Here is a 1153433-nt window from a genome sequence, read left to right on the forward strand (position 1 = left end):
TTGAGACCCTGAGGTCCCCAGCTTGAGCGCGGGCTCATCTGGTTTGAGCAAAAGCCCACCAGCTTGAACCCAAGGTCACTGGCCCAAGCAAGGGGTTACTCGGTCTGCTGAAAGCCCGCGGTCAAGGCACATATGAGAAGGAAATCAATGAACAACTAAGGTGTTGCAAAGCGCAATGAAAAACTAATGATTGATGCTTCTCATCTCTCTCCATTCCTGCCTTTCTGTCCCTGTCTATCCCTCTCTCTGACTCACGTCTCTGTAAAAAAAAAAAAAAAAAAAAAAAAAAAAAAAAAGAAGGAAATCTTGTCATTTACAACAATAGGCATGAACCTGGAGAGCATTATGCTAAGTGAAAATAAGTCAGACAGAGGAAGACTCATGTGGAATCTTAAAAGGGGGGAGGGTTGAAATCATAGAAACAGAGTATAAATGTGGTTGCCAGAGAGTGGAGGAAACAGGGAGATTGGTAAGAAGAGCACAAAGTTTAGCTACAGGATGAATATGGTCTGGGAATGCAATGTACAGTATAGTGAATAAAATTGATAACACTTGTTGCATAAATGAAATTCTCTAAGAGAGGAGAACTAAATGTTCTCACCCCCCCACACACACCCCAAAACTGGTAAATATGTAAGGTGAGAAATGTGCTAATTACCTTGATGGGGGAATCCTTTCACAATGTATACATATATCAAATCATCATGTTGTACACTTACAGTATCAACAATTTGTCAAGTCTGCCTTAATAAAGCTGGGGCAGTGGGGGAGAGGCCAGAAACCAGTAGATCAACATCTCTAAAGTATTAAAAGTATAATCTTTCAATCCAGAATTCTATATCTAGCAAACATATCCCTCAAAATTAAAGGTAAAATAAAAATATTTCCAGATAAATGAAAACTTTAAAAATTCACCATTAGAAGATCTTCACTACAAAAAAATAAATGTATAATGGAAGTTCTTAGGCTGAAGGGACATAGTTCAAGAGGGAAATTTAAATCATTGGAAACAAAGAGCATGGGAAATGGGAAATAAGTAGGCAAATACCAAACCAAATTCCTCATTTACACTCTGCTCCACCCAAACCGGCTTTTCCCGTCACTTTGCTTATCTCAGGGATGGAAACCTTCTTCGCAGCTCCCTGGGCACAGACCAGGGCATTAGCACCTTCTCTCACTCCCCAGCTGGTACTATCGGCTCTACCTTCAAATTATATATATATATATTCAGAATCTGACTGTTCTTTCTACCTACATTTGCCGCCTTCCTGGCCCACGCCACTATCACCTTGTGCCTGGATTATTTCAATATCCTACTATTCAACCTCCTTGTTTCTTCCCTTCCTACCCTGCCATCAATGATAGGACACAGCAGCCAAAGTGATCCTTTCAAAACTTATGTCAGTTCTTTCACCCTTCTGCTCAACACTCTCCACTGGCTCCCCACCTCACTTAAGAAAGGAAAGTGTCCTTACCACAGTCTACAAAGGCCCCACGTGATGCAGCCCCTCCCACTTCTCTGCTCATCCTCCCTTCCTCTCTTGCTCACTCTGGTCTGGCCATCTTGGCCTCCTTGCTGTTCCCCAAACACACTATCAAATTCCTGCCTTGGGGACTTTGTTCTAGGCCCAGTCATCTTGCATGGTACCTCCAAGGCTCACTCCCTCAGTTCTCTGTGTAAATAGCGACTTACCAGTGTGATCGTTCCTAACACATCCTAAATAAACTAGCAATGCAACTCACATTCTCTTCCTCCCTTATCTCGCTTTAGTTTTCATTATAACACTTATTGCCTTCAGGTTTAATTAAAGTTTTGTTGAATGGATGAATGAATAGAAACTACCTGACTCAAGGCTGAAGTGCTGATAAAGGTCTGTGATGAAAGAGAGCTCAAAGGAAGAAAACTGTTCTTTATGGAGCATCCTCAATGGTTTAGCCCTGTTGGTTATAACATTTAATCTTCATTACCATCCTGTGAAATCGTTCATTGCCATTGATTTACGAGAGATGCTGAGGCCCAGGGAGGTTAAGTGTTTGCCAAGGTCAAAATGCATAGTAAATGATGGCAGAATTCAAGCCTAGGTCTTTATAATTCCACCTATGCATCCATTATTACATCACACCACAATGAAACCCTGTCTGGCTAGGTGAGAAAAGATGGAGTGTCTGGAAAGGCTTTCTGGAGGAGGTGGCACTTTAGGTCCTGTGAGGTAATAGGAAAAATATATACATATTGGTCTCTGTCCCTGGTTCTTGGCCCAGAACTCCTAAAAAAGACCCTTGAAATTTCCTAAGTGTTAAGAGCACAAGGAACATCTTTTGTTCTACTACTTGGTCTTTGACCCCAGTTCCTGACACAGAGTTCCTAAATCCTTGGAATTTCCTGGGTGATAGTAGTGTCTTTTGTTCTGATGAGGGGACTCTTGGTGGGTGTTGGGCGGATAAAATGTATTATGCTCACTTTGTTAAAGATTACACGAGGAGGCAGTCGCCCAGGTGATATTAATGTGTGTTGGGGTGGGCTAGGGGCAAGCAGAATCCTTGTAGCCTTGGTTTTGGGATTAAGCCTGTCCCACCCTTTTTGGTGTGAGGCGGTACAATCCTATCATGCCTCAGAGAAGTGACTTTGTATTAGAGACTTCCCTGTTATGTATATTGGATTAAGGGTTTGGATTTCTACACTATAAAATGGGGACGGAACAAGAGTTTGCGCTCTTGGTTCCTGAGGTTAGCATGAGAGAGCGGAGAGAGTAGAGCCAGCAGCTAAAGGAGGCCACGTGGAGGAGGCCAGGAGAAGCAGCCAAGATGGCGGAGTGCTGAGTGAGATGCCAGTTTGTGTAGAGTTTGTATCTGGGATAAGGAAGGAGATGGGGAACTGAGGAGAAGAAGGCTGGTGAGCTAGAAACCTTTGATTCTAGGAAACTCGGATAAGTCAGTGGCTTTGTGAGCACTGAGTGTGACTGGGTTTTGGAGCCCAGTGTGTATTTTTACTTGCCCGCTGGGTGCAAGGTAGGATTAAAGGCTATGGCCCATCAGTTTTTGGCTCCGCTGTTTCTTTACCGACTGTCCGAATCCAATGCGAACCTGCATGGGCCAGAAGGCTGCTGTGATGGTGGCCCTGGCCATGGATTCTGGCTTTACAGTGGGTTCTTGGGTGGAAGCCGATCACCAGAAAGATAAAGCCATGATTAAAGCTTGAAATTTTCAGACCCACCTTCCCTCCTCTAGAAAGAAGAGGCTGAAAGTGGCGTTAATGAGCCACCATGCCTAGGTGATTAGGCCTGCATAAAGTCCCCCAAATACAGAGTTTGGAGAGCTTCCCAGTTGGTGCTCAGAGAGGGCGTGGACCCTCCTCATCCCTTCCTACATACCTTGTCCTACACATCTCTGGATGTTCCTAAGTTATGTCATTTTATAATAAACTGGTAAACAGTAAGTAAATTGATTTCCTGAGTTCTGTAAGCCACTCTAGCAAATTAATTAAACCCAAGGAGGGGGGTATGGGAACCTCTGATTTATATCCAACCAGTCAGCAGCACAGGTGACAACCTGCCTTGTGAGACTGAGCCCTTAACCTGTGGGATCTGACACTACCTCCGGGTAGACAATGTCAGAATTGAGTTGATTTGTAGGATACCCAGCTAGGGTCGCAGAATTGCTTTGTGGTGGTGGGAGTAGGGGTGGGGAATAGCAATGTGAGAATGAAGGAGACACACAGGAGAAGCGGGGTTTTCCTAACATAGTTGCCAAGGAATATGATCTGGGCAGGAGGTTAGCATCGTAATGGTCACAAGAGGTTGCGATGGAATATAAAATTGCTACAAGGAGATAGACATTCTAAGACATATTTAGAGGTGAGGTGATACCAATGGCTACCTTTGTTTCCTTCCAATTCTGCCTGAACTTTCCAACAATTAGAGCTGTCCTCAAATGGAGCCAGTGACCCACAGAGACAATAAGGATGGTAATGCTAACAATTCCTTATCTCCTATGTCACTTCACTGACCCTGTGACAGTTCTGTAATGTAGCATAGGGCAAGAATTATTCCCATTTTACATGTGAGGAAGCTGAAGCTTAGCTATTTAACACTAACACAGATCTTGCCACTTGAGGTTCAATTTTCTTTGAAGGTATTGAGATGTCCACCCTTGAAATGTTGGGTGGAAGCCACATCACTCAGGTCAGATTGTTGTAGATTGTGAACAGCCAGGAAAAAGCAAGACGGGCTCTGTGGACTTTATGATCCTGAATCAATCAACTTTTTTAAGAAAAAGTTTTTATGGTAATAAAATATATATAACATAAAATTTACCATTTTAACCATTTTTAAGTGCATAGTTCACTGGCATTAAATACATTCACATGTTGTACAACTATTACCACTATCCATCTCCAGAACTTTCTTTCATCTTCCCAAACTGAAGCTTTTTCCTCATCAAACACGAACTCCCCATTCCCCTCCGTTCAACCCTGGCAATCAGCATCCTGCTTCTGTCTTGTAAATGTAACTATCCCAGGGACCTCATAGATGTGGAGTCATACACTGCTTGTCCTTTGGTCACTGGCTTATTTCACTTGGCACAATGTTTTCAAGGTGCATCCATTTTGTAGCATGCCTCAGAGTTTCACACCTTTTTAAGGCAGAATAATATTCCATTGCAGGAATACACATTTTGTGTATCTATTCACTGTTTCTGTATCTCAGTCTTGCTGACAAAAGGCAGCAGCCTCCTTCGGCAGAAATATTTTTCCTTCTAGGCTGCTAGTTCCAAGAGCACAATACAGGGGGTCCTCGGGTGACGACAGTCTTTATATACAACATTTTGAATTTGACACTCACTCCCATAAAAACTGAAAAAAATTGAGACATGTTTTGGCTTTTGCCGTTAGCATTGTATTTATGGATTACGTGGGTGAACTAGTTTGGCAGCACATGGCAGAAGAATACATAGGAACACGACATATGAGTGAGGGAGTTGGTGTCCCCCAGTATGCTTAGCTACACCATTTTGGACTATTAAAAAGTGCAAGTGCTCCGTTTGCTAGGGTGTGTTTCACCTTACACTGAAATTCAGGTTATGTCAAAGCCTCAACTGTCGCAGGAATAGAACTATGTCCTAACCAGCACCCTCTCTCCTTAACCCAGGAGGCTATTCACATGTAAATGGAGCTTTTTGCACAGGGAACTACCTACTTGGGGTCAGATACCATTGTGAGAACCAGATTTCTTGGAAGTCTCCAGGCTTCTAGAAGACTGTGTGAGGGTCAGGCACTAGAACTTCTCTCTCCTTGAAAAACAGAAATGGTAAAATGTTCTAGGCTCTCTCCCTTCCCCAGACCATGTAGCTCAGCTGCCCAAGTTGCCTGGGGAGGAGAGAGGAGTGGCCCACGAGGAACAGCCATTGTTTCCCTTATACCAGGGGTTCGGGAACCCATGGCTCGCGAGCCAGATGTGGTCTTTTGATGGCTGCATCTGGCTCGCAGACAAATCTTTAATAAAAAAATAATAACGTTAAAAATATAAAACATTCTCATGTATTACAACCCATTCATTTCCTACCGCTCATGTTCATGGTTATAGGTGGCTGGAGCCAATCACAGCTGTCCTCCGGGACAACACCAAATTTTTATTGGATAATGCGTAACATACACGGGTTGTTGTATGGCTCTCACAGAATTACATTTCAAAATATGTGGCGTTCATGGCTCTCTCAGCCAAAAAGGTTCCCAACCCCTGCCTTATACCCTAGCATGATCTCTTAAGAATTCCCTGTTCTATACAGTCATTGCCAGCTAGAAGCTGGCCATAACAGGGAGGTGTGGCCACCTATTGGGCACCAGGGGTAGTGCAGTCTTGGGGCCCAGAGAGGTCACATCTTTCACAGCTAGGCCAGCTGCAAGCAGTATGACACATCCCTGCCCCTCTCCATCACTGGGGAATGAAAGCACTTGCTGGCTGAAATCAATGTTGGAAAAGCTAGGTTAAAGTAAAAAACAAAAAACAAAACAACCCCCAAAAACAGCAGCCCTGGCTAGATGGCTCAGTTGGTTAGAGTACCGTCCCAAAGCATAGAGGTTATGGGTTTGATCCCTGGTCAGGGCACACACAGAAACAGACTGATGTTCCTGTCTCTCTCTCCATTCCTCCCTCCCTCACTAAAATCAATAAATAAAAATTAAAAAATAAACGAAAAAATCGACTTGGTATCAATTCTGATACTCCAAGTTTGCAAGTTTAATCCCTACTCAGAGCACATACAAGAATCGACCAATGAGTGCATGGATAAGTGGAACAACAAATTGATGTTTCTCTCTCTCTAAAAAATCAGCAAAGAATAAAAGATTTTTTAAAATTATAATTTAAAAATAAAACTAAACAAAAGCAGCCCCTATATCCAGATAATGGAATTGTATTCAGTGCTAAAAAGAAATGAGCTATCAAGTCATTGAAAAGACATGGAGGAAACAAACGCAAAGTACTGAGCAAAAAAGAAGCTGATGTGAAAAGGCTACAGGCTATATTACTTCAACGATAGGACATTCTAGGCCAGTGGTCGGCAAACTCATTAGTCAACAGAGCCAAATGTCAACAGTACAACGATTGAAATTTCTTTTGAGCGCCAAATTTCTTAAACTTAAACGATATAGGTAGGTACATTCCTTATCGAGGTAGCACCCACACGTGGTATTTTGTGGAAGAGCCACACACGAGGGGCCAAAGAGCCGCATGTGGCTCGCGAGCTGCAGTTCGCCAACCAGGGTTCTAGGCAAAGCAAAACTTTGAAGACAGCACAAAGATCAGGGATTAGGAGAGAGGGCTGAATGGAGGAAGGGAGGACAGGGCATTTCTGGGGCAGTGAAACGACTATGTAAGATACTATGATGGTGGATACAGGTCATTCTACATTTGTCAAAACCTATAGAATGGACAACAGCAAGAGTGAGCCCTAACGGAAACCATGGCCTCTGAGTAATAGTGACGTGTCAATGCAGGTTCATGGAAGCGTAACACGGCTCTGGGGAGGGAGGGGGATGGAGGGGGAGACTGTACATGTGTGGGACAGCGGGTGTGGGGGGCATGGGGTATATGGGAACTCTCTGTTCTTTCTGCTCAATTTTGCTGTGAACATAAAACTGCTCTAAAAAATAAAGTCTACTGTATTTTTTTAAAAAGCCACCCAGATACCCTGAGCTCTGTGTAATAAGGACAGCCCCTTCTCCTCACTCTAGTTACCCAGCTCTAGGCTCAGACAGCCTTGCTTTCCGGGGGGGGGGGGAGCTTATAGCCCCCTTCTCTCTCTGATGTTTCTTTTTCCCCAGCTGGGCAGGGATGGAGAGGAACTGCTTTGCCCCATAAGTGTAGGGCAGGGTTCTTTGGAGTCCTTCAAGTCCTCTGCTCTGTTTCTCAGCTGAAATACCCGCTCCTCACAAGGCCTCCCGGGACCACCCTAACCCCAGTCACTCCCCTCCCATTATCGTGTCTGGTTTTCTGCTCAGCACTCGGCACTAACTGAAATTAGCTTACTTGCTTACTTATTTCTTTTAGTCACCTCCTAACAGAATGTAGGCCCCACCAGGGTGGGACTTGTCCCTAGTACCCAGAATAGTGAATGACACAGAGTAGGAGCTCAATATACATGTTTGTTGATTGAATGACCAATTGTGTTACTGACCAGTTGCATAACCTAGGGCAAGGCAGTTACCTTTTCTGGACCTCAATTTCCTTATCTGGAAAATGGGCAATTAGACTTAATGACTGTGCTCTCTTGGCCACAACCCTCTGAGTGTTCTAGCAAGTATCAGACTGACCTTGTTTTTCCACTCGAGGGCTTCTGCCAGGCCATCAGGTGACTAGGAGGTACTTAAGAAGAGCATTCCTAGCGGCCTGGTGTTGCCTGAACTTTCAGGCTAGGTTTGTAGATGTAGGAGAGAGAGAGGTCAAAGTATGTGCCTAGAACAGTGCCTAGCACACAGCAGATTCCATAGTCACCAAATGAGTAAAGGAGCAGTACCAGGCACTGAAGCAGCACTCGGCTCCTGCATGTCCGCTCTTGGAGGGGGGGGGGTGTCTGTTTGGGTCGTGTGTGTGTGCGCGTGTGTGTGAGTGAGTGTGTGTGTGTGTGTGTGTGTGTGAGAGAGAGAGAGAGAGAGAGAGAGAGAACTGCAAAAACAATTTCTTCTATTGGCGGAAACTTTTGCAAAGTGTTTGCACATGCATCATCTCACCTGAGCTTCATGACAACCCCATGAGATAAGGACCATTAAGTGTTATTATCCTCAGTTTACGAATGAGATAACTATGGCTCAAAGAGTTGGACCTGCCCAAGGCCACATAGCTGGTAAATGGCAGAGCCTGATCTCAAACCCAAGGTTTTCTGCTCCGGACCCATGCCTGTGTGTGTGTGTGTGTGCGCGCACGCGTGCGCGTGCACTGCTGGTCATGCCAAGCAGCAGGAGTAGAGAGCCTTATGTAAGAGCCAGGGCCCCGAGGAGAGAAAAGATGGAGCAGAGACAGATGCCCGGCCCGGATCCGCATGGGCCTGAGCCCACAGCCCGCACCTGTGCACTATGACTGCCCGCCTGGGGTGAGGTGGGGTGGGGGGCTGAGTGAGGAGCCGGAGGACATTCCTTTGCCTTTTAAGTGTAGTGTAGCCGCAAAGTTCAACCCTCCCTCCACTCCAACAGTGGCTGATGACCCCGCGGCAGCTACGGAGACCGCTGGCCTCACGTAGGCACCGCGGCCCCTCAGGCCCAGACATGCACGGCTCCAAACAGGTCGTTCACAGGGCACAGATGCCAAGGATGTGGGCAAACTGGTTTGAGGAACACCAAAACCAACTCAAATCTTTCTTCCCTTTCCCACACAAGGTACCAAACCTGCCCTGTCATCCCTATGCCAAGAACTCTCAAAATGACATCTGCCCAGCACCCAAATCTCCCCGACTTGGCCAAAGTCACTGTGTCTCTCTGAATCATACCTACACAGGCACACACAGTGCCGCCCTAGATTTCTCCCCAGTGAGCCCCAAGCTGAGCCCTTTCTTCCCATCCTACATCTACCTTGGGTTTCCCTCTTCTGTACTCCAGAGCCTGCTTTGGTCCCCCTGCCCTGGCTCTGATCCCGGGGCTTCCATGATATTTATGTGTAGGTGTGACCGCTTGCCTGCTCCCTGAGGGAAAGACTGGGTCCCCTGGCTGGGCCCTGCCTGGCCTGGTGCTGGGGTCACAGATGCCTGCCACCTTGCCTCAGCCCCTGAGAGCCCTGGGGAGTCAGCAGTTATCACATCTCCCCGAGGCCTTGTCCCCAGAAGCCAGGAGGCAGCGATGAGGAAATGGCGGGGGTAGGGGGAGTAGAGGCTGGGACAGGTGTCAGCCCACACTTCCCTGGGTTAGTCACCAAGGGAGCATGGCAGAGCAGAGGTCATCTCTAAAGCTGACGCAAGGGGCAGGGGTGAGGAGAGAGGGGGCTCATCTGCAAAACCAGTACGGAAAGGCACCATGTCAAAATATCCTTCTCTTGCTTTTTTTGGGGGGCGGGGGTACTCTGGACTCCCCAGAAAAGCTCAAAATCACAAGAGGAAGGATGTCTTGGGTTCATTCTGTCAGAGACAGTGAGCTGAGTCCAACAGCTGGCTCTCCTGTGGTACCCGACCCTGGAGCTTAGAATCCTTCCTGGGCCACAAGGGGTTCCCCTGTGTACAGCGGGAACAGATAGCTACTACTACCACATGTAGCCAATGTTGTTCATTGATCACCTGCTCTCCTTGGCCTCGTGCTTGGGGCTTCACACATGTTATCTCGTTTCCTTAAGGGGGCAGCTCCCAGAGAGGGTTCTGGTGGTGATGGTGGGGAGGGGAGCTTCTGACTTGAATGGGGTGACCGGATGCCCAAGTTGCCTGGGACAGTCCTATTCTATGTCAGTTGTCTCAGTATCATTATCAATAGATTCCTCACTATCCCCATTCTAGAAGTGTCCTGGTTTGGAAAAGAAGTGGTAGGTTTGAGGGACTGTCCACAGAGCCTGACTCAGGGGAGTTGTGTGTGATGTACCTAGAGGGGCAAGTGGGCCATGAGAGGCAGGCACTAGAGGGCGCCAGTTAGCTGTGCTTGGCGGGCAGTCTCAAAGATGGTGCTTAGCTGGCAGCCAGGAGACCTGCAAGCAGAAGCCAGCAGGTGGAGGACGAGCTTGGATAAGGCCCAGCAAAGCCCTAGCTGAGCCTTTTCCTGGCCCGGGCCCACCTCCTCTCATGTCCCAATCCACCCAGAGGGACTCAGCAGGGGTCCCCTCACCTCAGGGGCCTGGGAAGCTTGAGAGGGAGGAGAGGTCCCAGCAGGGCTTCCCCCTCCTCACTTTAGCCAGGCCAGGCACCTGATTCACCCCGAGCTGGAGACTGCAGATCTTTGGGCCTGTTCTCCTGATGGGCTGGAACTGTTCCACAGATGGCCTTTCTGGAAAAATGGCCAGATATCAAAAAAGTTTCATGGCCCTCCAAGGGGTGGGTATGGGAGCAGGAAGGGCAGGAGGCAGAAGGCAGATGGAGCATTTGGTTAGGAGTCCGGATTTCCTTTCTCCTCCTTAATCCATCCTCACTATTCGTGGGGACCCAGGCACAGTGATTAAGTCTCAGTCCTTACCCATGGGGAGGTTGGAGGGCTGGTGATCATAAGGAGCTCACTTCTTACCTTCCTGGCCTGGCCACTGTGTCATCCAGGAGACTGCCCTGCAATCAGACATAGGATTGGCCTGGGGGGGGCAAACTCTCTATTCCCATTTGCACAGTGCCCTGGCCCCAGCCCATGACTCCTCTCCAGCCAATCAACGTAAGATTCTGGGGCACAGAGTGGGGGCACATAGGCCTGCTCTTTTAAGTGGGACACCCCAGGGCTCTGTTTGAAGTTCTCTCACTGGGAGAAGGTCACACAAAAGCAGAGTTGGGGACTATTAAAACCACACACTTTAGCCTGGCCTGTGGTGGTGCAGTGGGTTAAAGCATCGATCTGGAAAACTGAGGTCGCTGGTTTGAAACCCTGGGCTTGCCTGGTCAAGGCACATATGGGAGTTGATGCTTCCTGCTCCTCCCCCCCTCTTTCTCTCTCCCTCTTTCCCCCTCTCTCACTTTCTCTCTCCTCTCTGAAAATTGAATAAAGTCTTAAAAAACAAAACAAAAAACACACCACATACTTTGGCCGTGGCCTGATAGCTCAATTGGTTAGAGTGTCATCCCGAAGTACAAAGGTTGCCGGTTCTATCCTCGGTCACATAGGAGAAGATCAATGTTCCTATCTCTCTCTCTCTCTCCCTTCCTCCTTCTCTAAAATTAATAAACAAAAATTAAACACACACACACAGTCACACAAACTTTGGGGTCCAGCTGCCTTCGGCACAGGTTACAGTTCTGATATTGGTAGTTGTTTGACGTTGGGCACATTATTTAACTTCTGTAAGCCTCAATTGACTCACCTGCAAAAGGTAACAATAGTAGCTATTTTGCAAGCCTGGTGTGAGGATTATATGCAATAAGGAACAGTTAAGTGCCTAGCTCAGTGCCTGGCTCCCCAGCGAGCAGTGTGCACAGTGGAGGACACTCTGAGCAGTGCCAGCAGGACTCGGTCTCAGCCCAGCCTTTCCTTCTGTGGTGGGAGTCCTCAAATGCAAAAGGGGAATAAAGATGGACTTTAAGAAGCAGTGTGTACCCAAGGGAATTTTCTCTTTGACAGTAGCATCAACAGATGGAGAAGATCATGGGTCTCTCAGTGCGGACAGCCTCAATCTTTTTTGACGCTGTTGAATCATTCATTCATTGTCCATTCAGTCATCATTCATTCATTCATTAGTCCCAGATTACAACTGTTGTCCTGACATCATTATGAATAGTCTTCTTTCACTCTTAAGGTGTTCCATTTTGGATGATAAATGACACGATCAGCCTCCCTACTGTGCCGGGTCCTGTGCAGACACTGGGGATGGAGACAGAGATGATAGACACAGCCCCTGTTCCCCAGGGCTCGCTGTCCAGTGAGGAGAGAGATCAGGGGACGACTGGGATGCACAGGGAGAAGGTGGGGCCAGACAGGCTGCCGGGTGGCCAACTAGCACCTCTCTGTCCCTAAAGAACCTGCCGAGAAACACCCTTTGATTTCTCTACTTTCCTTGGTTTATTTACTTTTGCTTCTTTGCAAACAAACTTTTTGGGGTTAATTCATGCCATACATTTCCCACCAAATAGATACATGAGCTAACAATCCTTTTATTCATATAATGTTATCTTCTCCAGCCCCCGCAGCTGACTTCTATTCAGATATGTGTGGTATTTTTTAAGCGTCACAGATATCACCTCTGTTCTCTTCATGATCCCATAGACATCAACTCTCCAGACACAGGGTCCTGATTTATTTTTTATTCTCATGGACAAGCACACAATACGACAATGACAATGATCCAGAGGCAGGCTCCGAATGGCCAGTTCCTCATAACTTATGCCAGAAACACCTCCATGACATTAAATGAAATGAGAGGAGTCTTAGGGAAAAGGAAAGAAGAAGCAAAAGGAGAGAAAATGAGATGAAAATAGTAGTGATGTCCCTTGGGGTTGGCCCGGGGCTCCAGACCGGAGCAGTCACCTTTGGGCTCTTGTCTGAGCCTCTGAGTTGGGTTGGGGGAGGATGACACCCCTTGCCAAGGGACCGTAGGCAGCCAGGAGTGAGTTGTACGGGTGAGGGTGGCGTCCCCTTCCCATCCGTGCCAGAACCAGGGATGTCTTGGAATGTGGAGGCTTTGAGAGGCCAAACCTTTCTGCCAGGTTCCCACACCCCATGCCCATTCTCTTTGGCCCAGGCCTTCTCAGTGAGACACCCACCTCCTTCCCCCGCCTACGTCCTCCCAGGTCCCTACACAGCTAGTTCAGAGCATCAGGGTCCCACACGGGCAGCAGTCTCCGTGTCAGTCCAACTCCAGACATCCCACTGGAATCTTATCTGTTCCACCTTCCTATCTGTCATGGGGATCGAGCTCATGACTCTATCTCACCATCACCCGAGGGTCATAACTGGGTGAAAATTGTGACAGTACGCCGCCGGGAGGGGGGGCAGGAGAGAACGTTGCCTTATTTAGACGTGCCACCCCCAGCGGAGGAAGAAAGGAAGGAGGGGGAGGGGGTTGAGAAGCAGATAGGAGCAAAAGGAGAAGAAAGAAGAAGGCATGGGTGATTCTGAGAATTAAGGGTAACTCAGGACGTCATCATGGGGAGTGTTGCACCCAGGTCAGTGGGTGGGGGCATGGCACGGTGACTCGGGCCCTGTGACTCACTTGTGAGAGTGGCCCCCATATCCAGGAGAAGTCATTTATTTAGTAAGTCATTCGTTCTCTCAACACACGTTTTTTGAGTTGTACATTTCAGATAGTAGACTAGGTACGGGGGAGGTGAGAGAGAACCGACAAGACCCGGAATAGAATGGCCCAAAAGGGAAAGAGTTCCGCTGCGGAGGGTAGGTGCGCAGGGTCAGGCGGAGATGTGACTGCGGACACGCTCGGCTCAGAGGGTGTGGCCGGGGAAACAGCCCCCAGGAGGGAAGGCTGGGTGGATGGGGATGTCTGGGATACGTGGTGTGGGAGGAGTAGGCAGGAGCCAGACAAGGGAGGGGAAGGGAGTTTCAGGCGGAGGAAGGAAGGAACATCGTGCGTGAAGGCACGGAGGTTGGGGGGTGGGGGCGGGGAGGTTTGGGGAACTGTAAGTAGTTCCCGAGAGGGTGAAGCAAGAGGTGTTGAGAAATGAGACTCTGGAGGTAAAGGAAGCCGGACCCTAAAACAGCTGAGTGGGTGTCCTCCCAGCAGTGAGGCCCCCGGAAGGGGTCGGAAGGTGTGTACCCGGGAAAGCGTGGTCAGATGCCCTCCTAGGAGAGGAGCCTCTCCATGCAGAGCCAGCAAGTGACTGATAGCTTGGTGACTGGCTTCGCTCAGGAGACAGGACCAGCTTCAGTTACAGAGCTCGTACAGGGGTCTGGCCTGTGCTGGAGGTCTCATCACACATTATCACCCTCCAGTGACCGTTGGAGGCAGACCCAGTTTCCCCCTGGCGGATGGATGAAACGGACCTTGCCCAGGCCACTCAGCCAGCAAACGGCCGAGCCCAAATCAGAAGCCAGGGCCATCTGAGCTCTTTGCCGCTTCCACCCTCAGCCACCACCGGGTCTCCCGAGGACCTCCTGCTCGGACTCACTGTCCACGATTTTTACAGCTCCCCCTTGGCCAGTTCCACCGGATGTCCTTAAACACAGCTGGGCTTCCCTGTGATGTGTCGCCCACTCGGCCTCTACCTTCTCACCGGTGTGCCGATTCCATCACAGGACCAAGGGCCCTTGCTCCCGGACTCAGGGTCTGGGGGGCTCCCAGCTGCGCACTCTGTCATCTCAAAGTGCCCTGTGTCTGGGGGAGCTTCCAGGGCTCCCTCCTGGGGGAACCGGCGCTCCTCCAGGCCACAGCCCACCAAGATGACGGGGGTTCCCAGGAGCAACCCTCACCCCCGAACTCTTTTTTCCAAATAGGAGACCCCTGCAAGAGCCATGAGGATGGGCCTTGGATACCCATCTGAGCTTCCATCTGAGCGACGAGTGTTGGCCAGGCCCACCGTGGCCCCTCTTCACGCAGGAAGAAGGAACACCACCTCCACGTGGCTGAGGGCGCCAACCTTGCCAGTATTTCCTTGCTGGCATTGAGTTCCCAAACACATCTTTGCTTCTCATTCTAACATACAACCTCAAGTATATTTCAAGGGAAACGCCACTCTGCCGGCTTCTGATTCATACCTGCTGAGCTCATCAAAACCAGAATTATTTGGTAATAGCGGCTGGGTTTACTGGATGTCCCCCAGGATGGGTAAAAATCTCTGTTCCTCAGAAACAGGAAGTGTCAACAGGCAGGCAGAGGCTGGTTGCAAAAATCAAAGTCTGAATCCTCTCTGCCTATTGGTGAGGCATGGTGTCCGTGTCACTTTTTCAGCTTGTCAACAAACACAGGTTCAGTGCCCGCTGTGTGCAGGGGCTGGAGACACAGAGATGGTTTGTAGAACGGGCCCTGAATTAACTCGCTAGGGCTGCCACCACCAAGTAGCACAGCCTGGGCAGCTTAAACACAGAAATTTATCTTCTCACAGTTCTAGAGGCAAGAAGTCCGAGATCAAGAGGTCTGCAGGGCTCGTTTCTTTTGAAGCCTCTCTCCCTGGTTTACCACAGGCCGCCTTCTCCCCGCGTTTTCACATGGCCTTCCCTCTGAATCTGTGTTCTAATCTCTTTTTATCAAAGGACACCAGCCACGCTGACTTAGGGCCCTTGTGATCTCATTTTAACTTAATTCCCTCTTTAAAGACCCTATCTCCAAATTCACTTGCAGTAGAACCTGGAAATTTTGGAGTGGGGGGGCCACAGTTCAGCGGATAATAGGCTCTGACCTCCCAAAGTTATTCTCTCACGACATCATCCCTCTCTTTGATCTTGATCTGAGGTTAGTCTGAGAAGAGGTGGTTTAGGGTCCATTTCCCGCGTGGTGGCAGACTCTCTAAGGCAGGATGATTCAGTAGAATGAGCACTGAGCTGTCAGATCAGCATTCAAATTCTGCCTCTCTCACTTACAAGTTGGTGATGTAGCCCAAATTACATAACCTCGGAAGCCTCAGTTTTCTCATCAGTGTAGTGAGGATAATACTATCTATCTACCTCACGGGGAATTTTTGTGAAGATCCAAGAAGATAATACACTAAAACAGCACAATGTCTGGGAACGGAGTAGATGCTCACACAATGGGAGTTCCTTTTCCAGGTTTTTCCTGCAGGATTCCCTCTTGCAGGAAATGAAGGATGCATTCCAACCATTCTCTGGGGAGGAGTGTGCCGGGAACAGCAGAAACTCAAGCGCAGGGGGGTAAGATGCCAGGTTTCTTAGCCAATCCATAGCTGAAATGCCTGACTGCTGTACTTCTCTCCTCGGGCTCAGGCCAGAAGGACCTTTGGTCACCTCTCACAGTATTGGCTGACCGGCTCACCAACTCTCCATTTTACATGTGATCTCCTGGCTCTCACGCTTATTAATGCCTTGGGAAAGGTTCTACCCTGAAGGTAACTAAGCCCCAGAGCAGGAGGAGGGGAAAATGACCTGGAATTAAACCTCACCAGGAGCACCCACTGCTGAGACCTCTGCTGCACGGTGTAGGAAAGCATGGGACAACTGTCAGGTCCAGGCTGAGTCCCGCTGTGGAAAGCTGGTCTCGAAGTAAAACAAATCCAAAGGTGGGCGAAGCTCTGTGGTCAGAGGATGCCCTCACAGTCCAGAGGTGTAGATGCTGGACTAGGCAGGAGACAGAGACCTGAGTTCTAATCCCAGCTCTGCTATTTCGCAGGTTAGAACATTAGCAACTCACGTGACCTCACTGACTTTCAGTTCCCCTCGCAGGGACAAATAGGATAATGTATTAGAGAAATGTGAGTTTATATTGTATTAATAAGTATGAAGGTACCCTACAAGCATCCCTCCTCTGGGCTACCACACTTTCTCAACTCCCTAGGAACGAAGAAAGAAGTTAGTTGCTCTGGTTTCCCATTTCCTTAATCGGCCACCATTCTGCACATAGACGTACTTTGGAGCAGATTAAGGATACATCCCTTCTCAAATAGAGTAGCATTTCCAGCTTTGGAGTAAGAGGAGTGAGGACTCATTCTGGGACACACTGCCTCTTCAACATCATCCCACCCCCACCCTGGAGTCCTCACCCTTCCCCCAACCTCCCGAATTACTCATACTCCTGGAAACATGACTGATGACTTCAGGATGAGTAAGAGGCCCATGCGCGTCACGGCCCGACTGCTGGGAGGGTGAATGAGTTCAGTGCTCCCTTGAGCAGAGCCTTCAGACATGTGCCAGGGGTCCTTGCTAGGGGAAGGGGCCACAGGACCCTATAGAGAAGCTCAGCTTTATTTAGCAATAAGCTTGAAGTCCTGTGACCCATTCCCCCTGCTCCCCACCCCTGAGTGAGGATGGCCTTCGCAGTGGGGACGGGGATGGGTGTCACACCTCTGCGCTGCCTGAGCGGTGGGGACGGGATGGGTGTCACACCTCTGCGCTGCCTGAGCGGTGGGGACGGGATGGGTGTCACACCTCTGCGCTGCCTGAGCGGTGGGGACGGGATGGGTGTCACACCTCTGCGCTGCCTGAGCAGTGGGGACGGGGATGTGTGTCACACCTCTGCGCTGCCTGAGCGGTGGGGACAGGGATGTGTGTCACACCTCTGCGCTGCCTGAGCAGTGGGGACGGGATGGGTGTCACACCTCTGCGCTGCCTGAGCGGTGGGGACGGGGATGTGTGTCACACCTCTGCGCTGCCTGAGCAGTGGGGACGGGGATGTGTGTCACACCTCTGCGCTGCCTGAGCAGTGGGGACGGGGATGTGTGTCACACCTCTGCGCTGCCTGAGCAGTGGGGACGGGGATGGGTGTCACACCTCTGCGCTGCCTGAGCGGTGGGGACGGGATGGGTGTCACACCTCTGCGCTGCCTGAGCGGTGGGGACGGGATGGGTGTCACACCTCTGCGCTGCCGGAGCGGTGGGGACGGGATGGGTGTCACACCTCTGCGCTGCCTGAGCAGTGGGTGCAGGGGCTCTCGCTGAGCTCCGGAACACGGCGTTTCTCAGACCCAAGCAGCCCCGGCCTCAGCCCGGCCCCGCCAGGCCCAGGGCAATCCTAAACTTGGCAGCTCAGCCTTGGCTGCTTTGAAAGGGCCCTAATCCAGGACCCAGCCTGTAGGGCGTGTGTGTGCAGTGGCTGTGGGTTCACACTCTCCTGTATACCCTCCTCCGGTCAAGAAAATATTTTTGGTCTATTTTTCACTTTCCGTGTTCCTCATTTCTGAGTGGTTAGTGGGAGCAGGATCACAGTAAAGAAATGTATTCATTTAAGGCATTTTGAAATGGCTGTTTTACATTCTTGGAGTTCAGGTGCGAGCCGAACCTGCTAATATAAGCAAAATAACATGCAATCTAGCCTCCTGGCACTTAACAAACAGGGCTGAAGCATCAGTTTCCCCATGCCTAGAATGGGTGTAGTCAGGACATAGATGGAATGGAAAATAATGTTAGGACTGTCAGGCACGAGGCAGCCCCACCTTCATGTTCCCTGCCACCAAAACAGACTGTGTCCTCACTCTGAGCCTCAGCTCCTCAGACAGTCACCCCCAACTTCGTCCCATGAGGACATCAGAGGTATTCCTTGGGACCCACTGTAGTGTTCTTTGAATTGATCAGAACAAGAGTGGTCATTAAATAGAAAGACATCATTAAGACGTTCCAGGACAGAGGAGCTAGAACTCGGAAGAACGTGAGGATGAATCCTAAACGCAGGGACAGGAACAGAAGTGAGGAAGACGAACTGGGGGTGGGGGTGAGGAGCCCCTGCTTCTTCTCTGCCGTCTCCTCACTCATCAAAGAGGAGGGGTCCTCTCCCCATCACCACTCTCACTCATCACTCTTTATTAACATTAGGTAAGCTCATTCAAATGTCACTTGTTGAAAGCTCCATATAAAACCTGAATAAATGTTAAGCAATACAATCAGGTGTTCAAGAGAGATTATTTTCTTCCTTTCCTATAACGCAGCTGAGACTCCCTGCCACCAGAGGGGGGGAATATTAATCCCAGTCAATCCCAGAGCCCCCTGCCCCCTATTCTTAGCATCAGGACTGATTTTCTGGGAGGTTTACAGAGAGTCAGAGCGCTGGGCGACTATCCTCAGGGCCTCCTGTCTATACCTCTGCTGGGATGACCATTATTCTGACCCCATGGTCCCTTCAGGGCACAGCTCTCCCCAGAGCCATGAGGGTCTAGGATTTATGTTACTGCTCCAGACCACAGGACACAGGGGAGGCTCTACGAGGCTGCCCCATGTCCCCTGAGGTCTCAATGGCTGCTGAGTCTAGGCGCAGGGGTGCAGAGTCCCTCTGTCCAATTCCTTCCACTCAGCCCAGGGGATTTTCTCTAGTCTCAGCAGGGCTGTTGACCGGCAGTGGGAGAAGTGGTGCCTGAAGGGAGCTGCTGGCTATCATGCTGCTCTCCCCAAATGTTATGACTTCGTTCCCCTAAGGACCTGTTCTTAGCCTGGAAGGCCCCTTGTTCTATGCCCTGCATCTTGGGACTGTGCTCACTTCCCCCTGGCATTCAGTACAGAACTGCTTGAGGGTCAACAGGGCCAAGGACAAATACTGGGGGGAGATGAGTTAGTATTTAAAAACATGCTCCCCAATGGAGGATTTTCACTACCTGATTTAGGACTTATTATAAACCTATAATAATCAGACAATGGGATCAGGGGAACAGAACCACACAGGTGTGGTTAACTAAGTATAAACAAAGGCACCAAGGTAATTTGGTGGTGGCAGGAGAGTCTTTTCAATTGTACATGGTGCTAGAGCAACTGGATATTCATATATAAAAAGAGGAGCATGACCCTTACCTCACATCATACACAAAAATGATTTTGGGATAGATTATAAATCTAAACGTACAACCTAAAACTTCTAAAAGAGAACAGAGGAGAAAATTTTTGTAACCTTGCAGGTCATAAAAAGAAGAAACCATTTTTTTGAAAAAAGATTGATAAATTGCACTTTATTAAAGTGTTTTTTGTTTTTTTGTGTGTTTCTTTGTTGTTTTTTTACAGGGTCAGAGAGAGTCAGAGAGAGGGATAGATATGGACAGACTGACAGGAACGAAGCGAGATGAGAAGCATCAATCATCAGTTTTTCATTACGACACCTTAGTTGTTCATTGATTGCTTTCTCATATGTGCCTTGACCGTGGGCCTTCAGCAGACTGAGTAACCCCTTACTCAAGCCAGTGACCTTGGGTCCAAGCTGGTGAGCTTTGCTCAAACCAGATGAGCCTGCGCTCAAGCTGGTGACCTCGGGGTCTCGAACCTGGGTCCTCTGCATCCCAGTCCAACGCTCTATCTACTGCACCACTGCCTGGTCAGGTTATTAAAGTGTTTTTAAAAACAGAAGATATTATCAATAGGCAAACCAGTGCACAAATATTCACAAAATATGTATCTGATAAAGTTCTGATATCCTGAATATATAAAGAATACCAACAGATCAATAATAAAAAACAAAAAAATCCCCACAAATAAATAAAAAAGAACAAAAGACTTGACCAGACATGTCATAAAAGATTACAAATAACCAATAAACAAATGAGGAAATTGCTCAACATCATTGTGTTAATCAGAAGATGAAAATTAAAACCACAGTGCAATAACATTTCACACCCACTGGAATAGCTAAACTTACCAGACCAACAACACCAAATATTGGTGAGGACCTGGAGTAATGGAGCTCAGACATGGTGGGTGGGGGGCGTAAAATGGTACAACTATTGTGGTAAAGTATTTGGTAGTTTCTTATGAAGTTAAACATAGATCTACCCTATGATTCATCAATTCCATTCCCAACTATTTCCCCAAGAGAAATAAAAACATATATTCACACATACACACACACACACACACACACACACACACACACACACACACACACCCCTTGGCCAAAATGTATACAACAGTTATATTCACAATAACAAAAACTGGAAACAACCCAAACATCCATCTAGATGTGGATGAATGAACAAACGGGGGTATCTTCATACATACTCAGCAACAGAAATGACCTAACTGCTGACAGAAGCTACATGGATGAATGTCAACAAAGTTATGCTAAAAGAAGTCAGCACAAAAGAGTACATATGGTATAATGTTATTTAAATGAAGTCCTAGAACAGGCAAAACTAATCTATGATGATAGAAATCAGAACATTGGTTGCCTCGGGGTAGGGGGTGGGGATCAACAGAAGAGTTCTGAGAATCTAATGCACATCATGGTGATTATGATTATAATTAATAATACTTTTTTAAAAAAGAAACAGGGAATAAGGCAAGTTTGTGATGGAAATATGCTATATCTTAATTGGAGGCACAATTACATTGGTGCATGCATCTGTCACAACTTATCAAATTTTGCACTTAAAACCTATGCACCCCATAGTATGTAGCACATACCTCAATAAAAAACAGTTTCCAGGGCTGGAGAGAGGGGGAATAGGGAGTTGTGTTTAATCGGTATAGTTTCAGTTTTGCAAGATGGAGAAATTCTGGAGACAGGTTGCAACATCGCAAATATACCTAACACGATGGAACTGCACACACAGAAACGGTTCAAGTGGTAGATTTTACGTTATGTGTATTTGGCCACAATTTTAAAAACAAGTAAAATGCTACCACATACAACCAAACAAACCTTATTTTTGAAGATTCAAACACAAACTACTTAATTCCATAATGTAAGTTTATGTAGTTTCTTGAAGTAGAAGAGTCAAGGTAAGTCGTATGTTATATATTTTATCACAATATAATACACTATAGGATAAAACATGCAGGTGTGTCCACGGTCCTGCTCTTGGGGCATCCGGACTCTGGCTCTGGCAGACTGTCAGCAGTTAAAGGGTCCCAGCAGGGTCACGACTTTCTCTCTGGCAGGCACTACAATGGGTTTTGAAGGGGAGAATGCTGATTGGCTTACACTACTAGGGGAAAAAAGTTTCAGAAGGACTTCCTGATGAATTCTATTCTGAAAAGTCTGGTTTTTTGTGTTTCCACCTCTATTCCAACCTCTCTCTCTGGACCCAGATACTAGCTTATATGGTCAATGACAGCTGGTCATGGTGACTGGGCCCCTCCTATATCCTGCCCTCTGGGCCCTGCAAGCCTGGTCAGTGAAGGGGCTGGCTGGGTGGATCTTGGGCCCTGCACCCTTTGGACTGTGCCAGCCATGCGAGCCTCTCTGACAAGGACACAGCTCTGGCCCATCCTCCTCTGTCCCCAGCAGAGAACAAAGTCATTCTGAAGGTCTGGCTGCAATGCCCAACATCTTGCTCTCTCTGCATAAAGTGGAGTTGAGTAGGAGTCTTGGATTCTCCAGAGGTGGACCTTACTCTCTATCTACTTCAATGGTGGCACACAGCCGGGGTCTCCTTCACTGACCACAGCGTCCTGGTGGTGATGCATTGAGCACCGGGCGTGGGAGGTACTGAGGAGCACACACGAGAGCACCGAGGTGCCTGTGCTGGCCTCTGCACGGTGCCTGTCTCTAGGGCTGAGAAACATCGGGACCATCTACACTTCAGACCCTGCCTACTCAGGCTCCCCAGGGGACAGAGGGTCAGAGCTGGAAGGTTCTGGAGACCGCTCCCATGAACCCACTTCTGACAGCCTGGCCCCACAAGCCCAGCCAACCCCAGGGGTTAGCAACACAAGGAGGAGAGAGCCATGTCTCAGGCGTGTTCTTTGCCGTGGCGCTGAAGGGAGGAAACAGGTGAGCGAGCTCGATGAACCCTGGCCCTGGGAGGCCCCAGTCTGCTAGCCTGGATCCCACCAATAACACCCTTCATGGCCCTTGCCAAGTCCTGTATCTTTAAATAAAAAGTGGGGTGGGGGACTAGCTCAGGGCTTTCTACACTGAGTTTCTCAGCACTGCTAGTCCAGGAGCCAGACTGGGGCTGGGAAGCTGGGGACCCAGGAGGCTGAGGACAGCCAATCCCTCCTCCACGTGAGTCTGACTTCTGGGCCCACTGTGTGGCTGAAGGGTGACGTGGATGTGGACTAGGGCTGCTGCAGGTGGGAGGAAGGCAAACAAGGGTACTGTTAATAAGCAGTGAATCATGAATCACGCTGATCATGAACTCAGGCTCAAAGAGACAGGCGTGATGGCCAGGGTGATGGGCAATGCGTTTACACCTGGCTTCCCCAGCCCCCATCTCCCCTGCTGATGAGACCCCCTGCCTCCTCATGGTCCTAGGAGTGCCCTGGGGGGAGGAACTGCTGTGGTGGTGCTTGCTGGCTCTGCCGGCCTCCGCAGTGCAGAGGACTGCGGCCTTGTGGGAAAGGAGAGAGAACTGGCATTTGTTAATCACCTCTTGTGGGTCAGGTCCGCATTAAAGCTTTTGTGAGGGTTATATCATCCGGTCCTCACAATACCCAATTTGTAGGTGGGTAATTGAGGCTCAGGATGACTTGGCCAAGTTCCCCCACTGAATTAGGCGTAGCCTCTGCCCCCTTTCCTCACTCCCGTCATCACAGTCTATAACTGTTTCACTTGCAAAACTGAAGCTACTTCTGGCTTTTCTACTCCGACCCCTCACTGTGGTTGTTCTCTGCCCTAACAAATAACCTCTTTCCAACAACCCCTTCCCTTGCTGGAGGTGGAAATTCCCTCCACTCAGATTTTAAGGGTTTGGCTGAAGAATGCTTCCCAGAAGAGGGAAAGTAGGATTTTAATTTTTCTGAAATACATTGGGAAAACAGAGGTAAAAATAGCAATTCTAGTGTGCTGCAAAGGTAGATGGAGGAATGAGATTAGCGTGTCCTAGAGTCTGAAGGGGTCATTATATATGGAGCACAGGGACAGAGGAGGGGATGATGACAGGGACAATGTTTGCATTTAATTCCCAGAGTTTTGGGCAGAGATAGTCTTTGGTATTGCAAAGACTTCATGAGAGGTCGTATCTTGGGCAGCTGACAGGTGGGGTCTGGGGCTCAAGCCAGGGCTAGAGGTACATCAGAAATCGTGTTGACAAGAGCTCTCCCAAGGTTCACTTGGTCTTTCGGGATCTCCGGAGCCTGCCACAGTGAACTGCAAAGCTGTTTGATGAAGGAAATGACTGGGCGTTAGTAGACGCTTCACTGTGGCCAAGGCACTTAGGATACTGAAAAGATTCTAGACTAGAGGAACAGCCTGGTTCTGGGCCCCACCCCACGCAGGAGTCTGGTGTTTCCACGTTCTCACTCCAGGTTGTAGACCCGGTAGCATCCACCTGAGGGGCAGGAACACATTTCCCGTCACAGTTTTCTTCTCAGGCCCACCAGTGTTCCAGACGAGGCCTCTGATTCCAGTTTCTAAACGAGACACCTCCCAGCTAACAGCAGGACCTGGAGCTCAGGGCTCCAAGTGCACAGCCAGGCACCCCAGCGATGGTTCTCGACAGACCCATTGTCACGTCCCAAACAATCTCACTTCCGCTCTCAGGCGGGAGGCCACCTCTCTCAGAGATGCGGTTCCCTAAAGACACACAGTGGGAAGGGGACAGCGCCTGGAGTTCACTTAGTCATTACTTGGAACACTGATTGGGTCCAAAACTCCGTGGGCTATCAGGGATCATCGGTGACAGCCCCAGGCCCGAAAGCCAGGCAGCCCAGCCACCCTCCTGCCAACAGTCTTCAACCCAGGAGAGGACGACAGGAGGCTGAGTGACAGTTCTGTTTGCCCAGAGCTGGTCCTGGAAGCTGGTCCTGTCCGAGTCATGGTGGATGGCTGGGGTGTGGCACCCCCCTGCCCGACATGTCCCAGTGATCACAAAAGTCTCTTCCTTTGGAAAACCAGGGGGAAGGGGTTCGCTGAGGGAGCCTAGAAGCCAGTTAATGTTTTGGCCTTCTACCCTCTTTGTAACCAATAGGAACCCTACAAGCTTGCGTCCACGTTCCTAATACAATAGATTGAGGGATTTAAAGTGTTAGCATGGTGTCTTTTTAAATATTTGGAAATACTCCCCACCCCCACCACCAAAGTTGAGTATTTGTTTTTTAAAAATAAACACTAGGCAAGGATGCCAAGCTGCGCCCCTAGCATAGGTGACTGTTGTGTAAGCTGGTCCGCCCATCGGCCGTGGGTGGGGACCTACCCACAGCTGTCACCCTGCTCCTAACAACTCCTGGGGACACACCCTGCTCATTAGGCCCTGGCCACACCCAGCCGCCCAGACTCCTGGTTGAACCAGAATGCCAGGAGTGGGTGGCGGCTCCTTGAACCCTGAACAATGGCTGCCAGGAGTTGATCGGGGCCCAGGGCCTCAGGCCCCAGAGAGCCCGGCCGTGCCTGTGGGACCTGCAGACTGTCTCTGTGGGGGCTGAGGATAGCAGGGGCCCCAGAAGGAGCCAGGCAGAGCTCTAGGCAGTAAAAACAGACGTGTGTTCAGAGGCTGCCTCTCTCAGTCGAGTGCTGAGCGGTGCAGACGTGATCTCACTCCTGCTCAATGTCCCCCCCAGGCAGGTAAGGGATGGGACTTGTTTCTGCTTTACAGCTGGGGAGCCCCAGCCGAGAGGATGGGTGGGCAGGGAGAGGGTGCCACTGGCTCTGCTCAGCGTCTGCCCGAGCCTGAGCACCACTGGGCAAACGTCCCTGCCAGCCCCTGCTGCTGCCCGCCAGGGTGGGGATGGCCCCTCTGAGACAGACTGCCTGGCCCCCAGCCCCACCACAGCTCACACCCTCCCCGAAATAACTCAACGTTGCTCCTCTTCCTCCAGGCCCCCCCTAGTTTGCAGTGCTGTTCCCTTCGGGCCCCATGCGGCATGCGGAAGGATGGGTGCCCGCTGTGCCCCGCCTGGGAAGTACATCCCTCAGGAGCCTCTGCTAACGCAGGATAAACCAGACTGGGGTTCGGCGGGTGGCGACATGCTGCTGTTTGTGGAGGCCTCTGGCCTTTCTGCTCCCGTGACACCAGGAGGGTGAGGGCAGCAGCCATGTCCGCCCAGTCATGCGACCCAGGCCTGCCAGTGAGCGAGGATCGTGTCACAGGTGACAGGCTGGAGGCACAGAGTCTTCAGAGGGGCAGCACACTGCCAGGGAAGAGCCCCAGCTTGGGACATGGGAGAGCCCAAAGCAGCAAGCTCAGGCCGGCCACCACCATGCCGGGGCTCGTCTGTCCGGTGAAGGGGTTGGATTAGATGCGAGCCTCACTTCACAAGTCTTCCACTGTCATTAGGCTGGGTGTCCTGACTTCCAGGCCCTCCACTGCTTCCCTCAATAAAACCCATTCTAATTGGGGGATTAGAATGAACCTCTGTCTAAATTAAAGGCTGGGCAGGGAGCGATGGCAGCTGCGGTGCTGTCTGTGCAGGTGCAGCTCTGGGCAGGAAGCCCTGGGGCCTCCTGAGAGAGGAGGACCCGTGGAGAGCCAGGGAACCCCACCCAGAGCCTCCCACCTGGCTCCCACTCCAAACCCAGGCCCGTGAGACTCACCCCTCTCTCCAGGTCTCCAAACCCAGGCAGGCTGGGGAGCTGTGAGCCCCACAGTGTGGACCCCTCGCGGTGCCAAGGACCAGCCACAGGGTCTAAAATCCCTTTAAAGGTCGTCTGCTACAGACATCCACTTATTTGCTCTTACTACTAGGAAGCGCCCCCTCCCACCCCAAGCTTCACCACCACTTGAATTGGTTAATTATTTGTAGAGATTGTTTTGATTAACAAAGCATTTTTTCATAAGTAATATCATTTGATCCGCATAACAATAAAATAAGGTATTTTCTCATTTTAGAGAGAGGAGAAAACAAAGGCTCAGAAAGTTTAAGTAATTTGTTTAAAGGATCCCAACCAGGAAGTGATAAAATCAAACCTGGGATTTTAGTGGTCAGATTCCAAGGACAGTGTGTGCTCTAGGTCACTGTGACCCTCTCTCTGGGCCCTAGGGACCCAGAAAGGCTCCACAGTGTGTGGAGGCCTCCCAGTTAGGAAGGCTACGTATCTGCTATCTCTGTGGCCTGGAGAGCTACCATATTGTTGCCCTCGGCCCATGTATGGGCTTCTTTCTTCCTGCTAAATCCTGTGATGTTCTCTGTTAGAAAAAGAGACCCTCTAACTATCTTCAAGTCTCTGAAGGCCATGAGGAGCTGTAGGGACCATGGATGGAAGAAGCAGGAAGCAGATGGGACACAGTGTAGGGAAGGACCAGCGTAAGGAAGAGCTCTCCGTCCTGGAGAACTGCCTGGAACAGCTTTGTAAAATGGTAAGCTGCCTGTAACTGGAGGCATCAGGTAACCATTCTGCCCCGGAAATGTTATCGAGGAAATTCAGACCCAGGAACTAGGAGAATGTGGAAAGAATGGGATATATGATACACACACTTCCTCACACCAAGGGCCTATGATGAAATGGGAGCTATTTCAGATTCCATTCAGACCCTGGCTTCCCTGCTGAGTGCCATATTGGATCAAAATAGAGTTGTTACTGAGTGTCTCTACCCCTTGCAGTTACACAGTGGGATAGAGTTGGGGGGAGGGGTCAAGAGGCTTGAGTGTGGGGTGTGTGGTAGCCCAGGGCCACAGCAAGCTAAGAGTCTGACAAGGGAAGGTTCTTCTGGATCTCCACGCACTGAGGCCTGAGCCCTCTGAGGCCATCATTACCTGCCTTCCCTCAGAAGTAACTGGGGCATTCCCATTGATTTGGGTGGCCAGCCACAGGCCTGCCTTTGGCCTCATGAGCAGATGTCCCCTTTGCCACAGTGACCAAGTTGAGTTGTCAGGCTGGGTCAAGGTAAGCCTTGTGTCAGCCGTGAGTGTTGACCAGCCACCTGCATCCAGCAGCTAGCTGGCTGAGTCCCAGCCATCCCTCCTTTGTAAATGGCCTAGATCTTTCTTAGGGCTTCTGACCACCTGGAATCCAGAATCTAGATTTGCAGGTAGAAGGATTTGATACCAGCATCCCAACACTGTCCATGGGACACCCCAAGCTATAAACTGTCTGCCATAGTTCCCTGAAGGTTAGGGGAAACCAGACCAACAATTGTGCTCCATTGGTGAATAGAGGGGTACCCTCCCTCTCCCACCACAACCTCCTGGCCACTTCCTGCTTAGGATTTGGTTTTCCCCTGGAGGCATTCACTGGGGGAGAGGGCACATCCAGACTTCAGGCCTGGCCCAGCCTGGCCCATGTTCTTCTAGGAGCCCTGGAGCTGCTCCCACTCATACCTTCCATCAAATAATACTGACCGAGCGCCTATGCACCCTGCAAGTCAAAAAAATTAACTATCTCATAAAAAAAAATGTGCAAAGGATATGAATAGGCAATTCCCTGACCTAGCTTGGCCACTTACTTGCTGTGTAAATTTGGGCAAATAACTTAACAACTCTGTGCCTGTTTGCATAAATTGATGGCAGACTTGGGAAATAGTAGCAGCCTGTGGTTTTCTAATTCCATTGTCAAATGGGGGTAGGGGTAGCTGATTAAGGTATGACATGCAGGCTATCAACCCAGCTGATCAGGGAGGGATTCTCAGGAAAGATCTGACCAAGCAGGGGTGGCAATGATTGCACAGGAAGCTCAGACCCACCCCGAGCTAGCTGTGTGGCCCTGAGTGGGTTGCCTGCACTCTCTGGGTCCTACTTCCCCCATGGTGTAATAAGGGAGGATGGCTGCGGAAGGATGGCATTAGTCACTGTGAGTGCTTACTATGTTTGAGTCACCTGAGCTACATTGTCCCACGTGAGCCCCACAACAACCCGATGGAGTAGGTATTTGTATCCTCATTTGGCAGATGAGAAATATAAAAAGTTAAGGGCAGTTAAGTGATTTGTCCCAGGGAGTTTAGCTAATGATTGAGGACTTAAAGGCTTGAGTGGCTGACTAACCCCCCCCCCACCCCCCAGTACCTGCGTCTGAGAAGTTGTGATGCTCCCACACAGTGCCCAGGTACACACAGGGACAAGGGGCCTGGCATTCTGAGCTTACCTGTTCCTAGAGAAGAACCAAGTGGCTCTGGGAGGCCCTTTCTCCTGTTAAAGCAGGGTCCAAGACGTCACTGTGACTTTGGAACTGACAGAGGGAAAGAAAAGACCCCACACTCTCCCCCAACTCCAGCTCGAAGTCCTTCCTCCCTCCTTCCTTTCCCTTCTTCACTCCCTCCCTTCCTTATTGAGATGAAATTCATATAACAAAATTAACTACTTTAAAAGTAGACAATTCAGTGGCATTTATGATGTTGCGCAACCACCACCTCTATCTAGTTCTAAAACATTTTCATCACCCCAAAAGAAAAACCCACACCTATCAACCTGTCACTCCCCATTCCCCCCTCTTCCTAGCCTCGAGCAATCACCGACTGGCTTTCTGACTCTTTGGGTTTACCTATTCCAGTAATGGAAGAGACAGAACCATACAGCACATGACCTTTTGTGTCCGGCTGTGGGCACACTTCTCGGCCCACACTTTCTGCATCTCCCTGAGGAAGGAGGAGCAGGGGTCTCTGCTCCCTGGCCCACACTGCCCTGGGGTCTCTGCTCCCTGGCCCACACTGCCCTGGGGTCTCTGCTCCCTGGCCCACACTGCCCTGGGGTCTCTGCTCCCTGGCCCACACTGCCCTGGGGTCTCTGCTCCCTGGCCCACACTGCCCTGGGGTCTCTGCTCCCTGGCCCACACTGCCCTGGGGTCTCTGCTCCCTGGCCCACACTGCCCTGGGGTCTCTGCTCCCTGGCCCACACTGCCCTGGGGTCTCTGCTCCCTGGCCCACACTGCCCTGTGTCCCTGTCCACGGCCTCTTATGGCCCAGCTCAGCCATTCTCTGCCATTTCCTATTTCTTAGAACTACCCTGAGCAAAGGACTTAGATGGCTCATAAATTAATTTAGCAAATAGCTCATGGGCAAGCAGGGCAGACAGACAAGTAAACAATCACTCCAGCAGGGTGCTACGGCACCAGCAGGGGTTTTTCAAAGAGTAGACTAGCCGGGAAGAGAGGCCTGTATCCCAGCCTGGGGGTGAGAGTGCTCAGAAAAGATAGCAGGAGGAGACTAGGGTCTCAGTCTGTCTTGTTCACGTGGTTTCCTCAGCACTTAGCACAGTTCCGGGCACCTAGATCAGCATAAATAAACTGTTCAGTTCAATTATTCCATCCATCCATCAATCAATCAAAGATTGCAGCTCTCAGCTAAGAGCTGAAGGGTGAATGAGAGTTGTTTCCACCGGAAATAGCATATCTGAAGACTTGTAGGCAAAAGGTTCAGCCCTGTAGTACACTGGAAGCTGTCTCAGTCTTGATCAACGTGGAGGGATGGGAGAGGCAGATGGGACGAGAAGGGGCCAGATCAGCAGGGCCGTGGGTGCCCCATAAAGGAGCTTGACTTTCACCTGAGTGACAAGAGGAACCACCAAAGGGCTTCAAGCAGATTTGCATTTTAGAAACTTTTTTTTTTTAACCTAGATGAGAGATTATGATGACCTAAGGATGTGCCGGGCAAACAGAACAGACATTGTCCTTGGCCTCCTGCAGCTGTGTTGCAATGGGGAGCAGAGGCGCTTAATACATTATTAAAATAATAAACAATCACAAGGGTGTAGGGTGCTCGAAGGGATGCTATGGGTCAGGGAAATCCTCCCCAATACAATAACCTTTATATAAATCAAAGCCTGAATATGAACAGGAGTTTGTCAATTAAGCAGAAAGACCAAGAGCTTTCCAGATGACACTAACGCTTTTAGGAAGGTCCTGAGCAAGATGTGTTGAAGGAACTGAAAAGAGTCGAGTGTGGTTGTTGTGAAAGCGTGAGGCTGGGGAGATAAGCAGGGGTCAAGCCCCAAAAAACCCTCTTACACATTTTGGACTTACCCTCAGTAAAATAGGAAGTCTTTAATGATATAAGATTGGCTTTCTCTTTTGTATTTCTGTGCATGTGACCTTCCTCCTGGTCAGTGCGATCACCCACTTGCCTTGAAAGTGGAATTCTGATTATCACAGAAATGCACGCAGAGAGGAGATAGGAACACGTAGCCTCTGACACCCTCAAATAAGATTTTACCGCCAGACAACAGTCTTGAAAGACAGTCTTTGTTCAGGAAAAGGGTATTCTGGATATCTTTAGCTTCCTCTTTAAGACATCAGGAGGCAAGCCTGACAGGACTGACTGTAGAGCTTTAGCTAAAGAAGAAGACAGGCTAGAAAGCCCTGCCCTTTGCTCTGGGGGATACTGGGGAGGAGATGAGGGAGGAAGCAGGGATGGGAGGAAGTCAGGTGCGCATCCTGAGTATTGGTCTTCCTGTTGAAGTCCCAGAGAGAGAAGGTGTCTTCTTGAGGGAGGGCGGGGTGGGCCTTCTCGGGCCCTGGGAGCAGATGTCCTCATATATCTATCTAGAAGCCTTCGCATCAGAGTAAACCTGGAGGTTTGGTGCTGCTCGGCACAGGGAAGGTTGGAATTTCTCCTTCTCAAGCCACCCTGGGTTTCCACATGGGGTTCCAATCATGGTGGCACGAGGTTTTGAGCTGTGGGTTTAATATAAGAAATGAACCAGAAGCAGATAAGTTGAAAGCCTGCTAAGCGTTTTTTGTTTTGGTTTTCTTTTTCATTATTTCGACTTTTAGTTCAGGCAGAGCTTATGCTCTTGTTGGCCGAGTGCACGCAGCACTGTTTCTCTAACGTTGCTGATAAAAGTTACAAGGCCCAATCTTGACGTGGCTTCTTTATGTCCTTAAGTCATGGGGCTTCTTGTTCAGCTGGTCTTCAGGCGGTTCTCAAAGATGGCTTCGTAATTTACTTGTAATTTTGATGTGGTCGTGGAAGGAGGTGAACACAGGGTTCTCTCATTCCCCTTTGTGACCGAAGTCCTGCTAAGCTTCTAAGGAAAATGCACTGAACAACAAAAGGCATCGGCCAGGAACTGTCACAGTCTGAACCATTAATCCCTGATGAATGCTCGGGCCCCAGCACCTGCAGCGGCAGATAAAGTGGGAACACACAAAACCAGAGTGGTGCTGGGGCTGCAGAGTGAGCACTGGAGGTGGCTGTAGCCCATCAGGTGAGGGAAGCCGGGGAATCGTGTGAGGACAGTGACGGCGGGAACTAGATCTGAAACACATTTAGGAGGTGAGACAGGACCTGGTGGTGGTGAGGGAGCCAGGAGAGTCGGGAACAGGATGGGGAGAGCCGAAGAAACAGGCGTTTCAAGTAAGGGGCCGTCAGCGGTGCGGGCAGTGTGCGCGGTCAAGAAGACGCAGGCTGAGACGTGTCTGCAGGATTTGGTCACAAGGAAGTAGTCTCAGGACAGTGGGGGTGGGAACAGACTTGAGTGGGTTGAGGGAAGAGTGGGGGGTGAGGAAGTGGTTCAGCAAGAAAGATAACTCCTCAGACTCTCGCCTGGGAGGCTAAGATTGGGGGGGGGGGTCAAAGGAGGGTTCATGTCATTTTTTTCTTTTTTAAAAGATTTTACTTATTGATTTTAGAGAAAGAGAGAGAGAAAGCTAGAGAGAGAGAGAAGGGAGGAGGTGGCAGGCGAGAAGCAGAAAGCATCAACTCATAGTTGCTTCTTGTAGGTGCCTTGACCAGGCAAGTCCGGTGTTTCATACTAGTGACCTCAGCGTTCCAGGTGGACGCTTTATCCACTGCGCCACCACAGGTGAGGCTCTTGCCATTTTTAAGATTGGCGGCACTGGACCTCATTTAATGCTGCTGAGAAGGGGCTCTTGGAGAGGCAGAGTTCAGTGGCAGAAGGAGAGGAAACAGCTGAACAGGGATCCCTGAGAAGGAAAGTGTCGGGGCCCACAGCTAGGTGGAAGAATGAGCCCGGGAGCCCAGAGGGACCCTTCTCTGTTTAAACAGGTGAGGGAAGGACAGCAGGAGACAAGCTGGTAGATCTGAGGATTTAGCAACGGCCAGTGGAGGAGATCCCCGTCTGATGGCCTCCGTTTTCTGTGAAGTGGGAGGTGACCTCATCTGTGGAAAGCGAGGGGGTTGGGGGAAGTTTTGAGAGAGAGGAAGCAGTCTGAGCACCCCTTCTGGGGAACAAGAGAGACAACTAGCCAGGAAAACAAAGAGCTGAGGCCCAAGCCAAGTCAGAAACATAAACTGATGGTGGCATCTGCAAAGGTCTGTGATTTTCTTCAGAAGGAAATTCCTAACTGACTCTCCCCTCCTGCCCATGCTCCAAGCTCCAGGCTAGCCGTTGCACTGCAGTGGGACGCACACACCTGCCAATCCAGCACATTCTTCAGAGTGCCTGAAGCTGAACTCAGCTCCTCCTCTGCCTCCAATTCTGTTCCTGGAAGCAGACATCTTGGACTCCCAGGAGCACCCTCTTGCCCTCCTGATGCCGCTGCCAGCTTTGCACCTGCCCTGGGCTAGCAGAACCCCCGCAGTCCCCCTGCCCCTGGTCTCCTCCCTCCCCACTTCACGCCTCATCCTGCATGAGTCTTCCGAGAGTGTGACTGTGGCCCTGTCACACCACCCCCACCCCTGCTTCCATAACCCCTCTGCAGCTCCCAATACCTCAAAATAAATCTCCCCACTTTAGGAAAAGTCTCACTGCTACCTGCACCAATAACACTGCTGACGTAAGAAAGATCCAAACATTTAGAGAATTTTTATGAGGGTTTCTTTGTGCCAAACTGATGACATATGCCAGGGAGCAAGCTCTCAAATGCTCCTGAGAATAACAGTTGTGCGGCTTTTTCTATGCATTTGAGATTAAGGAGGGACAGAAGAAGGAGGTAGTTAACAAGATTATGTGCTCTCTTGAGGGTTAATACCCCCTTCGGCAGGGGTGGGGGTTCTCCTGGTATTTCAAAGGTGTGTTAACCTAGATCAGGGGTCCCCAAACTTTTTACACAGGGGGCCAGTTCACTGTCCCTCAGACCGTTGGAGGGCTGGACTATAAAAAAACTATGAACAAATCCCTATGCACACTGCACATACCTTATTTTAAAGTAAAAAAACAAAACGGAAACAAATACAATATTTAAAATAAATAACAAGTAAATTTAAATCAACAAACTGACCAGTATTTCAATGGGAACTATGCTCCTCTCACTGACCACCAATGAAAGAGGTGCCCCTTCCGGAAGTGTGGTGGGGGCCGGATAAATGGCCTCAGGGGAACGTAGTTTGGGGACCCCTGACCTAGATGCACAAGAATGACAAGACTTGCTTAAAGCAAAGATAAACCTTTTACTACAAAAGTTATAGGCCTGAGGCATGACTACTACCCACCATGACCTGGCCAGTTAGGAATTTATGATCAGATCACCCTGTGAGGTTACTTTCTTTAGAACCCCTTTGTTTTCATTCACAACTCCTTACACATCTTCTTTGAGAGACTCAACTCACTTGTCATTACTTGATCCTGCCCCCATTAGCCAATGGCAGGTGTGCGTGCATGCATCTCTATTACCTCTCTCTCCACAGTACGGAAGACAGTGCCTCGCACAACAGGCACTACGCTGGGCTCGCTGACCATCTGATGGAAAGATTCAAGCCTCTCATTAGGCCTTCAAAATCTCACATTAGCTTGGCCTGTGTTGGCACAGTGGATAGAGGACCAACCTGGAACATTGAGGTCACTGGTTCTAAACCCTGGGCTTGTCCGGTCATGGCCCATATAACAAGCAACAAGCAAGCAATGAACAGCTAAAGTGAAGCGACTATGAGTCGATACTTCTTGCTCCCCTCCCCCTCCTCTCCCTGTAAAATCAAAACAAAACAAAACAAAACCCCTCTGATTAAATTTCTATCATCCCCTCCTAAAATTAGCAAATTAGCCCATGTTCCAGATATTGGGGATACCTCTCCAGTTCCCAAAGCTGCCCCACACTCTCCTTTTCCACCGGGCCTTTGCACAGACGGTCCGTTTGCCAGGCATGCCCACTCTCCGCTCCATCTTGTACAGACAGCCACTCTTCTTCCAGCCTGGGGCCCCTTCCACTGTGGAATCTTCCCTGAAATGCCCCGCTTGCCACAGGCCAAACCACATAACACCTTCTACCATAAATGTCTATCTTCCCTATCCTTCCACTCCTATCAGATTGTAACCTCCTTGAGGGAAGCCTCTGGTATGTTCTTACTTGATATTTCAAATGAAAACATCTGACTGTGAAGCAGAGACGCCTTACATAAATAACACTTGTATGGTGTCTTATACAGCGGTGTCCCCCATAATGCCTTTCATGTTGTGATGTATTTAGCCGGGACACAAAAACATTTTTTGCATGAATGAGATATATTTTTCCCCCTCAAACCTGTAAGAAAGTGATGGTGACAGTCTCCATCTACACATTCATTTTTAAAATTAACTTAAATGCGGTTTTCCCATGTTTACAACGTGAAAAAGGTGTCTGTTTTCATCAGTGAACAAAGTCTGTCCTTTCAGGGTTATTCCATCTTTATTTGAGAGACAAATGCATGCCTTATGCAGCGGGTTGAGGTAGGGACTGGGTTTGCCAGTGTCCCAGACACACCACTGCGTAAGGGAAAAGGAATTTCTCCCGGAGCTGATAATTGCCAACATGTTCAGCAACGTTTGTCTCTTGGGCTTCTGAACAAGACCACAAATGTGAAGGCGTGTGAAATCTGTGAAGCACTAAAAAATGAGGAGCAAACTACATTGCTATTCATAGCCATTAGTCTATTTCCCATGCTAATGTCTCATGATTGCCTTTAGTTCAGTAAAAGAGAGTCACTGGGATCCTCAAAAATACTACCCAAGTGTTCATCCACAGAGACAGAGAAAGGACTGGTGGTTGCCAGGGACTTGGGGGGCAGGGAGGGAACGGGGAGCGGCTGCTTAAAGGGTCAGGGTCTCCTTTTGGGGCGATAAAAATATTTTAGAACTAGATAGAGGTGGTGGTTGTACAACATTGTGAATCTAGTACTAAAAGTCACTAAAATTTTCACTTTAAAATGGTTATTTTTATGTCATGTGACTTTCACCTCAATAAAACAATTTATATATCACTCAAATAACTCCAAACACTTTCTAAGTGCCCCACAGGACAAGGCGGTGCTGTGTTCTACAAGAGCCCGATTTAAGGTCCCACGGCACCGTAATCTTTGCCTTTGGAAAAGGAACGGGGCCCCCCATGTGTCAGTAGAGCCATGGTCTCAAAGTGCCCTCAGAGGACTCCGCCGACCGCCGTGGCAGAGCAGGCCGAGCACCGCCGAGTGCGTGTGTGTTGGTTTGCTCCTCCTCCGGCTGGCACAAGGGTGTGGGAAGGTGTTCAGTCCGATCAAGGACTTTCTGGTTCCAGAGGTGGAGCCTGAAGCAGGTTTTTATTATTTTTCCTTTAAACAAGTGGAAGTTTCCAGAGACAACTCACAGACTGTGGAGAGAGCCACAGAGCTTCACTGGGCACCTGCCCACCGGGGCCCAGGGGAGAGGAAGGGGGGTTCTGCCCGAAGGGCAGAGTCATGGCCACAGCTCCTTTCCACACCGGCAGAGTCTGCAAAGGCAAAGGCTGACAGCCTGTAAAAAAAGGGGGAGTGGACTTGTCCCAACAGCGCACCGCTTCTCAGGAAGCAGTCCTTTTGTTGTCTTGTCAGGGGAGGAACAGATTCTGTCAGCACAAGCAGGTGTAAGAGCAGCGTCCAGATCGGGCGAGTGGCCGGCCTGGAGCAGGAGCCATCAGCCCTCCTCATCTCTGGGGCCTGCCGCCTGTGGGCCTGGTGGGGCCCTGGGTCAGCAGGGGGCTGGGCTGCCCCCGTACAAGTACCCCATCCATCCTTTAAGCGCGTAGAGCCCAAAGGGAAATCACACCCTACCATTTCAAATGTGGTTCTGCAGCCCAGAGCCCAGTGGTTGTATAGAATCGAGTTGCACCAGTCAAGTTTATAACCGAGGTCAGTGGGTTGAACCACTCAAGCTTCCTCCTTAGTTCCTGAGCACCTCGCCCCTTTCCTCATGCCTTCATATGTGTTGTCTCACGCAGTCGCCCAAGGGACAAATGTGGCTGAATGTCTTAGAAAACACCGGCTCTGGGAGAATTCCCTTTTCCCTTACGTGGCGGCAGGCCAATGAGCAAAGGCAGTCAGATGACAAAGTGGTACTCACTTGGGGGACACTAGGTCCAGCAAAAAGGGATAGTCCTAGGAATTCCTTACCAAGACTTCTTTCCCAAGGGAGTGGACTCTACTTCATCCCTAAAACTCCCAACTTTGTTGGAAATGTAATCAGTAAAGTTTGCCACCAACCCAGGTCTCTGAACAGGTTTGGGCCGAGATAGCCCGGACTGAGAGGTGACTGTAAAATTCCCTGACAAAAACTGCTAGGTTTGGGAACCCAACAAAAGTGGCCCCTTGTTGTTTTTCTCAAGAAAACAAAGACTGAGCACTTACGACATCACGGAGAAGGACTGCTCTGTCTCCATCTAACAGGCGCTGGCGACTGTCAACCTCTCATTGCAGTGGGGGTGAAGAGGCGGAAATTTTAACAGACAAAGCAGATTTCGAAGTGTTACTGGAGGGTGAGAAATGTTATGGAAGCACCTGGGCCTGAGAGGCCAGCATAGCCACACAAACACTGGCTTCTCCGGCCAGCATAGTCCGCAAGGATCACGGAAGCTGATGAACATCACGAGCACCTGCCTTTCAGACACTTACATCACAGGGAGACATGTGGGTTGTTGCTCAGGAAAACAAAGGTACCATAGAGATGCCCCAGACTCTTTCTGCGTTGTCTTCTCAGGCAGAACCAGTCACGAGGAGGCCTCTGGCTAAGACTTCTGAGTGCCCCATCCCCAAATACCCCAGGCCCTCTCAAAGGGGAAAGGAGATATTGGAACCCTTCTGATGTGGGTGCCCATGATACCATCGTTACCCTCTCCCTTTACAGATGAGAAAACTAAGTCTCAGAGAAGTTAAATGGCTTTCTCCCAACCTCAACAGCCAACGAGGAGTGGGGGCGGCCTAGCAGTCAGGGCCCCTCTGACTCAGAATCCAGTGCTCCCGGGTCCCCCAGAGGACGAGGCCCGCACACCAAGCTTGTCTGAGCAGATCTGAAGCAAGTGGTGTCACGTGGAGGTCTAATTCTCAGGCAGCTGCTGACCACTATGAGCATTAGCTAATGACAGGTGTGCCTCCCTACCATTTCCACCACAAGGACCAAGCACTCAGAACAACACCCCCCATGCACCTCGGGTTTCCTGGTCCCAGGACAATGGCGGTCTGGCTGATGTTTCTGCATGTTCCACACATAACAACCCGTGTCTTTTGAAAAGGAAATCTGGAGATGCGATTGTTGCACTTATTTGTGTGCCTCAGCTGTTTGCAGGGCCCTTTCCTGTGCATGATCTCATTTGACCACGTGGACCATCTGAGCGAAACCTTTGAAGATTCTTGGGTTTCCAGAGACAACCTGTTCAAACAAAATACTCTCAGGAAGGGACAGAACCTTGACCTTTTATTGGCTCACACCTTGGTGGTAGTTGGCAGCTGGCTGAGAACCAGGCTCTGAGAAGTAGGGAGCAGGACTGGGAGGGTCAAGAGGACAAAACAGCACTAGAAAGGAGGTGGGGGAGCTCCAAGTCCCTCCCAGGAGCCCACCTCACAGCTTCGCAGAAGGAAATTCCAGACCAGCCATTCCCTGCTCCCTCGCCCACCAGGGACACCAACTCTCCACACCAAGCCAAAAGGAGGAAAGGCTAGAAGGAAAAGAGAAGTGACAGGAGAGAAGAGACGAAAAGATGGAATAAACCAACCATAACAGACTCTTCAATCTTAATTCATTTTATTCTACAAAATGCTACTCAATGGAAAGTGTTAAAGCTAATCAAAAATAAAAATAAAAGCAAAGGGAAAAAAAAAGGTCTCAATATGTTCTTTCTACCATAGCAGCTAGCTTTTCTAGCAAGCTTTTCTTTAGTGCAAATACTGTAGGCTTGTGTTACAGTAAAATAACAAAATAGGAATTAAAAAAAAAAAAAAGACAAGAGCAGAGATACTCCTCAATTTTCAAAACTATACAAAGAATTTTCAGTTCACAGTCCTGCCTGGGGAGGCTTATAAGCCTTTCCAATGAGACCATTTCACCAATACTCAAAAAAGAAAAGAAAGAAAGAAGAAAAAGGATGCTCAGGAAGGTAATGAAATTCCTCATCGGGCTATAGGAATGTTGTACAAGCTGTTTGCTTCCAGGATCTTAGAGCAGACTTCACTCCACATCATTGACACATCTCAAACACAGACGCACAAAGCTCATCACTGTCCACTATAAACCGATACACTAGATATGCATCCCCTCCCACAGAAGACACCCTGATACTTACTCTTTATACAAAAGTGAATATTTTCTTCTTTGACAGCAAGTAACCACAAACTAAAATAACTGGAATAAACTTTTAATCATACAGAGAAAATAATTTTTAAGGGACAGGGCAGGATCTTTTGTTGTATTCTTTAACAATGTAGACTTCTTGGGGACCACTGTCCCCAGAGGAATGACAATTCATCTTTAAAAACAGAACTTTTTTATACAGTTTATACAGCACAAGTCACAAATCGTTTTAGAAACGAACAAACAAAAAAAGCATCATTAGCCTAAATTTGAAAAAAGTAATAAGGAAGAGAGGGAGAGAGGAACTGAGTACTTTAATGCTATCTGTTTCTATTCAGGCATGGTACAACACAAAGATGTAAACATTTAAAATAAATAATAAAATAAATGTCAATTTCTTCTCCCCCTCCCCTTCCCATGCCCTCCTCAAAATTTGACCCAGCCCCTCCTGAATATGTCAGCACTGGAAAATTAAAATCTTTTGTTGATGTACAGCCAAAACACTAGAAGCATGAGAAGATGTCAAATTAGTGGTGGGATGACTGGGTTTCCTTTGTAAAAGCTGCAGGAGGACGTGGGCACACCTGGAAATGTACACACAAACACACACACACACACACACACATACACACACACACACATACCCCAACCTGTCAATAAATAGTGAGATGCTGGCTTTTAAGACAAATGCCAAAGACTCAACAAGCAGAAAGTAGCAAGACGCCTTTACTTACATTTTTAAAAAAGAAAGTTATACCTACCATATATCCTATTGGTCCACGAATTCTATAAGGACTCAGGTTACCCCTCCAACCATCTAAGGGGTGCAAATGAGCACATCACAGGGTAGAGAGAAAAGAAGAAACTTAGAGGTGGAAGGATATCTAGGGGACCGGTCCTTGAGAACAAGCCTCCGACTGAAGACAACCTTGCCTTGGCTATTTTAAGAAAGACTTTCTCATCTCCAAGTTTTTGTTTATCCATTTCTTAGGGGCCTTTAATAAGGGATGCCTTCATCCTTTAGTCTCATCCTAAAGAGGGCATATATAAAAGTGCCTAACACAGTGCCTGGCACATAGTAGGTGCTAATTCTTTTTCTTCTTAAAGGGGCCACACGGATATCTGATCAGGAAGAAAATCAACCTGAAAGTTAAATGGTGAGATTACAAGGAGCACTATTGGTCCACCAAGGACAGGGTAGAAAAGACCCAGTGCACCCTGAGGTGAGCCCACTCCTACACTGGGAGCCAAGCGGAAGCAGAGAGGAAACTCCTTTCTCCAAAGCCCGAGAAAGGAAAGCAGCAGTCTCTGATGGCCCTTGGCTTACAGATGCCTGTACGACTGGCCACAGTGGACACACCTGGCCTTCTGCACAGGCGGAACAATGGTTTCTTTCTGAAAACCTCCCCAGTGAATTCTCTGCTTAGCACTGGCTCCAGCAATTTTCTAAGCTTCACCTGGGACCTCCTCTCTTTCCTGTGTCAGCAGCTGACCCCATACACCCAGCCAGGAAGAGGGCTGTTCCCAGAGAGGCCAGCCAGGTGGCCAAGATGACTGTGTTTCACACTAGTTTGTCAAGGAGTGCCTGCCCTGTGCTGTCCCAGAGCTGCCTGCAGCCCAACTGGAGTCCACACCAGCTGCCTCGTGGCTGGGGGACACAGGGGAAGCACAGCGGTTCCCAGCCCAAGCGCACAGCTGCCCACGGCAGCTGTCCCCTTAGCTGGAGTCGCGGAGGAGGAAGCAGCAGGCCTGGTGTCTGGTGATTCTGGAGCAAGGGGGTGTGTGCACACGGACCTGGAGAACAAGCCAGAGGAAGTAACTGAGGATATGCTCACGGCTTAGGCGGACCAGTCAGCCTTCCCCATAGAACCTCCACACCACCTCCCAGAACAAAGCCGGAGGGTCCTGAATGGAACGCAGCTTGGAGGCCACGGAAGTCCCGTGAAGTGATTGGGTTTCCACCTTCTGCTGGTCCCAAAGCCAACACAGCTTGAAATCTGAACTAAAGCCAAACTCCGTCTTAGGAAGGTTCAGCCTGGCCCCAAGTCACAGATTGTGACCTGCCTTGGGATCAGTGCTGTGCAAACTAGGGCATAAAGGGACTTTTAGAAATGAAACACCAGAAAGCAGCTTCATTTAAGAGAGAGGAGATAGATATATAGATATATAAATATATATATATCTATTATCATATATATATATTTGAGCAAATAGTTCCCACTTAGACACAAATACCACTTGAGATGATTGAGCTCTTCAGAGCTGAGAGCACCCAGTTTTCTCTGCCCGCCTCCTGCTACCCCTGGCTGACTCCTGCTTCTCAGATTAATCTGAAGCCAGAAACCCAACGGCCCATGCTGATTAGGTCCAACTGTCCCAGAACTTCTGGAAATCGGGAGGGCAGCATCACAGCCAAGAAACATAGGAAATAACATTTTAAAAGTATTTTTGAACAAAATCTTTTTTCTTTTCATCTTGTCTCCTTCCCCATGTCACTTCGTCCCAGTGGGCCCTGTATCTAAGTGCGCGCCCTTCCATCTGCGTCTAGTGTGTGGTAAGTCGGTAACGGACATCAAACAAGGACCAGCACAGAGGCCTGGGTGTGCGAAAGAACAGGTGAGCTCTAAGTGTCGCTGCTCTCTCCTTGAACCCCCACTGGGTTTGATTTAAATAACAGCTACATAGTTTTAAGTTATCATACAATAATCTTCAGAGCTGAATCACAACAGCAGGGCGGTGGGAGGGGGCTTCTCTCCCAGAGCACTAGCCACAGAGGCCAACTCCGGAAGGTCAGAGGAGCTATGCATGGGGGAGATCAGAAGGGCGGGAGGCAGGGGCCTCTGAGCTGTGCTTATTCAGGGCCAGGAGGAGCCCATCCCCCTCTCTACCTGTGGGCAGGGGGCAGCTCTCCAGCAGAGAGAAACATCACCTCTTATCTCCCCCTTCAGCAGTCCCCAGGAATGGCGCATAAACCACAAGTCATAGCAACAGCTCTGGGCCAGCTGTTGGACGCGAAGAGCACACTGGGGTGAGGGGTTTGGGGGTGGGGGGTATAAAAGAAAGCACTTGACCCATCAGACAGCAATGGGCACATCAGAGACATGAGCAGCCAGGCCGGGGCAAGCCAGGTACCAGGGCTGGTTTGAGGTGAATCCCGCCTCCCTTCTCTGCCTTCCCATCCACAGCAAAGGTGCCTTTGAGGCTTGGGGAGGGGCCACCTGGCAGCAATCTGGGGAGGGTCCACGCTCATTAAATCTCTGTGGGTGGCGTCACCCTGACAGCCAGGGTGGGGGAGGGTGGAGCCAGCAGGAGTGATGTGTGGTTCCTAGGGAGGGACACCTCCCTGGTCTGAGAGAAGGGTCCGGGGCAGAACGGCGAGGCAGTAATTACAGGAGATGTCCTGCTCAAGACACTAGTGAAGGGAAGCCGGCTAGAACACCGTGTGGCTTCTTGGCACTATTCCTGGCCTGTTAATTAGGCGTTTGGCAAACGCAACCTGTGGCCCGGCTGTCTCACTCACACCCTGTCTTCTGGCCAAGCTGCTCCTCCAAGAGCCATTTCCGAGGATGGGGAGGAAGGGTCCTGCGAGCCTCCCAGTGACGGCAGCATCTCGAGAGCTCAGAGAGCTGTGCCGGTGGCGCTGGAGATGGACCGGGGAGTGTCAGGGGAGGGAAGTTTCTGTATTGCACATTGACTGTCCCCTTCTGGACAAGTCACCCCCAGCAGAAGAGTCGCCTGCTGCCCCATCTCCAGAAATGAAGAGTTTTAATATTCAGACCACCCAGATGAAATGTCATGGCAAATTTGATAAAAACCAAGAGGAAGTAAAATTGACACTGGGGGATGGAAGGGGCAAACAGATGGAAGGTGAAACCAAAAGGCACCGAGCATGCTTGGTGGGGCGGGAAAGGACACCATCACTCCAGAGACATGTCATGACAGAGGGACAGGAATGGTCCACACCAGCTTCAGGCTCCTCAGAAACCAGAGAGATGCTCGAGTCCAAGCAACTAAGTTCTCAAGGCTTTTCAAGAAACAGGATTTGATTTGCAAGGTGAATGAGGGAGGAGGTTCCGTGACTTCCAAGTGATCATCCAAGTCCTCCAGCGCCTCATTGCCAAATCCCACCTAGGTCTCCCCAGAGCCAGGAAGCTCTGTGCAGAATCCCCTTCGTGCCCTCTCAGCCCTGGAGCGCTCGCTGCTGGTCCCTGGGAAGGAGGCAGTGATGAGGACCCCCAGGCAGCTGGGTTACAGAGCCAGAAGAGTGGGGGAGTTCAAGGAGTCCGACGACTGGTCCCCACTGCTACTGCTTCTGCGGTGAGCCTTGGAGCAGGACTCGGAGGGCGACGCGGGAGACTCCTGCTCCAGGACGCTGGGATAGGTGAAGACAAGGTTCGAGGTGCCCGGAGTGATGGCGGGTGTGGAGGTCACCACGATGGGGGTGTGCAGGGGCTCCTCCCCATAGAAGCCCCCAGCGATGCTGATGGGCTTGATGACAGAGCGCTGGGCCTTGTCCAGCCCTGCCGACGAGGACGAGGGGCTATCCTCTTCCAGGGGCTCCTGTTTCACCACGACAGCGCCTACTCCACCACCTCCACTGCGCAGGGGCTGCAGCCCGGAGGCCGGGGGCGATCGGCGCTCCTCGGGGCTGATCTTGCACACGGGCCCGTGAGCCACCAACATGAATTCCAGCTTCTCCTTCTCCTTCTGCAGCTCGGCGATCTCTTTCTGCAGGCCTGACTTTTCCTCCTCCAGTTCCTCCGTCTCCTACAGGAAAAAGAGAGGGATGTAAGGGACAGCAGCCTGCCAGGGACCTTTTTGGGGTGGGTGGTGGTGGTGAGGGTTCAAATCCAGGCAAGCACGGGAAATCCAGCAATGTCTTCAGAAGACCAAATGTGAAAGCAGCCGGCTCACACCTGGCCGTAGTCCCCACTGGTTGCGAGTCACCTAGATTCCTTTTCTTTCCTAAGCTCCAGATTGAGAAAGGAGGTGAGGTGGCACAGAGGAAAGGTAAACTATTACCTGGAGTTGCCATGACCGAGGGCTTCCTTTGGGCCAGGCACTGTGTTAGCATTTTACAGGCCTTATCTCACTCAATCCTCTGGCAGTTCTTTGAGGCAGGTACTATCATCAACCCACTTTGCAGGTATGGAAACAGATTCAGAGAGGTGTGTCAATTTGCCCAAAGTCACAGAGCCAACAGGTGGGTAGCCCAGATTTGACCCCAAGGTGTCTGACTCCAGAGTCCAGAGCCCATCTGCAGATGCGTACACACTAAACTCCAAGCTGTCTGACTTGGAGTTTAGCAGGGGAGACTGTCTGGACACACAAGCCCAGCACACTGCCTGGCTTGTAGGAAGCGTTCAGTCAGCCCTGGTCAGCTCATCACAGCCCCTCTGCCCTTCTCTGCTGATTTCAGAAGCATGCGTCCCAGGACTCAGAGAACCCTGCTCAGCATTCAGTTCAGCCCTGCGCTTAACGGATGAGGAACCTGGCAGAGCGGGCCTGTGAGGACGCAGGGTCCAACTGCAAGGGCCTCAGCCCCTCCTCTCACACAAAGCCAGAGCAGCAGCACGTGGACGTGGAGGGGTAGTCGTGGAAGATGAGAAGGTGTGTGTCACCCGCCTCCTCCCCACTTTTCCCTTAACATGGGTTCCCGTTCAAGAACGAGATGACACGGGGCCAGAGGTTCACTAACTGGAGTACAGCACATGCTGGAGTAAGAAAAAAAGTTTCCATCTGTCTCAAGGGTCTGATGAACGTCATGAGCTTGTGAGAGGTTTCCTGTGGAGGATGTGGCTCAGGGGCCTGGGCGGCTGGGCTGGGGCAGCGGGGGAGTGGCTGGCTGGTGTGAGGCTCCTGGGGCAGGGAGGGGAGGGAGGCAGAGGGCGGCAGGGGCGGGGCTGCTCTGGGGCTGGCGGCCAGGGGCACCCCAGGTAAACCCGGAGGGCCTGGCTCCTTGGAAAGTTGGCAGAGCAGAGGGCTCTCCTGGGGGTGGGGGTGGGGTCTCCCCACGAGTGCTGATCACTCACAGATCCACCTCAGCTGGCAACAGAGAACACCCACTCATCCTCCCCAACTTGAACTAACACGTCCACGGGACATTAGTACAGGCATCACAGAATTCACGCCGAACACATGCGTATCCCCACGCGAGGGCTGCAGGCTAGGCAAAAGGCAGCTGAAGTAGGTGAAGGGCACCTGGGGGGATGAAATAAAGTGATGGGATGGACAGACAATGTGTGATTTCCAAAGCCTTGTCCTGGCTTGTCACTGTAAGGACCACCAACAGTCTCCCTCATCTCCTCCTCACTTTGAGAACTTCCTACCCAGAAGAGTCAGTCCTAGCTTCGGGCTTCCCCCACACAGCAGACAGCCCTTCCTCTAGAATGAGGCTCTGGAGGGAGTTAGGTTGAAAGTCTGATCTGACGTTGGTCACATCAAACTTTCAGGCAGAGCCATGGGCCCCCAGGTGTGGGCAATTAGGCAGCAGGGGAGTGTGACTTACAAGGCAGAGTGAGGTACCAAGGGCCCAGTGTCAGGCTCAGAGAAGAGGTGGAGAATCCACCTGCTGGTGAAGGAGGAGAAAGCCCCAAGATAGTACAAACTCAGCCAACAGGTGACCTATTTTTGACACCCAGAGGCATCAAGACCCCCGCAGAGATGCAGGAGGCCTGACAGTAGCCCCCCCTGCCCTGCCCAAACCGGGCCACTTAAGCCAGGCTGGGCCACTCCTGCTGGTGGCAGGGACAGGCCGGCTGGAACCTGGGGAGCAGCCCTGTAGGGGCAGGTCTAGGCTTGCCTTGGCTCCCGGCGGCACCGGGCAATCCCGACATCACCTGCCATCTGTCACCCGGGAGCCACAGAGGATCTGAGAGCAAAGAATGCTCAGGCCCTGGGTGAGAAAGAACCCTCGGCCCAATGAGGATGTCCAGTTCTTCTCTCTCTGGGCCCTGGCTGGTGCCAAAGGCCAGCTCCCTCTATCTCTTTCTTTTCTTTGGTCAGGCCAATGCTACCCTGTGTGCATCTCCACTGACTCAGCTGCAGGCCACTAGCAGTCAAGGAGAGAGTGGGAGGGCCAGGAGCCCTGGGTGCCCACGCCAGGCAGAGCTCCTCACCGCCTGCAGCTTCTCCGTCAGCTCCCGGCGGCGGTTCCGGCACTTGGCTGCAGCCAGCTTGTTCCTTTCCCTGCGGATTCGACGCTTCTCCTCCTCTTCAGGGGACAGCTGCAGGCCAAGGCAGAGGATCGTGGTTAGGTTCAGTAAATGGTTCACCAGCTTTTTGTTTCCTAAACTGCATTTTAAGTAGGGCAGGAAGCCCCTCTGGGACTGGGGGAGGGAGGGGAGGGGAGGGAAGAAGGCTAGAGAAGTGTGGCCAGGCTCAGAGGGCCCTGAGCCTGCAGCTCATTATTGTCTGGCCACCTAGGAGAAAACTTAGAGCTGAGCCCACCCTGCAGGTGAGGCCCTGTCTGAAGGGAGGTCGGGCAGCAGTGGGTCTGGGACGCACTGGCCCAGGCACGATGGCAGCAGCATTTGTCCCGTCACCCCCGATTCAGTGCCGAGGCCACAGAGGAGCCGGGACCGCTTCCCCCAGAGAGTCCCCTCACATCAGCCAGGCTTGGCCCCACCCACTAGAGCAGCTTCTTCCAAACCCAGCTAATTACTCCTCCCATTGCTCTGCCTGCTTTGCAAGCCTCATTATCCTCATTTTGTTAAGTAGCTGGGCCCAGAGTAAGAACCACCTAGGGGGTTGTGGGGGGTTGTTCTGTTGCTAGAGGGACCGTCAAGGATGCTACCCCACTCCCAACTTCCTCTGCAGTGCCAGCTGCTCACAGTTCAACCCCGAGGACCCAGCCGTGTCCTGACACAGCGCTAGGCTGGACAGGATGGGCGAGAGGAGGAAGAGCCCTCAGGCGCAGTGACTTCTGCTGCCCACCACATCCGCTCATTAAACAAGCAAGCACCTCCCATGTGCCAGGCATGGTTTGAGGGGTTTGAGATTTATCAGAGAAACAGATGAACAGAAAATCCCCCGAGGAGCTCATAGTCTAGCTTTTTACAAGTAGGCTGGTTAGGGGCCTGTGACTCATGCCACAGGGCAAGAACTCTGCTCCATTCAGCAGTGTGCTGAAGCTCTGTTTACATAGAGCCCTCCCAAGGTTATGACCTAATGCCCCTTGCAGGCAGAGGGGACACAAGGAGATGGCTGTGGACCAAGGCAGAAGGCAATTCAAAAGGAAAGACCACCCCATTCATTATCAGACACTGACGGCACACCTGTGTGCCAAGCATAGCAGTGGAGGCTTAGAGGATTCCTGGGGAAGAGGACCTGGGTCCTACACTCTAGGACAGGGGTGCGGGAACCTTTTTGGCTGAGAGAGCCATGAACGCCACATGTTTTAAAATGCAATTCCATGAGAGCCATACAATGACCCATGTACCTTACATATTATCCAATAAAAATTTGGTGTTGTCCCAGAGGACAGCCGTGATTGGCTCCAGCCACCCGCAACCATGAACATGAGTGGTAGGAAATGAATGGATTGTAATACATAAGAATGTTTTATATTTTTAACATTATTATTTTTTTTTATTAAAGATTTGTCTGCCAGCCAGATGCAGCCATCAAAAGAGCCCATCTGGCTCGCGTGCCATAGGTTCCCGACCTCTGCTCTAGGACATTGGGCAGGTAAGTCAAAGCTACTTTTAGAGGGGCCGAGAGAAGCTACCCCACTGAGGGATGCCCCTGGCCACCCTATGAGGGGGAGCCATGCCCTGAGCAGGGCCCATGCAGAGTCCCTGGGGTGCTCCCTGCAGGTCTGCTGCTGTGAGGTCCTGTCAGCCAAGCAGAGCACAGCAGCATCGGAGAGGACAAACCCCTCCCCATCTACACTAAGGTGGCCCTGTGGCCCCACGGAGCCAGAGCTCTGTATCTCAAATCTCCAAACTTTGGCACAAAACCGTGCCAGTCCACCGCTCAGATGAAGTCTGAAGTCTCTGAGGCCATGTGGGCACAGACAAGCTCGTCACACCTTCTCAGCTTTCAAACCCTCCCCAGCAGCTAGAGTGCAGGGCCCCGAGGGAGATGGGAAGCCCTGCAGGCTGGGGAGACTTCCAGGGCCTCCCGGTGCTCCGCTGGGCCGTGTGCCCACCTCTCTGTGTCTGCCCTGGGACGGCCCTCACCCCCAGGACACTCCTTCACCTCCTTGGCTGCCCCACCCCCCTGGGAGGCAGAGCCAGGACCAGCTTCTCTCTCACTGTGACCGTCACTCCTGCAGCGGCCTCCAGGTGGGATGCACCGTGCAGTCCAGCAGGTGACATCCCTGTGCGTCCTCAGGCCTCTTCCAAAGACCTGGTCCCACAGTCGAGCCCTGACTCCACTTTTGCCCCTTCAAGCCCCGGCCTCAGTTCCAGCCTCTGAAATCCTGTTTAGCCCAGAGAACCAAGGGCTCCACATTCTACCTTCTGACAGGTATCCGGCCAACTGGGAGCGAAACACAGAAACAGCATTTCCGGACGGCCCTGGACATATCACCAAACCTCGAGCCTCAGGTGTCCCACGTATAAAATGGGATTCCCAGGACCTGCCCTGCCTGCCACGTGTCTGTGATGATCAGATGTGATGCAGCAAGAGCCCTCTCTACACTAGAAAGTGCTAGAAAGATGATGCAATGCAGAGGTCTCCTCTCTGGTGCTTTTTCTGAATCCTGAAAGAGTCTAAGTGGACTAGAGACCCAGAGTCCACAGACTTGCTGCCTGGCTGACGTCACGAGGCCGCTTGGCTGAGGCCCTGAATTCTGGCTGCTCCTAAACCCGTCTCAACCCAAGCCCTACAGAGCCACTGAGAGAGTCCGACGGCCCCACTGCAGTCCTGGTTCAGGGCTCCCCTTGAGGCCCAGCCAGTGCCCTCATCGGAAGGCTGGCCGTGGTCCACTCTGGCCTTCCTTCCCCCTTGGCTGCTTCTGGACAACTCTTGGCCTCCTGATTGGCCTAGACACCTCTTCCCTCTCTGGTGAGGTCTGGGGCACCTTGTGGGAGCTGTCGGCATAGGAAGTGTTCAGGGTGGTGACATCAGCACGGTTACAGCTTGAGTGTGTCAGCACCACGGTGTACCCACCCACAAGCCACACACACACCCTCCCCTCCCGGCCTCCTCAGTCACAGCCACTGGCCTCAGAGGGAGCCTTGGGGACGTTCTGGAGCAGGGCAGAGACCAGGCTGGCTCCTGGCGACAGTCCCCTGCCCCTGGGGGTGGGGGTCAGGAAGGCAGAAGCGAGCTCCAGGGAAAAGACCCTAGGTCAAGAAACCACAGAGCCTGGTGCTAGGATGCTACCGCCCAGGCTTCCTCCAAGCTGCCGGATGACTGTCTGAACTCTTAATTGACAATGACGCTAAATAAAATGCCCCTGGCTCGCTCCCTCCCTCCCTCTCTCTTGAAAAAGGAAGGAAATTTTCCAGACAGATTGTCTTAACGCACGCCTAGCTGGTGTAGTGGGAAAACCACAGGGCTGGAGGTCAGAGGAGGTGGATTCCAGTGCTGGCCCTGCTCTAACTTGTGTGTGACCCTGGTCAGGGGGGCCCTTCTCCTGTCTGGGTCTTCGTTGCCTCATCTGTAAAATGGGTACAGATGGAAAAATTTAAAAGCTGGTCTCCAAAATCCCTTCCAGATATAGACTTCTCAATTTGGCGTGAGCTAGGTCCAGCAAACAAAGCGTGTGTTCGGCACACCCTGCTTTGTTGACCTCATAGCCCCGGAGTCCCTCTCACAAACCTGGCTGTCCCTCAGGAGTCACCCACGGGGAGAATCCAGCTCACCAGTGACTGTAGAGCTCGGCACCTGGGGCCCCCTGCAGGAAGCACTTATAAAGGACATTTCCAATCACTGCTACTGCAATATTTACAACTGCAATTATGGACAGCAACAGTGGGGGGACTTTTGGCCACTGGCTCCAGGAGCAGAAGCGCAACAGCAACTGAATGCTGCGTCTATTACAGCATCTCTTAAACACACCGTCCCATGTCGCCCTGCGCGGGTCCTGCTGTCAACAGAACAAACCACCATGCAGTGAATACAGGGCCCAGCTTTGCCCTCAGAGGAACAGGGCCCCTGCGAAAGCTGCCAGCTCCCTGGAGAGTGACCTTGAAATTCTAAATATCTTGGGTGCTGTTGGCACTGGATCCACGATTATCCACCGGGGACCGTGCTTGTCTCGGAATACTGTGGAGACGAGGATCCCCGAGTGGAGGGGTGCCTACGCTGTACTGGAGTTCTCCAGGTTAACACGTCATCTGAAAAAGGGGTTCCACCGCTGACGCGTGTTCTCTTCCCTGGACTCAGGGTGGCATGGCGCTGTAGGGAGAACGCCACGCAGGGAGTCCAGGGACCCGGGTTCTAGTCCAGCTTCCCACTCAGGCTGAGGGGCCCCAGGCAGGTATGTCTGGGCTTGGGTTGTGTTGTCTGTAAAGGGGGAAGAGATGGGGCGCTTTGACAGCTCCTTCCCTCCTTTCTAGCATTATGCATGATTCTGAAGGCTCTTTCAGAGTCAGGGGGCCGTCACCATCCTGGCTCACTGCTGATGCTGACAGTGGACCTTTTGAGGGTTGGGTGGATGCCACCGAGAGAGCCCCCCACTTTCTGGAGTCCCTCCCAGCCAGGCTCAAAGCGGAGCCCCGTGAGGAAAACAAGGCTGATGTCTGACCTCTCAGCCTTACCCCTGGTCAGCTGAAGCGGCTGCACAGGCTCCAGGTACCCCAGTCCCTGCACTTCCGGAACAGGCATTCCATGCACTTGAAATGGGCTCCTGATTCGAGGGGAGGCCTGGGACACCGAGGAGGAATGTGAAGGAAGTACTGGCTAGAGTGTGGCCCTTTAGGTCTGCAGGGGTCAGGTGGAGGGGGGATTGTCTGCACCAGATACTGGAAGACAGTTGAAGGTTAATCCCAAAAAGCTCCTGGCCAGGGTTCACTGACTATTTGTCCTGTGGCCACTCCGCCAAGGATCAGAGAAGGACACTGCTGTAGGCAGATCCTAACAGCCCTTCCCACTTGCTGACACCACACCACTTACAATGTGCGTTCCCACACACGACCGCATTTGAGTGGCAACAAGTCTTGGCTGGCAGACCCCAGAATCCTCATTCTGCAGCTGAGGAGACAGACTCAGAGATTCTCAGGGACACGAGTGAAACGACAGAGCAGGACCTGACCCTCAGGTCTCCAGCTCTGCCTGCAGTGATGACTGTCATGGGCTCCTGGCCCCAGTTCCCTCTTCTCTCCAGTGATCCCAGAACACTGACCCTGCTCCCCACCAGTCTGCAGAAAAACACCCTGGGTAACAGGCCTGAAACCACCGACGTGGCTTTTCTAAGGCTGATCTGAGCTGTACCTGCTCATCTCTCCTCCTGCGACCCACGGTGGTCCCGATAGTCTTGATGACACCAGGTCTTGGGAGGGCCATGTGCCCAGGGACAGAGGCCAGGCCCGGCAGGGGGCTGTAGGGGTGTGAGCGGGGGTACGGGTTGGACATGGAGGTGATCACTGTGGGCTGCACCATCCACTGCAGGTCCTGGCTGGTAGTGATGGCGTTGATGGTGGGGATGAAGGCACTGCCCGAGCCAGGCATATCTACCCGAAATTTCTGAAACAAACAGAAAAACAGATTGAGCCAAGAAATACTGAACAAAACAGAACAAGCAGAGACAGAGGCAAAAACCAGCAGAAAGCAGGGTCAGAGCTTGAGGGACCGAGGTCAGAACACCAGTGGGCTTCCACGGACAAGTCCTATACAACCAAGAATTAGGGGAGTCTATTCCTGGGGCCCTGTGTCTGGTTGATGCCCTTAATGAAGTTCTGGAAATTCCATTCCTAGTGGTCATATCCCAAACGACTCCTAGGAGAGATGAGGTCCCTAGCCGCTGACAAACAGCAGGTCTCCTCTGCGTCTCTCCAGGGTAGCATGTCCACTACCTGCAGGAGGGCAGGCCTCCCACCTGAGCCTCTGGGTCACCTGCCAATCATCCCCCAGGGTAGCCACCCAGGACCCCTGGAGGAAATTTGCATACCAACAGCTTTGGAGCAACAACAATCACCAGGAAGCTTATTGTGCCTGCTTTTGCTACTTTACAGACAAGATCAGAATGGGGCGGTGACCCCAGCAGGGTGTGCTCAGGTCCTTGGAAAGGTGTCCTCCCTTTGCTGCCAGACTTCCCCTCGCTGTTCTCAACCTCCTCCTTGCAATGTTCACTACCCACCTTGCTTGGGATAGACATGCTGTGCCTCTACCTATCTACGTATCTGCCTGTGTTCACAGATGCACCTGTGGGTAACTCTGATGCTGCTAACTCAGACTTTGCTCTCTTAATTTATGCCCAGACCACGCTGCAGAGCTCTCTGGAACATGCTGCAGGAAGCATTCTGTTTAAAATATAAGATGATGACAGAGTACATAAGCTAAACTGGGCCCTACTCCTCAGCAGCCGGGCTTGACCTTTCTTCAGGGCAGCTACTAGAAAGTGAGAGAAGGAGGGAGAAAGGAAGGACACCTCCCACCTGCTGCTACAGCTTTCAAGGAAAAGGTCCCCTAATGGAACCCTCATCCTCAGAAGATTCCTGTTTCCTCAAAAAGATTGTGTAAATCCCTTCTTCCCTAATCTGGTGGGTAAAATGATGACAATAATAATAACTAACATATACTGAGCATTTACTAAATGACAGGCACCACGGTAGTGTTTCACCCAGATTACTCATTCACGCTCCCTCACAAGGTAAGAACTGCCATTATCTCCATTTCAGAGGCAGAAATTTGGGCGTAAAGGGATTAACCTATTCCAGGCCACCCTGTTAATAAGCAGTGGGGTGAGATTCAAACCCAGTTCAGCCCGACAGGGCCCAGTGCTCTTACACGCCGTGCTGCAAACTTCTGTAGCATAACTTCTTCCTTCCTCCAAACCCAGCCAAAGTGCTGGTATCCACCCCTACTGCCTCGGCCAGAGCACCAGGTCCTCACAGCCAAGGGTCTCAGACAGGCAGACATTCCCTCACCCCTGGAGGCCCACAGGTCTGTCTGTCCCCAGATGAAATGGCGCTATCATCGGCATGCATGCTATAGCACTGCCTCCCTCCCCACCCCCAACCCCCTTCTGGCCCAATCACACCAACCAGGATTAGAAGTATCAGCAGCAATGGCAGCTGCCACCCTCACTGCCTCTGCCCTTGGTGATGACACCCTAGGCTCCTGCTGTGTAAATGAAGTCAAGCCTGGCGAACCTCACTGGACCTGAGAGAGCTGAGGACCCTTCCTTGCTCCCCTTCCAGGGGCCGTACCCCAGTCTGGGTGGCTGAGTGTGGCTGCCTCACTGCCCAGAAGGCCTCGGGGCCCCAGGCCAAAGGCCTTCAGTGACGAGTGGCCAGCACAAGGGATTCAGGGCTTCCATGAGGAAGGCTACCCAGTGCAGGGAATTCTGGGATTCTGTGAGGGGAGCTGCCCGTTACAAGGGGTTCTGTGTCACCTCGGAAGGCAAGGCCAACTGGGTGTTTTATCAGGAGCCGACTGAAAAGAAGGTGTATGTGGGTAGAAGTGTGTGTGTGGGTGTGTGCGCGCGCGCGTGCGCGTGTGTGAGCGTGTGTGAGTGTGTGTGTGTGTGAGCGTGTATGTGAGTGTGTGTGTATGTGTGTGTGTGAGCGGGTGTGTGAGTGTGTGTGTGTATGTGTGAGTGTGTGAGTGTGTGTGAGTGTGAGTGTGTGAGTGTGTGTGAGTGTGTGTGAGTGTGTGTGTGAGTGTGTGTGAATGTGTGTGTGTGTGAGTGTGTGTGTGTGTGAGTGTGAGTGTGTGAGAGTGTGTGTGAAGGAGGGAAGGATTCCACTGGGAAATGAGGAGGAGGACTTCGAGGAGGCAGAGGACTGAGAACATGTGCAGAAGCACGAGGCCTGGAGAGCTGTGTTCTTCCTGGGCCGTGGGACGCAGGGTGGGGGCAGGAGTCAGCACTGCCCTGGGAGTCCGCAGGCCTGGGTCTGAGGCCTTGGAAAATCACCGAGGACTCAGTTTCCCTGCCTGTAAGTGGAAATCCTAACACCAAACTGGCTGCACTGTCCTGAGGATTAGATTAGTAGCTACTTGTAATCACAGGCTATAAAAGCACCCCAGTGGCTCTCAGCCCTGCCCGCACATTACAATAGTCTGAGGAGCTTCTTAAACACCAATGCTGGAGCCAGCCTCCCCATTACAATTCTAAAATAACTGGTTTGGGGTGGGGTTCTGATAAGGTATTTAAAAAAAAACACCCGAGGCGATTCTAATGTGCAGCCAGGGTTGAGAAATGCAGCTCCCAAAGACTGGAAGGCAAGGCAGCAGCATCGTGTCACCGTCTGTCGCCACCACCAGCACCATCACGTCACTGGGTATCACCACGGTGTCTGTGCACCCTGCACAGGCGGCTCCAGGGAGAACTGCCAGCTCCCCACTCCCGGGAAGCACCCAGCATTTTTACTCCATTTCCCTTCCCAAGCCGGGCTCCGGGTGCGAAAAGCACCCGAGGCATCCAGCACGTGATTCAGTGTGACCCTCCACCTCTGCAGGGACCTGTCAACTTTCCTCGGGAAAAGCACCCAAGAAATTCACTCCCCATTCCAACCAACAAAACAGCTCCCGTTTCAGTCTCGGCGGGGCAAGCAAAAAACCTGAAGCTAAGCTTGGACAGTGAGCTCCCTGGGAATAGTGGGTGACTCTCCATGCCTTGTGGGGCCCCCTAGTCCGCTCACTCCGTGATGGCAGGCCACAGAATGTGCTCCCTGCCACCAGCCTGACTCCTTGCAGCAAAGGCTTGGTCTAGACAAAACAAGAAAGCAATAAAAGCAAGACAGTGGGTAATGACTACCTCCAAATGCATGTACAACTTGTTTGAGAGGGAGGCAAAGCCATTTGGGTAGCACACTGGCTCTCCATGGCAAGGAAGAGTGTCCCACCGCGGAGACAGGGGCTCGGATAAGACGGCTGTTTGTCCCCCAGAGGAGCCTCTCGGACACACAGGTTTCAGTGACATCTGGCAGATGTGTCTTGTCTCATTTCAGAAAGTATTATTCAGAGAGCGACACATGGGTAGGAGAGAAAAGGTGACGCTAGGAGTTTGTGGTCCCAAAAGTCAGCCCAGTATTCGTCTGTACCAACAGACCCACGAGTCCGTCAGAGGTCACACTGCAGATGAATCGTGGTTTCCTATGAATGGGCTGACACTGAACAGAAACTAAGACAAGGTTTCCCAGGTGCAGGCAGTAGGGGGGTTTGAGCCCTGCTGCAGCGCCAGCCGTGTGCTGGGGGGACGAAGAGCTGTGTTCTTCCTGGGCCGCCGGACGCGGGGTGGGGGCAGGAGTCAGCGCTGCCCTGGGAGTCCGCAGGCCGGGGTCTGAGGCCTTGGAAAATCACTGAGGACTCAGTTTCCCTGCCTGTAAGTAGAAATCCTTACACCAAACTGGCTGCACTGTCCTGAGGATTAGATTAGTAGCTACTTGTAATCACAGGCTATAAAAGGGGGGGGGGGGACCAAGGAGGTAAGCCAGGACCTCACCTGACTCTCCTGGGGCTCTCCAGCCCCCCTGGAAGCTCCATTTCTAGGGACAGAATCGAAGATGCTGGATGCCTGTGCGGCATTCCAACCTGGCAGAGCCTCCAGATGCCATATTTAACTGTGCCGTCCTGTCCATTTCTGGGTGGGCAAGAATGGGACAAACTGGACCCCACTGACCTCTTAGAGAGCTTGGCATACTTTTGCTTTAAAAGGCCAGAGAGTGAATATTTTAGGCTTTGTGGGCCATACTGTCTCTGTCACAACCACTCGAGTCTGCCACTGTAGTGTGAAAGCAGCCACAGACAATGTGTCAACAAACAGGCAGCCTGAGTGCCATTAAACCTTATTTATAAAAACGCTTGGGCCATGGTTTGGGGACTCCAGTTCTGGAGGACCATCTTCATCTATGCTTGAGTTTGGGGGGAAAGAACAAAGAGAGGAAACAGAAGCAGAAAGCCAGACCTGAGGTATTCCTCCAACCCAGGGAGACACGGGAGGGGCTCTCGCCAGACCCGAGGTATTCCTCCAACCCAGGGAGACACGGGAGGGGCTCTTGCCAGACCTGAGGTATTCCTCCAACCCAGGGAGACACGGGAGGGGCTCTCGCCAGACCTGAGGTATTCCTCCAACCCAGGGAGACACGGGAGGGGCTCTCGCCAGACCCGAGGTATTCCTCCAACCCAGGGAGACACGGGAGGGGCTCTTGCCAGACCCGAGGTATTCCTCCAACCCAGGGAGACACGGGAGGGCCTCTCGCTCATCAACTTGCTCTCCAGACCCGGAAGCTGAAGTCTGGACCCTTACACGCCTTGTTGTGAGTCTTTGGCATCAGCACCTCCTTTCCCCTGCAGCACCCTGGATTTACGGGCACTGTGGGCTACGCAGTAAGGAAGTACATGTGTCCTTGTCCCACGGCCGGAAAGGACAGCTTGGAACAGAGAGCCACCCAGCTTCACCAGATCAGAGAGGTCTCTGCAGCCCAGATTTGGGAAGATGACCCTTCTGAACTTTACACAAGGGCCCTGGATTCAGAAGTGAGGGTTAGCCCCACAGCCTCCTGCAGAACTAGGGTGTGGGCTCCCATTCCCTGCAGCCATGGATGGGGCAGGGCTCCGCCAGCAACTCCTGAGCTGAGCAGAAATGGCACTGAGATGAAGCTGGGGCTGGTGTTCTGGGCCCGTTCTCCTGGCCAGACATTTCTCCGTCAGATTGTTTCTAGACTGAGCCACCAGCATTCAAGCCATGAACCCCATGAATGCCTGTGACCTCTCCCCACGAGCAGGCAGGTATGATTGTACCTGTCTGGGAAGGGATGGGGTTCTTTCTCTTTAGATAGAACCCCCCTTTTTTGTTTCGATTCCCAGCACAGGAAAAGGAAAATTCCAACATCCCAGGCGTCTGGCTCAGGGGAAGAGGAGAAGGTAAGCACAAATGCTCCCTCATACAACGCTGGGTCGCCCTGATGAGGCCCACCTAGTCTGACTCAAATGTCCTCTATTTTTATTGAACTCAGGTTGTTCCCCAAAGCTTTCTATATGGAATTCAACCGATCTTCACAGATCCAGCATTGAATACCACTTTGACCTCTCATTCCTATCTGAGGAAAGCTACTTATGTCACCATGGAAATAGTTGCTAATAACTCATAGTTTCCCCAAATTTTACAGTAGAAAAACACTATCTCGGGTAAACTGCCTCCTCTCAACTTCCTGTTTTTGGCAGGTTCACTTGAAAGAACCACGCTATCCTTTTTTACCTGTCAGCCAGGATAAAAAAAAAAAAAAATCAGGGAAGAAAAGGAAAAGCAAGGAACTGAAGTAAGAGGCAGATACAGTTATTCTGCCAGGTTCCCGTGTCTTTCCTCCCAGGACCATTCTGGCCAGAAAACCCACTCCAAAATATAGGGAATTCTCTCCACTGTCCTGTGGACACCTTTTGTGCCTCCAGCAATCCTCAGACATATCTTCACTCTATGGGAAGGGCATGCCATCTCCCCTATAACCACAGCAGGGTGAGCTTGGCCAAGTCACTGCCATGTGACAGGGTGAGACAGTGCTGGGCCAGAGGACTCTTGTATCTTCCCTCTCCAGCCCAGTGAGGTGCAGAGGGATTGAGTTACTAAGTGGGGTTTGGGACAGATATATTTGCCTCAATAGGGGCAGCTGCCATCATTTCGAAATGGTGTGGCCAACAAAAATACTATATAGAACATGAATGAGACACAGCCACAAAGTAACAATGTCTTTTTCTTTCTTGCAACAAATAGATCAGAAAGTTAGCTTCCTGAATTCTCAAAACCAGTATTTTTATTCCTGTTTGAGAGAGAGAGAGAGAGAGAGAGAGAGAGGGAGAGAGAGAGAGAGAGAGAAGCAAACAAAAGCCCTAAGGTATAGACGGCACAGGCGCCTGCTTTGGTATGCCTCGTCCTGGTGACTGCTCTCCCAGGCAGCCCGACACCAAGACCAACAGGATTTGGGGTCACACTCTGCTTTGAACACAGCCGGACCACCCAGACCTTATATGTCAGAGGTGGTTCCTTATATATCAAATCCCTTGATAATTTCCAACTATCAAACTTACCCTCAAAGGACAAAGATTTGTTAGCAGGAAGGATTTCCAAAAGAATTTGCTGAAGGCAATTCCAAAAGAGGGGCGTTGTAAAACCCTTCTGAGTCTGACTAATAGCCCCAGCATTCAAATAAGTATTTAGTCTCCTCCAGGAGCAATTATGAAAGGACAACAGGGTATAAGTTCTGGTGTGTTTGCATTAAGCTAGAAAAGAAAACAAACGAGGCACCTAACTTTACACTCACCTTGAATAATAAGGCAGAAATAAAGTAATGGAAATGCCACGCAGGGGTCGGGAAAGGAAGATTCACTGCCACTCACACAATACATGACTGCTGTTTCACCCCATTCCCTCTGATGAAAAAGTGACGCTGACTTCCACCATCAAGAATCAGCAGAACAGACAAATTCTTGGGATAACATTTTGTTTGATCCTAATCTACAATAGACATCTGTAAGCTCAAGGCAAAAAAAAAACAAAACAACAAACAAACAAAACAAAAAACATACCTCCCATCTTCCCACCAATTCTGAAGACCACCCCCCCACCACCACCAAAACAATTCTCACACAAACAATTCAAGAAAACAAGCCTTGGGGATTTGAAGACACTGTGCCCACACAGGAATGAACAGACATCAAAACAGGGAAAGAAAAATAGCACTCCTTTTCAACCAGGTTTTATTTTAAACAAACAAACAAAAAAAGTATTTTTTTAAAACTGCATCTCAAAGTCAAGCAGTTCCTTGTTAACCGCTGTTAAATGTATGCCATTTATTTGCCCTGAACTAAAAAGAAAAAAAATCCTAAGAATTTTGAAAACTCACCAAGTTAACTCTCTGGAGCTGGAAAAATACATTTCCCCAGATGGTTCTTCTAAGAATGTCCGGTAGGGGGCACTAGAGAGGTATGATTAGGGCTGACTTGGGAATCACAGTCATTTCTGGTAAAAGTTCTTTGATGTGAGGAATGTCCCAGCCTGGTACAGTTGGCAAAAGTTCACTCCGGGAAATTCTGTGTGTGTGTGTGTCTGTCTGTGTCTTGGGAAAGGGTGGTTGCTGAAGATGAGAGGTAGTCTGGTATTCCTTGATTCCAAAAAAGAACTGTCCCCTGTGATTCATTTTCACAAGTTATCTAAGGAACAAATGCAGCCTTGGAAAAGTTCTGGGTCTTGTTTTTGTTTTGTGTGTGTGCGTATGTGGCTTTTTTTTGTTGTTGTTGTTCATTAAAAGGGGGCCCAGCTGATGAAAACAAGTTATGAAATGACCTATGTTTGTGTAACTGGCTGGGTTGCGTAATGCTCAGGCACTGAAACCGTAATAGTCGAGCAGCCAGGCAGGGCTTATATCTGGTAGGTGTTTTCCTAGGAAAGTCAGGAGAGAGAAAACAACAACAACACAAAGAAAAAGCCAGGAGGGGGAGGTGTGTGCAACTATTACTGACAAAACAAAATCACCAATGACCAACGTCTGAGATTAAAACTATAACTGGAACAGGAAATATTTCTCATGCTTCAAGTTCCTGTCATATTCAAGAATAGAGGTTTTAACAAAAAGTTATCTTCCTCCCAACCCTCCCAGTCACTAGAACTCATGACCCTGTTAAGATCAAGCTTTATGAAGCTTGAGAGGAGAAGAAAGTTCTGGGTTGAGTAAACAGCAACAAACATCAGGAATATTAGACCCCACAAACAAAGAGATCAGGAAAAAATAATTTTCACTTGCCCAAGGAAAAACCAGAGAACAGTGGTTTACAGTGATTGGTCCATTGAGACGCCATAGAGGAGGAAGGCCCATCTTTAACTGCCAGCAGTCTCCCCGTAAAGGAAGCTGAGAGAAATAAAGTGATTATAGGTTTTATCTAGTATGTAATAAAGTTACCTCGAGATTGGGTGGGGTCATAGACTGTTAAGTAACCAAAGCCTCTTATAGTGAGTCCTTAGGACCATAGAACAGCTTTGCTCAAAGGCAGAGAGATGATGGATGGAAAGACCCTCCCCCCACTCCACCCACCCCCTCCCCACCACAGTGGACAGGTTGGGAAACTTGTCTGAAGTGGCATTACCTTGCCAATCCCTCTCGTTTGAAAGGTATCCCACCCAAGCTGCTGGGCCAAGGAACAGGCATATATTCAAGAACCCCATGCACTAGTTATTACTAATTGCAAAATCCTCATGTGTTACAGCATGCTAGGAATTAGCCAACAGCTGCTTTTTGCTTTGGTAATGAGGCCCCATTACACTCTGCTGGACTGAGTTCTCTTCCTTCTTCCTAGCACTGGTTTCCTGTCTGATTTTCTTCCAAAACAGGGAATTGCCTCCGCTCATATCCTGGGCTCAAAGCCCTAGTGACACAGATTATTCAATCGGGGCACTGGTGTCCGGTCTGACTTCCTATCCAGGCCCTAGGGTTAGAGCAAAGCCAGGCGGCAAGATTGTCATATTTCAATGATGACTGTCACAGGAACGGCAGCCAAAGAACAGGCAAGAAATCAAAAGATTCCTTCCTGATTCAGGAAGGAGAGGGACGTTAGGGGATTCGCTGAATTGGAGGGAATGGGTATAATGACTAAAACCCCTTGCCTAATGATATTTGGATTCAATACAAACCACCAACGGGGCTGGAAAGCAAACAGTATCACTTTTACGATAAGACTTTAAACTCATTGCCTTGGTGCTCATTATTAAGGGTAGACTAACTGCAACCTCCGTGCACAGACTAGGCTCTCTACAGTGGGTGCTTATGGGGAAACTAGGAGAGGTAGAGGGAAGACACAGAAAAGCCATTTTGGGGACTCATCATGTGTGGGTAATCACTTTGGAACAAGGTGATTCAGATCCCAAAGAGAACCTTGTTTCCATTTTATTCTCCCACAGAGTCCATCTCTCCCTGGAAGCCCACCCCAGCCCCTCCTGGCTGGCTGGCTTCTACAGACCACTGCCACACCAAAGCAATGCTTGCTGCAGCCAACTTGGCTAGAGACTCTGCAGATCCTGACCAGTGGGCTTTAGTTTATGGTGTGGTGGCTTTGTTAAGCCAGCTCTCTCACAAGTCTGGGGGGTTGGGGGGCACCCCACCAACATCCCCCCCCCTGCACCTTTCTGGTATTTATAGACACACAGATCACAAGCACAATCCCTCCAGTGCAAACCAGTCCGGCTGCTTTAGAAACAAGTTGTTTTTCTATTTCCAGAACCACCCAGGAGCTTAAGCGAGGTCTCCTTCCCCTCCACCTCTCTCTGTAGGCATCCTTGCCCAGGTACCTCCACTTCTTCAAGGCACCCCTTCTGATGCCAGTGCAGGCTACTGCTCTGACCCTACCAGGAGATGGATGGGCACGGAGCACACAGGCGCCACCCGGAGCCAATCAAGGCTGACCTACTCATTCCTGACCTTCGCACCTGATTCCCAGAGCAGCAACCCTCACCCTCATTCCGGGTTACTTGAAGGAGCCCAACCATGTTTCCAACTTCCCAAGCTCTTTCGGAAATTAACTAAGACTGGTGGAGAGAAGAAGAGGGCTTTCCCGTAGGAACAGGGTCCCGAATGTCTGGAGGAGGGTGCGAAGATTTTTTTTTTCCCCACCAAGGAGAGAGAGGGAAAAGGGGTGGAGGATTCTTGGGAGAGGAGGTAACAGGCTTGGTGCTCAAGGAGCTTGTCTGAATAAGATGTAGTATGAAGGAAAGGGTTTGTTGGTTTTCAAGTCCGCTCCTTGCTCCAGTTTTTAAAAAAGAAAAGTGATGGAGACGAGCAGGACAAAATGAAAACTCAGAACTTACAATGGTGGCCCGTAGGAATTTTCTCGCCAAGCCAAGTAAGAGAAAATTAAGCAAAATAGGCAATTGCAGCGAGCAGAAGGCAGGTGGTCCACCCGCGCCGCCAGGTGCACCCGGGTCCCGCACCTACCTGCTGGCCGCCGCCGCCGCTGGAGTAGGACTCAGCGTGCGCAGGAGAGCCGCTGCTGCCCCGGGACGAGGTGTCAAAGTTCCCGGGATAATCCTGGTACATGATCCGCGGTGGGGGCCCGAGAGGAAACAGGGTGGTTTTCTTTCCCCGCCCTCGCCGCGGCCACGCACCGGGTGCTGCGCGCTCGCTTCCTGCGGGCCGCGCCGGGGCTCTAGTCGGTGCGCCCGGGCTTCTCCCTTACAGCGGCGGGCGCGGGCCGGGAGGCGGCGACACCCCGGTACAGTGGCCCCTGAGCGCGGGTCGCTGCTCTTCTCTCTCGCTCTACGAGCGCCGCGGGACCGGTTGTCCACCCAGTCCCTCCCTCTAAAAAGTCAGCGCGTCCCTCGGTCCCTCCCCTGCGCGCGCCTCCCGCCCCCGCGCGCAGCCGGAGCCCAGCCGGGACCGCCGGCTCAATCAAAATTTGGAAATTCAAAAAGAATGGGAGCCAGCAAGTGACGCCTGCCGGGGCTGCGGATCCCCGATCTCGGGCAGAAAAAAAAAGATGAAAAGAAAGGGTTCCCGCTTGGAGAAACTTCTATTTCCTCCTTTAGAAAAGGAGCTGAAAATAAACTTCCTGTGGCCGCCGGAGTTTCGGAGCGGCTCGGACACTTGACTAGGAGAAGGCAGCCTGCGCCCGTCCCGCAGCCTGTGGGGTTCAAGCTGAGAGGGACGTAGTCCGGTTCCCTGCGCCGCGGCTCTGGCGCCCGGACTTGCACCCCTTCTCCGGCGCCCGCTCCTGGACCGGCCCGCCTCGCTCGTCAGCGTCTCTCTCTGTCTCCCCCTCTGTCCCCGCCGAGCGCCGCTCGCTTGCTTGCTGGTTCGCTCCGAGCCCCTGCGCTCTGCCCGAGATGAGTCACTACAATGGCACGAGTTCAACTCCACACTCTTTATTCTCCAGCCCCTGTACCATGTGGATACACTCAACGTCAACCCGACTCCACCTTGCAGGGAGGCGGGGGGAGGAGAAGGAGGAGGAGGAGGAGGAAGAGGCGCGGGAGGGGGCGGGCGCAGCGCTCCCCGCCCTGCCCGGGCTCCCGGCCGCGCTGACGCCAGCAGCACACCCCGCGCGAGGAAGGAAGGTGGTGGCGAGGAGGGGGGAGCAGCTGGCCGGCGCGGTTTGAGGGAGCAGAGGCAGCCCTAGCTCTGGCCCGCCCCCGCCCACCCCCCGGGGCCCAGCGCCCATGGTCTGTTCCGTTGGCGCACGTTGCCAAAGATGGTCATTTGCGTTAGAGGACGCAAGTGCGGGTTCCCTAGCTTTTGGGTGACGTGGAGTGAGAGGGATTCCCTTGCCGACTCCTAAGCGCGCCCGCAGCCGCCCCCCCCCCGTCCTCCCACATCCTGTGAAGGGGCGCGGGGTGCGGCCCCCGAGAGCGGCCGTGCGGGCCTCGGCGCCGGGTTATAGAGAATAATCACAGTCTTGAGGAGCGAGACGGGCGGTTCAGTGCGGCGCCACCGCGAGGCCGAGAGCTGGGCGCGCAGAGCCGCTGGCAGGGAGGGCGCGGCCGCGCGTGGTAGTCGGCGCCCTCCGCGGCGCCGCCGGGTGCAGTGGGAGCCCTGGGTGCGCGGTGTACCCGCGCCGCCCTGCGGCTGGGCCTTGGCGAGGCGAGGCGCGGCGCCACCGGGCGGGGCCAGCCTGCCTATTTTTCTTTCAGTGACTGGCTGTCCACTGCTTACCCCCACCTCTCTCTCTTTCTCCCTCTCTCTATTTCTTTTTTTTCGGCCCTACAATTAATTTCTTAGGAGAAGACGAAATTAACCAGTCAAGACATTCCGGCCGCCCTCTATGCCGGGCAATTAGGACGCATCTAATAGGAGGAATCCTATTAGCAAACTCCAGACTGTTACGAATTAAACACACACACATACACGTATACACACACGCGAGGAAGGAGGGAAGCCCGGGAGAGTGTGTGACCCAACATTGTCTTCTGCTGTTTTAGAGAGAAGTTCAAGGAGCAAGTAGTCCGGACTCCTAGGTTTTCCCACCTCACTGAGCTGGGCCGGGCGAGGTACAGGGTAAAGAGCACAGGCCTTGGAGTACCAACGCCAGGCTGTGCTATATTTAGGAGCTGTGAGACTTTAAGGAGACTCTCTTAACCTCTCTGGGCCTCAGGTTCTCTCTATAAAACAAAGGGGTTGGGGCAGGTAACCTAAGGCCCTTGTCAGTTCTGGAACTTAATTCTTTCTGCAGATGTGATCAGGAGGAGCACTATACCAGGAGTCAAGCAACTTGGATTCTGGTCCAGGCTCTGCCTTAATCTCAGTTTACCCAACTGATAAATGGGGCCATGTGAGGACCCAACGGGTAGAAGCGTTTAGACCGTGATGCGTTGCGCACTATAACACATCAGTTCCGGTCCTCAGTTTCCTCATCTGTAAAGTGGAGGTGTTGCTAGGAAAGAAAAATAGAGCCGGGAACTCAAAGCTTTCCCGGGTCTCTATATAAAGCGCTGGCGTTTCCGGGACGGCTGGCTGCATCTGGCCGCCCCAATGGCCCCAAGATACGGTAATCCCAAACAATACTCGGGGTCATTGTTTACAGTTATAAAACACATTCTGTCCCGAGCTCCATCCCCAAGGACACGTGCGGCAGGGTGAGGCTGGCTAGACTCCTCAAACCTCCGTCGCCGCCCGCTGGGCAGAGTCCCCAGCTCTGTGAGCCTGGGCGAGAGGTGTGGAGACAGGCCGGTGCATACTCTAGCTGCGGGGCTTAGGGGGGTGGTGTGTGTGTGTGTGTGTGTGTGTGTGTGTGTGTGTGTGTGTGTGTGTGAGAGAGAGAGAGAGAGAGAGAGAGAGAGAGAGAGAGAGAGAGGCTCTTAAAATCTGAGTCTTGTCTGCCCGGGTGTTTACGTGCCTATCCCAGCAGGACTGAGTAAATGCAGTCCTTTGACGCAAAACCAATCAGCCCTTTCCCCAGCGGCAGCGGCTAAACCCAGAAAACTGGGGGTGGGGAACGAGTGGGAGGGAGTTAAGGGGAAGAAATCGTGACATTTTCTCATTCTCCTCTCTGTCCTTTCCCGCGCCTCTCGGGCCCCGGCCGTACTAGCGAAGTCTTGGGGGGACGCGGGCAAAGGAAGGCGTGATCCTGGCGTCCAGGGGTCTCCCTAGAGCAGCAGCCGCCTGTCGAAGAGGCGCGAACAAGATGCACTTTTGGTTTTCCTTTGAGCAGCTGCGGATGCCCAGCCCTCCTCCACCCCTCGCTCGAAAATCCGGGTGCTTCTGGGTCTCTCCCACACAGTCCTTCCAGTAATATGGGGAAAGAAGGAGGGGAAAAGGGAGCGGGAGCGTCCTGCGCGGCCTCCGCCATCTCGGGCGCGCCCAAGCCGGGGCAGGCGCCGCCGGGAGCGCGCGGGCGGGAGAGAGCACCGTCGCGCCCTCGCCCGCCCCCGCCCTGCCTGCTCCCCAGCCCTTTCCTTTCTTGTGGGTTCCCGTAAAGCCCAGCAGCCCCTAGACGTCTGCAGAGCATCACGGAATCTGTGCTGATGCAAGTCGCTAGCCTCCCTTTGGTGCGCCCCGGCCTGCCTCGGAGCGCTTTGATCCCCGCCTTTCCCTGCTCCAGAACTTGTGCTGCCTTCAGTTGCCTGCCCTCACCTTTCTGTCCTCATAGTGCCAGACACATAGAGCTGCGCTCTAGTGCTACGGTGAATGACCCGCTGGTCCAGCTGTTGCCTCGGCCAGCCGAACAGTGCCTGCCAAATCGAGAGTTCAGCCTCTAAGCCCGGTTCACTGCTCCTTCCGTGAGGAATCATTCCAGGATCACCCATTTAGAAAGGGTCTTCAGGCTCCCTGGAATAACATACTAAGAGGAGCAGAGGGCAGCCTTTATGGAGTGGTTACGAAGTCAGGCACCAGGCTGAACACTTCACAGGGATTGTCTCATGCAGTCCTCTCATCAGACCTTTGAGATGAGTTTTATTCCCTGGTCAAAGATCAAGAGACTGAGATTAAGGAATTTATCCAGGAGAATTGGTTAGTGGGATAATGATCCAGTTGGAAATGCAGCTGGCCTCTGGTACCAGGCTCCTTCTTTTACTCAAAGCACTGCATGACCTGCTTCCTACTGGAATATCTTTGCTGCTCTTACTGGTCTCCAGAAAGCATGGACTTGATCTGGTCCATGGCTTTGTCACACACCTAGGGGTGCTCCCTAATTCTCTGCTGAATACACAGCCTAGCACCATCACTCAACCTAAGGAAAGGTCACATCAAGTGAGGAAAGGGTAAGGGCTATCATAAGCTGGGCTGGGGAGAAAAGTGAGTATGAGCTGTCTTCTCATTTTTGTCTCTGGGTCTCTGGGACTTCCCTGCCCTGCATTTGCCAGTTTCCTCCTTTGTCCCATCAGCCCAATGTTAGGCTCCTGTCTTGGCTCCCACAATGGCTGCCTCCTCTGGGCTGCATTGGCCCACAGGTCCCAGAGCTGGACAGTTCATGAAGCCCTTTTCACATATGTGGCCTCACTTGTCCTCACACACAACACCCTGGCCAGGATGTGATGGCAAGTGGCATGACTCTGGATTGCCAAAGAGGAGGCCCAGGAACAGTGGCAAGGGAGCCTACTCAAGATTTCCCAGCCTATAGGTGTCAGAGCCTGAACTTAGACCCATCTCACCTGACTTTACGCCTGGAGCTCAGCCCTGGTTACCCATGCTCCCAGCCTTGACAGGTTAGAAGCAAACTCCTTGTTACTGATACAGTTCTCTACCGTCACACCTAAGCAAATCTGCCATCATTTCTCTATAGTAAGCCATACATTTTGGTGTTGTTTTAACATTTCTGAAAGCTGGGTATGCCTTATACTCAATGACTGTTTAATATGGAAGTGTTTCTGTTTGCCCAGAAATCTCTGGATCAATCAAGTGTCCATCAGGAAACAGACTTCAACCCCATGGTTCAAAGGGAGAGGCTTTGGTGGAGAATCTCCATATAGAGGTGTGGACAGGACTAACAACACAAAGATCTGATGACACCCAGAACCTAGTAACCACTGGAAACTGTGACCACCTCTGGGGTTGAAAAGGGGAGCAAATAGTGATTTGAGAGCCAAGTGTGCCCCGGGGCCATGGAAGAAGGCCAGGCAGCAGGAGGGAAAGACTCAACCTACTGCCAGAGAGCTGTTGAAGGGGCAGTGGGGAGGAATACCAGAACCATCTCTCCCACCTCCAACTCCTATCTCTGGCCAAAGACAGTCCACTGAAGTCAGCCTCTCAGGGTACAGAGAATGGCAAGGAAGGGTGTGGACAGTGGGTCGGATGAAGGTGGGGAAGGCACTCACTCAGCAAATGGGGAATAACCAGAGTGGATGTTATTAAACCTCAAGGTTTCTTCCCCAGGTGGCACATCAGGATGGCAGAAATACAGTCAATCAGTGAGTGTCTCACCTCACTCCGAATGGGGGTGAACAACAAAATAACCTGCACAGCTTTCTCACACTGCACCTCCCCTCCCTTCACACGTCACCCACACACTGAGCCGCTAATCTGGAGGTGATGGGCTGTACTCCTCAGGTGTGGGAGCAGAGAAAAGGCTGGGAGGCTCTGGTTGGGCAGCTCAGTTGGATAGAGTGTTTGTTGTCCTGATATGCCAAGGCTATGGGTTCAACCACTTATCAAAAGAGATGAACATCTGGGGAAAACAGCTGGGTGAATAAGCAATGCTCACTCCCTCCCCTGTGGCCTTACTCAGCCTCCTTAAATTCCAAGGGGGACCTTCCCAACTTAACTATTCTGAGATGTAACACATACCTTTGCTCACCATGATTCCCATTTCGTGTATGGGATATACACCAATGCGAAGAAATGAAAACAGGGAAGTCAAGATACTATTGCTCTAGAGACAATCATAATAGTTAACATTAAAACAGAATGGTCTGCATCCAGCTGGTGGTTACACAAAAAGTTCATCAAGCTCAACCCTAAGATGAGGGCATTTAATTTACTTGACTGTATGTTGCCTTCAATTAAAAAACAATAAGCAAACAACAACAAAAATCATTTTGTTCCCTTAGACCACATTCAGAATTATATTGAAGTTTATGCAAGACTTCTCAGAAAGCATATGTAAATGAGACCTTTCTGGCCACCAGCTTATAGCCCTGCAGACTCTGAGTAGTCACAGCCCTAGAGAGACTCAAGCAGGAACAGGGTACTTGCCCAGTTGTTGTTGTTGTTGTTGTTGTTGTGTGTGTGTGTGTATTTGTGTGTGTGTGTGTGTGTGTGTGTGTTTAAACTGGACACATTCCAGAGATAAAGTGACTAGTGCTATTATTCAGAAATATCTTTATGAGTCAGAACAGAAGTTACCCCTGGTAGGAATGTTTGTTGGGTCTGGAGAGGAGGAACAGGACAACTTCCCTCGTTTCCCCTTTTGGGTTTAAGATTAGGCTTCAAGTTGGACAAGAGAGGTCCAAGGATGACCCTGCCCTGTCTGGCTGTGTGACCTGGGCTATATCTTTTGACATCTCCAGAACTCTGCTTCTTCATCTGCCACCAAGAGGATGGACTGAACCTAGGACCTGTCACAGGTAAGGGAGACACACAAATCCCAAGGGGGAGAAACTTTTCCTACTGCTGCTCCATTTAGGGCGGGCCTCCTGCCAGCCACCTTCATGTCCCAGTTGGAAACACTTCTCTCTCACCATCCTATTCTGAGGATCTGAAAGTCCAGAGGGAAGGGCTATTCAGGCTCTAGAGTGAGCTCTCCTTCTCCTTCTCCATGCCTAGCCAGAAGCTCCAGGCAGGCTCTCTCCACTTCTAATCTGGTCACAGCCATCCATCAGCCTAGCCCCGAGATTTTTCTAAGCACTACTGGGGAAGAGAGAGCATAAAAGAAGCCTGAAGCCTGAATGGGCCCTACCCTCAGGAACCTTACAATCTTGCTAAGAAGAATAAAGAGTAACACATAAAATAGTGGGGGGCATGAAGCAATTGACAATAGGGACACCTATAAAAGCCTTTTATAGGGCTTCCCTTACACTAGACAGTGTTTTAATTGAGTCATACATATTAACTCAGTTAATATTCACAACAACTTTATGAGGTAGTTACAATTATTACCCCCATTCAATAGATGAGGAGAACTGAAGTCAACCGGTGTAACTTCTCCCAAGTAGCACAGCAAAAGAAACAAAACTGGGATTTGAACATGCGCATTCAGGCTCCAGACTCTTGGTACAGAGAGAGCTAACAAAACCTCTATTAGCATGATGTTGAACCATTACAAACCATGTCTACACACACAGACGCATCACCTGCACTGGGGTTCATCTGATCCTTCGAACAGCCTATGCAGTGGCCAGGATTCCCATGAGTGGCTCTATTTTCCAGATAAAGAAACTAAGATTCAGGTTGGGTAAGCCATGGCCTCCAGGTCACACCGACCTTGCATACAGAGCAGGGTGTCCTCGGATCTCCTGACTCCCAAACCTTTTGATTTTCTTCTCTGCTGAATCTCTGTCTTTTGGCAGGCCCATCATCACCCATTTCCCCTTCCTCTGGTGAAAGCATCTTAATTTTGTTTTGGGGAACCTCCACTTTCCCATTCCATGTGCCATGGGTTGACCTTACCCTTAAGCTCTAGAGATAGAAATGAGAACACATGATCCAGTGCTGGCCAGGACACCCCACTCCCCTCACTGCTCTTACTGATTGGCTCAGGATTGTACAGATGGCCCAAAACTGGCCTTGGAGAGTCAGACCTAAGGCTTTGACTGAGATTCTTGGGAAAGAAGCACTGTCTTTTCAAATGAGAGACTACGTCTTGGCTACTATTTGGGAAGAGGCTATGAGGAAGACAGCCAACCCAGAAGGACCAGGGCCCAGTGAGGGAGAGCAAGAAGTTTCTAAGGACACTGATTACCAGAATCCCATGGTGTGTAAAGTAATCGTGCTCTGGAACTTTCCATCATATGGCAAGAAATTCCCTTTTGTTTTCAAGCCAGTTTGAGTTGCGTATTAGTCACTTACAACTAAAAGAGTTTTGACCAATGCACCAGTGAGCACATAAAGAACACCTACTGTTAGCACTTACTTTTTGCTTGACGTTTCAAGAAACAGAAAGATAGGTAGGAGGTGTCTGTCTTTAAAGAATTTGGAATCTGGTGAAGGATGAAAAGATTCTCAAATAGCTTTAAAACAAGTCAGAACACAATAAATGCCACAAGGCAGCTACCAGTGTTCTCTGGTTAATACAGCGGGTGAGAGCATTCCAGATGGAAGACATCAGAAAAGGCCTCGTAAATGTGGTGGCAGTGACATTGACCTCAGGAGTCTGATGGGATGTTGACAAGCAAAGGCAGGGGAGGTGGAAGAGCAGACAGCATTAGGAAGTGTCCAGGTTTAGGAAAAGTATGCACAGGCAGGAGAAAGAATAAATGGACGAGACTGACTGAGAGCAGGGGAATGGTCTCAAATTTATAGTCTAGGAGGCTGGGAGGGAAGTGAGCAGAGGATGGTCCTGAGCTGTCTCCAGATCTCTGAAGGAAAAAATCACTTTGGGAAAGGATGAGGTTTGGTTGGTCTGGCCCCAAAGGACAAGGCGAAGGGTGGATGCTGGTGTTGAGGGAGGTAGAGTTTACCTCAGCCTGAAGAGACGTATAAATACTGCCAGAAAATATCATGGACAGTTTGGGGGAGATGTTCAAAAGAGGCTGTGACTTGGTGGGCATTGTAAGGAGGCCTCTGAAACCAGATGGGAGTCGGAATCAGCTGATCCAGACAATTCTGTGAGTTGGCACCAGACGTGGAAATGACTGGGCCTGCCTTAGAGGGGTTTGGATTTCATTCCAAAGGCAATGCTAATTAATACATATCATCCTGAGGACTGAGGAAAGGAGGCAGGAACAGTGATGGGGGGCAGAGCTTCACCTGTGTCTGCGAATTTCTTTTCTAAATACACAATTTGGAAATATTGAATATGGACTGAATAGTAGATAACACTGAGGAATTTTGTTAGGTGGAATAATGCTGTTCATCGTGGATATGGATACATAAGATAATATCCATAATTTTTAGATGCATACTGCAAAGCATAGGGATGAAATGATACTATGTTTGGCCCTGGCAGGTTGGCTCAGTGGTAGAGCGTCGACCTGGCATGCATGAATCCCGGGTTCGATTCCCGGCCAGGGCACACAGGAGAAGCGCCCATCTGCTTCTCCACCCCCCCCCCCCCTCTGTCTCTCTCTTCCCCTCCCGCAGCCGAGGCTCCATTGGAGCAAAGATGGCCCGGGCGCTGGGGATGGCTCTGTGGCCTCTGCCTCAGGCGCTAGAGTGGCTCTGGTCGCGACAGAGCGACACCCCGGATGGGCAGAGCATCGCCCCCTGGTGGGTGTGCCGGGTGGATCCCGATCGGGCACATGCAGGAGTCTGTCTGACTGCCTCCTGGTTTCCAGCTTCAGAAAAATTAAAAAAAAAATACAATGTTTGAGTTTTTATTTCAAATATTTCAGCAAGGGGAAGAAATTACATTTTTTTCACACACTTATGTGTATGTATACACAAATATATGTATATACACATACATATATATGTGTGTTGTGTATATATGTGTGTGTGTGTGTGTGTCTATGAGAGGGAGCAAGATCTGAGTTGTGATACCTATATGAGAAGGAAAGCAATTAAAGCAAATATGACTCGGCCCTGGCCGGTTGGCTCAGCGGTAGAGCGTCGGCCTGGCGTGTGGGGGACCCGGGTTTGATTCCCGGCCAGGGCACATAGGAGAAGCGCCCATTTGCTTCTCCACCTCCCCCTCCTTCCTCTCTGTCTCTCTCTTCCCCTCCCGCAGCCAATGCTCCATTGGAGCAAAGATGGCCTGGGCGCTGAGGATGGCTCCTTGGCCTTTGCCCCAGGCGCTAGAGTGGCTCTGGTCGCGGCAGAGCGATGCCCCAGAGGGGCAGAGCATCGCCCCCTAGTGGGCAGAGCGTCGCCCCTGGTGGGCGTGCTGGGTGGATCCCGGTCGGGCGCATGTGGGAGTCTGTCTGACTGTCTCTCCCTGTTTCCAGCTTCAGAAAAATAAAATAAATAAATAAATAAATAAATAAATAAATAAAGCAAATATGACTCCTCCATTGATGCTTTCTTGAGAAGATAAAGAAGACATGATCTGAACTATGTTCATAAGCCCGAGTTTTCCAAATGATTTTGAATGCTATCCTTGGGGGAAGATTTTTTTTTATGACTCCAGGGACTATATATTGGGCTTCAGCCTGAATTTGAAAAATCTAGCTTTAAGCTGATCACCCTGATGGGAGGGTAAAGGATGAAAAGGAGCAGGGAGAGCCCAGAGTAGAGACTGAGAGGAGAGGGGTAGGGAGGGAACTCAGCTGGCCAGGGCTGAGAAGAGTTCAAGTTCGATGTCTGTGCCTGGGCAGTTCCCAGCTGCCTGCGGTATATTCAGATGGAAAGGGCAGACCTGCACAGCCTCAGCCAGACACCCCAAGAATAAGACATCCGGAGTGGGGCCAAGTGCTAGCAGCATCCTAACTGAGCACCCCCTAGGTGTCAGCGCACCCCACCCTGGCACCCAATGGATCGGCTGCTGTAGGTCACTGGGCACATGGGCTGCCACATGGAACCTTCACCCTCCCCCCTGCCCCCAATGACTTTAAAGACACAGAGAGTCTGGGAGTCATGTCTCTGTTATCTGCACAAATGAGCATATCATGCAATTTCCTGCCTGGGATACAGAAGCACTTAGAGTTCCTGGAGAGAAGTAAGCATGGAAGGAAGGAAAGAAGAAAGGAAGGAAGGAGGTAGGGAGGGAGGGACTCCATTTGTCTTTTGAGGCAGCTGTGATGTTTTCAGAAATAGCCCTAAGTTTGTAGGCAAAAGATGGGATTTGATCCCTGGGTCTGCCAATCTGAGCTGCAAAATCTTGACAAAGTCACTTCATCTCTATACACTTCACTCATTCATTCATTTGCAAAGTGGAGTGAAGAATGCTGATTTGGGCATAACTCAATGCACAGAAATGGCCATGGGCTAGATCAGTGGTTTCCAAACGTTTTACACTCGGGGACTGGTGAAAATAGAATTATGGCAGGACTGCTAGGGCAGAAATCACCCTAAGCATAAGCGAATTTAACTAAAATCACTGAGATTAAATTGTCATACAACATCAGGGTAGTTAACTCTTTCGTGGACTGGCACGGATTTCTGGCGGACTGGTCTGCAGACCGGCAGTTGAAAAACACCGGGCTAGATCAGAGAGGACTAGGTCCAGTCCTGGGTCTGCTGCCTCAGAGCCTAGGGACCCTGGGTCATCACTGAATCCCTCTGCACCTCATGTTCCTGCCTTGTGAGGCTATGAGGAGGATTATGCAGGTCTGCACTTATCTAAATAGCCGAGCAGCATCTATTCATTTGTATGCTGCCCTATGCCCAAGAGGATTTCTGTAGCTGTGGGGAAGGTTCAATGTAACAACATGGGAAGGGTCAGGCCTGCGGTTCCTGCTGAATGCAGTGCACTCCATTCCTTGCCTGACTCCCAAATGAGAAAATGTTTCTGAAAATGGCTCACAAACTGGAAAATCCTATTTGCATGAGAACTAAAGAAAGTGGAGAAAAAGGGAAAGGTATGGGAAGCTGAGGCAGGAACGGGCGTCCAGCCACCTCCCAGAGTAAAGCATGGGTTCTTGGAGCTCTGAGACCTGCCACCCACTGGCGAGGGGTCCGTATACTTGAAGCATAACGCAGCTATGTGAGGAGCTGTGGCTACAGGGTCCTGTCTTGTCAGAGCTGGAAGGAACACGAGAGAGCATTTATTTCAACCCCCCATTATATAGGTGTGAAACTGAGGCTCAGAGATGGACATAGGCTTGCCTTGGTCAAACCACGGCAGCACAGGCAGAGCTGAGCCAGACTCCAGTTTCCTGATGCCAAGTGTGGGCGCCATTTCCATGGCCCCGTGAACCCCAGAACCTGGCACATTTCCCTTAAACTGGTCTGGGACATCCTGAGACAGGTCTGTAAGAACCTCACTTCCCAGGGTGAATTCTGGGAGCTTAAGGCAGGAAGGCTTGCCTTTCTCCCCAGTAATGTGCCTGGGGCCCCACCCCATGACGTGCCTAGGGGCTCCTGAGCACTGACTATAGCCAATAAATATAACCCACAGCTGAGAGCAAACACAGAGCCCTATTGTTAGGGACACTGATTACTGCACTGGGTTGGGCATTTATTTATTATCACATCTATTTCTTTTCATTAACAGCGGGCAAACATTCCCCACCCCAGTTACTGGAAGGCTACTACCTGTACTAGAGGATGGATGATGTCTCTTGAGGCTGGGTGGGAGCAGATCCAACCAACTTCCATGGTCCTTCCTTCATACTGAGGGTAGGAGAGCCCCAGGTCGGACGTGAGGGAGAACAGCACACACCGTCAGGACCCAGGGCTGCGTGCGTTACTGAGTAATGGTGAAAGCTTGGGGTGGGGTTGGGAGCCAGATAGAGCTCATACTGCTCCTTGCTTGGCTTCTTAACTTTTGGGAAGATCCTTAACTTCCCTGAGTGTTCACCAGTAAAAAGTTAGAGGTTGTGAGGGTTCAATCATGTAAGTGTGAATGCAGGTAGCACGGTGCCTGATACACAAGCACTTTATAATGGTGCCTGGAAGCTGTGTCTGAGACCCAGTGAACCTGTGTCCGCCAATGAACTGTCCAGTAACGAGCTCCGGGAAAGGTGGATCTGGGCAGGGTGCCCTTCTGGGGGCCTTAAAGACAGGAGAGGGTACTAGCCCAGGGATAACCGCACTTGGGGACAGGGAAATAAACTTGATGGTCCCTCCTGTTCACTCTATTTTCTTTATTTACTGTTCATTTCAAGGTTTCAGTCTTTCTCCAGCATGGTCTTCTCCTTAGGAGGTCCAGGTATTCTTCTCAATCCCATTTCATGAGATTCCAACTTCTGTGAGGTTTGTTGTTTTGTTTTTGTTTTGTTTTTTTTCATAAGGACCAGCTTCTATGAGACCCCCACCCACCCAGCAAAGGTAGGAACCATCAGCAAAACTTCTGGAAGGGCCAGTTTCAGAGTCAGTGTTACCTAACGAGGGAGGACTGATCAGGTGGAGTCTGAGGTCAGGTGAGCTCTGGATCCCAGTGTGTCCCATGGGGCAGAGCAGCAGCAATGCTCCTTGCTCCCCTGGCTTCCTCCCACGGGCATGTCTCTGCAGTGCCAGGCAGGGGCCAGGGAGGCCCGGGCCCCTGGGAGGAGGCCAGAGCCCACAACCACGCCCCCAGCTGTCTGCGGCTGAGGGGAGGGGCTTCTCATTTTCCAGATTTTTGGTTCTCATCCTGTAATGGATTATTTGTTACCTCCAGCAGAATGCTTAGCAACAACTGGGGCTGGGAACCAAACACTCTGAAATCCACCATTTGGTTTGATCTCAACAGATTGTGAAAGCTGGAAAAGACCCCATCCGTTACGGAGACCACATTTTCCAAAGCAGCACAGACTAGACTGTAAGGGTGAGAAAAAGAGATGATAGCCAATGGAAGGACAGTGTTTTCATTGTTTGGAAAATACTAACTTGGGTAGGTCTCTTTGCTCAGGACTTCTCAGAGCTTTCAATACGCTAATGCAAACTGAATATTCAGGATGCATTTCCCAGGAGCCCCCCATGGAAACAATGATTCAGCCAGCCCTCTGGCTTTCTGGTGAGGAAACTGAGGCACAAGGTCCTAGGAACAGAGAACCAGAGAATCAAGGTCTCCTGACCCCAGGGCCTGTGCACTGTCCTGATATCAGAAGTAAACTGGCTCATCCTTTTTCTGGTTTTGTAATTGAGGGCAGAGGGTAGTGGGAATAGAGAGTTTATTTATTTAGATGCATTTTATGGGCTCTGCAGGCCAGAATGAGGGCCAGTGGGTAGAGGTTCCTTCTGAGTAGAATTTCAACTCCACCCAAGTAAGAACTTTAAAATAATTAGACCTGTCTGGACGTGAACTGAGCCAGCTGATGACATCGCGAGCTTCCCACCACGGGAGGTGTCCCAGCCCCAGCTGCCTGACCACTGGTGCAGGCTGTTGAGTGGTGGGCCTGGAAGAGATATGTCTACATCCAAATCCCTCTGGATCCAGCGAATGTGATCTTATTTGAAAAAAAAAAAAAAAAAAAAAAAAAAGATTATTTGCAGATCTAATGAAGTTAAAGATCTCAACATGAGGTCATCCTAGGTTATCTGGGGGGGGGGGCTAATTTTCTTGACAAGTGCTCTTAGAGGAGTGAGGCAGAGAAGATGGCCCCCCCAGAGGGCACCCCCAGGGGAGAAGGCCACATGAAGGCAGAGGCAGAGGTTGCAGTGAAATGGCTAAGAAACGTCACAGCCACCAGAAACGGGGAGGCCCTGCCGGCACATCTGGACATGGGACTTCGGGCCTCAGAACTGTGAAACAGTGCACTTCCGTTGTTTCAGACCGCCACGTGCTGGTCTTGTGTTTCGGCAGCTGCAGGAAATGGACAGAGGTAGGGATGCTGTGGAGAGGAGATACACACGGATGGATGAGGGGCCCCTCCTGACCCTCGGCCTACCTAACGGTCATCACGTCTTGGTGACACCTTGGATTCAGTATTGGGAAAGCTGGGCCAGGCTTCCCAACTGTCCCAGGGAGGGAGTCATCGAGGTATAAGACCTGAGGGAGGGAAAGCAAACGGAGTTAGTTCAGTGTCTGTGCTTCCGAGGGCCACCGGAAAAAGCACCCCCTCCCATCCTTTGACCTCGTCAGCAGAGTGTCCTTAAAGCCAAAGAACCTACAGCAGCTTCTGGCCATCCGTGGGCCAGGCCAGCTTGTTCCCTCAAAGCTGCACGCGTGCACTTTGACACGCACTCAGGGGCTCTGTTGCGACAGCCTCACTGCCCTGAGACAAGCGATAACACGCCCGCCTGCCCGTCTCTCCTTGCCTCTCGTCCCTGGCAAAGTAAGAGCAAACCCAAGTTGCAGGGCAGAGGAGGCCCGATTGCCAGGTGAAGGCGGAGGCTGTGGTTTGACTCTCGGTAGCAATCTGGGGAGACCTCGGGACAGGAAAGAGGGGTTGAAGTCAGTGCCCCCTCAAAGCTGCCAACTGCCCAAATGTCCGCAGCCATTCGTAAAGCAAGCTGCAGCTGTTCGGTCCCTAAAGCCGGGTGCCCAGACAGGCAGGCACTTTGGAGCTCGCTGCCTTCCTCCTTGGGGTGCCGAGTGAGCTTTGCCCACTTGGGCAAGCCAAGCTGGGTGCTGGGCAGGAGCCCCAGCCCTGGCACAGCTGTGTCTGAAGTCTGACTGGCTCACCCAGATCCCACCTGGCTCTCAGGGGAGGGGAGGGTTCCCACCACCCAGCTCACTCCCAGCAAGGCCCCACCTAGCCCCCAGAGACACCGGGTCATCTCAGACGTGGTCTGTCTTGACTTCTTGGTTCCTTCTTTCCATTTTCCAAACTCTCCATGGACCCCAATACCCACCCAAACACAAGTTCAGGGGAAGGGAACATGGCATTCTCTCCTTTCTAGGTCAGAAATGTTTTGTAACCAAGCCCTCAGGCTCTGTAAATGTTTGCTTGCAGGGTGTTTGGCTCGGCTGGGGCAGGGCTGGGCTGAAGCCCCTCTGTCCTCGATTGCCTTCTCCCCCTCCCTTCACTACCCTAATTTTAGGCTCAACTGTGTGCGTTTAGGGCTTAATTAAACTCTTGTCTTGCTTTCAGAAGAGACATTTTCTGCCCCAGGGAGTTGCTACTGTGCTTTGTGAGGAGGACAGGTCTGAGCAGGCTCCCAGGTGAAGATCTGCAGGAGGGAGAAAGAACATCGCCTCCTGGAAGCTGCCCAGGGGTGGCCAAAGGGCAGCCAGCAGGGCAGGAGGCCGGGCCCCCAGCTTCTGCGGGGCAGCCCCCAGGCATGGGGGGCCTCCCCGCCACTGCCACCTCTGCGCCCGCGCTCATTATTGAAGGTCAGGCTGTGCAGGTCACGCTGTTCCTGGTGCCCGCCCTGCCCCACCCGGCCCCGCCAGCTGCAGCCTCCAGCACCTCCCGCCCACTGCTGGCAACACCCTGGACTCACCACCCAAGATTCCTTCCAAAGGCCCAGGCCCCCACCGCAAGAGGCCTTGGACCGAGGAAAAGGGCCCAGGGAGTGGACTCTGTGATCCAGGCCCTCAGTCCTTAGGACAGACCTGCCTCGCACTGGTTCGAGGGGAACTTTCTAAAGAAATGTGTCCCAGAGAGCGATTTGGGTTGGAGGCTTGGGCCTGCCCCTTACACCTACGTGTCCTTGAGCAGATTATTTAATCTTTCTGAGTCTCAGTTTTCTCATCTGTAAATTGGGAGTGCTAATCTACCTCTGCCACGGGTATGCAGAGGCATTCAAAGAGACAGCATAGGAGAGAGCATTTTGCTAACTTAGGTAAAAGGCTATACAAATATTAGATAGTATTTCTACCAAGATTAAGGCGGTGAACAAAGCCACTAACAGAGCTTTTAGCATTCCCCCCCCCCCCCCGCCAAAGATCAGTCCCCTCCGTTCCCTACCCCCCGCACCATTTTAGTCTGTGAGCACCGAGTTCTCTGCACACTGTCCTCCTCACCACGACGGACACTGGTCTTGCCATCCACCTCCTGCATTTCTTCCCTTGGGCTGTGAAAGCCCCCTCAGGAGTGTCTCCATCGGTATTCCCCACTGCTATTTCTATCAACAGGAAACTGAGGCGAGGAGAAGGAAGGCCCTTGTCCGACCACACAGCTTGTCTGGAAGGGTCAGAGGCAGGGGCCAGGTCTTCTACATGCCACCCTGCTCAACCCGAGATCCCACCACTGTCATCGGGATAAATCTGCTTTCTAATGAATCCTTTGAGCTCATGCAAGGGCAGTCATTAGAAGCAGACAGGGTACTGGGGAGTGTGGCTCTGAGTCAGGGTATTGGGGTATCGGGGACCGTCAGAGTTAGAAGGGACCCCAGAGGTCACCTTGGTGACCCCTTGGAGAAGGGGGTCAGCACGGAGGCATAGCTGCCCCAGCTGCAAACCCCACCTGCTCTGTACCAGCAGAGAGGAGTTCCGCTCAGCCCTCGTCCCGGGAAGCACGGTCCTCCCTAGAGAGACCTCCCAGGCAGGACATGGGAGGCCAGCCCAGAGGCCTGGAGGGGAGACCACAGGCTGCTGACTCCAGCGATCCCCGGTCAGCCCAGGTGACCCCACTGTTTCCGTTCTTCTGGGAACTTCCTGCGGGATGACACAGAGCCCAGGACAGGAGGCTTTCGTCTTCCCCTGGGATGACCTGGGCCACTGCCTCGAGCACTTCAAAGTCCTTCCTGACATGATCTCATTCAGCCTCACCTGCCCGCTGGGGTTGACAGGAAGACAAGGCTGGGGGGCTTCCGGGGACTTGAGGGGTGGGGAGAGGGAGGGGTTATTGAAGAGCACAGCTTGTCCAAGGGCAGCACACACTTGAGTAGGTCACTTTTCGTCAGTGTGCCTCAGTTTCCCATCTCTAAAACGATGGTTAATAACACCCAGTGCTGCCTGGTTGGCTTGTGCAGTGTATTAGTGACCATGAAGGCAAGGCAAGTTGCTTGGTCCACAGTAGGTAAGACTAAGTGGTGGCTTCTTCAAGCCAGTTTCCTCACAAGTAGGGTGAGACCAATAACATACAGGATCCCCGTCCAGGGGCTGGCACATACCAGACACCCTATTAATGTTACTTTTCTTCCCAAGTCACTAGGTCAAGACAGCAGAACCCAGGTCTATGGGTCTCCTCCCATTTTCCCAAGTCTCCCCAGAGCTCAGTGGCCCAGGCTCCCTCGGCAGCCACTCAGGGGCCCCGGTGGGCTGGGAGGCTCTGCTGTTCCCCATCAGCCTCCTTGCCCACTGCCGGGCTGGGCAGCAGCCCACGTTGTCTGGGCCTCTCCAGGGGCCAGGCGCTGGGCGTTCTAATACTCGCGGGGCTGCCAACTTATTGTGTGGCCTCAAGCCAATCTCCTGGCTTCTCTCAGTTTCCCCACCAGTAAAATAGGGCTAATGACCATCGGCCTCCTATACTGGGGTGTTGTGAGAATTAATTAAGGTTTGTAAAAGGCTTTGAGATCCATGGATGAAAGGCCCCAGAGAAGGACAGAGTGTTATTATCCATTATTAGTACTGTTATATTCCATCCAAAGATCTCAAAGTCTCCTACAGACAGTAATTAGTACCTTGCAGAGGTGTTTTGAGGGTGATTAGTTCCATTTCACACATGGGAAAACCAAAGTGCAGAGAGAAGTTAAGTCAGAGCAGGGCAGACGGGGCAAAAGCTGGCCCACTACTCCTAGAATCTATTGCCACCCTCCCTGGGCCTCGCAATCCCCACACCCAGGGTACACCTGGGCACTTTCCTTTGGACCAGTCAGCCAGGGTCCATAAGAGGCTGCGGAGGGGCTCCGAGGTGACGCTTCCTCCCCTGTTCCCCTGGTTCTTCCTTCCACATTGCACTGTCCCCAGAGAGTAGACCCAGGGAAGCCCCTCTTCAATCCGGCTGAGCAGCAGGAAATGGAAGCAGGAAATGGAGCGGTGGGGAAACCCTGGGCACAGTCTCTCCCTTTCTCTCTTAGCTCACCAAATGCCTCTTTCACCTTGGGGGTGAGATCTCGTTCAGGCCCAGGTGAACCAAGTCCAGCCCAACCTTCCATGCTCTCTGCGGGAACACGCGAGAGGGAGAAGGAAGCAGAGGCACCGAGACAGAGGGGCGGGTGGTGCCAGGCTGCCACCCCATTGAGGGGCACCGAGACACAGGGGCGGGTGGTGCCAGGCTGCCGCACCATCGAGAGGCCCCGAGACAGAGGGGCAGGTGGTGCCAGGCTGCCGCCCCATCGAGGGCTCAGTGGACAGAGGGGCGGGTGGTGCCAGGATGCCGCCCCATCGAGAGGCACCAAGACACAGGGGCGGGTGGTGCCAGGCTGCCGCCCCATCGAGGGCTCAGTGGACAGAAGAGTCCCCAGTCTGCCTTTTCTGGAAAATCCCACTGGCTTCCTACAAACCATCAGGAGGGAGCCTGGTGCGTGTGCTGGCATCCTGCTGTGCGGATACAGTGATTGTATTTCTAAAAAGTGTCCCAAAGCTAGTGCTTTGAAGACAGGTTGCACTTATTTGAATACCAAGCCATGATCCCAAGTACATAAATAAAATCAACTTGCTGGTGCGTCAAGCTGCAGAGGTTGTGGACAGCGAAGCCAGACGCAGCGCACTAACCCCCATCGGGGAGCCACAGAGCACAACGCCAGGCCTCGCCCTGGTCAGCCCCACTTTCCAGGCCCGAGCACTGAACGAGCCACAACGATCTTCAGTGTGTGCTGGTAAATGTTTAATAATAAGCTCTGAAAACAAACAAAACAAAAAAATCTCTAATGTGTAGTGCTTGCTAATTTCCACGATGTACATACTTTTACCATGGCTGTCTTCAGACTACCAATGTGACATTAACCAGCTCTCCAAATTCTTGAAACTCTGACAGTTGACTCTCTTAAGCTGGTTCAAGTCAGCTCCTGCACACCGTTCTCCCCTGAGACTTGTGTCCTCAAGGAGAGGAGTTTATCTGGTACCACATGGAGGGAACCGGGAGGTCCCTCTCACACAAAGTAGTTCTTTCATTGCCCTTTCTCAGTCCTCTCAAACCCTTGTTTCCAGCAGAGCCCTGCCACAGACAGAGGGGTGAAGGACTGAGGTTCCTGCTCCCAGGACTGTGTTCCCTAGATGTTTCCCTGAGAAGTGGGGCAGGTTACTAAGGAAATGAGCATGAGATGGGTAGGTTTTGATGAAGGGAAGGGAATGAAAGGGTACAGGGAACTGTCAAAGAGAGAGATCTTACACTGGAAGTCTGAAGCATGGCTAAACAGACTATTAAAGATATTAAGGGAGCACAAGAAGACTTTTAAAAATGACCTATAGCCCTAACTGAGTAGCTCAGCTGTTTGGAGTGTTGTCCCGATCTGGCAAGATGCAGGTTTGATCCCCGGTCAGGGCACATTCGAGAATCAACCAATGAATGCATAAATAAGTGGAACAACAAGTCGATGTTGCTCTTTCTCTCTCACCCTTTCTCTCTCTAAACTCAATAAATAAAAATTTAAAAAATGAGTAAATAAAATGACCTATTCCGAAATGAGAGGAGCTACTGCATCCATGACATAAGAACAAGATGACCCATTTAAAAAGGTGCCATTGGAAAACAAAAACCTCTTTGCAATTAATGTGATAGAAAAACTTTAAAAGTCCAATAGAAAAGTTGGAAGATAAAGTTGAGAAACTTGCCCAGAAAATCAGTCAAAAATATTAAAAGAGGAACAATAAACAGATAAGAAAACTAGAGAATGGATCCAAGAGTTCTAATATCTGCCTGCAAACAATTCCAGAAAAAGGCAATGGAGACATTGGAGGGGAGAAATAGTCAAAGAAATAAAAAGAACACAAGAAAAATTTCCCAAGGCTAATGACACGGTGACCAATATTAAAGAACCCACCAAGTGTTTAACAGTAAATTAAGAGAGATGTATACCAAGGAACATCTTTGTAAAATTTCAGAATGGAGAGAAAGTGAGAACGTAAAGACTCCAGAGTGGAAGACAGCTGGCCCACATGCAAAGGACCAGGAATCCGCATGTAAGCAGATTTCTCAACAGCAGTGTTGATAGCAAGAAAATGGAACTGCATTTTTTTTTTTTTTTTTTTTGTATTTTTCTGAAGCTGGAAACGGGGAGAGACAGTCAGACAGACTCCTGCATGCGCCCGACCGGGACCCACCCGGCTCGCCCACCAGGGGCGACGCTCCGCCCACCAGGGGGCGATGCTCTGCCCCTCCGGGGGGGTCACTCTGTTGCGACCAGAGCCACTCTAGCGCCTGGGGCAGAAGCCAAGGAGCCATCCCCAGCGCCCGGGCCATCTTTGCTCCAATGGAGCCTCGCTGCGGGAGGGGAAGAGAGAGACAGAGAGGAAGGAGAGGGGGAGGGGTGGAGAAGCAGATGGGCGCTTCTCCTGTGTGCCTTGGTCAGAAATCGAACCCCGGACTTCTGCACGCCAGGCCGACGCTCTACCACTGAGCCAACCGGCCAGGGCCGGAACTGCATTTTTAAATTATGAAGGACAATGATCAACCTATAGTTAGTCAAACCGATAACTGTCAGAGTGATATATATATATATAAATACACACACACAGAGTATATAAAACCTTAATATGTAAAATCTTCTGCTATGCAAAATCTCCAAAAAGTTTGCCTTCTATGAATCCTTTCCCTGCGAGCTGTTATTGGATGTACTTTCCCCAAAATAAGGAGGGTCAGGGGATGATCTAGGAAACGGGACTCTAAACGGTGCATAGTGAAGAGAAGTCTCAGCTGACAGCTGTGTCAGTCATAAGAGCCTCCTATCCAGACTGCAGCCACAGGATGGAGGCCTCCAGCAGTGACGCCTCCGCAGGTGACGAAGTCACAGACTTGACCGGTGACCCGGTGCGCCCCAGGGAGGAGAGGTTTGTGCCCTGCTCCAGTTAGGTGAACCACATGGCGGTGTGTGGAGAATAAATGCTAAGGATGAATGTAGAAATAACTCAGGGGAATTTCGGGAGACCCTCAGATGGGCTCCACAGGGTAGGGCAATGGGATGTTTACAGTTGTTCGTATGAAAAATAATACAATAATTAATATTGATAAATAATAATACAAGAATAAACTCTGTGTTTTATGTACTCAGAACACTATACCTACTTTTGCCCCACCTGTATTTTCTCTGAAAAATGGGTTAGGTCATCTAACAAAAGGGGAGGGAGGAAGACGGACGGGGACCCAGGTTTGGAACTTCTGTCTCAGGAATGAAAGGGGCAGTAAAACCGGAAGTCAAAGAACTCCTGAGCACTGGGCACCACACATTTGCAGTGGCACCTGTTGGCAGAGCGGTGTGGGAGCTATCTGCAGAGTAATTGGGGTGTTAGGTTTATTCACTAATAATTTATTTTGAAAGATATCCAAACTTACGGAAACATTGCAAGAACAGTGCCAAAGAACTTCTATATCCTGTTCACCCAGATTCAGTTACTATTTTCTCACACCTGTGCCATCTCTCTGTCTCCCTCATATGTATACATAGACATGCCTCTTTCTTCCCTGAGCCATCTGAGAACAAGTTGTGGACAGTATGTTCCCCTATCCCTAAATGCTCCAGTTTGTACTTCTCTAAAACAACACCCTCTCCTCATTATTAAAACTACTTATTACATTGCTATTACTATTACTATCATTTAACCCTCAAGATGAGGGAATTGGCCGTGGCTGGATAGGCTCCATTGGTTAGCATCAGCCCAAAGTGCAGAGGTTGCCGGTTTGATCCTCGGTCAGGGCACATACAGGAACGGATCAATGTTCCTCTTTTTCTCTCCCTTCCTCTCTAAAATCAATAAATAAATTAAAAAAATAGATTAGGGAATCAAAATTAGTTTAATGTCACATTTAAATTTCCAAAACTGTCCCCAAAACGCCTCATTTGCCGTTCTGGTCCAGGATCCAAGTCAGGATTGGAAGTTGCATTAGTTGTCATGCCTCATTTAGTTTTCTTCAATCTGAAACAGGTCCTCGGTCTTTCCCTGTCTTTACGTCCTTGATAGCCTTAAAGAGTACAGGCCATTCATTCTGTAGGATGTCCCTGCCCCCCAACCTGAACCTCCCCAACATCTCCTGTGTCCACTCTCAGGCTCTGCATTCTTGGCAAGCAAAGCACAGAAAGGATGCTGTGTTCTTGTTCAGAGCATCACATCCGGGCAAGCATTGCTGACCTGTCCACCAACAGTGATGTGAACCTTGATCAGCACCAGACTAGGTTGGTCCCTGCCAGCTTTCTTCACTAAGAACTCCCCATATTTCCCTTTGTCTTTGATAAGTATGCGATGGGGAGATACTCCAAGACTTCAGCAATCTCCTGCTCTTCATCAAAGCCTCACCCATCACCTGCTCTGCTCATTCTTGATGGCTCCAGCCTTATTCATCCACAACTATGATGGATGCCAAATGGTGAATATCTATTTCCATCATTTGTTCTACATTTATGAGTTGATATTCTACTATAATGAAGAGTTCTCCTTTCTCTGTCATTCATTCATTCATTCATTCATTTATACAAATATGGACTCATGGATTCTTATTCTAATCAAGGAGTTGTAATCTATTGCCATAACTATTTACATTGATGCTCAAGATGTCCCCGATATATTTAGCCTTCAGGCAGGCCTCTGTGTTACTTTGACATGCCCCCATCATTTGACTATCTAATTTTTGGCACAAAAGATGTTTTAATCTCATCTTGTGTTTTCCCTATCATAGCCCTAGAATCCACCATTAGCTCTAATTCCTTTGAATGAAAAATGGCATTTTGAAACTAAGATCTGGGCTCTTGATGGCTTATTGCTAGAGGGGTATCAATGCCCCTTAGCTATTGCCTCTAATCAATAGTTTTGGTTGTTCGTTTCAGAATATGTTAAATAACATGGGCAAATGCTGGCACCCTCTTCTTGTGTGTGACTTCCATAGAAGCATCCCTCGTGTTTCAGCATCACACATGGTTCACTCTCTTGGATTGATATAAATATTTTAAAGCTACATTAAAGAAGGATCCTCCTATGTCAGTTTTACTAAGAGTTGTTTTTTTTTTTAAGCAGGTGTGGATTTTGAGTTTTATAAATACATTCCTGGCATCTATCTATCTGAATGGCCAAGTTGATTTTCTTCTTTTGATGTGTTAATATGAGTTATAGTATAAAAGTTAACAGTATTAAACCATATCCCTTTCCCTGAATAAACTCTATTTAGTCAGGTTGTACCTTTTACAATATAAAGCTTGACTTAGGTTGAATATACTTGATTTATACTTGAATATAAAGCTTCAATATACTAATATTTCGCTTAGAAATTGTATATCAATATTCAAAAGTGAGAAGAGCCTGGCATTCCCTAGTTTTGGCTGCCTGCTGGCAGAACAGGTGGGAACAGAGCAGGTGAGTGCGCAGCTGTGAGGGGTCCTAGAGCACAGAGTGGAGGAAGGGGAAGGGGAGAAGAGGAGGCGGAGGGAGCCCCACAGGCCTGGGGGGCCGGGATGCATGGAAGCTGTAGTCTGAAGAGAGATTTTAAAGAAGAGAGCCCTCCCAGTTAGGGTCAAGGCTCAGATTTTGGCCAGCTTGGTAGCCTGCTGAAGAAAAGTCATAGGGTTGGAGAGGTCACAAAACTGTGTAGGAAGGATCTGGGTAGACTGACCACCTGGGTGTCACAATCTCCCCAGGTTGAGTCCCAGAAGCTGGTAAAGAGCCAGTGCCCAGGTGACTGGGGTCATGCCCTGGGGGCCAGTGGGAATTGCGGCAGCGGAGAGAGGAGACAGTGGCCTGGCTGGCTGAGAAGATCTCCAAGGTGGGATGTGACCTCTTTTTAAATGAGGGTGACGTAGTCTGATACAGAACCAGCAGTTGGGGGAGGGCTGCTCGATCCTCTCCCGGCTCAGGTAGGAGGGGCTGGGCCTGCAGCGAGGGAGTGGCCAGGCTGTCGCTAAGGGAGTGGTTTTTTAAGCTCAAGCCTAGGGCCAATCCATTTTACTGAGTTAACAGATGTGCCTGACACAAAGTAAGCCCAATAGAAGCATTATTATTATTATTATTATTATTATTTGTACTAATATTTTTCAAGTGATGCTAAAAGACATTTACAGGCACTGCCCAAGAAATGTGATTGACATAATCTGCTTGTGAGTGGAACTGGATATTTCTTCCTCCTTTCTCCCTGGACCTCTCTCGTTTCCAGATCCTCCAGGTAGCCTTTGGCATCAGCCAGGCCTGGACTCACACCCCAGCAGCCCACTGACAAGCTGCATGGATTTGGGCAAACGTGGGCCTCCTTGTAAAATGGGTAACGACGCTTCCTGGAATTGGAGGAGGGTCTCAGAGGGAGGACCACGGGCCACCCGAATCCTGCCAGTAACCTGAGCCCAGGACCACCTTGCACAGCAGGGCTGGCGGCCGCTCAGAGCAGATAACAGGGAAGAAGAAGGAAGAGAGAGCCAGGGCCTGGATTCCTGCAGCCCAGACAGAGGGGCCAGAAGGCAAAGGGGACCCGGAGCGAGTGTTTCAGTCCATACAGGTGGCAACCCATCATTCCTAAGATCCACGAGCATGATCCCGACACCGGGAACTTGGGGACAGAAGAGCACAGAAAGGCACGGGTCCTCCGCCTGAGGTTAGGTAGGGGGTCTCCGCGGTTCCCCATCTAAGCTGGGAACCAAGCAGCCAGCCGCCACCACATTCCTCCATCCGGCCACTTCCGGCCACGGTTCTCATCCCACAGGCTCCTCCTGGAGCCTCGTGTGGTCACAGGTCCTTCCCGGGGGCCCTGCCAGGCTGCCCCTCCCATGGGGAGGACCCTAACTCCTCAAAGGACAGGATGTGCAAGAAAAGCTGGGGTGAACTTAAAAGCACATTATCACAGAGCCAGGGAGGGAAAAGAAAGGGCAGGAAGGGTGTGACTCCCTCAGCAGGAGAAGTCCTTCCCAGGGGAGGGCCGTGCTGGGCTCTCGTTACACACACACACACACACACACACACACACACACACACAATGTGACAGTATTCATACTCATTCAGCATTTAGCAGGTACCTTTATAAGAACCCTCCTTCTACCAGTAAGAAAATGAGATCAGGGAGCATGGTTTAGCTACAGAAACAAAGTTTAGTGTCAGAGCAAGATTTGAATGCAAATCTGTGGAGCTTTGGTCCCCTGACAGTATTTAGTGAGCCCCGGGGTGAACCCCATAGTCGGCTGGGATTGGGGTGGGGGCAGGCAGAGCAGCTGAGCCACAGTGCAGCGGGACTCTGGGGGCACGGACTGGACTCTCAATCCTAATTTGAGCCCAAACTGCTGGGAGTCTCATGTGAGTTACTTAACCTCTCTGGGCCCCCTTGTGCCTCTGGTGAAAAATGAGGGTAATAATAGTTCTCACAAAGAAATGTGGAAAAGAGCACATCAGAAAATGGAGGTGTAACCCAGCATGAGCTGGGGTTTCCCTGCTCCTCGAGGTCTGTGCAAGATCAGTGTGCAGCCACACAGCAGGCTCTGGGGGATCAAGGGACCCCCCGGTTTCTGCAGGTCCCTCAGAGTGGGGCTGAGTTACCACCCTCTGGTATCGGGCATGGCCTCTATCCCTTCCTCCGTTTCCATCAGAAGCTCTCTCCCACTCTTGGAGGGCTGGAGGCTGTAGAGGTCTTGACTGCCGAATGGATGGGGAGGACAGAAAGACAAACAGCTTCCAACTGAACAGAGCACACTCAGTTCTTCCAAAGCCCTCTGGTAGCATCACTGTTGGGAGACTTCACCTGCCCGTCCCCCTGCACGATCTCAGCGTCCCAGCCCTGAGCTTCACCCAGACCCGCACCCCCTCCACCCTCCCTGCTCTCCCCCACACCCTTTCCCTCCCCAGATGACTTCTCCAGAGCCTCCTCCTTCCCTGAGGAGGCCACTCAACTTCCCCATCTCCTCCTGCCTGACTTCCTTGAGACCATTCTCTGAACATCCAAGTCAGCCAGGTGCTCACAGAACACAATGATCTTCAGCCACTGGCCAGCAGTCCGGGTTATGGAGGAGCAGGGGCTGGAGAGGGACAGAGAGGCGGCTTCCTTCCCAGGACAGCCTCCTTCCCTGCTGGCTCCCCGCTCCCCGACAAGAAGTCTCTGGTCTAGTTGGTGTAATAAAACCAATTCTTGTGTTGTTCTCTGTCAAGACCATTTGGAAGTAAGAGAAAATGAAACAGAGCTAAGGGCTTAATGTAAACCCAGAGATGGAAATGATTTTAGGGAAAACAGGATAACCAGCCTGGGCTCTAACCCCACTAACAAGTCACCTGTGTGGCCTCAGGAAGGTCTCGCCTGAGGGACCTCGACGCTCCCGTCACCCGTGATAAAGGGCAGGGACAGGACAGTGACCTCAGAGGGCCCTTGGCCGCGGCTCCACTTCCTGGAGAAGCCCCAGGAGGGTGGCTGTGCTGACCTCCGCTGCTGTGCCAACAAGCAGCCCTGTGCACAGAGCAGCTGCAGGCAGAGGGCCAGGACCCGTTCAACGGCGGACTATGGCTTGAGCTGTGGTTTGCAGTGCACACGAGGAAGAATGAGGAGGGAGAAGTGGGTCCCGTTTCCTGGTGCAACCACTGACTGTTACTTTGAACAACCAGCTTCCTCTCTCCGAGCCCTGGTTTCTCATCTGAGAGGGAGTTGCTTGGCTTCTCAGGAGGGGCAGAGCCAGGGGCCAGCACAGAACTCGAGGCCCTGGGTCTGGGAGCAGGCGCACAGGCCCCGACTAGGGGCTGGGATGAGCAGGATACCACAGCTGTAGGAGCGGCCTGGGGAGGCAGAAGAGATTCAAGAAAGGAGGCTTTAAAGGTTTAACCAGCCTCCAGGCTCCACTCTGTACACGAAAAAGTCAGCCCGAGAAAGGAAGAGACATTTTATAGCCCGAGGAGCCAAAAGACAGGCAATGGAAGTGGTTGCCCACAGCATCCTGACCATTTATTTACCACTGACTTGGTCCTACTCAGTGCCTGCCATTGGGCAAGACCACACCACCAGTCCCCATCACAGCCAACCTGACCCCATCCTGCCAGCCCCACCGTGGTGTTTCCATCATGTGCTGATCCAACCCCAACTACCACTGGGACCCCCTCCTGAAGGACTCCATCAACTCAGACCCTGGGCCACCTGACTTTGCTTCGCCAACCTTCGGTTTTGAATGAATGAATGTTTTCAACAATGAATAGATTACTGGGTGCCAAGTTACATCCCGAGTATGGTGGGCGCTGCGATGGCTCACTCAGGTCTCCTTTGGTGAGGGACTTGTTGTCCCAATTGCTGGGAAGTTCCGGTCGCTGTCTGCCCCTTTGGTGATGGCCTCAGCCACAGGGAGCCACCTCTCCCAAGATCTCACCATTTCCTGGGCTGCCCAGAGCCAGTGACGAATGGATCAGAGAGTGTAGAGGTCCAATGTGGACGATGCCCATGGGGTTGGTAGAGGCTGTCATTGGGCATCCCTGCTGGGTTTCTCTCTGCCTGGTCCTGTGTCATTGACATCTTGATTTGAAGACCACTCCCTAAGAAATGTGCTGCCTGCAAACTCTGTCTCAGCGCCTGTTTTGGGGGGCCTAGCCTGCAACAGACAAAGAGAGTAGCCCTTGTCCTTGAGAGTGCTCAGTCTAGCTGGGAGCAGAAACAGCCGCATCAATAACAACTGCACAGTGTTTCTTATTGGATGGACACCGTGTCACGTGTTCTACACCTGTTCTCTAGGTCCGAGTCAGGTCTCTCTCAGCTGGAGGAGACACAGATTCCACTGAGATGGCTTAAGTCGAGCCGAGACTGTGTCGGCTTATGCAACGAAGGCGACCTCTTGCTTCAGCCGCTTCTGGACCCAAGTGTTGTCGTGGTGCCAAGAGTTCCCATCTGTGGCCCTGATTTCCAGAGCGTTGGCTTCAGTCTCAGGCACAGTCTCTCACTTTGGTGGCCGCATGAGTTTCCTGTGACTGCTGTGACAAATTGCCACAGACTTGGGTGACTTCACACGACTGAAACACATTCCCTCACAGTCACAGAGGCCAAAGTCTGAAGTCACAGTGTTGGCACAGCCAGTTCCTTCTGGGGGCCCCGAGGGAGAAATGGTCCAGCCCCTCTCTCCTCACTCCTGGTGGTTCCTGGCAATCCTTGGTGCGCCTGGGCTGGTAGAGGCGTCACTCCCATCTCTGCCTCTGTCATCATGTGGCCTGTTCCCAGCGTGTCTGTGTCCAAATTTCCGTCCATTTAATAAGTCACCAGTCACTGGATTAGGGGCTATCCTAATCCAATATAGCTTTATCTTAACTCACTTGCATCTACAAATACCCTGTTATTAAATACAATCACGCCCTGGCCGGTTGGCTCAGCGGTAGAGCGTCGGCCTAGCGTGCGGAGGACCCGGGTTCTATTCCCGGCCAGGGCACACAGGAGAAGCGCCCATTTGCTTCTCCACCTCCCCTCCTTCCTCTCTGTCTCTCTCTTCCCCTCCCGCAGCCAAGGCTCCATTGGAGCAAAGATGGCCCGGGCGCTGGGGATGGCTCCTTGGCCTCTGCCTCAGGCGCTAGAGTGGCTCTGGTCGCAACATGGCGATGCCCAGGATGGGCAGAGCATCGCCCCCTGGTGGGCAGAGCATCGCCCCATGGTGGGCGTGCCGGGTGGATCCCGGTCAGGCGCATGTGGGAGTCTGTCTGACTGTCTCTCCCTGTTTCCAGCTTCAGAAAAATGAAAAAAAAACGAAAATAAATAAATAAATAAATAAATACAATCACATTCGAAGGGGGTTAGGAGTTGAACATATCTTTGGGGGGGGGGCACAATTCAATTCCCTGTAGCTTTTCTTCTAGTACCTCTGATAGAAAGAAAGTCTCAGTAACGAGCTGAAGTCCCAGGTATGATTCCCACTGGCCTGGTTGGAGGCACCTGCCCATCCTTTGACTCTGTGGAATATTGTCATTGGCCTGGCCTCACATGGACATCAGAAAATGAAGTCAGCCCCAGCTAGACCACATATCCAACAGAAACTACAGGTGATGTCATCACAAAAAAGAAGACTGGACACTGGGAAGGCCACTCACAGATGTCATCAGCCGCCAGCACCCCAGGAACCCTGCGGGGCGGCTTACTCCCAGGTATAGGGCGGGAGAGGGAAGCTCAGAGGGTGACTTGCAGCTACTATAGTAATTGTAATTAGAACTGAGCTGAGACACCAACCCAGACCTATCTGGCTCCAAAACTGGGCTCTTCCCCCCCCAAAAAATGAATGCCAAGTGTTCAGAGAGTGTTCTCGGTTGTGATAGGACAGTCAGGCCTGTGGAGAAGGTGGGATTTGAGCTGTGTCTTGAGGGGAAGTGGAGGCCTGGAGCCAGAAGAGCCCAAAGACTTTGTGGTTAAGGCAGAGGGTTCTCTCCGGCAGGGGGCAGGCGGGGGATGGCGGTGTGGCCGAGGCCAACTGCATGGCCGTGAGAGTCTTCTGTGTCTCACTGGCAATGGGGAGCCAGTGAAGACAGAGGAGCCAGAGAGACCTCGGTTCTTGGTCAGCTCACAGGGCATAGTCTAAGCAATCCTTCAGGAAGCAACGCAGTGAAGGTGAGAGGCTTGATTAGGAGGGTAAGGCCTGGGCAGAGGACCCTGGGCAGGGGGGCCTGGGCAGGGGGGCCTGGGCAGAGGACCCTGGGCAGAGGACCGTGGGCAGGGGGCCTGGGCAGAGGACCCTGGGCAGAGGCCTGGGCAGAGGACCCTGGGCAGGGGGCCTGGGCAGAGGACCCTGGGCAGAGGCCTGGGCAGAGGTCCCTGGGCAGGGGGGCCTGGGCAGGGGGGCCTGGGCAGAGGCCTGGGCAGGGGGGCCTGGGCAGAGGACCCTGGGCAGGGGAGCCTGGGCAGAGGTCCCTGGGCAGAGGCCTGGGCAAGGGGGCCTGGGCAGGGGGGCCTGGGCAGGGGAGCCTGGGCAGAGGTCCCTGGGCAGAGGCCTGGGCAAGGGGGCCTGGGCAGGGGGGCCTGAGCAGGGGGGCCTGGGCAGAGGACCCTGGGCAGGGGGGCCTGGGCAGGGGGGCCTGGGCAGAGGCCTGGGCAGGGGGGCCTGGGCAGAGGACCCTGGGCAGGGGGGCCTGGGCAGAGGCCTGGGCAGGGGGGCCTGGGCAGAGGACCCTGGGCAGAGGACCCTGGGCAGAGGCCTGGGTAGAGGACCCTGGGCAGAGGACCGTGGGCAGGGGAGTCTGGGCAGGGGGCCCTGGGCCGGGGGGCCTGTGAGGCAGCTATTGCCATAGTGCAGGTAAAAGGTGATCAGGATGGAGTGGGGCTGGAGAGGAGGGACCAGCAACAAATCCAACCCTGTCCTAACTCAGCCTTGCTGCCCATTACTGCTGGCCTGGTGATAACAGCTTCACAGGATGATCCAAAGGCTGGCTGGGACTTCTCTCACTCTCATGCCTGGCATCGGCTCTCAAAAACCCCTCTGGGCAAACTGTTCGATGACCAGCGCATGGGCAGACCTCTATGTGGGTGAATCACCATGCCCTGGCTGGTTGGCTCCCTTCTGCCACCAAAGGCATTCCCAGCCAAGCAGAAGGGCTCTGAGGCCAGGTGCCGTAGCTGCTCTGCCTCCTGCAGCTGGCGGAGGGGCAGGGACGGAGGGCAGAGGGGGCGCTCCCCAGGGCCGCAGTGCATGGCGGCCCCAGCAGTGGGTGCACATCACAGTGACTGCTCTCTGCAGTGAGGAACACAAGCAGGTTCCTCCTACTGCACACAGGCTGCAGATAAGGATGGAAGCCTCTAGGCTGCTGGGAAAACATCTGGTGATGCTAGATTAGGAAGGGGAGTGAGGGGTCACTCAGGTGGAATCCTCAAATTAAAAGGTAGATGAGACTTGGGGACTCAGCAAGTCTTTTGAAAATGAGGCAGAATTTCACAGGACAACAAAGAGATTCCCACTGTCCCCTGAGCTGGGCAGTGGTGTGTGTGTACGTGTGTGCATGTGTGTGTACCCACATGGGCTGTGGGAGTGGGGGCAAGGGAGGGGGACAATGTGGGGGCAATGAAGCCACAAGGCTTCATTCTCTGGTCGACCTAAGTCTGTGGAGATCGTCTCAGGCCATATCTAGAAGCGCACTTCCTGTCCGGGGTCCTGGGGAACACAAATGAGACCCTCCTCCGTAAGGTCCCCCAATCTTCCTAGTGACTCAGCACAGAGCGCCTTGCTCACCTTTTCCCGGCCTGCCACAGGAATCCTCCTGGCAATTGAGGGAAGGGGAAGTGTGTGGCCACTCTGGGGTTTCTCAGTGACAGGCTGCAGGTCCCCTCCTGGGTGTGACTGCTTGGAAGGGCCGACTCCGCATCAATGGGAAGGCCCACTGCGGCTCAGTGGCTTGGCTTTCCCAGCACTCCCACTAGTGCTGGAAGCTGCCAGCTCCGCCCCCGCCCCCAGCACCTCCTCCTGGGACGGCTGAGGGTGCTGCTTTGGGGTTGGGCTGGTTCCCCAGTGCCCCAGTCCTCTAGAGGTGGGCGCAGAGAAGGAGGAAGAGGGGACCCTGAGTTTCTCAGGGGTTGGTTAAAAAGGATGAAAGTGGGTAGGTGAGGGGGAGGCTCCTGCCATTGCATTGTTTCATGTCATTGAAACAGCTTGAACCAGAAAATCTATTGACCTGGAAGCTGGTATGCTTCCTTTTAGCAGAAAAGGAGAGCTTGACACCAACGGCATTACCTTCTGGACATGCCGGCCAGGAAGTGGTGTTCAGACACAATAGCTCGCTCAGCCCAAGGTTCTGGGACAACTGTCTCCTCCTCAATCCTACCTTGTGTTCTTTTAACCTTATTTTAAAGGCCTATCATATTTGTGTTTTCCATCAACTCAAATCTTTTTGGAAATGGGCAGGATAGAATGAATGAGTGAATAAATAAATAAATAATAGCATTTACTGAGTATTCATTATGTGCCAGGCTCCGCTCTAAGCACGTACAGTATCTATCTTCTTATTTAACCCTCCCAACAACCTTGTGAGAAGACAGCATTAGCATACCCATCCCACAGCCCAGGGACCACAGTGGAGTGAGAATGGACGCCTACCCGCCACGCAGGCTGCCCGGCTGCGGCATCCTCCTCTGTGCCCGCAGTACGCTGCCCCGAGGAGGGGGCATGGGCAAAGCTGGCTAACCCTGAGGACCAGAATGACGGAGCTGATGCTGATAACGGTAGAGACCACAGAGCCGGGCCCTGGGGAGCCCCTCCCGCCCAGCTCCCATGAGAGGGTTCCCTCAGGCCCGCACAGGAGGTGGCTGAGTGATGGGGACGGTCCTGGTCCCTGGCTTCCCTGCAGTCCTGCTCCTTGTCCTCTCTTGGCCTCACTCTGCTCATTTGGGAAACAGCAGGATTCAGGGATTCAGGAGGCCTTCGTTTAGACACATGTGGCTCTTCTTTCTGACTGAGCCAAAGCAGAGAGGGTGAGCTCCGAGGGTCAGGGTCGCAGGTCGGGCAGCCTGGCCCCAGGGAGACCCTGAGGGCAGGGCGAGAGGAGGCAGGGTGGGAGGACGCTAAGCTCTGGCAGTTCCTGGGGCTGGAAGAGGGCACAGGCCTCAAGCCCAAGCCACGCAGTCCTCCCTGAAGACAGCTGAGGCAGAACCTGCTTCTCCGAGCTGGGAGGAAACCCAGAGACCATCTGATCTGACCTTTTATTGATGCCGGGGAGGGGCAGAGAACTCCCAGCCCTCCAGACACCCAGCCCGACTAACCCCGGCTCGTGCAGGGCTGGAGCCGGCTTCCTGTCCCACTGCCCACAGCTCACGTTTGTCAAGTCCCGGCCGGCAGGCAAGACAGACCCCAGAGCGTTTGGTGGGGCCAGCGGGGTCTCCCCCTGGTCCCTTAGGGCTTGTGTGTCCTGGGCCATGAGTCAGAAGTGTATCACTATGACACCAACTCAGTGAACTATGACTTTTGGGGTCAAGCATTTGCCTATGACTAATCCTCACACACAAGGTGCTGAGTGTGCCCTGGGAAAGTGATAAACGAGGTGAAATCTCTTCTTGCAGCTGACCCTGGACCCCTGGGGCCCTCCCTCAGCTGCACACCTACCCACCAATGCCCCTCAACCCCAAGCTTGTCCTCTGCTTGCAGCTGGTGGCATCTTGGAAACAACAGCTGCGATGACATTGTGAGACAGAGGACAACTGGGTTCTGGCTCGTGCACTGCCACCAGCTAATTGTGTGGTCGCGACGAATCCCTTCCCCTCTCTGGTCTCAGGTTCAGTGTGTATGGCCAGTCTTGGCCATAGGTTCAGGTATCTCACCCACCCCCGTGGGCATCACACCTACCCCTACACTCCCACGCAGACATTCCCACATACACTGAGAACTTCCTTTGGGCACCAACCCCCACTCATGAAACTGTGTGGTGGGGGTGTGGAGGCCCTGAGAGAAGGGTGGCCCCTCGTGGACTCCCCAGACAGCTCTGTCCTCACCAAGCTGCCCATTGGTCCCCACTGCACTGCGACACTCCCACCCTACCCGCCAGTCCACCAGGGACAATGCCCAGCCCTGCTCTTTGAAGCCAGTTTCTCCGGAGAGACCTGCTCAAGGCATTGACAAAGGAAAGAATGATATTAAAGAATAGGGTTCATTTTATGAAATCTTTTATCTATGAGGCAGATAGAGAAAGCAGGCTCAGAGGGTAACACACCAGGGTTAAGGCTTGAACCTGGGAGCCCTCTACTGAGGCCTTGGGGCGACAGACACCCCGCCTGCCGGCAGGTGAGCTGTGTAGCCGTGAGGTTGAAGGCACAGGCTGAGGTCCCCCCGGCCACTCTCCCTCGTCTGCGCCTGGGAACCATGCCTACCTCGTGGGCACCACTGACAAGCTGACAGGACTCATGTGAATGCTACCTGTTGTCAGTATGATGATGGGCGCTCACTATACCGACCACAGTAAACACCATGCTCAGCACCGCAGGCACCAAGGCGGGGACCTTGTGAGCGTCCAGTGTAAGCTGCCCCACCCGGAGGGCAACCTCCCTACAGCCCCCAGGAAGCCGCCCTGCTGGCCTCTGACGTTCGTCCTCTCCGGGTGCCTCTCCTTTCTTGTGGTTCCATGTGTGGAAAATCTCCCTGTCTTCCCTGCCACCCTCTGACCAGAATGTCTCCGGCTCTCTGCCCCTCCGTGCACATGAGTGACTATTGCTGAAAAGCAAACATCACTGGGACACCCAGCCTCGCGGTTTCAGGCTGTGTGGTTTACCTCATGACGTCATTTTCCTTCCTCCCGATAACCCAGAAGAGACTCTACTGCTTCAAGTTTCGGCTGGTCGTGGGGAAAGGGAGCCTGCACTGACTCCCCGTTTGAAGGTTCAGAGAGGGCGGCCAGGCTGTGGGATGGCCAGGGGGAGTGTCCCTGGGCTTGGCCGAGGGCCAGGCTGACCTAGGATGGCTGATGGTTGCCTCTACCCCTGGGGACTCAGGGCAGCACAGGCTCAGCCAGGGCTCTCTAAATAAGAAATCAAGCATAGACCAGGGGCTCAGGCCTCCTCTGGGCGTCCCTCCCCTGGGCTGACCTCCTGGGCCCCAGGTGACACAGTGCTGGGTCCTGAGCCACCATCCATGCAGAACAGGGAGACAGCATTAGCCTGAGCTCAGAAGACCGCCCCTTCCTCAGACCAGGGCTCGCCCCCTCCCCATGCTCCTTTGCTGCCAACCAGACAAGGGATGGGGTATGCTTGGGAAGGGACAGCCTACATCTGTTAAATACCCATCTTGCCCCAGGCTCTATTATTATCTCATTTAATGTTCCAACAACTCTTTGAAGTAGATAATTTATAGAGTGCTTAGTTGACAGATGACAGACCCAAGGCTCAGAGAGGTTTAGGGCTTGCCCAAGGCCCCAGTTAGCAATGGGCCTGGAACGTAGACACAGTCAGTGTTCAGGAATGTTAGTTGCATAGCAAGAAGTCAAGGTGCTACCTTTCTTCAGAGAAGCAGAGGTCTCCAGGGCCCACAGGGCAAGACCATTTTTCTTCCGAGTGCAACTGGACCTACAGGGCCCTGACTGATCCGAGGCCTCCTCAGAAGGAGCGTGGATGTCAGGCTGGAGTTGGGGGTGGCCAGAGTAACACGTAGTGCCCCGATTCAGACCTGTTGGCTGCTGGGGGACACGGTGCCCTGCCTGCCTGCCCTAGCACAGCCCCACTTCCTTCCACTTGACCCAAATTCTCATTGGGCCTGTAACTGGTGCCAGTCACGCTCACTCTGCAGGGCGCTGTGGAAACACGGATGAAAAGACATGGCTCTCATCCTCAGGAAACCTACCCTCTTTTCAAGGATAATGACAGGAACAATGGCCATTGCCACCACCACCACAGTATTCATGGCCATCGTATTTCCCCAGCATTACTGTGCACCGAGTCCCATGCAAAGCATGTTACATCTATGTCTGACTTAATTCCTGTTAAAAAGCAACCTGTGAAGTGGCCATTATTCCCATTTTATAAATGAGACAACTGAGCGTCAGTCTCTTGCCCAAGGTCACTCAGGTAGAAAGTGGCAGAGCTGGGATTTGAATCTGGGGCCATCAGACTGTAGCGTCATGGTCCTGACCAGCGCACCAATAACTTGGACCTGAAGCAGAAGGACCCATGTCCCAGAAAGAGGTGTTGAGTGTGCACAGGAGGGGATGCAAGGCCATCGGAACCATGAAGGGCAGGAAGACTTAAACTGGTACATATGAGGCAAAGGCACTCCCAAACGGGGACCAGTGGGAGCCGGGGCCCACAGTGCAGGCGTGAGGAGCAGCAGAGTTCTGTTGGGACAGAGCCAGGGCTGGGAGGGGAGTGCTGTTAGAAGAAGAGACCAAGGGAAAGTGGGTGCTGGGTGACGGCCCCCAGCTTGGTTCAGGCCTGGGCTCCTTTCAGAAGGCTGTGTCCTCAAGGTCAAAGGCCAGTCTCGGCAGGAGCTCATCTAGCAGCATGCCACCCTCCTTTGCTCTGCTGCAGCCTTCGAATCCCTCCCTGTGGTCCAGATGCCTTCTCGGGCAGCTGTGGGGACTGAGCAGTCCCAGAGAAGAAGGCCAGCAGCTCAGAGAGGCTGGGTTTGTGGGCTGAGCCAGAGATCTGGAGACTAAGACTAATCCGAGCTGATAGAACCCACGTGGGTGGTCTCCAGAGAGCCTGGGAGGGGACCAGGTGTGGGGGGGGGCACAGCTCTGTCCCTGGCCTGGGCTTCCCAGAGTTCAGCTGGAGCAGGAGTGCTGTCCACTCCTGGAGGCTGGGCGGGCTGCAAAGCCTGCAGACACCCCTGCCACTGTCTCCAAAGTCATCGCTAGTTACCAGGAGTCACTGCAAGGCGGCCACAGTTGCTTGGGGGCCTACTCTGCCGGTGGCTCCCAGGAGAAGCGGGGCTGGGGAGACCTTCCCCGCACTCCTGGGGTCCATCCCACAGCCAGAGCCCCGGGCTTCTCCTCTGCGCCCCTTGCACTCAGCCACACGTCCCCTCCTCCTTCATTCTCAGGAGTTGGGCCTCAGCTAAGTGGCTCTTTGCAGCCCCAGAGCAGAGGCAGGCAAGACCCTGAGAGCTGGACGGCAGGTCCAAAGGCAACTGGAGGTGGGGAAGGAGCTGGACCAAAGGCAGCAAGCCCTGACAGAGACAGTGTCTGAGCCACCGCTCCCCCTGCTCACACTCCTGGCGGGAGGCCCGGGCTCGGAGCTGGCCTCACAGGCAGATTCGTGACTGAGAAACTGCCTCCCGGGCCGGCTCGGGGTAGACAGAGCCTGGGAAAGTCAAGGCGCTGGGCCTCCTTAGCCCTGTGGGTCCTGCCCAGGCTGTGGGTGGCGGCTAGGGAGACCGGGGAGCCGTTTTCTTCATTAAGCATCTGGGTGGAGATGGAGGGATCTGCAGAAATGCTTTCCCAGTTGTCCAGACTTGGGCTGGCCGCCGGGCCCAGGGGAAGCGGCTCTGCCCGCTGCGGCCCTTGAGCCCCTCCTCGCTCTCCTCCTGCCACAGTCAGGAACTGCGACTGCGTGGGGGGGGGGGGGGTGGCACGTTTGCACACCGCCCTGCCGCCCAGCTGCCCAGCTCAGCCCTTGACTCCGGGACCCAGGAGGAGAAGGCCCCGAGGAGACAGTGGCCATCCCCACAGTGGGCTGCGTGAGGCCCACTCACAGGCCAGGCTTGGCGACACGGGCCGATGACCAGCCTCTCGGCTTCCCGGGAAGCCACCCGGCCCAGTGCTCTGCATCTTGGCAGGACTGCTGCTCCAGATCTGCTCCCCAAGAGCACGGTGCCCAGGTGGGCCCCACCCCTGGGCACGGCCCTCTGCTTCAGTGTCCCGTCTCCCGTCCTGGTGGCCCCGGAGGCTGGGGCTTCGTCTGTTCACCTCATCAGCCTCCAGGGTGTGCCACCCCACAGTCGGGCTAAGTGTCTATTTGCTGACCTACTGTCCCCACTTGCTGTGTGGCCTGGGAGGGGCTGGGGCGGAGTGGACAGTGCAAGGAGCGATGGGGCAGGAGGGTGACTCGGGAGTCCACACCCGGGCTGCTGTAGGCAGGCTGAGGATGATGGGGACTGGCCGGGGGCAGAGAGGGTGGGGCTGCTGGGTGGGTGTGGGGAGGACTTTGGAGGTAGAATAAATAGGACCAGTGACTGGTGGGATATAGTGATTTGCGAGAGGGAAGTTGGGGTGCCCTAATCTCCCAACTCCAGAGGGTCCCAATCCTGTCTACTTCTTGTGTGGGAGAGTGAGGTAACTTAGAAAAAAGCCCAAACACATCAAAAGAAGAAAAAAGGGGTATCATGACCCCCAGGTCAGGTTGGCTTAGCAATTTCTTCCTAAAAGCCTTAGCCCTGTGTCAGGGGCCAGTCTACATAGGTGACAGGGACAGGCTCTGCCCCAGAGGACAATGGCATGGAAATTGCTGTGGTCACTTCTATGTGGCCATTGCCATGAGAGGAGTCTTCCCAGACCAGCCTGACTCCAGGAAGACATGAAATCCTCTCCTGCACCCCCAGAATCAACTCAGTGGGGCTGGGTGGCCCTTTAACAGGGGCCCATGTCTACCTCAAGCCCCCTGTCACCATGTACCCTGTACACCAACCTGCTGGAGTGACCAGACCTGTCCTCTGGTCCAAAATGTCCCTTCTTGCTCCCTTCAGGGTCCTTCATATAACTTCCTCTGTGCAGCCCTCCCTGACCAGCTTGGGGTCAGCCCTGCGTCTCCAGCCCCAGCTCTGTGGTGGTGACTGCTCAGGGTGTCTGGGGCTTTCCCAAGGGCAGGACTGTGTCTGTTTTGTCAGCCATCGCTCCACATCGGGGATGGTCTGTGTGTTGGCTGTACCTGTGGGCGCAAACAACGGAGTGAATTCACAGAAAGACAAGTCAGGGGAGGACAAGCGGGGGGAGGAGTGGGGAGACGACCGGGAACCTGTGGGAATGGGGAAAGGCTCTCCCAGAGTCCTCCATCCTACCCTAGAAACTAAACACAGATGGAATCAGCCACAGTGTTGGGGATGCTCCGCGCCTAACAGGGAAGAGGGTCTCCAGCCCCTCCCCACGAGCAGGGCCCGTCCTGTCCAGTGTCCCGTGCTGCTGGCCTCCCTGAACCCCCAGGGCACTTTCCCTCCCCGGAGCAGGCCCAGCCTCTGCGTCTGCTGCTGGGGTCTGTTTGCACAGGTCATCTGGTTTCAATCCAGTGAAATCTTAAAACTTTCCATGGGAACATCTTCTATTTTAAATGCCTCTCAAATGGACTGGACAAGTTCAGCCAGGACTGGGAGCTCCTGGTGGCCACTGGGGGACTTCCCGCTCTGCAGCCCGAAATAGCAGGAACAGACATGGCCGGTGGGCTCTAGGACCCAGGCCCAGCCCCACTGTGCATTCGCTGGAGGTCCTGAGAAAGTCCCCTCTCCCTCCTGGCTCTCAGTCTCCTCATCTGTACAGTGGAGGGTTAAGAACAGGGAGCCAGGCTGTCTGGGTTCAAATCTAGACACCACCCTTTAGTTCACTCTGTGACTTTGGCAAAGTTACTAAACCTCCCAGGCTTTTAATTTCTTCATCTATGAGGTGAAAATAAGCTGAATTGTTGAGATTACAGTTGGCCTTCTGTATCTGCAGTTTTTACATCTGGGGATTCAATCAATGGCAAATTAAAAAAATATATTTTCCCAGAAAGTTCCATAATGCAAAACTTGAATTTGCCAAGTACTGAGCACTATGATGAACCTACACAAAGTGATGCATAAGCATACCCTGCTGGAGCCTATATGCAAATATAGGTTATATGCAAATGCTATGCCGTTTTACAGAAGGGACTCGAGCATCTGCAGATTTTGGTGTCTGCTGGGTTCCAGGAACGCACCCCACGCGGATTCTGAGGGACAGCTGGACATGACTCAACACCTGTGACGCGCTAAGCAGAGGGTCTGGAATATAGCGAGGCCTCTGCTAAGCGCTGGTTATCACAGATCCATCATTCCTCATCTGAAACGTTTGGCCATCTGTGCTGCAGTTTATACTGTTGCTTTCTTAGAAAGGTAATATTGCACATATCCCAATTTCACATGTAACCCAGTGAGGTCCGGGCAGCATCCCTGCAATCAAACACATTCGTATTCCCTCATTAACACCTATGACTATTCCCCCCAGGTGGGAAAAATAAAGGTTAAAGGCAGCTTCATATTTGATGAAGCCAGGTTTGCTGCCAAAATTATATATATATATAAAACTTTGGGTTTCCAGAGCTTTGGGGGTTTTGGAACTTCAGATACAGGGTGGGGGTGCCTGCTCCTGAAAGGCTCCCCATCGCTCTGGGGTGGTGTGGTCAGAAGAGGGTGTGGGGAGCAGGGGAAGGGCTCCCGGCCTTTCCCCATGGCCTGGGGCTCCTCAGTCCCCGGGAGTTCCCTCAGAAGGGCCTCTTTACTGGGGGACACTGTGGCCCTTCCAGAGCGGACCCCGCCCTGGGCTGTGTGGGTGTGGCCTCTGCACTCAGACCCCAGCGCCTCACGCGCCTGGCCTCAATGCTCGGGGCTGCCCGACTGAGTCCCAGTCCTGTTGTGAACTATGTGGTCATTCTTTGGGGACTGTCGACTCTTGTCTGTAAAATGGGGATAAAAATTTTGACCTTTTAGGGTTGTTGTGGAGGTAACGGATGATGTGAGTCAGGGTCTTGGACTTGGGGCTGCACCAGCTAGGATGCTCAGCAGCTGGGAACTATCACCACCACCCTGCCACAGGGTCATGTGCAATCCTGCCAGTCGGCCTGGCCAGTCCTGCCAGAGCCCTCGCAGTAGACAAGTGCCACCTCTCCGCAGTTATGTTTTCTGATCCCCTAGCTGGACTCTATATCAAGAGCTCTTTTTAGCTTCACCATAGACTCTTCCCCTTCCAGAACATCCTTGGAGTGTAGTTGCTTCTCTACATGGGCCCTGGAGGCAGCCAGGTCTGCTGCCTCTTAGAGGCGGGTTCTCAGTGTCCAGCCTGGCACAGAGCCTGGCACACAGAGGGTATTCTAGAAGAGAATGCTCAACACAGAAGCCTTTGGCTGGGGCCTGCACAGGGGAAGCTCAGGAAATCTCGGGCATGTGCTGGGCGTGTGGATGGTGCCCTGGCCCTGGGTGAGCCAGGCCTGCAGCCTCGCAGGCTGGTCAGCTGTGCCTGGGCTGCTGCTGCTGCTTTTTTTAAGAGAGAGACAGAAATAGAAAGAGATGAGAAGCATCAACTCATAGTTGTGGCACTTTAGTTGTTCATTGATTGCTTCTCATACATGTCCTAACCAGGGGTGCTCCAGCCAAGTGAGTGACCCCTTCCTCAAGCCAGCAACCTTGGGCTTCAAGCCAACAATCTTTGGGCTCAAACCAGTGTCCGTGTGCTCAAGCTGGTGAGCCTGCGCTCAAGCCAGATGATTCCCCACTCAAGCTGGTGACCTTGGGGTTTCAAACTTGGGACCTCAGCATCCCAGATTGATGATATATTCACTGCACCACCACCAATCCGGCTAGACTTTTTAATAATAGTAATAATAGCTCCCATCCACTGTCTCCTTATTACATCCATTATCTTGCCCAAAAAAGCACAATGCCAGCCTGCTAGGTATGAGCTATTTTTGTCCCATTTTATAGACAAAGAAACTGAGGTTTAGAGAGGTGAAGGTCAGGTAGCCTGTGACTGGCTTAGTGAGGACTTTCATCTCTTTGGCTCCAGACCTGGGCTCATAAACTCTGACTGTTTCCTGCCTTCCCTCCAGCCTGGGGGTCTGGGTTCAGGCCAAGTCCTCTGTGCCTCCCATCAGCCCTGGCTGGCAAGAGGCTGGTAGCGGGGGGCATCCCCACCATTCTCTGAGGCCACAAGGCCTTCCCTTCGGCCTCAGAGCTCCTCCCGCCTGTTGAGAGCCAGGTTTGGGGCCTACTCACATCACATGCCAGCCCTCCACTGCTTCTGTCCCAGGGGCTTGCAACCAGGTGGGCACGGGCTCCCTGCTCTCCACTATGTGCTCTTGGTGGGCATGTGGCCTGCGTGTCAACACCTTTGCTCGCTCAGCCCAAGCTCAGCCCACTGGTCTCCAAGCTTGAGGAAGTGTCTTCAAACGTTTTCTCACTTCCATTTCTTCCTGTTCACTTCCTTCTTGTACCTTCTCCTGCTCAGCCCCCCCCCCCAAGCTGTGATTCCCTCAGAAGTTGGTGGCCTAGCCTCCCTCTACCCTTTGCTGTCTGACCTCAGCCATCACATGGAGCAGCTTTCCTTAGACATCACTTGTAGCCCGTCCTTGCCCTGCTCACAAGCCCTCGGGGCTCCCCGTTTCCTCTGCAGCGGCCAGATGCACGCTGTCCTGAGAAGGCCTTCGTCGGCTGACATTTTCACTTCTCCTTACTCCCCACCCTCGGCTCAGCCTGGAGGTGTGACACCCTCTCACGGTCTCACCAAAGCCACCTACCTACCTCGGTGTTTCCCCTGCCACCCGGCCAAATATTCTAGCATATTCTCCCATTTCCCCTGCTCTGAAGTCTTTGAGGCATGAGTGAACACTGCCCACGCACTCATCTTCCCTGTTGTTTGCTAAATGACCACCTTGTGTCAGTCTGGCTCAAGTGCCTTACAGTAGGTTATAAGAAATTATGGGATATGTTTGTAATAGGGAAAATCAAGAAATAATTCAAATGAATGAAATTTGACTACAGTTTGTCCCCCTGCACAAAAGCTAATTCAAAAACCTAAATATAAGATCTGAAACAATACATTACATAGAAGAAATCATGGACCTTGGCCGTAGAGAACAGTTTATGAATTTGACCCCAAAGGCAAAGGAAGCAATAGCAAAAATAAATGAATGGGACTATATCAAACTAAAAAGCTTCTGCACAGCAAAAGAAACTGACAACAAAACATAGGCAACCAACTAAATGCGAGATGATACTTGCAAACGACAGCTCTGATAAGGGGTTAATATCCAAAATATATAAAGAACTCACAAAGCTCAGCAACAAACAAGCAAATAATCCAGTTCAAGGGGAGAGGACCTGAACAGACACTTCTCCTAAGAGGATATACAAATGGACAACAGATATATGAAAAGATGCTCATTGGTCCTGGCAGTTTGGCTCAGTGGTAGAATGTCAGGCTGGCATGTGGAAGTCCCAGGTTCGATTCCCAGTCCTGGAACACAGGAGAAGTGATAATCTGCTTCTTTACACCTCCTCTCCCTTCCCCTCCCACAGCCATGGCTCAAACAGTTTGAGCAAATTGGCCCTGAGCACTGAGGATGGCTCGGTGGCCTCGCCTCAGGTGCTAAAATAGCTCAGTTACCAAACAACGGAACAGCGGCCCCAGATGAGCAGAACATTGCCAGGTAGGGGGCTTGCCAGGTAAATCCTGGTTGAGGCACATGTGGGAGTCTGTCTCTGCCTCCCCACCTCTTCCTTAATAATAAAAATAAATGCTCATCTTCACTAGCTATTCAAGAAATATAAATCAAAACTACAATGAGATACCACTTTATATCTGTTAAATTGACTATTACCAACAAGACAGGTAATAACAAGTGTTGGAGAGGCTGTGGAGAAAAAGGAACCCTCATTCACTGCTGGTGGGAATGCAAATTAGTACAATCATTATGGAAGACAGTACGGTGGGTCCTCAAAAAATTAAGAATAGAATTACCATATGACCCAGCAATCCCTCTACTGGGTATCTTTCCCAAAAACTCAAAAACATTGGTATGCAAAGACACATGTACCCCCATGTTCATTGCAGCATTATTCACAGTGGCCAAAACATGGGAAAAACCAAAATGTCCCTTGCTAGAGGACTGGATAAAGACGTGGTACATATATAAATAGAAGACTACTCAGCCATAAGAAATGATGACATATTGCCATTTACAACAACATGGATGAACCTTGAGAACACTATACTGAATAAGTAAACCAGAAAAAGGTAAGAACTGTGTGATTTCACACATAGGTGGGATATAAAACCGAGACTCGTAGATATAGATAAAAGTGAAGTGCTTACCAGGGGGAGGGGGTTGGGGGAGGGGTTGGAGGGTAGGGAGTAAAGAGGGACAACTATATGGTGGTGACAGATAATGATTTGACTTTGGGTGATGGTTATACAACATTATCAACAGTTCAAATGCTATAGAAATGTTCACCAGAAACCTCTGTACTTATTGATCAATGTCACCCTGTTAAATTAAATTTTCTAAATAAATTTTTTTTTAAAAGGAAATAATTTAAATGGCCAAATATAAGGGAAGTGGTGCATGAACAATGAAGAAATGAAAGGTGGATCTAAAGATTGTAGAGACTGTAGCATGATGACAAACACTAATGGAATAATGTCCAGTGAAATGTGTTAGGAAGACGCGTTGGGGGGATTTCTGTTTGCTGCTCCTTCCACAGTGGGAAGGAGCCATCACGACTAACAGTGCTGATGGGGGTGATGTGGGAGGATGGGCAACCTGTTCTGGTTGTTGAATTGTCCAGGTGCCTACTTTCCAGGTCATCTTCTTCCCCCTTGGGCTAATCCAGGCCCCCCAAAACAGAGCGTTTAGGCAGGACCCATTGTGGGCCCTTCGCAGGCACCGTGCTGGCCCACTTCAGGTCCTCTGGGGAAGTGTTTTTCAACCAGTGTGCCGCGGCACACTAGTGTGCTGTGACACACGGTCAGGTGTGCCATGGGGAAATTAAACATGGGTCCCCAAACTACGGCCCGCATGCTGGATACGGCCCGTGGAGGCTATTTATCCGGCCCGCCACCAGCCGCCTCCATCCGAACATAAACATTCCCCTCACAATCCCTCCAGCTATCAGCGACAGGAAGAGTGGAGGCACAGGGAACGCTCACTGACCAATCACCTTCTAGGATTCATCCCGACCACTAGCAATGAACCAATAGTAGGCCGCCTCTCATCCCCCAGGAAGGTCCCCACTTGGGCTGCCACGCACTTGTCATTGTGTGGCCGCGGAGAGTAGTTGAAGCTGCTACTCCTCCCCATGGTCCCGATTTCTAATCCTGGTCAGGACTGGAGGTAAATGTTGCCACCACTAGATGAAGCCTCAGCTTCAGCTGGTTATGTCTGTCCTGATGGTGTATATAGATATTTGACCTTTTTCTTTTTAAAAGAGGCTCCCACAGAGGGTGATATACAATGCATCACAATGTTATCTAACTTTAAAGCTAAAGTTTGCTGATCTTCCTTTGGACAGTTTTTGATTATCTGTTGCCAAGGAGTATCCCATTCTGGCCAACAAAGCTATTTTGACATTGCTCCCATTTTCAACCACATATCTATGTGAGCTGAACTTCTCAAGCTTGACTGCGATAAAAACTAAAAGCAGAGAGAGACAGAGAACTGTTGAAGAAAAGCTTCATGTGTGTCTTTCTACCATTCCTGCCAGGATATCCCTTTTGTGTTTATCGAAATAGGCCCAGGTTTCACACTAAGTAAATACATTTAGAAACTATATTATTAACTATATGTATAATATGTACTGTGTTAGAGTGTCATTTTTGTGTCATTTTGGTAGGTGGTGTGCCCCAGGATTTTGTAAATGTAAAAAATGTGCCGCGGCTCAAAAAAGGTTGAAAATCACTGCTTCATTGCTCTAGGGCTCCTGGGAGGAGATGGCCACCACAGGCACACCTGCTCCCTGTTCTCCCTTCTACCTGAGGTCTGTGCCGGGCAGTGCCAGGGCCAGGCAGGGCTGGGAGTGCAGGCACGGTGGGCGTCAGCACCCACATTTTCTTTGGAGTTCATGGTACTGTCACCTCATCCTCAGGGCACCTCCCCCAGGCACCTGCCCCAGCCTGCAGGGACTCTGTTAAGTGGTGGCAGTGGCAATTTGCTTACATAGCTGTGACTTTTAGGTTCCCAGAGTATCCCCAAGCCTGATCCGCCTTATTTTCACAACCAGCCTGTGAAGAGGGCTCCCTACAGATGAGGGACCTGCATGAGGCTCAGGGACATGCACATGTGTGGTCAGCGAGCAGGCAGCCAGGACCCAGCCCCGTCTCCCTGCTTCGCCGCCCTCAGTCTGCCACCTCTGAATGTTCTGGATTCAGGGACTGTCTCCCCTGGGTGGCTTCCTGGGAGAGGGGATCCTGGGGAAGGAGGCAAGTCCACACTGGGGCCTGGGAATGGGGCAGGTTGGGGAGGGGAGGAAGGGAGCCATGCTCTGCCCCTTCCCCTTGCCTCCTCAAGTCTTGGTTCAAATTTTCCTCCTCCACGGGGCCTTCCCTGATCACCCTGTGCACTCTCACCCCATCCTGCTTTGTTGTTCTCCACTCACCTTCTAAGGCACCATCAACCTACTCTGTCTCTTGTCCTGCTCTCTCTCCCCTGATGGGAATGGAAGCCCCCTGAGGGCAGGGATTGCTATACTGTATTCACTGCTGTTATCTCCAGGGTCTAGAACAGTGCCTGGCACCAAATAAATGCCCGATAAATGATGGAAACATGTGAACTAGGCATCACGTGCTCCTCAGCCCAGTTGGAGAGCCCATCAGGAAGCCAAACCACCACAGTGAAGGGGATAAAATATGGGTGGGGCCAAGAGGTTGAATCTGTGCTCTGCTAGCCACTCCTCCAGGAAGCCCACCTTAATCCCCTGGGCTGGATCTAAGCCCTGTGGATCTATTGCTCTTCCACACGCTGGTCACTGCATCCCCTGTTAGACGGGTGTGTATTCACCTCATCTCCTGGCTCCTCAGGGGCAGGGCTGACCAAACATCTGTACACCCCCAGTGCCAGGGCCCGAGGGGCACTCTCTCTGTCAAATGTGCAAATGGGATTCAAGCAGCTCCTACCTCCGAGCACATAGGAAGTGCTCAGTAAACACGCATGGGCTGCGGGAAGGCGTGCCTGGCTGGCACTGCTTTTCTCGTCTTTACACTAGTCTAGTCTGTCCTAACCTGTCCACACCCGGACTTGTGGGCTCACCTGTGTCCTACTCGCACTGGGCCCACCTCGTCAAGGTCGTCTCTGGCAGGATGGCCCAGTACCTACTCCTACCACGTCTGCAGGCCTGGCCCCCCTTCCATGGGTATCCTCCAGATTTTGGGTGATGCTCCCTTCTTCAGCCCTGGAAACCTGCTTCTCTCTCTCTCTCTCTGCTGGTCACGGTCACAACCAGGGCGGCTCACATGGGGGGGGGCACAGGGGATGCTAGAGAGGGGCTTTCACTCTGACAGCAGTGGTGGGCTCGCTCCGTTGACCTGCGTCTCCTCTCAGACCTGGGCCTGGCCTCGGCAGACCAGGCTCTCCAACCCGAGAACGAAGGCAGTACAGTAAAGGGGTCCCTGACTGGCAGTTCAAGGAAGGCTAATGTTTTCTGCATGTTTACCAGAGAGAGGGAACCCCTGGCTAATGAAGTGTTCTAGTTTTGACAAGAAACATGCCCACTCGGGGAGCTAACTTCCAGTCTTAAGCGCTCTTTGGAATCCCTAGCGAGCAAGCGACATGTAAGTCATTGCTGAAAAGGGGAGAAAGAAATAGTTATTTACTACATACAGTTCGATCGCCCCAACTTTTGAACAAGGGGTCCTAGCTGTGCGATGGACGTGAAGTGGCGAGAACCCAGGTCCAGCTGTCAGGACAGGCTCGCTGAGGGCCCGGTGCAGGGAGTGGTGTCATGGACATTCGAGGAGGGACGGGCGTCCAAGGTCTTGTTTGGGTCCGTTGAAGCATAAGGGCAGGGCTATGAAAGGTAAGGAAGGAGTAAAAGGAGGCAAGGGGTGACCTGTGCCAAACCCAAGAAACTTAAGGAGACAAGGCGCCTTTTCCGAATACTTACTGTGCATTTCAGCTCCGAGCCCTCCCGCCCACAGACAGTAAGTAGTCCCGTGTAGGAGGAGGAAACGGGGCAGGTGAGGCGCGGAGCTCCGCCCACAGTGAGGCAGGGTTTGATTAGGGCCAGGGCTCCAAGGGCCTCAGCCCTCACAACAAACCAATCAGCCGAGGGCTGTTTGCACCGGAGAGAGGCTCCAGCCCCCGCCTTGTTCTATGACGGGGCTGATCCCCAGTGGAAGCCAACTAACGGAAGGTGGTGTGGGGGATGTTGGGGCCCCCCGAGGCCTGGCTGGCCAGGACAACAGCAGGCGAGGCAGAGGAGGCGCCCTGGAAGGCAGCCCGGGTGTCACTGCCGGTGGAAGAAGGCAGGGGAGACAGGGAGAGCGGCCGGCTGGGTTGTGGAACCCAGAAGCCCACGCAGGCCTCGAGAGCCCCAGTGTGGAGCTGCATGAGGAGTCCTCCCCATCCCTGGGCCTGTGCTGGAGTCCCGGGAGTAGGCACAGAGGCAGGGCAAGGGGCATCAGTCACCTAAAGCCCAGTTGGGTGACAGTGTGGGTGTGGTGCCCTCAGGAAAGGCGTGAGCCTTTGAGGAGCCCCCCACCCAGGGCAACCTGGCCATGGTAGGCTGACCCCTCCCTGTCCCAGACTTCATGTCCCCAGCCATGACACCAGCTCCCAGCTGGGTCACGAAGTAAGTCCATGATTAAAACCCCTCCACAGACCTACTTGAACTTATGCACCCAAATGATTATTGACCCCTTCAGAATTGTCCTCTGGGGAGGTGATGCTCTTATTTTGCGGACAGTATCTTTCTCAAGTGGTTTTTGGCCTGCCCAGAAATGCCGTCACAGTCCTGACACCCTCCTTTGGCTCTCACAGAGGTGGCCTGTCCAGTTCTCTGAAGGGTCAGAGGACCAAGAAGGCAATGGCTGCAAACGACTCAGCAGGGACTGCAATGTCCTGCACTGTGCTCGGGAGGGCAGCTGTCACTAGTAACACCCACCCACCACCGTATTTCTAGAGGGCACCTGGTACTCCCTGGCTTCTCTCCTCCCGGCACCTGTTCAAACAGCCAAAGGTCGTTGTGAGCCAGGGAGTTAGTTGTTTTGCGGCGCAAGTGTGATCCCGGAGTTGAAAGGGATGGATTTTCTTGGGTGGTCTCTAAACTGTCTCAAAGGGCACGTTCCAAAGAGAAATCTCCGGAATGAGACTTCTGGGGAGGGACTCTGCTCCGTCGGGGATTGGAGGAGAGGGGCGGGGGCTCTCTTCTGGAGGAGCGAGTGTCTGCCACACTCTCCACATGCCGTCTGGCTTCTCCCAAGCGGTGCAGAGGCAGCTGGCCCTCAGCAGGGAGGGCCATTCTGGTCATTCCTGCGTTGTTTGTAGGCTACTTTTATTGCCATGATTAGTCATAATTTCTCATGACCCCAAGCGTGATCTCTCAGGCTCGTAAAGTGTGGTTCTTCCAAAGGACTCAGAGAACAGGGAAGGCTTGAATGTGGGAATCCTGAAGGGCATCGTGAGCTGAGTTAGGAAATAACCCTGGGAGCTATTTCATATTTAACCTGGAACCAGTTCCTGGGTCCTGCTCTTTGGTAATACCTTGGTACTTTAATAATTGCAGCAACTATTTTCATCATGTTTTCCTCAGTTACTAAGCCATTATTTCAACCAAGTGTGATCTGGACTTTAACCTGAAAATACAACACAAGCTTTGAAGTCAGACTGTTTCCAACTGTGGGCTGGTCCTGGCTCAACCATCTGAAAATCAGTTGGTATTTATATATATTTACATAGCCATAGAGTAGACCTGTCTGCATATACACAGACGGCTTCAAAGTTTGTCTTAGCTGGGTACAGACAGACACACAGAAGCCCCTGTGGTGAAGTCTGGCCAGGGCCCAGCACACCTGGGCCTGCCTCCTGCTTCCACCTGATCTCAGCCAGCCCCACCCATTCCAAGCCCCTCTCATCCTGTGGAAAATTACAGAAACAAGGATCTGAATGTCTTATACAGGGCCCTGTGCACTGGAGATGCTCAGTGACTGTCCCTTCATTTGGGGAAGGTGGATAAGTAGAAAGAAACAGGAGGAGCTGGCTTCACTTCCTTTATGTAATAAAGATGGAAAAGGAGAGAAGGAAGAAGGGAAGGAAGGAGGAAGACAAAGAAAGGAGAGAGAGAGGAAGTGGAGAAGTTGAATAATATACCAGCTTCCTGTCCTTGGGTAAGTTATCTAACCTCCTTTTTTTTTCCTTAAAGATTTTATTTACTGATTTTACACAGAGAGGAGAGAGAAGGGGGAGCGAGAAGTATCAACTCATAGTTGCTTCACTGTAAGCTGCTCATTGGTTGCTTCTCATATGTGCCTTGACCAGCAGGCCCAGGATTTCAAAACGGCAACTTCAGCGTTCCAGGTTGCCGCTTTATCCTCTGCGCCACCACAGGTCAGTTTATCTATAATAATACCTACCCCCATTCAGTTGTTTTGACGACTAAGAAAGAAAACATATGAAAAGTAATGAGTATGAACATCATTCAAATCTCAACAAGAGCAGCTATCACTACCACTCACCCACCACCCTGTTTCTACCTGACATCTGGTCTACTCTCCCAACTCTTAGTCTGTTGGCCTGTACGTAAGCATAAACAAAAGGTGATGTTTCTTGCTTTCATTTTAAAGAGCACCAATGAATTAATTATGGTGCCATTAATAGAATTCAATGCCATCTTATCATGAGATGCCATTCTTAACATTCATGTTAAGAACTGTGGGATGAGCCAGTCCTTATGAACTGGGGCAGGTTTGGGGCTAGTTCTATTTATAGGCCCATGCAAGAGGCAAACCCACTGTGGTTGTTTCTCTGGCAAGGCTGTGACCCTAAAACAAGAGTGTGTAGCCATCGGGAACTGAAACTGAGTCAGAAGCAAAAGTGACCTGCACTCTGATTTTCCTGCCTGTGGGAAAGCACAGGCTGAGTGAATAAGCAGGTCAGTGGGTTGTTTGTTCTCAAGTCCTGCTGAGAGCTAGAGTGTGTATGTGTGTGTGTGTGTGGGGGGGGGGGAGCTGGGAACTCCCACAGATACATCTAATCTCTCATTTGTTAAAATCAAGATGACTCATCATTATTCCTTCCTAGTAATCCAGACAGGGTCACTCTTCTAAAGGCCACATTCACTGGCAGGACTTTTTAACAGGGGCATTCTGACTTTTTAGAAGAAGGCCAAAGTCAACATCAGAAATCCTTTTTCTGGTCTGCAGTAACAAGCACTACTCTTCAACAAACGTTGCTGCATGCCACACACCCTACTTGGTGCTTTGTGTACTGCTCACCACCCTGGGAGGCAGATATGGTTTGTTCCCATTTTATTGATAAGGAAAACAAAATTCAGAAAGATTCAGCGAAGACCCCCCCTATTTGGAGCCCCCTTACCCAGCAAGGCTCCTACCATAACCACCCTCCCTGCTCTTCCCCGGTCTCTGTCAGTGCCCTCACATTTGGGGCCTGAAATCGGTCACGGTGGGAGTATTTACACTCTGGAAATTGGCAAACAGTGCACAATGGGGCCCCTCCTCTTTTAAACTGCTGAAGAACTGCTTGTTAAATATTTACCAGACACTAATTCAAATATAAGTCTCTCTCTTCCTCAGGCGCGTACTCCTTCCAGGTCACCCAGAGGAAAATGGGCTCTCACTCCCGGAGCACCACCTGCCTGTAGGTGGTGGGTCCCAGGAGACTGGCCGAGCAGCAGGAAGCAGGCAGAACACTGGTTGCCCGGGTTCCTTGTGCCCCCGCCCCCCCCCACCATGTCTGGTATTATTAGTAAACATATCTGAGTCCTTTGCCTTGTCTGCGCTGAGCTGATGGCTCACTGAAGCTACAGGGCTGAGTAAACTGGAGGCAGGATTAAGAGAGAATAACGTGGTACTTTTCATCCTCAAAGCCTTGTAGAGCCATTTGCTAATTAGTCCTGGGCTGCACTTCATGTACACAGTACAATGCTTGATGACAGGCTGAGCTAGAAAGAGGTGTTTAAAAATATACAGGTGACTGTCACCCATTTACAAGCACCACTTGCTTCTGGTGCTGTCAGGGGTAGAGATAAAATCTCACAAATGCTGGTTTCAAATCCCCGGCATTTGAAATATGAAATTGCTATTATCACCTTCTGTTGTTTGGCTCCCCCTATGAAAATCAGTCCAAACCCTGCACCTGTGCTGAGGGGCTGAAAGTCTTTTTAAAACTCCTATGATCTCCACACTCACAAGCTTATACACTGTACATCATCCTTTACTGGGAAGGATGAACTAAGCCTCAGTTTATGAGAGTCATGAACAAACATGGAAAATGGCTTTGGATCTCAGGCCAGAAGCCTGGGTTGAGTCCTCACATGGTGCTGGCTGGCTGGTGTGGGTAACTCACTCAACCTCTCTGATCTTGTTTCTTCATCTGAGGAACAGGGCGACCCTACTCACTTGCTACTTCACAGGCCTGCTGTAGAGATGTGCTGAGACTGAGCGTGACAACACTTCCGAGTTGGACTGCGCGTGCTCTGCAGACGTTGGGCGTATCATCGGTGCTCTGGCTAGCCTGCGCATATGTGGACCCCTAGAGCAGCAGTTCTCAACCTGTGGGGTCGCGACCCCGGCGGGGGTCGAATGACCAAAACACAGAGGTCGCCTAAAGCCATCGGCAGGGGCTGGGCCACTCCCAGATCACACTGCCCACTAGTGACTGGCTATTTGAAATGCCCAGGATCTAGACTACATGACCTCACCCCATCCCGCAATTGCCTCTGCTAGAACTGGAGCTGGAAGCCCCTACTGGGTCCGAAGTTCACCCGGACTCAGTCAGCTCTGGGCTCTGTAGGCAGCGAGCCCAATCCATGCCCTTCCCTGGGGGAGGGTAGCCACAGCAGTCCTAAATGACAGTGTTATGGAGCAAAAAGTAGAGCTTGGCACACAGATGCCCTGAGGTAAAGAAGCAGTCAGCTGGCTGAGGGGGTCATGACTACTTACTCAGCAGTCACCTGGGGAGTGTTACGGAAACCCGGATGCCTCAGCCCCGGCCAGCGAGCTCTGCTCCAGCAGGCCTGCGGGGGCCCAGAGCAGTAGTTCCTGAGAAAGCTCCTGGCGATTCCGATGAGCTGAGTCCATGTGCAACAGACAGAAGGGAGTTACTCAAGGTCACCTAACCACTTAATAGTGGAGCTGGGGTGTGGACCCAAGACACTGGACTATGTCATGGGAATTCCCAAGGTTTCAGGGAAAAGGGTCAAAGTACCCACACAGAGAAAGATCCGAGTTGGGCAGCCGCCCAGCTGGTAGCCAAGCTGAGCTTTGCTCTGGCCTCCTGGGGGCAGAGAATACAGGAATGAGAGATATTCCTCGCCAGTCACTGAGCTGGTTCCCTTCTAGGCTCACCTGGTAAAACTGGGCTCCAAGAGCCACAAGGGGAACTCTGGGAACAGTGAGAGGCCAGGCTAAACCTTGCGCAGCCCCGAGGGCCAGGCCGTGCACGCTCCCAGCAGGCTGTGCGGCACTCCCCTCCAGCAGGCCGTGCGCGCTCCCAGCAGGCTGTGCGGCACTCCCCTCCAGCAGGCCGTGCGCGCTCCCAGCAGGCTGTGCGGCACTCCCCTCCAGCAGGCCGTGCTGCCTTACAGCAGGTGGGGCCTGGGCTTCACCTCCAATGGGGAAGGCAGGTGGGTCTGAGGAACAGCACAGGCAATGCAGGTCAGCTGCTCGTGTCCCTCCCCTCTGTGCAGGCCCCACTTCCTTTGGGTGGAACGATGCTAAAGGAAACTGTAAACCTGTAGAGCCGCCCAGGCGGCTGCAGCCAGCCGCTGTGAGCTAAGGGCAGCATGTGTACAGGAGGCCTGGCTTCCAACTCCCTGTTTTCTCCTAATGTGCTGGGAGGGTTTGTGTGGCTCCTGGGCCTTAATTTTCTCCTTGTACACTAGGGAGTAGCAGGGAGGAGGTGCTAGGGGTGGAAATAAGATGACTTCTGAGATCCTGCTCCAATAATCCACACATTTAGGGAAAATGTATGGATGGTATCTTCCTCAGCTCTGCTCCTGGGTGGCTGAGAGCTGCGGGCCCTCAGCCCAGATGTCACATTCATGTCAGTGATTACCCAGGGAACCCCGCCTGTGTGTCTCGGGGGTCATTCCCACAGTGCTGCAATGTCCCAACAGCTCTCCCATCAGCCTGGGGGGGCTGGGGAGAGAGGGATGGATTCATTGACGCATTCAGCAAGCTTTAACGACAGCCTTCTGGGTCAGGACAGGCTGTGCACATGGTGCACAAGGAGGTGGGAGAGGAGGGGGAGGGAGAGGGGAGGGGGAGGGGGGGTGTGCTGGTGCTGCAACCCAGTTCTTCCTGAGCTCCAGCCTGGGTCTGGCTGAGAAGATGGCTGGAACCATGCAGGTTGGTCAGTCTCATTCAGACAGGGCCTTTTCCAATGGAGGACTGCCCCAAATGGGGTGTGGATAACACACACGTACACACACACGCACGCAGGCACGCACACACGCGCACACAAGGAAGATGATAGTTTTAGGAGAAAAAGCAAGGGAAGGTTTAATCTTAAAACTGGTCTTAGAGACAAAGAATAAGGGTGTGTGCATTTATTACGTCTTACTTTCCCTGGAAAAACATTGCATCATGGTTTTTGTAACTTTATTTCTTCCAACTAAGAAATATACTGAGGGAAACAAAGAGGGAGCAACCTGAGGTGGGGGGCTCGAAGACGGGGTGCTGCCAGCCAGCTCAAATTTGGGCTCCAGACGGGGCTCGCAAAGCTGCTGTGTGAGCAAAACTTTGCCATAAAGACTTTCCAAGTGGCTTCCAGGAAGCGGCCATATGTGCTGACACACATGTGGACAGAGCAGTCTGTCTGGCCAGCTCTCAAGCCTGGTGTTTCCTAGAGCTTTCCATTGGCAAACGCTGCCTCCTGGAACTGAGGGACAAAGGTTTTGAAATAAGCCCTGGTGGGAAAAAGAGGGAGAAAAAAAATTGTGGTTAGCACAAACAACTTGAAAAAAAAGTACAACTCAGAGCTTTCAATCTAACTCAGAACAGTTGTTATTTATTGTTCATGCATCTTGGGTTGGATTTTCCTTCCTGTTGATGCAAAGCCTTCTGGATTTTTCCAAGGGAGGTACGCACACTATTGTGCTATCTCACACGAATATTTAAAGAGCCTGCACATAGACCTTTCTGGCTGCCAATTCCTATTAGACATCCGTACTCAGGTTCTGTCTGCTGTTTCCCAGGCCAGAGACAAGGGCCTGTCCAAGGTACAAGCCAGAGACTGATCAAGCCAACTACCCAGTCGCTTTTGTGATCTGAAATATCAAGAGGGTTGCACTTTTCACTCAATTAGATCTTCAACTTCATGTAGACAAAGAGGGCCTAGTAAAAATGATTTCTAAGTAATCCATCGTTTCCATTTATTTCCAAATATATATGTAGTTTGGTTTCCAGGAAAGAAAGCCAGGATGGGTATCGAGAGAACCTTCCCTGTCAGTAAGACTCCTGACGGGAGCAGGGTGGACCGTTCTGCCGTTCGGCCTTCCTGGCACCCAGACTGGGGAAGCGGGCCCTGCACTGCACATCAGGACACGGGCACGTGCTGGGCCCGCTGTGGGCCGGCACTGTAGGAGGTGCTGGGGTGTTGCGAGATGACACAGACGTGGCACCTGCCACACGGGAGATCTCAGTTTAGACGAGGAGACGCGTGTGTGACACCAGCTGAGGTTGTAGAGGCCCTTGTGGAGGTGCCAGCTGGGAACCAAACATAGTAAGCGCAGGGAGACGAAGCTGTACAGACGTGCCCCCTGCTTCTCCCTCCTCTGACCCTGATCTTGTAAGAGCAGAGAAGTCACACCTTACTTATCCAGAAGTGGCTCACCCAGAGCTGTGACATGACCTAGGAAGGACCACCGAGAAGACTTGTCACCAGTACTGCAAAGGCCTCATGCACCTCACCCAAGGGTGCCACCCACAGTCCTGCTTATTCAGGTAATAAGCTTGGCGCTCCAGGCTGCCAGGAGATTAGAAGCACCAAACAGAGGAGTGGAGAAGCTAACCTGAAGGCAGGAGGGGGCTGCCTTTCCAGAGCAGTGAGAGGAGAACAGAGGTGCTCAGAGTCATGAAAACGCACACAGGGCCTGACCTGTGGTGGCGCAGTGGATAAAGGGTCAACCTGGAAATGCTGAGGTCGCCAGTTCGAAACCCTGGGCTTGCCTGGTCAAGGCACATATGGGAGTTGATGCTTCCAGCTCCTCCCCCCTTCTCTCTCTCTGTCTCTCCTCTCTCTCTCTCTCTCTTCCTCTCTCTCTCTCTTCCTCTCCTCTCTAAAATGAAAAAAAAAAAACAAAACAGAACAAAAAAAAAACCGCACACAGATCCTTCAGCGTAGGGCAAGTAGCCCCACTTAACCCAGCGGGCCCCGGGGCAACTCCAGGTTGTAGCACAATGCAGTTATGGAGGGTACCTGACTGCCTCCCGCCCCCAACACCAAGTCAACTGAAACCCTCTCTTGAAGTTCACATTGCTGGCTTCCTCAGTCCTAGCCTCCGCGGCCTCTCTGCAGCACTTTAACAATGGCTGTTCCCTCTGGACGCCCTTTTTCTATGTGACATTACACATCGCAGGTCTCCTGCCCCACTCCCAGATAAGCTCTCCCCTCGGTCTCTGCGTCCTGTCCTGCTTCCTGCTCCTGCCCCACCTCCCCACCCCCAACTCAGCATGGCACTCTTGGGCTTCTGCCACGCTCAGCAGAGAATCGCCCAAGCTGGGTCTCCAGCCCTCATTTCTCTCCCAAACTTCCAGTCCCTGTGACCTCGCTGTCTCTCCATCCTTTGAATCCGTGCGTTTGTTCCCACTGAAGTGTTCCTCAATATTCAGCATTGGGAAGTGCTTTGGCCCACTTGTACTTCTGCAACAAGACCCTGCTCCCACTTCTCTCTAAAACCCTGCAGTGGACCCATCTTGTAGGTCCTTCCTCTTCCTCCCAACGGCCGGCCCCCTCCCCTTCCGGACGAGCTCGGTACCTTTAAACAGAACTGCTGCAGAGGCCCGTTCCTGGCCTGGACTCAGGCTTACTTTGCTTTCAGCCAGACAGACCCTCTCTGAGTGCGGTCTCTGTCACCACCCCAGTTAGCAAACTTCATGTTCCCCAGACTCGCGGCCTGGCTCTCAATGATTTTCACTCTCCTAGTGAAATGTTCCCCTTGTCTTCTAGTTTGGGAGAGAAATGAGGGCTGGAGACCCAGCTTGGGCGGTTCTCTGCTGAGCGTGGCAGAAGCCCTAGAGTGACCGTGCTGAGTTGGGGGTGGGGAGGTGGGGGCAGGAGCAGGAAGCAGGACAGGACGCAGAGACCGAGGGGAGAGCATATCTGGGAGTGGGGCAGGAGACCTGCGATGTGTAATGTCACATAGAAAAAGGGCGTCCAGAGGGAACAGCCATTGTTTAAGTGCTGCAGAGAGGCCGCGGAGGCTAGGACTGAGGAAGCCAGCAAAGTGAACTTCAAGAGAGGGTTTTTGGGGTCGTGTATCCCACACCCCCACTCTAAGAAGCTAAGAAAGGTAAGGAGCCTCTCCCAGAAAAGCTGCAGGTAAGACTCCCCACTGTGATGTTACCTGCAGTTGGGGGCTATCACAGACCCCCTGAAGCCCATGCATGGTCCAGGATGTGACCCCCGCCTCTCTCCACTGACCACTTGCTCTTCTCTCACACATGTCATTTTCCACCCCTGGGCCTTATTCATGCTCGGGCCAAATGCCTGTGTTCTCATCACGCCTGCCCCGGTCCCCAGACGGTCTGTCCCTGCAGCTGGACACTGCTTCTTCCGGGGCATCTGTCATACGTGTGCACGTCTTACTCACTGGGCTGCCTGCCACTCCTGGAAAGCAGAGAACATGTCCTTTCTCAGTGACCCCACAGGCCTGCCCACAGGGAGCACTCAATTAAGTAATTAAGGAAACTAGCGATGACCACCGGTATGCAGGAGGCAGTTAAGGCATGTCTATTACATGCTGTTCAAGAAAGCAAGAGACAGCAAGCCCAGGAAGCAGACAAATGTAACATTTAGGTACTGAAGAAGAAAATGAATCCACTCTCAAACTTTAAACTATGCCAACAATTAGAAAGAAAAAGCCCACTCCTTCATCCACACCTTGCTCAATATGGTCCAAGCCAGCTGAACTGTCACCTTCTCTGAGACTTAAGACCCCGAAGCCCTGCCCCACCCGCTGCCCCGTGCCACAACGGTCCTCATGGACAGGGGGACTGTGATGATGTAGAGAGCACCCTAGACCTAGGGTGAGACGCCCTGAGCTGTTCCCATGGTGGTGGTGGGGAGATAGGCTCACCCTGATGTGACCCTTGCAGGAAACATGAAGGAGGAAAGAACAGCTTAGTTTTTCCTTGGAAACTTCTGGGGGAAGGGGCTGCCACAGTGCAAGCTCCTTAGACCAAAAGGTCTTGGCAATAGGGAGCATGTCTCACAGCAAGCTTTCCTCCTTCAGAAAGTTCTGAAGTTTCCTGGTCTGTCCTGGGCTTCCCCTGCCAGGGCAGTGCGTGACCCCGAGGGGAAGCAGCGTGGAGAAGGGCCGTTCACAGGCATGATGCCGCCACTGTTGTCAGTGCGCCTCGCCTCTCCTGTTCCTCATGAAGCCAGGTAAGGGAGAGGAAGAGATGGAAAGGAAAAATGACAATGGGCTCCCACCCATTATAGATATTTTTTAAAGTGCTATTTTCATTTAGTTCACTTTTTTATTGGAGGAAGTAGAGAGCTGCCCAGTGTAAACCTTGCTATCAGCACTAGTTATCTGTCACCTTTTAAAAAGTGTGTGGCAAGCTTTAAAGGTGTGTGCTACAGGGTGTGGAGGGCAGGCCTCCTCACCTCCTCTCTAACTGGCCCAGAGGAGCAGCAGCAGGGCCCGAGGCGGTAGGCCTGCAGCCCTCTCCCACCGGGCCAGAGGGAGTTTACAGGCGACTGGAGCTCAACATGCCTGAGGACCAAGTGAGCGTCTGCCCCCTTCTTTGACTTCAGTCCCTTTGCTCCCGGTTTTATAAAATCACAACTCAGTCAATCCCAGGGCCTCAGGTTAGGAGAACAAAACTGAAAGAAGGAATCCCAGGCCAAGACCCGCGAGGTCTTCCGTGAACTTGGGGCAGGACTGGCCCCAGGCCCAGGCCTCAGCTCACAGGCACAGCAGGGGGCAGAGCGGACAGACTCCTGGAAGCAGGGCCCGGAGCACTGAGGTGCTCAGAGGGTTACTCTTCTGAATCTTGGGCCCAGGGGTCTCTTCTCTTCTCTGGGCTCATCTACCAAGCAGGGAGCCGAGCCTGACCCCCCTGGCCTGCAGGCGGTCGGCCGCAAAGGACAGGGAGTGTGGTGTGGGCTCTGGAGCCGGCCCGCCCGGGCCCAGGGCTGGGCCCTGCTCCTCACTGGCGCTAGCACTTGGGCAAGTGACTCACGTCTTCAGTTTTAGTTTCATCAACTATAATGGGGAATAATAACGCCTACCTTAAAGGGTAATCTTCATGAGGATTAAAGGAGATGGTCCAAGTAAGCACTTGGCCTGGTGCCTGTCATAATAGATGATCAATAGATGTCAACTGTTACCAACAGACTAAGCTGGGTCTGAGAGGGAGGGGACAGACGGACCCTGTATGGAAAGAGAGGTCCAGGGTCGCTGCCCTCGGTTCATTCTTTCCCCTGGGCCTTCTTGGATCCCTTTCCACTTCTCATATTCAGCTAGCAGTCGGAGGTACAGAGACGGCCAGCTCAGGGGTGAACATCCGGCCAAAGTCGCTGGGACACTGTGCATCTCTTGAAAACCAGTCCAGAGCTGCTAGTGGCATACTTGTGGCATCGTAGGTGGGCTCGGAAGTGAGAGGCACCTGCATGCCCTGCTGTCTTCTGGTGGTGGGCTCCTGTGTGCACTCTGGTCAAAGGCTCGGTCAGGAAGAGGCTGATGCTGTGAACTGGAGGAACGTTTAAGAATCATGGGGTTCTGACTGCCCGTGAGGGGGTACTGAAGTTGGTCTGTTCAGGAGAACATGTACCCTAAAGGGGACAGTGGGGAAGTGGGAAGAGCATTGGACCACGAGGCAGACGACAGGGGCTCTGGCCCCGACCCTGGCCTGTTCTGCCATCAGAAACCGGAACTCAGTTTCTTCACCTGAAACAAGAAGATTTATACTTGATCTCTACATGTCACCCAGTTATGGTTCTAAGATATCCGTGTTACCTTGAGTAAGCCACCTGACCTCACTGTGTCTTCATTCTCCATCTGTTAAATTAGAGCACTAGCCAAGCCCAGGTCCAACGGGTCATAAGAGGTGGTGTGGTGCGTGGTGTGGTGCGGTGCGGGGCAATAGTCGTTGTTGTTAACTGGGACTTGCTCACAAAGGGGACAGGGCGTGATGAGCACCGCAGTGCTCTGAGCAGGTGTTTAGTGGCAGCACAGGCAGTTCTTGGGGGGGGGGGGGATGGCGGGCCTGTTCTTCTTGGCCGTCCCCTGCCCTCCCACCACGAGCAGGTCTGGGGTCATAGTAAGTTGTCAGGGGAAACAACATAATCCCTGTGTTCTGGGGAAGGGGCTCTGGGGAAGAGAGTTAAGATGGGGAGCCAAGGGGAGCAGCCCAGGGACCTTGGGGGAAGGCAGTTAGAGATCTCTGTTCAACAAGGTCTCATAGGCCGAGTTTTCCCTACTGCAATTATAGCTTTTAATTTATTAAACGGAGCTTTTCAAAAGAATAAAAATCCATGAAATAAACACCTAAAAACCTGAATCTTTACAGCTTTAAGAAAGTGAAAATAAAAACAGGCTCTCAAGCCCAAGGGGGCTGGGGGCTGGGGACCTGCCGGGGACGGGAGGAGCCTCACCGGCAGGCTCAGCACGCCCCGTGGCCCTACGCCGGTTCCTTCTGTCCACGCTCCCATGTTGCCAGTGGGAACACCAGCTTAGTGAGTGCAACTAAGATCCCTGTCCAGTGTCATTCTGAGCCCAGTGCCACTGGAGCACATCCTCCCACGTGGAGGGGACCCTGTGGTCTTGCTGCCTTTAGCCTTGTTTACTTAGGACTTTTTATTTTGCAAGAGCCTAAACAATTGCCTTCTTCCAAAACAGGACCAGAAGTAGACTCTTTCTGGAATCCAAAAATACTTTTCTCTGGGCAATCATAAGATGAACCTTATGATGTCTGCTCGAGTCAGGCCAACGTGGTGGAGGAGCAGGGTGGGGGGAGAAGCGGTTTGGGGACACGACCCTCATTGTCAGGAAACCAAGAACATTTGAATCAAGTCAGAATTCCTTCTGGCAAATAAAGGCAAGTTTCAGAACATCTAAGGCTCATTTCTTTTTCCAGTTTTCTTCTGCAGCAATGACTTCAACTGGCACATGTTTCCAATCAGTCGTATGAAAACCGATTGTGGCCTGAAAATCAAAGCAGTCCTGTAAATAGAGTAAGACAAGTCGCACTAATCATTCCTGTGGCCTGCCTTGTCCTCACTGTCCCGAATGGCCACTGTAACTACTGACGACTCATTTGGGGTTACTCTCCCCGTGTCAAAGGTCATCCTTATAATAGGCTCTCTACAAAGAGATCGGTTCTACTCCAGTGCCCTTTACTCCAAACCCTGCAAAGGGCCCCGGGAAGGCTGCCCATGCAACTCTGGGCGCCTTGGTGAGCCATTGCCTGGCATGATGGGAGCTTATTCTGTAGCTGTGCCCCGGGCGATGTCAGCCTGGCTCCCTAGTGTGGGCTTTAGGAACAAACAAGTGGTTGTAACTGGTTTACATACACAGTCTCCCTAAATGCTCCAAACCCTGAGCAGGCCTGGTTCATTTTAAGGGGGTCCTAATTTGCAAAACAAGAAATTAACCCACTTGCAATACAAAGGCTTGATATCATACTGAGAACAAAATACCCCAAGTTCAGTGTGAGGTGGTGGCCCTGTCCTCAGCTGGAATCACTCTCCCTCTGCGGGATTCCATGGCACTTGGGGCCTCCAACCTCAGGCCCGGCCACGAGTCTGATGCTGAGACTGGTGTCTAGACTATGTCTTACATGGCTCGGGCTCCTCGCCTGTGATATGGCTGAGACTTGTCTCAGTATGTGTTGAATTAAGTCAAAAACTGTTTAGGAGGACTTCAACAACCAACCAACTGGGATCCATTTCTAGACATCAAAGTATCGGGATGAAATTTGGCTCCTTCGAAATCACAGGGTATTTTTAAATGCTTTTCTAAAATAATCAAAATTACCTAGTAGCTCCCTCTCCTTCTGAGGCACTCCAGGGAGGCCCTCTGGTGCCCGGCCAGCCCCCCCCCCCCCCGCGGGAAGAGCCTGCAGCCAGCGCTACAGCTGCTGGGCCAGGCCTGCTCCCGGGGCTACCGCGTCTCTGGTCCCGGGGCACCCCCGTGCAGCACAGGGGACGAGGCAGGGGCAGGAGAGGACCACCGGCCAAGTGAGAGGAAGGGACAGGGTAGTCCTCGTAGGCTCCCGAGCCTCCCCCAGCCACAGAGCTCCCCCCCACCTCCGGGCTCGCTCCCTGGGCACACGTCCATCACATCCCAGCCATTGTCCACACCCCGGGAGCTCCTTGGTGGCAAGATGCACTGTCGCATTCACCCGTCCCCACACCCTGGCTCCGTGTACACTACCCAGCACGCAGCAGCTCAATATATATTTCTCAAGTGAATGCAAACATTTGGCTTATTTAAAAATTAACTTGAGAATTACAGAATTTTATAACAGAAAGAAACCTCAGAGTTCACACAATCATTACAGAGAAGGAAAAACTGAAGGTCATAGAAGTTGATGGTCCCTCTAACATGGCATATAATAATGTCAGCTTTAACACAGTCTTCTCTGTGAGCTCCTGAGGGCAGAATTTGTGGATGGTTCACCCTTAGTGCCCCAGGGTGCTCAAATTCCTTAGGGCTTCCCAGCAGGTGAATTTCAATTTGGTGCATAAATGAACAAGTGCCCCAAGGGACTGGCCGAAGGCCCCAGAGCTATAGGCAGAGTCTGAGCCAGTCTTGTCTCCTTACTCTCAGACTGATGCTCTTCCCGTCATGAACCTACCAGATGACAGACTGGGGGTGTGTGTGACACTGTGGCCACCGAGAAAGGCTGGGTCCTGAGGTGGGGTCAGCTAAGATGGTGGTGTGCGCCTGGCTAGGCTGAGGCCAGATGGGTGTAGCCTGGAGCCTGGGACCCCAGGCCAGAGCCATCTCGGTGCCCAATGTCTCTCCCATCTGCGACTGTTAGGTGTGCTTCAAGTGGCAGGGACCTTGTCAGCAGGCACCTCGAGTCCACCACTCACTCTGCCCAGCGCTGCGCAAGCAGGAGCTCAGCACAGGTTCCTGCTGATGCCATGAAGACGCCCCTGGAGGGGGCTGGGGTCTCTCCACGGGCCCAGCCAGGGGAGAGCTGCTCACCAGCCCACCTGCGCGGGGCTGCTAAGGAGAAGCTGTCGTCTGAGGGTAGTGAGTCACCTCCACGGTCACAAATAACCCTCTCCTTCTTAGTCAGCAAAAGGGGAAAAAACCAAAGGACAGACCTCAAAGAGGAAGTGCCCAGGGTCCCAGCAGAGCTGACCGTGCGGAGCGTGGGTCCGGCCCCCACACTGTCTGCTGGACATGCCTCAAGGCTTATGCTCGACATTGCCAGACATCAGCCTCCGCAGGAAGGTGCCAGACCCCCAAAGGACTGACAGAACACTTAGAAGATTGACTCTTCGGGGCATAGAACCATCCTCCACTTCCAGAGAGTCCTCTGGGGCTTCTGAGTGTTGTTTGCCTGGCTGGAAGTTTGGTTTCTCCCAGTGGACTCTCAGCATCTACAGGCTGCAGCCAATGCCACTCACAGCTGCTTGGGCCCCTGCCCGCCATCTTCCGGTTGGTCATTCCGGCACTCTGGGTGTTCGCCCTCCTAGCTGGGTGCCCACAAACACCCCTTAAGAACTAGGGGAGGGGTAGTAAGGAAGGCCATGGTCCCTCTTCTTTCCACTCTACCCCCCTCCCAGTGGCTGAAATAATCTCCCCAGATGCCTGGCTCTCTGGGCTTATAGGTGGAAAAGCAGCAATTCCAAATAAAGAAACTCTTCCATGGAAGACGATGCCAGGGGCCGGCCCCTCCCTGCTGGGGTGCGAGGCCTTTGGTGGGAACCGGGCTGGGGCCTGGGGAAGCTCCGTGGCAGCCTAGCAGGAGGCAGAACTCAGGGCAGGTGGAGGGCCTTAAGGGTCTTCTTGATCATGCTGAGGTGCTCTGCAGAGGGTGCAGGGTACACAGGAGGAGGAGCCCACTGCCTGGCTGGTCTGCGGAGCTCATCCCGCCCTGCAAAGCCCAGGGCCCCACGCCGGCCGCCCACAGGTAGCTCTGTAGCCATGTGCCCGTTACAAAGAGGGAGGGTAGTCGGAAAGGACAGAAAGGACAGGAGGAACATACATCCAGTGTGGATAAGTGATATCCGCCCAGGTATCAAATAGGCTTGTTCAAATGATGAGTGTAATTCACTAGTGTTGTGAAATCAATTTAGTGGGTCCTGGACAGCATTAAAGTAAAATTAAATAAAAGCAGAGTACATCAAATGTGGCAAGAAGGAATACTTTTTTTGTGAAACCCTTGTTTCCGTTATATATACTGGATTAAGCTATAAAATAAACGTCTTCCTGTGGACTGTGGTAGAAGTCGGGAAGCCAGGGGTATAAAGGGAGGGCCCACTACATGCCAGACATCACACGGTTTGTTTCTATCTGTATTATTCGACACTTACTCCTCCTGATGGGTCTCCTAGTTAGGTATTATTCCCTTCCTTCTTGCCAATGAGAAATCTACGATCCAGAGATGCAAAGTAACTTTTTGAAGATCACGCATCTAGTGGGCGGCAATGCTACTCAGGATCCAGAGCTGGCGGGCTGCACAGTGTGCGTGGTTTCCGCCTGGCCCTGACTGCGGGGTAAGGGCACTGGGAGGGAGCGGGGAGCCCGGTCTCAGCCTCTCCTCCGCGCACGATGCTGAGTCACTCCTCCGTGTCCTCATCTCCACAGTGAAGGAGAGAGATGACATCAAAATTTTTCTTTAATGTGGTGATCCTCCCCTTCCCAAACATCATCTTAGCTATTTTCTAGTTTCCTCGAGAACTTCAAGAGCTACTTACTGCCAACTCCCGTTAACTACATTTGCTCTTACAAACCCTTCTAAATGGTCCTCTGTCTTCTAGGGTTGTGTCCAGAAGTGTTGGCTGGTATCTTTCTCCCTCTCTAGGGACCAGCACTGGGGGGGCCTTTCAGTAGAATTATGACGTGACAACAATGGACAAAAGGGATGAACTTGACTTTCCTCGTGCTTGTCCATGTGGTTCTGACAGTACTCACACCCCTGAGAAGACCGGGCCTGCTCTGAGAGTCTGAAAGAAGGAAAGAAGGGCAACACACCAGGAGCACATGGGCAGCAGGAGTGTTCTCTAAACAATTACCCCCAGAAGGTTCCTGTAACATAAATTCATTTGGCATCTTAAAACTCCCCGGGGTTGTTGAGAAGCACTGCATCTGCAAAGGACTCTAAAATGGTGGGCACTGTTATCCCAACATAACTGATTGATGGACTAGAAATGGGGAGGCCTGAGTGGCGATGCCCCTCGCCTTACTTGCTATGCAACCTTGGATGCACACTTGACCTCTCTGTGTCCCAGAGGCCATCTGTAAAGTGAAGGAGTGGCTTCCTAGTTCACTTCCCGGTCTAATATATGATTGTCCATTATTCTTATTATTGCTTTGGTATCAATCCAACCACTTTAGCCAGAGACTGTTTCATAAGTAGAAGCAACTCTCCCCTGTGCTTTACTACAGGGGTTCCCTCAAAAGCCTTAACAAGCATCGTCAAAGGCATTATACATGTGAGGTTTCTATATGTCTCCCCTTTATCTCCAGATAGGACCCCAAGAATGGATGGCCAACATCCATCCTGGCCATCTTCCTTCCATCCTTCAGACCAGCAGACAACCCCAAACTCACTCACTCATGGTTAGCTCCTGTGCTATCAAGGGTTGGTTGGTCCCTGCTGGGCCAAGGAATGAACCTGAGCAGGGCCCCAGCCCGCCGAGGACACCGACGCCAGACTCCCAAGCTGGGAGCTCACACTGACCCTGGCTGGCAGTCGGTGGCTTGGCTCTCACAGTAGTGGGCAGGCCCTCCATGGCCAGCTCCTTCTTCCTGCCCCTGTCCTGGAACAGCCAAAGCAAACTTACTGCCTGGGTTCCCTTTCTTCTCTGCTCAGAGCTAAACCAAGGCACCATCCAGCAGGCTAGACGTCTAGCACCGTTAATGACAGTAATAATAATTTGCATTTCTACAAGCTCTTTCATTGAGGGACCTTAGAGTGTATCACAAACAATAATTAATTCCTTTTGCAACTCCAGAGCCAGCTAAGTAGGAGTCCCTTTACTTTGCAGGTAAAGGGTACTTTCCTGAACCATGCACCATGTTGGGGGTCTCCCTCTCTACCCAAACCTCACCCACCCTCAAGCCCTGACATGAGCAGCAGGCCCTGCACAGAGCCTGCTGCTGCCAGCGCAGCCCACAGTCATCTGTCCTGTCTCAGCCTCCACAGCAGGAACTACTGGGCTACTCATTTGGTCCTAATCAGAGACACGCGCGGTTGGAATGGGTCTTAGGATCTTGTCCAGGACAGGACTGGCCCTCACAGCACTTCTGAGGGGTGCTCTTCTGACCTCTGACTGCGTATCTTTTGTGAGGGACAGCTCATTACTTAGAGGCATTTTCTAAGCTACAGTGTTCTTCCTTCTCCAGAACTGCATTCTGTCCCCTGGAAACCCCCACCCATGGCTCTTACTTTTGCCTTCTTGAACCAAACAATCCTTCCTACATTGTCTGCAGCTGCTGGTTGGTTTCTCCCATATACACACTGATTACTTCTGTAGTCAGCTGGAGTGGAGCTTGGTGGTTCACACTAGCTGAGGTTTAGTGGGGCCTTGTGAACCGAATGGGGGTCAGCTGGAGCCACTGTCACATGCTCTGGGCGCCAAGGCCAGGCTGCCACCTGAGCGCGGTGGGCAGGAGCTCCCCGGTGCCACTGGCTCTGGAGCCCTGCGGGGGCCGGCTTTAAGTGAAGCTCTTTAAGTCCCTCCCCTTCTGGTGTAGACACCAGAGGCTTCTGTACTCATTTTCGGGGGCGGCACCTCAGTGACACAGAAACACCCTAATTTTCTGCTGAATGATTGACTAAATGAATAAATATCCTTCTTTCTTTCCTAAATCTATTCTTAAGTCTAGGCAATGACTTCCAATCGCAGGGACTGGTTTTGGAGATCAAGCCAGATAATAACTTCTTTAGTTCTTTTTATTTTTTTACCCTTCTTTTGTTAGAGTAAATAATTAGTGCTAAACTTTAGAAAAGGATGCATGGATGCTGAGCTGAGAACCAACACGAGGACAAGGGCTCCAGGACGACCCTCTTCTCCAGGGAGTTAGAGACGAGGGAGGCCCGAGGACCAGCGCAGGGGCAGAGGGGCAAATGAAATCCTCTACAATTTTATTTCAAAAAACTAAATCTTCTGGGAAAACCAACAACTCCCTTGAATGATTCGGGGTCCTTGCTAGTAGCTTTATGCCTGAAAGATATCCGCGCTCCCTCTGCCAAGAGCATATTGTTTGGGTGAGATTTCCTCGCAGTGGTTTACCATGGAAGGAATTTTGAGCGTGCATCAAAGGCTGTTGTTTGGCTTATGATGATGGAGCCTCACTCTGCTTTGATTTCACATGATTCCCACTTTCTGGCCTACACTCAGGGGTAATCATTTCTGGTGTGGATTTGGTCTGGGTCATTGATCTGGGAGAAAAATTGGAGTAGGGCGGGGACCTGCTAGGGTCATTCTGTGGCAAGAAGCACATCTTGCAACCATTCCTACTCAATTCAGAAACGGTGCTGTCACCTACTACCTGTGTCTTGGGATGTTACCCCCGAGTCTCCCTGTATTCTCTCTTATGACCCACAGGACTCACAGGCCTGTTGTGAGGCAACAGTGCCAGGCATGTGGTAAGAACTCAAACCATGTTAGTTTCCTTCCCTGCCATCCTCCACTTCCATCTCACAGCAACATAAACACACTCTGAAGAACTCCTATGTCACATCAATTCAACAAACATTTACAGAATAGTTTCGATTTATGAGGGAGGCTGGGACACCTGAGACCACTGCCTGTACCTACCGCCTATACCTAGTAAGCAGTCAATAGTTGTTGAATGAGTAAATCAACTAACTTCATACTTGGTATTTGATACTATGCTTTCAAAATTACCTCATTTTAATTCAAGCAACAATATGTCTATAAAATAGAGGCACATGTTGAGGGCAGAATGGGATCTGGATGTGAGTTGAGAGGTGGAAATCAGCACTGCCATCACTGGAGGATCTTCTGTGCCTTCTGTGCCACAGGCTTAGAGAAGGAAGAGCATGGCTCTGGGCACCCACGTCCCACTGGAAGGGCTCTGGGCACCCCTGTCCCACTGGAAGGGCTCTGGGCACCCCTGTCCCACTAGAAGGGCTCTGGGCACCCACGTCCCACTGGAAGGGCTCTGGGCACCCCTGTCCCACTGGAAGGGCTCTGGGCACCCACGTCCCACTAGAAGGGCTCTGGGCACCCCTGTCCCACTGGAAGGGCTCTGGGCACCCCTGTCCCACTAGAAGGGCTCTGGGCACCCACGTCCCACTGGAAGGGCTCTGGGCACCCACGTCCTACTGGAAGGGCTCTGGGTACCCCTGTCCTACTGGAAGGGCTCTGGGCACCCCTGTCCCACTGGAAGGGCTCTGGGTACCCACATCCCACTGGAAGGGCTCTGGGCACCCCTGTCCCACTGGAAGGGCTCTGGGCACCCCTGTCCCACTGGAAGGGCTCTGGGCACCCACATCCCACTGGAAGGGCTCTGGGCACCCCTGTCCCACTGGAAGGGCTCTGGGCACCCACATCTCACTGGAAGGGCTCTGGGCACCCACGTCCCACTGGAAGGGCTCTGGGCACCCCTGTCCCACTGGAAGGGCTCTGGGCACCCACGTCCCACTGGAAGGGCTCTGGGCACCCACATCCCACTGGAAGGGCTCTGGGCACCCACGTCCCACTGGAAGGGCTCTGGGCACCCCTGTCCCACTGGAAGGGTTCTGGGCACCCCTGTCCCACTGGAAGGGCTCTGGGCACCCCTGTCCCACTGGAAGGGTTCTGGGCACCCCTGTCCCACTGGAAGGGCTCTGGGCACCCACGTCCCACTGGAAGGGCTCTGGGCACCCCTGTCCCACTGGAAGGGCTCTGGGCACCCACGTCCCACTGGAAGGGCTCTGGGCACCCACGTCCCACTGGAAGGGCTCTGGGCACCCCTGTCCCACTGGAAGGGCTCTGGGCACCCCTGTCCCACTGGAAGGGCTCTGGGCACCCCTGTCCCACTGGAAGGGCTCTGGGCACCCACGTCCCACTAGAAGGGTTCTGGGGCACCCACGTTCTACTAGAAGAACCCTGCTGAGTGCTATTCCCAACCCCAAGTCTGGCCACAGCATCTGTAGCTAAAAGTGAAAAACATTATCATGAGCTTGGGGATTTTGAATAGTAAGTTTTTAAAATCGAACACATTGCTAACTGGGAGATTTCTTTCCCTCAGGCCCTTGGCCCTCTGGTGCCACGCCAGCGCTCAGGGCTACTCCCCAATGTGAACTCCACTGGCTCACATCAGCTCCCCCACAGGGTCCTGCTGCACCGACGCCCTCGCAGGCCCTTGAGGGCAGAGGGCTCTTGTCCACAGGACTCTGACGGTTCCCTAGCATGACACACTACACATTTCAGGGGCTCAAAACCATGACACTTTTCCTTTTGTTCCCAGACACCTTTCAGAACCAAGAAAGGGGACAGGAAGTAATGTTGAGTTCTCAGCTACCATGGGCCCCCAGTCTCTCTTTCTTCCCAACCCTCTAGCCTCTGAGCTGCTGGGAACCGCTGATAGAGGCAGAATGGAAAGGGTGGGTTAGGAATCTTTCAAAATTTGCCCACATGGCTGGCCCAAACACAAGTTCCAATGTGAGTTGAGAGGTGGAAATCAGATCTGACCACAAAGCTGTCTCACCCACGGAGAGTTCATAACAGCCTCTCAAAACCGCTCTGACAACACTCCCTGCAGAGGAGGGTGTCCGGCAGAATGTCGTCACTGCACACACCAGGCAACATGTAGCCCAATGCTCGGGAGTGAGGTCAGTCCTACCAAGGCGAGCTTGTCTACTCTGGACCTCTTAAAACACATTTCTCTGTGCTGTTAGCATGTCGCCTTTGAGGTCGAGTTGTGTGGAAAATCACATGAATTCCTTCACTGAGCCAGTTGTAGGTCTGAAGTTGGTAGAGAAGCCGAGACCTAAACTCGACCAGGGCCTACGGTGCCTGCTGGGAGAGGACCAAGTCTTTGTGCTCCCAGCCATGGGCACCCAGCTTCCAGCCCTGAGACTCGGAGCCAACCACACACTGCAGCACTGCAGAGGGGGGCCAGCCCAGGCCACTGTGGTCCCCCAAATCAAGGCCAAGCAGAGGTAACAGGCTGTTGCCGGCAAGGAGTCTTGTGAGAGGACCCCACAGACTGCCAGGATCCCGGGTACCAGGAGTGGCTGCCACATCTGGGAGTGCAGTTTCTGCCCTGCACAGAGGTGTCTGGCCCAGGGGGCAAGGGGGCTGAAATGCAGCCCCGGCTCTACTCGCTAAGCTGTGTGCTCTAGACACCCAGGGAAAGGGACAGACTTTTTCTACCTGAACCTATTAGCTGAACTCTGCACCAACCCAAAGACGGCTTTATCTAGTGTGCATGAAGTTCTTCATAGGTCAGGGGCCTTAGATGAGGACTGCTCAATCCTGGGCTTCGGCTTCCCCGGAATGCATGCCACTGGGATGCAAATTTCATAAATTAGAAGATTAAAAAGATTTGTTCTCTCCTCGTCTTTGTATTTTTAAGTTATCTTCAGGCCCCACTCTGGTTTTCATCACCACAGTCATCCACCTACCCTGCTGCTCTGAGCTATTCCTACCCTACCCCACTGCTCAGACTTGGAGACTAAGGCCAACACAGACAGGCGTGCAGTGGGTTTGGGCAGCCACACAGGTTCTCAGGCAGCATCTGGCTCCCTTTCCTGTCATGGTCATCAAGCAACCCGATCAGCGTTTGCTTCCATGTAGATACAAATGGGTGTCTCACCTTCACAGTGCCACTGAATGCAGTCAGACCTACACAGCTGTGGTGTGTTTTTTTTAAGTGACAGACACCATGGATACAGAGCCATCAGACCACTAAACAAATACCGACATGCAGCAAAATAAGCCCCTGCCCTTTATATATTTCAACAATCTGAAAGCATGCTGGGATTGTAGCAGCTACAAGGAAGAGAGAGGCCCCCTTCTGGTTAGCCCTTTATTCGTTACTTCAGGAGCTCTGCTATGAAACGTCATAGAAACTTGGATTTGAGAACCCTAAAGACCCTGACCGAGTAGGTGCAGTTGGTTAGAGCACTGTCCCAATACGCCAAGGTGTGGATTCAATCCCTGGTCAGGGCACATACAAGAATCAACCAAGCATAAGTGGAACAACAAATCTATGTTTCTCTCTCACTTCCTTTCTCTCTAAAATCAATCAGTAAATAAAAATTAAAACAAAACAAAACAAAACCCCTGAATACTCTAGTCCAGGGATCAGCAAACTTTTTCTATAAAGGACCAGATCACAGGTATTTTCAGCTTAGCAGGCATATACTGTGTCTCTACAATTCTGCCCTTGTGGTGACAGCAACCGTGCTCGATATATAAGTGAATGGGGGTGGCTGTGTTCCAATAAAACTTTATTTATAAAAACAGGCAGCTGGCTAAATGTACCCTTAGGCTGTTGTCTGCCAATTCTATCTAGTCCAACCCTCCATTTTCAGAGGAGGTTGGGAGTGATTCCTTCACAGTCTTAGACCCACCCAAGACCAAGAGCAGTGTGGCCTGGCAGGGGGAACAGAGATGGCTAGTTTGGCTACCCACTGGGCTAACTGCAAGTAGAGAACTGCAGGTTAAACCCAAAAGGATTGGAAAAGACACCCACAGAGATGTAACCATCGCTTATTTCCTCATAAGTAGATGTTGCTAACGTTCATTCATCAGTTAGACTCAGGCACAGTCTGAAAGTGTCCCTGGGGAAGGCTGGACAAAAGGGGAACAGGGACCAAGAAAGCCACTGGCACCTGCCTGTGAACAATATGAGAAGAAAACAGTGAATTCATTTTTTCCAGGCAGCAGCTAGTCAAACTTCTAACAGTGCATAAGTGGTCAGAGAGGACAAATGCTCTCATCCAGGGCTGAGAACAGGTTGTTTTGGCTGTCAAGCATTTTCAAAACAAGTTTTCTTGGTCTCATGACAGGCTGTGGCAAGAACAAGAAAATAAAAAGAGTGGAAGATCCCATGATCGCTGCTCCGGGCTTCCACGTGGGCTGGCCTGCCTGCACGGTCAGGCTTGCTTCAGAGTGTGCAGATCAAGCTGGTCTTAGGGCGAATACCTCCTTGCCAGTGATACCATTAATAAAGTGATTCCCCTAAGAACTCTCTGGCAGCGGTTAATCATTCTAGTCTGGGACGAATAGGTCAAAGTCACTCTTAAGCCCAAGGGCGCTCTTCTGTTCAAACCTATGCCCTGCTTTGTTTTAATTTTCACCTCATGTTACGTGGGCCAATTATTTCTCTGGGACTGAGGGTAAAAGCCATCTGCTCTTAGGTGGATTTTTCCATCTCAACCGCAGAACACTTGGTCAGGGTGGGGCAGAGATTGATGGAGAGGGCTGAGATCAAGCTGGTCTTAGAAAGCGCCATGAGCTCCCCCAGCAGTGACCTCACTCTTGGGGGGGTTAACAGACTCCGCCCGGAGGAGCGGGTGAGTCAAGCACAAAGCCGCACGTAGCAGCGCTGAAGGACACGCAGGCAAGTAGAGATCTGGAGACCACTGTTGTCAAGTACCCAGAGAAAAGGTTCAGACAACAGCTGGACAAGGGTGCCGGGAAGTTTGAGATGCACTAAGTTATTATGGAAAAACCCAAAGGAGTAGATCCAGACTTCAGTTCAGACTCAAATTCTAAATAGCCGTGTGACTGTGGGCATCACACTTTCCTTCTTAGGGTCTTCTTTGTTTCACTTCCAAAGCGAGGTGGCTGGACTGCCCTTCCGGCTCCAAGCCTGTGATCCTCAGACGCGCCAGAGCAGGGAGCCTCTGGTCAGTTACCATCATGCCTACTGCGGCCGTCGCAAGTCACTCACAAGGGACAGTTAGTTAGTTCCTGGACGAAACTCTGTGAAAGACGGCTTGCTCTTATTCCATGACATAAGTTATCAGACCACAAAGGCTTTCTCCATTCGGCCAACTGTCCGAATGTTCTGAAGAAAGCGGGCAAGGGCCGCATGAGGACTGGTATGAGACATCCTACTCCACTTCCTCCCGGCCCCCCGACACACACAGTGGGACCCATCAGTGTTCAGTGCCTCTACCCAGGAGGTGATCTGAAGACACTGCCACACTGCTGTGCTGGGACTCTGTTACCTCAGAGAGAAGACTAGAAATAAATGAGTCTCCCTTCCCCGAATAGACAGATTGTCCTCACTGATTCTTGAGCTGTCCCTCCATACCAGATGCCCCCCTAAATTTAAACTTCAGATAAACAACAGAGAATGAGAATGTTTTAGTATAAGTATGTTCTAAACACTGCACGGGATATACTTATACTACATTATTTGTTGTTTACCTGAAAATCAAATATAACTGGGCATCTTTTATTTTCAATTGCTAAAACTAGCAATTGCTAACTCTGGAGAACAAGAGTCCTCAAAGCCCTGGACACTGAGTTGGCAAATAGGGTTGAAAGGGCCCAAGACAGACTTTCCTTGACCGTGTTCCACAAGCGTGACCACAGAACTCAGTTTTTACTCCAAGACCAAGAGTACCTATAACAATTCACATATCTCCACTGAGACAGAACGTTGTATCAATACATAATTTTTTTGATTTAAGAAAAACCTTATTGCCTACATAAAAAAGATCAAACATCAGTGTGGCAGTTAATAACAATAGTTCCCATTAACTGGGCACCAACATTATGCCAGGCAATTTTGCCATCGTTTTCACATTTAACACAGTCCCCTGTGAGAGAGGACTGTTTACCCTCCTGAACAGATGAGAACACTGTCTACAGAGATAACAAAATACTACTAGACAGTGGGAGGGCCAGGGTGTGAATTCTGGCTGGTTTGATTCCGGAGCCCCTTCCCTTTACTCTGCAGAAGGGCTCACCTGCCTCTTTGTTTTCTGTGCTGCCTCGTCTATTCCTGCTCTCTTCAGTGCATCCTGGCCTGGGACCCCATGCTTCCTGGCCTCAGGACACTGTTCCCTCTGGCGGGGTCTCCTCCCTGCATCTCTGCACATCATATCCTACCCATCCCCCAGTGTCAGCTTCCTTGACCTCGGGAAACAGACACTATCTCCTTTCCGCAGGACTCCTACTGTGTTTCACCTGCAGTCTGCACATATTGCTGCCTTAATAAAGAAAGTTATTTATACAGAATTTTCATCCCACCTCTAGTTCTGTGAAAGCAGGGACTATGTCTGAGACATCACTTAACATAATGCTTCAAAGCCATTTTAAATTCAATAAACGTGCTTAATGAAAGAATGAATGAATGGAAAAAATGCTGGTGATCTGGGCAGAATCTAATCAAAATGTCTGTTACTCCACATCCACACTGGGTTCGCCAAACCTGAGCGTCAACCAAGGCAGAAAGCCTCAAACTCCAGCTACAAAGAGCTAAACTCAGTTGTCTGGCGAATTTGGGATAATTCAGGCCATTAATCTGAGGAAGGGAGCAGAATATCAGTCTAAAAATTAGGAAACCCAATGTATATTCTCAGTTCCTGAGCTAAGTTACTCTGTGACCGGGACAAGTCACTTCCCTGGGGAAGGGCTGGGGGAAGGCTCAGCTTCACAATATAAAAGAGGTGTAGTGTAGAACCCATTCATAGGGATGTTATGAGAATTACAGGAGGTAAAGTGTGTAAAGCCTTTCTGGTTGTGCTGGTGTGCTGTAAGTACTCAACTCATGTTTATTATTATTACATCCCGAAGATGATCAGGAGGGACTGGATGATCCATTATCATTAATTTTGAGAAAAACCACCTAATCTGGCCTTTACACATAAGTTCCCATATATTTCATTATTCTAGACAACTGGAAAAATGAGTTTAAGGATTATCTGATCCCTAAAACGATCAATAATGGCAAATTTGGTTTTCTAAATTTTGATTTCAATTTTTAGAAGAGCTATAGAGCTTCCTGCTTTGCAATTCTGACTTATACTGAGTGGGCTGAGTAGTTAATGCCACAGATGGCCCCAATGTCAGAATGGACTCTCAAGCACTGATGGACCATTCCAAACATCAACCAACAGGCTGTGTAGTTGGGGCTCTTCAAAATGGGCAGATGAGTTTTAACACATGGAAGGCAGCAACCTTGTGTGTGTGTGTGTGTGTGTGTGTGTGTGTGTGTGTGTGTGTGTGTGTGTACTGTGGTCCCTAGTGCTTTGCACATACTCTGTATATAGGGTCTATCACTCTACAACGCTTCCAGGATGAGTTACTAGCAATAACACAACTGCGAAACCACTGTTCCACTTGATTCCCATCATCTCAGCTGCTCTAAAGCCTGTTCACCCTACGGCCATGGCATCTCCACCTGGCAACTCGGCCCTGACCATCCAGGGCACACAAGGGGGCAAATCACTTCTCTCCTCGGAAGTGACTTTGGATTGATGACTACCCAAGCTCACTGTGGCCTCACTTCTGCTTTTTTGGCTTCCATTTTCCATGAGGCATGACTAAGCGCCAGAGGTCCTGCCTGTCTGGGAAGACAGCAGTCACTGGAATTTTCGTCCCTTCTCAGTGTGCAGCCTGGGAAGCAGTGTCCTTCTTTCGGCCCGTTCCAGTACAATGCTCCTTTTCTTCTTTTGAACAGATTCTAGTAATAAGTTCGGCCACAGACATGTTTACCTTCCCTTATAGGTACTCAGTGCCAGGTCTTTATGCTCTCAGGAGGGCTCTTTCTGTTCAGGAATACTCCGTGCTTTCCCCATGGCCACAGCAGCCTCCTGCTGAGCCACTAGGAGGAGGTCCCCAGGCCAGGCCACTCCCTGGGGAGGGGGATGGGTACATGCATGCAGAAATGCTGACCCCAGCCCTTGGCTTCACTGCGCTGTGCCTGTGAGCAGCAGAGTAGGATACAGGCGTAGTTAATAAAGGTGGGACGTCGGAGGCAGCCTAAGCTGGGCCCTGGACAGTGAGCAGGGAACAGGCTTCTAATCTTGGTACTGGCTGTATGGCCTTGGACAAGTTCTTCCAGGAAATGAGAACGATGAACTGAGTGTCAAGTCTATGCCAATCACTGCATTAAGGGTTTTATACTAATTATTTCATTTAATTGGCACCGCAGTGGTTAATGCTTACCATACTCAAGCCTGGCTGTCCTAGATGATCTCCATGCACCCTTCAAGTTCCATGTCCTGAGACTGGCCCCCCAAGGTCACACTTACCTTCCTAGCTGCGTGCCTGCTGATTTTGCAGGTCACTGGAGTAGTGGTTAACTACTCCAAAATCTGCTCCTGCTTTTGCTCACCTCTATAAAGCTTCTATTTTAAAAAGTCATGACTTAAGTTCATTTTCACAGGTGGTCCGAGTTAAATGATCTGACAACAGATGAGACAGAATCTCATTTCTGCAGAAGCAAGACCTCTGCCTGTCATTAATGCTGTGTACAGAATGGATGGTCCTGATCATTCTTTGATGCTTCCTTTTCTTCCCCCCTCTAGAATTCATGCCTTAATGAGAAGTGATAGAAATAAACACTCGGCCCTCCTGCCTTGGCTGGACTCCACATCACACATGACAGCCCTGAGCAGCCCTGGCGGCACCTGTCAGAACCCAACATGCACATCTGAACAGTCAAGCCTAATTCCCAAGAAGCTGTTTTAACTTGACATCTGAAAATGTATTACATCTAGAATTATTTCACTGGGTGTGTGTTTAGGGCATATGTGTGCACGTTCCGCGACTGAAGTGTTCTATAAATACCAGATACGGGCTGTACAAAAAAGCATCACGTACAGAGTGTACTTAATTCCATTTAGTAATGTTTTCAATTTGCGTCTGACCTCTGGCAATGGAGATGGAATTTTCTCAACATGAATAAAAAAGTATGCTAAGCTACCTTGAACACAATTTTCCCTTAAAATGCCCAAAATAAATTAGAATTTAGTGATCATCTGCTTTTACATGAGGGTACTGAGTCCCAAGAAGGCCAACTATCTTTCCCAAGATCACACAGGAAATTGATAATGGTGCCCAGATGAGACCCAGGGCTCCCAACTTAGCATTTTATTTACTATATATTTCTTCTTCCAACGGTTCAAAGGCAACTCTGATTCCATTAATAAGTACATGTTTCTACTTTGGTAAACTATAAAAACCCCAAATCAACCCTCTACCCTTTCCTTTCTGACTCTCTAAGACATCTATTTTTCCAAGAAAGAAAATATATGACCATAACTCACAACCAAGGAAGTAGCTGTACTTGGTTATCACGAACATTTTCCAATGACTGAGGGAAAACTAGACCCCAAGCCTGAGTATTCAGTAACTCTCACAGTGGCACAAGTGACTCAATTTCCCTGGCAAAGATGTGTTGCCCTTCCTGATGTTCTTCCCACGTGCAGCTTCGGGCTTCCATGGCTGTGACCAGATGGAAACCTTAGCCCTGCTTTTCACTGAGAAAGCAGGATGGACAGCGGATGGGTGAGGTTCAGTCCTTGAAAGAGCCCTCAGAGGGGCCAAAGGGTGCCAGGAGCAGAGACGGAGGCCGGGAAAGGTCCGAGGGTCCCGCCGAGGGGAGTGCTGAGTGGGGCTGTGACGCCCTGTGCCTGGTACTGCCTGAGAGCACTGAGCCCAGCCAGGGATGAGGGCTGTATTAGTGATAATTGATGGCCATGCTTTTTAATGGAGCTTATCATTTCACAGCAGCAGATGTCAGGATCTAATAAATAACACGTTCTCTCTGACCTACGCAGTTTGGAGCGGATGCTTGGATGTCAGGCAGATCTGAGTGCCTCCCCAGCACTACTGCTCCCTTCTGAAAGCAAAAACAAACCAAATCCCTTGAAGAGACTTTTCAAAATGACTCTCTTTGTGAATTCAAGGATCCCCAAATGCCACAATATTAATTTGCTTTATTTTTCTCTTCACTGCATCTGTACTTCTCAATGCTGGGAGAGAAGGGGAGCTTGCCCTCGCAGGAGCCCAGGGCATGCAGGTGAGGGGAAGGCTTCGGCGACCTTGACCTTCCTCAGACTGGGTAGGCTCACCCCACTGGCTCCTCTCCTGTCCTCTCAGGGTACTCCCAGGCACCCAAGCTCTGCTGGCCTGGGCCCGGAAAGTTCCCTCTTCTCTCCAGAGGGGAGTTCAGCAAAGATGAAGTTGGGATTTTTTTATAAAGGGAAATTCAAGGCAAAACAAAATAAAAAAGAAACCCCGTGAATCATAGCAGCAGCTGCGCTTGGAGCTGCTGTCTCTAAGGTCTGACCCCGATGGCCCTTGTGGCAGAGCTTCCTGGGAGCCCAGCCAGGTTGCTCTGGGTCGCTCAGCGCGGTCCCTGCTGCCGGCTCCCCTTCCTGCCCACAGGGGCTCAGATCTGCAGCTGCCCCCACCCCGCAGAGGGGTCATAGCAGGCAGCACTGGCCACAGTTCTTATCTCCCTGGTCATTCCCCTACCTTTGGTGCCTGAAATCCAGATATAAAGGGAGAGATGGGGGGCAGGGAGGCAGCAGTCCAGGAGAGGGGGAGGGTGGTCGCAGAGTCCCCCACCAGGGTGTTCTCTAGCTCCGAGTGGAGTCTGGATGCCAGGTTCCACAGCTGGTTCACTGGGCTCCCTCTGGCCAGCTTACCAAGCACAGGGAACGCCTGACTTGGCGACTAAATCTCAGCAGAAACAAAGCGTAATTTGAGCTGCCTTAAGGAGCTACGATGAAGGATCCATTTCTAGAGAAACAAACACATACCTAGGCTCACATTATAACCACTTACACTTCACCAACACCTCTCCCCAGACCAAACCTCGTCCCCAGAGAATCCGCAGGCCTCAGGGCTCGTGTGACCCCACTGTGACGCACCCTCCTAGAACTGATTCCCACACTGTGCTCCCTGGCACCCTAGGGGTCCAGAGGGGCCTCGGAGGCCACACACAGTAAGGGGTGCGGATGGGTTGCAAACCGAGTGCGGAGATCTACCCCATTCTCCTGAGTCAAGGAGAAGTCAATTTTTATCTGTTTTATTCAGAGGACTGGATTGAAGCATTTGGTAGTTAATGAGAAGTCTGGAAAAAATAGTACCTTTGAGAATGCTAAGGTATCAACAATGAAAAATAACTGAAATATTCCAGAATGTACTATTTAAAAAAATTATTGAAAGAGAGAGTTATTCTGCAAAGAGAACTGGATGACAATGAATGGGAGCCCTCACGGTGAAGAGCAGCCCCCGGGACATGCGGCCTGCCCTGGCGGCACGTGGCGTTTCTCAACAGGAGAGCATCTTCCTGACCCTGGGCAAGGAGGGAGACCACACAGGACTTTAGGAGGTTCGTGGTGAATGACTCTCAGGTGTTGACGGAGAACATTTTTTTTTCCAAATATTCTTCAGTCATTCCATTTAGATCATGAATTTAATGTGACAAGCCACTGCAATAGGCGGTTTCCCCAAATGAAGTTAAGTTCTATTCTATGAATCTACTTAGGTCTTTAGGATCAACCTGCACTTAGTACAATAAAATTCATGGAAAAGTCACTTCATGTATTCATAGATTTATCAGACTAGAAAGAATTACAAAAATAATCACTTGATTCATTCTTCTAGACATTCTAAGTTAGCAAGTAGGTAATTGGTGGGTTCAGGTTTCTTTTATTTGTTTTTTGATAGTTGGGTTTATGTGGATCAAATAACTGAAGAATAGACCCCCCCCCCCGACTTTCCAAACTGGTTGTGCCGGCACCAGGTAGACACTCCCACAGGGGACAGCAGCCATGGATGAAGCAGCTGCAGCTGAAGAACTGTGCACCTGAAGCTTGTATAATTTTATTAATCAGTTACCCCAATACATTCAATTAAAAAATAATCTCTGGCCAAATCACTGATGTTGGGGGAATATTAATGTGGTGCATGTGAAGAAAGCAATGTTCATTCTATCTTTAAAAAAATCTCTTTTCTTCCTCCAGGGATGATGGTGCTGAGAGCTAACATTTACAGAATGCTCACCACATGCCAGACCCTACGCTGGACGATTCGCCCACCCATTACCACGTGGCAGGCAGACTTCTAAGACAGCCTCCAAGATTCTGCACCTTGGCTTATACTCCCTGTATGATCCCCAGGACTGTGAAAATGATGGATTTCATTCCTGTTATTGGGGTATGTTACCTGGAACAGCTGTCTTTAAGAAAGGTAGACTAACTGGTAGGCTTGACCTTATCAAATGAACCCCTTAAATCTGGGACTGGAGGTCTGCAACAGGGAAGTCAGAGATGAGAAACAGGAGAGAGATCTGATGTACCGCTGCTGCTTTGACAATGGAGGGGTCACGTGGCAGGCAACGGCCTCCCACTGACAGCCAGCAAGAAAACAGGGACTGCAGTCCTATAATCACAAGAAATGGAACTGTGCCAACCACCTGAATGAGCTGGGAAGAAGCCCTCGGCCGCAGTGAGACAGCAGCCCTACTTAACACCTTGATTTTAGTCATCTGGGACCCTGGACAAGGAACCCAGGCACACAGTCCTGGGCTTCTGATCCACAGAAAGTGTGAGATAATAAATTGTGCTGTTTTAAGCTGTCACATTTGTGGCAATTTATTAACCAACAATAGAAATTACCCCATTTGATTCTCATAATAACCCTCTAAACTAGCTTCACTGTTTTATAGATAAGCAGATAGTCTCAAGGAAATTATGAATTTGTCCCAAGTCTTATTTGCTGGGTAGTGAGGGGCAGAGACAGGTTTAAACCTGGTTCTGTCTTGACCAGGGCCAGTGCTCTTAATTGGCACACAAATTACCTACCCATATTTATGATACTCGAGTGCCAGGACTTGGAGGAGGGAGGCTTGGACACGTGGCAAAAAGAATGGGGAACTCCATCTGTCTGCCTAGGTGTGGATGTGCAGTAAGGTCAGAGGCCCTGTGTTGAGCCAACTCCACTAGAAGTTAGCTGTGTGCCCTTGGGTAAATCATTTAATCATTCTGAACGTCAGTATGTTTATCTGCAGGAAGGGCAGTGAGAAATTCTGCACTGTACCCCTCACAGGGCTTCAGTGATAACCCCATGAAAGTGTGTTAGGGTGCACTGGAATGGATGTAGTCCGCAGGGAAGACAGAGGTGCCTGGATGTCGTGTAGGTATAGTGTGCTTTTCTGATGGTGGTGAGTCTCAGTGTCCTCTTGTATGTAGATTAGATTTAGTCTCTTTGATGGCTTGCTTCAAGGAAGGCATTTAAAAATTAGTGGGGTTTTTGTTTGTTTGTTTGTTTTTGCAGGGGGGAGAAAACAGGGATGATTCTCCATTATCTTTATTTAGAAATTACAAAATAAGACAGGATGTAATTTCTCTCTCTTTTCTTAAATTCTTTATAATTTAACCAAATATTAAAAGCCAAAGTAATAACAATTTATTGTGGGATTCATAAAATGTGTGGCAGTGAAACATACAAGAGCACAGAGGACAGGTATAGCAAGTACAGAGAGGATTACACTATTTTAGGTTTTTACATTATACTTAAAGTGTTATATTAATTTATGCTATACTATATGTTAAGGAAGCATTGTAGTATATTAATAACTAAAATATGATGCAAAGTTATAGCTGAGAAGCTAATAGAAGAGTGAACAGTATATTAAAAAGTATTCAAATAAAAGGAAGATTTTGAAGGGAAGAATAAAGAAATAAATAATAAACAAACAAATGAAATTAAACAATAAATAGTAAGATGTAAGACTTATACTCAATCAGCTCATTAATTATATGAAATGTAAATAAACCAAATACTTGAATTAAAATGCAAATATTAGACTAGATTTAAAAACAATATACAAAAGGTTTCTTTGAAATATAAAGATATACATAGGATGAAAAAAAATAAAATAAAAAAGGATATAAGAAGCTAACTTCTTATGCAAAAAATAAATATAAGAAAGCAAAAGCATCTATATTAATATCAGACAAAGATTTCAGGTCAAGAAGTATTACCAGAAATAGAATAATTTCATAATGATGGAAAGACCAATTGCCAAGAAGACATAACAATTCTAAACATGTATGTACCTAAATAGATGTAATAATAAATACAAAGAAAACAACAGTAATGATATAGATGATTTCAATAACACTAACAATTTGGCTAAATATGTATACATAATACTATACCTCAAAACTGCAGGACACACAATTCTTTTCAATTTCACAGGGACTAATTACCAAGACAGACTATATGTTGAGCCATAAAACATATCTCAACAGATTTCAAAGGATTAAAATCTTATAGATTATGATCTCTGGCCAAAACAGAATTCAATCAAAAATCAATACGACATCTAGAACAATCCTCAAACACTTGAAATTCAAGCAGCACAATTATAAATAATCCATAAATCAAAAAAGAAATCATAAAAGAAATTAGAAAATATTTCTAACATAATGATAACGAAAAATAACATATCAAAATTTGTGGATGCACTTGACCAGGTGGTGGCGCAGTGGATAGAGCATCGGACTGGGATGCAGAAAGACCCAGGTTCGAGACCCCGAGGTCGCCAGTTTGAGCGCGGGCTCATCTGGTTCGAGCAAAAGCTCACCAGCATAGACCCAAGCTCGCTAGCTCGAGCAAGGGGTCACTTGATCTGCTGAAGGCCCACAGTCGAGGCACATATGAGAAAGCAATCAATGAACAACGAAGGTGTCGCAACGAAAAACTGATGATTGATGCTTCTCATCTCTCTCTGTTCCTGTCTGTCTGTCCCTATCTATCCCTCTATCCCTCTCTCTGACTCTCTCTGTCTCTGTAAAAAAAAAAATTTGTGGATGCAGCTAAAGCAAACCTTAGACAGCTTTAAATCTTAAAGGCTTATATTAAAAAAGAAGAACAGATTAAAATCAATGAGCTAAGCTTCCATTCTAAGAAGCTTGGAAAACATCAAATTAAACTGAAAATAAAGAAAGGGGAATGAACCCCACAAAACCCAAACATATAAATAATCTGAAAATAAGTAGAAGAAAATAATAAAGATAAAAGCATAAATTAATAAAATAGATAATATCAGCAATGTCAACTTCTTTGAAAAATAAACCCCTACCCAGACTGTTTTTTTTTTTTTAAAAAAAAAGAGATAAAAAATTACAAATTTTCACTGTAAGGAACAACAGAGGTTATATCACTGTAGCTCTTATAGATAGTAAAAGAAAAATGAGGAACTATTATAAACAGTTATGGAAAAACTTAAGACATGATGGATAAATTCCCTAAACAACGCTCACAAAACTTGCTAAAATTAACACAAGAAGAAATGAAAAAAACTGAATATCTCTGTATTTAATAAAGACATTACATTTTTTCCCACAAATAAAACTCAAACACTTAGAAAAAAAATAGCACCAAACCCACACAAACTGTTTCTGAGAACAGAGGAGGAAGAAAAACTTGCCAATTCATTTTCTGAAACCAGCTTGTGCTGTTATCAATATCTAACAAGGACAACAGAAAAAAAATTTCAGATCATTAATGAACATAGACATAAAAATCTTAACACAATTTTATCAAGTTTAAATCTAGTAATATAAAAAAGGATATAATATCATGACTGAGAAATGTTTGTTTAATCTTGGAATGCAAGGTTGGTCTAACATTCAAAAATTAATTAATGCAGTTTATCACTTTAATAGCATAAAGAAAAACCATGATCATGTCAAAAGAAGTAGGAAAAGCATTCTACAGAATTCAACACCCATTCATGATAAATACTTAGCCAAGTAGAAATATAAGGAAATTTCTTCAATGCGATAGACATCTATGTAAAATCTATTGCTAACATCAACCTTAATGTGTAAATATAAGGCCAGATGTTTGCTCTCACCATTTGTGTACAACATCGCATTGGAGGCCCCAGTTGGTACACATAAGAAAAAGAAATTTAAAAAACATAAAGAGCATAAAGATTGGAAAGAAAGAAGTAAAGCTCTTAGATGATAGGACTGCCTATGTAAAAGAAAAAGTGCTAAGAAGGGGGCAATAGCTAACTCCACGTTAGCATGGATGGGAAAACCGTAAGGAAGAAGGTTGAATGAGTAGATTTGAAGGGGCAGAAAGAGGGTGGGAGGAAAGGAGTGAACAAAGGCAAGGTGGGACCGAGCAGAAGCTAAACCCAAGGGTCCTTCATAGGTCCACTCACTGACTGACCCTTCTATCAAGCCCATCCAATAGGGAGGAGTACAGACTTGTTTTCTAGGATGAAGTTCAACAGGTTAATAGCCCTGCCTACAGCCACAGAGCATACAGGATTAGACCTTATGGTAGAAACTGGGGCATGTGGGGCATGCATGACCCCAAAGCCTGTGCTCACTCAGTAAAGAGTATTTCATATGTGAGGACAGAATTTGCTGGGCCACCACGAGCAAGAAGCATATGTCACAGGAAAAGTGCTTGTCAGTGCCAGCAAGTATCCTTTCTGAGTTCACGTGTTTAGGACTTTGCTCTACAGGAGGGAATAAACAGCTGACTCCACTCACAGGGGCTCTACTGCTGTTTATAAACCATGAGAGTATTTATGTCACGGGCAGAGCTCTTGAAAATTATAGCCTTTTACGCACTGTGTGCATACAATATTTTCACTGGACAAAGGAACAGGGTGTGTAAGGTGTGCTGCAGTTGACCTTTATTCTGTCTTTTCCCTCCAACCTTCTCCATCAACCTCAGGTCTGTACTGCAAGATAGTCGCCTGGCTGTGTTTATCCCTTACCTAGCCTTCTGACAGGGCCCAGAAAAGTCACTTATTCCCTTTAAGAAGGCAGCTTTTAAATTATTTCTTCTTCCCAGCATGAGCTGCTGGCATTTTCTTTTATTACATCTAAAATGGATCCTCTTACTACAGCAGAAAGCTGAATTTTTTTCAATGTTGCTTCAGATGTTTTCTTTAGACTGGTGTTAACATAGAGCAAAATGTCTCTTGCAACTCTGAACCAATCTGTTAAGATAAACAAGCTTCATTTACAATATTCCCATACTGAAATCAGAGGCTGTGGTCTGCAACTCCTTAAAGATTCAATTCATACATGCTACAATGTCTACTTCACACACACACACACACACACACACACACACACACCAAGATATCTTTGCCATGGAAACCACAAAGACACATCTGGCTCAGACTCCACAGCACACAACACAAATAACAATCCATCTTCTGGGGCAGATCCTATGTATACCCAGGGAAAGGCCGGAGAATTAAATAATGGCAATACCTCAAACATAAAACTTACTTATCCCTTTTTTCAAGACCGTTTCAAGGCATACAAGTCTTGATCATTGTTATTAGTTACATTTGCATATGCTTGTTCTTATTCCTTAAATAGATTTTCAGATGTGGGTATCACGGCTAAAAAGAGCAAACAGAGGGAGAAAGGGCATACTGAAGTTTCAGATAACAGCATTCCACAGATAAATCTGGGGAGGCCCGCATTTCTAGAGGAAGCCACTCTGTCATTATCTAATAGAGTCCCGATCCTGCTATAAGCGAAGGTTTTGTGCTGCAGAAGGTATAGGTGGTGCTAACAGGTATGCTGGGAGGGAGAGAGGTCTCAGGGAAGGGAGGCAAGAGCAAGACGTCCTGCTAATCAACAGCATTTCAGGTCTGGAAGGCCAGGTTTCACTAGTAGGTACTTTTCAAACTGTTGGAAGTTTGATATGATGAAGGCTTGGTATCTCCTGCCAGGCTACAGATTTCATGAACACATGGACAATTTCTAATTTGCTTATCATTGTAACCCCAGCATATAGCATACAGCCTGGAACATGGTAGATGCTCAATAAATACTGGATGAGCAAATAAAGAGGATGCTTAACAGATAAGTCTTCATTTGTGTGACTCTTTGGATCTGATCATCCTTCAGTTGGGATCATAGGTGTGAGCATATGGCTGTTTAGAGTGATAAAGTAATAACCACCTGCTACTGTAACTATGATTTATATTTAGAAACTATGATTTTGATCCACTGTTGCTTCAATCTAGGGGGCCACCATTCACGAAGACTGGTGTTCCACATACTAAAGTCTTACACATAAAAAATACTTAGCTTGTTTCTACATTTACCTATTCCTTCAGACCGGTGAAAGCTCTCCACAGAGGTTTGTGTGCAATAGCTGTAACTCTAATCTCCAAACTCTAGCTGACTTCATCTTCTATCAAATTCCCAAGCTACTTCCATAGGGATTTTATAGTTGTAAGCTCTTTGTGCAGCCACTTAATCAAGGAAAACGCAGGCCCTACTGTAGGCAATGGCTGTAGAGATGCAATGAGGTATGTAATTCACTGTTTCTCCAAAGACGTTATAGTTTCATATGAAAAACAGGTATTGGATTCACGTATTCACTACTAAGCAAAAACTCAATTTGTTTACCTTCTGCTGAAATGTTCTATTTAAAAAACAACAACATGAAAGCAGCTGCCAACATTTCTATCATCGACACCATTTATCACAACTCTAATTCTCATTTAGTGCTTAAAGTATAAAAGAGGCTCAGGATTCTGAATACTTCGTGTGAAATAAAAGGATTCTGTATATAATATCTCTACAGATCATTAATAAGAAAATCAAGTATGTCAATTTTTATATATTTTACAGTGATAATATTTTTGTTATTCTAAGTTAAAACATATTAAAATTAATTTCACCTCTTAAAAAAAATAATTCCCACTTAGTACGTCTCAAGAGAGGTGGATCTCTGATAAATCCTGTCACCTATTAACAACAGCACAGTCTACCTGATGAGGCTAGATAAGGGGTTGGCAAGCTTTTTCTGTAAAGGACCAAACAGCAAATATTTTTGGCTTTGCAGGCCATATGTTCTCTGCTGTAATGACACACTCTACCACGGTAGCAAGAAACTAGCCACAGAAATAAGACATGGGCGTGGCTGTTTCAATAAATATTTATTTACCAAAAACAGGCACAGGCCTGTGGGTAATAGCTTGCCAACCCCTGAACTAGATAAAATGGTCCTACCTGTAGGAAATAACAAAGGAGTCACTTACTTTGCTCTTTTGGCCATTTCATTTCCATCCCATCTGGGGCTGTAGGGATAATTTTTTTGGGCTTGGGAATAAAGCTGTCCGCTATTGGTAAAGTGATAGATGGACTGAAATGTGAGAGTCGGCTGGTCTCGAGGGAAAAACAGGGGCAGGTCAACTGCAAACACAGAAGAAAAGGAAGAGAAAGTTAGGGTTTAAGAGCATCTTAATATAATTCTTTGGCTAAAGCTGAATGTTGGGTACAAGACTCTCTTTAAACCACAAATACCAGTTGGGGCTTAGGTAAAGGTGTGGAGAGAGTTCACAATCTAGATAGAGAGGTAAATCACACACAGTGCGCGTTTAACCGATCTGAGGCACGATGTGTAGGGGCGGTGGGAATGCCATCTGCACTTCTATGGCTCTTCCCTTGCCCAGTGCTCTGCAGTGGAGGTAGCTGTCTACCTGGTTTCCATCTCTATTATCCCACGAACTCCTCAAAGACTGGCCAGTGTCTTCCTCACCCATCACCTGATGGCAGAAGTGGGGTGGAGGCTGTCCTTCAACAGTGAATTCAGAATGGGGATCATCAAGAGGGCAGTGGGTAATCTTTCTATTTTATAGGACATGGCAACTGGACCCCCAGAAAAAATAAAGTTATCACTTCCAATCAAGCAGTGAATTTTGATACTCAGCAGTTTCAAGGTTTTCCACATGTTCTATCTCCTAGCCTGGGGGAGCACTTAATGGACTGCAACGGGAACAGGTCTGAGCTACACGTGTCTACTGTTACGGTACGGAATGATGCTAATCTTCAGTGTTAGCAACTATCATGTGTTTTTGCTGTTCAGCTGGGGTTCTTTAACTCTGTTTTAAAAAAGAAAATGACACTCTTTTTAGTTGAGGCAAAACACCATTAAAAACACAGGTTGTTTCCATATGCACATTCCTCATAATGTATTTTTGTGTGAATGTTATCCACTTCTAGGACAAAGAACAGGCACATTAATTTATCAAATATAATAACAAGAAAAATGTGTACACAGTTTTCTAGCTTTACAGAGTAGTTCTACATACTTCATCTAATTTAATAGTTATAACTCTGTGAAGCAGACACTATTTTTACCATCTGCATTCAATAGATGATCAAACTTGAGATTCCTAGAGGTTTATTAACTTGCTCATGACACAGCCAGGTAGGGGCAGGACTCAAATCTAGACTCCTGACTTGGATCCTAAGCTCCTTCTATGGGGCCATGTTGCCTTCGCTCTTACAGATACTGGTAAAACCTGCTCACCACACACTCTGTCATAATTACAATTCAGTAAGTTCAAGTGTTTACTGTGAAGGAGGTACAAGGTTCATTTTTTTGATGACATGAGACCAATATATGAAAAAAGAAACCCCACAACTAGATCGTTATGCCAGGTTAGGGTCACGTTTGACTTGGACTAGGTCCCTTGGGCACCCTATGATTCCTTGAAGAAAAAGTAAGGTTTGTAGCAAACTGAAAGCAAGCAAACAAACAAACAAACCAAGAAATAAAAAGTTGTCCAGTCAGTAGGGCCTCTTAGACCTCTGAGTGTATCTGGCTCTGACTCAGTGCTGCTGGGGGTTTCTGCATATGAATCACACCACAACCAAAGAACAGTGGCCAGAGTGTGAATGTCCACTCTTTAGTCATTTTCTGCCCCAATGCAGTCTCCATGTCTATTTCTGCCAAAGCAGAGATTTAGTAATATGTAAGAACAATACAAAATATGAAAAACAGACTAATTCAAATTATAAATAATTCAATTCAGAAAACCCTTTTGAGTCCCTGATAGTACAAAGCATGGTTTGTAGCATCTTTATCATTTTGAATAAATACTGCTTTCTAAAGTTTATATCTTTCCTGATTACTCATTTTATTTTTCTAATTAATTTTAGGGGAAAAAATGCGTATTCACATGTACTATTATGTAAACATTATTAAATTATGTTTACATTCTGTTTAAGTTTCCAAACATAAAATAAGATTCAGATTAACCCTGAAAACAATCACCAATAGCATAGGTGAAAAGTATGTAACATGTAAAGCTTCCATTCAAAAACGCATCCATTAAAAAATGTTTCTTCCATTGATCTGAGAGAGAGAGAAAGAGAGAGAAAAGCATCAACTTGTTTCACCAAGTTGTTGTTCCATTTAGATGTGTACTCATTGAGTGCTTCTTGTACATGCCCTGACCGGGGTCAAATCCATGACCTCTAGCACGCCAGGCTGACGCTCTATCCACTGACACACCCAGCCAGGGCCACAACCATTTTAAACAATAAAACTCAATGGCAATAACTGACTAAGTTAAAGCAAGCATAGTTACCATTCAGTATCAAAGAAACACAGATAATACCACAGGCTTCACGATTCTTTGGAAAGTAGCCTATTTTTTGTCCCTATTGTTTTGTTTTTTTGAAAAGGAGTTGCTGCCTGACCAGGCGGTGGCGCAGTGGACAGAGTGTCGGACTAGGATGCAGAGGACCCAGGTTCGAGACCCCGAGGTCACCAGCTTGAGCGCCAGCTCATCTGGTTTGAGCAAAAGCTCAGCAGCTTGGACCCAAGGTCGCTGGCTCGAGCAAGGGGTTACTCGGTCTACTGAAGGCCCATGGTCAAGGCACATATGAGAAAGCAATCAATGAACAACTAAGGTGTCTCAACAAAAAACTAATGATTGATGCTTCTCATCTCTCTCCGTTCCTGTCTGTCTGTCCCTATCTATCCCTCTCTCTGACTCTGTAAAAAAAAAAAAAGAAAGAAAGAAAGAAAGAAAGGAAACGAGTTGCTGGTATTTTGATATGCTGAAAAATGATTTTCCCAACTAGTTCTGAAGCATCCACTCTGTTCTCCTAAATGCCCAATAAGCATCAGGAATAATTCAAGATGTGAATTCAAATTTATTTACCTAGGCAAGTGAGTTGTTCTGATTAAAAAAAGAATTTTGCCAGCCAGCTATATGCTGATAGGTACCATGATACCACAAAAGGATTGATTACATGGTTATTTCTCCATAGTGATTTTTTCTGAGAAAGTATGGTTGAAGCCAGTATTAAAATCTGAACACAATGGCTGGATTATAAGGGGAGCAGGAATGGTTGAGTATTTCAGAGATATAATCAGTAATCCACATACTAATTCACATATGAGAACAGTAGAAAAGTATCTGGCTCAACTTAACTCAGTTGCATCTTGTCTAAGTCAGCAGTCAATAAACGAATGGCTTCTTTTAAAATGTTCTAGGCATAAGAAGTTAATGAAAATATTTAAGAGAAATACTTTGCATTTTTCTTGTAGGAATGATTTGAATGGTACAAATTAGTCAAAACTGAAGAAAAACAAACCCTGTTTTCCTTATCCCCAATGTTTCTGTCACTTAACATTTACCTATAAGCGAACTCATGATTTTCTGATGCACAGTAAATAATGACTTAAGGCAGTCAAGCAGCTGACTTGCTCTGAAGGAATCCCAGGTTCTAAGCAGCTTGGGCTCATAGTTGCAGCTACATTGAAATTAAACCTTTTAACCATTTGCTTCCTGAGAGAACCCAACCTACTCACTGGCTCATGTTTGATTCCCAGAGCAGAATCATTCCATTTGGGTCAGTTGCTTACTGTCAGTATTATTTTGACAACTGCTTTCTATTTCCTTCTTCCTGTATACAGAGACTGAGTTTGGGTCAGCTCTCTATCCACAGAAGGGATGGTCCTCACTTGTCCAGTATAATCTCAATAGCCATTTTCAAAGTGTTACTTTCTTCAAGAACTTGTCAAAACAAGTCACACCCAAACACTTCGAATTCTGCACAACCTGGGCGTGCACAGGACACCTGCACAGGACTCTGATGCCCTGGCAGAAGGCAGGAATAGTTCAGTCCTCCACGACTTTGCCTCATGCTGGACCATCGCAACAGTGACAGTCCCACTACTCACAGTCCCAGAGCTGGTGGCGCTCGTCTGGCAACCAGCCATGCAGCCTTGAGAAGGAGCCAACGGCTGCCTATCCCTACCACGCTGGGGCTCAGGGGACAGATGCAGCTTCACCTTCTCCAGTAAACAAGTTTAACTGCCCCCAAATGCTCCTCCTCTCACCGTGGGAAGACTTCACTACAGCCATATCGGCGTTCACAAGGCTCTGTAGAAACCTCACTTCTCTAAAACCTTGACAGTGGAGAAATGACCCTGAACGGCCAGAAGATAGGCACCACTACGTATCTGATCCACAGGACATCTGTCAGACAGAACATTTCCGACACAGTTCTCACAAGTCTGATGATATGATTTTCCAGAAAATAACCTAATTATGGCAAGATGAGGGCAAGGCTCACTAATAGCACATAGTGATAACTAGCAGTCTGACGCAAAGGAAGGAGAGAGAATAATGAATAAAAGCAGGCTTAGAAAATCAGAAAGAACTCTAGTCTGGGACCATTTAGTGTAGAAACAAAAAGCTATCCTCCACCAGGTTATGGCCACACAGTAAGTGATATTCACCCCCAGTCCTGGAAGCCACGGCGGACACACTCCTGGTTGCCCACCCCAAAGCCATTCTCCACCTTTCCTTTTATGGGCAGAGCCCCCTCCCACTCCAGAGTCCGAGAGTGCCGGGTACCCACTCGCTCAGCCGTCCGAAGAGCCAAGGCTTGGAAATGTGATTCAGTCCTACCAATGGGGCGTGAGGGGAAGTCGGCTGGGGTCTTCTGAGAAATATTTTCCTCTCTGATTAAAGATACGTGTGAGAAGAAGCCCCATTCCATTCTTGCCTTAGATCTGATCATGTGAGATCTCGAAGCCAGGAGCTGAGCACCGGTCCTGTGACCACAAGGGCCCAGTCAGCCTGATAGCACCAAGATGCCGGACCCGTCACCCCGGAACAGCCCAGTTCTGGGTTCCTTCTTATGTGCGGCAATTGTGAGTCCTAACCATTTAAACTTCTCTTAATCAGGTCTCCTCAGACTTGCAATCAAAGGCATCAGAGGAAATGTTATTTCTTGCAGCTTCTGTTCAAGAAGACAGGATAATTGTATAATCTATTTCAGAACTATTTCCACCAAGCACGGTTAAAAAACATTCAAGGCACATAAATAGGAAAGTTTTAGCTGTCTGGAAAATTCAGTTATGTGGGGCTGTTCAATCCTTGAAAATACCAAACAAATGAGGGGTTAACCATAATTGCTTCCCTGGGAGTCACATCATCAAATACTTTCATCATTATTCACAAGTCAGCTATTATTTCATTTCTCCAATCCTTCCAAACTATACATCTCGTGCTTTCTCCCCTGCGCTCCTGGTTAGTAGTGGAGATACAGATTCGCTTTGTGGTGGCGATGGTTACATTCCCCTTTCCAGGTCTCTGCAGAGGCTCCTTAGGAGATCGTTTTAACCCCCCATGGACTTGCTGTAAAGCCCCGCCCCCAACAACGATTCCATTTGAGTCTTCCAAAGAGCAGTGTGTGCAATGCTCACTCCCAGGCCACCCACAGGGGCACACAACCTATTAGGGAAGTTGGCCATCTATGTACTAACCACCCTAGTCTCTCTAACTGCACACTAAACCTTCGAGACACATGGGTTCTAATCGCTAGAAAGTTAATCACCACATATCCAAAATACTTGCCTACAAGAAATATAAAAATTTTCCAGTTCAGAAATATCCCTAATCAAGGCACCAAAAATTTCCTTTTATTAACATCATTGCCTTTCATTTCAGTGACAGGGAGACTAAACATTAACCAGATTTTGTTAAAACTGGTTTCAAATTTTCACTATTTTTTTGTGTGATTTGATCATGTAAAAAGGTTACCTTTGGGGTTTTAATATTACCAAACTAAAGCTTGAACCCACGCCCCACTGTCTATTAATGGTGAGACCATAGGCAGCATACTTCATCTCTTTGAATTCTGATTTTTCTCACTTTCAAAATGAGGGTAAGAACCCTTATCTCATTGTGCTGCTGAAAGGACTGAACAAAAACTGAGCAGGTACAAATAAATACGCTCTCCCTTTCTCTACTCTCCCTTTTCCTTATTTCTTTCTTAATTGGCTTTATAATCTGTTTCATATATGTGAAACTTATGAAAACGAGTGCACACGCCTTCATGGGGCTTAAATTATAGCTATTTTGATGGAAATCTTTCTAAACTTTGTACATACCTGCACAGCTCAGTAAATATTCTGAAAATAATTGAGCCTTTTCTTGATAATAGAGAACAATGAAAAACTCATGATGAGTGACAGCCTTGAGTGCCAAGGAAGCCTTAGCTTGCTTGCTCTCTCTTAAATGTCTACTTAGGAGCCACAGTCCCAGACTGTCCGCTGTTAAGAGCTGATGCACCTTGAGTGTGGTACAGAGGTCCCCAGGGCTATTGGGGTGTGACACGCTGTTTTCCCCTGACTAAAAACTTTCTCTACTTGATTTCTGTTTCTTTCTCTACCCAGCTTCTTTTTCCTTTGCCACTTCTCATCAAAGCCAGCTGTCTCAGTATTGTCTCTCTTTCTTGCTTCTCTTCTCTTTCGTCTGCATCATCCCATGTATGTCTTAGCTTCTGAAGCCAGGCAGAGTGCTGGCTGTCCATTCCTAGACCAGAGCCTGGCACGGAGCCAGGGCTGCACTGATGTGAAGGGATGCAGCGTGGGCTCTGGGCTGCTGTCCTCAGTCCAGTGACCACCACCTCCACCTCCTCCTCCTCCCTCTACCCCCCCCCTCCTCCTCCTCCCTCTACCCCTCCTCCTCCTCCTCCTCCTCCTCCCTCTACCCTCCTCCTCCTCCTCCTCCTCCTCCTCCTCCTCCCCTCCTCCTCCTCCTCCTCTTCCTCCTCCTCCTCCTCTTCCTCCTCCTCCTTCTCTTCCTCCTCCTCCTCCTCTTCCTCCTCCTCCTCCTCTTCCTCCTCCTCCTCCTCCTCTTCTTCCTCCTCCTCCTCCTCCTCCCTCTACCCCTCCTCCTACTCTTGCCATCTGTTGTTTCTGTCCAGGTTTATGGCTGTCCCAGAGAGTTGAGATTATGGGAAACCTGGCTGGCCTCTGCTTATATTACATTTAGCAGTTGCTTTGCGGGTACTTTATAGATACAAATCAATCATTCCAACACTCAATGAGCCATTCACATAAAATGCAAGACCCTCAAGATGAAAGGGATGCCATCGAGTTGGGCAGGGAAGAACCCCAGTCTCTCATCCTGCCCCATAAACGAACCCAACCTGAATCAGCTGGGCTCGTCCACGAGATCAACGTTCTCAACTGGAAGTGAGTATCAGCATCACCATGGAATTAACAGTGCAGATGCTGGGGCCCCACTTCAGACCTCTGGCTTCTGGAAAAGCACCTCCAGTGGTTCTGACATGCCTCTCCAGGCAGGAATCGCTGCCAAGACCATAAGCTCCGAAGGGCAGGGACCACACATCAGCTGTGTCAGCATGTCTAGTACTTATAGAACAGCACATGACACAGGACACAAGGGAAATACTCAGTAAATACTTGTTGCACTAAATAAAGGAGAATTTAAGGGAAATGCAAATTAAAACCTCAATGAGATTCCATTTCATAACCATTAGATTGAAAAACACTTTAAACCCTGTAATACTCGTACTGTCAAGGCTGTGGGACACGGGATTCTCATTCACTGGTGACAATCTAATTCCTATAACCTCTTGTACACTAAGAGTGAAGATGTACATACATCATATGTAACTTAGAAATTTCTTTTTTTTTTTTTTTTTTTTAGCGGCAGAGACAGAGAGAGAGACAGACAGAGACAGACAGGCAGGAAGGAAGAGAGATGAGATGCATCAATTCTTTGTTGTGGCACCTTCATTGTTCATTGATTGCTTTCCCCTATGTGCCTTGACCAGGGGGCTGCAGCTGAGCCAGTGACCCCTTGCTCAAGCCAGTGACTTTGGGCTCAAGCCAGCGACCTCGGGGTTTTGAACCTGGATCTTCTCTGTCCCAGACCAATGCTCTATCCACTGCGCCATTGCCTGGTCAGGCTCAGCTATTTTATTCTTAAAATACTGTTACATTTTGATGCAGAAGATAGGTAGGATAAAATTTGCTAGAAGCATTGTTGTGATAACAAAAATAGGAAACATCTTAGATGTCTATCAATAGCAGACTGGATAAAAGCATAGTGTTCAGTGAAAAAGGCAAGTTACAGATGAAGACTATTCAATACATACTCACAAACTATAATACAAAAACATGCATACATTATCACACACTGTTTATAAATGTCTGCGTAGTAAAAGTATACTTAGGAATGATAACACCAAGTTAAGGATAGCAGTTAGGGAAGGAGAGAGGGACAGGAATGCGTCAGGGAGGGGCAGTCATAGGCTTTCAACCAAACTGATAATGTGCTGTTTTAAAAAAAAAACCCAAAGCCCCAAAAGCAAAAGTATTAAGATTTGAGTAAGTTGGATACATGGGTATTTGCTTTTGGACTCTATAGATTTGTGTAAGCTTTAAATAGTTATTATTTATTTGTTTTGTAAAAAAAAGAGAGAGAGAGAAAGTAGGGGAGATACAGAGACAGACTCCTGCACGTGTCCCAATCAGGACCCACTTAGTAACCTTGCATGGGACTGATGCTCTGCCCGTCTGGGGTCGCTCACAACCATGCTCTTTTTAGTGCCTGAGGTGCAGGCTGGACGGAGCCATCCTCAGCACCTGGGGGCTGATGTTCTCAAATCAGTCGATCCATGGCTGCGGGAGAGGAAGAGAGAGAGAAAGAGAGAGAGAGAGAAAGGGGAAGGAAAGGGGTGGAGAAGCAGATGGTTGCTTCTCCTGTGTGCCCTGACTGGGAATGAAACCCAGGACTTCCACACACCAGGCTGATGCTCTACCACTGAGCCAACAGGCCAGGGCTTAAATATTTTTCATTTAACAAAAAGAGGATATTGATATGGCAACATAACACAATTTATATGATTCCATTTATATTGATATAAAGTTAAAAATCAGAAAAAATTAATGATATATTGTTAATGCATCTATATAGTAAGTATAAAGCTATTAAGAAAATCAAAGGTACAACTAACAAAGTTTAGGATACTGGTTACTTCTGGAAGGGACATGCATGGCGCTTCTAAGATCCTGGCACTATGTCTAATTTCTGAAATCAGGTGGTGTTTTATCAGTGTTTAGAATCCACAGATATGTTTTATATGATCTTTGTGTGTATACATATATATAGATATGGAGATGTATGTGTGTATTTTTTCAAATAAATATTACTTGAAAAAAAAGAGAGCATTTATAAAACTAAGAGGGTCAGGAAAGCTGAATGGTCTTCACGGAAAATAAAATACCAAAGTTGTGATGAAAAATGAAAACCACAGAATAAAAAGGTACATAAAAACTGGAATGCAGCTTACAGATGTAACCAAGAAGAGGTTCATTCTCTCATGGTAATATTCAGTTTGGCTGTCAGCTGGTCAGATGGGCCCCTGTCTGTCCCTTCTTTTCCTCCGAGGTTTACTAACTGGGAGAGACTGCTGAGAATGAAGGTGTCCATGTCCTCAGGCTCTGGGGCTGGCAAAGGACCCCGGGAAAGGTACATGAGCTCACAGCTCAGCACCTCCCTGTGAGGGAGGAACCTCGGACACGGTGACATGGTGTCACACAGGGGAAGGGGGAACCCTGCCTGAAGCAAAAGCTCTGTGGAGTGGATGAACTTTGAGATGGTTCTAGAAGGTTAAAAGTAGAATCAGAATTGAAGTCTGGGGAGTATTCCATAGAGAGGGAAGAAGTCAATAATGCTTCATACTGTGTGGACATAAAAATCTTCTACTTTCTTGGTTTTCTTGGTATCATACATATTGTACTCAGAAAAGCCACAGCCTGCCTTATTTCACCAATCTCCCCTTTCCCCCCCTCTCCCCTCTCCTTTGCAATGGGGGACGAAGAGAAGGACGGTGATGCTGGCCCTGGGAAGCTCATGGCCAAGCGGCTCTCCCCACCCGGAGGGCCTTCCTTCCTTCTCTGGGTCTCTCTCATCAAGACTCAGTTCATAGGGAATGCCTCCTTCCCAGAACTCTGCCTGCCTCCAACCTGTACTCCTGAACAAGGCCCCCAGGGCTGGTCCTCCCCAGGACCAAAGCAGAATACTAGTGGCTGAGGCTGGACTGCAGGGAACCATTCCTCGCCTCAGTGCTTCTGTCTGCTCCCGTGGTTCCTTCTTCCCTCATCCTCGTTCAGGGAGCGCATGCCATGCTGCAGGTGCCCGCTGGAACCGAGGGCCCACATTTCCTGGAAGCAGACGGTGTGTGGCCGCCTGCACTTCCTGCCGCGCAACGGTTTGTGCCTTCCCGGTGTTCATCCCATTTGGGTCCTGGTGCTTCCTCAGGCCTGGCTCTGTGTTCAGTCCCTTCAACCTGCTCTGGTTTCTGTGACACAGTCCAAGTCCCCCCTTCTACCAGGAAGCCTCTCTGGCCTGCTCTGCCATTCAGTGGCTTCCCCACCCTCCAGGTCCACATAAGCCAGTCTTGGCTGGATAGCTAACAAGTATTCTTGTTATTTTATATCCTCCACCTGGATAACAATGGACCAGACATACAGTAGGTGGTTGACACACATCTAGTGACTGACTGGCATAGATCACAAAAGTGAGGAAATGCTGACTGCAATAGACATGTTAAAAAGAAAATATGTTTTTATGAGGTGCGGACAGAAATGTAGCAGGAGAAAATACCAAAAATAGCATTTAAGTGTTTCAACTTCAATCTTTAAAAGAATTTAGTCACAATAAATAAACTCCTGGCTTGGGGGAATAAAAAAGAAATCTGGCTAAATTGGGGAAGAATTTGATTAAAAGAAGCCTTAAAAAACTAAAGTATAGTCAAATGCAAAAATTTTGGCACATAAAGACTGGGCAAAGTCTTTAAAGAGTCATAAGCTTTTAATTAAACAAATACACAGACAATGTACCAAATGCAGATGATTAGAAGGGCAAGTTTAAAGTCACTGAAGTAGGGGGGCCGACACTGGTCAGTTTAAGCTTCAGTCTTGAGAGATTAGAACATCTTGCCAGGTATAAATCTGCAAATATTCTGACTCCTTCAAAGTAAAGACTGACTAATGTGGTTGTATGAAGAAAAGAAGTTCTGTAACTAATCTAGTTTTTGTCATTGCTGTGTTAAAGGATCTACTGATGAGGTTCAGAGTGTAAGAAATCAGCACCAGTCTGACCTGTGGTGGTGCAGTGGATAAAGCGTCGACCTGGAAATGCTGAAGTCACCGGTTCAAAACCCTGGGCTTGCCTGGTCAAGGCACATATGGGAGTTGATGCTTCCAGCTCCTCCCCCTTCTCTCTCTCTGTCTCTCTCTCCTCTCTCTCCCTCTCTGTCTCTCTCTCCTCTCTAAAAATGAATAAAATAAAAAAATAATATGAAGAAATCAGCACCAAATACCCAATCCGACAAGCCTTCGAGGAGCCTGCTACGGGCCGAGCCGGCTGACCAAAGCCCGGCCCTCCTCCTGACCTTGCCAGCACGTGCTTGGCCATCACTGCTCTCAGGAAGGAAGATGATGGTGAAGGTTATAACAGAGGTAGTAACCACTGGGGTGTGGAGTGGAAAAGTAAGCTGCTATAAGGGCTTTTAAAAGGCTTATTACATCAGCAGGTTCTTGAAATACACAAGGATTTTGACAAGCAGTTACAAGCGGAGGATTACGGCTGGGAAGAGAGGGTAGTGGTGAGGGAATTCAGACAGAGGGAACAGTACTGAGTAGCCACATCAGAGAGAGTGGGGACGACAGAGCGGTCAGGGTGAAGGGAACACAGGCCACGAGAACAGGGCGCTGGTGCAGAGGGGCTCTGGATAAAGATGTCGAACTGTGGAGAGTTGTGAACACAAAGCAAAGGAGTGGGCACATTCTTCTATAAGCAGTGTGACCTTTGGACATTTCTGGGGGAAATATCCCTTTCCACACACCCCAGTGGGCCAGATATTTTCCCCACAATTTAAAAATCCTCAGCATAGTATAAATTCTCCAGAATGGAGAATTTTTAGAAAGTGCGATGCACTCTCTGTGTTTAGAAATAATGATCAACGATAAGTTATATATTATTAAAGGAGGGCAGTCATTCACTTCTCGGTATGGAAACTGATTCTTCTTTACAAAGCATCTCAATACTTACTCGTGCATTCCGCATAGTCAAGACAGGCTCTGAGTGGAAAGCCTTACAATGGGCTGTTAGCAGTGTACAGGTGTCCTCCATTTTCTCCCAAAACGCTCTAACTTCCTGTGTGGACAAGCCACAAAGCAAGGTCTGAGATTTGGGTCTGGCCATGAGATTGGGGAGGGACACAGTTTAAGTCTAATACCTGGCGGTGTTTGGAAACCATACCCCTCCAGAGGCAAAAGACAGGGTTGGAAGCCCTAGTCACCATGTCATTCCCAATGCAGAAATCTTTATTTTGTATTTCTGTATTATACTTTCCAAGCATTCTCTATTTCAGATTCATACTGTTCTTGGGTGTTAAAATTATAGGAGTCTCTGACTCACTAGATTAAGTGGTGTGGGATAGTTTTCTTAGAGATGTTAAAAAAAAAAAAGCTACTCCATTCTTTGGTTACTTTGGGTTAAGTCCCATCACGCGAGATGTGCAGGGACTAGCTGATCTTGTGATGCTGAATGCTTAAGTGGACAAGGTGTGTGATCGGGAGATGGCAACCTAGGATCCACTTAGTAGTTGCATAACTGTGCTGGATTAATTGACCTCTCTGAGCCTCTTTTCTTATCCATAAAGTGGAAAGACTCTAACCTCTAGGCTGAAAATAATGCATAGGGTACAGTGTCTGGCACATTGAAAGTGTTTGATAAATACAGGCAAAAGCCTGCAGAAATTAAGAACAGGATGGCATGTGGAAGGAATATGATCCTTGGAATTTGACAGATCTGGGCATGATTCCTACTCTGCCAGTTACTACCTGAGTGACCTCAGGCAATTTACTAAACCCTCTGAGTCCAAATTTTCTCATCTTTAAAATGGGATAATACCTACCTTGCAAGGCTGTTGAGAGGCTTACATGCTATAATGAATATATGTAACTACTTGGCACATAACAGATATCCATAAGGATACCTATTATTACTTGCTTTTCTCTTAGAAGCAATTAAACAAATAAGCCAGAGGCTATATTGCTTCTTTTTCCAACCTGACTTCCAGCTCAGAAAATACAGCCCACAGGTTAAAAGCAGCCATGTTCTTTTTTTTAAGCTTCCAACTTAGCTTTGCCCATTTTTCACTTTTAATTCTACAATCTTCTTCCTTAAAAAACAACAACATAGGTCTGGAGAATTCAAGGTCAAATGAGGTTTTGTGGCAAAAGTTGACCACAGACCAGAAAACATTTGAACAAAGAAAACTGATGAAAACTCAGACAATTTTCTTTTGTGCTTGGGTAACACAAGTCTCCCCGTGCTCACAGGATTTTCCTTTAAGGCAAAGGCTTTTACTTTTTTTTTGCTAAACTGTTTACTTATGAGTGATTTTGTTCTTTGAAAAGAGAAGACCAGAACTGTAATCGATCTTCATATATTTAAGGATTACCTATTTGGTCTGTGAGCTCCCCATGCTTTTGTTTAGTTGTTCTTGTTTTCTTTGGCCAGCGCCTTGGTCACTGTTTCTTCTATGGGAATTGATGGGAGATATAGTTGGGAAATGTACATGAATTCATGTTCTTCTTTGATAGCAATTCCAATTAGAAATTTCATTTGACATGAAGGTAGGCTTGCTCTCTGAAATTATGTTTTTAAACTGTCATATTCTCACATCTAACTCGAAGTAAAGAGAATAAACTGTGTAAACATAGGTGGTCATGTTGAGGCAAACCTTTGACTTAAATGAGCTGCTTGATTTATTTGTATATCCAAATTCAAAGCTGTAAGATCACTTCCAAGCAAAGGTATTAGATCCGTGTTACTAAGAAAGCATATTCTCTCATAATAACTGAGAATTTATTCTGGGAAGCTCCAAAACTTTTTAAAATTGTTTTGATATAAATCTTTCTAAATTGGACTTCATATTTACTTCTAAATGACTCAAAGTCAAAATTATAAACATTAATTCTTATTAGAGTGGGTCATAGGGTCATGACATCAGCGAGGCGCAGCAGTCTCTAACTGTCTAGCACCCACGGTCTGTCGTTTCTTGCTTCCCTTGACCCCTAACCCCCAGCCCAGGCTCTCCGGTTAGTACACCTCTATACCTCAGACCTTCACTGGGCAGTCGAGCTGCTCAGGACTTGGGAGCCAGTGCACCAAGCTATTAGAAGGTGTCCGAGTCAGGTCAGACTCTGTGACCCCTCTTTAATCAACTCCCTTCCGTTTGGCAGGTATGCTTAGAGGGCTGGGCTGAACCGCAGATATGTGAAATATTTTCTTAAAAATCATGTCTTGTCACAACAGAGGACACATTCCTAAACCACAGTTCGGAAAGGGGCCTTGGAAACCATCTATCCACTTGGTGACTGCGGAGCCGGAGGCACACAGTGGAACTGCTTGGGCAGTCTCACAGAGCGCCCAGGGTGTTGACCCCACAGCCAGTGAGCCACTGTACCATGACACTGGGACCCGGTGAGTCTCCCTGCAGAAGCAGTCACTGTGGCTACCACAGCCACTTGTATAGTATGACTTCGGGTTCTTAACTAACCCATCTCTGAAAAACCTTACTACAGGTAACAGAGAGGCCTGTTTGTTTTGTATTTCATTCTAAAAATTGTTTTTAAATGCTACGAAAAAGGAAAGAAATCCACATTTACCCAATACCTACAACATGCTGGCTGCTTTCTTTCTTACCCCTTTTTATTAGGGAACAAGCCTTCCCCGGGGCAAGCCTGAGAACTTGCTTGCAGCCTCGAAGAGGTTAATCCTGGCCCATTAGGGTCCGGAGCCCATGTTGTTGGTTTTTCCCCACAAGTGCTACAAATTAGATTTATTATTTGTTTCTGACATTCTGGAAGGAGTCCTTTCTCAGGGGCATTTTGGCTTGTCTACCATCTCAGCCCCGGGTTGCTACCAGCAAGCAAGTTGTCTGGCCATTGATCAGGAAGTACAGAAAAGTCTGACACTGACAAGTACAATCATAACAGACCAGGAAGAGGAATACAATGTGTTTGTCTTTCAGACCTTGTAAGTTACACTCAAGGGTACAATGATCCCAGACTTTTAAGAATTTTTATTTCTGTTTCAATTTCCTTGTTTTCTTTCTTTTGATTTAGAAAGTATTTTATGGTCATAGATGGGGTTTTAAAGGCACTTGACACTTTTGCTCACTTCTGTTCTCCCTTAGTTTCTATAACACTATCGATCTACTACTTCCTTTTCCTTTAAAATGTTTACTGTCTTCCTTCCTCTACCTGCTTAAAAGCCCCTCTCTCAACGCTCAGCTGAGGGACTTATTAACCCTGAAGCTTGGCACTCAGCTTTCCTCCTTTAGAAAGTGCCATCTATTAATACCCTCTGATGACTTCAAAGTCTCCACAGTCCTCCCTGACTACTTATCTGGCTTCAGTCTGATAATTCCAGAGCCCGGTGAATGTCATTAACATAAGTTTTATGGCTAAAATATGTTTTCAAATACATTGTTTCCTCTGTAATTTTTAAGGCGGGCATATTACCCCGTTTATAGGTAAGAACAATGAAACTCTAGAACAGAAAGTAGCTATTTAGATTTACAGTTATATGACAGAGCTGGACCTTTGAATTCAGGTCTTCAAGTTTGAACCAAGTTGTTTGATACACTAGGATGTTCTGCTATTGTCTGGGAACGAATCATACCACATGACTGAAATAAAAGCTGGTCTGCTCCCCATTCACCCACAAACAGATTGGGGCTACTACTCTGTCAGGCTAGCGCCTGTGAGTCAGCCCTGACTCTTCATTCTGCTGTCTCCATCTCTGGAAAGGCTCACTGTTGACAGCACCTCCCGGTGAGGACGGTCCGTAGGCACTGTCCTATTGGAGGGTACTGCTGGGGCTGGGAGCTGCATTTACTTCTGCTGCAGATAAACGCAAGTGGGAATTTACATATTTAAAAACAACAACCCACTTTACACAGCTGAATATACTTCTGTTTATAAGAACTGCGCCAGGCTTCCCATGCCCACCATTTCGGGTCACCTCTAGATGCTCATCAATTTACACCTGAAGTAATTCCATAAGCTTTCTCTGCCTCCAGGAACTGCTTTTCTCTCTGTCCTACACACTGAAGCCAGCTTAATTACCTTAATTCCGTCCCTTGTTCTAGCTCATAGGGACTAACTAAGGTCTCCTGGGTAAAAAACATAATTCTCAAATGCTGGTGGGACAGCTCAGAGAAGGCCTATCCAGCTTTTCCTTCTAAAGAAGGTGTAGAAGTGCCGTCAGTCTCCAGTTAAAAGACTAAGATTTGAATACCGAAGTCCAAGTTGGTATACAGAGTGCATTCAAGGACAGATGCAAACAATCAGATTAGGAATAAGAAAGAGAAGAAAGTTCCAAAGGGCTTTAAAATAAAGCACCTTCAACCTGGTCACACCTCAGCAGAGTTTGATGTGGGCTCAACACTTAACCCCTTCTCAGTCAGCCCGCATGCTGCCCTTCCAATAAAACAGCTGTTCTCGCTGCTCCGCCTTCTTCATCAACTGCCAGGACTCTCTGTGATTGATGAAAACTTCTTTGTTTCTATAAGCTAGATAGCTCACTATAGGTGTATTATTAACTGGTTCCATGGAAAAACAGGTTTGATTCTTTCAACGTTCAACTTGCTAAGTCATCATTCAACCCTGGCTCATGGAAAAATTAAACTGAAATCTGTAAAGGAGTGTGTGTGCAGGCACCCATATGGGTCCAAAGGAGAGGTGTGGGAACCCCAGGTCTAGAGAAATGTTTTATCAAGAGGTGCCATATTTTATATGCACACACATTCCTCTGTCTAAATATACATATCCGTATATGTGTATGCATTTGGTTTAAGGAACAAGAAAGTTTAAGACCTGTACAAAAAGAGAAGAGAGAACTACCTGTCTGAAACTCAAAGAAGGGACCATGAGTGTACCTAACCATGGGACTCTTGGCCAGTGGTGGTTAAGGCATCTTTGAGCATAGCATAGAATGGCCTATGGGTTCTGCCTATTTATGGGAAGAAAATTTTATGTTTTTGTATTTTTCTGAACTGAGAAGTGGGGAGGCAGAGAGACAGACTCCCGCATGCTCCCGATCCGGATCCACCCGACATGCCCACCAGGGGGTGATGTTTGGTCCCTCTGGGGCATTACTCCGCTGTAATTGGAGCCATTCTAGCTCTTGAGGTGGAGGCCATGGAGCCATCCTTAGCGCCCAGGCCAACTTTGCTCCAGTGGAGCCTCAGCTGCGAGAGGGGAAGAGAGAGATACAGAGAGAAAGGAGAGGGGAAGGGTGGAGAAGCAGATGAGTGCTTCTCCTGTGTGTCCTGACCGGGAATTGAACCCAGGACTTCCACACGCCAGGCCAACACTCTGCTGCTGAGCCAACTGGCCAGGGCTGAGTTTTGCCTATTTAACGTTGGTTACAATTTGCTCTGAGAGTAGGGTCAAATGCATTATATAAGTCAAATGAAAAAAAAAAAGAGTATATATATGAGTTTGTACATCATCTTCTGAGTTGCCCATGTGCACTAACCCCATGCTAAGGGCAGGGGATTTTGAGATGAAGCAAAAATGAACTCTGCCCTAAAGGGCTCATCACTGGGGAAGGTCAATGAACAAAATAATCACAATACAGTGTGAGAAGTCCTGAAGTAGCAGGATGCATTACTCAGACTGGATTCAGAGGCAGAGAGCCTGGCTAATTACCATGCAGGCTCGGTTTTCTTTTTCTTTGTTTCATGATGTGCTATTTTTCTTTAGTAGATAATAAAAAGCAGATAGTAAGCTCAATGACCTTGCTTTGCTGCTGAACTGTCCCGAGATGTCTGGCTGACTAAGCCTTGGGTTCAGGACAACTCCACTCTGCCACACAAGCTGCCTGTCCGCCTGGTGGTGGCACGCACAGTGCACACGCCACAGGGGCCCCGAGGGGTCGCTTGGGGCAGGCCAGTCAGGGACACTAGCTGAGAGTTTCACTCTCTTCTGCGTTTTTCTCATGAGGGGCTGAACTCTATGGCCAAGCAATACTGGGCTGGATAGGCTGTGACAGTCGCAGGGGCCTCAGGACCAGAGCAGGTGACAGGCCGCTGGGCCTGCATGAGCAGTAGGTGTTTCTACGACAAGGGCTCAGGTGGAAGTGGAAACGCAGCAGGGTGCAGGCTGTGGGTGAAGGGCCAGTTCTGTTCTGTGTTATGTCCAACCTGCGCAGCCTTATACAATAAAGCTTAATGACCAAACCCCACTTATGTGCTTAGATGTCACAGCAATGTCAACCTGCTATGACAATTTCCACATGTTTACTCTCACTTTCTGTATGTGTCTCCTCACCGTCAGGTGGCGAGCGGCAGTGTGCAGCCCGCAGCCCGGGGAGCCCCGAGGGCAGGACCCGATCCGGGCTCTGTGAGTCGTGCCTGTTGCGCTCTGGGCGGGGCCGTGCAGGCGTCCAGGCCACTGGAGCTGGGACCATCCGGGACTCTGGAGCTGGGACCGTCTGGGTCCCCTGGAGCTGGGGCTGTCCAGGCTTCCGGAGTGGCTCTCCCAGAACGTGTGTGCTGCAGAGGTACCTAATGGGCAACCTGGCCACCGGGCTAACTGGCTTTCTGAGAGTCTGGAGAGTTCCGGACACTGGCAAGTTTTCCACCACGACACTGTGCTGCCAGGGCTGCCTTCTCCCCAGAGCCCCTGTGCAGACCTTCAATACCGCCTCTCTCACCCGCCTCCTCCCTCATCAGTCTCTCCTGGTCAGGGAAGTTCACCTTCCATCTCTGTATAAATATGGACTCCACCTGCTGTCCTCTGTCACTCGGGATCCTCAGGACAGACACCCGGTACCACATCCTGGTCACCTTTCCTTCTACTCCAGGAGTCACTTTCTCCCGTCCTTCTCAGAATGTTCCTCCTTGTCTCAGGGGAAACATGGCCACCCCATGAGCAGAAACCCCTTACTTTCCCAGAGCTGCCTATACCCTCGGACATACCCCTGCAAAGTAGCATCCCTTCTGAAACTCATACCATTTGGCTAGGTCACCTCTGTTGGTCCTCTTTGCTGTCACCCGCTCAGTCTGCTGGTTACACACTAACGTTCCTGAGAACATCTACACCTGCTTCAAGTCTTCCCCTCCATTCTAACTCCTGTAATTATCTGATGTAAATTTGCATTTCTGGTGTAACTCTGCGGCCACATCCTGACCTTCTCATCATCTATTCATGCTCTGGCTGGAAAATACTAGCTTCTAAAACCCTATTCTCTGACCATAATTTAGAAATCCACTGCTTCAGAGACAATTCTGAGTGCTGACTACACTCCAGGCACCGTTAGGTGCTGGTAACACAGAGATAAATTAACTCCTATTTTGTTGTGCTGGCTCTAAAGACTATTCCAAAACTTCCCATCTCTTTAAAAATCCTAATCCCGTCCCTGACACCTTCACTCGGGAGACAATCCTGCTTCTAACTTCCTAAAGAATATGGGCAATCAGTGCAAATATCTGCGTTTCTTGGCCCACCCTCCCCACACCGCTTCCGTGTCAGTACCTGTCGATATCCTCTCTGTTTCCGAGGAGACAGAGTTCCTTCCAGTCCAAAGCCTCTTCCTTGACCTGCATCCCAGGTTCCACCCTCTTGAGCCACCTCTAGGATCTTGCTCTCTATTCTCTCTTTTCCCTCTAAATTTCATCCCTAACCGGTTCCTTCTCATCATGCCGAAGGTCCTCTTATCCCTCAAAGTACCCCTCCTGACCACCACCTCTACTAGCTACTGATCATTCACTCTTCCTTTAACCCCCCAAACTCTTGAAAGAGGATTTTCTCCTCCTCTGTCAATTCACACTGTAACCATGAACACCTGGCTTCCACCTACCCGAACACATGGATGCTTCTTTTATGACTCCAACGCTGTGCAGTGGCCGTTAACTACCAACACAAATGCTTTCCATTTCCACCTCGCTTGCCACTTCGCCTTCCTTCTGGTGCTCCTCTCTCTGGTTCTCATCTTACCTCTGTTGCTGATCAGCCTCCAGCCAGGACTCCAGGTGCCTCCGGAACTTGTTTTCCAGGCTCTCGTGTTACAGGTAAGCCTGTGCTATTCCACCCATCCCGTGCTATGTGCTGCGTGGACCACAAATCTGTACCCATCAGAATGGTCGTTCTAGACCTCAGTCTCACAGCTCTGGCTACTTACTGAATACCTCCACTGGCTTATCACACACACTCCTCATACTCAAAATAGTCAGACTCATTATCTTACTCCCCCACCAATTCCAGTCTGCTTCTTAAATTTCCACTCTACTCAGATATCTCAGTAATCTGCAGTTCCCTCTCCAGTGTTCACTACGGCCTGCTGATTCTACCTGCAGGACTTCTGGACTCTGTCTTTTCCCTCCATTCCTCCTCTCACTGTTTTAACACTGTAATGCCAGTGGTCAAGGCAGGTTGGCATCAGAGCTGGGCAGACAGTAGAGGAACTGTGGAGCCGGAAAGTGGTGGGCCAGGCCTGTTTACTGGATTCTAGTAACAGCGGATGACCAAACAGGTTGGGAAAACCTCTTTTCGCAGCGGCAGGAGAGCAAACAGGAAAACTGCCCCTCGCAGTGGCGGACAAGCAATCTGTACCTAGGGAAAGTACCCATAGCCTTTTATAGGCTACACACACACACACACTAATTACGCACAAGCAAGCAAGCCTAACACAGCTGTTTGCCCTACTATAAGCACCTTATATTATTTTGCCTGGATCAGTTACCCCAAATGGTTTTCCTACCCCTGACTTCTTCCCTCTTGAATTCATCCTCCACTCTGCCATCAGACATATAACATAACTGAGATAATGTCACATCCCTGTTTAAAACCTTTCCAAGGCTTTCCATCAGTAATAAGGACATACTTTAAACTCCTTACACATAAGACTCTTTATGCCTGACTAGGCGGCAGCACAGTGAATAGAGCATTGAACTGGAACACCGAGGACCCAGGTTCAAAACCCCAAGGTCGCTGGCTTGAGCAAGGGGTCACTTGCTCTGATGTAGCCCAGGTCAAGGCACATGAGAAAGCAATCAATGAACAACTAAGGTGCCGCAAACAAAGAACTGATGTTTATCTCTCTCTCCTTTCCTGTTGGTTCGTCCCTGTCTCTCTCACAAAAAAAGAAAAATAAAGCACTCCTTTATAACCAGGCACATTTCTTTTCTGCCTCATCTCCTATCACAGTAAGCCCCAAAGTTATAAACATCTGACTTACATACAACTTGCACTTATAATCGGAGTGCCATAAGGGCTACTGGTGATCAACTGCAGCTGGACATCAGTGAAAATGATATCATAGAGTCACTCAACTCCCATTGCAAGGAACTAACCAATGAAGACCTTATGAGCCCTGGCCGGTTGGCTTAGCAGTAGAGCGTCGGCCTGGCGTGTGGGGGACCCGGGTTCGATTCCCGGCCAGGGCACATAGGAGAAGCGCCCATTTGCTTCTCCACCCCCCCTCCTTCCTCTCTGTCTCTCTCTTCCCCTCCCGCAGCCAAGGCTCCATTGGAGCAAAGATGGCCCGGGCGCTGGGGATGGCTCCTTGGCCTCTGCCCCAGGAGCTAGAGTGGCTCTGGTCGCGGCAGAGCGATGCCCCGGAGGGGCAGAGCATCGCCCCTGGTGGGCGTGCCGGGTGGATCCCGGTCGGGCGCATGCGAGAGTCTGTCTGTCTCTCCCCGTTTCCAGCTTCAGAAAAATACAAAAAAAAAAAAAAAAGACCTTATGGAACTAGAGTAGCGGATGACAGAATTTAGGGAAGAAAACAGGGACCTAAAAACTCCAGAACCTAAAAAGTTTCTACAAAAGAGTTAGCTGATGCTTTTCATCTCTCATTGAAGCAGGGATGGCAAAGTTAGAGGAGCAAGATCCTGACACAGAGAGGTTCACCAAAGTTTACTGTACAGTTACCTGAGATGTTCCAGGGACATCTATAATGAGGAAAAGAAAAGCTCTGTCCAAACCATCCTTGATGCCTACTTCAAGAAACTGACCCCAACCAAACACCAGTCCCAGCCTCTCCAACAGGTCCACCATCTTCTGTAGCATCCAAGATTGCTTAAGGTTGTATTTGAAAATGGTTAAATATTCATATGCACAGAGAGGTAAATATAAATACTATGTTAAGACAAACATCTGTCTAAGTTGCATTTAATAGGTAAATGTACCTGTTCCAATTTATATACAAATTCTATTTAAGAACAAACCTACAGAACCTGTGTCATTTTTAACCAGGGGATGGCCTGTACTCCCTTAACTCACATATCCTAAAAATGCAATTTTATGAATTATTCCCAATCTCCTGAGTGCACTACATCAGTTCATAAGCATACTGTTCTCTCTGTCTGGGACATCCTTTCCTTTTTTTTTTTTTTTTGTATTTTTCTGAAGCTGGAAACAGGGAGAGACAGTCAGACAGACTCCCGCATGCGCCCAACTGGGATCCACCCGGCATGCCCACCAGGGGCGATGCTCTGCCACCAGGGGGCGATGCTCTGCCCCTCCAGGGCCTCGCTCTGCCACGACCAGAGCCACTCCAGCGCCTGGGGCAGAGGCCAAGGAGCCATCCCCAGCGCCCGGGCCATCTTTGCTCCAATGGAGCCTTGGCTGCGGGAGGGGAAGAGAGAGACAGAGAGGAAGAAGGGGCGGGGGTGGAGAAGCAAATGGGCGCTTCTCCTATGTGCCCTGGCTGGGAATAGAACCCAGGTCCCCCGCATGCCAGGCTGACGCTCCACCGCTGAGCCAACCGGCCAGGGCCGGGACATCCTTTCCTTGTTATCTACATAGTAAATTTCCATTTGCACTTAAAGACCCAGCACTATGACATTTCTGTAAAACCCCACTGGTGATTTAACACAACTTATTCACCTGTATTATAGCAGTTTCCACACAGTAGTTGTAGTAATGTATCTGCATATCTGCCTCCCCACCTGACTGCAAACTCCTTAGAGCACCTACCATTCCCACAACCACAGGGCCTGGCACAGGGCTCTGTCCGCAGCAGGTACTCAAATGCCTGCTGGGTTGACTTGAGCATGCACAGCCTTTTCTCTTAGACGGCAGAACCAAGTGGTTATGGTTAGCCTTTGCACATCCTGACCTTCTCAGTAATGGAGCCGCAGACCCAGCAGGTGAGAAATACAACAGTATCAGAGACATGCCAGTTAACAGAGTAGTTAAAAGTGACTGTCACTGAGCAGGCATGGGGCAGAGTACTTATGTTTTTCATATTTCTTTCTGGAATATTTGCTTTTGTAACCATGTTCATGTTTCCTTGATAAAAATAATATAAAATTCCAACCCTGGCCAGGTAGCTCATTTGTTCGGAGCATCGTTCAAATATACAAAGATTGCGGGTTCAATCCCTGGTCAAGGCATGTACAAGAAACAACCAATGAATGCATAAGTAAGGAGAACAATAAATAAATGGTTTTCTTTCTCTCTCCCTTCCTCTCTTTCTCTAAAATCAATCAATAAATAAAAATGTTTTAATTAAAAATATTCCTTGTTGGTTATGAATTATCTGTTGATATATCTACAAACTGCAAAGGGCCATTTTCTGTGTGTCTGAAAGGACAGGTCGTGTTCTGAGGGCTGAACTCTGAACAGGCTGCACAATCAGTGTGTGCCGAGGACGAGGGGCGGGCCTCGCACGAGACTCCACCTCGAGGGTCACGTGGCGGCACAGCCCTGCACCAGAGAACAGGCGCAGCCCTGTAGAGACAACCACACATCTGCTTTGACAAGTCGGCTTACATATAGTGATGTTCTTATCAATGTATGTACATTAAAAAGGCTTTCTAAACAACAAGAATATATTTTACAAAAATTATTATTTTATTTCTTCTCATCTCTGACCTGGACACAGTGTGGAGAAGAGTTGTCTTTGAAAGCTCTGCCTAAAACTAGAATTTTAAAATTTCAGGCTGAAGATTTTCTCTCTCTCACACACACACACACACACACACACACGGTTAAAGGAAGTGGGCCTGAGTGTTGAATATCTGAATGCAGAAAGGGGGAGGCTGAGATTGGGACTGAGGACAGTTGGGCGCTGGGGTCAAAGGCCCAAACATGAGCAGGCGGCCCTGTAACAGCCAGCAGCAGACTAAATGGGCATGGCAGACAGCGTGGATCACAAACAGATTCTTTCAAAGGCCAGAGATGAGGATAACTCCGTCCTTGCTAAAAACATCTGATGGCTGTGTGGTACAAAGACATATTTTGCTTTAGACGTAATTTCCTCAGTACTTAACTACAGAAGCATATCAGAATTGAATTCTAGTGTTCTTTCTAAATGGGAGCTGAGTCACAGGTACCTCAATGCTGTGTCTGCAATCTAAAGTGGGTGACTCACGTCTGTAAAATTCTGAGAGAAAGTACCAACCAACCCACTGCTTAGTCATCTTTTGCATGGATGCTGGGTTCATGAGCTCTGTAAACTATAATGAGCTATCTAGCCTTTTACCATCTCTTTATTCTTTTCTGAACAGTACAAATTACATCTCTAAAAATAACTTCATCTATGCAAGTGAGTCATTTCGACCTGACAAGCTTCCACAAGTACCAGCTAAATTGTAATACTTACTTGTGAAGGTACGACTCTTATTGTCATATTAGCCCCATTTCTTTTTTTTGAGATCAAAATTTGGTAGACTTAGGAAAGGAAGAAAAGTTTCATCAACTGTTTTAATAAAAATATGATTTACTCCTAAACTTTGACATGGGCAGAGGTTTGGAATGGAGATGAGGGAAGAAATTCTTTGAAAGCTATTTCTAAGAGCTTATAAAAACTAGAATTTTAATATTTCAGCTTCAAGATTAATGAAGAACTCTGTACTTTTTTTTTGGTGAAGGATGCTTACTAGATGTTGAAAGAGAAATATTGGTAATCTTATTTACTTTAAAACCCTGAACTGTGAAGTTACGAAATTTTTGACAAAAGCCCAACCATGCTAATAAATGCACATGTATTAAACATTAATCTCTACCCTCCCAGTAGCTGATTCCCTCGCCACACCCGGGATTCTTTAGCCAAACAACTAGGCTTTGGTACTCCACCTGTTTGCTGGGTAGCGGTCCGCCCTCAGGCCTGCCTGCCTTCCTGGGCCTGGAGCTGCCAGCTCCCATCGGCCTCACCCCAGGCCTGTCCCAGTTAGGCAATATGTACAATGAATTCATCCGGGGGCAGGAGCAGGTTATCTGCAAGGAGCTCATACCTTCATAAACCAGGCAGTGATACTGAAACTTCAAAGCACTGTTGATCTACAGTCTGGCTGAAGTCAGGGAAGAACAAGAGTCTCTCATCACTGTTTGGTCTGAAATGAAATTACTGATACCTCTAGCCTAGAGAGTGTCCACTGCCGTTCAGGCTTCTCCTTTGAGAGATCAGACCACTTGGCCGCAATTGGCTGGTCACATGAACTCTCTCTCTCAGGGCACGGGGCGCTTCAGAACAGAAAGATAAAATCACTGGTCCATTTGAAAATTCCCCAGGAAATGGCTTGCAAGGCCCACTGCCTGGCTCCAGGGAGGGGAGAGGGTGAATCACCGACATCCCTCCTGACACCTGTTCACTTGACTTGTCCCCAGCAGGCCCGCTGGAGTTCCCTGGACGCTGCCCTCCACCCTGGTAAGCACCCACCTGCCTGCCATGGCGCCTACTGCGGCACGATGGGCCGGGCTGCTTCTGCCAGGTCTTCACTTCAGCCTCAGCCCTGAGCCGGCTCGGCCTGCGCACTGCCTGCACTTCCACACCCCACCAGTGGGCCAGGCCACACTCGGCTCCTCCAGGACACAGTGTCCATCTCCCTTTCATTCCTACAAGTGTGATGTTCCTTAGCCTCTCCAAGCCTCCCTTTCCTCATTTCCTCCTCTCAGGACTGTGACAGGGAAAAGATACCCCATCCACGGAGTGCTTCACAGACAGCAAGTGTGCACTGACACCACCCCCCCTGCGCCCCTGCCAGCACGTGCCCGGTGAACCCCTGCTAGTGCCTAACACTGTGCCGGGCACTGTGCATGACAATATCGTAACTGAAAATATCCCTTGGATGTTGTCTTGGACCTTGGCAAATTAAACCAGAATGATCAAGCAAATACTCATGACAATGAAAGAATCATCCCAGATAATATGTTAGTCTCATAATAATGTTCCTTAGGTCAAGTACTATGAGATGCAGGTGATCAAATGAGAAAGAAAGCTGGAAATAAGTTACAAGAAATGGTGAGATAGGTAGGTCCAGGAAAGAAGGGAAGGCAACAAAGAGGCCAAGGCCATGTGGGAGAGAAGGCCTCCGGGCAGGGTGAGCCTGCTGCTGAGACCACTGGGCACTTCCGCACAGTAAAGAAAGAAAACGAAAAGTGGTGTTCCCACACGAGTAATCTGGTGGCAGGGCACAGGGGCGACAGATAAACCAGCGGGCCAGTGAAATAATCCTGGAGTGAGGGAGGGCTTATAAACTAGGGTGAAGGCACGAGAGTGGTCAACATAGAGATAAATTACACCTTCTATTTCTACAGCACATGATGGTTTCTGCGCTGCTGTCACGTGACTTAATCCTCCTAAAACTGTGCAGGAGGCACGATCCACATCAATCCTATTTCACGGATGAGAAAAGTCAGTCCGTGATGATGCTGGGAGGCCCAGGTGTTCTGACCTCGAGGTGAGTGCTTCTCCTCCTGTCTGTGCAGTTCTCAAGATGAGCATGCATCAGACTTACCGAGGCTGCTGTCTTTAAAATATGCAAGTTAGTTCAGCAACCACCACGGCCCACCCCCAGTTCTGATATAGGAATGGAGGGGTTATGGGGAGAGGAGAAAGGCAGGGAGGTATTAAGGCATCAGAAGGCTTTAAGGGGTCGGGTGTAAGCTGGGAGTATGAATATACTATGCTGTACCATGTGGGGCCCAAACAGGCAAAGGGGGTGAACACCATTTCAAGAAACGGAACACCATTTCAAGGTTTGGAGCCTCGGTTCACGAGGGCTGATCCTGCAATTGCAATCTGGATGGAGCAGATGTTCAGTCCAGGGAATCCGGTAGAACCTGTCTCCCAGACCAGGATGTTATATCAGCTCCAGGTGCCTGGATTCACTCCTATCTTTTTTATCTTCACCGGCCGGAGTTAAAAAAAAAAAAGAAGAAAGAAAAAGTTTGGCAGCAGTCCAGAAGACTGGCTGAGCGCGGTGGCTGTGAAGACGACTTCCTGTGAAGGGGGTTGCACGTCCCCAACTGGGAGGATGATGCAGCCAGGCCCCTCTGTCTCCTCATCTCCATGGCTCTCTCGCTGCTCATCCGTCTCCGTTCAAGTTGTCGTAGGAAGCCTCCTCCAGCTTCCTCAGAATCTTCTTCAGTTCCACAAAACTCTGAAGTCCCTACCCCACTGTGGGCATTCTCGGTCTCGGACTCTCCTGTAGACAGTGAGTAACTTGAGGGCAGGCACCGCCGCGTGTGGTCTTGTACCTGACATGAGAGAGGCTCAGAAACTGTTTCCTCTGTGCGGTGCCATTGAGCCTGAACCAAACTGAAAGAACGTTGGTCCGATTTCCAGCTTTAGGCTTCACCCTTATAACTTCTGGAACAAATGTCGCCTTCCATCAAACACAACTTCATTTGACTGTTATGACAACACTCGATATGAACCATGTTGACCTCCCCCTGCCCCCAATCTTTGGGTCTTTGCCTGAGCAATAGGTTGGCCCTTTTATTATGTGGGCTTCATCTTCTACTCTATTTCCCTCCCCAAATCTAGAAGTTTTAAAAGGTTTTGCCCTAAAGGCCATTTTTTCTAGGAGATATCCACATTACTAAACCAAGCTGACTCAATTCTAAACCAAGCAAGAAAAAAAAAAAGAAACCTTGATATTTCATAGCTTATACAACTTTCTCATGGATAAGTGTCTGATTAATATTAGGCTTTTTGAATTACAGCTCTGAACATGGTTCTGTCATGGACCTCCATTGTTATGTTTGTGAATAGCAAACTGGTCTAAATATTAGACAGAGTCTCTTGTCTCCTATTTATCACACCTTATCCTCCCTTCGAAGTAGAATCTTAAAACCTCTTGGATTCATTCTCAGAAGAATTTTCCTAATTCAATACCAGCGAACATAACTCTCCCTCCTCCTCCCCACGTAGAATGCATTTGGGTCCACTGCACCTGTCCTCTCTTTCTCTCCACACACGTTAACTGGGAGTGCCATTGACAGCAGGAACCGCCTATGAGCCCAGAACTAGATGAGTGATCATCTCAAATTATTATGTGTTACTGATTAGCATAAATGTCATATGCTAGCAGTAGTTACCAAACTTGAGTACACATTTGTGAAACTTGAAAATCACCTTAAACCTGCCATTTTCCAGCTGACAGGCAGAGTCTTCCAATATTAAATCTTATAACTAACCTGTACAGCTGCCCCTGTTCCTTATGAATGACTCCATTAAGGATGAATTTGGGGTGATACACACTCTCTGTATTTACCTAAGATCCTTTCTGATACCATGGGATGGTCTCAGTTTCTATGTCAATGGAACACTTGCTGAAAAGAGCAGTCATTTACCATACTACCCAAAGTGATCTACAGAGTCAATGCAATTCCCATCAAAATCCCAACATCATTCTTTACAGGTATTTTTTTAATCCTAAAATTCCTATGAAACCACAAAAGACACTGAATAGTCAAAGCAATTTTGAACAAGAAGAACAGAGCTGGAGACATCACACTTCCTGATATCAAAATATGTTAAAATGTTACAGCAATCTAATCAGTATGATATTGGCATTAAAAACAGACATACAGACTGATGCAACAGAAGAGAAACCCAGAAATAAATCCATGCATTTATGGTCAACTGATCTTTGACAAGGTTATCAAGGACACACATGGAGGAAGAATTGTTTCTCACTGAAGGTTTTGAGAAAAGTAGATATCCAAATGCAGAATAAAACTAAATCCTTATCTCACACCATATACAAAATTCAACTCAAAATGCACTAAAGACTTGAATGTAAGGCTTGAAACTATATATTTACTAGAAGAAAATATAGAAAAAAATCTTCTTGATATTGGTCTAGATCAGTGGTAGTCAACCTGGTCCCTACTGCCCACTAGTGGGCGTTCCAGCTTCATGGTGGGCGGTAGCGGAGCAACCAAAGTATAAATAAAAAGATAGATTTAACTATAGAAAGTTGTTTTATAAAGATTTATTCTGCCAAACTTAGCAAAAATCTGACATAAAGTACTTGGTAAGTAATTATTATTATATGCTTTAACTTGCTGTAACTCTGCTTTATAAATTTTATAAAGTTACTTCCCTACTTTATAAATCACCATTACTGTGGAACTGGTGGGTGGTTAGAAAATTTTACTACTAACAGAGATACAAAAGTGGGCAGTAGGTATAAAAAGGTTGACTACCCCTGCTCTAGATAATAACTTTTTTGGATATGACATCTAAACCACAGGTAACAAAAGCAACAACAGATAAAAGCTGCACAGGAAAGGAAGCAATCAACAGAGTGAAAAGGCAACCTATGAGAGAAAATATTTGCAAACCATGTATCTGATAAGGGGTTAATAACATAAGGAACTCACACACTCAACAGCCAAAAACCAAACAACCCAATTAAAAAATGGCTAAGGACCTGAATAGACATTTCTCCAAAGAAGACATACAAATGGCCAACAGGTACATGAAAAGATATTCAACATGACTAATTGTCAGGGAAATGCAAATCGAAACTACAATGAGATACGACCTCACCCCAATGAAGATGACTATCATCACGAAGACAAGACATAAGCAGTGTTGACAAGGATGTGGAGAAAAGGGAACCCTCGTGCACTATTGGTGGGAATGTAAATTGGTACAGCCACTATGGAAAACAGTAAGGAGGTTCCTCAAAAATATTAAAAATAGAACTACCAGGTGATCTAACAATCCCACTTCTGGGTATATATCAGAAGGAAATGAAATCATTATCTTGAAGAGATAACTGTGTTTCTATGTTCATTGTAGCATTATTCACAATAGCCACAATATGGAAACAATCTAAGTGTCTATCAATGGATAAATGAATCAAGAAAATGCGGCATGTATATACAAAGGAATATTATTCTGCCTTTAAATAGAAGGAAATCCTGGCATGTTACAAAATGGATGAACATGGAGGACATTCTGCTAAGTGAATTAAGCCAGACACAAAAAGACAAATACTGCATTATCTTAACGTATATGTGGAATCTAAAACAGTCAAACTCATGGAGGCAGAAAGGAGAAGGGTGGCTGCCAGAGTCTGGGGAGAGGGAGAGGTTAAATAAAAACATACAAAGTTTCAGTTATACAAGATGATAAGTTCTGGAAACCTAATATACAGCATGGTGAAGACAGTCAACAATACTACATTATCTACTTGAAATTTGCTAAAAGGTTAGATCTTAAGTGTTCTCACCACACACACACACACACACACACAGAAAAAATGGTAGCTATGTGAGGTGATAGATATGTTATTTAGCTTGACTGGGATCATTTCACAGTGCATATGTATATCAAAACATCAAGTTGTATACCTTCAATATATATAACTTTTATTTGTAAATTATACCCTTAATAAAGCTGAAAAAAAGGGCATGAACATTTAAGAGGCTATTTCCTTCAGAATGTGTTGACAGACTGATCTTCCAAAACTTCTTTCTTTGAAGAAGAAACCCAGAAACTATTTGTAGACTGTGTCTGAGTCACGTCGCTGCAGTTGGAAGCACGTCTCCGTGAGGGCCCATGTCACGAGGAGAGGAGGTCAGTTGGTTTGCTACCTGGACAGGTGAGACCTTGAAGGAACAATCTCCCTTATACAGCAGGGAGTGGCCCTGGTGGCAGGTGGTGGCTCTGGTCCAGCTTGGGGCCCAACCAAATGAAACACACCCAACCACCTTGCATTTACAAAAACCTCCTCTATCTGGATGAGGAGTGAGAAACTCTCAGCCCCCAGGCTGTGTTCTGAAGAATGCCATACACTTGAAGCAGCTGCCTCCTTTTACCTCCCACACTGCCACACAGCTAAAAATGCCACTCAGATCTAGCTCTGTCTTCCTGGATGACCACCTTCTAAACTGGGAAAACCAAGTAAGATGTTCCACATCCTTCTTTACATCCAAGGTTCTGGAACTCATCCTGCCCGTGTCAACTCGGTGCCCATGTACCCCTGTGTAACTGACTCCTGAACCCCCGGGAAACAGGGCAGGATCATCTCACTGTAAGAATCAAGAAACAACAGCATTACATGGTTGTGCGAGCGAGATAAAGCAAGGCAGGGCAGCAAGGGTTCAGCGTCCGGTTTGGACATTTGGGACCTGACTTAAATCGTTCTGCAGTTACCACCTGTGGATTCTTAGGCAAGTTACTAAATCTCTCTGCTTTCTATCTTTCCACTGGTAGAAGAGCGATTGTGATTTTCATCTTGCAGGACTACTGTAAGGATTACAGGACATAATGCACACAGGGCATTCAGCAGTTACTGTTTTATGGTAAATGTGCCACACAAACATCTATTAGAGTGCTTTGGACTAAAGGCTGAGACACTCACTCTTCCAGGGAAACAGCAGAAGATATCAACAGACAGGGATGACCTGCCATCTGGGTGAACAGCAGACTGGCTCTTGGTCCAGGTGTGAGAAGATGAAGGCAGTGTCTGGTTTAGGTATAACCGAATGTATGACCAACAGCAGCAGTGGCCAAACCCTCACAAAGTGGGGCTGTAGGTGCCCGACACCACCACAGAGAAAGCTTTTCCATAGACCTGGCCCTTTCTTAAGAAAGAGTGGTAATATTATTTTTTGGAATAGTAGGCTGTGATGATTTTCTAATTTTAAGTTCCATAAAGGAGGGACCATAACTTATTCATGTATCTGATACAGTCAGTGCCTGGCCTAGAACAGGGGTTCAATAAACAATTTTTAACTGAATTATAATAATGGTCCAAACCCTGTTTTCCAGGGAAGAGTAATAGAAAATAGCACCTATGCCATAAATAATACCAAGGCCACATTCCTTCCACCATTTTCATAACTGGCCAAGTACTGCTAAGGACTATAGTCAAGTACTGTTAGAGCCTCTGATATAATCTTCATGGCGAAAAAAGACAAGAACAAACTCCCAAATCGCTAAAGATTATTCCTATTGAACAGCATGGGTTTGTTTTTAATCTTTCCACGAACCATGTTCACATCTGTGGCCTCTCTTTTATGGGCTCTGGAGCCATAAATCTAAAAGAAGACAGATAAGATAGAAACCTTGTTAAACAAAATCCCCACCAAAATGACAAACATTCAAACAGGAGTGGCCGCCTTTATCTCCTCACCACCCAGTTTTGACGAAGCCTGTTTCCCTTTTACAAAGGGTTTGCTGTCTGAGAAATGAACATTCTGCCCAGGAGACCAAAGTCACTCCCCAGCTAGGTATTTCCCAAAGGAGCTACCCTGCACGTTCCAGAGCGAGGCTGCTGAACTGACTGGCTGGGTGGCTATAAAATGCCTTGATTTTTATCTTTGGTTGGACAGATTGGGTTTTTTGATAACTTTAGTCCATTTTCCTGGAAATGCGGGGATGTAGCCACATGCTGACTCATTCCGGGTGCGGAGAGCACAGAATGCCCTACACAGGGTGGAGACTGCCAGGGCTCAGACTTGGGATCAAGAGAAGGGGGAGGGGGGGAAGGAGAAATGACATCCCAGAGACTGCTCTGGATTGAATATTTACAGTTTGCCGGCAGCCAGATAAGAGATGGAGCTCAGTTGCCAACCATTACCATGGAGCTTCCTTTAGGTCTTTCACTTTAAGATCAAGAAGATTTGACTTGTTTATGAAGTAATTTGGTTGCCCTGGAAGTTGAGCACGTACTCATGGTGATAACTAAACAGTAATTGCTCCTGTTTGTTACAAGCCTCAGCTTTTGTTTGCTGAAATGTTGGATGTGGTTCCATCTTTCTAGGTATGAGATACTTTTAAAGGGACAGTATTAGTAAATTTAGATATATAAAACTTGCCTTTCATTGGCAAATGTCACAATATAACTTTGCAGGGTTTTTCTGCTGGGAATAATTCCCCAGTAGACTTCAAGTACTACTCCCTAAAAGTATGAAGATGACTACGTCACTGGATGAGGGTAACCAACTGATTTAATGGAAATGCAGAGGAAATTTAGGAAAAGTGCAGAGAACCAGAGAGGATTCTGACCAGGGCCCTGGGGCTGATCCAAACAATGGGAGCCAGCAATATCTGTGACCTTACAGAGACCCAGCCCCAAAGTGGGTCACTTTCACAGCACTGGTAACACCAATTAATGAGTCACCTTTTCGAGTGCTGGGTCAGTTCTTGTCACATTTTTATAACTAATAAAGATTTCTTTTTACTATTACTAATTATAGTATTCCAGTATATTCTTTTAAAAATTACTATGCAAAGTTTGATACATATCAAAGAATACTTGACCCTGGCCAGTTAGCTCAGTTGGTTAGAGTGTTGTCCCAATACACCAAGGTTGTGGGTTCGATCCCAATCAGAGCATATACAAGAATCAACCAATAAATGCATAAATAAGTGGAACAACAAATTGATGTTTCTCTCTCTCTCTCTTTCTCTCTCTCTCTCTCCCCCTTCCTTTCTCTTTAGAATCAATAAAATTAAAATTAATTTTAAAAAGAAGAATACTTGTAACACACACTTAAGTTCTTTAACTTGAGCCTGAGCAGGTGGTGGCGCAGTAGATAGAGTGTTGGACTGGGATGCAGAGGACCCAGGTTTGAGACCCCGAGGTCGCCAGCTTGAGCGTGGGCTCATCTGGTTTGAGCAAAGCTCACCAGCTTGGACCCAAGGTCGCTGGCTCGAGCAAGGGGTTACTCGGTCTGCTCAAGGCCCGCGGTCAAGGCACATATGAGAAAGCAATCAATGAACAACTAAGGTGTCGCAACAAAAACTAATGATAGATGCTTCTCATCTCTCTCTGTTCCTGTCTATCTGTCCCTATCTCTGATTCTGTCTCTGTAAAAAAAAAAAAAAGTTCTTTAACTTGATGAAAAACCAGAACACGCATGAATGTACACTCCCTCTCAGAACAGATGTCACCCCAGGCTGAAGCCACCTATGTGCTCCCTCTCTCTACTCAGTCTTCCTCTTCTCTCCGCAGAGAGAATCAGTCTTCTCAAATGGCAATTCCAGTTTTTATTATTTATTTATTTATATAGTAAAAGACAGTGAGAGAGAGAGATATGAAGGGAGAAAGGGAGGAAAGAGAGATGAGAAGCGTTAATTCATAACTGCATCACTGTATTTGTTCACTGACTGCTTCTCATATGTGCCTTGACCGGGGGCTGGGGAGGGCTCAAGCTGAGCCAGTGACCCCTTGCTCAAGCCACAGACTTTGGGCTCAAGCCAGCGACCATGGGGCCATGTCTATGATTCCACACTCAAGCTGGTGACCCCGTGCACAAGCTGGTAACCTCATGCTTAAGCTGGATGAGCCCGGGCTTACCCTCAGGGTTTTGAACCTGGGACCTCAGTGTCCCAGGTTGACACTCTATCTACTGTGCCACCGCCTGGTCAGGATATCATTTGTTTTTTTAAAAAACATGGTTTTAATACCTGTTTCTGAATCCCTAAATAATATATTGCCTTGTTCTGTTTGCTTTTGAACTTTTTATATAAAAATTCTCCTGTGATTTGCTTTTTCTAATCAACATTAGGTTTTTTTAAGATTTCATCTTTATTATTTTTAGATATATTTTTGTCATTTTCACAATTGTATAATATTTCATGAGGAGAGTTTAACACTTTATCCATTCCTTCATCAGTAAGGATTTGGATTTTTTTCTCTAGTTTTTACCACAACTAACAACACTACTGTGACACTAGTCACAGTGTTATGTGCCCCTCAGGTGTTTTGCCCCTGGGAATAGCCAAACCCATTTCTCAGCTTCCCTGCAGTGAGGTGGAGCCAAACGACTGTACTCTGACCCACGGACTATAGATGGGAGGAATAAATGTGTCTTCTAGACCTGGCCCTTACCTGTCCCTCTCCCCCCTACCTGCTGGCCGGGGCAGAAGGTGCAGGGGAGGCTACTGAGCCATGGGGGGTGGGGTGGGGGTGGAGACAGAAGCAGCCAGGTCCTAGAAGGCCTGCATGAAGTAGAGACTCCCCCGACTAATGACCACTACGACGGATACCACAAGACAAACCTTTGTTGTGTGAGCTCCCGAGGTCGGGCTGCTTGTTACAGCAATGTGTCAACGTTAATACTGTGTTGTTGATACTGTACTAGTGTTCACGGTCACCACTGAAGGGAGGAAAGTCAGTAAAGAGTATACAGGATCTCTCACCATTATCTTTTACTCTTACATGTGAATCTACAATGATCTCCAAATAAAAAGGTTTCAAAAACTTTGAAAGACTGGGCCCTGGCCGGTTGGCTCAGCGGTAGAGCATCGGCCTGGCATGCAGGGGACCCGGGTTCGATTCCCGGCCAGGGCACACAGGAGAAGCGCCCATTTGCTTCTCCACCCCCCCCCCTTCCTCTCTGTCTCTCTCTTCCCCTCCCGCAGCCAAGGCTCCATTGGAGCAAAGATGGCCCAGACGCTGGGGATGGCTCCTTGGCCTCTGCCCCAGGCGCTAGAGTGGCTCTGGTCACGGCAGAGCGACGCCCCAGAGGGGCAGAGCATCGCCCCCTGGTGGGCAGAGCGTCCCCCCCTGGTGGGCGTGCCAGGTAGATCCTGGTCAGGCGCATGCGGGAGTCTGTCTGACTGTCTCTCCCCGTTTCCAGCTTCAGAAAAATACAAAAATACAAAAAAAAACAACAAAACCCCCCCCCCAAAACTTTGAAAGACTGTATGGTAAATACGGAGAAATATTAACAGAAGTAAAAAGGCGGTTTCTCTATTTCTGGAAAACAAAAGTAAAGGGGCATTCGGTACAGAGGACGGTCCTTAGACCCAGATGTGTGGCCCAATGCAAACCCTTTTCCCTTGATTTCCTCACTGTAAAAACAAGGGCAATACCTGTCCTCCGCCTTCATGGGAGTCTTGGAGATTCAAATTAAATGGGATGGTAAGTGGGAAAGTACTTTGAAATACTGGAAAGTCTGATACAGGATATTGAAGAAACATTTCTAATAACAACTTGGGAATGACAAAAGCATGATATAATCCCACCTCAGTTACTAAGAGCTGGAGAGCTGCAGGGGCTGAGCCTCGGTGCTGACTCAGTAACCAAGATCACGGAGGGGGGACTGCACGTCTGCCGTAACAAGACATCAGAAATACTTGCTCCAGGTACTGTCAGGGCGTGTAATATGCTACTTTTCAAGTAATAAATTAGAACATTAGGAATATACACTTGTATTAAGTTTAAACACATAAAGAAACTGCTGCTGAATTTAAACAACTAATAAAAGTGACAGGAAGAGGAATAGGGTAGACGGAGCAGAGCTGAGCGTGAGACTTTTTCACAGTGTGTATTTTTTTAACTAGATGAATGTATTGCCTAGTCAAACAATAAAATAAAAACATATTAATGGAACATTCTTAGGGAGGGTCCCTATATATTTTTTCGTGTAGGGGAGGGATAGTACTCTTTGTTTTCCTCAAAGCCTTGGTTCCAGTAGCAGTAAGCTGGGTGTTATCACTGGGGGTGTGCGTGTGTGTGCGTGTGTGAAAGAACAAACCCGCAAATGCTGGAGAATTTTGGCCAAGCCCTACCTCCTTCTTGTTCCCTCCAAGTTGGAAATAACCAGAGTCATGGGGGTGGGGGGTCTGTAGCAGCTACCCCTGCTTTTCAATTTTCTGTCCCTTAGTTTACTTTGTTTAAGAACATTTATAGATATAATTATATCATTACCTTATATGGGAAAACTGAGACTGACCTAACTCACTTGACAGGACAAACTGAGATCAGAAGTAGAAGCTGAGGTCTTCACTTCCACTTCTGTATTAAACCGCCAGTTAGTATCTCTCTGGGTTAGAGGGAGCTTAAAAAAGGAATGCTCTTAGGGTAGCTTCAAAGACTTTCTAGTTATTAAAAGAATCGAACTTGAAAAGCTGAAATCAAGAAGCGATTCTGATTGTTGTCGGTTTTCTGTAGCCCCATGATCTCTGGAATAGAGAAAACAATGCATGATGTTGGAGTAAACTGTCTTTGAACATGAGAGTGTATAGTCTCTTTCTGTTTACCCACTGTGGAGTTCACTCACTGAGCCTGCAGTCTTGGGCTGTTCACCTCCCAGAAGGATGGGCCTTTTAAATTATTCTGTCCTCTTGGTTAGAGGCCAACTAAACATGTTTTCATCTTCCTGTATACACAGTGTTCAGGCACTGTCCCATGACATGGCTCTGCTTTCTCACTGACTGACTGTGGTGGGACAGTGTGAACGACGGGTTTCAGCCCATTCCATTCTCCCAACATAAAACAAAAGCGATGCCATTTGGAGATGCTTTCTCGAGACCACAATTCATTTCTGAGGTCTCAATCAAACAATTGCGTAAGGATAAACTTTGAAATTCTTTTAATTTGTCTGATACAGGAGGCAGTTTACAATTTATATGAGGTTTCCAAGCTACAGCCAAATAAAAAATAAGAAATATTAGCATAAGCCAAAGGGATTAAAAAAAAAAAAGACAGCATTCACTGGTAAAAGCCTCAGGGAATCTGAGTATAATACACATATACTGCGAGTTTCTTTGGAAAAGGAACATGTCCCATTCAGCCCTGTATCTTCAGCATTCAGAATGGTGCCTGCACAAAGGGCATGCTTAAATGTTCATGGAGTTAAATTCAGAGGTGACCTGAAAGTACATAAAAAGGTAAAACCCAGCTCTACAAATGTTTAGCCTCTGAAGCTAAATAAGACTCCATGCCTAATTCGAAAGACTATGGAAAAGTACATGAAACTAAATGTGTATCTTTATTGGGGAACAGACTGAGTGGAGACAATGGTTTTGGTCAGAGATTGCTGGGTGGTTGGTATTTAAAATGTGAATGTAATCGCTAGTTCCCTGGCCTCAATCACACCGACAGACCTTTTTGCAATCACCTGCATGCAAAATTTGCTGATCAGTGGAGGGTACTATGGTTTCCCTGGAGACAGGGAATCCTTAATCCACCTTTTCAACACTAGGGAGAGTTCAAAAGACTCACAGTACAAAGAAACAGAGTCACAGTTGGGGCCATCAGAAGTAACACTGGGGAATCCTGTAGTACCTCATTTGCAGAAAGGAACTAGGAATTAGGACCCTTACCCACCATGTGTACCAGGGCTGGGATTCTCCTGACCATATACATACCTAGGGTCTTCTAATTGTTATTGTCAGAAGAGACAATATAGTGTTGTACTGCGCTCCTCTGCCTCTTTCAAATCATGGCGTGTACTCAGAAAAAATGGTGTGATTTTATGGCAATTGGGAAAAAACATGCAAAGTTAGCAGACACTACTGACCATGAGGTCCAGCTCTGCCAGGCACTGAAGTGACAAGGAGCCTGTCTGTACCCTACCCCCACCCCAGTGGTGTGCCTGGCACATGGACTGGTGAACTGCTGGGAGTAAGAGTTCTGGAATCAAAGCATCTTAGTTCAAACGCTCTTTCCTTTAACTACTAGCTGTGGGACTTCTGGCAATTACTCTACTGCTAAGTGCTCTAGTTTCCGCAAATGTAAAGCAGGGTAAGGAGCCAGCCAGCTATAGGACTTCTGAGAGAATGATACGAAATTATGAGTGTAAAGTACTTAACACAGTACTTTGCACATAGTGAGCACTCAATAAATGACATTATTTATATAAAACAATGATATTACTATTATTATCATCACTAAAAGTCACTTATCTCAGTGACCTTTGATTGAAAATAGGTTAGAGAAAAAATACCAGTGTGACCAAGACTGAACAAAGGTTGCCAATAAAATAACTGCTTACTAATGAATATATTTTTAATTTGTTCATTTCTAAAGTTAGGGTAAAATATGCAAAATATAGGACCATTTTAAGTGGCATTAAGCATATCCATCACCATCCCTTTCCAGAACATTCTTCAGCATCCCAAATTGAAGCTACCTGTTAACAATTCCCCAGTCCCTGCCTCCCCACTCCCTGGGAACCTCCATTCTACTTTGTCTCTATGAATTTGACTACTCTAGGGACCTCATATAAGTGGAATCATATAGGATTTGTTCTTTTATGTTATGAATTGTTTTGATTTCATTCGCCCTTAAGCTGCCTGAAGGCAAGGGTTTAAATTTAGCCAAGGGTCATTCTCAGTCCAGAAGTCACTCCTCAAAGACTCGGCCAGGCCATCTCAAGAGTTTGAACCACTTCATTGGGAGAAACATTATCAACAAGGTTTCAAGTTCCAAACTAGATCCTATACAGTGGGAAGTATGACTAAATCCTTTCGTTAAGGGTTTGTTTAGTTAGGCCAAATTGTTGTGAATCATCCAAACAGGGGATGACCAGGGGTTTCTAGGTTGGAATGAACTCCAGGTTAAGCTGCTGAGAGTCTCCACCTTACATTTGTTTTATGTGAATGTTCACGCATTCATTTTTCACCATTGGACATCCAGTGCCTTATATAAAACCCAACATATCCCATACTGGGTGCAATGTTTCTACATCTGCTCCTCATAATATAATTCCTGCTTCAAATACTGGCATCATCAGCTACCTAGATGCCAAAATAAGAAACATGTGAATCATCCTCAATTCTTCTTAGTCCTTCACCTTCTTGTGATTAATCACTAAATTCTGCTGGCTTTGCTTCCAAAATATTCCTTGAAACATTTTCTTCCCCCATTCCTAGTATGGCTACTCTAGTTCAGGGTAATCATCTTTTTAGGTTTCCTGGTTCCCATTCCAAATCATCTTCTATGTAATAACAAGTAGTCACTTTTTTAAAAAGCAAATATATATACCACTTCTTTAAAAGAGTTACTTTCTTTCATTGAGTTAGATGCCTTGCTGGTTTGCAATTTATTGATTTCAAAGCAGCTGCATAAACCTTTAAATTAAAATCACTGCATTTTCATGACTTTCTTTGATCGGATAAACTCACTTTAGCAATTACTTTATAATTACAGCTGCAAGAATCATACAACATAGATAAAAGGTACAGATGGAAGTCATCACAAGAAGTCCTATCAGGTCATTAAAAAGATGTCACACAAACCCAAGGTATTAGAATGAAGAGAATATTTCCAATGAAGATTAATGAAATAAATTCTCAAATCAGTACCAGAAACAACAAAAAATGATTTCTGGAAATAAACTATAAAGACAAAATGCAAGTTTCCATCTGAATCAAAACAGTGGCAGTGGTCACTGAAGGACTGGAGTTACCCGCCCTGTGAACGGTGCACATGGTCTGCTTGTGTGTGTGTGATCAAAGACAAACATCGCTTTGCCTAGCAGAGCTAACCACTTCCAAGGAAGTCCAGGATAAAAATTAACCAGAATGTTCAAGCATCTAAAGGACCCAATAGGTCTCATAATCAAAGCAAAAGGCATTTAGAAAGTAAATTTTCTTTTATCTTTTTCCATATCCTCTTATCGTTTTGAACAATTACAGAGAACCAGATGGTTTCACTTTTTGTTCATAATCAATTTTACTTCTGACTGCTTTGATAGCTATTATTACTACTAGAAAAACACAATTAAACCACAAATCTTTATATATGCCTAATCTGAGGCAAACACATTAATTCTAAAATAATATTACACTTTTTACGGATTTGGTTTGAAATAAATTCTAATACGTAACATTATGGTTTCTAATTTTAGTCACTTTACTGACACTAACCTGTGCTTCAAATCTATTGATATAAACATACGATTTGTATCCCAAAAGTATGCAAGTTTTGAGAAACCTCATAGTTTTGGTTCTCCTGGATTATCTAGCAGCCATCCTGTGTGTTGCTGCTAACTACCTTACCTGTCATTGCTTCTGTGGCACTGCTTGGCTCAGGAACTGAGCGGTGACTACTATGTAGCTTTGCCTTTGAGTGGGGAGGCGACAGTGGTACATCAATGCAAATAATTCCCGTGGTTATACTGGCAATCACAGAGCCTGACAAAACAGAGCTTGGTGGGAACATTTGGAGCAATAAACAGAAGCTTCTGATTTTTACTTAGAATTTCAAAAGCCATCCTAATTTCAAACTTATTGGCCTTTATTATGGGCCTATAAGAAAATAATTATTTAAATGACCAGAAGAATTAGCCTGAAGTTGTCAATATCCTCTCGTTTGAGAGAGAGGAGGAGTCTTATCAGAAACTGAGCTCTCTTGAAAAACAAAATAACTGTTTTCTGAACTTATTCTAAGCCTAAAACTAATGAACAAATGAATGAATGAATGAATGATAAAGACAAATACCAAAAGAAGAATATTAAGGTATCTGTGTGAAATTTAAAATAAAGAAAAAAAATCAGAGTAAGAAACTCATCATCCACTACCAAATAAACCCTGCCTCCTCCCTCTGTGGCCACCACAACAACTGTGCAATGGGGGAACGGAGCCGCCGAAGTCCTGGGTTCTAAGACAGCCATTCCAAAGACACACTGGAAATAGAGCAAAATACAGAGAGAATTTTTTATTCTTTTAATTTACTTGGAAAATATAAAATTATTTATAGTAATAATAGCAAAAGCTGTATTGTTGTGTTTACATTATAACATGTAGACGTAATACATGATAATAAGAGCACAAAGAAGGGGGTGAAGGGACAAAGTTGTTGTTTTACCAGAATTAAGTCACTACTAATCTGAAGTAGATTGTGTTAAATTAAAGATGCATATTGCAATCTCTAAACATACCACTAAAGAAAATAATTCAAAAAGTAGCTAAAGCCTGACCTGGCAGTGGCACAGTGGATACAGCGTTGGACTGGGATGTGGAGGATCCCGGTTCAAGACTCCGAGGTCACCAGCTTGAGCAAGGACTCATCTGGTTTGAGCAAAAAGCTCACCAGCTTGGACCCAAGGTCGCTGGCTTGAGCAAGGGGTTACTCAGTCTGCTGTAGCCCCACGGTCAAGGCACATATGATGAGAAAGCAATCAATGAACAACTAAAGTGCCACAACGAAAAACTGATGATTGATGCTTCTCATCTCTCTCCGTTCCTGTCTGTCTGTCCCTATCAATCCCTCTCTCTGACTCTCTCTCTGTCTCTGTAAAAAAATAAAATAAAATAAAATTTAAAAGAAAAAAAGTAGCCAAAAATATCAATAGAAGAATTAAAGTGGTACATTAAAAACATTTTTCTGAATTGAAATAAGGTGATAAAAGAGAAACAAAAATGGAACGAGACAAATAGAAAACAAATATCAAAATGGCAGAGCTAAATCTAACTATACCAATAATTACATTAAATGTCAATGCATTAAACTCTCCAATAAACAGAAGAGATCGTTAAAATGTCTGCAAAAGCAAAACCCAATCATATGCTACATACAAGAGACGCACTTTAGCCCAAAGACCTCCCCAGTCCCCAAAAAAGGTTGAAAGCAGTGGGTGAAAAAGATATACCAAGTAAACAATAAACATAGAACTGGGATGAGTATATCAATACCAGATGAAATTGATTTTAAGAGAATATCACGAGACAAAGAGGGACATTCCATAATGATAAAGAGGTCAATACATCAAAAAGATATAACAATTATAAATGTACATGTACCTAACAACAAAACCAATAGAACTGAAAGGAGAGAGGGCCCTTCGAGCAGCTACAGTTATAGCTCTTTCCAGCTTCTGATAACCATGCTTTCCTCTTGCCCATGAAGGCCTAGGGAAGGTAATGACTCACTGCTGCTGCTAACCATCCCTTCTGGTTTTCTTTAACCCCATCCATACCTTTGAACACAGTCCTTCCATTGAATTCTCCTTAGTTACCTGTGTGATGTGTCATCAGTTTCCAGATAGGACCTTAACCTAGACAAAATCCAAACTTTTCATCATAGTTTGAAAGAGACTAGTAGTTGCTTATTAAATATCCATTCTCTCTCACTCAAAAAACTTTGATTTTTAGTTGGGCATTTACTGCTCAAGCTAAAGAACTACACTTCCCAGCCTGCCTTAGCTCACATGCTGAGGCCACATGAACTAAGTTCTGGAACAATGAGATGTAAGGGGAAGTGGTGCAATTTTTGGAAGCGACAATAAATAAGGTTTGTACCCGTCTTCTATCTTTTTCCTATTCTGTTACTTACTGTGTGAATGGGATGGCTGGAGCTCCAACAGCTTTCCTGGGCTATAGAAAAGAAAGCCACACCCAGGGGATGGGGGAGTAAAAAGCCTGAAGGAACCTGGGATCTGTCACTCCAGCCCTAGCCTGCCTACCATGAGTAAAAAATAAATTTCCATCTTTTTGTTATTTTTCAAGTGTTTATTACTACTTAATCCTGGTACACAGGGCCCATGAGGCACCAGCTGATCTGGGACTTTCTAACCTTGTACAACTCTCTCTGTGCTCACTGTACTCCAGCCACACTTGCTCACGCAAACTCTGCTGCCTTGAGCAGCTCTTTGCACAGCAGGCTTCATTCCCTGGAATCTCTTTCCTTGACTCTTTAATTTTTTTTAATTTTTTTTTTTAATTTTTTTTTCTTTCTTTCATTTTTCTGAAGCTGGAAACAGGGAGAGACAGTCAGACAGACTCCCGCATGCGCCCGACCGGGATCCACCCGGCACGCCCACCAGGAGCGAAGCTCTGCCCACCAGGGGGCGATGCTCTGCCCATCCTGGACGTCGCCATGTTGCGACCAGAGCCACTCTAGCGCCTGGGGCAGAGGCCACAGAGCCATCCCCAGCGCCCGGGCCATCTTTGCTCCGATGGAGCCTTGGCTGCAGGAGGGGAAGAGAGAGACAGAGAGGAAGGAGGGGGGGTGGGGTGGAGAAGCAAATGGGCGCTTCTCCTGTGTGCCCTGTCCGGGAATCGAACCCAGGTCCTCCGCACGCTAGGCCGACGCTCTACCGCTGAGCCAACCGGCCAGGGTGTCCTTGACTCTTTAAATGGCTGCTCATTAAGGTCTCAGCTGCAACGTCACCTCTTATGGGCGCTCTTCCCTGACCATCCTAACAATGGCTCCCCTCCTTAGCCTCGTTCTTTCATAGCACTCTGCTTTGTTCCATTAGGGGATTGGTCATTTGAAATCTATATAGGTGTTAGCTTACTTCTTTATTATCTGTGTCTCAATAGACTTCATTAAGAAGAGTCTCTCTCTCTCTCTCTCTCTCACTCTTCTGTGTGTGTATCATATAAAGTTCTCTCTGGCATATCACTTTGTGCCTTTGCTTACAATAGGCAACCTCACAAAATATTTGCTTTAAAAAATACCACTGTACTTTAATCCTAACTCTTTTTTCAACAATTAAACCAGGGTTTGGCAAGCTTTTTTTGTATAAAGGATCAAAGAGAAAATATTTTAGCTGTTACCATCTCTGTTACATAGTTTCTGTCTTTGTATTTTTTTCCTAACAACACTTTAAAAGCATAAAACCCACCTTAGCTTGAGGGACACATAAGAACAGACTGAGGATGAGATTTGGTCCACAGGCTATAGTCTGCCAACCCTTGTGCCAAACTAAGTATCTTAAGATCAAGCCTGAGTTATTAACTTCTATCCCCTGGCACCCTGGCACAGTACTGAGCACAGAGTAGGCTCTAAATAAACTCTGATAAATTAGTTAGATTAGGAGCAGAGAAGAGAAAAAATGTTCAGATAGGTATTTTACCAGGGAAACATGGCCTACGGTCCAGGTTGGATGACTCAAAGGGTCAGGCACCAAGAATTTACAGGTAATAGGAAAAGTCAGTTTCTCATTCACCCACCGACCCTCTCTTGCCTTGCAAGTCACAGATCTCAACAGCCTGTGCTTCTAAGCAGAACCCGTTGCCTTAGCCAGCTGCCTCGTGGCCAGGCAGCTGACAGAGACCCATGAGAAAGAGCCGGTGTTCTACCCGGTGGCTGTTTTTGTTCTGTGTCTCTGGGTTTCTGTGCCTTGCTATCCAGTTCTCTTGTCACCCAGCATTCTGAAAAGCTCTAGCTTACAGAAAATATCTACCTCTAGAGGTAAAAACAGCTTGGCAAATACAGAATTACTACATAACCACTATACATAATTGTAACATGATGGCCAGGAAACCTTCCTGAAAACCATTTCTGGACGACAGCAAGTCCCTGATCCTACTGTGATTCCAAGTCTTGCGATCCATGGATAATGGATGAAGAAAGGAAAAAAGAAATAAGTGGATAAAAAAGGCCCATGGCCATAATCACAGCCACAGTCCCCACTCCTGGCATCACTAGGATGCCAGGAAGTGGGAGATCTCCTGAGAGATCCCAGAACAGGTGCATTTTCCCCCCAGGGCATGACTGCTTCCCACTCGCTGGCAGCCTGAGGTCAGAGCCTTCCATCTCCAGAGAGGAGAGCCTCTGTCCCCTACATCCAAGATGCTCAGAGTTACTGCCAGCACCTGCCCTCCTGGCAGCCCCCTGCCCAGGCCTGGGCAGAATGGGGGAGGGGAGCGGGGATGTTATCTGGGCTCCTTCCAGGTCTCCCACCTCATGGAGCAGTGGAGCCGGCCACAGGAGAGGCTCCATCTCTCTGTACCCCTTGCTTCCTTTTCACGTTCTTGAGATCTGAGAATAATCCACTGCAATGTTCTATCACTGAGTCTCTGCCACACCATATTCACACCCCCATCTTCATGGGAAAAAGGGGGAACAAGTGGTCCCTTAGGTGCTGTAACCAAACAAGCAGATGCTTCCAAAGGAAGGTAAATGTCAGAGGCATGACTGCATAAAATACATGATCTAACCAAGCTTCATTCTGGTGCAGCAAGTCCTAGATGTAAGAAAGAAGCAAAAATGTGGAAGCATTTATTTAAAGACAGGCTGTGAGTTAATAATGGAGCAGGAAACAGCATCAAAGTCCCCTGACTCAGTGACGAGGTCTCATCTGCCAGAAGAGCCCAACGTGGGCAGTGACGCTCAGAGACAAGAAGCGAACAGGCAGGGGCGGAAAGGCACCACAGCCTGAGGAAACACTTTGGTGAAAGTACATTAAACAAATCCCAAGGTCCCTGTAGCTGTTCCAATGAGTGCCTGGGAGTTCTATGTTCTGAGTAAGCTAATCAATACTAAGTGAAAATAGGATTTGGGGACTTGACTTTGCATAGACGTCTGACTTGGAAAAGCTAAGACAGGAAGGTGGAGGAAGGTGGAGACGTAAGAAATACTGGCCACATGGTGCCACAGAGAACATATTCTGGGGAACAAGCTTCCGAAGGGAAAGAACTGAGCTGGTCCTGGAGGCACAGAGAAGAAAGCTGACAGGAGGTGAGAGGTCAGTGTTCTCTCAACCCTGGACATCACTCTTGCTAGCCTCCACTGAGTTGCATGTAAAAAACACAGGTTAGAATGAGCCAAGAATATCCTTTTCCCCCTTAGATCTGATATAATTTGGCATGAGTTGTTTGTTTTTTGTTTGTTTTTAAGCAGACACATAGTGAGGAACCAAAGTTTCAGGGAAGAGTTGAGATTTCATGCCACTTTGGGATAGAGAAACTAGTTGAAGCATTCGTCTCATTTAATGTTTACAAGTGTCTTCTGTGTCCTTCCCTCTGTGTCCTTCTCCATAGCCACTCTGGGAGGGCTCTGAGTGTTGCTACCACCACGTGAGGCAGGGCACAGGCCCCTCTTGCTGAGCTGAGCTAGGGGACTCACAGCAGACTCATCACCCAGGCACCTGTCCAGGGTCATGAGAGACAAACCAAGGATGCAGTCAGGATTCGGGGTTGGGTTCACAGGCTAAAACAGGGTCACAGGGATCAGGATGGTAGGGCGACGTGGATATGGCACATAGGAAATGAGGTCTCTCAAGGGAATTACGACTCAGAATGGAAAACCAAAGCAGCGACACAAAATCAGAATCAAAAGTGGTGACTGGAAGTACCAGTCAGGCCACAGAAGATGGAGAGCAAAGAGCCCCTGACCCAGCCGAACTCTCCCACCTGGCCCTGTGCTGTAGGTTATACTTTATACGCCGATGTCTCCTCTGGACTTAAATAGATCCCTGTGTACATATGAGAAAACTAAAGTAGGGGAGGCTTGTCCTAGTAATTTGAACAAAGTCATTTAATTATAGTTGGAAGTACACCCAAGATTAAACTCTTCACCGCCCCAACTCTGTTTCCCCCACCAAATTCCTCTGCCTCCCCCCCACCCAAATCATGACAATAAAAAATGTTTACCTGTGACCATGATTAATATTATACAAATGATATTCTTTCATTTTTCAGAGGCATTTGAAAAGATGGTCCCAATGTATGACTAGCTATAGAGTAGGGGCTCAATACAAAGCATGCATAAGGTAGCTCCTTGGGAAACACCTAGAGGGCAGGGAGAGCCAACTTCTCACAAGTATCGCCACCCCTCAGTTATCTCTATGGAGCTAGGGTAAGGGTTTGAGTAGAGGTTTCTTCCCTCTGCCACGACGGCCGTTTTAGTGTTTCTTCCCTTACTATCCATTGGTACGAAATCAGGAAAGACAAACTTATTTTAGAACTATTTTAGCCTAAGCAAACCACAACCAAGAAGGTCAATCTGCTGGGGAAGAGAAATCTCCTCAAATCAATATCTTTACACCATCTGTTGGCTTGGCTAAACATGGCCAAAGCTCCGCTTCCTGTAATAGTTTATTAAGGTCTAGGGTAGTTCTAGCTACCAGGTGAACTCAACCCAAACCCACTGCTTTTCTGTAACTTGACTTGAAAGAGCTGAAACTTCTTTGACTTCAGCTTGAAGATGGCATTTTGCATACCAAATCAATAAAGAATAAAGGTCTTGGTTACTCACAACTTGAAGCTGGCAGCATGGGTCACTGGTTCTTATAAAACAAAGAAATAAACAAAAAGGACTCTAAGTCAGTGGTTTTCCACCCGCAGTCCTGAACACGGTGGTTAACTTTATGCGGACTGGCATGAAATTTTTGGCAGACTGGCACCACCAGTCTCTGGACTAGTGGCTGAAAGCCACTGATCTAAATTATCTGTTAAGAGAAAGCTGCACCAGAGTTTCTCACCTGAGTGATTAACGGAACACAGCAAACATTTAAATACACCTACTCTGTGGGATAAAACTGAAAAGTAATGTTGGGAATACATAATAGTGTTTCCCCTTTAAAATACAGATTATCAAAGTTGTAGACTTTTAACTTAATTAGAATGATAACCAAATGATCCAAAGCAAGTGTGTTTTGAGTAATCTTGAAAGTTTTGAGACCTGGTACTGGAAAGATTCTTTGAAACAGAAATCTGTCTTGGGAAGAGTTTTTAAAATTCAGCACTACTGATATTTTGCACACAATGACTGTTTTTTGGTTTGATTTTGGGGGAGTGGGGGGCCTATCCTGTGCATTGTAGGATGTTTAGCAACATCCTGGACCTCTATCAACTAATTCCTCTGCCTCTCCCCATCCAAATCATGACAATAAAAATGTCTTCAGACATTACCAAATGTCCTCTGAGGGGAAAATTACACCTGGTTGAGAACCACTGGTCTAAAGATATTTCTCTTCAGAACCGCACAGTAAATATACTAAAGTGAAAGAAACCAAGTCAGGACTCTAAAGGTTCTCCCAACTCCTTATTACATGTGGTTTTTAGTACATTTTCCAATGTATGCTGTCATGTTAGTGGCAGAAGTTTACTCACTGTGCACAAGAAAACAAAAATCTTTCCACATCAGCAGCAGAGTGAGTTTCGTAAAGCCTTCTGCATCATATTCCACGACACCTCTAAGAAATAAAAACATACACACACACATGCACACACACATACACACACACATGCACACACACACAAACAACTCATAAATATAAGGTATAAAAGACACAGAACCAAGTAAAGAATCTATTTGTTGGTCAGGTCACTGCTCAGACGCAGGTAAGGCAAGGGAGTGTACCACAGGAAGGACGTGGACTGGGGAGGGCCCTGTCTAGGCTGAAGCTCTAGCGTCGCCATTCACTATCTATTATGATCTCGGGCAAATCACTTAACCTTTGGAGCCTTAGTTTCCTCATCTGTCAAACAGCCATAGTGATGTTTCCAAACTTCATTGCTGGGTTGTGAAAAACAAATAAGATAAATCATAAAATGCTATGCGAATGTTAGTCACCAGTCATGAGAAAAAGGACAAATTGAGAAACCAGGTCAGCAATGACACTACTGTCTGTATAGTGACTGTAAGTCTCACTTTCACAGAGGCACTAAACAGTAATAAGTACTGACAATATTACTAAGTTTAGGGTTATATATTATTTTCTTCCAAAGTAGTTGAAATCCTTTCTCTTGTGTCCCCCTGTCCTCCCCACCAGGTGCAGGACTAAGTGGGAATGTTAGCTGGGTAGGCACCGGGTTCAGGCGGATGTGCACACTCCTGTGTGCAGGGAGAACAGCTCCCGACTGCGGAAGGCGCTGGGCAGGATTCTGGGAGGCTCACCTTCCCCATTTTCTTCGAGAGCTGAGTGCTGGGGGGGGGGGGGACGTCACCATAATGCAACAACACTAACTGCACCCTGAGGACACGATTAATGTTCTCTCTCATCCATACAAGCCAGTCTTTGCTGTCCTTAGAAGATGCCTTCTCCCTGGCTGAGTCATGCCAGTCAGACCATTAATACTGATGGCCTCACATTCAAGTTCATAAATAAATAAACTGTTGCACTGGTTGTACAGGTAAAGGAGCTAAGACACCAAAGGCTAAGTGATTTGCTCAAAGACTGCTTGTATGTCATCCAGATCTTCTGCATTAAGTCAACAATTTATTCACCAGTTAATACCGCCTTTCTTGAATTTATAGCTAACTCAGTACTTTACAACACTGATACCTAAACTTTTTAGCTCCTGCATCTTGTAAGCAAAAACAAGCACAGAATCCTTTTCATCATGTATATGTATAGTACAGTAATACAGTAGTCTTTGTATAGAATGTAGTTGTACATAGGTATTACTGTATTTTATGCATAATAAAACACATACAAAAATGTGCATAAAAATGAGATTTAGAAATAAATGTAATGCAACTTTCATGTTTTTCTTGTACGACAATGGGGTGAGGTGGGACACTAGCTCCTTTGATATGTGTACCATCTTTAGTGCTGGCTCCCTCATTTTCAATTATATATACTAAACACAGTCTTACTCAAAACTGAAAAATACTAAAGCTCATATTACTCATAAATGGTGTCACTTATTAACCATGGTTTGTTTGTATCATAAATACTTTCTCAACATGTTCATAAATAAAGCTGAAAAATATCTTACATATACAAGACTCACATGAGAGAGTCTGTTTAGATATTGACAGTTCTGTTTTGGAGGCATAAAAAATTCCACTGTGGATAATGAGAAAATTTCTTGAAAATGTTTTGAGGAGTCAGAGCTTTCGCTTATAATTATGCCCTAGCTTATAAAATCCTATACTGGGGGATGGCTAACCTTAGTTTTCATTTCATTTTCTCTTTCCTATTCCCACTTTCCTTTTGTCTCCATTTCTTCATTTACTTGTTTAAATTTTTAATTTTGTGTGATGGTATCTATCTTCATATATTATAAACCTTCTCTGGACTCTGGTGGGCTGTGACCAGACCACTGAAACCCTCGCTTCTTCCCACCCAATGGGTAGAATGACCCATCTTCAAAGCAGCCAGTGAGGAAAAGGTACCCCCCCACCTGAGCTGGCCCTGAGGAGGAGCTGGGTACGGCCTCTGCTGTCACATGTGGGGACAGAGCTGCACAGCAGCAATCTGACGGAAGGAGCCACAGGGGCCAGCAGCAAGAGGAGATGTCCACGCTGTCCCTGTAGTGACACGCTGCCCTTTTCCCTTGCAGTGTCTTCTCCAGCCCCCGACCCCAAGTAGGCGTCATCGGTGCAGCATTATCGGGAGTGGGGTCCTATCAGGAGACCCGGATCCTGAGAACTGGGGCTCCCACCCTGGCTCCGTCTCTTCCAGGTGTGCGACCTCCGTTGGGGCATGACACTTCTCAAGCTTTTGGGGTTTTCTCAGTAAGACCTGCCTGGTTTGCCTCATGATGCCTGGGAGCTGAGGGAGGTGACAGTGTCGTGCACACTGTGAAGGGCTCTCTAACTAGCAGGCATGGCGACTATTGTTCCTGCTGGGCTTGGAGATGGTCACACTCCTGCCTCAGGGAAGACAGTTCATATACCAGAACAGAATCAAACAGGTAAAATGCATGCTGTCAGGTTCTGAACAACGCCTTTCTAATAATTGTATGTGGGTCAATTTCAACTGAAAATGGAATCTTCATGAAAGTTCTGGGAACTATTTCTGGATCAGCGTTGCGCCTTATCTCTTAGGTCAATGGATTATGACTGCATCCCACATTAGGGTCATCAGGAAGTGAGGGCATTGCTGACATATGGTTCAAGCGAAGAACTTACGTGCCAAAGTGACTGAGGAAAGCAGCAATGTACTCTCTTCGTTTGTGATATCCTTGAATCACATACTGCACCTAGAATAGAAACCCGAAGCTGAGAAATTTTTAAATGCTTTATTATGAAAAGTTTCAAAGATTCAGACAAGTAGAAGTAATAGTAAAATGAACAGCCGTATTCCCGCCATCTATATTCAGTAACTGTGAATGTTTTGTCTAGTTGCTGCATCTAGCCAGCTACCTACCTAGCAATCTATCAATCAATCTTGCTGAAACATTTCAAAGGAAATTAGAGACAGTGTGATAGTTCACCCTAAATACTTCAACACGCATCTCCAAAAAACAAGACATTTTCCTGCATAATCACAGTTTCATTATTGTATCCAAGAAATTCAGCAATCATTCTTTGAATTTATCTAATATCTTGTCCATCATCAAAATAAAAAAAAATTTTTTTTAAAGCAGGGTATACTCAGTCAGGGTTCAGGAGATTTAATCTAGAAAGTCTTTTAATCTAGAATAACAGTACCCAGTAGGGTGGTGTCCGCGTGTCTATGTGTGTGCCTGCACATCCATAAATCACACTGACTTTTCAAAGAGATCAGGCAAGTTATATCTTGTAGAATGTTCTGCATTTTAGATTCACTGATTCTTTCCTTTTTCCACTACCATCTGTATTTCCTATGAACTGAAAGAGTTAATGGTGTAATTAATTAGATCCAGGTTAAATATTTTTGGCAAGAAAATTTTATAGCGAGTACTGGGTTTGATCATTGGTTAAGGTGATGACAGCCAGATCATCCATTGTAAAGGGATGTTTCCCCGTTGCTGTAGTGAGTAGTAATCCATGAGTGTACATCTCAAAGCATGTGAAGACCTAGTTCCCATTACCTTTCACCTAATGGTTTTAGTATCTATTGGAAATCCTTGTCTGAATCAATTATTTCATTAGGGCCTGGAAAAAAAAAGGGTGACTTTTAAATTCTGTCATTTCTTCTACATTTATCAAATGGAATTCTCTGTAAAGAGCTTCCTCTCATCAAACAGGACTATTTGGTTATCCTAAGCTACAACCCCTATTGAAAACTCAGGATAAGCGCTGGCTGGGTAGCTCAGTTGGTTAGAGGGTCATCCCAAAATGCCAGGGTTGCGGGTTTGATGTCCAGTCAGGGCATGTACAAAAACTAATCAATGAATGCATAAATAAGCAGCACAATAAATCGATGTTTCTCTTTCTCTCTCTCTCTGCTTCCTCTCTTTCTCTGCTTCCTCTCTTTCTCTAAAATCAATACATTTTTTAAAAAACAAAATAATGCTTAATTCTTTCTTTTTAAATTCCTAATATTCAAAATAAGGAGGGTTACAATAGGAGATTTTATTTTGCCTTTTTATTTTTCCTTGTTATCACCAAATGACAGTTTCTATTAAAAAAATGTGGCCCTGGCCGGTTGGTTCAGTGGTAGAGCATCGGCCCAGCATGTGAAAGTCCCGGGTTCAATTCCCAGTTAGGGCACACAGGAGAAGCAACTGCCTGCTTCTCCATCCTTTCCCTATCTCAATCTTTCTCTCTCTTCCCTCCTCAAATGGTTCAGCAAAACTGGTCTTAAGCACTGAGGATAGCTTCATGGCCTCGCCTCAGGCACTAAACTAGCTTGGTTGCTGAACAATGGAACAGCAGCACAGAGAGCCAGAGCATTGCCTGGTAGGGGGCTTGTAGAGTGGATCCTGGTCAGGGCACAGGCGGGAGTCTGTCTCTGCCTCTCCGCCTCTCACTTAATAATTAAAAAAATAATAAAAATAAAACAAAATTGTGAACTCAGTAAGTTAGGCATCCATATGAAAGATAGTTATTGACTCATCAGCTTCTAAGATAAAAGTACATTTTTTATAATGTCTTTATAATGGCTGCAAGAAACAGTGGGAGAAAGAGACCACCCCCCACAAATTGTTTATACTGGATATAGTCACAATGAGTTTCCACTGCGAACAAAAGCTCAAGATAAATTACTTGAAATAACCTTGACACAATTAGTACTGATAGCCATGTTGTACCCTTTAAAAGTAAAACAATTCTATTTATATAATAGGGGTTTATGTCAATTTATAAAAACAGTACTAACTTCACAGGCTTGGTGCAGGATCAGAAATGTTATTTTGGAAAAATAAAAACAGATGATAAATTTGCTTAAGTGGCTTTGTTTAAAAAGGGGATGAAAACAGTTCTGTATACTTGATTTTAAAAACAGAAAACCATTTTAACAGAAACCCACAACAAAACTGGCTATAAAGATAGATTCCAATGTAATTATGGAAATTCATTTGAAGAGATTGTTTCTAAAAGCAACCATACTGTCCTCGTTTGTAGCAAGCAGAAGAACATCAATTTTAAAAGACAAGTAAAATTAATGAAAGGGAACCAGATAAGAAAAACAAACTGATTCTTGTATTTCTGGGGAAATGGTAATTTTTTTGAGAAAAATGTATGACGAGAAATTAATCTCAATTGGAGAGCTTTAAAAAGGCTTTTCTACTCAGTTCTCAAAGACCAAATTTGCATTTTTCTCCATAATATTGGGACACAGATTTGAAGACAGTGCACAGTCCCACGATGTAAATAAGAATTCTGTCCTCTGCTCAGTTTTGTAGGAGGGCAGAGGCTGGGGCATGCGATCCAATGAGAAGCAGCCACTCTGTGAGAGTGAAATACCCCGGAATCTGTGCCAAGCCCACAGGCTGCAGAGTGGCCAGATTTTAGTTTCTCTGACATTCAAAAAATAATATTGAAACCTTTGAAATATAAGTGTACTTTTAAGATATTTTCTATGTAGAAATGAGCTGTCTCTTTTTTATTTGTTTTGAGATAAGCTATCTTTTGAATGAAAGAGACAAACAAAATATTTATTTTCCAAGGCAATCTGAACAAATCAATAGGAACAAAGAAAACAGCCCTTTGGGAATTAGCAAACTGAGTCAGTCCATGGAGGAGAAGAAAGTCAGTGTTGCTTGGGGATTAATTTCTCCAGTTTTTAGCTAAATACACTGGCTGAACACACTTTTAAAAAAAATATCTGACAACAACCATTAATGCAAACTCAGCTACTTGCCAATGTGACGGCTCATTAATGCAGCTAACAGTACGCTCTAGATAATCTGATGTGCTGGGCCATGAGACCAGCTGACCTAACACCTCCACCCTAGAAGCAAACTGCTCCAAGACATGACAGCTAGAATCAAGAATTGACTATTAAAAAATGGGTATGGAAAAGCACCAGGAGATGAAGAAAGCTCTAGAGAATTACTCTTAATATTAACTAGTTAATGACAAACACACATACAAATACACATACCTGCATGCAGGCACGGGCTATTAAAAAAGAAAGGAGTTCAAAAATTTTAAGCCATGAGAAGGTGTAAGATCTAGCAAATAACTAGGGTATAATGGGAATTCAAGAAAGGAGAGATACAAATTTAAAAGCTAAAGATGAGATGGAACAGGCTCCGTAGAAAAGGAAGAAGGGCAAAGGAATAGGGAGAGACACCAGAGCATGTAATTCCAAGTAGGAAAGGCGGATGTTAGATGGAGACTGAAACTAAGACACAGGGTGAAAAGGATGTGCTTGCAAGACGATGCTGGAGCGGAGCTACAGTGGGGTGGAGCCTCGCCAGGCTGGGGCGTTACTTTTACCTTGTTGGTGAGCAGGTGGCATACTTGTGGAACGTAATCAATGAGACATCCTCCTCCTGGGAAAGGTGGAATATGAAGAGCTGAGGAGCCCCCAAGTGCACTGAAAGGACAAGAGTACAATGGACACTTTTCTTAGGGCTCAAGCAATTTAAGTGATACCCCCAAACAGGTTGGCTTCTCTTACTAAAGTCTACCTACCAACTTCTTGAATTAATGATGGTAGGAATATGAGCTTTGCTTCATGATTACATTTGTGTATTTCAACCCATTCTGTTAACTCAGCATGTTCATGTTACACATGACTAATAACTAATCATTAATAACTAATGATCCTATCATACAACAGAAAAAATTAGCAAATTTGAATTGACATGAACAAATGTCTTACCAATGTTAATGAGTTGTGCCTGTAACTGAAACATAGACTTTTATACTCTTCCTTATGCCCAATTCAGTGATGGGCAAAGATAAGTCATTCATTAAACACCGTTACGGAACTTAACTGGACTGATGCAACATCAGGACACTGCACTGAAGGCGCTAGCTCCACAGCTTCCCAGCCTTGTTGCCTTGGGCAACTTCAGCTGGGCTTTACTTCCTCATTTTTAGTGTGAGCCAGGTGGTCGAGGGCCGGCATTGCCAACTCCAGGCTCCACCCAGCCCAGGGAGGTGGTATAAATGAGGAAGAGAATTCCACATTTATGCACAGCAGAGAGGGCTCTCCACTGCTCAGCTCCAGCTCAGCTCTGACATGTAGGAACATGAGCCTGGTTATACGGTACCCTAATTTTTCAAGCAACACCAGAAATCCAGATTATTTAATCTCTCAATTTTTAAATAGTGGCAACTAATTAAACACTTTCTGAAATACTGTGCTCCTGGTACCATGTCTGTGGGCCACTAGGGGTAGGAACTCTGCAACTAGTCCAAATAAACATTGATATTCAATACATCTAAACAAGAAGGCACAGCCCCAAATCACTGACCTAAGAACTAAGACCCAACATTGATCCAGTAAAGTTCCCAGAACTTTCATGGAAATCACCCTTTTAGTTTAAGTTAACCAGCATAAGATTATTAAAAGAAATTGTTCAGAACTTCACAGCATGCATTTCATATATCCTTCACCTTGACTTCATCTTCTTTCCTACTCTTACTTTCCTTTGGTCCCAATTTGTTTTTCTTAAATCCCTTAATGCTGTGATTATTCATTATCTAGGTCCCATGGCGACAAGATTGTGAATGGAAGCAAACGTTTCCCAGTAACAATCCAGAAGACCCTCACTACATAGTTCGGAGCAGACAGACGCAGTCTAGAGCTGGCGGACAGGAAACGATATATGTAACTACTGAAAGGTCTCCAGACCCAGCCTGTCTCTCTGTTGACTACCAACTTCTGAAATTAATTTTTCTGGTAAAAATGAATATTATCTTTATTTATAGGAATGAAAAACCCACAAGCAAAATCCCAGGTGATATGAGGAAGTCAACATGGAATAGAAATAGTCATCAGAGACTTTTTCCACTCAGATGACACCTAAACAGCACAACTCTGACAACTGAAGACATTATCCCAGCATCTGACTCAGTATGACACTCATGAATCATCTGCACTCCACAAATGCACAGAATGAGAAGGAACATCACTTCCATTTGCTACTCTCGGAGGACACACTGGATCCGATTTAGCCTACCAAACAGGACCAGGAAAATTCCGATGACTTCTTGTAAACTGGAGGAAGCCTTGTGTCCCCTCTTTTGCATTAAAAAAAGTACACAGAGGGCACACATCTAACCAGAGGTTCCAATGGTACCATTACGATGAAAAACTCATTAAGAAGAAAATTTCACAGTACAAGAAAAATAAGTCCAATATTTATATCCTGTAGTTACTGGTGAAATATCTGTATAACGTTAGAGAATACCAAGGCCCAGGCTTCTCATAGCTTACTCGGCAACAATCCTTAGCATAATGAAATTCAAAAAAATAAAATCATTTGGACAACTTCCTGGAATTGATTGTAATGGGTTCTGACCTGCATGAAATATTATAGGATAAGTTATTAATCATTCATTAAATTGAATACAAGGAATGAACCTAGTCTGTGGATAATCCTTGTAACTGGAGACTCTCTGCTTCTGAAATACAGCCATTAAACAGGAGTTACCTACAATGGTGGGACAAAGCAGAGGTGTGGAGAAATCCAAGACCAGCTGCTGGCTGCCATGCCCACCTCTCTGCATTCTGCTTTTGTGATTACAGAGAATTAACTAACACTTGCTGCTAGGTGCTTCCTCATTATCTAATTTAACCCTCCGCACCATCCAGTGGGGTAGGAATTTTCACTGTAGTTTTTCAGGTAAAGGAATAGAGGCTCAGAGAGCAGAAGAAATGCCCCTGGGTTCACACAACTAGAAAGTCAGCCTCCCGGCTGACAGTGGCCATGCTGTTACTGCTGAGCAATGTGCCTCTCTGAGAGCAAGGGGTTTCCTCCTGAAAGCACTACAAGGATGGAAGGAAACAGTCGACCGGCTGCTCGTGAGCTGGGCTGGGATTCCCACGAGGCTAAGGGGCTTCTGGTAGCACTCCAACCGCCACTAACGCAAGCGCTGTGATGTGCATCCTCTCTCTACAATGTGCCACAGAGCACGCATTCCTCTCAGCTTTGCTCCTATCTCATCCTCTCCCACCTCAACCATCAAACAACCAGATTCACTGAATCTTGGATGTAAGGGACGCCCACTCCGTCAGGTCGAATGTGAGCGACTCTGATAGCTGAACAGGCTAAGCCTCGATGTGTGAAGCTCTTCAGCTACTGTAAGGGCTATTTTAAATGAGAGTTTATTTTGAAAGGTCACTCACTGCTCCTTTATTTAACTAGGTACAGTAGTTTCTTAGTTTGTGAGGGTACTGAGCCTGACTCCAAGTGTCACACACTGGGAGCTCTGCTGATACGTGTATAAATATCTGCCTCTTGGGTAAATATTTAATAGCCTGCTATAGCCTGAATGCTGAATCAACAAGGTTAAGTGCCATAAAATAAAAGAGCTATTATGTTTTTAAAGGGTACAAAATGGAGGTAAGACCTTGTGACCTCTAATTATTTAATATTCACGAATCAAAATACGCGGGGCTAAAAAAAAAATACGTGGGACTGCGCATGAACAACAGAAAAGTCACTCTATGCAAAGATTCCGGGGCTCACTCAGCTATCCCCAGGAACGCAGGGCTGGCTGGAGAGAAGGCAGAGCCTGACCAGCCCAGAGTGGCTGCGCTGGGGATGCGGAAGGGCAGGCGGAGATGGAAGGGACCACTGGCTGTTGGTTCTTCTGATCTCTAGAAGCAGGCGGCGAGAAAGCAGGAAAAATCAACTGGTGTGGCAGAGTCCCAGGCTGAACCTGCGAGGTGAAAGCGGTGAAAAGAGCTGTTCTAAGACAGTACTTTCTATCTCTTTAAGAACTGAAATGAAACAGGAAGTTCGCTGATAATTCTTAGAACTGAAACTGTAGATATAAATTAGAAGGACAAGGCCAGAGTTGAGAAGCCTTTCCAACAATGGGGTTAAACAGACCAAAAGGTAACCAGAAAAGCATTTCCTGTCTCATTAGCTCTAAAAGTCAAATAGAAAAACTGTCTGTCTTAAATGTATTAATTCTATTGTTTTCCATGCAAAACTGCTCATAGAGCCCTTTGTGAACCTTGCTTTGTTTGCAAATATTCAGAGAATCTCTAATTTTGAAGACTTGCCTTGGTGACAGTGTGACACAGAAAGGAATAGTTTTGAGCATTTTGACATGAAGAAATGCAGGGAGTCACCCTGTCTGAAAGTTTGACTTGGGACCATGGGGTATTGATTGTGACCCACACAGAACAGCAATCTCCTCCTCCCGTGCGGGGTTCTCCCTAACTGGCCAAATGAAACGAGCAGACCAGAAGGGCCAGTGACTCTGTTCTTGCTTCTGCTAGGTTTGCTCTTTGGTTCTACTCAGCTTTCTCATCAGGGAGGTGGGGATAACACTACTCTTAAAAAAAGACCCATCTCTTTCAGGGGTTAAAAGGGTAGAGTAACAATTAGAGTTACATTAATATTCAAATAGCACCAAGGCCTCCAAGTGAGATTATTTTAAAATGCCTCTGTTCTGGGTGTTCCATGTCCAAGGGTTAGCTGAAGGCGCTGTCAGAGACACTGATCAGCCTCAGTGTCCTGCTTTGCCTGTGAATCGGGTTCTGAGGGAGAGGAAGCTGAGCCAGTTGCCTCCTTCACAGTGTGATTCTGGGGATGTTGGAGGTTGAAGCACAGGAATGGGGAACTTCCAGGTGGTAGATAGGCACAGCTTTCCACTAGCCCCAAGTTAAAAGAAATCCTAAGGAAAGGTGAGCCTTCAATTCAAAAATCACAAATCAGAGATAGGCCTAATTCTGTTTAAGGTCTTGAGTTTCGCATTCCGAATATGTGACTAGGGCCCCACAGTTAATTCCCCTCAAGGCAGAGGAATGCCAGGGACCTCAAGAATCTGGGCACAGTATAACGGCAGAGTGCTTCCTGGTGGTCTGCCAGGAGAGCCATTACAATAAAACAGAAGTCACTGCTATTTATTGAGTATCCACTTTTGCCAGGTGCTCTAATAGGTATTTCATTATCTCTAAACCTCTCGACCTTGCCGAACAGACTTAATTAGCCCAATTTACAGATGAAGAAACTGAGGTTCTAAAGGTCTAAGTATCTTGTCCAAGATTACTCAGCAAGTAGGCTGCAGGGATGGGCTTGACTCCCAGTCTTTCTGGTTTCTAAAGCCTCCACCATTTTTTACTTGAAATTCTGTCATAGAAAGATGGTGTGAAGTTTTAAAAATCTAACCACCCTAAATACTGATGCAATGGTATAAGTGGCTGAAATTACCCTTAAAAAAGCTTTTATCCATAAAATTCATCATTTTGTCATCTCACTTTTTCTTATCTTAAGATAAATGTCACAACAAGTTAACTTGGTAGGATAAAATAATCATATATAAGTTCTGCAAACCCAGCAGTATATAGATACTACATTAAGGAGACTCTTTTTTGTTTTGTTTTTTGTAAACTGGATTTTCTTTTTCCTAGTAAAACATTTTCTAAAGCTGTTGTTAGCCTGCATCTCTTTCTACAGATTCAACTTTGACCCATCTCAAGAGTCTCTGGATCACTCAGTTAAACAAATCAAGGTGTAATTCAAAATGGAAAAATCTCAATGAGTCAAACAGGAGGTGAAAAGAAACGATCAGAATGACAAGTTTACAAGTAGGAGAAAATGTGGGGAGCACCACTGGATGCGAGGTTCACTGAAGCACCGATGTAGGCCTGGCCATATTACATCTGTGACTGTCTGATGTTTCCCCCAAGCACGCTTCCCAGCATAAAGCAGGTCGTGATTGAGAGCAGTCTACTACCAGGCCTGCTTACGGCAGAGTGCTGTACTCTATTTCTTGTTTTCCATTTTTAGAGGGACATATAAATATGGAATTGTTCTGAGACAACAATAAATATGATTAAACACTCAGAAAATGCTCCTCTGGAACAAAGTCTAAAGAAGTTGAAATTGCTATGTTAAATTACTTAGAAGGTTAGGGAATTATTAAATGGAATAATTTTAAAATGGGAATGTGTACCATATGAATAATTTAAATCAGCTGTCTTTTGCTTAGGCACAGTATGCATGAAGAGAGTTTAAAAGGCAACACGAGGAATTCAGTTGGAAAATGAATTCTCCACAGAACAGAGTAGTGAATAATAGCTCTATTTATGAAACACTATGTATCAGGCATTATGCTGGGTGCTTCTGCTATACAATACCATCTTGTCTTCACACTCATCCACAAGAAAGGTGTCCCATTTCACAGATGGGAAGACTGAAGCTTAGAGAAACAACACCACCTTTCAGAGGTCATATACGTGGTAAGTGGCAGAGAGGCCTCTGAATCCTGGTCTCTCTTCACTTATCACTTTTGTGACTTCTGAATCCTTGTCAGGACCTGCCACCTGGTCCCACATGTGTCAGAGTCATCAGGCTCCTTCTGGCTTGGGTGTTTCAGGCAGATACTTGGGTTGACTGGGTCCCTGAGGCTGTTTCCAGGAACAGTTATTAAACTTATTTAGGTGCCTGAACTGAATGATTGGGACCTTTGTCATTCTAGGCAGATGGACCCCTGGAAACTGGGAAGAACTCTGAGGGCAGAGGACTTGATGGGCACTTTCTGCAAAGAGGAAGTAGAATGAATGCAAGCAAGGGGCTTTACGTGTAAATCAACACCAATGAAGGGAATACTGTAATATGTCCAATGACGTGAACACTAACCAAGTTTTTGTTCAGAAATGTATATTTTAAATTTGTTAACATCTCAAAAAAAGCCTATAAGAGGAAGTTATCTTAACAGATGTACACTATCAGGATTTTGTTAGCATGTGGAAAAGCATTTAAAGTAAGCTCCCTAAAACAACAATGGTCCTAGCAGATGTTCTATTAAGGTTTGGTATGAACTATTTATAATAATGCTCGGCCACGCAAGACAAACAGGCCTTTTTCCTCTTGTTGCGTTTTGATCCCTGGCCTATTACTTGAATTTGATTCCATCACAATTTCTTTAAGAAGTGGAACTATTTTCAAATACCAGTCCAGTCAGGAACGAGTGAATTTACTGTGAGTTTGTTATATATTTACAACTACGAGACTCCAATGAATAGCTTTACTGCCTGCTCTGCTATTAACAGGTAGGGATTCATTTTCTTATGAATTATCTTTAAAACATATTTACTGGGGGAAAAAATCAACACATACATATATCAAATCATCATGTACATTTTAAATATCCTATAATTTTGTATAATATCAATTATACTTCAATAAAGCTGGAAAAAATCAATGCACACAATAGTTACCCTAGACTAAAACCACAAGCACTTGTCCAACTCCCTCTCCCTCACTGCACACAAGTTTTAATGGTGGTCAAAGAAAGATGCAGAGAATTGTGGGAAAACCCTCGCCTGACCAGGACAGAGAAGGGTATCCGCCTGATTCCTGCTTACTGCTTTTGCTGAAAGCTCCGGCACCTAAGCAGCATTAGGCAACTTCATGAACACATTACTGGTCCCTGTGCTTAAAGAGCTAATATATAAGGAGCTGGAGCTTGGCGCACACATGTTTGCGCACGTGCACACACACACACACACACACGAAAAGATACCAGAGGATGAGATAACCCAGGGTACTGGTACAGAGGACTTTACAATTCATTTCCAAAGTGCTACTCAGTTGGTTTTTTATAATAGCCTTACAAAGTAGGTAGCAGGTGTCAATATACTCCTCGTAGAGGTGAGAAGACTAAGGCTTGAAATGGACGACTTCCCCAAGGTCTTAAAACTGGAAACAGTAAAACTGGGACTGTAATCTTTCCCATGTACTAGTAGGTTTCACAACTGCATAAGATTAATCTTATGATGAGTTTGTTCAAGACTCAGGTACCAGGTGCTGCCGGAAATCCACATTTTAACAGGTTCCAGAGTGGATGCAGGTATAGGTGGTCCTCACATCCCTGCTCTGTACCCCACTCTGCTAGCACAACAGGGACCAGAAATGGGGGAGAGTTTGGTAAAAGCAAACATTTTCCATCCCAAAGACATTAGGTCACTGACTATTTGAAAGGGTCTCTGGACAACAGGGAGGTAAAGAAAGCATAGACATGTTTTTCAGGAGCTTAAGGCCTACTGTGGGACATTTATGGAAACAACCAGAAAAAAAGGTCATCAGTGCTAAGAGTAAACAGGACGAAAAGGAAGAACTTAGTTTCATGCAGGCAACCGGAAGACAAGGCAAAGGGCCAGTCAAATCACGATTGGGACTGGAAGTTGGGGGGATACAGAGACTATTTAGCAAAGCAAGGCACTGGATCAAATGCTAGGAACTCTATGAACAGCAGACCATGGGTTCTGGACCACAGTGAGCAGCTTTCACCCAATGATGAAAGCAGGTTTCATACTTCAGGCTGTCCAAGATATCTGCTGGTCAAAGGGCACCTGCCTGGAGGTATGACGGTGGGTCCTGATGTGTGCTAACAGTGAAATGCTCAGGAAAGAAAATCTGAGGTTAAAAAAGTTGCTGTTTAGTCATAGAGTGAGAGACGTCCTGGAGATTAAAAAAAACATCTGGAGTTTGAGACTGAATCTCGGCCAGTCTCGTTGCTTTACGTATCTCTTTTACACTGACAACTTCCAAATTTATACTCTAGCTCAGACCTGCCTTTAGCCTGAGACTCGTATAGCCAACTGCTTACACAACCCCTCCCCTTGGTGCCTACACAACACCTCCCCTTGGATGCCTACACAACACTTCCCCTTGAAAGCCTACACAACACTTCCATTTGGATGACTACACTACACCTCCACTTGGATGTCTAAAATGCACCTCCAACTTAACCTGCTCACAAGCAAGCCCCGCTGTGAAACCTACTGCTCTTGCGCTCAGTCCATTTCAGTCAGTGGCATCTCCAACTTACTGGGTTTTCAGACCAAAAACCTCAGTCATCCTCAACTCACACTCAATTAGCTGGGTCCTGTCCACCAAAACTCATCTGAATTACTGCTTCCGTGGATAAGCTGGGGCTGCTCCCCACTCAGGGCGCCAACCCTGTTCTGCAGTCCCCTCTACCTGGATCTCTCTGCCCAGCCATCTGCAGGGCTTGCTTCTCACCTGTTTCAGGTCTTACTCAGACATCGCCTTCTCAGCAAGGCTTCCTGAACAACCTACTTAAAATAACAGCTCCATCTCTAGCGTCCCCTCTCCTTTGTTTTACTTTTTTTTATACCTCCATAAGACAGTCTGTTTTTTGTTGTTGTTGTTGTTGTTGTTTTGTATTTTTCTAAAGTGAGAAGCAGGGAAGCAGAGAGACAGACTCCCACATGCGCCTGATCAGGATCCACCTGGCATGCCCTCTAGGAGGTGATGCTCTGAACATCTGGGCTGTTGCTTCATTGCAACCAGAGCCATTCTAGCACCTAAGGCGAAGCCATGGAGCTGTCCTCAGCGCCCAGGCCAACTTTGCTCCAATGGAGCCTTGGCTGCGGGAGGGGAAGAGAGAGACAGAGAGAAAGGAAAGAGAAGAAGATGGGTGCTTCTTCTGTGGGCCCTGGCTGGGAATAGAACCCAGGATATCCACACGCCAGGCCAACGCTCAACCACTGAACCAACCAGCCAGGACCAAGACACTCTGCGTATTGTATTATTTCCCCTATCACTCATCAACAGAATATATACTCCTACACAATGGCATCTTTGTTTCACTCCCTGCTGCAACACCAGAAACAAGGAGAATGCCAAGTTCATAGTAGGCACTGAGTAAATATCTGTGATATTAAAGTTGAATGAATATAGGGAAAAATATGGGAGTCAAATTTCCAAAAGCATATTAAAGTCAGTAGATGTATAATTATCTTTTCTAAATAGACACTGTGAAAAGGATGGTTTTAAGGGTGTAGGACAGGGGCTGGTAAGCTTTTTCAGTGAAGAGCCAGATCGTCCTGTTGGCTTTGTAGCTTTAAGGTCTGTCGCCACAACTCAACTCTGATGCTGCAGCACAAAATCAGCCATAGACAGTATGTAAACAAATGAGCACATCTGTGTCCAGTAAAATTTTATTACGGACACTGCAATGTGAATTTCACATAATTTTTACAAGTCACAAAATGTTATTCTTTACATGTTTCTCTAATTGCTGAAAAACAGATGGAAAAATCATTCTTAGCTTGCAGGCCATACAAAGTGAACTGCAGGCTGAATTTGGCTACTGGGCTGTAGTTTGCTGACTCTGGATCTAGGATTATTGGATCACCTAACAGTTCTACAGATGCTAAAGGGAGGGAAAAATATCCAGGGAGAAACACAGGCAAAAAGACCTACATTAGTTAACAAAAATGAAAAGCAGGTAAAACCATAAGCATTAGCCTTTTCCAGGCAACGGTGAGGTGAACATTAGGCAACTCGTGGTCTGACTGTGGGAGTTTCATAATGACGCTGGATTGAAACTGTGCAAGAAAGAGCTATTTATATGACTTCGAATGAAGCTGGAGGCCTATTCTGGTGCTTCATACTTCTATGCTAGGTGAAAAAGCTGCCTACAAAAGTCTTCCTCCCACCCAAAATACTAGCTATTACTTGGTGACTGATCCTCAGAAATATTAAGATGAATCATATATGCTCTTTTCACAGTGCAACAAAGATAATTTTAAAACTCAGAAAATGTCACTTTGGGTAGTCACAAACCACACACACAATAGGAAAGCTGGCCAGCCTGAAAATTGTAAATAAATAAAATCCTGTCCTTGCATGGAAATCTTTTCCCTCATTTAGGTTCCAATGCTTATTTTAAGACTTGCCTCTAAGGTTGGCTGGGGTTAAAACGTGTGGGGTTCCATAATCTGATGACGGAGGCAGCCCTTGCTCTCCACCCCCTTCCCCAGGGCCCTCCTTGGTTAACCCCACTGTTCTTGGTAACACTCCGCACTCAACCTTGACTTTCTCAAGTTGCTGCTCGAGTCACCTACAGGCAGCCTGTGGCCTCCCTGTTGACTGAGCTCTGCCAGGGTCGGCCTGGAAGGCACCCGCTGACAGCAGGCGCAGTCTTCACTCGGGCACGGGGAGAGGAGCCCCGTGTTTCTTTCTTCTTCCTGCTTGGAGAACAGGTATTTTTGTCTTTGATCCTTAAGCTCTGTTTTCTCTCCTGTTACTAAACAGTTCACTCCCTATGTCCCCCTGGCCCCTCCCTCACCCTTTTTTGCAACTTCATCATTTTTCCACATTGCACCGTTTGGCACAGGAGAAGGAGGGAACCACATCAAATAAAGGAATGTAACCACAAAAGCTGCCTTGAGAAGCAAGGCCCCAAGATTTTCTTTTTTTTTTTTTTTTGGTCAATTTACTGTTTTCAGACTTGCTCTCCCATAATCAAATCCTCCCTATCGTGTTAACAATGTGGTCGTGCGTCAATACATTGGAATTCTGCTTCAGTCAGCAACCCAGAGCTTAATAGGAAAATGAAGCAACAAAATGTTGGTCTTACTGTTAACCTTGAGCTAGGCCTGTACTTGGGATGCGGATGTTGGCTTTTTGATGGTTCACGGGCCAAAGCTTCCGAGTGTCAGGAGAGCTCGGGGCTGTCAGCAGAGGCCTAAGACAGATAGATCTCCAGCATCATTTAGGTGAGCTTCTGCCACTGCGAGAGGGACAATCGCGGTGCGTCCCACAGACCGAAGTACCCCAAAGTTCAGTAAGCCAGAGAAAGTTTGGATAGAATTCGCTTGCATAAATTTAAAAGACATATTTACCCTACTGGCAGCAACCCCCAGGTTTGGCTCTGTGATGTCTGTAGTTATCACAAAAGGGCTGTGTAAAGTTAAAATGGGGTTTTAAAAAACAAACAAACAAACAAACAAACATGTGTCCAACAGATACATCATTCAGGGACAACAATAAGATGCCCCAATTCCAAATGTTTGGAAATCACTACTCCATGTCCTCAGGATATGTGTTATAGTTAATATTTAACAACAGCTGGCTAACACTCATCACAGACAAAAACAATGGTTAGAGGGTGAGGCCTTTTGATGTAATGATTTTATCTTTTATGACTAACTTACAAGTATTTTTGTTTTTGTTTGGGTTTAGTTCACATGGAATAGTCACTTGCCCTTCTGGTTAATGATGGAATTAGCCTAATTCTGAACATCATCTAGAGCCGATACACATACACTACACGCAGTCAATGCACAGCCCAAGGCAGAGGTTCCCACTTTCTTCCATCCAGCACACCCAAGTTATGTGTTATCTCTCCCAAGAGTCTCAGGCAAAAGGGGGCAGGGGGCTGAGGAAGAAAGATCTGTTTTCCTATCCCTGTTCTAAGGAAGCATGTTATAATCTCAAGGTAGAGAAATGTGCAACTTGAAAAAATAAAAATAACCCCCCCCAAACCCTATAGCTGGTTCTGATATGAACTGATAGATTTTTCAAATGCCTCTACCCCAGCACTGAGAATCACTGTGAAACATACAGAAGGAGGAGTCTCTTTTCCTAGAAATTAAACTCCTTCTGGACTAATAGGTGAAACTGCTGTCAGTTTTGGCAATATTCAGCCTGGCCCAAGCTCTACCTTGAAGAGCATTGCTATGCTGCTGCAGTTGCCCCCTGATATTCCTGCCCCTTCCCAACCCCCCAACCCCCCAACCCCCCCCCCCCCCCCCCCCCCCCCCCCGCCACATCACCACAGCAGCACAACGCAACAGAATGGGAGAAAGCCAAGGTAGTGGACAGTGAAGGGATGTGGGGACTAGAGGCAGGCGCTGACTTAGAAGCGCCCCTCTCCACACTCTGCTTGCTGGTACAGCAGAGACGCTGCCCTGGTGCAGCGTCCCCCTGGGAAATGCCCACATGTGCGCACAGGACACCGGCATGGACGGGGGCGGAGCTCCCTCCACAAACCACGCCCCCCGCGTAGTACGCCAAAACCCACCTGGAAAGTAGGAGGAGCCTTTTCTGGAGCACACCAGGGGTAGAATTGGGGTAAAAGGATGTACGGGAATCTGAAGAAGTGAGGGACAGAGAAGGCTATTGCACATCATCAGAATTTTAACAAAAATAACATATTCAGTAGATCTTTATCATTTAAAAAACATTTTGTCTCACTAGTTTACTTACTAATGGAAAGTGGCAGTTCAGTTCTGTTAATGTCTGTCTGTGGGAAATTGAGAGCCTATTTCTGAACAGCATAAATTTACGTACCTGTATCTTTTACTTTAAAAAAATCCATAGGTTTAAGTACTATTTTTATCAAATCCTCTAAAATAGATGACTCAGAACAGCCATAACAGTAGGCAGGGCCTACACACCCCCAGACAGTCCTGAGAAGATGCAGAGATGCCCAAGGGGAGCGTAAGGCAGCTCAGGGATATCTGTATTTGCGGGAATTTGATAATCCAGAAGGCAGATGTGTTTGCTTTCTTTAACTCTGTGGCACAGATGCAACAGAAGAAGAAAGGTTTAGTAAGGAAGGGGCTGGACTCTGGTAACTGTAGCCGGGACAAGGCCAGTTAGTTTGGCTAAATATAATTGAGGTTGACTTAAAAACATACTTTCTTGGCTGTTTCAGAATTTTGATTTTCTAAAGCTTTCAAAACTAAAACACTCAAAATTTATTAACACAGCAATGTGAATAGCATAGAGAGGAATGTAAACACAATCTACTAAAAAAAGTCATATGGCTGCTGAGTCCCAACTCTGCAGAATGAATGTATTGATACTGCGTCGTGGCATCATGGATGTGACATGGCTTCACCCACACGCACACAGAAGAGTGTGCTGAATGGACCTTTTGGTGGTAAAAATTCAGTTCAAGACCCTCTGAACTCTCAAAAATCTGGGTACTCTTCCAAAATAACAATCCCATAGAAGTCTATGTGGATATTTCTAGTCTCAAGGAGAAAGGCAGGAGGGACCCACAATTTCTGGACCACCTAACAAACACTGAGCATCTAAGTTTACAGGGCTCAGGTTCCATAGAACTTCCAGCCACTCAGAAGGGCCCCAGGCCCCTATCAGTACCTTTCTTTCCCAATCAACCAAGACTGCTTCTCAATATGGACTGCAGCGAACTCAGGACAACTCACTTTTCTGGATGCTTACTCACTTCTCTAAGAACTAACCTGGGATCAGGGTTACTTCAGAGCAAGGGGAGCCCATAAGCTCACTTATATCACATCCTCAAACTATTAAGCTGCAGCCATGCTAACAGCCTGAGCAATAACCATACCAAGTGACCCCTAGATGGACCAGGCATATTCTACAAGAAGGGAACCTCCTCAGAAGAAGGAAGACCAACCTCAACTGCTAGAAAGAGAAAAGGACCAGTTCATATGGGTAGGACCAGATCACAAACGTAAACAACAAATTTCAAATAACTACAATGTCTGTCAATTGAGGAGCTGAATACATGAAAGCAAAATCTTCCAATGGAGTACCATGTAGCCGCTAGAAAAAAATGAGAGTGACCTATAGTCCTGTTTTAGAATAATAGCCATGATACTTTGTTAAAGACAAAAAAGAAAATTGTAGAATAGTTTGTAATAGTATAGCATACCATTTTTATGGCCAAATTAAAGCAACAATAACAAAAAACCAAACTGGATGGACAGGGAAAACATCATGAAAATACTAAGTCTACATACCTGGCATTTCCCAGTCAATCATACTTCCTCTCTGCCTTGTCACTAAGATGAAGACTCGGGTCTTATAGTGCTGAGGAAGAGGGAGGCAGCCCCCAGGGCAGAGAGGCCTCCAGCACAGGGAAGAAGAAGGATAAGCACTGATGAGCATATCCCAACAGGAATGGAAAGAAAGTGGCAGAAGGGGGAGAGATTGAGAGAGAACAGGGTCTGCCTGGGTATCTCAGAGACCTTGTGGGGCCTCAGTGGATGGAAGGCCAAGGAGACAGATACAGTAGTGGTGAAAAGACAGTTCTAGATTAACTGAGGGAAATCTAAAAGAAGAGGGTTTTAGTTCCACTTCCCATTTGGGGATGAGGAGATCATGTTGTATGTAGACTAACATCTAGAGCAGGTGTCCCCAAACTACGGCCCGCGGGCCGCATGGGGCCCCCTGAGGCCATTTAATCGGCCCCCGCTGCACGGAAGGGGTACCTCTTTCATTGGTGGTCAGTGAGAGGAGCACTGTATGTGGCAGCCCTCCAACGGTCTGAGGGACAGTGAACTGGCCCCCTGTGTAAAAAGTTTGGGGAACCCTGGTCTAGAGTAAAAGGGAGAGACAGTAACACAAAGTGATGACATTTTACCTTGTATACTTTGTTCTTTGGTGGTACTAGAATTAGGATTGGTGGTTACAATCAGCATATATTACTCTTGTAGGAGAGAAAGAAAGAGAGAGAGACAAACACCAAGATATAACATAAGTGTATGCAAAGAATAGAAGGTGTTGAACTTGACAAGTAAAGGAGTAATAAGAAAGGCAATGACCAAATGAATGAAGTGCCCGAGAGGGTGCAGAATAATAGTTCATAGTTTGGTTTGGTTCTGGGTGGGGAACTGGAAATTCCCAAGGGCTTTGGGATTTTGTATTACTGATCTGACTTCTACTATGCAGAAGAACAGCAATCACAGCTAACACTTCCCATGATACTGAACACTTCCCACGAGCCAGGCATTGTATTATTAAAAGCTTTCATTTATTAGCTTTATTCAGTCCTTACAAAAGCTCTGTGAGGTTGATATATTTTACAGATAAATAGTAAGGCTTGGCAGGTGAAATAACAGACTCAATGAACTCATCCAGTACATGATGGACACTGGGTTGAAGGAGGCCATTCAATCCCTGAAGTCATATACTGTATTTCACCATGACTCCACATGCTGACTCCCCCCACATAACATCTGGCTGTGTGGGCTTTACCTACCACTTAGCTTTTTTGGTGTCTAGTCTTCTGACATGCACAATGAGGATGGCACCAAGTAACTCTCAAATATCTCTTAGATCCATCATTCTACTCTGGCCTAATGCAGTAGTGTAGAATGGAAGGTAGCTATTTGTATTCAGAAAGGACTAGGCTCTGGAAAGAGGGAAGGTACTAAACATGGGAAACAGGAACATAGCCCTGACGGTCCAAGAGTGATTTTTCTCACCAGCCTTGGGTGCACTGAAGCCCCTGCAGCCAGTAGCAACATAGTTTCATTTTGCAACAGGGACACTTGGACATTAAGTCCTACATGCTTGCTTGGCTCCTCAACAGGTTGCTCAGCCTTTCAAGCACTGTCATTAAAGTCCTGTTACTACTGCATATTCTTCTCAGCCCCACTCTTGACTACAAGCCTATTCTTTTGAGCTAAACATGAAACCATCTCTCACTGAATGGTTTTCTTTGCTTGTAATCCACTGCCTGGCATTTTATTAAATAAAAATAAGCTTCTAGCACAAGCCTTGAGCAAAGACAGGAGTTTGTGATGGGCAGAATCACGGCTCTGCCAGATGGCCAAGCTCGAATCTCCAGAACCTGTAAATATGTGACCTCACATGGCGAAGAGACTTTGTGGATGGAATAAAGGTTAAGGACCTTGACATATCCTGGATTATCTGGGTGGGCCCAATCTAATCACATGAGAGTAGAAGATGAAAACAGAAGAGTAGGTAAGAGACATGTGACAACAGAAGAATAGAGAGAAAAGATGGGAAGCGGGGGAGGGACAGGCCCTGCTATTGCTGGCTTTGAAGATGGAGGAAGAGGGCCAGAGCCAAGAGATGGACACAACCTCTAAAAGCTGGACAAGGCCCTCAGCTGATCACCAGAAAGTATGTGGATCTTATCCAGTTCTATGACTGCAAAGAACTGGATTCTTCCAACAACCTATGTGAGCAAAGACTTTTCCCCTACTTTCCTTGAAGGCATGCAGTCGGCTGATGCCTTGATTCTACCCCAGCGAGACCTGTACTGGACTTTTGACCTACAGAACTGTAAGATAATAAACCTGGGTTGTTTTTAGCTACTAAATTTGTGGTGGTTTGTTACAGCAGCAATAGAAATCTAATACAGCACTCAAAATATTTATACAACTGTTCCTTAAAGGAAACATGATGAGTTATCTTTACACAATAAAATAATCACATGTATCCCAATGAATAAAATCACGTATGTCCCGCTGAATCACGTACGTCCCACTGAATCACATATGTCCCACTGAATAAGAGAGAATAAGTATTTCCTGATACAAATAGATAAATGGATAAGTAAATAAATGAGGAAAGCACTTCTTTACAGTAGAAAGCCAACTAATAAATGCAGAAGGAAAGGTGAAGCTAGAAAATCATCAATGGATGTCAAAACTAGTGGTTGAAAGTCTAAGGAGGATATTTATAGTCTCGACACATCTGTCTACAAATTTCTTAGTAAGTTTGAAGATAAAATTAGTATTGTCAGAGTCAAGAAACCTTGTGGACATCAGCAAAACCAAGAGATCCCGTTAGCATCATCAATCCTGGGACAAACTGACATCATGTGCCTCTTGGTCTGACACCTTCGGGACACACAGCTTGTCTGCGGCACTGCTGCCCAAATTTCATAACCTGTATCTAAGCACAAGGAAGCAGCAAATGGACCCAAACTAAGGAACAAAATAATTAGAATCTTCACAACTGGCAAGGTCAAAAAAGATAAAGACTGAGAAACTGTTCCAAACTGAAAAAATAAAATTAAGAGACATGATTACCAAAGACAATGTGTTATCCTGGATTGGATCCTGGACCAGGGTAAAAAATAGCTAAAAGGGTATTATTGGAACAATTGGCAGAGTTAGAAATTGACAGACTGTGGATTAGACACTAGAACTGTGCCGATGATGTGTTCCTGATTTGATAACTTCATGTCGCTATGTGAGAGAATGTCCGTGTTCTTAGGAAATCTATTCTGAAGCACTTAGGGTAAAGGGCATCATGTCCCCAACTCAAATGGCTGAGTTAAAAGATAATCATAATATATAAACACAAATACACAAAATGAGAAGGTCAGTGGGGCAAATGTAAACAACAGGTAAAACTGGGTAAAAGATATAAGGCAGCTAGCTCCTCATTCTCTTCTTATAGCTTTTTCTCTTAAGTTTAAACATCAACAGATAAAAATCATCCAAAAAAGCTATAATTACTCTTTCAATTCTTATGCATATATTATTTATATATGTTATAAAACATAAGTTCAATGAGTTTAAGTTTTTCAAATGTATATAACTGGCTAGGTGATTTTTCTACTCATGTCAACATGTGATATATCTTGAATATATATAGTAGGTAAGCGTAAGTATCTGTGGACTAAGCGTCAGGTAATTTATTTCTAGAAGGTAGGTCAACACCCCAAATAAAAGCACAAAGATACTTTACATTATATGAAATAACTTTTAAAAAAAAGCTTGGCCTGACCTGTGGTGGCGCAGTGGATAAAACGTCAACCTGGAAATGCTGAGGTCGCCGGTTCGAAACTCTGGGCTTGCCTGGTCAAGGCACATATGGGAGTTGATGCTTCCAGCTCCTCCCCCCTTCTCTCTCTCTGTCTCTCTCTCTCCCTCTCTCTGTCCTCTCTAAAAATGAATAAATAAATAATTTTAAAAAAAAAGCTTAAAGTATAAATGAGCCGTAAAAATTAGGTGGTTAAGAGCCCTTGATCTGGAATCAAATGAGCCAAGAGGATTTGGATCCAATTTGGCCATGTAATGTATTGACCATGGAGCAAGTTGTTAAAAACTTCCCCAAGCCTCAGTTTGTTGAGCTGGGAGATGGGGATGAATAAAGCTCACAGGGCTATGATGAAAAGTGAGTTAAAGATCCATAGAAAGTATTTAATGGGTGCCTCACACATAGCTTTAAATGTTATTATTATTATTGAGTTCTAATACTTATGAATTTGTTTAATAATTGTTTCTTTTATAATAAAAGATAATCATCATTCAAACCAGAGTAAAAAATGAATTCATTTAGCGGGTATCTACTGTCAAGTGCTTGAAATAAAATCACACTTTTAATGAACTTAAAACAATTTGCTCTAGAGGAAAATCAGTTACAGGGTTCTTTTTAAACTTTCTACGTCACTAGTCTTAGGGCCCCTCTTTTTCCCTCCCCCATCCTAAGACTCTATAACATTAGACATGTTCTTCAAATGCAGAATTGCTTAAGCGTCAAGCTTTCCTCTTTCCCTAGTGCACGCACGCCCTCTCTTTATTTTCTTGAATCTAGGATGCACTCTTGTATCTTTCTGGTCAAACTTGAACCGTTTCTTTAAAATTCTTTTTTTTTTTTTTTTAAATTGATTTTAGAGATGGGAGAGAGAGAAAGGTGGGTAAGGGAGGAGTGGGAAGCATCAAATCGCAGTTGCTTGTTGTAGGTGCCATGACCCAGAAAGCCCGGGGTTTCACACTGGCGACCTCAGCATTTCAGATTGATGCTTTATTCACTGTGCCATCACAGATCAAGCTGTTTCTTTAAAATTCTAAATTCCATCTATCCAGCTTCCATCACACTTACTCTCCAAGTGGCTGGTCCCTTCACCACAGTTCACCTGGGCACTGAAAAATCCTCTTATTGAACAAAGGATTATTGATCTCCACACAGCACTTATGAATATAGATAATTCCTCACAAATAAAGTGCATCTGGCCATTCCTTCTGCCCAACTATATCCATCATCGTTTCAAAAACACTTAAATGAGTGCAAACCCATGAAGCCTTTCTTTTCTCCTCATTTTAATCAATTTATTATTTTTTAATTTTTCAGTAATACATTTATATTGGCCTTATTAAAGAACTGTACAATAAGAAAGTGATTCACTATTAATCTGTTATAAATAGATAAGAATAATTGAAAAGAAGTTATGATATTCCAATTTTTGAGCATCAAAACTGATCTGAAGCCTTTCTTGACCCCCATAAAATGTATCACTCTACTCTTCATTCATTCAGGAAATGTTTATAGACATGGTAGAGAACAAGATAAATACAATTCTTGTTCTCATTGAATTTGCATTCTAACGAGACAATACAATAATAAAATAATACTAAAATAACTGAAGAGAACAGAAAGCACAAAGAAGGAAATGAAATATCATGTCGAAGAGCCTAACTATACTGGCGGGAAGGTAGTAAGAGGCAACTCTAGGGCAATCAGGGAAAGACTCTCAGGAAATCAATTTAAACAGACCAAACAAGTAGACATGTGGGGGAAAAGAGTCTTTCTGGCTGCGGGAACAGCACGTGCAGAAGCCCGACGATAGCAATGAGCCCGGAGAAGTAGAAGGCTCCAGGGGAGCGCCAGCGGAGACAGTCAAATGTGCCGCAGGGGCTGGACTGTAAAGGTGATGGTAGGGTGAGAGGGCTTTACGTGCTTCTTTCTTCTTACAGTCGATAGTTTATGTGTTTATATAAGCTCTCCAAGTAACAGGTTCTTAATAAATGCTTGTTAGGGGCATAAATTAGAAAAGAAGCCAGGTGAGGAATGGAGCCCATGCTCTAAGATCCTGTATGATGGTTTCTGTTACCAAAATGTAAATGTGCTGCATCAACCTTAACTTGAGGTCAATAGGTCTGTTATCCTGCATGAAAACAGAGTTCTCATGGCAACTCTAATTAGATGGTTTTCTTTCCAAGGAGGATGAACCAAATACTGCACTTACAGGCTGGTTTGGTTCTCTAAAATACCCGAAAGGACTGCAATCCTCTACAAGTCGGAACATTTAGTACAGGGAGTGCCCCACTTACCAACAACATGGGTTCCCAAAGTTGGCTTAGCTGTGAGGAGTTTAGGGCATGCTTTTCCTTTAGAAATAAGGTTGTAAGGGAAGCTGGACCCTTAGGCCAGTCCACTACAGCTTTTAAAAATTCACAAAGTGGCTGACATACTGTAAATCTGTGTTGAGAAAATAACAGAAATAAATTCTTTTGCAATGTAGCAATTAAACAAAAATTAAGTTGGTGCTTTTAATTTATCTTGATGATGTTGTTTGAGGAAATGAGGGTTTAATTAGAATAAGATGAGGAAAGAAGTAGAAAATTTAGTGGAGATTCTATTTAGGAATTCTGGGCACCATCAAGGCTTTTAGAGTTTAATGTCACTAATTTTTTTATTATTATAATTTTCAATTCAGGTGCCTCTCAGAGAGCTCAATCATGATCATAATCATTTTGGGCTCATAAGTAGTTGACTACATCATGAGAAGGGTTATTCTGAGGTTGCTGGGCTGTCCTAAGGTTCTCTATGGAAATTGAAGAGATTAAAAAGAAAGCTGGCCTAAAATATAAGTAGGAAAACTATGAGAACCTGAAAAAGTAAAATGAGGAAGAAAGAGGAAGAGGAAATTGATACAAGAAGAGGCAAGACTGGAGGGACAGAAACTGGTTCACTTAGGAAACTGAATGGTTACCAAAAATCTGGGAGGTGAGGAGAAGAGAGAAAAGGAAGGAAAGAGAATGAGAGGACAGGTACAAAGGAAAGAGAGAGGAATTAAGGACCAAAGACTGAATGGTTTTGGATGGGTAGAAGAAAGTTTTCATTCATTTATTCAAACATATGGGGTGTCTGAAAATTAAGTGGTTGCATTCGTCTAAGACTGAATCTATGCTTCATATAACTCTGTCTCATCCCAAATGCCCAGCACAATGCTTAAAATGTAAGAGTTTAATAATTTACTGTGAAATATGTGAATGCTGCAACAGCAGCTAACACTTACTAAATGCCCATTATTCATTAAGCATTACCTACATTATCTCATTTAATCCTCACAACATAAGAGAGTTATTAGCCCCATTTTATAGATGAAGAAACTGAGGCTTGGATAAGTTAAGTAGTTTGCTTAAAATCACACATACAATAGTTAGAAAATGATAAAGGCCATATTAGAACAAAATCTGATTCCAAAATACATGCTCTGAACCTCTTTACCTCAAAGGTCAGATCTTCAACAAGTATCTGATCAAGTCCTCTTAAAATATATATATCAATGTAAGTAACATGAATTCATGTCTCAAATTGCTTTCTCTGGAATCTTCCTCTCTTTTAGGTTATCATATTTGACCACGAGCAATATGAAGCCTGCAATGAGTACCTGGAGAAGGCAGCAGTTTCAGGATAGATTTCATTTGTCAAATTTTATAAGCATATCAATACATGCAGAAAAAAACATTTGACAAACTCCAACAACGATTCATGATAAAAATGCCCAGAAAACTAGGAATAAGTAAGTTCCATAAATTGATAAAGAACATCTACAAAAATCCTACAGCAAACATCATATTTAATGGTAAAAAGCCTGAATGCTTCCCCACCTAGGACCAGAAAGAAGAAAAAAATATCTGCTTGCACCACTCTTATTCAACAAAGTACTGGAAGTCCCAGCCAATGCAATAAGGCAAGAAAATAAAATGAAAAAGGCATGCAGCCCAGAAAGGAAAAAGTAAAACTGTCCTATTTGCAGATGACATGACTGTCTATGTAGAAAATCTGAAGAAATTGGCAAAAAGCTCATAGAACTAAGACACAAAGTGACCAGGTTGTAGGATACAAGATTACCACACAAAAATTAATCATATTACTATATACTAGTAATGAATATGGAAATTAAAACTAAAAGCACAATACCACTTATAGTTGCTCTCCAAAATTAAACAAACAAACAAGTAAATAAATACCTAAGTATAATGCTAATACAAAAAGGGCACAAGAGTTCTTTGGTGGTGATGTAACACTTCTGGGTCATGACTGTCAAAATGATTACATAAAACTGTATACCAGATAAAGTTGCATGGAGCTACACATATGTGTGCATATAGACACACAAAAGAAAGCAGATTAAAACGATGATAAAGAGAGGATGGAGAAAGTGTGGCAAAATGGTAAGTATGGAGGATGATTATCTGGAATCCATTATACTGTGTTATCTGGTTTTGTGTATGCTAGAAAACTTACTTTAAATTTTTTTTTTTTTTTGTATTTTTCTGAAGCTGGAAACGGGGAGAGACAGTCAGACAGACTCCCGCATGCGCCCGACCAGGATCCACTCGGCACGCCCACCAGGGGCGATGCTCTGCCCACCAGGGGGCGATGCTCTGCCCCTCCGGGGCGTCGCTCTGCCACGACCAGAGCCACTCTAGCGCCTGGGGCAGAGGCCAAGGAGCCATCCCCAGCGCCCGGGCCATCTTTGCTCCAATGGAGCCTTGGCTGCGGGAGGGGAAGAGAGAGACAGAGAGGAAGGAGGGGGGGGGTGGAGAAGCAAATGGGCGCTTCTCCTATGTGCCCTGGCCGGGAATCGAACCCGGGTCCCCCGCACGCCAGGCCGATGCTCTACCGCTGAGCCAACCGGCCAGGGCCTTAAAAATTATTTTTAAGTTCCAACCAAATTCAACATAAAGACAGCAGCTATCTTTTGAAATTCCCCAAACCAACTACTACTCTCTTTTTTGGTGACCAGAAAAAATTCAGACAACATTGGAATAAAATTCTGCAGTACCCTCTGAAGGTTTGGCTACTATTTGCTCAGGAAATACAAACTCTTTTTATTATCAATCCAAGGAAAGTCTGATACACTTGGAGAACCAAATCAATATATAGACTGCATTCCAAAAACAGATTTAAAAATCTGTTAAAATATTTGAATTGTCTTTAACACTATCCTTCATTTGCATAATAAATTAAGGGTTAATACTGAGATGAAATCACTTTATATCTCTGTTTCAAAACCTCTAAGTGTTCTGCTTAAATGTTTAAAATGTTTTGTTGAGGAGAAATATAATCATTTTAAGAAATCTGCTCTGAGGAAGTACTTTTTTTAATCCATCCTTTTGGAGATTCATTTTTAAGGGAGTGGTCCAAAGTATGTCATGACTAAGCTCTGCTACTGTACTTCAGTTTCATGGAACACCTAATCCAGGAGCTTCTACTGACACCCTTAGGAGCAGGGACACTTGCTTGCCCTTCCTTTTTTCCCTTTCTCTCACATTTTATAAGACTCTAAGGGTAAAAACAGAAAATCCTTTTTTTATTGAAAAAAGTCACCAGAGCACATGCATTTGGCATCTTTCTCTTTTCTTAAGCTGTAAAGGTGAAAAACTATCTTCTGCTACCACCTGTGCCACCTGAGAAACTCCAAGGCCTTCTTTAACACTTAGCTCAACCATCATTGTACCTCGGTGAAACCACTACTCCCACACCTTTCTGACACTTACTAGCACTCTCTCCTTTTTAAAAAGTTTAAAAATGGCCCTAGTCAGTTGGCTCAGTGGATAGAATGTCATCCCGGTGTGCTGAAGTTGCAGGTTTGATTCCCAGTCAGGGCACACAGGAGAAGCGACAACCTGCTTCTCTCTCTCTCCACCCCTCCTCCTCTCCCTCTTTCCCTCTCATCAGTGGCTCAACTGGCTTGGGTGTTGGCGCCAGGCCCTGAGCATAGCTCGGTTGCTCCAAGCATTGGCCCCAGGTGCTAAGGATAGCGTGATTGATTCAAGCATTAGCCCCAGACAGGGGTTGCCAGGTGGATCCGGTTGGGGCATGTGCATGAATTTGTCTATCTCCCCTCCTCTCATTTAAAAAAAAATTAAAATTTTTTTCAATTACAGCTGATATACAATATTATATTAACTGCATGGCAATATAGTGATTAGACATTTAACTTATGAAGTGATTACCCCAATAATTCTATACCATAACTCAAACACAGCACTTTCTACAGTGTAGCATAATTTATTATTTCATATGGTGTTCTCCGCTCCTTAATCATATCTCAATGGGTTTTATTTTGCCTTTCTCTTTATATCAATTACTTTTAAATATAGCTATCCAGCCTTACAGTTCAAAGTTATTTTATGAAATAATTTCATTTCTAAAAAGGAAAATCATTTCAGAATCTCTATCTCAGGTAAACCAGGCTTATATTTTTATCCCTGGGTTAGCTGGATTATGTAGAATGATAAAAAAAAACCCACCACCTCCTAATGGCAGGAAACCTTAACTGCAGGACAAATGTTTAAGAAGAAAACAAGCAGTCCTCAGTAGTGGCCCTGAGGACTACAGAGCCCTCAGTGGCTGGACAAGTATGTGATACATGGCTGCTCCGTGAATGTATGCTGAATGAATGAGTAATGTGACAACAATAACAACACAATTACAGCACATACATCACCTTCCACTCATCTGGCAGGCCTTCCCTCCTCTCGCAGTTGGCAGTGCTTATAATTCAGTGGCTAGAAACTTGAAACTTATTACTATTTCTTATCAAGGCAACCCTTTTCCCCCAGGCCACACCTTCTACAGGGAATCTGAAGATCAGGCTGAAGTCCAAAGTTTCTATTATTAATAAAGTCCCCACCCCCAACGTGGGATGCCAATCCTAGCAGATTGCTAATAGCTAATCAGAACCTTCTCCACCCAGTGCCACCACTTACGGAAAACAACTCTGCCTCTGAGATAAAGTAATCGTCACCCCAACTCCACCTCCACTCTGAGGAAAAATCATCCAGGGTACGCACACTTTGCCAAGTAGAGGACTGCTGAGCTGTGGAAATGAGGTGTGACAGCAATTAGGAGCAACTCGGCTGGCTGTAAATATCAAAACTTAGTATTGCAAATAACCCATTAGGGACCCTCAGACCTAATATAGCATCATTGTGAATTTCAGGAAACCACCCAGACATATTAAGTGACTTGCCTGAGAACACAGAGCTGGAGAAGGCAGAGTTGTGACTAGAATCACTGCCCCATGCTGCCAAAGAGCACAGAAGAAAGGACAGTGAAGCCTATAACCAGCTCACAGGGAACTGATATAGCTAGACACCTTGTTTGAGGTTGCTATCCCATCACCCCCCTGTCAACTCCTGAACCCCTGCTCGCCTGCGTAGAACTGCCAAATCCTTTGCAAACACTTCAAGGATAAAGCTGTTATAAAAGATATTAATTATTTAGGAACTTGCAAAATGGTCTGAAGAATAGGAAAAAAGGGTGAGCACACAAGCACATACGTCAAAAATAAAAAAGGGATGGAGGGAGGGAGGGAGGAAGTAAGTCCAAATTTGTATAAAAGATACAATAAGAATCTATCTAGCCCTGGACAGATAACCTGGCTAGTTAGAGCGTTGGCCTGCTAGGCAAATATGTAGGGCCTAAAAGAAATTCAAGAAAGGGGAGATACAAATTTAAAAGATGAAGATGAGACTGGAACAGGCTCCCTAGAAAAGGAAGGAGGGCAAAGGAATAGGGAGAGAAACCAGTGCATGTAATTCAAAGTAGGAAAGGCGGATCTCAGGTGGAAGCTGAAACTAAGAAGACGAGTGGAGAGGACAGGGCTTACCAAGGTGCTGGGGAGGAGCTACACTGGAGGTCATTATTCACCAGCTCTGTAGGGCTGCCTCCCTGCCAGGTGCGTCCTGCACAATGCTCTGTCTCAGAAATCAGGCTGGGTCTTGAATTCTCTAAGGTCTTGGCCTAAACGCCTTTCTTTTCATACCATCTACTGCCAATCCTAACTCAATGCAAATACAAAATGTATTTTTCCCAGAAAGCTACAAAAATTTAAGTAGAATAAATACGGATTTTCATTGAAGGGTGGATATAACAAAGTGAACAGAGAGGTAACTTACAAGGAGAAGATAATGGCAAAGACTAAAACAAGGCATTCCTATCTAATAAAATGTTCAAGGACAAGAAATAATATAAAAACGGGCAAAAATATGAATAGGCGTTTCACCTCAGGAAACCTAGATGGGTAAGGCAAATACAGTGACCAACCTACTAGTAATCAGAGAAATAAAAAATTTAAAGCAAGATGCCACAAAGAATGACAAAACTTGTAAATTATAAATTCACAGACTACGTAGTGTTGGCAAGGGTGTGGGAATGGAGCGTCCTCCAGCACCGCTGATGTGCTATCCGAGCACAGCCTCGGGCAGGGCAGTCGGGAGGACAGGCATGCTGAGACACCTGAGACACCGAGGGAGTTATCCCCCAGGGAATGAACAGAACATGTGGTGGACGCCTGCTATGGCAAGGCATCCGGGACCGGTGGTCCTGACAGTACTAATTAACAAGTGTGACAATTCAACTCTCTACCCCAGGTTCCACCAATACACTCACACGCAAAAGCAGAAAATCGTTGGTAGGAATAAGTTGATATTTATCCATAAAGTTCTGCCTGAAATTACTGACAGATGCAGGAACATAAATGGAATACAATAGGCTATGGGACGATGAGGATCTGAATAGAAAAGACATTAATGCAAATAAAAAATTATGATGTTGTGATTTGCTCTCTAACTGCTACGGTAGGGCACAATTGTTCCACAGCAGCCTTTAAAAGTGAGCCCTTTTCTTTTGCTAAATGTTTTGAAGTGAGAAACCCAGATCCTAAAATATAAGGCAGCCCTAGTGGAACATTGTCAAAGGCTTAAAGTAATAAATAAAGTGAACTCATTACAAAGGTCAAAGTTCAACCTGTCACCTTAGCTCACTCTGACACTTCATTTTGCCTGTCCTAATTCTGGGATGTGTTAATTTTGGTACATCATTAGCCTATCTAAGAGTCAGGAAGTGTCCACAATGATTCACCTGTAAGAATGTATTCTCTCTGTGGGGGTGTGTAAGGACACAGGTGAGGCTAAGGTACAAAACACATGCTGATACTCTGCCATCATCACTTGGACTAAACATTGGGAGGAAGTTTTTCTTCTTGTTTGAAGCACTAAAGGCATAGAATTGTGTTGTGTTACAGGCTTGACTTCGCATTACCTGTTGAAGATTTTTATTACATTTCTCTTTTTTTCTTTTATTTTCTCTCCCTCCTTCCTTCCCTCAGTCTTTCGTTACATCTAAAAGAAGATTAAAATTCTGACTCTTTATACTTACAGATTCAATTTTGGGGCATATTTAAAGATAATGTGATAGACAAGTTATATAATGCTACGTCCTACTCTTCCCTCAGCTGCATGCATTCAGTGAACAAAAGCCCCAAACCAAATGTTCAGGTCTCACAGAGCAGAGAAACATTACTCAGTCCAGATCCAGCAAATCCTACTCACCCTGCTACCTGAGAAGCAACAGATGCTGGAATTCAAGGAGCATTTTCTATCCTTTGAGGAACTGCTTACTCAATATGGTAAGAACATAAGCAGTCCTTTATAAAGTTACTTCTTACAACAGAAGAGATGTATGAAGGAGAAAGGAGAGGGGCAGGGAGGGGAAAGAAGAAGAGGACGGGGACAAAATGGGAAAGGAAAGAGGGAAGGGAGGCCTCAGGAGGCAGGGAAAAGGGGATGAGTGAGGAGACAGGGATGGGGCAGGAAGGTCAAAGTTGAGGCCGACTGACAGAGCAAAGCTCAAGGAGTCCAACGTGAGGAACACAGTCAGTGTCCTGGTCACGAATTGTACTCCATAAAGTAGTACTTAACCGAGTCTTTCTGGTATCTTCCTCAGGATTTATTTTCATTCTCTGACCCGGAAGTGCTTTTCCAGCGGGTCTCACACTGCTCACCAAAGTGGGGGTGTGAACTGCATCCAGAGATGTTCTGACCTCTGAGCTCCCTCGGTTCTAAGAGCTTTCAGCTTCCTCGAGCCTGCTGTTCTCAACCGTTCCCCTGGCCACTGGGCTGGTGGCTCACCCTGCAGGACTCCCGAAACGCAGGGACGTCCCAGCTCTGCATCTGTGCGGTGACCTTGCAGCACTCAGGCCGCAGCCCCATGGTGTGGCCTGGCCTCCATCAACTCTCCATGTCTTGCCAGAGGCTTTGTCTTCGTTTTGCAACCTGTTCCTGCTGATGCGCAGCCGTTTCTTGCCAGCATCTCTGTATAAAGACTTAAGAAATCCCTGGCAAGAAACTGTGGAAGATTAACTGGGGCTACAGAATGGAGATGAAACTCCTGATAGAGCCAAATCTTAAGAGTTTGGCCACACTTGTTTTCTTTTTCTTTTTGCCTTCCCTTCATATTAAAAACCTGCCTAAACACAACAGAAGAGCTTTTAAGCAAAATTCACAGTGTTCTCTTGGTGACAACTAAAGTCATGAACCAAAGGCTGCTCCTTACGCCCACAGAGATGCGGAACACCTAGGCCAACAATGACATCCTCTTTGAGTGGGCACTGGCTTCCTCAAGAAATATCATCTCTCTTGGCATCCTACTGAAGCTCCATATATAAAAAAAGAAATATAAATGAAAATGTGCCGAAAGGCAGCAAACAAATGCTGAGGAGATTGGGTCCATGTTAGCCATATGGTATTTTCGGGTAAAAACAACCATTATGTGATATTAGAACCAGAAAATATGAAATTCAAATTCATCTCTAAAATCTGTCCTCCTGTTTATTTCTGCTATCATGTTGTATACGAGGAGTTCTTTCCTTATAGTTAAACCCTCAAAAACAACAACAGAAGACACCATGGTACAGAACAGCATACTGCTTTTATATTATTTATTTTTATGGAACATAGGACATTGCTCCTTGGTTATTACTGAAATTTACTGCCCCCCCCCCACCATGAAAAAAAACACACAAAAACTTGGTAAACTTATAAATAGCCTAGAGTTTTTAACAGCAAAAGATAAAGCTAATAGGTTTGGTCTATTTTTGGAAAGGTCAATGATGCTATCTATTCTTTGAGTTTGATTGGTTGTCCAGTCAAGTGAACAAGAAGAGGAAGTTATTTAAACTATTATTTATAGATGATGAGGCTGATTAATTGCTTCGGCAAACTCCCAGCTGCCTACTCATATGCACTTGACCCCTCTGGCTAATTGAGTGTGTGCATAGTATGGTTACAAATGGATAGTTTATGACCCTTTCTTCCATCCGAAAACGATACACTGCTTTTATTAACAGGGAGTGAAGAAGAGGGTTAATATCTATAGATAACATTATATTTCATTCACTTCTCTAACAAATTAGCCTTTTTAGCCTTCCATTAGCAGAAGGTAATAAGGTACAAACTTATTCAACAGAAAGACACTTGGACTTCGTAAAAGGCAAATGGCAAATGATGATCCATGAAAAATGAATACAGAAGACTCAGCAATGACTAATGAGGGTAAAGAATGTAGTGAAAAGATCCAAACTCTTGTCTTGCCATCTCCTAGTGTTGTTCACTGTCAGTAGCCTCATGACTAGGAGAGGTTGTTTGGAAAGTAGATTCTAAATCAACTATGAATTGTGTTCCCTGAAAAGGCACATTTCACATATTTAGTAAAGAAGAAACTAGTACTAACTGTGATTAGCAATTCACTTTTATTAACACATACAGAATGAACAGGAGTTTCCTAATATTTATTTTACAAAACAGCAGGGTGTTAAGAACTGCCCAGCCCTACCCATACTCTGCTTTAGTGTCAACCCTAGAAGAGGAATGCTTATTTAGGTCATATTATCCAGGGTATTTTTTTCTATAGTGGCTGGCAATGGCTCCCAAATTTTGACCAGACATCATCAGCCTGTAGGCACTTCAACTGTTGTATACTTCCGCCTTCCTGGAACCCAGTCTGCTGACCCTGACCCAGCACACTAGTTGGTTCTCTATTCCTTACCTACTTTACTGTCAACTAAAGTGACAACACAACTCACAACACCTGAAGTCTTCAGCCTTGGCTTGGGACACTGGTACCCAGCCAATCATATCTTCTTGGGCTACCACCTAGTCTCAGTTTTATCTTCTGGCTTTTAACTGCAGCCTATACAAAATAATAATTTATTCAAAAAATGTACTGAGTGTTTACTGTTTGCCAAGTAGAATTCCAGGAGTTGGGTGTATAGAACTAATAAACAAAGTCACTTGTGACTTTTCAGAATTTTGAAACAAAGACTAATCTGCTAGACAACCCACAGCCACCAAACAGCAAATACAGGCTGGGAACCGGAGGAGCTGGATGGCTCTTACCTGTACCAGCCGAGCCAAGAATGTGTACGTAAAACACTCAACTTGCTACAAGCGCGTAATGAAAGAGCAGAGGTTGTGTGTTGGCCAAAAAGTCAATTCAGCATGTAATGTAACACATGCCACCTTGCTTCTGGGATTACACCAACTGGCACAATACTTCTAAAATCCATTGTTTGCCTCAGTGCTGACCCAGCAAAGGGATTAGCACTGCACTATAAAAGCACAAATCCAAGAAGCACAGAAACAAGGAGGCACTATAAGATGTGCCGGGACAGAACCATGGAAACAGGCATACAAATTCGAGCCAACAAACCCCAAATTCTACCCTTTAGTAACCTTCCCTCAACAGTGGGTATCCCTGGGCCTGTATTCTCAGGGTAAAGTGGAGCCCTGGGGAACCCTCAACCCCAGTCACTTACTTTCTCCTCCTTGGGCTGCCCTTGGGGTCTCACTCTGGTCAGAATGCTCCCCTCTCTGTCCTGTTGCCAAAATTATCATGCTCTTTTTTTGTTTGTTTGTTTTCATTTTAATTTACTGTGTTTACACAGATTCTAGTGTTCCCTCGAATGCACCCCCCGTTTCCCACAACATCCCCCTTTCCCCCCTCCCCGCAACGCCCTCCCCTTTCCCTCCAGAATTAGCTTTTCTGCTCTCTATAACATTGTGTTGTGTGTGTATAATTTCACCAATCTCTTTCCCTTCTCTGATCCCATCCTCTCATCCCCTTTCCCTCTGTCCGCTTTCCCTCTGGACCCATTGATCCCGCCTCTGTCTCTAATAGAGGGTTCCTCAAATGAGTGAGGTCACAGATATTTTTCTTTCTCTGCCTGGCTTATTTCACTTAACATAATAGTTTCCAGATAAATTATCACACTCTTAATCCATACCCCTGGTCTCGATCTCTAAAGCTCCCAAATGGTCCACTTTAGGGTTGGTTTTGGGGGGGCTGTTACTGTTATAAATGATATTTAATATAGTTAGGGCATTAAAAAAGCTCTCTTTACCTCTTTCTCTCTCTCTCTCCCACTTGTATCCTTCAGGTCAAAACCAAAGATTGTAAACACCACAGTAGTTCTCTGCTTAACTAAAGGACCCAAATGAGACTGATATTAAGAATATTTCAGCCAACCATAAACTCTAATATCTGAAGGTGAAAAGAAGACCCAGTCTCATGTTTTCCTGGTATTTAGTCATTGGAGCTAAAGGCGAAGCAGGTGAGAAGGGGCAGGCGCTTTGGATGTAGAGCGGGAGGGCAGCCTGGGTACCAACAATCCAAAACAATGTAAAAGAAAGTTTTGGTTAAAGGTTTTCAGACCCTCTGCAGTGTGAATGCGGGCTGCAGATTTGTTTGAAGGCTGCTTATGGTTCTCAGGAGAGAAATTCTCTCCCTCCACCAAAGCCAAGGTCAAAGCAAGCATGTTTCCTCGCTGTCCTCTTCTGCAGTGCAGACCCCTTTCTCGTTCTTCCTTACATGGAGGGTACTATACACTTTGGAGTCCCATTTTTATATGGACTCCTCACCTTAAGCAAAACTTCGGATTTGGCTCTTGTCTTCTACATTAGTGAGTTATCAGAATCTTAGCCCGAGGACATCACTGCTGGGTAGATGTCTTTGGGCTGGAAGCTGACTAGCGCTAACCTCACTGGACTCCTGCTTAAACATCGTTTCTGGCCTTTGAGGTCGGGTCACTTTCAGTTTTTATTTTATCCTATTGCATTCCCAGAGATTTTAGTCAGAGAGTTGCTCAGGTACTTAATCTTACATACTAAGAGAAATAAAAATTAGAACATTTATTTTTCATCATTAAGCTCCCCAAATGATACTGTGGGGGAATCAGGTTTGGTTACTAATGCACAACAATGGACGCAGGAGACGTGATATCCTGATCTCTTCTAGTAAAACAGCAGCCATTAGCTAGTTAACCTCTCGTAACCCATCCTCACCTGTCATCTAGGTTCAAGGGTAGGACGTGTAAATTGTAAAGAGAAAACACTCTAATATAAAAGGAGAGAAGCACATTCTTCTTTGTGCTTTTTCTTTTCCTTTTTCAACATAGTAAACTAAGTGTTACTAGCTGTATTTTTACAGATAAAGGGATAAGGTCAGCGTGGCTAACTAAACTGGCCATGGACATTCATGCACTGAAGCTGTGCTTTGAACCAAGAGTCAGTGTGACTTAAAAGCACATCTCCCCTACTCACAGAAGTTTGTTTCCCAGAAGTGTAAAATATATCATCTCATGTCCTCCTGCAACTCACATTGTCATTGGTAAACTGGTGTATCAATTCAGAGGTGAAGAAACTGAGGTTTAAAAAAAAAGTCAGTGACAAGCTCACAGACTCAGGTCAGGTAAAGGGCAGAGTGAGCATTGGTAGCCTTAAAAAATTTTTAAAAGAAATATATGTGTGAAAAGTCTTCACTTTGGGTCAACCCTGTACTAATGAGAGAAGCACAAGGCTCACCGTGGTAGAAGCTGACACCTGCCCAGAAGTATGGCGGTCACAGTGCACCGTCTTCCAGCGGGCCAGCACCCACCCCAGCAGTACCTTTGGGACACAGCATGGGACACTTTTTTACTTGCTTACACTAATATTTATGTGCGCTTGACACTTGCCCAGAGCTACTTCCATATTAGATAGACTTGAATTTTCAACTATTTTGTGTGAAAAATGTATTATGTTCAACTGGGCACTCTTGTTTCTGCTAGTAAGTTGACCCAAGTGGCCTGTGTCAAATATGCTTACTGAGATCTTATGTCCAAGGACAGTCACTTTTACACAGATAGGCTCTGGTCACATCTGAACTCTACTATGTATGTATACACACTCTATATGTATATGTACAGGGTGGGGCAGAAGTAGATTTACAGTTGTGAGTACATGAAACAGAGTTTATTCTTGTATTCTTATTTATTAATTATTGTACTATTCTCCATACGGACAACTGCAAACTTACTTTTGCCCCTCCCTGTATATGTGTGTGTCTAGACATACACATGTCTCAAACAGACACCAATACTTTGTCAACAATGATTCACTGGTGTATCTGAAGACCCTGACCTTCTTGACAGGCTCCACCTCCCACCTCAAAAGGATGGAAACTGTTCACACAGCTGCTAAGAGGGCCCACATTCAGAATTCTCATATCACAGGAATATTTTCCCAGATAGAAATTTGAATATTAAAAACAAATAGACAATAAACTATTCTAACCCCTGGGGAAAATTCCGTAAAGGGTATATATTGTTATTGTTGGTATCTCTAAGAGAGACCAAGGAATCTGAAAAGTATAGTATGAAACCCCTTCCAAAGAAGCCTAAAGCCATAGAAGGGAAAGCTGAAACGATGATGACCAGCACAAGGAGAAATCAGCAAAAACTGCACATGCATGCTTAATAATATCCTTGGGGCCTGCAAATGCGCTAAGCTCGTTTCCCAGGGTGTTTTAAAACGTCAGTGTGACATCTAGGAAAAGGGAAACAAATGAATTATCCTACTGTTTTAAAAAATATCTCATAGCATTTGACCTCAGAGAGCTTTCCCCTGTATTTAAATCTTCCTCGGTCTTCCCTGCTAGAGCTCCATTTTCTCTCTGCTGTGAGATTCCCAATTAAAATGTCTATGTGGCGGCCATAGAACAAATTGTGAGGGAAACACTGAAAAGTATGGTTAGACTAAATAGCCTAAGTGATACTGTTATTTGGAGAGGTTTCTGTTTTCTTGGCAGAAAACCAATGTAAACAAAGTCCGTTTGGTCACCATAAGCTAAGTTCTGTCGAAGAAAACCTCGCCTAGACAGAGGTTGTCAACTTTCTGAATCTGAGGACCACCAACAGTACTTCACGAGGAACTTAGGGAGTTGTGAGCAGGAAGTCTACTGCAGGGACAGAGAGCTGGCAAACTGATCCCCGTGTGGCTCTCTGCGGCTACATCTTACGGCATCCAAGGCCCCCACATGATCTCTTCCCAGAAAACGCCCCATCCACTTCCCTCCCACTGGCCTTCCCACGCCCATCTCCAGCCTCACCACCCCTTGCACATGCGGCTCCTTTTCGGTGGAATATTCTTTCCTCTTCTTTGCATGGCCAAGCCTTACTTACGCTCTGGTCTCAGTTTAGAACTCTCCTTCCCGACTCCCAAAGTGAGCTCTGGGTCCTCCCAGTACTCCAGAGCACCCCAATTTCCCTTCCCCTAGCACTGATCAAACTGCACCACAACCCCCCACCGGAATGTCAGCGTCTCACAGGCAGTGACTCATGTGTTTTCCTCCCTGATTTATTTCAATTGCCTACAGGACCAGACACCTGGCAGGTGCTTAGCAAACATCTATTGACTAAATGAATGAAACAAAATGAGGAAGTAGAAGAGGGGGTAAAATGGGGAGAGAGAACTGCTTTTGAAGGAGCAGGGTGGAGTGTCCATGGCAATAGTATCATACGTTTAGTGACATCATCTGTTTCCGAATAGATGTTAAATCATGACGTAGCCTTCTTGTAAATTGCAAAGATGACATACCTTTGTTTTTCTTGAGCAGTAGATAAGCACACAATGAGATCCCAGACAAGATAAAAACAGAAGTAACACTAACCTCTTGCATTTTTATGCTACAATACAGCTATTAAAGTGTTTATATGACTCTCATATCAATTCTGGGAAGCAGGCAGGACAGGTATTATTACTCTCATTTTACACTTGAGGAAACTGGGGCTCTGTGACACATGACTTGCCAATGTCATGGGTTATTAAGTGGCAAAGCCACAGTCAGAGACTGGGCCTTCAGACTCCTCCTTCAAGGCTGACTTGGGTCCACTTAGAACAACGTATATTTCCAGCATCTTGCCTAACACCTGAGGAACAGGGGCTCAAGAGTGCAGAATTATTAGCATCTATATAGAACAAATTAAAATCGGATCAAAATGTAATTTTATAATGTGCCTAATTTATTCTCCATAGGTACTGAAAACAGAACAATTTGTTTAAGAGAAGTTTCTTTGCAATAAATGCAAACACAAGCTAAAAGCAGGAAGAAACCCAGTCAAGTTAACAAAGTCCTACAAATTGTGATTGCTTTAGCTTTATCTGGCTTAATGTATAATCCCCTGCCAACACCAATGGAACACTGAGCTCCTGTTAATATCTTTTGACTGATGTCAAATGGAAATGACCATATTAAGCTATCAATTACCTTTTTTTTTTACAGCTTTGAGGGATAACTGGCATACAATAAACTGTGTATTTTCAAAATTGACAATGTTAATGACTTTTGACATATCCATACACCCAAGAAATCATCACCACAATCAAGATAATAAACATATCCATCATACCCAAAGTTTCCTCTTATACTTTGTAATCTTTCCCTCCCCCAAGTACACCACTCCTATCCCCAGGCAAACAATGGTCTGCTTTCTGTCATTATAGATTAGTTTGCATTCTCCAGGATTTTATATAAATGGGATCATACTGTATGTACTCTCCTTTGTCTAGTTTCTTTCACTCAGCATGATTATTTGGAGATTCATCCACTGTTGTATGTATCAATAGTACACTCATTTTTATCACTGAGTAGCATTCCACAGTAGCTATAAACCACAATTTATCCAATCACCTGCCATTTGGGTTGTTTCTACCTTTTGGCTATTATAAAGCTGCTATGAAAATTCATCTGCAAAGTTTGTGTGGACATATATTTTCATTTCCTTTGGCTAAGTACCTGGGAGTAGAATGATGGGGTTATATGACAGGTGTGTGTTTAAGTTAGTAAGAAGCTGCTAAACCGCTTTTTCAAAATAAATGCACCATTTCATATTCCCATGAAAGTTCCAGTTCCTCTATATCCTTGCTAGCACTTGGTTGGGTCAGTCTTTTTAATTTTAGCCATCATAGTGGGTGGATAGTGTTATCTCATTGTAATTGTAAACTTGTATTTCCCTAATGACTACATTATCTGTTTTTTCCTGAGCTGTTTGTCTCCTCCTTCTTATGTTGTAAGAGTTCCTTGTATACATGAATACAAGTTCTTTGTCAGACACATATTTTAAATTTTCTCTCCAGTCTGTTGGCTTGCCATTTTGTTTTTGTAACTATGCCTCTGAAGAGCAAACATTTTTATTACAATGAAGTCCAATGTATTGATTTTTTCCTTTATATTTCATGCTCTTTTGTGTACCATACTTAAGAAATCTTTGCCAAACCCAATGTCACTAAGATTTTTTTCCTTATTTTTTTTTAGATGTTCTAGCTATAGTTTTAGCTCTTACATTTAGGTCTAGAATCCACTTTGAATCCATAATTTTATATATGGAATGGGGAAAAAACTGAGATTCATCTTTTTGCTTATGACTATCCAATTGTTCCAGCACTGTTTGTTAAAATTATTTTTGTTGCATTACCTTAGCACCTTTGTAAAAAAAAAAATCAATTGTCTATATATGTTTGGATCTATTTCTGAACTGACCGTTCTGTTTCATTTAGCTATTTTTATCTCTTTATGTCAATACCACATTATCTTGATTATTATAACATTATAGAAAGTCTTGAAATCAGGTAGTGTCAGGCCCTGGCCAGTTGGCTCAGCGATAAAGAGTTTTGGCCTGGCGTGTGGATGCCTCAGGGTCGATTCCTGGTCAGGGCACACAGGAGAAGCAACCATCTGCTTCTCCACCCTTCCCCCTCTCCCTTCTTTCTATTTCTCTCTGCTCCTCCCGCAGCCATGGCTCATTTGGAGCAAGTTGGCCCCGGGCTCTGAGGAGGGCTCTATGGCCTCATCCCAGGTGCTAAAGTAGCTCAGTTGCTGAGCAACAGAGCAACATCCCCAGATGGGCAAAGCACCCCCCACATAGGGGGCTTGCCAGGTGTATCCCAGTCAAGGTACTTGTGGGAGTCTGTCTTTCTGTCTCCCCACTTCTCACTTAAGAAAAATTTTTAAAAAAAAGAAAAGAAAGAAATCAGATACTATAAGTCCTTCCTCCAACTATGCTCTTCATTTTAAAAATTGTAATGGCTGTTCTTGATCCTCTGCATTCACCTATGTATTTCAGAAACAGCTCATCAATTCCTACAAAAAATCTCTACTGAGATTTTTGACTGGGGTTGCCTTGAATCCACACATCAATTTGGGAAGAACTAATTCTTTAATACTGAACCTTCTGTCTAGGGACAATATATTTTCCACTATTTAGGTCTTAAGTTCTCTTTTACATTTTTTAGCATATAGGTTTTGTACCTCTTGTGTCAAATTTATCCCTTAGTATTTCCTATTTCTGATGCTAGTGTAAAAAGTATTGAACAAAAACAATACTTTTACAAATGAAAGAGATAAACTTGGCCTTCTATTCTGCCTATCTCTAATTTCCTGTCCTCTTCTTCGACCAGTATTTTCTGTATAGCCACCATGAACCATGATTTGAAGACTCTGGCCCATGCCGACCTCTCCCCCTTTGCTTTCACGGCCTATAATATTAATACTTAATCAGTACGCTTACTCTGCTGCATCACGCAACTTAACATTGTCATCCATGCTGCTGTGCTCTTTAATTGTTTCTTGTATGTGTCTTATCTGCCCAATGAAATCACAAGCTCCTTAGAAGTAAAACCTGTAATTTATACTTATTTGTAAATGCACAATGCCTGGAATATATTGACTGGCAAACAGGAAGTCAATTCCTTTTTTAATGAGGGTATTCACAAAGTTCAGCAAACAAAACTTGTCTAAAACTCTAGTCTATTTTATTCAGTACTAACTTATAATAAAACAGATAAAACCCCCAATATTTCATATGTATTTGTTGTGTTCAACTGTAGCCTTAGGACTAAGGGGTTCAAGAAAGTGTGGATTTGCTTCCTTGTCCTCAGGGAGCCCACAAGGAGGAGAGCACTGCAGAGACATCCCTCCACATCTGGGTGGCAGTTCTCAAAGGAACCCAGGCCTGCTCTCAGGGAAAGCCAGTGCTATGATGGCTTCTCTCCACTTCCCATTTCAGCCTCTGGTACGTGCAATTCTGACAAAGAGCTGTTAGCATCTGACTAAATTTGTTTACACGATACAGGCAGCTGTTTACAAGACATGGGCCAAGTTCTATCCTTCAATATCCAAGAATTATTTTCAGTGATTTCAGGCCCAATATTGGATTCTGGATTCTGGCCCTAACTATTTCTCAATATAATTTAAGATTGCAACCAACTTGTTTTCAAGCCCATGAACTGTAAGGTTTCTCCTCTCCCCCAATATTAAATCAGTTTCAAGCTTATTCACTACAAAGAATATGAGACAGTTTAAGGAAGTCATCAACAGAGGTTGTTAAGAGGCACACCAGTCAGATGGGTGGGACGTTTTGCCAGTGTCACACAGATGAATGTGTGGGTAGACTGGAGAAGGACATATATGCCTGGAAATGGCAGCGTGAGAGGATCAGGAGCAAACAGATGAGGCAGCCATTGTTGTAGAATATATTATACAATCACATATGTCTCAGGGTTTTCCTAGGTCAGGGATGAAAACATCAAAACTGCAAACAAGATACTTTAGGATCTAGTCTATGTTTACAATTTATTGTTTTAGCAAGTTCAACTTTTCTGAGTTTCTCCATGTCGACCATCTCAATCCACATGATAAACTGTAGTAACAGAGACCGTGTAAGCAGATGGCTTTGGCGGTCACAGGCAACACGCAACACTGTATCTGACAGCTGCTTAACCCAGACACATTATAGTGAGTGCTAGGGGTATCCTATCCCGTACTCTCTTAAAAATGAAAACAGAAACAGTGACAGACACCTGTACATGGGAAAAATAAACAGTGTCACAATGGCACAGTGAATTAACAAAAGTTAATTCAAAATCCACTATACCTCATTATAAAATTGCTGTTATTTATGGACCCAACAACATGGTTTGGGGTTCTACTTTATTTTTGATACCAAGCAACCCTCAGGTTCAATCCCAAAGAATTCATTCATCTCTATTGTATAGACTAGGGGCAGGAGTAGGGGAAGCATGTCTTTTTGAATTACAAATGTAGTCAAGAAGCATCTTCTAAAAATCCCAATGGTAAGATCATGGAAGAATAAAATAACCATATTAGGTGAGTGTGTTCAATTCTGTTGGCAAAAGCCAGCAGTCATTATCAAGAACTTTTTTTAGATTTCAGACAAACAGATAAACAGATAGGATAGATAAGTTTTTACACTAAAAGGCTTAAGCACAAAGAAACCCATGAACTGTTCCCGTAACTCCGCTTTACCTTTAAAGCAACGTGTTGGAAACTATGTGAAAGGGGTTCTCTAATTCTTCCTCCACTTGCTCAAGGGAGAGTGCCACAGATAGAAGAGTTCATTCACTCCACAAATATTTACCAGGCACTGTAGAAGCCACCACAGTACTGTACAGAACAGCCCCAGCTCCTGCCCTCAAACTGCCCAGTTAGCGGCCACTCTACAGGTCTCTAGGAGGGGAATCAGTTGCTACTGCCACTTGACTAGGCAAAACTCTGAGTCACAGAGGTGCTCGTGAGAGATAAGTGCACTTGACAGAAAAAGGTCAGCAATTAAGGCTCACATGCCGGAGCCAGTGACACGCATCATCAAAAGCTTGTTCTTCATCATTAAAAATGTTGAATTCCTTATGACCCACAACTTTCCAATAAACAGTACAAAATACTAGGCTGGCCGCCACCGCCCTCCGGGCTCTTCTCACCTTTCCCCTCTCCCTCTCTTCTCCTGTAGACCACGCTTCTCATCGCCGCCCTCTTGCTCTCTATGTGTAACACAGGAATGGTAGTGTCCTCTAAAATGTCCCCATAAAGACAAACGTTCTTACCCATGTTTTTGTTTTTGTTTCCAAATAATCCAGTGTGCAGTGGGGGACGGGGGGCTGGGAAGTAAGTGAGGTGCAAGATGGACCCCAGATAAAAGCAGGCTGCTGAGTACCTGAGGTTCATTATATTATTCTACTTTTGTATATTTTTGAAATTAGCCATAAAAAAGGTTAAAATTAAAAAAATAATAAAATAAAATTAAAAAACACACACACCTCACCATGTCAACATTTTCCCATACGGTGGATGGTAGGCTAAGGTAGGAATTAACCACAGATTTGCAGACATGATAGAAATGCATTAAATTTGCATTCGTGAGTCAGTGTCTTTCAAAATGAAGAGCCCTACCTTCAGCCCTCTCTCCTTCGCTCCTCTTCACCATTTCCCACATTAAAGCCTCTCTCAGGGGATCTGCCAGCTTTTTAAAGAAAGAAATCAGTGATACAATACTTTAGACCAGCTCTCTTAGCTGGCACTTTAAACTGTCACATTTTAAAATAAATTTCATGAAAAAGGTTTGTTTAAAAAGGCAAATAAAACCCTTCAAACACGGAAATAAATATTGAAAATTAAAAAAATGTGGCAATCCAGGCAATTTGCTTCACTTTGGCCCTCTCTTCCCTTATAATAACTGCAAAGACCTCACGCACTGACCCATCTGGGGATTACTTGTATACCAATACGCGTCAGACAAAAGTCTCAGGTATAAGACTGGAACTCGAGATCTAATATATTTTCAACATAATTAAAGTTTAATATGACAGGAGTTCAAGTCAGTTCCAAAACTGTGCCCAACTATGTTTCTGGCAGACGTGCACTTGGGATCACTCATGAAGCTATTTAAAATTGCTTGACAGGTAACCACGACAGATTTCAAAGATCAAAACACAGGTGTGATCAGTGTTGCACAATTCTGCAGTAAGGGCAGAACATGAGATCATTCCACCTAGAAACAGACCCAAACACAAACACCCACCTGGGGCTCAGGTGTACAGCTCTGTCGGCAGACAGATGAATTTATCTCTGGAGTTTTGTTCTAGTATAATTACGTTCTGATAAGAAATGAGGTTTTGCTATATTAATATTACTCTAAACTGGGTGGGTCTTTTTAGCTGGCAAGCATCTTATACACCTGCCTTTATGTTCTTTTTAACCTATTCAAAAACCCATTTCTCAATCTAAGTAAATTATGGTCTCTCACAATTTAAATAGCCGTTTTTATTCTTTCTAGCCTTAATGAACTTTTTTCTTTCTTCTTTTCTAAGTGAGAGGAGGGGAGATAGATAGACTCCTGCATGTGCCCCGGCAACCCCCATCTGGGGCCAATGCTCTGCCCTTCTGGAGCCATCCTCAGCACCCGGGCCGATGCTTCTGAACCAATCGAGCCATGGCTGCAGGAGGAGAGAGAGAGAGAAAGAGAAGGGGGAGGGGTGGAGAAATAGATGGTCACTTCTCCTGTGTGTCCTGACCAATAATCAAACCCAGAACATCCACTTGCCAGGCCGACGCTCTACCACTGAACCATCAGGCCAGGGCCTTAAAGCATTCTTTATTTACTTATTTTTTTAAGATTCTATTTATTGATTTTAGAAAGGAAGAAGAGTGCAAAGGAGTGGGAAGCATCAACTTCTAGTAGTTAGTTGTTGCATACGCCTTGACGGGGCAAACCTAGGATTTCAAACTGGTGACCTCAGCATTCCTGGTTGACACTTTATCCACTGTGCCACCACAGGTCAGCCTCAGTAAATTTCAGTAGCACAAAAGTTTCAAACAGTAGAAGGCATAAATCTTTTCCATCTCACTATAACCAAGGAAGAAAATTATCAAGATAAAGTCAAGAAAATAAGTAACAATTATAGCCACCTCACAAGGCAGTGTGTGCACTTCATCCAATGACTCATTTAATATTATATATGCCCTATATGTAAGGCATTACACGCCAATTGTTTCATGCGTTGTTGTGTTTTTTTATTTTGTTTTTGTTGTTTTATATTTGAGAGGGAGAAAGAGACAGGAACATGGAGCTGCTCCTGCATGTTCCCTGACCAGGGAATCAAACCAGCAACCTCCGCACTCTAGGATGACAGAGCTATCCAGGCAGGGCTTAATTTTTTTTATTTTTATTTTTTAAAGACAGAGAGAGGAAGGGTGAAAGAGGGGAGGGCGGAGGGAAGCATTCATTTGTTGTTCCACTCAGTCGTGCACATTCACTGGTTGCTTCCTATGTGTGCCCTGACCGGGGATCCGACCTGCAACCTTGTTGTTTCTGGACGTCGCTCTTAACTGACTGAGCTAACTGGCCAGGGCCTGTTTCATGGGTTTGAAAATTACTTGGGTGGGGCAAGAGAAAATCCTGGATCTTTGGTTAAGGTTCACAGTAAGCCAGAGATTTACTTCATGTGCAAAAGAAAACTAACAACAGAAAAGGAGTTACTGATCCTACTGAACAAGTGTACACCATCTCCTGTGCCCAAATGCAAAGTGTACTGCTCAGTAGTCCAGGAGTTAAACTTTGTGTGAATAAGAAAATGAAGGAAAGAGTCATGTGTGCATCTCTGGGAACAAATAACTATGCTGTTCCCCTGACATTAGGCTTTGCAAAGAGAAATAAATCTTTTTCCAAAAAAACCCAACAAAATGTAGGGAACAGAAAAACACAAACATGAACAAGAGATGCATTTTGTACACCACCACCATTTGGTTAACAGATGTTGGCATCTGCCCTCGGCTCTCACAAACAAACCAATGTACTTCATTTTTGTGCAGCATTTCTATCCACAAGTACCGTAAAAGCTGTGCGGCTGGTTTGTTGGTGTGTCTGCAGAGTCTGTGTAAGAATTATAACGGAGCGAACACCTGCCGGGCCTGTTCAGATGCCATCTCCGCCAGTGATGGCCTCCGTGATAAGGCGGCTGCCATGCTGGGGAAATGTTCAGTCTTCTCTAACGTGAACCCAGGCACCATCATCTACCACAATGGGCTACCTATCTACCGCTCGCTGACTTCACGCCTCATCAGTATACGACTTTTCCTTATATTGAGGAGAGAAAAATACCTGGTGAATTTTCCTGAATCTTAGGGATGTTGTGCATTAATGAGAACCATAAATGACAAACTTTTAAAAACAATACTCACTTCCAGATCCAGTAGAGCCAGGATCTAGTTCTTACTCTATTACTGACAAATCTCCCTAGTTTTTGGTGCCCTAGCTTGTAAAGTGCACCGAAGGGCTAGACTAGGTTTGTGTTTCCAACCTTTTCAGGAGTGAGGGATGTTTTAACATATCAAACCCATTCTTAGACTAATCTAATGACAGCAGTTATGCTTTAAGAATCTGTGCAGTTAGAAAATATATAATGATAAAAAGATACTTGTAGTTGATGCAACTACAACTGGACATAAAATTCTAATTTATTAATTGCTGCAGAGTCTGCGCTCATGTTTAAAGTAACGGCATGCAGATGTTGGACATTATTTAGTCTGCATAGAGCACTGGTTTATATAGGAATTTGCAGTCTTTGCAGTAACTCCACAGCAGATCTTCCCACCCCAATGATGTCTTCTGTTTCAATGCGGGGAACCCTAAATCCAGACACTCTATGACATGGACCCTCCATGATTCCAGTCCTACCACCACCATTTACTAGGCCACGTCACTCAGAACATGGTCATCAGCTCTGATACGTTGCCATCCATCCCATACATTCCATCTCACTCCCCCAAAAAGACAAAGAGAGAGATTCTGGGGGGACAATCTCTTTGCATGTGAAACAAGCCCTAGGGACACCTACTTGCCTTTCTCCAGAAAACCTGTACTGTGGGTAAAACAAAAAAACTGAATGGAGGATGGGGAGGCTGTTATACACCCCAGCACAGGTTTACAATGGTTCTTTCTCCAACAGTTCAGAGGAGGTTCTTAAGTTCCCACCATCACTAAACTATTTAACGTCCTAAAATAATGAGGTCAAAAGTGGAAGCCCAGATCAACCCACAGGGTCTTCATAGTTCTTGAGAACTTCATTACTAGCATCAGTTTATCTAGATAACGTCCATGTATACATACTTATTGCCGAGGCAAGCACTATACAATGATAAATTCAGTTATGTTGGAGCCATCCTAATGGACTGATTTCTCAAAAATAACAACAGACAAAGCTGCATAAAGGGTCTCCTTTTTTTTTTTTTTTTTTTTTTTTTTGTATTTTTCTGAAGCTGGAAACGGGGAGAGACAGTCAGACAGACTCCCGCATGCGCCCGACCGGGATCCACCTGGCATGCCCACCAGGGGCGATGCTCTGCCCACCAGGGGGCGATGCTCTGCCCCTCTGGGGCATCACTCTGCCGCGACCAGAGGCACTCTAGCGCCTGGGGCAGAGGCCAAGGAGCCATCCCCAGCGCCCGGGCCATCTTTGCTCCAATGGAGCCTTGGCTGCGGGAGGGGAAGAGAGAGACAGAGAGGAAGGAGGGGGTGAGTGGAGAAGCAAATGGGCGCTTCTCCTATGTGTCCTGGCCGGGAATCGAACCCAGTCCCCCACACGCCAGGCCGATGCTCTACCGCTGAGCCAACCGGCCAGGGCCAAGAGACTCTATTTTTGAAGGATAAAAATTCCGATCTTTGCCTTCGGTAAACTTTCACTACTCAACTTCTGTTACTATTACTCAAAATTCTTTAGATGGTTATAAGGTTCTCCCATATAACCATCAGTTATATGGGAGACAGTGACAATTCTTTGGAAGCACTTTCCTAATCTTGCCCACTAAATCAACCAACCAACCAACCAACCAACCAACAGAAAATTACAAACAACTCAAGAAAAAATAGACCAAAGACCTTAACAGACACCTCACCAAAGAAGATATGCAGGTAGCAAAAAAGCATATGAAAAGATGTTCCAAATCATATGTCATCAGAGAAAGAGATACCCTATTAGAAAGAGATGCACACCTACAACAATACCCCAAATCTAGAAAACTGATAATATCAAATGCTGATGAAGATGTGGAGTAGCAAAAACTCCCATTCCTTGCTGGTGGGAATGCAAAATGGCACAGACATTTTGCAAGGCAGGCTGGTGTTTTTTATAAAGCTAAACACCATTACCATACATCCCAGCCATTGTGCTCCTTTGTATTTAACCGAAAGAGTTGAACACTATGCCCACACAAAACCCTGCACATGGATGTTTATAGTAGCTTTATTCAAAATTGCTGACACTTGAAAACAACCAAGATGTCCTTCAATAGGTGACAAATAAGTCAGTTCTAAAAAAGATGACTTATCATGTAATGGAAAGATATGAATGCACATCACCTTACCTTACCTTAAATAAATATTGTATACATTACCTGAATATATACTCTTAAGTGAACAGATAATTAACAGCAATGATCAGAAAGAGAATCCAATGCCAGGTATTTGTGCCTTTGCCTCCAAACTACAAAATGCACACAAGCTACCCCCAAATTGTAGAAGTAACCTTAAAAAACAAAGTTAAAAGGAAACGACCATCTTTCTAAATAGTAATCCCATGAACTATCTTGACTAAAATACTTAACAATCTTTACCACCAAAAAGCTATTACCGACTTCCAGTCAAGATGGCAGTGTTGGTAAATGTGGTACTTGAATCCTCCCATAAACACATCAAAATTACAACTAAACTACCAAATATCCATTGCTCAGAACCACCTGAAATCTAGCTGAATGGAAGTCCTACAACTAGGGCTCTAAAGAAGCCCCATAGGGACTGGTAGGAGGTGTGGGGATGCTGAAAGGCCTGGTCCCACACTCACATGTAACAGATAAGAATGATTGAGGGGAAGACGGGGGAGGGAGGATGCAATTGGGGTGACACTAGAATCTATGTAAACACAATAAATTAAATAAAAAAATAATTGCCATAAGGGCAGAGATTTAAAAAATAATAATCAGGAGAGATATCTTGGCTGCAGAGGTGCCCCCCAAGGACCGAGGGGTCCCAGACCCACAGCAGGCCTCCCAGCCCAGGCTTCCAGGGCCAAGAAGAGAAATCCCTGTAACTTCTGGCTGTGAAAACCAGTGGAGATTGTGGCCGAGTGAGACGCAGGGCTGCATAGTCTCAGGTAGTTCTTTTAAAGGGCCTGTACACGGACTTACTCAGACTCACTCCCTCTGAGCTCCAGCACTGGGGCAGCAGCTTGAAAGGCACCAGGGACATATGAGGAAGAACTGAATTGTCTGGAATCAGAGTGGAAGTGGAGGGTAGGGGAATGGGTCCCTTTTTTACCAGGCAAAAGTGCTGGCAGAGGCCATTGTTCCTTGTCTCCACAAAGCCTACAGGTGGGCACCATGTCTGAGTCTCCATCAACCTAGCTTACATTGTTCACTCCATGCTGGTGATTCCCTAAGATCCCCCTACTCATGCCATTTCTATAGCTTCTTTTGCCTCATGCTTCAGATATGACCCTGCGTACCCTGTACCTAGTGCTAACTGGCCCCAGGTACAGCACTAGCAGCAGCCAGCCTTGGCATCTCTAAGCTCAGTATGAGTAGCATCCATCTGCAGACTGCCCTGTAGCTCGTGCCAGATGGCCCCAGGCAGGGCACAGGTAATGGCTGACATTGCACTTCCTGGGAGTCTCCAGAGCCAGTGCACCCAGAGGACAGCTTCAGACCATGCCAAATTATAACCCTACCACCTCCATAAGTGACACACTCAAGGGGCAGATGCAGTGAGCACCGAAGCCCTACCAAGTAAGTCCTGCACCATACGGTCAACTCCTGCATAGCAGCAACTCTGCTGTAGTCACAGCTGGTCCTCAAAGCTGTTCAGTGTGGGGATCAATCCCTTCCAGTAATGCCAACAGCAATCAAGGCTCAACTACAACAGGACAGTGCACACAGTTCACACAAGGGTGCACCTGGAACACCCAGCTCAGGTGATTGGGGCCCCTGTGCCCATTGGGCCCTACAGAATACCTGCTACACAAGTTCAGTCTACCAAGTCAAGGAGATATAACAGCTCCACATAATACATAGAAACAAACATAGGAAGCAGCCAAATGCAGAGACAAAAAAACATGACCTAGATGAAAGAACAGGAGAAATCTTCAGAAAAAGAACTAAACAAAATGGAGGCAAGCAAACTACCAGATACAGAGTTCAAAACAATGGTTATAAGGATGCTCAAGGAACTTAGAGAGAATTTCAACAGCATGATAAAAAACATTAAAACCATAAAAAAAGGACCAGACAGAAATGAAGGATACACTAACAGAAATGAAGACTAATTTACTAGGAATCAATAGGAGAGTAGATGAAGCTGAGCGTCAAATCAGTGATTTTGAATAAAAGGAAACAAAAATACCAATCAGAACAGAAAAGAAAAAAGAATTAAAAAATATGAGAACAGTATAAGGAGCCTCTGGGATAACTTCACGCATATCAACATTTGTGTCATGGGGGTGCCTGAGGGAGGAGAGAGAGAGCAAGAAATTGACAACCTATTTGAAAAACTGACAGAAAACTTCCCTAAGCTGGTGAATGAAACAGACATGCAATAGCAGGAAGTGCACAGACTCCCAAACAAGTTGAACACAAAGAGGCCCACACCAAAACACATCATAATTAAAATGCAAAAGGTTAAAGGAAAAGGGCAAGAGAAAAGCAGTTAGTTACCTATAAGGAAGCTCCCATAAGACTGTCAGCTGATTTCTCAACAGAAACTCTGCAGGCCAGAAGGGAGTGGCAACAAATATTCAAAGTGATGAAAAGCAAGGACCTACAACCAAGATTACTCTACTCAGCAAAGTCATCATTTAGAAACCAAGGACATATATAGAGGCTCCCCAGATAAGGAAGCTAAAAAAGTCCATCACCACCAAAGCAGTATTATATGAAATGTTAAAGGCTCTTCTTTAAGAAGAATTAGAAAAAAAAAAAGATTAAACATATGAACAATAAAACGGCGATTGTATTTACACAATTGAATCTAAAAAAAACAACAACACAAAATAAAGCAGAACAGAAACAGACGCATAGACACAGAGAACATTCTGATGTTGCCAGTGGAGAGGGGGTTGGGAGGATGCGTGAAAACGGTGAAGCGATTAAGAAGTACAAACTGGTTGTTACAGAACAGTCATGAGGATGTCAAGTACAGCATAGGGAATATAGTCAATAATATTCTAATAACTGTGTAGGTGTCACACGGGTGCAAGATTTATCAGGATGATCAGCTAGTAAATTATATAATGTCAAATCATTAGAGTGTACACTTGAAACTAATATACTATTGTATGTCAAATATCATTGAAAAAAAATTATTTAAAGAAAGTTGTTCCTTTCTTTACAGATACACAACACAAATCCCTCCTGCTACAAATCTGCCTCTTTTTCTGTAATTGACCTCTGTTGATTACACATCTTCACATCTCCAGTAATTCTTATGTAATTCTCCTCATCTAACTAAAATAATAAGGCACCAAACTTAAAGTAAAATCTTGAAATTAGAACTTCTCTGGCGAGATCAGGCCAAACTAATTTAATAAAGTATAACATGCAAGCCTGGCTCTATCACACTGTGGCTATCTAATCAAAAGGGATTCCTGGAAGAAAAGAAAGTCCTACGGTCTAAGAAAGAGAGGAAAGCAGGAAAAGTCTTGGCATAAAGACAAGTGCGGGGACGCAGCAGAGACAACATATTATGGCTCATGGGCTGAATCCAGCTTGCTGCTTGTTTTTGTGAAGTTTTACTGGACACAGCCCTGCTTATTAGTTTATATTCTGTCCATGGTTGCTTTTGCACCCCACTGGCAGAGATGAATAGTTGGCGCACAAAGCATAAACTATTTACTATATGGCCCTTTACGCAAAAAGTGTGCTGAGCCCTAACTTAGACATTCATCTTTGCCCCAGAATGGTTCATGTTAGAGCTCCAGGGTTCAAACTAGGTCTTCTCTTTTCCAACTTACTCTTGCTTGCTATATGAGCTTATCTTGTTTCAAGACTTTAAATGCCACCTACCCACCAACAACTCCTTAATATTTATCTCTAGGCCAGACCTCTCCCCTGAGCTCCAGGTTCACATATCCAACTGTCTAATGGACATATTTCCTTGAAGAGCTAAAAGACATCTAAAGCTTAATGCATTCAAAACCTAATTCCCCATCTCCCACCCCTTATTTATCCACAGCGTTTTTTATTACAGTTGAGGGCAACTTCATTTTTCTGGCTGAACCAATAAAAACCAAGCAAACAAAAATCCTGGAATCATCCTAATTCCACTTTCACTCTACAACTATGGGCAAATCCTAAATATGTTCAGAAACATACCACTCGTCACTTCTGTTGCTATCACTCTGCTCAAAGCTACCATCACTTCTCACCTGGGTTCTTGCAGAAGCCTCTTAACTGGTCTTCTGGCTTCTGCCCACGTCCCTTTCATCTATTCCCATGACAGTAGTCAGAGCGATCTTGATAAAATGATAGCCGGATCACATCATTCACCTTCCCCCCTGCCCTGCCCCCACTCTGCCCAGCCACAGCAGGATCCTCGCTGGTCCTCGCCCACTCTCGGTGAGCTGCAACCCTGCGCCCATTCTCAGTGAGCTGCCACCCTGCGCCCACTCTCGGTGAGCTGCCACCCTGCACCGAGGTGCCTGCTGACTCCCCTCCCTGGAGCATGCCGCCTGACATGTGCATGGCTCACTCTTGTACTTACTTCTGCTCCAATGTCACTATCTCTGAGGGGCTTTCCCTGACCACTGGGTCCAAAACAACAACTCTGTCCTACAACCCCACCCCCCCTCTTAACTTGCCCCTCTTCCCTGTTTTCTTTTGCTCCGTTTTTCTTGTTTATTTTGTTGTCTATCTCCACCAGCTAGCATGCAATCTCCATAAAGTCAGGAATTTTTTTGTGTGTTCTATTCACTGCTATAATCTCAGTGCCTAAAACGGTGCCTGGTACACAGTAAGTGTCCAATAAATATTTGTTTAATGAATAAATGAATGAACGAATGAATGAATGAATGGGTGTATGGGCCTTCCCTAAGGTCTAGAACACAGTCCTGTGGAAAACAACATCTCTGATCTTGTGATGAAGATTAATGGGAAAACTAAAACTCCTCAGTGAAATGTGCTTCACAGACAAACTGGCTGGAAGGTGCCATTCTACTCTGAAGCCAGGGAGCCTGCTCCTCAATTCTTTTGTTTGTTTCTCACTTGAATACCTGTATACTAAAGGAGTTATGGTTCATCTTTACCTTTCTTTTCACCTTTCTAATTCTCTGAACCTTTATAAATCCGATTTCTCAATCTTGTCTTCGTTTTTTGTTTTCTCCTGGATTATCTCCAAGGCCTGCAAACCCCAAGGTCGCGTACCAACCTGCACCACAGAATGCTTCAAGCTGCTGTGTTGATTTCTTGGCAGTACATTGCCAAATGATGCACTGATAAGTCAAACAGAAATGACAGTATCACGTCAGTCTAAAAACTACACCTGACTGAGTTAAAAATCTAAAAACAGCAAGAGAAGATCAGAGACGCTGTGGTCCCAGCATGAAGTCTGTCTGTCTGCACACATTAGAGACATGCACAGCGGCTGCAGAAGCCTCGCCCGTGCTCGATCACTGAGCTGTCCTGGGTCACTGGAGTGGCTTTCTTTTTCCTTTTTAATTTTAGAGAGAAAAGAAGGAAGGCAGAGAGAGGAAGAGGGAGATAAAGAGGAACATCAATCTGTCCCTGTACATGCCCTGACTAGGGATAGAACCAGCAACCTCTGCACTCCAACCACCCGAAGCTTTGATCACCTGAGCTATCCGGTCAGGGCACTACAGCTGCTTTAGTGACTTTAAGTACACCCTCCCAGGGCTCCGAGCCCTAGGAGATCCCAGATAACTAATATTAGAAATACTTTCCTTACCCTTCCTGGAGCTGTTTGGATCCTGGGGATCTGGCACACTACCTGGTCCTTATCTGATGTCTTATGAGACCTAGAGGTTTGGACTACATAGTGAATTGTACAAACCAAAGGGGAAAAAGTAAATAGAGTCAATTACTTACATATCATTAGTCAGTTTTTGCTCAGTTAGGGTCTTGTTGAAAGTAAATGGTAACCTGTACCAGGGCAACCCCCACTAAGCCAACTCAAGCAAGAACTGAATGTTTATGTCCCCCTCAAATCCGTATGCTAAAGCTCTAATTCTCAATATGCTGGTATTTGGAGAAGGGGCCTTTGGGAGGTAATTAGGGTGAAATGAAGTCATGAAGGTAAGGCCCTGGTCCAGTGGAATTAGTACCTTTATAAGAAGAGCCGTGGAGAGACTGCTCTCTCTGCCATGTGAGGACACAGCAAAAGAAAGCCTTCAGGACACGAGGGCCAGACTGGCTGCCTGGAACTGGGACAGCCCAGCCTCCAGAACTGTGAGAAATAAATTTCCGTTGTTAAGCCACCCAGTCTATGGTATTTTGTTATGGCAGCCTGAGCTGGCTAGTACATAAGGTTTTAGGTTTTTAAAATTGCTTTAAATTATCAAGTCCCAGAAAGCCAATTTGGAATGCTCTGTTGACGACATCCTAGACTTGGTTTCTTCTTCTGCTGAACAAGAAAGTACAGGACCGCTGTTCATCCTCATCTCTCTCTCTCTCTCTCTCTCTCTCTCTCTCTCTCTCACACACACACACACACACACACACACACACACACACACACACACACACACACACACATAGTACTCTGAGAACAGCCACACCTTGCTGAGACAAGGTTTTCTCTTTCTTTGTAGGGAAGTATAAGCTGATAGAAAGAGCAGCTGGATGTCCTGGGGGGAAAAGACATGTCAGGGAAATCCCACAGCCCTGGACTTCTGGCCCAGTCCCCTCCCAGTATTCTTCTTGTCCAAAGGGGCCACTGATCAGAAAGAGGAGACGGACATGCAGGGTGATACGTTGGGGCTAAATGTGGTGGGTAAGGGCATAAAACACAGCTATATCCTCCCTGCTTTGGAACCATTCAGAAGAGATCCTTCATACTCTTATAAGAACCTCTTCTTGTCTTTTTAATGACAAAAATGAACACAATATAATATCGAACGACTAGAAACAGGGAGAACAAACCTATGTATATTACCATAGACAATGTTCTCCAGAGCCCTGAACAAATACACTCATCTCATGATGGTATTGGAAGCCAGAGAAAAAGAAATGATCAATTGATAGCATGCTGGATAATATAAACACACACACACACACACACACACACACACACACACACACACACACACACACCCCTCTCAAAACAAACTAAAATATAACATACCAGAGGTAGGTCATCTTTAGCAGAGTTACATTTCCTGAGTTCCTCTGACTTCTCAGTTTCCTTTTTGATCACATTCTTGAACTAAAAACTCTGAGTAGGTATAACACATTAAGAAAGTTCTTTGTTCTAAAATTAACACACAAAGAAATCAAGTTGGCCCTGGCCAGTTGGCTCAGTGGTAGAGCTTTGGCCTGGCATTTGAATGTTCCTGGTTATATTCCCAGTCAGGGCACACAGGAGATGCACCCATCTGCTTTTCCACCTCCATCCCTACCCCTCTCACTTCTCTCTCTCTCTCTCTTCCCCTCCTGCAGCCACGGCTCGATTGGAGCAAGTTGGCCCCAGGTGCTGAGGATGGCTTCATGTCCTCCGCCTCAGGCACTAAGAAGAGCTCAGTTGCTGAGCAATGGAGCAACGCCCCAGAAGGGCATAGCATCACCCGCTAGTGGGTTTGCTGGGTGGATCCCAGTCAGGGTGCATGCGGAGTCTGTCTCTCTGCCTCCCTATCTCTCACTGAATCAAATTAAAAAAAAATCAAGTAGTCATTTTTTCCAAGTTAACTGAAGAGAAGAAAATACAATTTATCTTAAAATATAAAAATGAAGTCTTAATTTATGAGCTTCTTTGACATACCACTCTTAAAAATCAGTAAACGTTCCACATGCTACACATACCGTAGGAAATCCAGCTCTGGTATTAATGACATAACCTATAAATGAACATAAAATTGTGAGATGCCCCAAGCAAGGGGTAAATGAAATTCTCAACCACAATCATCCAATTAAAAAAATGTGCATAGGGCACCAAAGATAAAAAACAATTCGAATACATGAGATTTCCCTCCTTTTTGCCCATCTGCAGTTATCATTAGTAAGAAAAAACATTCTCTAAAAAATACTTTTATTATGGGAAGACCTATTGGATAAGAAAGCAAAAATGGGCTGCTTCACCTCCCACTCCCTAAGCCAGATGCAACCCCAACCAGTAAATGAATGATCCTCTATGCTTCGTAAATGCACCCAAAGGCTGACCACTCCAGTAGTGAAGAACTAACCATTTCTGAAGGCAAAACACATGAGGCAAACAAGGTCACGTACTGGGAAAACTGACCATCCGACCACCATCTCTGATCGTTGAATAGATGTGACTGTTACAACAGTCCTCCTCAGCATATCTATAAAGATATTGTTAGTGATGACAAGGGACTGAAAAAAAAATCTCATGTCATTCTACAAGGATTTGATTAAATGAATTACCAATCACTCAGTGGACCTATCTGGCTTAATATGGAACAATCTCCACAACACAAGTTAAAAAGAAAAGAAGGCTGCAGTATACAGAGCATGGTATGACACCAGAGAAGTGACAGGAAGGACACTTGGCAGACTCGTGAAGGGCATACAGACTTATAATTGGCTATCTTTGGGGAGAATAACTGGAAGTCTAGAGGCCCTGGGGCTCTGGGAAAAGTACTTTGCATTGCATGTCCTTTTATATCACTTTCTTCACTGAAAATTAAAATTAAAATTTTTATATCTTTTTTATGGATATACTAAGTTTTCTTTAAATACGTTTTAAAATGTGAGGGAGTAATGAATTTCTGGCAAAGTTAAATTCTTTTTCTTTATGTCTATGAGTCTATTTAATAATCTCTTAGAACCATAAAATACAAAACAATAGTAATAACAAATCCTCTAATCAATCCCCCTTTGACAGTTACATGATTCTCTTGTAGCTCAAAACATCTAAAAATAACTTTTTAAAAATGTGATGCTATCAATCAACCATAAAGATATGAAGAAAGGCTTTAGTTATTTTAGGGAGGGATATTTCTTACATTTTAATTGTTCTATATTTTCATCAATAATAGCTAAGTTAATTACTTTAATGGAAATTAGTGAGTAGAGTTAATATTCCTAGCTTTTTAAAATACTAATTGTGATACTTTGGTTATCAGAGAAGTCAAAATATTGGCTCAATTATTTAAAGTATTCAAATAACATTTTTCTTAATAGAAAGTAATGCATGTTTCTTGTAGAAAACTTAAAAAATAGAGAAAAGCACAGAGGAAAATTAAAACAATTCATTATCCTACCACTCCAGAGAAAACCATTATTAATTCTGATGTATAGCCTTCCTTTTTTATTTCCAATGCATGCAAGTATATTTTTTTACATAACTGAAGTCAAACTGCACCTTTTGTTTTGAAAGTCTGCTTTAATTAATTATCACCCTACTTATCTTGTTTTATAACTTTTGTGCTTAAGATGGTAAAATATACATGTGTAAAATTTCAAAGATAAATTTTTAATTTTTTTGTTTTAGTCTCTCTGATAAATGTTAGCTGAAAAAAATTATTCAAAATTCAAATAGAAATAAGTATAAAAGAAATTTAAGTAATTAGAAGTTGTTGTTTTTTTTTTTATTATTTGTTTTTTTTTTCATTTCTGAAGCTGGAAACCGGGAGAGACAGTCAGACAGACTCCCGCATGCGCCCGACCGGGATCCACCCGGCACGCCCACCAGGGGCGATGCTCTGCCCATCCTGGGCGTCGCCATATTGCGACCAGAGCCACTCTAGCGCCTGAGGCAGAGGCCAAGGAGCCATCCCCAGCGCCCGGGCCATCTTTGCTCCAATGGAGCCTTGGCTGCGGAAGGGGAAGAGAGAGACAGAGAGGAAAGCGCGGCGGAGGGGTGGAGAAGCAAATGGGCGCTTCTCCTGTGTGCCCTGGCCGGGAATCAAACCCGGGTCCTCCGCACGCTAGGCCGACGCTCTACCGCTGAGCCAACCGGCCAGGGCCTAATTAGAAGTTTTAAATATTTTTTTTTTCAAAATCTGAGCATTTATTTATACTTCTGAAGTTATTAAAGTTTAAAACTGAACTAAGACATTTGGAATGTCCTGTATTATAAATATATTCCCACGCCATTACTTATTTTCATTTGTAATGAAATAAGTTTATTTGTTTATTTATTGTTGAATTTATTGGGGTGGTATTATTAAAATTATACAGGTTTTATGTGTAAATTCTATATTACATCATCTGTATATCGTATTGTGTGTTCACCACCCCAAGTCAAATCTCCTTCCACCACCATTTATCCCCCTGTGCCCTCATCCACCCCCTTTCCCTCTGGTAATCACCATATTGTTGTCTGAGTCTATGAGCTACTTTTCCCTTAATCCCTTCACCTTTTTAACCCAGCTCCACAAGTCTCTTCCCGTCTGACAACTGTCAGTCTATTCTCCATGAGTCTATTTTGTTTGTTAGTTTATTTTGTTCTTTCAATTCCACATATGAGTGAAATCATATGGTATTTGTTTTTCTCTAACTAGCTTGATTTACTTAGCATAATACCCTTCAGATCAATCCATGCTGTCACAAAGGGTAAGATTTCCTTTTCTATGAGCAAGTAGTATTCCACTGTATAAATATGCCATGGCTTTTTTATTTACTCATCTACTGATGGGCACTTGGGCTGCTTCCAAATCTTGGCTATTATAAATAATGATGCAATGAAATAGGGTACATATATTCTTTCAAATTAGTGTTTTCAGTTTCTTCAGATATATTCCCAGAAGTGAAAGTACTGGGTCATAAGGCAATTGCATTTTTAATTTTTTGAGGTAACTCCATACTGCTTTCCACAACAGTTACACCAATCTGCATTCCACCAAAGTGCATGAGGGTTCCATTTTCTCCACATCCTTGCCAACACTTGTTGTTTGTTGATTTATTGATGAGCGCCATTCTGACAGGAGTGAAGTGGAATCTCGTGGTTTTAATTTGCAGTTCTCTGATGATTAGTGATGTTGAGCATCTTTTCACATATCCGTTGGCCAGCTATATGTCCTCTTTGGAGAAGTGTCTATTCAGGTCCTTTGCCCATTTTTTAATTGGATTGTTTGGGGTTTTTTGGTGTTGCATTTTAGTTTTTATAAATTTCGGATATTAACCCCTTATCAGATATGTCACTGGTGAATATGTTCTTGCATTCAGTGGGTTGTCTTTTCATTTTGTTGATGGTTTTCTTTGCTGTGCAAAAACTTTTTATTTTATATATTTTTTCTTTTGTTTCCCTTGCCCCATTAGTTATTTTTTAAAATGGCTAATGGAATTCTGTTATACTGATAATATCATAATATACTAATATAACCCTTTATCACTAGATAGATTGTTTCTTTGAAGAGGTCACAGAGGTCACATAGAACATAAAGCTAGGTATATACATGCTTATAAGTGTCAAAGGCCCCACTCAGGTAAAATTATATTAATATATTGAAATCCTAGAATAATAGGCATGTACCTTGAATAAATGTTTAATAATATTGTCAAGTTATCTTCCAGAATGGGTAACAAGCAACAAAGTCATCAATATTGGGTGTACTCAGAGTAAAATAAAAATGTCTCTTAAAATGTAAGTGGTTCTCCCACCCTTAACCAGACACCTACCTATAAAAATAATTAAAGTAATATGTTTCAGGCTTACTTTGTTACCACAGCTTGAAATAAAATTTCAATATATGGCTTAAGGGCTCTTAAAACCTGACCCACAATCCTTACTAGGGTTTACAAAGAAGTAAAATTTTAAATAAACCCATAAAAAATATAGTTAGCCAGGTCTTCAATGCGAGTAGTAAAATAAGAACCCCTGATACTGGAGCTCGGCTATATTTTTCATCAGTTTTCTCAGAGCCCCACCCCAGCATAAGAGGTCATGTCAAACCAATAAATGACTGAGTAATAAGACTAAACTTTTACCTATAACGCTGCTGTATTTCTGAACGTTTGGTTGTGAATTTACTGATTTGGGGAGCAGGAGTGCAAGGAACTATCTTGGACCATAGGGGAAGTTGCTAGTTCTGTGCCCAGATAGGACACAAAGAAAAAAAAATGTGAGTATACTAATCCATTTAAAATACAAGTTACAGAGATTAGAAACTTGCTCAGAACTAAGCTTCTTGTCTTCTGAGAATTAGAAATATGATAACTTTTAAGAGTGCACTGGACAAAAAAGGAAATGTGGACTTTGGGCCATAAACCATTTCCTTTTTGCATGCTCCCACCTTTCAAAACCTCAAAAGGGTGGGCATGCATTTGGAATAAATAACAGAAAAATATCCGTAGCCACTAGGAGTGATCATCGCCTGCACAAAGCAGACTGGTCAACTCCCATGATACCACACCAAGCCACATGCACTCTCCCAGGGGCGGCAGGCCACGCTTTTAAACGTTGCCAATGTACTCTGACAGCACACACGAGCCTGTAAGCAATGGCCTTCCAAGGAAATCAGACTCTGGCTAAACTGTTTAATTTGGTACAAAGGATACAACTGTTACGCTAGCCAAAGATAGAAAGGATGTATTTCATCTCTCCTACAAGGCAGTTCTGGCCCTTTGTGATAAAGTGGTTCGGCTCTGTACTGGACCTTCCCTAAAGGTAGCTTCTGAGTTTGGAGCACAGAAACACGGACAAAGTGCGGTCATGACATCGGGTCCTTGAGTGCTTCTGTAACAAAAAGGCCTTGGACAGGCTCCAAGAAAGTCTTTCCAAGCATTATTGAAAACCCTCATTGGTTCAGATAAATACAAGAATTTGGCTCTGACATCTACTAGTTGTGTGGTCTTGGGGGGAAATTATTAACTTCTCTAGGTCTGTTTCATCATCAGTAACAGGATATTAATGGTACCCACCTCAAGGGGTAGAAATGCAGATTAAATAAGTCACTTTAGGAAAAACACTTAGTATCTGAACATTATTATTATCTTGATTTTATAGGTACTATAGGTTAACTACTTTGGATATATAAAGTGACTGAATCCCTGCCAATAAAGTGTCGGCCACCAAAGGGACTTAGCAAACTGCTTTAATAGATAAAAATGACCTGTCACTAGCGATTACTTACAGATAAATGTATCCCTGAAATTCTTAAGGATATTTAAAAATGTTTTCCTTTATTAATCTACTTAAACATTCTCTGAAACTTTTTTACCAGTTACTGACTTAAACAACAGAACTGTATTTTCTCACAGTTCTGGAAGCTTGAAGTCTAAGATCAAGGCATTGTTGACAAACTTTTTTTTCTTGGCCTCTCTCCTTGGCTTGTAGATAGATGACCTTTTCCCTGTGTTTTCACGTGGTCTTCCCTCTGTCTATGTCTGTGTCCAAATTTCCTCTTTTTATTGGATTAGGACCCACCCTAATGACCTCATTTTAACCTAATTACCTTTTTTTTTTTTTTTTTTTTTTTGTATTTTTCTGAAGCTGGAAACGGGGAGAGACAGTCAGACAGACTCCCGCATGCGCCCCGACCGAGACCCACCCGGCACGCCCACCAGGGGCGATGCTCTGCCCCTCCGAGGCGTCGCTCTGCCGAGACCAGAGCCACTCCAGCGCCTGGGGCAGAGGCCAAGGAGCCATCCCCAGCGCCCGGGCCATCTTTGCTCCAATGGAGCCTTGGCTGCGGGAGGGGAAGAGAGAGACAGAGAGGAAGGGGGGTGGTGGAGAAACAAATGGGCGCTTCTCCTATGTGCCCTGGCCGGTAATCGAACTCGGGTCCCCACACGCCAGGCCGACGCTCTACCACCGAGCCAACCGGCCAGGGCCAATTACCTCTTTTAAAGCCTCATTTCTAGATACAGTCACATTCTGACATACTGGAGGTTCAAACTTCAACATATGAATTTGCGGGGATGCAATCAGCTCATACAATGAGTCTATATTTTCTCTGCAGAAGAGCCTTGCATTCCCTCCCCTTTCCATAAGAGACACTCTAGATTTTTAACCATGGCTGCAAAGTGATCCAACCTGGCTCCCATCTTGCTTTGCCAGCTCCAGCCCCCATATCTCCCATTTTTGGTCCCTAGACACTGACCTCACAGAAGCCATTATCATTTCTATGCATACTCTTTTATATTCCCTTGTCTCTGGATATGCTGTTCTGTCCAGAATGCTTTCACATGCTAGGTACTCTGTGAAGTTATTTTTGATGCCTGAGGCAGAGCCAATTATACCCTCCTCGCTCCTCAAAGAGCCATGAACACCCTACTATTACTGCATGTATCACCCTGAATTGCAATTAACTCCTTACATGTCTTTCCCCCCACTATACTGGGAATTCCTTGAAGGCAAGGACCACGTCTGCTTTTGCTCATTACTGATTGCTCTGCACTTGGAACAGGTCTGGTACACAGTAAGAGCTAAAAAGAAATAGTTGTTGAATGAAGGAAATGAATAAATAAAGTATGAATAAACCAATGAATGAGAAAAGGGTTTAATTTCTCTTTAATGCCGAGTACAGATGTATGATTTTCACCAAACTTAGTATGCACTTACTATGTGACTGCTGAATAAAACACTAACTAAACCACAGGAGAAAACCCGAAACGGTGAAGGGGTCTAAAGTCATTTACTTGAAAAAAGTTTGTGGAGGCTGATCATCTTTGGGGTAAAAAGAAAATGGATTTTAAAAAGTCTACAAACTTCAGGGAAGAAACATCAGTACACGTGACAAGGCAATCTGAGCTGCACTCCAATCCAAGAACAAAGGGTTCCTGGTTTAAGCTATGGAAGGGTCTGTTCCAGAAAGCAGCTGGGCAGAATTTCCTCACATGCAGTTTTTAATGTATGGGAAAAAGAAAAGAGCAAAACAAAACAAGCAACGACAGCAAAAGGGAATAATTAGTATAAACAGTTTTTTTTTAAGTGCATTGGATAAACCCCAAGAAGAAAAATGTTGTGGGATAAACATCTGTTCGTTCAGAACACGACAGAGTCCCCGACAAGCTCTGTGGCCTGCATGTGTCCTTATATGCCCGAGGTTTAGATTTGTGCCCCCACTGCTCTGACAGCCCAGACGCTGGCCCAGAAAGAGGCCTATTCCAGGCCGGGACACACTCCACTAACTTCACTTGGGGCTGTGGGCGGGTAACTCTCACTCAGTGGTGTTTGACATGACAAAAACCACATCGAAGGGAAGAGCAAATACCAGCCATATGTACGTGCAGAACTGGCTTGGTCTATTTGTACAGGTTTCCAACAACATTGTACTTTTACTGCTTGCATCAAAGTGACCTGCCGTGTCACAGTGAGAGGGATTAGCATCTGTTTTCCATCCCTATGATCCCTGCTATCAAGACAGTGAGCACAAGATGTTAAGAGAGTCTGTTTCCTTGTGCCAGATGTGCCTGTTGAAATCAGTCGTGGAGTCTAGGAGTTTCTGTTGAGATCTCCAGGGGAAAATTCTTCTCCGGTCTCCAGTATCACCTGCTTGTGTCTGCCTCCCAGCTAAGCAGATGTGGGTAGGGTAGCTGTGGGACTAGAGATTAAGCTAGATGGGCAATCTAGCAATTTTCTTTTTTTTTTTTTTTTTTTTTTTGTATTTTTCTGAAGCTGGAAACGGGGAGAGACAGTCAGACAGACTCCCGCATGCGCCCGACCGGGATCCACCCAGCACAGTGGGCAACGCTCTGCCCCTCCGGGGCGTCGCTCTGCTGCGACTAGAGCCACTCTAGGCGCCTGGGGCAGAGGCCAAGGAGCCATCCCCAGCGCCCAAGCCATCTTTGCTCCAATGGAGCCTTGGCTGCGGGAGGGGAAGAGAGAGACAGAGAGGAAGGAGGGGGTGGGGGTGGAGAAGCAGATGGGTGCTTCTCCTATGTGCCCTGACCGGGATCGAACCCGAGTCCCCCGCACGCCAGGCTGACGCTCTACCGCTGAGCCAACTGGCCAGGGCCAATCTAGCAATTTTCAATGGGCAATACCCAGAGGGTGGGTGTCCTCACTTCCCTTCTCATGACACTAGCTCACCTCACCTTAGCAGTAGGCCGCATGGGTCCACTTCTGAGCCCTGTGGCCCAGGGCCATCAGTCCAGCCCATATTACACGTTTTACTCTTTAGAGAACACTGGGCGAAGATAGAGACAGACTTTGCCTCACCCTCACCCTCCTTTCTGGCTGTATGAAGACCTCTGGCTCTATAGTGCAGATTACTTCCCTTCTCTCTAAGGCCCAGTGATCTCGGTTTCTCATTATTCTCATGGCATTAACGTCTCAATCTGGCACTTTATTAAACACCAGGCAGCTGTGATTGTCTTATGCTTCTGTCCCACACCTCGGTTTCTCGCTCCATGTCATCTATACCAGGAGTTAAGCTCATGATAACCCTGATGCCCTGATCACTGAAGCCATGTTTTGAGTTTGTTTTTTTCAGATGCACATTTTCTGTGACCTGCCTTAAGTCCAGAAAAATGTCTTTTCCCCTCTATCACATATAGCTCTCTACATATCTAAAGCCTCCTGGGATAGCCAGCTACTGACTGACCCTATGTAACATAAGCATATATTTAACAGAATTATTTTGAGAGTGGCCAATGGGGTTGTTAGAAAACTAATTACACGTATTCTGGTCCACTGACTGGGATGGTTGGAAGGGCTGCCAGCACTCAGAGCTCACATTCAGAAGAAGGTCACAGATAAAGCAGGGTAGCTGTAGGCTGGCAGGCGTGTAGGGAAGAGCAAGGATCTCACCAGGGAAAATGCCAGACGCTGGCCCCACGGCACGATTCCAGTCCCTTTCTCTGGGGCAGCCTGCTCTATCTGCCTACATAGTCCCAATAAAAGTGTTTATAAAGATATTTGGTACCGGTTTTGATTTTCTACAGAATTGTGATTGAAAAAAACAATTCATTCTTATGGATTAGATGGTTATTTCAGTTTAATTTTATCTGAAGGGAGGAAAAGAAAGCTGATAATGAGCAGTCAAACAAGTCTTTGTCACCAGAGGCCTGTGACACAAATCTCAATGAAATTTTACAGAACATGTATAGCCTTTCTTCATTTGTGGCTATAATTGCTGCTGGAGGAGCCCCAACATGTAAAGGTTGATGCTTCGGAATGTGCTGAAAGATGCTGGAACTAAACCATGCAATGACAGCCATCAAAATGTCACCAATGCAGTGTCATATTCAGTTAAGATGCTTGGAAATTGAAATGTTTGACTAACGCTGTTCTAGCCATGGAAGGAAGAGGATTACCTGGCTGCTGGCGGGGAAGGTGAAATGAGGCAACGAGCAGACGAGCACGTAGGAAGGAGCCGGGCACGGCCGGCCACCGTGTTTGGTCTCTGGGTGCTTCTTACAGGTAGCAGTTAGTGTCTGCCTGGCACGCCGCTCAGTGCTGTACATGTTTTAATGCCACTAACCCTTATGCTCAGTACCCAGACAACAAATTCATGCACAGAGAGGTTAAGAAACTTGCCCAGTATTACCCAGCTAGTAAGTATTGAATTCAAACACAGGTCTTGCCTGACTCTGGGGTCTACATATTAAACATCAGGCAAGTTCTTGTTTCTCACAAGCATCCTCCTGCAGAAAGTGGAATACATCTCAAGTGCCTTTTACCTTGACTGCCCAGGGGCGAGTCAGGCACTCAAAGTCCAACGACAGTCCTTTCTTCATTCTGGTCTAAACACCTAGTGGAGGGAGCATTAAAAGAACAAAAGTACATTTCAAATTTCTAAATAATTTCTGTTTAAACTGTTGCAACTCCTAGTTACTCGACCATAAATTCAAAAGGCTTCATCTGAAACCACTGGCATTCACTTTAGGAATCAGTGACTTGTCTGAAGAGATGGTTGCAACAGCTACAATTTAAACTTCTGCTGATCAAGGGTACAGGAAATAGTATAGGAGGTGAATTATGTTTGAAATTGAGAGCAAACAAAAGGATGTCCAAATATTTGGTCCTAGATCTATCAGAGGAAATTTCTGACTTTAAATCAAATAATTAAAGATCTCATTCCTCAGTTTACCCCAATGGCAAAAATGGAACAAGTACCTCACTCAACAGGAGCTGTTAAATCAGCTGCAGTTGTACCGCATGGCATTGTGTAACCGCTGTGCAAGTCTCTGACCGCAAAGGAACATGCTGGAGGGGCCAAGTGCCAAAAGGACACACCCACTGTGTTCCCTTTTATACTATGAAGGCAGGGCTCAGCACCGCTCAAGGGGTTCGGGATAAGATCTGGGACAGGTCTGCCACACAGCTCTGGCTAGCCCTTACATGAAAAGTAGAAGAGAGTTTGGGTTCTAAGGAGTTCCAGAATAAAACGAAGAAGGGCCTTTGAGACACTTTGGGAGGTTGGAGTAAATCAGAGACTCTTAGAAAATGGGGGAGATAAATTGGCATATCCTTACCTAATCTACATCAAATACCTGCTTTCCACCTATGCCCCACCCAACTCTTGTCCCCAGCCCCACGCCCAAGCTCTGCAGTCACTTGCACTAGAACCCTGCTCATGCCTGAGTGGGTCCCTACCTTTCTCCAGCACCGGCCTCAACCCCCTGAGCCACTCCAAGAATCCCAGGCATCACTGAGCAGCCCTGGGGTTCAGGCAACTCAAAACAAGAATGTGCCAACTACTCTCCCTCCGCACAAAAGGGCAATGGTTAGACATGTGCTCTTTGCTCTACAACAGCATTTTTCAAATGTTTTATAAGCCACTAAAAAAGAAAACTGCCTACCCATAATTCCCTGAAGATGTCTGGCTGGTTTAAATAATTCCTCAGTTACGAGGCTTTCCTCCAAGGGGAATCTGTTAAAAAGCTGGCTCTTCACAATTAGAAAACTTGGGCCCTGGCTGGTTGGTTCAGTGGTAGAGCATTGGCCTGGCGTGTGGAAGTCCCAGGTTCGAATCCTGGTCAGGGCAAACAGGAGAAGCAACCATCTGCTTCTCCATCCCACCCCCTCCCCTCTTTCTCGCTTCCCTTCCCACAGTCATGACTTCAAGCAAGTTGGCCCCAGGTGCTGAGGATGGCTCCCTAGCCTCTACCTCAGGCACTGAAATGGCTCAGTTACTGAGCAAAAGAGCAGTGGCCCCAGATGGGCAGAGCATCGCCCTGTAGGAGATTGTCAGGTGGATCTTTGTGTGCATGCGGGAGTCTGTCTCTCTGCCTTCCTGCTTCCTGCTTCCCCTCCTCCCCACCTCTCACTTCGTAAAAGTAAAAGAAAACTCGAGATCATCACAATTTTAAACCACCATTAATAAATCCACAGAGAACCACACCTAATAGTTTTAACTTTGCAGTAGTCTCCAAAATTTTGACTAAGTACTATTAAATTAAAAGGAAAAAAAAGCATGAACAGTAGAAATGTTTCATGTACCAGGTTCTGACAACTCTCAGACCACAAGTTCCTGTATTTCCCAAACTCTCCTCCTCATCACTTCCTAAAATCCACCAACTCATGGCCTTTGTTCATTTGCCCACACTCACTATTTCATTACGATGTCCCACATACCTAGTCTGTTTTTAAAAAACTATCGTGTCCCTCTTTGTGTTGACTTCGTTCAGTTCTCTGGATAAATGTATATGTAATATTTGTATGTGCTAGATATTAGTGCTGGTGCCCCTTTACCCCTCCATCCCCGCCTCAAAAGCCACCAAATACTATTTAGAAAGTATTCCCAGGCACTCAATTTTTTTTATTAAGAATAATGGAAGGGAATACAAACAAACATATTTATGTGACTGCGTGGTGATTATGCGTGTAGGCACAGCTGTGGGCTCCTCTAAACTCTGCCTCTCAGCCCCACACTATGGCCGAGTGAATGGGAACACGCTGTCAATGCAGCATGCGAAGGCGCTGAGGGGCCCGCGGGGCACTGGCTGCTGCCCACACACAGTAAGCTCTGTGAACAGGGCCCGGCAGAAAAAGAGCATACTAACCACCAATACTTGTCCGAGTGTTTTTGTTCGTTTGCTTTTGTTTCTGAGGATGTGAAGCCCCTTGAGGATTGTTACCATTCACCTAACTGAGTCCTGGCACAGGGCTGGGTCACAGCCATGGTCACTCGTGATTACTCATCCATACTGGTCTACTCACAGTGCCAGAAAGGCCAGGCACTCCTGCCTCTGGGTCCAGTTCATGTGTCCTGTCTGTCTGGAATGCCCATCCTCTCTTCCACCTCCTGGAAAAGCTTCAGTTTTCCTTCCGTGTCCCGGTCAGAAGCCGCCCTTCTGTAGGGCCTCAGACCCTCAAGCAGACCGAGTTCACAGCTCCATAGGCTAGCTGTGTGTCACCTCCAGCACAGAACTCATCACACTGCTCCGGCAAGTCACCTGTGTGCCAGTCTCCACAAGCGGGTCGCATTCTTCCTGAGGGCTGGCCATCTTCACCCTTACTCTACACCCTGATGCAGTGTTAGCAGAGCGCCTGGTATGTGAAAGGCACTCAAAAATGGTGTTTGAGCCCTGGTCGGAGAGCTCAATTGGTTAAGGGCGTCGTCCCGGAGCACAGAGGTTGCCGGTTCAATTCCCGGTCGGGGCACATACAGGATGTTAACTCCTCATTTGTGGTGGATACCTTTCCAGTTTTCTGTTTGTTTTCATGATATTTCTGACATGGAAGAAAATCTCAGCTTAAATGGTTGGGTAAATTATTCATGAGTATATCATTATATCTGAAAGCAGAAGCCACGCCTGTCTGATCCCAGAGTTCGTGTCCTTAAATAATTTGCCAAACAGAATTATGATTTTGATACAAATTCTATTAATGATGTAGAGCCATCACTGGGGATGTCAGTAATATATTGTATTTTCATTTTTTTCTCCTTTTTATTGTTTTTTTTCTGCTATCAAAGCATGTCTATCCATAACAGCCTACCTACTCTTAATCTGTTGTTTCAAACAAGTTAACTAAATTTACCAGGTCAGCTTAAAATAAAATAGCTGCGTGCATTTATTAAACAGGTTCTTTAGCTACACAGATTCCCTTCTTTGAGCTCAAGAATCAAGGTTCTTGCCAGGAGTCTCACCTTTGGATAAGTGGGGTTTTTCCAAGGGACTGGGAATATGACCTTCCAGAGCAGGCACTTGATAAATCTTTGTTAAAGATGATGAAATACTTTTCTTTAGCTTTCTAAATTGCCTAGGAAAAACTTTTCCAGTCGAGATTAGAGAAATGGAAATTTTCCGTACACTGGGAAATTATTGGGATGTCATTTTTATATGTGGGGGGAGTCTTTTAATTTTCTTTAAGTTAAAGTGCTTATTATTTTCATTGTCTCAGAAGCCTAAAAATTGTAGACAATACATTTGTTTTCTAAAGAGAAATACATCATTCACTTTAAAGAAAAGTTGGGGAAGAAAAAGATTTCTATCAATTGGATTGAATGGAGTGAATCATATTTTCCCATTAAATTCCACTTTAAAATTTATAATATAGCTTCAAATTTGGCCTAATACTCAAAGATGTGCCTAGACAACTTAAAATTAATTTAAACAAAAGATCTCTATATTTTTTCAATTAAAGTAATAAGTAAATGCATTTCAAAATAAGCCATAAAAATAATATTCCAAATAAATCTTAGAATTCCGTATGTGTGCTGTTCTGGAGTCTAGAGAAAGATAAGATAAGCCTCATGTACTGCATGGTCCTTGGAACTAATCCTCTAACCCTTTCCCTGTTAAGATAAATACTTCTTTCTAAAAGTCTTCTAAAATCACTTATTTTGTAAACTGACTCCTGATAGCTTATTTATAATCTTGGGGGAAGACTGCTCAGTTACTCACTTAATGCTCTTTAAATCGTCTATGAAAAACTGTGATTCACAAATATTTAAGAGTTGTTTCTTCTGTGAGTGCTTGGTTCTGTACTCAGCAGTGAGGTATAGAAATGTAAATAATATACAGTTTCAAGAATCTTCCAATTAGTGGCAGAGATAGGCAGGTAATATAATAATAATTCAATGAGATAAGAACTATGACAGAGAATAAGCAGATACATAAGTATAGAAAAAAAGAGCATTCTTAACTCTGGGTGCCAAGAAAGGTTTTGGAGAGAAAGTGATATTTGAGCTGAATCTTGAAGTAGTAGAAATTAACCAGGAAGGCAAGATTACAAGTAGAGAAAATACTAAATAACTTTTCTTATGCTCTCTCTTAAATCTGGGTACATATATTCAGAAGAACATATCTGTACCTGCCCCAAAATAAATTTGTAAGCATCGGAAAGCTAACAATAATTAGCATTGTTTCATAAACAAAACTAATCAAATTATTCTCATTTCCTTCTCAGATAGAAGGGGTAAAAACAGTAAAGAGACCTATAGATCACAGGTAAAATATTTTGCCTAACAAACAGGTACCTCGTGTTATAAATTATCCATATATAAAAAATAAATTTCACACTTCTTCCACCCCTACTGTCCAATAGGAAACCAGAGGAACAGAACTGAGCTGCCTATGGCTGACAGCCCCACCTGGTGGTTAGAATAGGGAACTATGGTTAGTAGAATCTGTCCCTCTACTTTCCTCTTCCCTACAGGGAAGAGTGAACATACTAGGTTCCCCTACTGTTTGGACCTTTCTCCTATAGCTCAGTATCTCCAGTGCCTAGTCCTTAGTACACAAATACTTGTTTTTCAGATTCACAATAAAATGTTTATAGAACCAAACTGTTTAAAATAAGAAATCGCCGTAACAAGGATTTTATACGACTCTTTCCATTTTTCCCAAGCATTTTTACATTTACTGAGTACCTTTAGATCAGCCATCTTCCTACAAAGATGAAAAACAATATTGCATAAATCACCAGGATCCTCATCAGCTTGCATTAAAATAAAATTTAAAAATATAGAGTATACTCTTTAAGATATCCCTCTCTATCAATCGATTATTTGATGAATAAATGAATGAATTTCTTATTCTCTTCAAGTCCTTAATCTGCTATCTTAAGGAACTGTTCATTTGTAAGGCAAAAGTCATCATAAACCAACCATAAGAGTAATGCTAGTTATGCATACACCTGCAGCTGGACCAACAGAAGCTAAAGACTGTGATAATAAAGAATTATCTATTTCTACAGCTGTTGAAGTGCTTTAAAAAAAACTAGATATTCTGTAAGTCTCCCAGTACTTTTTCTTTTTTCTTTATCTTTTAAGTCTGCTTTTTCTAACATGTTGATCTTCAGGATTTTGAAAAGCTTATTCAATTTTATATTTCTGGGATATTTAATTACATTGCAACAGTATTAGTTCATAAAAGCAAAAGAGAGAGAAGGCAGATGATAGGAAGAATATGTCAAAAGCAAATAGAAAATTTAAGGTAGTAATAGCAAGAAAATAGCATAGGATCAAAAGTTATAGTGAAAGAAAGAAAATTGGGATGAAAAAATGCTGATAATTAAATAGGATCTCTGAAAGACCTGAACTGATTTTTCACCTCAGTTTACTATTCCTTGAATACATAATCCAACTCATCTGAGAAAAGATGTATAAGAAAACACACACAAATATAAGAACTCATAGAAACAGAGTAGAAAAGTGGTCACCAGGCAGTGGGGGAAACAGGGTAAGTTGGTAAAACGGTACAAGCGTGCTGTAAGATGAGTAAGTTCTTTCTGAGCATCTATAACATGGTGACTGTAGTTGATTACACTGAACTGAAGAAATGAGATTTGCTAATAGAGTGAACTTCTTATCTCCCATACTCAAACTTTCTGGGTCTTTTTTTTTTCTTTTTAATTGAATTTATTGGGGTGCCACTGGTTAGCATAATTATACAGGTTTCAGGTGCCCAATTATACACCACAACTCTGTACACCATACTGTGTGTTCACCCTTGGGCCTTCTGGGTGAGTCTGTAACCTCTTCTAGTCTAAAGTATCTTGTTCCATAAAACAAGGGGCCTGGTGATATGATCTTTAAGGTCCTTTCTGGAAGGTTCTTTTCCTTTTTTCCTTTTCTTTTTTTATTCCAACATCCTCTCACTTTATAAATAATTAAAAAATAAAGAAGGCAAGGGAAAGGCAGAGGTAAAAGCCAGAAGGAGCACGGGACCTATAGCGCAGAAATGCCAATGAGAAATGATGGCACTTTCCAGCTAAGCCCTAGTCATTATAGGCGCTAATTAAAGTGACAAAAAGGGTTGTTTGCACTCAGGATAGACCCTGAAATGCCAAAATAGCTACCACCCTACCACCACCATTAACCCTTTCCCCACCAAAATCATAAATATTTTCTTTGAAATATTCCCATTTCTCCAAGGTGAATGTGTCATTTTCCAAGAGAAGTGTCTAAGATAAACTTCCGTCATCAGCTTTCGGTTTTCAATCCAGGAAATGAGGAACTTCACACTGACCTCTCACCAGGTTGCTGCATACAATGTTTAATAAGGCACTTTAAGGCTTTTGGTTTAAAGACACTTGAGAAACACAAAGTATCATTATGTTAATTACTATTATTATAAGGCTCCAGAGCTTAGACTGGCTATAGTTCAATGTCTAATGTACTAAGTAGTCGTCCATGAGCCAGGAAGGTGACTTCCAAGCCTCATCTGTAGGTCTACCACCCTATCTACTTCCAAAGTATCTCACACAATAGGTCTAGGGTCCAGTCACTTGGGCTTTGGTAACATTGTTGGGGTCTGATCTCTGAAACCCTTGAGTACCAGGGAAAGTATGACTGAACACATTCCTAGGAATATTCTGCACAGAATTCAAATAAGAGATAGACCAAAGAAAGGCCAAAACCCAATCATGTATACCCTGGAAAAAAATGGGTAATAAATCCCAAATAAATCAGTGCTGAGCCAACTTTTAGGCAGAGATTCTCAAACTTTGTGTACATATAACCACACATGAAGCTTTTAAAAATCCAGATTTCTGAGATTTTGATGGATTCAAGGAAATTATACTATTAAGTTCCAAGGCTGGTGCAGGTGACCTGCTGACCATAGTACTTTTGAGAAGCACTGCTTTGGGGTTCCAGAGAGTCATGTAAGAAAACAGCAAGATGCTGATTCAACATACTCAGCAAAGATTTAGAGGCGTCATAGACAGCAACACAAAGTGAAGCATATTAATTACTTCTTAGTTTCAATTAAACAGCAACTTAAGTGGCTAAGATTTAGATTACTCATTCAATCAAGAAATAAAATAAAATAGCTGAATTGAGAAACTTTCAAAAATTCAATACCAAAAAAATCCACTGTACACTAACAGAATAAAGCAGAAGATAAGCCTTTGACATAGCAAAAGTGATTGTTACACACTGTATTTTCAAATGCACAAAACAGCAGCTCAGAGAACAGGTGCAACAAACAACAGCTCAATTTAATGCCCATTAAAAGAAAAAGTATAAGCAAAGAAACCATTTGTGAATAAGCTTCTGTAAGGAAGAGCATCCAAGAAACAGGTTCCAAAATCCTAATGTGTCTACATTCTTAAATGCTAAAGTCATGGGGGAGAGAAGAAACAACTCCAAGTGAAATGTTATGAGGTGTTAATGCATCAAAGTGTTAACCACTAAGAATAACACACAAAACTGCTCAAGTGATTACTGGAGCTTTTATTACAAAGCCAAGTAGAGGTGGAAGCGATGTGGCTGCACAGAGCAGAGAAGGGCTCCGCAGAACAGCAGAGCATCTCCACACTCCCGTCCTCCGATGGCGACACTACACACTGAACCACTGACAAGGAATAAATAGCGTATAAACTTTGTGTAAAACTCCTCGTGTAGCCAAATCAGCTGGATCCGTAATTAGAGCTCAAGTCCTAGTGGCTGGTGACTGTACTTTAAGACTGCTCAAATGGCACCTTTTCTGTGAAGCCGTCCCTTCCTTATCCCAGTGAGAGAAACTTACTAGTGATTACAATACAGGTTTCTGGTATCCTGGTCTCATACTATTTTTACAAACCCAAATCCCGCTATTTCTGTTAGTGTAACAGCATGATTTCAGAGTGGGTGAACAGCTTTGTTCATCCTGGCCTCTCTCCAATAGCTGGTTCTCTCCGATTCTTCCCCGCCCCCATTCCTGCCCCCTCAGCCACTCGCCCCAGACACCTTTACTAGCAGACGAAGCCTCCCAGTTCCTGCAGGGCCCCCTCCCCACACCCCAAGCCCAAGGAGGCCCAGGCCAGACTTAGAGAAGAGGGAAGATCCCCTGAGTTGAAGGACCGCTTCACTGGGGAAGGGCTGGCCTGGAGAGAAGTCAAAGCTGGTATGGAGGCCAACGACCAGGACTGAGAACCGCCCGATGTACTGGGGGCGGGGTGGCAGCAGCAGGGTTGGTCCTGAAAGCTCCACTCCAAGAAGCATTGAAAGGTGGCAAGGAAGTTCCAATGCTCTGTGGCATGTGACCTGTCAGTTCCAGGATGACAGGGCACAGGGGCCGGGGTCAAAGCCCTTAGGGTCCATGGATCTTCATTCTAAATTCTAAAAACATGAGTTGTAAAGCTTTAAGAGGTAGGTTGCTAAATAAGAAGCGTGGCTATTTTGAGTGTGCAGGGGAGTGATGCGACGGGCAGTCTGTTACAGCTAAAAGGACTCGGAAAAGCATACTTCGTGGGAAAGTTTACTCATGTTCTAACATGACAGAGTAATTTGGATTGCTCCTTCTAAAATCATGCTTTGTAAATAAAACAGCCTCTGGAAGGAATAGGTTCACCACTTATTTACAGTGCTATGTGAATAATCTGGTGGCCAGCCCAGGCCGACCTGCCCACTCTCTGCTGAGGTGCTCCGTGCCCACGACAGTGAGGGAATCTGAGTGTGAAGACCACTGATGCCGAAGGCGGCAGCGTCCCAACAAAGGCCTAGGAGCGCTCCTTTTCAAAGAAAGATGTGCACTAAATTTTCTACTTAGGGAAATCCAGTGGCAGAGTAAGTCACAAATGTTAAAAATTTTAGGTTCTTGCCTGACTAGTGGTGGCATAGTGGATAAAGTGTCGACCTGGTCATCAGCTTGAAACCCTGGGCTTGCTTAGTCAAGGCACATACGCAAAGCACTGTGAGTTGATGTTTCCTGCACCTCCCCACTCCCTCAAATCAATAAATAAAATCTTTTTTAAAAAAGTTAGGTTTTGGGGGGGGGGTTTGACAGAGATAGAGTCAGAGAGAGGGACAGATAGGGACAGGCAGGAAGGGAGAGAGATGAGGAGCATCAATTCTTCGTTGTGGCTCCTGAGTTGTTCTTTGATTGCTTTTTCATACGTGCCTTGACTGGTGGGGCTACAGCAGAGCGAGTGACCCCTTGTTCAAGCCAGTGATGTTGGGCTTCAAGCCAGCAACCTTTGGGCTCAAGCCAGTGATCATGGGGTCATGTTCATGATCCCACACTCAAGCCAGCAACCCCGCGCTCAAGCTGGTGAGCTTGCACTCAAGACGGATAAGCCTATGCTCAAACCGGTGACCTCAGCGTTTCAAACTTGGGTCCTCTGCATCCCAGTCCGACACTCTATCCACTGTGCCACCTCCTAGTCAGACAAAAAAGTTAGTTTCTTAAGGGAGGGATCAAATTCTATCAAAGTACTTTGAAATATCTTAAGTTATAGTTTTTCTCATGTGTAACATGAATACTAGTTGTTGTGAGTTTTAGCTCATGTAGAACAATACGAATACACTAGCACAATCCCGTGCCTAGAGCAGCTGACTTGCCCAGAGCATGTAGGTATAAACAAGTCATCTGGTGTCAGTGACAGGAGATGCAGACAGTGTCCAAGAGAAATGTCAAAAACCTCCTATGTTTACTTTAGATTCAAGAAAGTAAAACCAAAACTCACAGGTACCTTTAAAGACCCTCAACACTACTCAGCAATCATTCACCAAACAAGGACTGTTTTACCCACAAATCTGATTAGAATACTACCTTCTGTGGCCCCTGTTTTCTTTAAGAGTCAGACCTCTAGAAGCTGTGAACATCAGGTTCCCTTTCAAAAACTTTTAACTGGCAAGGTTATTATGTAGCAAGATGTTTTTCATCATTCTCAAGGTGTTATTTTCTAAAGATTTTTTTCCTGCTAACATGCTAAAAAAATTTCTATGGATGATAATAAAACTGCAGTCACTGTGAGGGTCACCCAGTTCCCAGGTTTCACAGGTGGGGGAACTGACCCAGAGAGGTGAGATGACTTACCAACCCAAGGTCACATGCCTAGAGCCAGAAACAGAGCCAGAGCACAGTTCCTGCCTGCTGGGCTGGTTCCCTTTCCCGGGTCTCACTGCCTTCCCAAGAGAGAACTGCTCTTTCCAAGAAGCTATATAACTGCTCAGCGTGGGCGATGTCTACGCATAGGCCTTCCCTTCACAGCCACTGGAACACACACTGCTCCCAGTTAGTTTACCTTAGTTCAACCAAGTTACAATTTCAAATTTACATCAGAGCATTTGTCAACAGATCCATAGAAAGAAAAGGGAGTGAGGGAGCCACTTTCTGGTGGCTGTCCGGAAGAACGCTGTACTCCACCTCCCTACTTCCCACTGGGTCGCTATGTGTCCAAGGCATTCTTTGTTTCTACTCTAAGCCCTGAAAATTACACCCTTTGCATGAGAGGAAGGTATGCAGGAAAGCAGATAGAATGTGAGCCTTGGAGTAAGAGGCAGCTAGATTTCAATATTCCCTCTACCTTACTTGCAATGTAAGCTATTTAGCTTGTCTGAACTACTGTTTACTCACGTGTAAAATATAACATCGTCTACTACGTAGGGTTTTTGCAAGGATAAAGTAAGATCATATATTTAAAGCATCTAGCAGAGTTTGGTTCATATAAGCTCCTCAAAGAAATCAGTTCCTTCTCCTTTCTTCTGCTATTATTATTGAGATTTCAGACAAGGAATTTAATTAGTTAACCTCCTCTATGTAATAGAAGATAATATATGCTTCTGATGAAACGACACTATATAAAAATGATTATTAATCATCAAGATGAATACCTGAAGGCATTAATTCACTTTGAAAAGTATACAAAGGTGCCACTCCACTGATAAATATACTATGGCAGGAGCTTGTCCTAAGGTGCCAATTTGCTGAAATAAGAGGGATGCTCGGGCCAAAGGGCCAAGAACGCTGACTAGAGCAGCCAGTGAGGGATGCCAAGTTCTCTATTAGAGATGTTTAGCACTGAAGTAAAAATCCGAAGACAGCTAACAGCAAAGACTAAGCAGAGCTAAAGGCAGAAGCTACAAGGCAGCATGTTGCAGTGGAGACAGCAGGAGCAGGCGGAGCTCTAGGGCCCGGTCCCAGCTCCGGACCTGCGGGGGAGGCCGTGAGAGTCAGGCAAGTCCTTCAAATACTGACTTTAACTCTGGCAAACGGGATGACAATACCTGTCCTATCTAGCTTGCAAGGACAATAGTGGAAGATGCACCTTTAAAGTAGGAAGTGCAATATAACCATAAAATTAAATTATTGTTACCTATCCAGCATACAAAAATAGGAACCAAATAAGGAAGCCCTGAAGGGTGACGACTAGACAGGAGGCTAGAAGCCATCACCCTAACTAGGAGGACACAGTGGAGATTCCCAGGAATTATCACAGAAGGGCTCAGGACTCCATACCCAGTGCTCAGCAGATCGAGTATAACTTTCCACACCCAGGGACAGGGCAGGTGATAAACAGGCACAATCAACATTCAAGCTATACTCAACTTAATTTCTAAAAGGAATATAAAAACACAAGACCAGTATGCTGTTACCATTTCTGTCTTTGAACAGTACACTGGGCCTAGCATTCTCAATTGTTTAACACAAGAACCTTAGCTTGTGGGGTAATCAGACTTTGTGGACAGGCCCCATGTCCAGTTTGAGTTGGCTGTCTCTCTCTGGGTGACACAAGGTGCACACAGACAACTTACAGAGAGGACCAGTCCTTGCAAGGGCACTTGGTAACGTAAGAAATACAGAAAAGTGCTCCATCAGCTCTGCGCTCACTCTGGCTCCAGTTCCGCCTCTGGGACATGGCGTGGCTTTCAGGGGCAGGCGGGGAAATTTGCTCAGCACAGCTCCAAATGACAATCCAGAACTGAGAGACCGCTCAGCTGTTGTTTGCCTGCCCTTCTACTTTGTACAGAGAATATGCCTGGGCTTGGGGGGGCCTCTTGGTCTATGGACATCTGTTGGGTGAACTGAGCCTGCCCCGTCTGCTGCGACTGGATCACTGTGGGCTCCCTGACATCCCCCAACAAAGCAAGCTGTACAACCAACAGCCAATGAGGGAGAAGAGAAAGGCTTGGGTTCTGTTCCTCCAAATGTGGTGACATATATGGCAGGCACTATGACTGGATGGAACCCTTCAGTACATCCAGTTTCCTTGGTAACCTAACTATGTACTGAATTGTTTCCATGGCAAAACATATCCCAAAGTCCAAACAATCAACATACGCACACAATTTGAAATGTAACTTATTAGTGGGGAGCTGTTCACACTTGAAAAAAATTAGTAGCTTAAAAACCAGTCCCAATAACCTTATTGTGGCACCAAAGCAGCTATATTGGTAAAGCCTGATTCCCAAGGCACTGGACCAGGAAAGGGTCAAAGAAAGGGAAAGTCAACCTGATGTGTGCCAGCCTCAGCTCTGTAACACTGTTTCCACAGTATCCCATGCTCCAAGACACAAGATCCTGATCTGAAACAGGCCAGACAAACACGAGAAACAAATGAAGTAGTTCTGGGACTCCTAGAAATCTAAGAATAGGAATAAGAGTCTCAAATACACAACCAAACTCAAAGGAAAACAATTATTTTCTTCTCAAACTGGGGTGACAGCACTCCCTTAGGGGGTGCACAGAAATGTATGGGGACATAGGAAGTGGTCTCAATTATGGAAAGGTTCTTCATGTAGCAGGAGCCAAGGATGCTAATGTCCTGCACTGCACAGGATGGGGCCACACAACAAAATGAGTATAAAATGTGTCATATTATCAAAAAAATTCCTAATGGGAACAATGATCAATTTTTTATGTATTTCTTGCCATTTTTTTCTTTCTTCTTTAAAAACAAAAGATAAAAAGGGAGGGGGATAAAAATATCTAAGTAATATTTTTAAAGTTCTTAATCTATTTAATAAGGGTGTTATATCACAGAAGTGTAAACTTAAGCATATGACATAAAAGAAAGTTAAAAATGATTTGTTAAAATGAAAAAGGAAGCAACTCTCATTTCTAAGAAAGGACAGTGCTCCAAAAACAGGAGTAGAGACTCCACACCAGCTCAGGGCCAATCTGCACAGGGCCTACTGTAACCTTTGTGTTCGGAACCCATTGGCCCAAGGTCAGGGTCCATACAGGCCTTCTTTTCACCCTGCAACTAACTGATTCACTAGTAGTCTTGCATGAGAGCAGTGAGAGGACAGTTACTCAGTGCAAAGTCTCTCCTTTGGATCTCCAGAAAGTCTGCAAATGCTTAGGTCTCAGATGAGCAGATCCCCCTATCCTAGTCTGCTGCTAGTCCAATTTCGGGTCCACCACCACCTGAAGACTTCCTTAGTTCAGGGCTCTTCTTGAGAGTCCTGAATGCCTTTAAATTTGGACTAAATTAAAAGCTCCTATTGGCTTCTCTTAAAATTCATAAAAATGCTGGGAATTTAATCCATGTAAGAATTCTTAAAATTAGGATTCAAGCCTAGGAACAGAATGGATTCACTAGGAAGTTGAAGACTTCCCAGGCCTTCTAGTTCTGATCAAAAGCCCGGTTCAGCCTTACGATCTCAGAGGCTGAGCAGTATCCAGTCACTCAATAGTCCCAAACGCTCAAGAGTCCACAGTAGCCCACTGGCAGGACACCAGTTCGTATTCTGTTAGTCATTTATGTTTCCTTGTTGGTGAAATGCCTGTTCATGGTTTTTGTCCATTTTTCTATAAGAAATTTTTGCCACTTATTAATTGTAAGGAGTTCTTATTCTGCATATGAATCTATATCAGTTATTTTAGGTTTGTCACTTATATATTTAAACTAAGAAATGTCAATTTGGATCTTCAATCAAAGACACAAATGATCTAATGTAGAAAATGTTAACTAGACACATAGGCAGACTTTAGAATATGATTTCAGTAGGAAGCAGAGAAAAATACTAGCCAGAGGAACTTCCACCACTGGCCGACTTCAAAAGACCACCATCAAGAAAGTGAAAAGACAACCCACAGAATGGGAAAAAAATATTTGCAAATCATGTATCTGATAGGGATCTAGTTTCCAAAATATATAAAGAACTCTTAAAAATAACCCAATTTTAAAATGGGCAAAAGATCTAAGTAGATATTCCTCCAACGGATTTGAAACCACACAAAAACTTGTAAGATAAATGTTCGTAGCAGCATTATTCATAATAGACAAAAACGGAAAACAATCCAGATGTCCATTCACTGGTGAAGGGATAAATAAGATGTGACATATTCATATAATGGAGTATTACTCATCAATAAAAAGAGATGAAGTTCTGGAATACAATAAAACATGAATGAACCTTGAAAATATTATGCTAAGTGAAAGAAGTCAGTCTTAAAAGACCACATATGACTCCATTTATGTAAAATGTCCAAATAGGTAAATACAAAAACACAGAAAATAGATTAGTGTTTGCTGGGGACTAGGGGGAAATGGGGAGAGATTGTTCATGGGTATCGAATTTCTTTTGGGGGCGACAGTGTGCTAAAATTGTGGTGAAGGTTGCACAGCTCTGTAAACAAACTCAAAAACACTGAGTTGTATACATTATAGGCGAACTGTATAGTATATAAATTATAGCTCAAAAAGATAAAAGAATAGTAGGCTAAGGCAAAGGAGTGAACAAGAGGGAAAGAATGACAGAATGCCCTAAAATCAGGGCAACAATTTGTTTTCAGATACAGTACATTTTTCTGTGGGCCTAAGCAGGGTAAGTCATCAAAAAGTTGGCAGAAAACACAACTTGCAAGAGGCCGTGAAAGTCAAGAAGAGAAAGCCAGGGTTCCAGAAAGGGAAAGGCTGGACCAAATTAGCTGAAAAGTGTAAGGTCCAGATTACAAACAGCAAGGGCTAAGATGAAGCAAGAACAGTACTATGTATTTAAAGATGTGAGCATGCGCAGGGGTACACTCTCAGTTCTTGCCTGGCTCTTCGTCTTTCTCCTCCGTTTCTGTCCAACTCTCTATAAACCATATCACATTAGAATGACCAGTGGCCCTCAAAATCTTCGTGAGCAAAAGAATCACCAGCTATTTGTTAAAAGCACAGGTCCCCGAACCTACTCCCAGACCTTAGATTCAGAATGTCTCTCTGGGCTCAGGAATCCAATTTTGACTAAACCCCAATTTGCAGGTGTTCCAGACATGGACATGCTCTGGGACAGACCTCTGCCCTCAGGGGTCTGGGCCCCACCCCTCCAGTGAAGCATTAGGTAGTATCAAAGAGGAAAGGCTTTGGAAGATAATGGACCTAGGTATGAATCCCATTGATGCCACATACTCATTGTTGACCTTTGACAGTTAACCCCTCTGTGCCTCAATATCCCCATATGTAACTGAGAGCCAGTGATTCATGTTGTGCAGATTGAATAAAATAGCATTTGAACATGCTCCACACAAGTGCTCAGTGGCTGTTGGATTGCTCTTGTCTGTGACATTTGTCCTTGGCCAACTTATCCACTGCGGTGGCCAGTGGACATCTCACTGGTCTCAATAAGAAATTGTGGAGAAGGGGTTCTTAATTTAGAGTCAGCAGATCCCTAACAGGCCTGGGCTTAGATATAAGAAAGTCTGTGAATCTTATGATGAATATACCAAGTTATCTGGGAGTAGAAGAAGCTATGGGTTGTAATAGTTATCATTAGATTCTCAAGTTTGAAATAAGATTGGGATACAAAAAAGGTCAAGAGTTGCTCCCTTAGAGAAATCTTTAGTTCATTTCTGTCCCTCCCTTCAGATTTCTGTTCTGACATCTCCCCCCACTAGCTTACCCTAAATGGATTTGGATGACTGATCCTACCTAAGGTCTTGGTGCATAGCATCTGTAGTGGACCTTTCAAAAATTGGAGTCCATGAACATTTCAAGAGCAGGAGGAAGATGAGGAAGATGTTGATTGAGATGACAATAAAAATAACAGCAACTTACTACATCTCAGGTGTTTGTGATGTGCCAGGCACTATGCTAAAATAAACTTTATACACTGTCTCTCATTCAATCCTGACAAAAATCTAGGAGGATCACAGATGAAGAAACTGCGTTATAGAGGTGAGGTAACTTACACTAGTTCACACCACCAGGAGTGGCAGTCAGGCCTCAGTCCCTAATCTATCGACTGCAAAGCAGGTTCTTTTTTTTTTTTCTTTTTTTCATTTTTTCGAAGCTGGAAACAGGGAGGCAGTCAGACAGACTCCCGCATGCGCCCGACCAGGATCCATCTGGCATGCCCACCAGGGGGCGATGCTCTGCCCATCTGGGGCATGAGGCCACAGAGCCATCCCCAGCGCCCAGGCCATCTTTGCTCCAATGGAGCCTCGGCTGTGGGAGGGGAAGAGAGAGACAGGGAGGAAGGAGAGGGAGAGGGGTGGAGAAGCAGATGGGCGCTTCTCCTGTGTGCCCTGGCCGGGAATCGAACCCGGGACTCCTGCACGCCAGGCCAACGCTCTACCACTGAGCCAACCGGCCAGGGCTGCAAAGCAGGTTCTTAACCAGTGCCCGCCTTTGCATCTCACTAGAGACTCAATCACGAAGAAAGGGTGGGTGGGCCAGGACAGAGGGTAAAGGGGCTGTAGAGAGCAGACTGGCTGAACAACATTTATCTCCCAAGAACTGAGAGTTTTGGCAAAGGGCAGAATTGGGCTTTGTGGCCTGTTAACCTTTGGGAGATGTTAATCTTTAGAACTAAAATGTTGAGGGACCTTTCCAATATGGCTATAAAAATTAAAATGTAAATATGCAAAACTGCTCAGATCAATGAAGTCTGTGAGGAAACTGAGGACTAGGAAATATTTGTCTGCAGAGGGAAAGTAGGAAAAAGATCTAAGATACAAATGGAGAAACACACTTTAAATATGGCACCAAGTGTAGAGCTGAGGACCTCCTTCCTGAGATTCAGGGAGGAGAGGAAGTAGATAGTGAGTTGCACGGGCTCTAAAAGCAAGCTGGCTGTACAGCACACACGGCATATGCAAATACTGGGGCTTGGAGTTTGGGGGTAAGACAGGAACAGGGTAACAACCGGAAAGCAACTGGTCCAAAATTTTGTTTCAAATTCTAATTGCTGTGCATGACCTAGGCATGACAATCTTTATGGATACTAAAGAAAAACAGTTCAATGGTATGAATTCAAGATACTTCTAAAATCTAGCACAGGTATATAAATAGGCTCTTGAAGGGTTATAAAGGACAATGAGAGTAAATGGGTGGTTCTCCACTGGGAATGATTCTATGACACACACACACACACACACACACACACACACACACACACCCACCCATCCTTTGCCCAGGAGACACCACAGACATTGATGATTATCATGACTAGAGTATAGAGGTCAGAGATGCTGCTAAACATCTTTAAAGGAACAGGAGCACTTCTTCCGCCCACTGAAAAAAAATTATCCATCCCTAAATGCTAATAGTGCCAAGACGGAGAAACCCTGCAACAGATGAAAGGGATTATAGCATAATACTTCAGACAACTGTCAAATGTTCAAAGCCCCACTAAAAATAGCATTTAATATATACAGCAAACAGGTTTCACCAAAAAGTACGTTCAGTCATCAAATATCCATTAAATTTATTCCAATATGTCCCTTTTTAATTTTTTATAAATTAATTTTAATTTCATAATGAAAACAAATAGACCCACCCTGAAAAAAATTAAATCATTACCAATAGGCTAAAGCTCTCTTTGCTCTCTCCCTCAATTCTGTTAAAGTCAAACTGCCTAGATCCAAATGGTGGTACCACCACCTGGCTAGGTGTATGGCTCAGGCAAGCATCTGACCTTCCTGAATTGCAGTTTCATCATCTGTAAAATGAGGACAATAGTAGTACCAATCTTACAGGGTTGCTGTGAGGACTGAATGAGTTAATGGGTATAGACAGAGTACTTAAAACACATGACATCCGTGCTCATGAAGTGTCAGCTATTATTGGTATCCAGTATACACATACACACCCACATATAAACATACCCTTGTACAAAATATATATTATGGTTTGGACGTTGAACTTTTTAACATAAAATTATATGATTCTACTCATTTTTCTAATATTTGCTCTTTTTCTTAAACTCGGAAATCTTTCTCTGGGAGCACATAGAAACCTAGCTTGTTCTTTATGGCTTCATTCTATGCCAAAGTATTTTACGTCATTTCCCTACTAATGACCATTTCAGTTATTTCTATCATTTAGACTCTTAACACCAACTTCTGTACTTACTGAGACCAAACAGGGCCAAGTTTATCTGTATTTTTAAGAAAAAGTTTACAAAAAGTAAACAGTCAGTCGGTCATTGGTGAATAATTTTACCAGAGTGGAAATAATAGCCAAAACAAATATTATCTACAATAAATATTTTGAAGGATTTTCTTATTGTATGAGCAGAAAAATCTAAAATTTAAAAATAATATGTTCTACAATCTGTTTTCTAAGGAATCATATATGATATTGTAGTTAGTGAATCTTTAAAAGCTTCTAAAGTAATTTTCACAGATTAAATTGGTTATGTTAAACTCAACAAAGCTGAAGTTAGGAAAACCATACTAGGTCAGAAGAGAATATGAAAGTATTATCATCCTTTAGTCATAAACTCTTTCTCAGAGAAACATGGCTATAAAAATCTGTTCCAGGATGAAAACTTGGCACAAAACAACCCAATCTTACATCATACTTTTTAAAATTGGGGTGGAGTAGGAAGGGAGGGAGGGATTACAAAGTGGGAGGGGAAAGCTCTTGCTTGTAGAGGGGCGGAAAAGGTGGTCAGTAAAATAAATTTTCCATTGATGTATACCTTCTTCAACTTCATGGTTTGGTTTAGCTGAAATTTGGCAAGGTAGCAGATTGTTGTCTTTTTTAGAAGACCTGCTCTGGCCAGTTAGCTCAGTTGGTTAGAACATTGTCCTGAAACACTAAGGTAACAGGTTGGATCCCTGGTCAGGGCACATACAAGAAGTGACTGATGAATGCACAACTTAAGTAGAACAACAAATGAGAGATTTTCTCTCTCTCCCTCTCTTTCTTCCTTCCTCCTTCCTTTCTCTGTCTCTCTAAACGCAATCAATAATAATAATAATAATAAAAGAATAATAAAAAAAGAATGATGTGTATTTTGTTGAAGTCTGTCACAGACAGACTGGATGCTCATTCCCTGTTATGGTCCCATTTAGAATATTGTGCTAACTCATCATTTGTTTGTTTTAAAACTAACTTCTCCATTCATTAAAGTCATTAATGTTTCTAGTGTGAGATAGTGTGTCTGAATTTTAACAAGTAAAGAAAACTCCAATATAATTATTAGCCCTATATTTTGGGAATCAAAATCTGACATACCAGACTCAAATTATGTGCTCTTTAATAAAAGTTCACACAGTAAGATCTGACAACATTGGTGTTAGCCCTTTCCTCCAATGACAGTGTCAGGGGGTTCCACTTCATGCAGTGGGAGCCTTAGTCATTACCTCCTTACACCACACACTGTAATCAAGAACCATGCCATTACTTTGGTACTAAATAATTACCTCTTGAAATCATGTTGAGGACATAACAAACCATATACGTTTTTAGGGAGAAGATGAGGTAGAATGACTATATTTTTAAAACCCAACCAACATATTTTCCTATCCACACCCACATTCTGCTCTGAAAACTAAGTAAAAGATATTATATTAATGTAATAGGCCAATTCACAGGTCTCTGTGTAGATAGAAACATATAGAGAGACATGAGAAAACAGTGGAACATCTGCGAGCCAGAAGCCCTGGAAAAGGAGGTGCTGTGAACCACAGGAGCTTCCTGGGGGTCAAGGCCCAAACACAAGGGGAAAGCTCCGAGGTAAGTGTTAATTTCAGTCCACTGGATCCCTGCTCTGTCTGGAGTTGCTCTGTCCCCACCGCTGGCTATATTAAGAAACCCAGGTGTTTCTGTTGGGCAGAGAGGAGTCCACGTGGCAGCATTCCTCACAGATCTGTCATTCCAATCTGAGACAAAACAATAAGGTTAAAATTGCTTCCTAACTTGAGAACTATGTTAGCTATTTTGAGAGTATGAAAGTTAAAATGTACTCTTATTTAAGCAAATATCAATAAACATAAACAACAGAATTCTTGGGGAAATAGTCATTCATTATATTTCCCTTATATCAAATGTTCCCAATCTGTTGGCTTCATGGCAATAGGGGCCTTAGACCTGATATACCAGGTATACTAATTTATTAGACATCAAGCATCTGAAGACCAAATAAGTGTTGTGTGTGATATCACATAAATAAAACAGGTGTAGTATGCACATACACATACATGCAGGCACATATCTACATGTATATATACATATCCACATATGTACAGCACACAAAAATGTATATATATTTATCCATTTTTCAAATATATACACACACTTGTAATTGATAAAAATATAAGTTCATTTAAAAAGCATTTAAATAATTATTCATTATCAAGAAATGTTAAAATGTATTACTTCTACCTGTTTTGGCCTGTGAAATACCATATTTCCCCATATATAAGATGAACCTTAATTTGGGGGCCCAAAATTTGAAAAAAATGTATTACATAAAGTTATTGAACTCAGGCCTGATCAGGTGGTGGCGCAGTGGACAGAGCATCGGACTGGGACATAGAGGACCCAGGTTTGAAACCCTGAGGTCGCCAGCTTGAGCACAGGCTCATTAGGTTTAAGCGCAGGCTCACCAGCTTGAGTCCTGGGTTGCTGGCTTGAGCCCAAAGGTCGCTGGCTTGAAGCCCAAGGTTGCTGGCTTGAGCCCAACGTCGCTGGCTTGAGCAAGGGGTCACTTGCTCTGCTGTAGCCCCCAACCCCCATCAAGGCACATATGAAAAAGCAATCAATGAACAACTAAGGAGATGCAATGAAGAATTGATGCTTCTCATCTCTCTCCCTTCCTGCCTATCTGTCCCTCTGTCTCTCCCTCTGTCTCTGTCACACACACACACACAAAAAAACATTATCGAACTCAAGTTTTATTCATCATAAAATGCATACAACTCCTCATCACTGTCAAAACTCCCATCCATTAGCTTGTCCTCATCTGTGTCTGATGACAAATCACTGTCTTCATGTATTGCCTCGTCCTTAGTTCCATCCATGGCATTTGAAATGCCACAACCACTCTAATAAGATGCACCCAGTTTTTAGACCCCAAATTTTTCAAAAAAGGATGCATCTTATACATGGGGAAATATGGTATTTTTAAAACTTATTTTTTACCCTCAGTAAAATTCACTTTGTGATGTGCAGCTCTAAGGGTTTGAACAACTGTGAAAAGTTGTATATCCACCAGCACCATCATGATACAGAACATATTATCCTGAAAAATTTCTCCGTGTGCAGTCTCTTCGTAGGCAACCCTCCTTCCACCCTCATGTAAAAGATTCTGACATTAAAAATAAGTCCTCACACTTGAAGGGGGATAGGAATAACTGCCTTATCATGTTGACAACCATCTCTTTCATAATATAATCTCATGCCACCATTTTTACACATTACTTCCCATTTCCATCCAGCGTTTGACAAAAAGGATTAAAGGGGAAGGACCTGAAACTATAGGATAGGAGGAAATAAAGACTTGGAGGAATTCAGACTTAAGACAATATGAGGAAAAATATGCTAGGACTTGGTAATAAACCAGATATAGATAGTTTTAAAAATATGCTGGGGAGAAAAAGCTCTGAGATGGATAAAGCTGATGAGTGATCATTTATGAGGAAAGATAATGAACTTTGCTTCTAAGCAAGACAATGATGAGATCAGAGATGTCTTAGAAAGGCCACTCTGCCCACATGCGGCAACTAGACGGAAGTGGGGAAAGAGTGGATGCCGAGACCGGCCAGAGCATTTCAATGGTCCAGCTGAGAGATGACAGTAGCTCAGATACGTTATCTCAAAGAACAGAGGTTTACTGAAAACTACAAGAGGAAGAACAGAAAAGAGTTTCAATCGCTACACAGCAAACTATCACTAGAACATCATTCAGAGCACATCTACATCACAGTTGGTCTCTGCAGAATACTGGAACAAGCCACAGTGCAAAAGAACATCTCGAGGTATGGTCAACCAGATAATCTAGAGTACTGCTACTACAAAACACCTAATAATAGTGGACAAAACATTTAAAACAAATAGAGCTATAATTCTAAAACAATTAAGAAAATTTCCCTGATTCTACCACCTGTGGTTCCGGTGTCTGGGACACAAGTGCACAGTTGGGGTGTGAGTGTGGTGGGCACTGAGGTTCCTCAAACAGGACAGCATGACATGCATTTTACTTGCCTGTCCAGTAGAGCAAGGGAGTAACATGGACTCAGCTCTGCTTTCCTCAGAGTAACTTGGCAAAGAATAAAATACACAGAGGCTTGAAACAGGGCTGGGGGAAGAGTGAGGAGCTGAAGCAGAGATACCGTGGAGAAAAACTCCACTGGCCATTGTCAGGATGTGGGAAACAGGGCAAGAGGAAGGTCAAAACTAGGATACTCAGGTTTCATGGCTGGAATACCTAGGATGGTAAAGTAATAAAAATAAAGAACAATGGAGAAGAACATATTTTGGGAAAGGGGAGATGGGCAGTGTTGGATGATAATTTTCACTTTAGATACTAAAGTTGAAGCTTCAGGGGTTGTTATTCTAGCATGAGATATTTGAGAAGGCTAAAATTCAGGACTGAAATCTAGAACAAGGAGCCTTAAATGCAGAATTGGCTTCTAGTGAAGGTGTGTTACTCTCAAAACTGTATATAAACTTTTGCTGTCTGTACATTTTTGGGGGGTAAAGTTCATGTCTCTCATCATATTTTCAAAGAGGTCTGTCTCAATTTGCTATTTCTTTAAACATAATGTGTCAGTTTTGGATGTTTTTAATCTTTGGTGGCTTGCAATTTTAGATGATGTGTTTAGGTGTCCATTTCTTTTTTATTAGCCTCTTTGAATTTCATTGTACTTCCTGTTTCTGAGGATTGGTACTTCCGTCAGTTCTGGAATACTCTAGGCCATTTTCTCTCCCACTTCATAATTTCTCTACTCCTACCTACAACACAGCCTAATGTTTTTGTTAACCACCATTCCTCATTTCAGACCTTCCATGAGGAGTATTTTCCTACTTGTGAATAAATATAAATATACATAAAACAGTAATGCTCAGGGCGCAGAGCTCTGCTGTTGAGACACAGTGTTGAACTGAAAACCATGAATTTCTCATCTTTATTATAGAAAAAACTGCACAGAACCCTCAAGGTGTTTAGCAGAAAGATGCTAGGCCTGATTTTTAAAAAGAAAACAATAGTTTTAAGTTAATCTTTACACTGTAGAGAAGAGGATATCATTAAAGAGAAAGAAGGCACAGCACTGCCCACAGACACAAAATAAATCTAAGAGTTCACGGGTCAAACAAGTTTAAGAAACATATACCAGTGAGATTTGACTTCTCACAGACATATGTACATCTTTTTTTCTAAGTGTGAGTTTTCTGACTAAAAAGAAAGCTAGATAAAAAACATCAATAAGTCACTAACTGAGGCGGCTGGGGAGGTGGGAGTTCTATACCAGAATGTTTCCAAAAACATGGTATTTGGGGGCTGATTGATTTTCTCCCTCAACTAAATTCCGTTCTGATTCCTTTCTGTAATGTTTCAAAGTGCAGGCTGAGCTCTTAATCTTTTGGGAGGCACGGGCAAGACAAAACGCCAAACTTGCTAATGAAAACTTGCTGAACTTACTTCTCAGAATTCCATTCTAAGTCACGAAGAAACCCTTTGGCCCTGCTCCCAGACCAGTAAAACGAACATCTCAAGTCCCTAGAGGCTAAGACAGCTCACTCCACTAAACCCAAGTGCACGTCTTCTACTGACAGCTGTTGTCTCAGCGTACTCAGAAGTGTATATTTATCAAAGTGGGGGGACCCTCCAGGATGCAATATTTATTATAAGATTATCTCAGTGACTCAAGTAAATATTAGTGAAGCTAAATTAAACCATGTTTACTATGATGTTCTATTACTTATCCTAATACAAAATCACCCCAGGAGGTTTGGGGTCTCATTTCTTGAAACAATTGATGTAGGTTTGAAAAAAAAGGCAAGAATTATCTTTTCTTTCAAATCTATCTGTGTTTAGTTATATAATTTTTCTAATTATTCTAAAAGAAAAAATCTTTGAACATCTAAAATGAAAAATTTCCATCCTGTTCAGATGTTGAAATCAGTATTAAATTAAATAAAATCACAAAACACTGAATTTGTTTATTGCTTTAAAAAATCTATTTTATCTGATTTATCTGGATTTAATGTCTATAATCTCATTAAATGTCACCCATAATTCTAAGTGTCACTATTTTAATTGTTGGCTCCCCTACCCTTTCCCCAGGCCCTTTAGCCAAGCAAGTTTCAGTTTCTCCCTCCTTTGTGGATTATAGGCTGTCCACATGTTCTCAGTGTGAGGCACACTGTGGGGGAAGGGGGAAGAGAAGGCTTGAGAAGCCACAACAGGAGTAGAGGAGAGGTCACATGAGGTCAAAATTGTATGTAGCACCTCCAGGAGTCAGCTGATAAACCATACCTATGAAATAAAGTACCACCTCTACAAACATGACTGGGGTCCCTATGGAAAGTACTACCTCCACAAACATGACTGGGGTTCCTATGGAAAGCACCACCTCCAGAAACATGACTGGGGTCCCTATGGAAAGCACCACCTCCAGAAACATGACTGGGGTCCCTATGGAAACAAGCCCGCTGGCTAGCCACCAGGGACAGCAATGAGAAACGAGAGTGGGGAGTATTGCCTTTGCAGGCAAAGGACGCAGCAAGTTCAAAGCTTTCTGCCCCACTGGGGAGCCACAGTAGGAGCTGTGGCCAAGCTCAGGCAGGACCCCAGGGCAGGGCCAGCTTGGGACGAGATGAGCTGTGGCTCACCAGCCCTCAGCTGATAGAAACAGAGGCCCACCCTAAGGAGTTGATAGTCCTCAATGGAACAATATGACAAGAGAGGCACAAACACAGGAGGAGAAAGTGCAGTCTTGTTGGGGAGGCAGGTGGTAGTGGTCAGGAAAAGTTCTGTGGAGGAGGTGGTGACTAAGAAGATCAAAGAAGAGAGGCAACTGACAGATCCTACAGGAGAGAAAAATTAATTCAATGTTCTGGTATAAGAAGCAGCCCAAGCAAAGGCATAGAAGTGAAAAAACACAGGTATGTTCACAGGAAATCACCTAAAACCCCACTTTGGCTGAACAAGAGGATACGTCCAGAACCCAGAGTGGAGCGGAAAGGTCAGTCAGGGCTGCAGCAGGTAATACTTTGAATGTCAGATTGAGAGGTGTGTAACCCAGATGGTAATGACGCTGAGCAAGGAAAGAACATTGCATGACTCAAACTTGCTTCAGGAAGACAGTGACAGTTCTAAGCTGGATAAACTGAAATAGGAAGAAGAGTTAAAAGGCCATCAGGAGACATGGCACCTAAAGAACTGATTTAGAAAATGAGAGTAGGAATGACATAAATGAAAGCTATTGTGGAGAGAAATTTTCTAGTACAGAACAACAGGTTGACTAATGCCTTTGAGATGTGAATACCTGGGCATTTCAGAAAATGAGTGACATAAATAAAACAAGGTTGTGAAGCAGAAACATTAGTTTACTGGAGAAACGATGAATTTGAAGTGTCACCTGAACACACAGACGGACCTAGCTATCAGGTGGCTAGGGCAGATCTGTCGACAGGGGAAAAGGCTGGGATTAGAAGTGGGGATTTATGGGTCACCCACAGAGAGGTAAGGCCGCAAAAGAGCACTAGGGATGGAATCAAGGGAAACATAATTTAGCATAATTTAATGGGTTGAAAAAGGAAGTAGAGGCAGCAAAGGAGAGCAGAAAAGGTCTAAGAATTCCAGGTAACGGAGGAAAAAAGATGAATCATAAAACACATGCTAGGAATACTATCATGACGATCAGATGGGACAGTAAAGTGAAAAGCAGTCTGAACATTTAACAATACTAAACAAATGCACTTTTATTATGGTTGCAGCAGTACATGTTTAATCTCTAGAAAAGCCACATTGCACTGAAGGAGCCATCGAAGTCCTCTCTCCACCAAATCAAATGGAAATGTAATCTCCTTCTCCCTTGAACTCTGACAGGACTTAGTAAGTCTCATCTTAGGTGTTTATATAACTCGATGCACTAACTGAGCATCCCCCATGTGCCAAACACTCCAGTGGGAACTTGCATACACATCCCCCCCTTGGTGTAGATGATACTGAAGTGTTTTACAGAAGATGAAATGAGGCTCAAAAAGGTCAAGTATCTGGAGTAAGACTGCCAGCCAGTAAGGGGAGGAACAGAGAGCTTCCAATGCCAAGTCTCACTGTGCCTTTTCTACTAAAGCACGAGTTGGAACTTGTCATAGTTGTTCTTATTTCCCTTACTTTATAATCAGTAAATTAAGGGCACAAGCCATATCTCGTTTATCTTGCTACCTACCGAAGCACATAGCAGAAGGTCTTTTCTCGCTGTGACCAGTCATTGTGTTCTTGTCCCTGAAGGATGAATGCACCTATTTGTGGACAGACAGGCCTCGATAATAGTGAGCATTTGTGGCTGGTAAGACTTGAGTACTTCTTTCAAAGGCAGACTGTAGCTCAACAACAAAAAGTTCTAAAAACAAATTCTGTACTTGTGAAAGTTGTCACCTGGTCTGCCTAAGGGGCTATAGTCCTCTTTTTATGCATTGAGTGGGAACAGCACAGGGAGTGATGAGCTGGTTTTCTTCAAACCACTCCCACAGGCCAGCTCCCGCCAAGAACAGGGCCCACACCTTTCAGGGAAGAGAACTGCGCAGCCCGGTTAGCCTCCAGTGTCACCGCTGGAACTGCCAGCAGTCTGAGGAGGAGGGCAAGGTGGGGTGTGCCTAGTGCCAGCTCTGATGATGTAACCATACAATTCCAGCTTTTCTGCCAGGAAAAAAAAGGCAACTGCTTTGGAAACTAGATCCTTCCCCTCTCCCCAACAGTGAACCAATGTCAGTTTTGCATAACTGACCACTAGGTTTTGTTTGCATACTTCACTATTTTACAAAAAATAAACAGTAACTCATTCAATGGACTGATTTGGGTCCCTTGAGAAACAAATGTATACCACCTGAAATAGGGGTATTTCATTAATGTGCCTGTGTGAGAGAATAGGAAGTTCTCAGACACGTTTACTTTGCAAGCCTTCTACAGCCAGAGTGAAAGACCAGGAAGCAGCGTGCATCTCAACGCCATAAAGCTGTGCAGTCACGTGTCCCAGCGCCGCCACAAACACAGACGGCTATCCCAGGGCCCCGGGGACAGCAGGACTTCTGAAGTGGGTTTGCATTTCAGAGCTTCATAAATTATAATACCCTGGGGAGCTTTCTACCCAATGTCTCTGACAGATGTTCCTTTTTGTGGGGATTTTCAAATTTGAAGACATCTGATATCCATGTCCCCCAGAAATCTTTAGAATGCAACAAATTGATCCTTTCCTACATATAAAGGCAAGAGTCTAAAGTAGCCTTTTCCTATTTCTGAGACTAGTTAATGTGAGCATAATATCCTTGCCCACTGCATGATCAAGACAGATTAGCCCTACTGATACGGGGTATCTCCCAGGCTCGAGGTATCTTCCCATGCCCATGGAGATCAGATGGTGACCTTTACTCGTCAATTTTTACCTAATATCGGAGAAGGCTATTGGTCTCACTTGGGCCTCTGCCTGTCAAATCCACTGCATGGGGCCCAGGACTTCCTCGAAAGAGCCACAGCAGAAGCCAAAAGGAGTACAAGCCTCAGCTAGGGCAAGCATCTGGCATCGGCTTTGGGCGGGTCCACATGGGATGCTTTTCCCATGACTCCTGAAAGAACTCTCCAAGTCTGAGTCTATAATCAATGCTTGGAAAACTAAGAGTTGACAGGGTAGTATGAAACACAGAAAAGAAATGAGAGCTTAACATAATATCTATTATAGGACCAATATCTCCTCCCTTGGTTGTTAATATCTTTCCTATGACCTTTGCCCTACTGAAATGGCATTACTTCTGTTCTATACTCTGAACTCTGCAAGAGTTAACCAAATATATTAATAACTTCAGCAAATATGTAAGCCTTTGGAAAACTCATACCACAATCTGTCCACTAACCATTTAACCTTTCTCTAAAACCTCATCTGTACTTTTACTTAAGGATATAAGAACTTTTCATGATTTTTTTTTGTTTGTTTTGTTTTTGGTATTACTAATACAGCTCTACTAAGTGAAATTTTACTAACAAGGAAAAGATATAATAGCTCTCAGTGCAGCATTTTCAAATTTTCTTGTGAGAATTACTAATGGACCGAGAATACTGTCAATCAGGCCTCTAAAGGAATGGGAGACGTGCTCCCTGCCCTTGAGTGTCTTGCAGTTTAGTAAAAGATAGAAAATAAATGCACATCACTAACTAAATCTATGGTGAGCAGATCATAAGAGTGATACAAATTCAGTATTATAAAGGTTAAGGGGAAGGCGAGACTAAGTTATGCTCATGGAAAATGGCTGGTAGAGATGACATCTGAATAAGGCCTTACAGAATGTTTAATACTTCAGCATGAAGAGGGCATTAGAGAGGGCATGGTATGTGGAGCTATAAGCTTAAGCAAAAGCATGGAAGCAAGAGAATACAGGTGAATTAAGAAAACATCAAGTGAGAGAGTCTGGGTGAAGGACAGGCCGCAGGAGGGGCAATGAGAAACTGCCTGGGAAAGGTATGTTATGACCAGTTCTCAGCAGAAAAGGAAAGGGGAAGAAAATGTAGAAAGCTAGATTTTAGGAAGTCGAAATGATTTTTAAAATATATCCTGCACTAATCATTTTTCACATCACATCTTAGATTTTTAGAGGAAATAATACATTATTAACAAGCTTATTTGCAAATTAGATGCAAGAACTTCAAAGAATAACATGGAGCTGGAAAAACTGTTTCTCAGAGCCAGTAGATTCTTGACTGCAGCTTAACTAACATTTTTATTACTTACCTAATGGGATTGTCTCATTACTATCTCTTTTCACATCACCAAAAGACTTTCTTAACTCACTACGTACATACTGAGCGGCTACTCTAAAACTAGTAACTGCTCACTTATTAGCCAATTCTCTCTGTCTGCCACACTTGTCCTGCTCATCACTCCCTCACTCATTCTTCTTCTGTCAACTATATCAACACTAATAACGTTCACAGCTAGTACTTGCTATCAAAACAACTACTTGCCTCAAAACAACACTAGGAAGTAGGTATTATTATCCCTATTTTACGGATGAGAATACAAGTTCAAAGATGTTCGATATTTTGCCAACTGGCAAGTGCAGAGCCCAGGTTTAAACCAGATGTGCTCGTTACACAGCCGTACTTGTCACCACTTCACTGTGCTGCCTCCAGCACACTTTGATTTACTGATATGGGTTAGTGTTTTAAATTAAAATATTTGTTGAGCACCGGCTACTGTAAAATTCTATTCTAGGTGCTATCAGAGGTATATGAATAAAAGGAACATGTCTACAGATTGACGCTTATAATCTTCCATATTTGAGCATAAACAACTATGTCTTATATCAGTGTGTGAGATAGCATGGTTATGATTCATGAGTTAGAGCAACTAAGGTCAGAGGGGGCAAAAATGGCTTCGTAGATGAATGTTGAATGGTGACCACAACTCACAGACAGAAATCAGCCAATCCTGACTATGACTTACAGAGAATTTTAATAATACACTTCAATCAGAGTCTGCAAAAAACTCTGCTGATGAAAAATCTATCCTGTCAGAAGTTCCCAAGCAAATCTGGTTACAATCTATTTTCAATGAACTTGAGTTTCCTTTGAAGTAAAATAAGCTACTAACACATTTTAGCCAACAATAAGCACATTGTGGGGCTAAATTCATACCAATAAAGTTATCTGGTTAAAACAAATGTGATCACAAACTACTTATACCATGTAGCCTGAAAGTTGTGTAAAATTATATGGAGCTACTTTGACTCAGACAAATAATTTAAACATGTCATCGTTTTAAGCTATCTGCTTTTAATATTACCTTACTAACTTCTGAGTAAGTTTTGCTTAATATTTTCAAGAGACTAGGTACATTTTTACAAATAACTGTAATAGTTACAAATACATAAGAAATTGGTTAGGATGTAGTTCATCAGTCCTCTTTTAAGTGATAACCATACGTGCCCAGGGAACATTTGGAAAGGGTCATGATTTCAGATTCAGTCTGCCTATTCATCTCTCTGCAAGGTACAGTATTCACATCACAAATTATACAATCAAGACTCACCCAAAGCCTGTAGTGGCAAATACCAACTGCATTTACTCTGCAATCTACACTCCTAATACTATTCATTCCTAAGAAAATGAAAGTCAATAAAGAAAAATCATTTTAAGAGTTCAAGAGTGGCAAAACAATTAGCAAGACACGTTTGGTTAACAAGAAGCACCAGGCTACAGAAAATGAATGATGCTGACACTTACTGTTCAATTCGGGGTGACAAGTACAGCTTGGGGTACACCTGAGTGGCTTCAGTATCCTCAAAACTGACGGAAAGGAGGGCCACATCTTCTCCAGGGTCTTCATTCACATCCTTAAACAGGAAGTGAAAAACCATGTCATCAGTACCTGCTCTCGTAACATCTTGGTGACGAGCTCACAGTCCACTGTCATTTAGGCTGGAGGTGTGAGTGACCTGGATTTGGATTAGCAGCTCTGTACACCATTGGCCACATACCTAGTCACTCCCAGAGAGTGAAGGCTTCCAACCTTTCTGACCAAAGCCTACAGCAGGGAGGAAAGACCCTCACCCATCTACTGGTCCCCACATTCCAAGAGGGGAAAAGTGACTCTGGTGATAACAGAGAATTGACAAAAAACACAGTCAACAAATCACAGTAAACATGTTGCTGGCAATATATGTAATGGCTTATAATTTATGTAATTTGTAAATTTGTAAATGGCTTTTGTAAATGGCTTCTGATTTATAAAAATGATGAGTTATAAATACAATTTATTTCATAAGACAACAGAAAAAACTTAAAATACCCAATAATTTTATTATATCTACCTTCATATATGTTGTAAGTTATTTAATAGCAAAATTTGCCAAGAAACATATCACTTTGAAGTGCACCACCATACAAGCAAACAGCGGGGTTACATATGATCATGGATGAATCATCTATGAACCATAAGACATACATATCTTAAGTCTAGTTATGAGAATATTATAAGACAAAATATCATTGATCCAAATATAGTATGTATTAAGAAACACTGAGATTTTAACTAAACAACCAACAATAAATTAAACTGATTATGATAAAGCTAAACTGTAACTTATAATCAAAAAGCAAAAACAGAAGCAGTCAAATGTCATAATCAACTCAAGCCAACACTGATGACACACCAAAGTGTCTTGAATCAAAACTGTGGGACCTACAACTGTGTGTGTACTTTACAATTATTGCCAAGCACCGAGTGTTTGCCAGACTTCTGAACAGAATACTGAATTAGAATAAATTCTAGTAGCATGTGATTTTAATTTGTGAATACTAAATTTTAGCAATGCTTAATAATTTATTTTGGGTGGGTAATGGCTCCAAATCAAATATAATTTTTTTTTTAATTTAATAGAATTGCACCTTTCATCCACAGGGACTAGTGAGAACTAACCTATGTTTCTGGATTAGTTCGTAAGTCCCAGGAGGGCTCAGCAGCCATCCTATAAGAGTCCCAGCCTAGACTTTAAGAACCACTGCCTGTGAACATTGAGAACCTCAGATACGATGTCCTTCCTTCTGTCTAAAGCTAACCTCACCCCTTCTGTCCTGGCATCCTGGGAACTGTCATCACACTCATCCCGCTCACATTAACACCGTCAGTCTCCTCGCTCTGCCTTCTATTGTGCCTATAGGATGCACAAGTGTGACATGTTTACAAAGGGACAAGGACCAGAAGTCTCTCCATCTTAAAAAATAAAAATAAAATCCCCTGGATTCTCCCTCATTTCCGTCCTCCCCCTCACAGACTGCTTAAAGGAACTGTCTACAGTCTCTGTCTCTACTCCTTCTCTCCCACGTCTCCCTTAGCCCAGCAGATGAGCCTCCGACCCATCAGGACTGCTCTGACCCAGGGCGCCCGCTGAACACAGAAAATGCTTCTCTAGCCTTGTTCTACTTGCTCTCTGAACACTGTCTGACCTGGATGATCTCTCTCCTCTGGAAATCCTCTCTTCTCTTCCTCTAAGAAACTATACTTTCCTGGTCTATCTACTCCACTCCCTGTGGCCACTTCCTCCTCCCTTTTCAATCTTTGTTTCTTAACTTCTCAATTGTTGTTCTGGTTTTACATTATAAAATTGAGGCTTGTTGTAATCAGTTAAATCATACAGAAGTTTATAAAGTAAAAAGCTCTCCTACCATCACTTTTCAAGGTAACCACTATCAACTGTGTGTAGCCTCAAACAGCTCCTTCTATGCTCATAAAAACATACACAAATATACACACGCTTGCATACAAACAGCTCTTTAACATTTCTTCGGGTTTTTCTCCCTAATGGGATATTATACTCATCACTCTACCAATTGCTTTCTAAATAGCCACGTAATACTCCGTGGCATGAATTTATTTTTTATTAAATCATTCCCTTAGCCACAGACATTCAGGTTATTTATAGTTCTTAGCCACTTGATAGCTACAGTAAATATCCATATGTATCCTTTACTGGTGGGAATTATATTTCTTAATAAACTAGAACTGAGCTGGTTGGGTCAAAGGTTATGAACATTTTACCTTTTAAGAGAGTTTAAAAGATTATTTTTCTAAAAAATTTAACAGTTCACATTTGGACCCATGGATTTTCATCAGTATGAGAGCCTGCTTCCACCCATCCTGGATAGCTAAATAACAGTGCTGTTGTCTCTCCTTTCCATTCAGCGCTGGCGATCTGACAGCTGGAAAATGGTGTCTCAATTCAGATTCAGTAAATAGTGTTGAGCAACTTTTCACTTGGCTTACTGTCATTTACATTTCTTCTGTCGGTTTTCCGATCAAATCCATTGCCCATTTTACTTTCAGGTTCTTAGACTTTTTTGTTACTGCTGTTTATTAGGTTTATTAGCCCTTGTCTATTCGCATGTTAACATACTTTCTCCTAGTCTAACGTTGATGTTTTACTTTGTTTAAGGGATCTTCTGATATCACAGAAAATTTAGATGTCTCTAGAGTTAAATCTGGTCAAAATAACTGAGGTTATTTATTTCCCTAGTTTTTCATCTAACATTGGTACAATTTTATTTTTACATGTACATTTCAATAGCTCTGAAATATATATTTTTAGATGGTATAATAGAAGAAATATGTAAAAGGAAGATCTTAGTATACAGTACCTGGAACAAGGAAGCTACTCAGTGTTTGCTGAATAAATAAATTATTGAACAAATTCATGTTAATTCCTAAACTTTATTCTCCACACCTAGTTATTTTCAGGAACCTGCTTTACAAAAGTTTTGTTGTCTCAGTGATGTCTAGAAACTGAGTACTGACTCCTTGCTCCTGCCCCCGTAAAACACCAAGTTCCCTGGAACTAGTGGTTTTGACAAGAGAGCCAAGATTGAGAGTCTGAGTTTACCGATGGCTTTCTCCTCTTTACATATGATAAATTATTCATCTTAGAATATTCTTTTCTATAAAACAAGGATGAATAATTTTTAAAAATTTTATTTTAAAAACATGGTATTAACAAATACAAACTACATAATTATATGACTCAAACTCATGAAATATCTAAGACTAAGGTTGAAGCTCAGCTTGAAAAAATCATATTTAGAGGGACAAATTCATGTTATGATCTAAATTTAGAAGTAGTCCTCTTTAGAATTAGATTGGTCACCTTAAGAAAGCCAATAAAAAGAAAAACTAACATTGATTTTTCACAAACCTTCCCCCAGTGATTAAGTTTCCTTATTAAAGGTCAAGGCTCTGACTACAAGTCACAAAACCCTTGTTTAAAAAACAAAACACAAAAAAAAAAACCCTGCAAAAAACAAAGGCCACCAAAAACCTTTTAATTAGCAGCTTCATTCTATATGCCCATGTATAATTTATAATTATTTCTCTCTCCTACTTTTTAACTTCTCATTTCACTACTATTTCAGTAAAAAACAGAAATGCTTAGGGACAGTCCTCCAAACAAATGGAATGACCCTGGTTTCTATAATCAGCATTTATCACGGCATCCTAAAAAGAGTACATGAAACATTAGTCAATATAAAAATGGTTGTTTCCTGGAGTTCCTTGCACAAACTACTTTAATATGACTTATTCCCCTTGGAGTGGCATGAGTTTTCCTCGAATTGGTATTTGATTCCTAATGGATACCTAAGTTTGACTTTGAGTGCTTAAATAAGCCAGGGTTCCAAAAATACAACCCGCACAGTGCTGTTTCCAGTGTCTGCAACTCTAACAGGCTTGTGCATGTGTTCCTTCCCATCTGGGAAATTATAAAAGAAGCTCTTGTACCATGGTTCTTAGAAGCTAACATTACAGATGATTATTGTAACCACTAATGGCAGCATTTGGAAAACAGGAGGTGGTTACATTGGAGTAGGGGACATTTAAAAATGTACAAATGTACATTTTCAGGACTTTCTATCTGCGCCATTTGAAAATGCAGCAGGCTAACATGGAGGAAAAGATGCCGAATCTGCTGAAGCTGAAAAAGAATATTGCCTACTACCTTTATAAAAGTGTACTGACATACATATAGCCAGGCTATACTGGCCTTGATATATTGCAGAGATTTAACAGTGGATTTGGCTCAACACTTGACTATAGCAGAAAGGGGTTCTTATGCCTTAAAGTGAATAATAATTATAATAGATGGTGAGTTCCACGCAGGCTGGGAGCTTTTGCTGTTCGTTTTTGCATCCCCAGTGTCTGGGACATTGTACATAGCAAATGCAGGAATGACTATAAGAATAATAAATGATGGAAGTTAAATAAAAAGTGCTTTCAATTAGGAAAATTCCCAATATTTATCTCTCTAGTCCTTCAATCTATGACTACTTAAGGTTTTATTAAAGCAAACTCAAATCTAAACCATATATAAGCAAATGACACACCTACTAATAAGAGTTACCATTTTGGTTGGGTCATGGTGGTTTATTTATATACCTATTCTCAATTGGGAGTCTTTTAAATATTAAAAGTGTGCAAAAAAACCCCAATAATTAGCCTTGGAAATAAAAGTCAACACAAGTACAGTTCCTCACAGTTTATCATTAGGCTGTGCCCCTTTGATATGTTAATTTTCCAAGCAAAGACAACAGCCATTAAACTAGCCCCTATATGTTGAGTGTCAATATAGGTACAAACTACCAATTAAATAATTGCTGAGAGACACTAGCTGAACCATAAATATTACAAACCACGAGTCACAAAGGAGGACTATAAAAAAGCCACATATTTCTCAATTCAAAAAGGCTTACAACAAAGCTATAACCATTACTAGCAAAAACAGTTTATAGACAGAAGAATTATAAAGAAGCTATTACAAATGTCAAAAAACAAGAAATAACCATTTTGAGTTACATTTAAAATGGAATTAAACTAGACCCAGGATTACTCATGATTTCTAGGGTGACTAAAAATTAGGTCTGGTAAGCACCTCATTATAGAAAAGCTCTGAGTTTTTTAAAAGCTGTAAGCAAATTAAAAATTTCCAAAACAGAATTTTTAAAAAAATTATACTAAGTGCAGTTTTTACTTATGAGGTCCCAGTAGTCTAATAATAGAGATTCATCATCAAACCATATAAACTTAATTTTTTCAAGAGAACAAGACTCTCATGGTGCTACCTTTCATTCATGCATTTAACAAAGTAAGTAAAATATATGGTATTTTACAAATGTTACGGAGAAAAAGGTAAGCAAGGAATGAGGATAAGGAGTGAGGAAGGAATGGAAGTTAAAGAGGGTCTCCAAACGGCCTTACAGTAACCACAGTAGTGGTCTCTCACTACTTAAGACAGGAAAATGAGGATTAAAAAAATCCTCGACTCACTGTGTTATATATCAATAAATGCAGCCCCAGTCAAAATTTGAGTTTGGATTCTATTGGCATTAAGACATGTTGATAAATATTCTACAAATGGAATTAAATCTAAGCATTTAGAAATACTGAAGAAAAAGGAAAATTATGCGTATAAAACAGGACCTTGGTCTCACTGCTAGAGTGTCTGCCCAATAATGACACTGGTCATTTCGGAAATCAGGTCATTTCCTCTTCATTGAAGTGCTGGGAAATTTACAAGTGCCAGGGAAAGCAGTACAGTCTGGAAGCAAAGCAAATGCAAGAGCGCGGAAGTTGAGCCCAACAGCTGAGGAAGAGCAATAGAGGAGACTGGAGTCTGGCTCTCCTGCCCCATGATGTGGCTGCTCCCAACCCCCATGAAGCAGGGAGGGTGCAGTCCTGGACAGGGGTCCTGAGGCCTTAGGTACAGCCTATCTCTGCCACAAACTGAGTTCTCACTAAACATTCCTTCGATGTTTTGATATCTTTTATAAAGATAGCATTTAAGAGTTACTTCTGATTTGGTTCTCTCAAATGGAAGTGGGAGTAAAAAGATTCTCCTTGCTTAGTCCAGACAAATTGGGTCACTTCCCATGTATTTTACTAGATCTTGACTAAACATGTTTACACTTTCCATTTTCTTTAATCAAGAAGCTCTTTCTCTCCTTTTCTTAATTGGTGTGGTTTTAAGTTTCTTTAACAGTAACTGTAAATTCACTTGTTCCATTAAAACTGCCATGAGATCTACGTCCATCCTTGGTAGTTTTCACCATATTTCTTCATGGATTCCCCAAGCTGTTTAAGCAGTATATAGTTCATATGCCAAACAGACTGTGGATTTCTTGAGAGCAAAGGTCTTATATTTCCTATTATGTCAACTAATAAGGCATTTACTCAATAGTCACTTCACCTAGTGCTTTATCTCATATAGTCATTGTAACAACCTTATGAGGTAGGTACTATTATTATACATTCAGGGTTGAAGAAACTGAGGCTGAAAGAAATTAAATGGTGAAGATGAGTTTTGAACCCATGTACGTTGACTCAGAACATGGACTCCTGACCATGAATGCTATACTCCCCTAGCATGCTGTTGGGCACAAAGAAAAGATTCAGTATTAATGCTCAGAGAAAGATATAAAAAAACTTAGAAACCCACAATGCAAAAAAGATAGCAGAGATGTGCTGTACATTTACTTTTTTTCCATCAGTGTCTAAATCCTGTATGCTTCAAGAGACCATGAGCAACTCAAGAAACCATTTCCTCTTTACCCAAAATAGACTCTCTCACCAGCACCAGACACATAATGAGCATTCAAAACAAACAGAAGTATATGCTTTATGTATCTTAATATTTACTTTTAGAAACTATGGAGGAAAAAATTAAAATTCTTAAGTGTATACAGTCTAGAAGCTATAAAGGCCACTATGCCAAATAAAATGCATTCATTTGACATCTTTATATGGACTCAGTTAAGGAAGTGTTCTCCTAGCACACTGATGAGGACTGTGGGGTTCTAACCCATAAATCAACCTTCCTTCAACTATATGGTTAGGCACATTCTATGATTAACTAACTATACTCAGTGCAAACACAAGAGCTGATTGTCAGGTCAGGAAAGGATAACTGCAATGTTCTTGAAATAGCTAGGGTGACTCCAGGATACCAGGATGGAGCTGTTGTCACCTACCCATGTTTTCCAAAAGTAACATCTTGAGTTCATTACTACTAGATGTCATGATACAGTATGGTGTTAGGGTTGTTTTAAATTTATATCTTGCTTATTATTGTCATACACAAAGACCACTTCACTGCTCTTGTTTATGCTGGAATCTGCTTGTGAAGCTGTCCTTACCCTAATATGCTGGTTATAGCTTCTGTTTATAAAGCTAAATTGAAACACATGTTGTGCAAATAAACTCTGGGGGAGGAAGAATCCTGGCTCTTTTAAAAGAATGGTGATCAAGATTTTGCTGGTCAAGTACTGTCCCATTAGTTATTATGCCTAACAGACAGAGCCTGGAGAACCACCAACTTTCTTTGAATAGTCACAGCATCTACTTTAAAAGGTGTGTGAAGCCTGACCTGTGGTGGCGCAGTGGATGGAGTGTCTACCTGGAGCACTGAGATCGCCGGTTCAAAACCCTGCATTTGTCTGGTCAAGGCACATGTGGGAGTTGATGCTTCTGGCTCCTCCTTCCTTTCTCTCTCTCCCTCTCCCTCTCTCTCTCTCTCACTTTCACTCTGTCTCCTCTCTAAAAAAAATGAATAAATAAAAAATTTTAAAAATAAAAAATGTGTATGAAATGTTGCCTTTTCTCTAAGAGGCCGGGAAGGGGGTGGGGCAGCCTCGGTGATACAGCCCAGGTCCTCACTGGAAGCAAATGACGTTTTCTTGTTTCCACTACCTTTGGTGAGATTTAGAGAAACATCGGTGAGTTTTCAGAGAAAGAATGTGAATTGTCAGGTTTCCTCTGTTGCCCTAACATTATGGTCTTAATGAGTCCAATAAGAAGCTGAGCTTAGTTAAATGAGCATGTGCCTGGCCTGTGGTAGGATAGTAGATAGAGCATATACCCAGAATGCTGAGGTCACTGGTTCAAAACCCTGGGCTTACCCAGTCAAGGCACATATGGGAAACAACTACTCTGAGTTGATGCTTCCCACTCCCCTTTCTCTCTCTCTCTCTTTCTCCTCTCTCTAAATTCAATAAATAAAATCATAAAAGAATAAGCATCCATTTCTGCAACTATTTCACAAATCGTATTGAACCACATCTTCAGACATCTCTTAGTTGTGATTTTAAGCACATGCTATATACTGATACAAACCTTGTGTCATACTTTTATCAAGAGTCCAACAAAACAGGTTAAAATGATTAAGAGTTTTATTTGAGCTCATACGGAACAAATATGAACACTATTTACCACATCTTCACTATATCTCCATAACTTAAAGAAAAGGTAAATAAAGCTTTTACATAGTTTATATAGCCAGTTGTAATGGAAAAATATAGGTCTAAATGGTAGTTGATACAGTGGACATTGTGATAGTGCTTGCCCGTCCCACTCTTCTCCTGGAGGCCCCTCTCTCTTCTAATCCTCACTGCTAGCTACCACTATTAGTCCCCACCGCTAGGCCCCCCGCGCCCGTGCTAGTCCCCACCACTAGCACCTCCCCTTAGTCCCCACCACAAGGCCACCCCTGCTAGTGCCCACAGCTAGCCCCCCCACCACGCTAGTGCCCACCACTAGCCCCTCACTAGTCCCCACCACTAGCCCCCGCCAGTGCTAGGCCCCACCACTAGCCCCTCCCCCACTAGTCCCCACCACTAGGCCCCACCACTAGCCCTTCACTAGTCCCCATCACTAGCCCCTGCCAGTGCTAGGCCCCACCACTAGGCCCTCCCCCACTAGTCCCTACCGCTAGGCCCCACCACTAGCCCCTCCCCCACTAGCCCCCCCAGTGCTAGGCCCCACCACTAGCCCCTCCCCCACTAGTCCCCACCACTAGCCCCCGCCAGTGCTAGGCCCCACCACTAGCCCCTCCCCCACTAGTCCCCACTGCTAGGCCCCACCACTAGCCCTTCACTAGTCCCCACCACTAGCCCCCCCCAGTGCTAGGCCCCACCACTAGCCCCTCCCCCACTGTCCTCCTCCCCCCCCCCCCCCCGCTAGGCCCCACCACTAACCCCCCTCACTCGTCCCCACAGCTAGGCTCCACCACTAGCCACCCCCCGCTAGCCCCCACTGCTAAGCCCCATGGCTAGCCCTCCCCCCGCTAGGCCCTACCACTAGCCCCCCATCCTGTTAGTCCCCATTGCTAGCACTCCACCCCCACTAGTCCCCACATGGCTGGTCCTCACCACTAGCACCACCACCACCACCACCACCACTAGTGCCCACCACTAGGCCCCAATCCTTACAGCTCCTGGCCGAGCTGCCTGTTCCTACCCCGGGGAACAGCTGATGGGTCCCAAGAGAGGCTGGTTTTCTTCCTCAAGATTTGTGAACTGAAAGCCAAGTATAGGCCAGTCCCTCTGTAGAGAAAGGAAACTGTCAGCAGCCATATCTCCCACATGTGGAAAAGGCCAGGCTGTGATGTTAGAGAAGAAAGCCAACAGGCCGAGAGAAGGAGAGATGAGGCGAGTCCTGGCACCATGCACACCCTCAGTCCCCGGGCTCCTGGTCCAACTGTGTCCTGCTCCGGCTGTGGTTTGGCTCTTCAACCTGCTCCCAGCTCTGCAAAGCTAATAAATTGCCCATATGCGTAAGTTGGTTTGAAGTGGTTTTCCTTCACTTACAACCAACATTTTTTCTTGTAAATTATTAAACTAATGTCGATGAAAGCCACAGCAAATCAAAATCTGCAGAATTCCGTGCTAAAGACAGACTTTCATCCCTGGGTTATTTGAATACTTGTTATACGCTACCTACTGCCAGGCCCTAGTCAGAACCCAGAAAGGGCTTTTAGATGAGCCTGCACACATGGCAGGGGCGGGCTCCGTGACAGTAATCTGCAGCAGCTCCAGGCTCCGGTTGCAGCTAGCTATTGCCCTGGACTCACTGCCTCTCACCCTGGTGGGCTCAAACAGCATTGGCAACCCGTCCTGGGCCTTGGATGGAACACCGTGCACTCCCTGCCCTATAGCCCCACTAAACTTCACGCAGTGAACGAAGAGGTAGCACAGCTAGCTACCAATGTTAAAAGCAGAAAAACCCACAGCAGCATGTCATATGAATACATGAACTGTTTTGCAAGTTCATAATGCAACTTAAAAACTACACCAAAATGGCGATCTCCTGGCTATAGAAATAATTTTTTTTGCAAAGCACCTACATGTTTTTGGTTTTTCCATATGATACGCTAGGTATGGGCCTGAGGGAAAGCAACAGGTCTGCGTAGCTTGGCAAGTGTATGTGGAAGTGCTGAGCACAGAACCAGGCATGCAGAAAGGGCTCAATAAACGTTAATTTCACTTCTCTTACCCTTCCAGACTCTTGGTCTGACACCATTTCTATAACTATGCTGTTCTTCCTACTATTAAAGCTCCACCCCATCCTTCCTCTCCAGGTTACTTTGCATTATGGGTTATAGAGAGTCTTCCCAGGTGGTTGTGTGTGTGAGGCAGAAGGAAAAGGCATCTTAGAAGCAATAACACCTTTGCACCTACCCATTCACCAGCAAGTCACTTGGCTCAAACTGCCTGGTGCCCATAGCAACTAGGCAATTGGCTACTTCCAAGTTATTTCTAGCCACCTGGTACCACATCCTCATTAACTAGCGACAGTCACAAACTGCAGGTGTTAAAACAGAGAATGGACCTACTAGAGACTCTCTCCTTTAAGTAATCAGGGACCTTTGCTTTGCATATTTGAAGTTATCTGCAACACCTAAGGGGGCAGCTAGAAGCTCTGGAAAAACAAGAGGCTTGGAACCGTAGCCCTCTGGAATTGGCTGGAGGGATGGTTCTCGTGTAGAAAATGAGCTCTGAGAAGCAGAGTGAACACTGCATCTTTCTCCCAGCCTCAAAAGCCCTCCCCTGTCTGCAGTGGCCTGGTATTCTAGCCCCTCCAAGGTATCTTTCCAACCTGGTTTTTCCACTACCCTGGCTGACACACCCTGACGGCAGCAGGTGCCCGCACTCCATCCTGTCACTCTATCATGTCTACTCTACCACTCAGTCCTGATTGCCTTCTTTGGGCCCTGTCCCCCAAACCCATAACTCACAATTCTACATATTCTTTAAGGTCCTAATCAGATACCAGGCCCTTTCACAAGGGCCCTTGATCTCACCCTCTGATATAATGGTTTCTCCTCTGAAATCCTCCTGGTCTTTAGCTACATCCTTTATATGGTAACATGTCATTGTTTGTTTCTTTTGTGTTTTGAGGTTATTTACACATATGCTCTTATCATTTATCTGACTGAGTTCCTTAAGAGTGTTTAACTCGTTTTTGTATTCCCAGTGCCCAGTATGGTGCCTACCACAAAAATAGACACCCAATAAATATTTGATGAACAATGTATGAATATCCATATAAAAGACTGACTATATATGCTTGCCAGTAAACTACTGATCCAAAAACAGTTCCACAAGCAGCCTTTCTGAGTAGAAACAACAGAGTCCTATGTAGATTAGTAACCTGACTTTCCAATATAAATCAGTGTAAATTTGGGCAGAACAAGCCATTATCCTTTTAGGTTCAGATCATCCCTTCAAATAAAAGGAAAACTAAAGTTCAAACACCTAACTGAGAGATCAAACCTTAACTACAGAAAGGCAAGAGCAATTATTTTTGTGCCATTTCTAATAAATTTCCAAATGGCACACCATGTCTTATCACTAAGTCTTTCTACCCATTAATGGCTTACCTACCATGTGCAAGACAGTTTGATAAACACAATAAGGAAAAAACATTGGAAGAATCAGTGTCCCAACTCAAAAAGACAGATGTAAACACATGAAGATGAGAAATTATTTTCTTCTCTTCGATAAGAGATCCTGTAAGAAAGTACATGATTAATCGCCAAAAGCCCTCTAAGAAAAGAGCAGAAACTCATCAGTTGTTTCTGTGTATTGAGAATGAATTCATCAGACTCTTTCCTGGCATTAGGTTTTTACAAGAGACGTGATAAAGGAAGCAGGACAGTAATGGGTATCCCAAGAAGAAAAATGCAAAACTCTAAAAGTGGTGAAGATGGGGAAAGAGGGTTTGGCTTTCCCAGTCTGCATGATGTTAACCACCAAGCTTTGGATGTTTGTCAGTGAAGACAGTTCTATCCCTTCCATATTCCAGGCTATCTAGTACAGAATGCATAGAGACAGAGGACCAATAACAGATTAGAAATACAGGTGTGGCAGAACATTTGTGACCAGCAGGCAGCTGAAGCCTGAATATACACAGCCTCGCCACTGAGATCAACAGCAGCAGCTTCACCAGGGGCATAGATACTTAACGTGATTTGTATGCATATTAACATTTCAGAAGCACTGAAAGTTGCAGAACTGGTACTTAAGGAAAAGAAAATGAATTCAAAGATAAAGAGAGTCCTGAAAAGCAGTGGACTGAGATATCCATCCTGTGATTAGATAGGAGGAGAACACAGATGAACTGTGATGTTTCCACTGAGTGAGGAAAGTACAAGGTGTCTCAGACAAAGTTGATTATTTAAAAATAAGTTATCTATGGCATATTCCAAAACAGAGGAAACAGTCATGGTAGAAGCTGAAAAGTACAATAAGTAACTTCTCAAATATTCTTGTAACTGGCCACATCAGTATACTATGGAGAAGCCAGACAAAGGGGGCAGGTAGGGAGAGTTGGCATTGCTAAGACTATTCCCGTTTGGGTCAATGATATTGGTGGAAATGTGCCTTAGTTATAATGGCACGTATGAGGTTAAATGAAATCAGAGACTGTAAAGGTAAAAAGGAAACCTTACAGATCTGGTCCCATGGTTGTTACTCTGTGTTTTAAGGAGAACTAGGGACCATATGTACCTTAACAGTATGCGTCTTGCAAGCAGCTACTATTCTGTTTTGTATACTGGGCATTGGGAGAAAGATTTTGTTTGTATAAAGGTTTCCCAGCACATTAAAAATAAAGTTTGTAACCAATGATTCTAACACCCACACTTCACAGGTTTACAGATGGAAAGACTGGGATAAGGGAAGTGATTTGTCTAATGTGTATCGCTAATTAGTCACAGGGCTAAAACCAAAACCCATGACTGCTGATTCCTGCATCAATGCCTGTTTTCACGACATCATTCTGCTATATCCAAATCTGCTTTGAAAACTCTTTGTCACTTACTAAATGAGGTCTGTGTGAATTAAAAAAGAAATGTAAGATCCAAAGTGGGGGGGAGTTATAAAGAGTAGGAAGAGCCATATGAGAAAGAACATATTGTATTAAAAGCTCCAAAAATGAAACACTATAAATGTTGGACTTAGCATAACTACTGAGTGGGTGGCTTTGTTATTTAGAACGTTACTAAATATAGAAGCGCTGACAACCAGAGTTAGAAGAATTATAAATTGAGTTAGACTTTACCATTGACTTAAGTTAGTGAATAAGTCTTTAATTTCTAAACTAATAACAGGTTTAAGATAGACCAATTGACGAACATTTGCAATTTTGTTCTTATGAACAGAAAATATGACATTTCACGATGCATAAATAATAATGATAAAAGTATTAAAGCCTCCAGCAAAAAAAAAAAAATACAAAAATATGAGGATAGTATAAGGAGCTGCTGGGACAACTTCAAATATACCAATAGTTGCATCATGGGGGTGCAGGAAGAAGAAGAGAGAAAGCAAAAAACTGAAAACCTATTTGAAAACAAATGACAGAGAACTTCCCTAACCTGGTCAAGGAAATAATCATACAAGTCTAGGAAGCACAGAGTCTCAAACAAGATGAACTCAGAGATCCATACCAAGATACATTATAATTAAAATGCCCAAGGTTAAATACAAGAAGAGAATCTTAAAAGCAGCAAGAGAAAAACAGGCAGTTACCTACAAAGGACCTCCTATAATATTGTCAGTTGATTTCTCAACAGAAATTTTGCAGACTAGAAGGGAGTGGCAAGAAATATTCAAAGTGATGAAACGTAAGGACCTACAACCAAGATTACTATACCCATTTAGAATTGAAGGATAGATAAAGATCTTCCCAGATAAGAAAGAGTTAAAAGAGTTCATCACCACCAAACCAGTATTACATGAAACATTGAAGGGTTTTCTTCAAGAAGAAGAAGAAAAGATAAAAAAAATATGAACAATAAAATAGTAATAATTATATATCTACCAATAATTGAATCTAAAAAACAAAAATAAACAAGCAGAACAGAAACAGACTCACAGAGAGAGAGAACATTTTGATATTACCAGATAGGAGGGGCCTGTGAGGGACGGGTGAAAAGGTGAAGGGATCAGGAAGTACAAACTGGTTGTTACAGAACAGTCAAGGGGATGTAAAGTACAGTAGGGAATATAGTCAATAATATTCTAATAACTATGGATGGTGTCTAATAGGTGTGATATTTATTGGGATGGTCACTTAGTTATGTAATGTCTAATCACTGTGGTGTACATCTGAAACTAATATAATCATGTATATCAAGTATAATTAAAAAATAAAAATGATTTAAAAATGGAAAAAAAAGTACTGACACCTCCTCGCAAGTTGTAAATCTCGAGGGAAGCTATTAACAGCTTAACATGTCTAGTTCATGGAATATGGATTCAACTTACTAAAATAAATTTATACTAAATAAGCATGAAAGAATGTAATTAAGATAGCAAACTAGCCTGAGTCCTTTAGCTTCTTGGGTTTCTTGGGTCTATTACTGAATCAAATGTTGATATTTGTACAAGAAAACCTGTATAACAATCTAAAACAGGTTTCACAAAACTACAGTGTGTCTGTAAAGTCATGGTGCACTTTTGACCGGTCACAGGAAAGCAACAAAAGACGATAGAAATGTGAAATCTGCATCAAATAAAAGGAAAACTCTCCCAGTTTCATAACTATTCAGTGCAGTTCGATGTGGGCTCACACACCGATTTTTTAGGGCTCCTTAGGTAGCTATCCCGTATAGCCTCGCAGGCGTCCCCAAACTACGGCCCGCGGGCTGCATGCGGCCCCCTGAGGCTGTTTATCCGCCCCCCCCCCCCGCACTTCCAGAAGGGGCACCTCTTTCACTGGTGGTCAGTGAGAGGAGCACTGTATGTGGCGGCCCTCCAATGGTCTGAGGGACAGTGAACTGGCCTCCTGTGTAAAAAGTTTGGGGACCCCTGCTACAGACTCGTCACTGACTGATGGCCTACCAGAACAGGGTTTCTCCACCAAACTGCCGGTTTCCTTCAACTGCTTATCCCACCGAGTAATGTTATTCCTATGTTGTGACGCTTCGTTATAAATGCACCGATATTCACGTTGCACTTTGGTCATGGATTCGAATTTAGCGAGCCACAGAACACACTGAACTTTCCTCTGTACCGTCCACATCTCGACTGGCATGGCCGTAAGCCACTCCGCTGTATACACGGTATTACGTCATTATCTGCGCATGCGCACATGCTGCCACATCATCCTACAGAAACTGGGAGGGTTTTCCTTTTATTTGGTGTAGATTTCGCATTTCTATCATCTTTTGTTGCTTTTCTGTGACCAGTCAAAAGTGCACCATGACTTTACAGACACACTATATATTAGAAAAACAATTTTTAAAAACAATTGCAACAGCAAAAAACCTTCCCAATGCCTCCACAAACTAAACCAGGCCTTTCCCCCCAGATAAACCATATCTGCACCCAAGATTATCTACACAGCCTAGGCAACCTATGTTGTAGATTTTTAAAAATTTCTTCTGTCTTCAGTTACTTCTACTTTTCTTCTATACTGAGTATACCTTTGGGGGATGACCTTGGGATTCAATCATTCACTGATTCCACAAACATGTAATAACGCCCCACTATGTGCCAGACACCACCTAGAAGATACTAGAGACACATGCTCCCAAACCCTCCACAGTCAAATAAGAAAAATAAACAAGTAAACTGACCATTAGTTTAGGTTAAAACTGTAATGATTAGGTTAGAATAAAGGGTGTTATAAGGGAGAGGTGCATGTATGACAGGACAAAGGAGGAGTACTAAAGAGAAGACAAAACTGGTTGTCACATATGCCTTTTCAAAGAGAAAATGGTTTTAGCTGTGACAAATTCAAGCACAGAAGGAAGAGAGACCAGCACAGGGAAAGACAACAAAGTATAGAGGGACACGGCACATTCGTAGCTCTGTTAGGAAGGCAGAAACAGTGGATATTAGTGTGGAATGAAAAAGATGAAGCCGGACAAGTTTAAGGGCCCGATCATAAACAACCCAGGTGTACTTAAGCTAAGGAGCTTGTTTTATTTTAAAAACAATGCAAAAAGGAATTATAAATAGGGCAATGACATGATCAGATTGTTTTAGAAAGAGTCCTAATAGCTTGCTTGGAAAGGATGGATTGAACGACAAGGCTGAATGTAGGGTGGAGGAGGGAGGTCTACAGTGGCCCAGAGCAGAGTGAGAAGGATGTCCCCACAGAAAGGCAACTTGGTGCCAAGTGTCAGAGCCCAAGCAGAGTGAGGAGGGGCAGCAGCAACAATAGGACATTGGTTACAAATAAGGGGATGGATACAATACATATATCAATATATTGTATATTACAATATATTATAATAATATATTTAAAATAATGGGAACCAGATTTATCACCTTCAAAAAAGAAAGTTACAACATATAAAAAAAAGAAAAATAGAACAAACCCAGGGTACCGAGTTGGGATTGGATGTACCAGTATGAACATGGTTGTTCAATATACACAGACATAGAAACAATACTGAGCATCAAAATAAACAGTGATAGTAACTGACTATCATCCATTAAATAATATAGGAAATCATGAGTCCATACCCCTACAAATAAACTTAAAGACTGATGAAAAATGGGATATTTATATAGTTTCAAAGGACTTCCCCACAAAATACCAATTTCCCCACAAAATACCAATTACAAAAGGGAAAAACAGTGACTTTCTAGTGGATAGCTTTAAACAGGTGATCAAGGTGAACACAAGCAGTAATGAGTCAAACAGGCTGTGCTACTTAAGGAAAGGCAATGAGAAGAAGACAGCTTCTCTTCTGTGACACTCCTGCTGCAGATGTGTGAACAAGACCCGGTCATGACGGCGTATCAGACAAACTGAGAGACACTTTATACAACTGTTGATGCCGGAGTCAAGATTTGATGCCTAAAGTCAAACCTAGGTTAGTAGTGCTTCTTATAACCAACTAATTCATAAAGCTTATTTCTGTCTGGGTGCTTCATATCACACCTAAATTTGTATCAACAACAACCCTCTAAACATAAAAACAGTTATCTCTATTTTGCAGATTTATAATTTTCTTAAAGAGCAAATAAAAAAATGCCCAGTTTTCAACTAGTAAATGGGTCATCAATAAACAGATTCAGTCTTCTCTAACTCACAGCCCCATGCTTTCCCCACTGTTACCCAGTAGCTCACTACGTACATGGTGTCATGCTAATCACTGGGAGAGATGAAAAGGAGACAGGTCCTCAGAGAACTATTTCTGCCTTCTCCCCTTCACGCTCTAGTCACAACCTTCTGCCTCTTACCTCCTGCCATGGCTCTCCCACATCCCAGATTTCACCAGTGGGTGAATTCGGAGACATTATTCTAACTTTTCCATCGCTGAAGAGATGCTATAGCAATTCTGAAGCTTTATAAATGTGCTTAGAATAGGTACTGTGGGAAATGAGTTTATTGAGTATAAAATGATCACTTGATAAACTCAAAATGGAAAGAACAAATGGCATACAAGGAATATAAATGAAACTATTACTTCTGAATAATTTGATGTTGGCTAAGAAAGCCAAAGACCAACCCAAGAAATGTTAAGAGTTCTGGATAAGTGAACTACTCTTCCTAAACTTTTTATATTTCACTTTCCCTTAAGAAACTCTCAGAAATCAGAGTCAGGCCCCCAACTAGAAAAAATAGGGCTGATACTTCCTAAAGAAGCAACGGAATCTTAAAATGTTCAGTCCTCTCTGTGAAGATCACAGTATTCTTCTAACTTCAGTAACAGTGAAAAAACTAATTGCTAAACAAAAGCAGAGGGAAGAGAATAAGGTGTCATTTTATTAACTCAGTAATGAATTCCCTCAACCAAGCTCATAATATAAAATACGATATGCTTAATATCATTTCTGTAATTCCAATTCCCCCTCCTAGAACACTGGATATAAGATCTCAAGAGAATTTTAAGAAGTTTATATGTATTCGGTAAATTTTCCCATAAAACAAATATTCAAAAATTCAAGGTATCATACATAGAACCATATAATTACTTTAAAAGTTTTATGGAAAAGGGACAACCCCCCATAAAACAAAACTAAACTGTTGGCTTGTTTATAGATTATTCAAGTCAATGTAATTTGAAAGTTATTTTAACATAGAGATGTATTTGAGGGAAACTCAAAGTTGTTAGGTTTCTTGTCGTTAGTACTGTGCCAGTGAGGTCAGTGGCTTCGGTTTACCTCCAACTAGTCTCTCTTAAAAACACCCAAGGACTGAGTCTATTCCTGGAATTGCTCTAACCTCCCCTAGTATTTCATCCTTTCAAGCACAGTAATGCACAGGGAACAGTGGTATTATGTGAAGCAAGTTCAAAGATCCCAAAGTAAAAGACATTGTTTTCCTGCATCCTACCTACTGTAACTGAAAACAGGGAATTTACTGGAATTGAGGATTTATTATGAGTCAGATGGTTGATAGCCTTTCCAACCAAAACATCTGCTCCACAAAGGCACAACTGCTAACGTCCATTTCCTCTTGGATCTGGAGAATGACCAAGTTGTAGCTTAGCCCTTTCCTTAAAGACACAGGGACTTGAAATGAGATAAAAGCAGACCTCGACATCTCTACATCACCTTCCAATTTCCACTACGTTCTTTGATGGTATTAAAAATACGATAAAATATGAGAATATAATTTTTGAACATTAAAAAGTTATAATCAGCTCAGTGGAATAACTAAAGACTTTATCAGGTCATTCAAATTTATAGCAGCAAAGCCAAACCCAATTCTTTCTTTAGTAACTGAGGAAAGAAGGGACATGTGTTACCCAAACACCGTGGGAAAAGGGTTTCGTCATTCATTCAACAAATATTTACTGAGCACTTCTATGTGTCAAGCTCTATTCTAGGAACAAGTAGTGAACAAGCTAGATAATGGCCCACCCCCACCACTTGGAGCTTACTTTTCAACAGGCGACAACATACAATAAACAAGTAAGTCAATTCATAAACAGTCTTCAAAGTGCTACAGGTTTCCAATTGTCCATTTGCTCCAATTGGCACCAAGATTTTGCCAGTGACTATAAGTAGTAAGATTTAGAGACCATACCTGAGAGCAAGGTTCAAATACTGGCGTTTATTAAAATTCATATTTCTGGGCCCTACCACTGGAGATTATAATTCAGTAAGTGTGGGTGAGCCAAGGAAATCTGAACTATTTTTTAATTTAACAGATTGAACTGGCCAGCCAGGTTTGCAGTCTATTCCGCTAGAGTACTGACCTCCACACATTTAAAATCATATCCCATCAGTAAAAAAAATGTTTGAACTTCACATATAATATGTCTATATATATATTTACTTATAAGCTATATACATGAATTGAACTAATACATTATGAACGTCATAAAAATAAATAATTGTAGAACTTCTAAGAGGGTGGGCTAAAAATAAATACAATATAAAAAGGTTGTTTTTCCCAACCTGGGTGCAACCAGGTTGGAACACAGAGTATAGCTTACTGCTTACTACATGGGGCACTGGTCCTAGTCAAAACGTCCATGAGCACATTTGTTTAACACCAAATGGTCCCTGATATTTGGTTCTGTCCAAAAACATTCATGCTTAGAAAATGTCCCTGAGTTTAGCTTGAGCCCAAGGTCACTGGCTTGAGCAAGAAGTCACTGGCTTGGCTGGAGCCCCACAGTCAAGGCATATATGAGAAAGCAATCAATGAACAACTAAGGTGCCGTAACTCTGAGTTGACGCTTCTCATCTCTCTCCCTTCCTTTCTGTCCCTGTCTCTCTGTCTCTCCCTCTCTTAAAAAAAATGTCCCTGGGTTCAAATAGTACATAATGTTTATTTCCACTTTTGGTTTATGGGATCAGTACATCAAAAATACTATCATGTTTTAATGGTCCAACAACTGTGTTGTGGCTGTATAGTTACCCCTCTTGCCTCACTAGCCTGCCTGGCAAATGCACACGGGCTTAGTTAGGTAGATGGGCTAGGGTTTGAATTTTGCAGAAGAATGAGATTTATATTAACCATGGGTCAAATGTCTCCATGGACATTTAGACAGGACCAAATGTCCACTAATTGAACCAGTGGGCAAGACAAGTACACAGAGGAGGCCATCTTGTTCACAGCCCAGAAGACAGTCTATCTCAGCCCTCACTCTGTTCCATAAACTTACAAAAGTATCACTTCTGAACCAAGTGAGAGGTTCATGCAGAGGAGCATTAGGTTATAATCATCTCAGTGACAGGTACTTGGGAGACGCTGCCTCACCCTACCTACTAATACATACCTACCAGTCTTATTAACATACACTAAGGAAAGTAAGCTCCATACCTGAAAAAAATAGAACCTCAGTCCGAGGTTTATCAGCTGTAATGTAGTTGTGTTAATTGTTTGATCACGTGAATGTGTGCACACGTTAGAGACCAGGCAATGTGTAGTAGAAAGATCACAGGCTTTGGATTCACACAGACCGGTGAGAATCATGGCTCCCCTGCTGCTTGCTGGCTGTGTCAACCTGGCTGGGTCAGTTATTTAAAACCTGGAGGAATGTTCATTGCAGCACTGTTCACAGTGGCCAAGACATGGAAACAACCAAAAAACCCTTCAATAGAAGACTGGATAAAGAAGATGTGGCACATATACACTATGGTATACTACTCAGCCATAAGAAATGATGACATCAGATCATTTACAGCAAAATGGTGGGATCTTGATAACATTATAAGGAGTGAAATAAGTAAATCAGAAAAAAACAAGAACTACATGATTCCATACATTGGTGGAACATAAAAATGAGACTAAGAGACATGGACAAGTGTGTGGTGGTTACCAGGGGTGGGGGGAGGGAGGACAGGGGGAGAGTTAGGGGGAGGGGGAGGGGCACAGAGAACTAGATAGAGGGTGGCGAAGGACAATCTGACTTTGGGCGAGGGGTATGCAACATAATTTAATGACAAGGTAACCTAGACATGTTTTCTTTGAATATATGTACCCTGATTTATTAATGTCATCCCATTACCATTAATAAAAATTTATTTAAAAATAAATAAATAAATAAATAAATAAAACCTGGAGGTGCCTCTATTCCTCAACTGTAAAATGGGAACAGTAACAAAACTGTTGTATCAGAAACAACAACTATAAAGGGTAGCCACTACAATGGCTACCATCATTGTCACTGTTATCCCAGGTCACCTTGAAATACCTAACCAGCATGTTCCCTGATATATGGACACAATGAGCCCAGCCCATTTCCCTGGAATGATACCTGTCTGTTGCCTTCTTTGGCAAATTCTGGGCTGTCCATGCAGAATCAGTTTGTCTTTTGGTCCCTCCTGACGGTGCTGGATGAGTCACACGACAACTAGTGATGTTAGAAGCCACGGCCTCCTTTCCAGGCCTTCACATAGCACCTGTGGCTTTGAATTCAGTGTTACACCTGAGGGGCCAACCATCTTCATCTGCCCTTTCATTTGGCAGCTAACTTCGTGTCTGTGATCTCACTGCGGGCACAAATCTCAACAGGCTAATAGCTCTTCTCTTACAGTTGATCAAAGGCTCCACTGTAGCGTTTCTTGGCCTGTGCTTTCTATTGTTTTGGTTTGATACATTCTTTCATCAGATACATGAACACATTTAAATAGATCCAGTACTGTTCACCTGGGATCCACTTCATCCCCCAAAAAGAAGATCACACATTAATATCTTTATCCATGTATGTCCTGGCTACAACTTTCACAGGGTATCCTGACCACCTTATTTCCTAGTTCTTAGGGAAGCAAGGGAAGTTACTTCACTGAATGGGCAATTACATATTAGAGAAGAAAATAATTTAAAAGTATAAACATAGGAAGGATTGAAAAAAATACATCTTCTGTATGAAATCAGTTCATCTCATTAAGTTATAAAATTATATAATTATACAGGGTTGGGCAAAAGTGGGTTTACAGTTGTATGTGAAATACTGTTTATTCATTATTATTTTTTAATTACTATATTATTTTCCATGCGAACTGTAAACCCACTTGTGCCCCACCCTGTACAATTCAAAATCAATTTAAAGTAACAAGTGTTAACAAATTACTTTAGCAAAGTTGCAGAATAAAAACCCATTTGAAACTACTGCAAGCTTATGTACTCTGGGCCATAGCTAGAAATGCACTGGAGGAGACCCCACTTATAATGCTGACAAAAAATTCAATAAGTGGGTATTAATTTAAATCAGATAATTACAGGCTTATTCAAACATGACATAAAGTATGACAGCAGAATTAAAGAAAGATAAATAAATGGAGAAACATAATTTGCTCTATGCTGGGAAAACTAAATATAGTAGATATGACAACATTCCCTAAATTATTATGTAGATTAAATAAAATAATGATTTTATAGATCTTGATACTGGTACCAAAACACGTGTTTGAAAATAGAAAAAAATTTAAAAAAAGACATTAAAGTTATGATAGTGGTTTATAACTATCAAATTTTAATTTGTTACAAAAGGAAATTTTTCTTTTTCTTAAGTGAGAAGCAGGGAGGCGGAGACAGACTCCCGCATGCACCCCAACCAGGATCCACCCAGCAAGCCCCCTACCTAGTGATGCTCTGCCCGTCTGGGTTGCTGCTCTGTTGCTCAGCAACTGAGCTATTTTCGAGCCTCAGGCAAGGGCCATGGAGCCATCCTCAGCGCCCAGAGCCAACTTGCTCCAACTGAGCCATGGCTGTGGAAGGGGAGAGAGAAAGAAACAGAGAAAAGGGAGAGGGGAAGAAATGAAGAAGCATATGGTTGCTTCTCCTGTGTGCCCTGACAGGGAATTGAACCTGGGATGTCCATATGCCGGATGGACGCTCTATGATGTAGCCAACTGGCCAGGACTAGGAACTTTTTTTTTAAAGAGATGGTCTTAGTTGAAATAGAAAAAAATCAAAATAGAATTCATAGATAAATATAAAATATTAGTACTTGATAAGCCAGAAGCAATCTTATTAGAGGAAAGAATATCAGTGAGTGATAGAAGATTGAACAGAAACACTGACCTAAGGGAGAACTTGAAGCTCATGCCACACGTGAGGGCTGATAAGTGACAGACAATATTTGTAGAAGAAAACAGAATGACACATTTATTCCAACTATGAAAGACAGAGAACTTTATAACTGTCAAAAAGGTAAAATATTATCACAGACAAGATGTTTTCAAATATAAAGAAAATCTTTATCCCCCTCAAAATATATCAACTATCAAATACATCAACATAATTAATATTAAATATCTGAAGGACAGCAGAGCAGCCAAATGTGATAAATGGGATGGAAGGTTATTATCCTTGGCATAGAAATAAAAAGAGCCCATAACCAGATTTTACTCATGCGGCCCAAGAACATGAACCATGGGAAAATGTACAACTTGTCAAGGCAATGAAAGATCATTTTAAGGTACCATTATATAACTATTAACTTAGCAAAAACAAATAAAAGTGACAGAAATCCAATTAGGCCAGGGTTAGAGTATACAAGGCTTTGCCTACTGCTCCCCTATTTCCACCCATCACCCCATCTAGAAAATCCCCACATTTTTGTTTATTTTATGTTTCATGAGTTTTGCCTGGTTATATATGGTCAAGAACTTACTTTCTCTGCATTCCACTAAATGAATCTAAGTCTTACTTTCCTGTCCTAGGTGCTTTGCTGCCAGGGAACACAGACCTCCTACAAGGATAGCCCCACCTTGTCCTTACCCATGCTGTTAGGGACTGAAATACAATACCAATTACTATAACCTGTCTCTTTTCTGTCAGCTTGAGTACTTTGCCATTATCTTGTATTATTACCTTCCTAAATTGACCATCCTACCCATTAGATTGGCTTAGTGTTCAAGCCAAGGTTCTGGCCCTAACGCATCCCACAGAAAACTGAGTCTTAATCAGGGAGGTAATATTCACATTGTTGGGAATACTATAAATTGTTCTCATCTTCCCTGAGTACAACCTGGAAATATGTAACAAACTGTGCTTATTCTTTGACCCAATAATTCTATTTGGGGTAATTAAACCAAGGAAACAATCCAAAGGAAAATTACAGGAATTAATACTACAAGATATTCAAGGCAGCACTGTTAGAAATAAGAGAGAAAGTAAGAGAGGAGGAAAGGAAAGAAAAAAGTGAGAAAGCAAGGGAAGATAGAGGGATAGAAGAAGGAGAGAGGAAGGTAACAGAATTTGAATACATAATGATATGAGGAGAATGATGGATAAAACTATGAAATGTCAACATAATTGAATGGTCAATAACTACTTTAAAATGGCAACTATGTAAACCATATACACATGAAAACATTGGGGGGGGGTTAGTGATATTAAAAGTGAAAGGATTTAGGAATTATCTGCCTGAAGCCCCATCCTCACCCCAAGCCTCTTATGACATTTCACAAGGCAGGATATTCACCTTTTTTCAGTTATATTGAGTTAAAATCTTCAAATCTGCAAGTTTGACTTTATAGTTTCAGGTCTCCCTCAGAAACTACAGAGAAAAACCCTCTGTTCTATAAGACATCCCTGAAAATATCTAAAAACAGAACTTCCTCAAGTTATCATTTTTCCTTCATGAATGCCCCAGTTCTTTAAACATACTTGGTCCAAATCCAGATCCTTCATTATCCTAACCAACTTCCATGTTAGCCCCCCTCTTTACCTACATTTCTGGATACAGCCCCCAGAATTACAGAACCTACAACCCCAGAGAGAGCTTTGAGAACTATCACCGCCTTCGTTCGGGAAAGAGCACTTCCATTAATGAAGTCGTACTACATGAGGTTTTTGACAGCTGATTCCCAAATCTTTTCGCACAAATCCTAAATACCCTAAGCTTTTTTCACATGAACAGTTCTAAATACTTCTCCCTATGTTCTATATTTATTTGTGTACCTAACTTCTTTTTAAGTTGAGTATAAGAGTGTGAAATGAAATATAATAACCAGTGGACTATGAATCAGAAGACCTAACTCGTTTTTGTCATTCATTCAACAAGTATTTACTGAGCACCCACTTTGTGCCAGGCCCTGTGCTAGGTCTCAGAGCTGTAATAATGAACATGCAGACAGGAAGACAGGTAAGTAAACCAACAATCACAATGCATGTAATAAGGCTTTGTTGCGGAAGGCAAAGGGTATTATGAGAGCATGAAGAAAATGCAACGGACCCAGCCTTGATCTAGAAAAGCCTCCTAGAGGTTTACCCTGGCTTTCCCACTCTCAGAGCCTTAGTTTGCTCACCTCTAAAGTGAGAGGACTACTATGAAGGAAACTTGGCAATGCCCATCAAAATTACAAATGCATTTATCCTTTGACATGGCAATATCACTTCTGTGAAAGTGTCCTACAAATACACTAGATACACAGGAAATAATGCATATTCAAGGTAATCCATCTCCGGCACTATTATAAATTATCCAAAGAATCGAAACAACCAAGTGTCTACAGAGGATGATTAAGGAAGCTATGATACATCCACATAATCTATTAGGCAACTGTGAAAAAAAATAGAAAAGAAAGCTGGAGTTATATAGTGGCGTGAAAATATTGTCAAGATACATTTGTTAAGTAAAAAGAAAGAAAGAAGGAAGGGAAGGAGGGAAGGAGGTACGGAAGGAAGAAAAGTGTATACAGTATGCCACCTTTTGTATAAGAATAAGTAAGAATGTGTGTGTGTGTTTTTGTATTGCATAAAGAAAACCCTAGAAGGATATAAGAAACTAATAAAAGTGATTACCTAGGAGACTGGGCAGAAAATGGGACACATGGAGATGGGATGGGCGTTATGTTTTCTTCCAAGTATCCCTGTCAAGTAAACGTATTACCTACTTATTTACATTGATTTTAAGGTTGGACTACATGATTTCTAAAGCTCTTCTACTCTTAACATTCTATAATTATATGATTTAACCTACACTTAACTTGTAATGATATAGTCAAATACTCATGAGAGTCTTTGTTTATTTATAAGGAGGCTTAGGTTTATAATTATTAAAATTGATCCTTAGGTTAGACCAACATGAATATCTTAAAACACTCAATTCTGTGGCTAACACAATCTTCTCTATCTATATTTAAATTCTTTAAATGCCTCTATATTTATGGAAATGTAATAAAGATTTATTGAGCACCTACCCTGGGGGACAGGAAGGGCACCCCTACTTACTTATGCGAGTTCATTGGAAAACATTGTGAAATCCTGAGCAAGTAACACCTAACTTATCATGTATCCATTTAGTTAAATGACTCAATTAAAGAAGTTAGTGTTGTTTCACATCATTTGTAATCAAAGCAAGGTCCTTACTGACATGAGTCCCCATTTTAATTGTTGTAGCCCTGGAAACCAAGAGGTTCTGATGGATATTAGAATTCAGGTGAAAACAAATTAACTTTCCTGTCTTTATATAAAATCTGAACTGAGAAAATAAATTTATAACGGTAGATAACAACAGGGAAATATTTATTAAGGCTCAGGAGTGAGGAAATGATATTATCATCATAGTAGATGACAAAACAATGATATCCAGTATCTATATAGCACTTGGCAGTTAAGAATATGTTCTCACACACCTCATTTGATTCTTCCAAAACCCAGGAAACTAGAAAGATAAGTAGAATTATCCTAATTTCCACATTGAGAAAATAGGTTCAGAAGCTGAGTAAACTGCTCAAATTTACACTAACAGCAAATGGCAAGTCTGGGCTTTAATGCTTGTTCTCTAACTCTAGACAGCAAAATCACTCTATTTTGTCCTGGGTCCTCTGGTTGGCTATATATTGTATAATTTACACATGACTATGTCCAGAGTAAACCAAAAGATCTCTCTGTCTTAAAGAACAGAGATCTTAAAGAAGTACAATCCCCTTGGAGTAACCCTGAACTATATAAAAGCATTCCTATCTATTTCGAGCCCAACATTAAATATTCTGATAGGTGATCCCTACAAGAAAGACAATAAAGGCATGGAAACAACAGCTAGAAAAGAAGCGAGAAGAGGTCATTTATTTTCCTCAAGGACCTGCATTCTTTGCACCAGATAGAAGCATTCTGCCATTTGGTCATCTCTTGATTACTCTTTCTCTTGTGTATTAGGAGTTAAGAAGTTATAATTCCTGTTAACAAAGACAGGTAAAAATTATTCCAAAATTATCTGAACTCTGGAGACTGAACAACCCTGCCTTACGAGTTAGTTACCTCTAGCTCTGCTAGTTCATCGCAGAGCATCTCCAAATCCCCAAATTGTCTATAAAATAGTGCTAACTCATTAAACACACACACATACACACATCCCCCAAGAACAAAACAAATATCACAGAGCTGAACAATGATAACCACTAGGTCATTTCTAAACAAATATAGGTATTAATGGCACTGAAACTGATTTATGGTGACTAAATTTTTTAAGTTTTTAACTTTACTGCACTAAGTATGAAATTAGACCAAATCAGCCATTATGTAACAATTGAAACATTAAGCCTTCTTATAGGATTTGAAGTCAGAGGAATAGATAGAAGCCCCAGATGAGCTACTTACTACTGGTTGAGCCTGGGCATGAACTCAAAGTACATTAAAAGTGTTTCCTCTTTTAAAAAAAAAGGATGATGAAAATAACTATCCATTTTCTTCCTAATCATGTTGTTTATTATAAATTTCAAATGTAATTATGGATTTCCTCATCTATTATAATATCTAGAAATCTATCATATGGGCTCTGGCCCAAAATCTGTGAAGAAAAGACTAAAAATTAGGCCCCAAATTGTATTTTTTAATTACTTAACAATATCAGGGAATTTGTTAAGTTCATGTCAGGGCCTCCTGCATTTAGAATAGCAATTGGAAGATTAAATGGCCACGTCATACTTATTAAATGAATAAATGGATCTGGCTCACAGTAATTTTCCCTTTAGTATTGAGATATGTGTTATTCCTGCATAGGTTTGAGTCTCCAAGCTTTGGTTCTCTCTAGGCACAGTATCTGAGCTGTGGGTTTGATCTCAGCCATCACAGCCCCGAGCAAACCACGGGTATTAACACATCCACGTAACAGGAAGGAAGGTGAAGGTCTTTCCTCACTGAGTCTCAGATCCCAGGGCTGACAGACTTCCAGGAAGCAAGGAAGGTGGAATGATGTTTTGACCATTTAACAGTCTTTGCCCCTATTCCATTCAAAAAAGAGAGAGAAAGGAAGGAAGAAATAAAGGAATAAATAAAATTCATTAATTTATTTACACATAAATTAATTAGCGTTTTTATTAATTTTTAAAATTTTATTAAATTTATTGAGGTACAGTGGTTCATAAAAGTATATCTGTTTCAAGTGTACAATTCTATAATATATCATCTGTATACTACACTGTGTGTAAAGGGGATTAAACACACTGACAGAAGGAGAGTTGACTTTGGGTGATGAGTGCAGAATGAATTCATTAATTTGTGATAACCTACTGGGAGAGGCACTGTTTAAACACTTGGGATACACTGATAAAAGAAAGAAGTCGCTTTTCCTCTTTGTACTTAGGATTTGCCAATCAAGGCAGATACGCGGACACACATGGGAGTGTGGCCTGTTAGTCAAGGGTCGTAAAGTAGCTGCAGAATTCCACAGCGGGTACTGAGATCATAGTGAGCACACAGATTATTTTTCCAGGTTGGCCCCGAAGATCCAGAGGGCTACTCAGCAATAAAAACATGCAACTGCTCCCTTTAGAGTAGTGGCTCTCCATGTTAGCCGCACACTGAAGTCATCTGGACAGTTTTAGAAACCATAGATGCTTGGACCCCCGCCACAGAGATCCTGATTTAACTGGCCTGGGTGCAACCTAGGCATTGAGAGGTTTTTTGTTGTTGTTGAGTTTACTGTCACATTGGTTAATAAAATTATACAGGTTTCAGGTGCACAATTCTACAACACATCACATATACACTGTACTGTGTGTTTACCACCCCAAGTCAAGTCTTGGTCCATCACCATCTATCCCCACCCTTACTCTTCTCCCCCCACCCCTTTTCCCTTCTGCAATCTTTTTTTTTAAGTGAAGGGGGAGTGGACAGACAGGGACAAACAGGAAGAGAGAGAGATGAGAAGCATCAATTCTTCATTTCGGCACTTTAGTTGTTCATTGATTGCTTTCTCATATGTGCCTTGACAGGGGATCTCCAGCTGAGCCAGTGACCCCTTGGCACTGGGAGTTTTTAAAGCTCCCCGGGTACAACCAAAGTTGAGCACCACTAGCAAAGAGCAGCTCAAAGTTCCCTCAGAATTATACAGCAACCCTGTCCGACAGGAGGCTCCACACCAGGGGATCGGGGCAGGGCGCAGGGAGGCATCACTGGGATCCTGCTACAGGGAAGTGCTGCAGCCATTACCTTAAACACTCAACAAGTGTCAGTGGGGATTAGTCATTTAGTATCCTACACAGCTAGATGAGAGCATGTTGGAAGAACACAAACTAAAAAGAGAATCTTTTAAGTACTAGTGAGTAATTATAGCTTATAGTTATATTATAGTGAATAATAATATATTTCTGTGTTCTGAGAACTCTCTTAAACATTTTTTATTTGTAACATTATAAAAAATTAGAAACTATAAATAAAAGAGAAACATCGCCCACAATACCTGACTTATATGTATGTAAACCATACTTGTTTTCCTGTGTGAATATATTCATATGTAGACACACACACACACACACACACACACACACACACACACTGTCCATTACTTTTTGTAACAGGCTATTTTCAGTTAACAGTAGCCTGTGATGGAGACTTCCAGTTCAGATGACAGATTAAACTGCACAAGGCGTACTGATAAAATGTAAATTCCCATTTGTTTCTTCACATTGAGAAATAGCTAAAGGGCAAAACAGAGGGACCAGGTTCTGTGGAACTTGAGGTCAGAGGCAGGGCTGAAATGAGTGGTATTGGTTCAAAGTCTGTAGAAGTGGCAAAAGTGTGAGAACCCTCCTATGATTTTAGGCCCCAGAAACTTCGTGTTCTCAACAACCTCAACTTCCAGCAATACATCAAAATTCTAATTTAATTTCCCTACAAGCATCCAGCAACTTCTGTCTCAGGCAAGCAAATGCTTATATTCCGAATCACTGAAGGCCCATTGTCTCCTTCCAGATTGACATGGCTGTTCTGTGACCTTAGTTCTTTAATGGGTTCATGGAAATCTGTCTGTCCAGCATTTTCCTTGGGTTAAGGATGGGACTTATACTGTCATTCCATCAGAGAGCTGAAACCAAAATTTCACTCCTAGACTGTCAGCAGCCAGCCTCATACGATCTAACACCCTTCATACGCAGGCATAAGATCAAAAATTTATTCTATGGAGAAAAGATCTACTAATACTGGCATTTGAGGACCTCCCAATGAAAAACAGAGCTCACTGCCTGATCTTCCCCTAGTTAACTCCTCATTAACAACACTTTCTATACACACATTGTATAGGGAGTGAGTACACATTGAGTAATCACACATTATCTCAATTAATAGCACCCCCCCCCCCCAAATACACACACCCACGCGTACACACAGTCTTTCTTTGGTTTAAGGTATTGATTGATTTTAGAAAGAGAGAGAGAGAAAAAAAAGGAGAGAAAGAAAGAGAGAGAAAATCATTCATTTGTTGTTCCACTTAGTTTTGCATTCATTGGTCTCTTCCCAAACGCGCCCCAACTGGGGATCAAACCCACAAGCTTGGTGTCTCAGGACAATGTTCTAACCAACTGAGCCAACTGGCTGGGGCAGTGTCCCCTCAAATATAACAGAATCACCAGGCTTTTGAGGAAAGCCTCCAATACAAAATAAAAGAAGAAACTCTAGAGAAAAAAAAAACACAATTAAAATAAAAAAAATCCAAATATCCTAAAATATGATAGCAAAATTTAAAAACTCAATGGAAAAACTGAAGATAAAGTCAAAGAAGTCTCCACGAAAGCAGAATAAAAAAAAAACAAAGAAAATAGGGAGGAAGAATGGGGAGGGGAGGAGACTGAACTTGGGGTGGTGGCCACACAATACATGGTTGTACACCTATATAATTTTATTAACCAATGTCATCCCAATAGATTCATTTAAAAAAAATTTTTTTAAAGCAAAGAGAATCAGAAGAGACATAAGAAAATAAAGGGAAAAGTAATGAAATCCAGAAGTTTAATATCCAACAAACTGAGGTTCTGGAGAAAAAAAATCAAAGAAAATGGAATGGAAAAAGTTTTCAAAGGAAAATATAATTTCCAAAAAACTGAAAGACAAGAGGCTCTGCTGAGAAGTTTCAACAGTCACCTTCTATGCACCCATACTAAAGAAGACAAAAATGAACAGGCAGATAAACTATAATAAATTATATGAGTAAAGTTTTTTTTTCTTTAAACAGCAGGGTTGCTTCTCTGCTAATTAAGATTTGCCTAAATCGATATTAAAATTAATTTTGCATTATTGAAATAAAAATATAGGAGGAGGTTGCTAAAGTTGGTGGCAGAGAAGAGAAAAGCCAAGTCAAGGTAAATGTCTCTACTTTAGAAGGCAGGTGATTGAAAGCTGACAATATGAAGCCATTAGACACTAAGAAACCATGCAAGAAAACTATATTTATGTTGGAATTGAAGAATAACCATTTATTGGAAATTAATAGGAGCAACTTTGTGCTTATCATTAAGAACTCTTTTGAAATTATTAATCTGAAGAGGGAAAAGTATACCTTAAGCTCTTATATTGTTATTTTATGTATAAGTGAAGTTTTATAGCAATTAGTTAACAATCATAGAACTAGAAAAATAAACGAAGGTCCTTGAAAACATATTTCAACATTCTCCTCCCTTCAGGCAAAAAATAAAATAAAAAAATATCTCAGTTGGCCATAAAAGTAACTATTTGCCATGTTAACTTAAAAAAAAATAATAACCCTGAATCAGGTGTCCACATACATTAAGCAAGTATTTATAGATAAACTGGTCTACCCGGAAGTGAACACTGTAAGATCCCCCAAGATGGCATGTTTACTTTAGGGTCTAAATTAACTCACTGTGGTTAATAAATAATAACGTGAAATTAAGTTAGGAAGAAAAATAGACTATTCTATGAAGTCAAAAGGGTATTTGTTTTTACAGCCCATGTCAAGTCTGTCCCTGTACTTGGTTGGGGACTGTGTCAATATGTTAGTACGCTGGGTCATATACAAACCAGCCTGTTCTCAGATGTGAGCCTCACATAGATATATTCACACGGATATATTGAAAATTCTTTCTTCAATTTGTCTAAGCTCTAAATAATTTTTTTTGTACTTGGGTACATCCTATCTACGATTTTACAGATGGACAAGCTCATTTGAAAACTGACTAATTATAATATATTGATCATAAAATATGTACTGTTATCTTTTTCCTTAACACATCCTAAAACTAATCTTAGTTGAAAATGTATATGTACTTCTCCTTGTACAGCATAAGACAAGAATATAATTCAATGAAACCTTTACAAAATGTCAGATTAATTACATTTTTTCAGTGCAGATGGATTTAAGGAAATCAGCTCTGAAAACAGTACTTCATTTAAAGTAAAATAAAGACATAATCTTCCCCGATAAGTCAATGTGTAGGAGATGCCAAAATATTAAAACTGCCATATATTACAGATGCTATGAAATGAATTTTTTAAAGTAAATACAAGTAGTTTGTGATGTTCGTGAGGCAGTGACCCAGACACACTAGTTCTCTTTGGGCAGCCAAAGAGAAGGATCTATAACATGATACACAAGAAATAAACTTCCAGTCATCGGGATGAAAAAATATAGAATTTTTAGAGGAAGCATTAATGCATAACACAAGTAAGTTGTTAAATATTCATTCATTTACGTAACACCTATTAAGTATACATGTAATGTGTAAATCTACATCTGTAACTCGGAAAGTAAAGTTGGTATGAAGTTAATTGTACCAGAAAATTTTACCTCTCTCTAACAGAGGTCAGCATGACATTTCTCTAAAATGACGTCTTTACAAGGTTTTGAAATTCAGTGCCCTAAAAGTCAGATGCATAAATCACTTCTAAGGAATACATTTAGAATGTAGCATGCTCTGCGCAATGACTTCATGTTTTGGTAGACTTAAAAGATTTACTGTTACTCGAGTTAAACATTAACAGAGACAAAAGATCTCTTTGCTCAATAAAGCTTAATATGCACCTTAAAACAGTTTATATTTAAGTGTTTGTTAACACAAAGTAATGTTTTATTCATCCCAAACTGAAATGTGGTACTTAAAACATGCCCTATGTTATGTCTGACTATAAATGACATTTAAAAGCAATACTCAAGCAAGGAAATGCTCCTAAGTAGAGAGGTTGAAAAGTGTTCTTTCTTATAAAAACGTATTGATGCTTTCCTTTTATTGTTTCTAATGCTATTATGCTTCGTTTCGTAACAGCAATCTTTGTTTATATTTTCAAATAAAAATGAATCAGAAATGAATTTCATTTGCTTCCAATGCCACACTAAGTAAAATGACACTGGGCCTGCCTGAATACACAGTCTGCTTTTTAAAATAAATTACATGGGACTGGGAAAGTGTCAAAAACGGGGACATTTAAGGTTCCTTTAGGTGTCCTCTCTATATCATGGTTTCCTAACAGACTATAGGAAGGGAGAAGGGCTTCTCAGGCCAAGTTTTTATGGACCATGGACCATGGTCCCTAAACTACTGCTCCAGACCTGGGAGAGTCCACAACTAGGCTCCCTGGAGTCCTCGCATGAATCAAATTTCTAGGATTACTCTCTCCAGTATCAGATTAAAATGCTGATAGCGCATGTATAAAGTATCAACCCCATGTCTTCAGGAAACTACCCAAAATGAAGACACCCAAGGGCACCTGTGTGATAAAAGCCTTTCCTTCCACATACCACGGGGCTCCCTCAAGACCTGTAACTCTACAAAGGAAGGGAAGTGCCTGCCCTATAGATCCCATCCAAGTTCTACTTTTAAATGAAATTCAACATGAAAACATTGATGGGCAAATTCTCTCTATAAACTTCAACACTGGTTTCCATTGACATTTCCCTCAGAGAAATGCCCCCTCTGCCCTCATCTCTCCTCAGAGGCAGGCCTGCTCTCGGGCCCTTCCTGCCGAGATGGCCCCCATCCTGAGCTGTCCTTTGCACACTGTCCCATCAAACAACACCTCTCCTCCCAGCCCGGCTCTGTTCTCCCACTTAACATACCCTACAGGCCTCTCTGGGTCCACTATTCGAATCAGTTTGGTGGTTCCTACTATTTTTCTGCCTTTAGATCCTCTCCAAGTCTTTAGCACAAGTATAAAAATTCTGCATGGTTGCTGTTATATTTCTGCCACTCATGTGCGTAATAATAGCCCTCACAGTCCTGGAGTCAGAAGGAACAGACTACCCATAAAGTCACATCTTGCTCCACCCGGCACCCAGGAAAGGGCAGGATATCTTTAAGGTAACCAACTTCTTAGTTAGAACCAAGCGCAAAACACTGAAGTTTTATGTCAAGTAGGTAGGTTTGTCTCTCTCATTATCAGTTCAGAGAAAGGAAAGGTAGATTATGTGTTTTAGTCTTTTTCTAATTTTCCTTACTACATGCCTAACACAGGGCTCTGTACTCAGTAAGTGCAGATCATGGAATGACCAGATACATCCATACAAGTAAAGAAACATCACCTATTTCAAAGATTGCCACCTTCTAAAAGCTAGACACAGGTGAAAGCTAGCTAGACACCTGGTTCCTTAAAGGCTCAGACCTCAGAGACACAATTATAAAATTTATTCTTTTACAAAAAAAGAAAGAAAGAAAAAAAAGTGTAACATTTTGTTCATCAACCTTCCAGGGACAATGAAAGTATATGCACAAAGCAAAAAACATCAATAACTTAGGAAACTAAGAGGCAAGATCATCTCCCAAGAGGAAAAGTGGGCTAGTTAACACAGGAAAAATGGAAAATATTTATTAGTCATTTAATGAAATGTACAAAAGAATTGATAAGAAATTACTGTCAAGCCATAATAAAAGCCCAAAATAAAATTAGAATCACAAATTGGTAGTGGGCCAATCAGTATGGTGCTGGAAATTTCTGCTAAAATGTTCTACCATCAAATTACAAAAAGGGAAAAAGCATGCAGTGACTCTGGCAGTAGCCCGAGCACGTGGTCAGGAAGGCCATGGAGGTGGCACTGAAGTGGCAGGTCTTTGGGACAAGACTGGGCAGGGAATCAGCAGCCTCTGGGAGTGGATGGCTCAAGGCAAAGACCCAGGTCCACAGACTGGGATGGAATCCAGCTCTGTTGAAAACTTGGCGAAGAGCGAGGGAGAGGAGGAAGGCCTCAGAAGCAGGGCAGAGACGGTGAAGGACAAGGCTGAGCAGAGAGCAGAGCTGGGGAGCAGAGATGGAGGCGGAAAGCAGGCTGAAGGACAATGGGTGGATCATCATCTCACATGCCCAAAATGGTGAGCAGGACAGCAGAGGATGGAGAAAAGACATGACCTGGGTACCGAGGTCATCTAGCAAATTGGGAATGAGTCCGACAGTGGACAGAGTCAGCAATGATTATGAGAACAGTGCAGGCAGACAGATGATTGTGTGTTAGTACTTTCTCTATGTATCAGGAGAAGTGGAAAAGGTGACGTCTCCACAGAGGAGGGAAAAGTCCGTTTTCACTAGGACACGAGGGGAAGCTCCATAAAGGAACAGAGAAATGACTTAAGAATGAGGAGGCATGTCTCCACACGAAAGAACGTTTCTATCACTGTAATGCTTACTGGATTCATGAAGCTTAGAGTTTATTAGGAGAAAATTCTGAAAGCCTTTGAGCTGACGTACCATAAAAATAACAACTATCAAATACTTCGACTCTGATTTTCTGAGAACTTAAATGCGAGGCACTATATGAAGTGGGACATGCATTACTTCCTGTCACTCTACACTAGACAATGAGAAAGGTGTTACACTCATTCTAGAGAAGAGGATACAAAGGCATAAATAAGTTAAATGGCTTTCCCAAGGCCGGAGTCAGTGACAAGCTGGAACTGGAACCCAGGGGTAACTTTACAGCCCTTGCTGTTCTTAACCACTAACAGAATTGAGATGACATAAAGTATCCCCTCTTCCCATATTTCTGCTCTTCCTTCTTTTATCTTTAGAGCATTTCTTTAAAGCTATGCAATACCAATTCTCAAGTGCACCAGAGAACCAACACTACATACTTATTTGCACTGTACTAACAGTGCACTGGAGTGTCTTCCTGGGAATGCAATGCTTTTAATGTAAGACTCAAAACTGTATTATGCTGAGAAACAACTCTCTCCACGTTCAAAGTACAGACATCACAGTACATGGCATGGGGTTTTTCCCCCATAGCAATATGCATGGTCACAATACCCCAAAATCTTAGACATCATTAACTGTTCAGTCTCAATATTTATTTCCTCTCCTCCAAAGAAAATAAACAACTCTAGGTTGTCTCCACTTTGTTAGTATTCACTCATTACTAAAAAGCACAAAACATATCATATACTGTTACCTTAATTCTTACACAAACCAGAATTGTTTTAAAAAAACAAACTGCACGTAAAAATGTCTTTAGAAGAACATTTGAAAAAACATATTCCTGCCTGACCTGCGGTGGTGCAGTGGACAAAGCGTTGGCCTGGAACGCTGAGGTCGCTGGTTTGAAACTCTGGGTTTGCCTGGTCAAGGCACATATGGGAGTTGATGCTTCCTGCTCCCCCCACCACACACACCCTTTTCTCTCTCTCTCTCTCTCTCTCTCCTCTCTAAAGTGAATAAAATCCTTAAAATATATATACACACACACACACACACACACACATATATATATATTCCTATATGGTAGCTGCATGATTCCCAGAACCAGAGAATGAGGCAGGTTTGGTTTACTATAACTAAAGAAACCTTGGATCTCTTCCAAACTGGCTTAGAAACAGATTTATGGTCATTTCTATACTTGATTTTAGCCAAAAGGCTAAGAAGCAATTCACAGGCATTTTTCATCAACCTAAATTCTTGTAGGGATGGAATGAGGGAAATGGGAGAAAAAGAGGCATGAGCAGCATAGCGTGAACAGTGTGAGGGGCCCCGTGTCAATTCCACTGGCAGGCAGCGTGGGCTCCGGAGCTGTGCTGACCTGTGACGATCAGCCTCAGCGGTTCCCAAGCTCGCAGTTCAGGTGCCTCAACCTCACTCAGTAAGGATGGGCTAGCACAGGCGTGGCCAACAGTTTTTGCCCCCGGACCAGATTAGAAAAAAAACTTTTTTCACTGGCCGGACAAAAAATTAAAATTAAAAAATGTTAAACACAAAAATGATTCATTTAAGTAAACAAAATTTTATTATGTAATTTGTTTATGAATAAATGTGAGTAAAAAATTTTAATATACAATATTATTTTAATAAAAATATATTTTAATAAAAATATAATTACATACTGTATAAATATCCAAACTGTATCGCAATCAATCGAAACAATATTTAATTAATAGAATGAGCTTGAAGGGGTTATATCGTAAATAAAACAATTATTTTGTTTTACAAACAGCCTGGACACGTTTTCAGTTATCAACTGCAGCTATTGTCTATGCTACCATGCCACTTGATTCAGCACACTTGACCACAAAAATAACGAATTGTTTGACCTTGGGTGCGCACTGGCAAACTCTGCCTAAAAGAATGTGGGTTTCACATCGTTGCTAAACGTCAAACAGTTCCTATCGAGTACAGACGAGTACAAAAGTTGTAAATCTTTATAATGGAATTTTTTTAAAAAATAAAGAAGTATCACGAATCCACTCAGCTAATTATTGGAAGTTAACCCTAGATTAGTCACACATGGAATTCTTTTTCGCGTATCACTATCTTCGTAAATATCTCAATTTCCAATAATCAAAGACGCTTCCGCTTCTGAGTAGCTGAGGTTTTTTTTTTAATTTATTCATTTTTAGAGAGGAGAGAGAGAGACAGAGGAGAGAGAGACAGAGAGAGAGAAGGGGGAGGAGCTGGAAGCATCAACTCCCATATGTGCCTTGACCAGGCAAGCCCAGGGTTTCGAACTGGCGACCTCAGCATTTCCAGGTCAACGCTTTATCCACTGCGCCACCACAGGTCAGGCAAAAGTAGCTTAGAGTTTAAAGTAGCAGAGAATATTAAAAATTTAATCTCGGGCCGCATAAACTCATTACGCAGGCCGACCATGCCTGGTCTAGAGTGAGTCAGTTACCACTGAATACACTGAAAGCAACAATTTCTCTTCTGCATAATTTGCCTCACAGAAAACCTCAACACAGTGGAGACTTCACTGGTCTTAGCCACAGATTGGCAATTAGGGAAGTGTGGCTCTCGTCTGTCTGCACAGTGATCTGCACCACGGCCTCTGACAAGTTCCTCTTCCAGGAGAGAGGAAGCACTGCTGTCTGGATGGCTGCGAGAGCCGCATAGAACGGCGCTCCGCCGGGCAGGGTGCTGCGTGCACGGGAGAAGCGACCCTGGCTGGAGCCCGGGCAGGGGACCAGCCTTCGTGCCCGGGTGGCGGCGCTCCGTTTCCCTGCCTTCCTCTCCCACTTCTATATAAGACTGTTTTTTAACCTCATTATTGCTTCACACACTGCTAGGAAGGAAATATTTCTATGCAATAAAAATTCTTCTGGTGTTTTTTACTCCCTTCTCATCCATACAAAACAGGAAAGCAGACACATTGCCTTTTATGGTTATAAAAGATCCAGACTAAGGTTCTTAATGTTCTTAGACAACTGTACTCACAATATTAATACGACACTTTTGTAACTTAACACTGCTTAAAGAGGAAAAGATGCATTCCATACTCCAAGCTTAACATGTATCTCCAGAGAAGACATATCTTAACAAATGTTTACTAAATCAGGTCACTACTTAATCAAATAGAGACTTCATTGATATAAAGGAATTAATAAGCTTATGCCAAGGAAATTTTACATGGTGTTAAAAGCAACTTTATTTCCATTGAACCATGCTCTAAACCAGGGGTCTCAAACTCGCGGCCTGCGGGCCTAAACAATGTGTTCTACAGGGCACGGAAACCGTAAGGGCCCAGATTTGTCTCTCATCACATGATTACTTGTTTTTTCACTGTTATTCAACAACCATCACCATAAAAATGGGCATGCAAAAGAATGAAAGTAGGTCCTTACTTAACACCATGTATAAAAATTAGCTCAAAATGGATCAAAGATCTAAAAGTTCTAAAATAGAAGAACTTTTATAGAAACACAGGACAAAACATCACATCATTAGATTTGGCAATAATTTCTTAGATATGATATCAAAGGCACAGTTAACAAAAAAAATAATCTAGACTTTATAAAAAATTTTTAATTTTGTGCATCAAAAAAATAATATCAGCCTGACCAGGTGGTGGCAAGGTGGACAGAGCATCAGACTGGGATGTGGAGGACCCAGGTTCGAGACCCCAAGGTCGCCAGCTTGAGCGCGGGCTCATCTGGCTTGAGCAAAAAAGCTCACCAGCTTGGACCCAAGGTCGCTGGCTCAAGCAAGGGGTTACTCGGTCTGTTGAAGGCCCGCGGTCAAGGCACATATGAGAAAGTAATCAATGAATAACTAAGGTGTCATAATGAAAAACTGATGATTGATGCTTCTCATCTCTCTCCGTTCCTGTCTGTCTGTCCCTATCTATACCTCTCTCTGATTCTCTCCCTGTCCCTGGAAAAAAAAAAAGAACATAATATCAAATAAGTAAAAAGCCAACCCACAGAATGGAAGAAAATATTCCAAATCATACATCTGATAATGTCCAGAATATATAAAGAACTTCTAAGACTCAACAACAAAAATAAACAATCCAAATCAAAAATGAGCAAAGGACCTGAACAGCCATTTCTCCAAAGAAAATATATAAATGGCCAATAAGCACATGAAAAGATGTTCACCATCACTGATCACGAGGGAAATACAAATCAAAACAATGAGATACCACATCACACCTATTAGTATAATTACTATCAAAAACAAAACAACAACAACATAAAACAGCAAATGTTGGAGAGGATGTGGAGAAGTTACAAACCTTGTGCACTGTCAGTGGGAATGTAGAATGGTAAAGTGGCTGTGAAACAGTGTGACAATTCATCAAAAATTAGATGCCATATAATCCAATAATTCCACGTCTGGCTATGTACCCAGAAGAACTGAAAGCAGGGTCTTGAAGAGCTATTTCTACACCTATGTTCATAGCAGCATTATTTGCAATATCTAAAACACAGATACAATCCAAGTGTCCACAGACAGTTGAATGAATAAGCAAAATGTGATACATAATATAATGGAATATTATTTAGCCTTTAAAAAGGAAATTCTGCAATACGCTACAACATAGGTAAACCTTAAGGACCTTACTAACTGAAATAAACGTCACAAAGACAAATAATATGTGATTTCACTTAAATAAGGTTCTTACAATAATCTAAATCTACTGGCAGATAGTATAATGGTGGTTTCCATGGGCTGGGAAGTAAAGAGAAGGAGAAGTTGTTGTTTAATGATACAGAGATTCAGTTTTACAAGATGAAAAGAATTATGGAGATGGGTAGTGGTGACAGCTGCACAGCACAACAATGTGAATGTATTCGAACCATTGAATTGTACACTTAAGATAAGTAGGATGGCAAATGTTATGTGTATTTTACCACAATAAAAAAAAAGTCAGGGCCTGGCCGGTTGGCTCAGCGGTAGAGCATCGGCCTGGCGTGCAGGGGACCCGGGATCGATTCCTGGCCAGGGCACACAGGAGAAGCGCCCATTTGCTTCTCCATCCCCTCCCCCTCCTTCCTCTCTGCGTCTCTCTTCCCCTCCCGCAGCCAAGGCTCCATTGGAGCAAAGATGGCCCGGGCGCTGGGGATGGCTCCTTGGCCTCTGCCCCAGGCGCTAGAGTGGCTCTGGTCGCGGCAGAGCGACGCCCCAGAGGGGCAGAGCATCACCCCCTGGTGGGCAGAGCATCGCCCCTGGTGGGCGTGCCGGGTGGATCCCGGTTGGGCGGGCGCATGCGGGAGTCTGTCTGACTGTCTCTCCCCGTGTCCAGCTTCAGAAAAATACAAAAAAAAAAAAAAAAAGGTATTGAAAAAAAAAGTCATCACCTGATGGAGAGCTCATCTAAAGCAATACCATCTCTCCCAGTATTTCTGGAGATTATTTTTTCCCCTTAGGTCTATGGATTCTTCTACCTCATCAAAGTAGTCTGCCTAACAGACAAATCTATGTATATTATTGGAACCAAACCCACCACCCCCTTTTTTTACAGTGCTCTAATACTGCTTTTATTTAAAGATATATAATCAATTTTTAAATGCTATATGGTATAGTTACTTCAAAATAAGTATCACAGAATTCTAAGGCTAAACCTCAGAAATTATCTAGTTTAATTTGGAATTAGAGATAAGAAGACTGAAACTCAGAGAGGTTTCTTAACTTCCCCAGAGTCACACCATTGAGCAAAAGAAATAAAGTTCACAGAGATAATGGTACAGGGATTATAAGAGGGAAAGGACTGTGGGGGGAGATGGAAGAGAGTATAGGAAGGATGACTGGTGATAAAAGGAGACTTGTCTTGGGGTGGTGAACACAAAATACAATATACAGATCACGTATTATAGAATTGTACACCTGAAACCTATATAATTTTCTTAATCAATGTCACCCCAGTAAATTCAATAAAAAAGAAGATGAAACACAAGGAAAAAATAACCAACTTACCACCCAATTATCCACCATCTGAAATTTCAGTTTTGAGAATACTTTGGCACATTTCATGGCTTTTTGAGAAATGACTTTTATCGTCACATTTTTCCTCTCTGCACACTTCTCTATATTAAACTTAGAAAATAAGTTACTAAAGAAGATGGTGTCAATATCCTCCAATTTATTTGAAAGTATATGTTAATTTGTATATCAAAATTGACATAAAAATAGATAAAAATGGTTCATGCTATAAATATGACAAATTTAAGATTCAAGTTGAGAACCACTTGTTTAATAAATAATTACAAATGACCAAATGAGTGAATGAATGAATAACAAGCAAGCTAGCCATCATACTTTTAACACTGTTTTCCTCTTACTCAGTGCTTAGCAACATTAGACACAGCTGACCATGCCCTCTCCTGGAACACCTCCTCTCCTGGCTTCTGCAGTGCTACTCTCTTCTGATTTCCCTACTATTTCAACCACCACCCTGCCAGTCTCCTTTATGATAGCTGTTCCTCTAAATATCCCTCAGGACTTGGGGTCCCACTTTCTCTATCTCCTGCCCAGGTGACCTCCAGCATTTCAATGGTTGTAAGTAATGTCTTCATGCCAAACACTTCCAAATTTATATTTCCCCTTCAACCTCTCTTCTAAACTCTAGCCTTACATATCCTATCTATTGGACATCTCCACTTATCTGTCTAATAGGGAGCTCCAACTTAACAGGTCCAAACTGGAATTCTTGGGCCTGTTCACCGCACCCCATACTTGCACCCCTCTCCAGTCCCCATCCTGTCCGTCTAAGCCAGCAGCACCAGCAGCTACCTCGTTACTCAACCCAGAAACCTAGTGGACTCTCTTAGTATTTAATTTTGTGACATAATAGCGAATTTCATGAAAACTATATTTAACATTGTTCAACCTTCCCAAAACACTGACATGCCAGGGAACTAAAGAAAGGAAGTCTGATAACATGATTCGGTGCCTTTGCTGTATTTCCAGAGCATTTTCTTTGGGGTGGGGTTGAGGGAGTGGGAAAGAGGTTAGGAAAGAAATTGAAGCAATATGATCAAATAGCTATTGCTAGACATTCTGCGTGTCCACAACCATGTTACAGAATATTTGTTCTTCAAAACCAAAGACAGTATACTGTCCTGGCTGGTGGCTCAGTGGGTACAGCATCGGCCCTGTGTATAAACGTCTCAGGTTCAATTCCTGGTCAACACACACAGGAGAAGCAACCATCGGCTTCTCCCTCCTCCTGCTCCCCCTTCTCTCCCTCTTCCCCTCCCGCAGCCAGTACCTCAATCGGTTCAAGGGTCAGGCACTGAGATAGCTCAGCTGGTCTGAGAGTCAGCTTCAGGCACTAAAAATAGCTCAGTATGAGCATTGGCCCCAGATGAGATTGCCAGGTGGATCCCGGTGGGGCATATGTGAGAGTCTGTCTCACTATCTCCCCTCTTCTCACCTAAAAAAGACAGTATGCTTAATAAAAACTTAATCATCCTGACCTGTGGTGGCGCAGTGGATAAAGCATCGACCTGGAAATGCTGAGGTCGCCGGTTCGAAACCCTGGGCTTGGCTGGTCAAGGCACATATGGGAGTTATGCTTCGAGCTCCTCCCCCTTTCTCTCTCTCTCTCTCTCTTCTTGCTCACTCTCTCTGTCTCTCTCTCTCCCTCTCTCTCTCCTCTCTAAAAAAATGAATAAATAAAATAAAAATAAAAACTTAATCATATTTAGGTTTAAATTACCTCAAAAAGAACTGTCGTTATTTAGAACGTAAATTCTAGAATCTTATGTGAAATTTTTTTGTCAGATAAAAACGTCCATATATTACCTTTTCTGAAGTCTGTAATCAAGGACAATTATGTTATGGAATAAAAGTCAAACATTACTACAATTTTAATAGGATCTTAGACACCCTGTAAAAATATTTTAAATTCATAAAACATATAGGAAAAAAAAAGCAGCAGTCTTCTCTTAAAACTAATCTTTACTTATATATACTATAAGAAGACACTCAATACAGAAGGTTGTACTTTGTTGTTAACAAAAATTTATGTAATTTTATAACTAATCATGATGCCTCTCCACCCCATTAAATATATTTAATTCCATTGTCAGTAAGTAGGCAAAGCTCTGGGTAATTTTACTATTGTCTCCAAAACCTAAAGCCTGAAAGCTCTGCTCAGTCTCTTAAAATGAAAGATCATAGCATTTGAGAGAATATTTATAAATTTTTCTAAGTCATTTATTTCCATAGTCAATTTCCACGTAATGCAAGAATATGTTGACCTGATAAACACTGCTGATCAACTAAATTAGGTATTGATAAATACGGCATTTAGTCTGTCTTCGAAGAGCTCATGGTACAAAAAGACCTTCACGTGAAGTAAGAAAAAGTTAAAATGTTAACATTTTATCTTAAAAATGTTTAAGTGGAGATCTAAAATTAAATGATTTCAAATTATAAATTGAGTTACTGAAATTATTCTCACAAACACTTTTAATCTAAAATTTTACAAAGACAGGGATAAATTTTCTAGCTCAAGATATTTTAATTAAATCTAATCATCTATAATAAATAATTTATATAAAATATGTAATGTATACAATAAATGAGGAAAAATACATGAGACAATATGAAAGTAGAGTCTTATTAAAAACTGAAAATAATGATTCTATTGCATTCAGTGTATTTTTTTATTTGTGACTCCATGAACCATTCATAAATCCTTTGTCTTTCTGAAATTTCACTCAAATTCTGCATCTCAAAGTTCGAAAAAATTTCTTGAAATAAAAATATTTTTCGTAAAGACAAAAGGATTCTATTACGGTTATAGGAAATATAAATGCTAAAGAACACTCAATTTGAGTTGGCTGCCTACTGCAGTGATTGATGGACAAGTAGCAAACACTGTGTTTGCATTTGAAAAATGAGTTAAAAGGATTTTCCATACCTGTCAAAAACTATAGGCCTCAAAGACCTATATGATAAACAAATGCAGCTGATGGCCCCTAAAAGGACACCTGCATACACACACACACACACACACACACACACACACACTTTTTGTTTTTTGATTTTTTGAGTAGCTGTAATTTAAAATGGTAATAAGCATTGTAACGCTCTTTCAAATTTAAACTTCCTTTCATCCTTTCTTAACTAAGTACAAACTTTCCTTGCCTAGAAGGGAATGCCATCATATACCAGGGAGCCTCTGTTTATCACAGGGGTGAGGCCCCATGGCTATACAGCTCCATCGCTAACTTGTTAGGAGCCTGAAGGCCAAATTAATCTGAATTTAAAAGAAAGGAAAAGCAGCCCTCTCAGCTTTTAAACAGAGGCCTGACCTAATCTAGCAACTGTGTCCCAGCATACTCTCCTAGATTAAAAGTATCCGCTGTGATCCAGAAAAAGGCTTGCTTGTTAGAACTGGCATTAGCATTATTGGGGGTACTTTATGTTAAAATGGGAACAGGCAAAGAACACAGCAGCTTTCTTACGTTAGTAGTATAGAAAATCTTCAGGGTTCAATGCAGATGTGGTCCCCAAGGGTCCATGACCTGAAAAAATCTTGACTATTTTAGGCCTGTACTGGGAACCCCTTTTAAAACTGCCTTCCTCTTTCCTGGTCTGTATCAATCTCCCATTACCAAAAAATCTTGGCAGAAACATGGTCTCAAATATCTATTTATGTAAGTACACTAAAAGTATAAACTTGACAATTCTCAGGGAAAATGTGTGCCTCAAGCAAGAGCTTGAAGACCCAAATTCATCTAAATCAATGGAGAGCCTCCACGAAGTGCACAGATACCTGGCACTGACCCTTGTCTGATGGGGCGACCACCCCTCACACGCCTGCTCCACACGTCCCTCCCCCTCCTCACGCCATGGAAGGCAGTAAATACAAAAGAGAATACCAAAGTCCAGACTGGGAAATCGGTCCACAGAGGATCCACCAATACTATAACGGCACTGTTTCCTTGGAAGAACAGGGAAATAAAAATTCTATTTCATTAACCACACACACAATTCAAAAAAGGGTTAAATTGAGATTTTGCTCCATAAGTCTTGGTCCTAGCCCCTTCCCTCAGAATAAAGACACTGTATCTGCTGAAAAAATATAAATATCAGTGGCATCCAAATATGAGAATAGAGATTAGAAAGAACTCAGTATGGTCCTAGGAGGTGCTAATCTAAATAACAAAAGTTCTGAATTTGAGTTTCCGCATAAGTAAATAAAGAGAAAGGGAGACTTCAAAGCATAGCAGACTACAAATTTTCTCAATTAAATGCAAGGAAAAATCTGAAGGTCAAGTGGGTTTGACAATTTGGGAATATGACCCTACTGGTGGGACAGCATTTCACTACTTCAAGCACCTCCCAAAGTTTCTAAGTGGCCATTCATATTAGAAAATCTTAGGTAGGAGGCAGGGGCTAGAATCCTAGGAGGTAAATCCAGGTCAAAAAGGATTTTGTTGTCATGGCTTCTGTCACAAAAGTAAAACTGTGGTAATGAATGATTCTTATTTCTTTACATACCACTTTAAACAGATTTGAAAAACAAAACTGACAAAATGAAGTCTGTTCTCTGCAACAGGCAAGATCTGGTCTCTATCAATTTCACCAGCTTCAACTCCAATGGAAATATCATATATGCACTTTTTAAGTGAAATAAAATTCCAAGATTATGCTCTTTGAATTTATTTGTGATTTGAGACAGTATTAAGCTCTTACATGGCCAGATAAAGGAGCAACAAAGGACCACCACTGTCGCAGTAAAACTGGGGTCCTCAGACTCCCTAAAGAAGACAAAGGGAAGACAGTTAACACTGGCAGTCAGTTTCACACAGAGACGCAAGCAGGGACAGAACACAGCAGGACGCACCGCCAAGTTTAAAGAACACGTTAGGTTGAGAGTTAGAAATTACTCTATTTCATAAACAGCTTTTCTTTTTTTATTTAGTGACTTTAAAGAAAGAGGAAGGGATAAAGAGAAACATCAATTTGTTGTTCCACTTATTTATGCATTCATTGGTTGCTCCTTGTATGTGCCCTGGCCAGGGATCAGACCTGCAACCTTAGTTTATCAGGAAAGATGCTCCAGCCAACTGAGTTACTTGGCCAGGGCCAAACAACTTTTTAATATATTCCTGTTTTCCATAATTTTTCTTTATTGTTAAAGGAATAAGGAAAGAACATCTATAGGGGTTTTTTTGTTTTTTTAGAATTTTTAAAAATTTTATTTAGAAAATAAAAAAAAATTTTTTTAAATAAATTTTTATTAATGTTAATGAGGTGACATCAATAAATCAGGGTACATATATTCAAAGAAAACATGTCCAGGTTATCTTGTCATTCAATTATGTTGCATACCCATCACCCAAAGTCAGATTGTCCTCCGTCACCCTCTATCTAGTTTTTTTTTGGGGGGGGGGTTCTTTTTTTTTGTATTTTTCCGAAGCTGGAAACGGAAAGATAATCAGACAGACTCCCGCATGCGCCTGACTGGGATCCACCCGGCACGCCCACCAGGGGCGATGCTCTGCCCATCTGGGGCGTCGCTCTGTTGCAACCAGAGCCACTCTAGCGCCTGGGGCAGAGGCCAAGGAGCCATCCCCAGCGCCCGGGCCATCTTTGCTCCAATGGAGCCTCGCTGCGGAAGGGGAAGAGAGAGACAGAGAGGAAGGAGAGGGGGAGGGGTGGAGAAGCAGATGGGCGCTTCTCCTGTGTGCCCTGGCCCAGAATCGAACCCGGGACCCCTGCACGCCAGGCTGACGCTCTACCACTGAGCCAACCGGCCAGGGCCACCCTCTATCTAGTTTTCTTTGTGCCCCTCCCCCTCCCCCTCTCCCTCCTTCCTTCCCGCACCCCCCCTCCCCCCACCCCCGGTAACCACCACACTCTTGTCCATGTCTCTTAGTCTCATTTTTATGTTCCACCAATGTATGGAATCATGTAGTTCTTGGTTTTTTCTGATTTACTAATTTCACTCCGTATAATGTTATCAAGAGCCCACTATTTTGTTGTAAATGATTCGATGTCATCATTTCTTATGGGCTGAGTAGTATTCCATAGTGTTTATGTGCCACATCTTCTTTAACCAGTCTTCTATTGAAGGGCTTTTTGGTTGTTTCCATGTTTTGGCCACTGTGAACAATGCTGCAATGAACATGGGGCTACATGTGTCTTTACGTATCAATGTTTCTCAGTTTTGGGGGTATATACCCAGTAGAGAGATTGCTGGGTCATAAGGTAGTTCTATTTTCAGTTTTTTGAGGAACCACCATACTTTCTTCCATAATGGTTGTACTACTTTACATTCCAACCAACAGTGGATGAGGGTTCCTTTTTCTCCACAGCCTCTCCAGCATTTGCTATTACCTGTCTTGTTGATAATAGCTAATCTAACAGGTGTGAGGTGGTATCTCATTGTAGTTTTGATTTGCATTTCTCTAATAGCTAATGAAGATGAGCATCTTTCCATATATCTGTTGGCCATTTGTATTAGAAAATAAAATTTAACAGGGTGACATTGATCAATAAGAGTACATAGGTTGCCCTGGCCGGTTGGCTCAGCGGTAGAGCGTCGGCCTGGCGTGTGGGGGACCCGGGTTCGATTCCCAGCCAGGGCACATAGGAGAAGCGCCCATTTGCTTCTCCACCCTCACCCCCTCCTTCCTCTCTGTCTCTCTCTTCCCCTCCAGCAGCCAAGGCTCCATTGGAGCAAAGATGGCCCGGGCACTGGGGATGGCTCCTTGGCCTCTGCCCCAGGCGCTAGAGTGGCTCTGGTCGCGGCAGAGCGACGCCCCAGAGGGGCAGAGCATCGCCCCCTGGTGGGCAGAGCAACGCCCCGGAGGGGCAGAGCATCGCCCCCTGGTGGGCAGAGCATCGCCCCTGGTGGGCGTGCCGGGTGGATCCCGGTCGGGCGCATGTGGGAGTCTGTCTGACTGTCTCTCCCCGTTTCCAGCTTCAGAAAAATACAAAAAAAAAAAAAAAAAGAGTACATAGGTTTCAGGTAAACATTTCTATAGCATTTGAACTATTAATTATGTTGTATACCCAGAGTCAAATCATTTTCTATCACCTTATATTTGTCCCTCTTTACATCCTTCCCTCTCCCCTTGCCCTATCTTTCTCCCCTATCTCCCCCTCTTCCTAGTAACCACTTCACCTTTATCTATGTCCATTAATCTCAGTTTTATATCCCACCTATGTGTGAAATCATACAGTTCTTAGCTTGTCCTGATTTACTTATTTCACTCAGTACAATGTTCTCAAGGTCCATCCATGTTGTCATAAATGGCACTATGTCATCATTTCTTATGGCTGAGTAGTATTCCATTGTTTATATGTACCACATCTTCTTTATCCAGTCCTCTATCAAGGGACACTTTGTCTTTTTTTATATAAATTTTTATTAATTTTAATGGGGTGACATCAATAAATCAGGGTACATAAGAACATCTGTTGTTTTATCAAAGGAACTGAATACAGACTGTCTTTCTCCTCAAACTATTAGAATACATATGAGAAAATACTTCACAACTTTTCAGGAATTTCATCATTATGTAAATCAGTATGCAGAGACTAAGAATTAAATTTAACAAACAGACGTGCATTATAGAAACAAAACTAGAACAAAATTCAGTGGTTTTGAACCTGGGGAAACGTTGCCCTCCATGGGACATTTAGCAGTGTTTAGTTAGAGAGATTTCTGGTTGTCACAACTGGAGGGCAGGCCAGAGTTCTACTGGCATCTCAGGGGTAGAGGCCAGGGATACTAAATATCCTACAATGTACAGAACCACCCCTCAAAAAAATAGTGATCTGGCCAAAAATGTCAATACTGCTGGGGTTGAAAAATCCTGAATGGTAATCTGTCACAAATACATGTGTGTCTATGCTTTACCAACTGTCCACAATCCCAACTCTAAGGGACCCAGCAATTTGCTCCCAAGAGTAACCAAGCCATAAAGTACCAATCATAAAAATTAAAGGAAGTGTAAATTGGTACAATAATAAAAATAGATATATTATACATTATTTTATAACATCACAAAAAGAGTAACAACCAGACATTTATATGTCTCTTGACCAAAGAACACACCACCACCTATAGTCTTGCCAAAGCAATTAAACCAGGTCTGATAAAGCCTTTCAATTCAGATGCCAATTGCAGAAAATACATAGGAACATACTGAACTCTACAATGAATCTGCAATCAGCAAAATCTATACTATGGGAAACTGTAAGTAAATGACCTGGGTTCCTCAACAACGACAAAAAAAAATTCTAAGGGAAAGAGATGGCAGATGTCATGTGTAGATGAAAAGAGACTTAAAAGACATCAAATTTAAAACAATAGATAAGACTCAACTACAGTTGAAGGATACACACTTGAGTGATGAAACCATCATGAGTCTCAAGGGTCCCTTGATAAAAGTTAGGGTAGTGGTTACTTTTGGAAGGAGGAAGTGGTTACTTTGGGGATAAGGCACATGGAGTCTAGGGAGAACTCTCTTACATGATGGCCTTTGGGACAGATATTACTATTCTCATTTTATAGTTAAGAAAACTGAGGCTTAGCGGGTTTGAGTAATTTGCCAAAGTTACACAGTAAGTGGCAGGTGTGTAGTGTTAGTTCAAATACAGGTGATCCGACAAGCTTCAGCTCTTGCCCAAGGCTTAACTGTGATTTAACACCCTTTTTTTAAAAGGGTATAACTTACAAAAACTAAAGTGCACAAATCTTGAGAGTAACTTAACTTGAGAATAAAGTTCAATGAACTTTACATATGAACAAGGTTTTGTTCTGATGGTTTTAAGTGTCTTATAAAGAGTGGAATGCATAACCTCTTCAAGAAAATATCTCAGTGCAAAGCCAAGTTACTGACAATTTAAGATTGATAAGAAAGGTACTGCAGAAACTGCAAGGGTAAGTGAGTTTTCCTGGAACTAGGGACAGGACAGTCAGGATGATGCTACTACCTATGTGATCTAATGTTTTAGTTTTCTTTTTTACTGATCAAAATAAACAATTCCCTGGGGATTTCTGAAGAGACCCAACCTACCTTACTGCAGGTGGGAGATGACAAAGTAGCTTTCTCCATAGAAAAAGAGACATGCATGGGGCATTTAAATAGGAGCTCTCATAGATTTAAACAAACAAACAAAACTTGTCAGATTAGCTAACAAAGGAAAAAGTTTACACAGCACCAGGGAGCAGGTGGGGGGAAAAGAACCCACGAAAGCTTTGTACAAATTACAAGCAATAAAGTAATTTGATTATAGTTAGGTTTAAGGAAGCTATCTGAAACTATCCCTTAAAGTAGGTCTAACTCTTTTAAATTAATTCCAAGAGATAAAGTTAATTTGTATATCAGGACCCACGAAATGGAGGTCCACATCACAGATCTAAATCCAAGTCAGCCCGCACGTACGGGAAACACCTGTCAAGGAAACCTACCCTACACCAATCACAATCCTCCAGCTCAGCCTTAGCCAGCTAACATTACTCTAGCCTTAGGAAACCCCCAACCTCCTAACCAATCATGCCCTGTTACCTCTTCTAACACTCTATAAAATTCGCACCTTGCCCAGTATACCTCGAGTAGAGTGTTCTACTGCTGGTGAGGACATCAAACTCCATACTAGTCTGTTTCAGTTTTGTCACTTGACACATGTAACATGTAGGCCTGGACATGTAAATCATAGTAATTAGTAAACAGACTGCTTACGAAAATTTGGGGATATTTCAAAATGAGTGTGAAGTGATAAAATATCCCCTAATTTTTGTGAGCAGTGTATTTGTCCTGTTATTTTAAGAATTTTTATATCATAGCAATAGGAACAATCACAGGTGACATTTGTAGAGTGTTCTGTGGTAGTCTCTGAACTAGCCATTTAAGTATTAACTCATTTAATCTTCACAACCACTCTCACAAGTAGGTAGTCATACCCTCATTATTTTTCTTAGATGAAGAAACCAAGTCACACAACCAAGTAAGCAGCAGAGCTGGAATATTGATATTTCTGTGTGTGTATTTATCCATGGCTTTGCAGTTACTTGGCAGTTAACCTTCCTGTCTGGCCAATCCCCCACCAAATTAACACCACCCTCCTGTGGGGGGCAAGTTTAATGGAATTTAGGAGAAAGTGAAATTCCCTAAAGGAAATGCCTATCTGAATCACTCCCATTCCAAGGAAGAAACATTAGAAGTAGACCTAACCTGTAATTTAGCTTGCTGTAACTCTTTGACTCATTATATTCCATACATATAGAATATTCCAAACATATGTATTCTGGAAATACATCAGACAGGATTCAGCCCATAAACTATAAGTTTCCTTAGTACAGTCACTGGCACATAGTAGGTACTCAACATTTACTGAATGAAGTGAAAGTGAACAAATAAGATATCAATTATAGAATATGCATAATCTAATATCAGACAATTAAACAAGATCGTCTCTGGTGGCCCCATTCTTTTTAAGTAGTAGCTGAAAAGCTGCACTAAAGAAAAGGAGATAGACACTCAGACCAATGGAACAGAATAGAAAGTCCAGAAATAAAACCACATATATATAGTCAAATAATTTTTGATAAAGGGGCCAACAACACACAATGGAGAAAAGAAAGCCTCTTCAATAAATGGTGCTGGGAAAACTGGAAAGCCACATGTAAAAGAATGAAACTGGACTACAGTTTGTCCCCCTGTACAAAAATTAACTCAAAATGGATCAAAGATCTAAACATAAGACCTGAAACAATTAAGTACATAGAAGAAGACATAGGTACTCAACTCATGGACCTGGGTTTTAAAGAGCATTTTATGAATTTGACTCCACAGGCAAGAGAAGTGAAGGCAAAGATAAATGAATGGGACTACATCAGACTAAGAAGTTTTTGCTCAGCAAGAGAAACTGATAACAAAATAAACAGAAAGCCAACTAAATGGGAAATGATATTTTCAAACAACAGCTTAGATAAGGGCCTAATATCCAAAATATACAAAGAACTCATAAAACTCAACAACAAACAAACAAACAATCCAATAAAAAAATGGGAAGAGGATATGAACAGACACTTCTCCCAGGAAGAAATACAAATGGTCAACAGATATATGAAAAGATGCTCATCTTCTTTAGCTATTAGAGAAATGCAAATCAAAACTGCAATGAGATACCACCTCACACCTGTTCAATTAGCTATTATTAGCAAGACAGGTAATAGCAAATGTTGGAGAGGCTGTGGAGAAAAAGGAACCCTCATCCACTGTTGGTTGGAATGTAAAGTAGTACAACCATTATGGAAGAAAGTATGGTGGTTCCTCAAAAAACTGAAAATAGAACTACCTTATGACCCAGCAATCTCTCTACTGGGTATATACCCCAAAAACTCAGAAACATTGATATGTAAAGACACATGCAGCCCCATGTTTATTGCAGCATTGTTCACAGTGGCCAGGACATGGAAACAACCAAAAAGCCCGTCAATAGATGACTGGATAAAGAAGATGTGGCACATATACACTATGGAATACTACTCAGCCATAAGAAATGATGACATCGGAACATTTACAGCAAAATGGTGGGATCTTGATAACATGATACGAAGCGAAATAAGTAAATCAGAAAAAACCAGGAACTGCATTATTCCATACGTAGGTGGGACATAAAAGTGAAACTAAGAGACATTGATAAGAGTGTGGTGGTTAGGGGGGGGGGGGGGGGATGGGAGAGGGAAAGGGGGAGGGGCACAAAGAAAACAAGATAGAAGGTGACAGAGGACAATCTGACTTTGGGTGATGGGTATGCAACATAATTGAACAACAAGATAACCTGGACTTGTTATCTTTGAATATATGTATCCTGATTTATTGATGTCACCCCATTAAAAAAATAAAATTATTATAAATAAAAAAAATTTAAAAAAAAGAAAAAAAAGAAAAAAAAAAGAAAAGGAGAAAGAGGAATCCCTGGAGAAAAGAGAGGAAGAGAACAGGGGGCATGAGAGAACCAATTAGAATAACAGATGATGGTGGAGCTTTTTCTCACCAACATTTACATTTACATTTACATAGATATCTGTCCTTATTTTCAGTTTGCTAGGAGTCTCTATCCTCATGAAAGGTGAAAATATAGTTAATATGTAGCCCTTCATCACTTTCATAGACAGACACATACACACTCCATTAAAAACATCCTCTGAAATAACAGTGAAAAAAATCAGTAGAATTTCTCAAATTCACACATTCTTTTTTGGGGCAGGGGAGTTATCAACCCAGTTTTCTGAGTTGTTATGCACTAAAAACTATAAGATATGTCAGTGTCGGGGCCATATGTTGAGAGTCAACAGGATTATTTTTCTTCTAGCATTCTCTCTTTTATTGGCAGGTTTTCTCAGATCTGTCATCTGGAAGAGCTCATTTTGCACAGTTGATGATTTTCCATAGGTTATGTTTTCAGGCTGAATCATAATTTTTCATAGCCATAATCTGAAGTTCTCATCACTTTCATACAATATTTAAAACATTTTGGGGTTTTTTTTCCCAAAATGTAATATATGAGTTATTCTCCACCTTCAGAATTAAAGCAATATTAAAATGTCTAGGAAGAACTAATTATGGGGTAGAGGGTAATTAAATTTTAGAACTTATAACCCCAAATCTACCAGAGTTGTAAACTTCGTATTTTACGTATTCTTAATAAAGGCTGTCTGCATCAGCCAAGCAAGTTCACAAATGTTACATTGCGTGACTTGATTCTGATTTACAGTTAAGATTGTCAGAACTTGTATTCTGTGCCCTTGCTACACATGTACATTGTAAATATTGCATAAGAAGATTGGAATGCGACAGCCATAAAAATAATTGCAGGCTATTACATAATCAGGAGTCTGTTTCTATTCTTTATTAGGCTAGTCTCACCATACCAACTAAAATATATGTCCTGACTAAAAACAGAATGAGTTCTAGAATTGTATTTCCTTTCATGTTTTCTTTAGATTTAAGATTTTAATTGCTATAATTGTGGAGACTAATGCTTTTGTTAAAAAAAAATCAGTGGAAAAAGTAGAGTTCACCTGAATAATATAACAACTTATCTACATTATGATTGAATCATTTTATACACACTGTATACACATACATATATTTCTTCCTTTAAAAGCAAATTCTTCCTGAGCATATACTGTGTTCTGGGCACTGTACTAGAATAGAGGAAAATACAAAGGTGAATTAGACTAAAACTTCCATAAGGAACTTAAAACTCATGAATACCAGCCCTCTATCCTATGTGTACTGCAACCAGTGTATCACTTCACTTCCAGACTATTCAAGGGAAAAAAACAGTGCTAATGAGGGAAATAAATTAAGTTGTACTTTTAGCTGTGTCATCAAGTACAAATTTTTTAGTGCAATTATGGATTGCTTTGGTGTCCTACCATAAAACCTCAGCCTTATTCATGTTAAGTCTCAGCATATGGGTTTATGGCAATTTGTTAAAAATGGATCAATAATCAACTAAATGTTAGAGTATTATAATAGTTCAAAAAATTATTCTGGCCTGACCAGGCGGTGGCGCAGTGGATAGAGCGTTGGACTGGGATGCTGAGGACCCAGGTTCGAGACCCTGAGGTCACCAGCTTGAGCGCGGGCTCATCTGGCTTGAGCAAAATAAAAAATGCTCACCAGCTTAGACCCAAGGTCGCTGGCTCAAGCAAGGGGTTACTCGGTCTGCTGAAGACTCGCGGTCAAGGCACATATGAAAAAGCTATCAATGAACAACTAAGGTGTCGCAATGAAAAACTGATGATTGATGCTTCTCATCTCTCTCCCTTTTTGTCTGTCTGTCCCTATCTATCCCTCTCTCTCTCTCTCTCTGTCCCTGTAAAGAAAAAAAAAAAAAAACTTAAAAAAAATTATTCTGAAAAACAGAAAAAGAATAGTCTCATGTTGATTTCCAAGTTTTTGCAACATCAGTTGTACCAACTAGAAAAGGCTAAATCATTTTAAAATTATTGTGGGAACTTGCTTAACTTTATTCAGGATAGAATACAGACCTTACATAGACTTAACTGGGCTCATACGTGACTTGTTCTTTAATGATGTAATTATTTAGAGGTGCTAATAAAGTTTCCTGGACAGACTACAGTATTTCAAATGAAACAAAGTTGGATTACTACACCAGACTACACGGCAGCATATATGTGACCACAGGATTAAAGTAGGTTCCAATCACTGCCAAGTGACTTGTGGAAGTCACTTTTTAGCAAGAGGTGAATGTGGAATATGTTAACAGGACTACTAAGCATTTCCACCAGAAAGTTCCTGTCAAAAAAATAAGTATTTCTATAATGACGTCACATCAGAGGCCGGAAATAACTATGTTGGGCACTGAATGTGTAGGAATAAAGTTCCATCCCTTTATGCAGAGAAAAGGGCACACTCTGCAGCGAGCTTCCCCTGCAAGCACCTGTGCTAGAAGGAGCAAGCGCTTTGGCGTGAGGCAGGCCTGAGCTCGGCCATACTAAGTAACCCATCTGACCTCTCAGCTTACGTTTTCTCACCTAAAAGAAATGGAGAGAATAAAGCCTTCCTGGATGAGTCAAGAGTTTTCTGATTATAAATGACAGAAACCTAAATCATACTCACTTCAGCAAAAAAGGTTATTTATTGGAAAACCAGGGGACAGACTTGACTCTACAGCAGGGGTCCCCAAACTACGGCCCGGGGGCCACATGCGGCCCCCTGAGGCCATTTATCCGGCCCCCACCGCACTTCCGGAAGGGGCACCTCTTTCATTGGTGGTCAGTGAGAGGAACATAGTTCCCATTGAAATACTGGTCAGTTTGTTGATTTAAATTTACTTGTTCTTTATTTTAAATGTTATATTTGTTCCCATTTTGTTTTTTTACTTTAAAATAAGATATGTGCAGTGTGCATAGGGATTTGTTCATAGTTTTTTTTATAGTCCGGCCCTCCAATGGTCTGAGGGACAGTGAACTGGCCCCCTGTGTAAAAAGTTTGGGGACCCCTGCTCTACAGAATGGCTGGTTATAGGAGTTAAAGTCACCTTGAAGAACTGAAACCAGAAATCTCCCCACTGACAGTACTCTCTCTAAATCTCCCTCATCTTTACTTCTTTTTCTGTCTTTACTCTCCTCCCCCCCACCCCACACACACAATATAGAGCTGCACTGTCGAATGGGTCCATGAACTGAATATGGCTACTGAGCCTTTGGAATATGACTAGTCCAAACTGAGAGGTGGTAAAGAATAAAATATATAGCAAATTTGAAAGACTTTGTACAAAATTCATATATAAAATACCTCACTAGTAATTCTAATTTTTATTACATATTGAATATGCTAAATAAAACATCATATCAAAATTAATTTCATCTGTTTCTTTAGTTCTTTTAATGTGGCTACTAGAAATTGCATGTGTGGCTCACATTTATGGCCTGCCCTACTGGGCTGTGCTGATCTAGAGCAGCGATTTTCAAGTGGTTTGCCACAAGTAATTTTTCCCTTTTTACTGAATTAACTGGGGTGACAAAATTAACTGGTTAACAAAATTATACAGGTTTCAGGTGTACAATTTGCTGCAAGTAGTCTATATTCATGAGAGAGACTCATCTGTAATTTTCTTTTTTTATATCTTTGTGTTTTGTTATCAGGTAATGCTGTCCTCACAGAATCATAGAAAGTACTCCCTGTTTTTCAACTTTCCAAAAGAATATGTGTAGAATTTGTATATTACTTCTTTCTTAAATGGTTGGTAAAACTTACCAGTGAAGCCATCTGTGCCTGGAGTTTTCTTTACAGAAAGGTATTTAAATATGATAGATATGACACTATCTGACTTACCTACTTCTTCTTGAATATGCTTTGGTGAAAACTGAGAAATTTTAAAAATACAAGAACACACAAGCAGACATGCCATTCAGCCATCAGAATAATGATAACATGCTAACACACCACATAGCCTATGGAAAACTCCATTTATTCATGAAGTAAATAAATTCTTAACCTTGTTTCAAAAATAGTTCGTATGTTAGGGGCTCTTTGGGGATCCCAAGAGTCCCAGCACCATACTTCATGAAGTGCTGGTCTAAGGAACAGAGATTAAGAATATTGTCACCATCAATATTCCAGGATTTTATTCTAAAGAGTACTTTCATGAAGTACCCACATATTGAACAGACATTCAGGGCATTATAGACTACTTTCTAGAGTTAGCACAAAGTTTGAAAAACTAAATCATCATCTTATCTTGCTTCAAGTGAGTCAAAACATTGTATAAGCAGCATGGAATGAAACAGGATACCAAACTTGTTGGGTGCCACCTATTCCAACAATATGGTCATAACGTACAAACAAAGCTGCACTAAGTGGAGTCAAGGAAGGAAAACAGGTCTTCAGAAAAATGGGAGGGAAATGGTGGATATCAATGTGACATTATTTTATCATGAAACTGGATCAAAATATAGCATGTTTCCCCTATCATTTAATATATTATTTCCTGCCACATTTCTCTTCTTAATAACACTTCCAATCATAGTACTATTCAAAACAATCATTAAATTCCGCAGTTGAGTATTTTAGCTTTACCTATATCATTGTATCTTGAAATACTTTTCCTTTCTTATTGCCCACTAGCCTGTACACATGTTCAATGATTTAGCAAAACTGGACTATTTTGTTCTCCAAATGTGCTATTTTGCCACCTGAAATCTTGCTCATGTATACTCTCTAGCTTCTCTCTATCAATACTAACCGTTGTTCAAAGCCCATCCTAAAGGTCACTGACTTCATAAAGATTCTTCCCAACAATAAGTAATCACCCAACCCACTAAAGAACTGTACTTTTATCTAAATTCTGCCTTGACCTACTGTTGTGACATACTCCTATCTTATATCTTATGCCTCTGACCCATTCCACTTTTGAGTTGTAGATCTGGTTAATGAAAATGGTTTAATGATACCAGATGACAGAGATAAAGTGATACTACCAGTTAGGTGCCAGGTAGTGCCTTTATTATGTGAACAGAGAATATATCACCACAGAGAAGAGTAGCTCCAGATTAAAAAATGGTCACTTGCCTGACCAGGCGGTGGCACAGTGGATAGAGCATCAAACTGGGATGCGGAAGGACCCAGGTTCGAGACCCCTGAGGTCACCAGCTTGAGCACGGGCTCATCTGGTTTGAGCAAAGCTCACCAGCTTGGACCCAAGGTCGCTGGCCTGACCAAGGGGTTACTTGGTCTGCTGAAGGCCTGTGGTCAAGGCACATATAAGAAAGCGATCAGTGAATAACTAAGGTGTCTCAAGGCTCAACGAAAAACTAATGATTGATGCTTCTCATTTCTCCGTCCCTGTCTATCCCTCTCTCTGACTCACTCTCTCTGTAAAAAAATAAATAAATAAAAAATAAAAGCTTTTTTAAAAAATGGTCACTTGCAATGATCATGTCCTATAATTCATGTTATACCCCCAACCCAGTACTAATTGGTTTCCAATCCATATCTTTCTTTCTAGATTATAAGTGGCAAAATCTTCCCCATAAATAGGCTAGAAAAAGGGACAAATTCAAACGACAATATGAAGGGACTAATCTAAACTCTGCCTTAAAAGACCAACTGCATATTTAATCCCCAGTCAGGGCACATACAGGAACAGCTCGATATTCCTGTCTCTCTGTCTCTCTCTCCCTGCTTCTCTCCAAAACAAAACAAACAACAAAAAAGACCAACTGCATAAAAGAAAACTAGTAAGACAAGGAAGTTTGGTTTTTTTACAAGCTCAATAAGCACTAATTAATGATGAGGTTCAGAGTTCTCATGAACAATGACCTGATCAGTCCTTTTTGAAGTTTTGTGCTTATTTCCGGGCACCACAGTTTGAGATGCTGACCATCTGGAACACTTCCTGAAGAGAAGTATGAGGACAAAGAAGAATTTAAAAACTTGTAACATATACTAAAAGTGTAAAGGACAAAGGATGCCCAGCCTATAAAAGAAGGTAATTTGTGTTTTTTTTTTAAATACAAGTGTTTCTGCTATAATATGATACATACACTACTTTAAAAACTGCATCCTAGCCCTGGCCGGTTGGCTCAGTGGTAGAGCGTCGGCCTGGCGTGCAGGGGTCCCGGGTTCGATTTCCGGCCAGGGCACACAGGAGAAGCGCCCATCTGCTTCTCCACCCCTCCCCCTCTCCTTCCTCTCTGTCTCTCTCTTCCCCTCCCGCAGCGAGGCTCCATTGGAGCAAAGATGGCCTGGGCGCTGGGGATGGCTCCTTGGCCTCTGCCCCAGGCGCTAGAGTGGCTCTGGTCGCAACAGAGCGACGCCCTGGAGGGGCAGAGCATCGCCCCCTGGTGGGCAGAGCGTCGCCCACTGGTGGGCGTGCCGGGTGGATCCCGGTCGGGCGCATGCAGGAGTCTGTCTGACTGTCTATCCCCATTTCCAGCTTCAGAAAAATACAAAAAAAAAAAAGAATAAAAACTGCATCCTAGCAAATTTTACATTAAGAATAAGAAGTGCCTGCCTGACCAGGTGGTAGAGCAGTGGATAGAGCGTCAGCCTGGGATGCTGAGGACTCAAGTTTGAAACCCCAAGGTCACCAGCTTGAGTGCGGGTTCATCCAGCTTGACTATGGGCTCACCCAGCTTGACGGCAGGGTCGCTAGCTTGAGCCTAAAGGTCGCTGGCTTGAGCAACAGGTCACTGGCTTGGCTGGAGCCCCTCAGACAAGGCACATATGAGAAAGCAATCAATGAACAACTAAGGTGTCGCAACTATGAATTGATGCTTCTCATCTCTCTCCCTCCTGTCTCTCTGTCTCTCTCCCTCTCTAAAAGAAAAAGAAAAGAAAAAAAGAGGCTAATGAGAAAAATATGGAAAGGCCAGACCTTACCTTACAGTTTCCTGTACAACTATGTAACCACAGCATTAAAAACCAAAGTAATTCCAATAAAAATACTAACAGACCTAAAATAACACACTATATTCCTAATAAATAAAGAATTACTATAGTAAATATATGCCTTTTTAAAAGGGAAAGGTAATCTTGAAACTGCTGCATTATAGGAAAGAGCAGAGAGACATCATCCTCAGAAGTTACAGTGAAGCAGCAGGTTTTAGATGAAATGCAATGACGCAGAAGAGGGCTAGCTCTGGCCACTGCATTAGGTTTGTTTCCCACAGAGCTAGGGGAACCCACGTCATAAATAATACAGAGTGTGGCAAAACTGAGCCAAGTGGAAGGACATGGAGTGAATGGACCTAGTATGCAATTACAACATACGTCCACGGCTTGCTATGTTTGTATGTATTAGTGTATTTTGCATTCAGCTGTTACTACTTAGTGGTCAAAATATTAATGTGCTAGAAAAAAATCAACTGTAAACCATGACAGTTTTTGCATTACACTAACAAGCTGCCAGTATTTACCAATCAGGTTACTAATTCATATTATTAAAGCATGCTTAGTAGCAGAATAGACTGTACTTGAAAGACTATCACTATATCTGGAGACACGGTAGCAAAGTCAACTGATAATTATTTGAGATACAGCTATATCCTAAAATAGTAATTTAGAAAACAAAAATACAAGCACACATAAAAAGTAAAATGAAAGAATCAAAGCAAAAGTAGAAAACTCACAGAAGTTACCTGTGACTACTCGTTTTTAGTAGAAATATATACTATTGTCCAAATTATATAACTTATACCTGGAAATTTGGGGCAAGGGAAAATTCAAGTTTTGAATTCTAGATGAGGCCCTGGCTGGTTGGCTCAATGGTAGAGCATCGGCTTGGCATGTGGGTGTCCCGGGTTCGATTCCTGGTCAGGGCACACATGAGAAGCAACCATCTACTTCTCCACCCCTCCTCCTCCCCTTCTCTCTCTCTCTCTTTCTCTTCTCCTCCCACAGCCATAGTTCAATTGGTTCGAGCAAGTTGGCCTCAGGTGCTGAGGATGGCTCTGTGGCCTCCACCTCAAGCGCTAAAAAAAAAAAAAGGTTGGTTGCTGAGCAACAGAGCAACAGCCCCACATGGGCAGAGCATTGCCCCCTTAGTAGGTTTGCCTGGATCCTGGTAGGGGTGCAAGCCGGAGTCTTTCTCTCTCCCTCCCCTCCTCTCACTAAATATAAAAAAATTTTAAAAACAACAACCGAATTCTAAATAGAGGAAATTAGGAAAGAGAAAAAGTAATATAAATACAACTATCTTAATTTCAAAACAATATTTTTTCCTACTCCACAATAAATTCAATACTTTGAAAATAAAAATCAAATGACTTAATGAAATCAAAACTAGTTCTATTCTACATCTAACTCCAAGCTCAGAAATACCATTCATTACTTTATTAATATTCTCAACAATCTGATGTGGTATGTAGAGCCTGAACTCATTTTAACAGTTAGGGAAACTAAGACTTGAAAGATAATTTAGTAAATTATATGTTACCAACACATTATTTAATAATGAGAGAGGAGATGGAATACAAAAATAAAGAAGAAGATAAAAGAAAATAGGAAGAAAAGGAAAAAAAGGAGGACGGAAAAGAGGAAGGAAGAATGTGCCCATGTTGAAGGTGCTAGTCAATAACAGCTAAGAGAGTATGGTATTAAAATCCACTCACACTCATGAAACCAAATCCCTTCACTTTTCTTCCTAAGGCACCCCAGATGTGCTTGTGAGAAACATTCCCCTCCATAATCTAGAAAAGGGATGGGCAAACAATCACCCACAGGCCAGATCCAGCCCAATGCCTGTTTTTGAAAATAAAGTTTTATTGGAATCCAGCCATACATGCTCATTTACATATTGTCTGTAGCTGCTTTCATGCTATGACAGCAGAGCTGAGTAGCTGTGACAGACCATCTGGCCTACAAGCCTAAAATTTCACTATCTTGCCCTTTAGAGAAAACGTCTGGGGGCCTCTGGTCTGGAGTGTATTTTTCTCTAAGCGCTGCTTCTCTAGAGAAGGCAGGTTGAACAAGAACAATAAATTGAGAGCAGTCATGGGTCCCCTACTTCATGAAAGAATAAAGGGAAGTTCAAGTTTTTAGACCATCTCACTACTTTCTTGGTGATTAAGTCTCAAATGCAAATTCTGGCTCAAACTTAGCAATGGTAAGTCAGACTTACTGCAGGGATAAGCAGTACCCACCCTACTTTACTGACACTCTCTTCCAGGTACACGTTCCTCCTTTTATAAAAGTATGCCATTGCTATTTGGTTAGACAGAAACTATTTCCTTTAAGATAAGATGAGGGTTCTCTGAGAATTCTTTATAGTTTTTCTTTAAAACCAGATTTCACAAGAGTGAGTTAAAGTAGTCTTTATTTCTAAAAGCTGCTTATTAAGTGTGACTTTATTGGATCCAAAAAATTCCCTCAACTAAACGGTCTCATATTTTGAAACATAATCTGTGGGTTAGAGAAAAATCTTTGTGAGGTCAGCCTTTAAATTTATACTCATTTATCAGAATCAGGGGGCTTTTTAATGTCTGCGAGCTTATGCTTGCTCAAAAATGATTCTAATCAATTCACAGTACCCTAAAAAACTTACTGGGTTTTAAATAAAGAGAATAATTGAGGGAAATTATCAGTTTCCCTTCTACCAAATGTGTAAAACTAAATGAACTTTCAAACATCCAAATAGTAAAGAAGAAGGCAAGAATTAATACAAAAAATTCTAGGGAGACTAAGTAAGTAGCCTAATTCTCTTCTTCTGGGTATACAGAAAGCAAAATCCCCTCCTGTTCCTAAGGAAAGGTGAGAAGAATGAAAAATTTCAAAACTACAAATTTACTAAAACTCAATCTTCAATGACAAGCCATACACATTTTTAACTCACGTCATTACCTATTTTCCCTAACTATATGAAAGAATGACAGCACCACCTGATATGGTTTTTCCCAGCAACATTTCCTTCAAACTTTTCAAAGAGAGAACATCAGTAAGGTGATTACATTCAAGTATATCATGAGTTAAAACTATTTCTTGAAAAGCCTTCTTTATGATTACTTTGGCCAGTATGACCACTTCAGTTGTTTCTTAACAAGTTCACTTGATCCTTTCAGTTTTACAAGTTTCCATCCCATTTCCACACTCATTCTGTCTAATACCCAATAAGCATATTTCCTATTCATTCACATCCTCATTAAAACCAATAATCTGGTCTCTACTGTGACCATTACACTGAAGTGTTCTCTCTAGTTTCAATATCCATATGGCCCTGGCCAAATCCAATGTCATTTTTTGGGGGGTGTAGTCTTACTTAATGGCATTTGAGCATTCCCTTCTTCACTGACATTCTAAAACCTTTGACTTACATAACTCTGGGCTCCTGTGCACTTTCTACCTATATACAGTTCTCTTCCATTAAATCATCCAACTCCAAGTTCAGACCTTGGCTTTCCTATAGTTACACTTCCTCTTTCAAAAGGTTCACTAGGGCCTGGCCTATGGTGGCGCAGTGGATCAAGCATTGACCTGGAATGTTGAGGTCACCCGTTCAAAACCCTGGGCTTGCCTGGTCAAGGCACATATAGAAGTTGATGCTTCCTATTTCTCCTCATACCCTTCTCTCTTTCTCTCTCTCTCTCTCTTTCTCTCTCTTCTCTAAAATGAATAAATAAAAATTAAAAAGGTTCACTAGGGTTTCATGATCCCCTTCTTCTTCACCTTGACCTCTTAGCTACTGCCTAGTCCCAGGTACAATAACCAACGCTAGATACGTTGTCAATAGCTCCAAATAAACACTTCTGGTTTTGGGCAAGTAACTTGAACTTCTATGGACTTTACTTTATTCTTAGTCAATTAAATAAATTCTCTAGGAAAAGATGAAAGAGGAGGGGCATCAGAGCTGGGAGGGAGAGCAGGAGCAAAGTGATAGCACTGGGAAATAGCACTGGGAATTCTCACAGCACCAGCAGGACAGTAAAGAGATGCCTGTTTCAGATAATTGCACAGGCTGGGAAGCAATGTAAAACAGCGCTGCATGGACAGGCAGGCTTTGGAAGTGATTATCTGTTTCAAGAGGAACCACTATTTGTTTTAAAGGGAGATTAAAGGCCCTGGCCGGTTGGCTCAAGGGTAGAGCGTCAGCCTGGTGTGTGGATATCCCAGGTTCGATTCCCAGTCAGGGCACACAGAAGAAGCGCCCATCTGCTTCTCCACTCCTCCTCCTCCTCTCGCTTTTCTCTCTTTCTATTTCTCTCCTGCAGCCAGAGGCAGATTTAACGGCAAGCGCACTTGGGCACACGCCCTGGACCCCGACTTCTGAAGGGCCCTGAAAAACCCCAACTTTACACTTTTTTCTAATGTGAGGGGCCCAATATCTTCTTCTGCATCTGGGGCCTCAACCAACCTTAATCTGCCTCTGCCTGCAGCCATGGCTCAATTGGAGCAAGTTGTCCCCAGGTGCTGAGGATGGCTACATGGCCTCCGCCTAAGGCACTAAGAAGAGCTCGGTTGCTGAGCCACAGAGCAACGCCCCAGATGAGCAGAGCATCAAGGGGCTTGTCATGTGGATCCTCACTGGGGCACATGCAGAGAAGCCTGCCTCTCTGCCTCCCCTCCTCTAACTGAATAAAATAATAATAATAATAATAAATAAATAAAATTTTAAAAATCTTTTTAAAGAGAATATTAAAGTAGACTACTCTGAAAGTAATATTGCAGAGATAGGGCATAGGAAGGAATAAAGCCACGGAAATAAAACAGGGAGCTAATCCAGAGAAAAAGAAGCTAAGACTACCTGCTTAATGAAGTCAGAAATCATTCTCCAAGCATTCAAGATCTTTCCAACTTCTCCTTCCAGCTTTACCTCTCATCATTCTCTAGCAAAAAATTTCTCTTCCATCCTAGATTACTATCTGCTCCCTATTTTCAGTATGTCCACAGAGTCTCATTACGAATGACTTAATCATCTACACCTTCACTGCAATCTCTTCCCACAACAAACCTGGTCACAGAGATACAGACATCTCTCCAGCTCCAATCAGCACAACAAGACACAGCTGAAAACAAGAAGTGGGGAGGAGGGGCAGTAACTCAGGTCTCCATGGAGATCTGAGATACACCTCCCCCTACTGAAGCTGAGAAAGCAACCCCCCCCCCCAGAGAGATTAACTGGCAGAAGAGGACTTCAGAGCCTCAGGTCACACCTACGGCATTCCTGGATACAGGTTCAAATAAGCCCCCTGCTGAGATCAGCAAACAAGACAATCACCTGTTAAGAAAACAAATCAAGACTTCAAAGCAGCCCGAATCCTAAAGTGGATTATAAATAATAGCTGATGCCAACCCAAGAAAACTTAGAAACAACACAAGCAAAAACTAGAGGCAGACAACACCAAGCCTAGACTCAACCAGCTCTACAAAGAAAATACCCAGACACCCAGGCACAATGAGAAGACAAAGAAGTTCAATCCAAATGAAACCACAAGAGAGACCTTCAGGAGATGAACTGAATGATATGGAAATAATGAAACTTCGGATGGGGAGTTTAAAATAATGATTGTAAGGATGCTTAGGGATCTTAGAACAACAATGGATGGTCATCACAAACACCTAAATAAAGAAATAGCAAGTATAAAAAAGGATATTGAAATATTAAAAAAGAATCAGACGGAGATGACAAATACAATATCAGAAATGAAGACCACAATGGAAGGAATTAGAAACAGGATGGATGGAGCTGAGGATCAAATCAGCGAGTTGGAGGACAACTGAAATGAAGGCATGAAAGCAGAGAAGACAAAAGAAAAGAGACTCAAAAAGTCTGAGGAAACTCTTAGAGAGCTCTGTGACAACATAAAGAGAAATAACATCTGCATCATAGGGGTTCCTGAAGAAGAAGAGAAAGAACAAGGGATAGAGGCTTTATTCAATCATATCATAGCTGAAAACTTCCCTAAATTAATGCAGGAGAAACTCTCACAAATTCAAGAAGCACAGAGAAGTCCACTAAAAAGAAACCCAAAGAAACCTACACCAAGACACATCATAATTAAAATACCAAAGCTAAGTGATAAAGAGAAAATATTAAAAGCTGTATGAGAAAAAAAGGCTATCACCTACAAAGGAGCCCCCATAAGGATGACATCAGACTTCTCAACAGAAACACTTGAAGCCAGAAGGGAATGGCAAGAAATATTCAAAGTAATGCAGAACAAGAACCTACAACCAAGACTACTTTATCCAGCAAGGCTATCATTTAAAATTGAAGGAGAAATAAAAAGTTTCCCAGACAAAAAAACCTCAAGGAATTCATTACAACCAAACCAATGCTGCAGGAAATGTTAAGGGGCATGGTGTAAACAGATCAAAGTGGGAAAAGAATATAGCAAAAGAGGAATACAGCTTTAAAGAATAAAATGGCAATAAATAACTACATGTCAATAATAACCTTAAATGTAAATGGATTAAATGATCCAATCAAAAGACATAGGGTAGCTGCATGGATAAGAAAACAGGACCCATACATATGCTGTCTACAAGAGACACACCTTAAAACAAAAGATGCACATATGTTGAAGGTAAAAGGATGGAAAAAAAACATTTCATGCAAATGGAAATGAAAAAAAAAGCTGGGGTAGCAATACTTATATCTGACAAAATGGACTTTAAAACAAAGGATATAGTAAGAGATAAAGAAGGCCACTACATAATGATAAAGGGAGCAATCCAGCAGGAAGATATAACTATTATAAATATCTATGCACCTAACATAGGAGCGCCTAAATATATAAAGCAGATTTTGATGGATATAAAGAGCGAGATCAACAGCAACACTATAATAGTAGGGGATTCTAATACCCCACTAACATCACTAGATAGATCCTCAAGAAAGAAAATTAACAAAGAAACAGCAGACTTAAAAGACACACTAGATCAACTCAATTTAATAGATATCTACAGAACTTTTCACCCTAAAGCAGCAGAATATACATTCTTTTCAAGTGCTCATGGTACATTCTCTAGGATAGACCACATGTTAGGGCACAAAAGTGGTCTCAACAAATTTAAGAAGATTGAAATCATATCAAACACTTTCTCTGATCACAATGGCATGAAATTAGAAATCAACCACAACAGAAAAGCTCAAAAATTCTCAAACACATGGAAACTAAATAGCAGGTTGTTAAATAACGAATGGATCAAGAGTGAGATCAAAGAAGAAATAAAACCTATGCCTCTTTAAAGGTCTAGTTTATGCCTAAACTTGGTAAAAAATGTTTTCCTAACCATTCCAATCCATAACAATCTTTACATTTTTAAAGACCTACTGTACCTGTAGCATACAAATTAGTGCTTCACTATTTTTAAATCAATTTTTATTAACTATATTTTATCAGCTATATTGTAAGGTATTTGGAAACAAAGATTATCTTTGTATTTCTTCTTTTGCTTGGCTAATCCTCTACGGATTCCAGCATCACTTTAAGTCAAAATCAGTATTTTGAGGTTCTACACTGTGCCGCACTCAAGAACCAAGCCAAGCCTGTTCTGGACATTCTGTTGCTGTTGCCACAAGCAGCTCAGGATGCTGGGCAGGAGGTGCAGTGCTTCCCAGTTCAAGCTTCTCCACCAATCATCCATGCGTCATACTGAGATCCCCTTAATATCACTCCAGACAGGTTTATGTTGGATCTCCATTTAGGTGTTTCCTCAAGTTCATTTATTTTCTCTACCTCAAGGCAGAGGTAAGGAGTCTTAGCTTCCCATTTTGACTACTAAAATTAAAATAATCTCGTAATCGAGTATTTCTTGCTGCAGTGTAGTGTGTTGGAAAGACCATTGCCTTTAAAACCAGGGAGATCTGCATCCAAATTACAGTTCCACAGATTGCTACCTAAACCACGTATATAATTTAGTCTCCGGAGTCCTTACTTATTTAAAATAAAAAGTAAAAATAAAAAGTAAAAAAAAAAAGGAGGGGGGAAATCACCTCATAGAATTAAAATTTTAAATCAGATAATGCATATAGAGCACCTAGTCCAGTTCCTACAAACAGCATTTACTCAACACGAATTAGTTCTTTTCCCTCACATTTCTACTCTTCAAACATTGTTACCACCAGTACCCATGATAAATAAAGCTAGACGCACTAGAGAAGGCTGTGGTCATCACATCGTTGACACAATAAACCCATTTACATCTGATTTTATTAAGCCAACGTAGAAATCTATAGCTTCTGCTTAACCCCGACTGCATATTACAGTTACCTGGGGGAACTTTAAACTCCAAGGATACTTGGTCCTCACCTCCAAAGATTCCAACCTCACTGACTTGAGGTAGGGTCAGGGTATGAGTGCAGCCCAGGTGGAGAAGCACTACTTCACAGTTTACTGGGATCATTCGGAGTTAAATGGAACCCCTGGGACCCTTGAAACTCCTTGCCCACTTTTACAATTTTCCCTAGACAAGACTATACAGCATGAAGGCAATCTCCCCAAATTTACTTTGGTTCCTCAGACTCCTAAAATAATCTCAGGGAACCGAGCTACTTCGGATGGATCTCTATCCTTTAACATGGCCACAATTCAAGGTAAAAAATGGCCATCAAGTCTCCAATGGGATCCTGGTGTATCACACATCCAGTGAAAAACAAGAACACATGCTCAGGAGCGAATATAAAAATATATTTTCTATGCCCCAGAATACCTGAAAAGCTAGGTCTAAACTGCTCTCTCCACAAGATTATACATTAGTTATCTTTCAGTTAGTGGCTCCAGTCACAAATTTAGCAGCCTTATGAACAGAAAATATGATTTAATTTTATGTATCAACTTGACAGGGCTAAGGGACATCCCCATAGCTGGTAATCATTATTTCTGGGTGTGTGTGAGGGTGTTTGTGGAAGAGATCAGCATTGGCATCAGTGACCCAGTAAAGATCTACTCTCACCAGTGGGAGTGGGCATCACTTCTCCTTAGGGACCCAATTAGGACATAAAACCACAGAGTGAGTTTGTAATTTCTCTCTCCCCTACTCCTCTTCCCTCCTCTCCTCTCCCCTCCTCTCCTGACCTTAAACATCAGAATTCCTGGTTCTCCAGCCTTCAGACTCCATGACTTACACCAGCATCCTACCTTCCCCTGGTTCTCGGGCCTTCAAACTTGGACCAAATTAAACCATCAGCTTTCCTGGTTCTCCAATCGGCAGGTGGCCCATTGTGGGGCCTCCTGGCCTCCGTAAGCCTGTGAACCAACTCTTACATATCATATCCTACTGGTTCTGTTTCTCTGGAGAACCCTGACTAATGCAAAATGGTTCCCTAGTTCAAAACCAGTGTCTCTACATCTGAAGTTGAAATGTGGTGTTAATTCCTCTATGGCTATCATATTCCATCCAGCAATCGGTGACCACCCTGTGCTGTGAGGACTTGCACCTTATCTACCTGAAGTGCTCTTCAGAACACTCTTCTGCAGCCCACCTGGCTATCAGACTGCTGTGGCCAATACACAGAAGTATTCTGTTTGGTCTGTAGTTTTTTAAAAAAAATATTTATCCATTGTCATCATTTAAAAAGCAAGTATTTTTCATATTAAAAAAAATCTCAGGAGCCCTGAGATTCTGGGCTCCTTTTAATAACATCTGCGTATCTGGCAATGTTAGGCCCATCCTCTCACATGGAAACAACTCTACAGCTGAGTAGCAGCTCTGCCTTCGATGAGCTGGCTCTCTCTCCAGTTCTCGCTATTCCCTGCTGTATCATACCAAGCAAATTCACTCCTCAGTACCTGTCTGGTCCTGTGAGCACCTGCATTTGCTCACTGAGGTTTGCTTAGAAAGCAAACTAACAGGTGAACCTGCCAGCCAGTGTTGGCTGTGGAGGCAGCTCCTGCACAGGATAATCTCAGCACACAGGACCCTGGATGCTCTCCTCCATATTAATGACCTTAGACCATGCAGGATTCTAATATGGATATCACTCTGAGAGTCCCTGCCTGTCCTAGGCCCCTGAGCCTGACTTGATAGCCTGACCTTCATTCCTGCCTTGTGCCCCTGTTTGACACCGTGTCCCACTCCCTGCACTGAGTGTGTCGGCACTGGTCAGTACAGCCACAGTAACTTCCAGGGAAGGATGAGAAAAATGAGAACCTCATCTTCTGACACACGATGTTGATAGCTTTTAACCCTCAACTCATTTCCATTCAGTGTCATGATTCAGACACCATAGTGGGACCAAACTGCAGTGAGCAATCCATCAAGATGAACAGTCTCACATGTGATGTTAAATGATGCAAAAAAAAGAAAAACTCTACAAGTCCAAGTACTTCAGTCACAGTAACTTGGTTGCAGTCCTGCTTCTGGGGTGGGGTCAGGCTTACCAATACCTGGTTTGAGACCCTCAAGTAATTATTTAGACTATTGCAATGACTAAATGTTTAGTGTCCCCCCCCCCAAATTCATATGTTGAGTCTTAATCCCCAATATGGTGGTATTTAGAGAAGAGCCTTGGAAAGGTAACAGGTCATATAAGTGGATACCTCATGAATAAGATTAGGGGCCCTATAGAAATAACACCAGAGAGATCTCTTTCTTGGCCATGTAAGAATACAGTGAGAAGATGGATCTGCTGGTGACTTACTTGATCATGGACTTCCCAGACTCCACAAATGTCAGAAATAAATACCTGTCGTTTAAGCCACCTAGTATATGGTGTTTTTGTTTCAGCAGCCCGAACTGATTAAGATAACTATAGGAACAATTGTGGTCTTACCAAACAAAAAAAGTTGCAAGGTTGTGTTTCAGCAGGAAATACTAGTATTTAGCCTTCTAGTTTACTGAGATCCAGCAATTTTCCTAGATATTTCTATATAATGATGCTGAACAAAGTCCTAACTATAGGATTTTAAATTCACCATATTCTGAATAAAGCTGGCTTATTATTTTAATTCAAACACATATCATGTTTACAAGCAAGCTTCGCCCTTCCCCCAAACACTATATTCTTAGTTTCTGGCTACTTCTTGTCTGGATGATAAAAATTTTACTAGACAATTAAAATATTTCCTGTTATCTCACAATGGAGTATGGTTTTACAGGGAAAAAAATGCTTTCTTAGCATCATATTCTCAGGCTTAATAATTCTCAGAAAAACAATACAGGCAGGGCTATATATGTCAATTTTCATCATATCATAAAGAAAATTAAAAGTAGCATCTTTTAACTACTAGCTCATCCTTAAGAGAAAATACACATGTATAAAACCATCTTTCTTTGGTTTAGTAGCTGCAGTGAATACCTACAGTTTTAACATTTCAATGATCCCCCTTTATTCTGGGACACTATTTCTTCCCATGGTATCCAGTTAAGAAAGCTCAGGGGTTTGCATGTGGGCCCAATCGGACAGATGTGACAAAGTTGGTCTATGCCCAATGTGGGAGCTGCTTCCTGCTACGTGCACTTTGGAAGCAGAGGATTTGTACATTTCTCATTAAATTTAAATTAGCTTGTGCTGGGTTTCTAATATCCAAACAAAAGGATCCTAATTAATGTGAAAGTATTTTTTACTGACTGAGTTTTTATATAAATGATTTATCTCACCCTTTGCCTTACCTCAGTCAAGAATAAAATTCAGACACTGAAGTCATGACTCAATTTCAGAAAAAATTTACTCTATTCCTTGTAAGAATCATATACAGCAGTGGTTCTCAACCTTTCTAATGCCGTGACCCCGCAATACAGTTCCTCATGTTGCGGTGACCCCAAACCAAAAAATAATTTTGGTGGCTACTTCATAACTGTAATTTTGCTACAGTTATGATTCAGAATGTAAATACCTGATATGCATTATGTATTTTCCGATGGCTTTAGGCGACCCCGCCGGGGTCGCGACCCACAGGTTGAGAACCGCTGATATACAGTATGCTTATGGTATAATATTAAGCAAAATCATGATCACTATGTTTTTAATGGATTTTCATTCTAACATCAAAAATGTATTAGTAGATATAAAATAGGTACATTTGGACATAAAACATAATATGAGTGGATGATGGCTTCATCATAGTGTAATAAAATCTCACTACAGCAAGTCAGTAGGGTGTGTGGTCCAAGTCCACATTTGTCAATGTTTAGAAGTCTGCTTTACCTTTCATTTCTTTAGGATGTTAAGGTAAAATGCACTAATCCTGGTAAAGAGTATCCTAACCCTAGAAATCTGAGGAGTTTATTTTAGGATTTAGACTGTCAGTCATAAAACTGGTGATTAGATTAGAAGCATCCAAATGCAAATAGTATATTAAGCAGTTCCCAATGCAAACTCTGTTTCAAGAGCACAGCCAATGTCCCAAGGTTATGATTCAACAAACTTGAGGAACTGAAATCTTAAAACTCTCAACAGATATTCTGGATTACTTCTGGTATACAGGTAGGTTTGGTGGGGGGGCAAGGGGAGTTCTCTTTTTTTTTTTTTTTTTTTGGCTTTTGTTTTGTTTTTAGTGACAGAGAGAAACAGACAAGAAGAGAGAGAGATGAGAAGCATCAATTTGTAGTTACATCACTTTAATTGTTCATTGATTACTTCTCATACTGCCCTGACCCTCAAGAGGTCAGGGCTCAAGCCAGTGACCTTGGGCTTCAAATCAGTGACCATGAGGTCATGTCGATGATCCCACGCTCAAGCCCGATGAGCCTGTGCTCACGCCAGCAACCTCAGGGTTTCAAACCTAGGAGCTCAGTGTCCCAGGTCGAGGCTCTATTCACTGCACCCCCACTGGGCAGTCAGGTTTTGTGGGCGTTTTTTTAACTGTGTTGGGGATATTGAAATACTAGATATGGTGACAAAAATCACAAGATCTTGGGATTTAATGTTTTATTTATTTTTTATTGAATGTATTGGGGTGACAAAAATTATATAGGTTTAGGTAAGTATTCTTTATTTATGTATAACTATTGTTTTGTGTATACAAGAGTTTCTCATTTTTTGGTCCTTATCATTCTACTCTTTACATGAACAAAAGATCCAGAAAGATATCAGTGCTTCAATGTAGCTATTTCATCTACAAGAGAAAAATCATTTCATAGTATTTTATTTCAGGGGCTTTCCCATTTTGCTAACTAGGTTCCACTTTCTTCTTATTTAACTGGCAAAGAAAGTAAGGCCATAATATAAAGTTAGAACTCAGAATAGAAAATGGGAACTTTTTATTTTCAAGAGAAAAATATTAGATTATGATTCAAGAAAGCATTTTTTTCCTTTGACCCTCAAGACCATGAGCAGAGGCAATATCAAGTTCAAATAACAGGACAACCAATCAAACTGATAGGGCCCAGCAAATCAAAACAAAGATACTGTAACTATAAATTATGGAGCAAAGTGATTATATAAATATTATTACACCTGGTTTTAAATAAAATGAAATAGAGTTTTAACTGGAAATATGAAGGTCAATGAGACTGTGATTTAAGAGTTTCCAAGGAAACTGCTTGCTATTCTAACAGAGCAGAGTAGTTGCTGAATCCAAATTAATTATGCTTAGTTATCACAGATCTAATACATATATCTTCCACAACAGGAGTGTGGACAAACTAATATAAATTGCTGACTTCCATTCTCACTTGGACTTCACAACCCTTGATACACAGAAAACTAGTCAGCAAGAAACTAAAAATGAAAGTTTAATGAAGCAAAACACTCTGATGTTTTACATATAAATATAAAAATAAAAAATCCAATGTGAAACATATTTAAAAAGTGCTTCCTGCCTGACCAGGCGGTAGCACAGTGGATAGAGCGTCGGACTAGGATGTGGAGGACCCAGGTTCAAGACCCCGAGGTCACCAGCTTGAGCGCGGGCTCATCTGGTTTGAGCAAAGCTCACCAGCTTGGACCCAAGGTCACTGGCTTGAGCAAGGGGTTACTCGGTCTGCTGAAGGCCCACAGTCAAGGCACATATGAGAAAGCAATCAATAAACAACTAAGGTGTTGCAACGAAAAACTGATGATTGATGCTTCTCATCTCTCTCCATTTCAGTCTGTCTGTCCCTATCTATCCCTCTCTCTGACTCTGTAAAAAATAAATAAATAATGCTCCCTAATCTTTTCTATGGTCTCTATTTTATATTGCACCAGTCCACACTTCCAATCATTATCAAGATGAATATCTAATATACTAACTACTACAATATGCAGGAAAATTGTACAAGGATTCTGTCTTCTCTCTAGACTGTTATAAATATTGTTAACTCTCTGAACATCATCAGATTAGGAAGGCAGAACTTCTTCTTACATTAGACTAAAGATATATAATCTGGAACTCAGGGCAGTCACAACAAAAATCCACATCAACTATGAAGCTACTAGGCCTTTGTCTCCAGGTATGCCATTCAAAACTTGCTCCCTGGTCCATTTACTTTCTTTCTCACTAACCACACGCCACAGCCTGGTCACTCGCACTTCATGTTTTCACTACAAAGCATCGTCAGGTCCCTCCCCAAGCCACACCTTGCCAGCATTACATGTTAAAGAATGCCATATGCACTGGCCTAACTTGATTCTCGGGTCTTTCCAGGACAGGCCAACCATGAAGGTGCCTGAGATCAGCAGCTAGCATAAAGGAAGAAAAGAAAATGCCCTTTAGCAAAGCATAGTTAACATGCAACCCGACTAAAAGACAGAAAGCTTATTAGACATTTCTATCAGAGCCTTTCATTCCAAAAAGGTTATTAACTAAAGGTATTTTTTTCTAAAGTTAATTTACTTATACTAATTTTATCTTATAAGAAAATAAGTATTTCAAAATTACTTTTAGGGTTACTATTTTAGCTTTTAGGTAACAAAGGAACTTAATGGATTTTCACGCAATATTTTAATAGAACTCATCACCTGAACAAATGTTGATAAACAAACCATAAATATTCAGTTAAATAATTACTTAAAAAGCTCATTCATAATCTCATATTGACAATTACATATTTTTTACCTTGAGAAGGTATGTGGGAATATTACTGAAATCCACTGGCAACTTCAAGAGGAAACGAGCTGAAAATTCACCAGTCTGTAGAAAGAAAGGTATAATAATAAGATTAAAGTTAAAAATAGATTGTGACCTGACAATTATAGCCAAGACCACAGTTCAACCTGTTCAAAACATAGGCCTCTTCAGTTTGGGTAAAGCAACATGAAACAAGGATGAAACAACATGAAAGAAGGATGAAAAAGTAGGGGAGGATCAAAAAAAGTATTACATTTTAAGTTACTAAAAAGTACAATTAGAATTTTTAAAATCCGTATTATAAATGCAATACAATTATAATGCAGTAGTATTACCTTTTGAGTTTTTATTAATATAAAAGTAATACTTTAAAAAAAAAGTAATACTTTAATGTATGATTTTTTAAAAAGTCAAAAAGAGACAGACCTGCCCCTTCAATTCTTTTGTTTTTACTAAAACATGCAGACCACTTCACTAATCCAGGGGTGAGCAAAAGTAGGTTAATCATAATAAATAATAATACAATAACTAATAAATAATAATACAAGAATGAACTGTTTCGTGTACTCACACCTATAAACCTACTTTATATATCCACCTTGTATTTATAACCCATAGGTTCATGACACATGTCACCAGTCTTTATTGTCTTTCTAGAAGGACACACAAAGGTCAAACTTCTACCCATTTAAAGCAGAACATCAGTGGATACTCCAAATAATTCCCTCTAAACTATAAATACCTTCCATTTTTAAAGGGAACACTCATATTAAAAAGCTTCCCTCTAAATTTTTATAAAGGCTAAGAAGTCATAATTTTAAAAAGCTATGTCACAGTCTAGAGGCAGGGTTTTCCGACTGGGCTATGCAGACACCTAGGGGTTCCAAGGGAAGTTTTGCAAAGGCGACAAAGCCTCTCTCACAGTGAGCCTGCAGCTCAGCTTGGGATTTTGATATATTGTTTGAACAAAGAACTCCAGGGATAATCTAGAACTACTCTAAAGAGCCTCTAACCTTTTTTCTTTTCTTTAAGTGAGAGACAGACAGACAGGAAGGGAGAGAAATGAGAAGCATCAACTTGTTGTGGCACGTTAGCTGTTAATTGATTGCTTTCTCATATGTGCCTTGATGGAGGGGGGGGGGGAGCTCCAGCTGAGCTAGTGATCCCTTGCTCAAGCCAGCAACCTTTGGGCTCAAGCCAGCAACCTTGGAGTCATGTCTATGATTCCACGCTCAAGCCAGCAATTTTGTGCTAGAGCTGGCGAGCCTGTGCTCAAACCAGATGAGCTCACACTCAAGCTGGTGACCTTGGGGTTTCGAATCTGGGTCATCAGCATCCCAAGTCAACGCTCTATTCACTGCACCCCCACCTGGTCAGGCAGATCTTGCTAGTTTTCAAATTGTGACTACTAAAGAGCTCCCAGTATCTCCACTCTCGTCCCCCCTTATAAAAACAAGCATCTCAAACCTCCCCCCCCCCCCAATACATCTTTAAAAGTAGTATGCACTTACAGGACTTGTATGGACGAATGGCCAAGCACACAGAAGCACATATACACACTTCTCACAGCAGCAAGCACCACTCCTTTCTACAAACACCCTAGCAACTGGCTTCAAGGTCTTGGCCCTTATTTTAAAATGCTGACCTAAAACTTTGAAAATGCAAACAGAAATATAAACCTTGAGCTCAAAAGATCACAATGATAACTACCATCTGCATAGTTGTTTGCTGTCTGTTTTATTGCTTACATCTTTTAACTTACATTGACCTTTGGCTCAGGACAGAGCACTTCACCAACCCTGTGACAGGACAGGCCGAATGAGAGAACTGAATGAACTGAATCAAAGCTGAGGTGAGCCACAGAGGCACGGGAGGCACTGTGCACCAGGAATGCCAACAGTAAGAAACAGCACTAATCCTTACAGCTGAGTGGCTGGACTCAGTATGAAACATCATATTTACAGGCTACTCAAAACCCAACACTTGAGAGAATAGTTAAGAGCCACTTAAGGATGTACAAACAACTCATGGGGGCAGGGGAAGGTCTTTGAAAGATCCTAATAAAATTCTTACCTTCTGTTATAGTCCAAGATTATAGAACAGGTGTGGCTTTGGTATTATGTTAAGCTCCTAGAACTAACATAAGCTTCTGGAACTCCAGAACTAACATATGCTGTAAAGTGTGATCCTTTGGACCTAAGAGACTGTTTTGAAGTAAAAGAGGTCATAGTTTAAAAAGAGTAAGTATAGGGGTAACATAAAAAGTACAGAGTTAAATGGGAGCTTTTAAGAGGGACACCTAGCCCAGTGGGAGTTTGGTGGAGGATATTGGAAGAACAGAAAAGTCTTCCTCATCTAAAGAACAAAATAAACAAACAAAATAGAAACAGACTCACTGATACAGAGAACAGACTGACAGCTATCAGAGGGGAGAAGGATCAGAGGGCTGGGTGAAAAAGGTAAAGGGATTAAGCAAAAACAAACAAAAAACACAAACTCATGGACACAGACAGCAGTGTGGTGATTACCAGAGGGAAAGGAGGGGCAGCTGGAATAGGATAGAGGGAGGCTAGATGGTGATGGAGGAAGACCTGACTTGGGGTGGTGAGCACACAATGCTTTTACAGATGATGGATTACAGACCTGTACACTGAAAGCCTATATGATTTTATTAACCAATGTCACCCCCAATAAATTCAATTTAAAAAAATTGTAAGTCTTCACTTATGCCTGGCCTGTATTGGTGCAGTGGATAGAACATTGACCTGGAATGCCAAGGTCGCTGGTTCAAAGCCCTGGCCTTCCCCCGTCAAGTAACATACAACAAGCAATCAATAAAGAACTAAAGTGAAGCAACTATGAGTTGATACTTCTCACTCCCTGTCTCTCTCTCTCCTATCTCTGTAAAATCAATAAAAATAAAATCTTTTTTTAAAAAAAGTCTTCCTTAGTGCTGTGTCCAGTGCTTGAGGAAGGACATCCATAAAAGAATATACATTCTCAACAACTGTCCCCTTCCTCTTTCTCCTATATTGTTGGGCAGATAAAATATATTATGCTCACTTTGTTAAAGTTGGCGCTGCCCACGTGGAGGCCCGTCGCCCAGGTGATATTAATGTGTGCTGGAGGCGGGCTGTGGGCAGGCAGAATCCTTGTAGCCTGGGGCTTGGTTTTAGGACTAAGCTTTTCCCATGCTTTTAGATGTGGGGTGGTGCAATCCCATCATGCCGCAGATAAGTGAATTTGTATTAAAGACTTCCCTATTTTGTATATTGGATTAAAGTTTTTGATTTCTACACTATAAAATGGAGGCAGAATGGGAGCTTGCTCTCTCGGTTCCTGAAATTAGCATTAGAGAGCAGAGAAAGGCCACGTGGAGGAGAGGAGAAGCAGCCAAGATGGCAGAGTGCTGAAGGAAAAGCCAGTTTGTGCAGAGTTTGTGCAGAGAGAAGGAGATGGGGAACAGAGGTGAATAAAGTCTGGTGAGCTAAAACCTTTGATTCTAGGAAACTTGGATAAGTCAGTAGCTTTGTGAGCACTGAATGTGAGTGGGTTTTGGAGCCCAGTGTGTGTTTTTACTTGCCCACCGGGTGCAAGGTAGGATTAAAGCTAATGGCCCATCAGTTTTTGACTCCATTGTTTCTTTACCGACTGTCCGAATCCATTGCAAACCTGCATGGGCCAGGCTGCTGTGATGGTGGCCCTGGATACTGGCTTTACATATATAATCAATTTTTTTCCTCTTTACCCACTCACTCCCATCAGCAAGCACACATTCTTTTAAAAAGTCTTTCTTGATTTCATATTTCTCAGGTCCTATCTCATTTCTCTGTTCTACTTTAAAGAATAATTAGAATAATCTCCTATAAAGAATTGGTCTAGGGTCTAGCCTGACCAGGCGGTGGCACAGTGAATAGAGTGTCAGAATGGGATGCAGAGGACCCAGGTTCAAGACCCCGAGGTCGCGGGCTCATCCGGTTTGAGCAAGGCTCACCAGCTTGAACCCAAGGTTGTTGGCTCGAGCAAGGGGTTACTCGGTCTGCTGTAGCCCCACGGTCGAGGCACATATGAGAAAGCAATCAATGAACAACTAAGGTGTCGCAATGAAAAACTGATGATTGATGCTTCTCATCTCTCTCCATTCCGGTCTGTCTGTCCCTATCTATCCCTCTCTCTGACTTTCTCTCTGTGTCTTTGTAAAAAAAAGAACTGGTCTATATCTGAGGTCTACATTTCCTCGTTTATTCTCTCTTAAACCCTTTCTAGTCAGCTTTTTCTCCCAACCACACTACCAAACCAGCTCATCAATGACCTCCCCATTGCCAACCCCATGTCATTTCTCAGAATATTGCTTATTCTATCAACAGCAATCGACACAGCTAATCACATTCTTCACCTGGTTTCCAAGATCCCACTCTGTTGGTTCTTCCCTGCTTCACTGGCCTTCCCTCTCAGGCCAAAACCCTCAGAACCATCCCTGACTCCTCTCTTTCTTTCTTTCATCCACATTCAAAGTGGAACAAACCCTGCTGACTCTACCTTCAATTTCTATCCTCAATCCACCACTTCTCTCCACCTCCACAGCCACCCGACCTGAGCCACAGTGATTTTGACCCAGGGTAACTACAATCACCCCTCACTGCTTCAGCTCTCGTTCAACCTGCGGTTTATTCCCATCATCACAGGCAAGGGGTTACTTTCAACACATTAGTCAAATTAGGACCCTCCTTTGCTCAAGACTCTCAAATGGTAGGGAGTTAGCTCCTTTATAGAGTAACCTGACAGGGTAAAAATTGAGCAAAGATATGAAAGAGGTAAAAAAGCAAACCATGTGAAATGTGGCGGAAAGACACCCCAGGCAAAAAGAATAGCAAGTGTAAAAATAAAAAGGGTTGATGTAGGAATGTGCCTAGATTTCAAGAGAGAGAGGAGGGAGGTCATTGATCTACGGTTACCCAGAAACCCTTCTCCATAGTATGAGCTATTCCCAGCCCCTGTAGAATGTGCAACAATCTTTCATAAAACCAGTGAACGCTGAAATGGCTACCACATCTGTGTGGACATTTGTTAAATCACTTCTGCAGATGTTGAGACAGGTTTTAAAAAGCACCGAGGAATTAGAAGAGGTTGGTTGAACAGACAATAAGTCAAACTCAATTCACTACCCAATCATTTTCAAGTTTTAGAGGCATACAGCCTACGAAGCAGTAAGTAGCCATTTCTACCTCCTAGTCTAAAATGTCAATCTGTAGATTCAAGTGGCAATCTCAAAAAGTCACAAAAGGAGTGAAATGAGGGATTTAATTTTTTTTAAGAATTCTTGTACATATAAGGTAATGAGAAAAATAACTGCATATTTAGCACTAGGACTCATTTGAACTGCTAGTTATTTTAGTCCATGCACTGAATTTTAGCTCTTTTGCCCTTTTTTAGTTTGTATAATACATTTTTATTTTACCAGCTATTTTACACCAATACTCTTTTTTAAAATGCTCAGCTGATCCCTACTTTATCCCTCCTCAAAATGTTAATCCTAGATCTTGTATAAATTTATGTTTGACAACAGACTGATTTATACAACTAAATTTATAGTAAATGAAACTTAATACTGTGAAAAGAATTTGGCCTAACAGAAACCATAACAAGTGCTTTATGATCTCCAACTTTCAAGCCTACTATACATTCCTTATTTTGCTACTAAAGACTAAAGAAAACTTAGCACTTGTTTCTAATAGCATCGGAAACATCAGAAGCTAAGAGTTCAGCTTTCAGTTCTACCTGATTTTCCTTGTGACCTGTAAGCTAACCTTCCCCTGTGAAACAATCAATGGTGGTATAAAACACTTCTTACTGTAAAATTGGGGCTATAAACATGACAGGAGGAGCAAAACATACGGGAGACTCCTTTCTGAATTCTAACAATGACTTTTCCTGTATTTTTATATTTGAAGCTCCAACAGTTATGCAAGAAATCTATGGTCAGTCTGTTGTAACATCAAAGATGGCTTCCATAGCAATCTTTCCTGTAAGCTGAACAGGAGACATTTAGATGCAGCCAAGTGAACAGAATAATTTTATTTTCTTGTCAATCCCCGGTCAAATCTTCTCTTGGCTAGATGTAGAAAATTATCTGACCTATGACTGTTAAAATGTCAGCCGTTCTGCCAACTGCCTGAATGGCAGTATCCCCAGCATTAGCAACAAATATGTGCGTCCTTCCTTTTCAGAAGTTACAGTACATTGGCAAGTAACTTAAACTAACAAGACCACGTTTTGGCAATTAATTAGGTCTAAGCTTTGCTCCTGGTAATAGCAATTGTGTCACAGTTCTCTCCCCCTTTTAGAAGGCACCTTATGCAGAATGGATTCCAAACCCAAGTTGCTCAGCTAAAAAAAATTTTACTTTCTTCTTTTGAAACTGTTCCCTGTCAACAAACAAGTATTCATCTGAAATTAACTGCTCTTACCCCTTAGATAGCTAAAAGCCGAGAAATGCTCAAGAGTGACTATAATTTGAGCTTGGTGACAATTTGGTAAGGGAGATTCTTCAAATGGACTCTGACAACCAACAGACTAAGTCTGGAGACTGTTTCTTGGCAAGTGCATAATTATCTACTACAAGCAAAAAGAAAAGCCAAAGTCAGGCTAATGAGAACATCCAGTACTCTACAAAAGGCTTTCTAAGTTATATTATTTCATTATCCCTAAAACCCTGTTCAGTAGATCGAATTCATTTTTACCTATTTTAGAAATGAGAAAACTGAGGCTTAGAATAATCAAGAAACTTGCCTAGAGTAATTGAGAGATAATAAAGACTCAGTGCTTAACCTAAGGCCCAGGATGTATTCATCTATCATGATGGATTCATCTAGTTTAAGAATACAAAAGGGCACTGCAAATATAATGAGTAATAGAAATGACATAGTCAACATGACAAAAGGGAAAAAACCCTACAACCAAGAATACTCTACACAGCAAGGTTATCATTACAAATTGAAAGAGAGATCCAGAGCCTGACCAGGCATTGGCACAGTGGATAGAGCGTTGGACTGGGATGCAGAGGACCCAGGTTCGAGACCCCGAGGTCGCCAGCTTGAGTGTGGGCTCATCTGGTTTGAGCAAAGCTCACCAGCTTGAACCCAAGGTCACTGGCTTGAGCAAGGGGTTACTTGGTCTGCTGTAGCCCCATGGTCAAGGCACATATGAGAAAGCAATCAATGAACAACTAAGGTGTCGCAACAAAAAACTAATGATTGATGCTTCTCATCTCTCCCCATTCCTGTCTGTCTGTCCCTATCTATCCCTCTCTCTGTCTCTGTAAAAAAAAAAAAGAGATCCAGAACTTCCCAGACAAGCAAAAGTTAAAGGAGTTCATCACTATATTAACATACAAAAAATGTTAAAGAAAATTCTTCAAATGAAAAAAAGGTCCTGGCAATTTGGTTCTATGGTAGAGCACTGGCCTGGCACGCAGATGATCCAGGTTCAATTCCTGATCAGGGCACTCAGGAGAAGTGACCATCTGCTTCTCCACCCCTCTCTCTCCTCCTTTTCTCTTTCTCTCTCTTCCCCTCCTGCAGCCATGGTTCAAATGATTTCAGTGCATCAGAGGATGACTCCATAGAGCCTCCGCCTCAGAAACTAAAAATAGGTCGGTTGCGAGCCTGCCCCAGATGGGCAGAGCATCAGCCCCAGATGGGGGTTGCCAGGTGGATCCTGGACAGAGAGCATACAGAAGTCTGTCTATCTCCCTTCCTCTCATGTAGAAAAAGAAGAAAAATAAATAAAAGGCCAAATCTCAAAATAAGAAAATATATAAAAGAAATCTCACTAGTAAAGGCAAACATATAGTAAAAGTAAAAAGTAGACCTACCATTTATAAAGCTAGTATGAAAACAATTAAAATGGCACTAAGGACATACCTATCAACAATTACTTTAAATGAAAGTGGACTAAGTGCTCCATTCAAATGACATAAGGTAGCTGACTGTTCCAGATGTTTTTATATAACAGTGAACAGAACAAAGATGCTGCCCTCACAGAGCTTTATCTTCCAGTGGGGAGAGACAAACAATAGGAATAGTAAGTGTATAGGCTGCTTCTAAGTGGCTGTCAACCATCCCTGGCAGCCTCACTTTATGTCATCCCTCCCCTGTGTGTAGACTGGACTTAACAAACAGACTGCAGCAAACGAGATAAGACGTCATGTCTAAGGTTAGGTCAAAAAAGTTGACTTCCATCTCGCTCACACTGTCTCAATTTCCCGACTGACTTCTCTGACAAGGTCAACTGTCATCTTACAAGCTGCACTGTGGAGAGGCCTGGGAAGTGGCAAGGCACCAAGGGCAGCGACAGCCAGCACTGAACCGAGACCCTCTGCTCAACAACCCACAAAGAACTGAATGGTACCGACAACCACATGCACGAGCTCAGAATGAGTCGTCTCCAGTTGACTCCTGAGATGACTGCAGCCCTAGCCAATACCTGAGCACACCGGTAAGAGACCCTGAAGCAGTCTCCAGACTCTTGACAAACAAAAACTACAGTGACAAATGTTAGTCTAAACCAGTGGTCCCCAACCCCCGGGCCACGGACCGGTACCGATCCATGGGCCATTTGGTACCGGTCCGCAGAGAAAGAATAAATAACTTACATTATTTCAGTTTTATTTATATTTAAGTCTGAACGATGTTTTATTTTTTTTAAATGACCAGATTCCCTCTGTTACATCCGTCTAAGACTCACTCTTGATGCTTGTCTCGGTCACGTGATACATTTATCTGTCCCACCCTAAAGGCCGGTCCGTGAAAATATTTTCTGACATTAAACCGGTCCGTGGCCCAAAAAAGGTTGGGGACCACTGGTCCAAACCACTCACTTCTGGAAAACTTATTTTTACACAGAAACATAACTAATACAATACTGAGTGGGGCAAGAGTAGGTTTCCAGTTGTTCATATGAAAAACAATTATAATTAAGTAATACTACAAGAGTAAAGTCTGTGTTTTTTGTGTACTCACAACTATAAACCTACTTCTGCCTGCCCTGTATATCACATGGTATGTTAAATAGAGTTATAAAAAGTACAGAGCAGGGTAAAGGTGGGGGGGTGTGAGTTACAGTTTTAAACAGGGGTGTTACAAAGACTTGCAAGTGAATGTTTATAGCCACATTATTCATAACAGTCAAAAGTAGAAGCCCAAATATCCTCTGATTGGTGAATGGATTAACAAAATGCAGATCGTTTATCAGGGGAGTGTTTGCCAGCCACGCAAAGAAACGAAGTACTGACATGCTACAACATGGATCAGCCTCACTGTATTACGCTGGGTGAAAGAAGCCAGTCACAAAAGACCACATAGTTTATGATTTCGTTATGTGAAATGTTCAGAAAAGAAAATCTATATAGCCGAGAGTAGCTCAGTGGTTACCCAGGTCTGGAGATGGGAATAGGGCTAACTGTAAATGGCATGAGGGATCTTACGGGGTGATGAAGCCATTCCAAAACTGGATGGTGGTGGTGGTTGCTCAACTCAGCAAATGTATTAAAAATCATTGCATAGTACACTTAAAACAGGTAAATTTATGGCGTGTAAATTATACTTCAAATAATTTGCTTTAAAAAAATCAGGCATGTTAACACAGACATTGCTGAGAATATGACATTATGAGTAAAAACTTTAAGGAGGAAGGTGTTAGGCATGCAAACATTCAGGGGAAATACACCAGACAACAGAAAGCTGCTCACAAAACCTGGGGCACGAGCAGACCTGGTGCGTCGGCAGCACAGCCGAGGTGCTGGCGTGGCTAAAGCTGAATTTTTTTTGTTTTTAAAGAGCTGACTATTTTTCGACAGGAAGGTAGGAGATGAAGCAAAAGAAGTAATGATGGAGAAAGAATATGGTGACAGAAATCACATAGAGCATTTCATGCCACTGGTTTTTACCACGAGAGCAAAAGAGAGGTATATGAAAGTTCTGGGCTGAGGATGGATACGACCTTGCATTTCCAAAGGATCATACTATAGAAAGAAATTATAAAAGGCTCCATATAAACTCGCTACCTGCAGAGTTAACCTCACTTGTCTGATTGGGATACTGAAGAAAGTCTACAGCACGGGTAGTCAACCTTTTTATACCTACTGCCCACTTTTGTATCTTTGTTATAGTAAAATTTTCTAACCACCCACCGGTTCCACAGTAATGGTGATTTATAAAGTAGGGAAGTAACTTTACTTTGTAAAATTTATAAAGCAGAGTTACAGTAAGTTAAAGCATATAATAATAATTACTTACCAAGTACTTTATGTCTGATTTTCGCTAAGTTTGGCAGAATAAATCTTTATAAAACAACTTACTATAGTTAAATCTATCTTTTTATTTATACTTTGGTTGCTCCAGTACTGCCCATCATGAAAGCTGGAACACCCACTAGTGGGCGGTAGGGACCAGGTTTACTACCACTGGTCTACAGTGAAAAGAGGGAAAAACTTGTCAGTGTCTCAAAATGTGGCCACCTGCATCAAACCCCCTGTCTTCTGAACATTTGGGGCTGAGGATGTGAGACCACATTTTATGAACTTCCCAGGAGATACCTTTGAGAAACACAATGAACCAAACACTAAGGCTCTTTCAAACTTTAAGTTATGAGAAAGTATGTAAGCAACCTGAACCATGTTTAAGAAAATAGCTCGTGCCCTGGCCGGTTGGCTCAGTGGTAGAGCGTCGGCCTGGCGTGCAGAAGTCCTGGGTTCGATTCCCGGCCAGGGCACACAGGAGAGGCACCCATCTGCTTCTCCACCCCTCCCCCGCTCCTTCCTCTCTGTCTCTCTCTTCCCCTCCCTCAGCGAGGCTCCATTGGAGCAAAGATGGCCCAGGCGCTGGGGATGGCTCCTTGGCCTCTGCCCCAGGCGCTGGAGCAACGCCCCAGAGGGGCAGAGCGTCGCCCCCTGGTGGGCGTGCCGGGTGGATCCCGGTCGGGCGCATGCAGGAGTCTGACTGTCTCTCCCGTTTCCAGCTTCAGAAAAAAAAAAAAAAGAAAAGAAAATAGCTCGTGTTTATTATAAATAGACATCTGAATTGATTGCTTATTTTATAAAGTGTTTTATAAAGTGGCTTTTCCCCTCATTTTCAAAAAACCTTACCCAGTTGTTTTTTTTCCCCGCATAAATCTCCATGTTATCTCCATACTGCGGCTCTTCCAGTAGCGTCTGGTACTCAAACATGAGACGGGAGCTCTCGCGGAGACGGCTGCACTGGAACTGGTGATACTGTTGCACAAGCTCCTTTACCACAAGTAAGAGACATTCAGGATTTGAAGGATTCCAGGAGGCAAGGTTCTGTAGAAGCCATCAATAAAAGACCAGTTAAGAACGAATTTTCATACAAATCCAGAATCACACTAGCACATCAATATAGAAGGGGGGAAAATGATGAAACTTTAAGAGAAGCTGCCGACTCTTAGTGAGAAACTCAGAGCTAAAGTTAGCAGAGTCTTTTGAGCTTGATTTTTCCTGCCTTCTAAAAATCCTCACCAAAAATCAAGAGAAATTCCATCATGAGTAGCCAGAAACAGTCAAGTGTCAAGCAGGGTAGTAATAAACAAGAAACCTAAATATCCTGGAAGACCATTATTTTAGCTCTGGAGGCTTAATTTGTTTCTTACTCTTTCATAATTTTAATTTTTTTCGATTTTCACCTAAATTTGGCATAATCATCAACTCGGATCCACAGACCATCTGCATCTGTAATACCAGATATAAATAAATGTTCTGTAAACACTAGAGCTCCCACAGAAATCTAAGTGCAAAGCTGATGGTTCAGCCTGGAAAGGATAAAAATGGAGTAGAGATGAGGGAAAATACAATTAGGAAATGCAAGGTTCTCAGAAGGAGGAAGAAAATGGCTGTGGAGCTTATGGCCAGGAAAGGAGCTAGTAATTAGGGAAGAGCTGATGAGTACATACTAGTTTTTAAGCTCTCATTCATTCATTCATTCAACAAATATTTACCAATGCCTATTATGTATGTGCCACTGTTCTTGGCAGTGATGAGAACAAGCCAAGCCCTTGTTCTCAAAAAGCTTACATTTTAGTGGGCCAAAATAAACAATAAACAAACAATTAAATATATCAGATGGTGATAAACGTTACTCAGAAAAATAGAGTATGCATCCCAAAAGCCCAGAGAAAGAAGTACTTCAATGAGAAAGAAGTAACCTGCCTGTCAAATGGTGTTGATAATAAGTAAGAGCAGGCTTGAGAATTGACTGCTGAGTCTACTGACACTCAGGTCAAACGCGTCCTCAACAAGTGATATTTGGTGAAGTACAGCTTCACGGTCAAGGGTTTAAGAGAGTATGAGCAGAAAGAAATAGCAGATAGCTATACCAACAATCCAATGTGGTAACTAGAGGGGAATGTGGGTCAAGGGGAAGTTTTGCTCAGATCTTTGCAGCCTCGTGGAATGCCCAGTGTAGAGAGGGCGTGACATGCTGAAGCTGATGAAGGGCAGGGAGCAGAATACCAGGAGAGAAGATAGTAAGTAGGTAGCTAGATATGGGATCTCACAGAGGGCCGACCTTAGAAAGAAGCCGAGAGTCCATCCAAACAGGAGGAACAGGAGGAAAGTCAAGCTACCCTGTTTCCCCCAAAATAAGACAGTGTCATACTAATTTTTTCTCCTAAAGACGCGCTAGGTCTTATTTTCAGGGGAGGCCTTATATTACTAAGCTTGAAAAAAAACTGCACTAGGTCTTATTTTCGGGAGATGTCTTATTTTCAGGGAAACAGGGTAGATGCAAGCAGGGCGTGTCACATGGGGGGGGGGGGGGGGGCTTGGGGAGATTCTCTCCTGAGAGCTTGAATTTTCTCCCTGAAGTAGGAAGGAAGGTCATCAGCTGAGAGTGAGGAAGAAGGAACAGATATTGGAAGTTTGAGAAAAAGCCTGAAAGAGTCATTTAGAAGAGTCGTTTAGAAAAATATAATAAATGGACTGAGGAAATGAAGGAGGAATTCCACATACCACCAAAAGCTCCTCAGAAATTGAAGGTGTGATTGTTAAGTGAACCAATTAGCATAAATTCCACTGTCCGGTTGCAATGTGAAGTGGAAGGAAAAGTTAACAAAGGTTAGGATGTTGTCAGACAAGAGATCTTAGAAAGTTTGCGAAACAATGATTAGCTATAATTATAGGCCACTTTCAGCCAGCAAAAAGCCAAGAAAGTTGATAAGGGAAGTGAGAGTTAATGAGAAGAAGGTGGCAGGACCAGTAGTCCTGGGGAGCTGGAAGAATAGTTGGAGCTGAAAGGCTAAACTGAATGAATTGGAAAGACAGGTGGTATGGTCAGAGAATGGGATCTTTGCAACTGAGAGGATGGGGTGATCTGTCACTGGTATTAACAAGGGCTGCCTAAGAGTTTGCCGGCTGAGATAGAGGAGGACAGGATCACTGAAGGGAAAGAAGGCAGCGCTGACTGAGAGGCCAGGGAACCATGACAAGAGCAATATCACCGAAAGCGTAACAAGCCATCTGCTAAAATCTCTGATGAGTTTCAAAGCTGAGGATGGGGGTTCAGAGAGAAGAAACTGACATTTTTCTTGGTAACAGCATGAAGGAAAAAAGAGAACACCTACTACACCTCCACTTACTATATCATCTTACAGATGGGGAAACTAAGGCAAACAGCAGTTCAATATCTTGTTCAAGGTCACAGAGCTATTAAACAATAAAGCTGGGTTTCTGACAAGCAATCTGGCTCCAAGCTCCTCCTAAAGCACCACACCAGATGTTCTTACACATTCTGGTCTCAGGAGCCTTTTACACTCTTAAAAAGTATTGAACATCCCAAAGAGCTTCTATATATAGAATTACATGATTAAATTTACTATAGTAAAATGAAAACTGATCAATTAAAAAATTATTAATTCATTTTAAAATAACAAACCTACTACATGTTAATATAAAATATTTTAATATTTTCTGAACAAATAGCGAGAAGAATGGCACTGACAGTCTTGAAATCTTTGTCTGGCTTTTTCAAAAAGCTGATTCTCCTATATGCTCTTACAAAATTCAATGTTGCAAATATGTTGTTTTTTGGCTGAAGTATATAAAGAAAATACAGCCTCATTCAAATAAGTACTTTGAAAGAGAGAAGTATTCTTTAATAACCTTCCCAAATAATTCTAGTTATTTTCTCTGATACTACACCAGAACTCAACAAGTTTTTAAAGGTAGCTGCAATATGGAATCTGAAGTTATGTTAATAAACATTTCAGATTCTCACATTAAATTCCATTTGTCTACTCTGCACTTTAAAATTTTTTCTCAATTACAGTTGACATGCAATATTAGATTAGTTTCAGTTGTACAACATAGTGATTAGACATTTATATAACTTCCAAAGTGATCACCCCAACAAATCTAGTACCCATCTGACACCATGCATAGTTAGTATAGTATTACTGACTATATTCCCTATGCTGTACTTCACTGTGACTTTTTATAACTGGCAATTTGTACTTCTTAATCCCTTTACCTTTTTCCCTCATCCCCCCAACTGCCTCCCATCTGGCAACCATCAGTATGTTCTCTGCCTCTATATGTTTCTTTCTGTTTTGTTTGTTTATTTTGTTTTTCAGATTCTACATATACGTGAAATCATGATATCTGTCTTTCTCTGTCTGACTTACTTCACTTAGATTTTAAATGGGTCGTGTATGATTCTGTGCCATCATGTACTGGTCATTTAGAAACAACTGATTTGCTGAGTTACACAGATCTTCCAATATTGGCACTTGCATTTATATAATATTAAAAGAACACATTTATTAATATCATAACCAATCTCATCAGAAAGTCTTCTATCAAAAGAAGACAAACAAAAATTAAAGAAAGGCATCCTTTAAAGGGATAATAATTACTTTGTTCTACAGAGTGTATGGAGTTAAAGGAACTAAATGGCAAAGGGAAAATCATTAAATGGTCTTTTATTTATAGGAAAGGCAAGTCTTAAGGAATATTCAAATAATGACTTGCTGAACAGAGAAAAAAGTGAGAGCTTCAGCATCAGAAGTAATTTGATAAAGAGTACAAAGTTCTGTTCTCACTGGCAAACCTCTTAACCTCAAGTGCCTGAAAATGACTTTTGAGCTACTCAAAGTATTAATACAATAATAACCACATAGTATAAAATGTAAAATGATGATCATGTAACTTGCTATGCATTTCCTTCAGAGATCAATCGAACATTAATAAACAAAATAAGTATACAGTATTCCATTTCTTGATCAAGTATTCCTTTTACAAAAGCTTTGGTTGCTTCATTTTTTAAAAAGAGCTTTTTTAATTCTATCATTTCTCTTTAGCTCTTTGCAAGTGATAAGCCTCTTATCTGTACACACACACACCAAACAAAATTATGAATGCATATAAGCTAGCAAACATCTCGTATCAATTTTAACTCATTTCAATGGACTCAACCTAATTGGTAAATGCATAGTAAAGACAGGCCAACCAGTCCCTTTCCATTAAAATACAATCTCCCAATACATGGAAATGCATCTGACCTCTTTGGCCATTAAATGCACACTCCCCTGGGAGATGACTTAGCTGAAAAACATCTCCATCAAGGGAGATACAGATCAACTCAAAAAAGATAAAATTTCCTCTACTATTGCTACATAACCACTTTTACTTATTAGATAATTTGTGGTTTGAACACTTTGCCTAGAAGAGAACATAGAAGACATACAAGATTTTGGTCACTTCCTAAGACTAGAATATATTTTTAAAACAGGTCTACTAACGCAGGACATTGGAGCTTTCCACTCCCAAGTAGGAGAGAGAAACATGCCCAAGTCTTCTTCAGAAAAAGGGGGTGGGGTATAAATTGAGTATGAAAAGAGAAAAATATGTATTTCCCTATTCACAAAGCTCTTACTGTTCTTATTTTTGGTACTGCATAAAAGAAGAAATCTAAAATGGAAATGGCCATGAAGAGTAGCCACAGGACTCATATGTTGACAAAGAAAAGAGAATAGAGATTTGAAAAATGAGTAATAAAAATGCATTAAGAGAAAGTGATAAAATACAGTAAAATAGACAAAAGAATTAACTATTACTATAAAACCTTATTCAGTCTCTCTAAATACCTATGAAGTTCAGGGGAGGTGTTATGCCAGTTCTTTTTAAAGACTGGTTAGCTAGAAAGATTGAATAACTATTGAATAACTACTGATATTTTGAGTGTAGACAACTAACAGCATAGAGTATAGCTCTGACAACACACCACCCATTAGGTTCACTGAAATATCATTTTCTAACCAAAGAATTGGCACTTGACTCTTTGAAGCCAAATCTGTCTCACGTCTAGTGATAATTCTGGGTTTGCCACGTTGGCTCCCCTGTTCAGGATGACTGACTTGAGGAATGTTCCTCCTCATATGACCCTCAACCTTCCCACACTTCTCTCATAAATTCATTCCACCACACATCTGATACTCCCAAATTAATAACCCCCCAGACTTGAAAAAGCATAAGCAATCCTTACCCCCTTATTGAACTTCCTTGATGTCTAAAACGTAGTGAGGGATAATGTTTTCAAATGCCTAGCTCTCCCCCAATTCATGTCTCAATCAAAACATGGCTTCTCAGCCATGCCGAAGCAAATTCATGCATAAGGACACCAATCAATGAAAAATGTTGGGATATGATGCACTAGAGGTTCTTATCTTTGGGGAAATAAAGAAGAAAAATAAGCAACTTAGCAAATAAATCCTGGGACCATCACTGACAAATAATGGAGGGGTGAAATGTTTTACAGGAAAAACAATGTCTTCTAAAAAAAATAAAGCTTATAATAGAAGTTTTCAATTAATTAAAGGGTAAAGTACAGAAATAAATGAAAAATAGTACTAAAAATTATTTGAAACTTACTACAAATTTTGGACAGCTGTCTAGCATTGTGCAAGACACAGAGCATTATACTATATATTTAAAAGTTGTTAAAAGAGGCCCTGGCTGGTTGGCTCAGTGGTAGAGCGTCGGCCTGGCGTGCGGGGGACCCGGGTTCGATTCCCGGCCAGGGCACACAGGAGAAGCGCCCATTTGCTTCTCCACGCCCCCCTTCCTCTCTGTCTCTCTCTTCCCCCCCTGCAGCCAAGGCTCCATTGGAGCAAGGATGGCCCCGGCGCTGGGGATGGCTCCTTGGCCTCTGCCCCAGGCGCTAGAGTGGCTCTGGTCGCGGCAGAGCGACACCCCGGATGGGCAGAGCATCGCCCCCTGGTGGGCAGAGCGTCACCCCTGGTAGGCATGCCGGGTGGATCCCGGTCGGGCGCATGCGGGAGTCTGTCTGACTGTCTCTCCTCGTTTCCAGCTTCAGAAAAATACAAAAAAAAAAAAGTTGTTAAAGAATAAATCTTAAAGGTTCTCATAACAAGAAAACTTGGAATTGTATGTGGTGATGGAGGTTAACAGAACTTACTGTGGTAATAATTTATATATATATATATCAAATCAAAATGTTGTACACCTGCCTGACCAGGCAGTAGTGCAGTGGATAGAGCATCGGACTAGGACACAGAGGATCCAGGTTCGAAACCCCGAGGTCGCCGGCCTGAGCGCGGGCTCATCCGGCTTGAGCATGGGCTCACCAGCTTGAGTGCAGGGTCACTGGCTTGAGGATGGGATCATAGTCATGACCCTATGGTCGCTGGCTTCAGCCCAAAGGTCGCTAGCTTAAGCCCAAGGTTACTGGCTTGAGCAAGGAGTCACTCACTCTGCTGTAGTCCCCCGTCAAGACACATATGAGAAAACAATCAATGAACAACTAAGGCGCCACAACGAAGAATTGATGCTTCTCATCTCTCTCCCTTCCTATTTGTCTCTCTCTCTCTCTCTCTCTCTCCCTCTCTATGTCACCAAAAAAAAAAAATTGTACACCCAAAACTAGGCCCCTTGAATCAGTTCTTCATTTGAACTCATCAGCTTGACTCTTACTCCAAGACAGGACCTCAGCCCAACTAACTGCTTCTTACTCTCATGGGACCCACTGACCTGGCCTGACTCAGCCCTCACCCAGCATCCCCCACAAGAGAAGAAAGTGGGTAATAATTATGAGAAACAAAGTTTAAATTTTAAATTAGCCAAGTTCTTTTTTTAAGCAAACAGCTAATGCTGGTGTGGATGTAGTTTAATGGACACTTTTACACATGAGAGTACAAATGGGTTCAAGCAGTTTATTTTTCTATTTATCAGGAAATTATTTTTCAAAAATCATTCTCAATATCCCCTAGAAATAGGATTTCTAGGAATTTATCTAAGAAAACCATAAAAATAGGAGGAGAGTTTTACAGACAAAAAATATACATGGATCATTTAAAATATCATCAAACTGCAAATAACCTACAAGCCTGATAAGGAATAGTTGAAAAACATAGTCATTAAAAGGAATACAATATGGCCAATATGTTTAAAAATACTGTGTAATAACATGGGGAATACTTTTGTTACAATATTAAACGAAAGCAGATTTTTATTTTATTATTTTTTTTATTGATTGATTTTTAGAGAGGGGAGAGAGAGAGAGAAGGGGGAGGAGCAAGAAGCATCAACTCCCATATGTGCCTTGACCAGGCAAGCCCAGGGTTTTGAACCAGCGACCTCAGCATTCCAGGTCGACGCTTTATCCTACTGCACCACCACAGGTCAGGCCCGAAAGCAGATTTTTAAAACTCTACATATACATAAAGATCTCTACTTTGATTATCCCCACCCCTCCCGGCCCCCCACAGCAAAAACCATCCATGCATAGAAAAATTACTAGAAATTTTAACAACTGATGTCTGTGAGTGGGAGTTATTCAGAAGGTTTTTTTCCTTCTTCTATATCTTTTATATTTTCTAAATTTCCTGAGTTTATATGTATATGTGTATATGTATATATATGCATATATATAATACACACACATACTTTCCTAATGAAACAAATTTCAAAAAATAAAATAGTATATTCCATTTCAAACTGTTTCTCAGTCTCAAAGTTTAAAAAATTCTATTCCAGGCCCTGGCCAGTTGGCTCAGTGGTAGAGCGTCGGCCTGGCGTGCAGAAGTCCCGGGTTCGATTCCCGGCCAGGGCACACAGGAGAAGTGCCCATCTGCTTCTCCACCCCTCCCCCTCTCCTTCCTCTCTGTCTCTCTCTTCCCCTCCCGCAGCCGAGGCTCCATTGGAGCAAAAGATGGCCCAGGCGCTGGGGATGGCTCCTTGGCCTCTGCCCCAGGCGCTGGAGTGGCTCTGGTCACAACAGAGCGACGCCCCGGAGGGGCAGAGCGTCGCCCCCTGGTGGGCGTGCGGGGTGGATCCCGGTCGGGAGCATGCGGGAGTCTGTCTGACTGTCTCTCCCCGTTTCCAGCTTCAGAAAAATACAAAAAAAAAAAATTCTATTCCATTTACATCTTTTATGTAGTCAGACTTTAATTCTGTCTTCTGATCAACAAAAAGCCCATTCTACAGCCTTCTGGAGAACAAATCTTACATCACTTAACCCTAAATATGCTTCAAGTAACCTTGAACTCAGTGTTTCTTAAATTCCACGCCTCACAGAACATTTCCAGAAAGCTAACATAATATGCTATTTTATATGCTATAAAGTAATGTTAACAGTTGTAGGAATTTATTTTGTTTTTCTCAACCAAAACTCTTTTGTGCTACATTCCCCTGAATGGAAGTCTCAGGAAATGACCAATGACATTTTTTATATTTCTAACAGAACAGTAAGCAGACAGCATGAATTTTTAAAATGTCATTTCATCCAGAAAATACCAAGATAACAAAAATAAATTTGCTGTTTGACCTATTTGTAAGAGAATTGAGTATTAACAGAAATGTCTACACTCTACATTAGGGCAGAGTTGTATACATTAACTCCTCCAATATATTGTCTAAAATAATTTAAATAAAATTATCTTAAACATTTTCTCATACTTCCTCAAATTATAGCAACTTCTTAACTTCTTAAAATAGAGTTAACATAACATGAATTTGGGAGTGGATGAGAGAAAAGTTGGATTAGGAGAAACTAACTTTGGGTCTACACAGAGCAAGTCTACTCCCATCTCCACATAACTACCCTTCACACACACACACACGTACACACACACACCCATGTGGCTAGCAAAATACACAACATAGCACTGCCAGCAGCAAAGAAGAGTATAAAGAATATAGCCCTTATAATTATAGTTAACACATAATTAATGTTTTGAGATATTATTTTTGAGAAGATTCAACTTTTTTTAAAAATGGGGCACACAGAAGAGAACATCATAGTTGTCTTCTCCTCCACTACAAATTGTAGCAACAGAAATAAATGTCAGTAAGGCAAAAAATTAAGTGGGGTCATTTTATAACCTTCAGTGGTTTTATTTTCAAATATTCTAATAATTCTCTTTATCCTCATAAGCACAATTTATTGAGTCTAAGATCTGCAACTGTTGCAATGATGTTTGAAATGGTTGCTCATTAGTCTTTGAAAACTCAGTGGATTCTGGGAAGCACAAAAGCTAGTTCAAACCTAATTCTGACAGACAAATGAGTAGCTAAGGAGAAACCCAATATAAGGTCATTTCTGGATTAATATGAGCTGGTAAAGGTATTCCTACTTAGGAACTGTGTCTGACAAGTAAATTGAATGTACCCTGATGAAACGTGGTGATCTGTGACCTTGACCAGTGGCCACTGCTGCAGCAGGAGTAATCAGGAGTAGTCTGAGCAGAAGGCACTCCAGACCTCTTAAACCCTGCTTTAACTATAACACCTCTGACAGTCTTGTTTTGTTTTGGTTTGGTTTGGCCTGCATTTTGGTTTTGTTGAAGTTTTTTAACTAAGATGTCATTTGAAAAAATAATATTTTGAAAAATGATCTTGTGTAAAACATGGTGACTACTTCCATGAAGTCTTAGGTTCCTTCTGCCCTTCCTATTTTTGACCATCTTCACCTTGATATCAGAAGCCCTGCTAAGAAGAATCCAGATCATAAAATGGCCTGGAGGATCTTTAAGAAGGTATGTTGAAATTTTCTCTAGTTTTTAAGACATTAGCCCCAAGTCACAAAATGAGTCTACAAATACATAGTTCGTGCTATAAGTAAAGGGATTTGTTTCCTTAAATCACACGTATCTTGTCAATAAGCAAAGTAGAACTGGCATCTCCTCCAAACATCCAGTGTGTCTGGGACCAGCTCCCGAAGCGCTGGCTGACGTTCCGCCCAGCTTTCTCTAGAGCTCTCCAAGGTTCTGACCTGCCTTCCAACCAACACCAACTTCCTTGGATTTTTTTAAAAACTTTTTTGTGACCTTGGTTCTTTCTAAGAGGGTTTTTTTATTGCCTTGCAGGATGCTGGCTACTAATGGTAACACGATCCTGATTCTGTGTCGACAGAGAACATGACAATTACATGTCCTTGAGAAGAACAAAAGAAATGAAAATATACAAATACCTCAGTAGCTGAAAAATCACTTGTGATTTCATGACAGAACTGACAGACTCATAACAGAGAAAAGTCAAACCAGGGAATATTAAACCTGAACTTTCTTCAGTGCCACTCAGTGGGCAGCTTCACCCACAGTTGCTAGGTAAACAGAAGTTCCCACTAACAGAGGCATTCTGGGGAATCTTCAGATCCCTGCCCAGAGACGGCCTGCTGGTACACCACACCACAATTTCTCTATTGTCCCAATTTTGTGCTAGCGTGTCAGAATCATGAGAATTGGTACACTTTAATTCTTTAGTTTCTTCCACAGGAGGAATGCCTTTCATCTAAATGATACAAAATTAGCTCAAAATTATACCTTTGGCTCCATTTTAAAAAATACAAAAAATTGTAATATCCCCTCTTACCCATCAGAAATTGCTGTAAGATTACCTTTCAATTCTTCTTAGAGTGACCAGCACTCAGCCCCATGCCATGTTGAACTGCCACTTCAAATAGGTCTCAAAGTTCACATAGCACATGTCTAACTTCGGTTCCTTTGTTTGGAGTAAGGGGCAAGCAGAGGGAAGGAAATGGGGTAGGAGTGAGAGGGGGAAGGAGAGAAGTTTAAACCACACCTCTTGGTCCAGCTTTCCTTGTTTAGAAGAGGAAGAAAGACAACAGACACCTTTCCATTTTGGAAACCTCCTCAAGTTGAACAAGTCTGAGAAGAAAGGAAATACCGTCCACAGAATCTTTACATTCCTTTCTTCTCTTAGCAGTTGTTGGGCAAATAAGTTTGTAAAATCTGTATTTTCTGGTTTTGCTCACTTTTCTTGTTAAAAATGGCACTGCCCATGTGAATGGCCATCACCCAGGTGATACAGCTAATTACCTTCCTGCTTGGGAAAGGGTTTGGTTATTATGCTAATGCGCTGGAGGAGGGATTTTCATGCTGAAAAGTTTTAAAAGGAGGAGCTAGGAAGCCATTTTGGGAGAGAGGCCACGTGGTTGCAGAGGAGGCAGGGAGCAGATGGCGGGGAGCTGAAGGGGAACAGAGGTGGGGCTTCTGATTCTAGGAAAAACTGGAGAAAGTCAGTGGCTTTGGGAGCCCTGAATGGAAAGGGAAGTGTTTTCCTGCTATGTATATTTTCTTGCCTGCCATTGAGAGCTAAAATAAAGGATGGCCCACCAGTTCTTGGCTCCATTGTTTCATTACGATCTATCCGAATCAAATGCAAACCTGCACGAGCCAGGCAGCTGTGACAGCCTTAGCTCCTGGCTTTACAGCAGTTAACCACTTGGAGAACAGGAATGCTACCTTTTCCACAATGTGTATAAAAGAACTAAGCCTAAGAACACTAAAGTCACTGACTCTAAGCATGACTGCAGAAAAAATAGAGTGGTTTAGTTATTATTCAATAGTATTATTCAACTCTTTGGAGCATGCTAAATTGAATAACTAAATCCACTCTCCCTTTAAGGTGTTATGTCCTAAATAAAAATCAAATCTAGTTGAGATTAAATGCTTAAGTATTGTAGCTATTATTTCTCAGAAAAAAATTAACATTATTATTACGTTCAACTTTGGATAAAATGCCAGTATAGACTAAAATTTTATTAATAAACCCTACACATTAAAAAAAACATTTTGTCTCTGCAACAAAGTATTCTACAAAAACTGAAACTTTAATTCCTTTAAGCTGAGCACTCACAGAATTCATCAAGATTCTAACAATTAACCCCCCAAAAAAATTCTTTTGTGGTTCCAAATTAGCTGTGGCTCCAAAATGATTGTTGCCATTTACCTGAGTCACTGACGCCACTTACTTTCTCCAACAATGCTACTCAGACTCTGAGAATAAAAGGGAACCTCATAATGGCAGAAAAGAAATTAGCAAATATGATTTCTAACTTAATTCAAATTGTTTTCCCTGGGAATGTATTTAAATTGTCCAGGTTGCTTGAATATCATCCAGGGATGTGATTTTGAAGGAGACAGCTTGCTACTGGTTTTCCTGGCTGTACTACAAGAAACAACAGTGAGAGCTTATTTTAAGTTAATGTGTGCTTCTGTGTTTCTTTACAAGAAATTAACTGCAATCATTTAGTTAAAGCAAACACTTTGTTCGGGTTTCACTTTTCATTAGAAAATGTCTTCAGGAGTCTTTTAAACTTAGAAAGGCAAAAATCCCAATTTCTGCCCATAACTTTTTAAGCTTGGAACAAATTCTTTAAATTGTAATGAAAGATAATTCGGGTTCAGTGATCCTCTGCTGCTAGCAGCGTGTTTTCTAGCCGCAGGTGAGTCCCAACATCCTAAGAGTCCTACCCATTCTCCTGTACCAGGACAACAACTTTTTCCTGCCTCCATTAGCACCAGATCTCAGGGTATATTTTCACTTCTTTTCAACATGACAACCACAAGAGACCCATAGGAATGGATGGTATTGAACAAGACAGAGCAAATAGCTCAAACCAGGTTGTTGGTTTTAACTAGAAGAACTCCGGCCGGCCCTCATCCCCCCTGCCCTGGGTGATTTCCCTGGCTAGACGGGGCCCCCAGGCCACAATAATTTCTACTGTGCAGCTGCTTCTCCTCGCCTTAGCTGAGCTCCCTGGACTTAACTCCAGAGCTGCAGTGTTTGCCCAGCCATCTTCTTTTTAGTCTATATCCCAGTCTTGGGCCTTCCTGGCCAGTGGTCTTAAAGCCACCAATGTTCTAGTAATACAATTGTGCATAAATAATTAGGGGAAATGCCAACTGAAAAGGAGGCTACCCCAAGCTCTTCCTGTTATTCCAGCCACATGCAGCTATAAGAGCAAGAAAGAAAAAGAAACACAAAGTAGGCCACCAACTAAGGAAAGGATATCCATAAAATGCAATGCATGAGCAAGTAAGAGCTTTCAGCGTCTTTATCGTTCCCCCTTAAAACGCCACCTCCAAGCCTCAGGTCCATATAATGTCCTTGACCTAAACCCACATTTAGTAGACATCTATTGTTTGATGTCCATTTCTCTCCTTCTGGTAACACAAACCCATATTTTCTTGGGAAAACCACCCTCCCCATTCTCAGGCACGGGTTTGGAGTTAGAACCTCCACTTCAAGCTCCTTAGGCTCTGGCTGCCTAAACCCATCAATGTTTTCTATGCACCTATCATGGACAAATGAGCACATACCTAATCAAACCCAATTATATCAATGAAAATATCAGCCGGGACTTCTGAGAAATAAAAGTGTTCTTTTTTCACAAAGTAGGAGAAGTCTGAACTGGAGGGAAAGTTCTATATTCACAAGGGAAGGAACATGAGCTTCTGGATGAATATGGAAACCAAGAATAAAGTCGACACAGTGGAAGGCTGAGCAGAGAAGAAACAGAAAGAAACTAGGTCCTTCAAGCACATTATTTGAGCCACTGGAACAAGCCCTATCTGAAGCCCTTTCAAGCTCTGTAAGACAATAAATTCCCTTATTGTTGAAGTCTGTTTCAATAAGGTTTTCTGTCACATATTAAAAAAAAAAAGAGGGAGAGAGAGAAGAAAACATAGAGGGGGGGGAAAGGGAAAGAGATAAAAGAAAGGAAGAAGAAAGAAAGAAGGAGGGAAAGAGGAAAAAGAAGAGCCAGGGGTAGGGAGAAGAAATAATAAAGGAAGCTAATATACCATAACACCGCATCACAATTTTACCTCTAAGAGAAAGAATAGAGGGACAGGTACATGAACTCTTACTAGGCCATATAACTATTCAAGAGTCCTTTAGTTCAAAGTGTAGATTTGGTTTGGAACCTTGTTTTCTGCCAGATAAAAAAGTTAAGCAGATTCTTACACTTTCTGCAGGAAAACCTAACATAGAAGATTAACCTATGCCCACTAATCCAACAATGATTACAAGCATTTCTCTTAAGGAAAAAATAAATAAAAACAAAGGAAAGATGGAAGACTATTACCATTGTACATTAAAACTCATTCAATGAACCTAAGATAAAATGGATCTGAAGTAGGTATCTAAGCTGTTCCACATCCAAGAACTTTTTTAACACAAGTAAGGTATTTGATTCAGTGGTTAATATGGCCAGACTTCGGAAAAGGCCAAGAATCCTGTTGAAGAATATGAAGGAGAACAGAAAACTGTTCCAGACCAGAAAGGATACTTTGATCACTGATCCGTCTTTGGCTATGTACAACAAGCAGCAGCCCAGCCTTCACTAGCACTGAGCTTAAAAAGGAGGTCTTCAGCCTAATCAAACAGTGGCACAGTGAATAGAGTGTCAGAATGGGATGCAGAAGACCCAGGTTCAAAGCCCTGAGGTCACTGGTTTGAGCGCAGGCTCACCAGCTTGAGCAGGGAGTCACTGGCTTGAACGTGGAATTGTAGGCATGACCCCATGGTCGCTGGCTTGAGCCCAAAGGTCGCTGGCTTGAAGCCCAAGGTCGCTGGCTTGAGCCCAAGGTCACTGGCTTGAGCAAGGGGTCACTCACTTTGCTGTAGCACCCTGGTCAAAGCACACATGAGAAAGTAATCTATGAACAAGCAATCTATGAACAACTAAGATATCACAATAAAGAATTGATGCTTCTCATCTCTCTCCCTTCCCATCTGTCTGTCCCTATCAGTCCCTCTCTCTGACACTCTCTCTGTCTCTGTCAAAAAAAAAAAAAGAAAGTTTTCATTGGCTTCATGGTCCTGAAAACAGGAGATATTTTTAACTCCCCACCACCTGACTGAAACATAATCAGCACTATAAACCAGGGGTCGGGAACCTATGGCTCACGAGCCAGATGTGGCTCTTTTGATGGCTGCATCTGGCTTGCAGACAAATCTTTTTTTTTTTTATAAAGATTTTATTTATTCATTATAGTGAGGAGAGAGAGAGAGAGAGAGAGAGGGAAGGGGGGGAGCAGAAAGCATCAACTCCCATATGTGCCTTGACCAGGCAAGCCCAGGGTTTTGAACCGGCAACCTCAGCGTTTCCAGGTTGACGCTTTATCCACTGCACCACCACAGGTCAGGCCCAGACAAATCTTTAATAAAAAAAAATGTTAAAAATATAAAACATTCTCATGTATTACAATCCATTTATTTCCTACCACTCATGTTCATGGTTGCGGGTGGCTGGAGCCAATCACAGCTGTCCTCCGGGACAACACCAAATTTTTATTGGGTAACGTACACAGGTTGTTGTATGGCTCTCATGGAATTACATTTAAAATATGTGGCATTCATGGCTCTCTCAGCCAAAAAGATTCCCAACCCCTGCTATAAACTGTACTATGGTGTCGTATGAATGCTGGCTCCATGCCAGACTTGAAATGGGTCCTTTGACCAGTAAACCTTTTACATCTTTTGAACTCATTATCTCTCCACTGAGACTGAAAACTGGGCCCCCACAAAGCGGCCAGAGCACTGCCTTTGAACCACTTGCCAACTTAGCAATACACAGTGACTACAGAGCTTCATCAGTTCTCATTTCCTTAAACTCACCATCCATCTCCAGCCCCCATAACCATTCCTCACCAGTTCTCCTAACTATGGTGCTCCTCACAGTTAACTAAAGAAAGGTATGTTTCAAAGTGAACCATCCAAACAGCTTTCCCCGGGTCTCAGAGTAAAAAATCATGAATATAGACCCCTCCAACAAAATGCCTCAAGAACCTTAACAAAGTCCTTATATCCTAACCTACAAATTTCTATTGCCTTCAACTCACTATCCTCAAACAGAATGGGGTTCTTTCTATCAATAAACACCATTTCTTTAAAATAGAAACTATTAACAGAAGGCTGTCAGTTCACCAACTTCTAGGATCAAGGAAGCTTACTATCTTCCAGCAAGTACATGAAACCTTTTCTACCTACAGCTCATCTTCCTGATGAGTTTTCTCATTGTAATCAAAGGCCCAAGTAATTTCACATAAACTCATTAGGTCTTCACAGAAGATCCACTGAAGGCTATATGCTCCATCCACTAGTGTTTTGCATTAGAGTTGCCCCACACATTTCCCAGGAAGTAACAGAATGTGTCTCCAGACCTCTGATCTAATAATGATCAACACCTGGAACCCAGGGCTACACATACCCAGAAAAGAAAAAAAAAACTTCCATAATGGAAAGCCAACATCACTCTTGCTAATTCCTATTCCTCTACAGTACTGGACGCTACTAAACTGGAGCCTCTCATCTGCCTAGATCCATAAAAGGATCTCATCATTCTTAATTTAAATGTCACCTATGCCCCAGGAAAAAAAGAACCAAATTACTTACTAAATGGTGTGATCATTCTTAAATTGGATTACTTATTTGAGTTTAATTTTAAATGACCACTTTTTTCCCTCAAATGCTTTTGTGATGGTTCCATTAATAGATATTAAGGAATTATGGAGGTGTTCCAAATTGGCAGCCTTGGCTTGTCGTCATGCTTTCTTTGAGCCACAAAAAAAGTTTTATTGAAAATCTTTAGACAAAGCATACACACTTCAGTGGGTCACAAACCCTACTGATTACAACTGTTTTATATCTATCTTTTCCACTTGTTTGAATTACTTGGCTGGCTCCTTTAGGAATCTGAGTTTGCAACACCTGAATTAATATTTCAGGGCACTAGTTCCTTCCACGCTTCTTTCACTTACGGGAGATACAGAAGGTGTTTATTGTGGTCCTGTAAGAAAAACACAGCAGAGCAAATGGCTCAAGCTCCTCAGACATTTAAAATTACATATATATATAAAAGTTCTATTGAATACACCCACCAACGTTCATAAAGAACGACATTGTGTGGATGACATAGTTACTTTGTATTATCATCCCTCTATTAACTATAAATTATCTGAGAACAGGGCACTGTCTTATCCTTGTAGAAGAGCTGTGCTATGCAAAGTAGGCACTCAAATTATTTGTCAGGTGAATAATCACTACTACTCACTTCACTATAAATTAAGTTAAATGTATTAAAGGATCCAAATATTATCCCAGGGTCAATAGAAATATTGGCTACTGGGAGCCATGCTAATCTGAGGTTATGAGAAGTAGACAAAAGAAAACTAAAATTTTCAATTCTGAAAATACAATATTGCAATATGACTAACGACAGTCATCAGTCATTAGAGAGACTACTTTGGGTGGTGAACGCACGATGCAGTAGGCAGATGATGTGTTATAGAGTTGTACATTGCAAACTGAATGGTTTTATTACCCAATGTCACCTCAATAAATCCAATAAAAAATAAAATAAAATGCTAAAAAAGTTTGAAGTCTAAAAAAATATTAGCATAAAAGCATTTTAAGATGAATTTTTTTCCCCAAAGGCAAGTGCAGTTAAAATAAAATGTAAAAGAAAAAGTTATACAAACAAAATCATATTACCGTGTCTCAATAGGCAAGGTCTAATGGGTACAAAATAGCACATTAAATCAGTTCCCAGTTCAAAAAAAAACCGCAAGAGATGTTGATCTTCCTGTTTTTCATAAACCTTATAATTGTGCTTCCAGAAAACTACCAAGCATCTGCCTCTATGTAGCTAATTCTTTTCATCTTGGAGCTCTCACAAGGAAATAGAGAGTATACTGTGCCAGGATCACAATCTTCTCCAGCCAAAATCATTACGCCTTGGAGCCAATTTCCTCTTAGTAAATTTTGATCAAGTTCCTTCACTTGCAGCTTCCTTAGTACTAGTAATGGTTGCACATGTCACAAGTCAGTATACATGTGTATATGTTTAACAACTACATTATAAATTTAACAGTAATATGTACACATACGCACATAGGTAAACATATACCTATGCATGCAGCTGCACAGATGTATCCATGTATATTAGTTCCTATAAGTCTCTATTTGACTCTCTCTGAATACTACAGTCACAAAGCCCATCCAGGCTTTCTTAATCCAGTGACAATTCTCTGATAACTAAAAATACTTTGGAATTCTGAATTAATCAACTCTACTACACAGCTAATGATAATCAAGATTAATAACAATTATTCTGTAGTTATATACCTGAAATTTATGTTATTAACCAATGTTACCCCAACAAATTTAATTTTTTTAAAAAATATTTCTGATGCTATAAATAAGGTGACCAATCATCCTTCTTTAGGGAGGACACTCCTTCTTTTGTAAGTTTCGTTCTCCCTCGAAAAGTGTCCTCCTACATGTCCTCCTTTTTAATATTGGAAGACTGATCTGTAAATGTCCATATTCGATCAATGCAGAGTCAATCCATTGTATGTGATATGGCATATTTGCATCTAAATGAGTACTTTTTTCTTAGAATTATTATTAAAAATTAATAGGCATGTAAGCATAATTACAATATAAAATATTACAAATGTTTTTATTATGCATTTATCATATTATAGTGTATTATTGTTGCAATGAATAAAATGTTTCTTTTATTTATGATACTGTTTTCTTCAATTTATTTTTGTCCTCCTTTTCATTGTAAAAAAGTTGGTCACCTTACTATAAACAGTCCCTCAAAAATTTCTGAATCTGGCCCTGGCTGGTTGGCTCAGTGGTAGAGCATCGGCCTGGCATGCAGGAGTCCCGGGTTCGATTCCCGGCCAGGGCACACAGGAGAAGCACCCATCTGCTTCTCCACCCCTCCCTCTCTCCTTCCTCTCTGTCTCTCTCTTCCCCTCCCGCAGCCAAGGCTCCATTGGAGCAAAGATGGCCCGGGCGCTGAGGATGGTTCTGTGGCCTCTGCCTCAGGCGCTAGAATGGTTCTGGTCGCAACAGAGCAACGCCCCAGATGGGCAGAGCATCGCCCCCTGGTGGGCATGCCAGGTGGATCCCGGTCGGGCACATGCGGGAGTCTGTCTGCCTCCCTGTTTCCAACTTCGGAAAAATACGAAAAAAAAAAAAAATTTCTGAATCATCAAAAAAAGATTAAATTATGTTCTACTTTCAGTGTAAGGGGTATTTTATCAAAAATCAATTCGTTAAAAGAAGTTGTGATCTATATATAATTTATACAGTATATTTTTATGAGTCTGAATATTTGATTAATCAGCATACCTTATTTTCCAGTTATTCATATGAAGAATTTCTGTAATTTTTATATATGACTCCTATCATATATACATACAGGGGTCCTTGGGTTATGACAGTCTCCACATATGACATTTTGAGTTTACGATGCTCACTCCCATAAGAACTTAAAATAATGAGACATGAGTGTTCAAGTTTACTCCATTAGCATTGTACTTATGGACTACGTGGGTGAACCAGTTTGGTTGCACGTGGTGGAAGAATACTATGTATTCTTTTTCAGTGCCTTAGTTGTGTTTTTATGTTCTAGATTATGATTTTACAACTGTGTCAGGATAGGTAAGTGACTTGGGCTAGGGTGTATTTCAACTTACACCAAAATTCGGGTTACATCACTGCCGTAGTAATGAAACTGTGTCGTAACCCAAGGATGCCCTGTATATAGAGTGAGTGTGTGTGTGTGTGTGTGTGTGTGTGTGTGTGTGTAAAACAGGGATTTCAGATTAACCACAATACCATATTTTAAAAATATGATATATAATTCTTCAATCTTTTAAGTACCAAACTGTTGACTATCTACTTGTGATTCTTCAAAATAATCCAATTATTAAACATAATTCACTTTTCTGAATTAATGTCATTATTATGAGAACATATTATATGGCCACTTTGTTAAAACAGGGATATTATTAAGGTGTTTTAAGTGAATAGGGCTATCTGTTCTTAAAATGAATGACTCCAGGATACTGTACCTTTATAATCCTATTGCTTTTGGTAGTTCTTCCCCTTACTACACACACATTTTATCTCATTTTGCTATAACGAGTGCTGTTGTAAATTCTAATCTTCAGTCGTATATTATACACAATTATTTAAATAAAAACTAAAGATGCCTCTGTAAATCATATATAAAATAAAGCATATAGTCCCTATAACAGCTACTGCAAATTCAGAACCTCTTTTTTTGAGGAAGTGGAGGTTATTATTGGTTTTTAAATATATATCAGGTGGTTGAAGGTGTACAAATTTGGGACACATGTCCACCTACCAATTTATAGGGGCTGACTGAACTAAAGTTCATGTTAACCTTCCAAACATCTCCAAATTTAAATAAATAAATCCTTTTAAAATGTAGCGTTAAACACCCAAATTATATATAATCGTTACACTAATCATTATTCTTACCAATTAAATTTTTTCAACTCCTAAAAGTTGAAAAAATTGATTTAAAAAGGTGACTGTGGCCGGTTGGCTCAGCGGTAGAGCGTCGGCCTAGCGTGCGGAGGACCCGGGTTCGATTCCCGGCCAGGGCACACAGGAGAAGCGCCCATTTGCTTCTCCACCCCTCCGCCACGTCTTCCTCTCTGTCTCTCTCTTCCCCTCCCGCAGCCAAGGCTCCATTGGAGCAAAGATGGCCCGGGCGCTGGGGATGGCTCTGTGGCCTCTGCCTCAGGCGCTAGAGTGGCTCTGGTCAGCAACATGGCGACTGCCCAGGATGGGCAGAGCATCGCCCCCTGGTGGGCAGAGCATCGCCCCTGGTGGGCGTGCCGGGTGGATCCCGGTCGGGCGCATGCGGGAGTCTGTCTGACTGTCTCTCCCTGTTTCCAGCTTCAGAAAAATGCAAATAAATAAATAAATAAATAAATAGGTGACTGATGATCTCTGGTCGACTATTTCAGATACTAGAAGTAATTATATGTTAGTTGCCCTTCTTTTTAAAAATCTTTAACAATCTAGACTTCTACTTCTCAATCTGACTTCATAAATGTTCCTGAAACATATTCAAAAAACGACATTCAATGTGTTGAATGTTTTGCTTATAACAACATTGTGCTTCTATGGTATTTTCATAATTCCGACAGCTTAAAACCATTTTTTAAATGTATACAAGGTCTCCTGAGCCACTGCTAATCCCAGGGTACAAATCATTGTGTGGTTAAATCACGACACCAGACCAGTGGAAAGGTTGAGCTGGCACTTGACTTTACAGGTTTAAATATCTTGGCTCTCTAAAGCTTGTGTGGGAGCTGCAGCTTGGCATAAGATTCTCAGCAGGATGCAGATAATTTCTTTGAAAAATGTTTTTAAATGGCTAAGGTTTTTTGCTTTTTAAAAATGTTGGAGAAAGCATACATTAGAACCAGATTCAAAATTTACACTTTTTCCTTTTCAATGGGCCCATCCCTGCAGATAACCCAAGAACAGCACAATAATCCCAAACCTAGAGACTTTCAATAAGTACACAATCATACTTGTATATGAGTTTAAATGTAAATTCAAAAATGTGAATAAGTTGCTTCAAATCATGAAGGGAAACTAGAGGGCTTCTTTGAAAATGCAAACATTTGCTAAATCCTCTGTAGTTACGATTATAGATTGCCCTGGGTCATTTTGGCTTCCACACTCCAGTTTCATTTCCATTCGTCCATTCAAATGTTACTTTTTTTATCCTTCATAACAGTCTTATGAGATAGGTACTAACATTAGCAGTTTTATCAAGAAATAAATGCATAAATATTAGGTACATCAGCCAACATAATCTGCCTTGTAGCCAACAGAGTTGGGACTAGAATTCAGGTCTGTCTCACTGATACTTGTTTTCAATACCTACTGTCTCAGCCCTGGTTACACACTAGAATTGGCTTTCTAACACCACTGATGCCAAGGCTCCAAACCTCAGACTAAGGAACTAAATTAGAATCTTTTGAGACAGGACCCAGGCTCAGAGTATTTACAGTTGTCCCCATGAAAGAATTGCAGCATTACACAAAGCAATATGAGAAGGGAAGAGTAGAAAGAAGGGTGGCAGACACGGTCGGTATAAAGTTATCTACTTGCAAAGCCAGGCTTTAATGCCATTTTATTTTTTCACCCTATAGGCACTCACTCTCAAGTCAGTAAACACCAAGAAAAAGTCACTTAATTTTCATATTTGGCTAGATGACATGTATCAGGAACATAAATCCTAACATCCATCAAAATGTATAAGATAATTCTAGTTAAAACACTCTCTGGATGATTTACAATTTTATAACCTTTTTACTGCTATCTCCCATTCCTTTCTGCATCTCTGACCTTCAGAGATTTTTTTCCTTCTCCCCAAAGAACTAGTAAAATTTTAAATGAGCATTGTTTTCTTTCATCATATTAAACTGTCTTCTATCATCCATTGTTACTATAAGAAGTTAGCTAACAGTCTAACAATTGCTGTTTTGTTTTCTCTGGCTGTTTTTAGATTTTTCTCATTATCTTTGGTTTCCTGTAATTATGCCATGATATGTCTAGAAGTGGATTTCTTTATATATATCTACTTAGAATTAACTGGGTTTCCTGAATCTGGGGAATTACACTGTTAATTTTTGTATTCTGAATATATTCAGTTCTTTCATAAAACAATTTTTATAAAATATAAAAAATACAGAGACAGGTTCATAAAATAAAAATGTAGAGCTCAATTAATAATCACAAAACTAACACCCTTTGAAAGGGATAGAGCACATGTACAATGAATGCTTAAGATAACCAGCACATTCTATCCCCCAGACCCTAGAGTAAGTGTTTGTGTATACTATGACCCAAGTGACGCTGACAAGTCTAATTCTAAGACTTGCTTCCATTCACAATGTTGGACTCTCTTTCTCTCCTGTTCTGATGTTGGTCTGGAGGCACTGGGACTTACAATGTCAGCAGAGCAGAAGGCAAAGCCAAACCCTGATAACATCGTCTAAGCCCTAACTCCAGTCATGCCCCAAACGACCTTTACCTCTGGTCTTCTCTGTTATGTGACCCAGTAAGTTCTCCTACTTAAGCCAGTTTGGTTACAGTTTCTGTCACTTGAATGCTACCAGGTTCTAACTATTACAATTCATCATGAATTCCCTCCCTGAAGTATTTCCCCTTCATCTGAATTTTATTATTTTTCCTTTGGACCAGCCTTTAAAACAGGTGGAAAATGTGAAATAATTTAGAGATTCTGAGGGAGTATAGTCAACAATCAACTGCACATTTTTAAATACATAATAAAAACTTGACTCCTCTAAAAATCTAATATATACACATAAAGTTCATAACTATTTCCAGAAGTGTACTGAACAGCAAGTGGCTAAAAAGTAAAGACATCAAAAATTCTGGAATCCTCAACACCCAAAGGGGAAAAAAAAACTTCAGATAATGCACATCTCACAAAAGCTTTAATGTCTTTGTAAAGCATATACTATTAAAAAAGAAAAAAGAAAAGAAAAGGCTGCAGCAGATTCTAAAAATCACAGCCTAAACTAGTAATTAATAATATTTAGCTTTGGCCCTGGCTGGTAGCACAGTGGATAGAGCATGAACCGGAAGCGCCAAGGTCACCGGCCTGATCCAGTGGTTGCCAATTTACGCCCCAGTCACGACACATATGAGAGGCAATCTGTGGAACAGCGAGTTGATGCTTTCTCTCTCTCACTCTCTCTCAAAATAATAATATTCCAGAGAGGACATACAGATAGCCAATAAGCATATGAAAAAATGCTCAACATCACTAATCATTAGAGAAATGCAAATTAAAACCACAATGAGATATCACCTCACACTAGTCAGAATGGTGCTCATCAACAAAACAACACAGAATAAGTGCTGGCGAGGATGTGGAGAAAAGGGAACCCTCCTGCACTGCTGGTGGGAATGCAGACTGGTGTACCCACTGTGGAAAACAGTATGGAGATTCCTCAAAAAATCGAAAATCGAACTGCCTTTTGACCCAGCTATACCACTGTTAGGAATACACTCCAAGAACACCATAGATCTGTTCCAGAAGGAGAAATGCACCCCCATGTTTATGGCAGCATTGTTCACAATAGCCAAGATCTGGAAACAGCCCAAGTGTCCATCAGAGGATGAGTGGATTAAAAAGCTTTGGTACATATATACTATGGAATAAGAAATGATGACATTGGATCATTTACAACATCATGGATTGACCTTGATAACATTATACTGAGTGAAATAAGTAAATCAGAAAAACCTAAGAACTATATGATTCCATACATAAGGGGACATAAAAATGAGACTCAATTCCCCTCCCACAGCCGAGGCTCCACTGGAGCAAGGTTTGCCCGGGCGCTGAGGATGGCTCTGTGGCCTCTGCCTCAGGAGCTGGAATGGCTCTGATTGTGGCAGAGCGATGCCCCAAGATGGGCAGAGCATCGCCCCCTGGTGGGCATGCCAGGTGGATCCTGGTCGGGCGCATGCAGGAGTCTGTCTGACTGCCTCCCCGTTTCCAGCTTCGGGGAAAAAAAAAATGAGACTCAAGAGACATGGACAAGAGTGTGGGGGTTACGGAGTGGGAGGGAGGAGAGGGAGGAGGTTGGGGGAGGGGAGGGGCACAAAGAAAACCAGTTAGAAGGTGACAGAGGACAATTGGACTTTGGGTGATGGGAATGCAGCATAATCAAATGTCAAAATAACCTAGAGATGTTTTCTCTGAACATATGTACCCTGATTTATCAATGTCACCCCATTAAAATTAATTAAAAAAATAAAAATAATAATATTTAGCTTTGTATGCTTACTGCTTTGCTTCAATCAGCCTCTGTGACTGTATTTTCTGCTATTTGTCAATGTAAACTCTCCTCCAAGAAAACTGATTTGCTTGGTGCTTCCCATATGCCATCCTTGGTTTGTGATGATTCTCTGTAGCTTTGTCTCCATGCCTACAGTGACACCCCCTCTGTAGTCTTCTAAATCCTACTGCTGCTCAAAGACCCAGCTAAAACCCTTCCTCCCCCAGAAAGCCTCAGATCACCACGGGCTTAAGATCACTACTTCATCAGAACTCCTGACCATTATTGTGGTCCTCAGCACAGTCATATATTATAGAAAATAAAATGAAATAAGCTTAGTGTATACATACTAAGTACCTGTTCCACAAAAAACAATAACAACGCATCCTCAATATTTAAAAACCCAACTCTTCGAGGAGAGTGGAGAAGATAGGAAGCAACAAAGGATAACAATGAGGGTTAACCAACCCCAGAAAATAATCTTGAAAAGTGATCATTAAGTAACCCCTCTGGATAAGCAAATTCATGAGCTACAATCTTCATACTCAACTCAGTACCTCATTTGCCAAAAGCATTTTTACATATTCAGTCAAGTAAATCAAAACTAGCAACATCTGCTAAATGTTATATTTGCCATTGGGTTTCAAAAAATAACTCGGGTTGCCTTTTTTTTCATTTGTCTTATGAGAGTCAACATTTTAAATGTACCTTGTTTGTACTTTCAAGACATTCTGTTTTTCCACAACTGTGCTTTTAAAGCTTTGTTTATAACACATGTCTTCAAAATTATATGTGTGTATTGCATATGTATCTATATATTAATGCTCCTTTCCGTAATCCAAATTTGATTATAATAGCAACACCTTTGGAAAAATAGATGAAATCATAAACTATCATTTTTCCGCCAGAGCCCTTCTACTGTCTCCCATAAGGAGGTACATTTTACAAAGAATAGCAACACCAATATTCTTCCTACTTCATAAAATGTTTCCATGGCTGTTGAGTAAAAACAGATCATGGCAGAAGTACAAATAGAGTTTTTAATTCATCAGGACATAAACCAATTTCGCACTGAAATTTCTGGTAATTTTCTTATATTCACTTGGATCATACTTAGATGCACCCTTTGAATCCAAGGTACATTTAACCCAAGAGAACCAGAGATGCCATCTCTAAATAATGTCTACCATATTTCTACCTCTGGAAAATACACTGGAACTTAAAATCTAGGTTTTCAGAAGAAAGGAAGGACAATGTTTTGTAACATTTATTAATTTTTATTAACTACTGTTACTGTACTTTTTATTAACATGACATTTTTATTAATTGTTAATAATTAACTTTCATTAATTTTTGTATTTCTGCCAATATTTTAGGTGAGTGGTCCACTAAAGTTTTTTTTTTTGTCTTTTTGCTTTGAAAGTAAAGGGTAAAATTATATGTTCCCAAAATATAGGACAAGTGACTTTATGTTTCGGGTAGGGTGAAGTAGCTTTATACAGACCAGCACTCTCAGTAAGAACAACTAGAAAGTCACACAAAATACAGATATTCACCTTAAGGCGTTTGATATCTCTGAAGCAATGAAAACTGGAAAGAATTGAGCATTTACAGCAGAGAGAACATCAAGGAGAGAAGCTGACCTCTGCTTTTGGGGGAAGAGAGTTGCAATTTTCAGTCACTGGAGGGAGGCTGGGAATCCAGGCTTTACACAGTCACAAAGCTGCAGCTGGACTCAGAAAAATCATCAGAACTTCTGGCAGAGTCTTCAAAGACCTCAAACATGCAGCCAGTTCCCCCCTCAAGGTATCTGATGAATTCTGGGGCAGCCCAAGGATTAAGAAACTACCTCTGAAAAGCAGAATGGAGTTATCAACAGTTTTAAAAGGTACAATTTAGAATTTGGGATCAATCCATCAGGGCAAACATCGACACTGTTTGGGTGATTTTTGACAAATGACATGACATTCTATTTTAAAATATTTTAAAGGCGAAGGCACTTAAAAGTGTCAAGGAACACTTTTCCCACCTTGTCAGTTTTCAGTTTTAAAGCCCTGTTTATAACACATGCCTTCAAATTTATATGCGCATGCACATGTATATATAGTAATAATCCTCTCCTTAATGCTTTCTACAATACATCACGTGACCCAGCAAGTCCACTCTTCAGTATATACCCACCAGAAATGCACACATATATTCACTGAGACATGTACAAATACTCACAGGAACACTATTTACAACAGCAAAAACTGACATATCCAAATGCTGATCAGTAACTGTGGTATGCTCAGTTTACGTGGAATACTATGAGCAGTGAGCATACAACAACAACAAACTAGAGGAGGGAAGCTCACAAATAAATGTTGAGTGAAAAAAGTCAGACATGCAAGTCCATACTTGATTCCATTTGTAGAAAGACCAAAAAGAGGCAAAATTAATAATGGTGATACCAGTCAGCACAGCGTTGACTCTTTCACAGTGAGGGAAGGGGGCATGAGCTGGGCTTCTAGATGCTGGAAATGTCCTATTTCTTGATCGAGGTGCTGGTTAGGTGGTGTGTTTACTTTTTGAAATTCACCACGCTCTACACTTGTGATTTGTATGCTCTTCTGTAGGTATATTATTCTTCAGTAAGTTATACCAAAATATAGAGTACCAGTATTCATAAACAATCAAATATAAGTCCCGGGCACCTACTATAGGTGGGTATGGTAAAGTGCTCCTCCTTTGCGTCCTCACTGCGCCCTACGCACATACTTCTATCCCTGCACGCATCACCATGGCTGCAATTCCACGCCCCTATCTGTCTTAAACACTACGCCCAGTTTGAAGGATAAAGAGGAATCTTTTAAAGGTTTTAAATGAGGCATTAAATAGACATTTGTAAAATGACAGAGAACTCTGTTATAAAAGATGTTAAGGGCCACAGCATATGGAAGTGTTTAGGAACAGGAGCACCACACATCTGGACGGCCTTTTCCAATAGTGAGCCATGCGGTCCAGATCAGCTTCATGCATTCCTTGCATAGAGTTTATACTATATACAGGGCAGGCACACTATTTTGCAAGGACACGTTCAAAAGCTGTCTTTCTATAGGTAGCACAGTGAAGAGCAGGGGAAGAGAAGTGACAAAGTGTTAGTACAACACTTCTTTCTATACTTATATTCCACACACGCAGAACAGAGTCAAGGACCAGCAGTGGGCAGCACCTGCAGCAGCAGGAGGATCCCCTCCCTGAAGACTACTGTCTCAAACACAAAACTGCGCTCACCTTCCTCAAACGAGTAAGTCAGATAGCAGTGGTCTCCAGTCTCGCTATGGTTACAACATGCTCTCTCCTTTAAATTTATGATCCACCCTTCCTCCTTTATGCAACTTTATTTTAAATTAAAGTGAATTATCATTATTTTCAGGGAGAATAATTTCACAATACCCTTCAAGGTAGCCAAATATACCACAGGGTGTTGCAAGAGCAAGGCTGAAAATCACTGCGGCAGAGCGTCTGTTAACTGATTCTTAGCCCCCAAACTTCTCTAAAACGAAATCTTTTCTCCTCTTTTGAAATTTTCACATAAAACATATTTTCTAGTTTCAGAAGCCAAGAAGTCCCTGGAGGAATGCAGAACCCCCGCAGCAACCTGTTTACCTGGCGAACACGTGTCTGCAGACCTCCACGCGCCAGGCACTCGTTTAGGAACTGAAGACAGTAGTGAGCAAGACCAATCCAGCCCTTGGGAAGCTGCCATTCTGTGAAGAAACACGGAGACCCTCTATCCTAGGTGGCCTGGGCTGGTCCTGTCTTACTACTGAAGGGCTACATCTCAAAAACCCTCTCAGCCCCAGGCAGTTGGTCACCCTACCAAAGACAGACACCAACAAATAAGGAACCAAGTTTATCAAATGGTGGTAAGTATAATGAAGAAAATGAAGCTTGATAAAGATGAGAGGGTCATGTCAAAGGTGTTACTACAGTTCCTTATAAGCCTCTGATATGATGACATTTGAAGAAGGAGGGAGCAAGCCCTTCAGAAAACTAGGGCAGAGAGTTCAACGCAGAAGTCAAAGAAAATGATGAACAGCAAGTGAAAAGCCTTACAGTGAGAGTGTGCTTAAATGTCTAAGGAACAGCAGGGAGGCCAGTGTGGCTAGAGAGCAGGAGCAAGGAACAGAATGGAAGGAGACGGATCTAGAGAAGCAACTGAGAGAGAGCTGCAGCTTACCAGCAGCAGCACAGCCATCACCTGGAGTTCGGCACGAGGGCCAGCTTCTTCCTGCTAGTTCTAATCCCATAACTCCAACCCATCATAATTTCCCTTTTACACTATAACAAAGCCTCTGTCTTAATTTACTGATCATCCTCTCTTCTCACACTATATAGTGTCTATGAAAACACTATGTAATTATCCAATAGCACTCCTTTGTAACAATTATTCTAACATTCAATTGTATGCTGCCTTCCTCTATTTGTTTTCATGTATCTGTACCTCCCTGAAATTTAGCTTCTTTGGGGTCAAGTTCCATAGTACACACTGTTGGACACATAGCGCACAATCAATAAACACCCAGAGAGGATTTCCCTCACTTTGTCTTTTGTTGACTTTTAGGCTTTTTCATTGGTAAAGGAGGGCACCGATAGGTCAGCACCTTACTCATAATATGACACATGATACAGTATAGCAAACACATAGAATAGAATACAGTAAAAGTATAGTCACGGACAAATTGACTTATACTGCAGGGGCAACTCTTTAACCAGCAAATGCTTACCACTTGAGGCTCAGAGCTGAAAGGCAAACAGAGAAAAGTTCAAGAAATAACCACTCAAATCAAGAATAACTCTTCTAAATGTCCCTGGAAAATACTTATGGACACAGTTTATCTGGACGATTATCATGTTACTGTTGCATAAATAACTTTATGTGACTACCCTCAAACCAAATGAACTGTTCCCTCTGCTATGCACTCCTATATTTTATTTCCATGATCTTCTCACACTGTCTATTTTGTTATTGTTGCTTTAGTGTGTGTGTGTGTGTGTGTGTGTGTGACAGAGACAGAGAGACAGAGAAAGGGACAGACGGAAAGGAAGGGAGGGAGATGAGAAGCATCAATTCTTCATTGCAGCACCTTAGTTATTCATTGATTGCCTTCTCATATGTGCCTTGACTGGTGGGCTACAGCAGAGCAAGTGACCCTTTGCTCAAGTCAGCAACCTTTGGGCTCAAGCCAGATAGATACCATGAGGTCATGTCTATGATTTCATGCTCAAGCCGGCGACCCTGTGCTCAAGGCAGCAACCCCACGCTCAGGCTGGATGAGCCTACACTCAAGCCAGCAACCTCGTGGTTTTTAACCTGGGTCCTCTACGTCCCAGTCTGATGTTCTAATCACTGAGCCACATCCTGGTCAGGCTCACACTGTCTAAGAGTGAGTCTGTCTTTAATGAACACATCTAGAATAGCACTCAGGCTTTATATCCACTCTTAGGTACTGGGACAAAACTTCCATTATTCTGACTTAAATGCTTTGGTTGAATGAGTTATCAGCATATATCATGCAGAGCACTGAAGCAAATTTTTAACAAATATACTAGAATTGTGAATGTTGACCTTAAAAGTAGATCTCAGAAATACAATAAGCTTATTATAAGACTGTTTCCTTTCTTATCTTAAAAAATGTTTTAAGTTCAATTTATGAGATCAAAAGGAAAGACAATGTCACTATTTTATAATCATATCTCAATATCAAAATCTGTCATCATCTAGCTTCTGCAACAAATTGATTTACCTCAAAGTAGAAAGACAAAGAACATAAGTCCATAAGCATAGATTTGATCAGTAGGAAAAAAAAGTTTATAGCAAATTGTTAGACCTATTAGGTGGCAGGATACACAATCAATATTCAAAAATCAATTGTATTTCTAGACATGAACAATATGAAACTAAAACTAAAATTAACAATTCCATTTACAATAGCATCATAAAGAACAAATTTTGGGGAGTAAATTTAGTAAAAGAAGTGTATCACCAAAAAAAAGAAGTGTAAAACTTTTACTTTGAAAAGTACAAAACATTACTGAAAGATATTAAAGAAGGACTACAGCCCTGGCCGGTTGGCTCAGTGGTAGAGCGTCGGCCTGGCATGTGGAAGTCCCGGGTTCGATTCCCAGCCAGGGCACACAGGAGAAGCACCCATCTGCTTCTCCACCCCTCCTCCTCTCCTTCCTCTCTGTCTCTCTCTTCCCCTCCCGCAGCGAGGCTCTGTTGGAGCAAAGATGGCCCAGGCGCTGGGGATGGCTCCTTGGCCTCTGCCCCAGGCGCTAGAGTGGCTCTGGTCGCAACAGAGCGATGCCCCGGAGGGGCAGAGCATCGCCCCCTGGTGGGCAGAGCGTCGCCCTTGGTGGGCATGCTGGGTGGATCCCGGCCGGGCGCATGTGGGAGTCTGTCTGACTGTCTCTCCCTGTTTCCAGCTTCAGAAAAATACAAAAAAAAAAAAAAAAGAAGGACTACAAAAGTAGAAAGACATTTCATGTTCCTGAACTGGACGACTCGATATTGTTAAGATGGCAATAATCTCTAGCTTGATCTACAGATTCAGCGCAATCCCTATCAAGATGCCACATGGATTCTTAGCAAAAATTTTTGAACAAGCTGACCCTAAAATTAATATGAAAATCTAAGGGACTCATAATAGTCAAAGCAATCTTGGAAAACTCATACTTGCCAATTTCAAAACTTATCACAAAGCCTCAACAATCAATACAGTGTGGTACGGGCAAAAGGTCAAAATGTAGATCAGTGGAACAGAACTGAGAACCCAGAAATAAACCTTCATATTTATAACCCATTAAATTTCAACAAGAATGCAAAGAATTCAACAAGAAAAGTCTTTCCAATCAATTGTGTTGGGAGATCTTGATCTCCACTCGTAAAACATGAAGGAAGGCCCCTACCTCACACCATATACAAAAATTAACTAAAATGGATCAGAGATCTAAATGCAAGAGCATTAAGATGTAAAAATTATAAAAACTCTTCAAGGAAGACATAAGAGTAGGTTTTTATAACCTTGGACTAGGCAATAGTTTCATATATATGAAACCAGAAGCACAAGCAACAAAGTATCAACAGGTAAGTCTGACTTCACAAAAAAATGTAAAACTTTTCTCCTTCAAGCAATACTATCTAGAATGTAAAAAGACAATTCATAGAATATAAGAAAATTTTGGTCAGTCATACAACTGACAAAAAGGACTTGTACCCAGTACATATAAAGAAAAAGAAAGAGAACTCTTATACCTCAACAATAAAAAGACAATAACCCAATATTAAAACTGGCAAAGGATTTAAATTGACATTTCTCCAGAGAAGATATGCAAGTGGCCAATAAATACATGAAAAGATGCAAAACATCATTATGATACACAGCCATCAGGGAAATACAAACCAAACCATAGTGAGATACCACTTCATACCCACTAGGATGGTTATAATTATAAAGACCGATAACAACAAGGTTGGTGAAGAAGCAGAGAAATTGGAACACTGCTACATTGCTGGTGGGTATGTAAAATGGAGCAAGAACTTTGGGAAAAAAGTCTGCAAGTTTCTCAAAAAGTTAAATACAGAGTTATCATTAGACCCTGCAATCCCACTCCTAGGGATATTTCCAAGAGAACTTTTTTAAAAGATCACACAACAGCAAAATTTATAATAGCCCAAAATGTGGAAGCAACCCAAATATCTATCACCTGACAACGGATAAATAAAAGGTGGTATATGCATACAAATGGAATGTTATTTGGCAATTAAAACAATAGTGATATATGATACATTGAAAATAATACACTAAGTGAAAGTCAGTCACAAAAACAAAGAACAAAACAAAACAAAAAACCTCCATACTGTACGATTCCATTTATAAGAAATGCCCAGAACAGGCAAATCCTGATAAACAGAATATAGATTAGTTATTGCCTACAGTGGACAACAAGAAGTTTCTGCTAATGGAGTTTCTTTTACAGATGATGAAAACGTTCTAAATTTGACTGGGGATGGTTGCACAACTCAATGAATATGCTAAAAAACACTCAATTATATACTTTATAAGGGTAAACTGCATGACATATAAATTGTCTCAAATAAAGTTATTATTTTAAAAATTAGAGCTGTTGCCAAAATGAAAAATGATTCCTCACTGGAAATAATGTTAAACATAGGCAAAGGGCCTTCTGTTGGAAATCTTACTGTAAAGATGGATTCAATTAGCAGTTCCCACTAGCAGTTCAGACTAATAAATAAACAAAGGTCACCCAGGGAAGTTAATGAATCTGGCTCCCTAAAGTATCTAATTCAGTTTGTCCACTGGAGTCCCAGAACCTGTATTTTTAACAGGCTCCCTAAATCATTCTAATGTACACCAGAGGTGGGAAGCACTAGACCACTAAGAGCCTAACTCAATGATTTATGACTCCCTGGTATCTGTGAAAGACCTATCTCTAGATCTCATGTCTATTTCCATTCATCTAAGAATCTCAAAGTCCTTAATAGCACTCACCTCCCTGAATGATAAAGGTTTGAGTATAGACAGAGGTGGCTTCGTCTGATAGATTAGAGCACCTCACATATTTATATTAATCTTATCTATATCCTTTATGTAAGCTACTTCAAATCTTGCTTAGAAAGAAACAGGTTTAAATAAATTGAATAAATAAAAGATCACATATTTTCTCTAAAGCTTTACATCTCAAACAGGGATACACTGGACAGTCATTTTTTTCTCGAACATTTATAATTTAATATATTTTATATTAAAAACACAAGTAAATGATAAAATCAAATGCAAAATTGGTGAGAATTTTTAAGATAGAACCCAGAAATTTCAAGGAAACTTTGTATTTACCACAGGAACTCATTTGGACCACACTCTCAGATGCTAAGGGTATAGATTCATTCTCCTCTCCATTAATACTTCAGTGGAAAAATCCAAGACATGTAAGGCACTGTTTTCATTCCATGGGTGGTGAACTATGTAATCCCCATGCATTCAAAACCATATGCAGTGGAGACCAACTGGGTTACTAGTGACAGTGCTCCATGCACTTCAAGAAGGAAGAGGAAAAGTCTGAACTGAATATAACAACTAAAGCATAACCCGTTAATAGTTGAGTGCAAAGTCCTTCAGAGGCATGCAGTGTTCAGGAAAATGTCTGCTGAGGATTGGGCCTTGTCATTGAGCCTGTCCTACTGTGTTAGCCAGATGACAGTGAACACTAAGGGCCCCTCCGGGGCCGTGTGGGCCTCACCCAGCTAGTGGAAGGTAACTTGCTTGCTTATCTAGGCCTGTCCAGCCCATTGGTCCATGAAGAAGCACTGGATAGTCTGCCTGAGGCCTTAGATCTATTATAGCTAAAGAGAAAGTATTCTCTTAGATATGTGATCTTTCTTTTAGATATAGTGCTTTGATTTTTTTTTTTAAGCTGTTCTTTTCCATATAATTTCTCAAAACATTTGTGCTAACTTCTCTCAGGGACAAAATATCAGAAGAGTGTATTTATAATATCAACTCTGACACAATTATATAAATCAATTTCCTCAATACTAAAATAGAAAAGTGGAATAAGAGAAACTTTAAGGTCATTTCTAGCTTTTAAATTCTACAATCTCATGAAACTTGTCAATATTGAAGATATACCTTGCAAATTTTAAAGACAAGAAGCTGTAAGCAATTCCTGGTTTCACAGTGTTTTTTCTTGCATCATCCTAGCTCAAAGCTCCTTGTCTCACCTCTTGCATTTTTGCAACTGACCTCAGTTCTGGTCCTTAATCTCACCTTAATCCATTACATTGACCACATTGCTGTTAAATGACCAATCATCATTTCCTTCAATGATTCTTAACCTAGCTTTCAAGGCACTCTAGTCTTATCCCAATTTATCTTTCTACTTATTTCTTGTCTTTCATATTAACTTACATTTCTTTTTTTTTCTTTTTTTTTGCATTTTTCTGAAGCTGGAAACAGGGAGAGACAGTCAGACAGACTCCCGCATGGACCGGGATCCACCCAGCATGCCCACCAGGGGCGAAGCTCTGCCCCCCAGGGGGCATCGCTCTGCCAAGACCAGAGCCACTCTAGCGCCTGGGGCAGAGGCCAAGAAGCCATCCCCAGCGCCTGGGCCATCTTTGCTCCAATGGAGCCTTGGCTGCGAGAGGGGAAGAGAGAGACAGAGAGGAAGGAGGGGAGGGGGGGTGGAGAAGCAAATGGGCGCTTCTCCTATGTGCCCTGGCCGGGAATCGAACCCGGGTCCCCTCGCACGCCAGGCCGACGCTCTACCGCTGAGCCAACCGGCCAGGGCCTTAACTTACATTTCAGCATCTCCTACAATATATTACACATATCATAACTTCTTCAAATTTGTTGATGTCATTCCCTGTAGTTAAAATACTCTTTCATATTGCCAACTTTTCTTCCTTTCTTCAAAAATGAGTACTAGTCTCACTTCCACTACAAAGCCTTTTCTGACAATCTTCTGTAATGTCCTGAAGCACCTTGCCTATAATACATCTTTGGCATTAACAAATGCTACCCTCCCCCGGGCAGATTTAATGCACAAGAGGTGTGTAGGGAAACTTCAGCCTCATTTTCTCCAGGTTAACCCTTCAGCTTCAACGTGGGGTGAATGTTGACATACAGAATCTAAAAAGGCCATACTTAAACTATAATTTTATTTTTAAAAAATCAGCCAAAGTAACAGTTTAAGTGTAATTATTAGAAATTTAGCAACAAACCCAATTTGCTCTTGCCGACCATATTTTTACAGCTGTTAAAAATTTTAAGATAATTCTTGAGGTTTGGATTAAAACTTCCTATTTAAACTTCTCTTTTCTTAAAAAAAAAAAAAAAAAAAAAGAGAGAGAGAGAGGTGGGGCAAAATTTCAAAGTAAGTCACCAAAACTTTAAATTACAAAATTTAACTGAAAACAAAAAAATTCCAAAAAAACAAAACAAGGAAGATAGTCTTGAATGACAATAAAACTTCTTAATAGAATAGGCCTCATGGCAAAATCAAACTTGGGAAGGAAAGAGATGTTTTGTCTGGTCAGACTTTTTAAACAAAATGGCATGTTTTTCTCCACCAGCCGTGCAAAACACACAATTTTTATATAAACCGTATGTGCTCTGACAAGTACCACCACCCCTTTCTCTGCCTTAATTCCAGAGATATTTTACTTCAACTGCAAAGTTTTTGGTCTTGCTTAATAAAGAACACTGAATCTGGTGTTTACCCTGCTGATAATAATTCTGGGACAATGTGGACACAAGTCTAAATTCGCCACTTTCACTTACATTACAAAAAAAAGGGGAGGGGGCCTCTTGAAGAGCCAAAAAACACTCCCCTAACAAGCTCTGTGATGAAGTGTTAGTAAACATTAGAAAATTGATTGCAGGCATGAAATATTAAGTTAAAACAAAGAAAATGTTTTCAACATGTCTCCTTAGGCTGAAGTAAAATGTTTTAACCAATATGCTAGAGACATTCATTAATTCAAAATAGTCTGAAAGTAAAACTGCCATAAAAAAAACCTTCTTATTTAAACTATTTTAGCATATAAAGAGCTGGACAGAACAGAGCTGTTACCCAGAACAGAGAAAAAAGGAGGTGGGAAAAAGTCCACGTTTTGCAAGTTTATCTATTAAGCAATTGTCAAAAGCTAATTTTATTTTCTTTCAACAAATAAAGAGCATCCGAAGGAGCCCACAGTCACTCACGTGCAGAGCTGAGGGGTCTGGCAGGAACTCAGCATCTTCTCCAAAGATGAAGTCGGGGGGCAGCTCAGGGTACTGTGCATTGAAAATGATATCCCCTGAAACAAAAGATAATGTCAGGCCCTTCTTACTCCTTGTTGCTGTATTAATGTTTTGAGGAATGCATCAAAAAAAGCTTTAGAAAATTTATATTAGTTTAACAACAAAAAAAAATTGAAAAATACTTTCTGAATGATCAACAAAAGAACTGATACCCTCTTTTAAATTAACATCCACAACACACAATCAAATATTTTCATCTCCTAACACACTATAAATATAAATACTCAAGAAGAAAAGTATAAGTAGCCACATACAAACTACATGGAGATTTTTTTTACAGGGAATGTTACTGTCCAATCACTGCCTGCTAATTAAGGGGCCTTTATGGAGGACTGATTCTCTAAAGATACAGTCCTTTCCTTGAAGAAATTAAACATACAAACTTTTGGTATAATGGAAATAAACATTTGGCTTGAAGTAAGATAAAAAAAAAAAAAGGTTTATATCCACAAGGTCTCCTAATTATTACTCAAGTCATCTTGGGCAAGTTGTAACTTCTTTAGACTTCAGTTTCCTCATCAGTAAAAGGGGGACATAACTATATTACTACTAACACCACAGATGTGTTGTGAGGATAAAAAACCACTATGTACTAGTGTGGTGCTTGGTACATAGCAAGCACTTGGTAAGTGATACGGGAATACTACTGCTATTACTAGTATTATTTTGAAACATTAGACAAACTACAATGTCTCCTTAGCAATTTGTGTTGTAAATTCTTCTACCTCTCTGTTCCTTTCTTGTCTCCTTCTTTACCTCCTTTTCCCCTCTTCTCACCCCAAGAATCAGTCCTCATCATTCTGCTACTGCAAATAAGCAGATTAGTATACCAGTAATTAACACACATATATTGGGGTCTAGTGTGTAAGAATATGTGTACTTGTGTACATGCATACCACTATACCCATGCACACACATATTATATCAGTCCAGTCATTTTTACTGCTCATGGTGATAACCAAATTAAAACATTGAGACTTTGTTCTCATTTGAACCTTTCTGTCTTTGATTATGTACTATGTATTTCAATGTTAAACTCAACAAGTCTAAAAACATGACCCTCACTGTCCCTTTTCTCACGCCTCTCTTCCCCTAGCTGACATCCTTACTTCAAGGGATGGTGCTTAATCATTATGCTGAAATTTCAGTATTATCTTCAACCTTACCTATACCTTTTATACTCACAAAAAACAATGTTTCTCATATGGATATTTCCTACTGCTAACAGCTCTCTCCAGGCCCAGATGACCTAGTCCATATTTCATGCATCCAATGAACATTACATTTGAACTTTGCTCTAGGTACTATGCTAAGCATTAAAGATAAACAAAGAACTCTGCTCCTAAGAGTTGGTAAGACTAGAAGAATTAAATTATTACTATATCATCTTAAATGGTCTGATTCCAGTTTCCCTCCAGCCCATAATACATATTATCACTAAGTAAATCTTCCTAAAGTACTTCTTTACCCCAAAACTTCCTAGTTTAGCCCTTGCCATACAGCTTGGTTGGTTGGAGTGTTGTCCAGAAGCACAGAGACTGCCAGTTCGATCCCCAGTCAGGGCATGTATGGGAGCAGTTCGATGTTCGGGTCTCTCTTACTAGCTCAAAAAATGTGACTGATTCTCTAATGTCAAATGGAGTAAGGGCACACTTTTCCAAATGACATTTAAGGTTTCCAAAATATGATGATTCTATTTATTGGTCCATCCTTCTATCTACTAGCCAATACCAATCTTCTATTCCAATCAATATAATCTACTTGCTGACCTCCAAATACTATATCATGTGTTTGAAATGTTCTTTGCCCTTGTTCAGTTCCTACCCATCTATTTTTTTCTTTTGAGAGAGAGAGAGAGAGAGAGAAAGGAAGAGAAAGGGGGATAGAAGAGAGATGAGAAGCACCAACTCACAGTTGCTTCATTTTAGTTACTTATTGATTGCTTCTCATATGTTTCTTGATCAAGGGCTCAAACCAAGCCAGTAACCCCTTGCTCAAGCCAGCGACTTTGGGCTTCAAGCCAGAGACCTGGGGCTCAAGCCAGCAACCCTGGGATCATGTCGATGATCCTGCACTCAACCCTGCAATCCTGCACTCAAGCTGGTGACTCTGCACTCTAGCCAAGGGGCCTGTGCTCTAGCCAGTGACCTCGGGGTTTCAAATGGGCCCTCAACATCCTCAGCCAACACTCAACCTACCATGCCACCACTAGTTGGGCTCTTACCCATCCTTTATGAGCCACTTACTTACCTTTTCTTGCATAAAGACTTCCCTAACAAATCCAGAACAAACTGATCATTGTTACTTCTGAAATTCAACAATACTAATTGGTTATGCCATTCACTTGAGTATTGAAATATAGTCATATTATGTTTCACTAATTTTTAAAATTTATAATAAACACATGCTACAGTGTGAGATGCTGTGATACCCATTATGTCAATACAAAGATGGTTCTCCTCAAGAGCTTACATTTCGTCGTAAGAGAAGACATACACAGAACCACAAATACACAGCAGTCTAAGGTAAATACATGGACTTGATCTTCCTAAATATCTTGTAAGCCTTCAGAAAATAAACATGCTCTTATATTTATTTCATGTCTCCAACAAGGCAAAATTCAACACATATAAAGTAGTTTCAAGAAATGCTCAATATATGAAAAAAATTCTATTCTCTACATTAAATACCTAAGCACTGAGAAATTCTACAGTAAAAAATAAAGTATAAAGGAATTATTACTTCTGCCACTTTCTGTAGGGAATAAATTTGAGCAAGAATATATCCTTCAGAAGTTGGGTAAAGACTTAAATTATCAAAAGTCAGTATAATCACACCTCTTACCCTACCCCCTATCATCATCACTCGTTTTCAACTATATCTATTATGAATTATAAAATCTCTTCAACTATAAAGCATTAAGCCAAGCCAAAACACAGAAGAACTAATGAAGGTAACAAGAATGCCCTGGTTACTCATTCTTATTCAACTATATCCAGCACGCACAATTCCTTAGGAGGACATGTACATTAGAGATATGTTGGCTTACTTTATGACTTTTAGAAAAAAATTCATGAAGTTAATAAAGCAAAGGCATTAAAGTTTTGGGAAAAACCAAGCTAGAATATATTGTGCCTTGATGCTCAAAACATAAATAGCATACTAAATTCCAATAGAAAATATTGTATTATTTTTGTTTCTACTAAAGACACAAAGCTGGATTTTCAAGTTCTCAAAGGAGCACTGTCAGTAATACATATTTCCAAACCACTAAACATTAAAAATCTGATCCAAGGATATTCACTCTTGCCAGTTCTATTAAATATTGTACTGGAATTTCTTCTAGCCAGGGCACTTAGGCAAGAAAAAGAAATGAACAGCATCTAGATTAGATGTAAAATAAATTATAAAACAAAAATGTGAGAACAGCATGGTTGCAAGATACAGGACAAATGTATAAAATCAACTGCATTTCTATACATTACCAATGAACACTCTAAAAATAAAATTAAGAATACAATTTCATGCTCTGGCCTGATAGAGTGTCATCCCAAAGCACAGAGGTTGCCAGTTCAATCCCTGGTCAGGGCACATACAAGAACAGATCTATGTTCCTTTCTCTATCTCTCTCTCACTCTCTTTCTCTCCCCTCTTCCTTTATCTCTAAAAGTAATAAATTAGAAAAAAAATATATTTTAAAAAATAAAATAAGGCCCTGGCCAGTGGCCCAGTAGATAGAGGATTGGGCCAGCATATGGACATTCCAGGTTCAATTCCTGGTCAGGGCACCCCAGGAGAAGCAACCATCTGCTTCTTTCCCCTGCCTCTACCCCTTCTCTCCCTCTTTCTCTCCCATAGTCAGTGGTTCAATTGGCTTGAGCGTGGCCCTGGGCACTGAAGATAGCTCGGCTGGTCTGAGCAGGTCAGCCTCAGGGCTAAAATTAGCGCAGTACTCAAGCAACAGCCCCAGATGGGGTTGCCGAGTAGATCCCGGTTGGGGAGGAGGGGCATGCAGGAGTCTGCCTCACTATCTCCTCTCCTCTCATCCTAATTAATTAATTAAAACTTTCATTTACAATAGAATCAATAACAATAAAATACTTAGGAATAAATTTAACAAAAGAAATATAAGTTAAAACCTGCAAAATATTGTTCAAAAATGTTAAAGAAGGCCTACATAAATGGGAAGATATCTCATGTCCATGGATCAGAAGACTTAATATTGTTAAGTCTTCTTTTGCTATCTAAATTAATCTACAGGTTCATAAAATCCGTATCAAAATCTCTGCTTCACTTTTTTTGCAGAAATTGACAAGCCAATTCTAAAATTCATATGGAAATGAAAGGGATCCAGAATGGCCAAAAAGCAATCTTGAAAAAGCAAAGATGGAGGACACACACTTCCCAATTCAAAACTTATTCTCAATTCAAAGCCACAGTAATCAAGACATTATGGTACTGGCATAAGGAGAGACAATCTGATCAAGGGAAGAGAATTCACATTTATAGATAATTGGTTTTGACAGGGGTGCCAAGGCAATTCAATGGGGCAAAGAGAGAGAGACTATAATGAGTGTTGGCGAGGTTTCGGAGAAATTGGAATCCCTGTGAACCACTGGTGGGAACGCAAAATGGTGTAGCCACCATGCAAAACAATATGGCAGAGCCTCAAAATTTTTAAAATAGAATCACAATATAACTCAGCCATTCCACCCTGGGTATATACTCAAAAAAAGTGAAATCAGTATTTCAAAGAGATATTTGTACACCCATGTTCACAGCAGGATTGCTCACAATGAAAGCAACCCAAGTGGCCATTGACAGCTAAACAGATAAACACATACAATGGAATACTATTCAGCCGTAAGAAGGGGTATTCTGACATATGCTACAACATGAGTAACCCTTGAGAATGTTATGATGAGCAAAGTAAGCCAATTACAAAAAGACAAATACTGTATGATTCCAATTACATGAGGTACCTAGAGTAGTCAGATTCACAGAGACAGAAAGAAGAGTGTTTGCAAGGGCAAGGAGGAAAGGAAAATGGGGAGTTGTTAATAGGTACAAAGCCTTAGTTTTGCAGATGAAAAGAGTTAGGAGATTGGCTACACAACAATATCAATGTACTTAACACTACTGAAATGTATGTTTAAAAAATGATTAAGGCCCTGGCTGGTTGGCTCAGCGGTAGAGCGTCGGCCTGGCGTGCAGGGGACCTGGGTTCGATTCCCGGCCAGGGCACACAGGAGAAGTGCCCATTTGCTTCTCCACCCCTCCGCCGCACCTTCCTCTCTGTCTCTCTCTTCCCCTCCCGCAGCCAAGGCTCCATTGGAGCAAAGATGGCCCGGGCGCTGGGGATGGCTCCATGGCCTCTGCCTCAGGCACTAGAATGGCTCTGGTTGCAACAGAGCGGTGCCCCAGATGGGCAGAACATCGCCCCCTGGTGGGCATGCCGGGTGGATCCCGGTTGGGTGCATGCAGGAGTTTGTCTGACTGCCTCCGCATTTCCAACTTCAGAAAAATACAAAAGAAAAAAAAAAAGATCCAAGAGAGTTCATTTGCCCCTTCCACCATATGAGGTTACAAGGAGAAAATAGACTGAACCAGGAAGCTGACCCTCACCAGACACTGAATCTGCAACATCTTGATCTCAAACTTCTCAGCCTTCAGAACTATGAAAAATAAATGTTTGTTGTTTAAATCATTCAATGTATAATACTTTGTTAGAGCAGCCCAAACAGACTAAGATAGAGTCTTTTCAGCAAATAGTGCTGGGACAATTGGATATCCCCATGCTAAAGAATGAACTTGAACTAACACACAACATATACCAACACTAACTCAAAATCGATCAAGGATCTAAATGTAAGAGCAAAAACTGTAGAATGCTGTGAGGAAAACATAAGATCTTTATAACTAGGCAGTGTTTTCTTACATAAGAAATCAAAAACGTAAGAAACAAAAGAAAAACCAAATAAGCTGGATATCACAAAAATTTTTAATTTTTGTCCTTCGAGGACACTGTCTAGAAAGTGAAAAGAAAACTCACAGAATAGGAGAAAATATATGACTTGGCAAATCATATCTGATAAAGAACTTGTACACAGACTATAAAAGGTACTCTTATACCTCAACAATAAAAAGATAAATAACCCAATTTAAAAATGGACAACAGATTTGAGTAGGTATTTCTCTAAAGGAGATACAAGCATATGAAAAGATGTGCAACACTATTAATCATTAAGGAAATCAAAATCAAAACCACATGAGATACCATTGCATACCCACTATGATGGCTACAATCAAAATGACATACAATAGTAGGTCTTGGTAAGGATATGGAGAAACTGGAACACTCACTCACTGCTGCTGGGAATAGAAAATGGAACCACCACTTTGGAAAACAGTTTGGCAGTTCCTCAAAATGTTAAACATACAGTTATCTTATGACCTACCAATTCCACTCCTAGATAGATACTCAAGAAAAATGACAACACAGTCACACAAAAGTCTGCACATGGATCTTTATAGCAGCATTATTCACAATGGACAAAAAGTAGAATCAACCCAATGTTCATCAACCTAAGAATGAATAAATAAAATGTGATATATAGTGTAATAACATTCAACTATCTAAAAATAAAAAGGGTACTATTACATGGTACAATGTGGATGAATCTTTAAAACTTTATGCTAAATAAAAACAGCCAGACACAAAAGGCCATATATTGTATGATCATTGCATAATTTCATTTACATGAAATGTTCAGAATGTGTAAACCCATAGAGACAGAAAGTAGATTAATGGTTGCCAGCCAGTGGCTGTAAAAGGAGAAAATGGGGAGTGTCTGCTAGTGAATACAAGGTTTAATTTTGTGGTGATGAAAATGTTCTGAAGTAGCCTAACCTGTGGTGGCAGAGTGGATAAAGCATTGACCTGGAACGTTGGGGTTGCAGGTTTGAAATTCCGAGCTTGCCTGGTCAAGGCACATAAGAGAGTCAACTATCAATACAATGAGTTGATGTTTCCTGCTCCTACCCCACTTCTCTCTCTCTCCTCTCTCTCTCTCTCTCTCTCTCTCTCTCTCTCTCTCTCTCGCCTCTCTCTAAAATCAATAAAATCCTTTTTTAAATGTTCTGGAATAGTGTTGACAGTTGCACAACTCTGTGAATGCATTACAACCACTGAATTGTATACTTCAAAGAGCGAATAGTATGGTATGTAAATTATATCTCAATAAAGCTGTTATTTTTTTAATGTGATGCAAAAATTTGTCCCACTTTAATCTTAACTTAAATAAATTAGAAAAGCACTTACTCAACGATTATAAGTAAATTTATATTTTATAAATAAAATCATCTTTAAAATGCAATTAGGGAGTTCTCCATTTCAAAAAACTCTGCAATGAGCCCTTTTTAAAAACAAAGAGTATTTTTTAAGATAAATACTTATAAAGATCTTTAATTTTTAAGAAGTTCCCAAATGGATCCTTTTAAAGGAGAATACTGGGGAAGTTTTTTTTTACTTTAGTTTAGTTGATTTCTTTTTATTTTAAAGCAGCCAAAAGTATTTGAACACACAATTTTTAAAATAAACAATGTATACCAAATTATCATCCCCTCACCTGAGAGGATCTTTTAGAGAGAAAGAGAGAAATTACTATATTGCATAGAGTAAAAACATTATACAAGTATTTTTCCAAACAAAAAAGTAAATTTAAATATCTTTCAGAATCTCACACTTTTACATTTCAGAATTTCTTACCTTCAACCTTAAAGATCTCCTGAAACACTGCTCGATACTCTATAGCCTCTCTGTCATAAAATGTGGCATTGTTTTCTTGCTATGGAAAGCAGTCAGTAAATCAGTCAAGAGCATTTATTAAAAACCCACCACGCACAGATGGTGGACACCTGGGGACTTATATGGGAAGCAGAAAACATAGTACCTGACCTCAAGGTGGAGATGCTGGAGAAAAGACCAACACAAATCACACAGAAGAGCAATAGCAGCGCACTTCCTTTATTTCACCCCAGAGGAGATGAAAAGAACACAGAGTACAGACTCCTTGGATACTGCTCCCTTCAACTTTTCATAAAAAAGAAGAAGAGTAGGCAAGAGAACAAAGAAATAAAAAAAGGATCAGAGGTGGCAAGGTGAGGTGAAAAAAAAAGTAAAGAAACAAAACACCTACAATAGCTAGCAGTTGTGACCACCTTAAAAAAAAATGGGGGTTTCAAGTTTTATTCTTCATCACGCCCTGAAAACTGCCAGGGACCGATGGGGCAGAGGTTCCTCTTAAAAAAGACTCATTTTTAATGTTTCATAATATGACACATACATGAAATAGTGAAATTCCAGACGCAAGGCCATTTTTATTGACACACTGTGCCTCGGAGGCTGACACTCTTTAGAGCAGTGGTCCCAACCCCTGGGCCGCGGACCGGTAGCGGTCCGTGGGCCATTTGGTACTGGTCCGCAGAGGAAGAATAAATAACTTACATTATTTCCGTTTTACTTATATTTAAGTCTGAACGATGTTTTATTTTTTAAAAATGACCAGATTCCCTCTGTTACATCCGTCTAAGACTCACTCTTGACGCTTGTCTTGGTCACGTGATACATTTATCCATCCCACCCTAGAGGCCGGTCTGTGAAAATATTTTCTGACATTAAACCGGACCGTGGCCCAAAAAAGGTTGGGGACCACTGCTTTAGAGGACTTCGGCATCATGTCAGGGAGGTCCACTCACCAGCTCCGCAGAGTGAACCATAGTCCCACTCCCTAGTTACAGAAGGAACACAGCTTATCCACAGGCTCCTTTCCTTATTCTTACCACTAACGTATCATGTTATTTCATCTATCTTAAAATTTAAATAACTGCCAGGAATATATAGTTACAAATAAACAACTCAAATGGAAAATAACTGGACTTTTGCCAGTGATGGAAAAATTATTCCTATGAGTTGCTACAAAAAATGATTACTTACTGAGACTCCAAGTATAGAAAGTAAGGGTTAGATAAGAATCTTGTGGAAATGCCAGGCTAAAGGAGATTCTCAATAGGAAAGTAGGTTCAAACAATAACTTGACAAAAGACTTTGGAGAGGTGACTCATTTCCAAGAGTTAGTTCTCTTGACAGGGTTTCCTTACACTGAAATATAATCTCTCTTTCTTTCTCTCTCTCTGTCTTAAAATTTCATCCACTGGTTCTTAGAAATTTATGGAACAATTCTAGCTTCACTTTAATATCGTAGCCCCTTCTACTCCCTTTTCGGCATTTCTTGTGACCTCTCTTTCAACTCCACCATGAGTCACCTTTGACCAGGTTAAATATCCCAGTTTCTATCACTATTCATCATATGACTTGGTCTCAATTTCCTTTATCATCCATTCCTCTCTTTTCTGCAGATGTACTAGTTTGTCTACAATCCTCTTGGAAGATAATACCCAAACTAACCATAAGATTCCAGGTGTGCTCTAAAGAGCACAGAATCAAGTTCAAAAATCCATGTCTTCACTTTAGATACTAAAGTCATATTTAAAAATCCAGTGCAAATTGAAATAGCTTTCTTTGGGAGGCACACCAATGTCAACTTGTATTATACTTCCTATCAACCAAGAGCCCAAGACTTAACTATTGTTAAGCCACATGTTCTTCATTCTTAACTTGGACAGCTACATTTCAGAATCTATTTCAGGATTTTAAATTTATCCCTACTATATTTCAATATTGTTAGATTTACCTCTCTATTCACAGCCCATCATAATATTCTTAGATTCTACTGCAATTTTGGGATGGCACACCTGGTTTCAAGTTATAAACAGATAGGCTAAACATGCTTCTGGAAAACGCTCTCTCTCTCTGGCAGACACAGTTCAATTAATCAGTACCCCCTGGGTGCAATCATTTACACAATAATATTTACCCAACAATACTACAAACCCAGAACATTCATTACATGGATATCACAAAGAAATTTATCAAGTGCTTCAAAGATATAGTCTGTTTTCCCTACACATTCAGATTACCGCCAAGGATTGCATTGTCCAGCACGCTTTTTGTCTTGAGACGTATTTCTTTTTCTATATCAAGGAAAAAAGACTATAAAAATGATCATATCTGAGAGTTGACATAATTTGTATGATACAGGCCCTCAAAAAATATCTGTAAAAGATGAAAAGTGGAGGGAAATTAAATTTAGGTCATTTAAATTGGCCTCCTTTCCTTATAAGACTTCCTAACTATCAGATCTCTAGACTGAGATCACATCTAACCCTCTTTCGCATTTCTAGTATCTGAAGCTGAGCTGTACAACAAAAGTATAATACAATTTATATACACAATTTAAAACTTACTAGTAGCCAAATGAAAAGAGTAAAAAGAAAAGGTCAAAATTAGATTTTTAAGTATTTTTTTAATTTTATGTACAGTAAAATTCACTTTTTGAGTACAGTTACGAGTTTTATAACGTGTAGGTTCACATGCACAGATGAGTCAACATCACCAAAATTAGGATACAGACAATTCTATAACCCTCCCAAATTTCCTCTTGCTATCCCTTTGTAATTAAACCTTCCCACCATCACTCATCACTGGCAACCTCTAATCTGCTTGCTCTCTGTCCCTTCAGTTTCGCATTTTCCAGAATGTCATATAAATGGAATCATATAGTATGTAAGCTTTTTAAATTGGCTTCTTTCACCTGGCATAAGGTATTTAGAATCAACCAAATGTATCAATACATGTAAGTGTATGTATCAATAGTGTGTTCCTTCTTATAGCTGACTATTCCATTGTATGGATGTAGCACAAGGTGTTTATCTGTTTACCCAAAGAAGGACATTTGAGTCAGTTCTGTTTTTGATTATGAGTAATGTTGCTACAAACATCCATGTACATGTTTTTATGTGAACATAAAATTTCTATTTCTAGATATGATTAACATTTCTAGATAAATACTTCAGAGTGAGTTCACTAGGTCATATGAAGAAGTATATCTTTAACCCTAAAACAAACTGCCAAACTTTTCCATAATAGCTGTTACATTTAACAGTCACACAAGCAAGGCATGAGAGTTCCAATTGCTACACATTCTCACCTACACCTGATATGGTCCATTTGTTGCTGCCATTGTCCTTATTGTTTTTAGGTGTGTCATGACATCTCATTATGGTTTAATCTACATTTCCCTAACGGCTAATGAAGTTGAGCATCTCTTCATAAGCTTTGTGCTATCCATATACCTTCTCTGGTGGAGTATCTGTTTAAATCTTTTGCCCATTGTTTTTTTATTCAGTTGTTTTTTTTCTTATTGCTGACTTTTCAGAGCTCTGTATATGTTCTGGAAATCTGTCCTCTGCCAGAGATGTTATTTTGCAAGTATTTTATCCCACTGTGCCTTATGTGTTCATTCCCTGAACAGTATCTTCAGCAGAGCAAAAGTTTTTAAATTGGTGAAATCTAATTTATTAATTTTTTTCTTTGATGAATTGTTTTTGAGGTTAGTTGTATCTAAAAATTCATTGCCTAACTGAAGTCACAAAGACACCCTCTTATATTGTCTTTTCAGTTTTACAGTTTGAAATTTTACATTTCAGAATGTGAGTCATTTGGTTTACTTTTTTGTACATGATTTAAGATAAAGGTAAAGATCTTTTTTTTCCTTTTGCATATGGATACCCAATTGTTCTAGCACCACTTGCCAAGAAGATTACCCTTTTTCCATTGATGTGCTTTCGCATAATTGTGAAAAATCAATTAATCATATTTACATGTTCTATTATATACCTTTCAATTTAGTTTTATTGATCTGTGTCTATTCTTTTGCCAGTACTACACTACCCTTGAAAATAAGTCTTAAAATTTATTAGTCTGACTTATGCAACTTTGTTCTTTTCAAAATTATTTTGGCTATTTGAGTTCCTTTGCCTTTCTAAATAAACTTTAAAATTGTCTTGTCATATCTACAAAATCCTACTGGCATATTGATTGCACTAAAACTATAGATTAACTAAGAGAAAACTGACTTCTTAAATATATTCAGCTATATTTTTCATTTATTGAGAATTTTTTATTTCTTACATCTGATAGATCCTGAACATATCTTCCTAGATTTATAAATAAATATCTCTTTTTCTTTTCTTTTTCTTAAAGAGGGTAGCTATTATAATGGCATTATTTGTAAATTTTGTTTCCTATTGTTCTTGCTAGTACAAAAAAATATGATTGATTTTCCAATGTTGACCTTGTATCATGTAACCCTGGAAAACTCATTTATTCATTCTAGAAATTTTCTGAAAATTCCTTAGGATTTTCCACCTAGACAGGCATGTCATATGTGAATAGAGGCATTTTTATTTCTTTCCAATCTGTATGCATTTTATTCCTTTTTCTTGCTTTATTACAATGTCTGTGACTTTCAGTATAATGTTATATAGTAGCTGTGAAACTAAACATCTTCACCTTTTTCTCAATCTTAGGGAAAAAGCATTTAGTCTTTCACCACATATGACATTAGTTGTAACTTTTATATAGATGTCCTTTATTGGGTTTAGGTTGAGGAAATTCCCTTCTATTCCTAGTCTGCCAAGAGTTTTTATCATGAACAGATTTTGAATTTTCTTCAATGTCTTTTCTGCATCTATTGATATGATCATATGGTTTCTCTGTATTAGTCTATAAATATAGAAAATAATATTGATTGATTTTCAAGTGCTGAATCTGTCACTTATTCCCAGGAGAAAACCCACATGGTCACAATGCATTTTTTTCTGCTGAATTTAATTGCAAATATTTTTTGAAAAGTTTTTCTTCTCTCTTCACATGAGGGATATTGGTTTACAGTTTGTTTTGTTTTTCTTGTACTTTCTCTGACTGGCTTTGGTAACAGAAGAATGCTGACCTTATAAAATGAGCTCGGAAATTTCGTGTCTACTTCAATTTTTGGAAGAAATTGTATAGAATTGGTGCTATTTACTCCTTAAATGTTTGGTAGAATTCACCTGAAACAATTTGAGCCTAAAGTTTTACTTTTGAAAGTTGTTTTATTAACTATTAATTCAGTTGTTTTAACAGATATAGGACTATTCAGAATATCTATTTCTTTTTGAGTAAATTTTTGAAGTTTGTGTCTTCCAAGGAATGTCATTTCATTTAAGTTGCCAAATGAATTGGCACAAAGTTAGGTTCAGAATGAAAGTGCTAAACCACCTTCTGTGAACTTGGTTCAGATGTCAGTGAGTATAGTTTTCAAAGCCTTATAATGCTATTCTGGTTTTCCCCAAGTTTGTGTCACCAAGAAACCAGTCTGGATCTGGCCACTGAACTACATAATAGTTCAATTCTCAAAGCCCTTGCTATACTGATTCTGCCAAGTTTCATACATGTGCAACTTGAGAATAAGCCTGAGATTCTGTACACAAATTAAAAGATCCTTATCTCCAGCTTTCTCCTCTCTGTGATTTCCTTTGATACTTTCTTGCTTCTAGTGCTCTGGCTAGAAAGTAGACATTTTAGTCTCCCAATATTCTTGTATACTTCCCATGACTGTGTCCTCCTGGAGATGAAGCAGCAAAAGAAGAGTCTGTGAGGACCCAGTTTCATAGGTGGAGCTGGTCTGAGTTAAGGCCAGAAGAGTTAAATAAGCTCCAACCCAAAGGGCCTCGTTTTCGGTCGTTTGTCCCAAGACAGAAGAATTTCACTAGAGCTTTTTCTGTCTATGCCCATTGCATAGTTCCAGGATCCAGGGTGCCCTAGTGCTTAAACCAGGAAACATTTTAAAAAAATAGATGGAGAGAGGGAAGGGATTGTCAGGACACACAGAAAACTAACACCTAAATGGGTAATTCTTTGAGTTTTGATTTCTTTTCTTAGTATGTCTGCTATTATTCACTTTTCAGAGTCTTTAGGTAGTTGCTGTATGTATTCTTCAGATATAACTAATAAAAAAAATGGGTAAAGAGTGTTTACTCCTTATTTGGAAATAAAAATCTTAATAAATATTTAATAAACAATCACAAATAATAATCTTAAATATTTTATTTGTCCAATAGATACAACATAGTATCATTTCACATGCAATCGATATAAAATTAACTAGTGAGCTGTTTTACATTATTTTCAAATCTGATGTGTCACAATTACAAGGGGATCTAATTCAGGCTAGCCATATTTCAAGTACTCCTTAGCCACATGTGGCTAGCAGCAACCATGTTCAGCAGCAGAGATCTAAAGGGCAAAATGAAAGGGAAAAAAAGAACAAGGGGAATGAAGGGAAGGTAAGAAGGAAAGGTCATCCATTTTTCCGTGACCACCTCTGGGGAAAATGTGCCCACTACTTCATTAAGCAGTGCATTCTGTTGCTGGGCAGTTATTAGTTGCTGGAAAAAGTTCTTTCTTATATATGCTTATAAATCACTTTTAGTTACTAATGCTAGTTCTACCTTAAGCATTATTCTCCAGTCCCTAAATCATCTGCAAATGACCTCTTCTTTAGTCTTCCCTTATTCAAGTTAAGCAAGCCCAGTCATCTCAGCGGTTTACAATAAAAGACAGGTCTCAGAAAATTGAGCTACCTGATTCTTAAGTATATCAGAGGGGACCTGCTATGTTGCTGACTCTTAGAAACTTAGACTAATTAGGAAAGGGGTATAATGTCCTAACTTCAGATTTTAAATGAACCTTTAACCTTGTACTTCTGTATATTTAGTTCAGTGCATAAAATAACAATATTTTAAGCCAAATGCTATGAATTAGCATTTCTTTATTGAGTAATAAACATTCCACTGTAGAAATTTTTAGTCTTAGTAATATTCTAATGCATATTCATACACTGTTTCATTAATACAATTTATTAGCAATTTTTCTTTAACAATTACAATGCATCTGACCCCATAAAAAGTAAGCTTTCTCAACCTTTCTATGATTTTGTTTATAGTTTTTAAAAGTAGCTAGGAATTAAATATAACTTTAAAACAAATCAGTAATGATGACTATCATGAAACAGTTAAAAACTGGAAAAATAATAAAAAACAGCATATATGCTTGAATTTTATATATACATACAAACCATTAATTTGAGATGTAGCCTCTACACTACTATGTATATACGTTTCATTTTCTATGAACTAAATATCACAGTGAAATAGATTAAAAGATTGGTTTCATGTACACAGCAAGTAGCTCTGCATTTACACAGAAGAAAAACAGACACTGTCATTTGGAAGACACTATGGAAAAAATTCTGAAAGCAACAAAATAAATATCATAACTGATTATTCCACACTTGAGGCAGCTTAACAGAAAGAGTATGTGACTGTAAAGATTTGGGTTAAACTGGCAGGATAAAAGAAGACTTTTTTCTCATTTTCTAGAGATAATCCTCACTTATTAATTTACTCAATACCTCAAAAAATATTGTAAGTAGTGTCAGTAACAGAAAAAGAATGAAAAGATTCTTCCCCCATAGAGCTTGCAATCTAGGAGATAGGATCTTAGAAGACATTTATTAAAAAAAACTATAAAAACTAATAAATTATTGATTCAGAATAAGATCAACAATGGATACTAAATCCATTAGGCAAAAGGTTTTTTGAGGAAAAGATATACAGTGGTACCTTGTGATACAAACAGACCAACATACAAATTTTTTAAGATACGAGCTGTGACTTGGTCCGTATTTTTGTTCGAGACCCGAGCAAAATTCCAAGATACGAGTCGTGATTTGGGAAGCTGCAGCTAGTTGGCGCATTGGCGCATGGATCCAGTATTGGCAGTTTGATATACGAGTTGACTGACGAGCTCAGTTACAGAACGAATTCAATTCATATCTCAAGGTACCACTGTAGTCTCAAAGTATCACCCCACAGATTACTGATAAATTACAATAGAAAAAAGGATCTTTTATAATGAAGATATCTGGCAGATATCACCTGAATTCAACCACATGGTCAAAGCAGCACTAACAAAGGAAAAAATGAACATCATGGACCTTGTGATAACTGAACTGAGAAGGACATAATATCACCTACTTAGAAAGCTTCACAAAAATGTTTAACCTAAATACAATCATGAAGAGATAATAAGACAAACCAAATTTTAGGGCATCTTACAAAACAACTGATATGAATGACAATAATAAAGAAAAAAGCTAAAAGAACTGTTCTCTCAGATTATATATCAACCAGGGAAATTTGAATACTGACTGGTAATACAAAACTTAAGAATGAGTGTTGACTTTTTAAAGTGTAACAATGATACTTAAGTTATGTTTAAAAAGAGTTATTGTTTTAGTAGTACATGTCAAAATATTAATGAATGATATGACACTCTGAAATTGCACCGAAATTATCTGGGAAAAAGTTGACGGAGGACACATTAAACATGATTGACCACAAGTTGACAATTGTTAAGCTGGGTGGCTGGTACCTAGAAATTCATTAAACCATTCTATCTACATCTATGTTTGAATTTTTCCATGAAATAAAAGTATGTGATTTTCTCAAAGACTCCACATATTACCAGCAGGATTTGATCTCAGATGACAAACCAATGTAATTTTCATTCAGCATACTTAGACTCAGAATAGACCTTATAATAAAGACAATCATATAATTTATCATCTAAACTGGGACAGCCTAGACTGGGAAAGAGGACATTATTAATAATTAACCAGGACAAGAGATGTAAAGGAATATGGGTTTATTACCCTCCACATATGATATCCAGCTCAGTTTCTGACAGCTCAGAATTATCCCTTAAAACATATACCTCCAAGAACAAAGTTGTATAATATCTATCCCAATTCTTCCAATAACAAATAACTCATTATTTCCTAAAGCAGTTCCTGATATTAGAGGACACCACCAATTATTAAAATTTTGTGCAGAGTCAAAATATGATTTCTAATAAATTCTCCCTAGTAGGATTGGTTTTACTTTCTAGAAAGAATCCTGAACTAAAAGTAGAGAACTTGATCCGTCATTAACTAATGACCCAATCTTGGACAACTTAGTCAACCTCTCAGAGCCTCCGTTTCTGGTCCTTTCTATCTTTAAAAACTAGCACTCCTCATTCATTTAAGCAATGACTAAGTGTCGTGATTTCTGTCAGGCACACACCAGTTTCTTATTTCTCCTATACTATGGCACCCAAATATCAACACAGCACTCGTGTCTGATCTACTATGGCACAGGCACAACACAAACACCTCATTCCAAGCTGTGGACCCAATGTTTCTGTTAATACAGCACAAGACGGTGTCAGCTTTTCAGTAGTCACATCACATTTTTTGTTTATATGGTATATCCCAGATTGTTTTTCTTGTAACTGCCTTCCTCTACTTACACAACTAATTTTTGAAACCTAAATAAAGAACTTTACACTGTTAAATTTTATCCTATTGTTTCTGATCCAATATACTAGCCTGCCTACTGGGATAAATTTAAATTTTGTTTGACACACATCACAGTATGTGTCTCTTTAAACTTGTACCCTTCACAAGTTGAACAAATATGTCCATGTCATTCACAAAAATGTTGAACAAAACATAGTTTAAAATACTAGAGTATTTCATTAGACCTTCCCATGATTGTTCAATTTATTACAAATCTACTTAACCTTGACTTGGTGTAATAACACTGACTATCCAGAAAGACATCACAGGGAAGTGTTCAAATTTCTGTTGAAATTATCTGCTATGTTAGCTGATCTACCAACAAAAAAGAAATAAGGTTAATTTGGCATAACTTGTTTCTAAGCAAACTTCTGTTGGCTCCTACATATATAAAATGTTTTAAGTTCTCTCAAACCATATGCCTAATAACCAGCTCTTGAATCTTACCCAACATCAATAAAAAAATTAAACTATAATTTTAAGAATATCTCTTTCCTTCCTTCTCTTTAAATATTGGCACCATGATGTTTTCTTCATCTGTAGTCTGCTGTCATTATCCACAATTTCTCCACCCTGACAATTATTTGGTAATTCTAATAATTCTATTTTTTTAAAAATATCAGCACTATAAAAGGAATACTGATATGATTAATTAAATCAAAACAGAATTCTTTTCAGTGCTTTCTTTTTTTAATTTATTTTTTATTATTATTAATTTCAATGGGGTGACATAGATCAATCAGGGTACATAGGTTCAGGTTCAGAGAAAACATCTCCAGGTTATTTTGACATTTGATTATGTTGCTTACCCATCACCCAAAGTCAAATTGTCTTCGGTCACCTTCTATTTAGTTTTCTTTGTGCCCTCCCCACTACCCCCTCCCCCACACACACACACAGTAACCACCACACTCTTGTCTATGTCCCTGAGTCTCATTTTTTATCAGTGCTCCTTTCAATACCATGAAATTGTCAGCAGATAAGGAATAAAGCTGTTTTGTGCCTAGGACAAAAATGTTTTTTGAGTGAGCACTGTAATGTTGTCTCATAAATAATAAGATTTCCATTTATGATAGTAGGCACATATTGTCAACTGATGGCAACAATTCAAGGCCAACAGTAATCTCCAATTTGGGGTCCGGTGAAGAAGGAAACTTTATTCAGTGCAAACAGCTCAGCTGTGATACATCATAGCTGTGAAAACAGAACCACAGTAAGGAGGCCTTGTGATGAGGTAGCCCTAGGGAACGGCTCCTTTCCAGCTAGACAACTCCACTTTGCTCCATGCCTGTCTACTCTGCCCTGTGCTGGTCTGCTCCAGCAAGTCATCTTTGGTGTTTCACCATCCGGGGTTCAGCTCCAGCCAGGGAAACACACTCTTTCATCCTCAGTAGAAAAGAAAAAAGTACACTGGGAACTGACTTATATAGACAGAAGTCCCTGCCCCTGGCCCCTGATTGGTTCATCCTCATGCAAATAAGGACTCCAAATCCTCGCAGTTTGATTGGTCCAAAAAGCAATGTCCTGATTGGTCAGAACAGAGCTGCTCTGATTGGTGAAGAAGCTGATGGGCATAGCTATATATATATATAGCTTCACAGCTCTGACTGGATGAAGAGAGCCTCAGTTCTACTGGTTGAAATGGAATTCCAGGAACTCCTTTATAAGGGCTGGCTCAGATGACAATTCAGTGCAGGAGGCAGACTGCTTAGTGCAGGCCTCTCTCTGAAGTGCATGTAGTTTGTGTAAGAAGCGCCTGTATAGAAATGGCTGCTATGCTCTTTTTTTTTTTTTTTTTTTTTTTAATTTGAGCCCAGTTAGCTACCAGGAGCTTATCTTAGCAGGTATCTTTTTTCTCAGGGTCCACAATATCCACTTACCAAGGACATCGCTAAAGAAATTGCTACAATCTTTAGTAGATTAAATCAGTGTTTTTCAATCGCCAGTTGGTGGACAGGTCCGCCAGAAATTTTGTGCTGGTCCATGAAAGAGTTAACCACCCTTATTTTGTATGAAGATTATAGACTCAATGATCTTAGTCGAATTCGCTTATGCTCCAGGTAATTTGTGCCTTAGCAATCACCAAAATAATTCTATTTTCACAGGTCCCCAAGTGTAAAAAGGTTGAAAACCACTGGATTAAATGACATAAAAGAGTCTTTGGAGCTAACAATAAAGTTCTTCTACTTCAGTTAATTATTAGGATGACATAAATTCTGACAAATCCATATCTAAGAGAAACTGTAGCAAGACTAATAGGTTAAGGAGAGAATATTTTACTTAATTTTTTTTCTTAGAGAAAGGGAAAGAGGTGAGAAGCATCAACTCATAGTTGCATCACTTTAGTTGTTCACTGATTACATCTCATATCAAGGGGCTCAGGCCGAGCCAGCGATCCCTTGCTCGAGCCAGCAACCCTGGGCTCAAGCTAGCGAGCTGGCGCTCAAGCTGATGAGCCCATGCTCAAGCCAGAGACCTCAGGGTTTCAAACCTTGGACCTCAGTGCCCTAGGTCAATGCTCTAAACATTGCACCACTTAAATTTGCTTTTTATCATATCTAATTTCTTTCAGATACCTTCTAATCCTAAAATAAAATATAACTGGATACTTAATATTTAAAGCATATGCTAAGGTTAAAATATTTTCATGACTGCATTTCCAAAGAAATTTCAAGTGCATTTTAAAATGAAAATCCAATTTTTTCATTCACAGATGCCCAGAGATACGTTTAGTTATATATATCTGGTCCATCTTATTATCTGAACTTTTAAGTTATCTTGACCTTTAAGGTTTCTTCCTTCATCTTTCCCAAACTAAAGAAAATGACCCAATTGATTTTAGGAAGTAGTTCAAAACTGTTTTAATTTACAATCTGATTGCAAATTAAACCAGTTTTTATTATATCAGAAAGATGTAATTAAGACAATTAAAGATGTATCAGGACAGAAAACAGACCTGAGTCCTAAAACCATGTTATTAGGTCAGGGTCTACAAGAGAACTAAAGATCCCAGACTAACTAGTTTTAAAGACATGTACCGTAAAGAAAACACAGCAGTTAAGACCATTCTCTACATCTCAAAGCTGAAAGTGAGCTTTTATCTCGCATAAACCTAATTAACTTCTCACCCTATTTTCAGCAAATTCTATTTTAATTTCTTCCCTCAAGAACAAGCAAAACAAAAATAACCAATCACAAGTTAATACTCTTCAAGTGCCCAAAAGAGAGCCACACAAAAGTAGAAGTTTGTCAGTTAATTTCCCAATCCGAAATTTATCAACGGATCGCACCTTTCCTAGCTGACCTGTGGCAGAAGTCATTAGCATTTGTTGTGTTTACCTATTCAGCAATGTCATTGCTTGTTCTTATTTCCTGTATAACTTTCTCAGCAGAAGTAGCTGATCATTCACTTTGATTTGTTCTGTGTGCTAATAAAAAGAATATTTCTTTCCCAGCATGTTACTGTGGGAAAACATCGAGCTTATACTTGCAAACCTTTGGTTTTGAGTTCTGGATCCCTGACTTCCCAGTTAAGTTACCTCGGGATAGTCATCACTTAGACCCTATGAACCTCTATTACACACAAAGCAAGAGGATAACTGGCCTTCCAAAAGCTGTTGGGAGATTAGAGTGAGGTCATTTAAGTAAAAATACTTTGAAAACATGGAATGCTATCCAATTATAAATACTTCTAATTCCTAGCGGAATTATACAAAGCAGAACTTTAAGGCTGATGTGGAAAAAGCTTTGCACAGACAAGCAACACTGGCCAAAAAATTAGGAGAAATAACCACAGAATACTAGATGGAGAAAAAAACACGCCAATCTTTCTTTCAATTCTGAGTTCATTGTTTAACAATATCTTTTGCTGACAGCATCCAGAGGCACAAACTAGCACACTGGTGGCAGAATCGAACAAGTCCACAAAGAACAGTATCGGGCTGGGCCCTGTACTTCAGAGCCCACAAAACACTGCTTGGAAGAGTGTGCAAAAGACCACTCATAAACTCTCAAACACTGAGAAAACTAAGTTCTAGCCTTTGGAATTCATGGAGGGAAAAAAACTGAATAATACTTTCTACTGCCAAATAACTCTGAAATGCCCAGCAACCAGACCAAGAAAGATGTAAAAAAAAAATAAAGTATGAAGGATCCTTTGAGTTCACACACCACAGAGCAAAACAAGTCTAATAATGAACAAAAGCCAAGTCCCATAATCTACAGAAGTTAATGTGAGGGGAAATCTGTTGAAACAAATGAAAATTTCAGAGTCTAAAAAATAAGAATGAATAAATTAAAATTCTTCAAAAGTAGATATTAAAAAATGTTTTTCAGAAACAACGAATACAATAAATAAATAAATAAATAAATAAATAAATAAAACAAAACAAAACTACCAGAGTGAAAAGTTAATGGTACACAAGCTCTAGCCAACAATTCACTGAATATAGAAAAAAATAAAATATAATCAAGTAACAGAAAATGAGCATTTTTTAAAAGTAGTGTCACAATGACAGTTTTGCTGTTTGGTAATTTAAATTTAAGTTGATGAAAACAAAGGACAAAGACTGTCATTCTCCTGCCAGGAATATTATGCAAGTTAAGAAAGAAACCAAACACAGTCTGTAAGAGCAAATTATCTACATGTGCCACAATTTTCAGGGAAGAGGTGGAGAAATAAGCAAAACACAAGTAACAACATCTCAGATGTGCCAAGGTCACTCCAACACAGTAGGGGGAAAAATTAAGAAATGGTGAAATAAAAGCATCTATCAGAGACCATTAGAAATATAGTAAGAGGTCCTGATTACACAGAGGCAAATTCCATCTTCTAACTATAACACATGAAATAAAAGCTCGAGACATCACAGTTACCCTGTCATGAAAGTAGTGTTCTTTATCTGGTAATAGTATTTCAATGAAGGCCTACAGCATCTCTCTTTGTACAACATTAATTAAAAGAGTAAAATTTTTTTTAAAGATTAGGTATTTTACTAAGGAAAACTACAGCTTGCAGGAGTCCCAGACTCTTAAAGAGTACATGTAGACATGGAGTGTGTAATCCTGCACAGAAGCAAACTGATTTGCACATGGCTGGCAGCTAGACTGCTGAATGCTACAGAAAACAATGCTTTTATGAATCAATCCCACGGTTCAATTAACAACACTTGTTGAGTCCACAGTGTGGACAAAAAAGCCTCTGAAGCTCCAGAACTAAACTATAGATTTGTTCCCTCTCCTCTCAAGAAAGCTGCTACCTGAAATCAAAGTCCCCACTCTAAAGGTGGGCTTCCTTCACTTCCCCAAACCACAGCAGCTTTGGGTCATTCAAAATACTAGAGTTATGTTGTGGTTCAGAACTTATAAACAGAGCCATAGTGGTCCAAGGCACTCTTCTGGAGAGGACGTCTTGAGCCTCTGAAGGCAGGGGTTGGGAACCTTTTTGGCTGAAAGAGCCATGAACCCCACATATTTTAAAATGTAATTCCGTGAGAGCCATACAATGATCCGTGTATGTTACGCATTATCCAATAAAAATTTGGTGTTGTCCCAGAGGACAGCTGTGATTGGCTCTAGCCACCCGCAACCATGAACATGAGCGGTAGGAAATGAATGGATTTTAATACATAAGAACGTTTTATATTTTTAATGTTATTATTTATTTTATTAAAGATTTGTCTGTGAGCTAGATGCAGCCATCAAAAGAGCCACATCTGGCTCATGAGCCATAGGTTCCCGACCCCTGCTTTGAAAGGCTCAGGTACTTCATGCTCACAGTACTTACTATACACAAACCTCTCTGGAGGAAAGCAGACCATAATGATAAAATGCCAAGTCTCTGTCTTTCCTCACATGAGTCTTTCTTAAAAGGCAAGGAGCTGAAGGCCAATAATCTGTATTGTCTTCAATACCCTCGATCAGGCAGCCAGGCCCTCTCTAGACCTTCTGCCTCTTGGGAGGTGACTTCAACTCCAGCTTTATCCAAACATAAACATAAATAAATACATATATTTAAATAGTGAATTACCCACACTTTCTCCCATTTTTTCCTAACCTTTGGCCTTTTCCTCCTCCCTCCAGAGACGGAGACTTAACCTCTGGATCTCTGCTCCTAGTCCCATCCCTTCCACCCTCTTACAGGCTCTTGTTCCACTCCTACTCTTCAGGGTCTCCGTTCTAGTTACTAACACTACCTAACTACCCCAAGCTCAGAGGCTTAAAACAACCATTTTATTATGCTCACAGTTTCTGTGGGTTAGAAATATGGGCAGAATGTAGGTGGGTGATTCCTTTGCTCCTGACAGTGTTGACAGAGACCTCTCAGAGGTATACAGCTGGTATATAGGCTAGTTTAAAAGGTCCAATATAGTTCCTCTCACATGTCTGGTGCCTGGCCTGGGATAATGCCAAGATAAGAACTGCCGACAGCAGTGCCAACATGCAGTCTGTTCATGTGGTTTGGCTACCTGACAGTAGAGCAACCTCTAAGCAGTCAGACTTCATATGCAGTGGCTCAGGGCTCCAAGCACAAGTGTTCCTGCTAATAGGACAGAAGCTATGTTGCCACTTATGACCCAGCCTCATAAATCACACATTATTTTCATCATATTGTATTGGTAAAAGTAGTCACAAATCCACCCAGATATAAGGGGAGAAAATTTACTCTATCTCTTAAAGGAGGAGTGGTGAGATCAGACACAGTATAGAAGAACATGTGAGACATGAGATACTGTTGTGGCCATCTATGGACAATCTGCCACAGTCTCCTACTTCACTGACTACTTCCTTTCAGTCTAAAATCAGGCTCAGTCTAGTCAATTCTTTTTTAAAAATGTCTTCTCTTAGTGTTTTCCATAGTAGGCTTAGGTAAACAAAGAAATATCAGAAGGTAATTATAGGCAAGGGTAAAAGAATTAGCAAAATTTAAGGAGTTGAAAGCAAATTATATACACCTTAGAATGAAAACAGTGTAGAAACAGGACATTCAAAGGGAGAGCACCAGATAGAGTTGAAAATGAAAACAGTCTGTTAAAGCAATCAGGTTTAGTAGAAAAGGGGGTAAAGAGAAGAGAATGTTGCAAAGGTTATGACAGTGCCGAAAAATGGAGGCCCTCTAATACTGTGCTTCCGAATTTGGACTGCGTAGGTGCTCAATAATGAGTGGATAATGATCAGGCGAAGGTGCTCTGTGATTTGTGGATTCTTTCTTTCCTTTCTAGAGGAGATGGTCAACCCTGCCAGAGTAGGTAAAAAAATCTGATGTTTGAGTATGACTGGCTGGAACTTGTCTTATCCAAGTGTAGTGAAAACTTAGAAAAACACTAAAAGGGCCTGTGGTGGCGCAGTGGATGAAGTGTTCACCTGGAACGCAGAGGTCACAGGTTTGAAACCCTGGGCTTGCCTGGTCAAGGCACATACAGGAGTTCATGCTTTCTGCTCCTCCCTCTTCTCTCTCTTTTTCTCTCCCCTCTCTAAAATGAATATATAAAATCTTTAAAGAAAAGAAATACAGAAAAAGGAGAAAGAAGAAGATAAGAGCAATAAAAAAGTCAACTGGAGAAGAAACAATTTTGTAATTTGCTCTATATTAAAATTGTCTTATTTCAAAATTAAGCAGCACTCACTCTTTAATCACGACAGACTCTAGGCATACTGTCAAGCAACACATTTTATGTCTAACTAATCATTTCATGATCTGCTTATTAGATCCATCCCAAGGACAGAATCAAAGGCCCTGATACTCCTGGGATAAATTCAATTTATTTTTTTATTCTCAATGTACTATACTCAGCATTCTATAATAAAAGATCAACCTATTAACAGTTGTTCTTTACAAAGTAAAATTAGTCCTATTCTAGCCCAAGTGTTGGCAAGCTACTTTTACAAGACTTTTCTAGGTTCTTCTAAATATACCTGTAAACCAGACAGAGCTATATAACCTTTCATAGTTGCTATCCGTTTCTTCAATGCAGAGATTATGCTGCTTTTTCTCAAATCTTTAGATACCCGTTTGTCCCACCTAAAGGTCCCCCAAATTAATATTCTTCCAATTAAGACCTTTCATCTAAGACATAATCTTTTAGTGCCTTTGTTGGGCAAATGAGTTTGTAAAATTTGTGTTTTTTGAGTTTGCTCTCTTTTAGTGTTAAAAAGTGACGCTGGGCAGCACCAGATATGTGATCTGTGAAATTGCAAATTACCTTCCTCCTTGGGAAGGGCCACTGTTATGCTAATATGTGCTGGAGGAGAGGTTTTCCTGCCAGAAAAGTTTTGAAAAGGAGAGGAAGGAGGAAAAGAGGAAAAAGAAGCCAAGATGGCAGGGAAAGAGAGAGAAACCAGTCTTGCAGAGATAGAAGCCATGTTGGCAGAGTGAGTGCAGATGGGGAACCAGAGGTGAGAGGTTTTGGGACTGGGGAGGCCGTTGATTCCAGGAGGAACTGGAGAAGAGTCTCCTGGTTGTGGAACCGGATAATGTGTCAGTAGCTTTGTGAGCTCTGAATGAATGAACAGGGAAGTGTTTTTCCCCTGTATGTTTCTCATCAGCCAGTGCGAGACTTTAATAAAGGAATGGCCCACCATTCTTTGGTTCCACTGTTTCTTTACCATCTGCCTGAATCCAATGAGAACCTGCATGTGCATGGCCAACATGGCGGTGGCCACTGGCCCTACAGCCCTGGTTTCATTCATTTAATAAACAAACATTTCCTGATCAACTATTATGTGAGTCACACAGACATTAAAGATCATTGAGCTCCTACCCCTAGAGTGTAGCAATAAAGTATTTCAGGAACTACAGATTTGGTCTGGTATAAATAATCTGTATATCTGTAGGGTAGTGAGTTTGTAAAATTTGTATTTTTTGAGTTTGCTCACTTTTATTGTTAAAAATGGCGCTGGGCAGTATCAGGTATGTCACCTGTAAAATTGCAAATTACCTTCCTGCTTGGGAAGGGTATTGTTATGCTAATGTTTGCTGGAGGAGAAGTTTTGGTACCAGGAAAGTTTTAAAAGGAGAGGAGAAGAGGAAGGAAGCCATTTTTGCAGAGTGAGAGCAGAGAGAAGGCAGAGTGAGGAGCCACTGAGCCACTTCATCCACAGGTGTTGTAAGGTACCAAAAACTACAGAATTAATATTAATATTTTAAGAGGCTTGAAGAACATTTTATTAATTTGGGTTAAGGTGTGCAGAGAAATTGTGAGAATAGTCTCTGTACTGTGTGACTGGCATAACCAGGATGGCCCTTGGCATTGTATTGTAAATGTAAAGGGGAGGGAAACATGGATTCCCAGACATTCCACCACACCTGTGGGGAAAGGGGTGAATGGCTAGCCAGGTGCAGCAAGAGAAAAGCCAAAATAAACCTTTTCTTATAGTAATGAGCCATTTGTGGGCATTTGTCCCCACAGAAACTACCTCTCCTATGTGAATGCATGTGGTTAATACGTGTGACTCTGGACAGAGAGATGGCGGATAAACACTAGAAAATATAGGAATGCCTTTCAATATGTAAAGAGACATCTTTCTACCATTGTGTTGACTTATAAATTTTGTTTTCTCCAAAATGACATATGGCTTGCAAATTGAACATGGTCCTATCATGTTAAAGGACATATGACTATAACCAATAGTGGTAAAGGGCTCCTAATTGCAATTTTTGCTTCTGTACTTCCCACTTACAAAACTATAAAAACTAAGTAAAACAAAGGGCCAGCGCGCTCTCCCTCAGACCATTGTCAGAGTTGCCGCCGCTTGGCCAAGCTAGACAATAAAGCTTTGGTGTGTAATCGACGGACTTTGTTCGTGTCTTCAATATTTCGGGTCCCTCCGGATTAGGCTTAACAGAGTGCTAAAGGAGAGAAGAAGCCAAGATGGCAGGGAAAGAGAGAGAAGACAGTTTTGCAGAGTAAGAAGCCATGTGGGCAGATAGGGAACCAGAGTGAGGGGCTTTGGGACTGGTGGGGCTTTGACTCTAGGAAAAACCGGAGAAGATTCTCCTGGTTGTGGAACTAGAGAATGTGTCAGTAGCTTTGTGAGCATTGAGTGAAAAGGAAGTGCTTTCCCCTATGTGTTTGCTTGTTGGCCAGTACGAGACTTGAATAAAGGAATGGCCCACCATTTTTTGGCTCCACTGTTTCTTTACGGTCTGCCCAAATCTAATAGGAACCTGCATGTGCATGACCAAGATGGTGGTGACTACTGGCCATACAATATCAAATTCTCCCATTTTCTTAATCCAAAATTTCTTCCTTCATGCTATCCTTAGTGCTATCAGGATTTGGGCTTTTTCTATGATGATACTGCCTGACATCCATACAACTGACATAAACTTTACCTGCAGAAAGTTCACTTTCTTTCCTGTAAAGCAACACAATTTATTCTTTTCCCTTCATTTATCTTAAGAACCAGAATACAAAATAAACCAAGGGCTATACTAATGATGTCCCTGAACCTTACAGATGATTAAGTTTTTATAAAGATGAAAAGAAGAATCAGAAGTAGAAATGCTCTGTGCCATGATGGACTATTAAGAATACTATTGACCTCATGCATGAGTCTGTCTTCTCTTTAGAAATAGGTTCTTCTCTTAGAAGAACTAGGCTACAGGTAATTCCTATTCTTCATAAATAAAATCAGATTGCCAACATGAGACTTCTGAGTCATAAGACAGGCGGAAGATTGTTCACTTCCCTAAATTCCACAACATAGTTCACCCATTATGGCATGATAAATTGGATCAACTCAAATGATACATTTATCTTAACATTAAATTGTGAAGAAATGTGCTTTAAATATCTCTATGTTCCATAGTTTGGAAATCCAACGCAATTACTAAAGTCATATCCAAAGTGAGTCTTAATGGAAGTTGGAACAGGAATAGAAAAATTCTACTGTTAAGGGAAAGAAACAGAGAAAAAATAACTGGGCAATAACATGGCCTAAGTAATTAGACTATTCTTGAAAACCAAAGCCCAAAACAAAACATCTTATGTGACTAATGACTTAAGCACAACTTCATTTGCAAGAGTGGGGAAAGAGGCCTTCCACTAATGCACATATACGTATTATGGGAAAAACAGACAAGATTTCAAATGATGTCAAAAATCACTTAAGTTTTTGCCCTAGAGATCAACAAAATGGAAAGGGTAATCTCAAATTGCTACCCAGCACTTTTTGAATTTGCCAAAGTTTGAAGATTTTTGTTCTTTCAAAGGAAGAAAGCAGCAATGAATAACAATAGTGAACTTCCTGGCCTTAGGAAGAGAGAGGCAGGAGCTTTGCAGCTGCACTTCCTAGAGAAGTATACCAGCTGCCTTCTGCAAACTGAGATCAAATTGCCAAGAATTCACAGGACAGCAGTCATGATAGATGGCCTAAAACACTGATCTGTTGCAAAGAGGATGTAGTGCAAACCACACAGGAACTGACAGGAAACCAGCCCTCGGGCTGGCACTTACACATGCAAGAAGGCGAGGAATCCTGGACCTCTGACAGCCAAATTTCATCATCTTCCTTTGTAGGAAGAGTTATCCTTCAGAGCAGAGTCAGGAAAATGTCGTACAAAGATTTCTGGTGCCTATTCCTATTTGATAACACTGCATCCTGCCTGAACCAGTGGTTTCTTCATGTGTTAAAAGTCCATCTCAGGCCCTGCAAGTATTATTTGACCAAAAATCACATGTTTGCTGGCATCCACCTTCATTCTCTCAGCCATGGTACCACTGAATGCCATAAATGATTCACAGGCCGTGATGATGGTAAGAAGAAACACTAATATTTGGAGTTCACCAAATAATGAGTAATACTTCTGGAAGGAAAGAAACCATTATTATTGGCAGCCCAATAGGATGAAATTTTAATAATTGTTTTTAATATTAATATCCATTCCATAAAAATTGGCAAAAGGAAAACAATTGAGAAACATGTGATATTTGGCTTACTTATGCCTTATAAAAGTCCAGTTCATGCTCCAAGAAAAAGAATGAGTAGGATATCTATTACCTATTCCTAGACTTGCCTTCTGGACTCACTGCTGCCAACTTACTCATTCTCCCACACAACACTTTCCATACTAATTTTGACCCTTAAAAATCAAAAAGAAGTCTTGCCTTCTTTGCACCCAAATGCCAAAATGGAATCTTTTAGTATTTCACCTTTATAAAGGGAATGTTTGAAAACAGGCCTCTTTGGCTGTGACATCAGTGAGTTGCTGAGGCCTCTGAGGGCCGGAGGAAACATTCCCAGTCCCTCACAGCGCTGCTGTACTCCTACGGAGCAATCTGGCAATGGCCAGGGACCAAGTCTTTAAAGCTGTTTTATGGTATTTAACATATGGTCATAAATTGCTCAGTGCTCTAAAGAGGGGCTAAATTTGCCACCCCTATTGATGAGAAATGTTCTTATTTATTTAAATTTAGTGGCAAATTGGCACTTCTCCAGATGGAAAGGTTTAGGCTTAAGTACAAAGGAAGAACTAACTAGAGAGGAGTTGTAACTTTTCTAGACACTGAATGCAACCACATCCTCTTAGGCTCACAGCTCCACTATCAAACAGGGTTACCATACAGAATGACAACACTATGAAAAGATTCTAACTTCTAAGGCCCAAGGAAGGGGAAAACATAATATTTATTCAGAGTCCATAAAAACTTTTTTTAATCCTTTCTGTTAATCTTCAAGCTAACTGTATTCCCATTCATCTCTCTCTTCCCTTGTCCCCTCATTCCTCCAAGTTAGATGTATCTTGTCTTCACCTGAAATTCTATATCCACAAAACTCCCTGAAACTTCTGAAATCCTCTACCATCTACTTTTCTATTTTGCTGTATTTTTTGGTTGTTTATTTTTCTAATAGCTTTAATTCCCCATCATTAAAGATGATCCTACTAAAACATTTTGTTCTCTTCCTTTTACAACCTAGCCTGCAGCCAAAGACAGAAGAAAAACAAGGATTTATTTTTTGGTGGGGTTGTCACTAATGATATATTGAGAATGGTATCAAAGGGGAAATGTGAAGGCTCGCGCCACTTCTGGTTTTCTTTTTTATATGCTGATAGAGAACTGGCAGAAGAATCAAAGATGATTATTTTGCCCAACTCTGGAAATGTAAAGAAGAATTTCAACAAATTAGAGGTTTAATAGCAGCCTGGGCACAGTATTAAAACAACGGTGCTCTAAAGAATTAGTGGGCTAGTTATATATATCAGAAGTTTCACTTTTTAATTTCAATAGAAACAGATGTCATATCTACCACATAAATGAACACATATAAAAGTATAGATTTATTAAGAATCAATATATAAAAGTTAAGCCTGACCAGTGGTGGCACAGTAGACAGGGCATCGACCTGAGGCCCCAGGTTCAAAACCTCAAGGTCACCAGCTTGAGCACGGACTCATCTGGCTTGACCACAGGCTCACCAGCTTGAGTGTGGGTCGCTGGCTTGATCATGAGATCATCAGAATGGATCACTGGTTTGAGCCCAAAGGTCGCTGGCTTGAGCCCAAGGTACCCGGCTTGAGCAAGGAGTCACTGGCTCGGCTGGAGACCCAGTCAAGGCACATATGGAAGCAATCAATAAACAACTAAAGTATTGCAACTATGAGGTGATGCTTCTCATCTCTCTCTGTTCCTGTCTCTCTCTCTCTCTCTCTCTCAAAAAAAAATAATAATAATACAAATAATTAAATAACCTGTTAGCCTACATCTGTAAAACTGCATTTGCAATTAAAAAAAAAACTTTCCACAGGCCCTAGCTGGTTAGCTCAGTTAGTTAGAGCATCATGCCAAAACACAAAGGTTGTGGCCTTAATCCCTGGTCTGGGTATATATGGGAAGCAACCAATGAATGCACACTAAGTATAACAGATGAACGCTTCTCTCTCTCTCTCTCTCTCTCTCTGTCTCTCTCTCTCTTTTGCTCTCTTTCTCTTTTTTTAAATTTTTTTTATTTTTTTCCCCCCAAAGTGAGAAGCAGTAGAGAGGCAGACAGACAAGACTCCTGCATGCGCCCAACTGGGATCCACCTGGCATGCCCACCAGGGGGCAATGCTCTGCCACTCTGAGGCGTTGCTCCGCTGCAATCAGAGCCATTCTAGCGCCTAAGGCGGAGGCCACAGAGCCATCCTCAGCGCCCAGGCCAACTTTGCTCCAATGGAGCCTTGGCTACAGGAGGGGAAGAGAGAACTAGAGAGAAAGGAGAGGGGGAAGGGTGGAGAAGCAGATGGGTGCTTTTCCTGTGTGCCCTGACTGAGAATCAAACCCAGGACTTCCCCACTCCAGGCTGACACTCTACTCTCTTTCTCTTTTGCTCTCTCTCTCTCCCCCCTGCCCCGTCTCTCTAAAGTCAATCAATTTAAAGAAAAGAAAACGTTTCCACACACTCACACAGACACAATCTAGATGGCTTCACTAGTAAACTCTACCAAACATTTAAGAAGTGAATAAAATCAATGCTTCACAAATTCAGAAAACAAAAGAGGACTAAACACTTCCTAACTCATTTTATGAGGTCAGCATTACTCTGATACTAAAACCAAGTAAAGAATTACAAGAAAAGTACAGAATTACAACATCAAATATAGATGCAAACATCCTTTAAAACATATGTCAATCAAATCCTGCAATACATGAGTATTATATATAATGATCAAGTGGGAATAATCCCAGAAATAAAATATTGGCTCAACATTTGAAAATCAGTTTACTTACCATATTAACAGAAAAAAGGGTAAAGCCCATGATCATCCCAGTAGAGAAAAAGCATTTAACATATTAACATTCATTTCATAATAAAAACTCCCAGCCAATTAAAATTGATGGGAACTTTTTCATACTGGTAAAGGACACCTGAAATTGACAAGTGTACTTAATAATGAGAGACTAAACACCTTCCTCTTATGATTAAAAGTAAGGCAAGATGTCTGATCTCATTACTTCTACTCAACACTTTAGGAGGGCCCATTCATTGCAAAACATCACAAATAAGAAATATAAAGCATACAGAATGAACAGGAAGAGGCAAAACTATCTTTTCACAAGTGATATAATTGTTTTCAATTTTTCCATTGATTTGAGAAGTGAGGGAGGGAGAGAGAAAGAGAAGCATCAACTTGTTCCATTCAATTGTTCCATTTAGTTATACACTCATTGATTTCTCACATATGCCCTGACCCGAGATCGAACCTGTGACCTTGGTGCACTAGGCCCACGTTTTATCCACTGAGTAAACTGGCCAGAGCCTGTTATGATTGTTTTTAAAGAAAATACCTAACGAATCTACAAAAAAAGTTACTAGAAAAAATAAGTTAATTTAAAGACATAGCAGCATACAAGGTCAATATAACCAAAATCAAATATATTTCATAGATTACCAAAAAAAAAAAAAAAAGTCAGAAAAAGAAAGTTCAAAAAATTTTATATTATAAATTAGCATCAAAATATCTAGAGGTAAATTTTATAAAATTTGTACAAGAGCTGTTCACTAAAAACTATAAAATACTGAAAGAAATTAAAGAAGGCCTAAATAAATAAAGAGGTTATCATTTCAATCTACTGGAAAACTCAATGTTAAGATGTGAATTCTCTCCACAAAAAAAAAAAAATATGTGAATTCTCCACAAATTAACCTCCAGACTTAATGCAATCCCAGCAGGACTTTTGCAGATGTTTGACAAAGCTGATTCTAAAATGTCTATGGGAATACAAAAAACTTAGTGGGCCAAAACAACTTTGAAAAAGAAGTTGTAGGACTTACACTGCCTGATTTAAAGACTTACTAAAATGCTTAATCAAGATAGGATTGTATTCATGTAAAGATAGACATCAGTGGAATACAATGTAAAGTTCAGAAATGGACCCATACTTAAATGATTAACATAACATGGTCTAAATGAACTCAAAATGGATCATAGACCAAAATAACAAAGGTAAAAATATAAACTCCCTCATAGAAAGTCCTTAAGACCTTCAAGTAGGCAAATATTTCTTAAATAAGAAGCCAGATACATAAACAATAAAAGAAAAAATGTTAAACTGGACTTCAGTATTAAAAACTTCTGCTCCTGGAAAGGCACCATTAAGAAAATGAAAAGGGCCTGACCAGGCTGTGGCGCAGTGGATAGAGCACTGGACTGGGATGCGGAGGACCCAGGTTCGAGACCCCGAGGTCACCAGCTTAAGCGCGGGCTTACTGGGTTTGAGCAAGGCTCACCAGCTTGAGCCCAAGGTCGCTGGCTCGAGCAAGGGGTACTCAGTCTGTTTTAGTCCCCCGATAAAGGAACATATGAGAAATCAATCAATGAACAACTAAGGAACTGCAACGAAGAATTGATGTTTCTCATCTCTCTCCCTTCGTGTCTTTCTGTCCGTATCTGTCCCTCTCTCTGACTCTCTGTCTCTGCCACACACACAAAAAAAAAAAAAAAAGAAAAGAAAATGAAAAGGGAAGACAAAGTGGGAAAAAATACTGACAAACTACAAACAACTTTTTTCTAGACTATTCAATATATAAAGAACACATAACAGAAGACCAGCAATCTAACCAAAACATTGAGCAAAAGATTTGAACAGACACTTCACAACAAAAGATACATGAATAGCCAATAAGCGCATAAAAATGAAAAGTTAAAACCATAATGAGATACCACTATATACTCACTAGAAGACCAACAATACCAAACGTTAGCAAGAATATGGAGTAACCAGACTGCTCATAAATTGCTAGTAGGAATGTAAAATAGTACAACCACTTTGGAAAACAGGTTAGCAATGACTTATAAAGTTAAACATACACTTAGCTTATAACACAGCAAAACCACTCCTAGGTATTTACCCAATAAAATTAAAACATATCTTCACAAAAAGACATATAAAATGTAATAGGAGCTTTATTCATAACAGCCAAAAGCTGGAAACAACTCAAATGTCCTTTAATAAAAGAATGAAGTCTGTGGTTTATCCACACAATGTTATACTAGTCAGCAATAAAAAGTACTGATACAAAAAATAATATGGATGAATCTCAAAAACATCATGCTGAATGAAAGAAGCCACACACAAAAACTGCATAGCATTTGATTCCATTTATATAAAATTCTCAAACAGGAAAAATTGTTTTATAATTTCAGACAATAAAAGCTCTGAGAGGGAGGGTAGATGGTGACAAAAGACTAACTTATGGAGGGAAGGAAGCCTTCTATATCTTTGGGGGATGAAAATGTTATGTATTTTTACTGTGGTGTAGTAATTATAGGTGTTTATAACCACCAAAATTTATGTAACTACACACCTAAAATAGGTTCATATTATTATATGTAAATTATACCTCAATAAAGTTAGTATTAAAAAGTGGGATATAAATCTATATCTCCAAATTACTATATGATTAAATAAGATAATGTACATAAATAAACCTAACTTTATAAAAGAAATGCTCAGGAACTTAGTTTAGCAATTTATCAGTCATATTTTAATAAACTATAATCAGCATCAAAGCCAGATTTATTTATTTATATATATTTAGCTATAACTAAGCTGACTTTACAAATATAAGCTAATATTATTTGCTATTCTTAAATTTTTTTTCAAACATTTATGAATTTCAAGAAAATAAAAAATTCTGAAATACTAGAACAAAGGAATCCTCAAAATCTAAGGGAGAGAAAATGTCTAATCCACAAAATTAGCACTTCTTTTTTTTTTTTTAATATTTTATTTATTGATTTTTTAGAGAGGAGTGAGAGAGAGAGAAGGGGGAGGAGCAGGAAGCATCAACTCCCATATATGTGCCTTGACCAGGCAAGCCCAAGGTTTCGAACCGGCGACCTCAGTGTTAAAATTAGCACTTCTTACTTGCCTTTCAACAAGGTTTTTTTTAAAACATTCACGAAATCAAAGGTGACCTGCCTCCCTAATTAGCCTCTAAAAAGACCTTGAATGCTAGATAATAATCTTTAAGTATATGAATCATTTGAAAAGATAAAAATAAAGTAAAATGTACTATGCTACCAAGGAAAATTATAATGCCTCCCAGCATGATGCAAAATACTAAGTCGCTGACATAGAGTCCAACTTTTTACTTAGCTCAACTGTTAGAAGTCATAGTAAAAATGGTCAACTCTCCTCTCTGTGCAGGTGACCGTGGAGACCCGAAGAGTGCCAGCCCGAGAGCCGCCCAGGACGCGCGTCCATCAGAGCAGCAGATTAGTGAGTGCAAATGAAGAACCAAAAGTGACAAAACTAAACGAGCTGTTTTATTACTAAAGCCAAAGCACGAAGAACAAAATAAGAAAAAGAAAACGCAGGGTACAATTTGCAAATCACTGTGTGACCTGGACTGTTGTCAACTGAGATCTAATGGGGGTGAGGGGGACTGAGAGGCTGAAACAGCAGGCTGTGACAACCTTAAACACTAGACTAAGGGACTCAGTCACTATATTACAAAAGGCAAGGGACAAAGGGTTAAAGCAAAATGATTACTTGGTTAACATTTTCCAAACAGATTATTTATTTTAAACAATACGACAAGGAATTTTTCATAAAATAACATTGTCATCCCAAGGAAATTGCCAACAGCTATAGCCACAGCAGCCAGCTTTTGTACCTATTTGCCAAAGTTCAAAATAAAAGGTAAAATAATACACCAAACAAAGTACAAATTTCTTATTGGTGAGAATGACAATAGAATTTTAATCTCTTTCAGCTGGAGCACCAAACTCCCCCACTGGGACCTTAAGGTGCTCAGTTTGGTTAATATTAACAGCCATCAGTGTCAAGCCCTTGAATGTCTCTTCTCAGCGCTGCAGAAGTAAGTATTCAGAGGACAAAGCGCATTCTGAGTTACCATGCTGACTGTCTAAGACAAAGTACCATCTAATAGACACGAGATGCAAGAAGCACTGTGTTAAAGCATGTACACATACACACACACACACACACACACACACACACACACACACACAGCAGCAGCCAAAACACTTGAGACAGGATGAAAATGAAATTGACTTCAAGATTCAGTAAAGCAGAAGTTCTAGAACACTATATGCAATGTCTATAAAAATATCTGTATATGGGTGACCACTGTTTAATTAAATGGTATGTTCCATTTAAATAGCAGTTCGAAGATTGGTTTCATTTTGTTGTGTTCATTCTCCAAAAGATAAAAATATAAATTCGGCGATGTATTATTGAAGCCTCAGAAATGAATAGTAATTTTATACTGCTCCTCTGAGAACATGGGGGAGAATGCATTACTCAAATCAATCTTTTTTTTTTTCAGTTTTTCCTCTAAATGGAGGCTTTTCCTCTGGAATATTCAACTTCAAAATCTTTGGAGATAATTTTTTGGCATGACTTCTTCACTCTGTCACAAATGGCTTTGAAATATTCATCATTCCTCTCAAATGATAAACAATGCTATTGCTAATGCATTTCCATTAAAGTGGAAAATGTCTATAGTTTCATTTGGAAGTCCATGCCAACCTTGTGCTAAACTGGCCTCTAGTAACCAGGCTGATGATACAGGAACTCTTGGCTAAATTAGACTGGATCATCGGTAGACACCCAGTTCAAGCTGTCAATCAGACCCTCTCTCCCATGGATTTAGATTCCAAGACCACAATCTCTTACGGCCTTGAACTAAGTCACCACTTTAGGGGCTCAGGAAGCCATTACTACTCTATGTGAAGAAAAACAGAAATCTGGAGGGAAAAAGAGTAAAGTTAATATAGTGACAATAACATATGATGCAGGAGGAAGACACAGACAAACAAGGATACAGAGGCTGACTAGCTGCTATGATGTCTATGATCTTTCTAGAGTCCTTGGTTCCATTGCCTATGAAGAGTGGCTACACTTCTCGCCCTTGGGCCCCATGGAATTCATTTAATTTCTTACAATAACAAACAAATATCCTCTTTAATTTGTTTGTTCCAATGGTTTTCTTATAACTAAACAGTTCCTGATTAAAGTAAATTGTTATTATGAAAAACTGAAATTTTAAACAAAAGATGATTTCAAATTTGAAACCAATGTTAGCAAACCATTTGCTTTATTACCATTCACAGACTTGCTTGATATAACGTACAATATTTCAATAATCTCTCTTTATAGTTACTTAAGTGTCACTGAACAACTGTACAATTGAGAATACTTCAAAGTTCTGTCACTGCTTCATCAAATCTCATCATTGCCAGATCCAAAGAATGAACATGGTTCATTCATTTTACAAACACCTATGGAGCCCCTCAGAAAGCCAGGCAATACACCAGAGATTAGAAATAAAACATGAGCAAAATAGCCCATTCCCTGCCCTATTTAAATAAGGTACACAAAAACACAAACACAATTTCTTCAAGAATGCAGTGCTGTAGATCATGATTAGGATGGCTAATTTTACAAATATGCATTTATATGAAGTTCACTGATCTGCACCTGTGAATTTTGCAGATTGGTAAATTTTCACTCATATTGCTGGCATCATCCTAGACCTTAACATGTATTTTATTTAAGTCAACCTTGAATGCTGAAGATTCACTTTTCCAATCCTCTTTAAGTAAGTACCAGTTGTCTCTTCTTCAATCACGAAATTCAGGGACTTCTCTTAAATTCAGATCTCCTTTGACATTTTCCATAAGAATCTTACACAAATTGGTAACTTGTTCACTGTCCCAACACTGAAGAGTTGTCTCTTTACACTGAAAGAGCTGAGGAAACAATAACATTCCAAATGTACTGCAATCCTCTGGTTGTTTTATTTCAATTATTTCATTCTGAATGTGGGTAATTCTTACAGGAATCAATTTAGGAATTCCTGGGTAGAAATATTCCCTCCTTTGCATTAATTGTACAAAATTTCCTTTATTCACAGATGAAACATTTGTAGAACTGTTTTCTAAAATATTAAATATTCTGAAAAATGAAATTTGCTTAATGCTATTTTTACTAATGTGCTTTGAGGAAGTAGAGTAAAATATAAAGACAAATTGATAAGACTCTAAATCTGCCAGATACTGTACATCCTTCCTGTTTTCTAAACTGTTAAGAGCAATGTTCCAATTATAAATTTCTTATGTAATAAATAACTTCTAAAAACTGAATTTCTGATGGCCAAAGACTGATACAACTAATAGAATGTCACATCCTCTGAAACACTTTACTTCAACCAACAAAAATATGAACACTAAGAAAAAATAGTTTATGCATGAATTCATTTTATTTCTTCAACAAATACTTAATTGAATATCTTTACTATCCTAGGAATTGAAGATATAATTTAATAAACAAAACAATCTCCATCTCCAACTTAGTGTTTAAAGTTATGAAATAAAATTACCATAAGCACCAAATAGTTTGATTAAGCCTTGGTTAAAATTATCATTTAAACCTCACACCATAAGTTTTCAGTGGGAATTAATGAGAAACTTTAAAGTTGTATACTACGATCAATGCAAAACCCTCCCTTCCATTAAATGATAATGAAGAAACAGCAAGATAAAAAGACCAAAACAATAGAAGAGAAGAGTGGCAACTGGCAGATGAGATATTTGAACAAATTCCTAGAAGGCAGAATGCAGACAGAAGAGTAGTACTTGATGAGACAGGGCAGAGAAAGCGCTGGCTGCAATAACATGAAGGAGAGGCTACTGATGAGGAGGAAGCCATCTGCGCTGGTAAATCCATAAAAACTTACAGCCATTTGGTGTCAGGAGAGGCAAGAATGAGACATGGAGCTAAGATCTGGGAGATTTATAATTAAAAACACCACAAGAGCACACCTGACCAGCTGGCTCAGTGACAGAGTGTTAGCCCGGAGTGTGGAAGTCCCGGGTTCGATTCCCAGCCAGGGCACATAGGAGAGGCGCCCATCTGCCTCTCCACCCTCCCCTCTCTCCTTTCTCTCTGTCTCTCTCTTCCCCTCCCACAGCCAAGGCTCCACTGGAGCAAAGTTGGCCCAGTTGCTGAGGATGGCTCCCTGGCCTTGGCCTCAGGCGCTAGAATGGTTCCAGTTGGAACTGAACAATGCCCCAGATGGGCAGAGCATCGCCCCTTGGTGGGCATGCTGGGTGGATCCTGGTTGGGCACATATGGAAGTCTGTCTGCCTCTCTGCTTCTCACTTCAGAAAAATACAAAAACAAAAAAAAAACAAAAAAAAAAACCCACAGGAAATAATCTATTTACTATCGATATAAGAAACAGCCAAACCTGTAGAGAATTTTTATAAGAGTTTCTTTGAGCCAAACTGCCAACATATGCCAGCCAGGGAGCAAAATTCCAAATGTTCCTGCAAAATGATAGTTTTGAAGCACCTTTTATGCATTTGAAATTAAGGAAAGGACATATAGAAGACTGAAGAAAGCAAGGAGGGGATTGGATTATGGTATAGTTAACAAGGTTATATGCTCTCTTGAGGGTTGATACTCCCTTAGAGGTATTTCAAAGGTGTGCTAACCTAGATGCACAAGAACAATTGACAGGCTGGCGTGAAACCTTACACTAAAGAAGTTACAGGCATAAATGATGCTTTAGACCAGATTAATTTGATATTTTTAAAGCATTTCACCCCAAAGCAACAGAATATACATTCTTTTCAAGTACACATTAAAACAGCATTATTTACAAAAGCCAATATATGAAAGCAACCTATGTGCCCAGGAATGAACGACTGGATAAAGAAGAGGTGGTATGACTATACCTCAATGAAATATTACTTGGCTATGAAAAAGAATGAAATTTAACCATTTGTGACAACATGGATGAACCTAGAGAGTATTATGCTAAGTGAAATAAGTCAGATAGAGAAAGACAAATACCATGTGATTTCACTTATATGTGAAATCTAAAGAACAAAATAAATAAACAAATAAAATAGAATCAAGCTCATAGATACATAGAACAGACTGATGGTTGCCAGAGGAGAGTGAGTTGGAAAGTTGAGTGATAAAGGTTATGGGATTAAGAAATATAAATTGATAGTTACAAAAAAGTCACAAGAATGTAAAGAACAGCATAGGGAAAATAGTCAATAATGTTGTAATAACTATATATAGTACTAGGTGGGTACTAGACTTGTGGGGCTGGAGGAAATGGATCACTTCATAAATTATATAAATCTCTAACCACTATTCTATACACCTGAAACTGATATAAAAGACTGTATGTCAACTCTAATTATAAAATTTTTAAAAATAAATTAAATAGACCCTGGCCAGTTGGCTCAGTGGTAGAGCATCAGCCCGGCGTGTGGATGTCTCTGGTTTGATTCTCGGTCAGGGCACATAGGAGAAGCGACCATCTGACCATCTGCTTCTCCACCTCCCCTTCTCTCTTTATCTCTCTCTTCACCTCACGCAGCCATGGCTCAGGTGGAGCAAGTTGGCCCTGGGCACTGAGGATGGCTCCATGGCCTCGCCTCAGGTTCTAAAATAGTTCGGTTGCTGAACAATGGAGCAACGGCCCCAGATGGGCAAAGCATTGCCCCATAGGGGGCTTGCCGGGGGAATCCCAGTTGGGGCGCAAGTGGGAGTCTGTCTCTCTGCCTCTCCACTTCTCACTTAAAAAAAATTAAAAATAAATAAATAAAATAAAGAAGTTATTAGCCTAGCGCATTACTATCTACCATAACCTACCCAATTAGGAATTTATGATTATTTATTATTAGATCAACCTATGAGATTACTTTCCATAGAACTCTTTTTTTTTGTTTATAATACTCACCCCCCAAAAAATGTCATGGTGGCCAGATGTGTAACCCCAGAAAATACAGGGGATTTTCTAAAGAAATAGAAGAAGGCCCTGGCCAGTTGGTTCAGTGGTAGAGCATTGACTCGACATGTGAAAGTCCCAGGTTCAATTCCCAGTCAGGGCACAAAGGAGAAGTGACTATCTCTTCCCCTCCTCTTTTTCTCTTTTTCTTTCTCTCTCTTTTCCCCATGGCTCAACTGATTTGAGCACATTGGCCCCGGGTGCTGAGGATGGTTCTGTGAAACCTCCACCTCAAGAACTAAAAATAGCTCGGTTGCAAGCATGGCCCCAGGTGGATAGAGCGTTAGCCCCAGACGGGGGTCAAAAGGTGGATCCCGGTCAGGGTTCATGCAGGAGTCTGTCTCCCCTCCTATCACTTAAATTAAAAAAAAAGAAAAGAAGAAATAGAACAAATTATTTAAGGGAGAGCTACAACAGTTAAACCCTAAAATATAATACACAGGAGTTGCTCACACTAACTGCTAGCCCACCATTAACCCACACACTCAGTAGCCCAGCCTACACAGAGTTCCAATCAGAGTTTCATTGCCTGCCTTAAATATAAATGGCCAATCAAAAGCGTCTTTTATTTGAAGAAAGGCTACAGAACAACAGCGGGGGAAAGATGATAAACAAAAATATAATCCCTGGGATACATGAAGATAATTCAGAAAACAGAAGAAAATTTAAAAGAACAAAAAACTATATCTTTTTTATCTTCTATATTCATAGAACAAGAACAAGATATTGTGAAAGAGACACAGACAGCAAGAGCAAGAAAGAGCTCTTAGATATTAAGATACCTAATAATGACTGTTAATAAAAAATTAACAGAAGAGCTACAGGAAAGATGGAGGGTGGAGGGAGAAATGGAATCTGAGAAGTTATTTGAGACTATGTTGCAATGAGATAAACACCTGTTTACCAAGATGTAATTTTGGAGAAAACAAATTTCTTAATACATATATTCTACAAAACAAGGTCAAATCCAAGAGAATAATGAACTAAATCTCACAGTGATAACTGTGCAGGAGTAGACTTGCAGAGCAATCATTCAAGAATTTAGACAAAGACCAGAAGACAATTACAGATTTAGAATAGATAGTAAGTTATCAATCTTGACTATGCAAAAAGAAAATAATAGAAAACAAAACCTGGGAGGTAAAAGAAGAGGAATGGAAGGGCGAGCAGGAGCTAATATCTTCATCTTATAAAGTTGGGAGCCAAAAGACACTATGGTTATAGGAAACTAAATATCGTAATAGCATACTAAAGTGCTCATCGTCATCGCGTAGAACTATGTTTAAGAAATAACAGTGTGAACACAGTGCCAGGCACTTACAAAGAATTTTTACGGGCTGTTCGTTGAACTGTACAACACAATGCTTAAAATGATCCATTAAGAAAATGTTTTAAAGATACAGGGTAACCAACACAGGAACCAGTAGTGGTGATATAATTATATCAAAGAGGAAGAGAAGAGAGAATAAAGGGTGCAATGAAAATAGGCTGATGCCTCCTGAATCAGAGCAGGAAGTCAAAAGATAATACCTAACAGTGATAGGTCAAGAAACAGAAGCATATACATATTATTTAAGTATATGGACCATCACAGAAGAACTAAACACTAAAACGATTTCTGTAATCTACATTTTTAGGAAAATAGTGATCATTTACTTACATTTTAATGTCTCTCCAGCATATGGTATGTGCAATTTAAATCGGTCACAGTTGGGTCCAGGAGTCAATGACGTGCAGCTTTTAAAAAAAAAGAAAAAGATTTTTTTTAACCCTACATATTTAAGATATTTAATAAAGTAAATTTAAAAAACAAATAAATAAAAGACTAAAACAGCTTATAGAACAAAAGAAAAGCCCAGAGTGGTCATTGAGGCCAAGACAGTAAGATGTACCCTAAAACAAATAATTCCTCTATGTCGCAAAAAAACTTACATGCCTCTAACAACAAACACACTGCTTCAACTATTCCTCTCAAAGTAGCATAATCCTCTTTTAAAACAGGTATATCATCCAAAAGAGGTCTGTAGTTTTTTATGCCAAGAACTATAAAACAAGAGTGATTTTATGGTTGTATTTTAAAGATGGACTCTAGCTTTCACTCAGTTCTCAAAGAGCCCACTTTAGGCCTTTTTCTGGCACCAGATGGTTTTCTCTCCTTTCCTGACTGTAAGGCGCTTCCTCTAGATGTGTGTGCCCCACAACGTATGTGTGCAGGAGAGCACAGTGCCCGCACTAAGGTTCGGATACAATGCGAATTTGAAAGGACCAGGTCTCAACCGTTGGTATTTTTTTAAATCTGTTAGTTCACAAATTCTATACAGTGGTCCCTTGTCTATCACGGGGGTTAGCTTCCAGACCCCCTGGGTGAAAATCCACGAAGTAGCAACCTTATATTTTATAATTTATATATATTTTCACTGTTTTCAATTTCTCAATATATATTTATCTTGTTTTCAATTTTTTAGGCTAGAAAATGCTTATTTTACCACAAAAATAATCAAAATAATAAATATATAAAAATATCTTTGTTCCGCAAAATCCTGCAATATAGCAAAAAATCCACAATACAAAATTAGATATATACAGTTTAAAATACAATGAGACCACGAAAAGTGAACTGCGATATGGCAAGGAATGCCTGTAATGTCCTTTATTCTTTTACAGATTTACTTCATGAGATATCTTTCAAGATATTACAAGTCATACCTTCAACCGTATAATAGCAGTATGTTAATTAATAAAATATTAATAGTATATGAAGATTGAGGAAATTATCTTCATTTAGTTTTTAAAAAGTGAGGTATTCAAATTATAAAGCCAAGCAAGAAGGCTAATTTTCTTTCAGAATTCCAAAACATGCTAGATACATATATTTATTCCAACAATACTTTCATTCCATAGGAAGTATTGTTGGAATAAATATATATATATCTACCTTAGATGGCTACTGTGAAGGGTAACAGTCATTTGAAAATAAATTTGAGAAATGCTGGCTCTAAAAAAATCTAACTTAGACTTCTTAGATTGACTATTAATTTTGACAAAATGATTTGAATGTAAAAGAGAAAAGAATCAAGACAAACATTAGCTCAGATGGAATTAATATAAATCACCAGGTTGGTTGTTTATCTTTATGGACCAAAAAAAAGAAACACAGCTGTTTATAAACTACACAAGAAAATTGCATTAGTAATTGCATACTATCATATTTTAATTTTTCACAGGCTTTGAGAACACGTTCTCCTTTACCTTTCACTAAAAACAATTCTGTCGCGACCCAGAGGTTGAGAACCGCTGCTTTATGTTGTACTCTTTCTAGTATATAGCACAATAGTTATTTGAAAATGCATATATTATAGCATTAAAAATATAAAAGTATAATCTAATGACAGAAATGACCCTACAAGAAACACTAAGAATTTTCTTACATATTCAACCAGTGATGCTTTAAAATAATTTAAATAAAACAACATTCATAATCAAGTGCCTTTGGGCTTGAAGACCAAATTATCTATCTCTGAAGTTATTAATAATACAGGAAATCCTCAGGATTAATCTGATTGTAGTTTGTTGGAATAAGTCATCCTTCTTCAATGTGAGATTAGTTTCTGAGCTGTTACTTTCGCTGTTGGGCCACACTTTATATGACTTGCTCTGGGCTTTAACCAGGACCAGGAAAGTGTTTTGTGCTGTGACCTTCACCTTCCTCCTTACTATTTGAACATCTGGTTCCAGCCACCTCAGGCTGTGAAAAGGACATATTTCCCTCTCAGTGATTCATTCACTGAATTTTTCACTTTGATAAGAAGTACTGAGCATTCTTCTAAGTGTCAGGAATACAGGGTGGATAAGACAGGCAAGATCTACAATTTCATGTGACTTAAATTCTGGCAAGGGAAGAAAGAAACACAAGAGACAAATATATAAAATGGCTTAAGAGTGCTAATGTTACAAAGAAAATAAAACATGCTGTAATAAATCAGGAGCTACATTACACTGGACCATTGGGAGAAACCTCTGGAGCAGGTGAAATCCAAAACCTGAGTAACCCAGAGGGGCCGACCGTGTTCTAGGGAAGAACATTCCATATTTGCGGGAAGCAATCTTGATCTGCCTGGGCAAGGCAGTGACAGCAGAGTGAATGAGGGAAAGGAGCAAACAATTAGGACAAGGAGTACGCAAGGGACAGAATTACAGTCTTATACGTAGTGGCAATTAGTTCAGGCTTTATTCCAAGTGCAAAGAAGGGTTTTAAGAAGAGTAATATCTGATTCTTTGCTTTTAAAGGATCACTCTGTTTACTATATGGGAAAAGGGACTAGGACTCTAAAGAGGTAAGACAGATCGGGAGATCAGATAGGAGTCCATTTCAGGCGAGAAAGATGATGGATACTTAGACTAGGGGAGCAGCAGAGGCAATGGAGACAGATTCACTCAATAAGGTGATCAGGAGAGAGGTAAGTTGAGGGAGAAGGGAAATCAGGAGTGTAAAGCAGAGGTTTTCAACCTTTTTCATTGCATAGCCCATTAACTAATTACTAAAATTCTGCAGCACACCAAAAAATATACTTTTTGCTGATGTGACAAAATAGATAATTTATTCACACTATATGGCTATCGTTGTGTTGGCTGTTGTAATTCTTTTTTTATTTGACAATCTGAAAGAAAAAGAGGTCATTGTCCCTGACTAAATAGTCAGGTATTGCATGTTTTAAAAATTCTAATAGCACACCAGTTGAAAAGCGCTGATGTCAAGTACAAAATGATAACCAAATCTTATATGGAAAGAGAGCCAGATTAATAGGTGGGCTAGCCAAACTTCACCAAAACATACTTTAGGGAGAGTGCTGCATGTTGTTGGTAAGATCACTCGGAATGAGGATGGGGATGAGGTAATACACTCCAAAAAGCATAACCAAGTTAATCTCCAGTTAACTGCAGGGTTTCTGTTTTGCTGAGAAGAATTACAAATTTGGGGCCAAGAGCTGAACTAGTCAAGGCAACAGAGGAAAGGTTAAACCACCAGCAGGTCTCTTTCTCCTACAGAGCACTCAGCTTCTCCTCCAACAGAACACTGAGCAAATTATTCAGAGTCTCTGTTAAGCTATATCTTCCATATTACCTAGGATAAATAGGTTTATGGGAAACAAGCCAATGTCATGTTACCTAAACATTCTTTTAAGATTAAACTAGAGCCCTAGCCAGTTGGCTCAGAAGTAGAGTATTGGCCCGGTGTGTGGGAGTCACGGGTTCCATTCCCGGTCAGGGCACACAGACGGCCGATTTGCTTCTCCACCCTTCCCCCTCTCCTTCCTCTCTCTCTCTCTCTCTTCCCCTCCCGCAGCCAAGGCTCCATTGGGGCAAAGTTGGCCCGGGCAATGAGGATGGCTCCATGGCCTCCACCTCAGGCACTGGAATGGCTCCAGCCACAGCAGAGCAATGCCCCAGATGGGCAGAGCATTGCCCCCTAGTGGGCATACCAGGTGGATCCCAGTCATGCACATGCAGGAGTCTGTCTGTCTGCCTCCCCCAGCTTCTCACTTCGGAAAAATACAAAAACAAAACCAAAATGTGTTCCCTTCTTTAACTACCTCTGTTTAAAATAGGCTTTGGTCATGTTATTTTAATTTACTGTGAAATTTCAAATTACACTCAAGGAGGGCATTAGTTTTTCTGTTAATCAAAATAAGGCACTGGTTAAAAAAGATTGAAAAACACGTAAGAGTAGTGTGGTTGTACTTATGGAAAAGATTATTTGTGTGTGCGTATATGTGTGTACATTAACAGATTTCAGAAAAAGAATCACCAAAATGTGGCAGGCTTTTGGGTGATTTTTACAACTTTCTTCAATTGCCTTTTTGCATTGTTTTGATTTTTATAATATAAACTATTTTATAATTATATAACTATTTTAAGACTAAATACATCCTTCTGTATTTGACTAAGGGAATTTGGTTATGACTGCTTGATTTACCTCTTTCTTCTAAAGTGCTTCCCTCCTTTTCAGAAGGAAAGAATGTAGGCGATTTACTGATAGTCTTTAACTATAGGAAAGTCTTTATATTGTGATATAAAAACCTTTGCATTTCTAATATTAATTGTGTCTCAGTTTCTTTGTGTCAGAATTTTGAAAATGGCTTAATTGGGCAGTTATGGTGTCAAGTCTCCGGTGAAGCTGCAGTCAGATGTCAGTAAGAGATAACTAACAGAGTGGGGAAGTTCACTCATCTAGAAAGCCATTTCCTTACACAATAAAAAGCTACTAAACAGAAAGCTACTGGCTTCATTAACATTTTATTTGTATCATGGCAACTTGTGTTAATATAGTTAGATCTATGGTTTAAAAAGTCAGTATTACAAATTCAATAAGTTTTAATAATCAAAAATTTTTATTTTATTTTTTTATATGGTTAGTTTATTATAAAAGAGAAACAGAAGTTATATGACAGATTTCAGGATTTCAATGGAATGGAATGCTATTTCATGTGATGCTATTTCGATAGAGATTTATTTCAGTCTACATACTTTCCAAGAATGTCACCATCCCCAAGAAATAATCCTTGTTGTCTAGAACTACTTTGGTGCCTCCATATTCTGGAAGAAGAATTCTAACTTTCCCACTAACTGGCTGAATCTCTCCACACTTTCCTTTGTTCCCTGATCCAACAGCTACTACTGTTGCTTGCAATACTTTTCCTTGAGACTTTAATGGAATCAAACAATTTTAAACAATTTTTAAAACTGCTGATAATTGAAATGTATTTTCAATGTATTTAAAAATTGTCCCTAAACTATAATTCCTGCATGTTTACTATGTATATGTAGTAGGTGCTGAGAATATAGCAATGACAAAAACAAAAAACATATCTTGGCATTATAATAAAAAAAAGTTTTTGGATGAAGAACTAGTCTCTAAAAATTTATCTTTTACTAAATTTGAATTGCCTCAGTATACTGGGAATGCACTGTCTTAAGAGTTGGAGAACAAAAGGAACTCAACTATCACAGTCTACAGATTATCCCAGTGGAAATTACCAAATGGAAATTCTTAATAACATCAAACCAGGTAGGTTAGCCTAGTATTTTATAACAAAAACCATAACTAATCATTGATTTAATAAAATGCTAAACATAATAACCTCACATACTCTCATCCATTTGGTCTCTTATTTTACATCTAATCATATGACTGCCAATATTACTATCCATCTTGTAATTGTGGTTTGTTTTCCTAACCAGATCATAAGATTCTTGGTGCCAAGAACTGTTTCATACTTTTAAATGTCTTAGTACAGCATTTAGCACAGTGCTGAGCAGCCAGCACTGATGAAATTTAGCATATATTTATAATCAAAAACTAAACTCAAAAAGTGTCATTTTACCAACGACTACAGTGAAGCCCAGAGGGTCTCACAGACAGTGAGAGAACAGGGAGTGGAAACCACTTCCAGGGCACTCTGGCCACGCCCTTGTCTCCCTGACCTAGACAGCTTTATTTAAATCATCTCTCACTGGTGTCCAGGACCTGGAGACTCCAATAACCACGTCCAGAGATAAAGGTTTGCTGAATAAATGCATAAGCCTTGACTCCCAGTCTCGTGCTCTTTTTGCGCCAAAAACTGATGATTTAACTGCAATTCTGAAGATGCTCTCATCCTCGCCTCTGAGAAAGGTAAATGTGTGATTCTTTATGAAAGGTCATCCTCTTGAAAAGCTGTACATGTGATCCCAAACTTAAAGTCATTACCTAAAATTACTCTATTTTCGCAATAAATAATAACAGCAGCTAATGTTTGTTGGGCATTTACTATGTGGTAGGTACTAGTCTAAGTTCTTTAATTAGATTATATTATTTATGTCCACAGTAATCTTCAGAGATAAGTGCTATTATTTTTTTTTTTCTGAAGTTGGAAACGGGGAGGCAGACAGACTCCCACATGCGCCTAACCGGGATCCACCCGGCATGCCCACCAGGGGGCAATGCTCTGCTCAACTGGGGCGTTGCTCTGTCGTGACCAGAGCCACTCTACCGCCTGGGGCAGAGGCCAAGGAGCCATCCCCAGTGCCCGGGCCAACTTTGCTCCAATGGAGCCTTGGCTGCGGGAGGGGAAGAGAGAGACAGAGAGGAAGGAGAGGGGGAGGGGTGGAGAAGCCGATGGGCGCTTCTCGTGTGTGCCCTGGCCAGGAATCGAACCTGGGACTCCTGCACGCCAGGTAAATGCTCTACCACTGAGCCAATCGGCCAGGGCCAATAAGTGCTATTATTACCTCCGTATAACAGATGAGGAAACAGAGGCACATAGCTGATATGTGCAAGTAAGTGACAGAGCTGGAATACAAACCCAGGATTCTGGCTCCAGGGCCCATTTTCTTAAACACCATGCTAAATATCACTCAATAATTAAAGGGAAACTTAGTGAAAAATGAGAATTATGATTTTTCTCAACAAATGCTATGTTATTAAGTATCTATAATAATGAAAAGTACAAGCTGGCAGAACACTGCCAAAAAGAGTGTTCTACCACATGTGTTTTAATGGGAAAAAAAAAGATTTATAAGAATGGTAATAAGGACTGTACACATGTAAATCGAAGATGTGAAAGAGGAAGCAAGGCTCTCATAACTTGATTAAATAGGCTCTACAATGTTGACACTATTATATATTTGATATTGACTATATTGATATAGTCAATATATCACTTTTGATATACTAACTATTGATATACTCAACAGAGAAAGGTAAATTTGGATTGGAATCCTTTTTAAATCATTATTTGACCCTAGTTACTGAGATCTGACTCAAATTATTAAAGTACCACTATTAAGACAAAGAGTTAGCAATTTTACTATACTTTATATGATTTTAGTGACAGCCAAGAACTAATCTGGATTAACACAGCTAAAAAATGATAAAACATAACCTTTAAGACATTAACATTTTTAAAACAATGCAAAATATATGTTTTCTAATTTATTTCTAACCCCTTTATTTTATGTATTTTCTGAAAAATATAATGGTTTAAACCATATCTATTCTTCAAGTGATCTAAAAAGAACACAGTAAATTAGTCCAGGGTTCCTTCCCAGAGTCTACGTCAGTTTCCTTTCTCCTGACTATTAATTTACCATTTGGCATGTTCTCCTACACAGCTTCCTGTTTTCTTGATAATGACGTTTGTGCTTAACTAACAATATTCAGCATCAGCTGAGAAGGAAGTCTTCAACTTTGGCAACCTAAAATAACAGGTGATTGTGAAATAAAATAGGCTCAAAGACCAATAACTGCCTGTTAAATAGCTATTAAGTCACAAATTGAAGTGAATTATTATTAGCTGATAGTCACATTTTCATTTTACAGAATTTATTTTCTCTGAATTGAATCTATCATCAAAGATTTGACTCAGACTAAAGCAGTTTCAAATTTATCATAGTTTCTACACTGAAATGCAGCAGTAAAGAAGCTAGAAGACTGGTAGGGGCTAGCCTAACAGCTCTAAATAACCTCTAAAATGGGCAGCAAAATTGCACTAAGGTAAATTTTTTACATTGTTCTCCAGGAGAATGGAACTATCTACTTAATGACATATGTTTCTGATATACCAAATATATCCTCTATATCTCTAAAGCCTGAAATCTATTTCTAGGCCCTACTTAGAAAGTGATGGATTCAGTTCTTAGCATAAGATTTCAAAATGCCAATACCAAAATAAGTGACTCAGCCCAGAATGTTTTTAAAATTATAAAAATAAAATATTTTTAAAATGGTTTTGCCGGTTCATGTGGCATCAACGGTTATTCCCAGTTTCTATGTTATATCTCCATTTATAGATGATAGGTTTCCAATCTACTTTAGAGTAGGGAGTATTTTTAAGTGGTAGTAGCTGTTCCTGTAACAAAAATGTAGTTTAGATTAGTATTATTTCAGTAGGAATGATGGGCTCAAATACTATTTCTAACAGTTAACTAGAAAGGAAAAAGTCTTTTAATTTTTGAGATAGACGCTTACTTAGCTCATTAATATCTAAACTTTCTTTTGTAATATGTGCATTTAATTCACTCTGTTAACAGAATAAAAGAAAAAATTAACAGAATAAGTGCAAGATCATGATTTTAAAACCTCTTTGAAAATGAGGATAAAAAAGGAACTTTCTTAATATGATAAAGTCCATGTACAAGAAAACCTACAGCAGCATCACACAATAACAAAATGTTAACTTTTCCCTTAGAGAGGAAAGATGAGACAAGGATACTGTGGACCCTGAGAAAGAAGATACCTACCAAGAAGGGTACCTGGTGGCTAACTGGACTCAAATTTTTTAAAAATAGAACCTAGCAGCCATTCCTACACAGGGGATCTCTCATACAAACTGTTCTTCACAGAGAAGCCTACACTGAATTATCTGCCTCTGCTGAACTGCCTACCCGCACTACGTTTCTGTCATTTGAACCAGCCCTCATAAAAGAATTTCTGGAATCCTATTTCAACCAATAGGACTAAAGTTTTCCCCATCCAATTGCAGCTGCACAGCTATAGCCCCCATCAACATCTTAACCAACCAATTAGAGCAGCTGCATTCTGACCAATCAGGAAAATGCCCTTTGGACCAACCAAAATGGGAGGATTTAGAGTCCTCATTTACATGAGAACAGACCAATCAGTGACAAGGGGGGGGCAGGCAGGTTCCTCTGTCTATATCAGGCGTCCCCAAACTAGGGCCGCATGTGGCCCCCTGGGGCCATTTATCCGCCCCCCCCCCCCCCCGCCGCACTCCCGGAAGGGGCACCTCTTTCATTGGTGGTCAGTGAGAGGAGCACTGTATGTGGCAGCCCTCCAACGGTCTGAGGAACAGTGAACTGGCCCCCTGTGTAAAAAGTTTGGGGACCTCTGGTATAAACCAGCTCCCTTTTGGTTCTGGGAGCACACCTTCCCTTTTCTTCAAAGACTGAAGACTGTTTCCCTGACTGAGCTGAAACACCAAAGGTATCTTACTGGAGCAGCGCAGCACAAGGCAGATGGGAAGGGAGCAGGCCAGAGCAGACCAGCAAGAGAAGCAGAGCAGTCTAAATAGAGAAAGGCCTTGCCTCCAGGCTGCCTTACAACCATGCTATTTTTTACAGCCATGCTCTATCACAACTGAGCTGTTTTGCACTGAATAGTTCCCTTCTTCACCACATGCCAAATTGGGGATTCATGTTGGTATTGAATGACCATTGGTTGACAATACCCTACCTCTTCTTACCACTTTATTCAATATTGTACTGGAGGTCCTAACAAGTACTGTAGCATGGGGGGAAAAGGGTGTAAATATTATAAAGGAAGAAATAGAACTATACTTATTTGCAGATACTATAACTGCACGTAGAAGAGTTTAAACCTTCATATGCATTATTGGAAATATGTTTAGCAAAGTTGCTAGACAAAGAACATACACAAAAATCCAACAGTATACTATATATGTATGTATCTTTATTATATGCAGCTTAAGTGTCTGTTTGTCGCCGATAGCTTATTGGTTGCTTGCGTAACTGTACTAGCCAATGGGGTGAAGCTGCCACGGCTGAACGCAAATTGAGCGGGTCAGGGGGAAGGTGAACATTTGTTTGCATTGGAAATCATCTGCTTTTGAAACAATTTAAGGCTGAACGCAAATTGAGCGTGTCAGGGGGAAGGTGAACATTTGTTTGCATTGGCAATCATCTGTTTTACATAAAAACTGCGTCTTAACGTAATTTCTTTTAAGAATGCCTCCTAGAAAATACAGCACTGAAGAGAAGAGAAAAGGAGCTAAAGCTGCACAAAAACGACTTTCTCGACAAAAAGAAACCACTGAGCAGAGAAAAACAAGGCTTGCTTCAGTCGCAGAGCAAGTGCGTCTTTCTCGGCAAAATGAGACTGATGAGCATAGAGAAACTAGGCTTGCCTCAGATGCAAGACAAAAAAGCCTGTCTCGACAAAATGAGTCCCTTGAACAAAGGCAGGAGAGAAATGCAAAAAAAAACAACAGTAATGCTGACCGAAACGCAAAAAGGATTAAAACAGTTTCAAACGGAGAAACTTTAATTTTTGAGCATTCCTCTGGTGACATGAATATTAAATGTGAACACTGTCAGTCCTTAAACTTCAAGTTAGAAACTAATCGATTTGACCGTGGCAAGAAAGGATTTTCTCAATGTTGCAAGTATGGAAACATTGTAGTTCCACTAATTGAGAATTATCCACCACTCTTGAATAAATTATTGACTAATCAGCATCCAAATAGCAAACAGTACATGGATAGCGTTCGATCCATTAATAGTTCGTTTGCTTTTGCATCCATAGGAAACAAACCAATTGACTTGCCTGGACCAGGACAGAATTTTTAAATAGTCTGTCGCCTTCTGGCATGCCACCTCACAAATTTTGAGGTTAAAGATTGGAGCAATTATTATGCTTTTAAGAAATCTTAACACCAGAAGGGGTCTTTGCAATGGTACAAGACTAGAGGTTCTCCAATTGAAAAATAATGTCATAATAGCTAAGTCTTTGGCTCCTCTAAAGGTGAAATACATGTCATTCCAAGAATTGATTTCGCTCCATCTCAAACAGGGTTGCCGTTTCAATTGAGACGTAGACAATTTCCTGTAAAACTTGCCTTTGCTATGACCATCAATAAGTCTCAGGGCCAAATGCTTAAGCGTGTTGGCATTTTTTTACCTGAGCCTGCATTTGGACACGGTCAACTTTATGTTGCCTGTTCAAGAGTTCGTGAAAGAACGGACGTAAAATTAAAAATAATTAATGGTCCTCTGCAAGGCGAGCTTAAAAATGATGGAAAGATCTACACAAGAAATGTTGTGTACAAAGAGATCTTTGACATGTGAATTAACATTTTATTATTTAAATCACTTTTCTTTATTGAGCTAGTGGTGGCTCTTAAGAAATGTACCGCCAGTGGTTTCCTTCATTGCACTCTACTTTAAGCAATTAAGCAAGTAGAAGGGGGAAACCCCATGGGGCACTAAGCAAAGGGGCGTCCTCGCTGCCTGCCCTGGTAATTCAGTTTGAATTAGCAGACACCTTTGCACAAATCATTTTAATTATAATTTATAATATCTAGAACAGCGGTCATTTTGTATGACCGCCGGGCTTTCTAGTATCTATATACCCTCAATAATCAATTGAAAAAAGCTTTTAGAGAGATGCCACTGAAAATAACATCAAATGATCAAATTCGTAGAAGTAAATACCACAATAGATGTGTAAGATATCTATGTAGAAAGTGATTTTTAAGAATGAAAACAAAAAATAAATGGACACAGATATATGTTCATAGAATAAAAGACAGATATTTTAAACACACCAGTACACCTTAAATTAATCTGGAACCTAAAAGGTAGAGTCTTAAAATGTTAATAACAGCAGCATTCTTTGAAATAGCCCCAAACTAAGCAATTAAAATGTAATTTCAAACTGTATCCCAAAATGCCGAGCAGCTACTGGCCAGGGAAATAATTTGGGATACAATCATAAAATGAAATATATAGCAATGGAATAAACTACATCCACATTCAACAACATAGATGAATCCCACAAACATATTAATGAATGAAAGAATAAACACTTTATGATTCCATTTGTTTCAAGTTCAAGACCAGAACATACTACAGTATTTGTGTACTGATAAATATTTACAGAGAAGCAGGAAAGTGATGACCGTTAAAGTCAGTACAGAGGCTTATCTTTGGGGAAAGAAAGGGGTGGTGACTAGGAGAAGACACATGGGAGCTCCCAGGAAATTGCCAATATTTGATTTCTTGATTGAGGTAGTGATAACACAGATGTTCACGTTTTGATATTTATTAAAATGTAAGACTATGTTTTATGCTACCTGTGTTTAACAAGCCCTCCAGGTGACTCTGATGCACACTCAAGTTTGAGAACCACTGTTTAAATATGTAGTATGTCTGGGCTTAGTAATAATCACAGTAACTTAAGCTGGATTTTCTAATGTCAGTGGATCAACACAGCCACCTGCATATGTAAGCTCATATTTTCCTTTCTATGAGGGGTTGATGATGGGTCTCTCAATTACTCAGTTGCCTTAGGATGCTGTGATATGCTACATGGATATAAGAAATCCACCATGTAGTTTTAACTCTACTAAAGCCCTTAAGAAATAAACAAGTGGCTTAAATTGATTCAAAGAATCTATGGTTATAAAATAATACTGGCCCTGGCCGGTTTGCTCAGTGGTAGAGTGTCAGCCGGCCTGTGGTTATCCCTGGTTCCATTCCCGGTCAGGGCACACAGGAGATGAAGCCCACAAACATATTAATGAATGAAAGAATAAATACTTTATGATTCCATTTGTTTCAAGTTCAAGACCAGAACATACTACAGTATTATTTGTGTACCGATAAATATTTACAGAGAAGCAGGAAAGTGATGAACGTTAAAGTCAGTACAGAGGCTTATCTTTGGGGAAAGAAAGGGGTGGTGACTGGGAGAAAACACATGGGAGCTCCCAGGACATTGCCAACATTTGATTTCTTGATTGAGGTAGTGATAACACAGATGTTTCTCCACCTCTCCCCCTCTTGCTTCTGTCTCTCTATTCTCCCTCCCCCCCCCCCTCTCTCTCTCACTTTTATCTGTCTGTCTCTCTATCTCCCCCTCTTGCAGCCAAGATGCTATTGGAGCGAGTTGGCCCCGGGTGCTGAGGATGGCTCCATGGCCTCTACCTCCGGTGCTGAAAAATGACTCTGGTTGCAATGGAGCAAAGGTCCCAGATGGGCAGAGCATTGCCCCTAGTGGGCATATGCAGGAGTCTGTCTCTCTGCCTTCACTCCTCTCACTGAATAAAATAAATAAATAAAATAAAAAGAAAATAATATGAACAATTCAAGTACAGGCAAATCTCCAGGTGGGTGGGGTGGAAAATCAGTCTTGCTGCATGGTATAAATATATGCAGCCAATATTACATTTCTTCCACTAGTATCTATATATTTTTAAAGATTTCTTTTCAGGTATGACAGGTAAAAATACCATATTATAAGTAACATTATTTTTAAAGTATTGCTTATTTTATCTTACATCACTCTTTTTAACATATTTTACACATATATAGTTTTAGAATTAAATAAATATGCAGGTATTGGGTTCCTAACTAAATTATTTGAGGTGCATAATCAAAAAATTTAGATTGCTGCTATCAGTTAAAGAAAGAAGTCCATTCTCAAAAAACTGGAACTATAATCAGAAGACAAAAATCACACTTATGGAAGTCAAACAGGGAACAATTTAAGACAACAATAGATACAAGTCACAAAGCAATTAGCATGATTAATTGCCAAATTAGTGGTTAGAGAAAATAAGCACAATAGAAGCTGAGAGCGCAGAGAAAGCACTTTTAGCTGGGATAATGAAGGAAGGTTCACTGGAATATGACTGGCCTCTAAGAATGAGTGGGATCTGGTAAAGCTAGGAAAAAGAAAAACATTTACCTGCAATCATCCTTAAACAGAGGCAAAACCAAGGAGACAGATACTCAGCTAGACTGAAAGCTCTATAACAGAGTTCATTAAACCTGAATTCCTCAGTGCCCAGCAGCATGCCTGCTGGGGCACAGGAAGCACTTGACTAGTGCCTAAATAGTGCAGGTGAGCAAGTGGAATGGGAGAGGACAAACTCCAAGGTCATATCAAAGTCAAAGCAAATTATATAAATGTCCTGGACTGATTTCTATTCCAACTGTGGAAACGCTGGTAATTCTTGCTTTAATAAATATAAGATATCCCCAGGAACAAGGCCAACCTACATACTATTTCTATACATTTAATGGACATCACTTTATAAAAGTAATTTTTATACTAAACAATTTGTTCAATAAAAATACTCCTATAACCTCTTTAGGCCAGCATTTTCATTCCTTGACCCAAAACATGTACTAAATGTGTATATATATGCCCTAGTCTCTGAATTCTGAGGCATTTGTATAGAGTTGACCATTGAACAACACAGATTTAAGCTGTATGGATTTTTTTTCATTCAATACTTTAAAGTATTTTCTCTTCCTTATGCTTTTCTTATAATGTTTTCTTTTCACTAGCTTACTTTAGTGTAAGAATATAGTATATAAACAAAATATGTGTTAATCAACTGTTGATGGTATTGGTCAGGTTTTCAATGAACAGTAGACTGTTAGTAGTTGCTAAGTTTGGAGGGTCAGAAGATATACGTGCATTTTAGACTGTGCAGGGGTTGAGTTGGTGCCCCAATTACCTGTGTTCTTTAAGAGTCCGCTGTACTATGTACCTAAACCCCAACCTCAATTCCTGTTCTTTACAGGGAAGGAATGGAGCACACTCAGATGCTCAAGGGAATGAACTAGCAGAGCTTTAATCTCTTTCCCTTTTTGGCTTTCAAGATATTTGCTTTATTTATGTTTGTGTCTCAATAGTGCCTCTCACTTGCTAGGTGCTTGATATATGCTTTTCTTAAAAAACAATAATAAATTTGAGTGAACACAAACAGTACAAAGGCAGGGTACAGAAAAGAATGGACAACCAGTAGATAGTGGGGTGGGGATGGAAAGGACAGGGCGAAGAAAAAAACAAGAAAAAGTGGAAGAATGAACTGTAGTGGAAACAGATGACAAGGTAGAGGTAAAAATGTAGAACGAGCAAGAATGGAAGAGTGGAGAAGAAGGGGGAGAATTAACAGATTCTGAGGTGTCACTAAACGAATCCCTTTCTTACTGGTAAAGGTGATTTCTAAAGACAGACGAAAATTTTTTTTAAGTCCTCAAATTCTTCTATAAGTGATTTGATTATGAGAAGATTTAGCAACAGCTCTATGAGCACATCTGGAACTACCAGGTAATGAGATAAATATACCCTCCGTGTATTTATAGTTGTTAGGTAGTTTTAGAGAATTCTTTTCTTAGATTGCTGCTTGAGACACTACTGTTATATACTATGCATTGTGAAGCCTTATTAAATTAAATAATCTGCCTCCTCATTGGTTTCCTCATCAGTAAAATGGAGAAAAAGTCACACTCCATAGAGTTGTTATGAGGATCCACTGACTTGGTAATATCAAGTGTTCAGAAAAGTGGCACTAAGTACTTACCATTATGAGTAGTCAAAAGCATTAATTGCAAAGCCAAAAATACAGAGAAGAAAGTCAATCTCAATCTCTATTTTCAATAAATCCTTAATTTTGCTTGGGTAGTAATTTTCAGAATAAAAAAAAAAAGCTTCAATTGACCCCTTCACCTTATTATTATGCCTTCTTCATTCCGCAGACAGAATTTCTCAGAAGGGGTCTGACCATGAAGAGATGAATCAGAGCAGTAAACTCATTCTGCAGGTCCTAAAGCAAATCTAATGGAGCCCATAACGCCACTCAGGCTGCCCAGCAGAAACCGACAGGGGAACAAAGAGGAGTACCAAGACAGGATATGTCAAGTGGTCAGCAGAGAAAGGAGAGACTGGAAGGAGCTCTCAGAGAAAAACAAGGCAGGCAAGCATCAAGTCTAGACCAGAAGCTTTCAAAACTTTTTGACACACAGTAACTTTGAAATCACCATTTTATATCATCACTAGATACATAAGTATGTACTGAGTTTGTATGTACATATTACCCTACATATGTATGTGTACATATATAAATTGAAACAAAATTTACATGAACAGTACTTAGCTTTATTACATGAAATGCACTATTTTTGTTCTATTCTACTTTTTTTTTCTAATGTGAATTGAGACCCACTAAAATGATTTCTTAATACACCAATGGTTCACAACCTATCAACGGTTTACAACACAAAGCTTGGTCCAATATAACCTCAGGGAATGCAGCTTCCAGAAAAATAAAGATAACAGTACTCTATTCTTTGAACACTTCATTCATTCAAAGTATTACACTTTCAGAAGTACAGAAACTGCCTGACCATTGGTGGCAGAGTGGATAGAGTGTCGACCTGGGAAGCTGAGGTCCTAGGTTCCAAACCCTGGTCACTAGCTTCAGTACAGGCTTACCAGCTTGAGCATGGGATCCTCAGCCTGATCCCATGGTCACTGGCTTGAACCCAAAGGTTGCTGGCTTGAGCAAAGGATCACTGGCTCAACTGGAACCCTCTGGTCAAGGCACATATGAAAAATCAATTAATGAACAACTAAAGTGACGCAACTGCAAGCTGATGCTTCTCATCTCTCTCCCTTCCTGTCTCTTTCTCTCTCTCTGAAATAAATAAATAAATAAATAAATAAATAAATAAATAAATAAATAAATAAATAAATAAAAGAAGTGCAGAGATGAACTTCATCACATTCAGGAGACCCCAACAAGGATAGTAAAAAGTCACAAATCACATGGTATAAGCAAAAGCTACACGGAGCCTGCAGAAAAGAAAAAGCAAGGCGTGCTAGCTATCTTCATTTATCTGAAGGGGTGTCTCATGGAGGACTGATAAAGCTGTTTATACAGTACCAAGAAGTGAGACAAAAGAGGGATTCAGATCAACAGAGGAAAGCACTTTCTAACAGCATCAGCTGTCCAATGAGCAGCCTTACACCTCGGGGTGTTTCCTCATGACGTGAGATACTGAGGCACAGACTGGACAGTCACTTGGCAGGAAAGCATACGAGGGGCTCATATGTCACATGGCCTTTAGAGTCTAATGCCTTCCTATCCTGAAATTCTGTAATTGTAGGCTAAATTAAGGCAATATTTTACAATAATATGACTTCTAAAGCCAACACCAATTATTAAGTTTTTAAAAAATAAATTTTACCATGAACTACACAAAACAAACTTGAAATGGCAAATGATAACACTTTATAAAAAACATAATAAAAATTGACTTAATATGCCTAGCACAGTCATTAAAAATCTTTAACAGTTACAATTATGTTTTCTAAGTTGACAGTTGTCCATATATAACTTTAACAAGCAAAGAGCAAAATATCTTTAAAATGTGCAGGAATAAAGAAAACTGTCTACAAAACAAGACTGTATTGTAAACATTTTCTCCTTCCTCAAAAGCCATGTGTCCTAAGTGAAGCAGAGGAAACAGTCAATAATGTAATAACTGTGTATGTTGTCAGGTGGGTACTAGACTTACAGGAAGATCACCTCATAAGTTATATAAATGTCTAATCACTATGCTGTACACTGAAACTAATATAATACTTAATGTCAACTGTAATTGAAACAAAAATATAAATAAATAAATACATACATACATAAAAGCAGTGGTAGGATTCAGCCGGTTTGCACCAATTTGGCAGAACCGATACCTAATTCTTTATTCAGTTAGGTGAACCAGTTGTTAAAATGGCACTGGTAATCAGGGTTCTCTCTAAGGTGGGCACTTGGGCAGCTGCCCAATGTGGAAATCACAAATTTAATTCCTTACTCATTTTATCGTTCATTTGTGCAACAGCGTATTCTAAGCACCCGTAGTAATGTTCATTCCATCCACAGGTGAAAAACATTTGACAAAACTATGCAATTCCTGAAAGTGTTCAAAGAGCTAAAAATATTGTCAGAACAATTGCTATAAGTTCAGCAGAAGCGGAAAAGGGTTTTTCAAAGATGAACATATGTTCAGAGAAGACAAGTTGCCTGTTTCTAATATATCAAAAATATTACTATTAATCTAATCAATCTACCGCTAAAGGAATGGGATCTTATTCCTACAGTGAAAAGATGGTTAAGGATAAATCACACAATGATGCCCGCTCGGATAAAAGCAAAGAAAATTGCAAGTGAGAGCACCAATCAAGGAGCAGTAGAGAGTATCTTAAATAACAGTTTTATTGTTTTTTGTCAGATATTATTTAATTTTTTTATTAATATTTTAAAACTCTTTCTAATAATCCAGTTTTGTATACCTCTTTTATTGTTCTTATTTAACTATTAGATGCATGAAATAATAAACTACCTTTTGGCATATCGCTTTTTTAATACTTAAAACAGTCATTAGGGCAGAGAACCGGTTGTTAAATTACTTGAATCCTACTACTGAATAAAAGTCATGTTTCCTTGGTATATATGCAGAATACATAAACAAAGTAATGGTGCTCTGAGTTTTTATTGACCCAACTAACTAAAAATGCTCACAATTTTTTTTTTTTACATGAGAGGTGGGGAAACAGACAGACTCCCACATGTGCCCGGCAACCCCAGTCTGGGGCCAAAGCTCAGACCAACAGAGCTATCCTCAGTGCCCCAGGGCTGACACTCAAACCAATCAAGCCACTGGCTTCGAGACAGGAAGAGGAAGACAAGGGGGAGAGGGAAGGGAAGAGAAGCAGGTGGTCACTTCTCATGTGTGTCCTGACTGGGGGATTGAACATGGGACATCCGCAAGGGCCGATGCTCTATCCACTGAACAACCGGCCCTAACCAATTTTTGTAATTTTAAGAGAAGTCACATTCTTACAATCATCTGTCATATTTGTTCTACTATGTTTGTTTTTTTTTAAAGTATCTCAGTTTAGCCAAAGTGAAGTTAGGAATTACTTATTACTAATGTACTATTATCTAAAGTCTCAAAATTCTAAAATGATCAACTCCTGTATTATTAGAATCCAAAAACCCTTCAAGAACAGTGCTACTTAAATTGAGGTCCATGGACCAGTGCTGGACTATAGACTATTACTAATCCATTATGAGATAAGTACAGAAATTGAGAGCAAGAATTTAGAAAAATTTATAACAATTTGGAAGAATAGCTTTAAGTCTTATGAATCCAATATTTAAAAGCCCAAATTTGTATTTCATGTGTTTTTAATTTCATTTTTCTAGTAATTCATTTTCATAATATTTTACGAAAGTATCACTTGACGGCAAAATGAAATTTTTTTTAAACATTTTTTAAAACTCTGGTCTTTATCAATGACAGTTTGAGAAACACTTCTCTAAAGATCCTTTAAATGCTGAAGGTCCTTGGATATGATGAAAAATTGCTTTATTATGATGTCCCCCAATCTCCCTATTCACCTTGGTTTTCCCAGTGCAGTAACAAACATAATTTATTCCTTTCCAAGTGCTCTTTTGATATGTCTGCTAAGTTGAAAGTAATATCAAAACAGTCACTGCATAAAATTTATTATCAGATTATTTTTCTGGCTGCTCAAAACTTGTAACACTGTTTCATTTGTATTCAGATGTAGCTCCAACAAATTCTTAGATTCACTCCTTATAAGAAGATATTAGCTAATTTGATGAACCAGTTTGGAGGGGTCACCCAATTTTTCCACATGACCACAGGCATAATTCACGGCAGTCAGTCATATATAATTTTTAGAGTTTAAAGACAATATAGCTCAGTTTTAAATCCCAGGCCTCTACACCTAAAGTAAGAGCCTTCAGAATCCTAATCTCGTGCTTAAAGACCTGTTATCTGCAATTTTGCCCTTCTCTCTGAACTCTCAATTCTTCATTTGAACACTGTTGGCCCCCAGAATTTTTTTCTGACTTGCATATTGGGTTTTTTTTTCATGTATATGTCTTATCCCACTGGGCCCCTACAGCAGAAACTGATTTTAAGCTACTTTTATTTTTATAAATTACACCAAAAACGTTCACTGTTAAAAATGCTAATACAGCAATGAAAGTATCAAGTACACCTTCACTGTTCAAACCTCTTCCTATTCCTGAGTTTACCATCGTACTGAGTTTGTTAAACAGCCTTTCAAATTTCTCGGTGTGTGTGCATGTGTTTGTGTATATATATCTATAAATAAAATCTGAGATTATATATATATATATATATATGGAAGAATTTTTTTATACAAAAGCAATCATATAATACCTGTTATTCTGTAGACTGACTTTCACCTACTTGCCATTCAGTACTAATCAATACTTTTCTAGCTTGGCACTTTAGAAGGCCACATAATACTTATAAATGATGGGCCACTGACACCATTCCGTTCAAAACAGTTTCTTAGAGCTTCAACAGGTGCTTACCTGGTACTACAAACAGAGTGTTCAGTTCTGACAAAGGCATGGTACCTGCCCTCTTGGAGTAAAACTCTAGTACAGGGGTCAGTAATCTTTTTGGCTGGGAGAGCCATGAACACCACATATTTTAAAATATAATTTTGTGAGAGCCATACAATGACCTGTGTATGTTATGCATTATCCAATAAAAATTTGGTGTTGTCCCAGAGGACAGCTGTGATTGGCTCCAGCCACCCACAACCATGAACATGAGCGGTAGGAAATGAATGGATTGTAATACATGAGAATGTTTTATATATAATTATATATGTGTGTGTGTGTATTTTTCTGAAGTTGGAAACGGGGAGGCAGTCAGACAGACTCCCGCATGCATCCGACCGGGATCTACCCGGCATGCCCACCACGGGGCGATGCTCTGCCCATCTGGGATGTTGCTCTGTCACGACCAGAGCCATTCTAGCACCTGAGGCAGAGGCCATGGAGCCATCCTCAGCGCCTGGGTCAACTTTGCTCCAATGGAGCCTTGGCTGCGGGAGGGGAAGAGAGAGACAGAGAGGAAGGAGAGGAAGAGGGGTGGAGAAGCATATGGGCGCTTCTCCTGTGTGCCCTGGCCGGGAATCAAACCCGGGACTCCTGCACGCCAGGCCGACACTCTACCACTGAGCCAACCAGCCAGGGCTGAGAATGTTTTATATTTTTAACGTTTTTTTTTTTTTATTAAAGATTTGTCTGCGAGCCAGATACAGCCATCAAAAGAGCCACATCTAGCTCGCGAGCCATAGGTTCTCGACCCCTGCTCTAGTACTAAATAAATAATCAGCTGCAAACATAATTGCAAATTTTAATAAGTGCTAAAATAGGATGCAACAAGAGAACACAGCAGGAAATCTAACTTAGATGGGGCTATGGGAGCCCTCGGAAAACTTACATTCAAGCTAAATCTAAAGCACTGCAGAAGTTAGGAATTTGGTAACAAGAGGGGAAGAACGCTCCAGGAAATGGAAGAGGTGAGGCAAAAGCCCAGCCTGGAAATGGGCCTGGGCCTCTGGGAACGGAGAGCAAGTCAGTGAAGCTTTGGAGGAGAACCCAAGGAAAGCAACACGAGATACGGCAAAAAAGGCAGAGAGGAGCCTGATCATACAGCAAATCATTAAGCATTTGGGGATTTTATTCTAAGAGCTATGAGTAGCCCTTCACTGATCTGAACAAGTGACATAATCTGATTTAGTTTGTTTTCTTCTTTAAAATAAACATATTAGCCCTGGCCGGTTGGCTCAGCGGTAGAGCGTTGGCCTGGCGTACGGGGGACCCGGGTTCGATTCCCGGCCAGGGCACATAGGAGAAGCGCCCATTTGCTTCTCCACCCCCCCTCCCCTCCTTCCTCTCTGTCTCTCTCTTCCCCTCCCGCAGCCAAGGCTCCATTGGAGCAAAGATGGCCCGGGCGCTGGGGATGGCTCCTTGGTCTCTGCCCCAGGCGATGGAGTGGCTCTGGTCGCGGCAGAGCGACGCCCCGGAGGGGCAGAGCATTGCCCCCTGGTGGGCAGAGCATCGCCCCTGGTGGGCGTGCCGGGTGGATCCCGGTCGGGCGCATGCGGGAGTCTGTCTGACTGTCTCTCCCCATTTCCAGCTTCAGAAAAATACAAAATAAATAAATAAATAAATAAATAAATAAAATAAAATAAACATATTAGATTTATTTAAAATAATGTCATTGGATGCTGGGTGGAAAACAGAGTAGAGAAGAGCTAGAACAGTCTTGAAGAGACTAGTTAGGACCAATTTAAATAAGAGACAGTGGTGCTGACAGTGCAGAGAGGGAAATGGGCAGAAGGGAGGCCAAAGAGCCTCAAAGAGGAGCTGATGAGCCTGAGAAGACACAACAATGAAAAGATATTCCGTGCTCAGGAATTGGAAGGATTAACATTGTTAAAATGTCTATATTGCCCAAAGCAATCTACAGATTCACTGCAATCCCTATCAAAATCCAATGGCATTTTCACAGAAATAGGACAAAAATATCCTAAAATTTGTATGGAACCACAAAAGATCCTGAATAGCCAAAGCAATCTTTTTTTTTTCCAATTACAGTTTGCATTCAAAACTATTCTGTACTAGTTTCAGGTGTACAACACAGCAGTTAGACATTTACATAAGGTAAAGCATTCTCTATGATAATTCAAATGCCCACCTGGCACCAACAACGTTAACTGTGTTCCCTATGCTCTACCTTAAGTCCCACTCTTATTTTGTAACTACCAATTAATACTGCTTACTCCATCACCTTATTTCATCCTGCCCCCTCAATACCCCTCCCCTTCGGTCTCCATTATTCTGTTCTCTGTATCTACAAGTCTATTTCAATTTAGTTTGTTTATTTTGCTCTTTAGATTCCACATAAAAGTGACATCACAAACATTTGTCTTTCTCTGGCTTATTTCACTTAGTGTAATACCCTCGGGTCTATCTATGCTATCACAAATGGTAAGATTTCATTCCCAAAGCAATCTTGATTTTTTTTTTTTTTTTTTTTAGATTTTTTAAAGTGATTTTTAGAGAGAAGAGAGAGGAAGAAGGGAGGGAAGGAGGGAGGGATGGAGGGACAGATGGAGAGAGGAAGAGAGGAAGAGAGGGAGAAAGAAGAGAGGGGAGAAGAGGGAAGCATCAATTCATAGTAGTTGCTTTTCATATGTGCCTTGACCGGGCAAGCCCAGGGTTTTGAACCAGCAACCTCAGCATTCCAGGTCAAAGCTTTATCTATGACACCACCATAGGTCAGGCCCAAAGCAATCTTGAGAAAGAAGAACAAAGCCAGAGGAGGTATCACACTCCCTGATTTCAAACTTTACTACAAAACTACAGTAATCAAAACAGTATGGTTTGGACCCTATCACACACCAGACACACACAAAAAAATTTGAATTAACAACTCAAAATGGATTGAAGTGCTGAAATGATAAAGCTCTTAGAAGAAAACATAAGAGGAAAGCTTCATGACATTTAATTTGGCAAAGGTTTCTTGAATATGACACCAAAAGGACAGGCAAAAAAAGAAAAAACAGATAAGTTAGACTTTATAAAAAAAAATATTAGTGTATCTAAAGGACACTATAAACAGTAAAAAAGCAACCTATGGAATGAGAGAAGATATTTGCAAATCATATGTCTGCCAAGGGATTGTTACACACAATATATAAAGAACTCCTACAATTCAACAACAAAACCCAATTTAAAAAAAGGGAAAAGGACTTGAATAGACAATTCTCTAAAACAAATATACAAATCAGCACATGAAAAGATACTCAACATCACTAGTATTAAGGAAATGTAAATAAAAACCACAATGAGATACTACTTCACATCCATTAGAATGACTATTTAAAAGAATTTTTTAACCAAGAAAGAAATAAACAAAATAATAAGAGTTGGTAAGGATATGGAAAAACTGGAACCCTTGTGCAATGCTGGTGACAATGTAAAATTGTACAACCACTCTGGAAAACAGTATGAAGATGTCTCAAAAAATTAAACACAGACTTACCACATGATTCAGCAATTCCACATTTGGACATACACCCAAAATAATTGAAAACAAGGATTCAAAAAGATATTTGTGGTAGAGCGTCGGCCTGGCGTGCGGGGGACTCGGGTTCGATTCCCGGCCAGGGCACATAGGAGAAACGCCCATTTGCTTCTCCACCCCCCCCCCCTCCTTCCTCTCTGTCTCTCTCTTCCCCTCCCGCAGCCGAGGCTCCATTGGAGCAAAGATGGCCCGGGCGCTGGGGATGGCTCCTTGGCCTCTGCCCCAGGTGCTAGAGTGGCTCTGGTCACGGCAGAGCGACGCCCCTGAGGGGCAGAGCATCGCCCCTGGTGGGCGTGCCGGGTGGATCCCGGTCGGGCGCATGTGGGAGTCTGTCTGACTGTCTCTCCCCGTTTCCAGCTTCAGAAAAATACAAAAAAAAAACGAAAAAAAAAACAACAAAAAACAGATATTTGTACACCCATGTTCATGCAGCATTATTCACTAAAAGCAAAAGGTAGAAGCAACCCAAATGTCCATGGATGGATGAATAAACTAAATGTGGTACATCTATACAATGGAATATTTATTCAGCTTTAAAAAGGAAGAAAATTGATACATGAAGACACTATGCTAAGTATAATAAAATAAACCAGTCACAAAAGTACAAACAGGACATAATTCCACTTATATGAGATATCCAAAGTAGTCAAATTCATAGACAAAAGCTAAAATTGCCTGACCAGGCGGTGGCACAGTGGATAGAGCGTCGGACTGGGATGCAGAAGACCCAGGTTCGAGACCCCGAGGTCGCCAGCTTGAGCGAGGGCTCATCTGGTTGAGCCCAACGTCGCTGGCTCAAACAAGGGGTTACTTGGTCTGCTGAAGGCCCTCGGTCAAGGCACATAAAAAATAAAATAAATTAAAAAAAAATAAACAAAAGCTAAAATTGGGAATGGCTAGAGGAAGAGAGGAATGGGGGGGTTGAATTTGTTTAACAGACATGGAGGTTCAGTACTGCAAGATTAAAAAGATTCTGGAGATAGATGGTGATGGTGACTGAACAACCATGGAAATATATTTCACATCACTAAACTGTACACTTAAACATGATTAAAATGGTAAAGTTATGTTATATATATTTTACCACATTAAAAAAAACTGAACGTTTATAATTTATTGAACCACAAAAATATATAAATACTGTAATTTATTTAAATGAAAAGAGCCTTAGGAATCCATAAATGAAAAAAATAATTGTTCTGAGGGCATTATACCTACTTAACAATGAAACATCAAAACGTCCTCCAAAACTCCCACTTGATTCAAGATCTCTTATAAATTAGTTGGCAAGGACAAAGGTTAAGATAAAAATCTTTCAGAAAACAAAAAGGATATATTTTTCAAAAAGTCAAGAGAAGCAAGGTCAATGGGAAAAACTATTTTCATAACAAGCCATCAGAAAGATAACCGAATTACTCAGGAAATGTGGCCCTGAAAGTAAGATTACAAAATTATTTCTCAAGAACATAGCACCCAGAAACAAGATTAGTCAAGTAACACAGATGCTAAAAAGGAGGCTGTTCTACGTGGACACTTTAACAGCGATGTCGTAGGAGCCCTAAAACAAAAGTATGTGCCTATTAACATGTAGGAAAGCAGCTTCACTTATCTTCTAATCTGAAAGAACTCAGCAAATTTTGTTGTTCTAATGAAACAAAACTAGTCAAAAAAATACTACTTCAAAATTGCACAGAATAGAGGGAACAAAGATAACAGTAGGAGTGAGTTTTTGTTTCCTTGAACAATGCAAAGCAGAGCGAGGAGTAGACTACATGAATCTTTTGCCCCCTTTCCTTTACATATTAGACTGACTACTTCCCTTCATCTCCTCTCCTACCCAAGCTCCATACCAAATGAAGTCACCCTGAAATGAAGTCACTGCAAGGCATGAAAAGCCCAAAATTCACAACCATCTAAAACTCAAGACCCAGAGCGATTCAAGCACTTACCATCCCAGACTCTGGGAAGACTGTGGAATCCCAGTAAGAGTCAGGGATTTCAGAGTTCACTGGGACAAGGCCAATATCACCACTTTGACTTTTTCCCCAAAAATCCTACATACAAAATATAAAATAAGTGACAGCATTTTGAAATGCTAAAAGATCCATGAACTGTTTAATTGATCATAGTACACTATTATACCATATTTTTGGCTCCATAAGATGCACTTTTTTGGCCCTGGCCGGTTGGCTCAGTGGTGGAGCGTCGGCCTGGCATGCGGGGGACCTGGGTTTGATTCTCGGCCAGGGCACATAGGAGAAGCGCCCATTTGCTTCTCCACCCCCCACCCCCTCCTTCCTCTCTGTCTCTCTCTTCCCCTCCCGCAGCCAAGGCTCCATTGGAGCAAGGATGGCCCGGGCGCTGGGGATGGCTCCTTGGCCTCTGCCCCAGGCGCTAGAGTGGCTCTGGTCGTGGCAGAGCGACGCCCCAGAGGGGCAGAGCATCGCCCCCTGGTGGGCAGAGCTTCGCCCCTGGTGGGCGTGATGGATCCCGGTCGGGTGCATGCGTGAGTCTGTCTGACTGTCTCTCCCCATTTCCAGCTTAAAAAAAAAAAAAAAAAAAGATGCACTTTTTTCCCCCAAAAGTGGAGGGGGAAATGCCTGTGCATCTTATGGAGTGAATGTTCATTTTTTTTAGCTGCTGCGGGTTCCTGGACATCTAGAAGAGTATTTGAACATTAAAGTCTCTTCTCATTTGTTAATAACAGTGCTAATGGTTGTTAATACTGCTGTTGAGTTTACATTATTGAAATATTATTGTGATATATTTTATTAAATTTTTTTTTTTTGTATTTTTCTGAAGTTGGAAACGGGGAGGCAGTCAGACAGACTCCCGCATGCGCCCGACTGGGATCCACCTGGCACACCCACCAGGGGGCGATGCTCTGCCCCTCTGGGGCGTTGCTCTGTTGCAACCAGAGCCATTCTAGCGCCTGAGACAGAGGCCACAGAGCCATCCTCAGCGCCTGGGCCAACTTTGCTCCAATGGAGCCTTGGCTGCGGGAGGGGAAGAGAGAGGCAGAGAGGAAGGAGAGGGGGAGGGGTGGAGAAGCAGATGGGTGCCTCTCCTGTGTGCCCTGGCCGGGAATCGAACCCGGGACCCCTGCACGCCAGGCCAATGCTCTATCACCGAGCCAACCGGCCAGGGTATTTTATTAAATATTTTAACACACTATTTGGTTCAGAATATTTTTTTTCTTATTTTCCTCAAAACTCTAGGTGCGTCTTATGGTGTGAAAAATACGGCAATTAAAAGAAGGCTGAACAGCAGCTACCAGGGTTAAAGATCTTAGAGTAGAAAAGAGTATGAGCTGAGGCATGAGGTGTGGGGGAACTTTGCTTCTTCTGGTTAAAAAAAAAAGTCCAAAAAATAATTCCTGAACGACCCTGGACTCAGTAATAATAGCACTCAAAATAGCAATACCATGTACTTGTGCACTGGGTTCCTTGATACTCTGTTATCTGGGTAAAGCACCCCTAACCCTAGCAAAAATTCTGCCCTGTAACATCTACAACCCCACCCACTCACTCCCTAGTAGTCCCCACCCTCTAACAGAACTCCTGCTCTAATCTGCACCCCAGTTTACAAGGCCTTGGCAGGCAGGCTTCTTCAACCCTCCGTCAAGAACTGTTGTACATCTCTGCTCAAGACAACTAGTGTTCAATTTCTTTTAATCTTCCCATTGATTTGAGGCAGAGAGAGAGGAAGAGAGAGAAGCATCAATTCTTGTTTCACTTAGTTGTGTACTCATTGATTGCTTCCCCTATGTGCCCTGACTGGGGGGGAGGGGGGAGTCAAAGCTCTGGAGTGCCGGGTCTATGCTTTCTCAACTGAGACACCCAGCCAGGCGTTCAATCTTTAATAAACTATTAAAATCTGTTAGGTCTATCTGCTAAAAAAAAAAAAAAAAAAAAAAAAAGTTGGCATCTCCAAACCCATTCAGTCTTCACCTAATCGATCTTTACAACAAATAAAAATCTTTGCAAATCAGTAAGAAAAAAACAAGTACCTCACCAGGAAAATGGACAAATGTCATGAATTGGTAGTTTTTACATTTATATACATGTGTGTGCTAATAAGTAAAGCAAAATAAAAGAGCAATTAAATACAATTTCCATATACTGAGTTAGCAAACAATCTTATAATATATATAATATTGATGGAATCAATACTGTAGAGTAACTAGCATCCTCTATACTACTAGTGGAAGTGGAAGTTGATAATACATTTCTGGGGGGATATATAATATGTATGTTTACATATCCTTACATATAAATATACCAACATATTAAATACATCAAAAGTCTTAAAATTTACACTCTTTGGCCCCAAAATTAGAATTTTGCTGACACATAGGAATAACGCATCCATTTAGGCACTCTTATTTTTTATAGCCCCAGAGAAGATCTGACAATCACCTAATAAAAGGCCAGGTTGCCCCCTGATCCCATTGCCTGAGGCTCAGTAAACAAGCCCACCCATGCACAGAGCTTCAATTCACATTTTAAAGCCTCACTCTTTAATAAACATGCACAGCCAAGAATCATCAGTTTGAGGAAAGCCACCAACATGAAAGACAGTGCAAAACATGGATAATGCAAGATATAGAAAAAAAGATAACTAATCAATTGTACCTCAATTCTTAGAAAAATTATAATATCCTTATAGGTCCAGGGGTTGGCTCAGTGGTAGAGCATCGGCCCAGCGTGTGGAAGTCCTGGGTTTGATTCCCAGTTAGGGCACACAGGAGATATGACTCCACTTCTTCCCCTCCCCCTTCTTTCTCTCTTCCCTTCCCACAGCCATGGCTTGATTGGTTTGAGCACATCCGCCAGGGCACTGAGGATGGCTCTGTGGAACCTCCACGTCAGGCACTAAAAATACCTCAGTTAAAATTGTGGCCCCAGCCCTGGCCGGTTGGCTCAGCGGTAGAGCGTCGGCCTAGCGTGCGGAGGACCCGGGTTCGATTCCCGGCTAGGGCACATAGGAGAAGCGCCCATTTGCTTCTCCACCCCTCCGCCGCGCCTTCCTCTCTGTCTCTCTCTTCCCCTCCCGCAGCCAAGGCTCCATTGGAGCAAAGATGGCCCGGGCGCTGGGGATGGCTCCTTGGCCTCTGCCCCAGGCGCTAGAGTGGCTCTGGTCGCAACATGGCGACGCCCAGGATGGGCAGAGCATCGCCCCCTGGTGGGCAGAGCGTCGCCCCTGGTGGGCGTGCCGGGTGGATCCTGGTCGGGCGCATGCGGGAGTCTGTCTGACTGTCTCTCCCCGTTTCCAGCTTCAGAAAAATGCCAAAAAAAAAAAAAAAATTGTGGCCCCAGATGGCGGTTGCCAGATGTATCCTGGTCGGGTGCATGCAGGAGTGGGTCTATCTCCCTTCCTCTCACTTGGAAAATAAAAAAGATATATATATATATTTCTCCTTACAGAGAATAGTTACTACATCCATGAAACTACAACAATATGTGTGTTGAGGGCCTCCACAATTACAGATCAAGGCCTCCAAAATTCAAAAGGAAGATAATTTGCAACCTAGACTTCTATACCTGCCCAAATTATCAGTCAAATTTAAAAGTAGAATTAAAGACATTTCCAGACTTCCAGGAACTCAAAAAATGAACATCGTCCTCTCCCTTTCATAGGATGCTATTGGAGTGCATGGTCCAACAAAGCGAGAGGGCACAAGAAAGTAAGATATGAGATTCAACACAGAAAAGAGGCCAAGGGAAGCCTACAATGAGAGCTGCATGGCACATCTAGACAACGATCAATCCAGGTTAAAGCAGTTCCCCCACCAACCCTCCCATCTCAGCAGATGGCATGACCACCTAATTCAAGCTCTCTCAACCCCCAAGTTAAATATCCCCATGATTTTAACTTCTAAATAGCTTATACCCCATCCACTTCCTTCTTTCCATCTCCACTGCCACCATGACATTCTATGAAACCATCATCTCCCACTTGGTCTACTGTAATGAACAGCTAACTAGTCTACTTTATCCTGTACAAGCTACTTTCCATATAACAATTTTTTTAATATAAGTAAGATCATATCATTCTGACAAAAACCCTCTATTAGATTCTCATCCCACCCAGAATTAAACCCACCAACCTCTGCATAACCTGGCCCTTGACTCTAGAATTTCATCTCATTTCCCACTCACCCTCTCTCACTATATTCCAATCATGACGGCCTAGCAGAACCGTGAATATATAAAACTTTATCCTGAATTTGCACACAGTATTCTCTTTTTAAATCAAACGCCCAGCTCTTCACATTGAAGATTCATGATTCAACTTAAATGTCCTTTCCTCAGAGCTTTCCTGACCATCAGTTCTCAATTAGCCTCTCACCAGGTCAATTTCCCTTCATTTCCTTTTCTCCATGAGCTTAAAAGAGGGGTTTTTGTTAACTGACTTATGGTACACCCTAGTAGAACAGTATGCAACTATTCAAATGGGGTTATCAAAAATTATTTAGAATGTATGGCTCAGAAAGACAATTTTTTTAAGGTTTAAGACAAGTTTAAAGAATAAGAAGAAGATGGATAAAGAGAAGTTTTCCTACCAGCTATCACAACATTCTATTAAGTTGTAATAGTTAAGACAGTGTAGAACTGGCACAAGAACCATGAGGTGAGTATCAGGACAGAAAGTCTAGAAATAGATCATGTGTAATGTAAACATGACCTAAAAGAGGTATCACTGCAGGTCCACAGGCAAAGAATGGCCTTTTCAGTAAATAATGCTGGGACAACCAATTACTGTATCCACATGGAAGAAAAAACTACCGTATTTCCCCATGTATAAAATGTGCCTTAATTGAGGGGCCCAAAATTTGAAAGAAAAAAAAAGTATTACATAAAGTTTTTGAATTCAAGTTTTATTCATCATAAAATTCATACAACTCCTTATCTATGTGAAAAAGCAGGAAATGCAAGTAAAAAAAATATTCAACCACTGTAAATACACGCCCAGCCAGTTTTTAGACCCCAAATTTTTCGAAAAAGGTGCCATCTTATACATGGGGAAATACGGTATGTCCCTATCCCTATTAACTGAATGGAAAAAAATAAATTCCTATTGAAAGACCAAAAAAAGGAAAAAGAGGAAAATTCCTGGCTTTTGGGTAAGACAGAATGTCTTGAAATGCTCCCTTTCTCTCTCTTACAAACACCTACCCATCCACACACACAAGCATAAATCTAAAAAGGAAAATATTAACAAATGTGACTCTATTAAAACTACTGGACATCAACAGCATCAAATTAGAAAATAAACCACAGATTAAATGCATATATTTGTAATACATATAACTGCCAAGAGATCAGGCTCCAAAATGCTTAAAGAATCTTTTAAATCTATACAAAAATACAAACAATCACTTAAAAAGATGGGCAAAGGATATTCCATCAAACAAGAAATCTGAACTGGCAATAAGAATATGAAAAGATATTTTACTAGTAATCAGAGGAATATAAATTAAAACCATGAGATACCATTTCATGCCCATCAACTAGGCAAAAATTTAAGTCTGACAAAAGAGTATTGTTGAGGCTATAAAATAAAGGAAAACTCATTTCTGGTAGAAGAAAATTGATGCAATCTGGCACTATCTAATAAGATAGAAGATACATACTCTAAGAGCCAGCAATTCTATTCCTAGAACTATACCCCTAGAGAGGTACTTTTTGATCATTGCAAACATATTTTACCTTGTGACCCAGTGCACACATACTTATTTAACGGAAACAGAGTTTCACAAAAGAGTTTATTCTTATTATGTGTCACACATTCTGATAGTTTCCATTCTGTTTTCATTCATTTTTTTAAAATGTGGAGTGACTCACACAACTGGGTTTAGAACCACTAATGGGTAAACCCACCTACTTCAAAAAACTCTGCCCCAGAAAATATTCTCATATGTATCTTCTCACACAAAGGTAGGAGAATGCTCATTGTGGCACTCTTTGTCAAAAGAAATTTAAAATAACATAAAAATCAATTAGTAGGACAGTAAATAAAAAAATGAAGGCATATTCATACAATGGAATTGGATATAACAGTACAAATGAAAGAACTAGGACCTTAAGTATTAATAAAGATAAATCATATGAATTTAATACTAAGTAAAACAAGTTGCAGAAGAATACATCTAGTATGACATCATTTGTATGAACTTTTCTAAACATGGAAAACGAGACTATATATTATTTAGAGACACATTTTTACAGATTGAACATACAGCACGTGAAGATATGCACAAGAAAAAAGAAAACAGATTCAAGATAAGTACAAAAAAGAAAGTGAAATGAAAAAGCCAAGTGAACAATTAGATACTAAATTGTTAATAGTTGACCATCTTAAAATTAAAATTGTCTCCCAGGGCAGCAGCTTCCTTCCAAGCACCAGGCTAATAAAGAAAGGTTCAATTGCCAACTACAGAGAGTAATCCAACCAAATTGAGATCAGTCTTTAAAGCATACAACACTCATCTTTTAAAACTGTTCTATTGAGTAAGCAAGTACAATGAGTATCTATTTTTAACTAATGAAATCAGAACATGGACAAAAAATGCAACAGGTACTTGTGGGCGGATGAGATGTCACAGCAGATGCCCCAAACACAGCCATGCGCCAATAAGGTTGAGTCACTGTGATATGCTAAAAAAAGATATTAAGGCTCAGCTGCCACAGGTTGCAGTGAGCCCTCTCTGCTTTCCTCTGTTATAGTTGCCAGGCATCACTTCAACATGCTGAACACTCAGACATCTTCAAGAATAGTAAATCACTCAAAATATGGCATCTTACAAATAGCATATGCTTGTGATAAAATTACCAAGAGTGAAGAGCTAATAAACATTCAGTGGGTTCATAGGGTAATTCCCTACAATAAAAAATTTGGCCCCTCTAGGTCTCAATATATGTCCCACCTAGAAAAGTAAACCCAGTGCTGTAAAACACTTCACTGTCATTTCAAACATGTCAAATTCATTTGTCAGGGAATGTCATCTCAAAGGATTGTGTGTAACAGAATTTAAACAACAAACTCCCAGACCATAAACATGCTCCTGAGCCACAAGTCCACACCACTCTGATCCCCAAACCAAGCAACTTCCCTAGGAAAACATCTCCTAACCCATTCATTCATTAGACCCTTACTTACTATACTACATGTCAACGGTACCACTGTAGACCTTAAGGAGGCATAAAAATAAATTAAACAAGAACCCTGTCCTTAAGGTATCGACAGCCTAGCAATGGAGTTTGGAAACACACACAATCTTAAGAAAAGGTAGGAAGATTTACGAGCCATAAAGGATATAAAGATGAACTGCTATTTTTAAAAAGATCTTATTTTTAACTAGCTGTACCCAGCCACGCATTGCTGTGGCTCAGTCTGGTTAAATGGAAAAGAAAGAAAAGAGAAAGCACATGTTTCTAATATGTTTAATTTCACAATGCTTGTGGGTATACAATATTTTTTGTTGTTCCATTGTCTGTGCAGATATAGAGATTGTCTGGTTTCCCGACTCTAGAACACACAATATATAATAGTCTGTGTGAGAAGCAATCCGTGTCTAGATCTAAAGTGCACTGAGCTTTGTTGATGGTGATTGCAAAGGCCAATTGAATAGGGAATTGCAATCTCTTAAATTGAAATGGCATATCTGTTGGAATCATAGGAATGCAAGGAATGAGGACATCTTGACCTTTGAAAGGTCTTGTCAAGATTGTTGCTTCTACAATGTTGCTCATTAATTTTTTTACTGCAAGCCGTGTGCCGTTGCAAAGCTTTGGCTGGTTGATATTTCGCAACATGATAATTGGCATGCCGATTTTCAATTGCAGTATGTGCGGTAGCATCCCTGATAGATCGAGTGAATTCAAAAATTCTGTTGGATAATTAACCACTTCATCTGCTTCCACAACGTCGACGGACTTGTATGTGACTGCCTCGCTTTGAATGTTAGACTGAATAATATTGTTAAGTTTGTAGACATCTTTGTTCTTGGCCACAAGAATAGCTCAGTCACTCAGCCAATCGTGATTCTTATAATTGGTTTGAATATTGGGAAATATTTTTTCAACCAATTCTTCTTTTGACATCACTAAATTGCAGAAGTTATGAGGCAATAAAATTTGTCCTGAGGTCAGATCAACCGGCACCTTTCCATTCCCAATTTTCAGCAATTGATGTGAGAATATCTCAGCTGATCGATCGTTTTGCAGCTGGACATGCATATTTGTAGTTAATTTTAACGTCTTTACATGTCGCCACAAAGTAGAGTATTTCAGGCAAGCATTTATTTCATCCGCTGGTGTCGATCGAGGAATTACAGGTAATGTTTGCCTGAAATCTCCTGCAAGCAATATTAACGCGTTCCCAAATGGTCTGATGTTTCCACTCAAATCTTGCAATGATCGCTCAAGATCCTCAAGTGATTTTTTTGTGCATCATTGTGCATTCATCCCAAAAAATAAGTTTGCATTTCTGCAATACTTTTCCCATGCCGGATGCTTTGGAAATGTTGCACGTGGGAGTTTCAATGACTTGCATGTTCAACGGCAATTTCAAAGAGTAATGAGCAGTTCTTCCACCTGATAGCAATGTCATAGCTATTCCGATGACACAAGAGGCTATGTCAGGGGTCCCCAAACTACAGCCCGTGGGCCACATGCAGCCCCCTGAGGCCATTTATCCGGCCCCCACCGCACTTCCAGAAGGGGCACCTCTTTCATTTGGATGCATCCGCATCCTGTGCTCCTGGAGTACTGTATGTGGCCATGTAGCTCATGTACAGTACTACTTCCGGTGACGTGGGACACATGCATCACGGTTCCGGAAGTGTGTCATATCACTAGTTACGGCTAGCAGTGACAAATATGGAACCGGACATTGACCATCTCATTAGCGAAAAGCAGGCCCATAGTTCCCATTGAAATACTGGTCAGTTTGTTGATTTAAATTTACTTGTTCTTTATTTTAAATATTGTATTTGTTCCCGTTTTGTTTTTTTACTTTAAAATAAGATATGTGCAGTGTGCATAGGGATTTGTTCATAGTTTTTTTTTATAGTCCAGCCCTCCAATGGTCTGAGGGACAGTGAACTGGCCCCCTGTGTAAAAAGTTTGGTGACCCAGCCTGACCTGTGGTGACGCAGTGGATAAAGCGTCAACCTGGAAATGCTGAGGTCACCGGTTCAAAACCCTGGGCTTGCCTGGTCAAGGCACATATGGGAGTTGATGCTTCCAGCTCCTCCCCCTTCTCTCTCTGTCTCTCTTCTCTCTCTCTCTGTCTCTCCCTCTCCTCTCTAAAATGAATAAATAAAAAAATTTTTCCCTGGCCGGTTGGCTCAGTGGTAGAGCGTCGGCCTGGCGTGCAGGAGTCCCGGGTTCGATTCCTGGCCAGGGCACACAGGAGAAGCGCCCATCTGCTTCTCCACCCCTCCCCCTCTCCTTCCTCTCTGTCTCTCTCTTCCCCTCCCGCAGCCGAGGCTCCACTGGAGCAAAGATGGCCTGGGCGCTGGGGATGGCTCCTCAGCCTCTGCCCCAGGCGCTACAGTGGCTCTGGTTGCAACAGAGCGACGCCCTGGAGGGGCAGAGCATCGCCCCCTGGTGGGCGTGCCGGGTGGATCCCGGTCGGGCGCATGCGGGAGTCTGTCTGACTGTCTCTCCCCGTTTCCGGCTTCAGAGAAATACAGAAGAAAAAAAAAAAAGTTTGGGGACCCCTGGACTATGTCATTTTGGGATCGAATTGCTGCCAGAATCAATCTAATTAGGAATGTTTTACCAGTTCCTCCTGGTAAGAAGATTTCTCTATCCCCATTATTGACAGTTTGCATTATTTGATCGTAAATGCCTTTTTGCTCAAGCGTTAGCTTAGGAATATTTGACTGCACATATGACAAAAGATCACCCGTGTTGTAATTTTGTTCATGACGCAATTCTACATTGAACAAAGCAGCAGCAGATCAATTCAGTGATGGCATTCCCAACTGAGAACTTTGTTCGCGATTTCTAAGCACAAATCTTCAATCATTATCAACGCTTCACTGTAGATTTCTGCTGTGAAATCCATGTTCATATTTGAATTTTCCTTGTGTATTCGATGGAAAATATCTTCAGCCATGTGCAATTTATATTTCTCCCATAACTCTGTTGGAGATGAAGGCGAGCAGGTGGTCAATATGATTGCAAATAATGCACGAATTTGATTTGGATGTGACATGTTGCGTGTGTCATTAATGCATACATCTCAGTGTCGGTCGTTCTCCAATAAATTCAGAGCTTGACATGCACTGTGGAAAGTGGCATGTGTACCACCGTTGACAATTCTCAATTGCTGGAAAGACGCTGGACCGGGCACATTTACCAACAGCATGCGAAGAAAGAAGCATTCATCTTTATTGGGATGCACAGTGTACAGTCTGCCTATCGTAGTTTCTTTGAATATGCCACGTTGTCCGTCAACTTGCTCTCCTCATTTGCATCATTCAAATAATTTTCTACTTGCATTCCATATGTAATACGTAGGCACTTCAGAATACAGCAGTGTTTTCACAACCGCATCATTTTGACATAACACAGATGTATTCAAATGCAATGTTGTGTCAAAATTTCAAAGCTATAAAAACAAGCGTGTATTCGAATGCAACATTGTGTCAAAATTTCAAAGCAATCGGTGAAGAACTTTCGGAGATTTAAGATTTTGAACAGGGAACTTTCCAGAACGCTCAGAGAGAAGCAGGGGGAGCAGCGGTTTTCAGAGCTGCGTGCAATAACGCGCTCTTTCCCGCTTCTCATACCGGCCTCGGCCTGCTCGCCGCCTGTCAAAAATGGTCAAAGAAACCACTTACTATGATGTTTTGGGGGTCAAACCCAATACCACTCAGGAAGAACTGAAAAAAGCTTACAGGAAGCTCGCCTTGAAGTACCACCCTGATAAGAATCCAAATGAAGGAGGGAAGTTTAAGCAGATTTCTCAAGCATATGAAGTGCTCTCTGATGCAAAGAAAAGGGAATTATATGACAAAGGAGGAGAACAAGCAATTAAAGAAGGTGGAGCAGGTGGCAGTTTTGGCTCCCCCATGGACATCTTTGATATGTTTTTTGGAGGAGGAGGAAGGATGCAAAGAGAAAGGAGAGGTAAAAATGTTGTGCATCAGCTCTCAGTAACCTTAGAAGATTTATATAATGGTGCAACAAGAAAACTAGCTCTACAAAAGAATGTGATCTGTGACAAATGTGAAGGCCGAGGTGGTAAGAAAGGAGCAGTAGAGTGCTGTCCCAATTGCCGAGGTACTGGGATGCAAATAAGAATTCATCAGATAGGCCCTGGAATGGTTCAGCAAATTCAGTCTGTGTGCATGGAGTGCCAGGGCCATGGGGAACGGATCAGTCCTAAAGATAGATATAAAAGCTGCAATGGAAGAAAGATAGTTCTAGAGAAGAAGATTCTAGAAGTTCATATTGACAAAGGCATGAAAGATGGCCAGAAGATAACATTCCATGGTGAAGGAGACCAAGAACCAGGACTGGAGCCAGGAGATATTATCATTGTTTTAGATCAAAAGGACCATGCTGTTTTCACTCGACAAGGGGAAGACCTTTTCATGTGTATGGACATACAGCTGGTTGAAGCACTGTGTGGCTTCCAAAAGCCAATATCAACTCTTGACAACCGAACCATAGTCATCACCTCTCATCCGGGTCAGATTGTCAAGCATGGAGATATCAAGTGTGTGCTAAATGAAGGCATGCCAATTTATCGTAGACCATATGAAAAGGGTCGCTTAATCATCGAATTTAAGGTAAACTTTCCTGAGAATGGCTTTCTCTCTCCTGATAAACTTTCTTTGCTGGAAAAACTCCTACCTGAAAGGAAGGAAGTAGAAGAGACTGATGAAATGGACCAGGTAGGACTGGTGGACTTTGATCCAAATCAGGGAAGACGGCGCCATTACACTGGAGAAGCATAGGAGGAGGATGAGCATCATCCCAGGGGTGGTGTGCAGTGTCAGACATCTTAACGGGGCCAGTGAGTAACACTCACTGCTGCCCTTTTATATACTGTAGTGAATGAGTGAAGGACTATAATCATAACATGCTCACTACTTGCTATTGTTTTTGTTTTAATATTCAACTATAGTAGTGTTTTAAAAGTTAAATGAAGAATAAACTCAAATATAAGAGCTCAAAAAAAAAAGATTTTGAACAAACGAACATTTACATTTTTATTTTTTTAATAGATTCCCGCCTATCTATTCCTCCTATAAGCCAGATCTAGAATATACTTAGATTTCATCTCTTCAAGACCAAGTAGGTGTACAAAGTAACAAGAACTGGTTCTTGTGACTTCTAAAAATCAGTCTCCTCATTTTATACCTTCTACATATACTATGTCCTATGGAGTATGCTTCTAGGAGTTAATCAAAGTCACAAATGTGGATCCCAATTCTTCTAACTCTGAATGCTGCAGATTTAGAAGAAAGGGAAATGCCATAAATGACACACACACACAAAAAAAAACATTCTTTTCCCTAGTTTTGCCACTGTTTGGCTATAGGAACTTGAGAAATTCACACTTTGGCTGAAGAAAAAAATAGGAGAAAGAATTGTTAATGAGCTTCTAAAGAACATTGGATCTTTCAGATAAGTATACATAAAAGGCATCAATAATGCTCTAAATTAGTAAGAACTGTCACATCGTTTTATGTGTAGCAACTTTGTTAATGCAGGTAGAAGCATTTTTATTCCTTTTTTAAATCTAAAGAAAGAAAATTCCAAGAATATTGTGTCATTAAATGTCATTTCAAATATTTTTCACAGAGCAAGTCCAGAGAGACCCAGGTCTAGTGGATTCATTTCAAATTTATCATCAGATCCACTATATGCACTTAAATATTCAACTAAACATTCAGGAATCTGGGAGCACCAAAGAGGGAGTCTGCAGAAAAGAAGTAAAGTGACTTCATGTCACTGAACCCAACTGTTCTCTTAGGATACTGATAAAAGGAGTAAGAAGTTCCGGTTTGTATCATCCTACATAAACCAGTCTCAGTCCTCTGCCATTAGTCCCATCATGTCTTAAACACCTCTGAAAAGAAACACCATACCTATTGATTAATTAAATTAAAGGCAATACCAGATCTTTTAAAAAGCATCCTACTATTCCAACAATGTGCCTTGGCCCTGGCCCGTTAGCTCAGTCAGTTAAGAGCATCCTCTCAAATTGACAAGATTGCGGGTCTGATCCCCCGTCAGGGCACAAACAGGAAGCAACTAATGAATGCACAACTGAGTGGAACAACAAATGAATGCTTCCCTTCTTCCTCTCCCTCCTCTCCTCTCCTCTCTCTATCTCTCTAAAAATCAATAAAAATTAAGCCGTGGTTGGATAAATGAGTTGGTTGGAGTTTCGTCCCGGAGCACAGAGGTTGCCAGTTCGATTCCCCATTTACAGCACACACAGGAACAGCTCGATGTCCCTGTCTCTCTCTCTCTCCCCCTGCCTTTCTCAAAACAAACAAACAAACAAAAAATGTAGTCTTCTTTATCTTACCACGAAAGCAGTTCTACATCCTTATATCCAGATCTTCAGCTTAGTCAAAAAATAGCAAGATGGCCCTGGCCGGTTGGCTCAGCGGTAGAGCGTTGGCCTGGCGTGCGGGGGACCCGGGTTCGATTCCCGGCCAGGGCACATAGGAGAAGCGCCCATTTGTTTCTCCACCCCCCCTCTCCTTCCTCTCTGTCTCTCTCTTCCCCTCCCGCAGCCAAGGCTCCATTGGAGCAAAGATGGCCCGGGCGCTGGGGATGGCTCCTTGGCCTCTGCCCCAGGCGCTAGAGTGGCTCTGGTCGCGGCAGAGCGAGGCCCCGGAGGGGCAGAGCATCGCCCCCTGGTGGGCAGAGCGTCGCCCCTGGTGGGCGTGCCGGGTGGATCCCGGTCGGGCACATGTGGGAGTCTGTCTGACTGTCTCTCCCCGTTTCCAGCTTCAGAAAAATACAAAAAAAAAAAAGCAAGATTTGTAGAAGGCAAAAGGCAAAAGAGCCTAAAAAGAAAAGCTACAGAGAATCAAGAACATAACATTTCTAGAAAGAAAGTGCTAAAAATGATGGAGATGTGTCAAAAAGCCAACTTGAGAGTTCCCAATGACAAAAGCTAGAACAACTGAGCAATAAAATAAATGAAATAGTATTTGGATTATAACCCGTAGGATAAAATAAATACCTACAAACTCATACTAATCTAAATAAATAACTGAATAAGAAAATAATTGAGGGAGATGGGATGGCACTTCTTTACAGTAGAATTGAAATTAGTACATGTAGAAGGAATAAGGGAAAAAGAAAATCACTTAGACAAGCACCAAAGTAAAATAGCTGCAGGTAAGAACCATCAGTAGATGCTGAAATCAATGGACAAAATTAGGATAAGAAACAGAACATCTTACACAGTCTCAAAGCATCAATCCACGAGATACTTATTACAAAGGAGAAATCACTTAACTTGCTAGAGATGAAACCTGGAATAATCTTAACCAAGCAGTCAAACTTAGCATAATAGTAACAAGACATATGAACATCATGTGCTCCCTGGTGTGATGCACTGAAAATGGTACAACATCATTTCTGTAGTATTCTTGGGAAAAAAAAATACATTTCTCACTCTAATAAAGAGAAACAATTAGACAAACCCATACTAAGCAACATTTTACAAAATAGCTAACCAGTGCTATCTTTAAAATCGTGAAAGACAAGAATCGTCCCAGATTGGGAAGACTAAGAAGACATGACACCTTAATGCAATTTATATCCTGGAGATCCTGGACCGAAAAAGGACATTAATGGGAAAACTGGCAAAATTCAAGATTTATAGAAAAATTAACAGTATTGTTAACAGTGTTAATTTTCTGTAGAATTTTTGAAAATTTTCTATAAACCTAAATTTTTTCAAAATAAAAACTTGAGGTTTTTTTTTATTACGTATTGATTTTAGCAAGAGAGGAAAGGAGAGAACAAGAGAGACAGAAACATCAAGCTGCTCCTATATGTGCCCTTACCAGGGATCCAACCAGCAACCTCTACACTTCAGGATGGCGCTCTAAACCAGCCAATCTATCTGGCCAGGACTAAAGGTTGAGTTTTTTTTAATGCAACTTCTGAAGGCATGAAATCTTACATTTCAATCCTATTATGAAAAATGACTCATTGGGACTATTATAATTTTCCTATTAGGAAAGATTATCAAATGATATCAAATTCAGAATCTCAAAACCCAACTCTTACAGTGCATACTGGGTTATAGAAGACATAACTAGAAAACTAGTCAGTGGATAAAAAATATACTTGCCAAACACAACATGCACACTGTTAACAAAGATTCATGCCCTCTCCCCTAAAAACATAAAGCGATGATCATAAGGCAATAGCCCACAACAGAAATAAAACAACTCAAAACAAAATGTCAAGAACCGGACAATACCAACTGAATCAACGTATCACAAGATCATGACTTAATAAATTTCTGTGGCCAATTTTTATGAGTCTGACAAAAAAAAAAAAAAAGGCTTGTCAAAGGTAAAGGTTGGATTGGTTCTGTTACATACCCAGATTTCAAGTCAGTTATCCTCAAACAGTTTGTAGCATCCAGTCCCACTTTTCCATTGCGGACCACACTAGATATGAATGGGGAAAGCATTGGAGAAATGCGGTTCAAGGCCACTTCTGGGGACATTTTAACTTGATTGCAAATCACCACTGAAAGAAGGAAAGAATGGTGATCATAGTATCCAAAAGAACTACATATACTACACATAACAAGCTTCCTGAAAACTGGCGCAGTGCACAGAAGTTTCTCTTGCATGAATAAATACCTTATTTCCTGTCTTAAGCAGCCTCTCCTAACGAAACCATCTCTCTGCTACTCACCTTTTTAAATCATAAACTACAGCACTGCTTTTCAGGAAGAGGCAACCCTTGAAATCCAATTCCCTCCTTCTTTCCAAAGCTGATGTCTACACTGCCACACTCCCTTGAAACCTGTCCCATTAGGTCTTACAACTGGCAGGTTCTACTTCAAGTTGAGGCCTTAAGAAGCCTTTGCTGACAATCCCCTCCCTCTAACACACAAAACCCACATGCCATTAGGTTAGGAATCTTCCCTCTGTTAGTAAGAACTTGGCTGATAATACTACATAAAAACCTAGAACAAGTATATCCTGCTTGTAATTGTTACTTACTAGAAATTATTTTCTTCTGATATAGTTTTTATTCATTACTGTTTCTATACAGTGTATTATAACCACCTGTTATAATACAAACTAAAAACCCAATGAACATTTTTAAATAAATAAATGAATAAGGAGGGAGGGGGGATGCATTCGGGACAACACTAGAATCTATGTAACACAATAAATTAAAATCAATTAAAATAAATAAATAAATGAATAAGGAGACAAAAGCTAGAGAAATATCTAGGTATGAAGAGAAGATAATATGCCCTCAAAAAATTTGGTAAAGGATAATATATCTGAGGAATAGATGTAGCAAAAATCTACTTAACAAGTAAATCATGAAAACATACACTTATCCAGATATTCAGCAACACTAACATGGATCTAAAAGTCTTTATAAGGTACTAAGAAGTTCTTAAACTTGAAAATATAAAAGTAAAACCAATAAATCATATCTAAATTACTTGGAAACCCATGGAGCTGGAGGAGGGAGTACATGAATTCCTCAATAGATTTCTAAGTGCAAGCTTCTACTTTCAGAGGTGAATAAGTCAATTTAAAGGATCATTTTCTTCCTCAATCTGAAAGGATAATCCCACATCAAAAGCAATTAATTTCCCACAAGTTACAAGTAAATGATGTTCTGGTTCTAGTTTCCATATATTATACCATATGAGGACTTACATGTCCCTGCTAAAATAAATGTTGAAAACTAGTTCCAGTTAGAACAATCTCAGACAGTAATAAAGGGAAGAACTGCAGTGATCTTTCAGAAAATAATAATACTGGGACCCTTCTGGGTAATGACACTCAAAAGTATCTTTGAGTCAGTAAAAACTTTGTACTTTAGTACCAAATCATCCTTTCTGGAAATACAAGCTCTTCTTTCCACTTAACAGATGACCTCCCTCCACCATTGCATTATGTCATCACAAAGTAAGAATAAACATCTAATGCATGGTATTATCAATCATAAAAATCATGTGCCTTTTTATTATATAACACATCACTTATGAAGAGCTTCCATATACATGATTGTAGTTATCTTCACAACCCTAGGCAGTAAGAAATGCCCACTTTACAGATGATACAGTTAACTTTCACAATGTCTTTGAAAAGTAATAGTAATCCATATTGTCATTTTGAAGCCTTTTTTTCTATTCTGCAATATTTCCACCTTTTTATCTAAACACTTATGTCACAGTTCCTGAAAGGATGATATATGCAAATATAAAAATACTTATCTAGGGAAAAAAAGGGTCTCACCTACATTACAAAAGTATTCTTCTATATTTTTCCTATAATTATAATTATAGGAAATATCTATTACAATTTTATCTCTCATTTCTATGAAAAAGGGAACCAGAAAACTCTGAACATCTACTCAGCACTGTATTTCCCACTTCTATCTGTAATTTCATTTACTTCCCCTGAACAAACCTGTCCTCTGGTGAATGTTGTTTCCATTTCACAGATAAGAAATCTAATACTCAGCAAGACTGAGTAACTTGTTCAAAGTCACCAACCTAGCAAGCAGAAGGATCAGAATTCAAATTCAGATCTCCCTCAAAGTCCACTAGTCTCATCTTCCTCTCAAAACAACATAACTTTAATCACCAAAGAGACAAACATCAAAGTGAATTTTTAAGTCCACAGCTTGTAAAACTTGGACCAAATGGCATATGAATTTAAACTCATGATGGCTTTACAACTTGATACTAATTAGACTACTGCTGTAGTCAAATGCTAAAGGTAACAAACCTGCACCAGAAGCCAAACTATACTTCAGGTGACAACAACAACCCATTCCATTTCAGCAACAGTCATGACCTTAGAATGACACCTGAAGGAATGAATTTCGCTCTTTGTTTCCAGAACAGCCAACATACTATTGTTTGACAGTTCAAGATTTCATGCAGTGTTAATATCTGTTTCAACTGTGAGGTGCTGTGACTTCTGTAAAGGAGAGGTAAAAAATACTCCAAAATCAAAGGTCACAGAATAGATGATGGTCCTTTGGTGCAGTCCTTTTGAGCCAGGGGCACAGCTGGGGGCATCATCCCCCCAGTAGTAGCTTTTACACATCTCAGCACTGTAATAGATCCTAGACAGGCAAAAATTTATGGTGGCCAGCCTCCCTTGAATGGTAGTTAGGCAATTTGTATTTCCTGATTTTGACATATTACAGAAGGAAACGGCAGAAATACAATTTTAACAGGTGTCTGCTGCCTCAATATAAGGTCACATAAGGTCCTTTGATCGGCCGCCTGGGGAATACAAAGACGTCAAAAGCGTCGGTCCAGTTTCTTGCAATTAAGATAGGATGACAAATACGGAAACATGTGCCCTGCTGACGTCATGGAACGGAAAGGGGTAGCGTCCTGCTGCATCACGTCAACGTCATACAGCGCACGAGGGAAGTTACACTGGGGAAGTAATTTCTCCAAGGAGCAGCATTCAAAAAAAACAAGCCGGATAAAACCCAAATAATGACCACCACATTCCAGGAGACATTTATAAAGGGGCACTCCCCTTCTTTCAAATTTTATGATCCCTTTATCGAGCGGGAAGAAAGAAGTCAGGTTTATCAAGGGCCAAGGGGCGGGCGAGATAAGAAGAAATAGTAACTCCTGGCCTTGGGGTCTCGTTCTTGAGGGGACCAGCGTGATGGGGATGAGCAGGGCATCTTTAGAACGGGGGCCTTCTCTATGGGAAGGGGAGGCGAGCTCTGTACATATTTAAACCATGATCCTCAGCACCACCAGTGCAGCTCGGGATCCAACCTCCCCACACCAGCCCCAGTCTAGGTACCTGGAACTTAGTCCGTTCGGTAACCGGCGACTACGTGGGGTACAGGTTACCCGAGCGCGCCCCCGACCGACGCACCGACCTGCGCGCGCACCGCGGACTGATGCGTGCGCGCCCCCGGACGTCCGCTCCGCCCCGCCCCCTCTGCGGCCCAGCCGGGTGGCGTGCGCGCCCCCGGCCTCACCGAGCCCGGCGCTCGGAAAGGCCGTCCCGGTGGTGCCTGAAAGTTCCTGCCCCAGCCCTTTCCTCGTGCGCAGCGAGCAATGCAGAGTCTGGAACTATCAGAAGGGCCTTATACGAGAGGAGGCGCCGGGAGATAAACCCTGGAAGAACTGGGGGCAGTCGGAGGGCGGGGTTATTTCGGGCACTCAAATGGGCGACCCGCCCGCGTCTGGAAGGCCCGGGTAGTTAGGGAGCGTAGATTGGCGTCTCTAGTTACGGGGTCGGGCAAAGGGTGAAGGGCAGCCACCAGTTTGGAAAGATCTTTGAGCAATGGCCGCGTCTGGGGATCCTGGGAGGCAGTGTCAGGAGGAGGTGGCGGCGGTGGTAGTGGTGGGCTCCTGCATGACCGACCTGGTCAGGTTAGTCTGGGGCCCGTACGCAGAGTCGGGCGGACTGTGCTCTTCTCTCTGTCGTGACACCGGGGCTTCGGGGGTGGAGAGTGTTAGCTTTTGGTGTGAGCTACAGGTTTCTCCAGCCCTTCGTGGGCCTTGATGCGGCGGAGGAGGTAGGACAAGTTTGTCAGGTGACCGTGTAATGAATGTTGTAATGGTACTAGAAGCGTCTCCAAAGACCTCCAGTTTTCTTACCGGTCCCTGAGCCTGTGTCCTGACTTGCCGAGTGAATTTGGCCACGTCATTTTAACCCAAGAATGTGATGCGCCTGCCTCAGTGGGTAGTTGTGAGGACTTAAGTGAAGCAAAGGGTTTTGTGGCCCAGCATACTATCCAGGTTGGGTATTCTTCGTCTGGACTTGTATAAAATGAGAGGAGCAGAGGTCAAAAGGGCGATCAGTCACCTTTCACCATATTGATTGTTGGTATCCCTTCAGTATTTCATATTGACAATTTATTTTACAGTATAATAGTAACCATGGCAACTCAATGTAAGTCAAAATAAAAACCATAAACTATATTTGCAACGATTTTTAAAAGTGGTCAAATAATGAAATAAAATGTTAAATGAAGATAATTGAGGTAGGTTGGTAAGATTAGATGGAGAGAGCTTTCCTTTTTTAATGAAAATGGCTTTTCTACAGCCCTGGCCGGTTGGCTCAGTGGTAGGGCGTCGGCCTGGCGTGCGGGGGACCCAGGTTCGATTCCCGGCCAGGGCAGATAGGAGAAGCGCCCATTTGCTTCTCCACCCCCCCCCCCTCCTTCCTCTCTGTCTCTCTTCCCCTCCCGCAGCCAAGGTTCCATTGGAGCGGGGATGGCCCGGGCGCTGGGGATGGCTCCTTGGCCTCTGCCCCAGGCGCTAGAGTGGCTCTGGTCACGGCAGAGCGACGCCCCTGAGGGGCAGAGCATCGCCCCTGGTGGGCGTGCCGGGTGGATCCCGGTCGGGCGCATGCGGGAGTCTGTCTGACTGTCTCTCCCCGTTTCCAGCTTCAGAAAAATACAAAAAAAAAAAAAAAAAAAAGGTAGTATTCACTGTTTTAAAAAAAATCCAAAATTCCAAGAAAATTCTACCACACAGGTTGCTTCAGTTTAATATTTTAGAGAATAGATTTTCAAATACAATGCTATTTTTATATTATAAAAACAAAAATTACCCTGGCCAGTTTGCTCAATGGTAAAGCATCAGCCCAGCATGGATGTCCTGGGTTGGTTTCCTGGTTAGGGCACGCAGGAGAAGTGACCATCTGTTTCTCCACCCTTCATCTTTTCCCTTCTCTTTCTCTCTTCCCCTCCCACAGCCATGATTTGATTGGTATGAGCGTGTAAGACCAGCACTGAGGATGGCTCTGTGGAGCTCCTGCCTCAGTCGCTAAAAATGGCTCTGTTGTGAGCATGTTCCCAGATGGGCATATGGATCCATATGTTGCCATATGGATCCTGGTCCAAGCACATGTGGGAGTCTGTCTCTATCTCCCCTCCTCTCACTTGGAGAAGAAGGAAATAAATAAGATTAAAAATTATCAAGCATACTACAATAAGACCTCGTCTGTCCTGCTCTTCCAAAGGATAGCAGAGAACCCAGAAATAAATAAGAAGGCCTTGGGGCAATCAAAATAAGTCACCAAACCACCTGCGTTTTATCTGGAAAATAGTTCTAGGGTCTTCACATTAACCAATTTAATCTTATGTAGCTTAAAATATTTACAGGCTCAAACTTCCAGTCCAAAGTTAGAAGGGTGGAGAGTAGAAAGGGTGAAGACTGCTAGGGGCAGATACAGTGATTGCCAGAACCTGAAAGTGAATAGGAAAGTAACAACAAGCAAGAATTTTAAATGCAGGTAGCCTTTGTTTTCCCACAAATATTTGCGCTACATTGTCAGATACTGTGCCAAGATAGATGTGTCTCCTTTGGTGACAAAGCATAATGTTCAGTATAATTGTGGATATTTGATGAAGAAGCCTACACATCTTTCTATAGAGCAAGAGTCAGAAACCTTCCTGTCAAGGGCCAGACTAAATATTTAGGATCTAAGTCATATAATCTTTTTCTTAACAACACTTAATAATGTAAAAAGTATTCCTATACCCCAAGCCTGCAAAAATAGCCTTCAGGCCATGGTGTGCTGACTGCTGTCTTGCACATCATTCTTCTAGTCCACTATAGTAATTAGTGTTAGTATGATAATATGACTATATTCAAGAAAAGGTAATACGGTACCCATTAAATTTGTGTGTGTGTGTGTTTGTGACAGAGGGACAAATAGGGACAGACAGATAAGAAGGGAGACAGATGAGAAGCATCAATTCTTTGTTTCAGCACCTTAGTTGTTCATTGATTGCTTTATCATATGTGCCTTGACTGGGGGCTACAACAGAGCGAGTGACCCCTTGCTCAAGCCAGCGACCTTGGCCTCAAGCTGGTGAGCCTTGCTCAAACCAGATGAGCCTGTACTCAAGCCGGCAATCTTGGCAATTCAAACCTGGGTCTTCTGCGTCCCAGACCGACACTCGATCCACTGTGCCACACCTGGTCAGGCCCCATTAAATTTTATATAAAGTAGGGCATGTGTTTCATTTTAGATATAGTTCCATGAAATATATTGAAAGTTCAGTTACACAAAGGAATAAACCTTCATACATCTAAAATGATTCATTCCTAAAAACTCCATTTAGCTAAATTTTTACCATACTTTTATAGGTGAAGTAGCAGAAGAGTAAGAAAGCTAAACAATTTTCCCAAGTAGTATACCTAAATAACAATGTCAGAGTTAAAATTCAGATCCAGTTTCTTTTAAACTAAGCTTTTGTGAAGCTTGACCATCAAGACATTAAAGAAAATTCTAGTGCTTCCTAAAATGAATACTCTAACTTTGGGGAGGGTGGAGTGTCCATGTTAGTATATATCAGAATTTTAAAATCTCATTATATATCCCCCTATAAACTCTCTCCCATGACTTCTCATGGTATCTGACTACTTCTGCCTCTGAAGATCTTTACAAAATACCTGACTATAGGATTTTTAGTTAAAATCCTGAATCTGTGATAAACTTGAGTCCAGCTTTGCTTGTTATGATATATATCAAGATTATATTAGCCTGACTGGGCAGTGGCGCAGTGGATAGAGTGTTGGACTGTGATGCAGAGGACCCAGGTTCGAGACTCCGAGGTCGCCAGCTTGAGCGCGGGCTCATCTGGTTTGAGCAAAGCTCACCAGCTTGGACCCAAGGTCGCTGGCTCAAGCACGGGGTTACTCGGTCTGATGCAGCCCCACAGTCGAGGCACATATGAGAAAGCAATCAATGACCAACTAAGGTGTCGCAACAAAAAACTAATGATTGATGCTTCTCATCTCTCTCCGTTCCTGTCTATCCCTATCTATCCCTCTCTCTGACTCTCTCTCTGTCAGTTTAAAAAAAAAAAAAAAAGATTATATTAGCTTCCTATTGCTGCTATAACAAATCATCACCAATTTAATGGCTTAAACAATACAAAGTTAATACAGTTCTGGATGTCAGAGATCTGAGACAGATCTCACTGGGCTAAAATCAAAGTGTCAATGGGGCTGTGTTCCTTTCTGAAAACTCTAGGGTAGGAGTAGTCAACCTTTTTATACCTACTGCTCACTTTTGTATCTCTGTTAGTAGTAAAATTTTCTAACCGCCCACTGGTTCCACAGTAATGGTGATTTATAAAGTAGGGAAGTAACTTTACTTTATATTGTAAAATTTATAAAGCAGAGTTACAGCAAGTTAAAGCATATAATAATAATTACTAGTACTTTATGTCAGATTTTCGCTAAGTTTGGCAGAAGAAATCTTTATAAAACAACTTATTATAGTTAAATCTATCTTTTTATTTATACTTTGGTTGCTCCGCTACCACCCACCATGAAAGCTGGAACGCCCACTAGTGGGCGGTAGGAACCAGGTTGACTACCACTGCTCTAGGGGAAATCTGTTTTCTTGCCTTAAACAACTTATAGAGGCTGCCCACATTCCTTGACTCATAGCCCCTCCCTCCATCTTCAAAGCCGGCAATTGTTCAGTCAAGTCTTTCTCATATGGCATCACTCTGACACTAACACTTCTTTCTGCCTTCCTCTTCTACCTTATAAGAACTCTTGTGATTATATTGGGCCCAGATAATTCAGGATAATCTCATTATGCTAAGGCATCTTATTAGCAACCTTAATTACCCCTTCCCATGTAACATAACATATAAGCAAGGTCTGGAGATTAGGACGTGGACATCCTTGGGGCAAGGTAAGGAGTAGGGGAGACATTATTCTGCCTACCACAGTGGTTAAGCTTAAAATCAAAAAGGTTTATAAGGCCCTGGCTGGTTAGCTCACTTGGTTAAGAGCAAAGTCCCAAAAGAACAAGTTTGCGAGTTCAATCCCCGGTCAGGGCACTAATGGGAAGCAAACAAAAAAATGCACAACTTAGTGAAACAGCAAATGCTTTCTTTCCCCGTCCCTTCTCTCCCCCTTCCTCCTCCCCTCTCTCTCCTTTCCTCTCTCTCTTTGTCTCTAAAAATCAATGAAAGTTAAGCCCTGGCCAGATAGCTCTGGAGCGTCCTTCCAGAGCACAGAGGTTGCTGGTTCGATTCGCCAGTCAGAGCACATACAGGAGCAGTTCAATGTTCCTCTCTCTCTCTCTCTCCCCCTGCCTCTCTCAAAAAAATAAAATAAAGTTAGGGTTTATAATACATAAAGCTTGGAGGATCGTTGAAGCCTTTCAGTCCATCCTCCACATTTTACAGGTGAGATAACTGAGAGAGGTTGAATGATTCACCCCAAGTCACACAGCCAATTAGTGAAAGCTGGAACCAGGTTTCTCAACCTTTATCTTTCCATTATATCATTCTACCTCTAACGCTACTATTTATTGCCCTTCTCATCTACAGTTTATTTGAGAGCTTGTAGTCTATACATTCATTAACTGTTTACTTTGTAAGCTGATAAGGAATAATAACTAAGGATTTATAATTTTCAGGTCTAAAGATAGTATCGTCATTACTATTCCTTATTTTATTCCTAAGTTTAATCGTAACCAGTCTGGACACCCATGCGTATACTGTAGAATCACTAGAAATAAACCTACTTCAGTAACTAAGCCCTATTGGACGGCATCCAAGTCCAACTCATGTTATGTATTACATTACTGTGTGCCAGACACTGCTAATTCAATCAATGAGCAACTTTTTTATTCTTTTCTAATTTTAGTCTGCTATGAATAAATAGTAAGCTCTGTACTAATAATTTTTAAAAAACCATTAGTTCATCTAACATGGCAAATTGTGACGTTATTTAATAGTTAACTGTATTTATCATTATTCTCTTTCTTCCTGAACACTCCTAAATGAAGCTGTGGATAAAAACCCCAATAACAAATGATCTTTTTTAGACATTAGGCTCACAGGCCTTGGTTAATCATGCTTTCATTAATAATCTTTCTTATAACATATATCACAAATTTTTTTCAATTATTCATTCAACAAATATGTATTGATTTTATACTATGTGCCAGATACTTTCCTAGTGCAAATGATAAAGTAATGAAACACACAGCCAAAAATCTCTGCCTCATGGAACTTACATCCCAGTATCTTCATTACAGAAGAGACGGTATCAGTAGGAATAAGTAAAATACATAGTACATTATATAAATGCTAAGGAGGAAAATAAAGCACAAAATGGGATGGGACTAGTAATTTTAGATCATTGGCCAAAGAAAGCCTCACTGAGAAGCTGATTTTGAGTAAAGAGCTAAAGGAGGAAAGGAAACAAACCATACAGATGCCTGGGGTTTCCCCATATGCAAAGGCCCTGAGGTGGGACCATGCCTCATCAGTGAACAACAAGGGGTTCAGTGTGGCTGAAGAAGAAAATTGATGATTAAAGGATATTAGGACATACCCTGACCTGAATGAGATGAAAATCCACTGATGAATTTGAGCAGAGGAGTGACATAATCTGACTTAATTTTAATATAATCACTCTGGGAAGTATGTGCAAATGGACTGAAGGAAGACAAGGGGCAAGGGCAGAAGCAGGGAAACCAGTTCAGAGTCATATCACAGTGATCTAGGCAAGAAATGGTGGTGGCTTGAAATCGTTGCAAGTGGGGAGAAGTGAGCATCTTTTGATTGTATTTTGAATGGAGAACTGACAGGATTTGCGGAGGAGTTCAGACAGGATAGGTCAAGGATTACTCCAAATGCTGTGGCCTCTTCGAGGGGAAGGGGAAGTTACCTTTGCTGAGATAAAGAAGATTGCAGGCAAAGCAAGTTGGAAAGGGAGAGGGCAACATCAGGAGTTTAGGAAGGACGTGTGAAATTTGAGGTGCCTATTAGACATCCAGGTGAAGTAGTCATAAGGCTAAATGTTCAGCCAAGCATCCATATTTAATCCTTGGCAAGTCAGGAAATGATTGCTTAGTTCTCAAAAGATTTTAATTGGATAGTGGAATAAGTAAATTTAGAAGCTTTTAGATCCAAAATGGATGAAACATTGGACCTATGTTACAAAAAAAATTGTTTTGAAAAGAGAAAAATATCAGCCAAATTTTTATATTGTACCTAGAATGTGTTTGACATATTATACTTACCCTCTCACCTGCGTTTCACCAGAAGCCTCTTAATTTGTCATATTTAGAAGATAAAAATCTTTTGCAGTCACAATTTCAGGAAAGCCAAAGCCAAAGCAATGTTGGTTCCAAAAGTATGATTTCCCAATATTAGAGGAATATGATATCCCTTATTATTCTTTCTGTTCCTTAAACCAGTCTTGAAAGTTGTTTATTGGTTACCAATCAATATTTAAATTAGTATTTTGTTAAACATGTTTCTGTCAACTGAATTCCCTAATGTCAAGAGAAATAATTCATGGGAAATTTGCTAATTTTGGTCTCTTCAAAGAAAATATGTTAAAAAGTAAATTACAGGCCCTGGCCGGTTGGCTCAGTGGTAGAGCGTCGGCCTGGCGTGCGGAAGTCCCAGGTTCGATTCCTGGCCAGGGCACACAGGAGAAGCGCCCATCTGTTTCTCCACCCCACCCCCCTCCTTCCTCTCTGTCTCTCTCTTCCCTTCCCGCAGCCGAGGCTCCATTGGAGCAGGGATGGCCCGGGCGCTGGGATGGCTCCATGGCCTTTGCCTCAGGTGCTAGAATGGCTCTGGTTGCAACAGAGTGGTGCCCCAGATGGGCAGAGCATCTCCCCCTGGTGGGCATGCTGGGTGGATCCTGGTCGGGCGCATGCGGGAGTCTGTCTGACTGCCTCCCCGTTTCCAGCTTCAGAAAAGATGCAAAAAAAAAAAAAAAAGTAAATTACATATGACAGAGCACGTACTGTGTGGTATTACTAAACAGTCCCTGTATAATCTCTCCCTTTGCCAGCTCTTTGTGTCCTAGTGTCTATATTGGGAGATCTAGATAAGGAAGGCTTCGTGATGAAAGTTGCTCCAATATTTTGATTACTTGTATATAGTATTGAAATACTGGCACTGCACTAAGTTCTAGGATGCTGCAATTAGTAAAACATTGTTCTTGAGGAACTTACAGTCCAAGGAAGAAGGCAGACAGAAAAATAGATCATACTACAATGTACAATGTTGTAAGTACCTTCAGGTTCGGAGGGAGCCCAGAAAATGTTCCTGAATGAAATGCCTCCTGAGTCAAGCCTTGAAAAATAAGCAGGTACTAGCCCAGCAAAAGAGAAGAGGGAGTCATGGATGTGGGTATGCCTGGGGTGTGCTGGGGACAGCCACCGCTGACTGTGTCTGTAGAACATCAGATGTAAGATGTTGATGAGAGCCCTTATTAGCCATGCAAAAGTGCTTGGGTTTTGTTCTCTAGGCCCTGGGAGCCAGTGATGGGCTCAAAGGATAGGAATGATGTGGTCAGATTTGTATTTCACATAGCTAACTCGGTGCCAAAAGCAGATTTAAAAGAAAGCACTGTTTCGAAGGTATCAAAGGCATTCTTCATGAAAACAAGGAGACCCATTTGAAAGGTAAAGCACTAGTCTTCACAAAAGATGATGAAGGCCTGAACTAGGACAGCACAATAGGGATAAAGAAAGAGGTTAAAAAATATTTAGGGGATAAAATAGTTGAAAACATTAGTTAAGAAAAAAGGGCATGAATCAAGCACTCGTTTTCTGGTCCTTTACAAGCAAACCCTGATACTGACAGCTTTCCCATATTGACAAGACCTGGAAAGTGGAGTTCTTGGGAAAATTCTTCTTTTTTTTAATTGATTGATTTTTAGAGAGACAGAGAGAGGGGGGGGGAGTATTCATTTGTTGTTCCACATAGTTGTGTATTCATTGGTCACTTCTGTATGTGCCCTGACTGGAAATCGAAGCCACTACCTGAGTGTTTCAGGATAACTCTAACTGACTTAGCTAACCAGCTAGGGCTGAAAAGAATCTCTTCTTATGAAACAAAAGAATTCCATGCTGTGTGCTTTTTGGAGGGGGAGGGTGGTGAACCACTATAATTTAGTTTTCACTACTTTCTTTTTTCTTTTTTTTTTTTTTTTAACCAAGTGAGAGGCAGGGAGGCAGAGAGACAGACTCCTGCATGCAACCCAACCAGGATCCACCTGGCAACCCCCCCCCCCCCCGGGGCAGATGTTCTACCCATCTGGAGCTGCTGCTCCATTGCTCAGCAACTGAGCTGTTTTAGCGCCTAAGGTGAGGCCATGGAGCCATACTCAGTGCCCAGGGCCAACTTGTTCATTTGAGCCATGTCTGCAGGAGGGGTGGAGAAGCACAGTCACTTCTCCTGTGTGCCCTGACCAGGAATCAAACCCGAGGCTTCCACATGCTGGGCCGACGCTCTGCCGAGCCAGCCGGCCAGGGCCTCACTACTTCTTAAATACCATTATGATGTCTTTTTTGATTCATCAGTTATTTGAAAGCATTTTTTAATTTATAGATGGAGTTTTTTATTTATCTTTTTATTATTTATTTCTAACTTACGCTGTTAAGTTCAGAAAATACTTTCTAAACAAACTAATCTTTGAAATTTGAAGAGACTTTATAGCCTAGTACCTGGTTGATTTTTGTAAATGTTCAATGTATACATTAGAAAAAAATATTACTTGATAGGTGTTAGCCATAACTGTTTTATATATGTTCATTAGACCAGCCTTTTTGTCTCATTGATCCATCGATTACTCAAGGAATTGTGTTAAAATTACCAACCATGGTGGTAAATTTGTTAACTTCTCATAGTTATATGTGAGTGTACATATATATACATATATATTGCTATTACACATTATTAGTTGTATGAGAATTAGAACTAATTACATTGAGCAGAATTTAGAACTTTTTCTGCTCAATTTAACCTTATCGTTAAAGTTAGTAGTAATCTTTATCTCTTTTTGCTCTAAGCTTTTACTTTGAGTGACATTGGTAAAGCTATCCAGATTTAGTTTAGTTGATATCTGCCAGGTATATCTTTTTGTTTTAAACTTTCTGAGTTCATATGTTTTTTGGGGGTTTTTTTTTTTGTATTTTTCTGAAGCTAGAAACGGGGAGAGACAGTCAGACAGACTCCCACATGCGCCCGACCGGGATCCACCCGGCACGCCCACCAGGGGGCCACGCTCTGCCCACCAGGGGGCGATGCTCTGCCCCTCCGGGGCGTCGCTCTGTTGCGACCAGAGCCACTCTAGCGCCGGGGGCAGAGGCCAAGGAGCCATCCCCAGCGCCCGGGCCATCTTTGCTCCAATGGAGCCTCAGCTGCGGGAGGAGAAGAGAGAGACAGAGAGGAAGGAGAGGGGGGGGGGGTGGAGAAGCAGATGGGCGCTTCTCCTGTGTGCCCTGGCCAGGAATCGAACCCGGGACTTCTGCATGCCAGGCCGACGCTCTACCACTGAGCCAACCGGCCAGGGCCATGTGTTCATATGTTTTAGGTGTGTGTCTTACAAAGAGCACACAGCTGGATTTAGTCTTTCATTGGTTTGTTCTGTTATACTTTTTTATGACTATAATTTTTTTCTTGTTTTGTATCTGGAGAACATAATCCATTCACATTTAATGTGAATTTGATGTATTTAGAGTCATTTCAAACATGTTATTTTACAATAAACTACTCTTTAGAATACTGTTTATCAAACTCATTAAAGTTGTACAGCATAAGGAAGTCATGATGCTTTTTGTGGAATACCATAAATTTTTAGCTTAAGTTAACTATATTCATATATACACATGAAATTACATTTTCTCTTCTATTAAAGTGTAATTTACACAAAGTAGTGAGCCCAAGGGTTTAAGAAGAAAAGTTAAATTTGAGAACATTCTTTTCATCAACTTAACTCTTCTGAACTCCAGGGAAAGGAGCACTGTGTTTGGCCCTTCTATCTTAGCATCTAGTTCAGCTTGCAAAACTCCAGTGTTCTTCCAAAGCTGATAGCTAAAAGAATTTATAAAAACATGAAACCGGTCCTGGCCGGTTGGCTCAGCGGTAGAGCGTTGGCCTGGCGTGCGGGGGACCCGGGTTCAATTCCCGGCCAGGGCACATAGGAGAAGCGCCCATTTGCTTCTCCACCCCCACTCCCTCCTTCCTCTCTGTCTCTCTCTTCCCCTCCCGCAGCCAAGGCTCCATTGGAGCAAAGATGGCCCGGGCGCTGGGGATGGCTCCTTGGCCTGTGCCCCAGGCGCTAGAATGGCTCTGGTCGCGGCAGAGCAGCGCCCCGGAGGGGCAGAGCATCGCCCCCTGGTGGGCAGAGCGTCGCCCTGGTGGGCGTGTTGGGTGGATCCCCGTGGGGCGCATGCGGGAGTCTGTCTGACTGTCTCTCCCAGTTTCCAGCTTCAGAAAAATACAAAAAAAAAAAAAAAAATGAAACCTAGATAGGTCCAAGGAGCTTTAAGGACATTGCAAATAATAATATAATGAGTTTTGGAATCAGACCAACCAATCCTGGCTCTGCCATCTTCTACTTGGTGAACTTGGGTATGTTAATCTACTTTTCATTCACCTTATCTGTAAAATGGTGATTGAAATAATAACTTTCTCATGGAGCATTGTAAGGATTAAGTGATTTAGTGGTCATAAAGTGCTTGGTGCATTATTTGTCTTATGGTAGACACTCAAGAAATGGTACTTGGCATAATTAATTTATTATATAGTTTAACAAATGTTTATTTGACACATGATGTAAACAGGGACAGTCTTCGGCCGTAGAGACACAGACGTGAATGTGCTACATGCTTTGAAAGGAACATGCATAGATTGCTAGAACGCAGAGGCAAGGAGGGCCACTAACCCACGCTGTTACATTAGGACCCCTAGAGGAAATAACATCTGGGTTGAATTTTAAAGATGCAAGTGGATAAGCTCAGCACAGAAGCAGGGAAAGAACTTGCCAGGCATAGCAAATTGGCTATGAAAAGAGTTTGAAGTACTAATACGATTTTTAGAATCAACACTAATCTATTGTGACGTTGTAGTGGAGGCCACCACTCTCCCTTGTAACATCACTTAGTGCCACAGTCAAAAGAAGCAGAGGAATGGAATGAACTATGCAGGTCATTTTTTTTCTTTCTTTCTTTCTTTCTTTCTTTCTTTTTTTTTTTTTTTTTTTTTTTTTTGACAGAGACAGAGAGAGTCAGAGAAAGGGACAGATAGGGACAGGCAGACAGGAAGGGAGAGAGATGAGAAGTGTCAATTCTATGTTGTGGCACCTTAGTTGTTCATTGATTGCTTTCTCATATATGCCTTGACCATGGGGCTCCAGCAGACTGAGTGACCCCTTGCTTGAGCCAGCGACCTTTGGCTCAAGCTGGTGAGCCTTGCTCAAACCCGATGAGCCCGTGCTCAAGCTAGCGAACTCAGGGTATCAAACCTGGGTCCTCCGCATCCCAGTCCAATGCTCTATCCACTGCGCCATCGCCTGGTCAGGCAGAGGTCATTTTTAACATAGAGTTTGTTAAGTCTTTATGCTTACATTAATAATGGTAAATATTTGTTATATCTACTGAATGTCCAACATTATTGTCAAAACCGAGAGGGGGAAAAATCCAAAGTATATAAAGAAGTCATACAACTCAATAAAGTGTTGCAAAAAAGCAAACAATTGGATTAAAAAGTAGGCAGAAGATCTGAACAGACATTTTTCCAAAGAAGATATGCAGATGGCCAAAAGGTACATGAAACGATGCTCAACATCGCCCTGGCCAGTTGGCTCAGTGGTAGAGCGTCCGCCTGGCGTGCAGAAGCCCTGGGTTCGATTCCCGGCCAGGGCACACAGGAGAAGCGCCCATCTGCTTCTCCACCCCTCCCCCTCTACTTCCTCTCTGTTTCTCTCTTCCCCTCCCGCAGCGAGGCTCCATTGGAGCAAAGATGGCCGGGGCACTGGGGATGGCTCCTTGGCCTCTGCCCCAGGCGCTGGAGTGGCTCTGGTCGCAACAGAGCGACGCCCCGGAGGGGCAGAGCATCGCCCCCTGGTGGGCAGAACGTGGCCCCTGGTGGGCGTGCCAGGTGGATCCCGGTCGGGCGCATGTGGGAGTCTGTCTGACTGTCTCTCCCCGTTTCTAGCTTCAGAAAAATACAAAAAAAAAAAAAAAAGATGCTCAACATCAATAATCATTAGGGAAATAAATGTAAATCAAAACCACAATGTGATATTATGCCATACTAGTTAGAATGGTTATCAGAAAGACCAAAAACAATTACTGATGAGGACATGGAGAAAAGGGACCCTGTAAATTGGTGCCACCAGTATGGAAAACAGTTCAGTCAAAAATTAAAAGTAGAACTACCATATGATCCAACAACTCCACCCTGGGTATTTAGCTAAAGAAAACAAAAATGCTAACTGAAAAGATACATTCACTCCTATGTTCATTGCAGCATTATTTATAGTAACCAGGATATGGAAACAACCTGTGGGTGGGTGGGTGGGTGGGTGGATGGATGGATGGATGGATGGACAAATGGATAAAGATGGATGGATGGATGGATGGACAGATGGATAAAGAAAATGTGCCCCACATACACACACACACACACACACACACACAATAGAATATTATTTAGCCATAAAAGAGAAGGAAATCTTGCCATTTGCAACAACATGACGGACCTTGAGAACATTATGCTAAGTGAAATAAGTAAGACTGAGAAAGACAAAGACCATATGATCTCACTTACATGGGAATCTTAAAATAAAATCAAATTAAAAACCCAAGCTCATTGATATAGGTAACAGATTGGTGGTTGCCAGAGACAGGTGGTGGGAGGGTGGACAAAATAGGTAAAGGGTGTCAAAAGGTACGTTTTATAACTTCTAGTTATAAAATAAATGTCATGGAGATGTATTGTATAGCAGGGTGACTATATTAAAAATATTGTATTATGTATTTGAAAGTTCCTAAGATGGTAGATCATAAAAGTTCTCATTTTAAAAAGTTTTTGAGAGAAAGCTGATCGTCACAGAAAGTAGCTTAGTATGGATAAAAGACCATAGCAATGGAATCATAAGACTTGAATTAAAATTAGATCCAGCTACCTAATAGCTACGCGCATTTTGATAAACCAGTACCGTTTTGAATTCTCACTTTCTCCCTAAAACAGAGATGGTAAACCTACACTAACAAATCTCACAAATGTATTGTGAAGCTCACATATGATATAATCAGTTCTTTTTTTTTTTTCTTTTTTTTCTTTTTTTTTTGTTTTTGATATAATCAGTTCTTGATTATTCATGATGATGGGAATATGAAAGAAGCATAAGCACCAAAACCCAAAAATAGTAGGTAAATTAAATTTGTAATAATTGGTTCCAGAATACACTATTTGTATGCTGATTTATCCTTCTAATTATATTTTGCTTAGGTTAAAATTAGTTCCATTTGTATTTCTTTAACCTACACCAGCAGATGGCAGAAAGAAGTAGCCTAGATAATTACAGCATGGTAACAGAAGTCATTTTGGATTTTACAAATTACTAAAATTAATTGGCAAAATAGAAAATATCGATTTTGTAGTTGTCACTTCATACTTTGCTTGTCTTCAGTAAATTAAAAAGGTTTTCTTCAGGAACTTTGATAAATGCTTTAGTGTCACCAATTCCCTTTCTGTTCTGTTTTTCGGCATCCTGATTTTCCCAATACCTTTTCTACCTCCCTGTCCAAGTTTCTATTCTTTCTCAGGACTTTTCTTAGCTGAGAGTAAGATCGATAGGTGATAGATAGATAGATAGATAGATAGATAGATAGATAGATAGATATAATTATTAAAAAAGATTATTTGACATTAGATAGTACTTTCATTTTTAAATATATCTTTAATATTCTGAACTATATGCCTCTCCTGGTACCTTCTGTACTCAATCATCTATCCACGTATTAAAAATTAAGAAAGATGTAGCCCCTTTTTGTCCCCATTATTCTGACCATATATATCTGTTTAATATCTGGCTTTTCTCCTTGGGATACAGTCCTACATGGCATCTTTGCCCTGTTCTCACCTCACTGTACAATTTATTATGTACATAGGCCTCTGTCATCCCAATGAGCTATATAAGTGTCTTTTAAAGTGTAGACCGTTTTAAAAATATTTACTTCTTACCATGATGGAGTAACTAGTGCCAGATCTACCTTCCCACCATAAACCACTAGAAAATGGGACACATTTGAAACAAAATATATGAAGCAGTTGTTTCAGATATTAACAGGTGTGTTATCCAGAAGAGAAAGGAAACAAATAAGATGATTCCTAGAGGCACATTACTGACCATAGTCCAGAGGGGAAGAATTCAAGGAAATCATGGCAGTATCAGGGAGTTATGAAAGCTGAGTTTATAGCTTAGGGAGATTGAGATGGCTAGAATTTATAGGAACACATACTGGAGGGGAAGCAGCTAATCAGGGAATGGTCCAGAAATCTACATAGGAGTCCCCTAAAGTCTGTTGTTAAGTACTAAATGGAAATACATAGAGAGAAACTCCACAAAGCTGGGCAACTACTGGAGAGTTAGTTCTAAGCTGGACATTTCCCAGAAATCATACAGGAATGGGAGGTGTTGAGTTCTAACCAGCCATAGACATTGAACCCCTGCAGCTTTCGGTAAAGATCCCAGAAGATCCACAACTTAATAGAAGGCTGAACTTGCCCTAAACTCACCCTAATGAATCTCAAAAACAATCCTCAGAGGAATCAAACAGATCCTCAAATTACTTAACTGCCCGGGGAAAAAAAAACAAAGTTCAACCCTTTGGAAAAACATAACAAATTAAGACACTCAATGATGTAACATTTGCAATATTCAGCATCCAACCAAAAATCATTAGTCATGTAAAGAATCAGAAAAATATGATCCATAACCAAGAAACACAAAGTTAAAACTGACACTGAAATTACAGTGTTAGTGGAATTAGCAGAAAGGAATTTTGAGAGCCGTTAAAACTATGCTTGGTGATTTAAAGAAAAACATGAGTATAGTAAGGAGAGAAGTGAAAGATGGAAAGAGAACCAAATAGAGATTTAAAAAATGAAAAATACAACACCTAAAATGAAAGATTACTTGATGAGCTTATCAGTAGAGTAGACAACACAGAAGAAAGTATCAGTATACTTGAAGACAGTAATAAGACATCGAAATTGAAGCATAGAGAAAAGAATGACTGAACAAAATATACAGTGGTCAACCGTGTGTAATTGGTGTCTAAGAAGAGAAACTGGGAAAAACACAAAATTTGAAGAAATAATAGCTGAAAATTTTTCAAATTTTATGAGAACTATAAATATCTGAATCTAAGAATTTCATTGAACCCCAGGCAGGATAAGCATAATGTAAACTACATCAAAGCACATTGTAATCAAATTCCTGCAAACCAATTATAAATAGAAACTCATAAAATCATCCAGAGGAAAAGAGCACACATTACATATGGGGACACAAAGATTGATTACAGACTTCTTGTCCGAAACAATGCAAGCCATAAAAAAAAATCCTTAAAGTGCTTGAAATATAAACTGTCAACATAGAATTTTATAGCCTTCAAATATGAAGGGGAAATAAAGACAGAAAAACAATAGCTGAAATTACTTATCATCAGAAACTTGCACAACAACCAACTGAAGGAAGTTCTTTAGGTGGGACCACAGTGGTACTAGGTAGAAACCAGATCCACCCAAAGAAATGAAGAGCCCTAAAATGGTAAATGGGTGAATACAACGACATTTTATTTTCTTTATTTCTTATTTTCTTTGAAAGGCAATTGACAGTTTAAATATTAATAACACTATTGTAAGATTTATATCACATAGAAGAAAAATGTATGACAATAGCACAAAAGTTAGGAAGGAGAAATGGAAGAATACTATTGAAAAGTAAATTACATTTATAGGTAGAGTGGCACGTTTGAAAATAAACTGATACGTTAAAAGTGCTTATAGTAAACCCTAAATCAATCACATCTAAAACAATAGAAAAAAGTGGTAGACTTAATAACATACCCAAGAGAGGATGAAATGAAATTCAACTAATCCAAAGAAGATAGGGACAGAGGAAAGAAAGAAATGAGTATTGTAATGCTGGGTATTAATATTGCTATGAAGAAAACTGTTGACAAGCAAAGCACTAGATTGCCCTCACATTTCTGCATTTTCAGGACTTCCTGAGCAAAGGTTAGAGAATGTTTCAGTGGCAAACAAACCTGAGAAGTCAGAGACCTCTGGAGAGATTAGAGACTTCTCCCTTGGACACATTTATTTACATTCTAGGGGTTATAAATCTAGAGACCTTCCTCTCCTCTTCTTGCCCTCCTTCTCCCCTGCCTTTTCCCAGCCCCACCCCAGAGGGAAGGAGGAACAGCAGCTGTGTCAGCTATCCTATATAAACTCCAAAAATTCACTATTTCAAGGTTTCTCTCATCATGTCACCCTGTCAGGATTGTGACATAGAGAACCAACTAATACAATTGTGAGTAATTAAGAGACCGTCTCTGATCCAGAAACCCTGTGTTTCTTGCCAGAATGAATGAATGAATACAGAAATTAAAATAGAAAGGGGTATCTCCTGTGAGGTGGCAGGTAAGGCTGCTTGGAGGAGGAAACATTTGAGCGGATATGCAAATGAAGTAAGCCAGATAAGGCCACCATCTTACTGGCTCTCCCAGTGCCTAACGTAGCTATTCACATATAAACAAAATTTTGATAAATAAGGGTCAAGGATTCGACCCTGAAAGGCTGGCCACTTCTGGTTAGAGTATTGTTTTTCTGTTCTATAAATTCAAGAGTAACTACATTTTTGAACAAAATGACTTTCTAGCCATAGACTTGTTAGCTAGGAAAAGATTGGCAGGAAATCAAACTCTGTTATGAACTGTTTCAAGCTTATTTCATGTTTAATTTCCTAGAATAAATTATACATGTCTGTAAATTTAGGGTTAGGAAGCACAGAATGAAGCTTTAGTTGGGAAGCTAAATTCTTGTTACAGTGGTAGAAATAGATTCTAACTTGGTTTGAAAGTTACTCTCATCCTTGTAGATGTGACATACACAAATGCTGAAAAGAACAGATATGGTTGAAGAGCACAGGCAGAAGGAATAATAAACGAGCACACTGAATTTTAACTGGGTCATAACTAATAGTACGATCCTTATTTCAGTCGTACAGTGTGTCAGAAGCTTGCAGCCAGAAGAGAGGATGGGATGCAAAAGCCAAAAGACAGCGTCTGGCCTGACTTTGGGCTGCAGCCAGTATTAGTCTGACCTTTTTGGTTGAAACCGTATTTCACCAGGTCATTCCTTCCTTTGCTATGAATCATCTCTGAGCATCTGTAACAAGCACATCATTGTCAAGAAGTTAAAAGCAATGATAAGTTGTTCTGCTAACACCTGTCAGTGAAATAACTCAGAGCACAAAAACGCAGGCATTTAAGGAGTTGACAAGTATTATTAAACCTGTTTTGCAAGAGAAGAAGCTGGTTCAAAGAGGGAAGAGCTGTCAGAGGTAATATAATCAGTAAGTGGCTCAGGCCTCCTGCCTCACACAACAAGGCTCTAACCCCGCGGGCTCTCACGGCCCAGGACACTGGGGCCATCTATATACAGCTATCAGTGTTTCCTTCTGTTCAATTCAGCTTTAAAATGTCATGACCTTTTTAAAGCAACAAATATGTCTTAAATTCAAATATATTTCTTATGACTGGTTTTCTCTGTTTGAGTTTTCTCCATCATTCAGAAATTTACACTATTTTAAATTTTTAAATGGTAACAGTGTATTTCTACCAGTACTGCTTTCTTTGTTTCCTTCTCTGAGCACTGTCTGTCTTTGGCACCTTGCTAAACCTCGTGTTTGAATTGAGGCGATCATAGTAATGCTTTCATCCACGGCATGCTGCTTCAGCAGGCCCTTCCTTGACCCTGACCTTAATTTCACAATTTCCTTAAAGAAAAGATAGGAAAGCCTAATTTAAAGAAAATTAGAATTTATAATTTGGAAATGCTGCCTGTTTGTAACTAACTTTCTAGTTGCTCTCCACTACACTTTCCACTCGCCATTTACTACTATAAAAAATAATAATAATGAATAAACTATCTTAGTGTGGTTTCAACAGAAAGCAGAGCATGATACAAAGGCTTAAGTGCACATACTCTATTCAGGACTCTGGTCCAGAGGGAAAACGCAAGGGACAGGGAAAGTGAAGCAAGGACTTGGAAGAGCCTATTAAAGATGCTGGACATGTTCAAGGTGGTCACCCCTATGGGCAACTGGTTGCTCAATCCTGCAGGACAGCCTGAAAAACCGCTGAAATATTATAGAAACCCAGAAGTGGAAAGAGTGGCATTGGCGAGATGCTGTTAGGTTGCACCTGCAAGAAGCCAGCCAGAGCCCAGGAAGAACCAGTGGCTGGAAGAAAATGCAGGGAGGTGGTCTCCCATAACAAAGTCTATTCTTGTTGCATATACTTCCATGCATAAGTATATAAAGTAAAAGATGAACACTGCTCCTCACCCCACTCTACTAATGGATACTTGTCATTGACATTTCATTGACTATCCATTTACATATGATCTGAGACCAAATATATATATCGTTTTTCTTTTAAAAAACATGAATCAGTCGACCTGGAAATGCTGAGGTCGCCGGTTCGAAACCCTGGGCTTGCCTGGTCAAGGCACATATGGGAGTTGATGCTTCCAGCTCCTCCCCCCTTCTCTCTCTCTCTCTGTCTCTCTCTCCTCTCTCTCCCTCTCTGTCTCTCTCTCCTCTCTAAAAATGAATAAATAAAATAAAAATAAAAAAAGTTTAAAAAAAATGAATCATATCATACTAATCTTGTTCTGTGACATGTTTTTCCAGCTCATGTATTACTTGCATCATGGTTGGGTTTTACCTCATCGTCAGCAAGTTGATTTGCCCTATAGGAAGTACACTGGAAAACACTGATTTGGCATTTGTTGATTTAGTGCATTAATGAAGGAATTCTATTACAAGTTCTATTAGAGTTCTTGCTCATAGAAGAGGAATGCTGCTGATATTGGGAATGCAGCAGGCACAACCTGGTAAAACATGGAATTGTCATTGCCACACAATTGAACAGTCATTCCTGCCAGTCTCCTCCTCCTCCTCCTCATTCATCAACACCTCCACAGCCTGAATGGAGACTACACAAGGAGACATGGGAAAGAGATGTAGGAAAGGAAAATTAATTGTCACTCTGTCCTTCTAATTTCTTGGATAAGATCTCTGTATTAAAAGACAAATTAGCCTGACTAGTGGTGGCGCAGTGGATAAAGCGTCAATCTTGAAATGCTGAGGTCACCAGTTCAAAACCCTGGGCTTGCCTGGTCAAGGCACATATGGGAGTTGATGCTTCTGGCTCCTCCCCCTTCTCTCTCTCTCTCACTCTCCCCTCTCTAAAATGAATAAATGAAACCTTTAAAAACCTGACCAGATGGTGGCGCAGTGGATAGAGCGTCGGACTGGGATGCAGAAGGACCCAGGTTCGAGACCCCGAGGTTGCCAGCTTGAGCAAAGAGCTCACCAGCTTAGACCCAAGGTCGCTGGCTCCAGCAGGGGGTTACTTGGTCTGCTGAAGGCCCGCGGTCAAGGCACATGTGAGAAAGCAATCAATGAACAATTAAGGTGTCACAACAAAAAACTAAAGATTGATGCTTCTCATCTCTCTCCGTTCCTGTCTGTCTGTCTCTATCCCTCTCTCTGACTCTCTCTCTGTCTCTGAAAAAAAAAAACAAAAAACAAAACCTGAAAAAAAAGATTAACAAGAGAAAAACAAACAAAAATCTATTAACATCTATCCCTCAGATATATATGGGAGGAACCCAGGAAAAAATGAGTAACTCCCCAAGGTGACTTCAAATTCAAGATTAAATACCATTTTAATAGGGAAGTATGCTTGGGAAGAGTAAATTACTTTTAGGAAAGATGAATGGGCCCTTGGAAGAAATGGGAGGTATGCTTGCTTGTGACCAAGTTCGTCTGCTGTGACAAGAGTCAGTCTTCCCTGGGTGAAGGAACTCCTGGGGAGGGGATCTGTGACACTTGAGTTCCTTTTGGGGGCTCTGTCTTTAGGCAGAGAGGGGAAGTCCAAAAAAGTCCCTCACTGCATTTGCTGTTTCTCAGGTGCCCACAGCTCAAAATCATCAATATGCCAAAGCGGCATATTTTGGGGCATTGTGTCCTGAACTCTTACAGTCATAAAGTGGGGTGACATATTCTACTACTCTTAAAATATAAGGGGAGACATTTAACAAAGATTTGTTCAATCAGCAAATATGTTGACTCTATACTGTGTAACAGGCACTACAGATAAAATGGGGACCACCTGACCAGGTGATAGTGAAATGGGTAGAGCAGGGGTCCCCAAACTTTTTACACAGGGGGCCAGTTCACTGTCCCTCAGACCGTTGGAGGGCCGGACTATAAAAAAAACTATGAACAGCCTGACCTGTGGTGGCGCAGTGGATAAAGCGTCAACCTGGAAATGCTGAGGTCGCCGGTTCGAAACCCTGGGCTTGCCTGGTCAAGGCACATATGGGAGTTGATGCTTCCAGCTCCTCCCCCTTCTCTCTGTCTCTCTCTCCTCTCTCTCCCTCTCTGTCTCTCTCTCTCCCTCTCTCTCTCCTCTCTAAAAATGAATAAATAAATTTTTAAAAAATTAAAAAAAAACAAAAAAAAAACTATGAACAAATCCCTATGCACACTGCACATATCTTATTTTAAAGTAAAAAAACAAAACAGGAACAAATACAATATTTAAAATAAAGAACAAGTAAATTTAAATCAACAAACTGACCAGTATTCAATGGGAACTATGGGCCTGCTTTTGGCTAATGAGATGGTCAATGTCCGGTTTCATATTTATCACTGCTAGCCGTAACAAGTGATATGACACGCTTCCAGAGCCATGACACATGCGTCCCACATCACTGGAAGTAGTACTTACTGTATGTGAGCGACGCCGCCACATACAGTGCTCCTCTCACTGACCACCAGTGAAAGAGGTGCCCCTTCCAGAAGTGCTGTGGGGGGCGAATAAATGGCCTCAGGGGGCTGCATGCGGCCCGCGGACCATAGTTTGGGGACCCCTGGGATAGAGCATTGACCTGGGACACTGAGGGCCCAGGTTCGAAACCCTAAGGTCTTTGGCTTGAGCCCAGAGGCCACTGGCTTGAATCCCAAAGTCACTGGCTTGAGCCCAAGGTCACTGGCTTGAGCAAGGGGTCACTGGCTGGGCTGGAACCCCCCAGTCAAGGCACATATGAGAAAGCAATCAATGAACAACTAAGGTGCTGCAACTATGAGTGGATGTTTCTCATCTCTCTATCTTCCTGTCTATCTCTGTCTCTGTCTCTCTCACTTAAAAAAGGGGGAAAAAATGGGGACCACTACAGACTTGGTCTCTGACCTCATGCACGGAAAATCTACAACTGAAGGAAGAAAGAGAAGAGTAGGGCAAAGATGCAGAAGGAAAAGAAAAGAAAAATATATAGAATTCCAAAGGAGTGAGGAGTTCCAGTAATGGCTAACTCAGTACGGTATCTGTGATAATGTACTTTGTTTAAATCCCAGCCATCTGCTCCTACATCAGACACATACATAACCTCCCCCACATACATATACATCCCAATAATACCATGGTGATATATTTTTCATGATTTCCCACAGTTGATAATAAAAAATACACTTGACTCAAACCAATGGATTGTGACCCAGATCTAAGTATAAATATAGTGGAAGTCATAAGTTTCTTTAGTGACAGTCTTACTAATTAAACTATTTGTCCTGTTTTTAGCCACATTGGATAGTTTTTCTTTTTAAAGTTGTTATGAATGTTGTTTGTAGCGGCATCAATAAGCCAAGAATTCAGTTACTCAATCACACAGATTACTCATCATCGCCTGTTCATAACAGAACCCTAAAATGTTTAAGATTTCTGATGCAAATCAAAATCTCATCATCACTTGTCATTGCTAAATTAAATGACAGGATAATAACATTACATTAAAACCATTTTTCTCTTGATTGAGTACCTTTTTCAGAAGTGAACCTTGTAGATGTATATTTTTTTTCATCAGTACTATAAATGCATTTAGAATCCAAGATAAAAATAGAATTGAAAAGGGGAGGAGAGGAGTGGGATGTTTTCAAATTATTGATGAATGTCTTGAATCTCAAATAACTATAGTTGACAATGCGGTGCTCGGGAATGGAGTAGTTTAGCTCAAATTATTGAGACTTTTAGCACTACCTAAGGAAGGTTCACAGGTTTAACTTGGTCTTTATTAACACAATCATATGTTCTCATCAACGGTCATATCACATCCATTACAAACAGGCTGTTGGCCGCCCTTAAGCATCTACGGCCATACCACCCTGAACGCGCCGGATCTCGTCTGATCTCGGAAGCTAAGCAGGGTCAGGCCTGGTTAGTACTTGGATGGGAGACAAACAGGCTGTTAGTGACCTGTAGGAATTGGCATTGTTCTGGTACTCTAACATAGTAAGATACTGGTTTCAGATAAATCACAGCCTATGTGGGAAATGAACATAAATTTCTAATCTACTAAGACAAAATAGGTTCTCAGTCAATTTACCATTGTGAACTTCGCTCTTGGCCATCCTTTCCTGCCTAACGCTAATTAACCTTTTGGTCACACCTACCACTCTCCATCTGCTTCATCAGGCCCTTGCCCCACTTCTTGTGGCCAACCAATCCTCATGCCAATGAGCCCATCTTCTTTGCTGGCCCCGCCACCCAGAACGCCTTTCCATTTTAAAGACTTCTGTCCTTCAGAGGTTGTTTCCTCACATCTTCCACCTTTAATGCTACGAAGATCATGTACTGATCAAACAAACCTTTTACTCCTACTTTTTTGGCTCAGTAACATGTCAGTAAAAATCCTTTGCTCCTGGAGAAGCTGATTAATAGGTACAGTCTGAAACAAGGTTGGCTATGAGTTGACAATAGTTGAAGCTGAGTGATGGGTATAGGGGAAATCGATAAACTATTTTCTCTAGTTTCATATGTTTGGATTTTTCTATAGTAAAAATTTTAAACTAAACTTAGCCCTTTAGAATTAAAATTTTTTGTTGTTGTTGTTGTTGTTGTTGTTTTTTCTGAAGCTGGAAACAGGGAGAGACAGTCAGACAGACTCCCGCATGCGCCCAACCAGGATCCACCTGGCACGCCCACCAGGGGCGATGCTCTGCCCACCAGGGGGCAATGCTCTGCCCCTCCGGGGCGTCGCTCTGCCGCGACCAGAGCCACTCTAGCGCCTGGGGCAGAGGCCAAGGAACCATCCCCAGCGCCTGGGCCATCTTTGCTCCAATGGAGCCTTGGCTGCGGGAGGGGAAGAGAGAGACAGAGAGGAAGGAGGGGATGGGGGTGGAGAAGCAAATGGGCGCTTCTCCTATGTGCCCTGGCCGGGAATCGAACCCGGGTCCCCCGCACGCCAGGCCAACGCTCTACCGCTGAGCCAACCGGCCAGGGCTAGAATTAAATTTTTAAAATAGATGCTCTTTTTGAGTCAGAGCATGAAATGGGTAATATGTACTATGGATTAGGGCAAAAACCTGGACCTGCCATCTAAATCCCCCACCCCCATCCCCACCCAGGTTCTTCAGGTCCTGGAATTGCAACTTCTCTCCTCTCCTCAGGTCCTGAACACGATTACCAGAATCCTGGTATGCTTCCTGCTTCTTATTAAAGCGACCAGATAAAGCTGGACAGAAACACACATTAAATTATTCTCATTTATTAAGTCCCACTGTGAATAAAGCTCTGTGCTGGGCATTGAGAAAGGACAATATGACGTTACTTTCCTCTGAGAGTTCCCCAAGATGGACAACAGGCAGCCATTGACAACCCTGACGCAGTACAGACACTAGGAACTGTCATCCGACGTGGAGCTGCGGTAGCGCAGGGCAGGGGGCAGAGAGGAATTCTGCCAAGCAGACGCATTCTCGAAAGTGCTGCAAACTACTATGTTGTGTTGAAGGCAAAGGTGCTCTTCCCTGCTTCTGCCTGCAGCTCACATTGCTTAAAGCTCCATCAACGTGCTCTTCTGAGGAACTTAAAATGATTACGGTTACCAAAGGGTTTTCTTTTTTTCCTTCTCTTTTTACATCATGATATAGTCTTACTTCTCGTTTGCCAAAAACTGGAGAAACCATCCACGGACATAAGTTTTTCATTGGCTTTGGAGGGAAAGGTGCCAACCAGTGTGTCCAAGCTGCTAGGCTGGGAGCGAAGACGTCCATGGTGTGCAAGGTAAGTGTCAAGTCCGGTGGAGAAGGTTCTAAAGGTAAGAATATGGTTTTAAGGCTTGAGTTCATTGTTTTTTAGTTTTTTAAACTATTTTAAAGTGAATAATTCAGTGGCATCATAGTACAATGACAGCGTTGTACAACTTCCATTTCTATCTAGTTCAGAACACTTCCATCATTCCAGAATAAAACTCCTTACATTAAGCAGTTTCTCCCCATTTCTCCCTCCCCTTAGCCCCTGGCAACCACCAGCCTCCATCCTGTCTCTATGGATTTATCTATTTCTGAAGATTTCCTATAAATGGAATCATGTGATATGTGACATTTTGTGTCTGGCTTTCACTTAGCATAATGTTTTTACAGTTCATCTACCTTATAGCTGTATCGGTACTTCAAGCCTTTTGTGACTGAATCATATTTCATGGTATATGCCACGACTTGTTTATCCATTTATCTGCTGATGGACACTGGTGCTGCTTCCACCTTTGGGCTGTTGTGAACAGTGCTGCTGTACACATGCTTGTACATGTACTTGTTTGAATACCTGTTTAATTCTTTTATTTTTTAATTGAATTTATGGGTTAACTAAATCATATAGGTTTCAGCTGCACAATTCTACATCTCTGTATGCTGTACTGTGTGTTCACCCTCTTGAACACCAGTAATGCTTTTAGAAGGTCACTGTTTTGGAAGATTTAAATAGGAAAGAGTAATCTTCCTTGTTTTTAATATTAGTTTCTACGTTACTGAATCTTCTGGGAAGTAGCAGTCCTCAAATAATTGAATGCTGTGTTTCCTGAATTGAATGAGTTTATAACTAGAACATGAGAACCAAGAAGAATTAGTCTGCTCCGATGGGTTTATCTAGTCCAGTTTCTAAACAACAGCATGAGTCATCCTGTTTTTAGCAGGTTTTACTGCAACAACACAGCTTTAGGAAACTCGTTTTAATAACGTGACTGATGCTTGGGGCCGTGGGCGCACGATGTGGTATGCAGATGATGTTTTACTAAGTTGCACACCTAAACCTATACCCCAATAAATTCAATTAAAAATAAATATTTTTTTAAACTGGTGATTTGCTTATCTCTAAGTTATTTCCCTCTAATACTGGACTTTACCTGGGTATCTGTATGGAGATAAAAAATGGCTTCAGCTAAAACCTATGCAGGGTTACTTTGCTTAGATAACCTGGGACATTTAGATACGGATTTATAAATATTTAAGATTAAACAAATTGTTTAATATTCTTAGACTTTGTACAAGAAAAATAAAATCTGGTTGTTGTTTTTTTTCTTTGTATTTTTCTGAAGCTGGAAACGGGGAGAGACAGTCAGACAGACTCCCGCATGCGCCGGACCGGGATCCACCGGGCACGCCCACCAGGGGCGACGCTCTGCCCACCAGGGGGCGATGCTCTGCCCCTCCGGGGCATCGCTCTGCCACTACCAGAGCCACTCTAGCGCCTGGGGCAGAGGCCAAGGAGCCATCCCCAGCGCCCGGGCCATCCCTGCTCCAATGGAGCCCCGGCTGCGGGAGGGGAAGAGAGAGACAGAAAGGAAGGGGGGGGGTGGAGAAGCAAATGGGCGCTTCTCCTATGTGCCCTGGCCAGGAATCGAACCCGGGTCCCCCACACGCCAGGCCGACGCTCTACCGCTGAGCCAGGGCCTAAAATCTGTTTTATAGTGGAAGTTACTGTTATCCATTAATCATATTTCTTTCAAGAATGAAATATATTTTTTAAAGGTTTTTTTTTAATTTTTATTTTATTTATTCATTTTAGAGAGGAGAGAGAGGGAGAGAGAGAGACAGAGAGAGAGAGAGGAGAGAGAGACAGGGGGAGGAGCTGGAAGCATCAACTCCCATATGTGCCTTGACCAGGCAAGCCCAGGGTTTCGAACCAGCGACCTCAGCATTTCCAGGTCGATGCTTTATCCACTGCACCACCACAGGTCAGGCCATAAAATATATTTTTATTAAGCAAATTAGCCAAGCTGCTTTATGGCAGTTTTTTAAAGATGATAAAGTCTAAGTAGCAACCAAAATCATGAAATTACTCAAGGTAAAATTGAACAAATGGAACAAAAGAAAAACAGAGTAGGCCTGACCTGTGGTGGCACAGGGGATAAAGCGTCAATGTGGAATGCTGAAGTCGCCGGTTTGAAACCCCAGGCTTGCCTGGTCAAGGCACATGAGAGTTGATGCTTCCTGCTCCTCCCCTCCCCCTCCTCTCTCTCTTTCTCTCTCTCTCATCTCATCTCTCTAAAATGATTAACTAAATAAAAAAACAGAGCCTGACCAGGTGGTGGCACAGTGGATAGAGCGTCGGACTGGGATGTGGAAGGACCCAGGTTCAAGACCCCGAGGTCACCAGCTTGAGCGCGGGCGGGCTCATCTGGCTTGAGCAAAAAGCTCACCAGCTTGGATCCAAGGTCGCTGGCTCCAGCAAGGGGTTACTCAGTCTGCTGAAGGCCCGCGGTCAAGGCACATATGAGAAAGCAATCAATGAACAACTAAGAAGTCGCAACGCGCAACGAAAAACTAATGATTGATGCTTCTCATCTCTCTCTCCGTTCCTGTCTGTCTGTCCCTGTCTATCTCTGCCTATGTAAAAAAAAAAAAAAAACAGAGTAAATTTACTATGGTTTTCTTAGCAACATTAACTTACCTAGTATTGTCCTGCAACAAACTTAAATTCAAGCTCTGATGAAGTAAGACTTATGGCATGTGCAAAACATCTTATGTTGAGCTAAGGAGAGGTATTTGTCAAGCTATTGTGGCAAGGACTATTAAGCAGGAGTCCATCAATATGAACACAGTGAAATGTATATAATGAAACACTTCAAGTAGTTAAGAGTTGTGTAGTCAGTACTTAATTGAGTCATGGGCCAAAGTTATAGTCCAAGGATAATTGGAGATATTTTGAGATTAAGAATCCAGGCGATATCATAGAAAATGAAGATCTTTTTGGCAGGGCAAAGAACCTGTTAGGACACCTTTCACAGGACTTTACCTGATTTTATTTCCTTCCCCTCCCTTCCATTAAAGTCAAATGTTAGAGAGGAGGAAGGTATTTCTAAACATCAAAAAATGGTAGCTCAGAGGGACTATGGTAGAGTAAAGAGCTCAGATGTATTGGCCCAATATGAGCCCAGAGACCCTGCTTCCTGTGCAGGTAGAAAGAAGCCACGAAGGCTCCATTGGAGCAAAGATGGCCCAGGCGCTGGGAATGGCTCCTTGGCCTCTGCCCCAGGTGCTAGAGTGGCTCTGGTCGCAACAGAGCAACGCCCCAGATGGGCGTGCCGGGTGGAAACCCGGTCGGCTCATGCAGGAGTCTGTCTGACTGCCTCCCCGTTTCCAGCTTCAGAAAAATACAAAAAAAAAAAAGAAAGAAAGAAGCCATGAGCAGACATGGACCTAAGTGACCATATGGCTCAGCAATCCCTCTACTGGGTATCTACCCAAAAAACTCGAACACATTGGTATGCAAAGATACATGCACCCTCATGTTCATTCCAGCATTATTCACAGTGGCCAAGACATGAAAACAACCAAAGTGTTCCTTGATAGAGGATTGGATAAAGAAGATGTGATATATATATATATATATATATATATATATTGTGATATATATATATATATATATATATATATATATATATATATAACAGAAGACTATTCAGCCATAAGAAATGATGATATATTGCCATTTATGACAACATGGATGAACTTTGAGAACATTATAGTAGGTGAAGTAAGTAAATCAGAAAAAGCTAAGAACTATATGATTTCACACATAGGTGGACTATAAAACTGAGACTCATGGACATAGGTAAAAGTAAAGCAGTTATCCAGAGGAAGGGGTTAGGGTTGGGGACAGGGGAGTAAAGAGGGACAAATATATGGTGGCAGAAAATTATTTGACTTTGAGTGATGAGCATACAACTCAATCAACAGTTCAAATGCTATAGAAATGTTCACCTGAACCCTCTGTACTCTTATTGATCAATGTCACCCTATTAAATTTAATTTTTAAATAAAATTTTAAAAAAAGAAAATATATTCAGAGAAATTGAAAAAAAAAATGTCAGCAAACTGGGAGGACCTCCAAGAAGTTACCTGATCATGCTTCCTTCAGATGTGACACAAACTCTCTAATACAAGTAGCCATTTCCTTTCCAAGTGGTCAGGTCTGAAGTTCTGTGACAGAGGGTTATGTGAGAGCAATGCTGCTCAAAGACTGGTCCTCAGGCCAGGCTGCTGTCACTAGACTAGACAGTACAGAAATTGAGAGTAAACAAATATTTATTACAATTTGACAGAGTAATTTTATGATTGTTGAATATAATAGTAATAAATTAGGTCTTGTCTTTTATATGACTGTTTTCATTTCATTGTTGTTTTATTTTACAAAATTATTAGTCTTTGCATTAAAAATGGAAGAAAAAAACCTGAGCCTTTGCCACAGCTTGAAAAGCAGGGTATTAGAGTACCCATCATCTTAACCTTCTGGTACCTTTCATGTTAGATTACTATGGGACATCAGGCCTTTCCAGGTAATATACAATACAATGAAATGAAATCTGTCCTTTTCTGAACCATGTTGAAAGACAACTGGCTAAAACTAATTGGCTGTGTTGATTGGAACACCTGGCCAGAAGTCCAAATAAGTAACTCTAACCAAATAAACTATGCCTTACATAGAAAGAATGGAAGAACTTCAGTGGTAGTCAAACTGGTCCCTACCGCCCACTAGTGGGCATTCCAGCTTTCACGGTGGGCGGTAGCAGAGCAACCAAAGTATAAATAAAAAGATTTAACTATAGTAAGTTGTTTTATAAAGACTTAGTGAAACTAAGTCTGCCAAACTTAGCAAAAATCCAACATAAAGTACTTGGTAAGTAATTATTATTATATGCTTTAACTTGCTATAACTGCTTTATAAATTTTATAAAGTTACTTCCCTACTTTATAAATCACCATTACTGTGGGACTGGTGGGCAGTTAGAAAATTTTACTACTAACAGAGATACAAAAGTGGGCGGTAGATATAAAAAGGTTGACTACCCCTGCTCTAGAGTATCACAAACCCACCACCACTCTCAGATAAGCAGGACTGATAATGGTGATTGTAACATTAACTTTGTATATTAAAGGTAAACACCATTATTAAGGTAAAACCATTTACCTGGGATTTAAACAACCAGCAAGCTTAAATTTTATATTTTTCTTTTCTCTTTTATTATAAAGCCACAAATGAAAAGTTAAAAAGTTAATATGAGGGATATATTCAAAAAAGCAACTGCTGGGTTTTGTTACAACAAATACAGTTTAGTCTCCTAAACCCGTGTTCATTTTGATCCTCAGGCACTGAAAGTCACAAAATGTCTTGAATCATAGCTCAGTTTTAGTATTAATTACATTTTCACATATTCTAACTTTGAAAATTGGTAACCCATTTTCATGTATGTGATTTAGCAAAATATTCAATTCCATATGACCTCAGATAAGATATCTTGGTCCTCTATATTTTATTTACCTCAAATATATGTTGATGGGTAGAATTACTAGAGGTTTTCAACCATTCAAGGATTCCAAGCAGCCCTTTCCTCAAACATTTTGAAATATAGATGTTGACCATGACAGTGTAACTGAAGCTACCCTCCTCGGCGTTAGGTCATTGTTGTGGACTGTGGACGCCACTGACTGGCTCCGCCTCCAAGCAAAAAGAGCCTTCCCCGTGTGTGAGTGAGGGACACGCTCCTGACCGCCCATCCTACTTCATGTCTCTCTACAGCTGCGCTGTCCAATATAGCACCCACTAACCACGTGTGGCCATTTAGATTTAAATGTAATTAAAATTTAGAATTGAGTTCTTCAATCACACTGCTGCATTTTAAGTGTTTCATCATTGCAGAAAGTTCCACTGAACAGTGCAACTCTACAATATTCAGGGTAGAACTGAGCCTGGGATTTCCTCTTTTTTTTTTTTTTTTTAGATTTTATTTAGGCCCTGGCTGGTTGGCTCAGCGGTAGAGCATCGGCCTGGTGTGCTGGGGACCCGGGTTCGATTCCCGGCCAGGGCACACAGGAGAAGAGCCCATTTGCTTCTCCACCCCCACCCCCTCCTTCCTCTCTGTCTCTCTCTTCCCCTCCCACAGCCAAGGCTCCATTGGAGCAAAGATGGCCCGGGCGCTGGGGATGGCTCCTTGGCCTCTGCCCCAGGCGCTAGAGTGGCTCTGGTCGCGGCAGAGCATCGCCCCCTGGTGGGCAGAGCGTCGCCCCTGGTGGGCGTGCCGAGTGGATCCCGGTCAGGCGCATGCGGGAGTCTGTCTGACTGTCTCTCCCCGTTTCCAGCTTCAGAAAAATACAAAAAAAAAAAAAAGATTTTATTTATTGGTTGTATATAGAGAGGAGCAGGGAGGAGGTAGTGAGAAATATCAACTCATAATTGCTTCACTTTAGTTGTTCATTGATTGCTTGTCACATGTGCCTTAACCAGACAAGCCCGGGGTTTCGAACCAGCGACCTCAGAAATGCCAGGTCGGTGTTTTATCCACTGCACCACCACAGGTCAGGCATAGAATTTCCTTAAGAGCATCTCAGGTTCTGTGCAGTTACCTTAGCTCACGTGTGAGTGGTTGTCCATAGTTCCAGATGACCTGGATTCTTTCACCTGGAAATAGGCACACACAGCCTACCTCAGACTGTGCAGTTTTCCCAGAATCTCTCTGTCCAGAGTTACTTCACTGATGCCACTGACAGAATATTTGAGTGCCTTTAAGAGAAGCAAAACCACCTGACCAGGCGGTGGCGCAGTGGATAGAACGTTGGACTGGGATGCAGAGGACCCAGGTTCGAGACCCCGAGCTCGCCAGTTTGAGCGCAGGCTCATCTGGTTTGAGCAAAAGACCACCAGCTTGAACCCAAGGCCCCTGGCTCCAGCAGGGGGTTGCTGAGGGCCCACGGTCAAGGTACATGTGAGAAAGCAATCAATGAACAACTAGGGTGTTGCAACGCGCAATGGAAAACTAATGATTGATGCTTCTCATCTCTCTCCATTCCTGTCTGTCTGTCCCTGTCTATCCCTCTCTCTAATTCACTCCCTGTCTCTGTAAAAAATAAATAAATATATAAAATTAAAAAAAGAAAAAAAGAGAAGCAAAACCTTGAATAAACCTTTCTTCAGCCACAACTAGAACAGCATGGGTGCCTGTAATTGTTTCCCTTTTTTTTTTTTTTTAATTGTGTCCCTTTAAGAATGATAAATAGGCCTAAGGAAAATGGAAAGGTGATCAAATACTTAATGGAACACCTTCAATGCACAAGGTGCACAAGGCTTAAGGACAGATAAATGGATACTAAGCTAGTCTCCAATAAACTTTGAGGAAGACTAGACTTTAAGGAGTCTTGTTTAGGCAAACAAGATAAGGTAGTATTTAATTAAATGCCTAATTATATAGTATCCATTAGGAATACTGTAGGAGTTCTGGAAATAAAAAGAGTAATGAGGGGTAAATAGGAAGGTAGGCCTTACACTGATGCTTGAAAAACAGATGAGGTTTGATTAAGTGGAAGAGAGAGGAAAGGGCCTCTGAGTTCTCATAAGTGAAGGCAAGAAATAGATATGAATATGTTGTACTCGCATAGGATTTTAACATAGATGATAATGTCAAGTTGATAGTGCCTCTGCAGACCACTCTGAAAAACATAAACCCAACTATTTTTGCCAAATGTGAGTTTTGGAAAGATAGAAGCAAGCTTGGCCCATGTCAAAATGAGACTAGAGTCAACAAACACAAGCCAGAGAAGTCTTTCGGGCTTCACAATACCTCCATGCCAGTACTGGACCCTGATGGCTCCTCGCCCCAGCACATTCTGCAGGCCACACTTCTCCGCACTCCCACTTAGTTGACTTACCAACCTTGTACCAGGCAAGCCTGTGCTTTCCCTCTTCATTTCTTCCATATAGACAAAACTTGACAAACACTCTCCCCACTTTAATCCTGCAACCGGTGGTCCTCAACCGGAGACCACACCTTATAATCACTTGGGGGGTGCGCCAAGGTCCCCCCCTGCAGAGGGTTGGATTGAATTGGTCTGTGGTGTATACCTGGACATAAAGATGTTTATAAGCTCCTTGGGAGATACTGATGAGCAGCTGAAGTTTAGAACTATTGGTTTCTCTGCCTGCCAGAGATAATGCACACCAGTCCCACCCTACAGCCTGGCTCAGAAGGAACAATTTGCTGAAAATGTAGTAAAGAATTTTAATTAGCTTGATAACAGCAGAACTGAAATTAGATTCCAGGTTTCCTGACTTCCATATGCACCATTTTGCTTCATGGCCAAAATACTTACAATTAAAGTTTTCATATCAACTTGATAGTCAACATATGACAGGAAAATGAGGAAGCCTCCAAAGATACCTATGAAGATTCCTTTATAATAGTGCTTATTATGTCAAGGGCCTTTCGTTTGTATCATTCACTGTGAGATTTCAAGACACTTGCACTCGGTCTCAATGGCAGGCTGTGAATGACACCTTTGCTTCCGTTCTACTCTTCTGGCTTCTGGCTATCAGTTTCCAGTTACTGGGGAAGAGGCTTAAATGTGAGTCAGAAATAAGCAAATGGGATTGGAAGGTGTTCACTTCTCACAACCTTTTAAAAAATAAATCCAGAAGAATAAATGAATATGTAAGAAGTTCTGAGGGTGGGGAAATAGGGAAGATGGCATTCTTTTGGTGTAACATTGCGTGTGTCATCTGTGCCACTCGGATATGCGATTTAGATCACTCAAAGCAGAGATACTCTCGCAGTTGGCTATATTATTCTCATGAAAGTAACAGGATATATGATTATGTTGAACAGCATTAGTTATACCAAACCATTAACAGAGTTGTTATGTTTTGATTAGAATAATAACAGTAATAAATACAGTCTCATTTTTAAAACAATTTAATGTACCCACATGCTTGCTTCCATGAGCAAATGCTCTTCTGTTTGAAAATAGGAAGCAACAGGAAGAAATGAAACATCAGAGAGAACCAGATGAGTATGAAGGTAGTTTATAAGATTGAATCCAAGCAGCAGGAGCCCTGCCCTGTCCCCCAAGAATAGCAGCCTGACGATGATGATGATTATGATGGTGATGGCGATGGACTAAACCTTTATTTAATCAACTGCAACTTTAAACATACTTTTATGCGTATTTTTTTATATTCACAGCAAATTTGCTGTCACTTTCCAGATAACGGCCCTGAGGCCTAAAGAGAATTAAAGTGGCTCACCCAAAATCACACAGCTAGTATGAAGGGGATTCCAGGACACAAATGAAAATATTGTCTTCCTATTCTTTGGCTTTACATCACTTCTTTTACTTTGTAATGTATCACTATGACCTAGATGTAAAGTTACTGGCGCTAGATTTACTTCCCTTAATCCTTAGCAGTGTTGTTACTTTTCTGTTATTGTTTAGTTAGCAGATGATTATTTTTGGCAAAGGAATATCAAAGAAGGCAAAAACGAAGTATTTTGTCCTACATTTCACAGAGTTTAGAAGGCCAGCCAACAGACTTGCCAGGAAATCACTATTAGAATAAACCTGGAACCATAACCATCACCAAGGGACATAGCCAATCAGATGATGCTCTGAGCAGGAAGAAGACAGGCAGCTACTGCAGCCTCTAAAATACAAGTATAACAAAGTCTGCAAAATGCAATTACTCATTCCAAGATGGCCACGGAGTAGGCAGATGTTACAACAGCCACCTCCCAGGACCAAACTGGATTACAACTTAATTTAAGAACAACCATCGTGAAAAAACAACTTTGGACAAAACAAAGAGGACTCTACTATAACCAAGGATCACAGAAGAAGCCACACCAAGTCTGGTAGGAAGTGTGGAGATGCGATGGGGGCTGCCCCACTCCCAGGAGCGAGGGGTGGCGGAGTGCCTAAAAGGACTCTCACTGCACGGAGAGGGACCCTGAGAGGTGGGGGGCCTCAGCCCCAGGCCTGGAGCTCCAGCTTGGAGCCCCAGTGACTAGAAGAGGCAACCAGGCAGCATTGAGTGGTGAAAAGAGCAGGGTTTCTGTCTGCAGGAGGGAGACAGCTTTCAGAGTGACAGATTCAGCCTTAAAGGGCTTGCACAGAAAATCTTGCTCGCAGCCACTTGCCTGAGGCCCCGCGGGTGGGAGAGCTGAGAGGACTGGAATTGCATGAGGAAAGTGTAAAGTTGGAGGCACAGGGAGAGACATGGTGATGGTGACCGGAACACCTGCACGGAGTCATTCTCCGGGGCTAAAGTGGACATATACAGGGGAGGAGCGATCCTTTTGTCCTGTGCCAGTCTGGGGAAAGATAGCTGCCCCACCCCCAGAAATCTCTCCATATCCAGCCAGGGGAAAGGTGAAGAAGCAGGGGGCGGGTCAGTGACTCAAGTTTCCAGTGAGACCTGAGCTACACCTCCCCCCTCCACTGCTGAGAATGCCCCTCTGCCTGGAGAGCTGGGGGCAGGCCACACCTTTGGAACTCAGAAGCCACACCCACCACACTCCTGTGGCAACACCCTACTGAGATATGTAAAAAAAAGTCTGGATAGGGTGACAACTGGGACCAAAGAGCAAGCCAGGCCCACTGCCCCCACACTAATCCCGGAAGTTCCCTGCTGGGCCCAGCTAGTAGCTAACAATTAGAGGCAGCAGAAAGAGAAAATCAGAGGAAATCACACTTTTCTGAGGCTCACCTTGTTGGGGAGAAATAAAATTCAGGTCTCCAGCAGAGGCTGAGGGATTAGGCCCTGGAGTAAGGGCCACATTCCCTGTACTGAGCTACAGCCCAAGAGACCCCTGAAGTAGGGGGTCCCACTAACGTCATAGTCCCAACCTCAGCTGCCCTAACCCAACAAGTTTGCAATCTGTGCAGGGGTAGGTTAGGTGAGGCCAGTCGGGCCCACACTACAGTCTTTCAACAGAGGACTCTGGAAAGACAAGGCAGCTGCAAGAGGAGCTGGAACAGCTGAAAAGTGGAAGCAAATCTTTCAGAGCTTGCAGCTGGTACAAAGCTGCTGACAGCTCTAAGCAGGAGAAAGCTGATCCTTATAGACAGGTTGGCCCCTCCCACACTACCCAGGCACAGAAACCACCCGCACAAACAGCAAAAAGAGCAGTAACTGATGACAAGTATCCCATAGCTGATTACAAACAACAGATGATGCCAACCCAAGATCTAGAACCAACACATTTGATAGCTGGAAGCAGAAAACTTAAACCCTAGACTCAACTAGTTATTCAAACAGCACACCCAAAGGAGGAGTCTATACACAGAAAAAATGGGAAGACAGAGAAATGCAACCCAAATGAATCAACAAGAGAAATCCCCAGAAAAAGAACTGAATGAGATGGAAGTAACCAAATTTCTGGTTGCAGAGTTTAAAATAATGATTGTTAGGATGCTCAAAGATCTTAGCACAACAATGGATAGACATAATGAGCACCTAAATAAAGAGATAGCACCTGACCAGGCGGTGGCGCAGTGGATAGAGCAGTGGACTGGGATGTGGAAGGACCCAGGTTCGAGACCCCGAGGTCGCCAGCTTGAGCGTGGGCTCATTTGGCTTGAGCAAAAGCTCACCAGCTTGGACCCAGGGTCACTGGCTCCAGCAAGGGGTTACTCAGTCTGCTGAAGGCCCTCAGTCAAGGCACATATGAGAAAGCAATCAATGAACAACTAAGAAGTCGCAACACGCAATGAAAAACTAATCATTGATGCGTCTCATCTGTCTCCATTCCTGTCTGTCTGTCCCTATCTCTCTGACTCCCTCTCTGTCTCTGTAAAAAAAGTAAATAAAAAAAATTAAAAAATTAAATAAAGAGATAGCAAGCATCAGAAAGGACATTGAAATCATAAAAAAGAATCAGTCAGAAATGACAAATACAATATCAGAAATAAAGACAACACTAGAAGGAATTAAAAGCAGGCTGGACAAAGCAGAGGATCAAATCAGTGATTTAGAGGACAAGATAAACAAACGCATGAAAGAAGAGCAGGAAAAAGAAAAGACTCAAAAAGTCTGAGGAAATTCTAAGAGAGCTCTGTGACAACATGAAGAGAAACAACATCTGCATCCTAGGGGTTCCTGAAGGAGAAGAGAAAGAACAAAGGATAGAGAACCTGATTTAAGAAATCATAGCTGAAAACTTCCCTAAATTGATGAAGGAAAAAGTCACACAAGTTCAAGAAGCACAGAGAGTCCCATTAAAGAGGAACCCAAAGAGGTCAACACCAAGACACATCATAATTAAAATACCAAAATTAAGAGATAAAGAAAGAATACTAAAAGCTGCAAGAGAAAAGCAGTCAATTACCTACAGAGGAACCCCCAAAAGGATGACATCTAACTTTTCAACAGAAACACTAGAAGTCAGAAGGGAATGGCAAGAAATATTCAAAGTAATGCAAAACAAGAGCCTACAACCAAGACTTCTTTATCCAACAAGGTTATTGTTTAAAATTGAAGGAGAAATAAAAAGCTTCCCAGACAAAAAGAAACTAAAGGAATTCATTACAACTAAACCAATGCTGAAGGAAATGTTAAGGAGCCTGCTGTAAACAGAGCAAAGGAAAGAAAAAAAATTTAGAAAAAGAGGACTGTAGATTTAAAGAATAAAATGGCAATAAACAACTATATATCAATAATAACCTTAAATGTAGATGGATTAAATGCTCCAATCAAAAGATATAGGGTAGCTAAATGGATAAGAAAACAGGACCCATTCAAATGCTACCTACAAGAGACTCACCTTGAACAAAAGATACACATAGACTGAGAGTGAAGGGATGGAAAAAAGTATTTTACACAAACAGAAAGGAAAAAAAAGCTGGAGTAGCAATACTTCTATCTGGCAAAATAGACTTTAAAACAAAGGCCATAGTAAGAGATAAAGAAGGTCACTACATAATGATAAAGGGAGCAATCCAAAAGGAAGATATAACCATTATAAAGATCTATGCACCTAATATAGGAGCACCTAAATATATAAAGCAGATTTTGATTGACATAAAGGGCAAGATCAACAGCAATACTGTAGTAACGGGATTTTTTTTTTTTTTTTTTTTTTTTTTTTACAGAGACAGAGAGAGAGTCAGAGAGAGGGATAGACAGGAACGAAGAGAGATGAGAAGCATCAACCATTAGTTTTTCATTGCGCATTGCGACACCTTAGTTGCTCATTGATTGCTTTCTCATATGTACCTTGACCATGGGCCTTCAGCAGACCGAGTAACCCCTTGCTCGAGCCAGCGACCTTGGGTCCAAGCTGCCGAGCTTTTTGCTCAAGCCAGACGAGCCTGCGATCAAGCTGCCAACCTCGGGGTCTCGAACCTGGGTCCTTCCACATCCCAGTCCGACGCTCTATCCACTGCGCCACTGCCTGGTCAGGCAGTAACGGGATTTTAATACCTCACTAACATCAATGTATAGATCCTCAAGACAAAATTAACAAAGAAACAGCAGCCTTAAACGACATATTAGATCAACTGGATTTAATAGATATCTTCAGAGAACCTTTCACCCTAAAGCAGCAGAATATACATTCTTTTCAAGTGCTCATGGTACATTCTCTAGGATAAACCACATGTTAGGACACAAAACGAGTCTCAATAAATTTAAGAAGATTGAAATCATACCAAGCATCTTCTTTGATCACAATGGCATGAAATTAGAAATTAACTACAATAGAAAAACTGAGAAACATGCAAACACTTGGAGACTAAATAGCATGTTATTAAATAATGAATGGGTTAACAATAAGATCAAGGACGAAATAAAAAATTTCCTTGGAACAAATGAAAATGAACATACAACAACTCATAATTTATGGGACACAGCAAATGCAGTCCTAAGCATTACAGGCATACCTTAAGAAGCAAGAAAAAGGTCAAATAAACAACTTAACCCTGCATCTAAAAGAACTAGATAAAGAATAGCAAGTAAAGCCCAGAGGAAGTAGAAGGAAGGAAATATATAATAAAGATCAGAGCGGAAATATATGACATAGAGGCTAAAAATAAATTCAGAAGATCAATGAAACCAAGAGCTGGTTCTTTGAAAAGGTAAACAGATTGATGAACCTTTAACCAGACTCACCAAGAAAAAGAGAGGACTCAAATAAATAAAATTAGAAATGAGAGTGGAGAAGTAACAACTGACGCAGCAGAAATACAAAGGATTGTAAGAAAATACTATGAAGAACTGTATGCCAAAAATTAGACAACCTAGGTGAAATGGACAAATTCCTTGAAACATATAATCTTTCAAAATTCAATCTGGAAGAATTAGAAAACCTAAACAGAGTGATTACAACAAATGAGATTGAAACAGTTATCAAAAAAAACTCCCAACAAACAAAAGTCCTGGGCCAGATGGCTTCACAAGCGAATTTTACCAAATATTCAAAGAAGAACTAACTCCTATCTTTCTTAAGCTATTTCAAGAAATTCAAGAGGAGGGAAGATTTCCAAGCTCCTTTTATGAGGCAAGCATAATCCTCATTCCAAAACCAGGCAGACACTACAAAGAAAGAAAACTATAGGCCAGTATCCCTGATGAACTTAGATGCTAAAATTCTCAACAAAATATTAGCAAACTGGATCCAGCAATACATGAAAAAAATCATACATCAAGATCAAGTGAGATTTATTCTGGGGAGGCAAGGCTGGTACAATATTCACAAATCTATCAATGTGATTCATCACATAAACAAAAGGAGGAATAAAAATTGCATGATAATATCAATAGATGCAGAAAAAGCATCTGATAAAATCCAGCACCCATTTATGATCAAAACTCTCAGAAAAGTGGGAATACAGGGAACATACCTCAACATGATAAAGGCCACCTATAACAAAGCCACAACCAACATCATACTCAATGGGCAAAAATTAAAAGCAATCCCTAAGATGAGGAACAAGGCAGGGATGCCCCCTTTCACCATTCTTATTCAACATAGTTCTGGAAGTCCTAGCCACAGCAACCAGACAAGAAGAAGAAATAAAAGGCATCCAAGTTGGAAAAGAAGTAAAACTATCATTATTTGCTGATGACATGATACTGTATGTAGAAAACTGTAAGGTCTCAGTCAAAAAACTACTGGACCTGATAAATGAATTCAGCAAGGTGGCAGGACATAAAATCAATATTCAGAAATCAGTGGCATTTTTATACACCAACAATGAACTGTCTGAAAGAGAAATTAAGGAAACAATCCCCTTCATTATTGCAACAAAAAGAAATAAAGTACCTAGGAGTAAATTTAACCAAGGAGGTTAAAGACTTGTACTCAGAAAATTATAAAACAATGATAAAAGGAATCAAGGAGGATACAAACAAGTGGAAGCATATATCGTGTTCATGGAAAGGAAGAATAAACATCATTAAAATGTCTATATTACCCAAAGCAATTTATAAATTCAATGCAATTCCTATTAAAATACCAATGGCATATTTCAAAGATATAGAACAAATATTCCAAAAACCTATGTGGAACCAAAAAAGAACAGGAATAGCCTCAGCAATCTTGAAAAAGAAGAATAAAGTGGGGGGTATTACACTCCCTGATATCAAGTTATACTACAAGGCCATTGTACTCAAAACAGCCTGGTACTGGCATAAGAACAGGCATACAGATCAATGGAACAGAGCAGAGAACCCAGAAATAAACCCATGCCTCTATGGTCAATTGATATTTGACAAAGGAGGTAAGAGCATACAATGGAATAAAGACGATCTCTTTAACAAATGATGTTGGGAAAATTGGGCAGGTACTTGCAAGAAAATTAAACTAGACCACCAACTTACACCATACACAAAAATAAACTCAAAATGGTTAAAAGATTTAAATGTAAGTCGTGAAACCATAATCACTTTGGAAGAAAACATAGGCAGTAAGCTCTCCAACATCTCTCCTAGCAATATATTTGTTGATTTATCTCACGGACAAGTGAAATAAAGGACAGGATGAACAAATGGGACTATATCAAGCTAAAAAGCTTTTGCACAGCTAAAGACAATATGAACAAAATAAAAAGACAAACCACACAATGGGAGAACATGTTTGACAATAAGTCTGATAAGGGGTTAATAACCAAAATTTATAAAGAACTTGTAAAACTCAACACCAGAAAGGTAAACAATCCAATCAAAAAATGCGGAAAAGAACTGAATAGACATTTCTCCAAAGAGGACATACAGATGGTCAATAGGCATATGAAAAAATGTTCAACATCACAAATCATCAGAGAAATGCAAATTAAAACTACAATGAGATACCACCTCACACCTGTCAGAATGGCACTCATTAACAAATCAACACACAATAAATGCTGGCGAGGGTGTTGAAAAAAGGGAACCCTCCTGCACTGCTGGTGGAAATGAAGACTTGTGCAGCCACTGTGGAAAACAGTATGGAGTTTCATAAAAAAATTAAAAATGGAGCTGCCGTTTGACCCAGCTATTCCACTTTTAGGAATATATCCTAAGAATACCAAATCACTGATTCAAAAGAAGACATGTACACCCATGTTTATGGCAGCATTGTTTACAACAGCCAAGATCTGGAAACAGCCCAAGTGCCCATCTGTGGATGAGTGGATTAAAAAGCTGTGGTACATATACACAATGGAATACTACGCGGCTGTGAAAGAGAAGGAAATCTTACCTTTAGCGACAACATGGATAGACCTGGAAACTATTATGCTAAGTGAAATAAGCCAGGCAGGGAAAGAAAATATCATATGACCCCACTCATATGAGGAATCTAAGGAACAATGTGAACTAAGGAATGGAATAGAGGCAGAGGCAGGGTCAAAGGACCAGAGGGAAAGGGGAAGAAAGAATGGGATCAGAGAGGGGAAGGGATTAGTGAAATTATATATACATAACACAGAGACAAAAGCAGGACAGCAAATCCTGGAGGGATGGAGGGGGGATATTGGGGGGAGGGGACAAAAGAGGTATCAAGGGGAACACGGGGGTGGGGGGAGAAGAGGATATATTTGATGGGACACTTGAATCTATGTAAACACAAAATTTTAAATTAAAAAATTTTTTTTAAATGCAATTACCCTGACCATGAAATTTCTTCCCAATTATGCCACTTATACTCATGATGTTCCACCTGGTTTATCTTATTTCCCTCCAATATTATAGTTTCTTAATGTCAGAGCTGCATGTTTTTTGGTTTCTCCTCCAACACTTCTTTGTATTTCATAATGTTCATATCATCACCACTATTTATCATCTGCTCTTGACATTCACCTTAAACAGATTTTTCCTGTAAAACTAATAGGAAAAGAAAAGATTAGTTTCTTTGCTCTAATCTTTTTTTAAGATTTTATTTGCCCTGGCTGGTTGGCTCAGCAGTAGGGTGTCAGCCTGGCGTGTGGATGTCCTGAGTTCGATTTCTAGTCAGGGCACACAGGAGAAGCAAACATATGCTTCTCTCTCTCTCTCTCTCTCTCTCTCTCTCTCTTCTCCCGCAGCCATGGCTCAAAGGGTCAAGCCAAGTTGGCCCCAGGAGCTGAGGATGGCTCCATGGCCTCCACCTCAGGCACTCCAGTAGCTCAGTTGCCAAGCAATGGAGCTATGGCCCAGCCAGACAGAGTATCGCCTGGTAAGATCTTGCCTGTATCCCAATTGGGGTTTGCATGTGGGAGTCTGTCTCTGCCTCTCCACCTCTCACTTAATAAAAAATTAAAAAGGAAATAAAATTTTATTTATTGATTTTAGAGAGAGGAGAAAAAGAAAGGGGAGCGTGGGGAGTAGCGGGAAGCATCAACTCCTAATAGTTGCTTCTCATATGTGCCTTGACCAGGCAAGCGTAGGGTTTCAAACCAGCAACCCCAGCCTCCCAGGTCGACACTCCATCCACTCCATCACAGGTCAGGCGTCTTTGCTCTAATTTGTATCATGATCCATATGCCCAGGGATGGCCTTTTCTTAATCCCCAGGACATTCTTTTTTTTATGTTCGCTTCTCCTGTGTGCCCTGACTAGAAACCGAACTCAGGACATCCACACACCAGGCTGACACCCTACTGCTGAGCCAACCAGCCAGGGCAAATAAAATCTTAAAAAAAGATTAGAGCAAAGAAACTAATCTTTCCTTTTCCTATTTGTTTTTAATTTAATTTATTGGGGTGACACTGGTTAACAATATTATATAGGCTTCAGGGGTACAATTGTCTAATACATCGTCTATTTTTGTACTGTGTTCACCACACCGAGTCAAATCTCCTTCCATCCCCATTCATCCCCCTTTACCCTCTCACACCTCTGCCCACTCCCCTTTCCCTCTGGTAATCACCATACTGTAGTCTGTCTATGAAGTTTTGAGGGGTATTTTTGCTTATTCCCTTCACCTTTTTCACCCAGTCCCCTCTGATGGTTGTCAGTCTGTTCTCTGTATCTATGAGTCTGTTTCTATTTTGTTTTCTTATTTTATTTTGTTCATTAGATTCCATATATAAGTGAATCATATACTATAGTATTTGTCTTTCTCTGACTGGCTTATTTCATTTAGCATAATACTTTCCAGGTCTGTCTGACCAGGCAGTGGTGCAGTGGATAGAGCGTCGGACTCTGACGCAAAATACTCAGATTTGAAACTCTGAGATCACTGACTTAAGTGCGGGCTCATCTGGCTTGAGCGTGGGCTCAGCAACTTGAGCCCAAGATCACTGGCTTGAGCAAGGGGTCACTTGCTCTGCTGTAGTCCCTTGGTCAAGGCACATATGAGAAAGCAATCAATGAACAACTAAGGTGCCACAACAAAGAATTGATGCTTCTCATCTCTCTCCCTTCCTGTCTGTCTGTCCCTATCTGTCCCTCTCTCTGTCTCTCTCTCTGTCTCTGACACACACACACACACACACACACACACACACACACACACACACTCCAGGGCCATCCATGCTGTCACCAAAAGTTAGATTTCCTTCTTTTTCATGGCCAAGTAGATTTCCATTGTGTAAGTATACCACAGCTTTTACCCACACATCTACTGATGGTACTTGGGCTGCTTCCAAATCTTGGCTATTGCAAGTAACGCTGCAATAAACATAAGGATTCCTATATTCTTTCAAATTAGTGTTTCAGGCCTCTTTGGATGCATTCTCAGAATCGCTGGGTCATAAGATCAGTTTAATTTTTAATTTTTTGAGGTAACTCCTTACTGCTTTTCACAGTGGCTGCACCAATCTGCATTGCCAACAACAGTGCACAAGAGTTCCCTTTTCTCCACATCCTCACCAACACTAGTTTGATTTTTTGAAGATACCCTTTCTGACAGATATGAGGTGATAACTCAATGTGGTTTTAATTTGCATTTCTCTAATGATTAGTGATATTGATCATCTTTTTCATACGTCTATTGGCCATCTGTATGTCCTCTTTGGAGAAACGTCTATTCAGGTTCTTTTCTCATTTTTAATTGAATTGTTTGTTATTTTGGTGTTGAGTTTTATAGGTTCTTTATAAATTTTGGATATTAACACCTTACCAGATAAATATTTTCTCCTATTCAGTGGGTTGTCTTTTCATTTTGTTGATGATTTCCTTGGTTATGCAAAAACTTTTTAGTTTGATGTAGGCCCATTTCTTTTTTTCTTTTGTTTCTCTTGCTGGAGGAGATAAAGCAAAAAAATATATATTGCTATGAGAAATGTCGAAGATTTTACTGCCTATGTTTCTTTTTTAGGATTTTTATGGTTTTGAGTCTATAAATAAGTCTTTAATTCATTTTTAGTCTATTCTTGTGTATGGTGTATGTAACAAGGTGGTCGAAGTTTCATTTTTTGTGCATATCTGTCTACTTTTCCCAACATTGTTTATTGAATAGACTACCTTTGCCATATTATGTGTTCTTGCCTTCTTTGTCAAATATTAATTGATCCTAAAGGTGTGGGTTTATTTCTAGGCTCTCTATTCTGTTCCATTTATCTATATATCTGTTTTTATGCCCATACCATGCTATTGTGATTACTGTGGCCTTGTAGTTAGTTTGATATCAGGTAGCCGGATTCCTCCAACTTTGTTCTTCTCAAGATCATTATGGCTATTCAGGGTCTTTTGTGATTCCATATAAGTTTTTGGAATATTTGCTCTGGTTTGGGAACTACACCATTGGTATCTTGATAGGAATTGCATTGAATCTATAGATTGCTTTGGGTACTTTAGACATTTTACTGATGTTAATTCTTCCTATCCATAAATACACATATGTTTCCATTTATTTGTATCTTCTTCAGTTTCTTTCTTTAGTGTCTTACAATTCTCCAAAAACAGGTCTTTTACATCTTTCGTTAAATTTATTCATTATTGATGTATAGATATACAACTGATTTCTGGGTATTTATTTTTTATCCTGCTACTTTACTGAATCTATCAGTTCTAGTAGTTTTTTTGGTGGAATCTTTAGTATTCGCTATATACAATATCATGTCATCTTCAAATAATGAAAGTTTTACTTACTCCTTTCCAATTTGGATGCCCTTTATTTCTTCTCCTTACCTGATTGTGTGGCTGGAACTTCCCATCCTATGTTCAGTAAGAGTGGTTAAAGCAGACATCCCTGTCTTGTTCTCAATGTTAAGGGAAACAGTTTTAGTTTTTGCCCACCCAGAACATTCTTATAATGATACTTTCCCAACTATATAACACCCTGATTGCCCATAGGAGAGAGTTGAATAATGTAAAAATAGATGAGAGAGCAAAGAACTTGTTCATAATATAAATCTTTGACCTAAGAAATAGGATGCTTTGGACCTTACTTACTAGATAAATGAATGGCCAGTCTTCTATGATAGAAACCTTCGGTAGATGACCTCCCTCCACCAGGGAACTCTCCCCACAGCAACACTTGAAGTGACACTCTTTGTTATAAAGACAGAAATTCTGCTAAGAAGAAGTTATTATAGGCCCTGGCCGGTTGGCCCAGCGGTAGAGCGTTGGCCTGGCGTGCGGGGGACCCGGGTTCAATTCCCGGCCAGGGCACATAGGAGAAGCGCCCATTTACTTCTCCACGCCCCCCTCCTTCCTCTCTGTCTCTCTCTTCCCCTCCCGCAGCCAAGGCTCCATTGGAGCAAAGATGGCCCGGGCGCTGGGGATGGCTCCTTGGCCTCTGCCCCAGGCGCTAGAGTGGCTCTGGTCACAATAGAGCGACGCCCCGGAGGGGCAGAGCATCGCCCCCTGGTGGGCAGAGCATCGCCCCTGGTGGGCGTGCCGGGTGGATCCCGGTCAGGCGCATGCGGGAGTCTGTCTGACTGTGTCTCCCCGTTTCTAGCTTCAGAAAAATACAAAAAAAAAAAAAAAAAGAAGTTATTATATATTGTTTCAGATTATTGCCTAATTAGCATTTGAGTCAAAAAAGAAGCACAGAGGAAAGTGTTCTTTGAGGAGGAACATATCAGAAGTAGTATTTAAATCAGGGGTCAGCAAATATGGCCCATCAGACAAATCTTGTCCACTATATATTTTCATAAATAAAGCTTTATTGGAACACAACCATGTCCATTTGTTGACATATTTTCTTTGGCTACTTTCACACTACAATGGAAGAGGTGAATTGTTGCAAAAGAGACAATATGGGCCCTGGCCGGTTGGCTCAGTGGTAGAGCGTCAGCCTGGCATGCAGGAGTCCCGGGTTCAATTCCCGGCCAGGGCACACAGGAGAGGTGCCCAACTGCTTCTCCACCCCTCCCCCTCTCCTTCCTCTCTGTCTCTCTCTTCCTCTCCCACAGCCAAGGCAAAGTTGGCCCGGACGCTGAGGATGGCTCCATGGCTTCTGCCTCAGACGCTAGAATGGCTCTGGTTGCAACAGAGTGACACCCCAGATGGGCAGAGCATCGCCCCCTGGTGGGCGTGCCGGGTGTATCCCAGTCGGGCGCATGCGGGAGTCTGACTGCCTCCCCATTTCCAACTTCAGAAAAATACAAAAAAAAAAAAGAGACAATATGGCCCACAAAGTCTAAAATATTACTTATGTGGTCCTTTACAGAAAGAAAAAAAAAAAGTCTAATACCTGATCTAGACAGTCCAAAAGCTCACCAGGAAATTTCATCATCACTCTTGACCCAAGTAAAGCTGTAGGTTTTTTCTGTTGATATACCGAGAGAGGAACAATCTTCTGTGGAAGAGCAGAATACACCAGGAGTGGCTGAGAGCTGCAGAGAACCATAATCTACTGATGTAGTGTGCACCTGCAGGATAGAAAAATAGAAGTATAGTTCAGGAATAATTCCAACTATATAATATTCTGGAAAAGACATAACATAATAAAGACAGTATCCAGGCGTCCCCAAACTACGGCCCGCGGGCCGCAATGTGGCCCCCTGAGGCCATTTATCCAGCCCCTACTGCACTTCTGGAAGGGGCACCTCTTTCATTGGTGGTCAGTGAGAGGACCACTGTATTTGGCAGCCCTCCAATGGTCTGAGGGACAGTGAACCGGCCCCCTGTGTAAAAAGTTTGGAGACCCCTGGGCCTGGCGCAGTGGATAGAATGTCCACCTGGAATGTTGAAGTCACCAATTAGAAACCCCGGGCTTCCCCAGTCAAGGCACATATGACAAGCAATCAATAAACATCTAAAGTGAAGCAACTCTGAGTTGATACTTCTTCTTCCTTCCCCTTCTCTGTCTCCTCTCTCTGTAAAATTAATAAATAATCTAAAAAAATAGATCAGTAGTTGTCAGGGGCTAGGAAGCAGACAATGAATAGGCAAAGCACAGAGGATTGTTAGAGCAGTGAAACCATATATATAATCATAGATACATGTCTATACATTTGTCAAAACCCATAGAATGTACAATCAGAGTAAATGCTAATGTAAACTGTGGAGTTCGGGGAATTTGGTTGATAAGCCAACATAGGTTCATTGACTTGAACAACTGTGCCACCCTAATCATGTTGCCTGTGAATGGAAGAGGAATGCGTGTCTAAAGGAAAAAATGGAAGTATCATTACCAGAACAAATGCAAGGATGCGGAAACAACAGAATTCCATAAACTAAGTTAGCAAGGACTTTTTTTTTTTTTTTTTTTTACAGAGACAGAGAGAGAAATAGATAGGGACAGACAGGAACGGAAAGAGATGAGAAGCATCAATCATTAGGTTTTCGTTGCGACACCTTAGTTGTTCATTGATTGCTTTCTCATATGTGCCTTGACCATGGGGTTACAGCAGACCAAGTAACCCCTTGCTCAAGCCAGCGACCTTGGGTCCAAGCTGGTGAGTTTTGCTCAAACCAGATGAGCCCGCGCTAAAGCTTGCGACCTCGGGGTCTCGAACCTGGGTCCTCCACATCCCAGTCCGACACTCTGTTTACTGCACCACCGCCTGGTCAGGCAGCAAGGACTTTTTAAATTCCCTCCCCTTTGCACCTCGTGCCAGGGCCAGGGAGAAGATAAGAAGATTCTAAAACACCAGGCAAGTCATTACAAAGATGCCATCATTTATAGTGAAATGAAAACAACTGAGATTCTTCATAAATATTAAGGATTGTTGATAGTGGACAGCTCTGCCTCATTGGGAATTTGCACGTGAACTGATCAAAGTAAGAGTGAACCTATAGGACTGGTAAGAGTGATTAATATTTCACATTTTAGGCAGGATAGAAGTGGAACATAGGTATATAACAATTCTTTGGGCCGAAATCAAGTCTAGCAACTTACATTAAGAAGATTAATTAGTTAATGTTTATAAAGAACTGTGCAGATATGCCCTTTCAAAATGCTAAGTATTCTAAAAACTACATTATAGCATTTTACTAAATGTAAAAGATCTAACGTTCATCATTTCTTTGGTACAGGTTGGCAAAGATTCTTTTGGCAATGATTATATAGAAAACTTAAAACAGAATGGTATTTCTACAGGTAAAATTTCATCCTTCTTAAAGTTGTTTTTATAACTTTCTTCTGTGATTTGGTTACAAGAAAAGTTAAATACAAAACAGAATTATTAGATCCTCCCCTGGTGGCCAGAGAAATTTTATGCACAGCTTTGTCTAGTCTTGTTTAGATAGCCTGTGGTTAATTCTTTCCCATACATTCCTCCAGATGGGATTAAAACAACAGGAGGTTACCAACCTTCACCTTATGGAAATGTTTCAAAAACAGGTGACAATAGAAAATAGGTGCTACATTCACAAAAGATACTTTAAGAAAAGTCTTTAAGTATCACAGATGGAAACAATCTTAGAAACCATTGAAGCCGATACTATTATTTCACAAAAGAGAAAACCAAAGGCCAGGGAGGTTCTGAATTTGTCCAAGAGCACACAGCAAGTCGGAGCTACGGCTGGGACTAGAATACAGGACTGTGGCTCCAGTTCAAGGCTGTTTGCTGGACTAGAATACAGGACTTTGGCTCCAGTTCAAGGCTGTTTGCTGCTGCCAAAGGCTGCCTGGTCAGCATCGCCATTCACATGCCAGGCCGTAGTTCTTGATAAGATGCAAAACTTATGAGAGTGAAGAAAAATAAACAAGTTGATTTTATAAGTTTGACCTTTAGTCTTTCATCTCTAGCCTGTCATTTCTTTCACTGAAGAAATATATTAGAATAGAGAAATGCATATTTATACAACTATGAATAATTTAGTTGGATGGAGGCGGGGGGGGGGGCAGTGTTTGCTGGGTTGTTACTAATGTAGAGGAAAGGTGTAAAGACTTCGATTTTCCTCATTGTTTAGGTGATGAGTATAAATTAGCACTAATTACTTATTTCTTTTTATCATTCCAGATGGTTAAAGGTTAAAAAGTTTTCTAAGGATTAGTGATGCATTGAAATTGTTAAAATAAATTATCCATGCCAGGCTATGTATACGTGATTGTAATTTCTTTTTTTTTTTTTTTTTTTTTTTTTTAGAATTTACATATCAGACTAAAGATGCTGCTACAGGCACTGCTTCTATAATTGTCAATAAAGAAGGTATGTGCATTGCATATTGAAGTGTTACTTTATAAAACAGTTCATTTCAGAACTAGAGCAGAAGCGTCCATTTTTATCCTAATCTCAGAGATTTCTTAGTATACTCACCAGGCCTAAAGCATGGTGTTTCTAACCTAAATATAAAGGTCTCCCTTTGGCCCTGGCCAGTTTGTTCAGTGGTAGAGCATCAGCCTGGCGTGTGGAAGTCCAGGTTCGATTCCTGGTCAGTGCACACAGGAGAAGTGACAATCTGCTTCTCCACCCCTGCCTTTCCCCTCTCTCTCTCTTTTCCCCATCTCCTCCTGCAGCCATAGCTCAAATGGTTCCAGCAATTTGGCCCCAGGCACTAAGGATGGCTCCATGGCCTCACCTCAGGTGCTGAAATAGGTTGGTTGCTGAGCAACAGAGCAGCAGCCCCAAATGGGCAGAGCATCGCCCGGTAGGGGGCTTGCTAGGTGGATCCCAGTCGGGCACATGCAGGAGTCTATCTCTACCTCCTGCCTCTCACTTAATTAAAAAAAAAAAATTAAAATAAAAAAATTAAAGATCTCCCCTTGTTTGTACATCCAGATTGTTCATTCAAATATAAAATTGTCCATCCAATATATATGAAGCGCCCTGGCCGGTTGGCTCAGCGGTAGAGCGTCGGCCTAGCGTGCGGAGGACCCGGGTTCGATTCCCGGCCAGGGCACACAGGAGAAGCGCCCATTTGCTTCTCCACCCCTCCGCTGCGCTTTCCTCTCTGTCTCTCTCTTCCCCTCCCGCAGCCAAGGCTCCATCGGAGCAAAGATGGCCCGGGTGCTGGGGATGGCTCTGTGGCCTCTGCCTCAGGCGCTAGAGTGGCTCTGGTCGCAACATGGCGACGCCCAAGAGGGGCAGAGCATCGCCCCCTGGTGGGCAGAGCGTCGGGCGCATGCGGGAGTCTGTCTGACTGTCTCTCCCTGTTTCCAGCTTCAGAAAAATGGAAAAAAAAAAAAAAAATATATATATATATATATATATATATATATGAAGCATTATAGTTGCCTCAAAATAATATTTATATCCTGTATATCCCATACTCTTCATGTGAGCTCAGAATTGATATTTGTCTCTAAAAGCAATTAAGTATTCATCTGTCATTTCAGTTACACCAGGTAAATAAATGTAAATAGGTGCAAAAGAAAGTTGATGAATTATATTTATAGAATATTTACTGAGCAAATGGCAGCAAGTAATTACTTCTAAGTTATCGTTAGTGTTCAATTTTGTCTCCTCTTTAAAAAGCAATCAGACCTCAAAAGTCTATATATACCACTGTGTCTGTCACAAGGCCTTTCAATAGTGAAACATTTGTCCCTTTACTCTCAAATAAAGTTATCCTAATTTCTGCCAACTATTTTAAATATAAAAACACCTCCATAAGATTTTAAAAATCATCTTTAATATTCGGAAGTGCCAAGCATTTCATCGGGCACCTAGGACAAAATCTAGTGCATTATGGGCAGTCAAGTGCATTGTTAAACTAGGATTTGTCACAATATGTCTTTAATTTATAATACAGTTTCAGAGGATCCTTTCTCACATAAGACATGATAGTTTTACCTTTAGTGATCCCCAAGTTATAATAACAAAAAAGAAGCAGTGTTCCAATTAAAGACAGTAGATAAAAGTTTTCATTCCTAACAATAGTTAGTGTTCATTACTTTAAGCTCCCTCTTAAGTAATTATTGCTGCCAACAGCAGTTCATTCCCTGCCTTATACCTCTTTTTTGTGTTCTACGGATATCTTCGAGTTCTATTTCTTCTTTATCTGTGTGCTAAATACTGTATTTTCATGCAACAATATAATTTAATATCGTGTATCAAGTACCTGTTATGGTAGACATTATCTGGCAATGCCCTTGAGAGTATTTGTTGTAGTAGAAGAGCAATACAGATACCCAGAGAGGCAACAGTCAGCTCTTTTAAATGAGTGAGGAGCAAGGTAAAGAGTTCAGTTTGGACAAGTTAAAGCTGAAGCATGAATGAGCGAGCCACATGTCAATGTCCACCATACAGCTGTGTCTTGGGCTTGTTGCTCATCAGCCAAGACCAGGCCAGAAATGTGGATTCATGAGTCAGCAACACAGAAGAGCAGCTGACTGGAGCAGAGGGAGTGAGGTCACTGAAGGAGAAAAGGAAGGAGGTATGCTGCCTTTCAATGTGTGGGTACTTTGAATTTTTCCAGTACCAAGATTGGGTTTATGCTGAACCATCCTCACTTTATTAATCCTCCTTGTGGCCAACAAACACATCTGTGGTAAGATGATAGGCTAGCATGTGTTGTGCGTTCAGAGGTAATTTTAGGTCATGTCTGCACAAGAGCAGCAGGAGCAGCCTGCGGCACAAAAAATACTGCTGCAATTCAACCCTCCAGATCAGCGCTGTCCAAGAGAAACAGAACGCAAGCCACGGACGTAACTTTAAGTTTGCCATCAGCCACGATTTAAAAAGTAAACAGAAACAGGTAAAATTCATCTTAATCTAGTCCCTTACCCAGTCTATCCAAAATATTATCCTTTCAACATTAATCAAAAGCTCTCAAAATTTAATGAAATATTTTACCTTTTCTTTGTACTCAGTCCTTGAAATCTGCTTTGTATCGTACAATTAAAACACATCTCGGTTTGGATTAATACATTTCAAGTGCTCTGTAGCCACATGTGGTTTGTGTTCATGACTATCATATCGGACAGCACGGCTCTTGAGAGTTCACCTGACAGATAAAATGTCCCACCGCATCTCCTGCATTTAGGTGGGATGGTAGAGAATGGGTCCAAGTGACGGGTGTACTATAGAAAGCCCTGTTCCTGCTTCTGTTTGATCTGCTACACTCTCAGCTAAATATCTTCTCTCTACCTTACCTTACCTTATTTTACTACAATTTTTCATCTGTTAGATACTATAAAATGTGTTTTGATTTACAAAATCACTTCAGAATACCCCAAGGTACAGCTTGAACTGGTTACATACTACACATCATTAGCTTTTAGCGCTAGGCAAGTTTATTCCTGTTTATACTCATCATTATGGCATCCGTCACTTAGGATTAAGGATCTTTACCACATACATTGTACCAGCCATTTCCCATAAAACAAAATTTGAAAGTATGTTATATATCATTTCTCAGCTAATATTCTTTGTATATAAGAATATTGACAAGGGAAATCATTTTTAGATTTTGCTCAAAGTGGTTAGAATAATATCAATCATGTTACATAGATATTGTTTAGATACGTACATGAGGAATAGGAAATTTAACCAGAGTGGTCTAGAAATGTTAAAATCAATACTTACAACACATTTTGTGTAATAGCTTTGTAAGAGTGATTATAACATTGCAGAGTATCATTGCCTGGCTTTGCTAGGCTTTAATATAAATATGTAGAAATTCTTCATAGGCCAGAATATCATCGTGATTGTGGCTGGGGCAAATTTACTTCTGAATACTGAAGACCTGAAGGAAGCAGCCAGTGTCATCAGCAGAGCCAAAGTACTGATCTGCCAGCTAGAAGTAACTCCGGCAACTTCTTTGGAAGCCCTAACAATGGCCCACAGCAGTGGAGGTAATTTTACATACTTGTCATTCTTTCTATAAAAGCTTTTATCACTGTCTCAATTAAGGTTAACCTTTTAAGCAGAGCAATACTTTTCCATCATAAAATATGCTTTCTTCTATCTGTAACATTCATTGTCTTCTAGTTCTTGATAATGTTAGAAACCCTTACAAACAGGGTAAAAATAACGAGTAGCATTCCTCATATCCTGCTATATAAATTCTTCCATCTAGTTAGCAGAAACAATACAGGTAGTAACTAGAATCTCTGAAGCAGCCTATTGTCCAAGATACTCTCTAGGTAGTGGGACAATTTTCATTCTGGGCAGAGGTTAAGCCACATGTCACATATAATCACTGCCCAGGTAAGTTTTGATAAACATCTCTAGGTTAAAATTAAAAATTTTAGTTCTTTCTTCTTTTTGTAAAACTTTACCATCTTTTCTATAAACAACAAAATATTATGTATATGTAATATTTATTGTCTATGTTGTCAACATCCTTTAAGCAGCTCTTTTGTTTTGTTAGAACTTTGATTTTGGAAATTTTTAAGCATGCACTAGCAGACAGAATTGTATAATGAAACCCATCACCCAGCTTCAGCAGTTATGAGCTCTTGGCTAAATCCTGGGTCATCTGTCCCCCCACCCAGACCCCCTCTCTCACCCCAGCAAGTAGCAGACTTTTAAAGATCCAGGTGTTTTATTTCTGTCTGTTCCTTTTTCCCCACTGACCACTGGGGAGAGCATCTTCTGAATTAGAAGCCCATTTCTGATCCTTGTTAGCTTTGTGTTCTTTCCAGAATTACCTGATTTTTCTGAGTCTTGTCTATTAAACGCATATAGAAATACTCCCCTACAGAATTGTTCTAAAAATGGAATAAAATATGATGCCAAGCTGGTGAAGTAAGTTTCAGTAAACCCCAACTTTCTTCTCTCTTTCTTTAAATTAAAATTTGGATAATATCCTGATCAGCATCATTTGGTAAAAATTTTAAAAAGATCAAAATAAAAACTAGCCGGTCTAAGACAATGACTTCTTGATATTATGGCTATAGTTCTATGATTTATATTAAGAAGAACGCAGAGAAAAATTCACATTGGCTTTTCCAGATAAAACTTTCTCATCAGGATACAATGAAAAGGAAAAGAAGGAAAAAGAACAGTAAGTGTATGTGTATATGTGTGTGTGTGTATAAGTGATTTCTCCCAAAGTGCAGTGTTCCACATAGCAATAAATGGAAAATAAGTTACTGAAATGATTTTGTAGAGAATTTTTAAATGTCCTGATTTAACAATTTTCCTCATGGCAATACAACATGTCATGGCAAATTCTCACTGACATTTAATGTGTTTTTAATGGACTCAAAGCTGTCAGAAGGAATTCTGAGCCAAAACCGATTTGGTTACATTTTCTTCGAGTGTCACAGATGAAGGCTAATGTTTGCGGTGCGCGCTCTCTGCACTGCACTCAATTACCCGGGTGATGTGAGCACACATGCCACTTCATTCATGCTCCTGTCTTTCCTGATAGAGATCAGAGCATTTTCTCACATAACTTTTCTTTTTTTCCTACTGTCCCTTGCTTCTCAGGGGCCACTGTTTCCTCTGTCCTAGTCTAATTACCTGTTCCCTACCCAGCTTGTGGAGGAGAGAAAGGTACAGCAACCACAGCTGAGGATCCAAACTGTCACAGGTGAGGCTAGAGTGACCCAGCGGGGTAGGCAGTCTAACCGTGGCTGTCATTTGGGTGGGGTCTAGAAATGCTTCCTCTGTCTTCTGTCAAGCAGTTCTTCCAGTTGAGAAGCTAGAGGACCAGGGGCACCAGAAAGGGGTTAGGTAATGGTGAGCCAAAGACCACTTAGCCCACTCCCCATTTTTAGAAAAGCCAGCATGCCTAAGTATTAATTCTGCAATATCACATGTAATAATACCAGAAGTAGTAATACCTTGCATTTGTATGGACTTTATAGCTTATAAAGTACTCTCATATATATTTGATCCTCAGAAAACCCTGTGACAAATATATGACAGGTTTTATTCTCCCAGATTGAGGACTGAGACTCAGAGAGGTTAAGTAATTTGCTCAACCAAGGTCACACTTTTAGTCAGTGTAGAAACCACGATTTCAGATTCCAAGCCCCAAGTACTATGTCCTAGACCAGACTTTAAGTAATGAAACTTAACTTCAAAATCTCCTTGATACCTAGTAACTGAGCCTTTATAAAGAGCATCTCTAGAAAAGTAAAATCCATGAACTATGACATTGTCCAACATGTCGCCTAAGCTTTGAGTATCTTGCTGCTCAAGTCACAACGAAGGGACCTTAGAGTGTTTTCAGCAATGTGTCCCACCCACCCCCATTAAATACACACACACACACACACACACTCCTCTGTCCGGAATTCAGCTGGTCCCTGTTTGTTAGTTACCAGCCATACGCAGCTCAGATTCTATACCGAGAGAGAGAGTGTGTGAATTTAATGCATCTTCATTCTCACATAAAACTAGTACAATGAAAGGAACACTGATTTGGGTCAGGAAGCATGGCTCTGAATTCAGAACCAATCACTTAGCAAATGGGGGACATCGGGCAAGTCAGTCAGATCCTTGTTCTGGGCCTCAGTGTCTTCCGTGAAACAGGGAACTGGGCTGAGATCTCTTACCATTCTTTAACGTCACCATGTGTGAATGGGCTGATTCGCAGAGAAGGCAAAGCTTCAAGGTCTGTGGTGAGCCACAATGTCCTGCTCATTGCCTCATGAGGCTGCATATGTGCTGATTGATCAGCATTATTTCATTTACAAGAAAGATGGCAAAATCATCATCATCATCATCATCTGTGGGTTTAATATCACAACTCTCTTATCTGTACTACTTAAGTACTAATGGATTAAGTTTGAATTAAATACACTGTATAACTAGATGATATATCAGTTATTAAAATACAGAGAAAGACCCCTCCATCTTTGTAGATAGTATCTTGGGATTCTCTTGCTGTCTTTACCAAAATGAAAGCAGTGGTTTTAAAGGGACAGCACCTGAAACATCACAGATGAATAGGCAGCCCTCTGGAGCCCCCTCCTCTCCGGGTCACAACGCTACACGGTAGCCCCACAGCAGGGCTGGTGCTGCAGCTGCTTGTGATGAAATTATGCATGTTGCTTCTGGTCTTTATATCCATTTCAAAGCGAATGAAACATTACAGGAACAATTATAAATAATTGAGATCGTAAAATCGCCAAGATTAAATTCTAGGTAGGACAGAAAATATCTCTTAATGCCACTTAGTCCTTTTCCTTTTGGCAAACCAAACTTCTTGGCTGGCGACCTGGACTTTCACAATAACACTGTCTAGTGTGTAACCCAAGCTTTGAAATGTTTTTCCTGCTCAAGTCACAGAAAAGAACCCCTAGAGCGGGAGGCTGCCAAGCCAGCGTTTTGGGTACTCCAGCCTTCCACAGTTTTCTGCCTAGGGTGAATTTCTTCTCTGGTTTCTCTGCGCTAGTTATTAGGGCCTTCTTAACTGCAAGCTGCTGCCCGCCATGCGGACACCACTAAGAGCTTCTGCCTCATGTTCCTGCCTTTGCACCTAGACAGCCGCCTCCCTAGGCCTCCCTAGTTCCTCACTGATGTCACTGTGCCAGCCATTGACATGCTGTTGGGACAACCAGGGTTTTAGTCCATCTTATGTCATAATGAGTGATAATTACAGTTGAGATCTATCAGTCACCTCTTCAGACCCAAGTTACTCCATTGTCCATCCTGTGCTCTCTATTTTATGGTTCCAGCATGACATCATTTTTTTTCTGTCTTGACTATTACAAATTTTCATTCTTCTTTGATTAACTACATCTACTATACTAATTCTTTATGTATTTTTCATCATGGTGAAGTATTTATGCTTATTTATGGTAGCATGAGCCAAAGAGAGTCCTTTATTGCATTTTTACTTTTTCCCTAAATTTAGTTACTAATCAGACTCTGAGCCCATCTACCCAGTTATTATTGGTAAAAATGCTTTCCTTCAGCCTGACCAGGCGGTGGCACAGTGGATAGAGCAGGGGTCAGGAACCTATGGCTCGTGAGCCAGATGTGGCTCTTTTGATGGCTGCATCTGGCTCGCAGACAAATCTTTAATAAAAAAAATAATAACGTTAAAAATATAAAACATTCTCATGTATTACAATCCATTCATTTCCTACCGCTCATGTTTATGATTGCGAGTGGCTGGAGCCAATCACAGCTGTCCTCCGGGACAACACCAAATTTTTATTGGATAATGCATAACGTACTGCATTATCGTTGTGAGGTCAGGAAGTAAACATCCCTCCTTTCAATCAAGTAGTCAGCTAGCTAATTGCAGAAACCCTTTTGACGAAGAAGATGGCTAAAAGAAAAAAAGATGAGGAGTATCATGCTTTTAAGCAGGAATGAACAGAGGAATTCGCCTTTGTGGGGAGAGCAGGTTCTGCAGTGTGTCTAATATGCAATGATAAAATTGCATCGATGAAACGGTCAAATATAAAGCGGCACATCGACACACACCATACTACATTTGCATCGAAATATTCAGTGGAGGACAGCAGGAAGAAAGCATGTCAAGAGCTACTGTGCAGAGTGCAAGCCAGTCAGCAGCAACTCCATGTTCGGACCCAACAAGGTGACTGGAATTCGGCTAGCTTTGCTGGTGCTTTAGCAATTGTGAGAAACGGAAAGCCATTCACAGATGGGGAGTATGCCAAAACATTCATGCTTGATGTTGCCAATGAACTTTTTGACAACTTTTCGGATACAGACAAGATAATCAAACGAATAAAAGACATGCCTCTGTCGGCAAGAATTGTTCACAATCGTACCATCATGATGGTGAATCAAACTGAGGCAACACAAGTGAAGGACATAAATGCAGCACCATTCTTTTCTCTTGCTTTGGATGAGTCAACAGACGTAAGCCATTTATCCCAGTTCAGCGTGATTGCAAGGTATGCTGTGGGTGACACACTACGTGAGGAAAGTCTTGCTGTTTTGCCTATGAAAGAGACAACAAGAGGGGAGGATTTATTCAAGTCTTTCACTGAGTTCGTTAAAGAAAAAAATCTACCGATGGATAAACTTATTTCAGTGTGTACTGATGGTGCTCAGTGCATGGTGGGGAAAAACAGAGGATTTGTAGCGCTTCTTTGTGAATATGAAAAGAGACCCATCCTAAGTTTTCACTGCATCCTACATCAGGAGGTGCTTTGTGCTCAGATGTTGGCGAGCAGCTTGGTAAGGTGATGTCACTGGTCATTTGGGTGGTCAACTTTATTGTTGCCCGAGCTTTAAATGATCGCCAGTTTAAAACACTGCTGGATGAAGTTGGGAATAATTATTATGGTCTGCACAGCAATGTGTGTTGGTTGTCAAGAGGGAAGGTGCTCAGCCGTTTCGCGGCTTGTCTGAGCAAAATCCAAACTTTTCTTGAAATGAAAAACGTCGAGCATCCTGAGTTAGCTAACACTGAGTGGCTCCTGAAGTTCTACTATCTCGTGGACATGGCTGAACATCTGAACCAGCTCAATGTGAAAATGCAAGGCATTGGAAATACAGTTTTGTCCCTTCAACAAGCAGTGTTTGCATTTGAAAACAAGCTGGAACTCTTTATTGCCAACACTAAAACAGGTCGTTTACTACACTTTGAAAAACTGGAAGAGTTTAAAGATGCATGCACAGCAAGTGACCCTGCTCAACATCTTGATCTCCAGCAGCTAGCGGGCTTCACATCTAATCTCCTGCAGTCATTCAAAGCACACTTTGGAGAATTTCATGAGTGCACTCATCTTTTTAAGTTCATCACCCATCCACATGAGTGTGCAGTGGACAGCGCCGACCTGAGTTACATCCCCGGTTTCTCTGTCAGAGATTTTGAGCTACAAGCTGCTGACCTGAAGGCCTCAGACATGTGTGTAAATAAGTTCAAGTCACTGAATGAAGATTTGGAAAGACTTGCACAACAGCAAGCAGAGTTGGCAAGCAAACACAAGTGGGGAGAAATGAAAAAACTTCAACCCGCGGACCAGCTGATTGTCAAAACTTGGAACGTGCTTCCCATCACATACCACACACTGCAGTGTGTAAGAATTGCTGTACTGACAATGTTTGGCTCTACGTATGCATGTAACCAGTCTTTCTCACATCTAAAAAACGTTAAGACCAACCTACGATCACGTTTAATGGATGGAAGTCTCAACGCCTGCATGAAGCTTAACTTCACCACATATCAACCAGACTACAAAGCCATCAGCAAAACCATGCAGCACCAGAAGTCGCATTAATGGTAAGAAGTACTTTATTCATCATTGGTTAGCAACAGCATAACAACGTTATTAAAAAGAATTCAGAGACTTGTTGTACTTTAAAAGTGTTGGTCTTACATAAAATGCACACATTTACTTGTATTTAGTGTTAAACATATTGTATGACTCTCATGGAATTACATTTTAAAATATGTGGCATTCATGGCTCTCTCAGTCAAAAAGGTTCCTGACCCCTGGGATAGAGCGTCAGACTAGGATGCAGAGGACCCAGGTTCAAGACCCCGAGGTCGCCAGCTTGAGCACGGGCTCATCTGGTTTGAGCAAAGCTCACCAGCTTGGACTCAAGGTCACTGGCTTGAGCAAGGGGTTACTCAGTCAGCTGTAGCCCCACGGTCAGGGCACATGTGAGAAAGCAATCAATGAACAACTAAAGTGCCACAACGAAAAACTGATGATTGATGCTTCTCATCTCTCTCTATTCCTGTCTGTCTGTCCCTATCTATCCCTCTCTCTGACTCTCTCTCTGTCTCTGTAAAAAAAAAAAAATTAAGAATGCTTTCCTTCAGTAAAATGCAAGCAAGTATGATTGGATTGATTTTTACACAATATCTATGGTCAAATTAAACTGTATAATTCCTTACTCTAGCAATCATTGCTTAAAAGCCAATGTAATTGTATTTTAAAGTTTGTTTTTATTGTGGAAAACTTTAAATATATATGGATTTATATATATAGAATGGTATTGTAAACCCATACCATTTAGCTTCAACAATTATCAACACATAACCAATCTTGTTTCACCTATACCTAATTCTCCACTCCACTGCCCACTGCAACCTTGGACTATTTGAAGCAAAACCCAAATATATAATTTCATTCACAGTGTACTTGTTTTTTATGTAAGATATTATGTTTTAAGAATAATGTCTTCCTAGCCCTGGCCAATTGGCTCAGTGGTAGAGCATCAGCCCGGTGTGTGGAAGTCCTAGGTTCGATTCCCAGTCAAGGCACACAGGAGAAGCGCCCATCTGCTTCTCCACCCTTTTCCCTCTCCTTTCTCTTCATCTCTCTCTTCCCCTCCTGCAGCTAATGCTCCACTGGAGCAAAGTTGGCCCAGGCACTGAGAATGGCTCCAGTTGCAACAGAGCAACACCCCAGATGGGCAGAGCATTGCACCCTGGTGGGCTTGCCGGGTGGATCCCAGTCAGGCATATGTGGGAGTCTCTCTCTGCCTCCCTGCTTCTCACTTCAGAAAAATACAACAACAACACAACAAAAAGAATGACGTCTTCCTGGCTGTGTAGTTCAGTTGGTTAGAGTGTCGTTCAAACACGTCAAGGTTGTGGGTTTGATCCCTGTCAGAGCACATACAAGAATTAACCAATGAATGCATAAATAAAGTGGAACAACAAAATTGATGTTTCTTTCTCTCCCTTCCTCTATCTAAAATCAATTTTTTAAAAAAAGAATGATGTCTTTGCCTAGTGTACAGCAGGTAATCTGGTCAGAAATTTTCCCATTAGCCTTTTGTAACTAATCACTTATTAATTTAATGAGTAACCTCTCAAGATTTTTTTCTCTTCTGCGTAAGTGTATGACTATAAATACACATATAGTTATGTGTTTTTTTAGATATTATTCATTTTGAGAGAGAGAGAGAGAAGGGGGGAGGAGCAGAAAGCATCAACTCCTATATGTGCCTTGCCCGGGCAAGCCCAGGGTTTCGAACCAGCAAACTCACTGTTCCAGGTCAACGCTTTATCCACTGCGCCACCACAGGTCAGGCACATATAGTTATGTTTTATTTTTGTTTTAAAAGAGGGGTATCATATACTAGATTTTATTACAAAATTGCCTTCTACACTTATAAATGAATTATGGAAACGTTTTTGTGACAAATCAGAGTTCTGCTTCATTCTTTTTAATAGAAGCAGAGTATTCTATTGGATGTATATGTCACAATATTTTAAACCAATGCTCTCTGCTTATGTTTGGGTTTCTTTTTGTTTTTTCCGTTACAAACAGAGCTGAATGAACATCACTGTACCACACCTTTGGATTCCTGTGTATTTCTACAGGAGAGGTTTAGAGAAGGAATTGTTGGATTAGGAATCTTTTGAAATAAAATGGAACTTTCATAAGAATGGCTCTACCCTGTTTTTCCATACTGGTAGCTTGCTCTAACCTTTGCTCAAATTCGGAGTACAGATTTGAGGATCATATAGGTGAACAATCATGTCTTAGTTTAATGCTTAAGGAAAACAGGTAATAATATATTAATATTTGTTCTGAAAACCTAAAGGGTGTGTCAGAGTGCTGGGCAGTGAGTGCTTGCATGCGCAACTGAAATCCCGAAGACCTTGCAAAAGCAGGCAAACCCAGGAGAGAGATTGTTGCCAGGCTACAAACTCCAACAGAAGGCAGAAGAGATGGGTGGACAGGCAGGGGTGTCGGTCTGTGTGTAAAGGACAGTATAATAACTGTAATAATCCCGTACATTTGTACAACACTTTACAGTTTACACAGGGCTTTTACATCCATTTCTAATTTAGGTGACACAATAACCCTGTGTATAAATATGAACAGCCAAAAATAGACCATAGAATTTCCATGGTTGGACATTCTGGGTTCTAAAACAATGAAAATGTGGGAATAGGGTTATCCTGTAAACCACTAGACAAGATCCACTGATGGAACCAAAATGTTACAACCAAAGACGGTGCGGAAGCAAACTATCTGGCCTCACCAGGCAGAAGTAGTGGAGCGTTCCCCACGTGCTGACAAGCATCTCCCAAGAATGTGGAATGGATCACTGCCAAGACAGCTAGGGAAGAGCCACTTGGAGAACTCATCAGTGTTCAAATCCACTGATCTAGCTCAAGAGATTCTGATTCAGGGGATTTGAGGTGGAGTCCAGAAATCACGCACTTTATTAAGCTCTCCTAGTGATGCAGATGTGCAGCCAAGTGTGTGAACCGCTGTTCTGGAAGAGTCTCTGGAGATTTTGTTCTATGGGTCTATGGTAAATTGGGGTTACTAAGAGGAAAAGGAAAAGAAGGCCGGCCAGTCTAGCTGGGTACTCAGGTGGATAAGTGTTTTGACAAGAGGGGAGCTTCCTTTGACTGTAATTTCTAAAGACTTTCAAAAAAATATTTACAAAGTTCCCCACCAAAAGCTGTTTTACAATATTGGGAACTGGGGGCTTGTGTGGCTATAGACAAAGTTCTGGCCTGGACAGGCAGCTATTTTAGAGATGATCAATCCCTGGACTTAAAACTAGAAGACCCCTGGTAGGGGTCAAGTTTACCTAAGTCCCAGTGATGACCTTAAACTGTGACCTCATCTCTCTGAACCTGTTTCCTCCTCTGAGAAATGCCCTGTTTCTCTCTCCCCATCCATCCTCTTCCTGCGGCATCCTAGCCTGAGCCAGCTCTCAGCCTGAGTGAATTTCCCCTTCTTTCTCAGTCTTTCCTCTGTGTTCTTAGGTTGCTCACAGGAGCCAAGAATGTAAGCTTTTGTGTAAGTGTGTATGTTTGCATGAATAATTCCGATATATTTGGAAGACATATATAGGTATTCAAAATATACATATGTATAAACTTCCTACTTACTAGTCTTACCAGGAAAATTTGGAGCTCTTAATTGTTTCTTTTCTATCTTTTTTGTTTCCTGGAAAATGGATTTATGAACTAGCCTTGTAACTGAACACTTAAGGTAACCCGCAAAAATGCTCCCCAGCCTGAGCGCTCACATTCACACATGTCATTTCATGCCACAGCATTTACAGGCTTCTCTGATCTTCTTGGTGCCCTTTGCCATAACTTTGTAATCACCGTGGTTATAAATATTGATGCTTACCCATGGAGCCAAAAGCTTGTAAAGTGAAAAGCAGAGCAAATGGAAATAAGGAGTTCGCACAAAGCTGTCACAGAGATTGAGGTTTCATGTAACCAAGCTGATATTTAATCTAATGGGGAAAATGGTTGTACTTGGGGATTTCCCTTCCTGAATGTCTGTAAACGCACCACAGTAAAAATGAAAACCACTGAGCCCCTCTTCCATTCTTTGTAGTGAAAACACTGTTCAATCCAGCCCCTGCCACGGCTGACCTGGACCCCCGGCTCTACACCCTCTCAGATGTGTTCTGCTGCAATGAAAGTGAGGTGAGGACAGTTTTGCTCATTCCATGAGAAACCAAAGACTTTCATGTGAGTGGACAAAGCAAAGAAGCAGGGCTAACCACATCAATTTGATTCCTGTGTATCTCGGGTCTACTGAAAAGAGATTTGGCAGTTGACAGAGTGTGGAGAAAGGAAATTAGTGAGTCCTGGGAGGCTGGGGGCATAGGATTCCCTGAGTCAGCCCCATAATCTGGTACTTACCAAACCTCAGCTAATTTTAGTGCCCTCCCTGCCCTCACGCTGTTAGTGTTTTGTTTTAGTTTTTAATTATTCCATATTCTATGGACTAATTAGATTTAGAGTTGCCAGATTTAGCAAATAAAAATATAGGCTGCTCAGTTCAACTTGAATTCAGATACACAACAAGTAATACACTAAACGTCCTTTCACTGTATAAGTATCTGTTTATTTGAAATTCAAATTGAACTGGGCATCCTGTATTTGATCTAGCCCTAAATAATATGCCACCTCTGATGGGTTTGCTGCCTTCTCTTTTGAAGATCCAGTGACTGCACTGGTGGACACACGTAGGTTCTCCATGGATGTCATGGGAAGACCTTGGGGGCCACTCCATTAGGGGAGCACACTCTCAGCACAGCTCAGGGTCATAATTTATGGATATACAATAAATATCAATATATTCATATTGTGCCATTCATTCTGAAGCATTTTAGGTAGATAATTTTAATATTTCTCCCTTTCATAGGTAGATAGTTTTAGACCAGAGCTCTCTACCAACATTGGGAGGCAGGGCACATTGTACAATGCAACATGCAGAGAGAGAAAGTTAGTAATTAATGAACTACCCTGTAATTTTCCATCTGGTTTGAAGGCTGAATGATGGTTTCAAGGATTCCTTGACCTGCTTTTTTGTTAACTTCATCTCTTAGGACATAAAGTAAACAAGAAAGAAAACTGCCACAGAAAAGTAATGTTCACAAACCACAATATACTATGCAATATTTTTGAGCAACCACCATGGCAGGCTTTGTACTAGGAAAAAGGAATTGTGAGAGATAGTGACCATTGCACAATAAGAGGTTAGATTACCCTCAATTGCCAAACTGCCTTAGATTTCCCTGCTAGATATGTACTTACAGAGCACTGTTTAATCTTCAAACACTAATCACAGCTCAAATTACTTATTCGATACTTCTCTCTTCTCCATTAAATTACTAGTCCTGTGAGAACCGGTACATCTGTCTTACTCATTATTGTATCCTCAGTAGCTATCCTAATGTGTATAGTTACCTATTGCTGCATAATAAATTACCGCAAAATTCAGTGGTTTTCAACAACAGTAACTATTGTCCCTCGTGGATTCTGTACATCAGAAACTGGCACAAAGCACAGCATGGCTTGTCTCTCTTCCACAATGTCTGGGGCCTGGAAGACTCGAGGGCTGAGAGCTGGAATCATCTGAAGCCTCCTTCAGTCTTCAGTCACATGCTTACTGTCTGATGCTGGCTGTTGCCCAGAACACTAACACATGGCCTCTCCCTGTGGCCTGGGCTTCCTCACAATATGGAAGCTGGGTTTCAAGATCCAGTATCGAGAGAGAGAGAGAGAGAGAGAGAGAGAGAGAGAGAGAGAGAGGGAGAGAGGGAGAGAACTAGGCAGAACACATGTTGCTTTTTATTTTTTGTTTGTTTGTTTTAAGTGAGAGGACAGGAAGATAGTGAGACAGACTCCCACGTGCACCAGGACCAGGATCCACCCAGCAACCCCTGTCTGGTCCACTCAAATCAACTGAGCTAATTTTAGCACCTGAAGCTGATGTGCTAGGACCAACTGAGCTATTCTTAGCACCCAGGGCCAACGCTCGAACCAATCAAGCCACTGGCTGCAGGAGGGGACGGGGGAGAGAAGGGAAAGAAGGAGGGGGAGAGAAGGAGATGGTTGCTTCTCCTGTGTACCCTGACCAGGAATCGAACCCAGGATGTCCATACAGCAGGCCAACACTCTGTCCACTGAGCCAGCTAGCCAGGGCCACACGTTGCCTTTTATGACCTGGCTTTGGAAATCACACAGCATCTCGTCTGACCCATTCTATTTATTAAGGCAGGAAAGTTTACCTTGGTCCCTCACCTTTCGATGGAAGACTGTCATTGTCACAGTGTGAAATGAACATGTATGATGTTATATACTATATTGATACAGCTATCTGTATAAATTACCATCTGTAATACTGTACCTGGCACATAGTTGGCACCTAGTAAATCCTTACTGAATGAATGAATGAATGAATGAATGAACAAACAAACAAACTCTGGTCTTTAAAAAAATTGATCTGAAAAACATAATGGAAAAAAGAAAAACTTTACAAGCTTAACATTCTCATGGGTGACTTTTAATCAGAATAATAAGCCAAATTCATGCTTTAAGATACTCTCTCTGCTCCACACACAAACCACTGATATATAAATATAGAAAGAGATAAGGAAATGATACTCGCAGGTTCAAAACAACTCCAGAGATCAGAAATGGAACAGAATCACAGAGCATTCAGCCTGAGGTGTGCTTCCTCCAGTCCTAGAAGTAGGTAGAAGTGGTGGTAAGTGTGCTTCCTATGAGTAATGGGCACTAAACATGTGCCACTAATGGGAGCCTGGAGCAACACCCACTACTAGAACCAGAGATGCTGAGCGCAGGCTCCCCTGCTAACAAAAGAAGGTAGAGGAAGCTGCCAAGACTACAGCCTATCTAAGGCTCCCAGACTGCGGAAACAGGAGGACAGAGATACTACCTATGGTCAGGAAGGAAACCAAGCCAGCTGCTGACTTTAGTAACTGGATTGGCCGTGTCACCAACAGCACCAGAACAGGAGCTCCATATTGCCGACATAAAACCTAGCTCTGGTTTAGAGATCCTTAGAGGCCCGACAGATGGAACTAGAAAACCTTGTAAAGGCATTATTTTTTTATGTTCAGATTTTTCATTAAAGAATAGTTTTTTAGGTCTGACCTGTGGTGGCGCAGTGGATAAAGCATCGACCTGGAAATGCTGAGGTCGCCGGTTCGAAACCCTGGGCTTGCCTGGTCAAGGCACATATGGGAGTTGATGCTTCCTGCTCCTCCCCCCTGTCTCTCTCTCCTCTCTCTCTTTCTCTCTCCCCCTCTCTCTCCTCTCTAAAAAAAAAAAGAATAAAAAAAAAATTTAAAAAATTTTAAAAAAATTTAAAAAAATTAAAAAAATAATAAAAAAAGAATAGTTTTTTAATAGGTTTTTAGAAACCACAAGAAGTCAGTGTTTCTGAAAATAGATCAACTCACCAGATATAACTTATCCCAGTAATGTAGAGCAATGAAAAACATTTTTAAAACAAAAAAGAAAGTGACCTCAAAGCATGACCAACTCAGACTGAAAGAGTCCATTGTAAAAAGATGGTAAGGGAGGACATGTTCAAGTTCATGAAACTTGTGTTACTGGGAAAACTGAGGTCTAGAATGAGCAGACACTGTGGGATCATTTACAGGCAACAAAAGGGTTAATCAATCTGGCCATAATTAGAGCAAGCTAGGAAGAGATAGAACCATTCTTAGAAAGAGATAGTAAGTACATGGTTAAATTGTAATACACAAAAGACAGAATTTGGTTATAAACTTTTTTAGTCAAAAAGTATATAATGCATCTAGTCCAGTGATTTTTCAGCCACCTATCTCAGAACCATAGAAGTTCCTCAGAGCTGCTGGAGGGGTGCTAGGGGGTGAGGAAGCAGGGCTACAACCCCCGGCCCCTACTTCAGCCAGAGACCTTTCGTATTCTGGGAGAGAACTGCTGATCCTGTGTGAGCCCCTCGTTTTCTAACGTAGGTGACTGGGAGAGGTCCCAGTTAGTAAGGAGTAGCGATCTGAATGTCAAGGCATTGCTTTTCTGTTGCACATCGGTGCCTCTCCTACACTGCTTCCATCTTCTCTACCAAAAACACACTAAGACATGGGCGGTATGTAAACACGGAGAGCTGCAACTAGTCATATGTAAAACCATTATGGCCCAAGAGTGGCCATGGGGAATTACGTCCTGACATGTGAAATTACAGGTGTGATTTATAGAATTGAAACCATTGGCGGTAGCCCCTTTCTCCTTTCCTCCCTCCCCCTTTCCTCTTTGTTTTGTAGGATTCTCTTTGTTCCCCCACCTCTTTATTCTGAAAAGTATTGTCCATACACCCAGAAAAGCTAGAAGAGCAACACCCAGAAAAGCTAGAAGAGCAATACAGAGAACACTCCCACTCTTCACCTGAACAGTTGTTAACGTTTTGCTGCGTTTACTTTTCTGAGCCAGTATCTCCCAGAGCTCTTTATTGCACTGGCTGTCATGCAAAATAAGGAAGACATTTTTTTAGGAGAACAAATCTAATGTGGAAGTGGACTCAGTTTTCTTTTCTCACCACTGTTTCTTTTCGCTTTGTGTGTTGCAGGCTGAGATCCTAACCGGCCTGGCGGTCAGCAGCCCCGCGGACGCCGGGAAGGCCGCTCTGGCGCTGGTGGAAAGGGGCTGCCGGGTCGTTGTCGTCACCTTAGGTGCTGAAGGGTGTGTGATGCTGTCACAGTCAGACCCTGTCCCCAAGTACATTCCTACGGAGAAAGTCAAGGCTGTGGATACCACGGTAGGTTTTTAATTTCAGAATCATTTTTGGCCCTTAAAACCATCATTTAGTTACTAAGACTCTGTACTTTCTTTGGGGGGGGGGGGGATCATGAGGTAACAGTTCCAGGGGTGATGTGGTAGAAAAGAAAACCAGCCAACCAGGCAGGAGAACCATAGCCTAATCCCTCTCTAACCCACTGCAGTACTTTCTATAAGTAATTTGGGCTCTGAGCCTCAGTTTTCTCATCTGTAAAATTGGAATACCAGCAAAATTGTATCTTTATTACTTATATTCATTCATTTATTCAACAAATATTCACTGAATACCTATTATATGCCAGGCATATATTAAGTGCTAGGGCTATCATGACAGACAAGACATCTCTGCCACTGAGGGGCTTAGGTTTCAGAGAGTAAACAAATCACCAGGGCTCACAAGCTTCATGTGGAATGGAAGAGCAAGGAGCACTGGTTAGCAGAGATCATTCTTTCAGCAGCAAATAATAACAGCTGACACTTCAAAATGTGGATAAAGCCTGACCTGGGGTGGCGCAGTGGATAAAGCGTTGACCTGGGAACGCTGAGGTGACCGGTTCGAAACTCTGGGCTTGCCTGGTCAAGGCACATATGGGAGTTGATGCTTCCTGCTCCTCCCCCTACTCTCTCTCTCTCTCTCTGTGTCTCTCTTCTCTCTAAAAAAACAAAAACAACTGAATAACATTTAAAATATATATATATATATTTTTAAAAACATCCAAATGTGGATAATTTATCAAAAAAGACACCTAAGAGGATCTGATGAAGTGGACACGATACAAATATGCTTTGAAAAACAGGTAAGTGCAAGACCTGCTCTTATAATGTGAAGTTACGTTGTCATTGCCTTTCAGTGGGCTTCATCGGGCGTTCGATGAATTGTACTTGGCATTGTTATTTTCCTCATATTTAATCATTTGTGAAACCATTCATTTTTTTCTGTTTTGTCAAGAAGGACAGTAACCTGAATTTGAAAGGTTTCCTATTAGTTCTGAAACTGACCCTACATTAGACTAAAGCTATGCCAGGTCCTAAACTAAAGCAGAAGAGTTTATTCTTCTCCTGCTAGAAACTCAGTGAAGGGTCCTTGTGAAGACGCTGGACCTCTGTGGGGACCCAGAAGCGGCTTAGACTCAGCTTTCAGAGTCTGTGTCACTCATGACTCTTTGCTCATAAGCAGAAGCACAACCCAAATGGGCTTACACAGAAAAAGGGATTTATTTGGTGCACGTAATTAGAAATTCAAAAGAATGGCAGAATGCAGAGGTGAACTCGTGTCATTGGCACCCGCCCGCTCTCTCCCTGTCAGCCCTGCAGCCTTGCATTGAGCGCAGGCAGGGCCCCTCCGGGTGACAGTCCCTGGCAGCTTCCTGCCCACACTGTGCCCTGCATCATGCCCCCATCTCTGGTGTCAAATAAAAATCAAAGAACTCTTATCAGAGGAGGAGATGTGGATGCTGGTCAGACAAAAATGACCGAAGCCTACCACAGAACACGCATTTGGAAATGCACTGCCTGGGCCTGCGACTAAATGACCAAGAGACCGCCCATGGACATGCTCCAGTTCCAATCAGTGGTAATCAGTGCTGTGGTTCAGCCGGTTCACGCCGGTTTGGCAGAACCAATACCTAATTTTTTGTTGAGTTCGGCAAACCGGTTGTTAAAATGGCACTTGTAACCAGGGTTCTCTCTAAGGTGGGTGTCTGGGCAGCCACCCAATGTAGAAATCACAAATTTACATTCCTTACTTTTTTTTTAATGTTCATCTGTGCAACAATGTATTATAAGAGCCTGTAGTAATGTTCATTCTGTCCATAGGAGAAAAAAATTGGACAGAACTATGCTTGTAATATTTATTTATTCATTTCATAAAACTCACTATACCTTTGATGAAATACTGCACTTTAATTCCCTCATGTTTGTTACTTCAGTAAACAAACATATGACATAAAAAGTGTCAAACAGGCCTGACCTGTGGTGGTGCAGTGGATAAAGTGTCGACTTGGAAACGCTGAGGTCGCTGGTTCGAAACCCTGGGCTTGCCTGGTCAAGGCACATATGGGAGTTGATGCTTCCAGCTCTAACCCCTTCTCTCTCTCTGTCTCTTTCTCCTCTCTCTCCCTCTCTGTCTCTCTCTCCTCTTTAAAAATGAATAAATAAAATAAAAAATTTAAAAAAAGTGTCAAACAATCAGAGGGTGACAAGATATCATTTGAAATATCTTAAGTAACAGTTTTATTGTTTTTTAATCAGGTATTATTTAATATTTTTATTAATATTTTAAAACTCTTCCTTATAACATAATCTAGTTTTGTATACCTCTTTTATTGTTCTTATTTAAGTATTAAATGCATGAAATAATAAACTACCTTTCAGTATATCTTCTTTTATATTTAAAACAGTCATTAGGGCAGAGAACTGGTTGTTAAATTATTTGAATCCCACCAGTGGTAATACTAATCTCAGAGTAATTTCCTGCTGAAGGATTGGATTTCATAGATCACAACAGGTGACAACTTAGAACATCATATACAGCAATGTGCACAAAGGAAGTTTTCACTTTGTTTTGTGCCCTTTCATTTGGTTTCTTAGCTCTCGCAGTTAATTTTTAGGTTTCAGGAAAGGTGAAACACAGTGAGAGTCAGAGGAGGGACAGATTCACGCTTGGAGGCAGGAGACAGGAAATGGGCCCAGGAAGATCAGGGCACTGGATGGGGATCAGCACGTTTTTTCCAGAAAGGGCCATATAGTAAAGTTTTAGGCTTCTCAGGCCATGTGCATACATGCTCTGTCACAACTACTCAACTTTCATGCCTGGGAGCATCCATAGACAATTTTGCCATCAGAGTTAAGATGGTATTTCGCCTGACCAGGCGGTGGCGCAGTGGATAGAGCATCAGACTGGGATGCGAGGACCCCGGTTCGAGACCCCGAGGTCACTAGCTTGAGCATGGGCTCATCTGGTTCAAGCAAAGCTCACAAGCTTGGACCCAAGGTCGCTGGCTTGAACAAGGGGTTACTTGGACTGCTGAAGGCTCATACTCAAGGCACATATGAGAAAGCAATCAATGAACAACTAAGGTGTCGCAACAAAAAACTGATGATTGATGCTTCTCATCTCTCCACTCCTGTCTGTCTGTCCCTATCTATCCTTCTCTCTGACTCTCTCTCTGTCTCTGTAAAAAAAAAAAAAAAGATGGTATTTCGTTACAACTGGATTGTTTTAAGTTAGCATGTTAGTTGGAATCACCATTGCAATCACTAGAGCAAGGACAAAAAATAATAATCCTTAAAATGAAAATAAAATAAACAAGACAATTAAAATGGTACACTAGAAAATATCTGATACAAAAGACACAGTAATGGAGGAATAAAGAAGCTACTGGAAGATACGCTACTGTAAATGGAAGGCTACAACCAGGGCAGTGAAAGGTGTGAGGTCTGGGAAACAGCGATGTAGCCCAGGAGAGAAGTCAGGGCTGAGGACACAAAGTTCCAGGGCAGCAGCTGTGCAGCAATCCCCCGACCGTTCAGTCCAGGGCAGGCAGATAAGTGTCGGGCACTAGGAGGAATGTCTCCCAAGGGGAAAAAAAGGGAAAAGAAAGAAATAGTGGGATAGCCATATGTTTGAATATGTTTTCTTACAGACTTTGAGGGTGGAGTACTAATTAATATGTAGAAAATTGAGGAATTTTTTTAAAAAGAAGTAAGTTTTTTCCTCTTGGTTATCTGGAGTCTAAGGGGAAAAAGTATGATTAAGTAAATATAATCTTAGTACAGCACATGACTATGAATTCATAGCCATAACAATGTAAGCGCCAATTACAGATTTAACCAAAAATGGAGATTATAATCATATTGTGAAGCTTGAAAGGAAAAGTAAGTGTGTATTTGTGTGCCCCTGGGGAAAGAGGAGAGAACTAAATGCTCATCTTCCATAGTTGGAATTTGAGAGAGAATATCTAAAACTGATTTTAAAAATAGTGGCATAAAGCATATTACCAGAAATAGAAGATAAATACCAGAAGAAACCACTAAAAGAATTTAAAGTATTTGACTCATGGAAATGGTTGTGGAGAGAGATGGGGCATTTACACATTGAACCTTGTCTTTTTAAACTGTGTGTATGGATGGCTGTTTCTTTTTAAGTGACAAGACATAAGGAGATACCACGTCATACCCACTGGGATGGCTATAATCAAAAATAGATCATAACAAGTGCTGACTAGTATGTGAGAAATTAGAACCCTCAAACAATGCTGGTAGGAATATAAAATGGTGTAGCCACTTTGGAAAACAGTCTGGAAAAGCTTCAAAAAGTTAAATTTAGAGTTAGTTACAATATGACCCAGCAATTCTACTCTTACATATATACCCAAGAGAAATGAAAACATATGTCCACATAAAAACTTATACATGAATGTTCATAGCAGCATTATTCATAATAGTCCAAACTTGGAAACAAACCAAATTTTCATCAACAGATGAATGAATAAATAAATTGTGGTACATATTGATGCGGTGGAAGAAAATTTCCCCTACCCTTCAAGGTTCTTCTGGCTGATCTAATATATAGATATAGATATATATAGATATATATATATATACAATTAAATTGACACGAGACAAAACAAGAAAATATAATCAAAATTAATTACATAGGTATGGGAGCTCCACATACATGAGAGAGTCAGATACCCCCCCATACAGGAGAGATTCTGAGACAGTTAAAATGAGGGACGCATGGCTAAGGATGAGGTAAGGCACCTTGGGAGCTTCAGAGGGAGGAAGGTCATTTAAGGATAAGAAGAGCAGAAAAGTTTGCCCTGCCCTATAGATAGGTCATAAAAGATATTTCTGGTAATAACTCTTATGGGCAAGGCCCCCAAATTTAAATTCTTTAAAGAAGAGGTAAAATTTTCCCATGAGCCCACAGGGTCTTGATTTGCCTTCAGCTCCAAATAATTCACATGCCAAAATGTCAGCTTGGGAAGGCCTGTTCTGAACCCTTCGATACGCAGAAGAGCACTCGGCCATAAAAAGGAATAGTGATACAGGGTACGGCAGGCACGGATGAACATGCAAAACTCCTGATTGAAGGAAGCCAGACGTAAAGGGCCACATATTATATGCTTCTGTTTCTATGAAATATCCAGAATAGGAAAATCTATAGAAACCAAGTAGATTGATGGTTCCTGGTGTCTGGGGACAGAGGATGATGAGAAGTGACTGCTAATGGGGACAGGGTTCCTCTTTGGGTGATGAAAATGTCCTGGGATGGTGGTGGTTGCACAAGCTTGTGGCTATGCTAAAAACCACTGGACTGTGTACGTTTAAAGGGCGAATTTTATGGTATGTGAATGTTATCTCAATTTAGAAAACAAAGGTCAAAAAATAACAAAACGCTCCATCTAGGCACTCCACTAAAGAGCGACACCCCTGTGATAAGGGGTCTTCCCCATAATTGCTCCACTGAATCTATGGAATGGGCTCTCAGTGGCCCCCCAGGAGAGCGGGGCTGACACAGGAAACAAGGGTAGTTATTTTCTGGGTGTAGAATGTCCCTCAGCTTTTTTATGCTATCCAGCACTCGCATTATTAAAATTCTTGCCTGTTCTACACACAACTGTTCAGCCTCTTCATAAGTCTAAAGAAGAGGAGATAATTCACATGGTGAGGTGGAGAACTCCCAGGGAGGCATTTTCTTCTGAACAAATGGGCTCCTTCACCTTTCTGGCAGGAGGGTATTACTTGCTCTCCTCAGTTCGTAACCTTCTCATTTTTCCCCTCCTCCTAAGCTTTTATTATACATACATTGTTTAAAATCGTGTTGTGCAGCCTAAAAGTGAACAACTTTTATTTGTCAGTCATGCCTCAGTAAAGCTGGAAAAAGTTAAATAAATAAGTAAATCAGGGATGGCAGAGATGGTGGAAACACCTTCAGCTGGCTGGCACTCTGTCCACCCGAGACAGACAGCCTGACCTCGGAGGGGAGGCGGTTCCCATTCCACGTCAGTACTTCTGCAGACTGATGTTTCAGTTTTGCCTCAGTGTTAATAGTTGGATATATACTTCTATTTTTACATGTGTCTTCCTGTTGTACTAGAGTGAGATGGTGGCAGTAGCTGCAGATGTGCTCCGCTCAGTTTGGAAGACATGACAGATGTGTCTCTTTTCCCATCTCTATGTTGTGTGAATCTCAGCCTCAAAATGACATGGCGTTCATGTCCTCATGCTAGTCCTTCCAGCCTGAAGGTTAGGGGCTTTGCCATCTTGTGTTCACAGTTGCAAAGAACAATCACTTCATAGAGCTACACACATTTAAGCATGGTAATATTTTAAGATTATTGTGCTAGTGATATAATATGTTGTAACATGAATTATTCTTGACCTATAAGCTCTATAAGAATTCATTATGTATAAATTGCTTTCCTACATGTAAATGGTTATGTCCTAGAATCTACATTGACACTCTCATTTTAAGAATTCTGCCCATAGGCTAAAGCTGTCTTCTTGAGAATCACTCGCTTTATAATAAATCATCATAATTTGGGGTATATAAGTAAGCTGGGAGTAATCCAAAGCCAGAGGTATGGGGGATTCTCATACTTATTCTTTATTGCCCTTCCTTTCTATCCATTGTATCTGAGTCCTATAGTATTCACTGTTACTTGTGAGGTACTAGCTGCACGGATGCCCCCAAGGGACAAAGATTCAGCTTTGTCTTGGGGCTTCAGATTCAGCTCTAAACTAGAGACTGCACCAGTAGGAAGTGGAGCTAGTTCCTGTTCAAGTTGGCATGGAGGCACTTATGAGGAGGGTGACTGCTGGGGCTGATGGGTTACCCACAGCTTTCCGAGGGAACTTCTGCTTGCACAGCCCTCATCCTGGGGCCTGGCCTTCAGCCATCTGAGCTGCTTTCAAGGATAGGTTCCTTTTAATCCACCTCTGAGGCTGCGTCCAGAATGACAGTTCAGTCCTTGAAAACCCAGCATCTAAAAAGCCAATATTCCCAATTTAGTGTGACCTTTCCCTACAACCTACACCTTCTTCCCACCCCTATCCCCCTGGCCACTGGACAGCCAAACCACTATTGCCAGATGTAATTGGAACTCATTAATTTATGTGCTCTTTAGAGGTGTTCCTCAGCCCAGCAAACTGAGGTGCTGCTACTGGCCTCTTCTTACTGAGAGGACCGCACACGTGGGTGCTGCCAGGCTTGGTCTCTGTGGCGCCCCTTAGCTGTTTCCCCAGCACAGCCTCTTTCTTCCTCCCACCTCCTCTCTCATCAAGCATCCATTCTTTGCACCTGTTAATAATTAGTATGGTTTCTGAGGCACGTTTCTGTCCAGAAACTTCTGTTACAGCCCAGATGTTTGAGTGCCCCTTACTGTTGACTGCCAATTCTTGTAAAAGGGTTGGAATGGTAAAATACTGTGAGGTAAAGAAAGTGATAGAATTGTGGTGCTGAAGAGGTCACTATAAAATAATAAGGCTAACTTTGACTACCATATCAATTTATTATCCAAGAAGCAACTTTTTTCCTTCAAATGTTAGACTTAGGAGAGTTAAGTATCTATTGATACTGCCACTACTCACAGTGCCTTGGGAGGCCCTCTTTCAGAATTGCCTTCATCACCTTTTCCCCACCAATAATTCTATTGGTTTGTTTTCTTCCTACTTATAAAATTAATACATACTTAGTGTTATGTTTTTTATTTTTGACAGACAGAGAGAGAGTCAGAGAGAGTGACAGATAGGAACAGACAGACAGGAAGGGAGATGAGAAGCATCAATTCTTCATTGTGGCACCTTAGATGTTCACTGATTGCTTTCTCATATGTGCCTTGACGGAGGGAGGGGGAGCTACAGCAGAGTGAGTAACCCCTTGATCAAGCCAGTGACCGTGGGCTTCAAGCCAGAGACCTTAGGCTCAAGCCAGTGACCATGAGGTCCTGTCCATGATCCCACGCTCAACCCAGCAACCCTGTCCTCAAGCTGGTAAGCCTGTGCTCAAGCTGGCAACCTTGGGGTTTCGAACCTGGGTCCTCCGTGTCCCAGTCTGATGCTCTATTCATTGCGCCACTGCCTGGTCAGGCAACACATACTTAGTGTTTAAGGGGAGTAAAAAGCAGATAACTAGAAAGGTATAAAGAAGAAAGTCAAATGCCCATGATCCTACCACTTAAATGTAACCACTGTAATCCTTCTAGCATAAATCCTTCCACATTTTTCTGTGCACATTCATGCAGGAATATCTATTAACAGAATATTTGTTAACAAACATTTGAATATTTGCAACAGCAGAGACTACTATGTATAATTATGGGAAGCCTGTACAACTCAAAAAAATCAAACATTTCTCTGGAATAATGTCAATAGAAAATTCACTGACGAATAAATGGAAAATAAAAGACATGAGATAATGTTCAACCTCACAAAAAATCAGGAATATGCAAATCAAAATAACAGTGAGATTCCTCTTTATTGCCCATCAAGTTGTCAAAAAATAAAGACTGATAATGTCAAAGTCCAAATAAATTGGAAAACACATGCTCTCATATAATTCTGCTGGGAGAGTTTTCAGTACCAATTTTTAAAATATTCTTTCCCTTTGACCAGTAAATCCTATTCTAAGAGTCTATCCTACATAAATGTTCATATATATAAATATTTGTACAAGAATGTTTATTTTGTTTGTAATAACCAGAAATTAATGAGACAGATCTATATAATCATCAGGAGAAAGTCAAATTATAACAGTATGGTGCCATTTATTTTAAATAATTCTAGTTATCTGTAACTAAAAGCATATTTTAAAATCTGGGAAGAACCACCAAACTTTTATGATCATTACTCATGGGAAGAGGCATAGGATGGTGTAACGGTGTAGAAGAGAATGACTTCTACATTATAATTCAGTATTCTTCTGAATTACTTAAGTTTTTCTATAACCCTATATTTTTCATGTGTATCTTTGAAATTTTGAGTAAATATGACTTTGAGACATAGCAAAAAAACTATTTGGAGCCACATCTAGCAAATAAAATAAGCGATATCATTTCTCAAAGTGTATACTAAGCATTATCCTCACAGAAGAGCCAGAGGTTAGCCATAGTTTACTCTTTTTTTTTTTTTTTTTTTTTTTACAGAGACAGAGAGTGAGTCAGAGAAAGGGATAGACAGGGACAGACAGACAGGAACGGAGAGAGATGAGAAGCATCAATCATTAGTTTTTCATTGCGCGTTGCAACACCTTGTTTGTTCATTGATTGCTTTCTCATATGTGCCTTGACCTCGGGCCTTCAGCAGACCAAGTAACCCCTTGCTGGAGCCAGCGACCTTGGGTTCAAGCTGGGGGGCTTTTGCTCAAACCAGATGAGCCCGCACTCAAGCTGGTGACCTCGGGGTCTCGAACCTGGGTCCTTCCGCATCCCAGTCCGATGCTCTATCCACTGCGCCACCGCCTGGTCAGGCCATAGTTTACTCTTGATCACATAAAGAACCACCAAGTCCCGCAGAGCCTCTGTAGACGTGGGCTGAGGAGCCCTTTGACTTCAGATGACTTCAGAATGAAGAGTCTCCTGATGCCAAGGGGACAGATCCACATTACCTTCAGAGCCAGGGCATGCGAGCCTCCTTACACCTGGATGATTTTGACAGATTTTTTTGGATTTTTTGACAATTTTTTTTTCCTTAATCTTTCTTTAAAAAATAATTTCTCTCAGAAATATGTTACTCTATTCTATTTCCCTTGGAAATATCAGAAAAATTGTCAAATCTGCCATTTCTGTTCATCACTCAAAGACACAGCAAATCTTCAGAGAAACTGTATTCATGTTTAAGTTTTCATTCTGAATGGGTCTGCTTATATAACGCACTTTAACTCTTCAATCTTCATTCTCACAACTAATAACATACTGATTGCTCTATACTTAAGTTTTTGACACATATCTTGGTCTTTATTAATTGATGACCTGGAGGAGTTGTGGAAGGGGCCAGGCCATAGGTGACACCTCAAGTTTAGGTACTTAATAGTTCACATAGTGTATTGTTCAGGTACTCTCTACTTGAAACAGACCGAAATGGGGTGGCTCATGAGGGATGAGGGGACATATGTAACACAGTCCTTTGGACTGAATTGTGTCCCCCCACAAAAAATCATATGTTGGAGCCCTAACCCCCAATGTAACTGTATTTGAAAGCTAGGACTTATAAAGAGGTAATTAGTTCATAAGAATGGAACCACAGGATTAATGTCCTTAAAAGAGAGACACCAGAGAGCTAGTTCTAAATTTTCACTCAAAGAAGAGGTCATGTGAGCGTACAGCAAGATGGTGGCCACCTGCAGGCCAGGAGAAGAGGCCTGAGAATGAAACCTACTTTGCCAGCACCTTGACCTTGGACTTCTAGCCCTCAGAACTGTGAGAAATAAATTTCTATTGTTTAAGTCACCCAACCAGTGGTATTTTGTTATGGTGGCCCAAGCAGCCTAACATATACAAGAATGCAAATAAATGTGTTTCAGAAGTGACCTAAAGTGAATACTGAAAAGTCAGCTGTTCTGCAAGGAGAAAATAATCTGATGTGAACAGACAGGATCAGCCTAAATCACCTTTTTTTGGTGAAATTTTATCCAGAGTTTTGCGTATGATAACTGAAATCATTGGTCCTAGTGGATAAGGGCAGATGATATCCTGAGTTCTTTTTTCTTTTTTAAATTTTATTTAATAATTTTACAGAGAAAGGCAAGAGAGAGGTGGAGGTAAGGGGGATGAGAAGTATCAACTCATAGTTGCTTCACTTTAATTGTTTATTGTTTGCTTGTTGTATGTGCCTTGGCCAGGCAAGCCCACGGTTTCAAACTGGCAACCTCAGCATTCCAGGTTGACATTTTATCCACTGTGCTACCTACCACATGCCAGGTGATATCCTGAGTTCTAATCCTGAATTAGCCATTAGCTAGCAGGCGGCTGTGGGGAAATGACTCAGTGTGTCTGGGGCTCAGGTTGTGCATCCAAACATGTGTCTAGAGTGGGTGATCTCTATGGCATCTTTGACCTCTAAAATTTCTGGTTCTTATATATTCTTAGAAATGACGATTCTTTGTCTCCTAATGAAAAGCAGGCACTATTCTGTGCCAGGTTCTGTGCTGGACTCCTGCATTACCTCACATGTTCAAAACAACCCTGCAAGGTGTGGTCAGTGCCCATTTTAGAGAGGAGGACACAGTTCTCCCAAAGGTAAATAACCTGCCCAGAGTGAAACAGCTGGAAAGTTGGCAGAGCCAGGAATTGATTCAACATCTGTCTGTCTATCTATCTGCCCAATTCTAAAACCCATGTACTCTCTCCCATACCACTCTGCCTCCTGACTTGGTGGCTGTCTGCCTCCCATTCAGTCTCTCCTATTTGGCCTTCCAGCACTGACTTCCTTGTCACTTGTCATGATAGAGGCTTTTATAATTGTTCCATTTATCTAGATCTTCAGAAACTGACAGATCTCACAAAGGTGTTGCTTGCTTTGTGCATTATGGTGTAACCTCATTTAAATATAACCCGTGTATAGCCCTAAAACAGTGCTTGGCGCACATAAGCACTCAGTATGTGTTATTTCCCGTTAGTATGTCCCTGTGTGTCCGATTGTTATTTCCCCTGGATCAGTTGCATGTGCCTTCAAGAGCTTGCATCACTCCCATTACGTAGGGTGGATATGATGTTGGTTCTGTACATTACCGGAGGGAAACCCAGGTCCCACTCCCATTCAACTCCAGCATGTTCTTGGACAGAGCAAGGAGCTAACTGTATGGATAGCAGTGTGGCAGGATCATGTCAGTCCAGATATCATAGGTTCTGGTAAAGATCACGTTCATTCTTTCTTGTCACTGAATAACCAAACCGGGAGGAGAGGGGCGCCAGTCTTAGAGACTACAACCAAACCATCTTCTCACTACATGTCTTTAAATAGGAGCCTACAATGCTAACCAGAGAGCCTGGGGAAAAGGTAATTCCTCTTTTCATAGCGTTCCCAAACTCTGTAGTTTAAGGGAAGAAAAAACACTCCTCCTTCCCTGCCTCGCTATCCTCAAGGTCCTGAACAGCTCAGACCAGTTCTTCCTGGGCAACTCCGATCCTTAATACAATGCTTGGCGTATAACAGGCCCCCCTGAAATAATGAAAGAGTTCTAGTTCCTTCTGAGAAAATTGACTAGTGTGTGGGAAAGCGTTACTGAGCCTCACCGTGCCCCAGTGTTCCCAGGGGGCTGATCTACAGGATTCCTTATAGTCCTGAAATTGTACATCGCACCTGCCAAAGAAAAGAATAAATCTCAGATAAAATTGCTATTTTCCTTTTTTTTCTATAGAGAAAGACAGGAATGGAGAGAGAGGGAGGAGAGAGATAAGAAGCATCAACTCATATGCTTCAACTTGGTTTTTCATTGATTGCTTCTCATGCTTTGCCCGGGAGCTCAAGCCTGCACTCAAGCTGGCGAGCCCAGGGTTTCAAGCCGGGGACCTTGGGGCCGACGCTCCATCCACTGCACCACCACCGATCAAGCTCTCTTTTTTAATTATTTGAAAACAAATGAATTACCCTCTTTCCCATTTAAAAATATACCCTTAGATTGTTCTACCCATAGTCAGAGAAAGGCCAGGCCAAAAATATAAGTTATGGAAGGTAAATGACATCTCTGAAATTGGCATGATAAAATAAAGTAAACCCCAGCGAGGCTCTGAAATAGCCCTCTTAACCTCAGGAATGATGTCAGTAAATAGACAGGCTGTCTGTGCAAACCCTGCTGACTCTGGCTGCTAGAAGAGGAAGATGACAGACAGTCCACTGACTGTACAGAAAGGACTGAGGCCAGGGAATTGCTAAAGGGACTGATGGACAAGGCACAAGGCACCTGTCAGGCCCCGGGGGACCATGTGAGCTCTATTACATTACTTCGACCTCAGCAGAGCACCTCATTTACCAGCTAATCAGGCAGAATTAAATATTTTAAATTATCTTTTTTAATCCTGCATGTGGTAAGTTGAAAACCCAGGGCTCTAAAAATCTAATTGTAACTGCTTACCAGAAATGTCATCCTCACTTTGAGGAACTGAAACAGGGCCCAATACCAAGCTGTTTTTTTCCATTTTCCTAAAGTGCTGTCCCCTAGCCAGCACTGGACATCTAGTGTGTGGGTACTGAGCCTCACTCCACCCATGTCTCAGGGGACTGGCGGGTCTACAGGATTCCTGGATTCCTGAAATTTTACATCGCACTTGCCAGGGAAAAGATAAATTACATCTCCTCTACAGATTCTCTAAATCCTGCAGGTTTATATCCTTTTCCTTCCTTGATCAAAACAAACCAAAATTGTGAAAAAAAAGATCATGGTTATATTTGCTAGATGACTTTCTCATGACTGTCCTGTTCCCAGTGAGGAAAATGTTTTCCCTACTTAGTCCTCATTTAACTTTTAGTTTCAGCATGTGGGAATCTAACAGTTAGATTAGTTTGTAAGTAATTTGCATCAAATACTTACATTTACTACTTTCCTCCATAGTCCCAAAGCCAATCAAACTGTCTTCCTGCCTTCCTTCCTTCTTCCCTCCCTTCCTTCCTTCCTTTATAAATTATGAATGTTTTTAAAAATTATTATTTATTTACTCATTTTAGAGAGGAGGGGGGGAGAGAGAGAGAGAGAGAGAGAAAGAGAGAGAGAGAGAAGGGAAGAGCAGGAAAGCATCAATTGAACCAGCAACTTCAGTGTTCCAGGTTGACGCTTTATCCACTGCACCACCACAGGTCAGGCTGAAATATTTTAATTATACTAAAAAGTATAATTATCATGAATACCCATGTATCTACCACCCAGCTTTGTTAATTCTTAACATTTTGCTATTTTTGCTCTGGGTAGTTTTTAAGAAATAAAACATTACAAACACAATATGCCCTTTTTGCCTAAGCTGCTTAGTGCTGTGAACATTCAGCCTATATCAGAATCCAGATTTTAGGACATTTGAACAGAACAATAGTATTAATTTGTAAGGATTTCTCTTGGTTGTTGCCATTCTGCAGTTTTACTACAAGGAGTCCAGATCTGAATTTATTCTTATTTATACTGTTCATGACTCTTTGTTCTTTCTGAATCTCACCAACTCTGAAAAACCTTAACCAATTTATTATTGCCACTCCCTTTTCTTTTCCTTTTTAAAAAAATTATTTATTGATTGATTTTTAGAAAGAGAGGAAGGGAGAGAGACATACAGGAACAAATCAATCACTGACCAGGGATCGAACCGATGACCTTTGCATATCGGGGTGAGGTTCTAACCAACTGAGCTATCAGGCCAGGGCTCTCTCTTATTTTCTTGATCCTTTGCTTCTAGAACCCCTGCTAGGTATATGTTATACCTTCTCTTTTCTATTCTTCATCTCTTTTTTGTTGTTGTTGTTGTTGTTGTTAATTGAGTTGGCATTCTCTTCTCTCTTTCCTCAAGCCGTAAAGAGAACTGGAGAGCTCTGAAGAGTAGAGCAAGTTCCCCAGGTGGACCGAGGTGGGGATGTTCCCAAGTTATAGCCTCAGATGCCAGGACTTAGAGGGGCTTCTTTGTTTACCTGTTGACTTCTCAAATGATGTGTCTACTCTGCTGGATATTCTGCTAGAGAGAGAAAACTAAATAGGGTTGGTTCATGGTCAGGATCCTAATTCGTGGGGCATCCTGGTAGTTCCATGGGTAATGAAATAAAAGTGACCTCTAGACCTGGAAGTAGTCCTTTCAGAGATGGAAAAGACCTCTGTGGGAAGCTATGGCATAGTAGGGTGAGGAGCACCCCACTAGGAACTCATTTATTCAGCACATTCTTTGAATAGTCTGCACGCCAAGCAGCAGGCATGCCCAGGTGTAACAGACAGACCCTGGCCACAGAGCTTCCCTCTAGAAGAGTGGGTAGCCCACTCAGGAGTGCCATGGTGGGGATGCACCTGAGGTGCTGTGGGAGTGCAAGTGAGCCCCCCCTCCCGCCCCGACCTGAGGAGCCCGAAAACCTGCTTTGAGAGGGCAAGGGAAGGGGAGCTGAGGAGTGAGTCAGCTTGGTGAAGGGCCACCCAGGCACAGACAGCAGTTCATGAAACAGCCCAGAGCCGAGAGAGCATGTCATGTCCGTGCCTTTTCCGGTTGTTCTATCTGGGGAAACCTTGGCATACAAGGAAGAATGGAAGAGCCGCAACAGGGCTGGTTGTGAGGGCTCCTGTCTGCCACAGTAGGAAGTACATAGTAGTGGTATAAAGGATAAACTAGAGATTATAATACTGGAGGCAGAGAGAACTGTTCAAAGACAGTCGCACTGATCTGGTGAGAGATGGAGCCTGGACCAGGGAGATGGCAATGGCCATGTTGAGCAGTGGGTTGAAGAACTCTTAAGAATTCAGCCTGACCAGGCGGTGGCGCAGTGGATAGAGCGGTGGACTGGAATGCGGAGGACCCAGGTTCGAGACCCCGAGGTCGCCAGCTTGAGCGCGGGCTCATCTGGTTTGAGCAAAAAGCTCACCAGTTTGGACCCAAGGTCACTGGCTCGAGCAAGGGGTTACTTGGTCTGCTGTAGGCCCACGGTCAAGGCACATATGAGAAAACAATCAATGAACAACTAAGGTGTCGCAACGAAAAACTAATGATTAATGCTTCTCATCTCTCTGTTCCTGTCTGTCTGTCTGTCCCTATCTATCCCTCTCTCTGACTCTGTCTCTAAAAAAAAAAAAAATCAGAGGATACTACAGTAGTTCATTTCCTATTTAAAAAGGTAAGACTAAGTAAGGTCCTTAATTCATGGTCAAAATGAATAGATCATTCTACCAGTCTCAGTGGTTCTCAGCATTTTTGAGCCCTGACTCTCCTGAGAGCTAAGACCTGCTCCCACTGGAAACACTTCATATCATCAGTGAGTCCGCAGATGGCAAAAGAAGTAATTTATATAAAAAATAAAGTGAACTGATGCTCAAGTGATTCCCATGTGCCTTTCCACTGGGCATTCCTGGCTGCCTCTTCAGGGAATCCCTGCTCTAGGCAACAGAGAAGCATTTGGAGCAGAAATTTATCCTGCACTTAAAGTAAATATAGTTGGAGGAAACTCTTTTACAGCAGAACGCTGGTTCAGATATCTCACCCTGCTTCCTGTGCCACAGACACTAGCCTACTTCCTGACAAACACCGCCTTCACATAAATGCATGCTCTCCCGCTCATGAAGTGACACATGGGCTAGTATGTGATGAGTCTGAGTTGTGTAGACAGAAACACCAGGTCTTCCAGCCACAGCATACATGGTTTGTTGTGAACCATCCACGCCAGCTTTCAGCAGCTAGATTCACAGAACAATCATTCAGTTCCTTCCTTCATTTTTACAGTGTAGACCTGGCCCAAGACCCAAGAGTGAAGCAGCAACCGTAAGGAAGCAGAAACATTATAAATAACCCAGAGAACCCTTCGATAACAGCAACTGCCTGCTGATTCTGTGGCCTAACAGCTCAAGCAAAAAGATATAAATACAATATTGTGCAATGACTAATTACTCAAAATTGTGCACGTCAGCAGAAGTGGAACCTGTGGTTGGTGCTAACATTATCAAATGCCTTTGCTCTTTAATAATCTAGTAGTTCAGTATTATTTAGCATGCAGTTTTCACAGAGAACAATGACTTTATTTCAAGTATCTTTCACTGAAATTTTTTTTTAAAAGCAGCTGTTAGAAGATGAACATTTAGCAGAAAATATTTTAGCGGAATCATTTGTGAGGTACTAGCTCATACTGGATTAACTGTTTTCTGTCTAGAATAGTGGAGTCACAAAAGAAAAAGACCGCTGACCACAGAAGTCAAGGCCAATCTTTAGAACCCAGTGAATCACTAACAGACAGTTTAGTTTTGAGTGCCATTTATTCACCCATATATAAAGTTATTTATACACAAAGCTTCCATTAATATTGCCTGAAGAATGGGCCCTTTTTATTCCAGTTTTAGCCCATACTCAGGATTCTACTTCTCTTCATTAATAATGGAATTCTTTAAATTATAGAATAAATTAATCACCACAGACATTTTGGCCAGAATGGGGTTTTTAAGCAGCGGTAGGTCTCCACATGCCATTCCCTGTGGCTAGGCAGGGTGGGGAGGTCTGTGGCTGGCGTGGAGCCCGCTGAGCAGTGTTAGCCCTGCCCCTGGCCCTGCGGGGGCTCAGGCATCCCGCCGGGCTCCTGGCCTCGTGACCCACCTGCTCTCCGGCAGCCGAATCCCAGGGACGAATCCCAGGTTGGCAACAGACCCTCACATGTTCTTCAGGCTGGCCAGCCACCGGTCAGACTGGAGCTGTGCCAGAGAAAAAGTGGCATCATGACATGGCTGCTGGGCACAGCCAGTTTCTGCCAAAAAAACATTATGAGACAACTGCTCTCGTGTGGCCCTATTGACTCAAGAACACTTTTTACATTATTATAACTGAAACATAAAATTCTCCTCTTTTCTAAACTATCAAGCAATGTACAAAGCAAGGAGCTTTTCTTATTGCCAGTTCCTACTCCTGAGATAGAGTGGGTGATGGGTAAAGATTTAAAATGGAGAGTTTCCAGAAGTGTCTGGGGACTGCTTATCAGGTAAAGCCCAGAGGAGGGGCATGTGGGGTAGAAAACGGGGGGGGGGGGTGCGTTAAGAGAGGTCTGTTCTGTGTGGTATTTAATAATATGAGACAGTATGTCTGCATTCGTTACATGATCACTTTGGTGCGAGTGCTAGCTCAGAACAGCTTCATCAAAATGCCCCATTTCAATACTGGTGTGACTGGCCAGCCCAGAACCCATCAAAACCCAAAGGCTGAGAGTGAGCCCGGAGATACTGAGGTCCGGCCCCTGCTGGATCCAGCAAATGACCTTCATCAATATAGAACATTGGCTGACTTGCACCAGGAGCCATTTGTTACCAACTGTGGAACACGATCAGTCCATGGCGCTGACCTCTGAGGTAGAGCGCCCCACCTTACACATTCCTGTGAGCCGGGATAGGCGAAACACGTGGTAGCAAGCTGGTGATTATTTTTCCCTTTGACTCAATTTTAGATCAAATTGAAGTGATACAGTTATTATGATTATCTGTACCCTGAAAAATGGTTACTAAATACTTGGGTACCAATGAATGAAGAATCTGGCAATTCCAAGGTGAAGGTTGGTAGGGTTTTTCTAGTTTTCTAATAGTTGGATATGTTGAACAGGGACAGAGAGAAAGAGTCAGAGACAGGGATAGATAGGGACAGACAGATAGGAACAGAGAGATGAGAAGCATCAATCATCAGTTTTTCGTTACAACACCTTAGTTGTTCATTGATTGCTTTCTCATATGTGCTTTGACCGTGGGCCTTCAGCAGACCGAGTAACCCCTTGCTCGAGCCAGCAACCTTGGGTCCAAGCTGGTGAGCTTTGACAAACCAGATGAGCCCACGCTCAAGCTGGCAACCTCGGGGTCTCAAATCTGGGTCCTCCGCATTCCAGTCCGATGCTCTATTCACTGCGCCATGGCCTGGTCAGGCCAGTGTCATTTTTTAATACCACTTATACTCTTTTTGGGAAGTGAAATGCTGCCCCTGAACATATATCACCCCCTCCATTGATTTTGTACTTGACCCCCCATTGATCCCTCTCTGTTTTCATCCATCTAAATGAAAGAAAGCTTCAGCCCCATAAACCTCATTCCAGATGGAAATGCATAATTCAAGAGAAATACTGATGTCAAAGAAGAGAAGGCACACCAATTTGTGTCAGCAGTTGCTGTAAATTAAAGAGGAGTACAAGGAGAGTTTAATGTAATGTAGATTTGAAAATAAAATTAGAACCAATATTTAGGCAGTACTCCGCCTCTTTCTTCCCCTGCTGTGACATGAAGGATTGACTCTCAGCTTAAGTACCTAATGTAGTTCATTTCTCTTTTTTGCTAGGATTTTTTTCCCCATAAAATGTCTCAGGTTAATCTTTGGCCTCCAAAGTTAGATCTTTTAACCTTTGCCATTCTAATTTCAACCGAAGAGTCAGGGTGGGAAGAGTGCCAGCTTTCCCCTCTCTGCCGTGCCCATCACATTGGCAGCAGAGAGGGGCCCCGGCTGTACCAGTCTGATGGGCTCAGCTGCTGTAAACAGCTCCTAGTTCTTCCTTAATACTGATTCTCTCTAACACGGGTGTCACCTCCGTGGCTTCTTTTCTTTTTCTAAAATTGGAAGATAAAAGGTAAATAATGAACATCTCACACATATGTACCACTGTGCAAGGTGTTCCTAAACACTCACGAGAAGAATTCTTAAGTTGGAGTCATGGTGGGAAGCTTCACATTTAGTCCAATCAAACTGCATTGCTCAGATCCTTCTGGGGGACTCTATTTGAATTTCCTTTAGAGCTGGTAAGCTTTATAGCTGCCCGCTGTTTTTGCCGATCATGGGATTCCCTAGCATGATCCCGTACCTTAATCACTAGACTTGGTTTTAAAGGATTCTCTTTCCAGAAATAAATTCCTGAGGATTGTGGTTCTCAAAATGTGGCCCTGAACCAGCAGCAGCAGAGGCAGCGGCTGGGAACACATTACAAACAAACCCCAGGCCCCACCCCAGGTGTAAGGATCAGAAGCTTTGGGGTGTGAGGGTCCAGCAATCTACATTTTAACAAGCCCTCCAGGAGATTCTGAAGCACACTCTAGTTTGAGAACCACTAACTTAGAAAATGAAATATTGCCTTCATTGAGGATAGTCAAAGATGTGCTACAGATTTTAAAGGTATACCAAAAAAGAAGTTTCAGAATCTTTGTAGGCATAGTTGAAGTATATGTATGGCCTCTCCAGAGGGCCACCTTAATGAAGACTGGCCTTCAACAGAGGGGCCCAATCCTGCCACCTAGCCATAGCCTTGGGCAAGTTCTTCTGATGCTTGGTTTCTCATCTGGAAAATGAAAGACCCACCCTGCCCCTCTCAGGATTATAATGAGATTCAAAATGAAACACATCTACAAACATGCTCTATAGAGCAGAAAGCACAGTGAGTGAGTCGGGCCATTCTGCAGACAGGACTCTGATGGTCCAGGCACTGTCAGGGCAGAGCTGGGAGCAGGCCTGTGTTCATCATTCCCCTAGCCAGGTCTGTCTTTCTGTCCATACGTGACTGCTTCATCGCCTTGGTGGGTGTGCCTCACATTCTGCCCCTTCGGCTCACCAGTTTATCTGGTGTTAAGATAGGAAAGCCGTTGCCTGATTGGTAGCCACAAGGGGCTAGAAGAATACATCCATTTGCAGACGTGCTGTTTCCTGTGGGAAGCTCTGTGATGAGCGTTAAGGACACATGGGCACGTGGGCACTGAAGCTCTCGTGCCCAGAACTTGCCACCCACTAGCAGTGAGTCTGCAACTGAAACCACCCCTGTCAGCCCTGTGCAAGGGAGTCATGACCTTCAAGAAGGAAGCTAAGTGTCCGTGGCCACATATTAATCATTTCAAAGAGGACCAGAAAGAAAATATATGGTAACAGAAGGAGACTTGACTTGCGGTGTGAAGACACCGTGTGATATACAGATGATGTATTATAGAATTGTACACTTGGAACCTATGTAATTTTATTAACCATTGTTACCCCAATAAATTTAATTTAAACATTTTTAAAAAGAAAGAAAATCCCTCCAGCAAACCAAATCTCTATAAGTCGAGATTTACGAGCCAGACCAGTTAATGTGTCCGTGCTTGAGAGGAATGTGGGTGGATTTCATCATAGAGGTTTGCCTTTACAAGCAACCTCCCCATAGGAGTTCTTCAACAGCCAGCTCCGGCTGCATTTATAATGTAACTTAAAAATTTTATAGGGTACTCGGTGAACATATCTGGGCAGGAAGGAAGCTCCAGCCATTGCCTTAGTACTTATTGGCAATACAGTTTTAGTAACAGAATGGTCTCCACCAGGCCAACATCAACTTCACTTTTCACAAAAATGCCAGCTAAAACCAAGAGATTAAGTATGAATTTAATTGGTTTATTATGATGATGTTATTAGTTAATTAAGGAATAATAAGCTATTGGTTAATTATAGAATTAGACTATGAAAATGTTTTTGCTCAAAAACATGTGCTTATTTAACAAATCTACAGAGAAAGAAGATAGATTAGTGGTTTCTAGGCCTGGGGGTAGAAAGGAGGAATGAGGAGTGAATGGTAATAGGTACAAGGTTTCTTTTGGAGGGGAGGAAAATTTCTAAAATTAGATGTGATAGCTGCTCAACTCTGTGAATGTGCTAAAGAACACAGAATTGTATTCTTTAAAAGGCAGATTATATGGTATGTGATTTATATCTCAATAAAGCTGTTTTTTAATCAAACAGCTAATAAATTATTGACCCAAGGAAAACACTGTGCCTGTTTAAAAGACAAATAAAAAGCATATCAAAACTTCGCTGCCTGCAGTTTCATACTTAATTAATATGAAATCGTGATCATTTGAAATGTAAGGCAGAAAATATTTGCTCTTTCTTTTAATCATCAGAGTATGTTAAAAGGAGACAATCTCTGCTTAATAATTGAAATTTAAATGTAATAAATTAAGGTGGCCAGTAGTAGAAGTCAAAGTCATTGACATTTATGACATAATGATTTTTCATGTTCCCTACATACTTATTTAGAATAGAAATCAGCAGCACTTACACAATAATGATAAGAAAACTAGATCCTCACTGTCCCATCATGATGTTCCTGAATGATCCATTTAGGGAAGGCTGGAAGGCTGAGGTTGGGAAGGATGTGATCTCACCCTTATGATGTAAATATGCCCTGATAAGAGATGATAGAAATATTCAGACTTGAGTTGTGAAATGGAGCCCTCGTCTTGTGTAAGCAGCACTGTATCTCGTGGTGTGTTTATCAGACAGACCACTCGGTGTTGTCTGCCCGGGAGAGAACCTTTGCACTTTCCTGCCTTGGGAAGAAGATGAGCTAGACCACATAGTTCTAATCTCTTGTAAAAGTGCTCACTCCAGGGCGTGGGTTTGCCCACAGCTTACTGGTGGCCATGGAGACTGCCGACTGGGGTAAACAAGACAGGAACCAGCCGGGAGATGTAGGAATTTCTGGCTCAGTGGAAACAGAGCGGGGAGCCACCAACACCCAGTGTGCCTTGCAGTTGAGAGGTTGCTGGTTAGGGCTTCGTAACTCACCAGAAGCCCCTGACACCGGCAGCTCTTTGGGACAAGCGGCCCTACTTCCCTGTTTCTCAACCCTTTTTTCATTAGTCACCACCCAGTCATGCCAAGGACCTTTTAAGATTTTTTTTTTCTTAATTTGCCCTCTTCTCCCACGAAACCATAATACCACAGATAGTCTGTCTATCTATCTATCTATCTATCTATCTATCTATCTATCTATCTATCTATCTATACTGTGGCCCTTTGAAGAGCCACAAATCATTGTATCAAAGATTTTTTTCACACTACCCCTGACCGCTCTGCGAGAATGAGTTTCACCCCATGGGGAGGTCCTGCCCCAGCTGAGAACGCACGCCCCGGGTGGGATGAAGGGTCTAGGCAGGCCTTTCCCTCTCTGCTCACATTTCAGTGAGTGCTGACGCCAGTCACGCAGAGTAGGTGAGTCAGGTGACCCAGCGTCCGTCACTGACCAGGACACGCACCAACTTCAGGTTCCAGCACAACTAGAGAAATGTCCTCCAAAATCACATTGTTCCCACGCCATCTGCTCAGCCTGCCTGCCACCCTGCAGACTCCGCCACCACCTCCTTTGTCTAGGCAGCAGCCCTCTACACGCTGGCTGGTTTGCAGTGATGGAAAACAGGGTCCTCCATCAAAGCAATCCTCCTGATGGAGGCGCACAGCTTACCCTGCCACAAGTCACCCTCTTCCCGTGCTGTCCTCCAGCACCACCACCCCGCTCTAGACCTCTCCCAGACGCCTCACTCACTGTCCTCCTTCTGTTCCTTCACCCCAAGTGAAAGCATGAGAGTTTCCAGGCTTCCCCAGCCTTGTGCTGACTAGACAGAGCTTCATACTCTTCACTTCACATTTCTTTAATGTCCTTCCCACGACCCTGTAAAGGTCTCGTAAAGTATCTCCACTGCCCCCACAGAGGAATAGATTTCAGGGACCCTGGCACATATGGATGACCACAGCTAGAATTCTGCAGCCTGCCTCCCTTGTGATCAAAAGTTACAGGATACTAGCTGCTGCCTCTTCTGCCTCTTCCTCGCTGTGAGTATGTTCCTGCCTGCCCTCCTCCTACTCTGAGCTGGGAATGAACGGAAGGCCAGTCACAGCATGAACCCTTTGCCCTAGGATGCAGAAGATCATGCCCTAGAATCCTAACCCTCTTTGTTCCTTAGAACCCTTGTCTGCCCCTTCTGACATAGGTCATGGGCTTTCATTTTCAAAAACATTAGCAGCAAATTAAAGGTTCTCCAGATGACATAATCTAGTCTTCCCACCTTTGCTGAGTACCTATTCTGCGCCAGGCACAGTGTAGGCCTTTTCACATACATTGTCTAATTCAAATTTACAATAGCCCTACCTCTTAGGTCACAAAGAGGTTGATTAACTTGCCCGAGTGGTGAAATCAGGGCTTGAACTCAGGTCTGCCTGATTCCAAACCATTTACTGCATTGTCCCAGTTGAGAAAAACATTTTTCCCAGCTCTGTACAGAGGGGCTTTACTGTAGGTGTAAAGATAATGAATTTATCATTCTTAGAAAATGACTCAGCTAACAAAAAGGAGAGAAGGCAGGATGTAAAATCAGGTTTGTTTGTTTTCCCTCTGGACTGCTTCCCCAAGGGCCATGACACCACATCTCCTGCCAGTCCCTGACTAGCCCTTTAAGGACAAAAATGACTTTTACTTTCCCAGGCCCCGCCACACTTACACCTCAACCTCCTGGAAACAGGAGGAGCCCCATTCTGAGAAATTGGGAGCAAGAGCAAAGCGGGACCTGCCACCCAGCTAGCCTGAGGGTGAGCCACCTCGGCACTGGTGCAGCCAGCCTGCCTGGGCTGGACAACGGCGGGGACACTGTTCTCTCTGCTTCCCCTGAGCCCCTACAAGATTCTTTCTTTATGAAGAAGAAAGTAGCTTGGGAGTTAGTCATGCTTCATCCCATTTGCCTTTTCCCTGGCCTCTAAAACCACAAGCCCAGCTGAGGAATTCAGGTCAACTGTGTAGGCTTTGGGTAGCTCCGTGCAGGGAGAGGTTCTGAAAAGAAAGGAAAGCAGTATCTACTTGATATGGAATGTGTTAAGACATCAGGGAGGAATGCAAGGGCTCAACTGTTAGGGTCCCTCAGCAGTGTGGGTGATGAATCAGTGTGGGTACAGATTCCTAATAAATGAAGCATCTTGATTACATCATTCTTGCAAGATGGTCTGAGATCTGTTGACCTCCTGACAAGTCCTTGTCTTGGAGATTTTCATCACATGGGTTTTTCCCTGAACCACACTTAATATTCGTCATGTCTTCCAATTCACCCATTTTTCTATCTGGGATTTGGCAAACTAGGACTATCACAAGTCTATCTCATGGTCATCCCTCCTACATGGCCTTCTTGACAGTGGGTGCTTCTCACCAAAGGCCAAGGAGAAGGCCAGAAGCATCGGAGGGGTTCCTCACCTGGGCCCATGAGACCAGGGAAAACACACTGCTTGCAATAGTGTGCCAGTCAATAAATACGTGCTGACTAAGTTAATCCCTAAGTTGAGTCTCAGAAGTTAGTCTAGGGAAGAATCGAAGCCAAGATATCTCCATGAATGAATACCCAAAATTCAATACATGAACAGGAAGAAGAGATAAAACTGGGAACATGGGCCATACTAAGAGCTAAAATTTATCTTAAGCAAATGAGAAACATTCAGAGAGCTTTAGGCATGGAATGGATTGGTAAATTCATTATCAAGAATGGATCGGGCCTGACCTGTGGTGGCGCAGTGGATAAAGCGTCAACCTGGAAACAATGAGGTCGCCGGTTCGAAACCCTGGGCTTGCCTGGTCAAGGCACATATGGGAGTTGATGCTTCCTGCTCCTCCCCCCTTCTCTCTCTCTCTCTCTCTCTCTTCCCTCTCTATAATGAATAAATAAAATCTTAAAAAAAAAAAAAGAATGGATCGGAAGGGGCCAGACTGGAGGCAGGGAGACTGGTTAGGAAGGCAATGTGGTCTTCTGGATCCGACGTGAGTGTGAAGTAGGGCAGTGGGAGTAGGGATGGAGATGAGAGGACAGATTTGAGAAATATTTACATTTGAACTTGGCAACTGATGGTTAATTAGGTATGTGGGAGAGACATATTCAGAAGACCCCCAGATTTTCAACGTGGAGCTGCCACATGCTGAAAAGGTAAGAAGCAGCCCATGTTCAGGTCGTTATGAGTTCAGTTCAGGCATGCTGAGTTCGAGTACTTGAGGCTGGAGGAGCAGAATCTCAGGGAGATAGAGGAACCTGAAGGTAGAGAAGAGTCTTGGCTATGTATATGTCTAGTTATTTAAACTATAACTGCATAGTAGCTGAGACAGCCAGGAAATCATGGGGAATGGGAAGAGTAATAGCAGTTGTCTGGGAGGAGGAAGAGGGACCTGTGATAGAGACAGAGAAGGAATGTCAGAGAGACACACAGACCCAGGAGAGTCCCTTACTGCTCTGGGCCTCTCTCCCTCCTAAACCTTCCATCTAAGCGCACTGGCTGTCCGATTCCTCAAAAGCAAGCTCTTTTACATCCTTAACTCCCATACAGCCCTTAAAGGCGATAGCTGCTCTTGATCCCAAAACACCCAGCCATCCCTCTTCTACCCTGCTTTGATCTCATGCAACTCAGTTATAAAGCCTTGACCTCCCTTTGTGATCGTTCTGTTTATCTAAGATCTGGCACGTACCTCACCATTTTTCTCTCCATTCCAATTTTGCCTTCACGTTGGATGATTTGAATACCATGAGGATGAACCATCACCAGTTCTCATAGTTCCAAGATGCCCTCACCTCCAGTGACTCTTCGCTTCCGCCCCAGCCTCCCACTCCCGTGAGGACTCCCAGGAAATGGTTCATACAAGGCACTGCTTCAGTTCTGTGGGAACAAAGCTCACACCTTGCTCTGGTCACAGCCAGCACTCACCTCTCTTCCTACGCTTGTGCTCACTTTCCTTAGCTCCCTCCATTTCCTTCTGACCTGTTGACCCCTCCTGACCTCTCTTCCTTACCAGGTTGGACTCAGGTTGTTCATCTGTATTCTTGCCCAAAACCTCTGCTTCCTTAGTACCCCACCCTCCCCCCATCCCTGCCCAGGGCACCTCTAGTTCACATTCTATACTCTACTCCTGCCCAAGCACAGAGGAAAACAGGGCCCCATCCAGAGGGCCACCATGAGAGAGTCGTGGTCTCCACTCATCCCTTCATCACTATAGAAAACAGAAGCCCGCCTGACCTGTGGTGGCGCAGTGGATAAAGCATCGACCTGGAAATGCTGAGGCTGCCGGTTCGAAACTCTGGGCTTCCCTGGTCAAGGCACATATGGGAGTTGATGCTTCCAGCTCCTCCCCACCTTCTCTCTCTCTGTCTCTCCTCTCTCTCTCCCTCTCTGTCTCTCTCTCCTCTCTAAAATGAAAAAAAAAAATTTTTTTTAATTAAAAATGATTAAAAAAAAAAAAGAAAACAGAAGCCTGTCCCATGGGGAAATGGGATGGTTTGAGTAGAAGCCAAAAGCCCAGTCTCTCTCTCCCAAAATAGCCTCTCTGCCTGCTCTGCGCTGGATTCCCTCAGATGTCCTTGGTACAACTCCTGACTACTATTTACCACCTTTATTTTCACCTCAGGAAAGTCATTTAACCTCCCTGAATCCTAGGGATCGCCCAGGCTTGCTGCCAGTCTTTATGGTACTTTGTGCAAATTAGAAAAAGGTGTCCCCTGGATAGCACCCCGTTTGGTGAGCTGAGCATTGCCTGCAGACCCACAGTCACCCCTCACCTGGGTGCCCTTGTGTAGTGCCACCTTGCATAACCACACACTGCAACCCCAAGTACGCCTGCCTCCACAGAGTACTGCGCAGTGAGGTGCCAACATGCACGGCACCGGCAGAGAGCCCGACTCGGAGCAGCCTCTCCGACAAAACAGCCCATGTGGACCCCGGTCTCGGGTTAGCACGCAGGTGTGCTCTGCTAGGTCAGCACCTGCGGCCACTTCACTGCCCACACTTCCCGCGTTTCCTGCCAGCTCCACGAGGGGTATCAGTCAGAGAGCAGAGGCTGGGCTGTGAGACGGTAAAGTCAGCGAGGGAGCAGACCCATGGTCATAGTCAAGGGCTCCAGGCAGGCGAGGCGCAGTGGGAGGGAACGGGAGCGGCGCAGAGAGGTCAGTCTGAAAGGGAGGGGAAGGGAAACAAGCAACCGGCCTTCCCAGGGCGACACTGTCTAGGCTGCCTCCCCGACGCCCCCCCCCAGGAGTGGGCGCTGTCCTCAGAGGTGCCCCCCCTCAGGCTCTCCCCTTGGGGTGCTCTTCCCAGCTTCTCATGAGTGTCATCCCTACCCACCAGCCTTGCAGAGGGCCGCAACCCCTCCACCCACCCACCCCACTGGAGCGCTGGCGTATCCCAGGGGGCACGTTGGCTGTCTTTTCACTTCACTGATGTGCCACCTGCCTCTACCAGCACCATAGACCAGAACTTCTCAAACCAAGGGGTGTGAAGGCTCTCAGAGGTGCAGAAATTTCAGAGTGCCACATCCGTTCTGTAAGAGCACCTCTTCCTTAAGAGGAAATCATTGTGAGGAGACAATGAATAGTAGCCACATGGGTATTTCTATTGAAGAAAGATGAATTATGCCATCACCCCTTTTGGCACAAAAATAACTTTCAGTAAAAGGTTAAAACCATCATGTTGTATCAATGAGAGCTAGTCCATTATTCCAAGAATGATTGATCGGAAAGTACTTTACTTGCAGGAAAATCAGTGATACAATACACTTCCACTTTTAAAGCACTTTCCATTAAAAGAAATTATACCTGTGTATAAAAATAGTTATACTGAGATGTGAATCAACAGCAGAGTAATTTATTGGCTCTTGGAAGCCCTGTGGTATAAACAGATTCAACACAATGAGAATATCAAGTAACTTGGGCTGTGGTCACCTAACTTTCATTTTCACTGACAAAAAGTCACATGTAGTTCAGAGAGGGTCATCTGGCCACCTTGGAAAACAAGAGAACACGATGGAACTAGGACTGATAGGTCAGACCAACTCACGGCACTGAGTGACACAGTGGGAGAGACAGAGGGACAGAGATGTGGTCTCTGCCCTCCAAGAATTTTCAGTGTCCTCAGCTGTATGCAGGCCTGTACACAAAATAGTACAATGTCTAAGTGTCCTAAGAGAAGTGCAAAGAAATATGAGATATTAGAAGGGAGATAGATTCTTCTCGGCTTGATGTCCTTCCTCTCTCCCTGCCCGCCTGCCATGCGTGGACCGTGTGGTGAACCGTGAACAGAGCGTGGCCTCCGCCGGGTCTGGATGCAGACTGCAGCTCTGCCACTGACTCACTGTGTAACCCTGGGCAAGTGACTTGATGTCTCTAAGAATAAGTTTCCTCAAGTTTCACAGACGGTCATTATAAAGGTGAAATGAGGCCAGTGTTGTGTGTTATAAACGTACCCAACTTTGCCACCTGCTGATGCGTAAAAGGTCACTCCTGTCCTTACCCTTCTGTGAAGGGTCCATAGTACTTTTCCGCCCCTCTCATGATTAACTTTCAAAGAGCTTCCCCATTGTGGGAGGTAATGTGACTTTTAAGTCACTGGTCTTCATGCCTTTGGGCTAATGACCCATCAGCCAGGACCCCCCCCCCCACTTCTTTATGGTTTTGGACTCAGGGGACTGACTGCTGCCCTCTTTGTGAACAGACTGTGGAACAACTGACCCCAGCTCACCCTCTCACTTCTGTGAAAGTGAGAAGGTGGAGACTTGGGCAACTGAGAGCTGGTCCATCGGCAGCCATTAATTAAGCATATGCTTCTTTTCAGGATTGTATAACTAGGGTGTCATCAGGAAATGAACTACACAAGTTTTCTGGCCTCTCATAAGAGTTTTCTTTGTTTGTTTGTTTATAGGAAGGATATTTTTTTCTCTAATAAGAGTTTCATGCCCTGGCCGGTTGGCTCAACGGTAGAGCGTCGGCCTGGCGTGTAGGAGTCCCGGGTTCGATTCCCGGCCAGAGCACACAGGAGAGGCGCCCATCTGCTTCTCCACCCCTCCCCCTCTCCTTCCTCTCTGTCTCTCTCTTCCCCTCCTGCAGTGAGGCTCCACTGGAGCAAAGATGGCCCGGGCGCTGGGGATGGCTCTGTGGCCTCTGCCTCAGGCGCTAGAATGGCTCTGGATGCAACAGAGCGACGCCCCAGAAGGGCAGAACATCGCCCCCTGGTGGGCATGCTGGGTGGATCCCGGTCAGGCACATGCGGGAGTCTGTCTGACTGCCTCCCCGTTTCCAGCTTCGGAAAAATGAAAAAAAAAAAAGAGTTTCACACGTAGAGTTGCCTCAATCAAGGTTCTTGGTTGAAGACAAAAGCGACCAGTTGTGTTAATGGCATAGAGCACTGGGTACCTTCACAGCGACACTGCCAGTGATATCCCAGGCCTCTGTTTTTCTGCAGTCACTGTCACAGTCAGAAAAGTCTTGCTCCCAGTCTCCTTGACTTTCGAGTGGGTGCCACTGCCTAGTTTCTGACTGCAAAGGAAATTGCCTCAATGATATGGGGTTTCCCAAGTGCAGAAAAGAGCACCCATCAGTTCAGCTCACTCCAACTCATAGATGCCACTTAATTAAGAAAAGAAGGAAAATCATCCAGAGGCTGAAACTGGCCAATCTGAAAATTCATAAAGTGACTGATGTTGATTTTTAAAACTTCTTTAGTAAAATGTATTTTATGAAAAACTTCTTTTAATAAAATTTTTAAGTCAGAGGCAGAGAGACAGACTCCCGCATGCGCCCTGAACAGGATCCATCCAGCAAGCCCCCTACAGGACGATGCTCTACCCATCTGGGGCCACTAGTCCCGTTGTTTGACAACCAAGCTATTCCAGTGCCTGAGGCAAGGCCACGGAGCCATCCTCAGCCCCCAGGACCAGATTGCTCAAACCATTCAAGCCATGGCTGTGGGAGGGAAGGAGAGAGAGAGAGAGAGAGGTGAGGGGAAGGGGTGGAGAAGCAGATGGTCACTTCTCCTGTGTGCCTTGACCAGGAATCGAACCCAGGACTTCCATACACTGGGCTGATGTTCTACCACTGAGCCAACTAGCCAGGGCCGAAGTTTTTAATGTAAAAATTACAGGAAAGTTGCAATACTCCAATATATTCTTCACAGTTTCACCAGCTATTAGCATTTTGCTACATTTAATTGCTGTTTCTCAAAATACATAAATATACTTTTTAATGATGAACCATTTGAGAGTAAGTTGCAGACATCATAACTCTGTGTCTCTTATTACCTTAGGATATATCTCCTGAGAAAAAGGACATAACAAAAATACAATATAATTACTAAATTCAAGAAACTTGACACTGAAATAATCTTATATGCACAGCTCAATAATGTTCTTTACATATTTTTTTGGTCCAGGAGCCAGCCCAAGATGATGTATTGCATTTTATTCTTGTTGCTTTAGTCTCCTTTAATATGAAATAGGTCCTCAAACTGTTTGTCTTTCTTGATTGATATTGATTTTTTTGAAAAGCACAAACTCATTCATTGTTTTATAGAATTTTTCTCAATTTAAGCTTGTTTGGTGCTTTCTTATGACCCAAACAAGGTTATACATAATTGGCAGGAATACCACACAAGTAACCTATGTCCTTGTCAAGGCCCTGAGCAGGTGGTATCAGTGCCTCCCACTGCTGATATGTTGATCACTTGGTCAAGGTCATGTCCACCAGGTTTCTCCATTGGACAGTTACTCTTCTTCACTTTGTAATTAATAGGTAACCTATGGGGAAATACTTTGTAAGTTGTAAATATTCCACCTTCACACCTTTATCCAACAGTTTTAATGCATCCATTGGTGATTCTTGCCAGAATTAGTTATTACTATGATAGTTGCAAAGTGGTAGTTTTCTTTTCTTTTCTTTTCTTTTTTTTAATTTTTCCGAAGCTGAAAACGGAGAGGCAGTCAGACAGACTCCTGCATGCGCCTGACCGGGATCCACCCGGCATGCCCACCAGGGGGCGATGCTCTGCCCCTCTGGGGCGTCACTCTGTTGCATCCAGAGCCATTCTAGCGCCTAAGGCAGAGGCCACAGAGCCATCCTCAGCGCCCAGGCAATCTTTGCTCCAATGGAGCCTCGGCTGCAGGAGGGGAAGAGAGAGACAGAGAGGAAGGAGAGGGGAAGGGGTGGAGAAGCAGATGGGCGCCTCTCCTGTGTGCCCTGGCTGGGAATCGAACCTGGGGCTCCTGCACGCCAGGCCAATGCTCTACCGCTGAGCCAACCGGCCAGGGCCAAAGTGGTAGTTTTCAAACTTCTATATTTACTTGTTGACATTCTACTTTAAGGATGTTTTTCCCTCCCCCATTTTATTTTTCACTGACTTACTTAATATCAGTATAGACTCATGGATTCTTAATAAATTGTAATAGGACTCTTAACTTATCTATTTTTGGATTCCATCCCTTAGGTAAATTGGGGTTTTTTGTTTGTTTGTTTGTTTGTTTGTATTTTTCTGAAGCTGGAAACAGGGAGAGACAGACAGACTCCCGCATGCGCCCGACCGGGATCCACCCGGCACGCCCACCAGGGGCGATGCTCTGCCCACCAGGGGGCGATGCTCTTCCCCTCCGGGGCGTCACTCTGTTGCAACCAGAGCCACTCTAGCACCTGGGGCAGAGGCCAAGGAGCCATCCCCAGCGCCCGGGCCATCTTTGCTCCAATGGAGCCTCGGCTGCGGGAGGGGAAGAGAGAGACAGAGAGGAATGAGAGGGGGAGGGGTGGAGAGGCAGATGGGCACTTCTCCTGTGTGCCCTGGCCGGGAATCGAACCTGGAACCTCTGCACGCCAGGCCGATACTCTACCACTGAGCCAATCGGCCAGGGCTGTTTTTGTTTTGTGGATGGGTCAACCTAATTGCAAGCAGATCTCCTTCATGATGTGGACTTAACATTTAATCTATATACCACTATCTACAATGGCAAGCAGAAAATAGAAAGCATCTCTTTTATGGGTACTGTTAGGGTGAGCACATAAGTGATTGAAGTGCTTTGAGTAGGTGTAGCAACATGGGGAACTCTAGGAAGACAGAAAGGGATGGGGCCCTTTTAAGAAAGGAAGAAAAGAGATTTGCAGACAAGTGAGAGACGGTTAAGAAGACTGGCGCAGCCTGACCAGGCAATGGCACAGTGGATAGAGCATCGGACTGGGATGTGGAGGACCCAGGTTCGAGACCCCGAGGTCGCCAGCTTGAGCGCAGGCTCATCTGGTTTGAGCAAAGCTCACCAGCTTGGACCCAAGGTCGCTGGCTCAAGCAAGGGGTTACTCGGTCTGCTGAAGCCCCACAGTCAAGGCATATATGAGAAAACAATCAATGAACAACTAAGGTGTCGCAACAAAAAACTAATGATTGATGCTTCTCATCTCTCTCTCTGTTCTTGTCTGTCCCTATCTATCCCTCTCTCTGACTCTGTCTCTGTAAAAAAAAAAAAAAAAAAAAAAAAGACTGGCACAATCAATGGCTTTCAGGCTACACACAAAACAAGGGGGACCTGCAGACAGAGGTAGATTAAGGTCAGTTGAGGCCCCAGGCGCAGAAGAAAATATTGGGCCCCTTACATTAGAAAAAAAGTGTAAAGTTGGGGTTTCGCGGGACCCTTCAGAAGTCAAGGCCTAGGGCATGCGCTGTTAAATCCGCCTCTGCCTACAGAACAGGGTGGGTGGGGAAGGGCAAGGAGAGAACTGGTGGTAGAATGAACATGCCCAGTCTGTAGGGAGGGTGTGCAGAAAAGCAAGGGAGGCCAAGGCAGTAGGGTGGAAAGGTAAGTGCAGTAGCAACATGTACTAATAGTTCTGTGAACTGATTTGGGGTGGGAATACTGAGGAGCAAAGAATGATTTACAAAATCCCTATGAGGGAGATGTTAATAGTTTCATTTTATTTATAAGAAAGCTAAGTCACAAAGAGTTTACATCAATTTCTCCCAATGTCTCAAAGCTACGAAGTGGCAAAGCCAAGATTTAAATACAAATCTGACTTCAAAGCCCACATTGCCACAAGAAAGAGAAACATATACTTGTACAAGAAAGGTAGAATTAGGGTTCTCAATATAAGGACAAGTAAGTTCCAATTTGCCAATCACAACACTTAAATAAGCCTAGCCCTCAGTAAGCCTCAATTATTATTAGACATATAGAGAAACCAGGAGTAAGCCCAGGACACTTAAAAACTGCTACCAAGAGCCTGACCTGTGGTGGCACAGTGGACAGAGTGTCAACCTGGAATGCTGAGGTCACCAGTTTAAAACTCTGGGCTTGCCTGGTCAAGGTATATACAACAAGCAATCAGCAAACAACTAAAGTGAAGCAACTATGAGTTGATACTTCTCAATCCTACCCCCTCCTCTCTCTGTAAAATCAATAAATAAAATCTTTTTTAAAAATTAAAATACGGCCCTGGCTGGTTGGCTGAGTAGAAAGAATGTCAGCCTGGCATATGGATATCCCAGGTTCAATTCCCAGTCAGGGCACACACAAAAAGTCACCATCTGCTTCCCCCCCTCTCTTAGCTCCCTCTTCTCCTCCTGCAGCCCCAGCGCTGAGGATAGCTCCGTTGTTCCAAGTGCATCAGCCTCAGATGCTAAAAATAGCTCAGTTAGTTTGAGCATCAGCCCCAGACGAGGGCTATTGGGTAGATCCTGGTTGGGACACATGCAGGAGTCTGTCTCACTATCTTCCCTCCTCTCACTTAAAAAAAATAAAATAGTTAAAAAATTAAAATGTTCTTTTTTTCATTATGGCATTTGGGTTTACTGACATGCTTGTGGTTTCCTTGCTTGGGATTGATTATACACATATTCATCTAAATTTTCATATTATGTTACTGTTATATTTCTTACACTCAGGCCTGGAATTTAATTTTGTATATGATGTGAGGAATTAAAACATGGAATCTTAAGGAGTTTGCCATAACTCTTCATATCTGGTGGCATTTTTCATGGTTCATAACACTTTCCACCCAGCTCACGATTCCTCCAGCTGGACTGTTCTGTTGTTGCATTGCTATGCTGTAAACTGAGGGAAGACAGGAGCCACTTGTGACTCCTCCTCTGCTGTTTCCTGCAGGAGAGACTCAAGAATGACAGGGCACCCAGCACAGTGCCCGACATGTTTGAGGACTCAGGAAACATTAATGGAAGGAAGGAGAGCATTGACTCCATGCCTGCATTACTATTACTGCTTGGCAAGTTTAATATTGATTGCTTTATCTCTGTCAACAAGGGGAAATGTCGTCCTTAAAGCCATTCCCTGTCTCATGAGCTCTTCTGTTCCTTCCTTCTCCGGGGTCTTTGTTCTTGGAGCCTTTCCTCCTCTCTATAAATCTGCCTCATTCCATAAGGACTCCTTCTTTAGGGAGGCTTTCTTCAAACCCTTTCTTAAAATCCAAACTCTGACACACTATTTAGTATTTAATCCACAGTGGATTTTACTCCTTTCCTAGTACCCATCTCTGTGCCGGGCACATAGCTCATTAAAGAAGTCAGTTGTAACTGAAACAGTCTTGCATACCATTGCCTTTAATAAGGCTGAAATAGAGTTTCAAGATTTGGGGGTTTTTTTGTTTTTTGTTTTTTTGTGTGGTTTTTTTTTTTTTTGTATTTTTCTGAAGCTGGAAACGGGGAGAGACAGTCAGACAGACTCCCGCATGCGCCCGACCAGGATCCACCCGGCACACCCACCAGGGGTGATGCTCTGCCCACCAGGGGGCGATGCTCTGCCCCTCCGGGGTGTCGCTCTGCCATGACCAGAGCCACTCTAGCGCCTGGGGCAGAGGCCAAGGAGCCATCCCCAGCACCCAGGCCATCTTTGCTCCAATGGAGCCTTGGCTGCGGGAGGGGAAGAGAGAGACAGAGAGGAAGGAGGGGGTGGGGGTGGAGAAGCAAATGGGCGCTTCTCCTATGTGCCCTGGCCAGGAATCGAACCCGGGTCCCCCGCACACCAGGCCGACGCTCTACTGCTGAGCCAACCGGCCAGGGCGAGTTTCAAGATTTGTTATGAAAGCTTTTGCATCCAAAAAAAGTCAGCAAACTGGGAAAAACTGGAGAATGACCTTGAATGTTGTTAAATACTAGAATGATTTTTCAAATAAAATTGTATAATCACATTTATTTAAAATGCATTTGTTGCCTGGCCAGTGGTAGTGCAGTGGATACAGCGTCAACCTGGCACACTGAGGACTCAGGTTCGAAACCCCAAGGTCACCAGCTTAAGAATGAGCTCATCCAGCTTGAGCACAGGGTCATCCTCTTGAGCGTAGGATCATTGACATGATCCTACAGTTGCTCGCTTGAGCCCAAAGGTCACGGGCATGAAGCCCAAGGTCGCTGGCTTGAGCCCAAGGTCGCTGGCTTGAGCCCAAGGTCACTGGCTTGAGCAAGGGGTCACCGACTCAGCTGAAGTCCCCCACGCCCCCCCAACAAGGAACATATAAGAAGCAATCAGTGAACAACTAAAGTGCCGCAACTACAAGTTGAGGCTTCTCATCTCTCTCCCTTCCTGTCTGTCTGCCTCTCTCTCTCTCTTTCACTAAAAAAATAAAATAATAAAATAAAATAAGATGCATTTGTTAGATGAACAGATAACTAGGTATTACCCTGCCTGAATGCAGAAGTCAACAGACTTTTCTATTTCTAAAGGTCCCTATGTCGTCTTCACCAACTCGGACCTTTGGAGCTTTAAGGAAAATGGAAAGAAATCTTTTATTACCCTATATATAGTTTGAAAATAACATTTGAATGGCTCTTACCACTTCTTGCATGAATTTTTCATAGAAAAATGGCTAATTGTAGGGCTAACACAGAGAATATACAAGATGAGCCTGAAGCATCTTATGTCAAAAAGTAACAGCCTGACCAGGCGGTGGCACAGTGGATAGAGCGTCAGACTGGGATGCGAAGGACCCAGGTTCGAGACCCTGAGGTTGCCAGCTTGAGCGCGGGCTCATCTGGTTTGAGCAAAGCTCACCAGCTTTGACCCAATGTCGCTGGCTTGAGCAAGGGGTTACTCAGTCTGCTATAGCCCCATGGTCAAGGCACATATGAGAAAGCAATCAGTGAACAACTAAGGTGTCGCAAACTAAAACTGATGATTGATACTTCTCATCTCTCTATTCCTGTCTGTCCCTATCTATCCCTCTCTCTGACTCTCTCTCCGTCAATGTAAAAAAATAAAATAAAAAATAACAAAGCACTCAAAAAACCAGAATAATGGGGGTATGTCCAAGGAACACAGAGCTAACTGAAAGAACTCTCAATGGCCAAAGCTGTAACAATTTGAGCAACAAAATAAATGGTGTAATACTGGATTGTAGCCCGAAGAATAAGTATCCATGAGTTCATACTGATATAAATAAATGGTTGCATAAATAAATGAGGAAGAAGAGACAAATCTCCCATAGAAAATTCCAAATAATTTATGGAGATACTCCACCCTTAGGAAGGTAGAGCATAACTCCGTACCCCTTAGGTGTGGACCACACCTAGTGACTTGCTTCCAAAGAGTACAGTATGAAAAGAGGGATGAAAATATCTTACAATTGAAAAGCCTGGCAAAGACCTCCTCAGCCAAGTGATCAAGAATAACATCATCAGTGATAAATCACGTTAATAGTATGTACCCTAAATATGATATGATGAGAATGATATTTCGTGTCTGTGCTCTTCCTTCCAAAAACCATAACCACAGAGCACCATGAGAAAAACAAATCCCAGTTGAGGTACATTCTACCAAATACGCCAATTCTCAAAATTATCAAGGTCATCAAAAACAAAGACTGTCTAAGAAACTGTCACAGCCTAAAGGAGTCAAAGGAGATGTGACTCTAAGTGTAATATGATATCCTGGATGAGATCTTAGAACAGAAAAAGGACATTAAGCAAAATTAGTGAAATCCAAACAAAGTATGGATTTCAGTTAATAATATATCACTATTATCTCATTAGTTGTGACACATGCACCACAGTAATATGTTTACAGAACTGGGTGTGAGGTATATGGAAACTCTCTTGTCATATCCATGTAACTTTTCTGTAAATCTAAAACTATTCTAAAATATACTTAAACATCTTAAAAATACAAGTTTGGGGGGGGGGAAATGACTACATTCTTATCTCCACAGTTGTGCTTTTAATTACAGGGTGCTGGTGACAGTTTTGTGGGAGCTCTGGCCTTCTACCTGGCTTACTACCCAAATCTGTCCTTGGAAGAAATGCTCAAGAGATCCAATTTCATCGCAGCAGTCAGCGTCCAGGCTGCAGGAACACAGTCGTCTTATCCATACAAAAAAGACCTGCCGCTTGATTTCTTTTGATTGCTATTAACTCCAAAACAAATATCCCTGGTAATAAAATGTACTTGGGAGTCACCACTTTTAAGTAGCAGTTTACTATGAAATGTCTTCTCCTTTCTTTGCAAATATATGTTCCTTTACTAAGTCATCCTCAAGGTTTCATTTATTTCTTTACAATAATTAATTTCTTTGCTTTTCATGTAAAACCTAAACAGAAGTAAGGATTCCATGACGAGGATCTATACAAACATTACCACTACTCAAGAACCGGAAATTCTGTTGCGAACAGATCATGAATAACAACACGTACACCTTACAGCAGAGGGTGTAGGCAAGTGTCCAGAGACAGAACAGAGAACATTAAACAAGGGAATGAAGGCTGATGAAATGGGGCAGCTGATACTTGGCTTTGGCTTTAGTGTTGTCAAAGTTTCTGGTTTTGCAAGAGAAGCCAGAAGTTTTGGATGTTTGTTGAAATCTTTCAGTGCTCAAGTGTCAGTGTCACCAACTCATTTTTTATTTTATTTTTTTATAAGCAAAAGTTTATTTAGAAAGTCACAGGAGTGGAAGTGAGCTGTGCAAGAAGTGAGCCAGCTGGGCTGTGTGGGCTCAGGAAACACATTAGAGGCAAACACAGGGAGGGCCCTTGGAGCCTAGGACAGAGAAAGCAAAGGAAAGGTACGGCCCCTGAGGAAAGAAGAGCAAGGCGGGCTGCTCTGTAAAAGAGCGCCAGCAAAACCTGTCACCACTACCTATGGGCCATGTTCAGCCCATGGGATAAATGGACAGGTCACTCGTCAAGCCAGATTTTAAGGTTGTTTTTTTAAAAGGCAATTCATGCGTGTCACAGACCCTTTACATTGGGCTTAGGGAGTAGAATCAGGTGAAAGATTTTCTTGTAACCCAACACCATTATGTATAGTTTCAATCTAAAAGCAGCCAAAGCTTGCCTTGGCCGGTTGGCTCAGCGGTAGAGCGTCGGCCTGGCGTGCAGGAGTCCTGGGTTCGATTCCCGGCCAGGGCACACAGAAGAAGCGCCCATCTGCTTCTCCACTCCTCCCCTTCTCCTTCCTCTCTGTCTCTCTCTTCCCCTCCTGCAGCCGAGGCTCCATTGGAGCAAAGATGGCCCGCCCCCTGGTGGGCGTGCCGGGTGGATCCCAGTCGGGCGCATGCGGGAGTCTGTCTGACTGCCTCCCTGTTTCCAGCTTCGGAAAAATGAAAAATAAAAAATAAAAACAGCCAAAGCTTTGGCCAGGGGCTCAGTGGGTAAAGCGTCTACCTGTGCACCAGAAGTGTAGAAGCAATCAATGAGTGAGCAACTAAATGGAACCACTAAGGTAAACAAGTTCATCAAGTTCATGCTTCTCTCCCTTCCTCTCTCTCTCTCAAGTCAATGGAAAAGTTTTTAAAAAGAGCCAAGACCCCACCCATTATTGCTTTGAACCAGAGCTTTAAACAAGAGATCCCATAAAATAGCTGACTATCATACCACAAGCCTCTAAGACTCAACAACTGTTTACATCTAATTCCATTTCCAGAGGAATTTCCAAGCTGATTAGCTGTGTGGTAAACAGCATGCCCCAGAGCCCTCACCATAGCTTTATGGCAATAGCATTGTAGTGCCTCTTTTTTTTTTTTTTTTTTGTATTTTTCTGAAGCTGGAAACGGGGAGAGACAGTCAGACTCTCGCATGTGCCGACCGGGATCCACCCGGCATGCCCACCAGGGGCGATGCTCTGCCCACCAGGGGGTGCCGCAACTGGAGCCACTCTAGCGCCTGGGGCAGAGGCCAAGGAGCCATCCCCAGCGCCCAGGCCATCTTTGCTCCAATGGAGCCTTGGCTGCGGGAGGGGAAGAGAGAGACAGAGAGGAAGGAGGGGGCGGGGTGGAGAAGCAAATGGGCGTTTCTCCTATGTGCCCTGGCCGGGAATCGAACCCAGGTTCCCCGCACGCCAGGCCGACGCTCTACCACTGAGCCAACTGGCCAGGGCCTGTAGTGCTTTTTTTTTTTTTTTTTTTTTCCATTTTTCTGAAGCTGGAAACAGGGAGAGACAGTCAGACAGACTCCCGCATGCGCCCGACCGGGATCCACCCGGCACGCCCACCATGGGGCGACGCTCTGCCCACCAGGGGGCGATGCTCTGCCCATCCTGGGCGTCACCATGTTGCGACCAGAGCCACTCTAGCACCTGGGGCAGAGGCCACAGAGCCATCCCCAGCGCCCGGGCCATCTTTGCTCCAATGGAGCCTTGGCTGCGGGAGGGGAAGAGAGAGACAGAGAGGAAAGCGCGGCGGAGGGGTGGAGAAGCAAATGGACGCTTCTCCTGTGTGCCCTGGCCGGGAATCGAACTGTAGTGCCTCTTATTAAAAAAAAAAAAAATTAGGAGATAAAGGAATCCAAAGCTATCCTAGAAAATCCTAAATACTATTTTTGTGACCCAAGTTTGGGAATATGGACCAATGTCATTTTCTTTAATTTTTTTAAAAGATTTTATTTATTCATTATAGAGAGGGGAGAAAGAGAGAGAGAAGGGGGGAGGAGCAGAAAGCATCAACTCCCATATGTGCCTTGACCAGGCAAGCCCAGGATTTTGAACCAGCAATCTCAGCGTTTCCAGGTTGACACTTTATCCACTGCATCACCACAGGTCCATTTTAATTGTATAGCTAGTGCTCAACTTATGACCACAATTGGTTCTGACAGACTGGTCATAACACGATTTGGTCGTAAGTTGAGTAGGCTATATGTACAGTACTGTGAAATGATGTTATAAAAATCTTTAAGTCATTTTATCATAATTTTCTTTCATTATTGTTATATATCATAATTTTCTTTGTTCATTTTATGCCATTTGTATCACCTCTACACCATTTTGTTTCTTATTTTTACATTCGTCAGGTTTAAGTAAAACACTGCATTACCAGTACAACTGGTTTAATATTTGCAAAGACAATTTCCTCTTGGTAGACATCTTGGGAGGGGTTTGATGAAAAATATCCAAGACACAAAACACAAATTGCTGTACCGAGTCTGGGATAACAGTTGAAATGGTGCACACAGAGATGGTAGTGCTGCTGAAAGCTAGTCTGCACTGTTGTATGCCCAGCTGGGCAATGCTTACGCTGCCAGACGCGGAGCAGTCGTGGCTAACGATTGTGGTCGTAAAGTAGAATGGTCGTAAGTTGCATAGGTCGTAAGTCAATCAATATTTGTATAAGCACAAATCAAAAATAGAAGTTCTCCTGGTTACTTTTGTGTTAGAAGGCTGAGGGTGGCTCCCTTCTTACCATTCCTGCTCACCTTTGCCATCTCTATTATTACATGGCAGTTTTTTCAAGATCGCTCTGGAGTGTGACTGCCTTTTCTATGATGTTCAAGAAGGAACAGCCTGGAAACTCTTGCACAAGTCTCACTGTGGAAAATTTCTCTCGTTACATGAAACAATGGTTATTTTTTAGTAATGTAGTTATGTTTTCAATTTCAAACAGTGGGGAAAAACATCACTAAGAGACAATAGCACAGGCTATTTTAATATTTTTTATTAAGGGCTATAAAAATATCCAGAAAGATAAATAAATGTGATGCAATGATATATGTTCTAACATGAAGAACTTTCTTTCACTCATTGTTTTCCTTCACAATGGCCTTCAAATCACAGGAGGCAGTGATTCGTGTCATTTCCTCTTCTTTTATTGCATGCTGCAGAATTTCTGAATCAGTATCCCGCCCTCAGTCTTCTCATTTATAAATCAAATTCATTTCCAATCCATTGTTTAGAGGGAGCGTATTTTTTTCTGTTCCACAAAGAGAACTCTTGCTTTCACTATAGGAAAAGAAAGGATTATGGCAGAAAACTAAGTTGTATCATCACCATTTTCTAATATAAATACATATCAGACCATGAGCCCTCGCCTTTCTCTTATTTTACTTTCCTCGGACACGAGAATGGAGTTGACTTGCAAACTCAGTTCTTCAATCCCAGAGGCCAGAGAAGACTAGAGAAAATGGCAAGGAAAAAAGGAAAGATCCAACCAACCAGTGACATCCTTGGTACCCCACAAGGTCACATTTCACCAGTGTGAAATATTCAAATTTTTAAAAATCACAGGTAAAAGATGGAAAATACTCAAGGCCTTTACCCAGTTACCATCCACTCTCCTAAGAGGTAAGCAAGGCCAGACGAGCTGGACTCCACACAAAGGGCAGGAAGAGCTGCACACATGCGGAAGAGAAGGCAGCCTGTCTGCAAGAGGTGGTTTCATACACCCAACTACGGACTTTCCAGTTCGGTGACAGAATTAATATTATAACCACAACCTCATTCTCATAAATGTAAGAGTTCACATCTCTGAAACAAAACCAAAAGTGCTAAATGCCCAGCTGGAAGACTGAGACTAGATCCTGGGCAGTAAGGTTTTCATAGTTCTACAATACCACGCAGGGCTCCATTAACTTCATTTCCGTCTCTCCCTCTCCCCACCTCCCACCTCTTTCCCTCCCCCACCCCCACCCCACACACACGCACGCACGCACGCACACACGCACACACCACCTTATCCTTTGCCAAAAAAAAAAAACAACATTCCAGGAAGATCCAGGAAATCAAACAACTACGACATAACAACTCACTTGTCCCTACCATACAAAGAGATTTTAGCTTTGTCTGTTTTCTTCTTCTATAATTAACATGGACTCTGTACAGGAGATTCCCAAACTGTTTATGATTAAGAATTAACTAGGGAGCTTACTGAAGTAAATGACTGCTTCTTACCTCTACCCCACCCTAATTCTGGTTCAGTAGATCTAGAGTGGGACTGGAGTCTACATTTTTTAAACCCTGGAGAATCTAACAGGCAGATGGATTTAAGAAACATTAACCAGTCGCCTGACCAGGCGGTGGCGCAGTGTATAGAGCGTTGGACTGGGATGCGGAGGACCCAGGTTCGAGACCCCAAGGTTGCCAGCTTGAGCGCGGGCTCATCTGGTTTGAGCAAAGTTCACCAGCTTGAGCCCAACATTGCTGGCTCAAACAAAGGGTTACTCGGCCTGCTGAAGGCTCACGGTCTAGACACATAAGAGAAAGCAATCAATGAACAACTAAGGTGTCGCAACAAAAAACTAATGATTGATGCTTCTCATCTCTCTCCGTTCCTGTCTGTCTGTCCCTATCTATCCCTCTCTCTGACTCTCTCTCTCTCAGTCTCTGTAAAAAAAAGAGAGAGAGAAAGAACCATTAACCAGTCAACAGAATTTTAACTATAGATTAATAAAAATAAAAAACACATTTAAAATCATCTAATGTTAAATATAAGAGGGCTGATACTCCTTAAAAGTTCAAGGAGTACTACAAAGGATTATAAAATGGCAGTAAAAACCAAAACAGTTTCCTATCAGACAGTATTATTCACTGCAAGAAATACTTTCCCATGTTCTTCTACATAAAGACAAAAAGACAGATAAAAGAAGAAACCTGTCTTACTGGTAACCAGTCAGATTATGTAAATGACTATGAACAGAAGTAACTGATGAAGATTAATAAAGCAAAGTTTTTGATTCATTCACTGCATTCATTCCCTTACTTCAGAGAATAGATACATAAGTCCAGAGAACTGTGTTGGCAATGTGGAGTTTACAAAGTGTAAGAGGAGTCCCTGGGCTTCTGGCTGGCGGAATGGCAGTAAGAGGTAGGAAAGACTGAGGGCTTCATGGCCTTAAATGCGGCTGCACAGAAGAAGGTTCTCATTAAGATAAAGGAAAAATTAGTTAGATTAATTTGTCTCCATGTAATAGAAACAACAGGAGGCTTAGAGTCAGGAAGGCTGGGTTCAAACCTCGGCTCCACCATTTCTCTGCTTGAGTTCCTGGGCAAATTTCTCAAATACTCTACCTTCAGTTCCTTTCCCTATGAGAGGGATAACCTCACCTCCCTCCCAGGGTTGCTGCCAAATATACACGAACACGTAATACGTGCTAGCTGAGCTGAAATGACATACTGTTATCCACAATCATAAACATAAATTAATTTTGTCAAAATATTTACTGCTTAATACTTAGAAAAAGAATCTGTCAAGTTCTTTCCCCATATCTAACCTAAATCTATTCTGCTTCAATTAAAATCTGTATTGTCTTATTTAGTCAACCAAGGAATTAAAACTGACAAGTTTTCATTTTCTTTATGATAAACCTTTATATATTTAACAAAGTTTAATAAGCTTATGCCTCAGCCTTTAATCCTGCCTTCTCTCAGAAACGTGCATCTAGTTTTATATGAGGAAAAGGAATCTGGAAGGACAGAGGCTGGTACTAGCCAGAAAGTGTACTATGAAATGCTTAAATAATTGAGAAATTTTCTGTTTCCTTACCTGATTTCCTTTATAAAGCAGACTAACAAAACATTACCCTTAAACTAACCATTTGATTCACCACAGTAAAATATGCTGGGAGAAGTGCCACGCTATTGAGTACCCTACGCAATGGGCAGGCCCCAGGGCAAATATCAGCACACAAGCCTCCAAGGCATTCAGTGAGGTAGGCAGAAACCAAGCAGCCTCCTGTCCCGGAACATTCTCTTCAGAAAAACACAGTCATGCTGTCAAGGCTCAGACCACTCTTTATCAGAAAAGTTCTAATCATCTGTTTAAAATTTACATGTGAATCTTTTCTCTCACTTTCAACGTGTGGTCAGAACTGTTGACGGTTGTATCCTCCCCCAATCTCAAAACTTAAAATTGCCTGCCCTGTGCTGGCCCAGTGGATAAAGCGTCGACCTGGAACACTGAGGTTGCTGGTTCGAACCCTGGGCTTGTCTGGTCAAGGCACATACGACAAGCAATCAACGAACAACTAAAGTGAAGCAACTATGAGTTGATACTTCTTGCTTTCCCCCTCCTCTCTCTGTTAAATCAATAAATAAAGTTATTTTTAAAGGGTAAATTTTTAAAAAACACTTAAAATTGGTCCTAGTAAGTTCCTAATACAGAGTCCCCTCGATATCCATGGCGGTGGGGAGGTTAGTTCTAGAAATCCCCTACCACCACTGCCATGGATACCAAAACCCATGGTTGCACGAGTCCTGCGTATAAAATGGGGTAGTGCTTGCATTTGGCTACACACATCCTCCTGTATACTTTAAATCATCCCTAAATTAATTATAACACCTAACACAATGTAAAGGCTATGCAAATAGTTGTTATACTGTATTGTTTACGGACTAAGGAAACAACATCTGTACATGTCCAGTACAGACATAACCATCCAGAGGCCTAACTATATAGTATACATCAGGAAACACGTAACTTTTTTTTCCTGAATCTTTTCAATCTGTGGTTGAATACACAGATGCAGAACCCATAGATATGAAGAGCCAACTGTACCTCCATACAGTTAGAAATGTTGTACCAGTTCCTAAAAAACTTTAAAGGAGATAAAATGCTAAAAAAACAATGGGCATACCTCATTTTAATGCACTTCGCAGATAATTGTGTTTTTTACAAATTGAAGGTAAGAGTTTCCACCAGCAAAATGATTATAATTCGCTGAAAGTTCACATGATGGTTAGTATTTTTTAGCAATAAAGCATTTTAAATTAAGGTAGGTACATTTTTTAAAACATAATGCTATTGTATGCTTAACAGACTATGGTATAAACATGAGTTTTATATGTACTGGAAAACCAAAAATTTCATGAGTCATTTTACTGTGATATTGAACTAAATGAATGTGGAAGATCTCCAAGGTATGCCATTACTTTATCATAAATTTCATCATTTTGAGTTTTTACCATCTGATACAAAGAAAGAAGAAGAAAAACACACCAATCCAAAATCATATTACTATGGTCTGAATATTTGTGTCCTAAACACCCTGAATTCACATGTTGAAATCTTAACTCTAAAATACAGTATGATGGTATTAGGAGGTGGGGCTTTCAGGAGGTGCTTTGGTCACGAGGGTGGAGCCATTATAAATGGGATTAAGGCTCTATTATAAAAGAAACCCCACTGAGCTTGCTCGTCTTTCCACCATGTAAGGACACAGCAAGAAGGCACAGGCTATGAACCAAAAGAGCCCTCACTAGAAAGCAACCACACTGGCACCTTCATCTTGGACTTCCCAGGCCCCAGAACTCTGAGAAATAAATTTCGGTTGTTTTATAAGCCACCTAGTCTGAGGTACTTTGTTGTAGCAGCCCAAACAGACTAACACACACAGCTTATTCTTCCAGTAATTTTCCAGCATATAGAGTCGCATCCTGAAATTCAGACTTCTCATCACCAGGTACAAACCTAGAATTCCCTTTTTATAGTAATAATGAATGACCAGAAATTTTACCACCACAAAAACAGCAGAGAATTTTCTGTTATATAATGGAGCTCACACAATTTTAAGCTGACAACTGCTTCTCAGGGCCTTTTTAAATGCCTCCTCACACTAATATAGCCCTTTTTTTTGAAGGAGCTTTATTTTTATTTTTCTTAGACATTGACAAATGCAGCACAATAAGCAGTTAAGACCTTAACAAACTCTGAAGGCAGCTATGAATGTAGCTGTCGGCAGCATTCACACTAATTGCCTGACCAGTGCTAAGTAGGTTTCAGCCTCCTGCAAAATCTCTTAATAACAGGTCCCTACAAAAGTGGTTCAGGGTCCAGCCTGAGTTCAGATCTTTGTTTTGTCACATGTTTTCGCTGTGTTTCCTTGATCAACATCCTTGGCCTCAGATTCTTCATCTACACCGTGGGATTCAGACTGCCTGGGAAGTACAGGTGCCTGTCATAATGGACTCATAGCATCTGCAGACAGGAAGGCTTGGGAAGGTAAGCAAATACAGAACCTTCCACTTCGGGTACTCATAAACACTACTTTGTTTCCTTTCTCTCAGAGGTCACTGTCTTGTGTTGCCTATATTGTCCTTTTTCAGTTGTCGTTTCAGATGGGAAGGTAAATTTGTTCCCTGTAACTCCATCTTGACCAGAAGCAAGAGTCTGAGTTCTTGTTCCGAATGAAAAAGTTGATTATGAGATTAAGTGCCTGTCTTTCGTTACATAATGGATTAATTTTGAGAGACAGGATTCTGGGACCAATTCCAATTCTGATCACCAACTGATGTCAATTCTGACCCTAGTTCCCTGGAGATAGTAACTCAGGAACAGCGAGGTGGAAATGACACACAGGCGAGGGCTGGGGACGGGGAGCAGAGCTCCCACACCCCCGGAGCGTGCTCCTCTCCCGGATCGCCACATGTTCACCACTCAGAAGCTCCGTACAGCCCTTACGAAGCAATCATAAAGGGGCTATTTAAAAGCAAGAGAAAAAAAATGAATGACCCCAAGTTTTCAAATAAGTAATTGGCTAGTTTATTTTGCATAAATCTGTTCATGAAATCCAAAAACGGGATTTCACCAACAGCAACCAGGTGTGACGCTTGTTTGTGAGCAGGCAATCTGGTCTTGGGAGCATTTGTCCCTTTTAAACAAATATTTCTGTATACTGAGACCATTACTATTTTAGCAGACAGTATAAAATATACTGCTCACAAAAATTAGGGGATATTTCAAAATGAATATGAAGTAATTAAAAAAAAGAAACTTTGATTTTTTTTTTATTAAACAAGAACATCAGAAAAGCAAACAAGTCAAAGAAAGTTGTTCAATTATTCAAATGAGACGCAAAACCAACTTTATTTCATTGGTGAAAATGCACTATACAAAAGGCTGAAAGTACTAGAGTATCTGCACATTCCCTGAGCCCCTAATTTTTGTGAGCAGTTTAGAAAATGACATTTCCTACCCACCTGCACTAATATATAAAAACCATACCTCTTGGACTCAGGTCTGGACCCTATTCACCAACAGACAGATGATCCCAGGAGACCATTCCCTCTCCTTCTCAAGACACTCAACTCTTCCTGTTTCCAGAAAAATACCACCTATTCTCTTTGCATGGCTGGTGTCTCACCTCAGATCTCTGGTTCACTATTTCCTACAAGAGAGACTGTCCCTAATTTATTCTATTTGAAGATAAGACCCATAATTCCCCAACTTTATCCTACATCTCAGCATCCTGCTTTTTTCTCTCATAAGCACTTAGCATACTTTGCATCTTTTTCTCTCTTCCTTCCAAATGAGATTGTCATGAGTGCAGGGTCTGTGCCTGTCTCGAATCCTAGTATATCCCAGCACCTGGGAGAATGGCACCATAGTAAACATTCACTCCATAGTTGCTGAATAAATGCTAGTGTCAAAGGGCTAAAAAATTGCCAAATGTTCAGCATCAGTCTGGAAAGAGCAATAGGCCTTGGGAGTATATGAATTTTGTGGAGTAAGTTTTCTGAATCTTACCAACTGGATCATAACGCAGTAGAGTCAGTTTCTCCCGTAGTCGGCTTCTCTTAGTGTTGAAGGAGTAACCTGTCCCAGCTTGGCTTACCATTTTCACCAGAATGGTCCTAAGATTCACAAATAAGCTGTTAGAAGCTGAAGAAGTAGACTAAAGTCTGTCATGAGGGGATGGCACATTTTGAGAACCCATACAGTAGGATTAGTTGTGGGACATCACTTAGCCCAAAGAGGTGCAGTTCAAAAACAGATGACGTTTTCTGTAAGTCACAGTCTCAGTGGTTCTGATTCCCAAAGTCTGTTCAATTACAGAGTGCCTTGGTAATGACCTAATCAAAGCAACGAGAACAATCAAACCACATTGTAGGAATGGACTCAGATTCCCCACCTCTCAGGAGGAAAAAAATACAAAAGTACTGGTAACCCTAAGTAGTCAGTCAGAAAATCATAAAGACAGTTGTCTCAGATGAGCCCTCTCTACCAGGAATGAGCAAGAAGAGTAAAATTAGGAAGGGACAAAATTAAGGGATCAGAACTTTTAGATATATTGCTAACATGTAAACACTTGTTCCTCATCATATATTTTGTTTACATTATAGTCATCCAACATATAAAGTTCATGTTCTGCCTCACTAGACGTTTTAATACCTTGTACTGTTTGTTACTTTTTCATGTGTCTTATCTCCCTATGTAGACCATACTATTTTATTTCTCATCTAATTCCAAGAAAAAAATATATATATGAAGCATCTAAGATACATTACATATTTTTTAATCCCTTTCCATGTTAATTAAGCACAGTGCCTCATATATAAGAGGCATACAGTATTTAATTAAAAGGGACAATAATTAGCCATTCATTCAAAAAAACTTAACAAAAATCTATTAAGTGCTTAATATGTGGAAAGCATTATGAAATGCAAAATTCCACAAAGGCTGCATCTGCACCTTTGAGAAACTAACAGTGTAGGAAGCAAGGTGAGTTGTATACAGAAGAACTATTAGGCAAAACCTATATGACAAATGTCACAAGAAGGATACAAAGAACATGAGAGGCAGGGAGTAGCTCTGAAGAAACTGAAGGCATGAGAGATTCCTACAGAACCTGGAGGTGGGAAATTCTAACATAAATAACTGGATTATGGGAAAAGCTATATGAATCAATAAGAGATATTGGGGGGACACCAATATACATGTTTTTCATTAACTTTAATTTAAAAAAAAAACAACCTAGTCTTAAGATTTGTGATGTGTTTTGGGTTGCAAGCAAAGGCTGCTTTAGAATTTTCCTATTTTTACCACAAAAAAATTTTCAGTTAACTATCTGTAAAATTTATTTTAAGATAACAGTTTGGTATTTATAGTCTCTCTGATGCATTATGAATTCTTTAATCTTTGCTATTTTTGAAATGCTTATACAATTAAAATAGGCTCTATGGTTTAATCAAATCCCAGCTTGTTCTGTGAGATTCCGTAGTGGGCTCCAGACAAACAGCCTTCGGTCCTCCATTTGAGGAGACAGAAACGTGACGGTAGTCCAAAGAGAGCATGGGCACTCCGACAGATTCTTCAGAAGCAACACAGCAAGAGCTCCTTTAAGTAAATTTTTGAATGCTCACTTAGTCAGTTGGAGGGGAAAATATTTTTTGAAAGGACCAAAATAATTCATCCGAGTAATATTCCTCAAACCAACTTTTAGAAAATCGAGGCCAAATGCTTAGTTTCATATAAGAACATATTGGCAGCAGCTGGACTAAGGAATGTGACAGAAACAAGTAAAGTTTAATAAAAAAAAAAAACTTTTACTTACTTTGACTTGCTCCTGGCAACTTTTTGTAGCAAGGAAAGGTTGAAAAGAGAAAAGAAAAAATATCAATTTATTATCTTGCTTATGCAACGTTTATATATTGATAGATGTCATTAATAACCACAAATATTTATGTCATAAAGTATGCCATGAGGTGTGTCACTCAACTACTGCCTAGCTGGTTAGGATATTACAGAAAGAAGATAAAAAGGTCCAATCAGACCAACACAATTCTGGATGTAATGCTTTGCACAATCTCTCTTCAGTTAGAGTACCTTTGAAATCTTTCTAAAGTAGTAGCTGCTCCATTTGCTCCCTTTCTAAGGTGCAAATATTTGCACTGGAACAAGTCTCTTGTTTGACAAGTTAACCAGATGAAGGAGGGAAACTAAACCTAACCAATAAGTCAGCTGGTGCAGAAACAGGACTCTCTTGGGAGTCAGAGCACTTCTTTCACTGCCCACGTGTTAAAGTAAATCACCGCTCCCCTCGGTAGCGGTTTAGAGTTCGAAACGAGTGGACTAGAAGTTCTGAGGGTTTTCCCAGTCCAGATGTCCAGTGATGCTGCTTGACACATCCCTACCCAGGGCGGGGAAAGCGCCCCATTCCTGCAGCCCAGATTCCACTGTCCATGCGAACCATAACCGGGCTCCGAACCAGCCAGGCAGACCGCAAGGCATACTCGCAAAGCAGTGACGCGCGCCGCGGGGCATGCCGGGCGCTGTAGTCCCGAAGGCCTGGGAGGCCGCTGCAGCAGCTTCCCAGCCAGCGCGTACTCCGCCCCGCTCGTCCCGGGGCCTGCCTGTCACGGCCTCCCGCCCTCGCCGCAGGCCTTGCCGCCGCTGCACTCTCCAGCCCCACTTACAGGAGACAGCGGACAGCAACATGACGACACCCCCGAAGTCCCGCAACAAACAACTGCTTCCGGGGCACAGACCTGTACCGGAAGAGGTCTAGGAGTGGGCGTGGACTGCAGCCACGCCCCTCCGGTGTAAACCTCTGTCTGCCCTGCCGTTTACGTGTGTTCTTGACTTGCCAGGTGTTTTGTTTTTGTGGTTGGGGACGATGGAGTCCCCTTTCTTTTGCTAAGAGACTCTGTTAGCGCTCAAGGTTGGCACCCCAGGCCCTGGCTCCTACTTCTAGTCAGGGTTTGGAGCTTCCCTACTTGCTTCACTAAGTAATCACAACCACCTTATGTTAAAGACACAGGAACAGTTTGTGTTCCTTAGCTGCTCCAGGCTATCAGACTTTTGGATATTTTTGTAAAATGTTGCCTTCTTTTGCTTTCCGCACCCCAACTCCATCTCCACCTGATTGAGATCGTTCAGTCTCGTCTGAGTTAGTAACCCCACCTGAATATCCCTATTTTTAAATTAATGTTGCATTTTGTCAAGCAATGGTCATTGGTGCTAATTCAACGACCAACAGAAACCCCATGGTTCAGCAAATAAGGAAACTTTACACAGTGCAAACAGCTTAATTGTGATACAGTACAGGATGTAAAAACAGCAGGCTGTCCCTGGCCAGGTGGTTTAGTGGGTTGGAGCATTGTCCCAATGTGTTGGGGTTCCCAGTTTAAAATAAAACATCATTGAGAGGTCTTCTCAGAACCTTAGACCCCTCACCAAAGGTCTGGACTACGGAATGGCCACATTGTCTTCCAGCCCCATTGCTCCAGATTCTAGTTTGAGGTTTCAAACCCCACCCACTGGGCCCTGGAGCTTTTTGCCACACTTCCCACTATGTCTGACCATGCAGAGGCCTGGGTCAGCCAGGAGAAAGCCCTGTATGCACCTTATCAGCAACAGCAGAAAAAGCCCAGAGCAGACTTCTTAAGACCTGGACTGCCTCAGAGATAGGAAACAGCATTTCAGAAAGAATTCAGGGCCAAGGTTATAAAGTATCTGCATAGTCTGTGACTGAATGTTTGTGTTCCCCCCCAAATTCATGTGTTGAAACCTAATCCCCAACGTGATGGTTTTTGGTAAAGGGTTCTTTTGAAGGTGATTAAGCTACAAGAGCAGAGACCCCATGGTGGGATTAGTGCCCTTCTGAAAGAGGCCTCAGAGAGTGCCCTCACCCCGTCTACCATGTGAGGACACTATGAGAAGTCAGCAGTCTGCAGTCTGGAGGAAGATCTTTACAAGAACCTTGGAACAGGCTGCCACTCCTCCTTCTGGCCTCCAGAACTTTGGGAAACAAATTTTTTTGGCTGCTTCTGAGCCACCCCATTATGGTATTTTGTTATAGCAGCCTGCCCAGACCAAGACAGTATCTCCCTCTGAGAGTCTGTCATCAAACTTTACCTGCTCCCCCACCCTCTGTAGACACTACTCTTGTAAAGCCCCCAAGTGACGTCCACAATTCCAAATCCATGGTCATTTCTTGAGTTTCACTTTACTCAGCATCTATCAGTGTTATTTTATGCAGTTTGCTCACTCTCTCCTTGAAACGCTTCCTCACGTCGTATCCAGGTGTCCACTATCTTCGTTCTCCTCCTACCCCATCAATGATCCTTTCTCCATTTTCACATCACACACCTCTCCGGAGAGGCATGCCAAGGGCTTGGGCCTGCATCTCTTCTCTTCTCTGTTCATACTCACTCCCTTGATGGTCACACCTAGGCTCCTGGTTTGTAAAAAATCTATACATTGAAGACTTCTAACTTTGTTTCTCCAGTCCCAACCTTTCCCCTGAACTCCAGATTGGTGCATTTAACTACCTATGTGACATCACATATCCGAAATCAATTCCCAGCTCACTTGCATCCCCCAGCTTCCCTCATATGAGTAAATAGCGATTCCTTTTTCCAGTTGCTCAAGTAAAAACCAGGGAGCCAACTGTACGCTTCTTTCTCTCACACCCTAAATCTAAGCCATCAGTAAGTCCTGTCACTCAAATGCCACCTAATCTCCATGCACACACACTCTCTATTCTTTGTACCCTGCTTTATATTTTTCTATAGCACTTATCAGCATTTCCTATTATTTGTGTAGTTGTTGGTTTTCTTATTGTCTGTCTTTGTTTACCAAAATGTAAACTTCTTAAGATCAGGAACTTGTCTTATTCACTCACTGCTGTATTCTGGTGCCTAGAATAATGCCTGCTACACCTATTAAATATCTGTCAAATGAATGAATGAATTAATGAATGAGTTCGCATGAGAGGCACCATACAAATATTAAGTTATTGCTCAATATTTACATTTAAATGGCAAACAATGATAAGTGTTTGTATATTGTCAATTGTTTCAGGGTTCAGAAGAACTTTGAAGCTTGCTTTTAAGAAGAGGTAAGCATATAAGCTGTTTTCTTGAAAGGAAGCAGGAGCTTTCCAGTCTCATTATTTCAACCTGCATCCACCTGTTATTTACATCTAACACATTGTTGGCAGTTGGTAAGTGTTAATTAAAATGTTTATTAATATGGATGTAATTCATGATTTGGAGGATTTTTTGCCAAAATTTACAAAATGAGCCCTCTACACCTTATTAAGGTACACTACAGTTAGAGCATCCTGGCAGCCCAAGTTGAAAGGGCAGGGTGCCCATCCTCTTTGGGAGGGGGAGGTCTGAAGGGAGGAAAAAGTACAGCCGTTTAATCTAGATTCTCAGCCCAGGAAAGAAGACGGAGGAACAGAGCAACATTTATTGACTGCCTACTCTTGCAGGGCTTACGACACAGTGTCTGTGTTGTGTTGTCAACTCTGTGTACCCAGAACTTAGCACTGGGATTCCAACCCAAGAATCTGGAAGCTGTTCTCTTCCTCCTCTTATGTGCTAAGACATCCCACTGACCAGGGTGCAGTCCGCTGTCATACCTATGTCCCACCTAACTGTTCTTGTCTACACAGTCGTGATCCTGGCTACCTGACCTATCCCACATGGGCAGTGGGGGGGAGGGAGTCTAAGAAGGCAAGAAGGCTGGGGCTCCCTGCAAAAAGCTGGCACTTTCACAAGCTCAGACACCCCCAGGCAGATAGGTCAGCTTCAGACTTGGGTCCTCTGCCAGAACTTCATATCACAGCAAAGACTTTCTGAGAGGGGCCCTGGCCAGTTGGCTCAGCAGTAGAGCGTCGGCCTGGCGTGTGGGGGACCTGGGTTCGATTCCCGGCCAGGGCACATAGGAGTAAGCGCCCATTTGCTTCTCCACCCCCCTCCCCTCCTTCCTCTCTGTCTCTCTCTTCCCCTCCCGCAGCCAAGGCGCCATTGGAGCAAAGATGGCCCAGGCGCTGGGGATGGCTCCTTGGCCTCTGCCCCAGGCGCTAGAGTGGCTCTGGTCACGGCAGAGCGACGCCCCGGAGGGGCAGAGCATCGCCCCCTGGTGGGCAGAGCGTTGCCCCTGGTGGGCGTGCCGGGTGGATCCTGGTCCGGCGCATGCGGGAGTCTGTCTGACTGTCTCTCCCCATTTCCAGCTTCAGAAAAATACAAAAAAAAAAAAAAAAAAAGACTTTCTGAGAGGGCAAGATTAAAAGCTGGCAAGACCAGGGGCACCAACCAGGTTCTATCTGAGTGCAATAGGTATCCTCAGGTTGGCATTCAGTTGCCTTCCACAGTCTGGCCTCAGCCTCCTAATTCAGCCCCATCTCTCTTCACTGGTCCCTGCTGGGTGTCAGTCCTTTTCTGCATGAAGTCTCTTCTGACCCTGCACTCCCCATCAACCCCACACCTGCTCTCCACACATTCCTCTCAGAGCATCTATTATGCTTCCCGCACTCCTCAGATCACTGGGCTGCTGCCCCCCCCCCCTCCCGTGGCATCTAAGTCCGTGAGGACCAGAACTTCTAGATCTCACTATATCATCCCCTGGGCTCCCCCCCCCCCCCCAGCAGAAGCACCTAACACAAAGAGGCTGCCCCACTTACTTTGACAAATATGAACCAAGTACCTTCTGTAAACTGAGAACCCTGCCTCCAGCCATTCTCTGTCTCTTCAATCCTAACTCCCCTCCCAAGTCACCTGAGGCAGGGAGAGCAGGAGGTACTGGGGGAATAAATAAAAACAAAGGTACAGAAGAGTCATAAAAATGAACAGTGAGCATCCTCCTGAGGCTGGAGAGTGTGAAAACAGTGAGAGAGAGGAGCTAGAGGGACCACCTGAGCTGAGGGAGGAAGGATCCAGGATGTCCCAGTTGGGGGTTAGGCCTCAGTTCCATGGGCAATGGGGGAGTTCAGTGATGTGATCAGATCTACGTAATAGCAGAATCTCAAATCACACTGTCCACTCTCTTCCTGGCTAAGTGGGAGACAGGCAGGGACTCTCCCATCCCACCAAACACACATTCCCGAAGTCCCCTTCACTTGTGAAGCAACAGTAGGCACTTTCTGTGCTCTGCATGTTATTGCCTATTTATTTAGTTAATGCATATATTTGGTGTTTCCTTAATAATTGGTAAATCCTTCCTGTCTATTTATTACCTTAAACCAGTCACTGAGCCTTTTCTAAGAAGGAGAAAGGGAAGGAGAAAGTATCAAAGAAGCCTTTGGCTAAAAGTTGTAGCTTGGCATTTCCAGGAAATGCACACATGCCTATCCAGAAACCATTTGACCTGGCCTGCTAGTGTTCTCAGCCTTGGCTGCACATGGGATTCACCTGGCAGGCTTTGTAAACTACTGAACCCTGTCTTTGACCCCAGAATTTTTAATCTAATTGATCTCTGTGCAGTCTGGACCTTTTAAAAAACAACTCCCTCAGAGATTGCAGTGTACTCTTGCAAAGCCAGTAGTCAAGGCCAGGGCCACCATCACAGCAGCCCGGCTCATGCAGGTTCGCATTAGATTCAGACAGTCGGTAAAGAAACAACGGAGCCAAAAACTGATGGGCTGTCATCTTTAATTCTAGCTTGCACACTGCGGGCAAGTAAAACACACACTGGGCTCCAAAACCCACTCACATTCAGTGCTCACAAAGCTACTGGCTTATCCGAGTTTCCTGGAATCAAAGGTTTCTAGCTCACCAGACTTTATTCACCTCTGTTCCCCATCTCCTTCCTTCTCCCTGCACAAACTCTACACTAACTGGCCTCTCACTCAACACTCCGCCATCTTGGCTGCTTCTCCTGGCCTCCTCCACGTGGCCTCCTTCTGCTCTCTGCTCTGCTCTCTCCTCTAATGATAATCTCAGGAACCAAGAGAGAGCAAGCTCCTGTTCTGCCCCCATTTTATAATGTAGAAATCCAGACCTTTAATCCAATATACAAAATAGGGAAGTCTCTAATACAAAGTCACTTATCTGAGGCATGATGGGTGGGAAAGGCTTAATCCAGGGGTCCCCAAACATGCGGCCCCCTGAGGCCATTTATCCGGCCCCCACCGCACTTCCGGAAGGGGCACCTCTTTCATTGGTGGTCAGTGAGAGGAGCATAGTTCCCATTGAAATACTGGTCAGTTTGTTGATTTAAATTTACTTGTTCTTTATTTTAAATGTTATATTTGTTCCCGTTTTGTTTTTTTACTTTAAAATAAGATATGTGCAGTGTGCATAGGGATTTGTTCATAGTTTTTTTTATAGTCCAGCCCTCCAATGGTCTGAGGGACAGTGAACTGGCCCCCTGTGTAAAAAGTTTGGGGACCCCTGGCTTAATCCTAAAACCAAGCCCCAGGCTACAACGATCCTGCCTGCCCACAGCCCACAGAGACACACATTAATATCACCTGGGCAACCGCCTCCACGTGAGCAGCGCCATCTTTAACAAAGTGAGCATAATACATTTTATCTGCCCAACAACTCTCAAACTTGAAAGTACTGAGCTAGGGATCTGCAGACTCCAAGTTAAGACCCTATCTTAGATCATAAGTTCCAAGGATGTCCTCTGCACTGTGAGCAGCACCTACCTGTGTAGAGACAAGAGGGCAGAAAGTGGCCAATTTGGAAGAATGAGGAAGTCTTGAACCTGTAAATAGAGTAGGTGCTCATGTGTATTCCAGAAGGCTGCAGACCATATAGTGAAAAAGACGCTGAAACAGAAGACAAAGAGCAGGAAATTTAATTGCCTTCCTGAAAGATGGATGGAAGTCCAGCAGACAACACCCTTCCCACCCACATACTTTACCTGCCCCAAGAGGAGCCATAAACATTATCAGAAGGCTGACCGAATTAGTCTTTGGGGAAAATCAACCAATTAAACTGTGGTTTGGTTAGTGTGTGACGTGGGTGGGGAGAGGATGGCATCTGTGGGTGCCAGAGAAATGCATCTGTGAGGGAGTGGAGGTTTGCAGGTAATGGACTGAAACTCTAGAATGGGAGAGGGGAAGATTTGGGTCATTGTCAAGGACAGGCACTCCTGAGATGGGTGGGAAGCTGGGCTGACTGAAGCATCAGGAGAGGCAGCAATAGTGGAGGAAGAATTAATTACATGTGCACTGGAGGCCTGACTCCACCATAGACTAACCATGTGACCCTGAGCAAAAACTTGGCCTTGCTTTCCTATCTGGGATTCGTGTGATGATAACTTTGGAGAAGAACACAATCTCAAATAATTATCATTAGATCATCTATAGAGCTTTTCCACTGTGAAGTCCCATGAATTTAGGAAAGTGCCCTCCAAAAATGCTCTTTGAGATTTTCAAACCTGCTATCCATTAGAGTCACCTGGGGTGCTCACTGCCAGATAATATGATTTGGGGGGTGTCCACGGCTACTTTAGAATTCTCTTCTGGTGCTTCTGATGTTGCAAGTGCTTTGAGAATCATGGTTCTCAATCACTGTTTCTCAAGTCCTGAGGAGCTTGTCAAAGGGCAGATTCTGAGCAGGCCATTCTGAAGTGAGGCCTGATACTCTGATCTCCCAACAAAAACGTGCAGTGGCGAGGACGCTGCTGGAAGCACGTCCTTGCTGCTCAACATGTAATCCAGGCAGCGTTCCTGGCATCCTGGCAGCGGCAGCGGTATCATTTGGGAGTTTGTTAGGAACCCAGAATCTTGGGCCCCACCCCCAGACCCACTGAATCAGAACCACAGTTGAACAAGGTCCCCAGGTGATTTGTATGCACATTAAAATTTGAGAAACATCGTTTTAGAATAAATGACTTACTGATCAGGGAACCAAGGCTGGTACTTGGGAGTGGGAGGATAAGACTCAGTTTTTTAAAATTAAGGAGTTAGCCTGACCAGACGGTGGCACAGTGGATAGAGCATTGGACTGGGATGTGGAAGACCCAGGTTCAAGACCCCAAGGTCGCCAGCTTGAGCACGGGCTCATGTGGTTTGAGCAAGGCTCACCAGCTTGAGCCCAAGGTCACTGGCTCGAGCAAGGGGTCATTTGGTCTGCTGTAACCCACCAGTCAAGGCACATATGAGAAAGCAATCAATGAACAACTAAGGAGCCGCAACGAAGAATTGATGTTTCTCATCTCTCTCTCCCTTCCTGTCTGTCTGTCCCTATCTGTCTCTCTCTCTCTGACTCTCTCTGTATCTGCCAAAATAAATAAATAAATAAATAAGAAGTTAGAGAAGGGCAGGGATTTCCCTCTATTTTAGTTACTGTCATGTTTGTGGGCGTGATACATAATAGGTGCTCAATAAATATATGTCAAGCGAATGGACAAACTAAGAGTTCAACTTCTGGAGCCAGTGCATGAGGTCAAACAAGGGCCAGTAACCACCATAACTTGATGCTAACTACTAGGGTCAAGGCCTTTCTAGCCCTCTGCCTAGGACCAGATTGGTCCTGATGCTGGCACAGAGCAGAACTCATGGTCAGTTGAGGCAGGAGGGTGTTAAGTGTCTCATCTGTGAAGATTAAAAGGCTACATGGAAATGTAACCAAGAAAATATAGTGGTCTTCTCAAGTATGTCTTCTACTACAACCAGGAGCTGAATCAGCCAATAGGGAGGTAAGTGGCCAGAGAAGCCCAGGTCCACATATAACCCATCTGGCCTGTAGGAGTGATTCAATGAAGCAACTAGTATGGCTCTGGTGGATTAAGTCCAACCTCTCTGAGATATAAGCAGGTTGGGGAAATGCTAAAGCCTACAAAGAACACATGGAGTTTGTCATTAACTAGCCTCTGAGGAGTGGCTGAAGTGATGCTTAGTAACTCATGTCTGAAGTGATGCTTAGTCCTCAAACTCAGGGGTGCCAGTCTAGAAAAGAAAATGTTTCTGTAATGCCAGTGGCCAAGGCCAGGCAGGTTCACATTGGATTCGGGCAGTTGGTAGAGGAACTGCAGAGCTGGAAAGTGGTGGGCCATTTCCATTTAACAGAGTCTCCCAATGGCAGACAAGCACACAGGCAGGGAAAACCGCTTCTCACGGCAGCAGGCTAGCAAACAGCAAAACTGGCCCCTTGCAGGGGCGGGCAGGCAATCCGCAATCCTCCCTGAGGGCAAGCACCCATAGCCTTACATAGGCTACACACGTGGCACTGCCCCGTGTGCACGCACTAATCAGGCAAAATATGAGCAAGCAAGCCTAACACAGCTGCTTTCCTAACACTTTGTTTGTTTTTCCTGTGTGTGCATTATCCAAACTTTCTGGATGGCCCTGATAGAAGGTAGGATTTCAGCTAAAATAAATCCATTCTCTTCCTTCCATAGGAAACACTTGGGCTGATAATTACTGACAGACTCTTCAAAATGCCAGGCCCCTTTCCCTGATGATTATTTTAAATATGCTGTGGACATGAGAAAATGCCTTCTAAAGCAGTGTATTTTCATTTGCTTGATTCCTTAAGTGAACTGAGTGCATAGTAACTGTGCATTCCAAGGACTCACGTATCTCCACTTGGGCTGAATCCTACATCTCAGGTAATGTGCAGTGACCATGTTAATGACCATCCTAATCATGACAACATACCTATGAGTAACTACTTTCAAAGGAATAATAATGTTTTTTCTCCACACTAACCTGATCCTCAACCTAATCGCTAACTGTCCCAGAGAGCCTGTCCCACAAAGGGACAGTCCTGTGTCTCTGCAATTTCTCCAGGGGCTTAGAAAGATGGTTCCTGTCCAGCACAGGGTGCTACAAGTTGCCAGGTGCACATGAGGGCAGAACAAGAAATCAGACATTATACTTACTCTTTGGCGACCAGACAAGTGATTTCAACTACTGCACTCAATTGGCCTGCTGTGAATGTACTATTGCACCTTTCTTGGCTGGTGAAAAGGATTGGCTAATTAACTCTTTCCATTGCTTTAGACTAGCAATGGCAAGTCACCACAGTCATGCAAATTATGTCTTTTAAAGCCATTTTGCATAAGTCTGTGTTTCTTTTTATTGACTGAGAGAGACAGCAAGTTCTCGTCATGCTCACAAGGATGACCTAACTTGAGCTTCTGTGGTTTGGGATCCTGCCGGCCTGTGTTTCACACTGTTTGCCCCCAAGGCAGGAGCCTAATTATCTTAGCCAGGAGTCTGTGGTTAGTTTCCTGGCCTTTGACAGAGGTGGGACGTACCTGTACCCCCAAGGGAAGGAGAGCCTGTGGAAGTTCCCTGAGGCCAGGGCTGAGTCACTCCGCTGGGACACAAGTCAGATGGCATTAGAACATCAGTTTGGCACTCGGGAGCAAGAACCCACACAAAAATGCTTCTGTATGTTAACAATGTAGTCCGTTTTCTAACTAAACCAAAGAAAGAAGTGGAAGTTTGGTGTCACCGTACTCCCACACTGGGGTTTGGTCTTTATGTGAAATCACCCCATAAGAAACCTCACTGCACCCACAAACCCAAGGAGATGAAGGCTGCCACTTGATATGTCATCCCACAGCCCCCCCACAACTCCTCAGCTTCACAGTCCTGTTCTGAGACCATGTAAATTCAGGAAACCCCACTGTAAGTCATCATCTTAGTTTTTTTTTTAACCTAAATTAACTTTCTTCTCTCAGAAAATTATTTGAAATGTAACTTGAATAAACCTGAGCTTTCTTTCTATCTCATGAAGGTCCATCTTCACGTAGTGTCCTCGTCAAAGGAAACATAAGTTGAACCTCAAGTGCCTTATAAGAAGAATGTAAATCTTTAATAAGTTTCTTGAAGTGGCCATTTTTCTCACCCCAAATCCCACCTAACAGCTGCACCAAGCCTGTTTTACTCCAGAGAGTAGCATGGTGTTCTTTCTCATGTAAATTAATTTAGCTGTTCAATTTCTATCATCCTACCATCCTCATCATCACTTGAATCAAGCTGTAAGAGACTGTGGGTGGGGGGCACGCAGCCCAGAATCCTCCCATAGAAGGCTGGCAGGCTGGCAAGGAAGAAAGGCTGTAACTACTTGTGCCTCAAGGTCTTGGTTCCAGAAGTGAGAACAGGGTAAGGGAAACCAAAGGATGCCTATCGCTCTGTTAGTACCTGAGGGACCTTCTGCATCCTCAAGATGCAGCCTCCCTAGCAGGGCTGGGTTCCCACATGGCTGCCCTAACGCTCACGGGCAGGTGGAGGTCAGGCAGTGAAATCCTCAGGACCCTGCTGAGACAACCTTGCCCCAACAGGGATAATCACAACAATCTGTATATGTTTGTCTCTCTGTGAAACAAGAGCTTTTGAAAAATTCTAATTGTTTTTGCTATAACATGATGTGCAAGAAAATCAGGGTCCACATCAAATTTGACTTCCACTCCAATGAGCCATTTCAAAGGAAGGAGGCAGAGCCTTTCAGAAGATGTCGTCTATGATTCAGAATAATTGGGTCCATTTTAATTTGGTGCACAGTGAAGTTAAAGAGCTACGTGATTGCTTCAAGTGTGTTTTGCAGTTCCCAGAGTCACCAATTAGCTCCATGACATAAAGGTTAATGAGATAAAGCATCTATAAATCAAGCTGATGTCTGATGTAAGAAAAAAGCCCCCAACTCCTGCTCTCCCATGATAATACTATAATTTCCCTCTTTCAGGTGGTCCATTTGATTAAATTTGATTATGTATAAATACATACAAACAAATGTATAATTATAAAGTTCATACTTAAATTATAAACTACCTTGCCCAAAGCGCCTTTCTAAATTTAATTATTCAATACCAGGAAGAAAATAAGTCCATCGTTAACTGTTAATAGAATTAATTATATCAGAATTAACTTATTTGATGAAAGGTTCATGAGAGACCCTTCCCAAAGAGCAAAGCCTATATGTTATAAACATGTTCCTTAAAATCTGGATATAACACAAACTCCAGAAAATAAAATTTTGAATTTTATTGACTGAAATTACAGTGGAACTGGGGATTTAGAGAACATTCTGGTGAATCCTTGTATAATTTGAAGGATTCTGTCCCACTTCACCTTTTCATTTGTGTATGTGGCTTTACCGGGTGGTTATGAGCATAGGCTCCAGAGTCAGGGAACCTTGGCTTTATCACTTACTTGCTCTGTGTCCTTGGGCTAGTTACTTACACCTCTGTGCCTCAGTTTCTACATCTGTCCAGTGAGGATAATAACAGACTATCTCATAGAGTTTGTGTGAGGAGGAAATGTATGACCATTCATGTAGAGCATTTAGCAGAGGGCCTGGAGCATAATAGGGGTAAGGTAAGTTATGATGATATCAGTGACATAGGGCCTAACTCTGTTCAGACTTCCTTCTTGAGCTATTTGCAGGGAATATGCGGCCTTGAAGCATGGATTTGGTAAAGCAAAGTTCTTTGCAATTTTTGATGGAGGTACAGTTGCTCACGAACAAGCTAGTTTGAGTACAATATTTAGCAATTTTACTTTGTCAAGAACTTAATGAACCTTCTCTTCCCCCCCCCCCTCACAGATTCTTTTTCTTTTTTAAACCTAAAAGATGTATTCTAGGCATCCAGTTCCCTGTGAGAAAAAGTTGACTGGAGTCCCATTTATATTTGATCATAAAGCGTCGACCTGGAAATGCTGAGGTTGCCGGTTCAAAACCCTGGGCTTGCCTGGTCAAGGCACATATGGGAGTTGATGCTTCCAGCTCCTCCGCCCTTCTCTCTCTCTCTGTCTCTCTCTCCTCTCTCTCCTCTCTCTCCCTCTCTGTCTCTCTCTCTCTCCCTCTCTCTATCCTCTCTAAAAATGAATAATATATATATATTTGATCAGTGGGGCCTTGAATAGAAATGGCATTCCCAAGCATAGTTTGAAGTTTTGGCTGTAGGGAGGAAATTTCCAGATCTCTGAGCTCTCTGATCCTTCTGACTGGGTCCTCTTCCTCCCGGAAGAGTTTGTAGGAAGCATGGTCTGGTAGAAGCAGATTCTCAGAATCACCACCCCCTTCTGGGTGTGCCCACTGTGTGTGTGCGGGGTGTGTGTGCGTGTGTACCTGGTGCACACACGCATTCCTAGCAGGCAAGGATATTCTTTTCTGCTGCAGGTTAAAGAGCACCACAAGTAAATTGTTATAGGTTCATCTTAACAGGAAGTATCAATTACTGCCTCTGATGATAAGAGAGTGAACCCCATCTAAGCAGTAATGAGGACGAGTTAAGTACAGAAAAGAAAGCTGAAACTCTGCAAAGAGCAGCAGGGCCTTACAGCTGCAGCCCAGGTTGGCCAGGCAGCTGAGCCCCGTTTGGTCTTCGAAGAACAACACAGGCTTACAAATGCCTATTGCATCAGCTGCTACCCATCTGCCCTTCCCTGCCCCACCCTGGAAAGTGGTGAGGAAACTTAAGTAACAGCCTGTGAGGCAACCCTTAAGGCAGGAGGCAGTCTGGTGGAGATTGTCTCACTCTTTCCAGCCACGACCCATCAAATAGGTGCTCCTCAAATCCAAGTCCACGAAGGGCAAGTACTCATCTGGCTCAAAGTCCTCCCCACTGCCATGGCACTGCATGAACTCCCTTCTACCTCCTACCTGGATGTGTGTGGTAGTGGACAGGACCTCTAAGCCTTCTGTTTTGGACAAGCTGGGCTCCAGAATCTCAGAATGTTAGAGCCAGAAGACTTCAGAGAGCATTTGAAGCAAATTTCCCATTTTACAGATAGTAACACTGAGGCCCAGAGTACAGCAAAATGACTTGCCAAAGGGCCCACAGCTAGATTGCATCAGTTTGTTCAGACTACAGCCCACATCTCCCCTGCACAACCTCGGGCACAGCTAAAGGACCAAAGTGTTCAGACTTGTCCAATCTTTGGATGGAAGACAGCATCGGAAACGAGTGGCCTGTGGAGTTGTATAAGCTGGACAGTAGAATGCTTAGGAGATTCTAAAGAGAGAGGTTGAAATTCATTCTGAATATATATGGACGAATCCTTTAACCCACCAAATCTTGCAGCAGAGTGAGCCAGTTTCAGGCTAAGCTAGGACAGGAACAAATGATGGCGGAGGACAGGGACTCATTCTGGAGCAGTCTCAGGAAGCCTAACCTATGCGTAGGTCTTCCCCAGCCCCTAAAAGTCCCTGGGTCCTGGGAAGTCCCAGGGCCACTGAGGCAGGTCAGCAGCAGGGTCCAGATTGACTTGCCAAAGGCCCACAGCTAGATTGCAACTCTACTACCCGGCCCACTGTGGGAGGCTTACATGGGCAAAGACAGTGGCCATTAACAGAAGGTGTTTACATAGGATCCAGGGTCCCTGTTGCAACTGACAATGTATTGTTGATTTAAAGAGTATATTAGAAGCTATAACTGCACACAGATTCATGCACATATACTTTTTTAAACCGCTTCATTGAGGTATGCTTGACATAAAAAGAGATGGAGATATTGACTGTCTACAGTTTGATGGCTTTGGAATGCACATGTATTCTTCATTAATGTGTAGTTCCACTGATGTTCAGCGCAGAGGCAGCCAGCTCCCCTGAGTCACTCGCAGCTGAGAAGTACGGCCTCAGTGAGCTTCAGCTGGAGAGCCCACATTGGCTCCTGCTCTTCCTGGGGCCTTGTTTAATAACTACTTTGGCTTTTAACCCCGGGCTGCCGGTGACACCTGATGTCCTGCATATTTTTCATCTTCCTGGACTCTGGAAAACTTGTGCTGAAAGTCTTTCTCTGTGTATGGTACTCATTTGACAGACACTTGGGTTGTTTATCTGACACATGTGGTTTTGCTGAAGGCAACATATTCTTTGACCAACTTCTCAAACGGCCCACGCTCTCCCAGCCCCTCCAGACTTGAGAGCTCCGCCGTCTCCTCTTGCTGACAGGTCCTCAGTGATTAAAATTCTTCTGCTCGCCCTGGCCGGTTGGCTCAGCGGTAGAGCGTCGGCCTAGCGTGCGGAGGACCCGGGTTCGATTCCCGGCCAGGGCACACAGGAGAAGCGCCCATTTGCTTCTCCACCCCTCCCCCTCTCCTTCCTCTCTGTCTCTCTCTTCCCCTCCCGCAGCCAAGGCTCCATTGGAGCAAAGATGGCCCGGGCGTTGGGGATGGCTCTGTGGCCTCTGCCTCAGGTGCTAGAGTGGCTCTGGTCGCAACATGGTGATGCCCCGGAGGGGCAGAGCGTCGCCCCTGGTGGGCAGAGCATCGCCCCTGGTGGGCGTGCCGGGTGGATCCCGGTCGGGCGCATGCGGGAGTCTGTCTGACTGTCTCTCCCCATTTCCAGCTTCAGAAAAATGCAAAAAAAAAAAAAAAAAATTCTTCTGCTCGCCATTCTGATTTAGGGCTCTCCTTTTACAATGCAATTACCCCAAATTTTCATAATCATCTCAAAGGGACAAGAAATGTCTCTTTCTTCTTTTCAGCCTGATGTACTTAGGAGATTTTCCAGCTACCAGTTAAGTGCTGGGCCCTACCCTCTATTGGGTGGGCCCCAAGGAGAGCCCTCGGGTCCACATGAAACGAGTAGGACAGGGCTTCAGTGTGTCTGTGGGCTCCCCTATTAGGCCACCAAGCCCTTGGTGCACTTAGTAGGGCACCCTGACACAGCACCCCTGCTCCTTTCTCAAGAGGGCAAGTAAGGAGAGCCTGTGGATTAAGCAACCATGGAGAAGAGCAGGGAAAGCTCACAGGAGACAGGCAGATGGTCCTACAAGCAAGAGGGTCTGGCACAATCACAAAGGGGGAAGCAGGTGACAGGAGAGGGACCAGGGAAAAGGCCCACGTGAGGAGCTTCAGGTCATGGAGGGAAGTCCAAACCAATGTCATCAGATGGTTTCTATTTTTTGCCTAATAAAGTTTCATGCATCAGTTCAAATGTTTGCTCAACTTCCTGCCCTTAAAGAAGGTAGAAGATAGCTGGTCCCAGGGTTTGGAATTTGGGACTCCTAGTTTCCACGTGTGTCGGGGAGAAATCCATGAGAAATGAGTACCCATACGCCATCCTCATTCCATTCCTGGTACAGACAACATATTATTCCAAAGAAGGAGGGCTGACTATCAACGTAGAGGGAAATGAGAGATGAGATCATTTAGTCAACACCCTTATTTTACAGATGAGAAAACTGAGGCCCAGAATGGTGCTCAAAACCACTCAGCCAATAATTGCAGAACATATGGAACTAGAACTCTGATTTCTAACTCCCAGCCAGTGTGTTTTCTTCCCTTCTACCTTCCCTGCTAGGTAGGTTCCCATCGCAGCTGCTGTCTAAGAGTGAAAGTTTGCCTTGGAGCGCCCCCCTCTGGCTCTGAGCAGCCCCTGGGACAGTCAGGGTGCAGGCCCAGCTGGGTTCTTGAACAGATCACCTTCAGGGCTAGTTAAAACTCAGAGTGCTGAGCCTACCCTAAGATTTTCTGATTCAGTAGACCTGAGTCAGGGCCCAATAATTTGTATTTCTAACAAGTTCCCAAGGGATGATGATCTGCTAATTTAAGGACCACTTACTGAAAATCTCTGGTGTCAGCAAAGGTCCTGTGAATCTTATAGCTAGAATACTAGGGTTCAAGCTCCAGCTTTGCCAGGCATGTACTGTAACCTTGAACATAATGTTGCTTAATCTCTTATTATCTTAGTCTCTTCAGCTTAGGATGGTAACTATAATAACCACCAATAGGGTTAATGTGTAAAATAAATAAATCAGATATATAACTACCCGAGGAGTGCCATACTGATGCTGTGTGAATGAATACACACACCCACAAATACATGAGCCTTGACTGGAAAGAGGGCTCTGGGGGCCAGGGAATGTCTGTGGTGGCAGAAGCATTCTCTTACTGCTATTCAAAATTCCACAAATCCAGCAGAAATGGTGTTCACTCTTACACAATCATTGCCTGAGGAATTATTAGGGCCTGACCTGGTTTACAAAGGTGAATGACACAGTCCCGGCCCTGGAGGAGCAATTAGGAGGAGGGTAAACATGCAAACCCTAATAATTACTCTGCTGGGTGATGAGCCAGGAAAGGAACCCTATGCCTTGGAGCACAGAGCCACCAACTCCGTCTGGGGAAAAGCTTGAAAGTGGCAGCTGACTTTTGAGTGGGGTCTTAGAGGCTAAACAGAAGTTCTTTAAGACAAGAATCAGCAGAGGGCACTCAGGCAGAGAAAACAGCATATTCAAAGTATGTAGTAGGAGAGGTGTGAACATGCATAACATGTCCAGGGCAATAGTGGAAGTCCTGTGTAGCTAGAGGCCAGTGGGCCTGGGGACAGAAAGCAGAAGGGAGGTTGGTAAAGAAGGTAGATCGAGATTCTGCAAGTCCTGGATGCCATAATAAGCGGTTTGGACCTGATCGTGAGCCACTGAAAGATGCCCACCTCCTCCCTGGAGGATTCCTTGGGGGAAAAAACCCCATAATGAATCTGAAAGATAAAAAGTTATGAGCACACCCACCCAGCTTTGCCATCCATGTACTGTAACCTTGAACATAATGTTGCTTAATCTCTTCATCTTATGATGGTAATTATAATAACCACCCATAGGGTTGATGTGTAAAATAACTAAGTCAGATATAAAACAACCTGAGAGTGCCACACTGATGTTATGGAAATACACACACCCAAAAATACATGAACCTTGTCTGGAGGGCTCTGGGGGACAGGGAATGACCATGGTGGCACAAGCATTCTCTTAGTGCTATTCAAAATTCCACCAACCCAGCAGAAATGGTGTTCAGTCTTACACAAGGAGCACCTTCCCCGACCCCCAGTGCCCCGAGCCAGCCCTGCCTGGAAGCCCCGCCCAGAAAGGCCTCCTGACCTGGGCAGGGCCCTGGAAGACAGAGGCGCGCAGGGGCAGCCTCTTACCTTTTACCTTAATCAGATAGGTGGCACTTTCTCAAAGGTTTCCTCATTCCCTTTCCCCTTGGGTGTGGAGTCACAGGCAGAACAAAAGGGTGTTATCTCAAACCGAGAAGTTCGGGCAGGGGGCGGAGGGAGGTGTGGGCGCCTGTGAGGGTGGGGGAGTGAGCAATCCCAGCAGCGGCGTGATGCAATCCGGGAAGAAGCCTGTGGAAACCCACACCTGGGGAGCGCGCCCCTTGCCTCCCTGACCTCCTGAAATACGGAGAGTTCTGGAGCCGGAGGAGGCCTGAGAGCTCATCCACTCCAGGTGCCTCCTTCAAAGATGAAATAACACCCAGAGATTAGGAGAACTGCCATGGTCCCCGCTGATACCTGTCAGCCTCTTTTCCTAGTTCTAGGGATAGTCCCTGGGCTAACTCTCATTGGCCCAGTGTGGGCCTGGGCCTATCACTCAATCTAAAACTTACAAAAGTCCATTTTAATACCATTTAATAGCTTAAATTAACTAAATATATACTTTTTTGAATTTTTATACTTAATGCAATGAGACTGTGCATGTGGAAGTTCTTTGCAAATGTAAATCATTAATTGTAAATATGATGATGGTGATGATGGTAATCACCCTTTCCCCACTGTCTTTTTTCCACTCCCCTCTTGTTTGATCTGTTTTTCTGCTTTTTCCTCCTTCCACCAAGTCTCCATCCGGTCTGGGTTAAGTAGGCTGTGGTGGGCTGGTGAGGAGAACAGTGCTATTTATAGCCGTGTTTGCTTGGGCAGTGTGGTGTGTGGTGATATGGGAACACACCATTTAGGGATACTACTATCCCAAAGTGGTTCTGAGAACTTTGTCTACAGTGAGGAGAACATACAGGGCCGCTGCTGGGCTGAAAACCGGGGTGTGTGGGGGGTGGGGTGATTAAGTTAAGGCCACATGTTAATAGTAGAGCCCTCTGCCAGACTCCTTCCCTCTCCCATTCCCAGAAAGGGACTGTCAAATATAGGTCCCATGCAGGAGATTAGAAGATCTTTAGTGTAAAAAATTTACAGAAAGAAGTTCTGTAAGTGTTGACTTTTCATTGTCTCCCAATCACGTGGCCTGAGAGTGAGCCTGCCAGTCAAATCCCTGCCCCCCCCACACACACACACACAGCTGCCGATCATGGTGATGCTCACTGTCACATAGGATGGGGCAGCCCAGGGTCACCAGGAATTTGTGTAAAGTATCCCATAAAAGAGAGAGACCAAAGCAAACAAACATCAAGGAAGGAAGGAAGGAAGGAAGGAAGGAAGGAAGGAAGGGAGGGAGGGAGGGAGGGAGGGAGGGAGGGAGGGAGGGAGGGAGGGAGGAAGGAAGGAAGGAAGGAAGGAAGGAAGGAAAGGAGGAAGAAAAGGATGAAAAGAATGAAGAAAGGAAGAAGGAAAGAAAATGAACCCAGAGGAAACATGATATCAGAAGAAAATATATATTTTATTTTTATATACACATTTAATTAATAGACTCAAAGATCTAAAAGAAGATATAGGTCCATGAAAAAGAATAGAATGGTGTGAAAAAGGAAGGGTCAGAAAATGAGCGAGAGCAGTTAGGAATGTAAAATGTGGTAGCAGAAACAAGATTCAACAAAAGGGTAGGAAAATGAAGTGTGAAGAAATCTCCTAGAGGCCCTGGCTGGTTGGCTCAGCGGTAGAGCGTTGGCCTGGCGTGCGGGGGACCCGGGTTCGATTCCCGGCCAGGGCACATAGGAGAAGCGCCCATTTGCTTCTCCACCCCGCCCCCCTCCTTCCTCTCTGTCTCTCTCTTCCCCTCCCGCAGCCAAGGCTCCATTGGAGCAAAGATGGCCTGGGCGCTGGGGATGGCTCCTTGGCCTCTGCCCCAGGCGCTAGAGTGGCTCTGGTCACAGCAGAGCGACGCCCGGAGGGGCAGAGCATCGCCCCCTGGTGGGCGGAGCGTCGCCCCTGGTGGGCGTGCCGGGTGGATCCCGGTCGGGCGCATGCGGGAGTCTGTCTGACTGTCTCTCCCCATTTCCAGCTTCAGAAAAAAAAAAAAGAAAAAAAAAAAAAAAAAAAAAAAAAAAGAAATCTCCTAGAATGTAGAAAAGAAGATAGATGAAAATTGAGAGAGAAAAAAGTGTTAGAGAAATATTCAGGGAGTTCCACCAATTGTATGGTTTCAGAAAACAAAGGATAGGAAATTATTATTGTACAATAATAATGTAAGTAAATTTCCCAAATGTGAAGGACATAAATTTTCAACTTGGAAGTACCCACTAGGCCTGACCTGTGGTGGCACAGTGGATAAAGCCTCGATCTAGAATGCTGAGGTTGCCAATTTGAAACCCTAGGCTTGCCCGGTCAAAGCACATATGGGAGTTGATACTTCCTGCTCCTCCCCTGCTTCTCTCTCTCTCTCTCTCTCTCTCTCTCTCTCTCTCCTCTCTAAAATGAATAAATAAAATCTTTATTGTTTTTAGATGGCAGAGAGAGAGAGAGAGAAAGGTGGTGGAGGAGGAACAGGAAGCATCAACTCATGGGTAGTTGCCTCTCACATGTGTCTTGATCAGGCAAGCCCAGGGTTTCAAACCGGTGACCTCAGCGTGCCAGGTCAACACTTTATCACTGCACCACCACAGGCCAGGAAATAAAATATTTTTTAAAAAAATGTACCCACTAAATGTCCACTAGAATGGAGGGGGGAAAGCCAAGGGGCACTCATTTTGATTTTCAGAATACCAGGATTAAAAAATATAGCCTCCTAACTCGTAGAGAGAAATTTCACACCACATGTAAAGGAGCAGGAAGCCGTGGTGATGGCCATCTCACCAGCAGTCTAGGATGCTGGAGAACTGTAGTGTTGGGCACCCAAAGTTCTGAGTGAAAATTATTTTTATCCTGGAATTCTATACTTATCCAGAAAGGGTAAGTGTGCAGTGAAGATATTTTCAGATATGTTAAGAACGCAAAAGGTTTACCTCCCACACACCTTTTCTTAGGAACATAGTGAAGGGTGTAATTCAGTGAAATGAAAGAAAAACTAAGCCAAGAAAGAGGATACAGAGACTCCAGAAAACAAACGAGCGATCCGAAGGAGAAAAGGGATAAAAAGGAAGTCCTGAGTTGATACCCGGGCCCAGGTGTAGAGAGCCACCCTTCCAAATTGAAGCCAGATGGTAGAGGGTATAGAAGGGAGGGGGTGGGGAACAGAAAAGGTAGGGATTTTTTTTTATACACATTTGGATATTTGGAAAAGACATAGATGTTTAATAAATACACAGAGAGCATTTTGGAAATATTAGCAATAGTGATTTAAAAAGAAACTAAGCAAAGCTATGGCAACTGTTAACTTCAGGAAAAACAAAGTTGGACGGAATGTAATTATGCAATATCATTGTTCATCAGTAAACAGAGTCTGGATAAAAAAGAAATGGCGTAAGTCCCATAATAAGAATTCTGGGAGGATATGGAAAAAATGATATAAAGTAATTTTTTCAAAGAATATTTGAGAATTACCCAGAAATGAGATCATTTAAAAACATTATAGTGAACCTAGAGAACATCAAGAATAAATTTCAGTGTTTTAAATTCAAGAGAGATCATGAACTAATCACCTACATCCCCAGGAGTGGGGCAAGGCAGAAAGCCCCATATCGCACTAGAACCCAAAGGCAATGAGAAGCTGCCTCATAACAGCCTTCCAGGGAAAACAGGGAGGTGAGTGACAGATAGCGTCTTAGCAGCCTTACGCGTCTCCCATCATCTACTGTTCTGGGGAGATCACAAGGCATTCCACCTAGACTCAGATTGGCTGTGGCTCAACCTTTCCCTTCGTGGCCTGTTTGAATATGTGCAAGGTCACATGCAGTATCTAGAAATGTCAGTATAGCTCTTCACACCGGCGCCAAGATATGGGCATCTCCTGGAACAACTCACAAGTGCCGTAAGACTAGGGACATGAGAAAGCCTCACCATGAGAAGTGAAAATATGAACTGGGACGCCTTGCTGCTGCCAACACTGAAACGGGCCCCCATGCATACACACTGTGCGCGTGTGGGGAGGTACTGAGCCTTGAGGCTGGGCGTGGGCAAATTCTCCTGAGACTCAAGAGTGTTGCACATGCAAAACAAGGATGATTGATGTATCTACAACACATCCAACAACAAACTGGTCCGCACCAAGACCCTCATAAAGAACTGCGTCGTCGCCTGACCTGTGGTGGCGCAGTGGACGGGGTGCCTATCTGGAACGCTGAGGTTGCTGGTTTGGACCCTGGGCTTGCCTAGTCAAGGCACATATGGGAGTTGATGCTTCCTGCTCCTCCCTTCCTTCCTCTCTGTCTCTCTCTTTCTTTCCCCTCTCTAAAATAAACAAATTAAATCTTAAAAAAAAAAAAAAAGAGCTGCGTTGTCCTCATTGACAGCACACCATACCTACAATGGTACGAGTCCCACCCACTAGGCACTGGCCCCTGGTCCACACGTAGACCAAGCTGATTGCTGAGGAGGAAGAAATTTTAAACAAGAAACAATCAAATAAAATTCAGAAGAAATATGACTAAAGGAAAAAGAATGCCAGAATGAGCACTTTTCTAAAGGAGCAGTTCCAGCAAGGCCAGCTTCTTGCCGGCATCACTGTAAAGGCAGACCCACCTGGGCACAGCCAGCCATGTGAGGAAGGGCAAGGCGCAGGAGTTCGAGCTGAGGACATTCAGGCCGAGAAAGGCAAATAAGACCTCCTCCCTCCTTAGCTCATGTAATAAAGGTGTTTATTGTTCTTATGAAAAAGAAAAAAGAAATATCAGTATAAGACAGGCATTTTTCAAAAGCAGAAGTTAGAAGGAAACAGCTAAAAGAGTCGAAAGTAACTATCTTTTAAAGGAAACTGCAGTCTGACCTGTGGTGGTGCAGTGGATAAGGTACTGACCTGGAATGCTGAGGTTGCTGGTTTGAAACCCGGGCTTGTCCAGTCAAGGCACATGAGAGAAGTAACTATGAGTTGATGCTTCCTGCTCCTCCCCCCCCCACCACCTTTCTCTCTCTCTCTCTCTCCTCTCTCTAAAATCAATAAGTATTTATAAAAAAAAAGAAAAGAAAAGAAAGGAGACTCAAAGGAGGAGGGGGCAGAGAGCTGATGCTTTTATATAAGAGAGTTTTTAAAATTTATTTTAGTGAGAGAGGAAGGAAGAAAAAGAGAGAGAGAGAGGAACATCGATCTCTACCTGTATGTGCCCTAATTGTGCATCAAATCAGCAACCTCTGTACTTCAGGGTGATACTTTAACCAACTGAGCTATCCGGCCAAGGCAAGAGGGTGATGTTTTATATGTAGATATATACATATATCTATATATAAAAGGTCCTATTTTATTTTTTTCCTATGTAATTTGATGAAAATAAAAGTCAGTTTTTCTAGAGGTAATGGGTAGAGGGACTGGTCTCCGGCCCCTTGGGTCTTTGGCCTACTGGCTGGTAAGTGATGTTGAAAGCCTCAAGCTTCACCTTCATCTCATCTTTGTCACTTTCCAGAGCTTTCCTAGAAGTGGGAGGCCTGAGACTCCAGACTGAGAGGACCATTAAGTGCCTAGCAAAATAAAGGATGGAAGACACTCCCTGAGGTCTCAGGAACTTTCATAACAATGGGAAAAAGAGGATATCCCAAAACTTTCAGAAAGAAAAAAACAAAAACATGCTAATGAAAAAGTCCTGGGAATCCGAATTACAGTCGACATCTCTGAGCAGCACTGGGTCCCAGAAACGATGGGTCCGAAATTCTGAGGGAAGATGATTTTACCCCTAAATTCTTCTCCCATTCAGACCATAAATTAAATGCAATCAGCAGAAAGTAAAAGAGAAATGTCATGTGCCATAAGGCCAGTTAAGATGCAGCTTTTTGGCAAAGATTTGTGGTAAAATCACGAAATAGAACGAGACCAAGAGTCCACCAATGAGAATGTGTGGTGGACCCAGACCCTGACTTCAGGCCTTTTCTTTCCTTGGTCCAGAGTATTAGACCCTGAAGGGCCAGGACCGTGGTGCTTTTTTACTACTGTACCCCCAGTCCTTAGCACATGGCTGACAGGTAGAGAGGCCCAATAAATGTTTATTAAATAAATGAAGAGCGGGCAAAGGTAGGAATAATATTACCTTTATGTTACTGGGAAAGAACAGATGCCCAAAGATAATCAAGAAACAAGTCAAGCCCTGGCCGGTTGGCTCAGTGGTAGAGCGTTGGCCTGGCGTGCAGAAGTCCCGGGTTCGATTCCCGCCCAGGACACACAGGAGAAGCGCCCATCTGCTTCTCCACCCCTCCCCCTCTCCTTCCTCTCTGTCTCTCTCTTCCTCTCCTGCAGCAGAGGCTCCATTGGAGCAAAGATGGCCCGGGCGCTGGGGATGGCTCCTTGGCCACTGCCCCAGGCACTAGAGTGGCTCTGGTCACAACAGAGCGATGCCCTGGAGGGGCAGAGCATCGCCCCCTGGTGGACAGAGCGTTGCCCCCTGGTGGGCGTGCCGGGTGGATCCCGGTCGGGCGCATGCAGGAGTCTGACTGTCTCTCCCCGTTTCCAGCTTCAGAAAAATACAAAAAAAAAAAGAAAAGAAAAAAAAAAGAAACAAGTCAAACCTGACCAGGCGGTGGTGCAGTGGATAGAACGTCAAACTGGGACACAGAGGACCCAGGTTCAAAACCCCAAGGTTGCAGGCTTGAGCGCAGGTCACCAGCTTGAGCGCGGGTCACTGGCTAGAGCGTGGGATCATAGACATGACCACATGGTCGCTGGCTTGAGCACCAAGGTCGCTGGCTTGAAGCCCAAGGTTGCTGACTTGAGCAAGGGGTCACTTGCTCTGCTATAGCCCCCAAGTCAAGACACATATGAGAAAGCAAGCAATGAACAACTAAGGAGCTACAACGAAGGATTGATGCTTCTCATCTCTCTCCCTTCCTGTCTGTCTGTACCTATCTGTCCCTCTCTCTTTCTCTCTCTGTCTGTCACACACACAAAAGAAAGAAAGAAAGAAAGAAAGAAAGAAAGAAAGAAAGAAAGAAAGAAAGAAAGAAAGAAAGAAAGAAAGAAAGAGAGAGAGAGAGAAAAAGAAAAGAAACAAGTCAAAATCAGAAGTAAATTCCCTAAACCTCTGGCCTCACAGCCAGGGCTCTGGCCTCAAGGTCCCATTGACCCATTGACCCATTATGGCTGTATAAAACAAACAACACTGACCATGTCTCTCAAATGTAAAACACAGATGATCTTTGGGAGTTTTATAAGCAAAGCAGTACAAATGGGAGCTTCTTGGAGTTCTTCATCTAGGAGTGTCAGTCAGACCTGCTCTAGGTGGCCAAGAGCATGCAGTGTGGTGGAAGATGAATGTGTGATGGACACCAGCCCTTCCCTCCTGGATTTGGCTACCCCCAAACTCCATAGTCAGCAGGTACTCTGGTGACCCTGGAAAGAGATAAGTGCTCTTCACCCCTCTCCACTATGCCCTGTGGAGTGCAAGTGGCTTTCTGGAGCAGAAAGTTCCATCCTGGGGCAGAGGAGGGTTTGTGGGGAGGGGACAGGGCAGAAGGGCAGGGGGATAACTGATGAGGCTAAATTAATTTTGGAAACCATTAAATCTTTGACAAGAGAGTGTGTTTTCAGCAGGGACAGTGAATCACTGTGATTTGCAGAAACAGGCACAAAGCAATTAGCCATCTGGATGCTGTGGCTTCCAGCCCTCCCCCTCCCCCAGCGGAAACTGCAAGTAAGCGGAAGGCTGGTCATTACCCAGTCCGGGCCCAGTTCTCCAGGCCCCATAGATAAGTCTGTGCCTCCAGTCAGCTGGGAGCCCAGAGGCCTAGGACAAAGGACAACTTGGCAAGAGACAGCAAAATAGGCAGGAAATGCAACACCAGCCACAGGGAGTCAGGACTACTTCTTTCTTCCTGTGAGCTCCCCTCAGAATCCATCATGGCTAAGTGAGTAGTTCATTTGCCTGACAGGCATTTGTTAACCACCTACTATCTCCCAAGCCCTGTGCTAGTGCATACATTATGTCACTTAATCCTCACGACATGCATATGAGGAGTTCTACCAATTGTACGGTTCCAAGGGGATCCATCGCATGGTAGTTGATGTAAATAGCACTATCTGGAGTAGGCTTGCCCGGGAGATTTCTTTTTTAATCAATGAGGAAATAAAAGCTAAAGAGATGAAGAAAACTCATTCAACATAAGTTGCAGGTTTGAGAATGAAACTCAAAATTCTTTGCTCTTTCCTAGATGATCCATATTTGCCAATTACTGCTCTGTCTGGCTCATAGAGTTGTGAGAAGCAAATAAAGGGGGTCCTCGGGTTATGACACTGTTCCATTCCTACAACAGTGATGTAACTCAAATTTTGGTGTAAGTCGAAACACACTCTAGCCTAAGTCACTTACCTATTCTAACACAATTGTAAAATCGTAATCTAGAACAGTAGTCCCCAACCTTTTTTAGGCCATGGACTGGTTTAATGTCAGAAAATATTTTCACGGACCAGCCTTTAGGGTGGGACAAATAAATGTATCACGTGACCGAGACAAGCGTCAAGAGTGCGTCTTAGATGGATATAACAGAGGGAATCTGGTCATTTTTTTAAAATAAAACATCGTTCAGATTTAAATATAAATAAAACGGAAATAATGTAAGTTACTTATTCTTTCTCTGCGGACCGGTACCAAATGGCCCACAGACCAGTACCGGTCCACGGCCCGGGGTTTGGGGATCACTGATCTAGAACATAACACAACACAACTAAGCCACAGAAAAACGAAAAGGACATAAATATACTGTACTGTATGCTGCACTGTAGTAACAGAAAAAATGGCAAAAAGTGAGTGTAAAAAACAAAACCCTTACCTTTATTCTTGTGGTTGGCTTGCACACTGCAAGAGGCCAACTCCCTCACTCATACCCTGTGTTACTATGTATTCGTCTGCCACTCACAACTGAACTTGTTCGCCCACGTAGTCTGTAAATACAACACAAATCACTCACGTCTCAATGTTTTTAAGTTTTTATGGGAGTGAGCATCATAAACTCGGAACATCGTATGTCATATCGAGACCCTCCAGTAATACACATGAATGCGAGAGAGCTTTATAAACTGTAGTGTGCCATACACAGCTGAGCTATTCTTACAGAGCAGTTACCCCATTTCCTCTGATGCCCCATGACCCTACGGTGCTGCCCCTCCATTCTTTCCTAGAAACTAGTGGAGAGTACTGGACAAGCCCACCCAGGAAAAGGGCCTGCAAGCCCTTCCAGGAGCATGTCCGACTGAGCAGATGAGTGCTCTGCTCAAGGAAGCCTGCCTGGGCTGAGCTGTGAGTTACAGGTGACGGTCCTGGCAGGACTGTGCCATCAGTCTGTGCCACAGGCAGAACGCAGAATGCTGCCAGAGGGATACTGCTTCCAGGGACAGGAGACAAGCCAGGAAGGAGACACTAACTAGACTGACCAAAGGTCAGTGCCCCCGTGCCAAGGTGCCCGGGTTCCGTCGCCCACCTGAGCTTGCTGGGACCATGCCAACCACTTCCTGCTCTGTGCTTTGGGGAAGTGTTTCCTCTGTAGGGCCTCAGCCCAGAACTGTGTCGCCCCGCTTAGAATTCTGCTGTGACCTGTGAGGCCCCATCTGCAATCCATCCAGCTGCTGCCATTGTGCCAGCTCTCTGCACAGGAAAAAGCTGCGGGAAGTGCAAAGGCCGTGGACCTAAGGGTGAGGGTGTCAGCTCGGCCTCTCCCTGGCTGTGACCCTGGGCGAGGCTACTGACCACTCCTCTTGCTTTCTTCGTGTATAAAATGGGGGTATGTTGTTCCTGGCCTCACGGTGAGGCCTGAATAAGATCACAGGTGTCCCTGGGAAGCAGCCAAGTGACGGAACTCGGAACTCGTGGAGAGAGCTTCCACACAATAAGGTTTCCTGACAAGGTTGCCAGATCATTTTATTTGTCAAGAAAAATCAGAAACCTGGATTTTTATGTTACCTTATCCAATTTTCAAAAGCCTGTGAGGACAGAACCGAGCATGTCTGCAGGCCGTGGCCGTGCTTGTGGATGGTGTTCCCACAGGTCTGTGGGCACACTGCTGCCCCCCAAGCACTTTCCCTCCTCCTTGCCTGCTCTGCTGCACCCTGGCTGGCTCCCTAAGGCTCTGCCTTGCCCCTGGCGGTGTCTGCTGCCCTGGTCGGGTCAGCTCTGAGGACAGGAGCAGGCTGGGTACAGGACGGCCACCTAGAAGCCCCACCAAGCCTCTTCCCAAGAGGGAGAGGGAAGGGTGAGGAACAGGGATCTTCAGCCACAAAATGAATGAATAAACGAATGAACGAGTGAATGAGCCGCGGCTGCCGCAGGCAGGACTTTGCTTGGCAGTGTGGGGACTCCTGTCTTCTCGATAAGGTGATGGAGCCTCCTGCAAAGGTTGGTGGGGCCTGTGGCGGAGAATCCTGGTGGAGCGAACAGGCTCAGGGCCAAGTGAAGTAAGACGCCTTCCAGCTCCCAACTTGCATCTAGTGCCTCAGATAAGGATCAGAGGCCTAAATCTCCTCCCGCGGTGCCTTCCAGAGAATCAGGCTGGGGCTGCCGGAAGCAGGAGGGCAGGACGCAGGGGAGGGGGGCAAAGGGGGTGGAACCTTGCATCAAAATCCTTCCCAGAAAGGGGCAGATCCTTCCTAGCACTGGGCCTGCGGGTCTTTCCCCCACCCCCCCCACCCCCGCCCTTTCCCGGACATCCCGGTGTCTCTCTCCGCAGCCTTTCCCAGGCGGAGCTCGGGCTGGAGGAGGCCCCGGAGCCCCAGTGAAGTCACCACGGGAAGCACTTGGCCCTGGGACTCGCCCTCGCGCTCCCTCTCAGCTGTTCTCGGGAAAGGGTGGGGAAGAAGCCCCCAAAGAGCCTCTTTCTTTCTTGCGGCACTTCCCAGTAAAGGCTCCAGGTGGGGAATTTCCCCAGCGGCCCCTCCTCCCTGGGTCCAGGTCTGATTGGTCCCTTCAGATTCAGAGAAGGCTCCTCCGCCCCTCCTCGGATTAGAAGGGACCAGGATTTGTGCAGAGCCACGTCTTTTTGAGTCTGCAGCTGCCCGACCTGACCTCACTGCCCCCTCTCCCGTCCCCAATGGACAATGGAGACTCATCCATCCAAACATTAGATAAACCTAAACCTTTTCAAAACAACAGAAAGATAAAAGGACTAAGGAACTGTCCCCGACTGGAAAAGACTAAAGACACTTGACAACTAAATGCAACATGTGATTCTGGGTTGCATCTTAGATCAGAGGGGTGACATTGCTGCCAAGGACATAATTGGCAAAAGTTAAATATGGAACTACATAATAGATAGTAATATTGAATCAATGTTTAATTTCCTAAATTTGATCATTAAAATGTGGTTATGAAAAGGAGCATCCTTGATAAGTTTTCTCTGAAATGTTTAGGGATAAAGGAGCATGTCTGCAATTTACTCTCAAATGACTCAGAAATAATAGTAATAAGTACCTGTTGGGCAGATAAAATGTATTATGCTCACTTTGTTAAAAGATAATGCTGCCCACGTGGAGGCCGTTGCCCAGGTGATATTAATGTGTGTTGAGAATCCTTGTAGCCTGGGGCTTGGTTTTGGAATTAAGCCTTTCCCACCCTTTTTGATGTAGGGCGGTACAATCCTATCATGCCTCAGAAAGTGACTTTGTATTAGAGAATTCCCTATTTTGTATATTGGATTGATTAAAGGTTGTGAAGCTACACTATAAAATAGGGGCAGAACGGGAGCTTGGGCGCTTGGTTCCTGAGATTATCATTAGAGGAGAGAGCAGAGCAGAGAGCAGAAAGAGGCCATGTGGCCAGGAGAAGCAGCCAAGATGGCTGAGTGCTGAGTGAGATGCCAGTTTGTGTCGAGTTTGTATCTGGGATGAGGAAGGAGATGGGGAACTGAGGAGAATAAGGCTGGTGAGCTAGAAACCTTTGATTCTAGGAAACTCGGATAAGTCAGTGGCTTTGTGAGCACTGAATGTGAGTGGGTTTTGGAGCCCAGTGTGTGTTTTTACTTACCCGCCGGGTGCAAGCTAGAATTAAAGACTATGGCCCACCAGTTTTTGGCTCCATTGTTTCTTTACCGACTGTCCGAATCCAATGCGAACCTGCAAGGGCTGGGCTGCTGTGATGGTGGCCCCGGCCCTGGCTCCTAGCTTTACAGTATATGATTATTCTCAAGCATTTATGTATACAGCGATCATATGACCCAGCAATTCCATTCCTAGGTCTATGTCCAAGAGAAATGAAAACAGATGTCCACATAAAAACTTGTACAATTGATGTTCACAACATTACTCATAATAGCCAAAATCTAGAAACAACTCCAATGAACATGAACTGATGAGTAAATAGATAAGTAAAATGTGGTATATATCTATATACTGGAATGTTATTTGACTATAAAAAGATGTGAAGTGCTGATACATGCTACATATGAATTAACCTTGAAAGCAAGCTAAGTGAAAGAGGCAGATCAAAAAACGGCACATTCTGATTCCTTTCTAATGTGATGTCTAGAATAGGTAAATCTACAGAGACAGAGGGCAGATTCATAATTTAGAGTTGGAGTGAGTAGGGGTTGGGGGGAGATTGCTAAAGGGTACAGGATTTTTTTTGAGATGATGGAATATTCTAAAATCAACTATGATAATAATTGTACATATTTGTGAATGCACTAAAAACCATTGAACTATACACCTTAAATGGTGAATTGCATGGGGTGTGAAATATATATCAATAAAGCTGTTATAAAAATAATATGTAGACTGATCTATGGTGGCACACTGGATACATTGTTGACCTGGAACACTGAGGTTGCCAGTTCAAAACCCTGGGCTTGCCCGGTCAAGGCACATATGACAAGCAATCAATGAATAACTAAAGTGAAGCAACTATGAGTTGACCCTTCTAGCTCCCCACCCCCCACTCTTTCCTCTTTCTGTAAAATCAATAAACAAAATCTTTTTAAAATAATAAATAAATAAAAATTATATGTATATATGTCAAGAAAGAGAAAGTGAGTGATTAAGCAAATATGGCAAAGCATTAACAATGTTGAATCTGGGAGGATATTCTGAAATTCATTGTACAATTCTTGCATCTGTTCTGAGTTTGAAGTTATTTCAGCCTGACCTGTGGTGGCGCAGTAGATAAAGCATCAACCGGGAATGCTAAGGTTGCTGGTTCAAGACCCTGGGCTTGCCTGGTCAAGGCACATTTGGGAGTTGATTCTTCCTGCTCTCTCCCCCCCCCCCTTATCTCTCTCTCTCTCTCCTCTCTAAAATTAATAAATAAAATCTTTAAAAAGAAAAAAGAAAGTTATTTCAAAATAAAAAGTTGGTTTTTAGAGATACTTACCTATCTAACATCTTCCAACTAAAGTCTGGTTGCAAAGAGGTTGCAGTACAGGCTCTGGAGTCTGACAAGCTGAGCTCCAAGTTCAACTCCACTATTTACTAATTGTGTCACCTTGGAGTGCAGTACTTGACCTCTCTGGACCTGTTTCCTCATCTGTAAAATGGTAATGATGCCTAATAGTACTTACCAAAAAAAACTGCTGTGGGAATTAGAGACAGTACACGTAAAGCCCTTAATTTTTTTTATGTGGTAAGTGTTCAATAAATATCAGCTATTATTATTCATTCATAAACAATTTTTAAATAATTTTTATTTATTTATTTATTTATTTTTACAGAGACAGAGAGAGAATCAGAGAGAGGGATAGATAGGGACAGACAGGAACGGAGAGATGAGAAGCATCAATCAGTTTTTTGTTGCGACACCTTGGTTGTTCATTGATTGCTTTCTCATATGTGCCTTGACCAGGGTGCTACAGCAGAACAAGTAACCCCTTGCTCAAGCCAGCAACCTTGGGTCCAAGCTGGCAAGCTTTGCTTAAACCAGATGAGCCCGCGCTCAAGCTGTTGACCTCGGGGTCTCGAACCTGGGTCCTTCCACATCCTAGTTCGATGCTTTATCCACTGCGCCACCACCCGGTCAGGCAATTTATTTTTCTTTTGTATTACAAAAGTAATACATGTATGTTCATTATGGACATTTTGAAAAATGCAGATCATCAACCTGGAATGCTGAGGCTGCCAGTTTGAAGCCCCAGGCTTGCCTGGTCAAGGCACGTACGAGAAGCAACTACTACAAGTTAATGCTTCCCACTCCTCCCCCTACTTTCTCTCTCACCTCTCTCTAAAATCAATACATAAAACCTTTAAAAAAATAAAAAAATTTAAAAACTGAAAAGGAATTAACTGTACCCCTCGAAGTCTGTAGAAATCACTGCTAACATTTGGGAGATATCTAAGTTGTGACATATTTACAGTGTTTATATTTACAATATTTAGCATATTGTATACCGTATCTGTGATGTGCTTCATTGTACATAACAGACACGTGTCTGCTGATTATTAACCACATATCAGTGTGTTGGGCAGATAGAATGTATTATGCTCACTTTGTTGAAGATGCCATCGCCCAGGTGATATTAATGTGTGTTGTGGGCAGTTAGAATCCTTGTAACCTGGGGCTTGGTTTTGGGATTAAGCCTTTCCTACCCTTTTTGATGTAGGGCGGTACAATCCAATCATGCCTCAGAGAAGTGACTTTGTATTAGAGACTTCCCTGTTTTGTATATTGGATTAAGGGTTTGGATTTCTACACTATAAAATGGGGACTGAACGAGAGCTTAGCTCTTGGTTCCTGAGGTTAGCATGAGAGAGCAGAGAGAGTAGAGCCAGCAGCAGAAGGAGGCCACGTGGAAGAGGCCAGGAAAAGCAGCCAAGATGGCGGGGTACTGAGTGAGATGCCAGTTTGTGTAGAGTTTGTATCTGGGATAAGGAAGGAGATGGGGAACTGAGGAGAATAAGTCTGGTGAGCTAGAAACCTTTGATTCTAGGAAACTCGGATAAGTCAGTGGCTTTGTGAGCACTGAATGTGAGTGGGTTTTGGAGCCCAGTGTGTATATTTACTTGCCCGCCGGGTGCAAGCTAGAATTAAAGACTATGGCCCATCAGTTTTTGGCTCCGCTGTTTCTTTACCGACTGTCCGAATCCAATGTGAACCTGCATGGGCCAGGCTGCTGTGATGGTGGCCCTGGCTCTGGCTTCTGGCTTTACACAGTGCTTAATGGCTGTTGGTCAAATAAATTTGTAAATATATTATGTTTGCTCGCTTATAGTTTGCATTGGGTGTGGGGGACAGGCTGTAAGCAGGCAGGGTCATATAGCCTAAGGCTTAGTTGTAAGACTAAGCTTTTCCCCACACCCTTAACTGTTGCATGATGTAGGGTGGTGCCCTATCATGAGGAATCCCATTATGCCTCAGATAAGTGACTTTGTATCAGAGACTTCCTTGTTTGTATATTGGATTAAAAGTTTTGATTTCTACATTTTAAAATGAGGCAGAGGAGCCCATGCTGGAGGAGAGCAGAGAAAGGCTACGTGGAGGAGAGGAGAAGCAGCCAAGATGGCAGAATGCTGAAGGAGAAGCCAGTTTGTGCAGAGAGAAGGAGATGGGGAACAGAAGTGAATAAGGCTGGTGAGGTAGAACCTTTGATTCTAGGAAACTCGGAGAAGTCAGTGGCTTTGGGAGCCCTGGATGGAAAGGGAAGTGTTTTCCCACTGTGTATTTCTTGCCCACCAGGTGCAAGCTAGGATTAAAGCTAATGGCCCACCAGTTCTTGGCTCTTTCATTACCGTCTGTCTGAATCAAATGCAAACCTGCATTGGCCAGGCGGCTGTGATGGTGGCCGTGGCTACTGGCCATACAATGGCTTAGTGCTGAGGATTCTGAAATGAGTAAGGCAGACACCTAGCCTGTCTGGGAGTGAAATCTAGAATCTAGAGAGATCTATCAATATTAGCCAATAATTAAAAGACAATTTGGGCCTGACCAGGAGGTGGCGCAGTGGATAGAGCATTAGACTGGGATGCTGAGGACACAGGTTCGAGGCCTAAGGTCGCCAGCTTGAGTGCGGGCTCATCTGGCTTAAGCAGAAAGCTCACCAGCTTGGACCCAAGGTCGCTGGCTCAAGCAAGGGGTTACTCGGTCTGCTGAAAGCCCGCAGTCAAGGCACATATGAGAAAGCAATCAATGAACAACTAAGGTGTCGCAACGAAAAACTGATGATTGACGCTTCTCATCTCTCTCCATTCCTGTCTGCTCCTATCTATCCCTCTCTCTGACTCTCTCTCTGTTCCTGTAAAAAAAAAAAAAAAAAGACAATTTGGTAAGAGCCACAGTGAAAAAAATAATAATGGAAAGGTCCTGACTAACTCAGCCTTTTCACTTTTTTTTTTTTTTTTTTTATTTGTTTATTTTTTTACAGAGACAGAGAGAGGGATAGACAGGGACAGACAGACAGGAATGGAGAGAGATGAGAAGCATCAATCATTAGTTTTTCGTTGCACATTGCCACACCTTAGTTGTTCATTAATTGCTTTCTCATATGTGCCTTGACCGCGGGCCTTCAGCAGACCAAGTAACCCCTTGCTGGAGCCAGCGATCTTGGGTCCAAGCTGCTGAGCTTTTTGCTCAAATCAGATGAGCCCGCGCTCAAGCTGGCGACCTCGGGGTCTCGAACCTGGGTCCTCTGCATCCCAGTCCGATGCTCTATCCACTGCGCCACCACCTGGTCAGGCTAACTCAGCCTTTACACACTGGAAAGGCTTTTCAGGAGTCTTCAAAGGTAAAGAGACAGTTCAGACAGAGAAATAGGGAAGTGCTGTCTGGGGAGAGGAAACAATACATGCTGGCCAGCTGGATATGTTCCTTGCAGGAAGGGATAGCAGGGACTGGGACCAGGTCATAAAGGGCCTTCAATGCCATGCTAGTGTTTCTGGACTAGAGCACAGCCTTCAAGGTTAGAATAGACTTGCAAGCTTCTAACTCTCCTTCTTATAACACACTGTTTAGAGTTCCGACTTAAGAGGCAAATTGGCTGAGTTCAAATCCTGGCTGTGTAGCTTACCAGCTGTGTGATCTTAGGCAAGTTGCTTAACCTCTCTGATCCTTGATTTCTCATATTGATAATGTAAAAATAAGCCACGCTCACTAGATTGCTGTGAAGATTACAGGAATTTACGGTAAATTGCTCAAAGCAATGTCTGGCACACAGTGACCAAGTATTTGTTATTACTTTTCACCTAACATCACCTCGAGCCTCTCTTCTAGCAGCTGATTCGTCAGTAATTTAACTCCAAGAAAGTGTAATAAAGACCAAGGCAGATGCCCAGTACTCTGGGGAATCATAGGAGCCGGCTGTTTGCCAAAGCTGGAGCCAGGAGCTCCCTTTCAGCCAAGCCCTGAGAGTGGGGAGAGGTCAAGAAAGGAGACTTCTTACTTTGGGGAGCCCCCACTAACGTCTGATTCCCATAAGGAAGTTGTCTCCTGGGTCTGGGCCTGGACCCACACAACTGCCGCCTCTCTTGAGGGGAAAGCTGTGATGGGAACCCTTTTCTCTAGGGAGGAAATGGGCAGGGAATGGCATTTGTGTCCCCACCAATATGCAAATCATCTTGTGAGGCAAATGATTTTGCAGGAAAACACATCCTGTTCCTTCCAGAACATTTATTTCCCTTGACATCTGGGGAGAACCAGTGGGTCAGGGTCAGAGCAACTATTCAAGGAGCTCCTGACCTCTGACCCACACCCCTCAGGAGCCTGAGGGGGTAGAGGAGAGAGCCCAGGAGGCTGGGAAGCTCCAGGGTTGGCAGCTGAACAGGGGACTTACCCTGTTCAGGACCCCTCCCCAGCTAGCTTCTCCCAACCAACAACGGAGGGAGAGGAGGCCTGGTGGAGCAGTGTCTAGGGGGCCAGGAGTCCTGGCTTCCAGGGCTGGCTCAGCTGCTAGCCCACTGTGTAACCTTGGGCAAGTCATTTCTCTCTAGGTCCAAGTTTTCTGACCTATAAAATGAGAAGGTTAAATTACAAGTGCTTGCAACTTGGGGAACATAGATCCTTAATTCATAAATAGACTTCAGGGGATTGGTGCTGCCCTCAATTGTATGCAAATGTGTGTGTGTGTGTGTGTGTGTGTGTGTGTGTGTGTTTCTTTTTTTTTTTTTTTAATTTTTATTTTATTTTATTTATTCATTTTAAATTTTTATTTATTCATTTTTAGAGAGGAGAGAGAGAGGGAGAGAGAGAGAGAGAGAGAGAGAGAGAGGAGAGAGAGACAGGGGGGAGGAGCTGGAAGCATCAACTCCCATATGTGCCTTGACCAGGCAAGCCCAGGGTTTCGAACCGGCGACCTCAGCATTTCCAGGTCGACGCTTTATCCACTGCGCCACCACAGGTCAGGCGTGTGTGTGTTTTTCTATGCAAAGTTGTCATCAGTTCACAGAGGAGCCTATTATCCAGACAAAAGTAGTTCTGGTGATACCTGTGGTCTCTTGAGCTGGCTGCTGGGTAGATGGAAGCTTATTGAAAACAAGAATGTGTCTTATAACAACAGCATAACAGTAATTGGCACACAGATAAATATTTGTTGAATGAATGAATGACACTCATCAAATACCAGATTATGACCACAGCAAAGGTGTTTGTTGTTGCCGACTCTCAGCTGTGGGAGTCAAGGTAGCCAGTGATGACTACCTTGGGCTGGGGCAGGGGAGGGGACAGGGTGGTGGGGTGTCTGAAAATGCACCCCGGAATCTACTCAGTTCATGGGCTGTCTGGCTTGGATTTCTAGTCTCCACTGGGCTTGTACACCTCTAACTCCCCTTGGTTCCTTGTCAGACACGGACAAGCCAGACTCAGCCCAACGTTTAGCAACTCCATCGGTTTGATTGCAACAGTGCAAATTCTCAAGTTTCTCCAACCAGATAATCCTTTGAAGCTGAAGATTGTGGACTCACTGCCTGGGGGTGGCGGGGTGTCACTGGAGCAGGTGCAGGACTGAGAGGAAGAACAGAAGGCACCCTGCCTCCTCATCCAGGCCACCTGCAGCCCAACCGCCCCGCGCCCCCCCCCCTCCGGCCCTGGCCCCACTGGCCTCTTGGCTGAACTCCTTCAGCACGTAGCATCTTTCAGCATCCTCTCTCCACTCACACCTTCTCCTTTGCCTACAAATATACACTGATCTCTCCTGGCCTGAAATTAAATGCTTTCACAAGTCATTTATTATCTGAAAAAATGTTTGTGGTTCTGTATTATGTGATTTAAAAAATAAAAAAAGATAAAAAAGAAAAAAAAAATGAAAAGAAATAATAAAAAAAGAGGGAGATAAAAATTGTTTATCTATAGTCTACCCCAAACTATAGAGCAGATAGAAATATGTATACTATATATACATTATAACATTTATATATTTTATATTCATGTGTTTGTAAAATATTGTAACACCTAATGTTCAGTCTTAAGACCATCCTATCTCTCCCCCATTTCTCCAGTCAAGGAAATGTGCTCAGTCCGGGAACTCAACAGCAGAGAAGGTACAAAGGCTGGGGGTTGGGGAGATGCTGCATGACAAGAGACCCCAGGGAGGATAACCACCCTCATGGTCCAAGACACAGGCTGGCACGTTCTGGACCCTGCTATGGCGCCCTGGGAGTCCAGGCCCGGGAAGAAAGGCTCCAGGTGGCCAGGCTCTCCGAGGCTGGCCCTCCGGCTCATTGGCAGTATGCGGATGGGGTGGCTGCAGGACCCAGCAGGAGCCACGTCTCCTGCAAGAGGGGACATAAGCACTGGGGCCAGGTGTGGGCTCAGGACTGAGCCTTCCATAACTGGAGACCTGTGGCAGAACAGCTGTTCCCCAGACAGAAGCCAGCACCCAGGAGAGTGACGGGAAGGAGTCCTGGTCAGTCTTCCCAGGGCCACCCCACAGGCTAGATGCGGCTGGGAAAGAGGTGCCGGGTGGGGGTGGGGTGAGGTGATGCCTTCTCTCACTCCACAGGGGAGAACTGCTCTCTGCTGTCTGACTTCCAGCCTCACCTGTTTTCTGGAACCATCTCTTTGCAGAGGCCCATCGGTCTACTTATAGCCTGCTGGTGCCCCTCTCCTGCAACCCTTTGTGTCTGGGCTTTCCTGACCCCAAGAGCCCAGAGATCCCCGTTGTTCTCCCCCTGCGACCAGCCTTCCTTCTTTCACCGCACCCTTTACAAGCCCTTCCTTCCTGCTGGGTTACTCCCCACGGCTCAGTCCTCAGGACTCGCTCTCCTTTCTCCATGTAGGCTCCCTCAGAAGAAACAAGCCCTCTCGGGGTTTCCACGGATGCCTCTGTTTTGAGCCAGGCAGTGGTGCAGCGGGTGCCTCTGTTTACAACATACGCACAGTAGAGGAGCATGTTCACCACTAAGGGAGAGACTTTTTATGATATCTGAAATGTAGAAAGGATCTTAACATGAATGATTTCTGGCAGAACTTACTTTCTCTAAAACAAAGAGACTTTTTAGCAGAACTTACTTTTTCTGAAAAGGCTCCCTATGCTTGGCCTTATGGCTGGTCTCCCAGACTGTGGCCTTGGGCTAGCTTTGCAAGGTTGCAGGTGTTCTCAGAATGTTTCTCCCTGAATTAACCCTATAGATAAACATTGTAAGAAAGCTTGTTTCACTGCTCTGTTTCACTAATGCTTTCTCCCCTCCCCATTTCTCAATCAGTATGTAATTCTGCCTTTAAAAGCTAATTCCAGCCCTGGCCGGTTGGCTCAGTGGTAGAGCGTCGGCCTGGCGTGCAGGAGTCCCAGGTTCGATTCCCGGCCAGGGCACACAGGAGAAGCGCTTATCTGCTTCTCCACCCCTCCCCCTCTCCTTCCTCTCTGTCTCTCTTCCCCTCCCACAGCCAAGGTTCCATCAGAGCAAAGTTGGCCCGGCGCTGAGGATGGCTCTGTGGCCTCTGCCTCAGGCTCTAGAATGGCTCTGGTTGCAACAGAGCGATGCCCCAGATGGGCAGAGCATCACCCCCTGGTGGGTGTGCCGGGTGGATCCCGGTCGGGCACATGCAGGAGTTTGTCTGACTGCCTCCCCGCTTCCAACTTCAGAAAAATACAAAAAAAAAAAAAGCTAATTCCAGCCTGTAGTTGGGGCCACCCGATTTGAAAGGCGCCGGCCTCCGTGTGGTCCACGTGCATAGCTAGCTAATAAAGGCTCCCTAATTACTTAATTTGGCTTTGTGATTGTGTGGCAAGATGTCTGTTTTTGCTGTTCCATTACAACAATATCCTCCTCACTCTGCAGAACAGGAAAGGGCTGAGATGAGTTAGGTGACTTCCCAAAGGGTCACCCACCCTAGGCAACCTGGCCCTCTTTGCCATCATTCTTCCATTGTGGCTCCGTCTCCCACAGCTGATCCGTGAGGCTATGACACCAGCTAAGGGAGCATTTGCACACTCTCAGGAGCCTGGAAAGGAAACACCACTTAATCACAAGAGGTGTGAGTGACTGGCCGGCAGACATGCCCTCTACCCGACCCCATACCTTATCCGGGTCATTGTCAAACTGTCCCAGGTGTGTGTCATGGTGATTCCCTGGCCTTGGGAGGAGTCCACAGCTAGTGATGTGACTTCCTTTTCCTTTCTCCCTTCCACCCCTGTTGAGAGTATTGGGAGGGGTGGCCTTTGCCAGCAGTCCCTTTGTGGATTACTACTAAACAATCATAGACTGTAGTAGTGGTATCTCCCTTTAATCAATATCTATTAAGTCAGGCACCTATTTTCATGGGTTCTGGGGTTATAGCAGTGAGCGGAACAAATCCTTATCTAATATAATAATAGCAATATATTAAACAAACTTTTCAGCGTTGGATGACATATATTGATATTTAACCACATTTGCTGGCCCAAATGCTTTCATTATAGAGATTTATGTCTGCCCAGAACAGCAGCCCCTTCTTTTGGGGAACTGCTCCTTCCCCCTCTAGCACGTAATATTGGAAGGAGCTGACAATCATGTGTATTGTTCCAGTGTTTACAGGGGTGAGCGTGTAACAGGTGGGGCCCATCACAGAACCCTAGGGGCCTCTTGGCTCAATGCATTGTGATAGAGAGAGTCACATGACCCAAGTGGAACCAGTCGGAATGCTTCCATAGTTTTCTCCTTTAAAATTTTAATTCTAAATATGTAAATTATACATAAATATGTTTGTAACCACACAGAAACCCTATTTCTTTAACATAACCCTTCCTCCTTTTTGTCTGTCTACTTCCTTCCTTAATCATTAAGCCCTTAGTACATCAGATTCTGGTCAGTATCAAACTGTCTCAAGAACAAAGCTTCAGGCCCTGGCCAGTTAGCTCAGTGGTAGAGTGTCAGCCTGGTGTGTGGAAGTCCCATGTTAAATTCCCGGCCAGGGCACACAGGAGAAGCACCCATATGCTTCTCCACCCCTCCCCCTTTCCTTCCTCTCTGTCTCTCTCTTCCCCTCCTGCAGCCAAGGCTCCATTGGAGCAAAGTTGGCCCAGGCGCTGAGGACGGCTCCATGGCCTCTGCCTCAGGCGCTAGAATGGCTCTGGCTGCAAAAGAGCAACACCCCAGATGGGCAGAACATCACTCCCTGGTGGGCATGCCAGGTGGATCCTGGTAAGGTGCATGTGGGAGTCTGTCTGACTGCCTCCCCGCTTCTAACTTCCGAAACAAAAAAAAGAACAAAGCCTCAGGTCTGTTGACCACAGAAGTAGAGTTTCTGTCAAGCTAAAGATAACATCTTGACTTCAGTAGTGTATCAGCCCCAGGCCCATGAAAGCAAAAAGGACCTTACAGACCACACCCCCACAAAACCAGACATAACAATGACTGGCATCAGAGCCTGATACAGTGATTAACTGCTCCCTATGCTGGCTCCAGTTAGTAGAGCCACGACCAGAACTCTTTCAGCCATGATTAATGATATTCCCACTATATAATCCATCCTCGGGAAGTTGTTGGAGATCCAGGTCTTTGAGCACCAGCTTACCTGTGAGCCCAAACTTGGTGCCATTTCTTCAACTAATAAACCCTTACTTTCTTGACTACAAACTCTTGTTTGTGTTTGACTGGGCTTTGATGCACCAGGCAAACGAACTCCTTTAGTTGGGTAACATGTTATCGTTAAAAAAATTCAAATCTGCCTGACCTGTGGTGGTGCAGTGGATAAAGCATTGACCTGGAATGCTGAGGTCGCCAGTTCAAAACCCCGGGTTTGCCCGTTCCAGGCACATATAAGAAGCAACTACTATGAGTTGATGTTTCCTGCTCTTCCCTCCACCCCCTCTCTAAAAAATAAATAAATAAAAAAACTCAAACCTGACAGTCTCCTTCAAACTCCACACTTAAACATAGCTGTTCACCAGACCTTTGTCTATATGTTTGGATATATTTAGAAGTGTATGTTATGAAGATAAATAGACATTATTACTTCAAGGTTTTGTTTTTGTTTAAGCTTGAGTGATACCATATTGTATGTGTCATTCTGAAAATTACTTTTTTCATTACCTATATGTCAGTACATATTTTTCTTTTCTTTTTTTTAACATTTTCCATATTTTTAGAGTATGAAATATACAGTTGTTTAAAGATGGATATCCAAGTTATTTCTAGTTTTGTGCTACAATTAACATTTTAAGAAAACATCCTTGCTTATATTTCCTTATACACATGTGTAAAAGTTACTGGTCTGGATTTTAAGAAGTAGCATCATCAAATCAATACTATTCACATTTGAAACCATACTAGGTAATGCCAACTTCCCCTCCAAAGTGGCTGGGACAATTTACACCCCTCCAGCAGTGTATCAGGGCATTAAGGCCCCCATTTTCCCATTCTTTCACTAATAGTTCGGAGTATCAGAGTTTAACATTTTTTAAAAACCTATGACTAAAAAACTGGTATACTGCTCTTTGCCGGAGCGCTATACCTGCAGAGCAGAAAGAGCTCCACGGGCCCAGCCCTGAGAGCTGTGGGGGAACCAACAGCCAAGAGGGCAGCGTGAGTCCCTCCCCGCTGCTCCCTCCCTGACGGCTCCACAGTGAGCTCCTATGAGCCAACACCGTCCCCTTAGGGCTCAAGCAAATTAGAGTAGTGTTTCTATTACTTTCTACCAAAAGACTGAACTCCTAATTAAAGTGTGCAAATGACAATTGTTTCTGTCACCCTAGTCATTGAATTCACAGAGTTCACACCGATCTGGTATCTCTCTAGTTGTTACTTTTCTTTTCTTGTCTTTCTTGTCTTTTTTCCTTGCTCCCCTCTTCACACTTCTCTCGCCCTAGGCACCTCATTTAGAACTCCGGATCACACAGGTAGGTCTCTTCCGGAAGGGCGGGGCAGAAGGGAGAGCCCCTGGGAAGAGAGGATGGGAGGAACATTTGCCCACCTCCCCAGTGAGAGTCTCCACAGAGAGAACACAAACACTCTGAGGGCCCAGCCCTCTGCCTTGGCAATGTCGGAGACGGCCAAGGTCAACCTTGATAGACAGGTCAACATACAGGAAAAAGAAAAAAGGAAGAAAAAAAAGTGAAAGAGTGCAAGAATGAAAAGCTATAGAAGAAGCAGCTCTCCCTTTTTGTTTTTAGTATATGTGCTGCCGAAGCGAGCACTCTCCCTTTTTGTTTTTAATTATCACACCTCCCCCCTCCCAACACTGAGTGAAAACTCATTTCATTAAAAACAATCTACATAGCAGTTGCAGCTCCTTAGAGACAGATACAACATAAACACAAAAACACAGGCTGTCAATGTTCTTTTGATGGTAGTGCTGTTGTTTGTTTCATTTTATTAACAAAAAAGTGAGAACAAGGTACTAGATTACAACCAATCCAAAGTAAAAGAGGAGCCGCTCAACCTTTACTCCTACAGGGAGATGTCTTCTTAGTTTGTAAAACACTAGAGCCCAGTCTTCCCCTGGCTGATCTAACACAGAAAGCAAGAGTGTCAGTGTGCCCTGGCCAGGTAGCTCAGTTGGTTAGGGCGTTGTCCTGATACACCAAGGTTGTGGGTTTGATACATATAAGAATCAACCAGCCCTGGCTGGTTGGCTCAGCGGTAGAGCGTCGGCCTGGCGTGCGGGGGACCCGGGTTCAATTCCCAGCCAGGGCACACAGGAGAGGCGCCCATTTGCTTCTCCACCCCCCCCCCCTCCTTCCTCTCTGTCTCTCTCTTCTGCTCCTGCAGCCGAGGCTCCATTGGAGCAAAGGATGGCCCGGGCACTGGGGATGGCTCCTTGGCCTCTGCCCCAGGTGCTGGAGTGGCTTTGGTCACGGCAGGGTGACGCCCCGGAGGGGCAGAGCATCGCCCCCTGGTGGGCAGAGCATCGCCCCTGGTGGGCGTGCTGGGTGGATCCCGGTCGGGCGCATGAGGGAGTCTGTCTGACTGTCTCTCCCCGTTTCCAGCTTCGGAAAAATACAAAAAAAAAAAAAAAAAGAATCAACCAATGAATATGTAAATAAGTGGAACAACAAACTGATGGTTCTCTCTCTTCCTCTCTCTCTAAAATCAATAATAATAATAATAAAAGTCACTGGTTGACTAGGGAGTTCTGTAAACAACTTTTTTCAGATATAAGCTCATTTCACCCAGGAACAATTCTGAAAAGTAGACATGGGATAGCGACTACATCCCCATGTCAGAAAGTAGGGGCGTTGCAGAAAGAGAATGTCCTTCAAGGCCAAACAGTGAGAGAGGAAGAAGACAAAAGCCTTTTTTTCCCAAGGTTGAATGTGAGAAAACTGCTGGAGAAAGGCTGGTCAGGCTGGGAGCTTGGGGGTGAAAGGTGGAGGGAGGGAGGTGCACCCCCAAGATGGCTTCAGGGACAAAAGGAAACTTGGCAGAAGGTTCATGTACAGTAAGGATTCACAGACTGAGAGGCTATGAGAGGAGTAATATGACCTCTTACCGTGACCCAGTAATTCTTCAGTAAAATTAATGCCCTTCAACCCTAGCCCCTCTCCCACTCCATGTTCGGTGGGAAAGAACTTTTTTCTGGAAGCTGGTAAAGGGGTTGAATTTTATATTATTTTTGCTGGGGTCAAAACAGTCAACCCACGCCCTGGCCCGTTGGCTCAGTGGTAGAGTGTTGGCCTGGTGTGTGGAAGTCCTGGGTTCAATTCCCAGCCAGGGCACACAGGAGAAGTGCCCATCTGCTTCTCCACCCTTCCTCCTTTCCTTCCTCTCTATATCTCTCTTCCCCTCCTGCAGCCAAGGCTCCACTGGAGCAAAGTTGGCCCGGGCGCTAAGGATGGCTCTATGGCCTCTGCCTCAGACTCTAGAATGGCTCTGGCCACAATGGAGCAACACCCCAGATGGGCAGAGCATCGCCCTCTGGTGGGCATGCTAGGTGGATCCCGGTTAGACACATGCGAGAGTCTGTCTGACTCTCCCCACTTCTTTTTTTTTTTTTTTTTTTATGGAGACAGAGAGAGTCAGAGAGGGATAGATAGGGACAGACAGACAGAAATGGAGAGAGATGAGAAGCATCAATCATCAGTGTTTTTTTGTTGTTGTGACACCTTAGTTGTTCATTGATTGCTTTCTCATATGTGCCTTGACCGCGGGCCTTCAGCAGACCGAGTAACCCCTTGCTTGAGCCAGCGATCTTGGGTCTAAGCTGGTGAGCTTTGCTCAAACCAGATGAGCCCGTGCTCAAACTGGCAACCTCGGGGTCTCGAACCTGGGTCCTCTGCATCCCAGTCCAATGCTCCATCCACTGCACCACCGCCTGGTCAGGCATCTCCCCACTTCTAACTTCAGAAAAATAAAAAAGAAAAAGAAAAAAGAAAAGAAAAAAAAGTCAACCCACAAGCAAGAGATAGCAATCTGTGAAGCAGGTGTGTGTGTGTATTTGCTCTGTCCTGTGGTATCCCCCACATCTAAACTGGTGTCTGGCATGTAGTGGATGCTCAGAAAATATTTGTGGAATAAATATATACAACTCTTCACATATGCAATTTCAGCCATACACACCACTGTGTCTTCCCCATTCAAAGTCTGATCCAACATTCAACAGACTTTGCTGCCATTGACCCAGATCCTCACTCAAAACAACCAGCACCCTGTCCTGCTGCCCCAGGAAGGGTAGCAGGCTGTCTGCCCAAGATCTCCACTGCCCATTCTACTTCTGGGAAGGCACAGAGATAAGAAGTGTCCTGAGGAAGCTCTCCAGGAAACTGTGAGAGCTACAGGCCTGTGGTGGGGGGTTGTTTTTGTTTTGTTTTGGTTTGGTTTTGACTATAGCCAGGGCAGGGTTGTGGACTTGTCCACCTGGTTCTCAATGCAAGAGCTCAGGTCTGCCCCCTACTGCGTAAGTAGAGGAACTTTACCCAGAGCACATCCCCCAGACTTCTTGGAGTTGCAGCATTCTTTGTCACTTTCCTCTGCGCTGGTGTTAGGATACGTGACTCTGAGCAAAGATTTAACTTCTTTCAGCCCCAGTTCATTCATCCATTAAGGAAGGGTAGCTGCAAATACCCTTCCAGCTCACCAGACAATGATATGGTGAGGGTCAAATGAGGTCAGACATGAGAAAGTACCTTGAACTCTGTAAAACCCAGGCCAGGTGGGGCACTGCTTTTATCTAACTGTAGTCTCTGAACACACACACACACACACACACACACACACACACACACACACACACACACACACACACACCCTTTATTCCCACAGCAGAGCTTACATTTCCCTTTTCCTCCAGTCCTTAGCCTGAGCCTGCGTCAGTGCAAGCTGTCAGCTCGTGGGCCACCTACCAGGCCTGGATGTGACACCCTGGCCAGAGCAGGAGAGCCCTGGTCCCCTCATTTGTTAGGCCTCATGACCAGGGACAGCAGGCTGTCTACCCAGATGAAGAGCCATTGGCAAGCAGAAGGCCACAGTAGCTTGGGCCTGAGCCAAAAGCTGGGAGGCCTTCAGAGAGAGAACTTGTCTCCACATGTGACCCTGAGACCCATGTGAGGTCCCAGGGCAGGCTGAAGGATGTGGAGCCTGGGCCTTACCATGGCATCAGACAAAGGAAAATCCCCAAGGCCCTCGTATGTGGGGACAGTGAGGCACCCCTATGGGTTACTAAATTCAGCAAATGAAAATATAGGACAAACACCCAGTTAGACTTGAATTTTTAGATAATCAGCAAATACTTTTTAAACACAAGCATATCCCATGAAATGTTTGGGATATACTTATACTAAAATTTATTTTCTATTTCTCTGAAATTCAAATTTAACTTGGTATCTCATGTTTTATCTGGAAACCCACCTCCTCCAACATCCTTCCAGGGCTACAAGGGGTCAGGGAGCCCAGCCCCCCTTCCCAGAGCCTGCAGTCACAGCCCACTGGAAGTTCCAGGAACTCTCCTAAGAGACCACTTACTGGCTGCCGGCCAAGGCTGCATCCTCAAGTCCTGGGTGTGGCCCATGCAATCCAGCACTGGGTGGAAGGAAGGAGGAGAGAGACCACACACAGGGAAGCACCAGGGGTCCCCTCAGGTCATTTCACCCCGGAACCTCTGTGAGGCAAGAGTAACCCATTTCCTTTGCAGGGCCTTGTCCACATTGATGGAGGTCATGGTGGGCGGTGCTTTAACGTTATGACATGCCTTCCTCCTGTCATGCCATACCTGTCTTTGCTCACCTCTTAAGTGTTGGTGTCCCTAGTGCCCCTCCTTCTCCTCTGAGCCTTCTTACCCACTGCTGGGCTCCAGTCACCCCCTATAGAAAGCTCTAGCCCCCTTTATAGTGAAACAAACATACACACTTTACTGAGGGGTGACACCACCCAGGAGCAGACCACCCACTGTCAAGTGAACTGCACAGACAGCCTCCCAGCTTGCCCTGCTCCAGGTCGCTGCCACACCACACCCAGGTCCCCTGCTAAAACCCCTCCGTGGTTTTCCCGTTGGTCTTGGGATAAAGTCAAAACCCCTTGTCTCTCTTCTGCCACCATGCAGTCATGTTTCTTGTCATGTCACAGACCAGCCAGCACGGCTCCTCTCCCCAGCCCACTGTCCACCCCCGTGCCTTGCAGTTCCCCTGGAAGCTCTGTCCCTCCCACAGCTCTGTCTCCCCAGCCCTCAATCCTTTCATTAATCCCCTTACTAATGCTTTCACTTCTTTGATCTCCCTCATCCTTCCTGTAGAACGGTGATGTTCACAGCCCTGCCAGGATTCCTAAGGTCTCAGAGAGAATCAAATGAGAAAAGGGATGTTAAACAATTTTGTAAACTGGAAAGCTTTGTGAGAGGTGAAGAACAGATGGCAGGTGGTCCAGGAAGCTTTATTTTATTTTATTTTTGGTGACAGAGACAGAGACAGAGAGAGAGACAGAAGGGACAGACAGAGAGAAAGAGAGAGAGATGAGAAGCATCAATTCTTCATTGCAGCATCTGAGTTATTTGTTGATTGTTTTCTCATATGTACCTTGACCTGGGGGCTACAACAGAGCAAGTGACCTCTTGCTCAAACCAGAGACCTTGGGCTCAAGCCAGTGACCTTTGGGCTCAAGCCAGTGACCATGGGGTCATGTCTATGATCCCATGCTGAAGCCACCGACCCCGCACTCAACCCAGTGACCTTGGGGTTTCAAACCTGGCTATCTGCATCCCAGTCCAATGCACTATCCATTGCACCAGTGCATGATCAGGCATCCAGGAAGCTTTATAACCCTTCTTAGAAGCTGACCTCAGATGCCCAGAGGAAGCACAAGGAATGACCAAGTGAAGGAACCAAGAAAATCATGCTAGATCACATAGGGAGGTGTGGGGTGTATGGGTGGGAAGTGCCTGGGTGGGGGCCTTTAGTGGAGCAGCCATAATCTAGGCATGAGTTCTGGGACTGCATGGGAACCGTGGGGAGGCAGAGGTGGTGATGGCAGTTGCAAAATAGAATAGCTTTGGCCCCTTTCTTCCAGCTTAGCAGCGTGAGTCATCCAGAGGTGTTGGCCCAAATTTCTCCCTCCTCCACTTGAGGCTGAGCTGAAATGATCCAGAAGATGTACCCAGAGCATGAGACGGCAATACAGGGAGTGAGTCATGGAGCTGAGTCAGAGCCCACTCAGCCCTTTTCAGGGCTCTGACGAAGGCTGTGCCAGCAGAGTGGCATTCTTCCAGCCTTGCCCCTTCACACCCACACACACTCTCTCTCTCTCTCTCTCTCTCTCTCTCTCTCTCTCTCTCTCTCTCCAGATCAATGAATCACAACATGCTTCCCCTGACTGCTGGATAGCCTCACTTATTTCACAGGTTCAGTGAACTCTACTGGGTCTCCCATGCAATGGGCTTTCTTCACTCACTCACTCACACACTCGTTGTTCATGTACCAAGGATAAAACCCCAGTCCTTGTCTTCAAGGAGCTCCCCACTGGCAGAGGAAACACAGATTCCACCCAGGCCCTGCACTCGAGGAGTGGGCTGGCATAGCCATGGGAGAGCTGGGGGAGCTACACATGTCATTGGTACCCAGGGTCGGTCCAGGACGAAGCCCCTCTACACTAGGATCAGCCAAGAAGTCGCTGCTTGAACAACCAGTGCCGCAGCTCCTAAGTCTGGGGCCCACTAATCCTCAGTGGGAACACTGAGCTTAAAGGTCTGTCTATGCAGATTCGAACAACATTGTGTTTTCTTCTTCAAATTAACATGGAGGCTTTGACACATGTAAGCACAGCCTGAGCTCACGGTCACAAACAGGTTCTAATCTGACTTGTCTACTTTCAGTGTGAAGACTGAATTTTGGCTTTAAACCTATTACCAGAAAGAGCCACCTGCTGGTATCAGAGAATATACAACATCAGAACTGGGGTGTATTAAAAGTCATCTACTTCTAGTCTAATTGCTTCATTTATAGAGGTAAAAACTCAAATCCAGAGAGGGGAAGGGAAGCAGAGCCCTTTGGTAATTTCAATCTATTTTACAGTCTTTGAACAAATATAACTTTTACTACAACAGTAAGCCACATTACAGAAAGAATGGAAAAGAAAAACCACATTAATCCCAACATTCTAACATTACCATTGATATAATTTTACCACTATTTCTTTACAGTTTCTTTTTGTGCAATCGTAATTGCACATGCATATAGTTTTGTGTATTAATTTTTATTTAATTTAACCTTCTAAGCATTTCCATCATGTTACTAGAGTCTTCGTAACCATTATTTTTAATGACAATATAGTATTCCAGCACGAAGGTGGTCATAATTTTATTATGGTTTATTTAACCATCCCCTTATTGAAGGACATTTCAATTATGCCCCAATTTTGCCTATCATAATGCTAAATATTTCATTTATTATTTCCTTGGGTTAGATAGCCTTCCATAAGTGGAACACAGCTCAAAGGTAAAAAGTTTTTTTAAGTCTCTTGATACCTGTTAAATGGTTTTCTTTAAGATTGTACTAAGTAAACTTTTACCAGTAATACAAAGACCTACCTCCACTGCATTCTTACCTTTCTTTGCATACCATGGCTTAAAACAATAACTTGTCCATTTCAACAAGTGACCAAAATATAAATGTTTATACCTTCTTCTTCTTTTTTTTTTTTTTTGGCAGAGACAGAGAGAGTCAGAGAGAGGGACAGATAAGGACAGACAGACAGGAAGGGAGAGAGATGAGAAATATCAATTCTTCGTTGCAGTTCTTTAGTTGTTCATTGATTGATTTCTCATATGTGCCTTGACCATGGGGCTACAGCAGACCAAGTAACCCCTTGCTCGAGCCAGTGACCTTGGGCTCAAGCTGGTGAGCCTTGCTCAAACCAGATGAGCCTGCATTCAAGCTGGCAACCTCGGGGTCTCGAACCTGGGTCCTCCGCATCCTACTGCACCACCACCTGGTCAGGCTAAATGTTTATACCTTCTGACTCACCAATTCCCCTATGAGAATTAAGAGAAAAATCATCAAGTGTGTACTACACATGCAAAGATTTTCCTAAAGAACATGATAATGTGACACCTGGTATCTTAAAATGCGGAAGTGTATTCAAGTCCATAGAGAGGGGCATTATGGGGAAGGACTTCAATATTTTTACTTTATATTTTTCTGTATTGTTTTAGTTCTTCATAGTAAGCATGTATTACTTTTATAATAAGCAAGATGACTAAGATGTTTCCATATTGAAGAAGAAAACTTGCAGAAACCAGCATCCCCTGTTCATTTGCAGCTAGAGTGCTGGTTCAGTGTATCAGAGCCCCAAGCCTAAGCCTTACATGACCTAGAGTTGTTTTTTGTTGTTGTTGTTGTTTTATAAATTAAATTTTTTTTATTTATTCATTTTAGAGAGAAAGAGAGCACAAGAGAGAGAGAGAGAGAGAGAGAGAAAGAGAAAGGGAGGAGCAGGAAGCATCAACTCCCATATGTGCCTTGACCAGGCAAGCCCAGGGTTTCGAACCAGCAACCTCAGCATTCCAGGTCGATGCTTTATCCACTGCGCCACCACAGGTCAGGCTGACCTAGAGTTTTCTGTCGAATGGTGAGGATACTACTATTGTCATAAGGTTATTGTGTCACTTAAATGAGATAATTCCTGTAAAATGCTTAGCACAAAGTCTTGCAATTAGTGTTAAAAATGTTAATTTTTATTTTATTCTGGTATTTCTTTTAGTCTCCTACCCACAACCTTAGCCACATTTCTTACCACTTATTCTAATAACTCCCAGCCTCTAGGGAGCAAAGCCTTTGTAAAGCCACATACCTTTCCCGTGAATTCTGTTTGACAAGCCACAGGCCATTAACCCCAGAGACACACAAAGGGAGGGAACTAGTGGCCCACGTAAGTGTGTGTGTACATGCACACAGAGCACTTGAGCACAAGAGAATGACCATTTCAGTCCAGATGGCGGTGAGAACACACACCATTAAAACTGGCAAAAATGAAAGCTCTTGTTTTTAGTACAGCAACAGCCTGTGGCTGGGGTTGGCAGGGTTGGACACCCAGAGAAATAAAATAAGAACATCTGATTTTTTAAAAACTGAAATCTGGCCCTGGCTGGTTGGCTCAGTGATAGAGCGTCGGCCTGGAGTGCGGGAGTCCAGGGTTCGATTCCCGGCCAGGGCACATAGGAGAAGCACCCATCTGCTTCTCCACCCCTCCCCCTCTCCTTCCTCTCTGTCTCTCTCTTCCCCTCCCACAGCCAAGGCTCCACTGGAGCAAGGTTTGCCCAAGCGCTGAGGATGGCTCTGTGGCCTCTGCCTCAGGCACTAGAATGGCTCTGATTGTGGCAGAGCAATGCCCCAAGATGGGCAGAGCATCGCCCCCTGGTGGGCATGCCGGGTGGATCCCGGTTGGGCGCATGCAGGAGTCTGTCTGGCTGCCTCCCCGTTTCCAGCTTAGGAAAAAAATAAATAAAAATAAACCTGAAATCTCCAAGCACCCATAATAATTAGAATCTCAAATGCCTTATGCTTATTTTCAGAAAAAAAAGTAACAAAACAAAAATTACTTTTTAGAGGGAAAAGCTGAGTCGAAGGGCATAAGCTGAGAGGCACTGGTGTCTTGCAATTAGTGTTAAAAATGTTAATTTTTATTTTATTCTGGTATTTCTTTTAGTCTCCTACCCACAACCTTAGCCACATTTCTTACCACTTATTCTAATAACTCCCAGCCTCTAGGGAGCAAAGCCTTTGTAAAGCCACATACCTTTCCCGTGAATTCTGTTTGACAAGCCACAGGCCATTAACCCCAGAGACACACAAAGGTGTGTGAATTCAGCAGGAGGGCCCTGCAGTCGGGTCCCTGGGGCCCAAATCCTGCTCTTCCACCTGACTAGCTTGGTGACATGACATGGCCAAGTTCGTTCATCTTTCTGTGTCTCAGTTTTGTCATCTGTAAAACGGGGATAATGAAAGAACCTACCTTAGAGGTTGTTGTGAGGTTTGAGTTAATGTGTACACATACTTTTGTGCCTGACCTGTGGTGGCGCAGGGGGTAGCACATGGACCTAAAATGCTGGAGTCACTGTTTCGAAACCCAAGCCTGGTGGAGGAACATACCAGAGGCAACTGCTACAAGTTGATGCTTCCTGCTCCTCCCCCTCCTCCCTTTCTCTCTTTTCTCTCTCTAGAATCAATCAAAAAAGAAAATCTTTAAAAATAAATAAATAAATAAATAAATAAATAAATGCATTTATATATGCCTGTTTGCGTCAGCTGGCATGTGTAGTAGTAGGCACCTTGCTTGGCAAACCTCACAGCCAGTCAGGGGACCTTTCTGCGCATCCTCCCTGTGGACATGGTCATGGATGGAGGGCCAGCCCAGGTCTGCAGGGAGGGCCCAGGAGGAGGATCCTGCCTGCCACCCTCTCTCAGACACTGGCTCTGGCAGTCTGGCAGAGGTGGGGACGATGCCAGGGTCAGGGGGTGGAGGGGTCACTGCATCAGGCAGTGGGAGACGGACCTGAGAGTTCCTGCTCCTAGAATGTGATTGGGTTGCCTTGGAAGGCACCAAGGGCCTCCGGGGAGCTTCCTATCTGGAGACCAAGATGCTTACAACGGGAAGCTCAGAGCAGAGGTAGCAGAGGAGGCAGGGCCTGGGGGGAGGGGCCGAAATGGAGGGGCTGGTGTGGGGAAAAACAGGGATGAGAGGGAGAAGGAAAGTGTTATAGGGAAGGTATCGGGCTTAGGGGGAAAACCAAAGGCCATGGGGAAGGTGGGAGACCAAATTTGGGTAGGGAGGAAGGGAGGTACATTTGGGCAGGGGAGGGGAGTGTGTGGGGAGGAGGTGGAAGAAGAAGGTGAGGAGACGGAAGGGAGACCAGCAGGGCTCCAGGCCAGAACGGGCAGCCCCTCCCTCAGAGCGTGACTGTTTACTGAGCATCCCTCCCTCCCGGCGGAAGCAGCCTCAGCCTTCCCGGCCCTTGCTGGCCTTTTCTGGCCTCGCTGCGTCCGCACGCCCCCGACGCGCGCTTGTCAGGCAGCCGCTGGGGAGGACTCCGCAGGAGCCTCAAATGCCACCTACTCCTCGGCCTCTCTCCCAGTTGATGCTTCTATTTTAGGGACCACATTATTTCCTGCTGTGATTTTTTCAGCCTTCTAATTCGGGCTCTGAGGTAAGCTGTGACATCCGCTCGCCTCCCCCTCCCGCCCCCTGGAAGCTGCAACGCGACCCTTCTCGCGGAGCCGGAGTGGCCCGCAGCGCTGCTCTCAGGGACTTCAGGGCTTCACTCACCCACGGGGCCCAAACAAGGCTCTTAGGAGGTGGGACTCTGCCCCAGTGCAGGGTAAAAGAGTCTGTCTTAGCTAGAATGTTTTTTAGGCAAGGAATTAGAAAAAAATGACAGGGTCCGAGTATAAATGGTACCATTGTGTCCCAGATCTACCAAGGGGACTGTAGATGCTTCCAAATCAATGGTTTTCTACTGTTTTTTGGACAAGGCCTCTTTGAGAATCTGATGAAAGATCTGCACCCTCTCCCCAGAAAGTGTTCCATGCATCAAACCCCCTCCTCCAGAACACAGACACACTGCAATCCTGCTCATAATGTCAGAGCTGCACATGGAACCCTAGGGGCCGAGCACCCAGGTTAAAAGCCCACAGATCAGATCCATCTCCTCCAGCCAGTTTCCTCCCAACCAGATTTAGTGCTCCCTCTCCTCCCCTCCCAGGATCAGCCCCATTATATACTATATTTAACCAGTGTTTCTTTGTGCAAGGATTTCACCCCCAAATGGGTAAAATGGAAGTTAGGTTGTCCAGTGCTCACCTGGGGTAGTGTGCATGCCCCTGAGCTATAGTCTAGTTCCTTACCTGAGTCCTGCTTGACTCTGAGTGGAAAGGAAACACACTTGGATTCGGGAAGACTTACTAGTTTTGGTACCTTGACCTCCCTGAGCCTCCATTTTACTTACACAATGGAACTGTTATTATAAGGCTGATAATAAAGCTTCCTTCCCAGGACTAAATGAGGGAATGCAATCTGAGGCAACTTTCACAGGTATTTGTGTGTCAAGGGAAGAAGCCAGTTTAATTCTTCTGAATCACTCAGACTTTGTCTGTTGCCCCCTCAGAGTGAGTAGCACTGAATACAGTTTTTTGTTTTTTTAAATCCAGGTAGGTAAAATAGGGAATAATCCAAAATAAGGAAGCAATGTCAGATGACATCTGCAGAAAGATGAGAAGCCAAGAGCCCACTCCCAGACAAATACAGAGTAGCTAACATGGGAATCAGCTAACGTGGCTATCAAGCCTTTGAAACCTGGCTGATCTTGATTCAGGATTTCTCCTTTTCCACAGGTGTTAAAAGGGAACCTGCTGGTCCCAGCTGGATAGCTCAGTTGGTTAAACCATTGTCCCAAAGCAGAGGTTGCTGGTTCAATTCCCAGTCAGGGCATATACAGGAACACATTGATGTGTTTCTCTCTCTCACTCTCTCTCTCCCTTCCTCTCTCAAAAAAAGCAATCAAATAAAAAATAAAAGAGGACCTGCCATCTCTTCCTCCATTGACCCCTTCCCTACCACCTACAGACATGGCTCTCTCCCACTTTCCATGTTCTCTAGGGGCCCTATGCTTATTGCTTCGTTCTTTCTCCGGCCCTGTGAGATGTCCCTGAAGTGCCTAAACATGTTTTCTCAATTGTGCAGTTGGGTCCTTTCTCAGGCCCTACTCTCTTGACTTCTGAGACAAAATTTCTGATACTTTCTGAGACTGTAAAGGCTCTTTTCAAGCTCTCTTCTTCTGAGCTTCTCCAGGGATACCAACAGGGTTCTCTTCCTCTCTGAAGTGCTCCTTCCCTATTGTCAGCCTCTGTTCCTCCTCTGCGTCTTTTTTTTTTTTTTTTTGTATTTTTCTGGAGCTGGAAATGGGGAGGCAGTCAGACTCCCGCATGCGCCCGACCGGGATCCATCCGGCATGCCCACCAGGGGGCGATGCTCTGTCCATCTGGGGCGTTGCTCTATTGTGATCAGAGCCACTCTAGCGCCTGAGGCAGAGGCCAAGGAGCCATCCCCAGCGCCCGGGCCATCTTTTGCTCCAATGGAGCCTGGGCTGCGGGAGGGGAAGAGAGAGACAGAGAGGAAGGAGAGGGGGAGGGGTGGAGAAGCAGATGGGCGCTTCTCCTATGTGCCTTGGCCGGGAATCGAACCCGGGACCCCTGCACGCCAGGCCGACGCTCTACCACTGAGCCAACTGGCCAGGGCCACCTCTGTGTCTTTTTAAGGATGGCTGTTACCCAGGGTTCACCATGTTGCCTTCAGCTCGCTGTCCTCTGCCCTTTGGTAGAGGGAGCTCACTGACTAGTGGTTTCAGCTATGTCCTCAAAGCTACAAGCTCTGACCTCTCGAGTTCCAGTCCCATTTCAACTGCCCACTGGACAACCATAAGCCCTGTTGTCATCTCAAATTCAACATATCTAGAAATAAATTCTTCATTTTCCCCCAAACCAGCTTTCCCTTTCCTGTCTGGGGCATGACCATCCCCTGGTAATCCAGGCACAAAACCTCCATCAACTTTGACTCTCCTTTTTTCCTCTTTCTGCCTCCATGCAGACACCGACTCTTTTCCATCCCCCCTTTTGGGATCTCTCTCTGGCATCCATCCCTTCCTGCCCTTCCCCAGCTCCGTTTACCTAACCCTACTCTTCAGCCCTGATGGTGGCAGTAGCTTCCTGGCTGGTTTTTCTGCCCATAGTCTCTCCATCCTTTGATATAGGTTAACTTCTGGGTCAAGACACTCACCTCCATTATAACTTTCTCGACCATCTGAACTGTTTGAGCATATCTCCCCCCTTCCATGCACTTTTCCAGTGCATCTTATCTTGCCCAGTGGTATCTCTCCAATTGCTATTTAGCTTTTCACATTTTTCCCTAAATGGGAGCTCCCAGAACTCTTCCTCAGTCTTTAAACTGATCTTACCCAGGGTCAGCCAGGATCTCTGGTGCTGCCCCTGGTGTTTAACACAAGTGCTTCTGATTCCTCATTGTTGCTCCTACTTTTCAATGGCTCACTTTAGCCCTCTTTTTTGTTAACCAAGGAGTGCCCTTACCAGAAAGAAGAGGGCCCAAATTCCAATGCCTAGAGGGACCAGCAGGTCAAGGAACGGGTGAGGAGGACCAGGTGTGCATTGACAGGTGTCAATGACATCTAGATCCCATGTCCCCTGTCTGGAGAGGTTGCTGCAACTCAGCTTTCCTTCGTTGCCATTGGGCCCTGTGTGGCCAGATTGTCCATTTTTTCAGAAGAAACATCAAATCTGGATTTTTATAGGAAATGATACATTTTTTAAAAAAAACACAATGCAAGCCAAACAAAACACCACTGCAAGCTAAATTCAGCCTGCAGGTAACCCTGGACATAAAGGTTTCCTGCTTTGTAATTATTCTATTTTTTTTTTTTTTTTTTGTATTTTTCGGAAGTGAGAAGCAGGGGTGGGGGGGGGGGTGGGGGGAGTAGGAAGGCAGACAGACTCCTGCATGAGCCTGACCTGGACCGGGATCCACCCAGCATGCCCACCAGGGGGCGATGCTCAGCTCTTCTGGGGTGTTGCTCTGCTGCACTTGGAGCCCTTCTAGCACCTGTGGCTGAGGCCATGGAGCTATCCTCAGAGCCCGGGCCAACTTTGCTCCAATGGAGCCTTGGCTGTGGGAGGGAAAGAGAGAGATAGAGAGGGGGGAAGGGTGGAGAAGCAGATAGGCACCTCTCCTGTGTGCCCTGGCTGGGAATCGAACCCAGGACTTCCACATGCTGGGCCGACACTCTACCGCTGAGCCAACGGGCCAGGGCCCCATAATTATTCTTGATGTGGCACAAAGCACTGTGGACCAGGAGCTTCTAGCTATGGTTATGTGAGTCAGGAGCTGTGCAACCTCACCGAAGTCACATCCCCTCTCTGGGCCTCAGTTTCCTCATCTCTGCAATGAAGGATCCTATTAAATGATCCCAAAGCCTTTTCAGCTTGGTAATTATGTGGTTCTATGGCTTATCCTACATAGTGGGGGAAATTTGATTTAATTGAATCATCTGATTGTTGAAATTTACCATAAATACACACTGAACATAGATTACTACATTTCAAAGAACTAGAATACAATACGGCATTGGTTAACTAAAATCCTCCAGGGTTAACTGGAAAATCCCCTTTTAATCAAGCTTATTGTTGAAAGACTTCCTAAAATACTGGAGTTCAATTTCCTGCCTTTCTAAGCACAGGAGATGCAGCAATGCCGGGCTAGGGAACTGATGAGTCAATGTCTGGTTCTGCCACCTGGGCTGAAAGGTTGGCAGCAGAGAGGGCCAGGAGGTCCTCTCAGGCCACACCCAGCCAGGGGGCTGCTCACTGGGGCCTCGCTAGCCTCTTTGCAGAACTTGGACACCGGGCTTAGCATTCACTTTGGGGTAATACCTCACTTGTAAGCTGGGAAGTAGTTGAAAACAGGCACTCCAGGACATGTGTCAAGGCTAAATGTCATGACACAACCCAGAGCTCCCACCCACTGAAAAGAGCAAGAGAGCCTTGGAGCCCAGAGGGTCTTAGGTGGAATCTGGACTCTTCAGGACTCTAGCTGTATGACTTCAGGCAAAAGCCTTACCTTTCTGAGTCAGTTTCCTCATCTGTAAATTGAAGATAACAATACTCTCTCAAAGAGTTGTTATGAGGACTAAGTAGAATCATATCTGCTGAATGGCTCATGCGGTATTTGGGATTTAGTAGTGCCAGATAAGCGAGAATCATTATTCCATTAGGAAGTAACACCTATCATTTAAAATCCCGTTTGATTGTGTGTGTGTTCTTTTTCTTTGTAAGGTTAGAAAGTCAACACCAGCTTTCTCTGACAGACATTTGAGAAACAAACCGTTTACAGAATTAAATGTTGTCTCTCTTGCTCCCTCTTCCCTTCCATCCTACCCTATCATCCTAAAACCAGCCTTTAGAATCAGAACCAAGGTTCCAATTTTGCAGCCACCATTCTAATAATTGACTCAGTTAAGAATCATCAATGGAAAAGTTTGATGAGTATGGGATATTCACAGGCTTAAAGTACCCACCCCTAAATTCCTTATTAACTACAAAGGGAAAAAACAGTCACTTTATAGTGGGGAAACCTCCTTAACCAAGAAAGTGAAGTTAATGTCACCAGTACAGGGACAACACAGGGCCTCAGACAGGATGCACTGAGGACACGGCATGTCATTATGGAGAACAGTATTGGAACAATTGGATAAAACTTAATATGGATTATGAACTAAATATTGTTAAAATTCCCTGGTTTTGATTTTCCATCTCTTTGACGAGGATATAAGCTGTGTGAGGGAAAGAATTCTGTTTTTATTTATTATTTCTGACCCTTAGCAGCATATCCTTGTAGAATATGTGAGTCCTATTTTGGCATGTGTCAGGTTTTTTACACACACTACCTCCTTTAGTCCTCTTGACACTGTAAGAGAGGCATTATTATTATGATCTACACTTCTGAAATCTAGGGCTGTTGAGTAACTTGAGGACAATGGCGTATGGCAGGAGAGATGGGAGCCCTACCGCATGTAGGGTGGTCAGGGAAAGCTGAGACTGAGGAACGAGGAGGAGGGCAGGGTGGGAACAACAGGAGCAAAGACACTGCGCTGGACAAGCTCTTGGTGCATGCAAGGAACTGGAACATTCTCTCTGCTGCTGAAGCGCTGACAACTCCCTGTATGCTCCTTCAGGGAGCGGGTGGTACAGCGCCCGGCATGGGCTGGATGGACACAGTGATGCGTGAACACACCACTGGTGTCCTTTGGTTTCATTATTTGCCACACTATGTAGTAGAAAAGGAGGCTTCTTTTGAACTGGCAGCTCTGGAGTCTTCCCCTCTATGGGCAACTTGCTTAGATCACAGTCCTGGAAGGATCCCCGTGATGTTCAAAGGACCAGCAGAGGCCCAGGCTCAGGAGACTGCCGGAACCCATGGTCAGTGCTTTCCCCAGCCCCGCAGCCTGCCTTGTTTATTTGTTCAACGTGTTTGTTTCAGCCATGGCACAGCCTGTTCTGACTCTGGAACATTGAAGAAATGAGCCAAAAAATCACAGAAAAATGGTTTGTTCCTGGAGCTAAAGTGGCCAAGGTGGGAGACAGGTTTCAGGCCAATTCTGGGACAGAGTTTGGCTTGTCCTTCGCTGTCTTTTTCCTTCTGCTCTTGGGAACCAAAGGGACTCCAATGGGATTTCCTGCACCTTGGTTTCTTCAGGACCATGATATAGAAAGACTAGAACATTCCACCATAAGATAAGTGTCTCATCTCCACCCTCATTTGCTCCATTCCAAACCCCAGCTTCCACCCAGTGTTCCAGCCACAGCCTGATCCACTCGATCAGCCCAGGAATGGAGGTGTTTGTTGGCCTTCGTACCCGTCCTTCCGACCCCTCCGCCTGCAGCAACCTTTCTCTCTGCTTGTGAACTCTTGCTGCTGCTTTTAAAAAATCCTTTTTAATTTATTAATTTGAGAGAGAGAGAGTGGGAGAGAAAGAAAGAGACAGGAACATCACTCTTCCTGTATGTGTCCTGACCAGGGATCGAACCAGCAACCTCTAAGCTTTGGGACGATGCTCTCTAACCAACTGAGCTATCCAGCCAGGGCTTACCATATTTCCCCATGTATTTATATAAGATGCTCCCATGTATAAGACACACCTTAATTTTGGGGCTTGAAATTTAAAAAAAAAAAAAGTATTACATAAAGTTATTGAACTCAAGTTTTTTTTTTGTTTTTTTTTTTTGTATTTTTCTGAAGCTGAAGCTGGAAACGGGGAGAGACAGTCAGACAGACTCCCGCATGCGCCCGACCGGGATCCACCCGGCACGCCCACCAGGGGCGACGCTCTGCCCACCAGGGGGCGATGCTCTGCCCCTCCGGGGCGTCGCTCTGCCGCCACCAGAGCCCCTCTATAGCCTGGGGCAGAGGCCAAGGAGCCATCCCCAGCGCCCAGGCCATCTTTGCTCCAATGGAGCCTTGGCTGCGGGAGGGGAAGAGAGAGACAGAGAGGAAGGAGGGGGGTGGGATGGAGAAGCAAATGGGCGCTTCTCCTATGTGCCCTGGCCAGGAATCGAACCCAGGTCCCCCACACGCCAGGCCGACGCTCTACCGCTGAGCCAACCGGCCAGGGCCTGAACTCAAGTTTTATTCATCATAAAATTCATACAACTCTTCATCCCTGTCAAAATTCCCATCCATTAACTTGTCCTCATCTGTGTCTGATGACAAATCACTGTCTTCATATATTGCCTCGTCCTCAGTTCCATCTATAGCATTTGAAATGCCACAACCACTGTATAAGATGCACCCAGTTTTTAGACCCTAAATTTTTTGAAAATGGGTGCATCTTATACATGGGGAAATGTACTTATTTGTCAAAACCCAGCTGTCATGTCACTACCTCTAAAACCTTGAACTGATCCCGCCAGTTCGGGGTTTGAAAAGTTGTCAGCAAATTTTCAAATTTTAAAAAGTCCAACCAGGAGCCTGACCAGGCGGTGGTGCAGTGGATAGAGCGTCAGACTGGGATTCAGAGGACCTAGGTTCGAGGCTCCGAGGTTGTCAGCTTGAGCACGGGCTCATCTGGTTTGAGCAAAAGCTCACCAGCTTGGACTCAAGGTCGCTGGCTTGAGCAAGGGGTTACTCGGTCTGCTGAAGGCCCGCGGTCAAGGCACATATGAGAAAGCAATCAATGAACAACTAAGGTGTTGCAACACACAATGAAAAACTAATGATTGATGCTTTTTATCTCTCTCCATTCCTGTCTGTCTGTCCCTGTCTATCCCTCTCTCTGGCTCACTGTCTCTGTAAAAAAATAAAAAAATAAAAAAATAAATAAAACATTTAAAAAATCCAACCAGGATAAAAAGGATAAAATGCTGCATTCCTTTGCTCCTTCCTGTCTGACTGGATACTAACTCAGCGCAGCAATGCCTGTTATCTCATGTTGATAAGAAGCACTTATTTGCAGTCACGTAAATATTTGATTACAAAAACTTGGAAATGAATAATTAATACATTTTTTTCAGCTGAGAAATAACTTATATAAACCTAAGTTCAGGGTGACAGAGGGAGAAGGGATGGATGACAAAGGGCATCCTGCTGCTGAAGACTCCGAGGTCTGCTGCAGCCCTCTGACACAGTGGCTGCCTCACTTCCCCGAAAGGCCTGCTACATAGTAGGTGCTCAGAAAGTATTCCCTGAATACCACCAGTGGGTGAGGATGTAGGACTATGTGATGATGATACTCCCTGGCCCCTGGGCTCACTGAAGCCTGTCAGCCTAGTTGGGTATTCCATGAGGACCAGGCTAAGAACCAATTCAAGAACTGTCCTAGCCTCAGGCTTTTTCCCCAACAGGGTGACATGCTGATCCTCAGCCCTCATCCACGTGGCACTAGCACTGGTGAGGACCTGGGGACAGGGCCATGTATTCTGGAGCTCCTCCAAGGAGCAGCAGCAACAGCCTGGGTCCCGATGCCCCATGCAGCCCCGTGCCCCTTTGCTCCGAGCAGCTCTGCGGAGGCTGGCCAGCTGGGTGGGGGGTGGGGGTGGAGTGCTGTTCTCCTTCACTTCCAAGATTAGCTCAGACCTTCAAAACCACAGCCTGGCGCCTGCTTCTCTCGTGCCAAGGAAAACAGTAGATGTCAGAAGCCTCCTTAGGTATCTGGACGAGAACAGCTCCTTCTGCTCCCTCCCTTCCTTGTATGAGGTCATTGAATCAGGATGACAAAGCAAACAGTGACATGTGTTGGGACTTGTTCCCACACTGATTCCAGGCTTCCTCCAATCCCTCCCTTCTGCCCATTCTCAGATGGTCGACCCAGGTGTGGACAACAAACTGAACTGGGCTCAGTCCTTGGGATTCTGGGAAATGGGAGGCATCCGTTGGCAGTAATGAGTAGGCCCTGGAGAGACCTCTGTAAGAGGGAACCGGGACATTAGCACCACCAGACATTTGCACAGAGGTTTCCCAGGCTGCAGCATGTTTTCATTCTCATTTGAGTTAAGGAGGGTGAGAACTCTTTTCTGACTTCACAGATGAGAGAACTAAGACTTATTTAAGGTCAGCAACTCGATCAGGGTTACATGGCTTAAGGGTCACAGAGCCAGACTTGAAATTAGTTTTGTGACTCTAGTTGCATCTTCCCACCTCACCAGAGTTCCTTGAACTTCAGTCATTGCTAAACTTGCTTCACACTTCTGCCTTGTTGCATACAGCCTACTATTGTTTCCTTAATGTTTTTCTTTTTCTTCTTCTTTTTTTTTTAGTGAAAGAGAGGGACAGATAGGGACAGAGAGACAGACAGACAGGAAGGGAGAGAGATGAGAAGCATCAATTCTTCATTGCAGCACCTTAGTTGTTCATTGATTGCTTTCTCATACGTGCCTTGACGGGGGGCGGGGGGAGAGGGGGCTACAGCCGACCGAGTAACCCTTGCTCAAGCCAGCAACCATGGGGTCATGACTATGATCCTACGCTCAAGCCAGCAACCCTGCACTCAAGCCAGCGACCTCAGGCTTTTGAACCTGGGTCCTTAGCATCCCACATGGACAATCTACCTACTGTGCCACCACCCGGTCAGGCATCCTTAATGTTCTTCTTTTAAGTTTTTTTTTTTTTAATTCATTTTAGAGAGGAGAGAGAGAAAAAAGGAAAGAGAAAGAAAAGGGGGGAGGAGCAGGAAGTATCAACTTCCATATGTGCCTTGACCAGGCAAGTCCAGGGTTTTGAACAAGTGACTTCAGCATTCCAGGTTGACACTTTATCCACTGTGCCACTACAGGTCAGGCAATGTTTTTCTTTACATAAACTCACTTTAAAAATTGACCTCATTCTGGCCCTGGCCGGTTGGCTCAGTGGTAGAGCGTTGGCCTAGCATGCAGGAGTCCCGGGTTCAATTACCAGCCAGGGCACACAGAAGCGCCTATCTGCTTCTCCACCCCTCCCCCTCTCCTTCCTCTCTCTCTCTCTCTTCCCCTCCCACAGCCAAGGCTCCATTGGAGCAAAGTTGGCCTGGGCGCTGAGGATGGCTCTGTGGCCTCTGTCTCAGGTGCTAGAATGGCTCTGGTTGCAACAGAGCAACGCCCCAGATGGGCAGAGCATCACCCCCTGGTGGGCATGCCGGGTGGATCCCGGTCGGGCGCATGCGGGAGTCTGTCTGACTGCCTCCCCGTTTCCAAATTCAGAAAAATTTTTAAGTGACCTAATTCTAAGCAACAATACATGTGTCTGTGTATATGTACAAATAATAATGTATGTATTTATGTGTATCATTACTAAAAATTGAACATTTCCACCCCCTCCACTACAGTCAACTCTCATAACACCAGGGACACTAGTGCACACTTTGAGAAACTGTTCAACTGTCCCGCATCCACCCTGCAGGACCAAAAATGGATCTTCACAGGTGGCGTTCACTACGTGGCTGCCCTTGTTGAAATGCTCAGCCAGTAGGCTCGCTTGGGGCCACCACTGTCGTTAGGACTGTGCCTCAAAATCACAGAATTATTGAATCCTGGAGAATAAGAGAGAGATTACGGATTCCAAGTCCTAAGAGGCAGGGCCTTATAACACACCCAGTTAGAGTCCTAAGGATTAAGTGGGCACCATTCAAAGACATAAGCATGAATCAGATTACAAACATAAACAACTGAAAAGTAGAGGAATACACAGAGGATCTGGAAACCAGACTTGGTTCTACCACACACTCACCTTTGAGCAAATCCCTTCATGTTTCTGAGCCCCAATGTCCTGAAACATTGAAAGAAGAGAAGATACTATCTCTTCTTTTTACCTTCTAAGATTGATAGGAGATTAAGATTTTTAAAGTGGGTGTGATATATCAAAACATCAAGTTTTGTACCTTAATTCTATACAATTTTTATTAGTTATACCTCAATAAAGATGAGGAAATGAGTATGAAAAGTTTCTGTAAAAACCATAAAGCTTAATATAGCAAGTACTAAATAGTGCCCTGGGCAGTGCCCAGACTCCTGCATAGAATATTTGCATTATGACTGGAGAATGACTTTTTCCAGGTGAAAACTAAACTTGGGAAGAGATTTTGGGAGCACCATATGCGCCTGACCAGTGTCCCTAACTTGCTGCTTCCAGGTCTTGGACCTGGGAAGATGTTGGTGAGCTGACAGATTGCTGCCCTTCACTCCTTCAATATCCTTCAATATCCTGCTTTTCTTCTCGGATTCTTACTTTTCTTTCTGCTTTGAAACATCTTCTTGCTTTCCACCCCATGGACAAGTTGCTGCATAGTAATGGACCTTTACTGCCCTCTTTTGGTCACTCCCTGCAATAGTTGCACTAATTTTCTAAGGGGTGTGCGTGACAGCCTGAGGAAACCAGAGCCAACCCTCAAGATCAAGGATTTTCCAGGGCTGGCAGAGGACTTAAAACCCAATTAAAGCCATCTGCTGGAATCCGGTGCTCCTTGACGGGAAGGGGCAGTTCTACATGGTTTTGCCCCAACCAGGACAAGAATCCAGGCCTTTGTATTAACCCCACTAAAACGTTCAGTTCCTTGACTGTCTAGCTTGCCTGGAAGTGAAGATGACTCTCCTTCCCTCTCTGCCTGGAAAACCCAAGGGTAGGAGGCCCAGGACTAGAACCTGCCCTCCAGCCTCCATTCATTTAAAGCACAGTTAACTGAGCACCTGTTTTATGAACGGGTGCCATGGGGTGCAGGTGGGATACAAAGTAAGACATATAGTTCCTGTCCCCAATTCATAAAGTTTACAAGCATAAATAACCTGAGCACATATATAATTAACAAACACCAGGCCATTGGAGTAAGGGCTATCATTGAAACAGAGTAAGTGTGACAGGGCTGGTAGGGAGGGAGAGGTTGGTGACAACCATGGGGATCAGGGTATCCTGAAGGCAGAGTTAGTCACTCAAGTTGGACTTTGAAAAATGAGTAGGACCTTCCCTAACAAACATGAGCAAGGAAAACCAACCACAATAATACTAATAACTACACTGAGGAGAAGCTGTGCAAGTGTCAAGCATGATTAAGGGTTTTTTTGGGTTGGTTTTTTTTTTTTTTGTATTTTTATGAAGTTGGAAACAGGGAGGCAGTCAGACAGACTCCTGCATGAGCCCGACAGGGATCCACCCGGCATACCCACCAGGGGGGCGATGCTCTGCCCATCTGGGGCGTTGCTCTGTTGCAACCAGAGCCATTCTAGCACCTGAGGCAGAGGCCACAGAACCATCCTCAGCACCCGGGCCAACTTTGCTCCAATGGAGCCTTGGCTGCGGGAGGGGAAGAGAGAGACAGAGAGGAAGGAGAGGGGGAGGGGTGGAAAAGCAGATGGGCGCTTCTCCTGTGCGCCCTGGCCAGGAATCGAACCCGGGACTCCTGCATGCCAGGCTGACGCTCTACCACTGAGCCAACCAGCCAGGGCCTGCTTAAGGGTTTTATCGCTGTTATCAGTTATTTAACCTCCACCATAATACTATGAGGTAGGTATTATTTTCTCTACTTAATAAACAAGGAAACCAAGGCTCAAGGCCATGTATACAACAATAGAAAACACAGAAAGTAAAAACAGAAGGTATGTTTGGGGCAAATATCTATTATTATTAGAGTGCCAAGTACACCTGGCCAGGTGGAAGAAAGGGACACATGGGCATATGGTAGGGGGTGGTTATGATAAAAAAGACAGGAACCCAAAAGGTGAAGGGATTAAAAAGTACCAATTGGTAGTTACAGAATAGTTACAGGGATGTAAAGTATAATATAGTGGATATAGTCAGTAATATTGTAATAACTAAGGGTGGTGTCAGATGGGTACCAGATTTATCAGGGTGATCACTTAGTAAGCTATGTAATATCCCATCACTGAGTTATATACCTGAAATTAATATAATATTGTATATCAACTATAATTAAAAAATAAAAATTATTTTAAAAAAGTACAGGAACCCTATGACAAGAGATTTGAAAGCCTCAAGTAAATTTATACCTCTTTGGATAATGGAGAACACTTTGAGATTCCAGAGCAAATCTCAAACTTCAGGCTAATTCAGATGTGTGGAGGAGATCTTGATGAGACAGGGACACGAGGAAGGGAGGTCTATGCCGAGTCAGAGTTGAGGAGAGCTTGGGTCAGGGCAGTGGGCAATGCAGAGGGATGAATCCTAAAATCTCTATACGGAGACATTTGTTAAGACTGACTTGGGGCATGGAGAAGGTGGAGCTACCCTTAGGGGGAACCACTGTCCCTCACATGCTGAGCCCTCCAACCTGTGTCATCAATGCCAAGTCTGGTCTCCCGTAAACTGGAAGTCTCATTCTCACCCTACTATAGTTATGCCAAACCTCCAAAACCAAACCAAGGCAAAGGCTGTTCAGATTGCAGAGAAGAAATCTTGAAAACTGTTCTCAGTGCCCACATCAAGTGAGGAATCTCAAGATCAAAAAGCAGCCTGTCACAAGAAGACACCACACCAGTTTGATACTGTGACCTGCCCCCACAAAGGTCGAGAGTTTCCTGTCATTTCCCAGCAGTCCATCAAACCTGGTTAGGTCCAAACCTTGTATGGGAATTCAGCCCCCACAGGGGCTAGGATTCCTGCTCTTTATTGCCACAGGGCTGGCAGGCCTCCCTTTGGCTCCCACTCACAGGAAGCTGGCCACAGCTCTTGGTCACTTGACACACCCTATCCGGGAGGTGGCAGTATTTCAATGGTAGAGCAACAGATCCCCAAGCTGTGGTTTCAAAGTTTGTTAGGAATTATGTCATATTTCCCAAAAGAACTAACTCCAATGAAGTTAGTAATGGGTAAAGGCTTGGGCTACCAGATGGTGGGGCTTCATACTTCCTATCCTAGATTAGGACAATTCCAGAGAAAGTATTTATAGCAGGCACACAATAAGCATTTTTTAATGTACTGTGTAAAATCCTTAAAAATTTCCTAAAGCAGAGATTTGTTTTAATTTTAAATACATACCCGACCTTTTCTCTCCAGGGCGCTTCTAACAGTGGCACGCACTTTGCCCCCCTCCCAAATAAATGAGCACCCATAGCCCAGAAAAACTTTGACCCTAATGCCAAAGATATGGAGATCAGCTACCCAAGACTGCAGTCTGCCTGTGCAATTCTTGCTTGCCATCTTGTCTTGAACCTCACCTGCAGGTGCCCCGACTCAGGTTCATCTGGTAGACTTTTAACTGCTCTCTAGCTCTCTTGAGATCCAGACCTCTCTATCCAACTGCTTTCTGGACAGAAAGCACATCAAGCTTGACCTTGACCTCCGCCCCATCCTCCTCCAGTACCCCCTCATCTCAGTGAATGACACCATCCCTCAGTCAGACATACAAGCTGGCAATCTAGGAAGCAACCACACCATTCCTTCCTCTTTATCCCAGACAATCCCTCACTCAGTCTCAGTCAGTGTGCTTCTAAAAACACTGTTAAAGACCTATTTACCTCTTTGCATCTACATCTCCACTTCGTACAGGCTGCCATCATCTCTCATTCAGACTCTGGCAGTCGACTTCCTACATCCTCTTTCCCTCTTCCATCCTTCCTCCATGTTTTTAAAAACCCAAATCTGGGCCCTGGCCAGTTGGCTAAGTGGTAGAGTGTTGGCCTGGAGTGTAAATGTCCTGGTTTCAACTCCCAGTCAGGACACACAGGAGAAGTACCTATTTGTTTCTCCACCCCTCCCCCTCACTTCTCTGTCTCTCTCTCTTTCTCTCTTCTCCTGCAGCCACGACGTGATTGGAGTTGAGTTGGCCCCAGGTGCTGAGGATGGTTCTGTGGCCACCACCTCAAGCTCTAAGAAGAGTTCTCTTGCTGAGCAACAGAACAATGACCCAGCTGGGCAAAGCACTGCCCCCTAGTGGGCTTGCTGGGTGGATCCCGGTTGGGGTGCATGCAGGAATCTGTCTCTCTGCCTCCCCTCCTCTCACTGAATAAATAAATAAATAACCCAAATCTGATTGTTTCACCTTCATTAACACTCCAGTGGCTTCTCATTGCTCTTAAAATAGAGAGGTATGAAACAGATCTCCTGGGGAGTCCAGGACTGCTGATCAGGGACATCTTGCTAGTTCACTTAATGTGTTCTTGCTGAACTATATATACTTTTTTTTCTTAACTGCTATGGGAGATAGTGAGACGGACTTCTGCATGTGCCTCGACCAGGATCCACCTGGCAACACCCATCTGGAGCCAATGTTCAAATCAATCGAGCTATTTTTAGCACCTGAGGCTGATGCTCTTAGACTAATCAAGCTATCCTTAGCACTCGGGGCCAACGCTCCAACCAATCGAGCCACTGGCTGAGGAAGAAGAGGGAGAGAAGTGGAAGAAAGAGGGGGAGAGAAGCAGTTACTTCTCGTGTGCCCTGACTGAGAATCAAACCTGAGGCATCTGCATGCTGGGCCAATGCTCTATCTACTGAACCACCGGCCAGGGCCACAATATTTTTTGTAATGGCTAATAACCTTACATTTGATTCTGAGGAAGGAGACTGAATTATCTTGTTTCTGATAACCATAAACTGCAACCATAAGCCTTTTGAACAAAAATTTTTCCAATATCCATGAACAGGGACACACACTACTTCCTAAAGATCCTGTAAGTGTAAAGTATATCTTAGGCCAGATGAGACCTTGAAGAATTAGCCTAGAGCAGGGGGTGGCCAACTATGGCCTGTGGGCCAAATCTGGCCTGCTACCTAATTTTAAAAATAAGTATTTGTAGGAAAACAGCCACACTCATTCATTTGCAGACTGTCTATGCCATTTACAGTCCAACAGCAGTCGAGTAGCCATGACAGAGACTGTACGGCTTGCAAAGCCTAAAATACTTGGCCACTAACAGAAAAGGGTTGTTAACCATGCAGTTCTCCAGTATGGACTGCACATAAAAATTACCTTGAGCGCTTTCAGGATGGATCATCTCAGAGATTCTGATTAAAATGATCTGAGGATCTGTGGTGATCCAAGCATTGGAATTAAAAACCAATTTCTCTAGGTGATTCTAATATGCAGCCACAGCTGAGAATCACTGATCTAATCCAGTCTCCTCTCTCACAGGTGAGGACTCAGGCCCAGATGCCAAGATTTGTCTCCATTTTGTGAAGAGTAACAACTATTAATATCTATGAAGTGCTGTATAGCACATCCACCAACATTGTCTCACTTGATCTTTAGAAAAAATTTCAGGTTCAAAGAGCAAGAAGCTGTTTCTGCTTCATACACAGAAGAATCATGGCTCAGGGAACTTAAGTCATGTCCCCAAAGCCTCTTATTTCGTGAAGGGGAGTAAAGACTCATGTGCAGGTCTTTTGAATCACTAATATTAATTATACAAGTTACATATTTATAATTTTATTTTGGCATGTGGAGTCCTATTTGCTTTAGGGTTTCTAGACTTGGAACCATGCTTACCTCCTCAGAACATTTAGAAATCTGTCTTTCTAAAGCAGACTATGCTCTGCAGATCCTATAGGATTCTTCAGGGTCACGGGGGTGGGGGAGAGTGGAGAGCAGAGTGAGGAGGAGAGAATGTGCACATGCAGGTGTGTGCTGGCCCATCTCCATACCCCCACACCATAGCAGGTATATTTCTACCTGATCAAGTATTAGGATCCCACATACAATTTTGAGTAAAGAATTTCACCTTTGCCTGACCAGGTGGTGGTGCAATGGATAGAGTGTAGGACTGGGATGCAGAGGACCCAGGTTTGAAACCCCGAGGTCACCAACTCATGTAGAACACTGGCTCATTTGGCACGAGCACAGGTTCAACACTTTGAGCACAGGGTCACTGGCTTGAGTGTGGGATCATAGACATGACCCAAGGTCGCTGGCTTGAGCAAAAGGTCACTTGCTCTGCTGTAGCCCCCGGTCAAGGCATATATGAGAAATCAATCAATGAACTAAGGTGCCTCAATGAAGAATTGATGCTTCTCATCTCTCTCCTTCCTGACTGCCTATCCCTATCTATCCCTCTCTCTGCCTCTCTCTCTCTCTGGCACAAAAAAAAAAAAGGAAAAGTACTTCACCTTTGAAGACCACTGACCTGGTTCAGACCTTTGTCCACTGCTTCGATATAAGATGATGGGAATTTTGTCCCCAAATTCCTATCACTTCTTTTATCATCAAGTTCTTCCCAGTTGCTCTAAATGAAGTTCAAACTAATAATTCCTCACAATACCAATCTTGGTATTGCTTTCCGAGAAATGAAAGGCATCACTTTGAGCAGATCAGACCTCCCACATGTCAGGGTAACTGATGTTTGTTACTTCTGCTTCTTGCCTACCCCATGCACACCGAAGTCTGCATCAGGAAAGCATCAGCCTTGTCCACTCTCGTGCTGGGTCGAGCACTTCTCCTGCCTGCTCATCTCTCTGCCTCCTGCCCAGTCCACAGGCTCTCTACCTGCTTCCATGCACAGGCTTTCCTTTCCTGCAGAAGTGAGGATTGATTATATGGTGGGGGAGGTAAGATATCTTCTTGCATTTCTTTATGCTTCCAGAAAGCAAGGAACTTTTATTCCTCTCTCCACAGAGGTGAGAAGCCCCACACTGGGCATCATATCCAGCTTTTAATTCTGTGACCTAATTATTTAGCCCTTTCTACAGAAGTATCTAATCTGATTGGTCAGAGTCCAGGACATTGAAAGGGCTGAGTTTTTATCAGTACTGTCCACAAGGTATGCAATGGTCCTGAATAGTATCCTGTTAAGTCAGGGTCTGCTCTCAAACCTGGCAGGAGGATTACAGTGGGAGGGAGTAGGAACCCCCCATTGTGCATTAGCTCCAAGAATGACAGGGACACCCAGGGTGACACCCATGGCATGACCTCATATTTCAACACTGATCTGAGGAGGCAGTATCAGCAAACCCTACAGCCAAACTGCCAGAAGCACCCTACTGCTCAGGAAGAACACTGTCCCTGGAACTTAATGAAGGACATTGTGGCCTTTAACAAACAGGAGACAGCTTTACCTTCTTGTTTTAACAGACCCATGTCTCTTCCTTTACTAATTCTCAAAATATATGGTTCCTTTTTACATACATACACTTTTAAACATAAATACCAAGTTCAAGAGAATCAGATGGGCAGATAAATTTAGGAAGCCAACAATACAGAAGAAAAGGCCAGTCACCAGATTTTACAAATGATCATCTGAACTTCTCTAGACACTCAACCAGACAGGTTATCCTAAATATCCCATGTCACATGGTCCACAAGGTCTTCCTCTAGGATTCTGAAGCAATCAATAGCCATACTTGTCATTAAGATGGGTCCTGCCATCTCCACTTTGACCTACATCAGAGTATAAAGAAAGAAAGAAATATATTCAGTTTTCCAAATTCAGGAGAGAAAAGGAATCAGTAGGCCAAAATGTAAAACAGATACAGATTTCTTCTATGATAGAAATTTGACATTTTGTGTACAATTTCAAAATATGGTCCTCTTTTCATTTCAACCCTAACATTAGCAGACAAAAAAGCAAACATTTCTAGTAATTAAATTTCTATTAATTACTAATATATCAGAAAACCAATCCACAGAAAAAGCAACCTGTGATGAGCCTACGGGTAAACAAGCATCTTCTATATTGCCTTAAGGATATATGTATGAATGTAAACTGGTACAGTATCTATAAAATGTGATTTATAATATCTTTAAAATGTTCACAGCCTTTGATCCAGCATGTTAACTTTTTTTTTTTAGCGAGAGAGAGAGAGAGAGGGACAGAGAGAGGGACAAACAGGGACAGACAGGAAAGGAGAGAGATGAGAAGCATCAATTCTTCATTGCAGCACCTTAGTTGTTCACTGATGCTTTCTCATATGTGCCTTGACTGGGGGGCGAGAGCTGAGCCATTGACCCCTCAAGCCAGCAACCTTGAGCTTCAAGTCAGTGACCTTTGGGCTCAAGCCAGCAACCATGGGGTCATGTCTATGATCCCACACTCAAGCCAGCGACCCTATCTCAAGCTAGTGAACCCACACTAAAGCCAGATGAGCCCATGCTTAAGCCGATGACCTTGTGGTTTTGAACCCAGACCGATTCTCCATCCACTGTGCCACCGCCTGCTCTGGCCAACATGTTAACTTTTGTGAATTTTCTTCTATACATGTACCTCTCTAGACTTGCAAAATCATGTTAAGAGGTTACTTACTGCAGAGTTGTTTGTAATGGCAAAAGAATGGAAACGCAGCAAACAGTCATTGAGGAAACTGGTCAAATAAGTAAAGGTATATCCATACCATAAAAAAAGAACTAGGCTCACACACAAACACCCAAAGAACTCTATAAATAACTATGGAAGGGTCTCTATATAGTGTTAAGTACAAAACAGCAAGGCATAAAATATTCTTCCAATTTTGTAAATTACATTGTTTGACTAATCTGGAATAAAAAAACATTTATATTAATAAACATTTGTTAATAAAATAATGAATAATTAAAAATAAAATAAAAGTGATGTAATTAAATAAAATAATAAAATAAAAGTGACATAATTAGAAAATATTTTATTATAGGAAATCCCAGATAACACTCCTTTCTGCCTTATTTGAAAACCATCTCAACAACGTTTCCTAATATAAATTTTGTCTAGTGTGGTCTGACCTCTGGTGGCGCAGTGGATAAAGCATTGACTTGGAATGCTGAGGTCACTGGTTCTAAACCCGGGATTGCCAGGTCAAGGCATATACAAGCAACCAATGAACAACTAAACTGAAGCAACTGTGAGTTGATAACTTCTTCCTCCCCCCACCCTTCAAATAAATAAAATCTTAAAATAAAAAAAATTTGTATAGTGTGAAAAGAGAAGGTTGATTAAAAGGATAAACTTAATTCTACGATATCCTAATTGAGAAAAAAGGTGACTATTCTCATTTTGATTAGTATATACTTGTCTTATATACCAAAACCAATTAAACTCTTAATTCAGTTAACACACAAATTAACACAATATAATTAACTGAAATTGCGTGCTATTCATCAAGGTAAATACTTGTACTTGGGAAATAGTAAGTTCACAAAATACATGCCGTGGGTTTCATTTATGTCTTCTATATTTCTATAATAGGGCCTACTACTGTTATGAATTTAGTTATTTTGAATGATAGAAAATGCTCTTAAATAAATCTACAGGGGGAAAAAGAATATGCTTCCACTTGTGTAAAAAAAGTGGTGAAATATTATGTATGTTATTGCTTATGTAGGCATTTCATGCATTTTATATAATATATATAAGAAGTCATAAGAAACTCACAACTTAGTTGTCTCTAGAGAAAATAAACTGAGTAGGTGAAGCATAGGCAGAAGATTCTATTTTTACTTGAAAGAAAATCGAAGATACAAAAGTAAAGAGAAAAATATAATGAACCTCCTTGTGTCCATCATCCAACTTTAACAATTATTAATACATGAGAAATCCTGTTTAGCTATGACCCTCTCAGCCCCCACCACCGGATTATTTTAAGGCAAATTCCAGATATCATTCCATCTGTGAACACTTCTCTATATATTCCTAGAAGATAAGGACTTTTTCTAAAAATTGTAACATCATTCACACTTTAAAAAAATTAACAATAGCCTGACCAGTGGCGGTGCACTGAATAGAGCGCTGACCTGGGACGCCATGGTCCCAGGCTTGAAACTGAGGTTGCTGGTTTGAGCACAGGTTCATTTAGCTTGAGTGTAGGCTCACCAGCTTGAGTGCGGGGTCACTGGCTTGAGCATGATATTATCGACATGATCCCATGGTCACTGGCTTGAGCAAGGGGTCACTGGCTCAGCTAGAGCCCCCCAGTTAAGGCACGTATGAGAAGCAATCAATGAACAGCTAAAGTGATGCAACTACGAGTTGATGCTTCTCATCTCTCTCCTTCCCTATCTCTGTCTCTCACTTGCTAAAAAAATTTTAAAACAAAATTTAAAAATTAATAATAATTTCCTAGCATCATCAAATATAGAACTAGTGTTCAAAATTATCTGGCTTATAATTTTTTTTTTACAGTAGTTTGTTTGAATAAGGATCCAGAGTCCACAAAATATATTTGGTTGATGCATCTCTTTAGAACTTTACCTGTTACCCCAGAAGGGAGATTATTTTATTACACAGTCTTATAACTTTCTTATTTTGTACCTTAAATATACAAGGGTTGGCAAAAGTATGTATCCAGTTGTGAGGATGAGAAACAGTTTATTTTTGTATTATTTATTTATTTATTTATTTATTTATTTATTATTCATTTTTTAGAGAGGAGAAAGAGAGAGAAAAGGCAGGGAGGAGCAGGAAGCATCAACTCCCATATGTGCCCTGACCAGGCAAACCCAGGGTTTCAAACTGGTGACCTCAGCGTGCTAGGTCGACGCTTTATCCACTGTGCCACCACAGGTCAGGCATTAATAATTTATTAATTATTGTATTATTTATTTGTATTATTACTGTAGACCTACTTTTGCCTTCTACTCTATATTACATATTCACAAAGATACATAACTAAATCTTAGAGAAAAGTAAAGGTTAAAACAATCTACCTTCAGGTGGGACCCACACACAGTAGTCTGGGTCATCTTCTGGATATTTGGAGGAAAATGTTGGTAGAAGCTGCAAAAAAAGACAGGTTATTTTATTCAAAAGAATTTTAATTCTAAGAATTATTATCCCTATGCCTGTCAGCAACCAAAAATAAAAGAATATAGTTTCCACTAATGATCTTGACATAAGTAATCAACAAATGAGGGAACATTTTCTTTCTGAACCTTGATTTTTTTTCTGGAAAGCTTAGATGAGCTGATTTGTCAGTGAAAGTGCCAGATCAGGCAGTGGCGCAGTGGATAGAGCATTGGACTAGGCTGCGGAGGACCCAGGTTCAAGACCCCGAGGTCGTCAGCTTGAGCGTGGGCTCATCTGCTTTGAGCAAAAGCTCACCAGCTTGGACCCAAGGTCGCTGGCTCCAGCAAGGGGTTACTCGGTCTGCTGAAGGCCCGTGGTCAAAGCACACATGAGAAAGCAATCAATGAACAACTAAGGTGTCGCAAGGAAAAACTGATGATTGATGCTTCTCATCTCTCTCCGTTCCTGTCTGTCCCCATCTATCCCTCTCTCTGACTCGCTTTTTAAAAGGAGCAGTTAATGCCACTCTGAGTTCTTTCCCACAGAAAGAAATTTCACATTTGCCTTTTGATCTAGGTGGAGAGACAAGTTAGCATAGCAAGCTTGATTGCTACCCTTTGAAAGGCTTGTTTGCAAATTGGCCCTTAGCTGGCACCTGGGAACTTGGATTTCAGGAGGGTTCCCACCATTCTAACTGATAACAGTGGTTCACTGTGCCTAAACTGTTAGTACAATGTGATTTATGCTGGATACCTGCTTTCCTCCTGGGAGAATAGAATCTGGCTGCATGCCAGGCAGGCGTGTGCCCATATGATCTCAGTCCTCAATAAAATTCCTGGGCACTGAGTCTCTAATGAGCTTCCCTGGTTAACAACACTTCACAAATTGCCGCTGTTAGGGGAATTAAGCACATCCTGTGTGACTCCACTGGAAAAGGACCTTTGGAAGTTTGTGTCTGGTTTCCCCAGACACCTTTTCCCTTTGCTAACTGCTTGGTATATACCTTTGCTGTAATAAATCACAGCTATGAGTACAGCCACATGCCGAGTCCTGTGTGGCCTCTTGTGAATTAGCTAGCCTGAGGGTACTCATAAGGACCTCCCAATAACCTAGCAATCCATTTCTGGGACTTACTGTATCCACACAAAATTGTTTATACAAGGTTATTCACAGCACTAATGCTAAAAGACTAGAAGCAACCCAAGTGTCTATTATAGGGAACTGGTTAGAGTACATCCATACAGAGGAAACTCTTGGTGCACTGATACACAATGATTTCCATGATAGGTTAAAAAAATCCCAAGATGTAGAATGCAATACATTACCTTCTACCTTCTGTGTAATAAAAGGAGGAAATTAGAATATGTTAGTTAAATGTATTTGTATTACATACTAGAATATGAAGATTTTCAAATTAATAAAAAAGGTATGTAAGCAGTAATATGGAGCAGGGTAGATAGAGACAAGAACAGAGAATTCAAAAAGTAAAAATCGGAAAATAATAATAAAATAGAGCCCAGGCTTCTAGAAGAGGGGTTGTATAAGGCGGTCGGGAACTCTGCTAAGACAGTCCCTGCAGATAAACTCATCTGGATGGGGTCCGTAACGAGTGGGTTCCGTTTTACTTCCAGAGGAGTGAAGATTATGACGAAAGTACTTACTTTGCCTGGACCAGGAACTTTCTTTTTCTTCAATTCATTTCCATTTTTTTCATATTCATTCTTTGATGCTAATTTAAGAAAAGGGGGGAGAGGAGGCAATAGCTATTTCAGAATAAGTAAAATAGAAAAAAAAATCATCCTGACAGCATTATAATTATTGAAGAAAACATGTAACAATCAAATTCTCAAATTTTTCTTCTGTTATTGTAAAGACTATATATTAGGTTTTTCTTCACTAATAACTCTTGTTTTCTAATTCTAAGGCCATTCTACAAGCTTGAATATAAAGACAACATTTGAAGAGGTGATGGAAAATGGGACTGACTTTACTATACTACAGTTTACTAATTTTTTTAAATAAATGCCACCAAATACATTTTTTTAGTTGTTTTTAATTTATTTTAGAGAAAGGGACATTAAAAGAATCAATAATTTGTTGTCCCACTTATTTAAGCATTCATTGGTTGACTCGTTGTACGTGCCTGATGAGAGACTGAACCGCAACCATTGGTGTATTGGGGCGATGCCCTACCAACTGAGCTACCCTACCAGGGTAAGACACTACAATTTAACCATTACAGTCAAAAGCAGTAGAAAACCAGAAAAAAAGTCCTATTCAAGGCCAAACTTTCAAATTTCTTTTCATAGTTTTGGAACCACTCCCATAATAAGCACATTATTCAACTCTGTGAAATGTAAAATTGTGGAGGCTTGGCATGGCCAGAGGGAAGCCTAAAAGCATTGGGTACTTTGTGGGTCAAGGAGAGGGAACTTCGGGAGGAAAAGAAATAAAGAAAAGCAAATTGGACAGCATAAACCTCTCCTATATTCCAGTTCCCTCCAGGGCCCCGGCTGCAGCCTCTTCCCTGCATCTGAGAGGTCAGCTGCCACTCGCCTCCAGGACACAGCTGGCTGCTTATGTGCAGAGCAGCCATGGAGTCTGCGTGCTACTTGCCTGAGGGTTGCTCACATGATGCAGCTGTTTCACTAATCTCTTGATAATCTTTATTCTGTTCCACTGGGCTATATTGAGACATGTTTTCTACAAAATGCAGAACCAAAGCATATTGTTATTACTTAATTTGGGTGGGGAACCAGGAAAACAAAAACAAAAACAAGAAAAGCTAAGTATGTACACAATCATCCAGTTTTACTATCTATAGCTTCACCTAAAATTAAATTTTCAATAAATGTGCCCCCAGATGTCTAACAGAGAATCACTAATTTTCTACTTTAAAAACTGGCCACCTCTGAAAACTTTTAGCAATACTTACCGAAGTCTTAAAAATGGACATATTCCTAGAAATTCTACTTCTAGGAACATATTCAAAGAAAATAATCAGAGATGAGCACCACAATTTATTATATACAAGAATGTTTAAAACAGCCAAAATTAACAAATAACCTACGTGTCTAACAACAGAGAGTTGATTAAACAAGTTACGGCACACGCACGTGATGGACTACTACTGCTAATGTAGGCAGAGGGCTAAACATTGATGGGGAGAGAGCAGAGGAAGTTGGACATTATAGTTTATAAAACCGGGGAGTTTGCTTCAGTAAAAAGTTGCAATATTCCATGTAGGTTAATTGCTAGAAAGCTAAAGTATTTATAGGTTTAATTGCACATTTTAGGAATTTATTGTGCGCTTGGAATCCATTGTGCCTTCATCCCTCAGACTCAAGTTTAGGAGGAATTTTTTTAAGGTACTGTGGTCTGGTGCTTGGGGGAAGTGTTTCTGTGTTTATATCTAAGGCGTGTGCAGTGGAAGCCAGAACCAGTGACCACAGAGGCTGGACAGTTTAGCCTAGAAGAAAAATTTGATTGTCAATGGGAGGAACCAATAAAAATCCATAAAATACTTTTAAAAACTGATCAGTTAGCTTAAGGGAATCTAGTCCTTCCCAACCCAAAAATACACACTCAGGCTTAGCAAAGCTCTTTTTTATTTCCTGCTTGGAAACGAGCTTGCCCTGCTCATCCATTCACGAGGTCTCCAAGCAGCAGCCATGTACATGGGCTGGCAGCCAGATGATCTCCCAAATAGAGACTTTGAGCAGCACCTGGACTGGATTAAACGTTAATATGAGCTAAACCATAGCACAGAATATAGACTTTGATCTTTATATTGGGCTTAATGAAGACTACACTGGACTTCTTCCTTGGTGAGAAATAAGACATTAAATACCTATAAGCAAGCTTCTACTTCTAACCCAAATAAATCTTACTGCAAAAGCCTAAGCTTCTCCAAGCAGGATCCAGCGATACGCTTTTTATACACTGCACACAAACCCACTTCCACCAGCACCAGAACCAGTATCACTATGTCCCTTCTAAAAACCACATTTTAAAAGAATATCTTAAAACATATAAAATAGTATGTACAATATGATCTCAATGTTGTAAAACAAAAAGGCCTCCTGAAGTAAACCTAATCAGCTATAGATTTACTAATTTATATTATAAACCAAATTTTAAAGTCTTCTATTTTTACACACTAATATTTGTGTTGGTTTTCAAACAAAAAAACACATTACTGCTTCCCTTCCAGCTCTTTGGATCAAATGTATGGATCAAAGACCAGGCCCATAAAAGGTATGTATAAGTTATACTAAATGGGGACACTTGAATCCATGTTAACACAATAAACTAAAATTAATAAAAATTTTTAAAAAGTATGTATAAGCTTGCCCTGGCTGGTTGGCTCAGTGGTAGAGCGTCAGCCTGGCGTGCAGGAGTCTCGGGTTCGATTCCAGGCCAGGGCACACAGGAGAAGCGCCCATATGCTTTTCCACCCCTCACCCTCTCCTTCCTCTCTGTCTCTCTCTTCCCCTCCCGCAGCCGAGGCTCCACTGAAGCAAAGTTGGCCCGGGCGCTGAGGATGGCTCCATGGCCTTGCCTCAGGCACTAGAATGGCTCTGGTCGCAACAGAGCAATGCCCCAGTTGGGCAGAGCATCGCCCCCTGATGGGCATGCCGGGTGGATCCCGGTTGGGCGCATGCGGGAGTCTGTCTGCCTCCCCGTTTCCAACTTCAGAAAAATAAAAAAAAATTTTAAAAAAGAAGTATGTATAAGTACCTTTTTTGAAAAGACCAAGCATTTTGCCAATAACTAAACAAAGGAGAATGCAAAAAACAAAAGATTTATTACTCTCAGGAGGAAATGCTAACTTTAACAACTGAAGATGATTCAAGAGAACGTCTACATAGCAGGCCTGGTGTTTTATGCAGACAAGCCTGGTTTGCTTTGGAAGAAGATATGCCTGCATTCCCACACACATGCAATGCCAACTGTTTTTTCTCTCTTGCTCCCTATTTTCTGTGCAGACTTAATGTTGCTAAACAGTTTAGCCAACCTGCAGAAAAATAATCCTACAACTGACAAGGGATAAGAGGATACTAAAAAGATAAACAATCATCTTTCAGGATGAAATCGTGGGAGAATTCTCTTTTCTTGTTTGACTTTTATGTATGATTCAGTTTCTAAATGAGCACATACTCTTTTTATGATCAGAAAAAATATTTATTTTATTTTTTATTTTTATTTTTTCCAAGTGAGAGGAGGGGAGATAGAAGCAGAATGCCACATGCACCCCATTAGGATCCACCTAGCAACTCCTGTCTGGGGCCGATGCTCTTCCCATCTGGGGCCATGCTCGCAACCAAGCTATTATTAGCGCCTGAAATGGAGGTTCCACGGAGCCATCCTAAGCACCTAAGGCTGATGCACTCAAACCAATCAAGCCATGGCTACAGGAGGGGAAGAGAGAGAGAGACAGAGAGGCACAGAGAGAAAGAAGGGAGAGGGGGAGAGGTGGAGAAGTAGATGGTTGCCTCTCCTGTGTGCCCTGACTGGCAATCAAACCCCGGGACATCCACATGCCAGACTGATGCTCTACCACTAACCAGAAAATACATTTAAAAAGCAATCAATTCTCCTTTTCACCAAACCTTTGCTGTGGTAGGTAAATAAATACTATGTGTCAGGTTCTCTGCTAGGCACCATGGACAAAAAAATGAGTATCATGATGCTTCCCAAGAAGAATGTCCAGTGGGTACAATTATGCCTAATGTCTGCTTTAGGATGGGGGTTGGAAGGGTAATAAGAAAGGGAAGGCTTATCCCAGACTACCTGATCAGGCCTCATCATCCATCATATTCCACTGAGCAATCAGTGGCAACAGCTTAGGACTGACCACAGCAGCTGGGGTTTCAGATTCCATAGCTTTCAATTTTCAATAATTCTGGAACAGACTAGAAATACCTGCCCTTATTTTGCAATGAGGATAAAAAATGACTGGCATTTTCGGAAAGTATGTTTCCACAGAATCAGCTGTATCACATATCACAAAGTATTTCAAAGTCAAAAAATGCAGTCAAGAACTGGGTTTTCTTTTTCAAAGCCATCCACAATGAGCGCAAACGCCCGACTACATGTACAGTGCAGGAAGAAGAAATGTATTACCATGCTGTTTTGTTTCTTCAGAACACATGAGACCTGTGGGGGGACTCATTTCCTGTGCTGCCTCTTCTGGCCCCCTCTCGTGCTGCAGCCTACTGCATCCAGCCTCCAGGTTCTTTTCTTGATCCTCCTCCTTCACCTCTTCCTCTTCCTCCTCCTCCTCCTCCTCCTCTTCCACTTCAGGCTCATCCTTCATTCTCATTAGAGCTGGAGGGAGTTCAGGACGCTTGGGGGGTAACTTCTGTAAGGGAAACAAAACCAGAAATAAGTAGTTCTGCATGACAAAGAAATCTCTTCCAGGGGGTCAAGCTAAATGTGTGGAATGTCTAACCTCCATATGGTGATAAACTGCATAAGTTTGCTGAAAGTAGGACTTTCACATGAAATTTCATCCATCTATGGACCCTTAAAGAGTATATTTAGCCTGACCAGGCAGTGGCGCAGTGGATAGAGCATCGGACTGGGATGCGGAGGACCCAGGTTCGAGACTCCGAGGTTGCCAGCTTGAGCACGGGCTCATCACCAGCTCGGACCCAAGGTCGCTGGCTCCAGCAAGGGGTTACTCGGTCTGCTGAAGGCCCGCAGTCAAGGCACATATGAGAAAGCAATCAATGAACAACTAAGGTGTCAAAACGAAAAACTGGTGATTGATGCTTCTCATCTCTCTCTGTTCCTGTCTGTCTGTCCCTGTCTATCCCTCTCTCTGACTCTATCTCTGTCCCTGTATAAAAAAAAAAAAAAAAGAGTATGTTTATTAGTTTCTAGGGTCAAAAGAATATTAAGTATGAAACACTGAAAAGAGCTGGTAAAGAATGAAAACATTTATTCCAGGGGAGTATCAGCTGCAGAAATTCTGTCCTGTTACCCCCTCATGATGATAAAGGATCTTAATTCATTACAAAATCTTCTAGGCAGTAAATGAGACTCACATTTCTAAGAAATAATCATTAGTGAACTCTTTTCATTTTATATTTAACACAATTTCAAGGAAATAAAACATGAAAGTAAGTAAAACAGATCCTGAGGAAAAGGAAGCCATTTCTTGAAGAATAAGGCCAACTGTTCTAATCAAGAACTTTTAATAAAGTTATTAGAAAAAGTATACCACAGCTTAAGGAATGGAGAGAAGGTACTAAAGAGTATGTTGGATATATCACGTTTTAAATATAGAATGTATTTGAAAATCATCTAAGAAGAGCTTTTCAGTAAAGAGTTTTTCTTGTACTAAAACATAAGTATCCGCCCACCCCCACCCCAACAAATAAAAGCTTCTATTTCAGGTAAACCACATATGGCTGGAACTTCAGACCCCTGCCACCAGAGGGCAGTAGTCCCTAATTTAAGATGTTGGCTGAATAAGGTACAGTACTCCCAAGATTCATAAATTGAAGTCCCAATCCCTACCCACTACCTCAGAATGTAATTGTATTTGGAGATAAGATCTTGAAAGAGCTAAGTAAAAACAAGGCTTTTAAGGTGGGGCTCTAATCCAACATGACTGGTGTCCTTATAAGAGGAATGGTACAAATGCACAGAGGGAGGACCATGGGAAGAGGCAGCAAGAGGGCAGCCATCTACAAGCCAACAAATGAGGCCCCAGAGCAAACCATCTCTGCTGGCACGCTAATCTTGAGAATATAAATCTGCTGTTTAAGCCACCCAGTCCGTGGTGTTTTGTTATGGCAGCCCTAGCACACTAATACACAAGGTTCAGTTCTTTAGGGTGATGAAAACCTTTGAAACACTGAAACTACAAATAGGGATATAACTAAAGCAAAAACATACATCAGTGAACTATTAGAGAACAGTAGAAAGATCACAAAACTCAACAGACAGAAGATCTGGATTTGCTTGCCAGTCTAGTTACTTACTGATGATGTGATCTTATATTTAACCTCTGTGACCTGGTTTCCTTACCTGTGAGAAGTAATAATTCCCACACATCACAAGGTGTTGGCAAGATTAAATGAAGGAAAAACCACATGGTAGAGCCAGGTGCATAGACTATGTTACTAACAAATGTTAGTTGAGTCTAAGCATTATAACATCTATCCACCAGGAGAGAAGCATTTAATATAGGAGACCCTTTTTTAAATGTAACAGTCATCACAAATTAATTAACTGGTATTCTAATTTACAAACCAGTGACATGCAAGTTGATTGGTATGAATCAATTCTTCCATTTGTTTCATATTTTTATTAGTTTTTTATTCTTTATTTTCTTTTTTTCCCCATTAATTTTTTTTTTTTTTCTTGTGGGAGAGACAGAGAGTCAGAGAGAGGGACAGATAGGGACAGACAGACAGGAAGGGAGAGAGATGAGAAACATCAATTCTTCATTGCGGTTCCTTAGTTGTTGTTCATTGATTGATTTCTCATATGTGCCTTGACCAGGGGGCTACAGCAGAGTGAGTGACCCCTTGCTCGAGCCAGAGACCTTGGGCTCAAGCTGGACAGCCTTGCTCAAACCAGATGAGCTCGCGCTCAAGCTGGCGACCTCAGGGTCTCGAACCTCGGTCCTCCACATCCCAGTTTGACGCTCTATCCACTGCGCCACCGCCTGGTCAGGCCCCATTAATTCTTGATAACCCTAAACTGAAGAGAAAAATCCAAGAACCAAGACCTGAGAAAGATATGATCATACCAAGCCCATAGGCCTTTTCACATTTTAAGAGAAAATGACTCATATTATAAAATGAGTCACTTGAGCTTTGAACATAAGAAAAATTAGCTCAGATAACTTAAAGGCTAGAGGTTTAATACCTTGACCCACAACTTACCCCTACTGTCCCAGTTTTTAATTTGAATTTGCTTCCTCCTTTCATGGCACCAAAAAGAGGCAATGTAAGCTTTTTAGCTTTGTTTTCAGTATCCACAGTGTGACTTTCAGTCCTAGAAAGAAGGAATTATACACATCTATTCCAGTGAGGCCAAGAATTTACCTAAAAACACCATGACAATGACAAAGAAACTTTCAGCAAAACAAAAATTTCCACAAAATGAATATCTAAGCATATATACCAATATGGAAGAGGTATTCAGCCCAGCAGAGTTTGAATGGACAACAACACTATGGATATCACAGACAGAGTTATTAAAGGCAAGATAAAGCTCCTACCTTAGTCTAGTACACCATGCTATGTGACTTCACATTCATAAAATGACGCTTACAGTACAAAGGTCATTGGCAATATGTAAGCATTACCCCATCCCCACTAAGTGACAGGAGATGTATCCACGTGTAAAGCCCTATTTTCACCGACTTCTGAAGACTACTCAAACTGCCTTTTTTACCTGTAGTCCACACTTCTAACCACACACAATAGTTCTGAGCACAGCAGTTTATAAAAAATGTGAGTGTGTGTGTGTGTGTGTGTATGGGACAGGAGGCAGGATAACCTGTGCAGTGAATACTGACAAAGACATAATGGAGACCCCACAATGATGAGTTTGTCAGTATTCTCATTGGCTAGACATGGTTATAAAAGCTAAGCCCACTAGGATAAAGAAGAGGAGGGCAAAATGACAAGACTACTGCAGAAATGAGGGGAAAAAGCAGAACAACAAAAAAAGGTTGGCAGTTAGGTTGATAGAGCACTCAGAAAGTAGGCTAAGCTGATAATGACAAGATAGCATGAGGACACCCTGTGCTTGCTTGCTTGCTTTTTTATTTAAAAAAAAAAGACTTTATTCAATTTTTAGAGAGGAGAGAGGGAAAGAGGGAGAGAGAGAGAGGAGGAGGAGCAGGAAGTATCAACTCCCACATGTGCCTTGACCAGGCAAGCCTGGGGTTTTGAACCAGCGACCTCAGTGTTCCAAATCTACGCTTTATCCCACTGCGTCACCACAGGTCAGGCACCCTGTGCTTTCTTCACACTGACCACAGGACAGCCCTGTACTCTGAAATGTAAGAACAACACTGGCACTCCTGACTCACAGTGACCCATACAAGAAACTACCTACCTTGCTCCACTCTGAAGCCCATTTGCCATGACTATCTTTTCTCACCTAAGCCTATCTCTTTGGTGGTTTTTGTTTTGTTTTTTTGTTTGTTTTTTACAGAGACAGAGAGTCAGAGAGAGGGATAGACAGGGACAGACACACAGGAACGGAGAGATGAGAAGCATCAATCATTAGTTTTTTTTCATTGAGCATTATGACACCTTAGTTGTTCATTGATTGCTTTCTCATATGTGCCTTGACCGCGGGCCTTCAGCAGACCGAGTAACCCTTGCTCGAGCTACTGACCTTGGGTCCAAGCTGGTGAGCTTTTGCTCAAACCGGATGAGCCCGTGCTCAAACTAGCGACCTCGGAGTCTCGAACCTGGATCCTCGGCATCCCAGTCCAAAGCTCTATCCACTGCGCCACCGCCTGGTCAGGCGGTGGCACTTTTTTTTATTATTATTATTGATTTTAGAGATGGAGAAAGGGGGGTGGAGAAACAGGAAGCATCAACTCACAGTAGTTGCTTCTCATGAGCTTCACACCCTCTCTCCCTACCAGATACAGACCTGTTTCCTTACTAAGGCTGCCAGAATACTACTGACTGCCTGAACTTAAAGACCCTTTGCCGAATCATTATCCTTAAAAACCCCTCCCCACAGGCCTCAATAAGATGCTGAGATAGAAAGACAAAGGCAAAATAACGCCGTTATTCTTCAGCTCCATTAATTAGCGTGGCTGGCCTGGTGGAGGTGCAAACTTGCCCAAAGAAGACAGTAAAGCAGAAGACGGAGGAGTTAGGAAGTCTGGAAGTTAAACCCTCAAATGACAAGATGAAGGGGAAGATACACAGCATCTGAGGCCCCTGTCTGAGGCAGAAAGGGATCATAAGCTAGGCTGACACACAGGCAGCAGGAGGGGAGGCTCTGAAGGAAGTTGATGTCTTCTAGATCAGAACACCTGGAAGGTGTTCTGACTTATCAAATTCAAGGATTCCAGAGTTGTAATTAAAATTCATTGTTAATTTGTTTACCCTGAACTATGTCTCCCGAGTTTTTACCTATTCTCCACAAAAATTATGTTACAAATAGTTGCTATGTGTAAAAGAAACAGTAAAAATTATGGCGATAATGAAAACAATACATATATGCCAGCTTTTTGTTAAGTGCTATTCATTTCATCTTTGCAAAATCATTACTTCTGATTTACAAATGAGGAAAGCAAAAATCAAATAAGTTATATAATGTGCCTCAAAATACCCTTAATGTCATCAATAGAGCTAAGAATGGAATCCAGGAAGTCTAACTCCAGTGTGAACCCACCACCTCATTACTGATAACTCAATTATCATTTGGGTCAAATAGAATTTTGTGGACTAATCTATAAATCACTGTATTAACTATCCAAATGACATGTAAATCTTTGAATAAACCTGCTAGTAATCTGAGGATATATTTTCTGTACAGATGGTCAAGGGCTCCAGAAACATTTTATCTCCACACCTCTGTAAGAAGAGGTGCCTCTCAATTCTAGATATTCTTCTATGCCATGCTCACAGCATCGAGTTGCAGGTTTGTACTCAGGGTGAGGGGCTGAATAAATGCTTATTGACAATCTAAAGCAGCACTGTCCACCCAATACAGAACTTTCTGCCTTGATGGAAATGTTCTATCTCTGCACAATACAGTAGCCACTAGACACATGTGGCTATTGAGCCCATGAAATGTGCATAGTGTGACTAAGGAACTGCATTTTGAATTTAATTTAAATATCACATGTCACTATTGGGTGCTGACTGGATAGCACAGCTAAAAGAAACAAGAAACTTTCTATAGTTAACTGCCTTCGTGAGTTAAATCCATCTACACAGTACCACCTTTTGAGATGCCAACCTGGTTTCTGCTCACTAGGGGTGGCTTATTTCTAAAATAATCTACTCGGCACTGGCCAGGTGGCTCAGTTGGTTAGAGCGTTGTCCCGAAACACCCAAGTTGCAGGTTTGATCCCAGTTTAGGATACATACAAGAATTAACCAATGAATGCAAAAAAAAAAAAAAGAACAAAATGAATATGAAGCATTGAAATATACCCTAATTTTTATAAGCAGCGTATTTTATTTCTATTCAAATATGATAATCTGAAAGATTAAACTATAATTCAAAATGTTAACAACACAAACATGCTTATTTAAAATTCCATGTACATATTGTGGTGATCACTTTATAAATTACGTAAATGTCTAATCACTATTTTGTACACCTGAAACTAATATACTATGGCATGTCAACTGTAATTGAAAAATAGGCCTGACCTGTGGTGGCGCAGTGGATAAAGCGTCGACCTGGAAACGCTGAGGTCGCTGGTTCAAAACCCTGGGCTTGCCTGGTCAAGGCACATATGGGAGTTGATGCTTCCTGCTCCTCCCTCCCCCTTCTCTCTCTCTCTCTCAAAATTAATTAAAAAATAAATAAATGAATAAAAATGTATAAACATAAATAGTGATTACACACACAAAAATTTTTTTAAATAAAATTACAAGTATAACTAAGACTAAAAAAAAGTATAGCTAAGACTTACTTTTTTAGTTCTGGAATCTCTGCTGGCTTTACAATTTTTATCAGCCCTTTAAGTCTCTGTAGCTCCTTCCTCAGTTCAAAAGTTCTCAGGTGAAGTTTCTTCCGGGAAACACCATCTAAAGCACTCCCTGATTTCATTTCCGACATGAACGCATCTAAAGAGTCCTGAGATGGTGACTCTGATAAAGCTGTCAGGAAAGGCATAAAGCATGTTTAGAAAGATAATTGCAAATGTTTTAAAACTGAGACAAAGTTTCCATAGAAAAGTCACTAACACAGAGCTGGACAAAGGACATTACTGATATAGTGGTGCCTTGACACACGAGCACTTTAAATCACGAGCAATTTGAGAGATGAGCAGTCACTTGCGGGATTTTTTGCTTTAAGTCACTAGTGGATATTTGAATCACGAGCTTCCACCACCATCCACTAGATAGCCCGTCCAACGTTCTGAAAGGGAGGAAGAAACAGATTTCCATGGAAAGGTTTTTGTTGAAACAGCCTCTAAGTGAAAGTGAGGAAAGTGGCGAAAAAGCCAAAAGTCAGTGAAGAAAGTGATGATTGTTGGGCAAATAAGTCTGTAAGATTTGTATTTTCTGAGTTTGCTCACTTGTATTGTTAAAAATGGTGCTAGGCAGCAGTCTGTGAAATTGCTAATTACCTTCCTGCTTGGAAAGGGCCATTGTTAAGCTAATGTATCCTCCCCCTCTGCCAGCATCTTCACCTGACCTTGAAGGTAAATATACTTCATAACCAGTTTATTTCTTTCCATTCTCTCTTATTATGTACATATATATATGTATTTGTTATTTATAAAGTATATTTTCTTATTTAAAAGCATATAAAACAAAAAATTTGTGTGGTTTTTGGAGGTCAGAACGGATTAATTGCATTCCCATTAATTTAAATGGGGTAATTTAATTTGACAAACCAACAAATTAAGTCAGGAGCTTGGCCATGAAACGAATTAAACTCGTGTGTCAAGGTACCACTATATTAGGAATAAGGAAACAGGTTATAGTATAGCTGGAAAACCATGGGATGTAACCTTGCCTCAGTGGGTTTCATTCCCCTCACCTATTAAATAAAGAAATTTTAAGAAATAATTTAAGCCCTGGCCGGTTGGCTCAGCGGTAGAGCGTCGGCCTGGCATGCGGGGGACCCGGGTTTGATTTCTGGCCAGTGCACATAGGAGAAGTGCCCATTTGCTTCTCCACCCCCCTCCCCCTCCTTCCTCTCTGTTTCTCTCTTCCCCTCCCACAGCCAAGGCTCCATTGGAGCAAAGATGGCCCGGGCGCTGGGGATGGCTCCTTGGCCTCTGCCCCAGGCGCTAGAGTGGCTCTGGTCGCGGCAGAGTGACCTCCCCCCCCCCCCCCCGGAGGGGCAGAGCATCGCCCCCTGGTGGGCAGAGCTTCGCCCCTGGTGGGGCGTGCCGGGTGGATCCCGGTCGGGCGCATGCAGGAGTCTGTCTGACTGTCTCTCCCTGTTTCCAGCTTCAGAAAAAAAAAAAAATAAAAATAATAATTTAACATGTTCTTTCTAGTTCCAAAATGCTATGCTGTTCCTTAGAAAGGGTCCATATTCTGTATCACATATCTTATTAACCAATGTAGCCCAGTGCCCAGCATAGTGCACTACCTATGGTAGATATTTAATAAACATTTGGTTAATGTGTCATCGCTTTACCTTTGCTTGAAGCTTTCAGTCTCTCAGAAATTTCAGAGAGTTCCCTTTCAGCATCATTTAACTTTGCAACCTGTAACACCCAAATTAACAGGGTTAGCAAATGTTTTTCTTCTTTCAAAATATGGTAGCTTTCTACTCTTATTTTCACTACTGTTATAATTTCTAAGAGGATTAATTCAAAGTCCAGTTAAATCTGTTCTTTATGTAGTTAACATTTTTCATTCATTTACTTAATTAATTTCTGAATTAAAGGACTAGAATTAAACAGAAGAAACGTATAGGACACACACTTTATTTTACTCAGAAGAAAAAGCTCAAGGTATTTGTTTTCAATGATAAATCAAAAGGATAGATGCTGAGTAATGTTTTAAGCTTTGAATACTACTTGATATAATGAAAATACCTGCTATCTTATGACAATTTCATGAAGGATACACTGTTTAAAACTATTATCAAACTATACTCCTTTCATGATTTATGACTGCCAGAAGCCTAAAAGTCAGCATCTCCTCAGAATGTCCCAACTTGGAACTTTTTCCGTTCTTTTTGGGGGGTAACATCATATCCAAAGAACACTCACTAATGGATCAATATCAACTAGTAGTGGATAGAGACTCTAGCAGCAAGCCAAACATTTTTCCAACTTGCATAAGACTAACTGGTACCAATAAATTTGCAGATCACAAAAGATTTCAATGCTATTGCTTTAAAATTTTTAATTATAAAATTTAAACACCATTTTTTTTATTTAAAAAATTAAACTACCACAGTACTTCTATAAATAAAACTTGCCAGTGATTCAAAGGTCTCAGGCTTCTCATCAATCTTCCCAGCCTTCTTCATTCGGTTCAGACGCTTCTTCTCAACCAGGCCAGTCCTATCAAGAAATGTGTCATCATCACTGTCATAAAAGTCTTCATCTTCCCAGTTCTTTGCTTTCCTTTTCCGAGATACTAGAGGTAGATAAAAATAAATGGTGATGATATAAATTTTAAAAAGAAAGAAGGCACATAAGCAAGCAACTTAAAAGATTACTATTGATTAAAATAGAGAATTCAACAACGTGCCAAACTACACAGGAAAAGGACTATACCTGCTAAGTGAAATAAACCAGACACAAAAGGCACACACTACATAATTCCACTTATATAAGGTACTTATAGCACTCAAATTCATAAAGACAGGAAGTAGAATAGTGGTTACCAGGGACCAAGGGGGATGAAGAATGGGAAGTTAGTGTTTAATGGGTACAGAGATTTGATATGGGATGATGAAAAAGTTCTGGAGATGGACATAGTGATGCTTGTACAGCAACGTGAATATCTTTAATGCCACTGAACTTTACATTTAACAATGCTTAAAATGGTAAATTTTATGTTATGTATATTTTACCACAATAAAAAATGAAAAGGGCTAATTTATTTAATAAGCAAAAGGCTATAAAAAATCAGTGAGTAAAAATGGAAAAAGATAAATAAGGAAAAGGCCTAATTTGAAAAAGAATAATAAAAGCCATTCATATTATAAGAAATACAAATGGTTAACAAACATTTGAAAAAATGTTAAACTTTTTTTATTCAGTGAGAGGAGGGTAGGCAGAGACAAACTCCCGCATGCATCCCAACTGAAATCCACCCGTGGGGCGATGCTCTGCCCAGCTGGGGCTTCTCTGTTGCTGAACATCCAAGCTCTTCTTAGCGCCTGAGGCAGAGGCCAAGGAGCCATCCTCAGGGCCTGGGGCCAACTTGCTCCAATCAAGCCATGGCTGCAGGAAGGGAAGACAGAGAGACAAACAGAGAGAGAGAGAGAGAGAAGAAGAGGGGTAGAGAAGCAGATGGGCGCTTCTCCTGTGTGCCCTGACCAGGAATTGAACCCAGCGTCCATATGCCAGGCCAACACTCTACCACTGAGCCAACCGGCCAGGACCTTGAAAAAATGTTAAACTTTTAAAAAATAATTCTAAAAATTCAAATTAAGGCAGTATTCACCTCCTCCCACAATCACATTAAAATAACAACATAACTACAGAACAACCATCATTCAGAAACACCTGAAATCAGGCTGAATAGAAATCCTACAATAAGGGATTTAAAGAAGCCATATTAAGACCAGTAGGATGGGCAGAGACATGGAACAGGGTGGACCCACACCCATGTGTGGTGGATAAAAATCCACCTGAGGAGCGAAGGGTCCCAGGCCAATACCAGGACCCCCAGCTCAGGGTTCCAGTGCCAGGAAGAGAAGTCCCCATAACTTATGGCTGTAAAAACCAGCAGGCACTGAGGCTGATGGTGAAGGCGGGCTTCTGCAGTCCCAGGTAGTTCCTCTTAAAGAGCCCACACATGGACTTACTCAGACTCTCTCCCTCTGAGCTCCAGCACTAGGGCAGCAGCTTGAAAGGCACCAGGGACATATGGGAAGAAACTGAATTGTTCAGCAAAAAGGAAAGAGCAGAGGGTGAGCTTCCTCACAAACAGAAATGCTGACTGAGGCCATGTTCCTTTGATGAGCCAGCTGGTGGGTGCCATATCTAAGACTCCATCAACCTGGCTCACACTGTTTGCCCCACCCCACCTAGTTTTCAGGCCCACCCAAGCAGTTTCCAGTGATTTTCCCATATGAATGTCCTGTCTTGGCTCATGCTTCAGATTTTCCTAAAATCTCTCAAACAAGCAGCACCTGGCCTCAGTGTGCCCCATGCCTCTTGTTAAGTGGCCCAGCCCTGGAACTAGCAGCAGCAAGCCTTATTTCACAGCTTGGCCTCTCCTGGGCACCTCCAAGCCCAGCACTCGTAGCAGCCATCTGCAGACCACTCCATAGCTCATGCCAGATGGCCCCGAGCAGAATACAGGTGACGGCGGATGTTGGACTACACCTCCCAGGAGACCCGAGAGTCAATACACCCGGTGAACAGCTTCAGACCAGTCAAAGCACCACCACCCAACCACATCCACAAGCCACAAACTCAAGGGAAGGACTCAGTGGAGACCAGAGCCCTGCTGAAGTAAACCTTGCTCTGTGGGGTGGGCTTCTGCACAGCTGATTCTCCACAGTGGTCAGAGGTTGGGGGTTGGTAATTGCAGGCAGTCCTTGCAGCTGATTGATCTGTGTGTAAATCCTTCCTACTGACATGCCAATAGTCACCAAGACTCAACTACAACAGAAGGTGTACACAGCCCACACAAGGGTGTACCTCAAGTGCCCAGCTTGGGTGATCTGGGAGGCTGTGTGCCACTGGACCCTACAGGACACCTATTATATTAGGACACTCTAACAAATTGGGAAAGGTAGCAGCTCTACCTAATACTCTGAAACACATGCAGGGAGGCTGCCATAACGAGGATAGTGAGTCCAAGAGGTTCTATATATAAATAACAGAATTACACAGAAACAGAGAAAACAGAGGGATGAAATGATTAACAGTACAAGTCCAGAAATATTCCTGAAATGCCAAGGTTTCCAGATCAAAAGGACCTAACAAGCACCCAGAATAGTGGGTGGATAGACCCACAGAAAGGTACATCATAGTGAAGTTTCATAACATTGAAAACAAAGGGAAACTCTTACGTAATTCTAGTGAGAGAGAGAGGGGGAATAAATCAGGAACCTGAACAATTTAGGACTTTGATAGCATCACTGGATATAAGACAAAAAGAGCAATGCCTTCAAAGAAGTGAAGTAAAATTATTTCCAATTTAGAATTCTATTCCCAGCCAAAAACCAAGAGTAAAGCCAGAATAATTATATTTTCAGAATGAAGGGTTTAATGCTTCTGAACACACATATAGATGCATAAAAATTGTCAGGAAGAATATAAACTATGGCTACCTTAGGGTATCGAGATAGGGAATCTTTACACTTCATAGAATTCTGTACAATTTACATTTCCCTGCTAAAAAGAGGTTTTATTACCTTTCATGTTATAATTTCCTTCCTTCCTTCCTTCTTCTTTTTTTTTTTTAAAGAAAAAAGTGTTCCGGGCCCTGGCCGGTTGGCTCAGCGGTAGAGCGTCAGCCTGGCGTGCAGGAGTCCTGGGTTCGATTCCCGGCCAGGGCACACAGGAGAAGCGCCCATCTGCTTCTCCACCCCTCCCCCTCTCCTTCCTCTCTGTCTCTCTCTTCCCCTCCCACAGCCAAGGCTCCCTTGGAGCAAAGATGGCCCGGGCACTGAGGATGGCTCTGTGGCCTCTGCCTCAGGTGCTAGAATGGCTCTGGATGCAACAGAGTGACGCCCCAGAGGGGCAGAGCATCGCCCCCTGGTGGGCATGCTGGGTGGATCCCGGTCTGGCGCATGCGGGAGTCTATCTGACTATCTCCCTGTTTCCAGCTTCGGAAAAATGAAAAAAACAAAAAAAGAAAAAAGAAAAGAAATAAACATCCTTTAAAAAAAAAAAAAGTGTTCCGGCATACTCACCTGCCTCCTGCCGCAGCAATCCCAAAGTATCGAGGATTCGACAAGCTTCCAGTGAACACTGGATCATTGCTTCTTTTTTCTTTCCAGAGTGAATGGCCTCAGCTACCAGTTGTTTTCCGGTTGAATCATCCACAGGTAATCTGCATTGGTTTAGAGAGAATTACAGCACAGCATTAAGCTCCAATTCTCATTTTTAAGAATTTATATGTTATAGTAATAGTCACATTTTTTTTGAGATGTCTTTTCAATATCTTGTTTCATTTTGCTCTATCTTGCCAAGGTTAGATTTCAAATCTTTTCCTTCCACCTCTTACCCATTCCACCTCCCCCCCATAATAGGTGTTACTAAACTATCAAGACCCCAAATCAGGAACAGCCTAAAATTAAAGCTAAAGTTACTCTTTGGATTGCTGTCTGTCACCATAAATAAACCTGAAATAAGCCATTTTCCAGAAATGGGCATTAATGAGAAGAGAACATACCTCACCCTGCAGAGCCAAGTGCTGTGCCCCTGTTCATCAAATTCATATTCTAATTCTTCTCCTTTTGGAAGAAAGACAAGACAATTTCAACAGTATCTAAAAATACTAGTTGATACAAAGGAAAAAGAGAACAAAAGTTAAATAAGAATATCAAGTTGTTCTACCACACTAAAACCTAAATTTCAGCCCTGGCCGGTTGGCTCAGTGGTAGAGCGTTGGCCTGGCGTGCAAGGGGTCCCGGGTTCGATTCCCAGCCAGGGCACACAGGAGAAGCGCCCATCTGCTTCTCCACCCCTCCCCCTCCCCTTCCTCTCTGTCTCTCTCTTCCCCTCCCGCAGTGAGGCTCCATTGGAGCAAAGATGGCCCGGGCGCTGGGGATGGCTCCTTGGCCTCTGCCCCAGGCGCTAGAGTGGCTCTGGTCACAACAGAGCGACGCCCCGGAGGGGCAGAGCATCGCCCCCTGGTGGGTGTGCCGGGTGGATCCCGGTCGGGCGCATGCGGGAGTCTGTCTGACTGTCTCTCCCCGTTTCCAGCTTCGGAAAAAAAAAATACAAAAAAACCCCAAACAAATAAAACCTAAATTTCAAAGCATTTCAGTTCTCATTCCTAAAGATTATTGTTTGATAATAAAATTAGGATGAGCTTGAGGCAGGAAGAAAGAAAACTCAAATCAAAACAATCAATTCTCCACACATAGCTTTGTTCACTGATATTATTTTCACATTTTTTATTAAGTTGTAGACTTTAGTTGTTTATTGTCACAATTGCATGGTAAGTATTAAGCCCAGAATGCAACCAATTCATATATATATTCACACATTCACACATAAACATCCACATACACACAGCTGTTCCTTCAACATATCTCTAATGAAATAATCCTCTGTGGAATTATTTTTTAAATCCTATAAAATCAAAAGCCATGCTAAGAATTACAAAAGATAAGGTGAATTAGAAAGGAAAAAATCACAAGAAGTTGGTTCAATCTCCTGCCACCAAAGTCTAAGATCTTTTGAGAAAAATGAGGCAAGTCAGAAAAAAGAACTTCCTTTTCTCCAAGATGGGAGGAAAGACTAACAAGATTTTTACTATTTTCAAAATAAACCTGACACAACTGACAGCAAGGCAAGTACTTAACAAGAAAGACAGCAGACAACATATGGCATTTCTAAATACCTAGAGATCTAGAAAACAACACTGCTGTGGGCACATTCTTCCAGGAGGGTCAGAATCTGTTTACATACCTTCTCGGTCAAAAAAACCTTGGAGAGCCTTTTTCGGATCCTTTATATAAAAGGCCTCCCTTTCCTGCTGAAACTCTAAAACAATGGGGTTCTCTTCAGCCTCATCCTCTACTGCATCTTCTCCTACAGGATTGGGAGAAAAAGAAAAGAATCAGATATAAGAAGAGACCAGCATGCAGGAGTCTGTCTGACTGCCTCCCCGTTTCCAACTTCAGAAAAATCCAAAAAAAAAAAAAAAAAAAAGAAGAGACCACCTGGCCTGACCAGGCAGTGGTGCAGTGGATGGAGCATCGGATTGGGACACAAGAAGGACCCAGGTTTGAAACCCCGAGGTCGCCAGCTGGAGTCCGGGGTCACTGGCTTGAATGTGGGATCATAGATATGACCCCCATGGTCGCTGGCTTCAGCCCAAAGGTTGTTAGCTTGAGCCCAAGGTCACTGGCTTGAGCAAGGGGTCACTTGCTCTGCAGTAGCCCCCCTGGTCAAGGTACATATGAGATAGCAATCAATGAATAACTAAGGTGCAGCAACAAAGAATTGATGCTTCTCATTTCTCTCTGTTCCTGTCCCTCTCTCTGACTCTGTCTCTGTCAAAAAAAAAAAAAAAAAGACCACCTGAATCACATCCACTATCCTTTCAGGTTTCATAAAGATACAGTTATCAGTGATGAATAGAAGAGGCAGAGTCCACCAAAGTCCACCAGTATCAACATTTTCAGGTTTTCTAAATTGTGTGACAAGTTAAAACTTGTTTGTGTGGCACCTTTTTTTTTTTCTCCTTCACTGTGTTTTAAAAGCTAAATTACCTACCACATTTTCTATGGGGAAAACAAACAAAAACCTAAGCTCCTCAGCTTGGCCACCTCATTCTCTCACATCTAGGTTTCTACACTGCCTCCAGTAAAATTTCTTAATATTTCCCATTTCTGCAAAATCGACTGGTTTATTCATTACTACCTTAAAATCATCAAACCCTCCTGCCTTGAACACCACTTCCAATGCTCAACTGCCTAAGAGTTATTTTTCCTTTCCTTCAAGTCCCAGTAAAAGACCCTTCTGGTTATAAACTTTCCCAAAGATCTAAATCAGTGATGCCCAATAGAGATATAATCAAAGTCACATATGTAATCTAACATCTTCTAGTAGTCATATTTAAAAAAAAAAAAAACAACAGGTGCAATTATTACCAATATAAAAATATTATCAATGAGATATTTTCATTCTTTGTTCACACTACATCTTTAATAGTCAGTGTGTTTTTCACATTTACAGCACATGCTGTTTTGGACTAGCCACACTGTGAATGTCCAATAAAACCACATATGGCTAGTGGCACATCGCAGATCTAAGTCCTCAGCGATTGCTCCTTACTCTCAATCTTTACTTTAGCATAGTTTCTAGATATTGCCTGGCACTTATCCTGTCCTGCCAACAACATATTAAGGACTCTTCTTTTTATATTCCTAACTCCTTAATACCCATCCCTAGCTCCGCTGGCTAAGGGACCAGCTTTCTCTGATGAGATAGTTCACGTCAGTATATTTATACAACAAACAAAAAAATTCAAAAGAACATTCTATATTTATTTGTTTAAATATAGTACCAGCCCCTATAGTGGTAATCAAAGTCAGTCCTTAATTAAAAAATATTTTTTTAAATGGTAAAAATACCAAACTAATTGCTGAGGACGAGTTTCCAACAAGGGAGTAAACTGTAAAACACATTCAAAGAAATCCAGTGTCCATAATTCAATTTTTTGAATCGGGCAATTTTGAATCTGGGTTTTGGTAACCTCCGGTGAAAACTGTATTATTTGTCCTATCTCAACGAGTCATGAAAAGTTGCATGATAAACATTTGAGGATACCTCTAGTAATGATTTCAAAATATTAACCTCTGGCAGCAATTTTAATTTCTTACCCATTCCCCAGGTGCAGCCCATTTCATCATCTTGACTACTAGTATTTCTCTTCCTTTCAGTGGTATCCATTTCCTCATCTTCATCTGAGTCGTCTCCTAGCATCTTCTTCTCCAACATCATTTGCTGCTTCTTCCGCAATTCCTTCAACTGCGTTACTGTCAACTCCGATTCTGCCTCTTGGTCTGCCTCTGGTCCCTAAGGAACCAAGCAAAAGAATTCTTTTAGAGTCCAGGATTGTTGAAGTTACTTTCAGGAATATGTCAATGTGTTCTGAGGTTTGGAGATAAGGGGCCACATTTCTTCACTTATGTAATCTCTGACTAGGAGAATCTCCTTCCTCAGCGAAAGCTTAAGGAGCTCAGGAACCCAAGCCCGGTGAACTCCAGAAATTTCAATTCCAGGTTTTTCTACTTACCTGAAGAATAAAGAGCCTAGTGCTGCCGCCCAAGCGAAAAACATGCCCGACGTGGACCCGGCAATAGGTGCGGGGTGGGATGCGGGTCTTGTTGAGAAAGGTACCGTGGGTGCTTCCCAGGTCGTACAGGTAGAAGCCAGGCCTGAGGCCGTCGCAGTCTCCGTCCGGGCCGGACGCCCCGTGTTGCAGCACGGCGTGGTACCGAGACACCGAAGGGTGCTCCAGGCACACGTCGCAGCTAGGTAGCCTCCCGAAAAGGCAGTAACTGGTCCCTTTCAAGCTACGGGTGCCAAGGATCGTGCCGCCCTTCAGGGCCTCTAGGCTGTAGGCGGCCGTGGTGGGGCAGCCCCACGACGGCTCTTGGTAAGGAGGAGCCCGGGCCGGGCCGCCGGGAGCAGGAGCCGCTGTGAGGGGCCGCGGCTGCTCCTCCGGTGGACTCCTGGTCTCCGCGCTATCGGGCCGAGCCGGAGGGCCGTCAGGCTCCCCGGAATCTGGGTCCAGCAGTGCCGTGGGCCTCTCCTGCACCTCCTCGGGGTTTGAAGGATTAGGGGTCGGGATCTTGCCCCTCGCCGCCGGGGGCAGCGGCAGAGCTGGCTTTTTGAAGTCTCCATTGAGTTCTTGCGAAACCGAACACTCAGACGGAGAAGTACTATCAGCCATCCTTCATCGGGTGCAGGTTCGAAATTTGGTCCTGGGAAACCTCACCCTTCGGTCTTCACGTTCCTCTCCACGCCTCCCTCTCCCCACCTCCCAGAGCCTTCTCTGGGCAGCGATGGGGGGAAAGGGGGTGAAGAGAGCGCCGTGAAAAGGTGCGTATGACCAGAAGGTCGTAAGAGAAAAACAGAAGATGTTCGGGATGCTATCAGAATGGGGACATGTTTAGAGGTTGCACAGCGGCTTGTAAGAACTTCCTATGGCATTGCCTGTTTGCAAGAAGCGCTTCCGGCAGCCTTGGACCACGAATCCGCAAACCAGCCTTCCCCTTCGAGCTTGATCGGCTGCCCCACCACGCTCCCGCGACGGGCCGTAGATAGCGGCGCCTCCCTGTCGTGGTCCAAGTCCAGACCTCCTCGCCTCCTAGCTGCCCCGGCATCAGGCGCCCCAGGACCCTGCGATCTGGTCCTGCGCCTGCTGAAGATCTCCCGAGGAACCTGGGCATTACTTGGGTTTGGTGCCTGTTCTTCCTACCGCTTTCGGTAAAGTTAGGGAAGAGGGCGATAATTTTATTTTGTTCTTCATTCCTTCATTAATTCGTTCCTTCTTTTATTTTTTCCAAAAGCAATTATTGAGGCAGCACGGTATAGTGGTTGAGTGCAGACCCTGGAGCCTGTCTTGATTTTCCCCCATGGCCATTATGACCGTGGGCAAGACAGTGGGCCTCAGCTTTTATGAAAAATAGTATAATAGTGTCTACTTCGTTGGGTAGTTGGGAAAATTGAATTAAACAGGTAAGGCAAAGTCTGGCATAAGTACAGTTTAAGTCCAGGGATAAATGCTGTGCTGTGACATGCAAAGTGCTGTGAGAATACAATGGAGGAAAAAACAAAACAAACAAACAAGAATACAATGGAGGGAGAGATGAACTGGGGAGGTTATGGAGGGTGGTGACTTAGGCTGTACTTAAGCCGGAGTGCAACTCTAGCGGGAATGTGATGGGTGGCAGGGAGTTTCTGGCAGAGAAATTCTTTAAAGTGTCAACTGGGCCTGACCTGTGGTGGCGCAGTGGATAGGGCGTCCACTTGGAAATGCTGAGGTTGCCGGTTCGAAACCCTGGGCTTGCCTGGTCAGGGCACATGTGGGAGTTGATGCTTCCAGCTCCTCCCCTCATCTCTCTCTGTCTCTCCTCTCTCTCTCTCTCTCTGTGTCTCTCCCTCTCCTCTCTAAAAAATGAATAAATTAAAAAAAAAATAAAGTGTCAACTGGGAAATGCATGTCATCTTTAAGAAACTTGATTAGTATGATATTGTTAGGACCGAGATGGTCATTTCTTCCAGGAAGCTCCTCTGGACTTACACAGGACCATGTCTGTGCCCCCAGGAGAGCATTTTACATACATTTTCATATTGAAATGTTCTTTTTATGTTCCTCTCCGTCACCTCAGGTCAAGGATCTTGCATTGGTCTTTGTCTCCTCCCATAATGCGTGGCATTTGTTAAATTTGAAAAGACATATAAGCAATGAGCAATAAAAGGTGGGTTGAAGCCAGATTGTGAATATTTTTTTGAATGGTAGGCCAAAGAATTCTGACTGGCTTTTCCAATAGGCAGTGAGAAGCCATTAATTTGAGTTTTTAAAAGACTGAGTGTAGTACCACACTGGAGAAACATAGGTTAGCCACAGGAAAAACTGGAAGAAGGGAACACCAGTTAGGAGTCAGAAGAAATCTCTCAGATTCTTCTTATCTGTATGTCTGAAATTGAATGTATTAATACCATTTAGATAACTGGTTGAAACACTTTTCCACCAGGACCAGTTAAAAGATTCCCATACCTGACACACAGAATGAGAATCACCTCTTCCCACTTTTAACTCTTCTCCTTTTTCACTTGCTAATCCAGGACATATGTCTCAAGATACTCTAAGAAATAGTCCAGGTCTCATTTAAGTATCTGGCTTTGCAAATTGTTCAGCATTGGGAATAATTCTAATAATGAGTTAGTGGAGGGAGTAGGATAGAAAATAAGAGTCCTAGATACTATTGCAGCCATTAGTCTACTAATAACCCAAATTCCACCTTGTAGTCCAGTCCAGTAGGGATTTTCATTATGTGTGATTTCATGACTATCATGTAACAGTTGTATTTCGCTTCATTTCTTCAGGGAGGACATCTTTGGTACTATTGTGTTGCTGACACTGCCATTTTTCTAAGTGGTCTTGAACAGCCTACTTTTTATGTAAATAACTGTCTAGACTTCATATTTTTCACTTCAGAAGCCTATACTCTACAGTTGCCAGAGACTTAAAAACACTACTTTTAGCATATCATCCACATTTAACTTGACAGCTCTTTACTTACTCCAAAATGTTGAGATACTGGGGAGAGATCCCAATCTCATCAAGCCAGACCAACAGAAGTTCCTTTGATTTGCTACCTCGGGAGTTCCGTCTGGTGGAAGTCCATGACCCACCCCTGCACCAACCTTCAGCCAACAAGCCCAAGCCCCCCACTATGTTGGATATCCCCTCAGAGCCTTGCAGCCTCACCATCCATACTATTCAGCTGATCCAGCACAACCGACGTCTGCGTAACCTCATTGCTACAGCTCAGGCCCAGAATCAGCAACAGATAGAAGGTATAAAGACTGAAGAGAGTGAGCCTCTTCCCTCTTGTCCTGCGTCACCTCCTCTTCCTGATGACCTCCTGCCTTTAGATTGTAAGAATCCCAATGCTCCATTCCAGATTCGGCACAGTGACCCAGAGAGTAACTTTTATCGGTAAGTCAAGGTTTTGCTATATCTTATTTTTCTCATAAATCTTCCCAACAACCCTGTTAAGCATGTAATAACATTCCCATGAGGAAACCGAGAATAAGAGTCATTGACTTGTCCAGAGTTGCTCAGGTAATTAATAGGAAATCTAAGACTTGAACCCTGATCTTCAAAATCCAGTCTGCATTTTTTTATTTTCTGATGCAACAAATATTTATTGAGTGCCCACTATGTACCAAGCACTTTACTAGGAACAAGATACTACTCTGGGGTGTAAAACAGGCCATGGCCTCCTAGTACTCAGAATATAGTCTCTCTCTTTTGTTTAAAATGTATATTATGGATTTAGCTCAGTGTCCTCAAATTGAGATTCACAGATTTATTCTGGTATTATTAGGAATCTGCAAGTTCTGTACAAGAATTTTTAATTGTGTATTTTCATTTTGATAGCATATTTAGGAAATAGTAATATATAAAATATTGTTGATCCTTGCTACTCAAATCTGGTTGAAGACCAGCAGCATCAGCATCACCTTGGAGCTTGTTAGAAGTGCAGTCGCAGATGCCATCCACACCCACTGAGTTAGAATCTTCATTGTAATACATTCCCAGGAGATTCATGTGTATATTTAGGTTTGAGAAGCCCTGCTCCATATGCTCTGAATGACTGACTTATAACCTAGTGCTACAACTAGTTTCAGTGTGTAAGTTTGCATTTGGTGCCAAATAACTACATTTTTCTTTTCATTTTGAAATTTGTCAGACCTTCAGAAAAGTTTAAATAATAGTACAACGAACACCAAAGTACCCTTAACCTGGATTCACCAATTGTTAACATTATGCTATATTTACTTTTCTCTCACATGTGTATATACATACATATATACACAAACACACTTTTTTTGCCAAATATTTTAAAGTTACAGGCATCACAATATTTCACATCTGAATTCTTCATATATTCCTAATAAGGATATTTTCCTACATAATCCCAATGTCATTATTACACTAAAATAATACACACTGATTATATAATAAGTCCATATTCAGATTTCTCTAGTTGTCCCCAAAATATCTTTTGTAGATAAATTTTCCCCAATCCAGGACCTAACCAAGATTCACACATTGCATTTCGTTTTATGCCTTTTTAGTGCTTTTTAAGCCAGAATGGCTTCCTCCTTTTTAAAAACCATATTCATCTTTTTTTTAAGAGTTCAGACCATTTGTCTTGTAGACTATCCCACTTACTGGATTGACTGATATTTCCTCACGATTAGATTCAGGTTAAATGTTTTAGGCAAAAGTACTACATAAGTAATATATTACTTATTACATCTGTTTACTGATGATAATAGTACTATTTTAATCGTCCCAAACTAACGAAAAAAGAGTAGAAATAGACTTAATATGTAAAAGTTGCCGTTGGGCCAGATGAAGGCTCGATGATGTCATGGTGAAGTCACTGGAGCAGTGAATAGGGGAGGAAGAACTCTGCAAGGACATGTGTGGCGCACGGCACATATTCTTATAGGTATGTCCAACTTAAACACACTTGCTGTACAACACTCAGTACCATTTTGAGAGCAATTTAGTTGTAACAAAATAATATTGTCCATCATATTAAATTGATGCTGGTCCTTAGGAATATACAGTTTTGTGTCAGATTTCTAAGTTTAATTGTTAGGAAGAGCTATAAACATCAAAAGTTCATACCTAGTTTGTTTTATTCATATTTAAGAAACTTTAACAAAAATAATTTGCATCAGGTATGGGGATACCAAAAGAATTATTTTCCTGTTCCTGGCTGGTGGCTTCAGTGGATAAAGAGTCAGCCTGGCATATGGACATCTGGGTTTGATTGCTGCAGAGGAGAAGCAACCATCTGCTTCTCTTCCCCTCCCACATCCAGGGGCTCAGTTGGTTTGTGTGGCCCTAGGCGCTGAGGATAGCTGGATTGGTCTGAGTGCATTAGCCTCGGGCGTTAAAAATAGCTGGTACTCTAGCATTGGCCCTAGATAGGGGTTGCCGGGTGGATCCTGGTTGGAGCATATGCAGGAGTCTGTCTCACTATCTCCCCTCTTCTCAATTTAAAATAATTATTATTTTCCTTTGAAAGTATATAGGTCCATATATTATTTAAGTAGAGCAATACTGGTTTACCTCTCTGTTATTAGGCATTTCTGAGGTCTAAAGCATTGGGCCCAGAGAGAGCAGCCTGGGAAATGAGGCTGGAAATAGTAAATGAAAGGTTATTTGGCAGTTGGTTTTCTTATTTTCCAACTGTTATGTGAACTGTAGTAGTTGCTACTGAGCAGATAATATGTAGCAAAGTGGGTGGATGTTTCCTCTAGCACTGTTTGTACAGCAAGTGGTGACATATGCCAAGTATGAAGGAGGGAAGAGTAATTTTCCGTATCCTATTTTATTTTTATATCTTTTAATTGTTTACTTCTTTTGTCAAGGGGAGACAGAAGATAGATAGGAAATTTTGGGAAACAGGTAAATTATTAGAGTCTTGTTAAAAGTTATTTTTAGATCAAAATACTTTTTGAAGTTTTTTTTTTCTTGAAAAGATTAAGATTTCTGCAATAGTGATTAGGTACAAAATAGTATATTGTGAAGAACCTGGGATCTGGAGTCAGAAGTTCCATGTGGCACTAATTAATAATATCTAAACAACTTCTGGCAAGTCAACCTGTCTGAACCTCATTTCCTCACCTGCCAAATAGGGGGGAAATGAGCTCTACCCATTTCACAGCATAGGAGAGGATAAAAATGCTTTTAAGCTGTATGTTTTACATTGCTTTTATAAAGTTGAGTTGCTTTCCTATTTTTACAAATGGTCTGCTGCAGTTATAGAATCTTCTAACTGGGACTGTAAATTTCTGAAAGGCCGTATGTTGCCCACCATGTGAGGAAACTACGTTCTAGTGAAATAACTAGAGCAGAATTGAGCAATATCTGAGCTGTGGTGTTAACATTAATCAGATCCTAAAAGTGATCGAAATTGAGCTGTTGGCATAAGAAGGAAACTTGCTTTTCACTAGATACCCTTTTATAATGTTTATTATAAGCATGTATTGCCTATTCAGACTTTACGTAATTGGAGGAGCTCAGACGTAGGACTGGGGGTTGCTTAGATGTGCCCTGACAGCAGCAAAGATGAAACTGGGCTGTGTGCCCGGCATAGAATTTCCCTGGAAAGCTGGGCCAGTGGTCTGACTGGAATTCTAAAACTTCTAGGAACACAGAACAGGTCACCCTCTTGCAAGAGCACTAATAACACCACTACCATGTCTCCGCTTTCAGTGGGAAAGGGGAACCTGTGACTGAACTCAGCTGGCACTCCTGCCGGCAGCTCCTCTACCAGGCAGTGGCCACAATCCTGGCCCACGCGGGCTTTGAGTGTGCAAATGAAAGTGTCCTGGAGACCCTAACTGATGTGGCACATGAGTATTGCCTTAAGTTCACCAAGTTGCTGCGCTTTGCTGTGGATCGAGAGGCCCGGCTGGGGCAGACTCCTTTCCCTGACGTTATGGAGCAGGTGTTCCATGAAGTGGGCATTGGCAGTGTGCTCTCCCTTCAGAAGTTCTGGCAGCACCGCATCAAGGACTATCACAGTTACATGCTACAGGTGAGGTGACCCCATGAGGAAGAACGAAATGATGTATAGCCTCAGGGTGCTCAGCAGGACCCCACAGTTGCTGTAGAATGCAGAGCAGACTCGTGGAACAGAGTGGACATATTCTCCTTTCCTCATGGCCCTAGCTAAGATCTACTGGCCTCTTCACTGACCTGGACACAAAACAGGGAGGTGATACTGCCCAAGGGTAGAAAGGCGGAGAGAGACACCATTTGGGTTAAAACCAGAAATATCTATTCAACACATGCCCTTATGTAAGTCATTTGTTCACTATTTTGGTTCCCCCAAATCTAAAATATCATAAGGAATTTTTTTTTTTTTTTTTGTATTTTTCTGAAGCTGGAAACGGGGATAGACAGTCAGACTCCCGCATGCGCCCAACCGGGATCCACCTGGCACGCCCACCAGGGGGCGACGCTCTGCCCACCAGGGGGCGATGCTGTGCCCCTCCGGGGCGTCGCTCTGTCGCGACCAGAGCCACTCTAGCGCCTGGGGCAGAGGCCAAGGAGCCATCCCCAGCGCCCAGGCCATCTTTGCTCCAATGGAGCCTCGGCTGCGGGAGGGGAAGAGAGAGACAGAGAGGAAGGAGAGGGGAGGGGTGGAGAAGCAGATGGGCGCTTCTCCTGTGTGCCCTGGCCGGGAATCGAACCTGGGACTTCTGCACGCCAGGCCGACGCTCTACCACTGAGCCAACCGGCCAGGGCCATAAGAAATTTTTAAATCTCATCAAAGAAGTCTTTGACAAGTGATCCAGATTTCCTGCACCATTCCACCTAGGGCACATAAGTTAACTGTTAAGTTTTTATGGTCAAAAATGTGATCTTTTTTTCCAGTTCTGACTTATCTTTGTCTAGTTTTCACCTTTATGTAACTTTAACTAATCACAAACATATACACACTCCCTCCCTTTCTCTCTGCAAACTAATTTTCTTTCAATGTTTATCACATTGAAAGATGTGCAAACTCAACACCTTCAGCAAATCCCTCCCATTGGCAGTAGATGCTTTATTCGTATTCACGTTCATATCCTGTTGGCTTTCTCATGATATACACCTTGCTTCTAACATTTGCTTGGAAAACTCTCTTATTTGCCAACAGATTAGTAAGCAACTCTCTGAAGAGTATGAAAGGATTGTCAATCCTGAGAAGGCCACAGAGGACACTAAACCTGTAAAGATCAAGGAGGAGCCTGTGAGTGACATCACCTTCCCTGTCAGTGAAGAACTGGAGGCTGATCTTGCTTCTGGAGACCAGTCACTGCCCATGGGAGTCCTTGGGGCTCAGAGTGAGCGCTTCCCATCTAACCTGGAGGTTGAGGCCTCACCACAGGCTTCAAGTAAGAGAAATCAACCTACTCTGATTCCAGGAGATCCATTGATCTCAGTAGTTTTTGCATTATGTAATCATACTGTGAAGACGGAAAAACAAAAGTGGGAGTGGGGAGGAGAATGAAAAGTCGAAAGCCAAATACAGCTTTTTACTGCTCTAGAGATACCACCAGTCTTCTCTTTGTACTTTGAGGACTAGGACAGCTTTATAGCATTCGTTAAAATAATTTCTAATGAGGATGTAGAAGTTATTGGAATAATTCTAATAATTACAGTAATTTCTAATTAGGATGTAGGATGTGTTGTCCTGTTGATTATGAGTTAATTCAGCTGACCCAGGTAGGTAGGCAGATGTCCCCTCCTTCCCTTAGTATCTATATTGGTCCTTCCTGGGGCTTGTACTGAATTAAGACAACTTCCAGATAAATGGAGGAGTGTTAATTGCTTAAGGATATTTGAATAGTTGGGCTTCCTTGCTAGAGTAATGCAACAAATTAACTAAAAGCAATTGAAAAAGGGCTACACAGAGGCAGCTGGCCTCCTTCCAGATAGCAACTCAGGGATTACTTTATGAACCAGGACTTGATCCTTAAGTCAGTTAGATTGCAAATTAGCCTAGACCCTTGTTTCTTTACAGATATGAATGATATGAACTGACATTTCATCAATGCACAAATGATGCAAATCGCAACTCCTGCAGAGTAGCCTAAACAGAATTAGGCCAGTTTTTAAACTGTTGGGCAGAACCTTTCAACATACAAGGATAACCACAGAACAGACTTGCTAGAACCCAGAGACAGGAGGGCTCATTGCAGACTTAGGGGCCATGTCCCTTTTCAGCAGTCTAGGAACTGCCAGCATTTTGAAGTGATTGTTAAGTTTTCATAATGTGAGACAGGGCCGGGGACCCAAACAAAAGGCAGGAAAACAAGATGGCCCCATTAATGGAAGGGAGGACAAACTTAGCTGAACAAGAGCCTGTTGTTATGCCTGCCTTTGGGCCATGAGACAGGGAATCTTTCCACATACATACAGTTTTAAATCCCTGGTTTAGAAAAATGGGGGTGGGTGAGGTGGGGTAAAGGAGGATAGAGAAAGTGGAAAGGAAGCTGTTCAGACTTGACCTAACTTTTTGAAGCAGAGAATTACAACCATATTCTCCAGCCAAGTAGTCAGAATGTAAGCTGAGCTCAATAGTGATAGGTACAAAATAGTGTATTGTGAAGAACCTGGATCTGGAGTCAGAAGTTCCATGTGGCACTAATTAATAATATCTAAACAACTTCTGGCAAGTCAACCTGTCTGAACCTCATTTTCTCACCTGCCAAATAGGGGGAAAAAATGAGCCCTACCCATTTCACAGCATAGGAGAGGATAAAAATGCCTGCCCTGGGTAGTATATTCACTCTACTTTATTCCAGCCTTTGCTTACCAGTAGCTATATATGTTCTTCCATTTTTAGGTACAGAGGTAAATGCTTCCCCTCTTTGGAATCTGGCCCACGTGAAAATGGAGCCTCAAGAGAGTGAAGAAGGCAACGTCTCTGGGCACGGTGTGCTGGGCAGTGATGTCTTTGAAGAGCCCATGTCCGGCATGAGTGAAGCTGGGATCCCCCAGAGCCCTGACGACTCAGACAGCAGCTATGGTTCCCACTCCACTGACAGCCTCATGGGGTCCTCCCCTGTTTTCAACCAGCGCTGCAAGAAGAGGATGAGGAAAATGTAAAAGGAAGAGATTTTGTCTGAACCTACAAACCCAACAGAAAACCTGATACATTCAAAATTGTTTCCATAGTGCTTTGACTCTTAAACACAGTGGATTTTCCTGACTTGAGTGGAACTGGACTTAACCAAACAAGTCTGCATTTTATTTTAACATCCAGTTTTTGTCATTTTCCATAACAACTGAGCCACCTTTCACAGATATGTCATGACACTAGGGTGGTCATCAGACCACAGTACCATCTTGGACTGCTTTTCTTACCTGTGACTAGACAACTTGCTTAGCTCCTCTAGAGCCATTTCTCCTGCTCCACTGGGAAGACTCATACCACTTGGCCCTAGCTTACACAGCTTCTGTGAAGACTGAAATGTTATTAAACCACAAAGCTGTGCTTGAACACTCAAAAGTAAATGTATGCTGGTATCAGATGTCAGTTTTTTCATTTAACTTACTTCAGTTTTGGTTCATTCATTGGGAATCCAGTACTAATACCTAACAGGAAATAGCTAAACTCTTATCAACTTACCCATCAGTAGTCTTTTTTAAAAACTTGTTACCCATAAAATCTGGCCTGTGGTAACACATTTTTGCTTATCCAGACAGCCCTCTCCCACCCACCTACTTTCTTGTTTTTTTATTTTTTAGAGACAGACAGGAAAGGAACAGAGAGGGGAGCATTCATTTATTGTTCCATTTAGCTGTGCATTCATTAGTTGCTTCCTGTATGTGCCCTGACTGGGGATTAAACCCACAACTTTGGTGTTTCGGGACGATACTCTAATCGACTGAGCTAATGGGCAAGGCCTCTTCTTTATATATTATATTATCTATGCTCACCCTTTGTCTTTTATTTCCACTTAGCTTTTTTTTTTTTTTTTTACAGAGACAGAGAGTCAGAGAGATAGGTAGGGACAGACAGACAGGAATGGAGAGATGAGGAGCACCAGTCATCGGTTTTTTGTTGCGACACCTTAGTTGTTCATTGATTGCTTTCTCATATGTGCCTTGACCGTGGGCCTTCAGCAGACCAAGTAACCCCTTGCTCGAACCCGTGACCTTGGGTCCAAGCTGGTGAGTTTTGCTCAAACCAGATGAGCCCACGCTCAAGCTGGCGACCTAGGGGTCTCGAACCTGGGTCCTCCGCATCCCAGTCCGACGCTTTATCCACTGCGCTACTGCCTGGTCAGGCCCACTCAGCTTTTTAAAATATTTTCACTATATACCTTTTTTCAACTGTTTCATTCATTTTCTCCTTTGTGAATTCTATAAACAGGACCTGTCCAAGGACAGGCTTGTGCTTATTTCATCTGCTTGGCCATCAGAAGACAGCAGTCCATTCACTTGCCAGAATTCTGTACCTGCACATTGTGCTTCTACTGGATGGGCAACCTAAAAAGATAAAAGCAGGTCCCTTCCTACTCTACACCATATCCTGAACAACTTGACTGTTACTCATCCATCACAGTACTGTCCTTCTTGACATCTGATAGTCTCAATCAGTATTATGTAAATAACAGCACTGGAATAATCAGGAGTAATTAGCAAACGCATGCTTTATGCCGTGGTAATAGGTGCCGGCTGCTAAAGTTTGTTTTTTGGATACAGGATAAAAATCTTGTGAAATTTAGGCACTCCCTTAATAAAGACCAAATTCATTAGTGCCTTGAATGTCCCAGGCATGAAAATAAAGATGAATGCTATAGCAGCAGTGAGGTTATAATCTAAACTGCTGTGAGATCATTTCTAAATTTGCTAATTGTACCTCCTTGGCACACTTACTTAAACCCTCCTGTTCCAAGCTTAGCTTCATTTTTCCTTTATTAAAGTGGGTATCAGTTTCCATAAAGTAGCCATCTAACAGTTAGGAAACAAACATTTATTGAATACCTATTAAGTGCTAGGTTCCTTGCAAAGGATACAAAGATGAGTAAGACTCATCTTTGAAGGTGCCTGCCTTCATGGAGCTTACAGTATGGGCCATGCAAGTTTTTCTTCAGGAAAGTGTTCAAAGGCACCAAGGGGGAAAACCAGGTATGTTCAGAGTTTTGCTGTGCAAATGGTTACCTCTTAAAGAACAAATTCAAATTTTTAGACCACTGGTTCCACTGGGTACTTTTATTTTTAGAATGTTTAAGTTGGAGGCTAGGCACCAGATGGTCAAAGTTAGGGTACTCTATGATAAGCAGGTCATATGAGGATTGATACCTGAGATTCACCTGGCCTGGAACTGTCACAGGCTGTCTGAGTAAGAGCAATGGTTCAGATTGCTGTTTGTGACTGAGGACTTCAGTGTCCCACTTCTAACCACTTCCCAGATGAAGCTTATGCTTTTGGTCCAAAGGCCACACTTTAGAACCAATGGAGTACAGATTAGGCAGAGGTAAAATTCCTTATGAGAAATGTACTACATTTTAAGGTAACTGAAGAACAGAGGCCCATGTAAACCCTTACCATGACTGTTATAATACGGAATGTACACCTGACCCAACATCATGGCTTTTGAATAAATTACCAAGAATACTTTGCATTAAGTCCAAAGGATAATAGAAACAGGGCCTGGCTCTATATACTAGGTATGTGTACAGGGGAAACTTTAGTAAACATCACCTTACTGAGACAGGTTTAGACATGGGGCTTTAAACCTATCTGTTGAACAGAGATTAATCTTACTTTAAATTATGACAGGCAGGCTTAAAACAAAGTTGAAATTAAAATTTTTATCTAAGTCACCATCAAAAGCAGGATTCTTATTCATTAATTATGTTTTGTCCACTTTTTTTTTTTTAACAGAGTCAGAGAGAGGGACAGATAGGGACAGACAGACAGGAAGGGAGAGAGATGAGAAGCATCAATTCTTTGTTGCGGCACTTTAGTTGTTCATTGATTGCTCCTTTCATATGTGTCTTGACCGTGGGGCTAAAGCAGACTGAGTAACTCCTTGCTCAAGCCAGTGACCCTGGGCTCAAGCTGGTGAGCTTTGCTCAAACCAGACAAACATGAACTCAAGCTGTCAACCTCGGAGTTTCAAACCTGGGTCCTCTGCGTCCCAGTCCAACGCTCTATCCACTGCACCACCGCCTGGTCTGACTGTTTTACCCACTTTGTTCAACAAACCGGTGTCCTATACTGACCTACCAACCATGAGGCACATTTTATAGTAACACTGATTGGTTGCCAAGGAGACTCCACTGCCACTCTGTACAAGCTCATGTTTCTCCTTTTCCATTCTGCTAAAAGGAGAGAAACTCATGGGTCAAGGGCAAGATGCTAGGGAAATAGAAGTTATAATAATAATAATAGGCCCTGGCCAGTTGGCTCAGGGGTAGAGCATTGGCCCAGCGTGTGGAAGTCCCGGGTTCAATTTCTGGTCAGGATACAGAGGAGAAGTGCCCATCTGCTTCTCCACCCTTCCCCCTCTCCTTTCTATCTTTCTCTTCCCCTCCCGCAGCCAAGGCTCCATTGGAGCAAAGTTGGCCCAGGCGCTGAGGACGGCTCCATGGCCTCCACCTCAGATGCTAGAATGGCTCTAGCCTCAACAGATCATCGCCCCCTAGTGGGCATTCCAGGTGGATCCCAGTCCAGTGCATGCAGGAGTCTGTCTGTCTGCCTTCCCCCCAGCTTCTCAATTTGGAAAAAATTAATAAGAGATCTGAAATGAACAGTATGTTCTCTATCAATCAGCAGCAAAAGTACTTAAGTTCAAATGATAAAACGTGAAGTTTTACACATGGAATACCAGCATCCAAGAACAAACACAATGTCCTTCCTTGCAAAAATCCAACAGAAATCGGCATCTACCTGCCAGGTCCAAATTTCTTCTATCCTCAGCTTCATCGGAGTCCGGAGATTTCCCTACTAATAGAAACTCTGCTATTCTAAACAAAATTGTTCTTTATAGTAACCTCAATCAGAGGTAAGGATAGTTCTTTCACAGAGTTCCAAACATGTGGACTTCTAGAAACTATTTGTTTCTCTTCCAGTACTGTGCCATTGATTCTTGCATAAAATTCTGGAATGCTGGCTCTTCATGGCTTTCCTCTGTAACTGCAGGGAAAAAAAGAAGGTCAATTCTTTCTAAACTCCCTCATTAGACAGTTAGAGTAGACCTGCTGTCACCCATCCATGAGAAAGAATCTCCAGAGCACACTCTATTTACCATGTTGCCAAAATGAATAATTTCTTTTATTTGTAAGTAGGGAGGAAATCTTTCTCATAAATTAATTAAAATGAGATGTCATTCCTAAACATTTTTATCCAAGGGAAATGAAAACATGTCTACACAAAGACCTATTAATGAATGTTAATAGCAGCTTTATTTATAATAGCTAAAATCTGAAAATATCCCAAATATCAATCAGGTGGTAAATGCATAAATAAATTGTGGTACATCTACATACTGGAATATTACTCAACAAAAAAACCCCACTCTACTGATACATGCAACAATATCGGTGGATCACAAAAACATACTGAATGAAAAAAGTTGAATGCAAGTTAAATACTGTTCTTCCAATTATGTGACTTTCTGGAAAAGGCAAAATTATAGGAACAGAAATTAGATCAGTGATTGCCAGGAACTAGGTATGCAGGAAGGGACTGAAAAAAAACGGGCATGAGTGAACTTTGGGGTAATGGAAGTGCTCTGTATCTTGATTGTGATGGTTGTTACAAGACTCGATGTGTGTTAAAACTCATCAAGGTGCTCTTGGGAGCACACCCATGCCTTCCCAATCCCCTCTCTGCCCCCCACCCCGAGATACATTACCTTTGTCTTTCCCTCTCCTAAGCTCCAAAGGCCCTTCTTTTGCTTCTGTATCTTGTTTCCTGAGCCTACACAGCCCAGCTGGTTCATTTCTACTACCTCTGTAACTCTCTAAATGAACTTTCTCTTATAATTAAAAAATATATACATACATACTCATCAAACTGTAAACTTTTATGAGACTGACGCACTGCCTAGTACACTAACGCTAACGAGGTACCTTCAAACTGTAAACTTTTAAAAGGTGAGCTTTACTCTGTAAATTATTCAATAAATCTGATTAAATGAGACACTTTACATGTTAGCATCTACTAAACTGGAGTAAAGAGAGGTTTGTTCTTGGTCATAGCTAAAAGGGTTGTCTCAATAGATCCTGTCCATAGTTCATAAAACTATGTCAAGGGACCCTTTTGGGTTTCCAGAGCCATTCTATCCTCAGTGTTACAGTCTCTTTTGACAAACTAGTTTAAGTCTGCTGGGCCTCCTTATGTACTTTTATTGTTTTTGTTTTTTTTAGAGAGAGAAAGGGGGAGAGATAGAAACAGGAACATTGATCTGCTCCTGTATATACCCTGGCTGGGAATGGAACCTGCAAACTTCGCATTTCGAGATGACGCTTTAACCAACTGAGCTATCCTGCCAGGGCTCCTTATGTACTTTTAAAAAAACAATTACCGCCTGACCAGGCAGTGGCGCAGTGGATAGAGCGTTGAACTGGGATGCCGAGAACCCAGGTTCGAAACCCCGAGGTTGCCAGCTTAAGCGCGGGCTCATCTGGTTTGAGCAAAAAAGCTCACCAGCTTGGACCCAAGGTCACTGGCTTGAGCAAGGGGTTACTCGGTCTGCTGAAGGCCTGTGGTCAAGGCACATATGAGAAAGGAATCAATGAACAACTAAGGCGTCGCAACGCACAACGAAAAACTAATGATTGATGCTTCTCATCTCTCTGTTCCTGTCTGTCTGTCCCTGTCTCTCACTCTGTCTCTGTAAAAATAAATAAATAAATAAATAAATAAATAAAACAATTACCATAAACAAAATCCTAGATTCCTCAGACTGAGGTCCTAAAGATGAGATGACAGACTAATAAAAGGCCTGTGATCAGTTCATTATTAACCATTCACTAGGAAGGCGCGGAATTCTCAGTACCTGGAATGTTTTCCTGGTGCTGTATCCTTTACCATGTCCTCTCACCCCTATCACTGGCTGCACACTTGAGGTTTTCTCTCAACCAGAAGCCCCCAACCAAACAATGTGAGGATTAGCAGCTAGTCTGTTTTCATGAGCCACCGCAGCCACCTCTTACCTCTGTGGTCAATATCATCAGTGTCACTGTCTGCTTCCTCATCCTCTTCATCCAAAGTTCCCCGAGTCAGGATCAAGTCAGAAGGGTCCCGCACAGGAGATAAGCTGCCTACAGAGAACACACCAGTAGCATGTCAGAAACACATGCCTCCTCAAAAAGGTGATTTTGGGCCCTGGCGAGTTGGCTCAGTGGTAGAGCGTTGTCCTGGCATATGGATTTCCCGGTTCAATTCTGGGTCAGGGCACACAGGAGAAGCAACCATCTGCTTCTCTACCCCTCAGACTCTCCCTTCCCCTCTTACAGCCATGGCTCGGCTGGATTACGTTGGCCCTGGACACTGAGGATGGCTCCATGGCCTTGCCTCAGGCACTAAGATACAGAGCAACAGCCCCAGATGGGCAAAGCATCGCCTCGTAGGGGCTTGCTGGTGGATCCTGGTCAGGGCACATGCAGGAGTCTCTCTGCCTCCTTACCTCTCACTTAAGAAAAATAAATAAATAAATAAGGTTATTTTGAATCAGTAAATAACTATGATTTTAAATTTTGCTGGAGGAAAGTGGTCATTATAAAATGCAGGATCCTACTTCTTCTAAATGTATTGTTATACTACTTCACATTTCTGTAATAGTTCAGTTCACAAAGTGCTTTCAATATCCCAATAACTCAAGAGATCAATTATTTTCTGGGGAAAATAATTATCAAGTAGCTTGTCTTAGTAACAACATCATTTGTTTTTATTTCTTTTAATTTATTTGTTGATTTTAGAGGAAGGGAAAGAAAAAAAGACAGAAACATCAAATTGTTCCTGTATATGCCCTGACTGGGGATTGAACTGACAACCTCTGCATATCGGGATGATGCTCTAACCCACCAAGCACCCAGTCAGGGCCGTCATCCGTTTTTAATAGCCCACAGCTTGGAATAGACTATGGTTTTTCTTATGAAAGCTAAAGACATTTTACAGACCCAGAGTGCTGGTGAGTCAGGGTATGTGCAGAGCACTGAGAAAACCCCTCTTGGAATGAAGTTCAGAGAAGGTCTGAGAGAACAGAGTGAAATGATCTAGAGTAGAGGAGCCAGGGTATTATTCAAAAGTAAGAGGGAGGGGGAAAATGGAAAACAGAATGCAATAATAGAGGCAAATTTCCCACTCAGGGAAACTGAATAGGGCTGAGGTCCGATAGTCAGGAATCAGGTCATTCCTAGGCAAGTAAGCTAAAGCCACAGGAGGACATGACCACTCTCTTCCGGGGCCGATGAGGTTAAGAGAGGTCAGCGAGGGACCAGGGTGCCAAACAGCAGCAACACCAAAGGGGCACTGAGAAAAGAGGATGGCATGGTGTGCTGACAGTCCATGCCCTACTCTGCACCCAGCTAAGAATTATGCAACTAGCCCTGGCCGGTTGGCTCAGCGGTAGAGCGTCGGCCTAGCGTGCGGAGGACCCGGGTTCGATTCCCGGCCAGGGCACATAGGAGAAGCGCCCATTTGCTTCTCCACCCCTCCGCCGTGCCTTCCTCTCTGTCTCTCTCTTCCCCTCCCGCAGCCAAGGCTCCATTGGAGCAAAGATGGCCCGGGCGCTGGGGATGGCTCTGTGGCCTCTGCCCCAGGCGCTAGAGTGGCTCTGGTCGCAATATGGCGACGCCCAGGATGGGCAGAGCATCGCCCCCTGGTGGGCAGAGCGTCGCCCCATGGTGGGCGTGCCGGGTGGATCCCGGTCGGGCGCATGCGGGAGTCTGTCTGACTGTCTCTCCCTGTTTCCAGCTTCAGAAAAGAAAATGCAAAAAAAAAAAAAAAAAAAGAATTATGCAACTATACTTGTGATTTTCCTCAAATAATTACTGAAACTCCCCCAACCTTCAACAGGATATCTGAGTACCACAGACCCTTTGCAACAGCAGATGTAACAGTTGCCATTTTATGTGTTCATGAGTGATTCCAAAGACCACAGCACACAGAAACTTCTGTTGCTGAGGTGTGTGACAAGGAAGGCACACGCCAGTTCACATAACTAGTCAAACCAGACCATGTCCAGCATCTCCTCCCCCAAGTGGCTTTGCTGTCCTCTACCAGGCATGGAGCAATAGCTCTCATGAACTGAACTTGTGGATGGGTGTATACGTTTAACTATGAGCACCAACCTAGAAACACCTAGAGAATCAATGTCAAAACTACCTCAAACAATGTAAAAAGTAAATCAGCAGGATAAAAAGCCTAAGTACAAAATTCAAAGGTTCCATGTACACAGACATAACCAGTCAGAAGACATAATGGTTTAGAGAAGCCCCTTTTCAATATTAACAAAGAAGAAAAAATCCTCAGAATAAATTTAAAAAGAAATATGCAAACCCTACATAAGGAAAATATCCTCCTTTTCCATTTCCTCTCAAATATAAATATTTTCCTACTGAGTAGAAATAATGTATCCCCCTTTTAATTCCTAACACCTAGGGTCCCTCCAATACCTGTAGCAGTTCCTGTGTCCAAGGCTACAGAGCCCATATCTTTCCGAAGGCGTTCCAGTTGTTCCTTCTGCTGCTGGCTCTGTGCACTGGCCTGTACATATAGAGAAAAATATTAGACTCAGAAAGGAGCCCCAAGTTGGATGCCAGACTTCTAACTGAAGATGACCAATTATTCTATTCAAACAGTGCGTCAGACAAGGGATGGCCCACATGGGGAAAGGAACACTGAGCAGTGCAGGTCCAGATTAGCAGTTCAGACTGGAAGGCTCTGGAGACTAAACCAGAAGTGTCAGAAACTGGACACAAAACACATCAAAAGACCCCTCAAGGAGACAGAGCAGGAGGCTCCGTCATATGGAGCCCAGTGCGACTGGTGGGGGCAGGCACCTGGTCAGCTGCAACAAGGGCTGTGAACCACCTCTCTGTTCCTAAACAAAACTCTACAACTAGCCCTTCAATGGACCTTGGAGAAGGGGTGGGGGTGGTGCGCAACAAGGGCTTAGCGCATATAACAGGAAAAATATGAGTTTTAAAACTTCAGATAAAGAGAAGAAAAATAATTAAGGGGGCTTTGTGCATCCAGACATAACACAGACATTTACAAATTTAAATCAACAAGTATCTAGAAGACATACTGATGGCCAAAACAAAAGTATTAATGGCAGGAGAATCATACATGGTTTGAGGTTATTTTTTTTTTAATCTTCTTTTAAAATACACAAACCGCCTCCTCTCTTACCAGTGATTTCTTCAGACGTTCATATTCAGGGCGATACTCCCTGGAAGAGAAAAACTTAAGTTCCTGTGCTTAATAATCTGTCCTGCCTGCCTCCACATTACTACTGTTTTCCTAGGACTGTGACAATAAATAAGGTCTTACTTCACTTATCATCAGGCTTATCGAGTGTTATTCACTGAAATTCTATCACTACAGAATTAAAAGCCAAGGTGCCTGTCCTTACCCTGAAACCAGAAAAAAGAAAAATATCTGGCTGCTGAGCTGGAAAGATGAACTCTAGAGACTATGACTGAGGAGCTTATCATTCAATTGGATAAACATTTGAAATGAGTAGAAGCTAGGCCTGTTGGGTTCAGGAAGCCCAATACATAATTACCTTATCAGGGCAACAACGAAAGGATACAAAACAGAGTGTAACCTGAGGCTCCGATCACTCACTCACTCACTCTCACACACACACACACACACACACACACACACACACACGTGTGTGTGTGTGTGTGTGTGCGCGCGCGCACGCGCTCTATCTCTCATCTGATGAATCAAAATAAAAATAATGAGTCTGAAAACCACAATGTGGTTGTTAGGATCTTGCTAAGTATGAAGCCAAAGGAGCATGCTAGGAAGCATCCAATTAACGGGCTACAGACCTAAGGAAAGTATCTGCGTGGTCTAACTCCACTTTCCGTTAGGTAAATGGAATCTCAATATTAATCATGACAACAGTTGTAAGAACCATCTATTATGAAATGTGCTTACTACGAGTCAGCAATTGCTCTGGCTGCTTCAGATGTTTTCTCAAATTATCCTCCCAACAACCATAGCAATAAATACTATTACCCCTGATCTATAAATGATGGAAACTAGCTAAGGTGGAGGAAACAGAAATCCAACTCATAACTGTCTGACTCCAAAGTTTATGTTCTTAATCGGGGATCAGCTAATGTGGCAAACAGGCCAAATCAAGCCCACTGCCTATTTCTGCAAAAAAAGTGTTAGTGGAACACAGCCAGCTTACTCACTTACAAATTGTCTATGAATGCTTTCCTGCTACAATGACAGAGCTGAGCGGGAGCAACAGAGACCAAATGGCCCACAATGCTTAAAATAATTATTATCTGGCTTTTTACAAAACGTCTGCTGACTCCTGCTCTTCATCATTCAACACAGTGAATATTTTTACACTCCTATTTTTAGAAAAAGGGAACGGGGACTTGTTACCCCTAAGTGTGACTAGATCCCGTACCCATATGCATGCCAAATATAACATGTATACTAAGAAAACCAAAAACCTTTGCCTGGCAAGAGTGCTACCATACCAAAGCTGTGGGTTACTAACAAGTCATCACTAGAATGTTCCCTTGTTCTCACCTTTCGTATTCCTCCGCAGCACTGGCGACCTGCACAAAGAGCTCCTCCAAGCCTGTCCCCAGGACAGCCGACACACCTACCACCTGGCAAAAGCAACATTAATGCCTCCAAGGAAACAACATGTACTTAAATTTCTTTTTTAATTTACTGATTTTAGAGAGAGGAAGGGGGAGAGAAAGAAATATTGATTTGTTATTCCATTCATACATTGGTTGATTTTTGTATGTGCCTTGCCAGGTACTGAACCCAAAACCTTGGCGTATCAGGACAACGCTCTAAGCTGCCAGGCAAGGGCACAAATGTGTATTTTTTTTTTAAACATAATTGCCATTCTTTTTTTTCTTTTTTTTTCTTTCAGGGACAGAGACAGAGTCAGAGAGAGGAATAGATAAGGACAGACAGAAAGGAATGGAGAGAGATGAGAAGCATCAATCATCAGTTTTTTGTTGCAACACCTTAGTTGTTCATTGATTGCTTTCTCATATGTGCCTTGACCGGGGGCCTTCAGCAGACCGAGTAACCCCTTGCTCAAGCCAGTGACCTGGGGTCTAAGCTGGTGAGCTTTTTGCTTAAGCCAGATGAGCCCGCGCTCAAGCTGGCGACCTTGGGATCTCGAACCTGGGTCCTCCGCATCCCAGATCGATGCTCTATCCACTGCGCCACTGCCTGGTCAGGCACAAATGTGTATTTTTTAATGGCATATATCATTTTGTTCAAATCTCATAAAATATTCATAAAAGAGGTTTAGATAGTGCAAGAAGTCTCTGGCAAAGAGTAAAGCTAAAATGAAACAAAGAAGCACGCCTACTAAACAGTCATGGAACTAAGTCTATGGAAACTAAAGTTAGCAAGAAAGATAATTAGGGCCGAACAAGTAAGTACCAGGACTTTGTCTGTTCTTTATGAAAATTAGCTTATCACTGCCTTTGTTTAAGCAATTAACATACTCTCTGCTACCCATACCCACTTTACTTACACAAATCTTATCCTTCCTTCAAAGCACACCTTCAAGGCTATATTGCCCAAATTTTATCAAACTGATCTGCCTCCTGGCCTGTGGTGGCACAGTGGATAAAGCCTTGACCTGGAACACTGAGGCCCCTGGTTCGAAAGTCCAGGCTTGCCTGGTCAAGGCACATATGAGAAGCAACTACTGTGTTGATGCTTCCGGCCCACTCCCCTTTTCTCTCTCTCTCTCTCTCTCTCTTGCTCTCTCTCCTTTCTCTAAAGTCAATAAATAAAATCTTTTATTAAAAATAGAAAGGTCATCTTCCCTCACATCACCATTAGCACTTACTTCCATTCTAACGTACTTACCACAATATAACATGTTTCAATTCTGTGTGTAGCCTTCTCTTCTAATTACACCATAAGGTCTCTGAGGGCAGGGTCGCTAATTTATCTTTTAAAACTCCCATTTTTAATAAGTTAATTTATTTTTCACAAGGTAATGAACTTCCTTCCTAAGATGTTCAAAGCCAGCCCTATCAGTTAAGAGATTATCTGGAAAGACTGTCAGTATGCACAGAGAGAATGCTTACCCTGAGTGAGCTGTAAAACTCATCTAACACCAAGCTCATTGAGCGAGTCAGGTTACTGACATATGTAGTTTCTTGATTCAAGGCATCTTGGAAAGCCTCAAAATCTTGCATCCATTCCACTGCAAAGCTGTGATCAATGATGTCAGTCTGTGCCAGAGAGAAACCAACTATGAGCAACCAGAGATGACTTTAGATATCAAGCAATGGCCTCCCCCAATTTTTTAAGGTGCTGACAGCAAAAAGCACTTATTCATTTGTTTTCTTTTTTTGCTTCCCCTAGTTCCGCTTTCACTGCAACAATCCACAAAGAACCAAGACAGTGGTATAGTATACATAATTAAGTGAAGATGTGTGTTCTCTTGGATGAAGCAGACACTTCTCTACCTACTTCCACAGTGGATGCCAGCATGTTCCAGACACTGAAGTCAAGTAATTTGTTATATCCTAGCTATCAACCAACAGGGAAATTTTATTTTAGTTGCCACTTCTAATAGACTAGCAGTCCCATCCCTCCCCCACCCCCAAAGTCTTGATTGTGAGGAATAATCTACACCCTAGGGTTGAGGGGCTACTCTATATAGGCTACAATAACTTTGGATGAGAGCCAGTGATAAATACTCAATCTGGTGGAATCTTCTTCCTAAAAGTGCCCATGACAGTTTTGGTTAAGCTTGAATCTGCTCTCCAGCATCTGAAATAATCCTTCCCACCCATTCCAAATCTTCTAATAACACAAAGTTCTGATGAAAAAGAAATATTGAAGAACAAGAGTAAGGATCCACTTACTTTATTCATTACCACAATGAAAGGAAGCTTGGTTTTGTACAAGATGCTGAAAGTCAAACATCAAGACACTATTAGTAAAAACACTTCAGCTCTTACTTACCCAGGATCAGACTGCTGGAACTCAGTGAAGAGAAGGCAAATGAGTTCAGACTCTAAATATAAGGTATCCATTCTTAAAGACACATATTCTCCTCTCCTCAGCACCATCAAGCAAACACACACACTCTCTCTCTCTCTCTCTCTCTCTCTCACTTTGAGTAATAATGCTTTTGTTACTGATCCTGTTTTCTAGTTTGCTTGCTTGTTTTTACCAAATAAATATCTTTTAAACAATTCATATAAAAATAAGCCTGACCAGGCGGTGGCACAGTGGATAGAGCGTTAGACTGGGATGCGGAGGACCCAGGTTCGAGACCCTGAGGTCGCCAGCTTGAGCGCGGGCTCATCTAGTTTGAGCAAAGCTCACCAGCTTCAGCCCAAGTTCGCTGGCTCGAGCAAGGGATCATTCGGTCTGCTGTAGCCCCCCGGCCAAGGCACATATGAGAAATCAATAAACAAACAACTAAGGAGCCACAATGAAGAATTGATGTTATTCATTTCTCCCTTCCTGTCTGTCTGTCCTTATCTGTCCCTCTCTCTGACTCTCTCTCTTTGTCACCACAAAAAATAAATAAATAAATAAAATAAGCAAATGCTGTCAGTCACCAGATTTCTATTTGGATTAGGATTTCTTACATCTAATAAGAGACATCCCTAGTCATACCAGAAAGGATAAATATTGGTGACGGCTTTGTGTATCCCAAAACTCAAATTTTCTCCATTTAAATAATGGTTTGCCTTGCTCCCAGGGCTAAGTCACTAACATAACCTAGGGAGGCATGTCCTTCTTCTCCTAATGGCACCTCACCTGGGGCAAACCTGTGCCTTTTAGAATTATGGATAAATCTTTATATTCATAATCTCTCCTCACGTTATAATTTCACTCTATCACAACACAAAAAAGGAGTTCTATTCTATTTAGACTTGGGTTTCATTGAACTGGGAGCAACTACCAGAAGATTCATAGTCATAGAGTACTTCTTCCTGCAACAAGCAAGGGAGGAAGATGAGTAGCTGTTGACAGAGAATGCTAACAGCACGTGTGCCTCTTTTCTCTTCTGACCCCGCCTCAACTCACAACCACTACACTGAGTGGCAAATATGAATGAGCATAAATCTAGGGGGAAGCATTCAGGACCCAAAGAAGAAAAGGAGGAGGCCTTATACCTTGATGTAATAGCATGACCACCAATAACCAATTACCTGCAGGCATAGAGCATATTGGACATGAAGGTCACTGGGTTGGTACTTCTTGATGTGTCCATTACATAAATGACAATCGTTGGAAATGAGGATGCCTGAAGCCACAAAATAATCAAAGCCTTAGACAAAGGGCTCATGACTTGTACCCAAACCTTTCCTAGCTTCTTTAGCAAGGAAGTACCACTTTAGGCAGGCTTTACAGAGCTTCTGTAACTCCCTTCCACATAAAGTTCCAGGCAATAAAAATACTCACCAGAGCCTCAGTGATAATTGTCCCAGAAGCTGACCAGGTGAATACTTCAATCTGCCCAGGTGTATCAATCAAGACATATCTGTGTCAAGAAAGACCATTAAACAAGTATTACACTTGTGCAATGCTGAAAATATTCCATCACACATAACACCAAACTTCTGGTTATCCAAGATTGGAATAAGCTCTTTACATTGCCAAGTCTACCTTCCTCTGCTTGCCTTTAAAATGCATACCACATTCCCCCAGGCTTTGTTCAGTGTCCAGTATTAATGCTAATGGATCAGAGCAGCTGTCCATAAACTGCTGAATAATCATAGGTGACACAGTGATAGTTATAGAAACACATTGCAGGCCCTGGCCGGTTGGCTCAGTGGTAGAGCGTCGGCCTGGTGTGCGGGGGACCCGGGTTCGATTCTCGGCCAGGGCACATAGGAGAAGCGCCCATTTGCTTCTCCACCCCCCCCCTCCTTCCTCTCTGTCTCTCTCTTCCCCTCCCGCAGCCAAGGCTCCATTGGAGCAAAGATGGCCCGGGCGCTGGGGATGGCTCCTTGGCCTCTGCCCCAGGCGCTGGAGTGGCTCTGGTCGCAGCAGAGCGATGCCCCGGAGGGGCAGAGCATCGTCCCCTGGTGGCAGAGCGTGCCCCTGGTGGGTGTGCTGGGTGGATCCCAGTGGGGCGCATGCGGGAGTCTGTCTGACTGTCTCTCCCTGTTTCCTGCTTCAGAAAAATACAAAAAAAAAAAAAAATAGAAACACATTGCATTAAAAATGAGATAAGCCTGCCCTGGCCGGTTGGCTCAGCGGTAGAGCGTCGGCCTAGCGTGCGGAGGACCCGGGTTTGATTCCCGGCCAGGGCACATAGGAGAAGCGCCCATTTGCTTCTCCACCCCTCTGCCGCGCTTTCCTCTCTGTCTCTCTCTTCCCCTCCCGCAGCCAAGGCTCCATTGGAGCAAAGATGGCCCGGGCGCTGGGGATGGCTCTGTGGCCTCTGCCTCAGGCGCTAGAGTGGCTCTGGTCGGAACATGGCGACGCCCAGGATGGGCAGAGCATTGCCCCCTGGTGGGCAGAGCATCGCCCCTGGTGGGCGTGCCGGGTGGATCCCGGTCGGGCGCACGCGGGAGTCTGTCTGACTGTCTCTCCCTGTTTCCAGCTTCAGAAAAAATGAAAAAAAATAAATAAATAAAAATAAATAAATAAATAAAAATGAGATAAGCCTGACTAGGCGGTGGCGCAGTGGATAGAGCATCGGACTGGGATGCGGAAGGACTTAGGTTCGAGACCTCGAGATCGCCAGCTTGAGCGCAGGCTCATCTAGTTTGAGCAAAAAAGCTCACCGAATTGGACCCAAGGTCACTGGCTCAAGCAATGGGTTACTCAGTCTGCTGAAGGCCCATGGTCAAGGCACATCTCTCTCCGTTCCTGTCTGTCTGTCCCCTGTCTATCCCTCTCTCTGACTCACTCTCTGTCTCTGTAAAAATAAATAAATAAAAATTTTAAAAAAATGTTTAGAAACTTCCTTTAAAAAAAAAAAAAGGTGACACAACTAGGAACTGATCCTTCTCTTCTCTCTCCCCTCCTCTCCCACCCCCGTTGCACACATTCAAACACAAAACAAAACAAAAGCAAAGCAAAGCAAAGCAAAGCCTGACCAGGCGGTGGCGCAGTGGATAGAGCATTGGACTGGGACACGGAGGACCCAGGTTCGAGATCCCAAGGTCACCGGCTTGAGCGCAGGCTCAGCTGGTTTGAGCAAGGGGTCACTTGGCCTGCTGTGGTCCCCGGGTCAGGACACATATGAGAAAGCAAGCAATGAACAACTAAGGTGCTGCAGCAAAGAACTGGTGCTTCTCATTCTCTCCCTTCCTGTCTGTCCCTATCTGTCCCTCTCTGTCTCTCTCTCTGTCACAAAAAAAAACAACAAAAAAACTTAATCATATCCCAAAATCTTTTAAAGAGCCTAGAAGCATGTCAACTACAGAGTAATAAACAGGTACTAAACTGAAATCACTTACTTAGAAATGTTCTGGGCCTTCTCGATAAATTTCATCACCTAAAATAAAAAGATATCAATCAATGAACAACTAAGGAACCACAATGAAGAATTGATGTTTCTCATCTCTCTCCCTTCCTGTCTGTCTGTCCCTATTTGTCCCTCTTTCTGACACTCTCTTGTCTTTCCCACAAGGAATAAATAAATAAATGAAATGAAAAGATATCAATTACAATAGGATCCAATTCCAGCATAAAATCACAGGGCCCTCTCCCTGTGGCCTGCTTCATTGGTACCATCAACTACTGAATCTGTGTTCTCAGTCTTAGGATACCAACTGACATACTCACTGAACCAAAGAAACACAGCCACATTAGCAGCACTGCAATACCCTGGAGAACAGTGTCTGAGATGCAGAAGACCTAATGTCACTATCAAGTCACTTCTCCTGATACCTCAGCCAAATGTTAATAGCCTGTCTCATGGAGTGACATTAGGTCAAAAAAACTGATTACAAAGCACTCTCAAAACACTCTCACAGAAGGTGTCAGAGAAAACTGTGTCACAAGTTAAAAGGCCCATTATTTGTCCATTCCACGGCTGCTAGCCCATCTCACTCCTGTCCCTGTACTCCATCCTCACGGTAAGACTACAAACTAGTAACAGATCAAGAAATGAGCCCGCATCTCCTAGATTTTTGTTTTATTGACTGTCACAAATATTAAATGTGAAGTGTTCATGAAACTGAACATCCTCTCATAACCTATTTCTCCACCAAAATGTCTACTTATTTTCTATATTTACATCCAGGTTAATTGCTATTCTTTCCCAATGTCACCAAGCTAAGGCATTTAAGAGTCACAGGTTTTTACAAAGTCATGCCTATATATGTAAAAACAGACAGACATACCTGATCGAATCTGGTAGCAAAGAGATTGAGCGAGGTCACAATACCCCCATTGGGCCCAAGTCCATATCTGGACACTTAATTGAGGATTTAAATTGCTTGCGGATATATTCAGATGATCAAGTTCATAACTATGTTATCATTCACAAGAACAATATAACATTAGTAGACTATTAATGGATTCTGGCAAGTTAATACTTGTTTCACACAGCCTTAACTTCATAGAAAACATTCATCATCAAGGTTGTCTTCATTTATTTGTTTTAGGGATAGCCAGGCAAAATAAGGAAACTGAAGGGATCAATACATAATAGATGCATCAGACAGGAACAGCCTGCTGACATTAGCTGTTAAAATCATCTATATAACACTCCTTGCTCTGATCCTCACCAATTAAGCAACCTACTGATTATAATTAGTCCTCCTACCTAGATCTACCTACAGGGAAAATAAACATTTCACACATTAATGTACTAAGCCTTGATCCTTTTCAACCTACTCATTTCCGGGTTTTCCAGTTTGAGTAGGTGGTGACCAATGGATGTAGCCCCCAAGGAAGACTACTTTCTGGTGCCCAGGCAATCTACCAGCTAGCCTCTCATTATCTATGCTAATGACACTGCTCACAAAAATTAGGGAATCAGGGAACGTGCAGATACTCCAATACTTTCAGCCTTTTATGTAGTGTATTTTCACCAATGAAATAAAAGATGGTTTTGCATCTCACTTGCATAATTGAACAACTTTCTTTCACTGGTCCGTTGCTTTTCTGATGTTCTTGTTTAATAAAAATAAAAAAATCAAGTGCTTCTTTTTTTCTGTTGCTTCATATTCATTTTGAAATATCCTAATTTTTGTGAGCAGCATAGAACAGCCAGTAGTCTAGGAAGATAGTAAGAAAGTTGAAATCATAAGCTCAAAGAGTATTTCTAATCACCTATAATATATATTCCCATATTCATCTTTCATTCTTCTTCTTTTTTTTTTTTTTAATTTTGTTTGGGATTTTTTGGGTATTTTTCCAAAGTTGGAAACGGGGAGGCAGACAGACTCCCGCATTCGCCCGACCGGGATCCACCCGGCATGCCCACCAGGGGGCGATGCTCTGCCCATCTGGGACGTTGCTCTGTTGCAACCAGAGCCACTCTAGCACCTGAGGCAGAGGCCATGGAGCCATCCTCAGCGCTTGGGCCATCTTTGCTCCAATGGAGCCTTGGCTGCGGGAGGGGAAGAGAGAGACAGAGAGGAAGGAGAGGGGGAGGGGTGGAGAAGCAGATGGGCGCTTCTCCTGTGTGCCCTGGCCGGGAATCGAACCCGGGACTCCTGCACGCCAGGCCGACACTCTACCACTGAGCCAACTGGCCAGGGCTCTTTCATTCTTCTAATAAAATGACTTTGAAGCAATCAAATGTTCTTGATAGCATATTTCACAAAGAAATGCAAAAATACTCTTTCAAAGTCCCAAAATACATAGACGAGTAAGAGATGAGTCACCACCAAAGTAAAAAAGGATACTGTTTCATGACTTCTTTATACTTCACAGTGTCACGAATATCTGAAGAGGAGAGGGAGGAGAGAATTAGAATTTAACATGTAAAAAAAATATCACTTGAGGCCCTCCACCAATAATATCCTAAGCCAAAATATCTCTCAAGCCTGCCCAGGCAGTGGCGCAGTGGATAGAGCATTGGACTGGGATGCAGAGGACCCAGGTTCAAGACCCCAAGGTTGCCAGCTTGAGCACGGGCTCATCTGGTTTGAGCAAGGCTCACCAGTTAAAACCCAAGGTCGCTGGCTCGAGCAAGGGGTCACTCAGTCTGCTGTAGCCCCTGGTCAAGGCACATATGAGAAAGCAATCAATGAACAACTAAGGAACCGCAACAAAGAATTGATGTTTCTCATCTCTCTCCCCTCCTGTCTGTCTGTCCCTATCTGTCCCTCTCTCTGACTCTCTGTCTCTGCCACACAGAAAAAAGAAAAGATCTCTCAAGTCATTTCTGCTTCCTCTGAGGAAAAAAAAATAAGTCTCTCTCTTGCCGTGAGTTATTTTCAAATTTGTTTTCTAAATGTTTTAAAATTTTGTATTTATTAATTGTAGAGAGAGAGAAAGGGAGAGAGAGAGATACAGGGGCATCATTCTGCTTCTATATGTGCCCTGACTGGGGATCCAACCAGCAACCTTGGTGCTTCAGGACAGTGTTCTACCTGGCTAGGGCTGTTTTCTAAATTTTTAAGCCAAGATCACTAAATTATGATAGAAAAAGAAGCAAGATTGTGAGGAAAAGAACAGAAAGACAAAAGGTGCTCTGTACTCTTTATACCAGCAAGAAACTGAAACTAGCCTTTTAGGATTCTCTTGTCATCATCCTCTTCTACCAAATTCCCCAGCTTCACCATGGTTTCTGTCCTTACAAAGGATAACTGTAGGCCCTGGCTGGTTGGCTCAGCGGTAGAGCGTTGGCCTGGCGTGCAGGAGTCCCGGGTTCGATTCCCGGCCAGGGCACACAGGAGAAGCGCCCATTTGCTTCTCCACCCCTCCCCCTCTCCTTCCTCTCTGTCTCCCTCTTCCCCTCCCGCAGTGGAGGCTCCATTGGAGCAAAGATGGCCTGGGCGCTGGGGATGGCTCTGCGGCCTCTGCCTCAGGCACTAGAGTGGCTCTGGATGCAACAGAGCAACGCCCCAGATGGGCAGAACATCGCCCCCTGGTGGGCGTGCCGGGTAGATCTGGGTAGGGCGCATGCGGGAGTCTGTCTGACTGCCTCCCCATTTCCAGCTTCGGAAAAATGAAAAAAAAAAAAGGATAACTGTAGCCCATGATGAATGTTAGGCTAAGAGCTCTCAGGTTATAGTAGAGATGGTCTGAGACAATGAGAAGAGTTTTAAGCAATTTAAATACCTTGTCAGTAACCATATGCAGAGAAAAAGGAAGCTAAATCAAGAAAGGTTTACAGTATTTCTTACTAACTGCCTACTGGTAACAAAGGTGAGGCAGACATGGTTTTTAAAAAGGAATTAATCTGTCTAGTAATATCTAATTAAACATATCTACAAGTTAGTCTGTAAATCTACCCCATCAACTATTAGAATTCCATCCTTTCAGTGAGAGAATGGGTGATTTGTTTTCACAAACTCTTCCCAAAACGATCTCTGCTTCTTAATACAGAGCCTTCCTTTATTAGTTTGTTTGGGTTATAACCATCTTAACAGGATTAAAAAGAAAAGGAAAGGATTAGCACACAGTGAGCCTAGATTAGGAGATCCTATCAAGAATCATGACACCTGACCAGGCGGTTGCGCAGTGGATAGACTGGGATGCGGAAGACCCAGGTTCGAGACCCCATGGTCGCCAGCTTGAGCACGGGTTCATCTGGTTTGAGCAAAAGCTCACCAGCTTGGACCCAAGGTCGCTGGCTCAAGCAAGGGGTTGCTCAGCCTGCTGAAGGCCCGCAGTCAAGGCACATATGAAAAAGCAATCAATGAACAACTAAGGTCTCACAACGAAAAACTGGTAATTGATGCTTCTCATCTCTCTCCGTCCCTGTCTATCCCTCTCTCTGACTCTCTCTCTGTCCCTGTAAAAAAAAAAAAAGAGAGAGAGAAAAGAATCATGACACTGGATCACATCTATTTCTATCATTTTATAATTACAGATTCTGCTTATGATAACTGGGAACTTCTCCCCAAAACAATACCCATATGCATACATATACATATTTTCCCATATAATTCTTGGAGTGGAAGCAAGTATCCTACAAATCATTAAGTGAACTATCTATCACACAAGAACTCTTGTACTCTAAATTTTGAGAAAAGAAACTAAATATATATCCTTTTTATATATAAAAGGAACCTGCTAATGGGTTTATGGCCTAGAAGTGAGAGGACTGACTTTCTGTCCCTTCATTTTCCCAAATAACAATAGCCTGACACCCTAGTGCCAGAAAGGAGAAATGAGAGTAGTAAGGAAACAAATTAAGCAAAAAGAGTAAGTAATTTTAGACAAGGGAAAGGAGTAATGCCGTGGCTAGTTGGCTCAGTGGTAGAGTATCGGCCCGGCTTGTGGATGTCATGAGTTTGATTCCCAGTCAGGGCACACAGTAGAAGTGACCATCTGCTTCACCATCCCTCCTCCTCTTCCCCCCCTTTCTATCTTCACCTCCCGCAGCCATGGCTCAGTTGGAGCAAGTTGGCCCTGGGGTGGTGAGGATGGCTCCATCGCCTCACCTCAGGTGCTAAAATAGTCAGTTGCTGAGCAATGGAGCAACAGCCCCAGATGGGCAGAGTATTACCCCATAGGGGGCTTGCCAGGTGAATCCTGGTCAGGGCACATATAGGAGTCTGCCTCTGTTTCCCCGCTTCTCACTTAAGAAAAATAAAGGAAAAAAAATTTTAAAAAGAAATAAACAAAGAGTAAATATAAACAAGGCAAAAGCCTGTTTAAGGATTCGAAAATTCAGTGAAAATGATAGTAGATAGTTTAGAAAAAATGAAAGCATTGAAACTGGCAGGCAGGAGGCTTTACAATTCTAAGGCATTTTACACTGAACTGGAACAGTTTACTCACCAATATTGGCAGGAAAGGGAACTTCGTGCACAGCCGGGTCCAGATTGATTACATAAGGTGGAGAGCCTTGGCTATGCAGGTGTCCAGTGAGTCTCTGTGGAGATAATGGGGTGCAGGACAGAGTGAGGGGAAAAAGAATATTTCCCTCCATCTGAAATATTCACCTCCCACTTTCAGCTGAAATGCAACCTTTTTTTTTTTTTGAAGCAAGACAGAGACAAACAGACCCACAGACAGACAGGAACAGAGAGAGATGAAAAGGATCAGCTCCTAGTTGTGGCATTTTAGTTGTTCATTGATTGATTCTCACACCTGCCTTGAAGAAGCAGAGGGCAGCTACAGCCAAGCCAGTGATCCCTTGCACAAGTCAGTGACTCTTGGGCTCAAGCCAGCAACCATGGAATCATGTTGACAATCCCACGCTCAAGCTGGCAACCCTGTGTTCAAGCTGGTGAGCCTCCACTCAAGCCAGCAACCTTGGGGTTTTGAATCTGGGACCTCAGCATCCCGGGCTGACACGCTATCCACTGCGCCACCACCAGTCATGCAAAATTCAACCTTTCTTTATTACCCATTTATAAGGTGACCAATCGTCCTCCTTTAGAGAGGACAGTCCTTCTTTTGTAAGTTCTGTCCTCCCTCGAAAAGTGTCCTCCTACATGTCCTACTTTTTGATATTGAAAGACTACTCTGTAAATGTCAGTATTCGATTGATACTGAATCGATCCATGGCGTGTGATGTGACGTATTTGTATTTGACATGACGATTTGTCAAGGATCAGTACAGCGTGGCGGGACGTGATTATGAGACGCATGTGCTCCGCACGGGAGACCTTAAGATAGCGCATGATATATCAAGCCCACAGATTGCTTTGTGAGCTTCTTACTGAAACACGACATGGCACATACAACATTGTAGACTCACGATTATTTCTTTCTCGGTAAATATTCAATCATAGACAGGTAAGCACAATTCACGTTTTATTAATTCATTATCTATTTAATAATTTCCAAATATGTATAATTTTACTTACAAGTATTTTCTCAAAACTTGAGTTTTATTTTTTATTTTTATTTATTTATTTATTTATTTGTATTTTTCCGAAGCTGGAAACGGGGAGAGACAGTAAGACAGACTCCTGCATGAGCCCGACCGGGATCCACCGGGCACTCCCACCAGGGGGTGATGCTCTGCCCACCAGGGGGCGATGCTCTGCCCCTCCGGGGCGTCGCTCTATTGTGACCAGAGCCACTCTAGCGCCTGGGGCAGAGGCCAAGGAGCCATCCCCAGCGCCCGGGCCATCTTTGCTCCAATGGAGCCTCGCTGCGGGAGGGGAAGAGAGAGACAGAGGAAGGAGAGGGGGTGGAGAAACAGATGGGCGCTTCTCCTGTGTGCCCTGGCCGGGAATCGAACCCGGGACCCCTTGCACGCCAGGCCGACGCTCTACCACTGAGCCAACCGGCCAGGGCCTTTATCTTATTTTTAATACAGGGACAGAGATAGAGTCAGAGAGAGGAATAGATAGGGACAGACAGGAACGGAGAGAGATGAGAAGCATCAATCATCAGTTTTTCGTTTTGACACCTTAGCTGTTCATTGACTGCTTTCTCATATGTGCCTTTACTGCAGGCCTTCAGCAGACCGAGTAACTCCTTGCTCGAGCCAGCGACCTTGGGTCCAAGCTGGTGAGCTTTTGCTCAAACCAGATGAACCCATGCTCAAGCTGGCGACCTCGGGGTCTTGAACCTGGGTACTCAGCATCCCAGTTTGATGCTCTATCCACTGCGCCACCGCCTGGTCAGGCTTGAAATCGAGTTTTAAAGTGTAAATCTAACCTCAATCTGTATCTATTCATAACGCATTTTGACTAAATAGTTGCATAAAAGATGGTTTTTTAAAATTCGAAAATGATAAGTACACCCGAATTTCACTTCAAATTAGTGGTTTTATTTGATATTTAGTTTTACTAAATGAGTACCTTTTTCTTACAATTATTATTAAAAATTAATAGGTATGTAAGCATAATTACAATGTAAAATATTACAAATGTTTTATGCATTTATCATATTATAGTGTATTATTGTTGCAATGAATAAAATGTTTCTTTTATTTACGATACTGTTTTCTTCAATTTATTTTTGTCCTTTTCATTGTAAAAAAGTTGGCACCTTACCATTTAACAGAGCCTCCCCTACTCTCCCTATCACTTATTTACTTGTTTTGTGTGTGTGAGTGGGGTTTTCTATCACCTCCAATGTAATAGTAGTTCCATAAATGCAGGAACTTTGTCAACCTCATTTTCACTGTATCCCCAGTGCCTCTGTTTGAGTCAAACTGATAACAGTTACCAGGCAGCAAGATCTTAAATGCTCCAGAGAATGAGTTTTGCAGTTTCTTTTTCTTTTCTTTTTTTTAAATTTTATTTATTCATTTTAGAGAGGAGAGGGAAAGGGAGAGAAAGACAGAGAGAGATGGTGGGGAGGAGCTGGAAGCATCAACTCCCATATGTGCCTTGACCAGGCAAGCCCAGGGTTTTGAACCGGCGACCTCAGCATTTCCAGGGCGATGCTTTATCCACTGCGCCACCACAGGTCAGGCTGCAGTTTCTTTTATGCATTGGGAATTAAGGAGGAAATGTAAAGAAAAATGTATGAAGTGATAGAATGAAAGGGGCAGCGACTGGATTACAGAATAGTTAATAAGATTTTATGCTCTCTTGCCCTGGCCAGTTAACTCAGTGGATAGAGCGTCAGCCCCACCTGCAGACATCCGTGTTTGATCTCCAGTCAGGGCACACATGAGAAGCAACCATCTGCTTCCTCTTTCCCTCCTTCTCCCCTTCTCTCTTTCTCATCCCCTCTCACAGCCAGTGGCTCCATTCATTTGAGCGCTGGCCGTGGCACTAAGGATAGCTTGGTTGGTGCTAGCCTCAGCCTCAGGCACTAAAAATCACTTGGTACTCGCGCATTGGCACCAGGCAGAGGTTGCTGATGGATCCCCCTCTTGACGCATGCAGCAGTCTGTTTTTCTTTTTCTTTCTTTTTTTTTTTTTTTTACAGAGACAGAGAGAGTCAGATAGGGACAGACAGACAAGAACGGAGAGAGATGTGAAGCATCAATTATTATCAGTTTTTTGTTGTGACATTTTAGTTGTTCATTGATTGCTTTCTCATATGTGCCTTGACAGTGGGCCTTCAGCAGACCAGGTAACCCCTTGCTTGAGCCAGCGACCTTGGGTCCAAGCTGGTGAACCTTGCTCAGACCAGATGAGCCCGTGCTCAAGCTGGCAAGCTCGGGGTCTCGAACCTGGGTCCTCTGCATCCCAGTCCAATGCTCTATCCACTGCGCCAACGCCTGGTCAGGCAGCAGTCTGTTTTTCAATCTCCCCTCCTTTCACTTAAAAAAAAATCATGTGCTTTCTTGAAAAAGAGGCTTTTCAAAGGTGTGTTAACTTAGATACACACACACACACACAAAAAAAATGAACAGGCCTTGCTTAGAACAAGTATAAACCTTTTACTAATGACGTTATATTCCTGGGGTGGGAAAACCTACCAACACCTGTCCAGTTAATAATTTATGATCCAATCGCCATATGAGGTTACTCTCCTTAGACTTATTACAGCACCCCTTTTTGGACCACACCTAAATATGACCAGCTTACATGAACTACGTTAATTCTTTGTCTACATCAAAAGCCTGCGTGTTGCCTGACCAGGCGGTGGCGCTGTGGATAGAGCGTCGGACTGGGATGCAGAGGACCCCGGATCGAGACCCCGAGGTCGCCAGCTTGAGCCCAAGGTTACTGGCTCGAGCAAGGGGTTACTCGGGATGCTGAAGGCCCACCCACAGTCAAGGTACATATGAGAAAGCAATCAATGAACAACTAAGGTGTTGCAATGCGCAATGAAAAACTGATTGATGCTTCTCATCTCTCTCCGTTTCTGTCCCTGTCTATCCTTCTCTCTGTCTCTGTAAAAAAAAAAAAAAAAAGCCTGTATGGCCTGACCAGGCAGTGGAGCAGTGGATAAAGCCTCAGACTGGAATGCAGAGGACCCAGGTTCGAAACGAGGTCACTGACTTGAGCACCGGCTCACCAGCTTGATCAAGGGGTCACTGGCTTGAGACTGGAATCAAAAACATGACCCCCAGCCCTGGCCGGTTGGTTCAGTGGTAGAGCGTCAGCCTGGCGTGCAGGAGTCCCGGGTTCGATTCCCACCTAGGGCACACAGGAGAAGCGCCATCTGCTTCTCCGCCCCTCCCCCTCTCCTTCCTCTCTGTCTCTCTCTTCCCCTCCCACAGCGAGGCTCCATTGGAGCAGGGATGGCCCGGGCGCTGGGGGTGGCTCCTTGGCCTCTGCCCCAGGCGCTGGAGTGGCTCTGGTCGCGACAGAGCGACGCCCCCTGGTGGGCGTGCCGGGTGGATCCCGGTGGGGCGCAAGCGGGAGTCTGTCTGTCTCTACCCGTTTCCAGCTTCAAAAAAAAAAATAAATAAATAATAAAATAAAATAAAATAAAAAAAACACAAAAAACATGACCCCATGGTCGCTGGCTTGAGTAAAGGGTCACCCGCTCTGCTGTACCCCCTACCCCGTAAGGCACATATGAGAAAGCAATCAATGAACAACTAAGGTGCCCAAACGAAGAACTGATGTTTTCTCATCAGTTTTCCTTCTTGTTTGTCCCTATCTGTCCCTCTCTGTCTCTTTCACACACACACACGCGCGCGCGCGCGCCTGTGTGATAGCACTGCATTAATCGCCAGTAACTATCTTAGGCTTCTACCTTCAAGAAGTCGGCAATTTTATCGGTAGGACAACTCCAGTACAACTTGGTAAGATGTACGAAGTATGCACTAAGGGTGCGCAAAAGGGACCTTTATAATTAACTCACGCTTGGGTCCAAGATTTTGCCAGTGAGGAACGTGAGTTGCTTGTGGGCAAGTCCCCTAAAGCCACGCGCCGGCCCCTTCCAATTCTGCAGAAAGACCTCCCTCCCGTTCTCCCCGGCCCTCTACAACCTTTTGTGCACACCTACTACGCCCGCGCCATGCACATCACCTGTACAAAGGTGGTTTTCCCAGATCCCGCCATTCCCAACACCAACAGACACACTGGGGACTGAATACCCCCGGAGGCCTGGGACTCCGCTGCAGCCGCGGCCGCCGCCATCTTCCTCCTGGCTCCGCCCACTCTACCATAGAGACGCCAAGTGGCTACAGAGACTTCCGTAATCCCCGGAGCTGTAAAAGAATGGAACTGGCTCGAACGGGCTCGCGAAGTGAATACTGAAGGGATACCAAAGCATCTTCCAGTCCCGATCTGGCTCAGGAACCAACTAGGGAATATGCCGGGGGAGTGGAGGCGCTGGGAAGGCCGGAGGGGGCCAGAAAGAAAGTAGCTCCGTCGCAAGGCTGGGCCTGGGAAGGACAAAGGTCAAGTATCCAGGAGAACCAGCCGAGATGCAATCCCGAGGTCAGCGCTCCCAAGATAAGAAAGAGTACGTTTCACGTTTGGTTCCCAAGGAGCAAGGACCAGAGCCGCTAGAGAACCGACTGCTGGGCTTAACCGGTTAAGATTAAGCTGATCAGGGCTCGACCAGCCAGGAATGGAGTGCCAGCAGGACTGGAGTGGAGTGCGACCCTTGCGGTTGCTGGGCAGTGCAGAGACCCGTTGAGCCCCAAACCGAGAAATTGCGAAAACTTTACGCACGGGGACACTATTGCCGCGTGTCGCAGGCCCCTGACACTAGTTCCTTGTCAATCACTCTCGGTGAACTACACCAAGACCTGGGGGACGAACGCTAGAATTCCGGGAGCAAGTAGATACTGAAGGGGCGTCTTGGAAACCGAAAAGGCGGTGAGAGACGGAGAAATGTTCTCCTGCGCTTGCTCTTCGTTGCTGTTCACGAAATCGTAGATAAATCTGGGTTTCGTACCCAGGCTCTGCCACTTGCTAGCAGTGTAAATGGTAGCCAAGTCACTTAAATTCTCTGAACCTTTCTCCTCTTTAAAATTGAGATAATACTTAATAGGGTGGTGGTGAATGCATTCTGTAAATTGTAAACTACACTTCCTCATCTTTACCCCTAGCTATATCCCCAGTGCCTCAGTGTGAGTTACACTGTAAGTACTCAAAAATATTTTCTTGTGTGTATTAAAGTACAATTGTGCATCCCCTTCCCCCAAATTTTAATTAAGAACTGATGGGGAAATGTTTCTTTTTTTTTTTCCAGGTTTGCTGAGGACTCCAGGAGTACCATTCCCAATATGGTATCTTAGTTTTGTAAGTAATTTTTTGAAGCCAGGAGAGCCAGAAAAAGGCAGCCATAGGGCTTTAAAAAAAACAGTGAAGCCTGACCTGTGGTGGTGCAGTGGATAAAGCGTTGACCTGGAAATGCTGAGGTCCCCGGTTCAAAACCCTGGGCTTGCCTGGTCAAGGCACATATGGGAGTTGATGCTTCCAGCTCCTCCCCCCTTCTCTCTCTCCCTCTCTCTGTCCTCTCTAAAAAAAATGAATAAAAAAAATAAATAAAAAATAAAAATAAAAAAATAAAATAAAAAGGGAAAATGAAGCTGAACAAGCAAATAAAAGAAACTAAAATCTAGCAAAACTACTAATGGAGGAAACTGGGCAGCTAATCAGTGAAAAGTTACATGTTCAGGTTGAAAATAAATTATTGCTGGAATAATAAATAAAAAAATAAAAATAAAAAAATTTATTGCTGGAATACCTGACCAACAAAACTGAGGAGTACAGAAGGCAACTTGAGCTGTAAAACAACTCGTACAAGAAAGTTGGGAGAACCCTTAGCCCTGGCCAGTTAACGCAGCGGTAGAGCGTCAGCCCAGTGTAGAAGTCCCCAGCAGGGCACACAGGAGAAGCAACGATCTGCTTCTCCACCCTTCCTCGCTCTCCCCCCGACCCACTCCGCAGCCATGGCTCAAGCTGTTTGAGTGAGTTGGTGCCTGGCGCTGAGAATGGCCCCATGGCCTCCGCCTCAGCCACTAAAATGGCTCCGTTGCGAGCAATGGAGCATGGCCCCCTAGTGGGCTTGCCTGGTGGGTCCCGGTTGGGGCACATGTGGGAGTCTCCGTCTCAGCCTCTGCCTCCTCGACTCTCACGTTAAAAAAAAAAAAAAAAAGGCCCAGGCCGGTTGGCTCAGCAGTAGAGCGTTGGCCGGGCGTGCAGGAGTCCCGGGTTCTATTCCCGGCCAGGGCACACAGGAGAGGAGCCCATCTGCTTCTCCACCCCTCTCCCTCTCCTTCCACTCTGTTTCTCTCTTCCCCTCCCGCAGTGATGGCCCGGGCACTGGGGATGGCTCTGGCCTCTGCCTTAGGCGCTAGAATGGCTCTGGATGCAACAGAGTGACGCCCCAGAGGGGCAGAGCATCGCCCCCTGGTGGGCATGCCGGGTGGATCTCGGTCGGGCGCATGCGGGAGTCTGTCTGACTGCCTCCCCGTTTCCAGCTTTGGAAAAATTAAAAAAAAAAAATTAAAAAAAAAAATGGGGAGGTTGAACAAAGGAGACAAGAATTAGCCTACAAATATTTGAAGCAGCAGTTGCAGACATTTCGCTATTAAAGGAGACACAGGAGAGAGAAATCCAGACATTGTAAGAGGAGAAAAAGAAAGCCCAAGATGAGACAGATACAAAGAACAGGAAATCCAGACCTGGTTCCTTCAAGATAATCTGGAGAAACAAGTGAGCGAGCCAGACATAAGGCTGTTGGGAAAGAGAAAAATAAAGGAGGTTAAAAGGCCCAGACCTTGGAGGTTGTAGCAGAGAAACATACTTCTGAGTTTTATTGTGGCATCTGGCAGAGAACCAGCAGTTACTGACGGAATTACAGCAATCTTAGCAATGCCAGGAGTTGCAGGCTACTCAAAGCTGGTTAAAAAATTAGAAGCAGTAGCTGCAGCAAGAACAAAGGTGTATGCACTCTTTAATCCAAGGGAGGCAACTACTACAACAGGGTGCTCCAAAGACTACAAGAACCCTTTCCTTCCCTGGGCACCATTATTAATCCACAGTAATTCCTAAAATATCACTGATTAAATAAGGACTGGAGCAAGTATTCCCTGACGTTGCATAAACCTAGTTAGGAAGGCTTTGGGGTCTCATTGCTACAGTAAAATATCCATCAAGATGTGTTAGTGTGAAAGATTACGTGCTTTTTCTTCCAGCCATACTGCTAGATATTTGGGTGACCAGCTTCCCTTAATTAGGTTTTTCTTTAATTACAGGTAGCTCTTGTTAATAAATAGGATGGTACTCAAACCTCCAGGTAACCTAACACCACTTGCTAGACACTCCTACATTAAACCAGGTGGAGAAAACTACCTTGAGGAAGTGAAAGAATAGTTGTGTGATTTATTTCATCTAGCTGAGTCAGATTTCTTTAACAACTTCAATTTTTTTTTTTTTTTTTTTTTTTTACAGGGACAGTGAGAGAGTCAGATAGAGGGATAGATATAGACAGACAGACAGGAACGGAGAGAGATGAGAAGCATCAATCATCAGTTTTTCGTTGCAACATCGTAGTTGTTTATTGATTGCTTTCTAGTATGTGCCATGACCGCGGGCCTTCAGCAGACTGAGTAACCCCCCACTCGAGCCAGTGACCTTTAGGTCCATGCTAGTGAGCTTTTTGCTCAAGCCAGATGAGCCCGCGCTCAAGCTGGCAACCCGGGGTCTCAAACCTGGGTCCTTCGGCATCCCAGTCAGACGCTCTATCCACTGCGCCACCGCCTGGTCAGGCTGAGTCATTTCTTTATAGAAAAAGCACCTTTAAGGATAGCATTTCAAGTTGACTTCAAGAGCTTTCTGCTCAGACCCTAGCTGGGAATAAAGGAATGAATATATAAACTAGTAAAACAACGTATCAATTCCTCTCTCCCCTCCTCTCTAAAATCAGTAAGTTTATTAAAAAAATTTTTAAATAAAGCTTTACTCTGTAAACATACCAGTTTACCCTCATTCCTTTTGGCCAACTCATACTACAAAGGCAAAGTGTTTTTTAAGCTTTTTAAAAAATGTTTATGCCGTAAAGACACGTGCAGCCCCATGTTCATTGCAGCATTGTTCACAGTGGCCAGGACATGGAAACAACCAAAAAGCCCGTCAATAGATGACTGGATAAAGAAGATGTGGCACACAAAAAAAAAACGTTTATGCCAGTGATCAAGATCAAGTAGCTCCTTCTATAGTTTCTCATGAGTGAAAAAGTCCTCTATTAACAGCAAGAGCAATAAATGTTATCTGATGCAGCTCTTATGTTAGCTTTGAGTAAATTGAGAAGGGAAAAGAAGATAAAAAGAATGTATATTACTTTTTTTTTTTTTTTTTGGTATTTTTCTGAAGCAGCAAAAGGGGAGAGACAGTCAGACTCCCGCATGCGCCCGACCGGGATCCACCCGGCACGCCCACCAGGGGCGACACTCTGCCCACCAGGGGGCGTCACTCTGCCGCGACCAGAGCCACTCTAGCGCCTGGGGCAGAGGCCAAGGAGCCATCCCCAGCGCCCGGGCCATCTTTGCTCCAATGGAGCCTTGGCTGCGGGAGGGGAAGAGAGAGACAGAGAGGAAGGGGGGGGGGGGTAGAGAAGCAAATGGGCGCTTCTCCTATGTGCCCTGGCCGGGAATCGAACCCGGGGCCCCTGCACGCCAGGCCGACGCTCTACCGCTGAGCCAACCGGCCAGGGCAAGAATGTATATTACTTTTGAAAATATTTTCTGTGAAGAAATACCTCAAGAATTAATTAGGTGGCTGAGCCTGATCAGACAATGGCACAGTAGATAGTGTCGGACTGGGATGCGGAGGACCCAGGTTCAAGACCCCGAGGTCGCCAGTTTGAGTATGGGTTTATCTGCTTTGAGCAAAGCTCACCAGCTTAAGCCCAAGGTCCCTGGTTTGAGCAAGGGGTCACTCGGTCTGCTGTAGCCCCAGGGTCAAGGCAAATATGAGAAAGCAATCAATGAACTAAAGTGCCGCAACGAAAAATTGATGCTTCTCATCTCTCTCCGTTCCTGTCTGTCTGTCCCTATCTATCCCTCTCTCTCTGTCCAAAAAAAAAAAAAAAAAAAAAAAATTAGGTGGCTGAATGCCTCTGCTTGGTTTAAGAAAATGTATCAAAAGAAAGTTTAAATATTTGGATGACATTTTTAGAGTCTTATTCCAGCCTGTGGTTGAGCAATGGATAGAGCATCAACCTGGAAGGCTGAGGTTCCCCTGTTTGAAACACTGAGTGTATCAGGTCAGGGTAATATGAGAGCAGTCAATGAACAACTAAAGTGAAGCAATTCTAAGTTGATGCTTCTCTCTCTCTCTCCCCACTCCCTCTCTAAAAATCAATAAAAATTCTTTTAAAAAAAAAGTCATGCCATTTATTTCCCTAGCAACACCCTGAATTCTGAGATAAGATTTAATGTTAAATATAGCACATAGTACTTTAGTTTTAGGCCACCTATTATATTTTCTTACTATGTGTACGGTTAATAGCACATGAAATACCTTGTGTAATTAATGTGTGCCATATGTTTATGCCTATTTAATAGGACTGGGAATAGTATTTTAAAATAGACTTAGGGTATTTTTTTTGCACTTATATTGATGGTTACAGTGATTTATTTGAATGCTGAATACTAATACAGGAATGTAATTCCATATGTTAACATTGTTCTTCTAAGGGAAAATATAATGAACTTTGTTTTTCAGAAATTATCAGTAATGAAAAATTTTTAAATAATTTTTTTTGTGTGTGAGACAGAGAGAAAGAGAGGGATAGATAGGGACAGACAGGAAGGGAGAGAAATGAAAAGCATCAATTCTTTGTTGCAGCACCTTAGTTCACTGATTGCTTTCTCATGTGCCTTGACCCAGGGGCTACAGTAGAGTGAGTGATCCCTTGCTTAATCCAGCAACCTTGGGCTCAAGCCAGCGACCTTGGGCTTCAAGCCAGTGACCTTTGAGCTCAAGCCAGCAACCACAAGGTCATGTCTATGATCCCATACTCAAGCCAGTGACCCCACGCTCAAGCTGGTGAGCCTGTGTTCAAGCCAGATGAGCTTGTGCTCAAACCAGCAACCTCAGAGTTTCGAACCTGGGTCCTCTGCATCCTAGTCTGATGGTCTATCCACTGCTCCACCACCTGGTCAAGCTAAAATAATTTTCTTACATTTAGTTTTTTATTCACATATAAAGTGAATTCCTTAATTTCAATTTTTAATGTTTATTGATTTTAGAGAGAGGAAGGGAGAGAGACAGAAACATCAATCTGTTCCTGCATGTGCAACCAGCAACCTCTGTGCTTCGAGACAATGCTCTAACCAACTGAGCTATCCAGCGAGAACAAATTCCTTTAAATCGAATTTAAAAATGGACTCTCCCTCAATGTACCTTTACTTCTAGTTTTAACAATTTTTTTGTTAAATATGTAGTTTCTTTATTAAACAAGTTTTTCATTGTTAAAAAATAAAAGCTGCCTGACCAGGCAGTGTCACAGTGGATAGAGCGCCAGACTGGGATGCAGAGGACCCAAGTTCAAAACCCCAAGGTCAAGGCTTGGGCACAGGCTCACCAGCTTGAGCACAGAGTTGCTGGCTTGAGTGTGGGATCATACACATGACCCCCTGGTTGCTAGCTTGAGGCCAAAGGTTGCTGGCTTGAGTAAGGTGTTACTTGCTCTGCTGTAGCCCCTGGTCAAGACACACATGAGAAAGCAATCAATTAACTACGGAGCCACAGAATTGATGGTTCTCATCTCTCTCACTTCCTGTCTGTCTGTCTGTCTGTCACACACACACACACACACACACACACAAAGATAGGTAGGTAGGTAGGTAGATATGTTTTCTATTTCATCACTTCTCTCTCATTACTTCTGCATCTCATTCATACTACTATGCAAACAATAAAACTGCAGTTTTCATACATATAGAAAATAGAAAGTTAGATAGCATGCAGGTACTAACCCAAACACTTCAATTCATGACCTGAAAATACAGAAAGACTGCACTTGAAAAACATGGTATCCAAGACAAATTTGAAGCCCTACTCTCTCTGGATATAAAAACCTTAGAAAAATATATACCTAAGGCTGATAAGATCATAGACTGTGCCTGACCAGGCGGTGGCGCAGTAGATAGAGCATCAGACTGGCATGCGGAGGACCCAAGTTCGAGACCCTGAGGTCGCTAGCTTGAGCGCAGGCTCATCTGGTTTGAGCAAAAAGCTCACCAGCTTGGACCCAAGGTCCCTGGCTCAAGCAAGGGGTTACTCGGTCTGCTGAAAACCTGCGGTCAAAGCACATATGAGAAAGTAATTAATGAACAACTAAGGTGTCACAACGAAAAACTGATGATTGATGCTTCTCATCTCTCTCCGTTCCTGTCTGTCTGTCCCTATCTATCCCTCTCTCTGACTCTCTCTCTGTCTCTAAGAAAATAAATAAATAAAAAATTTTAAATAAAAAAAAAAAGATCATAGCCTGTTCCTTTTCTATTAATTTCTCTCCTACCATTGCTGACCTAATTATCTAATTCAGCAATGGATTTCAGTTTGGGGTTTTTTTGTGTGTTTTGTTTCTTTTACAGAGACAGAGTCAGAGAGAGGGATAGACAGGGACAGACAGGAACGGAGATGAGAAGCATCAATCATTAGTTTTTTGTTGCGTATTGCGACACCTTAGTTGTTCATTGATTGCTATCTCATATGTGCCTTGACCACGGGCCTTCAGCAGACCGAGTAACCCCTTGCTTGAGCCAGCAACCTTGGGTCCAAGCTGGTGAGCTTTTGCTCAAACCAGATGAACCCATGCTCAAGCTGGCGACCTCGGTGTCTCGAACCTGGGTCCTCGGCATCCCAGTCCAACGCTCTATCCACTGCACCACCGCCTGGTCAGGCTGTTTAGTTTTAATTCCTATCATCCCAGATAATGGTTCTGGTGTACTATTTATGTCTGTCTCAAAGTGAGGTTTCAGACACCTTGAAAATTTTAATGGATGAATCATCTAATAAAGGTACTTTGAAATCTGTACCTGCAAGTGAGCAGCAGGTTCGCCAACTAAGGTCTCAATCTACTTTTTGTCTGCCTGTAGCAGGTGAATGAGGTCTGATTTACAATTTTAAGAACTCACTACAACCTGTTATGTGGAGTATATCCAAGCCAGTAAAAAGCAGAAGGAAATTAGGAAGCTACTGGAGTCTAGGCAAAAGGTGATGATAGTCCCATCTAGGATGGAGGAATAGAAGTGAAGACATGGAGGCAGTAAGCTGTAGGGTGAGAGGAAGGTCAAACGTTAAGATGAAGCAGAAAAAAAACTTCCAAAGTGCTCCCTTTGAAGGAGGTAAGCAGAATATATTTTATGTTAACTAATTTTATGAAATATTTTAGACATAAAAAATATAAAACTATTACAAACTCACTATCCACCTTAAGAAATAATAACTTCCAGCCCTGGCCAGTGGCTCAATGAATAGAGCATCAGCTGCATATGGACATCCCAGGTTCAATCCCCAGTCTTGACACACAAGAAAAGTAACCATCTGCTTCTTCCCTCCTCCCACTTCCCATTCTCTCCCTCTTCCCTTCCCACAGCCAGTGGCTTGAATGGTTCAACATGGTGGCCCCTGGCGCTGAGGACAGCTCGGCTGGCTGGTCCAGTTAGTCCAAGCGCTAAGCCTCACGCACTAAAAATAGCTTAGTACTACAGCACCGGCCCCAGTCAGAGTTGTCAGGTGGATACCAGTCAGGGTGCATACAGGAGTTTGCCTCACTATCTCCCCTCCTCTCACCTAAAAAAAGAAAGAATTATTTCCAAATTAACTTGTAGTCCCCTGGGTCCCAGAAGCCCGATACTAAGTTTGCTATTTATCATTGCTGAGCATGTTTTCATACTATGATTATATATATAAAAATATAAACACATATTTATATTTACTGTATACTTATATACATTTATATTTATATATATCCATAAGTAATAGAGCATTTTTGAATGTTTTAAACTGTATATAAATGGTACTCTTGATGTATTTTATAATAACTTGCTCTCTCTCCCCAGATACTAATTCTGAGATGTATTCATGATGAAAAGAAAACCCTAATTGGTTTCATAGCTGTATAGAATACCACTGCATGACTATGTCACAATTGATTCTCCTGATGATGGACAATTAGGTTATACATTAGAGTACACTAACAAAGAAACCCAAGAATGTACAATGTCTCAAATAACATATTTATTTCTTGCTCACATAATAGTCTGACAGATGTTCCTGGTTGGCAAATAATCCTTCATGGGGTGTTTCAGGGAGTCAACTACCCTCCATTTTGTACTCTACCATCCCCTAGAGCAGTGGTCCCCAATGCCTGGGCCGCGGACCGGTAGTGGTCCGTGGGCCATTTGGTACTGGTCCGCAGAGAAAGAATAAATAACTTACATTATTTCTGTTTTATTTATATTTAAGTCTGAACGATGTTTTATTTTTAAAAAATGACCAGATTCAATCTGTTACATCCGTCTAAGACTCACTCTTGATGCTTGTCTTGGTCACGTGATACATTTATCTGTCCCACCCTAAAAGCCAGTCCGTGAAAATATTTTCTGACATTAAACTGGTCCATGGCACAAAAAAGGTTGGGGACCACTGCCCTAGAGCACCATCAGCACCTATGATGAACTATCTAATATGAACTCGAGGAAGGGGAAGTGTGGCAGTACACTCATACACTCACTCACTCTGAAATTCTAGCCCGGAAGTGACACACATCATTTCCATTCACACTCCACTGGAGAGATTAGTTGGCTGCCCCTTCCCCACAGGGAAAGGAGAATAAGTGGCTGGGAAATGCAGTCTAAACCCAGTGATTTTCAACCACTGGTCTGCAGACGGTGACGGTTCCACCAGAAATTTTGTGCCCATAGCGGTTAACTCTTTCATGGTCCATCAGGAGTCCACAGACAGGCAGTTGAAAAATACTGGTCTAGCCATTTATTCTATAATCCTTTAATTTTGCAATTTGAAAGTAGATTTTGGTGGACAGCTAGTAGTCTCTATTACATGTTGTTTCCAGGATCTAGTATGAACTTGACTGGAATAATCATTCTTGTTCATGTCTCCTGGTATACCTGGGCAAGAGCAGTTTCTCTGTATATACTTAGGAATAAAACTTCTGAGTCTTACAGCATATCTTTAACTCGACTAATACTGCCAAATTGTTTTCAAAGTGATTGTACCAATTCACATTCCCAACCATGCATGAGAGTTCACTGCTCCAAAACCTAGCTGTATCTGATATGGTCAAACTTAAGTTTGTTATTCTAATGCATTCTTAAATAAAGCTTAAAAAACTCAGATAGTATGATTAGCATAGTCTGTACTGAGTCCTGCTGATTTCTGGCCTCAAGAAGAAGAGCCTGATCAGGCGGTGGCGCAGTGGATAGAGCGTCAGACTGGGATGCGGAGAACCCAGGTTTGAGACCCTGAGGTCGCCAGCTTGAGCGCGGGCTCATCTGGTTTGAGCAAAGCTCACCAGCCTGGACTCAAGGTCATTGGCTCAAGCAAGGGGTTACTCAGTCTGCTGAAGGCCCACGGTCAAGGCACATATGAGAAAGCAATCAATGAACAACTAAGGTGTCGCAATGAAAAACTGATGATTGCTGCTTCTCATCTCTCTCTGTTCCTGTCTGTCTGTCCCTATCTATCCCTCTTTCTGACTCTCTCTGTCCCTGTAAAAAAAAAAAAGAAGAAAAAAAGAATGCCTATAAATGCCTTGTATGAGATTGGGCAAGTTTCCTATACTTATTCACTTTAATCTCAAATTATTAATTTTATTTTATTTTTTTTATTTTTTTTGTATTTTTCTGAAGCTGGAAACGGGGAGAGACAGTCAGACAGACTCCCGCATGCGCCCGACCGGGATCCACCCGGCACTCCCACCAGGGGCGAAGCTCTGCCCACCAGGGGGCGTCGCTCTGCTGCGACCAGAGCCACTCCAGCGCCTGGGGCAGAGGCCAAGGAGCCATCCCCAGCGCCCAGGCCATCTTTGCTCCAATGGAGCCTTGGCTGCAGGAGGGGAAGTGAGAGACAGAGAGGAAGGAGGGGGGGGTGGAGAAGCAAATGGGCGCTTCTCCTGTGTGCCCTGGCCGGAAATCGAACCCGAGTCCCCCGCACACCAGGTCAACGCTCTACCGCTGAGCCAACCGGCCAGGGCCTCAAATTATTAATTTTAGCCAACAGATTTTAGGGGCTAAAGAACTATTGAGCCAACTGCATTGGACACTTATTTTAAACTCATTCCCATCTGCGGTCATCCTCTTATCCCCCACCCCATACATTTAGCAGCAAGGAGTCGAGTAACAGGTCAGTCAGTGAACAACTGGAAACATCAATCTGAGAGTCATTTATTTCTTTTGTCATTGTCAAACATTTCCAAAGTCTTACTCACCAAAATTAACAGCTTCTTCATTTCTCCTCCCTGACAATCCTCATCTTCTGAAAGGGCTCTAAGGATGAAACTGCCAATGAAAATGTAGAGTGGATACACCATGTCCTTCACTTGTTGCAAAACAATTATCTAACAGCCCATTTAGACACTATCAGGTAGGCATGAGGTACAGAAAAAGAATTTTTCTTTCCAACTTCAGATAAATATTTACATCTGGTGTCAGTCTCAGAATTTAAGACGATAGAACACATATAAAAGAGGATAGAGTGATATTCTCAGAAAATTCAGACATAGGTTGACTAAAGGGAGGAATGAGGACGTAGGGGGTGTAGACTAACAAGTGAGGTCAGTCCAGGAGAGAAGGAACGTGTGCCTTGGCCACCAATCTCAGTGGCATTACCAGAAACACGGATTCTGTTTTTAAAAATCAGGGGCAATCAAGCTGGTATTTCTCAATCCTTAAAACTGAGGATGCAGGTGCTCACTTCAGCAGACATATACTAAAACTGAGGGGCAAGACCAGCTTCCGGAGGCACTGATTATAATGACAGATGAGGCCTCAAGCCCCAGGAAAGTTGAGGCAGTATTTATTGCTTCTCCTTTCTTCTTTCCAGTCATTTTCATCTTTGGGACACACTACTACTAAGGCTGCCTTTACACATCTGTGGATCTAGTCATTGCTAATTTTGACAAATCATTTCCCAGTAAAATTAGGGAAGTTCTGGCTTTTTCATCTAAGTCAATTTTCCTTTTTTCGATCCTAAAACCATATTGAGAGAACAGCCTTCCATAAAGCTTATTTCCCAAAGAGACAGAGTAGCCTTATTACATGAGTCACTAAGCTTGTTACAGCACAAATACAAAATGATTAATCATTACGGTTTTAAACACTAATTTGGAATTGTTTTATAAGCTCGAGGATGGAGACTACTAAATCAATGGAGCTGCTGAGAACAGTCTACACCCCAGGAAGGAGAGGACAACCAGTTTTCTTAGTCTTGTACAAGGCAAGAGGGGCCCAGAGTTGGCCTTAAGAGGGAGCTGGGTAAGAGAAAAACAATGGACTCCAACGAGGAACAGCAGGAAAACCTACCAAAAAGGGTTGGGGCTGGGGGTAAGGGGGGTCAAAGTGAATAAGGAGGGAAAACACTGAAATTTATACAGGAGGAAATAGCTGAGAAAGTCACAGCTTTACACAAACAGCTGAAAGAGTACATTTCTCTTCACTCAGCCGCATGACTCAGTCAGCACAAGTTCCCGTGACAACAGCATCACATCCACTCTCCTAGGAGGGCTTTCACACCGAGTGCCTATTTCCTTCCCCGTTTATGGTTAGTCTTTGGGGGCTTTCCTTTCTGGGTCTGTGCTGGCACCAGCCCCTGCTCTCGTTCTTTACAGGAGGTCGACACTAGCAGTTCCTCATGGCTCCTCCTCTGATCCTTCCCTACTCGGAGACTGAGCTCGGCCTCGGGCGGCTCCGCGCCAGCCTGCTGCTGCCTTCGGAGAGACCGTCGGCTCCTGTGCTGCTGCCTCCGCTTCTCTTCTTCTTGCTGCCGCTGCTTTGTCTTCATCACCTTTTCAAAGCTCTTGGTAGTTGTCGGCTTCACGACAAACCAGTCCTACAGAGGCGAAACAGAAACACAAGCCCTTTAAAACACGGTGGGGGCATCACGGAGGGGTGTGAGAAGAATCACAAAAAACACGGTCAGGGCAAAACATGGGATATTTTATTTTTTAATTTTGAAAATTTACAAGCCTTCTGGAAACTTACAATAGTTTAATGAACACCTGGATTTACCATTGTTCACCTCTTTCCTTCCCTTTGCCCTTCCTTCCTTCCTTCTGTTGAACCATTTACAGGTTAGCTGCAGACATGCTACTTCATCCCTAAATCCACATGTACCTGCCTAATAGCAAGAATGTTCTCCTGCATAACTACCATACAATTATCACATTTTGAAATATTAACATTGACATATTACTATTATTTAACAGTCAATGTTCAAATTTCCTCAGCTGTCTTAATAATGTCCTTTATACATACAGTACTTGTTTCTATGCTATATTTTATTTTTTCACTTTTAAATACAATTTTATTAAGGTATAATTGACATTCAGTAAATTGAACATATTTAAAATATAAAATTTGATTTTTTCCTTTTTTTTTTTTTTTTTTTAACAGGGACAGAGAGAGAGTCAGAGAGAGGGATAGACAGGAACAGACAGACAGAAACGGAGAGAGATGAGAAGCATCAATCATTGGTTTTTCGTTGCAACACCTCAGTTGTTCATTGATTGCTTTCTCATACGTGCCTTGACCGTGGGGCTACAGCAGACCAAGTAACCCCTTGCTTAAGCGAGTGACCTTGGGTTTAAGCTGGTGAGATTTTTGCTCAAACCAGATGAGCCCACACTCAAGCTGGAGACCTTGGGGTCTCGAACCTGGGTCCTCCGCATCCCAGTCCGATGCTCTATCCACTGCGCCACCGCCTGGTCAGGCGATTTTTTTTCATTTTTTATTGAATGTATTGAGGTGACATTGGTTAATAAAATTATATGTTTCGCCTGACCTGTGGTGGCGCAGTGGATGGAGCGTCGACCTGGAAATGCTGAGGTCGCCGGTTCGGAACCCTGGGCTTGCCTGGTCAGGGCACATATGGGAGTTGATGCTTCCAGCTCCTCCCCCCTGTCTCTCTCTCCTCTCTCTCCCCCTCTCTCTCCTCTCTAAAATGAATAAATAAAATAAAAAAATAAAATTATATGTTTCAGGTGTACAATTCTATAATTCATCTATATACTACATTGTGTGTTCACTATCCCAAGTTAAGTCCTACGCAGCATTTAAACAGCATTAAAACAGGTTGCTCAAGCCTGATCAGTTCAAGAGTGGAGTGATGTAGTAGACAGGGTGTCAACCTGGGACACTGAGATCCCAGGTTTGAAACCACAAGGCCACTGGCTTGACTATGGGTTCATCCAGCTTGAATACAGGGTCACCAGAAGGATCATCAACATGATCCCATGGTTTCTGGCTTTAGCCCAAAGGTCGCTGGCTTGAACAAGGATTCACTGGCTCAGCTGGAACCCCTCAGTCAAGGCAGTTATGAGAAGCAATCAATGAACAACTAAAGTGCAGCAACTACGAGTTGATGCTTCCAATCTCTCTCCCTTTCTGTCTCTTTCTCTCTCATTAAAAAAAAAAAAAGGGGGCCCTGGCCAGTTGGCTCAGTGGCTCAGTGGTAGAGCGTCGGCCTGCTGTGCAGGAGTCCCGGGTTTGATTCCCGGCCAGGGCACACAGGAAAGCGCCCACCTGCTTCTCCACCCCTCCCCCTCTCCTTCCTCTCTGTCTCTCTCTTCCCCTCCCACAGCCAAGGCTCCACTGGAGCAGGGTTGGCCCAGGCGCTGAGGATGGCTCTATGGCCTCTGCCTCAGGCACTAGAATGGCTCTGGTTGCAACAGAGCAACGCCCCAGATGGGCAGAGCATCGCCCCCTGGTGGGCATGCCAGGTGGATCCCAGTCTGGCACATGCGGGAGTCTAACTGCCTCCCCATTTCCAACTTCAGAAAAATACAAAAAAAAAAAAAATGTTGCTGGGAGATGTTAGAATACTAGAAAACAGGAAGTAGAGAGATTGCTGTGAAATAAAAAATCCAAAGGTGGAAATTCAGCCAGGTTCCCAAATGCCTGATTTTTAACTCAAATGTCTCTGGTAACCACTTTACTGTCCTTGACAGTGACAGTCCTAGCCCATAAAAAGAGACACAAAATCCACCTCTCCTGTGGTGTATGTATGGGGCCCACAGGATTACAAACACCCTGTGGGAAAGCAGGATCCTCACCTCTGCATGGACAGAGTTGATGTGATACTTGACACCACTCTCTGACACAAATTCTTTCTGACATAGAAGACACTTGTATTTTCCAGCCACAAAGTTTCCCTATTTTAAAGAAAAAAAATTATTGGTAAATTCAGGAACACATACCTGGGCAATATGTAGGGATCATTACTGAAGAAAGGAAAGGATTCCAGTTCAGCAAAGGTAAGAAGAAAGAAAATCCAAAACAGCAATATATTTTGGAAAAACAGGTGGACTATCACCACTATAAATCTATCCTAATTCAATTCTATACCAAACCTGCCCACTCAGGATCTGAAATCCTCCTACTTTCATGATGTGACATGTCATATTTTTCTATCTTCCCTTGTTTCTGTCTCTTTACTTCCAAGTTCTCTTGGTTCCTCCCCCAAAATGATCAAACTCCTGAAGTTAAGAGGCACCTACGTACAATTCTTCCCAATATCCACTGCTACAAAGAGTGCCTTAAAAATCCAGAATTAGAAGAGTACCATCCATAATACAGAGTTTAAGGATTCAGAAACCAAGGTCAAGATGACAAACTCTTAAGCATTTCTGGACAGATCTGGCTTGAATGCCTACAACCCTCTTGTTGCCTTGAACTGAGACTTCTCTCCCTGATGCTTCAGGTTTCCATGATGCTCATTTTGCAAGAGGAGCTATTTCTGAAAGGGATTGGGAGTGGCAACAATTCCCAAAGTGCACTTAGGAAACATGGAAAAGATTCCGTGAGGTCAATAGCTGTTAGCCTGACACACAGGGCCAGTATACTTCAGACGTGTTTAAAAGATCTTCACTAACCCAGGAAAGTGCATGTAAGTTGATTCTAAATAGTTTAAGGCTCAATAAGACAGGGCAGATCCAGTATGGGACAGGCTTGAGTAGAAGTTAAATCCCTAGTAGGGATTCAGAACTAATATATTTTTCTTCAAATTCTTTAATTGATGACTATGGCTATGCTGGCCTTTTCTGCATCTCTGACATACCCTGACATCCCACCCAATAACAGACTAAGATTCTTTGGGACATGAAAAACTAAGCCAGCCTCTGATGATAACAGAAAACAAGACAACTAGCTGTTCACCTATACTGAATTCTCTTTTATATCAGACTATTTTCAAGGTCATATTATTATGATAAATGGTTCAGAAAATTACAAACCAAAGTACAAGAGCCCAGGTGAGCTTTAAGGCCAGATACAGTACTGTAGACAGCCTCACAACCCTGGAAAAAAAGAAGAAAAAAATAACGTGAAGACTAAACAAAAGAGCATCCTTCTCTTAGCAATTTGGTTGTTGACAATGACCAACCCCTACATTTTGAGAAAGAAGTCCAACAAATTGTACCACAAGCCAAAGAAGAAAAGAATGCATATGCAAACCACAAAAGCAAGAAAGAAAACCAATGAAAGGTAAAAGAAAAAGAGGTAAACAAGTTGCTATAAAAGCTTAACATACTCCCTTCCCTGGTACATTTACCGATATTTATAGAAACACAGAAAATTACACAGATTTTTTTTTTAATTTGCTTTCTTTAATACAAATATGTCTTCTATTTCTTGTCTATCTACTCCTCCCCAAAGTACTACATATACAGCTAGGTTAGATTAAAGATGGCTAGAAATTCTTGGCCACTCTTCCCAACAGGAAGTGGAGTCTGCCTACCTTCTCCTTGAATCTGGGTTAGCCCTAGGATTCCTTTGACCAATAGAATGCCATGGAAACATGCTGAATAAATTCAGAAACTAGGCCTTAAGAGATCTTCAGCTCCCACTTTCATGTTCTTGGAATACTCTCTGAAATGTCAGTCACTATGTATCCCACTGGTAATCCAACTACCCTGCTAGGGAGAGGGGCTATGGGGAGAGCCAAGCTCCCAGTTTAATTAGCACAGAAGCCACCTTGGGCATTCAATTCCCATCTGAGTTTCCAGCTAAATTCAAACTGAGTGATCCCAGCTGATGCCATGTACAGCAGGAGAACTACCCTGAGCCCTAATGACATTACCTACAGAATTGTAGTAAACAAATAAAATAATTGATTTTAAGCCACTAAGGTTCAGGTGCTTTTCCAAAAAGGAATAAATAACTAAAACAACAGTAGATGCTTGATAAACATTTACTGAACAAATGAATGAGAAAGAACCACCTGGTTAGGACAATGAATGCGATGATACTTCTTGATATCTGACTTCCATTTATGTAGCACTTCCTGGCTGAAGGTAGGTAGTCCAGGTCGAGTATATTTTAACTACAAGACAAGAAAGATTTTATTGGAGGAATCCAAATTCCAAAACACTCCAAAAGTTTCACACCCAACTCCTCAGGGTATAGAATTATGGAGTTCCACAAGTATATTTTTGTATAACAAAAAATATTTTTAAAAAGTAATATGTAAGGTCCTTTAAAGTTCCTGAAACTGGTAAATATAACCACCTATTGTTTAGTCCTAAAATAGTTTGATTTTTTTTTTTTTTAGTTTTTAAAAATTTTTTTTTATTAAATTTTTTTTTATTCATTTTAGAGAGGAGAGAGAAAGGGAAAGAGAAAGACAGAGAGGGAGAGAGAGAGGAGAGACAGAGAGAGAAGGTGGGAAGGAGCTGGAAGCATCAACTCCCATATGTGCCTTGACCAGGCAAGCCCTGGGTTTCGAACCGGCGACCTCAGCATTTCCAGGTCGACGCTTTATCCACTGTGTCACCACAGGTCAGGCCAATAGTTCGATCTTTAACAGAGGACAGGAGACTTTACAGTTGGAAAAAAAACTAGTGACAGAGTATTATATAATTAAATTATTTGATACAAAAAAGAGGAAGATATTAAAATTCACTAAAAATATGTATATATTATGCAAAGTGTATATATATATATACACATACATAATATATTCAATGGAAATATATAGAGATGAGTAAATGGCTAGAAAACTATAAATCAAAATGTTACTAGTACTACTCTCTGGGTGGCAGACTTTTAAGTGGTTTTAATGTTTCTCCCCCTGTTTATCTATATTTCTCATTTTTCAATGTTATGTTGATTTTTTATATTTTCTTAAATTCTAATTGGCTCTGGCTGGTGGCTCAGTGGATAGAGCATTGGCCAGGCATCTGGACGTCCTAGGTTTAATTTCCCATCGAGGCACACAACAGAGTGACCATCTGCTTCTCTATCCTTCCCTCTCCCCCTTCTCTCCCTCTTCAAGGAGGGGAAACAGAGAGACTCCTGTATGCACCCCAACTAGTATCTACCAGGCAACCCCCATCTGGGGCCAATGCTCTGCCCACCTGGAACAATGCTCTCAAGTAAGCTACTTTTAGCACCTGAGGCAGAGGCTCAACAAAGCCATCCTCAGCGACTGGGGCCAACTCAATCAAATCACTTGAGCCATGGTTGTGTGAGCAGGCCGGAGAAAGAAAGAGAGAGAAGGGGGAGGGAGAGGAATAGAGAAACAGATGATCACTTCTCCTGAGTTCCCTGACCAGGAATCGAACCTGGGACATCTACACGTTGGACTGACGCTCTACCACTGAGATAATTGGCCAGGGCCAAAAATAAATTCTAATTAACAAAAAATTAAGGCTTGACTTGAACCAGATGCAACAGAACTGGGGACAGAACACATAATCTTTGTTTATACTGCAAAAGTAGAATTATTCCTAGCATTTCCTTTCACATGTTACGTCTTTTCTTACAACTATAACTGTAGCTTCCAGAAAAGAAATAGCACTATACTGATAGTTTTTACAAAGCCCACCATGGGTAACAGTTGTATTTCTGGTAAGCAAATAATCCTCCTGTTTAAAAAATGAAAGTATCTAAAAAGAAGCTGATTCTCTGAAATAGAAAAACAGAACCTAAGGCTAGAGGTAATGGGGGAAGTAAGGAAGGCAGCCTAAACAAGCTCTGGTCAAGTTATAAAAGAAATCAGAGCACAGACCTGGCCTTCTTTCTAAGGATTTCTTTTTTTTTTTTTTCTTTTTTCTTTTTTTTTTTTTACAGAGTCAGAGAGAGGAATAGACAGGGACAGACAGACAGGAACGGAGAGATGAGAAGCATCAATCATTAGCTTTTCATTGCGCATTGAGACACCTTAGTTGTTCATTGATTGCTTTCTCATATGTGCCTTGACCACAGGCCTTCAGCAGACCAAGTAACCCCTTGCTTGAGCCAGCGACCTTGGGTCTAAGCTGGTGAGCTTTTTGCTCAAACCAGATGAGCCTGCGCTCAAGCTGGCAGCCTCAGGGTCTCGAACCTCGGTCCTCCACATCCCAGTCTGATGCTCTATCCACTGCGCCACCGCCTGGTCAGGCTAAGCATTTCCTTTTCTTTGCAGAATATATGGGTCCATCCACAATCTTTTTATGCTGATAGTGGAATAGTTATACAAACTAGTCATACAACAAACTATCATATTTGTGAAGCTATAAAAAAAAACACGAGGATAATCTCAATGAACATATTTAGAGTGATTTATGAATATATCTTTAAGTGAAATGAAACAAAAATTTTAAAAAGTATCTACAGGTCCTGGCCAGTTGGCTCAGTGGTAGAGTTTTAGCCTGGCATGTGGAACTCCCAGGTTCAATTCCTGGTCAGGGCACACAGGAGATATGACCATCTGCTTCTCCACCCCTCTCCCTGCCTTCTCTCTTTCTCTTTCTTCCCCTCCTACAGCCATTGCTCGGTTTGAGAAAGTTGGTCTCGGGCACTAAGGATGGCACCATGGCCTCCTTAGGCACTAAAATAGCTTGTTGCTGAGCAACAGAGCAATGACCCTAGATGGGCAAAGCATCGCCCTTAGGGGACTTGGTGGATCCTGGTTAGGGCACATGTGGGAGTCTGTGTCTGCCTCCCTACCTCTCACTTAATAATAATTTTAAAAAAAACAGTATCTACAGTATGAAGGGGATATAAGAAAATATTCGTGTATCTATCTGATCATCCATCCCATAAAAGTACAGGAAACATAAACCAGGACTACTGAGTCTGGTTATCACTGGAATAGGAACTGGGTGGAAATAAATCACAGGGGACAGGGGCAGTGACACTTCTCTGAGAAGACCTTTTTGTATAGGTCTGACTTTTAGAATTAGGGTAATGTTTCACATACCACAAAATAAATAAATTAAATATGATGTAGGGGAAACCCAAAATTAACAAATGTGCCATGTGAACCTAATTATTACAAATGAGAAAACAGAATGATTGGGATGGCTGATAAAAACCAACTTAAATAACTAGAAAACAGTACTTTCGATTATGTACTGTAAGATTAAGATGAAAATAGCTACACACAAATATTGTTCTTCAGTTAGTATATTTGAGGCATCTACAGCCATACCACCCTGAACACACCTGATCTCAGTTAGTAAATTTGTTTTCTATACGCATATGAGTTAACAGTCCAGAAACTACTTAATCTTATACTAGGATTGAGCAAAGTAAATACATTGAAAACAACAAGAACCAGGTTTCTTCTCACTGTTGGAAAAAAAGTTACAAATAAGGGAAAAGGAAAGTGAGAATGAAACGTGTGTTGGATCGAAATTAATGGTATCATGGCTTTAAATATAGCTATAGGGGTTGGCAAAGGTAGGTTTACAGTTGTTATACAAATAAATAACACAATAATTAATAAATAATAATACAAAGATAAACTGTGTTTCGTGTATCCGTAACTGTAAACCTACTTTTGACAACCTAATATAGATACTGTAGACATAAAAATAAATACAAGTGTGCAAATGCATTCATGAACACACATCCATATATAACCTGGCTCTACCCACCAAGAAGGCCCAGCAGGAATGAATATACCTAGCACTCACATCCTGGTTTCTAAATATATTTTCCAATATAAGGAACCAGAATTCCTTTAAAAAAAAAAGAAAAAGATTGATTCCAAAGCTAGGGCAGGAAAAATGCAAGATGAGACTAGAGTATCTCATGGTTCAGAGAGTAAAAAAGAGCTAAAAAAAGGGGGGGGGGGTATGTCCAAAGGATACAGATCACATGAAAAAACTCTTGGCCAAATCTAGAACAATTTGAGCAGCAAAATAAACAATAATAGCATTGGATCACAGGTCATAGAATAAAATAAATATCCATAAGTATATACTATTATAAAATAAATTAAAAGAAAAACATATTTTAATCACAATAGAATTCCAATTAATAACTGTAGAAGAACTGATGGAAACAAAAAATCATCATTAAGCAAACACCACTGTAATACTCACTGCAGGCATGTATCGTCAATGGATGCTAAAGTAAGTGGGTTAGAAGTATGAAAAAACAAAGAGGGTGTAATGGGGGCACGTTGTTGGGGTAAGGGGATATAGAGTCGGACACCTGAATCCATGTTAAAATAAATTTAAAAGTTTAATCAAAAAATTATAATTTATAATCTGACCACACACACAATATATTTGCTGATAATATGTCCTTATCATTATTTTTAATCTCCATATATCCTACCCTCTTTTGTAGGTAAAAGTGGCCAGAAAAAGGCTTGGGTGTCTGATGACATCAGAGGTACCATCTCTGGACTGTCTCACGCTAGATTCTTCATGTGAGAGGAAAATAGAACTTCCAATTTGTTTAACCCCTCCCCAAAAGAAGTATGATAAAACAGATTAGCTATGTTGTCTCACTCTTTCCACAAAATAGTCACTAATTACAAAGGGGAAAAATGTAACATACCCTATTCAAGTGCTTAGCATTTACCTAAGCAAAATATAAACTACTACCTATGAACTAACAGAGTGGAAACACACTAAGCAAGGACTAAGCAAGACTAATTTGGGAATTTAGGTGCCCTCTGGAAGTGGTCCAAAATTAAGAGGATCCTAAAAGAAGCTTCTGAAACAGACTGTTTCTCTAGGACCTTCACAAATCAAAACACTCCATCTCCAGAAATTAAGAAGCAAAATATTATTCATCATGTACTGAAGTGCATTTACTTTTCTATACATAATAAGCATAGTATCAGACATAATTCCTCTAAATTAATACAAGTTTCTACCTTACCTTCCGATCATCAGGTACTAGATCCTGAAGAACCTTCCTCTTAGGCCATTCCTTGGCCAGCTCAGCAGAGGCCAGCTCCTGCAGGTGATATACAGCTATCTTGGCAGAACGCCTCTGAACTCGGCCCCCACTCTTTGGCTCCAGGTTCATCTCTTTTAAGCACTCTGGCTGTCCAGACTCTGGGAAGAAGATCTGCAAAAATGAATCACAACAAACACAAGCCTGAGAAGTGGCTTCTATCAGAGCCAGTGATTAAAGGCATTCCTTTCTGCTCTAAATATCAAAAGAGCTATTTATTAGTTTGCTAATCACTATCACAAAGCTCCACCATCTTAATGTACATTTTACATAAAAAGTTTCTTAGCAGGATAAAACCTATTCTGTTGTCATCAGTGAGAGTGGTTTAAAGTCAACACAAATCCACATGCAAAGAAATGGACCTTAATGGACCTCATACTACATATAAAAAAACTCAAAATGGATAACAGCCCTAGATTTAAACAGTAAACTTCTAGAATAAACCAAGGAAGAAAATTGTGATCCTGGGCATTGTATTTTTTTGTTGTTGTATTTTTCTGGTTAGAAGCCAGGAGGCAGTCAGATTCTCACATGTGCCCAACAGGGATCCACCTAGCATGCCCACCAGGGGGCGATGCTCTGCCCATCTGGGGCATTGCTCCTTTGCGGCTGGAGCCATTCTAGCACCTGAGGCAGAGGCCATGGAGCCGTCCTCAGTGCCCGAGCCAACTTTGCTCCCATGGAGCCTTGGCTGCAGGAGGGGAAGAGAGAGATAGAGAGGAAGGAGAGGGGGAAGGGTGGAGAAGCAGATGGGCACTTCTCCTGTGTGCTCTGACCGGGAATTGAACCTGGGACTTCTACACACCGGGCCAATGCTCTACTACTGAGCCAACCGGCCAGGGCTTGGGTATAATATTTTTATATTTATTTTTCAGTTACAATAAACAAACTAACATATTAGGGGTGTGATGGTTTTCGATGCGTCAACTTGGGTAGGCGACCGTTATCAGTTATTCAAACATTAATCTAGGTGCTGATGTGAAGGTATTTTGTAGACCTAATTAAAGACCATAATCAGTTGATTTTAAGTAAGAGATGTGACAGAAGAGGAGGCATGAGAGCTTCAAAGAATGAGACAGACAATACTGTTGCTGACTTGAAGATGAAGGGGACCATGAGCAAGGTAATGGAGGTGGTCTTTAGAAGCTGAGAACAATTCCTGGCCTACAGCAAGCAAGAATGAGCTCCCACAACTGCATGAAACTGAATTGCTGAACAATCTCATGGAGTGTAGAAACAGATTCTCCCCTCAAGCCTCCAGAAAGGAATGGCCCTAATGAAACTCTGATTCCAGCCTGGTGAGGTGCTACACAGGCAGCCAGCTGAACCGTCCTGTGAACTGTACTGATGAACTGTAAGATAATACAGTTGTGTTGTTTAAGCCAATAGCTTTTTGTTTGTTTTAAGCCAATAGTTTTGGGGTGATATTTTTTACAGCAGAAATAGAAAATTATATATTGGGTTGGGTAAAAATATCTTAGCTACAACAACAGAATTAGCCATAAAAAAAAGAGAGAAATTGAACTTATCAAAATTAAGAGCTCTCCATTTTGAAAAACAATATAATAATGAAAGGCTACAGACTGGGAGAAAATATTTGCAAAACACATATAATAAAGGACTTGTATATGTAAAAAACTGAATGTATTTAAAACTAAATAGTAAAACAACAAAAGCTCCAGTAATAAAATGAACCATGGATTTTAATAGACACTTCATTAAAAATTGACATTGTTAATAAAATAAACACATGAAAAGATGATCAACATCATTAATTATCAAGGAAATGCAAATTTAACCCATAGTAAAATGCCACTACATACTGATCATAATGGATTTTTTAAATGAAACTGACAACAGCAAGTCATGAGAAAGATGCAAAACAACTGGAATTCTCATCCTTTACCAGAGAGAAGGCAAAATGGCACAGCCACTTTGGAAAACTTTGGCAGTTTCTTATAAAGCTCAACATACATTTATCACATGACCTAGTAAACCCATTCTTAAGTATATATTTACCTAAGAGAAATTAAAAGTTTCATACAAAAACTTTTAAATGAATGTTTATACCATCTTTATCCATAATTCCCCCCAAATGGAAATAACCAAACATGCTTCAACTGGTAAATGGATAAACAAATTGTGAGACATCCATATAATGGAATCCTAGACAGAAATTAAAAGGAATAAACCGAAACATGCCAACACATGAATAAATCTCCAATGCATAATGCTAAATGAAAGAAGCCAGAATCAAAAGCTTACACACTATATGATTCCATTTCTATGACATTCTAAAAAAAGCAAAACCATAAAGACAGAAAAAAGATCAGTGGTTGCCAGGGGTTGGGAATGGTGAGCAGAGTGGACTACAAAGGGACACAAAGGAATCTTAGGGGTATTATTAAATTGTCCTATATTTTGACTACAGTGGTGGTTACATGACTATGTAATTGCCAAAACTTTTATAACTGTAAAGCAATACAATATTAAGGGTAAATGTTAATCAGTATATGTAAATTATACATTGAAACAACACACAAAAAAAACCATCAGGTAGGCGAAGTGTAGAAATGTAATCAGGAAAAAGTCAAGACAAAAAAATTGGAATATGAAAAATTGGACAGACTCCCACAAAATTTCTAGCTAAGGATGAATGCCTTAAGCTTTAAAAATATAATGAGTTTACTTCTGCTCCATCTACAAATGGAACTTTGATTTCTCTAAGCTAAGAATGTTCAAGGGAGGGAATTGGGGGGCATGTTGTTGGGGGATGAGGATGTTATATTGAGTGGGGCACTTGAATCCATGTTAACACAATAAAATAAAATTAATAAAAAAATATTTTTTAAAAAAATGTTCAAAAGGCAGAAATAAGAGAACAAAGGAAGAACAAGGAAGAGAGAACAAAAGCATTCAAAGATTAAACAGGAATACAAATGAGGAAGCACAATGTATGGGAAGATGTAGGGATAAATAGCTATCACAGAATATATCCCCGAGTAGGGTCTGGAAAGTTATCAATACTCACAGGTCCATGCTCTGACCTCAGGTGATATGCAAGTCCAGCCTTCGATCTATATGGCTTCCCACAGTGGTGACACTTCAGGGTCATCTTCTCCAGCTCTGCAGCCCCTTTGCCACATTTTCTGACATGGTACAGATACCCCATGACAGTGGTAAAGGTACTAGAGCAACTCTGAACACAGGAGAGAGAACTAAACTATAATTTTACATCTTTTGACATGATCTCTAAATTTCTAAACATTCATAAGGCATTTAACCATCATTTCACACAGAGAACCTCTGCTATCACTAGCCTCTCTAACATTTCCCATTGTCACAACCCTCTCTTGCTCCTGGCCCAACAGCTGTTCTGTCTACCACCAAGCATCACATTCAATGTTCAGTCAACATTCAGTAAACTAGAACTATGTACCTCTTCTGTGTCAGAGCTTCCTCCTTAGTCTATGATCCAAGTCCACCCCAATATCAAACACTGAGCAACATCAAAGTTCCTCAGAGTGAGGTTACTAGGATCCTTTCTGTCACACCAAAGAAAGGACAGTAAAGAAACCCCTTCAAACAAAGGGTAAGGGGAGAAATATGTTTTTGGAGACAAAAAAGAAAATAAAGACCTATTAATGGGTTCAGGAGACCTGGAAAAGCAGGAGCCACTCTTATGCTAGAAGATGATACAAGGCCAGGACTACAAGGAAGAAGGAGAAATTGGAGAGAGTAACAGAAAGACAGGGACCTAAGGCTCCAGGTAGAGGGGTTGCCGTCCTTGGGCTCTTACCTCACGCATGCACCTGAGCTTTCCCAGTCTCTTCAGAACTGTTCGGAGCCGTTCCCTCTCACTTGGCTCATCTATTTCATCTCCGGCCTTCAAAATGGGCTAAAAAGCAAGAAAAGGAAACAAGCAGATACTTCATGGAAAAGACAGATACAGAAAAAAAAAGTAATTATCATAGAAGAATCGAGGACTGGACTAGCACCTAAACTGATGCTCAGGAAGTCTGAGTACATGACTCCTGGCTTTCTCCAGCTCCTAGACAGACAAGGATGTGAACAACTCCAAGGATATAAACCTCTGGGACTAACCTAAACACACAAATACCTATGTATCCACTGCAAAGGTTTCATTGTACGTAAGTCTTCTATTAAAAAGGTGTTCTTGCCCTGGCCGGTTGGCTCAGTGGTAGAGCGTCGGCCTGGCGTGTAGAAGTCCCGGGTTCGGTTCCCGGCCAGGGCACACAGGAGAAGCGCCCATTTGCTTCTCCACCCCTCCCCCTCTCCTTCCTCTCTGTCTCTCTCTTCCCCTCCTGCAGCCGAGGCTCCATTGGAGCAAAGATGGCCCGGGCGCTGGGGATGGCTCCTTGGCCTCTGCCCCAGGTGCTAGAGTGGCTCTGGTTGCGGCAGAGCAACACCCCCTGGTGGGCGTGCCGGGTGGATCTCAGTCAGGCGCATGTGGGAGTCTGTCTGACTGTCTCTCCCGGTTTCTAGCTTCAGAAAAATACAAAAAAAAAAAAAAAGTTGTTCTTACTCACACCCCTGTCAAGTCCCAGAGCCTTAGCTATTTCCACGGAGTTATCTACACTCATCTAAAACAGTCAAGCACCACCCAGGCTCATATAAGACAGAAGACACTCTTACCAAATTATTATGATTTGCCATGACGTGATACTTCATCCCTGCCAGTGAACGAAGTTGTTTCCCACAATGATGGCAAGTAAACATTTCCTACAGAGAAAAAATACTGCTAGGTGGCAGACTATTCAACAGAGAAATAGAACATCACAAAGTTCTATTCAGGTGGTCTCGTCTGTATTGCCTTTATTTCTTTCTTTCTTTTTTTTTTTTTTGCCTTTATTTCTTAAACTCAATAGTCAATGAATCTCAAAATCCCACAATCTCAGTGTCACATCCCAAGGGCAAAGAAGTAAAGGCAATTCACTTTTTTAAAAACAGAAACTACCATTTACTGAGTGCCAATATTTCCCAAGTAATGGGATAGGAACTTATCATGTATTCTTTCTTTCTTATCCTCTCACAGACTACTCAAAGTAGTAATGTATTATATCTCTTTTTTATAAATAAGGAAACCAAGGCTCACACATAAAAATCTAAATGATGCAACAACTAGTAAGTGACTGAGTGAAGATTCAAACCCAAGTCAGTCACACCCAAAGCCCATGTCTTCTCTATGACACAATGTGGCCTAAAGTTTGGATAAAAGATCATGATATAATGGTCATGAAATGCCACAAAGTATCTAACCTGTTTGCAGTTTTCCATGTGTTTCTTTAATCCCTCAATGGTCTTCCGCCCTACTACCTGGCAGGTAGGACAGGAGACACTGCCTTTATCCACAATTTCTAAGTACCACTGCTCCTCTAAACTGCCTACAAAGGAAAGAAAAGAACATGATATAATCTGTAGTCTTCTCCAGAAACAAAAAGCACAATTCCAGAACTTAGGAAAAGTTTTCCCCTTCTTAGGGAAGAGACTCCTGCTGTGTGTAACTCCTAGAAATAATTTTTACAGACAGTGAGGAGTTTCTGAAACTGCTTCATTCCACATAATAAAAACCATCTGAGAAACATCCAAATCCCAATGGCTTAAAGAACAGAGCAACATTTTTTTCCAGCTTTACTAAGGTGTAACTGGACAATGGGCAACATTTTTCTTCCTTTCTTTCTTTTAAAGATTTTATTTACTAATTTTATGGGGGGGGGGGGCAAGAAGTATCAACTCATAGTTGCTTCAATATAGTTATTCATTGATTGCTTGTAAGATGTGCCTTGATTGGGCAAGCCCAGGGTTTCAAACCAGCGAACTCAGCATTCCAAATCGATGTTTTATCCACTGCGCCACCACAGGCCAGGCAACATTTTTCATAGAAGTGTATAATAACTGGATACTGAGATATGTAACAGCCAGTTTGCTGTTTCCTGATACTTGGTTCAATGTTTTTATTCCATCTGATTCTCACAATTCTGACTGCCTTTATTACCTCTATTTAAATAGAGACAGGAAAACTGAAGCTTGCAGAAATGAAATAAATTGAGGCAGAAGAGAAAATTAATAAAGAACCAAAACTTGAACATGGGTCTGTCTGACCTCCAAACTCATGCCATTAACACTCCATCCTTAAAAAAATGCTTTTGTACATCATTCCTTTACCAACAAAAACAAAAATCAGCATAAGAGAACTAGATCCCACAAAGCTTTCAACAGAAAACATACCTGCAGCATAAGCTGGTGGTTTCTTCCGAATACGACGAGCCTGGGATTTGGGATTAGGCTGAGTTTTAGGCCGTTGCTTCCTCCCTGGCGTAAAACAGAAACTTGAAGCTCAAAATATCACCTTTACCAACCCCTCTCCAGTACTAAAATCTCTTTCCTTCTCTTCTCAACACCCTGTGCCCCAGTCCCTTAGCCCAGTGGTCCCCAACCTTTTTTGGGCCACGGACCGGTTTAATATCAGAAAATATTTTCACAGACCAGTCTTTAGGGTGGGACAGATAAATGTATCACGTGACCGAGACAAGCGTCAAGAGTGAGTCTTAGCCTGACCTGTGGTGGCGCAGTGGATAAAGCGTCAACCTGGAAATGCTGAGGTTGCCAGTTCAAAACCCTGGGCTTGCCTGGTCAAGGCACATATGGGAGTTGATGCTTCCAGCTCCTCCCCCCTTCTCTCTCTCTCCCCTCTCTATAATGTATAAATAAAATCTTTAAAAAAAAAAAGAGTGAGTCTTAGACGGATGTAACAGAGGGAATCTGGTCATTTTTTAAAAATAAAACATCATTCAGACTTAAATATAAATAAAATGGAAATAATGTAAGTTATTTATTCTTTCTCTGCGGACCAGTACCAAATGGCCCACAGACCAGTACCGGTCCGCGGCCCGGGGGTTGGGGACCACTGCCTTAACCAACTGACTCCCTTAAATCATGCCAGAAGGGTGAAATAAGGCAGGATGGAGGCCACACCTTGCCAAAAATTTCAAAGGGTTCAAAAATGCTTCAAGGGCCAAACCCTAAGATCTCTCTCCCTCAAAGAATAAAGCCTAGGCACCTGGGGAAAAAGAGTTAGCAAAGTTACTCCCTTACCATACAGCTTATGCTTCTTCTGAGGAAATTCTCGATAATCTTCATCTTCTTCCTGCCTGGGCTTCCTTTTCCCTTTGGTTGATACCCCCCCTGACCCTGAAATACCATATAAAAACAGAAAAAAAAAAACCCTGTGTGGTATACAAGTGAACATCTGGGCCTGCCTTCAAAACTTCACTCACAAGACCATGAAAGGGAAAGATCACCAGCAAGTATAGGCCTCACAGAAGTGTTTGTGACATTGTTAGGGAAGTTGGTATAACTTTTTATTAACTGACTCAACCACCCCTTTTCCTTTTATATTGTTCTCTATCACAAGTGATCAATAGTTCCCTATGAAAAATAAAAGCCCTCAGGTAGTATGCTTTGTTTCATCTTGATTTGAGGCTAACACTGATGCAGAATTGTTCAAAATAAAGGGCTACTAAGGACCCTTGAGACTATGACCACCAAGAAAGTTTTACTCAGAATAACCCTTACACCAGCCCCTAAACCCTCAACAGAGGATCAAATTAGAACAAGGGGAAAGAAGTTCAAAGCATGAAGAGGAAAGGCTGATATAACCTAAGAATAAGATCAGCAGAAATGGACTCTGTAAAATGGAGGAAGCATTCACAAAGCTAACAATATGTGATAGCCTAACACCTTAAAACAATCAATTACTAATGAGAGAAACACATATGTGGTACTTATACGTTAAGAGCCACTTACAAACAGCTACATCAAAATATAACTTTACAGAGTGCTCTGTCTTTGGAACAAGACAATTAGAATGGTACCTTCAACATGGGGAGTAGCAGCTGGCTTGATCCTTCTCATCTTCATACAGTAGGTAGATTTTCGGAAGGATGCTGGAAAATCACTTGCTAGTTCACATGAAGAGGCAGATGATGAGTCGCTTAAGGAATCATCATCGTGAGGGACAGTGTACTGGAAACTGTTGTCCTTTATGGAGCACTTGGTCCTGCTAATTATATGACACAAAGATATATACCACAAAGGAGGGTGTGGAATAAAGTTCCTATTAATTATTTTGTATCATAAGAAAATAACCTACTTGGTTACCTTTGCAAAACAAATAAGTCTAATAATAAAAACAGAATTTAGATTATAATCTTCTCTAACACAGTGGTTCTCAAAGTGTGCGCCCTAGAAGATTTCCAGGTGCGCCCTATGGTATTCCAGAGAAATATGTGCCTGATAAGGACCAAAAAATCAACAGGGTTTTTGGAGTTTAGATTTTTGGGGGACAGAGGTGTGGGGAATTGGCTATAAGCTGACAGTCTGCCCAACTCCCCATCTCATTGGTCTGCTTAGGTTGCAAAAGGCTGTTAAACTGTGGTGCTGGATTGTTTACACTACCCCTCATGTTTCCCGGAAAGACTGGAGGCAAGTTTCTTCTATCCTTTGTTTGGTGTAAAGTTAAGATGATATATATGGTGGGGGTTTTCTGCACTTGGTAAAATTTTTGGGTTGCCTAGGAAACGTGATCAGAGACCATTGATTTGCTAATGGCCTCACTTTGCCCTGTAAATAAAGCAAGATGTGGTGTTTGGGTGCACTCTGTTCTAGCCAGCAGCAATTACAGGGCCCTCCTGACCCTGTATTTTCTTAATTCCTCACCATTTCCACTTGGAACCTGGAATTACTAGCTGCGCTGGTTTGTGGCATATGCCCAGATATAAAAATAAATATAGTTACTCTATTACAGGGGTCAGGAACCTGTTCGGCTGAGAGAGCCATGAACACCACGTATTTTAAAATGTAATTCCGTGAGAGCCATACAACGACCCGTGTACGTTACACATTATTCAATAAAAATTTGGCGTTGTCCCGGAGGACAGCTGTGATTGGCTCCAGCCACCCGCAATCATGAATATGAGCAGTAGGAAATGAGTGGATTGTAATACATGAGAATGTTTTATATTTTTAACGTTATTATTTTTTTATTAAAGATTTGTCTGTGAGCCATCAAAAGAGCCACATCTGGCTCACGAGCCATAGGTTCCCGACCCCTGCTCTATTATGCCATTTCATTACGGAAATACCGCTTTTTGTTAACACATCATTATTATATTTATTATTAACACATCAATATATTATTTTTAGATAAATACATCCAAATAAAATGGATAGATTTCTCAAAAAGAAGCGTGATATTGAAGAATCTGATTCTGGAAGGGAGCAAAAGCTAAGTGTAAATAAAATAGGACTTGAAGGCTGAAGGGCAGAATTTAATTTATAGCATTTTCCATCACTTAACACTGAACAATACGATTGGATTAGAAATCCATTCATGGAAGCTTCAAGTGATTTTGGTTTAATATTAACAGAAGAAGAACTGGCAGCTATATCCACTAATCGTGGGTTGATAATTAAACATAAGGAATTGTCTCTTGAAGCCTTTTGGATTTCTATAAAATAAGAATATGTGGCAATATTTTAAAAGCTTTGAATATTTTACTACAATTTTCAACATCCTATTTATGTGAATTAGGATTTTCTATCCTCAACACAATTAAGAGTAAAAAGCGAGGAATTCTTCAATGTATTGACGAGGAAATGAGAGTTTGCCTTTCAAATATATGCCTAAACATTGAAGAAATCACTAGGACACATCAGGCTCATGTTTCTCATAAACACAAGAATAAAAAAACTTAAGACATTCTTGCCGGGACCTGTAGAATTTACTAAATCTTACTAAGAATGTATCTATGTATATAAGGTCTACCGGAAAGTTCTGTCCATTTTTGGAATAAAACAAAATACAAATTTTTCTTACTGTCAATAAATTTTATTAAATAATGTAATTGCCATTATTATTAATGATTTCTTGCCAGCGTGAGGGCAATTTGTATATCACATTTTTGAAAAATGTTTTATCTTTTGATGCAAAAAATTGAACCAGTATTTGTTTGATATCTTCTTCATTTTTGAATTTTTTGCCCTTCAAAAAATTTTGTAAGAGCCCTGGCCGTTTGGCTCAGCGGTAGAGCGTCGGCCTGGCGTGCAGGGGACCCGGGTTCGATTCCCGGCCAGGGCACATAGGAGAAGCGCCCATTTGCTTCTCCACCCCCACCCCCCTCCTTCCTCTCTGTCTCTCTCTTCCCCTCCCGCAGCCAAGGCTCCACTGGAGCAAAGACGGCCCGGGCGCTGGGGATGGCTCCTTGGCCTCTGCCCCAGGCGCTAGAGTGGCTCTGGTCGCGGCAGAGCGACACCCCGGAGGGGCAGAGCATCGCCCCCTGGTGGGCAGAGCGTCCCCCCTGGTGGGCATGCCGGGTGGATCCCGGTCGGGCGCATGCAGGAGTCTGTCTGACTGTCTCTCCCCGTTTCCAGCTTCAGAAAAATACAAAAAAAAAAAAAAAAAAAAATTTTTAAGGACAAAAACAAGTGATAGTCGGAGGGTGCTAAGTCCAGGGAATATGGTAGATGCGACAGACATGCTTCTGTAGCATTTCTCCCTTGTTGAAATTCGTAAAACTTACAGTGGCGTAAATGAACCTTATCAGTAGCCATGGGTACACTATCGCTTCACAAGACTAACGTGAATCAACTTTGTTTTAGTTAATTTGCTACATCAGTATGTATACATTAAGTGATAAAAATAGAGGCACACATGCACCAAATAAACATGTGCTTACGTGTCGAAACTTGTGATAGAAACGGACAGAAATTTCCAGTAGACCTTATATAAAAAGATAACTATTTTGTTGTTTTTTAATTTTTTAACCCCTCTTTTTTATGAATTCTAAAAAGTGTAACAAAAAATGTAACATAAATATGTTTTTAAATGTCAGAATAAATTTAATTTTGTCGTATTTATTTCATTTAATTACCATAAAAACATGCTTGGACTTTATTTTTTTTAATTTAATATTTGACTTAATTATTATAACATATTTCTCAGAAATTTGTATATAGTGTGCCTACAGTTATCTGTAGGATTTTAAATGTGTCCTGACTTCAAAAAGTTTGAGAACCACTGCTCTAACACAATATATACAACTAGTACTATATCATTATAATCAGAAAGAACAAGCTGTTCACATAATGAATACACTGTAGCCCAAGCAGGCATTCATTCCTTCCTAGAGTCAACCAAGATAAAAAGTAGACTAAGTACTAGGATGTTATATGGCCAGAAGATTCCTTGGATCTGTAACCATTATATGTCCAGGTCTCCCTATTTCTCTGACAGAGGGACGGTAACTACATAATATCCCTGAGAAGATAGAAGGAAAAGAACAGTTTGCAGGCCCTAGTCCAGAGGTCCCCAAACTTTTTACCCAGCGGGCCAGTTCACTGTCCCTCAGACCGTTGGAGGGCTGGACTATTAAAAAAACTATAAACAAATCCCTGTGCACACTGCACATATCTTATTTTAAAGTAAAAAAACAAAACGGGAACAAATAAAATATTTAAAATAAAGAACAAGTAAATTTAAATCAACAAACTGACCAGTATTTCAATGGTAACTATGCTCCTCTCACTGACCACCAATGAAAGAGGTGCCCCTTCCGGAAGTGCGGAGGGGCCCGGATAAATGGCCTCAGGGAGCTGCACGTGGCCAGTGGGCCGTAGTTTGGGGACCCCTGCCCTAGTCTGATCCACGTTCCTTCTCGCTTAGCCTCTTCCCTAAAACCTTATGTCAGAGGCATCCTATCCTATTTAGGCAACATGATACTTAGCTCCTACAGCTAAAGAAAAGCTGGCCACAGAAATCTGGGTATACAGTTAGATCGAAATTCCCAAATCCAAGACCAATCAGAATGTCAGTAACAAACATTACTGAGTAAGCACAAAGCATCTTCTAGGTGGCTCAGGATGTGGTAGAGTAACAGTTGTCCAAGTGTGAGGTCACTTTAGATTTATGGTTTAGAAAAGTCACTCTGAATGCCGTATGAAAGATGATGCATGAAGGAAAGGTGAGTGAAGAAGTGTTAACAGCTTATTGCAATCATATAGTAAGAGATGAGGACAGCTTGAATTAAGGTTTTGTGGTAAGATAAGCTGACAGATTCAAGATATAAGAATTACACACATGGATAGAAGTCTTAGGAGCAGAAAACTGGAAGAAATGCAGGTGACTATTCTTAGGAAACTATGTAAGTAAAACATGGTAGATGCCTACTATGGAATACTAGGTAGTTGTTAGAAGCAATGACCCAATCCTATAGAGACATGAGCATAACTAAAAAGCATACTATTGAATAAAAAGAGAAACAGAACAAGACTGTAGTACAATGTCAACTCAACAAATTAAATACAAATACACATGTAAACAGTACTGGTTATATTACAAGAATTCATAAATATGGGGTGGGCAAAAGGAGGTTTACAGTTGTTCATATGGAAAATAATACAATAATTAATAAATAATAACACAAGAATAAACTGTGTTTCATGTACTGTAAACCTGCTTTTGCCCACCCCTGTATTTAAGGGTGAATATCAAATTTGTTAACATGGTTGGTTCTGGAAGGAAGGGATGGAAATGAGAAAGAAAAAATAACAAGGATTGATGATGTCATTGTGCTACAAAAAGGGAAGAGTGACTTTCAGCTCTCTGCATATGAGGTCCAACATTACAAATTTAATACAAAGAAAGTCCTGGTTCGGGCATGGTGGCATAAGCCCACCACTCCTGCTGATTACAGCTAAAAACTCTGAACTCTGAAAAGTAAACAAAATCAGGTGGACTGTGGGGAAGAGTCAAAACTGAAAGCGACCCACATGGGGGTATGTTTACCAGCCCCCTCCCCTCACGTGGCTTTGAACAAGGGTGGCCCCTACTTACAGAGCAGCATAGGCAGCCTAAATTCCAAAAGACTCTACAGCTTTCTGGCTAGAGAAACCAGGAAAAGGGATCCCTATGGATTAGAATGTGGATTGTGAAGAAGAGATAGGCAAAGAAAGGATCCTATAATTTTGTGTATAAATCTACACAAGTCACAGCTTAGCCTGAGCTATAATACGTGTGGAGCGTGCTCAAACCAGTTTTAGCAAAGGTTTTGAAAAGTAAAATAAGATTTGAACAAATGCAGAAGTCTCAGATCAACCCCTGAGACAGATCCAAACCAAAATATCAAAAGCTTTGAGAGCGAAAACAAGAATTAAAACACCCAAAAAAGTCTCAGACTAACCTGTATGCTATTTGTGTACAAAACAGACCTAAAACATCATAGCAAAGACTCAAAAAATGGAACTGAGGCCCTGGCCGGTTTGGCTCAGTGGTAGAGCGTCGGCCTGGCGTGCGGAAGTCCCGGGTTCGATTCCCGGCCAGGGCACACAGGAGAAGCACCCATCTGCTTCTCCACCCCTCCCCCTCTCCTTCCTATCTGTCTCTCTCTTCCCCGAGGTTCCATTGGAGCAAAGATGGCCGGGGCGCTGGGGATGACTCCTTGGCCTCTGCCCCAGGCACTAGAATGGCTCTGGTCGCAACAGAGCGAGGCCCCGGAGGGACAAAGCATCGCCCCCTGGTGGGCAGAGCGTCGTGCCGGGTGGATCCTGGTAGGGCACATGCGGGAGTCTGTCTGACTGTCTCTCCCCGTTTCCAGCTTCAGGAAAAAAAAAAAAAAAAATGGAACTGATATTGAACCAGTGCTCTCAGGAGCAAAATAAAACTTATTGTCTAAACTTAAACAGGTTACCTGCTAAAATAAAAACATTAACATTTTCCAGAAGATTCTAAAAAGACCCAGAATCTACATATATAATATTCACAATCTTGAGAATAAATTCCAAAATTATGCAATACACAAAAAAAACAGAAAACGTGAGCAACTCTCAAAGAAACAGATGATAGAGAGATGTCAACCCCAACATAATCCAGATGTTGGAACTCTCATAGACTTTAAAGCAGCTATTATAACTATGGCCCATGAAATAAAAGAAAACACATTTGAAATAAAGGGAAAGGTAGGACCTATCATCAAAAAAATAGAAACCAGCCTGACCTGTGGTGGCGTAGTGGGTAAAGTGTCAACCTGGAAATGCTGAGGTTGCCGGTTCAAAACCCTGGGCTTGCCTGGTCAAGGCACATATGGGAGTTGATGCTTCTTGCTCCTCCCCCTTCTCTCTCTCTCTCTCTCTCTCCCCCCTCTCTATAATAAATAAATAAAATCTTAAAAAAAAATAGAAACCATAAAAATGAACCAAATAAAATTTTAGAACTGTATCTCAAATAAATATTCATTGTATAGGCTCAGTAATAGAACAGAGATGACAGAGGAAAGAGTCTGAGAACTTAATGAGAAATTACCTAATCTGAATAAGAGAAAAAAAGATTGAAAACCAATCAAAAGAGCCCCAACATCCTATGGGTCAATATCTAAAGATCTAATTTAAGTGTAGTTGTAATCCCAGAATAAAAGGAAAAAAAAGACTGAACCAAAAAATATATTTCAAAAATATAATTGTGGGAAATACCCCAATTTAATGAAATACATAAATTTATAGGTTCAAGGAGCTCCATAAACGCTCAATAGGATAAACTTAAAGAAAACACACCTAGAGCTTTCAGCTTGGAGAACACCTGGAGATTTCAGGAGGGAGAATCATTCAGAGAGCATGAGAGCTCTGTGCCCCCTTCTCACACACCTTGCCTTATGCAACTCTCCCGTCTGACTATTCCTGAGTTATACTTTTATAACAAACTGGTAATCTAGTGTATAATAAAAAAAATAAAGAAAACACACCTAGCCACATCTAATAACACTGTTCAAAATCGAAGATTATAAAAGGCTCTGGCTTGACCAGGCAGTGCAGTGGATAGAGTGTTGACCTGGGACGATGAGGACCCAGGTTTGAAACCCCGAGGTCACCGGCTTGAGCATGGGCTCACCAGATTGAACTCAGGCTCATCCAGCTTGAACACAGGCTCACCAGCTTGAGCACAGGGTCACCGGCTTGAGCATGGGATCATAGACATGACCCCATGGTCAATGGCTTGAGCCCAAAAGGTTGCTGGCCTGAAACCCAAGGTCACTGGCTTGAACTCAAGCAAGGGGTCACTGGCTCGGCCGGAGTCCCCTGGTCAAGGCACGTATGAGAAGCAGTCAATGAACAACTAAGGTGCCCCAACCATGAGTTGATGCTTCTCATCTCTCTCCGTTCCTATCTGTCCCTCTCTCACTAGCTAAAAAAATTAAAATAAAATAAAAAAACAATAAAAATGCACATATCAAAATTTGTAGAATGCAACTAAAGCAGTACTTAGAAGAAAATTTAAAGCTCTAAATGCTTGTATTAGAAAAGAAGATCTAAATGCTTATAGTACACTGCTCACAAAAATTAGGGGATATTTTATAGCTTCATATTCATTTTGAAATATCCCCTAATTTTTGTGAGCAGTATATTAGAAAATCAGTGACATAAGATTTCCTCTTAAGAAACCTTAAAAAGACCCTGGCCGGTTAGCTCAGTGGTAGAGCGTTGGCCTGGCGTGCAGAAGTCCCGGGTTCGATTCCCGACCAGGGCACACAGGAGAGGCGCCCATCTGCTTCTCCACCCCTCCCCCTCTCCTTCCTCTCTGTCTCTCTCTTCCCCTCCTGCAGCCGAGGCTCCATTGGGGCAAAGATGGCCCGGGCGCTGGGGATGGCTCCTTGGCCTCTGCCCCAGGCGCTAAAGTGGCTTTGGTAGCGGCAGAGCGATGCCCCGGAGGGGCAGAGCATCGCCCCCTGGTGGGCAGAGGTTGCCCCCTGCTGGGCGTGCTGGGTGGATCCCGGTCAGGCGCATGCGGGAGTCCATCTGACTGTCTCTCCCCATTTCTAGCTTCAGAAAAATACAAAAAAAAAACAAAAAAACAAAAAAAAAAACCTTAAAAAGAGCAAAGTAAATAGAAGGAAAAACACAGTAAAGAGGAGAAATTCATCAATTAGAAAACAAACAATAGAGAAAATCTGGTTCTCTGAAAAGATAACAAAATTTGACAACCCTATAGCAAGACTAATCAGGAAAAAAAAAAGATACCACAAATAACAAATGTCAGGAATAAAAGAGGGGTTGCTACCATTGGTCACAGACATTAAAATACTGAAATAAGTATTTTATGACTAGGCGGTAGCACAGTGGATAGAGCATTAGACTAGGACACGGAGGACCCAGGTTCAAAATCCCAAGGTCTCTGGCTTGAGCGCAAGGGCAAGGCTCACCCGCTTGAGCGCGGGAGTCACTGGCTTAAGTATGGGATCACAGACATGATTCCATGGTCGCTGGCTTGAACAAGGGGTCACTCACTGTGCTGGAGCCCCCAGTCAAGGCACATACAAACAACTAAGGAGTTGCAACGAAGAATTGATGCTTCTCATCTCTCTCCCTTGCTGTCTGTTCCTATCTGTCCCTCTCTGTCTCAAAAAAGAAGATCTGAACAATTTCACTCCAATAAATTGACAAACTGAGAACAAATTTCTTAAAAAAATACAACTTACGAAAATTGACACAGAAACTGAAAAATCTGAAAAGCTCTATCTCTACTAATAAAATTGAATTTGTTATCAGAACCTCACAAAAAGAAATCTCCAGGCCCAGAAGGTGCTATTGCTAAATGCCACTGCAATAAGGTTTTATAAACGGAGGGGGGGGGGGGGGTGAGGGACCATAACAATCAAAAGAAAAAAAGTAAAATTGCCCTTTCTTGCAGATTAGATGTTTGTTTACAAAGAAAACCCCAGGGCCTGACCTGTGGTGGTGCAGTGGATAAAGCGTCAACCTGGAAATGCTGAGGTCGCCAGTTCAAAACCCTGGGCTTGCCTGGTCAAGGCACAAATGGGAGTTGATGCTTCCTGCTCCTCCCCCCCTTCTCTCTCTCTTCTCTCTCTCTCCTTTCTAAAATGAATTAAAAAAAATAAAATAAAATAAAAAATAAAAACTTATTTAAAAAAAAAAAAAGGAAGAAAACCCCACGGAGTATACAAAACAATCACTAGAACTAAAAATAAATTCAGCAAGAGGCAGGATACAAGGTTAACACATAAAAATTAATTGTATTCTTAGAAATTAGAAACAAGCAACTAAAAAATGAGTTCATAAAAATAATACCACTACAAAACATAAAAAACACATAAGATACCTAAGAACAATTCTAACAAAAGGCATCCAAGACTTTTTACAATGAAAACAACAACACAGTGGTGGCAGAAATTAAAGATCTAAATAAATGGGGAAATACAGCATAATCATAAATCAGAAAACTCAATATTGTTAAAATGGCAGTTCTCCCCAAGTTGATCTACATATTCAGAATAATACCAATCAATACTCCAGCATGTTTCTTTTTAGATGTTGACTAGTTCTACAATATACATAAAAATGCAAAGAACCTGGAGTAGCCAAAACAATTTTTAAAAAGAACAACAAAGTTACCTAATTTCAAGACTTATTCTAATGCTACAGTATCAAGACAATTTAGTATTGGCAAAAAAAGAGATATATACATCAGTGGGACAGCATGAGAGGTCAGAAACACAAACACATTTGTATGTTAAACTGATTTTTGACAAAGGTGCCAAGGCAATTGAACCCGGAAAGTCTTTTCAACAACCGGATATATACAACTGAAAAGAAATTAACATTGACCCTTAAGACACACACAAAACTTAAAAGAGCCACAGACCTAAATGTAAAAGCTATTGCACTTCTAGAGGAAACTAAACAGTAGAAAGTCACTTAGGAATGGCAAAGTTTTCTTAAATACGAAAAGCATGAAACATAAAAAGAAAAAAAGAAAAAGTTTATAACTTTTAATGATAAATTTAAAACTTCTGCTCTTCAAAAGACAAAATCAAGCAAACAAAATGCAAACCACGGAACGGAAGGAAGTATTCAAGACACATCTATTAGACAACGGAACTGTATTCAGAATATATTTTTTAAAAAATACTACAATTCAGCCTGACCAGGCGGTGGCGCAGTGGATAGAGCGTCGGACTGGGATGCCTAGGAACCAGGTTCGAGACCCTGAGGTCGCCAGCTTGGGCGCGGGCTCATTTGCTTTGAACACAGCTCACCAGCTTCTCAAGTTCACTGGCTGGAGCAGGGGGTTGTTACTCGGTCTGCTGTAGCCCCACGGTCGGGTACATATGAGAAAGCAATCAGTGAACAACTAAAGTGCCACAACAAAGAATTGATGCTTCTCATCTCTCTCCGTTTCTATCTATCCCTCTCTCTGATTCTCTGTCTCTCAAAAAACAAAACAAAACAAAAAAACCTACAATTCAGGCCCTGTCCGATTAGCTCAGCAGCAGAGCATCAGCCCGGCGTATGGAAGTCCCGGGTTCTATTCCCCGCCAGGGCACACTGGAGAAGTGCCCATCTGCTTCTCCACCCGTACCCTTCCCCCTCTCCTTCCTCTCTGTATCTACAAAGAACTGTTTTTAAATGGGCAAAAGATATGAACAGACACTTGACAAAAGAGAACATATGAATGGCCAGTTCGCTTATGAACAGATATTCTACATCATCATTCATCAAGAAAATGCAAATTAAAATCACAATGACAAAGCTGAAGGAATTCATTACCACCAACCCAGTATTCCAAGAAATGTTAGATTAAATGCTCCAGACAAACGACATAGGGTGGCTAAATGAATAAAAAAAAACCAAGACCCTTATATACATATGCTAACTATAGGGGACTCACTTCCAATTCAAAGACACACACAGAGTGAAAGTAAAGGTATGGAAAAAGGTATTTCATGAAAATGGCAACAAACAAAAAACAAGCTGGGGTAGCAATACTTATACCAGACAAAAATAGACTTTAAAACAAAGCCAATAGGTTTGCTCAGTGATAGAGAATCCCCCAGTGTGTAGATGTACTGGGTTTGATTCTCATCAGGGCATACAGGAGAAGCGACCATCTGCTTCTCCACCCTTCCCCCTTCTCTCTTTCTTTCTTTCTCTCTCTCTCTCTCTCTCTCTCTCTCTCTTCATTCATGGGCGCTTCTCCTGTGTGCCCTTGCCCTCTGGCTAACTGCATTATTCCTTTACTCTCAAGTCTGACTTGCTCTGGCAACTCTCTCTTCTAAACTATCACTCCCCCTCCACAAAGGCTATGTTAAACTTCAGTTTGAAAATACTGTATTGTGTTGATCTACTAGTCTATCTCCCCATTTAGACTGTTGTGTTTTTCATGTCTGTATATCTAACCTACTACACAGATGGAACAACAGAGATTTAGTAAACGTTATCTGACTGAATCCCTTCCAATGAGTCTCTAGTTAACAATCTTTTTACATTAACAAACATGGAAAAGCTTAGCACATTCAATATACAAAATAACACAACAGCCTCGCAGCCAAGTAGTTTGAAAATACAAGGATTTCTTAGCCATTTTTATTCGTCTTTCCCATGTTCATCAATGTATCCACGAGTACATACATTCCATTTTCATTATAATTTGTATTTTTTTTGTTTTCTGGTTTTTTTGCAAGCTAAATTTTCTCTAGGTTTAGACCCACACTGCCAATCAGGTAGACATTGGTTACAGGTGGCTGTTTAAATTTAAGTGAATTAAAATTAAATACAATTCAAAATTCAGTTTTTCACACTAGCCACATTTCAAGCGCTCAAAAGCCATCAGTGGCTAGTAGCTACAGTACTGAATAGTGCGGATACAGAGAATTTTCATCATCACAGATTGTTCTAAAGGACAACGCTGGAAACAAAATTATAAATGGACCTCAGAAAACCTCACTTACTTCTTAGCTCCCACGATCCTCGTGCTCCTCTGCTGCTCAAAGGATGTGGGTCCCGTAGTCTAGCAAACGCAAGCATATGAGTGAATGCTACAGACCTCTGAACCTTCACCACAAAAGATGAATCCCCCTGTACCCAGAAGAAATGAAGCTCTGCCGGGGCAACTACCTCAAACGGAAGGAAGCGGGGCTTTTTAGGAAGAGTGTGCCGTCCTATCTTCCTACAGAGTCAACGCAGGTGACAACACCTGAACCTTCATCTCCCCTATTCTCAAAGCCCTGTATGGATAGAGGCTCTAAAGGGAGGAAAAAGAAAGGACAATGGATATGGGAAGCACTGGAGATACAAAAGGAATAGAAAATAATGACAATAATGGCAATCTAGCGACGAACTGAGTCCAAGGAGGTGGAAGAAAGGCAGCGGAAAGTGGGGGAGAGAGAGAGAGAGGCAGGTAGATTTGACCTATAAGGGTGGGGCCTACGATGGGCTCTGATAAAACCAACTCTGAGGTTGGGACAAAAGCGAGGACCGCGTGTTGCGAACTCGACAGCGCTACTTCTGAAGCTTAACGGTCAAACCGAGAAACTCACAGCGGGTACTGCGGCGAGTCTGGAAGACATCACTCCCTCTCCACGCCTAACAAATTCACCCAAGGGCTCCGGCCAGACCAACGCCACTTCCGCTCTCGTCCCTCTCCCGGATGTGGAGTCTGCGCCGCGGAGCCCCGTTCTGAACGTCTACTTCCGCCTAGTGGCTTCTGAGGGGCTGCGGCCCGCAGCGAGTCACGTGACGAGCCACCCATCGAGTCCTCTGAGGCCCCGCCCCCGGGTTGTGTGGTGGGACCCAGAGGACTGACTGGGGGTGAGCTTTAACCTGGCCTCAGGATCTCCTCCCTCTCCGTTAATGTCCCTCCAACCTCCATTCTCCACCCAGTGCGACGAGTGGTCTTTCCAGAAGCACAAGGAAATCAATTATTGCCCTTTTATTTATCTTAGAGAATGTGCAGGTTGGGACAACCTTCCAAGCTCCCCAGGTTGAGAGGCATAAGCTGTTTCATTGCTGAGGATGCAGGAACCGGAGGCCGTGGCTGAGCAGGAAAGAAGCCAGGAAAGGGAAGCTTGGTGAAGACTTGAGCGAATAAATGAATAATGGGGTTGGGAATCTCATCTACTCGCTTACGGGCTCCGAATTTGCCCTGCTTTGGGATTTTTTGTGTGGTCCTTGGGAGACATACTTAAGTAACTTTTGAAATCTTGAAACAAACCATGTCTGGGTCGCTCCCTAGGGGAGCTGTGCTTCAGTCGCTCCTTAAGGGTGCTGTGCCGAGTTCTCTCAGAGGGTCTGTGATGGGTTTTCTCAGATGGGCTGTACTGGCTCCACTCAGAGTGACTGTATCTGCTCCTCTCAGAATGACTATGTCTTCTCTTAGAGGGACTGCGATGGCGTCGCTCAGAGGGCCTGGACTGTCTTCTCGCAGAAAGACTGTATCCTCTCCTCCCCGAGGGTCTGCGACATCTCCGCTCAGAGGGTCTGCGACATCTCCTCTGAGAGGGACTTCCACGGCTTCCCTGAGAGAGACGGCGATGTCTCCCCTGAGAGGGACCGCGATGGCTCCTCTGAGAGGGACTGCGGTGACCCCTCTCAGAGAAAATACACGGGATTCTTTCCCCAGGGAAGCTGTGGTGGTTTGGTTTTTTATGTGTGAGTTTCTTTTTAAGGGTACCCTGTGAGGTTCTCCTCATAGTGGTACCATGTAGGATTCTTCTTTTGGCCTCAACTCTGGTTCCTGTTTTGAAGTTCTTGAACTCTGGGCTAGAGACTTCTTTTCTGTAGAAATTCTTCTCAGGTCTGCTGCCACTATCATTTTGAATGGTACCCAAAGGATGTCTGAGTGTGATGGTTTTAAAAATGGTACTTCTTGGGGAAACTGAGTGCCCACATGGTGGGAAAGGTCTGGTTTGGAAAGAGCTATCTCCTCGTGATTGTTCATCTGATCTGAATTGGTCTGTTTCTTCCCACAACATGCTCTCCTGTTTACTGGTGGGGTCTGTTGGTGTGAGCTGGACAACTGGCATAGTGTCTCTTTTGACATCTCTTAGTAAGCAATAATCTGTGGCTTTTTGTTTTGGTTGGCAGTTTTTGCTTGATCGCATTTGGTCTGCCCTTGTCCTTTCCTCAGGCTTCTGCCCCCAAAATGCCATAATTCTGTGTGCTGTTTGGGATGCCTTCCTTAGTCCCTGAAAAAGCAGTTGAATAAATTTGGGTTGGGAGGATTTCTTAGGTTGTCTTTTTAAAGAGGCAGTAGTTGTGTGAAATGCTCCATTCCTTTTCCTTTTTAACTGGGCTGGTAATTCCCCAGAGGAACTCTGTATTGTGGTTCTACAGTTTGTGTATAACTTTTTGCTTTGTGTTCTAATTCTCTTGGTAATTCTTTTTGTTGGATATTTTGAATCACAGGTGTTTTTGCTTCTCACTTTAGCCCATTTTTCATCCTGATTGCTTTCAGAGTCACTCTCTGATAAGGAGTGAACTTCAGTGAATTCACAGAGCCCAGTCTCTTCAATATCAGTCTCTCCTATTAAGTCAGGGCTGCGACATTGCTTTTGCCTAACGTGGGCTTGTACAGGAGCAGGAGGAGATGGGGAAGGCTGAGACAAAAACTCTATTGTAGAAGTAGAACTCTTGGAAACTCCAGTACAGATTTTAGCTTTCCTTGGTGATGATGATATAGAGCTCCTTGATGTAACAGGTCTGTCTCTTCCTTGATACTTGGGAACTCGACATCTTTTTCCAGTCCGTAACCTAAAACCAAGATGCAATCTAATCTCTCCACGGCCTTCAGGAGTGCTTACAAGGTGGAGCTGTGGGTAGATAAGAAGATAAGGCCCAAAAGTGGCCTGTAACTTATGACAGCAATTAAATCCTGAACATCGGCCACACTGTAGGCAGATAGGGTATTTTAGGACCAGACCTGAAGATAGTGGTGGAGGTACATTGTGGGGTATTTGACTCCTTAACAGTTTTGCTGCTATTTTTAGCTGCAAATCCTGTAGCATCTGGAACTGTTCTGAGAAGTCAGTCTTGGCCTGGGAAAGATAAGTTGGCTTGAGGGGATGTTGTGACTCAAAAATCCTTGTTTGTGAAACATTCTGTAAATTCTCATTCTCTTCTACTGGAACAGGATCTTTCACAGTGAAAAATGTATTGAAGGCAGACTCTGGATTTCCTGGGTCAGGGATCTGGCCCCCTGTATATGAAATGGGCAGGTGCTGAATGGCTTCCTCAGGTATATCACTGAGCTTTAAGTTTGTTTTCTTTATTATCACTCTCGTTCCAGAGTATTGCTGTATTATGGAGGACATAGAACCACGTGTCCACATCCTTAAGGCCATTCTATTCTTATGACCATGGCATGAAGTATGTCTCTGAATGTAGTTTTTGACCATGGAAGCCTGGGAAATAGTACCTTGACTTGTCTCTAGCAGACTCTGAGGAAATTTCATCAATTCAGCTGGAACTCCAAATAAATTCTGAATAAGTTGATGGGTATCTGCAGTGGCTCTTTTAGTTAAAGATGTTTGAGAACAAAGCTTCCTTTCCATAGTGGTCCCCAAGACATTCCCTAGCATTAGCATATTGGAAAGATATTTTCTAGGTAGTCTCTGCTTCCAGGCATGATTCTCCCAGATATTCTGTTGTCTTCCCAGGACAGACGAGGTAAGGCCTTTTCGAGCCCCCAGTACTGCCTGGAAATTCCTAGATGATGATCTCCAGCTTTGTGGTGGATGTTGGAAGAGGCCCTGGAGTGAGTTCTGTAACTTTGCCACCTGCTTCATTTGAATCCTCTCCTTAGTTGTGAAATCCATGCTTGGGATCTCAGAATGGGGGTTTTCTACAATGTTAGTTGTCTTGTCAGATTTTACTTCAGTTTTTAACCCTGGATATAACTCCACCAGTCTCTCTTTTTGAAAACATGACTCCAGTGCACACACCTTCTCTCTTAAGTCCTGCAGCTCAGAGGAAATCAATTTTACAGAATTTGCACCACAAAGCAATTGCTCTTTGTTCATCTTCACAGAATTTATATCTTCAAGCAGTGGCTCTGGTAACACAGATTTTGCACCATTTGACTGAGGACACAAAACAGATTGTCCAGCTTGTTGCTGTGACCCAAGATAGTTCGAAACTTGGACATCTGGAAACTTTATCCCTTGGGTTAACTTAGAAGATTTTATACCTTGCAAATATGGTTCAGGATTAAAGAAAATAGTCTTTGTGCCTTGAGACTCTGGCCCAGGGTTCAATTCAGAAGGTTTCATACCTTGTATATATGGCCCTGGATTAAACTTTATAGAGTTTATGCATTGAAGTTCTGATTCTGAATTCAACTCAGAATTCACAGGTTGCAGCTTTGGGCCAAAGTTGAACTCTGTTGTCATTGTACCTTGAAATTTTGTCCCTGAAGTCAACTCAAAAGGTTTTATACCTTGCAAGAGTGGCCCAGGATGGCATCCGGTAGAATTTATACATTGTAATTTTGGCCCTGGATTCAACTCACAAGAATTTTCACACTGCATCTGTGGCCCAGGATTGCATTTCATAGGTGCTACACCTAGAAACTTTGACTCTGGAGTCAAATTAGATTTCAAACCTTGCCATTGTGGTCCAGTGTTGAACACCATAGATGTCTCATTTTGAATCTCTGTCTCTGGATTCAACTCAGAAGACTTTATACCTTGAAGATCTGAAACTGAAGTTAATTCAGAAGAGTTCACACCTTGCAAATGTGGCCCAGGGTTGCAACCAGTAGAATTTACACACTTAAGTTTGGGTTCTGAAATGAATGAGGAAGAATTCATACCTTGAAAATGTGGCCCAAGGCAAAACACCTTAGATTCTGTACCTTGAAGCTCTGACCCAAGAGTCAACTCAGAAGATTCTAGACCTTGCAACTCTGGCCCAGTGTTGAATGCTATAAAATTTACACATTGAAGCTGTGGCACTGGATTAAGTTCAGAGAATTTCCCACCTTGCAATGTAAGTTTATGCTTGAATTCCAGAAATGGCTCATCTGAAAGCATCATCTTTGTGCTTAATTCAGATCTTGTCTCTTGCAATTGTGACCCAGCATTGAACTCTGCAGCATGCATACCTTGAAGCCTTGTTCCCAGGCACAACTCAGAAGATTTCACATCTTGCATCTGTTGCTCAGGACTGAATTTAATAGATTTCATATCTTGAAGCTTTGTCCCTTCACATAATTCTGAAGACTTTATATTTTGCAAATATGGCCCAGAATTGGACACCATAAATTTTCCATTTTGAAGCTCTTGCCCTGGATTTAATGTAGATTTCTCATCTTGCCACTGCTTTCCAGCATTGAACTCAGAACTTATCACTCTGTGAACCTTTGATTCCAAGGCCAACTCCGAGGGTTTTGTAACCTGAAATTTTGAGCCATCATTGACCACTGTAGAGTTCATTATTTGAAGCTGTATGGACTCAGAAGCTTCCACACCTTGTAAATTTGCCTCAGGGTTGAATTCCATAGATTTCACACCTTGGAGATGTGTGCCTTGTGTCAACATAGACAATTTTCTACCATGTGGGGCTGAGTTAAACCCCAAAGATTTAACATCTTGTACCTTTGTGTCTATAATCGATTCAAAAGATTTCATATCTCGCCACATTGGCCTGGTGATGAAATCCACAGATTCTTCACTTTGAAGCTGTGTCTTTGGTATTAACTCAGATGTCACAACTTGTAAATGTGAAACAGGTTTTAACTCGGCAGATTTTAAATCATCAAGGCTCCACTCTAATGTCAAATCAGGTTTCTCATCTTGTCTCTGTGGTCCAGAGTTGAACTCCACAGATTGCTCACCTTGACACTTCTTCCTCTGGGTTAAATCAGATTTTCCACCTTGTAACTTTGGACCATGGTTGCATCTTAAGGAGTTTACATTTTGAAGCTTTGTCCCTGGGATCACTTCAGAAGATTTTAAACCTTGAAAGTATGGTCTAGAATTGAACCCCATAGATTTTACATCTTGAAGCTTTATACCCATGATCAAGTCAGAACATTTTATGTCTTGTAACCATGAACCTGAATCTAACTCTACAGATTTCACACCTGGAAACTTCCTCTCCACAGTCAAATCAGATTTCTCACTGTGTAACTTTGGACTAGGTTCCAGTTCTACACACTTTACATCTTGAAGCTTGTCATTTGGGATTACTTCAGAAGATTTCATACCCTGCAAATGTCGTCCAGACATGAAATTCATAGGTTTTACATCTTGAAGCTTTATACCCATGATTAATCTAGAAGATTTTATATCTTGCAACTGTGGCCCTGACTTGTATTCTGCTGATTTCACTTTTTCAAGCTTTGTCCCCTGTTTCAGCTCAGAAGATTTCACATCTTGCAACTGGGGACTGAGTTTTTTATGTTTTACATCATGAAGCTTTGTCTTTGAGGTCCCTTCAGAAGATTTCATACCTTGTAACAATGACCCAGGGTTGAAATCTATAGATGTAACACCTTGAATCTTTGTCCCTATGGTCAATTTAGAAAATGTTGTATCTTGCATCTGTGAGCTGGGATTTAACTCAGTAAATTTCATCTCTTGGGATGTTATCTCAGGTGGCAATTTAGAAGATTTTAGACCTTGCCACTGTGATCCAGAGTTGAAATCCTCAGATTTCACACCTTGAAGAGTCAACTCAGATGACTTCATACTATTCAAGTGTCGTGGAGAGCTAAACTCTCTAGTTTTATCACTTTGTAACTGTGACCCTTGGCTTAATACCCCAAATTTCACCTCTGGAAGCTGTGGTTCTTGTGTAAGCACTAGAGACTTTACACCTTGAACCTGTGTTTCTGGGGATGACTGTAAGGGCCCTGAAGTCAATTCAGAAAACCTGATATCTTGCTTCCTTGGCCTTAGTTTGAGTTCTTCAGATTTCTCACATTGAAATTGTATTTCTGAGTTCAATTTCACAGATTTCATGTTGTGAAATTGTGACCCTTCAACAGATTTCATACTTTCAACGTGGCTTAACTGTGAAGGTGACTTTGCAACAAACCCTGTAGACTTTATATCTTGAATCTGTATTTCTTCTATAAACTGCACATGGTTGGAACCTTGATGCTTTAGTTCTGGGGTCAAGTCAGAAAATGTAGCATCTTTCAAGCATAGTCCTGAGTTTAGTTCCACACAGTTCATACATTGTGGTTGTGGTCCAGAAGTAGACTCTACAGATACAACACTTTGATGCTTTGGCTGTAAGATAAAATCTGATAATTTGATTTCTTGCATTGGGGAAACTGGAGTCAATTCATCAGATTTCACATCATGGTGTGGGGGCCCTGAGATTAAATCTACAGATTTTTCTCCTTGAAAACGTGGCCCTGGACATAACTTTGAAAATCTGACGCTTTGTGACTGTGGCCCTACAGTCAAGTCCTCTGATGGCATACTTTGTAGCACTGCATCTTGTGTCAGGTTCTCAGGTTCTACTGCTTTAGTAGTAGTTGACTGTTGGATTAAATTAACATATTTCACATCCTGTAATTGTGGCTCTGGACCTAACTGCCTGGACTTGACTTTCTTGGGCTGTGGTCTTGGTACAGTAATAAACTCTTTAGATCCTACCACTAATGGAGCTGGATCAAGTTTTATACTCTGGGGTTGTTGTTCTGAGGTCAACGGCACAGATTTCACACTTTGAAATTGTGGTCCTGAGATCAACTCCTCATAGTTTATTACTTCAGAATATGGTCCTGGATTCAGAATAAACTTAATACTTCGGGAGTCTGGAATCAACACCTCTGATTTCCTACCTTGCATCTCTGGTCCTGGTACCAACTTCAGAGATTCTTGTATTGTATGTTGTGACATTGGAATATTCCCCATGGTTTTTACACTTTGGAGCTTTGTCTCAGGAGTACCTTGAAATGACATTAAGTTCATCTGCCTAGATTTTGAAGCATGGCCCCATGGCCCTGGGGTATTTCCTAAAGATGATTGTGTCAAACCCACAGATTCTTCCTTGTGGTGACAAATGTCAGAGGTCAACTTTGCTTCTGTTTCTTGATATCCTAGCTCTGAAATCATCCCTAAAGATTCTGAAGCTTGATGCCAGGGTGTCAATCTTTCAGGTTCTGTGGCTTGATGATTTGGTTTGGAGCCCAGCCCTACAGATTTTACTGCTGGAATGTGTATCCCTGGGATCAGTTTCTCATATTTCAAACCTTCTACCTGTGTCTCAGGAATCAACTTTGTACATTCTACTATTTGAGGAGTTTTCACATTTTTAAGCAATAGTACTTGGGTTATCTCCTCAGATATTATATCTTGTAAACATGTCATTGGGGCCAACTCCACAGATTTCATATCTTCCTGTTGTGGTCTTGGGGTCAACTCTGGTGGTAGGGTCAAATGAACATATTTCATATCTTGTAACTGTGAGCTGGAGGTCAAATTTATAGATTTCCTACTTTGCAACTGTGGTATTGGGGCTAACTTAGCAGGTTTTTCACTTTGCTGTTGCAGTCCTAGGGTCAATTGGATAGATTTCTCACCATGAAGCTGAGATCCTGGGTAGGACTGCACAGATTTCCCACTTTGCAGCTGTGGTATGGGGGTCAACTCATCATATTTTACACTTTGTTGTTGAAGTTCTGTGGCCAATTCTGTAGAGTTCACAGTTGGGATCTGTTGTCCATATTTTATTGTTTGTGAGATTGAACCTGTGTTTGTATCTACAGATTTTATACTTTGCAACCCTGGTCCCATGGTCTGTTTCTCAGATTTTATGTTTGGCCACCCTGGAGATAACTTCACAGAATCTGTAACTCTAAGTTGTGGCATTGGCTTTGCCTCCATAGTTTTCACACCTGGAAACAGTGATGTTATAGTCATTACTGAAGATTTTGTAACTTGATGCAATGGTTTTTCATTCATTCCCGTAGATTCTGTACCTTGGCCCAGTGACTTTGGGACTGTCCCTAAAGATTCCATTTTTTGATGATGTGACTGTGTCAACTCAACAGATTTCTTCATTTGTAGCCATGTGTCAGAGGTCAATCCCATAGTTTCTCTAACTTGATGGCTTTGCCTTGGGCTCATCTCTGAATATTCCAGGATTTGATGACATGGGGTCAGCCTCAAAGATTCCATGTCTTGAGGTGGTACTGAAGTTAATGCCATAGATTCTGTGCCTTGATGATATGGTTGTGGAGTCATCCTCACAGAGTCTACCACTTGAATCCATGGCCCAGGAGCCAACTCTAGAGATTCCTTGACTTGAGATACTGGTCTTGGGGTCAGATCATGAGTTTCTACAATTTGTGACTGTGGTTCTGTTATCATTCCCATGGCTGACTCCAGTGCTATTGGGGTTACCTTTAGAGAATGTATGGATTGATGTAATGGCATCACTACTGATTCCATGACTTTAGGAGGTGGCTTTGGAGGTACACCCACAGACTTTCTAATTCCAGATGGGTCAATAGTAGTAGGAGAACTGGAAGACGTCATATCATCTGGTTGAATTGCCATTGGGGTCAAATTTGAAATAGGAGTCTGTGAACCCCCAGATTTTGTACCATCTGCCTGTGTTGGCGGACTTATTCCCATGAGATCCATAGTTTGTAATAGTTCCACTGAAGTTACTTTTATGATATCCATGACTTGATGGAATGGCCTGAGCATCACTTCCACTGATTTTGTGTTTTGACATATTGGGCCTGGAATAATTTTTAGTGATTCTGTGTCTTGAATTTGTGGCTTTGAAGTTATACTCATTGATTTAATAACTTTTTGCTGAGGCCCTGGCATCATTTTCACAGTTTCCATTTTTGTATGCTGTAGCCTTGGACTTATCTTTCCTGATTGTATGACTTGATGGTCCAACAATGTATTCTTTTTCACTGACTCTTTGACTTGATATTCTGGTGTTGGGATCATTCCTATTGATTCTATGATGTGTGGGTGTGATTTTTTAATCATCCCCATTGAATCCATGACTTGAAGCAATGCTTCAGGAGTTACCTTCATATGATTTGTGACTTGACTGAGTGGTCTTGAGGTCATCTTTTCTGATTCTTCAACTTGATGCTGAGGTCTTGGGGTTACCTCCATTGATTCAATGACCTGATATGCTGATTTTGAGCTTATACTCACTGTTTCCATTGATTTCACAGCTTCATTTGGCTGTGGAAACAAACCCACAGAGTCTATCACTTCTGAATGTGATTCTGGGCTCATCCCCCTTGAGCCCATGACTTGAAGTAATGCCAGTGGAGTTACCATTATGCTATCAGTGACTTGATATGGTGGCCTTGGAGTCAATTCTGCAGTCAGTTGGGTCTCATGCTGCTGTATACTTTTTTCTGGAAGATCTATTACCCTCTGCTCTATACTAAGCTCTAGCACATGTTTTGGGTCCTTCTGCAGTAAAGTGGGTTCCTTTTGAATTGTGTCAACTTCTAAACTTTTGGGAGGTAGAGTGTCCATTGATGTAACTAAAAGCTCAGGTCTAAGGATTTGGGGGCCATCCCCAGGTTGTGACTGCTTATCTGGGATAAGTGATTGTGAACTTTTTGTTTCCATTCTATTTAATCCAGATTCCACTCCACTGTTTACATGGAGCTGAAATATTGGAAGGTTTGGGAATTTATTGTTGATATTTTGCTCAATGCTTTGATGAATGGGCATAGATAACTGGATTTGGGGCTTCTCTGGTTCAGGGATGCTTTCTTGCACCTCAGTTAAATAATTCTGCATTGCCTGTGATTCCCTCACAGGCAGAGGTACTGTTTTCTTCTGCAAAGTACAAACCTTCCAAGCCATATGTTCCTCTAACTTCCCCTTAGCTGAAGGAGAGAGCTGGATTTGAGCCCACCCTGAGAATGGTCTCTCCTTGAAAATAGAATTTGGCTGATGATCTGATTTCAAATGATTTTTTCTCCTCTCATCTTTTGTTTTCACCTGTTTGCAGAAGTCTGGGTATTCAAAAATAGAGTTGATGAAAGAGCTTTGAGGTCTTAAGGGTGTAAGAGCTGCCAAATTCTGAAGCAGTTTTGATTTCTCAAACTCCGAGAGCTGAAAAGGAGGCAAGGATGTGCCTTGGTTCTTGAACACAAATGTTTGCTTTTCTGGTAAAGAAGGTAAACTATGGTTCTGGAATTGCCAGGTTGTTTCTTCAGAAAAGACAGAAAAGTGAGACAAACTGGAATTGTTGCATGGTGATCCAGAGGAGGTGCTGTAGATAGTAGAGTCCTGAGTCACAAGATCAGAGGAGGTGGAGGAAGAAATCATATCCTGTGGTTCAGGCAAGTATGATTCTATAAGAGCTGATCTAAGAAGTAAAGAGAAAAGTTTTGTTTTGCTTTGAAATAGAAAAAGGGAAAAATAATGACAATTTCAAATGCAAAATATTTTGGACTGAGGGAGAACAACAAAAACAACAAAAGGTTGCTTTCCCCAAAATCGATTACTTATAGAAAGAATTCTTTCACAAGGACAAAGGGAGGAATTTGTCACATTCCAATCAGAAATGATCAACAGACAAGTGGTTTTTAAGCTTCCTTTGAACCCAGAACTTTTCCCCATTGCCAAAACTAACTCACTCACTCACTCTCTTTTCCCACTCCCTCCCTTCTTCCTTATCTCCCTTTCTCTCTCCTACACCCTCTTCTCTTCTCCCTCTTAAAAGCACTACCATCTTCAATCCCCACTCAGAAACTATATTCCCTGACCTTGCACTTTCCAGATGTTGTAAGATATGTTGAAGATATAATAGACATTCCTGGGTCCATCCTTCAGGGAGTCCTGTAAAGCTGGATGAAAAAGAGTATGTCAGTGTAATTGAAGTAATATTAAAAGTACTGATAAGGGCCCTGGCCGGTTGGCTCAGTGATAGAGCGTCAGCCTGGCGTGCAGGGGTCCCGGGTTCGATTCCCGGCCAGGGCACACAAGAGAGGCGCCCATCTGCTTCTCCACCCCTCCCCCTCTCCTTCCTTTCTGTCTCTCTCTTCCCCTCCCGCAGCCAAGGCTCCATTGGAGCAAAGATGGCCCAGGCGCTGGGGATGGCTCCTTGGCCTCTGCCCCAGGCACTAGAGTGGCTCTGGTCGCGACAGAGCGATGACCCGGAGGGGCAGAGCATTGCACCCTGGTGGGCAGAGCGTCGCCCCCTGGTGGGCGTGCCGGGTGGATCCCGGTCGGGCTCATGCGGGAGTCTGTCTGACTGTCTCTCCCCGTTTCCAGCTTCAGAAAAATACATACACACACACACACACAAAAGTACTGATAAGGAAACCAATAAGAAGAGACACATAACTTAGAAAGGAGACAGCTGTGATAATGTGGGAAGTAAAGCAGAGTTCCAGATAGACACAGTGAAGGTGGATTTTACTCACCATGTCAGGTTAGTTTTAATGCAACCCATTGTGAGATTTTCTTCCCACTGTTGACCTGGGAGTAGAGGTAAAGAATCTATTAGTATTATGACTATTGATATCACCTAGTCCAAGCCCCTTATTTTACAAATAAGGAAACAAAGATGAAGTCATGCCCAAGATCATAAAGCTAATTAGTGGTAGAACTTAGTTTTAATCTAAGTCTCAAGTTTATTTTTTAAACTATCCAATGCTGCCTTTACCATGTAGTATAGATGTAAGCAATTGGAAAAAGCAGGAATCATGGTAGTAGGGAGTTGGTGTGTGGGAAACAGAGATCATAATACACATCTCTTCCTCCAAAGGAGTCCATCCAGTATCTATGGTAGGGATAAAAGGTACTGAAACTTTCCACACCAAACTCTTGGAAATTACCCCTTCTCCATTGTCCATTTTCACCAAGTTTCTTTCCTGATACCTTGAGCTTTACACAAAATGAAAGGAGGAAAGGAAGCATGGAAAGAATAAGCACACTTCTTTCATTAACCAAATCTTTTTCAACCTCCTGCTCTCCACCAGCTCTTAAAGGCTAAAGTCTTCAAGCATTCCACACTCAGTTGTCACTAGCCTTGAGCTGAAGCATGAAGTATAGGATCTTTCTGACCTGTGAATTTCTGGATCTTCTTTGATCTATGCTGCTTTGAAGTCTAAAGAGGCACAAAAAGAATAAAAAATCAGGTAATTTCTAGGTTAAAGAATTTATTGACAGTACATTTTATTTTATAGACATAAATATTGATATGATTGCCATCCATAACCACAACAATAGTTACCACCTCACTTATTTATCCATGAATCATTTACTGAGTACTTACTAATTTCTTGGTATTGTGTGGGGTGCCAAGACTACAAATATAAATATGATCTCTGTATTCTAGGAACTTACACTAGTAGGGAAAAGAGATCTCTAAACAGGTAAATTGCAATATGGTGCGGTAAATGAATAGAAATATAAGTGCTAGGGAATACAGAGGATAGTCATTAACTGCTATCAGTAAATGGGAGAGAAGAGAAGAATTACTTAAGAAATTGCCATTTGTATTGAAATTTGGAAAATCAGCAGAAGGTTACTCTGATCAGAGCAATTTTGTAAGAAAAAGAAATAAAAAGCATCCAATTAGAAAGGAAAAAGTAAAACTATCTCTATTCACAGATGACAATCTGATTTACTGAAAATCCTAATGAATACACACAAACTGTTAGAGTTATAAATGAATTTAGTGAAGTTACAGGATACAATATCAACAGGATACAAAATCAGTTTTATTTCAATACAAGAGCAGTGTACAATCTGAAAATTGTAGTATTTACCTAAAATCACATCATATATTATGGAAAATGGGACAAAATGATTTTTAAATTCCTAAGGGGCAAAGAAAACTAGATAGAAGTTGACAGAGGACAATCTGACCTTGGGTGATGGGTATGCAACATAATTGAATGACAAGATAACCTGGACATGTTTTCTTTGAATATATGTACCCTGATTTATTGATGTCACCCCATTAAAATTAATAAAACTTTATTTATAAAAAAAAATATTCCTAAGGGGGCCTGAGCAGGCAGTGGCGCAGTAGATAGAGCGTCAGACTGGGATGCGAAAGACCCAGGTTCAAGACCCCGAGGTCGCCAGCTTGAGTGCGGGCTCATCTGGTTTGAGCAAAAGCTCACCAGATTGAGCCCAAGGTCGCTGGTTCGAGCAAGGGGTTACTCAGTCTGCTGAAGGCCCGAGGTCAAGGCACATATGAGAAAGCAACCAATGAGCAACTAAAGTGTTGCAACGCACAAAGAAAAACTAATAATTGATGCTTCTCATCTGTCTGTCTGTCTGTCCCTGTCTATCCTTCTCTCTAACTCTCTCTCTCTGTCTCTGTAAAAAAAAAAAAAATTCCTAAGTGGGTTGACAAATTATGACATGAAAGAATTTTTAGCCTGACTAGCCAGTGGTGCAAAGGATAGAGTGTTGGACTGGGAGGCAGAGGACCCAGGTTCAAAACCCCAAGGTTGCCAGCTTGAGGATGGGTTCACCAGTTTGAGCACGGGATTGCTACCTTAAGCATGGGATCATAGACATGACCCCATGGTCGCTGGCTTGAGCCAAAAGGTCGCTGGCTTGAAGCCCAAGGCTAATGGCCTGAGCAAAGGATCACTCGCTCTGCTGTAGCTCCCCAATCAAAGCACAGGTGATAATCAATGAACAACTAAGATGCCACAATGAAGAACTGATGCTTCTCAACTCTCTTCTTCCTGTCTGTCTCTCCCTCTCTCTGTCTCTCTCACTAAAAAAAAAAAAAAGAGGCCCTGGCCGGTGGGCTCAGTGGTGGAGTGTCGGCCTGGCGTGCAGGAGTCTCCCAGGTTTGATTCCCGGCCAGGGCACACAGGAGAAGTGCCCATTTGCTTCTCCACCCCTCCCCCTCTCCTTCCTCTCTGTCTCTCTCTTCTCCTCCCGCAGCCGAGGCTCCAATGGAGCAAAGATGGCCCGGGCGCTGAGGATGGCTCCATGGCCTCTGCCTCAGGCGCTAGAATGGCTCTGGTCGCAACAGAGTGATGCCCCAGATGGGCAGAACATCGCCCCCTGGTGGGCATGCTGGGTGGATCCTGGTCGGGTGCATGCGGGAGTCTGTCTGACTGCCTTCCTGTTTCCAGCTTCGGAAAAATGCAAAAAAAAAAAAAAATCATATAAAAAAAGAAAAGAAAAGAAGTTTGAGACTCAGAAAAGGTTGGGAAATGCTGATGTGAGCATTGGAATGCTATAAGGTTTTGTTTGATTGTTTAGTTACTTTTAGCAGAATGACACAATCGATTTAGGGAGATTTTGTGTGTATTACGTTTTTGTTATGTTGAGCCAGGGTCTATGCTCCAGGCTGGAAAAAGTTCATATTTTCAAGGCTCACTCAACAGTAGGAGCATCACCTGAGAGCTTGTTAGAAATGCAGACTTTCAGTTCCTACCCCACACCTAAATCAGAATGTGCTCTTTAAAAAGATATCTAGGTGATTCATATGCACATTAAAGTTTTTATGTGTGTATTTTATTTTATTTAAGAGACAGAGAGAGGGACAGACAGACAGGAAGGGAGAAGGATGAGAAGCATCAGTTCTTTGTTGCAGCACCTCAGTTGTTCATTGATTGCTTTCTCATCTGTGCCTTGTACAGCAGAGTGAGTGACCACTTGCTCAAGCCAGCGACCATGGGGTCATGTCTATGATCCCATGCTCAAGCCAGGGACCCTGTGCTCAAGCTGGATGAATCCATGCTCAAGCCAGCCACCTCAGGGTTTCGAGCTGGGTCCTCGGTGTCCCAGTCCAACGCTCTATCCCCTGCGCCACCGCTTGGTCAGGCATGAGAAGCACAGCTCTAAGGTACAGATCTAAGCACATTTTTACCTGGCTTTAAAAATTGTGATGCCTTTCAGTTGCATACAGAATATTTATACTACAAAGTAGTCAGTCTGGCATTTGAAGACTTCTACAATGTGACCTCTATCAATTTTCCAACCTTTTCTCTCATTGAGTTCCCTATACTTCTACACTCTATTCAGATAGGTGTCTTCACCTCTCCTTGAACATCTCCAGCACTCTCTGATTCCCATACTTTTTCCCAATATATTCCTTCTGTCTGAAGAATCTTCTACTACTCTCCTCCACCCACTCTATCCACCTTCAAAATCCTGCCCTTTCTCTGAAGTGCAACACAAATTGAGCTCTCTCAGAAGCATAGATCACCCTAGTTCAAAATATTTTTTGTTTCCTCTCTCTTAAGCAATATTTATAATTCTATTAAATTTTATCAGTTCCTCTTTCCTTGAGTCATGTATATATTTGTGCTATCTCCCCATCTTCATTTCAAGCTCCTAGAAGGTAGGGATAGTATTTTATTCTTCTTCAATGTCTAGTATCCCATCATATCCTGTCGTATAATAGGTGCTCAAGGTTTGATGAAATGAATTGAAGGGAAAAGGATTGTGAATGATAAAGAGGACATCCAAAAGCACTATCTCAGTTTCCCTCTTCCCCCCATCCAATTTCCCCATGGCCCAAAATGTAGGAATTTCTATGGATTCAGGAGCAGGGGCAGGGAGCAATGAGTTTCAAGACTGTTGTTGCACTACATACCTTGGAGTCTGTCTCTGCTGCCACCTGCTCCCTGTTATGTTTCCCAGAAAACAGCACCCAAAGCCCCCAAACAAGGAGACCAAATAATAGTAGAAGGCTGACATGTGATGGCAATGGGAAGGCCCCCCATATCAGGGCCATTACTCAACCCCATGCCCCTCTCAATCTAACAGTTTTCTCTCTCAAGGCTGTGACTCCGTATGACATCACAATGGGCATTTCAAGGTAAGCCTGACGGGATTCAGCCACTGTGCATGTTGTTTGAGTCTCTTCTCTGAGCCATGCTCATCTGCTGCTCCTTCCAGCAGCTGCCCTGGTCTTTGCTCTGACAACCAAAGCTTTTACACTCTTCTAGGTCTAGGCTGAAAAACTTGTCATAGTGCAGAGAGTCTGAATTCAAGGTTTCAAAGAAGCAGGACTCCCAAGTGGCCTGCCCTGCCCTATAAACATCTTCTCTGGATCCAGTTATTCCGTAGAGGTCAAGATATGTTCCAAATCACAAATTACAATGGGTCAAGTACATTTAAGGAAGCTAGGATATTTTAGGTAGGTGCTCTCAGAAAATATGAGATATAGCGTTTCCCAACTATAAGGCCTGACATGTTTCCTTGTTGCTGTTGCATTGAGACAAAGAAGAGGTGTCACATAGGGAAATTAAATGACCCTAGAGGATCACTGTATTCCAGAATCCATGGTCTAATTTTCCAAGTCGAGAAGATTTATTTTTTTGTTACACTCAATTGACTGGCTTCTCTAGGCTTAATTCACTGTAAACAAAATTTGCAAGGAATCGATATATGCTCTAACAAAGATTCATCAAACTGACCAACACATTTTTTTTTTTATAGGAAAGTTAATCTGGGAAATCAATTAATTATTGAATAGCAGGAACAGTTTTAGAAGAAGACAAACATGGTCTCTCACCTTACAGAATTTTCATTCTGTTGGCACAGCCAAAGTAATATTCTTGCAAAGCTCATTAGGAAGGGGTTAAATAAATATGGTATATCTATATTATGAAATAGTCTGTAGTCACTATACAGATTGTAATTATAAAGAATAAGATTTGTTGTGCCTGAGCAGGCAGTGGCGCAGTGGATAGAGCATCAGACTAGGACACAGAGGACCCAGGTTCAAAACCCAGAGGTCATGGCTTTAGCAGGGGCTCACCAGCTTGAGTGCAGGATCGCTGGGTTGAGCATGGGATCAGAGACATGACCCCATGGTCGCTAACTTGAAGCTCAAGGTCACTGGCTTGAGCCCAAGGTCGCTGGCTTGAGCAAGGGATCACTTGCTCTGCTGTAGCCCCCTGGTCAAGGCACATATTAAAAAGTAATCAGTGAGGCCCTGGCCGGTTGGCTCAGTGGTAGAGCATCGGCCTGACGTGCAGGAGTCCCGGGTTCGATTCCCGGCCAGGGCACACAGGAGAAGCGCCCATCTGCTTCTCCACCCCTCCCCCTCTCTTTCCTCTCTGTCTCTCTCTTCCCTCCCACAGCCAAGGCTCCATTGGAGCAAAGTTGGCCCGGGCGCTGAGGATGGCTCTAAGGCCTCTGCCTCAGGCGCTAGAATGGCTCTGGTTGCGACAAAGCAATGCCCCAGATGGGCAGAGCATCACCCCTGGTGGGCATGCCCAGTGGATCCCGGTCGGGTGCATGCGGGAGTCTGACTGCCTCCCCGTTTCCAACTTCAGGGGAAAAAAAGTAATCAATGAACAACTAAGATGCTTTAATGAAGAATTGATGCTTCTCATCTCTCTTCCTTCCTGACTGTCCCACTCTCTGACTCTCTCTCTGTCTCTGTCAAAAAAAAAAGAATGAGACTTGTCATATTGGCCACACATTATATGGCAGGTGCTAGCTACATGCCAGCCCAGTGTTCTAAGAAAAGATTGGGCTAGAGGTACAGTTTGGGTTCTTACAATATTAGGTACAGGTTGATAAGAACCTTTTTCTATATGTACGGTATATAACAATGTATTCTTTGCGTCTTAAATATTAATTCACCATTATGTTTGAGAGTAGTTCATACTATATCTTTTGTATAGCTGATATTCATTCATTTTTATTATTTCACTAGCTGTACCCGGCCACGCGTTGCTGTGGCTCAGTCTGGTTAAATGGAAAAGAAAGAAAAGAGAAAGCGCACATTTCTAATATGTTTAATTTCACAATGCTTGTGGATATACAATATTTTCTGTTGTTCCATTGTCTGTGCAGATATAGATTGTCTGGTTTGCTGACTCTAGAACACACAACATATAATTGTCCATGTGAGAAGCAATCTATGTCTAGATCTAAACCGCACAATTCTAAAGATTGGCCCAGAGCTTTGTTGATGGTGATTGCAAACACCAATTGAACTGGGAACTGCAATCTTTTAAATTGAAATGGCATAGTTGTTGGAATCATAGGAATGCGAGGAATGAGGACATCTTCATCTTTGAAAGGTCCTGTCAAGATTGTTGCTTCTGGCCTGACCTGTGGTGGCGCAGTGGATAAAGCGTCAACCTGGAAACGCTGAGGTCGCTGGTTCGAAACCCTGGGCTTGCCTGGTCAAGGCACATATGGGAGTTGATGCTTCCTGCTCCTCCCCCCTTCTCTCTCTCTCTCTCTCTCTCTCTCTCTCTCTCTCCTCTCTATAATGAATAAATAAAATCTTAAAAAAAAAAAAAAGATTGTTGCTTCTACGAAGTTGCTCTTTAATTTTTTTCGAACTGGCGACCTCAGCATTTCCAGGTCGACGCTTTATCCACTGCGCCACCACAGGTCAGGCGCTCATTAATTTTTTTACTGCAAGCCGTGTGCCATTGCAAAGCTTTGGCTGGTTGATATTTTGCAACATGATAATTGGCACACCAATTTTAAATTGCAGTACGGCATCCCTGGCAGATTGAGTAAATTCAAAATTCCTGTTGGATAATTAACTGCTTCATCTGCTTCCACAACAGTGTCGACGGACTTGTATGTGACTGTCTCACTTTGAATGTTAGAATGAATAATATTGTTAAGTTTGTAGACGTCTTTGTTCTTGGCCACAAGAATAGTTCAATCAGCCAATCATGATTCTTATAATTGGTTTGAATATTGGTAAATACTTTTTCAACCAATTCTTTTGACGTCACAAAATTGCAGAAGTTATGAGGCAATGAAATTTGTCCTGAGGTCAGATCAACCGGCACCTTTCTGTTCCCAATTTCCAACAATTGATGTGAGAATATCTCAGCTGATTGATCATTTTGCAGCTGGACACGCATATTTGTAGTTAATTTTAACATCTTTACGTGTCGCCACAAAGTAGAGTATTTCAGGCAAGCATTTATTTCATCCGCTGTTGTTGATCGAGGAATTACAGATAATGTTTGCCTGAAATCTCCTGCAAGCAATATTAATGCGTTCCCAAATGGTCTGATGTTTCCACGCAAATCTTTTTTTTTTTTTTTTGTATTTTTCTGAAGTTGGAAACGGGAAGGCAGTCAGACAGACTCCCGCATGTGCCTGACCGGGATCCACCCGGCATGCCCACCAGGGGGCGATGCTCTGCCCATCTGGGGCGTCGCTCTGTTGCGACCAGAGCCATTCTAGCGCCTGAGGCAGAGGCTATGGAGCCATCCTTAGCGCCCGGGCAAACTTTGCTCCAATGGAGCCTCGGCTACGGGAGGGGAAGAGAGAGACAGAGAGGAAGGAGAGGGGGAGGGGTGGAGAAGCAAATGGGCACTTCTCCTGTGTGCCCTGGCCGGGAATCAAACCTGGGACTCCTGTACGCCAGGCCGATACTTTACCACTGAGCCAACCGGCCAGGGCCTTTCCACGCAAATCTTGCAATGATCAATCAAGAGCCTCAAGTGATTTTTTGTGTGCCATTGTGCATTCATCCCAAACAATAAGTTTGCATTTCTGCAATACTTTTTCCATGCCGGATGCTTTGGAAATGTTGCATGTGGGAGTTTCAATGAATTGCATGTTCAATGGCAATTTCAAAGCGGAATGAGCAGTTCTTCCACCTAGTAGCAATGTCGCAGCTATTCTGGACAACGCAAGAGCTAAGGCTATGTCATTTTGGGATCAAATTGCTGCCAGAATCAATCTAATTAGGAACGTTTTACCAGTTCCTCCTGATGCATCTAAGAAGAAGATTTCTCCAACCCCGTCATTGACAGTTTGCATTATTTGATCGTAAATACCTTTTTGCTCAAGCGTTAGTTTAGGAATATTTGATTGCACATACGACAAAAGATCACCCATGTTATAATTTTGTTCATGACGCAATTCTACATGGAATGAAGCAGCTGCAGATCAATTTGGTGTTGATTGAGAACTTTGTTCGTGATTTCTTTTTCTTTTATTTATTTATTTATTTATTTATTTATTTATTTATTTATTTATTTATTTACAGAGACAAAGAGAGAGTCTGAGATAGGAACAAACAGACAGGAACGAAGAGAGATGAGAAGCATCAATCATTAGGTTTTTCTTGCAACACCTTAGTTGTTTATTGATTGCTTTCTCATATGTGCCTTGACCGCGGGCCTTCAGCAGACTGAGTAACCCCTTGCTTGAGCCAGCAACCTTGGGTCCAAGCTGATGAGCTTTTGCTCAAACTAGATGAGCCCGCACTCAATTTGGCAACCTCGGGGTCTCAAACCTGGGTTCTCCGCATCCCAGTTCGACGCTCTATCCACTGCGCCACTGCCTGGTTAGGCTATTCGCGATTTCTAAGCACAAATTTTTAATCATTATCAACGCTTCATTGTAGATTTCTGCTGTGAAATCTATATTCATATTTGAATATTCTTTGCGTATTCAACGGAAAATATCTTCAGCCATGTGCGATTTATATTTCTCCCATACATCGAAATAGAATCGTAAGCCTGACCAGGTGGTTGCACAGTGGATAGAGCGTCAGACTGGGATGCGGAGGACCCAGGTTCGAGACCCCAAGGTTGCCAGCTTGAGCGCGGGCTCATCTGGCTTGAGCAAAAAGCTCACCAGCTTGGACCCAAGGTCACTGGCTCGAGCAAGAGTTACTCGGTCTGCTGAAGGCCCGCGGTCAAGGCACATATGAGAAAGCAATCAATGAACAACTAAGGTGTCGCAATGAAAAACTAATGATTGATGCTTCTCATCTCTCTCTGTTCCTGTCTGTCTGTCCCTATCTATCCCTCTCTCTGACTCTTTCTCTGTCCCTTTAAAAAAAAGAAAAAAGAAAGGAAAAAAAAGAAATAGAATTGTAAAATATTTTGTATAGCATGTGTTGCTTTTACGTCCAACAGATGGCGCTGTTTTTCAAAAAAAGCATGTTTTTACCTGTCACAGGTGTGACATCTATATAATAGTGGGTATATAAAAATAAAAACACCTGCGTATTCGAATGCAATATCGTGTCAAAATTTCAAAGCAATCGGTGAAGAACTTTCGGAGATTTAAGATTTTGAACAAACAAACATTTACATTTTTATTTATATAGATTGCACCATGCCATATTATTTATCCATTATATTGATGAACATTTTACTTGTTTTCTGTGTTTGGCTGTTAAAAACATCCTTGTATGTACCTTGGTGGACTTATATTCCTATTTCTCCACGAGCTTTAATATTCATCAGAATCACCTAGAGGGCTTGTTAAAACACAGGCTTCTGGACCCTAGAGTTGCTGATTGAGTAACTTTTAGAGTGTACTCCAGAATTTGGCATTTTCCAGGGACCACACTTTGAGGATCCCTACTCAGGTATCCACTTAGTAGTGGAATTGCTAGGATATAGAATATAGGTAACTTAAAGCTTAGTAGACAATGCCAAACTATATTTCCCAAATGGTTATGTTGATACATACTTCCACCAGTGGTGAATGGCAGGCAGTTCTTGCTCCATTCTCATGCCAACATATGGTATTGTTAGGCTATTTAATTTTAGCCACTCTGCTATATGTGGTACTGGTATTTTGTTGTGGTTTAACCTACATTTTTTTTATTACTAATAATTATTAACTTGTGAACACATTTGCATAAATTAATTGGGCACCGAAGGCGTGGATGTACTCATCCACCCATGATGGCAATGCCATGGTCATGCCAGACAACCAGGCATGCTTGGCCTTTTTTCTCCAGGCTGAGAAGGAGCTAGAGTCAGGACATGATAAGGGAGATCACAGTGAAAAAAGCCCAGAGATCAGTGAAAGGTGCATATGGAACAGCACAGAAATAAGCTAACAAAAAGCCTCCCATGACCCTCCAACCTGCAGACCCAGTACCCTCACCATGTCAGCATGTCTTGTAGAGTCTCCCCTGCTCTCAGGACATTCCCCACAGGCCACTTACCTCCTCCAAACACATTTCCACATAATCTGATGCTGGCTTACTTCACCAGGCAGCAATCTTGGGGCTTTGACTATAGGTCTCCTGATGAGCCCTTTCAATGTCTGCAGGATTTCCAGAAGTTTTCTAGGAGAAAGGTCACAGGTGGGTCTGTGCCCCCTCAGAAAGCCTGGGCATCTCCTTCCCCGGGAAATGCACAATTCCCTTTAAACTAAGTTCTGCTGGTCCCCAGTGGAGGTGCAGTGAGTAGAGCCAGACTGTATTCAGAAGGGGTAGTAAGGACTTCAGTGGGCAGAAAAACCAAAGAGCAGAAAGACAGGTAGGGCATAGAGAGAATGTTGGGAGGAGGATGGGATCAGAGAGTTGATTGGAAGGTAAGGGAACAGTCTAAAAGCTAGACTAGAGACCCTGGTAAAGGAAGTAGGCCCAAGCAGGGTGAGCTCTACTCTGCATAACCTGCCCTATCCCCAAATCAAAGACTCTCAGAAGCTAGGTTAACTTTGGTTGCCTGGTACAGGCATAGGAATAGGGTCTGGACCAGAGGAATCGGGATCCACTGGAAATATTCCAGACTCTGTGATGATGTGGGAGGAAGAGCAGTATCCCCTGTCCCAGGAGGAGTAACAGGGCATCAGTCTTGCTTCCACCACCCAGTCTCTGAATTCAGACTGGCCATTCCCCCACCTAAACCATCCTACCCCCTGCCTGACTCTGATCTCTCTCGTTGAGATCCTTTCTACCTCCAAGATGCTTCAGTGCTCTGGTCCATAGTATTGTTTTATTTTTTAATTGAATTTTATTGGGTTGACATTGGTTAATAAAATTATATAGGTTTCAGGTGCACAATTCTATAATACATCACCCTGATTGTGGGCTGCCAGTTACAGGGTTTCCAGCGGGATCGTGGTCATGCTTCCAGCCTTCATGCAGGTGGAGCCACTGAGGCCCTTGGGTTGAGGAGGTGATGACATTCAGATAAAATGGGAGAGAAAGGAGGATCCTGGAGTTCACTAGTTAGTGACCACTGGACGTGCGCTCTGGTTAGTGGCCACAGGGCCCCGAGTGTGCTGTGAGGAAAAGTGTTGAATTGAAAGCTTAACTAAGAGAAAGGGAAGAGGAAGGGAAAGGGCCACTCTGGTCATTTATATGGTACATTCAGGACTCTGAGGGGGGAGCCACAGTGATTAGGTCTCCTGTTAGCTGGGGACAAGGGTTTTTCAGAGAGGTTTCCCTTGCCCTCCATGAGAACTCTTTCTCCACCCCATGCCTCATTGTTTAATAGCAATTTGTCACTCCAATCACTACATTCACGTTCTTTGAACAGACTGATGAAGCAGCCACTGTAATAATGATACTGATATGTAACATGACACACCAACCAGATAAAGCAATACAGCAAAAAAGAATGATAAAAGGAGTGTCTGAGAAAAGGAGATTAAAAGTAAACAATTGCAGACCAGAGGAGAGATGAATACCTGGGAGATGAAAGATATAAAACTTGTGTGGGCCCTGGCCGGTTGGCTCAGCGGTAGTGCGTCGGCCTGGCGTGCGGGGGGACCCGGGTTCAATTCCCGGCCAGGGCACATAGGAGAAGCGCCCATTTGCTTCTCCACCCCCACCCCCTCCTTCCTCTCTGTCTCTCTCTTCCCCTCCCGCAGCCAAGGCTCCATTGGAGCAAAGATGGCCTGGGCGCTGGGGATGGCTCCTTGGCCTCTGCCCCAGACGCTGGAGTGGCTCTGGTCGCGGCAGAGTGACGCCCGGAGGGGCAGAGCATCGCCCCCTGGTGGGCAGAGCATCGCCCCTGGTGGGCGTGCCGGGTGGATCCCGGTCGGGCGCATGCGGGAGTCTGTCTGACTGTCTCTCCCCGTTTCCAGCTTCAGAAAAATACAAAAACAAAAACAAAAACAAACAAAAAAACCTTGTGTGTAACATGGAATGCCTTCCCATCTCACAAAAGGAAGATTAAGGAGAACCTCACAGATGTGCCATCACTGACACACAGGAGCATGGGCAGGGATTTGGCTAAGGCCTTTGAATAGTGAAAGAAAGGGCAGAAGATACTAGTGAGGTGTATCCACAATCCAGAGGGAAAGGAGCAGGAGCACTGGAGCCTTAGCAGGCTCACCTCAATTTTCAGAGAGGATTAGAAAGGCAGAAGAATAAATCTTCATCCCATTTTATTTTTTAAGTCTCTATATGAAATTTAAACATATAAACAAGACATAAAGCAACTCACCATCATAGTTAATGCTTTTCACACACAGAGGCACAAAGCTTCTTTAAACAGAAACTGCCCTAGACCATTTAGGTGTTTTATGATGACTGATTTAAGAGACAGTGTTAGGATGGAAATAACATATTTAAGGTGTAAAAGGAAATGAGAAAATAGAATTTGGTTTACAGTATCTTGGTTGATATACAATGGCAGGAATTTAGACAAGATGTACCTGAACCTAATATCAGAGGCCCTCAGGAAATGGCAAGCAATCCTGAGTTGGGGGTAGGGCTTAGGGGTGAGAGGAAAGCTGATCCCAGTAGTGGGGTTGAGCACAAAAGCTTCCTGTTTTTCTTGCAGCTTCTGCATCCGCTTGCTATTTGTTGGAATGTTGAACTTTAGTCTTCAATGAGATCATATCAGGACCCAGAGAAAAATGGAGCAGGGGATTTTCTGTAAGAATCTACAAGAAGGGCCTTGGATGAGAGTTGGGATCAAAGACCATTTTGGGATTGGGATCAGAGGTCAACAACTTTCTAGCAAGATGTGGTTGGAAGCTTAAAGGAGCACTGTGACCCTGAGTCCCACAGACAAGGGTTATTAAAACATTCAGTAACTTAATCCCAGAACAAAGACAACACATAAGTTTCAAGTTCCAGCCTGACCAGGCGGTGGCACAGTGGATAGAGCATTGGACTGGGATGTGGAAGGACCCAGGTTCAAGACCCCCAAGGTCGCCAGCTTGAGCACGGGCTCATCTGGCTTGAGCAAAAGCTCACCAGCTTGGACCCAGGGTCGCTGGCTCCAGCAAGGGGTTACTCAGTCTGCTGAAGGCCCGCGGTCAAGGCACATATGAGAAAACAATCAATGAACAACTAAGAAGTCGCAACGCGCAACAAAAAATTAATGATTGATGCTTCTCATCTGTCTCCATTTCTGTCTGTCTGTCCCTGTCTATCCCTCTGACTCTCTCTCTGTCTCTGTAAAAAAAAACAACAAAAAAACCAAAAAACCTGTTTATTAAAAAATAAATAAAAGTTTCAAGTTCCAGCTTGAGACCAGAACTTTATTTATCCTGGTTCTTGTACATGTCCCACTGCCATGGCCACACGAGCCATGCACTCTGTGGCCCCTGAAGGGCCATCCAAATGTTGTAGTTGCTACTTTATTTTCAGTCTTGGTGTCCATCAGAAGCCCTTCCTATTCCTGGAAATATATTCTGAAAATTTCCCCAAAGAGTTATCCTTTCATGCCTGACCAGGTGGTGGTGTAGTGAATAGAGCATCGGACTGGGATACAGAAGGACCCAGGTTCGAGACCCCGAGGTTGCCACCTTGAGCGCAGGCTCATCTGGTTTGAGCCAAAAAAAGCTCACCAGCTTGGACCCAAGGTCGCTGGCTCGAGCAAGGGGTTACTCGATCTGCTGAAGACCTGTGGTCAAGGCACATATGAGAAAGCAATCAATGAACAACTAAGGAGTCCCAACGAAAAACTGATGATTGATGCTTCTCATCTCTCTCTGTTCCTGTCTGTCTGTCCCTATCTATCCCTCTCTCTGACTCTCTCTCTGTCCCTGTAAAAAAAATAATAAATAAAAATTAAAAAAAAAAAGAGTTAACCCTTCACTACGTGAAGGAGGAAGAACAGTTCCTACTGAGGGAACCAAATCAAGTAGCATCTAATATAGGGATCGGAAACCTATGGCTCGCAAGCCAGATGTGGCTCTTTTTTTATTTTTTTATTTTTTTATTTTTTTTTTAATTTTTTCTGAAGCTGGAAACAGGGAGAGACAGTCAGACAGACTCCCGCATGCGCCCGACCGGGATCCACCCGGCACGCCCACCAGGGGCGACGCTCTGCCCACCAGGGGGCGATGCTCTGCCCATCCTGGGCGTCGCCATGTTGCGACCAGAGCCACTCTAGCGCCTGGGGCAGAGGCCACAGAGCCATCCCCAGCGCCCGGGCCATCTTTGCTCCAATGGAGCCTCAGCTGCGGGAGGGGAAGAGAGAGACAGAGAGGAAAGCGCAGCGGAGGGGTGGAGAAGCAAATGGGCGCTTCTCCTGTGTGCCCTGGCCGGGAATCGAACCCGGGTCCTCCGCACGCTAGGCTGACGCTCTACCGCTGAGCCAACCGGCCAGGGCCAGATGTGGCTCTTTTGATGGCTGCATCTGACTTGCAGACAAATTTCATGTATTACAATCCATTCATTTCCTACCGCTCATGTTCACGGTTGCTGGTGGCTAGAGCCAATCACAGCTGTCCTCTGAGACAAGACCAAATTTTTATTGGATAATGCATAACATACACGGGTCATTGTATGGCTCTCATGGAATTACATTTTAAAATATGTGGCATTCATGGCTCTCTCAGCCATAAAAATTCCCGACCCCTGATCTAACAGTTGACAAATAAATTAATAAATTAATATTGAATAAATTAATCGGGAGCAAAACAATGCAATGATAAGACAAAAGAGCAACAGGCTTGTTGTCTGCCTAGATACAAACATGGGATCTCAAAGAATGGGGATCTTCTGTAGTTGACCTCTACTAGCTTTGCTGGAGGATAATTCCTGAGTCACCCAGTGTGTCAGGACCTCAGAGTTACCTCTGAACATAAAGTCACTAACTTCCCTTTATCATTCCACCCCTGCAAAGTTTCTATCCTTTCTTGAACTATTTTTATATTTTTTTATCTGTATTATTTCTAGGGCAAACAAGTTTCATGTATTACATAAACCCTGTATTCAGTGTTTTCCTAGAATTTGTCCTCAAACTACTTCTGAAACTTCCTAGAGAGATAAGACAGGAGACCTGAGCAGAGAGACAAGAAAGTTTTTTTGTTTTTTAGCAAAAGAGAGACAGAGGGATAGACAGGAAGGGAGAGAGATGAGAAACATCAATACTTTGTTGCAGCTCTTTCGTTGTTCATTGATTGCTTTCTCATCTGTGCCTTGACCAGGGGGCTACAGTGAAGCTCATGACCCCTTGCTCAAGCCAGTGACCTTAGGCTCAAGCCAGCAGCCCTGGGGTCATGTCTATGGTCCCACACTCAAGCCAGCGACCTCGTGCTCAAGCTGGTGACCCCGCGCTCAAGCCAGGTGAGCCCACACTCAAGCCAGCAACCTTGGGGTTTTGAACCTGTTTCCTCAGCGTCCCAGGTCAATGCTCTATCCACTGCACCACTGACTGGTCAGGTGAAAGGAGACAGTATTTATAGTATGGTTTAAAACCGAGATTCCCAAACTTGGCTTGTCCTCAAAATCACCTGGGGATTTTGTTTTTTAAAAACGACCCATTTCTGGGTACCACGCCTACCCTAAGAGTCAGCTTCAGTAGTTCTGGAGTAGAGCCCAGAAATCTGTATTTTTAAAATGCTTCCCAGATGACTCTGAAGATCAGCCAAGTTTGGAAGCCACTGATTTAAGGAACAACTGGAAGATCTCCACGCCTACATTGTTTGGAATACTTCGTTTCTCTTAGTCACAGTGCCTGAAATTAGCATCCACTGCAGCGGATATATTTTTGGTTAAAGAGAGGCCATTAAAAGGATCAGGGTTAAGAGTACCTCAAACTCATTTATACTTTTGTATGAATTACACTACAAGCTTGGAATCTGGATATTAAAAAAAGTACGTTGGAAGGAACCCAGCTCATCCCCGTCCCCAAGACCACCACTACACAAAGCTGATCATGAGTGACCAGCAAGCCTTCTCTTGAATACCTCCAGTGACAGGAAGCCCTCAGCTTCATCAGGTGGTCCATCCCAAAGGCTTATTTCTCAGAATTCCCTAAGCCTGTCTGTACATCAGTATCTCTAGGGATGCTTTCAAAAGAGATATTTCAGGGCCTTACCCAAAATCTAAAACATCAGAGCTCCCATACAAAGAGCTAGAATCTGTTTGCTTTTTTCTTTCTTTCCTTCCTCTTTCTTTCTTTCTTTCTTTCTTTCTTTCTTTCTTTCTTTCTTTCTTTCTTTCTTTCTTTCTTTCTTTCTTCTTTCATCCTTTCTTTCTTTCTTTTATTCTTTCTTTCTTTCTTCTTTCCTTTCTTTTTTCTTTCTTTCTCTCTCTCTCTCTCTCTTTTAACATTTCCAGGGCAGATCATCCATAGAACCACACTGAGCACTATTGGTTTAATATGCTGACCTTCTCTGAAATCAAAGTGGCCATTTAGAAATAGAATAAGAGGGAGGTGATTTGGAAGCACAAGGCTCTCAAGAAAGAGGATCATGGTGGGGAGTTTGAATAACCAGAGGCAACAAAGGGATGCCTAGAATGATGGAAAATAATGCTTGAGACCCACCTCAAAGAAAAATGCAGATTTTTGTGGTGTGTATTTTCATGACCCTATTCTATCCTCTGGCCCTCGTTTTCCTTGCCTCTTCAATCCCTGTTTTGAATGTATGCCTTCTTGTATTTTATGTATCATTAGTAAACTGCCTTCAATCTTTTCTGAAGCAACAGGGTAATTAAACCAACCAACCAAAAAAAATCTGAAGAATACCCATATTTACTCTTACTCTAAGGTTCTGAGACTTGGTAAACAAAACCATATTCACCCTGCCCTTTGCTTTGTGATTGTACTCTAGGTTTTGACAGATTCCTTTCTAGTCTCCCCCACGGGTCTGGCCAGTCACTACCTTTCATTTTCAAAGGCTTATCTAGCCATGCTCACTGGATTGAAACCAACCAGGATTGACAAGAAGATGGCTGGGTTATTCATGCAGCAGTCCATCTGTCCTGCCACAAAGGAGCCTAATGGTAGGGAGAGAGGGGAGGACATGATGAATGGAGGCTTATTCCAGTGTTTCCCGAGGCACAGATGCATCAGAATCCCCCAGCTTGCTTGTTAAAAGTGCATATTACCAGACCCAGTTAAGATCTACTAGATCTGCAGTGGATAAAGTGTCAACCTGGAATGCTGAGGTCGCTGGTTCGAAACCCTGGGCTTACCTGGTCAAGACACATATGGGAATTGATGCTTCCTGCTCCCCCCCCCTTTTTATTCTCTCTTCTCTCCTCTCCAAAATGAATAAATAAAATCTTTTTTTTAAAAATAATCTACTGGATCCAAATTTGAAGGGGAGGGCTCATGGATTTTTTTTTTTTTTTTTTACAGAGACAGAGAGAGAGTCAGAGAGAGGGATAGACAGGGACAGACAGACAGAAAGGGAGACAGATGAGAAGCATCAATCATTAGTTTTTCATTGCGCATTGCGACACCTTAGTTGTTCATTGACTGCTTTTTCATATGTGCCTTGACTGTGGGCCTTCTGCAGACCGAGTAACCCCTTGCTTGAGCCAGCGACCTTGGGTCCAAGCTGGTGAGCTTTTGCCCAAACCAGATGAGCCCATGCTCAAGCTGGCGACCTTGGAGTCTCGAACTTGGGTCATCGGCATCCCAATCCAATGCTCTATCCACTGTGCCACTGCCTGTTCAGGCTGGATCTATATTTTTAACAGATTTCCCCAATGGAATCTTCTGCACAGTAAAGCTTGAAAACTACTGAACTGAATTGTGAGCTCCTTGAGGTCAGCGTCCTGCTTTCCTTATGTGCCTCCTTCCACATCTAGCACTGCTGGGATCTAGTTTCTGCTCAGGGAATTCTTGGAATCAGAGAACTGAGAGGAGACTTGGGGTCATCTAGCCCAGTGCTTCTTAAACAAATCACCTGGTAATCTTGCTAAAATGCAGATTCAGACTCAGTAGGTCTGTGGTGGAGCTTGAGAGTCTGCATTTGTAACAAATTCCAGGTAATATTGATGTTGCTAGTGCAAGGACCACACTTTCAGTAGCAAGGGACTAGTCTAGGTGTCAACTTTTTCTGCAAAGAGCCAGAAATGAACCTTGGATGCCTAGGGGACCCTCTGATCTCTGTCCAAACACTCAACCCTATCACTGTAACATAAAAGTGACCATAGAGCCCTGACTAGAAGGCTTGGTTGGTTTGAGCATCATCCCAAAGCACAGAGTTTGCCAGTTTGATCCCCGGATAGGGCATATACATAAAAGAACAGCTTGATGTTCCTGTCTCCCTATATATATCCCTTCCTCTCTCAATAAAATCAATAATTAAAAATAAAAAATAAAAATAAAAGAAAGTGGCCATAGATAACACTGGGGAACAAATTTTTTTCCATTTTCTGTTACATGAGGTATTAGAACTGTTTCTATATATTTCTGCATCTCTGATTCCAAATCTGATATCCGTTTTTTGGTGCATGCTCTAGTTTTTATGCAATTTTAATTTCTTTTTGTTACAGTTAATGGCATGCATTGGTTTTTAAATTGGAGTTAAAGGGCAACGACTCTTGGATTGAACATAACCACAAGGCAATTAATCTTTTACAAACATCACTTTTACATAATTGTAGTTGTTTTTACATGTAAAAAATTATTATCTGATAAAAACATCCTCTTACTTTGTTTTAAGATTGAATCATGGCTTATTCAAGTAGGCATAAATGTAAGAATAATCCTGACACCTTCTGTTATATATGTGGCTGTTACACACTTCAACGTCAAATGCGCAATATTTCGTCACTTGTGACACGTGCATATATTGCCTATTTTCAAGTTCCCCTTGGCGATCAAGACAAGAATTGGGCTCCTCATATTGTGTGTCATAATTGTGAGGAAATGCGCTTGATCAGGCGGTGGCGCAGTGGATAGAGCGTCAGACTGGGATGCAGAGGACCCAGGTTCGAGACCCCGAGGTTGCCAGCTTGAGCGTGGACTCATCTGGTTTGAGCAAAAGACCACCAGCTTGAACCCAAGGTTGCTGGCTCGAACAAGGGGTTACTTGGTCTGCTGAAGGCCCGCGGTCAAGGCACATATGAGAAGCAATCAATGAACAACTAAGGTGTCGCAACGCACAATGAAAAACTAATGATTGATGCTTCTCATCTCTCTCCATTCCTGTCTGTCTGTCTGTCCCTGTCTATCTCTCTCTCTGACTCACTCTCTGTCTCTGTAAAAAATAAATAAATTAAAAAAAAAATTGTGAGGAAATGCTTCGTGACTGGACAAAAGGAAAACGCAAAGGAACGCCTTTTGGTATTCCCATGGTTTGGCGTGAACCTAAGGACCACAGCAGTGACTGTTATTTCTGTTTGATCCATAAAAGGGCATTGGCAAGAGAAAACGGCATATGATCGCATATCCTAATATTCCTTCAGCAATACGACCTATCCCACGCTCTGAGACATTCCCAGTTTCAGTTTTCAATGGTTTTATTTCTTCTAAGGACGAAGAAAGTGAACATAGTAATCAAGTGTATTTTGATAAGATGCATGAGGAAATGGTTATAGAATCTGAAGAGTCTCCTTCTGATGCTAAGCAGTCATTAACCCCTCAGCAGTTTAGCCAACCCGAATTGAATGACTTAGTAAGAATGACATAAAAATTGTCCTTGACTTTCTGAAGTATGAGGAGCATAACTGGATCATTTGTGTGGATCTTAAAATGGTAAATTTCCTGCTAGGACAACAGAGAGGTTTCACGAAGTATCCTTGCTTTCTGTCTTTGTGGGACAGCCGAGCTCAGGAGAAACACTGGACACAGAAGGAGTGGCCGAAACATGAAGCTCTGGAAGTAGGGATGCAAAATATTGTGAATGAACCTGTAGTTAATTGAGACAGGACCATTATTCCCCTACTCACATCGAACTTGGCTTAATGAAGTAGTTTGTTCAGGCTTTGAATAGAGAAAGTGAATGCTTTCAACATATTCTTTCTGCTTTTTCTGCCTTGTCTTTCGAGAAGATAAAAGCAGGTGTATTCAATAAAAGCAGGACCTCAAATTTAAACCCTTATACATGACAAAGAATTTGCCAGGAAGATGAATAAGGAGGAGAAAGCAGCATGGTAGTCTTTTGTGGCAGTTACAAAGAACTTCCCTGGCAACAAAAAAGTAGAAAACTATAACTTCTGGTTCAAAGGATGCTGTTGACTTTCTGCAACGTTGGATGTAACATGAGTGGTAAGATTCACTTCCTGAACAGTCACCTTGATAAGTTTCCCAAAAATCTGGAGCTGTTAGTGATGAGCAGACTACTGCTAGAGCATCAAACGAGATTGTCCTCAACAAGTACACAAACGCAAGAGCTACATACACAAATTTTTGCCTGAATAGAATTTAAATAAGTTTTGCGCAAATTTTGTGATTAAAATAAGTGTTTAATATGTTCTATTTTGAAATAGTAGACAAATTCTGATGCAATCATATCTTTTAGTGTATTTACTGCATTATAGAAATTATTATATTTTCACAAAGATGATGCCCAAGAAGACATTCTACTTCATTATGTTAAACTAAATGTTGAAAATTTTACAATAAGATGTAAACATAAAATCTTGAATTGCAAAAGAACTGTAGCTTGCAGAGAACTAATGTCAGATTTGAGATCAGCACACTCGAAATAGGTAAGAACAAGTGTTTTTGTGGATGCAACAAAAATTTTGTTCCCCAGTATAATATATAAACACAAATGTCTGTGTTCCAATAAAACTTCATTTAAAAAACAGGCAGCAAAAAAAAAAAAACCAAACAAACAAAAAAAAAAAAAACAGGCAGCAACTGGATTGACCAGCAAGCACTAGACTGCTGGACTAGTCTATCTATCTCGATTGTTGAATAAATTGATACACAGTTATTCTGATATAGAGACCCTTCCGCCTCATCCCACATTTATTCAACTGGATCCTAATTAGTGAGAGTAAAATCAGAATTCCTGTGGAAACCCTTTCTGTTTTCTAGACCCTACCTTATAATCTATCTTTCATGCTACTCTATTCCCACATCTCTCTTCCTGTAAAATGGATTCACCTAGCTAGCCCATCTGCACACTCACAGAGGTCCACAGAAATGATGACAATCACCCTCTTCTTCCCAGCAGCCACCTAGGAGAGCGAGAAAGGTGAGGTAATGGCACCAGGAGGTGTCTAAGGTACAAACCTGTTGTGTGGGGATGTCAGAGCCAGGACCAGAGGAGGGAATAGGCTTTTGGCTGGATGTTGGAGATTTTTGTGTCCTCACGAGAATAAACAGACAGAGGACACTGGATGAGTGTCAGTGGAAAGCAGAGACCTTCTTCCTTCTTCAGTTCCTCAATCCCAAGCAGGGCACTATCTTCTGTCCCCTCGCTAGAGGCTATCACGCACCTCAGAGGACAGACTCAAGGTTAGTGGTGCTGGTTGGGAAGCAGAAGCTTATGGTTTTTTAGGGCAGGATGCTGTAAAAGAAGGGAATGAAGGTAAAACTATCATTGAATGAGAACCTACCATTTGTTGGACACCATGATAGACACTCTGCAGGGTTGAAAAACTCTCATACTTACAAGGGCTACTCAGGCAACATAAGTATGTGAAACGGGCCAAGTGTAGGGCCATAAGGAACAGTAGGGGCCAAAGCAAACTGGACACAATCTCCATCTAAAGTATTCAAATTAAATTTCTAAAAAACCCTATTTATGCCAAACAAAATATCCATAGGCCAACTTGGCTTATCTATTACCTCCTGCAATGAGGTAGATATAAAGAAATTTCTGTCCCAGATTTTTCACCAGCTGGTTAAAGAGACTTATCAAGGGGGACAGGATGTGAAGTAGTAACAATAGTGAAGGAATAGTTATCATGGATTTTTAACATCTAGAGGTTAGAGGCTTCTTAATGCTTCTTTTAGGCCAGTGCTCAAGCCAGTACTGCTTGGAATCTGGCACTGAAAGATGCTACTTTGGAGATGATCAATTGGGGGTGCATGGGATGTGGAGATGATGGCAATAGACTGGTGGAGCTCAGATGAGCTCAGAAGAAATGGGATCCCATTGTAAGATCTAGCTTTTTGAAGAGAAGGCTGGAGGGGTCCACCTAGGTGCTTAGCTATGATGACTTTATGGTTTCAAGGGTCACCATGAGAAGGGAGAGGGAGAAAACCAGAGATTAGAGTATTCCTGACATGAATAATGCCAGATGTGCCCCCTCCGCGCAGGACCACCAGCCCCACGGCAGGCTCCTGAGGAAGGAAAAAGGCCCGGGTCTCCAGGGCCCAGCTCAGGTTGGGGGAAGCATATTCTTTCCTTTGTTAGAAAAAGAAGAGAAATTGGGGAGACTCCTTACCCTCCTCTTATCACAAAAGTGGACACAGAATAGGCAGTGTGGTATAGCAAAGAGAATACTGGACTTGAGAAAGAAATCACAATCTTACTCTAAACCCTGTCTTAGCTATTTATTCAAACCCTTACCTGTTCCTGAAAGGACTAAAAGAAACTTTGTTATCTAAATATAAATAAATAAGCAAATAAATGAGTAAATAAATAAGTAAAAGCAGTGGTACCTAGCAATTATCAGGTGGGTTTATTTGGGTAAGGTACTGTGGTTATCCTCAGTTTTTGTGAAGGCAATGAGTGTGGAAGTGCATTGTCAATTATAAAGTATTACATAGGTGACAATTATTATTAAAATTACTATTGATTAATAAGATGACAACAAGGATCCAAGAGAGAGAACTGGGAGAAAGGAGAACTGAGATCTTTAAAAGAGAGAAATGGAGACTGATAAAAGAGCAAAGCAGAGGGAAACAGAAGCGGAGGCAGGGAGCAGATGGAGTGTTAGTCCTTTTAGCACTTCCGGAACTTCCCCAGCCACTTGTACCATGGTGGTCAGAATTGATTCACTGTAGAGTTGCTGTCGGGAACAAGTAAAAATCAGAAGAGAAGAAGAAGACAGCAGAGTGGGGATGAGGGTGAAGTGGAGAGACTCTAGAGGTTTCCAAAATTAGAGACTGTGGTCTGAGAGGTCAGAGTCTGAGGTGGGGTTGGGTCGGCTTCTTTCTTTGCAGTGTCCAGGGAATGGGTCTGGGTCACCTGGTATGTAGGCATGGCTTGGCCCGCCTCCCGGAAGATTTCAGCATCACATTGCCCCAGCAGTTGAACAATTTGCTCAGCATCTGCTTCGTCCAAGTCCAAGGTCAGTGCTTTTGACTTCTTTGTGATTGGCAGGACTACCTCATCCCCTGACAACTAAGAGGGAAGTGGGGACAAAGATATAGACAGAAAGCCAAAGCCTCATTCATGCCTACAGAACTCAAAGTGGGAGTGGCAGCAGTCACAGTATTTGTACACACACACCACAGAATTAGCCTGCACTTGGTACTCTGGGCCTATTAGTGAAAGAAAATCAGGAAGGAAGATAGGAAGGAGGAGGGGAAGAGCAGAAATCCAGATAAGAAATGATTTTAGAAATCAGTGAAGAAGGCCAACATGAATAAGGGTCTCACCTCACATTTGCCGGGCTCTGGGGCCTCAATCACATTTTGAAACCATTTTGTTCATGGCATGGTCCCATGCTGTAGACATACTGTCCTACCTGCCTCCCCACCCACACAAACCTTTCTGTCACACTGCCTCTGTTTCCAGCTGTCAGGGCCTTATCTGAGCCACATTGATGATTAACCCTGGCCTCTCTGAGCACCACCATCTTTGAGCCCAATCCTTTCCAGGTCTCTAGGCCACCTGGTGACTCCCAAGGAGCTCTGGAGTTCCTCTTTACATAAACCTAGACTCCCCAACCCCTGCTTTGCCCCTGAAGCGGAAGACCCGAGATTCATTACTCTTGCCCTTCAGTACAATGACCTCTTTCTGGAAGGCCTGGAGCCTGGAAGTGCAGGACCATACCCAGGTCCAGTCCCAGGACAGCAGGAGTCCCTGGGCAAGAGTGCTCTGGGACCAATAATGTATCAGGGTCAGCAGAGGTCAGAGGGGCAGAACCTTGGCTTGATCACATGTTCAGTGCATACAATTGTCCAGTCCCCGTTGCCCCACTTTCCACATTCCACTCTCCACTCCGAAGGAAGACCAGAGAAGCTTCAGAGCCGCAGGGGTGTGCACACTGAACTGGGTATTACGGGGGAAAGCACCACAAAAATAGAAGTACCACAATAAGAATTAGAAACTAAAGTATCTGCCCTATATATGTTAGTCAACATTTATTTACATTGAACAGTGCACTTTTCCTGTACAGTATCTCATTTGATACATAAGCACTAAAAGAACAATACTAACATCCTCCTTTTTCAGATAATGAAATTGAGTCTCCGAAGCCGCAGGTAGCTGAAGACCACACAGCTAACGGAATTGGCACGCACATCCAGGTTCTGACTCCAGGTCTCGTGCTAGTTAAAGCATGAAAAAAACACGAGGGTTTATTAGATGTTTGTTGAATGAATAAAGTAACTAACAAATTGGTACAAGTTAATAATCTCTTATTCACAGTGTTGTACGATTTGTAAAGATTGTTCCTCAACATTGTCTGACTGATCCTCACAACAGCTCTCTTATGTTTTGGACTCTGATTTACAGGTGGGAAACCTGAGACAAATTAACCAATTTCCCTAAAGCCACACAGTAAGTTGAAAAGGCAAAACAAGACACGTAAAGCGTTGTTCTTTACAACCCCCCCCCCCCAAAGAAAAACCCAGTACTCAATAATAGCTGTATAGGAGACCCTTAATAAATATTTGCTTGATAAATGAAATAATGAATGAGAGACTGAAGGGAATAAATATCACATTATGAATGAGAAGACTTCAAAGCTGACGCAATCACAAGCAAGAGCTTGTTAAAACAATTATTATCTCCATCACTCTGTCGGTCCACCGCCCCCACCCCCACCCCCGCACTGGAGGCGCAATTCCTCCTCCCAACCTGGTTAATTCCACCCAGGGAGGGAGGGGCAATCCCAGGTGCCGGAGACCCTCGCACTAGTGCCTCTCCCATCGCCCCGCGGGCTCACGGAACTGAGCCGGGAACTGAGGGAATGGGGGCCCTGGGGGCCGCTAATGGAGGGTCGTGGGAGGAGCTGGGAGGAAAGGGGGTGGTGACGAGAGGGGGAAGGATGACGGCTGCAGGAACCCCAGCGGGGCTGGGCGGGGACCCGCACGTCCCGGTCAGGCTGCGGCGGAGCGAGCGGGGCCAGCTCTGCAGAAGGCGGCGGCTGGCTCGCCGGGACGGTCACATCCTGCTGCAGGAGCCGGCAGAGGCAGCCGCACAGCCCCCTGCACCGAGGACCCAGGCCAGCGGCCAGGCAGCGCGGACACCTCCCCTTGCTCACGGACAGACGCAGGTCCGAGCTCTGGGGGCCGGGGAGCCCCGCAACCCGCGCCCGCTACGCCTCCGCCCTCTGCTCTCAGCTCGGCCGCGTGCTACCCGCCTCGCCGGGCCCGCGCCGGGATGGGGTAGTGGCAGCACCACCAACTCCGGCGATGGGTCGCCCATTGGGCACCGAGCAGCCCCCCGAGGCCTGACCCACCGCGAGGACCGGCGGAGGTGGGTGTAGACGGGGCAGAACCTCGAAATGGGGGCGCCGGGGTGATGCGGGGGTGGGTAACGCGTGGAGGAGGGGAGCTAGAAGCTGCGGTGGGCCGTGGGGAGCCCGGGAGAACTGCTGCCCCCCACCCCGTGCATCCTGAGCAGTTCCCCCCCCCCCCCGCCCCGTCCCCAACTCCTGCCATCTACAGGAGCCCCGCCTGGATGTCAAGCGGATGCCCCAGTGCCTCCTAGCGGACTCAGCGGGGACCATGGCTTCACTGATGCCCCTCTCTCCGTATCTAAGCCCCACGGTCCTCCTGCTGGTCAGTTGTGACCTGGGCTTTGTGCGAGCAGGTGAGTAAAGGAGGACCGGGTGGGGATTAACCAGAGCTAGTCTGTGGGTGGAGCCTGTTAACCTGTTAACATACTGGCACTCACAGACCGGCCTCCATCTCCTGTGAATGTGACAGTCACTCACCTAAGAGCCAACTCGGCCACTGTGTCCTGGGACGTCCCAGAAGGCAACATCGTCATTGGCTACTCCATTTCCCAACAAGTACGAATCACCCTTCTGCTCCCCTAACTTGTGTCCTTGGATCTCTGAATATTACTTCTGTAACTTCCTCACCCCAACCCCCTTCTCAGTGGTGGAGAATATGGGAGCTGGTGTTCGCTGGCTCAAGCTGCCCCTTTCACCCTACCCCCTTGGGAGTGCTTAGATGTTCAGGAGTCCTGGGTTGAGCCTGTGGCCTGGGACTGGGATGAGGCTGCCCTCCTCTCTCTCTCTCATTGTCTCCCTACAGCGACAGAATGGCCCTGGACAGCGTGTGATCCGAGAGGTGAACACCACCACTCGAGCCTGCGCTCTCTGGGGCCTGGCTGAAGACAGTGACTACACGGTGCAGGTCAGGAGCATCGGCCTCCGGGGAGAGAGCCCCCCAGGGCCCCGGGTACACTTTCGAACTCTCAAGGGTTCTGACCGACTGCCTTCAAACAGCTCGAGCCCAGGTGAGGGTCTTAGCTATTCCCCACTCGTTAAAGCCCTGCATCCCTCTCTGACTTTTTATCTGGACTTTAGCCTCTTGTTACTTCCCCAAAGCAAGCAACAGTCTTGCTTAGATGAATAGAATGATGATTTAATTCGTTGTACTGCCAGGAAAGGAAGGAAAGCAGGTTGGCAGGCGATTGGCATAGACAGACTGGTATTGAATCATTTGGAGGAAGGGCTTTTAAGCTTCCTTTTACCCAACCTCAGTTCACAGCAGCTGCAGCCTGCGCAAGCAAGTACCTGACCTGTAGCCCTTCTGCTTTTTGGCTTCTGACCACCTGTTCATCAACAGCTTCCCAGAGAGAGGCTAGCAGGGGCAGCCCTGTGATGGGTATACCCTGACTCTAATCCTCAGCATCTGCATCCTTAACTGTCTGCATAGACATAGCTCTCTAGCTACTTCCCACAAGTCTGAGTCTGTCTCCTTTCTTCTCAGGCGACATCACAGTGGAGGGTCTGGATGGAGAGCGACCGCTGCAGACAGGGGAAGTGGTCATCATTGTGGTGGTGTTGCTCATGTGGGCTGGTGAGTAAGCAGCAGGACGGGGGACCAATGATTGAGGTAATGGGGCTCAGTGAGGTGGGAGGTGGTGATGATTGTTGGGAGAAAATGGGGTGAGAAAAATGGAGTGGGAAGATGCTTGGTTGAGAGGAATGAACAGAAATTTGAAGAGAGGGAGAGGAGGCTATGAGGAACACCAGGAATTCAAGGGTATTCTTCACAGCTTCTCTATAAACTGTGGGTATCTCACTGCCTTTTGAGGTTGTGAGTGGGGAGGTCAGGATTAAGGCTCAGATTGTATTGTTGTGTTTCAGCTGTAATTGGGCTGTTCTGCCGTCAGTATGATATCATCAAGGACAATGACTCTAACAACAATCCTAAGGAGAAGGGGAAGGGACCAGAACAGAGTCCTCAGGGAAGGCCAGTGGGGACAAGACAGGTAAGGTGGGGCCAGTGAGGGGAGGAGGGTGATTTTGCCTCCAGGAGCAGCCAGGGGAAAGGGAGAGGGCTAAGGAGGGGCAGGAAAAGGGAGAATAGAAATTTGGGGTGGAAGAGGCTATTGCTTTCCTGAAATTAGAGATTCAAGCTGTTTTCCTTCACAGAAAAAATCACCATCCATCAACACCATAGATGTATGAGTGAAGAAACAGAACCAGAAAAGAGATGCAATAACAACCTGGGGATGGGGATGGGGTCAGGGAGAGACCAAGATGGTGATCTGCAAGACTGAAGGATCCCACAGTCTCCCAGAAGAGAATGACCCTCACACAATCTCAGGCCTGGTACCCATCCTCTTTCCACTGTGAACAGGGCCAGAAGGTAGGTCTGTTAGGGTCTGTGCCCCTGGACCTGGGGAGTGGATATCAGATGAGATATGTCTTTCCATCCCCCAGGTCCAGGGGATAATCACTTGTTCAACCCTATTCTATTAGGTCCCAAAAGGGGCCCCCATTTCACCTGCATCAAGACTCTCATCATTCCCAGCTGCTCCCACATCTTGCCTCTGGGTCTCAGAGAGGGGTTTCTGTGGGTACTCCCCCTCCCCCAGCAAATAAAAGGAGACAAACACTGCACTGCACTACTACAATGTCTTCCATGGAGCCTCAGGTGCTCCCCCTCTCACCTGGCAGCACTCCCAGCTGCTGGTGATCTCACCCCTTGGACATTTTTCCAATAAAGGTTCTTGGACAAACTGGAGCTGAGTGTATAGAATACTGTATAATATGCTGAAGACAATTCCCCACCTTCTCTTTGACAACAAGGGCCCCTCACACCACCAACAACTTGACAGGAGCAAAGCCTCATTTTAAAGTGTTTGCTTTAATTCTGCAGCCTGGAATGGGTGGAGAGGGGCCAGAAAAGGGTATAAAGACTAGAGCCCTAGTTCCTTTTGCTTTGTTGGGTGAGAAAGGGGAGAAGGAAAGAAAAAGATATAGATTACTCCTGCACCAGTGGAAACTAAGGTTATGTCACACGAGAGGGCGGGTAGCCTTTTTATCTTCACATCAGCAGCCCAGCTCCTCACCGTTCGTTGTTCTGTCTCCTCCATCAACCCTGAGCTAATTTCAGAAAAAGGACTGAACTGTGTTGGGACAAACGAAAGAGCAGCCGCACTAATGGATCCCTTGCTGTCATGTACTCCTCCTGTGCATTCCTGTGTCTATTCTTCCCTGCCCTAGCTTTCCCTTTTGTCTCTGTCTCTGTTCATTCAGCCAAAGTCAGTGATAATTGTAAAGCATAAATGGCTTTATGTTCACTTTCTGCCACTATATCCAGAGGAGGATTCTGGAAATAAAGCTGAAGGGTTCAAACTCCCCTGTCAAAAGAATTATAATTTGGGCTCTGGGGCCTATGTGTTTCCTATAAAAATAGAGGCTGTCCTCTACTCTTTCCTAAGTTCCAAGAGCAGTTGGTGCCAGTGAAATACCAGTTGACATTTTCAACCACTGTGGGGGAAAGGTTCAGAACCCAGAATCTGTCTGAATGGCATATGTACACTTTCTGGGGGGGTGGGGGGTCACAGGTCTTCTCAATTTCAGATCTTTTCAGAGGAGGCTCATGAATAATACTCCTTTTCTGAATCTTGGTCTCTCTGGTATGTTACAAGAAATTAAACCAATAATTCTGAAAGATAACCTGATCCAAACAAATATCAAGAAGTCAAAATCTTGCCCTGGCCAGATAGCTCAGGTGCTTAGAGCATCATCCTTATACCCCAAGGTTGTGGGTGGTGATCCCTGGTCAGGGCATGTATGTATAAATAACTGCAATAACAAATTGATGTTTTTGTTTCTCCCTCTCTCTTGCTCTCACTTGTTAAAAGCAATTTTAAAAAAAAGAAGTCAATATCTTTTCTACTTAACTAAGCTCGAACCCCAGGTATCACAAGACAACCTTAACCTATTAGATGAGCCACTTTCTGATTTTCTCTCCAGCCTGAAGCATGAAAATATCCTAATCTATCAGCAGTCTTTAATCCACTATTACCAAGTTTGGAAGCATGTTGCCTTACCTCTCCCTAGCCACTGGTTCCAAAACACTCATCTCCCAGACTGGACACATCAGTTCTTGGGATGGGAGTGTCACAGGGTATAGTGGGTGTGGAGATAGGGATGTAGAAGTTGAGAAGGAATATAGAGGGTGTTCAGATGTGCCAACTCTAGGTTGAATCCCAGTTCCATCCTTAACTGACCATTAATTTGGGCTAACGACCCCTCTATTCCTGAGACTCCTGTTATGTAAAATGGGACTGATAAATGCTATCTCCTTGAAAAGGTGGCCTTGAGTTTAAATGAGATTATGCATGTGCAACACTTTGCACAGTAAACCTGGCAGACTTACTGAGTATTCACTGTTAGCTATCATTATTAGCCTTGCATATAACTCATTTGGGTTCAATTCCGTGAACTGTAAAAGGTCTAGAATAGCAACTGCCCTGCTTTCCTTCAGTGTTGCGAGGATGAAAAGAATGCACTCCGGAACGGTTACGTATGTCAGAAAGCGAGAAAGACTGCGATTACTTTGACTCCGGGTTTACAGCAGGATTGTGAGCATGGCCTGATCTTGAGTTTGCATGCTGTGATGGGATTGGTCAAGGAGAGGATTGATTCATTAAATCCTACTCGGGTCCCGCCCTAAATCTCACTGCGCCTGCGCGCGTTCTGTTTGCTTCACCGCGAACCTACGTGGTGTCCTTGCGACATGTGTTGCGTTCTGGTCGCGTCTGCGTCGGCCGCGGAGGTGCGGCTGCGTGGCGGGTTGTCCAGGTAACCACGGGAGTTGTCGCTGTCCGGTGGCATCTGAGACAGGTGTTCGTCATGCAATTGAAGCACCTGAGAACCCTGCTGAGCCCTCAGGTGAGGAGTTGCGTGCCTCTTCCCTTCCCCGCCCGCCTTAATGTTCCAAGAACGGTAGGGGACTTGACTTTAATAGTGTTGAGCGCCTACTGTGTGCAGAAGACCTAAGGCTACAGTGATGATTGGGACTCGGCTGCGTCGATAGTGTTCAGTAGATGAAATGTACCTGTAATCAATCACTGCAGGATTCATTGCGTTTCAGTTAGCATCAGTTTTGCACCAGGCCCCTTGCTGGGGCTCGGAGAGATCCAGAACTAGCTTTATTGCTCCTGCCTTTAAAAGGCTCGTACTAGAGGGAGAGGCGCGCATGTAAACAGTGAACATAAACCTACACCGAATTAAATGAGCGCTTTAAGTGCAAGCCCCAGAAAAGAGAGTGCAGAAGAACGCATCGTTCGTTCTGATGGTGAAGATCTCTGATTCAGAAGAGACTGAGTACTGGGGGAGGAACCCTGAAACGTGGTGAAGAAAGGCTGGGTTTTGGAGTTAGGAAACCATAATTCAAGTCCTAGTGACACTAATATTTTAAATAACCTGATACCTCAGACTTTAGCCCCTATAACACAACCTTTTCCCAGTACTTACCCTGATAGCAACCTTAGGGGATTTGGGAAGAGTTACAGGAGGTAATATACACAAAGAACAGTGTAAACTGAAAAGCAGTGTAAAAAGTGGATAGACGAGAGAAGAGGATATTCAAACTTTAAAGAACAAAATAATACAAAACTAATAATAATATCTGTCATAACTGTATAATAATAGTATAAGTAAAGAAGTTTAGGATGGTGGTTTGTGAAGTCAGATGTACATGGATTTAAATCTTGATTTTGTCACAAATTGTTTATGTAAACTTGAGCAAATTACTTAACCTTTCTGTGCCTAAGTTTTACCACCTGTAAAAGATGCATAATTATAGCATCTACCTCAGAGTTATGAGGTAAAGCAAGATACTGTAATGCATCTCCAGCACTTATCAGAATGGCTAGTCTGTGGTAAGCACTTGTTAAAGGTTAGCTATTAGTATCCTATTTCCTACCTCACTTAATCCTCACAATAGTCCTGTGAAGTACATATTGCAGAAAAAGGATCATTGATTGATTATGGGTTTCAAGGAGGCTTAACAGAGGATGTGGCACGAGAAGAAAATTAGAACAAAAGAAAGATGTGCCTATTGCTCAGAAAACTGCCCCCTGAATCTATAATTTTAAAATTCCTTTACCCTACTGGAATAATTGGAAGTGAAATCTTCCATCAGTCTTTCAAAATAAGGTGATGTCATGATGCAGGAAAGGGCCAAATGCCCAGCATTGGAACAAATGATGAAAGAAGATGATTGGCAATGATTATTAAGGAGCCCTCAGCTTTTAAACATAATTTAATCAAGAGTTGGAAGGTGATACTGGTGCTGGGGTGGCTATTTTCTGACTCTGATTTGAGGATTTTGGTGAAAAAAAGCCTTTTTTAAACCTCTGACTTTGGAGATAACTGGGTTAGCAGTGAAAAGTAACTTTTAAGCCTATGCTCTAGAGCCCAAGTAATTAATCAAATAATAGAAGCAGAAACCAGATTTTTATTTCAAGGCAGGACATCCTTGGTACAGAACCACAGAGGACCAGTGCTGGTGGAAGGGACAGGCATGGCAAGAATAATTCACTGGGAGATGATCACTTATTTTTTAGTTTTTTAATTTTATTGATTTGAGAGAAACATTGATTTGTTGTTCCACTTATTTGTACATTCATTGGTTGATTCTTGTATGTGCCCTGACCAGGGATCAATCCCACAACCTTGGCATATCTGGGTGGTACTCTAACCAACTGCGCTACCCAGCTAGGGCGGAAGATGATCTCTTCTAACTTGAACTGTGGAGTGGATAGTTAAGGGAAACAAAAACAAAAACAAAAATGTGGCATTGTTTATCCTAAGTCTCAACTCTGATTATTTCACTTTCTATTCCAGAACTTTTACTGTTTCTCTCTTTCCTACCAAATGAACCCAAAGTCCAAGCTTAGAAGATCCTTCTTGAACTGGCCTCAGTCCATTTTTCCTGCCTTATCTCTTTTATTATTCTAGTTACAAGATAGTTTTGGCTAAATTAAATTACTGTTTATTGACCATGCTTGCCTTTGCTCATGCCATTCCATCTACCTCAGATAATTTCCCATTCAGCTCCCAGCTTCCAGCTCCATTCATTCTTTTTCCTTTCCTTTCCTTTTTTTGCATTCTTTCTTCAAAGCTTAATGTTGATCATTCTTTTTGTATTTTTCTGAAGCTGGAAACGGGGAGAGACAGACAGACTCCCGCATGCGCCTGTCCGGGATCCACCCGGCACGCCCACCAGGGGCGATGCTCTGCCCCTTGGGGCATCGCTCTGCCGCACCAGAGCCACTCTAGCGCCTGGGGCAGAGGCCAAGGAGCCATCCCCAGCGCCCGGGCCATCTTTGCTCCAATGGAGCCTTGGCTGCAGGAGGGGAAGAGAGAGACAGAGAGGAAGAAGGGGGGGTGGAGAAGCAAATGGGCGCTTCTCCTATGTGCCCTGGCCGGGAATCGAACCCGGGTCCCCCACACGCCAGGCCTACGCTCTACCGCTGAGCCAACTGGCCAGGGCTAATGTTGATCATATAAACATAAATTATCTTAGGCTTCTCCAGACTATTATAGTGCTTTGTACATACCTCACTTATGGGACTTTTCCCTTTTTTTGCACTATCTTATTAGATCTTGGGGCAGGGGCCATGTGGTGGTCTTTGTCTACCTCTCGGTCCCTGGCCAAGTGCCTTTCTCAGTGAGGTACTAAAAAAATATTAATTGAATAAATGGCTGAAGACCAAGATTTAGATCAACAGAATTTATTTCAGTAGCAACCAAGGACAGATGAGACAAGGCCATTGCAAGGATATATTGGTACAGTTGCCTAAGCTTATCACCTCTTTTTTTTTTTTTTTTTTTCTGAAGCTGGAAATGGGGAGGCAGTCAGACAGACTCCCGCATACACTCGACTGGGATCCACCAGGGGCCCATCTGGGGCGTCACTCTGTTGCGACCAGAGCCATTCTAGCGCCTGGGGCAGAGGCCATGGAGCCATCCCCAGCGCCCGGGCCATCTTTTGCTCCAATGGAGCCTCGGCTGCGGGAGGGGAAGAGAGAGACAGAGAGGAAGGAGAGGGGGAGGGGTAGAGAGGCAGATGGGTGCCTCTCCTGTGTGCCCTAGCCGGGAATAGAACCTGGGACTCCTGCACACCAGGCCGACGCTCTACCACTGAGCCAACCGGCCAGGGCCAGCTTATCACCTCTTAATACACTATCATTATTGGTTTCTAGAAGCATCTTGTTCTCACAGTTTAGGGTATTATGGTATTGGAGACCAGAATGGATCATGGGCATCTCTTTGTTTTAAGAAAAATGTACAAAAGTCTCACTAGAAGTAATGGAACTAGAAATGCTTTTGGCAGTCTAGACCAGCACTTGGGTTTATTTTTGCCACTTTTGCCTCTGCAGGATGGAGCTGCAAAGGTGACCTGCATGGCTTGGTCCCAGAACAATGTCAAATTTGCTGTCTGCACAGTGGACCGAGTGGTGTTGTTATATGATGAACATGGAGAGCAGAGAGATAAATTCTCCACGAAACCAGCTGACATGAAGGTGAAGAGTACTCATGTGTAACTTAACCTGTTGATAAGGCCTTAGGCACCTGAAAAACTTTTTCTTTTTTCATTTATTTATTGATTTTAGTGAGAGAAGAAGGAAGGAAGAGAGAGAAAGAGAGACAGGAACATCAGCCTGTTCCCATATGTGCTGTCCCATATGTGCCCTTGACTAGATATTAAACTGGCAACCTCTGTGCTTCAGGATGATACTCTAAGTCTAACCAATTGAGCTATCCGACCAGGGCCTGAAATTTTTTTTTTTTTTTTTTTTTTTTTTTTTTTACAGAGACAGAGAGAGAGTCAGAGAGAGGGATAGACAGGGACAGACAGACAGGAACGGAGAGATGAGAAACATCAATCATTAGTTTTTTGTTGCGCATTGCAACACCTTAGTTGTTCATTGATTGCTTTCTCATATGTGCCTTGACCACGGGCCTTCAGCAGACCGAGTAACCCCTTGCTTGAGCCAGTGACCTTGGGTCCAAGCTGGTGAGCTTTTGCTCAAACCAGATGAGCCCACGCTCAAGCTGGCCACCTCGGGGTCTCGAACCTGGGTCCTCGGCATCCCAGTCCGACGCTCTATCCACTGCGCCACCGCCTGGTCAGGCTGAAAAACTTTTTAACCCACTTCCTAGCGATAGGCATAGGCATAGGAAATGGCCTGCCCTTCCCCTTCCCTTTCTCAGTGTAAATCCTTCAAGCTCATTACAGTCATGCATACACCTTTTCTTTTCTCTTTTACATATTTTCAGTACTTTTTTCTTTCTTTCTTTCTTTTTTTTTAACTCTTAGTATGGCAGAAAGAGCTATATGGTGAAGGGCATGGCTTTTTCTCCTGATTCCACTAAAATTGCCATAGGACAGACTGACAACATCATCTATGTGTACAAGATTGGAGAAGATTGGTAAGGATCGAGCTTGGGAGAAGGGGCTGACCCAGAAAAGAGGGGGAGGGCAGGAAGAAATGCCTCATGGGGAGGGAGTGCAGAGAGGATGAGAAGCCACGCTGGGGCATGGAAGGCAGAGTCTGTTTTTGCTTCCCTGCCTTTGCCTGGCCCGTGTGTTCTGTGATTCCGTCCCTGGAGGAATCAGTCCAAGTCAACAGGGAGGCCCTGTGCACTGCTGGGGAGCCCCAGGTGGTATAGTGCCTTTGTTTTTGCTCCAAAGCCACTCAGGCTCCTTCTTGTGCCTCTCTTTAGGGTACCTATGGAGTGGTAGGAAGAAAGATATCTGCTCTTTCTTCCCTTCCCTCAGCATTATTTCTGTCCGTTTATTTATGGAAATGGTTTTCAATATGCTTTCCCTCCTTTTATTTGGCAGGGGTGACAAGAAACTCATCTGTAACAAGTTCATCCAGACGGTAAAGTTCAGACTAGTCCCTGGGAGATTAGGAGGAACAAACATGTATTAATATATCTGCTTATAAATGTAACTAGGAGTTGCATTTTTTAACATCTGTATCTGACTATTCCTACTGCAAGGATAGTGCTGCCTGGCTGCTCAGCTTCATCTGCTTTCCTCCTCAAAGCCCAGTTGTGTCCCTTCTTCTCCTCTCTTGGGGTGGTGCATGTGGCAAAGGTGTCCAGGTAGTTCAGATTCATGCTATTATAAATGTGCTAACCTGCATAGAAGTGATTATTCTGTTCATTCGTTCATTCTTTTCTTTTTTAAGAGTTTATTTATTGATTTTAGAGAGAGGATATATGTAGAGAGAAAAGTGGGGTTTGGAGAGGGGAGTGGGAAGCATCAACTCGTACTTGCTTCTCATACGTTCCTTTACCAGGCAAGCCCAAGGTTTCAAACTGTCACCCGCAGCCTTCTAGGTCAACACTTTATCCACTGAGCCACTGCAGGTCAGGCACATTCTTTCTTTATTACAGAGTGCTGTTACTTGTCTGCAGTGGCCAGCAGATTACATCATTGTCTTTGGACTGGCTGAAGGGAAGGTAAAGGAGGGAAGAGAACCACAGGAGAGGTTGTGGGTGGGGGTAATTGTTCTGGAGAGAGAAATATGGTCAGTCTCCCTTAGGGTTGGGTTGTGTACTGGGGGAGAATACAGAGGGACCAATTTTTTGTTTCTTTTTCTTTCCTTTGGACCTGGGTGAAATTGAAAGTACCCTAACCAGATTTATATCCATTCTCCCATTTTCAGGTTCGTTTAGCAAACACTAAAACTAATAAATCATCTACCATCTATGGGACCGATTCTTATGTGGTGTCACTGACAACAAAGTAAGAGTTTGGAAATGGTAGGAAAAAGCTGTGATGATGTGTGGACTGGGAGACCATAGTATAAAAGACGGGAGGACTGGATGCAGGAACCACAGGCAATGTTTGACAGAGCAAGGGGACTTTCTTTTTTTTCTTTTTTCTTTTTTTTGGCAAAAGGACTTTCTTTGTGAGACAGAACACTCTAATCCTTTTCTCTCCTTTTTTTTCTTTTTTAGTTGCACTGGGAAAGGAATTCTCTCTGGTCATGCTGACGGCACTATTGTTAGGTATTTCTTTGATGATGAAGGGTCTGGAGAGTCACAGGTATGAATAAAGGATGCTCTGGAGTAGGAGTAAGGAAATCCCAAGAACCCTTCTAGAGGAGGCTGGACATTAAGAAATTTTGGTTGAGCTGCTGGGGAAGGAGGCTAGAGGAATGAGGCCTCAGGGAGAGAGACAGTTGGATGTAGCCACAGAGGATTTGTGTTTAGAAGGCCAGAGCTTAATATTTATGGGAGAGAGTGAGTCGGGTGGAAGGGACCTGGAGACAAAGGGAAATAAATATTCAGACTAGTGAAAAGTAAAAATTATTCTCATTATATAAAAAACATATTATGTATATAAATTTATTTTATTTTTTTTAGAGACAGAGAGAGTCAGAGAGAGGGATAGATAGGGACAGACAGACAGGAACGGAGAGAGATGAGAAGCATCAATCATGAGCTTTTCGTTGCGACACCTTAATTGTTCATTGATTGCTTTCTCATATGTGCCTTGACCATGAGCCATCAGCAGACCGAGTAACCCCTTGCTCGAGCCAGCAACCTTGGGTCCAAGCTGGTGAGCCTTGCTCAAACCAGATGAACCTGCGCTCAAGCTGGCGACCTCTGGGTCTAGAACCTGTGTCCTCCGCATCCTAGTCCGATGCTCTATCCACTGCGCCACCACCTGGTCAGGCAAAATTTTTTTTATGTATATAAATTTATAGAAGAAAGACTTGTTTACTCTCGAGAGGGAAAAGATGGAGGATAAAAAGAACTTGCATGTTTTACTCTCTTTGGTTTGAATCATTTACATTAAGAATTACTTATATGATACTTAATTAAATGTATCCATTCTAAAAAATAAAAATAAAAAGGAGCCATAGCTTCCAGTGGTTGGTTAATGTGTAAGACATCTCCCTTTGGGGGACCTTACTAGGTACATATTGAATATCTCCATCATGAAAAAAAAAAATCTCCAACATGTATTTTGGGGTTCCCTCTGGAGCACAAGGTCAGTAAGTGTGTGTATATGTCATACGTATGTGTGTGAGAGTATAAGACAGACAGTTTGTGAAGTCTTCAGGATTAGACAGTATTGGGAGAAAGATTCTGCCGAGTAGGATGATCAGAGTGAGTATATCCAGTGTGAGGAATGAGAAATTTCCAGGGTAGAGTCCTCAGAACCATACTGATTGACACTCTATACTTCTGTCCTAGGGGAAGTTGGTTAACCATCCATGCCCTCCCTATGCCTTGGCTTGGGCTACCGACAGCATTGTGGCTGCAGGTTGTAATCGGAGGGTTGTGGCCTATGGAAAGGAAGGCCATGTACTACAAACTTTTGATTATAGCCGTGACCCTAAGGAGCGGGAGTTTACCACAGCTGCAGCAAGTCCTGGGGGCCAAACTGTTGTGCTGGGAAGTTATGACAGGTGGGGCCCCTTTCCAGTTCCATCTTCTGCCTACTTTCTCTGTGTTCACTCTTTCCCTTGGTACAGAGTGGAGAGACTGGAGTAGAATCAAGTGTTGGTTGAAAGAGATTCTCAGGTTTTAATTTATGTACTTTCCTCTTCTGCTCCATCCATTAGCATGCTGGCAGTTCCAGAATGTACATGCTCTGTTGTGTCTCTGTGCCTCTCCCTGGGACTCCACAGTGGAATTCATCTCCACCGTTTTTGTGTTCCCATTACCCCTTTTAAGACAACTGGCTTAGTGCTTATCACATTATGTTACACTTTGGTGTTTGTGCCTATCTGGCTAAATTGAAGAGCCCTTGAGAAGAGGGCCTATTATTCGTTTTTTATCTCTAGTGCGTAGGTTAGCATCTACTACATAATATATGCTCACATTTTTGGTGAGTGAATGAATGGGTGAATGGTGGAACAGTAGATAAACAGCTAGAGTCTGGGTCCCATTACTTTTTCTTTTTTCTTTTTGTATTTTTTCTGAAGTGGGGAGCAGGGAGACAGAGAGACAGACTCCCACATGCACCTGACTGGGATCCATCCGGCAAGCCCACTAGGGAGTGATGCTCTGCTCCATCCATTGGCATGCTGGCAGTTCCAAAATGTACATGCTATGTTGTGTCTGTAGCAACCAGAGCCATTTTAGTGCCCGAGGAGGAGGCCATGGAGCCATCCCCAGCGCCTGGGCCAACTCTGCTCCCATTGAGCTTTGGCTGCAGGAGAGGAAAAGCGAGATAGAGAGAAGGGAGAGGGGGAAGGGTGGAGAAGCAGATGGGCGCTTCTCCTGTGTGTCCTGGCTGGGAAATTGAACCCAGGACTTCCACACACTGGGCCAATGCTCTACTGCTGAGCCAGCCGGCCAGGGCACCATCATTTTTTCGAAATGTTTTTAACCCCAGCTTTGTCAGTCCTGCCTTTCTATCCCTTTTAATTTCATAAGTGACTCTTCCTGTTCCTTTTTTTTCTTCTCTGACTCCTGTCATTTCTCTTTTCTTTTTCCATATTTCTCTACTGCTAACAGCTCATTTTTTTCACCAGCCATAATCTCCTTTTGTTTTCTCCACTTCCATTATCCTTCATTTTACTTGGACCTGATTTTCCCAACTAAACTCCTTTGAACCTTTTTGTCCTCTCCTACTAGATTCCCTAGCTTATCTGTTCTGTTTTATTTCCTTCCTTCTCTGATTTAGCAAGACTAATTGCTTTCAGATACCAGCCTCACTCTTTTTCTCATCCTCCATCTCTTCTAAAAACCACATACTTTACTTCAGACTTCGGGTGTTCAACTGGAGTCTTCGAAGGAGCATCTGGGAAGAGGCAAAGCCCAAGGAGATTGCCAACTTGTACACCATCACTGCCTTGGCCTGGAAGCGGGATGGCTCACGGCTCTGTGCGGTATGTTACTAGTTAACCACTTTCTGCATTGGTGACGCTCTCCACACTGGAAAGAATCCTGCCTTGCCCTGGCCGGTTGGCTCAGCGGTAGAGCGTCGGCCTAGCGTGCGGAGGACCCGGGTTCGATTCCCGGCCAGGGCACACAGGAGAAGCGCCCATTTGCTTCTCCACCCCTCCGCTGTGCTTTCCCTCTCTGTCTCTCTCTTCCCCTTCCGCAGCCAAGACTCCATTGGAGCAAAGATGGCCCCGGCACTGGGGATGGCTCTGTGGCCTCTGCCCCAGGCACTAGAGTGGCTCTGGTCGCAACATGGCGACGCCCAGGATGGGCAGAGCATCGCCCCCTGGTGGGCAGAGCGTCGCGCCTGGTGGGCGTGCCGGGTGGATCCGGGTCGGGCGCATGCGGGAGTCTGTCTGACTGTCTCTCCCTGTTTCCAGCTTCAGAAAAATGAAAAAAAAAAAAAAAAATCCTGCCTTATCCTAAAGCACTCTCCCCTGACACTAGAGAATGTCCTCTTCCCTTCTGACCCCAGCCTAAAACTCTGACATTACAGACAGGAAAGAGAACTGCATACTTTATTGGAGGCCAAAAGGGACAATGCTGTCCAGACAAGGCTGATTTCTCCCTTTCATCCCATCACTATGCCCGTGAGCCCTGTGTTTCCCAGCTCTTTTCCTGTAGTATTCCAAAAACTACCAGCCCTTTTACTGCTAACTCTTCTCTAGATTCTAGAACCTAAGTTTTGAAGGTGTCTCTAGATACCTTTCCATGCCTGTGTACCGTGTGCATTACCCTGTATGCTCTTGCTTTCCTTTTTTAGGGCACACTCTGTGGTGGAGTGGAACAGTTTGACTGCTGCCTCCGAAGGAGCATCTATAAGAACAAGTTTGAGTTGACGTATGTGGGACCTAGCCAAGTAAGCAGCTGAAAGCCTGCCACACCAAGATCTTGTCATGGCTCTTTCATCCTTGGAATACTTCCCTGCCTTCTGGCCACAGCCACAATGTCAGATTTTACCTCTGGCAGTTTTTCTGGGGAACAGAATGTGTTGGGGCAACTCTCTGGAAACTTTCCTGAAATAGTTCTTCCAGCTTATTATAAGAAAAGCTTTAAACACTAGGTTTAAGGGGTATGGATATTGCCACTTATATCTTCCTGGTTTAAAACTTTATTGCTAGACCTGGCTGTTTGGCTCAGTGGTAGACCGTCAGCCCGGCGTATGGACATTTCAGGTTTGATTCCCTGTCAGGGCACACATGAGAAGCGACCATCAGCTTCTTTTCCCTTACACCTCCCTCTTCTCCCCCTCCTCTCCTCTCACAGCCAGTGGCTTGATTGGTTTGATCGTCACCCAGGTACTAAGGATAGTGTGACTGGTCTGAGCATCAGCCTCAGGCACTGAAAACAGCTCCATTGAGTCAAGCATCAGCCCCAGACAGGAGTTGCTGGGTGGATCCCGGTGGGGTGCATGTAGGAATCTGTCTCACTATGTCCCCTCCTCTCATTTTAAAAAAAGAGGGGGTGTTCTTATTGCCAACAGTGTCCTAGGCCAGGTGAAGAAACAAGATACCAGTTTTGTTTAATACTGTGGAGGTGGGCAAAGGGCACAGCATGGTCATATCTATTTTGAGTTGGGGAAGCTTAGGGAGCTCAGACTTATCCTCTACCAAGGTGATTGTGAAGAACCTATCATCGGGGACCCGAGCGATACTCAAGTCACACTATGGCTATGAGGTGGAAGAAGTGAAAATCCTGGGAAAGGAACGTTATCTGGTGGCCCACACGTCAGACACACTGCTGCTGGGGGACCTGCACACTAATCGCGTCAGTGAGGTAGGAACCAAAAAGGAGAGGTAGGGAATGGGGCTTCTTGAGTTTCTACTTCGGTGCAGCCAGGGTCCATGGGGGAAGGGCTCCACCGGAAGCTCTAACATTCTGGTATTGGGGACCTAGTTTCAAGGAACGAGGACCAGGAGGTTTAGAACCCTGGAATATGAATCACCACTCTTGGACTGTTTTTATGCCACTTCTCAGAAACATAGGGATAAGGGCAAAATCTGACATAGCACCTCTCTTGTGCAATATCAGAGCCTCCCCATTCTCAATTTCTCTGCCTCCCACCCTTTCTTTCTTTCAGCATTGTCTTAGCTAGTTACCCACGTTGTTCCTTATGTCTTATCTTCCCTTTACAGATAGCATGGCAGGGATCTGGTGGCAATGAGAAGTATTTCTTTGAAAATGAAAACGTAAGTAGAGCTTTATTTACCATCACCATCTTGATAAGCCTTCTTCCAGCTTCTGTGTCAGTAGGATGGCAAGTGGCAATAGGTTGAGAAGAGAGCAGATAAAGAAAGGTGGAGGGTGAACTAGACAGAGGAAAATAACAGAGAGAAAAGTGGGAGTCACTTTGAACCGACAGTACACCTCCCACTCCTGTTTTCATCCTTCTTCATGCAGGCTTTCCAGCATATAACACTTCCATTCATCCCCAGGTATGCATGATCTTCAATGCTGGAGAGCTAACCCTGGTGGAGTACGGGAGTAATGATACTCTGGGTTCTGTACGTACTGAATTCATGAACCCCCACCTAATCAGGTAAGCCCATCAAATTCTCTAAATTTGAACTCAATTCCTTTTTGACTTCTAACTCCTATTTCCTCAGATTAGCCTAAAACTTTATCCCATATGGTACTTGAGCCCTTGATAAACATCCCAGCTGCCTAAGCCCATTTTGCTTTACCTCACCTTCATGTTTCAGTGTCCGTATTAATGAGAGGCATCAGCGAGGAATGGAAGAGAATAAGAAATTGGCTTATCTTATTGATATTAAGACTATTGCTATAGGTGAGTAAGACTCTCTTGTAACTTTAATAACAAAATAGATGTTCATAGTGCACTTCCAAATCACAGAATCGTTTACAGTGGAGGATCTTGGAATCTGAGAGGTAATGTGTGACCCCACTCTACAGTGGTTATCTGAAGTGTTCAAATTTATATATGTGTGTCTATATCTAGATGTCTAGATATGGATATGCTGATACACACATAGGCCTTCCCATATAATTATTCATGCTCTCTAGGTATATATATTAGGTCTGAAACATTATGAATTGTAAGAACCATTAGCAAATTTATAAATTTTCCTGTATAGACTTCATACGATTATAGACTCTTAGAACTGAAAGGGGCCTTATTTCCTGTATATTTTGTCATTAGTAACTAGTGATAAGAAATTTTATTTGCATTTATAAATTTTATTAATGGTTAATTTTTTATCCTGAAATGTTATAAGCATAGAAAAAGAGTATGGAGAATAGCATAGTATTCTTTAAGAAGTATAGAGTATCATTCTATAGTGTAGTTGGAAAGAACGATGCTCTGAAGTCAAACCTCCCTACTTCTCTACTAGTACCTGTGTGGTCTCAGATCAGTTATTTAACCTTTCTGTATCTCAGTTTCCTTATCCACAAAATGGGGATAAAAGCACTACCTCATAGGAGAAGCACTTAGACTAGTGCCTGGTACATAATAAGTATCTAATTAATGTCAGCTATTAATCATATTAATCTTATTACTTGTGTATCCATACCCAGTTCTGTCAAATCCTAACATTTTATTATATTTAGCTTAGATCTTTTATCTCTTCTCTTACTGATGGACATTGAAGTTGTTGGTTTTTCACTGTTAACAGGGTTTCAATTCACTAAGATTTATACCTATAGTGGACTTGCTGAATCATAGAAGAGGTACATTTTTAGTTTTACTAAATATTTAGTTTTACTAAATATTTCCAAATTGCTCTCTAAATAGAGAGATTGTACCAATTTACATTCCTGCCAGCAATTAGAGTTCCCATTCTTCTACATCCTCTCTAATAGTTGAAATCACCTGACTTTATAATTTGGTTCAATCTGATGTATGTGAAATAATATCTCATTGTGCTTTTACTTTTCTTTTTTTTCTTTTTTGTGACAGAGACAGAGAGTCAGAGAGAGGGACAGACAAACAGGAAGGGAGAGAGATGAGAAGCATCAATTCTTCATTGCGGCACCTTAGTTGTTCATTGATTGCTTTCTCATATGTGCCTTGACTGGGAGACTACAGCAGACTGAGCGACCCCTTGCTCAAGCCAGCGACCTTGGGCTCAAGCTGGTGAGCCTGCTCAAACCAGATAAGCCCATGCTGAAGCTAGCAACCTTGGGGTTTTGAACCTGGGTCCTCCGCATCCCAGTCCGACACTCTATCCACTGCACCACCACCTGGTCAGGCTGTACTTTTCCTTGTTGTTCATTTGTTTATTGGCTGTTTGGATTTTTTTTTCTGTGAATTGCCAGATCATATCCCTGGCCTTTTTTTTTTTTTTTTAAGATTGTATTTATTCATTTTAGAGAGGAGAGCAAGAGAGAAAAAAGAGAGAGAGAGAAAGAGAGAGAGAGAAGGAGGTAGGAGCAGGAAGCATCAACTTCCATATGTGCTTTGTCCAGGCAAGCCCAGGGTTTCAAACCAGTGACCTGAGCATTTTTATGTTGACGCTTTATCCCAGTGGTTCTCAAACTTTTTGAAGTCGGGCACATTTAAAATCCTACAAATAATTGTGGTGCACTATATGCAAATTTCTGGGAAATATGTTATAATAATTAAGTCAAATATTAAAGAAAATAAATGAAGTTCAAGCATGCTTTTATGGTAATTAAACAAAATAAATACAACAAAGTTAAATTTATTCTGACATTAAAAAACATTTTTGTTACATTTTTTGAATTATGCTTTTTAGAATTCATAAAAAAGAGGGGTTAAAATATTAAAAAACGACAAGAAAGTTATCTTTTTATATATATAGATACATTCTTAGTAAGATTTAGTAAATTCGGTAGGTCCCGGCACGAATATGTTACGTTTTTTCATTCTTGTGTTTATGATAAACATGAGCCTGATGTGTCCTAGCGATTTCTTCAATGTTTGGGCATATATTTGAAAGGCAAACTCTTACTTCCTTGTCAATACATTGAAGAACTCCTCTCCTTTTTATTTATTTTATTTTTTTTTACAGAGACAGAGAGAGAGTCAGAGTGAGGGATAGATAGGGACAGACAGACAGGAACGGAGAGATGAGAAGCATCAATCATTAGTTTTTCGTTGCGCATTGCGACACCTTAGTTGTTCATTGATTGCTTTCTCATATGTGCCTTGACCGTGGGCCTTCAGCAGACCGAGTAACCCCTTGCTTGAGCCAGCGACCTTGGGTCCAAGCTGGTGACCTCGGGGTCTCGAACCTGGGTCTTCCGCATCCCAGTCTGACGCTCTATCCACTGTGCCACCGCCTGGTCAGGCAAATTCCTCTCCTTTTACTTTTAACTGTGTTGAGTACAGAAAACCCCCACCATACTTATCATCTTAACTTTACACCAAACAAAGGATAGAAGAAACTTGTCTCCAGTCTTTCCAGGGAACATGGAGGATAGTGTAAACAATTCAGCACCACAGCTTAACAACCTTTTGCAACCTAATCAGGCAAGTGATGTGGGGGGTCGGGCAGACTGTCAGCTTACAGCCAGTTCCCCACACCTCTATCTCCCAAAAATCTAAACTCCAAAAACCCTGTTGGTGTTTTGGTCCCCAAAAGGCACATATTTCTCTGGAATACCATAGGGCGCACCTGGAAATCTTCTAGGGCGCACACTTTGAGAACCACTACTTTATCCACTGTGCTCATAAATCAGGTCCTTTTTTTTTTAAGACTTTGTTTGTTTGTTTGTTTTAGAGAAGAGTGGTTGGTAGGGGGAGAGAGAGAGAGAGATTATTTTGTTGTTCCACTTATTTATGCATTATTGTATGTGCCCTTACCAGGGATTGAACCCACAGCCTTGGTATTGCTCTAAGCAACTGAGCTATCTAGCCAAGACTTCCCTGGCCTATTTTAAAAATCAGGGTTTTGTGTTTTTTTTTTAATTGACTTGAAGGAGTTCTGTGTGTGCATTTGTAGCCTTCGATGGTTATTTGCATTGCAGGTATTTTATCTGAGCTGTGGCTTGCCATCTCTTTCCATTTTGTGTGTTTTAGTGTTCAGACATCTTAAATTTTAATGTCCATTGCATCACTTTTTAAGAAGTAGTTTGTGATTTTCAAGGTCTTATTTAAGAAAACTTTCCTTACTCCCTCCTGTATTTTAACATTTTAAATTATTTTTTATTTATATTTTTAAAATATTTTATTGATTGATTTTTACAGAGAGAGAGAAGAGAGAAAGTTGGGGGAATGAAAAGTACTAACTCATAGTTGTTCAGTTTAGTTGTTCATTGATGGCTTGTATGTGCCTTTTAAGGGGCAAGCCCAGGGTTTCAAACCAGCAACCTCAGCCTTCCAGGTCAACACTCTACCCACTGTGCCACCACAGGCCAGCTATATTTTAACATTTTTAAATTTGCTTTTTACCTGGAATTTATTTTTATGCATAATGTGGGTAGGGATCTAATTTTATAATTTTTTTTTCATATGTTTAATTATTCAAAGTCCATTCTTCTTCACCAACTAATTTCAGCCATCTTTCATAAATTGTTTCCATATACATATAGGTCTGTTCTTTTTTTTAAAGAATATGTTTTTTGGGGTTTTTTTCCCCCATTGATTTGAGAGAGAGGAAGAAGAGAGAAAGAGAAAGAGAGAGAAATAGCAACTCATTGTCCCACTTAGTTGTGCACTCTTTGATTGCTTCCCTACGTGCCCTGATGAGAAACGGAACCTGCTGCGCCCTTGGGGCACTGGGACAATGTTTTATCTACTGAGCCACCTGGCCAGAGCCAGATGGGTTTGTTCTTAAGTTATTTTTACATTTCTTGGATTTTATATTTCACATCAGACTGCTGAACTGAGAAATGTAAGTATCTACAATGCAAATAATAATATAGTCCAGTGGCCTAAGTTCTAGTAGCAATAGTGAACTTGAGACTTTGGACAAGTCACCTCACTGTATAGGTCTCATCTTCAGTGTATGTAAAAATGGAGTCCCCACAGCTCTAGCATTCTATGATTCTACTTATAATTGGGGCATTAAAACATGGCTTTTTATCATTTTGGCTCCTTAATTTAAGGAAAATTCCTTTTTAAGTTGGTCTTTCCAGTTATAGACATTAGCTGGCATTTGGTCTTTTGCTTTGGTATATATAACAAAGGCGGCAGGTACACTGTTCATTAATAATGTATATCAATAAGAGTTGTGAAAGGGCTTTGTTCAAGAGACTCCCTGAAAGCATCCTAGGCATCCTGGAGTGGTCTGTTCTAAGTGTGATCATTTCTTATATTGTTTATAAGATTCAGACCAAACTAAAATATTCATCCTCTGTCCTGACCAGCCTAGCTTTCTTTGTCAGAGGTTCTTCCAGTTTTGTTTGTGTGCCTTCACTGTTTGCCCATTAGTGCTCTTATATCATAGGCGCTCAAATGTGCAGGTAACTTTTTGGAGCAAATCTGAACATCAAGGTCATACTGGTGAACTGTAACTGGGGTGTAGTGTATCCTTAATGTGCTCAGTGCTGCCTTCCAGAGGATTTTGGGAATAGTAACAGAAGTCAGTTACTCCATAGGTTCGATCTACTATATAAGACAACTCCAAGAATGCCAGAGAGGAATCACATTATTTTTATGGGTCTGGACCTTCTGAGTTAACGACAGAGTTAGACAAAACCACAAGTTTTGAAGAAACCCAGCACCTTAAGCATCTTAGCAAACTTAAGTTGTATTGGCCATTTGCATTCCTTTAGACCAGGGGTTGGGAACTTTTTGACTGAGAGAGCCATGAACGCCACATACTTTAAAATGTAATTCCATGAGAGCCATACAACGACCTGTGTACGTTACACATTATCCAATAAAAATTTGGTGTTGTCCCAGAGGACAGCTGTGATTGACTCCAGCCACCTGCAGCCATGAACATGAGCAGTAGGAAATGAATGGATTGTAATACATGAGAATGTTTTATATTTTTAACGTTATTATTTTTTTCTATTAAAGATTTGTCTGCGAACCAGATGCAGCCATCAAAAGAGCCTCATCTGGCTCATGAGCCATAGGTTCCCGACCCCTGCTTTAGACGTACTCTAGACTGGTGTAACATTCTTAACCCTTTGAATAGTGAGTTTTTTCATGCTCGCTGATCCTCGGGAGTGAGTTATTTTTCAAACAATGAAATTAGATCCAGTTACAGTTTTATTAACTTAAAATCATGTTTGATAACCAATTTATGAAAACAAGAAGAACATACATTTGCCTTTTTTTAATGTTGCCTTACACATTTTTAAAATAAATTAGTCATACTCTGGATGGTCAGGAGGCACAAGGATGTACATGAACGTTCGTACTACTCAAAGGGTTAAAGCCCAACCATTGATTGTAGGGCCAGACTTTTGCAGGATGTCTCATGCCCTGTATATGATTATGTAGAATGTCTCTTCTTAATCCTGTCTCCTTTACTCTCTAGTGGATCTGATTGGTGGCTACAACATTGGCACCATCAGCCATGAGAGCTGTGTGGATTGGCTGGAACTTAATGAGACGGGGCACAAGCTTCTCTTCAGGGACCGGAAACTTCGTGTGAGGAGGGTTATTAAGGCCTTAGCCATTGACTGGTCCATGGAAGATGTGGTACTAGATGCTACCAGGGATTGTGGGGGGCAGGATCAGACTTAATTTCTTGGTGCTATGCCATTAGCATAGCACGAGGCCTAGAAGAATCAACATTCTTTTTTTTTTTTTGGTATTTTTCTGAAGTGAGAAGTGGGGAGTCAGAGAGACAGACTCCCGTATTCGCCCAACCAGGATCCACCTTACATTCCCACTAGGGGGCGGTGCTTTGCCCATCTGGGCTGTTGCTGTGTTGCAACCAGAGCCATTCTATCTAGCGCCTGAGGCGGAGGCCATGGAGCCATCCTCAGCGCCCAGGCTAACTTTGCTCCAGCAGAGCCTTGGCTGGGGGAGGGGGAGAGAGAGATAGAGAGAGGAGAGGAGGAAGGGTGGAGAAGCAGATGGGCACATCTTCTGTGTGCCCTGGCTGAGAATCGAACCTAAGACTTCCACACACTGGGCCAGTGCTCTACCAGGGCCAACTGGCTAGGGCTGAAGAATCAATATTCTTTGTATCAGATATCACAACCCATCCTATATTACTATTAAGAAGATTGTATCATGATGGCACCAAAGTCAATAGGGCAATTTGAAAGTTGGTTTCTCTCTCACTACTCACAAGTCTGTGCCCTCATGAAACTTCCTTACCCCTGCATCCCTCTTCCTTGTGCCCAGCTGACCTTTCCCCACACCTGCTGCTCTAGTGTTCTTCAGTGACACCTGTGACAGCATTGCAGCTGGCTTGAGACAGGCTCCTCCTGGGCACCACTTATTTTCCCTCCTAGCCCCTTACTGATTCTAATTTCAACATGGTATCACCAAAGTGTTCAAACTCAGGGCAAAGAGACTATCTGATGATGCTTTATTTTATTTTCATTGTTATGTGAAAGCCACGTTACAAATTTCCAGACCATTTAATTTATCTGGTGGCCTTACTTTTATAACCAGACTGGTGACTCTGGCCCAGTTATTCTAAGAATGAAAGTCTGACCTTCACCTAATTTAAAGTCCTAAGGTATAGATTTTTTCTCTATAGGTCATCTCTTATTTTGCCAGAGTCAGAATATACTAATTCAACATAAACTTCAGGGGTTGCCGGTTAGTAAGCTTTGAAATTCATCATGTACTTGACTGGTGGGTTAGCTCACTACATTTCATCATTAGGAGATGGTCAAGATCATAAGACACTGCATATCCAGTTCTAATTGTGCTATCTAACTCTTCCTTCTTCAGTTGCATCTATACGATATTGCAAGCTGCTCTAAGACAATGATCCTCAACTTCTGCTCCTACGTGCAGTGGGTTCCAGGAAGTGATGTGCTGGTAGCTCAGAACCGAAACAGCTTGTGTGTGTGGTACAACATTGAGGCACCTGAGAGGGTCACCATGTCCTCTATAAGGGTATGTCGACACGAGGGCACCTCAGACATAGTGTCAGGCTGATGAATTAGAGCAGTGGGGAGGCTCTGAAGGCTACTTGATTTTCTCTGCCCACCACTCATAATCTCTGTGATGGAATTGATACGTAAAGCTTAGACTCCTTCCCCACAATAGCCCAGGCCCTAGAACCATTCAGGTTCAGATTCCTGACATTATATTAGACCCTTGGAGTATGTATGGGTCTCTATTGCGGTGGCCCTTGGAATCCACCAAGTCATGAATGAGGAGTTCTCCCATGCTGGAAGATGCCCACGAGTTCCAGGTCCTTTTTTCTCAGACTGCAGAGCAGACCCCCTTTTCTATCCCACCACATGCTCCTGTAACCTTCCAGAATCTGGGAGGAGCCTATGGAAACAGAAGAGAGGCGGCTGGGCCAGGCCAGGATGACTGCTGTGGCTGTAGATAGAGCTTTTGATACTTTCTTTTTTTTTTCCTTATCTCATTTTTCTTCCTCCTTACCTCATTTTAAACTGATTAAGGTTGGGTTTTCTGGGGGTTACTTTGTGCTTTTTAACCCTTTTTTTACTTTTTTTTTGCTTTGAAGGTTATACATTGTATTTCTATAGCAATTATTCTTAAACGTTGACCTTGTACTTAAACTAACAAAGTCTAAAGTTAATCAGCATCTAACCACCACTCCCCTGCAAACAATACAAAGACATTAAAAGGACCTTTGTTAACTTCAATTACTTCCCCTTTGCCATTGTTATCCAGTACACATTTCAGTTCTCTTTAGTTATCCCCAAAGTTAAACATTATTCTATTATACAGACAAATTGTTTAGATTCACCATCATGGTGACAATTTCTTTGTTCACTTTTTTTTTTTTTGCATTGCGGATCTTCCCTCTAACGTTATTTTTCTTCTTGAAAAAGTCTTTTCATGATAAACAGTTTGTTTTTGATTATCTGAAAATGTTTTTATTTAGACTTAGTTCTTGAACGATGCTTGGACTGAGTACCCAGTTCTAGATGGACAGTTAATATTTGCCTTTTGCAAATATTGTTTCATTGATTCATTGATTGACTTCCTTTGTTGTTCTGAGAAGTTTAACAGCCCTTTCTGTATAGGCAATCTGTCTTTTCTCTCCAGATGCTTTTAAAATCTTTTTCTTAGGTGTTTTGAAGTTTCACTTACAATGCGTCTCAATATAAATTTTCTTTTATGTATCCTGCTTGTTATGTATTGTAATTCTTGTATTTGTGAGTACACATATTTTCATCAGTCTTGGAAGTTTCTCAACCATTATCTCTTCAAATATGGCTGCTTTCCTTGCATTCTCCAGTCTCTCCGTCAGAATTCTAATTAGATGTGCTGTATGTTAGATTTCTTGTCCTGTCTTTTATGTCTTTCTAACTTCTTTTTCACATTTCCTTTCTCTCTTCTCCTTGCTCTATGCTATATTTTGTACTTCAAGATGATGCTTTAACCAACCAAGCTACCCAGCCAGAGCTATATGCTACATTTTGGATAACTTCTTTAGATGCAACTTTCAGATCATTAATTCACTTTCATCGTCTAATCCAGGGGTAGTCAACCTTTTTATACCTACTGCCCACTTTTGTATCTCTGTTAGTAGTAAAATTTTCTAACCGCCCACCGTTCCACAGTAATGGTGATTTATAAAGTAGGGAAGTAACTTTACTTTATAAAATTTATAAAGCAGAGTTACAGCAAGTTAAAGCATATAATAATAATTACTTACCAAGTACTTTATGTTGGATTTTTGCTAAGTTTGACAGAATAAATCTTTATAAAACAATTTACTATAGTTAAATCTATCTTTTTATTTATACTCTGGTTGCTCTGCTACCGCCCACCATGAAAGCTGGAATGCCCACTAGTGAGCGGTAGGGACCAGGTTGACTACCACTGGTCTAATCTGTTTAAACCATTCATTGAAATTTTTACTTTAAAAATTAAATTTTCCGTAATGGTTTGGTTTTTTTCCTCCAATCTGCTGATTTCATAGAAAGATCTTATTTATTGATTTTAGAGAGAGGAGAGAGAGAGATGGGGAGAGGAGTGGGAAGCAGCAACCTGTAGTAGTTGTTTCTAGTATGTGCCTCGACTGAGTAAGCCCAGGGTTTTGAACCAGCAACCTCAGCATTCCAGGTCAAAGCTTTATCTACTGTGCTACCAAGCTCAGGCTGCTGACCATTTTTGATAGTTTCTTGTTCCTTGATTAATTTTTCATTTCATCTTTTGGGTCTTTAAATGTTTTACACAATTATTTTTTGTTCCAGAACTTTTTTCATAACTGATGTTTTAATATCTGAAATCCTGGGAAGTTCAGAACTGTTGTTGTTTGTTATTGTTTAAAGATCTATAGTGGTTTGTTAAATTGCATTTTGGTATTTTTTAAATTATGAACTCATGTCCTATTAGATCTTTTGGAGCCCTAGGACCTAAAATGTTTTCTTTTTTTTTTTTAAAGCTGTTTTTTTTTGTTTTTTTATTTTATTCATTTTAGAGAGGAGAGGGAGAGACAGAGAGAGAGAGAGAAAGAGAGAGAGGAGAGACAGAGAAGGGAGGGAGGAGCTGGAAACATCAACTCCCATATGTGCCTTGACCAGGCAAGCCCAGGGTTTCGAACTGGCGACCTCAGCATTTCCAGGTCGACGCTTTATCCACTGTGCCACCACAGGTCCCTAAAATGTTTTCCTCCAGAGGTGATTTGTGTTTGCTTCTGTAGGAATCAGGCGTATTAGTAACTTGTACCGCTTTTGTTCCCTTTACTGAAGAAAGGATCCCAGGTTTAAGGAGAGATTCTCACATTTGGCCTTCCCATCATGAAGAGGACCCAGGGTTCTATTCTCCTGATACTGTGTTTGCCTTCAGAGTAAATGTCCTCTCCCCATTTGCTCACCCACCATATTTGCATGCTGACTTTCCCTTCCCTCCCCTGCCCCTCTCCCTCTCTCTTTCTTTTGTTTTTAGGGGGGAGGATGGAAGAGGGGGTAGGAAACATTCCTAATGATTCTTCATTTGAACTCAGCAATGCATTAAAAAGTATGCCAGGTTTGAAACCCTGGGCTTGCCTGGTCAAGGCACGTATGGGAGTTGATGCTTCCAGCTCCTCCCCCCTTCTCTCTCTCTGTCTCTCCCCCCCCCCCCTCTCTGTCTCTCCCTCTCCTCTCTAAAATGAATAAATAAATAAATAAATAAATAAATAAATAAGCTTTTAAAAAAAAAAGAAAGTATGCCAGGTTCAAGTTGTCTTTTATGGGGAGAATCCTTAAGACTTATCTAGTCATGGGGCCTGACCTGTGGGGACGCAGTGGATCTGGAATGCTGAGGTTGCCGGTTCAAAACTCTGGGCTTGCCTGGTCAAGGCACATATGGGAGTTGATGCTTCCTGCTCCTCCATTCCCTCTCTCTCTCTCTCTCTCTCTCTCTCTCTCTCTCTCTCTCTCTCCCTCCCTTTCTCCCCCTCTTCTGTAAAATGAATAAATAAAAGCTTTAAAAATAAAAATGAATATCTAGTCATGGTACTGCTGGAAGCAGAAGTAGATGCCACATTTTGTCACCTTAGCTGCAGGCATTAGCACCATCATAGCTATGAGTATACTTAGTTAGCCCAAGGATAATACCATAGATAATGAATTGTATCTTCGTGAGCGAAGCTAAATGTTAGGAAAACATTGGGTCACTGTAATTCCCTCGGTGTGTGAACATAAGGTTGGATGAAGGAGGGTCTGTTCTGCAGTTGACTCAGTAGAAACACTTACTTGAGCCTGACCTGTGGTGGTGCAGTGGATAAAGCGTCGACCTGGAAATGCTGAGGTCACCGGTTCGAAACCCTGGGCTTGCCTGGTCAAGGCACATATGGGAGTTGATGCTTCCAGCTCCTCCCCTCCTTCTCTCTCTCTGTCTCTCCTCTCTCTATCTCTCTCTGTCCTCTCTAAAATGAATAAATTAAAAAAAAAATGCTTTAAAAAAAAAATGCTTTAAAAAAAAAAAAAAAAAAAGAAACACTTACTTGGAATTTGGGTGTTGGGGGGGGTTGAATTTTTACAGGGTGATGTCATAGGACTGGAACGGGGCGAGGGAAAGACGGAGGTGTTGGTGACGGAAGGTGTGACTACAGTTGCCTACATGCTGGATGAGGGCCTTATTGAGTTTGGAACAGCCATTGATGACGGCAACTACATCCGGTGAGGAGCTGGTCTGATAACCAGCCACTTGGGAAGGGCTGTAAAACTGGCCATATCTGAACAGGAGCTGGTGACCCAGGGAGAAGATTAGACAAAAAGGGCAAATAACTGCCTGGCCCTCCCGTTCACTACCCCGTTACCAGTGTTCCTCTGTGTCTCCCCAACCCTGGATTCATTCCTTGGGATTTGGTCCTTTCCTCCCCAGTGCAGTAGCCTTCTTGGAGACTCTGGAGATGTCCCCGGAAGCAGAGGCGATGTGGAAGACCCTGAGCAAACTGGCACTGGAGGAGAGGCAGCTGCACATTGCTGAGAGGTGAGGGGCTGCAAGCTGAAGTGCTGGGCAGGGAAGGCCGCCCCTGTGGTGTTTCTGTGTGGGCTGCTCCCACCTAGTGTGGGGACTGCTCCCTCCCCATGACATCCTCCCATCCTACACTGTCAGAGTATGTCTACTACTGTTTTTGCTTCCCCTTCTTGTAACCAGGCGCTCCTTCAAAGTCTTTAACACCCATGCTCTACATTACATGCACTGATTGTAGTCAGAGTGTGGTATAGGAGTGTAGCTGATAGGATAGACTTGGGAATCCAGATTCTTTTTTTTTTTTTTTGGTATTTTTCTGAAGTTAGAAGTTGGGAGGCAGTTAGACAGACTCCTGCATGCACCCAACTGGGATCCATCCAACATGCCCACCAGGGGGCGATGCTTTGCCCATTTGGGCCATTGCTCCGTTGTGGCTGGAGCCATTCTAGCATCTGAGGCGGAGGCCATGGAGCCATCTTCAACACCTGGGCCAACTTTGCTCCAGTGGAGCCTCGACTGCAGGAGGGAAAGAGAGAGAGAGAGGAAGGAGAGGGGGAAGGGTGGAGAAGCAGATGGGCGCTTCTCCTGTGTGCCCTGACTGGGGATCGAACCCAGGACTTCCACACGCCGGGCTGACGCTCTACTGCTGAGCCAACTGGCCAGGATGGGAATCCAGATTCTTAAAGTTTAAATCTTGGCTCCATTTACCAACTTGTATAACCTTAGAGAGATTACATAACCTTTCCAAGCCTTGGTATCTCAATTTCCTATATATAAAATGGGTTTAATAATAGAATTTATGCGGAGGACCCGGGTTCGATTCCCGGCCAGGGCACACAGGAGAAGCGCCCATTTGCTTCTCCACCCCTCCGCCGCGCCTTCCTCTCTGTCTCTCTCTTTCCCTCCCGCAGCCAAGGCTCCATTGGAGCAAAGATGGCCCGGGCGCTGGGGATGGCTCTGTGGCCTCTGCCTCAGGTGCTAGAATGGCTCTGGTCTCAACATGGCGACTCCCAGGATGGGCAGAGCATCGCCCCCTGGTGGGCAGAGCATTGCCCCCTGGTGGGCGTGCCGGGTGGATCCCGGTCAGGCGCATGTGGGAGTCTGTCTGTCTCTCCCTGTTTCCAGCTTCAGAAAAATGCAAAAAAAAAAAAAAAAAAAATAGAATTTACCTTGAAGGATGGTAAAGAAGAATGGGAATGGTAGTGAAAAACAAGTCAGGGCATCTGTGCAGAGACCATAGATTGTAGCACTGGCCAGATAGCTCAGTTGGTTAGAGCATTGTCCCAAGGCACAGAGGTTGCCAGTTTGATCCCCAGTCAGGGCACATACAGAAACAGATTGATGTTCCTGTCTCTCTCTCTCTCTCTCTCTCTCTCTCTCTCTCTTCCTCTCTTTAAAAACAATTTTAAAAAAAGAACATAGATTGTAAGTGCTCAATAAATGTTACCTGCCACTGTTTTGGCCAGGAGTTATCCATGATCCCTTTTCCCCCATACTCCCACAGCCAGACTTTCAGCAAGTCCAAGGGACTCTGATCCAGGTAAGGTCTTTAAAACATAGGCTCAGCCTGACCAGGCGGTGGCGCAGTGGATAGAGAGTCGGACTGGGATGCAGAAGGACCCAAGTTCAAGACCCCTAGGTTGCCAGCTTGACCGCAGGCTCATCTGGTTTGAGCAAAAGCTCACCAGCTTGGACCCAAGGTCACTGGCTCCAGCAAGGGGTTACTCGGTCTGCTGAAGGCCCACGGTCAAGGCACGTATGAGAAAGCAATCAGTGAACAGCTAAGGTGTCGCAATGCGCAACGAAAAACTAATGATTATGCTTCTCATCTCTCCGTTCCTGTCTGTCTGTCTGTCCCTGTCTAGCCCTCTCTCTGACTCTCTCTGTTTCTGTAAAAATAAATAAATAAATAAAATAAAACATATGCTCAGCCTGACCTGAGATGGCACAGTGGGTAAAGTGTCAACCTGGAATGCTGAGGTTGCCGGATCAAAACCCTGAGTTGCTTCCTCTCTCCTTTATCTAAAAGTCAATTTAAAACAACAAAAAACATATGCTGAATCTCTTTATTGTCTAACTCTACTGTCTCTACCTTAAAACTGGCCATCAGCATCTCCTACCTGCAGTTTTGCAAAAGGTCTTACGTAGTCTCACTGAGACTTTTTATACCCTTCGATGAATCATCCCATAGCAGCTGAGGTAAATTTTAAAAAACATAAATTAGATTATGTCATTTATCTGCTCAGCACTTACCAGTAGCTTACTGTTGTACTTAGTGGAAACCCAAACTCTTTGCCATGACCTAAGGCCCCATAATGTTTGGCCTCAGCTTCCTTCTCATACCAGGTACCGACTTGCCCCTGAGTCTCCAGCTGTACTGGCATCCTTCTGGTCCTTTGAGCATGCCGAGGTCACTCCTGCCACAGGGCCTTTACACTAGCTGTTCCCTCTGCCTGTAAGAATTTTTTTCCCATCTTACATGGCTGCCTCTTTCTTGCATTCAGGACTCAGCTCAAATGTCAGCACCTCAAACAGGCCTTCTCTGACTATCAACTTAAATAGTTCCCTCAGTTACTGTCTATAATATCACACATTTTACTTTCTTTTTCATTTTATCAAATTATCTTTTTGTTTGTTTGTTTACTATTTGTTTCCACCAGAAACTAAGTTCCCTGACAGCAAGGCCCTCATCTATCTTATTCCCTTGTGTCTTCAGTTCTTGTAAGAACAGTGCCTGGTACATAATAGATGCTTAGTGTATACGTGCTGAGCCAATGAATTAATGATGATCCTGTAATAATGTTACTATTGCTATTATTGCTCCCATACTGTAGGTGCTTTTCCGCTTTGGGCCATGTAGCAAAAGCTCGCTTCCTGCATGAGACCAATGAGATTGCAGATCAGATGTCCCAGGAATATGCAAGTATCATCCTCCTGATTCATCTAGTCTCTCTAGCTGAGATTTCTCTTAGTCCTCAGCTACATGAATCCTAGCTTTCAGCCATGACTGATTTCATGTACTCTGCCCACCCCACCCACACCCTCAAGTTGGACCATTTTGGAATTGCTTGCCAAATGTTAGGCTTCAGAGCCCATGATGTCTTTCAGTTTTCCAAGTCTTTTAGCTTCCACATCTCTCTGGCCTTCCTGTCCCAGCCTCACAGGCAGAAGGGCTCCTGCAGCACCAACAGTGAACCAGAACCTCCCTTTCCCTGCAGGGGGGAGAAGGAACAGACTTCTATCAGGTCCGAGCACGTCTGGCCATGCTGGAGAAGAACTACAAGCTGGCCGAAATGATCTTCTTGGAACAGGTATTGGGAAAAGGAGGACTAGATGGATGAAGGAATCAGAGGGGGGAGAAATGAGAGGCAGACGCGGGGGCAGAACTGGTCAGCTAGGCTTCCAAAGGTTTGGGGAGAACTTATAGAAATGTTTACACCATTAATTCCATTCCTTAATAGCCTTCTCTGTGTTAGTCCTTACAGCTACTCTCTCATAAAACATCTCTCTACCCCTGTACTCCAGAGCCTGTCTTTGTAGTTCTTGTACATGGAGGTAGATCCAGGTTTTGTGGGGCTTGAAGTTTATACAATTTGAGGAGCCCTCTTTAAGAAAGGGCCCATACAAATAAGGTGCCCTGAAGCTTAAGCCTCTCTTAATTTCACAATAAATCCACCACTTCTTATATATAAGTAAAGGCCATTTGTGCTGTTAGGCTAGGATCCTAGCCTGAGGAGAGCTTGCTGATTTCTGATTCTTACATCTTCCTGGTGTCCCTCTTTCCTCTGCCCGGGTTCCCCTAGAACGCTGTTGAGGAGGCCATGGACATGTACCAGGAGCTACACCGTTGGGACGAGTGTATTGCTGTGGCTGAGGCCAAGGTACCGGTTCTGTCTTTCGTCAGTGGTTTAGAACTTGTTTCCGCCAATATCAGAAACCTCTTGTCTAGGAGGCTGTAGAAATTGGAAGGGGATTCGGGCTGGGAGTTAGGACATTGGTGTCCAGGAAGATTTCCTCTGTTATAGTGGGATTGTAAAAACATGGGAAGCAGCAGGATGGGCAGGAGGGATGTGACTCCCAGTTCTCCTCTGTTGCATGCCCAGGGGCACCCTTCCCTGGAGAAGCTGCGCCAGGGTTACTACCAGTGGCTGATGGACACACAGCAAGAGGAGCGAGCAGGTGAACTGCAGGAGAGCCAAGGCGATGGGCTAGCAGCCATCAGCCTTTATCTCAAAGCGGGGCTCCCTGCCAGAGCTGCCCGGCTGGTGCTGACCCAAGAGGAACTGCTAGCCAACACTGAGCTAGTGGAACACATCACTGCAGCCCTTATCAAGGGGGAACTATATGAAAGGGTATGGCTGGCTTCCTATTTCTATCCCTTATCTCCAGGGCACAGTGCCCCTCCCCAGAGTCTTGGAGTGCATAGCCCTCCCTGACTGGTGCCCAGTTCTCTTCTTCTGGGGCTGACACTTAATTCTTTGTGTAGTAGGGGTATCATTGTAGTAATATAGTATGTGTTAACAGGCAGGTGATCTCTTTGAGAAGATTCGGAATCCACAGCGGGCTCTGGAGTGCTACTGTAAAGGCAATGCCTTCATGAAAGGTACTAGCTGTCCACACCTACCATTCACTGTTGTAGACTCTTGCCCATACTGTCCCCCTATTTGAGTACATATGTTCAGGTTGACTGGCTTCACTTCTCCTCCATTCCTACACTTCTCATTTATTTTCTATTTTCCACACTTCATTTTTCTGTCTTACTTGTCCTGAGTCCCACCCCGGGAAGCCTGAGCTGAGCGCCTCTCCATCTCTGGAGCTGGCTTGACTGGCTTTCCCAGTGGAGGTGGTGAGACTAGAGGAGGCGCGGGGGGACCACTTGGTACAGCAGAAGCTGAGCTGAGCGCCTCTCCATCCCTGGCAGCAGTGGAGCTGGCTTGACTGGCTTTCCCAGTGGAGGTGGTGAGACTAGAGGAGGCGCGGGGGGACCACTTGGTACAGCAGAAGCTGAGCTGAGCGCCTCTCCATCCCTGGCAGCAGTGGAGCTGGCTTGACTGGCTTTCCCAGTGGAGGTGGTGAGACTAGAGGAGGCGCGGGGGGACCACTTGGTACAGCAGAAGCTGAGCTGAGCACCTCTCTATCCCTGGAAGCAGTGGAGCTGGCTTGACTGGCTTTCCCAGTGGAGGTGGTGAGACTAGAGGAGGCGTGGGGGGACCACTTGGTACAGCAGAAGCTGAGCTGAGCACCTCTCTATCCCTGGCAGCAGTGGAGCTGGCTCGATTGGCATTCCCAGTGGAGGTGGTGAGACTAGAGGAGGCGTGGGGAGACCACTTGGTACAGCAGAAGCAGCTCAATGCAGCGATTAATCACTATATTGAAGCCAGGTATGGTGGTTGGGGGTGCAGAGGAGGTTGAGTGTGAGATGAGAGGGGCTGGGGCAAATAAGGGTGCCAAGGCCGAAAAGAAGAGAGGCCTCAATTAAGGGTGGCATATGCCCGAGGTGCCCTTTACCTCCATCCATCTTCCTCTGCCCTCAGATATATTTATGCCTTTCCCAACTTTGCCAGGTGCTCCATTAAGGCAATTGAGGCTGCTCTGGGTGCCCGCCAATGGAAGAAGGCAATTTATATATTAGATCTGCAGGACCAGAACATTGCGTCCAAATACTATCCTCGAGTGGCCCAACACTATGCATCCCTGCAGGAGTACGAGGTGAGGAAGGTCCCTTTCCACAGCCTGAGGCAATGCAGCACAGCGTAGCAAGGGGAGAGCCCAGAACAGGACGTGGAGCCATCTCACCAAATCCTTCTTTCTGGGGCCTGGCAACTTCACCGTCCTGAATGGAAAGAAACTATGTCCTGACCCTTATTTCATTCCAACATGATGCAGACCCTCCTTCTGTGCCAACATGAGTGATTAATTCTTCATGAATAATTCCAGCTTATTTACAATTTAAAAATGCTTTGCATTGCAGAAAAGCAAGGCCCTTCTAAACTCCCATTGTCTTCATACTGTTTTTGGCTGGTGTTTTCTTCAGAACAGTAGAAGACCTGAGACCCCATAGTCATCTTTCTTCCCCTGTTATGGTACAGTAGTGGTACCCAGGCTCGGCTTCCAGCCAGCCACTATTTGTTCTTTCCTCCACAGACTGCTGACTGCTTTCACTCTGTCACTCTGACCTTTTGCATCTGCCTCTCTCAACCACAGATTGCTGAGGAACTGTACATTAAGGGAGACCGGATAAAAGATGCGCTAGACATGCACACCCAGGCCGGCCGCTGGGAGCAAGCCCACAAGGTAGGGAAGGAGGTGGAGTTCAGACAAGAGAATTCTGCTTCTGTGCTTGCAGTGCCACTCTCCTTAGTCTCTGGTCTCCCATTTCCATGGGCTCCCGGAAAGCTGAGAAAGTACCAAAATATAGTCTGGGTAACTTTGATCCCTAGCCACAGGGAAAGGTAAGGATGAACAGAGACCCATGTTCCTAAACCTGGAATTCTGAAGAGCAGATGGGTTTGGGAGCTGGGGAACCTGGAATACCACTCCTGGCACTAGTGACATTGACAACTATGCTCTTCTGCCCCCAGAACCCAGTGGGTACAGTAGGAAGACAGTAATGGGAACATATGCCCCCAGCACAGGGCATCTCTGACCCTCCCGCCTTAGCAGAATATAGTTCTTACTTTGCTTCCTATGAACTTGGAATTCCTTGAGCTGACTAGGGAGTGGCAGTAACCACACTGCTGTGGTTGGTAGGAAAGTTCAAGCTCCTGAAAAAACAGGTTCCCTTAAGCCCCACTTCACTGACCGCTCTGCACAGCCCTCTGTTTCTCTTGGGAACTGGCACCTGAGGCTTCTCCTGCTTTGTGTGCATAGCTGGCGATGAAGTGCATGAGGCCAGAAGATGTGTCGGTGTTGTACATCACCCAGGCCCAGGAGATGGAGAAGCAGGGCAAGTACCGCGAGGCTGAAAGGTGAGCCAAGGCCCCGCCGACGTGTGGAGGGCGATGAGGCTTCGGGGCTGGAGGAGGGATGGGGTCTGAGGTGTGTGTCCTCTGCTCAGAAGGCCATGACAAGACCTGTTAGGAATGCCTCTAGCAGCAAGATGTGGGTCTAGGAGGCCCCAGGTGTATCTCCATCCCTAGGCTGTACGTGACAGTGGAAGAGCCTGATCTTGCCATTACCATGTTCAAGAAGCATAAGTTGTATGATGATATGATCCGCCTGGTAGGGAAGTACCACCCAGATCTCCTCAGTGACACACATCTGCATCTGGGCAAGGTGAGCCTTCTGTCCCTGCTCCGCTCTTCCTCAGACAAGCTCCCCCTGCCCCTCGCCACCCTGACCCACCTTTCCCCAGGAGCTGGAGGCTGAAGGCCGACTCCAGGAGGCTGAGGATCACTACCTTGAGGCCCAGGAATGGAAGGCGACAGTGAACATGTACCGGTCCAATGGGCTTTGGGAAAAGGCATACCGGGTGAGGAATCCAGGCCACACTGGGGCTACAGCCATCCATCTTCCCCACTCTTAAGTGGCTGTCTAGTTCTAGACTAGTTGTGAGTGTCTTTGAAAAATGTCCACATCTATACACAAAATCTCTCATGCAATTTTAAGGGTTTGTGGATGACCTGAAACCCATCCTTGGACCATAAGCAGGTTAAGAGACCCTGAGACTTAGCCTTTGTCCTGTTGTTCTAGCTCGGGTACCTGATCCTTGTCAAAGCTGATGGCAGGTCAGAGATAAGAAGGGAGCAGCCATGTCTCCCTGCACCAGAAGATTGCCGAGTGCTTTGCTTTGCAGGTGGCCAAGGCTCACGGAGGAGCTAATGCCCACAAACACGTGGCCTGTCTGTGGGCGAAGAGCCTGGGAGGAGAGGCTGCAGTTAGACTGCTTAATAAGCTGGGACTCCTGGAAGCTGCTATTGACCATGCTGCCGACAACTGGTGAGGCACAGAGCCTTCTTCCCACTGGCCCCATGCCAGACAGAGCTCTACAGAGAAAAATAAAACTGATGTATAACTCATAAGCATTTCTAAAAGCTGAGGCTGAGGGAAGAAAAGTGGTGAGGAGAGATCCTTGGAAGGACTTGAAAGAGAGGCAAGAATGAACTAGTAACTCTTCTCCTATTCCCTGGGTGTCAGAACAGTGTTTAATCTTTGGCCGTTCTAAGGATAAAAGTGGAACGAGAACAGCTTTTAAAGCTAAAATGAGCCCTAGCCGGTTGGCTCAGCGGTAGAGCGTCGGCCTGGCGTGCGGGGGACCCGGGTTCGATTCCCGGCCAGGGCACATAGGAGAAGCACCCATTTGCTTCTCCACCCCCCCCTTCCTCTCTGTCTCTCTCTTCCCCTCCTGCAGCCAAGGCTCCATTGGAGCAAAGATGGCCAGGGCGCTGGGGATGGCTCCTTGGCCTCTGCCCCAGGCGCTAGAGTGGCTCTGGTCTCGGCAGAGCGACGCCCCGGAGGGGCAGAGCATCACCCCGTGGTGGGCGGGGCATCGCCCCCTGGTGGGCATGCCGGGTGGATCCCGGTCGGAGTCTGTCTGACTGTCTCCCCCCCCACGCCCCCCCACCCCCGTTTCCAGCTTCAGAAAAAAAAAAAAAGCTAAAATGCACTGAACATGTAACTTACTTCTTTTTTTTTTTTTTTTTTTTTTTGTATTTTTCTGAAGCTGGAAACGGGGAGAGACAGTCAGACAGACTCCCGCATGTGCCCGACCGGGATCCACCCGGCACGCCCACCAGGGGCGATGCTCTGCCCACCAGGGGGCGATGCTCTGCCCCTCCGGAGCGTCGCTCTGCCGCGACCAGAGCCACTCTAGCACCTGGGGCAGAGGCCAAGGAGCCATCCCCAGCGCCCGGGCCATCTTTGCTCCAATGGAGCCTTGGCTGCGGGAGGGGAAGAGAGAGACAGAGAGGAAGGGGGGGGGGGAGTGGAGAAGCAAATGGGCGCTTCTCCTATGTGCCCTGGCCGGGAATCGAACCCCGGTCCCCCACACGCCAGGCCGACGCTCTTCCGCTGAGCCAACCGGCCAGGGCCGTAACTTACTTCTGAATATCAGAAGTGTGATTCTGTTAAATACAAAATAAAGATTCCTTAAATAAATGTAATGCATCCCTGCACAGAGTCAGAGTGCTAAGGACAGTCTCAGTCATCTTCGAGACTGTTTTCCTGCCAGTACAGATGTGGCTCTGGAGGCATGGTGGAGGCACAGGAGCCCTGCCTGCCCTGTTCCTGTAGTGCTGTGATGTTCCCTCCTTCCTCTCCCTCCCTCCCTCCCCTCCCTCCTTCTACTCCCTCCTTCTGCTTCCTCCCTCCTTCTCCTCCCTCCCCTCCCTCCTTCCCCTCCCTCTTTCCCTTCCCTCCTACCCATCCCCCTCTTTCACACTTGCCTGCTCTCAGGGGAAGCACAGGCTTTTCCAAATGTGTCCTGATGCACAGTGACAGTGATGTGCCCAGCACAGGGCTGCCTATCTTCACATCTCTCTATGCTTCTCTATTACTTCCTATCCGTTGTCTTTGTTAATCTTTCCCTTCCCCTCAATTCTTGCCTTTTCTGTTTTCTCTTGCCCTCTCTTTCTCTTTTCCTCTTATAAAAGGAAGCATTGAGAAGCACTGAGTAAGCAAACGTCATCTGCACCTCCCTTTCAGCTCCTTTGAATTCGCCTTTGAACTCTCTCGGCTGGCCCTCAAGCACAAAATCCCGGAGATTCATCTCAGATACGCTATGTACCTGGAGGACGAGGTACGGACGCCATCCTTCTCCACTGCTTTTGACCCTGAGCACAGGGCCCTCCTTCCACGTCCTTGCCCCCTGCTGTCCTGTGTTCACCTCCTGTGGTGCCGGTTCCCTCATGGTGGCTGCCCTTTCTCTACCCTTAGGGTAAATTTGAAGAGGCTGAAGCTGAGTTCATCAGGGCTGGTAAACCCAAGGAAGCAGTCCTCATGTGAGTTCCCCAGAAGTTCCTAAGTCCTGACCTCCCAAGCACAGCCCCAGCTTCTTTCACTGCCATCCTCACCTTCATCCAAACCTAGGACCAGTAAATCCTACATCCCCTCAGTGACATGGCTGTGGGCCTCCCACTGCTGAGCCCTCAGACCTGTACTCAGCCTCTCCTGTGTCCCCATCTGGGAGCAGGTTTGTCCATAACCAGGATTGGGAGGCTGCTCAGCGTGTGGCCGAAGCCCATGACCCTGAGAGCGTCGCCGAGGTGCTCGTGGGGCAGGCCCGGGTGGCCTTGGAGGAAAAGGACTTTCAGAAAGCAGAGGGACTGCTGCTTCGGGCCCAGAGACCAAGCCTGGCCCTCAATTATTATAAGGTGGGACACTGAATTCAGGGCCACGAGGGGAGGGTGAGAGCCTATGTGAGCCCACAGAGCACTCCTACTGACCTCTGGGTCTGAGAACGACCAGGAGGTTAGCACTGGGGAGGGGAAGGAGATGAGAGATCTGAAGACCCAAGAATCAGTGGGCTGTACCATGTGTGTAGCAGTAGGAAGCTGTCATGCCTTCCTCTGCCCTCCTGATACTTGGAAATCTGAGCAGGAGGCTGGATTATGGAGTGATGCCCTGCGGATCTGCAAGGACTATGTGCCTGGCCAGTTGGAGGCTCTGCAGGAAGAGTATGAGCGGGAAGCTACCAAGAAGGGGGCCAGGTCTGAAAACAAGGGGTCTGGAAATGTGGGCAGGGCAGGAGGCTGGGTCATAAAGTGCCCCGACAGGCTGCCCCTCCCACTCCTGCTCACTGGCCCCGCATCTCCACAGGGGTGTGGAGGGGCTAGTGGAACAAGCTCGACAGTGGGAACAGGCTGGCGAGTACAGCCGTGCAGTCGACTGTTACATCAAAGTGCGGGACACGGGAAGCAGCAGCCTGGAGAAGTGCTGGATGAAGGTGAGCCTGCCGCACTCACCCTGCCTCTGCCTGTCCAGGCACAGGTCCCCCCCTGCCTGTCCAGGCACAGGTCATGCTGGGTCACACCCAGCATTCCTTCTCAGAAATTCCTCTTTTCTCTCCTTTTTTTTTTTTTTATTCCAAACAGGTATCAATTGAGTGCTTGCCAGATGTTAGATCCAGAAACTGTGAAGGCTATAAAAGGGGATTTAGGACAGAACCCTGACAGTCAGCAATTGGGAGACGTTAGACTAACATGTGGCTCAGTTACTTTTGTATCTGAGTGATCATTCAGTGACCACTAAAGTGTGTGATCAAGGTGAAGTTCAGAGAAGGTTGAGATCACTGTGGGCTGGAGGGGTCAGGGAGGCTTTGTGAGGGAGGAGACAGGCCTAGGACCAGAGCCAGGTGGAGGTCGCGAAAGAAGCAAAGGCTTCTCCTTTACCCAGCAGCTCCTGAAAAGAAGTCTCTAGCAGATTAAGCCAAGCCAATATGTTTCATCAATTCTAAGACATATAAATAATCACATTTTAGTATCTTTGAAATTAGAATACATGTACAGTTTAAATGGTGTGCCTTAGATTCAGGGAAATACTATATTTCCTCATGTATAAGACACTCCCATGTATAAGACACACCTTAATTTTGGGGCCTGAAATTTGAAAAAAAAAATGTATTACATAAAGTTATTGAACTCAAGTTTTATTCATCATAAAATTCATACAACTCAGCCCTGGCCGGTTGGCTCAGTGGTAGTGTGATGGCCTGGCGTGCAGAAGTCCCGGGTTCGATTCTCGGCCAAGGCACACAGGAGAAGCGCCCATCTGCTTCTTCACCCCTCCCCCTCTCCTTCCTCTCTGTCTCTCTCTTCCCCTCCCGCAGCCTAGGCTCCACTGGAGCAAAGATGGCCCGGGTGCTGGGGATGGCTCCTCGGCCTCTGCCCCAGGCACTAGAGCGGCTCTGGTCGCAACAGAGCGACGCCCCGGAGGGGCAGAGCGTCGCCCCCTGGTGGGCGTGCCTAGTGGATCCCGGTTGGGCGCATGCAGGAGTCTGTCTGACTGTCTCTCCCTGTTTCCGGCTTCAGAAAAATACAGAAAAAAAAAAAATTCATAGAACTCCTCATCATTGTCAAAACTCTCATCCAGTAACTTATCCTCATCTGTGTCTGATGACGAATCACAGTCTTCATATATTGCCTCAGTTCCATCTATGGCATCTGAAATGCCACAGTTTTATAACCACTGTATAAGACGCACCCAGTTTTTAGACCCCAAATTTTTTTGAAAAATGTGCATCTTATACATGAGGGAATATAGTAATGGTATTAGGAGTTATAAGGAGGCAAGATTGAGTAGCCCCCTAAATAAGTATTGGTGCGATGTCGCCCTTGCAGAAGCCCTTAGGCTTTAGAGGCCTTGTCATTGAATAGCCCCTAGAAGTTGGAGGGGAAGGAAGTAGAAAGGACTGGTGATTGGTTATGAGAGTTTAGCAGATTTTAATCAGCAAGTATTTATGAAGCATCTGTTGTATCTTACTGTGAGCATTGTTTACTGCAGTCTGTGCATGACTATACCTTCTTCAGGCTAGTCAGAGGATGGCTTCCTGGATGGGGGCACTTTAAGCTTTGAAGGGTTTGGCAAGTAAAGAAAGAGAGGTATGAATAAGTGGAGGAAAGACGAGGAAGATTAGCACAGTCTGTAATGAAACCATGTGGAAATTAAAATCTCATGAGTCTGTCACATCACAGTGGAAATACAGTAAGCTTATACAACACTTGGGTTTGTAGGATTACTGAGTTTTAGGGTTAGAGGTGTCTCTAAAGTCATCTAGACCAGCACTGTCTAACAAAATGTAATGCAAGTCACAAAGGTAAGTCACACATGTAATTCAGAATTTCTGGTAGCCACACTGAAAAGAAACAGGTGAGAATAATTGTAATATTTTATCTAACCCAATATACTTAAACTATTATTTCAACATGTAATCAATATAAAAATTTATTTAGATATTGTACATTCCTCTTTTTCACACTAAGTCTTTGAAATCTAGTGTGCATTTGAGCTTATAGCTCATCTCAATTAGGACTAGCCACATGTGACTAGAGGCTGCTGTTCTGGACGGAACAATTCTAGACAAACCATCACTCTTATGATAAAGAAACTGAGGCTCAGAAAACCCCAACACAAATATTTAGAAAATGTCCTGGACTCCTATTTTAGGGTTTCTTTCCCTATACTATGTTAACAAGATTCTATTTGTGGCCCTGGCTGGTTGGCTCAGCGGTAGAGCGTCGGCCTGGTGTGCGGGAGTCCCAGGTTCGATTCCCGGCCAGGGCACACAGGAGAAGCGCCCATCTGCTTCTCTACCCTTCCCCCTCTCCTTCCTCTCTGTCTCTCTCTTCCCCTCCCACAGCCAAGGCTCCATTGGAGCAAAGATGGCCCGGGCACTGAGGATGGCTCTGTGGCCTCTGCCTCAGGCACTAGAATGGCTCTGGATGCAACAGAGCGACACCCCCTGGTGGGCATGCTGGGTGGATCCCAGTTGGGCACATGCGGGAGTTTGTCTGACTGCCTCCCCGTTTCCAGCTTCGGAAAAAGGAAAAAGAGCCCTGGCCGGTTGGCTCAGCGGTAGAGCGTCGGCCTAGCGTGCAGAGGACCCGGGTTCGATTCCCGGCCAGGGCACATAGGAGAAGCACCCATTTGCTTCTCCACCCCTCCGCCGCGCTTTCCTCTCTGTCTCTCTCTTCCCCTCCCGCAGCCGAGGCTCCATTGGAGCAAAGATGGCCCGGGCGCTGGGGATGGCTCTGTGGCCTCTGCCTCAGGCGCTAGAGTGGCTCTGGTCGCAATATGGCGACGCCCAGGATGGGCAGAGCATCGCCCCTGGTGGGCGTGCCGGGTGGATCCCGGTCAGGCGCATGCGGGAGTCTGTCTGACTGTCTCTCCCTGTTTCCAGCTTCAGAAAAATGAAAAAAAAAAAGAAAAAGAAAAAGAAAAAAAAAAGATTCTATTTGTGACAAAGGACTTGAGAAACCAGTTTGTCAAAGGTGGCAAGACAAATGCGGTGACCTAAGACAGCAAAGTGTCTGAAACAGGACAAACTGAGGGGTGCTGGATAAGTCCTCTGAGGGTTATTTAAAAGCTGATGGATCAGCCTGACCTGTGGTGGCGCAGTGGATAAAGCGTCAACCTGGAAACGCTGAGGTTGCCGGTTCAAAACCCTGGGCTTGTCTGGTCAAGGCACATATGAGAGTTGATGCTTCCTGCTCCTCCCCCCTTCTCTCTCTCTCTCTCTCTCTCTCCCTCCCCTCTCTATAATGAATAAATAAAATCTTTTAAAAAAAAAAGCTGATGGATCATGGGGCAGGCTCCTCCTAGGAGGGTGGAAGGTGAGGGAGAGTTTAACAAAAAGTTGGCAATTGAAGGGAAAAAGAACATGAGGCTGAGGACCCCCAATGGTATTTGTCTCTCCTACCCACTTCCATCTTCTGTTCAACCACTCAGGCAGCTGAACTGTCCATCAAGTTTCTGCCCCCCCAACGCAGCCTGGAAGTCGTTCGGGCTGTGGGACCCCAGCTGATTGGAATTGGAAAGCACAGTGCAGTAAGTAGGGGGCTGGGACTGAAGAGACAGACTCCACAGAACTGGGTGGGGTGGTGACATCTGCACCCGGGATGATGTGTGATGTGGGCCTCTTGGCAGGCATGGCATGCAGTTCTGGGGAAACGGGGGAGCTCACAGAAGGGAGACTGAAGAGTGGAGGGGAAAGATGGTCTTCAGTCTCCAATTTCCCGCCATGCAGGCTGCAGAGATCTATCTGAACCTGGACCTAGTCAAGGAAGCTATTGATGCTTTCATGGAGGGTGAGGAGTGGAACAAGGCCAAGCGTGTGGCCAAGGAGTTAGATCCCCGGTGAGTGCACTCCCCCTCTCACTGGGAAATTATCTTCCTTCCTTTTGTAAAAACTGGGAAAGTTCTCATGGGAAGGGTATGACTATGAAGCCATCCCGGGACCAGGGAGTGTGAGATCCCTGTTCATCTTTGCAGGTATGAAGACTATGTGGACCAGCATTATAAAGATTTCCTCAAGAACCAGGGCAAAGTGGACTCGGTAAGACTTACGGAGTTAGCAGGAGGCAGACACACACAGAGGCACAAGAGATTCTCCCTTTTCCCTCTCACATCATTTCTCTCCTAACTCTGTCCTTTCAATGGATCCACAGCTGGTGAGTGTGGATGTGGTGGCTGCGTTGGACCTGTATGTGGAGCAGGGCCAGTGGGACAAGTGCATCGAAACAGCTACCAAGCAGGTGCTGCTCCCTTCCTCCCAACTCCAGGTCTTCCGTGCATGTTCCCATGACTGCCCACTGCCCCATAACTATAGCTCTGGCCTCTAAAGCCCAAACTCAGAAAATCCCTAATCAGCGTCAGAGAGCTTAGTCTTCCCCACTCTGAAATTGGGGTCAGAGTCCCAGCAGGGCCTGGCTTACATATGCCCTCTGCTTCTTAAACAAATCCACAGCCTCAGGTCACCACCCCACTGCCTGGTTTTACTGACCCCACCTTCCTCATGCTATTCCTCTACCCCCGGGACAGAACTACAAGATTCTGCATAAGTACGTGGCACTGTATGCAACTCACCTGATCCGAGAGGCTGGCTCTGCCCAGGCACTGGCCCTATATGTGCAGCATGGAGCCCCTGCTAACCCACAGGTACCAGCCTGCTCCTTGGGATGAATGTTTCTTCAGGGAAATTCTTTCCTTTTCCTCGAGAATCACCCTCCCGTCTGGAACTGTTTTTGTTAAGGATTCCTTGATCAGTCTCATGCCCAGAGACCCCACCCAGTCTCTTCCAAAATGTACAGCTCCTTTGAGGATTGACCCATTAAAGAAATGCCAACATCCCAAGCTCTTAGCTAACACACGGGGAACAGTCTTTCAGAAATGAATCCCACACACACCTCTAGAGCTTAACTTCCCCAAGTGAATGAACACCACTGTCCTATCTGAGTGCCACAGCTGTCTGGAATGTTAGCTCATGCACACTGTGACTGTGCATTCGCATTCTAACATTTGCCTGCAGTCACAGAGCACCAGTTAGTTAAGAAACAGTGATTTTCTTTTTGTAATCTTCTTTTCCCTCAAAAATAATCAACACTCCGTCCATCGTTGTTCCGTAGCTCCTCCACACACACATTTACAGCCTTGCTTTCCTCTTAGACACCACTTCTACTTTCTCTTCCAGTTGTCCCCTTCCCTTCTCACTCAGCTCTTTTTTTTTTTTTTTTTTTTTTCCATTTTTCGGAAGCTGGAAACAGGGAGGCAGTCAGACAGACTCCGGCATGTGCCCGACCGGGATCCACTCGGCATGCCCACCAGGGGGCGATGTTCTGCCCCTCTGGAGTGTCGCTCTATTGCATCCAGAGCCATTCTAGTGCCTGAGGCAGAGGCCACAGAGCCATCCCCAGCGCCCAGGCCATCTTTGCTCCAATGGAGCCTCGGCTGCGGGAGGGGAAGAGAGAGACAGAGAGGAAGGAGAGGGGGAGGAGTGGAGAAGCAGATGGGCGCTTCTCCTGTGTGCCCTGGCCGGGAATCGAACCTGGGACTCCTGCACGCCAGGCCGACGCTCTACCGCTGAGCCAACCGGCCAGGGCCACTCAGCTCTTCTTACTCCCGCCTTCAGAACTTCAACATCTACAAAAGGATCTTCATGGACATGGTGAGCTCACCTGGAACCAACAGCGCTGAGGCCTACCACAGCTGGGCTGATCTCCGGGACGTCCTCTTCAATCTGGTGAGGAAGTCGGGTTGACCACAGAGTGATAAGGCGACTCTGCCTGTCCCAGCCCTCGTCTCTTCTTTCATGCACATAAACCTTTACCCTCTGATATACAGTACCTTCCTTTTCTCAGGTGGCCATCAGTTGACTGCTCTATGGCCCTGGTCCTCCTCTGACCCCTGACCCAGGCTGTGCTCTCTGTCTGCTCTAGTGTGAAAACCTGGTGAAGTCCAGTGAAGCAAACTCTCCAGCCCATGAGGAGTTTGAGACGATGCTGCTGATCGCTCATTACTATGCCACACGCTCAGCGGCCCAGAGTGTCAAACAGCTGGTGAGACGGAGGGGGGAGGAACACTCAGTCTTATGGACACATCTTCAAATGTATGAATTTGAATGAATTAAAATTCTGGAATCTCAAGTGTGGCCCACTTCTCTCCTAACTTCTCTGATTAAAGAAATCTTCAACCTTTGCTAAGATGCTTTTCCCCAGCCTCCTTTGACCTGAGCCCACACAGCTCCAGCCTCATTATGCTTAAACATTCAAATCCCATGATTTCTGTGTTGACCTCTTATACACATACCGTGGCTTATTCATGATACCATATTGTAACATTATTTCATGTAGTTGGATGAGAATTCTAGAAGTGGAAGGAAACTTAGAAATAATCTATGCCCAGTTCTGTGCAGATGAATATAACTTAAGACTCAGAAAGGCTTGAGAAATACGGCAGTTTAACAATGATTGTTGGTTTCCTGGTTCCGTGGCTGCCTTAGTTATAAGGTCCTTGGTCTGGTAGCTCAGTCACCGCATTGCCAGGGTCATAATACTTTGACTTTAATTCATAGGAAACTGTGGCTGCCAAGCTTTCGGTTTCACTTTTACGTCACACGCAGCTACTCCCTGCAGACAAGGCTTTCTATGAGGCAGGAACTGCTGCCAAGGTGAGCTGGGATGAGAAAGTTGGGAGGTAGACCATCCCATCTGCTCCCAGAGAGCAAAGCTGAGTGTGGGGCTGGAGTTGTGGGAGAAACTGTTTTCCGGGATTCTTCCCCCTGCATCCTGCAACTTTCCTCTGTTGCAGGCAGTTGGCTGGGAGAACATGGCATTCATCTTCCTCAACCGTTTTTTGGATCTGACTGATGTGAGTAGGAAGGCTATTCCCAGAAGTTGGGAGGTTTTGCCTGTCACAAGCTGTGACTATCTCATGGCTGCTTACTGTGCCACAGGCAATCGAGGAAGGGACTCTGGATGCCCTTGACCACTCCGACTTTCAGGATACAGACATTCCCTTTGAAGTGCCACTCCCAGCCAAGCAGCACATTCCGGTAAGGACCGGGATTGGAGAACAGCGGGCTCCCCAATGTGAGTGCATTGAGAAGGGAGGACACTTTAGGATGGTCCTCCCAACCCTTTGTACCAGCCATCAGTCGACCACATTTTGGAATGTCCTCGGTCCTCACTATTCCTTCAGTGAAAGTAGAAGAGGAAGAAGCTAAGGGTGTGGCTGTAACCCCCAGTTCAAAGAGGACCATTTGTGGGTGAAAGAATGATGGCTTAGCAAACCCCCCCAAGTGCCACCCCCATTTGCCCTGCCCTGCATGAAGCTGCTGCTCCCTGTCCTTCCCAGGAGGCTCAGCGAGAAGAGGTTCGAGACTGGGTGCTCACAGTCTCAATGGACCAGCAGCTAGACCAGGTTCTACCTCAAGATGAGCGCGGTGCCTATGAGGCTTCCCTGGTGGCAGTGAGCACTGGCGTTCGGGCACTGCCCTGCCTCATTACAGGTACAGAACGCTACAGCACCTGTATTCTGTGGTGGGCAGGAAGGAGGGGAAAACAGAAGGATCAAGAAGCTATCTTACTGTGATTCAGAAAAGGATGAAGAGGAACATCCTAGTTTCTGCCCCTAAATTACTCTGTTGTCCCCTTCATTCCCTCTCAAACCCTTCATCGTTTTTTCTTTCCCCACAGGATACCCCATTCTGAGGAACAAAATTGAATTTAAGCGGCCAGGGAAAGCTGCTAACAAGGACAACTGGAATAAGTTTCTCATGGCTATTAAGGTTAGAGCAGGAGACGAAGGATGGGGCAGGGAGCGCAGCACTGAAGAGAAACAACCAGCCACTGGAAGGGGGTTGGGATTGTCAAGGCAGGTGCAGCGGCCCTGAATCCTGCTGCCCACACTGGTGGAGCTGGTTTTCTTTATAGCTGGGATGTCTTCAGCACTGAGTTCCTCTGACGTTCTTTTTGTTTGCTCACAGACCTCCCACAGCCCGGTGTGCCAGGATGTGCTGAAATTCATCAGTCAGTGGTGTGGCGGGCTACCCAGCACCAGCTTTTCCTTTCAGTAACTGGTAGAGCTCAGGGAAGACTATTAGGTTCTTCCCTTCATTAAACACTTGTAACTAACAGAGACCACTGTACTTTTTGATCAAAGTCACCCTCAACACCAGCTCTTTGCCCCCAAATCAGAATCAAGTAGAAAAAGAGAAGTTCTTTTATTACAATGTTTATATCATCCTAAGGGTGAGTGTAAAGCCCTGTGGAATGAGCCTCTGGATCAACACCTGCTTGATAGAAGGGAGAGCCTGGGTCAGAAGGCAAACAGCATAGCAAGGGACCAGACCTAGTTAGTTCTAAGGGCAATTCCCTGCCCCTATCCTTTCCCAGGCCACAGTCCTCATGTCCCATTACCTGTCCTAAGCCCAACTTTTCCGCGACGCCTGGATTTCTTGATTCTGATCCAGTAGCTGCTCGCTATCCTGCCTTTTACAATGTTCAAGCTCTGTCAGTTCCTCCAGCTGCAGAAAAGGGTGGAGTTAGTACTCTGGCCCTGAATCATTTCAACACAGCCAATCTGTGTTGAAGGAACCCTTCCTATTCATCTTCCTTACCTGCCCCTGGAGCCCTTCCTTCCTGCAGGGCCCAACCCCACGGAGGGTGAGTGCTGCCACACAGCAATAACCAGACAGAACAGCCTCCACTGCAGACATGAGCAAAGAAGGAATCCAGAGAGCCAAGGCTGTATCCTAAAAGGTGAAGAGGAAGGATGGGGGAACTAGGAGGGCGCCGGGCAGAAGTGGCAAGTTGGGGTGATTAAAGGGGCAGGCCAAGGCTTTGGGACTGCAAAAAAGCTGAGACGAGAACACTCACATAGATTCTTGTGGGGTCAAAGGGGCAGTCAGCATGTCCCGGCCCCTGGTCCAGCGGTAGCAAAGGATCCAGCAGTCCTGGATGGCAGTCGGCAATAAGCCGGCGGCCACCATTGGCCACGGTGAGTGACACAGCAAGCAGGAGGCCCAGGGAGCAGGCAGTGGACAAGAGCAGGTTTACCAGACCTACTGCCAACAGGGCCCAGTGCTGGCAGGGGTCAGAAGGTCAGGTGAGCAACCTGGGGTGGGGGGCTCTCCCACTTGATAGAAAGTTTCTCTATTTGGGGCCCCTCCTCCCCACTTGAGTCAGCCCCCATTTCCCTGACACAGGCTCCCTCATTAAAACTCCAGAAATCCCCCCTCACCAGTCGTGGGCGAAGGAGATTCCTGGATGCCACGAGGGCCACAAGTCCCAAGGCAACACTCTAAAAGACACAAAGTTTGTGTGAGGCCCAGGCTGCTCCGCACGCCTCCGCCCCGCCCCTCCAAAACGAGGCCGCCTGCCGCACTCACCAGCAGCCCGGAGCCCACGGAAATGACATTGGCAGTGGTGTATTCGGTGGTGACGGCACCGCGGGGATTGGCTACATGCCGCAGGACGGTGCCGTGCAGCACAGCCCCCAGCAGCAGGTTCACGTGGCCCACCAGGATCAGCGCGAGGCCCACCCGCATTAGCCGCCAAGGGCCCCGGGCTGTGTCTGTGGAGCATGGGGTGGGGAGGGGGGGGGGGAGTAAACCTGAGCCCGGGAAGTAACTGGGAAGTAGTCCCGCGCCGCCGCCCCAAACTAACAAGGGATCACAGGACAGGGCGAGGGTGTGGGTACTGAATGGGACCAAACGCGCCGTAGGTTACCGAATCTACAGAGGCGGCAGCACCTCATTGCGTCCCCCGCGCCGGCCTCCGGGCAGCTCTACCTGGCCCGGCCCCTCCCTTGCTCGCAGGCCAGTTCCGCCCATCACTACCTGGAGGCCCAACCTCCTCACCCCAGGCGGGGCTCCGAGCCCTGCTCCCCCTAGCGGGGAAGGCGCAAACACACAGGACGCTTTTAGCAAAAAGTAGACTTTTATTACAGCAGCAACTGAGGCGAATCGAATGGCCCCCCCTGGGCCACCACTGCAGCACCACCCTTCTCTCCCGGCCTGTTCGCCCGGGCGGGATTGTAGAATTCAGCTCCCCCAGCGCGCCCGTGGGCCTCCTTTCCACACAGGCTGGGCAGGAGCTGGCAGATCAGCTACTAGCCCCCAACTAGAAGGCGGCTGCTGAGAAGGCCCAGGCCCACGTCTGTGCAAAACAAGTAAACAAAGTGCAGAGGGGAGGAAGAGAAGGGGAAGGGGGAGGGTGATGCTCAGAACCAGGGAGCCCCAAAGCTCTCCTAAATAATGAAGGAGAGAAGGGGCTTCACAGGGTAATACTGACTGGGGGGAAAGGGCAGGAAGGCTGCAGCACGTCCAGGGACAGCCACAGCTCAGATTAGGGGCCTGGCCCGGGTAAGCTCTAGGAGGAGACAGTGACAGCGGCTGAGTTGAGGGTGCTGTTCCTGGCAAAGTTGAACTTGTTCAGAGTCTCCTCTAGCAGAGAAGTCAGCCGGCTCTGGTCAGCCTAGGGGAGAAGAGCTCAGTTAGACCAGCTGGGAGGAGAAGAGAGGCAGCCCTGCAGCCGAGGGCAGAAAGCTCACCTCGCTAATGAAGCCCAGCTGCACCAGCTCAGCGGCCAACTCAGGGATGTTCTCATCTGACAGGGAAATAGGAGAGCGTGAGGACAACGGAGCGAGGGACCCAGAACCCTGCCAATTGTCCGACTGGGTTACCCTGGCTGGGAAAGAATGACATGAGCAAAGTGGCCAGACCCACCCTTAAATTTTAGGGGTTATTAAGTTCATTTTATGTGAGTCGGGGTGTCACTGCCCTGCCACTCCCCCCCACCCCCCGAGTATGTCCCTCACAGACAAGGCTCACACTCTTCATCCTCTAAGGGAAAGGAGAGACTCACTTGGCATCAGGTCACAGCTCAGGTGCCGGTTCAGTTTGTCCTCCAGCTTCAACAGAAGCGTCAACTGGAGAATAGGACAGTCAGAAAATGAGGCTCCTCTTCCCCACCCTCTGGTCCCCCGACCCTATGCAGCCTTGGCCCTGAGCCTTACATGGTGTTTGACTCCCTCCTCCACTGACTCAATGTTGCATTGCATCAGCACCACCTAGGAAGAGGGGACAGAGAGGGTTATTAGAGAAGGGACTGGTCAGTGACATGGTTGCCAGGCAGCAGAAACACATTCTTTTCTCTTCAAGGACAGAGCCTCATTAGAGGTGTTCTCTTCTCCCTTCCACCACGACTATACCGACATCCACACCTACACAGCCCCACCTTGCGGGTCTCCACCTCAGCTGGTTCAGGTGTTGGAGTCTTGACAGAGGGGGGCACCACAGGTGATGTCACCTCCTCCTGCTGTGGCTGCTGGGGCCGTGGCAGCCCGAAGGCTGTCAGGGGGTAGATCCCATTCCTAAAGGGAGATTAGAAAAGTCATGTGGCCTCTGTGAGTGCCTTAGGACACCCGCCTGTACTTCCTCAAGAAAGCCTTCTTCACTCTTCTCTCACCTGACATCTTCAAGGAATTTATCCAGTTCCAGAGCTGGTGACTGAGAGTACCTGGAGGAGAAAAAAGATGGAAGGAAACATGTAAAAAAGTAGATTCAACCATTTTCAGAGATGGATGGTTGACAGCATCCTCAGGGTGGTAGTGACCAATCTGTCTGTTTCAGACCCTCTTAGGTAAGTTACTCACAAAGTCTGAACTGGTTCTCTTCCTGGTCCTGCGGGGATTTCAGCAAGTACAGCACTGGTATCCATGTTTTTGGTGATCTCTTCCAGCGCGTTCTCTGGGATCATGTCTGGAGGGCATGACGGAATGGGGAGTTATGCAAGGATAATCAGATTAGTATCAGAGAGGGAACAGAGGTTCTGGGGGCATTAAGAATCCCTTTGGAAATAGAAGAGGAGAGATAAGATGCCAGAGATAAGTTACAAGGCTCCAGGCTGGAAAAAAATTCCCTGAAAGGCCAAGGGGACTCACGTTGGTGTCCCACAATGCAGTGGGCAGCAAGGAGTTTGAGTGAGGGCACTTCAAACAGGGCTGGGTGGAACAGAAGTTCTCTGGCTGTTGGTCTGCGAGCAGGCTCAGACTGCAGGCACTTCTGAATGAACTCCTGGGTAAGGGAACAAGGATGTGGAACAGGCATCTGGCAAGCAGCATCCTACTGTGTTTACCTTCATCTCTCTCCTACTTAGCTCAGGGCTTTGTATATACCGTACTAGGTGCTCAATGCTACTTGGAACAAATTGCTAAAGGCTTTGTACATACATACTAGATGCTCAACGCTAGTTGAGGGAATAAATTGCTCAATGTTATTTGGAAGGGCTTTGAAAACTATAAGGTATTCTATAAAAGGTATCATTCACTTTCCTTCTGCTTTAATTATTTTTCTCTTCTCCAACCACAAACTTTTTCATTGTTGAAACATTTTTTTTAACTTTCTATCTCTGTGCGTTATTAGCCCAATCACTGCCTTACCTTCTCCAACCCTCACCAAATTTATCTTCTCTTCCCAACCATACCCATTATTTCCCAAGCCTAGTACAATTTCCTTTGTCCACTAAATCTTTTTTTTTTTTTTTTGTATTTTTCTAAAGTTGGAAACGGGGAGGCAGTCAGACAGACTCCTGCATGCGCCAGACCAGGATCCATCTGGCATGCCCACCAGGGGGCGATGCTCTGCCCATCTGGGGCGTGGCTCTGTTGCAATCAGAGCCATTCTAGTGCCTGAGGCAGAGGCCATAGAGCCATCCTCAGCGCCCGGGCCAACTTTGCTCCAATGAAGCCTTGGCTGCGGGAGTGGAAGACAGAGACAGAGAGGAAGGAGAGGGGGAGGGGTGGAAAAGCAGATGGGCACTTCTCCTGCGTGCCCTGGCCGGGAATCGAACTTGGGACTCCTGCACGCCAGGCCGACGCTCTACCACTGAGCCAACTGGCCAGGACCCACTAAATCATTTATTTATTTTTATTTTTATTTTTTTATTTTTTTAAAGACTTTATTTATTCATTATAGAGAGGGGAGAGAGAAAGAGGGAAGGGGGGAGGAGAAGGAAGTATCCACTCCCATATGTGCCTTGACCAGGCAAGCCCAGGGTTTTGAACCGGCAACCTCAGTGTTTCCAGGTTGACGCTTTATCCACTGAGCCACCACAGGTCAGGCTAAATCATTTATTAAATGCACTGATTTCCCATGCTGCTTCTTTTTATTGACTAATTTTAGAGAGAGAGAGAAACATCAATTTGTTGTTCACTTATTTATGCATTCACTATTTGATTCTGGCTTGTACCCTGATCAGGAATTGAACACACAACCTTGGAGTATGGGGACGACATTCTAACCAACTGAGAGCTACCTGGCCAGGGCCTCCCCCATGGTTCTTCTACATCACCCCTTTTTACTTCCATAGGTCCCATGATAATTACCCTGCTTTCTTTCTTTCTATCTTGGAGGCCCACAAGGTCATATACCTAATCTTTCCCTTGAACTCTCCACCCTAACATTGAACTGGGAATTTACTCCACACCAGCCTCAAGCCTCCTGACTTGTCTTCCCTCATTTCTCTCCCTTTCACACTTAATCTAATGAGCCACAAACTATCCTTGTTTGGACCCTCCTGTCCTGACTACTTACTGTAATGTGTCTACTGACTCATAACTCTTATATCTTTTAAATCTTAGTTCATTATTCAAGGTCACTTTCCCTAACTAAAACTACAGTTGACCTTTGGACAACACAAGTTTGAACTGCACAGGTCTACTTATAAGTAGATTATTTTTTAATAACTACCTGTACTGTTCTTGATCCATGGTTGGGGAGGGCCGACAATATGCACTGATCAATGCCATTTTATATGGGGAACTTGAGCATCCCCAAAAGGTTGGTATCCACAGGGGGCCCTGTAATCAATTCCCTGTGGATAACTGAGGGACAACTTAAGTTTTTTGGGGGGTCAAAAGTCATACACAGATTTCTATGTCAGGGGTCGGTACCCCTAACCCCTACACTGTTCAAGGGTCATCTGTGTGCACATCCCCAAATAACTGATTCAATTTAAACTGATTGATGTTTATTTAAAAATATCAAGACAGAGAAGGTCAAGATGGCAGGGGTCCTGAGAGTCCAATGGCTATTAAGGGCAGCATGGGACATCGTGCCACTGGGTGCAGAGAGCCTCCCATATTACCAAGGACATGCTCCCGGGGCCCTATCTCAAGAACCCAGAAGCAAGGGTTGCTACCACCAAGAAGTATAATATGTGGGTGAAAGACTACAAGCCATACCCTATGATGCATGGGATTCACTGGGACCTAGATATGTATATCAGGAACCATGCAGACATATCCCCCATGCCTGTTTCTTGGAATCTCATGTATAAGCACCTCTTCGGCTTCATGGCATTCATAGTGTTCATATTTTTGGTAGGGGGGACACTCATCCCTCCTACCAGCCTATGGGGCCAAAGCAGTATCCTTATAATAATCTGTACCTGGGACAAGGTGGCCATCCCTCCAAAGAACCTGAGCCCATGGTTCACTATGAAATCTGAGGAGGCTCTGTAGGCTCTGTGCCCCCCTGACTCCCTCATTCCTAGAGATTTAACCTTAATGAAGTCCCTAATGAAACTTAGTGCAAAAGAATATATATAAATATATACACATACATATATATATATATATATATCAACACAGATGTCTAGACTGTATATCAATAACTTGAGTTAACCATCAAATTAGTTTACCTCCATATACACACACCTAAATTAACATGTAACTTTTAAACCCAATTATTACCCATCTTAAACTCCAGTGTGTATATACAAAACATGTTAGGCACTACTTAGGGAAATGTTCACTGCTTTTGCCTGTCCTTCCTGCTTTATATTCTCTTGCTCTTTTATTTTTTTAAGTGACAGAAAGAGAGATAGAGAGAGACAGATAGGGATAGACAGACAGAAAAAGAAAGAGATGAGAAGCATCAATTCTTTGTTATCGCACCTTAGTTGTTCACTGATTGCTTTCTCATATGTGCCTTGACCAGAGGACTACAGCAGAACGAGTGATCCCTTGCTCAAGCCAGTGACCTTGGGCTTCAAGCCAGTGACCCCGCGCTCAAACTGGTGACCTCAGGGTTTCAAACCTCAGAGCTCTGCGTCCCAGGCCAATGTTCTATCCACTGCGCCACCACCTGGTCAGGCTTCTCATGTTCTTATAAGAGAGCATATTTCCAGTAGGAGGAAAGAAGGAAAACTGAAGACATTTCAGTCTATTAAAAAGGGAATGATCCTTAAGAATCTTACCCTCTGTAATGGGTCTTCTAGAAGCTGGATGGCACTGCTGATGGCTTCCTGTGGCACATATGAGGACTCTCCATTGCCCTGAATCTCCAGCACTGCCATCTGCAGTGAGATAGAAAGTAGAGAACAAACAACCTCAGTGTTTCCACATCACGCCCCTCAAGACCAGTACCCTACTGTCCACACTCCATTTCCCCCTTCCATCTTCTGATTTGACCCCTTTCCATCACCACCACTCTTCCCTGCCCCTTGTGGTTTCCTCACCTCCAGTGCACACATGCCAAAGGAGTAGATGTCCACTGCCGTTGTCACATTAGTGACTTCTAAGGAAAACAGGTTTTGGAGAATCAGAGGATGGGAGTAGGGCATGGCACAAATGCCTTTAAAATTTTTTTGTATTCCAGTGGAGAAGTATTAGTAGTTTCAGTTATGTTGTTACTTCTGTCGCTCAGGTTGTAAGGTGGAAACCTGGGGGAGGGGAGTGGGCAGAAAAAGTGGGATGCCTCACCTCCATACTCTGGTGCAAAGAAGTGTAGATTCTTCTGCTCTTCCCGACAAGTCTTCACATGATTGTTGATAGTGTCAGGAGCCACTGGGAGTAGGGGAGATAGCCACAATCTGACCAACGTCAACAAAGCAATCGCACTCCAGAGAAGCCCCCAAAAGCCAAATTATCTCCTGAAGTCTCTAACTCTCAACAGGCACAAACCCTTTCCCAGCGTCTGTAGACTAAAGATGAGCACCACCTACCTCCCCTTTCTCAGGTCTATCACTTCTCATCTAAGGTCCCTAAGTCAGTAGCAACAAAGGCTCCGCACTACACTAACAAGTACTCGGGGGCTTTGGGTTAGTCAAGGAGCAACACAAGCTAAGGAAAAACTTTCACTTGTGACCTGTTCACCTTTCCCAAAGCCCAGGTACATCCTGATCACAGGAAAATGTTTGATCAGTCCTTTCATCCAATCCCTGATCACAGGAAAATGTTTGATCAGTCATTTCATCCAACCTGCAGTAGCATAAAATAACAGGCAGCCCATCCTAATCCTGGACAATCTGATACCTCAGAAGCTTGGCTAAAGGATAAGAAGGATACAACCAAGTAGAGAGCCTCCTGCTTGCATACCTCTACTGACTGAAACTCAAACAGCTCAAAATTGAACCAATACCCTTGAATCGGTTCACTTTTAATTCACCAAAAATTTTAGATTCCTGCTCTTATCCCCTTATCCCTCAACACTGCCTGCCACAGGGCTGAACGAGGAACCAGGGCCAGGCCTAATTTGGACTCACGCGAATCATAAACAATGACTACAAGTCACAGAGAGTTTAAGAGCACAGTATGATTTAGGGAACCAGCCTGATGGTGAGAGAGAGAATAAGAATCCAGGATGTAAGTGGCCAGCCAGGCAGAATCCACAGGAAACAAGCGGGTTATGGAAGGGCAAGCAGGTGGAGGGCTGGTAGCGCAAAAGCCAAGCAGGCATAATTAGGCAAGGGGGGTAAGGGAACAGGGCTTGCTCCCACGACTGCATGCACTGGGCAGCCGCAAAGGGGAACAGGGGGAGCACAAACTGAGCCCAACACGGGGCAGAGGGAGCTCTCACCATTAGCAAAAATCCTATGAAAGACTGTTGGGAACAGAGCAGCCCGTAAGCGGGAGGGAGGAAAACAGAGAAAAGTTGTGAGCAATGGAGCAGCCAAGCCCCAGACAAATGGCCACACAAACACCACACCAACACGGCACACAGAAATGTTAGACACTGCACACATATACACAGCAAATGGAAGCACTCACAGCAGGCACAGCCTGGAACCTCCTTTGGAAGGGTCCAGCCCCAGAGGCTCAAGTGAGATCTTACACACATCTCTTGCCCTTTCCCAACCTCCTATCAAGATCTCTGTATTTACCCATTTCCCTCCAAAAAAGCACACAATTAGACCCTACACCCTGTCCACTAATTGACTGGCTTTTCCCTTTGAATTACGCCTACAAAGGTTCTTTCTCTTATTACCAGCCCACATCTCAGAATTTTGCTGCTCTCCTCATTCCTTTCATCTTACCCCCGTGGTTCCCAAAATCCCGAGGCTCCCCTGCCCAGAACCTCTCCCTCCCCTCACCAGAGCCAATCTTGATGAGTCCGTTGTGCTGGATGAAGATGGTGTCACAGGTCAGGTTCCCATGGATGATGGGGGGGTCACAGGAGTGCAGGTAGCTGTGGGGGCACTGGGCTGTTAGAGGGGCCACTGGGAAATTCAGGGCAGGGGGAACCCAAGGGTTAAGAGGAACAAGGGCCTGGTGGTCTCCTGCTGGTCACCACAAAGATAATCCCCACACTCTGAATCTCCACTATGCCTGCCTGATAAGTTAAATAGCTGGATAAGCACTAGGAGAAAGAGTTGGAGGATAGTGTTGTGTTTATGGCATTAGGAAGAACCCTTTAAAAGGCCCGTGGGGGCCTAGTCTTGACAGGTTATGACTCAAAGAAAGTTGGGTGAGGCAGCAAAGAACAGCAGAATAGTGTTCTGAAATCTGTTTGGAGGAACTAAATCAGGAGATATGGGAAAGACACTAACCAGATCCTACTTACCTTAGGGCAGAGAGGATTTGTGTGCACCAGCGCTTCCAAGCCTGGAACAGAGAGTGATCAAGGATCAGCAGTAACTCCCTCTCTCAAACCTCTTCAGTTTCCTCCATCCCTTCCTGATCTGCTTCATAATTAGCACAATCTTTTTTAAACCCCCAAACCAGCTTAAAACTTTGCTCTTCCTCCATACCTTTTCATTCATAGTCTTGTGGTTCTTTTTGGTCTTCTTCAAAAATTGCTTAAGACTGCCAGATGACATATATTCTGTGATAAAAATGACCTGGAGAGACAAAGCACAAAAATAGGGCCTTATAGCAATGACCCCCTACCTGGTGACACATACACTGCAATTACATTAAATTTGGAAGTTTGGTTTTTGTTTTTGTGACAGAGACAGAGACAGAGAGAGGGACAGATAGGGACAGACAGACAGGAAGGGAGAGAGATAAGAAGCATCAATTCTTCATTGCAGCACCTTAGCTGTTCATTGATTGCTTTGTCATATGTGCCTTGACTGGGGGGCTACAGCAGACCGAGTAACCCCTTGCTCAAGCCAGTGACCTTGGGCTCAAGCTGGTAAGCCGTGCTCAAACCAGATGAGCCCGTGCTCAAACCAGATGAGCCCGTGCTCAAGCTGGCGACCTCTCGGGGTTTCAAACCTGAGCCCTCAACGTCCCAGTCTGATGCTCTATCCACTGCGCCACCGTCTGGTCAGCCAGTTTTTTGCTTTTGTTTTAAGTTTCCTTTTTTTGTTAGTACCATTTCCAAGACAATGAAAACTACTGAGCTATGGGAAGAAGGAAACAAAAGTTCATTCATTTCTGCAATGGCTAAACCAGACAAAAGGCATAGGTGGTAGTCAAAACTCTACTCTCATCACTACACCAACTAATTCTAGTTTTATTTTTAAACTATCTTGTTTTAATATCTGAAAAAAGGAACAATAAATATAGCTAGTCTCTGTGGTAAGCTCAGAAAAAAAAGTTCTTACCCTGGCTTTATTTTCTTTAATGTCAGCCCAATACTTGTGAAACTTAACAATGTTGAGATGTTCCAACTGAATCAGATTATCAAACACAGCACGAACCTTTTCCTGGGAGTAGGGAAGAAAGTGGGATTATAGGGTTAGAAACCATTATAATCCTGAAAAAGCATTCTTATCTTTCCTCAGAAATGACCTAACCCCAACATACTCTCCCTAGTCATCTTCCCAACACCAATTCCTCATTAACACCCAGCATCCTAACACCCCATAGGCTGTTATCATTTCACCATTACCTACCTCTTGCAGCTTGTAGTTCTTGCGCTCAGAAAACTGTACCTCATTCCATACAACCTCTACACCCTCCTCTGTATCCATGGCCAGGTATGCACTGTCAATACCTGGCACATTGCGCTGATTTACCTGAGAAAAAATGCAATTGTACAGTAATTAAAGTTACTTCATGAACCCTCAATTTCAATACTCCATATGATCAACTTCTTCCAGGCTCTGACCTGTTGAAGTTTGGTCTGCCCCTCTGAGAATCTTCTCTTCTACTTCTCACATGTTAGAATTCACTCTCCCAAAAGTGACAGTACCAACACCTTACCTCTTCTCTCCTCTTCTGCCAGCGCCCACAGGGTGACTCTTCCAAGATCTCAGACTCATCTTCACTTTCTTCTTCTTCCTCTGGGGAAGCAGCTGAGGTTGTGGAAGTCACAGGAGGTGACACTGATGTCAGGCCAGGAGCTGAGGATGAAGATTCTACCTTTGGGTCTGAGCCACTGCTGAGTACTGTCTGGGACTCCCCCTCCGACATGGTGGAACAAACAGGCCTGCATTGGTAGGGGCAAGGATGGAGAAAGAAGGCAAAAAAAGGTCAGGATAGACCAATGAAGATTTAATCCTAAAAACCTCTTCTGGGATTAAAAAGAAAATAAGCAGTCTGTCTAAACACTGAAACATTAATTATTCTCTCCTCATCTAGAGAGGGAAGCTATTTTGGTTGAAGATGACCCACTCAAAAGTGGCAAACACAAGATTTATGGCAGTATAACCCATCTTAGTAAAGTACAAACGAACAGCAAAATCAGGGGCCCCATTCCTTCTTAGCAAATATTCATCCAACAGCCTTCCCTTTGACTCCTCATCTATTCCTATTTGCACTGTGCTCAAGAACTAAGCTACATAGGAGCTGTTCAGAACAGATGACTCCAGACCCCAAAATGTTCCATTAATCCAGCCCAAAGGCTGCATGCACCTGTAGCACTCAGCCAATTTATTCCTGTGGAACCCTCGCTGATTTATTCCACTAGAACTAGCCTTGGCAAAAACTAGCCATCCCTCCTTACACACAGAATGAACCTGCCAGTCCATGGTGAGGCCACCCTTGGGCCAGGTGACTAGCAGTGGTTAGTGACTTCATCCCTGATGATCTCACCTTCCTTGTGATATGACTATGGCAAGTGGGCATTGGTTAACAATATTTTTTCTCATTCACTCATTCAAGAAATGTTTATTAAGCACTTATTATGGACCAAGAATTGGGCTAAATGCTTGAAATACAAAAGACAAAAGTGAATAAAACAAAGAAGATGCTCATACACATAGAGCCACAAATTTAAGGCAGATCTAAGACTTTAAGCTTCCAGCTTTTATTTCATTCATATGGCTCAAGGGCACCATCCCCTGGTGCCTTTGTACTGGATTTGACATATGTACTCCTTTCAAGTATAAATACTCAAGACACATCATTCAACCTTCCATAGCTCAAAGGCACCCTCCTCTAGGGCACTGGATCTAGCATCCTTCCAAATACAAATGGTCTTATAAACATTACTAAAGTACTACACATACAACATTTTTTCAGGGGCTACTTGAAGAAAACGAATTCTTAAAAGCTAAAAGTCACCAACTTGTCCAATTAGTCACAGGACAACCACAGAATATTTTGTATCTCAAAGAACAAAGGTTGTGAAGGAGTTGGAATCTCTATGCTAGACTCAAGGGGGTGCTTTAAAGTATGAAAATGATATCCTGGGAAGTAGAGTTGCTCCTCTAAGGCAGTTCAGAATATAGAAGCCTCTGATCAATCAACACCAATCTTTTGAAAAACCTTCATTTCTTTTTAGAACTCTAGGATGCCCCCTTCTGCCCATCTCTGTCCAAAATTTACATTATGCTTAACTCAAGTCAGATTTTTATGACATTCTAGTAAAGACCAGAAGGCAGCAAAACACTACAGAGAAAATCTGGCAAGATATTCTTTCCCTATGTTATTTTGTAGGTTCTTGACTATCATAAATTTTATTCAGCCTGCCAGAAATGCTACAGAATCCACCAGAAAACGAGTTAATTCTCCTTTTGCCCCTGAAAAGTAGCTAAGAAAACAGCAATAAAGTTCATATGGGTTACTTTCTAGAGCAGCTATATGTACCGAATGCATCCTGAATCCGAACAGCTAAGTAAAAATTCCTGGTAGATTACAATAGGAAATACTAGTGGAATTCTAATACTGGAAGTCTGTAGCCATCGGGCTTTAAGAAACCTCTGGACCCAGGACACACAGTAGGGCACCACCACAAGAAAAGCCAAACTTTCATCAGTCATAGGGATGCCCTCAGAATGTGCTGTGCTCTCCCTCTCCAATTTTTCCCCAGTAGACAAAATAAAGGCAATGCACAAGAACCCCCAGCACTCCCGCTATAGATAAATCTTTGCCACACTGGGAGTTTTGTCCAGAGTCATTCAGAGGTTTATATAGACCACATATGGAAAAAGCCACTGAGGTCCCTAAAGGGAATCTTCTCGCCGTCTCCAGCCACCCCGAGGTGTACAGTGTGTTCCCCTCTGAGTAACGCAGGTAGATCATCCTGCAAAGTTTTTCTCCGAGACTTGCATTCTTGGACTGCAGCCCCTCTGCATTACAATTCTTCAGCAACAGCTTACAGGCCACAGGCCTCTCGGCTGCGCTCACCCAGATCGGACCAAAGAGGGCCTCTGAGACCTACAGGACTGTGCGGTCAGATACACAGCAAGAGCCAGGGAGGAATTTCACATTCCAACAGGTCGCCCGGCCAGGTGTCGCAAGGGAAAGCCAGCCCCAGAGGCAGGCCGAGGGGGCGAGCTACGGCCACCTCATCACAGAGGGCCCCGCGGCGCCGCCAGGGGCGCAGGCCACGCCCCCGCGCAGTCGGCGCGCCGACCCCGCGAGCAGGCGCGGCCCCGACGCTGCGCTTCCGCAGGCCTCCGGGCCGCGACCGCCGCCCCCGCCCCCGCCGCCGGCCCCGCCTCTCGCCAGCCCGAGTAGGACGCGAACGCCGGGACCTAGCGCCCCGCGCCGGCAGAATTCTGGGCCGCCGTCGCTGCCACACCGCGGAGATGGTGGAGGGCCCGGCAGTGACTGTGGGGCCCAGGCCCAACCCCTCGGCTCCGGCGGGCCCGGCCTGGGCCGCCGAGTAAGCAGGGCCACCTCCAAATACCCGCCTATCGGGGTCCCACCGCCCCGGGCCGCGGAGGCTGATACTTCTGTCCTCTCACCGGACCCCTGTTTCTCCCTCACTCCCCTCGGCGCTCACCTCCCGATTCGGCTTCCCGCAGCCTCCGCTTCAGCTACAGCTCGGGTCCCGGGGCCGCAGACCGGACAGACTCCCTCACAGCTGCGCTCCGCAGCGCAACCGAACTGTGGGCCCCGCCCTCGCGGCGTCCCAACCAACAGATGGGCGGTGCTGCACTGCGTTGGGTTTCCATTGGACAAGGGGGCCGGAGTGGGCGGTGCCCCAGATAGACGGTCGCTGGCTGGGATCGTCTTCCACCGGGTCTCCTCCCCCTGAGCTTGTCCCGCGGAGACCTCTCTGAGGCTTCGGTATTTTCTGTCTCAACTGGGGCTCATCTCTCTGACCACCCTTCCGTCCACTCCAGGTGCCCACGATGATTCCGCTGGGCGAAAAGAAGGCATTCTCCCTCTTCTTGAAGACGCCATGACAGTTTTTGTCCGACTAAAAGACAAAAGGAGCCAAAGAAGTAGCTTCGATCCAAGAGGGGCGCCCACCCACTTTCATTATTTGGGGGCAAGACTACACAGAGCACCACTTATTCAGAAAGCTTAAAAAATATATTAATGAACACATTAACACTAAAAATTAATAGTTTATGCTTCGTGACTGCATAGCACTATTTGCCAAAACTTTGCAAGAGGTTTTCGCAGACGTTATCTCATTTGATTTTAATAAGAAATTGGAATTCTCATTCAATGATAATTGACAAATGCAAATAACGGAAGCAGAGGCATTAAGCTATTTACCGAAAGTTGATCAGAGCCAAATCTAGAATCCAAAACAGTAAGACTCACCAAATAAGACTTCGTTGAAAAAATGTTTAGGAAGAATTTTGACTGTGAGGAAGAAGAAAGAAAAGATTTTGAGTGAGCCCTGTTGATCTGCGAAAACTAAACACGGACCCTGAAGGACAGAAGTTCACTCTGCCATTAGACACCTATTATTGGAGGGCGGAGGATAAACCCATCATCCGAATTTGGGATTGTCATAATCATATCTTTAAAGAGAACCGTTAATCCCATTTAACTGGTAGAAAAAGGGGTATCTGTCAAAAGCCTCTCGTTTTCTCATCTCTTCACCTTAAAATACTTTAATTTTTTTATTTTATTTATTCATTTTTAGAGAGGAGAGAGAGAGAAAGGAGGAGCTGGAAGCATCAACTCCCATATGTGCCTTGACCAGGCAAGCCCAGGGTTTTGAACCGGCAACCTCAGTGTTTCCAGGTTGACGCCTTATCTACTGAGCCACCACAGATCAGGCCACCTTAAAATACTTTAAAAACCAATCTTTTATCCTTCCTTGATTCTTCTACTTTTGAAAGAGAAGGCTCAGCCTGACCTGTGGGGGCGCAGTGGATAAAGTGTCGACCTGGAACGCTGAGGTCGCCAGTTCAAAACCCCGGGCTTGCCTGGTCAAGGCACATATGGGAGTTGATGCTTCCTGCTCCTTCCCCCTTCTCTCTCTCTCTCTCTCTCTCTCTCTCTAAAAATGAATTAAAAAAAAATTAAAATTAAAAAAAAAAAGAAAGAGAAGGCTCAAACACTTAGAAATCTAATGAAAGTTATAATGGACCTTGTTTTAGGTTTTTATAAAAAAGCATTTAGGCCCTGGTGCGGAGCATTGTCCTCATAAACCAAGGTTTCAGGTTCCATCCCCAGTCAGGGCACATGGAAGAATCAACCAATGAATGCATAAATAACTGGAACAACTAAATTGATGTTTCTCTCTTTCTCTCTAAAATCAATTGATAAAATTTTAAATGCATTTACCAACCAAAATTAGCATATAATTTCAGGGAATTTAGATGAAAAAACTTTATTCTAATCTCAAAGAAAGGATGTTTCCCCTCTTCAGATTAACCTTTTGGCCCTGTGAGCTCCAAAGTAATTGAAACACCTGTCCACGTGGGTAAGCACCCATAAATATCATTATCCTCATAGTTTCTCATTCTCTTCTCTCTGGGCCATAGCATTATCAACTTTTCCCTTTCAACTAACTCCTTTCAAATATGCATAGAGGACCCATTGGCATCCTCAAGGTCTCACTTTTTAGTCATTTATGTTTAGATTGTTCAAACATTGTCAGCATTTTTACTACCTCATTTATTATCTTTATTTTTTCCCTGCTTAAACAATAAATGCATGCTTATTTTAAAAATCAAAACATTTAAAAATATTTAATGTAATATAACATAATATTTATATAACTTCTATGTGCTATGTTCCACTGCTTTTTTGGTTTTTTGTTTGTTTGTTTGTGGGGTTTTTTTGCTTTTTTGTTTTAAAAAAATTTTTCTTTTAATTTATTCATTTTAGAGAGGAGAGACAGAGAGAAAGAGAGAGGAGGGAGGAGTAGGAAGCATCAACTCCCATATATTCCTTGACCAGGCAAGCCCAGGATTTGGAACTGGCGACCTCAGCATTCCAGGTCAACGTTTTATCCACTGCGCCACCACAGGTCAGGCCTCATTGTCTTTATTGCCTTATGACATATTAACTCATTTAATTCTCACAACAATCCTATAATACTCTAAATTAACTATTACAATAGAAAATGAAAATCTCTTATAATCCTAGTTCACCTGATAATTAAGACTTTGATGTATATTTCTCCAAGTTTCATTTTCTATGTATATATTAACCTACATATATATAATTTAAAATGAAGGCAAGCTGGCTTGACCTGTGGTGGCACAGTGAATAGAGCATCAACCTGGAGCTCTGAGTTTGCTGGTTCAAGACCCCTGGCTTGCCAGATAAAGGCACATACAAGAAGCAACTATGCTTCCCACTTCTCCCCTTGCCTTTTTCTCTCTCTCCTCTCTCTAAAATCAATAAATAAAATCTGGCCCTGGCCGGTTGGCTCAGTGGTAGAGCGTCGGCCTGGCATGTGGGAGTCCTGGGTTCAATTCCCGGCCAGGGCACACAGGAGAAGCGCCCATCTGCTTCTCCACCCCTCCCCCTCTCCTTCCTCTCTGTCTCTCTCTTCCCCTCCTGCAGCCAAGGCTCCATTGGAGCAAAGTTTTCCCGGGCGCTGAGGATGGCTCTGTGGCCTCTGCCTCAGGCACTAGAATGGCTCTGGTTGCAGCAGAGCGACGCCCCGGGTGGGCAGAGCATCGCCCCCTGGTGGGCATGCCGGGTGGATCCCTGTAGGGCACATGCGGGAGTCTGTCTGCCTCCCCGTTTCCAGCTTCAGAAAAATACAAAAAGGAAAAATAAATAAATAAATAAAATCTTTAAAAATAAATAAAATAAAAGCAAGCTTATACTACATTATCTATTTTAATTTACTCTTCAGTTTTTCCATGGCAGCATATAGCACTATTTTAATTTTTTAAAACCAGTATAGAGTATTCCATTTTCCAATTATGCCAATATTTAATTAATAACTACCAATGGTTATTGGTTATTTATACATAAAGCTGTAATGAACATCTTGCTATAATGAACATCTTGCTATATATAATATATATCTTTGTTTAATTGTAAAAATAAACAATTTTATTTATTGATCTTATAGAGAGAGAGGTTGGGGGAGGCGAGAAGCATCAACTCATAGTTGCTTCACCTTAGTTGTTCCTTGGTTGCTTGTAGCATGTGCCTTGACCGGACAAGCCCAGGGTTTCAAACTGGTGACCTCGACATTCCGGGTCCATGCTCTATCTATCTACTGTTCCACCATAAGCCAAGCAATTTCTATGCTTTCTTTTTTTTTTTTTTTTTTTGAGAGAGAGAGAAAGGAAGAGAGAAGAGATCAACCTATATCAACTCATAGCACTTTTTCTTTCAAAGGTTTTATTTATTGACTTTACAGAGAGGAGAGAGAGAGGGGAAGACAACCAAGAAGTATCAACTCATAGTTGCTTCATTTTTGGTGTTCATTGATTGCCTCTCATATGTGCCTTGACCCGGGGGCTCCAGCTGAGCCAGTGATCCCTTGCTTTAGCCAGTGACCTTGGGATCATGTTGATGACCCTGCACTTAAGCCAGGGCCCTTGTACTCAAGCTGGCAAGCCAATGCTCAAGCTGGTGAGCCTGTGCTCAAGCCAGCAACCTTCGAACTGGGGACCTCAGCACTCTAGCCACTGCACCACCACTAGTCAGGCCAAAAGAGCCTCTTTTCAGAATGAAGGCAAAATTAAAGAAACAAAAATGCTCTTTTGCCTCAAGCTTTCTGCAGAGCCTCAAGCTTAGAGAATCCTAGATTTCTTTTTCTTTCTTTCTCTCTTTTCTTTTCTTTCTTTCTTTCTTTTTTTTTTTTTAGAAACAGAGGAGGAGAGAGAGAGAGAGAAGCAGACAGGCAAGGAGAGAGAGATGAGAAGCGTCAACTCATAGTTGTGGCACTTTAGTTGTACAATGATTGCTTCTCACATGTGCCTTAACCAGGGGGCTCCGGCTGAGCCAGTGATCTCTTGCTCTAGCCAGTGACCTTGGGTTCATTTTGATGATCCCACACTCAAACTGGTGACCCTGTGCTCAAACTGGATGAGCCCATGCTCAAGCTAACAAACTCGAGGTTTTGAACCTGGGTTCTCAGCATCCCAGGTCAATGCTCTATCCACTGCATCACCACCAATCAGGCCATAGATTTCTTGATAATTGTGAACTAGCTGAGATGCTTTAAAACATATAGACTCCAGCCTGACCAGGCGGTGGTGCAGTGGATAGAGCATCGGACTGGGACATGGAGGACCCAGGTTTAAAACCCTGAGGTTGCCGGCTTGAGTGCAGGCTCATCTGGCTTGAGCACGGGCTCATCCGGCTTCAGCAGGGGCTCACCAGCTTGAGCATGGGATTCCTTGAGCATGGGATCATAGACATGACCCCGTGGTTAGTGGCTTGAGCCCAAAGGTCGCTGGCTTGAAGCCTAAGCTTGCTGGCTTGAGCCTAAGGTTGCTAGCTTGAGCAAGGGGTAACTTGTTCAGCTGTAGCACCCCCCCATCAAGGCACATATGAGAAACAACTAAAATGCTGCCATGAAGAATTGATGCTTCTCATCTCTCTCCCTTCCTGTCTGTCTGTCCCTCTCTCTGAATCTCTCTGTCTGTCAAAATATATATATATATAAATATATAAAAAAATATATATTTTTTTACAGGGACAGAGAGAGAGTCAGATAGAGGGATAGATAGGGACAGACAGACAGGAACAGAGAGAGATGAAAAGCATCAATCATCAGTTTTTCGTTGCGACACCGTAGTTGTTCATTGATTGCTTTCTCATATGTGCCATGACCGCGGGCCTTCAGCAGACTGAGTAACCCCCCACTCGAGCCAGTGACCTTGGGTCCATGCTAGTGAGCTTTTTTGCTCAAGCCAGATGAGCCCATGCTCAAGCTGGCTATCCTGGGGTCTCGAACCTGGGTCCTTCCACATCCCAGTCTGACGCTCTATCCACTGCGCCACCGCCTGGTCAGGCTATTATTATTATTATTTTTTTTTTTTTTACACACACACACTCCAGGCCCTGGCCAGTTAGCTCAGTCAGTTAGAGCATCATCTCCAAACACCCAGGTTAAAGGTTTAATCCACCATCAGGGCACGTATAGGAGACAACCAATGAATGCAGAACTAAGTGGAACAACAGGTCGATGCTTTATCCACTGCGCCACCACAGGTCAGGCCTAAGTGGAACAACAGATGAATGTTTCTTACTCTCTCTGTCACACACACACACATACATACATACTCTCTCCTTATCTCTCTCTAAATCAATAAAAAACAATTTTTAAACATACACATTCCTAGGATCCTTCTTGGATCAACAAAATCTGAACCTCAGGGGCTATGCAGGTAGCCAGGCCTATAACCACCCCCCTAGCTCATGCCTTATGCCTGTCTAGCAATGATTGCTTGTGACATTGCCTCATAAGTTAGGTCTCTGAGCTTCATAATTGAAGTTATGAAATGCAAACATTATTTAGCTCTATACCTCTGTCATGTCATAAGAAATTGAGTCAACTTCTAAGATAAACATGATAGATAAACTGGGGCACTGGTGATTAAAAAAACAAACAGCCCACCTAAATTAAGAATTAGATGCTGTCCCTTCCAGAGCAGCCCATGCCCTTTCCTCTCTTCTTCCCCCACAGACATGCATTTGTTAAACTAAAAGGGTCTCCATGAGACTTGCAACCAGGGGAACAATGGGCAGCTGCAGCTCCTCCTGGACTAACTTCTGAACTTGTCTCCAAGACCCCCTTTTCTCTGACTCTTCAGGGAACTGACAGCAGCCTCACTTTAGCTCACTTCTTGCTGTTACATTTCCAGAGAGCCAAAGCAGCCCCATCTAGTCTCTCTCCTATCGCTTCTTCTTGAGACTTGTTTGGAGGTTCTAGCAGGGGAGCGCAGCTACTCGTATACCCTTGACTGAAGAACGGTCCTCTCCTCTAGTGGGGAAGGTCGTCCTCTTTGACCAAGCGCAGCTTTAGGAGGGACGCGCACATGGAGCGGTGAGGGAGGAAGGGGACACCCGCCTAGCCAGCCAGATCAGCTGAATCAACCCTGGCGATCAATGGGTGACAGATGTCACAGCCAGATCGCCCACACATCCATCCTGTCGCTTCTTCTATCCTAGGCCCCTCCTTGTTTCACTGTCCCCAGCTTTAATAAATGTACTCTCAAAATTGGGACAAAAAGAAATTCACCTGAGATTATTTGATTTCCACAATTGCATTCAATTATGTTCGACTCAATTTATTATTTATTTTGCTCTGTGTTTTATCTCATAGGGATGTTGTGCATTTAAAAATAATTATCAGGGCATTCTGCAGCTTTTTCCAGGCTATAAACCCTAATGTAAACCTTTTCTGTTTGATTTCATGTAGTTAATTTACATTTATTATAATAATAAAGAAACTTTCAGGCTTGACCTGTGGTGGCCCAGTGGATTAAGCATCGACTTGGAACACTGAGGTCACTGGTTCGAAACCCTGGGCTTGCCTGGTCAGGGCACATCTAGGAGTTGATGCTTCCTGTTCTGCCCCCCACCCCTAAAATGAATAAATAAAATCTTAAAAATAAAGAAACTTGCCCTGGCCGGTTGGCTCAGTGGTAGAGCGTCGGCCTGGCGTGCAGAAGTCCCGGGATCGATTCCCGGCCAGGGCACACAGGAGAGGGGCCCATCTGCTTCTCCACCCCTCCCCCTCTCCTTCCTCTCTGTCTCTCTCTTCCCTTCCCACAGCCGAGGCTCCATTGGAGCAAAGATGGCCCGGCGCAGGGCAGAGCGACGCCCTGGAGGGGCAGAGCATCGCCCCTGGTGGGCGTGCCGGGTGAATCCCGGTCCGGCGCATGCGGGAGTCTGTCTGACTGTCTCTCCCCGTTTCCAGCTTCAGAAAAAATAAATAAATTAAATAAATAAATAAATAAATAAATAAAAATAAAGAAACTTTCCAAAAATAAAAAAATAAAAATAAATAAAGAAACTTTCCTAAATCTAGTTATTTCCTGTAAAAACAGGTTAGATTCTAAGGAAAGATTTTAGAGATTCTTTTTAGCACTAGTGGTCTAAGACTCCTTTATTTCACAGCTCACAGCTGTACCAAGAGGCTTGAATCAGAAAAATTCTATTTCATTTAACAAATACCTATTTAGTGTTTACTATGTGCCAAGCACCAGGCTAGGCTATAGTAACAAATGAATAAGACAAAGTCCCTGTCCTCAAAGAGTTCATATTTATTAGAGAAGATATCTGTACAAACAAAAAGTTACAATATTTAACAAGTGCAACAACAGAAGTATATATAAAGTTCCATAGACTGAATATAAGAGGACTTTATTGCCCTGGACAGATAGCTCATTGCTTAGAGCATCGTCCTAAACTGCAGAGGTTGCCCATTCGATCCCACATACAGGAAGAGATTGATGTTCCTGTTTCTCCCGCTCTCTCCCTTCCTCTTTCTAAAATCAATAAAAACAAACATTTGAAAGGATGTGATTGACTTCTTAGATGAAAAATACCTGGAAGATGTGGTAGACCACATAATGGCCCCCAATGATATCCATGTCCTAATCTTCAGAATGTAGCAATGCTACCTCATAGCACAAAAGGGACTTTTGTAGATGTGATTAAGGATTTTAAAATAGGGATTATCCTGGATTATCAGAATAGGCCCTAAAAGTAATCAAAAGTGCCCAGAAAAGAGAGAAGAGGGAGATTTGACTACAGAAGAGAAAGAAATGTAACCACAGAAGCAAGAGGCTGGAGTGATGTCAAGAAATGGAGGCAGCCTCCTGAAGCAAGAAAAGGCAAGGAAATGTACTGTTTCCTAGAGGCGCCAGAAGGAATCAGGACAGCGGACCCCTTAATTTTAAACCAGTGAAACTGATTTCAGCCATCTGGCCTCTAGAATTGAAAGAGAATAAATTTGTGGTGTTTTAAGTTTATGGTAATTTGTACAGCAGCCATAGGAAACTAATTCATAATATTTTTAAAAAAATTTTGTGACAGAGACAGAGAGAGACAAGAGAGGGACAGATAGGGACAGACAAGCAGACAAGACAGGAAGGGAAAGATGAGAAGCATCAATGCATCAATTCTTGGCTGCGGCACCTTAGTTGTTCATTGATTGCTCTCTCATATGTGCCTTGACGGGGGGGGGGGGGCTACAGCAGAGTGAGTGACCCCTTGCTCAAGCCAGCAACCTTGGGCTCAAGCTGGTGAGCCTCGCTCAAATCAGATGAGCCCATGCTCAAGCTGGCGACCTCACAGTTTCGAACCTGGGCCCTCCACGTCCCAGTCCGACGCTCTATCCAGTGCACCTCCGCCTGGTCAGGCTAATTCATAATGTTTCTCAGACAAGACTGATGCCTATCTGGCCTGGGTTTTAAAGGATAGAAATTCAACTGGCATTGAAGGGAGTGGAGAACAGTCCAGAAAAGACAGAACTCTCCTTTTTTCTGATTCTCCAGTCTCAGAACATAAAAAATAGGACCATAAATCCTATGACTTTTCTACACCAACTTTTGTGACTATGCCTCACTTTTTAACAGTATGAGTTGAAGATTTCCAACATGGGTGTTATTTTTCTTCCCTTTATTTACTTCACCTCTGGCTTTTCAGTTTGAAATTTAATCTTTGTTTTTACAAAGTTTCTTACCTCTGGGAGAGAATAAGAGACTCTTTAGGGAGAACATTCTTAAGAGAATAAATGAGAAAATTAAAGAGAGAATCTGATAGGGATACTTCTTTATTTTTGAAGCAAGTTTGGGAAGAGAGTGACAAAGCCTCTCCAAAAGCAAGTAAAGGAATTCCTTTTCTGATTTGTTTGGGACTAAGTAAAACAAAATAGTGAAAAATCAAAGGTTAGTGCCTGACCAGGCGGTGGCGCAGTGGATAGAGCATTGGACTGGGATGCCGAGGACCCAGGTTCGAGACCCCGAGGTCTCCAGTTTGAGCGTGAACTCATCTGGTTTGAGCAAAGCTCACCAGCTTGGACCCAAGGTCGCTGGCTCAACCAAGGGGTTACTCTGTCTGCTGAAGGCCCATGGTCAAGGCACATATGAGAAGGCAATCAATGAACAACTAAGGTGTTGCAACGAAAAACTAATGATTGATGCTTCTCATCTCTCTCTGTTCCTGTCTGTCTGTCCCTGTCTATTCCTCTCTCTGACTCTCTCTTTCTGTCTCTGTAAAAAAAAAAAAAAAAAAGTTAGTAAGAACCCTAAATTTGGTATGAATGAAGAGAGAATAGATTAATTCAACCAGAACAAAGCACAGAAACACAAGGATATATAGTATATAGCTAAGAGAGATGGACGATAGACTGAGAGCCCCAACATGTAGGCGAGTTCTAGAAAATATAAAGAGATTGATGATAAAACAGTGTTTAAAAACATAAGAGGCCTGGCCAGGCGGTGGCGCAGTGGATAGAGCGTTGGACTGGGATGTGGAGGACCCAGGTTCAAGACCCCGAGGTCGCCAGCTTGAGCTCATCTGGTTTGAGCAAAAACCCACCAGCTTGAACCCAAGGTTGCTGGCTCCAGCAAGGGGTTACTCGGTCTGCTGAAGGCCCGCGGTCAAGGCACATATGAGAAAGCAATCAATGAACAACTAAGGTGTTGCAACGTGCAATGAAAAACTAATGATTGATGCTTCTCATCTCTCTTCATTCCTGTCTGTCTGTCCCTGTCTATCCCTCTCTCTGACTCACTCTCTGTCTCTGTAAAAAAAAAAAAAAAAAAAAAAAAAAAAAAAAGTAAGAGATAAGAATTTTAAAGTTTTTTTTTGTTTTTTTTTTATCAAGAGACAGAGACAGAGAGAAGGACAGATAGGGACAGACAGTTCACAGGAAGAGAGAGAGATGAGAAGCATCAATTCTTCATTGTGACACCTTAGTTGTTCATTGATTGCTTTCTCATATGTGCCTTGACCAGGGGGGGCTAGAGTAGACCAAGTGGCCCCTTGCCTAAGCCAGCGACCTTGGGTGTTTTTTTTTAACAGAGACAGTGAGAGTCAGAGAGAGGGATAGACAGGGACAGAGAGATGAGAAGCATCAATCATTAGTTTTTCATTGCTCATTGCGACATCTTAGTTGTTCACTGATTGCCTTCTCATATGTGCCTTGACCGTGGGCCTTCAGCAGACTGAGTAACCCTTTGCTCGAGCCAGTGACCTTGGGTCCAACCTGATGAGCTTTTTGCTCAAGCCAGATGAGCCCGCCCTCAAGCTGGCAACCTCGGGGTCTCAAACCTGGGTCCTTGGCATCCCAGTCCAAAGCTCTATCCACTGAGCCACCTCCTGGTCAGGCGCGACCTTGGGTTTCAAGCCAGCGACCTTTGGGCTCAAGCCAGTGACCATGGGGTCATGCCTGTGATCCCATGCTCAAGCCAGCAACCCCCACACTCAAGTCGAATGAGCCCATGCTTAAGCCAGTCACCTTGGGGTTTTGAACCTGCGTCCTCTGTGTCCCAGGTTGACATGCTATCCAGTGCACCACCGCCTGGTCAGGCAAAAGTATTGGTGCATAACATTAGTCCTCAGATTTACAAAGAAGCTTGGTCAAGGCACATATGGCAAACAATCAATGAATAACTAAAGTGAAGCAACTATGAGTTGATACTTCCCACCACCCTCCCCCTACTCTCTCTGTAAAATCAATCAATAAAATATATATATTTTAAAAAGACCTATTTATATATAAAAAAGACCTATTTAGAAAACTGATTGGAAAAACTACACTCTGGCCATAATGATATAATAGGGATCAAATTTACCCTCTTGCCTAAATCATCTGGAAAACTGGACAAAATAGATGAAGCAATAATTTTTTAGACCTTGGATAACAGGTAGCACAGGATAGTGATCCTGAGAGAAGGGAAGCAAATGAAATGTATTTTTTTTCCTGTTTTTTTTTTTAATTTTTTAATTTTTATTTTTTTGTATTTTTCTGAAGTTGGAAATGGGGAGGCAGTCAGACAGACTCCACATGCGCCCGACCGGGATCCACCCAGCATGCCCACCAGGGGGCGATGCTCTGCCCATCTGGGGCGTCGCTCTGTTGCAATCATAGCCATTCTAGCGCCTGAGGCAGAGGCCACAGAGCCATCCTCAGTGCCCGGGCAAACTTTGCTCCAATGGAGCCTTGGCTGCGGGAGGGGAAGAGAGAGACAGAGAGGAAGGAGAGGGGGAGGGGTGGAGAAGCAGATGGGCGCTTCTCCTGTGTGCCCTGGCCAGGAATCGAACCCGGCACTCCTGCACGCCAGGCCGATGCTCTACCACTGAGCCAACCGGCCAAGGCCTAAAAATATATTTTAAGAGTACCCCAGGTTACTGGCTAGAAAGAATTTTCAGGCCACTTTGTAGAGAGGAAACCCAAACAAAGCCTGACAACCTCACTTCATTGAGAAGAGTTTGGAATTTAGGGAGGCCAAAGTGATGAAAATTTTCAGGGCAGTGTACCAGAAAGGATGGAACTACACACAAAGAGAACAAGAGAGCCCTGCAGAAAAATCCTCTCAAGATTTTGGCTGAGCACTGAGCTAAAACATTCACATGTTTCCTCTCTGTAAAACATACATAGTTGGCTCATGGTAGAGCGTGGGCCCAGCATGTGAATGTCCCGGGTTTGATTTCCAGTCACAGCACACAAGAGAAGCAACCATCTGCTTCTACCCCCCCCCCCTTCCTGCTCTCTATCTCTCTCTTCTCCTCTTGCAGCCATGGCTTTGTTGGAGCAAGTTGGCCCTGTGCACTAAGGATGGCTCCATGGCCTCATCTCAGATGCTAAAATAGTTCAGTTGCTGAGCAACAGAGCAGGCCCCAGATGGGCAGAGCATTGTCACAAAGGGGGCTTGGTGGGTGGATCCCAGTCAGGGCACATGGAGGAGTCTGTCTCTCTGCCTCCCCACTTCTCACTTAAGAAAAAAAATATAAAAATTTAAAAAATATTTTAAAAAGGAGGAGGAGCCTGACCAGGCAGTGGCGCAGTGGATAGAGCGTTGGACTGGGATGCGGAAGACCCAGGTTCGAGACCCCGAGGTCACCAGCTTGAGCGCGGGCTCATCTGGCTTGAGCAAAAGCGAACCAGCGTGAACCCAAGGTCGCTGGCTCCAGCAAGGGGTTACTCAGTCTGCTGAAGGCCAGCGGTCAAGGCACATATGAGAAAGCAATCAATGAACAACTAAGGTGTTGCAACGCGCAATGAAAAACTAATGATTGATGCTTCTCATCTCTCTCCATTCCTGTCTGTCTGTCCCTGTCTATCCCTCTCTCTGACTCATTCTCTGTCTCTGTAAAAAATAAATAAAATAAAATAAAATAAAATAAAAAGGATGAGGAAAGAACCATTTGAGAGGACTAGGCAGACACAGTCTTCTAATTGAGAGAGCCATTTTGGTGGACAGGGTAGCAGGATTTAACTGCCAGATTTCCTTTTATTGCTTTTTGTTCTTTAGTCCCTACCAAACTGTAGAACCAAGTGATTACAAATGTGAAATCATTTATTACCTTTTTTTTTTCTTCTGAAATTGGAAACGGGGAGGCAGTCAGACAGACTCCCGCATGCGCCTGACCGGGATCCATCCAGCATGCCCACCAGGGGGTGATGCTCTGCCCATCTGGGGAGTCGCTCTGTTGCAACCAGAGCCATTCTAGCACCTGAGGCAGAGGCCATAGAGCCATCCTCAGCGCCCGGGCCAACTTTTTGCTCCAATGGAGCCTTGGCTGTGGGAGGGGAAAAGAGAGACAGAGAGGAAGGAGAGGGGGAGGGGTGGAGAAGCAGATGGGCGCTTTTCCTGTGTGCCCTGGCTGGGAATCGAACCTGGGACTCCTGCACGCCAGGCCAGTGCTCTACCACTGAGCCAACCGGCCAGGGCCCATTTATTAATTTTTTAAAAGACTATTTATTGACTTTAGAGGGAGGAGAAAGAAAGGATGGGGGAGAGGAATGGGAACTATCAATTTGCTTCTCGCATGTGCCTTGACTGGGCAAGCTCAGGATCTCAAACCAGAGACCTCAGTATTCCAGGTCGATGTATTATCCACTGCGCTACCACAGGCCAGGTCATTTGTTACTTTGAACATGAGCCTCAGCTAAGAACTTTTGCCCTCCTGATAACTACAAGAAGCAGCAAGAACAGAAAAAGAGAAGACAATGACACTAGAGAGGCCAATATTGGAATGATGTAGTCACAAGCAAAAGAATGTGCTCCGGCCGGGAATCGAACCCAGGACTTCTGCATGCCAGGCCGACGCTCTACCACTGAGCCAACCGGCCAGGGCCTGATTTATATTTTAAATAAAAGGAAGCAGCAGGATTTTTCTAAGTAACACTATGGTTCTTTTGGACCAATCTGTCAGACTCGGTTTGTATGTCCTCTGTTCCCAGCAGTCAATATGGCAAAGGAGTTCTCTTACCAAAGGACTTTGAGGAAGATCTAAGGGAGGGTATGTGTGCCACAGATCCTCTCTAGAAAGTACTGTTGCTTTTGCCAGCTGTCCTTGCTCCAAACTACTGCTGCTCTTCAACTTTGCCACCACCTCCTTCAGGCTCTATACATGGCCCCATCCCAATGGAAATAGATCTCCACACTTTATTCCCCAAAGTTCAGCTGGGTCCAGGCTATTTAACAAGAGAGGTACAGACATTAAAAACAGAGTACTGTAGTCCACAACTGCCACTAAAAGTGGCCATTCTTCAGATTCCTGATAAGGCAGAGCCAACTCAGCCTGCCTACTTTCATCAACAGGAATCTCCAGACTGTGCCACAACTTAGAATCCTAATGCTGGAAACAGGCATGGACCAAAGAGAATCTTTCTTTTCCAGTTCAAGACCTGATTATTTATTTTTTAAAACTTTTTACTGATTTTAGAGAAAGAGGAAGGTAGAGAGAAAGAGAGAGAGAGAGGAAAGGAACATCAACCTGTTCCTGCATGTGCTCTTACTGAAGATCAAACCTGCAACCTCTGTGCCTCAGGATGACACTCTAACCAACTATCCGGCCAGGGCAAGGCCTACTTATTTCTACTCTAGAATATCTGACAGAGGGACTATCTTTTTCTTAGAGGGAAAAACTCACCTCCACTTTGGCCTGCTTGATTCAATCCCAGGAGTGATGCTTTCCAGACTTGGGATAATCTGGCATTTTATATAATATATATATATATCACTTTGTGAGATACCAGTGACTCAGGTCAGTTTGTCCACTTAGGTGAGGTATGAATATAAGATTGGGACACACTCTTCAGGGTTGCTCCAGTTTTGTGATCACCTGTGAGCAAACACATGGATAAAAGCATACATAGGTTTCCTAAAAACAAAACAAATAAGGATTTTAAGAGACATTCCAGTCTATAGTCTCATTTAAGGGAAAGAAATGATCTCTCTTTTCCTGCAAGGGCACAGTTCTGTGAAAGATACAATTTATATTATTAATACATAAATTAACCCCAGCACCTCAGTTTGAAACATCTGAATTTTGGTTAATGGTCATTTTGCAATTATCTTTAGGACAAAGGTATTTCTTTTATGTATGTATAGAAGGCCCATTCTAGTGATATCCCTGAGAACAGGCAGACTGCTTTAAAATAAATTTATGTCTTGCCTTCTAGAAATATAAAACTGCAATTGAAAATTTTTTTTTTTGGCCCTGGCTGGTTGGCTCAGAGGTAGAGTGTCGGCCTGGCGTGCAGGAGTGCCGGGTTCGATTCCCGGCTAGGGCACATAGGAGAAGCGCCCATCTGCTTCTCCACCCCTCCCCCTCTCCTTCCTCTCTGTCTCTCTCTTCCCCTCCCGCAGCGGGGCTCCATTGGAGCAAAGATGGCCCAGGCGCTGGGGATGGCTCCTTGGCCTCTTCCCCAGGCGCTAGAGTGGCTCTGGTGGCAACAGAGCGACGCCCCAGAGGGGCAGAGCATTGCCCCCTGGTGGGCAGAGCTTCGCCCCTGGTGGGCGTGCTGGGTGGATCCCGGTCGGGCACATGCGGGACTCTGTCTGACTGTCTCTCCCCGTTTCCAGCTTCAGAAAAATACAAAAAAAAAAAAAAAAAAAAAAAAAAAAAATTTTTTTTTTTTGCAACTGAATTTTTTAAAAGTGTAATTTATTGGATATCCTTTAGCCCTGGCCTGGTTGCTCAGTGGATAGAGCACACCATGGTTGCAGGTTCAATCCCAGGTCTGGGCACATATGAGAAGGAACCAATGAAGTGCACAACTAAATGTAACAACAAAGTGAATCAACAACTTGATGTTTTCTTCTCTCTCTCTCCCTCCCCCTCTCTCAACCCCTCCCTATCTCTCACACATCAGTAGAAAAAAATTTTTTGTGTATGTGACAGAGACAGAGAGGGGGGGGACGACAGATAGGGACAGACAGACAGGAAGGGAGAGAAATGAGAAGCATCAATTCTTTGTTGCAGCACCTTAGTTGTTTGTTGATTGCTTTCTCATATGTGCCTGGACCAGGGGATACAGCAGAGCAAGTGACCTCTTGCTCAAGCCAGTGACCTTGGGCTTAAGCCAATGACCTTGGGCTTCAAGCCAGTGACCTTTGGGCTCAAGCCAGTGACCATAGGGTCATGTCTATGATCCCACACTCAAGCCAGAGACCTCACGCTCAAGCCGGATGAGCCCACACTCAAGCCAGATGAGCCTGTGCTCAAGCTGGCGACCTTGGGGTTTCAAACCTGGGTCCTCTGCATCCCAGTCCGATGCTCTATCCACTGTACCACCATCTGGTCAGGCAGTAGAAATTTTTTTTAAAAAAACTGCAAGTGGATACCCTTTAAATCTTGTGAGTACAGAGGAGTATGGCCTAGTCCAGAACTTCAGAAATGGACTATTTCCCCTCTCTATTTTGCTAACTTCTGTATTCCTTTTTTATTTATTTTTTAAGCCCTAAATCTTGTCCCGACACTTTCCCCCCATTGCTGGACCAATCTTTTACCTTTAATCACACAGGAAGAAATATATTATCAAAACTGCAGAGCTTCCAAAGGTAATATTTTACGACTAGTATAACGTTACGAGAAACAGGATGTGAAGGCAGTATATAAAGGGTCTAAAACAGAATTAGGAACTCCAGGAAAAGTCTCAGGTGTGGAGGGGAGTCCAGGTGGGCCTACTTTCCAACTTTTCTTTTTTCTCATTCTCTTCTCACTTAACATCTTTCATATATAGGTTGGGTTTTTCACTCTGTGGTCTGTACCCTCTGGGGATCTTCTATTTCCAAGGCATTATGAGTCTTCTATGAGAATTTTTAAACTTTGTGCTCTTTAAGTTTTATAATTTAAGCATATTAGCATATTTTGGATCATCTAAATTAGCACCTTATATTTTTTAGTGATCTTGTGTTTAAGTTTACAATTAAATTGGCATCATATTATACTCTGAAGTTAGCAATTAACTTTTTTTTTAGAAAGTTTATTTTTTAAATTTTTATTTATTTATTCATTTTTTTAGAAAGGAGAGAGACAGAGAGAGAGAGAGAGAGAGAGAGAGAGAGAAGGGGGGAGGAGCAGGAAGCATCAACTCCCATATCCTTGACCAGGCAAACCCAGGGTTTCGAACCAGCAACCTCAGCATTTCCAGGTCGACGCTTTATCCACTGTGCCACCACAGGTCAGGCGCAATTAACTTTTAAGGCAATGTTGCCTAGCCTGGAATCCCCTGAATCTCTTGGGATGTACAGAAGTATGTCTCAGTGGATCACAATTTCTCATGTTTAAGAAACACTGGCTTAACCCACCTTCTCTTCTTTTCTCCTTAACTAATAGAAACAGACCAAAAAGGTTTTCAAAATACCTAGTATTTTTCATTTTTCAAAAAATATTGATTTTAGAAAGGGAGGAAGGGAGAAAGACAAAAAACATTGATCCGTTCCTGTATGTGCTCTGACCAGGGATCAAACCCACAACCTTTACGTATCGGGATGACACTAACCAATGGAGCTAACTGGCCTAGTATTTTTCAGTTTGGCTTCAATGTTTGACCAATTTGAGACAAGAAAAATATAAGCAATCTAGTGATTTTTTTTTCAACAAAGCAAAGGTAATGTCAGGATATATAATTGTGACCATGTGTAAGAATCGTCAAATGTTTAGTTATTTTCTAGCCACAACATACCAATTCCATGCCTTTATCCCTTGTAGAATTAACTTAGTGCATATTTTAGAGACCCCCTTTTCCCCCCATTCAGGACAGCCCCTAAAGTACATGTTCAGGAGCTGCTTCTTTTACTATGTTTGATTAATCAGATTTTTGAAACTCCTAAAGACAGATTCAGGAAAACCAATCTGTGACTATGACATTTGGGTTTTTTTTTAGTTAAAAAATTGTTTTTGCTTCCAATCAAAGAATGAAAACTTTGTGTCCTTGAAAGTGTACTCCAGTGTTTTTGGGGGAAATGGGGATAGAGTAGGGAAAAGATAATTTTCATGTTATCTTCTTTTCCTGCCTCTTTTCATGAGCCCCCTAGTATCTTCATTTTCCCTTTCTGAGACACAACTGCCTTCCAGTGCCTCACTTTTCCCTTCAGTCATATATATATATTATATATATAATATATGTAATATATATTATATATATAATATATGTAATATATATTATATATAATATATGTAATATATATTATATATAATATATGTAATATATATTATATATAATATATGTAATATATATTATATATATAATATATATATATAGTGTGTGTGTGTTATAAGAGAGACAGACAGAGATAAGAAGGGAGATGAGAAGCATCAATTCATAGTTGTATTACTTTAGTCGTTCATTGATTGCTTCCATATGTGGCTTGACTGGTGGGCTTAGGCTGAGTCAGTGACCCCTTGTTCAAGCCAGTGACCTCCATGATCCCATGCTCAAGCTGGTGACCCCGTGCTCAAGCCAATGACCTTAGGGTTTCAAACCTGGGACCTCAGTGTCCCAAATCGACGCTCTGTCCACTGCACTACCACCAGTCAGGTCCTTCAGTCTTACTTTCTTTTCTACTTTTTACCTTGTCTATTTTTCTTCTTTTTTGTTTCAGGCAATCTCCTATTTTTGTGTGTTTGAACATAATAATTTAATGTTATTGCTATCTCTTATTTAACATGTTCATGGATACTTAATAACTGATAATCTTCTGGTTGAATAATGCAAAAATGCAAACTTGGCGTTTTATATTCAGCTCCTCTTATCCTTAAAGCAATCTGGAAAAGTTGGTAACTATGTCCGTTTCACAGATGAAGAACTGAGCCTGAGAGAGAATAAGTAACTTGTGAAAGACCACATAGGTAATATATATCAAAAGTTATGCTTTTTCCTTCTTAGAAAAACAAGACTTTTTACACTGCCTTTGTCAGAGATCTCATGTAGATCACTACAGGCCTAATTAACATCATCTACCTTTGTAATCTAACTTCAACTATTTTCAGTGCTTGTATATCTAGTCACCTTAAACTGAACTCACTGTTTTCTCCCCAAACTAGCACCCTCCCACCACCACACCATTTTGTTAATGGCTCCACCAATTTTTGTCATTTAGGGTAAAAACCCTTACACAAATATTTAAATATTGTTGAGCACATAAAAGACATGTGCTAAGGGCCTGACCTGTGATGGCGCAGTGGGATAAAGCGTCGACCTGGAACACTGAGGTTGCCGGTTTGAAACCTTGGGCTTGCCTGGTCAAGGCACATATGGGAGTTGAGCTTCCTGCTCCTCCCCTTTCTCTCTCTCTCTCCCCTCTCTCTAAAAAAGTCAATAAATAAAAAATATATATAAAAAGACATGTGCTAAGGACACGACAGTAAGTTTGATGTTGTTTCTGTCTTCATAAAGATTTATAATCTATGGGGAAAGATAAACAAGTGAGGACCCAAACTAGTGTAGGGATATTAGAGAAGACTTTCCTGGAAGAAGTGTAATAAAGGGGGGTGAGATGGGGAGGTTTATTCCATAGGTGAAAGCATAGGAAGAGAAAGAATGGCTTTGGATGAACCCCAAAGATATACAGTACTGAAGTATTCAGTTGTAGTGGAAATGGAAAGTGGGAGAGACATGGTAGAATCAGTTCAAGAATGAAGGGTACAGTAAACTATGTTAAGGAATTTGTAGTTATCTGAAGAGAGGAGCAAACTACTAGTTTTGTATTTTATTTTATTTTATTTTTTTGAGACAGAGAGAGAGTCAGAGAGAGGGATAGACAGGGACAGACAGACAGGAATGGAGAGAGATGAGAAGCATCAATCATCAGTTTTTTGTTGCGAGACCTAGTTGTTCATTGCTTTCTTTCTCATATGCGCCTTGATCGCGGGCTTTCAGCACCGAGTAACCCCTTGTTTGAGCCAGCAACCTTGGGTCCAAGCTGGTGAGCTTTTTGCTCAAACCAGATGAGCCCGCGCTCAAGCTGGCGACCTTGGGGTCTCGAACCTGGGTCCTCTGCATCCCAGTCCAACGCTCTATTCACTGCACCACTGTCTGGTCAGGCTAGTTTTGTATTTTAAAAAACCCAACTTGCTCATAATTTGGAGAATTTTTTCCCCCTTCCATTCCTGAATCCAATCTATTGCTGAATCCTGTCAATTTCTTAGTCTATAATGTTCCCTCATCTCTATTCCCACCACCCAGTCTTCTTCTCGGCTCTTCTCACCTCATGCTTAGATTGAGAGCCCCCTAACCAGTTATTCTCCAGACTTCTTCCCCCCAATCTACACTGCACGCAAAAGCTAGACTAACAGCCCTAAAATGCTATACAGAATAAGAGTGAAGTCCCAGTCACCCATTTGGCACTTACAACCATCTCTATCCTAATATTACTACTTAAAATCACTTTCCAGCGAGGCTAGTCAGCTTCCTCAAAAATCTTCCCAAACGCAGTTTAGTCATTCCTCATCCCTGCAATCTAGCTACATTATTCCCTCCTCCCCGGCATAAAGCACTCTGAGGCATCCTGAGGATTCAAGCAACAGCGCATCCTCCTCTTCGACTTCTCACCCAGCATAAAATGTGCCAAACATTTCTGCTCTGTGTCAACTCATTTGAGGTCATAGATACAGGTCTTTATTTTGTCAGAAAAGATCTCACATTCTACTCAGAACTAGTTAACTTGAACTGAACCGAATCAGGCAGGTTTGCGGAGTCTGGCGGTGCGGTGGGGCGAGAGGGGGCTAACACGCTGGAGGACAGACTGGAAACACCGGGTCCCACACAAAAGAGCTTCAAACACGCGAGAAGCCGGGGGAGGGGAGCAAAGAAGAGGCACAGCTGGGCGCGCGCGCGCACACACACACACACACACACACACACACACACACACACACACGCCACCACCTGCCCGTGGGGCCGCGAGGGGCAGTTCCCGACACACACACACACACACACACACACACACACACACACACGCCACCACCTGCCCGTGGGGCGTGGGGCCGCGAGGGGCAGTTCCCGACACACACACACACACACACACACACACACACACACACACACACGCCACCACCTGCCCGTGGGGCCTTGAGGGGCAGTTCGCGACACACACACACACACACACTCTCACACTCGCGGACGTCGGTTGGCAGTTCGCGAAACACACACACACACACACTCTCTCTCTCTCTCTCTCTCTCTCTCTCTCTCTCTCTCTCTCTCTCTCTCTCTCCCCCCTCTCTCTCTCTCTCCCTCCCTCTATCTCTCTATCTCTCTCTCGGACGTCGGTTGGCGTGGCCCCGCCAGTCTCGCGTGAGCGGCGGTTGGGCGGGCGGTTGTCTCCGCGGGTGGGGCGAGTTGCTAAGGAAATGACTGCCCACAGCGCCCGGCCGCGCCGCGCTGCGCCGGCCGGGCGGGGCCTGGAGCGGCGCCGTTTCCGCTTCCGCTCCCTCTCTTCAGCAGTCCCGTTACCGCCTCCTGGCCGGCCTCGCGCCTTTCACCGGCACCTTGCGTCGCCGCGCCGCCTGGCCCTCTCCTGCCACGCGCGCCCGCGGAGCTCCCGGCTCCGGCACGGGTCGCGCTCCGCTCGCTTGCCCTTGAGGCCACCGGCCAGCCGCCGCCATGGGTGCCTACCTTTCCCAGCCAAACACGGTGAAGTGCTCCGGAGACGGGGACGGCGCACCGCGCCTGCCGCTACCCTACGGCTTCTCCGCCATGCAAGGCTGGCGTGTCTCCATGGAGGTGAGGCGGGAGGGGCCCATCGGCTGGTCGCTGGAGGGCGGGAACCCGATGGAGAAAAAGGGAGCGGGGGCGGGGGGATGGAGTCGTCCCCGGGGAAGGGTCCGAATCGAGAGCTTGAGTCTCCAGCGGCAGTTTGGGGGGCAGGCACCGACAGCGAGCCCGAGGCCGAGCGGGAGCTGCCGGTCCTTGGGGACCGTGTGCCGGTGACCAGCTTGGGGACCGTGTGCCGGTGACCAGCTTGGCGGCGAGGGCTTTGCCATGTGGAGAGAGGCACCTTCCGCCCATTGACCGCTCTCTCCCCGTGCCTTCGCGCCATCCTCTTAAGTCAGCATAGCTCTCCAAGCTCATAAACGGTGTGAGGTTTAGTGTGGGGGTCAAGATGAGAAGAGGGACTACTTATTCATTTACTTTGTGAGGAAGAGGCGAATAGATATGAATGACTGTACCTTAATTTCTATTTTATATTTTAAATATGTGAGAGGCGTCTGGGTGAGGAGGTTGACAGTGAAAGGAAGCCCAGGCAAATAGTCTGTTTCTAGTTACCACCTAGTTACCTGGCCCTGGGCACCGTATGTTAATATCAGAGGCTCGACCTGACTTCCAAGAATTGTCACTCGTTTGTATTCTCTTCAGGGCCTTTGACGGCCTTTGGAAAACTTGAATACTGTCAATCAGTATTATTACTTTAAAAAAATTATGCTTGATACTTTTTCTCATTTGGGATTTTTTGAAAACTTAATACTTGTCATTTCACTAATGTATATATTTTTGTGTTAACCTACAGAGAACTGATTTTCTTTTCTAGAAAGCTGCTCTGCATAAAAGGGGGAAAGTCTGGATTATAAGTAGTACTATTGGGTAAATGGATTTGAAACTACATGGAGAACAGGGAAAACTATGGTAGGAAGGAAAGGGAGAAAGAATTAAGATATGTCTTTGTGAAGAGTATTGTGAGATCTAGGCAGAGGGGCCACGGAAATGCTCTAATTATGTCTGAGATTGAGGGTTTACCCACTTAGTAGGTGGGCTTCAGGTAACAGCCTGTCTCCTTTAGGGATTTCTTCAAATTCCTCGCTCCTCCCTGTGGTTAGCTCTGGAATGACAGTATAAACTTAAAGATTTGTTCTCAGTCTCAAATGTACCCACAGCGGACTTGAAACAGTTCTATCATTGGGTGTAAATTTCAAGAAAGTAGGGGATCCTATAGTTCATCTCATCTAGCATGGCTCCCACATTTTACAGCTCAGAAGATGAGGCCCAGAAAAGTTAGGATACTTGTGCCTTGGGAAAGAATCTGTAGGATGAAGTTGTTCAAGACACTTACTAGACATCCTTTCTGTCAACTTGGAGTATAATGTTCATATTTCACTGTGGTGCACAGTATTGGGCTGAGTACTTGGTTAATGAAATTGTCTGTTAGAAATACCTGGATATAGTTTGAAGAGGTTAACATTTATGTAAAACTGGGGTTTGGGTAAGTTGGTAGTTTGGAGATTTCATTTCTATGGTATTTTCTGTTAATATTGTAGGATTTGAGGTGACTCTATCATCTCTTAGTAAGGCAAATTTTCCTTTAGGTTTCTCATTCTGTATTTTCTGATTTCCTCTCAGCTGTGGTTTTCCCATTTCTTTAGTACTATTTCTCGTTTTCTTTATGAATTGGATATTCAGTTTTTCAAGTCGTTTGCCCAATGATTTTGTGCTGTTTTCTTACTCTCTGCAGGGCATTTCCTTTTATTTATGGTTTCTCCTCTGGTAATTAGAAAATGATTTTTTTTCCCTCAGGGGCTGTTTGGTTTGTAGAGATATTGTTAGACTATTACTTAGATCCTAATCTTCCTTTTGAGAGATAACTACTTAGGGTTTTAAAATCCTCATTCTGTTTCTGAATTTACCTTTTCTGAATACTTAAATATATCTATTTAAATCCTTGAGGTCCTGTTTGGGATCCTTTTCTGCTTCCTTGATATTTTTCCTTTTGGCTTTGTTTTTTCCTTTCTCCGCAAAGTACAATATGATTTCTTTGGTATGGCAAGGAAATAACTGACTTCCAGTCTCTTGAGCGAATCTTTTCACAAAGTGTACTCCTGTTCCTCATGACCTTTAGGGCTTAGTTCCACCATTTAAGTCCATTGACCTAATTTGGTTGGTCCTAATGATCCAGTTGTGGTAAGTTTGTCATACCAATACACATTACAAAGGATGGTAAGTTTGTCATACCAATTCACATTACAAAGGATGTTAAAATTCTAACATAGATTCAGCCTTAGTACTATAATATTTTACCCCTTCTCTTGAGTCAAGGATGGCAGCTGTCAATAGCTGGCATTTTACACTTGTGCCTCTCTCCAGCCCCTCTTGCTCTGGAATCAGGGTGTTTTGAGGAGGGGTAATCATGCTACCACAGTTGATGTTCCCTTCCCTCCCCTCTGCTCCCCTCCCCTCCTCCCCTGGTTTGGAGGGACCCTCAAGCTGCTTGAGGTATGTATTTTGGGGGTTAAGAGGTATGTTGTGGAATAGTGCCTGAGAAATACATGTGGAAAGGCTCTGAGTTTTTGGTGGTTAGTGAGAAGTCCAGTCTGAAATGTCGTCTTAAAGGGACAAAGGTACTTGTAGTTTTTGGTTGGGAAATTCTCTGAAAGGACAAAATTTGCTTTCAATGGAGAGTTAAGATTTTTTTTTTTTTTTACTTTCTGTATATTTGCTCCTTTTAATTTTTTTGTTATTTAAAAAAAATTTTTTTTTACAGAGACAGTTAAGAGAGAAGGATAGATAGAGACACAGGAACGGAGAGAGATGAGAAGCATCAATCATCAGTTTTTCGTTGCCACACCATAGTTGTTCATTGATTGCTTTCTCATATGTGCCTTGACCGTGGGCCTACAGCAGACCAAGTAACCCCTTGCTCAAGCCAGCGATCTTGGGTCCAAGCTGGTGAACTTTGCTCAAACAAGATGAGCCCGCGCTCAACCTGACGACCTCAGGATCTCAAACCTGGGTTCTATCTATCTATCTATCTATCTATCTATCTATCTATCTATCTATCTATATCTCTATCTCTCACAAAAAAAAAAAAAAGAATTTTTAAATTGATTTTAGAGGGAAGAGAGAGGGGATTAGGAGCAGGAAGCGTCAACTCATAGTAGTTGCTTCTTGTATGTGCCTTGACTGGGCAAGCCTGGGATTTTGAACTGGTGACCTCAGCACTCCAGATAGACGCTTTATCCACTGTGCCACAACAGGTCAAGCAATTTCGTGCAGGAGTCCCGGGTTTGATTTCCGGCCAGGGCACACAGGAGAAGCACCCATCTGCTTCTCCACCCCTCCCCCTCTCTTTCCTCTCTGTCTCTCTCTTCCCTTCCTGCAGCCGAGGCTCCATTGGAGCAAAGTTGGCCCCGGGCGCTGAGGATGGTTCTGTGGCCTCTGCCTCAGGCGCTAGAATGGCTCTGATTGCAGCAGAGCGAAGCCCCAAGATGGGCAGAGCATCGCCCCCTGGTGGGCATGCCGGGTGGATCCTGGTCGGGCGCATGCGGGAGTCTGACTGCCTCCCCGTTTCCAACTTCAGAAAAATACAAAAAAAAAAAAATTTATTTATTGATCTTAGAGAGGTGGGGGTGTGTGAAGCATCAACTCATTGCTTTTCATATGTGCGTTGACCAGGCAAGCCCAGGCTTTCGAACTGGCAACCTTAGCATTTCAGGTCCATGCTCTGTCCACTGTTCCTCAACTAGTCAGGCCTAAAGTAAAAATTTTTCAAAAGATTTTATTTATTGATTTTACAGAGAGGGAAGGTGGAGGGGAATGAGAAGTATGAATGCTTCGCTCTAGCTATTCATTGGTTGCTTGTTGTGTGTGCCTTGATTGGGCAAGCCCAGGGTCTTAAACTGGTGGCCTCAATGTTCCAGATCAACGCTTTAACCACTGTGCCATCACCAGCTGGGCACCAGAAGTATAATTTTGAGAAGGTTAGTTGTTCATTGCTGGGTTATTAACGGTCATAGAATATCATCTAGAATTGAATGTAGATAATGTTGAGTAGAAAATTCTTAAACAGCTGCATGATAGTTTCAATATTATATTAATGGGCAAAAATATAACATAAACTACCTTAAACATGCTATGGAGTTCCACTTGAGAGAGGGCATCTGAGGCTGGAGAGCATTTATGTCGGATTTTCAGATTAGTGTCTCATCTCTAGCTAAAAGCACTTTTTACTTACTGTACCAGGTTGTAATTCCTTTGTCTAGGTTGCAGTTAAGGAACTTTATAAAAGGGCTTTTTTTTTTTTTTTTTTTTTTTTTTAAGATTTTATTTATTTATTGTAGAGAGGAGAGAGAGAGAAGGGGGAGGGAGGAGAAGCAGGAAGCATCAACTCCCATATATGCCTTCACCAGGCAAGCCGGGGATTTTGAACCAGCAACCTCAGCATTCCAGGTCAACACTTTATCCACTGCACCACCACAGGTCAGGCAAAGGGCATTTTTTTCATTTGATTAGCATGCAGTACCTCTTCTTCACAATTCAAAGATAGGATGAAGTGATACCAAAGATAGGCCCATGTATATGGAGAAATTGTTTTCTACTATACTGTTCCTTTATAAGGTCTTAAGTGACTGGCCTGAGACACAATCGGAATGTATTCCTCAAGATTTCAAGAGTATTTTACATAAATTATTTCTATTGCCCAGTCCCCTTTCAGTTGTTACTACTACTTCTCCACCCCTGATCCTCTATTGGGTTATCATTTGGGAATTATACTTTTAGACCTAAGGACTGAATTTGAGTATAGAAATTGAACAGATTTGAGCAGTAGCTCTTCTCATTTTAAGCTGCTATTAAAATGATCCTTTCTGGGAGCAAAAATCTTCAGAACTGAATTTAAAGCATTATTGATATTTAATGGCATGTTATAGACTGTTTCCAGAGGAGTTGTTTTCTGTTTTCTTCTATATCTCGTTCAAAGATGGAGTACATCAACTTTAATTATACATGGTTTTGGAATGATCAGTATTATATATACAGGTCACTTTTTAAGTAATTGGGGTATAATTTACATATATACATTTATATTTTTAAATTTTATTATTATTTAGATTTTATTTATTCATTTTTGAGAGGGAGGAGAGAGAGACAGAGAGAGACAGAGAGAGAGAAGGCAGGGGAGGAGCAGGAAGCATCAACTCCCATATGTGCCTTCACCAGGCAAGCCCAGGGTTTCGAACCAGTGACCTCAGTGTTCCAGGTTGATGCTTTATCCACTGTACCACCACAGGTCAGGCATATTTTTAAATTTTTTAAAAAGATTTTACTGATTTTAGAGGAAAGAGAGAAAGGGAGAGCAGGAAGCATCAACTCACAGTAGTTGCTTCTTGCATATACATTTATTTTCTTTTAATTTTTTAATTTGATTCTTAGGGGTAGGGAAAGAGTGAGGAGCATCAACTTGTAGTTGCTTCACTTTAGTTGTTCATTGATTGCTTATTATTATTATTCTTTAGTGGGGGCGGGGAACAGACAGACAGGGACAGACAGCCAGGAAGGGAGAGAGAAGAGAAACATCAACTCATAGTTTAGGCACCTTGGTTATTCATTGATTGCTTTCTCATATGTGCCTTGACGGGGGAGGAGGCAGGCTCCAGCTGAGCTAGTGACCCCTTCCTTGCTCAAGCCAGCAAACTTTGAGTTCAAGGATAGGGATCCCACCAGCAGCAACCTTGGAGTTTTGAAGCTGGGTCCTCAGCCTTTTGCGTTGACGCTCTATCCACTGTTCTACCACAGGTCAGGGCATATCATATACATTTTATTTTTAAGTGAGAGGGGAAACGCATAGACAGACTCCTGCGTGTGCCCCGACTAGGATCTACCAGCAACTCCCATCCAGGGCCAATACTTTGCCCATCTGGGGCCATGCTCACAACCGAGCTATTTTTAGCCCCTGAGGTGGAGGCTCCACAGAGCCATCCTCAGTGCCTGGGGCCAAGGAGCTTGAATCAACTGACCATAGCTACTGGAAGGGAAGAGAAAGAAAGAGAAGGGGGAGTGTGGGGAGAAGCAGAGGGTCACTTCTCTTGTGTGCCCTGACTAGGAATTGAACCCGGGACTTCCACACACTGCGTTGATGCTCTACTGTGGAGCCAACTAACCAGGGCATATATGTATGTGTGTGTGTGTGTGCGTGTATTTATTTATACATTAAAAAAAAAGATTTTATTTATTCATTTGAGAGAGAGAGAGAGAGAGAGAGAGGAGTCACAAGGGGGGAGGAGCAGGAAGCATCAACTCCCATATGTCCCTTGACCAGGCAAGCCCAGGGTTTCGAACCGGCAACCTCAGTGTTCCAGGTCGACGCTTTATATATTTAAAGTGTACATTTCAGCAGTTAATTTATTCAGAGTTTTGTAGCCATCACCACTATCAATTGTGGAACATTTTCATAACCCCCAAAAGAAACCTTGTTAAGTATTACCAAGTCATTCCCTATGCTCTCTCCTCTAATCTCTGGCAACCACCAAATTTACATTATGGGTACAGTATATCTATGGATTTGCCTCTTCTGAACATTTCATATGAATAGAATTATAAGTCACTTTTTATGTCTGGTTCTTAACATTGTTAAGGGTCATCCCTGTTGTATCTTTAATCATTCAGTACTTTATACTTTTTTATGAATAATAAATTCTATTGTATGGCTATTTTGTTTATCCATTAGTTAGTGGATGTTTAGATTTCTACATTTTGGCTATTATAAATAATGATACTATGACCATTAATGTGCAAGTTTTTGTGTGAAAATAAGGTTTTATTTCTCTAGAGCGTATACCTGGAGTGTAGTTGCTGGATTATGTAGTAATTCCATGTTTTACATTTTGAGGAACTGCCTAACTTCCAAAGTGGTTGCACCATTTTATATTTCTACTAGCAATATATGAGGGTATCAATTTCTTCACATCCTCCCTGCACTTGTCTTTTTTATTATAGTGTATGTAAAATTGGTATCTCATTATGGTTTTTATTGTATTTCCCTGATGGCTACTCGTGTTTGAGCATCTCTTCTTATGCTTATTAGCCATTTATATATCTTTGGAGAAATGTCTTTTCAGATCTTGTGTCCATTTTTAATTGGGTTATGTTTTCTCTTTTTATTGAGATTAAGAGTTCTTTATATATTCTGGATACAAGTCCCTTATTAGATAGGATTTGCAAATATTTTCTCCCACTCTGCCTGCTTTTTGGTGTTCTTTGAAGCACAAAAGTTTTAAATTTTGAAGTCCAGTTTATCGAGAGTTTTATAGTTTTAGCTCTTACATTTAGATATGTGATTCACTTTGAATTATTTTTTGTGTATGGTGTAAGGAAGGTATCCAGCTTCATACTTTGGCATGTGGGTATCTAGTTGTCTCAGCTCCATTTGTTAAAAAACCTATTCTTTCCCCTCATTGAATTATCTTGGTTGGCATCATTGTTGAAGATTGGTTGACCGTAAATATGAGGATTTACTTCTGGACTCTTACTGTGTTCCATTGATCTGCCTACCTATTGTTTTGCCAGTACCACATTGTCTTGGTTGCTATAGTTTTGTACTAAGTTTTCAAATCAGGAAGTGTATCTTTCAACTTATTTTTTTACTTGTTTCTCCTTTTCAGGATCTCTTGTGTTTCCATATGAATTTTAGGATCAGCTTGTTAATTTCTGTACGAAAGGTACATGGGATTTTGATAAGGGATTATGCTAATCTTTAGATCAATTGAGGAGTAGTAGTACTTTAACATTATTAAGTCTGTGGTTTTGTAGTGGTATCTGCCTGGTTTTGGTATCAGGATAATACTAGCCTCAAGAATTAGTTGGAAAGTGTTTCCTTCGCTTCTGTGTTTTGAAAGACTTTATGGAAAATTGGTATTCTTTTTTTTTTAAACATTTTATGTACCTTTATTTATTTTTTAAAATTATTCTTATATATTCATTTTAGAGAAGAGAGACAGAGAGAGAGATAGAAAGAGAAGGGAGGAGGAGCAGGAAGCATCAACTCCCATAGGTGCCCTGACCAGGCAAGCCCAGGGTTTCAAACTGGCAACCTCAGCATTCCAGGTTGACACTTTGATCCACTGTGCCACCACAGGTCAGGCTGGTATTAATTCTCTGGTTGGGTCGAATTCACCAGGAAAGCCATCTGAGACTGGGCTTTTCTTTGTGGGAAGTTTTTTCTTTTGTCTTTGTTGGTGTTAAATATATATATGTTTTATTTATTTATTTTTTTACAGAGACAGAGAGAGAGAGAGAGGGATAGATAGGGACAGACAGACAGGAATGGAGAGAGATGAGAAGCATCAATCATCAGTTTTTCGTTGCTACACCTTAGTTGTTCACTGATTGCCCTCTCATATGTGCCTTGACCTTGGGCCCTCAGCAGACCAAGTAACCCCCTGCTCGAGCCAGCGACCTTGGGTCCAAGCTGGTGAGCTTTGCTCAAATAAGATGAGCCGGTGCTCAAGCTAGTGACCTCAGGGTCTCGAACCTGGGTCCTCCGCATCCCAGTCTGACACTCTACCCACTGCGCCACCACCTGGTCAGGCTATATGTTTTAAATTTTTTATTGTGGTAAAATATACAACATTAAATTTGGTATCTTAACCATTTTTAATTTTTTTTAATTAATTTATTTTTTACAGAGACAGAGAGTGAGTCAGAGAGAGGGATAGACAGGGACAGACAGACAGGAACGGAGAGAGATGAGAAGCATCAATCTTTAGTTTTTCATTGCACGTTGCGACACCTTAGTTGTTCATGGATTGCTTTCTCATATGTGCCTTGACCGCGGGCCTTCAGCAGACCAAGTAACCCCTTGCTGGAGCCAGCGACCTTGGATTCAAGCTGGTGGGATTTTCCTCAAACCAGATGAGCCTGCACTCAAGCTGGTGACCTCGGGGTCTCGAACCTGGGTCTTCTGCATCCCAGTCCGACGCTCTATCCACTGTGCCACCGCCCGGTCAGGCTTAACCATTTTTAAATGTACAGTTTCACCTGACCAGGCTGTGGCGCAGTGGATAGAGCATCGGACTGGGATGCGGAGGACCCAGGTTCAAGACCCTGAGTTGCCAGCTTGAGCGCGGGCTCATCTGGTTTGAGCAAAAAAAAAATAGCTCACCAGCTTGGACCCAAGGTCGCTGGCTCGAGCAAGGGGTTACTTGGTCTGCTGAGGGCCCAAGGTCAAGGCACATATGAGAGGGCAATCAGTGAACAACTAAGGTGTCCCAACGAAAAACTGATGATTAATGCTTCTCATCTCACTCTGTTCCTGTCTGTCTGTCCCTATCTATACCTCTGTCTGACTCTCTGTCTCTGTTAAAAAAAATGTACAGTTTCATAGTGTTAAGTACACTCACATTGTTGTGCAGCCAATCTCCTGAACTCTTCGTTTTGCAAAAATGAAACTTTATACCCATTAATCAACTCCCCATCCCCCTCTCTCCACCCCTGACAACCACCATTCTACTTTCTCTATGAAATTTGACTATTCTAAGTGGTTAGAAAGGGAACTACATTTTGGTATTACTATCTGACTTTTAAAATTATATGCATTTATTACCGCTGTTTTTCATCCACTAAATTCATATGTTAAAATGTAATCCCTATATAAAATCTTTTCATATAAAGACAGATTTACCTTTTTGTGACTGTCTTATTTCACTTAGCATAATGTTTTTAAGGTTCATCATTCTGTAGCATGTGTCAGAATTTCCTTACTTTTTAAGGCTAAATAATATTCTGTTTGTATGTACCACATTTTATCTATTCATCTCTTGATGGACACTTGGGTTATTTCTGTCTTTTTTGGCTATTGTGAATAAAGTTGCTATGAACTTTATTGAGTGTACAGATATCTCTTCATAATGGAAAGTTGAGGATTAAGGTGTCTAATGAGCCCTGGCCAGATAGCTCAGCTGGTTAGAGCATTGTCCTGAAACATGGAGGTTGCGGGTTTGATCCCTGGTCAGGGCACATACAGGAACAGATTGATGTTTCTCCCTCTCTCTCTCTCTCTCTCTCTCTCTCTCTCCCTCCCTCCCTCCCTCCCTCCCTCCCTCCCCCTCCCTCTCTCTCTGAAATCAATAATAATAATAATAATAATAATAAATAATAATAAAAGTTAATAAAAAAGATGTCTAATGAGGGTTCACTTCCTGATTCATAGACAGCTGTCTTCTAGCTGTGTCCTCATAAGGCAAGGGAGCTCTCCGGAGTTTGTTTTATAATCTCATTCATGAGGACTCTTCCCTTATGACTCCCCCCGCCCCCTCATGACTTCTTAAAGCCCTACCTCCAAATACCATCACATTGGTAATTATGTTTCAACATATGAATTTTAGGGGGACACAAAACATTTAAGTCTATAGCACAGTGGTAATATGTGCATATAATTAAAAAAGTCAGTTAGTTAGCATTATGGTGATTATCAAAGGGAAAGGGGGATGGGGGCAGGTAGAAGAGGGTACAGGGGGATAAATGGTGATGGAAGGAGACTTGACTTGGGGTGGTAAACACAATACAATATACAGATGATGTATGAAATAGAATTGTACAACTGAAGCCTGTATCATTTTATTAACCAATATCATCCCAATAAATTCAATAAAAAAAGTCAGAAATATTAAGATGGATTTGAGAATTACATAGTTCTCCCGTCTTCTCTAGCTAGGCCTTCTTGATCAGTAAACCTGTTCTTACTCTAAAAGACAAAAACAAAAAACGTAACTCCCTTCCTAACCACCTTCACATTTTAAAAATAAATTTGTAAAGATGAAGATATCACAAACCAAATGGTTGCCACAGTGACACAGGAGTGTTTGTGGATATATTTATAACCTTAGGAGATTGACATCAGGAGGATAACCAGGCCTTTATTAATACAGATACCATACGTTGATTGTCTAGACTCTAGAAGGTCAAAGGGGCTGTGTGATATATGATTTAGTAAGACAAGGCCTAAGAGCCCTGACTCAGGTGATCTGTGTATTCTGAATCATCTCCTCCAGTCCATGGTTATTGTGTTATTATACCCATCTCTGAGTTTGGGGTAGGAAATGGAAGAAGTATCCTTAATGTATTTGTACTGAGGCATATAGGAACTCACCATTATAAGCAAACATGGAAGTCCTGCTGTGATGCAGAACATACTGTTGTTAGGCCCCAGAGCTAGATAGAAATTTAAGACAATCTTTGCTTTCATGTTGGTTTACAATCTAGTTTGAACCTAGGACTCCCTTTTCCACCATAGAATGTTGGATAACAATACAAGATAGTATACGCTAAGTGTCAAAATTTTTGGTAGAGGCAGTAAATACTAAAATACTTTAGAGGGGGGAATGATCATAGAGTATTGATGTGATTGAGAAAGATCACTTTGCCTGGCCTGTGGTGGCACAGTGGATAAGGCGTCAACCTGGAATGCTGAGGTTGCTGGTTCGAAACCCTGGGCTCGCCTGGTCAAGGCACATATGGGAGTTGATGCTCCTGCTCCTCCTCTCTTCTCTCTCTCCTCTCTTCCCTCTAAAATGAATAAATTTTTTTTAGGGAGAGAAACAGAGACAGAGAGGGACAGATAGGGACAGACAGACAGGAAGGGAGAGAAATGAGAAGCATCAATCTTTGTTGTGGCACCTTAGTTGTTCATTGTTTGCTTTCTCATATGTGCCTTGACAAGAGCTCCAGCTGAGCCAACGACCGTGGGCTCAAGCTAGTGACCTTGGGCTCAAACCAGTGACCTTGGGCTCAAGCCATTGACCATGGGGTCATGTCTGTGATCTCGTGCTCAAGCCAGGCACCCTGTGCTCAAACCAGGTGAGCCCATGCTCAAGCCGGGGATCTCAGGACTTCCGTATCCTAGTCCGACGCTCTATCCACTGCACCACCACCTGTTCAGGATAAATAAAATCTTTAAAACAGAGAGAAAATGATTACTTGGAGGTGATGAGACTAACTGGACCTTAAGGAAAGAGTATAAGAGACAAATGAGGTGGAGGAAAGTGGGAGGAGAAAAAGTATTAGAAGAAGGGATAGGAGGAAAGACTCTGAGGCAAGCATGCTTACTATGCTGAGCTGGGGTGGTCAGTGTCAAGAGTTTGTTATGGGGAATAGTTATGAAAGGTAAGAGATTAATTAACAGAGATTGGTAGGAACGGTGTTGAGTGCCTTAAATTTCCAGTAAGTTGTAGGGAATCAATCTTATATGCAGTAGAATTCACGGAAAGTTCTAGCAATAAAATTGTCAGCTGAATATATGTAGGTTGAATTACAGAGGGCAGAGAGTAGAGATAAGAGAGGAGTTAAACTATTAAGAGTAAAGTAATTCAGGAACAGAGCTACTAAGGAAAACTCAGTAGGATTCAGTGATGGAAGGTATAGGACAGCCATGAAATCAAGGAGGATCTATATTAGGCGTTGTCTGGGAGAGTTAAGATTTCATCCACAGAAATAAGACCCGTAGGGGAAGCTCTAATGTTTTTGTAGACTGCTGAGTTCTGTTTACATATGTTATGTTTGAGGTAGAGAAGGGATATTTGATAGTAACAGGCATTTTGAAGTATAGAACTACAGTTTTTCACAGAACTCGAGAACTTTCAAGAAAGCTGCCGTGCTTAGAGCCCTGGCTGTATAGTTCAGTTGGTTAGCATCATCTGGAAGTGCAGAGGTTGCCGGTTTGATCCCCAGTCAGGACACATACAGGAACAGATTGATATTCATGTGGGCTTTCTCTCCCTTCCTCTCTCTAAAAATCAATAAATAAAAAAAGAAAGAGGGCCCTGGCCCGTTGGCTCAGCGGTAGAGCGTCGGCCTGGCGTGCAGGAGTCCCGGGTTCGATTCCCGGCCAGGGCACACAGGAGAGGCACCCATCTGCTTCTCCACCCCTCCCCCTCTCCCTTCCTCTCTGTCTCTCTCTTCCCCTCCTGCAGCCGAGGCTCCATTGGAGCAAAGATGGCCTGGGCACTGGGGATGGCTCTATGGCCTCTGCCTCAGGCGCTGCAATGGCTCTGGATGCAACAGAGCGACACCCCAGAGGGGCAGAACATCGCCCCCTGGTGGGCATGCCGGGTGGATCCCGGTCGGGCGCATGCGGGAGTCTGTCTGACTGCCTCCTGGTTTCCAGCTTCAGAAAAATGAAGAAAAAAAAAAAGAAAGAAAGAAATAAAGAGCCTGACCGGTGGTGGTGCAGTGGATAAAGCATTGACCTGGAATGCTGAGGTTGCTGGTTCAAAACCCTGGGCCTGCCCGGTCAAGGCATATATGGGAGTTGATGCTTCCTGCTCCTTCCCCCCTTTCTTTCTCTCTCTCTCTTCTCTAAAATGGATAAATAAAAATAAGAAATAAATAAATAAAAATAAAAAAGAAAGAAAAAGAAAGCTGACGTGGTTTGTACTATTTGATTATATACAATGGCTGGGGTGAATGAAACCTGCAAAACAGCTCTTTGAATTGCTGTTAAGGTTATATTGTCTGCTTTGTGAAGTAAGATCCTGAAGGAGGAGGGTTTGAAGATTAGGAATTTAAGAGGAAATATTAATCTAGAAAGAGGAGAAATACTGCTTTTAAGCAAGTGCAGGAGAGATTAGATAAAGTTGGAGAAATTTGGGAGTAGTGTAGGGAAGGTGTGTGAATCAGTGGAGAGTGCATTAAAAAAAATTAAATGGAAGTAGTGACCACAATCAGCATGATTTCATGACATCTTATGACTACAATGCTTAGTGACTGATTCAGGGGTAAAAAGGGCAGTTGGGTTGGTTTTATAAGATTAGGTGAGGTTTTCTAGCTAAGGGACAGTGTTGAAATAGTTGGCTCTGGCTCAGAAGGGGACAGAGAGAAAGAAAGGCAAGGCTTAAAGATAGGCTGTGATAAAAGGTAGAAAGGGGGAAGTTGAAGTGCTTAGAGAGGTAGAGCAGTGATAATATAGATTCAAAGCCTCAAGAATTGGAGAAGGTATTGCGTTCTAGGAACTGAGACCTTAAGGCAGTGGTTCTCAAACTTTTTGAAGTCAGGTGCATTTAAAATCCTACAAATAATTGTAGGTGCACTATATACAGATTTCTGAGAAATATGTTATAATAATTAAATATTAAAGAAAAAATATAAAGTCCAAGTGTGCTTTTATGGTAATTAAATGAAATATGACAAAGTTAAATTTATTCTGACATTAAAAAACTTTTTTTTTTTACAGGGACAGAGAGAGAGTCAGAGAGAGGGATAGATAGGGATAGACAGGAACGGAGAGAGATGAGAAGCATCAATCAGTTTTTTGTTATGACACCTTAGTTGTTCATTGATTGCTTTCTCATATGTGCCTTGACTGTGGGCCTTCAGCGGACTGAGTAACCCCTTGCTTGGGTCCAAGCTGGTGAGCTTTTTGCTCAAACAAGATGAGCCCGCGCTCAAGCTGGCGACTTCTTGAATCTGGGTCCTCCACATCCCAGTTCGATGCTCTATCCACTGCGCCACCACCTGGTCAGTCAAAAAAACATTTTTATGTTACATCTTTTGAGTTATACTTTTTAGAATTCATAAAAAAGAGGGGTTAAAAAATTAAAAAAAAATGACAAAAAGTTATCTTTTTATATATAAATATATAGATACGTTCTTAGTAAGATTTAGTAAATTCTGCAGGTCCCACCGCGAATGTGTTAAGTTTTTTCATTCTTGTGTTTATGAGAAACATGAGCCTGATGTGTCCTAGCAATTTCTTCAATGTTTGGGCATATCTTTGAAAGGCAAACTCTCATTTCCTCATCAATACATTGAAGAATTCCTCTCTTTTTACTCTTGTGTTGAGTGCAGAAAACCCCCACCATATATATCATTTTAACTTTACACCAAACAAAGGATAGAAGAAACTTGCCTCCAGTCTTTCTGGGGAACATGGTGGGTAGTGTAATCAATCCAGCACCATAGCTTAACAGCCTTTTGCAACCTAATCAGTCAAGTGAGGTGGAGGGTTGGGCAGACTGTCAGCTTACAGCCAATTCCCAACACCTCTGTCCCCCCAAAATCTAAACTCCAAAAATCCTGTTGGTTTTTTGGTTCCCAACAGGTACATATTTCTCTGGAATACCATAGGGCACACCTGGAGATCTTCTAGGGCACACCAGTGCACCCCGGCACACACTTTGAGAGCCACTGCCTTAAGGCATGAGATGAATCTTTATGGTGGGCTGTCCTCTTTGAGAATAAAATAGAAAAATGTGAGCTGTGTGCTAACTTTCAGAGAAGCATATAAATTCCAGTTTACAAAGGACTTACACATGTTTTGCATTATCTTCACAATAGTCCTGTGATGATATGGGCACAAGGTAGATATTCTTAATCCATTTTTTAGAAGATGAAATTAAGGCAGGAGGTAGCTGGACGGAGTTCATGCAGTATATAGTAGCTTGGGTACTCAAGGCCTGTTCATAGTTTTTATTTATTTATTGCCATTCAGAATGGAACAATATGACTTACTGTACAAAAATTAAAATGTAGAAAATAATTATTACCTAAAGCTCACTAAGTTTGGTACATGAGCTTCCAGACTTCTAGCATATACATACAGGCACTGTTTTTCTTTTTATTCCTTAATATAGTGTAAACTCGTTTTCACCTTTATTTTTTTTTTACAGAAAGAGAGAGAGAGAGGAGGGAGAGGGAAGGGAAAGGGAAAGAGATGAGAAGCTTTAACTCATTGTGTCACTTTAGTTGTTCATTGATTGCTTCTCATACATGCTTTGATGGGGGTGGGGGAGGTGGGGGAGTGCTCAAGTTGAGCCAGTGACCCCTTGCTCAAGCCAGCAACCTTAGCTCAAGCCAGCAACCTTAGGCTTCAAGCCACATGATCCCATGCTCAAGACGGTGACCCCATGCTCAAGCTGATGAGCTTGTGCTCAAGCTGGATGAGCCCACGCTCAAGCCTGTGACTTCAGGTTTCGAGCCTGGGTCTTCAGCGTCCCAAGTTGATGCTCTCTCCACTGTCCCATCACCAGTGAGGTTCATATTCATCATTTCTAACAGCTGCATATATTCCAGTGGAGGGATGTACTATTTGTACTCTATTCATGGATATGTAGATAGTTATGATTGCTTTATAAACAATGCCACAGTGAATATTCTTTTACATATCTCTACTCTTGGCCTTTTTTTTTTTTGTGACAGAGAGAGGGACATAGGGACAGACAGGAAGGAAGAGCGATGTGAAGCATCAATTCTTCGTTGTGGCACCTTAGTAGTTCATTGATTGCTTTCTCATATGTGCCTTGATCAGGGAGCTACAGCAGTGCGAGTGATCCCCCCTTGCTCAAGCCAGCAACCTTGGCTTTCAAGCCAGAGACTATGGGGTCATGTCTATGATCCCACTCTTAAGCCAGTAACTCTGCGCTCAAGCCGGATGAGCCTGCCCTCAAGCTGGCGACCTCAGGGTTTTGAATCTGAGTCCTTTGCATCCCAGGCCAATGCTCTATCCACTGTGCCACTGCCTGGTGGATACGGCCCGCGGGCCACATGCGGCCCCCTGAGGCCATTTATCCGGCCCCCACCACACTTCTGGAAGGGGCACCTCTTTCATTGGTGGTCAGTGAGAGGAGCACATTGACCATCTCATTAGCCAAAAAGCAGGCCCGTAGTTCCCATTGAAATACTGGTCAGTTTGTTGATTTAAATTTACTTGTTCTTTATTTTAAATATTGTATTTGTTCCCGTTTTGTTTGTTTTTTTATAGTCTGGCCCTCCAACGGTCTGAGGGACAGTGAACTGGCCCCCAGTGTAAAAAGTTTGGGACCCCTGCTCTATACCCGTGTCTTATACTTCCATAAAATAAACTTTTTTAAAGTTTTTTTTTTTTTTTGAGAGAGAGAGAGAGAGAGAGAGAGAGAGGGAGAGGGAGAAAGGGGTGGTGGTGGTGAGAAGCAGGAAGCAACTACTATGAGTAGATTACTTCTGTATGTGCCTTGACTGGGCAAACCCAAGGATTCAAACCAGCCACCTCAGCGTTCCAGGTCGTTTTATCCACTGTGTCACCACAGGCCAGGCCAAAATTAACCTTTAAAATTTTTTTTAACTGAATTTTAAAGAGAGAAGAAAACATCAGTTTGTTGTTTCATTTATTTATGCACTCATTGGTTGATGCTTGTATGTGCTCTGATCAGGGATTGAACCTGTAACCTTGGTATCAGGATGATGCTCTAACCAACTGACCTACCTGGGCAGGGCATAACTTTTATTTTATAGACTTGTATAGTGAAGCCATAGTCTTATTTCAGGGATAACATAAGAAGCACTGCACTCAGATTTCCTAACTATTAATGTAATTAGAAATTTAAAAATGTTAATGTGTAAGAGTAAGGAGAACTATTAACTTGTACAAGGATAATCAGTTAAAGTAAATAAATAGTTGATTAAAACCTTTCTGTTTGTAGAAAGCACCTGAAAGGAAGTTAGATTGTTTTCCAAGATGGGGCACAATAAACTGTGGCACACTTTTACTTAGGTCTGATAGTCTTGGTTGAACTATAGCTTAACTTGGAATTTTAGTTTGGGTGGCAGAGTTTAGTTACTAGAATTTGATTAAACTCAGCCTTCCTACTGAAATATTGGTGTGGCAGAACCATTACCAACTTCTCTTCAGATGTGCTATTATGTGGTCAGGGTTGAAGGATATCTTAGTTCTGGTTGGGGGTAGAAGATGGGAAGGCTGTTTATATGGGGCATTGTAAATTCCAGGTAACAAGTACTAAACAGCATAATTTAATAACATTATTTGTTGGGAAGATACTCTGTAAATATGTCCTCTGCCTAGCCTGAGGGTAACTTCTTGAATGAGTTAAATTTTGAAGAAAGAAGGGGTTTGGATGGTGATGTGGGGAGGGCAGGGTTCTATTAAGTTCTAGTGCTTTCACTCAGAAATCTCTTAGAAACTTTTTAGGTTGGTAATGCCCTTGCGTCTCATTGTACTGTCTTCCCTTGAAGTTCATTGATTCATGGAATGATTCTGAAAGTGACTTTTAAAGATCCTTTATTCTGGTTCTTCCCATAATTGCCACAAATCCAAAAAGAGCAGGTCCAGAGTTCCAACACCCAAACATTCTGCCATCTAGACTGAGCTCTCCTAGGCTGAGGTTGCTAGACTGCAGAGGTAATGACCTGATTTATCTCTTTCTTTGCTCCCTCCTTTCTTTCATTTTCCCCCCTCCCTTCACTCCTTTACCCTCCTTCCTCCCCCCACCCCATACTTCTTTTCTTAGTTTATCATTCTATCTTACTTTCTTATTTCTAGGCCATGTAGATCAGCTAGGGAAGGGTTAGTGAGAATAAGGTGTGAACACGATCCTCATGATTTTGCACAAGGAAGAACATCTTTTGACCTTGAGAAATGATAATTATGCTCTCCTTTTTCCTAGGATGCTCACAACTGTATTCCCGAGCTGGACAGTGAGACAGCCATGTTTTCTGTCTACGATGGACATGGAGGTAATTTCAACAGATCATATCTGTAACATTCTAACACTCTAATTCCAGGTTCTATAGGGCAAGAACAGGTCCTTTGTTTTTTTAATTTCTAAGGTTCTGGTCCTCAGATACCGTTTCTTGACTCGTGTTTTTCTCTATTCTGCCATTCTTCTTTCCCAGTAGGATACTGTATTGGCTCATAATCTTACCAGGGAAGCCTCTTCCTACATTAGCACTTTTTTTTTTCCACTGAAAAAAAAGAGAGGGTATATTAATGTAGCCTCTGCTGAAGTCTGTTTTCTTTTGCTTGCTTTCTTGCTTGCTTTCTTACTTTCTTTTTACTGATTGGTTTTAGAGAGAGAGGAAAGGAGAGAGACAGGCACATCGATCTGTTCCTGTACGTGCCCCTGACTGGGGATTGAACCTATAACCTCTATGCTTTGGGATGATGTTCTAATCATCTGAGTTATCCGGCCAGGACTGAAGTCCATTTTCTGAGTCAGAGCTTTCCAAATATTGTCTTTCAAATAGGTTTCAGTTGTGCTAAGATATTCATCTCTTCAACCCTTAGGGTTTACTCTAATATGGCATATAGATATTCTATTACCTTTTCTTTGTGTGTGTGTGACAAAGAGAGACAGAGAGAGGGACAGACAGGTAGGAAGGGAGAGAGATGAGAAACATCAATTCTTCATTGCGGCTCCTTAGTCTCCTTAGTTGTTTATTGATTGCTTTCTCATATGTGCCTTGACTGGGGGGCTACAGCACAGCAAGTGACCCCTTCTTGGGCTCAAGCCAGCGACCTTGGGCTTCAATCCAGCAACCTTGGGCTCAAGCCAGCGACCATGGGGTCATGTCTATGAACTCGCGCTCAAGCCAGATGAGCCTGCGTTCAAGCTGGTGAACCCGAGGTTTTGAACCCGGGTCCTCCATGTCCCAGTCTGACACTATCCACTGCGGCACCGCCTGGTCAGGCGATATATTACCTTTATAAATTTTTTTATAAAGGTAATTTAAGGAGTGATTGATTTTAAGGAGAAAGGAAGGAGGGGAGAGAGAGACAGGAACAAAAATCTGTTCCTATATGTGCCCTGACTGGGGATGGAACTGGCAACCTTTGCACTTCAGGACAATGCTCTAACCAACCAAGTTATCCGGCCAGGGCATTATATTACTTTCTATGTGTGGGAAGCAGTGCTCTGGGTGACCTTACTTTTCTTCTAGGGGAGGAAGTTGCCTTGTATTGTGCCAAATATCTTCCTGATATCATCAAAGATCAGAAGGCCTACAAAGAAGGCAAGCTACAGAAGGTCTGTCTCCCCATAATGTTCATTCTTCCCTTCTGTAGGCCTTCCCTTATTTTCCAATCCTTGGCTTTTCCTTTCTTATTGCCACCTAGCTTCTTATTAAAGAATTCTGTCCCTAAAATGAGCTTATTCCCACTTTGGTGTTTCTAGAATTGCTTTATTATTCCCAGGTCTCTGAACTGTTCTTTATTTATATATGAGTGCCTCCTGTTATGGCAGATCACAATTTAACTTGCACCCTATTCTGTGACCAGGGTTGTATATAGGCAATTTATTTTATACCTGCTGTACTTTTTCCTACACTTGCCTTGTACTATTTTGCTTATATCCAGGCTTTGGAAGATGCCTTCTTGGCTATTGATGCCAAACTGACCACTGAGGAAGTCATTAAGGAGCTGGCACAGATTGCAGGGCGACCCACTGAGGATGAAGATGAAAAAGAAAAAGTAGCTGATGAAGATGATGGTGAGTATGGCATCTCTTGTTTGAGAAGAAATCGGCATTTTAAAGAACTATTCTTTAGTATATATTATTTATGTATCAGTTCTCAGAGAGGATGCCTTCCTAGGGACCTGGAAAGTCCTCACGTTAAAGAACCCTGTGTTCTGCATTAAATGTGATTATGAAAAGGAGAAAGAGCATTAACCTGTGTTGAGTGCCTAGTGTCATAGTTGTAAGCATTTATATATGCATTATCTTTTGTCATTTGATGGGGTCTTTCTGGTTCCTGTTAATGTTTATGTGATCTTTTTTCAAGACCCAAGCTGTCATTAGCCCTAGCAGCCAGTTCTTAAGCCTGAGCCATAGGACTGGACTGGCACTGTGGGTTTCTTAGATCCTCAGCCAGAATAGGGATTCCAGCTTACCAATAAAAAATGAGAGGTGATAAGGAAAATATAGTAACTAGTGTTCCTTTGACTAAAAAGGAGGTGAAGGGCAAAAATCAAAGGAAGTCTTTGGAGATAAGTGTTACTTGAGAAGGCAGCAAAGGGGTGTTTTTCTTAGACTTGATAAGTGAGAGGACCCTTAGGAGTAGGAAGTGGTGGGGAAGTTGGAACTCAGGCTGCAAGGACAGTGTATGTAGTAACAGGGACTAATCCCATGAGGAGTCTGGCATGGGGGCGCTGATTTAGCCTCTTACCTGCAGTGGACAATGAGGAGGCTGCACTGCTGCATGAAGAGGCTACCATGACTATTGAAGAGCTGCTGACACGCTACGGGCAGAACTGTCACAAGGGTGCTCCCCACAGCAAATCTGGAACTGGGACAGGCGAGGAACCAGGGTCCGAGGGCCTCAATGGGGAGGCAGGATCTGAGGACCCATCTAGGGAATCTTCTTCAGAGGAAAATGGCCCCACAGCCAAGGCCCACACAGGCCTTTCTTCCAACTCGGAACGTACAGAGGCAGGCCAAGGTGGTGAGCCTGGCACTCCCACTGGCGAGGCTGGGCCTTCCTGCTCTTCAGCCTCCGACAAGCTGCCTCGAGTTGCTAAGTCCAAGTTCTTTGAGGACAGTGAGGATGAGTCAGATGAGGCGGAGGAGGAAGAGGAAGACAGTGAGGTAAGGGCCTGTAGGGGCAGGTAGATGCTGAAGTTCAAGATAGGGCCTGTTTGGCTGCCATCCATAGCTTTTGACTCTTTTCCTTCTCCTATTTTGATGTCATCCCCAAGACCCAGTATATTCTAAGCTTTTTCTTGAATTCATTATCTTCACCAACATAGGTACTATTAGCACTCTTACATATTATTCCTTTGTTGATATACTAATAAACGGATCAAGTTCTGGTTTTCCAGAGTCTCTCCTAGAGAGAGGACAGGAAGATGGTGGTCATTACTTTGGATATTTATTTCCTTTTCTAGGCTACTTATTTTCTGGTCAAGTTGCCTAGAAGGTCCTTTTGGCTGACAGCCCTGGCCTTCCCCAGGGCTTCCTGCTAGGAACTGCTGAGCCCAGTTCAGGATATCAGTTATACCCATCCTACCCCTCTCTATTCCCCCAAATTTCTCACCATGATTATATGGTTGCATCTTTTAGTGTTTTGAGGACCTGTGTTCAGCAGGACCTCTTTGTTTTGAGTAGGAGGTGGGGAGTGGGACAGGAGGTTATCCCAGTCTCAGTGGCTTGGGATCATCCCTCCGGCAGGAATGCAGTGAGGAAGAAGATGGCTACAGCAGTGAAGAGGCAGAGAATGAGGAAGATGAGGATGACACCGAGGAGGCTGAAGAGGATGAGGAAGAAGAGGAGGAGATGATGGTCCCTGGCATGGAAGGCAAAGAGGAGGTGTGTGGGGGAAGGGAACAGAGCAATCCATTTAGAAAAACCAAGAGGCACAAGAGAATTTCCTGTTTTTTTCTTTTGGGAGAGGGGACCCCCTTGCTATCTTAGTACTGAAGTCATGGTCATGGGGGGATTTATTCTGCAAGGGAATTAGATCTTTGGAACTAGAAAAGGGAGGGACTGTGCTGGAAAGGTTAAATCTGTGCTCCTCCTGTTGGTTAAAGCTCTCTTATTGGTCCTAGTGAGAACAGAAGGCATAGGTGATGGTCAGGGGAGCACTGATGAGAGAAGCTTGTGTACAGAACCTCCCATGATGCTTCCTTTCTTCCTCTTAAAGCCTGGCTCTGATAGTGGTACAACAGCGGTGGTGGCTCTGATCCGAGGGAAGCAGTTGATTGTAGCCAATGCCGGGGACTCTCGCTGTGTGGTGTCGGAGGCTGGCAAAGCTTTAGACATGTCCTATGACCACAAGCCGGAGGATGAAGTGGAACTGGCACGCATCAAGAATGCTGGTGGCAAGGTCACCATGGATGGGCGAGTCAATGGGGGCCTCAACCTGTCGCGAGCCATTGGTAAGGGTTAGGGAAGTATGGGAAAGACTTCTGGGATCTCGGTTTCTGTTTCAGACTATATAATAGCAAGTTTTATTCTTCATAGCCCTTTTACCTTTCCACATATTTCTGTATATGCCACCTACATCCTTAAATGTCTCTGTCTTCTCCCTGGCTGGGTGGCTCAGTTGATTAGAGCATTGTCTAGATGTACCAAAGCTGTGGGTTTGATTCCCAGTCAGGGCACATACAAGAATGAATCAGTGAACGCATAAATGCATGGAAAAACAAAAGCAACAATTCTGTTTTTATCTCTTTCTCTCCCGCTGTCTCTCAAAATCAACAAATAAATGTTTCTATGAAATAGATTAGACTGGTATCATTTCTGGGGTGAAAAAGACAAATTAGTGAGTTGAGATTCAACAACCTAAAGTCAAGGCTGAGACTAGAAAAACTAGAACTCACTTCTCTTTACGATTAGATTATGGAAAAGAGATAAATGAATGGTAAGGCTTCAAACACAAGTCTGGAAGGTGCCCAAGCTTCTCATTAACCAATTATTCCTTTACTTCAGGAGACCATTTCTATAAGAGAAACAAGAACCTGCCACCTGAGGAACAGATGATTTCAGCTCTTCCTGACATCAAGGTGCTGACTCTCACTGATGACCACGAATTCATGGTCATTGCCTGTGATGGCATCTGGTGAGCACTGGCAAAATGCCTTAAAATTCCCTTTTTTCTGCAGCATTACTTCTCGTGTAGGGCTCTGAGCTGCTTTGGCTTTATCATCTCTTGAATGGTTGCATTCAGCACATTTTCTCATGCTGCTCTAGGATTAGAGCCTAGGCAGACAGCTTGGTATCAAGATCCCCAAGCCTAAGGCAGAATGAGGACAATCTGTGAGTGTTTACATTGGCCTAGGCTGTAAGCTCTAGCCATATTCCTCTACTCTGCTTTGGTGGGACTGAAGAACCTATTGTTTTTGATCCCAGGAATGTGATGAGCAGCCAGGAAGTTATAGACTTTATTCAATCCAAGATTAGCCAGCGTGATGAAAATGGGGAACTTCGGTTATTGTCATCCATCGTGGAAGAGGTGAGTTCCCAGGTGGAGGAGAGTGAGTGAGTGGTCTGCATAGCCAGGATTTTCTCTAAGACCAGAGCCTGGGAATTATATTTATTAGTGACAGATGCCAAACCCTGACTAGAAAGTTCCTTCCCTCATTTCCCTGACTTACCCCTATGCCTCATGGACTGGCAAATGGGCTGTTTTGTAATACTTGTTGCCCATTTCCCTCCTGCCACCTTGTCTGGCAGGGCCAGCCCACTAGTGGGACATTAGGTGCCTAGGAAGGTGTTCAAACCCTGAAGTTGTGCTACGTCATCCCTTTTGTAGCTGCTGGATCAGTGCCTGGCACCAGACACTTCTGGGGACGGTACAGGGTGTGACAACATGACCTGCATCATCATTTGCTTCAAGCCCCGAAACACAGCACAGCCTCAGCCAGAGAGTGGCAAGCGGAAACTGGAGGAGGTGCATTCTACTGAGGAGGCTGAAGAAAATGGCAACAGTGACAATAAGAAGGCCAAGCGGGACTAGCGGTTTTGGGTGTCACACTCCTGCCCCCTGGACTGTTTTCTGAGCCCTCGACCTGAGACTGAGTTTTGTCTTTTTCCTTTAGCCTTAGCAGTGGTTGTGAGGTGTGCAGGGGGAGCTGGTGGCTTTACTCAGCCCATTCCAAAGAGGGCTCTCCGTCCACACAGCAGCCCAGGAGCCTCTGCTGTTCTCCCCAGCCTCCTCCTCACTCCTTGGGGCTCATCACCGGTTCTGTGCCTGTGCTCTGTTGTGTTGGAGGGAAGGACTGGAGGTTCTGGTTTTTACTCTGTGAACTTTATTTAAGGACATTCTTTTTTATTGGCGGCTCCATGGCCCTGGCCGCTTGCACCCGCTCTCTGTTGTACACTTTCAATCAACACTTTTTCAGACTAAAGGCCAAAACCTAATTGTGCCCTGGTGTCCTTTCTTTGCTGTCGTCGTGTCTGGGCCATCCAGGTTGCTCAGCCTTTATACTTGACGCCATTAGTAGCTCTTCCTAGCCAATGTGTACGTTTGTGTGTGTGTCTCATGTGCGACCCTGTGTGTCAGGGAGATGGGGCCCAGGTATTTTAACTCCCTGAGTTGCTGGCAGGCTGGCTAGAGTGTCATGTCAGCTCATCCTCACCCCCTCCTGCAGTCAGGAATAATTTCCTCATTCCCTCAGAGTGGGTTCAGGACCAGCCAGGTGGCATACAAGACGAAGCCAGTGGCCCCGCTTTGGTCCTCGCCAACCTTTTTTTAATCTGATCTCTGATTGGCTCTTCCACTTCCTTTTGTCACAATCACTTCCTGGTCACGCTGGGAAAGCCTTGTTGCCTCTGCAGTCCGCGGACTACACGTCCCGTGCGACTCTGCGGTAGCGGAAGCGGAAGCGAGTACGGAGGTACCAGCTGGTCTCCGTAGGGGGGTAGGGGGCTCCATGAATGGACGCGGCGGTGGCGGCGGGAGCGGCCTGAGCTGGGCGGCGGGGCCAGGGCCGGGGTCTACCCGGGGCCCGCGCCGCTGCATGGGGGCGGCCCGCGGGCCCTGAGAGGAAGGGCAGGCGGCAGGCCGAATTGGGAGGGGCGGGGCCGGGCGGCCGCAGGCCAGAGGCGGCGTAGGGCTGGAGCCGGTCACGATGCCCCGAAGGAAGCAAAGCCACCCGCAGCCCGTGAAATGCGAGGGGGTCAAAGGTCAGGGGTCGCGATGTGAGGGGGAAGAGCGGGGGTGGGGTCAATGGAGTGGGTTCAGGTCGGAGTGGAAGGGGACTCCTAAGAGATGGGGTGGGCGACCTGGACTCGAAGCTTCCCACCGAGGTACTAAGGGAACCCGGGAGGGTCTACAAGTCTGTGCTGTAAGGTCTACGAGGTCAGGCATCCCGGTGTGGATAATGGGCACGGGTCCTGAGGGAACATCTACGTTTCCAATCCCTATTCAGTGGATACCGAAGACTCCCTCGATGAAGGACCTGGGGCCCTAGTGTTGGAGAGTGATTTGCTACTAGGCCAGGATCTGGAGTTTGAGGAGGAAGAGGAAGAGGAAGAGGAGGAAGGTGACGACAACAGCGACCAGCTCATGGGCTTCGAGAGAGACTCTGAAGGTGGGTTTTAGAGACTTGGGTAAGGATTAAGTGATAGCTGAAACCTGTCCTTCATGGTGGGTTAGAGTTTAATGCCAGTGAGCAAAACACCATTTACTGCCACAAACTAGGGCTGGTTTAGATTGGACTTGAGCTAGTTTCATTTGCCTAATTGTCCAGTCAGCTCTATCACTTTGTTGAGGTGAAGTTCTGGGGCCTGGTCCAAAGGTGGTATGAATAGGACGGTGGACATGTCATTGGTTAAAAGTAAATGTCCTTTTTATAACCTTGTCCTACTCCATAGCCCATTTCTTTTGAGTTTACTTCTGAGAGGTTCAGAGAAGCAACTTCTCATTCAAGCTGCTACTTAGGTCTAATCTCCCTTTCATCTGCAGCATAAGCTCCTTTTGTATTGAGGTTTGTCTCTGCCTTCAAGTATCCTTCCACAATACCTCTCCCCTGTGATCTTAGCAACACCCATCCTAATTTGCTGCACTACCTACTTACTCATGCCACTTAATATTTTTGAAAGTCATTAAAGGAACCTATGTAAAAGAATCTATCTTTTAGGCTTAGAAGTGGTATTACATGCATTACTAGGTTTATACTCCCTCTACATTTTACCTTACTCTTCAGTTTATTTTATAATCAGATCTGTACTAAAAGGGACCTTACTCATATAGAGCTTAGGAAAGGTCTGAGGCCTCTGCCTGGTGTATTTTTACTTTCTTACCCTAAGAATCAGTTTACTACATTATTGATTCATTTCATTGTGGTCTATCTACTGTGAGCCCTTAATCTTTTTTCATTAAGTGTAACTAGACACAACTCTGTCTTCACTAAATTAGTCCAGGTTCAGCAATAGAAAATTCATATTTAATTTTTGGTATCACTGAAGAGAAGGGTGGGGCCAAGCAAATAGGAAGACCAAAAGAAAGAAAGGGCATTGGAGTCTGGTCCTACCCAATGTTGATGTTTCTTCTCATGTCTGTCTCACCAGGAGACTCTCTGGGGGCCAGGCCTGGGCTTCCCTATGGGCTGAGCGACGATGAGTCTGGGGGCGGCCGGGCACTAAGTGCCGAGAGTGAAGTTGAGGAGCCAGCCAGGGGTCCAGGGGAGGCCAGGGGTGAGAGGCCAGGCCCAGCCTGCCAGCTGTGTGGGGGGCCGACAGGTGAGGGGCCGTGTTGTGGGGCAGGAGGGCCGGGTGGGGGGGCCCCGCTGCCCCCACGGCTACTATACTCATGCCGCCTCTGCGCCTTCGTGTCCCACTACTCGAGCCACCTGAAGCGGCACATGCAGACACACAGCGGGGAGAAGCCGTTCCGCTGTGGCCGCTGCCCCTACGCCTCAGCCCAGCTCGTCAACCTGACACGACATACCCGCACCCACACTGGCGAGAAGCCCTACCGCTGTCCCCACTGCCCCTTTGCCTGCAGCAGCCTGGGCAACCTGAGGCGGCATCAGCGCACCCATGCAGGGCCCCCCACTCCTCCCTGCCCGACCTGTGGCTTCCGCTGCTGTGCTCCTCGTCCAACCCGGCCTCCCAGTCCCACAGAGCAGGAGGGGACAGTGCCCAGGCGACCTGAAGGTAAAAACACTAGGGACCACAGAACCTGGGACACAGGTGGGTGGCCCTAGGGGTACATGGGTTCACTAGGTCTCTGTCCCTACAGATGCTCTGCTGCTTCCAGATTTGAGCCTCATGCCGCCAGGTGGTGCCAGTTTCCTGCCAGACTGTGGGCAGCTGAGGGGTGAAGGGGAGGGCCTATGTGGAACTGGATCAGAACCACTGCCAGAACTGCTGTTCCCTTGGACCTGCCGGAACTGTGGACAAGAACTGGAGGAGGGGGAGGGGAGCCGGCTGGGAGCTGCCATGTGTGGGCGCTGCATGCAAGGAGAGGCTGGAGGAGGTGCGAGTGGGGGGGCCCAGGGTCCCAGTGACAAAGGCTTTGCCTGTAGCCTCTGCCCCTTTGCCACTCACTATCCTAACCACCTGGCCCGGCACATGAAGACACATAGTGGTGAGAAGCCCTTCCGCTGTGCCCGCTGTCCCTATGCCTCTGCTCATCTGGATAACCTGAAACGGCACCAGCGTGTACACACAGGAGAGAAGCCCTACAAATGCCCCCTCTGCCCCTATGCCTGTGGCAACCTCGCCAACCTCAAGCGTCACGGTCGCATCCACTCTGGGGACAAACCTTTTCGGTGTAGCCTTTGCAACTACAGCTGCAACCAGAGCATGAACCTCAAACGTCACATGCTGCGCCACACAGGCGAGAAGCCTTTCCGCTGTGCCACCTGCGCCTACACCACAGGCCACTGGGACAACTACAAACGCCACCAGAAGGTGCATGGGCATGGTGGCACCGGAGGGCCTGGCCTCTCTACCTCTGAGGGCTGGGCCCCACCTCATAGTCCCGCCTCTGTTTTGAGCTCTCGGGGTCCAACAGCCCTGGGCACCACTGGTAGCCGGACTCTCCATACAGACTCACCCTGAACTAGGTCCTTCTCTCTTGGCCATATGGCCCTGATCCTCCTGTCTGTTTTATAGAGATGGACCAGAAGCCACGTTCTCCTTCCTCCCCCGCTGGCCAGGGGCTCCACATAGACTAACCTAGGCACTATATGGACCAGTCCAGACCCCATAGGCGGGGTGCCCATATGGACCAGGAGGCCTTGCCTTGACTGATGCACTTCATGAGCTCAGTGAGAAGGGCCCTGTATTCCCTTCCACTGCTCCCAGGGGCTGTGGAGAAACTGGCTGGGGGACTGCCCAGGCTCCCACCTGTTTATTTAACTTATTTCAGTGCTTTATAATAAAGGAAACACTAACAAAGCCACGTCTATGCTGAATTGGCAGTGGCAAGCACAGCTCAGCCTCACCCTTAGCACAGCAGTTCATGCTGTGACTGGAAGCAGGGGTAGAGAGGGAACCAGAGGTAGGCAGCAATCAGGCTGAGTTTAATGACAGGAAACTGGGCCAGACCATACACAGACCTCTGCCCATCCTCTTGGCCCATGGCCCTGAGGAGCCAGAAATAGCCCGAGAGCTGTGGTTCCTCCCCAAGGCAGGTAGCCATGGTCCCGTGGACTTTGTGCAAAACACTAAATGCTAGTTTGGCATTGAGGGCCAGCTCTGTAAAAGGGACAATCCTTTGTGCAGCCAGCCCAAAGGGAAAGGGAACGTAGGTTAGGAGGCCCCTGGCCGAGAGGAGAAAAGGGGAAGGTAGGAAGGAAAAGGCCCCCGGGTTTGGGGGATGCAGGCACAGGGCAAGTTTTTGAACATTCCTCTGGGGTAGAGGGCAGACATCCTAGCACTGGAGATCACAGATCCTCATCTCCAATGCCCTCGAAGGCGAAATTGCCGTGGACATCACTGGCACTGGCATCTGTGCTGGGACTGCCAATCCCCCGCAAGCTCACGGCACTCAGCTTGCTCTGTAACAAAGGCAGGGTGGGATCAGAGGGCTCGAGCCTCCCTGAGATCCCCTACAAACACCCACCACACAAACCCTCATGGGAAACTCACTGAGAGTTTGACCATGGACTCCCGGCTGGCATCAGGGGACTCCTGGGGAAGAGGAGGCAGAGGTGTCAAGAGACCTCACTGGGGACATGAAGCAAGTGTAGGGTATTGATATTTAACACTTACAAGCATTGGTGGGGATTTCACCGTTTGCTGGCTATCTGAGCGTCTCAGGGTGCCTCCCACCCGCCGGCGTAGCATCTGGGGATGGAGATACAAGACACTGAGAAAGGGCAGGATCACTTCCTTTGGAATCCCCATCACTTACCTCCCTGACACCTAGGACAAGACAGAGAAAGCACAACCACTCAGCTGCTTACCTTCCTGATACTGCCGCCAGATTTCTTCACCATCAGTTCATCTACCATGGATTGCAAACAGATGCTCATCATGATAGCCTGAGGGCAACAGAAGAGCTCAGCCTGACTAGAGTTGTAATCCTGAGCCCAGCACCCCTAAGACAAGGGCTCCCACTCACATGGAGTCCTGGAAACCCTAGACTTGGATATCTAAGAGAGGCGGTGCAATGGGGTCCAGAGGCCTGAGGGTGGGCTCACACCTGGGGGCTGGTGATGGTGACCCACTGGAGCCGGTCCTTGCTCATGAGGTATTCAAAAGCCAGTTCCAGGCGCACCTCACCCCTGCCCCGGCCTGGGCTGCTTGTGCCTCCACTGGGCAATGGCACCTGGGAAAGAGGGATATTAGGCTGAGTTCATTCTGACCAATCTGCCAGATTCTCTGACCCACTACAGCCCCCCCAGCCCATTCCTGAAACTCAAGGCTTCCCAGGACCCCATCCCAAAGGCCTCTCCCTCTTATTCCAACTCACAGAGGAGGTGACCCGCCAACACCGCATGCGGGTAACCCGGAAGGAGCCTTCACGAAGTTGCTGGCCAGGCAAGCGGAGCTGGAGGCTGAGCTCACTGTTGCCTGCGCTCACCACTACCGGACAGTCCTTCTCTGGGAAGTCAGCCACACAGGCATCGAAACACAAGTAGCCATAGTGCCGCAGAGTCTGGGCCAGCCGCAGGAACTGAAACCCAGTCACCACGTGGGGTGGGTCAGGACAGGAAGCAGGGCAGTTGGGAGAAAACAACCACTTGGAAGGAGAAAGGCAGAGCTCACCTCTTTCTTGGAGACCTTCTCTTGCAGAGATTTGAGTTGCCGGTGTTGCTCCTTGGTTACCAGGATCCACCCACGCTCAATGTCTGATACTGTCTACAATTAAGGAGTGGGGGGAGAGGGAGGCTTAGGGGTCCCAGTCAGAAGTCCAAGGAAGAGTGTCCAGTTACCTCTATACAGCTTGAACCCTAGCGCCACACTCAACTATCTCTTTTGCAGTAAGTCCTTGACCATAACCAGCTTACAAAGTAGGGAGAGTAGATGTTGTGCCAGACACCCTGACAGTATTCTAGGAACTTCCCCATGAACTGGCAGAAGACATGACAGGAGTTTTCCTGGCAGAGTGGGACACTGGAGTCACTTTCAGGGGAAGGGTTCTGAGGCAGCGCCAAGCTCACCTGAGCATAAAGCAGGTTCAGGCCAACCCGGTTCTCCATGACATCGTCATCATAGGCAGAGTCCCAATAACTGTGAGGCAAAGGGGTGGAAAGGAGTAATGGGGCTAAGCTGGGGTAAAGCAAGAGGTAGAATGGAATACGGGCAAAACAGGAACAATCTAGAACTATCAGACTAATGGTGGTATGGTGGGAGGAAGCTTGGGAAGCCTGGTACAAACACCCAGTGACCAGATTATTCTGTCTCAATACATGGCCCAGTAATTCAATCCAGCACCTCCCCCCCTCCTCCAAGCTCAGCCCTGACCTCTTTCTTAGCACAATCTTATACTCTTGACTCCGAAGACTGGTAACAGACACATAAGGCAGCTCAAACTCTTGCAACTTCCGTATAACTATGGGTTAAAACAAAAGAGGAAAATGTCATGAGACTCAAGGGTGGGGGTGAATCAAGAGGAAAGCCCTGAGGAAATGCAAGGGGGCAGACAGGCAAATTCACTACTAGAAGCACAGGGAAGCAGTAAAGAACAGAGAAACTCACAAGAAAAGGCTCCATCTTCTTTTTCTCGAACTAGAAAGAGACTAAAGTATCCGATCAAGTCATCTGGAAGATCCAACTTTGCAGCCACAGCCTGAGAGTAGGGAAGAAAAGTATAGCTTGTCATACTGGCTGGTTCCAATCACCCCCCAAACCTGGGCTCTGGGGTGCAGAACAAGCACCTCACCTCCAGGACATCCTCAGTCTGATCCGAAGTTAAAACATTGACCAGGACTTTCTGCCCGTTGCTGAGCAGCACTTCCAAGGAGACCTCTTCTGTGGGAACCTGCTGGGTTTCCTGGGAGTGGAAGGCACTGCTTTAACCCCTGTCCAACTCTGTCTAGGTCCCTCTGGTGTCTTTATTTTCAGTTGCTTAACTACAGGCTGGGTTTCCTTGATTTCACTGGTATAGCAGAAGTGCCATTCCATGAAAAATGGTGCCAGGATGACTTCTCTGCAGTCACCTCATTAAAGTGACACTGCCCTGCAGGAAGGCCCTTCCCTTAAATCCTGGTCCTACCAAAGCCTCACCTGTTGTGCTCGACGCAGGAAACTATTAAAGGTCTCACTGCTTCCAAGCAATGGGTCTTGACGAACTGTGGGGATGAGAATGATGTTGCAGTAATTTAGGAATCTTTCTTGGTAAGTACCCTCCCCAGACCTCATTTCCTGGGCTGATGGTGGCCTGTTACATCCCCAGCTGGTCTCATCTCACTGTTTGCATAAATTCTTCACCTGTCCCACCCAGCTGCCATCTAGTTGAGTTCAGTCTATAGAAGTAGGGAAATAACGATGTCAACCAAAAACACATCAGAAGCAATTTAAGCTCTCCCCATCAAGCTAAACTGCTGTAAGACTATTTACTATTATATTAGAATTTCTCATAGATATTAGTGCCCAAGTTGCTTTGCTAGTATCTAGAGCATCTATGCATGCTACTTACTTTTTGCAATTAAATCCAGATCAGACAAGAAGCTTCCCATGTCTAGAATTCAGGACCTTCCACAAAACAGCTGTCTAGTCTCCCCCCTTGTCCTCAACACAGCCAGCCTCAAGTTCCCTCCAACCACTCACCAGCTTGCATGTACTTCTCTAACTGTTCTCTCCTCTGTTCTACCTCAGCAGGTGTCAAAGAGAAAAGCTTCTTTGGGGGAAATGCAGGAAGCACATTGGCCCCATACTCCTTCCGAAGCTATTTTAGAGAAAGAGATACAACCCTTCACATTAACATAGCAAACAAGAATAGGCAATCCATGCTCACAATGTTGTTTTGGACTCCCTTTCCCTTCCTCAGTCTCGCTTCCCAATCTAACCTGGTCATCTGGGGAACAATTCCTTTGGCAAAGGTAGTCTACCTTTGCCAATAGAGCCATTCATCTGTCTTAGATACATGTTCTTTCCTATCTTACTGTGTACAAGTCAGTCCCTTTACAGTGTAGGAAGGGTTTTTGTATAGGGTCAGGGCCTAGGGAGGCCCTTAATTATCTAGCAAGACTGTGTTTACTGAACCCTCACAGGAAGCAAAGAGCTTTATAAGTAAAACTTATATGCACAAATAGTTAATAGTTAAGTGTGTTCATAAAGCATCTTGGGACTTATAGGGACTTTACAGATCAACAAGTCCATTTTTCAGTTGTAGAAACTGAGACCCAAAGAAATTAGGTAACTTGCTCAGGGTTGTACAACTAGGTATTAGCAGAACCAGGACTCTGAACTGAGGTAAACAGAGTTCACAGTCTGATGAGAACGGAGAAACATTGCATCACGGATACATCAAGATAACTGGAACAGCTACTTACACTGAGATGAACCACAGAACATAGAAGGAAAACGGTTGGTTTGTGTGAGCAGGCAAAAGAATTTTAAGTTGCAACTAGATAATAGAAGGAATGTGCTTTGGCAGCAGAAAGGAGGGTGGGGATGAGGTCGCCTTTTCATGCACAGGCAAAGCTTGAAGTAAGCCAGGGGACAGAGAAGCAGGAAAGAGGGTGTGAGTATAGGGAGAAACAAAACGCAGACATTAAGCTTCTTAGGGAGTTCCCCGGAAATGTCAAAAGATAAGGTAAAGTCATAGGTCCTCCCCTGTAGCAGTGATTAAAGAGTAACTACAGCCTACAGGAAAGGGACGAGGGAGGAAAATGGGAGACACTGATGCCAAGGGGTAGGGAAGGGTGTGACGCTGCCTCAAGGTAGGGGTGCTAGTCCCACCTGCTCGTGCAGCCCCAGGAGTTGGCTGTAGCGCACCCGACAGTGCAGGACTCCATTCACGTGAATGTTATAGGCCTGAGGACACAAAAGCAGGCAAGCATTTTAGGGTCGCGATCCGGCGACACCCCTCAGAACCCTGGCCGCAAAGTTGCCTGGCACAGCTCCGCCTGAGTAACGCGCCGAGACCTTGTTAATCTCTTTTCCCCAGGACCAAGTCCCAAAGCAGGAGGACCAGTCCTGGGGAAATACGGGAGCGTGTCGCAGTCTCTATTCACAAGAGACCAGTGACGCCCACCATAGCAGCCGCAGCCCAACTGAAGGCGACGCGGCCGAACAAAGGACCTACAGGAGCTGGAGCGACTTCTGGACGAATCTGAGACGTAACATAAGATCCCGGCAAGGCCGTCGGGTGTCGGCGGCCAGGCCTCGGAGGCCGCTCAGAGAGGACGCCGGCCCGTTATCCCCGCCCCTGCCCGGCCCGGCTCCAGCCGGTCCTCACCACGTAGGCGGAGCCGCCGCTGTCCCCGCTGCGGGACTCGGTTTCAGGAATGGAAAAGTGCATGTTCCCTGAAGCAGGGCCCAGCCAGGCACCGGACTGTGAGGGCCGCAGCGGCTTTGCACGCTCGCCTCCACTGCTCAGCGTGTCCTCGCAGCCTCATTCGCCATTTTGGGGGTGGGGAGGGTCTGCGATAGGAGGTGGGAAGGGCGGTGGGACGTCCGCTCCCGGGCGCAGCGTTCCGGCATGCTGGGAATTGTAGTCTAAAGGGCAGGAAGAGACTGCCGGGACTGGAGGACCCAAGTCGAGATGGTCCTCGTCGCTACCCGTAGGCCGGGCGGCGCGCCAGCGCACATCAGAGTGTAGTAGGCTAGGGGCTGAGCGCCGCAGGTGTCGGCCCAGGACGTGCTGTAGTCCTTGCGACCGTGGGGTCGGATCCTAGGACTGTGGGTGATGGCTGCCGTGGCTGTGGCTGTTCGCAAGGGTGAGTGTAGGGCCGGGGTGCACAAATAGGCACGCTAGCCGAGGGGCTCCGGACGGCCGCTGCTGGGCCTTGAGGCCCTCTGAGCACTGTCGCTCAGTTCCGGCGCCACGCCAGTCGGCTCTGCCTCGGGCGCAGCCTGGAGCCGCAGACCGCCTGGTTACCGTGAGAAGGGTGGGTGCCCCACCTTTTCCCCTCCCCCGCCTACCTTTTGATCCTTCCGCTCACTGCGTCCCCACGCGAATCCTTGGCTCACCTTCCGCCTGCTGGCGGAGCCGTGAACATGCCGACCCATCAGCCAGCTGCTCCCTGTACGAGTTCCCTCAAACCCTCCCGGAGCCTCTCGGGGTCACTTTGTGCCCTGTTTTCTGATATAGACTCAGGATCTGGGATGAAGACGGAGCTTCCTCCTCGGCCTGGGGTAAGTGAGGGTGCCCTCCCAAGCTGCCCGTCAAGCGCTGCGCAAGAGGCTGTATCAGTTTCATTCCGCCTCGATCTCCATCCCTTTTTCATTTTCTCAATAAAGTCAGGAGAATTTAGAGTTCTTATCGCTCTAAAGGTCTGTGACTGTGACCGTGGATAAGAACCTTCGTTCCCTGTGAGATGTAAACTTGTAACAGGTAACTGGTGAGAGTTAGGGAGCTTTAGAGACTTTACCTTCTGGGAATCTTGTGAGCGTCCAGTAGTGTTTATTTACCTCTGAAAAGGTTGGGGAAGAGCAGTATTTTATGTTTTAGGCAGCAGGGAGAGAGATGACCCAAGAAGAGAAGCTGCAGCTGCGGAAGGAAAAGAAACAGCTGAAGAAGAAACGGAAGGAGGAAAAGGGGGCAGAAACTGATTCTGCTGTATCTTCAGCCCAATGTCAAGGTGCGGGAGCTTTTAAAGGACTGGGATGTCGAGCTAGTAAAAGGATGTGTGGCAGAGAAAAGGGGGAGACGGGACAGAGTTGGTTGAAGTTTAAAGAAGTTTAGATAGAGAGGAAAAGAGAAGTCTTGCTGATAAGAAAGCATAGATATTGCCTGCCTGGGGTTGGGGCATCTCTTCTTTCTACTTTCAGTAGGCCCAACCAAGGAACTGCCAGGACCCGGCAGCCATTTGGGCACTACTGGGGAGAAAGTTCCAGCTGGTCGGAGTAAAGCTGAACTTCGAGCTGAACGTCGAGCCAAGCAAGAAGCAGAGCGGGCCCTAAAACAGGCAAGAAAAGGCGAACAAGGAGGACCACCTCCTCAGTCCTGTCCTAGCACAGCTGGAGAAACCCCCTCAGGTATCTTCCTGTCACTTCAAGACCTCTGTTTGATTTTCATTCTTGCGTTAGCTTAGCTCTCATCTCCCATTTTTTGCTGTGGTTCCCACAGTTCAAAATTGTCCCTTTAACCTTATACCCCTATTTCTTCTTCTCCCCTCCCCCTTTTCCACTTCCCTCTGTCCAATTTTTCGTGATGTCTCTTACGCCCTAAAAGTAAATTTCTCAGTATCACTTACTCTGTAAGTCTTACAGAGTCTTGAAAACATGATCATTATTTCTAGGAGTGAAACGTTTCCCTGAGCACACTCAAGTTGATGACCCCACAATTTTGAGAAGACTGGTTAAAAAACCAGAGCAACAACAGGTAGGAAGTGGCTTTGGTGTAAAGGGTCTAGGGAAGTGGGGTAGAGGGAGGAAATGTACTTGAAGCAAAAATGAGACCCTGGAGAAGGATGAGTATTCGGGTCAAAGAAGTTTCACTGTTTACTTCCTTTCCAGCTTCATATCATAAGTTTTAAACTCTGGGCCATTGGTTCTGTTTCTCTATTTTGTCAAGGGTCTTACACGAAAAGATTATGGATCCAAAGTCAGTCTTTTCTCCCACCTACCCCAGTACAGCAGACAAAACTCTCTGACTCAATGTATGAGGTAGGATCTTTTGTCATAACTTTTAATCTGAGAAGTTCTAGTAATTATGTTTTGAAAGTGTCTGGAAATTTGAGATTGGATCTGTGGGAAGAAGCATGAACACAAGGCAAAACTCTAGTAGAAATGGGGGTGTTTGTGCTAGTGAAGGAAGTTCCTTTTCATTAGGGGCAGGTGGGCAGTAAGTGCTCAAGCTCCCTTGCAAAGTGTGTGACACCGCCATCCCATCAGCATTCCATCCTCTGTGATCCACCCAGCCATGGTGCGACTCGGCCTGCAGTACTCCCAGGGCCTGGTCAGTGGCTCCAATGCCCGATGTATTGCCCTGCTTCGTGCCTTGCAGCAGGTATGCCTTGTCCTGTTCCCTCTTATGCTCCAGCCTCTCCTCCCCAACAGTACCCCCAGCTTCTCTCACCCAAGTTAATTTCTGGGGGAAAGATAAATGACTCCACCCTCAGAACACTTTCCTCTGTGAAGCTTGCCTGTCCCCTTCAAGATCTTTATTAGGAGGCATTTTGTTGATTAACTTATATACACTACAGGTGATTCAGGATTACACAACACCACCCAATGAAGAACTCTCAAGGGACCTAGTTAATAAATTAAAGCCCTATTACAGGTAAGGACAACCACTACAAGCCCACTCTTAGTTCTCTTAGTCCTTTTCTTGTATCCTTTCTCTTGCTCTTCTACCTCTTTTTCATCTTTCTGTTCTTTGTCTTTTTAAAGAGTTTTTTTTAAATGTGAAAGCTTTGTAAATTGTGAGGAGTCACACAAATGTAAGGTGTTGTTTTTAGCTTCCTGACTCTGTGCCGTCCCCTGTCAGCAAGCATGTACAACGCCATCAAATTCCTTAACAAGGAGATCACGGGTGTGAGCAGCTCCAAGCGGGAAGACGAGGTGATGAGTATAAGGAATGAGCAAGGCATGCACCTGGGGGTAGAGCTGTGAAACATTCAGGACTCCTAGGAGGGACAGCACAGCCATTCTGTCCTGGTCTGGGGTTGAGGAAATGGTTGGGCTGCCTTACTTGTTCTACTTTGGGGTCCCTTTTATATCTCCCCACGCCCCTTGAACTCATCTTTATATACATATTCAGTTATCTGGCATGATCATCAAGAAGAAATGTGTCCATTTCTTGTTCCCTAAGCATCTTATTCCATTTAGGCCAAGTCAGAACTTCAAGTAGCCATTGATCGGTATGTGCAAGAGAAGATTGTACTTGCAGCTCAGGCAATTTCACGCTTTGCTTATAAGAAGATCAGTAATGGAGATGTGATCCTGGTATATGGATGGTATGGTCCAGATGCTATGGCTAAGAAAATTGGGGGTTGGGTGGGTGAAATGATCTGAAGAAGGGACTACTGTTCTTGCCATTTAGGAATGAGCTGACCGTCAGCTAGTAACGTAACTGAATCCTCCTCTCCATTCACTCCAGCTCATCTCTGGTATCACGAATTCTTCAGGAGGCTTGGGCTAAGGGCCGGCGATTTCGGGTGGTAGTGGTAGACAGCCGGCCACGGCTGGAGGGAAAGCACATGCTGCGCTCTCTGGTCCGTGCTGGGGTCCCTGCCTCCTACCTGCTGATTCCTGCAGCCTCCTATGTGCTCCCAGAGGTGAGGGCAGAGAAAAGGAACTCCAAAGTTGGAGTAAAAGGGTTTAGTAGTATAGATATAATCCCACTTCCCAAGGATTATAATTATTTAGAAGTATTAGAATTGTATAGCACGGTTTATATTTAATGGGAAAACACCTACAGCATGTTATAGCAGTCTAGCTATTAAAGAACATTATATTAAACTAGCAGCCACAAAAAGGGAACAGGACAAAAATAACTTCCAAGTCGAGTTTTCTTGTGGGAGGTACAGTGGGTTATTATTAGCCAGGTGTTTTCCAATAAGAGCCATCATTAAGATTTGTTAGTCATGGTCTTAATGTTGCTGTCCTGGGCAGGAGTGGGGAATTTTATTCTGCATTGATCACAGATGACATTTTTCCTGTTCTCTACTCTCTAAAATAGGTTTCTAAGGTGCTATTGGGAGCTCATGCACTCCTGGCCAATGGATCCGTGATGTCACGGGTAGGGACAGCACAGCTGGCCCTGGTGGCACGAGCCCATAATGTGCCAGTACTGGTCTGCTGTGAAACATACAAGTTCTGTGAGCGTGTGCAGACTGATGCCTTTGTCTCTAATGAGCTAGGTAAGGAGGCCCAGGAGGGCAGAAGAGGGAATTGAGATTTGGGATAGGGGAGGTTGAACTACAACTTGATTTCTTAAAAGACATAAATGGATACACCTCCCATTGCAGATGACCCTGATGATCTGCTGTGTGAGCGAGGAGAACATGTGGCCCTGGTTAACTGGCAGAACCACCGGTCCCTACGGTTGTTGAATCTGGTCTATGATGTGACTCCTCCAGAGCTCGTGGATTTGGTGATCACAGAGCTGGGGATGATCCCCTGCAGTTCTGTACCTGTTGTCCTACGAGTCAAGAGTAGTGACCAGTGAGTGGGGGAGCACAGGGTCAATAAAGGACATACTCTCCATGCTGCTGCCTTTGTCTCTTTTAGCATTGCCACCACTTAGACTCCCCAACCCCTCTTAGCACCTGCTACCGTCAGACCTTTATGGAGACTCAGGTGACTAGTTCCACACCAGTGCTTTAGGGCCAAAGTGAAGGTCAATATGGAGACCAAAAACTATCCTAAATCATCAACCTTTTTAAGAAGAATCTAAGTGCCTCTAAGCTAGATATGAGGAGGAATATAAGGACAAATAGGTCTTAGCTTTTGTATTATGAATACATATTACGTTAATTATATTAATAAGTATTTGGTATCCTTAGTATTGAGTACTTATTGTGTCAGAAACAGTTCTAATTCTTTATCCATTTATGAAGCCTTAACCTAATTCTGTGGAGTAACATTTTACAGATGAGAATACCGAGGCACAGAGAGGTGGTTTGCCAAGGTAACAGCTAAGGCACAGAGAGGTTAAGTTACTTGCCCAAGATAACACAGTAACTAAACCAGCATGTGAGCTCAGGCATTCTGGATTCAGAGACTGTATCTTCTAACTTTTATGCTACCTGCCATTAAGGAACATTCATCATGGTAGAGGAAAACAGTATCAACAGTACGAGATAAATTTTTCTACTAGTAGTATGAGCAGATTCCTGGTAAGCAACCAAGGATGATGCCAGGAGATCTAGTAAGGTTGGGGAAGACTTCGACAGGTAACATCTGACCTAGTCCTTGCAGGATAAAAAGTTTCTTTGTTGGAAAAGAATGGGAAAGAGGAAATAGCTTGGGCACAAAGACAGAGTAGACCTTAAAATAAATGGCTAATTCCAAAGTATCCAGTAGTGCGGTGAGGCTAGAACTGAGGCTTATTTGGACAATGAGTGATAAAGCTGCAAAGGTAAGGTTGGGGCCAGACTCTGTGAGTCTCACCATTGTGGTTAGCTTGAAAAAATGCAGTCAACAACACAGTATTTGTGTTTTATTGAACAATTTCAAGCAGCACAGTAGAGTGACCTATATAAAGATTTCATACCTATTCAGTGCAGTTTGATGTGGGCTCACACACAGATTTTTTAGGGCTCCTTAGGTAGCTATCCCGTACAGAGCCTCTACAGACTCGCCACTGACTGATGGCCTACCAGAACGGGGTTTCTCCACCAAACTGCCGGTTTCCTTCAACTGCTTATCCCACTGAGTAATGTTATTCCTATGTGGTGGCGCTTTGTTATAAACGTGCCGATACTCACGTTGCACTTTGGTCACGGATTCAAATTTAGCGAGCCACAGAACACTGAACTTTCCTCTGTACCGTCCACATCTCTACTGGCATGGCCGTGGACTGCTCTGCTGTATACACGGTGTTACGTCATCATCTGTGCATGTGCACATGCTGCCACATCATCCTACGGAAACTGGGAGTTTTCCTTTTATTTGGTGCAGATTTCACATTACTTTCGTCTTTTGTTGCTTTCCTGTGACTGGTCAAAAGTGCACCATGACTTTACGGACACACTGTATTTGGTTATTAAATTTCTTGTAATCAGAATTAGTCTTCCCCACCCCTATTTTCTCATGACATTGACTTGTTCCAGAAACCAGGCTGTTTCATACTGCCTCACATCAGGAGGCAAATAATGGCTGCCTGTTCCATTTTCAGTGATGAGTGGGTCCACACATTTTGAAGTTTCCTAAAAAGTTTCACCCACTGATGATTGTTGCCCAAATTATGTTATCAGAGGATGCACAATGGTGATATTTTCCCACCTAATTCTATCATTCTTTCCACATGACTAGGTCATAATCTAGAAATAACTCATCATATTTTTTTCTCATCAGCTATTATTCTGAATTACAGTTCATAATTCAGAAAGGCAGGATGCTTCTTATGTAACGTATTTGCCGGTTTTCAGTAACTGATCAATAGTGACTTCCAATGGTGTACAATGACTAGTTGATTTTTTTTGGCTTTTAATCACTTTTTTAAAAAAATTATGAATTAAAAAAAATTGAGCATACCACTCAATCATCAAAATTAAGCAGAGGTTCAACAGGGTCATCTTGGTGCTTCAGAAAGGTAACTTGTAGAGATTAGAAGCAGTGAAACATCAGTTAAAAGATTGCCTACTCAAAATTACAAATGGTTCAGTAATTCTACTTCTAGGAATTAATGTTATCCATATAGTCCCACATTTGAAGTAACTTAGATGCAGGGTTATTTATGGCAGCATTGTTTATAATTGCAAAACACAAAACTACCTAAATACCTTTTAATATTAATAAGGTACTAATTATACTAAATATAATTAAATTCTAAGGAGTCATAACAAAGAATGAAGTTTTTTATGTACAGAATCGGAACAATCTCCAAGGTACACTGAGTTAAAAGAATCAAAGTGTGTGTAGTTGCTGTTTGAATCAAATGGGGGAAATATATATGTACTCGCATATATGTTTAAATACATAAAACATCTTGGTGGATGTTTTATGTAACAAGAAACTGCCAGTGTGGATGTGGTCTGGGTGGCTGGAGATAGATGGGAGTCTTCACTTTATACCCTTTCTATTTTGAATTTTGAGCCACGTGAATGTATTAAAAAGTAAATACGATTATTAATATAAAAAGATTTTGCAATTGTTCAAGTGAAAGATAGCCTAATCCGAGGCAACAGGAATAGAGAGGAGACAGATCTGTTCATTAAAGAAGCATTTAAGATCTGATGTATTGGGAAATCAATCCTCAAATGCACCAACTTTGCGCTCTCCAAGGAGTTGGTCCTAAGCCACAGAGCTGTCTTAAGCTCGTCCAAGGAGGTGCGTAGTGAAGAGGAGACCCTTTATTCCATAAGCGAGGGGCTTTAACGAGATATTATTTTGGAAGAGAAAGGGTTTACCCTACTACTTTACGTATTTATACATCCTGAATTCTCCGGTCTGTAGAGATGCATGAAACTTACATATAGCTTTAAAGCTTCAGGAAAGGGCAGAAGTTGATTACATTTTCTTCACCCGCATCCCACCTCCCAGTGAGAGAGTGGGGCAAAGCCAGAGTCTCACGTGAGTGTAGCGTCCCCACGTCAGATTTTTCTACTCCTGTTCCTCCCCTTTCCTGTCCTTTTCCCAAGCCCCCTTTGCGTTTCTGTGTCGCGTCCATCCTAGACTTCACTAGCGGTTCCATCCGCAGGAAGGTGGGGGGCGGGACGGTGGGGGATGGGGGTGGGGAGCGGAGGCCGGAGTTATCTCCTGGCCGCTGGCCGCAAGGATTCCTTTGTCTCCCAGTCTGTCTTCCACGCCTGGTTTGCAGGTAACGACTCACATCTGGGCCTGGCTGGGTTGCTCAGTTGGTTAGAACGTTCTCTGGACAGGGTTGCGGGTTCGATCTGGTTAGGGCACATACGGGAATCAACCGGTGAATGCATGAATGGGTGGCACAAAAATCAAATCGATGTTTCTCTATTTCTCTCCCTTCTTCGCTCTCTCTTTAAAAAAAAACAACTCACATTCGGCCTGGCCCTGTCCGCTACAGGCCCGGTAGTGAAGGAAATCCAGGGTTCAACGCTGGGGAAAAAGAGTCTACTCGAGTGTCTCGTACAGGCCGCGTGGGAACCCGCCGGGGCGCGACGGCCGTCACCACGCAGGCGTCAATCTTACTTTCCTGATACTGCAATTCCCATAAGGCCGTGCAGCGCCTTCTGCGCCGCTAAAGCCCAGAGGCTTCGGCGGCTCGGGAACTCTAGCCGCACTGCATTACGGAATACATAGTGTAATTAGGAAACGTCTTCGGGCACCAACTCCTCCACCAAGTTCACGTGTTTATCTTGTGCACCGGCGTCTGCTGTCGGGGTGGGGTATCAATGAAGAGTAGCTGCCGGGTTACGTCATAAAACCGCGACCAGACGGGCGGCGCCATCTTCGAACTTGGACTTCCGGAAGGACTTTGGTGAGGGTGAGTGTACCGCCACGGGGTGTTCTGGGGGCCCCGCGATTACTGCTCCTCCTTTTAGGGAGCATTGAGATTTTGGCTCCGCGATTTCCTCTTTGCACGGCATCGCGACCTCCAGTCCCTGGGCTGCTGCAGAAACCATCATGTTCCCTACTTCCCCGTAGTGGCAAGAGTGCATCCCCCATCTCTGCTAACCACGGGTCTTCTTCCCCTTCGCGGTGTCCGTACTACCACGACATCCTGTGTCCCGACTTCGGCGTGCTGACATTACCTCTCTCGACTTTGCGCACCTACAGTAGTTCTCAACCTTAGAAAACTCATAACTGGCCTCACGCACGGGGTAGTGGTGAAAGCTACTTAAACGCCTAGGACTGAGGGAGGCCAGGCGGCCACTCCAGTAGTAGATGTGGGTCAATCTCATTCTGCTATGTCCCAGTCTCTTATTCGCTGAGGCTCTTCTAATCCTGAGGTTGTGCCTCGTGCGCTGCAACTTTATTGGCGCAGCCAAGGACCAGTTACTTTTCCCTGCCCACCCCTTTTATCCCGTGGCAAGTTGTCTGCTGGGGATGGCGGAGGTGACGACTTCAGCCCCACCCAGTGATAATTCACTTTGTTCAAGTAGAGTATGGCTTAGCCTTTTTGCCCAAGCGGCATATTATTACACAAACTTAAGTCATTCTATGCCATCATCTCTTTTTGCCATCCATTCTTATCCGCTATACTGTTATTTTTCTTAAGAGTTTTCTTTAAATTGCTTTATTTTTAAAGTTTAAGTGCTTTTGTCCCCATCTTAGCGATATAGATGAACCCATGGTTTCATGGGCTTGTTAAACTTTTTATACAAGTTAAAATAAAACCACAATTAGTAAAATAAAATTGTTCATTTTTGTACCACTAAAATCATCTTGCATACCACCATTTGTACTATAGGAATACTTTGGAAAACAATATGTTAGACCAAACTAAGTTTGAAGTAATTCCATATTTGAAAAACAGTGTAATCTATTTTCCTTGGCTGAGGAGGTCATGCAGGCAGTCTGAAGCATTTTAGGTACTGGACAAGGTGGGGTGCAAATGTAAATTTTTATAAAGTGTAATACAGATTTATTAATATCCTTTACTTGTGTCCAAAATTTATATTGTGAAATCATAAATGGAAATTAAGCACCATACCCTGCTGTTGCCTTAAAAAGTGAATCTTTAAAAGGGATTTTTGCACCTAGAGAAGTTAATTGTTCATTCAACACAGGTTAATTATTACATTTACCATGTAGCAGGTTCTGGAAACAATAGAAAATCAAATAGACAAGATCCCTATCCTTTCAGGGACTGTAGATATGAAATAAGTAAATACCGTTATCTCTTATCAGAAGAAAATTCCAGAAGGACTAGAGAGCTACATGTAAGATTCAAGCTTATTTCAAAAAAGTGTTAGAAGAAAATGAAATATCCCTGGTCAGGTGGCACAGTTATTTAGAGTATCCTCCCAATATGCCTAGGTTTGATCCCCAGTCAGGGCACATATAAGAATCAACCAGTAAATGCATAAATGAATTGAATAACAAATTGATACTTCTCTCTCACCCTTCCTCTCTGTAAAATCAAAAATTTTAAATTGATTTTAGAGGAAGAGGAAAGAAGAGGGAGAGAGAGACAGAAACATCAATCTGTTCCTGTATGTAACCTTTGCTTATCAGGACAATACTCTAACCAACTGAGCTATCTGGCCGGGATGAATCTAAAATCAATTAAAAAAATTATTTTTAAAAAGAGGAAAATAGCCTGACCAGGCGGTGGCGCAGTGGATAGAGTGTCGGACTGGGATGCCGAGGACTCAGGTTCGAGACCCTGAGGTTGCCAGCTTGAGTGCGGACTCATCTGGTTTGAGCAAAAGCTCACCAGCTTGGACCCAAGGTCACTGGCTTGAGCAAGGGGTTACTCGGTCTGCTGAAGGCCCGCAGTCAAGGCACATATGAGAAAGCAATCAATGAACAACTAAGGTGTTGCAATGAAAAACTAATGATTGATGCTTCTCATCTCTCTCCGTTTCTGTCTTTCTATCCCTCTCTCTGACTCTGTCTCTGTAAAAAAAAAAAAAGAGAAAAAGAAAATAAAATAAAATAGGTTATGTTTATGTCAGTGGGGTAGAAAATGCCTTTTTAAGTTGCAAAACAGAAGCCATAAAGGAAAAGATTGAGAAATATAATTCATAAAATTTAACTTCAGTTTAGGAAGAACATCATCAAGTTAAAGAATAGTAGGTACAGAGGAAAAAAAAGAATAGTAGGTACGGAGAAGGAAAAATATTTGCAATATCAATAACTTATCTCCACAAATCCATAAGAAAAAATTAATTTACCCTATAGAAATATGGGCAGATTATGTACAGGCAGTTCATTAAAGACATACAGATAGCCAGCATATAAAAAAATTGATTTAAATTATCAGGTCAATGAAAATGAATAAAATAAGGAAGAATTCTTTCACCTATCAGGTTGGCAAAATTAAAGATTGGGAAGGGAGTGGTAAAATAGTTATATATAGTTAGTGGGAATATAAATTGGGGTGTTTTTTTTTGGTTGGTTTTTTTTTTTTGTATTTTTCTGAAGTTGGAAATGGGGAGGCAGTCAGACTTCCGCATGCGCCCGACCGGGATCCCCCCCGCATGCCCACCAGGGGCGATGCTCTGCCCATCTGGGGCGTTGCTCTGTTGCAACCAGGGCCATTCTAGCATCTGAGGCAGGGGCCATGGAGCCATCCTCAGCGCCCGGGAGAACTTTGCCCCAATGGAGTATAAATTGGTTTTTGTTTTGTTCCGCAGTACCTATTAAATTTTAAAATACATACTCTTCAGATACTAAATTCCACTTCAGATGCTCATTCTAGAAAGATAATTTCTCATTAATGAAAAGATCTGTACTAAAATAGGTGTTGCAGTATTGTTTGTAATAGTATTATTTATATAACCCAGTTATCCTTAAATGGGAAATACCCAAAATTATAGTTCTATAGAACACCATACAGTAACCAAGAAGAATGAGATAAATATATGCATACTGATACAGAAAAATTTTAAGACATATAGTATAGAAGTTCTCTTGGTTGATCTCCATTTAACTTTCCTATGTTAATTGACATTTTCCCTTTCCTTTGTAAAGCATACAGACTGATGCCATGGCACACTGAATGCTGAAAGCCACAGAGGCTTTTCTGCTGTAGGCCTGATCACTCTACCTCTGCTAGTTGAGTTGAATGCTTGCCAAGAGTCTTTGTATTGATTCCCGAATCTGTTTGTAAGTTGGTATGTCATTATATTTATATAATTGTGTTGTATATTTAATTTTAAAGAAATTTGAGTATGAAAGAATTATTGTCTCTATTAAAACTAAGTTGAAACATGGTGGATATATAGGTATTTTATTGTTATTTATATTCTACATATATTTATTTGTAAGTGTTCTGTATGAACTAAAAGTTTTATAAAAATAATTCTAAAAAAGAAAAGCAAACTAAATTAAATGTTTTGGAAACACAAAAGAGGTGAGTTTGCAAACAAGCAAAAAAAAAAAAGCTGACAAATAGGTGTGAGTGAGACAATTGTAAAGATTAGGAACATTTGTAAAAAATCTGGAAGGTTACTGTACTTGAATTGCTTCTCAAGAAAGTAAGGTAAGTAGCCTCAGTGCTTATGAGAAGTCAAGTTAAACAAGACTGAGAAGTGTCAGTGGATTAACTGACCATAATTACTGACAACTTTTGGCTTCAGGGATGAGTTGGGGATAATATTCTATTTAGGAGGAAGCAGAGTAATTAAAATGTAAGGGCAGACAACCCTTTCAAGAGTTTTACTGTGAGAGGGAAGAGGAAGATATTAGTTGGAGGATAATTGTATGGGGTGTTTAGATGAAAATAGTAAATGTATTTAAATACTCTTTGGAAGAAGCCCATGGAAAAGAAAATGATACATGACTCTAGTATTTTTAAGGGGTGAAAGGGGCCCTAGCGGCATAGCTCAGTTGGTTAAAGCATTGTTTCAAAGCGCAAAGGTTGCCAGTTCATTCCCGGGTCAGGGCACATACAGGAACAGATCAATGTTTTATTTCTCTCTTTCTTCCTTCTGCTCTCTCTAAAGTTAATTAAGTAAACATTAAAAGGTGGGTGATGGGGCTAGAATATTAATGTAAGGTGTGGCCTTAGAACGTGAATGAGGGAGGGGTTCAGATGCCTGGAGGGTTGGGCTGTTTAACAAGAAATCGAAGTATTTCCCATTTAATGGCTTTGGGTTTTGTTTCAGAAATCAGACAAAGTCATCTGCTGAGAACCAGTGGATTAGACATTGGAAGAGAGAGTGTGAGGGTAAGTAAGAGAAAAGTGTGATTGCTAGCACATGGGCAGCTTAGATGCATACAGTGGAGAAGATGGATGATTGGTTCATTCAGAGCTTGAATTTTGCCAGACCTGTGAAACAAAAAGATAGAAAAAAAGGAAGTTCTTATGTCAGTAAAAGTCTGATTAAAATAAATCTAAACTAGATTGCATGTAGCTGCCATAGGGAGGAATTGGAGAGATCAATGTATAGTGGTTAGATGTCATTGAAGAATAGATATAGCCCTGGCCAGTTGGCTCAGTGGTAGAGTGTTGGCCTGGCGTGCGGGAGTCCCAGGTTTGATTCCTGGCCAGGGCACACAGGAGAGGCGCCCATCTGCTTCTCCACCCCTCCCCCTCTCTTTCCTCTCTGTCTCTCTCTTTCCCTCCCGTAGCCAAGGCTCCATTGGAGCAAAGTTGGCCCGGGCACTGAGGAGGGCTCTGTGGCCTCGCCTGAGGCGCTAGAATGGCTCTGGTTGCAACAGAGTGATGCCCCAGATGGGCAGAGCATCGCCCCCTGGTGGGCATGCAGGTGGATCCCGGTCAGGCGCATGCGGGAGTCTGTGTGACTGCCTCCTGTTTCCAACTTCAGAAAAATACAAAAAATAAAAAAAGAATAGATATAGTGATAGTAGTTGAGCAATCTAGCTATAATGATGGGAGGTTGTGATCAGTTAGTGAATGTCTTGGTGATTTTGGAAGTCAAAAGGTTTTATGTGGTGACAGGGTTCAGGATGTGACAGCATATTGATTAGCAGTGCTTTAGTTGAATGTTACAAGTTTAAAGGAACGAGGTTTTTACAAGAGGGGAAGCACTATTTGGCAACAGTGGCATTGGAGAGGAATTGAGAAGACACTGATCCCCAATTCTACCCTGGGGTAAGTGGGATGTATGAGAATGAGCAACCTTCACTTGAGAGCCTGGAAAGCTAGAAATTTCACTTCCTGGAAATTTACCATCCAAGATTCTGAATGTGATTTAGATCTTGCCAATCAAATGTGCTCTTGAACAACTCAAACTTGGACATGAGATTAGAGAGGAGAGGCAGGATAGCAGGTATATAGTTTGTTGGTGCAGATTGTGGTAGTGGAATTGTTTTGGATTTGGGGGTCAGAGATGGGTCTTTTCCATTTATGCAGTCACATTTTTGGGGGTGTGGGTGAGAAAGTGAGACAGACAGGTAGGCAGGAAGGGAGAGAGATGAAAAGCATCAACTCATAGTTGTGGCACCTTAGTTGTTCAGTGATTGCTTTCTCATATGTGCTTTGACTGGAGGGCTCCAGCTAAGCCAGTGACCCTTTGCTCAAGCCAGCAATCTTTAGGTTCAAGGCAGCGACCATGGGATAATGTCTATGGTCCCATGCTCAAGCCAACAGCCCTGCACTTAAGCCAAATGAGCCCACACTCAAGCCGGCAACCTTAGAGTTTCAAACCTGGGTCCTCAGCATCCCAGGTGGACATTCTATCCACTGTACCATCATCAGTCAGGTGACAAGTTTCTGATTGCAGAGGCAATTTGTTAATGGAGCCATCAGCTGTGGCAGGGGCTTCTTGATTCAGGAAGTGGGTTCTCATCATGGCATAGGAGAGACCATGTGGTTCTTGAATTAGCAGCTATAAGCAACTTTATAGTTTGACAAGTACTGTTCCTAAACTGTTTTTCCTCCTAACTCTCCCAGTGATCTTCTATGCAGGTGCTTCTCAAGCTTGAGTGTGCATCAGAATCTGAAGGGCTGCTTATAACAAGAGCCAGCCCCATCTCAGAGTTTCTGATTCAGTAGGTCTGGGGTAGAACTGGAAATTTTCATATTAACAAAATTTTGAGTGATGCTGAGGTTGCCAGTTCTGGGGGAACCACACTTTGAGAACCACTGTTGTGAACCACTAATGCCCTTTAATAAATTCCTTTTATATTGGACTGACTAGAGAGGATTTTTTTTCTATGTAACTGAACCTTGGCTAAAGGGAGGGCAATAATTATTCACATTTTTGTCTTTACCTACTTCTGGTTATTGTAGCCTATAGGGTATTTTGGAAGCAATATGGTATACTGTTTTTCTGTTAAATTTTTGTAGTTTTTAAAAAAAAGATTTATTGATTTATTGAGAGAGAAGCAAGAGAGGTAAGGAGTATGAGAAGTATCAAGTCGTAGTTATTTCACTGTATTTGTTCATTGATTGCTTGCCATATGTGCCTTGACTGGGCAAACCCAGCTACTGCACCACCACAGGCCAGACATAGTTTTTTGTTTGTTTGATTGTTTCCATTTTTCTTCTCTTTTTAGGAACACCAATTATTCATATGTTGGCATCCCACTTTCTCTTTCTCATCTATATCATCTTCTCACTAATCACTTTTATCTCTTTGCAACCTATGTGGGTTTTTTCAAACCTATCCTTCATATCACTTCTTTTCTTTCCTTTTTTTCTTTCTTAGGTGAGAGGAGGGGAGATAGTGAGGCAGACTCCCACATGCGCCCCGACCAGGATCTACCCGGCAACCCCATCTGGGGCCAGTGCTTGAGTACGGAGCTATTTTTAGTACCTAAGGCTGTTGCGCTCCCAATCCTCAGAACCAGGGGCCACACTCGAACCAGTTGAGCCACTAGCTGCGGGGGGTGGGGTGGGGGGGTGGAGGAGAGGATGAGAAGCAGATGGTCGCTTTTCCTGTGTGCTCTGATCGGGAATAGAACCCAGGACGTCCATAAGCCAGACCAACGCTCTATCCACTGAGCCACCAGCCAGGGCCTCATTTTCTTTTCAGCAGTATAATTTCAACATTTTGCTTCTCTGGTTTTCATTTCTATGATTTTATCCTTTTACTCAGTTTCTTTCCTTATGACTGCCAGCTTACTTTTTACCTTGCCATTGTCTTATCTCTGTTTTGGTCTCTTGTTTTTGAATTCCACCATCTCTGGTTTCTTTAAAAATATGGAAGCTTTTGTTGGAATATTTTCTGTGTTCTGGACCCATTCTTTTTTTTTTTTCCTTTTGTATTTTTCTGAAATGAGAAGTGGGGAAACAGAGAGACAGATTCCCTCATACGCCTGACCGGGATCTACCCGGCATGCCCACCAGGGGATGATGATCTGCCCATCTGGGTCTTTGCTCTTTTGCAACTGGAGTCATTCTGGCACCTGATGTGGAGGCCATGGAGCCATCCTCAGTGCCTGGACCAACTTTGCTTCAATGGAGCCTTGGCTGCAGGAGGGGAAGAGAGAGATAGAGAGAAAGGAGAGGGGGAAGGGTGGAGAAGCAGATGAGCGCTTCTTCTGTGTACCCTGTCTGGGAAACGAACCCAGGACTTCCACACCCCAGGCCGGCGCTCTACCACTGAGCTAGCCAGCCAGGGCCTCTGGAGCCATTCTTTGAAATGGTGCTTTCCGTTTTTGTCATGTGCTTGTTTGTATCCCTTTTATTTGTAGTTTCTTTGCATGGTTCCCATTTTTTTAATTATTGAGTTTTAGAGAGAGAGGAAGGGAGGGGAGAGAGAGAAACATTGGTTTGTTGTTCCACTTATTTGTGTATTCATTGGTTGATTCATGTATGTGCTCTGGTTGGGGATCGAACCTGCAACCTTGGTATATTGAAACAATGCAGTATCCAGCTGAGCTACCTGGCCAGGGCAATTTTTATTGATTTTAGAGAGAGGGGAACAGAGACAGAGAGAGTGAAAGAAACATCAATTTGTTGTTCCAGTTATTTATGCATGTATTATTTGATCCCTGTATGTGCCTTGACTGGGAATTGAACCTGCAACTTTTGTATCAAAATGACACTAACCAACTGAGCTACCAGCCAGGGCCCATAGGTTCCATAGGTCCCACTTAGATCTTTTTTGTTTATTACTAATTTTGAATGGAGTAGTTCTGTCAGGGCCTGCTATTTACCAAAGAACAATATAGGTAGATTCTCATTGACCTCTATTTTCTTTGACATTGTTGTATTTTATCTGTAGCACATAATGTTATATTGTGTCCTTAGCATCTGAGTTAGAGAGTTGGCTATTGTCAGTAGTTTAAAATCGCTTAGACAGCCTGACCAGGCGGTGGCGCAGTGGATAGAGCGTCGGACTAGGATGCCAAGGACCCAGGTTTGAGACCCTGAGGTTGCCAACTTGAGCGCCGGGCTCATCTGCTTTGAGCAAGGGGTTACTCGGTCTGCTGAAGGCCCGCGGTCAAGGCACATATGAGAAAGCAATCAATGAACAACTAAGGTGTTGCAGTGCGCAACGAAAAACTAATGATTGATGCTTCTCATATCTCCATTCCTGTCTGTCTGTCCCTGTCTATGCCTCTCTCTGACTCTCTTTCTGTCTCTGTAAAAAAAAAAAAAAGTAAAATAAAATCGCTTAGACTGTAGCTTCTTCAAGAAAGACAGTTGTGAACTTTAATTTATATGAGCTTTAAATTAAATAATATAAATAAAGCTCTTAGTACAGTACCTGGCACATATTAAGCATTTAATAAATGCTAGCTTTATTATTATGTTTATTGTAAGCTCCACTAGCATGCAAGTTCCATGAGAGTAGGGACCTTGTCTGTCTGGCTTATTGTCATAATACCAGTTCCTAGAACAGTACCTGATGTAAAGATTATGTTTAGTAGTTATTGTTGAATGAATGCATGAATAATCAGGGAGCTTAGGTTTCTGGTTGCAGGAGGGCAGGTGAGAGGAGGGGTATATAAAACTCTGAGCCAATACAAATAGCCTTTGCCTTCTCGTTTGTATGCCTATATGCAGGGACAGCCATTTCAGGGGGTGCTGATGGATACCTACGGGGTCGGCTATGTTGCCCTGGGGGAGGCCGACCCCGTGGGGAACATGACTGTGGTAGAGTCTCCTGGACAAGAGGTGCTAAACCAACTTGACGTCACCACTTCAGAAATAACCAGTACAGAGGCTTCCTTAGAGATGTCTTTACCTACTCCTTTGTCTGGATTTGAGGATTCTCTTGATGAGAAAAAGCTCCTTCCAGTACAGGAAAGCTTTTCCAGACTGGAACAGCAAGGTATGTACCTTGTCCTTTCTTCTTTTTCTCTCCCCGTGCTTAGCTTAAGGTGAAGGACAACAGGTTGAGTTCAGAGGTCTTAGAAACCTGGGTATGATGTAGTCTATTCTAACGAGGTTTGAGCTCTAATGAGGTCCATCTATGAGATGGACCACCATCTCATAGACCCATGTTCTTCTCTACAGATCTTTCTTCAGAGATGTCAAAGGTCTCAAATCCTAGGGCCTCAAAGCCTGGCCGGAAGAGAGGTGGTAGGCCACGGAAAAGCCCCAAAAGGCCCCAACAACCTAACTCTCCATCGGCCCCTCTGGTTCCTGGTCACTTAGATCAGTCCAATTCTCTGTCTGCCCCCATGCCTAAGAAACGAGGTCGAAACTCCAAGGCAGAGCTGCTACTGCTGAAGTTGTCAAAAGGCCTGGATCAGCCAGAGTCTGCACCTCCAAAGAGGCCCCCTGAGGACTTTGAGACCCCGCCTGGGGAACGACCCCGTCGAAGGGCTGCCCAAGTGTAAGAATTGGGGCACATCTTGGAGGGGTTTTGGGGTAAAAGGGTCAGGGTGGGTCAGATGTTGGAGGAAAGAGAAGACCATAATGAAGTGTCAGGTTAGCAGGGGTGGTATCTAGATTCTGGGGATGTGAGCAGTTTTCTGGCTTTTACCACAGCAACTTAGGCAGTTGCTAACTTTGCCTGTTTAGGAGGTTTCTTTCTGTACCATGTAACCTATCACATTTTTCACAATTTCCCCCAGGTTTTCATTGCAATTTTACAACCCAATATATATATCAGATTATATCAGTGATCTTTGACTGCAGCAGAGTGAAAAATGCTTGGGACTTAGAGTCAGAGGGCCTGGTTTAGATCCCATATATATTATCTGAATCATCTTGGCCAAGTCACTTTACTTTCTTGGATTTCTGTTTCTTCATATATCAAAAGGGGAGGGGAAACTAATAGCTGCTTCACAAAGTCACTGAGAAGATCCAGTGAGATAAGAATCAGCCAAGTGTCTGGAAAGTGAGTTAAGTGTGTGTGAGAATGGCTTTGACTCTCCTCTGTCCCACAGGGCACTTCTGTATCTTCAGGAACTGGCTGAAGAGCTCTCAACAGCCCTGCCTGCTCCAGTATCCTGTCCTGAGAGCCCCCAAGTGAGCAGCCCCATCAAACCAAAGAAGACCCGGCCACAGTCAGCCTGTCAAGGTGGAGAAGTAGTAGCTGAGACAGCACGGGATGAAGACTTTGTTCTCCAGGTTGAGGCTGAAGATGAAGAAGAAAGTGAGGTCCCAAGTGAGAGCTCATCTGACCCTGAGCCTGCTGTGCCCCGAAGCACCCCACGAGGATCCACTTCAGGGGTAACCTGAATGGACAAGAAAGTGAATGGGGAAATAATAGGATTATTAGGATGTCAAAAGGGTTCCCAGAAGGAAAGCTTTGGCCTGTGTTAGGAAACACAAATGTGGATGAGACAGAGTCCTGCCTGTTAAATGAAGCAAGTGCTAGACCAGGAGTAAACAAAGTGCTATAGGCATAGGGAAGAGGGATGTTTAACTGCTTAGGCTTCACAGAGGAATGATAGTTAGGCTAAGTCTTGAAGGGTAACTGGAAGTTTGCCAGAGAGATTGGTTTTCCCATAAATTGATTATGGCTGCAGTATAAGGCGTGGGGTAGAAGTGGTGGGGAGATTAAACTGGAGAAGATAAAAAGACTGAGATTGGTGGAGCCAACCAAAGTGTTTGTTTATTTAATTATGGTAAGATATATATTGTTGAAAACCTACCATTTAAAAATGTATATATATATTTATAGTTCAGGCTCCTGGCTAGTTGGCTCAGTGGTAGAGCATCGGCCTGGCATGTAGACTGGATTCGATTCCTGGTCAGGGCACACAAGAGAAGCAACCATCTGCTTCACCCCTCCCCTTCTCCCCTCCTTTCTCTTTCTCTCTCTTTCTCTCTCTCTTTCTCTCTCTCTTTCTCTTTCTCTTTCTCTTTCTTTCTCCCTCAGCCATGGCTTGATTTGTTCAAGCAAGTTGGCCTTGGGCCTTGAGGATGGCTTTGTGGCCTCTGTCTCAGGCACTAAAAAAAAATGGCTCTTTTGCTGAGCTATGGAACAACTCCCCAGATGGGCAGAGCATTACCCCCTAGTGGGCTTGCCCAGTGGATCTCAGTTGGGGCGCATGTAGGAGTCTGTCTCTCTACCTCCTCTCCTCTCACTAAAAAAGATTTTAAATAGATAAATAAAATAAAAATGTATAGTTCAGTTGGCATTTAGTTTAATCACAATGTTGAGCAACTATCCATTTCTAAGATATTTTTCATCATTCCAACTAGAAACCATACAACAAAGGTTTTTAAGTTAAGAAAAATAAGTCTGAGGTCGCCGGTTCGAAACCCTGGGCTTGCCTGGTCAAGGCACATGTGGGAGTTGATGCTTCCAGCTCCTCCCCCCCTTCTCTCTCTCTGTCTCTCCTCTCTCTCTCTCTCTCTCTTTCTCTCTGTCTCTCCCTCTCCTCTCTAAAAAAAATGAATAAAAAAAAAAGAAATTAAAAAAAAAAAAAAAAGAAAAATAAGTCAATTATGGAAATAGGTCAGTTTGCGGTTGGAAGTTAAAAGACAGCTTCAGCTTAACCATGCAGTGGCACAGTGGATAAAGTATTGACCTGGGACACTGAGGGCCCAGGTTCAAAACCCCAAGGTTGCTGGCTTGAGCGCAGGCTCATCTGGCTTGAGCATAGGCTCGCTGGCTTCAGCCCAAAGGTTGTTGGCTTGAAGCCAAGGTCGCTGGCTTGAGCAAGGGATTGCTGGTTCAGCCCGAGCCCTCTGGTCAAGGCATTTATGAGAAAGTAATCAATGAACAACTAAAGTATTGCAACTACAAGTTGATGCTTATCTATCTCTCTTCCTGTCTCTGTTTCTCAATCTTTAGCTCTCTTATTCTCTCTTGCTAAAAAAAAAAAAAAAAAGGACAGCTTCAGTGATTTAGGTGAGAGATAGTGTGGGCCTGAATCAAGCAGCGAAGGAAGAGAAGATGAGGGGCAGGTTCAAGAGGAATTAAAGAATTAACAGCACTTGGGAATTGAAGGGAGAGAATGAGTAGGAGTTTCCAACTTAGTTGGTACTCTCATGCACTGAACTTGGTAAAACAGGAAGAGTGGCAGACCTGGGAATGGTCAGGGTGGGCGGGGCAGGTGATGAGCTCACTTTCTGACATGTTGAGTTGGAGATGCCTGTGGGTCATGGACCATCCTTTTGGGGACATCTGGTCGCCAGTCATATAGAGGGTGGCGTAAAAGTAGGTTTACAGTTGTTTGCTTGGAAAATAATACAATGATTAACAAATAATAATATAGGAATAAACTCTGTTTTGTGTACTCACAATGGTAAACCTACTTTTGCCACACCCTGGATGTGGGACCAATGCCTTACTTGTCTTAAGTGCAACATTTAAGGAGGCATTGTGTTCCTCAAATCAAGATAAATATTTTGATACATTTTTTAAAATCAAAATTAATTTAATCTATAATGAGCAAAATACCAAGTTTTAAATAAAGACAGGAACTGTAGGACTGATTTTTCCTTTTGCCTCAGGATCTAATGTGAACCACTGTATGGGTCTAGAGCAGGGGTCTCAAACACGCGGCCCGCGGGCTGCATGTGGCCTGCCGAACAATTTTGTGTGGCCCGCAGACTAATCCACGAAGTTCAAAATATTTTGGATAAAATTAAGTAAGCCTAGGGGCCTACTTGTATTTTTCATTTCTCTAGCATCCTAGCTAGATATTAGCTTAGTTAACAGCAGTTGTGATGCGAACTACAGTTTCTGGTCGTTTTGTGACACTGAGTAAACTGCATGTACGATTGTGCTTGTTGTACTGATTTTTTTTTGTTTTCAACTGCAGTGAGAAAAGTGTTGCGTAACAGTTGCCTTTTGTAGACCTAGTGCGGCCCGCCGAACGGCTGTGATCTTGCTCTGCGGCCCACATGCTGAGTTGAGTTTGAGACCCCTGGTCTAGAGTTTGTAGGAAAGTTGAAACCTAGTAAAGTTTGAGTTACTAAAATGTGCACTTGCTAAACAGGTAATGATGCTAGTTAGACCTGATAATCAGGTATAATGATGGCTTGAGGAGAAGTCAGAAGAGCTCTGGGAAATACCATCATGGACCAAATCTGTGAGAAGAGGGAGAACCAGTGAAGGAATATTTGAGAGGTGGGAGAAATGAGGAGAGACTGGTCCAGAGGGCAAGAGTTTCAAGAAGTAAATGGGTGTCCTCTGAATCAAATGCATGAAGATGTCAAGGAGGATGATAAAGATAACAGATTTTGCAGGGGTTTTTTTTGTTTGTTTGTTTTTTCTTTGTTTTTTGAGAGACAAGAAGGGAAAGAGCTGAGAAGCATCAATGCCTGATTGTGTCACTTTAGTTGTTCATTGATTGCTTTTCATATGTGCCTTGACTGTGGGGGGGTGGCTCAAGCTGAGCTATTTGACTTCTTGCTCAAGCCAGCGACCTTGGGATTGTGTTGATCCTGTGCTCAAGCTGGTGAGCTTGTGCTCAAGTGGGTGAATTCGGGATTTCAAACCTGGGTCCTCAGCATCCCAGGTCAGTGTTCTATATACTGCACCACCACTAGTCAGGCAGATTTTGCAGTTTTGATGGAGGAGTAGAAACAGAAGTTGGAGAAATCATTGTAATGGTTGAAACAAATCTTTTTTTTTTTTAATGTTTATTTTTTTTATTTTAGAGAAAGAAAGAGAGAGAGTGAGAGACAGGAACATCAATCTGTTCCTGTATGTGCCCTGAGTGGGGGGATCGAACCAGGCACCTCTGCACTTGGGCGATTCTCCAATCAACAGAGCTATCCAGCCAGGAAAAAAATATAAATCTTTTAATTAAGATTCTGATAGGGCAGATATCAGAGAGGAAGCTAGTGCCAACAGAAGTAAAAGCTGGGAAGGCTCTCTCCTGGGGACTTTCTCCAGCCTATAAAATTCTTCCCATATGCTTTCTTTATTTGATCCCCAGAAGCAGAAGCCACACTGCCGGGGAATGGCTCCCAATGGCTTACCAAATCACATCATGGCTCCTGTTTGGAAGTGCCTCCATCTCACCAAGAACCTGTGAGACTTGGGGAATGGGAGCTGGGAATGAAAGGCTGGAGGTGGAGTGCAAAGGATTATCGAGAAGTGGGGCTATGGGAAGAAGGGAAGGCACTCCTGGGGTCGAACACTGAAGACATTTATAAATAAATGGCACTGTTCCAAAGGCAAGAGCTCTAGAGCTGTGCTGTCCAGTATGGAAGCCACTAGCTGCATGTGGCCATTTAAAATTAAAAGTTCAGTTTTCATTTGTGTTAGCCCCATTTCAAGTGCCCAACTAGTAGCTCATGTATTGGACAAATAGTAGTTACTTCCATTGTAACAGCAAGTTTTATTGGGCAGCATTGCTTTAGAATTTATCTCCTTTATTATTGCTTCTTCTGTTCCTCCAGCCGAGATCAGAAGCATTCATACTGGGAGTTTGCAGAATGGATTCCTTTAGCCTGGAAGTGGCACTTGTTATCTGAACTGTAAGTTGAAGAGACATCTTTGAAGCCTCGGAGGGGGTGATACCACTGGAGACAGAAGGGTGACAGAGAACTCTAGATTTATGATGGGAATCCTGGAGAGACTGTACCAGACTCAGGCTGTGTACCCTTTGCCTTCCCCTAGTGAGGCAGCTCCCTACCTGCCCCAGGAGGAGAAGTCTCCACTGTTTTCTGTACAGCGTGAAGGACTTCCTGAAGATGGCACACTCTATCGAATTAACAGGTAAAGATTACGTGAAAAGGGATTACATCTCTTTTTCTGATTCTAGGAGACAGAAGTAGGAAAAATGAATATTGAAAAGGATGACAGATTGGCCCTATTCTTCTGCTGAGGCTGGTCCAGTTGATCCCAGGGATCAGAATCCTGGGTAGATCTGGTCAGTCCCCTCTGACTTGCAGCACTTGCTGCTGCTGGCCTGACTGAGGGAAGGGAGGGAGATTGAGGGTCAAACCCATTTACAAGATCATATTTACTCAGATAGGCCCAGATAGACTGGCCTAAGGAGGAATACTGTAGTAACTAGAATGCACAGCCTGACTCCTTTGAAGGTGAGCTAGAACTAGGATGACTTACGGAAAGAAATGAGGAAGACACAAATGGTGTCTAGGACTGTTCTCACCTGTCGACTTTTCTTGATATTCTGGCCCTTGCTTAAGCCAGTTCATACTAGCTCTTGGTGGAGCTTCCACTCTGACCTTGTTATCTTTTCATTTTTCTTTCTTTTCTTTTTTGACTTAATTTTTTAAAGCAGTTTATGTTCACAGGAAAATTGAGAGGAAGGGACAGAGATTTCTCATATATTTCCTGCCCCCATACATGCATAAGCTCTCTCCCTATCAAAATCGCCCACCAAAATTGTTGAATCTACACTAGTTGAATCTACATTGACATATCATATTTACTCAAAGTCCATAGTTCACATTAGGGTTCACTGTTGGTGTGTGCATTCTATGGGTTTGGACAAATACCATTATTTTATACACAGGATTTTTACTGCCTTAAAATTCCTCTGTGCTCCACCTCTCCATCCCTTTTACCTTAACCACTGGCTATCACTTATTAGCTCCATAATTTTGCCTTTTCCAGACTGTCATAGTTGGAATTATATAGTATTAGCCTTTTTTTTTTTTTTGTATTTTTCCGAAGCTGGAAACAGGGAGAGACAGTCAGACAGACTCCCGCATGCGCCCGACCGAGATCCACCCGGCATGCCCATCAGGGGGCGACGCTCTGCCCACCAGGGGGCGATGCTCTGTTGCAACCAGAGCCACTCTAGCGCCTGGGGCAGAGACCAAGGAGCCATCCCCAGCGCCCGGGCCATCTTTGCTCCAATGGAGCCTCCGCTGCGGGAGGGGAAGAGAGAGACAGAGAGGAAGGAGAGGGGGAGGGGTGCAGAAGCAGATGGGTGCTTCTCTTGTGTGCCCTGGCCGGGAATCGAACCCGGGACTTCTGCACGCCAGGCCGCCGCTCTACCACTGAGTATTAGCCTTTTAAGATAGGCTTTTTTCACTTAGTACTGTAATATGCTTTTAAGGTTCTTTCATATCTTTTCATGGTTTGTTTTTTTTTAGAGACAGAGGGAAGTCAGAGAGAGGGATAGATAGGGACAGACAGACAGGAACGGAGAGAGATGAGAAGCATCAATTATTAGTTTTTTGTTGCGACACCTTAGTTGTTCACTGATTGCCCTCTCATATGTGCCTTGACCGTGGGCCTTCAGCAGACCGAGTAACCCCTTGCTCTAGCCAGCGACCTTGGGTCCAAGCTGGTGAGCTCTGCTCAAACCAGATGAGCCCTCACTCAAGCTGGCAACCTCAGGGTCTCGAACCTGGGTCCTCCGCATCCCAGTCAGATGCTCTATCCACTGTACCACCACCTGCCTGGTCAGGCTCTTTTCATGGTTTGATAGGTTATTTCTTTTTAGTGCAAAGTAATCATTTGTCTGGATATATCATAGTTTATTTCACCTATGAAGTTCTTATTATCTTTCATTAACTACTTCTTTCATTCCACCTTTGACTTTTCTCCAGATTTAGCTCCATCACAGCACACCCAGAGCGCTGGGATGTGTCCTTCTTCACAGGGGGACCTCTCTGGGCTCTGGACTGGTGCCCCGTGCCTGAGGGGGCAGCAGCCTCACAGTATGTGGCCCTTTTCTCCAGCCCTGACATGAATGAGACACATTCACTGAGCCAACTTCATTCGGGCCCTGGGCTACTTCAGCTCTGGGGCCTTGGGACCTTGCAGCAAGAAAGCTGGTGAGGTGGGGCTGGGACACCGCCATGGGACGGTGGTTGGGGCAGAGAGAAGGATGGGGCTGGGCAGGATCGGGGTTGGGGGTCTTGGGTTGGGTTGAGTGAGAAAACACCAGATGTGGCAGCCCTAGGCCCCTTCTTCCTACCCATTCTCCCCACGTGGTTTCTCTCCTTAGTCCTGGCAACAGGGCTCACTTTGTCTATGGGATTGCTTGTGACCACGGCTGCATCTGGGACCTCAAGTTCTGCCCCAGTGGAGCATGGGAACTTCCAGGCACCCCTCGGAAGGTACCTCCCACTTGATTGTGTGATGGCCCTAGCACTCCAAGCCAGGACAGAGGCCCTGGATGTTCCCAGAGTTGGAACAGTGGAGTTTGGAGAGTGGTGGATGGTGCTTTTTCCAGCAATTCCATGTCATATTTTCAGAGACTAGAACCTAAAAAGTTTTCTGAGAGACTCCTGAGAGCAGCAAGCCTCAGCGCAGATCTGGTCTCTCCCTCTAGGCTCCTCTTCTGCCCCGGTTGGGTCTCTTGGCTCTTGCCTGCTCAGACGGGAAGGTGCTGCTGTTCAGTCTGCCCCATCCTGAGGCCCTCCTGGCACAGCAGCCGCTGGGTGAGTAGCAGAGCATGGAGAATGGGGATATTGTAGCCATGGCCAGAGTGTGTCCATCTCCCTTGAAACCCCCATAGGCCCGGTCTCTCTAATACAAAGCCTTACATAGTCATACCTCACATTGACTTCACACATTTTGTTCTTGACCTGTCTCTTCAGCAGCCCGCAGGTAGTACTCCTGCAGACTTATAACTGCACTCTGCCAGCACATCACCTCTGACTCCCCTCCTCCCTGTTCTGTGCTCTTGGGCCCCTTCCTCTTGCTGCCACTTAATTGGCTGTGTAAAGAGCTGCTGAGGGTGGAGGCGGACAGGTGGGCCTTGTCTTTCCTGCCATACCCTTGTCCTCCCCGATCTTGTCCTCAGCCTCTCCTGCCCTCACCACCACACGCACACTGCGCGTGCGCGCACACACACACACACACACACACACACACACACACTCGTTAGGAAGAGGGGGAGAGTATAGAGCTGAAGGTGCATGAGAAGAGGGGGTCAGGGAAAGGCAGCTCCTATTTGTTGATTTTATTTGTTTTTTAACTATACTGAGTAAATAAGAGGGCACCCAGGTGTGAACCCTGAGAAAGCCCTATTTGTGATCTGGGGGAGGATTGGCTTGAGAAGGGAACGGTATGTGAGGAAGTGAAGATGGACGGGCAGTTCATTCAGGAAGTTTGGCTGTGGAGGAGAGCACAGAGGGTGCTGGCCAGAGGTAAAGGAAGGGTTTTGTTTGTTTGGTTTAGATAGGAGACGAGTGTGTGTGGAAGTGAGAATGACCAGTAGGGAGAAAGTGAAGAATGCAGGAGGAGGGGTTGGTAACAAAAGAGCAAAGTTCTGGAGAAATGGGAGATGGTGAGAAGCGAGCAGAGCGGCGGGATTAGCCATTCTGATAGGAAGGGTACTAGCAGGTGTAACAGGAAGAAAGGAGAGGGTGGGGCAGAGAGAGGTGGGCTTGTACATTGATGGTGACGAGATAAGCATGTAGGGGAAGGTCATTATTGAAAGGGCAGGGTGCTGGTCTAAGCGAGGCTGATGAGGACCCAGTCCTCTGGATCCAGAGTGATCTGTTACTGCTCTTTTACCCTCACAGATGCAATGAAGCCCGCCATCTATAAGGTGAGTGAGGAACTCTGCCTTACCTGAGGTTCCACCTTCCCGTCCCTTAGTGATTCCGCAGTGAGTCTCTTTCTGACTCTGAGAGATCTTCCTCTCCTGTTGGATTGAACACTAATTTGAGTCTTTATTCCAAACAGTAGGTGTCCCTAACTCGAGTCCCATCTCTTCTGTCCCTGCAGGTACAGAGTGTGGCAACCCTTCAGGTGGGATCTATGCAGATGTCAGACCCCTCTGAGTGTGGTCAATGCCTTAGCCTGGCCTGGATGCCCACCCGGCCCCACCACCACCTGGCTGCTGGATACTATAATGGTAAAAACCAAAACAGAATGCAAGGAGCGGCGGCTCTCTGGGCTTTCATATATGTTGCTTTGGTTGTTTCCTTTTGGTTCAGTATTGGGCATTACATAGAACTATTCAGGCAGTGTTAAAAAAATAAAGTTACTAAAAATTTTTCTATTCAGAAAAATAATTAAGTAGTTGAACATTGTTTCATGCAGTTCTCTATGCATATATAAAGATAAAAAGAAATGGGATCATACTCTATAAGCTATTTTAAATTAAAAGGTATTAAATTTAATTATACAGTGGTACCTTGAGATACAAGTGGACCAACATATGATCTTTTAAGATACGAGCTGCGACTCAGTCTGTATTTTTGTTCAAGATCTGAAATTCCGAGATACGAATCATAATTCAGGAAGCTGCCGCTAGTTGGCGCGTTGATGCACGGGTCCAGTATCGGCAGCACAACACCAGCATTTCATTCTTTCTCACGTGTTATCCCACAGAATCACGTTGAATCTCGTGTGCTGTACTCGTTCTTGCATCATTTTTGCATTTTTTACTAACTTTTTTTGTGTGCTATCATGGGGCCAAAGAAAGTGAGTGTAAAGGACAGTGGTGAGAAGAAGAGAATAATGTCGATAGAAGTAAAGCAAGAAATAATAGAAAAACATGAGTGTGGTGTATGAGTGATTGAACTGGCAAGGCTGTACGACCGCAATACTTCTACAATTTGTACCATCCTTAAACAAAAGGATGGCATCAAAAGCGTAAATCCAGCAAAAGGAACTACAATTCTGTCCCAATTAAGGACAAATATCCATGAAGAAACGGAGAAGCTTCTGCTGGTGTGGGTGAAAGAGAAAGAGCTGGCAGGAGATACAGTGACGGAGACTGTAATATGCGAAAAGGCGGGCATTATTTACGGCGACTTGAAGAAAGAACCATCAACCTCAAAAGAGGCAGCAGAAGGTAAGTTTAAGGCAAGTCACGGCTGGTTTGAAAATTTCAAGAAGAGATCTGGCATCCACTCGGTGGTGAGGCATGGTGAAGCTGCGAGTGCTGACGTTAAGGCAGCTGAGGAGTACATCGCACCTTTTGCTTATCGCAAAGAAAGGCTACATTCCCCAGCAAATGTTCAACTGTGACAAAACAGGATTGTTTTGGGAAAAAATGACCCAGAGGACTTTCCTCACCACAGAGGAGAAGAAGCTGCCAGGCCATAAACCCATGAAGGACTGTCTGGCCCTTGCATTGTGTGCAAACAGTGACTTTAAAGTAAAGTCACTGCTAGTGTATCATTTTGAAAATCCTTGAGCCTTTAAGACTCACAAGATTCTTAAAGAAAAACTGCAGGTTATGAGGTGCGCCAATGCTAGGGCATGGGTTATGTGGCATTTTTTTTTTTGAATGAGTAAATCTCGTCTTTGGTCCTGCAGTGAAGAAATATCTTCAAGAAAATAAACTCCTGATGAAAGCATTACTAATCCTTGAAAATGCTCCAGCCCACCCACCTGGTCTTGAAGATGACATTCTCAATGAGTTCAAATTCGTGAAAGTCCTCTACTTCCCACCCAACACAACTTCAGTTTTGCAACCTATGGATCAGCAGGTCATTTCCAACTTTAAAAAGCTTTACACAAAGCACTTGTTCCGCCACTGCTTTGAGGTGACTGAGAATACAAATCTAACCCTTCGAGAGTTTTGGAAAGATCACTACAACATCGTGATATGTTTACTCATTATTGACTTGGCATGGCAAGAGGTTACAAGAAGAACCTTGAACTCGGCATGGAAAAAGTTATGGCCTGATGTTGTTGCAGACAGGGACTTCGAACCAGAGACCGAGACCGAGACCGAGGTAGAAGCGTTGAAGGAGATTGTGTCCCTTGGAGAGTCGATGGGTCTGGAGGTAGATGAGGGTGACATAAATGAGCTCATCGAGGAACATGAGGAGGAACTCTCAACTGAGGAGTTGAAGGAGCTACAGATGATGCAACATGCAGAGCTTCTGCAAGAGATTAGTAGTGAGGAGGAGGTAGAGTTGGAGGAAGTGATTTCTACAAGTGAAATTAAAGATATGCTGGCAATGTGGGAGAAGCTTTCAAGTTTCATTGAAAAGAAACACCTAGAAAAAGTTTCAACTGGTCATGTACTTTTTAATGACACTTGTCACATTTCTGTAACATTTTATTTATTTATTTATCTTATTTATTTATTTGTTTTTGTATCTTTCTGAAGTTGGAAAAGGGGAGGCAATCAGACTCCCGCATGCACCCGACCGGGATCCACCCGGCATGCCCACCAGGAGATGATGCTTTGCCCATCTGGGGCATTGCTCTGCCGCGACCAGAGCCATTCTAGCGCCTGAGGCAGAGGCCATGGAGCCATCCCCAGCGCCCGGGCCAACTTTGCTCCAGTGGAGCCTTGGCTGCGGGAGGGGAGGAGAGAGACAGAGAGAAAGAGAGGGGGAGGGGTGGAGAAGCAGATGGGCGCTTCTCCTGTGTGCCCTGGCCGGCAGTTGAACCCGGGACTTCTGCACGCCAGGCCGACGCTCTACCACTAAGCCAACTGGCCAGGGCCTCTGTAACATTTTAAAAGGCAGGCAAAAGCACACCTCTATGGTTAGATTTTTATTCAAACGTCCTGCAAGTGAAAGTGCCGAAAGTGCAGCCAAAAAGGCAAAAACAGGTGGTGATTAAATGAAAAATATGTAATGTGAAGCTTAGATTAAGTTTAAAGTTAAGAATGTTTTTTTTACAATTAAGTTTTTGTGGTTTCATTTTAAATAATGAAAGTGCAGTTTTAGTTTTGTTTAAAGTAAAGAACATACAGTTTTAGTTTACATTTAGTGTTAAGAAAGTGCAGTTTTAGTTTACGTGTCTACAGTGCCTGCATCCCTTCCTCCCTCCCTCCCTCCCTCCTCTTCCTCCATTTACCTCCATTAGCCGCACTTGTCTGTCTCCAAGGTAATAATACAGTACTACAATAAATAACCCTTTTTTCTTTTATTTCATATATTTTGTTATGCATTGGTAAAGTATATATGTGTGTTTCTTAATTTAAAACATGTCTTTTTTCATAATTTAGGATGGTTTGGGGATATTTCACAGGGCTGGAACAGATTAAATCTATTTCAGTTATTTTAAATGGGAGAAATTTGTTTGATATACGAGTTGACTGACGAGCTCAGTTACAGAATGAATTAAACTTGTATCTCAAGGTACCGCTGTACTTCATTTTATAGAAGAAAAAGACAAATGAAGCTGAAAGGTTAGATAAGTTCCCAATAAATGTTCCTTTACCACAGAAATACTAGTTTCTTAAAGATATTTTTAAGATTAAAAAGAAAAAAAAGATTATAAATGACATTAAGTGTTGGAGGTATTAAGTTGTTTTTAAATGACAAGTTTATTTTTAGGCATCATCAGTAGCCTTTCTGCTCGGGAGATAAGGAAATTAGCACTCTTACATTTCTTTTTATCTTCCCTCCCACCATCTAATTGTGTTTCTTTGGTGATATTACTCTTACATTTTGTCGAGGTACATGAAACTTGATGCTCATTTGCTATCTTAATTCCCAAAGTTGCCCTGGCCCAGTGGTTGGCAAACTCATTAGTCAACAGAGTCAAATATCAACAGTACAACTATTGAAATTTCTTTTGAGAGCCAAATTTTTTTAAACTGAAACTATGTAGGTAGGTACATTCCTTATCGAGGTAGCACCCACACGTGGTACTTTGTGGCTCGCGAGCCACAGTTTGTGGACCAGGGCCCTGGCCAGAGAGCTTGGTTGGTTAGAACATCGTTCCAAAGCACAGAGGTTGCCAATTCAATCCCCAGTCAGGGCTCATACAGGAGCAGATATTTCTGTCTCTCTCCTCTCCTTTCCTCTCTCTAGGGTCAATAAAATAAACATTAAAAAAAAATTCCTGGCCCTGGCCGGTTGACTCAGCGGTAGAGCGTCGGCCTGGCATGCGGGGGACCGAGTTCGATTCCCGGCCAGGGCACACAGGAGAAGCGCCCATTTGCTTCTCCACCCCCCCCCCCTCCTTCCTCTCTGTCTCTCTCTTCCCCTCCCGCAGCCAAGGCTCCATTGGAGCAAAGATGGCCCGGGCGCTGGGGATGGCTCCTTGGCCTCTGCCCCAGGCGCTGGAGTGGCTCTGGTTGCAGCAGAGCGACACCCTGGAGGGGTAGAGCATCGCCCCCTGGTGGGCAGAGCATCGCCCCTGGTGGGCGTGCCAGGTGGATCCTGGTCGGGCGCATGCGGGAGTCTGTCTGACTGTCTCTCCCCGTTTCCAGCTTCAGAAAAATACAAAAAAAAAAAAAAAAATTCCCGAAGTTATTAAACTTTAATTTTATATTGAAATGACTGCAAGTTTCTATCAGTCCTTTTCTCTTTCTCCCTCCATTGCTGAATTATTTATGTTGCTCAGTTGTAATTCACTTGTCAATACATTTTTTCTTTCCTTTTTGTTTTTTTAAAAAAAATTTTTTTAAATTGATTTTTGAGAGAGGGGAGAAAGAAAGATGGAAGGTGGAGCAGGAAGCATCAACTTGTAGTTTCTCATATGTGCCTTGACCAGGCAAGCCTGAGGCTTCAAACCAGTGACCTCAGCATTCCAGGTCAACGCTCTATCCACTGCACCACGACAGGTCAGGCAATGCATTTTCTTCAAGAAAGGTTCATAGCCTGACCAGGCGGTGGTGCAGTGGATAGAGCGTTGGACTGGGAAGAGGAGGACCCAGGTTTGAGACCCCGAGGTCGCCAGCTTGAGCATGGACTTCTCTGGTTTGAGCAAAGCTCACCAGCTTGGACCCAAGGTCGCTGGCTTGAGCAAGGGATTACTCTCTCTGCTGAAGGCCACGGTCAAGGCTCATATGAGAGAGCAATCAACGAAAACTAAGGTGTTGCAATGAAAAAACTGATGATTGATGCTTCTCATCTTTCTCCCTTTCTGTCTCTCTGTCCCTATCTATCCCTCTCTCTAATTCTCTGTCTCTGTAAAATAAATAAATAAATAAAACCATCTTTAAAAAAAAAAAGAAAGGTTCATAGGTGCTACCTTCCTTGAGTTTATGTGTGAAAGAGGTTTTAGCTACACATATTTTTCCCAAATTTTATGTATTAAATTCTTATTTTCTTTTTTTTTTTAATTTTATTTATTCATTTTAGAGAGGAGAGAGAAAGAGAGAGAGAGAGACAGAGAGGGAGAGAGAAAGGAGAGAGAGACAGAGAGAGAAGGTGGGGAGGAGCTGGAAGCATCAACTCCCATATGTGTCTTGACCAGGCAAGCCCAGGGTTTCGAACTGGCGACCTCAGCATTTCCAGGTCGACGCTTTATCCACTGCGCCAGCACAGGTCAGGCTCTTATTGTCTTTTAATTAGTCTTATTTTTATCAAAGTTTCTTGACTTTTTTTTTAAGTAAGAGGGGGAGAGATAGAGACCCTCATGCTCCCTTACTGGGATCCACCCCACCACCCCCATCTGGGCTGATGCTCAAATCAGCCAAGCTATTTTTAGCACCCAGGGCCGACACTCAGACCAATCAAACCACTGGCTACTAGGGGGGAAGAGAGAGAGAAGGAGGAGAGGGAGGGGAAAAGAAGCAGATGGTCACTTTTCATGTGTGCCCTGACCAGGGATCAAACCTAGGATGTCTTGCACACCAGGCTGACGCTCTATCTACTGAGTCAACTGGCCAGGGCCCAAAGTTACATTTTTTATTACCTCCTCATCAGCCAGCCTGGTCAGGGGTCAGCTTTTTTTGGATCATCCAAGTTAGTTTCTGTTTGTCTACTTGTTTTCTGTTTGTCTACATTTTGTTGTTTTTGGCACCTTGCCTATTCTCTTTGTCTTAGGGCAGAATTGGCAGACACTTCTGCAATGGATCAGATAGTATTTTATGCTTGGCTATTTGGCCATTGATGGAACTATTCAGCTCCACCATTGTAAAGTGAAAGCAGCCATAGACATTAGGTAAATGAATGAGTGGGGCTGTGTCACACTTTACTTACCAAAACTGGTGTCTTTGGCTCAGGGGCTGTAATTTGCCACCCCTGTCTTAGAGAGTTTATGTTCTTTTAAAATCCCTTTACTTTTTCTTTTTTAGAGGGAGAGAGACAGGAAAGGAGAGAGGTGAGAAGCATCAGTTCATAGTTTTATCACTTTAGTTGTTCATTGATTTCTTCTCATATGTGCCTTGACCAGGGGACTCAAGCTGAGCCAGTGACACCTTGCTCAAGCCAGTGACCTTGGGCTCAAGCCAGCAACCATGGAATCATTTGAATGATCCCATGCTCAAGCCAGAGTCTTCACACTTAAGCTGGCAATTCTGGACTCAAGCCAGTGACCTCAGGGTTTCAAACCTGGGACATTAGTATCCCAGGTTGATGCTCTATCCACTGCGTCACTTCCAGTCAGACAAAAATCCCTTTACTTTTATTTAGTAGAGCATAGAGGCTTCTGAGTGCATTCAGTATTTTTCAACTGAAGGTCCCAGGCTAAGATATGACTTTTTGTTGCTGAGAATTGGATCTAAAATTATGTTACATATTTTAACCTTTCGAGCAGTTAGGTTTTTGTTAACCCTTTGAGTGAGGACGTACATGAACGTTTGTGTTACTCAAAGGATTAAACTATGGAGGGAATGTTGGCTAGCTAATCATGACCCTTGTATCATTTCATAAGCGATCAGATCTGAGGGTAGAATATAGAGCAGGGGTCTCAAACTCAACTCAGCATGTGGGCCGCAGAGCAAAATCACAGCCGTTCGGCGGGCCGCACTAGGTCTACAAAAGGCAACTGTTACGCAACACTTTTCTCACTGCAGTTGAAAACAAAAAAAAATCAGTACAACAAGCACAATCATACATGCAGTTTACTCAGTGTCACAAAACGACCAGAAACTGTAGTTCGCATCACAACTGCTGTTAACTAAGCTAATATCTAGCTAGGATACTAGATACTAGAGAAATGAAAAATACAAGTAGGCCCCTAGGCTTACTTAATTTTATCCAAAATATTTTGAACTTCGTGGATTAGTCTGCGGGCCGCACAAAATTGTTCGGCGGGCCGCAAGTTTGAGACCTCTGATATAGAGAAAGTAATTAGAGCAAGGAAGAGAGAGCCTATCTTAATTCCTACATGTTCTATCCTACCTCAGGCATGGTGGTTTTCTGGAACCTGCCCACTAACTCGCCCCTGCAGCGGATACGGCTCTCAGATGGCTCCTTGAAGCTCTACCCCTTCCAGTGTTTCCTAGCCCATGACCAGGCTGTGCGTACCCTTCAGTGGTGCAAAGCCAACAGGTTGGAATAGGGAGTTGTGGAGGTGGGAAGTGCAGCTGGGACAAGCTGACTCTTCAGACTTGTTCAGATTTGATCTTCTCCCTCATCTTCCATCTTTCCACAGTCATTTCATAGTGTCTGCAGGAAGCGATCGGAAAATCAAATTCTGGGACCTTCGTCGACCTTATGAACCTATAAACTCTATCAAGCGCTTCTTGAGTACAGAGCTGGCCTGGCTGCTCCCCTACAACGGTGTCACTGTGGCTCAGGACAACTGCTATGCCTCGTATGGCAGGATGGAGATAGGAGAAACTTGGGGGACAGACCCTTGGGGTTGGGGTGTAAAGTGTGCCAGTTGATTGTGGGGAGGGTGGTGAGGGCTGTTTCACTGAGGGAGTTTGAATTTTGGAAGGACATGGGGAGAAGAAATGAATGTAATCTTAGAAAACAGAAAGTTTTATTTTCTTTCTCTTATAGTTATGGACTCTGTGGAATTCATTATATTGATGCTGGTTACCTTGGTTTTAAGGCCTACTTCACTGCTCCTCGAAAAGGCACTGTTTGGGTGAGCCCTTCTCTTTGAAATCTTCATTACACCAGAAAATGATTTATTTACTCACCTAGTAGTGGTCAGGAAGAGGTAGTAGTTTTGGATAGAAGATAGGTATGTGTTAACTGTTTCATCAGGAATATGAGTTATGATTAACTTATTTTGTTTGTGTGTCTCTTCTACCTGAGACTGCAGTTATTACCAGTTCAAAAAAAAGAGAGAATAACTGAATGGATAAATGAATGAAATGTGTCTCTTCCTATTAGAGTCTTTCAGGATCCGACTGGCTTGGGACAATAGCCGCAGGAGATATATCCGGGGAGCTCATTGCAGCTATATTGCCTGATATGGCACTGAATCCAATAAGTGTCAAGCGACCTGTAGAGCGAAGATTTGTACGTATATGAATATATAATGGCAGCACCATCTGTTAGGTCCTAATCCACATGACCTCCCAAATTAGTACTACAAATTAGTACTAGGTTTCCCTGCCTTGATCTCCCTGGGAGTCTTAGTACAGAGTTGCATAAATATTCCCTACTCTAGTGCATCTGAACATATGTTTAAACATACTGCTTTCTTTTCTTTTCTTTTTTTTTTTCTGTATTTTTCTGAAGCCGGAAACGGGGAGAGACAGTCAGACTCCCGCATGCGCCCGACCGGGATCCACCCGGCATGCCCACCAGGGGGCGATGCTCTGCCCCTCCGGGGCGTCGCTCTGTTGCGACCAGAGCCACTCTAGCGCTTGGGGCAGAGGCCGAGGAGCCATCCCCAGCACCCGGGCCATCTTTGCTCCAGTGGAGCCTCGGCTGCGGGAGGGAAAGAGAGAGACAGAGAGGAAGGAGAGGGGGAGGGGTGGAGAAGCAGATGGGCGCCTCTCCTGTGTGCCCTGGCCGGGAATTGAACCCAGGACTTCTGCATGCCACGCCGACGCTTTACCATTGAGCCAACTGGCCAGGGCTTAACATACTGCTTTCTTAATTTTTAAGTCTCTCTTACCCCAGACCATTTTTCTCTTTTACTTTTATCCTATATTCAGCCTTATGGAACCTAATCTCATGGTCTCCTTTCTAGCCTATATATAAAGCAGATCTGATGCCATATCAGGACAGTCGTGAAGGTCAAGACCATTCTTCTGCTTCATCTGGGGCCCCCAATCCTCCCAAGGCTCGAACTTATGCTGAAACTGTCAACCATCACTACTTGCTCTTTCAAGACACAGATTTGGTAAATTGGGACCAGGGAAATGGGTGTGGCATTAGAAAAAGTAGAAAACTTGCCTAGGCCAAATCGCTCTGTTGGTTAGAGCATCGTCCCAACACTCAGAGGTTGCTGGTTCGATCCCTGGTCAGGGCACATACAGGAACAGATCAATGTTTTTGTCTCTTTTTCTCTTCTTCTCTCTTTAAAATCAGTAAATTAGAAAAAGTAGAAAACTCTAGTCTTTATATAATAGGGAATCCTAAAGTGTTCCAGCACAAAGATGCAAAACTAAGAGCTGCTCACTTGCTCTCTCCTGTTGCACTTCCCCTCCCCAGGGTTCTTTCCACGATCTGCTCCGTAGAGAACCAATGCTGCGTATGCAGGAGGGAGAGGGGCAGTCTCAGCTCTGCCTGGATAGGTTGCAGCTGGAGGCTATTCATAAGGTAAGAACCTTGCCTCTCATTTTCTTCACCCTTCACTCTCATTTTCTCCCAGCTCTGGGCCTGTGGTCAATGAAATGGGAGATGAAAAGGCGACCAAGAGGGCTAAGGAGGGAAAATAGCTCTGAGAAGCTTGTGTTCAAGAGCTTACCTTGTTCATTGTCTTCTCATTCCTACTTCTCTTACCCCCTCATGGTCCTGTCCTTTCAGATTGTGGCCCATGTTTTCTGCCCTCGTGGCTAGGACTCACCCTAAAGCAACCCTATGAGCAGCTTTCTTTTGTTTTCTATTCTCTCACAGGTACGTTTCAGCCCAAACCTGGACTCCTATGGATGGCTTGTATCTGGGGGGCAGTCTGGGCTGGTTCGGATCCATTTTGTCCGTGGACTCACCTCCCCACTGGGCCATCGTATGCAGCTTGAAAGCCGAGCCCACTTCAGTGCTATGTTCCAACTATCCTCCCCTACTTAAGGGCCTGGCTTCTCTTCAACCAGCCATCGCCTTCTGCCCAGTCCCTAGTTGTGGTCCACACGGGACCCTTGGAATAAAGTCTGCCAAGAACACATGGCCCCCCCCCATGCACAGACCATAGGAACTGGGGCCTTCTTGGACAGTGATGCTGCCAGGCCTGGACCTTTAGACCTGCCTCCCCAGGACTCCTTAGATACCTCTCCTTCCACTGACTTCTACTGTCATCACAGCCCCCTGTGGGCAGGAGGGTTCGCCCTTCACAAACTCTCAAGCCTTCTTAGCCTAAAACTATGGCTCACAAGAAACACTCAAGCCTGACCTAGGCTTGGGAGTCAAATTGCTCATATTGAGCATATTGTGAAGTGGGTAAAGCTAAGTAAAGGTACTGAGTGTTTTTGAGACCACATATGAGTGGGTGTTTGGAGAACTGGAAAGAGTATCTGCATGAAGGCTCCTGTCTGATTGCATTCCAGGATCCAATATTACTGCCTTCCCAACTTCCTGTTTAGAGTAAGCAACACGCAAGCCCATGGTAGCTGTGGAGTAGTAATTTATTGGACTGAAGCTGCTTATACTAGTTCTTTAACTGAGGAACACCACAAACACACTACCAATAGAACAGTGGCTCAGATCTTACTCCTGCTTATGAGATATTCCTGATCACTGGTCATCTGACCCTACTTGAACACTTGTAGACAGTAATGTTTTTAAACATCTTTATATCCAGTCATACCTCTGTAAATTTTACCATGGGTATTAGGATTTCTAGTCATTCTTTCCTGTGATTGCCCTTTTAAATATTTAAAATAGCTATCATGTGTTTCCCAAGTCTTCTCTAGATTAAATATCTTCAGTTACATTAACCATTCTTTTACCCGTCATGATTTTTTATCTTTCATGATAGGTCATGTTGACTTACTAAACGTTTAGCTACTTTATTTCAACCCTATATATAGGTGTTTAGAACCCAAGTAATGTACAGTAAGTCTGCACTTAACTTCAATATGGCCTGTGACTACGTGATGCATAATGAAACTAGTCTTACCATAGGCAAGTTGTTATAAACAAGAGTTCTTATGAAATCTCACCAATGCTATAATGAAACAGTGTTGAATGAAATGATGTTTATTTGAGGACTTGCTATAGTGTTATAGCTCATTTTGTTAAAATCCTTTTGTGGAATGCTGCAGACTCATCATGACTGCAGTACTACTTCTTGTTCAAGGACATAACCCAGCAATGAGAAATAGGCAAACCATAGTTTTGGAATATATAGGAATACAATTTGAGGTTTGGGGTAAGTAGTCAGATGACCTCAGGAACTATTACAGAAAAAAATAGGCAGCCAGCTGCTATTGAAGGGAGTGCTCTCTTTAACATAAACTTCTTTCTTCCTAGACCACTCCACTTCTAACCTGCCCTCCCAATATGTCCACGTTATACTACTCTCCATGGGTTTCTGCACCTTTTCCTTTGTGTTCTTACACTATTCCCTCCTCCAGGAGTGTTCTTTTCTAGCATCTCCACCTAAATCCTATTCATCATTCAAGGTCCCAGCTCAAATTTCACCTTCCCAAAGAGCTTCCTGTATTTTTTAAAAAATATTTTTTTGAAGACTTGATTCATTTTAGAGAGGAGAGAGAGAAGGGGGAAGGATCAGGAAGCTTCAACTCCCACATGTGCCTTGACCAGGCAAGCCCAGGGTTTCAAACCAACAACCTCAGCATTCCAGGTCAATACTTGATCCACTGCGCCACCACAGGTCAGGCCTATATTTCTTGAGTAAGAATTTTCCTCCAGTGTGTTTCCAAGAGGGAAGGAAGGCAAGTATAGGATAAACGTGTTTATTAAGCACTTGGTCTACTTCAGGTACTTTGCATGTGTTACTCAATCATGAGGTAGGTATTGCTCCATTTTACTTGATAAATTAAGATTCAGAGTGCTTAAGCAGTTTGAATAAGGACTTCAGAATACAGATTTCTAATCTGCCACACTTGGTCTACTATCATATATTTACTAGTGTAAATTGACTCTTCTATTATGTTTTTTTGCTTATAAGAGCCTTTAGTTAAAGGTTTGTAACATCTAACTCTTGCTTCTTTCCTGTGTTTCTCCCTACCTTAATCATATAGGAATTGAATGTATTGTAGCTGGAGCTAGCCAGGTAGAGAGCCTGAAAGAATCAGATATGGCTGCCTCCTAAAGTGGGCTCCCTGGATATGGTTAAGCAGAGGTTGACAAATCCAGGGATCTTGTGGGTGTTTCCACCTCCCTAAAAAGAAATTTAACTTTTAAAACGTTAGAACTGGAAAGGGTAATTAGGAAATTACCGAATTTATTGGTTTACAAACACTTTGAATTCCGTACCCTTTGTTAAACGTGGCCCTTTACATATTTTGAAGTTGGGGTAAAGAAGAATCTGTAGTGATACCCATCCTCACAAACCTAAACCGGTAAAACTGGAGCCCAGTTTGTTAAACATAGTCCAACCCTCTTCTTTCACAAACGAGGTACCTTAAGTTCCTCTAGTGATGGCCATGCCTGCCCAGCCTGCTAGTTAGGAAACCAGTACCTACACTTCCTTGAGGCTCTGTAATCCCAATGCTTTACACGGAGAAGTCATCTTTATGCAGCATTTCTAAAGGTTGTGGACAAAACACTGAACTAGTTGCTGTGCGGACGACAGATATGAACAAGACCCAATTCTACTCTCTAAGAAACTCACAACTGAGGCTCGTGAAGAACCTAGAGACAAATACACACGTACACACTTAACTGGTTTATAGTTTCCAAATAATTCCTAAAACTGAGACGGAAGTCAGCACCTTGGTCAGTTCCGGAGCTCGGGAACAGCGAGGGTCTCTCCAGGTTGAGAAGCCGCAGGGGAAAGAAACAGAATGAGACAGAGGTCAGGCCATGGTGGGAGTTATGAATGGCGGGCCCCACACCAAGACCTGGCTTAGTTAACTTGGAAAAGGGGTTTCTGAGCCAATCTCTATGAATATTAGTGATGAATCAGTCCACTCCCATTCCTGCGCTGGCTGCAAGGGAATGCCTTCCGGCTCGCCAGGCGGAAGGGGCGGAGCTCACAGCGGAAGTACCGCCGCTGCTCAATCACGTGTGAGGGCTGAGTTCGCTCCCAGGTGAGTGTCCCGGTCTGTTGTCAGCAGCTCATATTTCTGCGCGCTCCGAGCGCGCACAGTTCATGTGATAACTCCAGACCCAGGAATGACAGGCCCTATTTCTGGCGTGGAGTTGGACTCAGGAAAGATGAGGGTTGGTTCCAACTAAGTGTCTGAATGTAGGGACCGACCAGGCTTGAAAGAGCAAACCTGTCCTCATGAGAGTACCTCGCTGGGACGGAGGCCCCCCAAGGTGGCCCTGCTTCAGGGCCGGGGGTGGCGGGTGGCGGGTGGTTGCCACCGGGATTCCATAGTCATTCACAGCCTTCCTCTTTTACCCGATTGTCTCAGGAGACCCCTGGGACCGGAAGCTGTCCAAGAAGCATCCCTCCCGAGGCCCCTTAGGACGGACGTATTGAAAGCGGGAGGGGAAGTGTGAGTGGGCATAAGGGCAAGTCCAGCGTTTCTTTAATTGTGGGGAGGGGCAGTGGGGTGAACCCCTCTCCTCTTGGCTTAACAGGAAGCATGGTACTCTGGCGGGCATACCAGCGGGTCCTGAATGCTCACCCGTGGAAAGTGCAGGTCCTGACAGCTGGTGAGTGTCCCTCTGGGACCAGAGTGGGCTAATTTGGAAATCAGCAGCTTGCCCACCGCACTTCCCTCACTTTTTGCTTCTATTCCGCTCCCTTGAAGAATTGGCTGTCTCTCATCCCAAGCTGTCTCCAGTCTGGAGGGTGGGCCACCTTAAAGGAAGGATATGCAGAGTTGGCCTAGCTGTAGGCTAGGATCTGAAAGTCCTCAAAAAGCTGAGGAATCAGCCCTTCAGGATAAAGGCATTGCTCTAGGAGGCTTTAACTCAGAAAACTAATCATAATAAATATTCCTCTAACATTTTACAATGTGCAAATCACATTCACACACGTAGCTCACAAAGGTCTGTGGGCTCTAGGCCTACTTGAGTCCCCATTAGATTACATACCTAATAAATTCTAGAATCAGGATTCTTGCCTTACTTTATTTTTCTTAGTATTCTTCATTGTGGAATACATCCTAACATACAAAAGAATGATTAAGACATGTATGTACAGTTTTAATACTATTATAACAATATTTCTGTGTGAGTACCCAACTTTGTGATAGCTTGTGCACCTGTCCCTAATTTCCTGACATATGCCCACAAGAGAACTCGTTTCCTGAGTTTTCTTTATATCATTCTTTTGGTTTTCTTTTACTACCTAGGTATGTATCCCCAAGCAATATACTAATCAAGGATTTATTTTTACTCGAAGTCCAGTAATTGTGTAGCAACCATGCAAAGGTAACCCAGTAGCTTATCTGCATTTGTTACCATTTTAATTTTGTAGATTAGCTAATGTGAGAAGGGATGGCACAGAGATAAAGTTTTATAGGGGGAAGAATTATAAGGAGTATTGGGGCAGTGCAAGAGTGATCAGGTTAAGATAGGGTCTTGCTTATGTTTAGAGGAAGGGAACAGGATTCTACTGAGGACCATAGGCTTCTGAGAGGAGGATTGTTGAAAGGGTAGGGTATACAGAAAGCCAGGGTGGAACAGTGATCCTGTTACAGTGTAGCCTCACATCAGCACTGGAAACCTCACTCGGTGACTGGCCAACAAAGATGGACTCTTTTGCCCCTCCCTGGACCCCTCTCCAGGCTCCTGTGCCCAGCCACCCTATGTCCTGTCCTCAGAGTGTCCGTCAGCCTGCATGACTCACCTGGCTGCGTGTGTGGTGACTCATGCTGGATTGTGTGGCTGTGATGGGAACTGACACGCTGGGCCCTTTGCCCAGCCTCAGATTCCCTCAGGAATCTTCCTTCCTGCCGGAAGGAAGGTTCCCCCTTGTGGCCATCAAGAATAGGGAGGAAGGCCCTGGCCGGTTAGCTCAGTGGTAGAGTGTCCGCCTGGCGTGCAGAAGTCCCGGGTTCGATTCCCGGCCAGGGCACACAGGAGGGGCGCCCATCTGCTTCTCCACCCCTCCCCTTCTCCTTCCTCTCTTTCTCTCTCTTCCCCTCCCGCAGCCGAGGCTCCATTGGAGCAAAGATGGCCCAGGCGCTGGGGATGGCTCCTTGGCCTCTGCCCCAGGCGCTAGAGTGGCTCTGGTCCCGGCAGAGCGACGCCCCGGAGGGGCAGAGCATCGCCCCCTGGTGGGCGTGCCAGGTGGATCCCGGTCGGGCACATGCGGGAGTCTGTCTGTTTCTCCCCGTTTCCAGCTTCAGAAAAATACAAAAAAAAAAAAAAAAAAAAAAAAGGATAGGGAGGAAAGGATAGTCCTTGTGTTTCCCTACTCACGGTGTCTGGAGTTGGAGCTCTAAGGAGCCCAAGTGCAAATAGGTAGCTGAACTGGGGTGCTTGTCTTTTAGTGCTCAACCCTGTGGCTCCACACCCGCGGTATTCCTGACAGCTCAGCCTTAAAGCAACCTCTAAGTAGCACTTTTCTCAGACTTTTCCAACCCTTTCAGACTTTTTCTTTCCTGCTGCTCAGTGTATTTGGATCAAACTAAAAATAAAGGGAGGAGGTGGAATTGCTCACCGAGCTGTTTTTAGATCCCAACACAGTAGTTTCTAATGGTCCATGGGATAGTTCATCACACTGGGAAACAGAACGGAGACTTCAGACCTGGAGTTAGAAGACCAAGATTTGAATCTCAAAGCCATAGCAGTTCGTTGTGCTGCATGAACAAGTCAGTAAACCTCTTTGAGCGTGTTTCCTCATTTATAACTTGAGTTTAGTTATATGACCTCCTTATAGTCAGTGTAAGGATTATCTCAATGAAGACTTTAGAGATTTAAAACTGTTAATAAATGTCAAGACTCCCAGGGTTGGCCTAGATTGTTCTATGAGTACTGGCAACCAAGGCACAGCAAGCTATTCTTTTTATAGTGGTGTTTGGGTTGGATTTGTTCCACTTGCCATAAATCTGAACGTAGACAACTATCTCAGCCTTGCTTGGTTCTCCAAAAAGCAAAGCCTGAAGCTTTTGTATCAGTTCTTTGAAAGGGAGTAGGAAGGAGTCCCATGAGGGGAAGAGGGAGAGCTAATATAAGGATATGTTATTAAATTGGACACTTAAAGCACCTGGTTTCCCAGTCCCTTAAAACTTACTGAGAAGCTCTTTGAATTGCTTAGCAATACACAGGTGAATAATCTTTTCTGGAGGAAAGGAGAAACCTTGACCCACCAGCTACCATCCCAGATTGGTCAAAGGTTCACCACGTGGGTCATTAATGCCATGCGCTACCAGATTGCACATGCATGGTCCCCAAGTAAAGATTCAACAGTTCAGCTCCAGGTGTAGCATAGGCCAGAGGCAAGACTCTATCAGTTTGAATTGCAGTAGTGGCTGGAGTAAGAGATAGGTGCATAAAGAAGATCTAAAATGGTTTAAAAGAAGTGTCTTATAGACCCAGATTGGGCCAAGCCAGTCAGGAGCAGTGCAGCCTGGGCAGAGGTCTGCTCTGTGTTTTGCAGAATTTGAGCCAACCTTCTCCCATCCTTTCTTGGGGGCCTTTTCAGTCTTCAGTGGACCCAGAGCCCAACTCCATCTATCTTAAGTCCACCCTGGTCCTGCTGTGGGAACAGCTGAGCTCCTGCAGACACTGGTTTCCCTGGAGTCTGAAGTAAGCCAGACTGTAAGAGCTCATTCAGTCCAGCCTCTGCTCTTACAGAGAAAGAAACTGAGGCAAGGGGGGTGACATGCACTGATGCCTCACATCAGTGGTAGAGTTGACATTAGGACCTAGGGCACTTGCCAATACACTGCCCTGCACTTGAGACTAGTGGGCTCAGAATGCTAAGTGTAGCCCCAGCTGGTCTGGGCTTAGACACCTGACAAGCTATAGAACCCTCCATTTTGTCTCATTTTCTAGTAGTAGGGTAGGGCCAGGTCAGGAATGGGGAGGACATTCAGACCAGTTCCAGAGGATGCACTCGCTCCTTTCATTGCAGGTCTCCAGCTCCCTCTGGGCTTTGCCAGACCAAGCCCCTGTGCCAGGCAGCTATTTAATTGTTGGAGACTTCTGGAGAGGAATGAGTCAACAGTACCGCTGGCCCTGTGCCAGTAGCTATACCTGACAACGCAGGTCTCCTGTACTCAAGGGCATGCTCCCTGCCCTTCCTTTCAGCTCTCTGCTCCTCTCAGCCTCTGCCAGCAGCACTGTTTTCTTGCATCTAGGACTCCATGCACAAAAGCCAGGAGAGGAACAGAATAGAACTAGAGAACTCAGTCCCCCCGTGTCTAGGAAGAGGGTGTGAAAGTTGGGGCTTTTCCACTAGTAGACAGAGGGGCGGTCCTAATTACATCTGTGCTCAGAGGCAGGTTCTCCCCCAACCCGCCCCCACTCTGCTGAATCCGGTGGCGAGTGACGGCATGAGAACTGGCTCCAACCCAGGCGTATGATGTCACGCCCGCGCCAGCATCTGCCTGCTGGGCTCTGTGCCCAGCCTGGCATTGGGACATCACTGCCCAGCAGCCCCTCACCCTGCCCCATCAGGGCTCAAGCAGTATGCCTCTGTCGGCCTCCAGCCCCAACCCCCTGGAAACAAGTCCAAGGAAAGCAAGACCCAGACCAAGCATGCCCAGAGGACTCCCAGAGTCTGGGTTGGGGAAGATATATGGAATCTGAATGTCAGCCTTTCCTGCGCAATCACTTGCACCAGAAATGAAAGCCTTGCTCTATGTTTGGACCAAAGCCATAGACCACCCTGGAGTTGCTGAGGCCCAGGGATCTGATGTTCTGTGGGCAGAGGAGGAACCTCTGGGTCCTGTTCTGTCTGAAATGGACAGACCTAATGGGGCTACAGAGCTACACACCACCTACTCCTCCTGCTGCTCTATTGCTCAGTATCTCTCAGGCTTGATGTGCATGTTTTGGGGGCCTGGAATCTATCTCAAAGACTGCAGGCTCCCAGGACTGTAGGGCTAGAAGTCGGGTTTTTATTCTTGCCCCACCATTAGCTTGTGTGACAATTGGCAAGCATGAAGAGTGAAAACACACACCTCTTTATGACTGTTTCTTTCCCAGGAATATTGCTGCTTGCACTCCCCACAAGTGACTAGGGACAAAGATGGTCCTACATTTTAAGAAGTAAAAGACAGAGAAGTGTCTTTGTCTTTGATTTGCAGGACTTTGGGGCCTAGTTTGGACAGGAACTCCCTTTGAGTAGCAGTGACAGGAGCCTCTTGGTGCCTCTGGCTCCTAAGCGCGAGTCTTGCCTATTCTGGGAATTCCCTGGCCTCCTGTTCCTCCTTGAGAGAAGGCCTGGGTTCAGGCCCCAGGTCTACTCCTTATGAACTCCCTCTCTTTTCAAAGACATTAGATGGAGGTGTGATCTCTACTTCCCATACCTTTTGTGAGGACTAAATATGTGAGACCCCTTTGTAAACTCTAAACATCTTGCTAAAGTAGAATGTCAAATTGTTAGTCTTTTCATTTACCAAGTGCCTGCCTTTCTGTTCTGCCCTCCTGGGCCTTCTTAGGGCCACTCTTTGTACATGGCCAGAGTGGCTCCCTTCTCTGCCTGGGATGCAGCTGGTGACCCCAAGTTGTTCGGGACAGGGGATAGGGAGTTCAGTGCTCTCCAGGGGAACAAGCCTGCAGTTCCACTGGAGTCTGGCATGCAGTCCTTTGGGCTAGACCTAGGATGAGACTTAGCTCTTTATGCCCAGTTGTTTGGGGCAGTACATTTGACATTTTCCTTTTTTTAAAAAAAATAAATTATTAAATTTAGAGAGAAGAAGGAAGAGAAACATCGATTTGTTGTCCAACTTATTTATGCATTCATTGGTTGATTCTTGTATGTGCCCTGATGAGGGATCAAATTCGCAGCCTTGGCTTATTGGGACAATGCCCTAATCAACTGAGCTACCTGGCCAGGGCTACTTGGTTTATTTTCTGAGCACCTGCCAGGGGCTCGGTTAGGTGGGTCTGGGGATGAGAGAACAAAGAAGTCTAGGATTCTGTCCTTGTCCTCGGTGAGGTTGTGACTAGCTGTGTTCTGGGGAGAGCATCCACTGCTATGAGAGTTTCAGGGAGAGGAGAGGCTTGCTGGGGGTCCCAGAGTTGCACCGTGGCTGGGAGTGCCAGCAGCTGAGGCCCGCAGCCTGAGTCAGCTACAGGTGTCCTGGCCCCGGCCGCAGCCCTAGCTCTCTGCCATGCCCAGCCGCCTCTGATGAGGCAGCTCAGGCAGGGCTGGGCAGAGGGTGTGGGGGAAGAGCAGTGAGTGTGCAGCCAGCATGGACGTCAGAGCCAGCTCCGGGCCAAGCAGAGGGGTTGGAGGATGTGTTTGCCCAGTGCTAATTGAGGGCACAGGGACAGTAGTGGCAATGGGGCTGAAGGGGGACTCTCATTACTCAATAAGATGGACAGGCGAGCTGGAGATCATACGGTCACTCCCAAGCAGCCCTATTTATAAGTGTGTATTTGCTAGAAACCATTACGCCACAGTAACTGATGGGGGGAGGGGGCTCTGTAAATAGTGATGGTTTTGGTCTTGGCTTCTGGTCATGGGTATCTGACAAGGGCTGCTTAGAGCTGGGTGTCTGTACAAGAGAGGGGAGGGGAAGCGGGTGCAAAGGCTTGGGGGAGAAATGGCTATAATACCTATTGCCAGCACAATCTGAGATTGTGAATGGGGAATTTGGGTTTACCTGGTTGAACTAAGAGGTGGCCAGGACTCCTCCCTGCGGGACCTCTTACCAGCTCAACCCGTCATCTTCCTGACTAGGACCATTTGAACACTCATGCTTTAGAAAAATTTATTCTGTGGTTCTCCACAACTAGAGATCCCAAGGCTAAGGTGAAGGACCTTGGCCAGGGTGTGTGCTGGGGAGAAGGGAGTCCAGGCTTCCTTACCATTCTACACATGACCTTTTCACAGTGTGGTGTCCTGGAAAGGACACTGTCTAGGAGATGAAGCCACTGGGTTTTTGCCTTGGCTCTGCCTCTTACCTGTAATGCTGCAGACCTTTATTTCCACACCTCTAAGTTACCTGGAAGGCCTTTCCGATTCTGACAGTCTAGTGCTCGGCCCCTGGTGTCTCAGGTTCTCCTTTCTTGAGCTGCATTTTCTGAATCACACTTCCCTTGATTGCTCAATGCAGAGTTCTTGGGCCCTGGCCTGCTCAAGGCTGCTCATCCCAGCTCCTAACAGTATACATGAGGTGTTACCATCCTTGGGAGAGGAGAGCTTTGAAGCAGCAGCAAGGGACTGCCCATTTGCTCCAGAATTAAGCCCTTGGGCTCAGAATGCCAGAGCCTCATCCTTGGAGTGGCAGCCCATCCCAGGAAGGGTCCTGACAACATCTGTGTACCCTGCACAGGGTCCCTGATGGGCCTGGGTGATGTTATCTCACAGCAGCTGGTGGAGAGGCGAGGTCTGCGGAAACACCAGATTAGCCGGACCCTGACTATGGTCTCTCTAGGCTGTGGCTTTGTGGTAAGTTCTGCCTACAGCCGGGCAGCTGGGGGATTGCACAGTGGTCTGTTTCCCTTGGCCTCTCACACATCTAAGCCAACCTGGATGTATGCTTGCCCTGGGATTTAGTTTTAAGGCTTGGGGAGGAGCTTTGTAGGATAGAAGCCAATGCTCTCCTCACTGCATCCCTGCTCCCCTCCCTGGAGTTTACTTTCAGGGCCCTGTGGTAGGAAGCTGGTACAAGGTTTTGGACCGGCTCATTCCTGGCACCACCAAGGCGGATGCTCTTAAGAAAATGCTGTTGGATCAGGTGAGCAAGAGGAAAAGGAAGTTGGGAAGGGTGAGCCGCATTGGGGAGGTTGGGGCTTAGGTGCTCACAGCACTTTAATTTCTTTTCTCTAGGGGGGCTTTGCCCCATGTTTTCTAGGCTGTTTCCTCCCACTGGTAGGGACACTCAATGGACTGTCAGCCCAGGACAACTGGGCCAAACTCCAGCGGGTGAGCCGGGAAGGTGTGGAGAAGATCTCTGGCTGTCTGACTGGCACACCCAGGGGAATGAGGCAGGCCTTCGGGGGGGGGGGCAGGTGGATGTACAGGTAGAGTCCCAGGCTCTGGAGAAGAGGAGTTGGGGGAGGTGTGGTGTAGGAGTGTTTTCTTTGAAACGCTGGGTGTATAGTAGGACTGAGAGGCGTGAGCTGCTTGGAAGTGTGAGTATTAATTTGTGCCTTCTCTGTCTCCTTAGGATTATCCTGATGCCCTTATCACCAACTACTATGTAAGAACTGACACCTCCACTCCCTGTTCTCCTGCTTCCTTGAGTCCAGAAGTGCCCAGGGATTGGGGGTCCTCCTGACATAGAAATCCTTTAATTGGGATTACTCTCATTCCTAGTGTGGGCAGCACGCTCTGGGAAGCACTCACCCAGTTTTTCAAGTTGTATTCTGTTTATAGAGATTGGAGGAAGACCAGGCAAGGCAGTGAGTCTGGGGTTGAGTGATGGAGGCAGCCCCCCAACAGTTACCTTCTTTCTCTTGTAGCTCTGGCCTGCTGTGCAGCTAGCCAACTTCTACCTGGTTCCCCTTCATTACAGGTATGACAGATACCTTCCTACCCCAGCCTTTAAGGGAGAATCACATTATGAAAAGTTGTAGATAAAGTGATTCTCATTTAACCATGAGCTACTTTTGATGCCCCCCCCCGAACATTCTGTCCTGATTAGAGCTCCTAGACGCCCAAACATTTTATTCAGAACCTCTTCACTATAGAACCTGCCCAGAGTGTCTGCCCACTGACCTTCTTTCATCTTCTTAGGGAGGATCCTGCTCCACAACCATTGGCTCCATCCCACCTGAGCTTTCTCTTTGCTATAGGGATAGTGCCTGGGTCTGCAGCATAGATTAGACAGAAAGGTTGACCAAAGAGTCAGGTAGGTTAGGTTAGTCCAATGCAAAGCATTATTTTACCCTAATAATAAAGGTAGTTGTTAAACTGCAAAAAATATATATATATAGTAGAGGTCCTGGCCGGTTAGCTCAGTTGGTTAAAAGCATTGTCCTGAAACAATAAAGTTGTGAGTTTGATCCTGGGTCAGGGCACACATAGGAAGCAACCAGTGAATGCATAACTGAGTCAAACAACAAATGAATGCTTCCCTTTCCTCTCCCTTCTCTCCCTCCCTCTCTCTGTCTCTTAAAAAAAAAATTAAGCCCTGGCCAAATAGCTCGATTGGTTGGAGTGTCCTCCCAGAGCACAAAGGTTGCCAGTTCGATTCCCCAATCAGGGCACATACAGGAGCAGCTCCATGTTCCTGTCTCTCTCTCTCTCTCTCTCTCTCAATAAAAATAAATGAATAAATTATATATTTAGGCTGTATTATATATAATATATATATATACTGTACATATGTAGTAGAATTCAAGATGAGCTGTTAAATTATTGGAGATAAGGGATCTCAGGGAACAAAAAAATATGAAACTCTTCAGACGGGATGTGGTCAAAACATACATGAATAGCACAGCTAAAAGGAAGACATATGGACCAAAATGTAAACATTGTCCTTGCAACAGTCATTGAAACTAAAGCAAGATAAAATGAAGAGAAGCAGGTGCTACTCTCAATGGCAGACAGTACAGTTTTGAAGATGAGATCTCAGCTGGTACAAGATGGACATAGTTGGAAGGAGCCTGGACAGGGGCATGAATAACAGCCATGCAAGGCAAGCCGGCTGAGAGTATTTTACTTTGAAGCTCTTGTCCAGGAGACAGAACTCTGGGACAGCAGCAGAACCTGAGCTAGTTGTGTTTTGGTCTGAGCCACGTCCCTCCATAGGGAGCTGAAAGAAGGAGACTGGAATCTGGATGTTCTCAGAGATAACCTCTCCATTACACTCTCCTCTCTCCTCTTTTGCTTTCTTCATGTCCAGCCTCTTCTTCACAATGCCTTTCTGTTGTTTAGGTTGGCCGTTGTCCAGTGTGTTGCTGTTATCTGGAACTCCTACCTGTCCTGGAAGGCACATCTAAGCTTGCCTCACTCCAGTGCTTCTGCCTTGAAATGATGCAGCTTGACCCTGGAAGGATCAGATCATCTCAAAGTGGGAACATTGGCCTGTGGTGGCACAGTGGATAGAGCGTTGACCTGGAATGCTGAGGTTGCTGGTTTGAAACTCCACACTTGCCTGGTCAAGGCATATGTGAGAAGCAACTACTTTGAGTTGATGCTTCCTGCTCCTCCCTGTGCCCTCCCTTCTCTTTCTCTCTTTCTTCCTGCTCTCTAAAATCAATAAATAAAATCTTTTTTTAAAAAGTGGGAGCATCAGTTTTCATGGGGATTAGTTATGGGGTCAGCACTATGAAATGGCCCATTTATATATAATATGATATAATATATAATATAAACTGACTCCTTTTGAATTCTCTAAAATATTTATAATAGTCTTATACCCACTACATAGTAGGAACTCCATAAATACTTGTTGAACCATAACGACCTTGGCAACTTCAGTTTATTCCCATTTTTGGCAAATGCCATGTATCCCTGCTCTTCATAGATACATTTGTTTCTCTAGTTGTTCCCAGCCCTACTGTAGCTCCAGTTCTTTGGGGAGCCCTCAAATTCTTTATTTGGTACCTCCATACCTGTTATAAAAATGTAATCTGGAACCTGCAGAGGCAATGAATAAGACCCAACAGAAAAGTACTGGAGAGTCAAATTTTCTAGAGATGCAAAGAAGCCTAGAGACCACCAAGCCTAATCTTTTACACATGAGGACACTGAGGTCCATAGAAGGAGGTGTCCTGTTCACACCACAAGTTAGTTGTAGAATAGAAACTTTAGCCCATGTCCTACAAATTAAATTTTTGTATAATCCCCAAATTCATCTGATGAAAAACCTAGTGCCCAAGGTGATAGTATTAGGAGGTGGGACCTTTAGGAGGCGATTAGGTCATGAGGGCAGAGCCCTCATGGGGTTAGTTCCTTTATAAAAGGTGCCATGTGAGGACACAGCAAGAAGGTGCCATTTATGAACCATTAAGCAGGTCCTAATCAGACACCAAATCTACTGGCACCACGATCTAGAACTTTCCAACTTCCAGAACTGTGAGAAATACATGTTTGCTGTTTATAAGCTACTCAGTTTGTAGGTTGTTGTTTTTGTTTTTTTTTGTTGTTGTTGTTACAGTACCTCAATTGGACTAGGACACCATGTTTCCTTACTTTCCACCAAGTGATCTTAATCTGGAGGTTAAAGATACATTAATACTGCTGCTGCTGTGATTCCGAGGAGAAAAATTAACTTGGCTGAACTATCACTTTGGGGCAAGTTCAGAAGCAGATGGACCAGCTTTTTTATGGTTTCAAAGCACTCAGATTCAGAAACCCTCTTTTTTTTTATGGTATCCCCCAGTCAGACAGCCCTAGAATTTAGATCCTGGGCTGGAATAAGATCAAGAATCCTGGCCAACTCAGCCTGCTTCAGCTGCCTCTTGGGTGGGCACCATGGTGATGGCTGAGTTCCAGCTGTGCTATCCTGATTGCTTGTGTTTACAGAATTGGTACCTGGGGCAAAGGACTGGGTCTGGATAGCACAGCCTTCTCCCAATGCCGCTGGACCCTCTGGATGCAGAAGGCAGGGTCAGCACCACGGACAGCTCCGCGATCCGGCAGCCCTTTTGTGTGCCAGAGAAGACTGGCGATCCGGGCTGGTCTGGTCTGAGGACCGGCCCTGGTCACTGCGGACTGTTCTAAGCGGTGAACGACTCTCTTGGCTCCCAGAGCAATTTTTACGCCCTAGCCAGCTTCTCGCTCACTTGAGTCCTCTGTCGCTTCCAGCGCAAGCCCCAGAGACGTGCCCCTCGGGGTCTCGCAACCCGCTGGACTCGAAGCTGCGGCCGTCATTGCTCTACAATCAGTGCATGTTCCTCGCTGACGTCAGTCGGAGCTGTCCTAGAGCTATATAAGGCTGGCGGCAGTCCCGGGACAGACCCCGTGTTTCCCAAGGCGCCCTCAGCCCGCCCCGAGGGACAGGCACAGAAGCTCCGTCCTGCACTGTTCAGACTCTTCCCGCAACCTGTGAGTGGCTTGGAGCTTCCGCCCGGACTGCCTCGGCGCCAGGACTCGGCATTGCGCTCACCCACCGGGACCCGCCGAGCGGGAGGGAGGGAGGGACAGAGGAGAGGGTGGCAGAGGCTGGGGCTGCAGGGGAGGTGTGGGCACCGGGCGGCAGCCGAAGGGGACCGGCGGGGACTCTGGACGTGCGAGGGAAAGGGAGTGGCGCCACCTGCGACTGCTCCGAGCGCACCTCACCCTGCGCTGCCCCTATGTGTCCAGGGCTGGAGGCACCATGAGGCTGGTCGGACGCGCGGCGCTGCTGGCGGCGCTGCTGCTCCTGGCACAGCTGCGTCCGGGGAGCAGCCAGTGGAGCCCAGAGGAGGCGGCGGCGACCAGGGTCCAGGACCCGAGTCTGCGCTGGAGCCCCGGGGCTCGGAACAGGGGCGGCGGAGCCCGCGCGCTCCTCCTGCTGTCGGCCGAGCGCTTCCCACGCCGCGCCGGCCCGGGCGGATGGGGACCTGGGACCTCTGGCGAGCGGCCGCGACGGGACGACCCTCCGCTGTCGATCGACCTCACGTTCCACCTGCTGCGGACCCTGCTGGAGCTGGCGCGGACGCAGAGCCAGCGGGAGCGCGCAGAGCAGAACCGCATCATATTCGACTCGGTGGGCAAGTGACCGCGGGGACTGGGGCCCCCAAAACCTCGACCCCGTTCCCCAACGCCCCAAGGCTGGCATCTGCTCGAGCGGAACTGACCCAGCCCCACGGGGCCGGCGCGGCCCGGGGATACCCTGAGCACTCACTGCGTTACTAGTTTTTAATAAAAGTGCTGAAGAGCCTCTGGCCTTTGTTGTTGTGGCGCGGGGAACCTTCCACAGCAGAGTGGGAACCCACGGGAAAGTGGGGCCTCCCGGGCCGGCGGGAGGGAGCCGCTGCTGCAGGAGGGGCACCAGGAGAACGGCTTTCAACCGGGGTCCTGTGTCCCACGGTCCCTAAGTCCCCCACGAGCCCACGTTCTGAGTCCTCCACACCACCCCTCACTCTTCGCCCTTGGCACTGGGCTCGGGAGTCCGTGCCTGGTACCAACCAGATGCCCAACAGGGGCTCATCCCGCTTCCGCCTCCCCCGCCCCCCGGCAGGTTCCAGACCCAGGGACGGGAGGGGCGGTGGGGAGGGGTCGCTTCCGAAGCCGAGGCTGAGAGAGCGAGCAGTGAACGGAGCTGCGGGTCAGGGTGCGTTAGCCTTTTATTGAGCTTTCCTCGCGGCGGGGCGCCCAGCTGGGGCGCGGTGGTCTCCGCGCAGATCCTCCACGACCGGAGCGCCAGGACCCCGGACCGCGGGGTCCCTCACAGGGTGGGGGAGTCAGTGCAGGCCTGTCCCCACGAAAGACAGCTCAGTGGGCGGGGGCTCCAGAGAAGCGAGGCAACTCCGAACCCCAGCTCACCCCTTTCCCCGGGCATGTGGGTGTCTCCTCTCGCTTCCCACCCGCTCTGGTCTTCCAAAGCACAGGTGGAACGACTGGTGGAAAAGAAAGTGTCCTTCTGCACCTACGCTAGGGCGCTACCCTCCTGCTGGGTGTCGGGAGGCACTTAAACGGAGTGGGGGCTACCAGCCAACCCTAGACCGGCAGGGAGGGCGATCGGCCGAGGACAGGACGGGAGCGCACGAGCCGGGCCCGCGGCGTCCCTCGGGCCACACTCACCTTCCGGCCCGTCCCGCCGCTCTTCCTCCGGCCCCGCGCCGCCCTCTTCTCCGTCCAACACCCCCTCCTCATCGTCTTCCTCTCCGGAGGCGCCTGGGCCGGAGGAGGACCCCGGTGAGGTGGGGTCCCCGCTTCGCTGGCCGCGATGCCCCTCCAGCCCCCACCCGCCCCTCCCGAGGGTCTGGATGACCGGTCCCGGGGGCCCGCAGCCCCTCACCCGGCTGGAAGTCGATGGTCCTCAGCATTTCGGCCACGTGCTCCACGCTCACGGTGAACTGCTCCATGCTCTCGTAGCCTGGCTCTGGCCGCCCTGCCAGCTCCACCTTCGACATTGCCCCGACCCTGCACAGCGGAGCGGCTCATCTGGAAATGCCCCGGCACCCTCACCCCCTTCTCGGGGGCGGCGAAGCCCCGCACGGCCCCTTCCTTTCCCTCCGGCTCCGCCTACTCACTTATTGATCAGCTCCTTGGCCTGCTGTAGGGAAGAAAGGAAGGTGAGAGTTAGCATGGTGCCTACCTCTGGCCATGTTCCATTGCTGATACCACCACAGTCCTCAGTCCTGTGGGGCGGGCAGATGGGGGAGAGTCATATCCCCATTTTAAGGAAAAAAGAACTCAGAAGCGGTGATTTGCCCAGGGCCATGGGGCAAGTAGGCGCCCGAGATCGGCCTTGAACCCAGGTCTCTCGGTGCCAAGGCCCCCCCTATCGCCACTATGCTGCCTGCCACCCACCTCCAGGGCCCACCTGCAGGTAGAGCGCCATCTGAGGCTCCTCCATGGACTGGATGGCGGACTCCACCAGTTTAGACGAGGCCTCCAGGTGGTCGCCGTACTGGCGGATGAGGCCTCTGACGCGCTGCAGCTTCCCCTCCTGCTCCCGGGCCAGCGCCTGCAGCAGCTCACCCTTCCGCTCCTCCAGCACTGCACAGAGGGTCTCGAACCTCTGGTTTAGCAACTGCTTCTGCCTTCTGCTGTTGTCCTGAAAGATGGGGAGTGACGATGAGATCTCATAGGTGGGAGAGCACCAGCTACTTGTCCCCCTTCCCACTTAATGTAAGTCATGGGGAACCAAGAAGAGAAGGGACCAGTTACACTACAAATTAGTGGCAGAGCCAAGACTCCAGCCAATGGCTACTGATTCCCAAATTCCCCCCCCCCCCCAGAAATAACAATAACATAATTTTTTAGATATAATTGACATACAGTATCATATAAGTTTCAAGTGTACAATGTAATGATTCAATGGTTATATTTATGGTGAAATGATCACCACAACATGTTTAGTGAACATCTGTCACCATACATAGTTACAATTTTTTTTCATGTGATGATAACTTTTGAAATCTACTCTCAGCAAATGACACAGTACTTTAAAGCATCACAAGTGCTGTCTATGTCTCTGGCCTGATTTTTACATATTTATTTTGAACTAAATTCCACATTTGTTTCTCAAAAAGATCCAGTGAGGTAGGTGCCAAATCATTCTCATTATCACTATTTCATGTAGTTAAAAATAAAACCAAAGGACACAAAAGTAAAGTAAATGGACTAACATCACTGAACTAATGAGGAGCAGAGCTGAGATTCAAATCCAGCAGCCTGGCTAAGCTCATCCCACTACTATGATCCACCTCCCTTTCATCACAGGCTTACCTCAATGGTCTGGCACACCTCCTCCATCTGTGTGATCACGGCTTGCACACGGTCGTTGCCTGCCACCAGCATCGCAATGCCATCACTGAGCTCACTCTGCCACACACACAGGTCAGAATTAGGGCTGGAAGACCTGGTTTAGAGCTGCCGCACTACCACTGCAGCCAGGGGTGCATAGGAGAGAACTGCCCCTGCCACCCCACCATCAGGGCAGTTATTCTGGAGATCTAGGGGGAATGGAACCATCCAAGAAGTGTGGAAGCACATTCTATGGATTCTGGAAGGACAAGAGAAGAAGTCTTCTACTACCAAATGAGACATATCCACCATGTGCCAGGCACTGGGCTAGATGCTTTATCTGTAGATTCATGCCTTCCATCAATTTGGAAAAATCCTTCATGTTTGTCTGTGAGGATAACATTGCCTTTTCTCCATTCTCTTTATTGTCTCATTGAGTGACTCTGATTAGGTGTATGTTAGACCTTCTCACTCTCAACCTTCTCATCCCAGTGTTGCATTCTAGTCTATTTTTTTTCAGTCCTCTCTTTCTGTTCACTAATTCTTTCTTCAGTGAAATCTCTCATTTAATTCATCCTTTGAATGTTTTATTTCAACAATTGTATCACCATTTCTAAAAAAAGCTCTATTTGGGTGTTTGTCAAATCTGCATTTTTTTTTTTTTTTTTTTTACAGAGACACAGAGAGAGTCAGAGAGAGGGATAGATAGGGACAGACAGACAGGAACGGAGAGAGATGAGAAGCATCAATCATTAGTTTTTCGTTGCGACACCTTAGTTGTTCATTGATTGCTTTCTCATATGTGCCTAGACCGTGGGGCTACAGAAGACTGAGTAACCCCTTGCTTGGACCTTGGGTCCAAGCTAGTGAGCTTTGCTCAAACCAGATGAGCCTGCGCTCAAGCTGGCAACCTTGGGATCTTGAACCTGGATCCTCTGCATCCCAGTCCAACACTCTATCCACTGCGCCACCGCCTGGTCAGGCTGTCAAATCTGCATTTTTGATAGTCAAGTATTGCTTTTTTTTTTTTTTTTTGCTTGTTTTTTAATTCCATCTTTTTTTAGAACATTTATACACAGTGACTTTCTGTTCTTTAATAATTACAGTATCTAAATTTCTTGAAGGTCTAAATCTATAAGTTTCATTTCTGCTAACTTCAGTAATGAGGTACATTTTTTTGTGTATTTTAAATTGTGAGCTAACATTTTGTTGTTCTTAATCTAATAGAAGCCCAAGTGCTTTAACAGAGTTTGTTTCTACAGAGTTTGCATCTGTTTTTGCCAAAAGCTGGGTGGTGAAATTGACCACTTTAGTTCTTGGGATTCCTATTTAACCTGGGATTCTTAAGGGTCTTCATTGCAGGTCTCCCCACCTTTTAGGAGTTTGGAAGCATAGTCTCATGTTTCTAGCTCAGTAATACGGCAGCATATGCCCTCTGGGAAATCCTACCTTTTCTGTGCGCAGCATTCAGTGTTCTGTTCTCAGTTCACTGCCCCCCTCCTCTCTCCACCTCACCCTCACTTGGAGATATCCTGTGTGCCTACCAGTATAACTTTAAATTCTATTTTATGTAGAATGTGATTGTGTGATGATGAGAGGGCCTTGAGAATATCTAGTCCATCCTACTAAAGTCTCTGCTTGCATCCATTATTTTATTTTACCCTAAAACAACTCTCAGAAGTAGGCATGTTCATCCCCAGTGAGGAAAGTAAGGGCCAGAGAGGTCAACTGACTTGCGCAGGTAACACACAGAGCGCGACTTTAGCCCTGATCTGCCTTCCTTTAAAACCAAATGGAATCAGAGGCTGAAGTTAGAGACCTGGTCTTGTGCCCCCCTACACCCACATTCCTGCTTCCTCTGCCACTCGGTACCTTCTGGCGTTTGTAAATGGTGGGCAGTGGGGCCACCTCACAGTCCTTGTGGGCACCGAAGACCTTGCAGAGGGAGCAGGTGGGCACTTCACAGCTCAGGCAGTAGATATTGATCTTTTCCTCCTCGTGCTCCTCGCACATGAGGTGCTGCTCGGCCTTGGAGTGCAGCGGCCTGGAGGGGAGTGGGCAGGGTAGCAGGAGGGTCAGGGGCCCGGCCAGGGAGTGAGGCGAGGCCCGAGCGTGCAAAGCTCCTCGGACACCTTCTCTTCAATTTCTGCCAACCACCACCACCTTTTCTGTCCCTGCAGTTGGTGCTCTGGCTGGGCAGGTGAGTGACTTCCACAGTGCTCTTCATTTGAGGAACAGAAAGAGCTAAGGGGTAGAGGAGTCTTAGTCCCAAGAATCCAGGAGGCAAAGAAGTCCCACAGGGCAGGAGGGTTGGTGAGGATCTTGCTGGACTGCCAGCCCTTCCCCACATGAAGAGAGTGAAGGTGAAGCAGTGACCAGAGACCACCCAAGCTGAGTGACCTGGGGCAAGCCCCTTCCCTTCTCCAGTTTACTCCCCTCGTCACTTAAATGAAGGGGCGGGTTGATCAAGTGCCCCTTCTTTCAGCCCCGATGGGTTCCCAAGCTCTACCCTGTAGAGAGACAAGAGGCCCTGACAGCTCACCGGGAAGACTCCTGCTTGTAAATGTCGATAATATTCTCTACTAGCAGGTTCCGCTGCAGGCCGTAGACACCGTGTCGGTCCAGGACGACCTCATGCCTGCAAGATGGGCAGCGGAAACGGCCTCCTGAAGACACAGTGGTAGAGCCCCGAGATTGCCACAGAGGGTTTGATGCCTGTAGGGAAAGGTAGCATGAGAGAATGGCACCATGAGGCCTGAGAGGACTAAGAGGCAGGGGAGAAGGTACTGGGGGCCGAGGAGTACGAGAATGATGGAGAGGGTGGCATCAGCTCTTTTCTGGGGCTGGGCATTCCTGCAAGAGCAGCTCAGGGTGTGCGGCCACAGAGATCTTGTCCTCCTTTTTTTTAAAAAAATTATTTATTTATTTATTTTATTTTTTACAGAGACAGAGAGTGAGTCAGAGAGAGGGATAGACAGGAACAGAGAGATGAGAAGCATCAATTATTAGTTTTTCATTGGGCGTTGCAACACCTTAGTTGTTCATTGATTGCTTTCTCATATGTGCCTTGACCGTGGGCCTTCAGCAGACCGAGTAACCCCTTGCTGGAGCCAGCGACCTTGGGCTCAAGCTGGTGGAATTTTGCTCAAACCAGATAAGCCCGCGCTCAAGCCGGCGACCTTGGGGGTCTCGAACCTGGGTCCTCTGCATCCCAGTCCGACGCTCTATCCACTGCGCCCCCGCCTGGTCAGGCCACAGAGATCTTGTTTCCCACCATTATCTGACTACTCAGCCCACCTCCTTAAGTATCTTTCATCCAGAGCCTAGCTTCCGTCGAGGCCTCATCGGAATGGGATCTCCTCAAAGGGGCCAGCTTGGAGCTGTGAGCTGGCATTGACCTCAGCAGGAAGGCCCAGGTAGAAAATGAACTCTAACTGATGTAGCCAGTGTCCTCCAGCCAGGGGCTCTTACGGGTCACATCTGGGGAGGATGCTCTTCAGCTCTGGGCGGGGACTCAACCAGGAACATGTACTGAACAATGGGGTGAACAAGCCACACTGTGCTAGGTGATTCTGGAAAATCACTCCAGGGACTGGGAATCAGGACTCCTGGGTTCTTTTGCTGCCCTTGACACTGTTCTACTATGTACATTTGGGCAAGCATTCCACCTTTGTAAAATTAAGGACTAGATTGGATTATTCATTCTATCACAAATATTGAGTGTACCAGGCAATTACTGGGTTCTGAGGATGAGTTATGCACAAATGCATCCCTGCCTTAAGGACAAGCAAATTGACAACTACATTCAGAAGGCAGGGTGTGATGATAAGAGTAAGCTTAGAAGGAGGACTTACCAGAGATGTTCATCACTTCTTCCCATGTATATCTGTCAAGAACTTGCTCCACCCCATCCTAAAATGGCCTGCTATGCCCCTGGCCACAGACAATTGACTCAGAGTTGAAGGGGTGATCCCCCTGACCCAAGCAGGACAAATCAAACTTTCTCTCTAGGAATTTGGGATTGAGATATATATAGAATCTGAGGCTAGATCATGTGTGGCTTTAGAACTGAAAAGGCCTATGGTGTTGGGCTGAGTTGATGTTGTGGCCACCCAAAGTTTTTACAAGTACAAGTAATAAGTGTGAGGGGGTCAAAGACTATGAACAGAGAAAGCTGTTCTGCAGAGAAAAGAGCCAATTTGTGAAGCGCAGCAGACATGAATCACTGGTGGAGATTGCTTGTTGTTCCTGAATATTCGCCTCCTCTTCTTAAATAATAGACCCCCTGACCATATCAACACAATAAATTAAAAATAAAAATTAAAAAATATAATAGAGCCTCTGAGATTTTAGCAAGACACATGGAATAAAGAACATGTATCCAAGCCTCCCTTCCAGCCAAGGGACTGTGTTCTAGCCAATGGGATATAGGTAGAAATGTTTTGCGTCATTTCTAGGAATTGTAGAGGTCCTCGAATAACATTGATGAGTTGTCACAGGAACTTAACTCTTGCTCATATCAATTACCTATGTTAAAATTGGTTTTGGCATATGTCATTTCATTTAAAGTCGCAGAACCTAGCAACAAAGTTAAGTGAAGACTTGCTGTATCTTTGATGGGAGGGATGTGCTCAACTCCTCTTTCCCGCCATTCCCACTGCCTGAAATGAAGATAGAATAGCTGGAGTTGAAGCAGCCATCTTGAGCCATGAGGTAGTCACGTGTTGGGAACTGCAGCAAGATAAGGGGAGTGAGTCTAATGAGGTGGTCCTGGACTGCCTACCCATGCTTTCGCTTGAGAGGAAGAACGATTTTTTACCTTCTTAAAGCTACTGTTATTTTGGATTTTCTGTCATTTACAGCAGGACTAATATCAATACTAACTGGCTGGAAGACCACACACTCCTAAATAGTAATAGAGAGAGTAGTTACCAGTGACTTACTTTGTATATTTAGATGCATTTCCTACAATTGGGTGCCATTAGATTCTCCAACTCCTTATGCTATATGTCAACTAGAAGGTCCCTTATGTGTGTGCAGCAGCACCTGATAATACCTAGAGGGTGCCCAAATCCAGAGTCTTGGTGGATCCCATGGTAGCAAGAGATGTAGGCAAGGCAGGAAATGTAGCCCTACTGTGAAGTGGGCAGCCTGTCTTGGGGAGAGAGACTGGCATGTCACATATATCACATTTTGGGGGGGGCAATTTCTTGAGAATTATGAGAAGCTAAGGCTTTAGCCCACCATAAAGCTGGAACCAATTAGTTTGAGATTATCCAAGATTGTGTTCGTGTATTTGTCTTTCTCAGTAACTAGATTATATGAATATTGTTAATTTAGTTTAGGAATGGGTTCAAATATAAGATCACTGGATTTTGGTTTGTTTCATACAGTTACCTTTTCTTTTCATTTTATTTTTAAAATTTTTATCTTCCATTTATACAACAAATTACTTTGAACATTTTAATTCCATCCCCACCCTCCATCTCAATCTATATATTATTACGTGTTTTCCTTTTTAATGATAGTTTCTATTATTTTGTACTGTTTATATTAGTTTGGGCTTAGAACTTTTTTTAACTTCTGATTTACTATCTGGGATTACTTTTCACTTTTCTCGAGTACATTCTTTAGAAATTCCTTTAATGACATTGTGCTGGTACAGTTACCTCTTAATATTTAGAATCCGGGTGAGTGAGGAGGTGTTGGGAGAACTCTAAGGCTGTAAGCCCCTGCAGGAAACTTGCTCCCTTTTGTGGATGAAACATATGGGTTCAATGGAAAGTAACCTCCCAGGGTGATCTGGTCATAAATTCCTAACTGGGCAGGTCATGGTGGGTAGTCATCCCCCAAGCATATAGCTTTTTAGTAAGAGGCTTATCTTCACCCTGTCCATTGTTTCTGTGCATCTAGGTTAATACACCTTTCAAGTTGCATCCACTCTCAAGAGAGAAAGCATACAATCTCGTTAATAATCCTGTAATCCAAACCCCACCTTGCTTTTCCCATCTCCACATAATCTTCCTTATGTTCCCTCATATTTCAGAGAAAGCTGCAAAATGTTATTCTGCGGAGCATTTGAGATCTTGATTTCTGACATATGTAGTCAGTTAGGCTCAAATAAACTCTTATAAAATTCTCTACAGATTTGGACACTTTGATTAGCTGGTGACAAGCCTATAAATATGCCCAGTAAATGTCTGAATGTCAAGGAAGGGTATATTCTAAAGTCCTGGCCCACAGCAAAAACAAACTCATGGTGGACTGATAGCTCAGTTAGTTGGAACACCTAATATACAAAGATTGTGAGTTCGATCCCCAGTCAGGGCACATACAAGAACAGATTGATGTTTCTGTCTCTCTCTCCCTTCCTCTCTCTCTCTTTTAAAATCAATTAAAAGAGGCCCTGGCTGGTTGGTTCAGTGGTAGAGCGTCAGCCTGGCGTGCAGAAGTCCCGGGTTCGATTCCCGGCCAGGGCACACAGGAGAAGCGCCCATCTGCTTCTGCACCCCTCCCCCTCTCCTTCCTCTCTGTCTCTCTCTTCCTCTTCCTCAGCGAGGCTCCATTGGAACAAAGATGGCCTGGGCGCTGGGGATGGCTCCTTGGCCTCTGCCCCAGGCGCTAGAATGGCTCTGGTTGCAACAGAGCAACGCCCTGGAGGGGCAGAGCATCGCCCCCTGGTGGGCATGCCGGGTGGATCCTGGTTGGGCGCATGCGGGAGTCTGTCTGACTGTCTCTCCCCGTTTCCAGCTTCAGGAAAAAAAATAAAATAAAATAAATAAAATCAATTAAAAGAAAAAAGACAAACTCATAGGGACCTTCTCTCTTCCATCTCCCTCTCTCACTGCACTCTTCCTTTATACTCATTTGATATTCAATACATGTTTAGAGGGCCTGTTAGGTATCAAGCACTGTGCTATGCGATTTTCAGACATCATTGAATTTAATCCTCAAAAATTTCTTGTACATCCCTGGCTGGGTAGCTCAGTTGGTTAGAGCATCATCCCAATACAGCAAGGTTCTGGGTTTGATCCCTGGTCAGAACACATGCAAAAATCAATCAATAGATACATAAATAAGTGGAACAACAAATAGATGTTTTTCTCTCTCTTGCCCTTTCTCTGTCTCTCAAATCAATAAATTAAATTTTTTTTTTAAGATTTTATTTATTGATTTTACAGAGAGAAGAGAGGGTGTAGGGAGAGGAGAGAGAAGTATCAACTCATAGTTGATTTACTTCAGTTGTTTATTGCTTGTTTGTTGTATGTGCTTTGACTGGGCAAACCAAGGGCTTTGAACCTGTAATCTCAGCATTCCAGGTCGATGCCTTACCCACTGCGCCACCACAGGCCAGGCATAAATTTTTTTTAAAAAGATTTCTTTTTTGTACACATGGTGGAGGAGATAAATAAACATTTACCCCCTAACTTAGATTACAAGAGGTATACTGATGGTGGCTAAAAAATACTGAGCATTTACTTTATACCAGACTGAGCTGTAAGTCCTTTTATTTGTATTAACTCATTTACTTCGCATATCAACCTTATGAGGTAGGTGCCACTATTAGCCCCATTTCAAAGACAGGAAATTGTAGCCTGGACAAGTTAAATAGTAAATTGCACATGGTCATCAGCTAATAGGTGACAGAACCAGTATTTGAACTCAGGCACTGTGACTCCAGAGTCTGTCCTAATAATCAATATACTACATTATCAATTCCAACATTCGCCTCTCTGAGTTTTAGATAAAACAGATTTTAGAGAAAGTCATGAAAGGCTAAACATCAATGTTTCACAAAAGATAGAAAAAGCAACCTAAAAGTTTATTTTAAAATAATTATTTATGCTTTTCCCCCTCACAGCAGCCCAAAGTTTCACTGCAGATAAACAAAAGATGACCTATCAAATCAAAACCCTTTGTGCCATGGAGCATGATAAAGGCTCAGCTTGCAACCAAAATGACCTGCTTGTCTGTGAATAGGAAATGAAATAGTTCAAATCTCAAGGAGACATTTTCCCATGGATCTGTGCATGCCCTCAGGGAAGATAATTCCTCGGATTCTGTGTAAAAATATTCGGATGCAGGATAATGAAATTGAGACAGTCAACTGTCTACTAATCCAGGTCATACCCCTCTCTTCACCAAAGAAGCCAAAGGACTAAACAGATATTGCAGACCAATGAGAACACCCAGCTAGCCAGTTTACATTTAAGAGAACAGTGCAAGAAAGCCAAGGTAAATGAGAGGTTAAGTAAAAAATGCACTTTCAGCACCAGATAAGTACCTCTATTCAAAGAGGAGTGATAAGCCGAAGGGATCCAACAGTAGATGCAAGCCAAGACAATACAAAAAGAATAAAAAAAGAAAGCAAAGGACAGATAAAGAATACATTTTGGAAGATGAATAGCTCCAAGAAACAGTACAATCTTAATATAACATTTTTTAAGGAAATAAAGAAAACAATCTCTTTGATTAAAGAACAGATAGAAGTGCCAGGCCATGCAGTAGCACAGTAGATAGAGTATCAAATTGGGACGTGGAGAACCCGGTCAGCCTGACCAGGCGGTGGCGCAGTGGATAGAGCGTCAAACTGGGATGCAGAGGACCCAGGTTCGAGACCCCGAGGTCGCCAGCTTGAGCGTGGGCTCATCTGGCTTGAGTAAAAAGCTCACCAGCTTAGCCCTGGCCGGTTTGCTCAGTGGTAGAGCGTCGGCCTGGTATGCAGGAGTCCCGGGTTCGATTCCCGGCCAGGGCACATAGGAGAAGCGCCCATCTGCTTCTGCACCCCTCCCCCTCTCCTTCCTCTCTGTCTCTCTCTTCCCTTCCCGCAGCCGAGGCTCCATTGGAGCAAAAGATGGTCCGGGCGCTGGAGATGGCTCCTTGGCCTCTGCCCCAGGCGCTAGAGTGGCTCTGGTCGTGACAGAGCGACTCCCTGGATGGGCAGAGCATTGACCCCTGGTGGGCGTGCGGGGTGGATCCCGGTCAGGCGCATGCGGGAGTCTGTCTGACTGCCTCCCCATTTCCAGCTTCAGAAAAATAAAAAAAAAAAAAAAAAAAAAAAAAAAAAAAAAGCTCACCAGCTTGGACCCAAGGTCACTGGCTTGAGCAAGGGGTTACTTCATCTGCTGAAGGCCCATGGTCCAGGCACATATGAGAAAATAATCAATGAACAACAAAAGTGTTGCAACGAAAAACTGATGATTGATGCTTCTCATCTCTTTCCGTTCTTGTCTGTCTGTCCCTATCTCTCTCTCTCTATCTCTCTGTCTCTGTAAAAAAAATAATAATAAAAATAAAATAAATAAAACCCAAGGTTGTCAGCTTGAGCACGGGCTCATCCAGCTTGAGTGTGGGCTCACCAGCTTGAGTGTGAGGTCTCTGGCTTGAGTATGGGATCATAGACATGGCACCATGGTCGCTGGCTTGAGCCCAAAGGTCGCTGACTTGAAGCCCAAGGTCATTGGCTTGAAGCCCAAGGTCATTCATTGACTTGAGCCCAATATTGCTGGCTTGAGCAATGAGTCACTCACTATGTTGTAGCCCCTGGGTCAAGGCACATATGAGAAAGCAATCAATGAACAACTAAGGAGCCTAGCCTGACCAGGCGGTGGTGCAGTGGGTAGAGCATCGGACTAGGATGCGGAGGACCCAGGTTCGAGACCCCGAGGTCGCCAGCTTGAGCGTGGGCTCATCTGGTTTGAGCAAAAGCTCACCAGCTTGGACCCAAGGTTGCTGGCTCGAGCAAGGGGTTACTTGGTCTGCTGATGGCCTGCGGTCAAGGCACATATGAGAAAGCAACCAATGAACAACTAAGGTGTTGCAATGAAAAACTGATGATTGATGCTTCTCATCTCTCTCTGTTCCTGTCTGTCTGTCCCTCTCTCTGACTCTCTCTCTGTCCCTGTAAAAAAATAAAATAAAATAACTAAGGACCCGCAACAAAGAATTGATGCTTCTCATCTCTCTCTCCTTTCCTGTTTGTCTGTCTCTATCTGTCCCTCTCTCTGATTTTGACTCTCTCAGTCTCTGTCAAAAAAAAAAAAAAAAAAAAAAAAAAAGAACAGATAGAAGTGTGCCTGACCTGGGGCGGCACAGTGGATAAAGCATAGATCTGAAATGCTGCGGTTGCTGGTTCAGAAGAACCCTGGGCTTGCCCGGTCAAGGCACATATGGGAAGCAACTACTACAAATTGATGCTTCCCATTTCCCCCCCACCTCTTATCTAAAAAAAAAAAAAAAAAAAAAAAAAAAGAACTGATAGAAATGATCAAAGCTGGAGGCCTTGGCCAGTTGGCTCAGCGGTAGAGCGTCAGCCTGGCGTGCGGGGGACCCGGGTTTGATTCCCGGCCAGGGCACATAGGAGAGGCGCCCATTTGCTTCTCCACCCCCCCCCCCCTCCTTCCTCTCTGTCTCTCTCTTCCCCTCCCGCAGCCGAGGCTCCATTGGAGCAAAGATGGCCCGGGTGCTGGGGATGGCTCCTTGGCCTCTGCCCCAGGCGCTAGAGTGGCTCTGGTCGCAGCAGAGCGACACCCCAGAGGGGCAGAGCATCGCCCCCTGGTGGGCAGAGCATCTCCCCCTGGTGGGCAGAGCATCGCCCCTGGTGGGCGTGCCCGGTGGATCCCTGTCGGGCGCATGGGTGAGTCTGTCTGACTGTCTCTCCCTGTTTCCAGCTTCAGAAAAATACAAAAAAAAAAAAAAAGAAATGATCAAAGCTGGAGAGGAAAAGTGAGCTGGCAGAATTAAATGAAGAAACTAAGTAAAATATATTATCAACAAGAAACAAAATGCACATTTTACACAGTAGGAAGTAAAATCTATGATACTGACACAAGTCACATAGATTGTAGAAAATAACAGATAAAAGTAATTAGGACCACATGCTACAATACGAATCAAACTTGAAGACATTATATGCTAAGTGAAATAAGTCTGACACAATGGCCTGACCTGTGGTGGCACAGTGGATAAAGCGTCAACCTGGAAACGCTGAGGTTGCCGGTTCAAAATCCTGGGCTTGCCTGGTCAAGGCACATATGGGAGTTGATGCTTCCTGCTCCCCCCCTCCACTCTATAATGAATAAATAAAATCTTAAAAAAAAAAAAAGAAATAAGTCTGACACAAAAGGACAACTATTGTATTATCCCTCTTACATGAGGTACCTGCACCTGCAGGAGTCAAATTCATAGAGCTAAAAAGCAGAATGGTGCTTGCCAGGGGTTGGGAGGAGGGGAAACGGAGAATTATTGTTTAATGGGAACAGAATTTGAGTTTGGGAAAATGAAAAAGCTCTAGAGAGGCATAGTGGTGATGGTTGTACAACCATGTGAATATTCTGAATGCCACTGAACACACTTAAAGACGGTTAAGATGGTAAATTTATATTATGTGTACATTAGTGCAACATTTAAAAAATAATAATCAGGCCTTGCCTAACCAGGTGGTGGTGCAGTGGATAGAGCGTCCGACTGGGATGTGGAGGACCCAGGTTTGAAACCCTGGAGCTTGCTGGCTTGAGCGCAGGGTCACTGACTTGACCATGGGATCCTACACATGACCCCATGGTCGCTGGCTTGAAGCCCAAGGTCTCTGGCTGGAGCCCAAGGTCGCTGGCTTGAGCAAGGGGTCACTCGCTCTGCTGTAGCCCCCCCCAGTCAAGGCACATGTGAAAAAGCATTCAATGAACAACTGAGGTGCCGCAATTAAGAATTGATGCTTCTCATCACTCTCCCTTCCTGTCTGTCTGTTTCTATCTGTCTCTCTCTCTGTAGCTGTCACGAAAAAAAAAAAAAGTAATCAGGACTTGTTGGGATGTATTGGCAAGGGTCCTACTTTAGTCTCCTCACTGTCAGGACTGACTTCAGGGTTGGCTGAGGTGGACTTTCCAAGTCCACTACCTCTTTCAAGTTCAAGCACACTACCTCTCCACCACACTTTCCTAAATGCCGAAGAAATTCCTTCAGCAGCTCATCCCATTGGCCGATAGCTACCATTTTCTGGGACCCAGGGCTCTGAGAGGTCATCAGTATTCAGGCACTCCACCCTAAATGCTTTGATTGAATAGCACTTTTCTTGGGAGCGAGAACACACAGGGAAGGTAGTGGGGAGGGTTGTACCTCTGCCATCTTCACAATTTGGCTAAGGGCTGGGGCTGCTCCCTGGAGCAGACACCACAGCTGAGCGCAGCGGCCCCATTCACCCGTGGGCCCCACAGTACCTGCCCTTTCCCAAAGCTCAGGTCTTCTGCCATATATTTCCTCTGGCTGTGGCTTTCCTCTTCACCTCCCTGCCTTCCTGTGACAGCTTCTGCGATGGTTCCCACCACCCAACTCCCACCTCTTTTCCTAGTCCCTGGCCAATACTAGGGCTAAATTTGGATGGTAATAAAATAGTAAAGTTTATCTTTTGGATTTTCCAGGGCCTTCTGGCTCATGGCACAACACTCATGCTGCTTAGAAGCCCTCACAGTTCTACCTAGGAGCTAAATCAGTGTTTCTCAAAATATGATATACATGCTAATGACAAGCATGATAATTTTAGGTAATACAAGGATGGACATTTACATTTTTTATGTCTTATTTTAATGCACATTAGAAAAAACAACCAGCCTATAAAACTGGTGATTTTTCATGGATTTTGTCATTTTAAATAAGGATAAAGTTCATATTTAAACCTTGAAATTGCGTCCTTTTTAAAAAAAATATTTTATTTATTGATTTTTAGAGAAAGGGGAGAGGGGAGGGGGAGGAGCAGGAAGCATCAACTCCCATACGCGCCTCGACCAGGCAAGCCCAAGGCTTCGAACTGGCAACCTCAGTGCTCCAGGTCGACGCCCCATCCCACTGTGCCACCACAGGTCAGGCAGAAATTGCGTCCTTTTAAATAGAAATATTAAACACATGTTACAGGTAGTACCAGCTGTGACAAAGATCAGGAAGGTGAAGTGAGAAGGAAGTTTGGGAAGTAGCGCTAACGCTTTTCTGACTCCCACTTCTCATCACAATTTGCCCGTCTTGTGTCCCAACCTTTTGTAAATGCTGGGTGTCAACTTTGAGAGAGTCATCTGTCTGTACTGAATATGTGGATAAAATCATTACCCCTTCTTGGTGACACCTCTACATTTTAACCATTTTAATGGAGGGCATTTAGTGCAGCATGATATAGGGAAGGTCGCAGTGATTGGAAGATCTGGTTTTGGACTTGCTATATACGACCTGCAAAAGCCATTTAGCTCAGGCTCCAATTTCCTCAGATCTGAAGGAGGGATTTGCACTTAGCATTAGGTCCTGTCAAGGACTGACGTTCCTGAGCAGTGAGTCTTACTTGATAGAATTACAGTAAGAATTATCAGATACCATGACCTGTATGTTTTTGCCTGTGAGATGGGAGAAGGGAGTAGGTGGTTTTTATGACAACCTTCTCCTCTCACACTATGTAGACCCCCACCTTCTTCTCTGTTTAACTTTGACTGTGATCCAGATTCTCAATTGATTGTGCCTCCTCCGAGCTGTTTCTGGAGCGCCCTCTTCCTGTCTAATGTAAGCAGTTCTTGAAATTCCAATTCTGAAATAGCCCTAGTGTGTTTACATGGGTTTATATACTGAATTTTAAAATTTGCATTATCTCCGAGGCTTGAATTTTTAAATAATACATCAGCATTATTTTGTGATTAGAATGAAAAATAAAATTGTTTTTTAAAAATAAACATGCCGGTTATTTCACAGTAGAGGAAAGATTAAATGAGTTATTAATGGAATTATGTTCCATTTTTAACAAAGTTCTTGATAACTCATGTCATGATTTTAGATAAAAAAGCAGGAATTACATCTGTATAAACAATGGAATTCCAATTTGTAAACGTGCTATGAGATTTACAGGTGATTCTTTTTTAACGTCTTTCTATTCATCTACATTTCCCAAATTTCTTTGTATAGACTATGAATTATTTTATAAATGCATGAAATTAAAATTAAATAATTTTGCACCCTGGCCGGTTGGCTAAGTGGGAGAGCATTGGCCCGGCATGTGAATGTCTTGGTTCAATTCCCATTCAAGGCATAGAGGAGAAACACTGATCTGCTTTTCTACCCCTTCCCCTCTTGCTTCTCTCTCTCTCTCTCTCTCTCTCTCTCTCTCTCATCCGCTCTTGCAGCCATGGCTTGATTAGAGGAAATTGACCCCAGGCGCTGCAGATGGCCTCCTCATCAGGCACTAAGAAGAGCTCAGTTGCTGAGCAACGGAGTAACGCCCCAGATGGGCAGAGCATCGACCCCAGGGGCTTGCCAGGTGGATCCTAGTTGGGGTGCATGCAAGAGTCTGTCTCTTTGCCTCCCTTCCTCTCACTGAATATAAATATTTTTTAAAAATAATTTTGCAATAATTTGTCAGTGAGTAATAAAATTAAATTGTGGGTGATTCCTTACTTCTTTAAATTTTTATCTTTTAAATTTTATAATTTCCATACACAGCACAATCAAATGTCAAAATAATCTAGAGATGTTTTCTTTCAACATATGTACCCTGATTTATCAATGTCACTGCATTAAATTTAATAAATAAATTAAATAAAAGGGTAAATTAAAAAAGGAAAAAAATTTTTTTATAATTTCCAAATTTTGTACAAGCACTTTGGGGTTTGGGAAGAAAAAATTTTGCTTTTTAAAAATGCAATGATCCGACCCTGGCTGGTTGGCTCAGTGGTAGAGCGTTGGCCTGGCATGCAGGAGTCCCAGGTTCGATTCCCGGCCGGGGCACACAGGAAAAATGCCCATCTGCTTCTCCACTCCTCCCCCTCTCCTTCCTCTCTGTCTCTCTCTTCCCCTCCCGCAGCTGAGGCTCCATTGGAGCAAAGATGGCCCGGGCGCTGGGGATGGCTCTGTAGCCTCTGCCCCAGGCGCTAGAACGGCTCTGGATGCAACAGAGCAATGCCCCAGAGGGGCAGAGCATCGCCCCCTGGTGGGCATGCCGGGTGGATCCCGGTCGGGCGCATGCGGGAGTCTGTCTGACTGCCTCCCCGTTTCCAACTTCGAAAAAATGAAAAAAAAAATGCAATGATCAGTTTTGACGTGAGAGAAAAGGGTGGCGCTAGAGTGCCTCAACAGCCAACAAGGTAAAACACTACTTAGTAAAAAAACTGTTGGCCCTGGCCTGTTGGCTCAGTGGTAGAGCATCGGCCTGGCATGCAGGAGTCCCAGGTTTGATTCCCAGCCAGGGCACACAGGAGAAGCGCCCATCTGCTTCTCCACCCCTCCCCCTCTCCTTCCTCTCTGTCTCTCTCTTCCCCTCCCACAGCCAAGGCTCCATTGGAGCAAAGTTGGCCTGGGCACTGAGGATGGCTGCATGGCCTCTGCCTCAGGCGCTAGAATGGCTCTGGTTGCAACAGAGCGATGCCCCAGATGGGCAGAGCATCGCCCCCTGGTGGGTGTGCCAGGTGGATCCCGGTCGGGTGCATGCGGGAGTCTGTCTGACTGCCTCTCCATTTCCAACTTCAGAAAAATACAAAAAACAACAACAAAAAAAGGCTCTTAGTTCAAGTTACCATTTGAAGAATGGGAGGACAGGTAACAGAAGATGATAGGTAAGAGCCTGACCAGGCGGTGGCACAGTGGATAGAGTGTCGGACTGGGATGCAGAGGACCCAGGTTCGAGACCCTGAGCTCACCAGCTTGAGCGCGGGCTCATCTGGTTTGAGCAAAAGCTCACCAGCTTGGACCCAAGGTCACTGGCTTGAGCAAGGGGTTATTCGGTCTGCTGAAGGCCTGCGGTCAAGGCACATATGAGAAAGCAATCAATGAACAACTAAGGTCTCACAACGAAAAACTGATGATTGATGCTTCTCAGATCTCTCCATTCCTGTCTGTCTGTCCCTATCTATCCCTCTCTCTGAATCTCTCTGTCTTTGTAAAAAAAAAAAAAAAAAAAGATGATAGGTAAGAAATAGTTTCAGGAGACCATAGAGACTGTAATAGGTTAGGTTACAAATAGGGTGGGGTGTCATGGGAGAAGGCAGAGGTGAGTTTTACCATAAAGACCTTTTTTTTTTGTATTTTTCTGAAGCTGGAAACGGGGAGAAACAGACTCCTGCATGCGCCCGACCGGGATCCACCCGGCACGCCCACCAGGGGGCGACGCTCTGCCCACCAGGGGGCGATGCTCTGCCCACCAGGGGGCGATGCTCTGCCCCTCTGGGGCGTCGCTCTGTCGCGACCAGAGCCACTCTAGCGCCTAGGGCAGAGGCCAAGAAGCCATCCCCAGCGCCCAGGCCATCTTTGCTCCAATGGAGCCTCGCTGCGGGAGGGGAAGAGACAGAGAGGAAGGAGAGGGGGAGGGGTGGAGAAGCAGATAGGTGCCTCTCCTGTGTGCCCTGGCGGGGAATCGAACCCGGGACTTCTGCACGCCAGGCCGACGCTCTACCACTGAGCCAACTGGCCAGGGCCAAGACCTTCTTTTTTTAAATTGTGGGACAATCAAGTAGGGCTTTGAATTCAGAGTTAAAGGATATGAGCTTAATTTTGTTTGTTTATAAACTTTTTTTAATTGACTAATTTTTATAGGAAAAGGAAGTGAAAGCAAGAGAGAAACATCAAATTGTTTTTCTTTTATTTATGAATTCATTGGTTGATTCTTGTATGTGTCCTGACCGGAGCTCAAACCCATAACCTTGGCATATTGGGACGATGCTACAACTAACTGACCTACCTTGTCAGGGTGATATGAGCTTAATTTTGTTGACAAGGTTTCTAAACCAGGAGAGAAAATAAGAGTGAATATCAATCTAAAAGAGGTGATTTGGATAGACGGGAGGGGGAAGAGACTAAAGCACAGCTCAGCGAGAAGCAAGCGCCATAGTCGATGTGAGTCACACGCCTGCCCTGGAATAGTGGCAACAATCACAGGAAGGCTGGGGATGCTGGAGGTAGAATCATTAGGACCAACCAATCACTTGGATGTGGGTGGGTTGGGGGGAGAGAAGGGGGTCAGACTATTCTGGCATTTCAAGCCTGGACACTTGGGATTACACTGGTGCTTAACATGCAGGAATACTTGGTAGTCTGTGAACTCAGATGAGAAAAAAATTACATCTTTATTTTTACTAACCCCTAGCAGAAATTAGGCACTTCCCTTAATTATGAAAATAGGTGACACAGCACAGTAGCTGTAGTAGTATGTCAGCAACAGATATCACTGGTATTTTCATATCACATTAGAGGTGTTGATCAAGTCTCCAAAAATACTTTATGCGTGTCACTACTTCTAAACTGTAATAGTTATTATTATTAAGCTCACTGCTCAATCTCATTATTTAATGTGTTAATCAAAACCACATATATATATTAGCCTCGGCCAGGAAACTCAGTTGGTTAGAACATCGTCTTGATATGCCAAGGTTGCAGGTTTAATCTCTGATTGGGGGACTTTTGAGAGTCAACTAACAAATGCATGGATAGAGGGGAGCAACAAATCGACATTTGTCTTCCTCTCTCTAAATTCAATAAATGTATTTTTTTATTTTATTTTTTCCTTTCTGTATTTTTCTGAAGTTGGAAATGGGGAGGCAGACAGACTCCCGCATGCGCCCCGACCGGGATCCACCCGGCATGCCCACCAGGGGGCGATGCTCTGCCTATCTGGGGCGTCGCTCTGCTGCAATCAGAGCCATTCTAGCGCCTGAGGCAGAGGCCACAGAGTCATCCTCAGCGCCGGAGCAATCGCTGCTCCAATGGAGCCTTGGCTGCAGGAGGGGAAGAGAGAGACAGAGAGGAAGGAGAGGGGGAGGGGTGGAGAAGCAGATGGGCACTTCTCCCTGTGTGCCCTGGCCGGGAATCTAACCCGGGACTCCCGCACGCCAGGCCGATGCTCTACCACTGAGCCAACCGGCCAGGGCCAATAAATGTATTTTTAAAAAGCATGTATATTACCCTACAAAACATGTTCTAAGTATTTTGGTATTCCATTTCAGTGTTTCTCAAGCTTTTTAAAATTGCTCTTCCTTTCTGGAATATTTTGTTTTGTTTCATTTTTTGTATTTTTCCGAAGTTAGAAGTGGGGAGGTAGTCAGACAGACTCCTGCATGCCCACCAGAGGGGATGCTCTGCCCATTGGGAGTGTTGCTCTGCTGTGGCTGGCTGGAGCCATTCTAGCGCCTGAGGTGGAGCCCATGGAGCCCTCCTCAGTGTCTGGGTCAATTTTGCTCCAATGGAGCCTTGGCTGTGGGAGGGGAAGAGAGAGACAGAGAGGTAGGAGAGGGGGAAGGGGTGGAGAAGCAGATGGGCGCTTCTCCTGTGTGCTCTGGCCAGAAATCGAACCCGGGACTTCCACACACTGGGCTGATGCTCTATCACTGAGCTAACCAGCCAGGGCTCTAGGAATGTTTTTAGACAATTTTCTCCTAATCACTAACCCTTCCTCATTAAATTTTAATACCATAAGTCTAAAAAAAGTCAAATTTATAGAAGCAGAGAGTAGAAAGGTGGTTGCCAGGGGTTGGGGGTAGGGGAAATGGAATGTTGGTCAAATGGTGCAAATTTTCAGATATAAGATGAATAAGTTCTGGGGATCTGATGTACAGCATGGTAACTATAGTTAATAATACTATATTGTATACTTGGTATTTGCTAAAAGGCCACATACACACCCAAAAAATGGTAACTATATGAGGTAATGGATGGGTTAACCAGCTTGATTGTGGTAATTATTACACAATGTATACATATATCAAATGATCACATTGTACACCTTAAATATATATAATTTTTATCTATATATATATATTTTCAATATATATCTTGTTAAATCTGGGGAAGGGAAAGTTTTACATGAAAGCAAAAAATTAATAAAAATTTAAAAATTAAATCACAATAAAAAATTTTAATACCACCAAGGCACTTGAATTAATACCACCCCATACTGAGAATGCATGAGAATGTGTGCTGTGTTCTAATGCAGTTGGTTTTCTTTATAATCATATGTAATATATTTTTACATTTAAAAAACACTATTATTTTAGGCTGGCTTCTGGTGGTACAGTAGATAGAGCATTGACCTGGAACGCTGAGGTTGCCGGTTTAAAACCTTTGTGCTTATGGCCCTGGCTGGTTGGCTCAGCGGTAGAGCGTCGGCCTGGCGTGCGGGGGACCCAGGTTCGAATCCCGGCCAGGGCACATAGAAGAAGCGCCCAATAAAACCTTTGTGCTTGCTCAGTCAAGGCACATATGACAAGCAATCAATGAACAACTAAAGTGAAACAACTATGAGTTGATAATTCTTGTTTCCCCACCCCTTCTCTCTTTCCTCTCTGTGTAAAACCAATAAATAAAATCTTTAAAAAAAACACTGTTATTTTGAAAAAAACACATACATATTGGCCTTAAAAGGGGTCTATAGGTTTCACAAACCACCAAAGGGATCCATGGCACAAAAAGAGATGACTTCCTGCCCTGATCATAAGTCCCTAGATGGTCTCATCACAAATAGGAATTTTATACTGTGAGGTGTATATGGCAACCTCCTCGACACATCTCTGTAGCTGGTAGTCTCTCACTGGGCTTAAGAGCACTCAGCTAATATCCAGTTAGCAAAATTCTATCTTTTGCTTCTGTAGACCTTTCTATTCAAAGATTAAGAAATAACTGATGGGTTTTGTTGTTCACATAAATGTCTTTGTTCTTTCCTTTCATCTTACATTGTGAGATGGTGTAAACAAGAAAACCAGCCCTATAAAGTAAAATTTTGTGGGCCAGTAATATGACATATAAAGTAAATTCCATCACTGTAGGAGACAGAACACTTAGATTTATGTTCCTACTCTGTTCCTTTGTGTGACTGTAACTTTCTTCCTGTGCTCTCCCTATAAAATGGCAATAACACTCATTCTACTTACTCACGTGGAATCATGCATGTGAAGGTTTGCTATAAATGATAAAGCACTACTCTAGACCTTAGAAATGTATGACCACACAGAGCCACAGGACATGAAATGACTGTTCTTTCTTCACTGTGAAGTATAAAATGGAATAAACAATTTAATTCTAGGCTATGTCTAGGCTTTTATGTGGCATACGTGCCATGTACTGCCACTCTTTTAGGCTCTGTGGTGCCTGTTTCTTTGTAACATTTCATAGCATCTAATAGAAATGTTCCATCCAGAAAGATGCTCTGTGAATGCAGTTACACTACCAAGTCTATACTTAGGTCATAATGCTTTCGGCCCCTGGCTATCCAGAGTGATGCTGATTTGGGATTCTGGCCCAGGATGCAAGGAGTAAGGGAGTGCTGGAGGCGTTGGAGGCTATCTCCCCCAAATTGGTGGCCTGGCCAATGACGAGTGATGGACGATGCAAGTCCCCTTGAGCCAGCCTTGGAAGATACTGAAGAAACCATGAGGAAAATAATGAGCAGAAGACTAGACATTTAGAAAAAAATTGAAGAGTCTTAGAAGAATCCAGGTGTTGGCAATGCTCAGTCGTGGGTGGGAGAGTGATTTTGAGTGGAGGGCTCGCTCTGCCTCGCAAAGAGCCTGGCACAGGGGTTGCGAAAGGAGGCAGGCTGAAAGGAAGGTTGAGAAGCCGAAGAGTGAGTCAAGTTAAGACCCTAGCAACAGAATGGAAAGCCCTTAAAAAACAGAAATGGATAATAATTCTTGAACTTATAAAATCAAATTGTTAGAGTTATTATGATAAGGTGCCAAAGAACTGTAAAACTTAGTATTGGCAATGCCATTTTAAAGAGGAAAAGTCAGGCTTCTTGCCCCCTTGTTTCTTTAGAGAATTGAGGGAGAAGAATGTGGGAGCTTCCTGGCTTACAAGGACAATTGGGTCATCTAGTCATAGTTTAACTATAGTTCTCTGAAAGAATAAAGGTTATCTGAAGAACTTCCTTTCCCCTTTCAATGGGATCCTTCAGGAGACAATGTTTGCATATCCTACACTGATTTTAACTCTTCCTCCCCCCTGGAGTCCTGAGAGTAACATATACCTCTAGACCAGGGGTTGGGAACCTATGGCTTGCGAGCCAGATGTGGCTCTTTTGATGGCTGCATCTGGCTTGCAGACAAATCTTTAATAAAAAAAAAGTTAAAAATATAAAACATTCTCATGTATTACAATCCATTCATTTTCTACCGCTCATGTTCATGGTTGCGGGTGGCTGGAGCCAATCACAGCTGTCCTCTGGGACAACACCAAATTTTTATTGAATAATGTGTAACGTACACGGGTCGTTGTATGGCTCTCATGGAATTACATTTTAAAATATGTGGCATTGCCTGACCAGGCGGTGGCGCAGTGAATAGAGCATCGGACTGGGATGCGGAAGGATCCGGGTTCAAGACCCCGAGGTCGCCAGCTTGAGCGCGGGCTCATCTGGTTTGAGCAAAAGCTCACCAGCTTGGACCCAAGGTCGCTGGCTCCAGCAAGGAGTTACTCGGTCTACTGAAGGCCCGCGGTCAAGGCACATATGAGAAAGCAATCAATGAACAACTAAGGTGTCGCAACGAAAAACTAATGATTGATGCTTCTCATCTCTCTGTCCCTGTCTATCCCTCTCTCTCTCTCTCTCTCTCTCTCTCTCTCTGTCTCTGTAAAAATAAATAAATAAAAAAAAATTATTAAAATATGTGGCATTTATGACTCTCTCAGCCAAAAAGTTTTCCGACCCCTGCTCTAGACAAAGGGATAGGGGGGGGGTAGACACTAAAAGATTTGTAAATGTCTTTGATTTGTAAAATGACATCACTATTGTGTTGCCTTTTAAGTTTTAATATATAAAAATGTTTTTTATAGATCCTACAGATGAATGTTGTAAGCTTGATAATGATTGATTATTGTGTCATGCTCCCCCTCCTTTTCCCCCAACCTATATGTGATCAAGTCTATATAACTAGCTTCAGGGCTATTTTGGGACACATGATTTGGGTTAGCTATACCTCATGTAAGTCATATGTAGCCGGCTTATTAATAAATCTCCTCCTAAACATTCTTCTGTTTTCTGCCTTGATGTCTCTACATAACCTGTGGAATTAAGGTACGCTACTTTACAACATTATAAGGATGTTAGAGATCACTTTAAAACATCCTTTATTATCTCTCGCTTTCTCTCTTCCTCTCCCTCCCTTGCTCATATATATGTGTGTGTGTGTGTGTGTGTGTGTGTGTGTGTGTGTGTGTGTGTGTGTGTATGTAAAGAGGCTTGAAGAAGTGAAATAACCTGATTTACATCACAAGGCAATTAAGGAAGAAACTGGGTTGAGGAGATCCCAGGAATGCCAAGGCTCAGTCTAGGTTTTTGTTACCCACTAAATCAAGTTTCTTCCTTAAAGTCAGTAAGATCTTTAACCCTGCTTCAAGGTTAATGCAATTCACAAAATTTCAATAAATCAATTTCTCATAAAGGAGACCTGCCCAAGGTTGGGCTGGGGAGGTCCTGAAGCCCTCAGAAGCAGGTGGACATGGTTAAGGAGGAAGGCCAGGTAGGATTTTCACTGCAGGCCCATACTTGATGACAATAGATCCTAAAAACTGATAACTGGAATTAGGCATGGAGTGACACAATGCAGAAGTCACCTCTTTCCCAGACTGCCCTGTATTAGAGGAGGAGGCCACTTTCTCTATATTCCCATCTCTGGAAATCTCTCCCTAAATGGACCTCCTCCAGAAAAGCTGTTCGTGAACAGTCTTCTTAAAAGGCCTTCTGGTTGGTGGTTAAATTCAACAGGATGCGGCTCATAACCAGTGCCCACAGTGATGAGGGGGCAGGTACAGAAATAAATGGAAGACTAGCTTCAAAGCAGTTCAGGAGCAAATAGAGTTTACAAATACAGAAACACATGGAAAGATGTTTGTGTCAAAATTCTTGGCAGATGAGTGGGTACAGTTTGGGGAAAGGGGAGGAAGAAATTAAAGGGCACTAATATCTTGTTTAGGTTGTTTAAATTTAGACAGAAATTACACCTCTAAAAAAAACTAATTAAATTGTGATGACAACTATGTAAAAATATGTTTGGGGACAAGGGCTTGAAAATAATATGCAAACATAAAAATAATTGTGTCAGGGAAGGTAAGATTATGGCTGATTCTTTCCCAAACCCTTAATACCATATAATTTATTATTATTTTTTTTAGTTTTTCCATTGGTTTAAGAAAGAAAGAGATGGAAAGGCAGAGAGATAAAAGTATCAACTTGTTGTACCATGTAGTTGTTCCAGTTTTAGTCGTGCGCTCATTGATTGCTTCTTTGATGTGCCCTGACGGGGAATCAAACCTGTGACCTTGGCTCTCCAGGAGGGCACATTATCCACTAAGCAACCCAGCCAGGGCCTGTAGAAAATTTTCAATGAAATGTTTTAACTTTTTAAATTTTGCTTCCTGGCTGTCTAGTTTCCCTGCTGTTATAAAATCACAGTTCTCTAAAAGTCTTGTTTGTTGTCCATCACAACAGTTTTTAGAACAGCAGAACACCAGACACCACCTAAATGTTTTAGAGGGCTGATTAAATAGACTGTCATCCAGTCACAACAAGGGAACATCATACAGCCACTTAAAAGGGGGAGGGGGCAGGAGACACAGATCTGAATGTGCGGGTGTGGAACAACTGCCAAGAGAGAAGTAAGTGAACAAAGGCAGGTGTAGGACAATGAGTGTAGCTTAAATATATGTACACACACACACACACACATACATGTTCCTATCTATGGGAAATTTCTGGAAGGCTACCCAAGAAAGTTGGTAGTGGCTCCCTCCATCTGGAGAAGGGAATTGAACATCCAAGGTAAAGATTCATTTTTCATGATATAATCTCTTACACTGTCTGAAAAAAAAGTATGTGTGCATGTGTGTCTAATATAATATACTGGTATAGTTTTTAGAAGTCCTATTAACTTTCTAGGCAATGTTCTAAGGCAGAGATTTTCAACTGGTGTGCATCAAGAATCTTTACAGCATGCAGCACTGTTTAGTGAAGGGCACTGACCTCCTTTTCCTTAGATTGTCAGATACAAAAAAAGACAGCAGACAACACAATAGCCATCTGATGTGAATGAATCAAAATTATACCTATTGTTTGGTCAGATCAGCAAAAAATATGTTTTTTGTTGTGTCACAGAATTTTAGTTATTAGTTTATGTGTGCCATGAGATCAACAAAGTTGAAAATTCCTGTTCTAAGGGTATTTTTTTCTTAGTGGCTTGAGGAAAGAGGAATCAGAAGTCCTATTCTTGTCCCCATACTTAGAAAATAGACAATCTGATTATGTCTAGAGTTGTCAAAATGTGGAGGCAGTGTGTGAAAAAACTAAATATGCTCTTTCAGAGGGAGCATTCCTGAGATGTGCATGCATAGGTGCAGCCGGAGAACTGGGTCAGCCTCCCACCAGGCCAGCCCGAATTAAGCAGTACAGAAACAAGCTGTTCACTCGTCTCTGCTTGCAGGGCTCAGGGGAGCTCTGCACTTGAAAAGACCCAGAGAACCACCCCAAAGCCCTGGGAATCATATCATCCCCCAAATATTTTGCACAGGATTTGGCCCAAAGTATTCCCAGGTCTCTTGGGGCCCAGATCAGTATTTTAGAGATTCAAGGAACCAAACAAGTGTGCCTGAATACAAAGGACTGACTTGAACAAGGGATGTCACTGAAATATCTTCTAGCTTTCTGTCCCTGGGTCCCTCTGTCCGATGATACTGCCTGCCTTGCATTTTCACATTCTGACCACTTTTTTACAGACACATTACCTTACTTTCAAAACTTCACTTTCTTATTTCAGGTTCTAATGGAAAGATGTTTCACTCCAAATTCATGAGGAGGGATAGTATAACCTTTTTGTCATTCCGCCCTAGGCCCCTCAGCCTGAAGGATGCTCAGAGAGAGTTACTTAGACCAAGGGGAAAACCAAGATGGTGGGCAAGGCTTAGCCTCTCATACAAGACTTCATACCCGGGGTAGGGAAGCATTATAGTCAGTCTAGGCCCCCATACAGGGAAAATCACTGGCTCTGAGGTACCCTGGAGCCAAACAGACTCATAGAGGAGTGGGAGATGGGAATGGGCCTCAGTGGGAAGATGGCAGGAAGACTAGGGGGCGGGGAAGCCGGCCAAGACAGCAGACAACAGACAGAGTGTGGGTCCTAGGGCATAGCTGAGGGATGGTCTGATTTACTGAATCCATTACTCTCCCCCGCCTGCCCCACCCCCCCCGCCCAACATGCTGCCTCAAAGAACTTAAAAAGTGAAGTGTGTTTTCTTGGTTCAGTTAAAAATCACTTGTGTTCAACACAATTCTTCATAATTTCTGATACGGATGGAGAATATGTGTTCATAATGTCCCTTACCACTACCATGCATACTAAGCCAGCCAGCTCTGGTCTGTTCAGTTTTTACTTCATTTGCAAGAGGGGTGTGTGTGTGCGTGTGTGTGTGCGTGTGTGTGTGTGTGTGTGGTGTGTGTGTTTCTCTCACTCTCCCTGACCTTTGTCCCATTTTGTAGATTACTAGAACCTATACCAATGACACAGGGCAAGAAAGAAAGCTCATTTATAAACCATTCTGGTATATGTTGCTTTTCTTTTTGAAACCAGTAGCTAAAATGATATGTGAATTTGATTAGGTTTGCTTTGCCCTGTAACCACAAGTAACCCCAAACTGGTTGCATTTCTGGGAAGTAAAATTTCTTCTCTGCTTTCCCTCTGTTTAAGTGCTCTCAATCCTTTTAACAAACAGGCCCCTTTATTAATAGTCTGGAGTGGGGTACAGGTGTGACTTTTTTAATTGGGGAGAATTTCTAGTCTCTTGCCCACTGTTTAATTCTGCCCTTAAAGATCAATGAGTTGAACTTTGCCTTAAATGCCAATAGTTTCACTATCATCATGAACCTTTCTCAAAAGGATTAATTTTTTATGTTTCATTATCTCAATGCTGTTTTCTCCAGATTTTCCTTATAATGTTCTCAAAATCTGAAACTCCAAACTGGAATGCAGGCTGGCACGGACTGTTCCACAGCCTGGTGTAGGATCACCTTCCTCCTACCTTCTATGGGGGTCTTCTTTCCTCTGTAGATCCCATCATCCCAGCCCTTGTCCATGTACAGGCTGTCCTCGCCAGCCTGCAGGGCAGCTGCTGACTCATGCTTACTCTGGGATCTCCTACAACCCAGCTCTCCATCTGTCCGTCAGCCAGGACAGCCACCGCCCGTCTCATCGAACTCTGCCCATCACCTCCTGACCTGATGGGAAGCCTCCCACAGTCCGCAGGGCTTCACCTGGCCCCGCCCCCGCCCAGGCCCACCTGGAAGACGTCATTGGCACACTTTCGGCACAGGTTGTGCTGGCAGGGCAGGATCACCACCGGTTTGGAGAACATCTCCAGGCAGATGGGGCAGATGAGCTGCTTCTCCAGGTTGTCCATGCTGTGTGCATCCCCTAGCAGCGGCTTGAAACCCACTGCGAAGTTCATCCCCTCAGTGATTGTGCCGACCTCGGCCTTGGCTCTGGACCTGGCCTTTCCTCACTGCCTCTGGACCCTTCCTCGGTTACTTCAGACAGTCTGTGGATTCCTACGTTCCCTTCTGTTGCTCACTCTTGAAGTAGCTCTGCTATCTCTCCTGTCCCGTCCTCTGACAATTCACCTCGTCCTTAGCTGGCTGTTCACACGCACTTCCCGTCTCTCTCTTTGCTCTGTATCCCAGCCAGGCACATGCAGCTCTCTCTATCCCTCACTTGCTCAGTAGCTCGGTCCCTGGAAATGTCTCCTTTTGTTCCCCAAACGACTCTTGTTCACTCTACAGGCAGTACTGTTTGTTCCTCACTCCCCAGAGAGGAGATTAATTTTAACGTGGGGGTGGGGAACAAGGGGCATCTGTGTGACATTCCAACTCCCAATTTAGCTCATGTAAGGCGAGCCACAGCTGTCACCGAATGAGTGACCCTGACTCACTCAGGAATGGGTGACTCTCTTGAGCAAGAGCAGGGGGGAGCTTCACCGTTTACGGTGCAAGGTGGGCCAGCAAAGGTATTGAGCTCTCCCTTGCTCTCACTCAGAAGGCTCCTGTGAGCCCTGAGGCCCAACCGCTGGCATGGCCCTTCCTCCAGGGCAGTGACACAGAGTCACTGTGAGAGGGACCACACACGGCTCAGGGCGGGAGGCAGATCTTACTAGACCTAGAAGATCAGTGAAAATTTCTGCCGCCAAGGCTTAACCAGTGGTACTGACTCTCTTCCTCTGAACCCCATGATTCAGAACAGGGGCACCAAAGACTAGTCCAGCATTTCTGGCCCACGTTTGTTCTTACTCAGAACTTTCTTATATCACCCTTGGAAAAGAACTCCGGAGGCTAGAGCTGCCACTTTGCCAGGGCTTAGACTGCTCTCACGAGCTTGCCCCGAGAAAGTGTGGCATGCCGGCCCATGAATGTGTTTCTGGAGCCACTCTGAGGACTTTAGATGTGCAGGAAGTTGGGAGAAGCTGAGCTGGGCAGAAAAGACCTTAGTGCCAGGGACCTATTTTGAATAGGAGGGGAATTGGACTCCAGGGGAATTTTAGAGCACTGACAAAGTCATAATCACAAGGTCCGGCAGCCTCTGCCCCAGCCCCACAGCGTGCTGGACTGCCGCTCTCCCCGGCAGACCGGGCTCAGATGTGGCCACCGGTCCTCTACCTGTTTCTCTTACCTTTTCCCTATCCCAGGCACAATTTGTCTTCCTGGGCCCCACATATGCACTGAGATTGGACAAAAGCTCTTTTATTTGTGGACATTTCTTAGCCCTTCTCCCAGTCACGAGAGACAAGTTGGAGGAGTTACTGAACTCTGACCCTGGGGGAGGGGGGGAGACAGGAAATAAATGGTGTGGAGAGGGCACCAACTGAGCGGTGCGAAGAGGCGAGTGTGGAAAGGGTCTGTAAAAGTACAGTCTTTTCCCTATCACGTGTTTCATGCCCTTTTTAAAAACATATGGTGATGAGCCTGTGTCCGAATGGAGAGAGGCAAACAGGCACTGATGTGCAAACTTCCGTCTACGCACAACCTCAGGCTGATGGGGGCTGTGCTGGTAGCTCCGGTCCAGGGACAACCCAAAGGCGGGAGAACTAACCCAGTTTCACATGCATTCATACCTTTCCTAAGTTGACTCATGCTGGCATGAGATGAGGCTGGCAATGCCAAGTGTATGGACACAGAAGAAGGTGAGACCACCGTAGAAAGGTGTACTGGCTTAGGAATGAGTCTGATGCTAAAAGTTCTTGTACACAGAGTTGCAACAAAGGAGGTCTAATTGGTTCCACGGCTCTGAGACAGGATCTACTCTGCTTAGTGTTCAGGATCTTGGTGGAGATATCTAAGTGACTCAGGGACCCTGCCCAGCTGACACTGGCTCAAATCCTAAGGAAGGTATAGGAAAAAGGATACTTGGGAAAAGTCTGTCACCACTGACTGAGACCTCTTAAGGGTGGGGATGGGAGGTCTGCTTTCTAAAAGATTAAAATTGGGACTGGAGCTAAAAGGAAGAGTAGCTAGGTGACTGTGTATCGCCAGGGTCAGTGACACTGTCAAGGACTGAGACGGCATCTTCATTGGGATGAATGCCACTGATGCGTCTAGAGTTGGGATTCTTGTAAGAGGAGGGAAAAATCAGGGTCAATGTCAGGACAGGGCTACTTGCTCCTTTCTCCAATGTATCCAGTGGACTGGGCAGCAGGAGGTACCTTCATTGGGTCATCACCTAAATACAGAAGTTGGCATCTTATTAACCAGAATGAATGAGCACCCAGAATGTAAAGCAAACACCCTATAGGTAAGGATATAAACACTTATAGTCCATACTAGAAGGCAGCAATTTTCAACCTTTTATGTCTCATGGCGCACATAAATTACTAAAATTCTTTGGCACACCAAAAAATATATTTTTTGCCAATCTGAGAAAAAAGTAAGTATATTTTGATTCATTCACACCAGATAGCTATTTTTGTGTTGGCTGTTGTCAATTTGTTTTTAATTTGACATCTAAGAGAAAAGAGGTCAAAGCTCTTGACTAAAGTAGTGTATGTTTTAAAAGTTCTAGCTGCACACCAGTTGAAAATCGCTGCTATAAGGGGATAAACTTCCCACTAATGACTCATCTGAAGCTAGTGTATTTTTTTTCTGTAATTATTGCTGCATTTCAGTTTTCATACCTCCATCTTATTCATCTTTTAATTATCATCGTCACTAGAATTATCTTCCTCTCTTCTATAATTTCCTTTGTTTCCTAGGATAGAATTTGAAAACCAAATATACAGTATAAACATTTAGTAACAATATGTTGGCCTACTGGTGAGAAACTCGTTGCTTTGCAGTTACACATTATCAGCGTTAGGTGGTGCTGTTGTGAACTTCAGCCAACTTTAACTAATTGGAGTGGGGATAATACAAGACACTTCATCTTCCTTTGAAAAAAAGGATTTTATTCTTTATCAATTTTAGAGAGCAAGGGGAAGTGAGATTGCAGTTGCTTCACTTCTAGTTCTTTATTTCTCTTAGTGTGCCTTGACTGGGTAAGCCCTGGGTTTCAAACCAGTAATCTCAGTGTTCCTTGTTGACGCTCCATCCACTGCACAACCACAGGTTAGGCTTCATTTTCCTTTAGAATAAAGGCAAAAAACTACATCCTCTAACTTGTCTTCTACTACTGCCTCTTCTAGGCATACTCTCAGACCCATTTCTTACCTTAACTTCCACCCACTCCTTAGCTTAACTGTCCAGAGGCCAACATTACATGCAAACTGTCAGTTTGTGGCATAAGCGCTTCAGAAAAAAATATCTCCTTTTCTCCTTCTTCACTTTGTCCCAATACTGATGTAAGACTCTCGAATTTAGGGGTTCACACTTTTACTTCCAACCATTTTTTTTCATTCCTATTCCAGCTCTTACCTTGGTCCCTGTCTCTGGTTCTCACCTGACCTCGAAGGCTGATTCTGGACATTCTGCTCATATTTCCTCCTTGCTATGTCCTCAGATGGTGGCTTAAGTGTTCCACAGCAAAAGCAGCAGCAGCAGCAGCAACAACAACAGGTGAGCAGAGCACACAGGAGGACAAGTGTCTAAAAGTTAGAAAAGAATGAACTCAGTCCAATAGTTATTCTATATATTCATTTAAGCCCCATTCCCACCATCCTCTTAGAACCCAGAAAATGAGACAACAGAACCTTTTCCCTAGGAGAGGGGGGTCAGGTTTCAAGATGATGAGGGTCACCCTCTTTCCTTATTCTTAAAGGGCTAGGAAAAATTGTGTACCTTGAACCAACAACTATTTAGCGTAAAATAGTATCTGACGCCTTCTTCGCCAAAGTTATCATATAAATATATTCCCAATGAGCCATGTTGGTCGTAGATTTTCCGCTTCTTAGGGTCACTCAGAATGGCGTGGGCTGTGTTGATCTCTTTGAATATTTCTGTTGCTTGAGCATTCCTTGGATTCTTATCTGGATGATACTGCAAGGCCAGTCTCCTACCCAGGTGATACCCAATAGGGGAGTGGGGAGAGAATGAAGTAGCTGGGGAGGGAGGGTTAGGATAAATGGCAGGAATAGGTTTCTAGATAGTGAAGAAGAAATGCAGTAGATGTAGAATGAAGAATGGAGGCAAGCAGCCCCTTCCCATGCCACACTGAAGAGGATGATAACCCCATCCAGACCCAAAGTTTTTTTTTTTTTTAAAATGGGACAGAGGCCCTGGCCGGTTGGCTCAGTCGGCCAGGCATGTGGATGTCCCGGGTTCGATTCCTGGCCAGGGCACATAGGAGAAGCGCCTATCCGCTTCTCTACCCTTCCCCCTTTCCTTCCTCTCTGTCTCTTTCTTCCCCTCCTGCAGCCAAGGCTCCACTGGAGCAAAAGTTAGCCCAGGCGCTGAGGACAGCTCCATGCCCTCTGCCTCAGGCGCTAGAATGGCTCCCACCACAATGGAGTAACAGCCCAGATGGGCAGAGCATCTCCCCCTGCTGGGTATGCCGGGTAGATCCCGGTTGGGCTCATGCAGGAGTCTGTCTGACTGCCTCCCTGCTTCTCTAACTTCAGAAGGAAAGAAAGAAAGAAAAAGACAGAGAGTAAGGTAGAAAGAAATGGGCTTAAGAGGGGAAATTGTAGTGTTTAATAAAGGGCTGAGATCTGAACCTGTAGGCCTTTTTGATGTCTTCAGGTGAGGCACCCTTCTTAAGCTCCAGCACTGCATAGAGGGTTGTCCCAGTTTTAGACAGCCGGCGGGTTGCTTCCTCCACATGAGACATGATCTGGGTCAGAGGAGAAGAAGCATTTGTGAGAACTTGGACAGGTGCGGTTGCGGAGAAGTGAACTTCCAGCGACAGGAAACTCATTGCCACCAGGGGCTAAGTGGGTAAATGACTACAAAGGGACAAATATAAGACAACAATGAGTGGGATCTGTGACTCACTCATTGCGCCTCAGCCCCTGAACAGGTTCGGTCAGGAATCGGGAAGACCTACAATGACCAAGGGAGAAACAGTTCAGACCAATCCCTGAGATACTTGAGGGAAGTCAGGCGTCCCAAGCCAGGCCAGAGGGCAGTGCTTACAGCTAACCAGACTTTATTCTTCCCTCCAGCCTCTCCTCTAGACTTGTCCCACCCTTCCCTTCAGAGACAGGTCAGTGGAAGGAACAGAGGGATGAAGAAGAAAATGAGAAGGAGGGCTGTAGGGGCCGACCAGCGAGGGGAAACGGGAGCAAGACCCCAGAGAGTAGGGGCGTCTGGGAGGCTGTGACCAGGAACCAAGGTAACGAACTCAGAAAAGAGTGCTCTGGCTCCCCAGGTCCCCTCTGGCTGTGTAGACTGCCCACCAGGCCTGGCGCTCTACCTTGGAGTCCTGGCTTAGGCTGGGTAGGCCTCACATAACCTCCACCAGGGTGTGAAACTTCACACCGCTGGGGGCCAGTGACCCAGTGCGTTTGCGCACTGCGTCTACACTCCAGGTCGTTTTTTGGCGCCACCGGAAGGTCTGGGAGGTGAGGCTGAGCGGGCCGTGGGACTTATTTGTTGGCCGGAAACTCGAGTGTAGGGATATGCCACGCTACGCATTCTCAGCCAAGCGCAGTGGCGTCTTCTCGAGCTCTTGCCGCGGGTACAGCCTCCGCGAGCATCCTTTCTCTGGTCGGGGGGAATCGCCTATCCTGGCCACCTACCATCCTGGCTCCAATGTTGGAGACTGGCTGCGCTTAAGAAAAGATGATGGTCTTGCAGAAAATGGTGGTGCAAGAGGTATGGTTGCTGCACCCCCTTCTCAAGAGGTGTATTGCCCTCCAGCCTTCTCCTTCAGAATTTAGGGGTCTCCACCTGGTTCTTTCTTTCCCTTCCACCTGGAAATTCCTACTTGTCCTTTAAGACCCATCTCAGATGTCAGTATTCCTGGGAATCCTTCCTTCATTTCCCAAGTTGTTCCCACCTTTCTTTGTCAAAGCATTTATCCCATTATATTGTAATTTATATTACAATTATATTGTATGTTCCTTTAAAACAATATCTTGAACATTTTCAGAAGTTACTACAGTTCTTCAAAAACTTCAATACACATATTACAACACAAATTTGTACCGTAATGTAATTATATAATACAGATTGGATACTGGAGTTGTTTTTAATCATTTGATATTGTAATGACCTTCTGATAAAAATTTTTATCTACAAATCTTTAAATAAATCTTTTTTTCCCCTTGGGGTAAATTTCTAGAAGAGGAGTTACTGGGTCAAAGTGAATTTTTTTGAGGCTTTTGATCCATATTACTAACTTTCATTCCAGTAAGGTACCATAAGTACCAATCTACATCTCTAACCAATTTCCATCCTACCCGCAGGACATAGGAGCCCCTGTCTTTACCTGGCCTCTCTTCCTGTGGTCCCCTCCAGGAAAAAGTGTTTGCAGCACTTATCACTTCATGATATTGGAGAGGAGCACTCAATGGCTCCTATAACATGTGATTAAAAGAGCTTTATTAATTCAATAATACCTTTCTGTGATCCTTCTTGTGGCTTTTATTCCTCTTTTCTTTAATACATTTATTTGTGTACATTTATTTCCCCTTCTAGGTTTTAAGTGATAAATCAATACTCCGTGCTAAGAGATACGAGCCATCTGAGCAAACTAAGGAGTCCATATAAAACAGGCACAATGACCACTGAATTAACTAATTTATTTCTGTAGGTCTGTGTTCAGGATGGGGATGAAAATCTTTGGCATCACCCACCTACTTCATAGGTTCTGGGTCAGATGAGTTTAGTGGTTAGTAACCTAAAGTGAAGGAGCTAAAGTTGACAATTGGTTTTTTGTTTGTTTGTTTTTTGGTGGTTTGTACTATGCCAAATTTCTCTAACTTACCTCCACCCTTTCATCCCTGTCACAAGAAGAACAACATAAGTCATTTCTTCCCTAGCACTGGGAAGAGAGCAGGAGGCATTGGAAGTGCAGTGCACTTACAGTGAATTCCTTACCTCAGTCTGCAGGCCCAATGTGGTCTTCTCCCTGCCTCTCCATCCCATTCTATTGAGTATCTCCTCCTCCCCCCCTTTTTTTTTCCACAGAGAGAGAGTCAGAGAGAAGGATAGATAGGGACAGACAGACAGGAAGGGAGAGAGATGAGAAGCACCAATCATCAGTTTTTCGTTGTGACACCTTAGTTCATTGATTGCTTTCTTATATGTGCCTTGACTGTGGGCCTTCAGCAGACTGAGTAACCCCTTGCTCAAGCCAGCAACCTTGGGTCCAAGCTGGTGAGCTTTGCTCAAACCAGGTGAGCCCGCTCTCAAGCTGGCAACCTTGGGGTCTCAAACCTCGGTCCTCTGTATCCCAGTTTGACGCTCTATCCACTGTGCCACCGCCTGGTCAGGCGAGTACCTCTGTCTTGATTGCTTTGGTCTCTGTCACACTGTTTTTCTCTCAATTCTTTGAAGACACCATGTTCCCTGCTACGTCAAGGGCCTTTGGCTTTGCTGCTCCCTCTGCCTGGAGAACTCCCTCCCAGGCTGTTTGCTGTGCCAATTTCTCATCTCTCATGGATCTCATCTTTGTCCTGCCTCCTCAGAGAGACCCTCTAAATCAGGCATCCCCAAACTATGGCCCGCGGGCCGCATGTAGCCGCCTGAGGCCATTTATCCGGCCCCCTGCAGCACTTCTGGAAGGAACACCTCTTTCATTGGTGGTCAGTGAGAGGAGCACTGTATGTGGCGGCCCTCCAACGGTCTGAGGGACAGTGAACTGGACCCCTGTGTAAAAAGTTTGGGGACCTCTGCTCTAAATGGTATTCCACTCCTCTCTCCCCACCTCATATTCCCCTCACCATGATTTGTGAATATATTTAGTTGCATGTCGATTTGTTCAACATCTGCCTTCCCCAGTAGGCAGTGACCTCCATGATGGCAAAGACCTTGTCTGTTCACCAACACCTAGAACCATGCTTGCCTCACAGTAAGTAAATTAATGATTTATTCAATGAGCTACTGCAGAGGGAGCCCTCTGCTGGTCCAATGTAGATCTGGAGGTTAGCCCATAATAGGAATGCCTGAGACATTGGAGAGGCCTACAGGGCACTTCTCCCCCATGTGGTCCTAGACAAGAAGAAATACAGAGGCAACAAGAAAGAGGGCAGTAGGGGAAATGGTACTGGTGATTTTGAGCTCCTTGTTTTTTGTTTGTGTTAATCTTTCTCCAGTTCCTAACACAGTTCCTGGATTGTTGTAGGTACTCAACAATTGTTGCTTGGTTGAATGAGCCAGCAAACTTTTGTGTGCCTTTTTCAGAAGTTCTTTTACCTACTTATCTCCGTTGATCCTCACACCAACTCTGAGAGGTGGTACGAGAACCCTGCTTAATAGAAATGAGCGCTGTGAAAGAGAAGAAATTAGGTGCTGAGAAGAATTAATAAACATCTTTCACATCTTGCCAGAGGCTTCTTATCATTACCCTCTGACATTCTAATTAATTCTGATTATAGTTCTAGTTTGTGCTTCTTGAAGTAACCATTATCTTTAAGTTTCTGAGCTTTTGATCTTACTGAAATGATGCTGCAGCCAGCAGGCTGCATAGGTGGGAAGGGAGCAGGCAAGTCATCTTGGCATCCTTTGACCAAAGGCTCTCCACTGCACCTTCACCTAGAAGCAGACCCCCTTTGGCTCTGTTTCTTATGCATGTTATATCTTCTTTTTTTTTTTTTTTTTTTTGTATTTTTCTGAAGCTGGAAACGGGTATAGACAGTCAGACAGACTCCCGCATGCACCCGACCGGGATCCACCCAGCACGCCCACCAGGGGGTGACGCTCTGCCCACCAGGGGGCGATGCTCTGCCCCTCCGGGGCGTCGTTCTATTGCGACCAGAGCCACTCTAGCACCTGGCGCAGAGGCCAAGGAGCCATCCCCAGCGCCCGGACCATCTTTGCTCCAAGGAGCCTCGGCTGCGGGAGGGGAAGAGAGAGACAGAGAGGAAGGAGAGGGGGAGGGGTGGAGAAGCAGATGGGCGCCTCTCCTGTGTGCCCTGGCCGGGAATCGAACCCGGGACTTCTGCACGCCAGGCGGACGCTCTACCACTGAGCCAACCGGCCAGGGCCCATGTTATATCTTCTAACACCAAGCACAGAACTAGGAAGAACATACAAGCCAGGAATCAGAAGTCTTAGTTCTGAGTTCTCATTCTGGTTCTAACAAGTTGTGTTATCTGGGACAGGTCACGTATCCCTGAATCTCATTTTTCTCTTCTATATAAACCTATGTAATTTTCAGTGTTGATGTCAAGACTAAATTATGTTTGGTGTAAAAAGGATGGAAAAAATGAAAATAGCTATGCCAAAGAATGAGTGCAGACTAAAACATTTTCTGGAATTATTTGCCCTCTCGCCATAACTTGAGTCAGGGATCGTCTTGTTTACTAACTCACAGAGCCATTTGGTCTCTCCTGGAGAAAACCAAGAAGCAGCCCTTGTTTATCCACAAACAACTAAGGTTTTAGTCATATAGCTGGAATGCACACACACAGACAGCAGACATTGGCATATTTATATCCAAAATATCATGCTTTCAAACATATGCAGTGGGAGAGAGAGATCATCATTTGTCATACTCAACCACCAGGTTCTAGAATTGTGTCATTTTCAAGCGGGAAGTTACCTTAGAAACTTAATTCTCAACAGTGCCTTCATTTGTAATTGAGGAGAGTGCAGCCCAGAGAGAAGGATTGACATGCTCAAGGTCAACCCATAATGTCCAGATCTAAGTCTTCTGACTCCAAGTTCAATGTCTATACCATGATTGCTCCTTATACACATCAGATCTCTTTAAAATCTAGGTTAGAGACAGACCAAAGCTGTGGTTGACATGCACCTCCTTTCATGGATGATGTCAGGAAATGTTCCTCTTTCCTTCCCCCCAGTTGAAGGCATGTGACCAAAAAATACCATTGGCCCAGTTTGTTTGCCTGTCCTTCCTAACACAGACATCTCAGGATGGGAGGTGGAGCGTGTCCAGCTATAAAGGAACTTCATAACCTTGTCCTTTCTAACCTGCAATCCCAGACCTGCAGACCTAAGGGCAGGCTAACAGGGCACACCTACCTCACCTGTAACATGGAGATAATAGTATATATCTCTGAGGGAGGTATTAAGTAGGAAGCTTAAGTATTTAATTTGAATAGTGCTTGGCATGTGGTAAGTACTATATAATTTATCATTTATCCTCCTCATCATCATCTTCATCGTTTCTATTCTCCTCCCAATTTTGTAAAAAGAGAAGTTGCTTTAATTTTGTCGCTGAGAAGGGAAAAATCAGGATCCTTTCTCTAAGAAGATTTCCAAATTGTCAGTGGTATCTTTCCATCCCTTTCTGCATCCTTCTCAGCCTTTTAGGACCCCATTTTCTTGTTCCCCTTACCCAGTACCCTCATGCTGCTTTCTGGCTACTCAAAATATCCCCAACAGTCCTCTCCAAGATATCAGAACTCCAAATTACCCCTCTCACTTCCTCTCCGTATCTCCATAAAACAATCTCATCCTTAAGTGTTAGGTGGAAAGCAATCTGATTAAAACACTGTAATTTAGCTTATAGTGAAAAAGACTGTAATATACTTCGCAAACTTAATTCTTACACAAAAAGGAATAACTGGTAGAATTTCAGACTATGCTTTGGGAAGAGACTTTGGGCCTTAAGTTACTTCTCACTCTCATGTCTTTTTATTTCTGCGTCTCTGCATTATTTTGATTCTCCCCCTGCTGGCTCCTTTTCCTTCTTTCACCTCCCTCTGAAGGATATTCTATATGGTTTTGTCTTTAAGCTCCTGCTGTGCTCTCTCCTGTCTTCTTCAGAGATCCAGTCTGTATCCACGGCTTCAGCTGTCACAGCTATGCTGTAGTGTCAGATCATTGTCGTCCCCATGCCAGTCCCCACTGCCTCAAAACCACACTCTGAAACCCAAACGCATGATCTTGTCCCCAACGTGGTTATTCCTATTGGTTTCTCTATTTATGCTAATGTTGTGACTTTTAAAGATAATGAGGCACAAAACCCAAACATCTCTGGGCCGTGGATTCATTATTTACCCCGAGTTCAGTCCAGAAAGTCTTAATTTTTTATTTTAATTTTTTTAGTCTTGTTAATTATTTTAAATGGATCTTTCATTTGTCCCTTCTTCTCAGCTCCTGCAACCTTAAAGCACCCCAGATAAAGGATTTCCAATCACACTGACTTGTCCTAGCCTTGTAACTGTTCTCCCTACTGCCAGTTTCATCCTGGATACAGCTACCAGATCAGTGTTCATAAAACAGTGCTTCTATCATTACCACTCTTTTGGTCTTATCCTACAGGATACAAAACAACCTTTTAAGGTGATCTGTGGTGGCACAGTGGATAAAGCATTGACCTGGAATGCTGAGGTTGCTGGTTTGGAACTCTGGGCTTGTCCGGTCAAGGTACATATGAGAAAGTAGTACTATGAATTGATGCTTCCTGCTCCTCCCCCCTTCTCTCTCTCTCTCTCTCTCTCTCCTTTCTCCTCTCTCTAAAATCAAGAAATAAAATCTTTTTAAAAACAACAACAATCTTTTAAATCTGGCGGTGAACTCTACAATTTGATTCCAATTTACCCCTCCAAACTTAGTGTCGACTGTTGCCCACAAGCAAACCTTCCATAACACTCAGGCTGGTCTTTTTCCTCCAAACATTCCTATTTCATTGCTCTCGCACTGTTTCCCTTCAAGAACTGTGCTTTTCAGTAATCAGTTCACTTACTCAACAGATATCTGTTAAACACTGCTATATGCCTAGTACCTTGGATACCATAATAATTGGTCAGACTCTTTCTGCTCTCATAGATTATAAACTAGTGTGGAAGACAGACACTTATTAATGATAGATACTTGAATTCCAAACTGCCCTCTTGATGTTCCGCTTATCTGTCAGACCTCACCCTTACTGGACTATCGCCCCTGAGACAGAGGAATTCCAAGAAGCTGACAAATTCCCCAAGGAGGAGCACTCTGGACATACCAGGACTTTTGCCTCAGTATCCCCTCAGGCTCTCCCAAACACTATATAACTCGCCCCTAGTCTGTAACTGGAGCTCTTCTCCCCCAGGAGGAGTGCCTGGCAGGGTTCCTTTCTTCCTCCTCCATAGAAGCTGTGGCTCCAGCTGCGGTACCTGTCTCTTCTCTGACCCCTCCTCCTTCCTTACAAACTGTGACTGTGCCTCTTTCCTACTCACCCCCTCCCCTCTCCTCAAAGCTCTAAATCAGTGGTCCCCAAACTATGGCCTGTGGGTCACACGTGGCCCCCTGAGGCCATTTATCTGGCCCCACTGCACTTCCGGAAGGGGCACCTCTTTCATTGGTGGTCAGTGAGAGGAGCACATTGACCATCTCATTATTCAAAAGCAGGCCCATAGTTCCCATTGAAATACTGGTCAGTTTGTTGATTTAAATTTACTTGTTCTTTATTTTAAATATTGTATTTGTTCCCGTTTTTTTTTTTTTTACTTTAAAATAAGATATGTGCAGTGTGCATAGGGATTTGTTCATAGTTTTTCTTATAGTCCGGCCCTCCAACGGTCTGAGGGACAGTGAACTGGCCCCCTGTGTAAAAAGTTTGGGGACCTCTGCTCTAAATCTTTTTTGACTCCTCTGACCACATGGCGCCACACCAGTACTTTACCCTCCTCCTCCTCCTACAGATTCTGACCCTCCTTCTTTTCTATTCAGCTGCTCACACTGTCCATCTGTCTGCTTTCTCTCTTCTTCCCCTCTATGCTGGAAAGTCCCCGCCATCTCGAAAAACTTAAAAGAAAAAACCAGAATTGTATATTAAGCTATGTGAGTAAGTAATCTGTCTTGTCTTTTTGTCAGAAAATATCTCTAGTATAATTTGAATTGAAACAAGTAAAGCACGTTCATTTAAATTCCTTAATTCATAATTTTTTAAATCTTTGTTTAATGTGTAACTGTGTCTGTTTCTAAGACCTTAAACCAATAATTACCCACCTCATAAACCGAGGCTTACTCATCCCCATGGATTCTCCCTGCAATACCCCCATCCTTCCTGTTCGAAAACCTTCAGGGGTTTATCGCCTCGTACAAGCCTTACACCTAATCAATGAGGCAGTAATTCCCCTCCATCCAGTAGTCCCTAATCTCTACAAGTTACTGTCACACATTCCCTCAAACACTACTCACTTCATAATTCTCAAAACCTCAAGAATGCCTTCTTTACCATTCCTCTACACCCTGACTCTTACTTACTGTTTGCATTTACCTTTATTTAGACTGACCCAGACACTAATGCAGCTCAGCGTCTTACATGGACTATTTTACCCCAGGGGATCAGACACAGCCCACACCTATTTGGGCAGGCATTAGCTCAGGATTTAACAGCATGCAATCTCAAAACTAGTCCTCTCTTATAATATGTAGATAACCTAATCCTCTACAGCCCCTCCCTGCCTGCCTTAAGGAGACACATGGCCACCCTTCTTAACTTCCTCACTGTGAAGGGATATCATGTCTTCTCTGCTAAGGCTCAACTTCATTCTCAGTCTGTAGTCTATCTAGGCATCACCTTAACCCCCACCACCTGAAGTCTCACCCTAAATCAAACTCAGACCCTCGCAGTCTCCAACCACCTACCACCTCAAATCAAATCTTTTCTTTCCTCAGTCTAATAGGCTTCTTTAGACACTGGATTCCCAATTTTGCTCTCTTAGTCAAATCTCAGTGAGATCTTCTGAGCATGGCTTTTAAGATTTATAATGGCCAAGGAAGTGACAGAAAAGGCAAATAAGGCCAAAAAGAAGTCAGGAAATACCAGCTTTTGGCATAAGCTCTTAAAGGCTCCAGCACCCTAAAGGGCTTCATAGGATTCCATCAGGGCCCTGCTCCAGAGTGGAAAGAAAGGTCATTGAACTGAGGCCTGCCAGGCTTCCTGGCCCCATCAAGGGACACATCATTGCTGTGGAAAGAGGGACACGAGAAGGTAAGCTGCCCCCTTGTTCCATGGAGGGAGGGTTCAGTCTCTTCTAGCCCTACTCCAGCTATCTGTAACCTGACCTTGCCCAGCATGCTGGGAATTGCCATTGAAGGCCCAAGGACATCGTTCACGAGCCTAAGGTATTTCTTCCAAGTAGCAGGTAAACTAATCTCATTTCTTGTAAACACAAGGACTATCTACTATGCCTTGCCTGAATATTTAAATTTTATTTATCCCTCGAAGATCTCTACTGTGGGTATTGATAGTCTGATTTTGTTGCTTTATTTAATGTATAACATCTCCTTTATTCCTCTTGTCTCAATGCCCCATGCCTATTGTAGGCTGGGACCTATTGCTAATTCCAGCTAGAAGCATGGTCACTAGGACTTAAACTCTAACTGCAAAGTGTAGAAATATAACCACCCTTTCCTTAAGTACGTGTAGGATTTACAGGTTACTCAGCAAACTGTTCAAAGACTATCCAAGAGGCGCTTCCAGCAGTACATCACCCAAGGACTGACTTTCATGTGGACAGGTCCACACACTGTGATCCTGACAACTCCCACTGCTGCTAAGGGCAACTCTTTCCTCCACCCTGACCATCTGGAGCTCAGAAACAGAGAAACAAAACTGACCCCTTGTCCTTCTATTTTCTATTCACCTCTCAGCCTGCCTCACCCAATCAGGGGTTTTCTACTTGTGTGGGACCAACACCTATATGTGTCTCCCTACTAATTGGACAGAAACCTGTACCCTAATCTATCTCACCCCAAATATCAACCTAATCCCACCCCATGGACCTCTTCCAGTTCCTAGTATACTACCCATCAATCTAAGGACCAAATAAGCTGTACAGGTAATTTCTCTTCTTGTTGCTTTAGGAATCTCTACAAAAGTAGGTCTAGGGGCAGGGGGACTGGCCACTTCCCTGTCTTATTCCTACTCTCTCTCTCTCTCTCTCTCTCTCTCTCTCTGAAGCCTAGTGAATTTGTATACATGGAATCAGTGGTTTCACACAAACTGGGTGACTATTGCCTTCCATTAGTCCACTCACTCTCCTATTTATTTTTCTAACTTTTAAACCCTGCTTCTTACATTTGTTTACTAGTTTCTTACAGAACCACATGCAGACCTTCGACAATCAGAAAATTGGAAAAATCTACCTAACCCTACACACCAACCCTGAAACCTTCCCTCGCGAAACAGAAAAATCTGAAACCCTATATCAGCAAATATCCTAAATCCTATCTTTCAACCCCTACAGGTCCCCTAACCCTAAAGTTCTCCCATATCCCTGAAGAACGAGGAGAATTAATAGCATTCACCTCTTAACACTTCTCAGTCTTTTTACCCTTCACATAGTAAGGGGACAAGATCACTGGGTCTTCTTGGCTACAGAAGAGCCTACAAACGGACATGAAACATTTCTTTTCTTTTTTTTAGATTTTATTTATTCATTTTTATAGAGAGGAGAGAGAAAGAGAGAAAGAAAGAAGTGGAGGGGGGAGGAGCAGGAAGCATCAACTCCCATATGTGCCTTGACCAGGCAAGCCCAGGAACTGGCGACCTCACCGTTCCAGGTCAATGCTTTATCCACTGCGCCACCACAGGTCAGGCCAAAACATTTCTTTTAGCTCAAACTAACTGCTCTTTCCAGCGCAGCCAGGAAAGAGTATCTCTAACTTTACCATGGAAGAACTTTCACCCCCCGCTATACAACCCTCCTTATCTCTGCATTCCTGATCTCCAAATACTTGCCCCCTTCTTTATCAAGTTCCTACAGTCTCGAATGAGAGAAATCTCTAGGATTACCTACAATCAAATACTCCTACACTCCTATTCCCCAATACCCCAAGGAAAACTTCACGAGGGAAATATCAAATAGGTAGGGATGACAGCAGGAAGAAGCTGCCTCTCAGCCCGAGAAGTTTCCTCCTGAATGTTCTCCAAACCCCCTTCCTTTTTAACCACACTTATTCAGTCCTTCTAAAAACTTACATCAACAGGTTCCCTGTCTCTAAAAATCTCCACATGTCCTCCCATTCGAGAGGAACCAGACCAGCACGTTTCATGAGGCTCATCCAGGAGACCATGTATCACCATGTCACTCTGTCCACTCAGCACTTGCAGCAAGGAATTCACAATTATTACCTTGCAATTTTTTTTTACTTCCTCACTCAGGTTTTTGGAGACATCACCTGGTTCAGACCTTAGAGCATGGAAATTGATGACCTCCTTAACTGGATAAAGGACTTGGCTTGGCAAGGTTCCCTTCTTGAGTTCTCTCCAGAAGAAGCAATAATTTTTCAATTTTTTCTCCTCTTTCTCCTCATCACCCCTCACCATATATTATAAAATTAATGACTGCCTTTCTTTTATATATAACCACAGAGTTCAGAAATAATAGATACGTGAATTCCAAACTGCCCTCTTGATGTTCCGCTTATCTGTGAGACCTCACCCTTACTGGACTATTGCCCCTGAGACAGAGGAATTCCAAGAAGCTGGCAAACCCCCCAAGGAGGAGCATTCTGGACATAGCAGGACTTTTGCCTCAGTATCCCCTCAGGCTCTCCCAAACACTATATAATTCACCCCTAGTCTGTAACCGGCGCTCTTCTCCCTGGAGAAGTGCCCGGCAGGGTTCCTTTCTTCCTTTCAATAAAGCCGGGTACTCTGATCTTTCGGACTCCCATGGATTCCAACATTTAATACCTTCAGCAGGTATTTATTGGGTGCTATCATGTGCCAGACACTGTTCTAGATGCTGGAGATACAGCAGTATACAAAACAGACAAACCTGTCTGTCATCATGGAGTGTACATTCTGGTGGGAGGAGCCAGACAGTAAAGGAATAAGTAAAATATGAAGTACATTAGGTGGCAATGACTATGAAGAAACATAAAGCAGAGGATGGAGATGGAGAATGTTTGAGGTAAGATTGCAATTTTTAAAAGAATAGGTAGTAGGGCCTGAAAAGGTCATATCTGAGTCAAGTTCTGAAGCAGGTCCCAGGTGAATAGAGAAGATGTGTGGTAGAGTGTATTACAGGTAGCAGATGAGGAAATGTGAAGACCCTGGGGTGGCAACATGCCTGGTGTGTTCTAGGATTGGATGTGGGGTGAAGGAGTCAAGGGTGACCCTAAGTCTTCTGTCCTGAGCAAATGGAAGGATGGAGTTACCATGTTCTGACGTGGGGGGACTGCTGAAAGAGAAAGTTGGGGATGGGGCTGATGATCAGGAGCTCAGTGTTAGGCTAATGAAGCTTGTGATGCCTAGTAGACATGAAGGAGAGGTCAGGCTGACATTTGGATATTAGAGTTTGGTGTTCAAGTGAGAGATCTGAGAATCATCAGATAGATACCCTTTTTAAAGTTTATTTTTAATAGAAAATTTCAAACACATGCAAAAATAGAATAGTACAATGATTCCTCATGTACACATTAGTTTCAAGAACCAGTGCTTTGTGCTGTTTCTAGACAGTATTTAAAGCTTTGAGACTGGATACTATCTCCAAGGGAGTGACGTGGTCAGAGAAGAGGGAGGCCAAATCCTGGAGTACCCCAGCATTGAAAGGTTGAGCACATGAGGAGGAAACATCCAAGGAAATTAAAAACAAGTAGTCAGTGAAGTAGGAGGAAAACAAGATTACAGTATCTTGGAAGCCAAGTGAAGAAACAATTCCCAAATAATTTAATTATAAGTATTAAGGCAAATAAAGTGTTCAATGAGAATGTATAACATGAGAACTAACTAGTTTGGGGGTCAGTAAAGGCCTCCCTGAGGAGGTGACATTTAAGCTGCAGCTGTCTGTCCCTCATCCTATCGCCAGCTAAAATCCTACTTTCCACTCTGATAACCGGCTCCTCCTTCCGGGAATGGCTTTTTCAAGGACGGTGTGTCAGCCAATAGGGGGCGCTGGGGATGAGAAAGACAATTCCTACTTACAGGGGACTTGTACTCTAGTGAGAAGTCAGACAAGAAAATTTCATTAAATATGGTGAGTTCTACCATCACATAAGCACAGTGGGTCTTGAGAGCACCAGGTAGGGGCACATAACTCAGCTGGGGGGAGTCAGAAAAGGCTTTCTGGAGGTAACAGCTGAGTAGAGACTGGAGCACAGGCTGCCTCTGTGCATACCCTTCAATCTGGCTTGGAGTTTTCAAGTGTTAACCCTTGCCCACAATGCTTGGTTCCAAATCTTGCCTGAGATCTCTAGCCAGCCTAAAGCCCACCGCTGGGCTTTACTCTCCTCTACCAAGATAAACACATCTAGCCTGGGTCTACCCCCCCCCCCAAAGTCCTCTTCTAACCTGCTCTGCCACCCTCTCCTCTGGAACTGTTATTGACCTATTTTCCTGGAAACATCTAGGGCTTCCTGCCTCTGTCATGCCTTTGGGAATAAGAGTGGCCTAAGGACTTGTTTTAGGGAAGGTCGATATCTGAGGCAGGACAGGACAGGCAGTAAAGAGCATGTTGGGCAAATCAGTAACAAAACACTGCAGAAATTGAAATCTCTCTCAATCAAGTGAAAGCCAGAGTTTGAGGGGAGGGGAACATTTATCTTATTCACCAGGAATCCCCAGCTATGCTTAGCAGCAAAGTGCATGGCAGGAAATAAGTGTTCAGTAAATGTTAAATGAATAGTTCTTACAGGACTACAGTTCTATACAGGGCACCAGCCCTAAGCTGTGCCTCTAACTGCTGCATAATTTTCCTAGCTCTCAGACAAGTGCAGAATGCCTTCCTCATTCAAGAAGACCCTTTGCAAAGATTTTCATACTTGATGGCTCTTTGAGAAACAGGTGCAAGCAGTCTGTTTCGCTGCCAGGCTTTTCCTGCATAAATTTCCAAACAAAAGCAACTGTTGGTATTCTCCCGCCGTGTCCCTGGCTTCCGGAGGCAGCACCATCCAGTGCCCAACACCAGGGGAGATGCGGCAGAGGGTAGCCCTGTAATCCTTCTGCTCTGACGTCCGTTTCCCTTCCCCGCCTGCCCATTCCCCGCCTGGTAGGTGGCTGGGCACGTGCCAGCGTCTGCGCACCCCTTCCCCCCTGTACCCGGGGCTGCTGTCCGCGCAGTAGGCTGTCTAGGAAGGGAAATCCCGAAGGAAGCCATAGTTGTTACTGTCACGTCCCCTGTTGGCGTCATCAGCTGAGGCGTGCCCAAGAAGCCCCCTCTCCCGCTTAGGGCCCCGCGGTTTCTTCCTATTCTTGAGCTTGCCCACCAGTGCCACTCCGGGCGGGGCTACCGCATCCAAGCCCTGTAGTGCGCCGCGGCCTCTCCGCGTCCCAGCTCCAATGCTCTCAGAATCCGGGAAGCCCCAGGCCGGGTGCGGAGTTTAGAAAACCGACGGCGCCAGACGGGACTTGCTCGGGGCGCTGGCATAGGCAGGCGGGGACGTGTTCCATGCTGGCTTTGACACGGACCAACAAGGTGACCTTAGCGGGTGGCTTCCCCCTCCGCCACTCAGTTTGCTTCCTTATAACCCAAAGAAGGAACTGAGGTCTCACGCCTCTAGGGGAGGTTGCAGAGAGAACGCTACCGCCTCGCGTGCCTCCTCGCCGCGCGTGGGCTTTAGGCTGGACTTTGGTCAGGGAGTCGGGTTAGGACGTCTGAGGAAGGCTGGCGCCGGCTCCAGGCGCAGCGTGGGTGGAGGTGAAGCGCGGAGGGCTCGCGCAGACCCTCTGGTTCCGTTTCGCATGGCTCCCCAGAGCAGTACAGTACCTACGCCGCCCGCAAACCTTGGCACCAGCCGCACACTCCCCCGGTGGAACAGCCAGCCCGCCGCCCAGCTAGCTTGCTTAATCAGTTCAAGTCTCACCTCCTCCGCGAAGCTCTCCTGGGTTAACCCCATAACTTCCGACCACTCTATCTGGCACATTTCAGGGTTTTTTTGTTTTTGTAAGTGCACACGTGGTCTCATCATTTGGAATAATAATGTCCCTAAATTCAGAACGCCCAGTGTGTTCTGACGGGTTCGGTTGATGGTTTTATTGCCTGGGTTTTATTAATCACTCCCATCCTTCACTCTCCCCCCTCCTCTTACGGACCCTCCGCTTTAGAGTCACGGCTTGGAGTGCACAATCCAATCACCACCCCTTTTCAATCTGCAGTGACAGCGGGAGTGAGGGGAGGAGAGCATTGAGCTTTTGAAGCTTCAACTCCAGGAGGCTTGGCGACCGACTTTGCTGCAAGTCATTCCTTTCCCCAGGCTTCAGTTAAAATGAGGCAAAATGAGGTTAATGCCCAGGAAGGTACTACACGGGTTCTAGGTAAGGAATCACCTCCTGGCAAGCTGACCATAGCTTCCCTCCAGGAATAGCAGCTTGTGACTCCAGAGAGATGGGGCGACACTCCTCCCTTCAGCTACCCCAGAATTCTGAATGGCATAACCAGCACTCCCTTCAGTCACCATTGTAGGGCCCTGAATCAAGAAGGGACCGAGAATAGGGCTCCAGCCCCAGCCCTTTATTCACCGGCTGTATGACCCTGGACACTTCTTTCTCTGGGACTCAGTTTACTCATCCGAAAAATAGGGATAATAATGGATTGAAGGAGAGCAGGAAGCTTTTTGTCATCCAAAGTCTCTGTATAAAAATAAATGATAATGAACGGTACAGTGCTTGGCAGCAGATTTAGCTCACGAATTCTGACCCCACATCCTCCACAGAGTGGTTTCTGGCCAGAATCCCTGGAGTTCTCCCAAATGTATCACACTTTTCACCCCACATTCTTTCTAGTTCTCTCGAGATATATAATGGATGCCCACCTGTTTCTGCCCCCGTGTAGGGGGCTGGGGTCACGAGACGACAGGGTGGTGGAGGCGGCGATGCCCCCGCGCGGGCTTGCAAAGGGCAGTGTTCCTTGAGTGAAGGTTAGTTAGTCCGGGAGGTCCCCAGTCTTGAGGAAGCTTGGCTTGGACCCGGTGGGCGGGGGCTGAGTGGAGGCGGGGAAAATCTAGGAGAGGGCGGGGCTATGGAAATTAGGCGTTCCTAGTACCCGCAGTTGACGCCAAGGGCTTCCACCGCCCCCACCTGGCTCAGGCGCTAGTCAAAGGGGCTTTGACTGTGGGAGGGGGGGAGGGGGGGAGGGGGGAGGAGAGGGCTACGGGGGCGGGACTTTGGCGTGGGGGAAGAGGCTGGGGAGCCTGGGGGCGGGGCTTGAGGAGCTTGCCCCCACGCGGGGCGGGGCTCCCACAGCCGCGGGATCTGCAGTTCGGACTCCCAGCGCCACAGTCGCCGCAGTTCCATCCACTCTGGTGGCCCCACTACCTTGCGGGAAGTCCGGGGGTTGGCTGGCCGCTTCGGCTTGGCACGGAGCCGGCCCGGCCTCTCCCTTCCTCGGCGGGGCCTAGACGGTCGGGGCCGCGAGGACATGGAGCCCTCTCCCGCCACGGGGGGCTCGGAGACTACCCGCCTGGTGAGCCCCCGGGACCGCGGCGACGCCGGTGGTGGCCTGCGTTTGAAGAGGTAGGACAGACCTGGGTCAGCCCTCGGCCGGGGAGCGCCACCCTCCTGCCTTCCGTCTATTTCGTTGTCCCCCTCGGCGTGGCCCGGGCCGGATACCCCCGTGCACCGCGACTCCCGCGGTTTGGTGGCGCGCGGAGCCCTGTTCTGCGGCTACACCGAGACCCCGGCCTGCCCCGACCCCCCGCCGCTCAACAGCCCGTTCCGCCTCCTCCCAGCCACCCTCGTTCTCCGGTTCCCGCGAAACGGCTCCCGGGCCCGCCCCCCAAGGCTCTGGACCCCTCCGCTGCCCCCGCCGCGTTTGGCTTCCCGAGTAGCGACCGCCCTCCGTCGGACCGGAGTCCGCGCCGGGTGCCCCGATGTCTGCAGTGCTCCGGGCTCTGGCGGTGGGAGCGCCTCTCTGCCGAGGCTTCGGAGCCCCATCTGCAGGCCCCCAGCCCTCTCCTCCGCGCGCTCGGGCTCAGGGCGTCCCCTCCAGCCGTGGCCAGCTGTGAGCGCCCGGACCCAGGATGGGCCCGGACTCCTCGGCAGGTCTTCCAGGCCCCTGGGGGGCGGGCGGGCACGCACGAGGAAGCGAGGGGGCGACAAGCAAGGAGCAGGTGCGGTCTGGGCGGCAAGGGGTATTCCCGGCGCCGCACAGACGGGGCCGGGGGCGGCGAGGTGTGAAATGAGGCGCTCGGAGCGGCCAGGACAGCGGGCCGGGGGCGGCCGCAGAACCGCCTCCGCGTCCCGCCGGCTTCCCCCGCAGCGCCGGCGGGCTCAGTCCGCCTTGTCTTTCGGAGCGGCCGAGCCAGGCCCTCCTTGCCTACCTTCGCTGGCCATTTTGTCTGTAGGCTGACCGTCCGTTTATCTCTTTTCTCTTCTTCCCCAATCTTTCTGTTTCCCTCCCAGCCCCTCTCCCTTTGTCTCTGATATGGTTCCTCGGTGTGTTTCTGGATCCTTCTCTGGGTTGGGGGCTATAAACCTGGTTGGGTGAGGGAGTGGGTGAGCAGGAGGAGAGAGTTCTCATTCGATTCCTTCCTGCGGGGTACTGCGGACATGGGCAGCTGTGAGGGGCTCCAGCCGTGGCCCTGGCGTTTCTTCACATACCTTTTTGACTGTGCTTCAGATCATCTGCCCTCCCTACATCTCTCTACCCCACTCAATATTGTTTGTTGTTTGTTGGGGGTTTCAGAGGGCTAGGGGGCAAAAACTGCCTTCCCTTCTCTCTAAACTGCATGGACACCCCTTCCCCATACACCCACACCCACACCAGAACAATGACGTTCTTTAGGGCCCGGTTGCTGCAGAACAAAAGGGAGCAGCCTGTTGATGAGTGGCTTCCTTGATGACAGCACTGTGCAGGGTGGTGCGGGAAAGGCATCCTACCCACCGCCCCAAAGCCGCTCAACCTCTGCTCTTCCGAGTACTTCATTCTCATATGACCATTAGTCACCGAATCCTGCAGTATTTTCCCAAAAGGCTCTACCATACCTACATGCCCCTCCTCTCAAATTCTGTGCAGGGCACCACTGGCTTGGTCTGTTGTGGACCCCTCCATCTCCTCTCCTCTCTTCCTCTCAGATTAGTCCATCAGCAAAGTCATCTCAGGGCTCAGGAAATCAATCAGTGTATTCCCCTTTATATTCCTTAGAGTTCATCACTTTTTTCTTTAGCCCTACCCCTGGCTCCTCACTTAAACACCAACCTGAATATCTTGTCATTGTCATTCCAAGGGTCTGGATTCCCTTTTGTCAATCACCTAGGTCTCATCTACATCTCTCCCTCTGCGGAGTTCTCCTCACCTCATTAGAGTTGGTCTCTCCCTCTCCTGTGCTCCAAAGTCCTTTGTTTATAACCCTGCTGGACCTGGCCTCTCCTTGCATAGTAAGTCATTTGTGACACATCTGCCTCTCCTGCTCAACTAGGCTTCAGCATGTGTACACTGCCTGGCACTTCATTTAAGAATGAGGATGGGCCCTGAACAGCTAGCTCAGTTGGTTAGAGTGTCATCCTGGTAGGCCAAAGTTGCAGGTTTGATCCTGGGTCGGGGCACATGCAGGATTCAACCGATGAATGCATAGATAAGTGGAACAACAAATCAGTGTTTCTCTCTCTCAAATCAATAAAATTAAAAAAAAAAATGAGGATGGGTTTCAAAGACACCCTTGTCTGCCTACCTCCTCTGGAAACACACCTAGAATCATACACATCTAGATTCTAAGTCTTGGAAGGGAATTCCAATAAATTAATCTACCCACCAACATTTGATTTTTCCCTTCAAGCACCAAGGGTCCCCCCACTTACCTCATACCTCAATCCACTCACTTGGCAGAGCTCTCCTCAGTCAAAAGGCCCAAGGCACCCTTCCCCACTTGACTGCTGTGACCATGCTTCTATCTGGAGCCTTCATGTTCACTCACAGGCATTCTTGTCACACTTCCGTATTTCTAGGACTGTATTTTTCTTCTTAGGTCCTTTATTCTGTGGAAGGTCCTATCCTTCCTGGGGTTCAGGTTGGGTAGTAATGGGGGTGAGAATTGGGCCAGCAGGGACCTAAAACTCAGTCAGCCTGAGCATCCCCGGACGAGGCCCTCAGCCCCATTCATTTGCCAAGGGAAGCCTATGGCCCTGTGCAGTTAAAGTGGCCTCTGCTGGGTGCTTATGGTCAGACTGAGGTCCAGCTAATGAGTGACAGATTCCAAAGCCTGTGTTCTCAGCTCTGCCATTTCCAGCCACAGCAGTCTGCAACACCATCCTCTCCGTGACAACCCAGCTCTGGAATCTGGCCATTATTCCTCAGACTTTTTGGGTCTCAACATTCCACTCCTCTCTTAAAGAGCCACACTTCAGCCGCATGTCTAGACGGAAGGTGAGGGATCTGGGAGTGGGGGCACAGGAGGCGGGTCTAGGAGGGAGGCACTGAGGCCAGGATCAAGTGTCCAGTCCTGCCGCCCACTTTCACTTTCACACCACCTTCCCTTCATATTGCCGCTGCCTGGTACGCTCACTCCGTCTTTATCAACATACTCCCCATCCTTTAAGGCTCTTCTCATATGGCCTCCTTCAGTTTTTCCGACTTCCTCATTGGAATCAATGTTTCCCTCTATCTGAGCCCTGATGGCACTTGCACTGCTGTAAGGGCTGTAGCTACCTTCTGCTTATACAATTTGTCGTGTCCACCAGAAGCTCGCAGAGACAAAATCCAGGAAGGATTTTGTTTGATGATTTGCTCATTTTGTATGCCTAATAGTGCCTATCATAATGAGCTTATTTGGTTGGAATCTAGTCTCAACTCTACCACTAACTAGCTGTGTGGCCCCAATAAGTCCTTTCCCTCTCTGTGCCTCATATTTCTACTTCTTTTTTTGAATCACTGACTTGCTTTTAATTAGTTTTCATTCTAGAGCTTTTTTTTAATTGTATTTATTGATTTTACAGAGAGAGAAGGGGGATGGAATGAGAAGTATAAACTCATAGTTGCTTTACTTTAATTGTTCATTGATTGCTTATCATATGTGCCTTGACCAGGCAAGCCCAGGGTTTCTAACCTGTGACCTCAGTGTTCCAGGTTGATGTTCTATCCACTGTACCACCACAGGCCAGGCAACTCTAACGCTTTTAAAAGTGGGATCAATCAGAAGGCAAGGGTATAGGGAAATAATTTTTCAACACTTCTCTTGTAAACTCATGTTTTAGATTCCTTTTTAGAGTAAAATAGGCCTGTTTTAGATTAAAATTACCTGTTTACAGGTAATTTGAGTTTTAAAAACTCCATGTTTTTGGTCCTGGCTGGATAGCTCAGTTGGTTAGAGCATTGTCTGGAAGTGCAGAGGTTGCCAGTTTGATCCCTGGTCAGATCGATGCTCCTGTCTCTCGCTCGCTCTTTCCCTTTCTCTCTCTCAAACCGATAAAATAAACATAAAGAAAATATAAAACTCCATGCTTTGTCACTGTGCTCAAGCTTGGCTGCCGCAATTAGCTAGAAAGCTGAGGACCCTTTTTCCTTGCGTCTGCACTGGAACCTTAGGAGCAGACAGAAACTGCTTCTGGTCTGTCAAATAGATGCACGCCTTGTACTTCTAGTTTCATTAATAAGGTAGTAGACTGGGCCGTCTGTAAGGTGCTTTCCAGCCATGAACTGTGTATGAAAAGAAAAGGAAGGCTGGGATCTGAGTGTTCGTTTAGGCCCCATCTCTCGTTGGTCCTTTGCCCACAAGGCCCGGGTTTGACCAGACCTTGGGTGGGAGTGGGAGATAGGCCACACCTGATGAAGCCGAGTCTGTAGGATCCAGGATCTGAGCGTGAGGAGCAGGTCAGCCGGTAGGCCAGGCCCCCGGAGAACCATGTTGCCCGCCTCAGTCTCTTCACAGAGCCCACAGAGCCCCTCCCCGAGGAGCACAAACCTGTGGAGATGCCCGCCCACCACTGCCACAGCGACCCCCTGCCACAGCCGGGGCTCACCCCGGAGAGGCTGCAGGCGCAGAGGCAGCTGTGCGCCGCCTGCGCTGTGTGCTGCGTCTTCATGGCCGGGGAGGTGGTCGGTGAGTTGGAGAGCTGCTCCTCCAGTGCCGTCCCCCCGACAGCGCCTAAGCCACTCTCCCCTCACAGTCCTGGGGTGTTTCTGGGTGGCGATGCAAAGAAGGTAGGGATGGCTGGGGCGTGGGAGTTGGGTGCCCAGAGCTCCAGACGTGGGAGAGAGCGAGAGATGGCACCAGGAGAAATTCAGGGCGAGGTCCCGGGTGACTTCTGTATTAACTACTCTTTTAAAAGCCCTATTTTCTTATTAAAATATGTCACTGTAGGAAAACTAGAAAATATGGATGAGTGAAAAGAAGAAAATAAAAACTATCTGTAATCCCATCACCAGAGAAAATCACAGTTCACATTTTGGTGCCTGCCTCCCAATCTCATTTCCATGCCCATGCACCGCCCTGAACATGGAGCCAGACCGCGTGTTGCTTTACCCTTGCAGGTGGGTACCTGGCACACAGCCTGGCCATTATGACCGATGCAGCCCACCTGCTGGCGGACGTGGGCAGCATGATGGGCAGCCTCTTCTCCCTTTGGCTCTCTACCCGTCCAGCCACCCGCACCATGACCTTCGGCTGGCACCGCTCAGGTAAGGCTCCTGCATGAGCTGGTGACCCTCCAGTCTTGCCAGATGGTACCGCCCAGGGTCCAGGGCAGGACTCTGATAGCTTGTCTCCACCTGCAGAGACTCTGGGGGCTCTGGCCTCTGTGGTCTCCCTCTGGATGGTCACTGGCATCCTCCTGTACCTGGCCTTCATCCGCCTGCTGCACAGCGACTACCACATTGAGGGGGGCGCCATGCTGCTGACCGCCAGCATCGCAGTTTGTGCCAATCTGCTGTACGTTCCAGTATGGAGCAGGCACCTGGTGGGGGTCAGGGCAAGGGGTCCTCCTCCAGGCCGGGAGAGCTGCCCCTCCCCTCACAGACAGGTGACACAAACAGTTCTCAGCAATCTGCCCTGGGAATGCCTGAGAAGGGACTGGGATAGAGACCTAAAATTCAGAGTCAACAGACACTTGTTAAGGGCCCACTGTGTAGCAGCCGCTCTTGTTGGGGACTTTATCAGTATTCTCTCATTTAAAGCTTACAACTGCTCCCTGAGGTGGGTTGTATTGCCCCTATATACAGTTAATGAATTAGATCCAAGACGTGACCAGGTGGCTTGCCCAGGCCACATAGCTGTTTAGGTAGCAGGACTAGCGCTTGCATCCAAATATCTGGCACCATATGCTGTAGTCTTGCCCCCAGGCCGTACTCTTTGTTTTCTTCCTGGGGCTGAGAAAACAGGGAGAGAATAGGGGGAGAAGGGTGCTGCGGGACGAGAGGAGGTGGTGTGGCAACAGGCAGAGGAGGCTGGGAGCAGGCCCCCTGTGCTGAGCTGCTCTGCTTCCCCCTCAGAATGGCCTTTGTGCTGCACCAGGCCGGGCCCCCCCACAGCCATGGGTCTAGGGGGGCTGAGTATGCACCGCTGGAGGAGGGGCCTGGGGAGTCCCTGCCCCTGGGGAACACCAGCGTCCGGGCGGCCTTTGTGCATGTGCTGGGGGATCTCCTGCAGAGCCTTGGGGTGCTGGTCGCCTCCATCCTCATCTACTTCAAGGTACCGTCCATCAGGCCTGCCCCAGCTTTCCTCCCCCACTTCTACATTCCCCTCCTTCCCGGGACCCCCAGCCTCCTTCCCCCACTCCAGCTCCTAGCTCCCCAGGACTCCAGCCTAGGGTCATGGTTCCCTTTCCTAAGCAGGGCTCTCAGGGGCTTGCTAGGTCCGGTGTGTGCAGGATATCCCTAGATCTTCCTCTGAAACGTTCCTGGTTCCCAGGCTTACGGGTCTCTCTCTCTCCAGCCTCAGTGCAAGGCAGCTGACCCCATCAGCACCTTCCTCTTCTCTATTTTTGCCCTCGGGTCCACGGCTCCCACCCTCCGAGATGTTCTTCGTGTCCTCATGGAAGGTGAATCAGACCCCACTGCTCCCCACCCCTTGGGCCCCATCTGACCTTGCTCTGGCACTGGCACCTCTTTTCTCTAATAAGTATGGGAAAAGGCTGGGGCCATGAGGCCTGTTGCTGGAAGGAGGATTCAGACACAGGGTGAATTGTGGGGGTCAACAGGGTGAGCGGGTACAGGATGGGGTAGGTGGAGTCTGGTGGCTGCCTCTGGGCATGAGCAGCTCCAGAAGTAAGGCTTGGTGGGTGCTGCTTGCAGGTACCCCCCGAAATATAGGGTTTGAGCCGGTGAGAGACACACTATTGTCAGTGCCAGGAGTCCGGTCCACTCATGAGCTACACCTGTGGTCCCTGACGCTCACTTACCACGTTGCCTCTGCGCATCTGGCCATCGGTGAGTCCACATAGGGCCCATCCAGTTACTCCTAGAAACACGCCTTCCCTCCACTCCCCTCCAAACGTAGGAAGATAATCTGAAATACTGGGATTGTTTCAGTCTCTCTGTCTCTGTCCATCTCCCTGTCCCTGTCTCTCACATGAGGGTGTCCTGCAGGGAGGCTTTACTCTCTAAGGTAGTACAGGGAACCAGGAGCCCCTTACTAGATCACTGGTATCCACGCGGGATGGGGACTAGGGATGGGACACAGGTAGGTAAACTCCAATACCTCCACTCAGGGGGTTGCCACATAACTACTAAAAATGATGATTATGAAGACTGTGTGAAAACTAGGGAAACTGTTTATGGTATAATGCTAAGAGGAAAAAGCTGAATATAAAATTATATCTACATTATGACTCAACTATTAAAAATATATACGGTGACTCAAGCTGACAAAGGATTTTTGAGTTTCTTCCAGATGCAAGAAGCAATCAGAGACATGTAATTTAGATGCCAAAAATATTATACTTTGTGGGATATTTGATGATAGCTCTAGAGGGACAGTGGGGCAGAATATTTTTTTTTTTTTTCTTTCATTTTTCTGAAGCTGGAAACAGGGAGAGACAGTCAGACAGACTCCCGCATGCGCCCGACCGGGATCCACCCGGCACGCCCACCAGGGGCGACGCTCTGCCCACCAGGGGGCGATGCTCTGCCCATCCTGGGCGTCGCCATGTTGCGACCAGAGCCACTCTAGCGCCTGAGGCAGAGGCCACAGAGCCATCCCCAGCGCCCGGGCCATCCTTGCTCCAATGGAGCCTTGGCTGCGGGAGGGGAAGAGAGAGACAGAGAGGAAAGTGCGGCGGAGGGATGGAGAAGCAAATGGGCGCTTCTCCTGTGTGCCCTGGCCGGGAATCGAACCCGGGTCCTCCGCACGCTAGGCCGACGCTCTACCGCTGAGCCAACCGGCCAGGGCCCAGAATATTTAACATCTGGGTTGTCTTGGGAAATCGGGTGGCCTGGCTGCTGAAATACAACTGTGTGCTGATACTCAAAGGGCAGAGGAGAATAGAAAAGTAAGAACAATTTAGTGTTAGCATGGTCGATTCAGGGTGAGTCTCAACCCTTTCTTTGACATTTTTATGCTTTTCATACAACACAGAAAGCAAATAAAGCTCCCCTCAAAGCCTGGCTTTAATGCTGTGCAAGCCCCTGGGTCCCCCTCACTGGTCCTTATCTGGGTCCCAGCCTGGTTCCCGACTCCCCTGGGAACCTGCCGCCTCTTATCACTCCCCCACAGACTCCACAGCAGACCCAGAAGCTGTCCTGGCCGAAGCCACATCCCGGCTCCGCTCCCGGTTTGGATTCTCCAGCTCTACCCTGCAGGTCGAGCAGTACCAGCCTGAGATGGCCCAGTGCCTGCGCTGCCAGGAGCCTCCCCGAGCCTGAGCCGGCCCTGCCCTCACCCCACTGCCAGGCCCTGGCTCAACCCTGGACTCTCAGCAGCTGCCTCCCTGCTCACAGAAGGGACAGAGCTTGGCCCTTACCCCTTCCTCTTTCCCTCTCCCTCCTTCCTCCTGCCAACTCCCCAGCCCCCAGCCCCAGTGGGCAAAACCAAAGTATGGGGGTGGGGGAGAATGGGGTGGGAGTTGGGCTGAACAGGGAATCAGTATAGTGGGAACTGGGGGTGGAAGTCCTGTGGTCCTGGTTCCCCCCAGTCTGGGGAGCCGCGAGCATCCTTTCTGTGCAATTCATTTGTCTGTGTGGCAGGCTGGCTGACTGGGGCATCTGCCTGTCTGTGTGCTGTCGTGCCTATGCCTGGGGGAGGTCAGCAGGGGCCCCTCCCCACGTGGCCCTCGCTCTGTCTATGCAGGAGCCCCAAAACTTGCACTTTGTCCGTGTGTTCTGGCCCTGTGGTTTTGTGTATATGTGTGTGTGTTTCTTGGTGCTGTGGCCTGTGTGTCTCTGTGCCTTTGTGCTGTGCTATGGTCTCTATGAGTCTGCACCATCCATGTGTTCGTTTGGGGGGGGTCTTTGTTCATCCCTCTGTTGGTGCTGTGCCCTCAGCTATCCCAGAGAGAGGGAGGACGCTGCTACAGCTCCACCAATAAACTTGTGTCTCACTGCATCTTTCCGCTCCTGTGCTGACTCCCAGGAAGGGGAAACAGAATCAGTCATCTGAGCACTGACAGAATCCTGTAGTCCAAGTGACCTTCCACAGCTCTCCGGCCCCTTCCCAGCCCCTCCACCCTCTCCATCATCAAATAAACATTCCAGTGATGGAGGCTAAACCTGCCAGGCTCTTAACCATCTTGCCCTATTCACAGCGTGCTGGAGCCTGGGTCCTTGGTTCAGGGACAGACCCCCTGTGCCCTGGGCTTGGCTGTCAGAGAAAGCTGGAAGGCAAGGAGCCAAGGGTTTCTGGAGAGTTATTCCTAAAGCCTGCCACAGTCTACGTGGCCTTGGGCTGGTCAGAGGGAAGGAAGCTACGTCCCTTTGGGGGAGAGTTTGGACCACTGTGCTGATGTGGGCTCGGTTCTCAAGCTGTGGGATACCAGGGGAAGGCCTCAGACCTGCCTGCCCCAACTATGAGTCCAGGTTTGGGCTGCGGACACCAAGGACCTCTTTATAGTTATTCCCCTTTTGCCTTAAGAGTCATATATTTTGACAGGTTTGATCTTACAAACTCATTGAGGGATTGTTGATTTTTGCTTTTTAAAAATCAGACTGCTCTGATTTTAGACCTAGTGGTTTGGATCAGTGGGAGTTCACTGGCCTTCCTACCCTAGGCTGATAAAATTACAACCTGAGGCAAAGACACTGAGTATTTTTTTTTTGTATTTTTCTGAAGCTGGAAACGGGGAGAGACAATCAGACAGACTCCCGCATGCGCCCGACCGGGATCCACCGCACGCCCACCAGGGGCGACGCTCTGCCCACCAGGGGGCGATGCTCTGCCCCTCCGGGGCGTCGCTCTGCCGAGACCAGAGCCACTCTAGCGCCTGGGGCAGAGGCCAAGGAGCCATCCCCAGCGCCCGGGCCATCTTTGCTCCAATGGAGCCTTGGCTGCGGGAGGGGAAGAGAGAGACAGAGAGGAAGGAGGGGGGGGGGAGTGGAGAAGCAAATGGGCACTTCTCCTATGTGCCCTGGCCGGGAATTGAACCTGGGTCCCCCGCATGCCAGGCCGACGCTCTACCGCTGAGCCAACCGGCCAGGGCCGACACTGAGTATTTTTTATTAGCTCATGTATATTTCTGCAAGGCTTTGCTCCACAATGAAAATATCTTTATGAAGTTATCTCCTTTTTATTACTAAAGCATATTGTAAATATATGCTTGTTTTAAGGGTTCAACAAAGGAAATGTGTATAAAGTAGAAAGTGAACGTTTCCCCTATAACCTACTCCCAGAGATAGCTGCTATTCCCAGTCTGGAGTCTCCCTGCCCATACTTACTTGATAAGTGTACTAACACTTCTAGATAACATAAGAGGCATCGTTTTATCGTGTAACCTGCTCTTATGACTCAGCCATGCATTCTGGCAGCATCTTTCCCTGACGATACACATAGATCTCGTTACTCTTTAAGGTGAGGCCTTTGGACTGGTTAGAAACAGGCCTCCCCACTCTGGTCTGTAGCTGGGGCCTGGGTCCAGGCTGGGTGAGTCACTGCTGGCCTGCTGGCCCGAGTGGATGTGGGAGGCTGGGCCAAGGTGACAGACAGGCTGGCAGTCCATCCCACCGGGAGCCTGGAGGCTGCCCCAGCTGCTCTCCATGCTCTGCTAGTTCCTGATACTTTCTCATTTTACGTCTCATTGATTACAGGCCCCAAGCGATGGGGTAGGGGACAGGGAGGAAATGGAGGGTGGGGAAAATGAGGACTAGATGTTCACTTTATGAAGAGCCTTAAGCTGCAGACCCGCCCTATATGCACAGTGCTGAGTCCCTCTGCAGGGGAGGGAACAGGCTGCTCCGGGAAGAAGAGACCTCACAAAGCATGGGATCCATCTCTGCCCCGCCCACCCACTGCAAGATGAGGAAGAGGAAGCCAGGGGAGAGAGGCAGGAGCCCAGCGGGCTCACTCCCACTCAGGTCCCTTTGAAGCTCTGGCCCAGCTGAGTCTCTTGGCTCCTTTCTCAGCAACCTGCTGCTGCTGGCACGCGGGTCCCGGGGCTCTGGAGTTGGGCTCCCCGGTTCTGCCTCAGCCCTCCACTGATACCCTGGTCACTGTTAGCCTCTGCCTTCCAGCTCCCCTAATTGGAAAGAGAGGGACTATATGACATTGTGGGTGTGAATGTGCTTGGTTGATAGAAGGCCTGTAGGAAAGGGTTAGTGTCTGGGCGGAATCCCGGTTACAGGGGAGAGATGTCAGGGGAACAGGGGGCCCCAGCACCCTGACAATAGGGACAGGAGCCAGTATTTATTGAGCTAACACTTAATGGAAGGCACTGAGAAAGATATTATCTCCCCTTTCTATATGGAGAAACTGAAAGCTTACCTGCCCAAGATCATGCTGCTAATACTGTCAGAGTTGAAATTCAAACTCAGTTCTGGCGGCTCTAACTCCCCAGCAGTTCTTCTACGCCATGCCTTTCTGCCCAGCTCCCCCGCAACTCTGTTGGGGACAGGGAAGGACAAGGGGATCGGAGCATTTTCTTCATTCATACAGCATCCCCGAGAGAGTACAGAAACCCTTATCTGCAGGAGCTGCCTGCACACCCGTTATCTCCCCAGCCCACCTCCCTGGCTTGTCCAGAGGCCCTCTCCCCGCTGGAGCCCTCCCTGATGATAAAATATGTGCAGGGAGAGGTGAGGAGGAGGGGCTGGCATGCAGTGGGGAAGAAAGTGGAAGCGGAGGAAGAGCAGAGTGGGGAAGGCCCATCATCCATCAGCCCAGCCCTGGCAGCTTGTTACACAGCTGGTTAACCAGGGGAGGCGAGAGCAGAGGCAGAGGGGCCAGAGCAAAGGGAGAGCCAGAGAAGGATGAGGAAGGCAGACAGAACTGCACCCTGAGAGAAGTTGTAGGTGTGTTCACAGGAGATGGGAGACCATGGAGCCAGTCAGAAAAACCAGAATGGGAGGCTGTAGAGACTGGGCCTGGGGAACATTGGGGCAGATGGACAGGCCCGGCTTTCCTCACTGCTCGGCTTACCTGGGGCGCTGCTGGGCCAGCTGGCAGGGGACAGACATACCTTCCTTTCCAGGGGGTGGGGACTGAGGCCCCAGCAGGCCAGGGGAGCAATCTGTCTGGTAGGGTGATGAAGCCGTGTCCACCTTCCTCCAGGGACCCTCAGGGATTCCAGCACAGGCCAGTCTAAAGGAGGAGCTGTGGGCCCATCCCGGCTGCCCTGAGCTGGACTGTTGGAGGGGAGCGGCACTCTGCCCCTCGCTGAGGCCTGTGCCAAGGGAGAAGCAGAGGCAGCCAGAAGGCTTTGGAGGGAATCTCAGGACCCGGGTCAGGACAGGAAAACCTTTGCTCCTCTTCCTGGCAGATCCTCCCACCTCTGTGGAGCACTGAAAGGAGGGAGTTGCCTTTATATTATAGTTGAAGGACCCCCAACTGCAGGAGCTTTCCTGGCCTCCCTGCCTCTGCCATGAGCTCCAGGACCATTCTACCAGCACTTGGTCAGTACTTTTCAGGGGTGCTGGGTAGTTCCCAGGCCTCTGTGGGTCAGAGCCTGAAGCTGTTGATGCAGCTGAGATTGCAAATAATCCCACAGGGAAGTAGACCCTATTTCCAGGACTGGGAAGAGAAAGTGTGGGGAGAAATGAGTGGGAAGGAAGGCTCAGGGTTGCCAGGGCCTGTGCCTGTCTCCTTCAGCATCTGTCGGCCCCTCACTGCCCCCTGGCTACAGCATCCTGAAGTCCCAGGAAGCAGTTTCCACCAGGCTTCTGCAAAGTTCATTCAGAGGACAGTTCTCCTCTGGGTCGGAGCTGGCCCTTTGCACTGGACACCAGCCTAGAGGCCATGGTAGCCGCCCTGGGAAGGGCACATTTCATGGCCTCTTCCCCTCCAGCACTCGAACTCTCATGCCCTCTGGAAGGCTCTCTGGTCAGTTCCTAAGTGGGTGAATCACTCTTGGCAGAAGGAAAGAGCAGCCATCAACAGCCTCCCTTACCCTGATTAGAGCTACACTCGAAGGAAAAGGCTGCAGGCTCCTGGTACAGCACAATTTCCATTCTTAAAACGTAAAACCTCAGAATAGAACAGGAAAACACTGTGTAGGTGGGTTTCCAGGTACAGCCCTTCTGAGTTTTCCTCTCCCATTTGGTGCTGTGCCCATGGCATCTGGTGCCAGGGTTTACCGCCTGACTTTCTCTCTGACCCAAACAGTCTGCACATTCAATTCCATTCTCTTGTTTCCTTTGGCTCCATCAAAATAGGCTATAAATTTTAAAAGGTCTATAGCCAAACACCTAGGGAGAAACAGAAGGGAACCAACTCAGAAAATAAAAGACAGTTAAAGCTTACCAAAATAAGTAGGCTTGAAACCCTCCAACAACAAACTTGCTTTTCCCTGACTGTGAAGTCTGCCCAGAGATGGACTCCCTGTTCCCCTCCATCCAGTCCAACCTGCTGCACAGGAGCAGGGTTCAATCAGGACTGTCACACAGGACTTCCAGGAGGTGCAGAGATGGGGGTGCGGGGCAGACTGCCCTGGAGGGAAGGACTGTCACACAGGACTTCCAGGAGGAGCAGAGATGGGGGTGCGGGGCAGACTGCCCTGGAGGGAAGGACTGTCACACAGGACTTCCAGGAGGAGCAGAGATGGGGGCACGGGGCAGACTGCCCTGGAGGGAAGGACTGTCACACAGGACTTCCCGGAGGTGCAGAGATGGGGGTGCGGGCAGACTGCCCTGGAGGGAAGGCACTGCTTTCCTCGCTGCCTCGCCAGCACCCGGCTCAGCCTGGCACCGAGTAAATGCTCAGTACTGACTCTAGGATGGAAAGATGATGGACAAATGGACATATGGTCAGTACAAAGCCCATCAAGTGCTCTTTTAGTCACCAGGCTCCCACCAACGGGCCAGCGAGCCAGTGCTTTACAAGCTGACTCCCTAGGGCAAATCTGCAGTACTAGGGGCCTCTCAAGGAGGAAGAAATTACTATTTTTGGGTTCCACAGGGTAGATGACATGCCTGCCCAAGTCCCTGCCCTGGACATAGCCTCCCCAACCCCCACAAACTCAATGTCTAGCTTCCCCTTGAGCCCAATATGGTGATCCTTTCATTAATCTCCTGTGAATTCATCACAGCTTTTCCAGCCTTTTCTAGATTCTTTCAAGGACCAATCCCAACACCTCTTTTTCCCTTGCCTCTTGGGACCCCAGTCTCTAAACCAGTCCCTCCCTCACTAAGCCCATGAAATCTGGTGTCCACCTTATCACCACAAAGCTGCTTATGCTGATGAGTCAGTCAAATGTTTATTGAACATTTACTATATGCTCAATACTATTCTAGATGCTTGGGAGATGTTAGTGAATAAAGTCCCCGTTCTTTGGCATTTACGTTATCACATATAACTATCATATATTTTTCTCTGTCAAACCTTGCTGCAATCCCCCCGACTCATTATCTCCATCAGTACCCTGTAGCTGTCCCATAGCCGCTGACAATATCATGCCCAAACAGAATCCATCTTTCCCTACCTCAAACTGGCTCTCTGATCTACACTGGTACCTCATTCTCCCAACATCAAGGTTCCCATACCACAGCCCTTTCTCGCTCTTTTCTAGCCTTAGTATTTTATAACATACATTCCTGTCTGTTAGTGCAGACCCACTTTACCCATTATCTGCATTTAGTGCAACGTCCTAATTGGCTTCCCTGGTGGTGGAGTGGCTCTTATCCCCCATCTCTCCAGATGCTGCTTCCAGATGAGTCTTCCCTAGACACTCACGTCATCCTGGCACTTTCTCTGCTTCACGCCTCCACCAGGCAATGTCCCCCACAGTCTGTGAGATAGTTATAGAATCAGAGATGCCTGCCACTGTTCCACTGAAAACTTCCAACTCGAGCCTTTCAACTTAAAGCCCTAAGGTGCACTGGTTTGCTCACGGCTACCGCTCGTTATATCAGCAGCAGGAATAGGACGGAGGTGGCAGAGCTCCACTACGTGGGTTGCCTATTTTGAGGGCATTTTCTTCTCTAGGGTAGACAGTGAGTAGTTGGGGGGGGGGGAACGGCTTTGCAATGACAATAAGCAAACATGTTAGGTTGGGTCTCTCTGCACAGGGAGGGGACGGGGAGAATAAGGGTTCATCCAAAAGTAAAAGGCAAAAGGAATGCTAATATTTGTGAAGTGCTAGAACAGCCCTTAGCACAAACTAGAGCTATGTTGATTTAAAAAATAATAGGTCAAATCTCTAAAGCGTCTCAGGAGGAAAGGAGACCAGAAAACTTAAAAAAAAACCCACACGAAACTTTTTATGGTTAATAATTACCTGAAACTTATGAACTTCCCAGAAATATCTGAATGTAGAACAGGCTCAGATATTTTGTTTAAAGGACTGTTTTTCTTTCTTGCTGATAAGTTCTTTTATGTCCCAATGTAATAAGATCTCATTTCTGGTTGTAGGGGGAAAGTGTAGTCAGTGTAGAGCTGTGTTATGATTAGGAGAGCCAAAGACAGGATCAGGGAGAAACACCTCCCACCACTTAGCAACTGAGTAGAATGTGCATGCCACTTGGCAGCAAACACGCTTCCACTTGAGGATGAGGCTGAGTTCTGTGGGAATCAGTGCATGACGGACTCCTAAGTTCGTGGGAAAAAAATCTCAGACTTGTTTGAATAGCCCACAAAGGGTAACAGAAGCTCTAGAAGGGAGTGGATGGGTTCTATAAATTATACTCTTTTTCCAACCAAAAAACCCTCCAGATACCTGAGGGAGAAGTTTTCAGGGCTGGAGTTTGGAAAGCTTGGGAAGGGTTAATATTAGAGGGAGGAGAGGTCTCAGCTCCCGGGAGGAGCAGATGGCCTTATGTAGCTCATCCCACCTTTGTTCAAACAGTGCCTCTTGTTATGAATTCCTATTTCTGTTGGAATCTATATCCAAGCCTCTTGGTCTGGTCCATCACTCAACCCTGACTATACAGAGCAGGGACTCCTTGCTGGGTCTAGGTGGGTCTCCTCGCTGTACTGCAGACACACAGCTACCACTCATTCTGTTCAAGCTGTGCTAGAAGTTTCTTCATCCTCCTCCCACCCACCTGCCAAGCTCGCCCCTTCCTCAGGAACCAGCCCAACTTCCAGCTCCGTGGGCCTTTCTTACTCCAGGTCTGTGCTGATCTCTTCCCCACAGATGTGCTCTCTGGTTGATGAGATTTGTGTGGCTTGTCCCTCCCGCTGCCTCTGGGTGCCCTGGAAGCCAGAAATGATTTTGTTTTACTAGAAAGACGGGTTTGAAGTTGTCCTGTGTGTGAACCCTGGCTATGTAACTGGATAAGCCCCCCAGAAACTTTTCTGAGTCAGTTTCTGCATCTGCAAAATGGTTGGAAGGTTGGCATAACAGTAGACAATATGCTAAATTCTTGCTCACACTTTCAAAAACCGAGTTCCTTCTCCTTTTCCTATTGCTGGAACACGCAACCGGCTCTTTGCATGAATAGGTTCTTCCTGAACGATGCTGGAGCAGTTTGGACTATCATGTGTAAACACGTCCAATCAACAAATCACTTGATGCCTTACCACCTAAGAGGCTTCAAATCTAAGGGTGAGAACTATTTTATTCATCCTTGTGCTCACATCACAGTGCTGCTTTCTACCCAGAGAGTGCTAACTAAAAGTCTGTCTCATTCTACTAGTGTTCAAGGAATGGAACAGCTCATATGCTTTGAGTGACCTGCAGAAACCCTGACTGCAGACCTATGAGCTATTTGACCACAGCACCCGACCCCAGGGTTTCCAAGCCAAAGTGCTCCTCAGCCCTCCACGCACCTGTCCCTCTGTCCCTAGTCCAGTCTGAACAGCCCAGTGTCAGGTAGAGGCTCCCACAGAAGAGGCAGGAGGGGCTCTTAGCAGTGATGGCAGCTGGAGAACTCCAGGGCAAGGCTTTGAGGATCAATGGCCACCTGAGCTACTGAAGGAGAGTGCTAACCAGGCAGAGGAGAGGAAAGGCCGACGGTAACAATCCTCACCAGTCAGGCCTGGCTGCTCAGCCTTCCTTTCACCATGACTCACGTCGGGACTTTGAGAGTGGTTTAATGGAGGAGGGAGGGCTGAACGCGTAGCCAGGTAGCTCGACACTCAGAGTACCACTAGCATAATGCATTTTTGCCCAGAACCCTGACTCTGACCTAGCTGAGCATGCTGCTCAGCCCTGGCCAGAGCAAGAGCTGCCAGTTCTCATTTTCTGGAAGAAAGCTCTGCTTATTACACTCAGCATCCTATGCTGAAGCCAGAGAACACACAAGGAAGCAGGAACTTGCGGCAGTTAAGCTATTTATTAAGTCAGTAGAAAAACTGTACAGAATTGAGGTGCAACAGAGAGGCAGGGTCGACGCCCATGCTGGAGCGCTCCAGTCCAGTCCAACGCCTGAAGTGTGGCCTGCCCGTGTGTGTGTGCCCGTGAGCTACCTGGACGCCCCAGAGCATCGATCAAGTGTGCTGCCCCCGTGGGGGGCACTGTGTTCATGCCCAGCAGCTGGGCCTGCGGCTGCAGGCTGGGGCCTAGAAGCGGCCCAGCACGGTGGCTAACAGAGCCATGCGTATGTACATGCCATTCTCGGCCTGGCGGAAGTAGGCCGCTCGGGGGTCCGAGTCCACCTCCACACTGCAAGAGAAGGAAGAGTTACCATGAAGCCCCTGATGGCCTATACAGAACTAAACGCCCTTGCCTAGCCAGCCCCCGCTGTGTTCTCAATTCCAATGTCACGTCACCTTATCTCATTGACACGGGGCATTGGGTGCATCACCACCATCTTCTTCTTGGCCCGGGTCATGATGTGGGGAGTGAGGATGAACTGGCCGAAGCACTGCAAGGCAGAAGGGGCCCTGTCAGCACCTCAGAACGGGCGGCGACGAAGCCACAGCCCGGGCTCCCCTAGGTCCTCTGCACACCCACATGGATCATTACAACCAAGGGCTCCTGACCAAGCTCAGGAGCCCAGGCTTCCCCGCTCTAGTCTGGGTGCCCGGGACCAGCGCCGGCCCCGCCTCCACCCTGGCACTCACCGCTTCATACTCCTGGGTAGAGCCAAAACGTTCCTTCTGGATTCGCGTCATGTAGAGCACGTCAGTGTCGGGCAGCGCCTCCTCAATGCTCTCAAATTCCTCCTGCAGGGGGAGGCCGAGGCAGGTGACTGCAGTGCCAGGTTCTGCCTGCCTAACCCACGTCCCCCATGGCCTTCCAGGCTCTCACCTGCTTGGTGCCACGGGAGGCCACAAAGGCCCACACACTGGGTGGCATGCGCAGACTGGGAGGTGCCACGTAGCGCAGGCTGACACGGTACTGGGTGAGCAGGCAAGCCAGGGAATGCACTGTGCGCCCGTGCTTCAGGTCCCCCACCATTGTGATCTAGGGGAGGAACCCAATCACCAGGAGGGCCCCAGACTGTGCTCCCTTCCCATTCAAAGCTTCTGGCCTCAGGACCAGGATGCAGGTCTTCTTGATGCAGCACACTCCAGAATAACAGAGCTACTCTCTAAGGCAGGGGTCCCCAAACTATGGCCCGCGGGCCCCATGCGGCCCCCTGAGGCCATTTATCCAGCCCCCGCCGCACTTCTGGAAGCGGCACCTCTTTCATAGGTGGTCAGTGGAGGAGCATAGTTCCCATTGAAATACTGGTCAGTTTGTTGATTTAAATTTACTTGTTTGTTATTTTAAATATTGTATTTCTTCCTGTTTTGTTTTTTTACTTTAAAATAAGATATGTGCAGTGTGCATAGGGATTTGTTCATAGTTTTTTTTGTAGTCCGGCCCTCCAATGGTCTGAGGGATGGTGAACTGGCCCCCTGTGTAAAAAGTTTGGGGACCCCTACTCTAAGGCCTCCCTCGCCAGACCTCCTCTGGGCAGGCCACTACGCTCACCGTCATGCCGTTGACAGTCCCAAGCTCCTCCCGGATGGTGAAGATGTCCAGCAGGGCTTGGGTGGGGTGCTCTCCGACCCCATCCCCAGCATTGATCACTGGCCTCCGGCAGTGTTTGGCTGCCAGCTGTGGAAACAGGCACACGGAAGGAGAATCCTGTCTTCTGCATCTCTGCCTCAGTCCTCCTCCCTGGGTCCCCAGGCACAGGCGAACCGGCGGGCCTCACCTCCACTGCTCCGGGCTGGGGATGCCGAAGCACCACGACGTCGGCGTAGCAGCTCATAGTCTGCACGGAATCAGCCAGGGATTCACCCTTCTGGACGGAGGATGTGGCTTCCGAGAAGCTGAGCACAGCGCCCCCCAGCCGGGCCATGGCTGCCGCAAAGGAGCTGCTGGTCCTCGTGCTCACCTCGTAGAACATGGAGGCCATCACCTTCCCCTGGGAGGGTCAGGTTCAGTGTGTCTGTCTGTGTGGTCACCTTGGCAACACACAGGCTGCTGCTTGCCTCCCTCTCCAACTTACACAAGAGGGATGCTGAGAGAATCATTCCCCCAAACCTCCCCGTGACCTGAATTTCCATTATGTGTGTCACTCTGAGCTAAAGGCTCTGCCTGCAAAAAGCCACTGCAAAGCGTCTGAACAAGACACGCCTTCTCTGGGAGAAAAGGAAATATCCTAGCTCCCTCCCATGAATACATCAGCACAGAGCAGGTGACCAGGTAAAAGGGCTGATGCTCAGGGCTTTGCGGTCAGCAGCATGCTGACAGGACAGACATGGGGGACCGAGAGCAACAGGCCTCCCCAGGGCAGAGAAAGCCGAGTTACAGTGGGAGGTTCGCACGCACACGAGGGGCTTATAGCAGGGGCAGGGGGGCCCCTCTGACCACTGCACAGCACTGCTGGCAGGGGCCGGATCCTCAGTTCACAGCCCTGCCCTGACCTTGAGGATGTCGAGGCTCCGCTCCTTCTGCACCATCATACGCAGCATGTGCGCCACATTGAACAGGTAAGACATCTAGGAAAGATCCCGAATCAGCTGGGCTGGCAGTGCCCTCCAGAGGTCCTAGCCCCGACCTGCCAGATCCTCAAAGCTCTGGGCATCCCCATCCTCCCGCCGCCAGGCACCTGGTCCTTGGTGAACTGCTGGACGGACAGGATATGTTGGCCCACTAATGAGTGTAGCAGGGGTGAGATCTGGGGGTGCAGCAGGCCAGGGGCCCCCAGGTTCTGGGGTGATGCCTGTCTAGGTACTGGTGGTGGAGGGTAGCAGGTGCCATCAAGGGTTCCCATCAGCTCTGCTGTGAGGGACGGGGCAGAAGAGGCTGGTCAGAGGGTTCCTTCTACCCAGGCCAGCTCAGAGGTCCCCGAGGTGTGTGTGTGTTCTGGGGGAGCCTCTCACCTGGCTCAGCTGCCTTCCGAGATGCCTTTTCCTTCGGCTCCTCGGCTACAAACGGCAATAGGACAGATGTAAGCGTGCGGCTGAGGTCTGCGAAGAGCCCCCCTTTCTCCCAGCCTCTGAATCAGGGTCTGTGTTAAACCAACTCACACCACAGTAGCTCCAGCAGGTTAGAGGAGGGCAGGAAGGACTAGCAGCTCTGGGGACACGCACGTGATTTCCCATGGGGGATGCTGTGTGCGCGCAGGTGTCCCCTCCCTGAGCCCTCCCAGGTGGCAAAGGGATCCTAGGGAAGGGGCATGGCCAGGCTCACATCAACCGACCACAGGGATTTACCCCACGCTCTGCTGCCCTGTGGGATCCCAGCTCCCGGGCACAGGAATGCAGCTGCCCACAACAAAAGAGGGCCCGTGAGAAGAAACTGTGGGATGCCTACCTTACACTGGGCAGACTAGTTTAGGTAAAGGCAGGTACAGTGGATCAGACTAGGATGAGAGGACGGCGGGAAGGACAGGGTAAGTAGACAGAGATGAGGTGCTAGGAGGGGAGGGCCAGGATCAGCTCTTCGGCCACTGAGCCCCCAGCCCTGGTCCATCTGGAACACTTGCGGGGAGAGGAGCCTATCCCTACAAATCTTGGAAGTCCAGGTGGCCAACCCTCCCCATAACAGGACCTCTGTCTTACCTGGCAGACCTGGGTCCGAGGCTCGGTGGATTCGGGGTGGCAGGTGGAAGCGGCCATCAGGAAGCCCTGGGATGCCCCGGCGAGGCCTTTCAGGTGTCTGGAGAGAAAACATGGGTCTAGTGTTTTGAGAATGACTGACCCAAGCCCTTCTGAATCCAATCAATCATAAAAAGTCAAACTGTTCACTATGCACATGGATTCAATTCTCCATCACTTCCCCCCCTCAGCAGGGGCAGATGCACTGGCCTTTCAGAGGCGTGTACGAGCCCTGTGACAGGCCCCCAGTTATATCTCTGGTTAGCTTGACGGGTCCGTGTTCCCCGTTCCCCATAAGCAGCCTCCTAAACTGAGAGTTGGTCTTGTGTTTTGCAGTAGACAGAGAGAGGTAGGTGGCAGGGATTTTAACTGTCAAGTGAAGAGCCTTTTGTCCCTGAAACCACCAATTAAAAAGTTTATGTCATTAGCCCTGCCCCTGGCTGCAACTCCCAACACTCCCACTCTAGCCCCGAGCAGTGTGTGTACCGTGGTGACCTCCCCGGTGGTAGGGGCTGAGGGCGCAGGCTGGGGGACAGCTCCCTGAGGCCACTTGCGTACATCTTGTCCATAGCCTGGGGGTACTAGAACCTGCAGACAGAAGGTGGGGCGGGGAAGTGAGGAGGACACTGGACTGGCATTGAAGGAAAGGAAGCCAGCAAGGAGAAAAATGCCCTAGGGGCTCTTTGCCCACCCCAGGGCAGCTGGAGGGGGTAGTGGGACCGCACAGATGTGCTGGGGGAGCAATGAAAATGGCACAAGTGGGATTGGACACAGGCCACCACGTACCTGCCCATCAATATAGGCAACCTCTCCTCGCAGGACTACACGACGAACAGTGCCCTTCACCTTCTGCCCCTCAAAGGGTGTCCAGTGGGCCTTGGAGAAGGGCATGTGGCTGGGGACTGTCCACTCATGCTCCAGATCCACCTGACCAGAGTCATGGATTATGCTAAAGAAAGCTCACCCCACGGAAGAGACCCAAGGGCCAGTGAGCCCCCCACCACGGCGAGGCCCCCTCGTCCCGCCATCCCCACACCTCCACGTAGGTGTCCTCTTGCGGGGGCAGATGGAAGATCCGCCGAGGGTTGTGGTGCAGCCGCTGCAGCAGGTCGTCCAGGCTGAGCCGGCCCTCGCTCACAGCTGTCAGCAGCAACGGCAGCATGGTCTCGAGCCCAGGGAAGCCGGGGGGAGCCCTAGGCCCACACTTCTCCTCCAAGGTATGGGGGGCTGGGAGAGAGAGCATTACCCTCAGCACCAATCACCTCCACATCTGGGAAGTCACACACACCACCAGGGCAGCCACCTGGGATCATCAAGTAGGGAAATGGGGACTCCTGCCGTTTTCTGGGCCCACACTTTTCCCCCATATTCTCTCATTTACGATTTTATTATGTGCTCATTCGTTTTTTCAATGAGCATTTATCAAGCACCTATCACAGACCAGGCACTGTATTAGAGGCTGTGATACCACACAGATCAAGTCTCAGTCTTCATGGAGCCGGAGTGCTGGCCCAAATCCCAAGCTGGGGCCTCTGCTGGGCAGAGTACCCTGCAGGCCCCCTCACCATGGTCGGAGGCAAAGCAGTCGACGACAGCCATGTTCTCCCACAGGGCCTCCACGTCCTCGCGGGAGCCAAGCTCAGGCCGGACCGCCCCCTTCCCAGGCCCCAGGCGTTCCAGGTCCTCGCAGCTCAGGAACAGATGGTGGGGCGCCACCTCACAGGTCACTGGCAGCCCCCGTGCCTTTGCAGCTTTAATCAGCAGGATCTGGGGTAAGAGCGGGGGATCTGGAGGAAGCCTCCCCTTGTGCCCTGCCCCATAAAGTTCTCACAGCCAACATCCCTTCTTGAAAAGTTATGGGACAGACAAGCCGAGGGTTCTGCCTCTAGGCTTCCCTGACCCTCTGCTGCCACCGAGGACTCCCCTGGTCTGCTGGTGTTACTAGGAAAGCAACAGGGGCACCGGGACCTCTGGTGCCTCTCACCTCCTCCTTCCGTGCCACGTGACAGATGTGCACCGAGCGCTGGGTCAGCTGAGCCACCATGAGGATGGCGGCCACGCTCTGCCGCTCCGCGTGGGCCACAATGGGAAGGTGGGAAGGCCATGTCTCCAAGTGCTGGGGGCAGGGAGAACTCTCAGGGAGTGTGCAGAGCCTTTGGTTCTCCACGCTCGCCACAGCCGGGAGCCCTCACAGAGCTCCCTCGGCTCCTCACTGCTGTCAGCCCACTCTGTGGGCCCCTCCGGCCAGCAGGGACTGTCTGGCTGCCTCCTCCCACACGCCACGCCCTACCTCCATCCACTGGGCCACACTGTCCAGCCGCAGCTCAGAGAAGGTCTCTTTGAGGTAGAGCTTCAGCCCTGCAGCAGACCCAGCCACAGCACCCAAGGTCCCCGCATTTTCCGACGAGGCTCCGAGGAATAAGGCAAAGTCACAGCGGGCGCCAGCCTCTGCCAGCTGCAGAGGATACATATGAGAGAGGGGCCATGGGCACCCATGACAGCCTGGCACCAATGGCCTAGGCTCCTGGGGAGGGGCAGCAGGAGTAGGGCTCAGGAAGGCTGGTGGGGACACATGGTTCACCATAAAGAGGCTCACCTCCAGAAGGTGCAAGGGCTCACCTTCTGGGCCAGGGCCAGTGCAGGGCCATCAACGATGGGGGGCCGGGTATTAGGCATGGCACACACCATGGTGACACCCCCAGCCAGGGCAGCGGCTGTGCCTGAGGCAAAGTCCTCCTTGTGTGTGCCACCTGGTTCCCGCAGGTGCACGTGGACGTCAATCAATCCTGGGAGAATATGGAGGCAGTAAGATCAAAGGAATATTCAGAGACACTAAGGGCATCAAGGAGGTGAGTTGCGGGGCCTGGAGAATACACGTCAGAGCTGACGAGGTTTCTCAGTCAGGGGCATCGTGGATCAAAGAATGAAAGTGCTCAGAGTGACAAAGCTTCTGGGGAGCACACTATGCAGTCCAGGACAGGGAGAGAGGCCCTCACCACACCGGGGTCTCTACGCCAGCTATAACCAGTGTCCAGAGCCAAGTCCTCCCGGAAGGTGCACTTACCAGGAAGACGCACAAGCTTCTGGGAGGTCATGCAGTCAACATGCACCTTCATAGGAGGGGTTGGCCCGATCTGGCCTAGGGCCTGCAGATGGAAACCACGGTCAGCTCTGACTTCAGGGCATCCTGGCAGCTGCAGGCAGGGACTGGGTTTCCCATAAATCAGGCTCCTACCTCTCATACTCACCTTCTCTCTGCAGCCACAGAGTCTGATTATTAGCATGGCTGTTTCAAACCTTCCCAACCCCATGACACCCTCTCCCCCATGTCTTCCTCCCGGCACCCAGGTCTCAGTTACCTCCACAAACAGTTTGGTGCATTTGATATCAATGATGAGGGGCACGGAGAAGTCAGCAGCCAGCCGTCGAGTACGGTAGCCCTTGGTGACGAAGGAGGAGAGACGGCGGCCCCCAGCTCCTCGCATCGACAGGTTAATCACAAGCTCAAAGTGATTCTCAGCCAGCTGCTCCAAGATGCTTCGCTGTGGTGGGCACTCCCCATCCACTGCCTCCTCGAAATGCCAGTCCACAGCTGTTACCTGCGGCCCAGAGACAAGGTCAAGGCCAATCTGAGCCTGGCAGGGGTGTCAGATGACCAGCCTGCAGGGAGGGGAGGTGGCCCAGGAGCCCTTGAGAAGACTGAGGACCCATAGGGCGGGGATCACGGCTCCCTGCATTTGCTAGTGGTAGTCTATCTGCAGACAGGGAAGATATTTAAACTTGGTTACCAAGGACTCTGTGCAGTCTAAGCCCACACACAAACACACACACAATAAGAGAGAGCAAATTCTAGAACAAAATACATCAAAATGTTAACAAGTGGTAGAGAGATTGTCAGGGATTTTTTTCTCTTTGCTTTTCTGCATAGAATATATACGATTTGCACCACAATAAAAGCAGAGGAGGAGGCAGAGAATTCTATGCTGCTTTCAAACCCTTGCAGGAAGGGCAGCGGGGGGTAGGCCCTGGAGCCCCAGTACCTTGACGCCGTGCTCGGTGTAGAAGTCAGCGGTGCCCAGACTGGCATAGAGGCTGTAGCCCAAGCTCTCCAGCAGTCGTACGGTTGGGAGCAGCTCACTTTTGTTCTGAAACAAGCAGAAGGAAGATGAGGTTGTGTTTCTCCCACCTTCCGTTTCAAGGTCAGGCCATCTGTCCCATCTCTCTACCCACCCCCTCGCCCAGACTCTGTACCTTATAGCTGCCAATGGTCAACAGGATGTTCTTCTTGGGAATCTTAAAACCAGTGCTTAGCATGGCCTTGAGGTAGGCCTCACAGCGGCTCTCCCCAAAGCCAGCCACTTCCCCGGTGCTGGTCATTTCCACACCCAACACCACATCAGCGCCCGCCAGGCGGGAGAACGAGAACTGGGGCACCTGAGGGAGTGGGATGTGACAGAGGCCAAGGCGTGAACACCTGCCTCCCCGCAGTGGGAGAGGCAGGCACGGTCCCCTCGAAACAGCACGGTGCCCACCCCGCCAGCCAGCCACTTCCCCAACACTCCCAGGCCTTCCCTCAGTGGCCGTGCAGCTGCCCCCTGGCCTCGGAACACTTCCTCAACAAGGTCTGCAAATCAAACATCCTGGGCGTCCTTCAAGGCCCAATTCAAATGCCACCTCCTCTCTCAAGCCTTCCCCAGTCACCCTTTTTGGAAGTGGCACCTACCATCTGTAAACTCCTTTAGCGTATTCTGTCTCTATCTTTATTATGTAGGTTTATTACAGACTGTTTTATAAACAAGCTGGTTTTGGACCCAACTTCTCTTGCCTCCATTACAAGAGTGTAAGCTCCTAAGGGACAAAGGCCATCTCATCACTCTTATGGCCTCGCGACGCCCTGCCGACAGCAGGTGTTTGGTTTACACGTTGACAATTTGCGGAGTGAGGGAACTCTCCTGCTGTCTCCCTGCTGCTGACCGCGAACCTCATGGTTTCAATTCTCCTTACCTTGACCCCCACGACTCCAGAGCCAGTCATGAGCCCCACGGGCTCCACTTCTTCCCCCATGATGACTCGTGTGGCTAAGGCTACTAGGTCCACACCGAGCGTCTTGGAGACAAAGGGAAAGGAGCGAGACACACGCACGTTGCATTCAATAACTTTCAGCTGGTCGTCCTGGGGCAGAGAAGAGAATTGGTCAGGCCTTCTGCAGGTTGGGCTTGCCAACACCACCCTACTGACCTCAACTCTTCTTCTCACTCACTGTTCTGTGGGTAATCAACCAGTTTAAAAAACCCTGACAACATGGTGGGTCCTAGATATCACCCACTCCCTCCAGCCTCCCTGCCTACTTTCATGAGGGCAGGAGACAATGCAGGGCTCCCTGTCACTGGGGCCGGTGTGGAACGAGGAAGTGCTGTGGCCTGTTAGTCCCTTCCTTTAGTCCAGCGCTTTTCCTTTTAAATATTCCTTTTTAAAAAAAAATTTTTTTTTTTATTCATTTTAGAGAGGAAAGAGTGTGTGTGTGTGTGTGTGTGTGTGTGTGAGAGAGAGAGAGAGAGAGAGAGAGAAAGGGGGGAGGAGCAAGAAGCATCAACTCCCATATTTGCCTTGACCAGACAAGTGCAGGGTTTCGAACCAGCGACCTCAGTGTTCAGGGTCGATGCTTTATCCACTGCACCACCACAGGTCAGGCTAGTTCAGTGCTTTTCAACCAAAGACCAGCTGTTGAAAAATACTGCTTTAGCCCTCTATTCCTACCTTGGCAATGAGCTGCAGGTTGAAGGGTCCCGTGACCTGCAGCTCCTGGCCCACAGCATGCACGATGGCTTGGATCCGCTCCAGGGTTTTGGCAGTGATGTCTTGTGGTGGGGTCACCAGCGTGGCATCCCCTGAGTGCACGCCTGCATTCTCCACATGCTCAGAGATAGCGATGGCCGCCACCACACCATCACAGGCCACAGCATCCACGTCAATCTCCTGGTGAAGGGGGCACGCAGGGCAATGTGGCGTGGCGCAAGGCCATTTTCCTCTCCCACTTGTCCCAGGATTCTCCCTCCCTTTTTAAAAAAAATATTTTTATTTATTCATTTTAGAGAGGAGAGAAAGAAAGAAAGAGAGAGAAAGGGGGGAGGAGCAGGAAGCATCAACTCCCATATGTGCCTTGACCAGGCAAGCCCAGGGTTTCGAACCGGTGACCTCAGCGTTCCAGGTCGACGCCTTATCCACTGCACCACCACAGGTCAGGCTGGATGATCCCTTCCTTTAAGAGCTCTGGTACAACCCATCTTTCCCAGCTCCCTGTGCTTACGAATTTCTATAGGACCAGAGGGGAGGGCCTCCTTTAGGGCCAGGAGCCTGCTCTCAGAGATCTCTCTGTCTGCAGCCTCCTACCTTGGCCTCCTGGATGAACTTGGAGATGACCACAGGGTGCTCCTTGGAGACGGCTGCTGCGCTGCTCAGGAAGCGCTCCAGGTCCCCGTCAGTGTAGGCCACGTTCATTGCGGCGCCACTCAGCACATAGGAGGGGCGCACCACACAGGGGTACCCCACGGTCTGGCAGAACTGGCGAGCTGACTAAGGGTGCAGAGAGCTTAGTTAGATTGGTCACACTCGCGTGACATCCTCCAGCCTCCCAGCAGGCCCCAGCCCACCTCTAGGTCACTGAGCTCCCTCCACTGAGGCTGGCTGATACCAATGGTATCAAGGAGCCGGGAAAACTTGAAACGGTTCTCAGCTGAATCAATGGCTTCAGGGGAGGTGCCCAGCACCCGGCACTGCTGCCTATGCAGAGCCATGGCCATGTTGTTGGGCAGCTGCCCACCCATGGACAGGATCACGCCTTCAGGGTTCTCCAGCTCATAGATGTCCATCACCACCTGTGGTGCAGGAGAAGAAACAAGTGGTGGTGACAAGTGGGGTCAGGGACCTCAGCCTGCTGGCTCACTGCTCCTCACCCTCCACCCACATCCCCTCATACCCCACAACATCCGGGAAATCTTAGGGCAGCCAGCTACTTCCACTTGGTTCTGGCTACTCAGGCTAAGGGGCAGCCTTCATTCCTCTTACCTCAAAAGAGATCTCATCAAAGTAGAGTCGGTCACACATGTCATAGTCGGTGCTGACTGTCTCTGGGTTGTAGTTCACCATGATGGTCTTATATCCCATCTGCAATGCGGAGGGGACTGATATTAACAATTAGGTGAGAGGAAGAGATGAAGAAAAGCCAAAGCCGCAACTTTAGAGAGCACCACCTCAGCTTCCTGAAATAGCGGTACAGGGCACCCGGCGAGGGAGGGAAGTGGAGCTGGCGCTGGCTGCAGGCATTGGAGAAGCAGGTACAAAGTGTTGGAAAGGAGACAAGTGCGCTGTGTGGGGCACAGGCTAAGGGGACCCTTGTTCCCAACCCAAGGCCCTACAACCGATGTAAAGAGTAGCAATGATCAGAAATTGCCATGATTTAGCCTGGGTGAAAGGCATTCTCTGAATCTGAACAGAACAGCAGAGAAAGCATGAGAGACTAGCTCTCGGACCTTCCGGAGCTGCTGGATGCAGCCCACGGCACACCAGTCAAACTCGACGCTAGAGCCGATACGGTACACGCCAGAGCCGAGGACCAGGACGTGAGGCGTCCGGAAGGTGAGATCGTGCATGGTGCTCCAGTATGTCAGGTACAAGTAATTTGTCTGGGCTGGCCACTCAGCCGCAACCGTGTCGATCTGTTTCACCGCCGGGCAGATCCCCAGTTCCTGACGCAGCTTGCGAACAGCCAGCTCTGTGCTACAGGAGAAAGGGCGGAGACATAGGCCCTGGGAGCGGGTGCGGACTGAGCAGGGTAGGGACCACAGAGAGCAGTACCCGAGGGATGAAGGTCAAGGGCCTCCAAAGCTCCCCACTCTCTCTCCTTTCCAAGGGCCCCTCCCTGGTACCAAGGTTCACTGCCCCACACTTCCCAGCCCGAGGCCCTCACCGCCGTCTCTAACCTCAGAACTGCAAGGGCAATCTGCTTGTCTGAGAAGCCCAGGCGCTTGGCCTGGTGCAGCAGGTGTGGGGGCAAAGGCTGGCCGCGGTGCTCCTCCAGCAGCTGGGCGTGTGCGACGATCCGCTTCATGCGGTGCAGGAACCAGCGGTCAATGCGTGTGAGTTCGTACAGGCGCTCCACTGAGTAGCCTGCCCACAGAGCGGCAGCCACCACAAAGATCCGCTTATCTGTGGGCGTCTCCAGCTCCTAATGGGGGAGAGGGCAGACAGAGGGAAACGAAGGACTGTGCAGAGGTAGGAGGTGGCAGAATGTTAAGCAAAATGTTCCCGATCTACTGTCAGCACCTCAAAAAGCCTGATGGCAGGACCGTCAGCATCTTAGAAAAGGAAACTGCAGCCCAGAGCGGAGGCTCTGCAGTTGCAAAAACCTAGATAGATCCTGGCTCTGCCTCTTGCTGCCTATGAGGCTTTGAGCCAGTCCCACAAGCTCTCTGAGCCTCAGTTTCCACATCTATAGTCTCACAATACGTCCTCATATAATGACAAATGAGATGATGTCACAAAATTCTCCGCAAAATGGAAACACAGCAAAGGTTCGATAATGATCACTGCTACTATTACAGGTAACGGGCTCATGGGCTGGGGACAGAAAGCAGCAGGGTCTATTTTAGGGGTACTGCTAAGGGAAGGGGGGCCACTTACCATATCACTGACTGGCTTTACTGTGTGATCGAAGCCCACACAGTTCTCATCCACCATGCGCAGAGCCTTCTGGAAGGCCTCCTCAAAGGAACGCCCAATGCCCATGACTTCACCTGGAGACAAAGGATATAAAGACTGAGGGCCTGGTGGTAGGGGGAGCTGCCAAGAACGTCTATGGCTTACAGTCAAATCTCTAGAAGCTTCTCAAGTCAAGTCCCATGGTAGTGGGATTTATGGTGTTTCATTATTGATAAATTTTAAACTTTCAGCTCTTTCCCCACAATTTTCATGTTTTGCTTATCAGTGAATATGGAATTAAAATAACTAAAATGGGCATGTGGATACTGGAACATGTTACAATTTATCACAGTGGCCCCCAAGAATCAATAGTTACCCAGTTATTTGGTTTGCTTTATTCATATTGCTAAGACACCATCTGGAATCTGACTTATCCCTTAAAACTTTTAACAAGTCTGGATAATAGGAAAATAATCCCACTACTCACTGAATCTTTCCTGAGCTAATCACATTTATAACCATCACTTCAGAGTATTTCCTCCTGGACATCCTTTGCATGTGTGTTTTATACATTATAGTGCACGTATGATTTCCATCCTGCTTTCTTACTCCCCATAAGCATGTTTCCACATTGCTTTGTGACCTTATCACCAGCAGTTTAATTCCTGCATGACTTGTGGTGTGTGTGTGTAACAGAGACAGAGTGAGTCAGAGAGAGGGACAGATAGGGACAGAAAGGAAGGGAGAGAGATGAGAAGCATCAATTCTTCATTGCAGCACCTTAGTTGTTCATTGATTGCTTACTCGTATGTCCCTTGACCAGGGGGCTACAGCAGACTGAGTGACCCCTTGCTCGAGCCAGCAACCTTGGGCTCAAGCTGGTGAGCTTTGCTCAAACCAGATGCGACTGTGTTCAAGCGGTGAGCTTTGTGCAAACCAGATGAGCCCACACTCAAGCTGGCGACCTCGGGGTCTCGAACCTGAGTACTCAGCATCCTAGTCTGACGCTTTATCCACTGTGCCACTACCTGGTCAGGCTAATTCCTGCATGATTTACCTCATTTAACTGCTCACTCAATGAAGGACATTCAGTTTTGTAGTGCTTCTCGTTCTAAGTGAGGCTAGGATGCTTTCGGTGCTTTGGATTTGCTCCTTAGTATAAATTTCTAGAAGTGCAGGGGCAACAGGTAAGATAAGTTTTCTGGCTCTTGATAAGTATTAATTGCTTTATAGAAGTTTGTGCTTTACATATAAAGTGTAAGTTTAACCAACCTTCTAAGTGTGTATAATCATTTAAAACAATTTTTGCTAATAGTAAAAATATTATCTAATTTAACTAGATTTCTAGTTACTAATGAGAGGAAGCCTTCCCTCCAGTTCGCTTATTGATTTCCTCTTCTGTAAAGTTTTGTTCATGACCTCTGATGTTTTAGCCTACAGTCTTCCAGTATTTTTCCCAATATTTTTTATTTACTATCCTAATATTTGTTTTTGTTTTTTCCCCCTTAATATGTTTCTTTTAAAAAATTTAAATCAAGGTGCCAATAGTAGGGTTAAAGAAGTGGAATATGAGTGATTTTAATTCCTTTGTAATGTGGTTATATTATAAAAGTTTTTTTTTTCGGTAAAAGAAAAACTCAACACACTCATACTTGAATGTTGAGAGAAATTCTGGAATCAAGACATACACGCCCAAGTTCATCTCTGTGTGACAAGATTACAGGTGATTGATTATTCTTTGGTTTAACTATCTTTTTTTTTTTTTTGACAGAGACAGAGAGAGAGTCAGAGAGAGGGGTGGACAGGGACAGACAGACAGGAAGGAGAGAGATGAGAAGCATCAATTCTTCATTGCGGCACTTTAGTTGTTCATTGATTGCTTTCTAATATGTGCCTTGACTGTGGAGCTACAGCAGACTGAGCAACCCCTTGCTCGAGCCAGTGACCTTGGGCTCAAGCTGGTGAGCTTTGCTCAAACCAGATGAACCCGTGCCCCAGCTGGCGACCGCAGGGTTTTGAACCTGGGTCCTCCGTGTCCTGATCCGACACTCTATCCACTGCACCACTGCCTGGTCAGACAAACTATTCTTTGTAAAAACTTTTTCTTGATTTTTAGAGAGGAAGGAAGAAAGAAACATCAATTTGTTGTTCCACTTATTTATCATTCATTGGTTGATTCTTGTATGTGCCCTGGCCAAAGATCGAACCTGCAACTTGGCACATTAGGATGATGCTCTAACCACCTGAGCTATCTAGCCAGGGCCTAAACTATCTTTTCTAACTTCTCAATGATAGATATATCTTACGTGTGTAATAAAAGTTTAAAAAGTTACCAATGATCACATTGAATAATTCTTGGATAGATATAAAACAGTGAAATGTCTCATCCAGGAATCAATCTTTGATAGTCTATTTTCTTTCTTTTTTTTTCTTGTGGGAGAGACAGAGTCAGAGAGAGGGACAGATAGGAACAGACAGACAGGAAGGGAGAGAGAAGAGAAATATCAATTCTTTGTTGCTGTTCCTTAGTTGTTCATTAATGATTTCTCATATGTGCCTTGATCGGGGGGCTACAGCAGACCGAGTGACCCCTTGCTCGAGTCAGTGACCTTGGGCTCAAGCTGGCGACCTCAGGGTCTCAAACCTGGGTCCTCCACATCCCAGTCCGATGCTCTATCCACTGCGCCACCGCCTGGTCAGGCTGATTGTCTATTTTCAAGCCACTTCTTTTAGCCACAATTACGGCTTTGTTCCCATGTTTATTATAATTTTCATATAACAGAAATTCATCTCCAGGAGGAACAACTTGGCAGTCTTGTAAGATTTCTAAAAATTCTGAAATAATATCTGAGCTTAGAGTTAACTTGTTTAAAGGCTACCATTACTTGTAATGGAAATGTGAGCACAGTGAAATGCTCTTATTCTTAGCAGGTGGCACTTTGGTTCATGCGCATTCTTGTTTGGGCTGAAATGTTGTAGAGGACAGTCTAAGGCACCTTAAAAGGACACTATGAGGAAGCACAATAACTCAATTCCAGCATACTCTACCACTTTACGAAGACTGACCACTATGGACATTCACTGTCTACCTTTTTCTATGAAAAAGATCTCTAAAATCCTGCTCTGATCTTATACATGTTAAACCAAAACAAAACAAAAACCTCTCATTTAGTGACTATGGCAGAAAGTGCCCAGAGAAGGAAATGTGCTAAGAATGGTTACCATTGTGCTGACTTGGATTAAGAAGGTTCACAAAAAAACAGCAGTCATTGCCCCAAGCATCAGAATTTAAACTAGCATAGAAAACAAAACATCACTGCCATTTACACCCTAAGGGCCATGGACAAAATGCCATGAAATGCTGTGGGTGGAGTTTCATGGCACTGGCCTCGTTATGGGACAGGAATACTAGCAACCAGGTCTAGTTTTCAGTTCTTGGCTCCGTCCTCTATTTGGCCACAATACTTTCCTTTGTGGGCATCTTAGTTACTCAATGGTAAAATGAGCAATGAGATCCTCTGATGGCTATCACTCCATCTCAGGGATCCTGACATATCACCTGGGAGGGGAGGCGGCATATGTATTATAACATAGATTTCCAGATGCCTTTGATTCCCACTCCTAGTAAGAACTACTACCTTAGTCTGAAATGTCCCTATTAGCTCTAAAAAACTGTATTCCCAAGAAGCTGCTAATATAGATGCTGAAAGGCCATGCCAGGGAACTAACTCTATGACATTCTAGACTCTTGGGACAGATGGGACCCCGTGGGGTGATCTGGGGAAGGGTCACTTGGGATCTGTCCCTCACCAACACTCTTCATGCAGCTTCCGATCTTTGTGCTGACGCGGAGGAACTTGCTGAGGTCCCAGCGAGGAATCTTCACCACACAATAATCCAGGCTGGGTTCAAATGCCGCTGTTCCCCCAGTCACGGAGTTCCTGGGAGCCATCAGGTGGGGGTGCCAGAGGAACAGGTGGGAGACATATAGGGTGAGCTCACAGGTAGCTCTCTCCATCCCCACACATCCAGGCCAATGTCCTTTTTATATGCCCTGTCCACGAATGTTTCCCTTATGTCCCTGATCTCTCCCCCACCCTTGTACCTGAGCTCAGGCAGAGGGATGCCCAAAGCCAGCTTGGCTGCCACGTAGGCCAGTGGATAGCCTGTGGCCTTACTGGCCAGAGCGGAGCTGCGAGAGAGCCTGGCATTCACTTCGATGATGTAATACTACAAAGAGAGAGAACAGAGTTACCAGGTAACTGGCCTGGAAGGGCCACCTAAGAGAGATCTCAGAAAGGCAACAAAATAAAGCCCTCCCCAAGGGATGGATAACAGAAGCCCCCTATCCAAGGCCCAACCCTACCAAAGACAATACTCCAAGGTCTGTAGGGCCAAAGGGCCTCATTGCCTTTTTTTTTTTTTTTTTTTTTTTTTGTATTTTTCTGAAGCTGGAAATGGGGAGAGACAGTCAGACAGACTCCCACATGCGCCGGACCGGGATCCACCCTGCACGCCCACCAGGGGCAACGCTCTGCCCACCAGGGGGCGATGCTCTGCCCCTCCAGGGCGTCGCTCTGCCGCACCCAGAGCCACTCTAGTGCCTGGGGCAGAGGCCAAGGAGCCATCCCCAGCGCCCGGGCTATCTTTGCTCCAATGGAGCCTTGGCTGCGGGAGGGGAAGAGAGAGACAGAGAGGAAGGAGGGGGGCGGGGGGCGGAGAAGCAAATGGGCGCTTCTCCTATGTGCCCTGGCCGGGAATCGAACCCGGGTCCCCCGCACGCCAGGCTGACGCTCTACCGCTGAGCCAACCAGCCAGGGCCAGGCCTCATTGCCTTGAGGCCTCAAAATTATGGAAGGAGGTCCAATAACTAGAATGTCAGCTCCGGGACCTACAGTCTCACCTGCTCAGACTCAGGGTTCAAGGCATACTGCACATTGCACTCCCCAACGATTCCAAGGTGCTGGGTCACCTTGATGGCTGTCTGCCGCAGTAGCTGGTACTCCCTGTCATTCAGTGTCTGGCTCGGAGCCACCACTATGGACTCACCAGTATGGATGCCCAGTGGGTCCAAGTTCTCCATGTTACACACCTGTGAAGGGAGGGTACCATGGAGGTCACTGCCAAAGCGGGTCAGGCGAGACCAGAGCCTTCATCCATCCTAGGTCTTAGGGACAGCAAACCCTCCCAAGACCTCAGCCCAGGCCTCTGCTCTTACAGAAGCTCATAATGCCTAACCCTACTCCCACCCTGGCTCCACACTCACCGTGACACAGTTGCCAGAGGTGTCTCTCACCACCTCATACTCAATCTCCTTCCACCCCTTCAGGGACTTGTCCACCAGGACTTGGCTGGTATGGGCAAAAGCTGGGGCCACAAGAGCAGAGAGCTCCTCTCTGGTAGAGGCAAAGCCAGAGCCCAGGCCTCCTAGGGCAAAGGCGGCACGCACCAGCACAGGGTACCCCAGTCGCTCGGCGGCTGCCTGGGCCTGCAATGAGAAGAGAGGAACGAACAGGTCAGGCCTTGACTGCTTGCTGCACAGAGTCCCTGGACCCAGGGAAAATAAGGTGTAAAGAAAAAGGACACCATTCTACCTCCCTCCAACCATCTCTCAAACCTGTTCAAGAGAATTTGCTGCCTCACTGGGGGCCACATGCTCTCCAATCTCCGCCATCCTGGAGGCAAAGGCACGCCGGTCCTCTGTCAGCTCGATGGTCTCCACGGGTGTGCCCAGGACCCGGACACCGTATCGTGCTAGCACTCCAGCCTTAGTCAGCTCCACACCACAGTTCAGAGCTGTCTGGCCCCCAAAAGTCAGTAATATGCCATCTGGGCGCTCATTACGGATCACCTGGGGAAGGAGAGAGGGGAATAACAGGCAGTAAGACCTTGGGGTTAGGAAATGGGTTAAATAAGTTTAGAAACCCAGTGTGACCACTGGATCCCCCTGCCAACATGGGTCCCTCTCCTCAATCCAGCCTTACCCCGGCCCTACCTGGGTTACGTAGTGCGGCGTTATGGGAAGGAAATAGACCTTGTCGGCTAGCCCCTGGGAGGTCTGTACTGTGGCAATGTTGGGGTTGATCAGCAATGTCTGGATGTTTTCTTCCTTCAGGGCCTTGATTGCCTAGGGGGACAAAAATGGCGTGTCAGCTTTGACTGCAGAAGCAAGACCATGAACAGTCTCAGATGGGCACTTCTCTTCCTCTTCTCCCTCCCTGTGCTCTTAGTCCGCAACAACCAACTTCTATCCCTCAGCTCCTCACCTTTCTGCACATTCCCAGACCCTGTCTGCCACTGCCTCCCCACAACCAGTGTTCAAGCCTCAGCTTTTCTCCGTGAGACTATCCATTCCCGAGGCACATGCACCCAGAGGGGCGGGATGAACATATTCACCTGAGAACCTGAGTAGTCAAACTCTCCAGCCTGGCCAATGGAGAGGCCCCCTGAGCCCAGGATCAGAACCTTCCGTGGTGGGGGCGGCCCAGAGCCCGGGCTGGGAGTCCCAGGCGGACAGAGGCGCTCAGCAAGCCGCTCTCGAACTGTGGAAACAAAGAAAGTCCGACTGCTAGAGATGAATGAGACCTGTGAGAAATCATCTGGGTTAACCCCCTCATCTTACAGAAGAATCCAGGACAAGTCATGCCTCTAATGAGTGGCAGAGTCAGAAACAGAACGCAGGACTAATGACTTAGGAGCTGCTTTCAATAGAAGTATAAATAAACCATCTTAGTTTGGTTGCCCTCCCAACCCACCCCCTTAACGTCCCAAACATATATGTTTCCGGAGGTATGTCCATCCTAGAGCCAGGCTTCTTAACCCAGTTCTTCGCAGGTGCTTACCTGTCTGGCCACCAGGGTTTCCAGCCTTGGCTTCTTTCACAGTTTCCAGAAAGATATCAAAAAGAAGCTCCATATCTGAAGGGCCAGCGTGGTGCTCTGGGTGAAACTGGACACTGTTGAAGAGACTGGGTTATAGAACCTGTCATCCTGGGCACCGGCAGCCTCGGAGGTGGGTGATGAATGGGATGGAAAACTGGGGCCCACTATCATGCTGTACTTTTATCTGCAAGTCCCAGGGGGCTTCAAAGCTGTGCACACCTAGTCACTGTGCCAGAATCACCCAGGCTCACCTGAAGAAGGGCAGGTTGTCATGTACAATGCCTTCATTGGAATGATCATTGGCGTTGATGAAGAGGGGGAGCCAGCCTGCTGGCAGGGAGTCTGTTTCCACAGCAAACCCATGGTTCTGGGATGTCAGAAAGCAGCGCCCAGAGCCCACCAGCAAGCAGGGCTGGTTATGGCCTCGGTTCCCGTATCTGGCGATGGAAGCATGCTGAGTCACAAGTCTCTTTCACCCTCCTTCGCCGCTGGACCAACCCAACTCTTGTTGGTCTGAGGACTCTTACCAGCTCCTGCTCTGTTCCAACACTAACAAACACTGACTGAAAGCCCATTCCCAAGACTCCCCTCCCCTCACGTCAGTACTGCGGGCCCTTCCTCTCCCCATAAGTCCCACCTCATCTTATAAGTCTTGGCCCCAATGGCTAAGGCCAACAGCTGGTGTCCCAGGCAGATCCCGAAGACAGGCCGGGGATTAGGCTCAGATAAGACACGGCTTAATGCAGATATAACACTGGGATAGGAGGCGGGGTCACCAGGGCCATTACTCAGGAAGAGACCCTCGTATTCTGGAATGGGCAGAAAAGATGACATCAAAACCAATATCGAATTAGAGACACCCTTGCAGCCCTTTACTTAGAGCAAAAGCCCTGCTCTCCATTGTCTTCCCTGCAACTCATGTTGACTTCTAACAATTAGACCAAGGAACATATCTTCCACCTATGCTGTTTGTGGTCCTGCTGAGACCCCTGCTACTTACCCTGGCTGTCCAATGTGTGGTCCCAGGGTACCACAGTGACCTCAGCCCCACGCTGGCACAAGCATCGAATCTGATTATACTTGAGGCCACAGTCCAAAGCAAGGATACGAGGGGTACCTCCTGAATTGAAAACCTGTGGAGCCTGAGAAATAGAGGGCAACATTGGCATTTGTGATTAGTGGGTACAAATATGTGCACACCAACCCCTAACTTCGTCTGATTCTCCCTGAAGCCCCAGTTAGAGGGAGAATGTAACTTCTCTGTTAATAGCTTGCAACATTCTCCCACTCTACTTTTGTACCTTAATGGAGACGTCCGGCACCAGGGGGCGGGCATTGGGGTCCAAGAATGGCAGGGCTGACGGCTCTGTCCCATCCTGCACCAGCTTGCCCAAGAGAGACCCTTGCTCTCGCAACTTCTTAGTCAGCTCCCGAGTGTCCACTCCTGTCAAAATAGCACAGTCCGAGATCACACTCCCCCAACTCAGTCACATATGAGGTTAAGGTTTCCAGCTGCACTTCCATTCCAGAGCTCTGAGTCACACACAGCTGTTCTATGGGCATTAAAATCCTGGGCCATCCTGATGGAAATACACTACCATCAAGTGTCCGTGCCAAAAACATCACATCTCAATTGTACCATGACTCTAGATAGACCTGTTTATAGAAAATAATACAGATTTATCTGTTTACAGAAAAAGAACATGCTAAATGACACTACAGGAATGTAATCAACAAAATGCAGACTGTGGGATACTCCAAAGGAAAATTGACCTGTTTTTTTACAAATAGGTTACAAAGCCCATAGAGTAAAAAATATATAATCAAATGCAACGTAGGGATCTTGTTTAGACCCAGAGTCAAATAAACTAATTGTAAAAAAAAAAAAAATTTAGATAACTGAAAAAATTTTAAACCTTGCCTGGATATTCAAATATTAAGGAAATATTATTAATTTTTTAAAGGTATGATGTTATTGTGGTCAATTTTAAAAGGATACCTTTTTCAGATATTTAACTATGGATGAAATGGTACATCTGAGATTTGCTTCAAAATAATCTGGCGGTTATAGTAGTGGTAGTGAAATATATTTAGCCCTGAGTTGGTAGCTATGGAAGCTGGGGGTTCATTATAGACTATTCTCTCTGCATGTTTGAAATTTTCCACATGAGCAAGAGCTCAGTTCCTTGCCCCCAAACCCAATCTAAACCCTCAAATCAGATCTGTTTTCTCACAACCTTGGACTCAAGTTCCAACAGTGCACACAGGTCTTCTCTTGAGTCTTCTTATCCACACACCTATGCTCTGCCTGAACACACTGTGTTTGCACCATACCTTGCAGGCCAGGTATGCCATGCTGCTGCAGCCACTCGTGCAGGGTGCGGATGGTGCTCCAGTGGCTGGGAGTAGGGCAGCACTCTCCCACCACCAATCCTGCCACGTGGATTCTCGAGGATTCAAACCACTGTTGATGGAAGGAATAGACTGCAAGGAGCCCAGGGCCATTGCATACCTTCCTACATTGTCTTTTCACATAGTACTGTATGGGCCCTGTACTTCAGCCACACTGAATGACCTGCCATTCCTAAAACACATCAAGCATCTCATACTTCTGCCCTTTACCAGCCGTGCTGTCCCCCATCTGGAGTACTGTACACACGGTCCCAGGGTGCCCGATAAATAGCTGAAAATGACATTTTCCTTTTTCTTTCCTTCTCTTTTAACCAAAACTCAGACCACAAATCTCCTCTTCTGTAAAGCCATTCCCACTCAGCCACTGTGTTTGGGCCTCCCCCTTTAGAGCTCACCTAAGCTCACTTCATTTCTAGTGTTCTTGCCATTTACAGCATAATGTGAATGTGGGTCTTCACAAAACTGTGAACTCAAGCGCAAAGCGACTGATACACGGTAGCAGTCAAAAAACATTTCTGAGTGCTGGGGGAGAGATAGTGAGCATAAAAAAAGACAAGGTCCCTATCTCACAATGTTAATTTGTTACTTAGTGAGTGTAAAATTAACAAGGTAACATGTAAATAAACAAGATCATAATTACAGGGTCTTTCAACATGGCAGCAGTGAGACAGTTGAAGTGAGAAGGGAGTTTCTGTGAAATGGTTTGAGTGCCACAGAAAAAAGAAAAAAATATTTTTAAAAAATCATAAGTACAGGGTATGATAAAAACATGTAAGACAGGCAGGTGTACAATACCTTACTAAATAAAAATAAAGGTTCAGGGAACAACAGTAGGTATGATTATACCCTCCCCCTTCATAGGGGACTATATATACAAAAGAACGTAACACAGATTTGTTCCCTGTATGACCTGTGGTGGCTCAGTGCACAAATGCTAAGGTTGCTCGTTCAAAACCTGGAATGCTAAGGTTGCTCGTTCAAAACCTGGGCTAGCTTGACCAGGTGGTGGCACAGTGGATAGTGTCAAACTGGGATGTGGAGGACCCAGGTTCGAGACCTGAGGTCCCCAGCTTAAGCACGGGCTCATCTGGTTTGAGCAAAAAAGCTCACCAGCTTGAGCCCAAGGTCGCTGGCTCGAGCAAGGGGGTACTCCGTCAGCAGTAGCCCCACGATCAAGGCACATATGAGACAGCAATCAATGAACAACTAAGGTGTCACAACGAAAAACTGATGATTGGTGCTTCTCATCTCTCTCCGTTCCTGTCTGTCTGTCCCTATCTATCCCTCTCTCTGACTCTTTCTCTGTCTCTGTAAAAAACAAAACAAAAACAAAAACAAAAACAAAACCCTGGGCTTGCCTGGTCAAGGCATGTATGAGAAGCAACCACTATGAATTGATGCTTCCTATTCCTCCTTCAACCCTTTTCTTTCTCTCTCTCCTCTAAAAATCAATTAAAAAAAAAATTGTTCCCCAACAGATAAGCATTTAATAACTAAACAGATAAATAGGTAATTTATGTGGGAGGTAGTGATATAGTCAAATCACATGTTTAGTGGAAGATATAAAGAAAGATGGATATTAAGTTTGTTATTTAGGAATTCGAAAAATAGTTTGGCAGGCTCTGCTGGTTAGAGCAATGTCCCGATATGCTAAGGTTGAAGGTTCGATCCCTTGTCAGAGCACATACAAGAATCAATCAATGAATGCATAGGCCCTGGCCGGTTGGCTCACCGGTAGAGCGGCCGCCTGGCGTGTGGGGGAGCCGGGTTCGATTCCCGGCCAGGGCACATAGGAGAAGCGCCCATTTGCTTCTCCACTCCCCCCCCCTTCCTCTCTGTCTCTCTCTTCCCCTCCCGCAGCCAAGGCTCCATTGGAGCAAAGATGGCCCGAGCGCTGGGGATGTCTCCTTGGCCTCTGCCCCAGGCACTAGAGTGGCTCAGGTAGCAACAGAGCAACGCCCCGGAGGGGCAGAGCATCGCCCCTGGTGGGCCTGCCGGGTGGATCCCGGTCGGGCCCATGCGGGAGTCTGTCTGACTGTCTCTCCCCGTTTCCAGCTTCAGAAAAATACAAAAAAAAAAAAAAAAAAAAAAAAAAATCAATGAATGCATAAATAAGTGGAAAAACAAACCAATCTTTCTTTCTTTCTCTTTCATTCTTTCTCTTTCCTTCCTTCCTCCCTTCTTCTTCTTTCTCTCTCTTCTTCCCTCTCTAAAATCAACAAATTAAAAAAAAAGTTTGGTAGAACCGTGTCCAAGAGGACTGATCTGCACATGGACAAATACATTAACAGCACATGTGCCACAAAAGCATCTGTGGTGGTCTGCTGGCTCTAGGAGGCCTTACTCACCCTGGTTCTGTCAGGGCCTTAATTTTTCAGGTTTATAAAATCAATTTTGTCATTGTTTACAGTTCACAAAGCTGAAAATTAATATATGTTAACCAAGACTCTGTGTTAGAAACTAGAATGCAGTGTACTTTTGGTTTGTGATGAGGAATGGTCCCTTCTGAGGAATAACAAGTGTGTCCCTTACCTCTCCAAGTGGAAAGAAGGCTATGGTGACTTCCCCTATTAACTTGTGTTGATTTAATTTAAAAATTCCAGAGAAGGAGGGATAGGGGAAATCTCACTGTGAGAAGAAGCTGAGTTTTCTTATCTAGAAGTAAGAATGCTACTGAAAGTGGTAGAAAATGAGGCAAGGTAAGGAAAATAGGTTTATAAAATGATAATCAACTTCACTGGTTTGATAGGTGAACTGGGACCTACTGTCACTGGAAAGGGTGTGACCCTAGTTTCTAGTCTCTTTCCCACTCATCCATTGAATCGTAAAACAAAGTACTGCTCCCATCACAGGACTCTGCTGCTCAAATGTCTTCACTGGTTTCTCACCAAAGACCAGTCTCTGGCTTGGCCTCTAGTACTGTGCTTCTCCAGGTATTTAACAAACCCTTCATAGTACAGTACTTGTTTTATCACTTCTGTACAAATCTTTGTTCTCTTCAGGATGCCTAGCAGAATGTCAATGTCTTCACTTCATTAACAGCTAATAATTACTTATTTGAAAAGGAATATAGAGAAAGCATTGGGTGTGGCTACCTTGCTGAGACCAAAATCATCCACTTCATCTGCAGGGATGCCATAGTTGCCGATCAGAGGATATGTCAGCACTAAGATCTGAGCTTTGTAGGAAGGGTCAGTGAGGGCCTCGGGGTAGCCGACCATGCCGGTTTGAAACACTGCAAGAAAGGCAGGGCTGGGGTTCGGGCGAGGCACTCTTTGGAACTCTGCCTCACGCCATGAGAATGCCCCTGTGAAGGCTGCCTTGGCCGTGAGAGATGAAAGAAGCTGGGTTGGGAACCTGGGCGCCGAAAAGGGAGGGGGGGGAATTGGGCAGGCGGGAAAATGGCGGGGTCTGGGCAAGGCAGGTTGGGCAAAGAAGGGCAACAGAGAGTGGGATGAGGTCGGCAGCCGAATCGGGCTTGCTTACCCACTTCTCCCGCAGTCGACACAGCGGCCCCAAAGGGCTGGCCCCGCAGGACCAACCCATCCTCCAACACCAGGGTCGCCATGGGAACGGAGCTCAGAGACGTGGGCAAACAGAAAAGCTGGAACTACAGCAAGTTTCCGCCTATAATGCAACCACGTGAGGACTGCAAGCCCCAAAGTCGGCACACGTGGCTAGCTGCGCGGCTGGCTGGAGCAAGTACGCGGCAGAAAGTGCACGAGCCCAGACGCTCTGCGAGAAGGCAGACTGCGGCGGCGCGGGAAGCGAGGGGGCGGGGCCATCACGTAAGGGGCGGGGCCAAGGCGGCTACTAGGTTGGAGACGTCTGTCCACCTAGCGCAAAGCCTGGAGAAACCTACGAAAGAAAGCCAACTCCCCTAAAGCAGTTTCTCCCACCCCAAACAAGAAACACACAAGGCCAGGGCATCTTTCCCTACAAAAAAAAAGTTTATTACAGTTAACACATAAATGGGAAATGGTACTAGTCCACTTCTGGAGTGTGACACTCCAGCATTGTGCAATGTTCCATCTTCCTTCCAACCACGGTCTGGGCCATGAAGAGGATCCTCTGGCCAGTCTGTTTAGGAAGCAAATCTTCCCGGCTGGACTAAGATAGATTGGGATGATCTTTAGGTCAGTAGGAAGACATATGTAGTTCATGAAGCCTTGGCTTTTCGGCGTTGGGTCCCCCAAAGCAGAATGGAGATAGATAATGTTGTGGATCCCAGAATTCCGAAGAACATAAGCATCGAGAAAGAGCCCTGAGAATAAAAGATTAAAAAAAACTCATATAGTGTTACACCAAGGGCTGCATCGTAACACCCAGTTCTTTCCTAGTATACCTAACCCCTCATTCAGGGAAATTCTCTTAGTTTACTTCACGAGGTAATTTGCATCAGCTCCTGGTCTTAAGGCTCTTCTTTCTGAGAGGTGTTTGCTCTATGCATTTCTCTTATCCCTAATTAGAAGGCCTAATTCCTCACCTGGCGCATACACTTGTAGCCGTGAAATCCATCAGCACAAATACACTGCAAAAGACCTGGACCATCATGCACACAAGATCCATTCTCAGGACATATTTCTGGGAGTCAGAGAGAAACAGAGAACATCACTGGATCCTATTAATATGTTTCTCAAATATCTGCTTCAATTTAGATTCAATTATTTCTACGTCAAAGGAGAAGATTACAATAATCAGAACATGATAATAATATAAAATGTATTATTTTGCAATGATTTTATAGAGAGGAGAGAGAAACATCAATTTGTGCATGCATCAGTTGACTTTTGTATGTGCCCTGACCAGGGACTGAATCTACAACCTTGGTGTATCAGGATGACACTCTAACCAAATGAGCTATCCCATCAGGGATAAAATATATTTTAAGACCTTTTTTTTTTAAGGGGTTAGAGCAGGCTTAGTCAACCTTTTTATACCCACCACCCACTTTTGTATCTCTGTTAGTAGTAAAATTTTCTAACTGCCCACCGGTTCCACAGTAATGGTGATTTATAAAGTAGGAAAGTAACTTTACTTTATAAAATTTATAAAGCAGAGTTACAGCAAGTTAAAGCATATAATAATAATTACTTACCAAGTACTTTATGTCAGATTTTCGCTAAGTTTGGCAGAATAAATCTTTATAAAACAACTTACTATAGTTAAATCTATCTTCTCATTTATACTTTGGTTGCTCTGCTACCGCCCACCATGAAAGCTGGAACGTCTACTAGTGGGCGGGAGGGACCAGGTTGACTACCACTGGGTTAGAGCCTCAGAATCCCAAACAAAAGAAATATAAGCAATTTTACTGTCTTTTTTACCTAGTGGGGAAAATACAAAGAAGGAAAAGCAGTTCCAAAAGGCTGGAGGTGAGATAGCATACCTATGTCTCCAGTGCTATTGCAAACGTCCCTTTGCCCTTGGCAGGTTTGGTTGTCTCTATAAAAGGTGACAGTATTCCAGGCATTAATGCCTCCAGGACAGTTGACATCTGTTGGTAGTATTCTGAACACAACACAGGCAGTCTTAATATGCAACCCAAAGTTGCTGAGCTCACAGCACTGCCCCTCTTAGATTCTCTTCCCAACCCCATAACCTAACTCACAGGGTCTGGAGCTGGGTAAAGCCATGGAAGTTGTTGGCCAAGTCATCCTTGAGGGGGTTTGCTTGTAGGTCTCTATAAAAAGCATATACTGTTAGCACTGTGCTTTATTTATTATTATTATTATTTTTTATTTATTCATTTTAGAGAGGAGGGGGAGAGAGAGAGAGAGAGAAGAGGGAGGAGCAGGAAGCATCAACTCCCATATGTGCCTTGACCAGGCAAGCCAGGCAAGCCAGGTTTTGAACCAGCAACCTCAGTGTTTCCAGGTTGACGCTTTATCCACTGTGCCACCACAGGTCAGGCAGCACTGTGCTTTAGGAAAACATCCTATTGAATACTTCCATTCACATATCTTCCTAGACTGGTATTCCAGTTCTCATTCTGAGTTAAGTTTAGAAATCAATATCCAAACATCTTTTTAGGAGTCTATCCTGAAAGACTTTACCAACAACCCTTTGCCACAGTCACTTTTTGGTATGGAAGATTATGGACCACTTACATGATAACAGCAGTATGTGCTTGAGGAAAGTCTGGACCTGGGTCCTTCAGAGAACAGTTCTGGAGATCCAGCCTGAGGAAATAAGGTCATCAGCATAAACACGTGTCTCTCCTCTTTATCCACTATAGACTAATACAACCCCTTTTCTGCTAACATTCTGCTCACAAAAAGTAGGGGATATTTTATAGCTGCATATTCATTTTGAAATATCCCCTAATTTTTGTGAGCAGTATATTAGTTGAACACAGATATGTTCAAGGCCACAAACTAGGTGCTATAGATGTTTTATTACTGCATCCAATTCAGTCACCATTAGCTAGCTACATGTAGCTATTTAAATTAATTTAAATTAAAAAAACCTCAGTCTTTCATTTGCACTAGCCACATTTCAAGTGTTCAGTAACCACTAACATGTGGTTAACAGCTACTGGACTGGAGATTACAGATAGAAAATGTTTCCATCATGGAAAGTTCATTGTATCTGTGCATATATTGGAAGAAATACGTTTGTCTGGATTAGTAAATCTCACATTAAGGTGTGATTCTCAGATCCACAAAGGACCTTCAAATGGAAAAAAAATCAAATCACATAAATGAAAGTTCTTCCAAGTACATTTCTACCACAGATTGGCTGTAAACTACTGAATATTAATAAGGACCATACCACATTATTTTCTTCAATATCTAATGCTGGCTAATCTTTATTTTACAAATATTTACTGAGTGTCTACTAACTGCAAAAATTTGTGGAGTATAAAAAAATCCTTTCAGGCCTTGGCCAGAAATCTTGGTTGGTTAGAGCACTGGCCCAAAGTGCAGAGGTGGCTGGTTTGATCCCCAGTCAGGGCACATACAGGAACAGACCGCTATTACTGTCTCTTTCTCTCTCTCTCTCCCTTCCTCTCTAAAAATCAATAATGAAAAAATTTTTAAAAAATCCTTTCAGGACACTCTCACGTCTGGGAGCACACCCACATCTTTCTTTCCTCTCATGCATGCACTTTCTAAACTATAAGGGTCCCCATGAGACTTGCAACTGGGGGAGCAATGGGCAGCAGCAGCTCATTTCAGGCTAACCCCCTGAACCTGTCTCCAAGGCCCCTTCTTTTCCTGACTTTCCAGTGAGCCAACAGCCCCACCCAGGCTCAATTCTTTCTTATAACATTTCCAGAGAGCCAAAGCAGCCCCGCCTAGACTCTCTCCTGTTGCTGCTTCTATCCTAAGCCCGCCCTTCTTTCACTGTCCCCAGTTTTAATAAACGTACTCTCAAAAACAAAACAAAACACCCTTATTATTTTAGCTTTCAAACAGCTTACAATGTAGTTAGAAACAAGATGATCACCAACAATAAAAACAATATAGACACTAAATTATAATACTGAAGAAACCACCGGACAGTATATGAATAAATTTGAATGGTACAGACATTAAGGATTTAGTGAAAATAAAATATATTACTCTGACAGAAAATGATTTGACTTTGGGTGATGGGCACATGACACAATCAACAGTTCAAATGCTACAGAAATGTTTGCCTGAAACCTATGTACCCCATAGATTAATGTCACCCCATTAGATTTAATTTCCTAAATAAAATTATTATAAAGAAAATATTACTCTGGTATTTAATAGTAGGAAGAATTAACAAAAGATGTTGGAATTAAAGAATAAATATGTCTTAATTTGGTGAAGGAAGGCAATTTTAGGTAAGAGAGGTCTGAACATAGAAACAAAGGTACTGTACTTTTGGAGGTAGGCTGAAGCCAGACTTTCATGAAGGGTTTGAGTGGACAAATAATTGGAAATCTAATTTTAAAGCCAGAGAGTGATAATGGAAAAAATTTGTTTTCAGAAAGTTTAACAGAGAAGTATTTAGGGAGATTAGGGAAAGAGAAAAATGGAAGCATAACATGATATTTTGAGTTTGAAGTGAAGGTGCCCTCAAGAGGAAATGTTAATAGAAAGCTAGAGGTATCTGCTTGGACAAGGATCAAAGGATACTAAAAAAGATCTAGTTTTTGGAGACACCTGCATGGTGGTTACAAGGGAAACTATAAGAATTAGGTGGATTCTCCAGAGTGTAAAGGGAGAAAATTCAGGGACCAACTGCATAAGGAGACAGGAAGAGAAATTTGCCTCGAAAACAAACATGAATTAATCAGAAAGGGGAAAAAGAACACATTTTAGTATAATGTATTGGAGGCTATCAGGGGTCATTTCATGGAGTTACACAGTAAATAATCCAAAGACTTGATAATAAACAAACAAAACAAAGCTCTCTTTAAAACAAAGCCATAAAAGCCTTTAAAATAAAACAGGCAAAAGTTAAGATTTGTATGTACTTTCAACCAGGAAGAACCACAGCATTGTTTACCTAGCCCAAAATGCTAAAACAGATTTAAAAGTCTAAAAATCATGGTTGAGATGCTTCCAAAATAGGAACAAATATTTATCCAAAAGCCAATTAAGCAAGCCTTAATGAATCTGAGTCGGGAGCTCTTTTCCACTATCCAGGGATGCCTTCTCCTCTCTCACCCCAGGATGGTGCCCTTCTGATTCAGGCAGCAGCGGGCGTGCACCATTAGCCCTGGTGTCTGCTTACAATAAAGGGCCACTTCTGACAAATTTCGCATACTCCCTGGGCAATAGATGCATATCTGCAGAAGAGAGAAAACTATTAGAGGACTCCAGAAAAAAGAGCCAAGAAAAGAACAAACAGCGATCAAGAGTTAACTGCCAGTACATCTCTCCAGAATGCCTCTAACACGAGGAAGGGAAGTGTCCTACCTCCACATCAGGTTTGACTAGGAGCCGCATTTCTTCCCAGGCGCTAAATCAGCGCACTCGAGACTTCCTGCACTAGACTAACCCAGGGAAGGCCTTCATCTTTGCAGATCCCTATCCGAACACATTTATTATGTCCTCTCCAGTGACTTCTCGACCTGGCAGTTCCGGTTTAGCCAGGTGTAAATGAAATGCAGGTACACAAAGAACTCATCAAGCAGTACAGAAGGTATAGTCCTGTCCCCGCACTATATACATTTGTGTGTGGCGAGCCTGCAGAAGAGCCAAAGGGCTCATCGGTAGAAAGAACTTAAAGTTATTCAAAAATTAAGGAGCGAGGTCAGAGCTCAAGGGATGTCAGGCAGGGCGAGGACGCTGGGAAACCTACGCAGAGTGAGTAATCGTGGGCCCGGCCGATGGGCCATGGCTGGGGAGGCCTCAAGAACCAAACCAGAGCTGCGGGCGGGCTGGGGAGAGCAGAGAGCGCGCGAGTGCGACAGCCAGCTGGCCCAGCACCTCTGCCTCGGTCCAACCGCTAACTTGCTTCTGTACCTCGGGTAGCGCCAGAACCCTTTCCACGCTCAGAGCGAGGAGCAGAGCCGCAGCCCACGGGAGCGGAATCGAAGGACAGTCAGCATCGTGAGGGGACATTTTTCCGCTCCCTTCGTCTTTCTCTGCAGCTCGCGAGACTTGTGCACGTGGCTCCGCCTCTCAGGGGGCGTGGACTAGTAGTGAGGCCGGTCTGCGGCGCTGGGGGTAAAAGGTTTTTGCTGCTCTGGAGGTCACGTCTCTTCTCCCGGCGTCCCAGTCCTCGTTAGGGGAAACTGACTTCTCCCAGTGTAGCGAAGCCCTTCCCGCCGCCGTTCTTTCAGCCCCGCATTCCTTGCACCCGGACGCCAAGGTCGCCGCTCCACAGCCTACCTGAGCTACTCCAGCGGCCCTCAGTAATCATGGCGGGGCGGGCAGGGGGCGGGGCCCCGCTGTCACCCGGTCCACGTGCTGGGGGCCCGGCTCTTCCGCGGCGGCGGGACCCAAGCGTGGAGACCCGGCAGGTGGGACGGACCGGGGCTAAATGGAAGGCTGTGGGCCGGTACCCAGAGGCTCTGGAGAGCTGCGTCAGAACCAGGAGGGAGGGACAAAGAGGAGAGGGGCGGTGTGAGCTCGTCCCCGGTTAGGAGGCCCGAGAAAACCTCAGGTGCGGGCGGCGAGGTGATAGTGCTCTTTACGTCGCCTGTGGAAAGAAGGTGGGACAGCCAGAAAGTAGAGCGAGTAGGAGTAAGAGAAGAGTGAAGGGCGAAGGGCACACCCGGGCGGAAAGAGAGAAGCCTGGGGATGCCTCGGGCACCTTGTTCCCCTCACCACAGTCCGAAGAGCACGCAGCGTCCGGTGCCCTGGCGACGACGTAGGGGCGTGGTATGTGCTTTCCTAACTCCTCACCTCTTTTGCCTTCCCAGAAAAAGGGAGCGATGCTGATCCTAGGAAGAACGACGGGACATTCTTAGCCCTGCCTGAGCTGCAGAGGTAAGGAGAAGGCGAGCGTGGCCCCAGGGTGGCCCCCGTCCTTGACCCAGAGGTGCAGGGTGGCGATGGTGCGGACCTGCCCGGAGGAACTGAGTATTAAGGCCTTAGAAATTAAAATTAGCAGTAAAATTTTAAATTAGCGTTACGTTTTCAATTAAAATTAGCGTTTTAGTGGGGGTCTCGCAAAATCTCGCAAAGCCTTTCCGACCTTGAGGAATTCTAGGCACAAGGCCAGATTATGAAGGAATCTTTCGGGGACGTTGGGTCTTGCTGTGGCCCCCTTCCGTTTGTAGGAGTCTAAGCAGTCCAGTGCAGTTTGTGGCTGAAGGGTGGTGGGACAGTCTCTCTCTTGTCTTAGGCATTTGTGCCCTGGGGGTTAACAGTGTTAAAGAAACAGCTCAGCTCATACTTTCGGCTCATGTCTCTCTGAGAGATACAAGCCTATAGGATATAGGTCAGTGTAGAGTTTTTATTTTTATTTATTTATTTATTATTATTTTTTATTACAGGGACAGAGTCAGAGAGAGGGATAGACAAGGACAGACAGACAGGAATGGAGAGATGAGAAGCATCAATCATTAGTTTTTCGTTGCGCGTTGCAACACCTTAGTTGTTCATTGATTGCTTTCTCATATGTGCCTTGACTGTGGGCCTTCAGCAGACCGAGTAACCCCTTGCTCAAGCCAGCTACCTTGGGTCCAAGCTGGTGAGCTCTGCTCAAACCAGATGAGCCCACACTCAAGCTGGCGACCTCGGGGTCTCAAACCTGGGTCTTCTGCATCCCAGTTCACCGCTCTATCCACTGCGCCACCACCTGGTCAGGCAGTGTAGAGTTTTTAGAAAGCCACTCTCCTGTTCTTGGAATCGTGTCTGAGGAAAGCTTTGTTACTGGGTCAGATTTTTCCTTGCTTTATCTCTCTTCAGCCTGTTCTTGGAATCGTGTCTGAGGAAAGCTTTGTTACTGGGTCAGATTTTTCCTTGCTTTATCTCTCTTCAGCTATGTAGGAGGAGGGTTCTCCGCAGCTCATGTGAATAGATGTGATTCTGTCATGTAGCCCTGCCAGTTTATCCCAGCAGTCTTTGGTTCTGTGTTCTAGTTTATGATGGAATTTTTCTTTCTTCAACTTCTTACCTATCCATATCACTAACCCTTTGTCACTCACTACATGTGCTTATTTGCACACAGCAGCTATTTCTTACTTCCCATTATCTTTGTCATAGCAGTAAAAATTTGCTAGAGGAGTGAAAAAACTTGAGATGTTGCAGTGTACATGTGAGGTTCGGGTCCAGAGTCCCTTACCAAAAGCCTATATAGGCTGAGGCTTTTCATCTTTTCGCTGCTGATGCTACTAGGAAGAACGATGGGACCTTCTTAGCCTGCCTGAGCTAGGGAGGTAAGGGGAAGGTGAGCCGCTAGGGTCTCAGCCCATCTGTGCACAGATGCACAAATAAATCTCTTAGAAGCTCATCAGGCCTTGCGTTTCTCCTTTGTAACAGTACAAAGGCCCAGGGAATGTTTAGGTTCAACTAGAGTGGCCTACTGGGAACATTGTTCTCATTACTGACATTTGTAACATGTGATCCAAGAGTTGCCAGCTTTCATTTTTCTCTCCTCATTGGCCCTAGGAGGTTCAGAGTTCAGGTTTCATCTGTGTGAGGCCATATCATTCCCGTCAGGCAACATCTGCCCAAGAACACAGTATGAGAGAGCCAGAAGACATCCAGGCTAATCTTTCTCCTAGTGGGCAAACTCAGAAGATATAGTTTGTAATGATCTGTGTGTAGATTAGTTGAAATCTAAACTTTATTCCATGAATGAATGACCACAGTTAATATTCTGCTTATGTCTTGGTTCTGGGAATAGTAAGGATGAGGCCCTTGGTGAATAACCTGGTATACCTGCAGATAGTAACGTTTCCTCCATGTTTTGTGTCGTGCTGTGTAACCTTAAGCAAATTATTTAATATCTCTAAATCTCAGTTTCCTAGAGAGTGTTCGTGTAAAGTGAATGACCTTGGACATGTTTATGTTTTATTTTCTTTTTTTTAAAATAAGATTAGCTGATGACTAATCCTGTTTTTCTGTTTTGTTTTTTCAGAGACAGAGAGAGTCAGAGAGAGGGATAGATAGGGACAGACAGACAGGAACGGAGAGAGATGAGAAGCATCAATCATTAGTTTTTTGTTGCGACACCTTAGTTGTTCATCGATTGCTTTCTCATATGTGCCTTGACCGTGGGGCTACAGCAGACCAAGTAACCCCTTGCTCTAGCCAGCGACCTTGGGTCCAAGCTGGTGAGCTTTGCTCAAACCAGATGAGTCCACACTCAAGCTGGCGACCTCGGGGTCTCAAACCTGGGTCTTTTGCATCCCAGTCTGACGCTTTATCCACTGAGCCACCGCCTGGTCAGGCTGTTTTGTTTTCTTTATTAAAGACTTTTACTTATTGATTTTACAGAGAGAGAGTAGAGGTAGTGGGGGGGTGAGGGGGTAAGGAGGAATGAGAAATATCAACTCATAGATATTTCACTTTAGTTGTTCATTGATGGCTTGTCATATGTGCTTTGACTGGGCAAGCCCAGGGTTTCAAGCTGGTGACCTCAGCCTTCTAGGTCAATGCTCTATCCTTTGCACCACCACAGGCCAGGCTGAGACATGGTGTTTTAGAGTAATAGCCATGGGTTATGTTTTCATTTATTTTAATTATTATTTTTCATTATTTAATATTATTGTTATTACTAATGCCTGTAAAGTACATAGCATGCTGCTGGGTTACATAGCAGGTGTTCAAAAACTTAACTGTCATCATGTTAGGCTATCTAAATTCTTGGTATTCTTTGGTATTTTTTTCTTCATGCCAGTAAGTACCCTAGGGCAGTGATTTTTAAACAGTGTGCCACAAGAATTTTTAAAACATGTAATACCTGACTATTTAGTCAGGGCACTGACCTCTTTTCTCTTAGATTGTCAAAAAAAAAAAAAATTACAACAGCCAACACAATAACAGCCACCTTGTGTGAATGAATCAAAATTGTGCCCTTTTTTGTCAGATTGGCAAAAAAAAATTTTTTTATTGTGCCGCAGAATTTTGGTGATTAGTTTTATATGTGCCATGAGATGGTAAGTGTTGAAAATCACTGCCCTGGGGATAGTCTCTAAAGATAGTATGGTATAAATGGAGAGTCATGAATGGGGAAGTCATTAGACCTGGGTTCTAATCTAGCCTCTGACAATGATCAGGTCTGTGGTTTTGCAAAGATCAATAAATTATCTAAGCCTCAGTCTCAGTGTCTTTGTAAATGAGGGTGGTGTCTTAGTAATCTCTTAAGATTCTTTTAAAATTTGAAATACTATAATCCTATCCTTGTTCTAAGGATAATGGCATATTTGAGGATTAGTATTTCTTGTGCAGGAGTCAGAAAAGCAACTTTTCCATCTTCTCTCAGCCCCTCCTTTTCAATTCCCTCTAGCAGAAGGTGCCAAGTGTGATTTAGAGTGAAAGCCTAATCCATCTAGGAATGTTGTTGACTTTGAGCTCCATGCTCCCCATTCTGGAGCTGGAGTTTGGGGGCCATAGGGTGATAGGCCATTTGGATCACAGCAATTGGTTCCTTGAAGGGGCCAGAACAAATAGCTACTGAGTTTCACCCTGCCCCCAATTCCTGATCTCTCTGTAACCACTTATCGAGCCAGACCCTCAGTCTCTGCCCAGCTCCAGATGCACACAGCTTCTCCAGGCAGCTCAGCCTCAGAACAGGATCACATCTCTAGGTAAGGTATTTGCCCCACCAGGATAGGATCCCTCTCCCTGGCCATTCTCCTTGCCCCAGCTCCCTGGCTGGTTTCCTTCTGTAATTGTTAACTCTGGACCCCTGACTCCAGCATGTTGCTCTCTTACTTTTTTTTTTCAGTCCCACAAGAAGCCATAACTTGATTAATGATTGAAACAGTACAAATTTCAGACCAAGCTGCAGTTACTTTTTTGAAACAACAAAAGTTCCTGGTTTTTAGTGGCTACATTTTTAAAAATTATCAGGGTGACAATGGTTAACAAAATTATACAGGTATCAGGTTTACAGTTCTTTTGTGTAGATGGTTACATTGTGAATTCCATAATAGCATTTATAATATCATTATTGCTGTTCCTCTGGGCTTTCACTGCCTTTGCTCTTGACAGATTTGCTTGTGACATGACCAGTTCTATGTCCTGAACTTTCACACCTATTTCATCAACCTCTTCTTCACTTTCCTCTGTATAGTTGGAGTCTGTCTGTTTTCTTGAATGTTTGAAACAACTTCACCTTGAACCTTGAATTTCTCAGCAGCTATTAGCTGTACTTGCTGAGATAAATTCTTGGTCTTGGCTTCCCCAAAAACTACATAGCGCCTGACCTGTGGTGGCACAGTGGATAGAGCATTGACTTGGAATGCTGAGGTTGCCAGTTCAAAACCCTGGGCTTGCCCAGTCAAGGCACATACAACAAGCAATCAATGAACAACTAAAATGAAGCAACTATAAGTTGATATTTCTTGTTCTCCACCCTCCTCTCTCTGTAAAATCAATAAATAAAATCTTAAAAAGAAAGGGAGAGGAAAGCGAGCTGATGGGCAAAACAGCCAGTCTGTTTAAATGGATGATTTCCTTTCCTTTAAAAAAAAAAAAGGCTATATAGGTATTTGAAACTGGGCTCTTGTAGACATCTGGTTTTGTTATGACAAAGAGGATATTCTTAGATTTCTGGATAGTAACCTAGTAACCACTGTAACCTGTCAAAGACCCAGTTTGGGCATAGCATTCTGTGCCTTCTTTTCACTTAGGCTCTATTTTGCTTTACTGACTGGTTTCATTGATTTCAGCTGCTGCAACCAGCTGGGATTTTTGTGGTGGCCTGGGTGGAATCCTGTTCTTTGAGCTCTGTTACTGATTCATCCCTGTCAGGTTCTGTTCCAGACCCTGCCTCAGCCCGGTGTTGTGGCAACTCCTGCTCTGTAGCAGGGACGGTTTCTGTGGTTTCACTGGGCATTTTGTGTGAAGCCAGTGTGAAGCCACAGAAGCTCTTCTTACTTTGGAATCCCACCCCTCTTCCCAGATCTGCTATTCACTGTGGTGTTACAGGTCTAGTGGCTGAGAGATAGGTGGAAGGGCTTATCTAGTAATGCTGGGGAGAACAGTGGCTGATGTGGTTGCGCCTGGAATGGAGTTTGGGGCTGTTGTGGAGGTGATCTCTTTAAGAGTCACTGCTGAGTAGGGCTGCTCTTGGCAACATGAAACTGGGAGGTAGGAACCAAGGCCAGGGGGAATAGAGACCATGCTGTTATTAGTCTCCATTTCTTCTTCCCCACTGGGCTATGGCGCCAGGTTGGGCTCTGCTGGTTTAGTGTATTGTAGTGACTGGGTCTGTGCCTGCAAGTGGGGGCAGGGAAATCTGAGAAGAAACACGGGCTAGAGTTGATTTTTAGGTGGAGACCTAAAAAGAAATATAAGAATCTTCTTAGGTCTCCACCTAAATCACGGGTGGAGACCTAAGAAGATTCTTATATTTCACAGCTATGCATGCTCAAGCATATACTATGCATGGACAAGCATACTGCTCACAAAAATTAGGGGATATTTTGCCCTGGCCGGTTGGCTCAGCGGTAGAGCATCGGCCTAGCGTGCGGAGGACCCGGGTTCGATTCCCGGCCAGGGCACACAGGAGAAGCGCCCATTTGCTTCTCCACCCCTCCGCCGCGCTTTCCTCTCTGTCTCTCTCTTCCCCTCCCGCAGCCTAGGCTCCATTGGAGCAAAGATGGCCCGGGCGCTGGGGATGGCTCTGTGGCCTCTGCCCCAGGCGCTAGAGTGGCTCTGGTCGCAACATGGCGACGCCCAGGATGGGCAGAGCACCGCCCCCTGGTGGGCAGAGCTTCGCCCCATGGTGGGCGTGCCGGGTGGATCCGGGTCGGGCACATGCGGGAGTCTGTCTGACTGTCTCTCCCTGTTTCCAGCTTCAGAAAAATGAAAAAAAATAAATAAATAAATAAATAAAAATTAGGGGATATTTCAAAATGAATAAATGAAATATCCCCTAATTTTTGTGAGCAGTATAGTTGTCTCCTGGCTATCTCACAGTGCTGCTTTCTCCCTCCTTTTTCCTCTACCACATCCATACTAGGACTTTCAGACTTTGAGGGTCTGCCACTGAACTGGCTCATCCAAATTTGGTGGTATGGGATGCACTGGTGAGTGGCCCAGAAGGCAGGACAGACCTGATTAGAAGCATATTCCTTTTCAGGTCACCCTGAACAGTGTCACCTGGTGGAGACACAGTATCACTACCTGGTTGCAGCCAAGAATCCAGGAGCAGCAAGTGGCTACAGGTCATAGACACAGTGAGGCCATGAGTGTGGGGGTGACAACCTCCGCTCCTCTCCCCCCAACCTCAGACACGAGTGGGGTAATATCCGCCTTCTCCCTTGTGGACTATGTGGTCTTTGTCCTGCTGCTGGTTCTCTCCCTTGCCATTGGGCTCTACCATGCCTTTCGTGGCTGGGGCCGGCATACTGTTAGTGAGCTGCTGATGGCGGACCGGAAAATGAATTGCCTTCCCGTGGCGCTGTCCCTGCTGGCCACCTTCCAGTCAGCTGTGGCCATCCTGGGTGTGCCGTCCGAGATCTACAAATCTGGGACCCAGTATTGGTTCCTGGGCTGCTCCTATTTCCTGGGGCTGCTGATCCCTGCGCACATCTTCATCCCTGTCTTCTACCGCCTGCATCTCACCAGTGCTTATGAGGTAAGCGGGAGGGAGGGAGGGGCACACTGGGCCCTGAGGCCCAGGGATGGGGGTGGGGACCTCCTCCTTCTAAGGAGGTCTGGGCCCCCAGCTTACCTCTGCCTAGTGAGAGTGACAGGGACCACATCGTGTGTTTATAGGTTCTTCTCACATGAGGCCAAAGGTGCCATGCTGAGTGGGGCCCAGAGAGGATATGAATTGGATATTCCCTCATGTTCCGGACCTCTTGAGGGAAATTAAATGTGTGCATCATGGGGAGTGGAGTGGGGAGGAATACCTTTATTTATTTATTTGTTTATTTTTTTAATACTACCTAGTATCTGGAACTCCGATTCAATAAAACTGTGCGGGTTTGTGGAACCATGACCTTCATCTTTCAGATGGTAAGTGGAATAAGGCTAGAAATGAGCCTGAGGCTTGCTAGGGGGACCCGAACTCAGGCCTGCTGAGGCACTGAGAGCCTTCCCTGCTCTCAAACTGACAGGATTAACATTTCTATTAGGGGCAGAGCCCCAGAGGCATCCAGCTTCCCATTCCTTCCAGTTCCTACACAGGCGCTATAAGCCAGTGTTACTACAGTGGCAGTAAGCATTTGGAAGAAGGGAGAGGGAGGTGAGCCGAGGTGAAAGGAGCCATTGGAGATATTAGAGTTGAAGTCCGTCGTTCTTCCTCTCTCTGCCCACCCTCATCGCCTCTTCCCCTCACATTTTCTTTTCCATACCCAACAGGTGATCTACATGGGGGTTGTGCTCTATGCACCGTCACTGGCTCTTAATGCAGGTGAGGAGTCACAGCCTCTGGATCCCAGCCCCATTAGGCTGGGAAAGCACCTTAGGGAGGGGCAGGTAGAGGAGTGTGCAGAAGAGAATCTGACCTTGGCCTTGGAATGATTTCACTGCATGGGTCCTTGGCTGGTCTCCACTAGACATGGAAGCAGGCTTGCTTCACTTCACTTGGAAGCTAATCAAACGTTACTGTGCCCCATCTGAATTGGTTAACTATCACCTTTTGTTGGAGTTCTGGGAACATTTTTTTTTTCCACTGTGGTGAATGATTTATTTCATCTTTTTTTTTTTTTTTTTTTTTTAATTTTTTATTTTTCTGAAGTTGGAAACGGGAAGGCAGTCAAACATACTCCCGCATGCACCCGACCGGGATCCACCCGGCATGCCCACCAGGGGGCGATGCTCTGCCCATCCTGGCGTTGGTCTGTTGCAACCAAAGCCATTCCAGTGCCCGAGGCAGAGGCCACAGAGCCATCCCCAGCGCCTGGGTCAACTTTGCTCCAATGGAGCTTCGGTTGCAGGAGGGGAAGAGAGAGACAGAGAGGAAGGAGAGGGGGAGGGGTGGAGAAGCAGATGGGCGCTTCTCCTGTGTGCCCTGGCCGGGAATCAAACCCAGGACTCCTGCACACCAGGCCGATGCTCTACCACTGAGCCAACTGGCCAGGGCCTATTTCATCTTTAATGAGCAAATGCTTCATGTTTTGCCAGGACTTCTCTGGTTTCCTTGATGGGAAATCCTCTTCCAGAGACAGAAATGTGACTTTTATCTCTTTACAGTGACTGGCTTTGATCTGTGGCTCTCAGTGCTGACTCTAGGCATTGTGTGTACCATCTACACTGCTCTGGTAAGTACAGTAAGTCTTAGGGGAGGGAGGAAAAGATGAAGTGAGGAGGGAAAATGGGGAGAAAAGGCAAAGGAGGGATGAATGAGATAAGATAGGAGGGGATGAGACTGACCAGGCGGTGGCGCAGTGGATAGAGCATCGGACTGGGACACGGAGGACCCAAGTTTGAGACCATGAGGTCATCAGCTTGAGCGCGGGCTCATCTGGTTTGAGCAAAGCTCACCAGCTTGGATCCAAGGTCACTGGCTTGAGCAAGGGGTTACTTGGTCTGCTGTAGCCCCACGATGAAGGCACATATGAGAAAGCAATCAATGAACAACTAAGGTGTCACAACGAAAAACTGATGATTGATGCTTCTCATCTTTTTCCATTCTTACCTGTCTGTTCCTATCTATCCCTCTCTCTGACTCTTTCTCTGTCTCTGTTAAAAAAAAAAAAAAAAAAAAAAAAAAGGAGGGGATGAGATAAAAATATAGGTGAGAGGGTGGGATGAAACTCTAGGGTGGAATGAAGATGGGATGGGATTTTGGTGGGGGAGGGGATATAGGAGAGGGGCTGGTATATGACAGGGCTGAAATGATATCAACAGGATCTCAGTAATTATGCCCCTGGTAGCAATATAGTACCCGTGCTGGTAGTGTGGTGTCCTCACTGGTGGGTGGTTTTGAAGACATTTGTGTCAGGCATGCTCTTTTTTCTTACAGGGTGGGCTGAAGGCAGTCATCTGGACAGATGTGTTCCAGACACTGGTCATGTTCCTAGGGCAGCTAGCGGTTATCATTGTGGGGTCGGCCAAAGTGGGCGGCTTGGGGCGTGTGTGGGACTTGGCTTCCCAACAGGGCCGTATTTCTGGGATCGAGTAAGTATACCCCCTCCCCTGGCTGGGGTCTCTAGTGCCTGGGAGCTGAGGGTTGTAGTAAGCAGAGGGCAAGCTGTGGGAAATGTAGGTGTAGCACTGAGATGGGTGGAAGCCGGCACTGCAGGGATGGAGGCTGATTACAGGGGTCTGGCTGGTGGTTAAGGAGGCTCAGGATGTGTTTAGTACCTGGAATAAGGCTGTGGCTTGGACGAATGGAGCCCTTCCTCCGACTTGCTACGTTATCTCTTGAGTTCACCCAGTTCTTGACTTCAGTAGCTCCTTAGCCATCGCAATGGTGTTTCTGCTCCTTGCTGACCCCAGTTGTAGGAGAGTGAGGAAGGCTGAATCTCTCTGGGGCTATGGCACAGTGACCAGATGGCATTTATTGCAGGCTAAATCCAGACCCTTTTGAGCGGCACACTTTCTGGACCTTGGCCTTCGGTGGTGTCTTCATGATGCTCTCCTTGTATGGGGTGAACCAGGCTCAGGTGCAGCGCTACCTCAGCTCCCGCACGGAGAAGGCTGCTGTACTGTGAGTACAGGGACGGAGACTGGGCAGCAATGGCTTGGGGAAGAGAGTGGGCCCCAGTTCCATGGAGGAAGTTTGGGTGGGGGCAGGATGTCAGAGCACATCACCCCTTTGGGTCAGGATGTGAGTCTCTTTCTGGGGCTCCAGGACCTGCTTGAGGGTAGCTGTGAAGCCCCTCTCCCCTTGACCCTGGACTCTCTTGCAGCTCCTGCTATGCAGTCTTCCCTTGTCAGCAGGTGGTACTTTGCATGGGTTGCCTCATTGGCCTGGTCATGTTTGCCTACCACAAAGAGCATCCCGGGAGCATTCCGGCTCAGGCAGCCCCTGACCAGGTGAGAAAGCCTTTTTGGCCCTTTTCTGTGCCCAAGAGGGGTCAACCTGGGCCCCTCAAGAGGAGCATCTGTGTGGCTTCAGAAAAACTCCCACCCTGGGCAGCAAGTGAGTTTCAGTTCTTTTCCACTCTGGGATTCTATTGATCTAGATATGAGGACCCCAGCTCCCAGCATCCTCCTCCTGATGCCCCAGACTAGCAGGGGCACCTGCAGGGGGGCTCCCCACACATCTCGCTCTGGGGCGGGGCTCCCTCTCAGGAGAGCTGTGTACTTCTGCTCTGCCTGCAGTTCGTCCTGTATTTTGTGATGGATCTCCTGAGAGGCCTGCCAGGCCTGCCTGGGCTCTTTGTCGCCTGCCTCTTCAGTGGCTCCCTCAGGTACCTTTGACTATTTCATAACCTCAGTCTTGCTTCCTTTTCTGGTGAGGGATTCTTCTTTTACAATACCTGGGGTTGATCTACTGAGCAAAACGTACCCCACTCAGAAAAGGATAAGTGTCCTTACCTGCCAGCCTCTTCTCTGGCTGCCACCTGTGAGCAAGTTTTCCAATGAGTCCGTGTTAGTGTTGCCTCTCTGAGTGCAGCTTGTCTTTCTTTTGCTCCCTTCAGCACCATATCCTCTGCTTTTAATTCATTGGCAACCGTTACGATGGAAGACCTGATTCGACCCAGGTTCCCTCAGTTCACAGAAGTCCAAGCTACCATGCTTTCCAGAATCCTCGGTGGGATTATGCGTTCTCATCTCTTCAGTCATGTTTTTTCTAAGATACTCCTTACGTACTGTTGTCAGTCTGCTTCAAAGGACCGGCTTAAGCCTGGGCTCAGCACTTGCTGCTTGCCGAATTAAGCACACAACCTGGTCTACAGCTCAGGGCGCTTTCGGGTGTGTGTGGGTGGGGGGCTCTGAGTCAGTAGGAGTGAGGACAGGGTGGGAGGGATCTGGAGCGGGGGCATGCGGTAATTGCCCTGTTTCCAGGGACACAGAGCTAGTGGTTGGCTGGGGAAGGAGCTTTGCCCTACTTCCCCCTCCTATTTTAGTGTGTTAACTCACATCTTGTTTCCTCCCTTTTTCCCCAGCCTTTGGCTATGGGCTACTTTGTCTGGGAATGGCCTATATTTCCTCCCAGATGGGACCAGTGCTGCAGGTAATTGTGGAGGAAAGAAAGCAATTTTTAGGGGAGGAAAAGGAACAGATTGAAATTGGAAACTGAGGAAGACAGCTATTGTGATGGGAATGACATAGGGGCAGGCCTCAGAAATTGCCCTTTGATGGAAAACCTTTAGCTGCCAAAGCCCCATTATTATTCTGGAATATTTTTGACTCGGCGACATTTAAGGATCAGCCTCAGCGGAGAGCCCAAAGCACTTTGCTCTCCCTATCCTTGCCCGCTGGAATCCTGCACTGTGATGGTTCCAGATAGAAGAGATGGGCAGACGGTCCTGAAAAGAGGGCTCTGGGCAATGTCAGTGTGGCCAGGGGTGCTGGGCCTGAGTGTTCTTTCCCGACCCTGTTCCCACAGGCAGCAATCAGCATCTTTGGCATGGTTGGGGGGCCGCTGCTCGGACTCTTCTGTCTTGGGATGTTCTTTCCTTGTGCCAACCCTCCTGTAAGTGACCCATCTGGCTCCACAGTCACGTGCAGTGATGAACCTTGGAGAAGACTTGGCAGAGCTCTTACCATGAGTGCTGGGAACTGGTGTGAAGGTTTGGTCGGGCTGGCATTGTAACAGGAGAGTGTGCATGTCTTTGGGCAGGGTGCCATTGTGGGCCTGTTGGCTGGCCTAACCATGGCCTTCTGGATCGGCATTGGAAGCATAGTGACCAGAATGGGCTCCGGCATGGCACCCTCACACTTCAATGAGTCCAGCTTTTCCCAGTCCAGTAATCTGTCTGCTGTCACATTGACCACACTGACTTCGACAACCCTCTCCAGGTAGGTTGGACCCCACTTTTTCTTCTTGGGGAGAACAGCTCACTTTTGAGTGCTTTCCCATGGGCCTCATTAAGGAATGGGCCACCAGATGCCTCAGGGAAATGTTGGGTGTTAGATTCCAAGACTGTGCAGATGGGTGGAACCAGGTGGCCAAGGAATACCCTGTCAACGGATTGTCCTCACCCCTCTGCTCTCCCCAGGCCCACAGGGCTGCAGCGGCTCTATTCCCTGTCGTACTTATGGTACAGTGCTCACAACTCCACCACAGTCATTGTGGTGGGCCTGATTGTCAGTCTCCTCACCGGTGAGAGGGTGTGGAATGGTCACAGAAGCAGGGCGGGCTGAGGGAGGGTGCTCAGGGAATCTGGACTCCGGTTGAATTGGCCCTACCCTCTGGGCTCTTGGTATGTGTTAGTTTCTCGGTTGAGCTTCAGGAGGTGGGCAGGGCTGGGGGCCAAGAGCCCCAAGAACAGAGGGCTAGCTGGGAGGTACACAGGTCACACAGTGAGACTCAGGTGTCTCGACTTCCAGGGAGAATGCGGGGCCGGACCCTGAACCCTCGGACCATTTACCCAGTGTTGCCAAGACTCCTGGCCTTCCTGCCCATGTCCTGTCAGAAGCGACTTCACTGCAGAGGCTACAGCCAGGTAACACCCACGTTGTCCAGACTGCCCCCTTCCTTCCCTTCCCAGAGACCCCGGACCTTACGGGTTCCCTTCCATCCCTTTGCTTTCTCCCCCACCCAGCACCTCTTCCTCTGATTACTGCCTGAGCTGGACCATCCTGCAGCAGCTGAGCCGGCTCCTTCCCATGGGAGCGTGGGCGTGGGGGGGCGGAAGGGTCTGAGCGCACAGAGGCCACAGTGTGCTGGCCTTTCCTCCTTTCCCCCTCGTGCTGCCCTCCCTTCCAGCTGGGGTCAGAGCCGGGTCTTTGACCTTTCATGCATGAGTTCCTTCCCCAGCCCTCTGCTTCCTGTTCACCCTGCCTTGGGCCCTGGCTCTGTGTGTCCCCAGGACCTCAGTGTGGACAGCACGATGTTTCCAGAGAAGATGAGTAATGGGATGCTGAAGGGCAGCAGAGACAAGGAGGCCACGGCAGGGCCGGAAGAAGGCCCAGTCCACCAGGGGAGCAGCCCCACCTTCATCCTCCAGGAGACCTCGCTGTGATCAGGAACCAGCCTGAGTCTGCCCTGTGGTACAGAGATGAGCTACTTGATGTGTTCTGCACAGGAATGGATGACCAGATGACTTAGCCCACACCAAAGGACCTTGTTCTTAGGGGCCTGTGCTGCGGTAGAAGCTGTCACATCATGGGAAGTATGAGGTTGAGACAGGTGTTTGCCAGAAAACTGGATAGAAATGAATCCTCTGGGAAAAGGATAAAAGATAACGGCTTCTGACTCAACTTGACGAAGCTCCTTTGATGAAGTGGATGGAAACTGCAGTGCAGGTTACAGTTGCCATAGGGCCTTATCTGGCAACCTTGATCAGATTGATCACCATAAACTGGCTGTTGCTTCCCTTGTGCTCCCATCTAAGCGCAGATTCTGCCAGCCACAAAGGGCCCTGTGACTACTTTCAGGTTGTGGCACCCAGGCCCCTCTTATTCTCATTTGTCTACCTCCATTCTTGAGAGGGAGGTTTGCTGTTCCTGGGAGATGTCTCAGAATAGACAGGTACATTTACCGCTTTTGTGTGGAGTAGGGGAAGCTTTCCACCTCACTGCCCCCCAGCCCCACCTTTAATGGGCATTTGGGGCGGGGGCAGATACTGACCTAAGAAACTAGGGCATGACCACGTCCACTGTGGATGTTCATCTGACTCCTGAGCCACGTCACCCTAGTATATTATCATTTATGTTCCTGTTTCCTTTTGGAGTTTCTTCCCCACATATCTTTGTTCCTAGGGAATAAAAACTACAATTGAACCTAAAATCTGGGCTCCTGGACTGTCTGCAGCAGCTCCTGTCCACCTCAGTCCCACCCCTGGAGAGGCTAGGAGCCCTCATTTCCCATGCATAGATCATGGGCTGAAGTGAAGCAAAGGGGACTAGCTCTGGTTCCATGAGGCTTCAAGTCATATCCCTGCCATGTCTGCAGGGGATAGCATTGTGCCCATCATGGTGGAAGATGCATTCTCTCTCCCCTCGCAGCTTCTCATCCCCTGTGGCTCAGTGTGTCCCCTGTGAAACCCCAGAGCCAAGAAGCTGAAAGGGGAGAGAGGGTGCATCTCCTCCCCTGTGGTTCTGAGATTTTCACTTTTGGAGCTAGAGGAAGAATACTGCTGTTTGGCTTTAAAAATAGAACATTCAGTGCCCTGGCCGGTTGGCTCAGTGGTAGAGCGTCGGCCTGGCGTGCAGGAGTCCTGGGTTTGATTCCCGGCCAGGGCACACAGGAGAAGCACCCATCTGCTCTCCACCCCTCCCCTTCTCCTTCCTCTCTGTCTCTCTCTTCCCCTCCTGCAGCCAAGGCTCCATTGGAGCAAAGTTGGCCTGGGCGCTGAGGATGGCTCTATGGCCTCTGTCTCAGGCGCTAGAATGGCTCTGGTTGCAACAGAGCAACGCCCCAGATGGGCAGAGCATCGCCCCCTGGTGGGCATGCCGGGTGGATCCTGGTTGGACGCATGCGGGAGTGTCTGACTGCCTCCCTGTTTCCAACTTCAGGAAAAAAAAAAAAATAGAACATTCAAGGTGAACTTTTATGGTCTGTGAAGAACACTACTCATTCTTACCCACATATACCTGGTCTCTATCTCCTGCTTGGCCCCATCCAGCTACCCAGAAGCAAGTCTGCACAAGCTCTGGAGGCCCCTCTGGAGAGACCTGGTCCCAGGCAGCTCTGTTGACAGTCCCAGAAAATGCCATTAACTCCCCTGAACTCTGCCTTCCTCCTGACAGCCTCCCCCCACACGACTACCTAGGGGCTGAGGGGGCATGCTTCTGGCTACCCACCCTACCCCACTGAGCTTCCCATGTTCTAGACCTAACTGGATTCACATTTGTTAAATTTTTTTTTTTTATTGGGCTCACCAGCTTGAGCCCAAGGTTGCTGGCTTGAGCAAAGGGTTACTCAGTCTGCTGAAGGCCCGTGGTCAAGGCACGTATGAGAAAGCAATCAATGAACAATTAAGGTATTGCAACGCACAAAGAAAAACTAATGATTAATGCTTCTCATCTCTTCGTTCCTGTCTGTCTGTCCCTGTCTATCCCTCTCTGACTCTTTCTCTGTCTCTGCAAAAGAAAAAAAAAAAGAAGATAATAGATGATATGAACAGTAGGCCAATAAATTTGAAACTTTAGAATAATTGCTAGAAAAATACTGCTGAAATAGACTCAGGAATAGTAGAATGTCTGAATAGTCCCATTCCTACTAAAATACAATAGCAGTAAGAAAAGCTTGTGAGGAAATCTTCCAAGGGATTAATAGTGTGAAGTTTGCAGAAATGATTCCAGAGTATAGAAGAAGAGGAATCTTCCTGACTGCATTTTGTCTATACTAGCAACAGGCATTTAAAGTATGAAATTTTAAATGAGTCTTTTATAATAGGATCCATCTAATACTAAAACAAGACAGCATAGGAAAAAAGGAAAAATATAGATTAGTCATTCATGAGCAGATGCAAGATCAAAAAATACTAGTATATCAAGTCCAGCAATGTATATAAAAAATTATATCAGCCTGACCAGGCGGTGGCACAGTGGATAGAGCGTTGGACTGGGATGCAGAGGACCCAGGTTTGAGACCCCAAGGTCGCCAGCTTGAGCTCAGACTCATCTGGTTTGAGCAAAAGCTCACCAGCTTTGACCCAAGGCCACTGGCTCAAGCAAGGGGTTACTCGGTCTGCTGAAGGCCCGTGGTCAAGGCACATATGAAAAAGCAATCAATGAACAACTAAGGTGTCGCAATGAAAAACTGATGATTGATGCTTCTCATCTATCTCTGTTCCTGTCTGTCCTTGTCTATCCCTCTCTCTGTCCCTGTAAAAAAAAAAAAAAAATCACTAATTGAGTTTATTTCAGAACTGAGAAGTTGGTTTAACAATAGAAATTTAACATTCTTAACATTAAGATTAAAACAATCTCACTATCATTTCAGTAGGTGTTTCATAAAGCTGGACATTCATTTATGAGAAAATACAGCTTAGAAGGACTTCCCTAATCTTATGATTAAGGGTATCTATGGAAAAATTCTACAGCAAAATTCTAAAAACTATTATCAAAGTTAAAGGTAAAACAAACATTCTTTTAACTATAATCAAAGTGTTTTTTCAAATCATAAGTGAAAATTTATTTAGAAAGTTACAGAGGTAGTAGATGTGAGACATCTGGGCTGCGTGGGCTCAGGAAAAGATACAGAAGCAAAAGAAGTGTTGATGGAGCTTAGGAGAGCAAAGTAACATACCTGGGGGGCGCACTGGCATGCTCCCAAGGGGGAGTGTGCTCAAAATTTTTTTTGGGGGGGTTGTGATTTTTAAAGGAAACAAAGACATTTTTAAATTTTTATTTATTGATTTTAGAACTAGACAGAAACATCGATCTGTTCCTATATGTACCCTGTCCAGGGATCGAATCTACAACCTTTGTGTATCAGGCTGATACTCTAACCAACCAAGCTATCTGGTGAGGGCTGGGGAAAATTTTAATAGGATGGTGAAAAGTTTTCTCTTTGAGATCAGGAACAAGATAAAGGTGCCTGCTATTACAATTTCATTTCATCATTGTTCTTGATATAAGTACTCTAGTCAGCAGTCACACAAAAGCTCAAAACAAAAAGAAGGATGAATTTGACCAAGTTGAGGTTTAAAACTTCTTTTCAATGAAAGACACCATTAAAAGAGTAAAACAAGAAAAAAAAAAAACAAAAAAAAACGTTGAGATGGCCTGGCTTGTGGTGCAGTTGATAAAATGTCGATCTGGAAATCTGAGGTCACAATTTCAAAACCCTGGGTTTGACCAGTGAAGGCACAGATGAGAAGCAACTATGAGTTGATGCTCCAGTTCCACCTACACCCCCCCCCCCCCCTCACTGCCTCCGCGCCTTTCTCCTCTGTCTCTAAAACAAAAACAAACAAAACAATAAAATGTTTTTAAAAAGTAGAGAAAACCTGTATCACATGTAGCTGACTTTACCTGATATAGCCCTGGCTGGATAGCTCATTTGGTTAGAGCATAATACTGATATGCAAAGGTTGTAGGTTTGACCCCTGGTCAGGGCACATACAGGAACAGATCAATGTTTCTGTCTTTCTTTCTTTCCTCCTTTCTCTGTAGAGTCAATTAAAAAAAAAGAATGTGATATAAAGAACACCTCACAAGTGAAAAAGACAAACCCTGTTAAAAATGGTGAAAAGATTTGAATTGACATTTTACAAAAGAAGAAATGCAAATAGTCTATAAATAAGCATATGAAAAGGAGTTCATTCTTGTTAGTAATGAAGGGTATGTCAATTAAAACAAAAACAAGGCAGAACTATATACTAGATTGGCCAAAAATGACTTCATATACAGTTGGGAGTCATTGGCTTGATACTTGCTAAAGTGGCTACACTGCTTTTGTACCATCAGTGCAATGTCCACAGACTGGAAAGAGCACACTACATTGTAGTATTATAGAAGGAAATAGTTTTAACTTAGAGATAAATAAGGTCCCAGGGAACCCTAGGGGGTTCATTGACCACTATGTGAAAATGGTTTCCTAAACCAGGAAATGTACAAACCTTTCATAGCAACATAATGACCCAAAACTGGAGAAAACCCAGAAGTCCATAAAAACTAGTGTTACATTCTTACAGGATTGCTATGCAGCAATGACAAAAATTTACACATAGCCACAGATGTCAACAAGCTGAACTGTTCATCAAAAGAGTCATGGGGCGGGTTGGGGGAGGTTAGGTGAGGGAGGTAAAGGGATAAAAAAAAAGGACAAATAAAACTCATGGACATGGACAACAGTGCAATGATTGCTTGTGGGGGTGAGTAGAGGAGGGTATGGGGGAGGGATAAATGGTGATGGACGAAGACTTGACTTGGAGTGAACACACAATATGGTGAACAGAGATGTGTTGTAGAGTTGTGTACCTGTAACCTGTAAAATTATGTTGACCAGTGTCACCCCAATAAAATTCCATTAAAAAAAAGAGAGCCCTGCCTGACCTGTGGTGGCGCAGTGGTAAAGCACTGACCTGGAACGCTGAGGTTTGCTGGTCAAAACCCCAGGCTTGCCTGGTCAAGGCACATGTGGGAGTTGATGCTTTCTGTTTCTCCCCCTTTCTCTCTATCTCCTCTCTAAAATGAATAATAATAATAATAAAGAGCTCTGGCCAGTTTCCTCAATGGAAAGAGCATTGGCCGAGCATATGAACATCCCAGGTTCAATCAAAGCACACAGGAGAAGTGATCATCTGCTTCTTCTGCCTCCCGCCTTTCCTTCTTGCGTTCTTCCCCTCCCACAGCCAGTGGCTTACTTGCTTTGAGCATCAGCCCTGGGCACTGAGGATAGCTTGGTTGATTCGAGCATTGGCCCCAGATCGGGATCGCAGGAGTTTGTCTCACTATGTCCCCTCCTCTCACTTAAAAAATAATAATAATTTTAAAAAGCCACCCTTTCCTCACAGATTTTAAATGTCACCCCTACTGTAAGCTTCATTTCACACATATGGATCTATTCTACACTTTATTCCACTAATTTGTCTATTTTTATACCTTTGGTTTCATGGTACTAATCTATTTGTATTATGTTTATATAGACTTAATGTTTAAGTTTTCATTTTATATATTGTAGGGAGAATTCCCACTCAATTTTATTCAGATTTTTTTTTGGATTTTTCTGAAGCTGGAAACGGGGAGAGACAGACAGACTCCCGCATGCGCCTGACCGGGATCCACCTGGCACGCCCACCAGGGGGCGATGCTCTGCCCACCAGGGGGCGATGCTCTGCACCTCCGGGGCGTCGCTCTGTTGCGACCAAAGCCACTCCAGCGCCTGGGGCAGAGGCTAAGGAGCCATCCCCAGTGCCCGAGCCATCCCCAGCACCCGGGCCATTCTTGCTCCAGTGGAGCCTTGGCTGCGGGAGGGGAAGAGAGAGACAGAGAGGAAGGAGAGGGGGAGGGGTGGAGAAGCAGATGGGCGCTTCTCCTGTGTGCCCTGGCCGGGAATCGAACCCGGGACTTCTGCACGCCAGGCCGACGCTCTACCACTGAGCCAACCGGCCAGGGCCAATTTTATTCAGATTTTTGTTTGTTTGTTTATTTGTTTTTGGCTGCTATTGGACATTTTTTCCTTCAGGAGAGAATCAGAATTCTTTTTTTTTTTTTTTTTTTTTTTTGGTATTTTTCCGAAATTAGAAGCAGGGAGGCAGTCAGACTCCTGTATATGCCTGACCAGGATCTACCCAGCATGCCCACCAGGGGGCAATGCTCTGCCCATCTGGGGCGTTGCTCCATTGCAGCCAGAGCCATTCTAGTGCCTGAGACAGAGGCCATGGAACCATCTTCAGCAACTGGGCCAACTTTGCTCCAGTGGAGCCTTGGCTGCAGGAGGGGAAGAGAGACATAGAGAGGAAGGAGAGGGGGAAGGGTGGAGAAGCAGATGGGCACTTTCTTCCGTGTGCCCTGACTGGAAATCAAACCTGGAACTTCCTCACGCCGGCCGACCCTCTATTGCTGAGCCCAGGGCCGAGAATCAGAATTCTTAAATTTCAGTTTAAAAATCCTGTTAAGATTTAGATGGGGTTGTCCTGGCCAGATAGTTCAGTTGGTTAGAACATCGTCCTGAAGCATAGAGGTTGCTGGTTCAATCCCTGGAACAAATTGATGTTCCTCTCTCTCTCTCTCTCTCTCTCCCCCTTCCTCTCTCGCTAAAATCAATAAATAAAAATTAAAAAAAATTTTTTTTTGTTGAGACTGTGTTAAATTTATAGATTAATCCAATTGTCCTGGATGACAATAGCATAGAACAGGGGTCCCCAAACTTTTTACACAGGGGGCCAGTTCACTGTCCCTCAGACTGTTGGAGGGCCGGACTATAAAAAAAAACTATGAACAAATCCCTATGCACACTGCACATATCTTATTTTAAAGTAAAAAAACCAAAACGGGGACAAATACAATATTTAAAATGAAGAACAGGTAAATTTAAATCAACAAACTGAACAGTATTTCAATGGGAACTATGCTCCTCTCACTGACCACCAATGAAAGTGTGGCAGGGGCTGGATAAATGGCCTCAAGGGGCTGCATGTGGCCCACGGGCCGTAGTTTTGGGACCCCTAGCATAGAAGCTGCTTTTCCTGGATGGTGGAAATACCAGATCTGAGTGGCTTTCCATGCATTCTCATTTGTGAGTTTTATTTGATTCTGATGGGCATTTCCAATGAGTCCTGGCTCTCTCTGAACTGTCCACATGGGGTCCTCAATACCCAAAGTATGGATGATACTGATAGTGGGCTCTTCTCTCAGTGTTTGGACAGCACTATAACTAAAAATGTGGCAAGCAGACTCAGGTACAAAAGGCTCATTTAACTGGCAAATTTCCGTGCAGAAATGTTTAGAATTCTAACCAACCTCTACTTTACCTCAGCAGATTGAAAGATGCTCTCCATTGACTCTGCAAAACCTACTGACCAAAACCCACTAAAATCCCAGCGCTAGTAGGCTACGTGCTAAAGCAGCCATACACACATGGCTCCCACTAGTTGAGTTGTATACTTGCCAAGAATCAGTTGTGGTTTTTGTCCAACCTGAACTTAACAGTTGTACTTGTTTTTGTAATTATATATAGTCACCTTGCTGTCAAGTGGGAGTAGGAGTCCGAGTTCCCCACTAGGCCCCTGTTCCTGTCTGGGTGCTCCCTGCGTCCCCTGTTCCTGTCTGGGTGCTCCCTGCGTCCCCTGTTCCTGTCTGGGTGCTCCCTGCGTCCCCTGTTCCTGTCTGGGTGCTCCCTGCGTCCCCTGTTCCTGTCTGGGTGCTCCCTGCGTCCCCTGTTCCTGTCTGGGTGTTCCCTGCGTCCCCTGTTCCTGTCTGGGTGTTCCCTGTGTCCCCTGTTCCTGTCTGGGTGCTCCCTGCGTCCCCTGTTCCTGTCTGGGTGCTCCCTGCGTCATCTCCAGTGGCACTGGATGTGGGGTTCTACTTTCTGACTTGATGGATTTGCCTATTCTGAATATTTCATATAAATGGAATTATAAAATATGTGGTCCTTTGTGTTTGACTCCTTTCTCTTGGCATAACATCTTCAAGGTTTCTTCTAGAGAAGAAGAGAAAAAGACTAAGATGGAAGGGGGGCTTACTGTTCTGAATTCTGTTTGTGCCATATGCATATATAATCTATTCAAATTATTTAAAATAAAAATAAAACTTTGACATACATTCAAACTGAGGCTATTAAACATTGGGTAAAATTTATTCATTTTAGAATATCTGGAAATAAATGAATAAACCGGGAATTATCTACATTTTGATAGAAAGTGACAGCACAGATGCCATTAATGCTAATGATGTTTCGAGATTACCAACCTCAACTTTTGGGCTAAAAGGTTGCCCATCTCACACCCACAATTATGAAACAGCATCCATCTGCTCCATAAAATTGCCTGCTTGGTTAGCACTTCTCCATACAGCCCATTCAGATCTATGAATTTGTCAGTAACACGGAGAACACAGAGAACTGTTAATAAAAATCACTATTCCAGCCCTGGCCAGATGCTCGGTTGGTTGGAGTGTCATCCTGAAGTGCAGAGGTTGCTGGTTCAATCCCCAGTCAGGGCACATACAGGAACAGCTCGATGTTCCTGTCTCTCTGTCTCTCTCACCCTGCCTTCCTCTATAAATAGATAGATAGATAGATAGATAGATAGATAGATAGATAGATAGATAGATAGATAGATGATAGATAAATGTTCCAGCCTAGGAAGCAAGAAACACTGTTTCCCACCCATCCCCTTATAATCTGTAGGAGAGTTTCTATGATTCTTTCTTGAGGAGTTGGGAAAGACTCATGCAATACTACTAGGCCAGTGATGTTATAATAAAATAATTTTGTTTATCTGGTAGGATAAGGTTCTTTAGCTGAGCCTGGGTCTATTAAAACCTGCTGAGTGAAATTGAAAATACTTTCAGCTGAATCATTTATGCTTGAACAGTGAGGACATTCAAAACAAGAAGTCTGGAGAACAGAATTCCAGAGCTGCCTACTTCAGGAGTTTAACAATGCCAGAGCTCTGGGTCAGCCTCCCACGGTGACAAAAGGACTTCTGCTGTTCCCAGCACCACATCTTCCATGAGATTATTTCAGGCAGGAAGCATGAAGGACTTCCCACATTTGTCTCTGTGTTTGTAATGAGGGAGAAAAATCTTTCCCAGAAGCTCCCAGAAGTTTTATCCTCAGATGAAATTGGTCAGAACTGTGTTATGCGCCCACCCACAAACCAATCACTGGCAAGGGGGGAATTGATTACCATATCGGCTTAACCAATCACAGTTCACTCTTGGAACCTGGGGGATGGGGTTACCTATTTATTGTTTGTTTAAAATTCATTTTTAACTGGTTTTCTATATTTTTATTTACTAAATCTGGCAACTCTACTGGGGAACACCTCCATCTTTTTTTTTCACCCCCATCTTTTTTAAGTTCATTGCCAACCAATACTTAAAAAAAAACAAAGTTCCATTAGTAGGAAGAAGGAGGTAGTGCTTAAAAGTGGAAACCAGCATTCTGTGTCATTGCTACACAAGATTTCCTATAGCTCCCATTAGGGAAGTCCTGGTTTGTCTGTCTGCTTCTCCCAATTTGACAGACAGACAACCATATAACTAAGTTTTGATAGTGAAGGTTGGAGTAAGTGGGTTTGGCTGTATTGGGAGCCTGGTCACCAGGGCTACTTTTAACTCTGGCAAAGTTGACATTGTTGTTGTCAATGAACCCTTTCTTTTTTTTTTTTTAATTTTTTATTTATTCATTTTAGAGAGGAGAGAAAGAGACAGAGAGAGAGAAGGGGGGGAGGAGCTGGAAGCATCAACTCCCATATGTGCCTTGACCAGACAAGCCCAGGGTTTCGAACTGGCGACCTCAGCATTTCCAGGTCGACGCTTTATCCACTGCGCCACCACAGGTCAGGCAATGAACCCTTTCTTGACCTTAACTACATGTTGCAGTGTGATTCCACCCATGGCAAGGTCAATGGCACAGTCACGGCTGAGAACGGGAAGCTAGCCGTCAATGGAAAACCCATCTCTATCTTCCAGGAATGAGATGTTGCCAACATCAAATGGGGTGATGACAGTGCTGAAGGTGTTGTGGAGTCCACTGGCATCTTCATTCCCTTGGAGTGAAGGCTCACTTGAAGAGTGAAGCCAAAACATTCACCATCTCTGCCCCTTCTGCTGATGCCCGCATGTTTGTGATGGGCATGAACCATGAAATGTATGACAACCTCCTCAAGATTGTCACCAATGCCTCCTGTACCACCAACTACCTGGCTGCTCTGGCCAAGATCATCCAAGACACATTTGGCATGATGGAGGGACTGATGACCACAGTCCATGCCATCACTGCTACCCAGAAAACCACGAAGGCCCCTCTGAGAAGCTGTGGCATGATGGCTGAGGGGCTGGCCAGAACATCATTTCTGCTTCTGATACTGGCAATTCTGTCGGCAACGTCACCCCTGAGCTGAATGGGAAGCTCAGGGGAATAGCCTTCTGGGTTCCTGACCACAGTGAGTTGGTCATGGATTTGAACTGCCATCTGGAAAAAGCTGTCAAATATGATGACATCAAGAAGGTGGTGAAGCAGGTATCAAAGAGCTCCCTAAAGGGCGCCCTGGGTACACTGAGGACCAGGTTGCCTCCTGTGACTTTAACCCACTCTTCCACCTTCAATGCTGGAGCTGGCATTGCCCCACTTTGTCAAGCTCATTTCCTCGGATGACAATGAATTTGTCTACAGCAATGGGTGGTGGACCTTATGATTCAAATCACCTCCAAGAGGTAAGAGCCCCTGGGCTACCAGCCCCAATGAGAGGACCAGAGGAAAAGAGAGGCCCTCAGCTGCTGGGGAACTCTTGCCCCAATTTGACCTCCAATATACTGAGAATCTCCTGTGCTCACTACAGTTTTCATCCCAGAACCCCTGAGGAAGGGGAGAGGTTCAAGGAGTCCTATCTTATCATGTACCATCAATAAAGTACACTGTATCCACCACTCTCAAAAGATCATAGCTTTATAATATGATGAAATTAAACCTAAATGTTCAGGGTCATCTGGAAAAGATAAACAGTGACAGATTTGTTAAAAATAAGATGTGTATAGGGCATACTACATCTGTAATTTACACTTGTGTGACCCAAAGGTTTTTTTAAGATTTTTTTATGTATTCATTTTCTTTAGAGAGGAGAGAGAGAGAGAGAGAGAAAGAGAAGGGGGAGAGCAGCAGGAAACATCAACTCCCATATGTGCCTTGACCAGGCAAGCCCAGGGCTTTAAACTGGCGACCTCAGCATTCCAGGCTGATGCTTTAACCACTGTACCACCTCAGGTCAGGCTCCAAAGTTTTATTTTCAAGTTTTTAAAATTGATTTTTAGAAAAAGAGGAAGGGGGGGGGGAGGGAGAGAGAAAGAAACATTGATTTGTTATTCCACTTATTTATACATTCATTGGTTGAATCTTAATCTTGTATGTGCCCTAACTAGGGGTCAAACCCGCAACCTTGGCCCTGGTCAGTTGGCTCAGTGGTAGAGCGTCGGCCTGGTGTGCAGGAGTCCCAGGTTCGATTCCTGGCCAGGGCACACAGGAGAAGCACCCATCTGCTTCTCCACCCCTCTTCCTCTCTGTCTCTCTCTTTCCCTCCCGCAGCCAAGGCTCCATTGGAGCAAAGTTGGCCCATGCGCTGAGGATGGCTCCATGGCCTCTGCCTCAGGCGCTAGAATGGCCCTGGTTGCAACAGAGCAACGCCCCAGATGGGCAGAGCATCGCCCCCTGGTGGGCATGCCAGTGGATCCTGGTCGGGCGCATGCGGGAGTCTGACTGCCTCCCCGTTTCCAACTTCAGAAAAATACAAAAGAAAAAAATAATAAAAAAATCAAACCCGCAACCTTGGCATATCAGGAAGATGCGCTAACCAACTGAGCTACCCTGCCAAGGCCTGACTCAAAGTTTTAAAAGCCACCACTTGACCTAACCTGTGGTGGCACAGTGGATAAAGCATTGACATGGAATGCTGATGTGCTTGTTCAGAACTCCGGGCTTGCCCAATCAAGGCACATACGAGAAGCAACTAGTATGAGTTGATACTCCTGCTTCTGTCCTCCTTTCTCTCTCTCTCTCTCTCTCAAACCAATAAATTAAATCCTAAAAAATAAAAATAGCCTGACCAGGCGGTGGCGCAGTGGATAGAGCATCGGACTGGGATGCAGAGGACCCAGGTTCAAGACCTCAAGGTCCCCAGCTTGAGTGCAGACTCATCTGGTTTGAGGGAAGCTCACCAGCTTGGACCCAAGGTCGCTGACTCGAGCAAGGGGTTACTTGGTCTGCTGAAGGCCCATGGTCAAGGCACATATGAGAAAGCAATCAATGAACAACAAAGGTGTTGCAACGAAAAACAAATGATTGATGCTTCTCATCTCTCTCCATTCCTGTCTGTCTGTCCCTATCTATCCCTCTCTCTGACTCTCTCTCTGTCTCTGTAAAATAAATAAATAAATAAACAAATAAATAAATAAAAAAAAATAAATACAAACCATCACCTGGTATTCTTCAGCTTTGCTAGAGCATCTAAGAAAGAGGGAAATACCAGCCCCACAGCTTCCAGGGACCTTGAAGTTTTCTCGTTAAGGAAGATTTAAGCATTACTGCCTTTTCAAAGACCACTGGGGATTGAAGATCAAAGTGCCGTAGAAATAATGAGAGAGAACAGGAATGATTCTTGTGGAAATCAGTGCCATTTCAACACTATTTTTATGCATCTGTATAAGGGGATGATTATGATGTAAGTAATGAAAAGGTATTTCTGGGTCCTGATTATAAGTGTGACTTCTGGGATGCTGTTCATAGACATATACAGACCCACAACTCCTTTGCCAGATCACCAGCTTACCGCTATTAGTGGGCTGCCCAGTTCCCACAACCCTGTGTAAAATCACTGGTTTGTTAAACCCTCATGAATGCTGGCCCATAGCCCAGGCAGCTGTTGGTAATTCTAGCTGCCAGACCTGAAACCATGTGACAACTCTCTTATGTGTGTCTACTCTGGGAGACAAAAATCCAATGGCTTGCATGGAGATACTTGCTGGAATCATGTCTGGTAGACACTTATGTTTTTAGAGGTTGGCCAGAGATAAACATATATAGGTGTGTGTGTGTGTGTGTGTATAAAATATCTGTTTCCTAAACTATCTATATCTATCTATCTTTATCTATATATCCATATCTATCTATCTATCTATCTATCTATCTATCTATCTATCTATCTATCTATCTACTTATTTTGTATTTTTCCGAAGTTAGAAGTGGGGAAGCAGTCAGAAGACTCCCGTATGTGCCTGACCTAGATCCACCCGGCATGCCCACCAGGGGGCAATGCTCTGCTTATCTGGGGCATTGCTCCGCTGCAATCAGAGCCACTCTAGTGCCTGAGGCAGAAGCCACAGAGCCATCCTCAGCGCCTGGGCTAACTTTGCTCCAATGGAGCCTTGGCTGCAGGAGAAGAAGAGAGAGATAGAGAAGAAAGAGAGGGAGAAGGGTGGAGAAGCAGATGGGTGCTTCTTCTGTGTGCCCTGGTCGGGAATTGAACCCGGGACTTCCACGCGCTGGGGCCAATGCTCTACTGCTGAGCCAACCCACCAGGGCCTATATCTATTTTTAGACTTGATTAAAGAAGAGCTTGTGTGAGTAGACTAACTATGTGTTTATCCATTCCCTCTCAAATCCTCACTATCATACAGTAAAGAAATAAGAAGACCATAAAGCCATAGGGTTAAAGAGAAGGGAGAAATGATGACAGGGATAGAGACATCAACACGGTTTCGGAAAATGAAAGCAGATGGAGGAGACATAACTAATATGCAGAATGTAGAGGCTTAAACCTAAGGGCACTTATGGGAGGGGTGCTGCAGGCAGAGTGGGAGTGAGGGGCGCAGCAGTAAAGGGGAAGGTCCATTGTCCCAGCAGAACCCTAGAAAGGGCTGGAACTGAAGATGCAGTGTACCTCTGGCAACCACCCATTGGTTCTTCGTCCTTATACTTTTGCTTTTTCCAGGAATTTACATAAATGGGATCATGCAGTATGTGGTCTTTTGAATCTGTTTCTTTCATTTAGCATAATGCATATGAGAATCATCCATGCTGTTGTATCAAAGTTTTCCTTTTAATTGCTAACTAGTGATCCATTTTATAGATGTGGCATAATTTATTGTATTGTTTCCAGGTTTGAGTGAATACAAACAATGGTACTGTAAACATTTGTGTAGTCTTTTTCAGTTTTTCTATGAACATAGATTGTTTTTGTTTTTGTTTTTTTGGGGGTGGAGCTGGTGACCTCACATTTTGCTTTGGGAAGACGCTTTATCCACTGTGCTACCGGCCAGGGCTCTGTGAACATAGGTTTTTATTTCACTTGGGTAGATATCTAGGAATGAGATTCTTGAGTCATGTGGTAGGAATATGTTTTAAGTTTGTAAGAAACTACCAAACTTTTCCAGAGTGACCTCGCTGTTTTTGCACTCTTACCAGCAAAAAATATATTACAATTCTAGTTCCACCACATTCTTGGCAGCATTTAGTATTGTCATTTGTGTTTTGTTTATTTTTTACATTTTTAGCCATTCTAACAGATATATGGTGGTATCTTACTGTGCTTTTTTTTTTTTTTTTTTGTATTTTTCTGAAGCTGGAAACGGGGAGAGACAGTCAGACAGACTCCCGCATGCGCCTGACCGGGATCCACCCGGCACGCCCACCAGGGGCGAAGCTCTGCCCACCAGGGGGCGATGCTCTGCCCCTCTGGGGCGTCGGTCTGCCGCGACCAGAGCCACTCTAGCGCCTGGGGCAGAGGCCAAGGAGCCATCCCCAGCGCCCGGGCCATCTTTGCTCCAATGGAGCCTTGGCTGCGGGGAAGAGAGAGACAGAGAGGAAGGAGGGGGGGTGGAGAAGCAAATGGGCACTTCTCCTATGTGCCCTGGCCGGGAATCGAACCCGGGTCCCCCGCATGCCAGGCCGACGCTCTACCACTGAGCCAACCGGCCAGGGCTTACTGTGCTTTTTTAAAAAGTGTACAATTCATTGGTTTTAGTATATTCACAAAGTTGTTCAGCCATCATCACTATCTGATTCTAGAACTTTTCCATCACTTCCTGCAATGGATTGAACTGTTCCCACAATTCATGTGTTGAAGCCTCCTAGCCCCTCAATATGAATGTATTTGAAGATGAGGCCTTTGGGAGAAAATTAGAGCTGAGATAAGATTAAGAGGGTGGGCCCTCTTGATAGGATTAGTGCCCTTAAAGAAAAAGAAAGATATCTCTTTCTATGCTCCCATACCAAGGAAAAGCCATGTGAACACACAGCAAGATGGTGGCTATCTACAAGCCAAGAGAAGAGATCTCAGAGTAAAACCTACTTTGCCAGCACCTTTATCTTAGATTTTCCAGCCTCTGGAAGCCTAAGAAATAAATTTCTATTGTTTAAGTCACCCAGTTTATGGCGTTTGTTTTTTGTTTTTTGTGTTTTTTTTGGTTTTTAGCAAGGTGAGGAGTAGGGACCAGAAGGGAGAGAGATGAGAAGCAGCAACTCCTAGTTACAGCACTTTTAGTTGCTCATTGATTGCTTCTCATATGTGCCTTGACTGGAGGACTCCAGCTGAGTCAGTGACCTCTTGCTCAAACTAGTGACCTTGGATTCAAGGAACAATTCAATCCATTGACCTTGGGATTCAAGCCAGCAACCATGGGATCATGTCAATGATCTCATGCTCAAGCCGGTGGCCTCAAGGTCCTGAACCTGAGACCTCAGTGTCCCAGGTTAATGCTCTATCCACTGCACTGCCACTGGTCAGGCAGTCTATGGTATTTTTTTACGGCAGCCACAGCTGATTAAAATGCCCCACTCCCCGAAACTCTACTCCCCTCTACCCCCCATCCTCATACTACAACTAATCTTTTTGTCTTTATGGATTTGCCTATTCTGAACAATTAAATAAATGGAATCACATCATACAATATGTGGCCTTGTGTCTGTCTTTCTTTTTTTTAATTTTTATTTTATTTATTTATTTTTAGAGAGGAGAGAGAGAGAGGGAGAGACAGAGACAGAGAGGGAGAGAGAGGAGAGAGAGACAGAGAGAGAGAAGGGGGAGGAGCTAGAAGCATCAACTCCCATATGTGTCTTGACCAGGCAAGCCCAGGGTTTCGAACTGGCAACCTCAGCATTTCCAGGTCGATACTTTATCCACTGCGCCACCACAGGTCAGGCCCTGTCTGGCTTTCTTTACTTAGCATAATGTTTTCAAGGTTCACCCATGTTGTAGCATGCCATGATAGTTCATTCCTTTTTATGGCTGCATGATATTCTATTTCTTGGACATACAATATTTTACTTATCCATTCATCACTTGAATATTTAGATTCTTCCCACTTTAGGCTATTATGAATAATGCTGGTATAACTATTTGAATACAAGTTTTTGTGTGAACATATGTTTTCAGTTCTCTGGCTATACACCTAGGAGTAGAATTGTTGGATGTAAGGCCAGGAGCTGCCATTGTGGCCATTCACATGCACGTTCCCATTAGATTCAGACAGATGGTAATGAAACAATGGAGCCAAAAATTGGTGGGCCATCATCTTTAATCCTAGCTTGCACCCGGCGGGCAAGTAAAAACACACACTGGGCTCCAAAACCCACTCATTCAGTGTTCACAAAGCTACTGACTTATCCGAGTTTCCTAGAATCAAAGGTTTCTAGCTCACCAGACTTATTCACCTCTGTTCCTCATCTCCTTCCTTCTCCCTGCACAAACTCTGCACAGACTGGCTTCTCACTCAGCACTCCACCATCTTGGCTGCTTCTCCTGGCCTCCTCCACGTGGCCTTCTCTGCTCTCCTCTCTAATGCTAATCTCAGCAACTGAGAGAGAGCAAGCTCCCGGTCTGCCCCCCTTTATAGTGTAGAAACCAAAACCTTTAATCCAATGTACAAAATAGGGAAGTCTCTGATACAAAGTCACTTATCTGAGGCATAATGGGATTCCTCATGAGAGTGCACCACCCCACATCAAAAAGGGTAGGAAAGGCTTAGTCCCAAAACCAAGCCCCAGGCTACAAGGATCCTGCCTGCCCACAGCCCGCCCCCAACACACATTAATATAATCACACCCATCCCAAGTAATCACCCGGGCGACGGGCTTCCATGTGGGCAGTGCCATCTTTAACAAAGTGAGCATAATATATTTTATCTGCCCAACATCGGATCATATGGTAATTCTGTTTAACTTTTTGAGGGAACTGCCAAACTGTTTTCCACAGAAGCTGTGACTTCTCATATTTTCATCAATGGTGTATTGGAGTTCCAGTTTCTCCACATCCTCATTGTTATTGTTTGTATTTTGATTATAGCCATCTCAGTGGGTGTGAAGTAACATAATTGTGGTTTTGATTTGCAATTTCCTATCGACTAATAATGTTAAGCATTTTTCTATGTATTTATTTGCTGTCCATATGGCTTCTTCAGTGAAGTGTCAGTTCAAATTTTTGCCCACTTATTATATCGGTTTGTTTTCTTGTCATTGCATTTTGAGAGAACTTTATGTACCTTGGATATACGTCCTTTGTCTGCTATGCAATTTGTAAATATTTTCTTCCCATCTATCAATTGTATTTTTATTCTTTTTTTTTTTTTTTTTTTTTTACAGAGACAGAGAGAGAAAGTCAGAGAGAGGGATAGATAGGGACAGGCAGATAAGAACAGAGAGAGATGAGAAGCATCAATCATTAGTTTTTCATTGCGACACCTTAGTTGTTCTTTGATTGCTTTCTCATATGTGCCTTGACCATGGGGCTACAGCAGACCGAGTAACCCCTTGCTCGAGCCAGTGACCTTGGGTCCAAGCTGGTGAGCTTTGCTCAAACCAGATGAGCCCACACTCAAGCTGGCAACCTTGGGATCTCGAACCTGGATCTTCCGCATCCCAGTCCGACGCTCTATCCACTGTGCCACCGCCTGGTCAGGCTGTATTTTTTTTTTCTCTTAAGGGAATCTTTTACAGAGTAAGTCTTACATTTTGGTGAAATTTGATTTGTCAATTTTTTTCTTTTAGACGAGATTGGGTGCATTCAGGGTGGTATGGCCGTAGACACCTCAATGTTGTCTTTTATAGATTATGCTTTAATGTTGAGTCAGGTTAGTAAGAAGCTAGGAAAATTTCTTGGCAAGTGGAATGGGGAAACTGAGACAAATAGCTAAAACTGACCAAGCCAGATAATAAACCAAGGTCTTATCTTTCCCTAAACAAGAAAACTCAGGAACAAATAGTGTATACATTCCAGACCATCCTTGGGCAAGAACCCACCTCGGTGAAGGTCCCTCTTTAATGACATTCTTAGAAGGTGAGACTGACCAGAAAATGATCCCAGTTCCTCTATGCATCCATTTGGGTACATCAACATATTAAAGAGCTCACCTGGAGCCCTGGCCAGGTGACTCAGTTGGTTAGTGCATCACTGGATATGCCCCGGTCAGAGCACATACAAGAATCAACCAATGGGTACATGGATGGGTGGGAAAACAAGTTGATATTTCTCATTCTCTCTCTCTCTCTCCCTTCCTCGCTCTCTTTCTCTCTCAACTCAATAAATAAAAATTAAAAAATAAAAGAACTCAGCTGGAAAGCTAATGAATATCTGCTGAGACCCTCCCTTGAGACCTCCCCTAGGCTTCCTGCCTGCAGAAGACGGAAGCCCTTAAAACCAAGCATGCTGGCGTGTGCTCCAAAGAGGGCACACCTGGGTCCTTCTCTAGAGCACACACTTTTTTTTTAAACTCAGGGGTCCTCATGGGACTTGGAACCAGGGGAACAGCAGACAGTAGAACCCCTGAATCTCTCTTCAAGGCCCCTTTTCTCTGCCCATAGCAGCCCTTCTTAGGCTCTCCTGTTGCTTCTTCTATCCTAGACCCTTCCTTGTTTCACTGTCTCCAGCTGTAATTAAATGTACTATCAAAACCACCCTGGCTGATTGGCTTAGTAGATAAAGCTTTGGTCCAGCCTATGGATGTCCCGTGTTTGATTCCCGGTCAGGACACACAGAAGTGCCCATCGGCTTCTCTCCCCCTTCCTCTCCCCCTTCTCTCTCTCCTCTGCCCTCCCCCACCCCAGCCAGTGGCTCAATTGGTTCAAGCATTGGGCCCCAGCACTGAGGATAGCTTGGTTGATTTGAGTATTAGTCCCGGACAGGGGTTGCTGGGTGGATCCCGGTCAGGGCACGTGTGGGAATCTGTCTCTATCTCCCCTTCTCTCACTTAAAAAACAAAAACAAACAAAAGCACCTGGACTCATGTTGTGAAATCTTTCCTGCACAGAGTCAAGAACCCACATACGACCAGCTGGCCCCAGGCAGACCCCTCCTGCCTGTTCTCTCTTTCATAACAGTGTCATTTCTTAGAACTTTTTGCCTAACTCCAGGTCACAAAGACTTCCTCTGGTGTTTTCTTTTAAAGTTTTTACAGTTTTATATGTTACATTTATATAAATTTTGAGTTAATTTTGTATAAAGTATGAAGTATGGATGAATCTTTTTTTTGTTGTTTTCTTTTACCTTTTTTTCCCCTGGGGTTAATTTATTTTGCAAATGAATATCCAGTTATTCTATTACCATTTGTTGAAAAGATTTATTTCTCCATTGAATTGACTTTGTACTTCGGTCAAAATCAGTTGTGTTAGTCTATTTCTGGACTTTCTGTTCTTTTCTATTGACCTATGTGTTAGTCCTTTTACCTAAGTGTAAGTAAGTCCTTAAAGCAGAGCGTTGGTTCTGGTTTTGATATTAAAGTAATTGCAATGAACTGGATGTTTGCTCTGCCCCAAATTCACATGTTAAGAATTCTAGTCCCCAGTGTGATGATTTTAGGCTGTTGGGCCTTTGAAAGGTAATTAGGTCATGAGGGTGAAGCCTTCATGAGTGAGATTAGTGCCCTTATGAAAGAGATCCCAGACAGCTCTCTGGCACTATTTCCACCATGTGAGGATACAAGGAAAAGATGGCGATTGCAACCCAGAAGAGGACCTGCTCTGGAACCCAATCATGCTGTCATCCTGATCTTAGACTTCTAGCCTCCAGGACTATGAAAAATAAATTTCTGTTGTTTATAAGCTACCCAATCTCTGGCACTTCATTATAGCAGCCTGACTTGACCAAGACATTGGTCTCATAAATGGCTTGGTATGTGTTCCCTTCCTTGTCAATTGAAGCTTTTATCATTATAAAATTTCCCTCTTTATTTCGAGTATTTTTCATTGTCCTGGAGTCTACTTTGTCTGACATTAGTAAAGCTGCCGGGGTCCAGCCCCGGGGGGAATCCAGGGGTCCCACAGGAAGAGATGGCGTCGGCATGAATCAAGTGAGAGAGCCGAATTCTTCTCTTTCTCTTTATTCTCTCGTTAGCATTTACTGCCAGGCATCTCTCTCAATTGCTGGTCTAGCTTTCCTTTTATGCACACACACTAAGTTACAATCACATGATATTCAGAATACATTGATTAGTCATTGTTTTTGTTTCACTATGGTTACATTTTCTAGGTAACAGTTAATTCATTTCTATAAACTATAAATCAGGTGGTAAGTCATTCAAAGTACAGTTATACAATAACTTGAACAGCAATAACAATATTGATACAAACTTCCAAAAGGTCAGTACTGATTAATAACTCTACCTTGTCTAGGATACTATTGTCTAGTCAAATTTTATTTATTTACTATATTCATACACTAATTAAGTTCTAACTTTACTTTTCTCAGAGTGTTCCACCACCTGCAGGTCAGGTATGCAAGAAGAATGGAAAGTTTCTTTACTCTACCACATGAAAAGGCTAGGGAGGAAAAGTGATGAATTAAGTGAAGGCTGAAAGGTGCTCTGTGTATAGTTACTGTTTCCTACCTATTCATAAGTCACAATCTATTCTTTCTAACATGATTAATAAGAAGAAATTCTCCTACAAACTTAACCCTTTACAAGGGATATCATAGCCAGCCTCCTATATCTATGAGCCCAGTTCAAAGGGCTTATAGGCTTTTCTGTGGAACTCACACCCTCTGTCTCATTTCCAAAGAAATTACTACGAATCTACAGGGAAAGCACAGTACTATTATCCCTGTGCCATAAATAATAGCACGCACCCAGAAAAAAGGGGGGATATAAGGCCAGATTAATTCAAAAAGGTCAAAGGGGGAAGTATCGTTGTGCCTTTCCTTTGCGTGACTTTGTCAACCCGCAGCCATTGGCAGCCATTGGTCTTCACTGCGCTGACTTTGTCAACCAGCAGTTGTGGGTCTTCTCCTGCTGTGACCTTGTCAGCCAGCAGTTGTGGGTCGGCTCCCGACATAAAGCCACTCCAGCTTCCGCCCCCCAACTTTTTATTGGGGTAAAATATACATAACATAACATTTACCATCTAGACCTTTTTCTTTTCTTTTTTTTTTTTTTTTTTTGTATTTTTCTGAAGCTGGAAACGGGGAGAGACAGTCAGACAGACTCCCGCATGCGCCTGACCGGGATCCACCCGGCATGCCCACCAGGGGGTGACGCTCTGCTCACCAGGGGGCGATGCTCTGCCTCTCCGGGGCGTTGCTCTGTCGAGACCAGAGCCACTCTAGCGCCTGGGGCAGAGGCCAAGGAGCCATCCCCAGCGCCCGGGCCATCTTTGCTCCAATGGAGCCTTGGCTGTGGGAGGGGAAGAGAGAGACAGAGAGGAAGGAGAGGGGGAGGGGTGGAGAAGCAGATGGGCGCTTCTCCTGTATGCCCTGGCTGGGAATCGAACCCGGGACTTCTGCACGCCAGGCCGACGCTCTACCACTGAGCCAACCGGCCAGGGCCCTCTTTTTGTGTGTGTGTGTGTGTGTGTATTTCTCTGAAGTTGGAAACTGGGAGGCAGTTAGACAGACTCCTGCATGTGCTGACTGGGATCCACCCGGCATGCCCACCAGGGGGCAATGCTCTGCCCATCTTGGGGCGTCTCTGTGCCGCAATCAGAGCCATTCTAGCGCCTGAGGCAGAGGCCACAGAGCCATCCTCAGCACCCGGGCAAATGCTGCTCCTGTGAAGCCTTGGCTGCGGGAGGGGAAGAGAGAGACAGAGAGGAAGGAGAGGGGGAGGGGTGGAGAAGCAGATGGGCACTTCTCCTGTGTGCCCTGGCCGGGAATCGAACCCGGGACTTCCGCACGCCAGGCTGACGCTCTACCACTGAGCCAACCGGCCAGGGCCTAGACCATTTTTAAAGAGTATAGTTTAGTGGTATTAAATACACTCATATTGTTGTGCAACCATCACCACCACCCATCTCCAGAACTCTTTTCATCTTGCAAAACTGAAACTACACCCACTAATCAATAACTCCCATGTCCTGCTCCACCCAGCCCCTAGCCAACAACATTCTATTTTCTGTCTCTATGATTCTGACTGCTCTAAGGACCTCACATAAATAGAATCACAGTGTTTGTCCTTTTGTCCTCAAGTTTCATCCATGTCGTAACGTGTTGCAAAATTTCCCTCTTTTTAAAAGCTGAATAATATTTCATTGTATGTATATAGCATATTTGCTTATCCATTCAGCCTCAATGAACACTGCAGTTGCTTCACATTTTAGCTTTTCAAATCAGCTGATCATGTGGCCTCTCTTGCCCAGTCAGAGCATATTTTGAATGATGGATAGGATGCCAAATTCTGATGCTGTAAATGTCTAGTGACAGTATTTCACTTTAATCTCCATCCCTGACTTGCCTTGTAGAAAACCTATGACCACTGTGTTCACACATTTCACGTGAAATAAACTCCTTGTCATTCCTTATTTCCAGGAGGATTCCCATCAAGAGAGCGTTTGGGAAATGTGTTGTAACATCCTGTATAAAGGCTGCCAAAGAGCCATTGCACCATGTTATTTTTCCTGGCACTTTAGATACTCTTTTAATCACCCTTCTGATGTAACAAAGTTCTCTGCAAATTAGTTTTCTCTAAAATAGACAGTTGTGCCAAGATACAGAAACACACAAAATGTTTTTGCAATTGTATATATAGGACTCAGCAGTCAAGGGTAAATTTCAAAAGTTTTGGATACTTAAAAAAACCGTATTCTGTTTTTATCATATATAATGATTTGCCTTTTACCATATATAATGCTGCTCTGTTGCATAACTGTCTTTGCATGGTTTACCTTCCCAAACTGAGCATTTGTTAAGCACAAGATCTTTTAAGATGTCAAAATTGACCTTTGGTGCCACATCCAACATTCAGATAAGAATCTTTGTACCTCAGTCACATTCTTACCATCTATAATTTCATCCTCCTGTGACTTGGGGCAACAGAAACAAGTATAAAGGTGCTCCCCTATGGGCAGTTTGTAAGTTCTCATCAGACAAAGACATAATAAGCAAATAAAACTACAGAATAACAATAAGTAAGTCCTTACCTCACAAAACAAGATGCTTGGGGACTAGGCAGCCCAAGGTTAACTCAGAGCCTTAACAAGGTCATTAAAGATCCAGATCTACCAATGAGTCCATCTTTCTGCCTTGCCATCTTCCGCATGGTTTTTTGTTTGGGGTTTTTTTGTTTGGTTGTTTTTTTGCATATGAAAATTTATTACTATTGTGTTTTCATTTTCAAAACTTATGATTTTGTTTTTCCTTCTTGCCTTTGCATAAAGCCAAAAGAGAGGCATTGGCTACTTTGACAACCTTAAAGTGAACTCTAGGAATGTCACCAACAGCATGACCTTTGTGACCAAATCCAGCAACCAGAACTTCATCATTTTCCTCAATAAAGTTCAAACAACCATCAGTGGGCCCAAAGACTGTGATTTTCTTGCCATTCTTGATCAGCTGGACCCTGACACACTTCCTGATGGCAGAATTTGGTTGTTTGGCTTCAAACCCTCCTTTCTCCAGCACAATTCCTTTGGCATGAAAAGCGCTTCCCAAAGGGTTGGTCTTCAGGGTCAGCATGTTGGTTATATTTCTACCTGGGGTTTCAAGATGGTAGCAGCAATTCCAGACCACACATGAAGACTTGATTTCATCCAGCAAAGAAGAGAAAGGATGCTTCTTCCTGGACATCTCCTTACATTAGAACAGACACCAAAACTTCTTAACACATATTTTAAGATAATATGTTATATTAGTGATTGTATTAATAATTCACTTGCAAAAGGGAGAAGCCAGCAAAATAAAACTAAAAGCCTTTGGCAAACAACAAAATCCAGAAACTTAAGTAGCTACAGATTTGGGACTGACTGCTATTTTACAAGATAATTAATTAGCAAGGCTTGCAGATTGATAGCTCCCCTCTATAGGGGATAATATAAAAATTTTGGAGGCCAAATGTCTACAAGAAAGTTCTTACAGCCTGACCAGGCGGTGGTGCAGTGGATGGAGAGTCAGACTGGGATGTGGAGGACCCAGGTTCGAGACACCAAGGTCGCCAGCTTGAGCGCAGGCTCACCAGCTTGAGCCCAAGGTTGCTGGCTCGAGCAAGGGATCACTCAGTCTGCTGTAGCCCCCTGGTCAAGGCACATATGAGAAATCAACCAATGAACAACTAAGGAACTGCAATGAAGAATTGATGTTTCTCATCTCTCTCCATTCCTGTCTGTCTGTCCATATCTGTCCCTCTCCCGGACTCTTTCTGTCTCTGCAAAAAAAAAAAAAAATTCTTACAAATAACAAAGACATTTTTATGATTACAGAAAAAAAAATAACAAGAAGATTAGAAGACATTGCACAGGTAAAAAATTCACAACAAAGTCCCTCCCCCTGACTATATATTCAACACAACTTCTGGGGTAGGGAAGTGGTTGCATTTTCTG

The 1153433-nt window shown here is 44.3% G+C and overlaps 27 protein-coding genes, 2 non-coding genes and 5 pseudogenes across 59 annotated transcripts; 19 read left to right on the top strand and 15 right to left on the bottom strand.

The window, feature by feature from the left end:
* Positions 1–42625: 42625 nt before the first annotated feature.
* FOSL2 (FOS like 2, AP-1 transcription factor subunit) lies at positions 42626–62944 on the bottom strand. Its single transcript, XM_066378621.1, has 4 exons — positions 61908–62944; positions 51262–51513; positions 45996–46103; positions 42626–43644 (listed from the first exon to the last, which is right to left on the bottom strand). The coding sequence occupies exons 1-4, from the start codon at positions 62007–62009 to the stop codon at positions 43126–43128; spliced, it is 981 nt and encodes a 326-aa protein (XP_066234718.1). The 5' UTR covers positions 62010–62944; the 3' UTR covers positions 42626–43125.
* Positions 62945–116398: 53454 nt separating this feature from the next.
* BABAM2 (BRISC and BRCA1 A complex member 2) lies at positions 116399–510574 on the bottom strand. 2 transcript variants are annotated; one of them, XM_066378624.1, is made up of 12 exons: positions 510424–510574; positions 506986–507136; positions 465505–465581; positions 422584–422678; positions 385959–386153; positions 374804–374878; positions 298551–298660; positions 204506–204605; positions 200828–200898; positions 198079–198161; positions 149202–149355; positions 116399–116723 (listed from the first exon to the last, which is right to left on the bottom strand). In XM_066378624.1, the coding sequence occupies exons 2-12, from the start codon at positions 507111–507113 to the stop codon at positions 116660–116662; spliced, it is 1152 nt and encodes a 383-aa protein (XP_066234721.1). In that variant the 5' UTR covers positions 507114–507136; positions 510424–510574; the 3' UTR covers positions 116399–116659. The 2 variants fall into 2 exon arrangements, with proteins under 2 accessions (XP_066234721.1, XP_066234722.1); XM_066378625.1 differs by lacking the exon at positions 149202–149355.
* LOC136397951 (dnaJ homolog subfamily A member 1 pseudogene) lies at positions 502103–503373 on the top strand (annotated as a pseudogene).
* A 276-nt stretch (positions 510575–510850) lies between the features above and the next one.
* On the top strand, positions 510851–617085 carry RBKS (ribokinase). The gene is made up of 8 exons (XM_066378626.1): positions 510851–511001; positions 535656–535788; positions 559653–559716; positions 560708–560770; positions 564193–564357; positions 574717–574808; positions 579247–579435; positions 616855–617085. The coding sequence occupies exons 1-8, from the start codon at positions 510913–510915 to the stop codon at positions 617026–617028; spliced, it is 969 nt and encodes a 322-aa protein (XP_066234723.1). The 5' UTR covers positions 510851–510912; the 3' UTR covers positions 617029–617085.
* Positions 617086–620513: 3428 nt separating this feature from the next.
* MRPL33 (mitochondrial ribosomal protein L33) lies at positions 620514–630075 on the bottom strand. The gene is made up of 4 exons (XM_066372405.1): positions 630018–630075; positions 629156–629174; positions 627349–627455; positions 620514–620831 (listed from the first exon to the last, which is right to left on the bottom strand). The coding sequence occupies exons 1-4, from the start codon at positions 630037–630039 to the stop codon at positions 620782–620784; spliced, it is 198 nt and encodes a 65-aa protein (XP_066228502.1). The 5' UTR covers positions 630040–630075; the 3' UTR covers positions 620514–620781.
* A 20752-nt stretch (positions 630076–650827) lies between these two features.
* Positions 650828–666107, top strand: LOC136398522 (small ribosomal subunit protein eS8-like; annotated as a pseudogene).
* Positions 666108–700013: 33906 nt separating this feature from the next.
* On the bottom strand, positions 700014–727308 carry SLC4A1AP (solute carrier family 4 member 1 adaptor protein). Of its 2 annotated transcripts, XM_066378627.1 has the most exons (14): positions 726461–727307; positions 726045–726240; positions 724126–724248; positions 722882–722942; positions 722400–722539; positions 718779–718939; positions 717987–718056; positions 716302–716488; positions 712562–712673; positions 709785–710022; positions 706275–706361; positions 705320–705387; positions 703580–703649; positions 700014–700345 (listed from the first exon to the last, which is right to left on the bottom strand). In XM_066378627.1, exons 1-14 carry the CDS (start codon positions 727118–727120, stop codon positions 700296–700298), a joined length of 2223 nt encoding a protein of 740 aa, XP_066234724.1. In that variant the 5' UTR covers positions 727121–727307; the 3' UTR covers positions 700014–700295. The 2 variants fall into 2 exon arrangements, with proteins under 2 accessions (XP_066234724.1, XP_066234725.1); XM_066378628.1 differs by lacking the exon at positions 706275–706361 and having other exon boundaries at positions 726461–727308.
* Positions 727309–729482: 2174 nt separating this feature from the next.
* On the top strand, positions 729483–737010 carry SUPT7L (SPT7 like, STAGA complex subunit gamma). The gene is made up of 4 exons (XM_066378639.1): positions 729483–729895; positions 733199–733523; positions 734631–734868; positions 736323–737010. The coding sequence occupies exons 1-4, from the start codon at positions 729483–729485 to the stop codon at positions 736583–736585; spliced, it is 1239 nt and encodes a 412-aa protein (XP_066234736.1). The 3' UTR covers positions 736586–737010.
* On the bottom strand, positions 736426–763749 carry GPN1 (GPN-loop GTPase 1). 2 transcript variants are annotated; one of them, XR_010750459.1, is made up of 15 exons: positions 763624–763749; positions 758564–758657; positions 755515–755554; positions 754003–754069; positions 753115–753152; positions 751106–751184; positions 750853–750947; positions 749551–749596; positions 748765–748911; positions 747224–747306; positions 745853–745892; positions 745114–745204; positions 742651–742758; positions 740381–740626; positions 736426–736557 (listed from the first exon to the last, which is right to left on the bottom strand). XR_010750459.1 is itself a non-coding variant. In XM_066378640.1 (14 exons), exons 1-14 carry the CDS (start codon positions 763732–763734, stop codon positions 740544–740546), a joined length of 1122 nt encoding a protein of 373 aa, XP_066234737.1. In that variant the 5' UTR covers positions 763735–763749; the 3' UTR covers positions 739285–740543. The 2 variants fall into 2 exon arrangements, 1 of the variants encoding a protein (XP_066234737.1); XM_066378640.1 differs by lacking the exon at positions 736426–736557 and having other exon boundaries at positions 739285–740626.
* Positions 763750–764024: 275 nt separating this feature from the next.
* Positions 764025–766960, top strand: CCDC121 (coiled-coil domain containing 121). Its single transcript, XM_066372731.1, is given in 8 exon segments — positions 764025–764037; positions 764146–764364; positions 765168–765243; positions 765612–765717; positions 766088–766217; positions 766220–766315; positions 766318–766377; positions 766380–766960. Coding segments are annotated over 8 exon segments (909 nt in total). The 3' UTR covers positions 766589–766960.
* Positions 766961–774952: 7992 nt separating this feature from the next.
* Positions 774953–806532, bottom strand: ZNF512 (zinc finger protein 512). Of its 5 annotated transcripts, none has more exons than XM_066378630.1 (14): positions 806378–806532; positions 805790–805848; positions 793871–794055; positions 793092–793187; positions 792225–792308; positions 791256–791380; positions 790632–790718; positions 789775–789873; positions 789007–789174; positions 785898–786089; positions 781018–781119; positions 780032–780094; positions 778853–778951; positions 774953–776631 (listed from the first exon to the last, which is right to left on the bottom strand). In XM_066378630.1, exons 1-14 carry the CDS (start codon positions 806405–806407, stop codon positions 776323–776325), a joined length of 1698 nt encoding a protein of 565 aa, XP_066234727.1. In that variant the 5' UTR covers positions 806408–806532; the 3' UTR covers positions 774953–776322. The 5 variants fall into 5 exon arrangements, with proteins under 5 accessions (XP_066234727.1, XP_066234726.1, XP_066234728.1 ...); XM_066378629.1 differs by having other exon boundaries at positions 793871–794058; XM_066378631.1 differs by lacking the exon at positions 793092–793187 and having other exon boundaries at positions 793871–794058.
* On the top strand, positions 778228–778305 carry TRNAS-GCU (transfer RNA serine (anticodon GCU)). Its single transcript has one exon. It is a non-coding gene; the product is annotated as a tRNA-Ser (tRNA).
* A 430-nt stretch (positions 806533–806962) lies between the features above and the next one.
* SPATA31H1 (SPATA31 subfamily H member 1) lies at positions 806963–822509 on the bottom strand. The gene is made up of 7 exons (XM_066372732.1): positions 822369–822509; positions 818822–818900; positions 818215–818269; positions 817555–817635; positions 815385–817154; positions 812304–814274; positions 806963–812225 (listed from the first exon to the last, which is right to left on the bottom strand). Exons 1-7 carry the CDS (start codon positions 822507–822509, stop codon positions 806963–806965), a joined length of 9360 nt encoding a protein of 3119 aa, XP_066228829.1.
* A 1203-nt stretch (positions 822510–823712) lies between these two features.
* On the top strand, positions 823713–823788 carry TRNAV-GAC (transfer RNA valine (anticodon GAC)). Its single transcript has one exon. It is a non-coding gene; the product is annotated as a tRNA-Val (tRNA).
* Positions 823789–843828: 20040 nt separating this feature from the next.
* On the top strand, positions 843829–846939 carry FNDC4 (fibronectin type III domain containing 4). 2 transcript variants are annotated; one of them, XR_010749950.1, is made up of 8 exons: positions 843829–844219; positions 844411–844555; positions 844642–844757; positions 845005–845209; positions 845686–845775; positions 846066–846190; positions 846354–846570; positions 846684–846939. XR_010749950.1 is itself a non-coding variant. In XM_066372406.1 (7 exons), the coding sequence occupies exons 2-7, from the start codon at positions 844435–844437 to the stop codon at positions 846387–846389; spliced, it is 693 nt and encodes a 230-aa protein (XP_066228503.1). In that variant the 5' UTR covers positions 843829–844219; positions 844411–844434; the 3' UTR covers positions 846390–846939. The 2 variants fall into 2 exon arrangements, 1 of the variants encoding a protein (XP_066228503.1); XM_066372406.1 differs by having other exon boundaries at positions 846354–846939.
* Positions 846940–848931: 1992 nt separating this feature from the next.
* On the top strand, positions 848932–891666 carry IFT172 (intraflagellar transport 172). Of its 3 annotated transcripts, none has more exons than XM_066378634.1 (48): positions 848932–849107; positions 852605–852748; positions 853546–853658; positions 854074–854113; positions 854634–854699; positions 854906–854985; positions 855201–855288; positions 856446–856660; positions 857965–858088; positions 858907–859002; positions 859758–859919; positions 860279–860332; positions 860579–860682; positions 860846–860931; positions 866561–866673; positions 867937–868104; positions 872164–872300; positions 872506–872613; positions 875433–875517; positions 875817–875909; positions 876402–876479; positions 876702–876950; positions 877123–877201; positions 877859–877979; positions 878163–878307; positions 878743–878892; positions 879469–879566; positions 879738–879873; positions 879953–880069; positions 880394–880536; positions 882241–882334; positions 882472–882536; positions 882728–882908; positions 883135–883244; positions 883354–883480; positions 886981–887079; positions 887279–887388; positions 887524–887587; positions 887700–887786; positions 888073–888189; positions 889160–889270; positions 889467–889586; positions 890102–890197; positions 890338–890397; positions 890483–890581; positions 890884–891037; positions 891225–891316; positions 891515–891666. In XM_066378634.1, exons 1-48 carry the CDS (start codon positions 849069–849071, stop codon positions 891602–891604), a joined length of 5307 nt encoding a protein of 1768 aa, XP_066234731.1. In that variant the 5' UTR covers positions 848932–849068; the 3' UTR covers positions 891605–891666. The 3 variants fall into 3 exon arrangements, with proteins under 3 accessions (XP_066234731.1, XP_066234733.1, XP_066234732.1); XM_066378636.1 differs by having other exon boundaries at positions 878803–878892; XM_066378635.1 differs by having other exon boundaries at positions 877862–877979.
* A 69-nt stretch (positions 891667–891735) lies between these two features.
* On the bottom strand, positions 891736–893379 carry KRTCAP3 (keratinocyte associated protein 3). 2 transcript variants are annotated; one of them, XR_010749951.1, is made up of 7 exons: positions 893259–893379; positions 892919–893103; positions 892771–892830; positions 892407–892613; positions 892148–892236; positions 891948–892054; positions 891736–891820 (listed from the first exon to the last, which is right to left on the bottom strand). XR_010749951.1 is itself a non-coding variant. In XM_066372407.1 (7 exons), exons 1-6 carry the CDS (start codon positions 893284–893286, stop codon positions 891953–891955), a joined length of 717 nt encoding a protein of 238 aa, XP_066228504.1. In that variant the 5' UTR covers positions 893287–893379; the 3' UTR covers positions 891736–891820; positions 891948–891952. The 2 variants fall into 2 exon arrangements, 1 of the variants encoding a protein (XP_066228504.1); XM_066372407.1 differs by having other exon boundaries at positions 892148–892282.
* Positions 893380–893449: 70 nt separating this feature from the next.
* Positions 893450–906037, bottom strand: NRBP1 (nuclear receptor binding protein 1). 2 transcript variants are annotated; one of them, XM_066378641.1, is made up of 19 exons: positions 905933–906037; positions 902965–903190; positions 902655–902777; positions 902364–902465; positions 901563–901652; positions 901376–901416; positions 900906–901000; positions 900392–900415; positions 899296–899379; positions 899052–899110; positions 898791–898889; positions 895474–895606; positions 895186–895291; positions 894999–895049; positions 894768–894903; positions 894547–894600; positions 894396–894459; positions 894082–894137; positions 893450–894005 (listed from the first exon to the last, which is right to left on the bottom strand). In XM_066378641.1, exons 2-19 carry the CDS (start codon positions 903172–903174, stop codon positions 893901–893903), a joined length of 1632 nt encoding a protein of 543 aa, XP_066234738.1. In that variant the 5' UTR covers positions 903175–903190; positions 905933–906037; the 3' UTR covers positions 893450–893900. The 2 variants fall into 2 exon arrangements, with proteins under 2 accessions (XP_066234738.1, XP_066234739.1); XM_066378642.1 differs by lacking the exon at positions 900392–900415.
* Positions 897594–898040, top strand: LOC136397451 (NADH dehydrogenase [ubiquinone] 1 beta subcomplex subunit 8, mitochondrial pseudogene; annotated as a pseudogene).
* A 21171-nt stretch (positions 906038–927208) lies between the features above and the next one.
* Positions 927209–952107, top strand: PPM1G (protein phosphatase, Mg2+/Mn2+ dependent 1G). Its single transcript, XM_066378643.1, has 10 exons — positions 927209–927508; positions 945919–945988; positions 947192–947277; positions 947607–947739; positions 948422–948834; positions 949417–949554; positions 949889–950123; positions 950677–950806; positions 951097–951199; positions 951500–952107. Exons 1-10 carry the CDS (start codon positions 927389–927391, stop codon positions 951701–951703), a joined length of 1632 nt encoding a protein of 543 aa, XP_066234740.1. The 5' UTR covers positions 927209–927388; the 3' UTR covers positions 951704–952107.
* Positions 952108–952590: 483 nt separating this feature from the next.
* On the top strand, positions 952591–956099 carry ZNF513 (zinc finger protein 513). 2 transcript variants are annotated; one of them, XM_066378649.1, is made up of 4 exons: positions 952591–952872; positions 953118–953279; positions 954259–954846; positions 954932–956073. In XM_066378649.1, exons 1-4 carry the CDS (start codon positions 952818–952820, stop codon positions 955753–955755), a joined length of 1629 nt encoding a protein of 542 aa, XP_066234746.1. In that variant the 5' UTR covers positions 952591–952817; the 3' UTR covers positions 955756–956073. The 2 variants fall into 2 exon arrangements, with proteins under 2 accessions (XP_066234746.1, XP_066234747.1); XM_066378650.1 differs by lacking the exon at positions 952591–952872 and adding an exon at positions 952911–952995 and having other exon boundaries at positions 954932–956099.
* A 99-nt stretch (positions 956100–956198) lies between these two features.
* SNX17 (sorting nexin 17) lies at positions 956199–961730 on the bottom strand. Its single transcript, XM_066378651.1, has 15 exons — positions 961547–961730; positions 961048–961122; positions 959914–960031; positions 959371–959435; positions 959027–959137; positions 958843–958933; positions 958609–958696; positions 958305–958374; positions 957910–958002; positions 957614–957817; positions 957344–957469; positions 957105–957182; positions 956911–956985; positions 956788–956829; positions 956199–956696 (listed from the first exon to the last, which is right to left on the bottom strand). The coding sequence occupies exons 1-15, from the start codon at positions 961607–961609 to the stop codon at positions 956583–956585; spliced, it is 1413 nt and encodes a 470-aa protein (XP_066234748.1). The 5' UTR covers positions 961610–961730; the 3' UTR covers positions 956199–956582.
* Positions 961731–961814: 84 nt separating this feature from the next.
* EIF2B4 (eukaryotic translation initiation factor 2B subunit delta) lies at positions 961815–966463 on the top strand. 4 transcript variants are annotated; one of them, XM_066378647.1, is made up of 13 exons: positions 961815–962027; positions 962402–962445; positions 962762–962891; positions 963082–963288; positions 963552–963634; positions 963827–963918; positions 964147–964261; positions 964458–964534; positions 964713–964815; positions 965083–965210; positions 965354–965531; positions 965936–966116; positions 966225–966463. In XM_066378647.1, the coding sequence occupies exons 1-13, from the start codon at positions 961997–961999 to the stop codon at positions 966422–966424; spliced, it is 1569 nt and encodes a 522-aa protein (XP_066234744.1). In that variant the 5' UTR covers positions 961815–961996; the 3' UTR covers positions 966425–966463. The 4 variants fall into 4 exon arrangements, with proteins under 4 accessions (XP_066234744.1, XP_066234745.1, XP_066234741.1 ...); XM_066378648.1 differs by having other exon boundaries at positions 963085–963288; XM_066378644.1 differs by lacking the exon at positions 961815–962027 and having other exon boundaries at positions 962293–962445.
* A 3201-nt stretch (positions 966464–969664) lies between these two features.
* GTF3C2 (general transcription factor IIIC subunit 2) lies at positions 969665–1000930 on the top strand. 2 transcript variants are annotated; one of them, XM_066378652.1, is made up of 22 exons: positions 969665–969739; positions 969962–970381; positions 973537–973679; positions 974673–974734; positions 979487–979754; positions 979940–980261; positions 980818–981103; positions 984772–984866; positions 985238–985315; positions 985458–985556; positions 987365–987592; positions 987766–987877; positions 988093–988201; positions 989291–989316; positions 989496–989625; positions 996766–996910; positions 997014–997175; positions 997367–997454; positions 997706–997834; positions 998514–998666; positions 998978–999085; positions 999383–1000930. In XM_066378652.1, exons 5-22 carry the CDS (start codon positions 979511–979513, stop codon positions 999551–999553), a joined length of 2685 nt encoding a protein of 894 aa, XP_066234749.1. In that variant the 5' UTR covers positions 969665–969739; positions 969962–970381; positions 973537–973679; positions 974673–974734; positions 979487–979510; the 3' UTR covers positions 999554–1000930. The 2 variants fall into 2 exon arrangements, with proteins under 2 accessions (XP_066234749.1, XP_066234750.1); XM_066378653.1 differs by lacking the exon at positions 969665–969739 and having other exon boundaries at positions 970248–970381; positions 973537–973671.
* Positions 1000931–1002635: 1705 nt separating this feature from the next.
* On the top strand, positions 1002636–1012886 carry MPV17 (mitochondrial inner membrane protein MPV17). Of its 2 annotated transcripts, none has more exons than XM_066378656.1 (8): positions 1002636–1002696; positions 1003196–1003270; positions 1010017–1010132; positions 1010329–1010421; positions 1010514–1010609; positions 1010854–1010886; positions 1011149–1011201; positions 1012566–1012885. In XM_066378656.1, the coding sequence occupies exons 2-8, from the start codon at positions 1003201–1003203 to the stop codon at positions 1012663–1012665; spliced, it is 561 nt and encodes a 186-aa protein (XP_066234753.1). In that variant the 5' UTR covers positions 1002636–1002696; positions 1003196–1003200; the 3' UTR covers positions 1012666–1012885. The 2 variants fall into 2 exon arrangements, with proteins under 2 accessions (XP_066234753.1, XP_066234754.1); XM_066378657.1 differs by lacking the exon at positions 1002636–1002696 and adding an exon at positions 1002811–1002829 and having other exon boundaries at positions 1012566–1012886.
* Positions 1012887–1013025: 139 nt separating this feature from the next.
* On the top strand, positions 1013026–1015781 carry UCN (urocortin). The gene is made up of 2 exons (XM_066378658.1): positions 1013026–1014680; positions 1014939–1015781. The coding sequence occupies exon 2, from the start codon at positions 1014952–1014954 to the stop codon at positions 1015333–1015335; it is 384 nt and encodes a 127-aa protein (XP_066234755.1). The 5' UTR covers positions 1013026–1014680; positions 1014939–1014951; the 3' UTR covers positions 1015336–1015781.
* A 104-nt stretch (positions 1015782–1015885) lies between these two features.
* On the bottom strand, positions 1015886–1044815 carry TRIM54 (tripartite motif containing 54). The gene is made up of 9 exons (XM_066378654.1): positions 1044300–1044815; positions 1020574–1020746; positions 1019904–1020075; positions 1018014–1018109; positions 1017106–1017339; positions 1016813–1016835; positions 1016578–1016702; positions 1016361–1016453; positions 1015886–1016031 (listed from the first exon to the last, which is right to left on the bottom strand). Exons 1-9 carry the CDS (start codon positions 1044465–1044467, stop codon positions 1016021–1016023), a joined length of 1095 nt encoding a protein of 364 aa, XP_066234751.1. The 5' UTR covers positions 1044468–1044815; the 3' UTR covers positions 1015886–1016020.
* A 1845-nt stretch (positions 1044816–1046660) lies between these two features.
* DNAJC5G (DnaJ heat shock protein family (Hsp40) member C5 gamma) lies at positions 1046661–1065344 on the bottom strand. Its single transcript, XM_066372410.1, has 5 exons — positions 1065256–1065344; positions 1049154–1049269; positions 1048279–1048492; positions 1047941–1048085; positions 1046661–1046728 (listed from the first exon to the last, which is right to left on the bottom strand). The coding sequence occupies exons 2-5, from the start codon at positions 1049264–1049266 to the stop codon at positions 1046661–1046663; spliced, it is 540 nt and encodes a 179-aa protein (XP_066228507.1). The 5' UTR covers positions 1049267–1049269; positions 1065256–1065344.
* A 349-nt stretch (positions 1065345–1065693) lies between these two features.
* Positions 1065694–1074902, top strand: SLC30A3 (solute carrier family 30 member 3). Of its 2 annotated transcripts, XM_066372409.1 has the most exons (9): positions 1065694–1065955; positions 1068667–1068803; positions 1070294–1070475; positions 1070907–1071053; positions 1071150–1071303; positions 1071864–1072062; positions 1072306–1072411; positions 1072665–1072799; positions 1074085–1074902. In XM_066372409.1, exons 3-9 carry the CDS (start codon positions 1070346–1070348, stop codon positions 1074231–1074233), a joined length of 1020 nt encoding a protein of 339 aa, XP_066228506.1. In that variant the 5' UTR covers positions 1065694–1065955; positions 1068667–1068803; positions 1070294–1070345; the 3' UTR covers positions 1074234–1074902. The 2 variants fall into 2 exon arrangements, with proteins under 2 accessions (XP_066228506.1, XP_066228505.1); XM_066372408.1 differs by lacking the exon at positions 1068667–1068803.
* An 8311-nt stretch (positions 1074903–1083213) lies between these two features.
* On the bottom strand, positions 1083214–1108650 carry CAD (carbamoyl-phosphate synthetase 2, aspartate transcarbamylase, and dihydroorotase). 3 transcript variants are annotated; one of them, XM_066378660.1, is made up of 44 exons: positions 1108404–1108650; positions 1108013–1108152; positions 1104840–1104969; positions 1103807–1103949; positions 1103506–1103647; positions 1103143–1103314; positions 1102757–1102942; positions 1102467–1102579; positions 1102021–1102166; positions 1101620–1101751; positions 1101242–1101475; positions 1100891–1101112; positions 1100528–1100716; positions 1099730–1099854; positions 1099435–1099565; positions 1095607–1095719; positions 1094907–1095151; positions 1094457–1094703; positions 1093993–1094091; positions 1093578–1093802; positions 1093318–1093500; positions 1092685–1092903; positions 1091932–1092099; positions 1091179–1091361; positions 1090968–1091072; positions 1090287–1090526; positions 1089992–1090073; positions 1089547–1089713; positions 1089218–1089382; positions 1088912–1089043; positions 1088493–1088694; positions 1087964–1088154; positions 1087714–1087854; positions 1087414–1087515; positions 1086892–1086988; positions 1086211–1086255; positions 1085937–1086106; positions 1085752–1085826; positions 1085037–1085249; positions 1084811–1084936; positions 1084142–1084297; positions 1083955–1084056; positions 1083661–1083755; positions 1083214–1083553 (listed from the first exon to the last, which is right to left on the bottom strand). In XM_066378660.1, the coding sequence occupies exons 1-44, from the start codon at positions 1108483–1108485 to the stop codon at positions 1083451–1083453; spliced, it is 6678 nt and encodes a 2225-aa protein (XP_066234757.1). In that variant the 5' UTR covers positions 1108486–1108650; the 3' UTR covers positions 1083214–1083450. The 3 variants fall into 3 exon arrangements, with proteins under 3 accessions (XP_066234757.1, XP_066234756.1, XP_066234758.1); XM_066378659.1 differs by having other exon boundaries at positions 1085937–1086109; XM_066378661.1 differs by lacking the exons at positions 1083214–1083553; positions 1083661–1083755; positions 1083955–1084056; ... (4 more) ...; positions 1085937–1086106; positions 1086211–1086255 and adding an exon at positions 1086278–1086594.
* Positions 1108651–1108846: 196 nt separating this feature from the next.
* ATRAID (all-trans retinoic acid induced differentiation factor) lies at positions 1108847–1114849 on the bottom strand. 3 transcript variants are annotated; one of them, XM_066378673.1, is made up of 7 exons: positions 1114733–1114849; positions 1113563–1113684; positions 1111028–1111099; positions 1110529–1110600; positions 1110307–1110428; positions 1109404–1109501; positions 1108847–1109181 (listed from the first exon to the last, which is right to left on the bottom strand). In XM_066378673.1, the coding sequence occupies exons 2-7, from the start codon at positions 1113658–1113660 to the stop codon at positions 1109077–1109079; spliced, it is 567 nt and encodes a 188-aa protein (XP_066234770.1). In that variant the 5' UTR covers positions 1113661–1113684; positions 1114733–1114849; the 3' UTR covers positions 1108847–1109076. The 3 variants fall into 3 exon arrangements, with proteins under 3 accessions (XP_066234770.1, XP_066234769.1, XP_066234768.1); XM_066378672.1 differs by lacking the exon at positions 1114733–1114849 and adding an exon at positions 1114364–1114484 and having other exon boundaries at positions 1110307–1110362; XM_066378671.1 differs by lacking the exon at positions 1114733–1114849 and adding an exon at positions 1114364–1114484.
* SLC5A6 (solute carrier family 5 member 6) lies at positions 1113823–1129314 on the top strand. Of its 8 annotated transcripts, none has more exons than XM_066378668.1 (17): positions 1113823–1114204; positions 1115266–1115332; positions 1121604–1122101; positions 1122419–1122484; positions 1122830–1122881; positions 1123664–1123731; positions 1124436–1124590; positions 1124982–1125122; positions 1125325–1125451; positions 1125740–1125828; positions 1126060–1126172; positions 1126528–1126595; positions 1126971–1127057; positions 1127205–1127383; positions 1127584–1127687; positions 1127915–1128030; positions 1128397–1129314. In XM_066378668.1, exons 3-17 carry the CDS (start codon positions 1121709–1121711, stop codon positions 1128547–1128549), a joined length of 1911 nt encoding a protein of 636 aa, XP_066234765.1. In that variant the 5' UTR covers positions 1113823–1114204; positions 1115266–1115332; positions 1121604–1121708; the 3' UTR covers positions 1128550–1129314. The 8 variants fall into 8 exon arrangements, with proteins under 8 accessions (XP_066234765.1, XP_066234763.1, XP_066234762.1 ...); XM_066378666.1 differs by lacking the exon at positions 1113823–1114204 and adding an exon at positions 1114578–1114712; XM_066378665.1 differs by lacking the exon at positions 1113823–1114204 and adding an exon at positions 1114619–1114755.
* LOC136397958 (nascent polypeptide-associated complex subunit alpha-like) lies at positions 1119428–1120355 on the bottom strand (annotated as a pseudogene).
* Positions 1129315–1133321: 4007 nt separating the features above from the next.
* Positions 1133322–1139366, top strand: LOC136398525 (glyceraldehyde-3-phosphate dehydrogenase-like; annotated as a pseudogene).
* Positions 1139367–1153433: the final 14067 nt, after the last annotated feature.

The sequence above is a fragment of the Saccopteryx leptura genome, chromosome 3, assembly GCF_036850995.1.
Source record: "Saccopteryx leptura isolate mSacLep1 chromosome 3, mSacLep1_pri_phased_curated, whole genome shotgun sequence".
Taxonomy (NCBI): Eukaryota; Metazoa; Chordata; class Mammalia; order Chiroptera; family Emballonuridae; genus Saccopteryx; species Saccopteryx leptura.

What these genes read in the sequence shown, in the direction of transcription:
- ATRAID (XM_066378671.1), bottom strand. Translation starts at nt 1,114,462, where the DNA reads ATGTCCCCTCACGATGCTGACTGTCCTTCGATTCCGCTCCCGTGGGCT. An exon ending in CAGAAGGGCACCATCCTGGG is followed by an intron (nt 1,111,100 to 1,113,562) that starts GTGAGAGAGGAG and finishes TTATTTCCTCAG; the next exon opens with GCTGGATCTCCAGAACTGTT. An exon ending in GCACATACTGCTGTTATCAT is followed by an intron (nt 1,110,601 to 1,111,027) that starts GTAAGTGGTCCA and finishes TGCTTTTTATAG; the next exon opens with AGACCTACAAGCAAACCCCC.
- FNDC4 (XM_066372406.1), top strand. Translation starts at nt 844,435, where the DNA reads ATGCCCCAGTGCCTCCTAGCGGACTCAGCGGGGACCATGGCTTCACTG. An exon ending in CCTGGGCTTTGTGCGAGCAG is followed by an intron (nt 844,556 to 844,641) that starts GTGAGTAAAGGA and finishes TGGCACTCACAG; the next exon opens with ACCGGCCTCCATCTCCTGTG. An exon ending in TTCAAACAGCTCGAGCCCAG is followed by an intron (nt 845,210 to 845,685) that starts GTGAGGGTCTTA and finishes CTTTCTTCTCAG; the next exon opens with GCGACATCACAGTGGAGGGT.
- MPV17 (XM_066378656.1), top strand. Translation starts at nt 1,003,201, where the DNA reads ATGGTACTCTGGCGGGCATACCAGCGGGTCCTGAATGCTCACCCGTGG. An exon ending in AGTGCAGGTCCTGACAGCTG is followed by an intron (nt 1,003,271 to 1,010,016) that starts GTGAGTGTCCCT and finishes TACCCTGCACAG; the next exon opens with GGTCCCTGATGGGCCTGGGT. An exon ending in CCCTTATCACCAACTACTAT is followed by an intron (nt 1,010,887 to 1,011,148) that starts GTAAGAACTGAC and finishes TTTCTCTTGTAG; the next exon opens with CTCTGGCCTGCTGTGCAGCT.
- UCN (XM_066378658.1), top strand. Translation starts at nt 1,014,952, where the DNA reads ATGAGGCTGGTCGGACGCGCGGCGCTGCTGGCGGCGCTGCTGCTCCTG.
- DNAJC5G (XM_066372410.1), bottom strand. Translation starts at nt 1,049,266, where the DNA reads ATGTCTCATGTGGAGGAAGCAACCCGCCGGCTGTCTAAAACTGGGACA. An exon ending in TAAATAGTTGTTGGTTCAAG is followed by an intron (nt 1,048,086 to 1,048,278) that starts GTACACAATTTT and finishes TCTAACTTTTAG; the next exon opens with ACACTTGTCCTCCTGTGTGC. An exon ending in GAATCAGCCTTCGAGGTCAG is followed by an intron (nt 1,046,729 to 1,047,940) that starts GTGAGAACCAGA and finishes TTCTGTATTTAG; the next exon opens with GTGATGACCCAATGAAGGTA.
- NRBP1 (XM_066378641.1), bottom strand. Translation starts at nt 903,174, where the DNA reads ATGTCGGAGGGGGAGTCCCAGACAGTACTCAGCAGTGGCTCAGACCCA. An exon ending in CTGCATTGTGGGACACCAAC is followed by an intron (nt 895,292 to 895,473) that starts GTGAGTCCCCTT and finishes CATGCCCTCCAG; the next exon opens with ACATGATCCCAGAGAACGCG. An exon ending in CTGAGGTGGAGACCCGCAAG is followed by an intron (nt 894,601 to 894,767) that starts GTGGGGCTGTGT and finishes CCCTCTTCCTAG; the next exon opens with GTGGTGCTGATGCAATGCAA.
- FOSL2 (XM_066378621.1), bottom strand. Translation starts at nt 62,009, where the DNA reads ATGTACCAGGATTATCCCGGGAACTTTGACACCTCGTCCCGGGGCAGC. An exon ending in GCGGCGGCGGCGGCCAGCAG is followed by an intron (nt 51,514 to 61,907) that starts GTAGGTGCGGGA and finishes TGTTTGTTTCAG; the next exon opens with AAATTTCGGGTAGATATGCC. An exon ending in GCAGGAGGAGAGATGAGCAG is followed by an intron (nt 46,104 to 51,261) that starts GTACAGCTCAGA and finishes CTTGGCCTGCAG; the next exon opens with CTGTCCCCTGAAGAGGAGGA.
- BABAM2 (XM_066378624.1), bottom strand. Translation starts at nt 507,113, where the DNA reads ATGTCCCCAGAAGTGGCCTTGAACCGCATTTCTCCAATGCTTTCCCCA. An exon ending in CGGGGAAAAAAAACAACTGG is followed by an intron (nt 374,879 to 385,958) that starts GTAAGGTTTTTT and finishes TTCTTTCTACAG; the next exon opens with ACTGGTGAATTTTCAGCTCG. An exon ending in TTTTTGTTTTCTTGTGCACA is followed by an intron (nt 149,356 to 198,078) that starts GTGAGTAAACTT and finishes CTGTGTTTGCAG; the next exon opens with TTGACCTGCCCCTGTTTTTC.
- GPN1 (XM_066378640.1), bottom strand. Translation starts at nt 763,734, where the DNA reads ATGGCGGCGGCCGCGGCTGCAGCGGAGTCCCAGGCCTCCGGGGGTATT. An exon ending in TATAAAGAAGTCATGAAACA is followed by an intron (nt 754,070 to 755,514) that starts GTATCCTTTTTT and finishes TTAAGTGTCCAG; the next exon opens with ATATGGACTTGGGCCCAATG. An exon ending in AATATGCTCTATGCCTGCAG is followed by an intron (nt 749,597 to 750,852) that starts GTAATTGGTTAT and finishes TTTGACTTTCAG; the next exon opens with CATCTTGTACAAAACCAAGC.
- SPATA31H1 (XM_066372732.1), bottom strand. Translation starts at nt 822,509, where the DNA reads ATGGCCCTGATATGGGGGGCCTTCCCATTGCCATCACATGTCAGCCTT. An exon ending in GATGGTACAAAATCTGGGGG is followed by an intron (nt 814,275 to 815,384) that starts TTCACAGACTCC and finishes GAAATCTATAAA; the next exon opens with TTTGACCTCCAGCTCACAGT. An exon ending in TCTATAGATTTCAACCCTGG is followed by an intron (nt 812,226 to 812,303) that starts GTCATTGTTACA and finishes TAAAAAACTCAG; the next exon opens with TCCCCAGTTGCAAGATGTGA.
- GTF3C2 (XM_066378652.1), top strand. Translation starts at nt 979,511, where the DNA reads ATGGATACCTACGGGGTCGGCTATGTTGCCCTGGGGGAGGCCGACCCC. An exon ending in TTCCAGACTGGAACAGCAAG is followed by an intron (nt 979,755 to 979,939) that starts GTATGTACCTTG and finishes TCTTCTCTACAG; the next exon opens with ATCTTTCTTCAGAGATGTCA. An exon ending in CCTGGCACAGCAGCCGCTGG is followed by an intron (nt 988,202 to 989,290) that starts GTGAGTAGCAGA and finishes TTACCCTCACAG; the next exon opens with ATGCAATGAAGCCCGCCATC.
- ZNF513 (XM_066378649.1), top strand. Translation starts at nt 952,818, where the DNA reads ATGCCCCGAAGGAAGCAAAGCCACCCGCAGCCCGTGAAATGCGAGGGG. An exon ending in GAAATGCGAGGGGGTCAAAG is followed by an intron (nt 952,873 to 953,117) that starts GTCAGGGGTCGC and finishes ATCCCTATTCAG; the next exon opens with TGGATACCGAAGACTCCCTC. An exon ending in CTTCGAGAGAGACTCTGAAG is followed by an intron (nt 953,280 to 954,258) that starts GTGGGTTTTAGA and finishes CTGTCTCACCAG; the next exon opens with GAGACTCTCTGGGGGCCAGG.
- SLC5A6 (XM_066378668.1), top strand. Translation starts at nt 1,121,709, where the DNA reads ATGAGTGTGGGGGTGACAACCTCCGCTCCTCTCCCCCCAACCTCAGAC. An exon ending in GGCCGTATTTCTGGGATCGA is followed by an intron (nt 1,124,591 to 1,124,981) that starts GTAAGTATACCC and finishes CATTTATTGCAG; the next exon opens with GCTAAATCCAGACCCTTTTG. An exon ending in ACGGAGAAGGCTGCTGTACT is followed by an intron (nt 1,125,123 to 1,125,324) that starts GTGAGTACAGGG and finishes ACTCTCTTGCAG; the next exon opens with CTCCTGCTATGCAGTCTTCC.
- SLC30A3 (XM_066372408.1), top strand. Translation starts at nt 1,065,861, where the DNA reads ATGGAGCCCTCTCCCGCCACGGGGGGCTCGGAGACTACCCGCCTGGTG. An exon ending in GGTGGCCTGCGTTTGAAGAG is followed by an intron (nt 1,065,956 to 1,070,293) that starts GTAGGACAGACC and finishes TGCCCGCCTCAG; the next exon opens with TCTCTTCACAGAGCCCACAG. An exon ending in GCAGTTTGTGCCAATCTGCT is followed by an intron (nt 1,071,304 to 1,071,863) that starts GTACGTTCCAGT and finishes CTTCCCCCTCAG; the next exon opens with AATGGCCTTTGTGCTGCACC.
- SNX17 (XM_066378651.1), bottom strand. Translation starts at nt 961,609, where the DNA reads ATGCACTTTTCCATTCCTGAAACCGAGTCCCGCAGCGGGGACAGCGGC. An exon ending in TCCTGGGGCTGCACGAGCAG is followed by an intron (nt 960,032 to 961,047) that starts GTGGGACTAGCA and finishes TCTCTAAAATAG; the next exon opens with CTTCGGAAGGAGTATGGGGC. An exon ending in TCCTGCGTCGAGCACAACAG is followed by an intron (nt 959,138 to 959,370) that starts GTGAGGCTTTGG and finishes TTCCACTCCCAG; the next exon opens with GAAACCCAGCAGGTTCCCAC.
- KRTCAP3 (XM_066372407.1), bottom strand. Translation starts at nt 893,286, where the DNA reads ATGAGGTGCTGCCGCCTCTGTAGATTCG. An exon ending in CCGTGGGCTCCGGGCTGCTG is followed by an intron (nt 892,831 to 892,918) that starts GTGAGTGCGGCA and finishes TGTGTCTTTTAG; the next exon opens with AGTGTTGCCTTGGGACTTGT. An exon ending in AGGAAGGGCTCCAGGGGCAG is followed by an intron (nt 892,055 to 892,147) that starts GTAAGGAAGATG and finishes CCTTTTCTGCAG; the next exon opens with CTGGAGGAACTGACAGAGCT.
- SUPT7L (XM_066378639.1), top strand. Translation starts at nt 729,483, where the DNA reads ATGTTGAGATACTGGGGAGAGATCCCAATCTCATCAAGCCAGACCAAC. An exon ending in CCAGAGAGTAACTTTTATCG is followed by an intron (nt 729,896 to 733,198) that starts GTAAGTCAAGGT and finishes CTCCGCTTTCAG; the next exon opens with TGGGAAAGGGGAACCTGTGA. An exon ending in GGCCTCACCACAGGCTTCAA is followed by an intron (nt 734,869 to 736,322) that starts GTAAGAGAAATC and finishes TTCCATTTTTAG; the next exon opens with GTACAGAGGTAAATGCTTCC.
- PPM1G (XM_066378643.1), top strand. Translation starts at nt 927,389, where the DNA reads ATGGGTGCCTACCTTTCCCAGCCAAACACGGTGAAGTGCTCCGGAGAC. An exon ending in ATTGCCTGTGATGGCATCTG is followed by an intron (nt 950,807 to 951,096) that starts GTGAGCACTGGC and finishes TTTTGATCCCAG; the next exon opens with GAATGTGATGAGCAGCCAGG. An exon ending in TGTCATCCATCGTGGAAGAG is followed by an intron (nt 951,200 to 951,499) that starts GTGAGTTCCCAG and finishes TCCCTTTTGTAG; the next exon opens with CTGCTGGATCAGTGCCTGGC.
- ZNF512 (XM_066378629.1), bottom strand. Translation starts at nt 806,407, where the DNA reads ATGTCTTCCAGACTCGCCGCAGTACCCGCT. An exon ending in GACTCGCCGCAGTACCCGCT is followed by an intron (nt 805,849 to 806,377) that starts GTGAGTTTCTCG and finishes TGCGTTTGCTAG; the next exon opens with ACTACGGGACCCACATCCTT. An exon ending in TGAGGTCAGAGCATGGACCT is followed by an intron (nt 786,090 to 789,006) that starts GTGAGTATTGAT and finishes TCATTTTTGCAG; the next exon opens with ATCTTCTTCCCAGAGTCTGG.
- EIF2B4 (XM_066378644.1), top strand. Translation starts at nt 962,308, where the DNA reads ATGCCGACCCATCAGCCAGCTGCTCCCTGTACGAGTTCCCTCAAACCC. An exon ending in TCTCTGACTCAATGTATGAG is followed by an intron (nt 963,919 to 964,146) that starts GTAGGATCTTTT and finishes CCATCCCATCAG; the next exon opens with CATTCCATCCTCTGTGATCC. An exon ending in AAATTAAAGCCCTATTACAG is followed by an intron (nt 964,535 to 964,712) that starts GTAAGGACAACC and finishes TGTTGTTTTTAG; the next exon opens with CTTCCTGACTCTGTGCCGTC.
- CAD (XM_066378659.1), bottom strand. Translation starts at nt 1,108,485, where the DNA reads ATGGCGACCCTGGTGTTGGAGGATGGGTTGGTCCTGCGGGGCCAGCCC. An exon ending in GTCGACTGCGGGAGAAGTGG is followed by an intron (nt 1,108,153 to 1,108,403) that starts GTAAGCAAGCCC and finishes CCTTTCTTGCAG; the next exon opens with TGTTTCAAACCGGCATGGTC. An exon ending in CACTGGCCCTGGCCCAGAAG is followed by an intron (nt 1,089,383 to 1,089,546) that starts GTGAGCCCTTGC and finishes TATCCTCTGCAG; the next exon opens with CTGGCAGAGGCTGGCGCCCG.
- SLC4A1AP (XM_066378627.1), bottom strand. Translation starts at nt 727,120, where the DNA reads ATGGCTGATAGTACTTCTCCGTCTGAGTGTTCGGTTTCGCAAGAACTC. An exon ending in GAGATTCCAGAACTAAAAAA is followed by an intron (nt 712,674 to 716,301) that starts GTAAGTCTTAGC and finishes CCTTCTTTCTAG; the next exon opens with GACTGAAAGTCACACTGTGG. An exon ending in AAGTTCCTGGTCCAGGCAAA is followed by an intron (nt 703,650 to 705,319) that starts GTAAGTACTTTC and finishes CTTTTTTTGCAG; the next exon opens with CTTCTACCAACATTTTCCTC.
- MRPL33 (XM_066372405.1), bottom strand. Translation starts at nt 630,039, where the DNA reads ATGTTGCTGTCCGCTGTCTCCT. An exon ending in ACTGCGTTATGATCCAGTTG is followed by an intron (nt 620,832 to 627,348) that starts GTAAGATTCAGA and finishes CTTTTCCTATAG; the next exon opens with TGAAAGCAAGAGTTCTCTTT.
- IFT172 (XM_066378634.1), top strand. Translation starts at nt 849,069, where the DNA reads ATGCAATTGAAGCACCTGAGAACCCTGCTGAGCCCTCAG. An exon ending in TCACCATGTCCTCTATAAGG is followed by an intron (nt 868,105 to 872,163) that starts GTATGTCGACAC and finishes GAATTTTTACAG; the next exon opens with GGTGATGTCATAGGACTGGA. An exon ending in AAATGATCTTCTTGGAACAG is followed by an intron (nt 875,910 to 876,401) that starts GTATTGGGAAAA and finishes GGGTTCCCCTAG; the next exon opens with AACGCTGTTGAGGAGGCCAT.
- TRIM54 (XM_066378654.1), bottom strand. Translation starts at nt 1,044,467, where the DNA reads ATGAACTTCGCAGTGGGTTTCAAGCCGCTGCTAGGGGATGCACACAGC. An exon ending in GTGCCAATGACGTCTTCCAG is followed by an intron (nt 1,020,747 to 1,044,299) that starts GTGGGCCTGGGC and finishes CTTTCCCTACAG; the next exon opens with GCATCAAACCCTCTGTGGCA. An exon ending in AGATGGCGCTCTACCTGCAG is followed by an intron (nt 1,016,836 to 1,017,105) that starts GTGGGCCCTGGA and finishes TCTTCCCTACAG; the next exon opens with CAGGCCAAGGAGCTGATCAA.
- RBKS (XM_066378626.1), top strand. Translation starts at nt 510,913, where the DNA reads ATGGCCGCGTCTGGGGATCCTGGGAGGCAGTGTCAGGAGGAGGTGGCG. An exon ending in ACAGAATGGTATTTCTACAG is followed by an intron (nt 559,717 to 560,707) that starts GTAAAATTTCAT and finishes TTTTTTTTTTAG; the next exon opens with AATTTACATATCAGACTAAA. An exon ending in AATGGCCCACAGCAGTGGAG is followed by an intron (nt 564,358 to 574,716) that starts GTAATTTTACAT and finishes CATTCTTTGTAG; the next exon opens with TGAAAACACTGTTCAATCCA.